At 43.1% G+C, this 987,410-nt stretch overlaps 2 protein-coding genes, 1 long non-coding RNA gene, 3 other non-coding genes and 1 pseudogene across 20 annotated transcripts; 2 read left to right on the top strand and 5 right to left on the bottom strand.

The window, feature by feature from the left end:
* Nucleotides 1-105,467: 105,467 nt before the first annotated feature.
* TNR (tenascin R) lies at nucleotides 105,468-592,835 on the bottom strand. Of its 2 annotated transcripts, XM_086342434.1 has the most exons (23): nucleotides 592,397-592,835; nucleotides 325,738-325,836; nucleotides 197,631-198,161; nucleotides 194,678-195,154; nucleotides 188,034-188,297; nucleotides 184,138-184,253; nucleotides 181,681-181,831; nucleotides 175,833-176,102; nucleotides 169,468-169,653; nucleotides 153,097-153,186; nucleotides 151,793-152,056; nucleotides 150,685-150,954; nucleotides 149,380-149,499; nucleotides 148,089-148,235; nucleotides 144,924-145,043; nucleotides 140,846-140,989; nucleotides 140,058-140,188; nucleotides 139,052-139,184; nucleotides 118,498-118,649; nucleotides 116,985-117,081; nucleotides 111,553-111,714; nucleotides 107,113-107,276; nucleotides 105,468-106,144 (listed from the first exon to the last, which is right to left on the bottom strand). In XM_086342434.1, exons 3-23 carry the CDS (start codon nucleotides 198,127-198,129, stop codon nucleotides 106,025-106,027), a joined length of 4,077 nt encoding a protein of 1,358 aa, XP_086198560.1. In that variant the 5' UTR covers nucleotides 198,130-198,161; nucleotides 325,738-325,836; nucleotides 592,397-592,835; the 3' UTR covers nucleotides 105,468-106,024. The 2 variants fall into 2 exon arrangements, with proteins under 2 accessions (XP_086198560.1, XP_086198561.1); XM_086342435.1 differs by lacking the exons at nucleotides 197,631-198,161; nucleotides 325,738-325,836; nucleotides 592,397-592,835 and having other exon boundaries at nucleotides 188,034-188,193; nucleotides 194,678-194,864.
* On the top strand, nucleotides 424,886-432,199 carry LOC147356327 (uncharacterized). 5 transcript variants are annotated; one of them, XR_015142717.1, is made up of 3 exons: nucleotides 426,686-427,622; nucleotides 429,354-429,554; nucleotides 431,319-432,199. It is a non-coding gene; the product is annotated as an uncharacterized LOC147356327 (long non-coding RNA). The 5 variants fall into 5 exon arrangements; XR_015142719.1 differs by lacking the exon at nucleotides 426,686-427,622 and having other exon boundaries at nucleotides 429,012-429,554; nucleotides 431,319-431,553; nucleotides 432,020-432,199; XR_015142718.1 differs by lacking the exons at nucleotides 426,686-427,622; nucleotides 429,354-429,554 and adding an exon at nucleotides 424,886-425,353.
* TRNAY-GUA (transfer RNA tyrosine (anticodon GUA)) lies at nucleotides 586,356-586,427 on the bottom strand. The gene has a single exon. It is a non-coding gene; the product is annotated as a tRNA-Tyr (tRNA).
* An 88,169-nt stretch (nucleotides 592,836-681,004) lies between the features above and the next one.
* Nucleotides 681,005-681,133, top strand: LOC147356324 (small nucleolar RNA SNORA19). The gene has a single exon (XR_015143870.1). It is a non-coding gene; the product is annotated as a small nucleolar RNA SNORA19 (small nucleolar RNA).
* A 7,093-nt stretch (nucleotides 681,134-688,226) lies between these two features.
* On the bottom strand, nucleotides 688,227-688,729 carry LOC147356323 (U2 small nuclear ribonucleoprotein B'' pseudogene; annotated as a pseudogene).
* A 74,403-nt stretch (nucleotides 688,730-763,132) lies between these two features.
* On the bottom strand, nucleotides 763,133-986,109 carry COP1 (COP1 E3 ubiquitin ligase). Of its 10 annotated transcripts, none has more exons than XM_086342422.1 (20): nucleotides 985,397-986,109; nucleotides 959,230-959,289; nucleotides 949,370-949,467; nucleotides 942,291-942,367; nucleotides 941,520-941,639; nucleotides 924,684-924,752; nucleotides 914,544-914,603; nucleotides 911,110-911,186; nucleotides 894,722-894,779; nucleotides 880,433-880,547; nucleotides 875,387-875,522; nucleotides 846,075-846,218; nucleotides 843,676-843,784; nucleotides 842,845-842,926; nucleotides 836,849-836,965; nucleotides 812,428-812,545; nucleotides 809,398-809,522; nucleotides 806,980-807,140; nucleotides 765,614-765,658; nucleotides 763,133-763,468 (listed from the first exon to the last, which is right to left on the bottom strand). In XM_086342422.1, exons 1-20 carry the CDS (start codon nucleotides 985,813-985,815, stop codon nucleotides 763,451-763,453), a joined length of 2,208 nt encoding a protein of 735 aa, XP_086198548.1. In that variant the 5' UTR covers nucleotides 985,816-986,109; the 3' UTR covers nucleotides 763,133-763,450. The 10 variants fall into 10 exon arrangements, with proteins under 10 accessions (XP_086198548.1, XP_086198549.1, XP_086198551.1 ...); XM_086342423.1 differs by having other exon boundaries at nucleotides 942,303-942,367; nucleotides 985,397-986,104; XM_086342425.1 differs by lacking the exon at nucleotides 924,684-924,752 and having other exon boundaries at nucleotides 985,397-986,088.
* On the bottom strand, nucleotides 789,938-790,078 carry LOC147356322 (small Cajal body-specific RNA 3). The gene has a single exon (XR_015143872.1).
* Nucleotides 986,110-987,410: the final 1,301 nt, after the last annotated feature.

The following is a 987,410-nucleotide window of genomic DNA, read 5'->3' as shown; positions in this document are numbered from 1 at the left end:
CCAGCATCAGAGTCTTTTCCAATGAGTCAACTCTTCGCATGAGGTGGCCAAAGTACTGGAGTTTCAGCTTTAGCATCATTCCTTCCAAAGAAATCCCAGGGCTGATCTCCTTCAGAATGGACTGGTTGGATCTCCTTGCAGTCCAAGGGACTCTCAAGAGTCTTCTCCAACACCACAGTTCAAAAGCATCAATTCTTTGGCGCTCAGCCTTCTTCACAGTCTAACTCTCACATCCATACATGACTACTGGAAAAACCATAGCCTTGACTAGATGAACATTTGTTGGCAAAGTAATGTCTCTGCTTTTGAAAATGCTATCTAGGTTGGTTATAACTTTCCTTCCAAGGAGTAAGCGTCTTTTAATTTCATGGCTGCAGTCACCATCTGCAGTGATTTTGGAGCCCCCCAAAATAAAGTCTGACACTGTTTCCACTGTTTCCCCATCTATTTCCCATGAAGTGAGGGGACCGGATGCCATGATCTTAGTTTTCTGAATGTTGAGCTTTAAGCCAACTTTTTCACTCTCCACTTTCACTTTCATCAAGAGGCTTTTTAGTTTCTCTTCACTTTCTGCCATAAGGGTGCTGTCATCTGCATATCTGAGGTTATTGATATTTCTCCCGGCAATCTTGATTCCAGCTTGTGTTTCTTCCAGTCCAGCATTTCTCATGATGTACTCTGCGTATAAGTTAAATAAGCAGGGTGACAATATACAGCCTTGACGTACTCCTTTTCCTATTTGGAACCAGTCTGTTGTTCCATGTCCAGTTCTAACTGTTGCTTCCTGACCTGCATACAAATTTCTCAAGAGGCAGGTCAGGTGGTCTGGTATTCCCATCTCTTTCAGAATTTTCCACAGTTTATTGACTCCAAATGGAGTGGAACAGAGCCTTCAGTTCAGTTCAGTTCAGTCGCTCAGTTGTGTCCAACTCTTTGAGACCCCATGAACTGCAGCACGCTGGGCCTCCCTCTCCATCACCAACTCCCGGAGGTCACTCAAACTCACGTCCATCGAGTCGGTGATGCCATCCAGCCATCTCGTCCTCTGTCGTCCCTTTCTCCTCCTGCCCCCAATCCCTCCCGGCATCAGAGTCCTTTCCAATGAGTCAACTCTTTGCATGAAGTGGCCAAAGTATTGGAGTTTCAGCTTTAGCATCATTCCTTCCAAAGAACACCCAGGACTGATCTCCTTTAGAATGGACTGGTTGGATCTCCTGGCAGTCCAAGGGTCGCTCAAGAGTCTTCTCCAACACCACAGTTCAAAAGCATCAATTCTTAAGTGCTCAGCTTTCTTCACAGTCCAACTCTCACATCCATACATGACTACTGGAAAAACCATAGCCTTGACTAGATGAACCTTTGTTGGCAAAGTAATGTCTCTGCTTTTGAATATGCTATCTAGATTGGTTATAACTTTCCTTCCAAGGAGTAAGCGTCTTTTAATTTCATGGCTGCAGTCACCATCTGCAGTGACTTTGGAGCCCAGAAAAATAAAGTCTGACACTGGTTTCCACTGGTTCCCCATCTATTTCCCATAAAGTGATGGGACCAGATGCCATGATCTTAGTTTTCTGAATGTTGAGCTTTAAGCCAACTTTTTTACTCTCTACTTTCACTTGCATCAAGAGGCTTTTTAGTTCCTCTTCACTTTCTGCCATAAGGGTGGTGTCATCTGCATACCTGAGGTTATTGATATTTCTCCCGGCAATCTTGATTCCAGCTTGTGCTTCTTCCAGCCCAGCGTTTCTCATGATGTACTCTGCGTATAAGTTAAATAAGCAGGGTGACAATATACAGCCTTGACGTACTCCTTTTCCTATTTGGAACCAGTATGTTGTTCCATGTCCAGTTCTAACTGTTGCTTCCTGACCTGCATACAGATTTCTCAAGAGGCAGGTCAGGTGGTCTGGTATTCCCATCTCTTTCAGAATTTTCCAACATTTATTGTGATCTACACAGTCAAAGGCTTTGGCATAGCCTTAACATCTAATTAAAAAAAAAAAAAAGAAGCCAAACTAAGCTGATTTGTGAACAGACTGGAGATTTGAGTGACTACCCCATGCTAACTCTAGCATGTGCTAAGCTCTGGTTTCATATCATTATGTTGGGGACAGAAATTGTTGCCTCTCTCAGAGGGTTGTGAAAATCAAGGTGGGAGGGCTTTGGGGGTGGGGGGTGGTATTTAGTACAGAACCATAGTCTGTGTGAAGGCCAGGTTTGCCACACTTGCTTTTGTTTCTTGATGATGCCCTGGATCAGATGGTTGACTTGCACTATTGGCCTGAAACTACCCACCTTATGCTGCCTGCAGACACTGTTCTTTCAGTTTGCAAACTCTCTGAGTCCAGAAGCCATGTCAAATATAATGTGTTTGCACCCAGGACAGTGCTGCCCCCAAATGGGCCTGTTCTTCAGGGAAAGTGAAAGAAAGTGAAAGTGAAATTGCTTAGTCATGTCCGACCGCGACACCATGGACTAGTCCATGGAATTCTCCAGGCCAGAATACTGGAGTGGGTAGCCTTTCCCTTCTTCAGGAGATCTTCCCCACACAGGGATACAAACCCAGGTCTCCCACACTGCAGGCAGAGTCTTTACCAACTGAGCCACAAGGGAAGTCCATTTTTCAGGGAAGGAAAATATTAAACTGAGGACATTATCTTACTCTCACCTTAACCTGGGCTATATTTGTGCCTGCAACTCTTGGGCAAGGATCTCAAAGCATACCCAGGCTACAGAAAGTACCGGATCAGCAGCCTGGATTCCCTAAGGCACCCATTGGAAGTCAGAAATGTGATTGACAAGATGCAGGCTGTTGGGGGAAATGGTCAGCCTATAAATGGTGTGGGTCGGATGAGCACAGACTTGTTCACCAGATCCTGAAACTCAGCAGCACTGTGGAACCACGAGGGAGGCAAGTTCAGGACAAGTCGGCAGAAATACTACACTATGCAGCAGGTCATGAATTTATGGGATGGATTATCTCCCAGAGGTGGTACAGGCTGACAACATAAATGTATACCAGAGGGGTTTGGAACAGACCTGTGAATGGCAGAGCCCTAAAGGAGTGCTGGAAGAAGCCGATACTGACTCCATGTGGTCGAGAGTTCAGGGTGGCCTAACAGGCCCTGAACATGGGCTCTTTGTGGACAGGAGCCCTGGCCTGGATGTGAGCCAATGGACATGCTCAATTCTACAGTCTCCGTGGCCTTTGCCTCATGAAGGTAGCAAAACCTCATTCTTTTTACCTTAGCCAAGTATGTGATGCAGATGCTTTCTTTTATTTTTAGTCTCATGCATGTTCAGTTTTAGCAGGTTATCCTAAAAACAGCGAGTTTTCCAGCTAAATTATAATCATTCTGAGAAAGTATTTCCTTGCCCCGCCTCCGCCAACCCCTCACTCCAGCCCACCCCTTGTAGCCTTTTTTTAAATGCAATGCTTTTTCATTTTGGCTTTGGATTTCTAAGCAGATTTTGAGAGCCTGTTTTCATATCGGTTATTATATTTATCTCTTGCAATTAGATTTCCATTCCCTAAACTGTCTAATTCTGACATAAATTACTCTAATTATGAAAGCTCCTCTAAAAAGAGCAGTGACAAAATACTTTTCTGGGGAGCGCTTTTCCACACAGCATCCAGAGCGTCTTCAGTGCTGTATCTTGGATGCCAGGAGGAAAAAATATTACTTTTATGACTGTAGCTCTAAACCTGGGCATTGGGGGAAGTTGAGGAAGCTCTTAAATGTCTTCTCTGGCAATCCCCAGGTCTCCCCTCACACCTGTGTCTGTCTGCTCCATGTGTGCTGTGCTTTCTCGAGCCCTCCTGTAAGTCCTAGAGATGGAGCCCCCGCTTCCAGCAGTGAGGCTGGCAAGCAGGTGGTGCTGGCTTGGAAGTCTGTTTGTTTATACCTCTGGGGCATGCAGGGGCTCAGTTTTCATTTTCAGCTTCTGCCTCCCGGCTTGGTGTCTTGAATGCTGTTCCCCCAGCGCCATCTCTGGAGTGTTCTTCCTCGGGATTCATCATTGGCTTAGTGCTCACATAAACAAAAGGCCTTGGGATTCCATTTGTCTGGCAGATCTTAGGGTAGAAGGAAAGCCCCACAGAGCTCTCATTTTGCTTCTCTCTGTGGCTCCCCTTGTCTCCTGCTCTCGGTTACTGGTCAATTTATTGAGTGAGTCCACCGTGGGGGTTTCACACAGCATTTCCATGGCCGAGGTAAAGCATTTCTTGTCACTTTGTCAGCTAGGAAACCCCAGCTCCCCGTTCCCAGGCATATTCATTTTGGAAGAAGTTTCTGTGAAGACTAGAATTGTTTATTCCTTTTGCCCCGAGGGTCCACAAAGTAACTGTGCCTTTGAAATTTGCTTCCTTCACTAGTTCAGTGACTCAGAACAACATTGCTGCAAACTTCCTTTCCCTGGTCTGGCTCTTTCATAACAGGTAAAAGGAAGGGTTGACAAAAATCATAAAATAATAATTTAGCCTTCATCTGCTAAGTTGCAGAAATACACTCACCCTCTCCTTCTGTTTTAACTGCCTTTGACTTACTGCTCCCTATGAGCCAGGCAACCGATGTGTATTGCTTTTAAATTTTCAGTCCTCTGAGGTACTGTTCTATCTGTCTATAGTTAAGGGGGCTGAGGTTTGGAAAAGTTTTAATGTTGTCAGAGATCAGGTAAATGATGGAAGGCAGAAATTCCAAATAATAGAAACACATTTATTCAGCATTCATTAAGCATTCATTCTCTCCCAGTACTGTGGAAAACCTGAGATATATAAAAACGAATGAGAGTCTAGTCTGGTGGAGCTTACACTAGAGTCAGGTTTCCACCTAGAAACTGCTCAATTCAGAGCTCTGCGGCTACTCTCCTTAGTTTAACTGGACAGATTTGGGAAGAAAACCTGTCTCCTGAGACACAGTCAAGTTAACTGATTCTGGGATGATAAAGACAAAAACAATAATACCGGAAGCTTACATGTAAATTTCAGTTTACAAAGACATTTCAAATGTATTATTTAACTTTCCTGTGGTCATGTATGGGTGTGAGAGTTGGACTGTGAAGATGGCTGAGTGCCGAAGAATTGATGCTTTTGAACTGTGGTGTTGGAGAAGACTCTTGAGAGTCCCTTGGACTGCAAGGAGATCCAACCAGTCCATTCTGAAGGAGATCAGCCCTGGGATTTCTTTGGAAGGAATGATGCTAAAGCTGAAACTCCAGTACTTTGGCCACCTCATGCGAAGAGTTGACTCATTGGAAAAGACTCTGATGCTGGGAGGGATTGGGGGCAGGAGGAGAAGGGGACGACAGAGGATGAGATGGCTGGATGGCATCACTGACTCGATGCACGTGAGTCTGAGTGAATTCCGGGAGCTGGTGATGGACAGGGAGGCCTGGCGTGCTGTGATTCATGGGGTCGCAAAGAGTCAGACATGACTGAGAGACTGAACTGAACTGAACTGAACGTTTGTTAGGAGGTCAGAGTAGATGAGAGGCTGGGGCTTCAAGAGGCTGGTTGCCCACAATGGCTGCACAACTGGGCCAGAACCAAGGTGTTCTGGCTCCTAGACCAGAACACCTATCCTGTTGTCTGCAAGATGAATGATACCTTCATTCAGGAACATCTCTTGGTGGGGTATAAACAAACAGGTATCTGAAAATATCTAGAAGCAAAGTCTAAATGGATGAACTCAAACAGTATCTGAATATCAGCCTTAGAGGGAATTCTTGCACTTAAAAAAACATGGGCTACAAAAGTGCGTCTCATACTTTCCCACCAGAGTATTCCTCCAAAGGGGAATATTTCTGTTTTAGGAAGACATGACTGGTGCTGAAGCTCAAGTGCTAATACTTTGGCTGCCTGATACAAAGAGCTGACTCATTGGAAGAGACCCTGATGCTGGGAAAGATTGAAGGCAAAAGGAGAAGAGGGCAGCAGAGGATGAGATGGTTGGATAGCATCACCGACTCTGTGGACGTGAATTTGAGTGAACCCTGGGAAATAGTGAAGAACAGAGAAGCCTGGAGTGATGCTGCCTTTGGAGTAGCAAAGAGCTGGACACAGCAACAACAGGAAGATACTATTTAATATTTTTTAATTTATACACTTGACATACTTTTCCATATTCCTCCAGGGTTGTGGGCACCCTAGTTTGAAAAGCATAGGATCAGATGGTATTCAAAACTTATTTATTAGAGCTGTGTTCTAACTATTCAAACTATGCTTTAACCAACTGCACTAATAAATACACCCAATGGAATTTCATTCATCCATCCATCCACTAGCAAATATTGATGGAGAATCTGCAGTAACCTCTGCATTGTGCTAGGTAGGCACCATGATACGGTCCTTAAGGAATTTACATCTAATGTAGAACTGACCCATGCTATAATTAACAGATAGTAGAAAACTGCTTATAATAAAGTGCTCAACTTTAAGCTAGTAAGGGCTGGAGCAGTCAAGGAAACCTTTATGATAGAGGTGGGTTGGCCAGAATCTAGGCAGTGCAGAAGAATTTAAAGATGGAGAAAGAGTGAAAGGGAGCTAAACTGGGTACAACATGAAGGAATAAACATTGTAGAGCTTTTTTGTAAGTAACATTATTTATTTGATTATCCTTTCCTAATCTCTCTCTATCTCTGAAAAGTAGGGAAAGACTCAAAAGTATGAAGGAGAAAAACAAAGTATCATCCATAAACCTGGTGACCAAATATAACCAATATTACATTTTGATATAGATTCTTCCAGTCTTTTAGATGGAGATTAGAATTTGTATATCAGTTGTTGGAGTCACTGCAGATTTTGAACAATGAACTGACTGCTCTCAAAGTTAATCTGGTGACCTTTTGTGATTTATTAGAGGGTGGAAATGCTGGGAGACTTAACTTCAGCCTGGTAGGAGGCCTCTATGCACTCTAACTCCTGCCTTTGAAATAAAGTAACTGGTTGTCTTGATCCTTGGAGACCTCTCCATTATTGAAGCAATTGGAGCAGAGGCTGGGTGACAACCTGGCAGAGATACTGTAGAAGGGATTGTTATAGCTGGTGAGAGGGTTCAGTAGCCCACATGATCTCTTCCAGCCCCAAGATTCCAGGACTTACATTGTTAGCTGTCGAAATTCACAGTCAAATAGATTATGATACTGTCTATTTTTCTTGTAATTTGGTTTGCTCAGTAATGTAATATCCCTGGGTTGGGTAAAATGATAAATGTTATTGGTAGGTAGAAACTGACTATTTTTGAGTTGGTGGGGTTAAGTTCTTTTATATTTTAGTCCTGCTATGTCCTCTTACCGTCTTATTATTTGAGAGCCATGCTTTTATGGGAGGGGAGGGGGCTTCCCTGGTGGCTCAGTGGTAAAGAACTTGCTTGCCAACACAGGAGATGCAGGTTCAATTCCTGGGTTGGGAAGATCCCCTGGAGAAGGAAATGGCAATTCACTCTGGTATTCTTTTTTTTTTTAATTTAATTTAATTTAACTGGAGGCTAACTATTTTACAATATTGTGGTGGTTTTGCCATACACTGGCATGAATCAACCATGGGTATACATGTGTCCCACCATTCTGAACCCCCCTCCACCTCCCTCTCCACTCCATTCCTCTGGGTTGTCCCAGAGCACCAGCTTTGGGTGCCCTGCTTCATGCATCAAATTTGCACTGGTCATCTATTTCACATATGGTAATATACATGTTTCAATGCTATTCTCTCATATCATCCCACCCTCACCTTCTCCCACAGTCCAAAAATCTGTTCTTTACATCTGTGTCTCTTTTGCTGCTACTCCAGTATTCTTGCCTGGGAAATCCCATGGACAGAAAGGAACCTGTTGGGCTACAGTCCATGGGGTTGCGAAAGAGTTGGACACAATTTAATGACTAAACAACAACTTTCATGGGGGGTATTTGAGGAGAAACTCTTCCATTTACCTAATCTCTATTGTTTGGGTGCCACCATATTCTCTGAAAAGATCTTAACTCTCCAGAAATGAGGTAGAAGCCACTCCTCTGTGTTCCTACTGTGTTCCTTGTAAGTACCCAAAGCATTGCATTCTTTCCTTCCTCAGTATGCTTCAGGGTCTGCAATTCTGTATCCTCACAAAGACTGAACATATAGTTGGGACCGTGCAGGCAAAGGGCCATGAGGGCTTCCCTGGTGGCTCAGTGGTGGAGAGTCCCCCTGCCAATGCAGGTTTGATCCCTGACCTGGGAAGATCCTACATGCCACAGAGCAACTAAACCCATGTGCCACAACTATTGAGCCTGTGCTCTAGAGCCGGGGAACTGCAACTACTGAATGAAGCCTGCACAGCCTAGAGCCCGTGCTCCACAACAAGAGAAACCACCGCAATGAGAAGCCCACGCACCGCAACTACAGAGTTGCCCCTGCTCTTTGCAACTAGAGAAAAGTCTGCCACGAAGACCCAGTGCAGCCAAGAAGAAATAAATAAAATTACATATAAAAAAGAAAAGGGCTATGACAAGAGGGGAAAAGAACATAATTCAAGATGCCATGGGCTCAGGTATGGTATGGCTAAGGAGGTGATTCTGAAGTCACAGGTGCATGCTTTTCCTAAAGCCACTGTGACATTTATAAGGAGAGGTCCCTCCTCTCTGGTGGCTTGGAACTCCCTCCTCATAACATCCAATCCTGTGCCAGGCAAACAGAGAAGAGGACCCACAGCTCCTTTTACTCCCCACCTTCAACATTAGCATTGTTCTTTCTCAGGCTCCCGATATTGCTGCTCTCAGCGAGGGCTGGGCAGGAGAAAACTTTACACGTTTATTGGGAATTCTGGACCCCAGTGTGTTTAAACCTGGAAGATGCTGGATCCAAGTTTCTGTGAGATTCACACAGGTTCCCACTAGAGTCTAAGTGAAGGGGAGAAAGGTCTCTGGTTGTTTAGTCACTAAGTCGTGTCTGACTCTTTTGCGTCCCCATGGATTGTAGCCTACCAGGCTCCTCTATCTATGGGATTTCTCAGGCAAGAATATTGGAGTGGGTTGCTGTTTCCTTCTCCAGGGGATCTTCCTGACCCAGGAATCAAACCCGCGTCTCCTGCATTGGCAGGCAGATTCTTTACCACTGAGCCACCTGGGAAACCCAGAAAGGTCTCTTCTTGCTAGCTTATCTTCCACTCCTCTGATGGTATCACTTGGTGACACCATTTTTAGTAGCTCTAAAAACCATGTAGGCAAAAAGATTATTTATTTCTATATATGGTCCGGAGAGAGCCCAGTCATGTTCTGGCTTCCTGGCTGTCACTCTCCAGTTTTCCAGACCTGCAGACTCCACAGACTTCCAGGCTGGACATGGGTTCTTCGGCCTGTGTGTAATTAGCTTCAGTGGAAAATTTGGCTTCCAGCATGACTGTCCCTAGATGTCCTCATCCCCAACCCCTCCCCCCTTGCCTCTCCTCCGTCAGAAGGCTGCAGCTAAAGAGCAAATAATGAAGCTCTCACAGCTGCAGCCAGCTAAAAATAGAAAGTTTGTTTATTTTCATGTTCATGAAGCCCTTTTCCTGCTGTTGCTGTTGTTAGGAGCCTGAATCCCAGGCAGGAATGGGAAGGCCTCTGTGTGCTGGTCACTGGCCAAGGGAATTCTGTCCTATGTTGGGGGCTCAGAGCCTGTCTGAGGTCAGAGGAGGAGGTGATCTGTTTTCTTTTTCAAGCCTCTCTTTTCCTAACACCTGCTGTCCAGAATTTGGGGTGTGGGTGTCTTGATTTTTTTTGGATGATCTGCATGATTGTACTTCCCTTTCAGAGACCTCCTCCCTTTCTGTTATGATCTGCTCAGAGGAGGGTTATGGGCAGGGGAAAGGACACTGGGCTAAGAGGCAAGAAACCTGAATGTTCTTCCTTGCCCTGTGACCTTAAGCGAATCACAGCCTCTCTGACCCTTGGTTTCCTCATCTGTAAAACAGGGATAGTGATATGTACCCAGAGATCAAGTGTAACAATGGTTAGAAAATAACTTTGGAAAATCAAAGATATCTGAGAATGGATTGTTTTCTACTTTCTAAATAAATGGGGGTTTTTCAAGTGTGCTGAAAGGATAGATATTCCCTTGTATTGAGGAGTTTTGAGTCTCCTCCCCGCAAAAGGAAGAGTGGAAGGGCAACAAGAAAACAGCACCTGGGAAGGTATGTTTTGATCATATTTCCTAGGAGATCTGCAAAAAACAAACTCATGTTGAAATATCTGAGAGGTAATTTGACTAGAGGGCTTTCCAGGTGGCTCAGTGGTAAAGAATCCGGCTGCCAATGCAGAAGACTTGGGTTTGATCCCTGGGTCAGGAAGATCCCCTGGAGAAGGAAATGGCAACCCACTCTGGTAATCTTGCCTGGAGAATCCCATGGACAGAGGAGACTGGTGGGCTACAGTCCATGGGGTCACAAAAGGTCAGACACAACTTAGTGACTAAACAACAGCAAAAACAATTGACCAGAAGAAAGGGTTCTGAATTAGGGTTTGGGAAATTGAGGGAGGGGATTCTTCAGTGTTCTGTTAACTTGCTCTGGGCTTCGGAGCAGTGTCTATATTGTCATGTATCTTATCTCCCTTCTCAGGTGGTAGAACCGTTATTAGTTATTAGAAGTTGACCTTCCTACCTGGAAGGGATCTCCATGTGCTCAGGCCTCTAGATACCTTGGTTTATACCACACATGTAGGATTTGTTTAACATGTCCAATTTGTAACATGCCCAGGGCTTGTAAGAGTCCAGCATCCTGGACTGTCATCATTGGCACTTTCCCATCTAAGATCCTAACATTTGAGGCTGAACGACGTTGGATACGCCTTTGACTCTCTTGGGGCCACTCTGACTGTTGTGTTTGCTTGTTTTCTGCGAAGAAGCCTGGCATGCTCAGCACTCGCCCTGGGGCCTGGGTCACATCAGGTCCCTGTATCCTACAGGCTTCTCTTTGTAAGCAACAAAGCAACAGCTTTGGCTGACTGAACCAGAAAAGGAATTTATTTATATTAAATTTTAATTAATTAAATTGTAATGAAAAAATAAGGTGTCTGCGACTTATATCAAAAGTCAAAGGTTTAGTTGCTCAGTCATGTTTGACTCTTTGTGACCCCATGGACTGTAGTCCCCCAGGCTCCTCTGTCCATAGGATTTCCCAGGCAAGAATACTGGAGTGGGTCGCCATTCCCTTCTCCAGGAGATCTTCCCGACCCAGGGATCAAACTCAGGTCTCCCACATTGCAGGGGACTCTTTACCACTGAGCCACCAGGAAGCCCTCACTTTAAAAAATTCTCTCACTGAACTTAGCATTTCCCTCAGTTATAAATATAGACAACAAATCAGATATCTGTGACTTTATCACCTTTAGAATTCATAGGTATGTTCAAGTCACATTTCAGTTTTTGCCGGCATTCCAGAATATTATTTATGCTCATACTACTCTGGGCAACAGCAGTTATTAGACTTGCCATTAGATTTATTTAATGTGCAAATGAAATTCATACTTATTATGCTATCATATATTTGTTTTACAAAAAATATTTAAACTATATTTTAATATAGGTGGCTTCCTGTGTATTTCATTGTGTACATTTCAAAACATTTTTTATATACCTCATAGGCTTCATCAGACCTCCAAAGGGCTCCATGGCACCAGAAGCCCTAAGCTTATTAGCCAGCTCACGACAGGCTCAGCTATATAATTTGTAGGATCCAGTGCAAAATGAAAATGTGAGGCCTCTTGGTGAAAAATTTGAAGGATCAGAAGGTGGGAAGCTGACCATTTAACTAAACCCAGGGTCAGTAAGCTGAGCCTGGGGCCCTTGTGACTATAGATTGCTGACCTGTGAAGTAGACTCTGGTTCATAGAATTTTCAGAAAGGTCAGAGGGCCAGCCCCTGGGGCTCCTAGGCCAGGGAAAACAGCCCAGTTGTGTTGAAGAACTGGTCTGGTGAAGACCCATGGCAGCTTCTTCTCAGCCCAGACACTGCCATTGTCCCCTGCCACAACTAACAGCGGGTGCTGGAAACTGTCCTGGGTCTGCTGCCACTGCTATGTGAGTAAGCTGGATGAGCTGTCCCCACAGCAGATGGGGTTCTGTGTGATCCCTGCTCTTTCGTATGACCAGTTTCCAATTTGGCATCTGGACTAGGTTCATTTGGTAGAGTCTAGTTCAAGGCTAGCCCTTCTGTTGCACAGGAGGCCAGTCAGCAAATACCTATCATCGCCAGCTCCATAGAGGGGAGAACAGTTCTGCCTCACAGGGAGAGGGACACACCCAACGAAGGGGATTCAGATACTGAGTGGCCAAAAAGCATGAGAATTGTCCTTGATGGTACCCACATACCTGATGGGTACCTTGGCCACTTCTTTGTTAAAAATATCTATTCATTTATTTGGCTGCCTCCAGCCTTAGTTGTGAGGGCTTCCTGGTGGCTCTGTGGTAAACAGTCTGCCTGCCGTGTGGGAGATCTGGGTTTGATCCCTGGGTTGGGAAGATCCCCTTGAGAAGGGAAAGGCTACCCACTCCAGTATTCTTGCCTGGGAAATCCCATGGACAGAGGAGCCTGGGGGGCTGCAGTCCATGGGTTGCAAAGAGTGGGACATGACAAGAGGGGCCTTAGTTGTGGTGCCTGAGATCTTCCTGTGTCATGTGGGATCTTTGTTGCAGCGTGCAGACTCTACTTGTGGGGCCCAGAGTGTTCTGGCTCAGTAGTTGCCCCACACAGGCTTAGTTGCTCCATGACATGTGGGATCCTAGTTCTCCAACCAGGGTTTAAACCCACGATCCTTGCACTGGGAGGCAGATTCTTAATCACTGGACCACCAGGAAAGTCCCTTGACCTCTTCTGAAGAAAGCTGATGGGCTGGCAGAGCATGTGGTTACCTGTAGGTAGATGAGGCTGCCGGGGAGAGAAGACATCCTAAAACGTTTTCAGTTTCCGGGACGTTTGGATGTTTTCTAGGATCCATAAGGCAGAATATTTGGAATAGAGATTACTCAAGAAAATTCACAACCTATGGACATAGGATGTAAAACTTGGGACTTTCACCAAATAGTCTCTAACTGTAAGATCAGACAGTACCAGGAAGAATGGGTGGATTCTACAGTGTCGCACAATGACAAAGTCTAGTTAATTTGAGTTTCCTTGAAGCAAAAGACAGTGAGTCAGTGCAGACATACTAAAAGTTGGGCCAAGCCAAGAGCAGCATAGGCTGCTCTAGAAATGACCCACCTTGTGGCTTGCACAGTGCCACTCTATGGGGCAAGGTTGAGCCCCCCAGTTTCAGCTCATGACTCATTTATTCCCTTCTCACTCTTACCGAAAAAGTAAATTAGTTAAGAAAGTGGTAGGTTTTTCTGTCTCCGTATCCCCCCACAGTGATGGATGGGCTGTTCTTTAAAAAGTAGTGCAGGGACAGAGCTGCCTCCAGAGAGTTTTATTAGGAGCTCAGCAGAGTACAAGTGCTTGTAGAGGTGGGGCTGAGACACCACAGCTCACTGTCCAGGTGCCAAGCCACTGAGCAGGCTTTCCAAGGCCAAGAACATGGGGAGCCCTCCTACCAAGATACAGGAGCAATCCTTCCACCCCTAGAGACTGACAGGAGTTGCCAGTGAGGATGTCCTGAGAAGGTGCAAAGGAAAATGACACTTCCATGCAGCTCCTGATATGTGCAGAGTGCTCTACATCCTTTGCGTGCTTAATTCCCCATGGGGATGCTTGAAAGAGAGGTCATGATCTCCATTTCACAGACTGGACAGCCCACATTCTTGTGCTCCCAGTTCCCCTTGCCTTCCAACATGTTATCTGGAGCAGACACAGAGTTGGCCACCATCTTTTGGTTAATCTCTAGGAAAAGTCTGGAGATTTTTTTCCTTTTAATATACTTTTCGCTGGGGAGAGGGAATAGGAATCCCCATATCTCTCACTCACCAAAGTTTCTTTGGGAAAGAAATCTTGACTTACTATTTTTTGCTAATTCAAAAATAACTTTTTGAATGAATTCTGGAATAGTTTTAGATTTATAGGCAAGTTACAAAGAAAATACAGAGATCTTATATATCTTTCATTCAGTTTTCCCTAGTGCTGGTATCTAATGTAACTGTGGTACATTTAGAAATTAGCATTAGTATGTTATTAAATGGGTTGGCCACAAAGTTCATTCAAGTTTTTCTGCAACAGCTTTTGGAAAAACCTAAAGAAACTTTTTGGCCAACTCAATATTGATAATTGAACTATAGACTCTTTGAATTTCACCAATACACCCACTAATGTTCCCCCCACCCCATTTTTTTTTTTCTGTTTTTGGATCTAATTTAGGATACCACATTGATTTTGGGAAACCTTGAATTTTAACAGAACTTTCAGATTGCCAGTAGAGTGTTTGACATAGGATTAAAAATGATTTTGTGTTTTCCCTCATTTTTCAAAATTCAGAAGGGATTTGAACATTAACTGCTCTTTAAAGTGCTTCAACGAACTCTTGGCTGCTTCTCTGAGATGCTAATATCAAACAAGCAGAAGTGGTTTCAGGATTTTGGTTTAAAGATGCTCCAAAAATGCAAAATACTGGAGTCTTTGATTGGAGATTTGGGATATCTAAGTCTGTTTCTTTCCCCCAAGTTCTAAGTACTAAAAAATAGGATAACTTTTCACACAGACCTCTACCTCACATCTTCCTGTGGAGTCATATGAATTTGGCTTCGGAGTCCTGCTTTGTGCAGAGGGCAAAAAGAACAAAAGTAGATGAGGGTATGGTGTGAACTGGATTATGCAGTTGGTTTCCCTGGGTTACTCCATCCATTGTTCATAGTGTCAGGCTTATGCTGGCAACATTCCAAGTCATGGAGTGTCGTATTATATTTGTCTGGGCTTCAGCTTACCGATTGGGCGTCCTTGCTAATATAGTTTGTTTTCTGTTGAAATGGAGCTAAAAGTGGGATTATAGTTAGGCACTCTTGACTCTATGACAGGATGTGGTCTGCTGGGCCAGTCTCCTATTGCTTTTGGAAATCTGTGAGATTTCAGGAGTTAAGCTACTAGTGTGTGTGTACTTGTGGGGTCCCTGCCACAGTTATGTGGAACTGAGATCTCACAGAATAGGTTGGATATCAGAGTTATTTATAAGGCTTCATGGGATAGATATAGTATAATTGTAAAGGCTTAATGGATAATTTAGCTTCCTATTCCCAGTCTTTATCCACTGTTATATAAAGATGTGGGTATATTATTATTGTTGTTATTCAGTCGCTCAGTTGTGTCCAACTCTTTGAGACCCCATGGACTGCAGCAAACCAGGGTTCCCTGTCCATCACCAATTCCTGGAGCTTGCTCAAATTCATGTCCATTGAGTTGGTGATGCCATCCATCCATCTTGTCCTCTGTCATCCCCTTCTCCTTGTGTCCTCAATCTTTCCTAGCATCAGGGTCTTTTCTAATGAGTCAGTTCTTCATGTCAGGTGGCCAAAGTATTGGAGTTCAGTTTCAGCATCAGTCCTTCTAATGAATATTCAGGATTGATTTCTTTTAGGAGTGACTGGTTTGATCTCTTTGCAGTCCAAGGGACTCTCAAGAGTCTTCTCCAATACCATTGTTCCAAAGCATCAGTTCTTCATCACTCAGCCTCCTTTACGGTCCAACTCTCATATTCACACATGATTACTGGAAAAACCATAGCTTTGACCAGACGGACCTTTGTTGGCAAAGTAATGTCTCTGCTTTTGCATATGTTGTCTAGGTTGGTCATAGCTTTTCTTCCAAGGAGCAAGCATCTTCTAATTTCATGGCTGCAGTCACCATTTGCAGTGATTTTGGAGCCCAAGAAAATAAAGTCCATTACTGTTTCCATTGTTTACCCATTTATTTGCCATGAAGTGATGGGACCAGATGCCATGATCTTTGTTTTTTGAATGTTGATTTTTAAGCCAGCTTTTTCACTCTCCTCTTTCACTTTTATCAAGAGGCTCTTTAGTTCCTCTTCACTTTCTGCCATAAGGGTGGTGTCATCTGCATATCTGAGGTTATTGATATTTCTCCCAGCAATGTTGATTCCATCTTGTGCTTCATCCAGCCTGGCATTTCACATGATGTACTCTGCATATGTTAAATAAGCAGAGTGACAATATACAGTCTTGACATACTCCTTTCCTAATTTGGAACCAGTCTGTTGTTCCATGTCTGGTTCTAACTGTTGCTTCTTGACCTGCATACAAGTTTGGCAGGAGGCAGGTAAGGTGTCTGGTATTCCCCATCTCTTGAAGAGTTTTCCACAGTTTGTTGTGATCCACACAATCAAAGGCTTTAGCATAATCAATGAAGCAGAAGTAAGTGTTTTCTGGAACTCTCTTGCTTTTTCTATGATCCAACAGATGTTGGCAGTTTGAACCTGGTCCTTCTGCCTTTTCTAAAACCAGCTTGAACATCAGGAAGTTCTCGGTTCAAGTACTGTTAAAGCCTGGCTTGGAGAATTTTGAGCATTAATTTTCTAGCATGTGAGATGAGTGCAATTGTGTGGTAGTTTGAACATTCTTTGGTATTGCCCTTCTTTGGTATTGGAATGAAAACTGATCTTTTCCAGTCTATGGCCATTGCTGAGTTTTCCATATTTGCTGGTATATTGAGTGCAACACTTTCAGAGCATCATCTTTTAGGATTTGAAATAGCTCAGCTGGAATTCCATCACCTCCACTAGCTTTATTCATAGTGATGCTTCCTAAGGCCCACTTGACTTCACACTCTGGGATGTCTGGCTCTAGGTGAGTGATCACACCATCGTGGTCATCTGGGACAGTAAGATCTTTTTTGTATAGTTCTGTGTCTTCTTGCCATCTCTTCTTAATATCTTCTGCTTCTGTTAGGTCCATACCAGTTCTGTCCTTTATTGTGCCCATCTTTGCATGAAATGTTCCCTTGGTATCTCTAATTTTCTTGAAGATAGCTCTAGTCTTTTGCAAGATTCTAAGCGCTTAATTGATCATTTAGCTCCCTATTCTCAGTCTTTATCCATTATTATATAAAGATGTGGGTATATTACCATCCATATAACTCTAGGGCTTCTCAGGTGGCTCAGTGGTAAAGAATCCCACTGCCAATGCAGGAGCTGCAGGAGACATGGGTTAAATCCCTACATCGGGATGATCCCCTGGAGAAGGAAATAGCAACCCGCTTCTGGTAGTCTTGTAGTGGCTCAGAAGGTAAAGAATTTGCCTGCAATGTAGGAGACCCAGGTTCGATCCTGGATTGGGAAGATCCTCTGGAAAAGGGAATGGCAATCTACTCTAGTATTCTTGGCTGAAGAATCCCATGGACAGAGGAGGCTGCCTGGATACAGTCCATAGGGGCACAAAGAGTCAGACACAACTGAATGACTTTCACTTTCACTTTCCAGTGTCTTGCCTGGAGAATTCCAAGGACAGAGGAGCCTGGTGGGCTACAGTTCATGGGGTTGCAAAGAGTCAGACACAACTGAGTGACTGAGTGTGCACGCATGAATGCACATATGACTCTATCCATCTCCCCTTATGGCCCACCTAACTCTTAGGGCTTTACTTTTAGAATAGTCATAATTGCTAATATTTGTTGAGCATTTACTATGTGTTAGGCAGTCTGCCATACTCATTGCATGCTTCTGTTTTGTGTAATTTCCCACAATTCTATGTGGTAATTACCATTATTAAGTTTACATTTTGGATGAGGAAAATTCAGTTAAACTTAATTTCATCCAAGGTCACATGGCTAGGAAGTAATGAACCCAGGACACAGATCTTTCTAACTCCAAATCCAGTGTTCTCATAACCACCTTGCCACACTGAGCCAGGAGATGTGGATAGCTGGTAAATACACAGACATTTTTCCAGGCAATGACTCCCTCCCTACTCCCTGTTTAAGCAAAGACGATTGTTCAAGTTCCAGAAATCAATCATCTACATCACTGATTGAATTTTTCCTACTTGTAGAGTTCTGTGCTTGATACAGTGGGCGTGGAGAGGTTAAAAGAAAATTAACAGAGCACCAGAGTAAAAGCAGTCTAGCAGACCCGAGTTTCCACCCCAGCACCATCACAGAGTGGCTTGGCTACCCCATTAAACTTCTTTGGGCAGCAAATAATTTCTTTGTAAAGTGAGCGGGTGGGATCAGATGAACTCAGAGGCCTCTGCCAGTTGTCTGTCCCCCACCTTTGCACCAGACATGGCACATAGAATAAATGCCAGATGCCATCTCTGGCCTCAAGGATCACGAGACAGAAACCTTTAAACACGTGAAACAATTAGAGGACAGTGGAGATGGAAATTGTCTACCTTGGGCTATAAGTAATCACTGGATGTGCACTTACTTGAATCTCTTATGATGCATCAGTTTTAGGAATAAAAGACATAGGTCATAATTTGTGCCCTTAATAAGTGCACAAATTAGTTGGGAAACAGGACATAAGCACCTAGAGCAATGACTAGTACAAGAAATTAGGTAATTAAGTGCTAAATTGTGATGTGCAGTCATCGTATGATGGTGGTTAAACCACATTTACTGAGTTCTTAGTTGAGTGGCAAGAGTTAAGGTATACCTCCCAAAGGTCCCTCAATAGTCAAGATAAATAATTATTTAATGCAATATTTAAAAAAATAAAAAAATGTGAAAAATTAATGCCCAACATAAAATATCAAGATTTTAAAAAAGACGGGCTCAGTAGTACTGATTTTTCCTTTTGCCTCAGGCTCAAGTACAGCTGGAGCTTCCCTGATGGCTCAGAGGGTAAAGAATCCCCCAGCAATGCAGGAGACACAGGAGACACGGGTTTGATCCTTGAGTTATGAAGATCCCCTGGAGGAAGAAATGACAACCGACTCCAATATTCTTTCCTGAAAAGTCCTGTGAACAGAGGAGCCTGGTGGGCTATCGTCCAAAGAGTCAGACATGACTGAGGGACTGAGCACACAAGGAGAACTCAGCAAAGCACTGCAAACTAGCGACTACTTATTGCTTTCTGTTCCTTGTTTTATTTAATGCTCACAATGATCTCTATGATTAGATTCTACTGTTAGCATCATGTTAAGGATGAGGAAGCTGAGGCTTGGAGAAGTGGTAAAGGGCAGGGATGGAACTTGAACCCAGGTCTCTGGCTTTATAATTCAGGCTTTGAAACACTGCCTATGTGTTCTTATAAATATGCAGACAGAGCTCACTGCCCCAGTAGAAGGCTGTACCCAGTGTTGCTGAGCTGAGGGGCAGGCTCTTCCTCGGGCAACTCTGTGGTCCTCCTGGCTGGGTGCCCAGTGCAGCTGCATTTCTCACACCTGTTGCCTACTGGCTGCTGGCACCCCTGTGTGCCTCCTCTTTCTCTACCTACTTTGAGGGTTCCTTCAGGCTGGAAAGCCCTTTGGAAGGTGGCACGCCACCTAATTTCATCCAGAAGTAGGAAATACAGAGTGAAGTCCATCCAAATTGTGCTTTCTGCCTGATCCCACCAAAAAAAAGTTTCTCTAGTGTTTAGCAAGATCTCAGCAAAGGAAGCCATGCTGAACTCAGAACCTATATCAGAAGTGTTTGTCATCTCAGGCCTCATCTGCAGCACCCAGCTCTGTTTCCGGGCAGGAAATGAAACCACAGAGGACAAGGCAAATATTGATTTTCAAGTCACTGCTCTAGGGACAGCAATCATTTTCTTACTGATTTACTTCTGGTGCACATTTGCCCAAAACGAGGGGCAAAAACACTGATCAGATGGTCCCATGGGGCATTTCATATGATCTGTGCTGTTTGGGTCAAGGATTCACCTGCGTGCCTTTGGGACTAGGGGTTAGACTTCTGCTGTCCAGGACAAGTGGTTATTAGAATAGATAGTGGCTTGGGATAACTGGATGTGGTAAAAAGAGAAGTCAGAATTGTGAACTGTCAGAATAGGACTTTGGAGGTTATTTGATCCAGATCTTCATTTTGCAAGGGAGGGATTAGAAACTTAAAAAAATTATGTGACCTTTGGAAAGGAGACATAACCCTTCTGTAGCAGACCTGGGACACAAAATTGGGTAGATAACATTTTGAAGTGACAATTTTAATGCAAGCATAGAGCCATTTTGATGGTGCCTAAAAGCACTATTTTTAACAGTACAAGGGATGCTTCAACCTCCCCTTATCTCAGGTTCAGTGGGAAAACATACTGAGATCACTTAGTGATGCCTGCTGTGGACATAGCAGCTCTTTCTGTAGCCTAAATAAGATGATCTGTAATGGCTCAAAACCCTAGGGTGCCAAGAGTCTCTCCACAAATTGGCACATCTTGTCTTTAAAAATTTTTTTCTTGATGGCAAACTTTTTATTTTTATATTGCAAAATAACCTAAGGCTTAGGTTTCACAAGTACAGGACTGATTCATGTACTACTCACAGTTCTAGCATATTTTTGACAATTCGAGAATGTTGATTTCTCCAGGATGTTGGGTTATTTTGTTGGGCCATTGAGATCCCCATGCTGGGAAGCTGTGTCCCTCGATCCTTCAGTCTCTCTTCCTTTGCATTCTTCCAGGATCTTCATCACTGTGGGTGGCCTGTCTCATATAAATTTAGCAACCTATGAGGAGTAAGGCATAGGTGACTGAGGGCCATTTAACAACCTCCACATGTTTAGTTTAAAAATGTTAGGCAGACTGATGAATTCATGGCATAGGGAGTGTAAGTTCATGGTACATGCATCAACAAAATTGGAATAATTATTTGCTGCCAATTTCACAAGGATAGGAAGATATGTATATACTATGCATGTGAGATAGTATATATATGTACACTATGTATGACTTATAAAAGTCCCAATTCTCAGGAAACTGTTGCAGTTCCCTGAGTTCACTTGCATCTTTAGTCTTTGGACCTTCATCCAGAGGTTTCCCTGTTTGGCTTGCCTTTACCATCAGTTGGCATGAAAAGCATATTATCTTTTAAGGTCTAGCTCAGTTGTTACTACCTCTGAGGAATAGTTCCTTAATCCTGCAGGTTAAATGGACCACTGCTTTCTTTGTGCCTCCATGTGTCCTTGTATATACCCCAAGTATAGCCAGTCACTCTCCACTCGTGGTTCAGACAGTAAAGTGTCTGTCTACAGTGTGGGAGACCTGGGTTCGATCCCTGGGTTGGGAAGATCCCCTGGAGAAGGAAATGGCAATCCACTCCAGTACTCTTGCCTGGAAAATCCCATGGACAGAGGAGCCTGGTAGGCTACAGTCCATGGGGTAGCAAAGAGTCAGACACGACTGAGCGACTTCACTTTATGCCTACCCCTGCTCTTGAGGACAGGAATCTGGATCCGTCATCTTAGTGTCCCTGAGCCCAGCATGGTACCAGGAATGCAGTAAAACTCAATAAACATTTGTTATATAAACCATGTCTTTGAGATGATGATGTTCCAGGAAGTGTTTGTTTGAATCGGTGCTTCAGTCATGGGTGTGTATGATGTTTAGGTCTCCCGCTCCCTGGGTCATGTAGAAGAAGGTAGCCACAGTTGTGAATACACACACACCCGCCTAAATATGTGAAATATTTTTGCTTCCAGTTTAGCAATTTTGCCGATGAGATGCCAGCATTTTGGGTACTCTGCCTCTCGGTATTCATATAAACTTGTGGCTGTAAAAGAAAACCTGATTTTTTTCCTGAACGATTTCCAGTTTCCTTTACTGTGGCTTATAAAAATAAAATACTTATTGAAGTATAGTCATTATCCTGTGCTGATTCCAAATTACCTTTTTATGCTGTTATCTCTTTCCATCTCTGTGATTTTTATGATCTGACAATGCATTTGCCAGTCAACAAGTATTGACTGAGAGCCCTGCAAGGTTTCTAATGTAACATTTTTTACATGTATCATACTTTTCTTGGGTATTCTCTTGGCGTTATAACTTTAGTTTTTAATACAGTTTAAATGAGAAAAAATACTTCACCTGAAGATATTTTGAAATTCATAATCCAGAGATTGGTGCCTTTGATGGGGAGAGAAATGGTCATAATTTATTGGCCTACTGTGTGCCAGGCATTGTGATCCACAATTTACATATAATATCTTATTTAATTCTCATTCCTGCCGTGTGGCTAAGTGGTCTGATATTGCATTTTACAGCCATGGAAACAAATTAGGTGACAGACTCCTATAACTAACAAAGGGTCAAGCTAGGCTTGAACTCAGGCCTATTTGAAGCAACAACCCTTGCTCCTTCCTGTGCATTATTTCCTTACTACATTAAACTGCTTTAAAGGCAAGTGTTTGGAATGATTACAATGGAAAGTGGATTGTAAATTCCTTCAGGCTGGGGCTGTGCATAAAGCTGAAATGTGCTGTTTGATGATTTGATGTGTCTTTGTGTCTTTTCGTGACAGATAAGACTCACACTGGGATTCTTCTCTGAGTAGCTGGAAATGACGCGTTGATTTCTCACCGTTCCTTCTCCCATTGGTACTAAAGAACAATTCAAAGGACCTGACACTAAACTTATTAATAAAAGCTGTACAGTGATGTTCACGATTCCAACCACGTATTCGTTCTTCCCTGTGTGTGCTGCTGCTACACAGGGCTCTTCCTCCTAAGTTATAGGTTTTGTATATTTTTCTGTTCTTCTCTCTCTCTCTTTGTAAAAGGTCCTGGAGTGAAGCTAAAAAGTAACCTACGTTGTATAATTTACAAGGTATTTCAAGGTCATTCATTCATTTGTTCAGTCCATAGGTTGAACGCCTTGTTTATCAATCAACATGAACTCTGATGTGTCTAAAGCATGTGTGAAAAATGTACCATCCCCAACCTTGAGGCACTCTCAGGCAAGCATGCACACTGTCCTGTGAACAGAAGTCTAAGGGACTTTAGGAGAATAAGGAATGAATTATTTGGGCGTTGGGCGACGGGGGGGTGGGGGGGGAGAAGGATGAGAAAAAAGGAGGACAAAAAGCCCCAAGAAAGCAGGAGTCATGTGAGCTGGATAGTCAGCTGTTCCACAAACATATTTTTTTAAATTGGGGTAGAGTGGCCTTACAATGTTGTTAGTTTCTGCTGTACAATGTACATACATATATCCCCTCCCTCTTAGCCCCTTCCGCTACTCCCCCATCTCGTGCCTATAGGTTACCACAGAGTATCAAACCTAACTCCCTGTGCTATACAGCTGGTTCCCACTAGCTAGCTATCTTGTACATGGTGGTGTATATATGTCAGTCCTAATCTCCCACTTTATCCCAACCCCTTTCCCCCCATCATGTCCACTTGACTATTCTCGACATCTGCATCTCTATTCCTGCTCTGCAAATAGGTTCACCTGTACCATTTTTCTAGATTCCATATGTATGTGTTAATATACAATATTTGTTTTGTCGACAGACATCTAGGTTGCTTCCACGTCCTGGCTACTGTACTAGTGCTGCAGTGAACATTTTCAATTATCAACCTAAAGTGTTTTTATACGATAGGCCTTTGGAAAACCATGGAAAGATTTTTAAACAAGGGAATGACATCATCAAAATGGCATTTGAGTATATTTTTTATCAATGTTATAAATGGAAGTAAATATTAGAGACATTACTTTGCTGACAAAGGTCCTCTAGTCAAAGCTATGGTTTTTTCAGTAGTCATGTATGGATGTGAGAGTTGGACTATAAAGAAAGCTGAGTGCCAAAGAATTGATGCTTTTGAACTGTGGTCTTGGAGAAGACTTTTGAGAGTCCCTTGGACTGCAAGGAGATCCAATCAGCCCATCCTAAAGGAAATCAGTCCTGAATATTCATTGAAAGGAATGATGCTGAAGCTGAAACTGTAATACTTTGGCCACCTGATTTGAAGAACTGAGTCATTGGAAAAGACCCTGATGCTGGAAAAGATTGAAGACAGGAGGAAAAGACAATGACAGAGGATGAGATGGTTGGATGGTATCACCAACTTGATGGATGTGAGTTTGAATAAGCTCGAGGAGTTGATGAAGGACAGGGAAGCCTGGTGTGCTGCAGTTCATGGGGTCGTAAAGAGTTGGACATGACTGAGCAACTGAACTGAAATATTAGAAAGTGAAAATTTGACATTATTTTTCATGTGTATTACTAAAGATGTTATAAAGCATTTATAATTATACAGTAAAATGAAAAAAATTATTGCAAATGAAAAGAATTTTTAATTTTTTAATTTTTAGATAATTATACATTCACATATAGTTACAAGAAATAATACAGAGACTCCACATATCCTTTACCCGGTTTCTCCAATGATATTATCTTATAAAACTAGAACACATTTTCACAACCAGGGTATTGAAATTGATAGCTAAGATAAAGAACATTTCTACCACCACAAGAATCCCTCATGTTGCCCTTTTATAGCCACACACTTCTCTCTCCTGCTCACTTCTTAATCCCTGGAAATTTATCATTTTTTCCTATTTTGAGTGGTGCTTTTGATGTCAAGTCTAAAAATTCTTTGCCTAGCACTAGATTCTAAAGATTTTCTCCCATTTTTCTAAAAGTTTATAGTTTTGTGTTTTACACTTAAGTTTATGATCCATTTGGAGTTAAACTTGAGGTGTAAAATTTAGGTCAAATTTCCTTTTTTTTGCCTATGGAGACCATAAAGAAGGCTGAACACTGAAGAGTTGATCCTTTTGAGCTGTAGTGTTGGAGAAGACTCTTGAGAGTCTCTTGGACTGGGGGGAGATCAAACCAGTCAATCCTAAAGGAAACCAGTCCTAAATATTCATTGGAAGGACTGATGCTGAAGCTGAAGCTCCAATACTTTGGGCACCTGATGCAAAGAGCCAACTCATTAGAAAAGACCCCGATGCTGGGGAAGGTTGAAGGCAGGAGAAGAAGGGATGACAGAGGAGGAGATGGTTGGATGGCATCACTGACATGAGTTTGAGCATGAGATGGTGAAGGACAGGGAAGTCTGGCTTGCTGCAGTCTATGGGGCCACAAAGAGTTGGACACAACTGAGTGACTGAACAACAGCAATAACAAACCAATTACGTCAGCATCCTTTATTGAAAAATTCCTCTGTTGAATTGCTTTTGCATATTTGTCCGAAATCAGTTGGGCATACTTGTGTGGGCCTGTATCTGGGTTCTCTATCCTATCCATCGATCTGAGAGTCTATCTCTCCACCGGTGTCACAGTCTTAGTAATTGTAGCTACATCATAAGTCTTGGAATAGAGTAGATTGGTTCCTTCTACTTTAATCCTTTATTTCAAAATGGTTTTAGTGGGACTTCACTTGTGGTCCAGTGGTTAAGACTCCATTCTCCCAATGCAGGAAGCCCTGGAGATCCCACATGCCACAGCTAAGACCCAGTGCTGCACCACCCTACACCTCCCCAAAAAAGTATCTTTAGCTATTCAAGTTGTTTTACCTTTCTAAATAAATTTTAGAAGAATCTTCATATCTATAAAAAGTCTTGCCCATATACTGACAGAAATTGTGTTAAACCTGTGTAACAATTTGGGGAGAATTGACATCTTTATTAGTTTGAGTCTTCTAATCCATGAACATGATATGTTTATTTAGATCTTCTTTGATTTTCTTAATTAGCATTGTGTAGTTTTCAGCATACAAGTCCTGTACATGTTTCGTTAGGTTTGCACCCATTTGTTTTCTATGTTGATTGTAAACAGTTTTGTATTTTTAATTAAGATGGCTATGCATTTAGTGCTGCTGCTGCTAAGTTGCTTCAGTTGTGTCCAACTCTGTGCCACCCCATAGACAGCAGCCCACCAGGCTCCCCCGTCCCTGGGATTCTCCAGGCAAGAACACTGGAGTGGGTTGCCATTTCCTTCTCCAAATGCATTTAGTGCTAGTCTATATAAAAACAATGGGTTTTTGCACATTTATCTTAAATCCTGTAACCTTTCTAAATTCACTTATTTGTTCTAGGAGTTTTGACTATACGGACTTTTGTCAGCAAAGTGATGTGTCTGCTTCTTAAAACATTGTATAAGTTTGTCATAGCTTTCCTTCCAAGCAACAAGTCTCTTTTAATTTCATGGCTGCAATCACCATTGCAGTGATTTTGGAGCCCAAGAAAATAAAATCTATCACTGTTTCCATTGTTCCCCCTTCTATTTGTCATGAAGTGATGGGATGGGATGCCATGATCTTAGTTGTTTGAATGTTGAGTTTTAAGCCAGCTTTTTCATTCTCTTTCACTTTCATCAAGAGGTTCTTTAGTTCCTTTTCACTTTCTGCCATAAGGGTGGTGTCATCTGCGTATCTGAGGTTATTGATGTTTCTCCCAGCAGTCTTGATTCCAGCTTGTGATTGATCCAGTTTGGCATTTGTCATGATATTCTCTCCATATAAGTTAAATAAGCAGGGTGACAATATATAGCCTTGACATACTCCTTTCCCAATTTGGAACCAGTCTGTTATTCCATGTCTGGTTCTAACGGTTGCTTCTTAACCAGCATACAGGTTTCACAGGAGGCAGGTAAGGTGGTCTGGTATTCCCATCTCTTTAAGAATTTTCCAGTTTATTGTCATCCACACAGTCAAAGGCTTTAGTGTAGTCAATGAAACAGAAAAAGATTTTTTTTTTCTGGAATCCCCTTGCTTTCTCTATGACCCAATAAATGTAGGTAATTTGATCTTTGGTTCCTTTGTCTTTTCTAAATCCAGCTTGTACATCTGGAATTTCTTGGTTAACATACATGTCATCTAGAAATAGGGACAATTTTGTTTCATATTTTAATGTTTTCTCATCTGTATACCTTTTATTTCCTTTGCATTATTGCACTGGCTAAAAATTTTGGCCCTATGTTGAGTAAGAGTGGTGAGGGAAGACATCCTTGCCTTGTTTTAGATCTTAGGGGAAAACCATTTAGAGTTTCACCACTGAGTATAATGTTAGCTGTAGGTTTTTATAGATTCTTTTTATCACATTGGGGTAGTTCCTTCTATTCCTATTTTTCTGAGACTTTGTTTCATGAATGAATACTGAATTTTGTCAAAATTTTTTTCAGCACCAGTTAATATAACCATGTGATTTTCTTTATTTTATTTGTAGACTAGTGGATTACAATTGCTTTTCAAGTACTGAACCAGCTTTGCATCCCTGAAATAAACCCCACTTGTGTCATGGTATATAATTCTTTTTTCATATGGGTGAATTCTACTTGTTAATATTTTGTTAAGTATTTTTGTGTCTAAATTCACAAGGGATATCGGTCTATAGCTTTCTTTTTAGGTACTGTTTTTGTCTGGTTTTGGTATCAAGTAATACTAGTTGCATAAAATAAGTGGGGGAAAGTTCCCTCTTCTATTTTCTGGAAGAGATTGTGTAGAATTGGTGTTAATTCTTCATTAAATATTTGATAGAATTCCCCAGTGAAACCATATGGTCCTAGAGATTTCTCTTTGGGGAGTTTTTAAGTTAAAAACCCAACTTCCTTAATAGTTATGTGGTTATTTAAATAACCTATTTAATATTGGGTGAATTGTGGTAGTTTTTATTTTGCAAGTGAAATTTCAAAATTTTTCAAAGAGAACTTCAAAATTTTTCAAGTTTTTGTTTTTATTTTTCATTATCCATTTGTCAAATGTAGGTCTGTAGGGTTGTTTGTAGTATTCACTTATATTCCTTTTAAGATCTGCAGAGGTTATAGCAATACCCACTGTTTATAGCAATACCATTCCCAATATTGGTAATTCATGTCCTCTCTGTCCTTCTTTCTCTCTCTCTTCCCCTTTTTGTCAGTCTTGATATGGTATTGCCAATTTTGTCTTTTCAAAGATTCTATTTTTTGTTTCATTGATTTTTCTATGTTATCAGTTTCATTGATTTCTGTTTGTATCATTGTTATTTCTTTCTTTTTACTTTGGGTTTGCTTTTCATTTTCTAGGTTCTTGATTATTTGGGAGCTTGGATTATTTATTTGAGACTTCTCATTTCTAACATATGCATTTAGTGTTATAAATTTACCTCTCAATCCTGATTTACCCATGTTTCACAAATTTTGATATGTTATATTTTTATTTTCTTCCTTTCTGATAAGTTTAAAAAATTTCCTTCAGACTTCTTTAACCATGGATTATTTAGAAGTGTGTTGTTTAAGTCTCCAAGAGTTTGGAGATATTCCTGTTATTGTTCTGTTATTGATTTTCAGTTTGAGTTCCCAAAACATATACTGCAAAATTTAAATTATTTTACATTTGTTGAGATATGTTTTATGGCCCAGTCTATGGTGTTTCCTGGTATATGTTTTGTGGGCAATTGAAAGGAACATGTATTCTGCTGTTGTTAAGTGGAATATCCTATAAATGTTGATTATTACTGTTGGTTGATGATGGATTCCTCTGTATCTTTGGTGACTTTACATCTGGTTATTCGAACAATCATTGAGGGCAGTGTAAAGTCTCCAACTATACTTGTAGATTTATCTATTTCTTCTTTCAATTCTATCTGTTTTGTCTTCACATATTTTGCAGCCCCATTGTTTGGTGCATACACATTTAGAATTACTATGTCTTCTTGGTGGATTGACCCTTCCCCTGTTATAGAACATCTCCCTCTGGGTCTGGTAATTTTCTTGCTTTGAAATCTACTTTATCTAATATTAATATAGTCATTCCTGCTTCCCTTTTATTAATGTTTGCATTATGTATCTCTTTCTACCCTTTTACTTTTATCCTGCTTATACTGTCATGTTTAAAGTGAATTTCTTATAGACAATATATCTTTGGGTCATGTTTTTTAATCCACTCTCCCAATACTGTCTTTTAATTGATGTATTTTGATCATATATATTTAATATAGGCTTCCTTGTGGCTCAGCTGGTAAAGAATTGCCTGATGTGGGAGACCTGGGTTCAATCCCTGGGTTAGGAAGATCCCCTGGAGAAGGGAAAGGCTACCCTCTCCAGTATTCTGGCTTGGAGAATTCCATGAACTGGAATGGGGTCACAAAGAGTCGAACACAGCTGAGCGACTTTCGATTTCACATTTAATGTAATTATTGATGAGGTTGAAATATGCCATTTCCTTTTCCCCTTATTCTTCTCATTTTTTTTCATTTCTGTTTTATTTTTCTTGTCTTCCTGTGGGTTACTTAAATAGTCTTTAGAATTGCGTTTGGTTTATAGTATTTTTGAGTGTATTTCTTTGTATAGCTATTTAAATAGTTGTTCTGGGAATTACATAATAAAAGTTTTATTTACTTGTGTGTGTGTGTGTGTGTATAGATATATATAGATATAGATAGATATTGGAGAAGGCAATGGCACCCCACTCCAGTACTCTTGCCTGGAAAATCCCATGGACAGAGGAGCCTGGTAGGCTGCAGTCCATGGGGTCGCTAGGGGTTGGACACGACTGAGCGACTTCACTTTCTCTTTCCACTTTCATGCATTGGAGAAGGAAATGGCAATCCACTCCAGTGTTCTTGCCTGGAGAATCCCAGGGACGGGGGAGCCTGGTGGGCTGCCGTCTATGGGGTCGCACAGAGTCGAACACGACTGACCCGACTTAGCAGCAGCAGCAGCAGTAGCATATATATATATATATATCTTATCACAGTCTATTGGTATTATGAATTTACCAGCTTGAGTGAAATAATAGAAGCTTTACCTCCCTTAAATCCCATTACTTCCCCCTTTATTATATAATAGTCTTTAATTTTCCTCTACATATACTTAGAATCATATCAGAAAGTGTTGTCATTTTTGCTTCAACCATTAAAAATAATTTAGAAACTCAAGAAGAGAAAGCCTATTGTATGTACCTATATTTTTGCTTACATATTTCTTTTTTTCCCTCTTTTCTTTTATTTTTCCTTTTCTATTTAGAAAACTTCCTCTAGCTAGTCTCTTAGGGTAGGTCTTCTGGTGACAAATCATCTTGGTTTTCCTTCATTTGAAAATATCTTGATTTCTCCTTTATTCCTAGATAAAATTTTTGCTAGGTATAATTCTGGGTTTACAACTCTTTTCTTTCAGCACTTGAAAAATATTGTAAAATATTTTTACTTGAGAAAAAATTCTTCTGACCTCTCTGGTTTCTAAGGAGAAATCCACTGTCATTCAAATTGTTTTTCTCCTATAGGCAAGGTGTCTTTCCATGACTTTTTCAAGTTTTTTTCTCTTTGTCTTGATTTTCAGAAGTTTAATTATGATACATCTGAGCATGGATTTCTTTGTGTATAACCTGTTTGGGGTTTGCTGATGCTGTTGCTGCTACTTCGCTTCAGTCGTGTCCGACTCTGTGTGACCCCACAGACGGCAGCCCACCAGGCTCCCCTGTCCCTGGGATTCTCCAGGCAAGAACACTGGAGTGGGTTGCCATTTCCTCCTCCAAAGCATGAAAGTGAAAAGGGAAAGTGAAGTCGCTCAGTCGTTCCCGACTCTTAGCGACCCCATGGACCACAGCCCACCAGTCTCCTCCGTCCATGGGATTTTCCAGGCAAGAGTACTGTGGGGTTTGCTAAGCTTCTTTAATCTATATATATCTCTTGTCAAATTTGGGAGGTTTTCAGCTGTTATTTCTTTGAGTATTTCTTCAGCTCCACCTTCTCTCTCTTTTACAACTGCCTTAATGTGGATATTAGAACTCTTGTTATGGTTCCATAAGTCTCTGAGTCACCATTAATTTTTTAATTACAATTTGTATAATTAAAAATTTTTTTAATTAATTTATTTTTACTTTGTTTTTTACTTTGGGTGGCTGCTTGTCGGCTTTCTCTAGTCGTGGTGAGCAGGGGCTACTTTTCCTTGTGGTGCACAGGCTTCATTGCTTGACTTCTCAGGCTCTAGGGCTTCTATAGTTGTGGTGCATGGGCTTAGTTGCTCCAAGGCATGTGGAATCTTCCCAGACCTGGGATCAAACCCATGTGCCCTGCACTGGCAGGTGGATTCTTCTGCCAAGGGGAGTCCACCATTAATTTTTTTTCCAATCTATTTTCCCTGTTGTTCGGATTGAGCCATGCCTATTGTTCTATCTTTCAGCTCACTGTTGAGTCCATCACTGAGCGTTTATTTTGGTTATTGTTTTTTAGTTCTAGTTTCCATTTGGTTCTCTTTTATATCTTTGTTGGCACTTTCTACTTCTTTGCTGAAACTATGTTTTTTCTTTGTTTCATGCATGTTCTTAATTGTTCATTGAAGCACTTTTAACATGGCTGCTTTAAAATCTTTGTCAGATTATTCTAACGTCTTTTTTATCTCAATGTTGGCATCTATTAATTGTCTTTTCCCGTTCAGTTTGAGATTTTTCTGGTTGTTGGTATGAAAAGTGATTTTTAATTGACATTGTTTTTATTTATTTATTTTGTTGTGGATTTCCCAGGTGGCACAGCAGTAAAGAATCCACCTGCCAATGCAGGAGAGGAGGGTTCAGTCCCTGAGTTGGAAAGGTCCCATGGAGGAAGAAATGGCATCCCACTCCAGTATTCTTGCCTGGACGATCCCATGGATGGAGAGGTGACTGGCGGGCCACAGTCGATGGGGTCACAAAGAGTGGGACACAATTGAGTGACTGAGCACACACGCACATTAATTTTTTTGTACCTCTCTGTCAGGAGAAGGGGAGGCATTGCTCCATCACCGCAAAATAGAAGCAGACATCCAAGTTATCCACTTGTTCTCTCTTGACAGCTGACCCCGAGGGAGTTGCTCGGGTGGAGGTGAGAGTTCCAGTTCCCCACGTGGTCTCCACTGACTCTGCATTTAGAGTGACCTTGCTGCCACTGGCCATTGGTGAAAGTCCTGACTCTCCAGTAGGCTGCCTCTGACAGAACCGGAGAGGGGATTGAGGGACAGAGGCTCTTCGTTATCGCTTCATGGGGTACAAGTTCGAGCTGTCAGTGTGTTCTCCACTGAACCGTGGCCTGGGGGGAGCTCATTACCAGTGGTGAGGATGAAAGTCTGGCCACCCTACATGACCTTCCCTGATACCACTGAGGGTGTTGAAGCACCTAATTACAGTCTTATGCACGCGGGGATGTCTAGGCTCCCACTTGAAATTTGCTGTGGGTGGCAAGGGTGGGAATGGGGCCACAGATGTTTTCTATGGGGTTTGGCTGGAGTAGAGTTGTTATAGTCTAAAAAGTATAGTATATAGTTGTTTCTGTCTGCTAGGCTGCCCTTGTCCTATTTCTTTGTCTAGAGAGAGAAGGCTTTCGTTGGGGCTTGTTTTGTGTGTCTGTCAGTGTTTCTAGGCTGCTGGGTTGTTCAGCTTTAAGTCTGGGATGCACGAGGCAAAAAGAAAACCCAGGAACTCATCACTCTGCCATTCCTTGGGTTCTGAAGTCTCTTGTCAGTCTGCCTTCTTCTCTTTGTTTCAGAGACTTATCTCTTTTTTTATGTATAATGTCCAGGATTTTTAGAGAAAGAAATAGCTATATCTAAATACATCTACTCAATCTTCCTTGAAAAAGTATTGACTGTATTTTAAATAAACCTGAAATGTAATATGATTTTTCTTGAACTTTAATTAAATATTTTAAAGTGTTTGTATGAAAACAAAACCATTTACAGTTTAGCATTCAGCATTCTTCTAGTTACCAGTAAAAATGCTGATACCATGCTTCAACCATATACACAAATTTAAGGGTGATATGGTTTGTTTAATATTGCATAATGTTCCTCAGCTGCTACCTGCATCTGTTGCAAATACTGTGATCATTTGTGATTACTTCTGGAACCTTAAATTAGAATACAAAGAGACAGAAGAAAGCAGACACCTGGCACTTGCTAGGAAACAATCATTTGGTATGCAAGAAGTATCTCGTTTATGCCAAGAGGAAGAGTTTGACAAGCTAATCTGTCTCTTCTCTTATACTTCAGTGCTTCTGTCGCTTGAATCCTCCCTATGGTTCAATATCTGCAGGACAAAACCTACAGACATTTGTGGCATCCAGACCCAGCCGCCTTCTGTTTTGAGGACATGGGCAGGAGATGTGAAGTATTCTCTAGGGCCATGAAGGGCGCTGGAAGCAAGAGTGGATCTTTGGGGTTGTGGGTCACTCTGCACCACCTCTGAGCACCAGATGCCAAGTGACAGAACTGTTCACATGATCATCTCTGTGTGTGTGTGTTTACGTCTGCTGTGAGATATGTGCATGCATGCTAAGTTGCTTCAGTGGTGTCCAACTCTTTGTGACCCTGTGGACCATAGCCCACCAGGCTTCTCTGTCCATAGGATTTTCCAGGCATGGATACTGGAGTGGGTTGACGTGCCCTCCTCAAGGTGACCTTCCCAACCCACGAATTGAACCCATGTCTCTTACGTCTCCTGCATTGGCAGGCAGGTTCTTTATCACTAGCGCTACCTGGGAAGAACTGTGAGATACGGGAGCCCTTCTAACACTTAAGTCCAGGCCAGGGGCCCTCTTGCCTGGAGCTTAAGTATAATATTGTCTTCCACAGGGCAAGTTCAGCTAAGACTTTTAAACCATTTGCCACATTCTAGACATCTTTTTTCTCATCTGTTTCCTCATAATCTAGTGTAAGACTATTAACAATGTAAATGAGGCAAAACTAAACATTTCCACATTCATTTGAGTATTAATATGAGGTAAACACAGATCAGGAGATGGTAAGCATTCTTTCTCTATAATTTATGATATAATTTTAATGGCACTGCGCAGCTCTGTCTACATGTAGAGACACTATGTGGGCAGACATGATGTTTCTCTTTCTGAATTATGGGGGAAAGAGATGAAGGTTTCTTTCTTTTTTTTTTTTTTTTACAGTCAATTTCATTTTTTTCTAACTAGAGTCACACACTTGATATGATAATTAAAAATACATCAAGTCATCCAGAACCGTAGCAGTTGTATGTTTGGTTAGATGGTGGGATAATTGCCAGCCCTTATCTTCAATTTTCAGACTTAAATCTCTTTCCCGTTTTGCTTTAATTGGCTCTAGGCTTCCATCCATCCTTAACTTTGGGTTCATTTGTTGCAGTTGTTTTATCTGTGCTAAGTTGTTCTCCAGTGAATACAATAAATCTATGTATCTGATTCATCTTTGTTTTTATGGTTAATATTTTAAGATTATAAAACCAGACTCTTCAGAATGTGAAATGCAGGAGTAAGTGTCTGCATTTCAGAATCACTTTATCGATGTCTCTGAAAAGGCATTAGCTGTTAGGCACTAGCTTATTGAATCACATTTACAAAAATTCTCTGTAAAAAATAAGAATTTGTATTTTCATTTTCCCTGCTCTTAACTCCTGTTGATTTTTTTTTTTTTTACAACTCTCATAGCAGCTATTTAGGAAAAGTTACTTTAAAAAAAATAATGATTTATTCTCTTTCCCAAACTTCCAATTAAATAGTGACCTGGTTTAAGGCTTGCTTATCATCTGAGGCTGCATTGTTGCTACAGAGCTCTGCTCTCTAGGTACCTGATAAATGGCTAAAACCTTTGGGGGGAATATCTTATTAAAGTTATAAAGCCTCTCTTCAGAAAAAGGCATATAGTTCTAGGGATTTGTGGATGTTCTGAACTTCTGCCTAGCTTCCTAAGGGGTTCCTAGACCCCAGGTTAAGCCTTTTGATTTAGACCACTTGATGGCAAAGGCAACCGGTAAAGTCAAAACATCATTTATACAATTTACAGAGTGCTGATGCTGTTTAGGGTGGGGGAAGGGGTGGAAGTAAGGAGGGGGAGGGGTGCAAGATCCAAGGAAGTAAGTCTATTTCTTCAGCCATGAATGGAACTGGAAGCTCTCAGACCAAAAAATAGCCAGCCGCAAACGCTACAAATAATGGAGTGAGCTTGCAGAATGAAATGGAAGAAATTTCTTTTGCTTCCTTATGAATTACAATTTCATTGGCAAAACAGAGCAAAAGCACCATTTAAAGCAAGTGTCTTCTGAAGCTGGCCCTGCTAGAAGAGTCCAGTGGTTTTGCTTCCATGGCACACCTAGACTGGCTTTGGATGAGAAGCAGGGGAGGGAACTCCAGTTCTCTGAGCCGGGAGTGGGGGAATCCCTGGGGGAGCGAGGGAGAGAGGGAGCCAAGGCGATTCACATTCAGGCATGGCCTGTGAGAAATCCCTAGAGGATGTTCAAGAAATGGGACAGCTGGTATCAGATGTTAGGTCGTTTGCTGTGTGGTGAGAAAATGTAACCCATTCCTCATGACCTACAAACCATCAATAAACATTCAGTTAACGTCTGATGCTTGTAAAAATGATTGCTTTGGGGTGAGAGGACAGGGTTGGGAGAAAAAAGTGCAGAATTATGGAGAGCAGAAAATGAGAATTCAGTAAGGGCAGGAAATTGGAGCCAGAGGTGAGAGAAGGATATAGGTTCCCTTGCAATTTGCAGAAATCTCAAGGCAGGCAGTAGATTTTTTTCCCCCTAGGATATAAAATGGGGGTTTGAACCAAATAGATCTATATTTTAAGAAGCATAGTAACCCCCTTGACCTCTCAGTAACATCTATTTGGAGAGGTTATGTTTCTGTTAATAGAGCATCTTTAGATTCACATTGTCTGTTCCCTGATCCTGGGTTCACAGGTGCAATGGGGTTTCCTGCAGGGCTGGCAGGTGCGGGCCTTCTTAGTCTCCTGAGGCTGGCAGGTGCCTGAGAAGGAGGAAGGGACTGAGGGAAAGTGCGAGGAGTCTTTGAGTTCATCTGGGGAGGGAGGGATTACCACAGCTCTGAGAGTCAAAGCACAGTGCTGGTGGGCGCTTATCATTTGCAAAGCATTGGCAGAGCTTCGTTACAAGCTTCCCAGCTCAGTTATATCTAGTTCCCAGGGGTGAGGGGCCCAGGGGTGTCACTCTCCTCTTTTCTGGAGGAGAGGTCCTACAGGAGCCTGCTGGCCTGCTGGCCTGGTCTCTCACAGGACCTTGGGGCAGGGGAGGAGCCGGGGAGGGGCTGTGATCACCCCCTCTTTTTGTTCAGTTGTTGACTGACACTTCAGGCTCTGGGAAAAAAATCTGATATGCTGACTGGTACCATCTCAGAAAAGAAAATGAGTTCACCCACCTCCCTTGCTGATTAGTGTGCCTTGTGTTCTAATTGACTCTGCACAGGAATTCCTTCCTGAGGAAATCTTCCATGCTCAGTGAATGGACTCTGGGGCCTGGCGGGGAGAGGGGGCAGGAAGGGGGAAGGGGCAGGCTGCGTGGATGCCATAAAAGGGAGAGTCAGGGAAGCAGGGCCTGGAGGTAAGGCTGACTAGGGGCTGATTTGTTTCATTTGCTCACAGCGACCTGCATTCCCAGCCCTTTCCTCTAAGAATTTCAGATAATGTGGTCTCTGGAGACGCAGTATGTCTTCTTTTAGGGTGGGTGAGGCCGCACCTTTGGGTGGTGGTGATACTGCCTGAAATTGCATCAGGGGTGCTTGCAGGCCTGGAGAGGGGTGTGGAGGTGTGGGAGAGAGGAAGTGGGGGCCATGTTGATGATTCAGCACTGGCCCACGCACTGGGACATCATAAAGGGCTCGTTTTACAGGCAGTGATTCATTCAACAAGTATTTGCTGGATACAGGTAATGTGTCAGGTGATGGGGAGGCAGGGATGAAAATATGTAGCCCTGCTATCGTGCAGCTTATCGTGGTTTCTATTGCAGCTTCTGCTGCTAAGTCGCTTCAGTCGTTTCCGACTCCATGTGACTCCACAGACGGCAGCCCACCAGGCCCTGTGATCCCTGGGATTCTCCAGGCAAGAACACTGGAGTGGGTTGCCATTGCCTTCTCCAATGCATGAAAGTGAAAAGTGAAAGTGAAGTCGCTCAGTTGTGTCTGACTCTTAGCAACCCCATGGACTGCACCCTACCAGGCTCCTCCGTCCATGGGATTTTCCAGGCAAGAGTACTGGAGTGGGGTGCCATTGGTGGGTCCCAAGTTCTAGCAGTGGCTTATAAGGCCCCACAGGACAGGCCCTGGTCATCCCTTTACTCTGTGCTCTCTCTCGATGGCCCAGCCATGCTTGGCTGTTCTTGCAGGCATCAGCCACACTCCCACGTTAGGCCCTTTGCGCTGTCTGTCCCCTCTGCTTGAAAGTTTCTCCTCCCTCACCTCTTTCATGTTCCACTTAATGTCACCGCATTTGCACCACAGTATTAAAAGCGCCACAAGCCCTCTTCCCAGGACTCCCGACCTCCCTTCCCTTCTTCCACATTTCCTTTCTAAAGCATTTCTCTCTCTCCACCATACCATATGACTGAAGTATTTATTATGCTTTTATTATTTGTTACCTTTTCACCAGCTAGAATATAAACCCTGTGAGGACAGAAATTGCCGATGCCTCCCAATTCTATTGAATGAATTAATCAAATTACAATAGACTTATTGGAAGGCTTCCTTGGTGGCTCAGATGGTAAAGAATTTGCCTGCAATGTGGGAGATCTGAGTTCGATCCCTGAGTTGGAAAGATCCCCAGGAGGAGGGCACGACTACCCATTCCAGTATTCTTGCCCGGAGAATCCCCATGGACAGAGGAGCCTGGTGGGCTACAGTCCATGGGGTCACAGAGTTGGACACAATTGAGTTACTAAGCAGCAGCAGCAGCACCAGGCTTATTGGAAAGTCATCCTGCCCATCCCTCTACTTATGCCAGGCCTTTCTTGGCCTTTATGTGAGCGGAGTTCTCTACCCAGCTCTCCCATCTCACTCTTGGCATTGTGTCAGGAGATTCGTCAGGTCCTCTAAGCAAGCTTGGCCACGTGAGGTCCCTCCTTCTGGTGATGCCTGCTGCTGCTGGTGCTAAGTCGCTTCAGTCGTGTCTGACTCTGTGCGACCCCATAGACAACAGCCCACCAGTCTCCCCCGTCCGTGGGATTCTCCAGGCAAGAACACTGGAGTGGGTTGCCATTTCCTTCTCCAACTGGTGATGCCTGAGGAGGGGCAATACAGCCAAGTGGAAGAGGCGACACACTGCTGTTCTGGTAAGTGCTTCCAGAAACTTAATTGTTGCAGCTTTGAGATACTTTAACCAAGGAAGTTCTTGAGAGAAAGCTTTGCATTTTGTTTTGGAGATCCAAATCAGTTCTTCTAAGTATGATCTAAACCTCATCCATCCGTTCAGTTCTACTTCTCTTTTAAGAGATTTTCTGGCCATCAGCCATCACCACTGTTAATATCAGCTGTTATGGTCTGAGTCCCCACCCTGCATGTTTCAGTAATTCTGTCCTTTCCCCTAGTCAAGGAGTTCCCCACACATCCCTCAAGTAATCCAGGCTTCTCCCAGCTCTGTTTGACTTCAGTTTGCCCTGTTCATTGCCTTGGTCTTGTTGTAACCACATCTATAGTGCTCCCTGTGATCTAGGCCCCCAAACAAGAACACAGCCTGGACTTGATTGCTCTGAAACAGCTCATTGAAAGCTATAGCTATTTGATAGAATTTTCCAAAGGACCTGATGCTGCCACAAGAAAATTATAACCCAGAAAAGGGAAGCTTAATGCTCAAGGTCAATCATCAGTGCTTCTAGAGTCCATGGTCATGCTTCTTCACATTTGGAGGCTCCCTCATCACCACCTCCCTCTTTGGACTCCAGCCTGCTACGGTGTTCCAGGACTCACTTATCTCCTTTGCAAAAGCTTTTCCTCTTGACAGTCCTTCTTCTCCTGAATTTGAGTCCCTAACCCCAACTCTGAAGTCAGCTCAACTGTCCCACTGGCTTTTTATATGTTATTCCTAAGAGTCAAATGTGTACCCAACTTTGGGTCTTGTGTTTGGTGTCTTCCCACCTGGCAGGCTCTTCCGTCACTCTCCATGTGCTGCACTCCTCGTCTTTCAGGCCTCAGCCCACAGGAGGACACGTTCATGGAGAAACTTCCCTGACCTCTCAGTCTCCAGAGTACTCTTACTCTTCCTCCTACCCCCTTGGTATATTTTCTTCCTGGTCCCTGGCATTGCCTGCAAGGATCCTTTTTACCCCTGCTCTGCACATGGTTACTTGCCCTCCTCAAGCCTGTTTCTATGTCTTCAACATAAAATAGAATGCAGTCTCCCCAGAAGCTGGATTCTCAACTGTCTTGTCCAAGATTTAACTTGTATCTGCAGGATTATTTGTCCTACCAGCTAGCAGCTTGAGGTGACTGCCTTCAACTCACACAGATTCTATCCAGGTTTTCTTGGAGGGAGGATCTGGGAAGACTAGGACCTTCAAGGGCAAAAAGGTGAGAGAGGAGAGATTCCTTTTCTCTGTTAAGGGAGGGATAGGGGGGTCAGAGAGCCTCTCAAAGAGGGAGAACCCATACTTCTCTCCCTGATGGGAGGCTGGCAAGACTTTGAAGGGGGTGGTACTCCTAGGTGGGCAAGACCCTGGCTCCAGGGGGAATGGGCTTGCAGTCCCCCACAGTCCCCATCTAAAGCTGCAGGAAAGTCACAAGGAGGTTAGATTTCAAGGGGAGGTACAGTGCAGTCACCAGTGTGCACTGGAGGTGCCTCACCAGTATTTTGAGCTCAAAAACATCCCTTGGGTCCTTTGCATAGCCTTAAGATATGGGAATGACTGGGTTGAATTTCCCACTAGACTGGAGGGTAGAGGACTCTGAGTCAAATTCAAAATACAAATCCATATGACATTTCCCGAACAATCAAGTTTGTGGACCAATACTCCTCTCTATTCCTTGATATTTTGTTTTTGCCAAAGTGGGGAAGGCAGGTGGGAAGGATTTAGGGGACAAATTTAACTCCCAGCTTCACACTAGCACAGGCTCCTCATCCTAGGGGTCCTTTGGAGGTTCTTGGGTGCCTTCTTGTCATCCTTTGACAGCATCTCCCAGATATGTGTCTTGGTTTCAGCCCCTGCACCCCCACACAGAGTGAGTTGCTCCCCAACTGTGTTCCCTAGGAATTTGCAATCACAGCGTTTGCCACATGTGTGGTTAAGGTGTCAGAGACCTCTTACCGTCTAGATGTGGGACAATCAGTGCTAAATTTATAGCATCCTTTGCCTGTTTCTTCAACACCACTGGCTTGCGAAGGGGAATCCCTCTGCTCTTCTGGCTCAGTCCTTTTTTGGAAGAGAGGAAAACCCTTCCTGAACCTTTTCATGCTGTAAACACCCTTCTCCTGCCCAATCTCCCTGTCCCTCAACCCTCCCTAGAGAATGACCTGCAGAGAAGGAAACCAGCTGGCTCGAGGCTGGAGGACAGGATGAGACTTAGTGTGGAAGAATGTTCCACCAAGGGGAGCCAGCTGCTGGAGGTGGTATTGCTGTTACCCTCCAGGAAGCAGCATTTCTCTCTCACCATTTAAAGGGGCAGGTGCACCATCCATGTCACATGCTCTCCACCCTTCTGGTTCCATCCACAGAAATCCCAGACCACCTGGGAGTTAAGGCTGCAGAACTTAGCATGGGTGTGGGGTCGCCCCTGTGCTGGAATGTTGCCTGCTTCCCGATGGAGGTGAGCGTACATAGCACAGGGCAAAAATTCCCAACTCTGTCTCTCTCTGAGGTGAGGGCTGGCAAAATATAAAACACACAATCTGCTTGAGCAGCGGAGGGAAAATATCCCCAGGCTTATTCTTGTTTGTGCCTTCACCACAGCTCACCCTTCTTATCTCACCCCTTCTACTTGGACAAGTGAAGGAGACATGGAGAGAGGAAGGGAGGGAGTGGGAGAGAGAAAGAGGGAGGGGCGTTGGGGAGAGAGAGAGAAGCAAGGATTGGAGGGGAACCCAGAGGCTGGGTTTGAAAGTGGCTTGACCAGGAAATAGGCATGAGATTAGGAGGATGCTCTCAAGGGCACCTGTATAACTGCCATAGGGAGACCTGAGGCCTGGTCGTATCAGTCACGAATTATCATAAAGGGTGTACTGCATCCACCCCTGGAATTCAGACATGTTTGGGCATCTCTGGGAAATTGGTCCAGTGATCCAGTCGGGGGCTCAGGAGCCTCCCAGAAGGTTCCTTGGCCTGTGGAAGCTGGGACCAAGCACTGCCATCTTGGTCTGGTAACAGGGTACTGGGTTTCTAAGGAGTGAAGTGATGAAGTGAACCCAGCTCTGTCACGCAAACCTGTCCAAGCCCTGGGACAGGGCTACCCTAGGGGAGAGGGAACTGGCTGCAAGAAGACATGCAGAGGTCTTGTAAACACCACAAGACCCTGGGCAGGCGCGTCCTGCTTCAGGAGTCTGAGAAACTGGTTACCCTATGTAGGGGGGAGGGGAAATGCGCTCGTCCGTATCTTGCCATTGGGCACTGATGTCTGGTGGGACGTGGAGGATGCTATGGGAAGTGCTTCACCAGAGCCACAAGGCAGCTGGTCCAAATGTTGGCAGAATACGTGTAAGACAGCCCCTCAGGGCGCCAGCAAACAGTCAGTGGAACTTGGCACGGTGGGCCCCTGGGATTTTACATCAACAGGATGACAACAGCTACAGAAATAATTCCACCTTGCATTTAAGTACTGGGATAGACTTCACAGAAAGTTTCACATGCATGTTCTGATTTGCTTCTCACAGCTTCCCACAGTTAGAAGCAAGTGTAATAATCCTCTTAAGTGCCAAGAGGGGTTGGACTCCCAAGCTCAAGGCCACTCCAGGGTCCTTAGGAGATATCCAAGGGCCCAGGGTGGGCTGTTCCTTGTGTAGACACTTCAGAAGCTAAGTCAAGATATGAGTATTGCCTGGGGGCCTCTTCACTGCTAAGGGTTCTAAACAGGAAACAAAAGAGTAAGAATGGAGAAAAAATTTTTTCTTTATTACTGATAGAGGCTAAGTTGGAAGATGCCGCTTATAATGAGAATCAACTGACCCTGCTAACAAGGGCAGAGTTGGACAGACTTAGCTACCCTGCCATAGTCGCAGCTGGACATTTTTTCAGGTAAGACTTAGAGCGTGAAAAGGTAGAGAGGAATGGGAAGAAGACAAAGAAGGTGGTTTTTCCATTTAACTCACCAACCAGCTGAGTGAGGCATGGTGGATTGAGGGTCAGCCGTCCCTCCATGTGGAAGAAATATTAAGGCTTGGAAAAAAGTGTTCCTGTATGAATAATTATACTTGAATAGACATGCCATATCCACTGGGGCCAGGCCTTCTGTACTAGCAAGACTTGCTTAGTTTTCCAGCCTGTCCAGAGCTGATTGCTGTATTAGCCGAGGTTCTCTAGGGGGACTCTGAAATCAGTAGTGTGTGTGTAAGTGTACACGTGGGTTTCCCAGGTGGCTCAGTGGTAAAGAATCTGCCTGCAATGTAGAAGACGCAGTTTTGATCCCTGGGTCGGGAAGATCCCCTGGAGAAGGAAATCCTGACCCTCTCCAGTATTCTTGCCTGGGAGATCCCAGGGACAGAGGAGCCTGGCAGGCTGCAGTCCATGAGGTTGCAAAAGACTTGGCCAAACAACTCTATGACTAAACAAAAAGAAAACCATCTGACATCTGCGAAACCAACGCCTGAACCATGACACTTCTTAATTTTGTGTGTGTATTGAAAAGCATAAGAATGATTTTCATCTTGATTCAGTAAGTAGCAAACAAGTGTCGAGTGTCTGCTAGGTCCTGTATTTTGGGAGACACAAAGGGAATGACATGTAATGTTTGTTTTCTAGGAGCTCAAGTTTAAGCGGAGAGTGGCAAAGCATAATATGCATGCAATTAAGAAGATATAGGCAAATTACTATTATGGTTCAAGGTAGGATTAATTCTGACTCAGGTCTGAAGAAGACTCTGCAGAAAAGGAGACGTTTAAATTGTACCCTGAAGAATAAACAGACTTTTGACAAGCAGAGATCAAGGCAAAGGATCTTCTAGGCTGTGATGTATTTGAGGAATGTTGCTAAGTCTGGTCTTGTTGGAGTATTCTGGATGTATATGTGTGTGGGCTGGGGTGGGGGAGAGGGTGGGAGGTGACTGTAGGGGGTTGCTAGGGGCTAGAGGGCAGGGAGAAAAAGGAAAGATAGGTTATGTTAGTAAAGGCACCAAATGCTAGAGATAAGACTTCATACAGAAGGTCGTAGGAGGTCATAGGAGGCTGTTGAATACTTTAAAGGAGAGAGGGGACTTTAGAAAAATCCTGGCAGTGCATTTGGATTGAAAGATGTTCTGCAGCTGGTGTGCGAGTCTTGGTGGGAGCTGGAGAGGGCAGAACCATCGCAGAGGTGATGGCAATGGGTGCAAGGGGACGCATCTGAGCCTGTTGAAGCAGGACCTGATGCCAGAAATAAGTTTGCCTGCTGTGGGAGGAAGTCAATCACATGCTGACCCGTGGGTCTCTGTTTTCACAGGACATTCTTCCTGGGTCAGAGGCTCTTCTGTGTCTCTTGCCTCCCTCTGGGCTGGAGGTTCTTTGGAAGCACAGAGTCAGGCTTCTCATCTTTGTCCCCCTCAGCCTGCAGCTCAGAGCTCTGACCACATGAAGGTAATATATAAATGTCTGTGGCAGTGAAGTGACCCCAGGAGGATAGGCTGCGGCATGCAAATTCACAGGAGAGGTTCTATTTGTTGCTCTGTGGGTGTGATGCCTGGTACCTGAAGTGAAACTCTCTCGTTAAAGAACACATGTGGCACCAGGGAACTTGTGTGGGAATCCCCGCCTGACATCCCTGAGTGGTCACCTCATGGGGCCCCCTGAACAGTTGTGGGAGTCCTGATCAATAACAGGACGTGGAGGTGGGTCCCGCCACTGTCCTGTCCTGGGCAGGGGAAACACTTCAACTCAGAAGTCAGGCTGGTCGGGATGCCTGCTGTGGGGTTGGCAGGCCCTGGCTACTCACCGGCCTAGGAATCACCACCTATGACCATCACAGGAGCCACAAGAGCACCCAGAAGTTGTCTGTGGTTGTGGGTTCCCAGGGTCACCCACAGGGGCACTTGCTGGCAGGGTAAGAGATCTGGTGAGGGATGTGAATTTTCTTCAATTTACTTTTTTATTTTTTGGAAAAAAAGTGATGCATGTTCATTGTAGGAAATATAAAGACAAGCAAATTGATAAATAAAATGACCCATTTCTTCAACAGTAAAGGTAGCTGGTGCCACATTTTTATGATGTATGGCAGTCTATTCTCTCTTTATATGGAGTTATCTTACCACATATATGGTGTACCATGCACTATACCGTGTATGTATCCGTTCTCGAACATGTGGTTCTCTTGATTTCCCCAGCTAATCACTAGGGTCCTTATCTGTCCTTATATTCCGGAAGTGACGGAACTCATCTTAAGGCCCCTCCCTCTCCCACCGACCGTGAAGACCAAGGGCTCATTCAGTCCAAAGGGATCCAGAGATACCTTCAAACACCGGGAGATGATGAGGTGGTGTCTGATTGCTCCTGTGCAGCTTGTTTTTCTCGCTGCTGTGTGGCTCCACTGTTAACAACCATTTATAGCTCTGTGATGTCTTCACAGATGTAGACTCTTATCACTACCATTTCACTGAGGAGCCTCATGCTTGGGCTCTGAAGTCACAGCTCTCTAAGCCATGGGCCCTAGAACTGCAGTGTGAGGACTCACTTGTGCTCAGCCCCTGTTCTCCCAGAACTGGCCAAGCCCCATGAACCTCAGGCTCCTGGGGTGAGCCAGAGACCCCAGCGTGGCATCTTTGCCCTTCCTGTTTTGGGGACCTTTGGAATCTCCTCCTGCCAATAAAACATGGTGAGGGCTACCAATTTTCCTCCTAATTTTAAATCTTGAAGGAAACATGTAGGGGTCCAGGTTACTTCCTTCTTAGAAGATCCTGGGGTTCCTTAGGCAAATTGATCCTTCTCTGCCCAGAAGCTAGTTCTACCTACCAAGGAATATTGATCAGGCTTCAAAAAATGTAATTACTTTGTTCTCCAAGGAACATGTCACAAAACTCAGATTTCCTTCAAGATGGCAAATATGAAAAACTCAGTGGATATCTGTATGATTGTTGTTTGATCTGGCTGCCTAGACAGAGAACCAACAGGCAACCCTGGCACATGGTTACATGAAGCTTTCCTTTGGGACCCAATTTTATTAAATCCACTCATCTCCCACCTGAGAGCTGTCCAATAGCTGTGGCAACCCTCCTACATCAGGGGGCACTGATGGAGTACCCTGATGGAGTTCAAACTACCACACAACTGCACTCGTCTCACACACTAGCAAAGTAATGCTCAAAATTCTCCAAGCCAGGGTTCAATAGTACGTGAACCATGAACTTCCAGATGTTGAAGCTGGACTTAGAAAAGGCAGAGGAACCAGAGATCAAATTGCCAACATCTACTGGATCATCAAAAAAAAAAACAAAACAAAACAGGAGAGGTCCAGAAAAATATCTACTTCTGCTTTATTGACTATGCTAAAGCCTTTGACTGTGTGGATCACAATAAACTGCAGAAAATTCTGAAAGAGATGGGAATACCAGACCACCTGACCTACCTCTTGAGAAATCTGTATGCAGGTTAAGAAACAACAATTAGAACTGGACATGGAACAACAAATTGGTTCCAAATTGGGAAAGGAGTATGTCAAGGTTGTATATTGTCACCCTGCTTCTTTAACTTATATGCAGAGTACATCACACAAAATTCTGGGCCGGATGAAGCACAAGCTGGAATCAAGATTGCCGGGAGAAATATCAGTAACCTCAGATATGCAGAGGACACCACTCTATGGCAGAAAGTGAGGAAGAACTAAAGAGCCTTTTGATGAAAGTGAAAGAGGAGGAGTGAAAAATGTGGCTTAAAACTCAACATTCAGAAAACTAAGATCATGGCATCAGGTCCCATCAGTTCATGGCAGATAGATGGGGAAACAGTGGAAACAGTGAGAGACTTTATGTTTTGTGGCTCCAAAATCACTGCAGATTGTGACTGCTGCCATGAAATTAAAAGATACTCCTTGGAAGAAAAGCTATGACCAACCTAGACATCATTTTCAAAAGCAGAGACTTTACTTTACTGACAAAGGTCCATCTAGTCAAAGCTATGGTTTTTCCAGTAGTCATGTATGGAGGTGAGAGTTGGACTATAAAGAAAGTTGAATGCTGAAGAACTGATGCTTTTGAACTGTGGTGTTGGAGAAGACTCTTGAGAGTTCCTTGGACAGCAAGGAGATCCAACCAGTCCATCCTAAAGGAAATCAGTCCTGAATATTCTTTGTAAGGACTGATGCTGAAGCTGAAACTCCAATACTTTAGCCACCTGATGGGAAGAGCTGACTCATTGGAAAAGACCCTGATGCTGGGAAAGATTGAAGGCAGGAGGAGAAGGGGACGACAGAGGATGAGATGGTTGGATGGCACCACTGACTCAATGGACATGAGTTTGAGTAAACTCCAGGAGTTGTTGATGGACAGGAAAGCCTGGAGTGCTGCAGTCCGTGGGTTCACAAACAGTCACACATGACTGAGCAACTGAACTGAACTGATGGAGTACCCAGCTCAGCATTTTTAATCATCAGTTTAAAAAAATGAAAATGCTTCCAAATCTCAGAGCTGAGGAACTGGATCTGCATAATAATTATGTGTGTGTAATTGAGACACTCTACCTTCAAATCACATCCCATGTCTTATCACGTCCTCCCACTCAAGTTCGAGCTACTCTGACTGCTCTTCTAGACAGGTGTGGTCATCTCTCAACCCGTCTCTCCGCTTCCACGTGGTCCCCTCTAGAGTCTGTTTCTCACGTGGCAGGCCGGAGTGTGCTGCTCGCAGTCCCGCAGCACCTTCCCACAGCATGCTGGAACATCCACTCTCTCCACTTTGGTGTGAAGGCTCCACCCCGTGACCCCCGTGCACCTGCCCAGCCTCCCCTCCCCTCCTCTCCAGCCACAGTGCCTTTTCGCTCTACCGTGAATAGCCCTAACCTCTTTCTTCCTCAGGACCTTTACATGTGCTTTCTGTTCCTCCTGGAACATTCTTCCTCTGTTTCTCCATTCAGCCCCCTCCCTTGATTCATTCAAGTCTTTGCTCAAAAGTCACTTTTTCAGAGAGGTCTTTGAAAATAGACACTGCTCCCTACCACACCCCACCTCCCTTCATCCTGCTCCATCTCTGGATCTCATGTGGTTTTTCTTCATAATTCTTACTATGAAGCCCTCATTTTTATATCTTACTGATTTGTTTTCTTATTTCTTGCCTGGTTTCCTGGCCAAAGTTCCTTCAGAGCAGGCAGTCCCATGTCTGCCCTTTCTGTATGGAATCCATTGGCCCTAGAACAGCACTTGGCACACAAGAGATGCTTCATGGACATGTGTTTTACAAATGCCCAGAAACTAGTTCTTTGAGCGCAGGGAGGCTCAAAGCAACAGAATGGCTCTAGGGTGGGAAGATGAGATTTATGGAGATAGAACATAAGTAGTGAAATGGCTTGTCTGCATGGAGGATGCTAAGCCCAGGGATGCACATTTACAGACACAGACATGAGCAATGAAATGGTAGACAGAAATATACTTATATTTCTTTCCTGAAACTAAAAACTGATTTGGGTCTGTGCTCAGCAGAATCTGCTCTACCTTTGGGTGTTCTGGTCCTAACAGGGCTAAGTTATTCTTTGCCAACTGCACAGGCAGACTCTTTAGGAGAAATTAGTCTGTGAGAAAGAAGTCTTGTTTCTTTCTTTTCTTATTTTGATTTTGGAATAGAGTTGCTTTACACTGCTGTGTCAGTTTCTGCTATATAGCAAAGTGAATCAGCTATACGTGCGTGCGTGTGTGTGTGTGTATCTATATAGAGTTATTTTGCTAGTTGCTCAGTCATGTCTGACTCTTTGTGATCCCATGGACTGCAGCATGCCTGGCTTCCCCATCCTTCACTGTTTCCCGGAATATGCTCAAACTCATGTCTGTTGCGTCGATGGTGCCATCCAACCATATCCTTTGTCGCCCCCTTTTCTTCCTGCCCTCAATCTCTCCCGGCATGAGGGTATATATCCCTTGTTTTTCTGCATCTCCTTCCCATTTAGATCACCACGGAGCACTGAGCAGAGTTAGTTCCTTGTGCTGTACAGCAGTCTCATTAGTCATCTATTTTATACATAGGAGTGTATATATGTCGATCCCACTCTCCCAATTCATCCCCAGTCTGGTTTCTGGGTGACCTACCTTGCTTAGTGGAGCCTCCTGAAGGGCTCTAACTTTTTGGATTTAAAAACAGGGCTTGGTAAGAAATTTGCATAGGTTTTAACCAGATAATTTTGTCCAATGTGACACTGGCTGGGGTCATTCACTTGTCTGTAGCCAGCTGATATCTAACATGGGCTGGAAAGACTTCGAAGGCTTCACTCACATGCCTGGTTTCTTGATCCTGCTCTTCGTGTGGCTGCCTGGGCTTCCTCACAGCATGGTGGCCTCCAGCTATTTGGAGGGAGCAGCAGTCCCAGCACTGCATTCTAATTGTGACTCTGTTACTTACTAGCTTTGGAACCCTGGGCAAATCATTTCAATTCCCTCAGCTTAAACTTCCTCATCTGTGAAACGAGGATGATAATACATGTCTTAGAACATTGCTGTGGGGATTTAAAGTGACACATGTATCCCGGGAAAATAGAATCCCAGAACTCCAGGATCCAGGCATTTGTAAGGACACAGAGAGAATAGCTTTTCTTTTCCTTTCCTTTCTACTTATGGAACAGTGATCTTAGACCAGATGTGTGATCTGGTGCTCGTGCAAGAAAAATTGCTATTTCAAAGCTTTGATGATTCTTTGTGTTGTTTGGGAGTAGAGCCCAGGGCGGAAGCTCACATAAAGAGCCCTCTGTGGTTGTTGAAGGCAATGTACAGGGGAGTGAGGCAGAGCACCAAGGGGACCCGGAAATACCCTGTGTAATAACACAAGAGAACATGTCTGTTTCCCGGCCCTGGAATGCAGAGGAAAGAGATAAGGGAAGGCTCACAAGGGGAGGCTGAGATCACAGACGCGTGGAGGGTTAGCAAGAGAGGCTGTCTGGCCTGATGTGTGATATTCCACTTCAGTCTGCTCTCCGATCGGTGACTGCCTCCATGAACACAGACTTTCGGGAAAAGCTTTCTGTCAGTGCTGTGTGGAGGCCTAAGGAGAAGGGGCCATGTCCACTCAACACTGGAAAAGGAGAGAGGACAGCATCTCAGGAGGTGGATGGTGAAAGAGGCCAAGAAATGAGCGGATAACAGGAGTCTGAAGAGTTGCCTCCACCTGGGAAATTCTGGAAAAGATAACTAGATTTCTCTAACTTAGTATGGCTAGGTACAAGCTCAGATTGTTACACTGGGGGAAGCTGAGCCAGGAAGCTCGTAGAGTTGGGGATATTCTGGTTATGTACATAAAGAACTCGACCCACAGATGACTTCCCTTCATTGGTGACTTCTCTTACATGGCATTCTAGTAACTTGCTAAGGGAAATAAAGCTTGGCCTGACAACTGCCATTCATACCCAGGTCTAAGTCTAAGGTCTTCAGTTTTACACCATTCAGCCTTTCCTTCAAGTACTGTATATTTGTGACTTTTTTTTTTTTTTTTTTTAGAATTCTAGAGCTAAATTAAAGACACAGTGGCAGCTTATAGCTAAGTTGAATGGTGACTCACTCTAGGTCACCAGAGGCAAGGCAGGGCATTCTTAGGGCTGGCTGAGGATTGCCCAAGTACACTTTCACTTGAGGTCAAGTCTCCAGTGATTAGCAGGCTCTAAAATCCTTCTCTGTTCCAGCTATTTTAAAATCTTGTTTATATGCTAATCTTACTCCATCCTTAACTGACCTTCTATCATCTGTCAGGTAAATAAGTGACCATAATGGGAAAATAACCCAGAAATGTAAATGAAAAAAGACAGAGTGTGAGTGAGCAGAAACCAGCTTAGCAGAAACATAAATTCCTGTTCAGAGCCACCTTGTCTAGTATCTAAGCTCACACCTTTATTTTTTATTTACTCTGGCATGAGAAGGTTTTCTTGCATTAGTAATGATACTGTTAATGTTTTATAGGATGTGTTAATAGAAGTCATGGTCACATTGAAATCTTTATTCATTAGATGGAGAACTCTTAGACTTATTGCCACGTCCCCTAAGTTTAAGCCAGACTACTTTCTACCCCTACCAAGGACTGGAGAATTCTCTGAGTGTGTTTAACTCCCTTCCTGCTGTTAACATACACTATTCTATGTCCCTAAAGAGGTTTCAGAAAAGTCCTCAACCTTCTTGTCTTAACTGACACCCGGGATCTCCTCAAAATCTCAACTTCCTCTGCAATCCCCACTCACAGAGGCTGCTCATCCTTCGATATTCCATGCTGCAACCTCCCAGGAAAATAGTTGCACTTCTCCTGACTTTTACCTCACATTTCAAGGTTAATTCCTTCACTTGTGCTCTTAATCCTGTTGCTTCCTGCCTTTTCTGGGACTTCATCACATCATTCATCCCCCTCCATCCTGTCTCTTCTACTTCTCTCTATCAACTTGCTCAAGTTATTTCTGATATCAGAAGCTTCTTTTGAATCCACATCTTCTTGCTCTCAACAACCTCTTCTTCCTTACTCATGCAAACTCTTTAGGGTAGGCTGGATTTTGTCTCTACTTCTTCATGTCCCCTGCCCCCTCCCCCCCCGCCTTTTTTTTAACATCTTTCAACTTCCATCATTTCATTAAAATAATCAAGTTAAAATGATTGAACTATTTCAAATCCTAAAAGATGATGCTGTGAAAGTGCTGCACTCAATATGCCAGCAAATTTGGAAAACTCAGCAGTGGCCAGAGGACTGGCAAAGGTCAGTTTTCATTCCAATCCCAAAGAAAGGCAATGCCAAAGAATGCTCAAACTACCGCACAATGGCACTCATCTCACACGCTAGCAAAGTAATGCTCAAAATTGTCCAAGCCAGGCTTCAACAGTATGTGAACTGTGAACTTCCAGATGTTCAAGCTGGTTTTAGAAAAGGCAGAGGAACCAGAGATCAAATTGCCAACATCCACTGGATTATCAAAAAAGCAAGAGAGTTCCAGAAAAGCATCTGCTTTATTGACTATGCTAAAGCCTTTGACTGTGTGGATCACAATAAACTGTGGAAAATTCTGAAAGAGATGGGAATACCAGACCACCTGACCTACATCCTGAGAAATCTGTGTGCAGGTCAAGAAGCAACAATTAGAACTGGACATAGAACAACAGATGGGTTCCAAATCAGGAAAGGAGTATGTCAAGGCTGTATATTGTCACCCTGCATCATAAGAAATACTGGGCTGGATGAAGCACAAGCTGGAATCAAGATTGTTGGGAGAAATATCAATAACCTCAGATATGCAGATAATATCACCATTATAGCAGAAAACAAAGAACTAAAGAGCCTCTTGACAAAAGTGAAAGAGGAGAGTGAAAAGGTTGACTTAAAACTCAACTTTCAGAAAACTAAGATCATGGCCTCTGGTCCTATCTTCATGGCAAATAGATAGGGAAACAATGGAAACAGTGAGAGACTTTATTTATTTATTTTTTTGGTTCCAACATCACTGCAGATGGTGACTGCTGCCATGAAATTAAAAGATACCTACTCCTTGGAAGAAAAGTTATGACCAACTTAGGCAGTGTATTCAAAAGCAGAGACATTACTTTGCTGACAAAGGTCTGTCTATTTAAAGCTATGGTTTTTCCGGTAGTCATGTATGGATGTAAGAGTTGGACTATAAAGAAAGCTGCTGCTGCTAAGTTGCTTCAGTCGTGTCTGACTCTGTGCGACACCAGAGACGGCAGCCCACCAGGCTCCCCCAACTCTGGGATTCTCCAGGCAAGAACACTGGAGTGGGTTGCCATTTCCTTCTCCAATGCATGAAAGTGAAAAGTGAAAGTGAAGTCGCTCAGTCATGTCCGACTCGTAGCGACCCCATGGACAGCAGCCTACCAGGCTCCTCCGTCCATGGGATTTTCCAGGCAAGAGTACTGGAGTGGGTTGCCATTGCCTTCTTCGAAAGAAAGCTGAGTGCTGAAGAATTGATTTTTTTGAACTGTGGTAGGGGAGAAGACTCTTGAAAGTCCCTTGGACAGCAAAGAGATCCAACCAGTCCATCTTAAAGGAAATCAGTCCTGAATATTCACTGAAAGGACTGATGCTGAAGCTGAAACTCCAATACTTTGGCCACCTGATGCGAAGAACTGACTCACTGGAAAAGACCCTGATGCTGGGAAAGATCGAAAGTAAGAGTAAAAGGGGACGACAGAGGATGAGTTGGTTAGATGGCATCATCGACTCAATGGACATGAGTTTGGGTAAACTCTGGATGTTGGTGATGCACAGGGAAGTCTGGCATGCTGCAGTCCATGGGGTCACAAAGAGTCGGACATGACTGAGTGACTGAACTGAAAATGACCAGTGGCCTCTTAACCATTATATCCAATGAGATGTTTAAGATCTTGTGTTTTGCTGTACTTCTATTGCATTTGATGTAGGCTTTTGAATTTCTTCCCTCTTTTGGCTTTCATGTAGTCTCACTCTTCTGGTTCTTTGTGACACTTCCTCTAGATCTCCTGTGGATGGACACTCCTCTCTCTTCTTGCCCTTTGTATTTCAGTGTTCCTTAAAGGTTTCATCGCTAGTTCAGCTCCCTTTTCATTTTACATAGTTCTCAGAGTCAGTGCACCCATTTTATGGTTTACACTATCACCTTGCTGCTGATAATTCCTAAATCTCAGACTTCTTACCTGACTTTCAGATCCTTCTGTTGAATTGACTTGCTGGAAGCCTACACTGGGATGGTACTTAGACCCATTAAACCTAACACGGCTGTGCTGAAGTCATCATCTTTCTTACCAAACTTCCTCCTATGTTCTTTAGCTAGATTGGTGGCCCGACCATTTATTATACTAGTCACTTAAGTAAGACATTTTAGGGCCATCCTGAACATCTTCCTTTCTTTGCTTCTCATTCAATCTCCCTCCACATGTGGCTTTGCCTCCCATAGAGTTCTCTTCCTGTCCCATCCCCCAGCCGCTTCCTGACTCTCTCCAAATCACAGCAATGATTCCTAACTGCTCTTCCTACAGCCATTGTTTACCTCCCCCAACTCATCTTCCAGACCTGGCAGATGATTGGACTTTATAATTAAGTTTGACGATAATATGCCCTTGACTGAATTCTGTCCGTGGTTCCCCAGTTTTTATTTACAGGATGAAGTGCACATTCCTTAACATAGCACGCACTGTTCGTGAGCGACCCCTGCTGGCTTCTCCAGGCTTATTTGCTGGTGTCCTCCTCAACAATAAGTTGTTTTTGTTCCCTAGGCATGGCATGTTACTCCTGAACACGCGCGCACACACACACACAAACACACCCACACCACCTTCTCTAAGTTGAATGCCATTTCTTTATTCTATCCGAAGACTGCCATCTCTACCATTACAGTGTGTGTGTGTGTGTGTGTGTGTGTGTGCGCGCTTAGTTGTTCAGTCGTGTCAGACTCTGCGACCCCATGGACTGCAGCACACCAGGCTTCCCTGTCCTTCACTCAGAGTTTGCTCAAACTCATGTCTATTTAGTCGGGAGGCTATGAAACCATTTCATCCTCTGTCGCCCCCTTCTGGAGCAGGTTACCATTTCCTCCTCCAGAAAATCTTTTTGATAAAGGAATGGAAGGACCCAGGTCTCCTGCACTGGCTGGTGGATTCTTTACCACTGAGCTACTGGGAAGCCCACCACTACAGCTCACCACATCATGTTGTGATTTTCAGTTTTTTGACCGACAAGAGCAGTGTTTTAATACCTGCGTGGCCATGACCAGCCCCTAGTAGGTATTTCTAGCTTATACTACAGATTGCTTAGTATTTGTTGAATGAATGAAGGGATGAGTAAACATATTCTCTAAGGAGTTAGTCTTCTGGATCCTGGGCCTCTCTGTAGCTTCAATTCAGAACATGAAGAGTGAACTGACAACTGTGCCTGCAGATACCCCTGGGACCACCTTGTCACTGTTCCTGCATTTTACATCCTATTGTAATTCTCAAGTTGTTTTGTCGCTGCTTTGGTGTTTGAGTAATAGGAGGGTTTCTCCACGGATCTACATGCTGGAAACAGTAAAACCAACTTACATTTCTGGAATTACTTGCATAAAATTAACATATACATAAATAATACAGAAATAAATAAATCAATGTACAGGTTACCTCAGAACATATTGGTTGCTAATTTTCTTTCCTTTTTTTTTTTTTATACCTCCTTATTCTCCTACTCAGTTACTGGGTGGGAAGAGAGGAAATTCCTTGTCAAGAGAGGAAATTCTTGGAGCTGGAGGAGGGTGAGAGGCACTGCAAACCTTTCTTCTTCCTGGATTTTATAGAGTATTGAGTTAGGAGGAGTATCTTCTAGTTTAGAAATGTTTGTCTCTCTGTGTCTCCTACTCTTCCACAACCATCCTCCTCCCTACAGCCCCCGATACCCACTTGGGACCCGCCCGGCCCTCCACCCACCTGAACATTTGTGAAATTTTTAGAGCAAAGTTAGTCCTGGGCAAACTGAGGGAGATGTGAATTTGGATGCACTGTCTGTGTTCTTTCCCTCCCTGCAACAAGAAAGGGAAACTAATTTCCCTCCCATCAGCAAAATTAGTAGCAGAATTTCAGGCCAGAGAGGGGAAAATGTACGAGGTCGGCAGACCTTTTGTTGATTAATGTCTTCAGACCACATTACAGAAGCAATTGCTTACTTGGCCTATTAATCAAGGGAGGGAAACATTTGTCTTTGAGCGCTAAGTTTTAAGATTCTTCAGACTTCCTGTATATTCCTTAGCTTCTTCCAATCACAAAGATTGCTCAAAGAAAACTGAGGAGCAGGGGCGGTAGTGATAAAATTACAGTTTTTTTGTTTGGTACCCAGGAAATTCTAAATGCAGGCTGGTCCTGAGGTTACGAGACAATTCTAAACTGAGAAATACAGCGTGTGAGGACAAGGACAGCAGGGGCACTTGCTAATAAGTGGCAGGCTCTGTTCTTCCTCTTGTCATGTGCTGTAGAAACATGAATCATGACCAGATCAGGGAGGGCCTCAGAGTGCCCCATAGATGCTCCCATGCCTGCTAACATACGCCTCGTCAGAAGGCCTGAGTGTGACTGTGAGCTGTCCAAATGCTCCTTCTCTATTTTGAGGGCACTGAAATGGAAAAAAAAGAAAAAAGAACACCAAGAATGTCCTGCAGTGGAACCTAGGACTCTTAGGCTGCATTTCTTTAGCTACTTGATACAAAATAAAAGAAGTTGGAAGGATGCTAATGGACATTTCATGGATGCAGGTATTGAAAGACAAACATGGATTGTGGATACATGAGATTTTCTCTTATATTTCAGGGTAGGAGACAGTGAGGGATGGAGTGGGAAATCTGAGGGCATATTCCCCCTTCTCCGTTCTTCCGTCTTATCCTCAGCCTGCTCAAAAGATACCAGAAAGATGCAAACATAGAGGTATATTTCATCTAAAAAAATTATTTTGTTTTTGGTTTTAGTTAGTTATGATCCTTCAAATAGGATGATCTTGTAAAAAGTGTTCAAAATATAGAGGAACCACAGAGTGTGACCCACAAAATTCTTCATTTAGGAGATCCACAGATTTTAAAATAATTGATCAAGCTTCCCAGTTCATTTTATGAAGCAATCATAATTTTAATCTCCAGATCTTCACTGAGAACTAAATTAAAACAAAAAGTTTAGATTGTCTGTATTTATAAATATAGGTATGTTAGGACTTTCCTGGTGGCTCAGAAGGTAAAGAATCTGCCTGCAGTGCAGGAGACCCAGGTTCGATCCCTGGATTGGGAAGATTCCCTGGAGTAGGAAATGGCAACACACTTCAGTATTCTTGCCAGGAGACTTCCATGACAGAGGAGCCTGGCAGGCTACAGTCCATGGGGTTGCAAAGAGTCAAACACAATAAATAAAAGTACAGGAATAAAATAAATAAATAAAAAATAAATATAGGTAGAGGAATTTTAAATAAAATATTATTAGTTAGAGAGACTAGTTTGCAAATTCAGCTGATGGAGTCGTAAAAGGGGGAGAAAAAGGAAGAGGTGAATAAAAGATCCTAAAGAGAAGCTCTATTCATGTCATTATTTGGACCAGAGAAAGTCCTGGTGAATTAATTACATCAAGGGATGAAAAATAAGAAGGCTGCAGAATACAATGAAGCTATGTTGTCAAAATAATACATAGTAGTAGGTAACAGAAGTGAATTTGTAACCCAAATACTGATATATTTTTATGTCTACCATCCTATATGAAAATGAAAGCTGGTTGAACCAAGTATGAAAATGAATCAGTAGCATTTAAGGGTAGTGTGGTACAGTTTTAGTAATTAAAAGACTGGAGATCCAATCCAACTCAGTTACTAATTTGCCATGAGACCCTAGAGAAGTCACTTGACTTCATTGTGAAATGAGGTAGTTGATTTAAATCAGCACTTCTCAAACTTTGATATGCATATGAATCACCCAAGAATCTTGTTTAATGTGGACTCTGGTTCAGTAGGTCTAGGGCTGGCCTGAGAGCCTGCATTTCTAAAAAGCCTCTAGCAGCCAGTGTTGCTAATCTGCAGACCACGCTTTGAGTAGCAAGATGATCGCTATGTCTCTTCCAGTTCAATTGGACATGGCTTTATGATATGCTCTCTCACAGGCAATTAGCTAAAAGCTTTCTGAATTATAGGAGCGAAGGTAAACCAGAACCAATGTAGTCAATAAGAACAAATTGAATGATGTGGGCATACCATTAGGATGAACCTAGCAGTGAAGTTTGACTTGGTGAGTAAGAGAGACACAGCCAAGTTATAATCAGAGAATGAATCCCAGTCTGAAAGATGTGACCAGAGAGAGAAAGAGCCCTGGAGAAAGGTAGCCAAGAATCTTGTGAGAGGTAAAAGTGCTTGATGAAACAGCTCTCATGTTGCAAAGAAACAAAAGTGGTCAAATCACTGTTAGTTCCCTCTGAGTCTCCTCAGCTTCACTGGGATCACTGTGATCCCTGACACCCACTTCCTCATCCAATAGGTTCACTGAGATGAAAAGACAGACAGTGGGTTCAATGTGTGCATTATAGTGAATTCTGAAAATACCCCCAGATGCTGGCTGACAGACATCCTGGTCCACGGCTCAGGGTCAGGCACCAGGAGAGGAGGACTCACAAAACATGTTTCAGGTTTGTTTGAGACCTGGGGAGGAGAGGGAAGTCATGGGGAGGACCCAGCAAGAGGAATACTCAACATGCCTTCAAAACCAGAAATCTTCCCTATTGTATTTATTCATTGGAAAATGACTTCAGCTTAATGGCAATAATGATTTAGTAAGCCATTTATAGTAAGAAAAATTCCAAGAAGTAGATAGAGGCAGGCATTGTTAATTGCTGCTGCTGCTGCTGCTAAGTCGCTTCAGTCGTGTCTGACTCTGTGGGACCCCATAGACAGCAGCCCACTAGGCTCCCCTGTCCCTGGGATTCTCCAGGCAAGAACACTGAAGTATGTTGCCATTTCCTTTTCCAATGCATGAAAGTGAAAGATGAAAGTGAAGCCGCTCAGTCGTATCCAACTCTTAGTGACCCCATGGACTGTAGCCCACCAGTCTCCTCCGTCCGTGGGATTTTCCAGGCAAGAATACTGGAGTGCGGTGCCATCGCTTTCTCCCATTGTTAACTACTATGACAAAGAAAGAAGTCAATATTAGAAACGTTACAACCATCCACTAGTTCATAGAACTCAGGTCTCTTTACTTCCAGTTAGTGGAGTTCCCTCTACAGTGTTGTATGTCTAGCACCACACATATTTAATCACATTGGACTTTGACATTTCTCTCATACTCTGGTCAGAGAAGGCGATGGCACCCCACTCCAGTACTCTTGCCTGGAAAATGCCACGGACGGAGGAGTCTGGTAGGCTGCAGTCCATGGGGTCGCGAAGAGTTGGACATGACTAAGTGGCTTCCCTTTCACTTTTCACTTTAATGCACTGGAGAAGGAAATGGCAACCCACTTCAGTGTTCTTGCCTGGAGAATCCCAGGGACGGAGGAGCCTGGTGGGCTGCTGTCTATGGGATCACACAGAGTCGGACACAACTGAAGTGACTTAGCAACATACTCTGGTAGCCTTATATATCAATTATAGTTAGAAAATTACCAGATGTTTTGTTTCAGTATTTGATAGCAGGATGTTTTAGAAAACGGTCTGCCATATTGATGGAGTGACACCTGGTCTCAACCCCAGAGCATTCTTCTGTTCTTCTTTGCTGACAAATTTTATTTACTTTTCTCTGAGAATCCATTTTGTTCAGCAGAGACTGGGCACTTTCCTAGCCTTACTGCACTGAATCTTGACTGGTAAGCCAATCAAGATGGTGCCACTTGGCAAGTGATAGGCAAGTTAAGATAGGGCATATGATGAAATTATGACCAATGAAGTGTGAAGGGCAGTTGCCTCTGCTTTTTAAAAAGGGACATGTAATAGAGATAGTCATTTTTCTGTGTCTGGATTTTGTCTAAACAGGTGATGCCTAGGATTGTGGTAGCATTTTAAAACCATGAGGGGAAGACATTTGACCTAATAGAGATAGTAAAGAAGAAAAGTGGAAAAATCTGGGTTCTTGATGTCACTGAAGCACTGAATCAATTGCCCTTTTTTTGGATTTTTAGCTGAGATTTCTTTTATTTTCAGCTATAAGCACTTTAATGCATATGGAGAGAATGGAGTAATTCTGTAACAATTGTCATCAAATGACCAGATGGGAAAACAATGGAAACAGTGACAGACTTCATTTTTATGGGCTCCAAAAATCAGTGCACATGGTGACTGCAGCCGTGAAAAAAAAAAGACTCTTGCTCCTTGGAAGAAAAGTTATGACCAACCTAGACAGCATATTCAAAAGCAGAGACATTATTTTGCCAGCAAAGATCCGTCTGGTCAAAGCTATGGTTTTTCCAGTAGTCATGTATGGATGTGAGAGTTGGACTATAAAGAAAGCTGGGTACTGAAGAATTGATGCTTTTGAACTGTGGTGGGGGAGAAGACTCTTGAGAGTCTCTTGGACTGCAAGGAGATCCAACCAGTCCATCCTAAAGGAAATCAGTCTTGAATATTCATTGGAAGGACTGATGCTGAAGCTGAAACTGTAATACTTTGGCCACCTGATGTGAAGAACTGGCTCATTGGAAAAGACTCTGATGCTGGGAAAGATTGAAGGTGGGAGAAGAAGGGGACGACAGAGGATGAGATGATTGGATGGCATCACTGACTGAATGGGCATGAGTTTGGGTAAACTCTGGGAGATGGTGATGGACAGGGAGGCCTGGTGTGCTGCATTCCATGGGGTTGCAAAGAGTCAGACACAACTGAGCAACTGAACTGAACTGAACTGACCAGAGTTGGAATTTCAGCTGTGTCACCAACTAGCTTTGTGGCCATGGACAATCACTTTCTCTACAAGAGCCTAATTCCATGTAAAAATGGAGATAATAAAATATTTCTCAGGTATTTCACAAGTTGTAATGTAAATTGTGAAAGCACCTGAAACTTGTTGCTGTTATTATTGCTGTCATCTTTATTAATGTTATGTGATGTAAATAATAACAGCATCATAATCAGACTCCATCATAAGCAATCTGCAATGAGAATGCGTAGAAGTGTTTCGCTCTTTTTAGAAAAATCACTGCATCCTGAGATATTTGTACTTTCCTTTTCTTCCCTTCTCTTAAGGGGAAAAAGCCAAGCTGTTCCTGTTAGGGTAGGGGCCTTAATGGATTAGGAGGTTACATCTCAGGGTTAGCAAATGGATGCTTATCAGACTGCTTTGGGACGAACACTCCATGAGCATGTTTCCAGTGATTTCAATGCATATGTGGGGCTACAACACACACCAGGTAATTTTTCTCTTCACTTTCCTTCTCATTAAGAAGTGAAAAGCTCCACAAATTTCAAGTGAAAGGTCATGTCTCTTATGTATGGAAGAGAAATAAATCTAGGATTCTGTTTTGTATCATAAGAACACTAGTTACCCAAGTAGAAGTTTGCCTTCTTCCATTCCATTGTTTCCACCCTCCCCCAAATCTCTGCCCCAACAAAATCACTTTTTTGGTGATTTACTATGTTTATTTTAATTTCATATTAGTTACTGTACAATATTATAAAAGTTTCGCAATATGGTGATTCACAATTTTGAAAGGTTATACTTTATTTATAGTTATAAAATATTGGCCATATTCCCTGTGTTGTACAGTATATCCTTGTAGTTTATTTTGTACCTAATGGTTTGTGCCTCTTACTCCTCTACCCCTTTTTTGCCCCTCCTCTCTTCCCTCTCCCTGGGGGTAACCACTAGTTTGTCGTTTACATTGTATTTACTAGTTTGTTGTGGTTTCTAAGATTCCAAATATAAGTGACATCATATGGTATTTGACTTTCTTTGAATGACTTATTTTACTTAGCATAATGTCCTCCAAGTCCATCTATGTGCTACGAATGGCAACATTTTGTTCTTTTTATGGCTGAGTAGGATTCCATTGAGTGTGTGTGTGTATGTATATATATATATATATATATTGTAAGTAATGCTGCTATGAACACTGGGGTATGTGAATCTTCTAGAATTAGTGTTTTTGGTTTTCTTCAGATATATACCCAGGAGTGGAATTGCTGGGTCATATGGTAGTTCTGTTTTTAATTTTTTGAGAAACTTTCATATTGTTTTCAACACAATCTGTATCAATTCCACTCCAGTGTTCTTGTCTGGAGAATCCCAGGGATGGGGGAGCCTGGTGGGCTTCCATCTATGGGGTCGCACAGAATCGGACACGACTGATGTGACTTAGCAGCAGCAGCAGCAAGAGTGTACTAGGATTCCTTTTTCTCCACATCCTCATTGACATTTGTTATTGACAAATATTGACAGGCGGATTCTTTACCATTGAGCCACCAGAGGAGCCCATTGGTAATATTGTTGATATCATTGGTGATATTGGCCTGTAATTTTCTTTCTTGTGTGATATCTTTGTCTGCTTTTGGTATCAGAGTCATGGTGGCCTTGCAGAATGAGTTTGGAAGTTTTCCTTCCTCTGCAATTTTTTTTGAATAGTTTCAGAAGGAGGTGTTACCTCTTCTCTAAATGTTTGGTAGAACCCACCTGTGAAGCCACCTGGTCCTGGACTTTTGTTTGTTGGGAGTTTTAAAATTACTGGTTTAATTTCATTTTTGGTAAATTTTCTGTTTCTTCCTATTTCAGGCTTGGGAGATTGTACCTTCCTCAGAATTTGTCCATTTCTTCTAGGTTGTCCATTTTATCAGCATACCAACAAAATCATTTTTAAGCAGTCCTCAAACACTGAAAGAGCAGCTTGGTTTATAGCTTTAGTCATTTTATTCTCCTTTTTTTTTTTTAACAAGAGTAAGGGCCAGAGAAGCTCTGCATTTTGTGTGTATTTATGTTGGAGATGACCTTTTGTTTCTGTTTGAAAATAGTAATGTGATTCTGATGAGTATGTCACCTGGGGGGACACTTTCAGAAATGTTTGCTATTGAAACTCTGGAGAGGAGAGGAACTAGGCTTGGATGCTTGTAATGAGGAGGAGTAACCCATGGGATGGTTGCTTGGCCCAGTTCCAGCCCAGAACCCACTATTTTTCATGGAAGGTCAAGAAATTAGGAGTTAAGCCTATGGACATCTGCCTGGAGTGGTATTTCCAAATTGGTGTTTCTCCTCTGGAGGTTCAGTTTCAAATTTAATTAGCTAGCTAATGATAGTAAATTACTATAATTAATTGATGAATGCTAAAGTGCTTTGACTAAAAAGCAGTATGCATAATTTTGAGGGCAGTTAATTTCTTGTCTAACTTTGAGAACTAATCTAGGAGAGAGACTTTTATAATAATAATAATAATAATAATATTTTTCATGGTTTGCACTGAAACTGTTGGTCTGGAACCCTGCCTTAGGGAAGCATCTCATATAGTCTCTCATTTTCCACTTAGTTAAAAGAAATGTTCTTTTGCCAGAGGTATCCCTGGAAGAAGAAGGCCTTGTGAGAGACCCATTAGTATGTCTTTAAAGTCCAGTGGGTAAGAATGGAAAAGTAAATAAGCAGATATTATCCAGGAAGATAAATGCTGTGGTGAGCAGATATCCAGGGAGCTATAGGGTCACAGGAAAGTGTCTGAGAAGTGTGCTGGTGGAGGTGAGAGCTCCTAGTGAAGGATGAACAGGAGTTCCTTGGCAGAGGTAGGGGAAGGGGGAGTCAGAAAGCTAATCTAACAGGGAGAGTAACATGAAAATGTGTGTATGTGTATGTGTGAGAGAAAAAGCACATTTGAAGAACTACAAGTAGAGTGGCTTTGGAAGAGCAGCAAGAGGTATAATTAAAAGGCTAGGGGCTTTTATTTAAGGAAGGTAAATTGAACAGATATATTATATTTCCCCCTGACAAAATTAAAAGATGTTTTAAAAGATGACAATGGGATTTTTATAAATATATAAACCATAAAACAACAGGGAAAACAAACAGGGAAAACACAAGCGTAACAAAACTTTAGAAGCTAGATAATAGATGGAAGAGTGGTAATTGACCAACATACTAGAGAAAGCGGAACCCTAGAGTTAAGTACGGAGAAGGCAATGGCACCCCACTCCAGTACTCTTGCCTGGAGAATCCCATGGACGGAGGAGCCTGGTAGGCTGCAGTCCATGGGGTTGCTACGAGTCGGACATGACTGAGCGACTTCACTTTCACTTTCCACTTTCATGCATTGGAGAAGGAAATGGCAACCCACTCTGGTGTTCTTGCCTGGAGAATCCCAGGGAAGGGGGAGCCTGGTGGGCTGCCATCTATGGGGTCTCACAGAGTCGGACACGACTGAAGCGACTTAGCAGCAGCAGCAGCAGCAGTGTTAAGTAAGCAGTGGGGACAACTATGAATAAATAGGAAGCCAATCTGAATCAGAGATTGTCCCCCAAAGTCTCAGGAATCAAAGGTAACAGACACTCTGGAAGTAGAAGTAAAGGAGGATAGAAAATGAGGAGAAGTGGTTCAATTTACTTTAAAGAGTTAGACCCCCCACATCATCTCCCTGTCTATATAAGAAAATGACTTCCCACTTCCACTCTGACAGAAGACTAGAGAGTTGTTCTCTTTAGAGAATAAAATGGACACCACATTGAATCAAGTATGGGAATTTCATATTGAAAATACAGTGAGTTAGTAAAAGTTGACATACTGAGATTGAGACATCCTCAGTCTTCAGCTTTTACCAGGCTCTCAGAATTTTGAAAACCACATCTTTATCCTTCAAGAAAGAGATGAAAAGAGCCTTCTCTGGAAATATGACCAACTCAAGAAAAATGATCTAAAGACACTGACATAAGGGCTTCCGCAGGGAGCCTGGTGAGATATCAACAATGAAGTTTATCTATAGGCAGTTTCTTTAAGGAAGTAAAATTGATAAGAGGCCTAATACATCAAGGATGTTTATATAATTGGACAAGAGTTTGGAGATGAATTAGTGATGATTACATGAAAAAAAGAATTAAGGTTTTGTTTACAGAAATCTAAGTGAATAAACAAACAAGCAAAAGACCACAATTATTTCCAGGGAAAACAGAAAATTGTTTAGGAAAGGAAAGGTCATTAGAGCATATTATATGGCTCAGTTATTAAATGTGTTTACATAGTTATAATAATATAAATAGAATATCCTACAAAAATTCTAAATTATAAGTAAGATGGATGGAAAGTGTATGTTGGGAACAGGAGTGTGTGTGAGAGAGAACATCCCATCTTTATCTTGCATAGTAGTTAATGGATTATGTCTAAAGATAGAAAAATCAGGAAGCAGTAATATAGTGGTGGTCTTCACCAAACTAAGAAACACAGAAGAGGAATTATGAGAGAAGGCAACAGATTAGTTATTGACATGTGGTATCTGTGAAACAGCCACGTGGAGCTGTCTCCTAAGCAGCTGGCTCTAGGGGTCCAATGCTATCCAGCTTCAGTAAAGCTGAATAGCATTATTATTCATCATCATTATTATTATTACATTATTTAATGTAATATTAAATATTATTATTTAATATTTATTTAAATATTCAAATATTTATTTAAAATTATTATTACATTATTATAACTATGTAAGCCTGACAGGATATGATTTGAGTAACTGTTTTCTCAGTTCTCATCCAGGATGGTTGTTACCTACTCCCATTCTAGATACATAGAAGTTAATTAATTATATACAATGGATGCATGAGAGCTTCATGCCCTTACAGAAGTCAACTGAGAAGGGCTGGGAGGTATGGTGGGAAATGAGAGTTTGGAGTCCTTGCTAGAAAAGTAGATTAAATTGGCAAAGGACCAAGATCACCACTAGAGGACATTAACAGGTTCGGGATGGACAGGGCAAGAGATGGCTGCTAGGAAACTAAGAAAGAGGAACTAGAATGGAAATAAGAAGAAATTCAGAAACTAAAAAAATAAGAGATTTGAAGAATCAGGTACATGGGAGGTGATAAAAGTTGTGGAAAGATTGAGTAAAATAAGGGTTATGAGGGGGCTGTTGATTTTACCCATAAGGAAGTTGTCAGTGACCTTAGTTGGAGCAGTTTTATTGGAGTAGGTGATATTCAGAAGCCAGATTGCAGTGTGCTTGGAGCCTAGGAATCAGTCAGTGGAAACTAGTTATTTCTTAATGCCCATCTCTAACCCAAGCTAAAACTCCATTCATGCTCCAAGTCATATCCCCTAGGAGGCAGCTATGTGTTCACCCTGGAGACCACTTAGACACACAACATTGGGTTTCTACAATGACTTTGTGAGAATATTTCTAGGGATTCATGGGCCCTGCCCAATCCTGTTACCGCACTCTTTAGTTATTTTTATGTTTTTAAAATGTGAAACCTTAAATGGGAGGAAGTACTGAAACTGACCAGGGGAAGAGTGTGTTGAATTACCTTGTCCTTCAAGTAATTTCCCAGCATGAGCCAAGAACTCTTCAACTGGAAAGGTATAAATTTTCCTGTAATATGAATGGGTTTGTCAGTGTGTCACTGAAATCTCTGGTGGTTTAGCATTTCTGCTCCAATATCCCCCCACCCTCTCTCTCTTGCCGGGGTCCAGCCCCGGTGGATCCAGGGAATTCGAAGCGGGGACAGCGTCTGCGAGGATCAGGAAACAATTGCTTAATCAAACGTTAATTAAGGATATAAAGAGTGGTTAAATAAGGATAGCTCAGTGAGGAAATTCAGTGGAGAAAAGAGGCTGAATAATTCAGCCAGAAGGTGAGAGAAAGAACAACATGGGGAGACCAAGTTTTGGTGAACAAGGCCCGCACTTTATTTTCCAAAGTAGTTTTTGTACCTTAAATTATGCATAGAGGATAATGGGGGAAGGGGTAGAGTCATGCAGTAAGCCAGGCTTTCTTCCTGCAAACTTATCATATGCAAAAGTTTAGGTGATTTGCATCATCTTCTGGCCTGGAGGCCTGTTAACATTTTAAGACCCTTTCTTCAGAAAACATTTTTCTCTAAAGGTGATTAGTCAGGAGCCACCCTCCAAAAGTGTTAGATAAAGTTGGATTCCTACAGGGCAAAGGTGTGGTGGGCTATAACAAGAAAAAGAATTAACTCAAGGGTCCAAGGTTACAAACATTAAAGCTACTACTTACACCAATTATATTAATCAATACACTGCCAGGGACACAGCAGGTAAGGGATATGGAAACTTAGCAGCAAACATTGGCCCAACAAGTGAAAAACCCTTCACCAATACAATTTCTAATCAATCTTTTAACTGCTCAAAGGAATCTGTATTTAGACAGTTTAGAACATCTCGTGCCTTTCACAGTTGGGAGGCTCTGAGCAATCACATGTGGCCGGAAAAACCTATTCAGGCAGGCTAGAGGACTTCCAAGGGAGTTTGTAGGTTGAAACACTATCACACCCAGGAATTATTAACTGGAGCTGTAAGTTAATTCTTTTTTTTTTTTTTTTTCAGAGAGAGGTAGTGGGGGACAGCCCCCCGTAAAGTCAGAGGTGTAGGTGAGAGCACAAAGCAGAAAGTAGGCAGACTCTGGTTTTGGGGGTAGATGCTCGAGAATTTCCAGGGGAACTCCTGAGGCTCGATCCTGCCTTTGCGTATGCTGAGCCTCCTTCCTCATGACCTTTGCCACGGCGGAGTGCCTCACGCTGGCTCCCAGCACTCTCTTCCTTACTTCCTCCCTCTCTCCCTCCCTTCTTCTCTCCTTCTCTCCCTCTCTCCCTCCCTACCAATATTTACCATTATCCTTGGAGTTACAGAGATAAAACCAGAGAGTGGATATGGATTGTGCTCTTAAGATTACAATAGCAGCAAAGGAATGATTTGTGCACCCAAATAGGACTGGTACAAGATCAGTTCAGTCACTCAGTCATGTCTGACTCTTTACAACCTCATGGACTACAGCACACCAGTCTTCCCTGTCCATTACCAATTCCCAGAGCTTACTCAAACTCATGTCCATCGAGTCGGTGATGCCACCCAATCATCTCATCCTTTATCGTCCCTTCTCCTCCTGCCTTCAATCTTTCCCAGCATCAGGGTCTTTTCCAATGAGTCAGTTCTTCGCATCAGGTGGCCAAAGTATTGGAGTTTCAGCTTCAGCGTCAGTCCTTCCAATGAATATTCAGGACTGATTTCCATTAGGATTGACTGGTTTGATGTCGTGTATACAGCCAGATGGCCTATTGGCCTCTGGAACTCTTCTTCCTCTGGTCAGTTAGGAGATGCTCTTTCTCTTCTGACTAGCTCTTTCAGAACAGTTTTGGACAGCAGAGCTATTGAACCTCAGTGATGTTGTCTTTCTTGCCCCACAGCCCATGTTTTCCCTGAGTGGACAGTTCATCTAGGAGGGGTTTGGCTTCTGCCTGGTGTCAGGTTTCATATCATACTTTGCTTTTCCAAATCCCAGGCTCATTCCACCACTAACCTCCGTTTTCCCTTTGTTTTACTGTTGGACTCCCAGAATACCAGGGCTGTTCTTGGGCAGCTGTTTTAGGGTCATTGAATATTTCCTGGAAGTTGAAAATTTCCTTAAAAATGCTCAGGTCTCCCAAGAACTTCTTAGGGAAGACATAGCTTAACTTCACCACACTGAGCTGACCAGCTGAGTGCATTTCCCAGTTAGGGGAAGGGTAGGAGAAGGGATACATTTTCATTTCAGTATTGTGGAAACCAATAGAATTTTCTTTAAAAATACAAGCTGTACAGAGAAGTGTTGAAGGGCTACTTGGAGTTGGGGTGATGAGGTGGACATGCAAAAATACATGAGAGGTTTGGGTTGGAACATTCAAACCTGAGTCATTGCCAGAAGCTCCATAGATGTGAGTGAGTTTGGCTCTTTAAATAACATGCTCTTATAGCTTGCTGCAGTCTCAGCTGTTTGTGAATAAGTCTCTGATACTCTTCATCTTGCTGTAAAATTTGTAATATGTAGAGGGGATGGTTGGAGAAGGCAATGGCACCCCACTCCAGTACTCTTGCCTGGAGAATCCCATGTACGGAGGAGCCTGCTGGGCTGCAGTCCACAGGGTCGTAAAGAGTAGGACACGACTGAGAGACTTCACTTTCACTTTCACTTTTTACTTTCATGCATTGGAGAAGGCAATGGCAACCCACTCCGGTGTTCTTGCCTGGAGAATCCCAGGGACAGGGGAGCCTGGTGGGCTGCCGTCTATGGGGTCACACAGAGTCAGACCTGACTGAAGTGACTTAGCAGCAGCAGCAGCAGCAGCAGAGGGGATGGTAAGTGTAGATTGTGAGAAGATGGGAGAACAAAGTATAATTGAATGTGAAGCAAGAGAGGTGTAGGGGATGGAACCACTTGGGAGGAGAGGCTGTTTGTCATTAATTTTGGCTTCCTACCCACCCTCCCTCCCCACTTTAGCTTTGAGACATTCTCTACCTGGACAGAGCACAAAGTCTTCCACTCTGTAGAAGCCAGGTACTCAACATTCCAGCTTTCCTTATAGCTAGACCATGTGCTGGAGAAGACAATGGCACCCCACTCCAGTACTTTGGCGTGGAAAATCCCATGGATGGAGGAGCCTGGTAGGCTGCTGTCCATGGGGTCGCCACGAGTCAGACACGACTGAGCAGCTTCACTTTCACTTTTCACTTTTATGCTTTGGAGAAGGCAGTGGCAACCCACTCCAGTGTTCTTGCCTGGAGAATCCCAGGGACAGGGGAGCCTGGTGGGCTGCCGTCTATGGGGTCGCACAGAGTTGGACACGACTGAAGCAACTTAGCAGCAGCAGGAGGAACAGACCACGGTCATATGGCTAACAATTCATGAGTCGGATTCACCGAGGGTGGACTTTGACTTGGAAGCTATGAATCCAAAAGACCGTTGGCTATGTAGACATCATCTTGGCGAGGCTAATGGTGCCAGTGGAAACTAGATCCAGTTTCCAGAGTCCATGGTGGTAACAGTTTTAGCCCAGACACCAGTGTCCAGGATCAGGGTTGTCAGTGGAAGAAGCAATTGGTCTGTGTCCAGGAGAAGCAACAATTAAGTCTTCACAGGATCAGTTCTGCAAGAGAATTTTGGGTGCTTTTCTGGAATGGGTGACATTTAAGTCTGATTCTGATCCTCCTGGAGCCTCCATGGGCAACTCAATGCCTTTTTTGTTTTTAAACATTTTATTTTGTATTTGGATATAGCTTATTAACAATGCTATGATGGTTTCAGGTGAATTCAGTATTTTTTCAGTATCATTATTCCCTTTCTGCTTCAATCATCCAGCTTGCAACTATGAACCTTGACACCCAAACAAGCAAATAAACAAAATTTATTTTTTTTGAGGCAAAAATAGTTTATTATGATATAGTTTATGTTAAGTTAAAAGTTAAAGTGAAGTCACTCAGTCGTGTCTGACTCTTTGCAGTCCCATGGACTATAGCCCACCAGACTCTTCCCTCCATGGGATTCTCCAAGCGAGAATACTGGAGTGGGTTGCCATTTCCTTCTCCAGGGGATCTTCCCAACCCAGGGATTGAACCTGGGTCTCCTGCATTGCAGGCAGATGCTTTGCCCTCTAAGCCACCAGGGAAGTCCTTAAGTTTAGAGTGCTGAAACCTGGCTTATATATATAAATATTTACAGTAGAAATGATTAGCTCAGTTCAGTTCAGTCACTCTGTCGTGTCTGACTCTTTGTTACCCCATGGACTGCAGCACACCGGGCTTCCCTGTCCATCACCAACTCCTGGAGCCTACTCAAACTCAAGTGCATTGCATCAGTGATGCCATGGAAATCTAGCATGTCACACAAAGGAATAAACGTTTTAACAAAGTAACACTTCAGCTGTAGTGAACAGTTGATCAGAAATTTTTTACTGTTTAGTTTGAGGCTCTTTTTAAAAAACAAAACAAAATTTAGAGGACAGAAGATTTGAAAAGATGAAGAAAAGGCACCTGTAATCCTGTCACTTTAACACAACCATGATGATACCTAAATTCTCCTCGGGACATGTTCCCAGAGTGTTTCCATGGAACACTAGATAGGCAGGAAAAAAAAGTTTTCATCAAATGATTTTGGAAATTTGGAATATGTTTGGATAATACAGTTCTCTTTACTTCAATGTGTAACTCCTCAGAATATGTAAGTACAGTTACAGATGATTCAAGAAAGAGACAGACAAGTATATTTCCCACTCCCTGTAACACTGCAAGGGTCTTGAGGAATATATGCTGCAAAATGCTGCCCTGTGCTTTTTCCTCACATGCAAGTGATACACACAGAGGTAGTCACAGGGTAATTTTGTGCCCTGCTTTCTTCTAAATTGTATCATAGAGGCTTGGAGGGCAAGACTTTGCATGGAAGAAGCTTCTCTCCTTTTGTCTCTGGGGTCTCTAAGTATGAACCTGAGATCATGCAGCACATTAAAAGGTGGGAACCGCCTCCTCTAGCTTGCAGATCGTATCTTGTGACTTAATGTCTGCTCATGTGTATTCTGGTAGAATCAGTTTGTCAGCACTTGAAATTAGGGTGAAGACCGTCTAATCCTGAAATAAACTGGCTTTATTTGGGCATTTCCAACTCACTAAACTGCATATCCAACTTCCCATTCACTCCCCAGACCTAAGGGTGAGACCTGGAGCAGTGACTTGACATAGACTATAAAGGACAAAAGAAAATCTGATTTTCCTCAAAGGAAGAAACTCCAAGTGCAATGGACTGACTGCAGCAGGGTTTGTCATGCAAATGACTCAGTGTATCCTTGTAGCTCCCAATTATGCTCACTGTGGAAAGGGCTGAGATTTAAGGAAACTGAACTCAGAGGAAAGAAAAATAATGGCTCATCCATGCAGCAATGGCTGTTTAAGAAAAAAGGGGAAAAAAACCCTTCTTTTCACTTTATTATTTTTTTACACCTGCTGAGCTGGCCCCAGGAAATATGACACTCACTGATAGCTCTATCTCAACTGTGCTATATAACTCTGCTGGTTAGAACATGGTGCTGAGAAAGGCACAGGCATGAATCTCCATTTGAATTTATATTCAATGAGGGTGGAGACTTGGTTTTTTCACTTCTGTATCCTCAGGATGTAGATTAGTTGCACTATAAATATTTGTAGAATTAATGAAATCTGTCTCCTCATAGAAGAGCTAGTTCTGCTGGATCCACAGACAGAGGTTGAACCTCTAATCCCCACTAGCCTGAAACATCTAGTTTGGTATATATTATTAAAAAAGGCAATTATCATCATATTTCTCTAAGTTCCCTTTGAAAAATTGTCAAGGTACAGATCTCCACATTGTCCTGTTTAGTAGGAATTCACTCTGAATTATTTCCTTGCTATAGACCTGCACATTTAGAAAATATATAGCTCTGCTTCTGGTAATATAATGACTAGGTATCTGGAACAATCTTCCTGCTAATAACTATGAAAAATGTTAGTTAATGTATATTTTTAAAATCTTCTTAAAAGCATTGAAGAACTGGTAAAATATAGCAGCAAGGATTTATCCATCCAACATCTAAGGGAAGGCAGGAAGCTAGAGAAGTAAGCAAAGTTTTTACCCCAAGGGCTGTTGCTGAACCTAATGAACTTGTGCTTCAACTTTCAGTTTTTTAGGACAAGTGCCTGGTATGCGTGTGTGTGTGAGAGAGAGAGAGAGAGAGAGAGACAGAGAAAGAGAAAGAGAGAGAGAGAAAGAGAGAGTAGGGAGCAGGGAGAAAGCAAACTCCAGTGACTGTTCCCAATCCTGGAACCCCAATGGGTCACATGCTAAGTGTCAGTGTGAGCCAGAATGAAACCCAGCTATGCCCCTTCCACACACAGGAAATTTCAAGGTAACATGCCTAAGCATCAGACAAAGCAGGTAATAGTAGTTATGGTGGTGGAACAATGGAGTTTAGTTCCTAAGTCACGTCTGACTCTTGCAACCCCATGGCCTATGCACTGTAGCCTTCCAGTCTTCTCTGTCCCTGGGATTTCCCAGGCAAAATACTGGAGCGGGTTGCCATTTCCTTCTCCAGGGGATCTTCCCAACCCAGGGGAAAAAACCTGTGTCTCCTGCATTGCAAGCAGATTCTTTACCACTGAGCCACCCAGGAAGACCTCATAGTAGTAATAATAATAATATTAACAATTCTTCCCGATGATTAAAAATTTAAGCTGACATTTGTGTGGACATGTAAATCAAATTCATATGACCCAGGTGGTAAGAAAAACTTCACGTCAGATTTTAAGATATTTCCAGAATGGCAATGCCCCAACCATCTGGTAAAAATAAGCACAAAGCCTCTCTGAGGGAAACTGCTTCCATCCAAGACCTCAAGAATTCTCCTCCCTCCACAAAGGAAAAGGAGCAGCTAACAATGAATAATTACTAAATATGTGAACAGAAGAAATAGATCTGTATAGACATTAGTCAGTCAGTTCAGTCACTCAGTCATGTCCGACTCTTTGCCACCCCATAGACTTCAACACGCCAGGCTTCCCTGTCCATCATCAACTCCTGGAGCTTGCTCAAACTCATGTCCATCAAGTTGGTGATGCCATCCAACCATCTCATCCACAGTTGTCATCTTCTCCCGCCTTCAATCTTTCCCAGTATCAGGGTCTTTTCCAATGAGTCGGTTCTTTGCATCAGGTGGGCAGAGTATTGGAGTTTCAGCTTCAGCATCGGTTCTTCCAATGAATATTCAGGACTGATTTCCTTTAGGATGGACTGGTTGGATCTCCTTGCAGTCCAAGGGACTCTCAAGAGTCTTCTCCAACACCACAGTTCAAAAGCATCAATTCTTCGGCGCTCAGCTTTCTTTATAGTCCAACTCTCACATCCATACATGACCACTGGAAAAACTATAGCTTTGACCAGACGGACTTTTGTTGGCAAAGTAATGTCTCTGCTTTTGAATATGCTATCTAGGTTGGTCATAACTTTCCTTCCAAGGAGTAAGTGTCTTTTAATTTCATGGCTGCAGTCACCATCTGCAGTGATTTTGGAACCCCCAAAAATAAAATCTGTCACTGTTTCCATTGTTTCCCCATCTATTTGCCATGAAGTGATGGGACAAGATGCCATGATCTTCGTTTTCTGAATGTTGAGCTTTAAGCCAACTTTTTCACTCTCCTCTTTCACTTCCATCAAGAGGCTTTTTAGTTCCTCTTCACTTTCTGTCATAAGGGTGGTGTCATCTGCATATCTGAGGTTATTGATATTTCTCCCAGCAATCTTGATTTCAGCTTGTGCTTCTTCCAGCCCAGCATTTGTTATGATGTACTCTGCATATAAATTAAATAAGCAGGGTGACAATATACAGCCTTGATGTACTCCTTTCCCGATTTGGAACCAGCCTGTTGTTCCATGTCCAGTTCTAACTGTTGCTTCCTGACCTGCATACAGATTTCTCAAGAGGCAGGTCAGGTGGTCTGGTATTCCTATCTCTTGAAGAATTTTCCACAGTTTGTTGTGATCCACACAGTCAAAGGCTTTGACGTAGTCAATAAAGCAAAAGTAGATGTTTTTTTTCTGAGACTCTCTTGCTTTTTCTATGATCCAGCAGATTTTGGCAATTTGATCTCTGGTTCCTCTGCCTTTTCTAAAACCAGCTTGAACACCTGGAAGTTCACGGTTCACGTACTGTTGAAGCCTGGCTTGGAGAATTTTGAGCATTATTTTGCTAGCGTGTGACATGAGTGCAATTGTGCAATAGTTTGAGCATTCTTTGGCATTGCCTTTCTTTGGGATTGGAATGAAAACTGACCTTTTTCAGTCCTGTGGCCACTGCTGAGTTTTCTAGATTTGCTGGCATATTTAGTGCAGCACTTTCACGGCATCATCTTTTAGGATTTGAAATAGCTCAACTGAAATTCCATCACCTCCAGTAGCTTTGTTCTTGGTGATGCTTCCTAAGGCCCACTTGACTTCACATTCCAGGATGTCTGAGTCTAGATGAGTGACCACACCATCATGGTTATCTGGGTCATGAAGATCTGTTTTGTATAGTTTTTCTGTGTATTCTTGCCACCTCTTCTTAATACCTTCTGCCTTTGTTAGGCCCATACCATTTCTGTCCTTTATTGTGCTCATCTTTGTATAAACTGTTCCCTTGTTATCTCTAATTTTCTTGAAGAGCTCTCTAGTCTTTCCCATTCTATTGTTTTCCTTTATTTCTTTGCATTGATCACTGAGGAAGGCTTTCTTATCTCTCCTTACTATTCTTTGGAACTCTGCATACAAATGGATATATCTTTTCTTTTCTCCTTTGCCTTCAGCTTTGCTTCTTTTCACAGCTATTTGTAAGGCCTCACCAGAGGCCTAAATTTCTTTTTCTTGGGGATGGTCTTGATCACTACCTCCTGTACAATGTCAGCAACCTCTGTCCATAGTTCTTCAGGCACTCTGTCTGTCAGATCTAATACCTTGAATCTATTTCTCACGTCTACTGTATAATCATAAGGGATTTGATTTAGGTCATACCTGAATGGTCTGGTGGTTTTCCCTACTTTCTTCAATTTCAGTCTGAATTTGGCAATAAGGAGTTCATGATCTGAGCCACAATCAGCTCCCAGTCTTGTTTTTGCTGCCTGTATAGAGCTTCTCCATCTTTAGCTGCAAAGAATATAATCAGTCTGATTTTAGTATTGACCATCTGGTGATGTCCATGTGTAGAGTCTTCTCTTGTTGTTGGAAGAGGGTGTTTGCTATGACCAGTGTGTTCTCTTGGCAAAACTCTGTTAGCCTTTGACATGCTTCATTTTGTACTCCAAGGCCAAATCTGCCTGTTACTCCAGGTAGCTCTTGACTTCCTACTTTTGCGTTCCAGTCCCTTATAATGAAGAGGACATTTTTTTGGGGTGTTAGTTCTAGAAGGTCTTGTAGGTCTTCATAGAACTGTTCAACTTCAGCTTCTTCAGCATTACTGGTTGGGGCATAGATGGGGATTACTGTGATATTGAATGGTTTGCCTTGGAAATGAACAGAGATCATTCTGTCATTTTTGAGATTGCATAGACATCAGATACTGCAATTGTCAATCTCATGATCCAAAATAAATGATTATCTTACTTAAAGAATTAAAAGACAAGTTTAAAATGTCTGTAGAAAACACAAAACTAATGAGGGTCTAAGCAGATGTTAAAATCTAAATTGAGGCGTATTATGAATTTAAGTGATTTATTTAAGCAAAAATCTACTCAAATAAGGCAGTGCCAAACTGGAAATGGTTAGGAGCATTCTGCCAAGAGGAGTAGGAGAAAGACTTCTACAGAGAAAGTGGGGAAGAAAAAAGAAAATTATTTGATTGACTACAGCTTAAAGCCTAACTGGCTGTTTGTGACAGGTTGTTCTTAGTGTTTTGATTTCAGAACCTTGAGGCTTTTTACAGGTTTAGATTTTGGTTTGATTCCATAGGCTGCCATGTCATTAAAGCCACCTCAGTGTCATGAACTTCTTGTGTAATTAATTTAATGCAGATTTGAAGAAAAGCCAGATATGATTTATTGAAATGAAAATTATAATAATACAAATTGAAAACCAATGAATGAGTTTAACATAAAATTAGATGGAGGTGAAGAGAGAATGGGTGAACTAGAAGATAGGTCAGATAAGTTATTTAGAATGTAGAGACACACAAGATGGAAAATGTGCCAGAGATCTCCAGAGACTTAGAGCACAAAATGTAAAGATCTACCAAAAATGCTAATTGGCGTTCAGAGGAGTGGTGAGAATGGGACGGGGAAAATGTTCAGAGAGAGAGGAGCTGGGAATTTTTGATAACTGTTAAGGACATCAACTATATTTTTAAACTGAAGTGCAGTTGATTTACATTCCTGTATTTGTTTTGGGGTGTACAACACAGTGATTCAATATTTTTATGAAATAAACTCTATTTAAAGGTATCACACACACAAAAAAAGATGAAAATACACAGATTCAACAATTCTCACAAATCCTAGGAAGAGAAAAAATAAATGTGCATCTGGGCACATCACAGTGAAACTTCAGGACATGAACAACAAAGAGAAATCTGAAGAGGGTACATTTACCAGAAGGTAAAATATATGTTACCTTTAAAGAACAACAGAAAGTTGAGTTTTTCAGAAGAAATAATAGAAACCCAGAATCAGATCTTCAGGGTGCTGAGGAAAAAAAAAAAAACCCCACTAACCTGGAATTCTGTACCCAGAGAAAATATATTTCAAGGATAAGAATAAAATTAAAAAACCCCAAAACCAAGAAAACTTGCTTCCAGGGGAACCACTCAAAAGGAAATTCTAAAGGATGAACTGCATGCAAAAAGAAAGCAATCCCAGATGGAAGGCTTACAGTCAAAGAAGAAATGAAGAGTGAAAGGATGGTAAATACATGGGTAAATTTAAATCCTCATAAACAATACCAATAACATCTTGTGTGGGGTTTTACTTTTTTAAATATGATGAAAGTATGGCACCCCACTCCAGTACTCTTGCCTGGAAAATCCCATGGATGGAGGAGCCTGGAAGGCTGAAGTCCATGGGGTCGCTGAGGGTCGGACATGACTGAGCGACTTCACTTTCACTTTTCACTTTCATGTATTGGAGAAGGAAATGGCAACCCACTCCAGTGTTCTTGCCTGGAGAATCCCAGGGACGGGGCATCCCGGTGGGCTGCCCTCTATGGGGTCGCACAGAGTCGGACACGACTAAAGTGACTCAGCAGCAGCAAACTACTTTAATTGAAACGGTAAATCTAGAGGATGATAAATGGTATTAAGGTGTTATAAAATATTTGTATTGTCTAGATGAAGAGTAAAGATACTGTTTAAATTTAGACTTTGATGAGGGTTAGGGGAGAAACATAATACAACATGCAGAAAGCACAAAATAAAGTGGAGTGCATACAGAAATATATCAGTAATCTCATTAAATATAAAAGGAATAAGTGAAAATATACAAAGAACACTTAAAATTCAATGATAAGAAAAATAAGTTAAAAAATAGGCAAAAGATCTGAATGGATACCTAAACAATGAATTTAGTTGGCGAATAAGCATTTGAAAAAGATCCTCAATATTTTGTCATTCAGTTCAGTTCAGTTCAGTTGCTCAGTCGTGTCCGACTATGCGACCCCATGAATCGCAGCACACCAGGCCTCCCTGTCCATCACCAACTCCTGGAGTTCACTCAAACTCATGTCCATCGAGTCGTGATGCCATCCAGCCATCTCATCCTCTGTCGTCCCCTTCTCCTCCTGCCCCCAATCCCTCCCAGCATCAAAGTCTTTTCCAAAGAGACAACTCTTCACACGAGGTGGCCAAAGTATTGTAGTTTCAGCTTTACCATCATTCCTTCCAATGAACACCCAGGACTGATTTCCTTTAGAGTGTACTGGTTGGATCTCCTTGCAGTCCAAGGGACTCTCAAGAGTCTTCTCCAACACCACAGTTCAAAAGCATCAATTCTTCGGTGCTCAGCTTTCTTTATAGTCCAACTCTCACATCCATACATGACCACTGGAAAAACCATAGCCTTGACTAGATGGACCTTTGTTGGCAAAGTAATGTCTCTGCTTTTTAATATGCTGTCTAAGTTGATCATAACTTTCCTTTCAAGGGGTAAGTGTCTTTTAATTTCATGGCTGCAGTCACCATCTGCAGTGATTTTGGAGCCCAAAAAAATAAAGTCTGACACTGTTTCCATTGTTTCCCCATCTATTTGCCATGAAGTGATGGGACCAGATGCCATGATCTTCGTTTTCTGAATGTTGAGCTTTAAGCCAACTTTTTCACTCTCCTCTTTCACTTTCATCAAGAGGCTCTTTAGTTCCTCTTCACTTTCTGCCATAAGGGTGGTATCATCTGCATATCTGAGGTTATTGATATTTCTCCCAGCAATCTTGATTCCAGCTTGTGCTTTTTCTAGCCCTGCGTTTCTTATGATGTACTCTACATATAAGTTAAATAAGCAGGGTGACAATATACAGCCTTGATGTACTCCTTTTCCTATTTGGAACCAGCCTGTTGTACCATGTCCAGTTCTAACTGTTGCTTCCTCACCTGCATTTGGGTTTCTCAAGAGGCAGGTCAGGTGGTCTGGTATTCCCGTCTGCTTCAGAATTTTCCACAGTTTATTGTGATCCACACAGTCAAAGGCTTTGGCATAGTCAATAAAGCAGAAATAGATGTTTTTTTCTGGAACTCTCTTGCTTTTTCAATTATCCAGCAGATGTTGGCAGTTTGATCTCTGGTTCCTCTGTCTTTTCTAAAACCAGCTTGAACATCTGGAAGTTCACTGTTCACATATTGCTGAAGCCTAGCTTGGAGAATTTTGAGCAAAGTATGTTTTAGGGGATTTCAAATTAGAGCAACAATGAGATATAACCACATATATCAATGAAAATGACCAAATCCAAAGAAATTGACAATATCATATACTAGCTAAGATGCAGAGGAACAGGAGCTCTCATTAACTGCTGGGAATGAAAATGGTACAGCCAATTTGGAAGACAGTTGGGCAGTTTCTAAAGAAGTTAAATATTTACCATATTATAGCAGTCACATTCCTATGTATTCACCAATTGAGTTAAAAACTTTTGTCTATTACCCAACAGTGAAAGCAACGGAAATGTGCCTCAGCAGGTGAATGTATAAAATGTACATATGGTACATCCATGCAATAGAATATTATTAATATTTAGTAATAAAAATAAATGAGCTATAAAGTCACAAAAGACAGAAAACTCTAAATGCACACTGCTACATAAAAGAACTCAGTCTTAAAAGGCTACATACTGTATGATTCTAAGTATATGACACCCTGCTTATTTAACTTATATGCAGAGTACGTCATGAGAAATGCTGGTTTGGATGAAGCACAAGCTGCAATCAAGATTGCTGGGAGAAATATCAATCACCTCAGATATGCAGATGACACCACCCTTATGGCAGAAAGTGAAGAAGAACTAAAAAGGCTCTTGATGAAAGTAAAGAGGAGAGTGAAAAAGTTGGCTTAAAGCTCAACATTCAGAAAACGAAGATCATGGCATCTTGTCCTATCACTTCATGGCAAATAGATGGGGAAACAGTGGAAACAGTGGCTAACTTTTGGAGAAGAAAATGGCAACCCACACCAGTATTCTTGCCTGGAGAATCCTGTGGACAGAGAAGCCTGGTGTGCTGCCGTCTATAGGGTCGCACAGAGTAGAACACGACTGAAGCGACTTAGCATGCATGCATGCATGCATTGGAGAAGGAAATAGCAACCCATTCCAGTGTTCTTGCCTGAAGAATCTCAGGGACAGAGGAACCTGGTGGGCTGCCAGAGTCGGACACGACTATGGGGTGGGTCGCACAGAGTTGGACATGACTGAAGCGACTTAGCAGCGGCAGTGGCTAACTTTATTTTTTTGGGCTCCAAAATCACTGCAGATGGTGACTGCAGCCATGAAATTAAAAGGTGCTTACTCCATGGAAGGAAAGTTATGACCAACCTAGACAGCATATTCAAAAGCAGAGACATTACTTTGCCAACAAAGGTCCATCTGGTCAAAGGTATGGTTTTTCCAGTCGTCATGTATGGATGTGAGAATTGGACTATAAAGAAAGCTGAGCACTGAACAATTGATGCTTTTGAACTGTGGTGTTGGAGAAGACTCTTGAGAGTCCCTTGGACTGCAAGGAGGTCCAGCCAACCTACCCTAAAGGAGATCAGTCCTGGGTGTTCACTGGAAGGAATGATGTTGAAGCTGAAACTCCAATACTTTGGCCACCCAATGCAAAGAGCTGACTCATTGGAAAAGACCCTGATGCTGGGAAAGATTGAGGGCAGGAGAAGGGGGTGACAGAGCATGAGATGGTTGGATGGCATCACCAATTCAATGGACATGAGTTTGGGTAAACTCCAGGAGTTGGTGATGGACAGGGAGGCCTGGGGTGCTGCAGCCCATGGGGTCGCAAAGAGCTGGACACAGCTGAGCAACTGAACTGAACTGAACTATATGACTTTTGAAAAAGGTAGAACTCTTGAAACCAGTAAAAAGATCAGTGGTTGCCAAGGGATTAGGAGGAGAGTGAGCGAATAGGTGAAGCCCAGAGAATTTTTTAGGTAAGTAAAACTATCTGTATGACACTGAAATGGTGGATAAATAACCTTGTGCATTTATCCAAAACCGTAGAACTTAATAACATAAGAACTGAACTTCAATGCATGCAAATTAAAAAAAATTATTTAGGAGTCTGGGGGATCCCAGGAAAGAATCCAAACTATGGCAATAGAATCTATATCACAGGGGTATTTAAAAAGATTTCATTGAACAGGATGGAGGGCTTCTCTGGTGGATCAGATGGTAAAGAATCTTCCCACAGTGCGGGAGACCTGGGATCAATTCTTGGGATGGGAAGATCCCTTGGAGGAGGAAATGGCAACCCACTCCAGTATTCTTGCCCAGAGAATCCCAAGGACAGAGGAGACAGGCGGGTTACAGTCCATGGGATTGCAGAGTCGGAAGTAACTTAGCACACACAGACGAGACACTGGAAAATGTGCTGACCTAGGTCACTTTGGAAATGAGTGTAATCTATAAGGCAAAAGCAACTGAACATAAACATTGTGTTTTAGTTGATAAAGTTGCTTCCCATGGAGATACATGTTAGAAATTCCGATACTGCTCTATGTGCATGCTGGAATTGAAGAATTAAGTAAATGACAGCAGATGGTAGGAGCCTAGTTTCTCACTGTTGGAATGGGAATTTACCGGTAAGCTTAGGGACGAGGCTAGAATCATTCACTTGGTAATGAGTTGGAGACACGAAAAAGAACTCATTTCTAACCTAATATAAAAACAACTGGTGACATACCATTAATACCGGTTGATATACACCCATATATGGTGTGTTTCTTTGTTTTATCAGCTGAAAGGGCTTAAAAGAAGTGACACCTCAGTAGTAGTGAGCATACCTAGTGCCCAGATTTGGTTTGTAATGCTGTTAATCTGATAAAAGGAACCAGACCCCTTGGAGAAATGGCTGGGGCATGAAATACACAAGATCAGCCATGGACATCTTACAGTGCCATAAAGAAAGGAAATGCTAAAAAAGAAATGGACAAGCAAACAGACACCTCATACTGATGTAGGTAGATCAAAGGGGCCATTGAGTCAACCCAAAGAGTCCCCAGTGGCCAAAGCTGGAGCAATTCAAGCAAGAAATAAAGTCATATTGGTTTATATGCCAAACTAGAAACAAATATCCATGAGTCTGTATTGATATAAATAAATAAATGGAGTAGAAAGAGAGATTTCTCCTCTGCGGAAATATTTCAAGTATATTACATGCATAGTCTGCGCTCAAGGAGGTGACACATGAGTTTCTACTCCTTAAGCATGGGTGGCACATGGTGACTTCCTTCCAAAGACTAGAGTATGGGGGGTGGGGGTGGGGAAGACTAACTTTACAATATAGAAACCTAATAAAAATGATCTCAGTCAAGTGATCAAGGTCAATATCAACAGTGATAATACATGTTGATAGCATGTACACTTGATCTGACGTGATGAAAATGGCACTTTATCTCTATGGTATTCCTCTCCAAAACATGTCAGTTAATAATGATGTATCAATATTGGTTCATCAAGTAGAGCAAGTGTCCTGTATGAATGTAAAAACATTAACAGTAGGGGAAATTGGATGTGGGAAATATGAAAACTCTCTAAAGAATCTTTGCAATTTTTCTATAAATCTAAAACTGTTCTTAAAAATAAAGTCTATCAATAACAAAAAGGAATAAATGCCACAGTTAAGAGAAAGAAAGATGATCTGATTTGGTAAAATACAAAATTAACTATGTGCTATTAATAAAAGAAACATATAACAAGATGTAGAAAGAGTGCACAGAAAAAAATAAGTGAAAAAAGATGTATCAGAAAAAATCTAACCAAAAGGAAGCTGGTGCAATTACTTTTTCCCCAAATTTATTTATTTCTGGCTGTGCTTGGTCTTCAGAGTGGTGCATAGGCTTTCTCTAGGTGCAGAGCACAGGCTCTAGAACCAGTGGACTCGGTAATTACAGTGTGCAGGCTCTCCGGTTGTGGTGCGTGTGTGGGCTCTAGAGCACGCAGGCTTAGTTGCTCTGTGGCATGTGGGATCTCAGTTCCCCGACCAGAGATCAAACCTTTACCATCTGTGTTGGAAGGTGGGTTCTTAACCACTGGACCACCAGGAAAGTCCCCAAGTGCAATTATTTTAAGATCAGAAAATATAGACGTTAAGGCCAAATTTTTTCTAGTGACAGGGAGGACCACTTCAATAAAAAGTTTAATTCTCCAAAAAGATATAATTTAAAATCATGTGTACCTTAGTAACAAAACTTCTAGATCTCTAGCCAAGTAATGATAACTACAAGGAGAAAAGAAAATCTACAGTCACAATGGGTCATTTTAATACTCTTTTCTCAGTAATTATTGAACAAGTAGATAAAAAACATCAGTAGGAATATAGAATATTTGAACAACATGATGAAAAAAACCTTGATTTAATGGATATGTATGATTGACTTGACTGGGAAATGCATTTTTTTCAAAATTCACAGAATATTTCCAAAGTTTTTCTGTATGCTGAGCCATAAAGCAAAACCTAACAAATTTTAAAAGGCTGAATAACATAGATTGGGTATTCTCAGCTCAATCCAATTAGGAAGGAATCAATGATAAAATGGTAATTTAAAAAGTATGTTTAGAATTGGAATGCACACTGCTAAATAATCAGTTCAAAGAAGAAGTGTTTAGAGAAATTACAGATTACTTTAAATGGAATGATAATAAAAAATACTGCCAATTAAAATGTGTGCGATGAGGTTAAAGCAGTACTTTGAGAGTTTATACTTCAAATGCCAACATAAGCATAAAGAAAGGCCAATCAAATTTAACAGTGTATAAAAATGACAAAGTCAAGTTTATCTCAATAAAACAAGGTTTTAACATTAGAAAATTAAATTTGTTTTAATATTACTAGATGAATGGAGGGAAATCATGCAATAATTGTATAGATACAGAAAATTGTGGTCCATTTATTATAATTGCTCAGAAACTTGGAAATAGAAAGGAATTTTTTAATTTAATAAAGGGTTTTGGCAGAAGTAGGGGAAGAGAACTAGAGAAAGCATGATCTAAAATGGTGAAACATCAAAAGCTTTGTCTTTGAGCTAAAGAATAAGAGTACCGTCATCTGTTGCCTCAGCATTACTCTAGTTTAGCCAGTGAAATAAAGCAGGGGAAAAAAGAATAAAAGATACAAAGTTTGAATCAAAAGAAATATTTAATTATTCAAAATATCACTTTATTTATAAAACTCCTATAACATCCAAGGAGAAGTTATTAGAATTAATGAATTTATTAAGATTATTAGAGGGCTTCCCTTATTGCTCAGTTGGTAAAGAATCTGCCTGCAATGCAGGAGATCCAGGTTTGATTCCTGGGTCGGGATGATCCCCTTGAGAAGGAAATGGCAACACATTCCCATATTCTTGCCTGGAGAATCCCATGGACAGAGGAGTCTGGTGGGCTACAGTCCATGAGGGCGCAAGATTCAGCCATGACTTAGCACCTAAACTGCCAAGATTATTAGATAATAAATTAATGTGAAAAATTCAATGATATTTCTCTGTATCAGCAACAGACAAAAAAGCTTGACATTTTTACAAGGTTCTGGGAAATACTGTTGGGAGATCCTCCTCCAGGAGTCTTTCATATGCCTGCATGTTTTATTGGATATGTCAAGAGCTCATGGTCCTGACAACTCTTACATGACTCAGATCGTAAGGTTGTTTTGGCACTGAGAGTTCTTGAGGGATGAAATAATGTCTTCCTCTGGGACAAAGAGCAAGCTTGCTTATTGCTCGCAATAAAATAATCGGTTTCTCATGCTCAGTGATCCTTACCCATAAAGCAAACCCACTACGTGGACAGATTCGGTACATCTGGGCTCCTTTGTGGGACTCGAATCAGGGAAAACCAATGCATATGCTTCTTACTGGGAGTAATAAGAGTTTTCTTTTCTGCAGGAGTCTCCTGTCTTCTGCCAGCATTCATGAAACAATAATAGGCCAACATTAGCTTGTAAATACAGTGAAATCAAATCTCAAAGCCAAAATGTAGCTGGCAGGAAATCTAGTGACAGATGTGTAAGACCTCTTAGAAGAAAATTATAATCCTGAGAGACATTAAAGAAGACACGGTAAATTGAGAGATATTCTGTGTTCACTGACGAGATGATTCAACCTGTGAGGAGGCCTGTTTTTCCAAATTAATGTGTAGGATCAATATAATGTCAAGAAAAATACCACATTTTTTTGGTGGAAATTAACAAACTGATTCTAAAATTTATTTGGAAGTTAAAAAAGACAGGAATAGTCAAACTCTATTGAAGAAAAGGAATAAGGTAAGAGGTCTTGCTCTACAGATATCAAGTTATTTTAAAGCCAGAATAATTGAGATGATGTGGTATTGGGTCTGGGATAGTAAAAAAGAAAGGTGGCATTGAAGATCAGTGGGCAAGGATAGATTTTTAAATACACAGTACTGGGAAGATTTTTATTCATATGGAAAAAAATGAAAATATGTCCCTGCCCATATCATACATTGTGTTGAGCTATAGAAAACTATTATCTTACAGGCCCAAAACAGTCAAATAAGGCAACTTCATATAATTCTACCTAATAAAAAATTCTAGGTAGGTTAAAAAGCTAAATGTAAAAGATAAAACCACAAATACCACAAGAGAATATATTCATGTCTCAAAAAACAAGACCAACAAACCCTGACCACTAAGGGAAAGATTGATAAACCCGATTACATTGAAATCAGAAACTTTCTTTATCAAAGACACCATAAAAGGGTGGAAAAACAAGCAACTGAGTGAAAAAAGATATTTGAAGTACACACATAACTGACAAATGCTTTCTATCTAGAATACATAAAAATAACTTCTAAGATCAATAGGAAAATGACATAGAAAACATAACTATAATAGAAAAACCATTCAATGAGTTATGTAGATATTTCAAATTTGATGTATTCTGTTACACAAAATCAAACAATCACATCTTTAAACATCACCACCAATCTCATCAGCAATTTTCTTAAGTTTCTTGAAGCTGTCAAGCTTAGCATGGTGGATACAAGTTTTTCAAAATTCTAATTTTCTCTTGAGAGCTCAATTTTTAATCACTAACTGCAAATACTGTCAATTGTTTTCCTCAAAATGAAAGGCTCACTTGGCTCATTTTTAAGAAAAGTTCTACCAAAGTCTGAAAATCTGTAGTTAGTCTGTCAGTTGTTCTTTCAAGTAAAAATGGCATTCTATGAAAATAAAAAAACCAACTGGTTCAGCTGGTGACTCAAACAATTGCATAAATTCTTCTCTTTGAGATAATTATTGTACTTGGGTATGCCACAAAAGTCCTGTAAGAATTCTCCCCATTTAGCCACACAGAATTAAAAAGACATGCACCGAAGATCAAGATGCAATAAAATTAATAATTTTTATTTTTTTCATCAAGAACATTCTTAAGGGAAAATGACTATTTTTTTTAGTGCTAGTTAAAAATACTGCTGTGAGTCTAGTTAGTTGCCATTGCCTTGATTTGTCCTGAGGTGCCTGAAGTTTTACCATGATTGATGCAAATGTCAATGTAATGAAAAAGGTAAATTTTATCTTATTATTCTTATAAGGGAGTTTGGATTTTTAGGGTACCCTGAAAATGGACCCTGTGGACTACAGTTTTTGACAACAGCTGCGCTAGCTGGGTTAATTTCCCAATGTCATCACAAAGCAATAATATAAATGCCTAGATAGTATATTAAAAAGCTGAGACATCACTTTGCCTAAGAAGGTTCATATAGTCAAAGTTATGGCTTTTCCAGTAGTCATGTGTGGATGTGAGAGTTGGACCACAGAGAAGGCTGAGTGCCGAAGAATTAATGCTTATGAACCATGGTGCTGGAGAAGACTCTTGAGAGTCCCTTGGACAGCAAGGAGATTAAACCAGTCAATCCTAAAGGAAATCAACCCTGAATATTCATTGGAAGGACTAATGATGAAGCTGAAGCTCCAGTACTCCAATACCTGATGCAAAGAATTGACTCATTGGAAAAAACCCTGACTGTGGGAAAGATTGAAGGCAAAAGGAGAAGGGGTGGCAGAGGACGAGATGGTTGAATGGTATCACCGACTCAATGGACTTGGGTTTGAGCAAACTCCAGAAGATATAGGAAAGCCTGGCATGCTTCAATCCATGGGGTAGTGATTAGTTGGAGATGACTGAGCTACTAAACAACAACAAACATCTAGAATTTAATTTTCTGGTTAACTTTTCCTTTCTTCTATATATATAGGGTATCTTGGGACCATTCTGGATGAGCTAGGAATCGAGGATATGTTGATGGGGGCTATCTGATGGAACTCTTTTGACATTATCCATTTAAGTATGCAACCGACATGACTTTGAGGATGGTTGAGGTGAAGGTCAAAGTTGGAAAGAGGCAATGTCAACTTCTCTTAATTTGTTTTTTCAAAACTGGAAGTTATTGGTAGGTATTCTTTAGACTGAGTCAAAAATTTCCTGGGGCCTACATATCATGAACCTACTTACTGTATTTTATAGGTTAAGATTCTTTTAGTATCAAATAACAGAAAACCCAACTGAAACTGTCTGAAACAAAAAAGAGGATGTTTTCACAAATCTAGGTCAGACTGGATTCTGAAGCTTAACTATGTAATCAGAACCCAGTTTCTTTCAGCATCTCTGTTTAGCCTCATGTGGTGTTAGGTTCATTTTGAACCTGACATTTTTCATGAAAAGAAATAGGATACACTGGTTCTAAGTGTTTCACCCATAAACCCCAAAATTTAGAGGCAGTGGGAGTTTTATTCTTGGAACCTGCTAAAAAATGTTTGTCTCAATTTTCTGGAACTAATTTGGGACTTTGTTCACCTTGAACCACTAACTGTGGGCTGGGATAGGATTTTCTTGCTTGGCTTAGGCCTGAACCACTGTGCCCTGTCCTCAGAGGGGTGGTTTTCAAAGGGCAGGGCATGATTTTTCCCCCAGGGGACAGTTTTGTTTGTCAAAACTCGGGTGCGTGTGCATGTGTGTGCAGCTGGTATCTGGTGGTAGAGGCCAGGGCTGGGCTTCCCAGGTGGTGCTCGTGGTTAAGAACCCATCTGCCAATGCAGGAGGCATAAGAGACATGAGTTCCATCCCTGGGTCAGGAAGATCCCCTGGAGGAGGATATGGCAACCCACTCCAGCATTCTTATCTGGAGAATCCCAATAGACAGAGGAGCCTGGCAGGCTACAGTCCATGGGGTGGCAAAGAGTCGGACACAACTGAATGACTAACACTTTCATTTTCACCATGATATAAAGTCCATGAGGGCAGATATTTTTGTCTCTTTTGTTCTCTGCTATATCCCCAGTGCATAGACCAATGCCTGAAACACACCAAGTTCTCCATATATTTGTGCGATGAACAAAACGAATCCATGTCTGCAGCTTCAGTTATTCTCAGTATCCTTCTTGATATCATATGTGTTCAGGACCAGCTCTACAATTTACTGGACTTTCTGAAAAATAAAAATGTGGATCACTTTATTCAGAATTTCAAGATAATAGCTGCAGAACATTAGACCAGTGGAGCTCTTCTAAGTGTGGGGCCTTGTGTGACTGTCCAGGTCACATGTCCATGAAACTCACTCTGTATGTGATCCCCAGGTGTCTCTGACTCATGCCCTTCCTTTAACTTCAGACCTGTACGTGCAACTGCCCTCTTACTTGGATATCTCAGAGTGCCTCTATCTGACATGTGAAATGGAGTTTCCTGCCTTTGGTTCTTACCTAGTGCCTGCGACTTCCTGCATGGCCACTGTCCATAGAGTCATGCGACCGAGAATCTTACAGGCCATCTTGTGACCACGGTGTTGCTCATCCACATGTTCGAGTTCTGTCGATTTACGCCCTAAACATCTCTTGACTATGCTTATCTCCCCAACTCTGCTAAAACCACTTGATTTCTCATCTGAACCACTCCTGACTTGCCCCCCCAGCCACACCTTGTGCATCCCCTAGTCATTTGTATGAGAGCCAGAGTCAACTCTTTTAAATGCATGTATAATCATCTCGCTCCTTTTTAGAATCTGCTCACTCATCTCGTGGCTTCCCACTACTCTTAAATGGGGTCAGAATTCACATGTGTCTAGCAAGGCCCTGTCTGATGAGGTCCTGCCCTCCTTCATGGGTGCTTCTGTATTACCCACTCACCATCCATCTGCGCTCGAGTGGCCCTGGCTTTCTATCAGTTCTTTGCACAGTGAGGACAGACAGGGGGTGTTCAGTGACTCTTTGTTGAGTGAGTGAATGAATGAATGTACAAACAAATGAAAAATGAGTGAATGGATTCTCTAGGTCAGGAATACTTGAGGGGCTCAGATGAGAAGTTATATTGAAGGACGTCTTCCTCCCTGCCCTGTGGCGCCTTTTTGGCAGCGGGCTCTTTGTGCAGGGAGAAACGCTCTTGCTTTCAGTATTCAGTACTGTGCCTTGATGAGGCTTCCCTGCTGGCTCAGATGGTAAAGAATCTGCCTGCAATGTTGGAAACCTGGGTTCGATCCCTGGGTCAGGAAGATCCCCTGGAGAAGGGAAAGGCAACCCACTCCAGTATTCTTGCCTGGAGAATCCCAATAGACAGAGGAGCCTGGCAGGCTACAGTCCATGGGGTTGCAAAGAGCTGGACATGACTGAATGACTAACACTTTCATGTCACACTTTTACCATGCCTTGACGGGGGAAAACAGCACCAGAGGGGCTCTAGTGCCCAGCACATCTGTCCAGTCCATGTGACACTACCAGAGTGAAAACACTGGCTCGATGAACCGCAAATTTGTCTATGCCCCTGGGTGTAAGTGGGAGCTGAGGACTCATGTGAAGGTGATAATTTCTGTTCCTCTTCTTTTCTTAGGTCAGGACCTGGGACAGATGAATAGCTCTGAAGGTGGCTATGAGCCTTTTGCCCCCTGTAGCACCAGGCAGAATCAGAGCTGGGTTGTGCAAAGCTATGGTCCCAATGTCATAGCTGGAGGGGGACAGATGAGTGCTCAGCTCTGGAGTGGGATCAGGGCCTTCTCTGAGAGACCAAGCTTCTGTCAGTAGGAAGTTTGGGGTCCATTCTGAGGAGCAGAAAGGCTTCCCAGGTGGCTCAGTGGTAAAGAATCTGCCTGCCAATGCAAGAGACACAGATTCCATTGCTGGGTCGGGAAAATCCCCTGGAGAAGGGAATGGCAACCACTCCAGCATTCTTCCCTGGAGAATCCCATGCACAAAGGAGCTTGGTGGGCTACAATCCATGGAGTCTCAGAGTCAGACACAACTGAGCGACTGAGCACATACACACTGAGGAGCAGAAAAAGACACTCTTATGTGGGGCTTAGCAAAGTTGGAGGGCAAGCCTGGGTTGAGACATGGGCATCCAGAACAATGGCCCTTTCAAATGAATATTCTTCCAACGTGTTTCATATTCATGTAGAAGTGAGGGTAAGGATCTGAGCCTCATATCGGGAGAATATAAGAGGGCTGATGGCAGTGTTTGGGCTCTCTGTCCCTTGAGCATCTGGGCTATAGCCCCAGATGCCGCACTTAACATAACTAAAGCCCACAGTTTCTCAGAAGCCAGATGGGAGCCCTCACAGTAGAAGTTGTCATCTGTGCTGGTGAAGCATGCCCTTTGGGGGCCTAAAGCCTGAGCCCAGCAGACTTCAACCACAACCAGGTGTGGTCTGTGAGGAGTTTTGATAAATACAGGTCTAAGGGAGGATCTCATCCACGAATCTGAAAGAGGGCTGTTAAGAGTCTCTGGTGGCTGCCAGGGTCTCTCTGGTCCTGATTCAGTGTCCCAGGGAAGGGTCTGGTTGGGGGATGAGCTGGAACCAGGCTGTCCTTAGACAGTAGCTCTGGACCATATTGGATTGGCTTTCAACACTGCCTGTTCCCCTTCACGTCTCTTCACCAAAAGAGTCACTAGTGGGCAGACCTCCGCTGGGCCTGCTTTGTTCCACTCTTGTGTCCTCTGTTCCTTGTTCTCTGGCTTCTCATCTTTTTGCCCCCTCCTGTTCTCAGGTAGCCATTGGCTGACCCATGATAGTAAGCTGAGGCTCTTATTTTGCCCAGGGCATTTTTTAAGGCAGTAAGTTGCTTTAGGGAACTAGGTTGGTGAAATTTTAGCTCATAACACTGCTGGGAAGGTAGTTGCGGTTTAAGCATGATTTTCAACATTTTTATACCTTCAGCAGGTTAGCACATTTGCAGTAGTGAGAACACTTACTTGAAAACATTTTCTGCGCATTTTAATGTCTGCCTCTCACGGTAGTCTGTGAAGTAGGAAGTATGGCTACTCTTGTTCCCATTTTAGAGGTGAAGACATTAAGCTTCAGAGAGGCAAAAGGACTTACCCTGGGGAGTGTTACCAGTAAGTGGTAGAAATGGTTCCATTACATATACCTCTGACCAAATATCCAGGATTCTTTCCTCTCTTCCTCAAATAAGTCTCAGAGTGTGCTATTTTAGAGCTCTATTTGAACTTTAGCGTAATTAATGTTGTTTACTGAATCTCTTTTGTAGATGTGAAATAGGATTAATTTGATTCAGTTTACATCAATTCTGTATTGAGTCCCTACAGAGGGCTGGGTTGAATTTTAGGAATAGAAATGGAAAACCCAGCCTCATCCCCCAAGGAGCTCACAGATGAGGGGAATACTCTTCTCTCTGGTACTTTCCCAATCCCCCCCACCCAAGCCTTTGGAAAGAAAATACGCCCTCTCCAGTCCACCAAACTGGAGGACTGACTCTTCCGAGGGGTTTAGTCTTGGAAGAGAAACAAATGGTCTAGAAATCTGATAAAGCCAGACCCCAATCAGAGAGGGTCGGCTCTCATTGATCTGGAAGAAAATTCTGTGGTGGAAAAGACCGTGATGGAAAGCACCACATCTCTTATGGCACCAAGTTGTGAATCCCACATTTTCCTCCCTTGCTGTGAGCTCTGTGACTGTGCACATCCCTACAGGAAAGGGATCTCAACAGAAGTTTTTGAGAGACTGAACCAGACCTGTCCCATCTGACCAAGAGAGCTGTCCGTCACACTGGCATGTGGATCCTCCCCTGATCCCAAATAACCTTTACAGGTAACATAACTTTACAGATGATCTACTCTGGTAATGTATTTTTCTAAGGACAAAACTAGGCCAAGTGGCCCCACAGGCATGGCTGGGACACTAGGAAAGAAAAATCAGCCTGGTGACTCCTCTGAAAAATGGCATCTCTCCCTGCATCCCCCTTCCTGTTGTGGAAGAGCTTGTTTGGGCGGGTGAGCTGGGGAAAGGGGTTTAATGGTAGGTGTGCTTCTCTGTCACGTGTTGCAGTAGATTTCTTTCACGGACAGCTATCTATTTTCCCGTTTTGCTCCATTTCTATTTTTGTGACCCAATTAAAAAGTTCTCCCTGGTTGGGGGTCTGGTTAGCTTGTTGCTTTCCCCAGCATCACAGAGGACCCTCTTAGGCAAGTAACTTGGATGTGCACATTCTCCTGGGGAACACAGGCACTGATGTTGGTTCTCCTTGCTTATTGGATCAGAATCCTGGACCTAAGTAGAGTTTTCTGGCTCCAGTCTTTGTTACCCAACTCTCCCTTGATTTCTCTTTTCTTGAGCAACCTTCAGGACATATGAAATTGTGCAGTATCTAGGGATCTTAGACAATCGATACCATTTATTATTGTCCATCAGATGAAGCAACAGAGCCAAAGGTCTAATTTCCCAGTGACCCTAGGTTTGAGATTTAATTGATTCCTGGAGAGCCATGACAAATGGAACCATTTGTAAGTCAAACTCTCATTTTCAGTAAGCACCATCTGATAAATTCTACTTTCTGCCTTGGAATCTAATCTTATATCGCAGAAGTACCCAGAGTAATTCCAACAAAATGAAACTTAAAAAAGCACAGATAGATTCTTTTCAAACTTTTATAAATTATATAAAAAGAAATTCAATAGAAAAGCTACAGCAGCGTTCAGTTTGGGCGACTCTTTTGTCTTTTGGACTGACAGGGACCGGCTGAAGCTTCTGAAAAGGTTGCTTCAGTGAGGTTGGTATTGAAGTCGTCTTCTTTAGTGATGTCTCCTTAGACGGTGGTTGTTATTTTGCTCCTTAGGGGGCATTTGGCAATGTCTGCAGGTATTTTTTACTGGTGAGGGGGTGATCCCACTGGAGTTTGGTGAGTAGAGACCAGTGACACTGCTAAATATTCTACAATGTGTAAGACAGTTTCCTGCAACAAAGAATTATCTTACCAAAATGTCCATCGTACTGCTGTATTGACACCCTGGCCTCTAGCAAGCATGGTAATTCAAACTCAGTTAAAATTCAATCATTTCTTGGGTGGAGGACAGAAATGGTGAAAAGTAGATTTACATAAATGTCTCAGAGTCTCTAAAGGGTACAGGGTGGGGCTGGGGGAGGGGGAGGGCAGGTGGTTGCACCTTGACCTCCCTGGTGATCCTTCTCTCATTTAAGTCAGTAAGTCAGCTGAGTTGCCTTTAAAAGCAATCCAGGCTGTCATTGCTGCTCATTGTTTCAGGGTAGCTTTGGTTGTAAATACGAGTTTTGGTTATTACTCTGTGGGTTTTATTTTTGTGGGGCAGAAAAGTCATAAAAAGTGAGTGTGGGTCACAAATCACACCAGGTATTGCTTGCACCCAGAGGTAATTTACGCATTCCCTCAGAGTTCTCTCTGTTTTCCTTGGATCTTTAAATTTCCTGTACAGCTAGCATATTGAATTTTCATAATTGCCACTGCATTTCTTGTAATTTATACTCATTTCCCAGAAACCTCTAAAGGGCTTGTTGTTTGTCAGGAAGAGCAGACCCAAAGCTTTTACACAAGCTATGAATGTGTGTTTAGTGGTCATCTCTGGGCATAGCAATTCTTATGTAAGGCATTAAAGGCCATCCACATCCCAAAGCACCAGAACAACATCTTCTGATGCCATCCCCCCGACCCCCTGCCTCCCAAGAAAAATTGTATAGGAATCAGTCATTTGAGAAGGTTCTGTTAGCTTTTTGGATTCAAGTATTTCCCTGATTGCCACATTTCTTAGTGCCTGAAGTGTTTTAAATGTGTCTGAGTTAAAAAAGCAGACCAAAGAAACCAACTGTCGATATTGAAAGGACAACCCTCATCCTAGCTGATTGAATTCTTTTACTGTACATCTCTTTCCAGTTCCTCATGAACACATAAACACAAATTTGGAAAACTTGCTCTATTTAACTTTAAAAGTTTTGAAGCGAGGCTCTTTACTCACATATGTATGGAATATTAATTGGGGAATAGGGAGTTTGGTATCAGTGGATGGAAATAGAAAGAGGCAAAAAGAAGCTAAAGTTCTGCCGGTGGGAGGCAGCCCTTTAATCTCTGCACGTCCAGGGCCAGTGTCCCTGGGTCTGGTCCATAGCAGGTGCTGTGTCAGCAAATTTGGAAAACTCAGCAGTGGCTACAGTTTTCATTCCAATCCCAAAGAAAGGCAATGCCAAAGAATGCTCAAACTACCGCACAATTGCACTCGTCTCACACGCTAGCAAAGTAATCCTCAAAATTCTCCAAGCCAGGCTTCAGCAATATGCGAACAGCGAACTTCCAGATGTTCAAGCTGGTTTTAGAAAAGACAGAGGAACCAGAGATCAAATTGCCAACATTCGCTGGATCATCAAAAAAACAAGAGAGTTCCAGAAAAACATCTATTTCTGCTTTATTGACTATGCCAAAGCCTTTGACTGTGTGGATCACAATAAACTGTGGAAAATTCTGAAACAGACGGGAATACCAGACCACCTGCCCTGCCTCTTGAGAAACCTGTATGCAGGTAAGGAAGCAACAGTTAGAACTGGACATGGAACAACAGACTGGTTTAAAATAGGAAAAGGAGTACATCAAGGCTGTATACTGTCCCCCTGCTTATTTAACTTCTATGCAGAGTACATCATGAGAAATGCTGGGCTGGAAGAAGCACAAGCTGGAATCAAGATTGCCGGGAGAAATATCAATAACCTCAGATATGCAGATGACACCACTCTTATGGCAGAAAGTGAAGAGGAACTAAAAAGCCTCTTGATGAAAGTGAAAGAGGAGAGTGAAAAAGTTGGCTTAAAGCTCAACATTCAGAAAACTAACATCATGGCATCCGATCCCATCACTTCATGGGAAATAGATGGGGAAACAGTGGAAACAGTGGCTGACTTTATTTTTTGGGGCTCCAAAATCACTGCAGAGCCATGAAATTAAAAGACGCTTACTCCTTGAAAGGAAAGTTGTGACCAACCTAGACATATTAAAAAGCAGAGATATTACCTTGTCAACAAAGGTCCGTCTAGTCAAGGCTATGGTTTTTCCAGTAGTCATGTATGGATGTGAGAGTTGGACTATAAAGAAAGCTGAGAGCCGAAGAATTGATGCTTTTGAACTGTGGTGTTGGAGAAGACTCTTGAGAGTCCCTTGAACTGCAAGGAGATCCAATCAGTCCATCCTAAAGGAAATCAGTCCTGGGTGTTCATTGGAAGGACTGATGTCAAAGCTGAAACTCCAATATTTTGGCCACCTGATGCGAAGAGCTGACTCATTTGAAAAGACCCTGATGTTGGGAAAGATTGAAGGCAGGAGGAGAAGGGGACGACAGAGGATGAGATGGTTAGATGCCTTCAGTGACTCAATGGACATGAGTTTGGGTAAACTCCAGGAGTTGGTGATGGTCAGGGGGGCCTGGCGTGCTACAGTTAATGGGGTGGCAAAGAGTCGGACATGACTGAGCGACTGAACTGAACTGAACTGAACTGAAATCCTGGGCAATGGAGACTCTTGTACATTTCACACGTGAGGTGAGATACGGACCCCTTGGGCTCTTACTCCACCCTGATGTGCCTTACTGCTGCCTGGCAAAGAGATCACTGCTGGGATCATTAGCGGGGAGAAGATGCTACTGGCTTTAGGTCATGTTTTTGGTAATTGCACCGATTACTAATGTTGCCAACATTTCTCTTGCTTAATAACCCACTTTTAAATTTCACCCGTGGCAGTTCTTCATTCCCACAACACAGCAGTGATTAAATCTGTGTTCAGATGGTTGTCAATGTACCCAGAGGTCTTAAGCAATCAGTGAATTATGCTCATTTAAGCTAGAACATAGCTTTGCATTCAGCCTCTTCAGGAATAAATACAAATTCTTGAGATGCCTTTGATTTCCACTGTATCCCTTTATCCCTATATCTCTTTGGTCTCTTTTTCCCAGATAACATTCAGAATGAGATTTCATGGATGGGTTTTATCCAAATACTATAAAGATCCCTCCTCTGGTAACATAATTCTGACATATGGATTTGGGGAGTGGCTTATTTAAAATAGGATCCAGAAATGTGGCTTATTTAAAAAGGGGCCTCTCTTGTCTGATATTACAGAAATCTGATTTTTAGGAAATGAGGCACAGGGAAAGGCTAAGAAAAGTGCTCTGCCCTCTCTGTAGGGTGTCTGCCTTCCTGCATCTGTGCTCAGTCGTGCCTAACTCTTTGGGACCCCTTGGACAGTAACCCACCAGACTCTTCTGCCAATGGAATTTCCCAGGCAAGAATACTGGAGTGGGTTGCCACCATCCAGGGCAAATTGTCATGTGACTGGAAGCTGGGATTTTGTTCCTGTTTCTCACATGGCCCCAGGGTTGAGGACAGGCCTGCTGGTACCTGGAAAAGGCTAGGAGAAATAAACATTTAAAAAAAAATTATTATTATTTCCAAGGCTGGGAATCTGTCCCCCTTTTAAAGTCCACTCTGTGTCTCCCTTTTAATATGGAGATGTGGAGAAAAGCCTCTGCCTGTTGGCCTTGGGATCTCACAGTGCTCTGTCTGTCCCTGTGAGCAACTCTGTCGCCACACCCCTGCCCAGAGCCCCAGGGAGCCAGGCCAACGTGACTGCTCACCAATCTTGGTCCTGTTCACACAGGTTGCGCTGTTTCATGCCCTCAGACTCTCCTTCTAACTGCTCCCTCCTTGTCTTTCCTTTGGCGAGTTCCTGTTGTCCTGAGACCCAGCCCTCCAGGTAGACCTCCCTGGGGCAGTTCCCTCCATGCCCCTTCCCTGTCCAGCTGGGGAGGAACCTATCTGGGTTTATGGCACCTACACGCTGTCACAGTCCTCTCTGTATTTCCTGGCTCTGCGTGCCTGCAGAACTGAACTGGATGGAAGTTTTCGTCATGACCCTGCTCCTGGGGCTGTTACTTGTCTTGTTGTGGTTTAGTTGCTAAGTCGCATCCAGCTCTTTTTCGACCCCATGGACTGCAGCCAGGCAGTCTGTCTATGTGATTTCCCAGGCAAGAATACTGGAGTGGGTTGCCTTCTCCAGGGGATCTTCCCCACCCAGGGATCAGACCCACATCTCCTGCATTGGCAGGAGGATTCTTTACCACAGAGCCACCAGGGGAAGCCCTGTTGCTCCGCCAGGTCTCACCTAATGTTACCTGGATATTAGAATTGATCTGACCCTGGGCACCGGGTCTGTTCTCAAGGGAGAGAAAGGGAAAATGTTATTCTAGGTGACAAGTCTGAGAAGCAGGAGCTGGAGACTGACTGAGCCTAAGGTAGGCAGCTTGGCAGGCTGTGCCTGTTAGACATTCTCCATTGGTGCCCATAGATGGCACTAGAGCCTCGGCGATCTGGCTACCACTGGGCACTCCAGGCTTGGAGGAACTGGACAATGAGTCAGTCTTTGTGGCTGATCAAGAACTCAAAATCATAGACAGGACCAGTCTGGGTGATGCTGGGGCATCCAGCAGAGGCTGTCACCCAGCAGTGACCTTTCCTGATGGTAAACACAAAAGGTGAGATGGAGAATTCAGACAGAGTGGGAGATGCAGAAGGAAGAGAGAGAAAGATGAAGAAAGAAGAGAGGAGGAGAAGGAGGTGGAGAGAAGAAGGAGAGGATAGAAATAACGAGGACATGATGAGAGAATGGGGAAACAGGAGGCAAGGGACACAGATGCAGTAGCAAGGCACTGAGCGTGAGATCAGCCTGGCTATGTTACTGTGGTTTATAATAAATATATATTTGTCTCCATCCATCTGTCCTGCTTACCATTCCCCAAACCCTTGGGATTTCCTGAAAGTTGAGAAGTGATAAAGTTGTCTGGTTAGGTGAATGAGGTGACTTTTGGAAACACCTAAGGATGGGGGCTCGGAGAAGGCAATGGCAACCTACTCCAGTACTCTTGCCTCAAAAGTCCCATGGGTGGAGGAGTCTGGTAGGCTGCAGTCCATGGGGTCTCGAAGAGTCAGACACGACTGAGTGACTTCACTTTCACGTTTCACTTTCATGCATTGGAGAAGGAAATGGCAACCCACTCCAGTGTTCTTGCCTGGAGAATCCCAGGGACGGGGGAGCCTGGTGGGCTGCCGTCTATGGGGTCACATAGAGTTGGACACGACTGAAGCGACGCAGCAGCAGCAGCAAGGATGGGGGCTAGTTGCTAGGAGAACCAACCACCTGATTAGACTGTTAGAACTTTCAGCCCCACCCCCTGACCTCCAGGGAAGGAAGAGAGAGAGACTGGAGGTTGGAACAATCACCAAATGGCCAATGATTTAATCAATCACATAATACCTGATAAAAACCTATAAGGACAGGGTTCAGAGAGCTTCCAGGTTGATGAACAGGTGGAACTGTTCCTGAGGATATATATATATAGCCTCAGGATATATCCTGAGATATAGCCTGTTATGACAGACCAATGATCCACTGAGGAAAATGATTCTCTGAATTCTGTGAGCTATGCTGGCAAATCAGTCACCGGAACCTCCAGTTTGGAGCCCATTGGTCAGAAGCACGGGTAGCAATCTGGGCTTGTGACTGGGGTCTGAAGTGGAGGGTGGTCCTGTGAGACTGAGCCCTTTACCTGACTCTCTTTTTTCCCACACCAAGCAATCTGCAGGATCTTAGTTCCCTGACCAGGGATCGAACCTTGGAGCCCGGCAGTGGAAGCCTGACATCCTAACCACTGGCCCACCAGGGAAGGCACCTGTACTCACAGTGTTGGAGAATCATTTGTTGGTGTGGGGGAGCACCCCCCAACCCACACACGATGGAACTGGGTCTAGCAACCCTTCCACCACCCAAAACGGTGATTCTGGGAAGATGCTTTGGTGAAAGTGATGGGTGAGCCTGAGGGGTGGGGGATGGGGCCTGGGCAGAGGCAAAGCCAGCCACCTGGGAAGAAAGATGCGTCTCCAGGATTCCCCACAGGACTCCACAAAAGCATGTCATTCCTTCAGGATCTTTTATTAACGTATAGAAAATGTGTTTTAAAAAAGGAACTATACAGAGGCTAAAAGCAACCAGGACTAAAAATACTAGTTAACAATGGTTAACAAGCAGAGATTCCAGTCTTTGAGCTACAGTGCCATGGAAGGATGGGGGAAGTTGGTTTGTCCTCTCCCTTCCTCTGTCTGTATTTATTTTTATTTTAGCTCACTTAACACCTGAGGAGTATGTACTCCATGTGTTCTTGTTTTTTTCCTTTCTTCCATCTAGTCTTTCTAGTCTTTAAGTAAATGCTTTTCCAGGCACAGTGTAGCTACAAAGTGAGTAAATCGATCTTTGTTATTTTTTACCTGAAAAGGCTGTTAAAGGTTAAAACAACAAACTCAAATTTGGAGGGACTGGAGGATTTGGTGTTTGTGATTTCTCAGAACAACAGTCTAGAGACCACTGGGGTGGGTTCCAGCTGCCGAGCCCCAGGTAACAGCTCCTTCAAGATCACGGTGACTTGCTTAGGGTAGCTGGGAATTCCTAGGGCCTGGAGTGTCTTTGAGGTTGGAATGATAGGAAAGGGAAGTCTGTGTGTTAACGGTAGCTCGTATGGATTCTAAACCTTGCTCTGTGTGGCCGTGGTGTGAGTTCAGCAACAGAGAGGGCACGGGTGGGGACAGAGGGTTGGCAGGGCAGCACTTCCCTGGCTGACATTTTTTGTAAGCCATGATGTCTGCTGCATCTAACACAGAGATGTCACTGCTGTCCAAGCAGCCCCAACATGGGAGAGGACCAGGATGCAGAGATCTCTCCCAGGACATCTATTCCTTACATATGAATGTTGTTCAAATAAGAGAAAGGGGCTCATGTCTGGAGTTCGGGCCAGGCAGTGAAAAATACAAGTTGCCAAGTACTGATTTCCCTGTAAATCCCCCAAAGTAGCCAAGAGAGCTGAGATTATAGCCACAGTCCTCTGAGCCCCTCTGCCCACTGGGAGGGGAAAGCAGGTAGGGAGACGGGTAAAGAAATCAGGGAATAAACGAAAGTAATTTGTCTCCTGCCTTTTTCTAGCCTCATTCCTCAAAAATTTTCACTGATTTGTCCCTGCAAGGAACCATGAAGGTCCTAGTAACCCTGAGAGTTTGGAAGGAGGGAGCCCAAATCAGTGTTTAACTTACAGGCTTTAGCCTAAACATTTTCAGCATTTCTGCATTTGATACCAACTGCATTGGTTTGAATACATGAATAATACAGTCCTTCCTCTCCCAAATTCAAGAGTAAAGCTGACACTCTAGGAGCACGTGCCATGCTTATTCTGGGGTATCCCCCTTCTCAATCCTGGCTTTGTCTCCTGCCTCAGTTTGAGAAAAATGACCCTGGAATTGCCCCCTCTTCTAATGTTGGCTGAGACAGAGGCTTCATATTCTCCAAGGAGTGGGGTGGGCGAACCAGTGTTTGTGTTCTGGTTCTTATCTTCTCCTCCCAACCCACTGTGACCCTCTCCTTCATTTCCCAAATTTAAAAAAAAAGGAAAAAAGGAAAAAGTTGCCGGGATGTTTCTTAACTTCTGATGGTGAGGTTGAAGGTCCCCTGGAGTAGTGGCAAAAAAAAAAAAAAAAATGCAAGAATTCCCTTTTCTTAAAAGACAGAGAGGAGAGAGGAAGTTGCCCCTTTGTGAGGACATTAGCAAATCCAAGATGGTGGCCACATGGCTAAATAAATATAAAGGGCAGCAGCCTCATGAAGCCGCAAAAGCATGGACTTTAGAATTAGAGAGCTTCCCGTTATGGTTCTCCTTGGCAGCTGTGTGACTTTGTGCGTGTTACTTAATCTTCCTGTTCTTCTATTCACTCATCTGTAAGATGATTAAACTTGAGTCAAGATGTGGTGAAAATTTAACAAAGTAATAGATGTCAAGCTTCTAACACAGTATCTGGAAAATAAAATGTTTATAACCAATACCGTTTCTCTTAGTCTTCATTTGGGGAGAGAAAAGTTTAAGAGCCTATGCCAGATCTAATCTCACCTCTGTTACTAATTAGCTGTGTGAACTTGGGCAAGTTGCCTAACCTCTCTGGGCCTCAGTTTCCTGGAAAATGAAATGAGAGGGATGGCTTAGATGAGCTTCAGAGACCCTTCTAGCTCTGAAGGTTCCCAACACTTGCTGTTTGGAAGCTGTGTTGAGCACATTACTGAACTACACAGGGTCTTCCTGGGGGCTGCCAAACCAGTGATGGGAAGAAAACAATGTGATCATCCATGCATTCGCCTCCTGGCCATGCATCTGGATCCAAACCCTCTCTCAAGGCTTCGGTGTTCCAGGCCTCCTGGGGTGTCTGCACCGCCTCCCATGAACCCTGGTGCCAATGAGCCAATGCGAGTACCTGGGAGAGTGGGACCTGTGAGACCAGAAGGGTTAAATGAATTGGAAATTTAGCACCAGCCCAGCCTCACTGCCGACAATGAGGAGCTGTTTTAGGAAATAAACAGCAGACAGGGGTTTTTCTGAGGAACAGGAGCTGTGATCTTTGGATGCTCTGCCGTAGCCTTATTAAGCTTGGGGAAGGAGCAAGAATTTCCGGTGGGGAGGAAGTGCAACTCTGTCCAAAGACGGCGAGGTTTGCCAAGGACATTTGGACAATGAAGTGCTGCAGGTGCAATGAAGTCATGCTTCAGGCAAGGGGTGACCTTGAAAAATTAATCAGAAATGCTGGGGATGGCAAATCGGGTTTGTGGCTGCTGTGAAGAAAAAGCAAGGTCCAGGCAGACAGGTGGAGCAAGCAAAGAAAGCCGCTTTGCTTCTCATTTCTGTGGTGTGAAGACCTCTGGTGCCTTCGCTCCTCCTCTTGTGAAGCGGGTGAACTGATGGGAGCTCTGGTGGGGGCCAGGACTCAAAGGACTAATGCTGGTCCCTTTTCCAGGCCTCCTCACTCGGGTCTCTGTTTTGTTTGTTTGTTTATTTGCTATTCTTACTGTGGGGCCATCTGTAAAAAGCTTGCTTTTAGTCTCCAATGACCCATCAGCTTCTTTTTTATGTTGTGTTTTGCATTTAATTTTTCCTTCCCAGTTGTTTCTCAAAGCTTGATGCGTCCAGAGTAGACCAGTAAATCCAGCCTGCATACAGTTAGGACGAACTCGAGCCATTCTTTCATATTGGGCCTATACCAGCACACCCATTTTCCTGGAGTTTTTTCCTTATTTGTTTTTAAGAGTTTTCCTTTAGCCTGTGGGTGCTCATTTGGCCTGGTAGTGACAGAATGCCCCAGAATTGCTGAGGAAAACTTTGTCCCATCTGTGTGGGGTTGGTGGTAGGAGCAACAAAGGTTTAGGGACGCATTTAGTCACAGATCTTCAGGGTCTTGGCCAAGGGACCCTGAGGTAGAACCAGAGGAAGGCTAGAGGCAGTGCGGCAGTGAGGCAGCTGACCCCATAACTCGTCCTTAGAGCAAAGAACGTCTCTGTCACTGTTACTGGGAGGAAAACATGCCACCCAGGGAGGCTGAATCAGCAGCTCTCGGTATCTGGAGATTTGTGCGAGAAGCAAGACTCCTAAACTTCCCAGATTCTCTACAGGCCTCTGGGGTCCCAAGGCTCTTCTTACAGCTGTGGCAAGTTTGAGACAAGTGAAAGCAGATTACCCCACCCTCTTGGGATTATTGAAACTGAAGTGTGAATCTTTCTGAGGTTCCTTATCAATGTTTTAAGAATGGACAGTGAGATGCAAATATAGTTCTCCCTTTTGTTGCTGTTCAGTCACTCAGCCATGTCCGACTCTTTGCAACCCCATGGACTACAGCAAGCCAGGTTTCCCCTTCCTTCACTATCTCCCAGAGTTTGCTCAGACTCATGTCCATTGAGTCAATGATGCCATCCAACCAGCTCATCCTCTGTCGCCCCCATCTCCTCCTGCCCTCAATCTTTCCCAGCATCAGGGTCTTTTCCAATGAATTGGCTCTTCCCAGAAGCCCACTAGGCTCCTCTGTCCATGGAATTTCCCAGGCAAGAATACTGGAGTGGGTTGCCATTTCCTCCTCCAGTGGATCTTCCCAACCCAGGGATCAAACCCACGTCTCCTGCACTGGCAGGCAGATTCCTTACCACTGAGCCACCTGGGATGCCCTCGTGTCCCCCTTGGAGGGAAAGAAATGGAAGTAAGGGATTAGATTGAATAGGAGTCTGGTGATAAGAAAGCAAATCATAGAAAAGCACATATCCTGAGTAAGTGGTTCCACCTTCCCTGAAGTTCTGAGTGGATGGTAAAAAAAGAAAAAGAAAAATGTTTGCATGCCCCAGGAGTATTTGCAAATCCAAGCCACTAGCTAGTCTATTTCAACCCCCTCAGCTTGTTGTACCCACTGTTCTCACAGATCCCATTTATCCTCCAGAAGAGAGGACAAAGAGGAAGTCATAAACCCGCTCTCAAATGGTGCTTTTAAAAGGGCTCTTTGAGAAGATTCCATAATGACCTGTTGTCCCTTAATCTATGGCTCGGTTCTGGGACTGGATTTTGAAAGTATAAATGTGATTAAAGATTGCTTGGTTTGGCACTGAACTCATTGGCAACCTTGGTTCTTCACATTTGTCTTTGAAATAACAGCTTCACTGTGCAGAGAGCTGCTGGCTTCCCAGGTGGGAGGGCATAGGTGCTGGGTGTCTTACATACTCCATGAGTAGTGGAGTGGGGATCTGGTAGATGAAGGGTAGGGTGGATTAAACTATTACTGGGATTTTGCTTTGCATTTTCTTGCTACCATTGTTGTTGTTTCTTTTACAGATCAGTCAGCTAGTTTTCCTGGGTCCTGGTCTGGTATGAGTTCTGAAAACCTGGAGGCACTGTGTCCTCAACCCCATCATCAGAAAGTGACTGGGAGGTGTCAACGCCACCTTGTGGTCATGCTTAGCAAGTTTCCCGCCTCCGGTTGAAAGTGAAAGTTGCTCACTGGTTTCTGACTTTTTGCGACCCCATGTACTCTTGCCTGGAAAATCCCATGGACGGAGGAGCCCGGTGGGCTGAAGTCCATGGGGTAGATAAGAGTCAGACACGACTGAGAGACTTCACTTTCACGCATTGGAGAAGGAAATGGCAACCCACTCCAGTGTTCTTGCCTGGAGAATCCCAGGGATGGGGGAGCCTGGTGGGCTGCCGTCTATGAAGTTGTAGAGTTGGACAAGACTGAAGTGAAGTACAGCAGCAGCAGTACTTACTATACAGTCCATGGAATTCTCCAGGCCAGAATATTGGAGTGGGGAGCCTTTTCCTTCTCCAGGGGATCTTCCCAACCCAGGGATCAAACCCAGGTCTCCTGCATTGCAGGTGGATTCTTTACCAGCAGAGCCACAAGGAAGTCTCAAGGCCGGCAGGAGTTTTCCACAAATTTGTCATCTCTTCGCTACCTCTGCCCCTTCACCTTCCAGAAATAAACCTGGAGAAAGTGTTTACTGCGTTCGAAGTTATCTGATGGGGAGATGCAAGAAGAAGAAACTGTTCGGGTCTCGGGTCTAGGCGGTGAGCCTATTGAGGTCATCGGTAGGGTGTTTTCTTTTCTTTTTCTATAAGCACATATCCTGATGTGTCTGCCGTTAAACTGCTTCTGAGCAGAGTCCACCTCTATTTCTTCTGAGTCCCTTGAATGAAACTGTGGTGTGTGAGGGTGAGCTCTTTGCAACTATTGTTTCCTGGATCCATCTTTGGAAAGAGCACAGGTGCTTGGAGGAACAGGATAAGCAGGAATCCATGAGTCATGTTATGATGCTTTGAGTCCAGTTGACCACGGGCCTTGGGGAGATATTGAGGTACAGCGTCTCTTAAAAATGGGGACTTGTGAGAAAATCACTCTACCTAATAAAAGGAATCTATAAATCCTTTTTTTAGGAAGTTAGGTGAGCTAGTGTTTGAAGTTCCTTTCTTTGCTTTGAAATTCTTTAACAGGAATCTAGGCAATGCTGCTGATATTATTTATAAAAATGTTCCACAGGGTAAAATGGTTCCAGTAGAAGACAGATTTTGATTCCCACTGATGTTTCTTGGCTTTCACCTGAATTGACAACATGAGGGCCCATCATCTTTTCCCGTCTCAGTTCCCTTGATGAGGTGGGCTGTATTCGTACCACCCAGGACCCTGGTTCTGCTTTTATGGATAAAATGAATCCAGCCACTTCCTTGGCACAGTCTTCTCTGCAATGTTTTCGTGTGTGTGTCTATGTACATGTGTATATGTTTACTGATGACTCCAGAATCAGCTTTTCTTTTTCTCTGTCTTTCATAAAGCAGGGCTTCTAGTGAATTTTCATGACTTAGTTCTGCTCGCTCACCAATGCCAGTTTCCATGTTCAGATCAGAGACTAGCCTTACTGACCGTCAGAACCGAAAGGGAAGTTAGAAGCCATTCTAGTCTCATCCAACCAGATGAGGAAACTGAAACCCCAAGAGGTGAAACAACCTTCCCGAAGTCATAGCGCCAAAACGCGGCAGAGCTGGGCCCACCCCTGAGACCCCAGGTTCCGCATCCAACAAGCTTCCTGCTGTTCACTGGGCTCCCACTCTCTAGCTAAATCTTAATTAACGGGTTTCTTGAAAGACTTGTTTCTGTTTCTTCTTCCTTCCCCCTAGTTTTTTGAAGCCCATGGGGAACTGAGAAATGGGAATGTCACCTCCATTTCCGCCACTGGTCTGACAGTCACACGCACACCATGGCAGCGGGCAGTGAGCAAGACCTTGAAGATCTACTGAAGGGAGAGGGCAAGGGGCAGCTGACTCCATACTCGTTACATCAGAAACGTGGTTGCCAGCCTGACAGACTGTCCTTCCCTGCTTAATAGAGCTCAGTTACATTGGGCATGTTTCCTTTAGAAAACTGCCAGCTCTCAGGCTCGTCCAGTGATTGGCTAGGAAAGGCCCAGGATGCCTCAGTTTGACTAAAGGTGGATATTACAAAGAAAAAAACCCAAACCTGAGGCCTTAAGGAAAGAGAGAGAGGAGGAAACAAGTGGCTGGGAAGATGGGCATGAATTTTGGCAGACCCCACAGGAATGTTTGTAGCTGACATTTGGCTGGAGAAGTTGAAGGGTCAGGGCTTTAGAGCCTCCAGCTCTCTTGGGTGTAAAAATCAAATCAAATCATGCTAGCGAAGAGAGCACATCTCATAAAACGGGAGGTAGGCCTATACTTCTCCCCTATTCACCTTTGGATTTTTAGATGTAATTTCCTCTGGCACTTTTCATTTTTCCTCTCAAAGGCAGAATAATAAAAGAAGATGGAGAAAGGCTTCTCGTGAGCTCACCTCATTAAGGGGGTCATTCCTGTTTCTCACTGGACCAAAAGAAAGAGGAGAAAACTGAAACCCAAACTCTGAAATTCCACCTCTTCCCAGAGATTATCAGTCAGGGGAATGGCTGGCTGGTCATATAACTTCTCCTGACTCTTATTAAGCCACTTGCCTTAAGGAGACCCTGGCTGAAATGAGAGCCTCAGAACTGAGGCTTTAGTTTGCAATTCAGGGAAAAAGAATCATGACAAATAGGAGCAGAAATAGAGAAAATGCAGCTGGGTGGGATCTATGCTCCCCAGGGCACCTGTGATCTCAATGGCAGGTTCCGAGGGGAGCCCAGATCTGCTGCTTCTGTCTTTCCCCTCAGTGTCTGACCCCAAAGTGCTGTGAACCATAGCTCTCTCCCCATCCCAGCTTCAAAGAAAGTTGACCTGAGGGAGGGGGCAGGGATTTATGACCCTCAGGCACACGGCTGCTGTGCAGCCCAGGCCAGGTGCAAGCAACACCTTGGGAACTAGAATCCAAAACAGTGGCTGGGCTTGTGAGGCCACAGGGGATCTTAAGGTAGGATGGAAGTGGGCAAAGGATGGGTTGGCTGGAAAATAGGAGGCGACAGAGGACACTTGGCTGGTAAGACTAAGAATGTTTGATGAGAATCTTTGGCCCATTACAAAGGACTTGGGTTGCTGGGACAGGATGAGGTTAATCTGTTTCCTTTTAAGGGGACTTGTTGGCAAAGCTCTCTTGCTGGAGCTTCTCTCTCTCTTCTCGGGGCTGGTGTGAGAACCCGGCCACCGAAGGCAGTGACCAGAGCTCGGTTCCTGGAAGTTAAGGGTATCTCAGAAGGAGGGCAGGAAAGAAGGCACATGCCTGTCACCGATCTGACTCCACGATCTGGTTTTGAGTTGGTCTTTTAAGAAAATGTCTCACTGTTCCTCCTTGGTGGAAAAAAAGGGGATGGTTAAGGATGGCTGGGTAGGAGGGAGCATGGAGACTGAAGGGCAGGCACGGGGGCAGCAGAAACCATGAGCTGCTGATTCTCAACTGATTCCTGCTACATCCCGCTTCCTTCAAACACTCTTAACATGTTGCAAAGCACATTACTATGTCCCCCACCCCTTGTTCCATATTATAAAGTACAAACAAATGACAGAAAAGGTCAGTTGGCTCGCAGCCGCCCACTGCTTAGAACTGCAAGGACCGCCGTTTTCTCCCCGCCACGAGACGGTGGCTGTATGGGCGCATCTTCATCTCCACGAAGGGGATGGAGAACTCGTGGCCTTTCCAGTGGTACCAGTTGATCCCCTGGGAAGGAGAAAGATGAGCATGTCAGATCACCTTTCCCCACTCAAGCGAACTCCCAGCCTGAAAAGAAAGAGGGTGCTGAGAGCGGGGAATCCAAGATGAACATTTAGCCCTTTTCCATTAACTTGAAGCTTTGTGGCTGAGTTCCCTCCCCCCAAAAAAGGGGCCAAAAAAACAGAGATTTTTTTTTTTTTTCCTAGCTTTTCTCTTTAGGCATGCTTGTGGTCTGGGCCTATAATAGGAATGTGTAGCAGGTCTTTCCTTATCACTGGCTTTCTGGTTTGGGCTTTCAGGATTTGCATGCACCAGTAAATTTGAATTTCAGATTCCCAACAGTATAGAAGCATTTTGAAGAGCATAACTGTGTTTGACTGCTCACTCCTGATGGGAGTGTTAAGTGGTTTCCATCTATCAGGTGACCAACCATTTTGGTTTGCCCAGGACTAAGGGGTGCCCCTGGCTGCTGGCCTTTCCTGTTCTAAAACCAGAGAGGTCCCAGTTGGTCACCCAATCGCCCGGCCCAGCTGATGGATGTGTAGTCTCCAATGGGGAGACATGGTCTCTTTTACACTGCTATGTCTGCTCTCTCCCTTCCTAGGATACTTCTTTGGATGAAGCCAAGCTGAACCTTCTTTGGATGAAGCTGTCCCTGAACTTGATAAGCTCTTCACGGGATATCCTAGAGGAGGAAATGAAATGGGACTTGACTGGTCATCAAGGTTTCTCTGGGTGAGTTCTAGCTCCCGGATCCGGGTGTGTTCCCCTTTTCTTCCTCTGGCTTTGACTCTGTCCTGTTCTTATCTCAGTGTCTGCATTATTTTCCTCTTTATAATAATCCATTCTCAACACTCTGAGTGTATCTTTTTAAAAAGGAAATGCAAGGCCCACCTGTGCGCTTAGAACATGAAGCTAAGGCACGTGGGCTGCACGGCTCTGGCTCATCTATGCAGCGGCAGAGTTTCACCCACCTGACTGTGCCTGGACTCGCCGTATTTCCCGTTGAGGTTGGTCCGGTGGCAGTTCTTATACCACCAAGCCCCCTTGTACGACATGGCACAGTTGGTAACTGCTATGTCATTGTCTCTGTCCTCCGTGGAGAATGGGCGGCCCTGATGGTAGCTGAGAGAGTCCCCTGGGAAAAAAACACATGCTTGAAGCTGTCCAATTTGTCATTCTTTCGTCTCAACGTTCTGGACATTTGACCCAGGCCCAACAAACCTGGCTTCTGCTTCAGAGACCTTCCACTTACCTCTCTGTGTCTATTCAGCTTTGGCCTGGCTACACTGAGCTTTTTCTCCACGTACTCCTGGGGTCCCCTACATCTGTGCTGCTCTCTCCAACTCAGTTCCTCATTCCCTTGACCTTCTGCTCAGAATGTGTTCACTCAGCTCCCACTCTCCACCCTTGCCTGTTTCCTCCAGGCCAGCACTGGGACACAGGCATGGATGGCTCCTTGTGTCTCAGAGGAGACAGTGATGAGTCATGTTGCCCTGGGTAATCCGGGTCACCACTGTGCAGCCTGGCTTTCCCCATGGCTCATCAGGCCTTGGTCACGTCAATATCTGCTCGTTCAGAACTTGGGTCCACATGTGAAGAAGGACATTACCTAACTAGAGTTTCTGTCTGTAGGAAGCAAGATGATAAGAAAATCCTAATCATATTAGAGGAGAAGTGATTGGGAAAACCAGGGCTGTATCTTGGGGAAAAGCAGACTTGTAAGGGGAGACAAGGTTCTAGATCACTGACTCCAAATATTTGATGGGTTATTTAGTAAACAAACAGAACTCCACCAAACACTCTTTGGAGAAAAATGAAGATCAGTAGGTAGAGACTGTGAAGTTAGAGCTATTGATAAATGGGATAGACTACTTGGAAATATGGGGATATCTCTATTTTTAGAAGCTGGGGGTTTTCTTGTTGGCATATTGTGCAGGCCACACATATGAACTGAGTATTTAAGTAAGGTATTAAATCGTAATTAATTTATAACTATTGGTCAAACCTCTGGCCTCTGGCAGAACTTGTGGTTAGAGATGTTGTGAAGGGGCTCATGCTATTGAATGAGTGTTGTTTAAGATGTTTCCGAGGCCACTTTAAGCCGGGGAAACTCATGGCTCTGATCCTGTGGCTTCCTGAGTCCACACTCACAGTGGCCACTCAATGCCTCCAAGTGCTTCTGGTCACAATTTAATTCTTAGGAGGATGGTCTTTCTTTTATAGGGAAGCCTGGTCCCTTCAGGCCAGCTTGGTCCCTAAGTCCATATGTTATTATTTTTATTCCATCGTTTTTATCTCCCTCTCTAAACAAACCAGGCTTTATCTCCACCCAGAGCTAATCCCACCGACCTACAACTCATTCTTTCTCATCTCTTCCAGGTCCTGAAGAAGGCAGAAAAGAGTTCTTACTTTTTTTCCTTTTTTCATATAGATACAGATAGAGATAGATATATATTGATATTTTAGCATTTTCATCTCTTCTCACCCTAACTTATACTCAATCCCTGTGTCTTAAAAAATCCTGGCTTAATCCTACTTTCTAGAGACTCTTTCTTTACCATCAGTCCCCTATTTTGTCTCTACCCATGTTTCTATATTCTCATCTTCTGCTTATCTCTCTAACCTAGAAGCTGCCCTCCCTGGGAACTATTCCCTCCTGCTTCCACTTTGGATGTTGCCTGCTGCTGTCTCAGATATGATCCTGATGTTGGTCTTTGTCTCCTCCCTAGATCCCGTTCCTAGTTCATAAATCCATCTCATACGTTCAGTCCATCTATTATCTAAGCTTGGTTTTTCTCTCTCAAACTGCTGTTTGGATTTATGCTTTTCTCTTAACTCCTAAGATCAGCCAAGGCCCTTGTGACCTCCTACCAAGATTAATGCAGCGGCTCCAGCTGGTCTCTGGTCTTCACTCAGGTTTGCTTTATCCTATTTAAGGCTGACACTTGGATCTTCCTAAAACTCCACGTCTACTATGTCACTCAGGACCCACCATGGCTCCCCACTGCCCACCGTATTAAGACAGAACTCCTCTGTCCCCTTGGCCTTAAGGCCCTTCAGGGTCTGACTCCACCCTACTCCACCTGCTTCCTTTCTATTCTTTCTGAACTCACACCTTGTCCTGGGCAGCCAGGTCCTCTGCACTTGCCCTCCCTCCACACTAACTGCTCCTTCTGTGACTTCTCCCCCAGGATTTTCTTTCCCTGGAATGTTTCCTTTCCCCCTGGGATCCCAGCCAAATGCTGCTGCTTTCATGAAGTCTTCTTCAACCTCTAAGACCCCCCTTCTCCAAATGCACGTTAAACTGGAAGTGAGTACCCTTCATTTTGTGGTGAGTTGCTTCCAAACTGTTTCTTTTTCAGATAAAAGTTTAGTTCTTGCAGAGGTCATGCCTTATGCTCCTTATGAGTCCTCACAATTCACACGATGAACTTTTAGAGGTTGCTCAACAACCTTTTCGCCATAATTTGACTTGTAATGTTCAGCTCCAATTCAATTAAGAGTCCTGGTTAGAGACTTGGATTTTTGCAGGCTCGAGAACAATGGAGATGGGAGAAGGGACCGAACTTGGCATTGAAGGCCACAGAGGCCACTGTTCTAGTGGGGCCAATAAAGATGAGCAACATGCAAGATAAAGGCCAGGGGACTTGGGCAATAGTAAATGCCAGAGACAGGACGGCTCCTCCTCCCTGGAGACCTTCCAGTCTGGAAAGAACCACCATTGTGTGAAGTTGTCCAGAGAAGGGGCCTACATAAGCCTAGCTTCTCATCATTTGAAGAAGATGAACTGAATATTTGACCTACGAGGTCAGACTGCAATTCATTTTTGATGATTGGCAAAACTGTTGGTGGGACTTGCCTCTGAATCATGAGAGTAGAGCTCAGTCCAACAGCTACGACCTTCACGGGGTCCAGCAGTGAGACAGAGCTACACAGAGACTGCGGAGGTTGGGCCCAAGTTCAACAGGCAAGAGCACAGCCTGGGGCCACTGAGGAGGAGGGAGTGGGCTCGGCCAGGTGAGGAAGTGGGAGGGCTTGCTTGTCTTTCTGTGGGAGAAATAAAGACGGATTTCTGCAGGCACGATTCTAATCTTAGGGAGTGGTTGGTATCAGGTTATTTCTGAAATGGTTTGGTCTGACATTTTGTGTAATACACTCCATTTCAAACGACTATTTTACATCCAAAGTGTGGGTAAATTGGATCTTTTATTGGGGCACTTCGGGCAGGTCTGATTGCCATGGGGCATGATCTCTCATGTGAACAACAAGGGAAAGCATGTCTTCTCTTTGGAGAAAAGACACCTGGCTGAGCAGAGAAACGGCTGAGCAGATGCAGTCATTGGAGAGGCAACACTTTGATGGTCTTAACTCCAAGAGCCTTGAACATGCTGCTAAATTTATACCCTCGCATTTAGCCATATAATTGGAGTTAATGAAAGGACCAATAACTCCATATACCAAATAGTGGAATATTTGGCAAAACACGTTTTAGGATATGTACTGGAAAGGAACCTAGGAAATAGATTGGCAGAGCCTAAGAATCAGACTGGGATACGATATCCTGATAAAACTTTTAATGCAACAGAGCTTATAGAGACGCTTGTTGTACTTAGTGGAAGTGTCATAAAATCTACAGAAAACATGCCTGTATGGGTTCTTGTGGAGGACTGAAAAGACATGTGGCCTGTGGGGGGACATGTAGAACTGTTGTTTGTTCCCTGATGGAGGTGTGATGAAGACTGCTGTTAGAGGAGGGCCAGCTCAGAATGGGGGCATCTGTCTTATTTTCATTAGTTCAAAGATGATTTTCCTAGCTGTCATTGCAGGGGAGATTTCTATCCAGACAATAGATGATTATGCTTTCACTGGATGAGAGCCCATATTGACTAATCTAGACAAGAAAAATAATCCTTCACCCTCGCATGGTACTTTTTTTTAACTTCAAAAAGCACTTTCACTCTATTTATCACATTATTTTTTCTGTCTCCTCTGCGAACTAGGGCAGGTATCGTTATTAAGATTTTCCAGATGAGGAAACTGAAGTCCTTGAGAAAGTGATTGCAGGTCACCTGAGTGGTGAGGAGCTTGCGTGCGTGCCAAAGTCCCTTCAGTCGTGTCTGACTCTTAGAAACCTTATGGACTGTAACCCGCCAGGTTCCTCTGTCCATGGGATTCTCCAGGCATGAATACTGGAGTGCGTTGTCATGCCCTCCTCCAGGGGATTGTTTCAACCCAGGTGGGGGGCAGCCTGGACCAGAGCCAGCGCTTCCAGCCCTCCACCCTCCTCCTTGGCCAGCAGGGACTTCACCAGCTCTGTGGGTGCTGCTGTCACTGCCCAGTGCAGCTCGGCCTGGAGTGTGGGCCCTACTCCACGTCCACCACCATCGGGGGCTTCTTGGGGGCCAGGGTACCTGCGGTGCCGTTGTAACCTCCTAGGCGGAGTTTGTACAGGCTTCTGTTGTCCTCAACAGAGAACCTGTCGTAGGAGGCAAAGGCGGTCTCCTGCCCATCACGCATGTCCACGCGCAGCTCGTAGCGGCCCTGGGACGTGATCCTGTGTATGTTGTCCAGCCCTGTGAAGAAGAGCCAAGAAAGCAGTGAGCCTGGCTGCAGTGGCTTCGGACATGGGTGGCAGAATGCGACTATTGCCTCAAAACAGATGTTCTGGGAAAGAGGAGGAGTACTGGGTTGCTTTAGCTTTTAGACCTTCCCAGCTGGTTATCTAACAGACCCTTGTTGTTGTTGTTGAGTTGCTAGGTCATGTCTGACTCTGTGACCCCATGGACTGTAGCCCACCAGGTTCCTCTGTCCATGGGGTTTCCCAGGCAAGAATACTGGAATGGGTTGCCATTTCCTACTCCAGGGGATCTTCCTGACCCCAAGATTGAACTTGCATCTCTCCTGCACTGGCAGGCGGATTCCTTACCACTGAGCCACCAAGGAAGCCCAATCAGACCTTACCAGACCCCAGATTTCCTCCTACAAAAAAGCCACCCAGTTCTGCTGGTGAGTTCCCACTGCAGGTCAGCTCAGGGGTCCTGCCATCAAGTACTGACCCAGTAACTGACAAGCTCTGAGCCATAGGATTCCTGGCCTAGGCCTGCCCCCTGCCTCCCCTCCACCTCCCACTCCAAACCACAGTGTGGGTTGAAAATGACGACCACCATCATGGTGTGACTCCTTTGGTGTGAGTGATAGGAAGCAGGAGGTAGGAGCATTGATCAGGGGAACTCAGAGTGGACCCTCAGGGTCCAGAGGATCTGGACATCCTACCCAATAGCCTGGGAGGGGGTTCCATCCACCTTTAATTACACTGCCTTTCCTGTTCTCTGCCTCAGCCCTCCTGAGGCTCCCATAACTGGGTCAGAGAATATTGTCCCCTGTCTCCTGACGCCAGCTCCTGTCTCTCGGATCTACCTGTTATATCTTTGCACTGCCACCTCTGCACTCATCTATCTGGTCAGTCATGCACCCTCACCACCTGGCCCACCTCCTTGGCCCTCCCACCACTGTCTCCTTGGCCTCTAAGCTTCCTAGCCTTTGATCTAATAGGTGCAAACCCCAGAGGTCCAGAGTTAGGCAGAGCCCAGATCCTTCTTGGTGATATTTTCTCATATTTTATTGTCTCTTTGCTCTGGCTGGCTGTGCTCTGGATCTTTCTGATTCTGACCTCCCTGCCCAGACTTTGAACCGCCCCCACCCCCACATTGCTGGTGATCTTGGAGTCCTCCTGATTTCTACCTGCTTGCTGAACTGGGGTCCTCTTGCTTTGCTGTGACATTTGATATTTTTCAGAGTACACCATGATTTAGAATTGAAAATATTGCAGATAGAAGGGAATTTAGAGATTACTTAGGCTAGTTTCTTTGTTTTGTTGAAAACGTGGCTGAAGTCCAGAGAGGTGATATGGCTGATGGAGGGTCACCTGGATCTTTCTGTTTCCCTGTCCTGTTTGACAGTTAAAGCCTTATGTTAATTATATATTACATGTTATATAACTGTTTGCTGTTTGCTGGGTTACTGGTACCCTACACTTGGCTTGTAATGTGGTGGATCCTGGTGGTGCCCTACCCAGATGCCCTTTAACTGGTCAGTGGACATAACCTCAGCTGCTAACAACACACAGGTTTATTACTCAAACAGGAGTTGCTTCACTCTGGAAATTACCCTCTCCCTCCCCCATGCCTTGGGGCAGAGCCCCATCAATGCCTGATGTAGGGGGTGGGTAGTCCCAAATCCCAGCCCCCTTGCCCCACTGGGGACCAACTCTGAGGAACAGTTCATGCTCCAGAGCTTCCCTGGGGATCAGACCAATGCTAATCTCCCACCAAGATCACACTGTTAAACTCCTCCCTGCTCTATCCTGTTTCCCCCATCCACTTCTGAGAGCACTTGCCCGATAAATGGCTTGAACAAGAATCCCAGTGTCAGACTTTGCTTCTAGGGAACCCAGCTGACAACATAAACCATGGTCAGAGTATTACCCCTCACCTGAGTACTGCTACCAGGCTGTGCTTCTACTTAAGAGCCCTCCCTGGCTCCCTATTACGTATGGCATTAAGTCAAAGCTTCCCTTCCTCACTTGAGGGACTGTAACATTTGTTCAACCCACCTCACCTCATTTCCTTCTTTCCCTGAGCTGCATCTTTGCTCTAGTTGGATGGTTTTTCATTTTCCCGTGTGCTCATGTCAATGGGATCCCTGCCTTCCCTCTTTTCTTATCCCCCTCCCTCCTTCATCCTTTTTACTCATCTCTCAATGCCTTCTGCAGGAAGCTGACTCTTCCTTCTCTGAATATCTGTGGCCTAGCTCATAGATGAGTACAGTGTTTCTGAGTGTGAGAGGGCATCTCTGATGATACGAGAAATAATTGGGGAATGTGCTTAGTCATGTCTGACTCTTTGTGACCCCATGGACTATAGCCCACCAGGTTCCTCTGTCCGTGGGATATTCCTGGAAAGAATACTGGGGTGGGTTGCCATTTCCTCCTCCAGGGGATTTGCCTGATCTAGGGATTGAATCCGTGTCTCCTGAACCTCCTGCAATGGCAGGTGGATTCTTTACCACTGAACCACCCAGGAAGCCATTTTTGGAGTAAGGACTAAATAACTTTAAATGTGTAGGGAGAAAGGTATTTCCAAATTCTCCATAGATGGAGGGGAAGTCTTAATCCTGATTCTAACTGTTCCTCTCAGTCTGGATCTAGTAGTCTGTGCGTATTCATTGGAAGGACTGATATTGAAGCTGAAGCTCCAATACTTTGGCCACCTGATGTGAAGAGCTGACTCATTGGAAAAGACCCTGATGCTGGGAAAGATGGAAGGCAGGAGGAGAAGGGGATGACAGAGGATGAGATGGTTGGATGGCATCATCAACTCGATGGACATGAACTTGAGCAGACTCCAGGAGATAGTGAAGGACAGGGGAGCCTGGCGTGCTGCAGTTCATGAAGTTTCGAAGAGTCAAACATGACTTAGCGGCTGAACAGCAGCAACAACAAAAACTTTGTGGTTTAACACTCAACACTCTCTAATCTCCATTTTTAACACCACCAGCACCAGCAACAACTGGCATTTAGTATTTTTGCTGTTTTCATTGCATTTATTTTTAAGATTCCCTTTTATTTACGGCACATGATGACTCGCTTTCTGTTTTTGGCAATGCTGTGATGTTTCTTTCACGAAAGAATAGATTTCATTTATTAAAAGTGATACATAGGGACTTTCCTGGTGGTCCAGTGGGCCAGACCCCAAGCTTCCAATGCAAGGGGCCAGGGTTCAGTCCCTCGTCAGGAAACTGGATCCCACATGCTACAACTGAGGATCCCATGCGCCACACCTGGGACCCAGCACAGCCAAATAAATAATTTTTTTGAAAAGTGATATATAGAAAATTCAAGCGTGCGACAGTTCAGATGTTTCCCAGAAGTGACTGTGGCGTCCAGTGGCTGAGGCTGGGGAAGCATGAGCACTGTCTGCTGTGGGGACATCGATTTCTGTGCTTTACACTTACCTCCCAAGCTGACTGCAAACTCTTAGAAGGCAAGGATACTTTCCTATTCACTTCTCTTTCCTTTTTTACCTTCTATTTTTATTACATTCATCAGCAAATACAGATCTGGGCATCTAGTAGGCATTCAGTAAATTCTTATCAATTGAGTGATTGATTGGTATCTACACTTTAGGTACCTACTATCCTCAGCCACTGTGACAGGTAATGAGGTTGAAAATGAATATGGTTAGGTCCCAGGCCTGAAAGAAGTTTACAAAGTATAGTCAAGAGAAACAGAAAGGAAAACAGACCCTGATTTCGGCCACAAAAGAGAGAGACTGCTCCTGCAGGCAAAATTAGAGAAAAATGGTTAGGACAGGTCCTACTGGGGAAGAGGAGGTGAGCTGAGGCTTTGAATATGCAGCGAAGCACAGCAAGGTGTATGGGGGTGAGGAGAGTTGATAGGCAGAGGTCCCTTGCAAAGGAAACAGTGATTCTAAGGCTTTGGAGTCTGGGGAAAGGGAGGGGTGAATTGGGAATTGGGAGTTAACAGATATACATTACTATATACAAACACTGTATTGGCTAAAAAGTTTGTTTGGGTTTTTCCATACTACCTTCCACAAAAATCCGAACAAACATTTTGACCAACCCAATAGATAAACAATAGGACTTACTGTATATAGCACAGGGAACTATATTCAATATCTTATAATAACTGATAATGGAAAAGAATCTGAAAAAGGATATATGTATTTATGTGTGTATGTATAACTGCATCATTTTGCAGTTATACATACTTGAAACTATGCCAATCAACTATGTCAATATGCAACTATACTTGAAACACTGCCAATCAACTATACTTCAATAAGAAAATACTTGGAGTTTGGTGTCGGTTGGAGGGTGCAGGGAAGGGGAATGGGGCTCTTGGTGGTGGGGAGCAGGCCCAAGAGGGCCTTGTACCATAGCTAAGGTGCTGGTGACGGGGACTCATTTAAAAGTTCTACAAATGGGGCTAGTCATTGCTCAGATTTTGGCATGAGGGAGATAGTTCTAGTGGCCATGTAGACAATGGTTGATCCAGGAGGCAGGAAGGCCAGTTACGGGGTTCTGATAGGAACATCCAAGAGAAGGATGGTGAGGCTGAGCGGGAGATAGAGAGGAGACCACAGATACAGAAGACAATTATTGCCTTTCCTTGGCCTCCCTTCATGATCACTGTGAAAATCTAACAGGGAGATGCAGGGAATAATAAATGTACTGCTTTCTGGAACTGGCTCCTCTGCCATCTGCCTGGGTCGGGTTCTGTTTACCTTCTCACACCAGTTCGGTTCTCAATCTACACCTCCCGCTTGTGTTAGACCTCTAGGAAATTGCCGGTCACCTCTAATGTCATTTTCATTTTTTCCTTTTCCATCCCAAGTCAGGTAATAATATTCCTCCAAGGAGCAAGGTCTGAGCGACTGTCTCATTTTCCTCCTGGCCTGCAGGCTGGCTGGCTGATGCCTGGCTTCTGAGAGATGACCCGCCAGCCTATTGCTCCCCCTGCCCTCTTCCCCCACCAGGCAGCTCACTCCCTTTGTAAAAGTTGCCTCACGTCAAGACCCATCAGCATAAGAGACTATTAATGAGGATGGGAAGAGACAGAGCAAAGAGGAAAACACCACCACAAGATAAAAACAGATCAATAGTGGAGCCAAACAGAGCAAGAGGTACTGAAAGCAATTCACGAGCTGTCAACTTCTCAACAGACCCAGGGTTTCTGATAATCCCAGATGGACACAGAACAGAGAGAGACGGACAAAAAGCCGGAGTAGCATTCCAAGGGAAACAAAAAAGGAGGCGTTACCCAGCCAAAACTCATCCTCCAGGTTCCCAAAGCCAACACGGTACTCGGCCCATTTCCGGAAAAAATCAGTTTGGCCATTCTGCCGCCTCTGGAATACCTGTGAAGAGAGAGGGGGACAAATGAAAAAAAATGAATAAAACTACTGTAACAGAGTTTTATATCTGCAGTGACAGAGACACTCAGGTAAGCACCACTGCAGTAGAGAGCTCGGTATGTGCACAGCGGTCATGGCCGGAGACGCTCGGAGCCCTTCTCTGAAGCCCAGGGGCCCTTGATGAATAGGCTGGGGTGTGATGTTGACACTAATTTGCACCCCTGCCATGTAGAAAGGATTCAGGATACATATCAAACCCCTGATAGTCAAGGGAAATAGGCTAGGCTCTCAAATTCATCTTTTCACACCATGGCATGCAGCAGAAAGCATTTTTCACCAAAAGAATGGGACCCATTTCAGATCAGCCAGTAACGTCATCATCTTGTTTCAGGCAAAGCAAGTGTGTATCATTCACTTTCTGAGCTGTTTAAGTGCTAATTTCATTTAACCTCCAATACATCAGCCTCGACTTCAACTTCCGATTATGCTTTAAGAAGGCACAAATATGTCAGAAACATAAAAGAAGACATCTCCCAAGAGTTTGACTCCATTCAACAACTATCCATTTGGCACTGTGAAAAATCCAGCATGGTGTGTTGCTGCTGGAGGCGGGATCCTCAGGAGGAAGTAGGGTGAAGGGGTAGGGTTTCCATCTGCAACTGACTCAGCTAATGCTGGGCTGCTTTCAGGCCAGGCTGCCAGAACTCCCCCACCTGCATAGTGGCCTGCAGTGATGTGTGAGGCCATTCGCCAGGCTGCCCATTCTCTTCTCTCTGTACTGCCCTATTGGACATGGGAGGAGCGTGATAGGAAATGGAGTCTCTCTTTTCCCTACCACTTCTGCTCCCTGAAGACTATTGGGGAAGAACCGGAGAGGCCAGGAGAGGATGGAGACAGGGGTGGCCTTTGTACATAGAGGTGGCGATCCACTTTCTGCACCTTAACTGCTCCGCCATATGTGATTCTCCAACAGAAAGATACTGATCACTTCCCCATAGAGACTTCCCTCCTCCTGCGAGGGACTCACCTCCTCTACTCCTTATCATAGATGCAGTTTTCAGCAGGGAAGACCCCTGGGCCTCTCTGAGCTACTTCTCTCTTTTCCTGGCACCCTCCTGCATGAACTATCCCCCCAGAAGGAGCCATTTTCCTGGGTCCCCCTTTCTTGGCTGGACCACTACAGCCTCATATTCTTATTCCTTCCTCTGCCTGTTCAAACCTGTGATAGGGCTGCTGAACAAGGGCCCTGAGGACAATGCAGAGTTACAGAGTGGACCTGTGGGGTGAGGGTGGAGGGGTGGGGAGACTGGATGAAAAAATGGCCAAAGGATGGTGAAGTATGGATGGATGGGTGCCGAGCCAGGTGGATGGAGGCACCAAGGTCGCTGGCGTGCCTGGAGAACAGCCAAAGATACTTACAATCCAACCACCCCCATCGGTGGTCATGTCGCAGTACACCTGTAACTTCTGGCTTAGTTCTCCGTTGAGGAAGATGGTGTAAACCCCGCTCAGAGTGTCTCCGTTCATCAAATGCTGGGCACAGTCTTGAGGATGAGGGAAGACCCGGCCCCCTGCACAGGAAAAGAGGCAGTTTCCATAGTGGGGTAGGGACCTCCCACTATGCATGAGAGCCCCTTGGACTGTAAAACATTTTAGAGAATCTGACAGTACTTCATCAAGAGCGATAAGGAATCCTCAGTGAATCTTCAACTGATGTTGGGTTTATCAGACAGTATACAGCTTTATGGGATCTGAAGACCAAAAAGCTGGGTTCACTGTGTGACTCCCCCACTCCCCTACTTGTTTAGCTTAGGCAAATAGCCTGACTTCCTGGCATCCGTCTTCTCATCAGAAAGATGAGGATAATAAAAATATTCCTCTAGCAAGGGTGAAAGTATGTTAATACAGAGAGTGATGGGTTACTTAGGTGATGATTACAGATACATGGGCCACAATAAATCACCGCAGAGCCCACATCTCAAAAGAATGAGAGGGATTTAAGCATAGCCGTCCACCATTTTCACAGCAACCCATAAGTAATGCCCCAAACAGGCTTAGTATTAGCAAGAAGATGGATATCTATTTCTCATGCAAAATAATTTCCTGATTGGACTAAACAATCAAATGGCCATGTTTTACAGTTCAGTTTAAGTTTAAGGAGAGGGCAGAGGAAATAAATTGCTGCTCATCTTTCAGAGAGAACAGCCCAATTTGTAGAACAATATCTAATTAGCTGAAAGAGAAGCTTAAATCATGTGTCTTGAAGAGCTTGGCTTCAGGGCAGATTTTAATGCTCAACAGGCAAGCCAGAAAGCAGAGGTCCCAAGGGAGGAGCTTTACTGGACTGCAGGAGCTTATGGGAGCTAGTTAAAGGCAGAGCTTTCCACGGGAGGAAAAGTGCCTTGGGTACCCTGTAAATATATGATCTCTGGGTTCAATGGAAAGGGTGGTGCGCTGCTGTGGTTCTGCATCCTGCGAACTGTAGCAGAATCATGAAGAGAGGTGAGGTAGGGACCTCATGGGAACCTATAGCGGCCCCTAGTGGCAGAACCGGTGCACTGCAGGTACAACAGAGGGCCTCTTGAAGAGTCATCCAGTGGGCCGGAGCAAGCAGCAGCACAATGCCAGACAAGGGAGGTAACATAGCAACCTCAACGACGCATCTGTGCTAGTAAGAGCTTCTGGTGGTTTGGTAGGCTTTATGCAAGACCCCTATTGGAGATGTGTTAACTCCTCCTGCATAAGGACTGTGCAGCGTGCTGCCACACCACGGATTAGGTTCCCTTCCATTTAAGGTAGTGTGGAACAAGCCACCACCTGCTTCAGGCATGTTCCGCCAGGGAATACAAAATAGTTCTATAGAACTAGTACTTTACCAAGTGTGCATTTATTTCCATGTAATTCTTGCAAGAAACATGAGAGGAAGACATTGTTATAGGTTGAAGACTTATTTTACAGAGAAGGAAACTAGCTCAGAAAGATCACGTGACTTCCTCCGTTCATTTGAACTTAGGTTTTCAGACTCCAGGTCAAGTGCTCCTTACACTACTAAAATGGGGACTATAACCTATGATACAGTTAACTGGATCTACATCTATTCAGACAGCAAATGATTAACGAACATCATATAGGTCTCCCAGGTGGCACAGTGGTAAAGAATCTGCCTGCCAAGCAGGAGACCCAGGTTCAGTCCCTGGCGGGGAAGATCCCCTGGAGAAAGGGAATGGCAACCCACTCCAGTATTCTTGTCTGGGAAATCCCACGGACAGAAGAACCTGGTGGGCTACAGTCCATGGGGTCGCAAGAGTCGTATGTGACTTAGAAACTAAACCACAACAAATATTTATCTTATAAGCATATAAGGCCCCAAAGATTAAAGTTAGCTCAAAGTTCTTTGTTCATATTAAATATCTTAACCCTCCAAAATGTATTTCCTTGATAGCTATAGAAAAGCTCTCAATTTGCATCTCCAGCCTGTCCAAGAGCTCGTTAGAGTACCTGATCCCACCTGTTCCTAGAGGGTCCAGTTACATTTCAGGGACAAGTGTGAGTAAGCACCTCCCCCCCACCCCCCTTGCCACCTTGGGAGCACAGTGATTATTTCCTGGCTTCCAGGATATTCTCTAGCTGGTCTTTAGAGCAACTGGCTTGTCTGCCTTCCTTTTTCCTTTATTTTCTCACTGCTTGAGTTTCTCATTTTAGATCAACATAAAACATGCTTGTCTTCAGCTCACTTCTGCCTTATGCACTAATAACCCTTTCCCCTGAATCTGCCTCAGTTCCTTAAAGGGGCCAGAACCCCGCATTTCTTCCCAATACACATATAACTCCAGGCCAAACTTTAGAACAGACAAATAAATGATCATATATAGGCTCCTTCACATTGATAATGTTGATTATTTAATATTTCTGTTTATATCCTTTCAAAAGGCTCAAAGATATTAGTTGTTTTAAAGGTAGAACTACCAAAAACAAATATAGGACAATGAGATAACTTGTTCTGGAGGAGAGAAGCTTTTACATATCTAAAGGCTGTCATATAAAAAAGGGATGCATTTTTATAAAGTCAGAAAACAGGGATAAAATCAAATTAAGAAAAAGTGGACCTAAGGAGTGTCCTGGGTCAGGAAGATCCCCTGGAGAAGGGATAGGCTACCCACTCCAATATTCTTGGGCTTCCCTTGTGGCTCAGCTGGTAAAGAATCCACCTGTAATGTGGGAGGCCTGGGTTTGATCCCTGAGTTGGGAAGATCCCCTGGAGAAAGGAAAGGCTACCCACTCCAGTATTCTGGCCTGGAAAACTCCATGGGCTTTATAGTCCATGGAGTTGCAAAGAATCAGACATGACTGAGTGACTTTCACTTTTACTTTCAAGGACTGTATAAGTTTGGATGGGATGAAGGTTCCAGACTGCACCCTGGGAGAGGAAGGGGCATGGTCTCCTCCTTCTGGGCCCCCACATTGGACTGGTTAGTGGAGGCGCTCATCAAACATGTGCAGGGCTGATGCATAGTTGCCGGATGCACTTGCCTTACCTTTGACAAACGGCAAGTCCACCAGGTGGCTTAGAGATTCCACTTACTATAATTTAGTCTGTAGCATTAATGGAAAGAATCAAAAGCATTTTGCTTGTACAGACTATCTGGGGCAGCAATATTCACATCTTGGGAGCTTGAAGGAGACATTTACTATGAAACCACTCCTCTTCACCCTACTCCAGCTTTCAAGACTGTCAAAGTTTTACCTCCCACCACCAGTCCATGATCAAATTATTATTCCTTTTCAGCTGTGGAGAGGAAGCAGACTCATTAATTGTTCCCAAACCAGAGACTATTAAAATTGAGTTCCCTGGGTTTTGCAGCAGATCTGCTTAATCAGAATGCTGGGGCAGGGGTGGGGGGAGGGGGCTGGGTGTCAGGAATCAGTATTAAACCAAAGCTCTTCAGATGAGCCTGAAGACCAGCTGGATTTGAACTCCACAGTTCCTCTAGTATGTTTTCCTCTTCTTAAAGAGTCCAGAGGTAGAATTGGTTAGCTATACTGTGCTCTAAGGGGTGCAATGATCTGCTTTCTCTGTTGAGATCCACATGGCAGAGTGGATAAACACCTCCCCTCTTTCCTTCTTTTCTTTCCCATTTTCTCTTTCCTTCTCTCTCTCTTTCCCAGTGGGCATGTCTTGAGTAGGCTGGTCCCAAGATGTGTAGATTGAGCGAGAGGGATAAGAGACTCTAATTATCCTTGAGTTTAAGCCTTGTGTCCCAGTTTTTACCATTAAATTCTCCTGTGGGGTTATTGGGCCCTGCTTTAGTTAATAATATATAATACACTGGTTCCCAATGTGCTTTGTTCATTGCGTGTACACTGTGGCTTCATATGTTTTTAGGAGATGATCAGGGCATTTTGGGGGCATCCTTAGGTCTCTGGATGTTATACATCTAAAATACCAAAAACTCACCTTTAATCCTAACGTAGATCATCACAGTAGTTTTTCCAAGGCAGAAATTTTAGGATGAAGACCAAACTGAAAGGCTTTCCTTCTCTTCCCCTTCGATACAATTACTAGGACCTGGCCTGACAAAGAGGCTTTTTTTTTTTCCCATTTTCTTTCTTTCTTTCTTTTTTTTTTTTAAAAGCACAGGCTGTTGTGATTACCAAGTTGAGAGGAAAGCAATGCCAAGCGATCAGTACACTGAAATGTCTTACGGCTAAGTGTTTCTAGATGTAATTGGGAGATCAACAGGATCGGGTCATTCACTGGAAGAATGGCTCAGAAATTGGTTTCTGTTGGGCATCTGGAGGCTGAATGCTGAGTAGAGGGAAGTGAGCTCTGTGATAAGCAGTGCAAACAGAGTGCCCCCAGTAGGCTGGGAGTGAGGGGAGAGACCCTGTCCCTGCTCTGTCCCTTACTTGCTTTGTGTTATTGAAGTGGTCTTTAGAATGGTCAGAGTTAACGGCTTTGGAGAGTGTCTGCCCAATCTAACGGCCTTAGCATCAGAACTGAACTATGATATCAGTATTTATCTCTGAGAACAACCTCAGAAAGTCTCTGCAACTGCAGACAAAAGGTGCCGTTTCATATTAGCACAGGTGAGACCACCTCTGGCCACCCACCCTTACACTTTTTTCTCAGAAGTGGGTTTGTGGGTAGCAAAGTTTGGGGAACCAGTCTGAGGCTGTGGACAGGGAAAAGTTATCTGTTTAGCCCACATGGGCTGTCAAACCTACCACCTTGGCCTCCTTCACAGTATCTTCCAATTGATTTATGTGTTTATTCTTTTGTGTATTCATTCAGCAAACATATAGGAAGTGTCTATTGGGTTCTAAATATTGGGATAGGAGATTGAAATATAGGGAAGCAAAGACACAGTCTTATTTTTCAGGTTGCTCACACTCTGGTGGGAGAAAAAAAACAAATATAACCCCAAGTTCTGAGTACTCTGGAGAAGAGATAAACAGGAGTATGTTAAGGCTGTATATTGTCACCTTGTTTATTTAACCTATATGCAGAGTACATCATGCAAAATGCTGGACTGGATAAAGCACAAGCTGGAATCAAGATTCCAGGAGAAATAACAACCTCAGATATGCAGATGACAACACCCTTATGGCAGAAAGCAAAGAGGAAAGTGATGAAAATGAAAGAGGAGAGTGAAAAAGCTGGCTTAAAAATCAACATCCAGAAAACTAAGATCATGGCATACGGTCCCCTCACTTCATGGCAAACAGATGGGGAAACAGTGGAAAGAGTGGCTGACTTTATTTTCTTGGGCTCCAAAATCACTGCAGATGATGACTGTAGCCATGAAATTAAAAGATGCTTGCTCCTTGGAAGAAAAGCTATGACCAACCTAGACAGTGTATTAAAAAGCAAAGACATTACTTTGCTGACAGAGGTCCATCTAAGTCAGGGCTATGGCTTTTCCAGTGGTCATGCATGGGTATGAGAGTTGGACCATAAAGAAAGCTGAGCACCGAAGAATTGATGCTTTTGAACTGTGGTGTTGGAGAAGATTCTTGAGAGTCCCTTGCACTGCAAGGAGATCAAACCAATCTATCCTAAAGGATATCAGTCCTGAATATTCATTGGAAGGACTGATGCTGAAGCTGAAGCTCCAGTACTTTGGCCACCTGATGCGAAGAACTGACTCATTTGAAAAGACTCTGATGCTGGGAAAGATTGAAGGCAGGAGGAGAAGGGTATGACAGAGGGTGAGATGGTTGGATGGTATCACCGACTCAATGGACAAGAGTTTGAGTAGGCTCTGGGAGTTGGTGATGGACAGGGATGCCTGGCATTCTGCAGTCCATGGGGGTCACGAAGAGTTGAACATGACTGAATGAGCTGAACTGAACAAGGAGCTATCAAAACATGAAGTGCACATGTAGTGAATCCTGTGGCTGGTGAGGGTAGGGTGAGTGCTGGAGTATGGGACAGGGGTTAGCAAGTGCTAATCAGAAAGTGCTTCTTATTTTAGGAACCAAAGTAGAAATTAGTCACAAATTGATGGAAGAGGAATATTCTAGGTCTGTGCAAAATGTGGTCTATCTGGGAAACTGCAGGTTTCAGCCAGGAAACAAGAGAAAGAGCTGGATTGAGTGGGTGAAAGAAAGACTTGGGGAAATAAGAGGGACTGGATCATGACATTTAAGGAGTTGGACCTTCTCCTAAAGGAAATAAGATGAAGAGCTCATTAATGGACTTTAAGCTCAAGTTTTTAAAATAGCGTTTTCCCTGTAGTGTGGAGAATGAATTAGATGGGGGTGAGAGTGGAGGTGAGACCTCATTTGGGAGGTGGCAGTAGGAATCAAGGTAGAGAGGTAACAAGAGCCTTCAAGGAGCCAATGGGAGCATAGAATTAACTGTGCAGTCAACAGCTTGGATGGCTTTATCTTAAGCAGAGTTTCTGAGGAAGGTCTTTAAGCTCTGAAGACCACTTGCCTTCTACCTACCAAGGGCTAACATAACAGGCTTCTAAATCTTCCCTTTGAAGATCAACTAAAGGTACCCTAACAGCAAAGAAATGTTCTGACATAATTTACTATTCCTTAGATTTACTAATATGAGGAAATCCCATTCTATGGCAGATTAATTGATCATAGACAGGCAGCTTCCAGCCTGGACCTTCTCTGTGGCTTTTGATTTAATATCGCAAGGAAAGGCCTCCTACCTAGTCTCTTCCTGCCATCCTGGCCCCACTTGCATCTATTCTCTATATTTTAACCAGGGTAATATTTTTATAATGTAAAAGTGATACTATCTCATCCTTTCTCTCACTTGCTGAGACCTTCCAAAAGCTTCTCCAATCAGTGGCTCTGATTGTAATGGCTTCTTGCAATTAGAATAAAATCTAAAATCCTTAACACATCCTATAAATTCCTGCATGCTCTGCCTCTGCCTTGTATCCTTCCCTCTTTCCATTGGCTTTCTTTTAATCTGAATATGCCAAACTTATTCCTCCCTCGAGGTGTAGTAATTACTCTTCTCTAGGCTTGGAATGCTCTTCTGTGTGATTCATTCTCATCATTCAAGTTCTGGCTCAAATGGCTCAGGTCAAAGAGAGGTCTTTCCTGACCACCCTTGTTGAGGCCAGAGTCTGGGATGTGGGAAATAGTGGCAAGTGAGTTCCAGTGCAGAGGAGATAATTTGAAAGAAGCCTGGGTCAGACCCATTTGCTTATCTTGGAGAGCCCCTCAAAGAGGCAGAAGGTAACTGGGATGCCCCCTGGGGACATAGATGCTGGTGACAGTGATTTTCGGGAGTCTGTCCTACCACAAGGACACTGGTACTGGCAAGTGCTATTTTGAAATCCTTTCTCTATCCTATTAGCACAAAGCATTTACCCACTCATCCAGCATCAGCCTCAGACCCCCTGGACCACAAAGCTAGCCATGTCAGAATCTGGCACTGTCCACCATGGGCTAGCAGCTGCCACTTGGCTCAGAGCCTGGCAGCCAACCAGGCCAGGGGCCAGCGCCACCTGCCAGCATACCCACAAGAGTCAGTCCCCTTACAACAGAAGGACCCACAGAGCCCACACAGGGAACACTCCTAGAGTATATAACTCTGTGAGCAGAGGCAAGTGTGCTGCTCGGCTCCATAGGATGTTCCTACATAAGGCTACTAATCTGAGATGAGGAAACATAACTGACCTACTCAATACACAGAAATAAATAGAGAATGAGACAGAATGAGAAGACATAGGAATATGTTCCAATGAAGAAATAAGACAAAACTTCAAAAGAACTAAACAAAGTGGAGATAAGCAATCTATCCAATAGAGTTCAAGGTAACAGTCATAAGGATGCTTGATGATCTCAGGAGGAGAATGAATGAACACAGAGAGGAGTTTAACAAAGAGTTGGAAAATACAAAGAAGAACCAAACAGAGCTAAAGAAAACAATAACTTGTTTAAAAAAAACTACATTAAGAGAAGTCAACAGTGGATTAGATGATACAGAGGAATAGATCAGAGAACTGGAAGACAGACTGGAAATTACCCAAACTGAACAGAAAAAAGGAAAAAAAAAAAGACTTGAAACTTGAGGATAGTTTAAGAGACCTCTTGAACAACATCAAGTGTACTAGCTTCCCATTATTGGGGTCCCAGAAGGAGAAGAGAGAGAAAAGAGGGCAAAGAACTCGTTTGAAGAAATAATAGCTGAAACTTTCCATAACCTGGGAAAGGAAACAGACTTCCATGTCCAGGAAGCAGAGTCCCAAACAAGAGGCATCCAGAGGTCCGTGTCAAGATGCTTTACGATTAAAATGGCAAAAATTAAAGGTAAAGAGTCTTAAAGGACTTCCTTGGTGGTCCAGTGATTAAGAATCCACCTGCCATTGCAGGGGACATGGGTTTAATCCCTGGTCCAGGAAGATAAAGAAAGCTGAGTGCCGAAGAATGGATGCTTTTGCACCGTGGTGTTGGAGAAGACTTTTTTCTTTTTTTAAATTTATTTTAATTGAAGGCTAATTACAATATTGTAGTGGTTTTTGCCATACATTCACATGAATCAGCCATGGGTGTACACGTGTTCCCCATCCTGATCCTCCCTTCCACCTCCCTCCCTATCCCATCCCTCAGGGTCATCCCAGTGCACCAGCCCTGAGCACCCTGTCTCATGCATCGAACCTGGACTGGCGATCTATTTCACATATGCTAATATACATGTTTCAATGCTATTCTCTCAAATCATCCCACTCTTGCCTTCTCCCATAGAATTCAAGTCTGTTCTTTATATCTGTGTCTCTTTTGCTGTCTCGCATATAGGGTCATCATTACCATCTTTCTAAATTCCATATATATGTGTTAATATACTATATTGGTATTTTCCTTTCTGACTTACTTCACTCTGTATAACAGGTGGAGAAGACTCTTGAGAGTCCCTTGAATAGCAAGGAGATCAAACCAGTCCATCCTAAAGGATATCAGTCCTGAATATTCATTGGAAGGACTGATGCTGAAGCTGAAGCTCCAGTACTTTGCCCACCTGATGCAAAGAACTGACTCATTTGAAAAGACCCTGATGCTGGGAAAGATTGAAGGCAGGAGGAGAAGGGTATGACAGAGGATGAGATGGTTGGATGACATCACTGACTTGATGGACCTAAGTTTGAGCAAGCTCTGGGAGTTGGTGATGGACAGGGAGGCCTGGCGTGCTGCAGTCCATGGGGTCACAAAGATTCGGACACGACTGAGTGACTGAACTGAACCGAGGGGCAACTAAGCCCATGTTGAAGTCTGAGTGCCTAGAACCCAAGCTCCATAACAAGAGAAGTCACTGCTATGAGAAGCCCCTCACAGTGTAACATAAAGTAGCCCCTGCCCCCTGCAACTAGAGAAAGCCTGCACACAGCAACAAAGACCCAGCACAGCCAAAATTAAATAGATTAATTAATTAAAAAAGAATCTTAAAAGCAGCAAGAAAAAAGCAACTAGTTTCATACAAGGGGACTCCCATAAGACTTTTCACTGACTTTTTAGCAGAAGCTTTGCAGGCCGGAGGGAATAGCATGATATATTCAAAGTGATAAAAGGAAAGAACCTACAACCATACTCCACCCAGAAAGCCTACCTTTCCAATTTGAAGGAGAGAGAAAGAATTTTACAGACAAAAAAGCTAAAAGGGTTCAGCACCACTAAATTGGCATTAGAGGAAACGGTAAAGAGACTTCTTCAAGCAGAAAAGACTATTATTAGAAACATGAAAATTACAAAAGGAACACTTGCATTGAGGCAAATGTGCAGTAAAGATAGTAGATCAACCAATTATAAAGCTGGTAGGGAGTTTAAAAGACAACAGCAGTAAAATCACCTATATCCACAATAAGTAGTTAAGGGATACACAAAGAAGAATGATGTCAAAAACATTAAATATGGTGGCAGGGGTGGTTAAAAAAACACAATGTAGTGTTTGGAAAAGAACGGATCAATAGAGCATGGAATAGAATAGGGAGTTCAGAGTTCAGAGACAAATCCATGTATATATGGGACTTAATAAACAATATAGCACCACGAATCAATTGGTTATTCAGTAAAAGAGGGGTTATTCAGTAAAAGATGGATTATTCAGTAAAAGATGGATTATTCAGTAAAAGATGCTGGGGAAATTGGCTCACTGTGTCCCTATCTAATTTGTTGTTATTGTTTAGTTGCTCAGTTGTGTCGACTTCTTTTGCAACCACATGGACTGTAGCCCCTGAGGCTCCTCTGTCCATAGGATTTCCCAGGCTAGAATACTGGAGTGGGTTGCCATTTCCTTCTCCAGGAAATCTTCCCAACACAGGGATTGAACCTGCATCTTCTACATTGGCAGGTAGATTCTTTACCACTGAGCCACCTGGGAAACCCATCCCTACCTTATACTGTAAATAAAATTAAGACTAGATATAACAATACATCCAGAAAGTTAATAGAAGAACATGTAGAAAAATATATTTGTGTTCTACAGGCAGGGTGAGATTTTTTAAAGAAAAACTTCCAAAGTTCAGATAAATATAGCTAGTACTTAACGAGCACAGGAACCCGATGGAAAGACAGACAAACTATATGAACAGATAATTTACAATAAAAGGAAACTCAAAAATCTAACAAGCATTTGAAGAGACATTTAAAAAAACAAACATTATTTAATGAAATTCAACTAGAACAGTGAGATATCAATCACGCCTATTAGACTGTCAAGAATTACAAAGCTGGATCATGTCAAGTAATTAGGAATGATGTATATCATTAGGAAATAGGATCCTTTGTGCACTGTTGGAGGCTGTGTAGACCAGTACAACCATTCAGGAGAGCAGTACTTAGTTAAACCATATAAACACATACCCTAAGACCCAACAATTCTCTTCTGGATACATATATCCCAAAGGTATTGCCTCAGTGATTTATATGTGGACATGTGAAACATCTATTTCTGCTTTATTGACTATGCCAAAGCCTTTGACTGTGTGGATCATAATAAACTGTGGAAAATTCTGAAAGAGATGGGAATCCCAGACCACCTGACCTGCCTCTTGAGAAACTCGTATGCAGGTCAGGAAGCAACATTTAGAACTGAATATGGAATAACTGACTAGTTCCAAATAGGAAAAGGAGTACATCAAGGCTGTATATTGTCACCCTGCTTATTTAACTTATATGCAGAGTACTTCATGAGAAACACTGGGCTAGAAGAAGCACAAGCTGGAATCAAGATTGCTGGGAGAAATATCAATAACCTCAGATATGCAGATGACACCACCCTTATGGCAGAAAGTGAAGAGGAACTAAAAAGCCTCTTGATGAAAGTGAAAGAGGAGAGTGAAAAAGTTGGCTTAAAGCTCAACATTCAGAAAACTAAGAATTTAGAAAGATGGTAACGATAACCCTGTAAGCGAGACAGCAAAAGAGACACAGATGTATAGAACAGTCTTTCAGACTCTGTGGGAGAGGGAGAGGGTGGGATGATTAGGGAGAATGGCATTGAAACATGTATAATATCATATATGAAACGAATTGCCAGTCCAGGTTTGATGCAGGATACTGGATGCTTGGGGCTGGTGCACTGGGATGACCCAGAGGGATGGTATGGGAAGGGTGGTGGGAGGGGGGTTTGGGATGGGGAACACATGTACACCTGTGGCAGATTCATGTTGATGTATGGCAAAACCAATACAATATTGTAAAGTAATTAACCTCCAATTAAAATAAATAAATTTATATTAAAAAATTTAAAAAAAAACAAAACAACAACAAAAAAAGAAAACTAAGATCATGGCATCTGGTCCCATCACTTTATGGCAAATAGATGGGGAAACAGTGGAAACAGTGGCTGACTTTATGTTTTTGAGCTCCAAAATTACTGCAAATGGTGATTGCAGCCATGAAATTAGAAGACATTTACTCCTTGGAAGGAAAGTTATGACCAACCTAGACAGGATATTAAAAAGCAGAGACATTACTTTGTCAACAAAGTTCTGTCTAGTCAAGGCTATGGTTTTTCCAGTAGTTATGTATGGATGTGAGAGTTGGACTATAAAGAAAGCTGAGCACTGAAGAATTAATGTTTTTGAACTGTGGTGTTGGAGGAGACTCTTGAGAGTCCCTTGGAGTGCAAGGAGATCCAACCAGTCCATCCTAAAGGAGATCAGTCCTGGGTGTTCATTGGAAGGACTGATGTTGAAGCTGAAACTGTAATACTTTGGCCACCTCATGCGAAGAGCTGACTCATTGGAAAAGACCCTGATGCTGGGAAAGATTGAGGGCACGAGGAGAAGGGGATGACAGAGGATGAGATGGTTGGATGGCATCACCGACTCAACAGACATGAGTTTGGGTAAACTCCAGGTGTTGGTGATGGACAAGGAGGCCTGGTGTGCTGCCGTTCATGGGGTTGCAAAGAGTCGGACATGACTGAGTGACTGAACTGAACTGATGAGGTATTTACTATAGTATCATTTATGGTGGAGGGATACCGGAGACAAAGTGATGTTCATCTTCAGGAAAATGAAGACATAAAACGTGATGTGTGCACACCGTGCAATATTTTACAATGGTTGGAAGCAAATGATTTTATACATGTATAACAGTGTGTGCAAGACCAGGGTTAGTCATGTCCAACTCTCTGTGACCCCATGGACTGTAGCCCGGCAGGCTCCTCTGTCCATGGAATTCTCCAGGCAAGACTACTGGAGTGGGTTGCCATTTCCTTCTCCAGGGGATCTTCCCGACCCAGGAATTGAACCAGGGTCTCCTGCATTGCAGGCAGATTCTTTACCAGATGTCTGAGCCACCAGGGAAGCCATTATAACAACATAGATGGATCTTAAAAATGGTGCTGAGCAAAAAATAGAATAGGGAATGAGTTATGCAATCTAATAACATTTACATACACTTAAAGTATACTTAAGGCAACTTTTCAAAAATACATTTAAAAAAACACAACAAAAGTTTACAAATTTAGCACATCAAAATGGCTGCATATGGAAGGTGGAAGAAAAGATGGGAGGTAAACAGAAATAAATGAATAAACGGAGAGGGACCTTGTTGGAGACTGACACTGGTCATATGTGATAAACCGAGTGGTATGATTAATTCAGACCTCTCATCTGACACCCATCCATCTCCCATGGTGGGCAGGCATGGGAATGGCTTGTTCAGATGGGATGTTTAGAGCCCTACCACCTTCCTCAAATGCAGGTCCCAAAGAAAGGAGAATGTGGGCCTCTCCTTTTAGGGGTCTGCTCGTTTCAGCAGCAAGAAGTCAAGCTGTTTCTAAGTAGTGGAGAGGAGAGAAGCCCCTTCAATGTCCTACTTAGGTGTGGGGAAATATGGCATAGATAGGAATAGACTGCAATCAATAGCAGTCATGCTCTCCTTCCCCACTGATAACGACATGGACTTGCATGACCCACGGTCTGTTGTCCCAGAACCCAGGGTTTGCCCACCTTCATTAATTTTCACAACCTCAGAAAATGAAGCTCCTGTTAGATCACACTCTAGGAGTTTTCTTGAAAAGCCCCAGAGAGCAGCTCACTCTGGCTGCTGGGAGAGCAGGGACGGAGCAAAGGCAATAAAGAAAACTTCTCATTACCTATCTCTGGGTGCCTCCGAAAATGATTGTCTTCGCTTAACCTCAAGGTCAAGACAACCTATTTTATAGTGTTCACTGTCTCCGAGGACAAGCTTTAGTGAGCACCATGTTTGCTTCTTATAGTATTAAAATAGACAATGAAATCTGCTTCTCAGAAGATCATTTCACCAAGTCCCTGTTGCTCTGTGGGGAATATTTGTTTCCTCATTTATATTCATGTCTCTAAAAGACAAGTAGACCTTGGATGAAATTTCAGGCGACAGTAAATTATAAATAATGTATCCATATTTTTTTTTCTCTTCCATACTACTTGTATTTAATTCCCCCCAGAGTCTTGTGCAAACACCAGAGACAAGAGGACAGGAAGCTATTAACATGATGGAAACAATGAAATGGGCTTATATTATATAGCAGGAATGCAATGAGAAGAGACATCTTGATCAAAGGAATTTTTTGAGGTTTTGTGGGAGCCAGTTCTTTTCTTTTTTCCTCTCTCGTATTATTTTTTTAACATCTCAACTTTTTCCTAAACCATTAAATTGGCATCTGCATGTAATGAGTTCTCTTTGCTTGGCCCACCCAGGATAAGATGAGGGTTTGTCAGTGGATGGAGGCCACTCTGGGGTCCAGCCTTAGACTCTTTTGTTCCTTAAGACATGACATGATGCTGCTGCTGCTAAGTCGCTTAAGTTGTGTCCAACTCTGTGTGACCCCGTAGACGGCAGCCCACCAGGCTCCCCCATCCCCGGGATTCTCCAGGCAAGAACACTGGAGTGGGTTGCCATTTCCTTCTCCAATGCATGAAAGTGAAAAGTGAAAGTGAAGTCACTCAGTCGTGTCTGACTCGTAGTGACCCCATGGACTGCAGCCCACCAGGCTCCTCCGTCCGTGGGATTTTCTAGGCAAGAGTACTGGAGTGGGGTGCCATCGCCTTCTCCAAAGACATGACATAAAAAACACTTAGAACAATCAACTGAGATCAGTCTAAGAATAGGATACTGCTAAGTGGAAGTTCAGGTACTGTTAGTGAAGTCAGAAAGGGTGTCGGTTACTAGAATGAAATTAGCTTCTAAGTCCATCATCCCTGGTGTTCCTCAGATCTCTTGCTCAGCAAGAGTGATTCATGGGGTTCAGGAGGGCAGCCCTTCAATCTTTTGAGTAAGTGAAGATAACTCTGCTCTTTGTTTTTGTTTCTTTCTCTCCCCTCTCTTTCTCTCTCTCTTTTTTAAAGGATGCTGCAGATGGAAAATCCCATGGACGGAGGAGCCTGGTAGGCTGCAGTCCATGGGGTCACTAAGAGTAGGACACGACTAAGCGACTTCACTTTCACTTTTTCACTTTCATGCATCGAAGAAGGAAATGGCAACCCACTCCAGTGTTCTTGCTTGGAGAATCCCAGGGACGGGGGAGCCTGGTGGGCTGCCATCTCTGGGGTCGCACTGAGTTGGACACGACTGAAGCGACTTAGCAGCAGCAGCAGCAGCAGATGGAGCTTGCAGGGTGCTGCATGTGGCTTCAAGGGCGTGAGGGGAGTATGCTCTGGTCCTGAGGGAGGGGCAGGGAAAGGATGGATTAGAATGTGCTGAGTGTCGGCAGAGGGTGGGGAACTCAGAGAATTGCAGAATCAGGCCCGAGGCACTGCTGCTCCAACCACTTTTCCCTGAGGAAGCCCACTCTCAGGGGATGTCAGGAGATATCCAGGGCAGACAGGGAACTTCTGGGATGAGAAACACCTGGATGCCCAGGTGCCCAGTGAAAGTGAAAGTCAGTCATGTCTGACTCTTTGCGACCCCATGGACTATACATTCCATGGAATTCTCCAGGCCAGAATACTGGAGTGGTTAGCTGTTCCCTTCTCCAGGGGATCTTTGGAGGCCTCTTTTTCTCCCCCAGACTCTTCCTCAGGAGTCTAGCTCATGTCATCTGTGAAGTAAACTCCAGTCCTTCTCTTCTTGATAACATCTGCACCCCTACACTCAGGAAGGTCATACACTTGTATTCTCTTCATCTCTAAGAAAATTTGCTTTTTTGGTGAGGGATTTAGGAGAAGGGAGAGGGCATGGCACAGGCAATGAGGACTCATTAATACTGACATGCATATTTTCAAATTATAGTTTTCTCCAGGAGGAAAGGTTCCTTTTCCCCGACACCCTCTTCAGCATTTATTGCTTGTATTTTTTGATGATTGCCATTCTGACCATGTGAGGTGATACCTCATTATAATTTTGATTTGATTTGCACTTCTCTGATAAGTAGTGATGTTGAGCATCTTTTTATGTGCCTTTTGGCCATCTGTATATCTTCTTTGGAGAAATGTCTATTTAGATCTTCTGCCCATTTCTTGATTGGATTTTTTTAAAAAATATAATAAGCTGCATGAGCTGTTTGTATATTTTGGAGATTAATCCCTTGTTGGTTGCTTCATTTACAAATATTTTCTCCCATTCTGTGGGTTGTCTTTTCATTTTATTTATGGTTTATTTTTCTGTGCAAAAGCCTTTAAGTTTAATTAGGTCCCATTTCATGTACCCCAGGGTCCATTGCAGCACTGTTTACAATAGCCAGGCATGGAAGCAACCTAAATGTCCATCAATGGAGGAATGGAGAAAGAAGGTGTGGGAGACATATATCTACCTCGAATGGAATATTATTAAGCCATAAAAAAGAACAAAATAATGCCATTTGCAGTGACATGGATGGGCTAGAGTTGTCATGTTGAGTGAAGTAAGTCAGACAAAGACAAATATCACATGATATCGCTTATATGTGGAATCCAAAAAAATGGTACCAATGAACATATTTACAAAACAGAAATAGAGTCACAGATATAGAAAACAAACTTATGGTTAACAAGGGGGAGAGAAGGGGAGGGATGAATTTGGAGATTGGGATTGACATATACACACTACGTGTGTTAGTCACTCAGTTGTGTCTGACTCTTTGCAATCCTATGGACTGTAGCCCACCAGGCTCCTCTGTCCATGGGGTTTCCCAGGCAAGAACACTGGAGTGGGTTAGAATACTGGAGTGGGTTGCCATTTGATAACTAATAAGAACTAACAATAATAGCACAGGGAACTCTACTCAATATTCTGTAATGACCTCTACGGGAAAAGAATCTAAGAGTAGGTATATGTATATGTATAAATGATTTGCTTTGCGGAAACTAACACAACATTGTAAATCAATTGCACTCCAATAAAAATTAATTAAAAATATTATCAAACCTTTATGGTCACTGTGTCCTTTGTGTCTGCATTTTGTTCAGAGCCTGTTGTTATGTAAACAATAAAATTTACTGTGTCAGTTGCTTTGAATCTTAAAAAAAGTATTGACATGCAAATGACTCTGTAAGCTCTGTGTAATTCATTTGAGGAAATCTGCATGTGAGGTGGCCGAAAGAGCCTGCAATCAGAGAGACACGTGCATCATACTCTGTATGCAGTCCCTCTTTGCATGGGCTGTCCCGGTAAAGGGTATTAAAAATCTTCTCCTCCTACAGCTTTTCATCAGAAACCCCTCTTCCCAGGCTCTGCACCTGGGGTTTAACTGCTCCTCTCAACCCCCATTTATTACGTCTGCGATGTGCCCAGCTTTGTGCGAGGTGATGTCTTGTGCTTTGCTTCTGTCCCTGGATTGTCACTATGCCACTGGTCATTTCAGTGGGTTTGGGATGCATCAGTGATTGAGATTTAAATTTGAGCTTTCCAGGGAAACTCTGTGAAAACTTCTAGACATAGACCCCTCTTTGCCATGAACCACTGTAGTTGTAGTGGTAAGTCTGTCTCTGGTTCCCCAAACTGCATGGAACAACTTGGGTAGTAATCACACTGCTGTTACAGGCAAGTGGGCTCTTCAGTGCTCTCCTTTTCAGGGGGGTTACTGGTCATGCTGCGGGGGCTCAGTGCCACCTGAAGTCTCACAAAAAGAACAAACACCTAAATACATCTTGATGGTCCCCCTGTGCTGTCCACGGAACAAAGCCACTACCCTGGGCTCCGTCCCAGATTTCCACAAATTGTCAACCCTCTGTTTACTGGACTTTACTGGGCCCCCAGCTGGATTTGGGATTCTAGACTCAAACTATTGCACACCCTTTGGGGGTGACTTCATCTAACAGAGGCCAGCGGAGGGCTTGGAATCTGGCATGCTGTTACAATCCAGGCGGATATGGAGCAAGGCACAGCTGCAAGATACTGCAGAAACCCCAGGCATATTGTCATCCTGCCCACCACCACTAGCTGTGGTGTTACTAGGATGGGAATTGAAAGCTCATACTACACTGAGCAAGCAGTGAAACCCATGCATTTGGGGAATGAAATGAGTAGTTTAGACCTAATAAATATGCAGATCAGGGGCTTTGTTTATGTTTCTGTCATCTGTGTCCTTTTTAGGGGAAGGAAAATTTTAATTCAGTGAAAAGCTCCAATCCCTGGGTCTTGGGCGGTGGCTTGAGAAGGGAAACCCTGGAGGACCCTTTAATTAACCTGCGAATGTGCAGGAAAGGGCTTGAGAAAGATGGTGACACCTTGGTTCTGAGATAAGACACCTCTAGAAAGTCATGGAGCTTGAGCTGACTTGACTTCAGCCCCATAAAAGAGATCAAGTGTCCTCCAAATTCTACTTGTCAAAGACCCGTCTTGGATACATGTCTTCATTGAGTGACCAAAGTTTATTTTTATGTTTTAATTAAAAATTGTTTTTCTGATTATTGTGCTCATTGTCAACACTTTGAAAGATATTGAAAAGTATAAAAAGGAAGAAAAAGGGAGACTCAGTCATAATTTCACTACCCTACGGAATCACTAGTGACATTTGGGTGTATTTGAGCCAGTGCCCTGCTTTGTCTATGGGGTCGAACAGAGTCGGACATGACTGAAGCAACTTAGCAGCAGCAGCAGCAGCAGCAGTGGGGGAGGCGGAGAAGGCAATGGCACCCCACTCCAGTACACATGCCTGGAAAATCCCATGGAGGAGCCTGGTAGGCTGCAGTCCATGGGGTCACTCAGAGTCGGACACAACTGAGTGACTTCACTTTCACTTTTCACTTCCATGCATTGGAGAAGGAAATGGCAACCCACTCCAGTGTTCTTGCCTGGAGAATCCCAGAGACGGGGGAGCCTGGTGGGCTGCCGTCTATGGGGTTGCACAGAGTCAGACACGACTGAAGCGACTTAGCAGCAGCAGCAGCAGCAGCAGTGGGGGAGGCACCTGGGTAGATGGGTGACTTTCTGTCACCTCTCTCCAGTGATGGGAGGATGGGCTCTGGGGGTGGACAGGAATCCAGTCACCCTGGTGCTCTGAGATGACAACAGAAGTGTGTCTACAGATAACGAACATGGCTTCACTTGCTCTGCTGGCTTAGATGATAAAGAATCAGTCTGCCAGTGCAGGAGCTGCAAGAGCTATGGTTTTGATCTCTGAGTCAGCAAGATCCCCTGGAGAAGGAAATGGCAACCCACTCCAGTATTCTTGCCTGGAGAATCCCGTGGACAGAGGAGCCTGGTGGGCTACCGTCCATGGGTTTGCAAAGAGTTGGACATGACTGAGCGACTAACAGTACACTTGCCCCACATGGTGTACAGCCACCCTCCTCTAAATATGGGGTGGGGAGAAGATACAGTCTGGACAGGGCAGCACCACATTACAGACTGCAGAGAGGCACCATGAAAAGTGGTGGGAAGGGTTGTTAACACAGACCACAGAGCTAGCACACCTGGGGTCAATCCCAGCTGTCCTACCTGAGAGCTATGGGATCTTGGGTGAGTTACCTCATCTCTCTTTGGCCCCGTTTCCATATCTGTAAATAAGGAAACTAGAACATACCTCATAGACTGCCATGGGGATTAAGTTAGAATACATAATACTGTTGTAACAGTGCCTGTCAAACAGCCCTCAAATATCAGGTGTTACTTTATTTCCTGTTGTACACATTAGACCAACCTTACCCCTTAAGGTGGGGTTCCCTGGTGACTCAGACAGTAACAATTCTGCCTGCGATGCAGGAGACTCAGGTTCTATCCCTGGATCAGGACGACCCCCTGGAGAAGGGAATGGCAACCCACTCCAGTCTTCCTGCCTGGAGAATTCCATGGACAGAGAAGTATGTAGACTGCAGTTCATGGGGTCGCAAAGAGTCAGACATGACTGAGTGACTAACAATTTCACTTCACTTTTCACCCTTTAAGGGTATTTCCAGTATCTTCTTCTGATATTGGGTTAGCCAAAAAGTTCATTTGGGTTTTTCTGTACAATGAGATGGAAAAACCTGAAGAAACTTTATGACCAACCCAATACTTAGATGAAGGAAGGCAGAAGGAATGCTGGATTTAGAAGTGGAAGACCTTGGTTCAAGTTCTGACCCAGAACTTACTAACATGTAAGTCATTTGATTTCCAGGCACCTAAGTTTCATCGTCTGAGGTGAATGGGGATAATAACACCCTTCTCACCAGTTGTTGTAAAAGAATGGGTTGAGACCATGGAAATGCAGAAGTGCTTTGTGGATGGAGAACTGCAGACTTCATACTGGGGCTTTATTTGTGCGACTTTTACAGGCAGCAGAGGCAGGAAGGAGGGAAGGACAAACCGTGCTGGAAAAACCCTTGCAGAAAATCTGCACAGGAGCCTGCTCTCTTACTTGGTGCACTTAGTTGGTGCAGGAGGACCAGGAATTTGTGTTGTTGGTTCCTATGGTTGCCTTGGTAGTGAGAGGTTCCTGACAGGGCCATGGCAGTTGGGGAAGGCAGGAGTAGGGGAAAATAATTATTTTTCTTTGCAAGAAGAGGCAATTGAGCTTCTCTGGTGGGCTCCTCCCTGGCCAAGTCTCAGCAGAGGCTGCTGAGGAGCCAAATGCCATGCAGGGGAGGAGGAGATGGCAGGGTGGAGGTACCTCTCTCACCTGTGACAAAGGCAGTGGAGGTGATGCTGCTCCGCTCCGTGTCCTGGGCCGCCTGCAGGAGCACCGTGTAGTCTGTGCTCTCTGACAGGCCTTCCAGTCGGATCCACGTGTCCTCTGCATCCACAATCAGCTCCTGCAGGATGAACCAGGGGAGGGAAGTGGAGGTTGGTGAGCAGAGGGCTCACCATGGAGGAGAGCAGGGAAGGGGAAGTCCAGACCCCATGGTCAGTATTACAGTGACCATTTTTATTCTCTCATCCCACATCACATGAGGAGAAGATGTTCCAATAAGCAGAGAGAACATGTTCTATGTGGGACTGAGGCCAGCTCCCCTCCCATGGATGCACATTGGACAAGCTTAGCTGTGGGTTATTGAACTCTGTGGTTTTCAGATCACACGGGGTCTCCTGGAGGTGTGACGAAGGAGGAACTTAGGCCTCCCTCTTCCACACCTGCGGACTAGCTCTACTGAAACCTATTCTGTATATTTGGTTTCTGTATAAGATTTCACATTGTAAAAAAAAAAAGGATTCCACTGTTAACAAACATTTGACAACCAGTGCTATAGGTAGCCTGTTTCAACTGTCCACCTAAAACAGAAATTTGTGATGTCTTTGCTGTGGGCTGTATAGATGGAGCTTTTATCGTGCTTATCGAGAGGCACATGAGACTGTCGAATGTGGTATCCAGCTCATGTTTGCATGGCCCTGTTACCGAAAATTCATTCCAATACCATGTACTTATTAATTGGCTTGGAAGCTGGTATTGGCAGCATCAACCACAACCGAGTGAAGTTGCAGGGTAGATGCCCCTATTACCTAGAGAAGAAACTGAGACTCAGAGAGGTTGAGTGTTTTGCCTCAACTTGCACAGAGAGTAAGAGTAGAGGCAAGACTAACACAAATGTCTGGCTTGCAGATGAGTGCTCTTTCCTCAACAGCCTGCTATGTATCCGTAACGGCAAACCTAGCTTACTCCCTGTGGGTTGCTTCCAGAAAAATCTCACCTTGCGGCTTCCATCAGTGGATTTGTAGGTCAAGATATAGTTTTCAATCTCTGCTCTGGGAGGCTGCCAGGAGATCAGGGCGCTTTGTCTGGTGACTTCACTAGCTGTCAGATTTGCAGGGGCATCCAGGACTGCAAAGAAGAGAAAATGTGAGGAGTGGGCACCCCTCCAGCTCCTCCGTCTTTGATGCCAGGCATGTGGACCAATTTGTCCACCTATGGGATCTCTGGGCTGCTCACATGGTGACCCCAGTTCTCGCTTGGACAGGAGCATAAAGGACACTCCTGGGCAGAAGGTAATCATTCAGCGTCACGATCATCCCTGAAACTATTCCCTCTTCCCTCACCTGGTCCTCTGGGCCTGGATGTGGCATCGTCCAATCTGAAATCATGACCTTGTTAATCTTGCATGTCTGTGAGTTCACTCTTGAATTTACATCATTCCCACAAATATACTTTTGTCTACTGTTCTCCTGGCCATGACTGCACCTGGCAATTCTCTCCCAGATATTAAGCCCTTTAGTATCCATCAGACTTTAATGGGCCAGATGCATTCCCAATACCAGCCTCTCTTGACCTGGTTCTACTGCTCTCAGCCAGACTCAGGAAGAGAGTTGCAGCCCACTTTCACTGGCGTTTGGGCTGCAGTTAACTAAAATAATACCTCGTAACTGCATTGTCCAAAACCTATAGACTCTAATCTAGTCTAGCCCTTGGAAACTGATCATTTTCAGGATGCATAAAGGCCTCCTGGGATATTGACATGGAGCTGACCACTCGAGTACTCACGGGTAGAGAAGTTGGTACTGACGGTACCACTGGTGAGAGGCCCGCTGGTGGCATACATGGTGACCGTGTAGTGGGTCCTAGGAAGCAGGTCAACAAGCTGGAATTCCTCACTGTCTCCATCAACCAGGATGGTCTCTCCAGCAACTAAAATCAGATGGATATGGATAAGGATTGAACAAGACTATTCAGCTTAGGAAAGACTTATCCAGTCCAACGATACTCCCTAAAAAAAATGCACTATTAGAGTATTTTGGAAAAAGTCCTCTAGAGGTTATTTAACTTGGCATTATATTCCATACAAAGCTCCCCTCTCATCTTATTTTTCATCATAATTGAGAGATTATTTGGAGGCCAAATAGTCTTTCATATAACATCTACTTGGGTCTCTGGAGTTAGAATAAACCAAATCTGTTGTTTCATGACCCCTTCCTGCCCTTCACTCTTCCTAATCAGGTTTTCTCTCCCCTAGACTAAGAGCATTCAGCCCAACCCCCATTACATGTATGAAAGTGAAAGAAAGTGAAGTCTCTTAGTCATGTCCAACTCTTTGCGACCCCACGGACTTAGCCTGCCAGGCTCCTCCGTCCGTGGGATTTTCCAGGCAAGAATACTGGAGTGCGTTGCCATTGCCTTCTCCAGAGGATCTTATGAGATGATTCTAAAACTGTCACATTCCTGGCCACCTTTCTCTAAACAAGGAATGGTTTATCAGTGTCCCTGCTGAAATGCAAAACTCAGAAGAGAATCGAGAATGATAATTGAGATGAGCTGACAACGAAAGAAACAGGTTAAGACTCTGCTTTTATTTGTGCCAAGTGTGTATATTAATCCTGGTCCTAGGGTGGAAAATTCTGAAAGAGATGGGAATACCAGACCGCCTGATCTGCCTCTTGAGAAATTTGTATGCAGGTCAGGAAGCAACACTTAGAACCGGACATGGAACAACAGACTGGTTCCAAATAGGAAAAGGAGTTTGTCAAGGCTGTATATTGTCACCCTGTTTATTTAACTTATATGCAGAGTACATTATGAGAAACGCTGGACTGGAAGAAACACAAACTGGAATCAAGATCGCCGGGAGAAATATCAATCACCTCAGATATGCAGATGACACCACCCTTATGGCAGAAAGTGAAGAGGAACTCAAAAGCCTCTTGATGAAAGTGAAAGTGGAGAGTGAAAAAGTTGGCTTAAAGCTCAACATTCAGAAAACGAAGACCATGGCATCTGGTCCCACCACGTCATGGGAAATAGATGGGGAAACAGTGGAAACAGTGTCAGACTTTATTTTTATTTTTTTGGGCTTCAAAATCACTGCAGATGGTGACTGCAGCCATGAAATTAAAAAACGCTTACTCCTTGGAAGGAAAGTTATGACCAACCTAGATAGCATATTAAAAAGCAGAGACATTACTTTGCCAACAAAGGTCCATCTAGTCAAGGCTATGGTTTTTCCAGTGGTCATGTATGGATGTGAGAGTTGGACTGTGAAGAAGGCTGAGCGCCAAAGAATTGATGCCTTTGAACTGTGGTATTGGAGAAGACTCTTGAGAGTCCCTTGGACTGCAAGGAGATCCAACCAGTCCATTCTGAAGGAGATCAGCCCTGGGATTTCTTTGGAAGGAATGATGCTAAAGCTGAAACTCCAGTACTTTGGCCACCTCATGTGAAGAGTTGACTCATTGGAAAAGACTCTGATGCTGGGAGGGATTGGGGGCAGGAGGAGAAGAGGATGCCAGAGGATGAGATGGCTGCATGGCATCACTGACTCGATGGACGTGAGTCTGAGTGAACTCCACGAGTTGGTGATGGACAGGGAGGCCTGGCGTGCTGTGATTCATGGGGTCTCGAAGAGTCGGACACGACTGAGCGACTGATCTGATCTGAGGATATTATTATCATAGGCTGAGATTAAAAATCATCAAAGACCATGTTTATTACCCCCTCCCAACCTTACCTTGTGTAGTTGATTTTTTTGCACCCATGGGAAGGGATTTGCATTCATTTCTACTGCATTTTTCCTTGTTGACTGAGTGTGGGGCTACCATTTCAGTTTACTAAAATATATCTGAATTTGGATTCTAATGATCACAGTTTTGTTTGAAACATAAATTTCATATTCATATCTTTTCTATATTCATTCAAGCTGTTGATAAAACTGTTCATTAGATCAAGGCCAAGCCTCTTATTGTGTCTTGAGAATACTTCTGAGTCATTCAGCATTTAATAGAGTTTACTGGGCACTTCTCCAAACAATGGCAGGGCTGAAGTTTCCATTTTTTGTGGTCTAATGACATAGAAAAGCATGCAAACAAGTTAAAATATAAACTAGGCTTTTGAAAGAGCTCATATAATGGCTCTATCTTTTTAATATCCTCCTTTACCACATGGTGCCAACAGTTAGTGCTCCAGCCACATCTATGGCAGTTCCTGAGACTCTCCAAGCTTTCTCTCTAAATGCACCACAGGCTGCTCTTTTTCTTGGAATTCACGTCTTTCCCCTATTCTCTTTTTCTTTTTCTCTTTTTCTCAGATCTAAGATCTGCCTTCTTTCTTCCCCTCCACACCCTCACTCCAAATCATAGTGGCCCATCAGGTGTGGCAGACTGGTGTTTTGTATTTGCTCACATCATGTATTTGCCCACATACTTGTCTGCATCTTTACTAGAAGCGAATTCTTCAAAGATAAGAACTCGTGTTTTGCTTTGAATCATTGTAGTCTCAGAGAGTGCATGGCACTTTGGAGGAAAAGCAAAAGTAGCTGTTGAATGAATGGAAATTGCTAGGTGGAACTCTGTGCTTCATATCCGTGAGCAGGTGCACCTGACTGCCTTAAGGGAATAATGAGAGCTTTGATCTAGGAGATTGTGTTGGAACTGAGACTTAAAGGATGAGTTTAGTAGGTAGATAAGTGGGGAAAGAGTTTCCTGGTACAGGAAAGAACATGTGCAAGTGCATGTTGGCTTGAGAAGGCAGGTGAGAATTTAGAAATGCAGGGTCATAATGTGTAGGGAGGGGTGGTAGGGTTGACGTGGCTTGCGCATGCACATAGCAGGGTTAGGATGTATCCACAGTAATGATGTTCATTCTCTGGGGAGGGTCAGTCATTCAGTCAGCTATGTAACTCCAAATGTGATCCATCATGCAGTTTTCCATCTAAATGGGAGGTGGGCCTTCTAATGCCTTGCTGAGATACTGATGTGCTAGCAGATTTTCTAGTGAAAAAAGGGGGGGGCAAAAAGTGGTTTGGGCAAAACTCATACTTTGTGAACCTGTGCTGGTATGTAGTAATCATTAATTCCTTTCCAATTTATTTAATAGTCTGTTTTGGTTTCTTTCCCAAGCTTTGACAATCAGTTTACTTTGCAGCTTACAGAATTAACTTAATCTGTCATTTTTGAAAATCAAGACATCTGCCTGCCTTCTGTCTTCTGGTATCTTTGTTCTCTGGATTTCTGCCTATAACCCACAATGTTCTGTGAGCACATGTATAATTTAGGCAGATAAATAATTTCCTAGGCCTAGACACTTGAACTACTCAAAAGCATTCTGCTTTGGGCTTCTCTATTCAACTTCAAATAGCATTAAGGTGAGTAAGTATGGCAAAGAAGACATTAAAACTCAAGATCTCATGTTGGCTCAACCTTTGGGGTTAGATATCGGTAGAGAAGATCAAAGCGACAGAAGAATTTAGTAGTTCTGAATCCTCTGTCACCTGTTATCATGGATGGTCCTTTAGTGTTTTCCTCACTTCGTAAAATATCTAGAAAAGTCAGCTTTCTTGCCCATAGCATTCTGGGGCAAGTTCTGAGTTTTGTCTTTCAAGTGCTACTTCTGTTTCTGTATTGGTTACATGCCCTTTTTGTACTTTTTAGATTTAACTTTCTCAACTCCCATAGTTGATACAGTTCACAGAGTTTGGGGGCTATCTTGAGGGCTTTATGGTGAAATTAAAGCGGGGAAATTTCTAATTTTCTTTCAGATTAAAAAGATTTTTTAAAAAAAATTTTCATACTGGTCTTCAGCCCCAATCCCCACCATTCCCACCTGCCTAATGCAGTGACCTGCAGACACCCACCTGCAAAGTGGGTGAGAACAATGACATAGTTCTCTACTTCGCTCATGGGCGCCTTCCACTGCAGCAGGGCTTCGGTTGGGGTGATGTTGGTAGCAGTCAGGTCTGCAGGATTGTCCATGGCTGAAACAACATGGGAAAATACCAGGGAGAGGTAAGAGGAACTGCAGGATGGAAGAGGAGAGAACTGTCTCCTGTGGTTTCACCTAGAATGCATGTCTGCTGCTGTGTGACACAAAATAATGGAGTGAGTGAAGACCTCTTTTCTTTCTCCCCTTCTGATTCCATCAGCCCCTTCCTCTTCTCCCATTTCTCCTTCCTCTCAAGCACCCAGCACTCCCTTAATTACTCTCAGATCTTTTAAAAAATCGATTCATTAACTTCTTCTGTGCAGAGCAGTCGGGTGTTATGGGGGAGTCCAAGGTATGACTCTTGTGCTTTAGACATTTAAACCTAGATAGAGAAACTTAAGAACATATCAAAACTGTTATATTTTTGTAGCTGATGAGCTAATATGCTTCCCAGGCTCTTTTTACTTGCATAAATGTTGATAGAAGGGGCATGCCATGTGAAACAGTCTCTGTTGAAGAACTGCAGGAAGTGTGGTGGGAGTTCCCTGAAGTCAGGGAGTAACCCCAGCACCTAGAACTTAGACATTGCTCAGTAAATACTTGTGGAATGAGGAATGGGACTCAAGTTGGCTTTAAAGTCATATCTGCTCATTGAATGCTTGCTTTGCTACTCACAAGGCTGACTCTGTACTGAGTCCTGGGCTCTTTTTTGGCATAGAGAGTCAAGGGACTTGGTCCAGGCTTAAAGCCAGGAGTGCCTGTTGAGGAACAGAGTTTGTTCATCATAGCACCATATTCTTATTCTCTCTCACACATGTGATTTAGTTGCTTCAGTTGTGTCTGACTCTTTGCGAAACTATGGACTGTAGCCCACCAGACTCCTCTGTCCATGGGATTCTCCAGGCAAGAATACTGGAGTGGGTGGTCATTTCCTTCTCCAAGGGACCTTTCCAACCCAGGGATCAAAGCCTCATCTCTTAAACTGCAGGTGGATTCTTTACTGCTCCTGTTCCCTGCCTCATTTCCTTACTGTACCTCTCTTTCATAAAGTTGGGATTTATCTTAGAAATGCAGGTTATTACAGTAGTTTAGGTATCAGCTCAACCTATGTGTCATGTAATTTAATTTTGGGGACCCAGATATGCTATTGATCTCTCCCTCTTCTCTAACTGAAGGCTCTTATTGCTTGTCTATGTCCTTTATTTCAAAGAAACAACCATTTACAATTTTAACATCTGAATTGTGTCTATAATCTATGCCTTGAACAAGGTCTTCAAATGCAACCTTCCAAAAAGAAATAAAGAAGAAAAATCTTAAGAGACTACATTTAGCTTGACCTCTCTGAGACCTACCAGGAGACCTTGAGGAGTAATCAGTCAAAAGTTATAAAATCATAGACCCCACACTAAAGCAACAGCAACAGCAAAAGAACAAAATAAAACATTTCTGTGAGTAATCTAGTTGTTGGGAGTTGCTGAAATAGCTCTGCCTGAACTTGAAGAAAGAAAGCTGGGTCGGTGCATTACTGAATATATGCTTTAGAGATACTTGCTTATGACCAATGGAGAAGGAAATGGCAACCCACTCCAGTACTCTTGCCTGGAGAATCCCATGGATGGAGGAGCCTGGTAGGCTGCAGTCCACGGGGTTGCAAGGTGTCAGACAAAACTGAGCAACTTCACTTTCACTTTTCACTTTCATGCATTGGAGAAGGAAATGGCAAACCACTCCTGCCTGGAGAATCCCAGGGATGGGGGAGCCTGGTGGGCTGCCGTCTAAAAGGGGTCGCACAGAGTTGGATACGACTGAAGCAACTTAGCAGCAGCAGCTTATGACCAAGAACCCAAGGAGTGAGTTTTTGACCTAAGTTGTTCTCTTATACTTTTGGGTTTGGAGGCTCGTGAAGTCCATTTTATTGTCCTCACTGAGAAAAACCCTAATTTCTTTAATGTGAATTTCTAAGACTTAGAGAAATGGACGAGGAGGGCTTCTTTATACTCACTGGGCATCCCTTCAGGTCAACATGTGTTGATACTTTAATGGTCATAGACATCTTGATAGGAAGGGTAAGATTGAACCAAAAACATGGCTGTGCTATATGTAGTCACAGGCATGGAAGGACAGTAGGGAAGATGGGAACATCCTGTGATGTCCTCAGGCGAATAATTTTTTGAGTTTCTGAAGGAATATTTCTTTGGCCATGGCCTTAGAGATGCTCCTTCTGGGCTGGTGAGCGAATCTACAAGAGCAGTGAGGAATTCCAAGTTGCTCTCATTCATGAAGTACCGTTCATTCCCTGAGGGAAGTAAACAGCCTCAGGAAATCCAGGTGTTCTCTTAATGAGGCAAGCTGGATGTCTTCTTATGTGCTGGGTCAGTGCACTCCTGAATATATGCTTCAATATACAGGAACTATATTGTCACTGATAGTTGCGTCTGGGGTTGGAACCAAAAGCTTTCACTGTTCCCTCTCATGTTTTCTGTGGAAAACCTGTCTAGTTCTACATGATGAGCTGGCTGAGGAGTCGGAAAAGAAGAGCAGGTAGGGTCTGTCAGAGCCCTGTTCTCAAGCCCATCATTTTTTCCAGAGAAAAGCACCTCCTTCCTCCTCCCTGGATGATAAAGCAAAAGCAAATGTAGTTACTTGGTGGTTCTGGTCATGTAGAATGAGGGGTTTCATGATTCTAAGGGTCGTTACTGGAATAACAGACCCCTTTTGTTTTTTCTCTAAGGTAAAGTTTCCCTGTCAGAGTCTTTTAAAAAATTAGATGGGATGAATCACATGTCTGTTCTGGAATTCACTTCTGTCATGAGTCTTTGGAGGGTTACTTTTCATATTGGAAATGCCATGAAAATGTCTGACCTAAACCAGTAAGACTCTTAGAGGGTGACTCTCTAAACTCCTAGTGTTACAGAGGAGCTCCAAGGGAGGAACTTTGCAAACTGCTTCAAATTGTGAGTCCAAGGAACAACCTGGAGGGCAACCTCCCATCCCCAACCCAGAACCAGTGTCCTCTGAGTTAGCCAGGATAACTTCTGTTGGTCCCAGGTCCTCAGCTGGGGTCCCACCTTGTCCCCCCATGGGGAGGCATGCCCACCTGTGTGCACAAGAGTGCAGATCCGCTCACTCTCCTCCCTGCCCCGCACACTGTTGAGGCTGATTTCATATTCTGTAGCTGGGTACAGCTTGGTGATGGTGAATTCTGTCACCGTGTTGGGCACCACTGAGCTGTCCAGTCGTCCCACTAAGGAAGAGCAGAAGCCACAGGTCAAGTTCCATGGATCTCACATCAATGCAGCTCATGATACAGGATCTCCCAATGGCACCTTGTCATGCAGCCTCGATAGATGAGCACAAGGGTCAGCACCCAGTTGGGAGAGAGGGGCTGGGAATGTTGGACTTTGAAGATACCTTGCATGCTGATCCCACTCCCATACTGTATAGGATCCCAGGAACAAAGTGGGGGGGGGGGACTATTTATTAGGTGGTTTTCTAACAAGCTGGTCTTCAAGTAGTATAGAAAGCATGGCTGCAGACCAGTCCATGCAGCCCAGAGATCCGGTAGTCTGGAAAATTATGCCCCCAGCTCACTGGAAGTAAGCGTACCCTCTACTTCCTTAATAATTCCACATGCAGCAGCAAGAGCTGGCAGGATGCAAGTGAGGTCTGGCCCTGTTTCTTCTGACTCATAACTTGGATGGAGCAGCAGTAACAGGACCACCATCACTGTAGTTTCCTCCATATGACTCTGTGGTATCTTCAGGCATTCCCCAGGGGTTTTAGTCTTGGACTTTAATTCTCTCAGTCATGTCCAACTCTTTGCAACTTCCCTGGTGGCTAAGACGGTAAAGCGTCTGCCTGCAATGTGGGAGACGTGGGTTTGATCCCTGGGTCGGGAAGATCCCTGGAGAAGGAAATGGCAACCCACTCCAGTATCCTTGCCTGGAGAATCCCATGGACGGAGGAGCCTGGTAGGCTACATACAGTCCACAGGGGTCGCAAAGAGTAAGACACGACTGAGCTACTTCACTTTCACTTTAATTCTCTCAGAAAAGTGCACGTGACCTTGGCTCTTGGCAGATTCTTTTAGAGTTCTTTGTTTCTCACTATACTGTCTGGATAGTGGTGACTGATTATCATGGTTCACTCTACCTGTAAAGGGCCTGCTTCCTGTGTGAATATAATCAAGCCTTTTGTGGGAGGAGCTGGTATGTTCTGGGTTCCTTGGCTACTCCTCATTACCCACTCATTCTGATGCAGCGTGCTACAGAGAGGAGGAAATTACAGGCAGGGGGGTGATATCCCCTGGGATATGCTAGTTCTGCCATAATAGTCTTCATCCAGTTCCAAATTCTATTCATCTTTGAGAAATCAAGTAACTTTATTACCTTGTGTTGGCCGATAGGATACTCGGTAGTAATCAAAAGATGCAACAGGAGGGCTCCAGGAGACCATAACTGAGTCCTTGGTCACATTGCTAATTGTGATGTCTTTGGGAGGATCAATTCCTACAAGGATCCAGGTGGTCATGGGGAAAAGACAGAAAGCATAATATGAGAAACAATTTCCTATTTTTGGTTTTATGTGGACCAAGAGCTATTGGTGTTCCAGAGGCAATCAAGACCTTACACTTTATACTAAGGAAACCTTAAAACCATGATCAGGCTGAAGTTTCACTTGAAACCTCATAGATATGGCCAGAGCCATGCACCTAGAGAGTATTTTAACAAAATGAAATCAAGCTGTCAAGGTCTATGCCTCTGTAGCGACTCTTACATATCTGAAGGCCAACGGGAAAATATCCTTCAAGTTTGTTGTTTTGTTTTGAACTAGGAGTAATGGTCATTTTCTTTGGGGCAGCTTCTTTTGAACAAACCCAACTCTTTCTCTCTCTCTCTCTTTTTTGTATCAACCACCTTTGGTCAATTTGGAAAAATTGCTATTGACTGTACAGGGATTTCAGAGTACAAGTCCAGAACAAATCCACTTTCCTAAACTGTTTTTTTATTTATACTGTATGCTCTATTTTTTTTTTTTTTTTAGTACTGGCAGGTTACAGGGCCAAAACCAGCTGAGTGTTTAATCCACTTCTTCATTTCTTGTAAGTATATAAGAAATCACCCAAACAGACGTCCTCACCCACATCACACTCATATTTGTGACTGTATGTAAGAAGGATGAGATGCAAGTGATTCAGTGCATCTCAGAGTAGCTGTGTTTTTCAGACAACATGCAGATCAACCTGATTCTCAGAGTACCAGGTCCCTATATGGTTGCATGCCAGTCTCATATGATTCTGGGGAAACATCATTCACAAATTGAACTGACTGGGCAGTCAAGAGATAGCTCTCCAGAAGAGGAACAGATGTCTCCTCACTGTAGAAGGGTCTCCTCTTGGACACTAGCTCTCTCCAGAGTTTTCTTCTAAGTTGATAGAAGGAGGACCTCTGGATCAATGCATTAAAGCCCTGGCCTCCTTAAGACATCAAGTCCATCCTATCTTCTAAGTGGAAGCTTCCTATCTTATACATTTTGTGCAGCCCTGGAAGAGGTGACTGTTTAAGAACAACTCATAGACCCTCTCTGGATAAACAAGGTGGTCCCCTACTCCTTGGGTGTTTCTCTTTGTAAATTTCATAAAGGTTACCATGGGAATCCCCATTATCACCTGCTGCCAAGTCCTCCAGCCCCACCTGTGGTGATGGAGCCCACGATGGGCTCAGAGGTCACTGTGCCATGGACTGCCACCAGATTCACAATGTACTCGGTAGCTGGCTGCAGGCCCATCAGGACAGCATGCCTCTTGGTGGCATCCAGGGAGACCTCCATCATTTCTTCCTCTTCATCCCGTGGGCTGTAGTTGAGAATGAGTCTGTCTGCCGGAGGGGATGGGTCACTCCAGGTGATGTTCACGCTGGAGGAGGTCACGTGAGAAAAGTGCAAATGGGAGATGGGGCGGAAGCCTGAAAACAGAGGAAATGAATGGTTCTGGAATCCACATAAAGTGGTGGGACCACTGGGGTAAAGGAGATATCTGACCAAAGAGGTCTGCTTTCCCTGCTAGTAAGGACTTACACCTGCACTTGTTAACCACCACGCTGCTATCTCATCCACTCTCCTTTCTCCAAGCCAGATACTGTAAAATGAATGCCCTCAGCAGCATAAAAACAGCATCACCTCTGTGAATTATTCATAATACTGATGGAGGATTTAAAACTTATATCCTGGAAGGAATTGAACACGATCCCATGGATCCTCTGAATGCCCACTGACTTAGTGAAGGCAGAAAATGAACGGAATTAACTACTCTGACCAGCCTATAGGAAACCGGACATAATTTCAGGCATGCAGGTAGCCTTGTTCATCTCTCCCCTTCGCCTCCAGCCATTCTCTCTTAGGCTTCCCAGATGACTCAATGGTAAAGAGTCTGCCTGCCAATGCAGGAGACACACAGGAGATACAGGTTCAGTCCTTGGGTTGGAAAGATCCCCTGGGGTAGGAAATGGCAACCAACTCCAATATTTTTGCCTGTAAAATTTCATGAACAGAGGAGCCTGTTGGGCTACAATTCATGGGTTTGTAAAGAGTCAGACACAACTGAATGACTAAGCACACACATACACATTCTTTCTTGAGGTATTTATTAATTTCTTCTCTGTCTCTTCTTTCTCTACCTTTCTCTAGAATTCTTCCTTTCTCTAGAGGCAACGGGGTGTTGAAAGAGTGGGTGGCCTAGATGATCTTCTCATCCTAAGATCCACTGATCCCTGAACCCAGCTGAGATTTCTGCTACCCGGGTACCTGTGAAGGCATCCACAGTGGACTCCAGGCTCTGCTGCCGGCCCCTCTCAGCTGTGATTGAAATGATGTACTCTGCCCCGGGCTCTAGATCTGTCAGTGTATACGAGGTCCTGTCCTTGGGCACAGTGACTTCAGAGGCGATCCCAGAGGACGGGGTAAAGGTAATTCGGTAGTGGTCAATGGGGCCGCTGGCCTTGGTCCAGATGAGGGAGATGGAGGTTTCCGAGGAGGCTGTCACCATGAGGTCTCGAGGACTGTCGAGTTCTGTGGATCAAAATAACCAGCCTATTTTACGTAAGTTCCACACGAGGGCCAATATTTATTAGAATTAGGCCCCCAGTGGATTTCTAAGCTATCAGCAGGTCTGCTGACCATGAAGATTGGCTTGTCATTGCTGACACTAATCTCACACTTTGTTAAGCACCTTCCCTTTGAAAGATGTCCAGGGGCTTGGCATATAGATGAATAATCTGCAGGAAGGCATAAGTAACTCAAGACACTCACCTGTGGGACAAAGCTGGCTGCTGATTTTTAAGCTCTCCATTTTCTCCCAGCCATTCTCAGTAAGCCAACCAGGGCAAAACAGGTGTCACAAGCAAGTACAGATATGCTGCTCCTGGCAACCCTGACTACCTCTGTTCCTGGTGCCATTCTGACCGACCTGGCCACAGGTGTGTAGGCAATAAGATCTGAGGACTCCTGGGGATCCATGTCTTGAGGTTCTCTAGAGAGGTTGTCTATGCTCGACAACCTTGGGACAGGGATTGGTTCAGACCAGCCCAGCCCAGGCTGCTACCAGTTACTAAAGTGACTTTGGAATTTGCCTGGGATTTGAAACCAAAATTGTTGGATCCAGAATAGCAAGAATCTCAGTGGACTTCTCCTTTCTCCAAGCTCAAATGGATTGTTTCCAAGTCTAGACCTTCAGCCTGTGGCCTTTCTGAAGGTTCTGTCTTATGGGGTGAGAAGTATCACATTCTGCCTGCTGTGAGATGATTTAGAAGGAAATATGACTTGCTACAACACTGGCTTTTATGGGGTTTTACACCTCTGCTCTGCACAGCAGTGGGCAGCCCTTCAGACCATTGGGTGCCAAGTGTGCAGAGAGGGTGGGACTCCATCCTGCATGTCAGATGCCAGAGGGTAGGCACAGGGAATCAAAGAGCTACAGGTAGACGGTGTTCCTAGGCCAATAATCCTCACCCAGGGACCTGTTCGCTAGGGGGAATTGCCATCTGACCAGTCCTCGATGGCCCTCAGGTCAGAGTGTCCTGGTCTCTTTCCACACCAGTCTTCCTACTCACCAGTCCTGGCATTCATGGTGGCTGGTACGCTTTGCTGTGAGTTCATGATGGCGGATATTCCAATTCCATACTCAGTGCCAGGCACCAGATCTGTTGGTAGATGCAGAAACAAATGTTATCCCACATATGTCAGGGATGGGGAAGGCTGAATTGGGATGGGGTGGAGCAAATGACCTTAAGATCCTGTTCAGATCTCGTGTTTAATTCCCCCCTAATTTTATCCATTTGCATTGCATGTGCGCACAGTCATGTCTGACTCCTTGTGACCCCATGGACTTAGCTTGCCAGGATCCTCTGTCCATGCAATTTTCTGGGCAAGGATACTGGAGTGGGTTACCATTTCCTCATTTTACCTATTAGGAAATCCTAATTTCACCACATAGGAAATCCACACCAAGTCAAGAGGATGAACTGGTCAGTGTAGAGCTTCCTTTTTGCTGCCGGTCTCCTTGGGAGGGCAGTGGTACTATCCTGGTCAGTGACATTCAGAACTGTGCTCTGCTGTGGAAGTCTTCTTGAGGCACTTAGAGTCTCAGGTTGGCTACAACTGGTGAGATTTCTTGCTTACACTGCATTGGGGAAGTGTGTAATTGAGGACCGTATGGACATAAGCCTGTAAAGCATTTGTTGAACGTTGTGGATGAAGAACAAGCTGCACCTATTATAGACAGGGACTGAGGCCGTATGGATGTCATATGTCTGCATCCTTTTTGGGGAGCAACTGTAGATGCACTGTCTCACTGAGCTCAAGGCTGTAGGGTCTTTAATGTAAGGGGATGTAGTGCCCTGTAGTAGCTACCAAGGGCACTTCAATGTGAGGATGACTTCTGGGGGACCCTAGGGAGCTGGAGAAAATGGAAAAAAACTTCCCAACCGTCAAGGGAAATTCTTTAGGGTTCAATACAAAGGATCACTGGGGATCTCCTAGAATATCTAGAATTATCTGGGGTGTCTCCCTATCCTCTTACCCACATTCATTTTCAGTTCAACCAGTTTGACAGATATATTAATTTCCTATTTATGATGCAGCAAATTACCACAGTCTAGTGGTTCAAAACAGTACATCTATTATTTTACAGTTCAGGAGTTTGGCAGGGCAGTATTCTTTCTGGAGACTCTAGGAAAGAATTTATTTCTTTACCATTTCTAGCTTCTACAGGTCGCCGGCATCCCTTGGCTTGTGGTCTCATAATCCATCTTGAAAGTCAGAGGTATAACATTTTTTCAAATCTGTTTTTTTCTCTGAGCTCTTCTTCCATGATTCCATCTTCTACTCTGATGTCTCTGAATCCTTTTAAAAAGGATCCTTGAGATTACACTGGTCTTGATTAGCATGGGATAGTCTTCCCATCTTAAGATTCGTAACCTAATTACATCTATAACTCCCTTTTGTCAGTGTAAGATGATATAGTCACACATTCCAGGGATTACAATGCAGACATCTTTGGGGGTCTTTATTCTAGCACCAAACTAGCATCAAACTCACCCTCATTAATTAAGACTGAAATTGTAAAAAAAAATACAACAAGATCAAATCATCACCTGTGGGTCCCTTGTTGTCAGTCTGAATCCTTTTGGGTATCTCTTTGTGTAGGCTCAACTAGAACCCAGATTGATGATCATGCTGTTCTACATTTATATAATAACACTTGTTCTTTTCAAACTACCTGTTTTTTGAAAAAAAAATTTTTTATAGGAATACAGCTGCTTTACAGTGTTGTGTTAGTTTCTGTGTACAGCAAAGTGAATCAGCTATACATATACATGTACATATATTCCATCTTTTTTGTATTTCCTTCCCATTTAGGTTCCTCAGTGCTCTGGTGATCTGACTGTGTTTTGACCTTTACCACAACCTTACGAGGAATGTGAGATGGGGAGTCTTTTCCCCATCTGCATTAGTTTCCCTCATGACCTAGTCATCTCCCAAAGGCTCCATCTCCTAATATCATCATGCTGGAATGAGGATTACAATAGATGAATTTTGGGGGGACACAAACATTTTGGGCTTCCCTGGTGGCTCAGTCAGTAAAGAATCCACCTGCAATGTGGGAGACCTGGGTGGCTGCCATGACAAAGGATCACAAACTTGGTGGCTTAAAACAACAGAAATGTATTCTCTCCCAGTTCTGGTGTCTAGAGAGCCAAAATCAAGGTGTGGGTAGACCCATGCTCCTTCCAAAGGCTTTAAACAGGGAGTATTCTTGGCTCTTCCTAACTTCCAGTAGCTGCTGGGAATGCTTGGTGGTATGCCTTGGCTTCCAGCTGCAGCACTCCAGTCTCCATCTCTGTTGGCCCATGGTGTCTTCGTCTGCTTAGGCTGCAATGGGCTGGTGACTCAAACAACAAACATGTGTTTCTCACAGTTATGGAGGCTAAGAAGTTCAAGATCAAGGCACCAGCAGATTTGATGTCTGGTGAGCTCCTGCTTCTTGGTTCATAGACCATCTTCTCACTGTGTTCTCATACAGCAAAAAACCAAGAAAACTCTCTGAGGTCTCTTTTACGAGATCACTAGTCCCATTCGTGAGGACTCTACCCTCATGAACTAGTCATCTCTCAAAGGCTCCTTCTTCTAATACCATCACACTGGAATGTGGCGGGGACACAAACATTTCAGACTTCCCTGGTGGCTCAGGTGGTAAAGAATCTGTCTGTAATGTGGGAGACCTGGGGTCAGTCCCTGGGTCGGGAAGATCCTCTGGAGGAGGCCATGGCAACCCACTTCAGTCTTCTTGCCTGGAGAATCCCATGGTCAGAGGAGCCTGGCGGGCTACAGTCCAAAGGGTCACAAAAGAGTCGGACATGACTGAGCGACTAAGCGCACACACAAGCCAAAGAGTAAGTCTGCGACCAGCTGGAGATGACCCTTGGCTTCTGGCCTCAGGGGTCAGGGCTTTTAGGACTGAATGCCTTACTCTTCCCTTCAGTTCCTCCCCTCCCCAGAGCAGTTGTGACCTCCCAGGAGCCTTGAAGGAAGAGGGACGATTTTGACAGGAAATGCATCGAGCAACCCTTCCTTAACAAGGGCTTGGTTTCAGGAAGGTGAATGATGTGTGGGAGCCAGAGGGTTCTGCACTGCCTCCTCAGTGTCATTTTAGTACAGCCTGTGCAGTGAGCCCCTCCATGCCCGGGTAAGGCAGAACCTACCAGGCCTTACTGACCAGGCTCTCAGGTCAGAAAGTGTTAGAATCAGCCCCTTTCTTCCTCTTCTCAAACCCGCTCCAGTCAGTTCCTTACCTTTAGTTCTTTCTTTCTCTAAAGTGTCAACATTGGGACTTCCTTAGTGGTCCATTGGTTAAGAATTGCCTTCCAATGCAGGAGATGTGGGTTCGATCCCTGGTTGGGGAACTAAGATTCCACATGTCAATGGGGAACTAAGCCTGTGAGTCACAGCTACTGAGCCCACGCACTCCAGAGCCTGCGCACTGCCGACAGAAGATCCCACGTGAAGCAGCAGAGATCCTGCATGCTACAACTGAGACCTGGCTCAGTCAAACATAAAAAACAAACAAATACTAAAAAAAATAAAGTGTCAACACTGGTGGAGGTGAACTTTGAGGTCTGCTGGACATTAATATTTAGGTTCTGCCACTTTCTATTAGGTTGGTTCAAATGTAATTGTGGGGGTTTTGGACTGTAAATTTTAAATCACTGTAACTCATTTCAAACACATCTTGATTAATCAAAATAGGAACTATTACAATTAACACAGTTTTGCCAATGAGAAATAAGCTTGCTTATTCCTATAGTGTAAAAATCCATGCTTCGGGATTTAACAAACTCTTGGAAAGCATTTTCTGTCTCCTGGTGGTTGTAGAAGTGTTTTCCCTGAAAAAAGTTGTCCACATGCTTGAAGAAGTGGTAGATGGTTGGCGAGTAGTGACATGAATATGGTGGATGAGGCAAAACTTTGTAGCCCAATTCGTCCAACTTTTGAAGCGTTGGTTGTGTGGCCTGTGGTTGGGCATTGTTGTGGAGAAGAACTGGGCACTTTCTGTTGACCAGTGCCAGCTGCAGGCATTGTAGTTTTTGGTGCATCTCATTGATTTGCTGAGCATACTTCTCAGATGTAATGGTTTCCCTGGGATTCAGAATTGAATCCCACTGTAGTGGATCAGACGGGCAGTAGACTACCAAACAGTGGCCATGACCTTTCATTGGTGCTTTCAAGTTTTGCTCTGGGAAGTGCTTTAGAACTGCTTAGTCCAACCACTGAGCTGGTCATTGTCAGTTGTCATATAAAATCCACTTTTCATCACACATCACAATCCGATCAAGTAACGGTTTCTTGTTGCACAGAATAAGAGAAGATGACACTTCCAAATGACATTTTTTTTTTTTAACTTTTGGTCAGCTCACAAGGCATCCACTTATTGAACTTTTTCACCTTTTCAGTTTGTTTCAAATGTTGAACGACCATAAAATGGTCGATGTTGAGTTCTCCAGCAACTTCTCACATAGTTGTAAGAGGGTCAGCTTTGATGATTGCTCTCAATTGCTGTCAACTTCTGATGGCCAGCCACTATGCTCCTCATCTTCAAGGCTCTCATCTTTTTTGCAAAACTTCTTGAACCACCACTGCACTGTACGTTCATTAGCAGTTCCTGAGCCAAATGGGTTGTTGATTTGGAAGTTATCTCTGCTGCTTTACAACCCGTTTTGAACTCAAATAAGAAAATCACTCAAATTTGATTTTTGTCTAATATCACTTCCATAGTCTAAAATACATATAAAATACACAGCAAGTAATGTCATTAGCAAAAAACCTAAAGTGAGAAATATGCATTAAAATGATGTATAACATAACCACATTTATTTAAGAATGTATTCCAATATTGAATGGCAAAGTCCAACAGTGCAAAACCTCAATACTTTTGCGCCGACCAAACATACGTGTGTAACTCTGATTCCTTCATATCTTTGAGCTTTATTCTCTGTAAAATGGTAAGAGTAATAGTGTCTATCTCAGAGGGTCCTGGAGATTAAATGAGCCAATGTAGAGAAAGCACAGTACCTGGTGCATCGTAAGAGTAGCCCATAGCATTATTACCTGGCTCAGAGAACTATTCCAGAATTTGGAGTCATTTTTTGGTGTGCCCCAGACAGATACAGGTTGGTCCTCGGCACACCTGTTGTCAGTTTGCTGAAGCTTAGCCCACTGAGTCTGATGAAACCAGGGATTTAGGGAGTCCAGGTGTCAGCAAGGAGCTGGCCCCTGGCTGGGCTGGTACCTGTCACTGGATTGAGTTGGGCTATTGCAACACCCCCAGATCTGTTCAAAGCACATATTTATCTCCACCAGTATGTTCGCAAGTCCCAGGTACATACTTGGCTGGAGAAATTAGATTACCTTTGGGACATAAACTACTCTCAGACAACTGATTGAGACCTTCAATTGCCTATAATGAAGTAGAAATTTTCCGACGTAGATGAAGGGTGACAGATTGAGGAAGGAAGACAGAAATTATATGTTGCCAAACGGATCCAACATGTACCGTTTTCATCTGAGTTTCTTATTTATGAAGCTTAAATGAAATGTTCAATAATTTACAACGGAATCATCTTCTCCCAGAAAAGTGTAGAGTAGAATTTAAAGTGCTCTTTTTCCAAGCTTTCTGTCTAGGGGATGGGGAAATGGGACTCGCTTATAGGTTCCTGCCTGCTGCTTTTCTTTGATTTTCAGCAGCTTTCTTCCTGTGCTGCAAGTGAATTGTTGCTCTTTGCCAGCAGGTAAAATACACTTTCTGCTGGAAAAGGAAATGCATACCCAAGGCATAGCAGGTACACTTATATATCAGCACTTGGAAGACTCCTAGGGATTTCTCACTTTTTAAAGACCCCATTGCTGTCTATCAATGCTCCCTTTATCTTTCTGTCCAACTCCTGCAAGTAGTAGCATATGAATGGCTCTGCTCTCTTTTTAACACTAGCTCAGAAAATTCATCCCATGGGAAACCACCACTCTTCCATCTCTTATAGAACTTCATTGGTTCAACTCAGGGGATGACACTTCCCTCAACTCTTTCCCTGCATATCCATTCTTCTTTGAACACTCAAAGCACACAGTTCATGCACTCAGCAAACATGACTGATGGTCTCCTTTGTGCTGGGCACAGGGTTGTGTACTTGATACAAGGGTGAGCTGAATGGAATCACCCTTGTCCTTAAAGAGATACAAAGAAATCTGTACTGAAAAGGATATTCATTACTTATTGAGCACCCATATATACCTTGAATATATCACTGGAAGGACTGATGCCGAACCTGAAGCTCCAATACTTTGGTCACCTGATGCAAAGAGCTGACTCATTGGAAAAGACCCTGATGCTGGGAAAGGTTGAAGGAGAGAAGAAGGGGAAGACAGAGGATGAAATGGTTGGATGGCATCATGGACTCAACAGAGTTTAACTCAATGAGTTTAAGCAAACTCCAGGAGATAGTAAAGGACAGAGAAGCCTGGTGCACTGCAGTCCATGGGGTCTCAAAGAGTTGGATATGACTTAGTGACTGAATAACAAGAATATACCAAGTACTGAGCTGCAGGCACTGGGTAATCTACAAGAATAATAAAAAAGAAAGAGAGGGAATAAAGGAGGGATAAAAATCAAGAGAACTTTGAGTGCCTGGTAGCCAAGAGGTCCATTATTGATTGACTAGTTTCTTAGAGATTCATACACGATATCTTATTTTCCACTCTGCTGGGAGGGCATTACTTATGGGTAAACAGAGGACTGGAGAAGTCCATTTCTCAAACCAAGGTCACAATGGTAATACGCAATGAAACAGGGTTTGGAATCCAGGTTCATTGTTCTTTCTGATACATCACTGCATGGTCCCTAAGAGTCTTACAGGCTGGGAGAGGAAAATGGAGTAAGCAAATTGGAATTTGAAGGTGATTTGGTACCACTCCATGGGAAGCTAACTAAGAAAACAATTTCAGAGTGGGGATGAAATCAGCATGGGCTGGGCTGGAGTAGCCAGAGAAGACTTTTCTAGAGAAGGGACTTGAATTGAATCTTGAAAGCTAGCCAAGATTAGGAAAGGTTGAGGGGCAGAGATATGGAATTCTCCAGTGGGCAGGATGGGACATGGTGAACAGGAAGAGATTAATTAGAGCCAGAGAGCAACTAGCTCTAATTGTGAGCTCAATGAGCCCAACTAGCTCAATGAGCAGATTCTCACCTGCACTGCAAGGACCGTGGGTGGGTGATAAAGGCAGGATGACTCACTTCCCTCTGTCTAGGAGGCCTGTTCTTCATGCTTCCTGCTGCTGGCAGGAAAGTAGTGGGAGAAGGAGGCCCAAGAAACTGAGATTGCTGTGTCTTGCCAGCAAAAGCATGAATAAGACTCCTGGGGTCTGCAGGCTTGGTTAGGTTCACATGGGCATTCAGAAATATGGAACCTTTCCATCTCTAAATCCCTGGGTTCATCTCCAGAATATCTGTGAAGTTCAAGCCTACCAAACTGGGGTTGGGGATTTAGTTCGCTGAAGCATCACTACAAACAAAGCTAATGGAGGTGATGGAATTCCAGTTGAGCTATTTCAAATCCTAAAAGATGATGCTGTGAAAGTGCTGCACTCATTATGCCAGCAAATTTGGAAAACTCAGCAGTGGCCACAGGAAAAGGTCAATTTTCATTCCAATCTTAAAGAAAGGCAATGCCAAAGAATGCTCAAACTACCACACAATTGCACTTATCTCACACGCTAGCAAAGTAATGCTCAAAATTCTCCAAGCCAGGCTTCAACAGTACGTGAACTGTGAACTTCCAGATGTTTAAATTGGATTTAGAAAAGGCAGAGGAACCAGAGATCAAATTGACAACATCAGTTAGATCATCAAAAAAGCAAGAGAATACCAGAAAAACATCTATTTCTGCTTTAGTGACTATGCCAAAGCCTTTGACTGTGTGGGTCACAACAAACTATGGAAAATTCTTAAAGAGATGGGAATACTCGACCACCTGACCTGCCTCCTGAGAAATCTGTATGTAGGTCAAGGAGCAACAGTTAGAACTGGACATGGTACAACAGACTGGTTCCAAATCGGGAAAGGAGTACGTCAAGGCTGTATATTGTCACTCTGCTTATTTAATTTATATGCAGAGTACATCATGAGAAATGCTGGGCTGGATGAAGCACAAGCTGGAATCAAGATTGCCAGGAGAAATATCAATAACCTCAGATATGCAGATGACACCACCCTTATGGCAGAAAGTGAAGAAGAACTAAAGAGCCTCTTGATGAAAGAGGAGAGTGAAAAAGTTGGCTTAAAGCTCAACATTGAGAAAACTAAGATCATGGCATCTTGTCCCATCACTTCATGGCAAATAGATGGGGAAACAATGGAAACAGTGAGAGACTATTTTTTTGGGCTCCAAAGTCACTGCAGATGGTGACTGCAACCATGAAATTAAAAGATGCTTGCTTCTTGGAGGAAAAGCTATCATCAACCTAGACAGCATATTAAAAAGCAGAGACATTACTTTGCCAACAAAGGTCTGTCTAGTCAAAGCTATGGTTTTTCCATCAGTCATGTATGGATGTGAGAGTTGGACTATAAAGAAAGCTGAGTGCCTAAGAATTGATGCTTCTGAACTGTGGTGTTGGAGAAGACTCTTGAGAGCCTTTGCACTGCAAGGAGATCCAACCAGTCCATCCTAAAGGAAATCAGTCCTGAATATTCATTGGAAGGACTGATGCTGAAGTTGAAACTGCAATACTTTGGCCGCCTGATGTGAAGAACTGACTCATTTGAAAAGACCCGGATGCTGGGAAAGATTGGGGGCAGGAGGAGAAGGGGACGACAAAGGATGAGATGGTTGGATGGCATCACCGACTCTATGGACAGACATGAGTCTGAGTAAGCTCTGGGAGTTGGTGATGGACAGGGTAGCCTGGTGTGCTGCAGTCCATGAGGTTGCAAAGAGTCTGACATGACTGAGGGACTGAACTGAACTGAGTGCATTAGAAGATGTCTGCCTTTGGACTTCCCTGGTGGTCCAGTGGTTAGGAATCCGCCTGCCAATACAGGGGATGCGGGTTTGATCCCTGACCCGGGAAGATCCAACATGCCCCGGGTACCACAACTACTGAAATAGCACCACTAAGCCCGTGTGCCACAACTACTGAAGCCCACGCACCTAGAGCAGGTGCTCCCACCAAGAGAAGCCACCACAGTGGGAAGCCTGCGTGCTGCAGCTCGAGAGTAGCCCCCTCACTGCAACGAGAGAAAGCCTGCACACAGCAACAAAGACCCAGTGCAGTAAAAAGTAAATAAATGTTAAAAATCAAAACCTTTAAAGGAAAAGAAAGACATCTGCCTTTAAAGGGAGGGGCAAACCAGGGACCCTCCCCAGGGAGTTCGCAGTTACTCTCTTAGTTTTCCTAACAACCATGCTGCTATGTTGTTATTGTTAGTTTTCTTGTTAGTCTCCTCACTATACTCTTAGGTCTTTGGGTCAAGCGACTTGATTTTTTTTTTAATATTTTAATTCAGTATGTAGTATAGTGAAAAAAGGTATAATGCGTAGAAGCAGCATGGGAGGGGCAACAGTGATGCTGGGAAGACTTCTATGAGAGAATATCTGAGCTGAGTTTGAATGATCAGGTGATATTTGGTTGGGGAAAGGGCATTGCAGGCTGAGGGAATAACACAGGCAAATGTGTATCTGGTAAAAGAATTCATGAAAACCAAGGACCCAATATAGAGCTTCTCACAGGGAAATCTCCAGCAGGGGATTTCATAGATGGTTTCACGGATGGGGGGATATTTGGAGACAGAGGATCTTCTGGGAACCCCTGAAATCATGCCAGGTAGGCAACAATCTACTTTTTGCTGTTCTGGGCCTAACCTCTCAGGCTTCCCCCTTCTGATCTTGTTGAGGGGAATGGTAGATGCTTCTCCAGGGTTCCCTGAATGAGAAAGGCTTTGGAGGACACCTCCCTGATTTGAGGGTGTGGATGATGTTCAAGCATCAAGAGAAGACTCCATGCTGACTTAAGGAAGGGACTGGTCCTACAAACTTATGTTTGAAACAGAAAATCATCACCAAGGACTGTTCTCATATACAGCTTTTTTGTTGCCAGTGGGATTAATGAGGAACATGGGTCATCACCCTCTGTCCTACAAGAACATCCCACCTGTGGGTCTTTGCTGTAAACAAGCATTCCCTGCTGAAGAAGTCAAAGCAGAAACAGAAAAATTCCCACCTGGCTTGACTCCTGGTCCCCTCGTATCAGCCCCTTAGTGCAAATAGGGAGCAGAGGCCCGGAGGTGCCAGCTGTGAGGACCGCGTGGAAGCCTCCGCTCTTTCTGTCCTTTCTTCTGTTTGGGTCTCTGCAGCCCCTGGGAGTCGGAGCCATGCTCAGAGGGTGCCTTACCAAAGTGACCACTTGGGGTCACTGTGACTTCGCCCAAAGTAGGTTGAGCACCATCTGGCCCCGGCCCCAGGCCCATTGCCCAGCTCCTCCTCCCCAGAAGAGCCTGCAGGGTGTTGAAGGTCTGGCGCTGGGTCTGGGGCCTGTGCCCTGGCATGTCAGGGAGTGCAGACAGGATGAAGTGAACATCAAGTGCCTCCATCGGCACTGATTTGCCAGCTGGACTCCTTTAAGGGGGTCTTGGGTTTCTCCGTGGAAAGTCCTCCTGTGGACAAGCACCTCTAGGAGCCCTTCTTCTCACCACGAGACCTCCACTGGGGCCCCAAGGAAACAAAGTGGGCTCTGGTCGAGGCCTCGCTTTTCTTTCCCCAGCCACCAGAAGCCTGGAGGGCGGCAACTCGTAGGGCTGACTGGGGCATGCTTGTAGACATCAGCCCTGTACTGGTGTGTTTGTATGTGTGTGAGTGTGTGAGGATGTCGTGTGTGGCTGGCTGCAGGTCTTTGTTTTCTTGCGGTCTGGTGTTACACCATGAGGTCTGTAGGAATCTCTAAGCCCCTGGATTTCCTAACCCTGTGGATGATTTTTCTGATTAGCAGCTTGTGGACTGGAGATCCAGGTGGTTGCCATGCAGAGGCAGCTGGTGAGGAGGTGCCATCAAGAGGTGTTCAGGGGCTGCCCCATGGAGACGAGGTGACAGCCAGGTCCCCAGAGCTGGGTTACAGCCTAGGGCTCACTTGGCCCTACGGGCCAGCTCCTTTCGCCCTTCTCCTGACCACAGGGGTCCTCAAATGTGGGCTCCTGTTCCTGAGGGCGACCAGGCAAGACTCTTCATGGCTGAAGACACCCCCTTCCCCTGTCCACAGAACACTGCAGCCACAGGCTCTTCAGAGCGCAGGGTATAGAGTCCCCTCAGACACAGGCCAGAGCAGTGTTTATAATCTGCATATAATCTGCATCGATCTCAGGCAGGGTTTTATTGTTGTTGTTTTGTTTTTTTAAACAAAGTCCATTCAAACAATGAGGATCTCCTTCCTTCCCCACCCCCACTTCCTCACTTCCTCCCACTCTCCCTCCACTAGGAGTTTTCTGTATGGTTTATGGTTTGTCACTGCTTTTCAGAAAACAGTGGTGGTGCCAGTCCCTGGTACCTGCTGCCAGATCTAACCTAGAGGGAAGTCAGTGAGTGGTGAGCCTATATAACACTCAGGGACCCCTTTGGGACTCCAGGTATGGAACACAGGCGAAGCAGACGTGGTCCAGGCTGAGTGTGTGAGTGCTAAGTAGCCTCAGGTGTGTTTGACTCTTTGCGACCCCTTGGACTGTAGCCTGCCAGGCTCCTCTGTCCATGGGATTCTCTAGGCAAGAATATTAGAGTGGGTTGCCATGCCCTCCTCCAGGGGGTCTTCCCAACCCAGGGATCGAACCCCCATTTCTTATGTCTCCTGCACTGGCAGGCGGGTTCTTTATCACTAGTGCCACCTGGGAAGCCCCCAGGCTGAGAGGCTGAGCCTACAAAAAAAGACTTATCATTAAAGATATAGAAGCTACCAGAGCAGAGAGAAAAATCATTGTAGTCATGGAGTCTGTCGCTGAGAAACAAATCCATACTCCTGGGCATCGCCTGGAGAGACCAATGGAGAAGAAAGGTTTGGTATTCTGTGCCCCAGCCTGGCCTCTGCATTGCAAAGTGGGGGTGGGGGGAGGCGGTTATATGATGGGGGAGGTGGGGTGGGGTGGGGAGGTGCTGTGAGGTCTCTGTGTGACTTTGAGCCCTGGGGTCAGGAAGGGCCTGTGTTCCACAGTAAAGGGGTACGAGGTGGCTGCAGAGACCAGGGCTTCTGCAAAGAATATCCAGTACAGGTGCCATAGAACTTGAGGGACTTGGAGTCACCTAACTCTGAGAATAAAGGGCGTGTGAACTTGTGCCTGGCAGAGGCCAGGTTGCAAGGGACCCAGGCTGAGCTTTGTAGGGATTAAAAACTATAAAAGGTTAAATGACTACTGATTGTTTGTTATGTGCCAGTGCTCAGATACATAAATAAATATGATTTCATTGAATCCTCAAAACAACCTGTGAGGTAGACCTGATGTCCTTTGGGCCAGGAAGCAGAAACACAGAAATTGAAGCAATTTGCCAAAGACACACATCAATGAAGTTGGTCTCAAGCCTAAGTGGGCGATTTCAAAAGCCATGCTCTAGGTATTCCTTTTTATGGCTGAGTAATAGTCCATTGTTATATGCACCACATATTCTTTATCCATTCCTTTACATAAAGCTGGTTCACTTTGCTATACAGTAGAAAGTAACACAACACTGTAAAGCAACTATACTCCAATAAAAATTAATAAAACATAAAAAGGCAGTGATGAAAATTTGGTAATCTAAAAAAAAAAAGAAGAAGCCATGCTCAAACTTGGTGCTTCTTGCCCATTAATGTGCACACAGATCCCCAAGGAGCTTTTAAAATGCAGACTCTGATTCTATAGATCTAGGTGGAGAGGATTCTGCCCATTGCCACAGGTCCCCCCACACACCCCACTTTGAGAAGCTGGGAATCTGCTCTGTGCCGTACTTATACAGGGTGTCAATTCAAACCATCTCTTAGCTCATAGACCTCCTCCTCTGTGCCCTTATTCATCATCATCATTGTCATCATCTGAGTATTGAGTACTTTGCTATGTTAGAAGAATGGCCTTAAATTCATTAAGTTCATGATCTCACTAAAGCCCCATCAAATGCTATGAGGCAGGTGGCAACATTCCCCTTTTACATATGATGAAACAGAAGCTTAGAAAGGTCATATCAATGGCTCCAAACCACACAGGATGTAGTTGAGCCTAGATGTAGAGTCTTAGGACTTCCCTGGTGGCTTAGATGGGAAAGAATTTGCCTGTAATGTAGGAGACCTGGGTTCAATCCCTGGGTTGGGAAGATCCACTGGAGAAGGGAATGGCTACCCACTCCAATATTCTTGGCTGGAGAATCCCATGGACAGAGGAGCCTGGTGGGCTACAGTCCATGGGTTGCGAAGAGTTGGATATGACTGTGCAACTAACACACACACACAGAGTTTAGAGTCTTGGCTCTTAACGTGTCCCATGGGACTGAGCATTCAAATAAAATGGGGCAGGAGAGATGGTACCTTCTGTTATGGTTGCAGTTGTTTTTGACTAAGGGATAGGGAGGGTGGGGATAGGCAGAGCTGAAGTTTCTAGTCCTTCCTGTGCTTTCTGGCCAGGAAGGAATTGCTTCAGATGAGCCTGGAATTGTCCTTCCCACCGTGCCCAGAGTCCTGTTTTATATATACAAGCAAATAACTTGCTGGGAACCCAAAACAAACAAATTGAACAAGAACAACAACAAAAAAATCCCAAAACAAGTCTTAGGAGCTGAAAAACTCTCCTTTTTAGCATCCAGGTAGGACAGTGAGGGAGAAAACACAACTATTAAGAGCTGGGATCAAACTTCTCCCTCTTTTTGCCTTGCCTCCAGCAGGGTCCTTCCTTCTCTTTCCCTAGACACCACAGTAAGAGCGCCAGTGATCCTTGTAATCGGCATCTCAGCAAGTACAGACATACTTGATTTCCTTACATGCCTATAATCCCTTTTTAAATCACATAAGGCTATTTGCCTTTATAAATCTTCCCAGCAGTGAGCTCCCTGGGATAATTATATGTAATATATATTTATAGTTTTATTTCATAAGCCCAACTCAAATAAAAAAACCAATATCTCTGAGTTCACTCCTCGATAATAATCTTCCCATTCCTTGGAAGTCTGCAACATTTAAAATTTGACCCTTCCTTTGCTGTTGCTTCTGTAGTAAGAGCAGCTGTGAAAATGGATGGGAGCTTTTGACTAGGCTTCACAACTGCCTTTCATGGCTCCCTTGGTAATTTTGGGGACATGGGCAAGTTTCCAAACTCTCTGAGCCTCAGTTTCCTTATCTGTAAAATGGGGATGATGACTGGGGTGGCTGTAATGCGATGGCTGATGGCACCTTAGTTGACTGATATGGCAGGCAATATTTTCGTTCTCATGTCCCTCGTGAGTCTTGTTGTTGTGAAGATGAAATAAGCTAAAACTATGTGAAGCTCCCTGGGATAACAGATGACCAATGAATGTAGAATCTTCTTTTTTTCCACTAATGGGAAATAATAACTAGGATGTGAGTGAATTCTTCTCTATATCCCATGATTTTATAGCGTATCCTCCATCCGAACATCAAGCCATCATCTTTGTAAAGCTGGTAATTGCCAAAGCAGCCTGCGGCTCTGGGCAGGGATACGCTGTGCCTAGAACCAGTTCCCTCTTGTATCATTGCAGGTTTTTTTGTTTAGCTTAATTTTTGTGAATGTCTCCAGCTCTCTGGAAAGGCCCTATGCCAGCTGGTCTGTTCCTGCTATGTTTAATTCACCCCCATTAACCTGCTTGGTCAGCATATCTTTCCATCTCTTTTCTGTGTTTTCAGGAGTACGTCTGTCTGGAAAAAGCATTTATTATATTTACTTTAACTAGCCTCATTTGGCAAGGCGGTCTGCGATTTCAGTTCAGGAGGAAAACAGCTTTGATTATCCTGCCCTTGTTTACTCTACGCAGTCTTTGCTGTGGATCCCTGGTCTATCGAGATGACAAATGCTTTTGCGAGAAGCCAAGACACAGGATAAACAAAGTCTCTGTCAGCACACCACCGGCCTCTGGTCCATAGCTGTTTTGAACAGTCTCCATCTAAAAACTGTACCCCCATTTCCAGCCATCTACCTTTCAGCAAAGCCTAGAGGTAGGTTTTCCTGGATGGGTGTGTCTAAGGCCCAGGAAGAGCACTAGCTGGGCTCCACATCCACATGGGGACACAGAATGCTCCCCAGCCAAGCATCACGGTGACCTGGAGCATCGTGTTAGTTCGCTCCACCATTATCTCTCCCTGACTCCAAACAGCCTCCTGACCACTGTCTGCCTCTGACCTTGCCCGCCTCCTGTCTGATCTCCACTGTAGCTGTACAGATCTGCACTGCATCATCTATTTAAGACCTTTCAACAACTCCTCACTCACACGCTTTACAGGGTGCAGAAGGCATGACCAGGCTCTTAATTTATCAGCTTATCACTGGCTTCTTGTAGCTTGTGTGCAGTTGCTCTCATTCATTCATGCATGCATTTATCCATTCATTCACCACTTATCCAGGACCTAGGAAGTGCTAGATGTTGTGCTAGATGCTGGGGAATCATGGTGATCAAAACCAGACATGAGCCCCCTTTCACAGAGCTTCAGTCTAAGCTGGAGATCAACAACCCAATAATCATACCCACAAGCGCACAAGGATAACTTGAGAAGTGCTATGAGGTGAGGGGTCATCAGCAAGATGACATTGCCAGGCAGGATGACCTGACCTCACCTAGGAACCAGTCAGGGTTCCAGAGAAGTGACAGGTGAACTGAGAGCTGGAAGGGAAGCTGCCATCATGAGGTGAAGCGAGTTGTGGGAGGAGAGAGCCTGATAAGCAGAGGGAATGGCATGTGCCAAGCCCTGGGGCAGGAGGGTGTTTGAGGAACTAAAAAAAGTAGGCCTGTGGGCCTGGAACACTGGGAGCACCAGGAGATATGGGAGATGGAAAAGACTGGAGAAGATGGTAGGGAAACCAAGGCCATGGGAGGGTTTGGAGTTTATCACAAAAGCAATTGAAGTCCTTGAAATGGATGCACAATAGTTAGAAATGTACTTTGAAAAGATCACTGATGGAGTGAAGAGGACAGTGGAGGGGCCAGGAGAGAATGGGGGGTTATTGCAGTGGTGGAGACAAGAAGTGATAGTAGCTTACACCAGGGGATGGCAGTGCGATGGAGAACAGTAGATACATGCCATAGGTACTTGGTGGATTATATCAGAGGGATTTGGCAACGGTTGGATGTGGGCATGCAGGGCTGGGAAGAGGGCTGGGAGGAGCTCAGGAACTGCCGTGCCCCCAGGAGCCAGGGCTTACTCACCGGTGAGTGTGGCTCTGCTGGTTGGTCCGATGCTTTTGGGGACCAGCCGCTCATGGTACTGCTCGCCCGCCAAGGTGCTGTACTCAACCTTGTACTCCTGAACCTCTGCTTCACTGTTGTCCCACTCGAGCTCAAGGCTGGTTGCTGTGCGGGAACCAACCCGCAGGTTCTTGGGGGCATCAATCTCTTAAAAAAAAAAGACATCACCAACATCACACAGGATAATGTGCATTTGCCATGCATCTTGAACTTGAATAGGCTCTGCAGTGAGAGCCCACATCTCACCCTCTGCCTTTTGTTTGAGTGAACCCCAGGGGTTGCCCCTTAGCTTTTGGTCTGCCAGGTTGGCCATGACAGATTCCATGGGCAGGCTGGAGACAGTTTTATTTGGTAGTTAGACATCAATACACTTTACACATTCCCCATTCCCATTCAGAAGTTCTAGTGGTGTTCTAGAAATTGAAAAATGAACTAGTTAGTATCTTAAGCCTGAGACTAAGGGAATTCCCGGAAGGAGGAAATCAGAGATGGCACTCAATTGAGATGAAAGAGTGTAATTTCAAATTTGATCACCAAGCAGCAAAACAGAGGATTGGTTGCAAGATTTTGAAGTATAAGATGTCTTCCCTTGGATTTACTTGCATAGACATGCTGAAAGGTTTGTACAGAGAGAGGGGATGTGATATAGTGGAAATCAGTCAGCTCTGGAGTCAGGTCTCAGTTTGACCTCTACTTCTAATTCTAAATGTAATGGGGCCATAGGCAAGCCTTCATCTGGCTGGGCCTTGATGGTTACATCTGTAAGATGGGCTAAGAATACTGCTTTTCTAGTTGTAAAGATGAGACAATGCATGTGGAAGTGTACAGTTTGGGGACTGGTACAAAATTAGGTGTCTAAACCCTGGGTTGACTTACTGGTGCTTCCACAATTCTCCCTGAGTTCTAACAACCTGGCACCCCCATGCCTGCTCCTTGGAGTTCCAAGAACTCCACAGTAATGAAAAGACCTCTGGCATTGGGGTCTCTCCCTCAACTGTGGGGGGCTGGTTCTCTCTCCCAGGACTGGTCATTCTGGCAGGCTTATTTGGGCAGAAACAACATAAAACAACTTACAGGGTAAAAAGGTGCTGTCTTGACAAACTGCCACTTAAAAAGTTCTAAATAGGTCTTGACTTTGAGACTTGAATTTAACTTTGGAGTGGACCAGCCATTTGTTCTGGGAAAACCTCAAGTGGACTGTTTTACTTTGTAAATGCCAGGCAAGTCTCCACCGATTGTTCTTTCGGAAGATGGGATGTTGTGAATCAGTCTGAGCGCAGCTGCTGCAGAGTGAGAAGTGTTCTGTTTAGGGATGTAAATTGGGTGAATGTCTTAGCAGATTTATGCCTCTGCAGCTTATTTTTCTGAGAAATGTTTCCTTACTCAGTGTGGGTTTGGCATGCGGGAAACCGTGCATTCTGCACGAGCTGTGTGTGTAATTTCTCCAGCAATTGTATGGTGAGAGGAGCTTGAGTAGAGGGGCATGTGGGAGGAATGCTCTGGACTACAGGTCTCTAAATCTCACATCCCTCAATCTTTCTGGCAATGGGGAGGGGTGTGGGGGAAGAGAGGCTGGCAAACGACTGGGTGGGGCTTGGGGGTGTGTTCTGAATGGAACTGGAGCAAAAAAAAAAAATCACTTAGGGTCCAGGTTGAGTCTCCTATTTACCTACTGCTCTTCACAACTAAAGACCTTGGAAATGGTAGACTGTAGTTTTTTTGGAAATGGTAAACTATGGTTTTCTTTTCTGCATTTTGGGGCCTTAGGGTCTACGCCCTGTGGACAGGCAGCAGTGTTTCTTCTGAAGGGACCGGACATTTCCAATGTCAGTGATCCCCAAAGAGATCAATCCTGGGAATGAGAACTGGGTAAGGCAGGTGTCTTAGGACTAGGCTGGAGTGAAATGATTTGCTCCCTCTAGGTCTTGGAGCCTGACCTCCAGGAGGGCCAGCTGAAGGGCCCCCTGGCAAGTGGGAGCTGGGCTAGTCTCTACAACACACCAGCAAGCCAGGAGCAAGGCAAAATCAGATGCCCAGTGGAGGCCCTGGAGAGGGGGTGGGACTGTGGACTCTCAACTTGAAACATAAATTAGATCAAGCTCTTTGCCTGAAAATTTTCCATTGCTTCCTATTTCAAGCTCCTAATGGTAGCCCATCATTAGTTGGTGATGGACAGGGAAGCCTGGCATGCTGTAGTCCACGGGGTTGAAAAAAGCTGGACACGACTGAGTGACTGAACTGAACTTCAAGGTGGCCCGCAGGGCTCGGCATGGTCTGGCCCTGCCTGCTTCTCCGGTGGCACCTGGGAGCATTCTTCCCTTACTCATTGTGCTCTAGCTGCACTGCCTTTTTCCTACTCCTGACTCATTCAAGCTTATTCTCACCTCTGGGCTCTGCACTGACTGCTTCTTTTGCAGAGAATGCTCTTCCCAGACCCTCACATGGCTGAGGTCACTTTGCTGTTGGTGTTTAGTCACTAAGTCATGTCTGATTCTTTGGCAACCCCATGGACTATAACCCACCAGGCTCCTCTGTCTATGGGATTTCCCAGGCAAGAATACCGGAGTGGGTTGCCATTTCTTCCTCCAGGGGATTGAAGCCGAGTCTGTCAGGCAGATTCTTTACCACCGAGCCACCTGGGAAGCCCCCATGAGGTCACTTAGGTCTTGATTCAAACCTCAGCCCCTCAGAGAGACCTTTCTGACTACTCCCTCTGTATCATTAATTTCATTTTTTAGCATGGTCCTCGTAATTGAGACGGTCCCATATAGTCATATGTTCCTTTCTTTTTCCTTGTCCAGTTCCCCTCACTGGAATACAACTCACATGAACTGGTATCTTGTCTATCTTGTTTATTCTGCAGCCTTACTACCTAGGACAGTGCTTGGCACCTCTAGGTATTCTTTAAACACAGGAGAAACAAATACTGTCCATTCTCTGTCTTGTCTGCTCCTTCAAAACCCTCGAGAAAGTCTTGTTAAATATTCTGGCTGGGGACTGTGAGGATGCTCAGAGTGAGGGGGTGCAGGAAGAACAACAGCTTTGACTGAGGGCAGCTGGTCCTGGCTGGCTGACAAGCACCATCAGGGTTGAACTTGCGGAGGCATTTCCTGGGGAATCCCAGAGCATACTCCCTGCCCAGCAGGTGGGAGCTCCAACTGTTGTGGGGCCTTTAAATGAGTTTCCAGGACTGCTGCAGCCAAGGGCCACAGACTGGTTGGGCTTACACAACAGAAACATTGTCTCACAAACTGGAAGTCTGAGATCAAGGTGTTGGCTCCCTTCTGAGGGCTGTGAGGGAGAATATACCAGAAGAGGAGCTTCCCTGGTGGTCCAAGGGTTAAGAGTTCCCCTTCCAATACAGGGGTCGATCCCTGATCTGGAAGCTAAGTACATGTCTTGTGGCCAAAACACCAAAACATAAAACAGAAGCAATATTGCAATGCGCCTTCTCACTTAGTCGTGTCTGACTCTTTGAGACCCTTTGGGCTGTAGCCCGCCAGCCTCCTCTGTCCATGGGGTTTTCCCAGGCAACAATACTGGAGTGGGTTGCCATTTCCTTCTCCAGAGGATCTTCCTGACCCAGGGATCAAATCTGTGTCTCTTGTGTTGCAGGCAGATCCTTTATCTGCTGAGCCTTCTGGGAATTCAATAAAAATTTTAAAATGGTTCACATAAAAAAAAAAAAATTCACCAGGAGAGTCCTAGGAATTCCCCTATGAGGGCAACTGCAACCAGAGCTACGTACGGAGAGTGGCGAAGTTTGTGAGACTGGCCTCCGGATCTTCCTGGACCCTTTCTCTCTAACCACTGGCTTTGGTGGGCTTCCATCAATGCCCTCCTTTTTCTGAGCGGCAATAAGACCCAGGCAGATACCCTGCTCACCACTCGGGAAGCAAATCTCTGTTTTAATTGCCTGTGCAATTAGTGCGCTCCTAGTGTCGAAGCCATCACCTGGAAAAGCACTTTGGCTAATTTGAATTTAAGCGGAGTTCTAAAATGACTGAAGGCCCTGCTGTGAGGGTCCAGGCACCTTCTCATCATTCAGCACAGCACCTGTCAACTCCGGGCCTTGAGAGCTGGTGAGCAAGTCTGTCCACAGCTCCCCGCCCCCATGGCCCCCTCACCCCTCACCCCCCACCCCCTCGAGCAGAGCAGGGCAGGTTGCAGGTACAGGCTGCTGCTGCGTGCAGGAAGCAGGCACCTAACAGCTGCCCATGCACGAAGCAACCAGAAACAGAAAATCACGCCAAGAACGGAAACTCATGGTGGGGAGTGGGGGCTTCTAGGAGGCAGAATGCAATTGTCTTGATTGAAATTTTCCTGGGCCACCAGCCAGTCCTGCTTCCATCTCGTCAACCTAAACATCAAGAATTCCCTTTTCGTGCTTCCGCCTGAAAGCTCTCGTCTCCTTTTCAGCCTCTTCAAACTGCTTATCTGAGCACAGCCACAAAGAAACCACTTTTCACACAAAAACTATCTTGAAATTGAAAAAGAATGCAGGACTTGTGGCTCTCAGGAGGTCCCACCACCTGAGCAGGTCCTGCTGTGGGTGCTAAGGTTGGGGGTGGGCAGGACTGACCTTGAATTCACCAGGAAGGGACCTTGTGTGAGGCTCCGAGCAGCTTTGGCTGAGTGAGGGAAAAGAAGGCAAGAGAAATGGGCAGAATGTAGTTCCTTTGTTCTAAAGATACACCGTCACAGGGGAACCCAACATGTGTTTAGTAGAAAATCAGACCAGGGACCCCAGGCTGGGCTAGAGTCTAGCACAGGGACAGGAGAGAAAGCCTGAGAGGGTCTCTTTCAGAATCAACTGTCTTCTCCATTTCCTCAGTGTTCACACTTGGTCTCTTCAATAGGGAAATCCTCTCCCTAACCCAATGTTTCCTTTGGGGTGGAGGGAAAGCTGTTATGAGATTCTCAGCCTTTTTCTTCCATGGGGAAGATGGACTCACCTCAATGGTAATTTTTGTAGTGAGACTGGGCACAACCATTCTGGTTCCCCTCTCAAGGGAGCCCTCTGACCATGGGGATCAGCCTCTGCTTGTTCCTCTGTGCTATAAGCCCTAACCTCAGTAGCCCCCAGCTTCTATGACATGGGAGTCTTGCCCAGACTCACAGGGGCCATCAGTTGGCAAGCCCATTCGATTCTAACACTAAGCTACCTGTTCTAATCTAGGGGATATTTTGCCCTCCATCTGTCTTACTCTTTGCTATATTTATCAGCTGATTTTAAACACAAGCAGAGGGTAATGGAGCCTCCCTGAAGCCCTTGGCTGACTTGCCCCATCCTGTAACAGGCTCGTAGGCCACCACTTAATGTGGGATGCTTTGATTAGTGATTCTCCTACTTCATTCTGATGGAAGATGCTGGTTCTTAGATCTTACAGATGCCTGCAGTTCCCTTTGACTGCTGTGCCACCTTGGGAGCTGGCAGAGACATTCCTTGACCTGTGACCTCCAGAGGGCAGATAGGCAGAGACACGGAGTCTGGATTAGATAGAGACTCACTCTTGGATCTCAGCACCCGCTGACCCAGGAAGAGCACTGGCGAGCCTGCATCTGCTTGTGACTGACCTACTTGTCCACTAGTTGGCCGGCCGGATGGGCTCCAAGAGAACCAGGGAGCAGGTCATGAGGTCTGGCTTTTCCCAAGGCTCTTTAAAAGTCCTGACTGCCTTGGGAAGTGGGTGGCCGGTCATCCCAGCTGGGGAGGAGGCATTGACATGGGCTTCATTCAGCCTGCCCTCCGTGGGAGCCAGGTCTATGTTAGCCCTCTTGCAAGTGCTCACAAGGATGAGTAAACCATTCTCAGGCAGAAGGCCTGCTTCGACACGGATGGGCTTTGCCCAACTCCAAGGTGCGCCATGGTGCTGGTAAAGTCGCTGTGGATCTATGGAATCATTACCACTGTTTCCAGCAAATAGCAATGAAGTGTCGCCAGGAAGGGTCACTGAACTCTCACAAAATTGCCCTTTGGGTTAGCAATGGGGATGTGTCAATGACTTCAGGACAAACGTTTCATTTTATAAAGGAAAGATGTGAGACCGGAGGGGAAGAGTTATGTCAGGTCACAGACCTGGCTGGCAGCAGAAGCAAGACAGGTACCCAGCTCTCCCCTCCACAGGTGGCCGGCGCTCCTCCATTCTGTGATGCAACCGCACCGGGAGGCCCGGAAACCTCTCGCTTCCCTCTGGCAGTGCACGGGATATTTGTGGATGCAGGCGCACACACCATCTCTCTCCCTGGATGCCCCCTGCCCCGACGATACCTGCTGGCGCCGCGCCCTCTCCCCTCCCCAGGCCCGCCCCCGCTCGCAGCCTCACCTGTTGTGAACTGGGTGGCGGTGGCCTCGCTCTCGTTGGTTCCGCGGACCGCGCTGACCCACACCTCGTATCGGGATCCCGGCCGCAGGGCCTGTACCGAGTACTGGCTCAGGGGAGGCTGCAGCCGGAAGGTGGTCTTCCCACCTTCCCCGCCCACCAGGCCGTACTTCAAGAGAATGAAATCGACTTTGGCTCGAGGTGGGGTCCACTCCACGAAGGCCACGGTGTCGGAGACATCTCGAACTAGGATATGCGTGGGCCCATCAATGACTAAATGAGGAAGAGCCGATAGAAAAAAAAAAGTTTGAGAAGTGAGCCTTGGACTTTAGTAAGCGCTTACCTTTCCTTTCCTCCTTACATTAGCCTGGTCTGTTAGAGAGAGGATGTGTATTGTTATCCCATTTTACAGATGGGGATAATGAGACAGTGAGATGGACTCTTTCCTGAGGACACATGGTTTGGCAATGGGTGAATGGACACTGGATCTCAGGTCCCCTGAGGCTGTGATTTTTTTCAGGACTGGCACTTCCCAGTTTGGGTGGAGGAAGGGCACTTAATGGCTTGAGAGGGCTAGCCCTGCTCTGTCAGGAGCTTATGAGACAAAGGACAGAGAACCGTGCTTCTTGTGTGTGCCCAGCTGTCCAGCCTTCACCTTCTTTGAGCCCCAAGGAAAGATCTATGAATTAGCATCCTGTCTAAACATCTGAGACTTCCAACTTGGTTGCCAGTGAGGGCATCATGAATATCCAAAAGGTGTCCCTGCTCAGCCATACCAACAGCTCAGTCAACCAGTTGCTAAGATGCTCAAAAACCCAACAGACATTTGTATTTGTGTATATGAAATATGCCTTCTGGGGAAACTTGCTCTTCTGTTGAAAAAAAAAAAAAAAGATATCAATCTTGGAACAGCCTCTTGTGAGCTATTTTTTCCCCACTGGTTCTTGCATATTCCTGAGCCAGAGGGCACTGCATCACACCCAGTCCTTCCGGGCTTCCAGATATTCAGCACATATCCCTCACAAGTCCTGGCCCCGGCACCGAGCAGCCAGGGGAAACCACTGTGCAATGGCCTTATCTAGAAAAAACTGGTTGATTTCCTAGGGGGCCCACTATCAATGGTTCTGATATCCATCTAGGGTCCTGTTCATATTGAATTAAATGATGGTGGAGGTGGGGCAAAGTGAGAGAATGTAGAAGGGAACTAGAAAGGCCTTAGTGAGTAGAGTAGAAAATGGTGTTCTCAATTCCTCATGGCATGTCTACATGGCTAACATGCCCTCTTTTAATTACTCATTATCTTCTAGAAAGAGCTGACTTGGCTTCCATGTTTTTATTTATTACGGATGACACCCTTCTAGCTGGGGCTGATTAATGTTAATATTAATATTCTTCAAGGATTAGGAACTGGAACCACAGGCTCTGGCTCTCTGATTAGTTGGTGAGCCAGGACTAGGGTGGGCATTCTCTACCATCCTCACACATAAATAGAAAACATCTGATCTGGATGGAGCAGAGAGGGAGAGAGAGGGAAAGAGAGAGAGAGATAAAGAGGAAAAGGAGGGAGAGAGAGACAGAGAGGAAGGGGGAGGGAAGAGGGCAAAGGGAAAAATGTGATTTATAGTAAATACCTATTTGGACTTCCCTTCTTGGCACAGAGCTCCTAAAACCCTTGATATTTTCTAAGTGATCAAAGTGGTAAAGTTGTCTCTTGTTGAATGGACTTGTGGACAAAGCGGGGGATGAGAGGGTGGGACAAATTGAGAGGCTAGCATTGACATATATACACTACCATGTGTAAAACAGATAGCCACTGGGAAGCTGCTGTATCACACAGGGAGCCCAGGCTGGTGCTCTGTGATGACCTAGAGGGGCTAGAAGGGAGGTGCAAGAGGGACGGGATATATACATAGTTATGACTGATTCCCGTTTTTGTATGGCAGAAACCAGCACTACATTATAAAGCAATTATCCTTCAATTAAAAAAAAAAAAGAAAGAAACATGATCAAGCTTTCCCCATTTAAAAAAACAAAAAACACCACCAATTTCCTTTTCCTCTCTGTAAAAAAGTTGTCTGTCTCTTGTTATGTTAATGAATTGAGTTTGGAAGCCTGTTGTCAAGGGACCCAACTAGGTGATTAGAGGGTTGGAACTTGCAATCTCACTCATGACATCTGGTCAGTCCACCACTCGTGCTCAAGTAATGAAACTTCCATAAAACCCCAAAAGGATTGGGTTCAGAGAGCTCCCAGTTTAGGGAACCAGAATGCTTCCATGTACCGCTATGACAGGACCCCAGTTCCATGGGGGCAGAGGCTCCTTTGTTCAGGACCTCTCCTGTGTATCTCTTCATATGGCTGTTGATTTGTGTCCTTAAATATCCTTTGTGATAAACCAGTAATTTGGTGAGAACATGGGTTTCCCGAGTTCAGTGAGCTGCTCTAGCAAATTGCTGAAACCCAGAGAGGGAGTCGTAGAACCTGTAATCTGTAGCCGGTCAGTCAGAAGGACAGGTGACAACACCTGGCTTTGTTTTGGCCTCTGAAGTGGAGGATGGTCTTAAAGGAGCCTTCAACCTGTGGAGTCTGATGCTCTCAGATGGTAGATGGTGTCAGAACTGAGTTGAATGGTAGGATACGTAGCTGGGAAACAGAATTGCTTGGTGTGGGAGATCCCTCCCCCAAACACATACACACTGGACCTGGGTGCAGAATTTTAGGAGCAAACGAAGAGAGAGAAGCAGAAATGAGTGGCCGTGTGGCACTTCTAGAAATATATAGAGAATAACTTGATTCTTGACTTTCCATTTCCTGGTTCAAGTCTTCTGTGAGACTCAGATGCATTTCAGGCCCTGGGGTTCCATGAGATACTCTGTGTCCTTCCAGTAAATTCTCTTTTTTGCTTCAGCTACTTTATGACCATTTTTCTTCCATATTACCAGAGTGTCTTGACTAAGATTGTGTTTTTTTTTTTTAAACAATCCTCACCGGATCACAGTCTCGATTGTCTCCAGGATGGTGTCCCCCTCAGGACTGTCTCAGCCTGACTTTGAGCCTCTCAGTCTTTCTGAGTTGGGCCTTTCCCTGGGCACCCCACCCTCTCTTTGTGGGTCTAGCCTAGTCCTGTTCTCTATTAAACAGCTTTGGATTTGGGGTCTGGCACCAGCCAAAATAAAAATCACCAGATCATTTGGTTTTGGTGCCACCTGGTTTGGAGTTAAAATGTTCTGGTTTTCATATTTGGAGTAATAATGAGATCTAACAGAATACATCCAGATGTTTTCTTTCCTTCATGCTGTATTTCATGGTTTTAGATAATTTGGGCTTTTAAATTTCATTTAATTTAATAATGAGATGGGGGAGATGTTCTCCAAGCAGCTGAATAAGCATAATACTTGAAACATAGTAGACACTCAGTACATGGGTGCTGAGTAAATGAAATAAAGAGATGATTCTCAACAGTCATAAGAAAGAAAAGGAAGCATTTCAATAAACTGGAGCTTCTTGGGAAAAAAAAAAATGTCACAAAAACTCTAATGACCATGTCAGGCTTTTTCCATCAGCTCTTTAAATCCCCCAGTCCTAGTCATAATGCTTGCTTGTATTAGAGTGTCATTGTGAAGCAAGCGCCAAGGCCTCTGGCTGCAGGAGGTCTTGTAATTTGAATTCCCAAAATGGCCCGACTGGAAGAAGCCAGCTTGTGTGCCCGACAAGGACTCAGAGCTTTGCAGGAGAGGGTTGGTGTGGATCAGACCTTAGCAGAAGGAATTAATTAAACAATGGTTTCTTAAAAACAGCAGATGGGGCTGGGAGCCAACCGTCTTTTCCGCACCCACCCTTGGATTCGGCCCTTCAGTTGGCCACTGGGTAGCCATGTCCCATTCCGGTCAAGAAGGTATCAGTTTGCTTTCAATTTAGGCCCTAATTTTTAAACAAACACACATCCTCCTCAAAAGGTAAACTGGAATAAATATTTTTCTTTCCATTTCTTTGTGATTCTGTACACAATTTCAAAATATGAACTAGGACATTTTTTTCCTAATTGGAAAAAAAAAATTGGCCTGGCTTTACCACAGATGACAAGATCAGGAGCTTTTCATTTTAATCCTAAGAAAATTCCAAATTAAAAAAAAAAAAAAGACTGCCAATTTTGTCAAAATGTGGTGTAAGTAGAAGCCTAAAGCAGAGTCTGTCTCTTCTAAGCGTGTCAGTGTTTTGGAAGAAAGGCATCCTATGTCTGTAACGTTCTTCTCTGCGCTTTTATGTACGATCTTCTTCTAGCTTTTTGTTTTCTGCTAATACTTTCTTGGTATCAAATCTCAGAAATGATTTAGGGACCTGAAACATTCCAAATCAGAAGAGGAGAATGAACAATTACCTAACCAACTCTTAAGGGTCCAGCATAACCTTGGGAAGCAAAACTGGGGGATAACTCTGGCCACTGGAGAGAGTCCTACAGAACACGTTTAGTTTTATGGCTATAGTTTTTTCTAAAACATATTTGGATTAGTACAGTGGGTTTAAAGCCTTTTGGGGAGGAGGGGGGGTCATATTCTTTTTTTAAAAGAAGAAAATCTTAAATGATTGTACAAAATATAAAAGAGATGAAAGGGGAACTAACTGCCTTGGTGGGAAGGTGGGAGGGACATGGGAGTGGGAGTAATAAGAGGCCGGGATCTCTACTTCCTCCTTGCCTTGAGGAGCTGTCACGGAACCCTGGGGCTCTAATGAAGCATAATCTGGTGCCACAATAGTTTTAAACCAATGTTTTCTTGACTGAGCACAAACCTCAGCACCTGAGGCTGTTTAGTTTGGATCCAGTTAACAAAGTATGAATCACTAATCCATAAACATGGGCTCATTATATAGTGTTGTGGTTCCCTTTTCTGGCCAACCTGGCCTTCGCCCTGGACTCATGACTGGTTTTCTTAGGTGTCAGTTTCTGTTTATAAAAAAATAAAGCTCTCCCAATATTCGCCTAACTCAGTCTCTGTTACAGGGAGTGTTGCTTAACCTTTGAGTCTCAGCTCCTCCATCAATAAAATGAGAACCAAAAGTGATACCAGAAGCTATTTATAACTTTTGAGAAATCCTTGGTTGAGGGCGCACACACACATTATATTTGTTAATTTACAGCTCTGAGGTTGAACATCCTTTTTTAGCTAAGGAAACAATAAAGCAAAATGTGATACAGTTAATGACTCAAACATAGAAATATAATGATCTTGCATGAGAGGAACTGTGGAGATGAAATAATAATCTACTTAAGTTGTCACCTTGAACAGTGACCCAACCCACACTTACTGGTTTGGAATGATGTGTTTCCTCCGGCTCTGTCACTTCGAAAGGTGTTCTCTGAGTGAATGTATACACACTGTCATCAACTCAGTGCTAATCACTTTGTGTGCTTTATCTGATTTAATCCTCATGTCATTTCTTTGAAGAAGGTATTATCGTTCATCATTGTCAAATGGATCGAGGTTTGGGAAGCGTCTTAGGACTTTCTGCACACCTCACAATAAGCAAGAGTGTATTAGCTCTTGCTGGTTCCAAAGCTCAAGATATTAGGGGCTGACAAATGAAGTCTGTTAATGAGTAAGATCAGAATACAGACACACTGGAGATCTGAACAAAGAATTTCTCATAGAATACTCTCCTGGGTTTCTGGGTTTGCAAGAATAAGGAAGATGTTCACCTAAGCATCTAGTGGAATAAGCTCCATCTCCAGGCACCAAAATTAATTTCAGCTGTGGGAGAAGTCCTAGCATCCCTTTGTCTCTCTTGATTGAGTCTGCAGTTCTTCCTGAGTGAACCTTGGGTTGTCAGAGGGAGAAAGGTTGGAGGCACTCACCAGTGGAGACGCTGGCTGAGGTAGGGGGGCTCCGGGCTTGCTCTTTCAAAGCCACCACATTGACAATGTATTCCTCCCCAGGCTTTAGTCCCGTCTGGTTGAAGGATGTGACGTCACTGGGGAGCTGGGCAATCACCCCTCCTTCATTGTTCTGGTGGAAGGAAGGGAGAAGCAGAGAAACCAGAAGAGGAAATCAATAGGAGGGGAAAGGATGGGACCCTGATTGTGAGTTAAAGATGAGAAATGCTTCTCTGCCCTCTAGGCTGACAGCTGAGTGTCTGGGGCCAGGAATGGCTCCCAGCAGGCTCAAGAAGAATGCCACCACTCTATGAGGATTTGGCAAAGGGAGAACCAATTTTCAAGAACATTTCTTTGGCTTCCCCTGCTTCTACTGAGTTTGCCAATAAAAATTAGTCATGAGGTGATGTAGACATTTTTGCCAAAAATGAAATGTTTGATACTTACCACCTATCAGATTTTTTTTTTTTTTTTTTGGCATTTATCATGGTGAGCATGCCTTTGGCTATTTAGAAGAGTCTAGTTGTGTGTGTATGTGTGTAAACATCTTTATGTACATGACAACATATTTCAAACTGAGATGTTCCGAGTTTTTTAATGAGCTGGAGCTATTATTTTGCTGTGTCTGGAGTTTCTCATAGTGTTACCCTGGCTGCACATCTGTCATTGTCTTGTTTCCCTTTTACCCAGATGAGTTAGGAACCAGTGATACAACCATGGAGTACAAAGAAGAGGAAAGGGTAGAACAAAGAATAATACAAAGGAGAGAAGAAAGAGACACACTGGTGAAAGAGGAAGCGAAAAAGATCAACATGACGTCGAGTCCAGGGTTTAGCGTCTCTCTGCCCACCTGTCTGTCTGTTGGCCTGTTCTTATACGTTTTCTCTTTGTGTCTCTGGAAGTGGAGGTGACAAGAGGGCTATTTTTTGTGGCACAGTCCTTTTCTTATAATCTTTGGTCTCTGTTCATGTCACCTGGAGTGCCCTATATGTATTTTATATCCATACTCTTATAAATCAATGTGACAAGTGCCTCCCACTAGCCACAACCTACAGAGCATACAGTTATTGTATGTGGCTGTATATTTGACCTAGGTAAGCCCTGGCTAGCCCCACTCTCATTTGGAATTTACATATTAGATGTAAAACAGGCAATCCTGGCATTGTTTTGTCTTGCCTGAGCGGCAGAGCGGCATGATTCTCTCTGCTCTGTTATGAATCCAATTGCCCACCATACTTCTTTGACCATTTTAATGCAGATAAAACATATAAGAAACTACATATATAGAATATCTGCTTAGATGTAGTTCGCCTGGCATGTCATGACTATATCCCCACAAGAGAAAGAGGTATCTTGTTCAGTTCAGAGGTCAGAGCCCTGGAATAAGAAGTGGAGATCAGGTTCTTGTTTTAAGCCTGCCACCAACCAGCTGTCTGATATTGTTTAAGTTCACTGAGTCTTATTCTCTATAAACTAAACAAACTAGATGTAAAATGAAGGGTCATTCTCTGTGAATCTGAAAGTCTTTTGTATTTTCAACAATCCATGCCTCTAAGAATTTTGAAGTAAAAGGAATGGTAAAATCACAGTCTTATTAGCCAAAAATGTGTCATCTGTCATTAAGTCTGATGAATTATTTGAAAAAATGCCCTTTGATATTGAAAGATGAAGACAAAGGAAAGGAATGTGATTAAACATTTTATGTATATGTATGTATGTGTATATATATATATATGCCCTCATGAGTGATATAGTTAGGGAAAACATCAGTCGCATTAATAACTCCTAGAAAATTAGAACTAGTCAGGCACCTCTGGCAACTTAGATACGTTAATTTTCAGATTAATAAAATAAAATACCACTTTGATGAATGGAAAGAAATCTTAAGATCCTTTTCAGCTCAAAATGTTTAAGGAACATTTTTCTCAATGACTAGGTTATGCATGGTGTTTTTGTGTTACATCTCTGACTTTCAGAGCCTGAAACCACGTAGGCCGACTTCTGGGGCCTCTGCCTGCACAGAATGAAGCTGTGGGTTGACTATGAGACTGATTGGCTTTAGCTTTTCTTGTATCCTAGAGAGAAGCCCCAACTTTTTGAAAGTCTAGGTTTTCAGACTCACTGAAGTTGCAGCTTGCTAAAAATGTAGAGCCTTTTGAGCAGAGAGCTGGGCCATGGCTGCTCCCTCATTCTCCTGTCATCCAAGGCCTGGGTACCAGGCTTGGGGCTATTCTTGTTAATCAGTCATTACCACGCCTTTGTGAAAGAAATGTTCTGTAGCCCGCCAAGTGCCCCCTTGTGTCCTTAATGGCATGGAGAGAGAGACAGAGATTGTGTGTGTGTGTGGGGGGAGGGTGGCTTTTTTGCTGCCCCAATCCTAAGTCGAGGGTGTGGGTATGCCACATCAGGCTGTTTGGCCATCTGACAGGTGGGGGTTACCTTTGGAATGAAGCTGATCTCCCACCCATCGAAGGAGAATGAGAAGGGCTCCCACTGCACCTCCACGGTGGTCTCTGTGATCGTCTTGAATCGGAGCCCTTGAGGCGTGGAGAGATCTGGAACACAGCAATGTGGGTGATGGTGTCATGGCTAGCCCTGGCAGGGGCAGAGAGCAGTACCTGGGCTCCCTCCACGCCATGGATGCCGTGGTGTGTGATGGGCTATCCCAACCTCATTACAGACGCGCTGGATTCCAGGCAAGGGGTGGGCCCAGGCACTGTGGTGTCGGCGCTCAGTGTGAGCAAATAGAAGAGTAACCCTAATGAACACCTAAGAAGTACTTTTTATGCTTTCTGTTCCATAATAGGTTGATGTTAAAATCCAAAAGTCACACTTCCCTTTCCTTACTAAGGTGTTGAGTCTTGGCATTTAACATAATGCCTTTTTCAGAGAAACCAAAGGCCATCTTTGGAGGCTTTAAGGGTTTCCGAGAGGCGGTGTGAAGGTTAATGTCACTGTTCCTTCTCACACCCGGGAGAAGGGGGCACAGAGAGAATTAGCAAGCCAACTTCAGAACAGAGACTGGAACGCTTTTCTCCATCTCATACTGTGCACTAAGAATATCTTGTTTAGCTCAAATCGCCACCTCTAGGATGGCCTGAAATTTCCATTTTGTATAGCAAAATGTGTAGCCAAGCCAAGCAAGGGTGTAAATAAGGGACAGTAACAGATACTGGAGTTTCTGCTTTCGCTCCACGAGTTCCTGCTTTTCTTTCTCCAGCTTTTGCTTGGTTCTCTCTTCCCTCTCTCCCTCACTCACCTTCACCTCAATCTTGTTTTTAGTTCCTCTCCTGATTCCCTGGCTTTCCACTCCCCACACCCTCCCACCCCTCCCGCCCCCAAACACACACATGCGCACACAGGTGGAAGTAGACTGGTCCTAATGGAGTTCCAGTTACCAGCCCTGAAATACGACGGCACGACTTTTCTCACTTCTCCAGGGAGCCTGATCCCATTTTTAGCTGCACCTCTCCTGGGACCCTCCCATTGGAAGATGGACAGATTCTCCTCCTTCCTGTTTGGAAGCTTCCTTCTTGGTGAAAGGCAGGGCAGCTCCTGAACCCACTTGAAGGTGCATCAGGTGAGTTTACATGATTCTGTCCTTGTCACCTGGGAGCTTGCCCGAGGGGATGCCCTGAATCGGCAGAATAAACGCCACGGGAGATGGAAACCTCACCACGGCGCGTGGTGCACGCGGATCAGAGCAGAGAGGCCTGGGAGTCGGGCCAGGCTCTCGCTGTGGTGACTCATCCCAGAGCAAGGTGGGGAAAGCAGCAGATGGTGACCTGCCTCTCTACGCGATCACTGCAGATATTTTAAACTGGTTCTCAGGCACCAGAGGAATTGAAGAAGAAAAAAAAAAAAAAGGTCAGATATAAACAGAGATAATTATAGGCATATTTTAAAAAAGTCAGCATTCAGAGGGGGGAGTCCAATATTCTAACAGGATCTTTGTCACCTGAGAAGCAAGGGGACAAAATGACTTCTTAAATCTTTTCCCCTCTGCCTGCCCTATGCTTGCAGCACAACTCAAGACCCTGGCCTCCACGAAGCCTACCAAGCCAACTCTTTCTCCTTGGTGCGTGTGTGCTCAGTCGCTTCAGTCGCGTCTGACTCTTTTCGACCCTATGGACTGTAGCCCTCCAGGATTCTCCGATCATGGGATTTCCTAGGCAAGAATACTGGAGTGGGTTGCCATGAGCTCCTCCAGGGGATCTTCCTGACCCAGGGACCCAGCCCCCATCTCTTATGTCTCCTGCATTGACAGGCGGGTTCTTAACCATGAGCTGCTGCTGCTGCTGCTGCTAAGTCACGTCAGTTGTGTCCGACTCTGTGCGACCCCATAGACAGCAGCCCACCAGGCTCCCCCATCCCTGGGATTCTCCAGGCAAGAACACTGGAGTGGGTTGCCATTTCCTTCTCCAATGCATGAAAGTGAAAAGTGAAAGTGAAGTCGTTCAGTCGTGCCTGACTCTTAGCGACCCCATGGACTGCAGCCTACCAGGCTCCTCCGTCCATGGGATTTTCCAGGCTAGAGTACTGGAGTGGGTTGCCATTGCCTTCTCCAACCATCAACACCACCTTCCTACTTCAACCTCTTCTTATTCTGAACTTTCTTGGCATTTGTTACCCAAATACCATCTTGTCATTTGAGACCTACACCAAATGGACTTGGATCACTCATCCCATATTTGGTGATAAGTCTCATTTACCAACCCAGGGGCTGATATTTCATGGTCACATCTTGTTCTGGTTTCCTGCCACTACTAAAATCTCTGTGATGTAATAAAAAAAAAGTATTTGGTCTTTGTCCTAACACAACAGCTCCTAAAACCCTAGGAATCCCCAGAGGGAAAAGAGTATGTTTTGTATGATTATGAGATACCTGGTAGCCCGGGCCTCCTAGATAGCTGGTTTGAAGAAAAACCCAAAAGTGATTTAGGGAGAGGTTTGGAACTTCTGCCCCCAACCTCCAGTGAGGGGAAAGGGGCTGACTTGAGTTAATCACCAATGGCTAGGGGTTTTACCAATCATGCCTGCATAATGAAACCTCCATAAAGGCCCTAAGCAATGGGGTTCTGAGAGCTCCTGGGTTGGTGAACACGTGGAGTTACTGAGAGTTCCTGTGCAGAGAGAACATGGAAACCCTACACACCATACTTTGCCCTATGTATATCTTCCATTTGGCTGTTCTTGACTTGCATCCTTTCTAAGAAATTGGTTATAGAGAGCAAAGTGCTTTCTTGAGCTCTGTGAGTTCTAAGGAATTACCAAATTAAGGAGGGGTTGTGGGAACCCCTTAAATGTAGAGCTGGCTATTCAGAGGACCCGTGACAACCTGGGACCCGTGGCTGAAAACCGATGTGGAAGCAGCCCTGAGAGACTGAGATTTTTAGCTTGTTGGATCTGATGCTAACTCCAGGTGGATAGATATTGAGTTGAATTGAATTGTACAATGCCCAGCTGGCATTTGAGAGCTGGAGAAGTGGGGTTGGAAAGACAATTGAAGAATTCCGAAGTATATAAAGAAAACTAAATAAAAGCCCCTTCCCATCTCTTTCTTATTCCGCTCTTTGATGTAACTAATGTTAATAGTTGATATGCAATCTTTTAAAATGTTTCTGTTCTTAAATAAGCATGCAAAATATAGATACATACCTATAGCAGTTCCTCTGTTATAAATAAAAAAGAGAAACTTCCATTTCTCATAGAAAAGGGTTTAGCATGCTCTGTGTCTCTCTTTTGCCCATTGACTCTTCCTAAATGATGCTTTAGAGATTCAATGTTTATAATCGAAATGGACCATCAGGGTATTTTACTAAACAAAAGATTACAAAGACATAATGCCACCTCTCTCTGAGGAGAAGTGGGTGTTTTCAGTTGTGGTTTTAAATAAGATTTTTTTTCCCACTGTGCTATACACTCGCCATCTGTGATATACCATTTAGCACTTGCTTATTATATGTCCTATTTCATATCTGCTGGTTTTGAATCTCTAACTAGATTCAAAGTCTGTGTAAGTCTCATACTTTCCTTGACTTCTAATCAGACTCAAGCTTATAACAAGTCAAAACTCAACAATTACAGTACTTTTTGTCCTTTTGGCTCTATAATAGATAGGGGCTGTCTGGGCTGTGGAAACTCTGCTCTTTTGGAAGTGTCTTTTTAATGATGTGCCCTTTCCTAAGTGGGTCACATTGGAAGCCCTTCCCCTTGAGAGCAATGATAACTGCAGGCATCCCTGAAGAATTAAGAAAAGACACTACCATCATGAATGCCCATGATCTCATGTAGGAGAAAAGAAAAATGAAGCAGGAGGGGGAAATGGTACGTACGGGTGGCCACCTTGGCAGTGATGGGAAGGCTGAGGATGTTGCTAATGACAGCGTAGACGCTGATGTTGTAGGTGAGACCTGGCTCCAGCTCTGAGATGGTGACGCCACTCCAATCTCCAGGCACCCGCTGCTGGAGCTGGAGGCCCCCCAGGGCCATCGGCTGGTAAGAGATCACATATTCCGTCACTGCCATCGGCCCGTCCCATTCCAGCTCAATGGACCTGTCGCTGATACCAGCCACTCGCAAGTCCTCTGGAGGGGCAACTACCAGGAGGCAATACACAGATAGCATGAGCTCAGAGGTCTGCCTTCCCCACGCTGGACTCAACTTCCTCACCTCTCACCCCACGTGCCCTGTCTGTGTGCTCTCAGCCCACTGACTTGGAGTGATCAGGAAGTCCCTTGGCAGGCAGGTTCTTGTCTTTTCTGTGCTCAGTACTCTCATCTCTACAGGGCCCTGAGTTAGTAGTGGGCTGGAGCCTGCTCCTACTGGCTTGGAAAAGTTAGTTGTCAAATTTTGCGAGACATTTTTAAATAGTCATTGTGAAACATGAAATCGTCTAAACTTAGAATTAGATAATTACCTTAAGAACAAAAGTAATAAATACTCCAGGCTCATCACTGGCAAACGACTTCGCTGCATTATACTATTATCTGTGCCCTTAAGGCAATTCACCTGTGTTGTATCTCTTTGGTAGAAATAGTGCATGCGTGCTCAGTTGCTAAGTCGTGTCCGACTTTTTGCGATCCCATAGACTGTAGCCAACCAGGCTCCTCTGCCCATGGGACTTCCAGGCAACAGTACTGGAACAGGTTGCTGTTTCCTCCTCCAGGAGATCTTCCTAACCCAGGGATCGAACCCATGTCTTGTGCATTACAGGCGGGTTCTTTACCACTGAGCCACTGGGGAAGAAATATTTGGCCAAAAATTTCGTTCGGGTTTTCCATGAACTGGGTGGACAACCCAAATGAATTTTTTCGCCAACCCAGTACTATTTGATTGTATTCTAGTGCACAGCTGTTCCCAGCTCAACATTTAGTGACTTCATGCTGGTACTTTGAAACTGGCTGTGGTGGGAGTATTTATACCATGGGAGCTGGCAAATGCTACAAAGTGGAGCTTGTTATTTTTTCCCTCAGAGAGCTAGTTGTTAGATATTTAACAGCATATGTTAGCTAATATTTTTGGTAGTTTAATACATAATTGTTATCAGATTACTCTGGAAATGTAACTTGTGTTACACAAATTTTTATTAACCTTGACATAGGAGATGATGACAAAGGAGCATTCCTGTTCTACTTCTCAAAGACTATTCAACAGCCTTCATGTATGGTTCCCTGGGGAAGTGAAGATTCAGTGGTAGTGGGGGTATGAAACAATTGAAACTTAAAGACCAATTAGGAAGTTAATACCAGTGTGCCTGTAATTGGACCTGCCTGTAGATGAAATCAAAGATCAGGCCAGTATTTAAGTAGTCATAATTAACTTATAAAGTTATGTGTAGTGGAGGCTTTGTTTAGCTTAAGTGTTGTCATTGGTGTTGAATTTTCTGAGAATTCTCACTCTTTTCCCTTTACACAAGCAGAGGACTGAGGACTGCTAGTCACGGGGCCATGTGAGTGGAAAGTGCCTGCTCTCTATGCTGCTCAACCTCAAATCCTCATCAGAGGCAGAAATGAAGACTCATATGATGGGCATTAGGAACATATATTTGCAGTACTGGGCATTTGCTTCAGGAACTATTCATGGTTTGAAACAGTCTAGATAGCAGAACTTCTTGTGATTTAAGAAGTCATATGTTGACCAAAACAAACAAACAAAATTAACATTATTTTTAACAATTTATATAGCTAGATGTATGTAAATGAAATTTAAATAAAGTTTCAAATAACTTGTAAGCTTGTATTGTTTCTAACTCTGACATGATTGAGCTATGAATTCCACTAAGATCTTTGGGTTAGCCTGTATAATGTATACCGAATGACTCTTGGACCAAAGAAGGAACAGTTGATATATAGAACCAACAGTATTTTGCATGATTATATTAATTATTTATTATGCACCAAGCACTAGGCTAAACATTCTGACATGGATTTTCTCATCTCATCCTCTCACCAACACTATGGGATCAGTATTATTTTTACCCCTGTTTTACAGAGAAGAAAACTGGGTCACACAATCGAATACAGAAGCTAGGATTTGAACCCAGGTGCAATGATTTTAGGAACTCTAAGTCAGTGTGCAATACAACTTACATTTGCATAGCATCTTGGTCTATGAAGCACCATCTAACTAGAATTTTTTTAAAAAAATCTTTTAATAGCAGCTTTATGAGGTAGATTGGGAAGATATAATTATTTCAACTTTACAAATGCAGAAACAGACCCCGGCAAAAGGACTTGCCCAAAGTAAGGGAGTTGGGTCATAGCTGAACTGATCATCAAGCGAAGGTCTTCTACACTCAGTCTACACTTTTCTACCCTGGATGTTCTTCCCCCTACAATTTGTAGGATGGGTTATGGATTGTGCCAAATGCTTTCTTTCATTTGTACAGAGCCTCAAAAATAAACTACATCAGCAAATAATTCAGACTGTCTTTTAGGATGGAAATTCCAGACTGGTGCTTATCCTAGTGGTCAGAAACCTCTTTTAAGAAGGATTCTCTAGTGCCTGCCTTTTGTGATTCAACACATTAATTCCAAGTTTCCAATGTGGGACTCCTCCTGTCATGGTGACAGAAATGGCCATTCCAAATTCCGTCACCAACAATTCTTAGGCATTCAGAACAAGTCGGTGAATTCATTTTTTGTTCCTTTCTCCAGAAAATAAAGCTAATCATGACAATAGAAAATGATCCAAACAGCACATTTGAGGATTTTAAAGTTAAAAAGTCTGCAGAAGGATTTTCTCATCTTGACAACTTAGCTTGGCAAATTTTTAATCTTGAGACCTGAGCCTGGGTGGTGGGAAAAACAACCTTCATGTCTGATGAGAAAGAAGCAATAATGTCCATGGTGGAAGAAGCATTCTTGAGAGCAGTGGCTCAGCAGAAGAGACCATCAACACTCACCCTATAATTTAGCAGATGCTGTATACACTGGGTGTCAATAATTCTTATAAAATTAAATGATATTGAACTAGAAAGCAAACTATAAAAGAGCCGTATGCCTTGATTCAAGGAATTTAGTGGGGCTGATGCAAAGTATTCTTTTATTTATTTATTTTTGGCTGCACTGGGTCTTCTTTGCTGCATGAGGGCTTTCTCTAGTTGCTGTGGACGGGGGCTTCTCTTTGTTGCAGTGGGCAGGCTTCTCATTGCGGTGGCTTCCCTTGTTGCAGACCATGGGCCCTGGGCACATGGGCTTCAGTAGTTGTGGCACACTGGCTTAGTTGCCCCATGGCATATGGAATCTTCCCAGAGCAGGGATCTCACCTGTATCCCCTGCATTGGCAGGCAGATTCTTAACCATTGGACCAAAGGAAAACCACACAAAGTATTTTTAGTCTTGCTTTATTTGGGGCTCCAACTTGGAACTTATGGATGAGCAGGCAGTTAAAAAGAATTAACTGTAGCTTGAGGAACTGGAGTTGCTTATCTGCAAAGATGCCATGCTGTTTACTTTTTAGATCTGGCATCAATTTTGCATATATGCGGTGAGAGCAGTTGGAATTAGTTCCATGAAGTGTCTTGCTCAGAGGAGTGAGTGAGGTCGGGTGCCAAAGTTGGGACTGGCTGCAGTGCTGGCCAACACAGAGGCTGATGGTGATGAATCTCTGCATGTCTGACCAAAGTCCAAAGAATGGCTTTCTGGATTGTTTCAAGCCCCAACTCTGGTGGTTCTTTCATCCTGCTTCTTCACAGGGACTTGTGACCAGTTCACTGGCCACCTCCCACACTAACCTCCTTCGCTGGGGGCACATGTGGACAAATGGTTGAATGAGCACCCCTATCCTGTCTCCAACACTTAATATTTTTTTATCACCTGACAGAGCTCAGCTTTCATATCAAAAGACTATTTCTTTATGCATGTGGCTTTTACCATTTTTATTTTCCAATTCCACTCTACTTAGCATCCTAGGGAGGATTCAAGAGTGCTATAAGTTGGTAGGAGACCAGAGTTCTTATTCTTGTTCTGCCATTAATTAGCTGTCTGGCTCTGGAAAAATCTTCCTGTCTCCCAGGACTGCTGCTTTTTCAGTTTGTAAAATGAGAAGCCCCGAGTAGCTTCTTTCTAAGGCCTGGTTTAAGTGTTCATATTCTTTTTGTTGTTGTTCTATTATCTTTACCCGGCCAGAGAGTAGAGGCAGAAAGGTTGAGATCTGGTCTCATGGCCCACTGTGAGAAAGATCAAGGCTGGGAGTCAAGTAGAGTGGTCTTGTCAACTCTATTCAATTGCATTCAAGCTCTAGCAGGCTAAGGGACCTCAGAATGAAGTCCACACAATGGGCCTCCATTCTCCATGCCCTTGCCAGAGAGAAAGGAAAGTCAGGAAGTGTGTTATGGCTCTCCTCGGTTTCACCTTCCCCACTCTCCTCTCTCCTCCCCTTCCTGCTGTTGGTGAGACGAATAGTAATACTGGCTTGTGCGCATCTGGCCGGAAATGTCAAACAGCCGGTAAACAGCCCCTCTCCTGGAGCCTTCTCACCAAGAGCAGGCGAAGTAGCACTTTAGATAATGACCTAGATACTTCTCTGGAAGAGACCCATGGCATTTGGTTTAAAAGACAAGCATTGAGAGCAGCACCTCCAGCAATGAGTGGTGGCTCCATGGTTGCTATAGAAACAGATGGAAATTATGCAACTGTCCCTCCTCACGTGCTTTGGGAACCTATAAAGTAATTTATCTGGTTGTCTAAAAGTCTTCCGCAATCAAATGGCACAGAGGTAACGTGTTGGAGGTAACATGTGGCTCATGGATTGAGTTCAGCCTAGTTGTAGTTACGCTAGCAGCTGCTGAGTCTTCCCCACGTGACCAGAAGGGTCATCTCCAGCTCAGTTTGTACTCTGGATCCGATTAAGGTTCCATTTGCAAATGAACCCATCCCGGTGGAAAAGGAGGGTCAGGAAGAACATGACAGGTATGTACAACCCAACAGAGACAAGTTTTATTAAGAAGAATGTGAACTATACAGCAGCCACACATAAAGAAGGGCCCAGAAGAACACTTAGCGTCCTCTGATGGGGCCTCATAGAGCCTTGTCCTGTGAGTGAGAGCTGGGATCATGCTTCAGTGTCCCCTTTCCAGCAATTACTAGTGACCTTGGGTTTGTAAATGATGCAGCTTAATTTCTGCTTGAATTTTCCTTCTGAACAATTGGTATAATGACTATATTTTCAGAAAGATATTCAGTAAACAAAAGTATGAGGCTGCATGAAACCATTGACTATGGGAAAAATGGAGAAACATTTTTTTTCCTAAGCAGTGAATTGTTTTTTTTTCTTTACCTTGTTGCATTCATCTTTCAAAAGAAATTTAAGTTGCAGGTGCAGAAGACTTGTCTGACTGCTCTGGTACGTAGGTGGGAATCACTGCTGATGCTCAAGAATAAAAGACCTGGCCTCCCAGAATCTCCCCCTTAAACTGAGGTCAGAAATCTGATCAGAAAAATTCCTAGAATCAACTCATCAGAAGATTTAATAATGTTTGTTTCTTGTTATTTTTTTATTTTAAATCTTCCCAATGAGCCCTCTGAGCCAACTGTTACAGATTGTACTATGAATGAGAAGGATGAAGATCAATCACTCAATCTGTATTGTTTAAAATACAAATTTATCAGAGACAGTCACTGATTTAGAAGATGACGAGCAGTCACAGAGAGATAATGAAAAATAATCTGATTTTAGGCAAAAGAAAATGATCTCCAATAAAATATTGGTATGTTCTCACTGATGGACTTGGGGCCTCCTTTTGGGACATCACCCTTGTGTTGGTTTCATGATGTAGACACATGTGGGGTTGATTCCAGTTTGTTATATGTCCTTTGGAACAAACTGAATCATAGCGTTTTAGTTAGACTGTGAGTTCTTGCTTAATGGAGGGCTTTAGAAATTTATTCCTGTTTACACATAATTCCTCGCCTGTAAATACTTTCATCCATGTGGATTCTAGATCATTTCATAAATTAATAACTTTGCCATATGGAAGCTCCCAAAATAACCAGAGTGCCCAGTGAGTCTGATTATCACAGACCATGCCCCATCTCATAAACTAGCATTGTGAAAGGAGTGTCCTCAGAATATGGCAACAGGAAAGGGGAATATTTCAGAGTGGGTGGAGCTCTGGGAAGTCCGCTGAGTTAGAGAGGGGTCCCTTGCCTAAGGGGTCCCTTGACTCTTCGCTTTCTTCCATCTCAAGGACAGTGAAATGCTGTCTCCATTATTACCATTGACTTTGTTCCAGCCTCGGGGTAAGATTCAGCTTTCATCCCAAACTTGACCTTTTCTGGTTTCCACTCTTCTCCCCTTAAACCCATGTTGTCAACTGTGATCGACTCAAGACATCACCTCTCTCGGAAAGCAGAGGAGCACGACCCATCTGGCAATTCTTTGGCCTAAATTCACTTTCCCTCCTATATCTCTTCCCGCCTCCTGCTAGCTGGCTGGACCGCCCTTGCCAACGGCCCCGCGGAGCCCCCCTCCCTACCTGCTGAGCAGTCAGGGCCCTGGAAGCCCTCTTCACAGAGGCACAGCCCCTCCTGGCAGTGTCCTCGGCCGCTGCAGGCATTTGGACACCGCCGCTGGCCGCAGTCCTCACCGACGTAGCCTTCCTGGCACAGGCAGGTACCGTTGGCACAGATCCCCTTCCCCGAACAGTCCCCGGGGCACCTCAGCTCGCTGCAGTCCTCGCCCGTGTAGGCCTCTTCGCAGACGCATTCCCCGTCCACGCACAGCCCCCGGGAGCTGCAGTCGGTTGGGCACCGGAGTTCTGAGCAGTCATCCCTGCTGTACTCGCTGTCACAGACGCACTGGCCGTCCACACACACGCCCCGACTGGAGCAGCCCAGGGGGCAGTAGGGCTCGGAGCAGTTCTTGCCAAACCAGCCTTGATCGCAGATGCAGCCACAGGACTCCAGGCTAAAGTTGCCATGGCCACTGCAGTGAGGGATATAGTCCAGTTGTCCTGGAATGGCCAAGGAGAAGGTCAAAGGGCAGCTGTGAAACCTCCTGGCAGTGGGGTACGGGGAGGGGGGCAGGCCAAGACCTCGGCTTGCTCACTGACCAAATTTGTGTTGCTGAGAGAGAAGCTCAAGCTAGCTTGGCATGTCAACAGCTTCATGAATCTTTTTACCTAATGTGGGTTGTGTATGTCTGGCATAGTGTTGAGGGTAAGGATGAGTGAGATTGGGTCCCTTGTCCTTTAGGAGCTCACCTGCAGTGTGTCTTGGCTTGGATTCCCTAGTGACTAATTGGGAGGTGCTCCCAGGAAAAAACTGGTTGGGGAGAAGGGGAGACCAGGGAGGGAGGAGCCCAAGCCAAGCATATTATCAGGCAAAGGCCCAGGGAGGGTGACTTGGGTTCAGTCCTGCAGGGTCTTCTGGCCACAGGGCAAGCCACACCTCAACTGGGTTGAAGGGCTGTCCCTGGAGGGTGTCGATCCTCAGGCTCGTCCGTTCTCTACCCTGAGCAGGTCAAGGAGGTTCTCAGAGCCTGGGAGCAGTCCCTGACCAACATGCCCAGGTGCTGGCACTGGGGACTAAAGGGGACCGAGGGGATGGAGGCTGAGAATCAGGCCTGTGAGGCAGGTCAAGATCACATGTGCTGCAGATGCTTCCTATTCCTCTCCTTCCCACCATCTAACTAACTGCTCATCCTTCACAGCTCAGCTCCAGGGTCACTTAAAAGGTTTCCCAGAATTTGTCTCATTTGGTGACTGTTTGCTGTGATCTTTTTAGGATTCTACGCGTATCTCTGGCCCTAGGCTTTATCATGCAATAACTAGAGTGGTTAATTTATCTGTCCAGCATGAATCAAACAAACTTATTAAACGAACACCATAGCAGTACTTGCTTGGCATCCTTCTCGGCACTTGGCCTTGGGGATAGGAAGTCAAGTAAGTTATGTCCTTGTTTAATTTTGCCACTTCATGCACCCCCTCCCCCCATGGCCTGAAAGGATACTATACTGACATTGGTTAACATAGATCTTCCTTATAGATCTTTTCACATCTTCCCAGGGAACCTGGTGGGAAGCTGGTTAAAAAAAAAAAAAAAAAAAGCCCACTTACAGAAGCCACCAGCTTCCCAGGCATTGAAGACCCATGTCCATGGACACCTGTGTCTTTCCTATATTCCCCAATTCCACTGAAAAAGTGAACTCACTGAGGAAGGAGAGTTTGAACACCTGGACTTTGTCCTCAGTTTCAGATTGTTTATAGTTTTGGTTATAAGGAGGAAGAGGTGAGAAAACCCAAGAAATATTTCTCTTCTCAAAGACTACCCACAGTCTTGGTGTCTCAGAATGAATGTGTTGGACATCTCTCTGGACATGTGGGCCATTTCTCCCTATTAAAATGCCATTCCTGACACCTCTTTCATCCTTGGGCAAGGCTTGAGATATTAGACCCTAGAGAGGTAAGAGCTTGAACCCAAGATAGTAAGACACAGTCCTTTTCTCATTACAGACTGAATCGAATGGGTAGAAGGTACTGTTTTGGGTGAGAGAAGCTGGGCACAAAAGGGAACACACTTTCTGCTCATGGGGATCTGCTGATAATAACTACTGAATATGAAGTGCCTACCAGAGGCCGGGCTTTCATCTGAGTGGAGGTTTTTATATTTAATAGCTCCTTGTTGTTCTAGTCTGTCGAGGGGAAAAGGAACGCATGGGTTAAGCAACTTGTTCAAGTCACAGGCTAGCAAATAGCAGAGATAGGACATGAAGTCAGGAAGTCTGGCCCTGAAGATGAGCTGACTTCTCCCAGAGAGGTCAAAAGAGTCATTCATAAGTGTTAGTAGTTAGGATGTGGGTGAGGCTAGATATCCAAGTTCCAGATTGGATTGGGGAGAGGCTTGTAAGAAGCTCTGTGAGTGCGTGTGCATGCACATGCATGCACAGCCCCGTGTTTTGGTGGAGGGGGCAGGGGCTGAAACTTCCAGCTTGCCGGAGAAGATGGGGCCAGGTCCTCTGAGATTTTGATGACTGTAATTTTCTCGGACTGGAGAAAGGCTGAGATGGAGTGAACAGAGCGCCTGCATTCTCTAGTCCCTCCGGTTAACATGGATAGATATCAATTCAACAGCCTGTGAAAACCAAAGATGAATGAAGACAGACATCAAATTCCCTGCTTGCCACAGCAGTTGCTGTGCTGAACCGATGTACCATTCCCTGACTCATCCCCCCCAAATTAGGTTAATGTATTTCAGACTGGCTAAGCGCTGTAGAGAGTCCCTATGCCGAATCCCCTGGGGAAGGACCATACTTAGATCTTAGAGGCATATTAACAGACAGCTGCAGACCAGGGCACTTTTTTTTTTCCCCTCTGTGTGAAGAGGTGCCAGATTTCTGAGGCACTGGTGTAATCACCCAGATTCCCTCTCCCCGTCTGCTCAGCGCCCTCCCTCCCCTGCGGAGACTGGCTGTAAGCTCCAGAACTCTACCTGTGGCCGCACTCTCTGGGCAGCAGTTGCTGGTACATTGGTCCCGCAGCACAGACACCTCCCTCTCCAGCATCTCAATTCGGCTCAGCAGCTCCTGTAGCACCTGGGCCGAGCTGGCACACGGGCAGGCCTTCTTGGGGAGGTTGATCCTGTGCGTGAAGGTGACCTGGCTCTCGTGGTCTGAGGTCTGGCCCGTGTACTCCGTCAGCACCTCGTCTTCGGTGCTCACCTCATGCTCGGCCGAGGCCTCCAGCCCTGAGGAGCAGAGGCTATCCAGGGGCACGTTGATGTTGTACACGTGGTTGAAGACCACCGGCTGCTCCTTGCCAGATGCGTTGTAGCTGGCAGCGCCTCCTTCCTCCTCCACCGCTGGTCTCTGGACCCTTCCCATGGTGACCTCCAGCTGACACTCCGAGGGCTTGAGCAAGGAGCCCAGAAGGATCAGGTTGATGCCAATGAGCACATTCTTCAAGACCACTGTCTCCCTGTCTGCCCCCATCCTCTCAGTAGAGCTCCGGGTTCAAGACTAGCCTGCAGCAGAAAGCATGGAATATGCAAGAGAAACCACGGGATGAACGAGATGGCCTCTGAGACCTGCCCCTGGGCACAGTGCAATGCACAGTCCCACAAAACTAAAGGATAGCACTGAAGCTTTTTAAGGGGATGTTTGGGAAGTGACTACCAGGGTCATGAAAGCCCAGGGCCTTTTGTCTTCTAGAGAAATCCCTGAGAATGGACGCTGCTTCTGCAGTAAGGCATTTTGATTTTCCAAAAGGTTTATCTAGAACGTATGAGTCTGGCCCCTCATTGGGCAGGTGGTTCCAACAAAGAGGACCTGCAAGGACTCGAGACAGGGGCTCTGTGGTTAGGAGAACTCAGAGCTTCATTTCACTTCTGGGTGAGAATTAGGATGCTGGGTACCATGAAGACAGGCATACCCTCATATTTCCCCAGATGTGTATTAGGATGGGGCCCCGCCAGCCACTTCAAAATAACTTGTAAACTCAAATACAAGTTGACTTTAGAATAACCAAGCAGGCAGATAATCTTATTCCAGGTAATTGTGGTTGTTAATAATCCTTGGGTACATTTGTGATTATCTGGAACTGTGTAAGCTGAACTTTTTTTTAATCTTCTCATTAGTACAGTCCCAGTGCTTCGTGACCGCAGGGTGCCTTTCTTCCGAGGTCCTGTTTGAATTGCTAAAATAATGAATTAGCTCCTCTGCTGGTTACCTAGTCACCAAGAACCAGGAAGCATGATAAATTTACTACAATGCAAATCAGTTTTACAGAAATTATATTTCTTTTGTACTCCCTGTGTAACAGAGAAAAGAGGCTTACAGACTTCGGTTCTAAAGGTAACGTTAGAGCTAAGAAGATTAAGGACAAAGGAGCAGAGTGAAAGTATATATATGAGTTTGGGAAGAAGGCAATGAATGACAGCTAACATCAACTGAATGTATACTGCGTACAGACTGTGCTGTGCACCTCACGTGGGATCTTACTGGACCCTCAAAACAACCTTATGATTGAATGTTATGATTGTCTCCATCTTGTAATGGAGTGAATTCTGCCTAGAAAGCTTAAGATTTGAATGCAGATCTGACTCCAAAACCTGTGTTCTTAATGGCTATGCTCCAGTGCTTTTCCTGAAAAGAATGTTCAGTTTTCTCTAGTCTCTGATGGAAATTGTGTTAGTTCTGGGATCTTCCCGAGAACATTGAGATTAGAAAGTTTTGCTAGGACTAGAGCCAGTTTCTTCCTCCACGAAGCATTCTGCTCTCACCTTTTTATTCCTGTTCCATTAGGAAGCTAAGGAGCATCCCCAGCACCGGCTAAGTTCATCCCCAACTCCTTAGAAACCCTCTCTGAGAGCATTTACCACACTAGACCATGAGTTTCCTTTGCTTCTGCCCCTGCCAGCCCCACCTCCTACCTCCTCCCACTGGACCCAAACTGCTTAGTCAATTTAGGTCAGACCACATCTTATCCATAGACTTCCCAGGTGACTCAGTGGATAAAAAATCCATCTGCCAATGCAGGAGACACAGGAGACGTGGTTTGATCCCTGGGTCAGGAAGATCTCCTGGAGAAGGAAATGGTAATCCACTCCAGTACTCTTGCCTGGAGAATCCCATGGAGAAAGGAGCCTGGCAGGCTGCAGTCCATGGGGTCACATGACTGAGTGAGCACGCAGCGCACATTTTAGCCACAGTATTTAATATGTGTGTAAGACAGCAAAAGTGCTTAATGCCATGGTTGTTGAATGAATAAGTGGGTGGATACATGGATGGATGGATAAACAGGTGAATTAGTGAGTAAATGCCCGGTGAGAAAAGGCTGAATCATTCTCCAAGTCACTTGATATCTTTGCATTATCCTCAAGTTATTCACTATTCTCTTCAATTGCGGTTCAACTGGACAATTTCTGAGGGTTGATTTTATTAAGAGTAATCTATATTAGTGACAATTATGAAAACCATTTCCAATATTACATTTTCTATGTTACATATTAGACTAAAATCTTCATTTCCAATATGAAGAGGAAGCAGAGCAGAGTAGAGCTATTACCATTCCAGACTCTAGAGCCAGACTGCCCGGTTCTTCCCCTATCCTAGGACTCCCTTGAAATCACTGGAACATGTGAGAAATCCCCTCCATCATTTGACAGCAGAAAGTTCAACCTTACCATGCCCTGATTCAAAGAAGTGTGAGGTTCCTGGAATGATGGGAGAGGTGGCTATCCCCTGGTTACATCAGATGAGGTGAGTTAACCTTAAGGATAGATGGAGTGACATGTCTGAACCAAACTGCCCTCATGACTCAAAGCTCTTTCCAAGCCCTTCTATCTGAGGCATTACTAGGCTTCCCATTTTCAGATGCTCTAGGCATTGCATCCTTGGAGTGGCATCTGCCCTTATATCATTGAAAGCTTCTGATAAAAGTAATTTAACGTACATTTACACTTACATTTACACTTAAGGCTAAGAGTCTTAGCTACCTCATTTGCTAAACTAGAGTTGGATTGTCTGATCCATGTTGATATAGCTGAACAGCTTTTTTTCCTAAGAATTGTAATTATCATGTAACACCCATAGCACTTAACATAGCTTTTTGCACAGAGCAGACACTCAATAAGTAAGTGAAAGAAATGAAAAGGAAGATCAGTGACAGGAAAATTAAAAGGGAAAAACATTAGGTGCCACACCTAAGTCTAAAGCAACAGCTACAAAATTATATGTAGAGAGAAAAGTATAGCTTTAACTGTGAAAAACGCAAGACTTTCGTCAATAACCAAACTGACTATGAATTAGTCAACAGTGTGATTTTTTGTTACTTCCAAAACCTTATTTAGACTCAGGCTTTATTTATTTATTTGTGTATATATTTATTTACTTACTTATTGAGGTATAGTTGATTTATAGAGTCAGGCTTCATTAATTGCAATACAGACTATGGGACTTTCTTGATGCCTAAGTGGATAAAGAATTTGCTTGCAGTGCAGGAGACACGGGAGACACAAGAACCCGGTTCTATCCCTGGTCAGGAAGATCCCCTGGAGGAGGAAAGTGGCAACCCACTCTGGGATTCTTGCCTGAAAATCCCAAGGACAGAGGAGCCTGGCAGGCTGCAGTCAAAGGGTTGCAAAGAGTCCAGTGAGCAAGCACAGATGGACTAGGCTGCTGTTGTTTAGTCACTAAGTTGTGTCTGACTCTTCAGCCACTCTATGGACTATAGCCCGCCAGGCTCCTTTGTTCATGGGATTTTCCAGGTAAGAATACTGGAGTGGGTTGCCATTTTCTTCCCCAAGGGATCTTCCCAACCCAGGGATCGAACTTGCATCTCCTGCTTGGCAGGTAGATTCTTTACCACTTAGCCTCCTGGGAAGCCCAGACTAGGCCGAGCAGGGGGCTGTTTTGTTCTGTCCTGCACTCACTGTTGATGACTTCTGGGTGGTGAGGTTGCTCAGTTCAGTTTAATTCAGTCGCTCAGTCATGTCCGACTCTTTGCGACCCCATGAATCGCAGCACACCAGGCCTCCCTGTCCATCACCAACTCCCGGAGTTCACCCAGACTCACGTCCATCGAGTCAGTGATGCCATCCAGCCATCTCATCCTCTGTCGTCCCCTTCTCCTCCTGCCCCCAATCCCTCCTAGCATCAGAGTCTTTTCCAATGAGTCAACTCTTCGCATGAGGTGAGGTTGCTGAAGGTACTCAAATTCCTGTCATAGGAGAGGGAGGAGTTTAGCATTCTTGTCCAGGGAAGTGATAGCTCCGGAGATATTGTTCTTTTATCATTCATTCCTTTGACAGATATTTATTGAGGACCTACTATTGCACTGGTTCTTTATTCACAGAAGTTATATTTAAGTGTGTGTGTAGGGGGAAGGAGTGGTAGGGGGAGGGCAAACAACACATAAATACCCACAGTTATATTGTGTATCATATGTAATATATGATACAGTGCATATTATATGATACTTCAATACATGATGATGTAACATTCATCATGACACTGTGGTATGTCAGCAAGTGGTAACTGCAGTGGAGGAAAAGAAGAGAGAAGAAGGCAGAGGAGGCACCAGGGCAGTAGAGCCACATGGATATCTTATAGCACCTGGCCAGGGAAGGCTGGTCCCAGGAGGTGACTGCTCAGCAGAGACCTGAAGGAAGTGAGTAATGAGCTTAGCAGACGGCTGAGGAAGAGCGTTCCAGGCAAAGGGAATATCAAGGATGAGGGCCCTGATGCAGGAGCTGGCTTGGTGAGTTTGAGTGACAGTGAAACTGGAGGCCAGTGAATGAGCGAGCAGCTGGGGGGTGGGGTCAGAGAAGGAGTCGGGGCCAGATCAGAGAAGGCCTTGTGAACCATCACAAGGACCTGGGCTCTTACTGTGGGGATATATATGGTCGTTGTTCTCAAATGCATTTACATACCAGTGTTCTGATGACCTAGTCCCTATCTTTGAGAAACAACTGGCCTTGTGAAAGAGATGGAAAGACAAGAAAATATAATGCCAAGGCAGTGTGATCATTATCATGACCAACAAACACACAAAATGCCCCTGAGAAGGCTGGAAGTGACACAGCAACTTTGCCTGGGGCACAGGGGGAAGCTGAGCAGAGGGTGGTGGGTGACAGGCAGCGACAGTTGCCAAGTACTTCTGGCCTGCCTTTCCAGACACGTGGCAGGACTACTCCTTCCAGGCCTGTGTTTTCCCGCCCCCTGTTGGTAAGGTGAGGCCATGTCACTGGTACTGGCCAATGGTTGTGAGAGGAGCTCACAGGGATCACTTCTTTGGCAGGGGGTCATTAATTGCTGACCGGTGGCTTCCCAGGTGGCTCTGTGGTGAAGAATCCACCTGTGAGTGTAGGAGACACAAGAGACTTGGGTTCAATCTCTGGGTCATGAAGATCCCCTGGAGAAGGAAATGACAACCCACTCCAGTATTCTTGCCTGGGAAATCACATGAACAGAGGAGCCTGGTCAGCTATAGTCCATGGAATCATGGCAAAGAGTTGGACATGACTAAGCGACTGACCACTACCCTCTAGAGCTTTCTTCTTTGCATTGATGATGCCTGGCAATGTTCAAGATGGTGACTGCTTTCTCCATCTGAATGACTATGATAAAGGGTGTCCTGGCTGGGCACAGTGGATATTCAGTGCATAAGAGAGAAATACACCTTTGGTTTTTGAAGCACAGATTTTGGTATGACTTTTCCTTACAGCATAACTTGGTCTATCAGATGATAATGTGGAACTGGAATTTAATAGCTGACTCTTTAGGTGGGGAAGACAGAAATTCATTATAGACAAAAGAAATTGCATTTGCCGAAACTGATAAATGCACAAATATGACTTATTCAAGAAACGCAAATATTTGAAGGGCTGTTCAATGCTTCAGCATTGGGCTTTTACAAAGCAAAAGGTCCAAGGGAGGTAACTTCCCCCAGATGGGAGAATCTACAAGGAAAAAGATTTGGGCTCCATGTAAAGAACAATTTTTCTAATACTTGGAGCTATTGGGTTTTCAGGAGAGGGAGTGAGTCCCTGGTCACTGGAGGTGTTCTAATACAAGCCCCAAGACTGCTCAGTGAGAATGCTGAAGATGAGCTTTCAAGCATCACATGAGAGATTGGACTAAAATGAATGTTAAAGACTTCTGTTTCCTGATGTTTTATGAATTCATGGTCTTATCATCCTTTGAGAAGTCTACCCATGATAATACTGTATTAGTTTCTTAGCTGTCATAACAAATCACCACAAACTTGGTAGCCTGAAGCCATAGAACTTCGTTCTCTCACAGTTCTGGAGACTAGAAGGCCAGAATGAAGATGTCATCAGGGTTAGTCCCCTCTGAGGCTCCGAGGGAAAGTCTATTTCATGCCTCTCTCCTAGCTTCTGGTGATGGCGGGCAGTGCTTGGCATTCCTCAGCGAGTAGATACATCTCTCCAGTCTCTGCCTCCATCCTCACTTTGCTGTCTGCCTGCATCTCTGTGTCGTCATGGGGCCATCTTCTTTCAAGGACATCAGTCATCTTGGATTAGGGACTCATCACTCCAGTATAACCTCATCCTAACTAATTACATCCCCAATGACCCTATTTCCAGCTAAGGTCACATTCTGAGGTACTGGGGTCAGAACTGCAACATTATCTTATTTGTGGGACACATTTCAACCCATAATACATACCAGTAATGAACTGAGTATTTACCAGGCACCAACTTAATCATTTTCCTTATATTATGTCATTCATTCCTTACAACAACCCTATATGCTAAGAGGGGTGACATTTAGGAGTTATTTAGCAACTGGCATGGCTCAGGCTTCCCAGGAGGTGCTAGTGGTAAAGAATCCACCTGCCAATTCAGGAGATGCAAAAGATGAGGGCTTGATCGCTGGATCAGGAAGATCCCCTGGAGTAGGAAATAGCAACACACTCCAGTAATCTTGCCTGGAAAATTCCATGGGCAGAGGAGCCTGGCAGGCTACAGTGCAAGGGGTTGCAGAGAGTCAGACACAACTGAGCGCAGAGCCCATGGCTCAGGCAACAACCAATCCAAAGGGGGCACCCATCATCAGACCCGCTCTAAACGGGTTGCAGAGCAGGGCGCTGTGTTGATTTCAGCATGGTGGTAGGTCCTCTTTCAAGTTCCGTTATTGGGGATGAGGAAAATGAGCTCCAGGAAAGGCCGAAGAATGTGACCAAGATTTCACAGCTAATGGGCACAGGAGCCAAGGCTGAACCCAGATCTTGCTGACCACGGTTTGTACTCTTAGCTGCTGTTTCTTTCAGGCAGCTTTAATTAGCAGCCGCATAGCACTCTCATGAAAAGACTGAGAGCTCTTACAAATCAACACTCTCTTCTCCCAGGATCAGATTTAGGACTTACTGACAGCGATGACTTTTCGCTTAATGTTTTCTCCACCCAGTCCAGGCTACTACCCCCAGAAATTGCCTTAGCTTCTCCCCCTGGAGGGAAAGCTTGTCTGCTGGCTCTTTATTTAAAAGGGCCCAGCCTCCATACTGTCTCAAAGAATCAAGAGCACTGCTAGCTAAGCCAGTAAACCTTGATCCTAGAGGGGTCGGGAGACATTTTTTGCACTCACCCTTTCCCAGGACAGTTCCCACCAGCCATCAGTTACAGAAACCCAGGGCTTGCCCTGGCCCCCTCTGGCTTTACTCACTTCTCTGAGCTCTCTCTGGCTGGTCCCCAGCCCGCTCAGTCACAAGCTATTGTTAACTACCCTGAGGACCTCTCTGCTTCCTCTTGTGTCTCTATTTGCATTTGACTGAGAATGCTTTCTGAGGGCAGGCAGAGAGAGGGGGTGGGATGGATGGAATGGGAAGCTTCACTTTTTGTCATTTCTTCTGAAGCCTGCTGGAGGTGGGAAGGGAATGAATCTTATGCTTATATAAAGCTTACTTAATAAATGTGCCCTAAGTTTTGCTAAGCTCATTTCACTTAATAATTATTTCAAAGTGGCTTTCCTTTCTTGTGTCCCTGAAAGCTTCCCTTTCTGGCTTCCTTCTCTACCTTCATCTCCGTTTCCTCTGGAGCACAAGGAATGTTGACCGTTCTGCACGTGGTCTCTTTCCATAGCACTCCTTAGCGATGCTGCTGGGCAGATTTTTGCAACTAACTTCCTACGAGGAAGGCCTGGTCTAATCCTGTGGTGTATCCAAGAATGCCACGTTCCATGTGTTGGTCTCATTTAGAGGGGTTCTGCCTGCTCTAAGACCTGTGGTCTGGCTTTGGTGTGAGGTGGTGGCTGTACCTCTAAGCTAGATGCAGAATCTCTGTCACCACAAGCAGCTGAGGAGACTGGAGGCAACCAGCAGAGCCCCTCAGGGGCTCCCTCACTCTCTTCCTATCTCTCAGGTGAGTCATCCCACTACAGCTGTAAGACTCCAGGATACAAGCAAAACCAGTCAGAGGATGAAGTGGTGGGAGTGGCGGGGAGGGGAAGAGGTGGAAAGCAGAGAAGATGGGGAAGACGAAATAGCAGAGTGCCAAGCTGGAGAGAGAAGCAGAGAGAGTTCTACAGGTAGCGGGAGAAAATGTCAACCTGAGGGACAAGATAATACATTTGGGGTTCGAAGATGCACTAACACTTGTAAGCAAGACAGGTAGCTAAGGACTCCCCAAATGAGAGTGCAAGCGAGTATTGCAGCTATTCAATAGCTCCACACCCAAGAAATCCATGTGATGCCATTGATTTATTTCCTCCACTCCAGCCTCCTTATCAGTATAATTATCATGGAGCACCAGAGGTGTTTCTGGGTCATGTGTAAGAGGTGATATGGTCCTGGATGGTCCTCTAGGCCCAGGGGATACCATGTTACTGGGGTGTGCCCTCCTCTCTGGGTGGCATGTAGGGAGAGCTTGGGTCACCCGGGCTTGGCTAACTCTTACCCTAGCTAAAATTTTTCTTAAGTAGCTTTTCTTTCCCTTGGCCTCCTCCAATGCCTTCTCCCGGCTTTACTTCTTCACATTGAAGAACTTTGCTACTGTTATAGAAAAATATTCCAGGAGCCATCACCTTTACTCAGGCTCAGAGGAGAAAACCGGTCTCAAGAAGGTGGGATGTAGGGTGGGAGGAAGGTGGAGGAGGTGATGACGAGGGAGAGAAAAAGCCACAAGTCACTCACGTGGAAGCTATGCCTTTGAGTTTTTTCATTTTTATTTCCTTCTAGAACCACAGAGGAAGTGAAAGGGACAAACTCAGGTTGAGAAACTTCAGAAAAAATAGGAGTGTGTAGGTTGTTGGGCAGGTAAGGAGAAGTGATCTTCTGGGGATTGGCGGCCAGTGCTCTGTTTAGATTTTCTAGCTTCCTCCAACGTTAGTCTCCATGCTGTCCCTGGGAGTGATTTATAAGCCAGAACCATATCTGTGAAAAAATGACAGTCTTTTTTGTGCTCTTTTTTTTTTTTTTTTTTTAGTTAGTTAGAATTAGTTTAAAAATAGTTTCCTGCCTGCCTTTGGGATGCTCTGTCACTTGGAGGAAGAGGGTAATTATGAAAGACGAGGGTGTAATGTGATTACAGCCGGCCCCATTGTGTCAGTGGAGGAAGCGTCAGGGCTGCTGGGAGGACCGGGCCGCTCGTCTCCATCAGCACCGGGCCTTTACTGGGCTTGTCAGCTTTCTGAAAAGAACCTGAGGGCAGAAAATTCCCTGCAGACAGGACTCTGTGGCTGGCCCAGAGCTGTCAGGAAGGACAGGTGCAAGGCCAGGCGTGGGTGTCGTCTCCCACCAGCACTGGCCACCCCACCCCAGCTCCTGAACCACTTTCCCTGATGGACCCCCTTGAGGGGTCTGCAGGATGGGTCCTTGGTTCAGAATGTGATACAGCCACATTTGTTTTCTGGCACAAATGGTCAGTCTAGCATATTTGTGTATGTGCGTCCCTGGGGGGTAGAGAAACTGCACTGCTGGATTGAGAAATCTGGCTTCTAGTCTTGTCCTCAGCTCTGTCTTGTACCATCTGTGATAATTCCAAGTGACCTGGCCTCTCACAGTGGTTCCTTCTTCATCTGGAAAATGGGATCCTGAATATCCAGGAAGATAGTGACAAAGTCCACCAACCGGAAGCGAATGTGAGGCCATCCTGGTTTGAATCCCTGCTTTACAATGCAAGGGGCAAGGCTGGGCAAGTTTTACCCCTGGGGGAGCCCCTGGTCAGCTGCTCCCAAAAGGAAACAGGGGCTCCCCCAGGGGTAAAACTTGCCCAGCCTTGCCCCTTGCATTGTAAAGCAGGGATTCAAACCAGGATGGCCTCACATTCGCTGATGGTGGAGAAGGCAATGGCACCCCACTCCAGTACTCTTGCCTGGAGAATCCCATGGATGGAGGAGCCTGGTAGGCTGCAGACCATGGGGTCGCTAAGAGTCAGAAATGACTGAGCGACTTCACTTTCACTTTTCACTTTCATGCATTGGAGAAGGAAATGGCAACCCACTCCAGTGTTCTTGCCTGGAGAATCCCAGGGATGGGGGAGCCTGGTGGGCTGCCGTCTATGGGGTCGCACAGGGTCAGACACGACTGAAGCGACTTAGCAGCAGCAAGGCTGATGGTATGCCTTCCAGGTTTTCCCATGATTTTTGGTAAATAGAGATCCCATTTAGGTGAAAATTTATTCAATTTTTATGGATCTCAGAGAATTCTAAGCATCTGTAGAACATTCAACTACATACATACATACATATATATATTCACACACACACACACACACACACACATATGGAGAAGGGCAAGGCAACCCACTCCAGTATTCTTGCCTGGAAAATTCCACAGACAGAGGAGCCTGATGGGCTACAGTCCATAGGATCACAAGGAGTCAGACATGACTGAAGTGACTCAGCATGCATGCACAGGTGTATACACACACACACATCTATATACATATGGCTTCCCATGTGGCTCAGTGGTAAAGAATCCACCTGCTAATGCAGGAGATGCAGGGGTTGAGGGTTTGATCCCTGGGTCAGGAAGATCCCCTGGAGAAGGAAATGGCAACCCACTCCAGTATTCTTACCTGGAAAATCCCATGGACAGAGGAGCCTGGTGGGCTACAGTCCATGGAGTAGCAAAGAGTCAGACACAACTGAGCATGTGTGTGTATGTGTGTGTGTGTGTGTGTGTGTGTGTGTATATATATATTTATATATGTAAAATAGTGTCCCATTTAATCCTCAAGACAAGCAATAGGATTATTCCAGTTTTATAGACCAGCTCAAAGTATGGGAGTGATTTGCCCAGTTACACACAATGAGTTAGAGCCGAGTTAAATGCTGAGTCACATTTCCAGACTCTCAGTTCAGTCATAGATGCCACAGCCTCCCTCCGCCAGCCACCTTTGTCCTTTGGAAATAGGTAGGATATAAATAATGAATTCCCAATTAATCTCCACCATTTTGGTTTGGAAATTCTTCCAAGAGCCTGACCTTTTGCTATCATTAATATCTATTTTTCATTTGTGTTTCTCGAGCTGGGAGAACAGCATGTCACCATTTGCTGATCAATTATTCTTCTTGAACAGTCATCATCCTGATTTTCATCTTTCTCTTCTTTCCATTTAATAAAACTGCAACGCAAAGTCTCGTCTAAGAAAGGTGACCACTCAGACTGCAGCCCAAACCGATACTCTTTTTTTTCTTGCCCAAGATACCCCTTAAAACAGATGGAGAAATTGGTTTAGAATATAAAAAGTGGTCTCTGGCCTCATGGGGTTTATAATCTAGTTGAGAAGACTAGGCTTATACATGTGAAACTGAAGAACAAGGCAAGGCTGTTCACTGGTACTGTTGGTCACTTACAGTTTAATATATGCTCCTCACAGTGTGGGAGAGGCAGTGGCCCAGGCTGCACAGAAGGGTGGTGTTGGAAAGTGGATGAGTTGTGGGGAGTGAGTGGGGAAGGGAGCAAAGTGCACAGCACAAGCAGAGTTGATTGAAGTCTCAAGGCTAAATGCAAGGAAGTTCTACCTCTGAAGGGACTATCTTCAGTCTGCAGGAAGGTTTAAAATCAATTAAAACTATATTTTGAAAACGTATGACAATAATCCCTCCATGTTCTGTGTGTGCCTGAGAATGAGGGAGTGCCCATGTCCCCTGTCTCAGTAGTGCTTCCAGGGCCAGATATTCAGGTGGTCAATTCAGGGCCAGGCTAATTTATGAACGTGTGCTCAGAACATCTTTTTGTTCCCCCTATTAAATGTTTTATTTTGTATTAGGGTATAGCCAATTAACAATGTAGTGATAGTTTCACAGGTGAACAGTGAAGGGATTTAGCCACACATATACGTGTATCCTTTCTCCCATGAACTCCCCTCCCATCCAGGCTGCCATATAACATTGAGCAGAGTTCCATGTGCTATACTGTGGATCCTTATTGGTTATCCATTTTAAATATAGCAGTGTGTGCACGTCCATCCAAAACTCCCTCACTACCCCTTCTTCCCAGCCTTCCTCTCCAGCAACCATAAGTTCGTCCTCTAAGTCTGTGAGTCTCTTTTACTCTTTTGTAAGTTCATTTGTATCATTTCTTTTTAGATTCCACATATAAGGGATGTCATGCAATATTTTTTCTTCTCTGTCTGACTTACTTCACTCAATATGACACTCTCTAGGGCCAACCATGTTGCTGCAAATGGTATTATTTCTTTCTTTTTAATGGCCGAGTAATATTCCATTGTGTATATGTACCACATCTTCTTTATCCATTCCTCTGTTGATGGGCATTTAGGTTGCTTCCATGTCTTGGCTATTGTAAACAGTGCTGCAATGAACATTGGGGTGCCTGTTTCCTTTCAGATCATGTTTTTCTCTGGATATATGCCCAGGAGTGGAATTGCTGGATCACATGGTAACTCTATATTTAGTTTTTAAAGAACCTCCATACTGTTCTCCGTCGTAGCTGTACCAATTTACATTCCCACAAACAGTGTTGGATGGTTTCCTTCTCTTCACACCTTCTCTGGCATTTATTGTTTGTGAATTTCTTGACACTAGCCATTCTGGCTGATGTGAGGTGATATCTCATTGTAGTTTTGATTTGCATTCCTTCAATAATTAGTCATGTCGAACATCTGTTCGTGTGCCTCTTGGCCATTTGTATGTCTTCTTTGGAGAAACGTCTGTTTAGGTCTTCTGCCCATTTGTTGATTGGGTTGTTTGTTTAGATGCTGTTAAGTGTCAAGATTGCTGGGAGAAATATCAATAACCTCAGATACGCAGATGACACCACCCTTATGACAGAAAATGAAGAAGAACTAAAGAACCTCTTAATGAAAGTGAAAGAGGAGAGTGAAAAAGTTGGCTTAAAACTCAACATTCAGAAAACTAAGATCATGGCATCCAGTCCCATCACTTCATGGCAAATAGATGGGGAAACAGTGGAAACAGTGACAGACTTTATTTTGGGGGGCTCCAAAATCACTGCAAATGGTGACTTCAGCCATGAAATTAAAAGATGCTTGCTCCTTGGAAGAAAAGCTATGACCAACTTAGACAGCATATTCAAAAGCAGAGACATTACTTTGCCAACAAAGGTCCATCTAGTCAAAGCTATGATTTTTCCATTAGTCATGTATGGATGTGAGAGTTGGCCTATAAAGAAAGCTGAGCGTCAACGAATTGATGTTTTTGAATGTGGTATTGGAGAAGACTCTTGAGAGTCCCTTGCACTGCAAGGAGATCCAACCAGTAAATCCTAAAGGAAATAAGTCCTGAATATTCATCAGAAGGACTGATGCTGAAGCTGAAACTGCAATACTTGCCACCTGATGCAAAGAGCTGACTCATTTGAAAAGACCCTGATGCTGGGATAGATTGAAGGCAGGAGGAGAGGTGGACGACAGAAGATGAGATGGTTGGATGGCATCACTGACTCGATGGACATGAGTTTGAGCAAGGTCTGAGAGTTGGTGATGGACAGGAACCCCGGTCTGCTGCAGTCCATAGGGTTGCAAAGAGTTGGACACGACTGAGAGACTGAAGTGAAGTGTCATGAGCTGTTTGTAAGAATTATAATTATAAATGTAAGAGTTATTTGTTTTAATGCTTGGACGTTGAAACCACTTAGAAACAAGCAGATCTTAGGAGTAGTTACTTGGAGAAGTTATACTCACCCACATCCAAAAAGACCAGATAATTCATCTCCTCAAAAAATACCTAATGACAGATTCAAATATCAAATCATGCTGTTTCCAATTATATGACATAACTACACTGGAACTGATCCTTCTATCAGGAACTGAATATTGCTTAAAGCTTAGATATCCATTAATTTATCCAGATGACATGTGTGTTGAAGGTGGCAGCTTATTAAAGTTTAGCTCTAGAGGTCTGAAGGAGTTACTTACTTTTAGTGTGCAAATTATATATTTTCGACCATGAAAAAGCACCATTCTGACCCAAAGACTACACACAGGTGAATTCTGTCTTCTAGTGCATGAAATAACATTTTCTAACTGAAATTCGAGGAAACTCTGAGGGTACTAGTATATGGAGCACAACCTACTTAATTAAATTCAGTTGCACACTGATTGCATGCCAGAAACTGGGCTAGGTTTCATCCAAGACATCAGGGGTGAGTTAGAGAAACTTCAGGTAATTCCCTGTGTAACTAGGATGAAGGTATTTATATAACAAGAATAAATAGCAAACCATAATAAGCACCATATCTGAGATATGAAGAAATACTTCTGGGAGCCCAGCAGAAGGAACCATTTCAACTGAAAGACTAGAGAAATCTCAATGGAAAAGGCATCCTTTTAGCTGGATCTTGAAGAATTAGAAAGATTTTGAAAGCATAAGCCAGGGGCAAGGGCAGAAGAGGGCATAGTTCCTAGGGTGGTGGTATAGGGAGTGCTTGTGTATGTTCAGAGTTGAGGGGACTAAGAAGATGTCACAGAGCCTGGATTGGCATCTTAGGATATTTCCTCTGTATTCTGTAGGCTGGTTGAGCCTCAGTGTTTTTTAAGCAGTGCATGACATGATTAAAGAAATCCTTTCACCTCTTCTGTTGCAATTGGCTCCAGAGATGAATTCTAATCTGAAAAACTCAAAAAAGATTTTTTTTTTTGGCTTGTCGTTTATCTTATTTTGCAGCTATTTAGTTGGTAAGGCCCGGATTAGCCTTGCTCATTACTTTAGAGAGTGGTTTTTCAGGGTACATAATTTCTTAAATTCCTTTTCTCTCATTCTCTGTCTTGACAAAATGCATTTTGCTCTCCATTAAGTTAGACTGCATCATCTTTGTTCATTACAGTTAAAAGGGGGCTCCAATGGAATTCACACGTTGTTTTATTAACTGCTAAATCCAGGATATGCATTGCAAGATATTGGACTTTTAAAATGTTTTCAATTTGAATAAAGATAAGAATTGAGCATTTAGCTCCAAGCAGCTGCCTTTCTGACAAATTAAGAATGCAGATGGCATGGAGTTGGCTCTGAGTGTAGCCAGGCTTTGGTAAGCAAAACACAGTTTTGTGGGTTCCCAAAGTCTGTGTATGGACTTCCCTGGTGGCTCAGTGGTAAAGAATCCACTTACCAATGCAGGAGACACTGATTCGATCTCTGGGTCTGGAAGATCCCCTGCAGAAGGAAACGGCAACCCACTCTAGTATTCTTGCCAGGGAAATCCCATGGACAGAGGAGCCTGGCAGGCTACCATCCATAGGGTCACAAAAGAGTCAGACAGAACTTATCGACTAAACAACGGCAACAAAGTCCATGTATGATCCACTTAAGGTACAGAAAAATCTCATAAGAAGATGCAGAATGTCCCTGGTGGGCTGGGGTTGATGACAGAAATAATTTGTGCATGGTGTCCCTTTCTCTTTAATGGGAGTTCTCCTTCCCCAGAGCAACTTCCCTTTCCCCCCAGCCTCTGTGCACATGCCTGGGCCTGCCTTCCTCTTCTGCACACATAATTCTGGCGTTCTCTCGTTTGCCCCTCCAGACCATCTCTCCACTGTTCTCTTCCTGGATCTGATCTTTTTTCCTATAGAGCTTCCTGTTCAGCTAAAGGGGCTCCCCAGTAGGGAGCCTCCACTAAAGCCAGGGGTGCAGGAAGTGCGGTCCTGACTTCCTCCCTGGGAGGGCGTGCGTGCATGTGTCCTAAGTCACTTCAGTCGTGTCTGATTCTTTGTGACCCTATGGACTATAGCCTGCCAGGCTCCTCTGTCCATGGGATTCTCCAGGCAAGAATACTGGAGTGGATTGCCGTTTCGGGAAGTCACCCGCTGACCATGTCCCTCAGCTGAAGGGCATTGGGTCTCTCAAGGTGACCTTCTCTGTGGGACTGACTCTCTTTCCAGGTCCTGGTAACCTCTTTGCCAAGTTCACTCACCTCTTTGGGGACTTAAGGAGGCTAAGAGTTCAGCTTCTACTAATCCCAGATGGTCTGGGTATAGTGTCCTCACTGAGTGACCTGTGGTTATCTGATGCTTGTCTCTCCAGGTCCCCACAGAGTCCTGCCTTCCTGGGAAGGGCTATTTACCCCAGGCATTTCCTCCTGGCTCCAAACCTGCTTAAAACTTACCTGTCCTCTGCGCCTCATTCCCTCAGTAGTCAAATGCCAAAGTAATACAAGATACAGTGTTGGCAATAAATTAATACCTTCTAGAAACCTATTTGGAAGCACGTAGGCCTTAAACCATAAATAACAGAGACATTTTCATTTTAACAACAGCCTTCAACTAACCTAACAGTGGACATGGTTCAGTGTGGTTTCACACTGTAGCAGAGAATAAGATTCATTGCCTGTAAAAGGTTTCAACATTTTTTTTTCTCACACTGATCTTTCTACCTTTCCTCTGTTGAAAAGCACTAAAATGAGTCAGAATGGAACACCTGGCATCTGTGGAGCTCATTACAGTTTTCAAGATGCTTTCATAAGCATCAAACTATGCTTTCAGTTGATCGCTCTATGAATTTTATAAGTATGTAAGGTGGGTATGCTGTCCCATGTTACAGATGAGAAAACTAATGCTTATTCCTATGAATAACATGCCATAAGGCTGATATTAAGAAATTACGTTTTCTGAGGAAAACTTGACAAATTTACCTCTGACAACTTTACAATGTGAAAAGAAATTTGACTCCCATCTTCTTGGGTTTGTTTTCCTGATGGGGAAACTGGAAAAGTATAGTGATGTTGCGTGCATGCGTGCTCAGTCACTCAGTCGTGTCCGACTCTTTGAGACACCGTGGCCTGCCAGGCTCCTTTGTCCATGGGGATTTTCCAGGCAAGAACACTGGAGTGGGTTGCCATGCCCTCCTCCAGGGGATCTTTCCGACCCAGGGATAGGACCCATGTCTCCTGCATCTCCTGCTTTGGCAGGCTAATTAATTATAATAATAAAGTCACGGGTTTATTTATTCCTCAGAGAGAATATATTCTCTGAGTTAAAAAGTAGTTCCAGCCTTATACCTTTTCAACTCTTTGTCCATTTATAGGTGCTGTAGTGAGCAGTTGCCTTGAGTAGGGGTCTTGGGGTGGGAGGTGGGTTGTCATTGATTTTTGGCTGCATGGCTGGGGCGGCGGGGAGGGCCTGGCAGCCAAGGGTGAGAAGAGAATGAGTGGAGGAGCCCACAACGGTTGGGGCAGAGGAAACCTGTTTCTCTCTGGATTTACTCAACAACTCTCCTACTTGAGGGCTGGAGGACTATACCATGAGAGGCTCTTAGATTCCTTAGTGACAACTCAAAAGTGGATCCATTCTCTGGAGTTTGTGATGGGAAAAACCTATCCCTTTGATCCTACTTTGCATTATCACACAGGCTTCCTGCAGGGAAATCATTGTGAAGGAGATCCCCCTGCTGAGCCAAGCGCCAGCCTGATTCAATGGGAAGCCCAGCATTGGCGCACTGTTTCCTAAGCCAGCTCTGAGGATTTTCTATGCTTTATTCCTGTGTGTGAAGATAATGATGAAGTAGGCATTGGCATGCCTTTCTACCATTCTGTAATATTATATTTTCATTAGTCTAGACTCATAAGTGTGTCTAGAATGATCCAAACTTTTGATCAACACGATGAGTCCACAGTATTTTAATCATTGATAGGTATTGTCTTTCTGGACTTTTCCAAACTTTTGATCAGCACGATGGGTCCACAGTATTTAAATCAATAATGGATATTTATTGCCTTTCTGGACTTTTCTTTGAAGACCGAGGATGTGGGACTGGTGGCTGGGTTTGTCCAAACCAGCTGCTTTTGGTTAGGAAGGGAAAATCCTCACTACCCTCACCTTCACATATAAATGCACAACATCAACCCAGGATGTGTGCCTTCAACTGCACTGTGATACATGGGCAGAACTGTTATGAAAAGAAAGGGAGGGCTTTCTCTAACTGGCACTTACATATTTCAGACATATGCCAGGTATTCACGCAAGGGCATTACATATTAACTCCCTTAACCCTCACACCAACCATACAAACTACCATGATTGTCCCCATTTTACAGATGAGGAAACTGAGTCAGAGAGAGTTTAAAGTGACTTGTCAAAAACCGCAAAGCATTTAAAAAAAGGCACCAAGATTCAATTTTTTTTTTTTTTTGTCGAGGGATGTATCCAGTGGGTCTGGAACCCTTTGCGTGAGAGGGAATTTGTGACAATTAATCTCCCTTTCTGAGCTCAAGCAGAACTTATTGTTATACCTATCACAATAGTTACCTGCAAAGTTGTTCCCCTCCCTCCCCTCCACTCCTTGCCCCCAGCCAACAGAGGGTTGGAGGGCAGGTCTATAAACTAGTTCTCTTTGGTCCCAGCATATAGCATGATTCCTGGAGTCTAGTAGATTCTCTCTCTCTCTCTCTCTCTAAATACCTATGTACACAAACACATGATGTGGTTCCAGCCATTCTTACCCACTCAGGTGTCTGCATGTCCCTACAATCTGGTTTTTCCTACTGCCAAAGTTTCTAACATGTTCCTCTCTGCAGTGTCAGCCAGAAGAACTGCTACTGGGAGTGTGTGAGATGACCCCGAGGGGGCCAAGGACACGTTTGCTGCTGGCCATCAGCAGTTTATTGTTCAGGTAATAAATGTGCTGCCCTCCCCTTCCAGGCTCCCTTGCTGATAGCTCCAGGATTGTAGGGCTTCCCCTCACACTTATTTTGATTACTGCTGCCTGTCACATTGTTTCTTATTATTGACCTTGGTGCCTGTCAGACCATTCACACCCCCTAATTGTCTTTACCTGCCACTTGTCCGTCTTCACTGAAAGCCTGGTTTCTCTGATAACTCAGGCCCTAACAGCTTCTCATGGAGTTACTTGATTCTTCTCAGAAGTGAAGGAGTGCTGTGTGGCCTTCTTTGCCATTGGACTTGATGAAGGTTGTCGGCTGTGAGTCGGATCATAGACGGTCCTCTCCAGAGGGCCACCTTAGGGAGCTTTTAGAGAGGGGTCATGGCCTAAGTGGGGGGGAAGCTGCCTTGAAGACAACATCTTTCTGACTTTCCTGCATTTTCATTTACTGGCTTTCTGAGCTTGAGCAAGCCATGTGGCTGCTCTCAGTCTCAGTGTTCTTATCTGTTAAGTGGGAATTATTTATAGTAAGAATCAAGTCTATGTGGAAATACTGCTATGTCCAAACGAATCTTCTAGGTAGAGCTCTCAACTTTTTAGAGGGGTTTAAGAATTGTGTGCTGGCCTCCCCGGTGGCTCAGCGGTAAAGAATCCACCTGCAATGCAGGAGCCACAGGAGATGTGGGTTTAATCCCTGGGTCAGGAAGATCCCTTGGAGAAGGGAATGGCAACCCACTCCAGGATTCTTGCCTGGAAAACCCCATGGACAGAGGAGTCTGGTGGGCTACAGTTCATAGGGTTGCAAAGAGTCGGATACAACTGAAGTGACTTAGCACACACGCAAGAATTGTGTGCTACATAGAGAACACACCTGTGGCTGCCAAGGGGGAAGAGAAGCAGGGGAGGGATGGATTGGGAGTTTGGCATTAGCAGATGCAAACTATTATATATATAAGGGATAAATAACCAGGTCCTACTATATAGCACAAGAAATTATATTCAATATCCTGTGATAAACCATAATGGAAAGAATATGAAAAAGAATGTATGTGAATCACAAAAGAATATATCTGACTCACTTTGCTATACAGCAGAAATTAACACAACATTGTAACTCAACTATACTTCAATTTTAAAAAAATTGTGTCCTGGGTTGGAGAAGTATTGTATCAACTCTGAAGTAAACAGTGGGAAGCTGTTAGCATCAATAACATACAACAAATAAAAAAGCACCCGGTCTCCATTTCTGCACGGACCAGAGATTCATTATTGACCTACAGCCATGGAATTGTGTTTTGTCCTCAGTTGTCCCTCAGCCCCAGCATTTAGATGGGGCACCAGCAGGATAGTGGGTCCTCCCCAGGTGCTCAATTAGTCATTGCTGGATTGAGTGGAACTGAGGATGCTCAGGTGGCAGCGAGTGATAAATCCCCTGGCAGCATGCATGGTGCATCTTCTTGACCCACAAGTATAGAGAAGGACCATCACTTCATGAAGATGATCAACAACCTCCAGGGAACGGTCTGCTCTCCAGAGTGGGCTTAATTAGGATGTAAAAAGAGAACTCAATTGCCTAGGAATTATAAGGATTCCTGGATGATTCCATGGCTATTCCTGGGCTAAATTTCATCCCTGAAACTGGACTTTAAGAAACCAGAGGGACACCAGAGGTCAGAAGCTATTCACCCGGTTACAGCAACCAGACAGGAGGCCTGGGAGGCCAACTTTGGGGGCCGAGGCCAAGGTGGGGCTGTCTTGAGATGGAAAAGCCTGGGGTAGACAAGATGGTGTATCCAGGACATAGTTAGGGTCAACTGAAAGTCACAGAGTTGGATCAAAGCCACTAGAATCAGAAACTAAAGGAGAGGAGATGCATCAACAGAACTAGGTTACAAATTCTAGGTGTCACAGGGCTAGAGTGGGGTATATGCCAGCTAGACACCATAAGCCTTGGGAGTTACAATACCCACACTGATGGCCTAAAGCTAAGCAACGAGTCTGTACTAAAGAAAATTTTTTTCTGATTAAAAGGAAATTGCATATTCATTATAAACTAATCAGAACAGATAATAAAGTTGAATTTTTAATAACTCCACCCAGTAAAAGTCACTAGTATTTTTAGAATATTTTTCCCTAATTTTTTTCTCTGCATGTATTTATATAATTGAAATTGCGTACTATTTGAATAGACACTTTAAGCCAATATATGTCTTGGGCTTGCTATCTTTAGGGATGCACCCCCTGCTGACAGTTCAGGCAGGCCAAGAAGGTAGGTCTAAGGCTGACCAGGGTCCATATCAGCTGCCAAGCTGTAGGGTCATGCAGGTAAGGCAGGTGCCAGGCATGGCCAGGTAGTGGGGGGACTGAGCAGATCCCATCCAGGGGGCAACTACTGTGTTTTTTCCTCCTCCCCGGCACAGAGCACGTTTCTCTGTCTACTGGGAGACTGGGCAAGTGTTGATGGGGTGACTAGCTTCCTCTGCACACTTCTCATTAACATGTGTGTGTCTGAATGCGTGGCTGTTGTGAGGGACATTGCATTTTGGTCCTGATTAGAGTGATGAACAAGGTCTCTTTGAGAGTCTTGAGAAAGATCAGGGTCAGCCCACTCCCAACACTGATTTCTGCTCAATCTGAACAGTAGAGCTCACGGGAGGTGGACCTGAAGCCCTGGAAAAGTTTCAGCAGGGGTGGGCACGCTGGGAGCACAGAGCAGGCACGATGGGTGGGGGTGAAGTCATGAAGTCCTTGGGTTCCCACATGCCACCCTGCACCACTCCCACTATTGGAGGGAGCTAGGAAGGGCCAGTGGCCAAGTTTGAGCGGAAGACAGAAGCTGCTAGCCAAGACAGAAGTGTGCTCAGAGACAGCTTTGGGTGCTTTACTGAAACCTGTGATGTCAGTTCTGGAAGCAGGGTCCTGATTGGCTATGAGAATAGCCTTTGGTGACAATCACTGGGCAGGACAAAGAGCAGATAGTGGCAGCTAGATGTGTCTGCATCCTTTCTGCTTATACATTGCCCACAGCCACTGCCTGTGAATTTGCAGATAAGCTTTTCATCAGCACCCCCTTGGACTGGGGCCTGGGAACACAGGACCCCTCTGACTCTTGGAGCGGAGCTGGGGTCAAGCAGCTGTTATGATGCAAGGAGCTACAGCTTACAAAGGTTCTGTGGCTTTGCAGCACTGGGGTGAGGTCAGGACAGCCCCGGGGTGAACCTCAGTGTTGGCCACCAGTGAGGTTGTTCCAACCACAGCTCATCACTGAGCTGTTGTGGGGTCTTCAATCAACCTGATGCTGGTCTTTGACCCCCCAGAAAGTGCTGCCTAGGGAGCCGGCTGAGATGACCGAGGCCCAGCCTCTGGAAAGTGCAGGGGGTTGCATTTTCTGATTTAATTACCTGGAGGGAAGAGGTCTTTGTGTTTTGGATTCCCTGACTAGCCTGGAGAGGAAACCTCCCCCATCATGCAGGGATGGGCTGAAGGAAAGAGCAGACCTCGCTGGATAAATTAGTAACATGAGGTCTAATTCGCCTTTGAGTGGGCATTGCTTCCTGCTCCTCGGGGCCCTGTTTGCCTCCTGCCTTCATCTGCCTGGACCCCAGGAACCCTTGGAGTCGCCGGGCAGCACTTAGCTGCTTTCTCCTCAGGGCTCTGTATACTTACATGACTCACAGAGATGGTTAAAGAACAGTGTAGGTGCCCTTCTCTAGCTTTACAACAACATCAAGAGAGGCTGCCAGGTTTCCATTTGCAGAACTTAAAAGCCGTAGCACTGACCTGACTCATCTCTGAATCTCCCTGGTTGGATACAAATTGTATAGCCTTTGTTTTTATACTGGAACATTCTGACCCGAGGAAGTACTGTCTCATCATGGGCAATTCAGAAAAGGGGTGTTGAAACACTTTTTTACTCTATTGGCAGTAAAAAAATATTTCTAACCTTGTAACTCAATACATCATATGTAAATCCTATATATGTATAGAACTGAAACCAAATTTCACAAAACAATACTTCTATTTTGACTATGTTTCCATCTACTCTATTATAGAATATATATTCTATCCTTCTTCATTAAGGAAGAATAGGTTGTAACCCACTAAACTGGTTTCATGCTCTATTAATACATCACAACCCACAATTTTGAAATTACTACTTTACAGCAGCACCGTCCAATAACGGTATAGGGCAAGTCACTAATGCAAGGGTTGTATGTAATTTAAAATTTTCTAGTTAGCCACACTAAAAAGGCAAAGATAAACAGGTGAAATTAATTTTAATAATATGTTTATATAGCTAAAATATTATGATTTCAACATGTAATCAGTATTAAAAATGATGAATGAGCTATTTTCCTTTTTTATACCAAGCTTTTGAAATCTATAGGTATTTTACACTCACAGCACGTCTCAGATTGGACTAGGCACATCTCAACAAGTGCTCAATAAGGAGTCATATGGGGCCGGTGACTCCCCTTTTGGCCAAGTTTAGAGGATACTTCAGGGAGGAAGAATCAAGTGCTTATCCTGGTGTTTCTACAGATGTGTGAGATCCTGGCAATACGTTTATCTTGCTGAAGCTGCATTTTCTTGGCACCTCTGCTCCAGCACCAAGAGATATGTTACAGCAAAATGGACTTGGAGTTGGTATCTGGATTTGCTGTTAGAAAGCCTATCTTTTCTGTAGCTTTGGGGGAACATTCAAGGAGAATGGTAAGGGGAACATTATTCTACCTCCTAAGTAAACCTTAAGATGTAGAAGTTGGCTGAATTCACCAAACTGTCATTGAACAGTTACTGTGTATCGACTGTAAACCAAGGTCTCAACATCTAAGTGATTTTGGTGGGGGGCTGTTTTCCTTTGAGCCAGAGGGTGATTTGCTTAGGGATTTTCCCTGCTTTGTCCCTAATGGCCTTTCTTTGAACTCTTTCTGTACTGGGGGTTTTTTCCTCCCTATAAGTCTGCTATTGACCAGCATCTCCTACTCCTGGCATGACTGGGATGAAGACCTGGCCGAGAGATCCGGTGTAAGCTGGAAGACTGGGCTTCAGATCCAACGAAGTTAATTATTGTTGGTGATGACAGCATCTCCAGCTGACGTTGATATCAGCCTTTAAGATGAACGCTCACAACTACACCATCTGATTTAATTTTCACAGCCACCCTGGAAACTGAAATCATTATTATCAGCTCCATTTGATATATGAGCAAACCAAGGCTCAGGCAGGCTAAGCAAAGAGCGGGGAAATGTATCTGTTGGGGGCTTCTTGTGTCAGATTACTTTAGAAATCGCTTAATTAAACAGAGTTAAATAGACTTCTTTACAGAAGAAATTTTAAGAGCCTTTAATATGCTAATGTGATTTGTGAGTCATGAAGATAGGTATAGATTTACAGTACATGTGTAAAGATACACATTATAAAGATAGATATAGAAATTGGAGGCAGCATGATGTAATGGTTAAAAGAATGTATTCTAGATTTGGATTGCCAGATGGAAATTTGGCTCCTCTTGTTGTATGACCTCTCTTGCCTCAGTTTTCCTCATCTGTAGAATGGGCATCATGAGAAGGTCACTGTGAGGATTAACTTAACTGATACATGCAAAGCTGTTAGAGCAAAATTTCTGACATGATGAATGCTCGAGAACTCCTCAATGAAAACGTTAGCTATATTTAGCATGCAGCATTTCCCAAATGTCAGATATACAGGGATACTCTTCGTAAAATGCATCTCAAGGACTTAGAGCACAGGTTGGAACTGGAGAAACTTGGTAGGATGTAGCTATGTTGTAGAATGTGGAATGAGACTGCTGTATGATATTGCTAGTTGAGAGAGATGTTGTCACTGGAGGAATGGGGTCCTCTCCATTGTAGTTTCATTTTCATGAAGGCACAGGTTGGTCATCCAAGAGCCTGGCACACAGGCTCAGCAAATAAGTGCCATGTATGTCATTACTTCTGCCATCTCCCCTCATGGAGACATTGCTAATGACCATGAAGCTCTCTCCTGCCAACTTTCTCAACTCAGCCCTTCATGCAACTCTACAAGAAGGGTGGAAACTGCATGTGAGATAAAACCTGCTTTCTAGCCCTGAGTCAGTCATCATTTGGTGATGAGGAAAGTAGCAGTTCTTCAACACTTCAGCAACACAAACATTGCTAAAACCCTTGATATGTGGGTCAAACAACTAATTCTACTGAGACACGAACTTTTCAGCCAACTTTGTTTAAAGTTGGCTCTGAACAGAGGCTGAGGAAGTTAACGAACAACCAAAGTCATGGTAGTCATGAAAGTGAAAGTGTTAGTCACTCAGTCATGTCTGACTCTACAACCCCGCGGACTGTGAGCCCCCAGGCTCCTCTGTCCGTGGGGATTCTCCAGGCAAGAATACTGGAATGGGTTGCCATGCCCTCCTCCAGGAAATCTTCCCAACGTGGGACTGAGCCTGGGTCTCCCGCATTGCAGGCAAATTCTTTACGATCTGAGTCGCCAAGGAAGCCTCTTACATGAGAGTTGTTTATCTACTATGAAATACCATGGAAGAGGAACCTGGCAGGCTACAGTTTATGGGGTCCTGATGGGTTGGACACAACTTAGTGACTAAACAGCAACAAAAGCAACAGAGAAGAGGACCCAGTGAGATCTCATTATTAAAGGAAATTTTTACTGCAATAATGAGTTCTTTCGTACTTTGGAGTAAAACACATTTTTTTTCAATGAAGAGAAGGAAAGTTTTGCTTTGGTGCTACTCCAAGTATTTTGGAGTCTCTCTTGGGCCCAATGTGGGCATCTTGTTTTGCAGGTTCATTTGTAGGAATGAACTGGGGGAGATATTTGACCTCATCATCTGCCTTTCCTCATATGAGTACCTATTCCAGGAATGGAATCTTTCACAGCTCCCCACAGAGTCTGGGGAGCAGCCTGCATTTTTGCATAATCATCTGCATGACATTCAGCCTCGGACATCCTCAAAACTGCCTTTTCACTTGGGGGCTGTACCAAATGGACATGTAGGGAGGAATGAATCAGTTGGGAGAAAAAAATGGAACCTGAACCCTTTCCAAGGAAGTTTTTCATATTAACTAGTTCTTTGGAAAAAAATTTAAAGTGTGTGTCTCAGCACATGGAGCTGAGAAAATAGACATGTTCTCATATAATTATTTGGAGAAGGCAATGGCACCCAACTCCAGTACTCTTGCCTGGAAAATCCCATGGATGGAGGAGCCTGGTGGGCTGCAGTCCATGGGGTCGCTAAGAGTTGGACACGACTGAATGACTTCACTTTCATGCATTGGAGAAGGAAATGGCAACCCACTCCAGTGTTCTTGCCTGGAGAATCCCAGGGACGGGGGAGCCTGGTGGGCTGCTGTCTATGGGGTTGCACAGAGTTGGACACGACTGACGCGACTTAGCAGCAGCAGCAGGGTCCTCTCTTCCTCATGTGATTACAGCCTAACTGCCACCGAGACTGCTGGACTCCACCCAGTTTTCATTACCCTCTTTTAGTGAAAAACATGGTGTTATATGGGGCCACATTGCATCCAACCAAAAGACTACATTTCCCAGTCTTTCCTGCTAGAGTGGCCAGGTAAGCAGGTAGGGTAGTGAGACGTAAGCAGAGTGTTATGTGGGGGATTCTGGGAAAGTTGCCCACAGGAAGCTGACCCACTGAGAGCTGCAGCCTTCTTGCCCTTTTACATTCCTCCTCCCATTGATTGGAGCATGGACATAATGGCTGGAGCTCCTGAAATCATTTTGGACCATGCAATGAACTTGAGGATAGAATCTACACAATAAGAAGAGTAGAGAAAAGATATAAGGAGTCTGGGTTCATGATGGCACTGTGCATCTACTATACCAGCCTTGGACTGAATGTCTCTGGACTTTTTACATTTGAGAGAGAAATACATTTTTAAGTTGTTTAAGCCATTGTTATTTCCAGTCTCTCTCCTACAGCTGAAATCAATCCTAAATGATCCACTAACCTCACCCAAAACTGTTTCCCATACTCCACTATCCCTTCCTGGGTCATTGGCCCTCTGTCTTCACTATCAGGTAGGACAGGAGGCTTTGAGGAGCAGTCTGGTCATCCTCGCATTAGATGACTCATCACAGGGAACGGAGTATCCCTGGCTCAGTGCTCCATCCAACAAAGCCTTCATAGGCACATTGTAGAACTTCAAGGAGTGTGGAGTGTGGAGCTGCAGCAGCTGAAGGCTTGAGTCCCTTGTACCCACGGCATAGTGTCCTAGAGAAATGTCTCATGGAGAAGCAAAGGCAATCTGTCTGAGGCTGTCAGCTGTCCAAGATCCCGGACAGGGCAACAATTTATGAGGTGCCATAAGACACTGAATGTAAGAGAGGGCTTCATCAAGCAGATTTTGCTGGCTGTGTTGTATATACATTCACAAAGTAATTTACAGTTCCCTTGGAAACATGAAATAGTTTGGATCTAAATTTAGAGTGTTCATTCTGAGCTGTTGTAATGAGCTCAAAGAATATTCAGAGTGAAGGAACAGAAGGAAGAGATGTGGGACAATTCACCCATCAGTCTAAGCGCCAGCCCATCCACTGGGTCACAGGGGCCGGGGTTGCTCCCGCAGTAGGCCAGTGCCCCTCCCATCCCTCCCAGCCAAGGGGCAGAGGGGAGGTGACCACTTCCTTGTCTGCTCTAGGAACTCTGGTCCTAGTGCTTTGTTTCCTGGTTTACTCCCTTGCATTCTCTGTTGTGTGAGGCCCCACGACATTTGCCATCTGTTTTCTGTTAAATTTTCTTGCAAAGTGTCTCAGTGTGTGGTCCTAGAGAATCAGCATGTGAAACTCCCAGGATGCAACCAGATTGAATTTTCAAGATTTATCTACATGCTGGGTTCCCAGGAAGGTTCTGGCAGCCTGCGAGGGTAGCACACATCCATTTCCAGAGAGCAGGTGTGACATGAAGCCCTGGGAGAGGAGTGAAGACTCTGGATAAGCTCTACCTTTTATGATCACGACATATGGGTGTCAGCCGTCTCTGGGAACACTGTTCCTTCCCTGGGCTCAATAATTTATCATCTCATGCCTAAATTGGAATATGAGTCCTCCAGCTGATCTTTCACTGCTTCCTGTGTGTCTCCCTCCCACCCATCCTCCATCCTGCCTGGGAGGTGATCCAACTTGGATTGTACTCCACTCCTCCATGCACTATAGCTGCCCACTGACCTCCCTGCTGGGCCGTAACTGTGGCTGCGGAACCATTTGCCCAACAGTTGGCACATTGCCTATATTAATTCCAAAGAATTTTATTGAGTTCCTGAGTGAATAGCACCATATACCTTTGCATATAACCTTGAAATATCTCCCCGTCATCTACGTCCCAAGCTTATTAACTTGGCTTTGAAGTGCTTCATGATATGACTCTCTTTAGGTCTTCAGCCTCATCTCTAACCAATCCTGGTTTCTTGGTTTATGCTTAGGAATGTGTTTCTACTATTCTGGTTCCTACCATGTACTGACATGCACCCCGGAGAAGGAAATGGTTACCCACTCCAGTATTCTTTCCTGGGAATCCAATGGACAAAGGAGACTGGTAGGCTACAGTCGATGGGGTTGCAAAGAGTCACACATCAGACTGGCTTGCAGCACATTTTCTGAATTCTCTGAATTTGCTCCAACTGACCCTCTGCTTAAAACCTCTTGACAGTTCTCCCTATTCCTTGCTCTCTCTCTCTCCACCAATGCATCTCACCTAGCTGACTCCTCCTTAATTTTAAGATTCTGATTATCACCTCGTCCAAGAAGTTTTCTATAATCTTTCTCAATTTGGAGTAGTAATTATATCTCATTTTTGCTTCCAGAGTTTTCTGTCATTGTCTTTCTATGTTGCCTGTGAGTGAATTTTTATATCTCTGTCTGTTCTGCTGGACTATGAGCTCTTTAAGGACACGGTGTGTGTGTGTGTGTGCTAAGTCACTTCAGTCATGTCCAACTCTGTGCGATCCTATGGACTATAGCTTGCCAGGTTCCTCTGTCCATGGTATTCTCCAGTCAAGAATACTAGAGTGGGTTGCCATTTCATCCTCCAGGGGATCTTCCCAATCCAGAGATTGAACTCTTGTCTCCTATGTCTCCTGCTTTGGCAGGTGGATTCTTTACCATTAGTTCCACCTAGGAAGCAAGGCCAAGGACCAAGCTTTTAATTCTGTTCACTAATATGTATTTATTGAGTATCTAGTATATTTTAAGTAATAAGGATATTGCAATGAACAAAATAGCTACCAAGGAACTTACAGCTTAGTGGTGGAAGAGAGATAATAGGCATATAAATAGAATATAGCAAGTAGATGAGTGCCATAAAGAAAGCTCAAACAGAATAAACATGGCTAGCAAAGTGATGCTTGGGGGTCTAAGGACACCTCTGATGAGAAATATTTAAGCCGAGACTTGGAGGAAGTGGGAGAACAAGCCATGCAGATATCTAGAGGAGAAACATTCTAGTCAGAGAGACCAGCAAGTGCAAAGGCCCTGAGGTTGGATTATATTTGAGATTTTCCGAGAATAGTACGAAGGCAAGTGAGAGGAAGGGTGACGTGAGGTAAAGTCAGAGGCGCTGAAGGCAGTGTCCATTATGCAGGGCCTTGGAAGCCTTGATTAGGACTGCAGTTATTTTTCTGAGTAGGATGGGGAACCATTGGAGGTTTATGAGCAGAGGTGTGACATGATGTGACTTATGTGACATTATGAAGGAGGAAATGATGAAGTTTGCTGATGGATTGACTATGGTAGGTGAGAGAAATAAAGAATGAAAGATAACACCAAGATCTTTGGTCTAAGCAAATAGAAGAAAGGCAATGCAATTAACAAGATGGGAAAGACCAGGGAGGACCAGGTTTTTGAGCACAGAGGTTTCAAATGGGGATGAATAAGGTTTATGGTAACTATTAGAACTCCAAGAGGTCATATTGAGGAGGAAGTTGGACATAAGGATCTATGATTCAAGGAAGATGTTGGGCTAGAGATATATTTTTTGAAAGTTATTGGTGAATAACTTTCATGGAAATGGATGGAGTGAGTGTAGGAGGAGGACAGAAGGATTCCAAGAATTAACTTATATAAGGAACCAGAATAGATGAATGAGAGTGGAGCACCTACTGAGTCATGAAGAGAATCAAGAGAGAGTGGATTCATCAATACCAACAGAAGACAGTATTTCAAGGAGGAGAGAGGATTTAATTGTATTAGAAGCAGTGAATCAGTCCACTAAGATGAGGACTGAGAATTGACCATTGGATTTGGGAATGTGGAAGTCATAAGTGACTTTAGAGCAAAGGAAAATAGGTGATGCAGAATAGAGAGGAAGTTCAGTGAGTAGGTGTCCTTAAGTGGTCAAGAAAGGTTGGGATCCAGTATTCAAATGGAGAGTGAAAGTGAAGTTTCTCGGTCGTGTCTGACTCTTTTCGACCACATGGATTGTAGCCTACCAGGCTCGTTCATCCACGGGATTTTCCAGGCAAGGATACTGGAGTGGATTGCCATTTCCTTCTCCAGGAGGTCTTCCTGACCCAGGGATTGAGCCCAGTCTCCGCATTGTAGGCAGACGCTTTACCATCTGAGCCACTATTCAAATGGAGAGGGGTAGCTTAAATAAGAGCCTAGTCACTGAAGGGAAGGCAGAGTAAAAGCCAAGTGGGTTGGCAAATGGGAAAGCGGGAGTGGATAGAATTTCTCTTCTGATTGCTTCCATTTCTCAAAGTGAGAAGCCAGGTCATCAGCTGAGAATGAAGGTAAGGGCATGTGTCTTATTCACTTCTGGGTCCCCAGCAATGAACATGCTGCCTGGCACATGGTTGGTATTACCACATGGTGGATTAATTAACCTCATCCAGTGGCTTGGCATTTTCTGCTTGTTTGGGAAATGAAACATCACTCTAGATTTGTGTTGTTTGCTCAGAACTCTTGCTGTATTAGTACAAGATGAGAAGATAGAATACTATGGGAGAAAAAAATGCTTTGTGATAAAAAAAATTAGCGTGCATATTCATCTACTATATATAAATATATATATGTTACATTTATGTTACAATACAAACTTAAACCAATTCAAACAGATATTATCAATTACAATGTATTAGATAAACCCATCTTAGATCATTGTTCTTCCTTGTAAGGGACATGAGCAACATTCTGCCAGCTGTAGAAATACACTGACTTTCAAAAGATTATGGGAAGGCTAGCAGAGGAGCTATGGTGGGAGAAAGGAGCCTTGAGGTAGCCCTTTGAGCTATACTAGAGGGCTTCCCAGGTGACGCAGTGGTAAAGAATCCACCTGCTGATTCAGGAGATGCGAGAGACGCAGATTTGATCCCTGAGTCAGAAAGATGCCCTGGAGGAGGAAGTGAGAACCCACTCCAGTATTCTTGCCTGGAAAATTCCATGGACAGAGGAGCCTGGCAAACCACAGTCCATGGGGTTGCAAAGAGTCAGACATGACTGAGCGCACACACACACACACACATACACACGCAAATCACTACATCTCATCCACCAGCCCTAACCCTGGCTGGGGGAGGACCTGGCCTCCCATCCTAGCTGATGATTGCCAGCCAGCTACTTCTTAGTGACTTGGTCCAGATACTCCCAACACACTATCATCCTGCCAAAGAAGAATATAAAGAAGCTCTTTTAAAAAGAATTGAAAAACCAAGGTGGGGGTTAGATAAGTGAGGAAAGGGAGTGTGAATGACTAAAAGAACAGAATTGAAAAGTTATGTCTAAATGTGACATGCTTTGCATTTGGAAACCTTCCCAGTCCAGAACTAACTAAGGTGGGAACAGAGGGGCACAGCCTGACATCTGTTGCTGACGGTGGTTCCTCAGGGATGCTGCGACTTCAGCCGACAGAGAGGTAGCATGTCTTTGCTCTCCAGAGTGGGAGCTCTGGAGGAATCTATGAGGTAAAGCCGTGGGGTAACTTTTCATTTGCCTCACTGACCTACCTTTTTTTGCATCTTATTTTTCTCTTGTTAACCCCCCCACCACCTTCTCCAACCAGTTCACAGAATTCACTGTGAATAGCAAGCAGCTAGCCTCATAAATTAGGACAGGAGGACTCACATCAGCTTGACTGAGAACCACAGAAGTGACAGGAGACTTAAGCAGAAACAAGATGAAGGTGAATGAAGATAGACTAGCTCAGGGGTCACGCCTGATGAGAGGCTGTCAGATGGGAGAGAGCTGGGTTGAAACATTGATTTTGAATCCCAAACTCCGAAATTATATTGGCTGGATCATTAGCACATTCAAAATGAGAGGGTGGTCTCAGAGATGACTCCAGAAGTGAAGAGAGATTGCATTTGGAATCCCTGGACCATAACTCAATGTATCGTCGCCTATCAAGAGAGACACATACCGAAGGAACTGAGAGAAGACACAAAAGCTTTCACCCACCTGCTTCCAGACATAACTCAGCCATTAGCTCTTCTGTTTCCAAGCGTTAAACTACAATAAATATGAAAAGTCCTCTCAACTGCCCCAAACCACATTTATTCAAATCAGCCCAAAGAAGCTTTCAAAAGTAAATGTCAACATAACAGAAAGATGCAGGGGATCTGGGAAAAAGAAGTCCTAAAAAAAAAAAAACAAAACAAAAACCTCCCAAATACATTCTCACACTCTGACAATTGGTTTAATTCCAGGATCAACAAATTTACGCTGTATACTTTGTTGTAAAATACCCATACCTTTCCAAGTACTCAGTGATCGTTTGGTTTCAGAAGGCTGAAGGAAGTGGGAAATGAGTTGTAAAGATAGTAACATATTCACCCATGTATATTTACAACACATTCCTTCCGGCAACTTGTAGCTCAATGCAGCATTTACTCTGTAGCATAATCATTCAAAAATATTACATGCATTAATAAAGGTAATTTAGAAAAAGCCTCATAAAGTCATTTGACTTTTTTGCCAATTGCCACAGTAATAAAATGCCTTAACATTATGCTGCCGTAGAAAAGCTCTGCCCTTTTGCCTGATTAAGTCCCTTCCACATTTACAACTGGATATTTGTGTGTCACGTTATTGCCATCTTATTTTAATCTGAACTATGGGTTTCCTGTCTCTGGGTGACACTGCCCTTCTAGTTTTGGAGAAGGGAACTCTCACTCCACACACTAGGGGCATCGAGGTCATGAATGCTAGCTTAGAATGTTCTATCACCGTCAAGGGTCCATGATATGTATACCTTACCCCCAGGATTCCCAGGTCAACCAGGGCCTCCAGTCAATGCTCAGCAAGTGTTTACTCTCACTGACGAAGTGCTCAGCACTTTGAAAGAGACGACGGAGGATGTTGAGGCAAAATCATAAGCTGAGGGAAGACATTTTAAAAAGGCTTTGCCTCCTTGAGCCTGGAGTGGAGGCTGAGACACCCCTAATACATACACATTCAGATTCCATGCACAATCACCACATTTCTCTGCCAGAGTCAAGGAGAATTGTTTTGGCTCCAAGAAAGTGGGGTGGGGGGTGGCGAGGAAGGAGAGACAGGAATTAAAAGAAGGGAGGACAGAGTCTGGATGGAGTAGTCGGGAAGGACTCGAGCAGAAGGGAATGCAAAAAGATGGGTTCTGAGATTGATTGCTCCAGGAACTGAAATATGATTTCCTTCTTTGTAGCTTCCAAAACCCTTGGGAGATTTTACCATCCTGACAAATGTTCTGTTTGGGGTTTGATGTTTTGAGGGAAGGGCCTCTTCAAAGCATCTGCATTGGATAGCTGAATCGCAGCGTGAGGCAGAAGGAGTCATGAAACGACAAGCCCATGGGAGAGCAACTGGGATTCATCTGGCCATGAACTTGGCAGGGGTAGGGATGGGGTCTGTGTCCACTAAATCAGTACAGAGAGGCACCAGAATCACAGACTCTACTCGAAATACTCACAATCTGATAGGAGAATCACAACCAGCATGCAAAGCCAAGGTGCCTGATAGACAGAACACAGTTAAATGGCGAATTGAGAGGGCCGTGGTTGTTAGAGGGAGAGGAAGGAGCCCTGTAACATGAAGAAGGTTTTTAAGGAATCTCTTGATATTCCGGCCAAGGAACCTAGGACATTTTTAAAGGAGGAAGTGAACTTAATGGGCTTAGAGGAGCTAACAATGGGCAGAAGAGAATTTGGGTGCATGCCAAAAGAGGGGCCCACATAGACAGGTGCAGTGGGGGAACAGGAAGTGCAGCTGGTCCCCCCATGTGCCTCCCCTGTTGGTCTGTGGGCAGAGCTTCCCAGCCCCTCATCCCTGTGACTATGTCATAGGTCCCGACTCAAATACACCCTTTTATACATTATATCCAAAAAATAACGGACAGCAACAAATTGCATGGTTAACCCACCCATCTGTTCATTCAGTCATTAAGTGCATGGAAGATAGTATTCTTGTTGCTAGGATTACAGTGGTAAATAATACAGACACAATCTCTGCCACTCTGTCCCCTGGGAGAGACAGAGGCCTGGCACATAAACCCACAACCAAATGATTCTAAATTATGAACAGTGACCTGGAGGACATCAACAGGGTGCTGAGATGAATATTGTTGGGCAAGCAGAAGCTACTTGAGAAAAGACATTTAGGGAACACCTTGCTGAAAAGGTGATATATTTCTCTCCCCCCCCCCTTTTTTTTAGCAAAAAAAACTAATTTTTTTAATTGACAAAAGATTCTAACAGACACGTCACCCCTACTGTGCAGCACAGGGAACTCTGCTTAATATTATGTAACAACGTAATTGGGAAAAGAATTTGAAAAAGAATAGACACCTGTATATGAATAACTGAATCGCTTTGTTGTAGACCTGAAACCAACACAACATTGTTAATCAACTATGTGCCAGTATAAAATATAAAGTTAAAAAAAGAAGATATGCAAATAGCTTATAATCATATAAAAAGGTGTTCAATATCATTAGTAAAATACAAATGATATTGCAAGAGAGCCTATTACAAAGGCTGAAAATTTAAAACCCAACAGTAACCAGTGATCACAATGATACGTGGAACAGCTGAACTCTGATACAGTGCTGGTTGGAAGGGAGGATGGTACAACCAACTTGAAAAACAGTTTTGCAGTTTCTTATACATTTAAACATGGATTTGTCTTATGACCCAGCAATCCCAAGGAGGTGATATTTAAATTGGAACTTGTAGAATGAGAGAAAGTCGGGCAGAGAGTGTGGGGGTGGAGACAAATGACTCAGGGGGAGGGAAAGCATGTGCAAAGGTCCTGAGTTGGAAAAGAACTTAGCACCTTCAAAGATTCCTGAAGCAGAAGATACCTGATGTGGTTAGTCAGGAAGTGATGGACACGACCCAGAGTTGGGGAGCCAATTCAACCAGACCACGGGAGGCCTTATAAACCCAACAAAAGAGTCTACATTCTCTTCTGATTTCAATGAGAACTCATCAAAAGATTTTGAGCAGATGTTTTAAACCCATTTAAGGCTGTTTTCATTTCTTGGTCTTTGTAAACACTTTCAATAACAAATTCTCAATACTTTACTGGGGCAGATATGACCCACTCTCTGTGCTATAGAAGGTGGCATGAACCTGCTGAGGTTTACTCATTACAGGTCTCTGAACAACCAACGGATGGATAATAACATTTAGTCACTGGGGACCAGTAATTACAGTATATATTTAAAGAAGAAATAGCTACATTTCCTGCTTCAAGCTCTCTCTTATGAAGTGGAGAACCAATATCTTCCAAATTGTATACCAGAGACACAATCCATAGTTCTCAGGACTGATTGAAACCTCCCCAAGGTTAATAATTCATGCATGACCTGTGATTGCAGTGCTCCATTTTATCTGTTTTCATTAGATGTTCTCCTTTATTGAGTTTTCACAGCGTACATCAGTCACCTCTGTGTGCCCCTGTTTGAAATAAGCTGCCTGCTTTTAAAATGTTCTGGACAATATAATTTCATCTGAACCATTATGGGGAACACATGGTTCCTGTGTGTCTGGCTTTCTAAATCTTTTCACATGGGTCTCTAAGACTGTAGTGGGTTGTTGATCTCAAGCTTGTGCGGGTCTAAAGAGTTGTGGCTCTCACTGTCTTAGGGATCAAGGTGCCCCTCCTGCTACCCAATGCAGAGCTCTCTGATCCTGAGAGGAGGGTTTCTAACTCAGGGCATTTTGCAAAAGGCACTGCAATATTTGGAAATGAACAAAGTCTTGGGTCTGCAAGCAGCAGGGAGAGGATGACATCTCGGCTCTCCTGGGCCTGACATTGGCACCCCACCGCAGCATCAGAACCAGAGCTCACAGTCTGGCCTGGTCTACATGACATCCTTGGGTCAGAAGCTGGGCTTCATCCCTTCTTTACCCCAAGGCACATTCTTCCAGTCACAAGGTGGCTATGAATTTTCCTTTATTTTTCTGGGACTATACAGAAATTCCTGAATTAATGTTAGCTTTGTAATTACTTGTGACATAGTGTAACTTATGGCTATAGTCCTTCTCAATCTAATTGTAAAGTGAAAAGAAAGTGAAAGCTGCTCAGTCATGTCTGACTCTTTGTGACCCCATGGAATTCTCCAGGCCAGAATACTAGAGTGGGTAGCCATTCCCTTCTCCAGGGGATCTTCCCGACCCAGGGATTGAACCCAGGTCTCCCACATTCCAAGCGGATTCTTTACCAGCTGAACCCCAGGGAAGCCCAAGAATATTGGAGTGGGTAGCCTATCCCTTCACCAACTGGAAACTATTTTGCTATAAAAATATACCTAATTTGTATAGATCTATATATAGACATGTGCATACACACCAGTTATTAATAGTGGCCATCTCTGGATGGCAGGATTTTAACTTTTTCCTTTTGCTCATCTGTATTTTCTTTTTTGCCACGGAAAGGTTATTCAGGTTACATTATCTTGAATTATTTATCCAATAAAAAAGTATAGAAAGAAAAAACACTTGCTGGGTCTTGGTGCCCAGAACAAGAGACCTGGCCATCACAGTGAGCCAGGGGAAGGAGAGAAATGACAGCCCCTAAGACATCCTGCAGGACCACCCCCCACCCAGGCACTCAAAGTGTGTGGGTGCCCCCGACATCTGCTGTGTGTCTGTGTGCTGTGCGTGTGTGCCTGTTCCAGAGACTCAGAGCCTCCCTCTGTTGCTCCCTGCAATGTAAACCCAGGAAACACTTGGCTCAAGTTTCTTGCATCTTCTGGAGGTAGTGGTGGCATGGAGGGGGTCCAGAGAGGTGCTGAGAGGGTGGGGAAGAGAGAGTCCTGGCTTCTCTAGGAGACCCATACCAACAGTGAACCTGGCTCCTCTCCTTTCTGGTCTTCCCCTGCTTCTCTGTAGATTGTCCTCTTCTACTCCCTCCTCCCCCTTCCATATCTCCCCCTCCTTTTATTTTTATTCTTGCTCCTTTTTTTTTTTTTTCTTTTTTTGACTGGGTCTGGAGAAGGTGTAGTTCTTAAACCATTCATCATCTGCCTTCTCCCCAGTCCCTGTTGTTGGCGGACACTTTTAGTATCCAGTCCTTCCCTACTCTGACTCTTCATAATCAAAGCCAAAGTTCTGGAATGTAGAAAATATCTTCTCTATGAAACATCAAATCAAAAAGCCCCAGTTCTTTTGTCCATCAAAACCCCTGGGACTTCAAGACCATGGTCTCTTAAGTGACTCTTATAATGCTTATTTGGAGACACAATCAATTTCTGTGTTTTCTCTGTTTTTTTTTTTTTTTTTTCCTGTTGTTGTTGTTGCTATTCATTGGTTGCTTTTTGTTTTTGATTTTTGTATTCATCCCCAATATTTGTGGGCAAGGCATAGCTTCTGAGGCAATGAAGGCTTTGACTTCACATGGGGAGGGAGGTATGTCGTGCTCAACAAGGGAAAATTTCTTAGTTAACATCACCAAATTTTATTTCAACACACATAATGTGGGACCAATTATGTACCTCTCTCTTAAGGTTGTTATGAGGAGTTATCAAGCTAATCCATGAGAACTTTCAACACACTGGCTGGTAGTAAGGCATAGGAAGGGCTCAATTAATGTCACCTATTATTATTATTGCTGATACTATCAGCTGCTAATTACTTCCCATTGGGAAAAGACAGCAGATGCCTGCATCGCCTTCCCCAAGGTATGAATGGGGTGGTTTGGAGCCACATAGGAGCTCCAGTGAACCACACCTGGCTTCCCCGCCCCAGGTAGGCTCCTGAGTCCTGGCACGGAGGCTCTACCTTTATCTCCCACATCCTGCTCTAAGGGGCTTTGGGGGGGTCTTGCTGGCTTCCCATTCTGGTGTCAATGGCCCACTGCACTACCTTGTCTGCCCCTGAGGCCAAGGTGGACCCCGGGTGGGTTTTTTTTTTTCTGAAAGAGTAGAGACCACTTGAAGTAGGAAACACTGTGGCAACTGCTGCCTCCCAGGCAGCCTGACTGGATGGCACCTCTAGACTGCCACAGACCTGGCTGGTGGAACCACCAGTTCCCCAGGGAGCCCTGCTACTGCCTTCTCACACATGGGAGCACATTCAGCCACACACCTGCACACACAATACACAGGCACATGCACACATACAGAAGCACACACACATGCAGGCACGCACACACAAAGGCATGCGTGCACACACACACAGACACACACATGGCCACAGCAATGTCCAGGGTGCTTGCACATCCCCAGTACCTCGGGATTGGGCTGGTCCTGCAGGATGTCTTAAGGGGCATCACTTCTCCCCACTTCCCCCTTCTTTGCTCCTCTGCAAATGCTAGATTCTTGAAAATATTGAGTGGTTGTGCAGGCCAGTTAGGAGACATTTACATTTTGTGCTGGGCCAGTTGTTAAATGAAAGGCCCTGGAGATCAGATACTTGTGGATGCCATCTGTCCTGACATGGCATTTGTGAAGATTAAGGTGAAGAATAGACAAAAAAGATGGCGCTCTAAGCAAATGCTGAGGATTTACTAATGTCTCAGAGGAGATTGGGTCTCCACTGACCTGGGCTGAATTTGGAGGGATTCTCTCTCATCTGCACACATAGAAAAGGGGCCTTTGAGTTCTGGGGCCCATGGAAACTCTGCCACTTTTCATCAGAGATTTGGAAGCCTCCCTCCTCAAGGCTTCCTTCTTTTATAGCCCAGAGAGCCTTCACGTTTCTGCCCGACACAGGTCAGCTTCACTGCAGTCTCATTGCCTACCTTCAGCACACTCGTGCTTTGCTTCTGCAACACTGGTTTGCCCTCCCATGCTTACTCACTGGTCCCTCATGCCCCCATTTTCTCCTGGGCCTGCCCCCTCCTGGTGCTCCTTCCTTCTCTCCATCTGATTCCTGACCTGTCACATAGACCTCTCTATTGGCAAGTCCAGCTCTCTTACTCTCTTGTCCATCTACTGCAACTCCTGGAATAATCTCAAACACTCCATTGATGGAACCCTCCACCTTGCCAGGGAGAAAACCTATCTCCCAACCTTGTCACTTGGTGTCATTAAAGATTTATGACCAAGCGAGTCTTCATCATCCCTCTCTCTGTCCCTCCATCAGACCCTCAACTCCTCTTCCCAAGCCCCCTGGTACCACTGTCACCCCACAGTCCCTTGCAACTTTGAGCTGCTTTTAACCTTTAGCAAGACAAAAATAGAGACATTTAGGTAGACTCTTCCAAGATAAGCTCAGGTGTCACCTCCTCCAGGGAGACCTCCCTGATAGCAGAGTACTCCTCCCAACTCTGGGTTAAGTTCTCCGCTCTGGGCTCCTATAGCAGCTTGTGCTTCTCTTCTCCACAGCACTTATCACATCTGAGTGCTGTGGCTTGTTCGTGCTGCTTACTTGCCTCTCTGAATGGGGAGCTCCTGGAGAACAAGGACCTTATCCTGCATCTCTATATCTAGAGTGCCTGGCACAAAGTAAGTGCTCAAGACACTTTTGTTTGATGAATGAATAAATGAATGAATGAAGCCTACCCTTCACAGAAACGTGGACCCTGACCAGGCAGATTGCATGGTACAGAGTAGTCAGGGCCAGGGGTTCCCCCTCAAAGGGACCTGTGGAAATCCAAGGGGTACCAAGAAACCGTCTGCAGCATGGAGATCTGAAAGCACAGCCAGTTGCATCCTCATAATAATGAGAAAGCTGTTTTCATCAACTGGCATTCTGTCAAATTTTAGCTGATCATTTTCAGGGGCAGGGGAGTAATTTCTTTTCCTGCTCTTCTTTTCCTCAAAGATAAATTCAGCCTTGGCTTAGAGTCCTGAAGTAGACTATGAGCTGGGACAAGGCAGAATGTGAAGAGGATACAAGCAGCGTTTGGTCACGCCCTCCCATCGAGAGATGTCCCAGAGAGACGTCGTCACATCTCTCTGCAGCTTCTTGCTGCACCTGGCTTACATTGTCCACGGCCCTGTAGACCATCTGGCTCAATTATTTGCTTTTGCACTTTGTGGAACTGGGGCCCAAAGGGGTTAGTTCAAAGACTTGTCAACGCCACCTAGTTAGTAAAATAGGTGGATCTGGGAGCCAGGCCTCCAAGCTTCCAGCCTGTGTCTGAGTTCCCACGCAACATCCTTCCAGCAGGTCTTGGTTATGTCGTCTCTCCAGTGGCAGACATTATCCCTGCAGTGCTAGGATAGGCCATCCGGCTGTAGCCCCCACCACCCAAGGATGGGAGCCTCTGATAGCTCCTAAGAGCAGCTGTGTGGGACCCACCAAGCGCAGGATGGTGGCTGGCAGCCTCTGCACCTTTGACGGAGCCACCTATCTCAGCAGCAGGTAGAGCTATCTGTTCCTGGCTTGGCAGGACTGTAGCTCTTAGTGATGGAAGAGGAAGCAAGCCAAGCCTGAAAAATGACTTAGCAGTCTAACGTTGAGGAGACACAGACTAATGTGTCTCTCCTTGTCTATATTAGGTGGTACGGTGACGTAGGGGCACGCCTATGAAGAATGGCACTGGCCGGACCCAGCCAGATTTCCCCTGTCACCTCTGAGGAGTGGACATGTGCCCGGGGTTTACTGTGCCAAGTGTGCCCTGCCATGCCATATGCTCGTCTGACCAGGGCTCCCACTTGGAGGCAGCCAAAGCAGCCCCTGAAGGAAGACTTCGCAGCAGAGGTGGGATGTAACAGGAACCAGCATTGTGTGCCCCAAGTCCTCCTTCTGTCAGCACTGTTCAGAGTCCTGTGACTCCTCTGTACCCCTATACTTCCATGCAGCACTGTCAGGTCTGACTTTTGAGTATAGTCATTCCACAAAAAAGGAGTACTCTCTGTGTGCCAGGCCCTGTCTGGGATCTGGGGTTCAGCAGTGAGTGAGACAGCCTGCTCTACGGTCTAGAGTGGGGAGAAGCAGGATGTTATGTGGTGTCAGGGTGCAACTGTTTGGGAGCAAACAAGCTAGAAGCAGGGCCTGGTGACTGGATGGGCACTGGGCTACTGCAACTCACCTGCCCAAGGAAGAGGAAGGCCTGAATGAAAAGAAGGAGCTGGCCTCTCTTGAGTCTGGGGGAAGCGTTCCATGTAGGGGGAAGAACATGTGCAAAGGGCCACATGAGGACAGGCTTGCTGAGGTTCAGAAATGAACTGAACAGAAGGCTGGTACAGGACTTCCCTGGCAGTCCAGTGGTTAAGACTCCGTGCCTCCAATGCAGAGGGCACAGGTTCGATCCCTGGTAAGGAAGATCCCCCATGCTGTATGGCGTGGCCAAAAAGTTTTAAAAAAAAGAAGAAGACTTACGACTGGAGCCTGGTGAGCTCGGAGAAGAGAGAACAGGGGGTGAACCTACAGGAAATAGTGGACAAAGAAAAGAAGTTTGGATTTCATTCTTAGCATAAAGCTTTGGAGAACTTGAAGGGAGTGGAGAGTGACAGGAACTGATTTGTGTTTTGAAAAAGATGATCCTCTCCGCCAGCCTTTATAGCAACATTAGTCTCAATAGCCAAAAGGAGGGAAACAACTCACATGTCCATCTACTAATGAGTAAATAAACAAAGTATGGTCTATCCACGCAGTGGAATATCATTCAGCGTTAAAAGGAAAGGAGTTCCACATGTAACAGGATGCATAAACCTTGAAGACACTGCCGCAGGAAATAAGCCAGACACAAAGGACAGACACCATATGGTTTCATTTACGTGAGGGGCCTGGAGAGAGATACCTGTGGTCCCAGAGAGCTCAGATTCAGAGACAGAAAGTAGAATGGTGGTCCCCAGAGGCTGGCATGGAGGGGAGGATGGGTAGTCATTGTTCAATGGGTAGAGAGTTTCCATTTGATGAAAAATTTCTGGGGATGGATGCTGGTGACGGTTACACGACAATGTGAATGTCCTTCATATTACTGAATTGTACACAAGGTAACAGTTTAAATGATAGATGTTATATTATGCATGTCTTATTAAAATTAAGAAAAAGACAAAAAAGAACAAACAAAACCCAAATAAAGACCACCAGGCTTGCACAAGCATTGAAGCAGAAAACAAACAATAAATAATAGCTGAGGCAAATGTAACAACCCAGATGATGGTGATATGGATGGAAGTGGATATTTTGGAAGGAATGGAAGGAAAAAAAAAAAGGAGGAAGGTAACTTCAGACTTAGAAAAAAGGGGCAAAAAATAGGACAGAAATTCCAAGTAACTCTTTACCTAGGTGATCAGTGGAGTAGCTTGGAAATTAAGTTGAGTCAGACTTGACGATGGACCAGCCTGAGGGCTGGAAAGAGAGAAACTTATAGCCCATTGCTGCACTTCAGGAAGTTAGGTGTGAGGGGCAGAAATCAAGTCATAGACCATTAAGTACCAGCCAACAAAGGCAGGGCCCAGAGAAGGGAGGCAAGCTCTCCTGGGACACGTGGCCAATACACGGCAGAGCCAGGATGTGAGCTCAGGTCTTCGATCTGCAGTTTTGGATCAAGGGTGAAAGCACTTTCATTACAGCCACGTTTCACCTTTATGAAAAGGTCAGGGAGGAGTGCGCAGAGTCAGATTCTTAGAGATGGACCCTGACTCCCTGCTCTCAGGCTCCTGTTATCCTTACAGGGAGAGGAAGGTGAGCTGAGGCCTGTTAACTACTGAAGCTACCAGACCGTTGCACAGTTCCTGCATCTTCTAAATGAGTCTAGCAATCTGTCTGTTGGGGCTGGGTATGGGAGTACAAGAACATTTCTTTCTGTTAAAAGGGTTTTAGTAGACAGAGTTCTACCCGAAATCTCTCCCAGCACCCCTGAGTGTCTTCCATATCTCTTGCCATGGGGACTGAACTCCCAGTGGTAAAGCCATTCCTTGGGATTGCAAGGAGAGGTCAGAAAACGCTCAGAAGCAGCTGGTCATGCAGCATTCATTCATTCATAATGTGTCCAACTATGCCAAGCACAGATGGACAGCACTGAGACGTTCTCTTTTCCCCACCATGGGCATCTGGTATTGTGGAAAGAACATGTGCTTTGCAGACAGGCAGAGCACTTGGAGTACCAGCTCCATGGTGCTTTAGTTATGTGATATTGAACAAGTAGGCCTCACTCTGAGTCTTGGTTCTTTCATCTGCACCATCGGAACCATGGCAGTTGTAAAACATGGCTGAGTCCCCATAGATGATAGCTTTTTGGAGTTTGTTTCTTATTTTGATCCATAGTCCACTTCCTAAATCTGTCTTCTAAATTATGCTTTCAATTAGATGTTGGTCAGGGTGGATAACTCCCTTCACAGAGGATAGCTAACCAGAGACAGTTTCTTTCTTTGATGTCACAGACTGTCTATACAAGATGTTGCTTTGGGAATGTGTGTTAGTTGCTCAGTTGTGTCCAATTCTTTGTGATCCCATGGACTATAACCCCCAAGGTTCCTCTGTCTGTGGGATTTCCCAGGCAAGAATACTGGAATGGGTAGTCATTTCCTTCTCCAGGGGATCTTCCAGCCCAGAGACTGAACCCAGGTCTCCTGCATTGCAGGCAGATTCTTTACCATCTAAGCCGCCAGGGAAATCCTGACTACAACTTTGGGAATAGCTGTTGTCATTTGAGGGACCTTTGTTGTGTGCATGAGACTTTGGCCATCAGGGATTCAGGTAGGAATGAAAACAGTCAAGGAGGCACTGAGGGAGAAAGAAGTCTTACCACCCTGTGGCTCACCGTTACCAGAATATTCTAAAAGTCGTGTTCACAGGCTAGTTTGTGACTTACAAAGCAACAGCAGTTAAGGTGCATCAGGACCTGGGTTCTCTTTCTTTAATGTCTGTCCCCCTGACATCAGTGAAATGGTGTGAAGTTGAAGACAGGCCTGTAGTGTGCCCATCTAGGAGAATGGAGCAGCTGTCAGCGTCTAGATGCTGGCTCACCCTGGACTCAGGTCTCTGGCCGGGTCTGACTCTGAAACCTCAGTGCCCTCTCCTTGGCCTCCATGCTCAGTCCCGTGTAACCCGCTGGCTGCTGTGTTAACCCAGGAATACTTCATATTTATCTGTGCATTTAGCTGGGAACTTGCCCACTATAATGAACTGAATAAAATGCTTATAAACACAAAAAAACACAGCATGGCTACCAATTCTTTCAGAGTGCTTATTGAGAGGTGGGCTTTCCAGGTGGCTCTGTGGTAAACAACCCTCTTGCCAAGGCAGGAGACACAAGAGATGTGGGTTCAATCCCTGGGTCAGGAAGATCCCGTAGAGTAGGAAATGGCAACCCGCTCCAGTATTCTTGCCTGGAGAATCCCATGGGCAGAGGAGCCTGGTGGGCTACAGTCTATGGAGCCGCAAAGAGTTGGACATGAGTGGGTGACTGAGCACAGCACAGCAGCACATTGAGAGGTAGGGTCTGTGGCTCCTCCCCTTGAATCTGGTCAGACTGTGAATAGGATATGGTGGGAGTGATGCTATGTGAGGCCTGAGCCTAGGTCATAAAGGCCAGGAAGCCTTCTCCCTGTTCTCCAGAACACTGAGCCACCATATAAGCCACCATCCCAGAGAGACCGTAAGTAGCCAGTCCAGCCTGTGAGTCACCCCAGAGCCTGGGCCAGACACGCAAGTGATAAAACCATCTGGCAGATGGATCGTCCAGCCCTGGCTCTTCTAGCCTCTGACCATTCGACTCTAATCAGAGACTGGCGGTGCCCACTATGCTTTGTGCCAGTTCCTGGCCCACAGAATCCATGGGCATAATGAAATGGCTGTTATTTTGTAGCCCTAGGTTTGGGATGGTTTGTTAGGTAGAAAACCAGAGCTGTTCTACATCCCTGAGGATTACTGTCTTCTTTAAATGGAAAATAAAGAAAGTGTACAAAGTCAGTGCCCTACCTTAGTGCCCTAGTCCATTTAGGATGTGTAACAAAATACCATGGGCCTGGGTGGCTTATTTATTCCTCAGTTCTGGAGACTAGAAGTCTGAGGTCAGGCTGATGGCATGGTCAGCTGAAGGCCTTCTTCCAGGTACCAGATTTCTCGTTACATCTTCCTGTGATGGAAGGGGCTAGGAAGCTCTATGGGGTTCCTTTTTTTTTGGGGGGGGGTCTTCTTTTATAAGAGCACTAATCCCATTTCATGACCTCATCACCTCTCAAAGACCCCACCCTCTAAAGCCATCACCTTGGGGGTTAGGATTCAACACATAAACTCTAGCAGGGACAGAAACATCCACAGATCATAGCAAGAGGGTGCTTCCCAGAGCTTCCCATGAAGGGCTTCCCTGGTGTCTCAGATGGTAAAGTCTACCTGCAATGCAGGAGAACTGGGTTCAATCCCTGGGTCAGGAAGATCCCCTGGAGAAGGGAATGGCAACCCATTCTAGTATTCTTGCCTGGAAAATCCTGTGGACGAAGGAGCCTGGTGGGCTACACCCCATGGGGCAGCAGAGAGTCAGACACGACTGAGCGACTAACACACACGTAGCACAAGGGCCCCAATAAATATGTTTCCCTTTTCAAATGAAAGATCCTCACTCTTTAGCAATAAAAATCAACTAATAACTAAATAGGCTGTGTAAACATTGTAATAGGTATGAAAACAAAGCGCAGAAAAAGCAATCAAGGAGCTATTTAACTTTGTGAGGGGGCCTTGGGGCTGTGTTGGGGATAACTTCAGAAGGAGGAGACATTGCAGTCAGTCTAGAAAGACAGGCAGGTTGTTTGAGGCTCACCGACCAGACTAAGTGTGAGAGGGACGTTCTAAGAAGAGAGGTTATTCCCTTTTCTGCCCATCATTGGCCTGCTCCAAACAGCCAGTGAGTCCTTGGCGATGTAAGTCAGGTTCTGTCCCTTTACCACCTGCCTTGGGTTCTATTTGGATCGAAGTCCTAATGGTTGCCCGTAAGGAAAGTGACCATCTGATTTATCATCTAAACTGGGGCACTTTGAGAAGGAACAGGGACATTATTAATAATTCTGCCAAGGCAGGGGGTGGGAGGAAGGCTCAGGAAGGGAGGGATATGTGCATACGTATAGCTGACTCACTTTCTTATACAGTAGAAACTAACACAACATTGTAAAGCAATTATCCTCCCAAACAAAAAGTAATCATAAAAAATAGTAATTCTTCCAGGACAACAGGTAGAATTCAAGACTGTTCCAGGAAATTGGGATATGTAGTTACCCTGCCTACTTCTCTAGCCTGCTGCTCACCCCAGGCCAGCCATGCTAGCTTTCCTAATGATCCTCAAATGCACAGGAAAAATTCCAGCCTCAGCCTCACTGCATCTCCTGGTCTCTGCCTACAATGCTCTTCTTCCTCTGGATGGTTACATGGCTCATTCTCCCACTTCAAGCCTTTGCTCAAATGTCACCTCTTAAAAGGCCTGTCCCTGCCTACCCTATTGAAAACGGACTCTCTCGATAGCCTTTTCGTCTTCCTTGCTTTATTACATAGCACTCATCACTTTCTAATATACCATGAAAAGTGAAAGTGTTAGTCACTCAATCATGTCCAACTCTTTGCAACCCTATAGACTGTAGCCCATCAGGCTCCCCTGTTCATGGGATTCTCTAGGCAAGAATACTGGAGTGGGTTGCCATGCCCTCCTCCAGGGGATCTTCCTGACCCAGGGATCAAACCCAGGTGTCCTGCAGGCAGATTGCAGGCAGACTCTTTATCATCTGAGCCACCAGGGAAGCCTATATAACAATATTTATTTTGTTAGCATTTTTGTCTTCCCTCATCAGAATGCAAGTTCCAGAAAGCCAAGGTTATCTGGCTGTTTCATCTGCTCCTGCACCCCTAAATGTCTAGAACAATACCTGACACTTAGTAGACACATGATAAATATCCAGGAAAAGATTTCCTAAGCAAAAGCAGTTGACTGGTCTCCTTAAAGAAATACAGTCTAACCACGGATAATTCAGGCTATTTGATCTGAGGATACCGAAGAATGTTTTGCATGAGAGATGTTTTTTTTAAAGTTAATAGCTTTTGAAAACTAGCCAAGAGCCACATCTAAAACAAAATGTATGGCCCACATTCAGCACGATTTTCTGTTATAAAGTTTCCCTCCACATCTCTTAGTATCATAAATTATTATAGCTGGGAGAAATCAGCTCTAAAATTCTATGTTTCTAAGTGAAAAACTCTATTACAACTCAAAAAAAATTGAAATGATATTTTTTTCTGGATAGTAAAGAAAGCTGAAGGTCAGGGTAATAAGGGGAAACTGAGGATCTGAGCAATTTATGAGTCAATGTCTTGGGTTGGCGGACCATTGGGATTTCTCCCAGTTGCTGTGGGGGTATTTCAATCCTGTCTCTAGCTGCTGGAATAGAATTTCCTCTATTTCTCTAGCTCCCCATGAAAGTCTGCAGATTCTGGTAGATAAATTGTCAGCAGTTCTTCCCATTTCTGAGGCATTAAGTTTAAATCCTGTTAAGGTTCCTCATATATTAAAAATAAAACTTCTATTAACTTTTCCCCTGTCAGTGCAATCAGAGTTAAATTAATTTTTAACACTTGGGTAAAGCAGCACAAGAGAGATATGTCCCCAGAGCTGCTGCACGTGGGCTGCTGGGAGTGTGGGTCAGGAGGCCTGGACGGGCTGACTCCCCGTGGAAGCTGCCCCATGGTACCAACTGGTTGAATTGAGAGGGGCTCCGTCTCCATAGACAGTGTTCCTGGCAGTATAATAAGATGTTAATGGGATCCCGGGTCATTGACTTACAATGTCTTACAAAGACACTGACTTTGTAAGACAGGTGCTAGAACCCTGAGACGGCCCATCCAACTGACCTGACTGACTTTTCACTGATTTGATCCAGTGGCGTCATCAACCTTGGAGATCCCCCATGAGTCACCTTCGTGCCCAGAGAAAGCTCATTTTTGAGGCTGATCATATGATACATGAGAGCATGAGCTTATATGTAGTTGATGTATAACCATAGATAAAGTTGAACCCCTGATTTCATCACTTGAAAACTATAAGACCTGAAGCTGAAAGATAAAGGAAGGAAAGAAAAAGAGAGACCACAGATTGAACACCTACTTTGTTTTGGGCCCTGAGCAAAGGTGTGTGTGTGTGAAACTTATGATAGTATCATATTAACTACATAGTACATACGTTATCACATCTATTAAATATATATTATATGTATTGCAAGAAAAGTCATTTAACTGTTAAATGAAAGAGTTCTTATTTGAACCTAGGTCTATTGAAACCCAAAGCTAGGACTTTTAAAGTTTTAGTGTAAATTATTGAAACTCCCTGTTCCTCAGTTTCCCTTCTGTAAAATGGGGAAATAGTACCCACTCCATATGCTCACTGTGAAGATTAAAGGAGATAATGTGTGTGGAAAGCTTAACACAGAGCCTGGTATAATGCTCAGCATGCTATCTACTATTGCAGTAGTAATAGTAGTAATTAAATTTCCTCTTTCTTGCAAAGGCAGAAAAGATCCTTATGCTCAAATTAATTTCTTGACTGTTGTATGCACCATTATGCTATGTATTTGGTGGGGAAAATGATAAAACCTTCATTCACCTTCATTCACTCATTCATTCATTTGTTCAACGTATGTCTACTTAAAAGATATGGGATTTAAGAAACACAAGTCTTACCCCATCTTCAAGGAAGTTCACGATCTGGTTGAGATGGACAGACATATACACAAGGTCAAATAAATAATAAAGGCAATAAGTGAGCTAAGCCAGAGAAGTAAGGTTTGAGGAGCAGAATCACTGTGGGCTGGATATGTGGAGCTGAGGGGAGCTGGGCTCTACACCAAGCAGGGTTTGGCTTTTAGGAGAGAAGACGGTCAGGGCCCCTCATCCCAAAGACAAGAAAGTACTTTGGGCAACAAAAGGCAGTCGGTTCTCTAAGAAATGAAAGTTTCATTTTGCCATTTCTACTCTGAGCTACATGAAATTGGACAGGATTCAGAGAAGGGGTGTTATGGATACTTGAAACAGGAGCAAACTCTTTGAAATGAAGTATCCTGTTTCTTAATGAAAATTCTTTTGAATATGGAGATTATAGCATCACACTCTACCATAATCCCCAGACTGCCACCGCCACCGCCACCTTACCCGTCGTCATGATTATCGTCACCTCTGCGTATCCCTCGACTATTATCATCCCCTCTGCCACCACCACCCTCATCACCTGCATCACGTGAACAGCACCACACCATGCCCATGACCACCACCACCATCACCAATGTTATCACCTCCACCATCACCTCCACCATCACCTCCATCATTGCTTCCCCCTATCACTACTGCCACTCTTACCACCACCACCCCACCAGGCGAACCGCCCAACTCCGAGCCAAGAGATTAGGAAAATGAGGGGACTTCACTAAAGGTTCACATCGGTCTAAATGGAGTGAGAGGTTTTGTCTTCTGTTCCCTCATATGAGACAAGGGAGGGACTGATCCTGGCCCCAGACAGAACTTTCCACCTCGCTATCATTTGGTAAAGCTGATGTTACAAAGCAAATGCACCGAAAAGTTGCTTGCCTTACTCTGAACCGAGCTAAGAGTAACTCCTCCAAGTGTGCCTGGAGAGCTGAAGAGAGATCCAGTTGTTCACAGTTCCAGGAGGTGGGGAGATGGTGGCGGCCATGGAGAGGGGAGCCTGAGAAAGCCTGGCAGACAGGAAGAGTTTCCTTCCCACTTGAAGCAGCCCACCCCCTTCAGGCAATAGACAGGTCTGACTTCAAACCCTAGTCGGGGATACTGCTGCATGAATAATGCCCAGAAAGATTCTATAAATGGTTTCTTTCATCTCCTATTGAAATGAAAGAACAAGAGAGAGCGAGAGTTGAAATGAATTGTATTCCTGCTGCAGAGAGCTCATTTGATAAATAATGCATACAGAGTTTGCAGTAATAACTGCTCTTTTCCGATTCAGCATGTGCGGGTGAGTTTTGACATATATTCTCTGTATTTCTAACAGACAGTGAATGACTGGTGTCTGGATTGGCATTATGAAAGGCAGGGCAGACTGTTAACATTTGCTATGGTGTCAGAAAGGTTAATCTGGCTTTTTCCCTTGAGCCAGGGGCAAGGCATCTTCGCCTCTCAGTGGAGATGTAGGAGAAGAACCAGGAGACAGATGGAGAATTCTTCCCCTGGGCTCCTGGGAAGTGGCGGCAAGGAGGTGATACATGCCACCAAGGTGGAAAGGATCCAGGATCCAGGTGGACAGGGAGATAAGTATCTTGAGAGTTTTGCTCTGCTGCCTTCTGTGAGCTTCTTTCTGTTAGCATCCAAGAGACACACTGGGTGCTGGCGAGGCTGCGGAGACACACAGCCGAGCTTTCCCTGTGGACTTCCCTGGAGGCTGGGGTGGGTGGGGGCCTTGCTCCTACCAAGACAGAAGACGCACTGGGATATTGAAAAAGTCCCCAGTTCTGCCAGCCCTTGGATTTCCAGGAGACAAACACCGGACTCAAGGTGGAAAATTAGTCATTTGATCATCATTATATTATCTTCCATTTTGCCTCTAAACAAGTTAGAATCCATGTTTTCATGATGTGTTTTGCCTTACAAAGTATCCTCACATATCTTATCTCATTTGGTCCTCACAACAGTGGGGCAGGAATTATTACTCCCATTTTATGATGAAGAAACTAAGGCTGCTGCTGCTGCTAAGTTGCTTCAGTCGTGTCCGACTCTGTGCGACCCCATAGACAGCAGCCCACTAGGCTCCCCCGTCCCTAGGATTGGGTTCGGTAACTTGTTCATGGTGGCAAAGCAGGTAAGAGGAGAATTACTCAAAATATTCTCCGAGTTAGGTTTTCTGACTCTAAGCTAAGTGATTTTATTACTCAAGGTTTTCTCTCTAGAGTCATTTCTGCAGTGACTTTATTGTGCTTTGTATGTGTGTATGTGGGGGGAGCACACATGTGGCACATGTGTGCACGTGTATATAAGTGCTCAGGTGCACACGCATAACTGCATACACACATGCCTTGTGCGCACAAAGGACACACATACACACACACCATATATGTGCACACACATACACACTCAGATGTATACACATGTGCAGGTACACACACACACACACACCACACATGTGCACGCTTGGGTGCGTGTGCACACACAAACACACTTAGATGTATACACATGTGCAGGCGCACACACACACACACACACACACACATGCACTCACATGTGTGAAACACATGATTTCACAGCTGAAGCCACAGGAGCGTTCCCAGTAGGGCAGGCTTTCTACTATTCAGCTTATTTCCCTTCCCTTCAGTGAGAAATCACTCAAAACCTCAAGAATCACTCTTGCCAACCCCAGATGGATGGGTGGAGCACCCCAGGAGCCCCAGAAATAGTTCGCACCCTGCAGGGGTCTGCAATTCTGTAGAATCATGATCCACGGCTTCTTTTACTGACCTCTGGTCAGGGTTTGTAGCAGTTGGTGGCTGCAATTTGCTGAGACTAAGATTTATAATGCTCAGTGTTCAAGAAGATGTAATTTACCTCCCAGGAGGGACAACTTTTGCTCCCAAGAAAATGTTTTCCCTCCCCTGGCTCACCTTTACATTTAAGAAATAACTCTGAGAGGTGAAAGAGTGCCTAAAATTTTAAATATTAGTTTCCTTTCCACAGAGATTAGAAAACATTAATGTCAGAGCTGACTTGTTTTTCCTCAAAGGTTCTTTTCTCGATTTTCCACTCAAGTAACCTACAAGTGACTTTGCATGAAATAGCAGGAAACAAACTCTCTACATCTACCATGTTTCCCCCTATAATGCTTCTTTCTTCCCATCTTTTGCTTTGATTTCTTTCTGCAACATCTCTTGGGAAATCTTCTTCTTTTCAAGAGTTTACTGCTTCTGCTCATACTTTTTTTTCCTGTCAATTTTTAGGTTTCTCTTTTTCCAGTGAGACTTTTTCCTTCCACTCCCATGAATTCTTAATGGTTTCCTTCACATGGTCACTTATTTCTGCAATTCTTTTGCTTTTCCCTTCCTTGTGCCCTGGGTCTTGTCCTCAACTTCGCCTTATGTTTCCTCCTCCATCTTTGCAGGGAGGGGGTCATAGGCAGAGTGATGCTTTGGGATTGGGATGGGCATAAGTTTGACACCAGACTCTTCCCCTTCAATAGCCTCATGAACTTGGTCAGCCACTTTTCCAGTTCTCAGAGCCTTGGCTTCTATATTTGAAATGTAGGGTATTGATATCTATAATGCAGAGTTGTTTTGAGAATTAAGTGAGATCTTAAGGGAAGTACCTCTCCCAGGACCTGATACATAACAGGTAGCCCCAGAATATCCAGCTCTTTGATTCCTTAGCTAACCTGGATTAAGTTACATGGGTTAACCGGACACATCAAGGTAGAAATGTCCTTAATTTGGTGTATGTGAATGATCCCAAATAAGACAGGTTTGTTTTGAAGCCAATAAAAATGAAAACGCAGAAGCAAAGCAAACAGTGAAGGAAATTGTGAGGCTGAAATGCATCAAAGGGTCGGTTCCCTCACTCTATGTTTGCACTGAGAACATTTTGATAAATGAGGAAGAAGAAAAATCAAAAAAACTGCTCTTTGGTTCAAACGGGCTGTCACGGCTTGCAAGATAAAGATGTACTCGTCCAGGGACGTCAGTTTCTAGACACACACCATCATTACGCACAGTTTAATAATATACACAGACATTCTCCCGAGTTCTTATTTGGCAGTGGCCGACACTCTAAAAGCTGATCTTACTAATTTTGTGTATTTGGATTCTGCAGTAAAACAAGCAGTCTCAATATTTGGGTTCACTGGGAACGGGTTCTGCAATTGTAATGATGATTAAGTAGGGGAACGTCTCTTAAAACGTAGTTAATTCACACTGACAGGATGAGCTTGAGAATCTGTGTAAATAGCACCACCCCTACTGAGAATAACAACACGCCTCCACCACCTCAAACAATAACAACGGCCAGCAAGACAAGGATAACTGGTCAAAGAATGTGCACAGTGGTTGAAAGGTAGGAGAGGGGCAAAAATTTGCACCCTGGAGGGGTAGGGTTGTGTGTACGTGTGAATAATGAACTTTGCCAACAAGACAGTTTTCATTCTTTTGACAGAGTGATAGACCATTTTAGAAACTGTTTCTGTAAAAATGTAGAATTATATTACTGTACTTTTATTAGAGGTGGAAACAGGCCAACAATATAACTTTCTAGAAGTCAGGGGCCAGAGCAGAAGGGCAAGTTTTCTCTGAATCACAGTGAAGAAGCTCTGTCTTAAAAGATTTTGTATCTGTTTTCATCTTTAAAGAGCCTAGAGTCCAAAGCAAGAGTCCTGGAGGGAGCAGGCAGCCTTTAGGTAGGGCTTCCTTAAATTCACTTATATCACCTGCTTGAAGGTTTCAACAGGAGCTTCTAATTCCGCTATGTTTCCCAAAGATTTCAGCCCTTTCCTGCTTCTATTTCAGAAACTCCATTATGTGAGCTCTAGTCAGCACCCCTAGTCTTTCCTCTTTTACCATCCTTTCAGTGTATACACTTGTCCAAAGCCAAAGCATGAGCAAAGCCAGCTTACTTAGTAGCTCAATTTATCATCAAGGAATTAGGTTATTTCTGCTTTCTTGCACTGATGTTCCCATCATGTTGGCTTTTGTTGGCAGGCTAGACTCCTCTTGATCTCAAAATAGTTGCCTCAGCTCCAGTTATCACATCCTTACCCAGAAACGTCCAAAGTTTGGAAGTGGGGTAAGAGGGACATTCCCATTCTTGTACCTCTGTTTTAAAGTGAGAAAAATCCTTTAAAGCTGTCTCACAGTTCATTGGCCAGAATTGTGCATGTGCCCATTTACATGACAGTTCCTTGCAAGGAAGAACTGAATTACCTTCGTTGATCAAGACCCACTCTCCTCTCCGGGGGTTAGAGAAGGAACAATCCTAAACTGATTGTTATCAGACACTTGAATGAAATTAGGATGATGCTTACAAAGAAGAAAGGCCTTCCCAGGAGGCACTAGTTGTAAAGAAGCCCTCTGCCAATGCAGGAGACTTAAAAGACGTGATTTGGATCTCTGGGTTGGGAAGACACCCTGGAGTAGGAAATGGCAACCCATTCCAGTATTCTTGCCTGGAGAATCCCACGGATAGAGGAGCCTGGGGGGCTATGGTCCATAGGGTTGCAAGAAATCAGACTGAAGTGACTTTGCATGAGCACAACGAATAAATGAGAGAAGGCTGCGAGGTAGATACCCATAGAATATATACTTCCCAGTGGAGTTGGTAACATAATCCAGGAGTATACAAAGCAGAGGGCTTCCAAGGAATGACATTCCCTTCTTCTCTGGTCTGACTTGCCTGAGGGCTCGTGAATCTGAAGCACAGGTACACTGAAGGAAAGGATGTGTAGCTATCACATAGGCTTCTTCACTCTGAATAACTGGTCTCTTGATCTCCCTTCACAAGATCTAAGCCACAAATCTGCTCTCCCCAGCGCTTGATAGAAAGCCTTGAGCTCAAAAGGGAATAATCAAAGAAAAGAATTATTTAATAATAAGACAAATCCCAACTGCATTGAACTCAGCACTTTGGAGTGAGGGGCAAATCCGTTTTGCTCACCAGGTTAAACAGATGTGGGTTAACCTTTGCCAAGGAGCCCTAAGACTTCAGAAATCCAATATCCAGATTTCAAGTATTTAACAAAATGTAAGCAATCCTGAAGAAGAGCAAGACTCCCATTAATAAAGACTATAGATGGTACCGAGCTGGAAGACATTGCCAGTATCAAGGAAGATGAGAGGTTAGCCAAAGGGACTAGACACGGAGAACCAGGGAACACGGAGAACCAGGGACAAGCAATGAGAAGGTCAGGAGTTGCTGGGAAAGCCACACACTTCAGACATAATAGCACCCAGAATGCAGGCATTCACGCACCCGGGAAATTTCTGGATTGTACACTGGATCATTCCCCATCAATGGGCTGAGCAAATGTTACAAACTGAAAGGATACATGGGAACAACAGTTCATGTGAGCTAAGGTCATTTTCTAAAGCAAGAAAGCAGCCCTTTTGAGACTTTCCACTGTCATCTTACATTCAGAGAGGCTAGAAAATGCTCATTATGCTAGATATCATTTATTTTTTCATTGTCTTCTACCCTATCAATTGACTTTTATAAATTTCCCTGTTTCAATAGTATAGACAGGGCACTAAAAATGAGGACAATTATTTAGATACAGGGTTTGAGAAACCTAGCCACCAGGTTGCTGCTGGAGAGTGGGCTTTGCCTCCTAGAGGGCTCTGCCTCTCCTGGAGCAGGGAGAGGGCAGAGGGCTGTTAGCCTTCAAGGCACTGGATTTGCCCTGCTCCTACCCAGGTGGGACCTGAGTCTGGCCAGACCTGGAAAGCCAGTATGCAGATTAGACCTTTTGTTTCTTCTTTAAAAATAATTATTTATTTATTTTTGGCTGTAGTGGGGACTCTAGTTGTGGTGAGCGGGGGCTACTCTCTGGTTGCAGTGCAGGGGCTTCTCATTGCTGTGGCTTCTCTTGTTTCAGAGCATGGGCTCTAGGGCCCACGGGCTTTAGTAATTGGGGCACGTGGTCTCAGTAGTTTTGGCTCCCAGGCTTTAGACCACAGGCTTAATAGTTTTGGTGCATGGGCTTAGTTGCTGCTCCACACCATGTGGGATCTTCCCGGACCAGGGATCAAACCCACGTCTCCTGCATTGACAGGCTTTACCTGAGCCACCAGGGAAGCCCCTTGACCATTTGTTTCTAGTCTTCCACAGACCGATAGGAGAGACATCAATGCATTCCAGGCCCACATGCCAGGTGGCAGTCAGATATCCTGGAGGAATGAGCAAGGGCCCTCTTGGCCTTGGACGGTGGATACTATGACATTCTGCTGCTGCTGCTGCTAAGTCGCTTCAGTCATGTCCGACTCTGTGCGACCCCATAGACGGCAGCCCACTAGGCTCCTCTGTCCCTGGGATTCTCCAGGCAAGAATACTGGAGTGGGGTGCCATTGCCTTCTCCGGGATACTATGACGTATGACTGTTCAAAAACGAGCTGGCCTTAATGGAAATCCCAGCTTTCCTCCTCTCTTATTGTAAGACCCTGGGCCAGTTTTTTTCCTTCTTTTAGCCTCTATTTCCTGATCTATAAAAGAGGGCTAGTAGTCCTGCTGAAGCTCCTAGATCAGGGTGTTTAAAATAAATAATCCGTCTAAACTTTTTAGCAGGCGTGTCATAAAAAAATTTTTTATTTGGTTAGTCTGACTCTTTGCCACCCCATCAACTGTAGTCCTCCAGGCTCCTTTATCTATGGGATTTCTCACCAAGAATACTGGAGTGGGTTGCCATTCCCTTCTCCAGGGTCTCTTCTTGACCTAGGGATCAAACATGGGTCTCTAGCATTGCAGGCAGATTCTTTACCCTGTGAGCCACCAGTGAAGCTCTAAGTACTGGATAAATGCCAGCTGTTATTTTGTATAAGTCAGTGGAATAAAATGAGACTTGATGACAAATGCTTAAGTAGATTTCAAAGCATATTGATTACACATCAGCTCAGTGCCCTTATGTGATTTTTTAAAAGAGCTTTTTAAAAAACTTAGACCGCACTGGCTTTCCCCTCGGTGTGGGTATAGTCTAGTTGCTGGTCTATGTACCCCTGTAGGTTCAGCTCTGTGTGAGGTCCTAGGCTCAAGCTTCCAATGCCTGGCACATAGTAGGGGACACAGAAATAGATATTTAAAGAAAGAAGCAGGGATGAAGAAGTAAAGAAGCAGCCAAGAGCTGCACCTTGTACTTGCTCTGAAGCAGCCATGTTCATGGCCCAGACCAACCTCTGGAGCGGGCACTGCCCCCCTGAACTGGTTGCTCACATCTCTCCACTGCTGATCCCTTGAGGCCTCCCAATAAGCAGACCTGCTGGTTGTGGGGTGGCTTAAGACAACTCTATCTTGGTCCCCACCTTTTCATATTCCTGTTTCACCAACTTGGACTCTGGCTCTGCAACCTTGACATCAGCTCTGCCCCTGGTCTCTTAAACATGCTGTGTGGAAGTGGCCTTTCCACCATTACAGCATTTTTATTACTTAAGCCCTTACTTGTCACCTATGGCATCATATTGGACCTTGGCACCCCACTCCAGTACTCTCGCCTGGCAAATCCCATGGACGGAGGAGCCTGGTAGGCTACAGTCCACGGGATCATGAAGAGTCGGACACAGCTGAACTACTTCACTTTCACTTTTCACTTTTCACTTTCATGCCCTGGAGAAGGAAATTGCAACCCACTCCAGTATTCTTGCCTAGAGAATCCCTGGGATGGGAGCCTGGTGGGCTGCTGTCTATGGGGTCACACAGAGTTGGACACGACTGATGTGACTTAGCAGCAGCAGCATGCCCTTTAATCATTAAAAAAAAAAAAAAATCCTGGGAGTTAAATTCTTTAAACCTTATGCAATAGATTGGGAAATTGAGGTTCAGAGAGGTGAAGAACCTAGCTCAGGGACACACAGCTAATAATCAAATACCAGTCTCTGGCTTCAAAGCTCATTAAGCCATTCAAAGCTCATTCTTCAGCCTTGGCTCTCCTAGTGGATGCCAGCTTGGCTCTCTGAGTTTTGAGGCCTCAGAAAAGACTCCCATGGAACCCAGTTTCCCCAGCTGGTCACCTGGCTGCTGTCTCAGCTAGATTCCTTTCACAGTTCCTCAGTCTCCCAGGAGGTACACTCCTGACCTCATCTTTCCAGGCTTGGACTACAGGGACGTGAGTCCTGTCCTGAAGATCTGCCCAGTGACAAGGTCCTGTCACCACAACCATGTCTTCCTGAGCTAGGCAGGGCATCTCCCAGCTTCTTGTGTGGGGCTCCCATCTTTGATCTGCTGTGTCAGGAAATCTTGTTTCTTATCCCAGATGACTGGTGCCCACCGCTTGTTGTAATGACAGTCATTGTCTGGCCCTTGGATAACTTGTTCAATCTGACAGAGTGCCCATTTAGCTCCTACAACTGTATCTACATGTCACCATCCCACCCAAATGGTCCACACTCAGCAGACAAAAAGCTGGGTTAGGGGTCTCAGCTATCCTTCCATACTGGGTTCCCCGGCCATATACAAGCTGCCAAGACCCACATGGGGACAGGGCACAGTACCCAAACTCCTTGGCCTTTGGTCTCTGGGGTGGGAGAAATAGGTCTTAACCCCTGAATCCTCAGAAGAAGGAGGCTGGAATTCCAGGGCCTGGAAGATGATTAATAGGCCTGCCATATTAGATTCGACCCATCCGGGCAACATTAAATGTGATTTATGACTTTGGTTTTAATTGAGATTTTACTGAATTATTATTCGATGCAGAGAGCAGACCTGGACCCATATTCCTAAGTGTGCCAGGCGTCCTGTGCTCATAGCTGGGCAAATATGTTCTGCCCAAGGGTGATGTCCATGCTCCCCCAGAGCGGGGCTCCAACCGTCCGCCTCCCAGCTAGAGAGGGTCCACCTTGGAAGAGCCACAGAGGCAGAGTACTTTGTCTCTGCCCCTTCCTGCTTCATCCATAATGCTTTCAAACCCAAGGTCAAACTACAGAATGAACTGGTTCGCAAAATGAAACCATGAACTCCATGAAGTGAAGGTGTAAATGACTTCATGGAGCATTTCCATTCTAAAAGAGAACAGAAGAGCTGGGCGATGTTTACCTCAGAGGGATGACCTTTCCAGGGGTGGAGTTTCAGGCCACTGGGGAGAAGGTTGAAGGTCTTGTCCACCGGCAGATATCAAGGAACAGCCACAAGCTTTGGAGGCAGGGGGGACAATGACATGGCGGCCTTGCGGCCCCCTTGACCCACGGTGCTTGTAACTGTGGCTGCCATGCTGGCCGGTAGCGATGGCCATTCTGAGCATACCACTATCTGTGGGCATGATGGATGGTAAGGGCAGGGAGGAGAGCCAGGAAATATGTGGGAACTTTCTCCCCACCCCCATGAGGCTGCTTTCTGACCTACAAGTGGGAAAATTGGGCTTAAACGACATTTATTGAATTTTGAACTGCATAGGGCCAAGAAAATTACTCGTTAATATATAAAGCACTGCATTTCCCATAATGTGAGTTCCAGTGAAAAATGGATTCGTGCTTGCTTCATAGAGAGAAGCTTGCCTTTAAAGTAGTAACGTAAATGTGTCCTTAGGGAGAGAGGGAACAGCAAATTAGATAGAAGCTTGCAATATGATATGGCAGCGAGGAAGCTTGTGCACGGCTCTGCGCCTGCAGACATCAGAGCTCAAGGAGGAGGTAGGTAGTGTAGCAGGAGCAGTATCTTGATCTCCAGGAAGTTGGGCCCCTACTTTCCTTCCCGAACACCTTCTGAAGGAGAGAGAGCTTGCAGTTGCGGGTCGAGTAATGGAGCTTGCACAGTGTGGAGGGAAGGACATGGTTACAGAGGAGTAGGTGTGGGTTGGAATCTCTCATGGTCATCTCTGGGCAAGTTGCTTGCTTACCCTCTCTGAACTTTAGCTTCCTCGATGGTATACAGATGGAGGCAAAATACTTGCCAAGTGGAGTTCATGTGAGACTTCCTTTAGATACTGCATACAGAGTATCTGGCTTCTAACAGCAGTCCTTTCCTTTACCTTTAGACATTCCTTTGGCAAAATATTCTCATTTATGCCACATTTGTTGAGTCCCTAACCTGCACAACATGGCTGGTGACTCCAAGGAGTGTGGGATATTGTGGTAGGTGAAATGAATGACATGCAGAAAGAAGTATGAAAATATGGAGGAGGTGAAATTAATCCAATGTGACGATGTGGGGGGAAATCTGAGACAGGTGCCGGCTTTGGTCTTAAGTATGAGCAGGAACAGCCAAGGAAAGGGGCATTCTGGGCAGAGGGTGAGCAGGGGCCAAGGCATGGTGGCGGGAATGGCATGGTTCATTTAGGGCTTCAGTGTGGCCAGAGCATGAGGTGTAGTCAGGGACAGAAGCAGGTGACTCTGGAGGGTCCATACTGAGCAGGTGGACTTTTTTTGAGTGATGAAAGGTAACCATTGAAGGGCTGTCATCAAGGAGGGGACTGTGAATCTGGCAGTCTGTGCAGCTTGGCCTGGGGTGACTGGGGCAGAGTGGCTGATTGGGAGGTTCTTGCTGCAGCCAATAAAGTTGATAGTCACTGAAGGTCAGAAATGGAGTGTTGGAGTTGGAGTTGGGGATGGGCAGAGGGCAGAAATGAGACATTTTTAAGAGGTAAAATGGGCAGAAAACAGGCTTGAGGAAAGAGTCACAGTGGTCTTTGGTTTGGAGATTGCTACCAACTGAGAGAGAATTCAGAAAGAGGAGCAGATGGTGAAGAAATCACTGAGCTGGGTTTCAGACTTGTTGAGTTGGATGGACCTATGGGGCTGCTGGTTGAAGATGACCAGCAAGTGTGTGGCCACAGAGGGCAGGATGGTGGATATGCCCTGGCTTTGTGCTAGATGTTCTGGGTCTTCTGCAGCAAAGAAGGCATGGTCTCCACCACTGAGGAGTTCGTGGTCCTTACAGGAAGGCTCACTGCCAAGAGAACACAGCTCAAAGGGCAATTGACTATGTGTGGTTGAGTCAGAGGAAGTTCAGAGAGCAAGAGAGTTTTGAGATGGACCCTAAAGGATGAGTAGAAATGTACCAAGTCAGGGGTTGAGGTTGGCATGGGGGCTGGGGCTTCCCCGTTGACAGGAAAAATACATAATGACCTAGAGGAGCTGGAATGATGGGGATGAGGAGGGTTGCAAGGCTTCTTCCAGCTGGACTGGGGCTTACACTGGTAAGAGAGGGAGCAGGAGCTGAGAGAGTGAAGAAATTCTAGATTGTGAGAGTACCTGGAGGGCAGGCTCAGGGGCCTCCAGCGGCGTGACTCTAGAAGTGGGATCTGACAGTTTTAAGAATGGCAGACCTGGGCTTTGGACAAATTTCAGTATGCTGCATAAACTGGAGTGTAGAGACACCAAGGATGAAAATGTGGAGATCAGCCTAGAGACAACTGTCGTGATTCAGGTAGAACATGTTGAGGGCATCACACAGGGCAAACGAGCAGGACATAAAGGGCAATAACATGAGCCCCTTCAGAGGGCAAATGTGCAGTGACAACCCCTAGGCTGGGGTGGGGCAGGCGGGGAAGAGGCAAGGATGCCTGTGAGACTTCTATCTGGGATGATGGTGTGGAATAATTGACTGTGAAAAGGAATTGTAACAAGAGTAGAATATGGAGAGGTGGGTGTACAGAGAATGAGTTCAGATTTGGAAAGGTTGCATTTTAGGGATCATCTATGTAGAAATCAAATAAGCAGCTGCTATGTGGATCTAGAGCTCAGGAGAAAGATTCAGATTTAAGACTCACCAGCGTAAACATGATAGCTGCCTCCTTGGGAATGGGAATGGATTGGATCATTAGAAGAAAATGAGCAGGGTGAAAAGAAAAGAAGACAGAAGATGAAGCAGGGGGAGCCTCAACATGGAAAGGGCTGGCAGAGGAGGATGTCTGTAGAGAGAGCAGAGTCACAGTGATGAATCTCCCCAACGAGAATCAACCTAAAGTCAAGGCTCAGCTCTCGGAGAGAAGAAACATGCCTCCTTTAGGCTCCCCTCCACTCCAGTATTCCTAGTCTCCTTTGAACACAGCCTGTATCTCTGTACTTTGTAACTGTTTACTCACTTGCTTTTTCATTAGCCCTTTGGTGAGGTTGTCCAGCATCACTGGCAGCTGAACACTTGGCACAGGGCTGGCGCTAGGTGGGGATGCGCCAAATCTTTGAGTAAGAGGTCAATGCTACCAAACAAGTGGCAAGTCAGATAAAATGAAGAAATGCAGGTAACTAGATGGCACTAGCTACTTGAGCAGTTTCCATGTGGTGGTGGGATGGATGGACCACTGGGGTGGGGTTGAGGGGTGGAAGCCAGTGTGCACTGTCAAGACCAGGAATCTCATAGCTAATGAACATCTGAATCAGACACTGCAGAGAGAAGAGCAATAAGTACACTGCAATTAGTGAAACACAAGAAATGTCTTATGAGTCATCATAAGACGGAAGTTGATACATCGGTCTGAGTAATAAATTCACTCATGTCCTTCCCCTCTTGTCTCTGTACTTGTTGCATCCCAGCTTGTCAACATCTTTATTTGTGATCCTTGACAGAACCAGTGATCGTGTCAGTCTGTGCCTGTTGCAGTATTAATAATCTGGGCTGTGTGTTGATTTGCAAGGATTGGTAGAGCTGTTAAGTTGGGAAGGGAGGATGTTTTAGAGGAAGTGGGTATCTGGTTGTTTGTGTCCTTTTGGGTCACTTGAGTCTCTCTTGACTCTTCTAACCTTTACCACCATCAGTTAAACCAATGATGAGTCATGCTGTCATCTGCTCTTCTAAACCAGTACCTGATGGACACCCCTGGAGTCCATGTCACAGACCATCTTCATGCTGAAGATTAAGAACCTCTAGATTTTGAGAGTTATACCCAGGTACAGGTTAAGCCAGGGTATAAGAAGTACGGGTGGGAGGGTCTGGAGTTGGGTGGGAGATAGAAGAGTGATAAGAGAGGTGACTGTTTTAAAATAAGTGGTGGTCCTGGAAGAAGTTATTTTTCTGGCAGTATTAGCTCTTAGCTCCTAAGTAAGCCCCACTCACTCCTCTTGAATTATTATATTTTAGCAGACAGAAGTCATAGTAAGGATTATCCAACTCTGCAGACAAGTACTAACTCCATCTCTGGGTCTAGTAAACCCAAGACATATGATTTCTTCCTAACACTTCTTTCCCAGCTGCCAAACACATTTTCCTCCTCTTTTCTTTAAACATCTGGTTTCTGTCCACGTCAATAAGGTAACACAAACATGTGTGCACACACTCGTTAATCACTAGCAGACCTCAAAGGTGCCCCCGGCCCTCATCTCGAATTACACTGTCCCCTTGATGAAGAAAGAAACATGATTTTGGACATGCCTCCAGCCAAACTATTGTTTCTAAAACATGAAACAACTCAGACCTCTCCTGGGGATCAGAAGCTCCAGGTTGGAAAGAGAATCTAGTAAACCAGCAGTGACCTCCCAAACCTGGGGTACAGCCAGTTGGGTGGGCAGAGCAGACGGCCAAGTCCCATATGTCTAAAAAGCTTTGGAAACGAGATTTGGGTTGTCTCCTACTCCTCGCCTGATTCTGCCCACTCGACCCCACTGGGTAGCCATAGTGACGCTAGAAGGATAAGGCTGAAGCACTTTACCTTTATTCTTGCTTCCCTTTTATGTATGAGCAGCTAACAGACTGAGAAAGTACACTCTTTAATGTACAATCTACCCAGAAAGATCAATGGCAGCTTAACATGCATTTCTGTCTAATATTCACTTTGGCAGGTCTTTGTAATAAAATGCTGGTTTTAATGAAGTGCATTAAAATGAGAAGATTCATGGCTAGCCTCTGTGCTTTTATCACCACTGCCTCCCCTTGAGCTGTCAGAGCACCAGCCACTCTGTGGGAAGGAGGGAAAGGGATGTCATTTTAGGAATCACAGACACAAAAAATTCCCTGCTTCTGGAACGATCCATGTTACATGCATACATTTTAACTTAATTCACTTTATTTCTATAATATGAAAGTGAAAGTGTTAGTTGCTCAGTCGTGTCTGACTGTTTGTGACCCCATGGACTGTAACTCACCAGGCTGTTCTGTCAATGAGACCCTTCAGGCAAGAACACTGGAGTGGGTAGCCATTCCCCTCTCTGTGGATCTTCCTGATCCAGGGACCAAACCTAGGTCTCCTGCATTGCAGGCAGATTCTTTACCATCTGAGCCATCAGGGAGGTGGCTCTATAATATGAGCCACCTACGTATTATAGCCATCTATAATATGATGTCTTTCCAAAGATGTGTCTTTGGGAGGATGTTGAGCTGTGGGCCAGGCAGCCAGAGGTGATGGGGAGGAGAGTCATATTATGGGCTATGTTGTTTCCATCTAAAATTCGTGTGAAGTCCTAACCCCTAGAACTTCAGAATATGACCATGTTTAGAGAAAAGATCATTAAAGGGGTGATCAAGTTAAAATGAGACTGATATACGTGCACTTATTCAATGTGGCTAGTGTCTTTGAAAGAAGAGATTAGGACACAGAGCTACCGGGGCAGAGAAAAGACTACATGAAGCAACAGCAAGAAGGTCACCATCTACAAGCCAAGGAGAGAGGCTCAGAGGAACCCAAGCCTTCTGGCCCCTTAACCTTGGGCTTCCAGACTCCACACTGGGAGAAAATAGATTTCTGCTGTTTGAGCTGCCCAGTTCATGATATTTTATTATGGCAGCTGTAGCAACTAATATAAGACCCACAGCTTGGGACTGGAGCACTGGGCTATGAGTTTATTCTTCTTCAGAAGAAAGTGATCCAAGGACGTGAGAGGATAGCCCATAGCCAGGTATTCCCTGGAGTGTCAATGGGAACATCTGGAAACTTCTGGAAACCACAGAATGATGGTTTCAGTAGTAGTGTCAATCTCTGTCTCTGAATGCCTGTGAGGCTGCCCCTGGTGAAAAAGAATACACTTAGAGCAAGCAGCACAAGGGTAGTGTGCTTACAATAGCGGGTAAAGAGTTTCAGATATACGGGGGTAGACAGGTGTTCAATATTTATTGAACATTATAGAATGAACTGAGAGAAGGCACAGCAGAGGTGCTAGAAGCAAGACACTGAGACCACATCTCCACCACACACCGCTACGTGACTGCTCCACGCTTCGACTTTTCTGTCTGTGAAGTGAGAGTAACCTACCTCATGGGCTGCTGCTGCTGCTGCTGCAAGTCGCTTCAGTCGTGTCCGACTCTGTGCGACCCCAGACATGGCAGCTCACCAGGCTCCCCCGTCCCTGGGATTCTCGGAGGATGGAATTAGTTAATACTTTTTAACATGCTTAGAGCAATGCCAGTCACCTGGACAGTGTGCCATCTTTGTTAAGTGAGTGAGTGATTTGGGCACAGCTTGAGAAGGTCCATACAACAGTCACTCTCATAACAGGATGCCCGGGGGTGTGAGCTCTTATCTCCAAGTCACCAAATCCCACCTGCAGCCTCAAAGTCCCCAAACCCCTCATCTCCATTCCCCTCTCCACTTTCCTTCAAGTTCTCACTGACACATCTATTAGTAGACTCCCCCTAACCTCTTCTATCAACTTTCCTTGCCCGAACCATCTTCTCCTCCCATTTCCCTTCCACTATTCTGCCGAAAGTGAAAATGAAGTCACTCAGTCATGTCCAACTCTTTGTGGCCCCACGGGCTGTGGCCTACGAGGTTCCTCCATCCATGGAATTTTCCAGGCAAGAGTACTGAAGGGTGTTGCCATTTGCTTCTCCAGGGGATCTTCCCAACCCAGGGATTGAACTCAGGTCTCCCACATTGCAAGCAGATGCTTTTACCGTCTGAGCCACCAGGGACTCTTTATTCTGCCAAAGCAGAAGTTTAAAAAAATCATGGCACCTTTTATATCTTTATCTGCTTATCTCCATCACCTAAGGGCTTGGGGAGAAGGTATGGGGAGGCTGGTATGAGTTGGTTAAGGAACTGAAGGAAGTGATGTTAACTATTGTGGATATACTACCTTTTCAGGGGTGAGAGGGATAAAATCAAGCTCTTTGGCACAAAAAGGGTCTTCTCTAGTATGATCTTTGGTATACTCCTCTGGCTTTATTTCCTGTTCAGTTCAGTTGCTCAGTCATGTCCAGCTCTTTGCGACCCTACGGACTGCAGCACACCAGGCTTCCCTGTCCATCACCAGCTCCCGGAGCTTGCTCAAACTCATGTCCATTGAGTTGGTGATGCTGTCCAACAATCTCATCCTCTGTTGTCCCCTTCTCCTCCTGCCTTCAATCTTTCCCAGCATCAGGGTATTTCCCAATGAGTCAGTTCTTCGCATCAGGTGGCCAGAGTATTGGAGTTTCAGCTTCAGCATCAGCATATCTTCTGTTACTCACCGTTTATGCTACACAAATGCAGAATACTTACTGTCCTAGGAATACATGGTTCTGGGTTAATGCTTCTGTGCCTTGGCACATGCTCTGCCCTGTGTATTCTATGTGCCCTGGAATACCCTTTTCCTCCCCCGCCCCAATATCTATTGAATTATGTTCATCCTTCCAAGTGCAGATGGCCTCCTTCAGAAAAGTGCCCCTGATTACTGTCCAAATAGAATCCAGAGCTCCTGAATCATCCTGCTCTTATCCTGGATAAGAAAAGAAAAATTGTTTCTTTCCAGTGTACTTAGTATCAATAAATAAATATCAGGAGGAGAATTCAAGAAGTAATTAGGAATTTGAAATCATCTGGCATTTCTTCCAGAGTATCTGGCTGCATCTCAAAACTTCGACAGTCCTATGATATTGAATAAAATGGCATTTTAAGAAGCAAGCTAGCTCTGCAGTGAAGGGGGCGAGGCATTAGAGTCAGAAGAGTAAAGAGTAAAGCTCTATGGTGATAAAAGAGAGCCGAACAGGAAGACCCCATGTAGCCCAAGTGGGCAAGTGAAAGGAATGTCATGTTGGTTGCCATCCTAAAGGCCACAAATCTATCGACACACCTATACCTGCGGTCCTGGTCTCACTCCACTCCATCTTGGGACACCTGAAACAACAGGAGAGATCCTTGGTGACCATAGGACTATCTCCCAGGTCTTAGAATGAAGCTTGCATATGCCATGATGACAAGACAGGGAGACCTCATGAAAACCACCGTCTCTCTGAGCCATCAGTTTATACCTCTCTACAATAGTCTGACTTAGAAAACCGCCCAGAGGAGATGATGATGAACGTCAAAAGGATTTTCTAGCTCAGAACACTGTACAGATTAGGTTTTGCTTTGGGTAGAACTGCTTAACAGTGGTTTGGGTGTTCCCTGTTCCCTGGATCCACAGTCCTCTGTGTCCCAAGGCCTGCCTCTGAGGCCCTCTGGGCCTCCCCTCTTTGGAGATGGCTGAAACAATGCACTCCACATCCCCTCTCTAGTTCCCCAAGGGCACATCTCTCAAGGAAAAAAACAGTGGTCTCTACTTAACAATCCTTTCTGGGTTCACTGGAAAGTGGATTAATGAATCTACTAAGTAATTTTTGCAAATGCATTAGCAGATAATAACAACTTGATGTGCAACTCAGAGTAATAGAAGCCTATCATCTAATATTCTCCTTGGACCTCAGATGGTGACCCTGGGGAGCTGGAACTGCATGGAAGCTCAGGATGGGGTTTGGGGGAAGCAAACGCAGGACCTGAGACTCATAGCGCTAAGGGGGCACCCAATCTCTAGGCTGATGAATAAACTGCCAGATCCCATAATGGGGTTAGCACTTCTTCCCCTAAGTACATTTTAAGAGTGTAATGGAAAGGTAGGCCTGCGTGGGAAAGGAGAGCCAAAGAACTGACTCTTAAATGTGTCTATATTTTGGTAATATGCTAGGAAAATATAAGTGAAAAAAAAAAACTGCAAGGATAAATGAGATAATAATAACCATGGATCACTTTTAGTTCCTGGGAAGAAAAACACCATATAGATTTGAGGTGTTATTATTTTGCATATAATATATATATATAGACACTGTATATTTATTCACAGTGAAGCTCACATATGTCATTCCCACTAATAACATTTTCTTTTCTAGCTCCGGCGTAAAAGGGGATATGCCATTTTCATATGTTCCACACATACTCAGAGGAACCTGCTTAGAATATTTTGGCTGATGAAATTTTCTGGATTGTAACATTTATCTTTTTGAAGAGCTCGCTTCCCACAACCCCACGTGGAGGGTTGTGCTTTTACCTCTCATTGCAATGCCATCTACATGGGGATTTTTGTGTCAACTGCTTATCTCAGGCATTAACCAATTTCGTGTCTGTTTGTATTGTTTATAAAGTGCCGGACATTCTCAGTGCATCTCCGAAGCGTGGGGACCCGGCTCCCTGCCCTGTGGCGAGCAGCATCTAATGAAAACAGACAAGCCCAGCATACTGGAAATCATACAAATACAAGACCCAGAAAGATGCTGCTGGCTTGGGAGTTGGAAAAGGCTAGCTGGGGCTTAGAGGATCTAGAGAAAGAGACAGAAGTATTTGCAGGAAGATTAGGCGAAGGTTGAGTTCACTGTGGCACACACACCTAGCACACACAGTGAGTTCTTACACCAACACGGAGTTGGAAAGAACCTTCAGAAATTATCTGTCCCCTCTCCTGTTTCTCTCCCTCTTCCTGTGTGTCCCTTGGCCATCTGCAGTGGTGGGGATGGGCCATTTAAGTGCAGATCTCTGCAGAACAAGTGTTTAATCTCCAACTGGCTTCTTCTGCCACCCAGCATGCTTCTGGGTGGCCCGCTGCCTCTGCTGTCACTGGCTGGGTGCTCAAAGAATGCAGATTCATTTGAATATTAGTGAGAGCAAGGTGCAATAGAGAAATGTGTTGCAAAGAGAAAAAAACTTTCATGCTCACATGAAAAATAAACCATTTGGGGTTATGTGTAATTGCTCTCTTGGACTTTTCACTTCATCGGCAATTCTCTTTGGAGCGGATAATTGGAAACTCCCAGTTTAATTTATACACACAGTCCTACACAGTTTCGGGTGAGAAAACTTGTACCAGCTTTCAAGATGTGTACATGTTTTGCCCACATGGAGCGACATGTGTATGAGTGGATGAGAGGAAGAGAAGGATGGGGAATGGAGCAGGCAGGATCTGGCTATGTGAATTTAGAAAGAATGCAGAGTGCAACAGTGAGCAGAAGTGGGGTCCCCTGCAAACACTGATTCCTGGTCACACCTTGTGCAAGTCTCTTGATGTCTCTGTGCTTGATGTCTGTCCATCTGCTTCTGCACTTTGTAAGCACTAGAATCCCTTTCTGGTGTGGCTCCAGAGGTGGAGTAGAGCTAACCCTGGGGCTCATCTTGGTATCTGTGAATTAATTCTATCCAGACCAGCATCCTTCGGGAACACCTATCTACCCTCCATCAAACAGACAGCAAACAAACAGAAAACCCTACTATCTGCACTTTTCCTTCAAGGAGCCACCAGAGCAGATGACGTAAGAAAGGGTGGAGGGAGATCAGCACGCAGCTCGAAGTGCCCTCCACTCCACTGGGGAAAAGGACATCGAGGGACTGTATTTGTACAGGGTTATGTGGCCACCTCCCTATAGTAGGACCTGCTCTTGTTTCTCCAGAAATTGTGCTTAAGCTGTCAGTTTCCTCTTGTTAAAGTCTCCTTATGACTGTTGGCAATTAGGCCACTGGGGCTCATACTGTACAAATGCAGGCATTAAAAGGAAATAGGACTCTACACTATGGTTACAGGCTGGTAAATCCTAGGGCATATGGGTTATATTAGCCTTACCCTTCGAGCATTTATCTTGTGCCAAGCCTTTTATGAATGTTATTTCATTCTATCTTAATTGTAACTTGACATTATGATCCTCATTTGACAGGTGAGAAAATTAAGATTCAAAAGAGTTTTAAAAAATTGTTCAAGATTATACACACTGTAGAGCAGGGATTCAAACTCCAGACAATCAACCACTGGCAAGAGTTCACCCCATGTTGACTCTCTGATTCACCAACTGGCTGCCCAACCGCCCCTGTTTGCAGTAGAAAGGACCCCCCTCTCCATGGATGGTACAGTCATTCATTGGTATAGGAGGGGAGTTGGTTGCAGGTCACCCTTGGACTCAGAACCCAGAGATATGGAGGGTTGACTGGATAACTCTTTGGTTTTCTTGACAAATTCGGGGCCACTATTTTTCTAGCACTGGACTGGAATATACGCAGAAGGCCCCTCCAGGGAATACCCACTGAAGAAGTTCCCCCTCTACTAACAAGTCAGTATCCCCAAGGTGGAACCCATTTTGTTTCAATCTCTTCTAAGTCCAGTGATTAGGCTACTCAGGTGGGGACTCTTCAAGTCGGTAAAACGCTCATCTTCTTCTCCCTAAAACTTTTAAAAAATTAATGAATTTATTTATTTTTGGCTGTGCTGGGTCTTTGATGCTATACGAAGGCTTCCTCTAGTTGCAGCGAGTTGGGGCTGCTCTTCGTTGTGGTGCACAGGCTTCTCATTGCTGTGGCTTCTCTTGTTGCAGAGCACTGGCTCTAGGCGCATGGACTTCAGTAATTGCAACATGTGGGCTTAGTAGCTGCGGCTCCCAGGCCCTAGAGCATGCAGGCTTCAGGAGTTGTGGCCTACGGACTCAATAGTTGGGTGCATGGCTTAGCTGCTCCATGGTATGTGGAAGCTTCCCAGAACAGGGATCAAACCCATGTCCCCTGCATTGGCAGGAGAATTCTTATCCACTGTACCACCAGGGAAGTCCCTCCATAAAACTTTTAATCCTGGTGATCTGGTAACCTCAGGCTCAGCCCTCTAATTTCTCTAAGCTCTCTGTGGGCCCATCGGCTCCTGTCATACATGGGTCTGTTGGTTGGACATGGCAGCCAGAGTCCTGAGGTTGGTGTTCAGTTTCACCCCATATACCATCCTTAATGCCAGACTAAAATAACAACAGGCCTTGGCTCCTCATGGCTTACTGCCTCATCAAGATCTGAGCCCCGGATCTGAGATGTGGATTTTAAAGGACCTCATGGCATCCTTCTGTTATGCTTTGTGGCCAGTTGGTTCCTTTGAAAACCCTCCCAGCTGCTGTGGATAGCTGCATTTTCCTGTTACTTCTGAGCCAAGCTAATGAGGCATGCTAATTTTGGAAGATGCATAACCATGGACAAATCTACTTCAAATCTGATTTTAGAAAAAAGTTAAGGCCTTTGAGACCTCCAGGAAGTGGCTCCTGTGTTCATGTTGCTCAGAAGGGTCATTGATGAGTAGTGACACTAGCCAAGTAGGAGAAGGGGCAGAGGGGGACAGGCCAGCCCTGGCCACAGAGACCCGTCTGCACATGTGTGCAAAGTTCCATAGCGTCTCCACCAAGCCTTTTCCTCAGCCTACTCACGGCAGCTGCGGGCCTGACAGCAACCCCAGGGCTCCTTCTGCCAGTCTCTGGGCTGATGATCCTTGGAGCCCTGTCCAGCGGTGAGGTCAGATGCTGAGACTCACCCAGGGCTGCTCACTGAAAGAGATCTGCCCAGAGAAGGTGATGGGCAGAGGGAAGGGCTGGACTTAGTCACTCTGTGAGTAGTAGTTTGTCCCCTCTGCCTCCACAGCCTCCTCCTTCCTCCCCTCTAGTCATAATGATAAATGTTTACTGAACACTTATTCAGTGCTTGGCACTGTGCTAAGTACTTTACATGAAAACAACTTAATTCCTACCACTGTTATGTGAGGAATTGGGAGGGAGGTGTAGAGAGGTTAAGAAGCCCACCAGAGGGGAGTTCCCTGGTGGCCTAGTGGTTAGGATTCCAGGATTTCACTGCTGTGATCTGGGTTCAATCCCTGGTTGGGGAACTGAGATCCTACAAGCTCTGCAGTGCAGCAAAAAAGAAAAAAAGACAAACCAATGACAACAAGAACAAAAGCTCAAACAATGAAAACAAAAACAAATTGAAAAGCCCACCTGAAATCCAAAGCTAGTAAATGAGAGAGGATTTGAACTGAGAACTCGTCCCCCAAAGGCATTAGTTACGCTACTTTTCTCTGACTTCCCTCTTTTCTCAAGATGCCTAATGTCTTCAATTCTCTTTTTCAAACCTTTTGAGTATCATTTCACTACTCTATCTAGTCGCGTATCCTAGACCACTTCTCATTCTTTTATTAATCCACACATATTGGTATTTATTCACCTCAAGTATTCTTTCTGATAGAATAACCTAATTTCTGCTAAAGTGTTAATGACTACCAAGGAGTAATATGTTACCTTAAACAGAAAACCTACTGCATTGTCACAGTGGAGTATGATGCCTAAATACCAAGGGGAGAGGAATTTGTAAATCTCTGGCTCCGCATCTGGACCAGTGAGAGAAAATTCTAGGTTAGGGAAAGGAGAGGGGGGCATTCATTCTTGCACCCTTTGAGTCACATTGTCTTACTGGCTTAACATATAGTACATTCAATAAGTGTTTACTGAAAGATGACTGGATGAATGAATGAGTGAACAAATGAATGAATGAATGAAAATACCTAGACAAGATTTAAGTATGTGGTAATACTAGGTCTGGACAGTAGAGGCCACTGTTAACATTTTTCCAACATCTGTGCTGGTACTAATCATTGAAGGGAAAGTCCCAGGCATGAAAAATTCTGGTACCCTAAATGATTCTGGGGATAAGAATCTCAGATGAATTTTAAGGTGCTCCCTTCCCTCACTAAGCCCTTCGTCAGGTGGATTTTAGGTATGAACAAGGGATTGTTCTGTTTCTTGGAGAGAAGGTAAGGCCCTTCCCCAGCCCTAGGGTGACCCATGCTGTTAGGGTGTCCCCCTGAGACACAGCCCCACTAGGATGATCAGAGAAAATACCTATCCTATCAGACTTTTCTCTTGTGGGTGGCTCTGGGGAAGAGGATGATGGTTGGGGATGGACCACTGGCTAAATATTACTTTCTGGTTTTTGGTGTATCATTCCGATTGGAGCACTACCAGAAGCCGATTTTCCAGATGACTCTCTAGTTCACTCTGGTAACCCAGATAGGAGTCTGGGGAATCTTGTGGACCCAGAACTTTTCTCTAGGAACAGACATATTCTTCTGTGCAGAAAGCCTTGACCCAGTGTGTCCTGTTGGAGTATGTGTTAGTTGCTCAGTTGTGTCTGACTCTTTGCGACCCCATGGACTGTAGACCCCACCAGACTCCTCTGTCCATGGAATTCTCCAGGTTAGAATACTGGAGTGGGTAGCCATTCCCTTTTCCAGGGGATCTTCCCAATTCAGGGATCGAACCTGGGTCTCCTGCATTGTAGGCAGATTCTTTACTGTCTAAGGCATCAGGGAAGGCCCCTATTGTGAGTGGCAGTTGGGATTCCTCTGTACCAGAGCCATCGGAATAATGCCCAGGGGTCACCTCCTCTGCAGGGCCTCCCTGATAAGCTCTGCCTCCCCAGCCACAGCCCTGCCCACTAGATGTACCAATATCTAGTGGTAAGTTCACTGTCGTTTTCCAGGTATGACCCTATGAATTCTTTAAAGGCAGAAACAGTTTTCATTCATCGTTAGATTCTAAAAGAGTGAATGACTGAAGTCCACTAGACTGCACTGTGCTGATCCAAATCAGCTACTAGGATGACCAGCTTCACTACTTTAACTGTCGTGTTATTTATGTCGCATGGACACAGGAAGGGGAAGGAAATGGAACTACCTCTTCCTGACTTTGCCTTTGCGGCCCTTACTATGATGACTGCAAGGGATAACACTTTTCTTGCTGAACATAATGAACCAGAGTTAATTTTATCCATGTTTATTTTCAGTTCTGCATGCACAACAGGAGACCCTTAATGACCATCCAACTTGTGTCTTATTAAATTTAAAAAGATAAAATGAATTGCATGAACCATAAGCTTATATGCTACTGTAATCTAATGAGGAAATAACTGATTAAAGTTTACTCAGTGCAGAACAGTAACAGTCTGTATCCTGAGCATATCAAAATAAACATACCAAGAGGATATGCTCAGAAGGTAAATATCTAGCCCTGTTGTTGTTGTTTAGTCACTCAGTCGTGTCCAATTCTTTTGCAACCCCACAGACTGTAGCCTGCCTGGCTCCTCTGTCCATGGAATTTCCCAGGCAAGTATGCGGGAGTGGGTGGCCATTCCCTTCTCCAGGGGACCTTTGCGACCTAGGGCCCTATGTTTTATAATAATTAGTTGAATGAATGAATGAATTAACCAGTAAGAACAACGCAATAAATGAAGAAGTTCAGAGCTCTCTTTTCCCTTCATGATTGATTATAGGAGCCAAACCCACTGAAACTCCTCTAGGATTCTCTAAAATGGTAAGTTAGCATCAAGAGCTGAAATTCAATCCTGCACTTTCCCCAGGCCATGTTGGTGCCCTCACACAAGGTCTCACCAGATGGAGACCTCAGTTAATGAACGGTCTCCCATGGGGCACCCCAAAGTTCTGTTTTGCAGATGAAAACTTGTCTCAAGTGAGAGGAAAGGTTGACCAATCATTCCAAACTGAATTAGGGGCCATTTGCAGCTCATTTCACTGGGGACTTCTTTCAAGTCAGCTCCCCAGCTCTACCAGATTTTGTGTAGGTAAGAATCTATGCCAGGTACCAGTAGTAAAGATGAATGAGCAGGCTACCATCCCTGCCTTGCCGTCTCCCAGAGGAGACAGACATGTCAAGAGATGATTAAAACATTGTGGTCAGTTCCACCAGAAAGCTGCAGTGGGAGCCTAAGGGAGGGGACACCTGGTCACACTGCTTAGAGGGAAAGTTAGAGGGCCAGTGATCTTTAAGAGGGGGAAGAACCTGGGCTGAGTCTTGGGATGAGTTCAATATGAGGTCAAGTACAGTAAGGTTGGGGGCTGGGCAAATACAGGGAACAAGCACCAGGAAAAGGAGGCTTATCTGTAAAAGAATGAAGGCCCATTCACGCAACTTCAGGTACTTCACTGAGGCCGGAACACAGTGGGAATAAGAGAGATGGAGCATAAACAGGCCAGATGGAGGAGGGAATGGAGGCCTGGATGCTAGGAGTTTGGATTTGATCCTGAAGGGACTATTGAGCCACTGAAGGATTTCCTAATACATATGAAAGGAGGCTGCTATTGGCTTTGAACCTCTGCACTTAGCTTAGAGATGAGTTGTCAGAATGTGGGAGTTTGATGGAGGTGAAATCAGACCCAGAAGCAGCTGGATGCAGGGGGCTGGAAACCAGGAGCTTGGGCCCCCAGTTCAGGCTCTGTCACTGAACCCCTCTGAAGCTGGAGGCTCTTGGTGGCCAGCCTCTGGGCTTGCATTACCCTACCTGGTCCACAAGGCTGTCATGAGCCTCTTGTGCTGGCTCCCATGACCCCTGAATGTTGTAACTCTCATCCCCCGAGGCCGCCCTTGTTGGTTCACTTGTCCACATGCCCCCACGGACTGTGAGCTCCTAGAGAGCAAGGACCTTGTTCGGTTCAACATGGTGTCCCTAGTGCCCAGCACAGAACAGCCACATAGAAGGTGCTTAACAAATCCTGTTCAGTGACCTAATGAGTGAATGAATGCACGGATAAACTGTCATAACCTCTCTGAGCCTTTAACTTATATAGTGTGAAAGTGTTAGTCGCTCAGTCGTGTTCGACTCTTTGCGACCCCATGGACTGTAGCCCACCAAGTTCCTCCATCCAGGTTTCTCCAGGTAAGAATCCTGGAGTGGGTAGACATTCCCTTCTTCGGGGGATCATCCCTTGATCCAGGGATGGAACCTGGGTCTCCTGCATTGCAGGCAGATCCTTTACCATTTGAGCCACCAAGGAAGCCCCCATTTACTTTATATCAGTTCAGTTCAGTTCAGTCGCTCAGTCGTGTCCGACTCCTTGTGACCCCATGAACTGCAGCACGCCAGGCCTCCCTGTCCATCACCAACTCCCGGAGTTCACTCAAACTCACGTCCATCGAGTTGGTGATGCCATCCAGCCATCTGTCGTCCCCTTTTCCTCCTGCCCCCAATCCCTCCCAGCATCAGGGTCTTTTCCAATGAGTCAACCCTTCACATGAGGGGGCCAAAGTACTGGAGTTTCAGCTTTAGCATCATTCCTTCCAAAGAACACCGAGGACTGATCTCCTTTAGAATGGACTGGTTGGATCTCCTTGCAGTCCAAGGGACTCTCAAGAGTCTTCTCCAACACCACAGTTCAAAAGCATCAATTCTTCAGCACTCAGCTTTCTTCACAGTCCAACTCTCACATCCATACATGACCACAGGAAAAACCATAGCCTTGACTAGACAGACCTTTGTTGGCAAAGTAATGTCTCTGCTTTTGAATATGCTATCTAGATTGGTCATTACTTTCCTTCCAAGGAGTAAGCGTCTTTTAATTTCATGGCTGCAATCACCATCTGCAGTGATTTTGGAGCCCAGAAAAATAAAGTCTGGCACTGTTTCCACTGTTTCCCCATCTATTTGCCATGAACTGGTGGGACCAGATGCCATGATCTTTGTTTTCTGAATGTTGAGCTTTAAGCCAACTTTTTCACTCTCCGCTTGCACTTTCATCAAGAGGCTTTTGAGTTCCTCTTCACTTTCTGCCATAAGGGTGGTGTCATCTGCATATCTGAGGTTATTGGTATTTCTCCCGGCAATCTTGATTCCAGCTTGTGCTTCTTCCAGCCCAGCATTTCTCATGATGTATTCTGCATATAAGTTAAGTAAGCAGGATGACAATATACAGCCTTGATGTACTCCTTTTCCTATTTGGAACCAGTCTGTTGTTCCATGTCCAGTTCTAACTGTTGCTTCCTGACCTGCATATAGGTTTCTCAAGAGGCAGGTCAGGTGGTCTCATATTCCCATCTCTTTCAGAATTTTCCATAGTTTATTGTGATCCACACTTTATATACTTATTGGCAAAATTAAAGCTATCTCAGAGGAATTCCCTGATTAGGGCTCTGCTCACTCTGGGGAGGGCCTGGGTTTAATCTCTGGGTGGGGGGTGGGGTCTTAAGATCCCACAAACCATGCAGTCAAAAAACAGGAAACCATCTCTGTGCTCCCGTGAATCCCTTCATTCTAACCACCTCTAATCTCTGCATTCACTGCTTTTGCTGTCTCCCACGGTCTTCCACCTTCTTGCTCCCTTCTTCCTGGCGTTGGCTCTTGCCAGTTTCTCTTCTAGGAGTCCTGGCGGCACCGTGTGTGTTCCTGTGTCCTGTGCTCAGGTGTGGTGCTCCAGTCCTTCACTTGACCTTGGCTTCTGTATCGGATCTGTCCCCTCCTTTGTCCTCCCCACTCTCTGCCTCTGCAGCCCACATACCCCTTGCCTACTCTGCTTTCCTCTCTCTCTCCCTCTCTGACCCTTGCCTGTTTATTTCCACTGAGTCCTCCTTTGCTTCCCCAGTAGTTCTCATCCTCATGAAATTTCTACTAACCCAATTTCCTGTTTGGCTTCTGCTCCTGGCACTTGGTTCTAACTGACCTCTAGACTCTTTTTTCCATTTATTCTGAGCAGAACAAATTGGTGATGATAATGGTACAGATGCTATTTCAGCAAAGAAAGGAATAAAGAAGGGGAAGATGTCTTTGAAGGGACTGGCAGGTCAGCTGTGGAAGGAAGGAGGACCACCACTGGCTCTATCACTGAGCATATCTTGTCCTTGGATGGAGCTTCAGAGAATCTGGGAGCATATGATGAGCATCTGGAACTGTTCCTTCCACAAAATAATCTATCAGAATGCAGAAAAATAATTATGTTTCCCTCAATGATCCCGGCAAAGATGTTTGCTCTCCTGAAGGACCTCGAGGCACTCATAAAACTAGGAAAACTGAGTTAAGTGCTTTTTATTAAACCATTAAGAGTTTTTATCTAGCTAAGACAAATGTCTTCACTGAAGGATACAGAGTTTGATAGTATAGAAAATACCCAGATGAAAACTTGTCTGAATAAATTAGACTGATGCATGTGGCATTTCGGGCTCTGACTGTCTGATTCCCTCCTTCATTTGATTCCCTTCTTCAGCCCTAACCTGCTAACCAAGAAAATATTCTCTAATGATGGACTCATGGAGTCTGGGGAGGAGGAGGGGAGCAGGCATGAGAGAGAGGTCTTGACTGCATGGAAGAGTCCCAAACTGCAAATGGCTTTGTAAGAGCCTTACCTCTAAGACAGAGGTAGCAAGGAACCCATTTTCCTTCCTCCATAGCCAAGGGCTCCCAGACCTTTGTGGCCTCATCCAGTTTGCCAGCTCCAGGGAGGCTGAATGGCAGACCAAGGAGACTGGAACTTTGGAAATGAGGAAGGGCAGGCAGAAATGCAGAACTCACATCCAGTTTCAGGGCACTCAAATCTTTGGTCTGCCATGAAATATATGAGGGTGTAGACTCAGAGAAAGTGAAAGTGTTAGTGGCTCGGTTGTGTCCGACTCTTTGCAACTCCATGGACTGTAGCCCGCCAGGCTCCTCTGCACATGGAATTCCCCAGGCAAAAATATTAGAGTGGATTGCCATGCCCTGCTCCAGGGGATCTTCCCAACCCAGGGATGGAACCTGGGTTTCCTGCATTGCAGGCGGTTTCTTTTACCATTTTTGAGGCTCAGCGAAGAGACATTTAAAGATTCTTACTCCCAGCTTTCCTGTCGCACCTGCCAGATCCTTTGTGACCCTAGAACAGATTCTTTGGGGGGACCTCACATCTCTGCCCTTAGCTGTTTTCCCACTTTTCCAAAATGGAAAAAGTACTGGTGATGAGCATCTTGTGTGCCAAGAGATTTAGTACAATAATGTTTATTTATAAGGAGTAAAACTGAGCCTGCACTGTGAGTTTGCAATGGCTCAGAGTTAATAATAGTAATAGCTAATATTTATTGGGTATTGACCATGTCCCAGGCACCAAGCCAAGCGTTTTACATACAACGTCTTCTTTTGTCCTCACAACAGCTCTCGGGGAAATATGCTGTCATCCCCATCCTTTTGATGATGTACCCAGGGTTCAAAAGGTGCTTTAACTTACTCAAGGCCACTCTAAGACTCATCCAGTTGAAGATCTTCCCAGCATCCTTTTCCCTGTGGAACTGACTAGCTTCCTTCCTTCCTCTTCCCCTTGCCCTCCATCTACTCACGTGGCTACTGAGGGAGCTGCTATGGTTTCCTGTGATCCTCCCCTGCCAGTCATTCCTTCCCCAAAGCATTTTTGAATCTGGGAAGAGTGATTGTGATCAATCTGAAGTTCTCATGTGTGATGGTAGCCACATTACCTGGCATGTGACCTGGGAGAGGAAGCAGAGAGTCAGGAATGACCACACACACTCCCAGGCACACTGATGATCTTTAAGTCCTTGGCCCCAGTTGCTCCTGAGGCCCAATTTGCACTCTTGGGTTCCACCAGCCACCCTTCGGGTGCTTATAAGAAAGACTCTCCTTTGCTTTAGCTACTTCAAATTGGTCTCAGGAAAGCAGTGTCATGCAACGGAGACATGCATGGCCTTTGGCATCAGGCAACCTAAGCATAAACCCAAGTTCATCAGTTTCTGGTTATGTGATCTTGAGCAAATGGCTCACTACCTCTTGCCTCAACTTCCTCTGAAAAATGGGAATAATAATAGTACCTACTGCAGAAGGTTTTGGGGAGATTATAATGCAGGTACATACTTAGCGCCATACCTGATATAGGATGAGGTTCCAAAAAAAAAAAAAAAAAAGTGACCTTTATTTAATACAAATTTTAATTGTAATTTGAGTTATTATCATAAACATTATTTCTCCTGATGATCTGTAGAGTCACAGTGTTCTAGTTAAGGTTTTCTGGTGGTATTGGGGATTTTGAGCTGACCACCCAAATTTCCAAAATTGCTCTGTGCAGAGAGGGTGGAGTTGGGTGTGTGGATGGCTGTGAATATTCCTGTGAGGGTCTTAGCTGAGGGCATTGAGCTGGTGCTTTCCTGCAGGACTGGGGGCAGTTCCGAAAATAAGAGTTAATAATATCTTCAGGAGACTGCCCTTCTGTGCAAATCATGAGGTGGGGGTGCAGGAAAGCAGAGAGTCAGATTGATTTTTAAAAGGCTGAACTTCCAGGCTGTTGTAAGAAGCAGCCAGCAAATGAGAGATCTATAGACTCTGTGAACACACAGCGCATCACCGCGAGTGGTCTGGGAGATGGATTAGGCATTGAGGAGGAGTATCTGCAGAACAAAAGTTTTTATATGATGTCAGAATGTGAAAGTTCCCAGAACTGCTTTTTTTTTTTTTTTTATGGGCAAAGTTGGGTGGGGAGAGAAGAGTGGAGAAGGAAATTAAATTTCTTAAAATGATCACTGCTGAGGATTAAATGCTGGTTGGAAGAAAGTGCTAGAAGCCAGATGTGATTTGGGAATGCAGTGAAGGGCAATGGAGGGGAATAGATTCAATACAATCCTGCCTGGTTTTTCTGCTGGACTGGGAAATTGATTTAAGGTGAGCTGGGCAGAGCATCCTCAGAGACCCTGTAAAGTTGGGCAGATTTGTTACCGGGTCCAGCTTTACAGGCTTTCTGGGCAACTCTCTCCAAGAAAGTCACTTGGGTGAGAGCACTCGTTATCCATCCCCAGCTGCCACCAAAGTTTGAGCATGGTCCAGTGCAGATGCCACTCACGGAAATGTGAGAAGATGAAACTCCCAGGATCCTCCTACCACCACGAAAACCTGACAGATTGCATGAGGGACGGGAGACGAGAAGCAAAGATTATTTGCTGGTCCCAGAAGGATGGATGGGGTAAGGGTTGTGTAGGGTAGTTGGGGAGGGAAGGGTGCTTGCTCTCCAAGGAACACCCAGAAAGGATGGAAATTTGGGGGTAAAGGAATAGGAATCTGAGCACAAAAGAATGTTGAGAGTTGAAGGGATTTGAACCTGCAAGTGATTTGAAAGTTTTCCAGGGATGGTCAGACAAAAGTCACGGTATGCAGTAGTGAATATGTCACAGCCCTAGAACTTCAATTCCCTGAGCAACTTATGCATTTATTTGTTGCCATTTTCACACACATTTACTTTATCTTTTCATTGACTATATTTCTTGTGCTGTACGTTACATCCCTGCAATGTACTTATTTTATAACTGGGAAATGTGTGCCCTTTAATCCCCTTTACCTATTTTATTCAATCCCCCTCCCCTTCTAGTGAGCACAAGTTTGTTAGGAATGAGGCTTTACATATGTGAATTTTCTATGTAATTATATCATTCCTTTGAGTATTAACACTTTTAAAAATGTTATTCACACACATTTTAGATCCCTGTCACCACAATAAGGATGAAAGGAGGTGATATGGTTATCCTGAATCTATGGGCAAATGGAGCCACCCCAGAAAAGCTGAGTGATCCAAGGATACGCAGGATGAGCCAGAAACAGCCCAGATTCACCTGAATTCCGGCTCAATGTCCTTCCCTTCTGCCTTCCTCACAAAGGCCAGGTCTACTTCTCAGTGGTGCATGTGGTCCCCAGGGAGTCTGCCATCCCACATAAAGAGGCCTATTGCACCCCACAGATGGAGATCACATGGGGGTCACAGCTGCCTTCCTTGCTGGGGAAAAGTTGGGGATGTCTAGTCCCCTTCAGAGTTTGTGCAGAGTATTCCTGTCCCAGCTTCATGTAAATCATGTTTGCTGAGTGGAGCTGAACGGTATCTTGGCCCTTATTTTGGAGGGGCTAAGATGGAAGTCAATGGCACCCCACTCCAGTATTTTTGCTTAGAAAATCTCATGGACTGAGGAGCCTGGTAGGCTGCAGTCCATGGGGTCGCTAGAGTCGGACACGACTGAGCGACTTCCCTTTCACTTTTCACTTTCATGCATTGGAGAAGGAAATGGCAACCCACTCCAGTGTTCTTGCCTGGAGAATCCCAGGGACGGGGGAGCCTGGTGGGCTGCCATCTATGGGGTAGCATGGAGTCAGACACGACTGAAGCAACTTAGCAACAGCAAGATGGAAGTAAGGGCTTCCCTAGTGGCTCAGATGGTAAAGAATCTGCCTACAATGCAGAAGACCTGGGTTCGGTCACTAGGTTTGGAAGATCCCCTGGAGGAGGGGGTGGCAACCCACTCCAATGTTATTGCCTGGAGAATCCCCATGGACAGAGAAGCCTGGTGGGCTATGGTCCATGGGGTTGCAAAGAGTCGGACACCATTGACCGACTAAGCACAGCACAGCACAGGGGCTTCCCAAGTGGTGCAGTGGTAAAGAATTTGCCTGTCAATGTATGAGACACAGGTTCGATCCTTGGGTTGGTAAGATCCCCTGGAGGAGGAAATGACAACCTGCTCCAGTTATTCTTGTCTGGAAAATTCCATGGACAGAGGAGCCGGCAGGCTACAGTCCATCAGGTTGCAAAAGAGTCAGACATGACTGAGTGACTGAGTACATACATACACACACACACAGAGAAGATGGAGGAGAGATAGTACCTTCTTGGGGAGACCAGGTAACCTCATCGTCCCTGTAGTCTCATCTCCCTGGGAGACCTGAATGCACAGAAGCTCAGAGTAACATTAATTATTTGATGTTGTGAACATTCATATGAGACCATGGATCATGGGTGAGTGGCCTCTGTGCTTGGCAATACTTGCTTTTTAACAGCGCTCACCATTTAGAGTCTGATCATTCTATTTCTCCAAGAGCTTTATATCTGTCATCACTTGTGTTTTACAAAAAGTTGAAATTCAAAAAGTTGAATATATATTTTCTAACTTTAACCAAAAGAACTACACACTTTCAGTCTGAATATGAGTTCCTTATAAACATAATACATTCAAATATTAATTTATTTCTTATTCTTTTCACAGCGCTATTCTAGCATTTCATCTCCTGAATTCTTTGCCTACTTACCAGTGAGGGAGACTGAACTATGATAATGTACTCTCATCCACAAATGAGAAATCAGAATCCCAGAGTGGTGAAGTAATTGCTTCAGGATCATATAAGTTAGAGGAAGCATCCAGACCTCCTGAGTTTAAATAATAGATTTCATACTATGGCATAAACATTGATGTAATTATTTCTATTTCTAAATTCCCAGGTCCAGGTTTTTAGCCATAAACTTTTTCATTGCTGGTTCCACAGATTACTTAAAAGTTGCACAGAAAAAGGTCACTCACTGTGGGCCAACGGCCATTGATGGCAATCATATGATGGGTCCAAATTCAGGCCTCCCAGTAACCATTTTCAGAACCAAGTTGGTTTCCTTGCTCAGTGAACAGATTTAATCAAATTGGGGGTCGGGAGGGTATTATTTGAGGGGTTAGTCTCTGGAGAAAGCCCAGGTTTGTTTTGTCTGTTGCTGTTGAATACTGCATGTGGTACCATCACTTAACAAGAGTCATTTGATGATCAGATTGCCTGTCTCCCTCGTTTAGATGGCTCTGCAGATGGATCGGCATTTGCTCACACACAGCTGTGCGCATCTGGCATGCAGGTGTGTTTTCTGAGAGGTGACTTGCTTACAAAATGATTTCTTCTGGGAACGAAGACAAGAAATCGCCCAAGGCCTTAGACAAAACTGTCCATGAGTTGGGGCACTGATTTGTTTCTAACAACGGCTTTCTGAGATGGATCATCTGGCCTAGAGCATGAAATACCCATGCTAAAACATTGAGCTGGGTCACAGGATCTCCATCCTCAAAGGCAGGCGTGTGCCAAGGCCTGAGCTGCTTTCTGAGGCTTGACACAGTCTGGAGGGTTAGCGGTTGAGTCCAACTACTCCCATGAAGATTTATGGATGAAATTACATGAACGATTAGAATTTCTTTAAAAAAAAAAAAAATCCCACGTGGGTGTGGGGGTGTGGGGAGTGAGGGTTATGGATGGAACAAGAGAGGTGGAGAGTTGGTGATTTTTATAGCTGAGTGATTGGTACATAGAGCTCTTTATTTTGACAACTCTTTTTATTTTTATGAATTTAAAAAATTTTCTGTAATAAAAAGTTAAAAAACAAAATCTGTTCCTACATATGGGCCCTCAGAAGTCCAATTCATATTATGAGGCTTTTTATGAAGTTCAGGGAGCAGATGACTGTTGGAGTGCAGGAATGGACATAGGCCGTTGGAGCAGCAGGGGTGGGTTGATGGTCACTTCCAGAGCAAGGAGGACAGGAGGACAAGAGAGAGGCTGAGATGGAGAAGAAAGTGACAATGGATGGAGAGAGGGAGAATGAACTTGACATGTTATTCTCCACCAGCAACACCCACCCCCCATAGAAAGCAGGAGCCTCATCCTCATCCCGGTGGCTGTGCCCTCCCTCCGTCCCCCCAGACTTGCCAGTATCTCCAAGGAAGGGAGCTTGGGGCTCCTTAGGGCCTACAAATATGACCAGTAAAAGGGCTGGTAGAAATTAATGTGTATTGGAGCTACATTCAGTCAAAGATCCAACCCTGATCTCTAAGGTGTAACCTAAGAAGAGGAGAAAGGTGAAAGACACACGTGACAAAGTAAACAGAAAACCAAGGCTGTATTAGGAGGAGTGTTCCTTTTCTGGGGAAGGCTTCCCCAGCCAGCCAGCAGCCTGCTTATTCAAGAGGCAGGCGCCTGGAAGGGTGAGCCTGTGTGATTCAGGCATCCGAGGAGGCCTGGCCCCTCTGATCAGCTGGCTCTGTCCTCACCAGGTGAAGGCCATGGCTGACTTTTACAGTCTTAACAGAAGAAGTGATGGCTACCCTTTCAGCCAGGACAGCCCCCTTCCTGAGCCTTCCAAAGTCACAAATACTCTGAACTAACCTTGTGGATGACCCTTATCCCATTGTCAGCTCCCAGTCGGGTTCCAGGGCTGCCCTCCCTCCTGTCTACTTAAGAAGACAGGCTTGGGGTTGAAGCCCTGGTGTCGGGCGGGCCTGGGGACCAAGCCATGGGGGGCGGGGGGCCAGTGCCTGGCAGGAGCTGAGATCATGTTGTCCTCCGAGGGGTCCATATGGCTGCGTGGCCACAAATAGCTGCACCAACTTGCAGGAGACACCCACTCCTCTGAAACCGGCTCCGCATGCTAGAGTCAGACACATGCTGTCTGTTTCTCCATCCTGACAGGATGATGTTCAGTCCAGCCCAGGGGACCTACAGCCTCTCTTCTGGGAGGTTTGCCCGCTAACCTCAGTTTCTCTTGGTCCCCAGGCGCTCTTCCTGACTCTTCCTCCCTCCTTCCTCTGGGTCTGGGCCTCCCCCTCCTAATTCCTTCTCCTCCACCCCTCCCTCCAGCCCGCCCCTCCTCCCTCCATCCATCCGCAGCTGGGCTCTCCCCCAGGGGAGGCGCTTGCTTGTTTGGGCCGCAGTTCTCTGGCCCAGGTGGCACTGGCAGATGCGAGTTCTTTCCATTCATGCGGGTAAACAGTAAACACTATGTTAAAATATTCATCACGGGGCCTCTGCTTGAATGTTAATCTGGGGTGGGAGCTAATTCCTCGTCCTCAGCTGGCTGGACAGTGTTGCTGGAACTGGGTGGAGGGAACTGGGTGCTGGAACTGCTGGAGCAGGGTGGTCAGAAAAGGTCAACCCCAGTGGAAAAGTGTGGATTTTGCATTGGCTCTGGGGGAGGACAGACGGTGGAGCTTTCTGGCCTGTGGGCCTGGGAAGAACACTTTGGATAGGGCATCATTGCCGCTGAGCAACGGCTGGCTGCCACCCATCCCCAGACCTGCAGAACAAGCCTGTATCTGACACTGGTCTCCTGGCGCCTGTTTATCACCTTTGTATTTATCTGTCTGGCTCTGTACTGAATGCTAACAAGTCCTGGGGCTCTTTACACACCTGCTGGTGATCCATTTGGTCTCTGCTGTTAAGGATTACATGCCATGTATCTGCTCTACCTTTGCTGTTGAAGCCACGGTATCCTAATGGGTCTGGACAATGCCTCAGTGGCTTCAGACAGAGGGAAACCTAGCCTCTTTCTAAAGGATAAATTATTAGAGGATTGGACACACTGTTCCCAGTGTCTAAACATTTCAGCAAGTTCCTGCTTGTAATGTATCTAAATCCTCCTACTTTGGAGGACTAAAAACCAGTGGGACATGAGGCTCCAGGTGCGTATCTTCACGGCTTTGACACTCTTAGGTCACAATCATTTCTGCGGGCACGGCTACATGCGTCCTTGCACCCTTCCTTTCTTCTGAACCCTTGCGTGCATTTGCTCATCTCTGCAGTGTCTGTTTATGGATTGCCTGCTTGGTGACACACACTGGGCCAGGCTGGGGGGAAGATGAGTCGTCTTCCCTGCCTGCCCTTGACAATTCACAGACCAGTGCAGAGAGAGACAACTACAGCATGTACTATGCTAATTAGTCTGGTCAGAGAGCTATCGGAACGCAGAGGAGTGACAACATCGCCGAGAACAGATGACGTTCTAAGTGATATTTGAGTGGAAATAACATTTCATAAGATGCAATACTTATCCAGCACTTACCAAATACAAAGTACTCTTTGAAACACTTTCCAGACGTTAATGTAATTATTGCATGTGGCTGCTCTATTTGGTTTGTACTATTATTATCCCCATTTTATAAAGGGAAGAATTGAGGCACAGGATAAATGACTTGGCTAAGAATCGCACTAGTAAGTGTCTGAACTTGGATTTGAGTGCGGGCAGGCTGGCTTTTAACCATGTGCCTCTGGATTCCCATGGTATAACTGGGGGCCCCACGAATGACTCAGTATAGCTGGGGTCTATTGATTATGTGTAAGAGTGGTTGTCAAGCTGGAGATGGAGTGGGGCCAGATTATAAATATCTCAACATTATATCACATGTTGAGATCTCATCCTATAGGAAATGGGGAGCCAATGGGGACTATTTTCTTCCAAATAGCTCTACGCCCTGTAGACTCAGCACTGTTCTTAATCGTCAGTTCTCAGTGGCTCTTGGCTGAGTCCTCTGTACACTTTCCACACTCCTCGCTGGGGAAAGTGCCTATGATGTGTGACTCTAGAGAAGGACTCTCGACAATGCTGACCACCTGAAGAGAGAACAACATTCTCCCTGTTCCCAGAGTCTACTCTTTTCCATGCACCCAGGAATGGCACTCATCCTTTGTAGCAGTCAGCCTGTGCTGCCAGAACCAAATATCACAGACTCAGTGGCTTAAATAACAGAAATTGATTTTCTCCCAGTGCTGGAGGTTCAAGGTCAAGGTTCCAGTCTGGTTGGTTTCTGGTGAGAGCTCTCTCTTTGAGTTGTAGATGGCTGCCTGCTTGATATGTGTGCATGTGACTTCTCTGTGTGAACAGGGAAGGGAGTGTGGTACACATGCCTGTCTAGTATCTCTTCTCATAAGGGCACTAATCCCATCATGAGGACCCCATCCCCATGACCTCGTCTAACCCTGGTCATATCCCAAAGGCCCCATCTAATGTCATTGCATTGGAGGCTGGTGCTTCAATATATAAATTTTGAGAAGACACATTAAGTCCATTACAGACCCATTACCTGTATCAGCCAGTTGAAGAAAAGCTCTACATTGCTGAAGCAAAGGCTAGCAAATTCCTGAATGGCCTGCAGTTTCCCAGTTTATCAATCACTCCTCCCATTCTTCCTCTGCTCCCCCTCCTACTCCTCCTCTTCCTTCTCTCTCGACCACCACCCCCATCTCTCACACACATATAAGGACATTTGATTTCAAGAAAACGATCATACAAGCAAACTTCCTTTCATCAGTCTTTATACAGGTCAAGGTAATCTCATTATTTAGTGCTTCTGAACCTACCTTCTGTTTAACCCATCAGCACACACAAAACATTACTGAATATGTGTCTTTTGTCTGCCTTTCTGGCTGGACTATGAGCTTCTCAAGGGCAAAGATCCCATCATACTCATATTTTTAAATATAGAGCCTGCACAGTGCCTGGCTCATCGCTAAGTGCTGTTGAGATATTTATTGAGTGAATGAGTGAAGTTATTCTTAGGCCACAAATATGTGAAAGATGATTCCTGCTATCCAGGAGCTTAGACTCATTGTAAGTAAAATATAGAGAACATAAAACTATGGAGTCACTGAGGATGCTCCTCAACACTGAATCAGGACCGGTCTGCTGCCACCCCCATGACACACTCCATGACCTCTACATGCTGGCTAACTGAACTCAGATATAGAGACCATGTAATGATCAAAATGTGGGTCTCCAGGTGGTGCAGTGGTAAAGAAACCACCTGCCAATGCAGGAGACGCAGGAGATGATCCCTGGGTCAGGAAGATTCCCTGGAGGAGGAAATGGCAACCCATTCCACTATTCTTGCCTGGAAAATTCCATGGACAGAAGAGCCTGGTGGGCTACAGTCCATGGGGTTGCAATGAGTTGAACGCGACTGAGCGCGAGCATGAATGAGCACAGTAGCATGTGCGCCATTATGCCGACCGCGACCCGGGTCCAGCTTCAGGCATTTTACGTAGTAGTAATGTTAATCCTCACACACCTAAACTGCCTTTGTAAAACACATTCAGGAAGAGGAACAGAATTAAGAAATCTTGCTACAGTCCCTGAGTATTACCTATGTCACTTCCCCGGATCCCATCGATGTACCGCAGAGAGACACTGGATTATACTTCGGGGAGAGTGGAGGGTTGATTGATAGGATGCTGGCTGGTGTCTAACATCCTACCCTCTCGAGGCATTTGGGAATTGATTTCAGGAAGTCCTTTCATTGTTTTTCTGCATGGAGAACTTCACGTTCTTGTGTATTTTCCTCTTATTAAACTAGAAAGGCTCATCACTCTTATTTTCTAAGTGCCTGACTCACAGATTCCTATGTCTCTGTGCTGTTTTAATTCTCTGGTCTATTTGCCACTGAGTCTGCTGGAGCCAGATCCATCTCACTTGTTTAAATACCTTTCACTAGGTATTCCCTCACTTCTCCTTGTTTTCCCACCCTGCCAATCTGTGTGGATGTGCTGCGTATGTCTCTCTAATAACCTGGGTGGGAGCTCAGCGTGCACATGGCTCCTTATTCTGTGAAATCAGGAAAAATTAAAGTGCTGGCTGGCACACACTTTTCTCGGTGACTCGGGGCTGCCGTATGCAACGGGAGCTTCCCTGGCACTGTTTACTGACGTCTCTCATTTTCTGTCTTGCTGGGACCTGGGAATACTTTAAACACTCAGCCCGAGGTAGCACTTAGCATTTATTAACTGCCAGTTCTGTGCCAGGCGCCCGTCAAGCACATCCACAGTGCCATCTCAGCTAATCTCGCCACCTGTGAGATGCTTTTGTGAGGCCATGAAACGAGCCTCATTTTACCAACAAGAAACGGAGGTTCAGGGTTTAAACGAAGGGGCTCAAGGTCTCCTATTTAAGAGGGGAACAGAGCTTTTCACTGAGCTTTTAAATTTTATTCACATCTGCGCAGGGCTTACTGTGTTCTAGGTGCCACTCTAAACATCTTATAAAGGGTAATGTATTTAATCCTCACCACATCCCTTCAGGTAGCTACTATCTGACATTAAAATGTAAGGAAACTAAGGCACAGAGGGGCTAAGTAAAGTGCCTGCATTTATCCCACTGGTAAGCAATGGAACCACAGCATCTGCTGCCTCACAGAGCTCTTGGACTTCAGGTCAAGCTTGATCAAGTTCAGGGTTTTAGGTGGGAAACTCTAATAGAGTCAAGTCCACCAGAAGGACTTCCCTCCCTCGACTTCTTAATTGTGACCCTAATTACACATTGCCTAGGCTTTCTCCTTTTCCTCCTTGGTTCCTTTCAATAGAACTTCAGGGGAAAATATAGTGGTTAAAATCAAATTTTCAGGCCACACACTTGACAGCCAGCCCTCCATCTCCTCTCCCTCTGCCTCGCCTCATTTTGGGCCTGTGAGAACTGAAGGCACTAACTCCTGGAAGCATGGACTCCTCCACTTGCCAGCTCACCCTCTCTCTCACCATCAATTTCAGTGAATGTCATTAATTTGAAAGGCAAGGAACCAGGAAGAATGGATTTTGAATTAACTAGTTCAGATAATCTGATGTTTCCACTGGAGCATGACAGGGTATCCAGTTAGCTGGGGAACAATTGCTTCCAATTGTGCGTTCTCTTGGATAAACCAATATCTGCTTAGCAAGGTTTTGATGTAAAGAACGATCAAATAGGCATGGACTGAGATTCTGAAGCTGGATCCGGCTTCCTCAGGGTGCTGCTGCTGAAGGGGGTGGCGGGGGGGCGCGTCTTATGGAGAAATAGACTTCCTCTTTATGTAAGAGTGAGAATACATGCTTCTGGAGCTCACGTGTGTTCTCTGCCCGAGTTCCTGGTCAGTACCATTAGCTCATCCCTCTGAATCTTCAGTGCTTGTGTTAGGGAATAATCACTAGTGCTTAAATCAGACAGATCCCACTTGAGTCCTGCCAAATGCTTTGTAACAGAGATGCATGTATCATATGCATGCATCATAAGTTGCTTCAGCTGTGTCCGACTCTTTGTGACCCTATGGTCTCTGGATCCCCAGGCTTCTCTGTCCATGGGGATTCTCCAGGCAAGAATACTAGAGTGGGTTGCCATGCCCTCCTCCAGGGGATCTTCCTGGCCCAGGGATTGAACCCGAATCTCTTATGCCTCTTGCATTGGGAGGAGGTTCTTTACCACTAGCACCACCTGGGAAGCCCAACAGAGATGCCAACTACCCACCAAAAGCATACACAACCCTTGTGAGGAGCAGCTGCCTTTCCTTCTCCCTCACCCGTGATGAGTTCTCAATGACAGGATATGAGCCTGAGTCACGTCTGTTGCTTCTAGACCTAAGAGGGTGTGTAGGTGTGTCTTCCCCTCGTCTTCTCTCTCTGGGTCCAGAGAACCCTGAGGACCAAAGGATGATGGAGTGGTGAGATGAAGGATCCTCAGTCACCCAAGGAGGAAAACTTTCCCCTGATGAGGAACTGGCTGCTAAGAGAGTATGAAATAGACTTCTATTGTGGGGTGTCTGTTTCAGCAGCTCATGTCACCCTGACTTATGTATCCTATTCAGTCCTTCTTAAGTTTTTCTCCCTCATTAAGGCAGAGAAGTTGCATGCCCTCATTTGCATCTAGGCAGAGAGGGGAGATGATCTCAGAGAAATCACCACAGAGGGGGTGTATAGATGATGGTGGGCCAGCAGAGTGCGGGAGGAAGGGACTGAAATGCCAGCTACATTCAAGTCATCCTCTGAGTAGTAATCTAAGTTCACTGCCTATCTGGTGGTGACCATGTAGCACCTATAATTCATAGCAGCAGCATCTATCAATAATATGGGCTATAAGAACGTGGCCATAGGTTGCATTTGATTACAGCATTAAAATCTGTTTGCCCAACCTTCCACTGCTCTATTTGAGCCACACTTTATACAACAAGATCATTTGATCATAACTGAGAAGAAAAACAACAGCAGAGGAAACACAAACCAGAAACAAAGCCAGCATTCCGCTGGCCCATGCCTAGGACTCTGGCTCCTTGGAGGTTTGAACTGTGTCGAATCTCTCCAAGCACAGGTTTCATTTCTGTATTTTTGTTTCATTTTGGGGGGCTGATTTTTCCTTTCCAAATATATACAATAGAGGCATAAAAATGATTTCACTGGAGTAGAAATGGGGAATGACACTGTCCTCCCCTCCAATTAAAAATAACAAAGAAAAGCATGTCTCATGAGTAGTAACAATAATTACGGTAACAATAACTGACATTTTGGAGTGGTTAATAGGGGCCTGGCATAGCTTTGAGAGCTACACTTGTCAAATGCAGGTTGGTGGAGGCGTGCTATTCCTGCCGGGACCATAGAAGCTGAAGGGTGATGCTGACCCATCATCTCCCTGATCCCTGGCCTGTCTCCTGTGTTTCCTCTGTTCCCCTAGCTGATATTAAAACCTGGTCTGTTTTGTATTCAATGCCCCAGTTTGCCTCCCTTCACACACTCCCTTCTGGGAGCCCTCAAGCCCAGTGCCCTAGTCTCAGCTGGCATGGTTAGTTTCCCTCACATCCCCGTGGCCTGTGCCCTGAGGGGCTTCCTCCATGCTAAGCTCTTCGGGGGAGAAATGAGCTAGTCAACTAATCCCTCTCCCCCACAGTTGGTTAATCCAAGTGTTTCCTCTTCCTGCATGCATCACATGGCTTCAGTGTCCTGGTTAATGTGCTCTCAGAGTCCTTGGAAGTGGGGGGATAAAGATGTGGAGTTAGGGTGAAGGAGGAACCCACATCTTTTTGTAAGCATGCCTATGTTACTTCCCACCTCCCACTTCCACTACAAAGCTATTGTGACCATATTTTTTTTTTTTTTTTAAAGTAGGTATTGATTTTTGGCTGTACCAGGTCTTAGTTGCAGCATGTGGGAACATTTTTTTTTTTTTTTAGTTATGGCATGTGAATTCTTAGTTGTGGCATGTAGAATCTAGTTCCCCGATCAGGGATCAAACCTGGGCCTCCTGCCATGGGAGCACGGAGTCTTAGCCACTAGACCACCAGAGAAGTCCCTGTGACCATATTTTTAGAACTAAGGTTGAATTGGTTTGACAAATACAATTATGGTACAACACAAAAGAATGGTTGAAAGTGAAAACATCACAGAAAATACATAATACCGATGGTCATGGTCACCATGAGGCAACCAGAACCTTTTCTACCATCTGCAGAGAGGTTTGACTGCACAAATGACTCAGCACATTTCTCTCCTGCCCCCCACATGGTGATGATGTTTGCTCCATGATAGCCTCAATCTTACTGAGACTTGAACCAAATGGGAACAACAGCAGAATCAGAACAACAGCCCTGGTGGAGCTCAAAGGCTGAGTTCTCAACACTGGGGCCACATGAAGGAGTCAATACTTCCTGGAGGATTGGGGAGGGGGGTGCAGTTTAGTTTTTGAGACACACCAGTCACTTGGGTTTCTGGACATGGAATATTGAGCCCGAGGAGTTGCAGGCAGGTTCTTCACTTGCCAGGGAGAAAGCTGAAAAGTAGAGCTCAAGCCTCACAAGTCACATTCTCCTTTTCTGTTTCTGTTTTCTTGAGATGGATGTAGAATTTCTGAGTTGATCTGGGGTTTAGAGGGCCTCCGAAGCCCAGTGGCCCTGACCTAGCTGTAGATTCCATAAGCCCGGGAACCTGTAATAGGCCCAGGTGAATTGAAGTTGTGTATTGGCAACAAAGGATTCTGGGAGGAGGCAGGAGAGAACCAAGCCCGTGCTGTTGCCAGGTGACCTTGGGGACAAGCATGCATTTGACTTCTATGCTTCTCTGCCAGAGTTTGTTTTAAAACCAGAACCAGATGCTGCCTCTGAGATCAGCTTCAGGGCTGAAAATAAATTAGGAAAAGAGGGTTCCATGCAGGGAGACAGCAGGGCAAGGAAGACAGCATGGCCTAGAAAAGCCTGATTAAGACCATGGCGCAGAAAGGGAGTCGCCTTGTTCAAAGGGGTTGGACAGAAGAGGCATGGGGCAGAAGGCTCTCTAGCCCCTTGCCTGGCTTTCCCCTTTTAGCAGTCGTGCTGCTAGTTAAATGAGGTCTTGGCGAAGAAATAGTTGTCCAGTCCTGATGGGCAAGGAAGAAAAGCAGGGCCAGGCAGGCTGGAGATGGCTTGTGTTCCAGTGTACTAGGCAGGGTTCCAAAGTAGCCTTCAGCCTCCCCATCCTCTGGTGCAATGCACACTGGGAACTGCTGGTATAGGGAATTCTGGGATACCCTGTTCAGATATCCCTCTTCAGGGCAGACACATTGAACTCCCACACTGGGAGTATTGGTTGCTGAAGGCTCACACCTGTATCCCTCACTGAGAATTGCCCTGGCCCCCAGGGAACTTCCATACCCGAGGGATCCTGTTATCAGGGAGAGAAAGGCCTGGCCTCAACTTGGGACAACTCTCAGGGATCACCCCAGCTCTAGAGCTCCCAGGAGGCTTGATTGGAAGTCTCAGTTAGAACCACACTGTCAGTCACCTGCTCCCACTGCTCAAGCCTACCTTCCTCACCCCCTGACAGATCTACTTCCCAAGAGCTCTCCCTGGTGAACCTTCCCCATGTAACTCCCCTGCCCTTACTCCCAGTCAGTTTACTCTCTGGTTCAGAGACTTTTTTGGGAAGACTAATCTAAAGCCACGGATGTGCTGTGCTGTGCTTAGTCTCTCAGTTGTGTCCAACTCTTTGTAACCCCATGGACTATATAGCCTGCCAGGCTCCTCTGTTCATGGGGATTCCCCAGGCAAGAATACTGGAGTGGGTTGCCATGCCCTTCTCCAAGGGATCTTCCTGACCCAGGGATCAAACCCAGGTCTCTCACATTTAAGGTGGATTCTTTACCATTTGAGCCACCAGGGAAGCCCAAGAATACTGGAGTGGGTAGCCTATCCTTTCTTCAGGGAATCCTCCTGACCCAGGAGTCGAACCAGGGTCTCCTGCATTGCAGCCAGATTCTTTATCAGCTGAGCTACCAGGGAAGCCCAAAGCCACAGATGACAGCACAACAGGTGTTCCGCATCACCGATCATCAGCAAAACACAAATCGAAACCATGAAGTATCACCTCACATCTCTTAGGATGGCTATTACCAAAAAGACAGGAGATAACAAGTGCTGGCAAAGACTTTGAAGAGTTGAAGGTGGCAAAGGGTAAAAGAGGGGAATGGAAGACATGATCAAAGATACCCTTGATGAAGATTACTGAGGCTACAGGATGCATTGGACCTACTGGACCTACTTACTGGATGAGTCATCCCACTCATCCATGGGGTAGAGTGACCGCCTGAGAGGGTTAGAGAGAGCAGGGTGCCCTTCCACAGATGTGCATGAGTGAACACGGGGCCCTTAGGAGCAGGCTCAGTCATTTTGCTCAGGATGACTGGGAGACCAGAGCCCTGGACAGAGACACTGGGTCCATGGCTGAAGAAATGGATGGCTCTCCAAGAGGAGAAGAGATAGCTCAAGGGGCATCAGCAGGCTGCTTTCCAACAGTACGGGCCACAAGGACAGATCCCAACCAAATACAGGGCCTATGCCTACAGCACTCAATGTGTAAGGAACTGGCCCACCCATGCTCTTTCTCTGTAATGGATTGTAATAGCTCTGTTCATATGGAAGGAGTCAATATATTCCTAGAGCATTATATTATCATATATTATCTATAAATTAGGTAATATATATGAGAGCACTTGGTAAATGGAAAAAGAGCTGTACAGATGAAAGGTATTCTGTCTTCTTCTGTGGTATTTATGTAAATGAGCTGACAGGGATGACTGTGTTCTAGAAACTGTAAATCCCTCTACAGTCAAGGAGTCGCACCATGTGTCTCACGGGGTACGCGTGGGCCTGGGGCAGGCGTGCCCTGGCTTCCCTCCTGCAAGGGCAGCTCTCCCACAGTGGAACGCCCGCAAGCGTGCAGAGCGAGTGGGCCGAGGTCTCATGACGCTCCGTTCACAGAGCCCTGGAATAACAGTCTTCAAGCTGAGCAATTTGCAGAGAGTAAATTAAGGGGAATAAAATTCCTGTAACAGATCCTAAGAGGAGGGAGGAGACGAGAAGGAAGGAGGAGGCAGAAATTTTTAGCGATGCCTGCCATTTGCTATAGTTCATGCATGATGAAAGGCTTATTGGAAATCGGAACCAGGTAGAATTGGGCCCCTGCAGAGTGCCCTTCTGGATGGTGTGTCAGAGTGCCAAATTGACAAGGGGCTTCTAGTTTCAAAAGAGCCTTATCCTAAGGTGTAGCCCTAATGGCCAATGCTGTGATGGGCCAGAGGTAGGATGTACTGAGAGGGCTGATGCCCAGAAACTCTTTAAACATTCATGCTTGCTTTGCCCAGGGTGAGGCTGGTCCTGGAAGACTTTGGGGTTTGAAGGGGGTCTCTTGCTGGGTGAAAAAATCTCCCTTGGGTTGGTGATTCAACAGGTGCCTTTAACATCTCATATTATTATTATTGTGATTATGGCTGTCACTTTCCATTTGACCAGTGCTGCATAACTGGCCCTTTAACAGGCCCTGTGCTAGATACTGTACATGCATCGCCTCTTTATCTCTTCCTCACTAAAGTAGGTGCTGCTGATACCTATTTTATAGATGCAGGCACTGAGGCTTCAAGGGAGTGGATAACTTGTCCAACCAAGAGGATACAGCTCAGGTCTGCTGTGAACACAGCTCATCAGAATCAACACCGCATACAGCTGCCACCGTCTTGCAGCCCCTGATCCTACCTGCTGGCCCCTCTGCTGTGACTCCAGTGCTCACTCATGCCTCACTCTGAGTTTGAGCACCGGCTCTGGCCTTGGCTACTGGTCTGCAAGTCTATTCAAGATCTGGAGAGTACAGCATGGATGCAGACAGTGCACCCCCAGGTCCTGTGGGGTCAGGCCCTACCCCCCCCCCCCCCAGCCAGGTCAAGTGAGCCAGACCTGGGGACTCCCACTCCTTAGAAAGGAGAAGGTTCTGTCAGGGGAGTTTTCAAGCTTCTCTGAAGCTGTCAGGGTTGTTGGGCTGACCTGTGTCCTTCCAAGAATTCATATGGAGGGGGTGCATTGAAGTTCACAGCCCACCGCCTCAGAATGTGACTGTCTTTGGAGATAAGATCATCAAAGAAATGACCAAATTCAAATGAGGTCAAGGTGCATGCTCAGTCACTTCAGTCATGTCCAACTCTTTGCAACCCCATGGACTATTGCCAGCCAGGCTCCTCTGTCCATGGAATTCTTCAGGCAAGAATACTGGAGTGGGTGGCCATGTCCTTCTCCAGGGGATCTTCCCAACTCAGGGATCAAACCCGCATCTCCTGCATTGCAGGCAGATTCTTTACTGCTGAGCCGCTGGAGAAGTCAAATGAGGAAATTAAAATGAGGTCAGGAGCTGGACCCTAATCCAATATGGCTGGTGTCCTTAGAAGAAGAAGATGTTCGAACACAGACGTGTACAAAGGAAGACAGTATGGAGACCCAGGGAGAAAACGGCCATCCGTAAGCTGAGGAGAGAGGCCTGGAGCAGACCCTTTCCTCAGACGCCTCAGAAAGAATCGACCCCGCTGACATCTTGGTCTTGGAGCTCCAGCCTGCAGGACAGTGAGAAGATGAATCTCTGCGTTGAAGCCATGCAGAGTGTGGTGTTCTGTTTCAGAGGCCCCAGCTGACTAATACCAGCGTCACCGCCAGCCCACCCCCACTGTTCTGCCATCCCCACTGCAACTCACATTCCCTCTCTGCCTCTGCACCTCTGGCTGATGGGCTGGATCCTTGCTCCCTGTCACAGAGGAGTCTCCCCCTCCAGAAGTCTTGCCTGCTGTGTTACATCCAGTGTCTCCAGGCAAGAGGAGGGACTGACTGACAGGCAGCTGAGTGGTCCCAAATGCAAAGAGGTGTCAGGGCATTCTTGGGCTGCCACAGAAATTTAGATACAGTAAAGGTGACACCCACACCAGGGTGGGCAGTGTGCTGTGGTGAAAATGCCTGGGTTTGAATCGGGCTCTGCCATTAATAGGCTGTGTGAGTTTAGGTGAGTTACTTAACTTCTCTGGACCCAGTTTTTCCCATCTGTAAAAATTCCAATTTCTGCCTAATAGGATTGTTGTGGAGAGCATGTTAAGAAACAACAGGCGAAATGTGTTCTGTAAATGATGGGTGAGATAACCAGCTCCTGGTAAGATGGGATGGAGGCTGTGCTTACTGAAGCCAGGCTTCCCTGGAAGGATGGTCCTACGCAGGGATACTGAGTGATGAAACTTTTTCTGACTTTCTGAATAAGCCTCAAAACTCCAAAAACTTTTTAAAAAGGAGCTGAGTCTAGAGTGTCCATCTGTAAGATTGGTTCAGAAACCAACACTTAGTTTTCTCCATGTTCCTTCCAAACCATGGATGGTGACCCTGAGCACTTCAGTGGCGTTCTATTCTAGGAAACATTCTAAATACTCGTATTAGCTCATTTAATCCTGAATGGACTGAATTGTGTCCTTACCTTCAAATTTGTAGGTTGGAGCCCTAAGCCCCAGTGCCTCAGAATGTGACTGTATTTGGAGAATTGGCCATGAAAAAGCTAAGTTAAAATGAAGCCACTGGGGCAGATTCTAATCCAATCTGACTGGTGTCCTTATAAAGAAAGGAGATAAGGATGCACACAGAGACACCAGGAGTGTATGTGGACATAGAGAAGACCGTAGGAGACAGTGAGAATGTGGCCGTCTGCAAGCCAAGGAGAGAGGCCTCTGAGGACACCAGCCTGCCAACACCTTGATCTTGGACCTCCAGCTTTCCAAAGTGTGAGAAAATAGAGTTCTTTTGTTCGAGTCACCCAAGGTGTGGTCACTTGTTACGGCAGCCCTGGCGAACCAATGCAATCCTCACAACAATCAGTGAGCTAGGAAATATCATCAGCCTCACTGTCATTCACTTGCTTATTTGATGCAGATCTTCCAATTGCCCACTCTGCCCAGGACAGGTTAGGTGCCAAAGGTGCAGGAGAGAATGAGACACAGTCTCTGACCTTGGAAAGCTTAAGGACAGGTGGACCTGTCTGAGAAAGAGACAGACAAGTCAGCAAACCATCACAGCACATCGGGGGTATATGTGTCGCAAGATGGGGTATGTGTAGCCCATAGGACCCTCATGGTACTAATGGGGTTGGAGCCAAGTCTGAATGGGATAAATGTAAAGTCTCCATGTAGATCTACTACTCTGTGGCTGCAAAGACCTCACCAGGGCTTCGTGGACAAGGACAGCCACGTGAGCTGAGCAGTGGCCTCCTCTGCAGTGGCAGGGGTGCCCTAGTGAGAGAGGGTAGGGCCGGTGTGTGGGAACACAAGCCAGTGAGGATGGACATGCTAAGGCTGATGTCCATGTGTCCAAGTGTCACAGGAGCTTCAGTGGGTTGCCTGGGAATCCTGCTTTCAAGGATTCTGAAAATTAACTCACCTGCAGGCCAGATGAAAGGTGATCCTCACCCTTTCTGTTTTCTCAGATATGAAGTCCTCCACATTGCCACCAGACTTTCTAAAATGGAACCACAACTGGTGGTATCTGAGCACTGCTATGTGCCAGGAAGGCTAGGTGAGTTATCGTATATCAGCACCTAATGGAATCTGAGAGTATCTTCTGAGAGTAACTTCTTACAGAATCTGAGGTCACTGGCAGTCTTTCTCTGCCTGTCTGTCCAGCCTCATGTCTGGCCCCTACCTTTTCCCTTTTGGACCCCTTTTTCCCCTCACTTATACACATCCCATGCCTCAGGCCTGTACAACTTCTACCTGGCCCACGCCCTTTCTTGCCTCTATACTGTTCCTTAGTCTCAAATGTTTTCTCCATCTCTCCAGCATAATGAACTCCTACACATCCTCTAAGACCCAATTCCTGGCCTTTGTTCTCCTGTAGTACTAGGTCCGTACCTCTATTAAAATACATATCACAGTGTGTCACCTCTAATGTGTCTGCCTGTCTCTCCATCATCAGCCTGAGTGATAAGGAGGGACCATGTATTCATTTTGTATCCCCAGCACTTAGCATATCAGTGATGCAAAGTGGGTGCTGAACAAATGTCCATGTAGATTTCTTTTTCAATTCTGGTATACTTGTTGGATAAACGATTATAGTCTGATCCTTTATTTTAAATAAAAGATTCTGTATCTTGAAATAAGATGAGCTAAAACTATATTTTCTCCACTGCCTCAAGGCTAAGTGTTGCTCTCTATACATTCTCTTCACAGGAAATATATGGCTGTGTTCCAGATCAGATCAGATCAGATCAGTCGCTCAGCTGTGTCCAACTCTTTGCGACCCCATGGATCACAGCATGCCAGGCCTCCCTGTCCATCACCAACTCCCGGAGTTCACTGAGACTCATGTCCATCAAGTCAGCGATGCCATCCAGCCGTCTCATCCTCTGTCGTCCCCTTCTCTTCCTGCCCCCAATCCCTCCCAGCATCACAGTCTTTTCCAATGAGTCAACTCTTCACATGAGGTGGCCAAAGTACTGGAGTTTCAGCTTTAGCATCATTCCTTCCAAAGAAATCCCAGGGCTGATCTCCTTCAGAATGGACTGGTTGGATCTCCTTGCAGTCCAAGGGACTCTCAAGAGTCTTCTCCAACACCACAGTTCAAAAGCATCAATTCTTCCGCACTCAGCCTTCTTCACAGTCCAACTCTCACATCCATACATGACCACAGGAAAAACCATAGCCTTGACTAGATGAACCTTTGCTGACAAAGCAATGTCTCTGCTTTTGAATATGCTATCTAGGTTGGTCATAATTTTCCTTCCAAGGAGTAAGCGTCTTTTAATTTCATGGCTGCAGTCACCATCTGTAGTGATTTTGGAGCCAGAAAAATAAAGTCTGACACTGTTTCCACTGTTTCCCCATCTATTTGCCATGAAGTGGTGGGACCAGATACCATGGTCTTCGTTTTCTGAATGTTGAGCTTTAAGCCAACTTTTTCACTCTCCACTTTCACTTTCATCAAGAGGCTTTTGAGTTCCTCTTCACTTTCTGCCATAAGGGTGGTGTCATCTGCATATCTGAGGTTATTATATGTCTCCCGGCAATCTTGATTCCAGTTTGTGTTTCTTCCAGTCCAGTGTTTCTCATGATGTACTCTGCATATAAGTTAAATAAACAGGGTGACAATATACAGCCTTGACTAACTCCTTTTCCTATTTGGAACCAGTCTGTTGTTCCATGTCCAGTTCTAACTGTTGCTTCCTGACCTGCATACAGGTTTCTCAAGAGGCAGATCAAGTGGTCTGGGATTCCCATCTCTTTCAGAATTTTCCACAGTTTATTGTGATCCACACAGTCAAAGGCTTTGGCATAGTCAATAAAGCAGAAATAGATGTTTTTCTGGAATTCTCTTGCTTTTTCTATGATCCAGCGGATGTTGGCAATTTGATCTCTGGTTCCTCTGCCTTTTCTAAAACCAGCTTGAACATCATGAAGTTCACAGTTCACATATTGCTGAAGTCTGGCTTGGAGAATTATGAGCATTACTTTACTAGCATGTGAGATGAGTGCAATTGTGCAGTAGTTTGAGCATTCTTTGGAATTCCCTTTCTTTGGGATTGGAATGAAAACTGACCTTTTCCAGTCCTAGCCTGATCTTATTCTTATCCCCAAAGCCATGGCTTTTTCCTTTCTCATCTTTTCTCATGCCATTTCCCCCTAGTTGGAAGGTCCTCCACACCTACCCAAAACCTTCTCATCTCTCAAGGTTCATAAGCTTTGCTATTCAAAGTGTGCTCTGTGGTTAGCATCAGCATCACTTGGGAGCTTGTTAGAAATGCAGAGCCCCAAGCCCCACTCAGAAACCACATTTTGAATCAGAAACCACATTTTAACAAGATCTTCTGATGATTCATGTGTATATCAGTCACTCAGTCGTGTCCAGCTCTTTGTGACCCCATAGACTATAGCCCGCCAGACTCCTCTGTCCACGGAATTCTCCAGGCAAGAATACTAGAATGGGTTGCCATGCCCTTCTCCAGGGGATCTTCCCAACCCACGGATTGAACCCAGGTATCCTGCATTGCAGGCAGATTCTTTACCACCTGAACCACTAGGGAAGCCCTGTGATGATTCATACGCACATGCATTTTGAGAAGTACTCATTTAGAGTAGGGCTCAGCAGAACTTTTCTGTAAAGGTTCAGACAGTGAATACTCTAAGCCTGCAGACTATAGGGTCTTTGTCCCAACGACTCAACTCTGCAATTGGTGGCACAAACGCAGCCAGAGACCATAGGTAAACAAATGGGTATGTTGTGGGCCAATGCTGCTGCTAAGTCGCTTCAGTCGTGTCCGACTCTGTGCGACCCCACAGACGGCAGCCCACCGGGCTCCCCCGTCCCTGGGATTCTCCAGGCAAGAACACTGGAGTGGGTTGCCATTTCCTTCTCCAATGCATGAAGGGGAAAAATGAAAGTGAAGTCGCTCAGTCATATCCGACTCTTAGCGATCCCATGACTGCAGCCTACCAGGCTCCTCCATCCATGGGATTTTCCAGGCAAGAGTACTGGAGTGGGGTGCCATTGCCTAAAACTTTATTTACAAAAGTTTGTGACAGGCCCTCTAGTTGTAGTTTATTGAAACCCTTCTAGAGTTCAAAACCTTGGCTTACTGTAGTGGAAAGCCTTTGGGTAGCCACCTGTGACACCACCTCCTGGTGTTCACACCCTTGGGTAATTCCCTCCCCTGGAATATGCACTGGATTTCTTGACCCACTTGTAGCAAACAGAATATGGCAGTAGTGATGGTGTGTCAGCTCCAAGGTTAGGTCATAAAAAGTCTGTGGCTTTTGTCTTGGGGCTTTCTCTCTCTTTCTCTCTTGCTCTGTCTCTCATATTGCTAGCTCCGGCAGAGCCAGCTGCCACATTGGAAAGCACCCCGTGGAGAGGCCCACATGACTTCCGATGACCACGTGGTAAACAGAAGCATGTCCTCCAGTGAGACCTTGAGCTGACTGTGCCAAAGCTGAAAGCTCGATTGCAACCTCACAAGAGACCCTGAATGTAAACCAAGAAACTAAGCTGATTCCAGATTCCAGACCCTCAGCAACTATGAGACAATAAATGATTCTGTGTTCAGTCCCTACATTTGGGGTAACCTGTTATCAGCAATAGATAATTAGCACTGTTTATGTGTTCCTGGAAAATCCCATGGACAGAGAAGCCTGGTAGAGTACAGTCCATGAGATTGCAAAGAGTCGGACATGACTGAGCGACTTCACTCACTTAATGTGTTCCAAACTGCTCCCTCGTATCTCTCCCTTCTAATTCCTACAGCATCATTTTGGTAAGTCCTTGAGAAGAAATCATCTTATATTGTTTCCTAATGACATGAGTCAGTCCAGAAGTAGATTACAGATTCTTTAAAGGTAGGGACTGTATCTTTTAAAGTAAATAGACATTTTTCACAAAGTATTTATTGAACTAACTTCATAGAGTTTTTCTTGTTTTCTGTTGGAAAGGCAGGAGCCATTACTTGTTGGAGCAGTTGTTTCTGTTCCCTGACATCTAGTTTTCTTTGACCCTGCATAGGAACTATGATTTTTCCTTCTACTAGTACAGTTTTTATTTGACTACAGTAAAAAAAAAAAAATTAAAAAAGTTAACCAAACACCTGAAAGCTTTTTTCAATTACCCAGTAAGTTTACTTAAGCTGAACTTTGCTGTAGAACTGATCCTTTTCACTTTTTTAATTCCTGGATGGAAGAGGAAATGGTCTTTGAACGATAAAGCCTGTTCCCAGGTTATCTTTGAGAAAAATGTAATCCACTGTATTCTTTTGCTTTCAGTTTTTCTCCTACCTCTTGATTTTGTTGGCTCTTATCTCCTTTTTGTTATTTCACAGTTTCCTGGGCACTTAAAGAACTTCTGCCCCCATCACTCCCATTTTCAAAAGCCTGTTCATGGTACCTCCACACTGCCTCACCTCTGCTGACTGACTTTGGGAGTAAGAAAATGGTGGGCACAGAGGGCAAGCTTTTAGAAAGGGATCTTTTCCAGTTGATTCAATGACTTGGCCCAACAGTAACCTCAAAGAGCAAATAATTCAATGTCTAATGTTGGCTTGAAAAAACTCTGGATCAATGTAGAGATCCCTGGATCAGGGCCCATCATATACTGCATTTTTAAATTTTCTAATTTTTCCTATGAATGGAATTAAAGCTTTCCAAATAGGGGACATAAGCTCTATGATGTGTATGCATGTGTGTGTGAAATTTCTTTTGAAAATGTGTTTAGCTTTTCTCCCCTAAGTCCACTTTCTTTATTTTATCTATAAATTGTATCCTCATCTCCAAAATGCACTTTATCCTAACAACTCTGAAGACCTTTGTCACAAAACTAAAAAGATACAAGTTACCATCCATACATGCAAGTCAGATATTATTATTTTTGGTCATGATCCATAACCTGTTCACAACATCTGTCCTGTGATAACTTTTACCTGCCCATGGTGGTCATCCACATCACCAAATCCCCATTCTGGCATAGAGGTCATTGTGCTAGGTTAGTGGTCATAGAAAGCAAGCAATAACTATAGTCACATACAGTTTCTATAACTATAAACTGATGGGAAACTCTTAATTGGATCTACAAATTACTGATCCAGGAAGCTGTAAAAAGAGGAAATTGGTTTAATATCTAGGACTCCAAATTAAAACCCATATTATTTGGTCATTCCAAGTCATTTATTCTATAAATCTAGGGGTTGGCACATTTTTCATCAATGGCCAGATAGTAACTTAATAAACATTATCTATGACTTAGTTTCCCCCCTGAACTGTTAGTATTAGCATCCGAGAACTAGAAGACCGATTTTCTAGAAAGTTTAGGAAGGGATGGTGTTTACAATGCACTCAAAAAATTGTTCAGCTTAGAATTTATATAGAATGAACATTGAGACTGATTTAGGATTACTAAAAGTAACTTTCTATGGCAAAAATGTCACCAGGGTAGAGGTGAATATCTCACCCTTGCTTTGCAAGAGCAAATATGTAGGCTTCCCCCGTGGTCCAGTGGTTAAGAATCTGCCTTGCAATGCGGGGGATGCTGGTTTGATCCCTGGTCTGGGAAGATCTCACATGCTGCTGAGCAAATAAGCCCAAGTGCCACAACTACTGAAGCCTGTGTGCCTAGAGTCTATGCTCTACAACAAGAGAAACCACCGCAGTGAGAAGCCAGTGCACTGCGACAAGGAGTAGCCCCCGCTCGCCACAGCTAGAGAAGCCCACACACAGCAACAAAGGCCCACCACAGCCAAAACATAAAATAAATAAGTGAGTCTTTAAAAAAATGAAAGAGTGAATATGAGACTTTTGTTAAAACAACTTCCTACCCAAACCCAGCCAATTTTTAGTGCCAGTGGAACCAGAGTGTGGGCCTGTGGGACCCTTAGAATTGGGTCCCCTTGGATCCCACAACTTCTGTTTCTTCACCAGCAAGCCTCAGAGCCCAGTACAGTTGACATATAATGTGGCAAAGCTTGCCTGCTATCAAAACAGAGCACGCAGAGAAAATTAATTTAAATAAAGTATGACAAATATTTGCTTCAATTTAAATTCATAAAATGCCATTTCATCGCGTTTTCATGTATGTCGTGCCAAAGCTATTTTTTTAAATTACTTTAGAAGTTAGAACATGTAGGAAAACACATTTTTTTAATAAACTACACTGTCATGATATAGATATTTGAAGCTTGTAATATGGATTTCATGGCAGAATGATGAATCTGAAGTCTAAGAATTTTTTAAACTGCAATTAAAGTAAACATTCATGAGGGGTACCTACGCCCTCCCCCCTGCGATGACTCTACAACTGCCAGGTGGCACTTCTGAGAAGTAACACTTCTTGTTCTCATGACTCAAGCACATCTTGGAGTGAAGGGTATGGATTTGAATAGACTGACACAGAGAAGGAAAGCCATGCCCTTAGAAGGAAAAGAAGGTGCCTTTCTCCTAAGGGAAAGGAGGCCTGGGGGAAATCTTATGTTGTGAGCCATGGGGCCACCAGCCCTGACTCCTGGGCCTGCTTCTCACACAGTTCTCTGACAGTTTCCCTTTCCTTCCTCAAAACTCCGATTGATGTGATCATGAACTCTCCTCCCAGAAGAGCACAGCAAACCTGACTTTTGGAGGTGTCTCCTGGCATCATTTCCTGGCATATGTTGCTATCTCTTTAAGCATGATATTTTTATATTACTCTTTGAAGAATGATGACTCTCATTCATTCCTAAAGTCAATAAAGACATATTGAGTAGTCACTCTGAGCCAGGCACTGTAATAGACTCTACAGATAGAGGATAAAGAAGATGAAATCATAACACTGAAGATTTTGTGGTCTGGTAGGTAGACATGTTCATAGGCAATAATGACAACATAAGTGGATCTGGAAGTCCCTCCTAGAAAAGGTCTTCTGGGAGAAGAACCCTCTTCACAAGAAGGGAGCTTGAGGAAGGGCTCTGAACTATCTGGGGAAGTGCACTCACTTAGAATGAGAAGCATCCTCTCCAAAGGAGTTAAGATCTCTGACCATTTCCAGTAAGAGGGGAGTCATCATCCTGAGGATTTCATTGGAAGTGAACATGTTAGTCACTCAGTCATGTCTGACTCTCTGTAACCCCATGGACTGTAGCCCACCAGGCTCCTCTGTCCATTAATTCTCCAGGCAAGAATACTAGGGTGGGTAGCCATTCCCTTCTCCAGGGGATCTTCCCAACCCAGGGATCAAACCTGGGTCTCTTGCATTGCGGGCAGAGATTCTTTATCATCTGAGCCACCAAGGAAGCCCTGGTGGATTTCACTAGTACTGGCTGTATATTGTCACCCTGTTTATTTAACTTATATGCAGAGTACATCATGAGAAACGCTGGACTGAAAGAAACACAAGCTGGAATCAAGATTGCTGGGAGAAATATCAATAACCTCAGATATGCAGATGACACCACCCTTATGGCAGAAAGTGAAGAGGAACTCAAAAGCCTCTTGATGAAAGTGAAAGTGGAGAGTGAAAAAGTTGGCTTAAAGCTCAACATTCAGAAAACAAAGATCATGGCATCTGGTCCCATCACTTCATGGGAAATAGATGGGGAAACAGTGGAAACAGTGGCTGACTTTATTTTTCTGGGCTCCAAAATCACTACAGATGGTGACTGCAGCCATGAAATTAAAAGACGCTTACTCCTTGGAAGGAAAATTATGACCAACCTAGATAGCATATTCAAAAGCAGAGACATTACTTTGTCAGCAAAGTTTCGTCTAGTCAAGGCTATGGTTTTTCCTGTGGTCATGTATGGATGTGAGAGTTGGACTGTAAAGAAGGCTGAGCACTGAAGAATTGATGCTTTTGAACTGTGGTGTTGGAGAAGACTCTTGAGAGTCCCTTGGACTGCAAGGAGATCCAACCAGTCCATTCTGAAGGAGATCAGCCCTGGGATTTCTTTGGAAGGAATGATGCTAAAGCTGAAACTCCAGTACTTTGGCCACCTCATGTGAAGAGTTGACTCATTGGAAAAGACTGTGATGCTGGGAGGGATTGGGGGCAGGAAGAGAAGGAGATGACAGAGGATGAGATGGCTGGATGGCATCACTGACTCAATGGATGTGAGTTTGAGTGAACTCCGGGAGTTGGTGATGGACAGGGAGGCCTGGTGTGCTGCGATTCATGGGGTCGCAAAGAGTCGGACACGACTGAGCGACTGATCTGATCTGATCTGATCTGATATTTCAGTGAGGTTGACTCTAAATATAAATTCAAAATATTATTAAAAAAATTATCAGACACCCAAAGCAAAAAGGTTTTCTATTTTTTTATTGGGCTGACCAAAAGGTTTGTTCAGGTTTTTCCTGAAAGATCTTATGGAAAAAGTGAACAAACCTTTTGGCTAACCCAGTATTTGAGGGAGGGATTATTGAGGGACTACAAAAAAAAAAAAAAAAAAAAAGATGGGATAGCAGCTTTCTGTAGATTCTACTGCGTATCTATGAAGCTTGCAATGACTTCTTCTGTCTGAGAATTGTCCTCCCTCCACAGTATTGCTACAAAAATGGAGAGATGAGCCCTATGACTTCAAGCTGCTCTACCCAGTGGGGGTAGCTGACCTGACTTGAGTCAGTCAGATTCTCTTTCCTAGGGATTTATCACTGGGACTAAAAGAGAGCCAACTGGTCTGCAGTGTCCAGGGACAAAGGACTTTCAAGAGTTGTGGGGAGTCTGTCTTCTGCTCGCCTGATACATACTTGCAAACACAGAGAGAAGATGCCATTTGTCACAGAGAGAAGCAGAAATGGGGGAGGAAGAGAAAGCACTAACAGGTGCCTGAAGGTGTCTAGTTCCTGGGCCTTTTTCTCTTGAGTTCAATAAGACACCATGGTCCTGAGACACATTCCCTCTTCTGGGTAAGCCAGCTCAAGTTGGTTTCTGTAACTCATAACCAAAGGGGTCTTGCCTACACTTATTCTCTCTGGTTTAGGTAGAGTCCTGCCTAAGCTTCTCTTACTTATGTGCTGTCAGGATTCCAGGTTTGTGACTCCCAAGCCCCACATTATACCCGTTGAATCTGGTCCTCTAGGGTGAGATCCAGGAATCTACACTTTATAACAGACCATTAGGCCATTCTGATGGGTTACCAGGTTGTGAAACTGTGGGATAACACGATGCTCCTTGTAACTGAACTGTGATGTACCACATATGCTATAGCACTTTCCTCACCATGACCCTGTGACATAGGCATTATTTATTATGGGGAATATTGAGTCCCTCTTCTAATGTTTCCTTCCATGTGGGGGCAGCTCTACTGGCTGGAACACTTCTGTCTAATTCCTAGCCCCTTACTCACTGGTGACCTAGCTGGATGCTGAGTGTTTGGAAGGAGAAAACAGACACGTGTAGCCCAGCTTCTTACTTTTTCTTGTTTTGGGGTGCTGGCCTGCCTGCAGAGAGCATGTGCTCTCAGATGCCTGCTCCTTGCTGAAGATCCTCCTACATAAGCTCTGCCCCTGCAACAGGGGCTGTGGTGAGGGAGACCCTCCCCAGTCTAATGCAGCTGTGATGGGGTGGGAAATTCTCCTCATCATTATGAGATTCAATGCTCTATCTGCAGATAAAACTCTATGACCAGATTCTGGCTTACCAATGTGCTGTTTTGGCTCCCATCTGGCCCCACTTTTATGTCTTATGTGTCTGTTCATTCAGAGCTCTAACAGGGAAGGGGAGTTTTTAATGGGATCCTCAAGATTCCTCTATAATTACATACATGGTTCCAGATAAAACCAACTGTCTGTCCAACCCCAAGTCCAAGTGCCTCTCTCGGCCTCATGGGGAACTTCTGGAGTGATGCCTCTCAGTATAAATAAGCTATATATTCCCCTGGGAGTTGGTGAAAAATGTAGATTATTTTTCTGAAGGTCTTAGGATAGGGCTTGTGAATCTGCATTTCTAACAAGCTTTCAGTTGACACCAATGCTCTTGGTGGGAAGTTCACACTGGATCCACACAATTATATAAAGGATAATTTCCAGAGGCCCAGAGCCATACAAATGTAGCAGGCAGTATGACAACCCTCCCTGCCCCGCAACCTCCAAAGATATCATGCCTGAATCCTTGGAACCTGAGTATATGTTACTTTATATAGCAAAGGGAAATTAAGGTTACAGATGAAGGGAAGGTTGCTGATGAACTGTCCTTAAAATAGGGAGATTATCCTGGACTTGTGAGATGAGCCTAGTATTATCATGAGGGTCTGTAAAACTGGAAGAGGGAACCTGAAGAGGAGGCCAGAGGGATATGATATGAGAAGGACTCTACCAGCTATGGCTGCCTTATAAGATGGAGGGAGGGAGCATGAACCAAGGGGTGTGGGCAGCCTCTAGGAGGTGGAAAAAACAAGGAAACAGATTCTCTGCTCAAACTTCCAAAAGGAATACAACTCTGCTGCCTCTTTGATTTTAGCCCAATAAAACGCATGTCAGACTTCTGACCAACAGAACCATAAGATAATAAACGTACTGTTTTAAGCTTCCAAGTCTGCTGTCATTCATCATGGCATCCATAGGAAACGAATGCACAGATAGTTCCTTCATGGCAGTCTCATCCCTAAGGCTGAGGTATTCCAACCAGGGAACCAGCCTGAGAGGTTTATAAGATGCTTGTTAAAAAATATATATATACATGTCCCTTGATGACAAATTCTAAACTTTTAAATGCCAAAACTAACAGACTGAGTGAATAGGACTGACTAATGCTCTGAACAGGCTTGATTTTAAGTTAAGTGAGCATGACGAGCACGATGTTAAAAACTCAAACCTGATTAAATCTCTGATGAAGCACAGCTTGATAAATGCCAGGCGACCACAGCTCTGTGAAAGCAAACGCAGAGTGCAGAGCCAGGAGATTTCCTGTCGGGGCTGGAAGCCTGGGCCCAGAGAAGGCGGCGTGGGTCACCACGAGGTTCGTCCCGATGGTGCTGTCCTGCCACGGGGAGGCGTCCTACCCAAGCCGTGGAGTCTCTTTTTTTCAGGTATTTACTGAAGAGTGGGAGGATGAAGAAGTTGTGATGGGATCACTCGCTGTAGGGAAACTCACTTGTTCTGGGCCAAATCTTCACTGACTGAATTTCAGATTACAAAAATAAACTTTTCAAACACTTCTGCCCAGAGTTGGTGAATGGAAGTGTGGCTTCTAGAACTCGTATAAATCGTGTCATTGGGTTTATTCATTTGTTCAGCCATGAAGTCATTTATTTTATCACTGGTCCATTCATTCACCAAATATTTATTCTATATCTACCATACGCCCCGCCTTGAAAATGCAAGGTTAAATACTATGGAGTCACGATGTAGGTCTAGTTGGAGAGACAGACTTGTGCTTTCAACTATTATTGTGATGCCATGTTCATCAAGCTGTGCCCCCGGGTGCTAAGGAAACATGGGGGAAGGGCACTTAACTTAGTCTGGGACTGGACCAGAGAAGGACTGAGGAGGTGGCACCACTCAAGATAAATTGTAAAAGGTGAGGATTAGGTTGGAGGAGATACTCTGATGGGAGAAACAGCATGGTGCTATGAAAGGGCATAGAACTTTCAGAAGCGGTGAGAACTTGGGTGCTGGAATTCAGGATGTGTTCCTATAGGGAACAAGAGGAGAAGATCTGGAAAGATAGCCAGGGGCCTGGTTATGAAGTCTCATGTAACGTGCTAAGAAGAGGAGGATGGTGAAAATGAGTGGAGGATGAGACGCAGGAATATGACGTAGTCAGATTTGCGTTTAAGGAAGAGCGCCTGGCAGCTCTGAGGAGAGTGTCCTGGAGGGGAGGGAGGCTAGATGCAGATGGGGCGGGAGGAAGCCAGAGAAGATGAGCTTAACATCTGAATGGGGCTATGGACAAAGATGCTCTTTTTCTTTTCATTTTTTAAATCGAAGTGTAGTTGCTTCGGGCTTCCCTGGTGGCTCAGGGGTAAAGAATCTGCCTGCAGTGCAGAAGACACACATTCAATCCCTCAGTCAGGAAGATCCTCAGGAGAAGGAAATAGCAACCCACTCCGGTATTCTTGCTTGGAAAATCCCATGGAGAGAGGAGCCTGGTGAGGTTGCAAAAGAGTCACACAACTTAGTGACTAAACAACAACAATAGTTGCTGTACGATATTATGTGTTACAGGGGGACAATATATTGGTACACAATTTTAAAGTTTATACTCCATTTATCATTATAAAATATGGGCTATATTCCCCGTGTTGCACAATATAACCTTGAACCTTACTTTCTACCTAGAAGTTTGTACCTCTTAATCCCCTACCTCTATATTGCCTTTCCCCGCTCTTCTCTCCCGACTTGGCCACCACTGGTTTGTTGTCTATGAAAGATGCTCTTTTGAAGAACAGACTAGCTTTGGGGAAAAACTAAGGTTGATTTTAAGTTGCGTGAGAGCATTTCATAAATTCAGAATTTATTCAGTTCACCTGAAAAAAGTGTTAAGGAAATATTAGGAAAGCAGCAAACGTGGAAGGCTGTTGGTGGTGGCCGCAACATGTTCTCCTGGCTCCAAAAGAGTTTGTGGACTGAGAATAGATGGAGGCTAGGACTGCATTTAATATGCAGTTTTGTATTGTTGTCATCTGCTGTGATTATAGGCTTGGCTCCTGGTTTTTCATTCAGAGCCATTTATTCAGAAAATCTCTTATTCAGAATTTGAGTTCATTCCTCGTTAATTCACTGGCAATTTTCTGTAGCCCAGTGATTGAATTACCTAATCGCACCTGCCTGAAATGATTAACATAAGAGGAAGCCATGGGGTTGTATTTGATATAAATGATTTGTGTCCTGAAGTTGTAATTTTATTAAAGGGGGACCCAGTGAACCACCTTTTCAAACAAAGGCGAGGTCCTGGCTTCTGGGAGGTTAATGAATGATTAGCAGCTGACAAATGGCAATATGAGGGGATATGGAGGTGAGGCTTAAGGAGGATGGAGGCAATCCTCAGGTGGTAGATCAGCAGCCCTAGGAAAGTGGAAAAGGGAGAGAGAGAGAGAAGTGTGGAGAAGACCCACGTGGGGCTCAGGAACTCATATTCCAACTCAGCCTCAATCCTACTGCTTGGGTTATTCCCAAGTTGATCTAGTAGTGGTGAAAGTGAAAGTCGCTCAGTTGTGTCCAACTGTTTGCAACCCCATGGACTATACAGTTCATTGGATTCTCCAGGCCAGAATACTGGAGTGGGTAGCCTTTCCCTTCTCCAGGGGATCTTCCTAACCCAGAGATCAAACCCAGGTCTCCCTCATTGCAGGTGGATTCTTTATCAGCTGAGCCACAAGGGAAGCCCAAGAATACCGGAGTGGGTAGCCTATCCCTTCTCCAGTGGATCTTCCGACCCAGGAATCAAACCAGGGTCTCCTGCATTGCATGTGGATTCTTTACCAGCTGAGCTATCAGGGAAGCCTTAGTAGAGGGGAAACTCCACTAACTCCCCTAAGGGGAGTTGGGATGACGCTCTTGGTTTCTGAGACAGTCAGGCAAGGTGGTGCTAACAGGACCCGAGGTTTTCTTCTGAAGTGAACTGTGGCCTCTGTACTAGGATCTTTCAGTAACTTTAAGAGTTACTGGTCTCTTTAAGAGCCAAACAGGAAGAAGGAGGAGATGGACTACTGTGAAATATCATTTCGTTTTGTTCAGCAATTGGGAAAAAGCGCATGTTCTTCATCACTCATTGTTTACTCGTTATACCCACTTTCTAATGGAGGTTTAGTGAAGACAAGTATACACACACAATTTACATGCCATTTAAGGACAGAAATAATTTGTCCTTCTCCAAATATAAGTTGAATATTTTCATGGTATTGATGCTTTTTAATCCCAGAGAATCCTGGGATGGTCTACCGAGGGCCGGTGAGGGCAGACCTTCAAAAGACAGCACGGTGGTGCCAACCCTCATCCCTAGATCACACTTATTCCCATAGAAACATCTTTTCTGGACATTTTCCTTTCTCCTTCCTTCTGCTTCCCTCACAAATACTTCAGTTCCTGTGCTGCTTTATTCCTTCTGAAGTGAAAGTGAAAGTGTTAGTCTCTCAGTCATATGCAACTCTTTGGATGATAATCCACCAGGCTTCTCTGTCTGTGGAATTCTCCAGGCAAGAATACTGGAGTGGGTGGCCATTCCCTTCTCCAGGGGAATCTTCCCAGCCCAGGGATTGAACCCACATCTCCTGCATTGCAGGCAGATTGTTTACCGTCTGACACACCAGGGAAACCCTGCTTCATGCCTTCTATTCTAGAGGAAATTGGGTCTCGGTGGCTCAATGCTGCCCATCACCAGACTGCCATTCTAGGAGTCCTCTCCTGGGACACTCATAAGTCAATTACGTGACTGCTCATTGAGGGACAGGTACATGTGCAGGTAGAGGGGCAGGCAGGTGAAGGATAATTTTCTATTGAGAAGAAAAGGCTTCTAAGTGCTACTCAAATCCCACTGTTAGGACAAGTGTACTGAAAAGAATGGTTTGGTCTCCACTCATGAAATAAGCTTTCCCCACCTCTGACCTAACCTTCTCCATATAAGGTCCATTGGCTGACACTAAGGGTGCCTACACCAGACACATGGGAGACTTTCTGGGGAGTTTTTACAGTACAGATTCACTGGCTCCACCCCTCGCCAACAGAAGTCGATTCCCCATGAGGCTGTAGGAGATTCCCAGTGGTTTGGATGTAGTTGGTCTGAGAGGTGGTCCCTCCCCTTTCCTTCCGCCCCCACCCCCCCACCGCCTCCCTTCTGACCTTCTGGGCTGAAGGAAGTTCACCCTGGCCCCGCAGCCCTGGCCACTAGAGCCCAGACTTGCACCCTGTGTGCCTCCATACCCACGGTTCCTTGGAGGGAACCCCACTGCAGTTCTGCGTGTGCAGGCTCTGGGTCAGAGCAGAGAACTGGGCAAGGCCTGGGAAGGGGGTTCAGCTTCCACCCAAAGCCCTTCAGAGACCTGCCCTGTTGGCCTCCACCTTGGGACCCTTGGAGTCACTTTGCTAAGCTGACTGGTGGGGGCAGGGATGTCATAAGAGGACGCATTTCATGAACAGAGAATATTCTAGAGAGCAGAGGTCTATTCAGGGACCTGTGGGACTTCTACTTCTGGTGAGATCCTGGGCCGAGTCGAGTGGGTACCAGAGGCAGAGCAGAGGGACGCGTGTCTGTGGGTTTCCTTGTATAGACGATGAGTCCACGTGGCTGTCTCTGCTCTGCTCAGGGGCTCCACATCTTGGCCAGGTCCCCTAATCCTTAATGGGTCTGGGACCATCTGTTTGTTTTCAGGTACACTGTCTGCACTCTGCGTACATCTCAAGGCTGCTTGATGCGGAAATAATAGCAGCATTGGGAGGCCTTTGGCCAGTTCCCAGGTTCCTTCGCAGAGCCCATGTCAGGACCTTCCTGATCAGAACATCAGTACAAGTGACTTTAGACTCTCTTCCCAACTAAAGGTCCCTAAAGTTAAACAGTGAGCTCAGAGGATTAATTTCCCACTTCCCCACTTGGAAGCAGCATCCATGGCTACAAATGTAAAAAAGAAATAAGTAATCCTCTGTATAAATTCACTTCTGCTGCAAACTCATGCGTTTCCCAGACATTTTGTTTACACATCTGCTCATGGAACTACTATATCAGAGCTAGGGTGCTGGCATGCCTAATTTAAGAACAAAATTTAGATTGTAAGCTGGAATTGTTGCTGCAGCCATATCTGTTCATCCTGAACTTGCTTCACACACACGACAAATGCCTTGTACAAGCAGGAGCAGCTGCACTAAAGCCAAATAACCCACAGGGACATTCTAGTGAATAGCCCTCAGTAACCTCAGTCTAGGGACATACAGGTATGTACGTGTACCCTGGGCCACCCTGAGTCCCACCCCGCTTCCTCCTCTGGTCTCTCTCACTAAATAGATCATTTAAAATACCATCACAAGGCTCCTGATTTTCCTGGCCATCATCATCTTTTCCATTAACATCATTATCCTATTCCAGGGCCCATTAGAACTCCTACTGTAATGAGAACTTTGGGTGTAGCTGTTCATTACGTCCCTGGTCACCCACAGCTCCCTCCAGCTGTTGTGATGAATGCGCTGCATACAATTCTCACCTGTTTCACATTGTCCCTCTTGCTTCCATTAAGATGATCATCTCCCCCTCCCCACTCTGTAGTCATCACCTCATTACAACTCCATTACCTTTTAGCATCATCTACATTATAACTCCATTACCTTTCCCATCACCACCATTACCTGCCTTATCACCCCCTCCACATTTTGGTTGCCCTCACCTTCTCCTTTACAGCCACCAGCTTTTCAATTACAGGTCCATTATCTTTATTATTACCTCGGTTACAATCATAATTGTCCCCATAACAATTTCCATGTCTTTCGCCACCCTTCTGCAATGCAAGACCCTGGCCACCTTTGAAAAAGCTATTACATACTAGACACTCCAACATCTCCACAAATGTTAGAAGCCCCTTCCTTTCCTCCATCAGATCGCCTGTGATAATGTTAAACACAAAAGATCTGCTCCTTTTCCATGGCGATCTCACTAGTGCCTTTGTCCCTCTTATTTACAGCTCACAGCTCCATCCTCATTTCTCTTTTGGGAACTGCCAAATGGTAATAATCCTCCTCTGAAAGAGACACCAACATCTCATCTGTTCAGCCCTCAGTTACATTGCTTCTCTCCCATCAAAGTACTAACCAGGCCTGACCCTGCTTAGCTTCTGAGATCAGATGAGATCCGGCACGTTCAGGGTGGTAGGGCTGTAGACTGTAGTTGCCTCTCTGACTCCACGGATCCTAACTACCAATTTCTTCTTCAAAGTAATTCAAGGCACTATTAACATAACCAGCCAGGCATATTGCATTTCTGATATCCCAGTGTGTGTATTTGGGGGGAGTCAAGTTGTTTACTTTTGTTTTATCCATTCAATGGTAAGCTCACAGTGGACTAGACCTCATTTCCTTTCCAGAGCACACAGCAGCTGGTCAGAGGTAGCATTCAAGAGAGCGTGGTTGATCGAATAGCTCTTCTTTTATCTTTACACCCAGAGTCTATTGCTGTCACATTGATCACTATCAAAACCTCATCAATACACTCCTTATGGTTTCATTACCTCAAGCTCCTCCTCTTTGAGAACAACTACATTTGCTCTTCCAGATCTGGCCATTATCTCAGTAATTATCATGGCTTCAATGGCAGTAGCTCCATTACAACTCCATTACCTCTTCTTGATCGTGGAGAGATAGGTCACTCCACCACGGTGCCCTGTGCCCCTTCTAGAACAGCCCTCAGCCCCTCAAGAAATTACCGAGTCTGTGCAGCCTGTCTCCCCAGTAGTCATCCATCACTGCACAAGCTATGCTTACAGTCTTGCCTGAATGTGCCAAGGTTTGAATGACAGAAGGTGGCTTTTCCTTCCTGGTGTCTTGCTGTGTGATTTCAGACACATCTTTCAGGGTAGTGCTTATGTGAGGAACTCTGGATTCAGACTCCCTGGGTTCAAACCCCTAGTCTGCCACTTACTAAGTTGTTTGACCTTGTGTGTGTGTTAGTCTCTCAGTGGTGTCCACCTCTGGGACCCCATGGACTATGGCCTGGCTGTCCATGGAATTCTCCAGGCAAGAATACTGGAGTGGGTTGCCATTTCCTTCTCCAGGGGATTTTCCCGACCCAGAGATCAAACACATGTCTCCCGCACTGCAGGCAGATTCTTTACCGTCCTAGCCACCAGGGAAGCCCTATTGTTTGACCCTGGGTAACTTAATTTAGCTTTCCTGTAGCTCAATTTCCTTATTTGTAGAATGGAGTTAATAACAATACCACAAGAACTGTGGTGCTGGAGAAGACTCTTGAGAGTCCCTTGGACAGCAAAGAGATCAAACCAGTCAATCTTAAAGGAAATCAACCCTGAATACTCATTGGAAGGACTGATGCTGAAGCTGAAGCTCCAATACTTTGGCCGCGTGATGCCAAGAGCCGACTCACTGGAAAAGTCCTCGATGCTGGAAAAGATTGAGGGCAGGAGGAGAAGGGGGCGACAGAGGATGAGATGGTTGGATGGTATCATCAGCTCAATGGACATGAGTCTGAGCAAACTCCAGGAGATTATGAAGGACAGGGAAGCCTGGCATGCTGCAGCCCATGGTGTCACCAAGAATTGGATACAACTGAGCAACTCAGCATAAATAGCAACAACAATGCCTATTATTACTGGCTGTTAGTAACAATACCTATTTATTAGGAGTAAATGAGTTAATGCCTAGAAAGTAATCAAAACAGCACTTAGCAGATAGAAAGCACTTCATAAATCTTAATTCTTCTCAGGGCTCCATTTTCTCCTCGCCAGAAGAAGAAGGTTAGACTACAATAATCTCTAAAGTCCTATACTGAACATTTGATGTGTCTGTGTTTCTGGTACCAGATCATCAGAGTCCTTGCAGAGTTTCAGCATCATGGTTCTTCAATCATTTCCCAGCTTTGCTGTTATCTGCTGACTCGTCTGGGGAGCGTGGCACTCCCTTGGCCCACGGCCACAGTTGTTCTGCAAGTGGAGTGATCTCTAGGCATTTTCTTCTCTGTGCTTAATGAAAGACTTGTTGCGGTTTTGCTGTGGCTGAACTAGACTTAGCTGCACACACATAGGTTCAGCTACGTGGCCTCCCAAGCCGCCCTGCCTGCTAGCTGTCTCTCTCCTCTTTAATCTCCTAAGCAATGGTGAGAATTCACAGATGGTACCTGGATGCACCCGTCTTTTGCGTGGGAACTCTCTAATTAGCATGGGCTTCTCCAGGCCACACCACGAAGAAGACAAAGTTTGCTTCTAGCTTTGTTCCATCATGATTTTCTCTCTGTCTCTCTCCTTCTGGCTCGATTCTCTATCCCTCCTCTGCTCATCAGCTAGCCAGACCATCTGCTGCTTGCATGGGATACCCTCCTCAATCCTGCCTTTCCTAGCAGGGCCCTGTGTTCTAAAATTATTTTTTCATCTTCTTCCACCATCATTTCTCCTTCTCTGCTCTGTACTTCCCTCCTTTAGTGACTTTTAGATAGAACACATGCCTTGGGACACATGCCTTTCAGAAGGGACATTTGAGAAACGCTGTGCCTTAAGACTATATCTTAGATGGTAGAATTTCAGACACATGGCAGAACTGAGGATTTTATATTTCATTTTATATTCTTAAAATCTGAGATGGGGTGAAGGTAGGGTTGGAGAGTGATTTTCACGGCAAGGAGATTTCACAGTGCCAGTTAAAATAAATTTTGTGGGCAATTTCTGCTCTCTCTCTCAAACCCACTTGAAATGCATCCAATAAATTATACTTAATTTACCAAGCTCTTTATTTCTCAGAGCCTACTGGAACATTCAGCTAATGAAGCCATCTTGTCTCTCATGAAGTTCGGTGGGTTCTTTACACCCTATTGTTAGTAATGTGAGAATTCAGTTGTCAAGGATCAGTCTGAAGTGTGAGAGGCTTTCTGTGTAAACAACATTCCTCTCAAGCAAACACAGGGAAAAAGATGCTTCACTTTGTGATTACAGAGACAACAAAAATTGGCTGGCTCTAGTCCAATTCTATAGAGACGTCTGGGATTACAGAAACGTGTTCTGCCTCTAAATCATTGGTCTTTGGCCAAGGCAATCCAAAGGTTGGCGCAGGTGCCCAGAGAGATGTGAAGCAGCTGTGATAGCTCTGCCGTCACCATCAGCAGCAACTTTCACTTCTCCTGTTCTCTTTTTCCCTCTTCTCTTGGTCTGACTTTTTTCCCTAGTCCAAGGAGTCACGTTTATTCTGACTCCTGGCTTTGAACCACCTTTACTTAAGACTAAACTTAAGGACTTCCTGGTGGTACAGTGGATAAGAATCCACTTGCCAATGCAGGGGATGTGGGTTCACTCCCTGCTCCAAGAAGATTCCACATGACTTGGGACAACTAATCCTGTGAGCCGCAACTACTGAGCTTGTGCCCCAGGGCCTGCGCTGTGCAGCTGGAGAAGCACCATAATGAGAAGCCCAAGCACCACAGCTGGAGAGTAGCTTACATTCACTGCAATTAGAGAAAAGCCCAGTTTACATTCCCACCAACAGTGCAAGAGGGCTCTCTTTTCTCCACACCCTCTTGGGCATTTATTGTTGGTAGATATTTTGGTGATGGCCATGGGGACTTCTGTGAGGTGATACCTCATTGTAGTTTTGATTTGGATTTCTCTAACAATGAGTGATGTTGAGCAGTTTTCCATGTGTTTATCGGCCATCTGTATGTCTTCTTTGGAGAAATGTCTGTTTAGGTCTTCTGCTCATTTTTTGATTGGGCTGTTTGTTTTTTCTGATAGTGAGCTGTATGAGCCCGCACACAGCAAAGAAAACCCAGTACAGCCAAAAAAATAAATAAATAAAAGTAAAATTTGCTTAAAAAGACAGCCCGAAGCCCACTACCTCTTCCATGAGGTCTTCTTTGGCCATCTCCACTTGCCTGAGTGCTGTGACACTCATTCTCTCTTGGTTCTCAGTAACTAATACAGTCGATGCCAGGGTGTTCTATTTAGCACTTGCTTATATTGCTGTGCCTTGGTGTTTCACTGGTTTTCTGAGTTTAGAACTGTCCTCCTGACTCAATCCCAAAGAGCTTGAGGGTGGGAACCAGTATAGGTGCTTTTGTGTGGCCCTTATACATATTTTTATACTTGACACACACACACAGATTACTCAGTAAAAAATCACTAACTGGGTCTTCTGACCCTTTCTCTTTTTTCCTTATCTTCCTGGCTTGTCCTCTTAGCCACCGCATTTCACTTCTGTTTTTCCCAACTGCCTAAGTGCCCCAGGCTGGTGGTGCTTGCACCACTGTGTAAGTATGTTGGATATATCCAGGTTTGGGAGATTTCTGATTCCTAGTTTCCTAGGAGCTGTGTGTGCTCTGTGCTCAGTAGCTTCAGTCGTGTCCAACTCTTTGTGACCCTCGTGGACCATAACCCACCAGGCTCCTCTGTCCATGGGATTCTCCAAGCAAGAATACTGGAGTAGGTTGCCATGCCCTCCTCCAGGGGATCTTCCTGACCTTGGAATCGAACTCATGTCTCCTGCATTGCAGGCATATTCTTTACTGCTGAGTCACTAGGGAAGCCCTCCTGGGAGCCAGGAATTTACTGGGTGACCATCTGGATACCATACCTGATAGCACTAACTCTGGACCAGTCTGAATCCTTTGGTTTGATGTGAGATGGCAAGAAAGAGGAGCTAATCTCTGGGTTATAAAAAGTTGCCCCAGCAAAAGCTGCTATGGGGCCAATCAGATCCACACATAAAAAATTCAATCACAAAATCCTAAGTGCTGGTTAACTTCCTACAACATAGCTGTTAACAGTACCGTTGATGCTTTCATTTGGGGAGAAATCTGAACCATTTAAATGTGCTTTGATGACATACCAAAGGGTAATTTTACATAAATGTTTTCACTATAAATATGGGTCCTGCTTAGGATCAATTCTCATCAGTATGTTGGAAAGCAATCTCAGTAAGTACTTTGCTTAATCAATTCGTATCTACTCATCGACCTTCGGGATTCTGTGCAGGTCCCTTCATGCAGTGTGCTCTGCAGTTCTCTGTCTCTTCAGATGGCATATTTCACCATATTTGTACACGGCTTTGATACTCAATCAGTGCAATCATCTGTTCCCTCCTTTCAACTGCTTCCCCTGCCTGGGGAGGTGAGGGCCGAGTGGCACCTCTGCCACATGTGTGTTAGAGAACACTTGTTTACTATATCCCTAAAAATCCAGAGAATGAAGAAGACAGCGGGCATTCTGGGATAATAAAAATAATGAGGAAAAAAATTATCAGCTTGTTTATACAATTATGTAAATGATGGGCACTTATACATGGCTGATTCCTCAATTATTCATGGTTTGAAGCTCTTGAAAATTCAATTAAACTAAATAACCTTTTCTTCAGCAGTTATTCTGGGCAAGGTAGTGTAATTTGAGGAAGGGGAGACAAAGGCACAATTTGAAAAGGAAAAGCAGAGAAATACACGGATGACTGTAGCAGAAGTTGAGTGAGGACAATAAGAAAAGCACAGTAGGTGCCCTGAGGGTTTTAAGCAGGAAGAGCGAACATCTGTTTGGGTGGATCCAAAACGGGATTCGTGGAGGACGGAGGACCTTGTGCTAGCATCTCTCCTCCATCCCCAGAGCCGCTCTTTAAGTTCAGGTCTCTCGCCTGCTTCTCTGGATGATGAGAGCAGCTTCATGTCTGATTTTCCCCTTCTAATTGCTGCTTCCAGTGATCTTCCTAAAGGGCAGTATGAGTCTACATCACTCCCTGGCTTCCACCCCAGCATGGTCCACAAGAAAGGGTTACAGTTTCTCAGGATCGCACATCTAAGACTCAGTGTCTGTCACGCTCTGTAGCCTCAACACAGAGCGTGTCTGGCTGCTGTCTACCTGTCGCGCTGCCTCAGTGGCTTCAGTGACCTTGCCCATGGTACTCCTTCTATCCGGACGGTCCCCCACTTTTCTCATTTTCTCTTCTCCCTGCCTGGACTCCTCATTTGTCTAGAGAGCTCCTATGGCACACTCTTTTCCACTCCCTGCCCCCAAGACCTGGCTGATGATTCCCATCCCGCCTGACTGTGGTACCCAGCACTTTTACACACTTTGTGATTTGGCAGGGAGGGTTAGCCTGTTTGCCTGCCTTGTAAGAGTGTGTCCTTCTTGTGGTCAGGATCCAGACTGGGTGTGGCACATAGTATGTGCTCCATGCTCATTTACTGAATTCACTTGAATCTGTTGCATGGGTGGGTAGGATGCACCAGTTTCCATGAGATTAAAGAGTGACAGTATGGTGAGATGTGAAGGTAGAACATTTTTTTCACAGAGTCTGGGATAAAAGAAAAAGATAATCATGGAATCAAGGAAGAGCTGCCTTTGTTTGTTTGTTTGCTGGTTTGACTGCAGACCAAGTCTGGTTTATAAGCAGAAGGGGAAGAACTGGCAGAAAGTGAGAGGAAATATGATTGATATGATTGAGGCAATGACTGGATGAAGGCTCTGGAGGAGGTGGTGGAAGGGGACTAAGGGTTCCATGGAAGAGTTAGCCTTGGCAAGGAGCAAGGACACTCTCTGTCCAGAGACACAGGACAAAGCAAGTCAGGGAGGATGACCTGCAGAGGCCTTCTAGGAAGGAGAGGAGCAAAAGCAAGTGATGCTCTTTTTATGTGGCCCCAGGATTAACATGGGTCCACATGTATGGATGTGAGAGTTGGACCATAAAGAAGACTAAGCACCGAAGAATTGATGCTTTTGAACTGTGTTGCTGAAGAAGACTCTTGAGAGTCCCCCTGGACAGTAAGGAGATCAAACCGGTCAGTCCTAAAGGATATCAACCCTGAATATTCATTGGAAGGACTGATGCTGAAGCTGATGCTCCAATATTTTGGCCATGTGATGAGAAGAGCCGACTCATTGGAAAAGACCCTGATGCTGGGAAAGATTGAGAGCAAGAAGACAAGGGGGCAGCAGAAGATGAGATGTTTGGATGGCATCACTGATATGATGGACATGAGTTTGAGCAAACTCCGGGAGATGGTGAAGGATAGGGAAACCTGGCGTGGTACAGTCCATGAGGTTGCAAAGAACTGGACATGACTCAGCAGCTGAACAACAACAGGACCCTTAGCAAAAGGAGAGGTGAGCTGGAGGGTAAACAGCCAGTGGACACACCCAACATCAGTACATTTTGCCCAAGTAAACTGCAAGACTTTGAGAGAAAGCACAAGTATTCAAAGTACGTTAATGAACAGTGGCCTTTTAGATACTATGCTCTTTATGAAAGTTTATCAGCATTGGATGGGGTGCTTAGTTTGCTCTGGAGCAGGACTGAAGTGGAGGCTCAGTGGTGACTCCTCTGACATGACACTCTGCCCTCTCCTAGGTAGAGAGCATGGAAGCCCAGGTGAGCTCTGTCCTGCATGAGGTTGATCCAAGGTTTAGAGAGAAATACATGCCTGGAGCTCTACTTAGCTGCTCCTCTTCATCTGCATTTTGATGAGGCAGTTGGAGCAGCCATTTGTGTTCAAACTGTAGTTTCTGTTTGAATCCATTCAAGCCACAGTTTACATGGATTACAGATCTTTTCCTCCTGAAACTCCCTCATGGCCCCTAAAGGCTGGGTGAGTTTGGGATTCTTAGGACCTGAGCTGGAGAAGTGGGTGAACCCAAGGCTGTGGCTGGGCACAGGTTCTTGCATCCACTCTTAGCTGGCCCTTTGAAATTCTTAGCTTCACTTGGGAAATGTGTGTGTCTGTGCTAAGTTGCTTCAGTCATGTCCAACTCTTTGCAACCCCATGGACTATATAGCCCACCAGGCTCCTCTGTCCATGGAATTCTCCAGCCAAGAATACTGGAGTGGGTTGCCATGCCCTCCTCCAGGGGATCTTCCCAACTCAGGGATCAAACCCACATCTCTTATGTGTCCTGCATTGGCAAGTGGATTCTTTACCACTAGCACCACCAGGGAAGCCCTCAGGGAAACATGGAAGAAGGTTTTTTCCCACTGGAATGCAAATGCAAGGTTTAAGCTCAAGGTTTGGCTTCTTTAGAAAGGCCATAAGAACAGAAGGAAGCTTACATTCAGGCACTTCTGGGTTGACTACCTCTATTAAAAGTGCAAGCTGTGATTTTAAGAGCCTCCAGCTTTTATCCTAAGGCCACCCATGGGTCTGGTTTGGTTGGGGAAAGATGAGTGGGAGAAGACAACTCAGTTGTTGTTTATCTGTTTGTAAAATACATTTATCTCAGGACTTCCCTAGTGGGCCAATGGCAGGGACTCCAATCTCCCAGTGCAGGGGGCCCAGGGTTTGATCCCTGCTCAGGGAACTAAGAGCTAACACGTCGCAGCTAAAGATCCTGCATGCCACAACTAAAAAGAAAGAAAGAAAGAAAAAGATCCCAAGTGCTGCAGTTAAGACCCTGCACAACCACCTAAATAAATAAATATATTTTTTTTTAAAAAAAAGAAGAATACAATTATTTCAACACAGAGCCATCTGTTCCTGTTCACCTTGGGTTGGTTTCCCACTTCACCCGCTCCCATTCTGTTTTTAACTTTTTCTATAACTTACAAAAGAGTGTTAAATTGGAAGGCAATCATATCCTTCCCAGAGCTAAACCCACCTAAGAGAGTTACGGGGACATGAGAACCAAGATGAAATATTTATACCTCTGACCATTTTATGTTAGTCTCAGCAGAAAGTCAGGTATTAACATCAGTACTGAATTAAATGGCCAAATAGTATTTCCTCAATAAAGCTTTGTTACCTGGAATTGGAAGCTATCAAAGATCCCATGGAAGAGGGCATGGCAACTCACTCTAGTATTCTGGCCTGGAGAATCCCCACGGACAGAGGAGCCTGGCGGGCTATGGTCCATAGGGTCACACAGAGTCAGACTAATCACAGCACAAGTCCCTAACTCTCCTTTCCTTGAAAATGCACAATCATGGACATGCATCTGCACACAGAATCCTAGACTTTTAGAGATGAAAGAGACCTCACAGATGCATGTGGGCATGTGGGATCTTAGTTCCCTGGACAGGGATTGAACCTGAGTCCCCTGAATTGGAAGGCGGGTTTCTTAACCACTGGACCACCAGGGAAGTCCCCCATTTATACAGCTGACCTCACAGGAGGGCATGGATTGTCCAGATTAGCCTCACAACCCAGGATCAGTTTGCCAGAAAACAGGGGAGAATGTGGTTCTTCAAATCCCGACTGCGGTCGGGAGCCGTCATGAAGCTGGAAGCTCAGTTCCCCAAATATCACATTTATCTCAATTTGGTGAGAAGCTGAAAGCCTATCTGGGGCCATTTAAATTCTAATGTTATTAAGGGCTCATCTAATCAGCTTTTAAAATAAGCTTCTTTCAAATGCATGGGGAATGAAGGTGGGGCAGCCTTAGGCTGAGTAAGATAGTTCTCATCAGCCTGGTGAAGGCACCTCTGTTCCAGCTGACCTTCCTGCTTGGTAACTTCAGCAATTGCAACACCAAACCGTGCTGGTGAGCAGCTATTTGGAAGTATATGGGGGAGGGGGCTAATCTGGACAATCCATGCTCTCCTGTGAGGTCAGTCGTATAAATGGGGGACTTCCCTGGTGGTCCAGTGGTTAAGAAATCCAATGCAGGGGACTCAGGTTCGATCCCTGTTCAGGGAACTAAGATCCCACAAGACCATATGGGGGCAACTAAGCCCTTGGGTACCACTGAGCCCACACACCACAACTAGGGAGAAGCCTGGGTGCCGCAACAAAAATTCTGCGTGCTGCGACTAAGACCCGATTCAGCCAAATAAATGCATAAATAAATATTTTAAAACTCAAATACATGTAACAAGTCTTGGCAGAGAGAGACTGGCCTCTGTGTCGGGAGACCGCTTTCAGATTTAATCAACAGAGCAGCCAGTGCTTCTGAGAACTACCTCTGGATACTGCTTCCCGTAGACTTCTGAGAAGTCCCACCCTCAGGGTCCAGTAGGATCCAACTCCTCTGCCTGGAACCATCACACTTAGTTGGCCCTCACACCCAGCTGTGGCTTGACTCTCCCTGAACCTGGGAGACACTGAGTTTAACCCTGCATGTTTATGGCTCTGATGTAGTTTGGGATTACAGTTCTGATTCTGACACCAATTGTGATGTGTGGTTTCTCTCCCCACCCCCACACACCAAGGAGTTCTCTGTGACACCAGCTGGGTGTCTTTCTATTCAACTCAATTCCCACTCCATCTATTCAGAGAGAGCATCAGAGTCCACAGCATGAGGGCTCAGTTCCACAGGACTACCCTCCACTTCAGATGCTAATCACAAATCCAGGTTGTCATCTGTGCTTCTGACCTACTGCTACAAATTGGAGATTCCCACACATCCTCCTCCAGTTCTATTAACTTGCTATTAGAATGACTCATGGAACTTGGGAAACCACTTGACTCACTAGATTACTGGTTTATTATGAAGGATATTGAAGGATACAAATGCATCAACAGCCAGATGAAGGGATACACAGGAGAGGTTCTGAACAAAGAGTTTCAAAGGAGCTTCTTCCCCAGCATGGTGGCACATGGAAGCATCCTAGTTCACCAACCCAGAAGATCCCAGACCCGATCCTGGTGGGTTTTTATGGAGGCTTCTTTACACAGGCTTGACTGAATCATTGGCCATTGGTGACTGAACTCAGTCTCCAGTCCCTCTCCTCTCCCCTCCCCAGAGGTTGTGCAGGGTGGGACTGAAAGTTCCAACCCTCTAATCACATGATTGGTTGCCCTGGCAACCAGCCCCCATCCTTAGGAGATTTCCAAAAATCACCTCTTTTAACAAACTCGAGTGTGACTGAAACCAAGAAACACGTATTTCACTCTTAAAGCCTGGGAAAGTTTTAGGAGTTTTGTGCTAGAAATGGCATGAAGACCAAATGTGTATTAATATTTCTTGTTATAAATCACACTATTACAGGAATCATCCCCAGGCCCTGCTTTAGACTTCAGTCTTATCCTTGCTTTTCCTGAGTATTCTCTGATTTTGTAGAGTTCTCCTTGCTGCAGTAAGGCTGCCTCCAGACAGGATGTTTGTCTCTGTTCCCTATCCCACAATCCTGCACACAGGCTTCTCAGATCCTGCACAGAGTCTCATTCAGGCTGGTAAGATCCTGGGCTCCCTCTTTCATCCCTCCAAGCCTTCCATCAGATATCATCATCAGATATCAGGAATGAATGAAAATATGTGGCTGTTCTTGCCAAGCTCATAATTTGTCTCACCTTTAAACCAATATTCTTTCAATATTTATTCAACATCGATTTAGAGGAGGACACCATCCCAGATTCTACTGAAGCCACGTTATTCAGAAGTCAGTTCAGAGACCACCTATTTTTATTTAAGCAAGTTTCTTTGACAGAGGATGGGGGTTGGGAGAGTTTAATCTTTAATTGCAAATAGTTCGTCAAATGTTCTATACAAATACTGTCTCCAAATAGAGAGCTGGTAATTTTAAAAGTCTTCATCTTAACAGTTGCCCCTCTTTGCTGTCCAAATGGTCCACCCTATTCCAGCTCTGCTTAGTTGTAGAGAACTTGATCTCAACCAGCCGTTAGCCTAAGAGCATCAAATTAACCAGTTCACTCTTAAGTGTGAATGGCTGATAGCCCACTTAGTGCAATGATGTCTCTTGTGAGTTTGTACATTCAAAGGTGTTTTAAATGGCCTGAGGTACTTTGTGGTCAAGTGTGCCCTAAGTAAGGCAAGATGTCACTGAGGATATGCTGGGTTAATTCTAATGCAGGGCTTCATAAAAGATGTGTCTTGCCACTGTAGAGTCCCATGATAGATAATGAGAGCATCATGAATCTGAGGAATGAAATGAGTTTTTCCTGAACAAACCTTAGCAGTTTTGTGAACAAATAGAGAAGAGAAGGCAAGTGGGTATATTGTCATTGTTTTGTATAATAAAAAAAAAAAAAAGAGCCACCCCTCTTTGAAAAGTTCCCAGTTCGGAGTACCAAGTCTGAGTGCCAAGAAAAGTTATTAAAGGAGCGAAATATTCATCGTGCCTGTCAACTCTGTGAATCCTGAGAGCCTTCTCCCATGGACCATTTTTTAGAGGTTATTATTTCAACCTGAAAATTCCTTAGACATATATATGTGGTATGAAAAAGGAATTAGGAAAGCTTTTAAATTAAAAGAAATAAAACGACAGATTTTTCCTCTAAGCTATATAAATAGTTATGGATAGAGATAAAGAGATGGATATTCTTTCATAATACTTTATTAGAGGTTTTGGAACTCCAAAAATTTTAGAGTCAGGCTGGTGAATAATTTAGCACTGATTCCTGCAGGCTCAGAGTATGCATGGCTGGGTTGGGGAGCAAGTCTAGCCTCTAGGAGGGGCTGTGTGCAGTCGCACACTTTTATGACCAACTATGTTTGAAATGCATTTCTGAAATATTTTATAAGATGTCAAAACCTTGGTGCCCAGTTTCTCCAGCTTTTTCTGAGGTAGCATAAAGCCCAGGGGAGCTGGTGCTCTTGACCACCTCATGGCAGGGAGTCTGTCCCTGAGGCTGTTGTTGCAGTGACAAGGAGTCTCAAATCCCGGGAATACGCATACGCAGTCACAACTGAAAGCCTCAGATTGGCCATTGCAATGATGGATGGTTAAAGGTTCACAGAAAACGGTACCTTTAGTGATGGCGTCCTCGGTGTTTTCTCTTTTCCACACGTTCTTTAATCCTAATGCCCAAAGAGACCTGGTCTGTGCAGTAATGATGATACGGCCACCTGAAACAGAGACGGGGAGGGAAGAAATATGTTTATGGCTTTAAAATAAGGAATTTGTGTTTCCCTTTCCATCTCAACTGCCACATCTCCATTTCAGAAAACTTGGAGGTATAATGTGGGTTTCTAAAGAAAACTGTTATTTATTGTTATTTTTTTCCTCTTCAGAGAGTTCGCTTTACATCATTAGTTTTCTTTCATTCAATCTCAGAGCTTTGCAAGGAAGTAGCAAATATTTAAGGTCAAAATTCTACAGAAGGATTATATATCCAGCTCAAACTACCACACAATTGTACTCATCTCACACGCTAGTAGAGTAATGCTCAAAATTCTTCAAGCCAGGCTTCAGCAATATGTGAACCGTGAACTTCCTGGTGTTCAAGCTGGTTTTAGAAAAGGCAGAGGAACCAGAGACCAAATTGCCAACATCCACTGGATCATGGAAAAAGAAAGAGAGTTCCAGAAAAACATCTACTTCTGCTTTATTGACTATGCCAAAGCCTTTGACTGTGGGATCACAATAAACTGTGGAAAATTCTGAAAGAGATGGGAATACCAGACCACCTGATCTGCCTCTTGAGAAATCTGTATGCAGGTCAGGAAGCAACAGTTAGAACTGGACATGGAACAACAGACTGGTTCCAAATAGGAAAAGGAGTTCGTCAAGGCTGTATACTGTCACCCTGCTTATTTAACTTATATGCAGAGTACATCATGAGAAACGCTGGACTGGAAGAAGCACAAGCTGGAATCAAGACTGCTGGGAGAAATATCAATAACCTCAGATATGCAGATGACACCACCCTTATGGCAGAAAGTGAAGAGGAACTCAAAAGCCTCTTGATGAAAGTGAAAGTGGAGAGTGAAAATGTTGGCTTAAAGCTCAACATTCAGAAAACGAAGATCATGGCATCTGGTCCCACCACTTCATGGGAAATAGATGGGGAAACAGTGTCAGACTTTATTTTTCTGGACTCCAAAATCACTGCAGATGGTGACTGCAGCCATGAAATTAAAAGACGCTTACTCCTTGGAAGGAGAGTTATGACCAACCTAGATAGCATATTCAAAAGCAGAGGCATTACTTTGCCAACAAAGGTCCCTCTAGTCAAGGCTATGGTTTTCCCAGTGGTCATGTATGGATGTGAGAGTTGGACTGTGAAGAAGGCTGAGCACTGAAGAATTGATGCTTTTGAACTGTGGTATTGGAGAAGACTCTTGAGAGTCCCTTGGACTGCAAGGAGATCCAACCAGTCCATTCTGAAGGAGATCAGCCCTGGGATTTCTTTGGAAGGAACGATGCTAAAGCTGAAACTCCAGTACTTTGGCCACCTCATGCGAAGAGTTGACTCATTGAAAAAGACTCTGATGCTGGGAGGGATTGGGGGCAGGAGGAGAAGGGGACGACAGAGGATGAGATGGCTGGATGGCATCACTGACTCGATGGACGTGAGTCTCAGTGAACTCTGGGAGTTGGTGATGGATAGGGAGGCCTGGTGTGCTGCGATTCATGGGGTCACAAAGAGTCTGATCTGATGTGTTTTATGTAGCAAATCCCTTCTGAGATCTTTAAAGGTGGCTGTGGTTACATACTTAGATGATCTGATTATGACAAATGTTTGACACTTCCTCTAGAAAACCTCTCATCCCCCCTAAGCCTGAGCCCCTCTCATGTTCTTCAAGTCCAGGACACTCAGCGCCTTGCTAGGTCACAGAAGTCACCCATCATTAATTTGTGTTGTTCTCACTCTGAACTCTCAAATCCTCAAGGGCAAATTCTCTGTCCCTATCACAAAGCTAGCACACACTTTCAAAAAGTACTCTTTAAGGAAATGAATGCATAACAGCCATTTTCTCAGGCTGGAACCACAACCAATAGAGCAGCAACACCTCTTGCAAGTGGGAAGCTTCTGTGTCAGCAATTTGTCAGTTTCTTTCAACAGGGTTGGGGGAATTCCCTAGGGGTCCAGTGGTTAAGACTGTGCTCTCACTGCCAGGGGCCTGGGTTCAATTCTTGGTTGGAGAATTAAAGTCCCACAAGTTGTATTGCACAGTCAAAAATTTTTTTTTAATTTAATTAAAAAAATAAACAGATTCCCTCTGCAAAACTTAGACCAGTCACTCCCTGCCCCCTACACAGTCCCATGCATTATCCCACCGTCTATCAGTTCAGTTCATTTGCTCAGTCACGTCCGGCTCTTTGCGATCCTATGGACTGCAGCACGCCAGGCTTCCCTGTCCATTGCCAACTCCCGGAGTTTACTCAAACTCATGTTCATTGAGTCAGTGATGCCATCCAGCAATCTCATCCTCTGTTGTCCCCTTCTCCGCCCACCCTCAATCTTTCCCAGCATCAGGGTCTTTTCCAGTGAGTCAACTCTTCGCATGAGGTAGCCAAAGTATTGGAGTTTCAGCTTCAGCATCAGTCCTTCCAATGAATATTCAGGACTGATTTCCTTTAGGATGGACTGGTTGGATCTCCTTGCAGTCCAAGGGACTCTCAAGAGTCTCCTCCAACACCACAGTTCAAAAGCATCAATTCTTCAGCGCTCAGCTTTCTTTATAGTCCAACTCTCACATCCGTGCATGACTACTGGAAAAACCGTAGCTTCGACTAGGTGGACCTTTGTCGGCAAAGTAATGTCTCTGCTTTTTAATATGCTATCTAGGTTGGTCATAACTTTCCTTCCAAGGAGCAAGCGTCTTTTAATTTCATGGCTGCTGTCACTATCTGCAGTGATTTTGGAGCCCCAAAAATAAAGTCTGTCACTGTTCCCATTGTTTCCCCACCTATTTGCCATGAAGTTATGGGACTGGATGCCATGATCTTCGTTTTCTGAATGTTGAGTTTTAAGCCAATTTTTAGGGTGGTGTCATCTGCATATCTGAGGTTACTGATGTTTCTCACAGCAATCTTGATTCCAGCTTGTGCTTCGTCCAGCCCAGTGTTTCTCTGCATATACTTATGTACCCCGCATAGAAGTTAAATAAGCAGGGTGACAATATACAGCCTTGACATAATCCTTTCCCAATTTGGAACCAGTCTGTTGTTCCATGTCCAGTTCTAACTGTTGCTTCCTGACCTGCATATAGGTTTCTCAGGAGGCAGGTCAGGTGGTCTAGTATTACCATCTCTTCAAGAATTTGTCACAGTTTGTTGTGATCCACACAGTCAAAGGCTTTGGCATAGTCAATGAAGCAGAATTAGAGGTTTTTCTGGAATTCTCTTGCTTTTTTGATGATCTGAAGGATGTTGGCAATTTGATCTCTGGTTCTTCTGCCTTTTCTAAATCCAGCTTGAACATCTGGAAGCTCATGGTTCATGTACTGTTGAAGCCTAGCTTGCAGAATTTTGAGCATTACTTTGCTAGTGTGTGAAATGAGTGCAATTGTGTGGTAGTTTGAGCATTCTTTGGCATTGCCTTTCTTTGGAATTGAAATGAAAACTAATCTTTTCCTGTGGCCACCACTGAGTTTTCCAAATTTGATGGCATATTGAGTGCAGCACTTTCACAGCATCGTCTTTCAGGATTTGAAATAGCTCAACTGGAATTCCATCACATCTACTAGCTTTGTTCATAGTGATGCTTCCTAAGACCCACTTGACTTTGCATTCCAGGATGTCTAGCTCTAGGTGAGTGATCACACCATCATGGTTATCTGAGTCATGAAATATTTTTTGTATAATTCTTCTGTGTATTCTTGCCACCTCTTCTTAATATTTTCTGCTTCTGTTAGGTCCATACCATTTCTGTCCTTTATCAAGCTCATCTTTGCATGAAATGTTCCCTTGGTATCTCTAATTTTCTTGAAGAGATCTCTAGTCTTTCCCATTCTATTGTTTTTCTCTATTTCTTTGCACTGATTGCTGAGGAAGGCTTTCTTACCTCTCCTTGCTATTCTTTCAAACTCTGCATTCAGATGTTTATATCTTTCCTTTTCTCCTTTGCTTTTTGCTTCTCTTCCTTTCACAGCTATTTGTAAGGCCTCCTCAGACAGCCATTTTGCTTTTTTGCATTTCTTTTTCTTGGGGATGGTCTTGATCCCTGCCTCCTGTACAACGTCAGGAACCTTCATCCATAGTTTATCAGGCACTCTGTCTATCAGATCTAGTCCCTTAAATCTATTTCTCACTTCCACTGTTTAATCATAAGGGATTTGATTTAGGTCATACCTGAATGGTCTAGTGGTTTTCCCTACTTTCTTCAATTTCAGCCTGGTTTTGGTAATAAGAAGTTCATGATCTGAGCCACATTCAGCTCCTAGTCTTGTTTTTGCCGACTGTATAGAGCCTTTCCATCTTTCGCTGCAAAGAATATAATCAATCTGATTTCAGTATTGACCATCTGGTGATGTCCATGTGTAGAGTCTTCTCTACACATGGTTGGAAGAGGGTGTTTGCTATGACCAGTGTGTTCTCTTGGCAAAACTCTATTAGCCTTAGTCCTGCTTCATTCCGCACTCCAAGGCCAAATTTGCCTATTACTCCAGGTAATTCTTGACTTCCTACTTTTGCATTCCAGTCCTCTATTATGAAAAGGACATCTTTTTTGGGTGTTAGTTCTAGAAGGTCTTGTAGCCACAGTCCATAGCCAGATGATTATGCCTTCAAGGACATGCTTCCCACAAAACCCTTCTGAGCCTTCTCCAAAATGGACACTGAGCTTCCAGGATTTCATTTACAGGCACTTAAAGAGACTACTTCTGCAGTCCATGGGGTCGCTAGGAGTCGGACATGACTGAGTGACTTCACTTTCACTTTTCACTTTCATGCATTGGAGAAGGAAATGGCAACCCACTCAAGTGTTCTTGCCTGGAGAATCTCAGGGACGGGGAGCCTGGTGGGCTGCCGTCTATGGGGTCGTACAGAGTCCAACACGACTGAAGTGACTTAGCAGCAGCAGCAGCACAGACTAATTAAAAATCAAGTAGCACTGGGGGAGAAAGGAGCAGACCTTTGACTAAGGTGTAGGCTTGCTCATCCAAGTTGCTCCTGAATGAATGAACCTTCTCTGGATGACCCCGTGAAGCTTTAGAATTGGAGGAAAGATCATTTAGCTCTGGAAGGCCAGAAAGGTTTCATCTCTGGAGAATCCTCCAGAATATCAGCAGGGAAGTGGCTGCCTGGAGAGTGGAGCTGGGATGGGTTCTGAGCTGCATCACTGGGAAAAATAGTGGTCATCAAGAGATCACCAGTGCCCAGGGTGGGGAACTCTTGGAGGTGACATGAATACCAGGTAGTTTTCTTCCTCTGATTCAAATTAGCTGCTCACCAAATGGAAGCATTGCAGATCCTTAGGACAGGGTAATTTGGACAGTGGCTGTTCTAAATCCTAAAGGAGATCAGTCCTAGGTGTTCATTGGAAGGACTGATGTTGAAGCTGAAACTCCAATACTTTGGCCACCTGATGGGAAGAGCTGACTCATTTGAAAAGACCCTGATGTTGGGAAAGATTGAGGGCAGGAGAAGAAGGGGATGACAGAGAATGAGATGGTTGGATGGCATCACCAATTCAATGGACATGAGTTTGGGTAAACTCTGGGAGTTGGTGATGTACAGGGAGGCCTGGCGTGCTGTGGTTCACAGAATCGCAGAGTCAAACACGACTGAGTGACTGAACTGTCCCATATGTGCAGGCTATTTCATTGGCAGATAGCTTTGATGTTAAAAAAATCTCTGCTTCCATGGAATTAAACTCCCTCTCCTTTTTACTTCTACCCTTTGACTCTTTATTTCTCATCCTATCTGTGAGGTGGTGATGTCACTCTTAGAAGGAATACAGTCTCTTTTGAACCAACTGTGTCAAAAGTCATGGTAAGTGTTGGCGAAATCCTCTTCAGTCTAGTTCCTTCACCTTGATATCTTCAATTCAGCTTCCATTTTATCAATATTATTATTTCTCGACTAGATACAGGCACATTCATTCATACAACTCACATATATTTGTTTATTGTATTTTAAATATCTTTGTGATTCTTGAAATTATGAAGATGGTGATTGCTCATTGTAATAAGTGAATCCATATGAAGATGTATACAGAGAAAGTTAATAATTTACCCCTAGCCTCAGCCCCCTGATGTAACATATTATTTTATTTTTTTAAAGTTTTTTCTTTTTAAAAAAATTTATTTTTTAATTGAAGGATAATTGCTTTACAGAATTTTGTTGTTTTCTGCCAAATCTCAACATGAATCAGCCATAGGTATACATATATCCCCTCCCCTTTTGAACCTCCCTCCCATCTCCCTCCCCATCCCACCCCTCTAGGTTGATACAGAGCCCCTGTTTGAGTTTCCTGAGCCACACAGCAAATTCCCATCTTCTATTGAAGTTCATTTGACTTACCATGTTTCAGGTGTATAGCAAAGTAATTCAATTATACATATATGTGTGCATATATATAGATATATATCTTTCAGATTATTTTTCATTATAGGTTATTACATGATATTAAATATAGTTCCCTGTGCTAAAAGTAGGTCATTGTTTTTTATCTACTTTATATATAGTAGTATGTATCTATTAATCCCAAATTCCAAGTCTATCTCTCCCTCATTTTTCCCGTTTGATAACCATGTTTGTTTTCTATGTCTGTGAGCCAGTTTCTGTTTTGTAAATAAGTGCATTTGTATCATAGCTTTAGATTCCACGAATAAGTGATATATGATATTTGTCTTTGTCTGACTTACTTCACTTAGTATGGTCCTCTCTAGGTCCACCCGTGTGGCTACAAATGGCACCATTTCTTGATGTAGCCTTTTAATAGACTAGCACATATCCTTCCGCACTCTCATTAGTCCAGTTTCCAGAAAACAGGCTGAGACAGGATAAACACTCTGCAGTTTTATCGGGGCAACTCTTATGGGGAGCACAGGAAGTCGAATTGGCCAGAGGGACCTCTGGAGCTGTCCTGTATTGAGAAGGAACAGGCCTTTGGGCCTAATGGGTCTTTGGAGGGGGACGGCTCCCAGGGAGAGGGCAGGCACAACCTTGGGCGGAGCAGCTCCCTTTGACGGAGGTCATGGCTGGAGAGGAACTCAGCTGTGAGCCGTCAGCAGCCAAGGCTCCCATCAGCTGCTGGGCTGAGTGTTTCAGCTGGGTGATGCCTCGCAGCACCCACAATATACATCTTCCCTGTGCTTATTTAATCGCAATTATGCATATTCATACAGACAGATGGGATGCTTTTGTTTATAGTTTTTAACTGAAATACTCTGCAACTTGTTTTGACTTAAGAAGATCATCAGTTCCCCCCTAATTTATGCACACATATAGGTCCCCGGTGGCTCAGACAGTAAAAGTGTCTGCCTACAACTCAGGAGACCTGGGTTTGATCCCTGGGTCAGGAGGATCCCTGGGAGAAGGAAATGGCAACCCACTCCAGTACTCTTGCCTTGAAAATCCCATGGACGGAGGAGCCTGGTAGGCTACAGTCCACGGAGTCGTAAAGAGTCAGACAAGACTGAGCGAATCCACTTCACTTTATAGGTACTTCTACAAAAAGTTCTTAGTCTACATCTAGCTTTTTAGTGCAGTCCCCTTAGTTTTTCCCTCAGTTCTTTACCTCTCTCCACCTCTTTTTCTTCCCCCACTGTCCATACTACCTCACCCCCTAGGCTGACAGCGTGGAATGTAGACTTTTGTGCTTTTCTTCATGTGTGTAACCACATGTACACATGTGTGAATAGGGACAGATGGGCTGATGTGGTGTTTTGGTCATTGGCAGCAACTATTTATTAAGAGCCTTCTGGGAACTTCCCCGGTGGTCCAGTGGTTAAGAATCTTCCTGCCAGCGCAGGGTACATGGGTTTGATCCCTAGTCCGGAAAGATCCCACATGCCTCAGGGTTACTAAGCTCATGTGCTTTAGTAATCATGAGTACTGAAGCCCACGCACCTACAGCCCACGCTTCAAAGCAAGAGAATCCATCGCGATGAGACGCCTTTGCACTGCAACGAAGAGCAGCAACTAAGACCCAGAGCAGCCAAAACTAAATTAAAAAAAAAACAAAAACAAAAACAAAACGGAGCCTTCTGAATGCCTGGGCCTGCACCAGGCCCTGGAGATATAAGGGGACAGATCCTCTGCTCTCAAAGAGGTCCTGCCCATCGGGGACAGAGACCCAGAACTGTCGGTTACAACAAAGGAGAGTTCACTTATGGAGACAGGCACTAATCACACAGAGTTATCTGGAGAATTAGAACTAGAAGGTGGAGCTCCTATGTTCTAGTCCCATGTTCTTTTCCTTTTAAAAAATGGCACTTAAAAAAAAATGTTTTAAACTGTGGGCTGAGCAATGGCCACATTGAATTCCAGCCAGTGAGTGCTGATCTTCCTGAAGTCGTGTCAAAACCTGCTCTGTTGGAGAAGCTCTAGTGAGCCTAACATATTGGCTCCTTTGATGGAATTATATATGACCTCACAAATAGATCCATTTAATTTGATTGACGAGTGGTACAGCCCTGAAGAGATCGAACAAAGACCTTACTTTGGAGTAGATTTTCATATAACTGGTGATAAGAAAAAGGATTCTTATAACAGAAATACATGCTGGCGTGTCGCCATGTGGACCATCATTCCTGTGCTCACAGGTTGCACAGACAAAGCTGTGAACAGAGACAATTATCCAGCACAGGGTTCATGGTCCCAGTTCCTTTGTCTACACACTTCCAAGAAGGCCTGAGGACAGAGGTGGTGGAACCACAGGAGACGCATGGAAGACAAAAGAGCACGATGACCTGCCCGTGCTGGGAGCACTGCACTGGGAGCACGGTGGCCATGGGGACAGCCACTTCAGCAAACTGATGTGTTCTTCTTGCCCATTCTCTCTGCCCATCATTCACCTGCACTTACCCTCTTAGCACCTAGCATTTCTCCCACAGCCATTCTCTGAGGTCAACTTGTAACAGCTCATCTTTGAAAAAACAACAACAACCGTTTTTCCTATGAAATATGTCCAAAACTGTGCATTATATAGAATTTTCCTCCTCAAATTCTGACCCCTCTGACACTCGATGTGAGTCCAGGAACCCAAGAAGCTAGGCTTTGACTTTATCTTGTGGGCTCCAGCCCCTGATGGTACAGTCAAGACCTGTGGGACAGACAGTCCAGAGAGTGCAGCTAGGAGACCCTGTTGACCCCAATCACAGACTTTTCCCAAAGCCCCATGTTTTTCCCCTTTTGGCAGAGGTGAATCACGGGCAGAAGGAAGATACCACCAGGCCAGGTGAGACAGAGTTCCAAAACCTGCAGAGGTTTCAGACTTCACAGCAAAAGTCCATTTTGTTTTATTTATTTATTTGTTTGACTGTGCCGGGTCTTAGTTGCAGCATGTGGGATCTAGTTCCCTGACCAGGGATTGAACCAGGACCCCCTGCACTGGAGTCTTAACCACTGGACCACCAGGGAAGTCCCCAAAAGTCCATTTTGATATTCAGCATAAACCCTCTTACTTGAATGGTTTTGGTTTGTTTATTGCTGGAGATGTTCCAGGAATAGCCACGAAATTACAAGGATGCTGATCAGCTCTAGACAGACTGCCCAATATGCTAAAGCATTGTTAGTTCATGTCTTTTCTCAATTCTCACAACAGTCAGTTGCTGAAAATGGATCAGATTATGACAGGCCAACAAACTGTTCTTAGTCATTTTAATGAGAAAATGGGAAATTTGGGCAACTAATGGTGATCTGTGTGTGTGCTAAGTCACTTCAGTTGAGTCCGACTTTTTGCGGCTTCATGGACCGTGGATTGCCAGGCTCCTCTGTCCATGGGCTTCTCCAGGTAAGAATAATGGAGTGGGTTGCCATGCCTTCCAGGAGGGGATCCTCCCAACCCAAGGATCGAACCCACATCTCCGGTATTGAAGGTAAACTCTTTACTGCTGAGCCACCAAGAAGCCCATTGGCAATCTGAACTATATTTAACTCTTAAACTCACAAGGTCCCCTAACAGAAGGCACCTTGAATGACTATAATTTGGGGCTCTTACATTCAGGCATACAAATGTGAATATTTCTTAGAAGGACTTTTCTGGCCCATTGTTAATGGCAAATTCAGTGAGATGTGAAAAGTTCATGCATGCTTAATTCATTGTCTATTACTGCATAACAAATTACCCCAAATTCAGTGGCTGAAAAACAATAAACATTTACTATCTTTTGGTTTCAGTGGATCAGGAACTCAGAAGTGATTTATCTGGCTTGTTCTGGCCCAGAGTCTTCATGAAGCTTCCTTTAGGATGTTGACCAGGGCTGTAGTCATCTGAAGACTCGCTGGGGCTAGAGGACTGGATTCTAAGATGGTTCACATATGTGATCTGGTTGTTGCAGAAGGCCTCCCTACTGAAGCATCTGCTGGGCTGCTTGAGTATCCTCACAACATGGTGGCTAGCTTCCCCCAGACCAAGCTACCTGAGAGAAAGCCAAGTGGGAGGAGCAGGGTCTTTGATGACCTGCCTTATTAGCATTTCTGCAACATACCACTATTTACATGGATCAGCCCTATTTAATGTGAGAAGAGACAACACATGGGTTATGAATGCTAGAAAGCAAGGATTAATTGGGGGCCATCCTGAAGATTAGCAACCACAAATGCCTTTTGCCTTCATTATGGTAAAGACCTGGAAGCAAACAATTCTGTTTCTTAGGACTTCCCTGGTGGTACAGTGGTTAGGAATGCACCTGCCAATGCAGAAGATATGGGTTTGGTCCCTGGTCTGGGAAGACTGCACATGCCTTGGGGCAACTAAATCCATTTGCTACAATGACTGAGTCCACGTGCCACAACTCTACTGAAGCCCTTGAGCCCGTTCTCTGCAGCAAGAGAAGCCATGCCAATGAGAAGTCAGCTTACTACAGCAAAGAGCCCTGCTCTCTGCAACTAGAGAAAGTCCGCTCACAGCAACAAAGACCCAGCACAGCCAAAAATAAATACATACTTTTTTTTTAAAACCATTACAATTTTTTTGTATGTCTTATATCTCCACAGAACAACAAATGAAAGAACATGAAATTCAGCTTAAATTCTAGCTCTCACCTGCTCCACACTTTTGGAAAAGATATGTATATAATCCCTCTAAGCACATTTTTTCTGATCTGTAAAATGGGAATAATGATATTCCCCGCTGTGAGGATTAACATAGATAATATGTGTCAAGGGCTGAGCTTGGAGGAATTCAAAACTTATTCTCATTCTTGCTTTCCCCCTTATCCTCTCTCCCAGGGCTCTCATGTACCACCTGAATGATGTGATTAAATGACTCCATTTCAGAGTCAGCCATCTCGCCCCCAACCTCCTTGCATCCATGGTTTCCAAACCAAAGAAGGGGCTGGAGGTCTCTTCTTCCCGGAGGAAGATTTGCTGAGGTTTCATAAAGTCAGGATGTATGAGAGACACTGCAGTTCTTTCATATCTTAATTAGCAATTAATTAAGTGGAGGTGCGGGTGTCTGGAATATCTGACAGACAGGCTCCATAATTATCTTTTATTATTATTACTAATGGAAAATATGGTCAGGGTGGTTCAAGTTTCCCCAGAATTTCAGGTTTAATTGAATGACCCAGTGGAGAATCGAAATGAACAAGCTGCCCTTTCCACATTGTTTTATTAAAAACATTTTGAAATTTGGCAGTGTCTTGCACTCAGGAGCTTTGCTGGCCTGTTATCTTGGGCTGTGATCTTTAACTAGGCTTAGAGGAAGGAGGGTGTGCCCCCTCAGGGTTGCAGGGTCCCTGCAGGGAAGCACACAATCGCCTTCTCAAGACTATGCAGGTAGCCTTTCGTTAAGACCCTCCTCTCCTCCCGTAGGGAAGGTCTCTGTTTGAAACTCAGAAAAGGACGCTGGTCTAAGGACTGAGCTGGAGAAGAGAAGAGAGATGCTTTTCTAAGAGAACCTCTAGAGATATTGACCCCAGGGTCCCAAAGGCTCCACCTAAGAGGGACTGCAAGACCCTAATTTGGTGATGCTGTCACAACCTCATGGTCACATAGGAGGGCTGGCAAGTCGGGCGACCAGAAACTGGTCACTGCTTGGAGGGCTCATGGGGCTGAGTTCTCTGGGGGACCTTGGAAAAAGTAAGCTAAGGCCTGGCTTCCTCTGTGTTCTGACCCCACACATGGTTGATTCTCCATGGGTATAGTTTTCACCAAGACTAGGCAAGCCATTCCAAGGCTTCAGTCTTCTAGGGTTAACCTGGGACAGCTGGACGTGTGTCAGGCTATTCTTTCACCCCAGAGAGAGCTGGGCGGCATTGCTACAGGGCATCATCTGAGGCGACAGAACATCCTTCTCTGGCCACATGTGTGTGTTTCTGTGGATTGTGTAATATCTCCTAGATTCAGTGCCATCTCATTATCATTATTTCTCAATAAGCTGTTTGGTTGAGCCCTTGAGCTCTGCCTGCATGTGTCAGGGATCTGATCTGAACATCTGGCAGCTTTTGAGTAGAGTCGGTTGGTATCCTTCATCAAGTGGGTAATTTCCATTACAATTCACGGTTCTGACGTGAGATAATTCATCAGGTCTAACAAGAGATCTGAGATCAGTGGGACAGCTCCTCTGAGTGGGGCTGGAAGGTTCTAGCATGTCCTCTTAGCTCCCAGGGCCCCCAGCTCTGTTTCTTGATACATCGCTCTATCTTTGGGTGATTGTGCTGCAGAGATCAAGGGCTCCTTTGCCATCACTGGGCTTCATATAGTTTCTGGACTGCAACTGTGATGCTTTGGGTTGTTTCTTTACTGACCATTCAGTTATTAGACTGAGTGAAATAGCAGTCTAGTAACTCTAGGTGGGGCAGATTCAGCTCTCGAAACATGGATTAGCAATGAGTTCCACTGTCTTGAAAGTCAAATTACTGGGACTTTCCTGGTGGTCCAGGGGTTAAGAATCCACCTTTCAATATAGGGGATGTGGGTTTGATCCCTGATTGGGGAGCTGAGATTCCACATGTCTTGGGGCAACTAAGCCTGGGCATCTCAAGCACTGAGCCCACGCACCACAAATAGAGAGAGAAGCCCAGGCTCTTCAACGAAGCTTCTGTGTGCCACAACTAAGACCCACTGCAGCCAAAATAAAATAATTAATTAATTTGGAAAAAAGCAAAAAAAGTCAAACTACTACATCAAGTATTTGATCTCTGGGTCATATTTTTAAATGTCCTCTGTCTTTTTGCATTTTATCTATATTTCTTAACTTTTCAACTATGGTTACATTTTTCTTTGGTAATGAGAAAAGCAAAGTTATTTCAAAATTTTAGAAAGTATGCATATAACTTACTTGATCAAGTGTTACAGGAATGGTTCTTAGCCTGGGGTCCATAGAGAGTCCATGTAACTTAGATGGAAAGAAATTACCTCTTTATTTCCACCAACTGCTAACAAAAATGTAACGATTCCTCTAATTTTGAATGTAGGCAACCAGTCACAGCAGCATTAACAGTAGCTGTAGTTTTGTCACCAATAGAAATCACAGACTTTTTTGTATCTCATTACAGTTGTTGCAGATATGTTGAAATATTGTTTAGGCTTATTACTACTTCAAAATTACAATAGTTATTTGGCTTGCCAGCAGATCTTGTTATTTACCGTGTTAATAAAGACGCACATATATTACCATACAGCAAATTTGTTTTTTCAGTATTTTGATAACTGCATTTCAATAAAAATGCAGTTTCCTCCATAATCCTATGTATTTTATCTTCTACAGTTAGACCATAATTCTGAGAAGGAGTTCATATGCATCACCAGACTGCAAAGGAGGTCTATGACCAAAAAATAGAAAATAAAAAAGATGTTAAATAGCCCAGGCTTAGAAGCAGAACTGGGAAACTGGCTTGCATTGAGATCACTGGGGTCCAGGCCTAGGGCTTTCTGTGCATTGCCTACTGAATTTTCCCTAAAAGCCTATGATACCCATTTTACAGACAGGAAATTGCAAAATTAAGAGGTAACTGACTTGCTTAAGGTCTCTCAGCTTTTAAGTGGCAGAGCCGATTTGAGTTCAGAAAAGCAGGATGTACCTGACCGTCTTTACCTTGCCTCAGTTGCCCCAGTGGGTCCATATTGAATGCACTACCTCCTGTGTTTGTGTGCCCTTCCCCCCACACCCCAGCCAAATGGAAATTTGTTGCCTGGAAGGTTGATAAGGTGTGTTTGATCTTCCCTACTACAGTGCAAATACCTCAAGGGCAGGGGCAGGGTCACTTTATTTATTCCTCCAAAGTCCCCAGGGTAATGGAATTAAAGAATAATATTCCAGGGACTTCTCTGGTGTTCCAGTGATTAAGACTCTGTACTTCCACTGTAGGGGGCCCTCCTGGTCGAAAAATTGAAAAAAAAAAAAAAAATTCCAAGCAGTGAATTGATTAGCAAATACAAATATTATAGAATTACAGCCATTGAAGGCAACCGGTGCCCCTCAACTCATGTTGCAACCTCACTCGGTAGTTGTTGTTTAGTTGCTAAGTTGTGTCTGACTCTTCTGTGACCCCATGTACTGTAACCAACCAGGTTCCTCTGTCCGTGGGATTTCCCAGGCAAGAATACTGGAGTGGGTTGCCATTTCCTTCTCCAGGGGATCTTCCTGACCCAGGGATAAAACTCACATCTTCTACCTTGGCAGGTGGATTCTTTATCATGGAGCCACCAGGGAAGCCCATAACCATGGCACGTCCTTGGCCAAGCTGGCTGTTCTTGTTCTGAGGTCCCCTCTCCAGCATATGCTCTGCCTCTTCCCTGCTCTACCTTCCATCCCCACCTCTTCTGCATCATAAGGGCACTGGAAGTTCCATTGCTCAAAGCCTGACAGAGACAAATGCTTCATTACCCGGAGGACCCAAATGCATGGTCATTAAGTGATCACCAAACTTGGAATGCCACACTGGAAGGGTGCCCCTTGGAGAATGCTTAACTAGGACCTAATTGCATTTTCTAGACATCAATCACCAGGGTAATTTCCTGTCTTAAGACATGTGCTCTCCTCTGCAAAAGAAACCAAAAATGGGGTCAATAAAGGAAAGAGAAAGTTTTAGATCTAAGGGGAGCCCTGGCCCTTTCTTCACCTGATAGATAGCACTGCCTAGCCTGGGTATGAAAAGAGGTGAATATTTCTTCTCTCCTCTAAATGGCTCCTGTGGGACAGGTAATTGGCTATGCTGGTGCTTGGCAGGCAAAGGCCGAACACTCAGGGCCAGAGGCTGAGTGTATTTTTTCTGATGGCGGGCAGCTCTCAGGTCATCCTCAAAGATCACCAGTTTCCTCTCAAAGGACCTGACCCCAGGGACACATCTTCACATCCAGCCCAGGAATCCCTGTCTTCTCTGTACGTGTTCAGTTTTAATTTGGTCGATACCATCATCTCCCTTGGATCTGCAGTTAAGGGGGATTGGTTGCTAGAGCTATAAAAGATCAATTTCACAGGCATTTGATGAAGGGCTCTCCTCTAGGTCTGGTTGGGCTGCAAGCCAAACCCCAGAGGCTTCCCCATCAGCCAACACGAGTGAGGAGGGCACAGACTCAGACTCTGAGTAGAACACACAGCTGGTACCCAAGTCTCTCTCCCAGGGCAGGGACTCAGTCAGGCATCTCAGTGGACAAGGGCCAGCTGCTACAGCCTGTGTACTGGGCAGGGGAGCAGCTGGGGAATCACCCAGTCAGACAGGAAGTGGATTAAACCAAGGGTCAGTGTAAATCCGGTAAAGACATCATTGTCATTTGGGGTGGGATAATCATTTTGGCTGGGGCAAGGGGTGAAACTGTCCAAGGTCACAATCTGGAGAAGTAGAATATTTAAGAAATCTGTGCCAGAGCAAAATAGGGGAGGCAAAGCCAGAGGTCAACAGCTTAGCACATGCAGAAACAACCCAGGAGGTGGGTACAAGGCCAGAACAATGCAAATGGGACCCATGGGGCCACATGGGGCAGGAGTGTCCAATCTTGCCGTGCTCAGATGCTGGTCCTGTGGGAACTGGAAAGAGGGCTATAGAATTGGAGCAGTGTGTGTGATGACTAGGCCACTGTCCCTTGTAGCTTGCATAGAATCTCCACCTTAGCATGACCTGTAGAGGTAACGTGGTTTAAACCAGTATAGAGGAATCTTAATGGTGGGTTAACATGAGGTGGTGGTGGTTTAGTCTCTAAGTCATGTCCAACCCTTTGCGACCCCATGGACTGTAGCCTGCCAGGCTCCTCTGTCCATGGGATTCTTCAGGCAAGAATACTGGAGTGGGTTGCCATTTCCTTCTCCAGGGAATCTTCCTAACCCAGGGATTGAACCCAGATCTCCTGTACTGCAGGCAAACTCTTTACCAACTGAGCTACAAGGGAAGCCCTGGAAAATGAAGGTTTCTTTCCTTTCATTGGCATCTGAGTCTTCAAAACATAAACTTCTATCCTGGTACAACCAAAGGTCATTGTCTAGTTGGAGCACACTGCTACCATTTTGGATTAGTGGATTCTTCTTTGGGTGAGACTGTCCATGGTACTGCAGCCTCCGTGCAACCCCAGCCTCCATGCACCCCCAGCCTCTCTGCACCCCCAGCCTCCATGCACCCTAAGTTGGCATGCCCTCCACCCAGAACTGTGACCACCAGACACACAGTTCCAAAAATCCCTGAGATAGAAGGGATAGGAAGCAGGAAAGCATAGGCAGGACCACTTCTGGTTAACCCAGGTTCTCTGGGCCAGCAGGGAGGTTACCGATCTCTGAGATGTTGGACTTATACTCAAAAGCCTGAGGCAAAGTCTTGGGAGCCTCCTTGAACCCTCAGATTTCAGCTTCGTCAGAGCTGGCCCATCCCAAGTTGTGTTTTTCAAGGCAAGGCCATTTTCATGGGCTAAGAGAAAGGAATGTTTTCGTCATTGTCAGCCACTAACATCTATGTTCGAACTGACACTGAGATCCTTGAAGGCACAAAGAGTGGCTTTTTCATCTCATCTCCCAAAGGAGGGCCTAGGAATATGATGGTCTAGCTTTAAGAAAGCGAGGGAGATGCTCCCAAACAAAATCCCATTTAGCTTTCCACATTGTACTCATCTTGCACCCTGCCTTGTGAAAAGAAAAAAAAAGAATTACTGATCATTTATTATCTGCCCGAATTAAAAGTCACTGAATAAGAAATGGTTCCTGCTTTCCAGAAAGGGGCTCACAGTCCATGGGGGAGACACACTCGTGCATATAAAGAGATATTCCCACAGGGCTTCCGTGTCTGGAGTCTAAAGGAGGCATGCACCGGAGCAAAGCACCCAGGTACCACAAGCACCAAGTCAGAGGAGGCTCACAGCCAAGAGGAATCAGATGAAGATGGGAGCACCAAGCCTCAGAAATGGGAAAGAGCATCCCTTTCTGGAAACGGAGAACCAGTCGTTTGGAGACCCGGTGCCTCCTAAATCTTTGCGTGAGATCCATTTCCTCAGAGTGAGGCTGAAGAGAAACACAGGTCCTCTCAAACTCACACCACTGAAGTCTTATATAAACCTCACAGTTCTTTCAGAATGTGTCAGAGCCAAAAAGGCCCATCCTTAGGCTGGGCAGTTGTTTATTAAATATGATTGGGAAGTCTTCACAAAACCCTCCCTATTTCCCAAACTCAGATTTCCACCACTAGATTGATACCATTGTGTTATGATTTGCTCTTCCTCAGAGATATCAGCACTTCAAATGAGAGCATAAGTCACTCACATTATAGTAGGGTCCAGGACACCAACAGAAGAAAGACCTAAAGATTGCCATGCGTGCCATGGCGTACTTAGTTGCTCAGTCACGTCCGACTCTTTGTGACTCCATGAACTGTAGCCTGCCAGGCTCCTCTGACAATGGGGATTCTCCAGGCAAGAATATTGGAATGGGTTGCCATGCCCTCCTCCAGGGGATCTTCCCAACCCAGGGATTGAACCCAGGTCTCCTGCACTGCATGCAGATTCTTTACCACCTGAGCCACCAGGGAAGCCCAAAGATTACCACAGAGGACATCAAAAGGATAACAGGAGTATGGCAAGGCCATCAAAGGCAGAGACAAAGGAGAGAAATGACATCTACTTTGCACTTTCTGTGCTTTGATAAAAAGGACAGCAAAGGAGGCACCATCTGGTGAATGGATCTCTTACACAGAGCGGGGAAGGAGCAGGACCTGCTTGGTTTTTGTTTTTTGCTTTTGTGGTCAGAGCACATTATTGCCATGGCAATTTCCTCATCATCTAGGCCTCCTCCTCATCACACTGAGCAGTGCCACCTTGATAACAGAGGCTCCGTGTGGCCTTACTCATGCAGAAGGTGGGGGCCATTCCAGACAGTCTGTGGAAGAAATCTCAGGTGGTCTTCACCTCTCCCTGCACAGGGGTTGCCCTTCTGAGGCATCATGAATCACATCCCTGTATTGCAGGAAGGAGGACCCCTTCCAGGGTCTGAGAGTGGGCTCTTGTCTGACCCTCGGAAACGCATTGTCTGAGGAGACACACGTGGTGACAAAGCCAGAGCTTTTATTAGGAAGGGGTGGAGAGTAGTAGGTTACTGGAAACCAGAGGACTGCTCTGCCATGTCGCTCACAGCCTCACGTTTTACGGTGATGGGCTTAGTTTCCAGGTTGTCTCTGGTCAATCATTCTGACTCAGAGACCTTCCTGTTGGCATGTGCATCTCTCAGCCAAGATGGAGTCCAGTGCAAGGGTTTCTGGGAGGTTGGCAGGACATATTGTCTCTCCTCCTTCCTCCTTTTGGCCCCTTCCAAATTCTGCTGGGTTCGTTTTAGTCATACAATGGACTGGCACGTCCTCACTCCTTTTGGGCCCTCCCAAATTCTCCCAGTTTGTTTTTGGTGAAAGTACCACATTCTTTATTGGTACTTCCCTCCTATTGTGAGGCAACTCAGACAAGCGATTATCATCATGCCTGGCCAAGGTGGGTGGTTTTTTTTTTTCACCAGTAGTTCTCTAACTGGAGAAGGCAATGGCACCCCACTCCAGTACTCTGGAAAATCCCATGGACGGAGGAGCCTGGTGGGCTACAGTCCATGGGGTCACGAAGAGTCCGACACCACTGAGCGACTTCACTTTCACTTTATACTTTCATGCACTGGAGAAGGAAAGGGCAACCCACTTCAGTGTTCTTGCCTGTAGAATCCAGGGATGGCAGAGCCTGGTGGGCTGCTGTCTATGGCGTTGCACAGAGTCAGACATGACTGAAGCGACTTAGCAGCAGCAGCAGCAGCAGCAGCAGCAGCAGCAGTTCTCCAACACTTGGACAAAATTAATGGGAATGGTAATCTTTTAGAATCATTCAGCTCCAGGGGTTGACTGAAATCTTTGAATGGTGATGCCAGAATCTAGGGGTAAAAGATGTTCAGTTTCTTACATTGGTCCAGATCACTGTCAAATTACCCAAAGCAGGTCGTACTGGCCTAAAGAGAGCTGATGGCTCAGAACAGAGCCTAGCTCTTAGCACTGTCTGCTGGGATAGCTGATCCTGCCTGCCAATGGCACCAGCGTGGAGTCACAGCGTTTAGTCTCTTTGAATGACAAGCAAGTGCCTCAGCCTAGCCCTGAAAATGCGAAACTGGAAATTCATCTTCTGTACCTTTCTTTACCACATCTTCATTCTGGTCCAGCAATCACTTCGATCCACTGTTTCTCCCCGTCCCCATAGCTACTCACTTTGCCCAGGGTCCTAGCATCATTTGCATTTTTCCCTCCTTCCTCTTCTCCTCTCCTCCTCCTTCTCCATCCTCTTCCTCCAACACTTTCTCCCCTCCCCTTCACCCTTTCTTCATCATCATTTGGTTTCCTGCCACCGCTCTCAGCCTGCTTCCAATCCATTCTTCATTCTGTTCTTAGGATGTTTCTGCATGCATGCTAAGTCCTTTCAGTCACATCTGACTCTTTGTGACCCCGTGGACTGTAGCCCACCAGCCTCCTCTGTCCATAGAATTCTCCAGGCAAGAATACTGAAGATCCCCTGCCCTCCTCCAGGGGATCTTCTCAAACCAGGGATTGAACCCACATCTCTTAGATTTCCTGTAGTGGCAGGTGGGTTCTTTACCACTAGAGCCACCTGGGAAGCCCCAGGATGTTTCTAAAGTAAAACTACCCAGGTTTTTTCCCTTGTTAAACTTTTCAAGGTTTAAGGTATGCCCAGGGTGTTTCACGGAGAAGGCAATGGCACCCCACTCCAGTACTCTTGCCTGGAAAATCCCATGGACGGAGGAACCTGGTAGGCTGCAGTCCATGTGGTCACGAAGAGTCGGACACAACTGAGTGACTTCACTGTCACTTTTCACTTTCATTCACTGGAGAAGGAAATGGCAACTCACTCCAGTGTTCTTGCCTGGAGAATCCCAGGGATGGCGGAGCCTGGTAGGTTGCCTTCTATGGGGTCGCACAGAATTGGACACGACTGAAGTGACTTAGCAGCAGCAGCAGCAGCAGCAGCAGCAGCAGCAGCAGCAAGGTGTTTCATGATCTGATCCCGCCCTGACCTCTACTCTTGTTACCACCCTCCCCTGCCTGCTCCCTGTCCTCCAACCAAGCTCGACTACTTGCACTCTCCCAATTTCCAAGCTCTCACTCTCTGGGCCTTTGCATCTATTGGTCCACCTGCATGGTTAATAGTTATCTTCCTGGATCATCTCCTCCAGGAAGACCTCCCGACACTCCAGGGATGGTTTAGGTAACATTCCATCCATCTCCTCTCCCCTATACCATGAACGCGCATAATAATCTTTACATATAAGTTGGCATGTTCTCAGCACCTGGCTTTGTGCTTGGTGTGCAGAGGAGGATCAGTTAGCATCAAACCACAGTGTGAACCCTCAGAGGTCCCTACACCTACAGCTGTAGCTCCCTGCACCTACAGCTTGGAGAACTCGATTCACTAAGTAAAGGGGAAATGCCCATGTTAAACACTGCTGTATGCTGCTAGAAACTGCATGCAGAGGGAAAACAAACAAGTGATTAAGTAATGGCAGGCAAGTATTTCACTAAGAGTCCTATCCAAATAAAATAACAGGAAAAGTGCTTTTCAGTACTGATTAACCGAAGCTGAGAATTAAAGATCATTTGTAACAAATCATTACAGTCAACTGATTAAAAATGAATGAGTTTGTACAACGAACCATTACTGAACCTGAAAAAAAAAAAAAAAAAACCACACAGTTAAAGCACATTAACTCAAGACTTCCAACCTGTGTGTTGCTGCCTAAGGCTGATTTGCTATTTACACCAAAGTGGCACCAAACGTGGAGAAAGAGCAGGAATCTGAGTGTGAGTTCACAAACCCCACACCTGGCTCTGTGAGGTCGGTAAAATCTCTCTGAGCTTCTGGTTTGGCTACTGAGGAAATGGAGATGATTAGACCATATCGCGTGCTGTGAAACTGAACCATATGAAATTGCCAATAGCTGGCTGTATTTAACCCACGGAAAGGGCAATTTCATAAGGTTCAACCTATTACTTTTGTGAGGATCAAAATGAAATAAATGGGAAGATGGTCTACACATGCAAGGTTTGCTGGAAGGGTCTCCCAGCTCTAGTGCAGGACTGTGAGAGCTGGCAGTAGCGTGATGTTCACCTGGAGCAAATCCCAGAAACAGGGAGCCTGCTTGTTTGCATTAATAGCATTAGGTTGGAGAAAGAGGGAAGAGAAAGACTGAAAAAGATGAAAAAACTCCTCCAACTCCCAACCCAGGCCTTCCCTTCCTCCCACAAGGACACTATGCCCCATCCCTGCTATTATTTTATTTGGAAGTGTAAGCTTTATTTCACTGTAAGTTTACAGTGAGTGCAGAGAAGGCTGCTGTGTGATATTTGATGCGGCTAGCTGTCAGTCTCCAAAGCTAATCCCCTGTTTCCCAGGTGGCGCTAGTGGTAAAGAACCCGCCTACCAATGTAGGAGACATAGGGGATGTGGATTTGGTCCCTGGGTCATGAAGATCCCCTGGAGGAAGGCACGGCAACCCACTCCAGTGTTCTCCCCTGGGGAATCCCATGGACAGAAAAGTCTGGCAGGATACAGTCCATAGGGTCGCAAAGAGATAGACATGACTGAAGCGAATTAGTATGCAGGTCTTTGTATTGGGGAAACCTCTGTACCTAAGTCATGGACAAGAAAAGGGTCCTAACAGATGTTTAGTTGAGTAAACAGTTGAACAAATGAATGAGTTCTCAAAGCCCACCAGGCCTATTGCCTGTCCGTCTGTCATCTCTGGCAGAGCCCTAGTAGAAGGTGTGAAATAAAATTCATATTTTATGGTGAGACAAGAAAACTTTCTCTGCCCTTTGGTCTGCTCTCTCCCCATGCTGTGCATTGTGTATCTGCAGGATGCATTGATCCAACCACCCCCATGAGCAGGAAAACCTGCTCAATCATAAACAGCAGCATTCTCCTAGCATCAAGAAGACAACTCCTTCAAGATAACATTCCTTCTTGATCTTGTATGGGGTCACGTAACCTACCATGATGACCCTTAAATCTGGATCATGTAGACTGTCAGTAATACGTCATTTGATGTACAGTCCTGTCTCAAAAAAGATTTATATAACTGTGCTTTGACTTCTAATGAGAAAAACAGTTTTCTGAGATGCTCTTTCTTTCAGGGTTGTAATCCTTAAATTTGGCTCAAATAAAATTTCCCATTTCTTCCTTAGATGGACTGATTAATTTTTTGTCGACTAAGATAAAGGCACTCAGTGCTCACACCCCAAAGCCAAGGAATTAACATCACTCTACATCTCCTGAATTGATGCAAACAATGACAAGCAATTTCTTCATAATTACAAAGTGCTTCTAATGAGATAGCTTATTCTTACTTTTAAAATAACTTCTGCATGGCATTGGGCCAAACCCTTTACTTAACCAAATCATCATATATATTAATCACACACACACACATACACGATTTTTAAAACGCCCTTTTTCAACTGCATTAATTAAAGGCCTTATTCAGAATTAATTTATCTTACCAGATTATGTCTAATGCTTTTGTCCTCATGCAGGCAAAAATGCATTCTCTCTTCACCCTTGCTAATTCATTTTCCTAAAGAATTGGTATGTTCCTACCTTGACCTCTGACATGTGACTTCTGCTTGGACTGGGATGTATTGCTGAAGTCCAGCTTCCTGAACATGAGAACCATGTGAGTGCTTAGAAGGCACCAGTGCTTGACTTACTGCTATGCTGTCGCCACTGTGAATTCCTTAATCATGTTGGGACAAGGAATCCCACATATTCATTTTGCATTGGGTCCTGCAAAGTCCTTAGCTAGTCTTGGTGGGGATGCACAGGCAGCAGTGAGGAAACACCGGAGACAGGAAGAATGACAATGTAATCCAGGTGTGGAGGCTCCCGGAAAGTCTCAGGAGTGCCTAAACTGGCCAGAGGGGGCGTTTCTCCGTGGAAAGCTGGAGACCAGGGAGTCCACCTGCAGAGGAGCCTTGTTAGATGGAGAGACAGGCTCTGAGAAGGGGAGGTTTGCTAAGGAATTCTCTGAGGTTAGAACAATCAGATTCATGCTAGGGAAACTGCCTGAGAGACCATATTTAACACAAAGGCAGCAACGAAGGAGACTATGTCTCCTGGAGCCAGCAAGCAGCCAGAGAGTAAAACCAATAACTGGGAAAATCTGCCCATTGTGTTCATGTGCCATGGGCTGGACTATGTCATTCCCTCATTTATTCTTTCCCTCAACAAACATTTACTGAGTATCCAACATGCACATACTGTGTTTTTTTTTTTTTCTGAGCGATTTCAAAGATGACAATAATCCAGTCCCTGCTGTGGAGACCACTAATCTATATATCAATATAAGAGAAAGGCATGAGTGAGGTAACATGATTCATGTTATAAAATGGAATGCTGTTACTTGTTGTGAGGTAGGGGCCAAGGGAATGGGCCAAGTTTTGGGGGGTGGTCTTATGAAAGGTGTTAAGACTAGATCTTGAAGGCTCAGTAGGAGTTCAGCAAAGAAAGCTGCTGAGAAGAGCATCTGGACAGAGGGCATGGCATGAGGAAGCACCTGGGGGTGAGAAACACCTGGAGATGTTTTGACAAAATAATAAGCCCAATACAGTAAAGCAGAGGGTGTGAGATAGTGAGTAACAGGAGAGGTGATGAAAAGAAAAGTGGGATCCTGGTTGTGAAGAGCCTTGAGTGCTTGAGTCGTCTGGACCCCAAATTTTACTGCGGGTGAAGGGGACAGCCTCTGAAGTTTCTCAAGCAGAGAAGATCAGAGTGGAATGGATCCCACTCCAGAGATCGGAGTGGAGGAGACAGAGTGGAGGGGCTAGCGTTTGCTACAATCCAGGCATGGGTCTAGTGAAGAGTGACAGAAGCAGGCAGGCAGTTAAAGAATCACTGATACTTAAGCAAGAAACAGTCAGGGCCCAAGCTCAGGTAATAATGTAAATAGTGGGGGAAGAGATTGGAGATTCATCTTAAAGGTGGAATGGATTGTAGTTGATTCACTAGATAGGATGAAAAGGGGGTATAATTCATCCTTCCCAGTTTTCTGATTTGGATTAACAACATTGTCATTAACAATTTTGGAGAATAAAGGACTAGGAAGGTAAGAAAATGAGTTGAATTTTGGACAGGTTAAATTCCAGGAACTGCTTCCAGTGGTGGTCTGTGTTACAAATTTGGAAACAAGCCATAAGACTATGGATGCTTACTGGAGTTAAAAGCATGGATAGAATTACCTATAGAGGATTTGGACAGCAAGAAGCTCTGAAGAGCATCAACATTTAAGAAGTGGGTAGATCAACATGATCCAGTGAGAGAGGCTAAGCCAGAACAAACTCTCAGAAAGGTAGAAGGGGAACCAGTGTGGCAGATCAGCAGTCCCCAACCTTTATGGCACCAGGGACCAGCTTCATGGAAAAAGAGTTTTCCCATGGACTGGGCAGAGAGGCAGAATGATTTCAGGGTGATTGAAGCACATTACATTTATTGAGTTCACTGAGCAGAAGGTGGAGCTCAGGCAGTAATGTGAGTGATGGGGAGCAGCTGTAAATATAGATGAAGCTTTGCTTGCTTGCTCTCTGCTCATCTCCTCCTGTGTGGCCCAGTTCCTAACAGGCTGCAGACTGGTTCTGATCAGTGACCTGGGGGTTGGGAACCCCTGTGGTAGATTGTATTATTGTTCTCTTTTATTTGCTATCTTTCCTGGAAGATCATTGTGCTGTGCTTAGTCACTCAGTCATGTCTGACTCCTTGCATCCCCATGGACTGCAGCCCGCCAGGCTCCTCTGTCCAGGGGGATTCTCCAGGCAATAACACTGGACTGGATTGCCATTTCCTACTCCAGGGGATCTTCCCAACTCAGGGATCGAACCCAGGTCTTCCACATTGCGGGCAGACTCTTTAACCACTGAACCGCCATGGAAGCCCAGAAGATCATTGGCCCTGCTCATTCCAAGTGGGAAGAGTGGACTCCTTTGATTTCTTGATATCAGGCTTGGACCACATGACTCACTTTGGCCAATGGCACATGAGGAAAGGTGAGGCACACAACATCCAAGCAGAGGATTTAGGAGTCACTATGTGGTTTGTCTGTTCCCTCCACCTGGACCCCCGAAGGAAGAATAAACAAGAGCAGGGTTACATTCAACCCTCAGCTGCTGCAGGCTGTGAGCAGAAAGGAGACATTTATGAGTGTAAACTACTGAGATTTGGGCATTATTACCTTAGTGTAACATAGCAAAAGCTGACTGTTAAAACCAGAAAAGAAGAGTGTCTCAGAAATGAAAGAAACACTTCAAGAAAAAGTGAGCGGTCAAGATGGTCAAAAGTGACAGAGAGGTAATTAGAAATAGCAAGAGGGAGGTTATGGGTGATCTTGGTGAGAACACTGTTAGTGGTGTGGCAGGAGCTGAAGCCAGATGGCTATGGATTGATCCCTGAACGGGAGGTGAGGAGGTGAAGATTCTAAGTGTAGATTACTCAGTTAATGATGTTGACTGAAGGGAAGGAAAGAGAGAGAGAAACAGCTTAAGGTAGAGACAGAGTGGGAGGAGAGTTTTATTTAGGATAGAGGGGATTTGAAACTGTTTGCAGACTGAGGAGGAAGATTTGCTGGAAGTGGAGAGATTGAGGATGTAAGTATAGCCAGCCGTCTGGATCCACAGGTTCTGCGTCTGAGTATTCAACCAACTGCAGGTCAAAATTATTTAGGAAAAAAATTCCAGATGTTCCCCAAAGAAAAATTGAATTTGCTGCTCATCAGCAACTACTTACAAAGCATTTACATTGTATTAAATAAGTAGTCAGAGAAGGCAATGGCAACCCACTCCAGTACTCTAGCCTGGAAAATCCCATGAACGGAGGAGCCTGGTAGGCTGCAGTCCATGGGGTCGCTAAGAGTCGGACACGACTGAGTGACTTCACTTTCACTTTTCACTTTCACACATTGGAGAAGGAAAGGGCAACCCACTCCAGTGTTCTTGCCTGGAGAATCCCAGGGACAGGGGAGCCTAGTGGGTCGCACAGAGTCGGACACAACTGAAGCGACTTAGCAGCAGCAGCAGCAAATAAGTAGTCTAGAGATTATATAAAGTGTATGGGAGGGTGTACTTAGGATATATTCAAACACCAGGGCATTTTATATAATGGAATTGAGGTTCTGAAACAACCCTCCTTCCCCCGAGTCATGGATACTGATGGGCAACTGTATTGAGGCTATATGCCTAAAAATATATGTATCTGTGACTACCCCATAGTATTAAAAACAATAATAACAAACACTTAGATGGTGCTCACCAAGTGCTCAGCACAGTTTTGAATGTCTTGTATGTATTAATCTGCAAGGCAACTCTATGAGGGAGGTAGTGTTATTATCATTCCCATTATATAGTTGAGTAAACTGAGGCATGAAGATTTTTATTAACTCACTGCAGTTAGCATAGCTAATAAAGTGGCAGAGCCAGGGTTCAAACTAAGGCCATCCATCTCCAGGAGGGAGGGTCCTTAACCCCCATGCTGTATCGTCTCTCATGGAGGAACAGAAGGATTTTAAGCTGTAAGCTCTGCTGGGAAGATGATGTGCCAGAGAGGGCCATATATATCGTGAATGAGGGATACGGCAGAGACATATACAGGAGAGGGGCTGAAAAGGAGAAAACTCTGGTTTCTCAGAGAGTAGAATTGGAAAGTTATGGGCACCAGTTGACTGGGGGTACCAGCCTGGTCTTTTTACAGGCTCTGCCAGCTTGACTGTGATTGGGTTGTGAGAAAAGATGAAAAAGAAGAGGGAAAATTAGGTAAAAGAAGAGCAGAAGCGTCAAGAGAAGGAGAGGAAGCCAAGTTCTCTTTTGTGGTGCACTCAGTACTATGTGCCAAGCTCTGTTTTGGGCTGGGGTTTCCAAAAGGAAGACATAGTCCTTTCTCCAAGGAACTCCCCCAGGTAATGGAAGGACAGACATAAGAGGTTTCTCTGACTTTGGGGTGAGGCTCAGTGTGATGTGTGCAAAAAGCTAAAGAAGAGCAGGCTATGAGGGACAGAATCCCTGGGCACAGACTCCATCAAGCAGGAAGCAGAATTGCTAGTCATCTCTCATCCTAAGGATACCCCTCCTTTAGTGGGCTCTTTGTGAAGATCAGGGCATGGCTGGCTAATGGAATGTGGAACTCCCCTCCAACCTGGACTAAAGGCATAAAGGCCACAAGGGCAGTGTTGCTTTCAGAGTTCAAAGTTGGAGAAATCTAAAACGGTACCCCACATCTAAGTACCCCAGCTCAGCGGGCCTTTTAGGAGGCATTTCAAAGTGTGAGTGGCCTTTCATCACTATGGAGTTGGCAGGATGTGTTGTGAGTTGTCAGGTCACGCTGTGTCACCTCAGTGTGGCGGATGCTCTGAACTGGAGAGGATTCCTCTGGACTCTTGGGAAGTCTGGAGTCTTTCCTCGGTAAGTGCACACAGGGAAGCAAGTGAATTTCCCAAGATGGCAGTGTGGGCAAATGGGCAGGGGTTCATTTCAAGTCATGGCATGTTTCCCAAATCAGTAAAATTGAGCTGCAGTGACATGGGAAACTGGCTCTGCTCTGCAAAGTTTGCCCTTCTCTCCCTTCCTTCCATTGCACTGTACTTTGTCTTCCTAGCTCATCCCTGACTCTTTTTAAGAGCAACTACTATCCAAATAGACACACCACAAATATTAGCTGGCTTATGTGTGCCAGGAGACTTCTGTCTCCCAGGTAAGTCAACCTGCCTTCTACAAATCTGCTTTGCAGAGTCCTGGCCCTGGAGCACCTCATACAGCCCATTTGAGCATCTCTGATACCAGTGTCTTCTACCCGGCATCCTCTCCAATAGACTGACACTTCCCACGGGAATCATGTTAAAGTCACCTGTCCCTGAATTTTTTTCATGTGGGTTTCATCATCTTTGAGGGAGTCCACAATTCTGCCAACCCCTCACCTGCAACTTTGAGCCTACATAATCTTTACTTCTCCTTTAAAATTGTTTATTACATTTTAATGAATTTTTATTGGAGTATAGTTTCTTTATAATGTTGTGTTAGTTTCTGCTGTACAGCAAAATGAATCAGCCCTGCATATACACACATCCTCTCCCTTTTGGACTTCCTTTCCATTCAGGTCACCCAGTGCATTAAGAAGAGTTCCTTGCGCTATACAGTGTATTCTCATTAGTTATGTTTATACATAGTATCAATGGTGTACATGTGCCAAGCCGATCTCCCAATTCCTTCCACCTACCTGTTTCCCCCTTGGTATCCATATATTTGCTCACTATGTCTCTATTTCTGCTTTGCAAATAAGATAATCTATATCATATTTTGGGGCTTCCCTGGTGACTCAGACAGTAAAGGAGCTGCCTGCAATGCAAGAGAACCAGGTTCAATCCCTGGTTTCAGAAGATCCCCTGAAGAACAGAATGGAAACTCACCCCAGTATTCTTGTCTGGAGAATCCCCATGGACAGAGGAAACTGGTGGGCTATAGTCCATGGGGTCACAAAGAGTCAAACATGACTGAAGTGACTTAGCAGCATGCATGCATTTTTCTAGATTCCACATATATGCATTAAATACAATATTTGTTTTTCTCTTTCTGACTTACTTCACTCTGCATGAGACTTCCTAGGTCCATCCACGTTTCTAAAATTGACCCATTCCATTCCTTTTCATGGCTGAGTAATATTCCACTGTACATATGTACCACTTTATCCATTCCTGTGGATGGAAATTTACGTTGCTTTCATGTCTTGGCGAAGGTAAACAGTGCTGCAGTGAACACTGGGGAGCATGCATCTTTTTGAATTATGGTTTTCTCTGGGTGTATGCCCAGTAATAGGATTACTGGGTCAGATGGTAGGTCTAGTTTCAGTCTTTGAAAGAACCTCCATACTGTTTTCTACAGTGGCTGTATCAATTTACACTTCTACCAACAGGTCATGAGGGTTTACTTCTCCTTAATTAAATGGTTAGCTTCTTAATTAACTCTCCTGATCCTTGTGTCCCTTGAAGTGGAAAAGATGAAGTACAAATCAGTGGTAAGAACTTCAGAGAAAGTGAAATTGGGGCTGGTACTTTAAGGACAATTAACAGCCTCTTTGGACAAATAGATAAAGAAGGGGAGTGTGCTCTAGGTAGAAAGAACAGAGGATATGCAGAAGCCCCAAAGTGGGACAGGACAGAGTGAGTTCAGGGAAAGGGGCAGTTCAGTGGGCTTAAAGTGCATACATATGTGTGGAGTGTGGCAGCTACAGATGACACTATTGAAACATGTAAAGAGCATTGACTATACTGCTAAGAAATCTGGCTTTGGGCTTGGCTCTGTAGATAACTGAAGTCCACCAAGAGTTTTTTAGCAGAAGACACGTATTTGATTCCTGGGTTGGGAAGATCCCTTGGAGAAGGAAATGACAACCCACTACAGTATTCTTGCCTGGGTAATCCCAAGGACAGAAAAGCCTGGGAAGGCTACAGTCCATGGGGTCACAAAGACTTAAACAGCAACAACAACGGATTTTTAAGTAGGGAATCCAACATGGTTAGACTGGGGTTTTAGAAATCTGAGAGTAGCTATTTGAAAGGTCAATCTGAGGGGCAAAGACTTGAGACAGAGAGACTTTCCCATCTGTAGCCACTAAACCTCTACCACCCGAGGGGCACCACCCCAGGCACCACAGGCCAGGTTCTCAGCATTGATCTCCATGGTAGACCAGGCACAACCAAGGCAGGGACTCAGCCTTTTTGCAGGGTGCCATCTCATATCCTCTGTGGGTTATAGTCTCAGAGCCGTGTCTCTCTACCCCTCCCTTCCACATGAAGGTAGAGAATGTAGATTTTCTGAAAGGGAAGCCCAGGGACCCTTGCTAGGAATGAAGCCTGGCTGAATGGGTAGAGAGCAAGGTCTGTCTTGCTGTCACTACGTTCAGTAGCAGCAAGGGAAGCCATCTCTGTAAATTTCCTCCAAACATTGCACACATCTTCCTGGCTTGCTGATGCCCAGTTGGCTATAATGAGAAATGCAGCACGTCAGGAAGATACTGAAATCAGACTATTTTTCACCTTGTCAATCGCTCTATCTATTTCTGCTTCCTCACTTTCTCTCTTCTTTCCCTTTAGTCTAAGATCAAATTGTGTGTGACCTTTTCATCCTTTTTGGGCCCCTTCTCCCTGCTGGTTACCTGCCAGGGGCTTTCCCACCAATTTCACTCTAAGCTAAAATTAAGGGGAAAAAAAAGAAAAAGTGAGATGAGAGGTGAGCCTCTTCATGAGGGAGTGCCTGACAGCGAAGGTTAGGAGACATGAGGCTAATGAACTACAGAATATTGGTTACATCTCACTTGATTACACTCAGAAAATGTAAAACCATCTTTTAGTCATGACTGGTCATTTATCTGCTGAAATGTTCACAGCAACACCCCCACTCACATTTATCTCCTCCTTCCACTTCTAGTCAAGGTTTCTAGAAATCAGTGATTCATCACTGAATACAACAACTACCATGGGATCTACCAGGCCAGGAAAAATCACCTCTTCCCTGTGCCAAGGTGCCAACCTCTCATTGGTAATATCTTCATGCAGTTGGGTACTCCTGGGGCACAGCGAAGCATGTGTCAGAACAGCACCCTCATCCGAGTGTGCATATCTGGACCACTGAGGATAGATCAGAACCACAGCTCTTAGGCTGCCTTCCAGGGTCCTGATTAGCTTCAGTTTGAAATGGAGGGTGGGAGTCCACTCAGAGTCAGCTTTGGGTTCCTAGGCACATGAGGCTCGTTCATTTGGATGAAAGGAGAAAGGTTCATTCTTCCTGAGCCATAACTCAAGAGGGCACCATTCACATGTGAAAAGCTAGGGGTCAAGTCTGCTGTTGGCTCTAGAACATGGATATTAGCCTTTATACAGTAACAATGTGTTAATGGAGACATACAAGACTTCTAATTAAACTTACATAATAAAAAACGTACATAATTATTTCTGTTCCCTCCTAAAAAGTCTCACCACAGTAGGCAGAATTCTAATATGGCTCCCAAGATTTCCAATCCCTGGTATATATGCCTTGCCTGATTTCTGGGACTGTGCACATGAGATTTTACTCTTGTTTCTAGGTATGTTATATGGAACAGTTGAACTTATGATAGGGAAATTGTCTAGATGAGCCTGTCCTGAGAACATGAGCCATTTAAAGGCTTTGAGGGTGGAAGTGGGTGGGTGAGGGAGCTGATTACAAAAAGGGAAGGCAGAGAGATTTGAAACACAAGAGGAATTCAATGCAAGTGAGATTCCCTACTGCTGCATTGGAGGAGGTCCCATGGCAAGGACCTGAGACTCGTCAACAGCCAGAGAAACAATGCAGACCTCAGACCTGCAATGGCAAAGAGATAAATTCTGCCAACAACCTCATACTACTTGGAAGTGGGTCTTTTCCTGGTCAAGGTTCCAGATGAGGATGAAGCTGGCCAACATTGCTATTTCAACATTATGGGATCCTGGACCAAAGACTCAGCCAAAATATGTTGAATACCTGAGACACAAAAACTGTGAGATAATAAATTTGTGTTGTTTTTAGCAGCTACATTTGTGGTAGTTCATTATGTAACAATGGAAAACTAATACACTCTCTTAAAGGAATAAAGATTTAAACCCATCAACGGGGCACTTGGAGAAGGCAATGGCAACCCACTCCAGTACTCTTGCCTGGAAAATCCCATGGACGGAGGAGCCTGGTAGGCTGCAGTCCACGGGGCCGACTGAAGCCACTTAGCAGCAGCAGCAGCAGCAGGGGGCACTTAGAGCAAGGAAGTGGCAAGCAAGTTGTGAAAGGCCAGAAGCAGGTGGACTTAGGTCACCAATTTAGAAGAGCAGAGAAAGTATTAATACCTGCAGAAGAGGAAGCCCAAAAGTCGTAATCTGATTTGGAACTCAGGAAGGACTCTGAAAGTAGATATACAGGTGTCTTTGAAGACTGAAGTACAAGAAGCACAGCAAACATGAAGACTGGGTGAGAGCCCACGTAAGGAGCTGACAGACATCCCCAGATTCTCTCTCCTCCCCCACCAATCAGACAGCTCTCCTACATTCAACTCTATCGAAGGCAAGAGGTTTAATTTCTGCAGACACTGAACCATGTAGGCTGTGAACTTGACACTAGTCACAACTGATAGCAGATGAAAGTGAAGGTATTAAGATTCATATACTGAACCATAAGACTGTCCCCACTCCCTAGTTCTTTCCCTGTATCACTTAAGCATGTATTACTCTCAGCCGCTGAAAAGGAGACAGGAAACATGTTCCTGGAGGAATGCAATGTCTCTTAATTAAGTGACTCAGACTAACTGACTGCTCTAATTAGTCCATAGTCATATAGGCACCCCTCCCACAGTATATGTGCACATACATATGTGGATGCTTATAACATCTAATTAGGTTTCTAGTGGCTCATTTGTATTTCAGATATGAATAGACGAAAAAGAATCAGCAGACATTTGAAAAAAGACTCGAGTATAGAAAAGATAAAAACAAGAAATAGAGATTCAAATGGAATAGAAAATGCAAGGAACAAAAAGAAAAAAACCTGATGAAACAATATTTCAACCATGAAGCAACAAGATAATATCCTATTTACAAAGAGACATTCAGAAAATAAGAAAAAATACTCATGCATATTGAAGATTAAGAAAACAGAAAATAATTTAAAAATCAAAAGAATATGTAGAAGGTTAAAAAGTGAGGCAATCTCCCAGACAATAGTACCCAAAAAGTTGGATTAAAGCTCAACATTCAGAAAATGAAGATCATGGCATCCAGTCCCATCACTTAATGGCAAATAGATGGGGAAACAGTGGCTAACTTTATTTTGTGGGGCTCCAAAATCACTGCAGATGATGACAGCAGCCATGAAATTAAAAGATGCTTACTCCTTGGAAGGAAAGTTATGACCAACCTAGATAGCATATTAAAAAGCAGAGACATTACTTTGTCAACAAAGGTCCGTCTAGTCAAGGCTATGGTTTCTCCAGTGGTCATGTATGGATGTGAGAGTTGGACTATAAAGAAAGCTGAGCACTGAAGAATTGATGCTTTTGAATTGTGATGTTGGAGAAGACTTTTGAGAGTCCCTTGGACTGCAAGGAGATCCAACCATTTCATCCTAAAGGAGATCAGTCCTTTGTGTTCACTGAAAGGACTGATGTTGAAGCTGAAACTCCAATACTTTGGCCACGTTATACAAAGAGCTAACTCATTTGAAAAGACCCTGATGCTGCAAAAGATTGAGGTCAGGAGGAGAAGGGGATGACAGAGGATGAGATGGTTGGATGGTATCACCGACTCAATGGACATGAGTTTGGGTGAACTCCGGGAGTTGGTGATGGACAGGGAGGCCTGGTGTGCTGAGGTTCATGGGGTCACAAAGAGTCAGAGACAACTGAGTGACCGAACTGAAATGATAGAAACTAGGAAAGAAAATATAAGAAAATTAGGTGATTCATTCCTGGATGTACAACTTCTAACTGACAGGAGTCAGGCAAAGAGAGAACAAGGAAAATAGAGGAATGAAAATTACTATGGAAGTATATAAGAAACATTTCTTCTTTTGAAAGACATAACTTTACAGATTGAAAGGACTTATTAAGTGCTTAGTACAACAAAGGAAAATAAGGACCACATCAAGGCATGCTGTGGTAAAATTTCACACCAGGGAGAAGGAGATCTTAATATCTCTTTTAAAAGAATTTAGAGATAAAAAGGCAAGTGACATGCAAGATATCAGAAATCAGAATGGCATCAGCTTTCTAAGAGCAAAACCAGATTCTAAAAGACAATGGAGTTGTTTCTTCAGAATTTCAGGGTAAAAATCATTCTCAACCCCAAATTTTATACCAAGTCAAATTGCCAACCAAGTATGAGGGAAGAACAAATGCATTTTCATACATCTAAATTTTCAGTCTCAATTTATCTCTGATGCACTGTTTCTTAGGAAAGTAGTAAAAGACATATGCCACAAAACAAAGGAGTAAGTCAAAAAAGCAGAAGATATTGCATTGGGTGCAGGAAACAGAGGATCTTACAGAGAAGTGAGTAAAAAGGAATTCCTAAGATCCAAGTGAAGGAAGATCCATGAGGACCAGTCTGTTGAAGAGCTGGAGGCCACTAGTCAATAGGGCAAGAAGACTGAAGCCTCTAGAAGGAGTACCTCCCAGGAAAACAGAAATGACACCACATTTGATGTGCCTGTCTGTTTTATGTCTTACGGATCTGTCAAAGAGTTTGCTAAGAATTGTAATTAGTCACAAAGATGAAAAGTTGAACTCAACGGACAACTAAGATGTGCAAGAGATTGGCTGTGATAATCCTATACTTACACCAGCTGTGTTGTGAATAATATTTACAAAGGCAAAATAATGTAAATACTAAACATTGTGATTTTAGTGATTGTGATATGTGATTACATATGCAAAATAATGTAAATACTAAACAACAATTGTGATAAACTACATTGGAAGGATGGGTTGAGGACATGTTTGTGTGAGTATATAGTAGGTAGAATGGGGCCAGGGCTGTACAAGAGCTAAATCCTTAACTTCCATGAGAGTAAATCAATATATGATTTCTAAAATTTCAAATAAAAAATAGGCCCAAGAAATAGTGCTCTAAATGTGTGGTCTAAATTTATTGAGGTAAATACAAAAATAAATGGCTAAAAGTAGTTCCCTCTGAAGAAGAGCTCCAGTGTTGGGACGAAGTAGCCAAGAAATTGCTTTTTTTGTGATAAGTCTCATAGTATTGTTTGAGTTTTTAAGCTCTGTGTCAGCAAGCAAAAGCCCATAGAAAACCTATTTTAGCTTACATAGTACCTGGGCAATATAAATATTCTTTTATGCCATGATTGGGGTGAGAGGTGGAAAAGGATTATTTCTGATAACTTTAACCTGGCTTGAAAACCAGGTTTTTGTATATGAGGATATATTCCTGTACAAACCTGAGTTTTGAATGACAAAGTCTATCTGTCTAGTGTTGAGACTGAAATATAACCATGCCTATTAACAATACAGTGTTGTTGAATCTACAAAGCCACGGCACACCTATACCTTTGCTTGATCCTAGTAGCAATCTCGTGAGGTAGTCAGGGCAGGGAACAGTATACAGGCAAGGGAACTGAAATTCAGAGAGGTTGGGTGACTTTCCATGGTCACACAGCCTAGATTCGAAAGCCGCTTTCTCTGCAGCCCTGCTGAAGCCATTGATCTAAAGCAAGGGGAAATATAGCATAATTTTGGAATAAGTCATTATCTATCTCTGGTCCTTTGTCTGTCTTCGGACTCCTAATTTAGGGACGTTGAGTCATTCTATTCTTTACTTTCCCTGTCTTTCCACCATGCCAGTTCCTAATTTTTTCCTTCCCATTCCTGAGTTGCTCATTTTTTGTTTGTTTTTCTTTTTTAAAGATTTCTTTTTTATTTATTTTTGGCTGTGCTGGGGCTCCATTGCTGCATGTGGGCTTTCTCTAGTTGCAGTGAACGGGGGCTATTCTTCATTGGGGTGTGTAGGCTTCTCATTGCTGTGGCTTCTCTCGTTGCAGAGCACGGGCTCTAGGTGTACAGACTTCAGTAGTTGTGCTCTAAGGCTCTGGAGCACAGGATCAGTAGTTGCTGTGCACGGGGTTAGTTGCTTCAGGGCTTGTGGGATCTTCCCAGACCAGCGACTAAACCCATGTCCCCTGCACTGGCAGGTGGATTCTTAATCACTAGACCACCAGGGAAGCCCCCTGAGTTGCTCTTATTCAATTGCTTGGATCTTCAATTGCCCTGCTCCTTTCTTTTTGCCTCCAGATTTAATTCTTGGCTTTGGGAATTGAAACATCTGAAACACTGAGAGTGACTAGATACATCATGATCGTCATCATACTACCTTCATGGTTAAAGGTAGCCAGGAGAGCCTGTCCCAGCCTTGGAATCTGGATTAAACCTGGAGTTCATCTGATGAAAACCACAAGGCACCCAGCTCATCACATGTTATCTCCTCCACACTCTGCTCATCTAAAGGTTCAGCTTTCCACAAACACAGTGGTCTTGACATATGGAATAGACCTCAAAAGATGGTCTTTCAGTCTTTTGATTTATTTCTCAAGCATGCACGCAGTTCGAGGCTAAAGAAATGGTGAAAAAAATGAGAGAGAGAAAGTGGCAGGGGTAGAAGAAAGATTTGCATGTCTCTGCCCACTATCAATGTCAGCTGAGTTATGATAAGGTAGTTGAAGAGGTGCCTGTTTAAGCCACCAATACTTTTTCCGCCCTCAGATTCCTTGGAGATCTCTTGATCCTGTTTTGTGTTTGAGGTAGATAGGATCACAGCTTCCAGTGTTATGGCTGCAGGCGTAATTCCAACATCTGAGAGCATTTTCCTCCCAGATATTTAATTTCCCCTTCCAGCCGTTTTTACCACTGGGGCCCTAGACATACTTCACAACTCTGTCTACCACATCATCTTAGCCTCTTTTGCAAGTCTTTTAATATCCATCAGAAAATAATGCTGTCTTTGATTCTGAGGCAAATCCCTAACACTTCTTCCCTTGTTTCTAATTAGCAAGATTTCTGTGGTAATTAAGACAAGAGCAATTCCTCACTTCTGCAGCATTTTTGATTCAGAGAGAAAGAAAAATACAACAATAATGCAGAGTGGGTTTAAGACTGACTCCATTAGCTGACTTGACTATTTTAAATAATTTCAGCACCTTGGTGCATGTGTGTGTGGACACACACAAACATACATGTCTATAAACACACATGCACAGTCCGTGGTATGCATGCATCTACACATACTTGCTCACATGCATACACACACATACACACACACACTCACGCACAAACAGGAACATTAACCCATTTCAAAAAGAAACAGAATCTGGACTTCATGGCACAGTGGATGAAAATCTGCCCGCCAAGTCAGAGGACACAGAGTCAATCCCTGGTCCGGGAAGATTCCACCTGGACCAGAGCAGCTAAGCCCCTGAGCCATAACTACTGAGCCTGCGTGCTGCAACTACTGTATCCCAAGCACCCTAGAGCCTGTGATCTGCAACAAGAGAAGCCACTGCAGTGAGAAGCCCATGCAGCACAACTCAAGAGTAGCCCCCAACTCGCTGCAACTGGAGAAAGACTGTGCAGCAACAAAGACCCAGCGCAGCCAAAAATAAAATAAGGAAATAAGTTTAAAAAAAAAAAAAAAAGAAGAGAAAGAAACAGGATCCACATGCACTAATGGAAACGCTGTCATTCTGTGGGCAGGAAAAATGCCCCATCTTAAACCCTGGGCATCCCACAAAATGAGGGATCTCAATGGACAGAATGCTGGATGGCTGAAGATGGGCACATTTCCTCTCTGGTCAAACACCCAGGAACTTGGCATTTGCAAGACTCTACAAATGCCCGTTGCATATGTTTGCCCTGCGTTAGCTTTTGCTCTTGCTTAGTAGAGACAGTAGGTTGAAACTGCATTGCTGGACAAAATCTAGTTTTGTCGGCTGAGCCCAGAAAACTAACAGTGCTGTAATTTCCATTTTAGAGATGGTATTCAAAATGGGTCCAAATTCTGGGTTTGTGGATGTGGGCACAAACACGTACTGCTATGTTCTCCTAAGGGGTTAACAAAAAGGTGTTCTGCATCTCGAAAGCTAAAGGAAAATATTCTCTCTGCATTTATGACTTTTTAAAACCAAGGCTCTTTACAGCATTGGACCTTGCTTCTATCACGAGTCACATCAACAACTGGATGTTGTTTTTGCTTTGGTTCATTCCTTCATTCTTTCTGGAGTTATTTCTCCACTGATCTCCAGTAGATATGGGCACCTATCGATGGGGGAGTTCATCTTTCAGTGTCCTATCTTTTTGCCTTTTTATGCTGTACATGGGGTTCTCAAGGCAAGAATACGGAAATAACTCCAGAAAGAATGAAGGGATGGCGCCAAAGCAAAAACAACACCCAGTTGTGGAAGTGACTGGTGATAGAAGCAAGGTCTGACACTGTAAAGAGCAATATTGCATAGGAACCTGGAATGTCAGGTCCATGAATCAAGGCAAACTGGAAGTGGTCAAACAGGAGATGGCAAGAGTGAACATCGACATTCTAGGAATCAGCGAACTAAGATGGACTGGAATGGGTGAATTTAACTCAGATGACCATTATATCTACGACTGTGGGCAGGAATCCCTTAGAAGAAATGGAGTAACCATCACAGTCAACAAAAAAGTCTGAAATGCAGTACTTGGATGCAATCTCAAAAATGACAGATGATCTCTGTTCGTTTCCAAGGCAAACCATTCAATATCACAGTAATCCAAGTCTATGCCCCAACCAGTAATGCTAAAGAAGCTGAAGTTGAACGGTTCTATGAAGACCTACAAGACCTTTTAGAACTAACACTAAACAAAGATGTCCTTTTCATTATAGGGGACTGGAATGCAAAAGTAGGAAGTCAAGAAATACCTAGAGTAACAGGCAAATTTGGCTTGGAGTACAGAATGAAGCGGGGCAAAGGCTAACAGAGTTTTGCCAACAGAACACACTGGTCACAGCAAACACCCTCTTCCAACAACACAAGAGAAGTCTCTACACATGGACATCACCAGATGGCCAACACCGAAATCAGATTGATTATATTCTTTGCAGCCAAAGATGGAGAAGCTCTATACAGTCAGCAAAAACAAGACCGGGAGCTGACTGTGGCTCAGATCATGAACTCCTTACTGCCAAAATCAGACTGAAATTGAAGAAGGTAGGGAAAACCACTAGACCATTCAAGTATGACCTAAATCAAATCCCTTATGATTATACAGTGGAAGGGAGAAATAGATTTAAGGGACTAGATATGACAGAGTGCCTGATGAACTATGGAATGAAGTTCATGACGATGTACAGAAGACAAGGATCAAGACCATCCCCAAGAAAAAGAAATCAAAAAGGCAAAATGGTTGTCTGAGGAGGCCTTACAAATACCTGTGAAAAGAAGAGAAGTGAAAAGCAAAGGAGAAAAGGAAAGACATAAGCATCTGAATGCAGAGTTCCAAAGAACAGCAAGGAGAGATAAGAAAGCCTTCCTCAGTGATCAGTGCAAAGAAATAGAGGAAAACAATAGAATGGTAAAGACTAGAGATTTCTTCAAGAAAATTAGAAATACCAAGGGAATATTTCATGCAAGGATGGGCTCAATAAAGGGCAGAGATGGCATGGACCTAACAGAAGCAGAAGATATGAGGAGGAGGTGGCAAGAATACACAGAGCAACTGTACAAAAAGGGTCTCTGTGACCTGGATGATCATGATGGTGTGATCACTCACCTGGAGCCAGACATCCTGGAATGTGAAGTCAAGTGGGCCTTAAGAAGCATCACTACGGACAAAGCTAGTGGAGGTGATGGAATTCCAGTTGAACTATTTCAAATACTAAAAGATGATGCTGTGAAAGTACTGCACTCAATATGTCAGCAAATCTAGAAAACTCAGCAGTGGCCACAGGACTGATAAAGGTCAGTTTTCATTTCAATCCCAAAGAAAAGCAATACCAAAGAATGCTCAAACTACTGCACAATTGTACTCATCTCACATGCTAGTAAAGTAATGCTCAAAATTCTCCAAGCCAGGCTTCAACAGTACATGAACTGTGAACTTCCAGGTGTTCAAGCTGGTTTTAGAAAAGGCAGAAGAACCAGATATCAAATTGCCAACATGTTCTGGATCACCGAAAAAGCAAGAGAGTTCCAGAAAAACATCTATTTCTGCTTTATTGACTATGCCAAAGCCTTTTATTGTGTGGATCACAACAAACTGTGGAAAAATCTTCAAGAGATGGGAATACCAGACCATCTGACCTGCCTCTTGAGAAACCTGTATGCAAGTTAGGAAGCAATAGTTAGAACTGAGCATGGAATAACAGACTGGTTCCAAATATGAAAAGGAGTACATCAAGGCTGTATATTGTCACCTTGCTTACTTATGCAGAGTACATCATGAGAATGCTGGGCTGGAAGAAGCACAAGCTGGAATCAAGGTTGCTGGGAGTAATATCAATAACCTCAGATATGCAGATGACACCACCCTTATGCAGAAAGTGAAGAAGAACTAAAGAGCCTCTTGATGAAAGTGAGAGGAGAGTGAAAAAGTTGGCTTAAAGCTCAACATTCAGAAAACTAAGATCATGGCATCCAGTTCTATCACTTCATGGCAAATAGATGGGGAAACAGTAGAAACAGTGGCTGACTTTACTGTTTTGGGCTCCAAAATCACTGCAGATGGTGACTCCAGCCATGAAATTAGAAGACGCTTACTCCTTGGAAGGAAAGTTATGACCCACCTAGACAGTATATTAAAAAGCAGAGACATTACTTTGTCAACAAAGGTCTGTCTAGTCAAGGCTATTGTTTTTCCAGTAGTCATGTAAAGATGTGAGAGTTGGACTATAAAGAAAGCCGAGCGCAAAAGAATTGATGTTTTTGAACTGTGGTGTTGGAGAAGACTCTTGAGAGTCCCTTGGTCTGCAAGGAGATCCAACCAGTCCATCCTAAAGGAGATCAGTCCTGGGTGTTCACTGGAAGGACTGATATTGAAGCTGAAACTCCAGTACTTTGGCCACCTGATGCAAAGAGCTGACTCATTTGAAAAGACCCTGATGCTGGAAAAGATTGAGGGCAGGAGGAGAAGGGGACAACAGAGGATGAGATGGTTGGATAGCATCACTGACTCAATGGACATGAGTTGGGTGAACTCCTGGAGTTGGTGATGGACAGGGAGGCCTGGCGTGCTGCGGTTCATGGGGTCACAAAGAGTCGGACACGACTGAGTGACTGAACTGAACTGAAAACCAAGGCATATTTTGAGGCTGGTGCTCATCAGAGTTCATGTAAAGAACTCTTGTTGTTGTTTATATGTATGTGTGTGTGTTTGTGTATGTGTGTGTGCATATTTCAAGGCAATGACACATACCAAGGGGCTTTGTTTGGAAATTGTAATTTTTTCAGACAGTTTCATAATTCAGTTCAGTTCAGTTCAGTTGCTTAGTGGTGTCCGACTCTTTGTGACCCCATGAACTGCAGCACGCCAGGCCTCCGTGTCCATCACCAACTCCCAGAGTCCACCCAAACCCATGTCTATTGAGTTGGTGATGCCATCCAACCATCTCACCCTCTGTTGTCCCCTTCTCCTCCTGCCCTCAATCTTTCCCAGCATCAGGGTCTTTTCCAATGAGTCAGCTGTTCACATCAGGTGGCCAAAGTATTGGAGTTTCAGCTTCAATATCAGTCCTTCCAGTGAACACCCAGGACTGATCTCCTTTAGGATGGACTGGTTGGATCTCCTTGCAGACCAAGGGACTCTCAAGAATCTTCTCCAACACCACAGTTCAAAAGCATCGATTCTTTTGCGCTGGGCTTTCTTTATAGTCCAACTTTCATATCCATACATGACCACTGGAAAAACCATAGCCTTGACTAGACGGACCTTTGTTGACAAAGTAATATCTCTGCTTTTTAATACGCTGTCTAGTTTGGTCATAATTATTTCTCCCATAGTTAGTTACTTTGTTTCTTCAGGCTGAACTGTGCTTGCCGAGAGCTTGTGCTGTGCACTTTTGGGATAGCTAAGGTTGTGGGCATGGCCCATGGGGTCTGCAGGCCCTGCTGAAGACAGTCTCCTGGCTCTGTATGTCTCCAGCCCCACCCTGAGCAAGCTCATATCTGGGGAAGCTGAACTAATGAGCAGGATGCCTCTCTTTGTGTTGGTTCTTTTCCTTCACTGTGAAATCCAATATCCTTCCATTCTGTGCCAGTCAAATCATTAGGCCACAGGGACTTGGCATTAGTTGGGCCTCATGGATACCTTTTTCAAACTTCTCATTTTATAGGCTTAGAGTGAAAGGTTAGCCCAAGGTCACACAGCAGCTGGGCACACAGGTCCTCTTACTCTGAAGCTAGTGCTCCATCCACCTCCTTATAGTGATTTAATTTCTTTAATTGATCAACTATTATTGAATTCCTAGTAGGAATTCACACTAGGTGCTGCAAGTTCAAAGGAGCCACAAAACAGAGGATACAACAGATGTCAAATGTGACAACATACAGAGGGAAGCTCACACAGTGCCTGGCTCAGAGGAGATATTCAAGGTCCCCCTTTCCTTTCCCTTTGCCCCTTTTATCCCTAACAAGGCACCTAGAAAGGGAGAAATCTCAGGTATTTGAATTTGTCAAGTTCTTGCAGGTTTTGATTGAGAAGCTGATGAGCAACTCCTATTACCCCTTCAAAAGCACATTTCTTGTTCTATGATGAAGTCTCCTAGACCAAGTTCACACCTGGAAGAACTTTAGGTGTTTTATAAAGGCTTTGGTGCCTCCCGCTGCCCCTCTATTCCAGGGTGTTGGGTGAACACATGGCTCACCTACGCTGGTCTGACTCACAGATACAGTCGTGCTGACTCACTGACACCTACAGAGCAGGAAAAGCCATCTCCTCAGGTTTTGACCAGAGATGGAGACCTTCACAGGATGCAAAAATCAGCTCATCTCAGGGAAGGATCACTGAAGGACACTATGGGCCGGTTGCCTGGGAAAAATATTGTCAAAGCCGTTTGGCCTGGAACCCAACTCATAACAGACTCTCACATGCCAGAGATTAAAAGTCCCTTTGCTTTACACTTACCCAGAAAACCAGAGGCATAAAACTATGAAAAGTCTGTAATAGCTGAGCCAAGTCATCTCTGCTTCGAGCCTTGAATGGGAGGATTCGAGGTTCCTTTCAACCCTAGCATTGTATCTAAGACCACCACAGTCACCACGCTATAGGCTTTATTAATCAAGACTGCATCTGGAGTTTCTGGGTCCCTTTGCAAATAGACTTCCCTTGCTGGCATGTGATGAGATCCAGGGCCATCTTTCAGGTAGGTTCCCTGGCCAATGTAGCCACCATCCTGGGGCTTTATCCTCAGCTCCTTGCCCTTTGCTTCTTTTCTTCCTCCTCTTCAGAGGGCCAGTGATCTATAGCACAAAGCTGAACACACCCAGATTGGTGGCAGGCAGCCTTATTAGTCACAGATAGCAAAGCACAGAATAACTAATTCCCAAGGAGGATGAAGTGGACACCAGCGAACAAAGAACTGATATCCTGCCTGGTAGAGAACCAAGCTGAATTTTAGCACACATCTTTTCTTTTTTTCTAAATCTACCTTGTACCTAAACACAAAAACTGTCTATGTTCTGTGGAAACCAGGCCTTTTCTGGCAAGACTTCCAGGCACAACCTGTCCTCACCACAGTATTTGTTTTGCTTGGCCAAAATGCTAGCTACATCAGCCTGGGGATCCTCACATACACTCCCCTCCTGAGTTCTGCTTTGCTGGCTGTTTAGCCCATCAGCTTTCCTGATTATCTCCCTCTTGTTCTTTCTTGATCTTGTTCAGCCTTTCCTGTGCTCACACGTTGGTGTCTGCCTTCAGAGGGAGGCACTGGTACTCTCGTTTCCTTACTTAGTTCCCTGCCTATGGCAGAAAGACTCCAAAACGACCCTCAGTTATCCTTGCCTCACAAAGTCACACCCTTGTGTAATCCCCTCACTTTTGCCATGGGCAGGATATGTGATGCATTTCTAACTAACAGAACATGCCAGAAATGACGGGCTGTCACTTCCATGATGATGTTACATGAGACTGTAGAATCTTCTTGTTGGCAGACTCCTTCCCTTACTAGTTTTGTTGGAGCAAGCTGCTGTGTTGGGTAGGCTTGTGTGACAAAGAGTTGAGGATGGGTCCCCAGCAATCCCAGGAGCTCCCAACAATCACTAGAAACTGAGGATGACTTTCAGCAAGATGCTGTAGAGAAATTGAGGCCTCTATCCAAAGTCTAGAAAGGGCTGAATTCTACTAATAAGTATGTGAGATTGGGAACAGATCAAGCCTTGAGAAGAGACCACAGCCTTGGTCAGCAACTTGATTGCACCTCTCAAATCAGACCCTTGGTAGGGGATCCAGCTAATCATGAACCACAGAAACTATTAGATGTTAAGTGTGTTGTTCTAAGCTAGAATACTACTCACAGGAATAAAAATATATATATAAGACACTTTTCTCTTAGAAGCACCTACTAATATGACTCCCCTTTGAAACAAAGACTTTTTAGATGAAACAGTGTGTGAGAAGGACAATAGGGAGCATTTCCTGTAGCCTCCCTGGATAAGTCCCCCTCTCCAGCGCTTGGACAGTTCATCATCCAGCCCCGTAACCTGAACTCTGATACACCAGGGAATCTCAGTGTCTTACAAGATAATCATTCTATCTATGGACAGTTCTTTATTTTTCATAATTATTTTTTTATATATGCAGCACTAATTTTGTGCTTTTTAGTATGCTCTTATCTATATACGTTACTTAAATTATTCCTTATAATGATTGTCAACACTATTATGTACTTTATAAATATTAGGAAATGAAAACCCAGAGAAATCAAGCAGTTTTCTCAAGACTCATAAGCATCAAACAGACTTTAACCTAAGTCTATCTAACTCAAAGTCCATATTCTGAATCACTGTGGTGTACTACTTCAATCTTAGAAATCTCTTACTTATGCTAAACCAAACACTTTCTTCTTCTGATAGCCACTTCATTGATCTCTTGGGAGCTTTACAAGACAGAAATTGGATTTCTCTTCTCTGGGAAAAAATTTAAGATAGTTAAAGATTGTCATCATGTATCCCTTGTCTTTCTATGGAGTTTTTTTTTTTTTTTTTAAGCACACTCTTTAAAATGTATTATGAATAGAGATGAATACGTGGAGCTCAGATAAATTTTAGGGCAGTGAAACTACCCTATATGATACTATCATGGTGGACACAAGTCATTATACATCTGTCTGAGCCCCCAGGATGTACGAAACCATGAATGAACCCTCCTGTAAACTATGGCAATAGTGATGTCTCAATGTTTTTTAATCATTGTAACAAATCCACTAATCTGATGAGGGATAATGGTGAGAGAGACAATGCATACATGAGGGCAGGGGCATATGGGAAACTTCTGTTTCCTCCTTTTAATTTTGTTGTGAACCTAAAATGTCTCTGAAAAACAGAGACTATTTTTTTTTTTTTTAAGTTCTCCCTATTCAAAAAAAAAAAAAAACAGAAAAAACTTTCAGTGGGAAATGGGCAGACATTTCTTAACGGATATGGAGTTTTATTTGGAGGGATGGAAATATTTTGGAAATAAATAAAGGCAACGCTGGGGCTTCCCCAGGGGCTCAGTGGGAAGGAATCTGCCTGCCAATGAGGAGACACAGGTTCAATCCCTGGGTCAGAAAGATGGAGGAGGGCATGGCAGCCCACTCCAGTATTCTTGCCTGAAGTATTCCATGGACAGAGAAGACTGGCGGGCTACAGTCCATAGGGTCACAAAGAGTCAGACACTACTTACCCGACTTAGCACACTGGAATGCAACAATAGCATGTTTTTTTTTATATTGTAAATGTTTTTTTTTTTTAATATTGTAAATGTTTGTAAATGTTTGTTTTTTTTTGTATTTTTTTTTTATTTGTAAATGTTCTAAATTCCCCTGACTTGTTGACTTTAAACTGGTTAATTTTATGTTATGTGAATTTCACCTAAGTAAATTTTTAAAAATAAATAAAATATATTTTTGAATGTTTTAGTGATAGAAATGGGATAAAAATTAAAATATTATAGACCCAGGACTTTCCTGGCAGTCCAGGGGGTGGTCCAAGTTGCATTGGTTGCCCTCCAATGCAGGGGGTGCAGGTTTGATCGTTGGTTGGGGAGCTAAGATTTCACATGTCTCATGACCAAAAAACCCAAAAATCACTAAATAAAAACAATATTGTAAAAAATTCAGTAAAGACTTTAAAAATAGTCCACATCAAAAAAATTCTTTAAAAAGTAATGTAGAGCCTTTAATCAATATCCAGTTTAAAAATGAAATAGTATGAATGGAAGTAAGGCTCTTGTTTTCCCACTACCTCCTTGCCCTCCCTTTTCACTGAGAAGTAAGCACTATTCTGGATTTTGTAGTCCTCACTGCCATGTATTTCTTTATTGTTTTATTTCATATGTCTGTATCATTGAACGATAAATAGCACTGTTGTGCACATTTCAAAATGTAAATAAAGGCTCTAATTCTATAGGAATTCTTATTTAACTTCCTTTTCCCATTCTGATTATGTTTGTGAGATTTATGAATGCAGCATTTTTTCTTTAGCCATTCTCCTGTTGATGGACAGTAGGTTATTTCTATTTTTAGCCATCATGATCAATTCTGTTAGGAAAGTTCTCATAATATGTCTTTTTGTGTACAGATGCAAGAACATTTCTAGGTATATCTAGGAATATCTTTAGTTCCACCAGCTATCACAAGTGACTCTCATAGTAAGGTTTTGAGATGCCTCACCGTTGTATGTGTGCCCTTCCTGGAGATGCTCTGGTTTGTTAGGAACACTTCTCCAGTACAATGGGACATTTGCCTCCTTCATCTTGGACAGAATACCTCTACCAGGGATTTGAGATTGCAGGAAACATTTCATAAGCTTTATATACTGTAACTTGCTATTGATATTTTATAGTTAGACAGTAATCCCTAAGTATTTTTTTTCCATAAGAATTACTTTCAAATCAAGTATCCCCATTTGTAACTGTACAGCCAATGTTTATTTTAAGCCTAATGCAGGTCAGTTCAGTCACTCAGTTGTGTCCAACTCTTTGCGACTCCATGAATTGCAGCACGCCAGGCCTCCCTGTCCATCACCAACTTCCAGAGTTCACTCAGACTCACGTCCGTCAAGTCAGTGATGCCATTCAGCCATCTCATTGTCTGTCATCTCCTTCTCCTCCTGCTCCCAATCCCTCCCAGCATCAGAGTCTTTTCCAATGAGTCAACTCTTCGCATGAGGTGGCCAAAGTACTGGAGTTTCAGCTTTAGCATCATTCCTTCCAAAGAAATCCCAGGGCTGATCTCCTTCAGAATGGACTGGTTGGATCTCCTTGCAGTCCAAGGGACTCTCAAGAGTCTTCTCCAACACCACAGTTCAAAAGCATCAATTCTTCGGCGCTCAGCTTTCTTCACAGTCCAACTCTCACATCCATACATGACCACAGGAAAAACCATAGCCTTGACTAGACGGGCCTTTGTTGGCAAAGTAATGTCTCTGCTTTTGAATATGCTATCTAGGTTGGTCATAACTTTCCTTCCAAGGAGTAAGCATCTTTTAACTTCATGGCTGCAGTCACCATCTGCAGTGATTTTGGAGCCCAGAAAAATAAAGTCTGACACTGTTTCCACTGTTTCCCCATCTATTTCCCATGAAGTGATGGGACCAGATGCCATGATCTTCATTTTCTGAATGTTGAGCTTTAAGCCAACTTTTTCACTCACCTCTTTCACTTTCATCAAGAGGCTTTTGAGTTCCTCTTCACTTTCTGCCATAAGGGTGGTGTCATCTGCCTATCTGAGGTTATTGATATTTCTCCTGGCAATCTTGATTCCAGCTTGTGCTTCTTCCAGCCCAGTGTTTCTCATGATGTACTCTGCATATAAGTTAAATAAGCAGGGTGACAATATACAGCCTTGATGTACTCCTTTCCTATTTGGAACCAGTCTGTTGTTCCATGTCCAGTTCTAACTGTTGCTTCCTGACCTGCATACAGCTTTCTCAAGAGGCAGGTCAGGTGGTCTGGTATTCCCATCTCTTGAAGGTTTTTCCACAGTTTATTGTGATCCACACAGTCAAAGGCTTTGGCATAATCAATAAAGCAGAAATAAATGCTTTTCTGGAACTCTCTTGCTTTTTTGATGATCCAGCAGATGTTGGCTATTTGATCTCTGGTTCCTCTGCCTTTTCTAAAACCAGCTTGAACATCTGGAATTTCATGGTTCACATATTGCTGAAGCCTGGCTTGGAGAATTTTGAGCATTACTTTGCTAGCATGTGAGATGAGTGCAATTGTGTGGTAGTTTGAGCATTCTTTGGCATTGCCTTTCTTTGGGATTGGAATGAAAACTGACCTTTTCCAGTCCTGTGGCCACTGCTGAGTTTTCCAGATTTGCTGACATATTGAGTGCAGCACTTTCACAGCATCATCTTTCAGGATTTGAAATAGCTCAACTGGAATTCCATCACCTCCACTAGCTTTGTTCGTAGTGATCCTTTCTAAGCCCACTTGACCTCATATTCCAGCATGTCTGGCTCTAGGTGAGTGATCACACCATCGTGATTATCTTGGTCATGAAGATCTTTTTTGTATAGTTCTTCTGTGTATTCCTGCCACCTCTTCTTAATAGCTCTGCTTCTGTTAGGTCCATACCATTTCTTTTCTTTATTGAGCCCATCTTTGCATGAAATGTTCCCTTGGTATCTCTGCTTTTCTTGAAGAGATCTCTAGTCTTTCCCATTTTGTTGTTTTCCTCTATTTCTTTGCATTGATCACTGACGAAGGCTTTCTCTTCTTTAAGCCTAATTACAGGATTTTAATTCTATCCCTATTGAATTTCTCTTTGTTAGTTTTAGCCATTCCTAGAATGTATAGCAGAGAAGGCAATGGCACCCCACTCCAGTACTTTTACCTGGAAAATCCCATGGATGGAGGAGGCTGGTGGGCTACAGTCCATGGGGTCGCTAAGAGTCAGACACAACGGAGCAGCTTCACTTTCACTTTTCACTTTCATGCATTGGAGAAGGAAATGGCAACCCACTCCAGTATTCTTGCCTGGAGAATCCCAGGGACGGGGAGCCTGGGGGGCTGCCATCTATGGGGTCACACAGAGTTGGACACAACTGAAGCAACTTAGCAGCAGCAGCAGCACACTGTATAGAGATAGTTTGAGTCCTGGTTCTGCTATTTTGTCCATAAACTTGATAAGCAAGCTTTCTGCATCTTTATCTAAGTCTTGATAAAATAGATAAAATAGAGCCAAAGATGAAAACCTTCAACATACTACAAGATGTTTTCACAGTATTGATATAATCCGATCTTAGGTATGGTTGGCCAACTCACCAGGATGATAGCTAAAAATATTATGCTGTCCTCAATTTTCCATTCAATCCACAAGAGTATCAAGGCAAATGTTGTCTAGGACCTTGCTCTATCTACAGTATTGATCTGACTAATGTTATCTTATCATTTGGAAATTGAAGAAGGAAATGGCAACCCACTCCAGTATTCTTGCCAGAAAAATCCCATGGACAGAGGAGCCTGGTGGGCTATGGTCCATGGGGTCACAAAAGAGTCAGATATGACTTCACAATTAAAGAACAACCACCATCTGGAAACAGGGCTCTACTTAACATGCTTTGTTCTCAGAGAACCTATGCTAGCTTCCAGTAATTTCTACCTCTCATCTGAGACCTCATCGAAGATTTGAATGGCAAATGATCTTAGAATTTCTATGGTAATCAGTATCAAATTCCCCAGACTATACAAACTGGAACCCACATTCTTCTATGAAAATCCAGATTTTTCTCACGTCTAATTTTCTGGTTTCTCCCCTTAATCATTTTTAAATTGTAGTTTTTATGAACATTTCTAAAAGTTTCTTCAAAATCCTGGGTGTGAAGTATGTCAGGTTTGGAAACTTTTAAAGCCTCCAAGTGACTGCTTACTTTTTGTTTGTTCAGTGTGAGTCTCAGGATCATTTTAATAATATTGATTCTATTCTCTTCTACGGAAAGATCTTGTCTTTTTGGTAAAGAAACAAAATACTTCAGTGGTTCTCTTTTCTTTTCTCGTCTTTAACCTTGCACAAAGTTCCTCAAGCAGTGAGCCTGTCTTTTTAATTCTGAGCATAGCTACTAAAAGCTTTTGTGTTGTCTCTGGCATTTTTCTGAAGCCTCTGCTCATTCTGAGCTTTAGTCTTCCTGGCACTTTTCCTACAGGTTTGTGATACTCTTCTGTATTTGTCCTTGGCTTGTTTTTCTCCTTTCATCTTTTATACATGATCTTTTAATAAATGAGTTAATCGAAGAGCTTTCTGGGCAGCCTCACTGCTACTTCAGGGTACCACTTCATTTTCCTCTTCTTTCCTCAGAAACAATGCTGTCGCTTGTCCACTTCTAGAGAGGAAGAATGAGGTCCACAGACAAGCACAAAGCAGTGAAATCATCACCTTAGCAAAAATCTCCTTCCATGCCAGCTCCACTTCCTGTGGTTTGTTTCTGCTTCTTCTCTTCTATTCCCTTCATCTTTGGGGAGGCAGGATGTTCCAGAGAATAGAAGGAAACTGAACTCACAGATGCAAAGGACTTTCCAGCTTCCTTCAGCATTTCGGTCCTATGATTTGCAGGGTTTTATGGGACTAAAGGGGAGAAGGAAACGGCAATCCACTCCAATGTTCTTGCCTGGAGAATCCCAGGGACGGGGGAGCCTGGTGGGCTACCATTTATGGGGTTGCACAGAGTCAGACATGACTGACATGACTTAGCAGCATGAGACTAAAGATACTTACTGGATCCTAGACGGGGAAACCATAGAAGCCATCAAATCGCTGCATTCAGACCTTAGAGAGATGACAAAACCTGAATTCCAAAATGTGTGTGTGTTGCGGGTGGGTAGGGGGGAACTGGTTGAAACTGTCTGTTTTTCATTTCCTCCCATGTTAAACCTGGGATTTTTTTATGATGGCTTGGCATGCAGAATGGCACAGTTTAGAGTAACCTCACTCTGGAGACCCTCATCCTAAGTGTCTGTTTTTTCTGTTTTTCAATGACTGTGATCCATTGTGCAAGTGATCCATTTGCAGGAAAATGAGAATAGACCAGCTGAGTTGCATGCTATGCCTAGCATACTGGAAGTTCTTTTCCTCTCCTGAGCCACTCTTCAAACGCTGAAATGTGAGAAAACTCTTACGACTTCCTGCCATCAACAGTGGGAGGGCAACCAGAGAGCTAATGACATAGTACACTGTAAATCTCTTGGATAAAGAAAAGGCGGCATTATATTTTGTATGTCTAGCAGTGCTCATATCCAGTAGGTACTTGCAATATGCTAGCTGTTCTTTTACTCAAAGGCTATATTGTTATTTCTATTTCTCTAAATAATATCTCTAGTCCATTTCCCCTTAGTACTGAGGAAGCCTGATGGAGATTTTATAAATTCAGTGGCTACCAGGCTCCCACCCAAGATGACTACCATCATTAAAGCATGCCCCATTTAGACACATTTATATGCCCAGGCCCGTCATATAGCCAGTGAACCCTAAGTGCTAAACAGATTTGTCCTGGACTTGGAGCCTGAGCCTGTGGAGTGAGGCTCAGATAATTTAAGTGCCTCTTGTAACAGAAGGCAACTAGAATTCAATAGAGATAAATGTAAAATATTGAACTAGGGAGTTGAACCATCAGCAGGGCAGGATTCTAAATGGAAAGGTTATGGCTGAATGACTAAGCAGAAGAGAACACACAACACACCCAAGGATTCTTGCAGAAATACAAGTCCCTGGTGGATCCTGCAGAGAAGAAGAGAGAAGATGCTGCAGAATAGTACAGCCAAAGGAGAGCCACCTGGACTCAATGGGTGCTGTGGCTGGGGAGTATCCTTCTTGGTGTACACTGGCTGCCGGGGGCTGGACGAATTTGGCCGGTGATGTGAATCTGCCAGTTTTTAGTTGTTATTGTGAAGAGTCAATATTGCTTTTTTCTCTGCCAGGCCCTAAACACCAGAAGTAAAATGTCTAATGGTAGCCTGAGGCGTTGGTTGTGTCTACTTAAAAAGACAGCCACTCAGGTTGGTTAATTCAATCAAATGTCTGGCCAAGTTCCACAAAGAGGTCGATAGAATTCATTGTTTGACCAAATGGACAGGCCAAATCAGGGAGCATGATAGATCCCACTGCCCCACAGAGCATCAGCCCAACAAGGCACTGTATTAGAGCACGAAGGGTTGTCCTGGGTGTCTGTGAATTTTCCTTGTGAGAGCCTGTTTCATTGTCCATGAGCCTCATATACATCCAACATGGCTTCCCCTTTCCCCTCCTTTAAAGTATGTTTTCATAGAATTCACTGAAGGACAGGGACTTGCTCTTTTTCGACTGGCCACACCAGGAAAAGAAAGATGGAATGGGGAAAACCAGTTAAAAGGCATGGATAAACATAAGCTGGGATTAAAAAATTTTTTGAGTTGGCCCCCAAACCTCTTGGGACCCCAAAATCACTTGCACTGCTTTCTAACCAAGGTCCCCCAACTCTTAACATATTAGCGGACCCTTTAGTAAGTACTTCAGGCCTTATCTAATATCTATTTAAGGCTCCTCAAGTAGCTCACCAAAGGATATTGTAGACATACCAGTTATTAACCTTGATGGTAAAAGGGGCTACATGTCCATTTCTCCCTTTGTCAGCCTCCTCTGACCCCATTTTGAGAGCTTCCAGTTCCCAATGAAGAGAGAATCCATCAGTGAAAGGAGGGCAGCTTTACAAAGCTCTGCACAGGGTTGACATATATACTAAGCCCTTTTGGCCCAATTTCCAGATTCATTGCTTGGTTTTGGCAGGAAACAACATGCAGGCTTCTGCTAGGAGGATGCTTTGCTGCCTGAATGCGTGAGAAAGAGGAGCCAAGGCTCCGGCACCGTCCACAAGAACTCTGCCCTGCCCACTCGCAGGAAAGGATCGCTTGTTTTCTAATAATCAAGAGCAAGGGGACCCTTTCTGATGTGTTGACCAGGCTGTAGAGTGTTTCTCTTACATCTGTGTATTGCAGCAAAGGGTTTTCTTTAAGTCTCATGTCATCCAAGGTCCACAAAACCTTCTGAAAGAACTGGGCTCATCTGCTTTCTTCTGTCACTTTAGAGGCAGGTGTGCACCAAATACTCATTCTTTAGACCAGAGTCACATAAACCTTTCCAACTAAAGAACCAGTTGTTGATTTAGACAAAGATTAGCAAAAGCACAGCTTCCCCAGTGGCTCAGCTGGTAAAGAACCTGCCTGCCAGTGCAGGAGATGCAGGAGAGATGAGTTGGATCCCTAGGTCTAGAAGAGCCACTGGAGGAGGGCACAGCAACCCACTCCAGTATTCTTGCCAGGAAAATCCCACAGACAGAGTAGCCTAGCAGGCTATGATCCGCAGGGTCACCAAGAGTCAGACACAACAATGAGCACACATGTAGCAAAAGTACGGTTATTATCTTTAAAGGAACCGCAAGAAGACCTGTAAATAATAAGGGATGGAGCAGGAATCTGACTGCTCACTGAGGTCCTGACTTCCTCAAGGCATTTGAAAGGTACCTATGACTTCCCCATCAGAGACCCTTTGTCTCCCTCCTGCCCTGCCTCCCGGCTCATGGCTCATCTTCCCACTGCAGGAGGGGGTGGGTGGCTGGCTCGCTGAGAAGGGCATCCCTGGATTCAAACCCGGGAGACCAGGGGCTTTCCCATCAGCATTCAGCTGTTAGACTTTCTTGAGCTGTTCTGTGCTTGACAGGAGTAAAGAGAAACGTCATTTTCAAGAGCTTTAGAAAATCTCAAAAATCTCTAGAGTAGTGGTTCTTTATTAATTCGCTTAATCAGTAAATTGCATAATTAATATATTAAATGGTACCTAGAGGCCCAGAATATTTAAAAGGAATTTTTTCTTGGTTGGATATTTTGCTGGTGATTTTAGATACCACTGGTAACAGCTCTAGAATTTCTGTGTAGGAGGGGCTTAACGTTGCAGTTAGGCTTGAAGGAGAGGTTTAGGGAACAAAACTGAGACTGAATGTTTATTTGGGGTGGTTTGTGGCTCAGACGGTAAAGAACCTGCCTGCAGTAAGGGAGACCTAGGTTGATCCCTGGGTTGGGAAGATCCCCTGGAGAAGGGAATGGCAACCCACTCCAGGATTCTTACCTGGAGAATCCTATGGACAGAAGAGCCTTACGGGCTATAGTCCACGGGGTTGCAAAGAGTCAGACACGACTGAGCAACTAACACTTTGAGAGGGGAAACAGGATGAGATTGAGGTCACTCCCAAATATCCCTGTGGTCTGAGCCCTCCTGCATCCATGCTGCTCTGCATCACACCTGTAAGTCCAGATGGCTTTGTGAGAGCACCCATCTCTCCCCTTCTTCCCCACGGCCCCCATCCTTCTCTTCTTTCTCTCTTGATTCCCCGTGTGGCATTTTGCCTCTTCAGCTCTACACCTGCAACTTTGCCCTTTCCCTCATCACTAACTTCATTTCAAAATCTGTCTTCTCTTGATCTCAATCTAGTAATGACCAGCCAGAAGGCAGAACTGCCCAGGGGACTGCCATAAAACCAGAATGACGATGTAAGAGCCTAGGCTAAAAGCTGAGATCACTTTTCTATTTTGAGAGCCTTTGTTTTAGGTGGTTCAGCTCATAAAGAATTCTGGACCTTAAAGGAATCACAAAAGTTTTCATTTCTTTTCCTTTTCACAATCAGGAAGAAACAGGGTGATGCTGTGAAACCAGACATTGTGTTTCTGAGGTCCCTGCCTTTCTAAGGAGCTGGGACCTCTTACATTTTTCTGGAACTCTCTTGACTTGTTAGTCTTCCTCTCGCCAGTAGAGGTGGAAATGGTGAGTCTGCAACCAAGGTCAGACACACCAGTGGAAGATGCAAACGGCAGACTGGTCTTTATAAATTGGTCTTTATAAATACAAGTATTGGACTTGAAAGGGCTCGAACTCGGTCAGCAGTCACAAGGGGTAAAGGCACTGAATGGTAATGCAACTCCGTGAAGTAGTTTTCCCCTGTTACGTGACACTGGGAAATTTTCTCCCCGGAACCACTGAGTGAGGGAATAAAAACTCTCATGTGCTGCTTGTACAATGTTTCTGGAGTGTAATTTGGTATCATGTGTCAAAGCACACATCCCCTTGACCCAGCCTTTTCTTCCAGGATTTTACCTTTGTAAAGCAATTTAAAAAATGCACAAGGTTTATTTATAAAGCTTTGGTAGAGATACTGAAAAAGAAAAATAATCTAAGTGTTTATAGAGTCCAGTTAAGTAGATGATGGTGCCACATACAATGGAATACTGCTTTGCTGCTCTGTATCACACCTGCAAATCCAGATGGCTTTGTGAGAGCACCCAGCCCTTCCCTTCTTCTTTTAAATGGTTATCCATTTAAGATATAGCAGTTTGCACATGTCAATTTCCCCATCCTTCCCCTCAGCAACCATAAGTTCATTCTCTAAGTCTGTGAGTCTGTTTCTGTTTTGTAAAGAGGTTCACTGGTACCGTCTCTTTTTAGATTCTGCACATAAGGAATACCATAGGTATTTCTCCTCTAACTTACCTCACTCAGTATGACAATCTCTAGGTCCATCCATCTTGCTGCAAATGGCATTATTTCATTCTTTTTAGTGCCTGAGTAATAGTTACAATGGAATACTGTTAAATCATTAGAACGAATTGTATATGTTGACATGAAAATATGCATAAGAAATTGTTGAGCAGGGTCAGAAGGCAGAAAAGATATGACTATAAACTCAATCTTGGTCCTCAAAAAGGATGCATTTTAATCACAGATGGTTGACAAGGAGAATCTTGAATAGGCTTTGAAAATGAAATAAAATTACAGCATGGTTGGTTGTTTTGTTTTTTATCCTCCAAGAATCCTTGTTGTTTGATACAAGTTCCAAATTACTCAGCATCAAGCAGAGCAAGAAGAAAATAAAGAAGACTATATTAGGTTGGGAACATCTCCCTGAATAATCGAGAGTTCATTATGGACTCTGAGTACATCAAAATCCAATTAATTCATTAGCTCGGCACTTGCATTTGCCTTCTTCCCCCCCCGTCGGCTGCCAGCCTTTTACCCTATGATGTAGTTTATTAACAACCCCAACATGGAGGTGACAGGGGAAATAAAAAGGAGATAAAATCCCAGTAAATCCATTTTGTTGCTTATTAACCAGAGACTCAGGTGGGTGGTGAAGGCAGGTGGCACTCAAAACACCATGTCTGGGTGGCTCTAATTAGATGAGCAGTGTCTGGCACACAGTAGGGCCTCTGTGATGGGCATCCCATGGATTCTGAATGAGGGAATCTGCTCTTAGACTTTGGAGCCATAGGCCCCCAAACAACATGCTCTATTCTGCTGATTACCTGGGATTTCCAATAAGAAAGACAGTTCAGCCAGAAGGGGTTCATGCTCTACGGCCCTCCTACTCCAGACTTCTCTCCAGGGACAGGACTCCTCCTGTCCCTTTGGGGTCTCTGAATGACATTAAGGCTCCATGTAAATGGCCTGATGCAGGTGTTTGAAGGGAGTGTTCTCATGATCCGATTCCCCCAAACCAACACTGCTCCTACTGTCTATGCTATTCCTCCATAATCCTTTTCCTGCTTGAATATCATAAATTGAAATATTTTTGTTGTCCACAAGGAGAAAACAACTCTGATAACTGTGGTCTCTAAAATGGCCATTTTTCAAAGTATTTTTAGAGAATAAAAATATGAAAGGAGACATCATGCATCACACCGTGAAATCATATTTGCAGCTACAGTCCCTATTTGAAATGTGGTACATCTTGTCTGCCATCAGCACCCATGGTCTTATTTTCTTTCCCACACAACCATTACATAAGTTTTTATTTTCTGTCCTGTTTCTCTCAGCCAGAGCTGCATTCTTTTAAGATCTTTCAAGATCTTTAAGATAGCCACATATATCCTGCTACTTTTCCTGTCCAACAAATAATGTGAAAAATGTAAAACCACAGATCTCCCAGCAATTGTGTGTGTAATGATGTTTAATTATGTTTAGAACAATATTAAGTTGAAATTCCTTCAGAGGAAAGAAGAGACTTACATGTGTGTTGTAGAATGGGAAAGGTGTCCTAGGATGAAATAATTACCTATTGGATAATTCACCATATGAGCAACTCAGTGATGACTGGACTGCTGGCTGATGTGCACAATCAAGGTGCCCGTAGACAGGAACTTGCTTCTCAGGAGGTCACGGAGGGCTGTAACCCTCACCCGGGAGTTCTCCCTATCATTTACCTACAAGGGATATTGTGCCATTCCTCAGAGCTGTCGGGTCCTATGTATCGAAAAAGCACCTCAGAGCACAGCAAGGAGAAACAATGCTTGAAGAATCGGCCAGCTACAACCAGGGTCTACAACAGCCTTGTGGAAACACACCTGTGTGATGTTTACATCATACCGAGAGCTCTTCTGTCAAAGGGGTGGAAAGTGTGATCTCATGAAGGAAGGGTGGTTCCTTCATTTCCTGGGACCTAGATCCCCATGTGCCTTGCATGAACACCTCTGGCTCAGGGACTCCCTTGCCCCCATTATAAATAACAGTGGAACGAGGGCCCTTCCAGCTGATCTTTTGAGGGCCCTTCGATTCTTTCATCTAAATGAAACGGGGTAGGTATTCTTGTTGGGTTGTTTTCAGTCCCATAGTTCTTGTATTCCTATGATTTAACTAAAAATAATAATTGAAATGAAATGTGAATATTTTGTACATATGCCCTAAACCAGGGATGATAACAAGTTAGCAGGTATATTTACAATAACAGGCAAGCATGCATCCTTAGTTGCTCAGTCGTGTCCGACTCTTTGTGACCCCATGGACTGTAGCCCATAAGACTCCTCTGTCCATGGGATTCTCCAGACAAGAATACTGGAGTGGGTTGCCATTTCCTTCTCCATTACAATAACATGAGCCTACCCTAAACTTGTGTGAACTAACTGGAGGTGACCTAAGACTCCACATCTGACCTGTGCTTTCGAGGTCAAGGCTCAGTGGCCCAGAGCCAAGTCCCACCAAAGTCCAGCTACAGAGAGAGATGCCTTCTCAAGGATGATTTATAGATTCTGTTGCACATACTGTTACCCTCAGTTTGTAAATGTTTATCTAGCCGTGATGATGAATTTATTTAGTACGATGATGAATCACTATTGCTCTCTCTTTAAACAAACAAGCCTGACTTCAGGTTTTCTTTTCCTTGTTAATAGCTAGTTTCTACCTATTTTGTATAATTGTCTGAAGAGCTTTGGGTCCATGGAACTAGCTTGGTGGGTCTTGCTCAGCAATCAATTCATCCTTTTAATAGCTCCCACCTTTCCCACAGAGCTAATGCCTTCATGTTACTGAAGGGGCTGGGGTTTGAAACAGTTCCTATCTCTCTCCATCATCCATCAGCCTTATTTATGCCCTTTGTCTCTGGTTCATGTACTTAAACATGCCTTCCCTTCTCATTGGTCCTTTTTGGCTTTGATTTTCACCATCTGAGTGTCTGGAACTGGTTATCTGATGTATCCAGCCCTCTGCTTCCTGCCTGGTCCTGGATCAATTGCCAGAGCCCCAACTAAGTTAACCGCATTTTCGATCCATTTCCACTGAGAAGCACAATGCGGAGAAGAGCAGCGCGTAGGGGATGGAGTTCGTGGCAACACTCTTCCTGGGAACTTGAGGCTCTTGAAAGAAGCCATAAAGGCCTCTCTGTAATGAAACGAGGGAGGGCGATTCCACTTTCCTCAGGGCTGGCCTCACAGAGAAGAAAGGGCTTGCCTTCATTTTGATCCTGGGACTAAGTAAAAGTTCCTTTTAAAGGTTCTCTCTCTTGCCCTAGCTGCTCAGTTACTTTTTTTTTTTTTTTTAGTAGAAGGCTTTTCCCCCCATCTCGGTATTTTTCTTCTAATTCCAGGCCAAGGACTGCCCAATGAAGGGCTCTTAGCTGGCCAGGAAGGAGAGAAAGCACAGCACTTAGAAAGGGGAGAAGAGAAGTCAGGGCCAGACACTTAGTCCTCTCAGGAGATAGTGAAACATCACCCAGAAGGCTTAGAGAAAATTGCAGCTTAGGGGCTTTCCTGGTGGCCCAGTGGTTAGGACTCCATGCTCCCAATGCAGGGCACGGATTTGATCCCTGGTCAGGGAACAAAGACCCCACATGTTGTAGGGTGCAACCTAAAACAATTTTAAAAAAGAAAAAAAATTGCAGCTTAATTTGACTTGTAGATAACGTCTCTTTTTTCTCTTATTTAATTCCTTGCACACTGTATTGATATGAAAGATGAAGACTACAGAGGTCTGCAAGAATACCCCCCAGCTAGCTCTGCCTCTCCCCACTCTCTGGTCTATCCAGCAGATAGTTGTCCCATAAATGTGCATGCTCACAGCATCCCAAATCCAGTCCCAGAAAGATTCAAGCCCCCTGTATCACTGATGTCAGCCATCACACCTCACTGATGCTGGGCAAACTACATGTGACCAGATCTCTGCATTCAAGCAGTTTACTGTATAATTGCAGGGACAAGACAGAGACAAATGAAACAAAGAAAACCAGTATAAAGCTATATATCACTCATTGATGAAATTCGTGGTTTTTGCAGTTCCGTTTTGACCAGTACTCAAAGACCTGTCATCAATCGATAAAATACTTGCTAGTGATATCATTATGTCATCAAAATTAATAGCACACCCTGACTGAGTGTCATTTACTTGTTCATTCAACAAGTACTTATTATGTACTTATTCTAAGTCTGTTTTGCATTTGTAAAGAACTTTACAGTTTGCAAAACACTTTCACACATATCCACTCATTCGATTTTTATTAGGCAGACAGGTTTGTAGGAGATAGACATTGAGGCACAGGAAGGGTACATGGTTTTCCCAAGCTCACTGGGTTATTAAACCTGGGACCCAGAATTGTAATTTCCTCTGTCATCCATGTGCCCTCCACCAGCCCACCTTAATAGCCAAAGACAATGAACATGAGTGTGAGTCTGTGGTTAGTTGAGTGTCAAGGTGGGGGCAGCTACGACTTTATGCATCCTACCCACCCCAGCCTCACGCTCAGTGATGGATCAAGAGGCTCTTCTGCAAGTACTAAAAATAAGAATCTTAGAAATTTCCTGAATTTCATATAGATCTGCACATACACTCTACTAGCCCTTAAATTCGTCTTCTTTCAGCTCTGACCCTTTGGTGTGGAGAAGACCAAACTCCTGATCTGTGATCTTTGTGAAAGTCTCCAGAGGCCTGGGATGAACTTTGCAAAGTCACCTCAATTTCAGACTGAGGGTTTTGGTTGTCTATACAACTTTCCTCATCATCCTCAAACCATGATTAAAATGATGATTGAGGGCAGCTGGGGTGGGAGGAGAAAGAAGAAAGTCCTGGGCTTCATACAGGACATTAGAGGAGGGTCAGTGTGTGTGTGTGTGTTTAGGGTATGGCAGACATGCTGACTTCATTCTATCTTGCAGCTGACTGCACAGAAAGGACTAAGCTCTAGAGACTTATGTATAACAATTCCTCTCCCCATCCCTAAAATCAGGAAGTCTAAAGTCAACATCACTTTACCTGAATGTCTTCAGAGGCCAAGTTGCAAAGAAAAGCATCAAGCAGAAGACGCATCATCAAAGATAACCCTGACACAATATGGGAGTCCAAGAGATAGCAGTACACTGCTTATGGTATCTGCTGGAACATCCATGCCTTCCACTGAATATTTCTGATTAAAAACAAACAAACCTGCAAATGAACGCCCCGAGGTGAGCTGTGAATTGGGCGGGAGATCTTGCTGAGCATGCAGCCCTAATACGGAAAATGCCCTCGCTGTCTGCCACGTGTACTGTATCCACACTATCCCCACCCTGACCGGACACGGCACATCCTGTGGCCACTGCTACCCCCGACACTGAGGCTAATGAGCTTGTACTAGAACAGCAAAATGACCTCAGTGTGAACATACTGCCTCAGTTGCCTGTGTGCAGGCAAAGTTGCTTCAGTTGTGTCCAACTCTTTGCAATCCCATAGATAGCAGCCTGCCAGACTCCTCTGTCCATGGGATTCTCCAGACAAGAATACTGGAGGGAGTTGCCATGCCCTCCTTCAGGGGGTCTTCCTGACCCAGGGATCAAACCCATGTCTCTTATGTCTCCTGCACTGGCAGGCAATCTTTACCACTAGTGCTGCCTGGGAAGCCCATATTGCCTCGGTTGGCTTGTTCCAAATGAACAGCAGCCTCTGTCACTTCATTCATTCTGTTAGTCAACAAGCATTGCTCAAGTCCCCTGAGCTAATCAAAGTATACCATAAAGAATATGGCATTTGAGTCAGAAAATAAATTATTCAGTAATCAAGAGTTCCTTCCTATATTTACTGTCAGAAAATAGAATATGAAACCAGAATAGATTCGGGGTACTGTAGAGAATGGATCCAAGGGAAAGAAATGGGAAGGTAATGCTCCTCCTGATCTTCTCTTGGTCCTAGGAGTGTACAGGAAAGGGATGAATAACTTTGATGTGAGTCGTAACAATCAATAGGTCAATCAAAATGAGCATTGTCATTTATTTGTGATGTTTGTGTTTATTCCAAGTATAAAGCAGCATGCCCATTGTAAGAAATTTATAAAATATGGAAAAGCAAGAAATTGAGATACGTGTATAATATGTACAAATCATATATAATAAATATAACATGAGTGTGCATGCTAAGTTGCTTCTTTGCAACCCTATGGACTGTAGCCCACCAGGCTCCTCTGTCCATGGGATTCTCCATGCAAGAATACCTGAGTGGGTTGCTGTGCCCTCCTCCAGGGGATCTTTCTGACTCAGGGATCGAACCTGCACCTCCTGTGACTCTTGCATTGCAGGTGGATTCTTTACCGCTGAGCCATCAGGGAATATGTGTATGTAATTGTAGGTAGGTATGTGTATGTGTGTGAGTCTGTATATCTCTCCCAATATCTGAAGTTCACCTTTTTATCATTTGGCATATTCTTTTCCAGTATGTCTCACCCCATCTTTCTCCAGCCAGCACATGAAACAAGTTTTTAGATTCATCCATATATAGATGCCTTATGATCACAGTCCATATCCTTTCACCACACCTGCACTTCCGCACATAATTTAGAATTTCTCAAGCACCTCCTCTTTTACCAGGCAAGGAGCGGGTGGGAGGATATATATACCTTAAGAACAGGAGACTTAATTTTAATGCTGAAATAGCTAAACTTAAAAGCGTTGGCTGTAAGATACTGTGTGATTCATCCTGGAGCCAAACGCATTTATGTGGCATTGTGTTTGCCTTTGTTGGAGATTTTCAATGGTCCAGACTGATTGTTTCATTAGCGTGTCTAAGCCAGGATTGACCACAGAAGTATTTCCTACCCCCTGTATTTGTGTATAAGTGTGTACATGCACCCTCGGGACACACTCCCTCCAGTCCCTCAGTGACATTGAATGAGGAGGATTAAGTCCATGTTGCCTGGGACGCACTCTCTCTTGTATAGCAGTGCAAGGTTCTGGTTTTGCTGGGACTGTAAGCCCACCCTGCCATCAGCATCCCCAATGCCTTCCAGAGAGTGAGCATGTTAGGTACAGAGCTGCCGCTGGAGCAGTAAACAGAGGAGAGCAGAGCAGTAGTGGAGTAATGAAGATCCTTGCTGTTATTTTCTGGAGAGAGAAAACCTGGCTCCCCTAAGCAAAGTAAGATGGAAAGAAGTTACTAAAGAGTAGCTTGTCTCACCCACCCAGCCTGACAGCCAGACAGGTGAGTTAGCAAATGCTACATTGTAAGGAATTGCAAGCTATTTTCTGCAAAGTGGGCAAAGACTCTGGGATTAACAACTCTACAGCGTGATAGATGTTGCTAAAGAAGGCCATAAATTACCAGCCATAAACCTGGCAAAGCTTATCCGATTGTATGATGCAGTTGGGTGCTGGCAGATTCCCAGCACAGGCTGGGGGTTGGGGTTTGGGGGCGGGGGCTGATGCAGGAGCTGGTGATGCTTACCACCGGCCGGAGGCTACAGATGGTGAGCTTGGCAGACGACCAGCGTTGGAGGCTGTGGAGGCAGCCAACTGCTGGACCGGCTTTGCCTTCTCTGAACCCCAGTCCCCCATCAGAGATGCTGGAAAAGCCCAGACAAGCTTGGACATGATCAGTGCAAGACCCTAGACTCCTGCCCCTCCCCTAGTTGGGAGACAGATGGCTAAGGGGGGCTTTCCCTGGACATGATCTCAATTGTGTTTCATCTTAGCCCTTGAGGAGGAGGAGGAGGGATGGTGGGGAGAGGGGTGGAGAGAGGACCTCAAATGACTTCTGCTCCCGACTTTCTCTGCCACGGCTCCCACATCTAATCAAGCATATCTAAAACTGCGACTGTGACAGGGACGTTCAGACCATGACCAGGGCCTCGAATGCCAATCAGTTTGCAGTCAGACCCCAGTCCTGTGCTCATATGCCTGACCCAAGGCTGGTCTTCTCCCCATCCTCTTTTCTCATCTGCCTTTGAGATTTTGAAGAAAGGAGGAAGACAATCAAAGCAGAGGAGAAAACAGAAGAGAGGGGAGGAAAACGAGGATAAAATGGAAGAAAAGATGTGAGTATGAGTGAAACAGACAGTGCTGCCAAAGGAAGGATGACACCCGCCCTTCAGAGGTTCTGTCTCCCCGGACCCCCACCACCAAGTACTGTGTCAAACACAAAGTTGATTAACTACTGGTGGGAGATATGCAGCGATAAAATATGGAGCTACAACCTGCCTTCTTCCCCTTCGGTGTTAACCTGTTATTCATACACACACACAGACCTTTATACACACATTTCAAAAAGTATCTGCTTGCCAATTAATAAAGAACAGTCTCAGTGGGAAGCCAGTGTACAGCCCAGGGAGCTCAGCTTAGCGCTGTGTGATGACCTAGAGGGGTGGGATGAGGGGAGGAAGATCTAAGAGGGAGCGGGTATATGTATACACAGAGCAGGTTCACGTTGTTTTACAGCAGAAACAAATACAACATTGTAAAGCAATTATACTCCAAGAGAAAAAAGGAAGAAAGGAAGGAAGAAAGAAAGAACAGTCTAAACAGGTAACGGTGCCCTGCCCTCCCTTCCTCTCCTATGGTGCAGAGAAGATTGTCCAAGCAACACTACCTCTTGTGTGTAAGGCCTACAAAGCTGCCCCTCCTGATGGCTTGGGGTCTAGAGGCCCAGAAGGCAGATTCAAGGCCAATAAAGCACAAAGCTCAACTCTGGATTGAGATAAAGGGTGAGAGCCAATGCTCTCCATCAATGTAAGTATTTATTGAGTCTCTATCAGGTACCAAGCACCATGCCAGCCACCAGGGGTTTAGTGTTGGATAGATCAGACACAGCTCACTCCCCGTGAAATTTAGTAGCTAAGCCCTTTAGAGAAGGCACTGGAGCGAGTCACCAAGTATTTCTAGCTCTCTGCCTTCTGGACACATGGCAGGACCACAGTTTCCGGCCCCTTTGTGTTTCGTGGGGCCATGTGACTTGTAAGCAGAGACATCTGGGTCACCTTCAAAAGAGAGCTTTATTTCCTTGCCAAATGTAAGATGCTCCTGGGCAGTGATCAAGGTTCAAGTTTCAATGGCAGCTGCTATTACCATTCTGGATCACTGAGTGACTTCAATGAGCATATCTGCTAGCTGACCATAGTGGACATGCAACACGAACTAGAAAGAAACTTCTGTTGCTTTGAGTCACTGAGATTTGGGGGTCCTTTGTTGCTTTAGCATAATCTAGCCTATCCTGGTTGATACTTGCCTCTTAGCAACCAACACATTGATTGAGAATCTACTCTGTGCTTAGAGTGATGGTTGATTTCTTCATGTACATAACTTCGCTCCTCAAGGAGGTGGTGAGCAGGCAGAGGGTAGAGACTGTGACCCATGAGACAGGGGCCTGGCTCATAGAAGACTCCACAGCAGAAGCCAACCATCACTGGGACATGATGCCAAAAATTCAGCTTCTCTGTGCACTGGTGCCGAATCAAATTTCAGAGACAGCATCTTGAGTGAAGTAGAAAAGAGTAGCTTTATTGCTTTGCCAGGCAACAGGGGAGACAGTGGGCTAATGCCCTCAAAACCAAGTGTCCCAATCTGGGGAAGAGAGTGACAAAGTATATAGTAAAAGAGGGTGTGATCAGCTCACAGACATTCTTCTGATGTGCTGGTGAGGTAAGTAGGAAGCAACATCATCAACTTTCAGGCTTAACTGTTCTGGGGTCTACGCACTTGTGGGGAGCATACCATAAGTTTATCCCACCTGGAGGGGGTTTCAGGTGGGAAATATGGAAAATATCTCAAAGATATTGTTGTGTGTATCCGCTGATGGGGAAGCTGGACCTTGCCCCAAGGCTGCTCTTAACTGTTTCTCCCTGGTCTCACATCCCCTCCCTTCCCTAATTAACCACAGCTTGACTGCCCATTGGAACTCAGGGAAGTTCACGGAGGCTGAATGAAAGCTGTTTCCTGTAATCAAAGAAACGAGGGACATGGAAAGTCTCTGTGTCCAGCGGCCCCACAGGGCCCTGCACAGTATAGACCACATGGTTGATTTTCAACCAGTGTGTGGGTAGCTGGTTGGAGTGTACAAATCAGGCTAGGCTGGGTGATGGGACAAAGGTGCAGGATGAACAAAACTCAAAGGAGAGAGAGTGCCTCTGGCTGGCAGGCGAGGAAAGACTTTATGGGGGTTTTGGGCTTAAGCTGAGCTTGAAGGATAAATTAAATTCAGCAAGGAGAACAGAAGCACATAGAGGGTTCTGGGTATGAGAGGGTCCATGCCACAGTGCACCAGAGGGCTAAGCCATGCTTGGGCACAGTTGGTCTAGAAGATGCCCCCATGCAAGCTGTGAGAAAGCGTAGCACCAGAGACAGTGCTGCTAGCTGGGACCAGCTGGGAGAGGGCAGATGCTGGTGGAAAAGCCCATGGAAGCTGCGGGGATGAAGGAAGGAGGTGGGGGAAAGGGCAGGTGACCCTGGCTGGCACAGCTGTAGGCTGCTATTGGAAACATCCTCATCTGGGGACCCGTGTCTTCAGCCAACAGCCATTTTTCCCCCTCCATTCCCTGCCGAAGGTAATAACCTGTCACCAGAGCAAATAAAGTCTGATTTACATGAAATTTAATGCTAAGCTTTTTCCTTTATTCCCCGGCACTGCGGTGGCAGGATGGTAGTGCTGGCACGGCACAGCCTGCTGTGTGCAGCAGCGGGGTTTCACCGGAAAGAAGTTTAAGAAGAAATTACTTTCCTGTGACAGGGTCTATCACTCTGGGCAGGGGGTCCCAGTCAGCTTGGCAACTTTCCACCTGTTTTTCCAGCAAAAGAAGCAAAGTCAGATGGAGAGAGCTGGAGGAGGAATGGGGGAGGGAGGAAGAGCAGGGAGAAACAAACTCAGCTTTCCCAAACTCTGGTTCCTGACCCCCAGCCTCGAAGTGACAGTGGCTTGAGTCCCTAAACAGCGTCACGGTGACACACACCATCGCCATTGGCATCACACCACCCATGACTAGAGATACCTCTTGAGCATCAGACGTGACCGTGCCAGACACAGAGCTACAAAAGCATGGCCACTACCCCACAGGATTTGCAGTCCACAAGCAGCCACATCTTTATAGAAAAGCATCATTTTCTCTTGACCTCCATCAACACCCCACCTGATCACCCCATGCTTGTAAACACTCCATGAATTTTCCTGCTCTTTGCTAATTGGAATCTTTCCACTTAAAATATCTGCATGAATTCTTTCAAGACTCAGCTTAAATGCCACCTCTTCCATGAAGACTTCCTCAGTTCACCATATCAGAATGTCTCCCCTTCCTCTGTGATCCCAGTTACTAATTACCTTCATTTGGGGCTTCCCTGGTGGTTCAGTTGGTCAAGAATCTACCTGCCTAAGCAAGACACCTGGGTTTGACCCCTGGGTCAGAAAGACCCCCTGGAGAAGGGAATGGCAAACCCATCTAGTCTGCTTGCCTGGAGAATTCCATGGACAGAGGAGCCTAGAGGGTTACAGTCCATGGGGTTGCAAAGAGCTGGACAAGACTGAGCAACTAACACATTCCCTCACCTTTATTTTAGTGCTCAACACCTCTCTACTGTAGATACGGTGATCAGTTTGCATGTTCTCCACCACTGGATGCTATAAAATCCTTAAGGGCCAGTTATTTCAAAACTTAGTAATTAGCCAAAGAAGAGGCCACCCGTCCTTTCTCAAGCACGCCTCCTAGGGGTCTCAATTCATTTCCCCACACTAAACATCTCAGGTGAGGACCTTGAGTTCTGCTAACTTGGCAGGCAGGAAAGTACATGCAGAGAGGTAAGGGTAGATAATGTATAAGTGAAACAGAGCAGGAGCCTAAGTTCCTTCCTCCCCTTTCCCTTAGCTTGCCTTTTGTCTGTGAAAAACTTTAGCCAAAGAATTGTTTAATCAGAGAAGTGAGAAAATATGGAAGCAAAGAGAAGCTGTTCAACAAGATTAAATAATAGTGGTTTTGTCAGTAAGCAAAGTTAAGGACCTTTAGTATCTCTTCATGGGCTATAGATAATATTCTGAGCCTTATCCTGTGAGCTGTCTTGTAGATGCTGAAACCCCCACCAGGTGGAAGAAGTTAACTATGTGATGAACAGACTGTAGCCATGACATAAACTGCCACAATTCCAAGAACCAGTCTTAAGGAAATGGAAGCAAACCAACTATGGTACTGAAGATTGAAATGATCAAGATGGTGTTGGTCAAGCCACCACATGACCAATTTCAAGATGACTGTCAGAGCTGACTGTGCCCTCTCCTTCCATCTATAAAAGATTTTGCCCACTGATTGTCAGTGGGAAGGAGTCAGCTTTTAGACACCTGCCCCTCGTTGCCAGCATCTGAAAAGCAAACTCCTTTCCACCAGCCTCGCCTCTTTAATGGCTTTTGAGTGGCTCAGATACCACTTTTGCTTACGCAAGAGGTAGACTAGGGAGTATGGGTTGACTTTAGAGGCAAGAAGGACCCAGGAAAGAATTCGAGGCAGCTGCCTTGATGGAGTTTAATAATGTTTCCTACAGTTCGCCTGGCTCCAAGATCACTGCAGTTGGTGACTGCAGCCATGAAATTAAAAGACGCTTACTCCTTGGAAGAAAAGTTACGCCCAACCTAGACAGCATATTAAAAAGCAGAGATATTACTTTGCCAACAAAGGTCTGTCTAGTCAAGGCTATGGTTTTTCCAATAGTCATGTATGGATGTGATAAGTTGGACTATAAAGAAAGCTGAGGGCTGAAGAATTGGTGCTTTTGAACTGTGGTGTTGGAGAAGACTCTTGAGAGTCCCTTGGACTGCAAGGAGATCCAACCAGTCCATCCTAAAGATCAGTCGTGGGTGTTCATTGGAAGGACTGATGTTGAAGCTGAAACTCCAATACTTTGGCCACCTGATGCAAAGAACTGACTCATTGGAAAAGACCCTGATGCTGGGAAAGATTGAAGGCGGGAGGAGAAGGGGACCACAGAGGATGAGGTGGTTGTGAGAGGGTAACAAGCAGGAAGGCCAGGGATCTCCAAATGGAGGAAATAGCCTGCAAGTGTCAGACATTTTTATCTCTCTTAAGCGGCAGGAGGAAACAAACTAGTGATATTTTTTCCTTCTCTACACAAATTTAAAAGGTGGTTTCTCTTAAAATACTGTGTTGCCATAATGACACCTGTTTTGCAGAAGTTAACTATTCTCAAACCTAGAGATAACCAATGCCTTTTTCTTATGGAAATGTTTGTCTTAAGCTATGCTAATATGCTATGCATTTACCCCCAAACTCTGTCTTCAAGTCGGTTCTGCCTCACGGCTCAGAACCTATTTGACAAACCAGTATGTTATACTCAGATATTGTTCCCCTAATCTATGTAAACGAAACTATTTGTGTGGTGGTCTGCCCTTCTTCAAGATTCAAGTTAATCATTTTATGGCCCAGGATAAACCATTTGGTGTCAAGATTATCCCAAAATATATCTTATGGGTGAGGGGCCTGGTGCCATTCTGAGTTTTAAGACATTCCTTTCTTTCATTAACAGACTGCTAGTGATTATATAGCATCCAGCTGAAGACTAGCAGGGGGGTACTCTTCTGCCCCCTTCTGATGCCTATGTCAGAAGCTTTCTCTATCTCCTTTATACTTTAATAAAACTTTATTACACAAAAGCTCTGAGTGATCAAGCCTCGTCTCTGGCCCCAGATTGAATTCTTCTCCTCCCGGGGCCAAGAATCCCGAAGTCTTTGCGTGATTCAACAACAACCTTTCAGTTGGATGGCATCACAGACTCAATGGACATGAGTTTGAGTAAACTCCAGGAGTTGGTGGTGGACAGGGAGGCCTGGCATGCAGTAGTTCGTGGGGTTGCAAAGAGTTGGACTGAGTGACTGAACTGAACTGAGCTGAACGAGAGAGGGTCGGGGGATGGTGGTGGGGAGTGGGGATTCTGTTTGGTTGTTGCTTTTCTTTGAACTTGGAATTCCTATTTTAGGACTTCACCCGACTGGGAGTCAAGTCACTTCTTTTTTCTTGAGCAAGAGGCTTGAGGCTTCACTTGTTTCCATCTTATCCCCAGGTGGCTCTATTTCAGGGATGTTCCTATTGCTTAACTCTCTGGGAGCAATTGGTTACTCTCTCCATCGTGTACCCCAGACCATCCTGGAAGCTGGGGTGGCTTTCCTTTGGTTTCCACTAGGCATCTGACACCACTCCACAAAACCCTTGGTTAGTATGGGTGAGTGGGGAGCAGAAATGGCTTATCGGGCAGGGACGAGGGGTTGGGAGTGAGGGTCTGGGGACGAGGGTGGCAGCCAAGACACTGGCTTTCTCCATTACAGGGGACAGTGCTGCCTTTACATTGTCACTCCTGTGGGGACTCTGCAGCATAGTCCCGTTCCACCAGTTGGCCTTTCCTGCACTGTACTTTGACTATCAGCCACAGCAGAACTGCACTGGGAGGGAAATCCGCCACCCCAAACTCAATATTCCAGAGCCTGTTAGAAATGAGGTCTCCATTTTTCTGTAGGGGGAGATTATCCACGCCATTGCTCATGCAGATAACTAAGGGTAGGTTGTCAATATTCCACATATTAACTGTGTGACCTTGAGCAAGTGGCTTTACCTCCCTGAGCCTCAGCTTCCTCACCTAATATGAAGGGAAATCGCCTTGAAAAGTTGTAAAAGCAAGTGAGGAATGAGCACCTATCTCAGGGCGGCCACGGGCTGGATGCTCTGTATACCTCATCTCTGTCGGAGAGGACCTCATGGGCACATGTGGGAGCCTGGCTGCACTAGTCTGGCCCCAGAGGAGAGCTGCATTGGGCTCCCTTGTCAAGTGCAGGAAGTCAGAGTGGGAGTGGTGCCGGCAGCATTGCCTGAGTGCCTGGAGTGGATTCAGGTAAAAGCTGAGACAGAGAGCAAGGGGCCAGGGCCACTTAACTAAATAGATAACTAGGTAATAGCAAGATGAAGGGGTAATGGAGAAGGTAAACAAGATTGATGAAAGAGATTAAAAAGGAGGGGGGAGCTTGAGCACCACAAGGGGATATAAATAGATCAGAATATCAACAGGATAGATGCTATGGATGAAAAGAAGCCAGAAAACAGAAGAGACAGGAAATATAAACAGAGTAAATAGCACAGCAGATAGAATTTGAAAATGACATGGGCAGATAGACGGGAAGCATTACTAGACAGATGCCACAGAATGGCAGGAAGAAAAGAGATGAACGCTCACCGTGGGGCAGCGGATGAATGAAAAGAGGAAGTGTGGTATCGTGGTGGGAGTGAGGAGGGAGACCCTGGCCCCCAATTCCACCTGGGTTTGCGAAATCTGGCTCTGGCCCCTAAGGGTTTCAGTGATACAGCTTAATGAGGAGATCCCTGGAGCTGAATTGGAATTAAAACCAACGAAAATTCTATTGGGATTTTGTCACCTTTTCTGCACTTACGATTGAGGGGAATTTAAATGAGAGCCTGCCTGGCCATTGGTGTGTCAGCCTGTGGCTGGCTGCAAGGAGAAAGGGCTTCTGAGGGCTCTGTTCTTGAGCCAGGTGGCGGGGATCCCCTCTCAGGAGAGTTGGGGTCTGTCTGGGCAGGTCCCCCCTCTTCCTCTTCTGCCAGGAACCACTGCTGACACCTGAGGCTCTGGCTCAGCTCACCCTAAGGTCAGGTAGCCTTTGCCTTTACCAAGTAGGACGACCCAGTGTCAAGGAGCAGCCCCCTCACCACCACCATGAGCTCAGTCCATGTAAATCTCTCAAATAAGCGAAAATAACTGACTCGGAACCCTGTACATTTCCCATCATGATGCTGTAGTTATCTAATCGCTGTCATGTCCGACTCTTTTTGTGACCCCACAGACTGTAGCCCACCAGGCTCCTCTGTCCATGGGATTTCCCAGGCAAGAATACTGGAGTGGGTTACCATTTCCCTCTCCAAGGGGATCTTCCCAACCCAGGCTCAAACGCGCATCTCCTGCATTGGCTGGTGGATTCTTTACCACTGAGCCACCAGGAAAGCCCATTTCCCATCATGCTGCTGCTGTTGCTGCTAAGTTGCTTCAGTCGTGTCCGACTCTGTGCGACCCCATACACGGCAGCCTACCAGGCTCCGCTGTCCCCGGGATTCTCCAGGCAAGAACACTGGAGTGGGTTGCCATTTCCTTCTCCAATGCATGAAAGTGAAAAGTGAAAGTGAAGTCGCTCAGTTGTGTCCGACTCTTAGCAACCCCATGGATCACAGCCTACCAGTCTTCTCCGTCCATGGGATTTTCCAGGCAAGAGTACTAGAGTGGGGTGCCATTGCCTTCTTCATCATAAGTCCTGTTTATTCAAGTCAAAGGATGAAAGGAATCTTTCCTCCCTCCCTTCTTTCTTTTCTTCCTCCCCTCCCTTCCATTCCCCTGTCCTGGATTTAAGATACATTAACCATAGGGCCATCATTCTCTAACACAAGACATCAGATGAGGACTACGGAGTGCTTCAGGCAGCAGGAATGATGAGGATTCAAAGGCAGGCAGGGACACTTCTAAATGAGCTGATGAGCTTTGAAGGTGGCCTAAAGGATGTGTAAGTTCAAGATGGCAAGGAGGGGAGAAGGCATTCCAGGCAGAGGGAGAAGTCTGAGCTAGAAAACACCCTGTGTGTTTGGGCAATGACAGGTAGTTCAATGTGGCAGAAGCAAAGGATTCTGGGAAAGAATGGTGGGAATGTGGCTTGGATTGATGAGTTGTCCGAGTAAGGAATTTGGACTTCCTCCAGCATCAGTGAAAATCCAGGGAAGATTTTGAGGGAGTAGAAACAAAGTCAGAGTTTTGGGTGGTGTTGGATAAAATGACAGGGGAGACATAGGGGAGGGGACAGAGAGGCCACTGCAGGGATCCGCCTCAAAATAGAGAGGTGAGGGTCAGAGGAAATGCCACTCACGCTTCCTTCTTGCCAACAGGAGCCTCCAAGTCCTCTTCTTCCCAACAGTCCTTTCTCCTTGGGTTGTTCAACTTGTATTCTTATCCCCCTGCATTCCCTGCCTTTTAATTTTCCATTCCTTTCCTCCCCACCCTCCCCCCACCCCCCATGAAGTCACTTCAGTGTTTTAAGAGGATATTTGTCCCCATGGCAACTCAGACATCAGAAATCTGTTAAAGATACTGACAACAACCTAAGGAAAGGAAAGGACAACTGTTCCAGGAAGGGGGACCCCTTCCAGGGCCTGAGAATGGGCTCTTGTTTAACACTTGGAAGTGAATTATCCAAGAAGACATGTATACTGACAAAGCAAGAGACTTTATTGTGGAGGGGTGCCTGGGCAGAGAGCAGGGGGGTAAAGGAAACTGGGAAAACTGTCACGTGAGTGGCAGTCTTGGGTTTTATGGTGATGCGTTTCGTTTCCAGGTTGTCTCTGGCCAATCATTCTCATTCAAGGTCCTTCTTGGTGGTGTGTGCCTCTCTCAGCCAAGATGGATCCCTGTAAGAAGGATTTTGGAGGCTGGTCATCTCCTCCCTCCTTTCAGGCTCTCCTGAATTTTCCTGGTTAGTTTTTGACAGCAGCACTTTGTTCTTTATTGGGACCTCCTGTTGTGAGATAACTCAGGCAAGCGGGTATCATCACCTGGCCAAGGTGGGTGGTTTTTGTAATGGTTCCCTAACCTTGGAGAAGGGAATGGCTACCCACTTCAGTATACTGGCCTGGAGAATTCCATGGACAGAGGAGCCTGGCAGGCTACAGTCCATGGGGTTGCAAAGCATTGGACACGATTGAGTGGCTTTCACTTTCACTTTTCACTAACAAAAGTAGAAACCAAGATCCCACTGTCAAGGCTTCCGCTCAGAGTTGACCCCAAGAACTCCACCCACTTGGCATTTAGACATTGGTTCAAGGATGAGCTTCTGGGGAGGAAGCGTGGGGTGGTGTTTCTAGCAGCTGATGCAAGACAGTTAATGCTTTCATTGGAGATGTGATCAATTAATTTTGACAATTCTGTCGTGCCATGGCAGTTAAACATTTCGTTCTGCTTGACCTAACTTCTCCCCAGGGAGAGTGTGGGTAGAAGAGCCAGGCCTACCTTTTCTGTTTGCCCCTCAGCACCTGGCACAGTGCTGCACCCAAGGTAACCCACTCAGAAATGCACTGAATAAAAGAAGGAAGCCCAACCCTACACCTGTGTGTGTGGTGGGGGGTTATATATTTGCATATGAAATGTGATTAACTTTTCCAGAGCTCCAAGGGAGGGCTGTCATTCAAAGTAATGCCTTCACTGATTCTCCCACAGCTCAAAATATCCTTTGAACTTCTCTTAGAATTATCTTTAAGGCTAGCTAACGAGCCACACAAGAATAGCAGTCTTATTACATTATAATCACCCTGCATGCATGGAATAAATATTCCCTCCTCCCAGGACTTTCAGCAACGGAAAGCTGTGGGTCTCTTTTTACCCTCTTTTGAAGAAGCCCTTTTGTGAGTTTCTTTTTTACTTTCAAGACTATCTAGGAAGTTTATTTTCGCCTGATCTTGTTTGCATAAGGGGAGGAGGGGAGTGCTCTGTGCGTGTGTGGCATGTATGTTTGGATATCATAACAAGGAGATCTCGCTCACATTGTCCCAGCACCCCATCGTTTTATGGCACATGGATCTCTTTGCTCCAATTGCTTTTACATTCTCACTACTGTCTTTCCATGGTGAGGTAGGGAGCTCTGCGTATGTTCTTACAGAAAGAAGAATGGAGAGTTTCAAGTCCTAAGGAGGTCTTTGCTCTGAAAATGAAAATCCAGCTAAAAGAGGCACAGTTATGATTGACGGTAACTCTGTTTTCCTTCCAGGGTTTCCATGTCGGAACCCTGTCAGTCTAGCCACCAGGACTGAAAGCTCAGTGAGGCAAGCTTGAGCTGACAGCTGCTTTTTAAAAATCCATGGAAATGTCTGCATGGTGTTGTGATTGAGTCAGGTTTTGCAGAGCCGGCTGCCTACTGCGGTGGCGGTGACTGAAGACTGGAGATGAGGACCCCTGGTTCACCATCTGTCTATGTCTGTCCAGGGCCTCCTCCTCTAGATGAGGGGCCGTGGATGCATCAGGAGCATCCTCCACTGTAATCTCCACGCCCCCAGACTGGCTTCATCTGAGCAGAGAACTGATCCTTCCTTGGCAAGCCGGCTGAAGTCTTTTGGCAAAGAAACCAAGATTCCAGCTCATCAGAAGTTCTATCTTCAGTGGCCACTGGCAGATGGATGGGGGCTTCTCAGGGTCAAGCATTTGCACTTGTCCACCTCCACCTCCAAAATGGATATTTATCATTGAAAAACAATCTGCAAGTTGGGAAGAGTAAGGAAACCTCATGGCAGCATGAGATGGAGGAAAGAAATTGCATGAGTTTGTATCTCCACAGAGCTCATCTGCACACAGGTCTCCTCATCTTCCCTTCACTCCAACAAAGTTTTGGAATCCTTGGGACAATTTTTCTTACCTTTCTAGAGTTCCAGTTCTACATTTGCAAAATGACAGAGACTGGACAAGATGGTCAGGTTTATAGCATGGATGGCAGATGTATAGTGGCAGGTCTCAGTGACAAGTCACTATATTCCATCAAATACTAGCCATAGACAATCTTGTACTAATCCATCTACATCCACTTTTGGGGGACTGACAGCATGTGTTTGGACTGTGAAGAGTCAGAATGAGAGAGAGATTATCTCTGGCCCTGGACTAGAGCAAACCCAATCAACTCCTACAGGCTAGAATCTCAGGCTCATTAAAAGGATAGGTCAACCAGCTGAACTCACAAATTCTGAGAGTTGCCAGAAAACGTATGCTCTTCTCAGCTGCACAATCTCGATGCTAAAACAAAAGTAGGGCAGTGTTCTAAAATGTCAGCTAGTGGATTTTCCTTGATAGGTCATTCCTTTCTATGTTACAACTCTTTTACCTTTTAAACTAGACCATGAGGCTGAAGCCAATTGCCCCTCGACACCCTGGAACCACCTGAGAACCAGGACTTGGATTGTTTAGCCTTGCATTCTTGGAAGCCTAGGCTTGCTATTGTAGGAGTCGGAACTCATTGTGACAGTTTTACACTGTTGTTTTAATATCAAATGTCTAGCTTTGATTGTCAAGTGAAAAGAATTTATGCCACAGTCCAGAGAAGGAGGGAATGTGTAAAGTGGTAGAGGCAGTTTTCCCATCACAGAGAGGTGAGAGAACTTTTTTCAGTCTGTGGGCAGGAAGGATTGGTACTTAAGAAAAAGAAAAGTATAAAAAGTTCCAGCATGAATGAGCTGGAGTGAGCTATGCTCCATGGTTTACCTTGAAGCTGAAACTCTGGGAGACAGGGTAGTAGGGAACCCCACATAGCAGGCAGAGGGCTTTACCATGCTTCTGTTAGGGGAAGCATTGAACACCAACTGAAACACCACCCTCGCTAGCCAGACAAGACAGCAGACACTTTCATGAACTGTCTTAAGAATAGGAGGTCCTGGTAAGTAATGAGAAACTAACAGGCTACCATGAACTGGAAAAATTCAGGAAAGGTCAAAGGGGGAGAGCAAACACGAGTCCATATGTCCTACCAACCTCCCAGAATCCTCATTGGAATCCATCTTGACTGAGTGATGTGTGTGCCACTGGGAAGGACCCTGAGTCAAATGATTGGCCAGAGACAACCCGGAAACAAACCCTATTACCATGAAACATGAGACTGTGAGCCACATGGCAGAGCAGTTCTCCTGGGTTTCCTTACCCTGCTGCTCTCCACCAGCACCCCTTTCCAATAAAGTCTCTTGCTTTGTCAGCATGTGTCTCCTTGGACAACTCATTCCTGAGTGTTAGACAAGAGCCACTCTTGGGCTGTACAAGCATTCTCCCTTTCTTCAATGCTTGCTTCTTAAACCACTGGACACAGAGACTCACACCATCATGGGGGTGGATTGTGTAGATGGAAGGGATGGCAGGATACGTCTGGATATGGAGAGGTCCTCCCCAACCCACCACCCGCTCTGAGAGAGTCAGGTGGCTCCCATAGGGCAAGGAGGAGATCCCACATGCCTGAGTGGGACTCGGAAGGTGGCTTCAACATGAGAGCCAGGACCTGCTAGAGCCTGCAGGAGCAAGAGAGCCCAGGCAGGAGCTGAGCCACAAAGAAACCTAAGAAAGTCCTGAGCCTGGAGGTGGGGGCCCAAGCTGGCTGAAGAAGGGCCCCCACTGAGCCAGCCCAGAGCAATAACAGACATGTTCCAAGAGGAGCACAATGATAAGTAGAGGAGAGACCCTGGGCCATAAGTGCCTCCCCTAATGCCAAGACCACACAAAATCCCCACCCCTGCCCACACCCAGTAGTCTAGGGCACCCTGAGGAGGGTGAGAAGGGGACCAATGGAGTCTTGTTGGTCAGGACACAAGGAGATTGTATGAACTGGATGGTGGTGGAGTATGGTCAGCTAAGAACACACAGAAGAGATGGAAGCTAATGTTCATTGATCAGGAGGAACAAGCAAACCCTGATGGAAACAAGCCCTCTACCCATCTATTCCTTCCCACTCATTCCCACAACATTTCGGGGTGTCCTCGGTCTGTACCTGTGCTGCCATAGTGAGGACCTGTTGCAGATCCAGAAAGTGGGGAGGGACATCTCCGACAACAACAACCAGAATCTAAAAGAGGCAAGGAAGACTCTCCCCTAGAGATGTTAGGGAGCACGTGGGCCTGCTGACACCCTGGTTATGAACTTCTGACTTCCAGAACTGTTGCTGTAAGCCATCCAGGTTTTGGTACTTTGTTACAGCAGCCCTAGAAAATGAATACAGATGGCTTGCAAAGTTTGAATGCATGATGTATGGAAAGTGTCTGCCACACAGCAGACTCAAAAAAACCAGAAAGTTACAATAGTAAATGTGTGTGTGCTTAGTCGCTCAGCGTGTCTGACTCTTTGCGACCACGTGGACTGTAGCCCACCATGCTCCTTGGGCCTTGGGATTCCCCAGGCAAGAATGCTGTAGTGGATTGCCATTTCCTTTCCAACAGTAAATGCTTGCTGTCTTACCCTCACACCCCAAAAGATACTTGCTGTCTTATCTGACAGGGTGTCTCTGATGGTTCGGATGGCAAAGAATCTGCCTGCAATGCGGGAGACCCAGGTTCACACCCTGGGTTGGGAAGATCCCCTGAAGAAGAGAATGGCAACCTACTCCAGAAGAGAAGGGCAACCTACTCCAGTATTCAACATTTTAGGAATCAGCGAACTAAAATGGACTGGAATGGGTGAATTTAACTCAGATCACCATTATATCTACCACTGTGGGCAAGAATCCCTTAGAAGAAATGGAGTAGCCATCATAATGAACAAAGAGTTCAAAATGCAGTACTTGGGTAAAATCTCAAAAATAACAGAATGATCTGTGTTCATTTCCAAGGCAAACCATTAAATATCACAGTAATCCAAGTCTATACCCTGACTAGTAATGCAGAAGAAGCTGATGTTTAACCATTCTATGAAGACCTATAAGACTTCCTAGAACTAACACCCAAAAAACATGTCCTTTTCATTATGGGGGACTGGAATGCAAAAGTAGGAAGTCAAGAAATACCTGGAGTAACAGGCAACAACACAAGAGAAGATTCTACACATGGACATCACCAGATGGTCAATATCAAAATCAGATTGATTATATTCTTTGCAGCCAAAGATGGAGAAGCTCTATACAGTCAGCAAAAACAAGACCAGGAGCTGACTGTGGCTCAGATCATGAACTCCTTATTGCCAAATTCAGACTTAAATTGAAGAAATTAGGGAAAATCACCAGACCATTCAGGTATGACCTAAATCAAATCCCTTATGATTATACAGTAGAAGTGACAAATAGATTCAAGGGATTAGATCTGATAGACAGAGTGTCTGAAGAACTATGGATGGAAGTTCATGACATTGTGCAGGAGACAGGGATCAAACCATCCCTGTGGAAAAGAAATGCAAAAAAGCAAAATGGCTGTCTGGAAAGGCCTTACAAATAGCTGTGAAAAGAAGAGAAGTTAAAGGCAAAGGAGAAAAGGAAAGATATACTCATTTGAATGCAGAGTTCCAAAGAATAATAGGAGAGATAAGAAAGCCTTCCTCTGTGATCAATGCAAAGAAATAGAGGAAAACAACAGAATGGGAAAGACTAGAGATGTCTTCAAGAAAACTAGAGATACCAAGGGAACATTTCATGAAAAGATAGGCACAATAAAGGACAGAAATGGTAAGGACCTAACAGAAGCAAAAGATATTAAGAGGTGGGAAGAATACACAGAAGAACTATCCAAAAAAGATTTTCATGGCCTAGATAATCACTGTTGTGTGACCAATCACCTAGAGCCAGTCATCCTGAAATGTGAAGTCAAGTGGACCTTAGGAAGCATCTTTAGGAACAAAGCTAGTGGAGGTTTAGGAACTCCAGTTGAGCTATTTCAAATCCTAAAAGATGATGCTGTGAAAGTGCTGCACTCAATATGCCAGCAAATCTGGAAAACTCAGCAGTGGCCACAGGACTGGAAAAGGTCAGTTTTCATTCCAATCCCAAAGAAAGGCAATGCCAAAGAATGCTCAAACTACTGCACAATTGCACTCAGGTCACACGCTAGCAAAGTAATGTTCAAAATTCTCCAAGCCAGGCTTCAACAGTACGTGAACTGTGAACTTCCAGATGTTCAAGCTGGATTTAGAAAAACCAGAGGAACCAGAGATCAAATTACCAACATCCACTGGATCATGGAAAAAGTGAGAGAGTTCCAGAAAAACATCTATTTCTGCTTTATTGACTATGCCAAAGCCTTTGACTGTGTGGATCACAATGGAAAAATCTTCAAGAGATGGGAATATCAGATCACCTAACCTGCCTCTTGAGAAATCTGTATGCAGGTCAAGAAGCAACAGTTAGAATTGGACATGGAACAAGAGACTGGTTCCAAATTGGGAAAGGAGTATGTCAAGGCTGTATATTATCACCCTGCTTATTTAACTTAGATGCAGAGTACATCATGAAAAATGCTGGGTTGGATGAAACACAAGCTGGGATCAAGATTGCCAGGAGAAATATCAATAACATCAGATATGCAGATGACACCACCCTTATGGCAGAAAACGAAGAGGAACTAAAGAGCCTCTTGATGAAAGTGAAAGAGGAGAGTGAAAAAATTGGCTTAAAAGTCAACATTCAGAAAACTAAGATCATGGCATCTGGTCCCATTACTTCATGGCGAATAGATGCAGGAACAATAGAAACAGTGAGTTACTTTATTTTGGGGGGCTCAAAAATCACTGCAGATGGTGACTGCAGCCATGAAATTAAAAGCTACTTACTCCTTGGAAGAAAAGTTATGACCAACCTAGACAGCATATTAAAAAGCAGAGATGTTACTTTGCCAACAAAGGTCTGTCTAGTCAAGGCTATGGTTTTTCCAGTGGTCATGTATGGATGTGAGAGCTAGACTACAAAGAAAGCTGAGTACGGAAGAATTGATGCTTCTGAACTGTGGTGTTGGAGAAGACTCTTGAGAGTCCCTTGGACTGCAAGGAGATCCAACCAGTCCATCCAAATGGGGATCAATCCTGGGTGTTCATTGGAAGGACTGATGTTAAAGCTGAAACTCCAATACTTTGGCCATCTGATGGGAAGAGCTGACTCATTGGAAAAGACCCTGATGCTGGGAAAGATTGCAGGCAGAAGGAGAAGGGCACCACAGAGGATGAGTTGGCTGGATGGCATCACTGACTCAATGGACATGAGCTTGAGTAAGCTCAGGGAGTTGATGATGGACAGGGAAGTCTGATGTGCTGCAGTCCACGGGGTCGCAAAGAGTTGGACATGACTGAGCCACTGAACTGAACTGATCTTATCTGGACACAGGGACCTGGGGTCGTCTGGTTCACAGACAACCTAAGACTATATCAACATTTTCACTCTTAGAACAATTGTTGCTGTTTAGTTGATAAGTCATGTCCTACTCTTTTGCAACTCCATGGACTGTAGCCCCCAGGCTCCTCTGTCCATGTGATTTCCTAGGCAGGAATACTGGAGTGGGTTGCAGTTTCCTTCTCCAGGGGATTCTCCTGATCCAGGGATTGAACCCTCATTTTCTGCATTGGCAGGTGGGTTCTTTACCAAGAGCCACTTGGAAGCCTTATAACAGTTAGGACAATAATAATAAAAGGAAATTCTCAGCATTCTTACTAGTCTACAGCCTCATTTTTAAAAGACTTGCTTAATTTATTTGAGGGTTTGGGGCTGTGCTAATTAGTGCCGTTGAATATATATTAACTACAAGTGAACCTTCCTTCATCTTCCGCCCTGGTGTCAGACCAAGGCTCCAGTTGTAGATGTTTTGGTATTTCTTCCCTGGTGGCTCAGACGGAAAAGCTTCTGTCTGCAATGCAGGAGACTGGGTTCAATCCCTGGATCAGGAAGATCCCCTGGAGAAGGAAACGGCAGCCCACTCCAGTACTCTTGCCTGGAAAATCCCATGGACGGAGGAGCCTGGTAAGCTACAGTCCATGGGGTTGCAAAGAGTCAGACATGCCTGAGCAATGTCACTTTCTTTGCACAATTGCAGTCCCAGTCTGGCTCCGGGCGCATCTGCCCATGTCATCAGTTTCCTGGCTACCTTCAGCCACCTTCCACTGGGTAATATTGATAAGAGCAAAAAGAAACATGAGTTTTTATGATGTGCAGGCATGTTTTGTGGACTTTTTGCTCTGTAATCCCCTGAACAAAAAATGGTGAGATAGGTGCCGTTATCCACATTTTACAGATTAAAAAAACAGAAGCCCAGAAGCTGAGGGAGGGTTAAGTCATTTGCCTGAGGTCATATAACTACTAAATATAGAACCAGGATTTGAATTCACCGACTTAAACCTAAGCACTAAGCCATGTGAACTATCATTGCCACAAAAGTTGTTTCTCAAATGGTTCTGAAACCACATTTTTTAAAATCTTAGGAAAAACATTGCATGTCTACTGAAGGCCAAGAATATTGCAAAGATATTGCTTCATTAGTTCTCATAATAGCATAGAAACAAAACTGTTATTATTCCCACTTTATGAATGAGAAAGCTGAAGTGGAGAGAAATTAAAGAACTTGAGCAAGATCTTATAGATTGTGTCCAGAGCTGGGATTCAAACTTATATCTTTCTGATTCCAAAGCGCATGTCCTTCCCACCAGGTCAGTCTGGCTCAAAAGACACGCGAGACCATAAATGTCCTGTATTATAACCTCTTACCTATAGAGAAACTACTTGCAAAATGATCTGTTAAGGATGGTTCTTGAGTATCTTGGATTGCCTGTATCCCCTCCCTCCCTCTCTTCCTTCCTTCTTTCTCACTCCCTCCCTTCCTCCCTCCTTTCCTGTTACTTATGAAGCAATCTAGAATAGTGTATTCTAACACAGTCAATATCAAGGCACACAAAGAATAGTTTTGCCACAAATGGCTGAACAGGCTAGGCTGTTCAGGCTTCTGAAAGCCTTGATGCTGTAAGTGCTGAGGTGGGTTAATGCTTCCCTGGTGGCTCAGGTGGTAAAGAATCTGCCTGCAATGCAGGAGACCCGGGTTCTATCCCTGGGTCCGGAAGGTCTCCTGGAGGAGGGGAAGGCTACCCATTCTAGTATTCTTGCCTGGAGAATTTCATAGACAGAAGAGTCTGATAGGCTACAGTCCACGGGGTCACAAAGAGTCAGACACTACTGAAGCAACTTAGCATGCACACATGTGTAAAAGCCTGGGTATACCTGTAACATGACTGGAGGTCAAAAGTAAGAAGTTATTCTTCACTGAACCTCTTAACATATTAGATCTGAAAGAGGAGACCACTGTGTGTCCCAGGAAGAGTAAGGACAAAACTGGGAAGACAAGGGAGGGATAGGGACCCAGTCAGTCTTAGGTGGGCAGAGACAAGGGGCTTTCTTGGCTAGCATCTGAAGGACAGGTTGATTTCACCCTGGGAAAGAGACGTCTATTGGGCAAGAGGGCGTTTATGGCTGGGGGCTGGGGGTTGGGGGATCCCCTCTCGAGTTGTTGGGGCTCCATACACACCTCTGTCTTATTACTTCTCCGTTCTCCATTTCACTTTCATTTCTTCTATCTCCTTCTGTCTGGAACACGTTCTTCATTCTTCCCAGGCAAGTCCCTTCAGCCTATAAATAGCCCCCACAAATGTCCCTACAGAGTCAATCTAAAGTGAAAAAAGTAACCAACATCTTCATTAGAGTATGTTTCAGAAATTTTGGTGAAAAGAGTTACAGAGCCTCTGGTCACTAGTCTGTCACTCAACTGAATTCCATGGTCTTTAAAGTCTGGGATAAACTTTGTGACTAAAACAATGTGAAGCAGCTCTTGGGTCACTCCTGGCAGACAGTCCTACCCCAGGGAACAGCAGCCTCTGGGGTACAGCAGCACCTTCCTTGGGTACCAAAGTTACCTTAAATAATGAAATGTCAGCAACGGTCCATCAGTATTCTATTGCTCCGTAGGTAGTGATTTCATATACAGCTCTTTATTTTCTCAAACATTTTATTCTGACATTTATTTTACAACCAAATACCAAAGACTTATTTCTCTACAAAGCCTACATTACACCGACATGATTTTTCCTTCAAGAAAACATACCCATAAACAAATCATTGAATAAGGAGAAAAAATGTTCTGTGTCCTAGCACAGCTTGGCAGATTACCACAAAAACTCCAGCTTACAACAGCTGCTGGCCTACAGCAGGTCTAGTCTATGGTAGGTCCTGATTCTTCATAAAGAATTGTTAAATTAATTGAATGAAGGAAAGCAAAGTGGCATGATAAAAGGAAGGTGGGCTCAAACAGATCTGGGTTGGAGTCTCAGTTTGGCCACTGTCTAGCTGAGTGACTTTGAGGGAATTGGTAAGTCTTACTGATCCTCAGTTTTCTACTTTGTAAAACTGGGGCAAAAACACCTGACTCGTAGATGAAGATTAAGGAATAATGTACTTAAAGGTCTATCTCAGTACTTGAGTGTGTGCTCTGTGCTTAGTCACTCAGTCATGTCCAACTTTCTGTGACCCCTGAAGACTATAGCCCACCGGGCTCCTCTGTCCATGGGGATTCTCCAAGAAAGAATATTGGAGTGGGTTTCCATGCCCTCCTCCAGGGAATCTTCCCAACCCAGGGTTCAAACCCAAGTCTCGAACATCACAGGCGGATTCTTTACCATCTGAGCCACCAGGGAAGCACGTGTATGAAAGATCCTCAAACATTAGTTTTTTCTACCTCTTCCCTCAAATTCAGTTCCCAATGATATGTACAGTGCCTTCCAATAGAACACTTACCAATCAGCGCAAACATCAAGGCTATCCGTACTGAGTGTCAAAAGCAGTGGTTCTTAATTCTAGACACACAAAAGAATTACTTGAACATTCTTTTTTAATGTTTCAGTACTTGCATTACGTATTATTATTCTACAAGCTATAGCCTTTTAAATTAACTAATTTGGCTGCATACGGTCTTAGTTGCAGCACACAAGATCTTTGTAGCAGCACATTGACTCTCTAATTGTGGTTCACCTGCTTATTTACTCTGAGACACAAGCAGGGATGTTAGTTCCCTGATCACGGATTGAACCTGTATCCTCTGAATTGCAAGACAGATTCTTTAAACACTGGGCCACCAGGGAAGTCCCTATTTGGACATTAAAAAAAAAAAAATGTCTGAGTCAAGAGCAGAGGAGCCAGAGATCAAATTGCCACCATTCATTGGATCATCAAAAAAGCAAGAGAGTTCCAGAAAAACATCTATTTCTGCTTTATTGACTATACCAAAGCCTTTAACTGCATGCATCACAACAAACAGTGGAAAATTATTAAAGAGATGGGGATACCACCACCTTACCTGCCTCCTGAGAAATCTGTATGCAGGTCAAGAAGCAACAGTTAGAACTGGACATGGAACCACAGACTGGTTCCAAATCGGGAAAGGAGAATGTCAAGGCTATATATTGTCACCTTGCTTATTTAGCTTACAAGCAGAGTACATCATGCGAAATGCAAGGCTGCATGAAACACAAGCTGGAATCAAGATTGCCGGGAGAAATATCAGTAACCTCAGATATGCAGATAATACCATCCTTATGGCAGAAAGAGAAGAAGAACTAAAGAATGTCTTAAAAGTGAAAGAGGAGAGTGAAAGGGAGGAGATACATGTATACGTACAGCCAATTCATTTTGCTGTACCGTAGAGACTAACAGAACGTTGTACAGCAACTATATTCCAATAAAAATTAAAAATAAAAAAAAAGAAGAGAGTGAAAAACTTGGCTTAAAACTCAACATTCAGAAAACTAAGATCATGACATCTGGTCCCATCACTTCATGGCAAATAGATGGGGAAACAATGGAAATAGTGAGAGACTTCATTTTTTTGGCTCCAAAATCACTGCAGGTGGTGATTTCAGCCATGAAATTAAAAGATACTTGCTCCTTGGAAGAAAAGCTATGACCAACCTAGACAGCATATTGAAAAGCAGAGACATTACTTTGTCAACAAAGATCCATCTAGTCAAAGCTATGGTTTTTCCAGTGGTCATGTATGGATGTGAGAGTTGGACCATAAAGAAAGTTGAATGATGAAAAAAATGATACTTTTGAAATGTGGTGTTGGAGAATACTCTTGAGAGTCCCTTGGACTGCAAAGAGATCCAACCTGTCAATCCTAAAGGAAATCTTTAGTCCTGAATATTCATTGGAAGGACTGATACTGAAGCTGAAACTCCAATACTTTGGCCACCTGATGCAAAGAACTGACTCATTGGAAAAGACCCTGATGCTGGGAAAGATAGAAGGCAGGAAGAGAAGGGGATGACAGAGAAGGAGACGTTTGAATGGCATCACCAACTCGATGGACATGAGTTTGAGTAAGCTCCAGGAGTTGGTGATGGACAGGGAAGCCTGGTGTGCTGCAGTCCACGGAGTCGCAAAGAGTCAGACACAACTGAGTGACTGAACTGAACTGAGCCAAGAGCCCAACCCCAGAGTTTCTGATTTAATTGTGCAGGGATGAAGCCTGGAAAGCAATGTTTTTTCAAAAGCTGCCCATGTTGATTCTATTGTACAAGAGGGTTGAAAAGCACTGGACTGAAAAAAGAAAACTGTTAACTCTCCTTACTCTGATTAGCAGAGTGGGATGTTGCAGTCCATCCTGGTGCATCTCCTCTAAGAGCAGAAACATAAATGGGAGGACCACTGGCCTGGGGAAAGGAATTAAACCTATATCATAAAGAAAGAAGCTCAATGGTGCAATGATTAGCCTGACTAATTAAAGACAGTGAGGAGCCAACAGTCAGTCTCTTCTATTATCTGAAGGGTTTTTCCGTGAAGAGGGATTGTGCCTGTCTTGCATGGCCCCAAGAGATGAAGCTCTATGAATCAGGGGTTCAAGTCAGATATGACCACAGACAGTGAGTTCACAGTCACTGTGGGAATTCAAGACATTGCATGACCACTTAATGGGGATGGAGAGAAGGGGATTCAAGTGTTGAATAAGCGGTCTGCTTCTTAACGGCCTCTATCAACACTTTGTGGCAATAGCTATAATGAATTTTGAGTGATTTTGTAGGACAAAGAAGTTTGTAAAGTGAAAGGGTGAAAATATCAAGACATCATGCTTTGTGCAACACTTGAGTCTTCCTATTCCATGGGCTTAAGTGTCCTCAGACACAGCTGAAGCAGACTCAGTACTCCTGAAAGTTGTGGGGAGAGAATTACATAGTACAGCCGATGGAATCATCCAGTCCAAGGCTTTGCATCATTTTAAACATTATTTATTGGTTTTTGGCTGCATCAGGAATAGTTGTGGCATGCAGGCACAAGAGCATGAAGGATCATCGTTGAGGCACTTGGGCTCAGTAGTTGTGGTGTGTAGGCTTAGTTGCTGCAAGGCGTGTGAGATTTTAGTTCACCAACCAGGAATCGAACCTGTGTCCCCTGCATTGGAAGGTGAATTCTTAACCACTGGACCACCAGGGAAGTCCTTATGTCATTTTTTAAGATATTGGAACCCCTCACCTTCTTTAAAAAAAAAAATTCTACATGGGTCTCTAATAAATGACAAAGGTGGAGCTCTCTGCGTGAAGTGGGGTGGCTGTCTCAGTCTCCCTCAGTGGCTGCCAAGAAACCTGCTCACAGCCCTGGGGCTCCACAGCGTGAGTGTGTTAGTCGCTCAGTTGTGTCCGACTCTTTGCAAACCCATGGACCGTAGCTTCTGTCCATGGAATTCTTCAGTCAAAAATACTGGAGTGGGTTGCCAATCCCTTTTCCAGGGGATCTTCCTGATGCCGGGAGAGAACCCAGGTCTCCCACATTGCAAGCAGATTCGTTACCATCTGAGCCATCAGGGAAACCCCAGGCCTCCATAGTACAGGGGTTGAAAGCCATATCAATCCTCTCTTTTTACACACGAATAAACTGAAGCTCAGAGTGACTGTGACTTGGTCAGGGTCATACCCTGAGAAAATGAGAGCAGAGCTGGACCCAAACTTAAGCTCTTCATTCTTGGACCTGGGGTCTGTTCCACTTGCCTACACTAATGCCTTTAACTGCGGATGAGAATGTCTCCAGACCAGGCTGTCTGACCCATTCTTTGGCATTTGTCTATGACAACAATGATGCATAAAAGACTCAAGAACTCATTTCAACTAAAAAGTCAATCTTTTCCCTAGGGCTGCCCATTCTGTGTGGCTGGTGGTGGAGATGGATTTAGTCAAGTAGCTGGCTTCTTACTCAGTGCCCCAGAAACCAAGGCCTTCTATTTGCATAGCGACCAGATTGGACTGGGGTGGGGCAAGGCGGCACCGTCACTGCACCCAAGCGAGCCCCTGGCCCATGCAGATGCGATCTCCAATCTTGGTCCCATCACAAGGGTGCTTCAACTAACGGAGTAAAGCACATGTAACTGACTTAAATTTGGATGTTGTATTTCTTTTCTTTCCTTTCTCTAAATTTGGAAAAGGATTTAGAGAACTTACACCAAAAGGCAAGTAACAGAATGAAAAGGGAATTGGGGAGGACACAGGGGTAATTCTAAAAGCAAATACTAATAAACTGGGAGATTGGGATTGACACATACACAGTACTGTATATAAAGCAGATAACTAAAAGGACCTACTGTATAACACAAGGAGCTCTACTCAGTGCTCTGCCATGGCTTATATGGGAAAATATTCTAAAAAAGAGTGGGTATATGTATATGTATAACTGATTCACTTTGCTGTACACCTGAAACTAACGGGCCTCCTTGGTAGTTCAGCTGGTAAAGGATCTATCTGCAATGCAGGAGACCCTGGTTCAATTCCTGGGTGGGAAAGATCCACTGGAGAATGGATGGGCTACCCACTCCAGTATTCTTGGGCTTCCCTGGTGGCTCAAGTGGTAAAGAATCTGCCTGCAACGCGGGAGACCTGGATTCAAGCCCTTGGTTTGGAAGATCCCCTGAAGAAGGGAAAGGATACCCACTCCAGAATTCTGGACTAGAGATTTCCATGGACTATCCATGGAGTCGTAAAGAGTCAGACACGACTGAGGGACTTGCACTTTCACTTTGAAACTAACATAGCATTGTAAATGAACTATACTTCAATAAAAATATTAAAAAAAATGTTGGATAGTTGGAGGTTCAGTCGTAAAGTCTTTCCAGCCATTCACTCACATAATTAATCACTTACTGACTCCCTCATTCAGTACATAGTTATAGAGCACCTATCAGTTCTAGACAATATTTCTAAGAATAAACATTAATGTAAAATTGATGCAAAAAATTAGTGCTAAAAATCAGATGAACAAAATATCAAAATTTTAAATAAAAACAAAAGCAGTATTTTTAAAAAATTTTCCCTTCTGCCTCAGGCTCCAGTAAACAGCGTGGCACTGTTACAGAACTCATTTTTATTTAAAATTTTGATGTTTTGTTTATCTTGGATTCTTCTGCATTAATTTTGATTTTTAAAAACATTACATTAAATAGTATCTATTTTGATTATTGCATTTATTTGGTACCCTCTTAAATTTTGTGCCCCAGGCAAGTGCCTCCTGGTAATTCTTCCTGTCCAGGCTTTGTAAAAGCAAAGAATACAAAAAAATAAATAAGATCTGTATGTATTTTCAAGGAGTTCTCAGCCTAGTGGGGAAGATAGACAGGGAAACACGTAATTGAAATATAATTATTTCTGTAATGGAAATATGTGCAAGAGGCAGTGTTGGCACAAAGAAGGGAGGAATCCTCCTCGTTGGGATGGATAGTTGGCATCAAGAAAGGGTGAAGAAATTGTGTGCTCAGGCAAAGAGGAGTGTGGTGGCAAGATGAGCCATTCATTCCAACTGGCAGGAGTGCAAAGCAAAAGCTTGGGATGACAGCATGGTAGAAGGGGAACTTGGATGGGTAGGCAGGAGCCAGGGGCTGCAAACACTGACTGAATCCTTGGCATGTGCTTGGTGCTCTGAGAACCCCACAAAGCATTATAATCTTTGTTATAGTGTGAGCTCTGAGGAACTCACTTTAATTACAGCAGACAGAACACGTCATAAGGAAAAAGAAACAATAAAAGCAGGTAATTAATAAGGGGTGCAGGGACAGACTGCAAGAAGACAGGGGCTTCCAGGAAGGTGCAGTCAGTCACTCTGGACTAGGGAGGACACAGAAGAAGTGGCCCTTCAGTTTAGAACTGAGGGGTTTAGCCAAGTGCCAAGACTTCACATCTTCCCAGCTATCTCCTCTCTGTCGTGATGCTCTGTCTGCACCTCTCTGACTGAACAGCTTCCATTCATTCTTCTTTGTGAATGCAGCCTAGGAGCCTTCTGGCTGAGAAGGAAGCACCCTCCATAGCCCTGGTTTGGAAGGCAGCCAGAGCTCTGTGTCCCTGGAACATAATCCCAGCTGACTCCCCTTGCTGGATGAGCACCGCAAAAAGTATAAATAACAGCAGCAGTGAACCCCTCCCAGGACTGCTGTGGGATTAATAAACCCTTGAGACCCTGGCAATCCAAGTCCTGCAGAAACTAGTGCTTCAATTGCTATTATGAGCAGGCTCCCAGCCATGACTCCTTCAGCACATGCTGTTAGATAATCTCTCCTGACTATTGCTGGGAGCCATCAATCACTCAGTGTCTGTCTCCTAACTCAGGCACTGGAAAGAGAAGGCAAGGAACTCTGCAAGGATAATGTGGGATAGGACATGAAGGGGGCAACAGTCCCCAGCTGGGTGACTTTCTCAGGAATAAAGTGAGTACAGATCACAGGCACAGGCAACTTGGTTTCCCCACATACTGGGTGGCCCAATTGGGCTGTTGATAAATATCCCCATTCTCTAACTGGGCACAGTGTGGAATTGCATTTCTCTTCCTCCTTTGGGGGCTTCCCAGGTTTCGCTAGTGCTAAAGAACCTGACCCAGCAATCCCACTGCTGGGCATACACACTGAGGAAACCAGAAGGGAAAGAGACACGTGTACCCCAATGTTCATTGCAGCACTGTCTACAATAGCCAGGACATGGAAGCAACCTAGATGTCCATCAGCAGATGAATGGATAAGAAAGCTGCAGTACATATACACAATGGGGTATTACTCAGCCATTAAAAAGAATACATTTGAATCAGTTCTAATGAGGTGGATGAAACTGGAGCCGATTATACAGAGTGAAGTAAGCCAGAAAGAAAAAGACCAATACAGTATACTAATGCATATATATGGAATTTAGAAAGATGGTTATGATAACCCTGTATGCGAGACAGCAAAAGAGACACAGATGTATAGAACAGTCTTTTGGACTCTGTGGGAGAGGGAGGGGGGGAATGATTTGGGAGAATGGCATCGAAACATGTATAATATCATATAAGAAACGAATCGCCAGTCCAGGTTCGATGCAGGATGCAGGAAGCTTGGGGCTGGTGCACTGGGATGACCCAGAGGGATGGTATGGGGAGGGAGGTGGGAGGGGGGTTCAGGATTGGGAACACGTGTACATCCGTGGCGGATTCATGTTGATGTATGACAAAACCAATACAATATTGTAAAGTAAAGAACCAATCTGCCAATGCAGGAGACGTAAGATGTGAGTTCAATCCCAGGGTCGGGAAGATCCCCTGGAGGAGGGCATGGCAACCCACTCCAGTATTCTTGCCTGGAGAATCCCATGGTCAGAGGAGACAGGCGGGCTACAGTCCACAAGGTTGCAAAGAGTTGGACACGATCAAATGGACTTAGCACACACACACCCTCTTTGGAATCAAGTATAGCCATGTGCCTCACTTTAGCCATGAGTTTGAGTGGAAGCTTGGGAGAGGGGTGGTTAAAACCTAGTGCAAAATTCACCATTTTTCCTGCTGTATAATAATTGAGGAAGAATATGTCAATACAGATTTAGCTTGGGAATCTAAATGACCAGGAAAAGCAGAGATCCCCCTGATCTGCCTTCCACATGAATGAGAAATAAACTCCTGTTCTTCTAAGTTACTGAGACTTGGGAGATTTTTGTTACTGCAGCCTAGCATAGGTGAGCCTGATTGGGTCAGGACAAGCTATCCAACCTCTTGAAGGCTCTGTTCCCTCACTTGCAAAATGGGGATAATCATATCTATCTATAGAGTTGGAGTAAGATTTACAAGAGATAATTCATGTAAATTCATTAGCAAGTTCTCAGCCCATTATAAGTACTCAATCACTTTAGCTCAGAGGTTATTATTATTATTGTCATAGTATTCTCACATTTGGTTTTATATCTCTCTTCTTAGCTGCTACCCCTCAGTTTCTATACCTCTTTACCATCCCTGATGGAGGTATTTGTCCTCCATGTGTAGACTGAATCCTACTCTCAGGCCCTAAGATCAGGTCCAGCTGAGGTGGGAAAGTTTGAAGCTGCTCTAATCCAACTGCCTGGAGGTGGTACCAAGTTATTCCTCCACACAGAATTGCCCTTGTATGCCTGAGTTCCAATGGCTGGGCCTCTGCCAACTGCCTTCTCCCATATCATACCCCGGGAAATGGTAACTAAAATTTCATGTCGTTTCCAAGGTCTAGGGTCTGGTTCTTGGTATCTTACATTTACATCCTTGGTATCTTACTCCACACCCTTAGCTGTGGATTCTGACCTTGAAACCTGCTGAAGCTTCGTCTTCTGCAGACATGCTTGTTCAGAGTCCTTGTCACGCTTTGGTCACTCTATGGCCATGCACTGACCCCTGGCTGCTGAGCCTCTGATAAACTGTGACTGCAACATCTTTGCTTTGCTTCCCAGAGCAGTTTTTATTTCCCACCCCCCATCCCCCAGCATCTGCAGCTGTATTTTTTATCGGCTATCTTTTCTAGAGTGTGTGAATGAACTATGACTTGTTCATGCTTGTAATTCCAAAGCTGGGCATGCAGTATGTGCTTAGAAGATATCTGTTGAATGGTGAAAGAATGACAAATGAATGAATGGAATGATGGAATCACAGACCCTGAATACCAGGAATGACATTAAAGCCTTTTTAGACTCTTCTATTTTTCAGATTTAAAAACTGAAATCCAGAACCACATAACCCACTTGGAGGCAAACTGGACTCAGTAACCATGCATTCCACCCAGGGAAAACGAAGGGAACACACACCCTCCCTCAGATTCCCCATGCCAGGGTGGACATAAAATCCCTTACTGTTCTCCCAGACCAGGAGTAAATGTAATCTACTAATAGGTGACTATACAATAAGCCTTCTCTTCTCTTAAAAAAAAAAAAAAAAAAAAAGCAAAACAAAAATAGAAAATCAGTCAGTATGACAATAGGGAGAATTATCTAGGGAAATATTTTTCTTTTTTTCCCCTCAATTTATTACAGTACACAAAAGGGAGATATGTTTGAATAAACAAGGCAGATACTGAGTAGGAGAAGAGGGAAATGACCTTTACTTCCTTCACGCTGACCAGTGTGCAAGCCCCAGAGCTGCAGCTGGCCTCCAGGCCTTTGCTCTCCTGGGGTGCCCTGTGCACCTGCCTTCTGCACCTTCCCAGGCCTCACTCATGCAAGATTCTGTGGCAGTCTTGCCTTCTCCAGGGCACCCAACAACTCCTTCGGTGCCCATGAACTGCTCTGTCCTCTGACATCTATGTGAGAGCCCCTAAGCGCACACCACGTGCTGTTGTGTGTGAATGTACAGTACACAGCTATTTCAAATTCCCTGGCCACTGATGTCCACAAGTGCCCTCAACTCCAACCTTTCTAATTCCTGGCCCCCATTGTTTGCCCCTTGAAGGCAGAGACTCTTTACAAATGCTTCCGCTGTAGACCCTCAGAGTCTTGGGCCATGCAATATCCATCATCAGTATGGAGATTTGGTTGAGAGAGGAGACTCAGAAGCACAGGGCTCTGTCTCCCAGGAAAAGAGATGATGAGCAAAAAAGTGAGAAAGAGAGTACCTCTGCTTCAGGGTTTTCTAACTTCTGCTAGAATGATGAGCTCAAGAACGAGGCTGGAGCAGGAAGGAGCTGCTCATCCTTCCAGATGTCTACATACAAGATAAGGCCTCAGCTTGCAGATATACTCTTGGCTCAGCTCTGGTCTAAATCCTAACTTTGGTTGGACTCTCCTCCAGGGCACGGGGTACCTCCCTGACTCAAGTCCTCCCAGTTCATAGTGGTTGACAGCTAAGAAGCTCCATTATCTCAGTTTTCTGGGGGCGGTGCCACTATATGTCTGTTGCTGGCATGATTGTTAATGGCACCCCCTGGATGACCCTCCATGTGGACAACCTGAGGGATGCAGGGCTGGAAGAGCTGATGGCTCTCTCCCTTTCCTGCTGGGGCTATGTCAGGTGGTCTTCGTGCTCACTCATCTCTCATCTGGGCAGCACTTTCCTGAGGGTCAATCACTTTTCCCTTTACATCCCCGTTTCACTTTGCTATTAACCATCACTCAGTCGAGAGCATCACCTGTGTTACAGATAAGGCAATTGAAGTTACCAAGGTTAAGTGACTCCCTCAAGGTCACACAGCTTGGGGCTAGATCCTGAAGAGAATCCAGCCTTTTTTTTCTCTTGTGCTTTGTCTCTAAGATTGGGGGGGTGGGGGTGGGGGCGGGAATTTCCTGTTCTTTTCAGGCTGAGAGTGATTTTAAAAGCCCAACATTTTCCTTCTCTTCTATCTGTTCCACATTAATGGCCAAACAAACAATTCTTGTGCGGGTTGGGGGCGGGGGCAGAGTTGGGGGCCATTGTTTCTTCTTCTGGGAACTTCTGGCTGCTGTTTAGCCAGTATCTACCTACATATGGTGCTGAAAGATGTATCAGTGTTCTCCTTGGCCACGGCAAAAAGGAAGCATTTATACATTGTACCTCTCCAACTGCGGGTTCTCCTTTGATTCCCCCTGTTGAACCTCTTCTAAAGAATATCAGAAGGGGCAGAATTTCTCTACAGGAGAGAATTAAAGGTGGCAGTCTGATGGTAAGGCAGCAATCTTGAGAAGAGAGAGACCTTTCTCATGCCAGGACCTCCTGAGATCTACCAAGTGGCTTTATGGGCAAGTAACTGCCATGGAAATGGAGACTAGTGGAAGAAATTCTGCGCCTCTGTCAGCTCAAGTTTCAAAAGCTACAAGTTTTAGGAACTAGCGTTGTTTGATCTGTTCTCAATTCCCTTATCATCACAAGCTTCCTTTACTGGCTGAATGGAAATCAATAAAATTACATTTTCAAAGAGCCTGTTTCATGGGTCCGGTCCATGGGAAGCCCAGGGACTTCCTTGGACTCCATCTCCTCTTCCTCTGTCTGCACAGAGGACATGTGTGTGGACATCTTCTGCATGGCAAGTAGGGCTCACAATCCTTCGTTTCCTCTGTGCTAGAGAAATGTCTCTGAGTGCCCCCCCACCCCCCGCCCTCTACCCAGCACCAAGAGTCCTCCCAGAAAGATGAAGTACAGACAGCATACGGATGACTCCAGAACTTGGGGCTGGCAGTGGTGCTGAATTTCTTTTATTAAACTTTATTTCTGTAGTAATTATTTACTCAGTAAGTCACATGGTAGATTTGGGGGAGGGCCCAGCATAAAAGAGGTATATGTTTGTTCACATAGCTCCCATCCGTGTTGCCTCAGCATCTGTTAGGAGGTTCCTGTTTCTGGATATGAACTTTTAAATTTATATGTATTATTTATTTTTTGCTACCCTGGGTCTTCATTGCTTTTGCACAGACTTTCTCTAGTTGTGGTGAATGGGGCTTATACTTCCTTGCAGTGTGAGGGCTTCTCACTGGGGCGCCCTCTCTTCTTGGGGAGCACAGGCTCTAGGCGTGCATTCTGGCTTCAGTAGTTGAAGCTCACAGACACTAGTGCACGGGCTCAGTAGTTGTGGCAGGCTTAGTTGCTCCGCAGCATGTAAGATCTTCCTGGACCCGGGATCAAACCAGTGTCCCTGCATCTCATCCACTGCACCACCAGGGAAGTCTGATGTGAATTTTTTTAATCTTCCCAGAGTTCTCGAGCCCCATGTCTCACTTTCTAAAGGGACAGGGAAAAGCTGAGTGTGTCAATTAAATAATGTAATTTTCTAGAGTCTTCCTGGTGGTGATACGAAATATTATTCCGGGGCTTGTAGAAAGTATGCCTCTTTGATTTTTTGTGTCATTCCTCTGATTTTAAATATCGATCTGTAGAGAAAAATCAGATGTCCAAAATCAAAAATGTCCAGAGGCTTCCTGGACATTTAGAAATACTCTTTTCACCTTTTAGCCTTTGCTCTTGCTATTATTTCCTCTTGGAATTCCCTCTCTCTTCCCCCCTTCTCTCTTGATCATCAGAAACCCACCCATTCTTCAGTCTTTCCCTTATTATTCCTTTATTACTGGTCTAATTTATGATTCCTTTTCTCCTAAAGCATTTCTTTGTTCCACATATTCTTATTTAATCATACTATCATGTACTGTTATCTGTTTCAGTTCAATTCAGTTCAGTTGCTCAGTCATGTCTGACTCTCTGTGATCCCATGGACTGCAACACACCAGGCTTCCCTGTCCATCACCAACTCCAGGAGCATGCTCAAACTCATGTCCATCGAGTTGGTGATGTCATCCAACCATCTCATCCTCCTGCCTTCAATCTTTCCCAGCATCATGGTCTTTTCCAGTGAGTCAGTTCTTTGCGTCAGGTGGCCAAAGTATTGGAGATTCAGTTTCAGTATCAGTCCTTCCAATGAATATTCAGGACTGATTTCCTTTAGGATTGACTGGTTTGATCTGCTTGCAGTCCAAGGGACTCTCAAGAGTCTTCTCCAACACCACAGTTCAAAAGCATCAATTCTTTGGCACTCAGCTTTCTTTATGGTCCAACTCTCATATCCATACATAATTACTGGAAGAACCATAGGTTTGACTAGATGGACCTTTGTTGGCAAAGTAATGTCTCTGCTTTTTAATATGCTGCCTAGGTTGGTCATAGCTTTTCTTCCAAGGAGTAAGTGTCTTTTAATTTCATTGTTATCTGATTCAGGTATATAATATTATCTTTCTAAGTGAGATACAAACTCTCTCAGGATAAGAACTATTATCAACAATAGATATTTGGATTACCTAGTATTGATACAAAACCTGTTAGGTGGAAGAAGATAGAAAGAGAAAATGAAGACTCAGAAAAATAAAGCTGAGTTTGTTCAGGCTAACTTGTTCATTTTATAAATGAGATGTGAAAGCAAATACAGAAGGAATCTTTCACATTCCCAAGCGTATACCTAAACTGAAATCCAGATTTAACCTCATTTCAGAAATTTCTCCTCTATCTCATGCTTCCCACTCCGTAGGAGTTTAGCATCAAAGATTATATTCTGGAAAGAAATAGATGGCTGGAGAAGCTGAACTTCCCAGGTTTCTTTTAGAAGCTGACTGTAAGGGTAAAATTGAAATATTTTGCATGAATTCAGTTGACTTTGTTATTATTTCCCATTTTCCAACACCCAAGAGTGCTGGCTTTCAAAAACCTGTGCCATATTTTTTAAGTCCACGGTAGGCATGAAATATTATTGGGTTGAATTGGACTGAGGTGAATTAGGCAATGGTGACAGCATTTGTTAAGGAAGGAAGGGCAGTGTACTTGATTCCCAGGTCATAGTCTAGCTAGTTACAAAATGAACCAATGATAATGGTGGTTGAATGCCAGTGAGCTAACATTTCATATACATTCTCTCATTTATTACTCACAGCATCCCTATGATGCACATGGGATTATTATGCTGATTTTATAAATGAGGAGACCGAGGCACAGAGAAAGAAATTAAACAAAATGTGATGGAGGACAGGGAGCACCAAGATGGAGAAGGAGAAGCTGTCAGGATTCTACGAGTCTTCTGCTATTGGAAGACTCTATTGGTCTCATAGAGAAAGAAAACATATTTTCCTCCACTATAGTTGCATCAGAAAATTCACATTAGTTTAAATATAAGGTTGAAAATAATATCCCATGGGCCAGATATCTGGTTTGGCTACACAGTGTTAAAAAAAAGAATTTGTGAATAACATTTAAAATTGGGAGATGGTATATAGAATTATTGATTTTTGGCTTCCCTTGAAAAACTGGAAGAATTATGTTTTTGTGCCGCACAAGTGGTAGCTGGAGCTGAAGACTGACAGATTGCTCTGGCAGATTCTCCAGTTCCTGGTGACCCCTCTCTACTTCCTACCACTCCCCAACATGGAGGTGAAGGGGTTCAGAGTGTACTGCACCAAAATATGCCACTCTGACATAAGGACTGTTCTGAGCTGAACGTGCTTAAGAAAAAGCAGACACAGGAGGCGCTCACTGCCTTCCCCCACCAGCCTGAAGGCAGAACAGAAGTCCCCCTTGTAAAGGTGTCTCCATCTTCCTCACTTCCCACACCAGGAAGGAGGGAGCAACCTTATCGCTAGAGACTAGATGTCATCATCAGACTAGGTGGCACCAAGAAGGAGTCTACGAAAACAGCTTACTAACCAAACCTTATCTTCCATTTCCTCCTCTCAACGTTTTCTCCTAATGTGCTCAGTTGTGCCCATGGGATTTTCCAGGCAAGAATACTAGAGTGAGGAGACACCTGGGGAGACACCATTTCCTACTCCAGGGGATCATCCCGACCTAGGGATCAAACCTGCGTCTGTTGCATCTCCTGCATTGGCAGGCAGATTCTATACCAAAGGCACCACCTGGGAAGCCCTATCTTCCGTAAGTTTCCTCCATACGTTTAGCTTCCCACAGTTTGCTGCCCTGAAAAACCTAAATCTTTTTTGTTCCTTTTTTTTGTGGTGTTGTCATTTCTCTAAAAAATTATTGTTCTTCTTTCAGATGCTATATAAACCTGAAGTTTTAGCCACTTTTTTGAGTTTCTCATCAGTGAAAGTGAAAGTGTTGGTAGCATCGTTGTGTCTGACTGTGATTCCATGGATTGTAGCCCACCAGGCTCCTCTGTCCATGGAATTCTTTAGGCAAGAATACTGGAGGGGGTTGCCATTTCCTTCTCCAGGGGATCTTCCCCACCTAGAGATGGAACCTGCTGCTGCTGCTAAGTCGCTTCAGTCATGTCCGACTCTGTGAACCTAGGTCTCCCAAATTGGAGGTAGATTCTTTACCATCTGAGCCACCAGGGAAGTCCTTTCATCAGTGAGTCCTCCCATAAAGTGAAAGTGAAGTCGCTCAGTCGTGTCCGACGCTTTGTGACCCCGTGGACTGTAGCCCACCAGGCTCCTCCATCCATGGGATTCTCCAGGCAAGAATACTGGAGTGGGTTGCCATTTCCTTCTCCAGGGGATCTTCCCAACCCAGGGATTGAACCCAGGTCTCCCGCATTAGAGGCAGCCGCTTTAACCTCTGAGCCACCTATATATGCACTATTAATAGACTTTTGTCTTGTTAATCTGTCTTTTGTGAGTCTAATTTACAGGCCCCAGCCAAGAACCTAGGAGGTAAAACCAAGCAGTGCCCCCACCCTGAAATAGGATCCTGTGGGCCTCCTGGCAACAAAAGCCTTTCCTTGTCCTCTGTTTCTAGTTTGAGGGGAACAGACTTCAACCTCCATGACCTCCCCTGAGTTTCAAAGAGCTGATTCCAACCCTTGCTAATCAGGGGAAGGAGCGGATGCAGAGGCAAAGGAGAGACAGTCAGGAAAGGATAGTGCAGCCTTGGGGCATGGCCTTGGTTCTGCCTCAAAGGGCACAAATATCTGTGAGCTCTTTGTAGAACTGTTAGGTAGAATAGGGAAAAGGAGTCCAAAATGGCGGTGGCTAAAAGACAAGGAAGGTCCGAGGACCAGAGTGAAGACTTCAGGCAGAACAAACAGCACTCCTGGCTAAGCCCAATTTGCACAGCGCAGGCCCAGGTGGAGGAAAAAACATATAAAAGGAGGGGCCAAAGTGCTTTCTCACGGACTCTCTCTCCCGGGTGTGTGCGCTCTTTTCTCTCTCTCTCACACACACTCTCTCTCCTGCTATCTTCTAAATAAAATAGAGCTGTAACACTGATTTGCCTAAGAGCTGTAGCACGGTTTGTCCAAGACCCGAGAGCTGTGATGCGCCAAGGACTTTAATGTCCGTTGCTCCAAATCTTTGTTGTGATGAGACAAAGAACTGGGAAACATAACCCTCGTGTGACATCTATGGTGCCGTGACTCGGATATAACCTGGCTGAAACAACCTCTGCGTGGAAGAGGCCAAGCACAGCAGGAGCACTCAGGGAAGCTCCTGCGCTAGAAGCGGAAGGCAAAGAAACCCAGGGCAAGGGAAGGCCCATCATGCTGGAAACTGGGACAGCGAAAAATGAACTCAGAAGAAAGCTCACGCGGCCCAGTCTCAGATTCCAGAAGACCTCCGGTTAAGGTAAGAGGTCCTCACTCCTATGGCTGGAGGGACCTTTACAATCTCTCGTTTCTTGTTTCCTCGAACCTCCCGCAAACAGGCGGGCGGCAGGGGCACAACTGAGGGACTCTGGAGAGGCTGCTCCTCAGTATGTCCCAAAGGCACTATCTGCTGAGCCCTAGTAGCTGTTACACAAGCCGGTGGAGGTTCTTCTGTCCTTTCTCTTCTCTGTGCCAAAGATCAGACCAATGAAACTGTGAGCACCGGTCAGATATTTAGCAAATCTTCCAGTGGGCTATGAAGGGGATTCCTTGGCATGTTTTTCCCACTGCTTTTTTCTCCTGTCCTTCAGCCCTTTCCTGGGACTCAAGCCCAGCCAAAACTAATGAAACTCAGGCTCTGATGTCTCATTGCAAAAATTCATTGAGAGACAAAGCGATAAGAGGTAGATTTGTTAGGATCCAGAGAGAAGCCACCCTTCAGGGTGTGAACCATTGCCGAGGGCAAGGGCTGCAGCCATGAAATTAGGCCTGGCTAGGTTTTGTGAGGGGATGGAATTCATATGCTAATGAGTGAGAGGAACATCCCAGCCATTGGGGAACCACCCACTCCTCCCTCTTCTGACCTTGTGCCTTGGAGCTGTCTTGCCACCTCTGGGTGTGTCTGTTGGCTTATAGACTGGGGATTAAGGTTTACTTGAATTTGACTTGTCAATCTTGGACCCAATTGATTTTAATTGGTTTACATTTTAGCTTGTGCTATGTCATTCTTTCAAAGGTTGTGCTCTGCCCCCTTCCCTCCTGTTTCATGCTCTTTTCTTGAGCCCCATCCAGATCCACAAGACTGCCTCTACAATCTTCTGGAGAGCCAACCAGAAAATAGCTGGCCTTGGGAGGGAAATACTCTATAATATCCAACCCCCTAATCCTACCCAATACTGATCACACTGGAGATCTTGGGGATGCCCAAACTCCAGTCCGGGGGGTCCCAGGAGGTCATCACGCCTTGACCTGCCTAGGGATTAGTCTTCGAAAGGTTGTCACGCCTCAACCTGCCCAGGGACCCAATCCTCAGGAGGCCGTCACGCCTAGACCTGCCCGGGGATTTGATCTCTATGAGGCTGTCACGCCTCAGCCTGCCTCGGGATCTGCACTCTGACCCGGGGACGCCTGGCTCTCAGGTTGCAATAGTTCTGGGTAGGATAAACTTACATCATATCTATTCCCGTCAAATCTCTTAATTCTACCCAGTACTGATCACACTGGAGATCTTGGGGATGCCCAAACTCCAGTCCGGGGGGTCCCAGGAGGTCATCACACCTTGACCTGCCTAGGGATCGGTCTTAAAAAGGTTGTCACGCCTCAACCTGTTCGGGGATCCTTTAGTCCCAGGGGTCCCAGAAGGTCGTCACGCTTCGACCTGCCCAGGGACCCAATCCTCAGGAGGCCGTCACGCCTCGACCTGCCTGGGGATTCAATCTCTAGGAGGCTGTCACGCCTCAGCCTGCCTGGGGATCTGCACCCTGACCCGGGGACGCCTGGTTCTCAGGTTGCAACAGTTCTGGGTAGGATAAGCTTCAGAAAGACTCACCCCTAAGGAAGTCCACCCATGGACACATAAAGAAGCCTATTACTTGTGGGACTGTGCCCAGTCTCAGCAATAACTCAGGAGCCCAATGAGAACCCCATTGCCTTTCTGGAAAGGCTAAAAGAGGCACTCCAAAAGTTTACCAACCTGGACTTAGACTCTTACGAGGGATGGGTGATTTTAAAGGACAAATTCCTGTCCCAATGTGCATCAGATATCAGAATTAAGTTACAGCAGCTACAACAGCAGGACCCTGCTGCCTCTTTAGATGAGATGGTCCAGACAGCCACCAATACCTTTTATAACAGAGAACAGGAGAAGGAGGCCAAGACCCAGGAGAAGGAGAGAAAGAAAGAGACAAGGCATGCCCAGATGCTGGCTGCCCTCCAGAGAAGCCCTATGGCAAACCCCGAGTCCTTGAGGGACAAGGCACAAGACAGATGCCTGATCTGTAGACAGGCGGGGCATTGGGCCAAAGAGTGTCCAAACCATGACAAATGTCCTAGAACATTGTCCTAGAACAAATGCCATCAACTGGGACATTGGGCGTCACTCTGCCCTCGGGACCCAAGAGCCTCAAGGTCAAGTGCCAAGCCTACCCTCACGATGGTTCAAGAGGACTGAAGCAGCCCACTCTAGCCAGCCCACCTGTCACAGATAACCATCACGGGGCTGGAGCCAAGGGTGCAACTGGATGTGGCAGGTAGGTCCGAGAATTTCTTGGTTGACACAGGGGCTACCTACTCTGTCTTGATCTCCTACTCCAGAGCCTTCTCCTCCCAAACCTGTACCATTTTGGGTGCTACAGGAAAAGCAACTACTAAAAGATTCACCCGAGCACTTCTTTGTTGCTGGGATGGACAAATATTTTCCCACCAGTTTCTGGTGGTCCCTGAGTGTCCTACCCCCTTACTGGGAAGAGATATACTCACTAAACTGGGGACCACCCTTGTGATGGGAAGTTTTTCAGCCCCTAGAGCTCTACAGCTCCTGGTTACTACTGAAGAACCCATTACACCTTCAATAGAGAGGGACCAAAAACTATGGGAAGACAAAATTAACCCCCAGGTGTGGGACCAGGGGATTCCTGGACGAGCCTACCAAGCTGAACCAGTCATCATTGTCCTCTGAGATCCCACTCGGTTTCCTAACCAGAAACAATATCCTCTCAAAAGAGAGGCTCAGGAGGGACTACAGCCTTTAATAAATAAATTCCTTGCTTGTGGGCTATTGGTCCCTACCAGTTCGCCATGTAACACCCCAATCCTCTCAGTAAAGAAAAAAGATGGAACCTGGCGAATGGTTCAAGATCTCCGGATCATAAATGAAGCTGTAGTCCCCCTCCATCCCACAGTACCCAATCCCTATGTAATCTTGGGAGAAATCCCACCCAGTGCCAAATGGTTTACAGTCTTGGATCTCAAAGATGCATTTTTTTGCATACCACTGGCTAAAGAATCCCAATACCTTTTTGCCTTTGAGTGGGAGACCCCAGGAGAAAAACACCAACAGATGACTTGGACAGTATTACCTCAGGGCTTCAGAGATAGCCCCCACATGTTTGGATAGGCCCTTAGCCGGGATCTCCTAGATCTGGATCTGGGACCTAATGGGAAAATATTACAATACGTAGATGACCTACTAATCTGCTCTCCAGATGAGAAAAGTGCCCAACAACATGCAATTCAGGTTCTAAACTTCTTGGCAGAAAGGGGATACAAAGTCTCCCATGCTAAGGCACAGATGGTCAAGACAAAGGTCACTTACCTGGGAGTTCAGATTACACATGGGTCCAGGAGGCTGTCCTCTGATCGGGTACAAGGAATTCTCCAGTTGCCCTCCCCCACGACACGAGAACAATTGCGAGCTTTCCTGGGGCTAACTGGTTATTGTAGAATCTGGATACCCAACTATGGTCTAATTGCCCAGCCCTTATACGAAAGCTTAAAGGGACAAGATGATTAAATCCCACTGATGTGGGGAACTCCTTAAAAGGAGGCAGAGGCTACACTAAAACAGGCCTTAACTCAGGCACCTGCCTTGAGGTTGCCAGACCCAGAAAAAGCATTCCAACTTTATGTCCATGAAAGAGAGGGAATAGCCTTGGGAGTGTTAACTCAAAGGTTGGGATCTGAGCCCCAGCCTATAGCTTACTTATCCAAGAGGCTTGATCCAACTTCCTGAGGTTGGCCCCCCTGCCTTCGAAATCTTGTAGCTATTGCAATCATGATAGAAGGTGCTTTAAAATTCTCCTTTGGGGGCAAACTAACTATTTTTACCAGCCACCAAGTAAAACAACTCAAATGGGAGAGGCCATTTATGGATGTCTGATCAAAGAATCCTCAGATATCAAGTAATGCTGATGGAAAATCCAGGCCTCACTATATCTCCTTGTGAGGTTCTTAACCCAGCCACCCTCCTCCCTACCCCCGAGGGCTGTCTCCCCTTTCACTCTTGTCTAGAAACTTGGACCACTGGACAAAACCCCAAGAAGGATTGTCAGAAGATCCTCTGACCAATCCTGAGGAAATCTGGTACACTGATGGGAGCAGCTTTGTCTTGGATGGAAAAAGAAGAGCCGGGTATGCAGTAGTCTCCAATTTTGAGACCATAGAGGCTAAGCCTCTGCCACCAGGTACTTCAGCCCAATTAGCTGAGCTCGTAGCCCTGACTCGAGCTTTAGAGCTGGGAAAAGGAAAAAGAATAGCCATTTACACTGACTCTAAGTATGCCTTTCTGGTGCTACATGCACATGCGGCTGTTTGGAAAGAAAGGGACCACTTGACCACCTGAGGGTCCCCAATCAAATATGGTGATCAGATTCTTCGACTCTTGGAGGCAGTCCACCTGCCCACTGAGGTTTCAGTCTCCCACTGTAAAGGACACCAAAAAGGGAACACGGAAGTGGCACGAGGGAACCAAGCAGCTGATCAGGCAGCTAGGAGAGCAGCATTACAGAACCATGACCTAATAGGGCCTGCCACCTTAGTTCCACAGACTAATTTGCCAGAAACTCCTTCATATACTGAAGGTGAGACTCTTAAAGCTAAGAGCCAGGGCTTTCAAGAAGATCATATGGGGTGGTTCCAAAAGGAGGGACTCCTTTTTCTGCCTGGAAACCTCCAATGGAAGTTGGTGAACTCCTTACATGCCACTACTCATTTAGGAGAAAAGGCCCTCCAAAGATTACTAGAAAGGTCCTTCAGAGGAACAGGCCTCCAAACAACTATAAGACAGGTGGTCTCCTCTTGTCCCACTTGCCAATTAAACAACCTCAAGGAGCTCGAAGACCCCAGCTGGCCCAGCCCATCCAATGACATGGGGCCTACCCAGGAGAGGACTGGCAGATGGACTTCACCCAGATGCCAGTTTCTCAAGGGTATAAATACCTATTAGTTATGATAGATACATTCACAGGATGGATTGAAGGCTTTCCCACCCAGACCAAGAAGGCTGAGGCTGCCCAGGTCATTACAAAGTGACAATGGGACATCATTTACTTCTAAGGTCACCCAAAGAGTCTCGAGATCATTGGGCATTACTTATTATCTCCATTGTGCCTGGAGGCCTCAATCTTCAGGAAAAGTAGAAAGAGCCAATCAATTCTTAAAATCAGTGATAAAAAAGATAACCCAGGAGACCTCCCTGGTATGGAAGGAGGCTTTACCAATAGCTCTCCTCCACACCCGCATTCCCCTAAGGAACAGGTTGGTCTTAGTCCTTATGAGATGTTATATGGGAGACCTTTTGTTTATGTCAATGACCTCTTCCTAGATCCAGAGATTCAGACCCTCCAGTCTTATACCATGGCCATTGGGCAATTCCAACAGGATATACGCTTGTGGGGTACGAACCAGGACCCAAAAGATTCTAAAGAGTCACCACTCTCCAGGGACTCAAGTCCTAATTAGTCTGGAAAGATGGGTCCCCAAAGGCTCAACTCCAGCCCACATGGAAGGGCCCCTACCCTGTAATACTTTCTACCCCCACAGCAGTCAAGATATCAGGACATGACTCCTGGATTCACTACTCACGAGTCAAGCCATGGATGAAAACAAAAGAGGACACTCAATACACCTGTGAGCCCCTGGGAAATCTCAGATACCTATTCAGAACTACCAATGAGTGTCATTCTAATGAACACGCCCAAAATCTGGTTTCTGGGGATAAGATTTCTCAGGATAACTCTAAGGAGCCAACACAGCTTGACAGAGACTGTACTCCAAAACAGACAGGAGATAGATCTTCTGATCCCTGAACAAGGAGGGACTTGAGCTATCCTGGCGATGTGAATTTAAAATTGACCAATGTCCCTACTAGTCCTCGTTATGCTATATTGATGATGCTTATGATTATTCCATGTACTGTCAATTGTCTAACCTGTTTTGTCTCTGCCCAGGTCAACCAGCTACAACATGCAGTGCCAGTTCAACAAAGATATAAAACTACAGCTGACCACGGAAAATATCACACACCCTTGGACACTGCTATAAGGACTCTGAGGATTGAGACTAGCAAGAGGGGGAGGCCCAATACCCCTTGCCACCCCAGTTCAGCAGGAAGTAGCCAGAAAGACCACGATGCCCCTATTCCCAAAGAATTGGGCCTCCCATCTCTTGAGGGGGGAACGTTAGGTAGGTAGAATAGGGAAAAGGAGTCCAAAATGGCGGTGGCTAAAAGACAAGGAAGGTCCGAGGACCAGAGTGAAGACTTCAGGCAGAACAAACAGAACAAACAGCACTCCTGGCTAAGCCCAATTTACATAGGGCAGTCCCAGGTGGAGGAAAAAACATATAAAAGGAGGAGCCAAAGCGCTTTCTTGGGGACTCTCTTCTGCATGCGTGCTCTTTTCTCTCTCTCTCTCCCTGTCTCTCTCTCTCTCCCTCCTTCCCTCCCTCCCTCCCCTGCTATCTTCTAAATAAAATAGAGCTGTAACACTGATTTGCTTAAGAGCTGTAGCATGGTTTGTCCAAGACCCGAGAGCTGTGACGCGCTGAGGGCTTTAATGTCCGTCACTCCAAATCTTTGTTGTGACAAGACAAAGAACCGAGGAACATACACTCCCCAACAAATGGAAAATGTCAGCATTCTTCATTCCAGATTAAAGGAACCAGAGAAGTTCTTCCAGAAGATCACTTGGGGCCAGAATAAAGGAACCACAGAAACTCATCAGATTACCTGAGACCAGATTAAAGGAGTGCAGGTTCTCCACTCAACCTAATCCTCTCAGCAACCCCACCCTTGAACTGTTGCTATTAAAGTGAAGTGAAGTTGCTCAGTCATGTCGGACTCTTTGTGACCCCATGGAATGTTGCCTACCACGCTCCTCTGTCCATCGGATTTTCCAGGCAAGAATACTGGAGTGGGTTGCCATATCCTTCTACAGAGGATCTTCCTGACCCAGGGATAGAACCTGGGTCTCCCACATTGTAGGCACAGACACTTTACCGTCTGAGCCATACGGAGGAACCTCCTATTAAACAGTTTAATTGCTATTAAACTCCTCATTAAATCCTCTCAGGTTGGGACACAGGTTTTCAGAGGCAAAAAGCTGCTGTGTCCCCCTTTGTCTGGCAAAGCAATCTGTGTGCATGCTAAGCCGCTTCAGACTCTGTGACCCCATGGAAGTAACACACTAAGTTCCTCTGTCCATGGGGATTCTCTAGGTAAAGATACCAGAGTGGGTGCCATTTCCTCCTCCAGGGGATCTTCCCAACCCAGGGATCAAACCCATCTCTTATGTCTCCTGCATTGATAGGCAGGTTCTTTACCACTAGTGCCACCTGGGAAACCCACCAAAGCAATACATCTATTCGAACACTTCCACCCAAAACTCTGTCTCTGAAATTCCATTCAGCACCAGCACACAGAGGTTAAGATTCGGCATCAGTGTGTAGAAGGAAAAAGTTTCTCCTCCTCTCCAGAGGCCACAATGGGTTGTCATGATTCCTGACCTACTTCCCTCCCTTTCTGCCTGGCCCTCAGAATCGTTTCAGTTCGAGATACCTACAGTGTGCACCTACATCGTATTTACCTACAGTGGTCTCTCTGCTACTCAGGGACTGCTTCTACGTAAGAAAAAGTACTTTAAGAGTCTTGTGAAAATCAATGGTCTTTCTAAATTGGAAGAATGAATTATTGTCAAAATAACAAGCCTCATTTTCCAGTGTGGGAAAATCACTGGAATAATTTCTCTAGAAAGAAACAATTTCGTTATATGGAAAAATCAGCCTCTGTTCAGCAACCCTTGAATGGCAGCTTCAAACATTAGAACCTTGCCAAACCAATTTTTCCCCTTTCAGATTTAACACTGCTCCATTTATCTCAGTGGGGACTAAGGACCAGCTAAATTTGAAGTCATAAAGCTCAGCCTTTTTGAATGATTTTGGTCAAAACAGCTCTTTTGTAAGCAGGCGAAGTGTGCTTATTTAATGTTCTTCCTTCTCAAAGAGACTAAAGAGAAATTTCTAAAATTTTCCCCAAACATTTCACCTTTGAGCAGATTATAAAGGTAGAGAATTTCAGTTGGAAAAGGGACACATATTTCAGCAGTGTTATCAGTTGGCAGAAAATAGGAGATTATAAGGGAATCAGTTCCTCCCCCCTTGCCTTTAACTAGAGTGAATGCTTCTGTGATCACTGTAATAATGACGTTTTGCATTTATATAGCACCATTCATTCTTCTGAGGAGCTCAAAAAGCTTTATAAACATTATCTCATTAAATCCTCTCAACCTCCCTGTGAGGCAGGTAATGACAAGAGAGATTATTCCTGAGGTACAAGGTTCCCTCGGTGGTGGGTAGGAGGTGGGGGAAGCGGTGAGATGAGCCTCCTCCCATAACCCCAGGTCCAGTCCCCACCAGGCTGGAAATAAAGCCCTGGTCTGCAGAATGCTGATGGGGCCTCATGTGAGGAACACTGTTTCCTGGGGGCCGTCAGGAGGGACTCCATTCCCCACGTGTCCTTGCATGGCTTCCAGAGCCTCACACACAGGGAAACCATGTCTGGGTCCTCCCATCTGGAAACTGGGGACACAGTGGACAGAGGAGGCATTCAGCGAGTATTTCTGAATGCATGAATGCCACGTTAGTCTCAAGACATCCAGCTGCACTTGGTTGTGCTCAAGTTCAAATTGTACCCAAGAGCTGAATCTTCAGAGATTGTCCTTTACTTTTGAGACACTGGGGCCCATTTTCAAAGGAGCGTGTGTGCTAAGTCTCTTCAGTTGTGTCTGACTTCGTGACCCCATGGACTGTGGCCCACCAGGCTCCTCTGTCCATGGGATTCTTCAGGCAAGAATACTGGAGTGGGTTGCTATGCCCTCCAGTGGATCTTCCTGACCCGGGGATCAAACTTGAGTCTCTTATGTCTCCTGCATTGGCAGGCAGGTTCTTTACCACTAGCGCCACCACTAGTAGAATATCTATACCTGGTGGTGATTTTATTTTATTTTTTAAATTTGTTTTTAATTAGAGGATAATTGCTTTACAGTGTTGTATTGGTTTTTGCTGTACAACAATATGAATGAGCTACATCATGCCCAACCCTTTGCAACCCCATGAACTGTAGCCCTCCAGGTTCCTCTGTCCATGGGATTTCCCAGGCAAGAATACTGGAGTGAGTTGCCGTTTCCTTCTCCAGGGGATCTTCCCAAACCAAGGATCAAACCCAGTTCTCTGCACTGCAGGCAGATGCTGAGCCACCTGGTAAGCCAGGAAGTGCTATAGTGCTAAGTAGCTTCAGTCATGTCCGACTCTTTGTAACCCCATGGACTGTAGTCTGCCAGGCTCCTCTGTCCTTGGAATTCTCCAGGAAAGAATACTGGAGAGGGGTTGCCATGTCCTTCTCCAGGGGATCTTCCCAACCCAGGGATTGAACCCACGTCTTTAATGTCTCCTGCACTGGCAGGTGGGTTCTTTACCACTAGTGCTACCCGGGAAGGAGGGTAGTTAACTGGACCAGTCCCATGAATTAGCAATGATACATGGACCTCCAGAGCAACTGGCCTGGACCTAAAGGACAGCAGATGGCAGTGGATGGGAGGAAAAATTTAATAAGAATGCAAACTACTGACTCTTCTGCAGTAGCATTATTCTTCTAGACTCAGAATCCTCATTTCCATTCTACGTGTCCTCACTAGAGAAGAGAAAGAAGATTTAGTTAAAACCAAACAGGACATTGGGCTCACCAGTGTCTTCATACTCATCTTCTCAAGGAATTCTCAAGGAACCGATAATCTTTGGTCATCTCTTCTGGATCTCACATTTATCCATCTGGACAGAGGAACCTGGTGGGCTATAGTTCACGGAGTTGCAAAGAGTCTGACATGACTTAGCTGATTCATATTGTTGTACAACAGAAACCAATACAACCAATACATTGAATCTCATTTAATGTATTAATGAAGTTCAATGCCTTACTACAGTTCAATTTAATTATTATTTTAAACTATTCTGTATATTGCAGTATAGTTGCTTTAAAATGCTGTGTTAGTTTCTGCTGTACAACAAAGTGAATCAGCTATATGTATACATATATCCCCTCCCTCTTGGGCCTACCCCCTGCCTCTGTCCCACCCATCTAGGTCACCACAGAGCACTGAGCTGAGCTCCCTATGCTTTACAGCAGTTTTCCACTAGCTAGTTTACAATATGTCAATGATACTCGCAATTCATCCCGCTCGCCCCTTCTCCCTGTGTCCACAAGTATATTTTCTACATCTGTATCTTTATTCCTGCTCTGCAAACAGGTAGAACATCTATCAAAACCAAAAGCCAAACAGGTTAAATTACTTGGTCAAGATCACATCATCAGTTATATCATTGAAAAAATAAGAACAAATCAATTCAGCGGAATTAAGCTGCTATTTTTCATGGGACACAAACAAAGGTTATATTAAGCACTGCATGCATTCATGCTAATGAAATACAGTTATGGCTTTTAGGAAGCATGTTTTCTTTGTCTTCAAAGCCTTGGGCATGAGCATAATAAAATATATGCTGGAAACGGGGCATGGTGGCTGTTAGAACTGAAATTTTAAAGAATCATGAGAGTCTAATAATATAGGTTAAATGAATAAAGATACATTTTAAAAGAGGCATAGACTGCATTTTGTTACTAGGTCAGTTGTACAAAGACAGATATGGGTTTCATATGACCCATATGACATTGGATTTCAATACAGTGTATCATTCACCCTAAGGAAGATATTCAAGCAGTCAAGGCCCTAATAAGACTACATTAATCCAGGAAACCAACTGCTCAGTGGTGTGTGTGAATCACTGTCACTCTGTAAAATCCCAAGGTCCTCAAAACTTCACATTTTCTGGAATGTATTAATGAACTGGAAGTTCCAGGAAGGCAGACACGCAGCACAGGAAGTGCTGTTGGGCAGAAAGGAGACGCTTCTTCAGACCCAATGCTCTCTACACACCCAGCTCTAGAGGACCTAAATGCCTTCCCTGGATTTCCCAGGTGGCTCAGTGGGTAAAGAATCTACCTGCAAAGTAGGAGACGCAGGAGACACAGGTTCAGTCCCTAGGTCGAGAAGATTCCCTGGAGAAGGGAATGGCTACCCACTCTAGTATTCTTGCCTGGAGAATCCCATGGACAGAAGAGCCTGACAGGCTACCGTCCATGGGGTGGCAAAGAGTCAGACATGACTGACGCGACTGAACACACACACAAAGGCCTTCCCTAAGGTGACACATTAGGAAGTAGGGAGACAGGACCAGCCTCCAGATTCCACCCTAGGACCCTTTCCTTGACCTGGAGGGAACCCTCTCTTCCCCTGGAGATGAGAGAGGGCCTGGGGATCATGGAGCAGGAAGTGGGGGAGCAGCCGCTCCCCAGGCCATGCACTACAGCCCGGTAGCAGGTGCATCAGACAACAGGAAGAGGCTCAATTTGGCCAGCTGGAGCCCCGGGGATTTGCACAGCCTTAGACCAGCCCATCACAGCAATGCCTACATGGCCAGACCCGCCGAGGCAAACATGTCCCTTTTGCTTTCACCTCAGGTCCTTAGAGGGCTCCGTGGAGCTGTGTCAGTATTGCCATGGCAACAGAAGCAGGCCATTAGAGCATTATGGAGAAATGTGAAAACTTGGGGGCCTGTAATTCATCTGTGAGGCTGAGCGGCTAAGAGATGGATTAATAGGGGTCTCAGCCCACGCCTGGCTGGCCCAGTGTTGTGCTTTAGTGGTAACCGGACCTCGCCACCTGTGTGCTGGTAGGGGCAAGTGCGGGTGACGATGGCCATGTCTAGAGGCCTGTGTCTGGCTCTTCACGGGAACCAGGATGGGACCCTGGTGGGGAGATTGAGGAGGGGTCTGCAGACAACCCAGGCTTCCTCAAAGTCCCTGTTGGCAGGTTCTCTGCCATCCTGTGTGGGTCTCACAACTGTTTTCCATCTTACTTGAAACCAGGAAATGCTCTTCCCAGATAGCAAGGGAGATCTGGATTTATGGTGAGAAGATGGTACTTGTGAAAGAAGCACCCCTTTAGCCTGGAGAGGTTGACCCAGCCTGAGTGTGTGCTAAGTCGCTTAAGTTGTATCCAATTCTTTGCAACCCTGTCAACCGTAGCCTGCCAGGCTCCTCTGTCCATGGGATTCTCCAGGCAAGAATCCTGGAGTGGGTTGCCATGCATTTCTCCAAGAAATCTCCTGACCCAGGGATCGAACTCTTGTCTCTTTTATCTCTTGCATTGACAGATGGGTTCTTTACCACTAGCGCCACCTGTGAAGCCCAGGCTGGGTGATTAGGATGCTTCTCCAGGAGGGTGAGGGTTAGCCAGTTGAGAGAGTAGGACTTTGGTTTGGCTGCATACCTGCCTACCCTGGCCTCCTTTACGTCTCTAGCATTTTACACAAGCATCTCAGGGCTTAATAGCACAGACTCTGGAGCTGGAGTTGGGTAGGAATCCCAGCTTTACTACTAAAGGCTGATAATAATAACTACCTTATAGAGGTGTTATGAGGATTACATGAGTTAATACGTGCGGTATTTAGACTAATGCCTGGCATTTGGTAAGCATTAAATATATGTTAGCTAGCTTTGGTAGTATCATTAATGTTATTAATATCACTCTGGATTTGTCTAATAAGATGTCTTACAATGGAGAAGGAAATGGCAACCCACTACAATATTCTTGCCTGGAAAAACCCCACGTACAAAGAACCCTGGTGGGCTACAGTCCATGGGAATGCAAAGAGTTGGGCATGACTGAATGACTGAACACATCTTAAAACAAGGGAGTTGGAGGAAGTTGATAATTCAGCAAACACGCTATCATACATCACTCTTGGCTACCAATATCTATTCGATTTAAAGGTGGTTTGGTTTAGCAGAAAGCAAAGTTGCTGTTAACGCCCCATGTGAGCTGTACCCCAAATGCTAACCTCATTGGATTGGATGGCCCCACAGCTGTAGTACACACAGGACTTGCTCATAAAGACAGGGCGGCCCTGTATAGTTGCCTTGGTTGTGCCCTGAGCAAGAGAGTGGCCAGCTGACCAGTGAGTAAGAATTGAAGTTCATTCCATGCACCATTCTCCAAGCCACACTCCCAAGTTAGGGCTAAGTCTGACTGAACAAAGGACGGCCTTTTCTTATTTTTCACCAAGGTACCCTGTGGGCTATCAGCAGCCTTGTGACCTTTGGGAAGGTCATGGGAAATGCTAACCTGAACCCTACCTCCGCCTCCTCAAAGAAAACCATTTCACTCAGGTGCAGGTAGTGAATTAAAAACTTAGGCTAAGGAAACCTCTGAGTCTGTGTTTATGGTCTTGGATGACACAGTTTCTTGTACTTCTTCAGTCTGACATATTGCCTTCCTATTTCTTCTACCTAATGTAGCATTTGGTTAGATTTATTTTGCTGAGGAGATCACGTCACTTTGCCTTGATGAGAAATGACATGCAGTCCCTTCATATTTACCCATATTTGTATGTGTGCAGAAATATGGCCACAAATGTAGAAACATAAAAATGTGAAAATGCCTTTTTATCCTTTATCTTCATTTGTGTCCAGCTGATTTGGATAGTCCAGTAGCTACACCTTTCAGAGAAGTCTGGTAACAACCACCTCTCCCTGAATTAGGTCTGCCGCAGGTGGAGTTTTGGTGAGGTCACACCACCAGCCCCGACTCAGGGGCACAGGTGTGGGGAAGCTATCTTGAGTCCTGAAAAAGCCAGCCCTTGGCCTTGCCTTTGTCTCCTGGAGTTAACCGGCATTGGCCATGGCCTGTATTACATAGAAGTGAGCCATTTGGTTTGATACATGTCTAGATACCTTTACAGAGGAGAGGGCACCATTGGTGCCCCAGCACCATTCTGGGCCCTATGGGGAGATGGCACATGGTGGAAGGAAAAGACTAAAATGTCAGAAGTGAAGTGTCCTGGATTCCAGCCTGGATGTGTAATATTACAAGCCATGAAATTTTAATAAGCATCCAACTGCTCAAACTTTAGATTCTTCATCCCAAAATGGGTATGATAATACTTAACAAGTGTTAGTGGGGAGAAAATGCTACAAGGCATGTGAAAATTATGAAACATGACTTAGTAGAGTCAACTAAGAGTCACCAAGAATGTGTTATGTGCCAGGTATTGAGCAAAGCAATGCACACCGGGAAATTGTTCGTGCTCACGACTCGCTTCTGATCTGCAACATGAGGAGGTTGTATTACATTATCTCTATAATCCCTTTCAGCTTTAGGGCTCTTTTTTATTCTACTCTTATCTAATGGACTAATTGTAGAAATTTAGAGCTGGGAGGGACAGTGGGGAAGAAAGAAGAAATAGGCATGCGACACAGATAAAAACAATTTAAAAGAAGCCAGAAAGAAATGCACACAGCATCGCAAGGGCATCTTTGAAGGCAACATCCACCCCACCTCCATCATCCCACTGCCCCCGCCACTGGCTTCTTCTGACACCTCTCTGTACAGAGCAGGGAGGTCAGAGGACCTCTGGGGAGACTCAGCATGGAAAAGAGGGAGGAAGTCAACCAGATTTCCCTTTGAGTGCTTTTGAAAGTTTATGGATCTGCTTTTATTTGTAAATGAATTTATTATTTATTTATATTCGGCCGGCAGAGTCTTCATCGCTGTGCGGACTTTCTCCATTTGTGGTAAGCGGGGGCTACCCTTTGTTGAGCTCTCTGGCATCTCATTGCGGTGGCTTCTCTTGTTGCACAGCATGGGCTCTAGGGCACATGGTATTCAGTAGCTGTGTCTCGCAGGCTCTAGAGCTTGGGCTCAGTTGTGGCACACAGGCTCCACGCTCCATGGCATGTGGGAACTTCTGGGACCAGGAATCGAACCTGTGTCCCTGCATTGGAAGTGGATTCTTACCCACTGTGCCACCAGGGAAGTCCATGAATCTAGTTTTAATTGATAACATAAATATGTGCTCTTTGGGCTCTTGCCAAAAATGTGTATCCTCAAACTACTTGCTGCCCAACACTAATCAATGGATCAGAGGCAAAAAAAAAAGAAAAAGTGTTCCTACAATTGTGAGAAGGTCATGCAGTCCACTCCTTGTTCTGTGTCACTGGTCCTCAAATTGCATAAAGGTTTGTTAAAACCTAGATTCCCTGGCCCCAGCCTTAGAGTTTCTGATTCAGTTTCTGATTCTGGAAGAACCTCAAAAATTTGTGTGTCTAATAAGTTCTCAGGTGATATACTGATGCCACAGGGTTACACTGTGAGAAAAACTAGTCTAAATAATCTTAAATTTATCAACAGGTTACGCCTAAAGCAGTGTGATGCATACTGTACCAAACTGTTTTATAAAGATTTTTTTCTTTGACGTGGACCATGTTTTAAACTCTTCATTGAATATGTTACAATACTGCTTCTGTTTTTATTTATTTATTTTATATTTCTTTTTTCTTTTTTTTTTTGGCCATAAGGCATGTGGCACCTTAGCTCCCTGACCAGGGATCTAACACATGCCCCCTGCATGGGAAGGCAAAGTCTTAACCACTGGACTGCCAGGGAAGTCCTTAGCAAGCTGTTTTGATTCCTGACTTACAGGGTATCTTTTACTGAATTCCCTGCTGACCCTAAGTCATTCTTTAACACTGAGGAATAACACAAGTAACAGCCTGAAGAAATTACCGGTGTCTTCACTTTTATGAAGATGTTGAGGATGTCAGCTACTATGTCTCCCAGTGTTCTTTTATTAGGATTGAAGAAAGAGATCTGCTAGTTCTCGGAAGCAGGAGAAATTGCTAAGCGGTTTTTACAGACCAGTTGGGATGCTTTCCCTTTTCAGGTTCTATGACTTCATTTGACCACAGCAAGCTCTGAGATCAACATACAGCCTTTTTCTTATACATGGAACCTATGACACGTATTTCAGAGTACTAATTTTCCCTGTCATGTATTTTTATTCAACCTCTTCTTCCTTTTTCTTCTTTTTTTCTCTAGTAAGCTTTCTCAAATCCTTCCTGGAATTGCAGGAGAAATAAATATATACATAAATAATGAAATAAAGAAATGGCAAAAATTATGTGCCCTGGCTCCGAGGGAACAAGAAATAGTGCAGTAATAGAAGTAGGTGTCACTAAATGTGTGTTGTCTGTCTGTTTTAGTGCAGTAGGTAACAAAAGTGATTTACCCAAGATCCACCGGCTCTACGCTAGAGACCTAGCACTAAAGGATAAATCTTCTTGCTCCAGTGACAGAGATCTTTTTCTAGCCTTCCTTGCTTCCTGTACATAAAGCATCGAGATAACTGGGCTCCTGCCTCGGTGCTTGGTGTCAAGTTAGCTGGCCTGAGAAATCAATGAAATGAGTTCACTTCAAGCCCAGTCACTCCCACTCCCAAGGGGTCAGCAAGAATTTATAAAAACTTTAAAAGATGCCCTAATCATTAACAAAGAGCTTATCCAATGTGAGAGAGGGTTGGTCACTCCTACTGCTTCTCAGCAGACCCTGGAGCCATGATTACATTGACACCAGGAGGGGCAAAAAGTATTAGATCTTTACAGAATTCGAAAAATGATGCTTGGAAGAATTCAGACTAAAAATCACAGGGGTGATGAAGAGTGAGTCTAATGATTAAGTGACAGCCATTTGCGGACGTAGCCCGCATGACAGGGGTTAAAATGGCTGGGAAGTCTGTGTGGACCACTCTGGACTCAGCATCCGTGAGTGCCAAGGTATGGGGAACCCTCTAACCAACCCAGCGTCTACCTCTTCACCTTTGGTATGAGCTGCTCATCTGGCCTCCCACTGCATTCCGTGCCCCACACTCACGCACTGTACATGCATGTGTGCCAAGTCACTTCAGTTGTGCCCAACTCTGTGTGATTCCATGGACTGTGGCCCACCAGGCTTCTCTGTCCATGGTGTTCTCCAGGCAAGAATACTGGAGTGGGTTGCCATGCCTTCCTCCAGGGGATCTTTCCAACCCAGGGATGGAACCCACGTCGCTTGCATCTCCTGCAAGCAGGTTCTTGTCACTAGCACGACCTGAGAAGCCCCCAAGCACTCATAACTCAAGTTATCTATTCTGGTGTCTGCGTCTAGACTATAGATTCCTTCAGGGGACAGACAGCCAGAGAAGATTCCAGCAGGGTCAGCACAGAGGACCAAGCCCCCTTTTATTCTTATGTAAACAGATTAAAGGAGCATATTCCAAACCTTGCTGTGTGGTTTGGAGGATGATACACAGAGCACTGATCATCTCTTGCTCCCACCTTGAGGACCTAGGGAACCCTTATCAACCTTGACTGTCTTGGTTGCAGAAGCCAAACTGGGCAGGGGAGAGGAGATTAGAATGGTGCAACTCCCCTTCCACCTTCCCTGCTGCCTTCTCCTAATGAATTCTTCAAACAACATCCAGAGGAGGAGGTGGACCGGGGAGGGCCAGACCACTAACCAGCTGCATTAATCATGCTCCACACCCGCAGCCCGGCTGAGATGGATTGCCCTTCAAGCCAGCCAGTGTTCAGGAGTGGTTCTCTAGTCATAAACTTAATCCAGCACTTCTTGATCTTCACAGGAGTTCTCTTCCCTCGTGAGTTGCCCTGTGAGGTCACAGTTACAACAGAGTCCTGACAGAGGGTTCCCAGGAGCTCTGGGTTGGAGCCTGGCACCCCTATTACAGTCAGGAAGTCTCAGGCTGGAAAAGGTCACTCAGGATCACAGGCGGAAGGCAGGGAAGTAACAACAACAACAAAAAACCACGCTTTCATGCCCGATGCTATCTGGCTGCCTGGAGGGGACAGGGTGTTAGAGACAGACTGGCTGACTCCACTGGGCTCCAATTTTTTTGAGAACCTGTATTTATGCATCCTCTTCTCTCCTCTCCCTTTAAGTCCTGTCCGCCCTTTGAGAACTAGTCTGCTTTGTGCACCCTGATAGATGGATTCTGCTTTCAGTGGGGCTTTCAAAGGCAGTTCCCAGGCACTTCCTGTTTATGTACCACAACCCTGCTCCCCTAAGTCCCTGTCACCCTCATTTTGTCACCTTCTTCTGTGACACCAACCAGGTGGACGTGGCCACCTTTAACCCACATCATACCTACAAGTGCCTAGAGGAGGAGCAGCCAGAGACCTACGAGACGTGGCTTCTTCCCCCCCAAAGGAGTGTGCAGCTAGAGGGGAGAAGAAACATACTCAAATGAAACATCCAGAGGGAAGAGCCTGACAAGGTGTAATTAATGGGTTGGCTTGGATTTCGCCTCTTTTCTTTCTCTGGTGTACCAAAAGGAGGAAGTGTAGGCGAAGGGGAGAATGACAAAACAGAGGGCCGAACAGGGAGGAGGATAACCGCTCATTCTCAGATGGAACAGCCAGACCTCACATCCTAAAGAACTGTCTGGACATAAATAGTAAATCCAACAAACATCGTCAACTTCAGAGTCACAAAGTCCTCGCCCTGAATCCCACTTCTTCCATTTATTAGCTGTCTGGCCTCAGGAAAGTTATTTAACCTCTCTGAATTTCCACATTCTTATCTGCAAAATGCCTATGATAATATCTATCTCAGGGCTGAAAGATTTAGATGAGTCAAGGAGGTCAAGTGTCTAGAACTGTGCTTAGGTCAATAGTGACCCTTCAAAAAACACCAGATCCTTCATTTAGTTCTTAGTCATTCAAGAAATATAGAAAGAACATATTATGTACTAGACATTTTGCTGGGCCTGGCATACATCAAGGGTGAACAAAAAAGACAGAGTCCTTATCATCAGGAAGATGGCACTGAGGCCAGGGAGACAGACAAGCAAGTGGGCAATGATAATTCAGTCTGCTTAATACAAGGATGAAGGAAGCACAGATGGTGTCATGGGAGATCAAAGAAAACATCCCTATTTTATTCTTAAAATTTCCTTCCCTGTCCCTTTAGTCACTTGCATTATTTTTCTCTCTTTCCTTCTTCTAAGATTATCGGGCCAACTGACTATTTCTTTTCATTTTGCTGATAAATCTTTCATGCTCTAAGGAATTGCTGGTCACTTCATGTGCCCAACCAGCAAGCATGACAGCTTTCTCATCTTTCAGCAGTTCTTTCCTCCCTGCCTGGCTATCTTCACCATTTTTCAAAAGTAGACTTAACCCCTTGACTGCTCTCCACTGTCTGGTCCAGATGTCTATCAGGAGGGCTGGCAGGAAAGATCTGGTGTTGGGAAGAGTTACCCAGAGCTCTGATATTGAGCTGAGGGGAAGAAGAGGCAGAAGCAGATTGTGAGTTCTTTGCTTCCTCCAGTCTTTCGTTTTTAAACAGACAATAATTTATTTGATGCAGGCAGAGATTTATTTCATGACTTACAGGACTGGAGATTTGGGGGCAATAAAAATTTGTCAGACTATTCAGACCTGTCATCTTCTGAGTGCCTTCTTCAGGCATCAAGGTTTCCTTAACTATGCAGATAAGTCTTCCAGAGGACTGCTGGGTCCTCTGTCAAGGGAATAGTCTGTTTTCTACTGGGCTGCCAAGCAGGGCTCCGTGGGCCAGCAGGGGCCTGCAAGGATGGATGTTGAGCTTAGAAGAAGGCAGAGGCTAGGCAGAGAATGGTGTATATAAAATGAAAAATCTGATCTACTATGTTGGCACATGTTCCTTCAAGCTCAAAGGGCTGTGATCATCACAAGGAAGCCAGGTGGTGAGATGCACTTGAAAGAAACCTGGACTTGAATTTAGAAGCCCCCAAATTGAAATTCTTTGGGCAAGTACTTTAACTTATCTATGCCTCAGTTTTCTCTTCTGCAAACTGAGGGGCCTCCTAGGTGCCCTGGGAATGGCGACAAGCTGGCAGAATTTCTGAACTTGATTTAGAGGCATGTTGCAGACCCTTGTTCATAGCGGCAGTATAGATGCTTTTTGCCTGGGCTCCGCTGCGAGCCTTCACTTCTCAGTGCTCAGTCCTCTTCTGAGGATGGCCCTTGGACCACTGGAGCTACCCCGGAGTTCACTTTCATCACCGCATATCCCTCTGGCCCTTAGACAATGCCTGGTTTATGTTGGAGGGTGGAAGCTCCAGCAACATTGACTCAAGTCTGAACAGACTCTGAGATGTCTGCACACACCAGAGCTTCCCTGCAGGATCAGGCTGAGCCCAACACTGTGCCTAGAACATCACTTTTGCTTGGCTTCATCCTTCCCCGGTCCTGCTTTTCTCTCTCACGCACTAGCTTTCCCTTAACTACTTTCACATGAATACTCTTCCTAGCTTCTGCCTCTAGGGTACTACCCAATGACACTTTTCAAAACTGAAAAGTTAGTAGAGTTTATTCTGTTAATAAAATATCTACCTATCCTTTTCCTTCCTGTCCCGTCCTTTCTACATCTCCTATATTGCCGACCTATAAGTAAACTTTCCTTTGGCCAATGATGGAGAATCGTTGAGATGAGAGGCTTTAGGTGGTAGGGGAAGTACCAAACTTGCAATGGTTCCAGTTAGAGGGACATTTCTTGCAAAATCATCTTTAATTCCTAAAAGCCTAGAATGACTCTCTGTCACTACAGTTTTGCTAAGTATTTATTCAATCTGATAGTTAACATCCAAACTTGCTGTGACTACAAGATGCATGGAAGTCTAATGGGATAAGTACTTTTGCTTTTTTAAGTAAGTTTAGAACTCAAATCGTTGTTTGTGCTATAAAGGGGAAGAAAAATGATTAGTAATCACATATGTGATGCATTAAGACTGGTTCTTACAACACACAGCAACATATAAGTACTTTTGTGCTATCTAGTTTTATAATTTCAATTTCACAAAGGCATACCTGAGCAATTTCCCCCAATACAAGCATGACTAGTATTCTTGAAATTCCAACCAAAGACAGTAACTGTACCACGCTGAAGTGAGATGGGTACTTCTTTTAAAAAAAAGTGGAAGAGGGAGGATTGGAAACATCCCTGCAAATTCTGAGCAACTGTAGAACTCAGTGGTCCCCTAAGGCACCACTTCTTTTCCAAACTGTATTGTACTTGTTATGGACACATGTTATCTTCCGGACTAGACTGAATGTTTCTTGTGGACAGAATTCTCATCAGATGAATCTTTTGGCACCAAGCACACTGTCTTACAATTCTTACAGAACTCAGGAGACATAGTCTGAAAGAACAGGAATTGATGTGAAGAACAGTATAACATGGAAGGGTCATCAGTGATGGAGTTAAGGTTCAAACTGAACTCCAGGACTTGTATCTGCTAGGCAGACAGGCATAAGTTAACCTCTTTGCAACCCTCTTTTCTCATCTGTAAAATTGAAATAGTACTAATTAACAATTTTGTGAGATTTTCCTAAGGTAAGTGAGGTATTATACTTAGAGGGATTGTGAACATTTCAAACACACTGCAGCCAATTATGGAGAAGGCAATGGCACCCCACTCCAGTACTCGTGCCTGGCAAATCCTATGGACGGAAGAGCCTGGTAGGCTGCAGTCCATGGGCTCACTAAGATTCAGACATGACTGAGCGACTTCACTTTCACCTCTCACTTTCATGCATTGGAGAAGGAAATGGCAACCCACTCCAGTGTTCTTGCCTGGAGAATCCCAGGGATGGGGGAGCCTGGTGGGCTGCCGTCTCTGGGGTCGCACAGAGTCGGCCACGACTGAAGTGACTTAGCAGCAGCAGCAGCCAATTAACTAAAACTGATTGCTGTAGAGCTCAGTCAGCTCTATAGTCAGAGAAAAGATGGCAGAAGCCTTCATCCCAGCCACGATGCCTCCCTGGGAAGTGCCAAGGAGCTTTGCTGTCTGCACAAGCTTTCCCTTAGATAACAGCTCACTCTGAAGTTTTAGAAGCCTTTGTCATTCCTATTTTCAAGAAATCTTCTGAAGTCTTATTACTCTCTTACAAGTGAATCTAATCAGTAAACTTTCTGAGAGTACACAGTGCTATGGAAATGTACTGTATGATAAAGATGACACTAGAGATCAGTGGGGAGATGATAGATTGCTTAGAGGATGGTGCTGAAAAACCAGCCAATTTCAGGAACTTATTTAACTCAGACATTTGCTGCAGATATCTTTCTGGAGAAAAACACAACCGGGTTCCTTTAAGTGAGCATCACACACATAGCACAATGTGCACAGATTAAAGAAGCAAATGCTGTGATTGACAGAAGGTTAGTAGAAGAAGATGCAAGAGAATCACTTTGTGACCTTGGGGTGGGGAGAGACTGCTTAAATGAAACTTCAAAAGCCTAAAGCATAATGTAAAAAAAGTTGAATTTGATTGAAAACTAAGGATTTATGGACAATGTGGATAAATTTGACAGATGATATTGGAAGGAAATATTTGTAATATCAAAAGTTGGCAACAAACTGATATATAGAATGTATAAGGAGTGCCTATAAATCAACAGCAAAAAGGCAGATAATCTAACAGAAAAATGGGCAAAGGATCAGAATAGAAGATAAAAAGACTAAACTCCGAAGCATAATAACATAAGAGCTGCTCAAACACATTAGTAATCAGAAATGGGCAAAATAAAATAATGAGGCATCAGTTTAACCTGTGAGCTTCCCTGGTGGCTCAGACAGTAAATAGTCTGACTGCAGTGCAGGAGATCCAGGTTTGATCCCTGGGTCAGGAAGAGCCCCTGCAGAAGGGAATGGTTACCCACTCCAGTATTCTTGACTGGAGAATTCCATAGACGGAGGAGCCTGGCAGGCTACTGTCTACAGGTTTGAAAGAGTCAAACATGACTTAGAGACTATACCACCACCAACAACCACATCAAACATGTTGGAATCATAGGCTAAGCGGTAAGAGAATGGGAGTGGGGAATGAGAATAAAAGGTAATAATAAATCAACAACAAGAAGGGGAAGAAATCCCTTTGGGATTGGGGTCCACGTTTCCTCTTTTTCAGTGGCTGCTGTGGTCCAGCTGATCTGGGGGATAGATCTATCAGTTGCCTTTGGTTGAAGAGATCTGAGGGTTTTAGAAAGTGGTAGATGGACATAGTTGGAGTATGACCCAAGGTGTCATCCTTAGAGGACATCCTGCAGATGTTCCCACACTCTTGGCTTTGGCTTTTACTTTGCAGGCTTAGAGACGGTCTCTGTCATTGGTCAAGTGACACTGGGTCCTGGGGGCTGGCAACTGAGATTACATGTGAGACAGAGTTAAAATCAGAAAGCCAAATGATTACATTACAACGAGAGGTAATGTTATACAACCAAAGCGCTAGATGCCACATGATTAGTGCATTCTCTCCATAGTCAAATGACAGGAGAAACCAAATCCTAATCAGAAGGTTTCTTTGATAGCAACAGAGATACAGTAAAAGAAATTTAAATGATCTTATTAAAAGTCACTCAACTGAGAGTTTGAGGGATTATCCCATGACAGGGATAGTTCTGCTAATGGAAACGTGTAATTTGGGTACATATATTAATATGTAATTAGATGCTGGAGATTGAGACCTAAACAGTTTTGAACCTAAGCAGAAGCTTGACTCCAGACAAATAGTATAGCCAACCACCTTAGGCTATAGTTGTAGCATCATCCAAGGTATCATCCTCAGGGGACATCCTGAAGATGTCCCCAAACTCTTGGATTTGGCTTTTGCTTTGCAGACTTAAAGACAGTCTCTGTCATTGGTCAAACTACAGCATAATTGCACTCATCTCACACGCTAGACAAGTGATGCTCAAAATTCTCCAAGCAAGGCTTCAACAGTACGTGAACCAGGAACTTCCAGATGTTGAACCTATATTTAGAAAAGGCAGAGGAACCTGAGATCAAATTGCCAATATCTGTTGGATCATAGAAAAAGCGAGAATTCTGGGAAAATACCTACTTCTGCTTTATTGACAACACCAAAACCTTTGACTGTGTGGATCACAATAAATTGTGGAAAATTCTGAAAGAGAATTTTCAGAATTCTAACCACCTGACCACCTAACCACCTGACCTGCCTCTTGAGAAACCTGTATGCAGATCAGGAAGCAACAGTTAGAACTGGACATGGAACAACAGACTGGTTCCAAAGCAGGAAAGGAGTACATCAAGGCTGTATAATGTCACCCTGCCTTTTTAACTTATATTCAGAGTACATCATGCAAAATGCTGGGTTAAATGAAGCACAAGCTGGAATCAAGGTTGCAGGGAGAGATATCAATAATCTGAGATATGCAGATGACACCACCTTATAGCAGAAAGCAAGGGGAACTGAAGAGCCTTGTGATAAAATGGAAAGAGGAGAGTGAAAAAGCTGGTTTAAAACTCAACATTCAAAAAACTAAGATCATGACATCCAGTCCCATCACTTCATGGCAAATAGATGGGGAAACAATGGAAACGGTGACAGACTTCATTTTCTTGGGCTCTAAAACCACTGTAGATGGTGATTACAGCCATGAAATTAAAAGACGCTTGTTCCTTGGAAGAAAAGTTATGACCAACCTAGACAGCATATTAAAAAGCAGAGACACTACTTTGCCAACAAAGGTCCATCTAGTCAAAGCTATGGATTTTCCAGTAGTCATGTATGGATATGAAATTTGGACCTTAAAGAAAACTGAACTATAAAGAATTGACTCTTTTGAACTGTAATGTTGGAGAAGACTCTTGAGAGTCCCTTGGACTGCAAGGAGATACAACCAGTTAACCCTAGGAAATCAGTCCTGAATATTTATTGGAAGGACTGATGTTGAAGCTGAAGCTCCAATACTTAGGCCACCTGATGCAAAGAACCGACTCATTGGAAAAGACCCTGATGCTGGGAAAGATTGAAGGCGGGAGGAGAAGGAGACGACAAAGGATGAGATGGTTGGATGGCATCACTGACTCGATGGACATGAGTTTGAGCAAGCTCTGGGAGTTGGTGATAGACAAGGAAGTCTGGCGTGCTGCAGTCCATGGGGTTGCAAAGAGTCGGAGGCACCTGAGCAACTGAACTGAACCACCTTAGGAAAAACCTTTCTGTGATAACAAAACTTCCCTGGTCTCTGAAAACTGGAATAAAAACAAAGAAAGCATCTCACACTGGGCAATGTCGATTTTTTACCTGAGCCCCATGATCCTGGAAAAGAGTGAACGTAAGGAATGCCTGCGTCCCTTCCTGTCTTGAGAAAGACCCACCTTCTCCAGATTACTGAGATATGAATCAAGGCTGCTTCCCCCACCACCCACGCCTGTTCACCTATGACAAGCTACATGTGGTCAAAAGAAAAAAAGAAAAGAAAGCTTCTTCTTGCTGCTATTAGGGTGCTTGCAGGTGTACAGTCACAGCGCTCTCCCTGTTTCAATAGTCCCTGTCTGCATCCTTGAAATAATCCTACTAACAAAGTCCAGTTAGGATAGTTTAAATTTTCCCTATTTCATAGACAATCCCCTCCAGCTCCTCTGAATGCCCTGGAGGAGATGCCACCCTCACCACTCTAAGTCTGGCAGAATAGGAGAGGAGGAGGGGCAAAGGATGAGATTCCTGAATACTTTCTATGAGTTGGATGCCTCAATGGAATTTTCCCTTTTTGTGGACAATATGATTACACTACTTTGTCACCTAGTCTGTCTGCTCAATGTTCCGTATGGAGGCTCCTTAAAAGCTAAAAATGGGGACTTCTCTGGTGGTCTAGCGGCTAAGACCCCTCCCTGATCCCAATGCAGGAGGCCTGGGTTCGATCCCTGGTCAGGGAACTAGATCCCACATGTTGCAACTAAAAGTCCACATGCCACAACTAAAGATGCCAGGTACCCCTATTAAGACCCAGGGCAGCCAAATAAATACAGTTTTTAAAAACTGATTTAAATATAGCTACCGTGTGATCCAGAAATCCTACTCTTCAGCATGTATCTAGAAAAAAATAAATATTTATTCAAAAAGATACATGCAATCTAATGTTCATAGCAGCACTATTTACAAAAGCCGAGATATAGAAGCAACCTACATATCCATCGACAGGTGAATGGATAAAGAAGATGTGGTATACATACACAGTGGAATACTAATCAGCCATAGAAAGGAATGAAATAGTGCCATTTACAGCACCATGGATGGGCCTAGAGAATATCACACGAAGTGAAATAAGTCAGAGAAAGACAAGTATCATGTGATATCACTTATATGTGGACTCTAAAAAATAATACAAATGATTTTATTTACAAAACAGAAACCGACTCACAGATGTAGAAAACAGACTTACAGTTACCAAAGGGAAAACGTGAGGGCAGAGATAAATTAGGGGTAATGGGACTAACAGAATATATATATACACAATAAATACACAACAATAATTTTTTGTTTAGCACAGAGAACTATATTCAATATCTTATAATAACCTATAATGGAGAAGAATCTGAAATACATTTATATAACTATATATAGATACATGTATAACTGAATCACTTTGTGGAAACCTCAAAAATAATACATTATTGTAGAGCAACTGTAATTCAATTTTTTAAAGTCACCCTTTAACATTTCTGTCAAAAAATTTCTCTTCCCTCCTTTCCCTTTGCTTGGTTCTTCACTTACACTCTTCTTTTAAACTTAAAAAGTTGCAGAGTAACTTAACTGGGTCCTGCATTTGGGAAGAAAGAGCCTAGTGGTCGTCTGGGGATTGGTCTTTATTTTTTCATGTGGTGTGGACTGATGTCCACCCAGGGCCCTTCTCTAAGGTGTATTTTTTTTTTTTTTTGCTCTTTAAGCACCTATCCTGGTCTCCATTCCCTTCCCTTCTTTGTCTTTGCCCTGACCCATTAACAAATGAATTAACTGGTTCACTGACTACACAGGCATATGTAGGACACGGTCTGTATCTCAGGATTGTTTCGGGCACTGGAAATGAGACTCACAGGCTCTGCCACTGAGAAGCTGGCAGAGAGCAGGGGAGACAGACAAAATAAAGTAATATAGCACAACACGACTCATCCCATAATAGACATATGAAAAAATAATAAACTGCTGTATATTGAGTTTAAATCAATGTGGCAGGGGTGGGGAGAATGACAAAGAACAGACAAGTAACAACTGAAATTGTTTCGTGTTTTATATCTAATATGCAACCTTCCTTGAGGCCCTTTAGATGATTCTTTCCTTAGAGGTCACAGACTGGATAATGTAGTTCTTTACTTGTTAGGCATTGGCTACAGAATCCTTGCTAGGAAGGAGCTTGTAAACCCACCCAATGTTGACTGTGGAGAAGGGGCTCACAGTGGGTTTTTGAGGGAAGTAGGGGGATCTCTGGGGCTTCCCAGATGGTAAAGAATCCTCCTGCCAATTCAGGAGACCCAGGTTCGATCCATGGGTCAGGAGGATCCCATGGCGACGGAAATGGCAACCCACTCCAGTATTCTTGCCTGGAGAATTGCGTGGACAGAGGAGCTTGGCGGCCTACCGTCCATGGGGTCACAGAGTCAGACACAACTTAAGGACTAAACCACCACCAGGGGGAGCTCTGGCCTGGATGCCCTGACCACACCCCCTAGCCCTTCCTAACTAGATTTCAGAAAGCTGGGTGAGCAGAGTCACCTTAGGGCCCCATCCCACCAGTCATTGTCTTGTACATAGCCGTGGACTAAAGGGTGTTTCAGCAAAGGCAGCCCTACAGGCTTTTCAATGATCCACGAGGTTTTGCACTGAGATCTGAGTATCTGTCTTCCACGTCCTATCTTTGCACATCTGGTGACTTTTATAGAAACGTCACTCAACTGCAGAGGCAATGCAGTTTGTAGGCAGTGGTCTCTTTCATCAGAACTTTGCTCTGTTATTCAAAGCCTGGGCCCACAGGCAGAGCTAAATGTTAGGGTTTTCCACCCCTCTGAGCCTTGCACTGCTGGCACTGGTAGGGTTTTTTTTTTTTTTCCAACTAGAAAAAAAAGTCGACTTTTCAAAATATATAAAATAATTCAGCTGCTTTACAAGTGAATTAAGGACCTTCTAACCTTGACAAATGTACCCTTAATCTTTTTGTGATATCTTTAAAGTCCCAATCCACTTAGGAGATGAGAGAAGAGCTGAGTAAGAGAGAATCAGATAGTGCGAAAATGATATAAACTCTTCCTAGTTTTCTGAAGATATGTTGTTTTTCTTTAAAATGTTTTTTTTTTTTTTCCCATGAAGGAGCTGGATTCCAATCATTTACTCAACAGACATACACATTGTGTGAACACGCCTGGCACAGTGCTCTGTGCTGGGGTGTGAGGCTGACTGCTTCTCTCAAGATAGCCAAGAGAGACAAGAGACTTTATGGGCCCAGCACAGGGCCTGACACTTTGGAAGTCAAAACTGTATTTGACAAATGAATGGATTGATCAATAATTTGTGTCTAGGCGTTCAGTTCAGATACCTAGACTTGTATGTTCATGAGAGTTGGAAACAAGTAAAAGGATTGTCAGGTGAGACCTTGTTGGAAGGGACTCTCCTCTGGGATTGTTTAAACCAGAGCTATTTTTCTAGCATGATGCTCAATCAGGAAGTACCATCATGCAAGGGCATGAGTCCTCCAATTTCCTGTGAACCCCTCCAGACAGCTGAGTCTCTGTTGTTGTTATTGTTTAGTTGCTAAGTTGTGCCTGACTCTGCAATCCCATGGACTGTGGTCCACCAGGCTCCTCTGTCCTTGGGATTCTCCAGGCAAGAATACTGGAGTGGGTTGCCATTCCCTTTTCCAGGGGATCTTCCCGAATGAGGGATCCAACCTGTGGCTCCTGCTTTGGCAGGTGGCTTCTTTACCACTGAACCACCAAGGAAGGTCTGTCATGAGGGCTTACTCAGGAAAATCTGGTCTCATCCTGGCTGGGCAAGAGCACAGACAGGTATTCAGCATGCAGTTTCTCCTGCACAACTGCAGGTTATGTGTGCAGTGATAACAGGGCAATGAGCAAAAGTGTATTGATGCGAATTAGCAAAAGTTGATCAAAGAGCAAAAGTTGATCATATCTGAAGAACTGACTCATTAGAAAAGACTCTGATGCTGGGAAAGATTGAAGGCAGGAGAGGAAGGGGAGGACAGAGAATCAGGTGGTTGAATGGCATCACGGACTCGATGGACATGAGTTTGAGCAAGCTCTGGGAGTTGGTGATGGACAGGGAAGCCTGGAGCACTGGCGTCCATGGGGTTGCAAAGAGTGACTGAACTGAACTGAGCAAAAGTATTGCAAAGAAAGGGGCCACGGGGCTCCCTTTCTTTAGCAGACAGCCTGAAGGGTGGTTGCTACAAGCCATCTGGTCTCATTGGAGATCCTGCCACCTAGCCAGTGAAAATAGTCTCCTTCCTGACCCCGAAGGAGAAGAAGGATGGGAAATGGCTTAATTACATTCATGGAGATAAGGAAAGGACAGAAGGGGTCAATATGGGCCAGGAGAGCACCTTATCAAATTGTGAACCTTTCATCTCCAGATGAGGCCAGTGTGACCTGGAGCCTAAATGGACCGCAGCCAAATTCTATTTCCATCTGGTTGACATCTCCCAGCTGAACAGGAGAGGGGATTCTGGGACATTCCTTCCTTTGATAAGTTTGCTCTATGAGCTTCCACTCAAAGAAACCTATGCACCAAGCCTGGACATCAGGCCTGGGCAGGTGATTAAACAGTAAGTGACCTTTACTCAGAATATCTGCTTTTAAATCTTGAGCCTGGGACAGGAGAGGCTGGACTTAGTCTGCAGGCCTGGAGACAACCTGGTGGTGTTTAGGTCACCAAGTCCTGCCCACTAATGCAGGCAGGAACCCCACACCTGGAGGGGGTCACCTCTGAGGTCCACATCAGGCCCCGACTGCTGCTGTAAACTGAGAGGTTTGTGAGCTCTGGGCCAGGACAACTCTTAACTGAGTCTTACTGTCTTACTGAGTCACCCCAGGCAGCTTCCTGATCTGCCTGATCACCAGCATCTTCCTATGTGAGCAGTTGACAGTGAAGCTGGTGTAGAGAGAGGAGCTTGAAGATAAAAGAGTTGGCTTTCCCCATAATGACATGTTTGGTGGGGCTGAATAGAAATAAGAAACAAACTTGAAACTTTAAACACTCTTATTTACAGTCTATACTACAATCAAAGTATGCACCCTTCAGTTAGGCTTCTAAAATATCCACAGTTATGTATATTTATATTTTCTTCTACATAGTCATTAGGGATCTCACCAGAGTCTTTGCAAAAAGGATATTTAATGACTTTCCATGCGCAACACCAGGAGTTTCAAAAGTAATGTTGTAATATGAGCTTCTATTAGATTTGCTCATCTATTGCACATATTATAGGATATAGATTAAGGTTATTTTTTAAAATGCCTTAAACAATGAATGTGGAAATGCTCTGCTGTGCTCTGCTCCACCACAGGGTCCCTGACTCTTCCTACATAGAATGAGGAGCTCCTCAGAGGCGAGTCACAGGCCAAGCTGGCATCCCAGTCCATATCCTGGAAGAGGTGGTCCATCCCCATGCCATCCTGAAAGGCATTTCTGAATTCTAAGGGTTCTGCTCAGAAGTGTTCTCTGAGAGCTGCAGCTTTTATCCGGTCACTTTGTCCTTCACTGTGACCACACCCTCAAGTTCACTGCCAAATCACTCCTTCTCCTGGTCTGCCTGTGCATCCCACCACCTGGCACGGATGCCTTGCCAGAGACGTGCTACAGCACTTCAGGGACAGACAGATGTCTCCTTGAGAAAGTGGCACTGTGTCTCATCCCTCTCCGTGAGCCCACACCTCCGGCTGCTGGCAGGTGATGCTAGTGCTCTGAGGGGCCCAGGCATGTGAAAGGCAGCACCAGTCTAAGCAGAACTTCGAGGGTGTGGGGCTCAGAGATGGCCAGCTTCTCTCTGCTGTAAGATGGGGCCAGAAGGAGCACAATACCTTCCCTCAGAAATCAAATTGGTGGTGTTCAGAGCTGAAGAGACTTAGCAGGGAGGCAAGGAGGGGAGTGGTCCCAACTGCACTCCAGCTGCCATTCTTTCTATGTTTTTGGTGTGTATGGTCATTCCATGAAGGAAGTTTCATTTGTTCGGGATGAGAAGCGTGAGAAATAAGACAGGGTTGAAAACTGGGAAAATGGGGATCTAGTCCCAGCTTGACCACCAACTCCCTGCGTGACAGCAGGAAGAAGCACTTAGTGCTTGGGGCTGAAATGAAATGTTGAAAGAGATGACTTCAAAGACAGCTGTCAGCTTCAACCATCCATAATTCTGGGGTTTGCGGTGCTGACCATTAACAGAAGTATGAAGTAGGCAAAGTCTGTTCTTTCCACTGCTCCAAAAATAATTGCCTTCCTCCATCTCTCCCCTCTTCCTCCTATCCACCCTCTTTCCTTCCTTCTCTTCCTCTTCTACAGAGTAACTTGCACGGTCAGACTCTGAGGATGGAGTGGTCCCTCTGGAGCCCCTGGCCAAGATCACCATGCCATCTCATCCACTGAGAGTTTTCTGATATGGGGACACCTTTGCCAGTCATCAGCCATCTTTCCTTCAGAACGTTCTCGGTGTCCTCTCTCCATGGAGATTTACCCTTTCAGATGCAGGGCCCCTGACACTGAGGATCTGACCCCCGGTCAGGTGTGAGTGCTGGGGTCCCTCATGTGCTGATTTTCTGAGACAACACTACTGGCCTCACCAAGAGAGGCCACTGTGGGTGCTAGCTCCCACCAGGAACTGTTCGATCACTCTGCCCTCCCTTTCATGGTCCACAGCTGGTTGCTTGACTCAGGATGGCTTGGAGCTTCTACTCAAAGTGTGGTTCACAGACCAACAGCATAAAGACCACTCAGGAGCTCGTAGGATGAAGAATCTTAGCACCGCCCCCACCCCGCCCCAGACCAGCTGCATCAGAATCCAAGATTCCCCGGGAGGTTTGCACGCACATTAAAGTCTGAGAAGCACCAGCTGAAGGTTTCAAAATAATGGCTTCACATTCTTACCTTATCAAAGAATGTTCCTCACCCTGGAAATAATAGTAACAATTAACACAACGTTTTGTTTTTTTTTTTAATTTCACAGATCTTTGTCACAAATATAATCTTTTTTCTTCTTTATCTTTGCAAGGTAGTTTTTGCTTATTTTACCCATCTTAGATCAGGAAATTGATACCCAGAAAGATTTAGTGCTTGTCAAAGATCACAGGTGGCTCAGACAGTAAAGAAGCTGCCTGCCATGCAGGAGACCTGGGTTCTATCCATGGGTGCGGAAGATCCCCTAGAGAAGGGAATGGCTACCCACTCCAGTATCCTTGCCTTCTTGTTTTTACCATGGTTTCCAGATGCAACTGGATGCTACTGGGGGCCTGCTTAGTTGTTTTGTTCCATGTCATTAAACCACACCTCTGTGTTGAAAGGGGTCTCAGTCTTAGCTGGCTAAGAGGAAGCCATTTATTTGTTCCTGCCACCATATGGGGACAATTTTCTCAAGCCCTGGAGCTCTGCCTTGGGCAAGAATTCCGTAGACAGAGGAACCTGGCAGGCTATGGTCCACAAAGAGTCCGACTGACATGACTGAGCAATGAACACTTTGCAAAGATCACAGAGCCTGTGACTAAGAGAATCTGAATTCAAGACTCTGGGCTCCAAAGCTCAACTTTCTGCATTATCATTCAAACGTTCTTTACAATAATTATCGGGGCAGACTCCCCGCAGTCATCCTATTCATATGTTTGCATTCCTTCTCCTAAGCTGCAGTAGGCTTTATGGAAATAGATCTTGGACCCTGTTTGTGCATGTTTATTGCCCACTAATCAGAAGTGAGTTGCAATTTGACTGGAGTTAGAAAGTAATGGCCTGGTAGTTACCATGTAATTAAGGAGTAATGGCAGGCGATTATATCTCTGGCCTGGAGATTGAAAATGATATGAGAGCCCACCTCCTCCTCTACAGAGAAACCACGAATACAAATGCGGCATCCAGGCAGACACTATGCATCAACCAGGCAGGGCTGGTTATTTTTCCCCTTGCCTCCTTTTTTTTTTTAACCGTGGTTTCCAGATGCAATTGGCAGCTAGCTTAGCTGCTTTTGTTTCATGTCATTAAACCACAGCTCTGTGTCACAAGGGGTCTCGGTTCCAGCTGGCTAAGAGGAAGCCATTTATTTGCTCTTGCCCACCCTGTAGGGACAGCTTTCTCAAGCCAGGGAGCTCTACTTGGGGAGAACTCTCACAGAAAGCCACGGGGTCATTGCCTTCTGCAGGAAATGGGAACCTCCAACCTGGTTGTCCTGAATGCACCTGCTTTGTTATCTACTGAGGATCCCAAAGCTGCTTGTCACCTTCAGGGACTTACTGCCTGGGGGATAGGGGGAGGTGGTGGAGGAACAGCTGACCTGGGTACAAAGACTATTTGAGGTTTCGTGTTGGGCATTCATCAAACACTGCCCTCACCTTCTGCCTGGGAGCACCTGGCACACAAGTGGTGATTTCAGAGAGCTGAGGATTCTGTGGGCACCAATGTGCCTGTTTGGTTTTCCATCTGGCCGATCATTATTGCACAGTTGTGCCTCTCTAGCCTCGTTGCCCAGCTGGCTTAGGCTGGAAGGGCAACTTCTCTGGCAACTAGGGAGAAGTGAACTCCATGAAAAGAGACCTTGCTGCCCTGGGATGCTGTGAGGGGCTGTTCATGACCAAGGGCCCATTTCCTTCAGTCCCCTCCTCCATCATAGACTACTACTCCACATCTCTCCTGGGCCATCTCAGGCTGTCCAGCTTCCTAGTGGAAGATGATACAATGCTCAGGCATGAGAGCATCCCCACTGGCAGCCTCTGCTCTTGTTCCCACCATCCTTTTCTGCTCAAAGGTCCAAAGGGAACATCTAGTATTTGTAAAGCTTTTACCAATTTGCAGAACACAAAATGCTGTGAAGTGTCCTAGCCCAGGAATGGCCTTTAAGGACTTTGTCTAGAACAGCAAGTACATCATAAGGTCCTATTACTACACCACCATTTTTAATTTCAAGAGACCAGAAAAGTGTCACAGATAACCCATGTACTGGCTAAAGCAGAGCTAACTGCGTTCATCAGTCTATTGTGTGCTGGCCTGACTGGAGAGAAAACAAGTATTGCCTACAGCTAGCTTTGGACCTAAAAGGAATGAACCAATGCAAACCATGGAAGCATACACTTTAGAACCTGAAGAGTCTTGGGAAATGATCCAGTTCAAAGCCACCATCCTACAGATGAGGAAACAGAGCCCCAGAGATGTGATGCTGTGAGACTTGCTCTCAGGATCCCACTTGAGATCTTGAGATCTAGCTGGGGCTGCACCCGGAAGAGTACCCAGGACTGTGATGCTCGGGGAAGTGGTGGTAGTCAGTATATGTCCCTGTTCTTCGCCTTGAGAGAAAACATAATAACAAAGCCAATCACCACTAAAATAGGACAAACATGAAGTCTGTGTATTAGAATGGAAACAACGGTGGCTTTGGAATAAGAAAACTAACTTATTTCTACCCTTGTGGCTCAGTTGTCTTGCATAAGTCATTGAACTGCAACTTGCCCATCTAAAAAATGGGAATAATAAATCCTCACCAATTAAATAGTAAGGGAAATTAAATGGAAAGTAAAGTGCTCTCTGGGCTTCCCTGGTAGTTCAGTGGTAAAGAATCCACCTGCAATGCTGGTGATGCAGGAGACACCGGTTCAATCCCTGAATTGGGAAGATCCCCTGGAGAAGGAAATGTCAACCCACTCCAGTATGCTTGCCTGGTAAATCCCGTGGACAGAGGAGCCTGGTAGGCAATAGTCCATAGGGTTGCTAAAGAGTCAGACACAAATTAGTGACCAAACAACAACAATGAAGTGATACCTAATTTCACATAGATAGAGTCATCTTTGCTAATAAGTCTTCCTTTGGTTATATGAGCATGGAAGTCCAATGATTTCAGGGCCCCAGAGTGTAAGTTCTGGCATAGAGCCCTTCCCCTGGCTTGCAAGAGAGTACTAAGTAAATGCATACAAATAGCCTAGGAATCTCAGGGCAATGAGTGTGAAATTGCAACTCGAAGGACAACTGACTCTCAGCTTCACCAATCCCACAGTTATAGAGCCTCTGCTGGATGGGAGCTGGGCTCTCTAAACTCTGATACAATTGGGGTAGGCAGGGAGAGCTGGGCGGAGGATATAAAATACCCAGATGGGATTAATGATGGGGAAAAGTTGACCCAGGAACTTCACTCCATCCCATCCTCTTCCTCCCACCTGGCTTTCATCAGAGAGAGGCTGAGTTCTGCTGTCTTTCTCTTCCCCCACCCCACCGCCAGCAGAGCAGCCAATGAGCAGAAATGCAGCCCAAAGTTCACAGTAGGCAGAGGGGCTGAATGGCCAAACTCGCACGATCAGACAGAGAGCGAGGGTGAGTACATGGCTCCGAGACTAAGTGCTCAGAATGTGCTCATAAAATTTGATCACACACATCATGCAATGCACGAGACTGGCCTCTGGTGTCCAGTGCTCCCTTGTGGTAGAGCCCCTTGCCGAGGTGGACAGGTGTGTGAGCTTCCCTTTCACGGAAGCTCAACCTCACACAAATGTGAGTAAAAGAACATACTGTCTAAACTCCAACTTGCTTTATCAGTTGAATTGTTTTTAGTCTCTTTCTAGTGGCATTGGCCCATAACCCACAGGCAAATTCATTTTTCCAACTGCTGAGAGCAGTCTGAATATCTCAGTTGCTGTGTCTTGCTTATTCTAAGTATGAAATACTGTCATGACCCACCTTTTTCCCTCTGCCATTGCTCTGCCTTGCTTCAGTCCTTCATCGCCATTGTCCTTGATTGTCAACTGTCAGGAGGCAGAGAACTGGCTGACCCTCCATTCTGGCCCACTGTAGCTACTCAATATATATTGTGGGTCAAATGGTGAGTATGATTTACCTTAACAGGCTCCTTACTGGATTCGCCGTCTACATCTGTGCCTGTCCTCGCTTCAGCCTGAATTCTGCTGCCAGAGTAATCTTCCTGATTAAAATTTTCTAATGCCTCCTCACGGCCTACGGAATTAAATTCAAACCCTCAGCTTGAAATTCCTTTTGGCCATAATCTGGCCCCATCTGACTTTTCTTGTTTCCCTTCACGGATCTGACACTTACACCAACCTTCGCTACTACTGCTCTCAAACTCACCCTTGAGGTTCCCACTTCTGTGCATTTAGGGATGTTTTCTCCCTCCGGCCATTGCCTCCAGCCTCTTCTCAGATGCATCTATCGAAACAATACTCAACGTTTCTGTGCTTTCAGTTTCCTCATCTAGTGAATGAGTTAGCAATAGTCATAAGGCTGTGATATAAAACACTGACTCAATATGTGATACATGGAGAGCGTTTGATAAGCTTCTGTGAATAAGTATTACCTACTCTTCAACATCCGGTTCAAATCTGACCTCATTCAAAACTTCCCTTCTCTTTTGTTGCTCCCCACATTATATCCGGGCTCAGTGGTAAAGAATCCACCTACAATGCAGGAGACGTAGGAGATGCAGGAGACCTGGGTTCGATCCCTGGGTTGGGAGGATCCCCAGAGGAGGAAATGGCAACCCACTCCAGTATTCTTGCCTGGGAAAATCCCATGGAGGGAGGAGCCCAGCGGGCTAGGGTCCATGGGATAGCAAAGAGTTGGACACAACTAAAGCAACTGAGCATGCGCACAAGAAACATATCCAATCCACCTTATGTTTTCTCTAAGCATTTAGAAACTCTGACATACTCTGAGTCATGGTAGTCCTATGTTTCCTGCTACATCATAAGCACCTTGGAGACACAGATTTGTATGACCCAGAGGTTAAGGGTGTGGTCCTGGACTGAGTCCACCCTGGTTCAAATCCCAGATCCACAACTTCCTGGATGAAACACTTCAGGCAAGTTATTTAGTCTCTTCAGGCTTGGATTCCTTCTCCGTGAAATAGGGATAATAATGTTATTCAGCCCCCGAAGTTGTTAAGAGCATTGAGTGAGATAATCCATGTAAAACACTAAGCACAGTGCTTTGTACATAATGTGTGTTGGGTAAATGTTAAGAATTATTGTTACTATACATTTCTGTAGCTTACATACCTAGTGGAGAACTTTGAGCACTAAACAAATATTTGGAGAATAAATCAGTCTTGGAGACTCTGTCAGGAAGGAGAAGGTTAGGCAGACAAGCTTTCCACACTCTTGGTTCTTTGCCGAATGCTCGCCTGTAGCCATGGAACAGGTGTTTGCAGGTGTATGGCCCAACTGGGACAGGGGGCATCCTCAGGACTCATTCATGTTTAGGAGACCCTCCTAGACAGGAGAGCGGCTGGTGGGGTAAGCAGGGGTCAGATCTTTGCGACCTCAGCCACAGGAAACTCACACAGAAAGCTGAAGGGTAGGTTTCTGGGTGGGAGGTGGGGAGCCACCAAGAGGCACATGGGGAAAATAACAAAGGAGATAGCATTCAAAGACACGTGTGTGCCATTTCACAGTCATAGTGTGGAGCCTCCTGCTTTAGCATCCCAAAGAGGAGAGCAGCGTTCAGCTGAGCACTTCCTGTCTCCTAGTTATCCCCAGCTCCAGGAACTGTGGGGCTTCTCCCTGATGGCTCAGTGATAAAGAACCCACCTGCCAATGCAGGAGACTCAGGTTCAATCCCTGGGTCAGGAAGATCTCCTGGAGTAGGAAATGGCAAGCCACTCCAGTATTCTTGCCTGGAAAATTCTGTGGACAGAGGAGCCTGGCAGACAACAGTCCATGGGTCTTTTCCAACAAGCCTGTTCTTTGCATCAGGTAGCCAAAGTATTGTAGTTTCAGCTTCAGCATCAGTTCTTCCAATGAATATTCAGGGTTGATTTCCTTTAGGGTTGATGGCTTTGATCTCCTTGCTGTCCAAGGGACTCTCAAGAGTCTTCTCTAGCACCACAGTTCGAAAACATCAATTCTTTGGCACTCAGCCTTCTTTATGGCCCAACTCTCACATCTGTACATGACTACTGGAAAAACCATAGCTTTGAGTATACAGCCCTTGTCAGCGAAGTGATGTCTCTGCTTTTTAATGAACTGTCTCTGTTTGTCATAGCTTTCCTGGAGCTAAAAAGAGCAAGCATCTTTTAATTTTATGGTTGCAATCACCTTCCACAGTGATTTTGGACCCCCCCAAAAATAAAATCTTTTTTTCCTGTTCCATTTGCCATGAAGTGAAGGAACCAGAATCCATGATCTTAGTTTTATTTAATGTTGGGCTTTAAGCCAGCTTTTTCACTCCCTTTAGGGAACATATAAATGCTGATAAAGGAGGACACAGGGTGACCCATCTCTGGAGATGGGTAGGGAATGCTCTCTGTGGAGGCTCTAACTGCATCTTCCAGTCTCATTGGGGAGGGGGGGAAGTTTTCTTGGCCCATAGGTCATCCTCATTCCTTGCAAGAGACCAGAGTAGGGAGTTCCCAGAGGCCCCAGCACTGCCCTCCCCAGCCAGGCTCACCAGTTCCTCTGATTAGAGCCTCCCCAAGGGAGTGGCTGCAAGGAGATCCAACCAGTCCGTTCTGAAGAAGATCAGCCCTGGGATTTCTTTGGAAGGAATGATGCTAAAGCTGAAACTCCAAAGCTGGCCATCTCATGCGAAAAGTTGACTCATTGGAAAAGACTGTGATGCTGGGAGGGATTGGGGGCAGGAGGAGAAGGGGACGACAGAGGATGAGATGGCTGGATGGCATCACTGACTCGATGGACATGAGTCTGAGTGAACTCCGGGAGTTGGTGATGGACAGGGAGGCCTGGCGTGCTGCAATTCATGGGGTCACAAAGAGTCAGACACGACTGAGCGACTGAACTGAATGGAACTGAAGGGAGTGGCAATCCCACACTCCCCCAGAGAATGTTCCCACTGCTGTGAAGGGACTCTCCACCACTTCCAGCCTTCCCACCTTCCCAGAGTGGGTGTCAGAGGAGTCACAGGAGACTCTGGACAGCTCTCAGCTGACTGTCTGCCCTCTGCAGAAAGCCTGGCTCTGTGGTCAGCGCAGGCTGCTGGGGGTTTCTACCTTCTTGACATCACCCTTACTCCTGGGACATCCCCTGTGGGATGCTGTGATCTGAAACTGGAACAAGAGTAAGATGGTGGCATTTGTCTTCTCGCCATTCCATCCTCCTCCAGTCCAGACATAGACCTCACTAACCAGAGCTGTGTGAAAGGCCCCAGAATCCAGGCATGGCAGTGAGCTAGCCCATCCTGCCCACGCCCAGCTCCCTCTCTACTGCTCTGTCAGCACTGAGATAGCACCACCTCTCCTCTGCCTTCTAGTTGGGCTCTGACCTTTTGAGCCGCCTACCCAGGTTGCTCTAACCTTAAGACTGTTTTGTGCCAAAAAAATCTTTCCCTGTTCCCAAAGCTCGTCAACAATCATTCTCCAGGGACTTCCCTAGTGGTCCAGTGGTTAAGAATCAGCCTTACAATCCAGGGGAGGTGGGTCCAATCCCTGGTCAGGCAACTGGGATCCCACATGCTGCCGGGCAAAGTCCATTCACCGTAGCTACCAAAGCTTGCATGCCCTAGAGCCCACACACCAAAACTAGAGAGTTCCTGCCCCCCAACAAAGTTCCCAAGTGACACAAGTGAGACATGACGAAGCCAAATAAACAAATACATATATTTTCAATTGTTCTCCATGGCAGCCCTTACTTGGCACTTGGGAAGAAAACTGGCAGATGAATCAAAATGAAGAACTGTATATGCTTTTAATCAGCTCAGCATATTCATGCTTCCTAGAGTCCATGTGCCGTAGAATACTAATTACTTGTAGTAGAATGAATGGTGGCCCTCCAAAAAACATGTCCATGTCTGAAACCCTGAAACCTATGAGTGTGACCTTATTTAGAAAAGAGTGTCTTTTCAGATGTAATTAAGGATCTTGAGATGAGATTATCCTGGACTATCCAGGTGGACCCTAAATCCAATGACAAGTGTCCTTGTAAGAGAGACGAGAGGGGAAAACACAAACTCAGAGGAGGAGAGAGCCATGTGAAGGCAGAGGCAGAGCCTGGAGTTATGCAGCACAAACCAGGCCAGGCCCGGAGCCCACAGAAGCTGGAGGAGCCGAGGAAGGATTCTTCTCTAGAGTCTTCAGAGAAAACAGAATCCGTCGCTTTGATTCTGGGACTTCTGGCCTCCGGAGCTGCGAGAAAATTAAATTCTGTTGTTTTAAGCCACAGAGTTTGTGGTGATTTGTTATGACAGCCCAGGGAAACTCACACATTTGATAATCGAAAGCAATAGTATTGCTGTCTCTTTGATGTAACTTGAGATGCATGAGGCAGGAGAACAGAGAAGAATATCATGAAAGAAAAGACCCTGAATGGAGAGTTAATGCCCTGAGTTCAAATTCCAACCATGCTTCTTACCAGTACCTGGCCAGGAATGATTGAACTCCTCCAATCCCCAGCTTTCCCACTTGTAAAACTTTCTGTCTGCTTTCCAGGCTTGGCATAAAGCTCAAAACAGGAATGTGTACAAGAAAGGACTTTGGCTCTATACATTTGTGTACACTTAGAAAGGATTATTATATTCAGACAGAGCTGAGTTGATGCCTTTGAACTGTGGTATTGGAGAAGACTCTTGACAGTCCCTTGGACAGCAAGGAGATCCAACCAGTCAATCCTAAAGGAAATCAGTCCTGAATATTTATTGGAAGGACTGATACTGAAGCTGAAGCTCCAATACTTTGTTCACCTGATGCGAAGAACTGACTCACTGGAAAAGACCCTGATGCTGGGAAAGATTGAAGACAGGAAGAGAAGGGGATGAGATGGTTGGATGGCATCACTGACTTGATGGACATGAGTTTGAGCAAGCTCTGGGAGTTGGTAATGGACAGGTAAGCCTGGTGTGCTGCAGTCCATGGGATCACAAAGGGTCAGACACGACTGAGCGACTGAACTGAACTGAGTTCAAATTCTACTGTGCGCAGTCATTAGGTATGTGACTTTGAGCCATAATTTCCTCATCTGTAAAAGAAAGACATAAAGCATGATAATACTATGTAAGAACATCATGAGAATTAAATGAAGTTATAACTATGAATAGGCTTCCCTGGTGGCTCAGATGGTAAAGAATCCACCCGCAAGGTGGGAGACCTGGGTTCGATCCCTGGGTTGGGAAGATCTCCTGGAGGAGGGCATGGCAACCCACTCCAGTATTCTTTCCTGGAGAATTGCTATGGACAAAGGAACCTAGCAGGCTGCAGTCCATGGAGTTACAAGGAGTCAGACATAACTGAGTGACTAAACACATCACTATGAATGGTCTGTACACGGCCTAGAACTTGACAGGCCTTAAATAAATAGTCATTGTAGGGACTTCCCTGGTGGTCCAGTGGCTGAGACTCCACGCTCCCAATGCAGGAGGACCAGTTTCGGTCTCTGGTCAGGGAGCTAGATCCCATGTTCTACAGCTAAAGATCCTGCATGCCTCAATGAAGAAAAGACACCCCCTCCCCAAACCAGTGCCTCAGTTAAGACCTGGCAAAGCCAAAAAAGTAAATAAAATGAAATGAAAATATAATTATAAAAAATGGTCATTGTAATTATATCATCAGCACTGCCCACCTATAAATAAGATCAGTCCTATATTTCAACTTAACCTGCTCTCCTAACATTTACACATCTAGTTACATTCTCTGGAAAGACTCAATTTCTACTCTTGGAGAGAGTCTCAAAAGACTGGTTGACTGGAAACTGCAGGCTTCTAGGAAGTCCCTGGCCCTTTCCATAGTAGCCACTGGGAATAATGGGAGGTCTCTAAGGACCAAAGGAGCAGGCTATCTGACACTCTTGAAATAACTCATTATATAGGTGATGGTCTGAAAGAGCCAATGGGCTTCCCTGGTGACTCAGATGGTTAGGAATCTGCCTGTAATGTAGGAGACTTGGGGTTGATCCCTGGGTGGGGAAGATCCCATGAAGAAGAGAACGGCAACCTACTCCAGTATTCTTGGGAAATCCCATGGACGGAGGAGCCTGTTGGCTACCGTCTATAGGGTTGCAAAGAGTTGGACATAACTGAGTGACTAACACTACCGCTACTGCTGAAAGACTCAGATCACTGGGAGAAGTGCCTCCAGCTCTACAGCCAGTGACTCTCGACACATGCCTCAGAACCTCACGGATGACAGATTTAAAAGGGTACTGTCTTGAAAGCCACGGCTGAGATTCTGAATTACTCTGGGCAGGGGACAGAAAATATGCACCTTACCAGCATCGCAGGAGCCTCTGATGCAGCTTGCCTGTAGCCCACACTCAGAAAGGAAAGCATGCATTCAGGGCTTATCTCTCCCCCCAGAGGAGGGGGCTCAAGTGTTGTGACTTGGGGTGAGGGAAACCTCTCCCACTGGTTCCTAGAATTTTGTCAGGATCTTTGAAATTTGTGACTTAGATATCCCTTGCTTGAAGGCCTCTTAAAAAGACTTACAGTGAAGAGGTAAAGAGCTAACCCTTTTTTTAATGCCACTGTTAATGTTTTTGCTCGAATGACCTGAGCTGATACAGTCACGTCTAGCTGAAAGCTAGTGAAAAAGAGCCCTGGGATTGGAGCGTGCAGCTGCCATTTGGTCGCTGAGGAGCAGGGGTTGACAAGGGAGGAAGGAGGAGCCACAGAGAAGAGATAGAGACAAACGTCCTCTGTAGTTCTTTGCAATTTTGCCCAGATCTGGCCTAGAGGGAGATGGAAAGAGAAAGCCGTTGTCCCCAGTGGTAGTGCTAAGCACGTGAGCAAAGGAATCACCAATTCATTCCATTTGTCTATCAGATCCCTCTGGGCCTGCAACACGGCTTCTGCAGCCATCAAGGTCAAGTCATGGAGAACACTTATCTACGGGACTCTGCAGAAAACAAAAGGAATCTCATTTTCTCTCAAATTTAATTTTACCCTGTGCTGTGTGAATGTGATCCTATCAGGGCTGGAGTGTAATAGCCCCGTTGGAGTGGATCAGATTGGATTTTCGATAGCACCCACAAGCTCCTACATGGTGCATACATCTGGCCCCGGCTGTGCGTGCAGCTTGGGGACTCTGAGACCGGAGATGCTTTGCCTCTCCTCCCTCTCCAGCAGCTGATCTTGTGGTCCTGCAGCTTTAGTGTGTGGTCAGCTGGACCGAGGCACCAGAAAGGTCCTATAGACCCAGGCTAAGATGTTTCTCTTACTGATTCTCAGGGGTAACTGGGTTGTTTCCAAGTTTCTAACTGCTGGAAACGATGCCAGGCTTACAGCCCTCATCCCTGGGCTTCCAGAAGCAGACAGGATGTCAGGTCATGATGGTGCCAGTAAGAGATCCCTGGCAAACAGTCCATGGACACAGGAAATGCAGAAATATGGAGGAAGGATGGCAGAGACGAAATGGAGCGACCTGGCCAATGCATTTTATTGCTGAGAAAAATTTTCCTTCCTCTAAACAGATGGCAGTGTGTCACGAGGCTGGGCTCAGGCACTGAGCATCAGAGGGTTAGGGCTAAGGGGCAGCAAGGGGCTACCGGAGCCTGGGGGCCTGGGGAAACTTCACTGTCTGCACTGAGAGGCCGAAGCCAACACTATGGTTAAAGGGCCAGTGTTGAGATTGGGAAGCCAAGACATTTTATGGGTTGAAAATAAAATTAGAAGCAAGAGCCAGATGATTGCTGAAAAATAGCTTTGGAGTGCTGGAAGCTCACCTTTATTCTTGCAGGGTCCTAAAAGCTAAATCAGAGCAGATGCAATTATTAGCAGGGTAAGTGAATGGAAATGTACACACTATATGTATATAGAAAGTTTAAAAGGGTGTATAGAAAATAAAAATGGCAATTGTTGAGCACATGGTTCCTCACTGTGTAGATAAGTTATCAGCTCTTTGGAATGAACTTCAGGTGCATAGTAAGTCCTGGGTGGGACTTTCTGATAGGACCTCTGCCCAGGGGTCGTTCCCCAGGACACCCTGAATATACAGAGCCCTTCGGGTCCTGGTGGCATCATTGCTGAGGCTGCCGAACAGCATGCCCGTCTCAGAACAAGGGTCTTTCAGCTAGAAGAACTAGGGATTCTGTGGCTAAACATAATAATAGTAATAATCAGGAGTGAAAGGAAACATGGACTTGGAGGACAGATCTGACAAGTGGCAAGATCCCCTTCTGCTTAAAAGAGGCTTTGGTTGAGGCATGCAGAAAAGAGAGACAGACTCTTAGCCTGTCTCTAGAAACCACAAATCAATAAAACCTTTTAATAGAAACTGTCCTGAAATTGTAGCTGATTGAGGAAGTGTCTATGAGTAGCAAATCACAAACTGAAAATGTTATGTTGTTTTTATTATTTAGTAATAATAACAGCCATCACAATTTACAGAGTGTTGACCATGTAGCAGGCCTGGAAAGTGAAAGTCGCTCAGTCGTGTCCGACTCTTTGTGACTACCACCCCGCCTCCCCCTCACCCAGGACTATACAGTCCATGGAATTCTCCAGGCCAGAATACTGGAGTGGGTAACCTTTCCCTTCTCCAGGGGATCTTCCCAACCCAGGGATCGAACCCAGGTCTCCTGCACTGCAGGCAGATTCTTTATCAGCTGAGCCACCAGAAAAGCCCTAGCAGGCCTGGACTTAGGTGATTTTTATGGCACTGAGGGTCCAATAACAACCCTACAAGGGCTCAGGACAGGATTTCACACTCATCAGTTCTCTCTCCCTCCTCCTCTCTTTCTTTCTCTTTCATCTTCAGCAGATAAGAGGCTTTGGCAGATAAGAGAGTTTTGGCCTCTGTTTCAAATATCTCCTCAGGTGTTTAGGGAATCCTTCCCTACCACGGTATTTAGCTTCACTGTTAGGCCTCCTTTTAATGAATAAAACACAACCTTTTAGAGCTGTCAGGGCTATTTCACACTAAATGTACTTGTGCTTCTAACTCTTCCTGAGAACTCAGCTGAGCCCTGCCAGCAAAGCAAAGGTGAGCTGAACAGCTTGTGAATAACAGGGTGAATTCTCGTCAAGCAAGAGAGTCAGGACAGGACCCGGCTTATGCATGATCTACTGACACTCAGACATGGTCATCTGACTACCCTGGAGGGCGGAGAGTGGGGGAAAGAAGATTAATTTCATGAATGTCTAGTTCTGCCGATTTTCAAAAAATAAAAAACTGATACTATCCAGGACCAGGAAGGAAGCGGGGCAAGGGGTCTTCTTAAATGTTGATGGTACAGTCTTTGTGGAACAGGACCTGGGATGTCCTGTACAAATTGCACAGCAACCCCTCATTATGAATCCCTATCCCAGAAATACCTGTGAATATAATATATAGTATATATAGCCCTATGAGTTATAACTATAGGGCTATAGCTTGGGGGCAAATTGTAGGGTTATGTGTAGTGAATTATCCTACTAACCAAATCAAACAAATAGGAAAAATTGTGTGTGTTTGTGTGCATGAGTGTGTGTGTTAGTGAACACAGAGAGAGATACGGAAGGACACAGGCATTGAACTATGATCTCAGCTGAGTGGAACCAGAAAGATCAGAAGGATATTAAGTTTCTCTTTATATAGCTCTACACTGTTTTACACATTATGAAAAGCACAGAATGCTTTTTGATTAAAAATGAAATTTTAAAATTGTGCTTAAACCTATTTAGAAAAGCCAGGAGGCATGTATGGCCTTTACTGCCCCATCTCTGCTAACCGTATCAATACATGATCTGCACTGTTACAATTTTGCTCTAGAAGAAACAGGGGTGGGATGACATAAATAATACTGTGAGGAGGAATCTCAGGTTTGTGAAAGTTTCTCAGCCTGGACCTCCAAGGGTAACATCACCTGAACTCAACAAAGCCCTTGGAGAGCTGGCTGGTTAGCAAACATACTCACGCAGCTTCATCATCAATGGAGCCTCTTCACTTGATAAACTCTGCAAACAAAAGAAAAGCAGACTTCGCAACAAGGCACGAGCAGCTTTGGCAAAAATGCTCAGCAAATCACATCCTTATAGATGACGTGAGCAGAGCTGGTTTCTGTTTCCAAGACTCATCAGTTCGCTGTGAAGGACACCGCCACTTGGGTGGGTTGAGAAAGTGGGAGATTCAGGCTCTCACAACATGATCATCGATGTTGCCCCCACTCTAACACAAATTACTATTTCAACATTAAATTGTTTGATTTCACTTGGGAAATAGGGTCCGTAGGATTACACAAGGTCAAACCACAAGACTAGCTAAAATCTAAAAATGCTGATGCCCATGAATTTAGGGTTGACATTTGGCAAGATTGTGCAGAGATTATGCAGTTCTTTATAGTGCTGAAGCACTTAATTGTTCACAAAGGTTTTATTAAAAATAAAGGTAACTTTAATACTAACTTTGGTTAAATGCTATTTAGTGCCATGCGTCTTATCTCATTTAATCCCAAGAATAGCTCTGCAAGATCAGATTGGTCTGTTGTATAAGTGACAAAAATGAGCTGGGAAATTTGAGCATACAGATGGTACATGGCGAAGCTAGAATTCAAACCCAGAGCATCTGGTGTCTGCAACACAAATCCAGAACTTTTAATACTAAATTGGGAGTTGTCACTGTTCCATGCTGCTTTTCCCATACAAGGTTATGATGACCCTCTCCTCAGAGAGACAAATAGTCTTGGATCTAGTTCTTGGCCATATAACTCCTTTTAGGGAAAAAACTCCCACCCCTCCCCAAGCTCCTGTCACCATGCCTTTGCACAAGCTGTTCCTTCTATCTAGAATGTTCAGTTCCTCTTCTCTGCTTTACACTAATGTATTACTCATCTCAAGACTTGGCTCTGCTCCCCAGCCTGAGTTAGACATATCTTCCGTCATCCTGTACTGTGGAACTTAGCTTACCCTGAGTTGCGTGATTTTTTTCACATGTGGTAAACTCCATTTATCTCCCAAGACTTTGAGAACAGAACCATGTATTCATTTATGTCCCACAAAGCCCAACACAGTACCTGACACACAGAAGCTGCTTGACACATGGTTTATGGACAAAGGAATGGATAAATGAAATAAAGCAACGATAGTCACCACGCTCAGGTCCTCGTTTAGAATGAAACCAGAATTCCTTCTGATAGGGAGATGTAGAGAGGAAATCAGAAAAATATAGATGCCCCAGAGCCAATTCTGAGTCTGCCTTTGAGATGAGGTTCATGCCAGATAACATAGGATGTCAGGTCTTAGCATTCCAGACAAAGCACCTCAGGGAGTCTCCCAAGGTCCTGGAACATCAGAGCCCAAGGAAGATGCTCAGTTAGCAGAGTAGAAGAAAGCCTGGGGACCCACTCGGTAGGTTTCCCCTCTTGTGGTCCTTATACAGTTGTAAGCTAAGCCACATTCCTTAGGCAAGATTCTGCCTCAGTCAGGTGAGGACACGCCCATGACAATCACTGCTGGCAATGGACAACTCAGCTGGCTGGAATGGCAGGGGGCTTGGAGGCACTGGGCCTGCCAGAGACTCCTGGAGAGCAGGGCATGGCTGGGCTGTACCCATCGAGCTCAGATGGGAAGACCCAGAGCATGGCAGGGAGTTTCCTTGGGTTCAAGACAGACATTTTAGTGACCACTGTCTGGTCACTCATTTGTTGAGTGAATGAATAAGTGAATCAGCGAAAAGGAGGGTAAAGAAAAAAGAAATACAAATCATAAATTATAAATCAAAACCCTCCTCTTCCTAGGAACTACTGCTCCTATTTCTGTCTATCTGTACAAATGCTACACACATCTCAAAGGAGGTTCAAAACCACCTCCACCTTCTTCAGCACACTGGACATGGAATTATCATCCATGGGGCCCTTTGTATTCTTCACATTTTTATGCATTTATGGATTGTGTCCTCCATTGGATCATAGGCATCTGGTAGGCCAAGATTATGACTTATGTTCTTTTGTGGTTTCCATTACCCCTTGTATGCAGAACTTGGGTATGACTGGTACCCTTTGACTGCCTGTGTCTCCAAATACAAGGAAAGAAGGAAGTAAAGACTTCAGGGTTAAGAGGAATAGTAAGAAAGATGGGAAGAAACAGACAGGTTTTGGTGGCAAAAAAAGAAAAAAAAAAACATGTTTTGTACAATCCAGTTTGTGCTAAAATTAAAATAGAAGTGAATTTCAAGATGGCATGTGTAATTGCAATTAATTAAATATTCTGTTATCCAAATTATTTAACTATCAAAGCTTCCCACAGCCTCTGAGTTGATTTAATCACAATTGCCAGAAAAATTAGGGAAGTGGTGAATGGATGTTTTCTTGGTACATTCTATGTTATAAATGGGACCCTCGGCCAGAAAAGGGAAGGAGGGAGGCAGAGAAGAAGAGGAAAAAGTTAAGCAAAGATCTCCTTATGCTCCAATCTGCTGGGACCTGTGTCTCAGAAAAGGGGAGAAAAGGAAGAGAGAGAGAGACAGGGGAATGCACCAGAGTTCACATGCCATAGACCGGAAGTGTGCTGGTTGCAGGAGGGGCAGTGAGAAGCACATGGGCTTAAGAGTCAGCCAAGCTCAGTTCGGGGGATTTTCCTGGAAGCCCAGTGGTTAAGAATTTGCCTTCCAATTCAGGGGACTCAGGTTTAATCCCTGACCAGGGAGCAAAGATCCCACATACCACAGGGTAACTAAGCCTGTGTGCCACAGCTATGACCCAATGAAGTAAAAAACAAATTGAGCCCAGTAACAGCAGTTACTAGCTGAGTGGAGCTTCCTATTTTTTTTTTTTCCATTCCTAGAACTGGAATAATGATAATAATAGAAATAAGGCCAACCCATGAGGTCACTGGGAAGATGAAATAGCTAATAGATGTAAACCACTTGACACAGTGAACAACGGTACCTTCAGTGATTGGCAATGCCCCATTTTGATTTTGAAAACCGCCTACTATTTCAATTGGGGGCAGGGAAGAAGCCAGGGAGGAGGGCAGGGCTGTATGCTCCTGTGTTCCGATTGCCCTGAATGACTGTCTCTCTGTGTAAGATGATACCGGTGCTGATGATACCCATGTTCCACTTGTCACTGCTGTGCTTCCTTCCTCCACTCCATCCATCTACCCTCCCAACACCTCTTATCTGCTTCCCCATCAGCCTTGCCCTCTGTCTCACCTGTGGGTCTCTCTGCCTTGTGTGCAGAGCCATCTGTTCTGCTGATGGGTCTTCATCTTCTTTCCCATTTCGTTTTCTTGGCTAAATGATTGTCTATCTCAGGCAAGTGTTTTATCTCCATGGCTCAAGTGCATGTGAAAAATAGAACATATTAGAGGAAATCTAAGTGTTCTGTGGAGTGAAAAGTTGGGTGTTGTTGGGACTTTATATACGGGACAAGGGACAGGATGCAGGGACTTGAGCTGTTAGAGTCAGAATGGTCCTGACACATCCTCTGCTCCTCCCCATCTCCACTGCTCCAAGGAGCACGTGTAGAAACTGAGGCAGAGAGATGGAAAGTGCCTCACTTGTGCTCAATGACTCCTCCAGCACCAGGAATCAGTCCAACATTTTCTCTTGTGATAAACCACTGCTTTTTCAGGGCAGGTTATAATTTTATACAGTATTTATTGTTGTTCATTCATTCAGTATTCATTCATTAGTTGCCGAGTCATATTCGAGTCTTCTGTGACCCCATGGACTGTAGCCCACCAGGCTCCTCTGTCCATGGGATTTCCCCGACAAGAATACTGGAATGGGTTGTCATTTCCTTCTCAAGGGGATCTACCCAACCCAGGGATTGAACCTGCGTCTCCTGCATTGGCAGGCAGATTCTGTTCTTTCTTTACCCCTGAGTCACCAGGGAGTGGTACTTATTACCAAAAAAATTCCCAAGACAAAAACACTCAAAAAGAGGTTCCTGGGCTTTTCTGGTAGCCCAGTGGTAAAGAATCCACCTGCCAACGCAGGAGATGCAGGTTTGATTCCTGGTCCGGGAAGATCCCACATGCCTCAGAGCAACCAAGCCCGGGCTCCACGACTATTGAGCCTGTGCTCTGGAGCCTGGAAAGCACAACTCCCAGCTCATGTGCCACAACTACTGAAGCCCCTGAGCCCTAAAGCCTGTGCTCCACAGCTGGAGAAGCCACCACAATGAGAAGCCTGCCCATCACAACAACAGAGTAGCCCCAGCTCACTGCAACTAGAGAAAAGCCCTCACAGCAACCAAGACCCAGCTTGGCCAAAAAAACAGTTTAAAAATAAATGAATAAATGAAAAGATTGCCACAGCTGTTCTAGGTTGCCCAGCCCTCCTCACTCCCTCAAAGGCAAATGAACGCTCCCCTGCCGATCCCCTATAGTCACTACTCTTAGCACGTCACTACTTCCTGCTCAGTTACTCCTCTGCCCCTCTGTAGGTGCTGGCGTGGCTGGCTAGGATCCTAGCCTTATTCCTCAGTTGACACGACATATCCACAGAAAACAAGAGATCCCCTGCCTGCTGAAGCTAAAGGTATGCAAGAAGGTTCATCCTGCAGGATGCCCATCCTAGCTCGAGGGGGCTGATTCAGAGGCCAGCGCCAACGCAGAGGTCTTGATTAGACCAGACATATTTGGAAGTCATCCAATTTTGAGCAGCCTGGGTTCACCAGCACGTGGGTAAAACTGAAGTGTCTCTCATTTTCCCCTTCAAACTTTGCCCCAGGACGAAGGATGACCTCTAACAGTTTGAAAATTCTCCAGTGGAGATTTGTCCTGGTTTTCACGTTTGCCGGCCGCATCAGCCGGATAATTCCAATATTCAGCAGGAGTGAGTCTTCTTATCATGACTTCTTATCTACATTTGTAGAACACATTTTATCAAGTACTTGGCAGGAGATATGGAGTGGTAAGGAGGTAATTCTCTTGTACAGAACTGATTTGAGAATTTTTAATAAAAACTCCCCCAAACCCAGTTGCACCGATACAGATGGAACTGGTCATGTGCGCTTCAGACTGAATTAACTCTATAGAGCCGGAATTAACCACAGGAGTCCTCAGTAATCATCCCATTGTTCCTGCTCCCATGTGACGCTGTGCCCACCCAGGCTGCAGGAGAACGTCAATCAAACAATAGATCTATTCATTTTGAACCATTACAGTCCACGGAGGCCTGTAGATTACTGGGAAGAGAGTTAGCATTATCCACATTTGAATCCCTGAACGTTTATTTTAGAAAAACAAAAAAATCAATTTCGATACAAAAAGATTTATGTTTCCCCACACAGAAATCAGGCATGCTCTGTGTTTGAGAGCTGCTCATTACATGGTATTGCCTGGGAGTCATCCATTTAGGCCAGTCTCAGTCCACCTCGTGGGTGCCAGCCCTGCCTCTTACCTATCGATCCAGTTTCCCACAAGCTGACCTCCTGTTCCCTCCACCTGATGGATCATTCTTATTCCAAATCCTAGATCAGCACAGAGATGGGGAAGGCAGGAGCTAAAGAGCCACACACACAACAGCTGGGGTTAGCATTCCATCACCCAGTACTGAACTGAGATCTAGGTACTTATTATTAACCACTGCCTCCTCTGGATGTGGCATTCCTGGCATAGTTGCATGAAAATAATAATGGTTGTGATACTAATACTTTATTATGTATTGCTGCTGCTTAGTCACTCAGTCGTGTCCGATTCTTTGCAACCTCACGGACTGTAGCCCACCAGGCTCCTCTGTTCATGGGGATTCTCCAGGCAAGAATACTGGAGTGCGTTGCCATGCCCTTCTCCAGGGGATCTTCCCCACCCAGGAATCAAACCAGGGTCTCCCACATTACAGGCGAATTCTCTACCAGCTGAGCCACCAGGAATGCCTTATTACTAACACGTTATTGCTGTGTTCTAAGTACTTTATCTCCCAGGTGGCTCAGCAGTAAAGAATTCACCTGCAATGTAGCAGACATGGGTTCAATTCCTGGGTCAGGAAGATCCCCTGGAGAAGGAAATTGTAACCCTCTCTAGTATTCTTGCCTGGAGAATCCCATGGACAGAGGAGCCTGGCAGGTTATAGTACATGGAGTTGCTCAGAGCTGGACGTGACTGAGCTCGCAAGCATGCACACGAGCACCTGATACTTAGAGGCACATTTGAACTCTTCCACTAACAGCTGAGTCGCAATTTAGGTCTGAGAGCTCCTGCTCTCTTGCCCAGGCTCCAGGTCCCAGCACTGAATGCTAGTTTAATTTTTGCCAACTGCCCAATTCCCTTGCTGTTTCTTATCCTCTTCTAGGACTAGAAATCTGCCCCTGAACCCCAATTTCAAGGCCAGGACAAGTCACCCATAGACAGGATTCCCACATAATAATTATGCTGTCTTCTGCCTGATTTCTAAAACTTCTTCATGCGAGGTCTTTTCTGGAGCCCTGCCCTCTGTTTTTGGAACCACAACACTTTGTGCTGTGTGACTCTTCACTGGGGTGGCCTCTCTGGACTCTGAGCCTCATGAGCCCTGACAAACCCACATTTGCTTGGAACAGGTCTCACCTGATGCTTCAGACCAGGGTCTGGAAAAAGTAATCACAAGATGGCAAGGCTGTCCAACAATGAACTCCTTCTGGAACTTCCATAGCTAACAGGCACTGTTGCCGTTCGGTCGCTCAGTTGCGTCTGACTCTGTGACCCCCTGCATCGAGTATAGCTTGAAAAACCAACCTGATTTATTTCAATCTGAAGAGGGTGAAAGTGTGGTTCCATAGTGGATCTTACAGATTGGATTCTGAACTTTCAAAAGAAAGAGGAGACCTAGTCTGCATGGAGTCAGTTTTTAAGAAAATGGTAATGAAAAATGGCTGGGACATTTAAGATAGCACTCTGAGCTTGTCTTTAGTTTATTTCTGCTACTCCCCAGCATTCTGAGTTCTAATGGTCCCTGATAAATGGCACGCTGGAATATGATTACAGAGCAGACATCGTGATTACATGCTGCAGTTATCAACTGTGCAGCCGTTACTGTAACGTTCAGGGATCCATAATAATGAAAGCAGAGATAACATGGATAATTAAAACTTAAAGAGAATCCAATATCATTTTTAAGCCATTTAGTTTCTGCCACACCAAATCCTTTCTCCTAACTCCCAAACACAGGGACTATGCATTGAGCTGTACCTCTTCTTTCAACTCATACTCACCCTGTGGTGGAGGAAGGTTAGACTGATTTATAAAATCATCAAAGACAGAGGAAAACAAAAAAAGAAATAGAGAAGCCCTGGATAATCCATTGCCTGATTAATCATGCTCAAGAGGCAATGAGTGAGAAACAATGCAATTGTATTTTCGTGATAGGTTCATCTTTAGGGGCCAGAGGAAGCCAGGTATCAGTTAATCAGTGCCTGGATAATGAAGTATTGGATGAACTTTGGTGTGGCTCCAAGACGAAATCTTCCACTAAGGGGGAAATGTCAAATCTAATGTCGTCTGGGCTCCTTTGCATCGTCTAAAGCTTGTCTCAGCTGTGACTTTGGATTAGATCTCTTTGCAGAGGTTTCTTATCTGTACATGTGGTCTCATGATCACCATCAGAAACTGCTCTGCAGAGGAGATGCTGACTATAATGAGGGGGAAATGAGTGGCATTCCCCCAGAGGTGACAAGCTCCGTTCCCCACCCCCATTTCCAAAGAATCTCAGAAGAGACTCTTGGATTTCCAGGGTTCCTCTGTCACTTGTCAGGTTGCATGCAAGCATCTAATTGCTCTTCTCCGTGGAAGCAGAACTCTTGCAGCCAGGGTGCTATGAGTCAGGTTCTGGTGAAACAGGGAGAGCAGACCTTTTGGTAATGTACCTGGGTCCCTGATGCTGAGATCTTGCGACATGGTAGAGACAGAACAAACTTCCTTTTATGCAGAGTCCTGCTGGAAGATATGCCTCACAGAAGTGCTCTTGTTCAACTGGACAGGATAATGAACTACACAGGGTCTCTCAGTCATTAACAAAAGTAACAATTGTGACACTCTTGGTCAGGGACACTCCTCAATGACTTCCAGAGAAGGTCCAACCCCCTTCCTGGGGTTATGTCGAGCTCTCTCTCTCTCTTGTTCTTGTATTAAGACCCCCAAAGCCACTTGGACCAACTCTCCTTCAGATGGCTTCACATTGAATCAGCTATTATTCATGTGGCCTCAGGCTAGCTCGTAGCACAGAAGGACCACTCAGAAAACTCCCAGCTCTGTACCTCAGCCCCGGGGCTGGCAGAGAGACAAAAACTGTCATTGAGCTAGTTGGTAGCAGGTCACAAAAGCCCACACACTGAAATGTTGGAAGAAGGGAAAATTAGGGCATTAAAACCCTCTAGCTGAGATTAGAGTGTAACCCTATCATCTTGTATATTTTAGCAGGATCCCACCTTTGATTGGAAGGGTAACAAACAATTATGACTGAGTCCATCTTCCAACAAAGCACTCACTCACAAGGCTGAACTAGGCATAACCCCTACTAGTTTGCATCTAGAATATTGTTTTTCTAAACAGAAGTATCAGTTCTCCTTATGTTGTTTTCTTTTAACTCTTACTCTTTCTATGGGAACATAGAGTTTTATTAAAGGAAATATTTTCTTCTTGACTTCTTTCTCTCAACACCTGTATCTAATCCATCAGCAAATGCTACCAACTTTACCTTCAATATACATCCAGAACCTGATCACTCCTCCACCTCCACTGCACATACTCGGGCCTGAGCCCCTAGCATCTCTCCTGGAAACTGACGTCCCTGTTTGCAACTTTGCCTTGTGATCATCTATTCTCTCTTTAGCAGCCGGAGTGACTGTTTTAAATCCCAAGTCACATCCTGTTACTCCTCTACTGGCTTTCCAGCTCATACAAAGGAAAAACCAAGGACTTCAGAATGACCCACAAGACCTTTTGTGATCTCATTTCAGTTAACTAACCTTCCAGGCCGGGACCCCACCCCAGCTACGCTGGCCTCCAGGTTCACTCTCATCTCGGGAATACTAAACTTGCTTTTCTTTCAGCCAGGAGTGTTCTTCTACTAGCTTCTACTTCTACTAGCTGTTCACATAGTTCCCTTCCTCATTTTATTTCGGTCTCTGTTCAAATGTCCTCTATCAGAGAAAGGGACCCAGAAAAAGAAACACATGCATATTCTTGGCCCTTCATCTGTAAGGAGACTATTTTTTAGATAGATATTGGCCCTTGTTATTCAATTCCATAATCACTCTTGACATCCTGGAGATATACTCTAAGTTTTGACAGGAATGATGTCCCACCACATCATCCTGTAGTCAGACAGCAGTGCTACTGAGTGGGAAGTGTTTGGCAGTAAGAGTTCTCAGTCTCCCCTATCACTGAGTAATAATGATATTAGTCACCATAAGTCACCAGCATCCTGTGCCTTAGTGTTTTTCATACATAAATAAATGTTTGATAAGCCCACTCATTTTACAGTAAAGACCAAACACCATACTTGACTGGGTGACCTTTTTGAAATACGCGTACTACGCAAAATATTATTATTATTAAAGGGGAAAACAAAACAAAAGAATGAGAAGAAAGATATAAAAATGCAAGGGCAATTCCACAGAACCCAGGGAACTTTAACCATTTTCCTCCTTCTTTTCATTTTCTTTTCAGTTGACAATGAAAAATACATCGAAATATGACTGCAGAAGTGCTGCCAAATTCAATACTCATAATATCTATTCAATATTCAGCTGTACACACGCAATATTGCAGATGGTTGTGGGATGTGATGGTCTCTTTCCAATAGTTCCAAAGGGGAAAACAAAATGTTATAAGACAACAGTCAGTCGTTGGATGCATCCTGATTGTTTAAGTGATATGAGAGTCAGCAATCATGTGCAAATTAAAACATAATTATGCACACAGACCACCCAAGATTAAGTAACATTTCACAGATGTATGCTAAATGACTAAACACCCTCTGAAATAAATTGTGACCATCATTTGCTTTTTTCCCGAGAATATTATTACTAAAAAAAAAATCAAAGTCAGAGATGTGTATTGCCTAGTGAGTTAATAGCATCCATGTTATAAGAGATTGTTACCGCAAATTTGGGGGTGTGTTAGCAACTAGGCAGTCATGGCACTCCACAGGGTCAGGAAACAATTTATGTAAATGGGCACTAAAAGACACACTGCCCAAGAAAATAGTGTTCCTCCCTCGGCAATGCAGGCTGTTTAGCTTTGAGGTAGCTGGTGAGTTTATTGCAGATCTAATCAGTGCCTCGTCATCATAATCCCCAGCTCCAAGTGAGCATACAATCCTCCGTCTCTGGTGTGAGCTGTGCCTCTCCTCAGCCCAGCGAGATTATGGCTGTAGGCAGAAGGGTCTGAAATATGGCAGGGTTGGACTTACTGGTCCAACAACTGGAAGATGGAGAGAGCCTGAGCTGCATGTGGACATTCACTGTAAAGTAGACTGGTGGTTGGTTCTCCGTCACCATTACTCTGCATCTGTCTCCCGGTTCCACGAAGCTAGGCAAGTCCAAGAGAGATGATCCTAATGGCAGTGTTCTGGGTCTATTCTGTGAATCATGGCCCTGAGGTCTGTGTTCTTCTGGGCAACCCCAGGGACTAAGCCATCTCTAGTCCCCCTCATCTCTGCCTTCCCCCAACTGGGATGGTACCAGGCACAGGGTAAATACTCAATGCATGTTTGCAAAATACGGGAAAATCTTGTTTTATTATTATTTTTTTTTAATTTATCTTTGGCTGTACTGGGTCTTCGTCACTGCACTTGGCTTTCTCTAGTTATGGTGAGTGGGCTCTACTCTCAGCTGCGGTGTGCGGGCTTCTCATTGCAGTGGCTTCTCTTGTTTCAGAGCACAGGTTCAGTAGTTGTGGCACACGGGTTTAGCTGCCCCTGGCCATGTGGAATCTTCCCAAACCTGGGATCCAACCCATGTTCCCTGCATTAGCAGGCAGATTCTTAACCACTGTACCACCAGGGAAGTCCAGGAAATCTTTATGTAAGTAGGAGGTCATTCTCTGATCTTGAAGTACTCTTGCCCATTGGGAATCCCTACCAGAATCCAGGCCTTCTCTGGGTAAGACACTTGTTGCTGTGTCAGATGCCCTACTCATTTGCAGAGGAGGGAGAAAATGTATGAAACCTGTCTTTTCTCTCACTTCACATTGATGAATAAACTTTCATTCTTTACATGATATAAGCTTTCTTCCTTCTTTCAGTGGCTTGGGAATGAGTCATTAGTCAAGGGTGAAGTGAACAAATTAGCAAGTATTTATTGAGTGCTAACTGAGTGTGAAGCTCTGTGTTAAATACAATTGAAAGATTTTGTACAAAAAAAGAAAAAAAGAAATTCCAATTCCAGCTGAGAAGATTAAAGAGATACAAGTGAACTAATTTGGAAACAACAATAAAATAACATATGTTTTTAAGTGATCATGAAATGTATGAATAAGTTATGTACTGCTTACTTCCAAAACTACATTAATCAACGTATAATAAAACACATATATGCAGAAAACAAGTAAAACAAAAATCGGTCAACACCAAGAAAATGAAGCAGTAAGATAATTCTGCGCCCAATTTGGAAACTTATGGTCGCTGCCAGCATAAATGCAGGCTTTAAGATTCCCAGCAGCCAAGGCAATAAAGGAAAGGGAGTCCTAACATCCAACAGTTTCATGATTGCTTAGGAAGAAGCATTCTATGGTGCCAAGAGAAGTAAACATTTGCCTGATATTAGATTCTAAGAGGGATTTATGATGTGGATCATCGTGTCAGGAACATTGAGCAACATAATGGACAATATCTTCCGCAATAGTTTTTAGAGAAAATGGGAAAATGTACTTCATTTGGCTGATTCTTAAAATGGCCTTCCATAAAAGTCATGGGCATGATAACCAACACGACTCAGTGAAGATATTTCTGCAGGGAACAAAGTTAATGTGGTCCAGGAATACAGCTTCCTGAACAAGCCAACAAGAGTCAGGGAGAGAGCTTAATAAACATTAAACAATAAACGACTGGTGTATACTTTGATCTAATTTAAAAGTTATCAGTTATTTCAACTTGGCTTTTGTCTGGAACTAAAAGGCAGTCGTTTTCATACTGAAGACTGGCAAATACTAGAATGTTGAATGAATAGAATCCTATGTCTTAGACATCAGACATGAATATATGCCAAAGTTGATATTGTTAAGAAAGTTAAGAAACCTAACATTATTCTTATCTGGACTAAATAAAGGCTGCAAGAAGCTCCTTGGGCAGAGCTGAATTTTCCCTAATTCCCGAGTGCCAAGGCAAGAAGGTGAGTTTTCAGCAATATATGGAATGGTGAATAGGTTTGGAACAGGGAGTTAAAATGAAGATATGCTAGTTGGGTACAATTATGTAGTCAAAGACTCACCCTACAGTTGTCCCCTCATAACTCAGATCTCTATGAACTCCCCATTTCATGGCCACTAAGGGGGCTCCCATCTGATTCAGACAGTTATTCTGTTAAAACCTTACTCTGGACTTAAAAACCAACTCTGCATGTGGACTTGATTGCACTGACTGGATCACTTTTTACACATAAATAGTGCTGGTCTTATGTGTGGGCAGAGAACCAAACTGCCAAGATGGCATAATCTGTTAGGGGAACAGGCACAGACCTGCAAATAATCTTCCCAATGACCCGTCATAAAACATCCAGCTCCAACATTAGGATACTCACCCTCAGGGCTTTCTTAGTGTAAGAGGTTGCAGTTCAGATACTCAGTAGAAACAGCAGAACCTTTCTCCCAATTACCGACGGAGCCAGAAATATCTCCACTGATAGAGACTACTAGCCCAATGATCACACATCTAGCACTGCAGGCCAGATACAGCCTGGAGATGTATTTTTTGCTTTGTTTTGCCTTATTTTACTGGAGTATAGTTGATTTAAAATGTTAATTTTAGGCATATAGCAAAGTGATTCAGTTACACATATACATATATTCATTCTTTTTCAGATTCTTTTCTCATATAGATTAACAGAATATTGAGTAGAACTCCCTGTTCTACACAGTAGGTCCTTGTTGGTTATCTATTTTATATATAATAGTGTGTTATGTTAATACCAAGCTCCTGATTTAGCCCTCCCTCTCCACATTCCCCTTTGGTAACTCTAAGTTTGTTTCATATGTCTATGTGTCTATTTCTGTTTTGTAAATAAGCTCATTTGTATCATTTTTTAATTAGATTCCACATATGAGTGATATCATATGATATTTGTTTTTCTCTGACTGACTTACTTCACTTAGTGTGATAATTGCTAGGTCCATCCATGTTGGTGCAAATGGTACTATTTTTTATGGCTGAGTAATATTCCATTATATATAAAATAATATTTTATGTATGTGTGTATATATATATATGCCAGTGCATAGCAAAGTAGATGGGCTTCCCTTGTGGCTCAGCAATAAAGAATCTGCCTTCAATGCTGGAGAGCCGGGTTCGATCCCTGGGTTGGGAAGATCCCCTGGAGAAGGAAATGGCAAACCATTCCAGTATTCTTGCCTGGAAAATCCCTCGGATGGAAGAACCTGGCGGGCTATAGTCCATGGGGTCACAAGAGTCGGACACAACAGAGATGTGGGTTTGATCCCTGGGTTGGGACAATTCCCTGGAGAAGGAAATGACAACCCATTCCAATGTTCTTACCTGGGAAATCCCATGGACAGAGGAGCTTGGTGGGCTACAGCCCATAGGGTCACAAAGAGTCAGACACAACTGAAGAAATTTAACATATATATCTATGTGTGTGTATATATCCCACATATATATATATATACACATATATATATACACCACATCTTCTTTATCCATTCCTCTGTTGATGGACCTTTAGGATGCTTTCATACCCTGACTATTGTAAATAGTGCTGCAAAGAACATTGGGGTGCGTGTATCTTTTTGGATAATGGTTTTCTGGTCTGGAGATATATTTTGTGTGGGCTGAAGAGTGGTTTGATGTGAAACTCTTACATAAAATTCATATTTTTGGTTCTCTTGAAAAATGAGAGGTTCTGACAACACCAGGCTTGCCTACCTATGGCAACAATTGGCTGGAGTGAGCCAGCCCTTGGCCTTACATCACGGCAGGTTTTCTCTACTCGGCCCCAGTCTCTACCATTTCCTAGTGTCCTCTGCCGGGACTGCTTCATTCATTTACACGACCTCCTTTGTCCTGGGGTTATTTGACTTTTTAATCCTTTGTGATCCAAAACCCTCATTTTATGTCCCAAAGAGGGGAAGGAACTTGCTCAAGGTTGTAGTTGGTTAGGGGATGAGCCAGGGGTGACCCCACCTTCCCAGACTCCAGGTCCTCTCCATCACAGATCTGAACCCTATACAGGCAGGATAGGACCAGTGCTGATGGAGGTCAGCCTCTGAACAGAGAAGAGGAGTCAGGAAAACACCAAAGTCAAGCTTCCCTCAGTTCACACTGTTTTGCCCCAGGCAGGCTCTGCCTGCAATAATATTTTTACAGCATCCTCCAGAAAAATCAATTTGTTTAAAATAGCAACTGATTTTGCCCTGGGTGAAAATGTTTGGCATATGCAAAAAAGGGAGCATTGTGTGTCTGTGTGTTTTTCTAAAGCTCTTTCTAACTTACGAACAAGTAGAATTGTTCCTCACACACACACACAAAATTGCTCAAGTGTATTTTCTCGGGGAGGGATTGATTTAAAATTTAGGAATGTGGGATCTTATCTAATCCTTTAAGAGCCTTCCATTCAGCCACATAATGCCTTTCTTTGTTATAATATTCGCAAATATGCTTACCATTATTTTGTGCTAAATTTAAAAAAAAGTTCGTGGTCGTGAGCTGCCTTTTAGGAGAAAGCAGCAAAGTATAGGCAGGAGGGGAAGTTGGAGTAAATGGTTCTGCCTAGATGAAAAAATCACCGGCAGAACATTTCCAAGCTGCTAAATACCAGAAGGAGATAACAGGCAGTGTGTGAAATGCCAATTATTATGGTAACAATAACGAAAACAGTTCAACCTGTAGTGCCCACTGCACTGTGGAAAGCCTCAAGTCCTAGACAGACCGGAGTTCTCCAGTGTTCAGCTGTTCTCAGCAGTGAGATCACCCTTGCCTAGAAGTTGTGTGATCTCAGGGGCGCGGGACAGGAACGGGAAGCCCCAAGGTGGCCCCCCAAGAGATCATGCCCCATCCGTCCTTTGCGTGGCTTCTTTTCTAAGAAGCTTCTTTTCAAGTCAGGACACTTGGTTTTCCTGCCTTTTGCACTTGAATCCCTGGCAATTTCCCCTCCCCAGCAGTGTGCAGTGAGGATGGCCTGTGGAGTCAGCTTTTGCTCACCTTGTTCTCCCTCCTACCATGCCTCGCCCCATCTTTCACCTCTAGGCAACATTCCAGTGACCTTTGCCTCTCCCCAAGTCCACCCTCTGCCCATGGGAATTAAATGTAACTTCCCTTCCTGTTAGCTGTTCCTTATAATTCCTACTTAGCTTTTTTTTCCCCCTGCCTAGTTTTAGAGTTTTCATTCAGCTATCACATTCCTAACTAGGTCGTGAACTGGAATAATACCTCGGCTATGTTTGTATACTCCAACCTTCAGAGTTCTTGGTCTATAGTAAGCACTCAAAGATATTTAATGAATGGGAGGCTCCACTTTGAAAAAACTGAGCTACTTTGCTGGAACGAGAAAGCCCCGCGTGGCACCAAGTAGGATGTAAGGTGATCATGGGAATGTAGGCTCGGTTACCCAATCATTTTCAAACAACTTAAAGGAGTAAATTGGTCTTCTCTACAATCTCTCACTCCATCACATGACAGCAAATGGCTTGGCATCCTAAGAAGACTGGGCACAATTTCAGTTCTCACTCTCACAAATAGCCTCCCATTCCTTCTCTTTCACAGCTCGCTTCCCAGTCCAAGCACCCTGTGTTCCCCTTGGCCAGTAGCTCTCCCCTCTCATACTTGTCTGTTCAACTTGGCTTGTCCAGTGGTCCTTTCTCCTCCTATTGCAAGCAAACTCTCTCTTCTCTGTCATAATAAAACAACGTTCCTCTTCCTTAAAGTCATTCTCTCCTCTTTACCACCAGCAGGCTCTTCTGCCCATCTGTCTTCCCCCAACCCTGCTCCATCCTTAACCTTCCCATCTCAGTAAAGGCTGCTTCATCTACCCAGTTGCTCAACCTAAAGCCTCAGGAGTCATCCTTGATTTCTCCCTTTCCTTCCTGTCTGTCCAAGTCCCATGCTGGGCCATCCTTGTCATCTCCACCTCCAGAACACCTCCCCAGTCTGCCCACTTCTCTCCCCATCATCTCCTGCCTGGAGAACCACAGCAGCATGCAAACTGGGCTCCAGCTTCTACTCATACCCCATGGCTTCCAATCCTCCTCATTGCCAGAAGGAGTGTGAAGCATGCTTAGAGGTCTTCCTCCTTGCTTGAAGCCCTCCTAGGGCTCCCCACCATGCCAAGATGAATCTGAGCACCCCCCACCCTATGGTCAGCAACCCCTAGACCATACACACATTTTTCCAGCTCTTTGCGCCTCCCTGCTTTCCCTTGAGCATGCCCATCAACTCTCCCTCTCAGAATTTTTTTTGCTTTGCTGTTCCTTCTACCTCAAAAGTTCTTTCCTAAACCTTCCCTCTCTGTTTCCAGTCTCAGCTAAGAGTCACCTCTCAAAACAGTTTCTTTGACACCCTTGAAAAGGACCTGCATCTGCAGTTAGAATCATGACACCCCTCTGCTTCTTCCTTCCTCAGCACTCCAAGCTTATTTGTCACGATCATGATTATGTCATGATTATCTCACTGCACTGCTTGCTTATGCAATGTCCAGCCCACCATTAGGCCATAAGCTCCATGAGGGCAGACATTGTCTTCCAGGTGGTGCTAGTGGTAAAGCAACCACCTACCAAGGCAGGAGATACGGGTTCCATCCCTGGGTGGGGAAGATCTCTTGGAGGAGGAAATAGCAACCTGTTCCAGTGTTCTTGCCTGGAGAATCCTATGGACAGAGAAGCCTGGTGGGCTACAGTCCATAGGGTCGCAAAGAATCAGTCACAACTGAACATGCATGCAGGTAGGAGGCAGCTACAGCATTGGTGCAGAGTCCAGCAGGCAGATGGGATCAAAACAAAAATGACCACCCAGAAGGAAGCATTCCACCCCAGGTGTCTCTTCTCTACCACCCAGCCCTCAGTTGCATGCAGACAGACCTCCCAGCTCCAACCCTATTCTCCTGATACTGCTCCTAACTGGCCATCCAGTGACTCTGCTATAGCCCTCATCTTCTATGTCTCTGGAGCCCTTCATTCATTCACAACTCCGTTTTCCACCCTTGCTGCCCACTTTTCATGCACTTGTGTTCTAGAAACCTCCATGAGCTGTTCCTCATGTTCACCCCTACCCTTTCTTGCTTCCATATTTTGGCAAGTGTCATCTTCTCTGCCTGGATAACCTTCCTGCTTTTTTTCAAACTGGTAAAATATGATTAGATTAGCATGTGCTAAGATGATAAAGGATGAATATTAAAAATAAGTAGAGGAAAGCATACATACAAGTAGAAATTCTTTAAGACAGCTTTTCAAACCTAGGTCAACAGAACCCTAGGGAATTTCAAAATGTTGTCTCTTTCACTTTGAAATTAACCTTTAAAAGGTAGTCAATTGAAGCATAATCTGGATTATCATGTTGGTCGCTTCATAACCAAGTGCTCGAATGTGACTACAATGCCTGTGTTTGCACTGTTGTTTGCAACAGTAATTGTTGTTTGCAGTTACCTTGGCAGCAAGGAGGGCTGGCTTAACTGACACAGATTGATGAGAAACTAACTGTGGGGACATAGCAGCAATCACTCCTCCCCCACTTGGCTACCGCCCCTCCCTCTCCTCAGGACTAACTTCTCCCTCAGCATCATCTTCACAAAGACCAGGGCTAGGCCCTTGAAAGCAAAAGATAAAGCCACTGGAAAAGAGCCTTGTTCAGCACATTTTCTGGCGGGAAGAATCACACTGGGGTGAGAGAAAGAGTGAATAGTGAATGTGGAAGGTCAAACCCAGAGAGGAACATTCATCCTGCTTTTTGCCCAAGCAGGATGAATGAATGAATGAAGTAAATAATTTTTGGAGAAAAATTTAATCACAACAGATAGTTTAAAAAATAACACAAAAATATCATAACTAGCTATGTTTCAATAAAAGTGAAAAACTGAAAGAGATAAACCTTAAAATACATAAAATACAGTATTTCACACAGATATTGAAAAGGTCATTCAAGAAATCTGTCCAAAGAATCCCAGGCCAGGTCATTGATATAGGTGCATTCTGATAAGTGGTCCGGCAATAGATAATGTCTACATTATATACATTGTTCCAGAAAACTAGAAAAAGAAAGATGTCCACCTTATTTCATAAGGCTAATATTACTGTAAGTCTAGTGACAGATTTTATTTTCTTGGGCTCCAAAATTACTGTGGACAGTGACTGCAGCCACAAAACTGAAATATGCTTGTTCCATGGAAGGAAAAGTATGACAAGCCTAGACAGCATACTAAAAAGCAAAGATATCACTTTGTTGACAAAGGTCCATATAGTCAAAGCTGTGGTTTTTCCAGTAGGCATGTACGGATGTGAGAGTTGGACCATAAGGAATGCTGAGTGCCAAAGAATTGATGTTTTTGAACTGTGGTGCTGGAGAAGACTCTTGAGGGTAAATTTGGACTGTGAGGAGATCAAAGCAATCAATCCTAAAGGAAATAAACCCAGAACATTCATTGAAAGGACTGATGTTGAAGCTGAAGCTCCAATCCTTTGGCCACCTGATATGAAGAACTGACTCACTGAAAAAGACCCTGATGCTGGGAAAGATTGAAGGCGGGAGGAGAAGGAGACGACAAAGGATGAGATGACTGGATGGCATCATTGACTCGATGGACATGACTTTGAGCAAACTCTGGGAGACGGTGAAGGACAGGCAAGCCTGGCTTGCTACAGATTATGGAGTTGGAAAGAGTCGAACATGACTGAGTGCCTGAATGACAACAAGAACTGCATAAGAACAGAATAAGAACAAAAATCATTTGTTTTACTTATGCACTGAAAAACACAAGTTCTAAATAAAATGTTACCTACCTGAACATAAAAGTGAGTTAAAATACAAAAGATTATAGTCAAGTAAGATTTAATCCCAGGAAATAAAAGCTAGTTTAACATGGAAATTTATTCTAAATCACTATGTTCATGTAGTGATTATTATTCTGATACACTCAGAAAAAGCATTTAATCAAGTACAAACCTATATATGACTTAAAATAACTTTCAAAAAGCAAAGAAAGAACTTTATTAATCTGATAAAGGTTATATACTAAAAGCCTCATACCTTTAATGATATGTTTTTTAAAATATAAGAATATATTTGTCACTTTGAGTTGGGACATTTTAAAAATAACACTTAAGAAGCACAAATAACAAAGTAAAAAATTAATAGATTTAACTACATCAAAATGAAAGATTAGAAATCAATGGTGATTCCATAGAACAAAATTAACTGATAAATCACAGACGCAGAGGTGATGTCTCAAAGTATAAAACCAATAAGAAATTAATATCTATGATATAAAAGAATCCTGCAAATCTACAAGAAAGAAAACAGTTTAAAAGTGGTTAAAAGTTACAGATAGAAAATTCATAGCAGAGGAAAGCAAACTAGCTTAGAAATATTTAAAGAGATGATTAAGTCACTGTTAATTAGAAAAAGTATTAATTAAAACAATGATATATTACTTTATACCTATCAGTTGGCAAACATTAAATTCAGACACTATCAAGGACTGACAAGTAAGAAGAGAAATCTAATACATTCCCACTGGGATATAAACTGGCACATTCGCTGTAGAGAATCATCTTATTAAAATTATCTCTGTACAAGTATTTTATCATCCCCTAGGCCCATTCCTAGAGATACACTCTACAGGAGCTTTCCCATGAATAGATGAGATTTACTGCAACTTTTTTTGTGGCTGCTGGAAATTAAGGGGATCTAGGTATTTTCCCTAGGCAACAAGCTGATGAAAATGTAGCCACCACAAAACACAGTGCTGTATGTACAGTTTGAAGGTCTATTTTGAAGTTCACTCAGCAGCATGGCTGGGAGAAATATCAGTAACCTCAGATATGCAGATGACACCACCCTTATGGCAGAAAGTGAAGAGGAACTCAAAAGCCTCTTGATGAAGGTGAAAGTGGAGAGTGAAAAAGTTGGTTTAAAGCTCAACATTCAGAAAACGAAGATCATGGCATCCGGTCCCACCACTTCATGGGAAATAGATGGGGAAACAGTGGAAACAGTGTCAGACTTTATTTTTCTGGGCTCCAAAATCACTGCAGATGGTGACTGCAGCCATGAAATTAAAAGACGCTTACTCCTTGGAAGGAAAGTTATGACCAACCTAGATAGCATATTCAAAAGCAGAGACATTACTTTGCCAACAAAGGTCTGTCTAGTCAAGGCTATGGTTTTTCCAGTGGTCATGTATGGATGTGAGAGTTGGACTGTGAAGAAGGCTGAGTGCCAAAGAATTGATGCTTTTGAACTGTGGTGTTGGAGAAGACTCTTGAGAGTCCCTTGGACTGCAAGGAGATCCAACCAGTCCATTCTGAAGGAGATCAGCCCTGGGGTTTCTTTGGAAGGAATGATGCTAAAGCTGAAACTCCAGTACTTTGGCCACCTCATGCGAAGAGTTGACTCATTGGAAAAGACTCTGATGCTGGGAGGGATTGGGGGCAGGAGGAGAAGGGGACGACAGAGGATGAGATGGCTGGATGGCATCACTGACTCAATGGACATGAGTCTGAGTGAACTCCAGGAGTTTGTGATGGACAGGGAGGCCTGGTGTGCTGCGATTCATGGGGTTGCAAAGAGTCAGACACGACTGAGCGACTGAACTGAACAGCAGCATGGGTAGTTCATAAAAACATGCAGTAAATGAAAAAAGTAGGAAATGGAACTAAGTCTATTGCTCAATCTGTTGTTGTACAAGTACTAAGTCATGTCTGACTCTTTGCAACCCCATGTACTGCTGCACACCAGGCTTCCCTGTCCTTCACCATCTCCCAGAGCTTGCTCAAGCTCGTGTCCATTGAGTCGGTGATACTATTTAACCATCTTATCCTCTGCTGACTCCTTCTCCTTTTGCATTCAATCTTTCTCAGCAACAGGATCTTTTCCAATGAGTTGGCTCTTTACATCAGGTGGCCAAAGGATTGGAGCTTCAGCTTCAGCATCAGTCCTTCCAATGAATACTCAGGGTTGATTTTAGAATTGACTGGTTTGATCTCCTTGCTGTCCAAGGTTGTTACTCTTGAGAGTCTTCGCCAGCACCACAGTTTGAAGCCATCAATTCTTCAGCGCTCAGCCTTCTTTATGGTCCAACTCTCACATCTGTACATGATTACTGGAAAAACCATAGCTTTGACTATATGGACTTCTGTCCACAAAGTGATGCCTCTGCTTTTTAATATACTGTCTCATTTACATAAATTAAAACCAAACCACAAAGCAACTATATATTTTGCAAGCAAACAGATATCCAAGGACACACACCACATACATTCAAAATACCCACTTGATTACGGGCATGGGAAGGGACTAAAAGGTAGGAGGAAGGAAGAAGAAATTGGAATAATACAAACTTCTCTCTATGAGAAGTTATGCTATTTTGCTATAGCTTCACAGATGTAATTAATTCGGCTTTCTGTGTCTTGAGTTTAACAACAACCAAAAAGAGACAAGTGTGGAAACACTGGCTATTATACAATATATACAGATACCTTCAAGTCAGAAGAATTGGCACTGTATCACAGTAGTCAGACTTGCTCTTTATTCTGAGCAAAACAACAGCATATCATATCAAATCAATGTGATTCATTTGAAATTGGATTCTTTTTAGTTTTCATAGGTTTATAAATTTATTTTTATTTTATAATTATGTAAGGTTTCCAAGTGTTGAGAATCTATAGTTAGTTTTATGTTTGTATAAATTTAAGTACCATTCTAATAGAAAGAATTTAACATTATAGAGTCCTTGAGAACATGTATCTCTACAAGACAATATTTTCCTCTTTAGTATGTGAAAATACTGCTTGAAGGGTGTGACTCTTCCCTATCCCAGAAGATTTATTCTCTTTCCCTTTCTCTTTTCTGTCTTAATTTGACCATGCAGCACAGCTTGCAAGATCTAAGTTTCGCCACAAAGGGATCGAACTTGGGTCCCAGCAATGAAAGCGCTGAGTCCTAACCACTGGACTGCTGGGGAATTCCCAGAAAGTTTATTATCTTCAGGCACAATGGCGTGATGACCCGACACAGCTAGATATTCCTTTTGTACCTTCCCTAACTGCTTTAGAGCCTTTCTGTGAAGTCCCCCAAATCCTTCTAGCTTATTGCCTTTTGTAGCACTGAGGTCCCCAACTCCCCCCGATGTGAGCTGTAAAAGATGTTTTAAGTGAAACTATTCAGGAGTAAGACCCTGATTTTAGCGCCAGAAAGTCTTTGATGTTTGAGAAGTACCTAAAACTGATAAATATAAAAATGGATATTATAGAGAAAGCATGAATACAGAAAAAGGTGAGCCCCACTCTGTCTTGGAGAGAAGGGGATTCAGGGGTCTATATGGTCTATATTAATATAAACTAAATCAGAATGTTGTTGTTTGTTGTCATCTTGAGAGGGAACTATGCCCTCTCCAACATAGTCTCTTATGAGGACCTCACAGTTTCCAGGTCACCGACTTGAGGGCCGTGATTTGGTGTTTGCATCCCAAGGGTTCCTTCACTCCTCCACATTTGGTACTTGCGTCAGAGTTCTACCTTCTTCTTGCAGTGCTACCTCCTTCCTTTCATCCAGTCTCCATCTGTCAAACACTTTTAAGATTTATCTCGATCAGTCTCTTCTACCATTTCCAACAGAAGTTTCCAGCCGGTGGCTGTGGTCTCTTCCTGCTCTGGTTCCATGCCTCTGTTTAGATGCTGATGACTGGCTCTGGGTTAGAGTTCATTGGGATTGTCATCACTAAAACCCTGCAGGGCAGGCAAGGTAGCTTGCCCAGTGTTGTAGCCCATGCCTGACACAGTGCTTGATGGGCAGCCTGTGCCTCACAGATGTTCCATGAAGTGAATCACAGCACAATTCAGCCTCTTTTAGACCCACCCTGGTATATCTCTGCTTCTTCCAGTAAGTAAATTCATCATCTGGGCTCCAAAATTTTTCTTATTAATTTATCTTATGTCCAATCCCAGCAGCAAAAATTTTTTATTTCATTTTCCCCATAAGCCTATAAAGCAAGTTGCATTGTGCCCATTTTGCAATTAAACTAAGACTCAGAGAAGCTATTAAACTGTCACTTAGGTTGTAATAAGCAAAAGTTGGGATTCAAACCCAGATCATCCTGATTTTTAACTCCATTCTCACTATCACACTAGGCTGCCCCTCAAAACAGAAAGATGCCAGGGAAGGCTATGAGATATCTGCTCATTATTATGGTTCCTCTCAAGGAGGATGGGGCATGTGTGCAAAAGCACTTTGGAAATCCAGACAGGTTTTTTGCTATTTAACTATTGTGAGGACTGTTGTTACTGCTGCTCCTTCCATTGGTGTTAGCACAGAGCCATCTGTAACCTTACATGAGTGTATCACTCTGGTCATTCCCTGAGTTAGGGACACCTTGGGCATCCCATTCCAATCCCTAAGAAAGGCAATGCCAAAGAATGCTCAAACTACTGCACAATTGCACTCATCTCACACGCTAGTAAAGTAATGCTCAAAATTCTCCAAGCCAGGCTTCAGCAATATGTGAACCATGAACTTCCTCATGTTCAAGCTGGTTTTAGAAAAGGCAGAGGAACCAGAGATCAAATTGCCAACATCCGCTGGATCATGGAAAAAGCGAGAGAGTTCCAGAAAAACATCTATTTCTGCTTTACTGATTATGCCAAAGCCTTTGACTGTGTGGATCACAATAAACTGTGGAAAATTTTGAAAGAGATGGGAATACCAGACCACCTGATCTGCCTCTTGAGAAATCTGTATGCAGGTCAAGAAGCAACAGTTAGAACTGGACATGGAACAACAGACTGGTTCCAAATAGGAAAAGGAGTTCGTCAAGGCTGTATATTGTCACCCTGTTTATTTAACTTATATGCAGAGTACATCATGAGAAACGCTGGACTGGAAGAAACACAAACTGAAATCAAGATTGCCGGGAGAAATATCAATCACCTCAGATATGCAGATGACACCACCCTTATGGCAGAAAGTGAAGAGGAACTCAAAAGCCTCTTGATGAAAGTGAAAGAGGAGAGTGAAAAAGTTGGTTTAAAGCTCAACATTCAGAAAACGAAGATCATGGCATCCGGTCCCACCACTTCATGGGAAATAGATGGGGAAACAGTGGAAACAGTGTCAGACTTTATTTTTCTGGGCTCCAAAATCACTGCAGATGGTGACTGCAGCCATGAAATTAAAAGACACTTACTCCTTGGAAGGAAAGTTATGACCAACCTAGATAGCATATTCAAAAGCAGAGACATTACTTTGCCAACAAAGGTTCGTCTAGTTAAGGCTATGGTTTTTCCTGTGGTCATGTATGGATGTGAGAGTTGGACTGTGAAGAAGGCTGAGCGCCGAAGAATTGATGCTTTTGAACTGTGGTGTTGGAGAAGACTCTTGAGAGTCCCTTGGACTGCAAGGAGATCCAACCAGTCCATTCTGAAGGAGATCAGTCCTGGGATTTCTTTGGAAGGAATGATGCTAAAGCTGAAACTCCAGTACTTTGGCCACCTCATGCGAAGAGTTGACTCATTGGAAAAGACTCTGATGCTGGGAGGGATTGGGGGCAGGAGGAGAAGGGGACGACAGAGGATGAGATGGCTGGATGGCATCACTGATTCGATGGACGTGAGTCTGAGTGAACTCCGGGAGTTTGTGATGGACAGGGAGGCCTGGTGTACTGTGATTCATGGGGTCACAAAGAGTCGGACATGACTGAGCAACTGATCTGATCTGATCTGATCTGGGCATCCCACCTCACCAATGTCCTCACCTGGGAGTAGAAAGTAACAGAAAAGTCTAGGAGAGGTTTGTCCCCTCTGGTTCTGAGCTGTCATTGGAAAGCACAGTGATGAGGCTCTTTGGGCTGGGTGAGAGATGGTATGGGGGTTCCGGCTCAGGGCTGCCATGTATTGGTCTGCAAGTTGTGTTGCCCATTTTGCCGGCCCCAGGGATCAAAGATGCTGGGATCCAGCCAGTGTTCTGTGCACCAACCCACGTGTCCTGTGCAGGAGGGTGACTCCCAGAGACAGACGTAGAATCATATTAAAACATGAAGCTGTGAGGAATCTGCCCAGATAGGGCACCTTTTAAAAATTGGTTCTTACAGGGGGAGGGGAGGAAGAAGGTTACAGTGCACGAGTGTGCGTGTGTGTGTATCTTTTTCTAATTTCTCCCAAGCCTCCATCAGCTCACCAAGCTCCAAGCCAGTCCCGCACCAGCCCCAAGGTGCCACACAGACAATCCAACAGTGACTTTGCCTGCACGGTGGGGCAGGCCAGAGACCCCTCTCCAGCTAATGCAGGAAGGCCATCAGCTGTCAGATAACACCACTTTTCAGTTCCTGCCGACCACAGCTGAGTCCGAACCAGTGACCTCTCAATAAAAATCTCTCAACTCCATTAACTCAGCCACCCAAGAGCCCAGCTCCTGATTACAGTTTAGTCCTGAACTTGGAGTCGCTGTTCGAGGGTCCTGTATTCACCGAGGTACTCAGTTCAAACGTCCACCTGGGTGGGCCTCAAGTTGACTCAGGTGTGCAAGTTAGCCCACTCTGGAGTGGAGGGGTCACTGGAGGAGAGGTGACTGACCCTCCGACAGTGACAGCCCCTCAGAGCAGAGCTGTCTGTCATGTCAGCCGGAAGCGAGGAGATATGACTCTGTGGGTGTGGGGGCATTTGTGAGGGAGGGTGTACATGATTGCTTCTGTGAGCCTGAAGTTGTGTGTGTGGTGCGTGAATGTAGTCATGTGTGAAAGGATGTGAATGAGCTTATGGATTAATGTAACTGCAAAGGAGGATGTGTGTGTGCGCTTGTGTGTATTGTGTTTGTTGTCGGAGGCTGCACATACTGAATGCAAGAGTGAGACAGAGAGAGAGAGCCTTTGAGGAAGGCGATGAGAAGGAGGAAGATACAGGAGCGGCGGGGGGGAAGAAAGAAGAAAAGATGAAGATGAGAGAGATGGAGGGCTTGGGAAGAAGGAGAAGAGACTGCCCTGTAGCATGGCTGGTTCTCAAAAGCAGAGGGCTGGACCATCCTTATCAGATGCATGGTCTCAGGTCCCAGGATCACGAGGGGTGGAGAGAAGCAGAAGCAACAGCCAAGCAACTGCCTCCCCTCGTGTCCCCACAGCTTGCAGATGGCTGACCTTCGATGACTGACTCACGTCACAAGCCCCCAGGGTCCGAGGCCCCCGGCACCCTGCTCCAGGGCTCCGGCTCTCAATCAGCATCCCCACACTTCCAGGTTTGGAGCCAAGGCCACTGCATTCTCACAGGCAAAGTGGCAGGTGATGGCTCTCATCTCCCCACAGCCTGCCTCTGCCCCTCCAGGCTCAGCTCTTAGCTGTCGTGAAGACGAGGCGAGGAGATGCGACTTGCCTCCAACCTTCCAGGAGGGGAACTGAGACAAGGAGCCATGAAACCAGTCCCCCAGTGTCCATTCACGCCTCCTCCTCCCTGAGGACACGAGAGGATGAGAGGGGCTGGAGCTCAGACTTTTATGGTGGAGACAGCCCTGAGAGAGGGTCAGTCGGTGCTGTGTGCTCTGTGGGGACCTTCAGGAGGGACCAGAGTGACCCGAGCTGAGAACAGAGTAAAACCCACCTCTGCCCCCTGGGAGCAAGAAAGACCTGGCTTAGAAATGGCCATTTGTGTTGGGAGGTGCCTTCCATCAGGTAAAGACAACATTCTCAAGTGGTCTCAGCGGTTAGGACATTTTTGGAACTTATGCCGGGATCTGACCAGACCACTTTCTTTTCCTTCCTCCTCCAATGGTTTCCATCACTCAAACCCTGCCTGGGTCAGGCTGATTTTCTTTTCTTTTCCTTTCATTTCTGTTCTTCTTTCTTCATTTAAGTAGCCATACTTTATACTATTATATATGTTTCATGTGTATGACATTGTATCTGGACTTCTGTATACAGTACAGCGTCCTTACCACCTCCAGTATAGGGGCAGCCCTGGTGAGCGTAGCTGACTTCCAACTCTGATAAATACATTTCCAGTGATTCCTTGAAAGCAGAGGCTCACAAATAGGGAATTCTCTTTAGTCCAAAATCGATAACAGGAGGCGGAATTTCTTCTTCACACTCCTGCCAATCCCTGGAGCCCATTTCAAGAAACAGACTAAACTGAGGAAGAGAGGGAAGAGCAACAAGTCTAAAGCACCAACTATGCATAGGGTGCTGTGCTGGGTGCTTGCAAATGCATTTTCCAGGCACCGTGAGCTGAGCTGGACCAGAGGAAGCCGGCAAATGTTCAGTGAGGGATTCTCAATCTAAGTGATGTTTGTTAAGTTGGGAAAGAGGCTTTTTTTTTTTTTTCTTTATCACCACTCTAAATTTTTTTTTTTTCTAAGTATAAATTTTGAAGCTAGACCTGGAGTCCCATCTTACTAGGAGAGAAAGCTAGAAAACTGGTAACTCCTGACCCAAATGCATAGTGTGTGGGGGACCTGAGTACCTCTAAATCAGTGCTGTCCCCTCTCTGGACTCAATTTCCACATCACTAAAATGAGGGGGTTGAACAAGCAAGGGGCTCTGATGAAGAGCCATGTGAGATGTGAATCAGACCTCCTGATCAGCTTGGGGAGTAAAGCATGATTGGGAGACAGGCATACAGTGAAACAAATCAATGGTCTGTCATTTGGTGGTGAGCTGTTTAATCAGCTCCCACAGTGCCCCAGCCAGCACCGTGAACAGGGAACAGCTCCCGAGGCAGCCCTGAGCCCTGTGGGAAGGTCACCCACTCCGCCAGCCTACGTGGTATCTCACCACAGATCGATCTCCTTAGTGTCATTGACCTCATGGTTGTGTAACCTTGAGCAAATCCTTTCACCTTTCTGTGTGCCTTGGTCTCTCCATTAGTAAAGTGCCCTGTATCCCTTCCAGACTTAGATCAAGGAGGATTAAGTGGTTATGAAAGAACTTTAAATACCAAATGCCAAGTTTCTGTTCATTCAATATTTACGGGGATCTTTAAAAAAAAAAAAACAAAAAACAGTATTATCATAGCCATCAAGAAGGTAGTTAGAGGTAGGTGAGAAAGAAGCCGAAGAACATAGCTCCTTGAGTTCATGGAAGTGCGGGAGAGTTCATTCCCTTCTCTGCTGACTCAGTGGTGGCTTCTAGAAGAAGCAGAACCAGAGACGAGGCCTGGAGATAGGGGAGGAGACTCCAAGTGACGCAAGGCACCTGGTGTGAGAGGCAGGCTCCCGGGAGCGGCCTTGATGCTGGTCACTCCACGGCTTGCCCCAAAGACACTGGGCTTCCTCTCCTCATGCCCAGTCAGAGGCCAGCTGGCAGAGCCTGTGCCAGGGTGTGCTGGCATTCTCACAACGCTCAGAGCCCTTGGATCTGGGTGTTACCTTACATAGTCAGCATTCTTTCAATCCATTCTTTTTTTTTTTTTTAAGTCTTTATTGAATTTGTTACAATATTGTTTCTGTTTTGGTGTTTTGGCCAGGAGGCATGTGGGGTCTTAGATCCCTGATCAGGGATTGAACCTGCGCCCCTTGCATTGGAAGATGAAGTGTTAGCCACTGGACCACCAGGGAAGCCCCTCAGTTCATTCTTTAGTCATATGCTCATTCCTGCAGCATTCATTTCCTGAGCTCCTGCTACCCTGCTGACTGCCTGGAGGGGAGCCAGGGAAGGAGTCAACAGTGTGAATGAAGTTCCAACAAAAACAGCCCAGAGGGGCCATCCTCATCGGAGCCCTAAGCATGCCAATGAAGAAGCTCCTCGGGCATTCCAACGCCCTCTGACATCAAGAGGAACAGACATGAGCCATCCCACCAACCTGTCTGAATTCGCAATCCTAGGACTTTTGAGAATTGATCAAGTTGTCATTCTTTCAAGCTACTACATTTTGGAAATTATAGAGATAACCAGATATTGAAATGGGAGCTTGGAGCAGGGTAGGGGCACTGGAGGAGCACTTTCTTTCAGGACAGCAAGGGAGGCTTCCCTGTTGAGGTCGACTGGGGTGTATTGGGCGAGAAGGAGGGTTCTAAGACCTCCTCCTCATCCTGCTTTGTCCGCACAGCCAGCCCCACCCAGAGAGCGGCCTCCCTCATCTGACAGCAGAGCAGGAGTAAAGCAAATGTCTTCCCAGAGAGAGGGATTTTGCTGCAAATCCCTAATCAATGAGGGAAAATTTGAAGAGATTAAGGTAGCTGCCACTCTGCACATGTCTTCCCTCCCTTCCCACTACTGGACCTCTGCTTCCTCTGACTTTATCTTTCTCCCCCTCTATTTCTGCCCCTTCTGCACGCACACACCTACCTGTTCTTTCTGTTCCTTCCTCCCCTGCCCATCCTTCCCCTCTTCCCTCCAGGTACCCCTCCTTTCCTGTGTCTCTTTGCCCCTCTCTTGCTCCCGCTTGTCTGTCTTCCCTGCCAGCCTCTTTCCCACCCCCACACTCCACCTGCTCCCGAGGCTTTTTTTTTTCTCGACAGCCACTCTCTGGTCTTGAGGGGATGCTTTCACTGTGTATAAATTTAGGAGCAGAAAAAGTATCCTTTTGGCAAGCCCAGAGGGAGACGTGTCTGCTTCCATCCCCAGCCCCGATCCCACCCACCCCTGGAAGTAAATGTCCTGAAGAACTTGGTCTCCTGATATCAACTCTCTCCATGTTTTAGGAGCAGGAGAGCCTGTTTCAAGCAGAGGGGTGGGATCAGAAAGCACGGGTGAGTGAGTAGGGGTGGTGGGCTCAGGATCATGCATATTAGGATGGTTGTCAGAGATCCAGATTTGGATAAGAATAACCATGATATTGAGTTGGACACGACTTAGAGACCGAACAACAGCAACCATGATATTATGTAACATTTAAGAACACCTTGCACTTGCCGCGCGTGACTCTTTAGGCTTCCAAAGCACGCTTACATATGTCTTGTTTCCCTCTTTCTGCAGACTCTCCTCCCAGTTGCGGGCCTCATGTCATAACCCATCCATCCATGAGGACCTCCTGTGAGTCCCACCTATTGCACAAAACCTGGGGAACTAATTCCTATAGTACTGAGCATTCACTTCTCAGAATTTGGCTCCTGATTATTCATGGTCCTATTTCTTTCTTTTTCTGTTTCTGGTGTGTAAGTCTTTTCCCCCTACTAGGGCCCTGCAGGGCTCAGAGCAGACCTGATGCTTCTGCTACATGGTTCAGGGGCTGACTTGGTGCTGAGTATCTGGTAGGGGGTCAATAGTATATGATTGATGAATTGACTACGTCTCATACAATTTATCATATCTCATACAAACCTGTGAAGCAGGCAGGAATGCCCATTCTTGTTTCTCTCACTATGATGTCTAATGGTATTGGGTTGGAGAGTATATCTTATCTGTCCTCTGGATCCAAGGAATGCATTTATTCCATTAATTCTGCAAGGCTTGCCACAGTCTGGGTGTAGGGGGCAAGGGAGAGAGAACCGAGAGGGTCTATGATGGGCTTCTTATAGCGTGCTTGTACACCTCAGGGTCTCACCTTGCTCAGCTGCTTAGAACAGAGCTCATACCTACAAAGTGAACACTTTCAGTGTTCCAAGTAGAATGGCTAAGGTTTGAGGTTTGCTTTCAGACAGAACTGTGTTCAAATCCCAGCTAGACTAGCACTATCTTCAAAGCTCACTTTTCTCATCTGTGAAGTGGGTTTAATTTTTGCCTAGTTGATTTGTAAAAAGGATTAAATGATTTAGCTTATGGAAAGCCATGAGCATAGTATCCCGGCCTTGGTTACTGCTCAGAAAATGACAGTCTTATTCTTTGACATCACAGGCTCCATGTTGCCTGGACCTTCTTGTCAAGGAGATAAGAGAATCCAGGAGTCAGAGGGGCCTCCTTGGCTGCCCAAACAGTCATCTTCACAGAGGCTATGTCTACCTGAACTCTGGCTCCTCACTCAGGGCATTATCCTGTTCCTTCACCCTAGAGAATCAAAAGTGAGACTCCAGTGCCAATGAGACCAGTTCATATCTAGGGCTTGCTCCAAAAAGGAGTATGGAGAAGAGAAAACCATAGAAGCAAGGGCTGAGGGGAATCCACTAATGAAGCCTCTTGTAGCACATGCACAGGCTGCCCCGAACAGATAATTTCCTAGCAATACAGAAAAGGTGAAGCAAACTCTTCAAGTGAAAGAACAGGGAGGTTAGAAAAGGAACAAGGATTTACTGTATAGCACAGGAAAATATATTCAATATTTTCTAATAACCTATAATGGAAAAGAATCTGAAAAAGTATTTCTATATTCATATATGTGTATATATATATGAATCACTTTGCTAAATACCAGAAACTAACACAGCACTGTAAATCAACTACCTCAGTAAGAAAGAAAAATTAACAGCAAAAATACAGATAAGGGAGGGATGGCTTGTTGGTAGTGCATATAGAAAACGCATAAGGGTTTTCACTGACTGTAAGTTCACTATAAACCAATGATGTGACGACAAACACACACGAGTCAGGAAAAAGCTTGAATGGGTTCTAGATTGGACATTATATAGTAGCTAAAAGAAGGGATGTGACAATTCTACACAATTTGCTGTTGGACTGTGGTTTTTAAGCCTGGACCTCACTCTTAAACGGCACAGGAGACAAAAGGTATGTTCAGAAAAGAATGCCCGGGATGGCAAAAAATTGGGAACTGTGAATTACAGGGACCAGCTGGAAGAATAAAATGCTTTTAGTCTAAGGAACTGAAGACTCAAAGTTCAAGGGTACCCAAGCTAAATAATTGAAGGTAAGCCTTGAGAGAGGGATTTTGTTCTTCTGTGGGATCCCAGGGGACATGCTGACTTCAGGAGGTGTGTCTGTATGGAGATGGACTCCTGTCCCAAGTAAAGATTAACTCATGCTTGCTTAAAACTGTCCAAGGATGGGCCTCTGAGGAAGTGGGTGGGCTCACGTGTGTGGCATGTGAGTCGACACTGAATCTCACTGGATGAGGATGGAGCTGTGGTCAGTCTTGTATTTGGAAGAAGGTTTTGTTTTTTAAACTTTGTTTTGTGTTGGGGTATAGCCGATTAACGATGTTGCGGTAGTTTCGGGTGAGCAGTGCAGGGACTCAGCCACATGTATACACATGTATCCGTTCTCCTCCAAACCCATCTAGGCAGCCACGTGACACTGAGTAGAGTTCCCTCTGTGAGTCCTTGTTGGTTATCCATTTTGAATACAGCACAGGGTACATGACCTTCCCAAACTCTAAATATCCCTCACGGCCTGGCAACTGTAAGTTCATTTTCTAAGTCTGTGAGTCTCTTTCTATTTTGTATCTTCGTTTGTATCATTTATTTTTAGATTCCGCATATGAGGAATGTCATTCGGTATCTCTCCTTCTCTGTCTGACCAACTTCACTCAGTATTAGACTCTCTAGGTCCATGCATGTCGCTGCAAATGGCATTATTTCATTTGACAACGTGGGCCGAGAGGTCCCTCCGTAGCTAGGTGTTAAATAGTTCATTCTTTCTGTTTTTCTCCTTGACCAATCGCAGCCAGTCTGCCTCTGGGCAAAAGCCTGAACCTAGACTTCCAGCATGTGTGGGGTGGCCAGGCTGGCTCTGGGACAAGAGCCTGGCTTGGTCATACTCTCCCGTGGGGTGAGCTCCCATCAGAAAGGGGCAGGGAGGGGGAGGTGCCATGTCCAGGAGGAGGCTGGAGGGGCCTCTCTGTCAAACACCCACAGTAGCAGCTATAACATTACTGGTTGGAGTGTGGATGGAAGAGAGGAAGGCGGGAGTGGCAGGAGTAGGCTGATTTAACAGTTGATGTGAGCATTTCTGAGACAGGGAGGTAGGGAGAGGGGTAGGTGACGTGGTTAGGGCAGAATGCCTTTGACCTGTGGCAGGCTGTTCTGAGGAAATAGAAGCCTTCAGAATTTCTAAGACCATCTGCTGCCTTTGTAAGTCTTCTATTTCCTACAATTACCAAGGCTCCCTATAATCGAGTGAATTTTTCCCCAGCAAATTGTCTATTCTAATGAGCACAGGAGACGGTGTCCACATTGCAGTGAACAACCAATGAAAAGATTCAGGCTACCCTAAATCTATGTCCTCTGTTTATTGCATCCAGAATATAATTTTGTAAATTTGGTTGGTACAGACCACCAGGAAGCAAAGGCAAAAGCAAAGAAGCTGGAGTGTGAGGTTGACAGGCGGCAAGCCCTAAAATCTCAAAACCAAGAAAATGTAACAAGAAGGAAGATACTTCAGCGATGGCCCAAAGATAACATACTTGAGCAGGTTTGCTCAGTGAAGGTAAATGAAACTTCTCAACAGAAATACAAAACTGTTAAAAGGATAGAATTTGAAGAGGCTGGATAAAACTTCCTCTGCACCTAAGAGTGTGAATGACATAGCTAATAGTCACACTAGCAGAAACATTAGCCAGTTTGATCTGCTAAATGCTGGAGGTCGCTTTCAAACAAAGAAAACATTGTGACTTGGTTCTTCCTCCTGACGCTGGGAAGCAACCCCAGTGCTGCTACATTTGCCCTCTGAGGCTTCAGTTTAACACTAGGATGTTAACATGGGGCTGGGGAAACAATGGAAACAGCGTCAGGCTTTATCTTTTTGGGCTCCAAAATCACTGCAGATGGTGACTGCAGCCATGAAATTAAAAGACGCTTACTCCTTGGAAGGAAAGTTATGACCAAACTAGACAGCATATTAAAAAGCAGAGATATTACTTTGCCAACAAAGGTCCGTCTAGTCAAGGCTATGGTTTTTCTAGTGGTCATGTATGGATGTGAGAGTTGGACTGTGAAGAACGCTGAGTGCCAAAGAATTGATGCTTTTGAACTGTGGTGTTGGAGAAGATTCTTTGAGAGTCCCTTGGACTGCAAGGAGATCCAACCAGTCCATCCTAAAGGAAATCAGTCCTGGGTGTTCATTGGAAGGACTGATGCTAAAGCTGAAACTCCAGTACTTTGGCCACCTCTTGCGAAGAGTTGACTCATTGGAAAAGACCCTGATGCTGGGAGGGATTGGGGGCAGGAGGAGAAGAGGACGACAGAAGATGAGATGGTTGGATGGCATCACCAACTCGATGGACGTGAGTTTGAGTAAACTCTGGGAGTTGGTGATGGACAGGGAGGCCTGGTGTGCTGCAATTCATGGGGTCGCAAAGAGTCGGACACGACTGAGTGACTGAACTGAACTGACTTGACTTCTATAGGCTTCCCAGGTGACTCAGTGGTTAAAGAATCCACCTGCCAATGCAGGAGGTGCAAAAGACACGGGTTTGATCCTTGGGTTGGGATAATCCCCTGGAGTAGGAAATTACAACCCACTCCAGTATTCTTGCCTGGAAAATTCCATGGACAGAGGAGCCTAACAGGCTATAGTCCATGGGGTCACAAAGAGTCGGACATGACTGAGCGCACACACACACGCACACACACACACTTGACCTCTATAGTTTGAGTTCCGGTGTTCTAATTCTATGACCCAAACCTCAGCTCTCTGTTAGCTGGTTCCCTCTGTCTGTAAGACACCACTGTCTTTGGGTGGGGAACTCCAGGACTGCTGTGCTGTTCTTTGGGATCCAGGTGGCAGGTGGAGTGTGTGAAGACGAGGAAGAAGCTGGCACTTCCCCCACCTTGTCTGTTCATGTCCTGGAAGGTCCTTCAGAGAACTGCTACTGGAGAACAAGGAACCCAGAAGGGCGCCCTTCTCTCCAGCCAGGTGGGAATGAGGTTAACTCAGAGTTTTGATGTCACATCATGTTTGGAAGCAACGAGAATTATTCTATTGGTGAAAAGAAAAAGAATATCTCGCTCGTTTATTTCTTCATCAAGCATGTATTGAGTGTCTCCTGTGTGCCAGGCGCTGCGTCAGTCACTGGACAGGGCAGGTAAAGTGTTCCCTTCGCCTCTTTCTGTCGTAAGCACTTTATAGACCAGGGGGAAAGCAGGTTGTGAATGGAAGCGCCCAGTCATCATTACCCTGATGGTGCAATGGAACCAGGAGATGGGTGCCTAAGCCTGCAGAAGAAAGCCCAGATAGTTAACCTTAGACTCTCCTGTTCACCCACTACCTACCACTTCCCAGAACCCCACTATTGACAATGATCGTTTCTCCCTCTGGGAAAGTACCAGTCTTTTGGGACCGGGTTTACCAGGAGTGGATAAAAATAATTTAAATGGTCAGATATTAAATTTCTATGGAATTCCTGTCCTATCTTAAGGCTTTACAGGGATAATTGAACTCAAGCTTCATACATCCATATATCATAAACATATGATAATATTTATCATACCCATTTATAGATAAGGACAGTAAGACTCAGAGAGGCTATGTGACTTGCCCAAAGTAGACTGGGGCAATTCTTGTCCGCAGTGCCCCTTGTAAGGTGGGGCATTGAAAAATTCCACCTGTCTTTCTAACCAATAGTCCAAAGAAGCTGGTTCTTTGCCTTCCTGCTTCTTTTTTCCTAGGGACCTGCCAGAAGTGGCCAGGAATGCTGCCAAGGGCAGCTGGTCTTGCACAGCTGTATGGAGGAGTTTTGAGATGTGCTGTCAAGGAACTTGGGTCCCTTCCTCCCCTAGGCTCCTCCCAGCTTCCAAACCCCAGTGCCCTAGGTCAACCTTGGATCCCTGAAGGAGGTCCACAGCACGAGACCAGTCATGCTTCTCATTCCCCTCCATCCTCACCTCTGGTCCTGATGGCTCCAGAGAATGCCTCATGGCTGCTGCCTGGTATTCCATCTAATGTCCCCAGGAAGTAGGACATCAAGGTGCTTGCTGTTAAGTATGTCATCAGTAAATCCCGCTTCCTCACTCCTAGCAGGATGGGGGTCTGGCTGGCTGAGCCTGAGGTTGCCCTTAACAGAATACAGTAAGTCCCCTACATATGAATCTTCAAGTTGCAAACTTTCAAAGATGCGAGCCTGCATCTGATTCCAGCAGGGAACCGGAACCTGTGCCATTAACATCAGGCCTGAATGAAACTGCAGCTTGCCCTCCGTCTCCTATTGCTGACGATCCTTCAGCTCTGGCATCTCCCACTTTGTCTCCCTCCTCCAGCCAGTAACTCTTGTCTGTTCAAGTGATGCCAGCCCCTATATGCCAGCTGCTGTACTGTGCTACTCTACTTTTCAAGGTACTGTACTGCAAGATTAAAACTGTTTTCTCATTTTTTGTTTTTGTTTGTTTGTTACGTATTATTTGTTTGAAAAGTATTGTAAACCTGTTACAGTACAGTGATATATAGCCAATTATGTTTGTTGGGTACCTAGGCTAACTCTGTTGGACTTATGAACTTGCTTTCAGAAATGAACTCATTCATACGTTAGGGGCTTACTATATTCACTTCTCACACCTTTGGAAGTCCACCCTGGATACTTCAGGGCCCTGCTTTTGAATCATGTTTTACCACATTGTTCCTGCTTCTTCACCATTGAAAACCTCCCTATCCTTCAAGGCCTAGACTGGACACCACCTTCTCCATGCTGTCTTCCCCACTCCTCAAGCCAGATCTTGCCTCTCCATCCTCTGCGCTCTCCCAAGATAAGGCTCCCACAAAACAACGCAGCACGGTCTGCACTGTGACCTCTCATGACAGACAGCAGGTCTCCCTTTGAGCCTGGAAACTCTGTGACAGCAAGGATCATGTGTTAGCCTTTACTTTATTCCCCAGCCCACAAATATTGCTTTCTAAAAGTTTACAAAATATAAGTGCATGAAGAGCCAGACAGCGAACCTCATCCCGCTTGTATGTGGATAAGTCATCTAGGATTAATCCATGGACATTTCTTAAGTGCCTACTATGTGCCAAGCATTATGTCATGTGCTAAGAATACAAAGTTGAATAAGGTCCTTCTTTGAGAGTATTCAGTCTACTTGGTGAGACGTACAAGTGAACAGAAAATTCCAGTACAGAGGCACTGAGGAGGCAAACCTAACTCAAAGTGGGAGACGAGGCGGAGAGAGAAGAGAACGGTGCTGAGGGGACTATTCAGAGCAGATGCTGTGAGAGCTGCTCCAGCAGAGTGCTCTGGGTCCCGCCTGTCCCCCTGACACCCCTGCCAGACTGTCCCTGTAGCCTGCTTGCCTCTCCCCCTCTGTTCACATACTCTTGACCAGACACCTTTTTTGTGTATTGCAGAGGGATCTGGCCACCCTTTGCTACTGGGAATGGAAAGACAAACTGGAGGAATTTGTGAGAGAGCATCAGTCAGCAGAAGGTCAGCCAAAGCGACCCAGTCCACCCTCCCCCAGCCACTCAAAGTATGGTCATGGGTCGGTATCATCAGCATCACCAGGGAGATTATTAAAAATGCAGAATCTCAGGCTCCGCCTTGAACATACTGGATCCAGAAGTCTCCTTTTAAACAAGAGTCCCAAGTGATTCATAAAAGACTAAAAGTGGCTCAGAGGGTAAAGAATTTGCCTGCAATGCAGGAGACTCGGATTCAATCCTTGGGTTAGGATCCCCTGGAGAAGGAAATGGCAACCCACTCCAGTAGTCTTGCTTGGAAAATCCCATAGACCGAGGAGCCGGACAGGCTACAGTCCATGGGGGTTATTATTGACACTTGAAAGACAGTGGTGTAATCCACACCTTTATTTGTTTATCTATTTGGCCACACAGCACAGCATTCTTTCGAGATTTTAATTCCCTCAGAGCAGGAATCAAACCTGTGCCCCCTGCAGTAGAAGGGAGGAGTCTTAACCACAGAACTGCCAGGAAGTCCCTAACCCATAGCTTTAAATTAGCCTTCTCTGGACCAGATTCAGGGTCCTTCTTCATAGGAATGGGGGCTGGAGACCTCTCTTGTGTACTGGCTACTGAAGAAGTTTGTATAAGTGAAATTGACATGTAAAGCTTCCTACCAGAGAAGAATGAGAGAGAGAGACACACAGGAGGAAAGCGGGAGCGCCCACCCTTAGCTGGACCTCAGTTTACGTGATCTGATGAATTTCAGGTTAGTTGTTGGAGGAGAGACGTCTCCTGTCACCCTCGGCCCCAGTGTCTGCCTCCTGCTGACGGCTGCATCTCAGCACTGCATCCTTGCCTGCAGGGCCGCGACCCCCAGGAGGGCTGGGACTTTTGCTGTGCCAAGACTTGCCTACTGGGTCTGGGGATACCATTCACCCTGGAGGAGTGACTTAACTGCCTGGGACAGGGTGAACAGAGAAGCAAGCTCACGGTCAGTCACAGATGCTGCCACCTGGCATCTCAGAAAAAGTCAGGGACTGACAGTGGACACAGCTGTAATAAGCATGATAATTGCATTTATTGAACACTTCCCGTGACCAGCACCGTGCTAACATTACACACATTCTCTCTAATGACCTCAACGACTCTTCAAAGCAAGCGGCATCCCTCCCTTTTAAAATAGAACGAAGGAGGCCAAAAGAAACAAGTAACTTACACAAGCTCCCACAGATGGCAAGAGATAGGCTGGAATTGGAACTCAGAGCTGTTTACACCAGAGCCTGCAGTCTTTCCACTGCCCCAGCTTCCTTGGCACAGTGAGCATCGCCTCCCAGGGACGGCAAGTCCTTTTTCTGAGCCCCTGACTGTTGGGTGTCTACAGTGGAGGTGGTACCTAGGACTGAGTGAGACCCGCATGGGAGCCATCACCTCACAGGAGCTGCCCATCAATTCCCATGGCTTCCTCCTCAGTCAGAAGCCAGCACACCAGCTTCTACCTCAGTTTCCCTGTATTTTCGAAGCAGGCCGCTATACATGATAATTAATTATCTCACCAGTGCTGAAGGGATAATAACAGTATAGTAGTTGCGAGACAAAATGCAGTATCCACTATTATTTCTTCTGCTATAAATCCCTTCTTCCCTGTAATGGAGAGTAGGAAACGTTCTCTGGGAAGGTGTATCACCAAGTGCTGTGTTTGGCACTAGGCATGCTTCCTGAATGAACACGTGAATGAAAACTCCAGAGCTTGTTTGACTCCACTCCAAGTTGCCTTCCGTATGCACACTCTGTCACTCACATAAAATAGGGCAGCCATGCAGTGAAAACCACTGAGGGATCACTTCCCACTCCTCCACAGAGCACACTGTGCTCCCGTTCAGGGATAAAACAATTCATCATTTTTTTTTTTTTAAGTAAAACAGTAGGTGTGTCTGTTGTAGGACATGTAATTACCCAGTTGGATTTTTATCAACTAGAAACCCAAGTCAAGTTTTTGAAAAAAGTCTCTATAAGAGTGTTAATGACATCAACTGAGCTGGAGTTTCCAGAGGGCATAACCTGTGAAGGTGGAGAGGAAACCTCTTCAAGATCTTCCATGTGGAGTCTTTGAGTACATGGAGTCTTTGAGTTGGTTTCCAGGAGGCGACTCTGGGTGCTGGGTGGGAAAAGAGGAGGAAGGGCTGGACCCCTTAGAACAGAGATATGAGTCTGGGGGCTTTATGCCCCCAGAAATGAATAATACCTTTGGCTCTCACCTGTCTGACGTTTGAGCATCTCAACTCAGGAACTCAGGGGCAGGGACTCTCCCAGCATCTGTCTTCTTCCAGCACTTGGCAGAGAGAGACTCTCAGAGGCTGAATCGGACCCTCGGTCCTCCTGTGTGCGTGTCATTATTCGGCTCACATGCCTCCTGGTCCCTCCAGCCCAACCCACAGCCCCACCTCCTCTTTTATCCTCTCCTGTCTCCTGAGCCCAGTCAGCCAACTGTAATAGCATCAGGCGACTCAGAGTGTGTGGAGTACAGGGAAATCTACATAGGCGCCAGATGGAGGTCAAGAAGTTCAGCTCATTGATACTGTGACCTCTGCCCCAGCAATATTTCCTGTCTCCAGGGGCACAGAATTGGTTACTTCATTAATCTCTGAGACCTGTCACAGCCCATTTGGGAATTTCTTTTTTTTAATTATAAAAATATGATAACTCATTTACAGGAGACTTGGAAAGTACAGAACAAATTTACATACGTGCTGCATGCTGTGCTTAGCCGCTCAGTTGTGTCCGACTCTTTGCAACCCCATGGACTGTAGCCCACCAGGCTGCTCTGTCCATGGAGATTCTCCAGGTAAGAATACTGGAGTGGGTTGACACGCCCTCTTCCACAGTATATTCCCAGCCCAGGGATTGAACCCAGGTTTCCCACATTGCAGGCAGATTCTTTACCATCTGAGCCACCAGGGAAGCCCCACTGTATATTACAATTGCTTGTTTTAAGTAGATAAGTTAAGACTTTTAGTTGGAGTTTCAATATCAAACTCTCAGAAATTAACTGAATATACAGAGAACTAGAAGAATATAGTAGACCTAAAAAGCATTATGAACCAATTCGATGTAATTAAGATTTCTCCATTTTTACACAACAGTAGAATACAAATTCTATTCAAGTCCCCGTAGACTATAAACTAGGAGACATTGCAACACACCCAGAGACATAAGACCGGGTGCAGAAATTTAATGGTCTAGAGATATTGAAATCATACAGAGTCTGTTATCTTATTATGCCCACCAGGACCCAGGAGAAAGGAGCAGTGACCTCACAAGAGACTCAGCCAGACTTACCTGTGAGTGGGAGTCTGTGGCAGGGGTGTGGGTTGACAGTGGCCTGCCACATGGTCAGGGGCACTGGCAGCTGCAGTCCTGGGAGATGTGGTGGTGGTTTGGTCTCTAAGTCGTGCTCAACTCTTGCAATCCCATGAATTGTAGCCTGCCAGGCTCCTCTGTCCATGGGATTCTCCAGGCAAGAATAGTGGAGTGGATAGCCATTTCCTTCTCCAGAGGATCTTTCCGACCCAGGAATCAAACTCGGGCCTCCTGCATTGCAGGCATATTTTTACTGACTGAGGGAAGACCTTAAAAGTTTAAAAAAGTAAAGAGGAATTGAAATCATACAGAGTCTTTTATTTTATTATGGGGATTTCCGTAACTTTAGGATCTTGCTATTCCAGGTCCAAGAGTCTCAAATCCAGGACATGAAGCCTGGCATGTGCAGCTGATCCTACCATCTCATACAGAAGGGAGAGAAAGAAGCGAGAGAGGGCTTGCATCTGAACAAATGGAGGGAAATGGAAGTGGTTTTAGCCTAGGTTGGCATTTTGTGAACCCAGAGAGTTGGTAAAGAAATAAATTTTCAATCTTGTAATTGTTTATTATTCAGTTATGGTTTATTGAGCACCTACTATGTCCAGATACAGTGCTTCCTACAAAAGTAAACAGTCAAATACAAAAGTGTGATAAGTGATTATCTGAGCATTCCCAGAGTGTTGGGGAAACCCAGAGAAACATCTGTGTAATCTCTGAACCAGGGAAGACTTCCTGGAGGAGATGACAGTTGAGTCAAATTTTGAACGACAAAATCAGGAAAGAGCATGATAAGTTCAGAAAGTGCAATGGTTTCAGATGGATGGAGAGAGGGATGAAGATGGGAGAAGAAGGGGATGGGTCTAAAGATGTAGAGAGGGTGCAAATCATTAGAGGCTCATATACAAAGCCAAGGGTGTTAACATGATTTTAATAGGGGACCAGTGACAATCTGAATATGGGCAAGTATACAGTCAGGTTTATATCTTGCAAAAATCACCCTGAGCATGTGCCATGAAAGCTGGATCGGAAAAAGAATGAATTAAAAGTTACTCAAATAATTCAGATGAAGATTGAAGATGGATGGAACTTAGGTAATGACCTGGAAATGAGGACAGGAGGACAGAATGGAAAGAAGTGGAAAGGGAAAGAGATAGCACATGGTTACTGAATAACTGGGGTGTTTCTAGAAAGAGAGAATGGCTGAGAGAAGTTTCCAGTTTCAGTGACCCATTCACCACTATAAGAAACAAGGTGAGAGGTGCAAATGTGAGGAAAAGACGGCAGGTCAGGACCTACTGAGTCTGCAGTTTGAGGCGTCTGGCCATCCAGATGGAGGCGTCCACCAAGCTCCCCCATCATCCCGTGCCCAGTTCTCAGGAGCCATGAGAAGCAGAAACAGAGCCCCTCCCAGGAGCTGACACTGTACAGCTGGACAGATTTGCTGTCTTGTGTGTGGCAAAGCTGGCCATGCTGAGGGGTATGGGACCACTCTGACTCCTGCAGAGCGGGCAGAGGCTGTTTATTACCCAAGGCACTTCTGCCCCCTTGCCTGGACTCCTGAATGAATATGGAGATTCTGTCCTTCACTCAGCACTGTGGCAATGACAAGTGGTAAGGAGGTAAGATTGCTGGATAAAAGAACATCCAGTTACATTTGAGTCTCAGATAAACAGCAATTTTTGTTTAGAATATGTGTCCCAAATGGGCTTCCTGGGTGGCTCAGTGGTAAAGAATCTACCTGCCAGTGTAGGAGATGTGTGTTCAATCCCTGGGTTGGGAAGATCGCCTGGAATAGGAAATGGCAATCCATTCTAATAGTCTCACCTGGAGAATCCCATGAACAGAGGAGCCTGGTGGGTTACAGTCCATGGGGTCACAAAGAGTCAGGCATGACTGAACGGCTGTGTATGCACACATGTCCTAAATTTTGCATGGGATTTACTAATACTAAAATTTTCTTCATTGTCTATCTGAACTTCAAATTTAACTGGGGATCCTGTGTTTTTATTTGCTAAACCTGGCAGCCCTGCAGGCAAAACTCATGTCCACATTCTGATCCTACTAGGCTCAGAAACTTAGACTTGTCCTAGTAGCAAAATAAGCACTCGGGGTAGCCCTGGCCAGATCTGCTGGCCCCATCGTGTGCCCTCCTCACCCAAGGAAGCCTGAGGGCTTTGCCTTTGCTTGTGCGTGGTGGGGGATATTGACCTTCCACTAAAGGGCATCAGTACAGTACAGCACGGCTGAGGGCTCCTAGAGGATCCTCAGTATATATCTGAAGAAAGAGATGGATGGAAAGATCCACACACAGTCACCTTGGGCAAGTTACTTATCTCACCACTTCAATTTCCTCATTAGGAAAATAGAGATAATAAAAACCTTGCAGACTTGTTGTGAAGACCCAATGCGATGACTCAGGTAGAGTGTCAAGTGCAAAGTCAAAGTTGCTCAGTCATGTCCGACTCTGTGACTCCAGAGATTGTAGCCACCCAGCCTCCTCTGTCCATGGAATTCTCCAGGCAAGAATACTGGATGGGTTGCCATTTCCTTCTTCAGGGCATCTTCCCGACCCAGGGATCAAACCCCCGTCTCTTGCATTGCAGGCGGATTTTTTTTACCATCTGAGCCACAAGTACAGGTCCTCCACAAATGTTCCTCGCCTGCCCCCCCCACCTGGTCTGCAGGTGACCATCCCCACCCAGCCTTATCTACCTGTGGCCGACATGGACAGGGAGGAGACTATGGGTTTGGCATCCTTACTCAGCAGTCACCCTGACTTTGACCTCTGAGTCAGCACAGAGACCGGTGCTGCAATAGCAAAAGAGACGTGCTGACTTCAATAACTGATTTTGTGTTTTTAGAGCTGTGAGTCAAAGGAGGGGCTGTCCTAAGTGTCGCTCTTCTCCCTGAGTGAGGACAAGCTTTGTCGCTTAATATCCATTGGCTTATCAGCCTGTCACTCACCCACAAAAGGAAGTTTCTACACACCTTCTCAGTGAGGCCAGTGGGTATCCAGGCCAAAACCCCATGAATTCAGAGACGTGGATTCTAACCAAATCAGAAGACACCCCACAAATCCTTTTGCTGGTAGCACCTGAGAACCTTTTGAACGTCTCCCTGTGCCAAGTGACCCTTGGCTCCCAGCTGGCTTGGGGCTTTGCGACAGAGGAGGAAGCAGATGCATCCTGCAGAGTTTGGTTTGATTTGTCATTGTCATCAGTTCCCATTCATATTCCCTTTCAGTTCTGAAATGCTGCTTCCCACCAGGCTAGTCACCACTCTTTTCCTGCAATCAACACGCTTACTTCTGATTCCATGTCTGCATATCTCCTGCAGGGCCTCCCATCTCCTGAGAGCCAGCTCAGGCTGTGAGGCATCCTCTGAGGCTTGGTACCCTGAGGCCCTCACCTGTCTAAATTCCTGAAGCCCCGCATCATCCACCAGGAGCCCTTAAGTAAAATCTGCCTTGACTTGCTACTTCACTATTTCTCGCAAATGTCTTATTCCCGGATTGTGAGCTCTTGGAAGGAAAGTCAGGATGTGACATTTCTTTCCAGTTCTCTTTAAGCCTGTACTTGTTCTGGCTCAGGATGTTAGCACATGACAGATGATTAAAGAACAAATGAAAGAATAAAGAGTCAGTACCAAGGACTTCCATTTGTCCAGAGACTTCATGGGGCAACAATTTAGCATATAGGAGTCCTGCTCTGTGTGATTTATATGCTGAGACAGACAAGGTGAGTCTCATAGGGACAGTAGACGCTTTCAGAAGGATGAGTAGGTGCTGGACCAATGTTTAAATGTTTGCTTTATGCAGAAGCAGAGGGGCAAGCATATTTGAGACCCTGGAAGAATAAATAAAGAAGAGAGTCTTGAATGTGAGCTTGCTCGTTTAGTCGGTCAACAAACACTTTTAATTGCCTCCTATGAACCTCCTTTCCCGGCCCAGAGCTGAGGGCGTTCAGACAGATGAGTCATGCTTCCTGCCCCACAGGGCCTCACAACTGAGTGAGTAAAGACTTTTCCTTGGCGGGATTAATCTAGACAGTCTTCCCAGGAGGTTAAATGTCAAGATCTGCTGGTATAGGAGAGGGGAGTGGAAATGGAAAGAATGGGGAGTGGAACTGGGAAGAACTGAGAGCGAAAAGCTGTTTTGGGCATGCTAGTCATAAGAAGCACCAACTGTATAGTTGTCATTGGTTAACAGAGTTACAAAAGAGGCACCCAAAGAACAAGAAACCCAGAAAATGCATCAGGAGATTTGACGTTGCAAAGCATGAGGCATGATTAAGGCTGGGAAGTGCAGAGGCACCTCACCCCTCTCACTATGTCACCCTGGGGCCCAGCTCTGTGGATTAGCAATGCTGTTTGCATCCTCTCTTCTCTATCCTGGCTCCAGGAGGGAGTGGGAGGGGTGGTGTGATGTGTGGGACCGAAGGGATGCTAAAACAGGCCCTCCATTCAATGGCCAGGGAGCTGGGAGATCTGTGTGTCCAGCCTGGCCAGGGAGAAGGTGGAGAGGGAGGGCTCCCACCTGGAGAACATTTAAGGAAAAGGAGAAAGGGTCAAGGAAGAAAGGCTGTGGACCCAGGGATGAAGGCTCATTTTCTTTTCTTTCTACCACCAGACAGCTCTCCTCCTGAGTGTGTCTCTTTAAAATGGAATAGATGGCATAGTTCTGAACGGCAGCTCTAGCCTAGAGCTGGACCCCTGGAAACCACATCCCCAGCTCAATCAGATTCCATTCTTTATGCTTGAACCAGAAGCCTTCGCATAAGACTTAAGCCATCAATCTTGCCTTTCTTCATCACAGTGCACCCAATTCCCATACGTGGGTCATGCATACACACACACACACACACACACACACACACACACACCACTGGCCTTACCCCATTGCCCTTGAAATTAGGGGAAGCTGTGATGCTGCAGATCAGGTGACCAACCAGCCCCTTTGAGACAGTCCTATGCAACCTGGCATGGCTGATCCCCCTAAATCTGATCACCCTAAGGCTGAGTACTCCACGCACTGGGGATGCTCAGACTGTGATGTCCTTGCATGACAGCAGGCAGCCTCTCTGAGCAGCCCTTCCTGTGGCTGTCCCTGCCTTGTGAGGCTGCCTGCCGCTCTGGCTTTCTGGGTCCTGCTTCTCTTACCTATCCCCTAGCAGGGAGGAAAGCACCTGGACACCCGGCATCGCTTTGCTGGGCCTTGGAGAACCTGTCCTACTGTGATGGATTTTTTAATTGGATTGTGACAAACATTTAATACCTAATAGAGCTCTTACCAGCACAGTTAATTAAGAATGTGACTAATCTAATTCAGTCGGAGCTCAGAAAGAGAGAAAAGAAGGGAACAGGAGAATGGGGAGCAGGATGTGGGGAGACGGGGGTGGAAAAGGACTACTGAGCCTGCTTTTCCTTCTGCTGGGTGAGGGGATTCTAGATACACAGCACAGGGAGATTGCATCAAGTTTGCCAAGGAGAAGCGAAGCATCATCCAGAGTGGCCAGAAGAACAAGGACCCTCTTCTCAGCTTCTTGCTCTGTCCCACTATGCACGTTGGCTTGTCACCACAGACTTGTTAGCAACCCCTGAGCAAATGGACCTCTGTGGATCCCCTAAAGTGGTACGGGCAACTACAGAGTGTTCCAAGCCTCCTTCCTGAACATGCCTCATTGAGGGTGGCCCAGCTTGGCACCACCCACCCAGAGTCATGGACCCTTCACCCTTCCTGAACCCCAGTGTCACGCAAATAGCAGTTGGAACACTAAGACTGTGTTCATAACTCCTTTGAACTACACTGGTACACTCATAAATGTGCAGCATACCCATGCTCCCACGCGCATGTTGTCTGCACAGGCACGCAGGTGTCACTGTGAGTCTACACAGCAGAGATGCACACACACACACACACACACGGCACAGGTGAAATCGCCAGTGCTGATGTGCAAACACAGCACAACCACAAACACCCGGGGGAGCAGGACCGGCACATGGGTGCCCTCCTGTCTAAAGCAGAAGCTCGTCTCCTGCCGGGCCTTGCTGCTATCTGAGCGGTGACATCCCACCATCCTCCCGAGGTCTAAGTGCCTGCTTCCTTGAGAAGACCCGGCCATAGCTGTTAGACAGCTGTCACTTGCATTCTGGCAGGTGGCCTCATGCACGGGAGTGTGGAGGGGGGCCGGGTTCCTGGGTGAGTGGTGTCACTCCGGGGGATGACAGGTGTCCTGGAAACCGTAGATGCTGTCGACATCACACCCGATTGTGGGCGGATGCAAAAGGAAGGCTGAATGTCAGGGTTAATGCTCAAGGGTGGTGTGGGGGTATTCATCTCGAAGTGCGTGGTACCATAGTAACTGCTGGGAAGGAGAACTATTTCCAGTGTCTCTGCAGCAGCACAGCAGCAGGTACCATGCTGGACTTTACAAACGTGAGCCTTTCATATTCTGGTCTTTAATGGAAGGTGATAAGATTAGGGTAAGAGAGCTGTGATTTAGCCATCCTTGATATCTCACTGAGGGCTCAGCATCGTCGTCTGCATTAATCCCCACGGAAAACCTGCAAGGAGAGTGGGCTAGGCTGAACTACCTTTGACTCCAGAGAGAAAGCCAAGCCTCTTAAACATCAACCCCGGAGGGCAGGACGCAGAACTCACCCCTCCACGCTCAGCTGCAGCCTGCTTGATGACCGCTGATGGAGACTCCTGGGCAGCTCCTAACTAACCTGGTGAGTGGCCAGACCATACACACCTGACTCTATGCAGAGGGTGGGACAGCTGGCAGGTCACTCTCTTTGGGACTGAAACAATGATGAGTCCCCTAATAGCACTCTAAAGACACTGATGATGAGAATCACAATTGGAAAGGCCAGAGGAGGCATCAGCCATAAAAAAAAAAAGCTAAATAGTAGAAGAAGCCACCAAGAAGTGAAAGGAAGCTCTCTCTCCCTCTCTCCTTCACTTGTCTACTCTTTATATATAAGAATCATTCCTTATATTTATATGGCATTTTCCATTCTCAGAAACTCTCATCCAGATAGAGCTATTCAGTGCTCATATCTGAAGGAACCTGGGATTTCCCTGCACAAGGAGTTATGCAATAGTTAGAGATGGAGCCCCAAGGAGGACTCAGATCTCCTAGATCTTTATCAAGCGCCAGTCCCTCTGCACACAATCTCACTACAGCCACCACAGCACTGGGAGGCGTCTACCACTGTCCCTATTTTACAGGTGAGGTGACTGAGGTTCTGCAAGTAAGTGTGCAGTTATGCCTGAAGTCACTCAGGTAACAAGGAGCAGAGGCAGACCTTAGGGTTAGGCATGTGGATTCCCAGTGGCACGATTTCCCACTTCCGCACCTTGTGCTTTTTCATTAAAAAGCACACTTGCTTTCTTTCTGGAGACCCAGAAAGAAGAGCTGAAATGTGGATGGAAATCTAACAGCATTGATCCATCAACTGCCAGAAGGCATATGGAGCTGGAATGCAAAGTCAGAGGGACAGTGCCCACAATGTGGCCAGAGGACATTCAGTGAGGCTGTCTTGTGGGTTTTTTTCTACTCACTCTTGGGCTTCTGGGTGCCTTTCTTTCTTTCTTTTAATGTTAGCAATATTCAGATTTTAATAATTTTATATAATAACATTTAGCTGTACAGTATAACCCCAGAAGGTTTATCATCACTCATTTGACAATGTTTACCATGTAACATAACATACTAAATAAGCCTAATTAGTTTAATATCTCTCTTTGAGTTGTTTCATGGGCCCTCAGAAGCATTCCAGAGTTAGCTAGAGGTCAAAAAAACTTCATACGGGGTATCATTAGAGAAAGATTTTCAAAGCTATTAAAAGATTTAAACATATTTTGTCAAATAGGATCATAGTCACTGTGGAACAATACTTAACCAAAGTGACAATAGAAGATTTTTAAAGCAAATAATCATTATAACAGATTGCTAAAAAAGGTAAAGAAACATTAAGATCTATTATCAAAAGCAGACCAATACATATTTCAAGAAAGGGTTGTCCTTTCTTTTTAAAAAATATTGATTGATTGATTTTTGGCTGTGCCGCACGGGCTTTTCTCTAGCTGTGGGGAGCGGGGGCTACCCTTTGCCGCAGTGCAAGGGATTCTCATTGTGGTGGCTTCTCTTGTTGCAGAGAACGGGTTCTAGGGTGCTTGAGCTTCAGTAGCTGCAGCTCCTGAGCTCAATAGTTGTGGCTCACAGGCTTAGTTGCTGCGAGGCATGTGGGATCTTCCTGGACCAGGGATCAAACCCATGTCTCCTGCCTTAGAAGGAGGAGATTCTTTACTACTGAACCACCGGGGAAACCCTGTCCTTCTCTCTTGATTTGCCTCTATTGTCCCACCGTGCTCCTGCCCTGGGTAACACCATTCCTCTGTAGCTGGGCGGGCAAGTGGCCCTCTGCTATCATGGTCTTAGTTCTTTGCAGCAGCACCAGGAGAAACATCCCCTTGAGAGGAGGAGGGTGTGTCAGAGCTCATCCCTCCTTCCCAGCTCTGGGGCACCGAGGGAGACCTTTCCACCACAGCGCTCACAGGCCTTTCAGTGCAGCAGACAACCTCTGACCAATTGTTTGTCTGACAACTTTATCCTGGGAGGAAAAGCCAAGGCAGCAGGGAAGGGGTGGAGTTCCAGGAAAAGGCAGCACCCAGGCAGCGGGCTGAGCCTCGGTCAAGGAGAACACAATCCATATTTACTACTTACTGCTAAAGCTACCTTACCCGAGTCATTGAATGTTTTTGAACTTCATCTATTAACTGGGAATTAAAAATCTCTGCACGCCTCGCTGGATTCTTGTTGGGGAGAAATAATACATAGGAAAGAGGTTTGAAAGCTGTAAAGGGCTACAGAAATGAAAGGTAAATGAAAGGTGTTTTCTATTAAGTAGAATAAGGAGGATCAAGAGTGAGAGAAAGAGGAGGGAAGAAGTCAGAACGTGCCAGCGGAAATGAATGCTTTCCCACAGAGAAATGCATTAGGCACCTTCAAATGTTCGTTCTTTTCTAGAAGATTATAAAGAAAGAGCTATTCCTAATGGGCATCAATTATACAACTTAAGAGTTGGCTCATGGCACCTGTGATTCGTTGCTAGCTATCATGGTGACTCTTTCAATTATTTCCCCAATCCAGTCTGATACATAAAATCTCTTCTTTCCTACCCTCGGCCATTCTAGAAAGGACAGTACTAAGGGCGAGGGAAGTAGAAATGAGGGAGGAATAAAGTGATGCCCATCTCCCTTCTCCAGGGAGATGAACTGGGGTAGACCACTGTGCCTTGCAGACTTGGGTCAACCTGGTGGTGGGAGACTTTGGACCTTTTAAATATCAGGTTTCCTTTCCTTACCTTGAATCTGTTGTTGCTTAGTCACTAAGTTGTGTGCAACTCTTTTGCAACCCCATGGACTGTAGCCTGCCAGGCTCCTCTGTCCTTGGGGTTTCCCAGGCCAGAATACTTTAGTGGGTTGCCATTTCCTTCTCCAGGAGATCTTCCCAACCCAGGGATTGAACCTGCGTCTCCTGCATTGCAGGTGGATTCTTTACTGCTCAGCCACCAGGGAAGCTATACCTTGGATCTACAGAATTAAAATCCCCAAGGTGGGGTCCTGGCATCTGTATTTTTTTAAATAGGCCCCAAGTCATTCTTATTTACGGCCAGGTTTGAAAACCACCATTCTGTCTCCTGCCCTCCCAGCCACAGAAACCAATCTACAGGCTTGGCCACCTTCCTGCCACTCTTCAGTTCACACTGGGGTCCCTTCTGGGGATGTGGTGTTGGAATGATCTTGCCTCCCTGCCTGCCTACCTCTTTCGCTGTTTTCTTCTTTATACTTAATTTTATTTATTTGTTTGTTTTGGGCTGAACTGGGTCTTCACTGCTGCATGAGATTTCTTTGGTTGTGGCAAGTGGGGGCTACTCTCTGGTTGAGCAGGTGGGTTTCTCACTGTGGTGGCTTCTCCTGCTGTGGAGTATGGGCTCTAGGGCATGCACGCTTCAGTAGTTGTGGCCCGTGGGCTTAGTTGCCCCACAACATGTGGGATCCTCCTGGACCAGGGCTTGAACTCATGTCTACTGCGTTGGCAAGCAGATTCTTTACCCCTGAGCCACCGGGGAAGCCTCTCGTGCTGCTTTCTCTCTCTCTCCATTCTTCTCCCAGCCCAGAGACAGTCCTGGAAGAAGCACCTGGGAATGGGCTAGCTTGCAGCTGCAGGGCACTGAGCAAAGGGTGATCTCAAAGACAGCATCCAGGGGGCAAATATGGCACTGATGATCAAATAAATGCAATTAAACACAATCAGCCTGCAACCTAGGGCCTGGCAGAGATAGGGAGACCATGTAGGACACCACAGTGGTTTGGGTTGGAGAGACAGAGAGGAAATTCTTGCGGGTCCATGGCCTTGCCCTTCTGGGAAGGCAGAAAGACTAGGAAGCACTGTTCAGACAAGACCACCCACAGCACCTGAGTGTGCTGGAAAGCTGTGGTCGGCCAGGGTAACTGGCTGTGCCATCTCCTGTTTCCAGAGTAGCTAGGTGACCCCCTTCTCCCCATGACTGTGTCTGTCCATGTTCCCAACGAATATTCAAGTAAGGTGGGCAGTGATCTGGTGCTCAAGAAAAGAGAACTCTTCCAGCTCATTCTGTTTATTTTGCTATTGATAAAATGTATCCTTAAGGGTCAGGGTCAAATAAGGCGGCCCTTCTGGCAGTCTCGCTTAAACAGCCCCAGCCTCCATTGCTAGTGTCTGGGAACCAAGCTGCAGCACTACTGAGGCTGGGCTGAAGCTTGCTGGACATCATGCATCCTCCCTGCCCTGTGGGACAGCGTGCTGGACCTGTCAGCGGGGACACTGGCCAGAGGTCTCCAAATTTCAGCCAGGTGCCAGCCATCTGGACCATTACCTGTGTTCACTGAACACCTACTGGGTGCTGGATGCTAGGCCAACTGCAGGGGAAGGGGGAGGGACCACAGTAACAGAAGACGTGATCCCACCATAAAAGTACCCAAGTCCAATTATGCTGGGCCACATGCCCAGTTATAGGAGCGTTCTATCACAAGGTGCTGTCCCCAGCCCTGAGGGCAATGTCACAGACTGTTATTGACAAGACATGGACTAAAGCAAAGGACTGCATGGGGGTAGAGGGTGGTACTGAGGAAAGGAGGGATTGGAGTGAGGCTGGAAGAGCTGAAGTTTCTTTGGAATGGGCCAGGGTCGAGCAAGTAACTGTGAATGAGTTCCATGGAAGGCTGAAGGACATCCCTATGAGGGCTGGGAGGAAACAAGCAGAGAAGCAGAGAATTTTTCAGAGGGAGGAGCAAGGCCTGGATTCTGTTTCCAGCTTGAGTTGTTTCTTGCTCCGGCTTCAGCGCTTGCCTGCAAGGTGTAGGGGGATTTGGGTACCAGTCACTGCCCCTCCATTAAATCCGTAGCTCCTCCACCATCCTGCCTGTGGGCACAGAGCGGGAGATGAAACTCCCCCGGGACTGTGTAGCCTCCTCCTAAACACAGCCTGGCCTTGGCTTTGAGAGGAAGTCCTGGCCGAGAACCACGTAGGCCCCCAACTGAAACCCATTGCCAGCCAGCCAGCTGCTCCATCTGAATGCGGGCCACTCCTCAGCCCCAGAGTTTATAAATAAACCAAGAGAAGTCATTTTGTCCCAGGAGACCGGGATGTCTCTTGAAATACAGAGATGTCCTGTCTTGTGCCTCCATGCTTCCTGAGCTGTGATTCTTTGGCGAGGAACAGGGCTTGGATTGAAGCTGGTTCCCGTCTACAGCTGAGAGTCTCAGCGGGGGCAAAGAGGGTGGAGCAGGCGAGGCAGAGACAGGGACAGAAACGCTTTCAGTTGTGCCCTGATGTAATAAATGGGACGGCTAAATGAACAAGAGGGGAAGACAGAAGAGAAGCATGACAGAGAAAGCAGGAGGGTGTTGAGATGGGAAAGGGGCAGTGAGAGAAAGAGATATTGACAGAGATGTAGAGGAGAGATGCTGGCAGACTGTCAACTGAAATGTCCATGCCGAGACAGGAGACAGAGATGGGAAGATTAGGAGAAATGTACAAAGGCAGACAGCTTGCAGCAAAGCGCTCTGACTCCTTGCCTCCATCCCTTTTGCATTTCCATAGCCCGCGCGCACACTGAGACACAGAGAGTTGCAGTGAAGGAGCACGGAGGAGGGGAGGGGGCAGGCACAGGGAGGACCGGGTGGGAGGAGGAGTGGAATAAAGGGACACTGTGCGCACGTGGAGTCTGAGTGTGCGGACTAAATACCAGCGCGTGCCTAAAAACAAAATAGCAGCATTATCTGTCTCGTCTGTATCCTTGGGTAGATAAATGGCTTTGAGTGGACCCTGGGACAAGACTGTCTGGGTCTAAATGCTGGCGATACCGGCTTCCGGTGGTACGAATTTTGGCAAATTAGGGAACTGATCTGAACTTCTCTCTGGGATGGGGATCATGTTAGGACTTCCTCATGGGGCTGTCATGAAGATTGAAGCTTCATAGATAGTACGGTATGCACTTAGTGCAGTGCACAGAGCAAGACCTCCGGGGGCTCTGGTGCGGCTGGGGTGCTGCAGCTGTGGACAGAGTGGGGGTGTGCACAGACAAAGGGGGACAGGAAGGATGGGGGCAGGGAGAAGCAATGGCTAAGGTGAGCCCTCCTGTTTTAGTACAAATCTCTTATTTTGTTGTGAGCAATGGGGCTGAGGAGTGAAGAATGCCTTCCAGCAATGGATCAGCCCAGCAGACAGCATCTAAGCCAAGAAAGAAGAGGAGGAAGGAGACACCGGCCAGTATCAAGTGAGACTCTGAAGCTGCAAGTGAGTGAGTGGCTGGCTGGGGATGCCACAGGACCCAGAGGAGGCTGAAGCCAAAGACAGCCAAGGTCAAGCCAGCTCTCCTGGTGGGCTGTCCAGTAAGAGGGAGCGGGAGGGGTGAGGTGCAGGGGAACAGTCAAAGCACGACCTGTGAGGAAACCTGAGGAAACACTGCAGGTCACCCCATGGCTCATCCGTCAGAAAGCCCAGGAAGGGGAGTTGGGTGAAATCTGCCATCTCTCAGGCAGCATGCTCCTCTCTCTGGCCATCCAGAGGAGGGCTTTTTAAATTCCTCCCATGATGATGTGAAGGCTTCCCTGGTGGCTGAGTGGTAAAGAATCTGCCTGCCAGTGCAAGAGACTCAGGAGACGCAGGTTCAATCCCTGGGTCAGGAAGATCCCTGGAGAAGGAAATGACAACCCACTCTAGAATTCTTGCCTGGGAAATCCCACGGACAGAGAAGAGCCCAGCAGGCTACAGTCCATGGAGTCACAGAGTCGGACACCACTCAGTGATTAAATAACAACAAAAGAGACTTAAGATTGAGATGTGAGAGTTAAGAAATGACCTCCTCTGGAAAAGATGTCACACTCCACTAACTGGATTCAGGAAAGTCACTGGGGCAGAGTCACTGACCGGAAATACTTTTTCTGGGAGGAAAGGCAAAGATATAAGAAGCATGGTGAAAGAGACCGAAGCTTGCTCTGCTGCAGGGCCCTGCCCTCAACCTGAGGCTGGCTCTCCTGAGCTCAGGGGGGGCCAGGGTTAGGGAACCAAGGGTGGAGAGAAGGTTAGAACCTTCTTCCATGCTCCCTCACTGACCATAACTAGCACTAACGCGAAGGTCCCAGCACACCTGAGCATACTCTTTGCTCTCAGTAGGTGCTGCTCACTGAGTGGGTTTTGGTCACCAGAGATGGCTCCTGAATCACACAAGACCCTCAAAGATGGTTTTAACCCTGAGGGGGAAGAAATGCAGGAATTCAGGATCTTAAATCCCCACTTTGCTAAACTAGGCTCTTGGTGCTGGAATTAAGCCTGCAGCAACAAACAGAAAAACACTTTGAAAAAGTTAAAACATATTACTGCCAACGCTCGTTTGTGATTATGAATATTATAATCATAGCTATCACTTACTGCGAGCCTCCCCAGGGGCCAGTTGCTTCTACACATAAGCTCGTAAATCCTCACAATGACCCTACAGAGTGAAGATTAGAATTCCCTGTTCTAGACAAAGACACAGGCTCGTAGAGGTGAGGAATGCTCGCCCTCGGAGTGGCTCGAAGCCTCCACTCTTCCCACATCTAAATCTACCTCGAGTGTCCTTAAGGAGAGGGGATTTCCTTTAATTTCAGATTCTACTTTAAATGTACTTTCACTGGGAAGCAGTACTGCCCTCTCCTGATTCCCACCATCTTCTGTGTAGGATGGAGTGAGAGGCTCCATGGAAAGTGTCTCTGTGAACCAGACGTGACCCCAGAACTCTAGCAGAGAGGCTAACCCTTCCGAAAGGTGCTCGCCCAGAGACGGATGGCAGTTCTCCTCCCATGCAGACTGCTGGGACTGCTGAGGGGAGCAGGAAGAGGGTGTAGCAGGGAACCATCCTTTCAAACTCTTGTGCAATACGAGGGGTGTAGAGCCTGCTGCCGTCCGCCTCTGGAGACCTGCACATTCTATGAGGGTAATACAATGATACAGTTTCCCTCTTCTAATTGTCCAAAAGTTTAAAACCTTATTGCTCCAAGAAGCATTCTCTGTGTAGCTAGAGCTATGAAAGCCCACAAAATAACAAGGCCACCGTTTCTCTGTTTGCAACAAGATTCAGGCTACTCCAAACTCCTGTTCCCAGAAACAATGGATGGGTTTGTGGTTGGCACCACGTGGGCAGGGGTCTATGGGCCTGTGATCTGACCCTACTTCTCCTTTTCTCCATTCACTTGAGTGACTTCTTATAGTGCTCATAGCATCCAGAAGAAAGTGTCTTAGTCTCTGCAGGCTGCTGTAACAGGATCCCATAGATGAGGTGCCTTTTATAGACAGATTTACTTTGCACAGTTTTGGAGGCTGGGAAGTCCAAGATCAAGGTGCTGGCAGATTCAGTTTCTAGTGGGAGCTGGCTTCCTGATTCATGGATGACCATTTTCTCACTGTGTCTTTGCATGATAGAAGGGGTGAGGGAGGTCTCTGGGGTCTCTTTCATAAGGGCAGTAATCTCACATAGTAGAGTTCTATCCTGATGACAAAACCAACTCCCTAAGTCCCCACCTCCTACTATAATCACCTCGGGAATTAGTATTCAACATACGAATTTTAGGACGTGAACATTCAGTGTGCGGATGGTTTGCTAGAGAACAAGCTTCCATGCTCTTCTGTCCTTATCTCCTTACTAATCACACACACACACAGAGCTTATTCCCATAAGAGAGCAAGGAGCCCACAGAGGTCTAATCGAGAAAGATAATAAAGTCTTGTCCTAGAAAAATCAGGTTAATACCCAGCTCCTTATAGGCAATAAGTGGCAATGTGCTACCAATACTGATCAAATTCGGTCCAGATGAGACCAACCCCACAATCTCCAGGGCAGAGTGGCTTTCAGTGGAACAATTTTCCTAACGGAGTGACTCTGCTGCCACCACCCTTCTCCAGAAAAGACCCCAAAGACACTTAAATTGGCCAAAGGTGAGCCAGCGGAAGCAGCTGAGCTGCCCTTGTCTGTCCAAATCCCTCCAGCACGAGGCAGGCAGTCACACCCCATCGTATGGACATTCACACAGAGACCGGTGCGGGTGCTGGGCCAGCACCTCTCTGCCCATCTCCCCCCTCAGCCCAAATGCCTGCAGAGGGAGGGGAAGTGTGGGGGTTGGGAGGCAAAGAGGGAAGGGAGGAGGGGGCATGGAAAGGACAGACCAGAACGAGTGAGAGCAGTGTGAGAATGTACGGGTGTGGGTTTGGGGAAACCCCAGGAGATCAGCTTCCAATGGTGATTAATTTAGCGAGAGAAAATAGATTCTCACTGCCAGCCACCAAGTCTGCAGAAGCTGACAATGAAGCGATCAGCTCCACGTTCAGACAGCTCCGGTCTTGTGAGAAGGCAATCTGTGAGCTTCAAGCTGCTGCACCAACAGGAGAGTGACTGTGGGGAAGAAGCCACCCTGCTCCTGGAGAGGAAGATGCTAACTCTTTCTACAGCCTGCCTCTGGACTCTGTGGGACGCAGGAACCCAGAGATGTTCACCCCAGAAGGGTGTCCATAGAGATACTGATGCCTTGCCAGCCCTATCCAGAAGAGTGTCCATGTGGCATCTCTCTGCTGGATGTGTGTGTCAGCCTGACTGCTATTGGAGGAAGGCTGAAAATCCATCTTCCTTTCTGATAGATGACATGAGGGCTCCCAAAATATGAAGCCACTCATTCATTCATTCAACCAAATGTACTTCTACTGTGTTTCCATCCCGTGTTAGGCACTACAGCTCCAACAGTGCGGATAAAACAGAAGCAGACCCTGCCTTTCCAGAACTTACAGTTTAGGGAGGGAGACAGAAAATCAATCAAGTGATGAATGGATTTCACCCATCCATCCCTTTAGACACTCATGGTTTCAAATAATCAAAGGGAACTGATTAGAACGATAAAGCCTGAGACGGCAAAGACTTCAGTGTCATCTAGAGCATCATCATTAGACATATGAGGGAGCCCAGAGGGGTTGCATAACGTCCAAAGTCACACAGGTAGCAATTGGCAAGGACAAGGACCAAAACTTTAATTAAACATTTAGCTTAATGTTTTTCTTGTCACAACACACACCACAGTCCAAAGAGACCCAACATAAATGAAGCATGTTCAGCATTTTCTGATGTTCTTCAAATACCCACTCTGTCAAATGAAAGTGAAAGTTGCTCAGACGTGTCCAACTTTTGCCACCCCATCCATGGAATTCTCCAGGCCAGAATACTGAAGTGGGTAGCCATTCCCTTCTCCAGGGGATCTTTCCAACCCAGGGATTAAACCCAGATCTCCCACTTTGCAGGTGGTTTCTTTACCGACCAAGCTATCGGGGAAACCCTCCTCTGTCTAACGCTCTGAGAAAAAAGTGTTCTATCATCAACTAAGTTTGGGAAATGCCAGCACTGTGTCTTCCTTATAGAGGCTGACAGTGTACATGATCGTATTAAAGGCTCTGAGGTCTGTGGATTCATCATTGTCTAAATCAGTGTTTCACAAACTGCTTTGACCACAGAAGCCCTTTTATCTATGTAGCATGTCTTAACTGCACACTGGGATTCCTCAGGAGTTTTGCAAATCCCACATAAATTAAGGTTCTGTGGATTTTAGATAGTTGACCTTCCTTTGCTGGCTTTCCCCCCTGTTTTCTTGTGTCAAACAGCCTTGGTTCCTTCCCTCTAAGTTACATTACATCTGAGTCTTCATTCTCCATCAGCTCTCTGAGACTCCACATTTCTGAATATCCTTTTCCCCCTAGAATTCTGGAGTTCATCTTTTCTTGAATTTCTTCAATTTGCTCTCACTGACAAGTTTCTTCTTTCTGTCCCTTGGTAATTGATATTCAATCTACTACAAACTTGCTTTTTTCCTAGGTGATCAAGGAAAGCACTTGAAACATCACCACTCATCTTCTTATGCATAAATCGCAAATCCAATAACTGACCTGCGACCTTTCTCCACCACAGTGTTCTTCTCCACCTAACAGTTCATTCGTCTATTTGAACAATACTTATTGAATGCTGATCACAGGTCACACTAAAGGCTACTTGCCCAGCAATTTCTGTCTAGTTAATTCCACTGGTTAGGGAACTTTGGACCATAAAGAAGGCTAAGCTTTTGATGCTTTTGAGCTGTGGTGTTTGAGAAAACTCTTGAGAGTCCCTGGGACTGCAAGGAGATCAAACCAGTCAATCCCAAAGAAATCAACCCTGAATATTCATTGGAAGGACTGATGCTGAAGCTGAAGTTCCAATACTTCAGCCACCTGATGCAAAGGGCTGACTCATTAGAAAAGACCCTGATGCTGAGAAAGATTGAAGGCAGGAGGAGAAGGGAGTGACATGACAAGATGGTTGGATGGCATCACGGACTCAATGGACATGAGTTTGAGCAAGTTCTGAGAGATGGTGAAGGACAGGGAATCCTGGCATGCTGCAGTTCATGGGGTCCCAAAAAGCCAGACACGACTGAGTGACTGAACAACAACAAAAGGCAACTTTGGGAATAAGGTTAAGTTCATAAGTTGACCACTTTGGGGCCCATGAGTTTCATTCTGCCCATGATCTTTTTTTTTTTTTTTTTTTTTGTGATTTCTTTTTTTTTTTTATTCTTCCAATTTTATTTTATTTTTAAACTTTACATAATTGTATTAGTTTTGCCAAATATCAAAATGAATCCGCCACAGGTATACATGTGTTCCCCATCCCGAACCCTCCTCCCTCCTCCCTCCCCATACCATCCCTCTTGAATCGGGGCCAATATTCTCTCAGATGGGTGTCCTTGGACATGAAGAGAACAGGAAAAGATAGTGTAGCTGGCCCAGTTCAATTTTTGACCTCTGCAGGGAAGACAAAACAAACCCAAAAGCCCATGCCCTGGGACTGGAGGCATCACCACATAAGTGTGTCTAAGTATCAGTTCCTCCCAATATCAGCCATCCACTCAGTTCTCCCAGGTTCCCAAGCATCTCTGAAGCCACCTTCCTCTCCTAAATCGTGTCATTAGTTCATCAGGAAATAGCTAACATGTATCTTTGATTTCTTTTTACTCAAACAAACCTAATGTTTGTTTCTATTAATGGATTTATCTCTATTTTCCTGGACACTGTGGTTCATTTGTGTTGCTTGGAGATTTCATTTGGACCCGAAAGAATGAGGCAAGTGGCCTTAAAAAATACTCATTGTTTGGCAGTAGGATTATAAGCAATATGGTCCCTTTTGTGAGAAACGGGCTACTACCAGCTGTGTGACTGGGTCTGAATTTTGACAGCGTACAGGCATGCACATACCACACACACACGAGTGTTTTACCACAGGAAGAAAAAACCTAGAAATTGATTTTTTTTTTTATGCACTTAAGCTTTCATGGAATCCTTTGGGGATTATTTTCATGGAATACAGTGTATTACTCCTGCTTTCCCAATATACTCAGGAATATCTAAAATATAAGACCAATAACACTATTATCATACAGTCAAGAAGTGTCATAGAAAGCACTACCCATACTTACACACAATCATTAATTTAAAAGACCATGTATAGACACAGAGACTTCCTAGCCAATCTTAGATCACAAAGCTCACGGCCTTCACCTACTACCAGGGTTCTTGATTCTTTACCTTGAGTGGGTGGCAGAGACTACTGGTGCTCAGCCCTGCCTGCCCTGGTCGCTCTCTCCTCTCCACCACACCCTTCTCTTGCCTCTGGCAGCCCCATTCAAACTCTGAGTCCTTCCAGAACCCCTCTGCCCACTCTGGCCTCCACCACCCTGCCTCCATCCCTGTATTATCATCTTGTTACAAACACTTGTTTTTCCAAAAGCTTCATCTACATTAGTCTTGTCAATTCCTTACACCCACCGGAAAGGAAGCATGCTGTAATAGGAAGAACATAGCATCCAAAATAAATCAACATGTTCTTTCTCTTGCTTTCTTTTATTTCCCTTGTTTTCTCCCAGGCAACTTCCAGCTCGCCTCCTCCCCCAACTCGGAATCTGTCTCAACACTGGCAGGTCATGGTTAAGCCCCAGGTGAACAAGACACAAGACGCGCCGAGATTCGTCCTTCCCAGGCATCTCTTTCATGCCCTTCCTTTCTTTTCAGAAGCCAATAGTGAGGACTGAATCCCTGATCAAGTCCCTGTTCCCTGCAACGAGAAAACGTGAGCCACAGACAATGAGAGAGAGATGCCCCTGTCAGAATCCCATGCTTCAGGCGAGATGTAGCCCAGATGGCTCAGGCTAAGGACTCCCTGGCCCTCCCCATCTTCTGCTGTCAGTCCCCCCCCACCCCAACACAGATTCCCTTCCCCCAGAACACTCAAACCTTTCAACAAGTCGGGTGTGCATACACTAGCCATCTCAAGCACCCACGGATTTGGGCAAAGTTTTAAGAAGGAATGTAAACAATACATACTAATTGCTGCTGTGACCTAAGTTATAAATTAAATTAGATGGGCCAGGGTGCTGAGCTGTCCTCCCCCAGCTTCCACCGTGAGCATCATGGTAGACCAGGCATCTCAGAGAGCAGAAGCCAATTTCTCATGAGCATCTTTTGATGGGTTTCCCTGGTAGTGCTAGTGATAAAGAACCTGCCTGCCTGGAGACCCTGGTTTGATCTCTGGGCCAGGAAGACCCCCTGGAGGAGGGCATGCAAACCCACTCCAGTATTCTTGCCTGGAGAATCCCATGGACAGAAGAGCCTGGTAGGCTAAAGCCCACAGGGTCACAAAGAGTCAGATATGACTGAAGCGACTTAGCATGCACATGCACACCTTTTGATATTTCAGTAACTGGACCCCAGGATGCTTTGGGCCAAGGTCATCCCAAGCTCTGCTATGTTCCAGGTATGCTGGGGTTCCAGGCATCCTGGGTTGGTGCAGAGAGGAGCCCTCATGCAGGGGTGGACAAGCACCCCTGCAGCTCCCATACTTTCCATTGGAGTTGCAGCCTCAAAGATCAAGCACTTCAGAATCAGCCCTGCCTTGGAAGAGTGGCCTGGGGGAAAAGCTCTCTAAGTACCTATGACAGGCTTGCTGTTCCCTCTTGTGGGACTGCTTGGGAAATCCCTGGGCCTGAAGCAAAGCAGATGCTAAAGGAAGATTAGTTGAGTAGATGAATGAGTGAACAATGAATAAGAGAATGAGTGAATCTATTGGAGACCCCAAACACCTTTGCTTTACTCACCCACGTTTTGTTCAGTTTTGTTCCCTGAGTAGAGGGAGGTGGGACCAGTTGAAGGGGGAGGAAATGACAGCCCATTGGATGAGCCTGGAAGCCCTTGCCTTTGGCACAGACAATGCTTAAAGCTGGCTCAATTCAAAAAAATCCAGAAGCAGCCATGAGGGTTTGCTGTTCTGTTAAATCACAATGGGGTGGGGACTGGGCCTTGGATTCTATTAGTTTTTTTCCAAAAATTCCCCACCCACAGGACAGTGCTCTCCATGTTGCTGGCATCCTTGCTTTTTGCCCCTCAGAGAGTGATCTCCATGCTACAAGGCCAAGTCTGCATCTTCTCTACAGAAGCCAGAGAGGATATGGTCAAAGTCTATGCATTTAGCCAACAAACATCTACCAGCGACATGTGGGTGCCTGGCACCATGCTGGGCTCTGAGGATCCAGAGATGAATGAAACATAGTTGCTGACTTCAGGGGTCTCACAGTCAAGTAGAGATCTGGCAGCCAAACAGATAACAACAGTTCTGGGCCCTGTGGGCCGCATGGTCTGGGACGTCTCCGTGATATGTCAGGTACCTTGTTACTGATGGGAGATAAAGCCCAGAGACAACCAGAGGCTTGAGCTGGGTTCACTGCTTTTCTGGTTCCCTCCTGGGGCTCTTTGCCCTCCACCAGATGACGCAGCAGCTTGTCCACCCAGAGCACACCGGGCAGCACTCCAGCGCCTTTCTGTACATCCCCTCAATGGGAAGCTTGTCACAAAGAGCCCTTGTTTCCCCAGGGACACCTGGAGCATAGCCAAATACCTTTGCCTACCTCGGTCTTTCTTCCATGGTTTTTGTCAGTAGAAATCCCAAGCGCCAACTACGTTTTAGATTGGAGGCCTGCAGGCTGGCAGGGAGAGAGACACATTGGGAAATAGTTCTGTTTGTGTGCTTTCGTTAAAGCAGGCAGTTGCTTGCCAGACTGCCGGTGCCCCTGAAAACGTGTCTTCCTGGGGCGATAGAGAATCAATTGGCTTGATGCAACTTTTGGATCCTTGCTAAAACCCTGGCTTGGGTCCCATGGAGGCCCTGAGACAGACATCAATAACCTTGTCTCTCATTGCCTTTATCAACCACCATCCAATGCCATTAGAATGCACCGATATTTATATACAGTTGAACAGCACTGCCAGCAGCTGCATTATAACAGAGTGGCTAGCCATGGGGAGTAAAGGAAGGCTGCAGGTTGAGTTTTCACTCCCTCACTCTGCTTTTGTTCAGTCTTGGGCCAGAGGGCTTGTCTCTTCCCAAGTCCTTCTCTCCATCACCTGGGGCCAGTTTCCATTGCCACCCAGAGGCTCAACATTAATAAAAATAGGTAGTATTTGTTGGTATATAGTGGTCAAAGCATACTATTTTACATGCTTTCACTATCTCATGCAATAATCTCAAAATTCATCATAGTAAGTGGCATTGCTATGGAAGCAATGAACAAATCAAGGCTCAGAATGGCTGAGAAGGAAGCGCAAGGTCACACAGCTGTAAACAGGGTTGCAGGCAGGCTAACAAGTTCACACTGAATCAAGTTTTAGCTTATATCTGGGCCCGACCACTATGTGCTTTTACTCAATTATACTGCCTTGTGTTTTTTAAATTCAATAAATATATAATTATTGAGTACCTACTATGTGCTAGATACTGTCATAGGTGGATATTGAAGCGACTAAGATAGATGAGGTCTCTGTTCCAGTGTGGGGACATTGTAAAACAATAAACACACCCACAAGAAAATATTGCCTGGTGATAAGTGTGTGCAGAGAGTTAAAACAGGCTGATGTGAGAGTGAATGATTGGATGGCTACTTTCAGATGGAGTGACTGGAAGTCCTCTTGAGGAGGTGACATTCAGAATGAGTCATGAAAGGCAACGAGGAGCTGGCCACATGACCTTCAGGGGCACAGCTAGTAATCCCAGGGTGGGTTTGAGGGAAGGAAGAAGGACCTTCCACCAGTGTGGAAGAAACTCAGCAGGTGAGTAGGAGAGAGGTGGGAGAGGTAGGCAGAACTGGCTTCTCCTGGCTTATATGCCAGAGGAAGCCATGTGTATTTAAGTTTGTTAGTGATAAGAAGTTTGATAGTGATAAGACTCTATCAGATGTGATTAAGTTTCCCTCTGCTTTTGTGTGGAGAAGGGTTGGTGGTGGTGGTTTAGTCGCTATGTTGTGTCCGACTCTTGCGACCCCGTGGACTGTAGCCTGCAGGCTCCTCTGTCCATGGGATTCTCCAGGCAAGAATACCGGAGTGGATTGCCATCTCCTTAGAGTAGAACAAAAGGAGAAACAGGAGTTAGGAGACTGCTGTGGTGGTGGCTAAAGGAGGGGTGGAGTCACCGAGGGAATGAGACACCTGAACACACACTGGATATGTTTCAGGAGTAGGTGAACTGGACTGGCTGATGGACTGCATACGAGGCGTAAGGGAGAGAGAAGCAAGAATGTCTTCAGGAGCAACCTGAAACAGAGCGACTTGGTGAATCATGATGCTATTTATGGAAAGGGGGAGGGTTGGATGAGGAATTGGCTTGGGGTTAAGAAAATCAAGAGTTTGTGTTTGGGCCATTTTAAAGTTCTAGATGTTAATTAAATAGCTACATAAAAAAAAAACTAGATATCATCTTGGAGAATGTACAGATATTGATAAGGAAGAAGTCCAGGACTATCCTTGGCACATGTTAACATTTAGAGGTAGAGCAGAGGAAGAGAAAGCCAAGAAAGATCAGTAAAGCAAGAAAAAACCTGGGGGATGTGATGTCCAGGAAACATAGAGATGAAAAGTTTTCAGAATAATCATAATGATAATGATGATAATGATAATGGTGGTGACGATGATTGAAGGAGAAGAAGGAGGAAAAGAAAGGGAAGAAGGAATAGAAGAAGAGGAAGAAGAAGGGAAAAGGGAAGGAGAAGAAGACACAGAAAAGAGGGAGACACTGTCATTCTCCCTGTTTCATAGACGAGACCACCAAGGCCCAGAGAGGCTACTTAACGTGAAATCACCAATCTTCCGTCCCTGCATTCACTGAATAAGTGATGCCCAGTTCTTTCTTTTCACACCCTACAAATCAGCTTCTGAGCCTCAAACAGGTCCTGACTGAGTTCTCCGGAGGTCCTGTCCTTTTGCAGCCCTGAACTTGGTTTATTAATCTCTATGTCGGTTTTAATGTCCAGATCAGGGGAAATCTGATAGCTTAGTTGACAGACAAGCAGACTGCAGCTGTGGAGAGTAATCAGGTTTCCTATGGCTCTGTCCTCCAACAGAAACCTTTTTTTCGGTCTTATCCCCTTGCTATCCCAAACTGCTCCAAATCCTTTCTCAAGACCTCATCCAACTCTTATCTCCTCTGAGAGGGCTTCCCTGAGACAGCTACCCTATTCCTCTCTACAGTCCCTTGGAAATTATTTCATATATAATTAATTTTCATTTCTAATTAGGCTCAATTTTGCACTTCTTGTTGGCAAAGCAGTTGGGTTCCCGTGACATACTTCACAGTTGAAAATGTTATTATCAGAGGTGAAAATAACATTGAAGGGAGAGAAATGTATCCCTGGGTGTTAGAAAAAGGGCTCAGAGAGAAAAACTATTCTGAGATGCCAATTAACCTTGGAGAAAAGGCATGCGAGAGCAGGGGGCACCAAGGAGGGTCTACAGGAAGGGGTGAGGGTGAACGTGGTCTGGGGCAGGACATTCAAGTCCCTAGAAAAAACCTGGGCTCTCTGCTACCAGAAGCGCTCAGAACGTGACCCTGTGCAGCTAGACATGGCCCTGGCTGGCCCTGCAGGGAGCAGGGCCATCTGGGAACTGAGTCTGGTTGCAGCATCCCTTCTGATGTGGCTCTTATCACATCCACCTTAAATGGACCAAATATGTCTGCACATGGAATGTGCCCTAGCAATGGTCAGTATAATTGAAGAGTGCTCCAAGTTCCTTCCCCCAATATTTTTATCTGCTTAGAGTGTGAAATTTGTAAGTTTGAAGAACAAAGCTTTGAATTTTTCAGCTATAATAATAAGGAGGCTCCTTTGCAAGAGCACAGCTGAGGGAACACAGAGGGGAGAGTTGAGTCACCCAAGGGATAGACAGGTGTGGAAATGAGATTCTGCCCTAAATGGGGTCATCAGTGAAGGAGTGAAGATGTTCTCATTAAAAGGGCAGTGTGAGGCATGGGGAAAATAGTCATGAATTTCATAAGCCCCTAGGATAGGCCCTATTTTCCTCCAAGATATGCAGACAAATAAGACAAATAGGGTAAAGAGAGACACTTATCATGCACCCTTCTGTGCACAAGTGAGGCCCTGCAGTGCTATCCCCACATGCAGGGAGACCCACCTCGGTCCTGCTTCACGGAAGTCCAAAGAATGCTCATTCAGTTGTTCCACTTATGTTCACTGAACACCTATTAAGTGCAGGCCCCATTCTACGTGCTTGCAATATGTCATTGAACAAAACAGACACAGACCCCTGCATTTGTGAAGGAAATGTTCAAATGATGAGACTCAGAAAATAAGCTATAAACATGATAAATGGTAACGTAAATGGGATGCTAGAGTTGCTGCAAGTCAGATCTTTGAAACAGCCCACTTCTCCCAAAGCTTGGGCTCTCCTAAATACTACATTCTCCTGTACAACATTGTTCTCTGTTATCTCATCAGAAACCTCTGAGGCCAAACTCGCCACACTTCCCACTTCTCTCTTCTTTCCTCAAGTACCCTCTCCTACCCAGACCTTGTCCTAACACACACAGTAGACACAGAGAGGGTGCTCAATCCCATGTGCGAAATTGAATCAGTCATCCTTGTCTGGGAGCACAGATTCTATCCCCTGGCAGAAACCCTCTTTTAACATGATCTGTTTACCCTAGAGACCCTTTTCTACAGACCTTTCCCTGTGACACATATGGTTATCCAAGGAGGGTAGATCTAATTTGAGGAAAAAGAGAAAAATCTCGTTCCTAACATGATTGATTTCCCTTCCTCTCCAGCTTAGGTCTCCTAGGATCCCCGTCTCCACTTGTCACCCACAACTCCTCCCCTCCTGCGTAATTCCTGACCCAGAGGAGAGACGGGGATGAGGCAAATGCTGTATCCTTACCTGTGGGCCACAGGTGACTGTTCACAAATTTTCCACAGTGAAGACCTAAGAACACTTTGACTTCATCTCATTTTTAGCACATATGCGTACCTGCATGAAAAGGAGAAAATGGCATCCTTCCATGTGCCCAGCACTAGGAGAGATGGGCACAAACATTCTTGGGTAATAGATCATGGTAATAGTACATCCCAACTGCTCTCTTCTCGGGCTTCCCTGGTGGTCCAGTGGTTAAGAATCTGCCCTGCAATGAAGGGGACATCGGTTCAATCCCTGGTCCAGGAAGAACCCTCATGCCGTGGGGCAACTGAGCCCGTGCATCACAACTACTGAAGCCCATGTGCCCTGGAGCCCACGCTCCATCCACAGCCAGAGGAGTCACCACAGTAGGAGGTGGAGTCACACAGTAACTCCCCGACAGTTCAGTTGTAAAGAATCTGCCTGCAATGCAGGAGACCCCGGTTCAGTTTCTGGGTCGGGAAGGTCCCCTGGAGAAGGGGAAGGCTACCCATTCCAGTATTCTGGCCTGGAGAATTCCATGGGCTGTATAGTCCATGGGGTCACAAAGAGTCAGATATGCCTGAGCGACTTTCACTTTCACACTGCAGCTAGAGACTAGCCCCCTTCACCACAACTAGAAAAAGCCCAAGCAGCAGTGAAGAACCAGCACCGTCAAATAAAGTGAATAATTCAATTTAAATTACTCTCTGGTCCTTCACCTCTTCTCCTATGTATCATACCAAGTTCCATAAAGACACGGTTAAGCTGTACTTTCAAATTCAGGGTATGTGAAAAATAGAAAAATAAGACCTAAAAATGCAGTGCTTGGATGCACCAGAGTTCTTTGAGATCAGTCCTAGCCCCTTTTCTCTTCTCACTCATACTTTAGTCCTGTCTGGCCTCATCCATGTCGTTTCTTCAGATACCACCTCTCTGCCTATGACTTACAGGCTTATATTTGCAGTCAGATGTCTCTGACTCTTAGAACCAAACAGCTCACACATCCCAAGGGATATTTCTTCTTGGTTCACTACCAGGTTCCTCAACTACACAGTCATCACAAACTCATAATCTTCCTACCATCACCTCCAAGCCTGGACCTCTTCCGTTGTCTCTTAAGTCAGCAATAGCTTCACCAGCATCCAGGGGTAGAAGCCAAAACTCCAAGAATCACTGTTGACTCTCCCCAGCTCTAGCTCTCATGCTCATAGTCAGTCTAGCCACAATCCTAACAATTTTGCCTCCTAAGCATCTCTTTAATCTATCTACCTCCCTTTGTCTCTGTTGTCACCACCTTCATCCCCAAACTCATCCCCTCTCATCTGGATCACTTTAAGGTTTCCAGTCAATCTGCACCTGACTCTGTCTCTAATCAGATCTTCATGCTGCAACCTGAGGAATTTCTAAATGCAAATCTGAAAGAGACTCCACCCTCACCACAGCTTCATTTGCAATGGGTGTTCAGTCATGTCTAACTCTTTGCGACCCCATGGACTGTAGCCTGTCATGCTCCTCTGTCTGTAAGATAATACAGGCAAGAATACCGGAGTAGATTTTCATTTCCCTTCTCCAGGGGATCTTCCCAATCCAGGGATCAAACAAACATTTCCCACATTTCCTGCACTGGCAGGCAGATTCTTTACCACTGAGCCAACTGGGAAGCCTGTCCATGGAATTTTCCAGGCAAGAATACTGGAGTGGGTTGCCATGTCCTCCAGACACCTACAGTTACTTCAACGATTTCCTGTTGCTCCAAGAAAAGATTAAGAAAAAATCTTTGTGTTGAGCTTCCCTTGTGGCTCAGTGGTAAAGAATCTGCCTGCCAATGCAGGAGATGCGGGTTCAATCCCTGGTCTAGGAAGATCCCACATGCAGCAGGGCAACTAAGCCTGTGTGGCACAACTACTGAGCCTGTGCTCTAGAGCCTGGGAGCCACAGCTACTGAGTCCGCCTGCCCCAACTACTGAAGCCTGTGCGCCCGAGAGCCCACGCTCAGGAACAAGCGAAGCCACTGCAATGAGAAGCCCGTGCATGGCAACTAGAGAGTAGCCTCTACTCGCTGCAACTGGAAAAAAGCCCATGCAGCATGAAGACCCAGCACAGCCAAGAATAAGTAAATAAATTATTCTTAAAAATCCTTGTGTTGTGACCTGAAATGTGTCCTCCTGCAAAATTCACATGCTCAAGTCGTACCCCCCCTGGTACCTGAGAACGTGACTGTCTTTGGACATAGAGTCTTTAAAGAAGTATTTCAGTTAAAATGAGGTCTTAGGGTGGATCCTAAGTCAATATGACTTGTGTCCTTATAACAAGAGGAAATTTGGACCCAGACAGGCAGAGGGCCAACCAGGGAGAAGACTCAGGGAGAAGAGGACCATCTATTAGCCAAGGAAAGTCTCAGAAGATGTGAACCCTGCTGACACCTTAATCTCAGACTTCTAGCCTCCAAAACTGTGAGACAAAACATTTCTACTGTTTAAGCTACAGAATCTGTGGTGCTTTTGTTATGGCAGACCTAGCAAATGAATGCATCTTAATAGGGCTGCAAAGTCCTCCATGGTTCATAGATGATTTTAAAACAAGCCACAGAATTTTTGATCATCTCCCTTCCAAAGGCAGCACCTAATTCTCCTCCTTTTAGGTATGGGCTACACTTAGTGGGTCACCTATAATAAATAGAACAGAATGGAAGTGGCAGTGAGTGACTTCCCAGATTAGAACTTAAAAGGCATCATGGCTTCCTTCTTGCTCTCTGGCTCTTGAATCACTGTTCTGCAGGAAGCCAGCTGCCATGTCATGGGGACCCTCAGGGAGACCTATGGGGAGGTCATTCAAGGAAGTCTGAGGTCTTCTGCCAATAGCCATGTACATGAGCTATCTTACAAGCAGATTCCACAGTCCAGACAGGCTTTCTGATGACTGCAGCGCTTGTGATATCTTGACTGTGACTTCATGAGAGACCAGAAGCAATAAGCTAAGCTGCTCCAGAATTCCAGTCCCAGTGAAGCTGAGATAATAAATGTTTGTTGTTTTCAGATGCTGTTTTGGGGCCATTTGTTATGGATCTTCCTGACCCAGGGATTGAACCTGGGTCTCCTGCATTGCAGGCAGATTCTTTACTGTCTGAGCCACCAAAGAAGCCCTATTTGTTATGCAGCAGTAGACAACAAGAACAGCTTGACTTGAACTCCTTTCCACTAGGCTTGCCTCTTACCACTCTTGCCTAGTCTCTGAGCCTCAGCCCCACTGGCTTGCTTGCTAGGTCTCAGATTTCCCATGCTTTCCAAGCCCCTTTTTCTAGAATGCACTCCTACATTCTTCCTTAGTTGAGTTCTATTAATCCTTTGGATCACATTTCAAGCATTAATTTTTCATGGAAAACTTTCCTGACTTCCTAGTCTAGGAATATGCTTTCATTAAACCATATTCCTCTCTTTCAGAACACTTTCCTCTTATTATAATTTGTTCATTGGGGTGATTATTGAATTGATGTCTATCAAAGAATTTGTCTGCAACGTGGGAGACCTGGGTTTGATCCCTGAGTCAGGAAGATCTTCTGGAGAAGGGAATGGCAACCTACTCCAGTATTCTTGCCTGGAGAATCCCATGGACAGAGGAGCCTGGTGGTTTATGGGTTCACAAAGAGTCCAACATGACTGTTTAAATCCAACACTTTCACTTTCACTTTTTTTTACTAGACTTCAAGCACCATGAGGCCAGAGATGGTGGTATTTTTGCTTACCTCTATGTCCTATGCAAGTTATTCAGTCAATACATATCAATAATTATTGGATGGATGGATGGAGGTAAGCCAGTATCTGCAGACGCGTAAGTCTTACATTTCAGAATTGTCCTCTGTTAGGTGTCCCAGTTACAGAAACATCTGTGAACCTACAAACAAATTAGTCAACCTGTAGCTACATATGAGTTAACTAGAGCTCAGATATTATACATTGTTTGCTTATTCATTTGATGCCATTAAAAATTCTTTTGCCTTCCTTTAGTATCTTTATGAAATTTCTTTTCAAAATCCCATTCCTGTATGTCACTATTTATGAGTGAGGAGAGAACAAGGATTCTCTTCCAAATCTGGAGCAGATAAAGGGGAGAAGCCCCCACAGGTACATGGGTGGGGACAGCTGGGGTGGTTGGCATTCCTCCTCTTTACAGCTGTGGGACGTGATTAAAGAGGTGTAATATGGGGGTGGACTGGGCAAGGCCAGGTCTTCTAGAGTAAAGATACAGCAGCTCTGCAAATGGTGCAGTGCACAATTTGTCTTAATTGATGAGCCCTGGGGGAAGAAAGCCAAGGAGAAGTGTTCATTGGTTATGAATTGGGTAATCCTTCCTGGTATAGACAATAACATGAGCAGCTCAGTACCTGACTGATATAGTGACCCTACAGGAGCAAGTTCCAACCCATTTTTATAAGTAAATACCATCATTTTCAATAAAAATACATGCTTTTAAATCCAAGAGCTTTATTAAATCAAACTATTTAGCTGCACTTAGGCTGCTTTGCCCTAGTTCGTATCTGTGTTGTTTGTAAGTGTATTTTATGAATGACACTTCTTTAAAAGAAAAAAAAAAAAAAAAACCCACCAGAAACCTATTTATCTTGAGCCTCTTTATCTCAGGCTACTTTGCATGTATATATATGTACATATATCTGTAATTTCTCCGGAGCACCAGGAAGGCCAGACTTGGGAAGAGCTTTTATTCATTATTTAATCAAGGAAAGAGCTTTAACTCAAACAAGAGCAGGGAAGGGGGCGGGGGGGGGGAGGGCTGGGGAGAACGTCCAGGCAGGAGCAAAAGAGTCTGGGCAAGAGAGAACATTTTTATAAACAGACTCTCAAGATAAAAACCTGAACAAAGAGCAACAAACAGCTCCTTTCTACATCTTTTTTTTTTTTTTCCCCTTTTCTTGAAGCTTCTGACAGACTCAATTCTCTTCCTGCATAATCTCCTCTCATTTCTTTCTGGAGCAATGTCAGTGTTCTGAATACAGAAACACATCACCATTTGTTTCCCTTAAGGTGGCTCCTTCCTCTGGCTACAAACAGAGGAGGGAAAGGCCCAGCCCAGCTCCCAGGTCATTCTCTGCTACAGTGATTTCAGATCCTGCAATCCTCTCCACCTTGGGGACTCTTCCCCTCACCCAAAAAGGTTTTCCCTGGTTTCATTAACTTTGCAAGAAGCAGGTGATAGCTGATGGTCAGCCTCAGTTCCACCTTGGGTAGGTCAAGGGGACTTGGCCCACAATAACCCAGAGAGGTAGGTTTCTTCCTCTCACTTCTTGCAGATAAGGGGACTGAGGTTTAGAAAGACAGTTTCATGCTCATAACAAGAATCGTGACTTTGGAGTCCATGATGAAATCTGACTCTTTATCCTCATGTTTCTTGCTTTCCCCATCAAAATATTTTCCTAGGAGATATTTCTTTGTGGTCTAAGTCTCCCTCCTCTTGTATTTCTCCCATCAGCTAGATCCCTTTATCTTGTTCAGCTTTCACTAATTTATTATTTCAACCATGGAGCATCTCCCATGTGAAACAATCAAACTATTCTCGTGGAGTCTACATTCTAGTTAAGGAAGACAGATAGCGAACGAGAAAACATGTCCCATGTCAACGGTGATCTGTGCCAAATAAGAAGAAAAGACCACATAGGATATAGGGGGTGGAGGTGGCGGGGAGGGAGGGAGGGAGGGGACTTGGCCTTCTATAACAGGTGGTCAAGGAGGCCTCACAGAAAGGTGACCCTTAAGAGCAGACACAAAGGAATGGAGAGATTCGGTTTGAGTGAGAGAGGGTTTCTGAGAGGAGGGAACAAGGAGCCCAAAGATGTGACTCTTTGGGTGTGTCTAAGGAAGAGTGAGGAGGCCAGTGTGGCTAGAGTGAAGGGTCAAGGAGGCATGGCAGATGAAGCTAGAGGAGAAAGGACAAAGTGGACCAGGAGCAAGAGATGAGGTCAGTGACCTGGGGAGGAGAGCACGAGGGCGTTCTGCTGTAACAGCGTTGCTTTTTCACTCTAAGTGAGCTAGAAAGTTATTGGAGGATTGTCAGCAGGAGATCTAACTTGACCACTCTGCTCAATGTGCTAAGAATAGACTGGGGGTGGGAAGGCAAGGTTGGAGGGAGGAATTAGACCCATTAGGAGGCGCTGCAGGAATCCAAGTGCAAGTTGATGGAGACAGACAAAGAGATGAGACTGGAGTTTGGAGACATGTAGAAGGTGGAACCAGTGGGGTTTGCCATAGCTTGATGGAGGATGTGGACAAAGAGAGAAATCAAGGATGACTTCAAGGTTTGGCCACAGTAACTAGAAGAATGGAGCTGACAAAACTGAGAAAGAGAAGATTGTGAGAGGAGAAAAATCAGATGACAGTAAAGAGGAAGGAGGGAGTTTTGCAAAAAGAGAAGTTAAGAGATCGCCATGCAGGAGAGGAGAGTGAATGGACTAGGAAAATGCAGTAGTATTGCCCAGCAGAGCTAAGGGCTAACTTGAGTCGGTGGCCATGAATGTAAAGTGACATTATTGTTAGGTTTGGCTTTTTTTTTTTTTTTTTTCTCAGCCATTTTCAGCTGTATATATGTAAACATGGAATAGGCAAAGAGTTGGATCTAACCAAGGTTAGGGATTTGCCACCCAGGACACTGGGAGGACAAGATGTGGGAGGGAATCAATGAAGATCGTGCATGGACAAAATGAAGACCAAAGGCACCCAAGCAGGATAGGAGTAGGGTAGGGCAGGAGGGGGAGCACAGTACAAAGTTGGCAAGATCAATGGGTTTTGTGTTTTGGAAAGGTGGAAGAATTGTTAGGGTAGGGATGAAAAAGGGACTGAGCTGGGAAGTCAGGAGGCGGTAGTCAGAGATGGGAAGCCTTAAAATGGAGATTTGGGGTGGGGGTAGAAATCAGAGTTTCCAGGAAATAGGAATGGGAGTGGGTAACCCAGAATCATCTCCCTTGATATCTCCCATGTCTTGGGCTCCCCTTCTTCTCCTCCACTTGTGTGCTTTCCCAAGAACCCTTTCTGATATTTATAGCATTAACAGATACAAACCTGACTCATTTCCTCTGCCCTTCTTGGTCCCTTCTTGTGTATTAGTGTGGGTCCTCGGAAAAGCAGAAGTCACTGGACTAAGCACCGAAGAATTTCACCCGAGAGAAGGAATGGGGAAGGAAGTGGGTGAGGCTGGGAGAATTGTCCAACCACCATGAAAGAGAGCAGGTTGGGTGGAAGCATCTAGATAGCTGGGCAACTGAACAAGATTTAAAGTCGGCGATGCTCTTAGGGAGTCCTCTAGCTGGAGACACCCATCAGAGACCTGAAGGAACTGGAGCTGGTCTGCCTTGGTGTCCCCAGCATAGTCATTGGCTGGGAGCAGTCCATGGGAAGTATAGGATCCAGCTAATGCAGCCATAGATTTCAGAACACATCATCTGGGGCCCTCAGTCAATTTCACTGCCCATAATTGAGATTCTGTGAAGCACATTCCCACCAATAGTTCCCCAATCCAGCATCAGAACCAAGCTCAGGAGTGAAGTCACTGCTTTTTAATTCAATGTCCTGTACCTTTGAGCCTTTGCTAAGATCTGGGTGCTGCCAGCTTCCCAAGAAGTGCATGTGGGCAAAGTGCAGGTTCCTTGTTTCCTCCACACATAGGGACCTTCCAGAGAAGGGCCTCAGCTCCAGAGAAGCTTCCATGCCCTCAGGAAGGCTGTACTGTGGGGCTAGCAAGAGCTGGGCTTGGAGAGCACTGGGGAGAGCAGACCACTGAGGTGGAAGCTGGATCTCCTTGGATCCCATTCATTGCTCCTCTTCTGACCCCAGCAGGCTCTGCATCGCCGCCAAAGGGCCTCCCCTTTTTTTCCCCTATCCATTTGGCTTCCTCACATCCTGCCTGATTCTCTGCCCCACTCATTGATACCTGAAAATTCAGCCCTTACGAAATGTCACCTCAAAGGCTTTGTCCTCCTCTCCCTGCCCGAATTCTTAGGCCTTCCGCCCAAATAAACACCATCTTCAGCCCCTGAGTTTGCTCTTTTGATTTCTCTTTTTCCCTCTACAGTTCCTTTCACTCCGCATCACTTGGTAAAACCCGATACGTCATCCGTGCACTTTCTCTTCAGCCCCTGAGTTTGCTCTTTTGATTTCTCTTTTTCCCTCTACAGTTCCTTTCACTCCGCATCACTTGGTAAAACCCGATACGTCATCCGTGCACTTTCTCTGCTGTCTATTCCTATACTTCTCTGCTTCTGCCAAAACACTGGCTCATGCTCCAGTTATCATCTCCCTGAACCCCCAAAAGCTTTTACTTTCTGCTCTTGCAGCTCCTTTTTTCCCATCTTTCCCCTTGTTCCTTCCTCTCTCTCTGCTCTTGCCTCATCCCTGTCTGACAGCTCCCCCTCCCTGCTCCTCTCTCCACCAGGAAGATGGACCGCCCAGATCCACTCACCCCACCCACACTTCTTCTCACCCTGGTCTTGAGCGCTCACCCAATGCCTACTTTTCGAAATGGTTTCTCCTAAAATAGAAATTAAAAACAAAACAAAAATACTCCTACCAACAGTGGGAACATTTAGAGAAAAGCCTTTCTGCAAGCAGTCCAGCATCCCCAATCCCCAGCTGGCTAGCAGGTACCCCACTGGATGGACTCACAAGAACTGAGGATTTATTCATTTTTTTTTTTTTGGCTGTTGGAGCCAGCATGTGCGTTTCCTGACCAGGGATACAACCAGCACCCCCTGCAGTAGAAGCGCGGAGTCTTAACCACCAGGGAAATCCCAAGGTGGGGATTTTAGAGGGAAGATTTGAGGCTGGAGTTAGAGTAATAATGAAGCTTAGAGCAGGGTTTCTCCAGATGGTCTCCTCAAGGTTACTCACTAGTGAGTGGCAAAGCTAGAACGCTTGTACAGTGACCCTCAATCTAATATTCTTTCAACTTTATCTTAATGGCTTTCCCAACTAAGAAGAAATTTTAACATGGAGTGAGAGCCTGGACTCCTCATGCACCAGTGGGAGAACAGTAGTGCAGGGCTTAGCAGGGAGCTTGTTGGGCAAAAATGCAGAATCTGGGCCCCATAGACCCACGGAGTTACTCTGCACTTTCACGGGATCCCCAAGTGACTCCTCTACATATTAAAGTAGGAGAAGCACTGATCCCAGGACCTTCAGGCCTGTCTCCCAATTCCAAGACTGTGACTTCACTTGCCAGACTAGAGGCTCCAGAACACAGGTATCTGGCAGTCAATCTACAGTGCAGCACAGTGAGCTCTCTGTAACACAAAAGATGTGAAATCAATTTTGTTTACTGACAGCCTGATTAAACACTCCTACTCCTTAATTATTTTTGTCTTCTAAAAATGGCAAGTCAAGCGGCTCACCTTCCAGGGAAATTTTCAAAGGAAGACACACTAGGGGTGACTCCAAATCACCCTTTGCGGCTATTACATCTTCCATGTGCGCTAAATGGCCCGGCACTGGGACCCCACGGTGCAGGTCAGGAGGCGCCCGCGGTGAGAAGAATAAATACAGGCGCCTCACAGACCCTGTTCTCAGCGCCACTCCACCCACTGACGCCAGCACAGTGGCTCAGGCGATTCTCAGACTGACGTGCCACCTCTGGGGTGTCACCCAGCCAGCTTTCTTTGTACTCTAAAGAAAGGGAGTCCCTGGAAACACTGATTTGAGGACCTTTGAGCACCATCCTTCCTCCAGATCAGCAGACTGGAAGAAGGGCATCTTTGGCAAAAGACCGGGCAGCCTGGACCGAGCCTCTTGGTAGATGAGGGGGGCGGGAAACGAAAACAGAGAGGGAGGCGGTGTCTGGCTAGCTCATGCTGAAATGAGGTAAAGGGTCAGAAATACACTTGCTATAATCCTACCTCTAGGCACAGCAGGTGCTTGCGCACGCAGAGTGCTTACTGAAAAAGAGCTTCCAGGAAAAAAAAAAAAAAAATCCTATATGAATGGCAGCGTGTGCGCCGCAGTCCCGGAAGATTTCGGGTTTGAATTTGGATGCACCTGCCCAATACACACAGATAAACATCTGGAGCCGTTAAATGTTCTGCATTTCAGGGCTGTTCTGGATCAATCCCAAATGAGGGTGTCGCTTTTTTCTTTCTTCTTGGGATTAAAAACACGCTTGAAAGATGTAGACTCCTTTGGATCTGCTCTCATTTAAAAAGCACAGTTATCCCTAAAGTGTTCAGTTCTCTACCACAGACAGTTTCCTGCTCAAATATAGTAATTCAAAATATACATCCAGAATTCTTAGCATCTGCTCTGTACAGAGCAACATATTTTGACATTCCAGGAAAGTTTTTTTAAAAAAATAAGGCAGGAAAGGAAAAAAAAAAAAAAAAAGGAAAAAGGAAGGAAAGAAGAGAGAGAGGATTAAAATATATATTCTCTGAGAATAATTTCCTCTCTGAAAGGCTAATAATATATCAACTTTAATATTTACATTGACAGGTTCTTATTTGGCTAATTGACAGTCTCTGTATTTTTAGTAGAGGGCCATTGGCAAAAGTAGGTGAAAACAATTAGTAATGCATTCATTATAGATCAACTTACTGAAAAAGGTTAATAGCTCCTTGTTTTGAATGAGATGTCTACGAAAGCTTCTGTGATATGTGTTTTTCCTTTGTACAGTGCAATTTAAAAAGTTAGTCAATGAAAGAATAATTGAATGTTCACGTTTGTATGGAAATTTCTTGAGTGTCTACAGGAATGTTTGAATTTCATTTACCCTGCCTTTCACTCAGGTTGATAATGTCTAGGCTCAGTTAACACTTGGCTTTCTGATCATTTTAATTAAGGTACAAATAATAATCCTTCACCAAAGATATCGGACAGAACCATTTCTTAAACTACAATAAACCACCCAATAGAAAAAAGCAACAGATAGGAACAGGCAACACACAAAAAGAGAAAATTCAGCTGGCTAATAAACATATGAAAAGACAGTCCCTCTCGTGTCCGATTCTGTGCGACCCCATAGACAGCAGCCCACCAGGCTCCCCCGTCTCTGGGATTCTCCAGGCAAGAACACTGGAGTGGGCTGCCATTTCCTTCTCCAAATGAGCAATCAGGAAGGTGCAAATAAAAGCACCCAGGAGATGCCATGTCTAATCTATCAGATGGGCAGCAATCAGGTAAAATGACATCATGGGTAAGGGCATGGGCTCAGAAGGCAGGCTCTACCACTTGCCAGTGTGTGCCCCAGGACTAGATTCTTAGCTTCTCTGGATCTCTAAAAGGGTAATAATATCAACATCTATCTCACTGGGTTGTTGTAAACATCAAACGATTTCGCACACATAAAGCATTCAAAACTATGCCTGGCAGAAAGTATCCACTTGACACATATATCTATTTTTGGCATCAAGTGTTGAAGAATGTGGGGAAGCCAATACTTCTGTATATTGTTGGTTGGAGCATAAATGATCACAGCCACTTTGGAAGGCAATCCAGTGGCTTCTATAAAAAGTAAGGGTATGTAAATCCTATGATCCTGCTGTTGTTTCTGTGGATCTGCTCTTAAGAAACAAAAATGTCTGCTTCATTCTCATGTTCACTGCAACATTATATGTAATGAACAATATCTGGAAACAGTTGCTCAGTTGTGCAAATGAACAATATCTGGAAACAAATAGTTGCCCACTTGTGCCCAACTCTTTGCGACCCTATGGACTGTAGCCCACCAGGCTCCTCTGTCCATGGAATTCTCCAGCAAGAATACTGGAGTGATAGCCATTCCCTTCTCCAAGGGATCTTCTTGACCCGGGGATCGAACCCAGTTCTTTTGAGTTGGAGGCAGATTTCTTTACCATCTGAGCCACCAGGGAAACAAATAGGGAAATGGCTAATTATGGTATAACTCTAATTACTATGTAGCTGTTAAAAATAATGAAGTAGGTTTCCAGGTACTGACATGGAATGATCTCCAAGGTTTGGCTGAATGGAAATAGCAAGTATCAGAACAGTGATATCACTGTGAATAGCATTGCTATGATATGATGTGACATTTGTGTATATATCACTTGTATAAAAGCTACATACAAAACCTTGATTATATTAATGTATTTAGGTCAGTGTAGTCATTAACTCTAAGGGAGGTATTGGCATGGGCTGTGATAGTCAAAAGAGGATTTACTGTATTTGTACTATTTTTAGTACAAACATTATTTTTGTATTTATTTTTACAGTGCATTCCTCTACTATTTATATAATTAAAATTTAGAGAGGGGGGAATAAGGAGTCATTGTTTAACAGGTGCAGGGTTTCAGTTTGGGATGATGAAAATGTTGTATAGGTGAATAAAGGTGATGGTTGCACACCAGTGTGAATGTGCTAATGTCTCAGAGCCATATGTTAAAAATAGTAAATTGCCTGTTATGTCTATTCTACTGCAATGACAAGTTTAATTTAATTTAAAAGGTCTTTATACTGTAACATGACGCAACAGGATGGCTCTAGTCAAGGAAAGTAGTGTGTGTGCCCCAGTGTACAGAAGTTGAGCCTCTCAAGAACCCTGGGACACGGTGGGGGTGAGTTGGAGAGTGGCAGAGACTTGGAAAGGAGAGGCAATGGGGAGGCCAGTCCTCCTGGAGAAGGAAAGTCTTAAATTCAACATTCAGTGGAAAGTCAAGCAGTGCCCAATTGATGGAACTTAGCCTTGATCTGCTGGGAAGAAGAGAATTCATTCCCCTAGTTCCCTGTTTCCCTCTCTCTCCAGTCAAAAGCCCTCCAGAGATAGATTCACAGATGGGAAGGGGCAGGGAAGGTGGCAGAAAAGGAAGAAAAGAAAGGGGTCATGAAAAGCAGAATTTCATAATGGCTTGTATTTTTGCTGCAGCAGCTCCTCTTTCAAAGAGCTTCCACGCACCTGGAGGGAACTTGTTTTCCTTCTGAGAATATGCCTTTCAAGTAGATTAAAAACTATTTTCATGAGTTGCGGCTGTTTACATGCAAACCTGTCATTCAGATGATATGTGCTTTCACAGATGCCCATGCAGGCTTATCAACAGCTCCCTTCTGTTTTGGGATAATTTTCTGTATGCACTGTGTCTGGGCAAAAGGAGGAAGGTGAAGGGACCTGAGGGTATTTTATTTCCTTGACAAGGTGAAAACAAAAATGCCAAGAGCTGAAGGAGGGTGGGGCTGGAGCCAGAGTCCAGAGTCTCCTCCAGTTGGAATGAGGGCTGGATGGTGTTGGAAGCTGGTCATTCAGTGCTGAGCTCGTCCAGTGTTTGAGATGGACAAGGTCCACCCTTGTCTACCGATTTAGCAATTCCCTACCCATCTAACTCCCAGCTTTTAAGGTTTTTGCCAGCCATTCCCCAGTAGAGCCTAATACCAAGGCCACACACTAGGAGAGAGAAGGTCTATCTGGTGAAGGGTGCATTGACTTTGGGAAATATGAAGAAGCACAATTAAGCCTTGACCTCAACCATTGTAGATTCCCAAATTCTAGGACAAAGCTTAAAACATATTCTGAATTGAATTTATGCTTACTTATTTGCCAAATTTTTAAAAGCAATTATTAAGCCATTTTAATGAGAAATCTACAGTGTTGTTTTTTTTTTAATTCTCCACACTGAGAATCAATCTAAATTCTAGAAGGATACAGTGGTGGTTTGTGAGCCTTTGGAAACAAAAAGTTGATCCACCCAAGCCAACATAAGACAAAACAGATAACAAACCAGTGCACACGTGTGGATTCGTACGTGTGTGTGTGTGTGTGTGTGTGTATGTATGTGTCTTTTTGAAGGATTGGCAAGATTTTTAATAATGTTTCAAGGATAAGGTGAAAAAAATGGCCAAGATATTAACAAATATAGGTTGATGTAACTGACCAAACAACATTGTCCTAAGATTCTTCATTTTACAAATCTAGATTTTTTTAATCTGCAAAAGAAAAAAGTTGAAATACACATCCACTAAGGTTTCCTCCAACTCTTCAGTCTTAAGTGTTTTACTTGGAGGAAGGTCCCAAGAGAGGTTTCACAAGATTTGCCGAACCTTGTCCTAACTTGGGATGAAAATGTAGGAACATGCTTACGAAATTAGAGAAGGCACAAGGGAAAGAGCATTTGTTGCCTTCGGGGACAGAATCAGCATTGACCTTACCCATTGCCCTCTCCCAAGCCAATGACATCATAGTTTGAAGTTTGAAGCTAACATCATAGTTTGAGATAAAATATAATTCTATAAACATATGATTTTTTAAAATCTACTCTACAAGGTCAATAATTTTGGAGCAGCTCAGTTAAGGAAATTGCAGGAATCTGGTTGATTTTAAATTCAGTATCAAACATCAGAATGACATATTTAAGGCCTGGGTGCAATGAAGGACTTAGTATGGACTAAGCTCTACATAAACTCTGGGGTCCAAATCAAAAGGCAGCATTACCTACTCAATACTGTGCCCTGAACCTGGAGAACCGAGTGCAGTACTGGGCACCATCCATTAAGAAGGACATGAAAGCAACAAGGACCTGCTGTGTAGCACAGAGTTCTCACAATGCTATGTGCGAGCCTGGATGGGAGGGGAGTTGGGGAGAGAATGGATACACGTGTACGTATGGCTGAGTCCTGCCACTACTCACCTGAAACTATCACAACATTGTTAATCAGCTATGCCCCAGTACAAAATCAAAAGTTTAAAAAAAGAAAGAAGGACATGAACAAGCAGTAAGACATTTTAAAGGGTGTGGTAATGGCAACCTACTCCAGTATTCTTGCCTAGAGAATCCCCTGGACAGAGGAGCCTGCTGGGCTGCTGTCCATAGGGTCGCACAGAGTCAGACACGACTGAGCAGCTTAGCAGCAGCAGCAGCAAGGACCGGAGGGCTCCTCTAGCTCCCGCACTCCCTGACGACCTCGCCATCACCCCGCCACGCCTGACTTCGCTCTGTAGTAGCACGGTTGCGCTGTAGTTGTCAGTCCTTGCTTGAACATGTTTCCATGAGAACACGCCATTTCCTAGTGCGCTAAGAAACTTCATCCTTACCTTTAGTGGAGATCTCATTATCTACGAATCTTCCACTCACTGCTCCAGATTCTGGAACCCTGGGCCCACGCAGGTCAATTTTGATCCCTATTCTACATACACAGTCCTTCACAAGAGTCAAGAAGATGACTGGTCACCTCCAAGAAACTTTTTAAAGTAAAGCTACGCTGTTTTCAAAGATTAATCCTTAAGATCCTTTTTGTGGCTATTTGTCCCCAGGGTTAAAAGGTTGCCTATTCCAGAGATGAAGCCTCTAGTCCTATTCTTTCTTCCTTGCAGTGTTCAGAAGCAAACACAAGTAGTGAGGCATTTGTGTTGGCTTCACCTCACTAGTATGGCTTCCAGCTAATGCCTGCTGCTGCTGCTAAGTCACTTCAGTCGTGTCCGACTCTGTGCGACCCAATTGACTGCAGCCCACCAGGCTCCTCCGTCCATGGGATTCTCCAGGCAAGAGTACTGGAGTGGGGTGCCATTGCCTTCTCCAGGCTAATACCTAGACATGCTCAAAAAGTTGTGACTTTTCAATACTTGAGGGTATTTGTGGTTTACACAAAATTCATAGAACACTTGTAGCTCACATTAATTGTAAAAATAAACAGATGCTCTAGGGCATTGTAGAACACACAAAATTCCAGGTTGCGATTCCAGACAAGTTGAAAATCACTGGCTAATTTAGACATTTGTCTTCTACTTCCCAAATACTTTAGTTACCTTGCCTTTAAAAAAAATTCTCTGAATGCTATTGATTTCTATTCTGTATTTGACAGACATGGTTTTGTTTTATTTATTTTTTTAGACAATATGGTGCAGAATACTGAATCTTAGTTCCTTAACTAGGGATTGAATCCAGCCCTCATCCCTGCCACCCCCGCATTGGGAGAATGAAGTCTTAACCACTAGGCCACCAGGGAAGCCCTCAGACATGAATATTTTGGTAAGTGCTGCTGATGACATTGCTGACACAGCACACATGAGTTTGAGCAAACTCAGGGAGACAGTGATGGACAGAGCAGCCTGGCCTGCTGCAGTTCATGGGGTCACAAAGAATAGGACACGACTTGGTGACTAAACAACAACAGCTGGTATTGCTACACATTTCCATTTATCTCTTATTCACTTGAGTGCCTGCTGTGTATGTGACACCTAAAAGCATGTGGCAAACAAGAACCAAATCAAAAAACAGGAGATCACCTTGTCCATACCACAGGATGGAACAAAATCCCTCGTGTATGAAGGAACACTAAGATACAGGACAGTGTGGGTGACTTGCCTTCAGAGGCAGGCAGAATTGGAACCCCATCCCCCACATTCACAGACCTGAAAAAGACCACTGATAGTTTAAAACCTCATTTTGCAACCCAACTTGTTCAAAGTAAATAAAATGTTGTTTGTGTAAGTAATTAATCAAGAATTACATGGAAGGTTTATTACGAGGCCAATAGCAAGCAGTCTCCTGAGGCATTCAGCAACTCTCTCTTTCAGTAAATAATTACTTAAGTTAAAATTATTTACTAAATTAAGTCATTCCTTTTGTGATATCTCCAAGACTTCAAGTAATTGGTTGGATTCACTTTAGTTTGGTGTTTTATAAAGGAAAAAAATAGTGCTAAATAATGAATTAATGGTGCAATTAACTATAAATTTAGCACTTCAGAAACACATTTTTAATGACTAAGAACAGGTACAAAGAGCCCTGCATGGTTTCTTTGGTTGATTTTTTTAAAACCTAGGCATCATTTTCCATCTTGTTTAATGCAGCAATGCTGGGGAAGCGTTAGCACAGCATAACATTATTTTCCATTTACCAAGAGTCAGCAACATGAAAAGCCCATTTCAAGCAGAGCGATAGCCACAGGTCCCTGCCTAGGGATCACTGTGGGAACCACTTTGGCCTCAAGGCAAGTCCAACTCTGTCTTTTCTCTACTCTGCTCCCACTGTAAGGACAGGGTCTCCTGGCAGTAGCGCCTGCCCTGCGCCCTCCTGGGGTAGGCAAGAAGAGTAATGATCAGCCTCCTAGAGCTTCCTCCCTACAAGCCACACATGCCTGTTCTAATGATGAGAAAATAGCAAAGAGTAAAACCCGGGCTAACTAACACCTTTAATGAACTATTTTGTGGTGTTCTTAATTTTTAGGAATAAAATGCAAATCATTGGGTTTTAAGAGCAAGAAAGAAAACCACATTCTCCTCATTAAACATCACTGACACAACGGACATGAGTTTGAGCAGACTTCGGGAGATAGGGAAGGACAGGGAAGCCTGGTGTGTGGCAGTCGTGGGGTCACAAAGAGTCAGACGTGACTTAGAGACTGAACAGCAGCGATAGAACATTGATATCCTGCAAGGATAGATCCTATCACCGTACTTTCCCCCACATTTGGGGGTTCCTAGCCACAGAACAGGAAGTGAGCATCCATCACATGCCAGGCTGTGGGGTCTGTCAAGGATGTTATCTCACTCCATTCTCATGACTACTCCATGATGTTGGTGTGGTAAGTGTCAGCTCACCACTGCTTTTCCAATACCATGCAGCTTCTTTGCAACACATCCAAAATGGTACCCCCTCCCTCACCTTCACCCACAACACATACTCTCTCCAAGAAGAGATCAATAATTTCTTTTTTTTTTTAATGTGAACCATTTTTAAAGTCTTTATTGAATTTGTTACAATAGTTTCTGCTTTATGCTTTGGTATTTTTGGCTGTGAAGCATGTGAGATCTTAGCTCCCCAACCAGGGGTTGAAACTGCACTCCCTGCATTGGAAGTGCAGAGTCTTAATCAATGGACTGTCAGAGAAGTCCCAAGAATTTCTTTTAAATACTCTCTAGGATACATCCTCCACCTTTGCTTCAGACATAATGACCAAAGTCCAAATGACCCTAAAACTCAAGAAAATCCATTATTTGTTACTTAGTTGGATTTCTGTAGTTAGTATAGTTTCTAAAGGCAGGAAAGTAAACATATTTGTTGTAGAATGAAATAATTTTACCAGTAAGCATTGAAAAAAAAATGTACTTGGAACTTTACCATCAGTAAACATAATATTCATCAATCTGTCTCCTATTGGTTCTATTTCTCTGGAGAACAATGACTAATACACCCTCCCCCTATGTTTGCTATCCAGACGTGACCCCCACTTTCAGAGAGCTCAAGAGTTATTGGGTGACATCAACATCTCTGCAATTTACTCTAATGCAAAATAAGGAAGAGATAGAGGTAGGTTGAGATGCCTTGAATCCATATTAAAGATCTAGCAGATTATTCTAAGTACAATGGAAACTATTGATGCATTTTAGTAGGAAAAAAGGGTATGGCTAGGTTTGCTTTGTTCAAAGATCATATTAAAAAATTATATTAAAAAACACATAAATAAGGACTTCCTTGGTGGTCCAGTGGTTAAGAATCTGCCTGCCAATGCAAGGGACAGAGGTTCAATCCCAGGTCCAGGAAAATTCCAGATGCCTTGGAGCAACTGAGCTTGTGCCCCACAACTACTGAGCCCATGCTCTACGGCCCATGAGTCCGTGCACCTAGAGCCTGTGCTCTGAAACAAGAGAAGCCACAGCAATGAGGAGCCCACACACAACAACGAGAGAAAGCCTGCGTACAGCATCAACCCAGCACAACCAAAAATAAATTAAAAAAACTTTTTTAAAGAAACAGATACTTAAAAAAAATACAAAAATAGCACATCACTAGAGTGAATGGATTGGAGGATGTCAAGAGTAGGAAGATCATGAAGGTGGTTACTGCAATTGTCTAGTGAAGAGGGAGTGGTTGCAGGCCTCCAGTGGTGGCAGGAGAGACAAAGAAGTGGGTAGATGGCATAGACTGGCAGGACTTGGCAAGTGAATGGAGGTAGGAAGGGAAGGCCATAGGATGACTTCCTAGATCCTGGCTGGACAACTTTCCCTGAGACATAGGGCTGAAAGGGGTGGAGATGGCATGTTCTGTCCTGCACATGCTGAGCACGAGGTCCCTATGAGGTCTCCCAGGGAGCTGCTTACGAAATGTCTATGGGTCCAGGGGGCAGATCAGAGCTAAAGTGACAGACGTGAGATTGTGGCAATATGGCTGCTGGCCAAAGTCATAGGAGTGGCTGAGATCCTGCTGAGAGAATGTGCAGTGATAAATGAAGAGGTCTTAGTGCAGAGCACTCCAGATAGCCTTCCTCAGACTCGCTGATTACCCAGCCCTCTCAGTGATCATGAGCTAGAGCAGGGCCCTCACCCTCGCCTCTTTGCATTCCTTCACTCCAACTTCAGGCCCTATCCACTTCTCAGAAACCATGGCAATAACCTGGTCTCATACTCTCTTCCTTTAGTTTACTTTTCTTTTCTTTTTTCTTTTTTTTTTTTGGCCGTGCCACACGGCTTTCACAGCTTAGTTACCTGACCAGGGATTGAACCCAGCTTCACTGCAGTGGAAGCATGGAGTCTGAAACACTGGACCGCCAGGGAAGTCCCTGATTTACCTTTCTTATCTTTGCCACACTAATTTTCATAAGGCATGGACTCCTGTTTTTAATGTTTCCCCATTCTCTGCCAAATAAGGTATAATCACTTCCTCCTGAGACCCAGGCCTGCTGTACGATGCTCTCAGATGACCCAGGCATAGCTTTGCTGCTGTTGTCTATTTTCTCTGCTCTCCATCAAAGGTGATACACAGTACGTGACCTTGCATAAGTCATTTAACCTTCTTCTCCTCCACTTTTCCATCTTTTGCATCCTATGGGGGATGACAAAGGGATTCACAGCCCTGAACAAAAAGGGCATGCCTCAGGGCTCAGAGACAGATGTCTACCTCTGACATTGGTTTCCCCCAGGCTTCAGGATCTCGTGCTGTGACATCAGTAGGCAAATGAACTGTAGACTTGGTGGGGAGGGAATAGGGGAAGCCCTTCAGCCCTTGAGAGGGAAGCATCTCTCTGGCCAGCTAACCATTTCAGACAAATGGAGCCTTAGTCCATTCGGAGGGAACTTTAGGAAGGAAAATTCTATTTGCATCTTTAATTGCATGAGTTACTTGCAACAATGTATCAATATATTTGGGCTTCCCTGGTGGCTCAGACAGTAAATAATCTGCCTGCAGGGCAGGAAACCTGCGTTCGATTCCTGTGTCAGGATCTATAATAGTGTGAGCCAGCCCTGGATGGGGAATGGAACTTGCCGTCGTAGAGAAACAGATATAAACAAAGATCCCAAGGTGCATGAAAGAGTGTTCCTTGAAATAGACTACTTCTCCTGGAGCACGGTATGAATGGCAGAAGAGTCCTTTGACAAGATTTGTTGAGCATCTACTATGTGCTAGACACTGTTATATATGCTGAGCAAAACAGTGAACAAACTAGACAAAAATAAAGGTTCTCAAGGAACTTACCCTAAAGGAAGGAGATAGATTTTTTAAAATAGTAACTAAGTAGATTGTTTACTACGTTAGAAGGTGTGTTAAGTGCTGTGTAGAAAAGAGAACCAAGTAAGAGAGATGGAGAGTGATGGAAGGGGTTGAAGTTTTTTATAAGGCCCCCAGAGCAGGCATCATAGAGAAGGTGTCATTTGAGCCAAAGAGTTGAAGGAGATGAGAATGAGGCATGTGGACATCTGGGGAAAGAGTGTTTCAAGCAGAAGGAGGAATGACCAGTGCAGAACCTTAGGCGGGAGCTTGCCTGACACATTGGAGAAAGAGGAAGGAGACCAGTTTGGCTGGAACAGAGGGACCAGAGGGCAGAAGCAGTAGGAGATGAAGATAGGGGTGAAGAGTTACAATGAGAAGTGCCTTGGAATGGTCCCACTGGAAGCTTTGGGGGCAGAGGAATGATTCCACTTCTGTTGTAAAAGCAGCCCTCTGATAGCTGGGAAGAGAGTACATCATGAAGGGGGCAGGACCAGAACAGCAGTGCTGGGCGGAAGACCATTGCCACCATCCAGGCAGGAAGATGGTGCCTGGGACCAGACTGTCAGTGGTAGAGGGGGTGAGAGGGAAAGGACTCCAGACAGACTCCAAAGATACACATGTGCGCTAGGTCACTTCAGTCGTGTCCTACTCTTTACAACCCCATTCACTGTAGCCCGCCAGGTTCCTCTCTCCATGGGATTCTCCAGGCAAGCATACTGGAGTGGATTGCCATGCCCTCCTGCAGAGTATCTTTCCTCTGAAGATATAGACAAGATTTACTGATGGGCTGGATATGGAGGATGAGAGAAAGACTGCCATCAAGGCTTTTGCTCTGAACTACTAAAAGGAAGGAATTGTCATTTTCTAAGTCAGAAAAAACTGAGGATAGAGTCTGGGGAGGTAGACTCTAAGGAGTTACACACACACACACACACACACACACCTAAATCTGGAGTTCAGGAAGAAAAGTCAAAGCTGAAAAAGTAGATTGGGGTCCAGATCATAAAGACTTTCCTCCACGATAATAACAGTGAAAACCAGCCCCTCTTCTTCTCTCCGTCACCACCATCTCCTCCTCCCACTGTTGGGAATTTCCATGTGCCCAGCTGTGTGCTCACATCATTCACATCATCTCTTTTACTTCTCACAGTGGCCCCGGGAGGCAACCAGGACAATCTCCATTTTGCAGATGGGGAATCCTAGGCTTAGGCTCACACAGCTGGAAAGAACTTCATTCTGTAGGCAGTGAGGAACCATTAAAAATGGAGAATAACATGGTCAGATATTTATTTTGGATACATTGCTCAGAGGATAGCACAGAAGGTAAAACAGGATGGGACAAGAGCAGTGGGGCTTGCGGGGCACTACAACTCAAGAGTCCAAAAAAGATGATGTGGGAGTGAGGGTCTAAGAGTGACCAGGTAGCATGACAAAGGTTGCGCAACCCGTTGAGCTGGGGATGTGAGGGGAAGATCCATGATGTCAGTGGGCTTCTGGTGGGGCTTCTGGAGGAAGGGTGGTGCCACTTGCTCAAGTGGGGAACAGAGGGGGATGACTGGGACCTGGCAGGTGGATGCAGAAGCAGCATACCAGGAGTTAGGGAGGGGGATGCTGGGACAGCTGGGATCAACCAGGATAGGTCTTCCCTGGGAGGCTTTGGAACTTAACTCTACAGACTAGAGAGCCATTGAGATTTGAGTCGGATAAATGTGGTCACATTTAGCACCGTTCTCTGTGCTTTGCGAGGGCTGGACTGGAGCCTCTGTGTGCAGCACACTGTTACAACCATCTGCACACAGCAGCTGCTTAACACAAGAAACCACTCTCGCCCCCTTCCCACCCCCCTCTTTTGGCCAATTTATTGGGCATACTCGCAGATTTTTGTTTTCAATGCAAGCACATTGTGCAAAGAGGTTGAATATGCTGAATAAATCCGTTCAGTATTTCTATAGAATTTTTTTTAATCCAACTCATAACAAGTAACAGCCCTCTTACTTCTCCACAACTCACGACTCCCCACCACCCCACTGTCTGCCCTTACTGGGATAATGGGTAATTGTATTCCAACATGCATTAGGCTAAAACGCTTCTCTTCACCCAGCTTCAATCATTCTCAAAACCCAGATCCTAATCTAACTTCATCATCATTAAGCAGCCAAAGCAGCTGCAGCAGTGAAGACGGGGGAAAGGAACAGGCTGGGGAGAAGAGCAACGTTTCTCGTTTCTTGGAGAAACAAAAGAATCTCTTCTCTGATCGAGGGACCCGGCGCGAGAGGAGGAAGGGAGGGCGCACGGAGCTGACTAAAATAAAATTGCCAGTTGGGCCTTCTTCTCATTAGTTTCTCTTTCACATTTCACATTAGCACAGTGAAAGGAAGATGAATTAAGAGTTAAATGCCCCCAAATAACTGAAGCAATCTTTAAATAATACTTAAATGTGCTCTGCGTTTCCACCAAAACCCCTCTGCTTCATGTGCCCCTTTAGCTCCCTTTGACCTCTGGGCCTCTCTTTCTTTCTTTTTTTAAACTGTTATTGGAGTATATGCTTTACAATGTTGTGTTAGTTCCTGCTGTACAACAAGGAGAATCAGCTATACGTATACACACATCACCTCTTTTTTGAGGGGCTGTATTTCCTTCCCATTTCGGTCACCATAGAGCCCTGGATAGAGTTCCCTGTGCCACACAGCAGGTTCTCATTCGTATCTGTTTTATGCATGGGAGTGTATATATGTCAATCTCAATCTCCCAACTCATGTCACCTCCTCTTTTTCCTCCCCCCACTTGGGGTTCATACATTTGTTCTCTACGTCTGAGCCTCTATTTCTGCCTTGCAAACAGGTTCATCTGTACCTCAGTGCTGTTTACAATATCCAGGATATGGAAGCAACCTAAATGTCCATCAACAGAGGAATGGATAAAGATGCGGTACATGTACACTGTGGAGTATTACTTGGCCATAAAAAAGAATGAAATAATGCCACTTGCAGAGACATGGATGGACCTAGAGACTGTCATACAGAGTGGAGTTTTTACTTTTTGAGGCAAGCACATTCTGCAAAGAGATCGAATGCCTCTTTTTCTTTCTCTCATGGCCCTTTTCTCTCATCTTCTCTCTAGGTTCTGCCATGTCCTCTGCCTGTACACTTTCTTTTCCCCAATGTCTGGCTTGATCCTCTCTTTGAGACTCCTCCCACCTCTGAAGCTGGTCAGCCTCTGGGACCCTCTTTGTATCCAGGCCCTTTCCAGCTTCCAGTCCTGGACCCCAGAACTTCATCTGTGACCTTCCTTCCCCATCTTCCCCCCATCCCAAGCTTTCTGGTGTCTGGCCTCAGAGGCCACCAGAAACCAGATTTCTAGCAATAGAAAGCCTATTGTTGTCAGATGGAAATAGATGATATAAATGAAACAAATGCTTCAACTCATAATTAAAATAAGCCGAATGAAGCAGCAAAACAAGACAGATTCATGGTTTGGAGAGATGAGGATGAAGACCCCCTCCTCCCACTTCTCTGCTGGCACAACGCCCCAGAAGTATATTGACTGGCTGATCAATTCTAAGATTCTACGTAGATGGGCTGGTGATAAATGAGTAGTCCACGGTTCCTCCTTGGAGGCTGCAGGCCTGGCTAATGCACCCTGAACAGTCCCCCGTTTCCAAGTACCTTGCCCGGATTGTTTATCTCGCTTCCCTCCCGACTTTTGTTTCCAGCTACAGGGAACTCCTAAGTAGAAAATCAATAGGCACTTTAATTATTGCCCCCCAATTCATCAGGGCCTCAACTGTAACTACTCTGCCTGAGCCGGGAGCCGCAGGAGGCAATAAACTGAGACGGCCAAGCACTGGGTGTATGATGACGAGAGGCTGAAGACTGTGACTCAGCCTGGGTGGAGCCTCCTTAGACCACCTGCCCACCTTCCCACTGCCCTCTTCCCAGGTCCCTTTCCCTGGTGGGGACTGGGGGAGGGAGGCAGTTCCCAAAAGGGCAGGTGGGGTTCAGAGCTGGTGGGGGACATGGTTGCGCACAATGACAACTCTTTTTCTCTCTCTCTGTCTTTTATCCCATCAACCTCCTCTAAGACCTTGCTACTGAAAGTGTAGCCCATGGACTAATGTCTTCAGCATCCTCTGGGAAAATGTTAGTGGTATAGATGCTTAAGCCCCACTTAGATGTATTGAATCTGTAGTAGTAGTACTGTTAGTTGCTTAGTCGAGTCCAACTCTTTGCAACCCCTGCCAGGCTCCTCTGTCCATGGAATTCTCCAGGCAAGAATTCTGGAGTGGGTTGCCATTCCCTTCTCCAGGGGCTCTTCCCAACCCAGGGATTGAACCCAGGTATCCTGCTCTGGAGGCAGATTCTTTACCATCGAACTCATCACTAGATACTGAATCAGATGTTGTGCTTAACAAGATGCCCACATTAAAGGACAGGATACACTGCTTCAGAATCACACTGGTCGTGTTTTTTTGGCTAGGGCTGGTGGGGAGGTTGGGCAGTACTCTCAGTACCCATTCCATGGCCTGTCAGACTTCATGCCACCCAAAAATCTTCCCCAGCTCTTTTTAGGTTACAAGGGGCTCATAGATGCTATAAATTCTTTTTCCCTTCATTCTTTTCCTTCTACCTCTTCCTAAAGGCAGGTAATCTGAGGGTCTGAGATTGGAAGTCTGCCTGAGAATCCTTCCTCTGTTGTCCCCTAAAGGAAGCCTGAAATGCCATCTGCCTAGACTTAAGGTCCTGTTCCCTGGCCCCAAGCTCCCTAGAGCTGACATGCTCCTGACTAGTCTTTGCTGCCAAGGTTCATTCATCCTCAAAGGATGGATCTCAGGGACATCCTCGGGATTCCTTCCAGGGACTATGCTGTTCCCATAGGATCATGCTGGAAAAAGAATTGATCTCATGGGATCCCTTTAAAACAGGCAGGGCTGATGAATTGCCTCCCCCAGGAAAACAGGAATTCATCTTTGGGACAGCTCAGAATGAAGGACTTCCTTGTGATGGGTGAATTCATAATCCACCTGGGTCAGGAATTGATTTGTCTTTCATGCTACTCTGGCTTAGAGGCCAATTATGGTGGCAAAGAGAGCCAGATACCTGAGCAGGCTGTGTTTCTCATGAGAAAAAGCTGGACTGTACCTCCCCTATTTCCTGCACACACATCAGCCAGGGCTTTGAGTCTGAGCACGGAGCCTATTGACTCAACTGATCAATTTTTCCAGTCGCAGGCAGCCAGGCCGATGAAAAATAACTTTGTTGCCCATCACCCCACCCCACCCAGACACTGGCTCATGCAAATGGAATGATTCTCCTTTGAGGAATGGCTTCTAAGCTTCTCTCTGTCCTTCTGCCTCCCAGCTGAGCCCTCTGCTCTTCTCTCTCTGCTTTCTCTCCAAGCTGGTGCACTCCCTCCATCTCAACCATCACTTCCACAGAGGGGCATTCTCAAGATGCCCCATATCTGGGTCTGTGCCCAAGCTTTATACTCACATGGCTCTAGCCAGATGTTCCTATCAGATAGCTCAGTAATTAGTATCCTTAAACTTGAGGAATCTCAAAGTAAAACTATCTTCCTCCCACGTTCTGTCCACGCCAATCTCAATTTCCACCCAGTAACTATCATTCTTGTGACTGGTGCCCAGGCTCCCACCTCATCCATCATGACTTACACAATCCCTTGGACAATCAATCCCAGAGACACTCAATGCCTTTCAAGGGACTCTCCCCTCTCTATCCCATTCTTTTCCCATTGTCACCACCTTTATTCAAAACCTGTTCATATTGAACCTGGGTGCTTGCAATAGCCCCAGTTTGGAAGCCCCAAGTCCTTCCCCAGTGCTCGTGGGTCTCAATCCATGCTACACAATAGAATCACCCAGGGAGTTTTTAGAGAATACTAGTGAAGAGACCAAAGACTAATGGATGGGGGGCCCAGGTGCTCGCCATTTGAAAGGCTACTACAGTGACTCTAATACAGAGCCAAGGTTGAGGACCATTCCTTCGGCCAACCTCAACTACTTGCTTTGTACAACCACCCTGTCTAGTCTTTCCTCTGTTATTAAGTCCCACCCTTCCACCTACCTAAGGTGACCTCAATTTTTCCCTCCAGTGATGGAAACCCTATCTTTTGAGACTCAGTCCAAATGCAACTTACATGGAATTTCTCTGGACCCCTCCCCAGAACTCCTACAGCATTTACTCACATACTATTCATGATATACAACCTGGTATTCCCTGTGCTGTGGTCTGCAGTCTTTGCATCCTTTATCTAATTGTCAGCTCCTTGAAAGACAGAAACCATTCCTTGGAGAATCTGACTTGGAGCCAGGAGAGCTAAGTTTGCATTCTGACACCTCTTGAATAAAATTTTGGCTATTAAATTTGGATAGGTTATTTAAAATCTCAGTTTTCTATTCTGCAGAATGGCAACCTATTTCATGAAAGTGCTAATTATTATTATTATTAGTCTAACAATTTTTACCCTTCATGTTACTCATGTGGCTTGGAATAATTAGCTACTTAATAAGTGAATGTTGAATAAAGGACTGAGTATATCAAGATTTTTATCATAGGCTATTTTTTACTACTCCTAAAAATACTTCCAAATTTAAAAAATCAATTCACTAAGAAGTGTGACACTTAGGGTCATGGGCCCAGCGCCTCCTACAGTGTAGTCAAACACAGAGACATCTGTTTTCCTAACTACCCTTGTCACAGGCCCTTGCTGTGACATTTAAACCATGTCCCTTTTGTCGGGTGTTAAAGCCAAGAGCATGGATGTCACAGTTTCACTGTCTTCATACAGCTGGCCTCATGGGTGCACATGAGTGCTCATGTGTGCACATGTGTATGCACGTGAGCACACGTGCACACACACACATACACACACACACATATACACAGAGCTAATGAAGCGTGCTGCCCTCTCATGGTCACCTGCATAGTCAAGAAAACCAGAGTCCCCAGTGAACATTCTCAGAACCCGCACTCCAAGGACAGCCAGGGCCTAGAAATCCTCTCTACACCCCTCTGTAATACCCGGAAGAGGACGATGTCCCTTAAGTACCAAAGGTTTCTATTGTCTGAGTGTAGCAGCTGGTCTCTTCTAGGACAGCCACCTAATGAATTAAAATATATTTTGCAAAAGAGGAGATGAACCTGGGGAATTTTAGAGCAAAAAAAAAGGGACAGGGGAGAAGTTCAAGGATTCTTAGGTCATGTGTCAAAAAGGCATCTTTTTGCCTGTGTAGACCAGAAGGCATCTGCCAAGCTCCCCCGCTCCCCAGAAAAGAGACTTTTCTTCTCTCTTTGATAGGGGCATTAACACTCTTGCCCCATCTTGAATAAGATGATACATTGAGATTCCAATACTCAAGGGGTCAAACAAGCCCAGAACCTTGTAAGAGTTAGAAGGGGCTAACTCTGCCCCAGCCCCTCCCCAACCACCCCTCTGCTAGAGCCTTCTCTGGCCTGAGTCCTCCAGCCTCTGTGCTCATCTAAATGCTCATTTCTGTTTCTGGATGAATAATCTCTGAAAGCAACTAAAATAGACGAGTCCTTTATCCTGACTCACAGCACTTGCACTCCAAGGAGCCCTAAGTAATTAGAAACATTATCCTGTTCATCCCATAAAACCCCCAGGAGAGTAAGGCAGGTGGCAAAGACTACCACTGCCCCTTTGAAGTGCAGAAACTAAAGGCTTTAATAGGGGATGAGGTGGCCAAGGTCACAGGCAAAAGCAAGGGGCAGAGCAGACGGAACCTGCGGTGCTGGTCAGTTTTTCAAATCTGGGCAGTTTAGTAAGCTGAGTTGGCCTGGGAGTTTGGCAAAGTCTTGGAGACTTTTCTTCTCTCTTTGATGGGTGCAATAACACTCTCACCCCATCCTGCATAAGATGATAAACTGAGATTTCAGTACTTGAAAGGTCAAACAAACCCAGAACCTTATAAGAGTTAGACAATCTATCAGGCTTCCCTGGTAGCTCAGAATCCACCTGCAATGCAGGAGACCCTGGCTCGATTCCTGAGTTGGAAAGATCCCCTGGAGAAGGGATAGGCTGCCTACTCCAGTATTCAGTATTCTTGGGCTTCCCTGGTGGCTCAGTCATTAAAGAATTCTCCTGCAATGTGGGAGACCTAGGTTTAATCCCTGGGTTGGGAAGATCCCCTGTAGAAGGGAACAGCAACCCGCTCCAGTATTCTTGCCTGGAGAATTCCATGGACAGAGGAGCCTGACAGGCTACAGTCCATGGGGTCACAAAGAGTTGGACACGACCGAGTGACTGTCATTTTCACTTTCACTTAGAGATCTGTCACTTGGCTGCTTCATTTAAACTGAAGCCCAGAAACATTATGATTTATCCAAGGCTACATCGGTTGTTCAAGGCCAAGGTAGGTCTAGAATTCAGGTCTCCTGAGTCTATCCAGTGTGTCTTCAGGATGTAAACATCACCCTACAACAGAGTCCATGTCTCCATTTCCATCACCATCTCAGAGTGCTGGGCAGGAAGAATATTACTGACCAAGGGCTTCCTTGAATTTTACTATCAGGGACATGTATTTGCCCCTCCCATCAAGGCCTGCAACCTGCTCAATTGCAGATAAGGAGGTCACAGGAGTCCATGGTTGTTTGTTGCTGAGGTCACCCAGGCCTTTCTGTGGCCTCATTTCCCTGTCCTCCCTCTCCCTGTGTGTCTCTCTCCATTCTCCTCCAGTCCCTTCTTGTCTCCAGCCTTCACCCTACAAAAGCTTGGGTGAGGAAAAGCCCAAAGGAGAGCAGGTGGTGCAGACACCAGCCCACCTGCCCAGCACCCCCAGCATCAGAAAAGGGGGCAGCACTGTGCAGGCTGTGGCCTACCTCTTGAGTTGTAGACAGGGGTAGACAGGGGAGTTGAGGTATGATCTAAAAAGACCAGGCTACACTCCCATGGGAGGGTCTGCTTAATAGCAGATGCCCGAACCCAAGGCAGCATGGCACAGTGGTCAGGGTCTTGCCTGCAAAATTCCAATCTGAGATTCACAGCTGTCATTACCAGCTGTGAGAATGAAGATGGATTACTTTACCTCCCTTAGTTTTCCCATCAACATGAGGCAACCTATATGAGGATGCAATATGGTAATATACAGAAAGTACATAGACTAGTCCTGCAACAAAGCAAGTGTTTTAAAATGTGTTCATTAATTTTGCTGTTCTTCTTGCCTGGCCCCTGGCAGCTTATCTGGAATGACTAGCCTTGCAGTAAAGATGTCCAAGCCCCAGCCTCCCTCATTAGAAAAGCTGTGATTGGAATGAATGGCCCCAGGAGCCCTGCTGGAAGATAGACTGACTTTTCCTTCCTCTCCCATCTCCCAACACCCTCCCTATCACTGCAGCCAGTGCTCAGACCAGGTCCATGGTGGACCCCAATGGAGTCAAATGTGGTTTCCTCCTAGGTCTTTTCATTTTTACAAGGTCATAGGGGAAAAAATAAACAAAACTACTGCTGAAAATGCCCCAGCCCTAACAAAGGGGAATAGCACATGGAGAGGAAGGGCTTGTCCAGTAAGTGAGGTCCTTTCCAGGACCACTCTGCTCATTTCTACCCCAAAAGGGAGAGTTGGGCTTTTTCTAGAATTTTCTCACCTACAGTTTTGAACCAAATTGTGTCATCTTCAAATTCATGTTGAAGCCCCCAGTTGACTCTGTTGGAGCCTGGGCCCTTATGGAGTTAATTAGGGATCAGTGAAGTCATAGTCCATGGACAGAGGAGCCTGGTGAGCTACAGTCAATGGGGTTGCAAAGAGTCCGACACAACTGAATGATACTTTTTTCAAGGTAGTCATAAAGGTGGGTCTTGATCCATAAGATCAGTGTCCTTGTAAGAGGAAAAGAGACCAGAGCTATCTTTATCACTCTTCCCACCATGTGCAAGAAGATAGCCATCTATAAGTAGGAAAAGAATCTTCACCAGGAATAAAACCAGCCAACCCCCTGATGTTGGACATACAACCTCTGAACTGTGATATAAATTCTTATTGGTTAGGCTACCAGTCTGTGGCATTTAGTCTGCAGCCTAGGCAGATGAACTCATCTCCCATCCACAAGCCATTGTCTTTCTGCCCCCATGGGACACCTGCCCAAGCCAGACACTATGCTCCAGGCTCAGACCTTGCCAAGGTATTTACAAATAAATAAAGGAAGTAGGTATATAAATGGAGCTTCCCAGGTGACTCAGTGGTAAAGAATCTGCTTGCCAATACAAGAGACACTAGAGACAGATTCAATCCCTGAGTCGGGAAGATTTCCTAGAGTAGGAAATGACAATGCACTCCAGTATTCTTGCCTGGAAAATTCCATGGACAGAGGAGCCTTGGAGGACTACAATCCATAGGGTTGCAAAGAATCGGACAAGACTGAGTACTCACAGGCAATCACGCAGATGTATTAATAGGCTGGTAGCTCATTAATGATCTCAAAAGGCATAAAGAAATAAGTGGCCAAATCGAGGTATGTAATGAAAGCAGGAAGTGGTAGATTTTAGTTTCCACAAAGCTTCTGGAAGCAGTGGGCTTTGAGCATGGCCTGGAGGAAGGAGGACAATGTGTCAATCAGAGGGAAAGCAGACATTCTTGTTTGGTCTCAATAGAGGTTTCGGAAAACTATAAACCTCTGTTACTGGTTTAAATGATCTTACTAGTGCTTTCAGACCCCTTCTTCAAGATCCAGGTCAAGTTTCTCCTTTTCCATGAAAATTTCCCAAGAAACTTTCCAAGACCCCATGCTACACTGTGTTGGACTTGGCCGTCCACCCGTCCGACCCTCTCAGTTTACAGATTGAGGAAACCAGGGCTCAGGGAGGCATGGGAGCTGGAGTTTGAATTGTCTTCTTGGTTGCATGTATCTTCTTTGCTGGGCAACATTCTGAGCCCCTTGCTTTATACTTCTCTTGGGCATGTACACACCTGACTCCTGCTCAGCCTTCAAGGCTCAACTCAAATGTCACCTCTTGGAGACAGTCGCCCCTCTCTGCCTCCCTACATGCCAGTTGTCTTTAACACCTGATCCTATTTCATTGTCTTCATAGATAGCACTTTTCAGTCTCTAGAATAATCTTATGTAATTATTTGTTTACATGTTTATTATCTGTCTCCTTGAATGAGAGTGTAAGCTCCTTGAGAGTAGACCTATTCTTGCGCACCCAGCCTGGCACATAGTAAGCACTCAGTAAATACTTGAGACACACTGAGCTGTGCTCTTAGTGACTTGGACTGGCTGTGTTTGCCCCACCCAGGTCTCAAAACCAGGTGGAGCTGCCCACTCACCACCTGGCTGCCTCTCGGTTGACTCTCCCTTAAAGCAATTTAACTGTAGTCCTTATTCCTGAATGAAGATAGCTTGGCTTCTTGCTCATTCCACTCCTGCATTTACTGGGCTCCTGATGCTCAGCTTCACTTTGTCCTCCAGATCTCTTACTCGTGGTGGACTCTGCCCCACTTCAGCACAGCCCTGAATTTTGCTTTATGTTGACGAAAAGCCTTGTCTTTCTACCTCATACATCCACACACAGCCAAAGGGAAAAGCAGCGCTTCCCAGAGGGGACACCCCCTCCCCCTCCTCACCTCTCTGGACCCCTATTCTCACCCCCACCCCATATCCCCACTTTGCCTAGCGGGCTGCCTTTCCCTTTCTTTGTAATTATAGGAGAGCCGTGGTACTGGTACCCGAATTTATGTTCAAACTCAACCATGGGTGCCAGGCTGCCATGCCCCGACTTCCAGAGACTCTCTTACAGTTCACCCACTCCAGGATTATAAAGCCACCTTCACACCGGCCAGGTGTTCTTGGCTCACCTGAGGGACAAGTTGCCTTCCTCCTCTGTCACTCTGGGTTCAGCCCTCGTGTAAGGCTGCCACCCTCCTGGCTTCTCCCTGGCCGTGGAGAGTATCATGTATTTGATGTGTGTTTCCTGGTCATTCCCTCCCCCTTTTTCCCCTTAGCCAGTTTGAATTGTGAATAATTCATGTGTTTCCATGATCCTGCCACGGTGTTTCTCCTTCATGAATCAAATCCCTGAGACACAGTTTATTTTCTCGCCATCTTTTGGTCAGGGACAGGGTTTACTCCTGTAGGTCATGAATGGAGGCTAATATTTATGCCTGCTTATGAGACAGGTATGTTTTTTCCCATTTTGTTCTTCTATGATGGCCTATATTTCTAGTATGTTTTAATGGGTATATATTTGTATAATATTACATGCTTGGATAGATGGATTAATAAATGGATAGTTAAATAAATAGATAGATGTGCAAATAGACAGACTGATATAATTCCTTCCCCAGATAGCTTACTCGGTCACCTTTCTTATTTATTTAAAGTTTCTGGTAGCAGAGTGGTGGATGCTTTTGAACATGTTCCTCATAAGCAGTGGATGCCCTAACCCTCAATTTGTAGCCCTGCTTCTAAAAAGCAGTCCTCATAAGGACCCTCATAATAGCTCAGCTCTTATCCAGAGTCCACTTGGGGGTCATCTCCATTCACTTAGTCTCCAAGTATCTACTGAGGACTTACTGTGCACCAGGGATTGGGCAAGACTCTGGGAATAGAAGGTGAACAAAATAGACACTACATGTGAATCTGCAGCTTGCCAACTGCTGGGAAACTAGATATTAATTAAATAATTCTATGTACATGTACCAGTATATATGCACGTATGTATTTCTAAACTGATAGACTCGATGTGCTCACCTGAAACTGATATTTTTAATATTTTGATGAAATTTGATAAAATTGACATTAGATATATAAATTATGAATATAGATAAAGATTTCTGAGCTAATAAATTCTTTAACCTTTTAAAAAATTTATTGGACTAAGTATAGTTGTCAGGCATACTAAGATGGCTGATAAATTCTAAACCTGCTAAAAGTAAGTAAATTATGACCATAAAGTCAGGAAAAACAGTGAAAGCAGCTATTTCTGGAGGAGGGTGGTATTTGTGATCAGAAAGAGACATATAAGGGTGTCCTTGAAGTTCTAGGATAGTGATGTTCTATTGTTTCACCTGGAAGGTTGTTACAGGGAACTTGAATAATTATTACTCAATTATTATTATTGATTAAATTTTACTTTCAGGTTTTATGTACACCTGTGTGTATATGTTACGTCTTACAACTTAACAATTTTAAATAATAAAGAGAAATCCAGAGTTTCCTATGAGAGCACATTACAAGGTCATCTGGCTCCCTGGAGGAAGGGGCATCTGACCTGAAATTTACAGATGAGATAAATTAGGCACAGAAAGGAAGATGTGGAGAGAGAGGATGGAGGAAAGGGAAGGAGGCAGAGAGGGAAGATCATAGCACAGAACAGAGCCCAGAGAGCCTGGGGGACCCTGAAAGCAGTCTAGTAGCTAGAGCCCAGAGAGGGAGGAAGAGCAATGCTAGAGAGAGAGGCAGGAAGGGGGCCATGCCGAGCCTTGTTAAGGATTTCTGTTTATGTCTTAAGATCAGTGGAAAGCGCTCAAAGGTGTTAAGTGGGAGAACGACATGATCAGATATACATATTGATGAAATCTCTGACTAAAAGTGTACAGAATACATTAGAATAAGGCAAGAGAAGATGAGGGAAGATTATTGAGGGGCTCATGTTAGCCATAAAAGAAAAAGATGATGTTAGTTTGAATAAAGTAGTAACTGGTTAGAGATGGAAAGTAACAGACAGATGTAAGAGATATTGAGAAAGTAAAGTCAACAGAACTTGGCGATGGGTTTGTTGCCTGTCTCCCCTCAAATGCATGTTTCATGAGCTCCGAGTCACCATCACCGGTGGATGTTCAGAACCTAGGACAGTTCCTGGATCTGTCAGGCTCTCCTCGAAGACTCTTCACCGTGGTTGTTTCTGTGTGCAGAATGTGTCATATAATGGAAGTGGAGTGATGGGAGAAAGCTTCTGGGGTTCCCAGTACATAAAAAACGCAACGAGGACAAACAGCTTAGAGCATTTAGGAGCCACCCTGGGGATTCCAGCACTTCCTTCACAGAACAGGGAAGTAAATTAAACAGAAAATGCATTATTTCAATGGTAGTAAACATGATGAAAGAAGAAAATACAGTTACTAGTGCTATTGGGTATGCTAAAACACTAATCTTCACAAACATCTCAAAGATCGCCCAGACAAGGAATAAATGGCCAAACTAACACCAGCCAACTACCCTTTACTCAAACAGATTGTCTGGTCATCCACTCCATGTTACATCCTGCAGAAGGCCAAGAAATAGAGAGCAGCAATGTAACTGGTAGACTCTTTAAAGCTATGGAATGAAGCTCAGATTGGTGCTATTTAGTATACTTTTAAGTTTAAAAATGTGGCTGGAGAGATTCTCCACAATTTTCAACATGAAAATAAAATGACACCCCGGCTACCCCAACCCCGCCCATCTCCTAAAGTGCATGTAGGCAGCTAAGAGTTGGAAGCTGTTGTTCAGGCAGTTTGCACAAGGAAGGAGAATTCTCCTCCCACTCTGTGGTCAAAGAAAGTGGCATAAACAAAGCTGAATATGTTCTAGGACTAAGTAAACACCCTTTTTGTTGATGGTAAGTCAGCAAATGCCTAGGCAAGGTCTGCATTTGAGGTGTAGACTTTTAAAGCCCAAAGTCAGGCCAGTTATTTAAGAGGAGAAGCAGAAACTGAAAAAATGTAATCATAAATTATGACAAAGCCTGAGCGTTTTTTAAAAGTCTTAATTTTTTCAGAATAATTTGTATGACTGCATGACATGAAACTCTTCACATCAATGTCTGTTTTTCAGTGGAGTAAATCTGATATACAAGTAACGTTTGATTATAGGCAAATCAAAAGAGAGGTGGAAGGGGTGGGACTGGGGAAATCTGCTTGAATGAGCCCCAATGTGGCATGTAAAGAGTGACAGCCAAGCAAAAACAAGGGCATGAAGAGGCCACAGATCTATACTAGACTGAAATGAGGATCCTCTTTACCAAAATACTTGAGGATGACTGCAAAGAAAGGAGCCAAGCTATAATAAGGGACTTGCTTAAGGAATGACAAGGGAACTCTAATGACAGCTTGGCCTGGTAGTCTATTGAGCAGTCTATGGTGGGGCCAAAAAATGATGACTCTTTTCCCAAGGAATCATCTATTGCCCAGAAAATTTGGAATTTATGAGGTCTTAGTTTAAAAACCTCAAAATCTTTCTATGGAAACTTTCAAGGACTATAATTCCAACAATAGTGTTTAAGGTCAACCTGCTTAAAATCACAACCAAAACTGAACCAAATCCAAGATCCATGTTTCTACCAGGGTGAAGGTCTCTGCTGCTCACAAGATGAGACCCTGAGGAAGCATTCAGACAGCAGCCATCACCCAGCACACTCTAGTGGAAAGAGCATCAGGCTGGCAATCAAGAGACTGGTCCTGGCTTTGCCACTGATTTTCTATGAGATTTCCTTTCTCTGTCCTGAGTCTCCTTGTTTATAAAATAAGAGAACTGAATTAGATGTTTCTTTCTAAGGAACAAGTGCAGCAAAAGTCCTGAAGGGCTGAAATTGACATTTTTGATAAGCCAATACAAATGTAACAGAGTGAATAGTAGAGAGAGAAATGAAACAGAGGTCAAAAAAATATGGAAGATTTTGTTGATGATGTAAGACATTTGAGTTTTATTTTTAACTGAAAGGAAAATCACTGGATTATTTTAAGAAGTATGATCACTTTAGTGTTAGGTATAGATTGGCTCCGGGGGGAGAGTGGAATCAGGGATAACAGCTGGGGGCTTTGGCACTGGTCCAGGTGAGACCTCGGGGCATTCATGGTAGAGGAAGGATCTGAAAAGTGCTTAAAGGTAGAGCCAACTTGCTGATTGATTGATATGGAGTGGTATGTGAGGAAAAGAGGAATTAATAATGACTTGAGTGACTAGGTAGATATAGTACCTTCTACCGAGAAGAGAAACAGTAAAAGAGGAGCAAGTTTAGGACATCGATGAACCAGAAATTCTCTTCAGACACATTACGTTGAAAGACTTTATTAAATATCAAAGTAGAGACGCTAGGTAGAATGTTGGATTCTCTAAGCTGGGTTCCAGAAAGACGTTCAGAGCTAGAGGCATGGGCTTGGTAGTCGCTGATGTACAAGTGGTATGTGGTCCCTAGGTGAAGTTAGACCCTTTTCCCTAGCCTCATGACTGAATTCAAGAGTATTCTAAGTTTTAAAGTGTAAAAAGAGAAGCCAGGAAAGTAGCGGTCCCTGAGACAGAAGGAAAACCTAAAAAGTGCATGTCACCAAAGCCAAGGGAAGGTAGTGGTCTAAGGAAACAGGTAACTGCCCGGTGATGCTGAGACATCAAGTACAAAGGCAGCAGAGAAATGACCATGAGATCTGGCTACATGAGACTGCTCTTGAGCAGTGTCTAAGGAGTTGTCAGGATAGACTGGGTGAAGAGAGAATGGAAGGGAGAATCGGGAACAGTGACATGTTCCATGAGATTTGCTGTTGAGAAAGCTGAGAAATAGAGTAGAAATTAGAGAGAGGAGAATCAGGAGAGTCTGAGTGAACTCCGGGAGTTGGTGATGGACAGGGAGGCCTGGCGTGCTGCGATTCATGGGGTCGCAAAGAGTCGGACACGACTGAGTGACTGAACTGACTGACTGACTGAGAATCAGGAGAGGCTTTCATGTATTTTAAGGCAGGAAATATCAGAGAACATGTATATATTAATAGGAAAATAAGGTGGTGAGGGAGAAATTGAAGATTCAAGAGAGGAGTGTTGAGGGACTTCCCTGGAGGACCAGTGGTTAAGAATTTGCCTTCCGATGCAGGGGACATGGGTTCTATGCCTGGCTGGGGAACTAAGATCCCACGTGCTGTGGAGAAACTAAGCCTTCATGCCATAACTAGGGAGCCCATGTGCCCCAATTACTGAAGCTCAAGTGCTCTAGAGTCTGTCCTCTGCAACAAGAGAAGCCCCGGCGATGAGAAGCCTGCCCACTGCAATGATAAAGCCACACACCACACTGAAGACCCAGAACAGCCAAAATAAGAAAATCAAGGAAAAGGAGTGGTGATAACTGCAGGAATGAAGTCCTTAGGAAGTGTGAGAGTCTAAGGTCACAACACAAGAGGAGAGGTTAGCCCTAGGGAGGAGCAGGGGCCCAGCACCCCTGAATAAGGAGGGAAGACAGAGAGGATGGGCCCTGCGACAGTGAAAGGTGTGGCGTTAGTAGCAGGAGGGCAAGGGAGAATCTGTCTGCTAAAACACCAAGTAAGGTCATCCAGGGGAAGAAATTAAAAAGGGAGGGTCGGTAGTCTTTGGGGAAAGGAGAGGTAAAATTGTGATTTTGGAGAGTGGAAAGTAAAGGTGCTAAAGAAGTGTCATGGAATTGCCAGACTGTTTCCAGTACTCACTTGGGTCATAATTGTAAAGCAATAACAGTCCACACAGCTATCTATTTCTCTCTAGTAGTGTATACTTGTTCAGAGGTAAGCATGACCCAGAGTTTAACAAGGTGGGGTTCTGCCAGGTGAATAAGGACAAGAAGGCCTCAGAGGCTTTGTGAGGGATTAATGCTATAGACGGAGGACAGAATCTAAAGCCTGGTAAAGCCAAGCAATGGATAGTGAAGAAAAAGAAAAAGGCCAGGGGCTTGAAGAAGTCAGTGCAATTGTGTAACTGGTGGAGCTGAAGCACGAGAGTGGAAGAGAAAGAATAATGGCCAGAATTGGGAAGCTAGACCTCAGGACTGTGAGGAAGGTGCAGTTAACAGCACTGTTGAGGGGCAAGGATATGCTCATGGGAGGAGGTGAACCCTCTGGTGCTGTCATTAAAGTTTGAGAGACCCACACTCTGCTTTCCTGACCTGCGTGTCTCCTGTCCTTATGGTTGACCAGAGAGGGACTTTCCTAATAAGCATGGTTTAAAGGATGCTGTGGGAGCCTCACAGCCCTACAGAGGCTTGCAACTGGTTTCTAACATTCTCCTATTAAAGCTTCCTTCACTTCTTTCCTTCTGCTTTCCATTAGTGCCACCACCTAACTTATTAATTCATTATCAATCATTTATACATAGGTGTGATTTAGTGACTCCCAGTCTTTCAAGTGAGAAGTGGTTGGCTGCATCAGCTTTTAATAGGCTACAGGGCATGATTTTTAAGGAAGAATCTGAATTAAGGAGGGGATCCCCCAAAGGGGGAAAGGGGTTAGGATATAAACACTTGTTGAGCACCTACTATGTGCCAGGCTCTGCTCCAAGGGTTTTGAATATGAGTTATCATTTGAGACACCATTGCTTCCCCTTATTTATGCAACAGGATGGCTCAGAAAGAAACATCTGTCCTTTGCCTAAGCACCACAGCCAATGAGTGATGAAGCCAGGGTAGGAGGTCAGAGCTACAGAGCCTAGAAAGTGTTCAGATGGGAGGGAGAGGCATTTAAAAGGAGAAATACAACCAGTCTGAGGCACTTCTTGGCAAACCTCACAATCCTAGTCTCCGGCTCCCTTCCTGAGGACCTCGAATCTGTGTGTGGCTTTTTTTTTTTCCACTTTCTTTATGAGGTTGTTCCTTGATGAGTTTTTTCCTCCCTTCCTTTTTTTTTTTTAAACGATAATTTAAATTTTTATTAGGTGCTCAGCCGCAGCATAAATACCCCTATTTGAATTGCTGACACACAAATCAATAGGAAAGCACTTTCCTGGACTGGAGCCTTGGCATGCGAACCTCCCAGCCGCATCCTCTTTCCAGATGAGAAGGAGTTGAAGAAACAGAACGAGCCATTTTCTTAAACAAGCCACAGTTAAAGGAAACAGAATGAGCCATTCAAAGTTTCTGGTCTCAGGGCTTTTCTTTCATTCTCTATCCCTCATTCTCACTAAGCAGTCTCGCCTTTAACCTCTGTATTACCAATCCGAGCGGTGTCATTTCTACAGGAGGAAGTGAAGAAAGCAGTGTGGGTGGCTGAGAAGTGGCCTCACGTTTTTTCAAATGAGAGCAAACCAGCGTCCCCCAGTATTCCATCAGAGAGGAAAGATCTGGAGTTTCTGCAGGTCCTACCCACCCACCCCTGAGACCCCACCATCACTCTCTGGCTTGGAGAACTTGCAGTAGGAGATATGCTTAATATAATGGAATGTCTCAATAGCAAATAAAATTCAGTTAGGCTGTGCTTTTAATACCCTGATGAAAAAGGCAACAAGCTTGTATCCTGCTACATAGCTTAGGATTCCACACCTAAAAACCCAAGTGGTTGATAATTCTCCCCATGGGTATCCTAAAACGAAGGTCCAAATGCTAATCTTCTTCTTGTGTATTATCTCCCACCATTCTTACCACTCCACCACCACGACTCAGTGATCCTGTGTTTCAGCTATACCACGTTTCTCAGTTACCTTCTGACGTGCCCTTTCTTTCTGACTCTGAGTCTTTGTATATACTGTTTTCTCTCTGAATAACAGAGTGACCAAGCAATGTGAGTCACCTTGCCCCTCACCCCACCCCCAAGCAGTTGGTTTCTAGACATTAACACTTCCTTATGTTGTGGGGTAGTTACCTACCTGTATGAATACATACAGATGGTCAACAGGCACATGAAAAGATGCTCAGCATCACCAATAATTAGGAAAATGCAAACTCAAAACCACAAGGAGATATCACCTCACATCTGTCTGAATGGCTATTATCAAAAAGTATGTGTGTGCTCAGTGGTGTTTGACTCTTTGGGACCCCATGGACCCCACCGGGCTCCTCTGTCCATGCAATTTTCCAGACAAGAATACTGGATTGGGTTATTTCCTTTTCCAGGGAATCTTCTCGACCCGGAGATCGAACCCATGCGTCTTTCATCTCCTGCATTGGTAGGCAGATTCTTTTACCACTGCACCTCCTGAGAAGCCCCACTATCAAAAAGAGAAGATAACAAGTGCTGAGGGGTGGTGGAGAAAAGGGAACTCTTGTGGACTGTTGGGAATGCAAAACTGGTGCAGCCACTTGGTGGCTTTGTGGCTTCTCCTCTACCACAAACAGATTGCTGCTAAGTTGCTTCAGTCGTGTCCGACTCTGTGTGACCCCATAGACGGCAGCCCACCAGGCTCCTCCATCCATGGGATTTTCCAGGCAAGAGTACTGGAGTGGGGTGCCACTGCCTTCTCCACAAATAGATTCGGAGATCCTCAAAGCAGGGAGCCATGTCTCATTCAATCCCATATCCATTAACAGTATGCCTCGCAGTAGGTCTTTAGTAACAATTTGTTGAAATAGAGGATACTGGCTGAAGATTCATTCATTCATTCATTCATTCACCCAACCAGAATTTACTAAATACAGTATGCCAGTTTAGAAATCCAACTGTGAATAAAACAAAGTCCTTAATATTGGGGAGTTTATGTTCTATATATACATATACATATATATATATACACATATATATAATATTAGTTGATGATAAATGAGATAAATAAAAATAAAATGGGAGAGTGACAAGGAAAGCTATTTTATTTACTATTTAACCTCTCTCTATTTCCCCTACACCCCTAGTCCCTGACATCTACTTTCTACTCTGTTTCTATGATCTCAGCTTGATACCATGCAATATTTATTTTTTTCTGTCTGGCTTACTTCACTTAAGATAATGCCCTCCATGTTCCATGTTGTCACAAAAGACAGGATTTCCCTTTTTTATAGCTGAATGATATTCTATTGTTTACACATGTATGCTACATCTTCTCTAGCCTTTCATCCACTGATGGACACTTAGGTTGTTTCGATACCTTGGTTATTGTGAATAATGTTTCTATGAACATGAGAATGCAGATATCTCTTCAAGATGGTAATTTCATTTCCTTTGGATACATATCCAGAAATGGGATTGCTGGACCATATGTGAGAGTTGGACCATAAAGAAAGCTGAGCACTGAAGAATTGATGCTTTTGAACTGTGGTGTTGGAGAAGACTCTTGAGAGTCCCTTGCACTGCAAGGAGATCCAAGCAGTCCATCCTAAAGGAAATCAGAAGGACTGATGCTGAAGCTGAAGCTCCAATACTTTGGCCACCTGATGCAAAGAACTGACTTGTTGGAAAAGACCGGGATGCTGAGAAAGCCTGAAGGCAGGAAGAGAAACGGATGACAGAGGATGAGATGGTTGGATGGCATCACCGACTTGATAGACATGAGATTGTTGGATCATATGGTAGTTCTAGTTTTAATTTTTTGAGGAACGATAATAGCTGCACCAGTTTGCATTTCCCATCAACAGGGCACAGGGGTTCTCTTCTCCACACCCTCCCCAACACATGTTATCTTTTTGATAACAGCCATTCTGGCAGGTGTGAGGTGAAATCTCTCCATTTTTCTGATTTGCATTTCCTGATTATTGGTGATGATGAATATCTTTTCATGCCCCTGTTGGCCATTTGTATCTTCTTTGAAAAAATGTCTATTCAGGTCCTTTGCCCATTATTAATTATTTAGGTTTTGGAACATTTATTGTTATTGAGTTGTGTGAGTTCTTCATGTATTTTGCATATTAACCTTTTATCATCTATGCGGTTTGCAAATACCTTCTCCCATTCCGTAGGTTGCCTTTTCATTTCACGGATGGTCTCCTTTTCTGTGCAAAAGTTTTTCAGTTTGTTTCAGTCCCACTTGTTTATTTTTGCTTTTGTTGCCTTTACTTTTAGTGTCAAGGAGAGCTATTAAAGATAAGATTAATAGGGTGGGCTTCTCTGTGGAGTTTACATTTAAGGCTACTGGCCTGCTGGACACAGACTCTATGTTCTTTAGCTACTTGTGGAATGAGGTGGGAGCTGTCCCTGTGTAGTGGCTGTGATGAGTGGCTCAGGTTCCCAAGATGGCTGACTGGGGGAGACAGGAAAGCCAAGACTATCTGGCCATAGGAAACTTGGCTGCTGCAGCATTCAGCACTGATCTACTGAGGGAGCTATTTTGAAAAATATGGTGGAAATGAAAGAATTTGAGATCCTTATGCCAGAGGCCTTAAAGGAAACCCTGGGCTCTGCCCATCCCCCCACATATGCTGCAGCAGCCACAGGAGCTGATCCTGTCTTCTGGGCTTCTGGGCAGAGGATCTTCTTAACCTTTGTGATTTCAACCATCAGCCCAATCCCAGCACAACAATAAGGGCTATAAAATGAGTAAGCCCAAAGCTGCAAGATCTTGATCTCAGTTTTGTGACTTACTACCTATGCTGCCTTGGACAAGCCACAGAAACTCTATAGTAATTCCCCCGTCTATAAAATGGGAGCAATTAACGTGTCGTTTTGCCCACCTTCACACATAGTTTTGCAGATCAAACGTGATATATGTAATAGTACTATGAATATTATGAAACACAACAAAAATGCAAGAAATTATTATTGCCAACAATCAGGGAATCAACATTCATTGACTATTAAGTGCTAGAAACCCCATAGAATACTGCTGCTGCTGCTGCTAAGTCGCTTCAGTCATGTCCTACTCTGTGCGACCCCATAGACATCAGCCCACCAGGCTTCCCCGTCCCTGGGATTCTCCAAGCAAGAACACTGGAGTGGGTTGCCATTTCCTTCTTCAATGCATGAAAGTGAAAAGTGAAAGGGAAGTCGCTCAGTCGTGTCCGTCTTTAGCGACCCCATGGACTGCAGCCTATCAGGCTCCTTTCCAGGCAAGAGTACTGGAGTGGGGTACCATTGCCTTCTCCCCATGGATACTACCTTTCTCAATTTTCACAAAATGTTAAAAGCTACCATGTTCCTCATCTTAGAGTCAGGGAAACAGAGATTCAGGAAGGTTAAGTGAGCTCACCAAGAGTGTAGAGCTGGGCAGAACCAGGATCAAAGCTCAAGTCCACTGTCTTCAGAACTGATACAATTTCTCCCTGACTCTGTGTCCTCCTGCCTATGGGTGGTTGGCTCAAGCTTGGGATGGATTCTTATCCCTGAATAACCTCATTCAGAGCTGGGGTTCGCATTTCCCCTGAGTTGCGCCTCTCAGCCCCAATGCAAGAACTAAACACACCTCTAACCAAGCCTGCATTGGGGTGCCCAGGTCTCCTGGTGCCCAGTCCCTCTACCCTGGGATAAACCTGTCTCTTGGCTTGGTGGGCCACTGTGTCAGGAACATCGAGGGTCGGTTCTAAGGCACTGCACAGCCCCGTTGCTCCTTTGGCTGATATTCTGCCACTGTCTCCATCTCTGACCTCACAGCAGGGTAGGCTTAAGCTACACTGAACTTCCCTTTGGCCCCAGCCAATACTACTGCATCCCTTGAAATCTTCTGGTGGTCCTGGCTGCCCCGGTGTTCAATTTATGTCCTCACAGCTGAACAAGAACCCTAAGTAGGAGCAAATTGAGCTTTACTGCATTTTCCTACCATACTCCTCCCAGCTGGACCAAGCATTTGAGAATCCATCACAGGAATTTTATTTTGCATGGTGGCAGATTCGAGTTAAAAGAAGTGGCCCACAAGTGAATGGGTAGTTTTAACTGTGGCCCAGATAATCCACAAAGTGGATAAACCACAAAGTGAATGAGGCTTTTGTGGGTACATGAGAATTGACACCACCTTGTGAGATCGGATGAAGGAAAATCCATTTAAGAAAACTCACTTGCATGGAGCTGGATTCTTTTCTCATCCTGAAAGAGTTAGATGTGGCTTTGTTGAAAATACAGAAGAATTCCCCAAAGGAGTGGTAGTGGAAGAAGTGACAGCACTAAGCCCCCGAGAGAAATGGTGACTGATCTGATCTTATTTTTAAACTCATCTTTGTGATTCAAACCAACCTTGTGAGAGCTATGATTCTCCAGTCTTTGCATCTCTCTAGCCACCAGGAACTTGCGTAGTTTCTGAGTGATGCTCAGCACAACATGGTAATGTAGTACACAGAGTTCCTGGGTATGAATCTTGGCTCTGCCATTTATTATGTGTCTTCTGGCACTTTAAACAATCTCTTTGTGCCTTAATTTTTTCATCTGTAAAATGGGGACAATAATAGTACCTCCCTCAAAAGGTAGTTGTATAGATTTAGTAAGTTTCTGTGTGTGGAGTACTTAGATCAATTGCCTGGCAATCATGTTTATAAAGTAGATGTTAGTGATTATCATGCTACAAAAAAATAGACATGAAACTATTTTTGGCTCTATCTGGTGACTTAGGAAACTCAGACTGTTAGAGCCTAACGTGCTGGTAGCCGATTTCCAGTAACCACTCTCCATGGTTGCTACCTGGCAGGCTTGGTCAGGCCAGTGGCTGAGCTTAACTCCAGGGAGGAAACCCAATGCTTCAAAAATGAAAGAGCTGTTTACCCTTTCTAGCAGGCTTTTGCCTTTGGCAAATAGTCCCCTTAGCAACATTTGACCTTAAGAACTTAGCAGGAAAAGGGCAAAACATTTCAAGGAACAGGAGCTGGGTCTCCTCCCAGGTGTCATGTCACAGCAGGGCAAGGGGATGTCAGGTGGGACCCCCTGGCCACTCTGTCAAATGTAGCTGCCTAAGGTCCCCAGAAACCTGCCTGGGAAGTGTGGAAGCTGTAGAAGGACGTGTGTGTGTGCAGAGAGAGAGAGAAAACTCTGAACTGGTCCAGTCTCCTCCACTCCAGCTGCAGTGAAGAGGTACTGGTGGAGCAGAGAGAGCTGGGAGGTGACCCCTATGGAGTTGGAGGGAAGACACTGCCAGGGAATCCCCCTGGCCCTCTCGGGTGGTGTCATTCCTTTTTCCTCCTAGGTCTCCAAGGATGGCTGCCTGAGCTTTCCACTCTCACTAAATAAAGCTGATAAAATACAAATGAAAAAGGAACAGGGGAGGGGAAGAGGATAAGGCACACTCTTCCTTTGCATTTTAATATGAGCCTCAGACCATTTTCAATAAGAGATTGACAGAACGTGGTCAGCTCCCCACCCCCACTCATTACATATCAAGATCCAGATCAATAGCATCCTTTCCTCTCCTCTGGAATATTCCACTTATCCCCTCCATGGATGGAGGATGGGCACAGGATGCCACACCCTTGACATGGTTGGCTGACCTCTTGAATGTCGGGTCTGGAAGGGCATCCCTTCCAGACATACTCCCCTGGGACCTGTGCTCCAAGTGGGCAGCACTGAGTCCCTGATCTTTCCAGGGAGCCAGGTGTGGGGATACAGCCAGGACTCACCACAGGGGCAATCCCACAGGGATAACAGCCATCTTGTTTGGTTAGTCTGCCTTCCCTTGAGTAGCTGTCCCAGGTGCTGCCCAGAGGCTCTTGTAGGACTGAGGAGCGCTGGTAGTAAGATGAAAAGAAGGCAGGGTTCAAGTCCACTGCCTGTCCCCTGAATAGACTTGCTCCAGCAGCCAGTCTCAGGCCACAGGGGGCACCCCCAACCCATGGGGGAAATATATGGCAAAGTATCCATGTGACCTAATCTCCACCCTTAAAATGCCCTCCTTCCACCTTAGACATTGCCATCAAGAGAGAACTCCACTAACTGAAGACCCTGTAAGTGCTACAGGCCATTCGGAGCCTTCATTACGAAAATGATATCTCATTGAACCCACAACAGCAATTTCCAGAGGTAGAAGCTATTTATTAATACTTCATTTCATAGGTGAGGAGACTGAGGCTCAGAAAAGTCAAATGACTTTCCCAAGGCCACACAGCCAGTAAGTGACAGAGCCAGAATTCAAACCCTTGCTGGGCAGGGTTTCGCCAGAGCATTTCTGCAGGCCCCAGCAGGGGCTGGAGTGGAGACCAGGCGGGCGTGGGGGCTGGTCAGCACCGGCTCTGCAGTCTCATTGCCGGATCCCATCTGGAGCCAGGAGGCGCAGAAACCTGGCGGCTTCCGAGGCAGATGAAAAGCCAACCTCCCTCAAATTGTTTTATTTAAAGCCAGACTCCTGACTGTTTGAAGCCGCTTGATTTTGGCAGTCCTTGTTTCTTTTCCTTTTAAACAGCCCTCGGAGATGAGGAGAACGTATCGCTGCAGGCGCCTCACTTGCAGATGCTCAGAAGACCTTCGGCCTCCCCCGCCCCTACCGGCTGCTCCCCGCTGCAGCTGAGCGGTGAGTGTAAGTGCGTGTGAACACGTGGGCGCGTGCACGCGACTGGGTTGGAGAGAGGCAGGGAGCCCGGAACCCATTAGCACCCCAAGTATAGATACAGATGAAGTCTTCTGATTTTATACAGAATCTCACCAGCGTTAAACTTCATTTATATCTCTATAAATGCATACAGCTTTGAACACGAGACTTTATGGCTGGGTTTATAAGTTTTGTCTCCCTGCAGGCACAGCCTGGGTCACCGGGAGGATATGCCCCAACCTTGTGCAGGGCTCTCATCTGGTCCTCGGGGTCTTGTCCTTTCTGCTGCCTGGCCTCCCTGGGTCCTGCCCTCTCCCTGTCTGCACTGAGCCCTCTCACCCCTGGCTCACAGCTGGCTGGACTGTGGGGAGGACGGGGGAGGACCTCGGGGCTGTCACCTGACTACCACTCCACATCTGTCCCTGGACTGGAGCCCCACTGCTGACCTTGGTATTAACAAGTTCACTGGAGATGGCAGGACAGGCTGGCAAAACCTGGTTTATGAACGTATCTGCTTTACAGAATCCATTTAGACAAACAGAACATCCACACAGATGCCGGTGCGCAGTGGCTACAGGGTTTACAATAATTCAGGAGGCAGGCAGCTGCTTCTCTCCTGATGTGCTTATGGAGATAAATTCAAGGTAATCTATATAAACCCAAGCCTTTGAAATTGCACACCGTCAAAAAATTCCCACAATTACTCTAGCCCAGCCAGGAGGTGGCTGTTATGTTCTTCTTATGGAAAACATAATTATAAAGGAAGAGAAAACATTTCATAAATAAAACTCAGAGTGGCAGAAGAACCCGGAGGGAGGGGAAGGCCAGAGAAAAGAAACCCAAAGGGGCTGCAAAACCCAGTGTCCCCTTTAAGGTTCAGATTAATTTCAGTCCAGGACAATTTCCAGGGAATTAATTGGCAAGAGGCATCTTTCAGATATTTTTAAATATCAGCCTTCCAGGCTCTTGGTGCTAAAGGAGAAGAAAAAATAGCCAACACATGCTCCTAAAATCAAGGTGATGTAAAACAAGGGCCTGCCCAGCCCATTAGCCCTTGAGGAGAATATAAAATCCAGGTCAGCCCAGATAATTGTTAGCTTGTGAAAATGCCAAGTCCCCTCGTCTGTCCCCAGTCCCCAGGCCGCAGGAAATGGCTAGTGGCACATTGGTTCACGCTTCATGCAGATGCTGTCCTGGGCACGGTGTACTTGTGTCCCCCTTTGATTCTCATAAAAACCCTTTAAAGACGTGGTGATCTTTATAGGCTTTTGGGGAGCAGTGAAGAAGCCCTGATGAGGAACCTCAGATTCAGACAGGTAAGTCATGGCCCCAGGGCACAAGGTCAGGATGTGGTAGAGAGGGAATCTGAAGCCAAGCTTCCTGTAATTAAGCCCCAGTCCTCGCTTCTTGCTGCACACGGCCCCAGGATGGGAAAGGGAACCACAGAGAGGAGTGAAAGAGCTTGGGCTCTGTTTCAGACAGATAGAGATCAAAAACAGCCCTGCCACCTACAGGCTGTGCTGCCCTGGGCAAGTTATTTAGCCTCTCTGAATTCAGGAGCTTTGGTTCTGTCCTCTGTGGTCTTCATAAGAAAAAGCAACCATTTCAGTTCAAGTTGCACCATGACCAAAGTTTTCCCTTTTTGTTGGACTGGAGAAGGTTTTCCTTGCAAAGCCTTGCTTCTGGGTTGTCATAAGGATTAAACACCTAGCTTAGCACCTTCTACCTAGCTACTTCCAGTAAATGAGAGCTCCTTCTATTATAGTGAAAATCAAGTGCAATACTCTGTTGCCGAGCCTGGTATAATGCCTGATGCATCAAGAACATAGCATAAATAATATCCATCATCATCATCATCATTATAACAAGGGAAACAAGTTAGGAACTCCTGTACTTAAGTTGAGCAGAATGTTAATCGCTCAGTTGTGTCTGACTCTTTGCCACCCCATGGACTATAGCTTGCCAGGCTCCTCTGTCTATGGGATTCTTCAGACAAGAATACTGGAGTGGGTTGCCATTCCCTTCTCCAGGGGATCATCCCCAGCCAGGGATTGAACCTGGGTCTTCTGCATTACAAGCAGATTCTTTACCATCTGAGCTACCAGGGAAGCCCAGGTTGAGCAGAACCAACAGCAAAACGAGAACATTTTTCTTAGGCCCTCCTGTGGGCCAGGCCCTGTGCTGGACTCTCCCAGCCTTCGTAGGACTGGTTATCTAGGCAGAGATTTTCACATATAAGATTAATAATAATGCAAGATATAAAATTCCTCCAAAGATACGTAAAAGAATCACAGTAGAGCCATCATTAATCACCAAATGGGTGATACAAGCAAGAAAAGAAGGCAGTTAAGGCACAGGCTTCAAACCTGGGTTTGAATTTCCATTGTATCACTGAAGTGAAGTGAAGTCACTCAGTCGTGTCCAATTCTTTGTGACCCCATGGACTGTAGCCTACTACACTCCTCCGTCCATGGGATTTTCCAGGCAAGAGTACTGGAGTGGGGTGCCATTGCTTTCTCCAGAGAATCTTCCTGACCCAGGGATCGAACCCAGGTCTCCTGCACTGTAGGCAGACGCTTTACTGTCTGAGCCACCAGGGAAGTCCCTGTTGTATCACTACTTAGCTGTAAAAAGTTGAACAAATCACATAAGTCATAATGCGTCTGTTTTGTCACCTGTAAAATGGGCATACTAATATATGTCACGTGTTTTAGACCCTAAATGACATAAAGCATTTATTAACAGTGACAAAAGCAAATGTTTGTTAAGGGCATTCTATGTACTGTGCACTTGGCTAAAGCCCATAGCAAGTGCTGTCAACGTAAGCTGGTATTATCACTAGACAACAGAAAGATCCAAGCTACCAGGGCCCAGGCATGTGAATTTCTTGGGTGGATTCAGATTAAAGACTAAATTCCAGCCCACAGATATTGCTAAGCTGTTGTCAAATATTGGTTGTCATGAATCGACACTGTCCTAGGATCAATGTTCCAGGCTTTTTCCTCTTGTATGATGAGAATTCATCCAGATTAAATAAATTCCTCCCGGATCCTGCTAATAACTTTTTATTGAATTGTCTATAGCCAGAGAATAAGATGTTTTTATAGCAGCCAAGTGGAGGTGAGCTTGGCAATGCCTGCTCTAAGGACAGAGGTCCCAGGGTTGTAAAACTGTAATGAGTCTGTTGGCTTATTTGCCCCTGGCCCCAGGACTCCATTTCTCATTATGTAATCTCACCTTAAAATGCATAAGCCAGGAGGGACCCAGAGATGTGCCCACCAAGGGTGAGGGTTGACCTTTCTGTCTCGTAACTCTCCGAGCTAAGCAGGAATAGAAGAGTTTAAGATATCAGTTCACTGGAACTGTGTCTATTGTACACTTACCAATGAGGGTCAGACTACAGGAAGCAGACCTAGCTCATTGGGTTGGTGGGGAATGCATCACCCCCACTTCTTCTCTTTGATTTGCCTCCAGGAAGCCACCTGCCTGGTTTTCATAGGGAAAGGGAAGAATTTCAACCCACTGAGACCTATGACCAAAGAGTCTCCCTTTTCCATTTGGTTGGAAGTAGAAGGAACTTGCCAAAATTAAAGAAGTCGAGACAAAGCAACCCAAGTGTGTCCATCAGCAGATGAATAAACAAAATGTGAGCCATGCATACAAAGGAATATTACTCAACCTTGAAAGGGAATGAAATCCTGACACACGCTACAATACGGAAGAACCTTAAAGACATGACGCCAAATGAAATAAACCAGACACCAAAGGACAAATATGGTGTGATTTCACACACAGGAGGTGCCAAGGTTATTCAAGTTCATGGAGATGGGAAGTAAAATGGTGGTTGCCAGGGGCTGGGGCGGTGGGGGAATGGAGAGTTGTTTAAAACTACAGAGACTCAGTTTGGGAAAATGGAAACATTCTGAACATGGATGGTGGTGATGGTTCCATTGACCATGTGAATGTACTTAATGTCACTGAACTATACACTTCAAAATGGCTAAAGTGGTACATTTTATGTAATGTATGCTTTATCACAAGAAAACAAAAGAGTAAAAGGTAAGAGGCGAAACTGCTTAAATTCCCTTTGCCAACTGACCTTTTGGTTACTTGCTATGTTCAAAAATATGTCAATACAGTCCTAGTCCAAAATCATATTGCTAGGTAAAGATGTGGTGATTCTTATACACAGTTGGAAACAGCACTTAAACACCTGAATTCCATTTTTCTCCTCTCAGTGGCCCTGCTCTTAAGATGAGACTCCAGTTAGGTGGGGAATCTCATCTGATCTTTATTAATATCGCTGTAATTGAGATAAGGCAAAGGTGTGTCTCTGCATTTTCCCCATCATTTACTGGGATTGACGTTGTGGAGATCATTCAAATTTTTTGTTTCCACACAAACCTAGACCTTGGGGAATCCTCATCGTGACTGTCTTCTAACTTGTCATGTCGCAAGGGCTTAGCAACCTACGTTCCATTCTGTGGGATCTCAGCTGGGGGTGCTGATTGAGGAAGAAGCCTTCTCAAAATTGAGCTGACTGGTGCCTTTTCTGATATAGGCCCACCCAGAACAGGCAGAGCCTGGGAAGAAGGTGCTTAGTGAAGTCTCTGAGTGGAGGAAGGCAAAGGACATGTTTACCCACCAAGCATGTAAACAGCTCTGTGACTTACTTGGCCCCGTTTTGAGATCTCCTAAAGACATATCCACGTATTCTACTTGGGCTTGATTGTTGCCTGCTACACACACCCCTTGATTTTCCAACACCATGACTATAAACTTGGACAAGGAGGAAACTCCTCCCTCACCTTTGTGTTACCCACCCAGTAACAGTAGCATCAAACCTCCAAAATGTTCTTGAGAAGTCTAGTGTCTATATGAAACACTAAGCAATACATTTTCTCTGCAAAATATAGCAATCAAAGCTATGGTGATAAACTTCAGAAAGTGAAGAAAGTGATGGGGTTGAAGGAGGGAAATATTAATTGGAAAGAAGAACAAGGGAACTTTTGTGTACGCTGTTTGGGGGAGTGATTAAACAGGTGTACACAGTTGTCATCAAGACTCACTAATCTTGACACTTAAGACCAGGATAGTTTTATTATATGTGAATTATTCCTAAAAAAAAATTTTTTTTTAAGTAATAGTGGAGGTCTCTGGGTAAAAAAGGGTAACCCATGACTGGGATCACTGACTCAATGGACGTGAGTCTGAGTGAACTCCGGGAGTTGGTGATGAACAGGGAGGCCTGGCGTGCTGCGATTCATGGGGTTGCAAAGAGTCGGACACGACTGAGCGACTGAACTGAACTGACTGATGACTGTAGCAACCTTCTCTCCACCTTTTCCTATATCTCTCATCCCCCCAGATCTCAGAGACAGCCCAGCTGAGTCTCTACTGCTCAGTGAATGAGGCCTGGGTATGAAAATAGGCTAACTTTCCTTCCAAAATGTTGGCCTGATGTGAGAGCTAGAGCTGCTGCAGGAGTGGAGGTCTTATTAAGGAGTGGATTTGTGTCCAGTTCCCTACTCCTCTCCACAGGTTTCTGTAGGTGCTCAGAGCCCAGACTTCTCCTGCTTCTTAGTCATCCTCCCACATTGTGAGCCACAGAGAACTCAGTGGAGGTGTTCTCAGAGGAGGCTCATAGGAGAGAAAAGTCATCAAACGCTTTGGTGTCATTACCAAGACACTCACGGTAATCTTGGAAGGGTGCCTTCAACTGGGATTTCTGGGGCAAGGTGAGCATGGCAATCGGGTGCAAGATATCATTTCAGCCTTGAGTCTACCAGTCTGGGGTTCCCTCTTCACAGTAAGTCCAGAGAACTCCTCACCATTCTGGCCATGGGTCATGACCATCTTTTTGGCTGAGAACTAAAGACCAGCAACACCTTGAGACTCCTAGTCGATTCTCATTCTTTGCCAGGGAGGAGCCATCACGCCACACTGAATTCACTAAAAGGCTCTGGTTGAAAAATATGTCCACTGGGAAGCAATTCATCCCTGCTCTCTGCCACACGTGAGCATTTCTGCATTTCACAGGAGATGAGATATTAGGAGACCCAAAGTTCTCTTTCTGCTTTTGCTACCCTCTGGCTTAGCACTTTAAACTCCTATGTCTCCCCATTTATTAAATGGGTCCAGTAACGGCACCAAGTACTTCTTTCAGAGAGAATTTGAGGTCATTAATAAAATAATGACCACTAAGTACAGTGATTTCAGTAACAAATGGTGGCTTTGGATAGGGTCCACTGCAAGGGCATGAATTTTTTTCAACCTTCAGGGACTTGTCATGCAGAAATCCATCTACTCTCTTGTGCAAGCTGGGAGAGTTTGAGAATGGAGGGAGTTGGGAGAGTTGAAATATGAATGAGTCAGTGTTGGTTTCTGATACTCTGCTTTGTCTATTTCAATCTTTTTTCCCCATCCTTACAGGCTCTGACTACTCTTTCCTCATTGCATTCTACTTCCAGACATTCTAAGGAGATGCTGAGGTTTCTGGATCTAATGATAAGAATAGTTTAAAAAAATAATGATACCATTTCACTCAGGGCTATGTCTTTCACCCAGGAGCCTTTCGAAGCAGAGGCAGAGAGTATTTTGTTCAGCTTGGAGGAGGGACTCAGCATACTGAATTAAAAGCAAGACAGAGAGTCATCACCCTAGAGTTTATCGGCAACTGGAAGGAGTAAAACCTCTCCCCACCTCTGACTCTCTTCTGCTTCAGCATACTTGAAGAAAATGACCAGAACTTTATACAGATAGGGGTTAATTCAAGGCAAGATTTGCTCTTACAAGAAACCACATATGTTTAAAAATACTCCCTTGGGCTGCTCTCCATGGAGATTCAGATGATTGAAAGAAGTCCCTGGTGCCACTTGTTGAATGGCCCCACCCAAGCAGGTGTGGGTAAGACTGAAGGGCAGGGATCAGCAGATAGTGTCTCCAAGGCAAAGCCAAGGCAGCTTCGGGAAGTTAACTGAATATATTTCAGAGGGGCAGAAAGCAGAGGAGGCAGAGCAGTACCTTGCAAAAAAAGTCTTAGCAATGAAGTCTAAAGTAATGATGATTCCATTCGTGGTATGTTTCAGTGCTGGGAGACATACATTACTTCAAGCCTTCCTGAGTTAGGACCTGCAGCAGATTCGCTTCTGCTTCCCCAGACATATGGAGACAAACCTTTCTCCTGGGCTGTCTCTCAGTGACAGAAGTCAAAGCAGAACAGACTTTGTCCTCTTTGCAACCATACATAGTCAAGTATGACAGAAAAGTGGAGGGCAGGTCCTGCCTCCTTGCAAATATAGTTTGATCTGCATGGGCCAACCTCTGCAGAGCTCAAGCTACTGACACTTCCTTATCACCATGAAGGCAGGGGGACCCTAGCCCCCAAACCACCCAGCCTGATGCCCACCTGTTGCCCCTGCCCACTTGCCATGGATTCACACCAGGAGAGAAAGTAATAAAAGGTCAGATTGGGCTCTCTTCACAACAAGAACCCAGATATTCCTGGGGAAATTGACATTTTTAAAAACCACATCCTCCAACCTCTCTCAGAGGAGCATAACTTTTAACTCTAGCTCCACTCTCAACCCCCTCCCAGCTTCCTTTGTAGCACTTTCCCTCCATGGATGGCTTGTCAGGAAAGAGTTAAAGAAGGTGCACAACTAATTCCCCAAACCCTCCCTCTTATCTACATAAAAGAAAAAAGAAAAAACAGCCCTACCCAGAGACAGACACGAAGGAACCTGCTGGCAATTTAGCTCAGACCTCACCTGTCTTATGCAACAGCCTGCAGACACACACAAACACACACACACACACACACACACACACACACACACACACCCTCATAAGACCAGAGTCCACATCCCCCTTTAATTTGGTAGACATAGTTTTGCCCCTTTTTTTCCCCCTACCCAAAACCCGGCTTGACTGGCAGCAGATAGATGTAACCTTACTGCCAAACGCCTTGTAGGAACATAGGGAGACACACAGGAACCAAAAATGCATCTCATAGCTCTCCGTGGTGCTGAAATCACTCCGGCGAGGAAATCGAAAGGAGCGAGTGCGCTGGACTTACCGGGCTGGGGGTGGGCAGCAGGGGAGCTAGAGGAGCTTCCTGTGAAGAGAATTCTTGAACGTGCTGGAGCCAGTTGCTGCGCTCACCTAGAGAGCCCACCTCTCTCTTCTCTTCTCTTCTCTTCCCTTCCTCCTTTCCCAGGAGGACCAGAGGAGGCTCCGCGAAAGAAATGAAACCCGAGCTGGCAGGGCTAGAGTGGAAGGAGAAAGAGGAGGCAACCAAAATAAGCTGGAAAAGTCAGGTGGCTTTACTCCACTAGTGGTAATTCCTCGGGTCAGGGAGGACCCCTCTTCTCTCACTGCGTGTCTGAGCCCTTCTCCGTCTCTGCGTGCTGAGCAAACAGCCTGAGTACAGTCGGTTCCTGCCTCTGACGTGAAAGAGACGAGGAAGCCTGGGACTGCTTTGCTGTCTCTCTCTCTCACGCGCTCTCTCTTTTCCCCTCTTGCTGAAATTTCAGCTGCATGATATATTTTTTTAAGCCTCTGTTTTTTCCATCCCCCTCGAAGCAGCCCCCTAGTGGACAGAAAAGGAAATCATCCTGAGTCCTCTTTTCAGACACAGGAACACTTGCCCTACCCACACAAACTCTTAGGTGATGCTCTCATACAGACAAGGTCCTGTAGAGCCAGGTTCTGCCCTCTGGTCAAGCCGGATAGGAAGGGAAGGGGAGGTGGAGGGAGACAGAGAGGACAGGAGCTTTTGCAGATCCTCTACCCATGTTATTATTCAGTCACTCAATCCTAGCTGACTCTTTGCGACCCCATGGACTGCAGCACACCAGTCTTCCCTGTCCGTCACCATCTCCCTGAGTTTGCTCAAACTCACGTCCATTGAGTTAGTGATGCCATCCAGCCATCTCATCCGCTGTCGTCCCCTTCTCCTTCTGCCTTCAATCTTTCCCTGCATCAGGGTCTTATCCAACGAGTCAGCTCTTCACATCGGGTGGCCAAAGTACTGCAGCTCAGCATCAGTCCTTCCAATGCATCATGGGATTCCAGTGAATCCCATGGTTGCAGAAATTAAAAAAGTGAAATGGGTTGGGGGGAGGTGGCTGCGGAATGATGTTTTGAGGAAAATCAGTTTTGAGATTCCCAAGTAGTTTAAGGTCCTGACTCAGCAGAAAGACACTCTCCGAAGAGTGAGGGTCTGCAGCCAACTGAGCTATGTCTGTACACAGGACTCCTGAGAATTGAGTGTCTAAAGAGTCAGGGGATACAGGAAACCAAAGAGAAAGTATCTAGCCAGCACCTCATTTAATGCCCTAGTATGACTTATTTGAAAGCAGGTAAGGAAAATATCTGAAAAGGCATGGCCTGAGATCAACTCAGAGATGGAGAGAGAATTGACCTTGTTAAGCATCCATGGAGAACCACTGCACAGAAAAGTCATCAAGGGGGCCACTGCTCCCAGGCTCCCAGGGATGTCTTATACTCCTTTTTAAATGTACAGTCTCACTGTCTTCTGGAAAGAGCCCCAGTACTTACATTGAGAAAGTTGAATCCTGGGTTCATGCTGCCACTCACTTACTGGACATCTTGCTTCTTTATGGCTCAATTTCAGTGTTTGTAAAATGTGGATAATGCTGCCCCCTCCCTACTGAATAGGAATGCTGAGGAACTAGAATGATACAGAGACACGGAACTGTGGTGTTGGCAGGGAATTTAAAAGTATCATATCCAAACACTTCCTTATGTTAGATTCTCCCCTAGCAAATAATAATAGCTAGCACTTATGGAGTATTTGGCAGGTATTAGCACTGTTATAGGGCTTCCCTGGTGGCTCAGTTGGTAAGGCAAGGCAGGAGGAAAAGTGAAAGTGAAATTGAAGTCACTCAGTCGTGTCTGACTCTTGGCGACCCCATGGACTGTAGCCTACAACACTCCGTCCATGGGATTTTCCAGGCAAGAGTACTGGAGTGGGTTGCCATTTCCTTCTCCAGAGGATCTTCCCAACCCAGGGATCGAACCCGGGTCTCCCACATTGTAGGCAGATGCTTTACCATCTGAGCCACCAAGGCAGGAGACCAGGGTTCAATCCCTGGGTCAGAAAGATCTCCTGAAGAAGGAAATGGCAACCCACGCCAGTACTCTTGCCTGGAAAATCCCATGGACGGAGGAGCCTGGTGGGCTACTGTTCATGAGATCACAAAGAGTCGGAAACAACTGAGCGACTAACAATTAACTTAACAAGGCACTGTTATAAGCCCTTACAGGTATTAGCTCATTCAATGCCTACAATAACCGTATAAGGCAGATACTACTCTTGCTGTCTCACAGACCAGGAAAATGGGGTGCAAAGGGATGAAATGACTTCTCCAAGATCACATAGCTAGTGAATAGTAGGGGTGGTTTTGGAATGAAAGCCATCTGACTCCAGAGCTTGTGTTATTTACCAATATATTTACAATATATATACACTTCAGAAGCAACAGCATCTGAAATAAACAGAAGATAGCACATAGCTCTCATTATTTTTGTTTATGATATAGTGTTTAGATTGTTATAATAATTTTATACGTGGCTCGAGTTTTTCAAATTATTTACAACTAGGGATGCCAAACTGGAAATTATTATTACTGATGAGAATCCTCTAAGAAAACTAATTCTCTTGGTGATTTGAATAGTTTCACGTATACAAAACTAACTGTAAATCTCAAAATTGGCAACTGTTTGGCTTCAATATCAGTTTAGAGGACACTTTATTCTATTTCTGTACAAAAAGCAGACCGTTGCCTAGTGTCTAAATCAGGGCTAAGAGGCAGCCAGCAATCTGATGACCTGAACTGTCATAATGCACTCAGCTAATAAAAACTCAGGAAGCTGTTGACATTTTCTTCAGAATTACAAAATTTCTTACCTAACGTGGCTTACTTTTTTCTGACTTTGGATCAAAAGTGAATGGAGCAAGACCAAGATGGGATGTGAAGGTTAACAGAGAATGGTTTCTGTCCTTGTGGAGTTTCTGGTTCCGGGGTCGGGGAGGGAGGAGTAAGTGCTGAGACCTGGGTAGATGCAGAGTAATAAATAAGCACATTAAAAAAGACAGTCACCTGATCTTTGAGAACTGGGGTACTTCTTGAGGAATGTGGCTTCTAAGCTGAGGCTTGAAGAATGAGCAGTTATTTCAGCAAAGGGGAGGGAGGGGAAATTAAGCAGAAGGCACAGCATGTGCAAGCTGGGAGGTGAGAGCACCATGTGAAACTTTCAAGGTAAGCGTTACCCTTCTATTTATAAATGGGGAAACTGCACCTAAGGACACATATCTAGTAGGTGTAAAACCCAGATTAAATGTGCATCTGTTGGACTCTTTGTGAAGCTCCACGTTGTCTTCTGTCATTCCGGGGAAGTGCACACACAATTTCACTAAGATGCTTATAGTAACTGAGTACTGTGGTGGCATCTATAAGGAAGCTGGAAGTGTGATCCATTACTATTCAATGAGAAGGCCACAAGAAGGCACTAGTCAGTACTGGAAAAGGAGGAAATTCAGAATGACAGAACTGTTTCTGGTGGATGTGAGATTACTAAATGTATAGATAAGTAGGAATATTTCATAGACACAGAGACATTAGAAACTTGTGTTTGAAAGAGAGGAGAAAAGCAGGAATGCAGGCAGCAGCAGATGAGATGGTTAGATAGCAACACCAGCTCAGTGAACATGAATTTGAGCAAATTCTAGGAGGTAACGGAGGACAGGGAAGCCTGGCATGCTATGGGCCATGGAGCCACAAAGAGTCAGACACAACTAAGCGACTGAACAATAACAAGGAATACAGAAAGGACTAAAAGAGAGGTTTAGATTAAGTACTATGGGAGCCCAGAGAAGGGAGAAGTCCGTCTTGGCAGGGATTAGGAGAGACTTCACATGGAAAGTGGATTTTCATCAGGACCTTAAAGATTGGGGGTTCTGGAAACAGAGCCTGGCCAGACCATGCTGTGCTTGATGGCACTCAGGCATTTCATACATAGAAAACAGAAGAGTTGCTTGCAGAATAGGAGGGCATAGGGAGAGGAGAGTAGGAGATCCCTGTAGGTAGAAGAACCTCAAACTCTGGGAAATGAACAGGTTTGTGAGGGGTGGAGGGGAAGGGAGGTTGATAGATACATTTGGTTCTGGACATGTCAAGCTTAGGGAGGATGTTAGTATATATCATAATGGATATGTTAAGGCAGTGGTTGGAGTATGTCTCTGGAGTTCAGATTCGAGACTCTGGGTTGGTAATGTAGATCTGGAGCTATTTGCATGAACATGACAGTTGCTAAACTGAGACCATCTACAGGAGATGGAGGACAGAATCCCAACTCTATTTCTTTGTCCCTGGAGCAAGTTTTGTAGTCTTAGGGCTTGTGGTTAAACTGCTTGGTATCTAGTAGATACATAAAACACTTAACTCATAGCAACCCAAATCAGGTGTTAGTTGAAGATGATAAGGGGACTGAGATCAGTTGTTGGTTCTTTAGCTTCTGATCCTCTCTTAGAGACAAAACCACTCCATCACAGTCTCCTCCTCCGGAAGCTGGTAACCACTGGCCCCTGGAGTCTATTTTCTACCCAGAACTCCAGCTCACAAGTCCTCCTTCATTATTGGTGGTAGCTCTTCATCCGTCACAGAGTTCTGCTTCCGTGCTTGTGGAGTACCCACCTGGGTAAGAACGGCAATCCCTGACAGGTACACACTGCTATCTCTAAAATAGATATCTAATAAGGACCTACTGTAGAGCTCAGAGAACTCTACTCAACACTCTAAAATGACCTATATATGGGAAAGGAATCTAAAATAGATTGGTGGTGGTGGTTCAGTCCCTAAGTCGAGTCCGACTCTTGCAACCCCGTGGACTGTAACCTGCCAGGCTCCTCTGTCCATGGAATTCTCCAGGCAAGAATACTAGAGTGGGTTGCCACTTCCTTCTCCAGGGAATCTTCCTGACCCAGGAATCGAACCCAGGTCTCCTGCATTTCAGGCAGATATTTTACCAACTGAGCTATGAGGGAAGCCTAAAATACACTGGGGACACACACACACACACACACACACACACACACACGTATTAAACGCTTCAGTTGTGTCCAACTCTTTGTGACCCCATGGACTCCGGACCCACCAGGCTCCTCTGTCCATGGGATTTCCCAGGCAAGAATACTGGAGTGGGTTTCCATGCAGTCCTCCAGGGAATCTTTCCAACTGGGGGTTGAACCCAAGTCTCTTACATCTCCTTCATCTTTGGCAGGTGGGTTCTTTACCACTACAACCACTTCACTTTGTTGTACACCTGAAGCTAATAAAACATTGTAAATCAACTATATGCCAATAAAATTTTTTTAAATTAAAAAATGTAATTAAAAAAATAAGAATGGCAATGCCAAGGCCCATGTCCATCCTTGACAGATCTGCTCTTCCCCTCACCTCCTCATGTCCTACCCGCCAGACCACCAGCCTGGAACGTTTTCTTCAAACACCTCCCACTCCCTTGGCTCCCGTCTGGGCACAGCTGAGTCCTCCAACATTGAGAGGCTGCAGCCCTGAGCCTGTGGGAGGTGGGAACCCTGCCCACCCTCCTGCCTGATGCCTCGACTTTTGCATCTAGGGTGCCTGGCCCCCTGCCGCCTGCTTGGGTGATGCAATGCCAGCCAAGGAGGGAGGCGGCTAGGCCCCGGGATCTGCAGCAGCCTGCCTGCCAGCCAGCAGGGATGTTATCTACACCCCAGAACGAGCCAGGCTTCCCGAACTAAATTAGCAAGAGTGGAGCAGATGTCTCCTTTCAGTGCAGCAAAGGATTAGATGGTAGAGAGCCAACCTCTCTCCCTCCCTTAGAGACAGGGGCAGGTTCAGGGATCCAGGGCAGGTGCCTTCCTTGCTTCAGGACCACTGTGTCTGCCCTCGTGGGGCAGCCTGAGGTCAAAACCACCTCCCAGCCCATCACCTAACTCTTCCCCACCACTGTACTTAGTCACTCAGTCGTGTCCAGCTCTGTGACCTCATGGACTGTAGCCCACCGGGCTCCTCTGTCCACGGGATTCTCCAGGCAGGATTACTAGAGCGGGTTCCATTCCCTTCTCTGGGGGATCTTCCCAACCCAGGGATCAAACCCAGGCCTCCTGCATCACAGACGTATTCTTTGCCGTCTTGAGCCACCAGGGAAGCCCACCACCGGCTGCCCGGATTTCCTTCCTCACCAACTTCTCTCTCTCATTTTGTTCTCAGAGCCCTGGTATTCATTTCTTTTGGACTCCGAATAGGAACACGAAGGCCTCATTTTAGGTTTCATCTTCTTTCATGCTGGCCGTATTAGAAACTTCACATCCTTGGCCCCTACGTTCCCTGCCCCCTTCCTCCCTGAGTCATCTACCTGGTGGGAAAGCTCCATCCTGAGGGTAGGCCTGCCTTCTCCCAATGCCCGCTGCCTGCTCTATTGCACCTGGGTTCCCTCTGCCCCGTTGTCCTCCACCCTCCTCTGGCTTGGAAGCAGCTGAAACCTTCCCACCTCTGATGACCCAGCTCACACCTCCCTCTCTGCAGCCTTCCCTGCTCTGGAGGCTGTGGAAAGTAACAGTGAAAGCTGCTTCCCACCCTGGCCTGCCTGGGCTTGAATCCTTGCTCCAGCACTTCTGCTCTCTCTATTGGACTCTCTCAGGTGTAAGCCGGGGATCATCCTTCTGCCTTCATCCCAGGGTGACTATACAGGTGTATGGGTTAATTCATGGAAAGCACTAGAACAGCACTTGCTGTCCAGTGAGCACTCCATCATGCTAGCTATTATTTAGCAAACATTTTTGAATACACACATAAAAGAAAAAAAAAATCCCCCGAGGTCTTTGCTTTGGTGGGTCCTGGCTTTAGGGACAAATACCCTTTCCGGGTTTAGCACCTGCCCCTGGGCTCCTGCTTGGTTGAATGTTGATGGGCTCCTATGGGGTTGTTTCTGGGAGCCTTGTCAGGTTCTGTCTTGAGATGGGGAAGCCTCTGTGATCTGAAGGTGAGAGCCGAGACTTAGGGTCAGACACCTACTTCTTTTTTTTCTTTTAAGATTTATTTCATTTATGTGGTTGTGTCAGGTGTTAGTGGGGGCACGTAGGGATTTGTCGCATCATGCAGGATTCTCTAACTGTGGCATGAGAGTCAGTAGTTGCACACATGGGCTTAGTTGCTCCACAGTATGTGAGATCTTAGATCCCCGATGAAGGATTGAACTCATGTTCCCTGCATTGCAAGGTGGATTCTTAACTACTAGACCACCAGGGAGGGAAGTGCCCAGATGGACCTACTTCTGCTAAACTGCTTATAAGGTGTGTGGCCTCTGGCTGGTCACTTAACTCTCCACATTTCAATTCCCTCATTAAAAAAAAAAAAAAAAGGCATAATGACAGCTTCCTCCCCACGGTATTGTAGGTATTGATCAGATGAAATAATGGATGAAAGTTTCCCGGGCAGCATCTGAAAGCACGGCAGAAACTCAACAGCTGTCCCACCTGCCCAGCTGGTCCTGCCCCTCCCAGCTCACAGCCCACCACTCAGAGACGCTTCCCTGATGCCACCTCTAAATGGCCAGTGGTGTTGCCTCCTTCCCCTGCCCCCTCCCAGCATTACATGCTTCATACCCCATAATACCAGCTGGCACTTTAAAAAATCCCTCCTATTCTTTTTTTTTTTTTTTTTTTTAATAATTTATGTATTTGGCTGTGCCGGGTCTTTGTGACAGGCAGGATTTTTAGTTACAGCATTCAAACTCTTGGTTGTAGATGTAGGGTCCAGTTCCTTAACCAGGATTGAACCCTGGGCCCCCTGCACTGGGAGCTTGGAGTCTTAGCCACTGGACAACCAGGGAAGCCCCCAGTTGATGTTTTATAATCCATGTTTCTGTTTGCTTATTGTCTGATCCCCTACTATACCTGCCAGTCTCCTGGAGGGCAGGGCCTCTGCCAACTTCATTGTATCCCCAAAGCCTAGAATAGTACCTGGTTCTTGCAAATGTGTTCAATAAATATTGCCACTTTAGATCATATTTTATATCCTAGTCATTTAACTCCCTCGTAGCATGTTTTATTGCGAGCAGTAAGGTTTTGAATCAGGCAGAACAAAATTTAAACCTTCCCTTTTCTGCCTTCAGGAATGTACACCGAGCTCCTGTTTTTTCATCTGTAAAGTAGAGAAAATAATATTTGTACTATAGGGTTATAGTGAAGACGAAGTGAGGTAATGGGACCTAAAACAGTGATTGACATACGGAGGGAGCTCATCAAATCCTTGGCGAAGGAGTCAATGAAGGAAAGACTGCACGAACCAGCCTTTGATCTGATCTCCCGACTTCCAACCCTTCTTTCCCCCCGCTTTTGCCCCTCCCAGAAGCTGGCATGCTAGGACTTCTGCTAATCCCTCAGCCACAGGGCATCTGTCTCCAAAGCCCCTCTGGCAGAAACAGTCTGGATGAGCCTTAGAAGTTATTACCCTTTAAAGCAAGAGTCAGCCACTAGTTTAGTTCAAGTGCCACAAATATGGAACAGATTTTGCCAGAGGCACCAGACTGGCCAATAGGACATTTTCCAATTTTCGGAAAGGTATCACCAGCACCCATTGGTGCTTCGACTTCCTGCCTGGTTTTTCTGTAGGGTCTTTCATATTCATTGTCCATATTTCTTTTCATTTTTCTTATCTATCAGTCACTCTTAAGTAAAGAGCCATCCTCTTCTCTGCTGATCGGTTTTGACCTCTCCTTTCAGTGGCTCTTGTCCTCTTCGTTCTGCTTTAGGGAGCAGGCCCCCGCCCCCGCCCCCCACCTTGGGCTATTTCCAGTTCTGTTCATTCAGTGTTCCCCCACCTTCTCCCCCACTCTGCTTTCTTTGACTTCCTCTCTCCAAGTGGCCAGAGTATGAGAAGATTCCAAGATACAGATGGGGAGGACGGAGAAGGTCCTTGTCTTAGGGGTGGTGGACTCTTTCCCCCCTCATCCCTCCCTGGGTCTGCCCTGCCATGGCGTTTTCTAGATGCTTATGTTAATATGCAGAAAAGCTGCCATGGTGAGAAGAAACACAAAGGCAGTGTGCTCTCTTTGTGGGGTTTCTGAAGAAGGGGGTCAGGCTGGTTGTGTCCAGGCTGGTTTATTTCATAGTCTTTCTACCCCTTCCAGGAGTCAGTCTGTAAGACCCTTGTAGGTCACACACAGGCGGCTCACGGGGCATGACTTCTGATCTTGGTCCACCCAGGGACCTGCCATTCTCCCCAAGGCAAGTCGCCTTCCCCTTCACCATCTGTTTATAGCTTCTTGAGTCTACATTTCCCCTTCCAAAAAATGAGAACAATAATCTTTCCTCTGGGCTCTGCACCCCTTAGAATGTGTTCTGAGGATTGAAAGTGAGGCTGCAGAGAAGGGTCTGAGCATTTAGGGAGGAAAGGCCCTTAGTTCAATTCAGTCACTCAGTTGGGCCCGACTCTTTGCAACCCCATTAACTGCAGCACACCAGGCTTCCCTGTTCATCACCAACTCCTGGAGCCTACTCAAACTCACATCCCTTGAGTCAGTGATGCCATCCAACCATCTCATCCTCTGTCATCCCCCTCTCCTCCTGCCTTCAATCCTTCCCAGCATCCGGGTCTTTTCCAATGAGTCAGTTCTTCGCATCAGGTGGCCAAAGTATTGGAGTTTTAGCTTCAGCATCATTCCTTCCAATGCATATTCAGGACTGATTTCCTTTAGGATGGATTGGTTGAATCTCCTTGCAGTCCAAGGAACTCTGAAGAGTTTTCTCCAACACCACGGTTCAAAAGCATCAATTCCTCGACTCTCAACTTTGTTTATGGTCCAAATCTCACATCCTTTCATGACTAGTGGAAAAACCATAGCCTTGACTAGACGGACCTTTGTTGGTAAAGTAATGTCTCTGCTTTTCAATGTGCTTCACAATATGTGAACCTCTTTGGAACCTCAGAGTCAACTTTGTTGACTGTGATGGCTACTCCATTTCTTCTAAGGGATTCTTGCCCCTAGTAGTTCACTGATTCCTAAAATGTTGACATTCACTCTTGCTGTCTCCTGTTTGACCACTTCCAATTTGCCTTGATTCATGGACCTAACATTCCAGGTCCCTATACAATATTGCTCTTTATAGCATCGGACTTTACTTCCATCACCAGTCACATCCACAGCTGGGTGTTGTTTTTGCTTTGGTTCTGTCTCTTCATTCTTTCTGGAGTTATTTCTCCACTGATCTCCAGTAGCATACTGGGCACCTACCAACCTGGGAAGTTCAACTTTCAGTGTTCTAGCTTTCTGCCTTTTCATACTGTTCATGGGGTTCTCAAGGCAAGAATACTGAAGTGGTTTGCTATTCCTTTCTCCAGAAGGGCCTCAGAAATAGTCTATAATGGTATCTTGCTTTTCTCACTGTTCATATGGGTGAACTGAAGTCCAGATCTTTGGGGAGGGGGTTATTTTTTTATTTTGCACATTTGAGGGTAGAATCCCAGGGACAGGGGAGCCTGGTGGGCTGCTGTCTATGGGGTCACACAGAGTCAGACACAACTGAAGCGACTTAGCAGCAGCAGCAGCAGCAGAATCAGAGAAGCTAGCTTAAGCCCCACCCGAGATGGAGTTATATTTTCTCACTTGGACTAATCTTATTGGAAAGCATTCACTCAACAGCTCAAAGTCAGATTCTGAGTTTCTCTGGCCTCACAGGCAGGCCACTCCTTCCTGTATCAGCATCCCTACTTCACACGTTTCACCTAAACTGAGCCAGGGCTACGTCTCCAGAAAGCATGTGCTTTTGGAAACTTTGTCAGATCTGAAGACAGGGCCTTGCCTTTGTCAGGATTGGACCCAGTCCTGGGCACCTGGAAGCAACTGGGACCCACCGTGCTGTGAACGTAGATGTAGAAGCTGCTTTCAAAAGAGACCTTTTGATTGCAAGGAACAAGCTAAATAGACTGAGTTTTAAAAAATATTTTAAATGACACAGATATTTAGGCTAGCGGAAAAAGAGGAAGACATGTATTAGGAGAATCTATATATGTACATACATATGAATACATTGTTATGAACTAAGGCATTGTGTTAAGCACTTTGCATACTAGATTTCATTTATTTAAATGCTTAAGAATAAAAACGGAGGAAAAGAGTTTTCTAAGTAGTTAAAAGCATGCATTTATCCTGTAGCAGAGAATGAAGATGAATGAAAAGGCTGGTTAAGAAAGTAGGTAAAAAAAAAATTCTACACAGAGACCAGCTTTAGTCTGGGCTGCCAGCCAGAGGTATCTAGAAGAAAGGAAATAATGAACTTGTAGGTTGTCAGAGCTGGAAAGAGCCTCAGGACTGATCTTTCCAACCAGTCATTGTTCCATTTTACAGATGGGAGAAGTGACAAGAAGGGAAGTGACACAGCCATCCTGACACATCTGGTCATATCATGTCCTCTCCTTGGCCAGGAATCTCTCAGGGAAATCTAACACCATTCCCCCATACCCCAGCGAGACTAAGTCACTGTATTCCGTGGACGGTCATCATTAACCCTTTTGTGGTCCTTGTGGTCCACTGCCTGGCAAGGGCTCTGGCTGAACACCAGGCTATCCACCCTCAGAGGACATGCTTGCCCCAGTTTCCACGTGCATCTTCTCATGCAGCCAGGGGGCTTCATCCTGGCTTATAGCCTCCGGGTCATTATTAAGGACTAGTCCCCAGATTCAGCATCTGACCTTTGAATCTGTTTGTGCTCTTTGGAACCTCAGAGTCACAGAATATTTGAGCTGGCAGAGCCCACGTGTCACCTGGTTCAACCCCACCGACTAGAGAGTAGTTAGAAGACTTACCCAACGTGATGCAACTAAATGAACATTGCTGATGCCGATGTCTCTCCTCACTTCCCGTAGGAGAGCACCGGTGTTGATGGCAGTAGTGACCAGTTCTCATAGGTTCCTGGCCATGATGGGTCCTGGAGGAGTGCCACTGCCAGGACAGAGGGGCATGGGGCAGACGGGAGGCCTGGTGTGGGAACGTGCTACGTCCACACAGCCAGTGTGTGTCCCCCACACGCCTGCTGGGAGCCGTGCTACCTGCATCTGTCCAGACCCTCACTTTGTTGCACACACATAGACGTCACATGTGACCCTGGGAAGAATGCGGGCAGCCGCCTTCCACCCCACTTCCTGGGAAGAGTGTGTGGGCTGAGATACAACCTAACTGATAATAAGGAATAATGTGGTAAAAATACAAGTTTAATACAGATAATAAATGATAGCAAAATAGTATTAAATAATGGGCTATGCTATGCTAAGTCACTTCAGTCGTGTCCGACTCTGTATGACCCCATAGACAGCAGCCCACCAGGCTCCCCCGTCCCTGGGATTCTCCAGGCAAGAACACTGGAGTGGGTTGCCATTTCCTTCTCCAATACATGAAAGTGAAAAGTGAAAGTGAAGTCGCTCAGTCGTGTCCGACTCTCAGCGACCCCATGGACTGCAGCCTACCAGGCTCCTCCGTCCATGGGATTTTCCAGGCAAGAGTACTGGAGTAGGGTGCCATTGCCTTCTCCAAATAATAATGGGTTATATTCACACAAAAAATAAGTTACGGAACCTGAGGACCTATGTCTCTATGGCCATATTTCCTATGCAATCAGAGTCAGGATGATAAATGCTTTTGTTTAGCATTTACCAGATACTGTTTTTCATGTATATATGTAGAGAGAAAAAGTCCAAAAAAGTATATATCTATATATGTGTATTCATATACATGGGCTTTCCTGGTAGCTCAGCTGGTGAAGAATCTGCCTGCAATGCAGGAGACCTCGGTTTGATTCCTGGGTAGGGAAGATCCCCTGGAGAAGGGAATGGCAACCCACTCCAGTATTCTTGGACTTCCCTGGTGTTTCAGATGGTAAAGAATCCGCCTGCAATGAGGGAGACCTGGGTTTGATCCCAGGGTCAGAAAGATCCCCTGGAGCAGGGCATGGCAACCCACTCCAGTATTCTTGCCTGGAGAATCCCCGTGGACAGAGGAGCTGGTGGGCTACAGTCCATAGGGTCTCAAAGAGTCAGACATGACTGAGTGACTAAGCACAGCGTACATATACATACATATATATATATACGTGTACATATATACGTGTATATACATATATATTCTCATTCATTCTTCATAACAACCTCATTAGGCACCAGTATCCCCATTTCATAGATCAAAATACTGATGGATAGAGAGGCTGAAACACAGCTCAGAACAAAACCATATTTAATTAGCAATACTTTGTTCTGGGTTTTCATATCATGGAGTCTGACCACAGCTCAGTTTATCAAGTGACTTCATCCAATGATAAGCAGAAGGCTCCTTCCCTCACCACATCCCCACCACCCCCACCCCCAACCACCCACACACATATACTTTCTTTGTTCCAAAGGGGAGCTGGACCAAAGCCCAGAAGAGGTTCCATGAACCTTTTTTTTAATTCTCCTGAGTCATCCAGCATATCTCTTCTTAAGCTTAATAATAAGAAGAGGAAAGAAAATTCAGCTTGAGGAAGGAGCAAACCATCAGCGGGAGGCAGTGCTTATTTCCCGTGCCATGGAGGTGAGCAGGCAGCAGCCTAGCGCTCTGGATGAAATGCCTGAAGTGACTCGGGGGCAGGCAGCCCCAAGGGCGCCCCCAGAGGACAAGTGGGGAAGTGTCAGGGCCCAAGGTTCCCATAGGCCAGGCGGAAAGGGATATTGCCCTTAAACAACAGTGGTATTAAGAGGGTTTGACTGCAATCTAGAAAGCAGTGAAAAGATATCTTTAAAATCCATCTTATGCCCTACCATCAAAAACCAAATTATCTGGTATCAAGAGCAACTGAGTAGATAGAAAGTACAGGCAAGCAAAGGGGTGGGCGGTAGAGTGAGAAATCCAGGGCAGAAAGAACATGCCAGTCAACAGATGGGACAGAGAAAGAGCAGGTTAAACAGAATGTACAAAAAGGGCCCAGGAGAGAAAACAAGGTGTTTGAACAGAGCTGGGCTGCGGGATGGGGGTGGAAACAGCACTGGCTTCCTTAGCAAGCGTGGCTGGGGGTGTCAGCTCTCCTGGCAGATCAGCTGACAGGGACCCCCGAGCCTTCAGGATGATGGACTGCGTCCTCTGTTTCTCCAGCTCTGGGACTCTGTGCCTTGGGGAAGGGCTGTCTCAGGGCCACAGTATCCCACGATGGGGGACACGAGTGTGACACTCCCGACACTCCCCTTGGGAATGGAAGTAGAAATGACAGTTATAAAAAATGAAAAAAAAATTATTTTTGTTTCTCTCCCACCCCAAGTCCCTATGTCTAACAATTGGATCACCCATTTCTCAAACATGCTGGAAGCCAGGTGTCTGCTCAGTTCTGAGGCTTGGAGAGTGGACGAAATATGCAACCTGAAGCTAGATTTTTAAGTCTTCTCCTCCAAAGAGCTCACATTCCAAATCTGTCACTAACTATTTTTTGTCTTATAAATTGCTTATGTTGTAAGAGGCTCAGGGCTCCAAACAAGTGAAGAGAGCACTGCGTATGTAATTCAGGCAGAGCCCCAAGCCAGGAGCTTGCCACTCTTAACTGAGAGAACACAGGGGCTCTGAGCATTACTATGTGTGCGTTTCTCATGGGTGTATGTGTGTACTAAGGCATTTCAGTCATGTCCAACTCTTTGCACCCCCATGGACTGTAGTGTACCAGGTCCCCCTGTGTCCATGGTATTCTCCAGGCAAGAATACTGGAGTGGGTTGCCATGCCCTCCTCCAGGGGATCTTCCTGACCCAGGGATTGAACTCAAGTTACAGGTGGATCCTTTACCGTCTCAGCCACCAGGGAAGCCCATTTTAGAGGGAAATGATCCGTGTGTGTGCGTGTGTGTGGTTGACATGAATGCACTCGTCTTATTCCACCTCCATCCCCATAGATATTATAAACCTCTTGGGAACAAGAATAGTGTCTGGCTCCTACGTGTATCTTCTGCATCCCCAAGACTGCTTCACTCAATAAATATTTGTCGAACTGAACTGAGTGGAACAAAATTGAGTTGTGGGGGAAAATCATATCAATACTATTTTGGCCTTGAAAGTGAAAGGAAAGGAATTTGTTAAGAGAAGAGCAAGGACTTGGGATGAAGAGAAAGCAACTCCCCTGTTTTCTGATAAGGCCACCAGTTGGGAGTTGAGGGGACATGCTCAGCCCTTCTTCTAGGACATTATTATCTTTGCAAGGGCCCCACAGCTCCTTGTCCTCTTAATAAGGATATACAGCCTGCACCTTCTTTATATTTTCAGAAGTATTTGGCCTTTTAAAAAGGCATCTCTGGGACTTCCCTGGTGATCCAGTGGCTAATACTGTGGGCTCCCAGGGCAGGCGGCCTGGGTTCGATCCCTGGTCAGGAAACTAGATCTCATATGCCACAACTAAAAAATATCCCACATGCCACAGCGAAGACCTGGCACAGCCCAATAAATTTGAAAAAAAAAAAATTTATTTGAAATTCTTGGCATCTGGTTTGGTTGAAACCTGTCTCTGTCCACTCAAACTGAGTGCTGAAATGCTCCAGCTCTGCAGAGTATACCACCAGCCTTCACGGGTAACACAGCAGCCACAGGCATAAACAGGGCTCTCTTCACCCCACTCCCTTCCACCCCTCCATTCATGGGAATTCTGGTTCCCTTTATCCTCCATCCAAGCATCACCAGATGGTGTCTCACGGATTCAGAGAAAACATCTTAGCTGTATGTACCAATGCCATTTCCCTAGGCTTCACATTTGGCTCATTGACGTGGTGTCTCTAGTTGCCCCGAAATGCCAGCAGTGTCACTGATGCCCACTCTGTCACCCTGTGATGCCTGGCATCCTGAGGGATGCATTTGTCAGTCTGGGACTAGAGAGCCAAAGAGCCGCTACCGACACTGGACCCACCCTCTGCTGCACTACTGACCCTGACAGGCAGGACTGCCCCAGCCAAGCCACAATGCCAAGGTCATGACCGCTGTCACTAGCGGTGCTTTCTACAGAGCCAGCACCTCACTGCAGGCCTCCAACTTTGCCAGCAAAGCTTCTGCCAAAGCAGCTGTCACCAGCCCCGAGGCTAGTATCAGGCTGGGCTCTTCGTGCCACTTGGAGGATCTAGAAATAACTCTGGGTGTTTGCAGTGCTGGCTTGGCAGCCTCATCCCCCTGAGTTGCAGGTGTGAGACCATGGGGGCCGAATGATGTGATCTGAGTGGAAGAACACTGCTATTTTTCAAGTGGCCTCTCCTTTCTGGAGACGGATCACCGTGCTTGAACCTAGTGCAGGTGTCTGCATTCTCTCTCTGCTCAGTGTCAGTCCCCAGCCTTCCTGCCTCGGGGCCCTCAGGGCTCGGCTTTACTGGACATCCCAACAGGCCTGAGTACCAGCCCAAACTCAGATAAAACAGAGGCTGCAAACACAGATGCAGACATAGAGGATGGGCTTGTGGAAACAGTTGGGGAAGGAGAGGGAAGGGTATGAATTGAGAGATTAGGGTTGACGTACATACACTACCATGTGTAAAATAGCTAGCTAGTGGGAAAGTGCTGTATAGCACAGGGAGCTCAGTTTGGGGCTCTGTGATGACCTAGAGGGCTGGGATGGAGGCGGGGGAGGGAGGTCCAACAGGGAGGGGATGTATGTATACTATGGCTGATTCACTTTGTTGTACAGCAGAAACTCACGCAACAGTGTAAAGCAAGTATACCCCAATTTTTAATTGATAAATTAATTTTTAAATTGCAAAATAGATAACTGAAAAAGACATAGTGTATAGCACAGGGAACACTAGTAAATACTTAGTAATGACCTATATGGGAAAAGAATATGAAAGAGAGTGTGTGTGTGTATATATATACAAAACTGATTCACTTTGCTGCACCGCAGAAACTAACACTAAATTTATGAATCAACTATACACCAATAAAAATTTTTTTAGAAAATAAAAAAGAAACCTAAGGCTACAAATTCAAATATGCCAATTAAAACTTAATTTTTGCCTCAAATGTATTTTTGTGGGAACGAAAGTAAAGCATAATGGCAGGGCCTAAAGCAAATGGGACAGAGTCATACAGCAGGTCTAACAAAGACCAAGCAAAGGGCAAAAAAAGAAACCCCGTGGCTCCCTTTTCTTCTCCTCACTCAGCTTTTCCAGGAATTCTAAATGTGTTTGCTACAGCTTTCTGAATGTGTTTACTCTGAATGTATCTCCTTGCTTTGGGAAATTGTTTAAGAACAACAGCCTCGGCTTTGATAAAATCAGAAATGCCCCAAATGGTATGGGATAAGATAAAGTTTATAGTGCAGGTAGCCTGCTAGCTTTGTCAAAACCATTCCCAAAGCAGAATAAAATTGGCTGAATCAGATTCTATCTATTTACTTTTTTCCCCATGAGGAAGCTCCAATATCCTACAAGTCCCCACCCCACTTCCGTTTATGATCTCAAGGCCACACCAGGTCCTTGGATGAAAGCAAACCTCTTCTGGGATGTCCTTGCCTGGAACTCACTGAGGACTGATGAGGATTCTGATAACCACCCAGGGTTCTTGGCCTTCCCCAGTCAATAGAAATTGACTAGAGGCCAGACAAGAAATTGAGGCGAGGCTTTATTGGGGTCTGTGCTACAGCTTCCCTGATAGCTCAGATGCTAAAGAATGTGCCCGCAATGGAGGAGACCTCGGTTCAATTCCTGGGTCTGGAAGATCCCCTGGAGAAGGGATAGGCTACCCACTCCAGTATTCTTGGGCTTCCCTTGTGGCTCAGCTGGTAAAGAATCTGCCTGCAATGTGGGAGACCTGGGTTCGATCCCTGGGTTGGGAAGATCCCCTGGAAATGTTACCCACTCCAGTATTCTGGGCTGGAGAATTCCACTGTATAGTCCATGGGGTCGCAGAGTCAGACGTGACTGAGCGACTTCCACTTTCTGCTACAGCAGGAGAGAGTGAAAACGAGTAACAGGTCTCCTTGCTCTTCTTGAGGTGGGCCAAGCTGCTTTCTTACATGGGATGAGGGTAGGGGAGGGTTCAAGGACAGGGCTGGAGGAGTGGCTTAGGTGTCTTGCCCACTCCTTTTGTGGTGTTTAGGGCAGGGGGCATGAACAGTACACTTTTTTGCTCCCTACACTCAGTTTTTTGCCCCTGGCTCTTCAGAAGTAGCAATCGGGTGGGGTTTTTATACTCTTTTTGTATCTTTTTGTCCAGAATATGCCCCAAGTGCACATGCTTGCAGTTATTTTTAGTCCCCATATAGTTTCTTTGTATTTTGTTGCAAGATGAGAGGTTTGTCCAGGTGTAAGCACTGCAGCAAAGGGTCACAGGTCCCAGCCTATCAGAGACCGAGCACAACATGAATGATGGGCCATCAGGAGATATGAAGAACAGGCAACTTTACTCACTACTCTGTAATGACCCTATATGGGGAAAGAGTATCAAAAAGAGTGGATATATGTATATGTATAACTGATTCACTTTGCTGTACAGCAGAAACTAAAATGACATTGTAAATCAACTATATGCCAATAAAAATTTTTAGAAAAAAGAAAAAAAAAACCCCGAGGCTACAAATTCAAATATGTCAAGTAAAATTTATTTTTTGCCTCAAATATATACTTTCTGAGGCATTTGAGGAGTGCAGCATCATATTAATAATGGGACCAGATTCAAACCATCCCCTCCCATAGCTCCCCTTGACCCAGGGGTCATGCACAGGAAGGCCCTAGATGTGGCTTGAAGACTCCAGAACCTTTATCCTTCAGGCAGAGAGAAGAGAATGACTCCATAGGCACAATGGGAACAGGAGTGGAAAGAATTGAAAATAAATCTATCCTTTCACAGGCATGGAGAATCCACTCTGTGTCTATCTAGCTCTAGGTTATGTATGTGCTTCAGAAATGCAGGTAATTTGAGACTTGGCTCTTGTCTTCAGGGACCAGATTCTTTTTGAGTAAATGTCATGACCAAAAGTAAGCCATGGAACACCAGAGAGAATGAAGGAAAAAATGGACATATAGAAGAACCAGCCACTCACCTTTCAGTTCTTACTCATGAGAATTTTCTTCAGCAAACAACAACAACAACCAGGAGAGTAGCTTCCTCTCTGACTTTTCTAGTTCCTGTTCATTTTGAATGACTCCTTGAGGAAAGAGATATGAAGAGCTGTCACCAGGAAATTGTTTGCTATTAACACCTATGTGAAATAAAAGATCAGCCGGTTAGGTTCCACCTTATTCAAAGGATTTAACTGGTGAGAACCCTACTTAAGTAGGCACCTTCTTACTTAAGTGAATGTGGATTGAATTGTATCCCCATCCCCAAATATATTTCAATCCTGACCCTTGCTACCTGTGAATGTGGCCTTTTTTGGAAGTAGGATCTTTGCAGATATAACCAAGTTAAGATGATTGGAAATTACAGGATTAGTGTGGGTGGTCTCTAATCTAATGACTAGAGTCCTTATCGGAGAAGGCAATGGCAACCCACTCCAGTACTGTTGCCTGGAAAATCCCATGGACGGAGGAGCCTGGTAGGCTGCAGTCCATGGGGTCTCACAGAGTCGGACACGACTGAAGCGACTTAGCAGCAGCAGCAGAGTCCTTATAAAAAGAGGGAAAATTAAACATAGGCCCATCACAGCATGTGAAGATGGGGGCAGAGATTGGTGTGACATGTCTGCAAGCCAAGAACACCAGGGAATGCTGGCAACCACCAAAGGACTAGAAGGATCCTCCCCTACAGCCTTCAGAGAAAGCGCTCCCTGCCAAGCCCTTCATTTTGGATGTCCAGCCTCCAGCACTGTGAGAGAATACATGTCTATTGTACCCAGCTTGTGGTACTTTATCACAGTAGCCCTAGAGAAAGAATACACTTCCCTGACCTCTGCTTCTCCCGGCTGCCACTGCTCTTCTCACGCCCCTGCTTCCCAGTACATACACACACACATATACTTCTAAAATCAGAAAATTATTTTAAAGCCTAGACTTGGGTTGCTTCCTGCCTGACCAAGATTCACACATTCTTAGCCTTTAATCCCACAGCAAAATCTCCTGTGGCAGAATAACCCTAAAACTGACAAAGAAGCCGGAAGAGACACCCCAACAGTGCCTGAGGATAAACACAATAAGACAATGCTGAGGGGAGAAGCCCCGAGAGAACAAACTGCTACTGGCTGGGAGGGGGGGAGATGCAGAAGGCAAAGACTCTTGAGAGAACAGCAGTTTCTTTGCTTCAGGCTGGCACAGTCCCAGGATGGGCCTCCCAGGACCACTTCAGCCCCTTGTGTCTCGGGAGATGTGAGGGGTGGTGACCTGGGAAGGTGGATGGCATTAAAGTGGGAGACTTTCCGATTCCTTCTCAGCTCCTGTACCCATCCTAACTCAACAGCAGAGGCCTCTCGGCTCTCTCCCATCCATCCGTGCCCGTTCCTGAAAGCACAGGCTCAGTTGCAGTAAGGATGCCTTAGAGCACAAAAAACAGCAATCAAAACCTCAGCCACCTGCAGACTTGATTAGACCCAGAAGGTTTGGTTTTTCCTTGTGGAATTTATTTACATCATTATCCCCCACCCCCTAAATTGGCATATTCATAAATACCAATCCATTTCCTAACCCATTAAGGCACAATTAGGCATCAAGAGATTCACATCCAATTCAAGCTCTTCTAAGACAAAGTTGCCTCCCTCTTCTGCAATTCCTCAGGTGCCCAGGGGGAAAGCTCAGGAATGCCGCCAAATGGAAGGTTTGGGGACCCAAGTTCTGGGGCAGCATGGATCATTGCATCCAAGGAGGTACTGCACAGAACCAGGTGCCTGCCTATTTACCTCCCTGGGACAGAGTTCTGCATTATGTTTAGAAATCCATCTTGGCAGAATGATAGAATGGGAAGGAAAAAATCACTGAGCATCCATCTGGCCCAGCACCTTCATGTTACAGCTCAGAGATGTGAAAACACTCCCTCCAGCCATACAATCACTGTGACAGAACAAGGACTTGACCCCAGTTTCCCTGACTCCCAGTCCAGTCCTCTTTCTGTAACTGTGATCAAAGAAGCAAAAATAATATGCATAGGGAATCCTAGGCCATTGAGGAGCTGGCACATTCTAAAGCATCACCTTGATGGCCCTGACCAGTGGCCCCTTTTCACCCTCTTGGGGTCAACCCCAAGTTGTCAAATCAAATGAATGAATTGCTGATATTCTTGCTTGCCTAAGACAGGCACCTCTTGGAGGGTTAATAAAAGCTGTCTGGGCTTCCCTGGTGGTCCAGTGGTTAAGAATCCGCTTGCTAATGCAGGGGGCATAGGTTTGATCCCTGGTCCTGGGACATCCCATATGCCTTGCACTAACCCCATGTGCCACAACTACTGAGCCAGAGCCAGTGTCTAGAGCCTGCAAACTGCAAGTACTGAAGCCCTTGCACCTAGAGTCTGTGCTCTGTAAAGAGAGAAGCCACTGCTGTGAGAAGACTGTGCTTCGCAACAAGACGGTAGCCCCACTCACCACAACTAGAGAAAGCCCGTGCACAGCAGTGAAGACCCAGAACAGCCAAAAATAAATAAATAAGCACGTCTTTTAAATATACATATACATATATATATGTTTTTAAAATCAAAGCTGTCTCAACCATTCTACAGGAGGCCACCTTACTTTCAGAGAGCACTGCTTCACTCTGACAATTGGTGTTATGATGCCCAAGTTCAGTTCAGTTCAGTTAAGTCACTCAGTCGTGTCCGACTCTTTGTGACCCCATGAATCGCAGCACACCAGGCCTCCCTGTCCATCACCAACTCCTGGAGTTCACTCAAACTCACGTCCATCGAGTCGGTAATGCCATCCAGCCATCTCATCCTCTGTCGTCCCCTTCTCCTCCTGCCCCCAATCCCTCCCAGCATCAGAGTCTTTTTCCAATGAGTCAACTCTTCACATGAAATTCTTAGGCTTATCATTGGATATCTAGGCCTTCAAGGCCTTCTACAGTCTGATTGATATCAATCAGATTTATAGACTGATAGACTTATCAGTCAATCAACCACACTTATAGACCTTGCTTCTCTTCCGGGTGGAGATGCATAAATTGTTTTACTGTCTGACTTCCATCTTTCTTCCTAATAGCACCCTACGTTCATTTAAAGTAATATCAGCTACAACAGTGAAACCTCAAAACTTCAATGACTTAACATAATGAACATGCTTCCTTTCCACCTAACAGTCATTATAGGCACCTCTCCTCCAGAAGGTAATTCAGAGATCTAAGCTCCTTTCCTCTTATGATCTGCTGTCTCTAATGTATGGCTCTCAAGATGACATTGGGTGACCTTCACTGTGGCCACCAGATGGGAAAGGAAGAAGCACATGCCTGGAAGTGATAAATGCAGAATAGCATCACTCCCCCCTCATATTCACTGGTTAGAACTCAGTCACATGGCTGCACCCAACTGCAAAGGAGGCTGGAAAACACAGTCCAATTCTGCCCAGGAATAAGAGGAAAGAATTTTGTTGATTAGCTAGTGTTTTCTGCTGCATGTCCCAAATGACGTAGGTGGACTTTCCTTTTCCTTATCTTGTGAAATCATAACAGAGGATAATGTTTAAGTTCCCTTTTCACTGGCCATCTCCCAAGGAAAGCCAAGGGGCTGAGTCCTTGGTTGTAGACTACCTGCACAGACATTAACTTAAACTCAGCCTATCATGTATTTTCCATCAGGATTTTGAGTCTTGAATGAGACAAAAAGATGCAACAAGAGATGGAGAAAGTGCTTGGAGGTCATTTTTATTGCACTGTGGTGGGACTTGGTGGTGGTGATGACCTCTGGTGGGCATTCAGATGTCCAGTTAAGCAGAGCTCAGGCTGATGTCTTCATTTCCACCTCTCACACCCACTCCACTGATCCTTCTTTTCCCAGTGCCAGAGGGTTACCTCCCACATCTCAATATCACCACCATACTCTAGAGTGGAAAGATGATTGAGAACAGCTGCAGAGGAAATAAAGAGATTATCCTTAGAAGTCATCTAACACTCCTCAGGCTTCCATGGTAGCTCAGACGCGAGAGTCCGCCTACAGTTCAGGAGACCTGGGTTCAATCCCTGGCTCAAGAAGATCCCCTGGAGAAGGGAATGGCAACCCACTCCAGTATTCTTGCCTGAAAAATCCCATGGACAGAGGAGCCAGCAGGCTATAGTCCATGAGGTCACAAAGAGTCAGACATGACTTAGCGACTAAACAACAATGAAAGCTCCTCTAGAGTAAGGAAAGCGTATCCTGTGATGTTCCCTCAGCATTCCTCTCGTTCCTGCTGAAATACATCCCCTTCACCTTCATGTGCGCAAAGGGATGCTGAGCATCTGGAGTTAAAGACCACACGAGGCTCCCCATAAAGAGGGTCCCCAACTCTAGATGCAGAGGTGGGTGGGTCCTTCAGAAGTGAGACTCAATGCCCCTAAAAAAGGCAAGGCATCTGAGAAGTCTCCGCCCCACTGTCAGAATGTCTCCTTGCTATTTAAAAAGAAGCTTTCAGTTTCTCAGGAAATTCTCAGAAGCCCAATTTCCTTACTGTTTGGCTGTGAGGCACTGCATTAAGTAGCCCAGGGCTGCCTGCTTAGCTCTCAGCCCCCTCCATAAAGCATTACCTTTATATCTCACTGTTTGCCTCCCAGGAAGATGAACAGATACTTTACTAGCCCAGGGCTTTAATTAGCACCAGATGGGAGCAGCTCTGTAAGCATCAGCCCTCCGCTTCTTGGGGATGGGGGCTGCGGGGAGAGGGGAGGCACCTTCCTGGTGGAGAGGAGTGAGCTCTGAACACTGTGGTCTCGGCCTCCTTCACATATCTGGTGATGAGGGCATCTCAGAGGGTCCAGGTGCTTTATTGGATACCTCCCACCTTCAGCTCCAGAGACTCCCAAGCAAGAGAGGGACAGAGAGGGGGGCAGGGGTTCAGAAGATGACATTGAAACTGTCAAATCAAGCCCATTGTCCCAGCAGCCCACACCATGTGGGTTGCCCTACCTGAACACTAGCCTTCTATAGGCACATTCTGGATCCATCAAATTCCAGTGAGAATCATGCAGCAAGAGTATTATCAGTTCCCCAACACATGAGCAAAAGATGCTGACCAAGGATAAGGCTTTGACCTGCATGGCACATGGGGATTTTGGCAGACATGCTAATAGGTGGCACTAGTGGTAAAGAACCTGCCTGCCAAGGCAGGAGATGTGAGAGACGGAGTTCAGTCCCTGGGCAGGGAAGAATCCCTGAAGGAGGAAGTGGCAACCCACTCCAATATTCTTACCTGGAAAATTCCATGGACAGAGGAGCCTGGCCGGCTATAGTCTATCGGGTTGCAAAGAGTAGGACACGACTGAAGCAACTGAGCGTGCACACAAGTGCTAACTGGGGCTTCAGCACCCTAATTTAGGCAGCTAATCGACCTGATGGAATCCTGCTCCCTCCTCACTCTGAAGGGACACTGCAGGCACGCTCATCTGACACTGCAAAGAGCTCTGCTGAGAAGCCAAGCGTGGGATGAGAGAATTGGGAGAGGGTTCAGGGGCTCTTAGAGGCACTAAGCCAGGGTTTCCCACACCAGCTATACTTGACACATTCTAGTGAATCAGAGACAAGCATCAGATTCAACAGAGTAGAAAGGAGGTTACATTGAGGGTCTCAGCTCTAGACTTCCCTGAAACTGTGAAGAGGTAGCACTCACTGGGAAGATTAAATATCCATGCTAGAGAACATGCTTACGTCACATTGGGGAGGATTTAGGCTAGATAGAAGAAAGAATTTCAAACATCAAATATTTCAAAATGGTGTCCAAATCTTTAAGGCTTGATAATTTCTCTCAAATGTTTGTTTAATCGGCCCTCTCTTCTCTAAGGTCAAGGACACATCGGCTTTCACCTACACAACGGAGTTAGTCCTCACTGCTTCTTGCGTTACTTACTTCTAAACCATTTTCCACTCGTCCACATTGTAGACAGAAGTATCTGTGAGCAAAGTCTGACCATGACACTCCCTTCCCCAGATAAAGGCCAGGACGCTTGCATGTGGGCTCACACTTTACCTTCCAGCAACATCAGTCTAGTCTCATTTTCTGCCTCATCCCAGGCTGTTTGCAGCTCTGTGACTTTGCATATTTCTAGTCCCCTTGCCTTGAATGCCTTTCTGTCCTCTGCTTCACTCCATCCTCTTCCTCACCGGGAAACTCTTCCTCTCCCTCCAACACTCAGTCCACCTCTAGAAAGTCTGTTCCAGCCATAGTGGATTCTGTGCCTGCCTCCTGGCAGCCTGGGCCCATCTTTAGCCTTGCCTGGACCATTCTCTATCATCATGGTCTGTATTATCTGTCTTTCCAACTCTTCAGTGTTCCTTGAGGACAGCAGACCATATCTGGCCCACTCATCATTGTATGCACAAGGAAAGGCATGAAAGGGGTGTAGTAAATCCTGGTTGATCTAACTGGAACTGAATTTGCCTAGTTTGGGGTAGTCCTGGGCTTAAAAAAAGCCAAAATGATGTTTCTAGGTGAGAGCTCACTCATCAGAGCTTTGAAAGAAGAAATAAATACACTTGTCTGTGGTCAAGGTTGCCAGTGGCCTTCAGTCTGGCTCCATCCTGGGCCAGGTGAGTTCTCTGTGCAGCACGCAGGACACGACTCTGCCCACAGCCTCCCTGGCTCTCCACCAGCAGCCAGGGACTTTCTGATGGGCTTGTCCTGAGGCTCTGAGGCCATGGAGGTTGTGCAGGGGCTTGGAGGTACACCAATAAGTTAGATATCTTGTTCTTTGCTTTCTGATCAAGATGGGAAGAGCTGGGCTTCCCTGGTAGCTCAGTGGTGAAGAATCCACCTACCAATGCGGGGGACACAGGTTCGAGCCCTGGTCTGAGCAGATCCCACATGCCACTGAGCATCTAAGCGCATACCCCACAATGATTGAGCCTGTGTTCTAGAGCCCGGGAGCTGCAACTACTGAAGCCCCCGTGTCCCAGAGCCCCTGCTCTGCAAAAAGAGAAGCCACCACAGTGAGACGTCCGCTCACTGCAACAAAGAGTCGCCTCCACTTGCTACAACGAGAGAAAAGCCTGCGCAGCTTCGAAGATACAGCACAGCCAAAAATAAATAGATAATTTATTTAAAAAAGAAAGATGTGAGGGGGCCCTTGCTTCAAGTCTACTGTAGCACAGCTGATTCATCTGGAGAGAAGACTTGAGGGCAAGGACTCCAGAGGGTCTGGCCTCTGTGCTCACTTCCTCTCTGTACGTGGGGTCTGTGTGCCCGTCGGCCGCCTTGTCCCAGTCATGAACCAGCCCCCAATGGGAATGACCTAACTACCCCCATCCCCAGAGAAGTAGCCACAAGAAAGGAGCTCCCAGGTTCACATTTAACAGGGACTGCTCTGCCTCGGCCGCACAGGAGAACTCACTCTCCTCAAAACTCCGGGTGTAATTTTAGGGTAAAATATCATGGTTTGGTTTTGCTCTTGGAAAAAGACAGAGGACTAAAATTAGCAGCCTGTCTGGAATACACTCCCTGGGGAGTCTCTACCCTTTAGAAAGAACTGGAGAGAAATGTCTCCCAAGCAGGAGCAATCCACTCATGAGGGATACAGGCCTCAGGGTTCATTCCTCTCTTTCTCGGAGAGGAGCTCTCTCCTCAAGGTTTTGACATCCCCTCCATTCCTGCTCTGGGTCCTGCAATGACTCCCCACTGCCTTTAGGATAAAACTCAACCTACTTCAAAGGGTCCTCTAGGGCTCTGTAATCTGACCTCCACCGATACATTCATTGAACAAGTAGTAACTGAGTGCCTGCCTGGTGGCAGCTTGATGCCAGGCCTGTGAGTGAGAGATGGCATCACGGCCCCTGCCTTCAGGAATTCGCAGTTTTGTGGATATGACAGTTGGTTTTATGTGTCACACTTGGCTAGACAACAATATCCAGTTATTCACTCAAACACTAGCCTGTGTGTTGCTGCAAAGACATTTTGTAAATGAGATTGAAGTCCACAATCAGCTAACTTTGAGCAATGAAGGATCACCTCGATGATCTGGGTGGCCCTGATTCTATCATTTGAAAGGCCTGAAAAGCAGACCTGGGACTTCCTGGTTGAAGACATTCCATCTGTGGCCAGAACTCCAACCCATGTCTAAGAGTTCTGGCCTGCCCACCAGACAGCCCACCCTGTGGATTTCTCACTCAAGTGGCCAGTCCCCATGGAATTGCACAAGCCAATTCTATGCAATAAATTTCTGATACAGTAGCAGTGCTCTGGCTTCCTTGGTAGCTCAGCAGTAGAGAATCCACCTGCAATTCAGGAGGTACTGGTTCAATCCCTGGGTCAGGAAGATCTCCTTCTTCAGAGAGGAATGAGGTCCTTCTTCTTATACCTGGAAATTAAATGGCATCAGACTCTAAGGAAGGGGAGGCTGCTCTGAGGATGGAAGTGGGGCTAGGAGGCCTCAGAGACAGGGGGTGAGATGGGGAGTGGGAAAGTTGGGGGAGAAAAAGGGAGCCTAGAAATGGCAGGTCTGTTTTGCCCAGTGACACTGTCCAAGGTCTGTAGAACAACCCACCCAAAGCACAGTAATTAGAAAGAGTGATTTTTTTTTTTTAAGCTGGAGGGAAAGGACTTTAAAATGATCCAAGTTTCACATTGGCATTAACATGGAGAGAGACGGAGATGTCCTTCAAGGAAAATAGAATCCAAGAGGCAAAGGAAGTGAGGACGATATAGATTTCGCTTTGCCAAAAGTCTATCTATCCACTGCTTTAGAGATTAGTCAGAATCTTGGCAAAATCTTTCACTTTAATAATCCATGGAATTAGGAGCCTTTTCAAAGCAATTTCATCTACACGTCAAGGGGCTTGAAGGCCTTAAACCGACAGCTGGTTGACAGAAGCGAAGTACTATGATCCAGGGGTCATCTGCATCCTTCATGCCAGAGCTGGCTCCACCCCCAGGCACTCAAGTGCTGACGGCAGCTCACCCCCGTGTAGGGTTCGTGGCCTATTGGATTTTGTTGGATTTTGTCTATTAGCGAGTCTGACTGGTCTTTTCCGGCAGGCTGAATATTCCTGAGTTGCTGACGTAAGGATGAAATCTCATGCTTCTCGGTGGCCCCCAGGATTCCTGACTCAGAGTCTGGCTCATGGACAGAGGGAATCCTGCATCGGTAGGTTGACTCCTGCCCTGCGTTCCTAAGGAGAAGGACAGGGGTCGGTAGCAGGGACTAAAGAGTACTGTCCTCGGTGGTGATCTGGATCCTGAGCCCAGAGAGCCACTGCTGGGACCAGGGGCCCCACCTCAGCAGTTGGAGCAGAGCATACAGTAGGATCGTGCTCAGGACCAGGTGTCCAACCACTGCAGCCCCTCCAGGGAACATGTTCCTACACCAGGGAACTCAAGTCCTGACCAGGGAACAAGGATTCGGCAGTCCTGTGGCTGGCAAAGGATCCCTGACCATCCCCCAAATAATGCAGGTAGGAGAAATCCAGCATCAGAAGGAGGAAATAGGGTTTCCCTGGTGGTCCAGCGGTTAAGAATTCACCTGCCAATACAGGAGACACAAGCTCAATCCCTGATCCGAGAAGATCCCACATGCCACGGGACAGCTAAACCCACGCGCCACAACTACTGAGCCTTCGCTCTAGAGCCTTCAAGCTGCAACTACTGAAGCCCAAATGCCTAGAGCCCGTGCTCTGAAACAGGAGAAACCACCGCAACGAGAAGCCCTCACACTGCAACTAGAGAGCAGCCCCTGCTCGCCGCAGCTAGTGAAAGCCCGTGAGCAGCAGCGAAGACGCAGCACGGTCAAAAATAAATAAATAAATATTTTTAAAAAGAAGGAGGAGGAAGTAACCTCGAGTGTCCTCTGTGTGGGGTCACACGCCCAGGACCCCCAAGAGAAATGAAAATCCCCCTGATCTTTCTAGACCCTGCGATGACCACATGGTCAGTCACAGACCTGACACCTCCTGCCCTTGCAGAATCCCTGCCTCTCGTCTAAACCGTCTCCACCAGCCTTCAGAGCTGTCATTTCAGGAGCAGAGGGAAGGCAGCCCTCCTGTATTCTACTTTAGGGGAAGGCTGTTTTGGAAACCTCTGGAGCTGCCACGTGCCTCACTGCTGACACAGTTAACCTTGACCTTTTCCCCTTCTGCCTGCTGTTCCTTCTCTAGTGACAACTGTGTAATTTGCTGATGAGAGCAAGAGATGCAGAGAAAGTCCACCTGGAAGGCAAGGGAGAGAAAGAGCAAAGGGCTCTAGGAAGACAGGACTGGTCAGACGCAGACATAAACGGATGAGATCTCTCCTTCCCCGTGTCAGTGATGCACTTCGTCAACAGCAATGAGCTCAGGTGACAGAGCCACCGACCCCACGCTTGATTGCACAGACTTTTCTGATTATAGAGCTGACACAGGACCCCACATCTCATCAATGTGTTCTGGCTCCCTGATGGGCTCACTGGACACAGAGGCAGGAGAAGAAGTGAGAAGGGGAAGGGAAGACTGGAAGGAAGATTTGTACAGAATCATCTCTGGCCTTCTCACTCTCTGTCTTTTTACCTATTTCTGCTTACTGCTTCCACGACTCCTCAAATGCTTTCCCCTCCTTTGAATCAAAACTGTTCTCCTGTCCAATTTAGCTGCTGACTCCATTTGGGATCTCCTCCTCTCACCAGGATTTTCAGCCCCTTCAAGACTCGCCTTCTCCTCTTGCTCCTTGGCATTCAACATGTTGGCCATGAACCAACTGTCCAGGCTGGGCATCACCTTGGAGCTTGTTAGAGATGCATGGTCTCAGGCTCAACTCAGACCTACTGAGTCAGAATCCTCATCACAGCAAGATGCCCAGATGATCTGTGCACCCATCAAAAATTGTTACTCCCCTCTAAATTAGAAGACACATTCTTGGGAATCCCCTGGTGGTTCAGCAGTTAGGACTCAGACCTTTCACTGCCCAGACCTGGGTTCAGCCCCTGGTTGGGGAACTAAGATCCTGAAAGTCATGTTGCTTGGCCAAAAAACAAACAAACAAACAAAAAGACAAATTCTTGACAGCAGGATTGTTTTTGCCCCATTATATTCCCAGAGCTGACCACAATGTTTGGCAAAAGGTAGATCCTCAATAAATATTGACTGAATGGGTAGATTTCTGGGCCTTTTCTCTCTGACCTCGTGTACCTTGTCCTCTTCTAAGAAGGCTTCTGACTCATTTGTACCCCCCGCACCACCCTTCCCCTTTCCCCTCCACACTCACATTTTTTCCTCCTCCTCTGCCACAGGGGACAGGAGCAGTTGACATACAGGAGAAATGTTTGCTGAAGGTGGCTCAGAGGCCCTGCAGAAGATGGTAACAGGTTTTGCTGGTGTGTGAGCCGCAGAGAGGAGCCACACGTGGAACAGGAAGGGTGTCACACTCCTATCGCTGACTTCTTTGCTCATCAACCAGCAAAACCTCTGACATGATGAGGGGCCCAAGAATGACTTAGAGACAGTGCTCTTAGGGACAACAAATGCAGGTTCTGAATGACACAAAACCCTAGCTCTGGTTTGCTTCTGTGTTCACCCTTTCATTAAATGCACACATTTGAAATATTAATACTAGTAACAGGGGAGGGGATGAAGAAAATATAAAAAGTACTAAAAAATATAACATGCCCTCAAGGAGCTTGCAGAAGCCCAGGCAATGTGTCCTAAGATAACTCAGTTGTTTCTGATGCTTTTCTTTCATCATAGCGTAACCTCTCACAGGAACGGCAGGAAATCAAATTGAACTCCTGGCCAGATTACACAAGGATCCTAGGATTGTCAAAGTGTAATTAAAAGGAGGAGGAAGGGAGAGAAAGCTCAGAAATGGAAGCTGACTGCACTGTCAAAAGAAGAGGATAAAATGTAAAAATAAGGGAGAAGAGAGAGAAGAACCAAGAAAAAAGAATGTTTTTTACAGCTATAAAATAGTCACACTGTAAACCTTTTATATATATATATTTTTTAATTGAGGTATAATTGCTTTACGATGTTGTACTAGTTTCTGCTGTACAAAGAAGTGAATCAGCTAAATATATAAATGCTTTTGAATTGTACTGTTAGAGAAGGCTCTTGTGAGTCCCTTGGACTGCAAGGAGATCAGACCAGTCCATCCTAAAGGAAATCAGTCCTTCATTGAAGGACTGATGCTGAAGCTGAAGCTCCAGTACTTCAGAAGAACTGACTCACTGGAAAAGACCCTGATGCTGGGAAAGATTGAAGGCGGGAGGAGAAGGAGACGACAGAGGGTGAGATGGTTGGATGGCATCACCGACTCGATGGACATGAGTTTGGGTAAACTCCGGGAGTTGGTGATGGACAGGGAGGCTTACCATGCTGCAGTCCATGGGGTGGCAAAGAGTGGGACATGACTGAGCAACTGATACATACATCCCCTCCCTCCTAAGCCTCCTTCCCACGCCACGCCTCATCCCACCCTTCTAGGTCATCACAGTGCACCGAACCAACCTCCCTGTGTTATACAGCAGCTTCCAACTAGCTCTCTATATTACACACTGGAGCATATGTACATGAGCGCTACTCTCCCAGTTCATCCCACCCCACCCCACCCTGCTTTGTCCAACGTGTCCCTTCTCTATGTCTGTGTCTCTATTCCACATATATGCCTTAGTGAACGATATTTGTTTTTCTCTGACTTACTTCACTGTGTATGATAGACTCTAGGTTCATCCACATCACTACAAATGACCTGATTTCATTCCTTTTTATGGCTGATATTTCGCTATACCACATCTCCTTTATCCAATCATCTGTCAGTGGACATTGCGGTTGCTTCCACGTCCTGGTTATTAAAGCCACCTTGCAGTTACTTAGTAAGCAGGTGAGAAATTTCAGCTGTGAACTTGCAGACCGTGTGTTCAACCGTCTTCTGAATATCCTGGGTAGAAGGCTAGTAAGTCTTCTCCCAGGGGCCTACTCTCAGTTGGTACCATATATTCTCCAGTGCTTCATTCCCAAGAGTGAGTTCTGCAAGGAGATACCAATGCGAGCCCTACATGCTGAACTCCTCCTGGATGAAAACAGGAGACAGCTGTCCCTACCCCCACATCCAGTGGGTACAAGCAGATCATGACAAAATCTACAAAGCTTGCCTTCCTGTGAAAAAGCTTTAGGTCACAGTCATCCTGGCTGGGCCAGACAGGGGAGCTGCATCTGAGGGTGCTTTGCTTGAGCTGGCTGCAAAGCCAGGGGTTTCTAGGCAATCAGTGTATGCGCTGGGCGACATTCTGACTAGAAGGCATAGAGCCAAAGATCGAGGGACTTTTGCCAGCTGAAACTGTGAATAATCACTGAGAAAAAGCTGATTGCTTAATTACGAGGTGGAGTATAAACACAGAGACAGGAAGACAACAAACAGGAGTGGGAGGGCGGGGGAGCATGGGAAGCTGAGGGTCCCTGGATCCCCTCTCCATGGTTGCCATGGCTTTCCAGCCCACTGCTGCCACACACCAAGCCCTGCACCATTTCTCCATCACACAGGCAACCACTGGGTTAATCAGCTCATCTTTCCAGGAGGCAGGAAAGAGATGTGAGCGGTTGACCTGGAATTACAGCAGAGAGACCAGGAACCCCAGAAAGACAGGTGTCCTGGTTGGCATTACAGAGGGACTTGAGTCAGGAACGGTTACTTGAAAGTTCCTTAACCTTGTTGATCATCATCTGTGAAGTGGGGTAATAATATAGATGTCATGAGTCCTCAGAAGAGAATAAAAGGGTAATTTTTCTAAGCCAAGGAAGTTGAGTTAGGAGGGAAGAAAGGCCATCCTGAAAAATATGGAAATGCAGAAGCAATGAGAATTCCTTTTTCCTTCCCCTTCTAGCTCCGGGTTTATGCTCAACTTCCCCAGCCTCCAGCCAGCTCTGCTACACCTGACTTTGTGACCAAAGGTAACCTCTTGGTTGTCCCATCTAGAAATAAGAACTATGTCCTCTCTACTATGAGTAACAAAAACTGATCATGGCCACCTCTTCAGGCTTGTCTTCTGCCGCCATCTAAACTCTTATGCTTCCAAACTTTCATATTGCAATGACTCCTGCCATTGCTTCTTGGCGATGAAAGTACTGCTCATAAAACTCAGCTCAAGCATCAGCTCATCAGGAAGCCTTCATTGAATGCTTGGTTTCATTTGGATGCTCCTCCCCACACACAGTTTCTCATAGCACCCATTATAGGACCTGTCATTCTCTTCTTTTAAAAATTCATTCATTAATTAGGCTGAGCCAGGTCTTAGCTGTGGCATGCAGGGATCCTTTAATAGTTCTCTGTCTAAGGACAGAGCCTGGGTCTCCTACATTGGGAGTGTGGAGTCTTAGCCACTGGGCCACCAGGGAAGTCCCCTAGTCTCTGTCTTCTGTATCTGTTGTCTTTTCTGTCTCCCATGAGAGTCTGAGTAAGGACTGCCATATTCACCTCTTAGCACAATACCTGGCCCATTACAGGCTTTCCTGGTGGCGCTAGTGGTAAATAATCCACCTGCCAATGCAAGAGATGTAGGTTTGATCCCTGGATGGGGATATCGCCTGGGGGAGGAAATGGCAACCCACTCCAGTGTTCTTGCCTGAAAAATCCCATGAGCAGAGGAGCCTGGTGGGCTACAGTCCATGGGGTCACAAAGATTCAAACACAACTGAACTACTGAGCTCGCCTGCTGGCCCATTACAGATTATCAACAAGTGCTCAAATAATTAATTAACTAATTGGAAATAAACTGGATGGGCAGTAAGCTTCCTGGATATGTGGGGGGCAGGGGGAGTGACAGGCAAAAACAAGATATACAACTGCCCAAGGTTGTAATACGCTCGAGCTTTAACTCCTGGAAAAAGGAAAGTGAAATAAATGACCAAGTGCACTAGAAAGATTTTTAACAGCCCTGCTCTGTGGCCCTAATAAGAAAGTGAGTTAGAAAAGGATGTAGGGCATCTTTCCTGGATAGATTTAGAATAGAAATGAAATATCTTTATGCAGCTACAGGCAAAAGTCAATACCAAAACAATAAGTGAGAAAAAGGAAATTTCCAGTCAGAAAACTCCTTAAAGGGAGGATTTGGGTTACAAGATCCCGATGGGAGTTTAAGCCAAGATTTCTTCAACTGTAGGCGTGCCCTGTTGAACTTACTTCCCAGTGAAATGCAAGCAGGCCTGGCATGGCAGAGCTAGAAAGTCCTTGGATGTGACATCAGGGAAATTGCCTTACACATTGAACTATATACTTGTTCCTCTTTAATAGTTTCCTGGGTATAAATTGCCCTAAGAAAACTGTGGGTTATTGAGGGAAGGGCCTGTGCCTTTAAATTGATCTGTTTCACCTCCTCCTTACACACACACACACACACACACCCCATCTAAAATGGGTCCAGGCAGCTACATGGGCTGGGCGAATACTCAGTTAAAACAGATTTGAGTAAATAACGACCCATCTCCTTGGGTTTAGACTGTTGACAAACATTTACAGATTATTTACCACATGTCCTTCTCTGTACTAATAGCTTCATATGCTTTATTTCACAAAATTTACACAATTAGTTACTGAGGCTGGAATATCTCTATCCTCCTTTCACTGATAAGGAAACTTGAGGCCAAAGAGGTTAAGAAACATGCCCATGTTTATGCAGAAAGTAAGGGGTGAAGCTGGGATACAAACCCAGGCAATCTGACCTCAGAGTTCCCACTCTTAACCATGACTTTTTTTTTTTTACTCTACCACAAGGCACGTGGAATCTAGCTCCCCGACAAGGGATCAGAATCACACCTGCACTTCTGCATTGGAAGCACAGAGTTTTAACCACTGGACTGCCAGGAAAGAACACCACTGCTTTCTGTCTGAAGAAGTAAAGCACACGTAGATGCTGACTGCTGATCTGTCTCTGGCACCACCAGGTGTGATGGGCTGAATGTCTGTGTCCCCCTAAATGTGTATGCTGAAACCCTAAGGCCCCATGTGACTGTGCTTGGAGACAGGGTCTTTAAGGAGTTACATGTGTGCTCACACGTGCTCAGTAGCTTCAGTCATGTCCACTCTTTGTGACCCCATGGACTGTAGCCCGCCAGGCTCCTCTGTCCATGAGATTCTCCAGGCAAGAATACTGGAGTGGATTGCATGTCCTCCTCCAGGGGATCTTCCCGATCCAGGGATTGAACCCACGTCTCTTATGTCTCCTGCATTGGCAGGCAGGTTATTTACCACTAGTGCCGCCTGGGAAGCCTGATCCAATAGGACAGGAGTCCTCATAAGAAGAGATGCAGAGAAGAAAAGCAGTATCAGGACTCAGTGAGACAGCAGCCATCTGCAAGCCAGGAAGAGAATTCCCACCAGAAACCAACACTGCCTGTACCTTGATCTTGAACTTCTGACCTCCAGAGTGTGAAAAAATGGTATGCTGTTTCTAAATGGGAAAATACATAATGGAATCACTCTGCTGTCCACCTGAAACTATCACAACATTGTTAACCGACTATACTCCAATATAAAATAAAAAGTTAAAAAATAAAAGTGTGCTGTTCGAGCCACCCAACCATGGTATTTTGCTATGGCAGTCAGAGAAGATTGATAAACCAAGCCAGCATCTTCTGACACAGGCCAAGTACACACTGAGTGCCTCCTCAGAGCCCAGCTGGGCACAGCCTCCTCCTCCAATTCCCACCCTCTTCTCCGGGGTCTTGGAGCTGACCCCAGAACCCCAGGCTCCAGTGGCAACTCATCTTATGACCACTATCAGAGTTTTCCCATCTCATGTTCCACTCTAATGGTGCAAAGGCTAGCTGGGTTTGCTGTAGTTTTGCAGGCACTATATTGGTCTTAGCATTGCAGACTTTAATCCCCATCACCGCCCAGGGAAACCAGTGCTGTGGTATCTACCCAGTTGGTTGTTTTGAGGATGAAATGCAATGGTTTGTGTACAGGGCTTTGAACAGTGGTCATCACCTGGTCAGTGTTCACTTGGGAGGATTATTAACTCTCCCTGCATCCCAGCTGGTAATTTGGTAAAAGCTGGACTTTGACCCTTGATCTTTCTGCCTCCAAAGACCAAGCTATAAGCTTTCCAAGGTGACAACCAGCTCATGTGATAACTCAATTTGACATCATACCAGTATGACTCTCTCCACTATTCATTAAGCAGAATTTCTTTCTAGTTCTATTCATTTTGGTTGAGGAAAAAAAAAAGAATGTGTGTGTCTGTTGTATGCATGTGTGTGTATGCACACATATATTTTTCAACTAAAAGTCAAGTCATGCTGTCACAGAAGGGAGTGGCCTAAGTGAAGTCTGGTGGAATAAAGCTTTTTACCTTTACCCTCGGGAACAAGCTGCAGATAGTGCAGATCAACCAGAGATGGACTAGAGTGGCCAAGGCTTGTTTTCTCATCTACACAAAGGTCTCCAAAACATTCCCAAAGTTGCATTTATAGTAATCCCTATGCATACGAAAGGGTCACAAAGGAGGGAGGGGTGGATGCAGAAACTCAGGTATCCTGAGCCTGTCATGGAACCTTCAGAAAGAATCTAGTCAGAGTGGGGACTGTGGTAGAAGGTGCTGGTCATAAATCTGTACTCAATTCCAGACCTAGTTGTCAGATCTTCTGATTTTTCAAGAAAAGTTAGATACACCTGAAACTACCACAGCATTGTAAATCAACTATACTCCAATAAAAATTAGAAAAAGAAGTCATGCCCCAGGCCCTCAAAACCGTACTCTGTCAGTGCTTCAGGCTGTGAAATGAAGGGCAGAGTCTGGTGGACTTGACGTTCAGTGCTTCTGATGGCTGACTCTATTTCTTAAAACGCAAAAATGAGATGCACATTTTTAGCACCAGCCCACGACACATAGTGGGTTCTTAGTATACTCTTGTTCTTTACTGAATTCTATTGAATTGCTCTGGGGGTAAAGGGAGGCAGGTACAGGGAGGAGCTGGCGTGGAGCACACAGAGGTCCAATCCGGTGTAAAAAGCCAAGAACCAGGGTTGTCCCTTTGTTCCAAGCAGGCCTCTAGCTCATATCTTGGACCTACTGATTAAGCACTCAGCAGAATAGCTGTGTAAGTGTTAGGATGGGAGCAGAACTTTAAGAAGCCATTCAAAATAAGCACAGCCCGTGACATCATTGTCTGTTTCACAGTGACGTTGAAGGAGCCTCAGTGGCCAACCGGGAACTGGGTCACAAAGACAGCAGGAACAAAATATGGATCCACGTGTGCGGGACTGGGAGAAAAGGGCCTCCATCCTGTTCCTAGTGTGGGGAGCCTGGGAAGACAACAGACTAAGTGTGCGCATGACTGCTATTCATTAGGCTTCCCACCAGCAGTCATGAGCCAAGGAAGACGAAGAAGGGGCTCCGAGTCCCCATCACTGGCTCCCAGTTAAGTGCAGAGGCCGTGATCTGCCTGCAGCTAGTAGGCTAGACTTCCAGCTTATGCTCTGCTGTGCAATTTGTAAGCCCCCACTTTGCAAAACCAGCACCAGTTTCTTAATTTAAGCAGCTAGAAATGTTCATTTTAAGGCCAAGGATCTGGAGTTGGTGTAAGCAGGGAAAATGCCACAGTCCCCATTGGCTCCCACTTTGTCACTGTGACAGTGTCGGCAATGAATGGTAAAGCTGCAGCTTGCCTTCCAAACTGTGGCAGTCATTTTTTAAATGAGATCATCCAAATAAATGGCTATTTTAAGTCCAAGGCAAAGACGTACACTTATGTCATAGGAACACTCTGAAAGAAGCCAGTCCACCAAGTTCCCAGGTCCCCAAAGAGCTTAATTCACTGGGTCTTGCTGGGGACGTCACTGCCAGGGACTCAGAGGTGAGAGCCCATGTTCTAAGCCCATTGCCAGGGATACAAGCATGTCAAGTGCCAGAGGCAGGAAGCCAAATTGCCCTCAACCTTCATGAAACTAATCTAGGGGAGCTCTGCCTGCAGATTGGGAGGAATGCTTCCCTCCACCAGCCAGCTTGCCTCAGAAGGATGCAGGGCCCCAGAGCAGGTCCAGATTAGGGAGGCCAAATTCCCAGATCTACACAGAATATTTGAACTTGAAGAACATTCTGACAGTTGATGGCAGCAGATAATTCTCAGAACCATAGTGGCAGCCAGACTGGAATGATCAGGAATGGGATTAGCAGGGAAGGGGCTAGAAGGATCAGTGAAAGTGGTAGCCCCTCAGTTGTGTTCGACTCTTTGAGACCCCGTGGGCTGTAGCCCACCAGCCTCCTCTGTCCATGGGATTCTCCAGGCAAGAATACTGGAGTGGATAGCCATTCCCTTTTCCAGGGGATATTCTGACCCAGATATCAAACCCAGGTCTCCAACATTGCAGGCAGATTCTTTACTGTCTGAGCCACCAGGGAAGCCCCAGAAGGAGCAGAGTAAACTTCAAATTTGGGAAAGAACTAAGGTATGGCAGTGAGAGGATGGAGGGAGAATTAAACCACAGCAGCTTTCCAAGGAGGGTATGTGTGGTTAAATAAAAGCTCTCTGTTTTGCTGAGCCTTTGATGGATATGGATAAACCAAGGACAAGCCTTTCTTCTCTAGCATCTTCTATTAGCCTCTATGTAAACAGAGCGAGAAGAGTTCAAGGTCCAGGGGCCCAGCCTGGAGTAAGGGCTGATGATGGGTGCCCTGGCGAGGCAAAGAAACTTGCAAAAATGCCTGAGGGGCAGATGGCCAACCAGCTTTTCAGAACAGGAAATATCTACTGTTTCATTTGAAGATGTGAATGCTGCCGTGTAAATAAGCACCTTCCAAATTGACATCGAAGTCTGTTCTACACTCACAGATCATGAATCAAAGAAAATAGATGCGTTTCCCAGTGGGGTCAACGTGAGGCAGAGAGAAGCAGCTGATGACACGGGACGACGTGACGATTCATAAAATGAGCTCCTTCAGTAGAGGCGGGCACTCAGGGTGAGGCAGTGATGAGAGCATACACATTCCGGGAAGGAGGGCCATCTTGATGCAGGCATTGCAATTCCACAGGGCCTGCGGTGGCAGCCAGAAGAAATAGGAGCTAGATCTTAAGGGCTGGGGTGATCCACCCCTCATGCAGGCAGATTATGGGGAAAGGGAGAAGTTAGACCAGAACGCAGACAAAGTGGGACACATGGGGGACCTGCATGAAGGAACCTCACTATCAGAGAAGGAGGCACAGAGGGCAGAGGTCTGCAGCTCAGAGGTCACCACTGAGACCCTCATTGTGGGATTTGGATTCCAGGGTTAGTTTAATAGGATGAAAGCTTCAGAATCTGACCTCGTGTAAAGGAGGAGCCGGGCAGCTTACATCTTTAGGCATCTCCCTCTCCCAAGTGGGGAACCCCAATAGCTTAGTTCTGAATAGCTCTCCAAGGAAGTGTCCTGGCATATCCAGTGGAGAAAGAAAAATAGGTGCCATGGAAGGTTTTGAAGAAGAAGGATGATACAATGAAACAGATGTTCCAGGAGGATAATTTGGCTGGGATGTCAGGGTGAGATGCTGGTGAAGAGATGAGATGTAGAGAGAGGAGATGGATGGCCCCTGTGATGGCTGGCCCAGAAATTATAACCTTCCGAATGAGCAAGGTGGCTGGGCTGATGGTGGACAAAACAAAACTGAGCGCATCCACGAAGACTACACAGACTGTGTGCGGAAATCAAAGACTTCCAGCTTGTCTGAGACGGAAAATGATAGTGAAAGTGGTACAAATATAGAAGGGGCTGTAGCTTTAAAAGGAGAAAGCAAGAGCGTCTCAGAAATGCTGAGTCTGAAGCGACAGCCAGACAGCCAAGTGAAAGTGTCTAATTAGACCTTTAAAATTATAAGATGGAAATTAAGGCCAGGGCTTGAGATTGTGTTTGTGAGTCATTTGCCTAAAGTAAATGAAACTGCAAGAGGGAAGCATGTGATGGAAAATTGGAGATGTCTGCAGTTACAGAAATGGGAAGAAAGAGGGTGGTCAGAGAAGGCCTCACTCAGGATGAAGGGTGAAGGACGGAGAGGGCCTTGCAGCAGAGACTGTGGATGTGAGACAATGGCCACAGAGAAGCCTTCAAACCTGGACTCTGAAAGTGACCTTGATTGGTGCTCTGGAGAGAAAGTGGCCTGGTCAGTGGCCCCTGGGGGCCCATTTTGAGGGACAACCTCAAAGGAAGACACTGAGGAGGGAGACCACTCTGCTAGAGATCAGAAGAAATCACCACCTTCTCACAAAATCTGGCAGAAGGAAGGCAGAAGTTGGGAAGAGGTGGTGTGGTGTGCTCTCCCCCGAGGCACACATAGAGGAGGCAGCCAGTAGGGAAAAGGCTCTTGGAAAAAGGAGCAGTAAAGGAGCCAGAATCTTCCAGAAATGGAAAAGGACGAGACTGGGAACAGATTAGGCCCATAAAGGAAATTCTTCTCTGTATCAGTTAGCTCTTGCTGCATAACAAGCATCTAAAAACTCAGTAACTTAAAACGTTCATCTGTTTCATCTGTTTCATCTGTATCAGTGGGCTACATGTAGTTTGGTCAGTTCTATTTTCTGGACCAGGCCTGACTGGTATCAGCTAAGTTTTCTCAGACACAGGTGGTCAGCTACTGAGTTGGCTAGGAGCTTGGCTGGTCCGAGATTACTCTGCTGGGACACCTTCGCTTTCCTTCTTCCTGCTTCCCCATCTTCCAGCAGGCTCTCCTGGGCTTATTCTCACTGCAGTAGAGGGATTCTGAGAGAGCGAGTTGAGGCCCATGAGAGTTCTTCAGGCCTCATCCTCAAACTAGCATGAGATCCAAGCAAGTCACAAAACCATTCCCGATTCAAGGGGAGCAGGGGCGGTTCCACAAAGTCACATTGCAAGAGGCACAGATATCAGATAAAAGACTTCAGGCCATTTTTGCAATCAATATCATCCCAGGACCTCCTCGCCTTCATCGTCTCTGAATCATGGAGATGAGATGCATCAGTAAGGAGGCAAAAAGGTAAATAAAGTCTTTTTTTTTTCAAGGTCTTTTTTTTTTTTAAAAAAAAAAGAACAAGGTCTTGGTTTGCCCAAGTTCCACAGAAACAGAATAGACCTGGAGGTTTTGAAGAATGATAAAAACTTGTAAAACTTGTGGAGGGAGCTTGCATTTAAAAGAGGAAGGGTTGCCAAGGAATACAGTGAGGACCAGCTGAGAGCAGGAAGCAGGGACTGCAATGCCATCCACAGCCACCCAGAGCCACCCAGGGCCACCTAGAGCCTGGGCATGGGAAAAAAACATGCACAGTGGAGGCTTGGGGGAGATAATGAGACACAGCAGCAGCAGCAGCAGCAAAGCCAAAGCTGGGGCAGAAGCCAGTGGTTCCATGTCTATGGCTCCCGCTCACAAGTGCAGAGTGGCGGGCTTTTGGCCAGCATACCCACTTGCCTGGTTAGCCACTGGAGCCTTGTCTGGGGAGAAGTCCTAGGCCCCTTGTGTCTCTGAGGTGCCCTCCATGTTGATGGGACTCCCCATGAGGAGCCCCAAAAAATGTAAAAAGTAACTGAGTGAGTGGATGTGACTCTGAAGGGCAACAAAATCAATGAATGGAAAATAGTTCATTTCTGTCCCATTGATTTTTTTTTTTTTTTAATGCTCATTGAGGACACGGCTACCCATTGTCATTAAACTAACCACTTTTCAGTGAAATACTTTAATTCTCTCTAAGATCAACTCCTGCATAACCAATTCCTAAAATAAATCATTTATAATGCAGCTCATTCTCAAAAGAGTGCATTTTCAGATTGCATAACCACAGTGAGGCAGTCAATCCAAAGGTTTTTTCCCCACCTAACATAGCCTCACCCCCTCGCCCTGTCCAGGTGTCGCTATTTCAGCCCCCACCCTCAAATGTGAGACTCCCCCGCCCTCTGCCTCCATCCCAAACCAGGGCTTTCCCTCCCAGACCCTGAGCCCTTGGTTCCTCCTGCTCTGAACCCTTGAATAGCTCTTCATCATTCATTGCTCATCCTCTAAGCCTCCAGCAGTTGAAACCTTGAACCCATCCAGCACATCAGACAGCCCATGCCCTCAGTTCAGTAGCCTTAAGCTCACCTTGGGAGGGGCATAAGTGTTGATCTTTAAATCCCCCCAGTCTGTGGTTTGAACAAGCATCTCCCTCCCCTGAATCCTTGTTAAGATTCCAGCTTCCCGCCCACCTCTCTGGTCTCTGTGAGAATGCTTGTCCTCATAGAGCCTGGGAGTGGAATAAGTCTCCTGTTTGCCAGGAAATCTGACCACCCACCTAGCAGGCTGGCTCTCCTCTGCCGGACCCTGCAGAGGGGTACAGATTGCCCTAGAAGTGGTGAAGAGGTGAGCGTGGTAACTCTCAAAAGGGCCTGGAGTTGTTTAGCTTTTATTTTGAACTGATCTAGAAATCACTTGATATACAAAATAACTTTTAAAATCTTCCCCTTGGGCCTGGTCCCATGGTCCTGTGGTTAAGATAATGTGCAATGCGGGGGATGTGAGTTTGAGCCCTGTTCCAGAGAACTAGGATCCCACACACCCACTGTGTAGCAACAAAGCCTGCATGCTGTGATTCACACCTGACGCAGCCAAGTTAATAAAAATAAAATAAATAAATATTTAAATAAAACAAAATATTTCCCTTGGAATTTTTTTTTAAGGTGATGATGATTTTCAGACTTTCACAGGTAGAAAGCACACTTGTTCCCATAAATCCATCACCTTCCTGAAGGATCCTGCCCACTGTCCATTTTCAAGATTAATCTTTCTCCTGAGTGTTTTACCTCCCACCACCTATGAGACTCTTTCAGTGGGGTCCAATATTAAAACTCAAAATGCCTCATTTTGTATTTTATGACTTGCTCCCCAAAATCCAGGCCGCCTAGTTTCTAGAAATTAGAAACTCCCTGGTTTCTATTAATGAACCATTAGTAGAGGTTAAAAAAAATATTTTGTCGAAAGAACAGACTGATGGTTTGCCCAGGCCCCTGGGTCCACCATCATCCAGGGAGTAGGATGGGGAAGAAATTGGAGCACTGCTGGGCTCCTGACACAGCAGAAAAAGCGCTGGCTGGTGGGGAGGTGAGGATGCAATCTCAATGCTGCTTTTTATTAGCCCTATGACTTGGTAAATTCTTCCAAATGGTAGGAAAGTTGAAGCTGAGACCCAAGGGGTAAACAATGAAAATAAACATAGTTTTACTAACACTAAAAAAAATTGTCTTCAGATTTTTCAAATAAAGAATCACAGATTATTATTACTAAATTAACCTGATTTCACCTGCATAGTCATGTACAGAGTGGTAATGGGGTTCAGTAACACTATCTGTGTGTACAGCGGCATATTAAATATCTTAAGCTGAAAACATTTAAGAAAACAGCAGATTCAAGTCATTCTAGCACATACTCAACCCTTCTTTTCTGAAACATATTATTAAATTCCCATATGGAAAGTACTCTCCCTGTCCCAGGAGGAAGGAAGATGCTCTTACGACCAGAAATGGGGAATTGAGGTCTGAGAAACCTGTACAAACAAGCCTTGCCAAACTAACTCTTATCTTCCTGGTTACTTCTTCACCACCTACTAACCCTACCCAAACCCCTCTGTCTTGTCAATACTTCACAAATTTATTGTTTCTTTGTCTAAAAGGTATAAAAGCTTCTTACTCTGATCACTTATTCAGGTCTTCATTGTCTTGTGACAGCTCCCATGTACCTGTAAAAATTCGCTAAAATGTGTATACTTTTCTCACATTAATCTGTCTTAGTTTAACTTTCAGACCCAGCCAGGGACCCTGAAAGAATTAAAGAAAGCCCTTTTCTCCCCTGCAGTGGACTAAGGGAAAATGGATTTCCACAGTGGGGTTTTTCATGGCTTCTGATTCCCTTAGATTACCTGCCCATAGGGTTACCTGAAATAATAACCTGAAGAAACATCCCAGTGTTGTTACTTCATTCATTCAGGAAACATTTCTGACTACTCTACCCCAGGCATGTTGTAGGGATATGGCAGTAAATATAACAAAGACCCTGCCCTCTTGGAACTTACCTCCAGTAAGGGAACCTGATCCACCCCCACTAAATTAACAACAACCAAGAAAATGCCACACACATAAAATGTCAGGTGAATAAAGTCAAGTAAGAAGGAGAGGGAGTCCCTGGAAGTGGACAAGGAGTTGATCTTTATACGATAGAGTCAGTGTGGGCTTAGAAAGCTGACACTGAGGGGAGACCCGGAAGAAGTGAGGACTGACTTCAAATGAGCAGTCTGCAGCTGGCCTGCCCTGGTTTGGAATGGTTCAGATTTGGCCACTGTGCCAGGGGAGGGGTTCTCAGAGGTGGTGTGGTTGGTCTCAGCAAGAGTCAACTGAAGGACCTCTGGGCCCCACTGAATGCACCGTCTTGTTTTCCTGCTCCAGCTGGTGAAGTTGTAAAGGGGGAACCTCATACTTGGGTGAACCCAAATCCTCTCATCCCTTTCTGCCCCTCTTGAGATACACCAAAAGCAAGCACATCAGTGATACAGGAAGGTCCAGAGAAAAGGGGCTAGCAGAGGAGTGACTGCTCTGATTGACAGGAGCGTCTCTATTGTTTTAACCTGGCTTGGTACCTCCAAATACCATTTGCCACCAATGCAGCTCCAACCAAGCTAGATGAGAGAAGAAAAGTTCAGTGGACCATCTGAGGGGAAGCCTGTCAACAGTTCAGAAGCAAGAAAGTTGGATCTGATGGGTTTAAGATTTCCACCAGCAAAATGTTCTGTTAACACTTCAGAATTACTACTCTTGCACATAAATATGCATTCTCCCTGTCCCTATTCCTCTGCCAGGGCTCACAGTTACAGTCAAAAGGAAGCTTTATGTTATATTTTAAATTTAACTGTAGGTAGTATTTAGCCTTTCCCTTTCTTTCTCTTCTGTTAGGTCCATACCATTTCTGTCCTTTATTGAGCCCATCTTTGCATGTAATCTTCCCTCGGTATCTCTAATTTTCTTGAAGAGATCTCTAGTCTTTCCCATTCTGTTGTTTTCCTCTATTTCTTTCCATTGATCACTGAGAAAGGCTTTCTTATCTCTTCTTGCTATTCTTTGGAACTCTGCATTCAGATGCTTATATCTTTCCTTTTCTCCTTTGCTTTTGGCTTCTCTTCTTTTCACAGCTATTTGTAAGGCCTCCCCAGACAGCCATTTTGCTTTTTTGCATTTCTTTTCCATGGGGATGGTCTTGATCCCTGTCTCCTGTACAATGTCACAAACCTCCGTCCATAGTTCATCAGGGTGATTGCAGCCATGAAATAAAAAGACACTTACTCCTTGGAAGGAAAGTTATGACCAACCTAGATAGCATATTCAAAAGCAGAGACATTACTTTGCCAACAAAGGTCCTTCTAGTCAAGGCTATGGTTTTTCCAGTAGTCATGTATGGATGTGAGAGTTAGACTGTGAAGAAAGCTGAGCGCCGAAGAATTGATGCTTTCGAACTGTGGTGTTGGAGAAGACTCTTGAGAGTCCCTTGGACTGCAAGGAGATCCAACCAGTCCATTCTGAAGGAGATCAGCCCTGGAATTTCTTTGGAAGGAATGATGCTGAAGCTGAAACTCCAGTACTTTGGCCATCTCATGCGAAGAGTTGACTCATTGGAAAAGACTCTGATGCTGGGAGGGATTGGGGGCAGGAGGAGAAGGGGATGACAGAGGATGAGATGGCTGGATGGCATCACTGACTCGATGGACATGAGTTGGGTGAACTCCGGGAGTTGGTGATGGACAGGGAGCCGTGGCGTGCTGCGATTCATGGGGTTGCAAAGAGTCAGACACGACTGAGTGACTGAACTGAACTGGACTTTCTTTCTCTTATTGCTTTATTTCTTCCTTTTCTTTCTTTCCTTTTTTTTTTTAAATTTACTCTGACTCATGAATAATAGATCAGTTTTCTGAATCTCTGAGTCAACATATATGCTGACTGCTGCTGCTAAGTCACTTCAGTCGTGTCTGACTCTGTGTCACCGCAAAGACAAGAAGTCCACCAGGCTCCCCCGTCCCTGGGATTCTCCAGGCAAGAACACTGGAGTGGGTTTCCATTTCCTTCTCTGATGCATGAAAGTGAAAAGTGAAAGTGAAGTCGTTCAGTCATGTCCAACTCTTAGCGACCCCATGGACTGCAGCCTACCAGGCTCCTCCAACCATGGGGTTTTCCAGGCAAGAGTACTGCAGTGGGGTGCCATTGCCTTCTCCACAACACGTATACTCCAATATCAAAGTAGAAACATTGGTAATAAAAAGGAGAGAGTGGCAAAAGAAGAAATAGCAGGAGACAGGAAAGAAGAAAAGTTACTATAACAAAGAAAAGACTACAAACAGAGCAGTAATGGATAGCTTGATGCTCCTCAGTTTCACCAACCCCTCCAGGTCCCCACAACCTCAACTCTTGTATTAGTCTGCTTGGGCTGCCAGAACAAAGGACCACAGGCTGGGCAACTTAAACAACAGAAATTTATTGCTTCACATTTCTGGAAACTAGAAGTATGAGATCAAGGTGTCAACAGGGCTGGTTTCTCCTGAGTCCTTTCTCTTGTGCTTGTATATGATGGCCATCTTCTCCCTGAATCTCCACATGGTCTTCTCTGTGTGTACGTGAGTGCTTGGTTGGTCGGTTGTGTCTGACTCTTTGCAACCCCATGGACTGTCACCCTCCAGGCTCCTCTGTCCATGGGATTTCCCAGGCAAGAGTACTGGAGTGGGTTGCCATTTTCTTCTCCAGGGGATCTTCCTGATCCAGGGATTGAAACCATGTCTCCTATATCTCCTGCATTGCAGGCGGATTCTTCACTCTCTGAGCCGTCATTTTGCCTGTATACAAATTTCCTCTTCTCATCAGTATACCAGTCACTGCATTAGGCCCCACTTTAATGACTTGGTGCATGCGACTCCATGGACTGTATCCCACCAGGCTCCTCTGTCCATGGAGATTCTCCAGTCAAGAATACTGGAGTGGGTTGCCATGCCCTTCTCCAGGGGATCTTCCCCACTCAGGGATCAAACCCAGGTCTCCTGCATCTGATCCATCACAGAAGATTCTTTACCACTGAGCCACTGGGTAAAACTTCATTTCACCTTAATTACCTCCTTAAAGACCCAGTTTCCAAATGAGTCATATTCTGAGGTTCTAGATATTAGAACTTCAATGATGGATTTTGGAAGAACACAACTCAGCCTGTTCCAGCCCTGAAGCTTCAGATCTCTGGACTTCTGTTTCCTTTGCATTCTTTCTTCCTCCTTTCTGATATGTATTCTGGAATGGAGGAGTAAGGAAGAGGGCATTCAGAGCCAATGCCACCGGCAGACTGGCTCCACCACAGTGGTAGCCATGGCGTGGAGACCCTGTCAGCTCCTCCCACTCAGGACTGGCCCCAACAAGCAGGGGCTACACATCCCCACCTCAGTCCCAGTGAGCAGAGCAGCAGCCCAAGTCTCCTGGAACAAGGGACTAGAATTTCACTCTAACAAAAGATGAGTGAGATGGGTTTCCTTGTGATGAACCCCTAGGAAAATGAATTTCTTCTTCTCTAGGGGGTAGTCATGAGTCCACGAACAGAAGTCAAGCTTCTAACCATCCTTGTTCCCTTCATCCACACCCTTATCTGTCCCTGCTCCCCAGATCTGAACATTCTGGAAAAGAACCTCCATCCCGTAGTCCTCAGAAGTGAAGACACGTTCTTAGTTCCATCAGCCATCAACTAGCCATGCCCTCCAGACTTCTAAGAAGTTCTCAGGTCTCGTCCTAAGACCCTAATCCTCACGGCTTGCACTTTTGCCTGAATCTCCCTGTGGGGGTAAAGTTGAGAACACTAAGGAAGCTTCAAGCTCACAGCCCAGGGAAGCAACTGGTTGTCATGCCAAAGACAGGACTGTTTCCTCATTTGTCTCCCTCAGACTCACCCAGCTTTGTGGAGAAGCCAGACTTGAGCACCAACACTGAGCCTGGAAGACACAGTTACACACCTGGAGGACACAGTTACACAAAGGCTTTCTCCTCAGACAACGGAAGGCTCGCCCTGGGCTAGAGCGCATGGCGCTGTGCTGACAAGTTGGATTCCGACACAGAGCTGTCAAAGGATGGCAGCGCTTTTGGCTGCGCTTTAACGATTTTGCAGAAATGGGCCCTCAGGCTTCCCATCTCACCAAGGACACAAGCAAAAGCTCCAGATACTGGCTGAGCCCTGAGTCCCTGCTGTGTGCTCCTCCCAACCTAACCCCACCCCACTTCCACTTCTCAAGAATCCAGGAGAAATGGGCTGTTTACAGGGGTGTCAAGTGCCCCTCAGGGCCCATCAGACAAAAATGTTGAACAAAGAGTTATTATTTCCGAAAGAACAGCACCATCTTTCAGGGTCTTAGCAGCGTTCCAAAAGAGGGGCAATCGAGAGGAGTATTTCTAGCATTTGGGGTCTAGGCTTAAAGAATTTAAGGTGGATGCTTGAAGGGAATGACTTAGACAAAATTAGGCAGAGTTCCTGACCTAATAAAGTTAGTGGACATAGTAAAAATAGGGCCTTGCTGTGAATCTTGGTAGGCACACTCTTGTTTGATAAGCAAGTTCTTTATTTAGGTGAACAAATTATTAGTATAATAAAAGAGCTGTTTGTGCACATAAGAAAACCATTGCTGCATAAATTGGGCTTCCCTGGTGGCTCAGTGGTAAAGAATCCGCCTGCCAATGCAGGAGACACAGAAGACACGAGTTCGATCCCTGGGTCAGGAAAATCCCTTGGCATAGGAAATGGCAACACACTCCAGTATTCTTGCCCGGAAAATTCCATGGACAGAGGAGCTTGGCAGGATATGGTCTATGGGGTCACAAACAGCCGGACATGACTGAGCATGCACACACGCTGTATAAACCGGTTTGCAGTGAGCTTGTGGTCATGGGTGTCTCAATTCTTAGTCATCCCTCATGGCCATTTTCCAGTCTAAGGTGGAAAATAAACCATTACCTTCTAAGGTTGTGATCAACCCAGATCTGCAGTGCTGTTTAAGGTGTCATGGTCATGTCAAATTCTGACTGTAGCTATTTCTACCTCTGTAAGTATCAGGTTTTCCTGTTTCTGGTAGGCAGAATAATGGCTTTCCAATGCATGGCCATACCCTAATTCCTGGAACCTGTATGTTATATCATGTGGCAAGGGAAGCTTTGCAACTATAGTTAAGGTTACTGATATCAAAGAAGGAAGATTATCAGGGATTATGTAGTGGGCCTGGTCTAATCACAAGAGCCCTAAAAAGCTAAAAACTCTCTCCAGCTGGAAGCAGAAGAGATGCAGCAGCAGGCGAAATAAGAAAGATTACAAATGTGAGAAGGGTTTGACATGCCTATGCTGGCTCTGAGATGTAGGGCCCCATGTTCAAGGACCAAAGAGAGGCCCATAGGAGTTCAGGGTAGTCTCTAGGGACAGTTAGAAAGAAAACGGTACCTTCTGGTTTATAGCTATAAGGAATTAGATTTTGGCAACAACTTGAATGTTCTTAGAAGCAGGTTCTTCCAAAAGCCTCAAATAAGAGTCCAGACAGCCAATACCTTGATTTCAGTCTTTTGAAAACTGAGCAGGAGAAACAATCAGAGCACCCCAGGCTTCTGACCTACACAATAGTGACATGATAAAGTTGGCTTGTTTCGACCCACTGAATGAGTGGCGATTTGTTATGGTGGTGGTGCTGGAAAACTGATACACTGCTTTTTGCTGGCTGCTCACCTGTTGGGTCTTTTGATGGAATGGCAAGTGCACACCAGTATTTGAGTGCTGCAGCAAGACTAGTAAAAAGAAAGGAATTATGATCAGCGTTTGCAGTCCATTCCTAAGTGAGGAGCCGAGTGTGTCCAACAGAAAAACTTCCATTCTGAAAGGAACAGCTTACAAAACCATGTATTAGTTAAGTTATCTACTTTCCTATTTTTTATGCTTGTTTCCCAAATCTCTAGAAATTTAAATACAACATTTTTAGCCCATAATAGTCCATGTTTCACCTTGAAAGGCCAATATTATATCTGGGGCTTCTCCATTGTGAATTACCATCTGTCCAAACTTACAGCCTTCTTGGGTCAGGACTTCTATGTCTTTAGCAGATTATCCAGCTTCCTCAACAATGAATGAATGAATTTCCAGAATTTGAGGGCCTTTATTTAAGACATGAAATAAGGAGGCTGGAAGAAAAAAAAGGAAATAGTTCAGAATTTTCCTTAATGATTACGATTTGGGCTATCAAACCAAGGCTTAGTTTTTTGAGTTATCTAAATGTCTCTTTTTCCAAGAAGGAAAATGGATGGGCAGATGCAAATTCTGGGTGATAGCAGAGACTATTGGAAGGCAGGCAACAGTTTTTCAGGATAACAAATCCCCATCTGGTTTGTGAGTTGTAGGCTTTTTGCTCACAAATCCAATCCTAGCTATTGGGAGCCTCCCAATGATCAGAAATCAGCCAAAATATCCCTATGAAATTATTGAATTTTGTTTTGGCAGTACTTGACAAGAGTGATTTGGCATGAGCCAGTGAGATTTATAGAAAAGAGATCATTAGGTTGATTTGAAACAGAAAAGCAAGAAACTGGGCTTAAGTCATGAGCCTTTCTGGAAGGGTCTACAAATGTAAGGCAGCTCCCAAATGCTTATGGTACCCTGGCCCATATGTTTCATAGTCCATTTCCAATGTCTGTTTCTGGGAACATTCAGTTACATAGGCCAGTTCCCATAGAAAGTTCCCAGGTCTTGTTTCCATGGAAATAGAAAATTTCCTTCCAAGGTATGATATGACAGCAAGTCTTAGATTTTTAGCTCTTTGGCCATGTTTGATGTTTGCCATCTAAAACGTCAAAAAATGATTGAGGAAACAAAATGATTCATTACAAAGGGCTGGTGCTGAAGAAAGATGGATGGTAACCAAAGAAAAATGAGTATAAAGTCAACTGTTGATTTTATTGTATATTTTGGCAGATCTTGAGCCAGATATTAGACTATAAAATGCAAAGAGCAGTATGAAGACAGGGGTCTATGAGCATCACAATTAAACTGTGAGCAGATTTTTAAATTAGTTAAGAGGAAAGAATAAGGTGCTAAGAAAAAAAAATAAGAAATACAAATTAAAACCTGATCACGTGTGGCTCTGGAAATCCGGATTTTGTTCTGTGGATGTTGGGTGGAAGTTTGCAGGAACACTGCATGCTGCTGTCTACTTGACCCAAATATTGGTTGATGCTGTCTCCTCCTTTCTGAAGATTGTCAGAAAAGTGTAAAGCCCCCAGTTGGGGCAGTCTTCCAGTGATCTTTATTCGAGAGAGATAAATCCAGGGGTCAACCCTTCAGAGTTTTGCTGCTGTTCTAGTTATTTCCTGACAGTTTTGTTTTTTTTCTACCCCAGAAAACCATGTTAGCATGATATATCTGTCTTCATCCATTTACTTTGAATTAAATATTTATTCATTTGGCTGCATTGTGTCTCAGTCGCGATTCAAAGGCGTCTCCATTGCCATTGCGGGCTTAGTTGCCCCGCAGCATGTGGGATCTTATTTCCCCAACCAGGATTCAAACTTGCATCCCTTGCATTGGAAGGCAGGTTCTTAGCCACTTAACCACCGGGGAAGTCCCTTCATCTCTTTACCTTTAATCTGTATGTGTCATTATATATAAAGTGGATTTCTTATACACAATATGTAGTGGGATCTTGCTTTTTGATCCACTCTAACAATTTCTGATTTTCAGTTGTGCATTTAGACCACTGATGTTCAAAGTGATTATTAATATAACTACCACGTTTTTACCATTTTCTACTTGTTGCCCTTGTTGAATTTTTTTCTTTGTATTTTTGTCTTCCACTTTCTATCTGCCTTTCATGGTTTTAATCGAGCATTTGATATAATGCTACTTTCTCTCCCCTCTTAGCATATTTAGTAGAGAAATGATCTGGTTTTCTCAACAAATAAATAACATAATAAAAACACAAGTGGGAGAGATGGTACAGTTTTAAAGAGGTATCAACCAAATGCAATGTATGAACCTTGATTGGATTCTGAAACAAACAGAAAAGAAAATTTTTGAGGTAACTAGGGATATTTGAACACAGTCTGGGCACTAGTTATATTATTGGATTATTGTTAATTTTGTTAGTTGGGATAATAGTTTTGGTGTTTAATTACATTAAAAAATGACAAGAGGACAGGTAGATAGATGAAACCAGCTTGGTAAATGTTAGCAAGCTAGGTAATGAACACATAGGATTTCCTTATATTTTTCTTTCTACTTTGTTTTGTGCCAAATTTTCCACTATACAGACTTTTTAAGCTGATAAAAGTGATCTTTATAAGATTGGAGCATATAAGGAATATTACTTGGCCATTAAAAAGAATGAAATAATGCCATTTGCAGCAACATGGATGAACCTAGAGATTATCACACTAAGTAAAGTCAGACAGAGAAAGACAAATATCATATGATGTAACTTATATGCAGAATCTAAAAATATGGTACAAATAAACTTATTTACAAAACAGAAACAAATTCACAGACTTAGAAAACAAACTTACCAGGAGGGAAGTACTGGGGGGAGGAATAGATTGGGAGTTTGGGATTGACATGTACACACTGCTATATTTAACATAAATAACCAACCAGGACCAGGACCTACTGTATAGCACAGGGAAGGCTGCTTAATATTTTGTAATAACCCAAATGGGAAAAGAATTTGAAAAAGAGAATAAATACATGCACATGTAATTTTTAAAGTAGTCTGTATTTGAAAAAGTCAGCAATCACTTTCATAGAAATGACCCAAATAAGTAATTCACAACTCTTTGCTACCACATGGACTGTAGTCTGCCAAGCTCCTCTGTCCATGGAATTCTCCAGCAGGAATACTAGAGTGGGTGGCCATTCCCTTCTTCAGGGAATCCTCCTGACCCAGGAAACCCAGATCTCCTGCCTTATAGGCAGATTCTTTACCATTTGGGCAACCAGGGAAACCCCACATTAGGTGACAGAATGCTAAAAACCTATCTCCAATTCATCAGCGTGGTGTGATTCCTTTGCTTATAGCTTATTCACGTTGTACACATTTCTGCTGTTTTGTGGAACAGAAGAAACCAACACAAAAACTGTAAAGCAATTATCCACCAACTAAACATAAATAATTTTTTAAACAATGAAAAAAGAAGGAGAAAAAAGAAATAAAACCAAAATAAGGAACCATAAAACATGGCTTCCAATATTAACTGGAATACTCACTTTAACCTTCCTGGATCTCAAATGATTCCTGCTCCGTGAAGCAGAATAATGACTTCCCACTTATTCAAATTAAATAGGCATTTTAAAACCTATAACATTAAATAAGATAATTCACATTAAAACTATCTAAAATATGTAATGCTACATAAATGGATGGGATTGTTATTTTTGTGGTTATTTTCATCAGCATAGTCATCATTATTGAAATGTATTTAGTTATAGGAGAGCAAAGGTGAATAGATCAGGATATTTCCTATGAGGGTAAGTCTGTGTAATGGACCTGAGTGCTTGATAGAGAGGAGATTATGAAATAGACCAGAACAAGGTGGATTCTCCATACCTGGCTTGAGAGATCTAGATATGGCCAAGAAGGTGGGGCCTCTTAGATCAAGACAGCTTTTTATTTATTTGTTCATTTACTTATTCAACAGACGCATATCAGGTACTTGCTACTACATACCAGGCACTGTGCTGGATGCTGAGGGACAGCTATCTAAGAAGATGATCATAACAGAATGTGGGATTGCAGGAACATGGAATAGAGACACCAACGCAGCCTTGGAGTGGGAAGGAGAGACCCTAGGTAGGCTTCTTCGAGCCACGTTGGTCAAATAGAAAGAGGGGGAAGGAATGTTCCAGCAGAGGGATAGCATGACCAAAGACAAGGAAGATGTGCTTTAGGAAACCACAGAGCGGCCACAGTGGTGGTTTTCTGCCAGAGGCAGGAAGATGTGAAATTGAAGAGCTGCGACGGGACAGGATGGCAGAGGCAAGAAGCCAGGCATGCGGAGTGCAATCCTGAAGCCAGAAGATCTGTGGGCCTGGGGACCAGACTGCAGTGGCAACAGGAGGCCCCTGGGAGCTGGAAGAGGTAGGGAGGGAGCTGTGGGCTTTTTCTTGCATTCTGGCTCAGTTCTGCTTACAGGGCCTTCAAAGTGGTGCACCCGACCTTAGGCTGAGGAAGCCGAGGGCACTTCTCAGGCGTGAGCAAGCACTGGGTGGGGGGTGGTATAAACAGCAGCTAACTTTAATCAGAGATGCCACAGAGGAATGCGTGGTGCTGAGTGCACGTTAATTAGGGCCTCCCAGGTGATCAAACAGAAGGACCACTTCCAGCTCAGTTAAGAAAAATGTTAATTAAAAAAAAGCAAATACAATAAAGTTCAGATGCCTCTATGCTGCCTCTTCAAGTCGAAACTCGATCTGTTCTTTGATTTGGGGGTGGTGAGTGAAGATACCCTTCTCGTCTGTGCAGCTGCAGAGCAAATGGTATCCTTTGACATTTGGGTCCGTTAGATGCACCCTGGAGATGCTGCCAGCCTTCATCTCCCAGCTCCTGTCTGACTCACATAGCACTCCTCCTGGCTTCCTTATCCAGGGGTGAAACTCAGTGTTGCTGCTTTCCCAGTAAAGGAGATTGCCGGGGACCAGCCCCGGCTGATCCAGGGTATTCGAAGGAGAGACGGCGTAGGCGAGGATCAGGATACGATAGCTTCAATTAGATATTAATTAAAGATATAAAGAGTAATAGAATAAGGATAGCTCAGTAGGAAAATTCAGTGGAGAAAAGAGGCTGAGTAGCTTGGTTTACGCGGGGGACCAATAAAACTTCAAGACAAGAAGCTTGCACCACTTACGTAGGCCACAGGCGTCCTTCCGTTCTCCCGAAGGAGAGGAGACACTGAGGCCTCCCCGGTCGGATCTTAGAAGCCCAGGCATAATTAGTAAGCATGGTGGGTTCCGCGCTCCAGATGGAGACTCAGCCAGAGTGAGAGAGAGAGCGACATGGGGAGACCAGTATTTCGAGAAACTGATTCCAATTCTTTATTTTCCAGAGTCTGTTTTTATACACTGAGATGTTATACAAAAGTCACGTGGGGACAGCAGTCCTGACTTTTATTAAAGTCAGGTGCTTCACACAAATGTATACAGAGGTCTTAGGGGTGTTACATCATCTTCTGGCCAGGGGGGCCTGCTGACAATTTACGACCCTCTCCTTGTGACAGCGGTCAGTCAATCAGGACACTTATTTCTCCAGGGCTGATTATTCTCAAAACAGACGCCACCCAAGTAAAGTTACATTCCTACAGGGTGAGGGTGTAGTGGATTTTAGTTAAGGAAAGAATTTACTTAGCCTAAGGTCTAACGTGATTAATATCAAAGGTTAATACTTATTTCTTCTACATATTCATTAATGTGTGTAAGGGCAGGGGATGTGGAGACTTAGCAACAAACATTGGCTCAACAAATGAAAAACCCTTCACCAACACAATTTCTAATTAGCCCATTATACTTATACTAATAGTTTTCTAACTTTTCTAAGGAACCTGTTTTTAGAAGGTTTAAAGCATCTCATGCCTCTCACGGTTGGGAGGCTGTGAGCAATCACATGTGGCCCGATGAGCCTGTCAAGCAGGCTAGAGAATCTTCAGAGGAGTTTGTAGGTTAAAACACTCTTATCACGCCCAAGAGTTTTTATTGACTGGAGCTCTAGGTTAACTCCTTCTCCGAAAGAGGTGGTGGGGGACAGCCCCCCGTAAAGTCAGAGGTGTAGGTAAGAGCACAAAGTAGTAAAGTAGGCAGGCTCTGGTTATGGGGGTAGACGCTCGGGGATTTCCAGGGGGACTCCTGAGGCTCGATCCCGCCTTTGCGTATGTCGAGCCTCCTTCCTCATGACCTTTGCCATGGGCGGAGTACCTCACTCTGGCCCCCAACAGGAGATAGAGGTAGAGTACGTAGATACAGAAGCTTTTTCTCATCTCTTTCTACTGAGCTGGGTTCAGTCCATCATTCAGAAAGCTAACACTCCAGGGAACAGTATGAACTACATGCTTCTCAAACCAGAATCGTAGGATATCTAGGTGTGGGGCTGTCCCTGGATGTTTATTCCCAGTATTTCCCCCAAATCTCTACATTACTTTTTAAATTCTGTGTTAATCCATAACCTTAAAAATAATGAAATCACATCCCAGAATCATTTTACAAGTGGCATAGTGAGACTCAATGCTCAGGTTTACCTTCGTGCCATCAGAAGGCCAAATTGTTTCAAGCCACACCGTATGAACAAAGGTTTCCAAACAGTTTACATCAAAACAGTTCTTGGACTTCCCTAGTGGTCCAGTGGTTAAGACTCCAAACTCTCAATGCAAAGGGCCCAGGTTCGATCCCTGGTCCGGGAACTAGATCCCACATGCTGCAACTAAGTGTTTGTATGCTGTAACTAAGGCCCCACACAGCCAAATAAAAAATCGTTGTTGTCTCCAATCACTTAGTGTCAACCCCTCCCTAAGTAGTATACGTGTCAGAATTTGCAGCATTAATGATTGCAGGTAACTTGTATATGAAGGATAAGCGGTAACAAATTCTGGTCAGAAAGCAGGGAATTCAATTCTCACATTAGAGCTGCAATGCCACACTCACAGTATTTTGCTATCACTGTAACCCGTTGATGCCAAAAGAATGGTTTTATAATAAAAAAAAAAAGTATAGCTATATCCTAAAAAACAAAAAAAAATTTGTCATAAGAACACAGTCATCATATCTACTGTCTCACAATAGTGTATTTAGTTTGTATTTAATTTCTGCATTAAATAAAATCTTTAATATGAATACTTCCTTCAAGCAAATAGGATACCTTTGAAGAATTTTTAAATAACATCTCACTAGAACTGGCATTTGAGATTGACATGCTGGCCATCTTCATCAATTTTTAGATTTGATTGTCCTGAAATGGCATACACAGCCCTGAATTTATCCAACATTGTAAATATATTTATAAGCATTTAAGACCCAATATATTTTAAAGCATTCTTGTCATTATTATTACTGAAGTCAAAATAAGGAAATAATGTAAAAGTGAATGTGATGCTGCAAATTTCTCCTCTTTTGTTGTTGTTGTTTTTTTTTTTTTGGCACATGGTGTATGGGATCTTAGTACCCCCCACCCAGGATTAATCCCACGCCTCTGGCATTGGAAGCATAGGGTCTTAACCACAGATTTCTCATCTTAAGCCAAACAAGTTGCCTTCAGGAAGCCCCATCATCTGTCAGTGTGGACTCATGGTTCTGCGGACAGGCTTTGGAGGTAGTCTACAGGGGTAGATACAGGGTAAGTCCCTGCTCTGTTGCCGCCCAGCTATGTGTCTTCTCTATCTTTGCCCCTTCAGCTCTAAAATGGGAATAATAATGGTAATACCTGTTAAAGTTGTTTCAAGAACTAAATGAGTAAGTGCATGCGTGCTAAGTCGCTTCAGTCTTGTCAGACTCTTTGCAACCCCATGGACTATAGCCCACCAGGCTTCTCCGTCCATGGGACTCTCCAGGTAAGAATACTGGAGTGGGTTGCCATCTCTTTCCCCAAGGGATCTTCCCAACCTGAGTACCATATTGTGATCCTGAGTATTGGGGATACTGTGGCTCCTGTATTACAGGCAGATTCTTTACCGCTCAGCCAGCTCAGAAGACCTAAATGAGTGATTAAATAAATGTAAAGTTACTGAAGCAGTGCCTGGCACTTAGAGAGGGATTTTAAAAATTCAGTCATGAAACAGCAATGTTTTCAGTATAGCTACGGGCAACTTCTTCAAATCAAGGTGGGGGCAATTGAATGGTTGTTCATGACTACCCTTTGTGTGCCCTCACTGGCTTCAGAGCTGTGCACGTTGGAAGAGAGGGGTCTTTGTGGACCAAGTGGCCTGCACACATTTCAGGGGGGTTTCCACCTGTGCTCCTTAGAACCCAGGGGCATCCTGAGTTGAATGACATATTTTGGGTTCCACGAATGTTCTGATTCAAATTTATAATATGAATTTTTTTAACTCTAGTAAGACTCAGTGAAAGTGAAAGTTGCTCAGTTGTGGCCAACTCTTTGCCACCCCATGGACTGTACAGTCCATGGAATACTCCAGGCCAGAATACTGGAATGGGCGGCCTTTCTCTTCTTCAGGGGTTCTTCCCAACCCAGGGATCGAACCCAGGTCTCCCACATTGCAGGCAAATTCTTTACCAACTGAGCTATGAGGGAAGCTGCTAATAAGACTCAACACAATCTCAAACACGCTCTGTGCTAACTTTGATAGTGAGGACAGCCAACCAATGGGTTAACTTTGTTCTGTCACATTGACTTGTTTTCATGCAGACCTTGGAGAAAATTGTCTACTGACAGATCTGGGGATATATTTGAAGGACTTGTCAATGAGTCATTGATTATGATGTCTGTAGCTCTGTACTGATCTTTTTAAAACTCAAATATGCACAAGTAAAAAACCAAAAAGTAAAAATAAAAATGTATATATAATCCAGTACTCTGTGAGAGATCAAGCAAGTTCAGTTTGGTCATTCATTCATTCAACAAACATTGATTTTTGTGTCTGCTAGGTGGTTGGTTCTTCTCTGAGCTCTTTTATATAGCTATGAACAAGGTTCAGACACATTTATTCAACCTGTTCTGAGTCATAATTAATATGCAATAACAAGTAAAACCAGAACACTTTTTGTCTCATTACTGTCGTAAAATTTATAGACTAAGCATTTATTGTGAAATGTGAAATGTCTACTGAATGACTTTTATATTGACAATAAGGAAGTGAGTTTGTTGTTGGTTTTTGGTAATTTAACTTTGAAACAAAAAAGTCCTACAAATCCTCCCTAATGCTTTTGGATCAGTTTGATTGAAGAGAATCTTGAGATAGCAAGGTAAGCTACTTGTCTGTTTGAATCAGGATTTTCTTGATACTGTATATCCAAAATGGATTACAGAAATCAATTGGACACTGAGTCTTGTATAACACTGCAAACGTCAACCACTATCATTATTTTCAAATTCTGTGTTCATCAAAATAGATTCGATGTCCTTTTTGACTGACTTTGTAATAATTAAGAAAAGGTATAAGTATGAATTTATTAAATAAGCTTATACCCATAAAATGCTGCCATTGTATATTTTATATATTAGGATACTAAGCAAAATTTTGTCTGGAAAAAATATGCCTCTGACATTTTTAAGTTGCTGGTGTAAAAATTCAGTGGACTGAAGGAGAGACAAGGTTTGATGAGGTCTGCCTTCATACACAGAAAATTAGAGCAGAGAACTATCAGGCCTTCCAGTTACTAACACAAGAGAAGAGGCAAAAACAGGATAATTCCCTGAAGAATGCTGTAAGTTTCCAGAATCTTGATATTTCTTACAGTTTTGGTGTTGTCTTTTTTAATGCCTCCAACCTCTTAAGTATTGGCAATAGAACCCGTCAAGCATAAAGGCTCTGTAGTTCTGTTTTAAGGGACCACAAAGAACACAGCCACTAGGGAGACTGGTCCCATAACATTCTAGAAATATGGCCAGCCTTGAAAGCTCTGATTTGGAAAGCTCCATTGCTCTACCAGCCCCAGCTCTCCAGCCTCTCCTGTGCTCTCAGTGTGGATAGCAATCTTTTCCCATTTCCCTAGTGAACTTTCTCTGTCTCCTTACTTAGAGCAGTTGTTCCAAACATTCAACATCTTCTCAAGTTGCCTGCTCTACCCTAGCCCAGGCTCTACGGTTAGAGGGGTAATCTGTGTAGTGGTTAAGAACATGTACTCTTGAGCCAGAATAACTGGGTTTGAATCTCAACTCCATCTCTCAATAGCTGCTTAAGTTTGAGTTGAGTTAATTAACCCCTCATGTGCCTTGGTTTCCTCATCTCTAAAATAAGATAAAAACGTGCTGGTTAATTCTATGTGTCTACATGCCTGGGCCACAGGGTGCCCAGCTCTATGGTCAAATACTATTCTGTGTGTTTCTGTGAGTGTATTTTTGAGCAGGATTAACATTTGAATTATGGGGAATTATTGAATTATGGGGAATTATTTCCCCAAATAGTTGGGGAAACAATGGAAATAGTGACAGACTTTATTTTCTTCCCTGGTGGCTCAGATAGTAAAGCGTCTGCCCACAATACGGAGACCCAGGGTTCAATCCCTAGGTTAGGAAGATCCCCTGGAGAAGGAAATGGCAACCCACTCCAGTACTTTTGCCTGGAAAATCCCATGGACAGAGGACCCTGGTAGGCTACAGTCCATGGGGTCGCAAAGAGTCGGACATGACTGAGCGACTTCACTTCACTTATTTTCTTGGGCTCCAAAATCACTGCAGATTAAATTAATAGACTGCAGCCATGAAATTAATAGATGCTTGCTCCTTGGAAGAAAAGCTATGACCAACATAGACAGCATATTAAAAATCAGTGACATTACTTTGCCAACAAAGTTCCGTCTAGTCAAGGGTATGGTTTTTCCAGTAGTCATGTATGGATGTGAGAGTTGGACTATAAGAAAAGCTGAGCATTGAAGAATTGATGCTTTTGAACTGTGGTGTTGGATAAGACTCTTGAGAGTCCCTTGGACAGCAAGGAGATCAAACCAGTCAATCCTGAAGGAAATCAGTCCTGAATATTCATTGGAAGGACTGATGCTGAAGCTGAAACTCCAATACTTTGGCCACCTGATGCAAAGAACTGACTCATTGGAAAAGGCCCTGATTCTGGGAAAGAGTGAAGTCAGGAGGAGAAGGGGACAGTAGAGTATGAGATAGTTGGATGGCACCACTGACTCAATGGACATGAATTTGAGCAAGCTCTGGGAGTTGGCGATGGACAGGGAAGCCTAGCATGCTACAGTCCATGGGGTTGCAAAGAGTTGGACACGAGTGAGCAATTGAACTGAACTGAATATTTGAATTGGTAGACTGACTAAACCAAATGGCCCTCCTTAATGTTGGGTGGGCCTCATTCCCTGGTGGCTCAGATGGTAAATAATCCACAAGCAATGCAGGAGACCCAGGTTTGATCCCTGGGTCAGGAGGATTCCCTCAAGAAGGGAATGGCTACTCACTCCAGTATTCTTGCCTGGAGAACCCCCAAAACAGTGGAGCTTGGCGGGCTACGGTCTATGAGAGTAGATCATACTCTCAAAGTCAAGACAGTAATGAGCGACTAAGCATCCTTCCAATTGGTTGAAGGCCTGAGTAGAACAAAAGGGCTGACTCAACCTTGAGTAGGAGAGAATGCCTCCTGCCTCACTGCCTCTGAACTGGAACATTACTTTTCTTGCCTTAGAACTCAGATTGAAACATTGGCTCTTCCTGGTCTCAAGCCTGCTGGCTTTTGGACTGGAACTTATGCTATTTGGCTCTCTTGGTTTGGGCCTTTATACTTGGGCTAGAACTATATCATCAGCTCTGGATTATTCTGCTGGGTCTCCAGCTCACCAATGGCAAAGCTTGGGATTTGTCAGCCCCCATAGTCCTTTGAGCCAATTCTTTACAATAAATCTTTTCTCTATTGGCTCTGTTTCTCTGGAGAATGCTGAGAATACAAATAATGACACCTTTCCTCACAAGTTAAGCTAATGCTCTGATAGATGTAGGGCTCTGAGGAAAGAAGATGGCACCTAGTAAGTGCTCAGTAGTGTTAATTGACTGAACACAGAACATTGCCTCCCTTCTCTTCCATAATCATGTAATGACAAAAGAAATAGAAAAACACATCCATAGCAGCACTGGAAAGTCAAGAGAGAAGCAACTAGTAGCCCACACCAGAAGAATCTTCTGAAAAGTAAAATGGAAAAGATTGACAACAAAGCCCATGAAATAGAAGAAGTCACAAATCCAACAGGTGAAAAAAGGAAAGCTTAAAAAAAAAAAGTGAAGTTTCCACTAGTCCTCCAGAGAACCCTCAGAATCACAGGCACCAGAGGATAAAGTAAGGGAAATTAATCAATCACTGAGTGATGGAACAGCTGTTCTAATTTCTCACTTTCAGAACAACTTATTCTGGAGTTTATCTCAGTTGACTTTTAAATACTGCTCTCTAAAATGGGAGCTCTAACATTAAAGTTTTAACTACCAGTAGGGCTGGAGTACTGGGGTACTGTCCCAGATAATTTAAGGCTACAGTGACATTTAGATAGCCCTCTCCCAGAAAACTAGCTACATTCTTACCCTAAAGCCATGGTTCTCAAACTTGGCCACAAATTGGAATCATCAGTGGCACTTTTGAAAGCTGAGTTAAACTTCCAGTGGGTCTCATCTAATTGCTCTAAGGAGCAACCTGAGTGTCATGATTTTTCAAATCTCACCATGGTGACTCCAGTTTGCAGGCAAGTTTGAGAGCATGCTAAATAGAAGCCAACTGTCAGTAACCCCTCCCACTTGAAACTCTAACTGAAGTGAGGTAGCTATTAGACCAACTATATGAAATTTCTAACATTCAACCTTTCTTTTTTTTTTTTTTTTGACCTATAAACATGGCAGTTTCACATAGTTCATTGAGCATTGCAAACTGGAGGAAAGGGAATCTTTGTCATGATAGAAAGTTTAGCAATACCGTCATTTGCAGTGATGTGGACAATAAAAATATATATACCCAATGAATTGGATAATTTAGCTGGAGACATTTATAGGCAAAATGTCTATAGTGTTGATAGGAAATGTAAAAACTGAAAGATATACTAAAGAAAAGACTGTTATACATGAAGGAACTGGACATTTATGGTTTTGAAAACTCTCAGCCTCTCTAGACAACAAAGGATGTCAAAAGTAAGAAATGGATCCTAAGCACAGATCAAGTTCAGGGCATTACCAGGAATTTAAAGATGAGCTGAGGGCATGGCTATAATATTCTTTGTTAAAGCTTCAGATATATTGAAGATGTTACCTCAGCATAGCATTCCTTTTTTAAAAACAGCAGTCCCCAACTTTTTAGCACCAGGGACTGATTTTGTGGAAGACACATGTCCCACGGCCCCGGGCTAGAGGGGAGGTTTCAGGATGAATCAAGCACGTTACACGTATTGTGGACTTTATTTCTAATCTAAAGCTGCCACTGATCTGACAGGAGGTGTCAGTCCCTGGCCCAGAGGTTGGGGACCCCTGTTTTAAAAGATTCTTTAAAAATTTCAAGAGTATGCCTAACAGTAATAGGGCTTCTAGGAAACTTAAAGGTGTTGTCCCTTAGCAAATTTCCAAGATAGAGAAGGGTGTATCTGAAAAAATTTTTGTGGGAGTAGTTTTTGTCTAATGGAGTTGGCCTCAATAAGATTCCCAGGAGGTGTACAAAGCTTTCAAAAGAATTATACCAAGAGAAAAACACTACCAGCTTCAAGGAGAAAGATATAATACAAAATGAAAACAGGGATCTTTGGATTCTTAAAATTCTACTGAAAGGAAGCAGGCTAAGATAACTACTTAGCTAAACACACATGCTACTGTTTATAACAAAGGCCCAGAAAGAAAATCTGTGAACCACAGAGAATAAGTTTCAGAATGAGTAAGACTGAGTCCTGACCAAGGAACTTCCAACATTCTCTTGGCTGACTATATGAAGTTTAAGAACAGAAAAAGTTACTGTAAAGCAATAGGAATCAGAACAGTAGTTGTGAGTGGTGGAATGGATGGTGGAAATTGACTGGAAGCCTGGAAATTCCCTATATATACATGTCTGCAGGCATTTATCAAAACCTATCAAAGTGTACCCTAAAGATCTTTTAATTTCACTGTATGTACATTTTACTTGAGTTAATAAAACATAAAAAGAAATTTAAAAATTAAATATAGGCTGCTGAGCTAAGGCTAAAAGTTAAATGAAAAATCTAATTCAAATTAAATAATGAGAGAGCTAGAAGCTCAAAAAGAGCAAAATAATTTTTAATAGAAGGAAGGAGTTAATAAAGATAATTGAAAAATAATGAATTATTTAAAATAGACCTAATAAATTCTGGTTCCTTAAAAAAAGACAACTTTTGACATAATGGTCAAGAAAGATAAGAAAACATAAATGAGGTTAAGTATATGATTGCAGCTATTTAGGAAATTTTAAAGATTATAACAGTTTATTATCTACAACATTTACCACTAAATTTGAAATCTAGGTCAAAATATTATTTGCTAAGAAAATATATAAACTACTAAAAAAACTTTTTTAAAGAATGTTAACCCAGCTTAGATCAATAGTCATGGAAGAAACAGAAAAATATTGTTGAAAAAAAAAATCTCCCTTCTGAGAAAATCAATACAATCAGATCAATTTAAAGATGAATTCTACAAAATCTAAAGACAGTTTCTTTAACAGTTGAGTGCTTTAAGGGCTGTAAAGAGATGTGATGCCATCCAGTTCACTTCATAAAGCAAGAATACTTATGATACTAAAGGCAGACATGGTACCCATAAAAAAGGGAAATCTTAAACTATAGATAAATATGACTTTTGATAGAATTTTAATGAAATAAAATAATAAAATATTTAACCCATTATATTCATACACAGTGCCAATTATGATTATGTTGACTTTATTTGAAATCACAAAGATGGCTGAAACTGGAAATTTAGTAATGAAAATTATTGCATTAATAAAGAGTAGCACATGTCATTCTAATAGTAAAAGGCATTAATAATATTCCACACTCATTTTTTAATGTAAATAATCTTTGAAAAGTGGAAATGTAAGTAAACTTCTTTGTTATATGAAGTATATCTACCAGAAATCTACCCAAACATCAAACTTACTGGTAAACCTTTGAAGATTTCCCACTCAAGTCAAGAACAGTATCAGTCTCGTTAGGAATGTTCTTATTCAACACTAGATTGATAAGAATAACTTCCATTCTTACACGCTTGCCAGTGCAGTAAGAAGATTTGAGTATAAACGCTGACCAACCTGACACTAAATTCTAATTACCCAAGGGTAATATGATTCTTTATCTAAAAAATCCAAAGGAATTAACTGAAAAACTTTTATAGCTAGTAAAAAAGAAATTCAGTAAATTGGCCAGATAAAACTTATATCAAAAACTAAAGAGTATTAATCAGAACTCTTTCAACTTCCAGTTCATACCACATCTACAAACTTTTTAAAACTTCCCTACCGCACCTTCATTCTTCTTGTAGCTCCTGTGTCTCCTATATTTACTTAATTGCCTCAGAAACTTTGAAATCTCCTTCAATTACTTCTTCCAGTTTATTAGTCACCAGGCTCTGATTACTTGACTTACTAAGTACCTTTCTGAACCATCTCCTCCTCTCCAAACCCACTACTACACCCCTGTTTCAAACCTTCATTGTCTCTCCTATGGTTTTATGACAGCATTTTGTCTGATCTCCCTGTATTTAGTCTAACATAGTCAGTTTCTGGACAGAAATCTCTCAGTTGGTAATTATCATTTCCTTCTTCTTCCTATAGACCAGTGATTGGTTCTCCCAAGTAAGTAGCACCAGTGTGGCTGTTTTGTTAACCACTCAGTCATGTCCAACTCTTTGTGACCCCATGGACCATAGCCTGCCAGATTCTTCTGTTCATGGTATTCTCCAGGCAAGAATAATGGAGTGGGTTGCCATGCCCTCTTCCAGGGGATCTTTCTGACCCAGGAACTGAACACAGGTCTCCCTCATTGCAGGCATATTCTTTACCATCTGAGCCACCAGGGAAGCCCAAGTAGCTCCAGCTCCACATTCAAAGTCACCATAAAAGAAAATAGCCGCATGAGAACTATGTACCCCAGGTAGTGCAATGTAATGAGAATCTGGAAACAAGAAGACTTGAAGCACTGCTGATGCCAAAGAAGGATGAAGCATTACTTCTAGGCCAGAAAATGCACTTGGGAAAGTTCCCCAGACTGATATCTCTTTATTCTAGTTATCTTTTGCATTGGCAAACCATAATGATAGCCATTCCTAATTAAATCCTCATTTCCCATTTACACTTTGGGACTCAATGACACTAATTCAGTAGATCCTTGGTATCCAAGAAGCTAACATCACCTACCATTTACCAGCAGACCCAAGGAACTCTGACATGTGGAAATGTGTGATTTTGCAGAGGCACAAATCTCAACCTCACAGGCTATGAGACTGCTGTTTGTGAGTGAATCATTTAGTAGTGAGAGAGCCAGCCATCCTGGGGTTTGTTGAGTCATACACTCAAGAATGGAAACCAAAGGCCAAGGCTCTGGATTTGTAGTACATGGTTTGGGGCAAAGGGGACCTGGGTATTTGTCATCTGGAGGCAGAAAGGAGGGAGAAAGCTGAGATGCCCTTTACAACGAACCTCAGCAGGGGAAGAACCCCAAGAGCAGAGTGGCTGATGGTAGAAAGCTGAGTTCCTGGGAACTTTGACAAAGAGAAAAGTATGAGACAAGTTGGTCTGAGCCTGAGATGGAGACCCAGAGCTGGGCTGAGTTCAGCAAGGGCCGTATGCAGCTTACAACAAGAACCAACCGAAAGAGACAATCTAACATTCTTTCTTCCCCATCAGCATGAAGTCATCACTTTTATTATCCTAAGTAGAAATGACTTAGAGCACCGCATGTCAGCCAGGATGAGATAGCTGGAAGAGGCTGGTATGTAAGGCACAAGTAGGAGTGGCACAGAATCCTCAGCTACCTTGCCCAGAAGGGCAATCCTTCAGAAAAATGAGTCTGATTTGGGCAAAGATGTCAGACTCCAGTACCCATTTATATGACTTGTTTCTGCTCCATCTTGCACTCAGAGATGTCTGGATAACTCTACCCAGTGAATAATAAGACCATCTTATCTCCTTAGGGGATTCTGTACCTTTGGGGGATACATCATCCTGGAAATCAAATTAAATCCCCTTTCGTATTGAGCTCATCTGCTTGTCGCCCAGGGCCAGGTACATCAGCCCAGGGAAACAATGTTGCCGGGAAATGGGTTTAAGCATCTAGTTCAGTTTCAACACTTGGAAATCGTCCATCTTGATGAGGAAATGAAATCAGATCATCTTTTCCTTTGCTTATTTGAAGGCAACGAGACATTTCTCTACATCAGACAATGGGCTTGTGACCCTGAAGGACATTTGTTCTCTTTCCTTTGCTTTGGCAGCTGTAAGCTCTGAGCAGCAGACGTGAGCATGAAGGAAAGGGGCTTCCTTAAGGAGCACAGTCAAAGATGGATAGTCTGAGCCAAGAGTGAGGTCAGGGATACAGGGAACCCCAAATGACAGTTAATTTTCATTTTAATTGGTCTTGGTATACCATAAATGACTTCCTGCACAATAAATCCATCTTTTTAATTATTATCTTAATTAACCTAATTATTGGTTGAGCTAATATTTAAGTTAGTTGGTATTCTCAAAGTCACTCACAGTGCACAAGGGTGCAGAACCATGCAGAACCAGGCGGACTGGGTTGAGATAACACTGTTGGGTAATTGGAAATTGACAGCCACTCCCACTGGGGATATCAGGCACACTGTTGACCCAGTGAAAACCAGTTATACAGTGCTCTGGGCCAGCCAGGCTCCCCAAACTTTTTAGTCATCCTTCGGGGTGATTTCTCACAATGGTGTTGACATTACACAGGGTGCTGAGATGGGAAAAGTGGCCCCAAATCACCATGTTGGTGCTCACCTCCATGCCTGATGCACCCCACCAGTAGTACCCTAATCTTAAATTTCCCTGGACATGCTCCTCCTCAAACTTTATGATCAAGCTCAACGACACTGCCTCCTGGCAGTCTTCTCAAAGGGCTTCCTAATCACTGTTTCTGTATCAATAGCATCGAGCACATTGTCTTGTGGGGAAAGGCACTCAATAAATGTTTGATGAAGAAAGGAATCAATTACCCTGTGCTTAGCACTTTTTACACTCTACAGCTATTGCCTGTTTTCTTATTTATAGCTCCAAGTACTGTGAACCCCTTGAGGACAAGAAACCTATTTTATTCATTTGTATGTCCCCACTCCTAATAATTTATGGCACCAAAAAGGCACTTAACAAATAAGAAAAGAGCCCATCTTGGGGAGCTGACTTTTCTGTTTAGAGAATATACTTCAATAAGCTAACTTTCACATAAACTTTCTGGAATTAGAAAATGTTTTCGATGTCTTATTAATGCTTGCCTTCATAAAGGATGCGGGCAGGGCAAACCATGAATTAAATACTTGTATCATTCCCATTGGACAGATGGGAAAACTAAGGCCCACGAGGTCACATAACTTGCCTGTGACCACACAGCTTGTATATGAAGCAAGAACTCAAGAAGTTTGTCTGACTTGAGTCTATATTCAGTTATTTTCTAATCAAGAGCAAAAGTTTGTTCCCATCTCCTACTCACAAGTCCTGTCTCCCTGGAGCACCTTCCTCTCAGGCTATGAATTAATGTTCATTCAGAGGTTAGCTCAATGCAGTTTAAGGGTTAAGATAAAAACAAGTTCAGAGGTTTTTGCTTTTTAAGATGACACTCTTGAAAATTGATGTCCAGAAGAAAATGACTTTCAAGTGCAAGAATTTCAGACACAACACCAGACAAGCGGAAGGTGGTGAATAACTGTAGGCAGTAACCTGGGTGACCCAATAGTCATTTATTATGTATGGTATGTAAAGTGATGATATTAGTCATTTATTGCTGCATAACAAATTGCTCCCAAACTTGGCGACTTACAACAACATAAATATTTACTCTCACACACAATTTTTTAATGTCAGGAATCTGGAAGTGGCTTCACTTGATGGTTTTTGCTCAGGAGGCCCTGCAAGGTTGCTGTAAAGCTGTCAGGTGGAGCTACAGTCAATTGCAGGCTAGACTGGGGCTGAAGGGTCCACTTCCAAAATGGTGCACTCACATCATGCTAGTTATTGGTAGGAGGCCTCAGATCATCCCCCATTGGGCTTCCATTTCCATGGGCTACTTGAGTGTTCTTGGAATACAGGGGCTGGCTTCAATCAGAATGAGGACTCCAAGAGCAAGCAAGACAGAAGTCACAATGTCTTCACCAACCCAGCTTTGGCAGTCATACTTCCTCCTATCCATAATACCCATAGGTAGCACAGACTGTCCTCCTCAAAGTAGGAGGGTCAGTAGGAGGTGAGGATCGCTGGGGACCTCTTGGAGGTGATTCCCACCAGCCAGTAGGTTGCTGTGGCCAGGATCTTTACTCTGACCCCTTAGGTTTGCTTCACTGATGGCTCCAGCATGAAATAAAAGGTTTTGTCTTTTTTTATGTGTTTTAAACAGGCAGACCTTTAGTACTATATTTAATCAAAGAAAGCCAAAAACACGAAGTTAAGTCTCCTAACCTGATGAAGATGAGGTGGTCAAGATCGGCCAGGTAGATTCCAGAAGACTCAGAAGAGACAAGAGGACAGGAGAGCTGGTTGGGGTCTACACTGACCATGCCCTAATATTAAACTTTTGACGTTCTCTCAAAGTTATGCTGCTGCCGCTGCTGCTGCTGCAAAGTTATGCACACAGTCCTAAAGATATGCAGATGGAACTGAAGGAAGAAGACGCTCACCATTCAACCTTAGACTTGCTTTTGTGACCATACAGCACTGCTTATAGCAGTATGAATTCATATTTTTCTAGATTTTTTGACTATTAACTTATATTGCATTGATTTTTTTCTATAAAGATCTTTAATTTATAAAATATAATAGACAGTTGAAATATTCTACAATTTTTACAACTTTTGTTTTTGTTTATTTTATTTTAATATAAAAGGATCCTTGAAAAATTGAAGTGCCCTAGGTCTTTCTTAACATCTAAGAGGCTCTGCTCTCAATACCCTCCATTTTTGTTCCATTTGAGAAAGCACAGGGGTTGAGTAAATGGTCACTAAGTTTCTTCTAGGTCTGGAAGTTCTTTAGGCCACTAGACCCACAGTTGTCAAAGTGTATCTGTCAGTGTCCCTGGATGATCGTTTAGTAAAAAGGAGGAAGCAGGAAAGGAAATGTAAAGGATAAATTCTGGCCATCACACTGGTACTCTCTTCCCAACATAGTGAGCAATGAGAGAGGTAGGGCTATGAGGTGGGAGGAAAACATAGGGATCAGTTTACAGGGTTTTTCCCTGATTCATAAAGTCGCATTGAGTTTGGCTGTTGGTTTGAAATAAAATGGAAGTCCGGAATATTCCGCTGAGAGTTCATCTCTCCTCTGTGGTCTGGGTTGGCCAGGGCCTCCGACTGCCCCTGCAGCAAACCTGCTCTGGAAGGGCTATATATAGATGTTCTGCCTCAGAAACTGGGCCACAGGAGGGCTGGCCATTTGTTTCTGTTTGCTTCTTGTCCCCACTCACATCTCTGAAAAGAATAATGATTGCAGCCATAGGCCAGGGCACAGGGCTGGGACAGTGTGGGGAGGCAGGTAACACAGCAAGGATTCCTGGTGCCCACAGGTGGTCAGGCTGCCAATGGTGCTGCTGGTGTGCTGCTAAAAAAAACATTCTGGATGTGTAGGACTGATAAATGGACTTCTTTGGATTGGGGAGGTAGATATGGCTGGGTGAATGAATGAGGAAGGAAACCTCTGCTCACCCGCCACCCACTTCTGAGCCATTTCCTGACCTTGGGAAAGGCCAGTAACCTTGACTTGGTTTGATCAGTACCCTTTCCCCTCCTCTTCCTTTCCAACGATCCCTCATTGACGAAATGTCCCTGTCCCATAGCAAGGACGCTCTGCTCTCCTCTTCTCCTGGCATTCAGCAAAATCCCCAGGAGGATACAAGCATCTCCCCTAAACTTCCCATCATGCCTGACACCAGGTAGAGCTATAGAGTCCAATCCCCCAAGAACTTGCCATATCTCTGAACAGTTAAGGTGCAGAGAGTAAATTCAGCTCTTCTTTTAAATGCCATTGCAGCTGAGGTCTTTTGCCCTGGGGTGACTTCCCTCAAACTCTAAGGCGATACTCTTCTGGCCCCTGCTTTTCCTTTGGTCTTTCCTTTTGGAGGAGTATCTGCGTAAGAAGAAAGAGAATCAGCTGGTTTTCAGGGATGGAGATGTTCTCTTGTGGATTATCTATTGACACTGTGATGCCACCAGAAACCAGCTGGAGGGATGGGATTCAGTGGAACTTTTTAATGTTACTGTCTGATTGGGGAAAAAGAAAACCAGAACATCACTGTAGAAACAAGCAAAGAGCTGCCGCAAAGAAGAGAGGATTAGGCTATTCATTAATTCCACAGGAAGGGCTAAGACCTTGGGAGAGGTTAGTGAGAGGCAGATTCTAGCCCCAAGTAGCATATCCTGCCTCAAGACATGGTGAGCTCCGTCACTGGAGGTGTTCAAGAAACAACCTTTCTAAAATATCAGACAAATTTCAAAATGAAAAATAAATTTGAGGAGACTCCAAATCCAATTGAGATTTTTTTAATGGAGTTGAAGGAATGGATGGATAAGTGTGGAAACGGAGGGAGACTTGAGCACAGGGATTTCTTGTTATTTTTTCAGAGTTCCAAGTCTCTGTCCTCTGGTTCTTCCCAACTTTCAGAAAGCATGGGGCTCCAGAAGGATTAAGACAGTGTGCCCATGCCAGGGCCCTGAGGGAAGATGAACTGAGGGAAGACTGGGGCCTCTTAAGCATCTGTGAATCTGTCAAGAAAAAAAAAAGTCACCCAAGAGATAAGAAAAATACTCCAAATCATTCCCAGACTGAATATTTAACAAAATTGGGTTTTGATTTTTTTTAATAAGGCATCAGTGGCTCTTTTTAAGCAACAAAGAGACTGTTTTATGCAAATTTCCCCTCAGGGCTTTCATTAAGATGTTAACATCTTTCTTGTCACAATATCTACTTTAGTACAATGAATCATAGGACTTCTCTATTCTCTTGCTGAGATATCTTTGTAAGATAAACTCTCTGGACTGAGAGCAAGGCCTTTTTCTTTTTTTAAGTGAAAAAGTTGAGAGTTCTAAGGAAAGGGTTGGGAGACAGAAGATTAAATGTAAAAAAAAAAAGAAAAAATGGCCTCTGGTGTGGGCGACACTCCTCTAGTGTGGGCTACTGGGCACAAAAGCTGTTTTGTCCTCCATATCTTGTAGGCAAGACTCCAGCATCCATGACCTTCCCTGACTTCCAAAGGGCAGATTTGAATAGTTCCTCGTCAAGGAAGGAGCAGCCAAGAAACCACCTGAACCAAGATTTAAAGGGACCAGAGAAGATCATCAAGGTCAGGAAAGGAGATGAGCGTGCTCTGCACACATCCTATCTTGTCATCAGCCTCATCCTTGAACTATTGCTATAAAAGTAAACTTAGTGAAAGTGTCCGTCACTCAGTCCTGTAAGGCTGTTTGTGACCCCATGGACTGTAGCCCACCAGGCTCCTGTGTCCCTGGAATCAGGAAAGAATACTGGAGTGGGTAGCCATTCCCTTCTCCAGGGATCCTCCCCATCCAGGGATTGAACTCGGTCTCGTGCATTGCAGGCAGATTCTTTATCGTCTTAGCCACCAGGGAGGCCCTCATCAAATCCTTCCAAGAGAGGACACAGAGTTTTCGAGGGTGGAGGTCAGCTATGTTCCCCTTTGCCTGGCAAAGCTATAAAGCTATTTTTTTATGTTTCACCCGAAACTCTGTCTCTGAGATTCAATTCAGCACTGGTGCACAGAGGTGAAGCTTTTGACATCAAGACCAGCGGGGAAATCTGGACACCATTCTGATGAAGAAAATGGGCTGGCTTGCACTGATGGTCATGGTTCAACTCCCACTGGACATCAAGCTTGTGTCTCTTGAGCTGGAATGTTTGAATCATTCCGCTTCTACCAGCAAGGCAACATCTAAGCTCTTTGAGGACAGCCTTCACCTCCCCATCCAAGCCCCCTGTCTGGGCCATGGGTAAGTGGCTATTTGGTCACAGATATTATTTTTCCTCTGCAGGGACTCATTCCATGGCTCTAGAATTTTAAAAAAAGAGGTCACAGAGAAAAAAATGCCATATAGAGGATTTCCCTGGTGGTCCAGTGGTTAAGATTCCGACTTCCAATGCAGGGGACAGATATGGGTTCCATCCCTGGCCGGGAAACTGAAATCCACCATGACATGGAGTAACTAAGCCCGTGCACCACAACTAGACAAGCCCCATATGCCACAACGAAGACCCAGGGCAGTCAAATAAATAAATATTAAAAATAAAAACAATAAAGGGCTGTCCTGTATTCTAAAAGAAAAAGAAAAAAGAAAGAAAATAAATGCCGTATATAACTCCATGGTTATGTGGGTGGGAAGTCTTTTGAATCATAAGGTCCCAAAGAAAGAGAATGGGAGTGCTTTCCATTGAGACTTAGACAGGAGAGCTGAGACCAGAGGCACAAGCTCTCGGGCTCCTTCTGCCCTACAAAGGCAGAAGCTGAGCGGGCAGGTCAGGGGCAGCCTTCAAGGAGAACACACATTCCTACAGACTGAGAGTTGGCAAAGGTCTATGAATGGACAGAGAGTAAACATCCTAGGATTTGAGGGCCATGTAGACCATATGGGCCCAGAGAGAGTGTGGCCATGTTCACAATTAGGCTTTATTTATGGATACTGAATTTGAATTTCATATTAGTTTCAGGTCAGAGACAAAAACATATTCATTTTGCTTTTTCCCCCCAACTATTTAAAAAACATGGACTTCCCTGGTAGCTCAGCTGGTAAAGAATCTGCCTGCAATGCAGGAGACCTGGGTTCAATCCCTGGGGTGGGATGATCCCCTGGAGAAGGGAACAGATACCTACACCAGTATTCTGGCCTGGAGAATTCCATGGACTGTATAGTCCATGAGGTCGCAAAGAGTAGGACACAATTGAGCGACTTTCACTTTCACTTTCATTTAGAAACATAAAAGCTGTCATAGCTCACAGATTGTATAAAAACAGGTGGAAGGCCTTCATTTTCAACCCCTGATGTCGTCTGAACGCTTTCAAGATGGAGTCTCTCCCATACTTGTGTGTGAGGCCCAGATGTGCGTCACAGCAGGACAGGCGCTCCCCAAACCCTGGAGCGGGACAGCTGCCTCCCAGTTCGTGCTTCCTTTGCCATCTGACCTCAAACATGATATTCCTGTGAGGAAACCTTGTCTATGGGTTCAAAAGCACTTCTATTCTGGCATTGGAATGTGATTAAAGTGTGCAAGAGGCAAGCAGAGGCCAAGGACCTTCCAGGAGACGTTTGGTTCAGAGAGCCTGATTATAAAGAGTTCTTTTAGAATCATTTTAAAGAAGGTTGGTGCTAAATATCTGGAAAGAGGAGGTTGTGTGAAAGTGAGTTAGAAGAGAAGGCCTTGGAGCCCAATCTTTTGGAAATGGCTTTGCTGGAAAATTGGGTTACAGGAAAGTAAAGACAACAGACAGTTCTAGGGAAAGGGGGCTGGGGACTTGTCTATATGAAAGGAGAGGGGCAGGACTGATAGTCTATGTGGTCTAAACCATAGGGCTGAGGGGGAGTTAGAAGAGCAGGTTCCCTGTGAGGATGATTCTCCAGGCCTTTAGCTGAGGAAACCCCCACACTCACCCCACTCCCCTGGGCAAGTTACTTAACCTTGCACGGTGGCTCTGGAAGGCATACCCACTGCAGATGACATAAACAAGGGTCAATGAAAGCTGGTCCTTATTATCATCACAACCATCACCACTTCTTAGCGTCTCTCCCATAGGTTTCAGTAAATATATCTAATTTCAAATTTGTTACGCTCAGTGGATCTTATGTTCTGTACTTTGCTCTTAAAATTTTTGTATATGCTTTTCCCATGTATCTCAATAACTTTTAATTTGTGGCCAATGGTTTCATAATATTTCTTTGAATTAATAAGGTTCCAGTCACTTAACCTCTTGCCAGTTTGTAAGGAATTTGGTCTTCACTATTACAAGCGGTGAAAAAAAAAGTGAAAGTGTTAGTCGCTCAGTCGTCTCTGACTCTTTGAGACTCCATGGACTGTAGCCCGCCAGGCTTCCCTGTCCATGGGATTCTCCAGGTAAGAATACTGGAGTCGGTTGCCATGCCCTCCACCAGGGGATCTTCCCAACTCAGAGTCTGAGCCAGCAGGGAGGCAACACTCTCATGAATAACAAGCTTGACTTTCTCAGAGGGTGAAACACAGCCCGAAGATGGACTCATATGTGGGTTACTTACGGTCTGTCCTCCAGAATATTAACATTGACTCTGATAATAGGAGAGAACCGCTGTCTGCAGAGAGCTGCACCAGCCTTGGGTTTTATTATTTTAGTTTATTTTTGCTAATAAATGTGAAGTGGGAGCTCACAATTGCTTTATTGTTCTTTTTTTAGAATGATTTACATATGAGATGGGTCACCTCCTTTGTTTACTTTATTAACTGCAATTGATATTTGTTTACATTTACCAGCTACAGGGTCAATAGACATGTGGTTTTGTCCTTGTAGACAGGTGTAGGCTCTTTGTTTACATTGAATGTAAAACTTTTCCACAGATTTTTTTCTACATTGTTATCTGTTACCCATTTCCTATTTGTTTCCTCCATATATGGTTTTTCATTGTTTTTTATGAAGCTTTAAATCTGTATGGGTCTTAACCTGTCAACCTTATTAATGAAAATGTTATGAGTCAAGCAAAGAAGAAATCAGCTTCCTTCACAGTAAGGAAGGGTAAGATTCTGTTTTATTCTCTTTTTTTTTCAACATTGTGTCTCTAATCCATTCAGACATACAATGCTATAGGCTATAAGTTATGGACCTGGATTTTTCTCCATGTTGCTTTTAGTGATCCCAACAAAATATACAATTATGTGTTTCTCCATGGTTCTTTATACTTCTCTTGTCACATATTTTTAAAATATTTCCTCTTTAGAGTCTATTTCTAGAATCTGTTATCGCCCAATGAAGTGACCTATATTCTGTTCTTAAGTCAGTGCTATAGCATCTTAATAATTGTCACTGTGAAATAAAAAATACCTGTAAGAGCAAGTTTCTAGCAAACAGCATGACATACAGTAGAAGCTCATTAAATGTTTATGGAAGATATGAACAAAGTTTTCCAAATTATTTTTATTGTTAAGCATCATCATTTACAGTAGTTTCCATTTATTTCTATGAAGTATCTTCACTATTTAATAGGATCAAACCTGTAAGTTAACTTGGAGAATACTGTCACACTGTACTTGTCTTGTCATTCAAGAGTAGCTTTGAGTGAAGCTATATGAGATTGTAATTAAGAATCATCTTATGTGCCTTCCTATTTTCTGTTGATGGGTGGAGGTGTGTTCCCTCCCTGCTATTTACCTGGGGCCAAACTATGGTGCAGGTAATGAAGATAATGGTGACCTCCTTCAAAAGATCCCATGTATGTACTGCTACACTCAGTGCCCCCAACCCTGCAGCAGGCAACCACCGACCCACGCCTCTGCTGGAGACTCCTGGACACTCACAAGCTAGTCGGGGTCAGTCTCTGGTGGGGTCACTGCTCCTTTCTCCTGAGTCCTGATGCACAAGGTTCTGTCTGTGCCCTCCAACAGTCTGTTTCCCAGTCCTGTGCAAGTTCTGGCAGCTCTATAGTTGGGTTAATGGAGACCTCCTCCAAGAGGGCTTATGCCATACCCAGGTCTGCTGCACCCAGAGCCCCTGTCCCTGTGGCAGTCCACTGCTGACCGCTACTTCCACAAGAGATGCTGAAACACAGTTCTGTCTCTGTCTCTGTGAGGTCCCTGGGTCCTGGTGTGCACAAAGTTTGTTTGAGCCCTCTGAGCATCTCTGGCGGGAATAGGATTTGAATCAAAAAGCAAATTTGCCCCTCCTGCCATTTTGCTGGGGCTTCTCCTTTGTGCTTGGACATGCAGTATCTCCTCAGAGCCACTCCAGTGCTTACCTTCTTACTCTGATCTTGCTCCTGACCTTGGACACACCCATCAAAGGAAAATTGGATTAAAGATTTATTGAGCATGGCCCTGCCCATCAGAATAAGACCCAGTTTCCCCCTCAGTCAGTCTCTCCCATCAGGAAGCTTCCATAAGCTTCTTATCCTTCTCCATCAGAGGTTAGACAAACTGAAAACCACAATCACAGAAAACAAACCAATCTAATCACATGGACCACAGCCTTTTCTAACTCAATGAAACTATGAGCCATGCCATGTAGGGCCACCCAAGACAAGGTCATGATGGAGAAATCTCACAAAATGCGGCCCACTGGAGAAGGGAATGGCAAACCACTTCACTATTCTTGCCTTGAGAACCCCATGAACAGTATGAAAAGGCAAAAAGATAGGACACTGAAAGATGAACTCCCCAGGTTGGTAGGTGGCCAATATGCTACTGGAGATCAGTGGAGAAATAACTCCAGAAAGAATGAAGGGATGGAGCCCAAGCAAAAACAACACCCAGCTGTGGATCTGACTGGTGATGGAAGAAAGGTCTGACGCGGTAAAGAGCAATATTGCATAGGAACCTGGAATGTCAGGCCCATGAATCAAGGCAAATTGGAAGTGGTCAAACAGGAGATGGCAAGAGTGAACATCGACATTTTAGGAATCAGAGAACTAAAATGGACTGGAATGGGTGGATTTAACTCAGATGACCATTATATCTACTACTGTGGGCAGGAATCCCTTAGAAGAAATGGAGTGGCCATCATGGTCAACAAAAGAGTCCGAAGCAGTATTTGGATGCAATCTCAAAAATGACAGAATGATCTCTGTTCATTTCCAAGGCAAGCCATTCAATATCACAGTAATCCAAGTCCATGCCTTGATCAGTAATGCTAAAGAAGCTGAAGTTGAATGGTTCTATGAAGACCTATAAGATCTTTTAGAACTAAAACCTAAAAAAGATGTTCTTTTCATTATAGGGGACTGAAATGCAAAAGTAGGAAGTCAAGAAACACCTGGAGTAACAGGCAAACTTGGCCTTGGAGTACAGAATGAAGCAGGTCAAAGGCTAATAAAGTTTTGCCAAGAGAACACACTGGTCATAGCAAACACCCTTTTCCAACAACATGAGAGAAGACTCTACACATGGACATCACAGATGGTTAACACCAAAATCAGATTGATTATATTCTTTGCAGCCAAAGGTGGAGAAGCTCTATACAGTCTGCAAAAACAAGACCGGGAATTGACTGTGGCTCAGATCATGAACTACTTATTGCCAAATTCTGACTTAAATTGAAGAAAGTGGGGAAAACCACTAGACCATTCAGGTATGACCTAAATCAAATCTTCTACAATTATACAGTGGAAGTGAGATATAGATTTAAGGGACTAGGTCTGATAGAGTACCTGATGAACTATGAATGGAGGTTCATGACACTGTACAGGAGACAGGGATCAAGACCACCCCCAAGAAAAAGAAATGCCAAAAAACAAAATGGCTGTCTGAGGAAGCCTTACAAATAGCTGTGAAAAGAAGAGAAGCAAAAAGCAAAGGAGAAAAGGAAAGATATATCCATTTGAATGCAGAGTTCCAAAGAATACCAAGGAGAGATAAGAAAGCCTTCCTCAATGATCAGTGCGAAGAAGTAGAGGAAAACAATAGAATGGGAAAGACTAGATGTCTCTTCAAGAAAATTAGAGATACCAAGGGAACATTTCATGCAAAGATTGGCTCAATAAAGGACAGAAATGGTATGGACCTAACAGAAGCATAAGATATTAAGAAGAGGTGGCAAGAATACACAGAAGAACTGTACAAAAAAGCTCTTTGACCTAGATAATCACAATGGTGTGATCACTCACCTAGAGCCAGACATCCTGGAATGTGATGTCAAGTGAGTCTTAGAAAGCATCACTATGAACAAAGCAAGTGGAGGTGATGGAATCCCAGTTGAGCTATTCCAAATCCTGAAAGATGATGCTGTGAAATTGCTGCACTCAATACATCAGCAAATTTGGAAAACTCAGCAGTGGCCACAGGACTGGAAAAGGTCAGTTTTCTTTCCAATCCCAAAGAAAGGCAATGCCAAAGAATGCTCAAACTACCACACAATTGCACTCATCTCACACGCTAATAAAGTAGTACTCAACATTCTCCCAGCCAGGCTTCAGCAATATGTGAACCATGAACTTCCTGATGGTCAAGCTGGTTTTAGAGAAGGCAGAGGAACCAGAGATCAAATTACCAGCATCCACTGGATCATGAAAAAAGCAAAAGAGTTCCAGAAAAACATCTATTTCTGCTTTATTGACTATGCCAAAGCCTTTGACTGTGTGGATCACAATAAACTGTGGAACATTCTGAAAGAGATGGGCATACCAGACCACCTGACCTGCCTCTTGAGAAACCTTTATGCAGGTCAGGAAGCAACAGTTAGAACTGGACATGGAACAACAGACTGATTCCAAATAAGAAAAGGAGTACATCAAGGCTGTATATTGTCACCCTGCTTATTTAACTTATATGCAGACTACATCTTGAGAAATGCTGGGCTGGAAGAAGCACAGCTGGAATCAAGATTGCCGGGAGAAATATCAATAACCTCAGATATGCAGATGACACCACCCTTATGGCAGAAAGTGAAGAAGAACTAAAGAGCCTCTTGATGAAAGTGAAAGTGGAGAGTGAAAAAGTTGGCTTAAAGCTCAACATTCAGAAAACTAAGATCATAGCATCCGGTCCCATCACTTCATGGCAAATAGATGGGGAAACAATGAAACAGTGTCAGACTTTATTTTTTTGGCCTCCAAAATCACAGCAGATGGTGACTGCAGCCATGAAATTAAAAGACACTTACTCCTTGGAAGGAAAGTTATGACCAACCTAGGTAGCATATTCAAAAGCAGAGACATTACTTTGCCAACAAAGTTCCGTCTAGTCAAGGCTATGGTTTTTCCAGTGGTCATGTATGGATGTGAGAGTTGGACTATGAAGAAAGCTGAGTGCCAAAGAATTGATGCTTTTGAACTATGGTGTTGGAGAAGACTCTTGAGAGTCCCTTGTACTGCAAGGATATCCAACCAGTCCATTCTGAAGGAGATCAGCCTTGTGATTTCTTTGGAAGGAATGATGCTAAAGCTGAAACTCCAGTACTTTGGCCACCTGATTGGAAGAGCTGACTCATTTGAAAAGACCCTGATGCTGAGACAGATTTTAGGCAGGAGGAGAAGGAGATGACACAGGATGAGATGTTTTGATGGTCTCACTGACTCAATAGACAGGAGTTTGAGTAACAGTTAGAACTTGACATGGAACAACAGACTGGTTCCAAATAGGAAAAGGAGTTCTTCAAGGCTGTATATTGTCACCCTGCTTATTTAACTTATATGCAGAGTACATCATGAGAAACGCTGGGCTGGAAGAAGCACAAGGTAGAATCAAGATTGCCGGGAGAAATATCAATAACCTCAGATATGCAGATGACACCACCTTATGGCAGAAAGTGAAGAGGAACTACAAAGCCTCTTCATGAAAGTGAAAGAGGAGAGTGAAAAAGTTGGCTTAAAGCTCAACATTCAGAAAACGAAGATCATGGCATCTGGTCCCATCACTTCATGGGAAATAGATGGGGAAACAGTGGAAACAGTGTCAGACTTTATTTTTCTGGGCTCCAAAATCACTGCAGATGGTGACTGCAGCCATGAAATTAAAAGACGCTTACTCCTTGGAAGGAAAGTTATGACCAACCTAGATAGCATATTCAAAAGCAAAGACATTACTTTGCCAACAAAGTTTTGTCTAGTCAAGGCTATGGTTTTTCCTGTGGTCATGTATGGATGTGAGAGTGGACTGTGAAGAAGGCTGAGCACCGAAGAATTGATGCTTTTGAACTGTGGTGTTGGAGAAGACTCTTGAGAGTCCCTTGTACTGCAAGGAAATCCAACCAGTCCATTCTGAAGGAGATCAGCCCTGGGATTTCTTTGGAAGGAATGATGCTAAAGCTGAAACTCCAATACTTTGGCCACCTCATACGAAGGGTTGAGTCATTGGAAAATACTCTGATGCTGGGAGGGATTGGGGGCAGAAGGAGAAGGGGATGACAGAGGATGAGATGGCTGGATGGCATCACTGACTAGATGGACGTGAGTCTGAGTGAACTCCGGGAGTTGATGATGGACAGGGAGGCCTGGCGTGCTGCGATTCATGGGGTCGAAAAGAGTCGGACACGACTGAGCGACTGATCTGAATCTGAATCTGAATCTGAGTAAACTCCAGGAGTTTGTGATGGACAGGGAGTCCTGGCCTGCTGCAGTCCATGTGGTGGCAAAGAGTCAGACACAACTGAGCAACTGAACTAAACTGATGCCTTCCTAATTGCTTTTGCTTCTATCGTTTAGGTTGCAAGTTCCCAGAGACTTTTATTCTGTTTCTCTCCTTTTTATGTACTTGATATATTCTTTATCTTTGAAGATATACAGTAATATTTTCTGATCATCTTTCTCTGGTAATTAATCCTAAAAGGGACTCTGTACAGGTTCATTCCTTTACTAAAACACCCTGGGAAAGTTTCGACTATTATGTCTTTATTTACTGTTTTCTTATTTGTTAAACTTTCCTAATTCCTATCTTCTATAGAGTTAAACTTATTTAACTCTAATAAGTTTATTTAACTTATTAGAGTTATTTAACTCTAAGTTAAAGTTTATTTAACAAATAAACTTTTCTTATTTGTTAAACTTTCCTAATTCCTATCTTCCTATCTTCTTCCTATACAGCTAATCCTATTTTGTGTGTGTGTGTGTGTGTGTTGTACTTATTTATTTAATCATTCTATTTTTTGGTTTAATTTTCCAACTTATCCTGTATCTCACACTTCTGTCATCCAGAGTCAATTCTAGTATTTTTTTCATTTCTAAGAACATTCCATTTTTTATATCTATTATGAAACTATAGTCTCCACCTCCACACAAGGTGGAGACTATATTATTCATTTATTTATTATAATCATTTATAATTATTATTATTAAGCCTTAAATTTTCTTTTATTTTTTTTTCTAGTCATATTTTCCCTGTTTCCTGATCCCTGGCTTGGGGGCATGTTAGTTTCATTAATGTTTTTTCCTGAGCTTTTACAGCTTTATTTATTTCTGCTGCAAACCTTGTATTAATGTTTGGATGGGACTTCACTGGTCGTCCAGTGTTTAAGCCTGGCACCACAACTAGAGAGTCCACGCACCACAGTGAAAGAGCCCCCGTGCTAAAACTAGGACCTGACACAGCCAAATAAATAAATATTTTTAACATTATTTTTAAAAATAAGTTCAGGTTACTTTAGGAGAGAGTAGGACACAGGATCCTTTGAATAAGGTTGAAATACGTCATTGCCCAGCTGAGGAAAGGTCCAAGCAATGAGAGTCATAGGAGGAGAAAGGTTCATTGACTGAGAGATGCTTGAAGAAGAGGAAACCAGCAGAATGATTTCAGCAGTAAATTGATGGGACACAGGGGAGACTGGGAGCATCTCCAGGTTGGGCAAGAGGAAGAGAGAAGAGCAGACTCACATGCTCTGTGCTTGTAGTTCAGGAAGTCAGGCTTCAAATAGACTTGCAAGACAAACAGGAAAATAATTGGCTCCAGAGAAAGAGGAGGAAATTGGAGAAGTTTCTGGAAGACTGATGAGCTGAATTTATGGTTCTATGTAAACATGAAAGCTTAATGGGAAGAGTTTAGTAAGAGGTCATGATCTCACACTACTGTACAACCAATTAAAAGTTAGAATTGGAGCCTAACTGCTGCTTGTATCTGAGCCGATAAATCAGATAATTAGATCGGTTGCAGAATTTTAATGCAGAGAACAGCCCTGCAGCTCTCAGATCTCATGGGCTCACTCCTCACCCGCCAATAGGAGGGAGCAGTCCACAGGAACAAACAAGGTCCTGGTGGATTGTTTTGTCCATCACAGGGTGCAGAGGATGGGAGATACTGGGTGTGCAATCCAGAAATCCAGGAGTTTAGAGTGTGCAATGTTTCATTAAAGTGTCTCCTTCACTCCCCAGATGACAAGAGCCCACACCCAGCAATAGGGGTGGCTCAGTCAAGTGACTGCTGTTAGAAGGTGACCCAGCCACCCTCCAAACATCTGCTATTTGATGCTTGACACATGGTTGCACTCATATTCTTCTCCCAAGTAGATATGGTTCTGGGAGGAGAACTCACTGTCCATTAGGAGCTTTCCAATCTGCTGTGTGTTCTGTTTTACCTGTTTTTTGTGACCTCCAAACTGGAACTAACAATAATTGGGCAGAATCTGCTTGGAGACTGATTTGGGTATAGTTTTAGAAGGAAGCTCTCGGATGATAGAGTGGGCAGCCAAGGAGGTGTAAGTGAGAAGATTGCAGATGGGGTTGGAATTATGTAAACTGTTGCAGGAGACCACCTTTAAGACCACCTTCCAGTCCTGAGTTTCTGTGAGGTTAGGTACCATGAGGCAACCTCCGAGTCTTCATCTGCAGGGAGAGACAGCCTCTTCCAAATGGTGAAAAGAATCCTCAGAGGAAAGCCAAGGAGCGAAGTTGTATATTGATCTGCCAGCTCTTACAGGCTTCAGGACCTGACACAGGTCCTCGAACTTTCTCTTAAGAGAAGGGGCTTAAACTTGTTTTATCCCCAACCTTTAAGTCCAACTGACGGTACCTTCAAAACATACCTCGTATACCCTCTCCATACCTAGTGCCTCAGCCTCTGCTGGACCCTAGTCCTCTCTCAACCAGGATATTACCAGAGTTTTCTAATGAAGTCTCTGGTGTCCTCTGGTATCCCACTCCCAATGTCTCCTCCTCCTGGCCTCCAGAGTGATCTAAAATGCAAGTTGGATCACATCGCTCCCCTACTTAAAACTGTTCAGAAGCTCCCTGGCACCTTCATAATAAAGGTCAGCTTCCTTAGTAAGGCGAACCCCAGGCTTCCCAGTCAGCCAGCTGTAGGGACCACATGCAGCTCATTCCAGCCTCCCCAGGACCTAGCTCCGTGCCTGGCACATGAAAGAGCTCCACAAACATTAGTATACGTGATGCGTGCTCAGTCATGTCCAACACTTTGGGACCCTATGGACTGCAGCCCACCAGGCTCCTCTGTCCATGGGATTATCCAGGCAAAAATACTGGAGTGAGTTGTCATGCTTTCTCCAGGGAATCTTCCCAACCCAGGGATCGAAATCCAGTCTCCTGTATTGCAGGCAGATTCTTTACCATCTGAGCCACCAGGGAAGCCCATTGTTAGTAGAGTGAATGAATAAACAAATGTCCTGCCAACCCTGTTATTAATCCCCTACATCAGCCCCAAATGACAATGTCTCTAAAGTTCAAGCCTAGCACATCTCTGTACTCTCAAGTGTTCACTATCATCTCCCCCGCCCCAGTCATTCCCCTACTTATCCCTCAATATCCCACCCTGCTTTTTCTAGAGGTTTCAGAACACAGAAGTATCCAGAATGAAGCTTGGCTTTTGAAAGTGCACACTGACTGTATCTGCAAAAAAGCCTCAGGATACCCCCAAGGAGACAAAGGTCACTACACCGATAGGAAGCAATTAAAGCCTACCGGTGCCCTTGTAGTCTCAGAGCCCTAGGTCTTTGAGAAACAGTGAGAGGCCAGCTTTTCTTAGTGGGGAGGAATCAGAACCTACTCAAGCCTCACTCTCCCCCTCATACACCCATCAGAAAAGAATATATAAGATGAAAAGGGGAAAAGGGTGGGGAGAGCACATTATAAGCCAAGGTCAGTCCGAGGGGTTGGCTCTGCTCTTAATGAGCAAGGAAAGCCCCACCAGGTAGGCAGCGGGGAGAGGAAGGCAGCATGAAGCTGGTAATTTTCAGCAGGCTGGGAAACCGCTGAATTTGACTCTGGTGAAGGGGAGATGTCAGTTGGACATCCGTTCCCGACACCGCAGCAACTAATTATTTCTCTGTGCTGCGGTCGGTTGGGGTGGAAAAGACCAGAGGCTGGCTGAGTCCTGTCAATAAACTGGAGTTTGACTGGCAAAATAAACCAGTAAATAAATAAACACAACCCATGGCCACCGGAAACAATAACACCCAAGCAGCCTTCCTTGCCTGTAGGAGCAATTGACCTTTGTGCCTGGCGGGGCAGGCGTGGGCAAGACTGAGGGCATCACATCCCCATCTACCCCACCATCATCTGGTGTTCTCGGGCTCTCTCCCCATCCCTGGCCTCAAGGAGCAATGGCCCCCATTTCTGAGCCTCTTATTCCATGGCTGCTGAAAATTTCATCCTCCGTCAGCCCACATCTTCCTTGTTATCACAATCTGGGGGACTGGAAGGACTAAGAACATTTTTTAAGAGGATTTTCTTATGCAGTGTCTCCTATTGGATTAGATTTCAGCCAAGTTGCAAGTTTCTTTTTATTTCATTTACTTTTATTTATTTTTTGACCTTGCAGTGTAGTATGCGGGATCTTAGTTCCCTGACTAGGGATCGAACCCACATCCTCTGCAAGGAAACAAGGATTCTTAACCACTGGACCACAGGGAAGTCCCCAAGTTGCAAGCTTTTTGGGGAAGCTCTTCCTGCATCCTTTCCCTCTTTTGGCCCAATCCTGCCTCTCTCCACAGCTCTAACCTTCCCTTGGGTCTCTGACAAGAGAAATACCTGGCCAACTTATTCACACACCATTAACAATTTAATCTGTGTCACCTGGTTTTCATAGCTTTTTCTCCAACCTGGACAAGAATTATTTCTGTAAACCTGATGCCCGGTGCATAGACAAAGTCCAATAAAAGTCTGAGGGAGAAAGGAAGTGAAAGTGAGACAGATGATATTAGCAGGAATGATTGAATGTTGGTAACAGTATGTTGCCCCTGCTGAACTCCATGAAAAAAAAAAAAACAACTTCATTCCAAAATACAAATTGGGCAGGAAAATGAAGACCACACCTGCATCCTTGGAATTTTCCAGTACAGAGAAAGAAGTCAAAGCCCTGAAAAGACAGAAAGGGAGATAGTGCTGCCCAGTCTGAGAAGGAACAGGCAGAAATAACCATAATTGTCACTACTGAGTGCTTGGGCCAAGGGTGGGGGTGATGCTGTGGAGGCGAGTAAAGGCAAATAGGTACAAAGGGCTGTGGCTCTGGACCCCAGAGTCAGCCATCTTGTTGTGGGCCCCAACAAGTGCCATCAGCTATCTGAGACTCAGTTTTCTTGTCTGTAAAATGGGTATAGGAGAACCTTCATCAGAGGGGATGAATGTCAGTAAAACAAATTGAGCTTCTTTCATCCTACAATTGGAAACTTTTCCAAGACACACATTTGACCAGGATGCTTCTGCTGAAATTCCTCCTGTGACTTCTGACAACCCTTAGAAAAAAGACCAAGGTCCTGCAAGAGGCTCGCACAGTCCCACGAGGTCTGTTCTGCCCATCTTTCCAGCCTCCCCTCCCCTCTCATCTTTGCCTAGGCAGCCAGATCTTCTTTCAGTGCCTCAACCTTGACTTTCTCCCCCACAAGGTATGCATATTTATGTTCTGGAATATTCTGTCCTTTTATCTTCACTTGAGGAAATGGCAACCCACTCCAGTATTCTTGTTTGGAGGATCCTGGCGGGTTACCATCTATAGTGTTGCAAAGAGTTGGACACGACTGAAGCGACTTAGCATAGCACAGCACAGCTACTTCTACTCAGCACAAATGTTGCTTCTTCTGAAATCATAGAAGATTCCACCTCCCTAACCAGGTGGAATCCCTTTAAGATAGAGGAAATTCCTAAACCCACACCATCTCACCTCCTCCCCGCCCACCACCAATCCAGCCCAAGCACCATCATTTCCCTCCGGGCTCCTGCCGCAGCCTCCTGCTGACCACCTCCCACCACCACTGCCTGCCTATAGTCTGTTTCCATTTGCAGCCAATGTCCTTCCAGCCTCAGGACCTTTGTATGTGCTGCTCTCTCTACCTGGAACAATCTTCCTCCAGATTTCTGTGGGAGTCTTTGTCAGCTCTTCTGTTTCACTGCTCAAGAGTCATCCTTTCAGAGGGGCTCCTCAGTACCATCCTGCCTAAAGCCACACTCTAACCTCTCCCTCTGCTTTGTTTTTATTATGGCACTTACACATCATCACGCTGAACTTCCATTATATGTTTATTTTTACATTTTATGTTCAGTAGTCTCCTGTTGTTGTTATTCAGTTGCTCAGTTGTGTCTGACTCTTTGCAACCTCATGGACTGCGGTGCTACAGGCTTCCCTGTCCTTCACTGTCTCCCAGAGTTTGCTCAGGTTCATGTCCACTGAGTCGGTGATGCTGTCCCAACCATCTCATCCTCCACTGCCCTCTTCTCCTTTTGCCTTCAATCTTTCCCAGCATCAAGGTCTTTCCCAACGAGTCCTCTTTTGTCTTGTCTCCTGTTCAGTTCAGTTCAGTTCAGTCACTCAGTCGTGTCCGACTCTTCGAGACCCCATGAATCGCAGCACGCCAGGCCTCCCTGTCCATCACCAACTCTCGGAGTTCACTCACACTCACGTCCATCGAGTCAGTGATGCCATCCAGCCATCTCATCCTCTGTCATCCCCTTCTCGTCCTGCCCCCCAATCCCTCCCAGCGTCAGAGTCTTTTCCAATGAGTCAACTCTTCGCACGAGGTGGCCAAAGTACTGGAGTTTCAGCTTTAGCATCATTCCTTCCAAAGAAATCCCAGGGCTGATCTCCTTCAGAATGGACTAGTTGGATCTCCTTGCAGTCCAAGGGACTCTCAAGAGTCTTCTCCAACACCACAGTTCAAAAGCATCAATTCTTCAGTGCTCAGCTTTCTTCACAGTCCAACTCTCACATCTCCTGTACTAGGACATAAAATTTAAGGGGGAAGGATTTTACTGTTTACTGACATATTCTCAGCTCTTAGAACAGTTCCTGACACATAGAAAAGACCTTCACAATACCATGAACTCTTGGTAGTAATCTCACGGTGGCTTTTGACTGCTTTAATGTGTGCCTCTTCTGCTGATTTATAAGCTTCATTAGGGTGGGGACAGTATCAGTGTTTCCTTGTTATAGTCTCCACAGTCTCAGTAGCCTGCCTGATACATAGTAGGCACTCAATAAACACTTACTGAATAAATGCGTGCATAAGAGGAAGAGTGCAGGGAAATGGAAAATTATAAACACAAACATCAGGTCCTATGATTAGCTTCAGTTGTATCTCCTAATCATACTTGCTAATACTGGGAAGCACTGAGGTGGAGAATTTAAGTCTGTACTGTCTTGGCTGACTTCCCTCTATTGCTTTTCTCAAGGCTTTTTGGAAGGAGGGGCAGGTTCCTGGGAATGTATTCTCTACCTCTCTGATTTCTCCTATATTTGAAAAAAGTTCAGGCCCACAAACTTAGTTATAAGATTTTCCAGCTTGCTTCCACCACATATTATGCCTTTCTCCAATTCAGTGCTCAGAGTAACTGCACATAAATATCATCTTCTACATCAAGAACACTTGTGAAATCTCCATCTTCCTTGTGGGCAGCCTGCAAGCTCAACTTACAGCAAATACTCTCCCTGTCTTATGCCCTCTGTTCTATGGGAGAGGCTGATAAAGCAGCAGAAAAGAGCTGTGGTTGCCTACAGGTTGGTGGTGCGTGATGGCATGAACTCCATTGCCACATATTTGCAGAGACAGAAATAAGTTGCTGTATCTCTGCCACTCAGATGAAACATAGTTATTCCCAACTCAGGAATATAAACTTTATAGCACCCAGCTCTCTCAGAGAATAACTCACATTCCAAGTGAATTCATCAAAATCCAGTTTATTTCAGTGCACATTTCATTGACCTGCTTTCTCTTGTATATGTGAGCAGTGTTAATCTTACATGCTATACAAATAATTGAAGGTTAATTAGTAGTAAAACTAAATAGAAATGCTGCCAGTCTCCTTCAGACAAATAAAAAATCCACTTTATTTCACAACAGCATTTAGTGTGGCGATTCAAATTACTATAAGCTCTGCAGAAATAGTCTAGTTTTGCTATAGCTCATGGAAGTTAGGGATAGACATCAAGACAGACTAACAAAAATGTCAACAGTCATAGTTCTGAACTCTTTTCCTATTCTAAGACCTTGATCAATATCTTTTGCTCCATCTACTGTCTCTTAGAAAGTACAGGAAAAAAACTGATGGAAAATGTTGCAGTGTAGTCCTTTTAGAGTAAAATTGCTGCAATGTTTTTTATAAATTTGCATTTTGTTTTAAAATGTGACCTATATTATTTGACCTCCCTCCGCAACATTTCCCAGCACTAACTAACCAGCACTGGTCTATGGTTTAGTAAAATGTGTGTGGAATTAGAAGACTATTGATTAATCCTGTGATACAGGGCAAGACATCTAATTATTCTGAGCCTCAATTTCCTTCTCAGTCATTCCTCCAAATCAAGATGACCAGTCCTGCTTCATAAAACTGTAATGAGAATTAAATGAAGTCATCAAGGGGGCTTATGACAGATGCCCAGTAAATACTGGTTTCTTGTGTGGAACACCATCTGAATCCATTTTCCCCAGTATCAGACTCAGCCTAATTGGTCAGCCCTGACTCCTGATTCTGCTTTGAAAATTCCCTCCTATTTTTTTCTTGTGTTTGTTCTGACTTCAAACTAGATTATAAACTCTTTGGGGATAGGAACGGCCTCTTCTCTTTCCTTTGTAAATCACAGTTTCACAACATCTAACTATCTTGACCTGTGTACAAGACAATGTTCTATTGACTGGGTGGATTTACAGGTGATGAGCATGGTAACATCAGAGAGAAGGAGAAGGAGAGCTGAGGAAGGGCTGAGGCTTGAGCACTGGTCTTTTACATGTTCTAAGCAGCAGAAAGTTCTCACCAGAGAAGAGCAAATTCTCATTTCTCATGTAGCAAGAATTTTCTCTGTGGTTCTGAAAAGGCAGCTGTTTTGTTTTATTTATTAATTTTTGATGACCTAAATATCATATGGGGGGTAGCCAAAATCCCAGTAATAAAATCTGGTTCTGGATAGGGGTATAGAATGACAGGAATAAGGTTGCCAGATATAGCAGCACAGAGACTTTGCTGATGGTCTGTGACTAACACTCCACACTCCCAATGCAGGGGGCCCAGGATGGATCCCTGGTCAGGGAACTAGATCCCACATGCTGAAACTAAGACCCAGTGCAGCCAAATAAATAATTTTTTTTAATGCACCATACCCAATTAGATTTAAATTTCAGTTAAGCAAAAAAATTTATGATATTTTTGATTCAATATTTGAGACATTCTTACACTAAAAAACTATCTGTTATTTATCTGAAATTCAAATTTAATGGGACATCCTATATTTCACCTGACAGCTCTAGTCAGATAAAGGCAACTGTAAAACATCTGGGTAGAGAAGGCTAAGAGGAAGAGAGGAAAAATAAAAAACCAAAACTTCCCACTCAAAATGAACGTTCAAACCAAAATTCCAATATACATTAAGAAAGTAAAAGCTAATACATGTACAGCAGCTATCAGTTCAGTTCAGTGGCTCAGTCGTGTCTGACTCCTTGTGACCCCATGAATCACAGCACTCCAGGCCTCCCTGTCCATCACCATCTCCCGGAGTTCACCCAAATTCATGTGCATTGAGTCAGTGATGCCATCCAGCCATCTCATCCTCTGTCGTCCCCTTCTCCTCCTGCCCCCAATCCCTCCCAGCATCGGAGTCTTTTCCAGTGAGTCAACTCTTCACATGAGGTGGCCAAAGTATTGCGGTTTCAGCCTCAGCATCAGTCTTTCCAATGAACACCCAGGACTAATCTCCTTTAGGATGGACTGGTTGGATCTCCTTGCAGTACAAGGGACTCTCAAGAGTCTTCTCCAACACCACAGTTCAAAAGCATCAATTCTTTTGCACTCAGCTTTCTTCACAGTCCAACTCTCACATCCATACATGACCACTGGAAAAACCATAGCCTTGACTAGACGGACTTTTGTTGGCAAAGTAATGTCTCTGCTTTTCAATATGCTATCTAAGTTGGTCATAACTTTCCTGCCAAGGAGTAAGCGTCTTTTAATTTCATGGCTGCAGTCACCATCTGCAGTGATTTTGGAGCCCAGAAAAATAAAGTCTGACACTGTTTCCCCATCTATTTGCCATGAAGTGATGGGACTGGATGCCATGATCTTCGTTTTCTGAATGTTGAGCTTTAAGCCAACTTTTTCACTCTCCACTTTCACTTTCACCAAGAGGCTCTTTAGTTCTTCTTCACTTTCTGACAAAAGGGTGGTGTCATCTGCACATCTGAGGTTATTGATATTTCTCCTGGCAATCTTGATTCCAGCTTGTGCTTCTTCCAGACCAGTGTTTCTCATGATGCACTCTGCATATGAGTTAAATAAGCAGGGTGACAATATACAGGCTTGATGTACTCCTTTTCTTATTTGGAACCAGTCTGTTGTTCCATGTCCAGTTCTAACTGTTGCTTCCTGACCTGCATATAGGTTTCTCGAGAGGCAGGTCAGGTGGTCTGGTATTCCCATCTCTTTCAGAATTTTCCACAGTTTATTGTGATCCACACAGTCAAAGCCTTTGGCATAATCAATAAAGCAGAAATAGATGTTTTTCTGGAGCTCTCTTGCTTTTTCCATGATCCAGTGGATGTTGGCAATTTGATCTCTGATTCCTCTGCCCTTTCTAAAACCAGCTTGAACATCTGGAAGTTCACGGTTCACATATTGCTGAAGCCTGGCTTGGAGAATTTTGAGCATTACTTTACTAGCATGTGAGATGAGTGCAATTGTGTGGCAGTTTGAGCATTCTTTGGCATTGCCTTTCTTTGGGATTGGAATGAAAACTGACCTTTTCCAGTCCTGTAGCCACTGCTGAGTTTTCCAAATTTGCTGGCATATTGAGTGCAGCACATTCACAGCATCATCTTTCAGGATTTGAAATAGCTCAACTGGGATTCCATCACCTCCAGTAGCTTTGTTCGTAGTGATGCTTTCTAAGGCCCACTTGACTTCACATTCCAGGATGTCTGGCTCTAGGTGAATGATTACACCATCATGATTATCTGGGTCATGAAGATATGTTTTGTACAGTTCTTCTGTGTATTTTTGCCACCTCTTCTTAATATCTTCTGCTTCTTTTAGGTCCATACCATTTCTGTCCTTTATCGAGCCCATCTTTGAGTGAAATGTTCCCTTGGTATCTCTAATTTTCTTGAAGAAATCTCTAGTCTTTCCCATTCTGTTGTCTTCCTCTAGTTCTTTGCATTGATCACTGAGGAAGGCTTTCTTATCTCTCCTTGCGATTCTTTGGAACTCTGCATTCAAATGGGAATATCTTTTCTTTTCTCCTTTGCTTTTCACTTCTCTTTTTTTCACAGCTATTTGTAAGGCCTCCTCAGACAGCCATTTTGCTTTTTTGTATTTCTTTTCCATGCGGATGGTCTTGATCCCTGTCTCCTGTACAATGTCACGAACCTCTGTTCATTGTTCATCAGGCACTCTGTCTATAAGATCTAGTCCCTTAAATCTATTTCTCACTTATTCTGACAGAATATGATCCACTAGAAAAGGGAATGGCAAACCACTTCAGTATTCTTGCCTTGAGAACCCCATGAACAGTATGAAAAGGCAAAATGATAGGACACTGAAAGAGGAACTCCCCAGGTTGGTAAGTGCCCAATATGTTAGAGGAGATCAGTGGAGAAATAACTCCATAAAGAATGAAGAGATGGAGCCAAGCAAAAACAATACCCAGTTGTGGATGTGACTGGTGATAGAAGCAAGGTCCGATGCTGTAAAGAGCAATATTGCATAGGAACCCGGAATGTTAGGTCCATGAATCAAGGCAAATTGGAAGTGGTCAAACAGGAGATGGCAAGAGTGAACATCGACATTTTAGGAATCAGAGAACTAAAATGGACTGGAATGGGTGAATTTAACTCAGATGACCATTATATCTACTACTGTGGGCAGGAATCCCTTAGAAGAAATGGAGTAGCCATCACGGTCAACAAAAGAGTCCGACATGCAGTACTTGGATGCAATCTCAAAAATGGCAGAATGATCTCTGTTCGTTTTCAAGGCAAACCATTCAATATCACGGTAATCCAAGTCTATGTCCCAACCAGTAATGTTGAAGAAGCTGAAGTTGAATGGTTCTATGAAGCCCTACAAGACCTTTTAGAACTAACACACAAAAAAGATGTCCTTTTCATTATAGGGGACTGGAATGCAAAAGTAGGAAGTCAAGGAACACCTGGATTAACAGGCAAATTTGGCCTTGGAGTACGGAATGAAGCAGGGCAAAGGCTAATAGGGTTTTGCCAAGAGAATGCACTGGTCATAGCAAACGCTCTCTTCCAACAACATGAGAGAAGACTCTACACATGGACATCACCAGACGGGCAACACCAAAATCTTATTATATTCTTTGCAGCCAAAGATGGAGAAGCTCTATACGGTCAGCAAAAACAAGACCAGGAGCTGACTGTGGCTCAGATCATGAACTCCTTATTGCCAAATTCAGACTGAAATTGAAGAAAGCAGGGAAAACCACTAGACCATTCAGGTATGACCTAAATCAAATCCCTTATGATTATACAGCAACTGTACTTTAATTTAAAAAGAAAAAAAGTTAATGCAGTCAGCCAGATAAGCAGCACAAATCCACTGTAGATGAAATTATCATTTTTTAAATAAATAGCATTAGGGAGAACTGTAGTATCAATATTTTATTCCTTCCTATGTATACTAGCATACTAAAGATTAAAATAATTTGTGTCTTTCTTCCTTTTTAAAACATAATATATGAAGTAAAATAAATAAAAAGGAAATATAAATAAATTATATCAAATTCTACCATGTAGAGATAATCACTGCTCTCATTTTGGTGTTTTTAATTAAGACATAAAGGATGAAAAAAGCCAGTCTTGTCAAGCACTGGGAAGAAAGAAAGGCAGGCACAAAGACCCTGAGGTAGGCAAGTCTCGTGTTTATGGAACTAAATATGGGCCTATATGGTCAGAGTGAAGAGGATATCGCTGAGATTGTATAGTAACCACTGGCCAGTTCATGCAAACCTAGCTTAGGTGTATAATTTTTGTGTGTGTACAGCAAAAAGCTATAGTTTTAAGCAAAAGTAGATGTTTATATTTGGCACCCCACTCCAGTACTCTTGCCTGGAAAATCCATAGACAGAGGAGCCTGGTAGGCTGTAGTCCATGGGGTTGCTAAGAGTCGGGAACGACTGAGCGACTTCACTTTCACTTTTCACTTTCATGCGTTGGAGAAGGAAATGGCAACCCTCTCCAGTGTTCTTGCCTGGAGAATCCCAGGGACGGGGAAGCCTGGTGGGCTGTTGTCTCTGGGGTCGCACAGAGTCGGACACGACTGAAGTGACTTAGCAGCAGCAGCAGCAGCAGCAAATGTTTGTATTCAGTAATTATCCTTCTAGTTGTATTTTTCCAATAGTATTTTATTAGCTGTTGTTTTTCTTTCTCTGGTACAGCTTTTTAAAAAATTGAGATATAATTGACATATAGCATTGTACTAGTTTCAAAAGTACAGTATGTAGATTGATATATGTAGATATTGTGAAGTTATTACAACAGTAAGTCTTGTTAACATCCGTCACCACACATAGTTACAATTTTTTAGTTTTTTACAAATAAAAGTTTATTGTACAAAATTAAGGCCTTCACAATTCATAATTCATTAAGGCAATTCAGCTGGTAAAGAATTCACCTGCAGTGCTAGAGACCAGGGTTCAGTCCCTGGGTTGTGAAGATGCCCTGGAGAAGGGAATGGCTACTCACTCCAGTATTCTGGCCTGGAGAATTCCATGGACTGTATAGTCCATGGGGTCACAAAGAGTCAGACGTGACTGAGCAGCTTTCACTTTCACAAACACAGTCTAGGTACTTTTTTTAAATCCTTCATGAAAATTTCACAAACACTTCCCCTCTCCCCCCAACTGTTAAAGTGGCCTGACCAAATGTTATTAAAGTGAAACTGTAAACAACACCAGGAGAAATATAAAAAACCTCAGATATGCAGATGACACCACCCTTATGGCAGAAAGTGAAGAGGAACTACAAAGCCTCTTGATGAAAGTGAAAGTGGAGGGTGAAAAAGTTGGCTTAAAGCTCAACATTCAGAAAACGAAGATCATGGCATCCAGTCCCATCATTTCATGGGAAATAGATGGGGAAACTGGAAACAGTGTCAGACTTTGTTTTTCTGGGCTCCAAAATCACTGCAGATGGTGACTGCAGCCATGAAATTAAAAGACACTTACTCCTTGGAAGGAAAGTTATGACCAACCTAGATAGCATATTCAAAAGCAAAGACATTACTTTGCCAACAAAGGTTCGTCTATTCAAGGCTATGGTTTTTCCTGTGGTCATGTATGGATGTGAGAGTTGAACTGTGAAGAAGGCTGAGCGCTGAAGAATTGATGCTTTTGAACTGTGGTGTTGGAGAAGACTCTTGAGAGTCCCTTGGACTGCAAGGAGATCCAACCAGTCCATTCTGAAGGAGATCAGCCCTGGGATTTCTTTGGAAGGAATGATACTAAAGCTGAAACTCCAGTACTTTGGCCACCTCATGCAAAGGGTTGACTCATTGGAAAAGACTCTGACGCTGGGAGGGATTGGGGGCAGGAGGAGAAGGGGACGACAGAGGATGAGATGGCTGGATGGCATCACTGACTCGATGGACATGAGTCTGAGTGAACTCCGGGAGTTGGTGATGGACAGGGAGGCCTGGCGTGCTGCGATTCATGGGGTTGCAAAGAGTCAGACACGACTGAGCAACTGATCTGATCTGATAAACAAAACCAAGTATTTTAAAGACAGTTATCCTAGGGACTTTAGCTGGTGGTCCAGTGATTAAGAATCTGCCTGCCAACAGAGGGAATGGGGACTCAATCCCTGGTCAGGGAACTATGATCCCACATGCAATGGACAACTAAGACCCAACACAGCCAAATAAACAAAAAAAAATTTTTTTTAAAAGACAGCTATCCTAAATGTTACTTCTTTGATTAGGTGATCTTCATGGATAGGATAGTATCCTATTTCCCTATAAAGCATCCCTGGTAGCTTCAGCCTGTCCATCATCTTCAAATTCAACTAAAGCAATGTCATGCCTCCCGAAAGTACTCCCAAAAGTACCAGAGATACTTCTTTGAAACCAGGAAACTGATTAAACAACATGGTCAACATCATTTCACTAGTCTCTTCCAGTAAATTATCAAGGAATAAAATATAGTTTGGAGGGTGATCAAGGACCTGAGAACTTGGTATTGCATTTCCTTGGTATCAGCTTAATTTGGTGTTCCCTGACCAGGCTTTTTGTTCACGATTGTTGCCATTTGTTACACAGTTTTATCTTCTTTTCTTTTCTTTGTCAGAAAAAGTGCCATGCATTTTAGATATTATACCACAATCTGTTCTGACATACTGAATTTGCTTCTTTTTTAATGTTGTCATTCATATGGTTGATATAAATTGTATGATTTGGTCTGATATCCATGTTCTGGGTTAAATTTTGTTCAAATAGATGGAGGCATCTGCCACATCCTCAATTTTTTGTGATTTGAGTGTTTTAGATGAAATTAATTTTGTATAATTGGACAGACTTTTAATTACAGTATCTTTAGTATGTTCTTAGAGAAAAGTGAAACTAACTTCCATATTGAAAAGAGTAAGCTATCATTAAGCAAAACTAGGCAGCAATAAAGTGAGGCTAGTAAAATAAGAGAGAACTCATTAGAAATCCTTGAAATTGAAGAAAAATGTCAGTAAATTTTACAAGTTTAATAGATGATAAAAATTTCATAGTCTAAATTATGGAACTGAGGAATTCACCCAGAAACACACACACACACACACACTATATAATGCAGTTAAGCAACAAGAAGGAACAACTGAGAGAGAAGTCTTAACATTCATCTAACTCCAGAAAAAAGAGAGAATGAAAAGAATGACAGGGACTCAAATTTTAAGAGATAATTATTAAAAATCTTTCCAAAATTGGATAAAGGCATGAGTCATTAAACAGAAAGCACATTCTAAGAATCTAGTGAGATAAATACAAATAAATCCAGCCACAGGTGCATTAAAAAAAATAATAAGAGCCATGGGGAAATCTTTAAAAGGATCAGAAAAGAAGATAGAACAATTAGACTAACATCAGATCTCTGATTCCAGACAATAGATTGCTAAGTACAATAATACAGCATCCTCAAAGGCTGAGAGGAAAACAAACATCACCCTAAAATTGAATTTTGCTGTTAGCATCAGAGACCTAAAGAGAGGCTTACACAAATTAAATGAGGGTTTCATTGTGTTGTATCAAAGGAACCCAAATCCATTCCTGAGCTTCTCCTCTACTTTCCTAAGCTTGTGGCTTCTCTCTTTATTGTCCTAGGAAGGCTCCTGTGTTCCACAAAAAAAGGACAAGGATGAAAGGGTGCTCCTCTTGGCTAAGGCAGCTCTCTTTAGGACGTTCTCCCCCGACTCAGTGTTTTCTGCTTACATCTAATTAGTCACTCATGGCTATGAGCGTCTAGAAAATATAGGCTTTCTGCTGAGCATACAGCAGCCCTAAATAAAATGTGTTCCAATTCTGTTTCCAAGGAAGGAGGAAGACAAGTTGTGGGCTGGGCAGCTAGCAATCTCTACCCCAGCTACTATTTAGGAGTTCAGACAGAATAAAGACACATTACTAACCATAAAAAATACTAAAGGAACTTAACACCCACAGCCTCTCACTAAAGGTACTATCAAAGATGTACTTCATTTAGAAATAAAGTAAACCCAAAGGGACGATCTGGACCACAAGAAGCTATGAGGAGCACAGAAATTTATAAAATATGTCAGTAAATGCAATTGCAATTTATTGGAAACATAAATATTATTTTTTGCTTTTTTAAAAAGGATAAAACTGCAAATGAAATTACAAGATGCTGGGGATATTTAAATGTTGTTGTTCTGTCACTAAGTCATGTTCGACACTTTGCAACTCCATGGATTGCAGCTTGCCAGGCTTCCCTGTCCTTCACTATCTCCTCAAATTTGCTCACACTCATGTCCATTGAGTCAGTGATGTTATCTAACCACCTCATCCTCTGCTACACCCTTATCCTTTTGTCGTCAACCTTTCCTAGCTTTGGGGTCTTTTCCAATGAGTCAGCTCTTCCCATCAGGTGGCCAAAGCATTGGAGCTTCAGCTTCAGCATCAGTCCTTCCAGTGAATATTCAGAACTGATTTCCTTTAGGATGGACTGGTTGGATCTCCTTGCAGTCCAAGGAACTTCAAGACCCTTTGTCAACACCACAGTTTAAAAGCATCAATTCTTAGGCACTCAGCTTTCTTTATAGTCCAACTCTCACATCCATACATGAGCACTGGAAAAACCATAGCTTTGACTAGACAGACGTTTGCTGGCAAAGTAATGTCTCTGCTTTTTAATATGCTGTCCAGGTTGGTCATAACTTTCCTCCCAAGGAGTAAGCATCTTTTAATTTCATGGCTGCAGTCACCATCTACAGTGATTTTGGAGCCCCCCAAAATAAAGTCTCTCACTGTTTCCACTGTTGCCCCATCTATTTGCCATGAAGTGATGGGACCAGATGCCATGATCTTTGTTTTTTGAACATTGAGTTTTAAGCCAGCTTTTTCACTCTCCTCTTTCACTGTCATCAAGAGGCTCTTTAGTTCTTCTTCCCTTTCCTCCATAAAAGTGGAGTTGTCTGCGTATCTGAGGTTATTGATGTTTCTCCTGGCAATCTTGACTCCAGCTTGTGCTTCATCCAGCCCAGCATTTTGAATGATGGACACTGTGTATAAGTTAAATAAGCAGGGTGACAATATACAGCCTTGTTGTACTCCTTTCCCAATTTGAAATCTGTCTGCTGCTCCATGTCTAGTTCTAACTGTTGCTTCTTGACCTGAATACAGGTTTCTCAGGAGGCAGTTTAGATAGTCTGGTATTCTCATCTCTCAGAATTTTCCACAGCCCGCCATGATCCTCGGTCCTTAGAGATTCTCCAGGCAAGAATACTGGAGTGGGTTGCCATGTCCTCCTCCAGGGGATCTTCCCAACCCAGGGATCAAACCCAGGTGTCCTGAATTGCAGGTGGATTCTTTACAGTCTGAGCTACCAGGGAAGCCCGAGAATACTAGAGTGGGTAGCCTATCCCTTCTCTAGCAGATCTCCCCGACACAGGAATCGAACTGGGGTCTCCTGCATTGCAGGTGGATTCTTTACCAGCTGAGCTACCAGGGAAGCCCACAACTGCTGTGTCAGTTGCCTAAGATATCAGCAGCACTGTGGAAGCCTGAGAAATGATCATGCTGTTTTAAAATTGCATTCGATAGCACATATCAACCCTTAGTTAAACTTTAAAAAACAAAACAGGTTGAAAAACAGCTTAAAGGAGGCAAACACAGCATCTGCTGTATCAACTCAGAATAGTCCTAGCCTCACTCTCACACTCACTAATTCCACAACTGCTTTTTTTTAACCTTAACATTTTTATTTAGCCTGCAACCAGAGAGTGTGTATCTCTTTATAATTCTGCCGTTTTCATAAAGTACCATTTTCTTACATTTCTGCAGTCTTCCCAAGTATCATTACGATGACCGCACAGCACAGCATCTTTTATCCTGAGTTCAAATCCCCGCCTTAGCCAGCCTGCTGCGGGTGCTTGCAGGCCACCGCTCCTATCCTATTCCCTGATCATGTCTCCATGCGCCCAATCCTTATATCTGGTCCTTTGTACTGTTCTCCAGCTCTTGTGCTCTTAACCATGCTGCATCCCTGCCACTTGGGGCAGCGATAGGATGTGACACCCTTTATGACACCATCCATGGGGGCCCCCAAGGACAGCTATTTGAGTGTTACCTTTGCCAATAACCACCATTGCTTATGGAGCTAGGCTACCAGGGGCCAGCCAGGGGCTGGGCACCTCGTTTCCATTATTGCAGGCAATTCTCAAGGCAACCATGAGCTAGCCATGCATAGCTCTACTTTACAGATGAGAGAAGTGGGGCTCAGGGAGGTTTAGCAGTGATTTTGAAACCCAAGAAAATAAAATCTGTCACTGTTTCCACTTTTCCCCTTCTATTTGCCAGGAAGTCATGGGACCAAATGCCATGATCTTAGTTTTTTGAATGTTGAGTTTTAAGTCAGCTTTTTCACTCTCCTCTTTCATTCTTATCAAGAAGCTCTTTAGTTCCTCTTCTCTTTCTGCCACTAGAGTGGTATCATCTGCATATCTGAAGTTGTTGATATTGCTCCCGGCAATGTTGATTCCAACTTATGATTCATCCATCATACATTTCACATGATGTACTCTCATTTAAGTTAAATAAACAGGTAACAATATACCGCCTTCAAGTACTCCTTTCCCAATTTTGAACAAGTCCTCTGTTCCATGTCTGGTTCTAACTGATGCTTCTTGAACCACATATAAGGTTTCTCAGGAGGGTGGTAAGGTGGTCTGGTATTCCCATCTTTTTAAGAATTTTCCTCAGTTTGGCATAGTCAATGAAGCAAAAGTAGATGTTTTTCTGAAATTCCCTTGTTTTCTCTATGATCCAAGGAAGCTTGGCAGTTTGATCTCTGGTTCCTCTGTCTTTTCCAACTTGTATATCTGGAAGTTCTCAGTTCATGTACTACTGAAGCTGACTTAAAGGATTTTCAGCATAACCTTGTTACTGTGTGAAATGAGCACAACTGTATGGTTGTTTGAACACTCTCTGGCATTGCCCTTCTTTGGGACTGGAATTTAAATGTACCAAGATGTTAAGTACAAAACTGATGTTGAGTATATAGATTGTACGTTATCCTTTATATTTGTCTATGAGCTTGGAACATCGCATAATTTGAAAAATTGAGAGGTAATACATACACAGAATTTTAAAACATCTTTGCATCAAAAGACATCACAAAGTTAAAGACAAGCAAGAGACGCTAGAGGGGAAATGCTTGCAATATATGCAGCAACAATAAAAAAATCAATGTCTAGAAGATAGAGCATTACTTTACATCAGTAGAGAAAAGCCAAAATCCAGTGGAAGAAGAGGGAGAGAATACAAAGGAGATTTTATAGAAGAAATACAAATGGCTAATAAGTATATTAAAAGGATATTCAACCTTGTAATCGGGGAAATTCAATTTAAAACAATAGGGTATTATTTTTCACCCACTAGAGAAGTAAAAACTTAAAAAATTGAAAATACTCAGCTTTGACAAAAGAATAAAGAATGACTACTCTAGGACCCTGTATGAACATGTCATTTGGCAAAACTTGTTTGATTTAATTATTTGGTAGAACTTAAATTTTTAAAATATTCATACCATTAGACCCAGAGTTACACCTCTAGAAATTCATTTTACAAAAACCACATGGTATAGTCAAGCTGCCTTCTCAGAGGTCCTGTATGTTCAGTGTTAAGTGGTTTTTAAAAATCACTGTTTCTGGATGGACCTAGAGTCTCTCATACTTCCCTGGTGGCTCAGCAGTAAAGGGTCCACCTGCCAATGCAGGAGACACAGGTTCGATCCCTGGGTCAGGAAGATCCCCTGGAGAAGGAAAGGGCAACCCACTCCAGTATTCTTGCCTGGAAAATTCCATGGATAGAGGAGCCTGGTGGGCAACAGTCCATGGGCCACAGAAGAGTCAGACACGACTAAACAACAAGAACAAAAGTCTGTCTTACAGAGTGAAGTCAGAAAGAGAAGAACAAATATCGTATAATTCATGTATGTGGAATTTAGAAAAATGGTACAGATGAACCCATTTTCAGGGCAGGAATAAAATGTAGATGTAAAGAGTAGACTTGTGAACACAGTGGGAAAGAGGAGGGTGGGATAAACTGGGAGATAAGGTTGACATACATACACTACCATGTGTAAATAGTTAGCTAGTGGGAGCCTGTTATACAGCACAGGGAGCTCGGCCGGCTGCTCTGTGATGACCTAGAGGGGTGGGATGGGAGTGGGCTGGGAGGAAGGTTCAAGATGGAGGGGGGATATATACATAGCTGATTTACTTCATTCTATAGCAGAAACTAACACTACATTGCAAAGCAATTATATTCCAATATAAAATTAAAATAACCTATTTTTTGGCTAGCTTAAAGATGAATTTGAAAACGGTTTTGGATGCAATTAAGTTATGCTATTTAAACTGTAAACTCATCTTGACCTAAACAAACAAACAAACAAAAAAACACATGAACACCAAAATGTATAAGTAAGAATAATCATTATAGCGTTTACTATAATCATAAAAATTGGGACTAACCAAAATGACCAATTTAGGTTAGGCCAATAGGAGAGGGGATAAATAAGCGATAATACATCTATGCTGTAGAATATCATGGTGCCATTTTTAAAATGGAGCAGAACTTTGGTCTTGGTTTGTGAGGTGCACAAACCAAGCAATGACTACCGCATGACCATAGGTACACTCCTTCAAAATCATTCATGAGTATGCTCTGCACTTAGAAAAAAAGGCTGAAATGATACTAAAATACCAATAGACGTGAATTCTAAGGAAGAGTATGGGAAAGCTGCTCAACTCGATTCATACTGTTTATTTTTTTTTTTTAATTTTTAATTTTTTATTTTTTTATTTATTTTTTTATTCTTCCAATTTTATTTTATTTTTAAACTTTACATTATTGTACTAGTTTTGCCAAATATCAAAATGAATCCGCCACAGGTATACATGTGTTCCCCATCCCGAACCCTCCTCCCTCCTCCCTCCCCATACCATCCCTCTGGGCCGTCCCAGTGCACCAGCCCCAAGCATCCAGCATCATGCATCAAACCTGGACTGGCAACTCGTTTCCTACATGATATTTTACATGTTTCATTGCCATTCTCCCAAATCTTCCCACCCTCTCCCTCTCCCACAGAGTCCATAAGACTGTTCTATACATCAGTGTCTCTTTTGCTGTCTCGTACACCGGGTTATTGTTACCATCTTTCTAAATTCCATATATGTGCGTTAGTATACTGTATTTATGTTTTTCCTTCTGGCTTACTTCACTCTGTATAATAGGCTCCAGTTTCATCCACCTCATTAGAACTGATTCAAATGTATTCTTTTTAATGGCTGAGTAATACTCCATTGTGTATATGTACCACAGCTTTCTTATCCATTCATCTGCTGATGGACATCTAGGTTGCTTCCATGTCTTGGCTATTATAAACAGTGCTGCGATGAACATTGGGGTACACGTGTCTCTTTCCCTTCTGGTTTCCTCAGTGTGTATGCCCAGCAGTGGGGTTGCTGGATCATAAGGCAGTTCTATTTCCAGTTTTTTAAGGAATCTCCACACTGTTCTCCATAGTGGCTGTACTAGTTTGCATTCCCACCAACAATGTAAGAGGGTTCCCTTTTCTCCACACCCTCTCCAGCATTTATTATTTGTAGACTTTTGGATCGCAGCCATTCTGACTGGTGTGAAATGGTACCTCATAGTGGTTTTGATTTGCATTTCTCTGATAATGAGTGATGTTGAGCATCTTTTCATGTGTTTGTTAGCCATCTGTATGTCTTTTTTGGAGAAATGTCTATTTAGTTCTTTGGCCCATTTTTTGATTGGGTCGTTTATTTTTCTGGAGTTGAGCTGTAGGAGTTGCTTGTATATTTTTGAGATTAGTTGTTTGTCGGTTGCTTCATTTGCTATTATTTTCTCCCATTCTGAAGGCTGTCTTTTCACCTTGCTAATAGTTTCCTTTGATGTGCAGAAGCGTTTAAGGTTAATTAGGTCCCATTTGTTTATTTTTGCTTTTATTTCCAATATTCTGGGAGGTGGGTCATAGAGGATCCTGCTGTGATGTATGTCAGAGAGTGTTTTGCCTATGTTCTCCTCTAGGAGTTTTATAGTTTCTGGTCTTACGTTTAGATCTTTAATCCATTTTGAGTTTATTTTTGTGTATGGTGTTAGAAAGTGGTCCAGTTTCATTCTTTTACAAGTGGTTGACCAGATTTCCCAGCACCACTTGTTAAAGAGATTGTCTTTAATCCATTGTATATTCTTGCCTCCTTTGTCGAAGATAAGGTGTCCATACTGTTTAAATCATTTAAAAGATTTGATGTTTAAAAGGCAAGAAAGAGACATAGGAGAATGTTCTCAAAGTAGTTCAGGAAATATGATAGGCTTCATTTCTCTCACATATAAAGTGAGGATAATTGCATCTGAGCCTGCTCTTTCACTGGAGATTGTGAGGGTCAAATGAAGGGGTAATGAACACCTGTTTGGAAAAGAAAAGCAAGACCATATTCAAAAGTAATGAATTATCATTAAATAAGTGGGGTCAGGCATTTTACATAAGAACTAGATTTTAACATTTTAATTATCTTAATGATAAAACCAGTCTAGTGAGGGACAAAGCAAGTGAGGGATTGAACCAAAGTGATTCTGCCTCCTTGCTTTCCCAGAACCGCAAAGTTCAGCATCTTTTGAGAAGCAGTGCTGGTCATGGGTAAGAACACAAATTGTTCTCCTCCCTGTGACTTTGGGCAAGTTACTAAACTTTCTCTGTTCCTCACTGTTGTCTTTTATTAAATGGGTATACAGAGCCTACTACAGACAGTTATTAAATGAGTTAACACATGTGAAACACACTGGTGCCTGACACAGCAGGTGGTCTGTAAGGGCCGGCTACTATTCCTAGTGGCTTGAATTGCCCGGTTAATCACTGGGAAAAAGAAGCATTTTCCCCTGCTTCTCTGATTTGGGGTTGAAAGAAGAGTGAAAAATTCAATAGGAACCTCCTTTCTCCCTTCAGAAATCTTTGTATAAAAGTAAAGAAATATCTTTATTATATTCTAAGTCCCCCGTTCTTGAGGACATCTCCACCACTCTCTCCCTGCCACGTGGCAACTCAAATCCTGACCAGGTCCAAGAATGGGACTTGCCCCTAGCATGTTGTAGACTCCAGCTGCTCTCCTGCGGGCTCTCTTAGGTTGCCCCTGTCTGACTTAGCACTCTGGAATCCATCCTGCCCAAACAAAGACCAACATGCAAAGTTTTCTGAAATCCATGGATGGATCAGAGATGTCAAAAACCACATATCCCTTTCAAAGCCTCATTTTTTTATTATTTTTAACTTTTTATTTTGTACTGGGGTATAGCTGATTAACAAACAACGCTGTGATAGTTTCAGAACAGCGAAGGGACTCAGCCATCCTGGACATGTACACACTGCACTGCCGTATTTAAAGTGGATAAGCAACAAGGACCTACTGTATAGCACAGGGAACTCTGTTCATAACTTGGAGAGATATTAGAGAAATCTGGCATTTCCGTCTTAAACGGTGCATTTTTCCCAGGAAAGTTTACTCTTCTTTCTGCCACAAAGGACCAGGGTCCTGACTGACCCCAGTTCATTTTCCTGTGCCAGGCTATCTGCCATCCTACTGCCAACTTCCTATGGACTTCCAAGAAGTTCATGCCTATGTGTCCACTCCTTCTACATGCACGCAGATGGGAGAAGTTGATTGAAGACAGGAAGACAAGTCCTCTACTGCCCGCAACGCTGGGGAATGAGGGCTGTGAAACCCCAGAAGGAGCTCCAAGGAGGGGCTGGCTCTGCCTCCCTTCTACAAGGGACACATGAAGGCAGGGGCTGTCACTGTCCTCTACTGCACATGCTCATTCCGGGGCCCTGGGTTGCCCAACAGTCTCCCACTGGTAGGTAGAAGACTTTGGGAAGTGCTGAACAGCAGAAGGACTAAGGGCAAAGAGGAAGGAGAAGTAAAAAGGAAAGCCAGGGAGATGAAAAGAGCCCTCGGGAAATGGCAGCTCCAAAAAACAGCAAGATGTTTCAACCTTCAGGCCAAAGAAGAACATCATCTGATTCTTTACTGTTTTGTTCGTGAATCTTTGCCAACTGAAAATCATTTGGGAACGTTCTCTTTCAGGATATGTGACTGTAGCCCATTCAACTTAAAGAGGTGGCTTTGAGCAAGTCCCTTAACTTTGCTCAGCAGCAGTCTCCCCCTTTGAAAGACAGGATAAGCATACCTACCAGGAGAAGATGCATTGCACTGATTTAAATAAGACAGAGGTTTATAATCCTCTCATGTAACAAAAATCTAGAGGAGAACATTCCATTGTCCTATGGCAGTTTCATAGTTATTGGAGGCTCCAGGCTCTTTCTGTCTTCCTTTATCACCATCTATAGTTGGTATATGGCTTCCAACTCCAAGTTCATGTCATATTCCAGGAAGGCTATCAGAGCACCATACATCATGTCTGAAATCTAGGTAGAAATTAGAAAGAAGAAGGGATGGACATAATCCCAGCTGAGTCAGTCTCCTAAAGCAGGGGTCCCTAACCTCTGGGATGTAATGCCTGATGATCTGAGGTGGAGCTGCTGCAACAATAACAGAAAAACAGTGCACAATACTTGTATTGCACTTGAATCATCCTGAAACCATCTCCCCACCCATCCCATTCCATGGAAAAACTGTCTTCTGGTCCCTTGGTACCAAAAAGGATGGGGACCACTGCCCTAAAGAGTTTTCCCAGGACCCTCAGCCCCTGCAACAACTTTTGCTTACGTCTCATTGACCATCCGTAGCTGTAAGGAAAGCTGGGGCATGTCTTTTAACTGTGCACATGGCCCCCAGGAGTTAAAGGAGGGGAAGTAGATGAGCAGAGATACCAGGCAGGTAGTGTCTGCTGTAAAACCTCAGAGAGGTCTTAAAGAACTGCAGGAAATAATGCATGCAAGTTCCAGTGGTCATGTATGCATGTGAGAGTTGGACTGTGAAGAAAGCTGAGTGCTGAAGAATTGATGCTTTTGAACTGTGGTGTTGGAGAAGACTCTTGAGAGTCCCTTGGACTGCAAAGAGATCCAACCAGTCAATTCTAAAGGAGATCAGTCCTGGGTGTTCATTGGAAGGACTGATGCTGAGGCTGAAACTCCAATACTTTGGCCACCTCATGTGAAGAGTTGACTCATTGGAAAAGACTCTAATGCTGGGAGGGATTGGGGGCAGGAGGAGAAGGGGATGACAGAGGATGAGATGGCTGGATGGCATCACTGACTCGATGGACGTGAGTCTGAGTGAACTCCGAGAGTTGGTGATGGACAGGGAGGCCTGGCATGCTGCGATTCATGGGGTCGCAAAGAGTTGGACACGACTGAGCGACTAAACTGAACTTAACTGAAGCACTTTGTAAATTCAAACTAAGGGCTTGGCAGCTATTCTCAGTCATCTTCACTGCAACACTATAAAGTGGAAACTGAGGTGCAGAGAGACCTCCAAGGTCAATAGGCGTTAAACGATAGACCTGGGATTCCAAGGGAGGACTGGCTGGGACTTTCCTGGACCTCCTCTTCCCATAGGAGAGGGTTTATCTTAGGAGTCTGTTGTGAGTCTGTGGAGGGGTCTTGGCAGTCATGTGTATATGACTGACCTCTCATTCTGCTGAGTCTGGGTACTGAGGGTAGGGGGCAGGTCTTCTGCAAGTTGAGAACCTGGGCTGCTGTCCACTAATGTGGAGCACCAGAGGACCCCAGTAATCTTCAGCCTCCATGAACTCTGGTCACGTTGTCTTCTTTGAGATTATGGATGCTTTTAATTTTGCCTTTTACCAAGGGCCTTGGGACCAGAGGCCTTCAGGCATGAGTGCCTGTAAATTGCATCTTATTACATTATTAATTACCATGTTATCTGGAGTCAAATAACTGATTAATTCTTTGGCAGGCAATGCTGTGAAATAGAAATTCTTCCTATTCCCTTCCTCCCTGCCCCTCCCCAGTTCTCAGGGAGGAGGTAAGGGATCAGATTTCTATCTGTTTTGAACTCTTTGAAAGAACCACCTGTGAACATGAGAGGCAGCTATGCAGCCGGTGTCTGGAGTACCGTGAAAAACAAGGAAGAAGTTAACCCACTGGAAACAGAATGATAGAAACCGACATCCTTGGACTTCCCTGGTGGCTCAGTGGTAAAGAATCCATCTGCCAGTGCAAGAGACACAAGTTCTATCTCTGATCCGGGAAGATCTCACATGCCAAGCAGCAACTAAGCCCGTGTACCACAACTACTAAGCCCACATGTCTCAACTACTGAAGCCCGAGACCCCTAGAGCCCATCCTCTGCAATAAGAGAAGCCACCACAAGGAGAAGCCAGCTCATCACAACTGGTAAGGCCCCACTCACCACAACTAGAGAAAGCCCATGTGCAGCAAAGAGGACCCAGCACAGCCAAAAATAAACAAACAAATCAATATATAATTTTTTAAAAGAGAAATAGACGTCCTGGGACACCTGAAATTCAAGATAACATGGGGCTGGGACCAAGAGGAGATGAACCAGCCTGATATTTGGATGCAGCTAATGGAGGAGATGGGAAGTAAAAAAGATACATGTTAGTGCTGTCTAGCTCAGGGACCTGCTGTGCAGAAAGGGACCCGTCTTTGCTTCTTGGTCCACCAGTGCATGGAACCTCTTAATTAGAGCCAGGATCCTCTGGTTTCGTGGCAACCTGGAAGTTTCTCACAAGCTTTTATATTCCAGGACAATAAGGTAGGGCTACCAGTGGGTGGCAGATTTTTAAAGAGCTGTGACCTTCTGGGGTTTTCCAGGTGGCTCAATGGGTAAAGAATCTACCTGCCAATGCAGGAGACGCGGGTTCCATTCCTGGGTCGGGAAGATCCCCTAGAGAAGGAAATGGCAACCCACTCCTGTACTCTTCCTGTGCCTGGGAAATCCCATGGACAGAGGAGCCTGGCAGGCTACAGTCCACAGGGTAGCAAAGACTCGGACACAACTTAGTGACTGAGCACATGCGCACGACCTTCCTAAGCTGCAGTTGATAGCTGATAGAAGCACCCTTTTCTCGGCTCCTGCCATCTCACACATGGTCAGACACACTGCATCGGTGAGAGTCTTGATGGGCTCTTCAGGTGGGAGGTGCATTCTTGGCATCTTCCAGCTGCATCTGTGCAGTTGGCAAAACCCCTGCCTGCAGAACTGCTGAGAGGGTTAAGTCCCATCAGTCAAACCCTCACTCCAGGCCCGATGCAGAATCGCTGCTGAACAAATCTGAGTGACATATCATGGCACAGGGCCCTCCCCTACGTACTGCAACTGAGAACACGAATAGGAGGGCAGGTGCAGGCAGGTCAGGGCTCCGGGGAGGAGGGGTTCTGATGTCCTAAGAGGGTGGCTCCTGGGATAGGGTCATCACCCACAGCGAAAGTTTCCTCTGTCTTTCCAGCTTGGGAAACTGCAGACTTCAAAGGGAGGCAACCCATCACACAGGGTTTAGCCCGAGTCAAACTCAGGTTTGGTCCAGACTCTGCTATGTACGGGGCTTCCCTGATGGCTCAAGTGGTAAAGTATCTTCCTGCAGTGCAGGAGACCCAGGTTCAACCCTGGATCAGGAAGATCCCCTGGAGGACAGAATGGCAACCCACTCCAGTATTCTTGCCTGGGAAATCCCATGGACAGAGGAGCCTGGGGGTGCTACAGTCCATGGGGTCACAAAGAGTCAGACACGACTGAGCGACTAACACACACACACACTGCTCCATACTAGTTAGATGTTCTAGGCCAAGCTGCCTAAACCCTCTGAGACTTAGGAGATTCATCACACCTCCCTCAGAAGGCTGACGGTCTCTGAGGAAACCACACCGCTCCACCACCGCAGCTGGACCGGAAGACGTAGGCGGTCAGGGAGACTGGGCCACACACCCCTGTGGCCTCCACGAGGTGTCTCCCAGACCCTCTGCCAGAGAAAGGTCAAAGCAGAAGCAGCTGGAAGATTTCTCCTCCCTGGGAGAAAATGAGCCTGCAGAAGACTGCCAGGATTACGAAACCATCTGTGGGCTTTTCCACCCTGATTCTGAGGAACCTAGCTACCAGCAGTAGACACGACCCCACCCAGCTTCCCAGCCCTCTGAAAGCAGAGAAAGGGGACAGGAAACTCAGGTCCAGAGAAAGAGAGGCTGGAAGGAATCGCAGGCCGAGGAAGAATGAGGACTCAGGCCTCTTGCCCTCGGATTGCTCAGCCTCTCTCTCTGCTACACGTATGCACATGGATTCCCATAAATTCAGACTTTCAAAACTGGACATACACTTTAAAAACCGTGTGAAACTCGTGCATGAAGTCGATGGAAAATAGAGCCACTTCACGTAGGAAGCGAGCACCTGACGTCTTCCCCACTGCATCTGTGACGGGGCAGCGGCTGTTTGTTCAGTTGGTACGAGGATCAAGTCACGTACGTAAACTCCTTACCAGGTGTTCAACACAGGGTGGCTGCTTGACACGTGTTAGCTTTATGTTACTGCCTTTGGACCCCTCCCAGGTCCACTCGCACACTCGGGTTGTGCACTGCCTAACTCCAGGAGACACCGTTCCTGTAGACTACGCTGTGTGCAGTCCTTCCTGGATTTGGGCAGTGCGCATCCTGCACCACTGTGCGTGGTATGCCTGCTGAGGGCCCGCCCCTTCCTCAGAACAGACACACAGCACCCTAGGACATCCCTGCTGACTTTGACTCTCGGCTGGCCTTCCTAGCCTTTCACTCGCTCTTTCCTCAGCTTTGAATCCCTCAGCTGATGGAGAACCAAAGTGGGATAGCCACCAGGAAGGCAGTGTGGGCAAAACTGAGGGCAGTCTGAATTTCTTTCCTTCTTTTCTCAAGGTTTACCTAGATCTTGAGTCTCTTATCTTTTAGGGCCAGTGGATGATTTTTAGACTAAGTGTGTTGCGTTCCCTGATCCTAGGCCTGGCTCTCTAGCCTGGGTCCTCGGGCAGGGGGCCCTGGCTGGGCTACAGCAGTCACCCGGTAGAAAAAGGGTATTGGGGGATCATGAGGTATTTTACTCACAGCAAACGTGGAGCAGGAAAGCTGGGAGGCTGCAGCTGCTGCTGCTATTTCCATTTAACTGTTGTTGAGTCCCAATCCCCAAGTCATTTATCCGGTGAACCAGCCAGGCAAGGACAGAGCCTGGCTCTCAAGGCCAGCCTGGTTCCCAATGCACTAATGACACTTGACAGACACCAAATCCTAGCAATTTCCAAACAAAACCTTGAAGCTCCAGTCCCAGGGCCCCCGGGAAACACTCCATTGCTTCCCCAGGCTTTGCTCAGCTGGTCCTTACTGATTGCCAGCAATCCCCAGCTGAGAAGTCCCCTGCTCTCCAGCCCCTCCCTGCCCTCCAGCCCCTCCCTCCCTTCCCAGCTCTTCCCTGCCCACTCCCCGTCCACCTCCCTGTCCCTGCTTGAGCAGGGGAAGCCGAGTTAAGCTCCAAGAGCCCTCTGAGAAGGTGGCCAGACAGTGCAGCAGGCCGTGATTTACGTTGCTTATAAGAGCATCACCTGTTTGCAAGAGCTTTATCCAGTTGCTGAAATGACGCTACCCGTGGACCTGGCTGGGATGTTCAGATCCACCGTGTGAATATTGCAGAGTTCTAGGGCTACTGCAGATACTGTCTGCCAAATAGCAGATGCCAGAGCTTTTCACTCAAAAAAGACTTTACATAAGACACCAGACCAGACAGACTTTCAACTGGATTTGAATCCTTTTTTACTCTGCTTCAGTTCTTGTTCATTAAACACAGAGAATTTTTTAAATTGTGTTATTATTTTAATGCTGGGACAATTCGCTTGAAAAATATCAAATATGTCATAAATAGCCACTCCACATAAAGAAGGAAATAAGTGTGTTGAAAACTACACATGTAAACCTATCCCACCCTCTTGCCTTCTGCTCAGTTGTCACCATTCTAAATTAGGTCTTTACTATCTCCCTGTGTCTTTATATATTGCATTCTTTTTTTAACTTTGAGATACTTGTGGATTCACATGCAGTGGTTAAGATAATAGAGACAGAGTCTGTATACTCCTCATCCATTCCCTACTGTAGTAGCACCTTAAAAAACTATGGCACAATATCACAACCAGCTAAGTGACATTGAAAGAACCCACTGACCCTGTTCAGATTTCATCAGTGTGACATACACCTGTGTGTATGTGTGTGTAGCTATTCATGTGTATGTGTGTGCATTTAGTTACATGCAGTTTTCCCTCCTGTGAGGATTTGCATGACCACAACCATGGTCAAATATAGAACAGTTCTATCACAAGGACACCTGTCACAACCAACTTCTCTCTTCCCCTGGCAACTACCAATCTCTTCTCCACTTCTATTATTTTACCATTTATCATATAAATGGAACTATACTGTATGTAATCATATATAAGATTGCCTTGTTTCCCCACTAAATGAAATGCCCTTAAAATCCATCCACGTTGTTGCATCTATCACTAATCTGTTCCTTGTTATTACTGAGTACTATTCCATTGAATGGACATAACATAGTGTTTAACCATTCGCCTACTGAAGGTTACTTCGAGGGATGTTACAAATAAAGCTGCTGTGAGCATTTTTGTAGAAACTTCTATGTAAACTTAAGTATTCATTCTTCTGATGCAAATGGCTAAGACTGCACTTGCTGAGTTGTATGATAAGCACATACTATTATGTGGAACTGACTCCTTTCTTTTAAATACATATTGGTATCACACTTGGTGGTTATTTTTCTGCAACTCACCTCCCTCTCAACATATGTTCCCTCAAACTTATCCACATTTATACATGTAGTTGTAGCTTATTTGTACTGATATATAGTATTCCACTGGCTTCCCTGGTGGCTCAGATGGTAAAGAATCTGCCTGCAATGCAGGAGACCTGGGTTTTATCCCTGGGTTGGGAAGATCCCCTGGAGGAGGGCATGGCAACCCACTCCAGTACTCTAGCCTGGATAATCCCCACGGACAGAGGATCCTGGAGGACCACAGTCCGTGGGGTCACAAAGAGTCCGACACAACTGAGAGACTAAGCACACAGCACATAGCATTCCATAGTGTGAATACACTACTATTTACTATCTTTTCTAACTCCAATTCTGGAAGGCATAAAATTGTTACAAGAGAATGGATTTGGTACGTATGCAGGTAATTTATCTTTCCAGTTTTAGAATGGGGTGATATGAAATAAGCCTTAACTAGCCAAGAAGACAAGCCTTGATGATTTAGCCTTGGTTCTGCCCACTAGATTACCTTGGTAAAGTCACTTAACCTTTCTGAGCTGAGTTTTGTCATCTGTAAAATAGGAATCTCAATAATAATACCTGCCTTAATATTTGTGGGAATTAAATAAAAATATAATATATAAACTAAAATAAAGCATGCAGAATTAATGGTAAATACATTTATTGATACATATAATTAAGTGCCTATTCTCACCAAAGGAAAGAATAACCAAACTATGCATTCCAGATTTTTCATGGAAAATCCAGTTTCAAATCATCTCCCCCACTGTTCTAAGTTGCTTGTCAGGCCTGACCTGCTTTGGGGATCCAAAGATGCCATCAGTAGCAAGGCCAGGGTGACCATGGAGATGCTAGTCCTGATCTCCCTTTAAGATTGTTATCCCATTTTATAGATGAGGAAACAGAGGCTCCGAGGTTGAGTAGCTGGCCTAGACTCACACAAGAGCTGGACTCCACTGTCTTTAGTTTTGGATTCAATTTCCTCACTGACCTGAAGGGTCTCTGCCCACACTTCGTGTCCAGACTGAGAGTGGAGGGCATGGGCTTCAGTCCTGCTCAGAGGTGGCAGAGGCTCTTCCCTGTTCGTAGCAACCTTGAGAACCACTCACTCTCTCTCTTTCTCACACACACACACACACACACACAGTCCTCCAGAGGCCAGCCCATCCACTTGGCCGCTCCCACCGCCCAGGCTTCTGGAGCGGGAGGTCTGAGATCAGCTGGGCCACCCCAGGATGGGAGAAAGGGAAAAGGGAGGAGAGAACGCTGCGTCAGACCCAAAATCAAGTCTTTAAATATACACTGCTGAATTGCTGGGCTGAGCATCAGCCAGGGTGACATGACAACACTCTCCAAATATTTAGAATGTGTGAGTCCTCAGGAAGGAGAATTTTTTTTTTTTTTTGTCTGAAATGAGGAGGTGGGGTTGGGGGAGGGGCTGCTGACGAGCAATGGCACAGGATTCAGAAGGAGAAGGAACTCGAATGTCGGGCCCAGAACCCTTTTCCCTGGCTCTGCCTCAGTTTCTCCCTCGTAAAGTCGGGGGGTGGGTGGGAGCTGAATGTTCTCTGAGGTCAGCCCAACTCTGGAAAAAAATTAAGGCTTTTACATCTGACATCCAGGTGCCACCTGTCCCTCAGGGGAAACAGAGAAAAGAATGGTCCCTGAGGAATCCCCGTTGCCCCGAGGGTTCCAGACCTCAGGTGTCACAGCCACCACTGAAGTGTTTCCTGTTTTTCCTGGCTCTCCTACCGCACAGGCTGTGTGAGCTGGAATGTTACCTAGTACTGCAGGTGAGGGAATTCACCTAAAGAGGGAGCAGGTAGGATGGGGAGATGATGAGAGCTTTCCGGAAGGGTTTCATCCTGGTTCTGGAAAGGCCATTGCCTAAAGCCCAGTTTTCCAAACTGAGACCCACTGATCACAAGCCCAGGACCCCAGCCTCTGTGACTCCCCAAGGAGTGAGGGCCTGAGGGCTCCTCTGTCCTGATTCTGATGTGTTTTCTTCACACCCTCACTCAGGAAGCATCCCTATCGCACCAGAGAGAGACCAAGAAGAGGCTTGCACAGGGCACCCTAGATGCAGACCAGCCATCCCGAGCTCTCATTCAACATTCAGGACCCTTGCAGCTCTGCCAAAGCCTCTTCTCCTACAGTCTAAGCCTGCTTTCACAGGGGAGACAGCCCATCCTGGCAGCCCCCTTCTTACGAGTTTCTAGTAGAAAAATATCTAATATCACCATCCCAAGAAGAAATAGGAAGGACCTCCCGCCTCCACTCTCTGGTGATCCACTGAGCTCTGCTCTCCACCCTTCATCTCCCCACGTGGTCCACCCCATCCTCTCACTCCCTGGCCAACCAGGCCTCCTTCAAAATGCTGCCCTACACGTCCCTGTCCCTGTGTGCCCAGCACCACTGCCTCATGCCCACAGCGTGCTCTTGCATACATCACAGGCCCACAGCCCTCATCCCAAGCCCAGGGGACCTGATGTGCTTCAGAATTCAGGTTTCTGATTTTGAGGAGGTGACATGATGCTTATCCCCTCTGGTGTCTCACATCCCTGCAAGGTCTGGACCAACTCTCTGCAATCAGACTCGTTAATACTTCCGCTGGGAGACCCATGAATATTCACGCCAAGTGGGGATAAATAAAAGACTATAAATAGCTTTTCAGGACAGCTTTTGCCTTCAAATGAGTTCCATGAAGACTCCTCTGTTTTCTGGCTTCTGGAGATAAGAGAGTGAGAGCCTGACTTTAACCTGAGCTGTTCCCCGCTCACCTCCTGGTTGTCACCTCACTACTTTGTCTAGGTGGTCTCCTGTAGTCCCCTGGTCTTATGGATTTCCAATGGCCTCAGCCTGCAGTGGCTTGAAGAAAAATTTCACTTCCCCAGCCAGAGACTGAAGGCAGGGCATGGCAGTGAGAACGCTGAATCCTAGCTACTACACCATCAGGGGCCAGTGGTCAGTAACAAGGCTCTGGTCCATCAGCTGTGTAGAAATGAATTTCCACAGAAAGATGGAAAGTAGTGAAAAAAGTAAAGTGTTTATTAGAGGAAAAATGTCCATGTGGATATACACAAGGGCAGTTCCCTGATAGCTCAGTTGGTAAAGAATCTGCCTGCAATGCAGGAGACCTGGGTTCGATCCCTGGGTTGGGAAGATCCCCTGGAGAAGGGAAAGGCCACTCATTCCAGTATTCTGTCCTGGAGAATTCCATGGACTATATATCACTTTCACTCTTCTTCCAGGTTTCTTTGAGCCAATCATCTTGCTTTACCTGGTTCTGAGTCTGTATTTGGTTTGTCTCAGGGAGAAGGAAATGGCAACCCACTCCAGTGTTCTTGCCTGGAGAATCCCAGGGACGGGGCAGCCTGGTGGGCTGCCGGCTGTGGGGTCTCACAGAGTCGGACACAACTGAAGTGACTTAGCAGCAGCAGTAGCAGGGCCCTCCCATGTGTGTGCACACACATCTCTCAGCCAAGAGGATTCTAGCAAAGAGGCCTATGGGTAGGTTGACACTGCTCCCTTTTAGACCTTAAAGGAGCCTTTCTTCCCACATACAACCAGGAATGTCTCCTTGACCTCAAGAGTGAAAAATATGTGATCGCTCACCTAGGCAGGGCTTAGCTCCTCATCCTCTTCATCTTAGAGAGTCTGTCCACAGAGGACAAACTCCAACTGTTCATCCTGGGCCCATCTGCCTCCTGCCTCACCATCCTGCAGCTCATCTGCTCCAGATCTTCTAGACTACCCTTGAGAACAAGAGTCCCTTCCTCTCCCTGGGCTGCTCTTTCCCCGATCAGCCCTAAGCTCATGGGCCTCCCTGACCAGCAGAGCAACCTCTTATTTCACAAGTTCTTCTGAGATGCAGGTGGGTGATTACTTGTCTTGTTGCACAAGGGGTTTATACTGATGGTGCAAAGGGCATAGACGGGGCACTGCTTAAGATGAAGGAAACACTAAAGGAGACAGAGTGGAGATGTTGGGGTGGTATTTGCCTGGGCACCGCCTGCTCAGTGGACAAGAGTCTGCAGCCTTAGCCCGAAGCCTGAGGGTGGGTGCCGAAGGAGTGACTTCCCCAGTGGATGCTCTGAGCCACGAGCACTGGCAAGGCAGCCATGGGGCCCAGGACACAGTGTGCAAACTAGAATGGGGCTGAGGGCAGCGCCAAGCCTGCCCTTATGATGCTTTTGTGCAAATTATAGAAGGTTTCCCCTCTGGACAGGCACCACCAGAGGCTCATGGTCCAGCCCATCCCCTGCTCAGCAACTAACTCTGTGCAGGTCACCAAGTGTATAATTGTACACAAGAGCCCCAAGGATTGGTCTTCCCAACTTTCACCTAGAACACTGTGGGGCTTTGAGGAGGGCAGGCTGAGGACATGGCTGGGGGTGGGAGTTGAGGGGGAGCAGTGAATGCGATTCCAGAGGTACCTCTCTCAGGCTAGACAGCGGGAGTCCTCTTCCAGTGGCCTTGATGGGCAGCCAACATTGGGGATCCTGATGAACTGATGATGAGCTTGCCAGACTCCCTAGAAGGACTGGTGGGTGTATTTTGCAGGGAGGTGTCCTTTGATGCTATGCAGATGAGGCGCATCACCCAAAACAGTGAACTCTTAATTATCACTTCCTTCAACCCAGGGACAGGGGACATCTGGGGTTTAAAGACTCCTTGGGGCCCTTGGGTAGTCAGACTTAGTTTTCTAGAACTGGCTGGCCCCTGAGGAGTCAGAAATCTTCATGCTGCTATAAAGAGAGGGACCACTCTTCCAGGTGAGGAAGGAAAGAGGAGAGAGAGACCCGGGGGGACTGCCTCCCACCTCCCTCCTGGATTCTGCAGTGGCCCTTCTTGCTCCCTGGGTGGAACCCAAGACACACTAAGGAAGTATGGGGGTCAGAGAGCAGTAAGCAGGAGAAAAAAAAAAAGAATGACAAATAAAGACAAATGGAGAAGAACAAACTATGAGAAGCGCTCGCTTCAGCTCACCTACCCCCTCCCCACTTTCCCTAGAAGATCAAATTATGACCTGAAATCACTGGATACATATTTTATTATGTGGATAATTTAAAAGATTAGAGTGAGACAAAGAATTCATAAGCTGTAGTCACATTAGAAGACAAATTGTTTCCATTAATCTCTGAAGAAGGGAGGGAAAGTGAGATATGAGAAAATGTACGTGAGCGGGAGAAAGGCAGGGGGAGAAGGCAGAGTTGGGGGGTGAGGGGGAGGGGACAATGAGGCTTCTTTTCTCCCTGTCTCTGGCAGCACCCCCCAACCCCCCCCAAAACAGGCTGAGGCTCTGCTCCAGAGAAGGCTGATTTGCATTGCAGATTTGTCTCAGCTGCTTTTTGCTTCTGTTGCCAACCAGAGATGGTTTAAATAACATGTATTGTTCTGTGTGATTCCTTATGCAAATGTTTCTGGCCTGTTTGTTATTCCTGAATAATTTCCAATGCCTGCTGTCTGGGCAGAAGAAGCAGCTCACTCTCCCAGCTGCGCTAGGAGTCACCTGCTAGTGGCAGGGTTTTAATGGCCCCAGCCCCACTCCGGAAGTCCAGCAATGGTGTTCCAGGCAGCCCAGTAGGCAAGCCCCAGCCCTAGACTGGAGAATATCATAGCTGGGAGAACTGCCAAGAATCTGGTCTAACAGCAGGATTTTATGTAGAGGAAATCGAGGTCCAGAGGAGGGAAGTCACCTCCGTGACTGGGCCCACCCTGTCTCTCTCTGAGGAGGAGGCTTGCTGAGTGCTGGTGACATGGAGCTGTCCGCAAACACAGGCTATGAAGTTGAGGACCAGCCTTCCATGAGCAAGCTAGTGAATAAAATGAATGACCTTCGATTTAATGAATGAATTGTGTGGGTACCTACTTTTTTTTCTAGGAATGGGGTTTAGAAAAATAAGAATGGTATTGAATCAATCCTGGGTCCACTCCCGATGTGCAACAAAGCCTTCACATGGGTTGTAGTGAAGCAAATTCCAGGGCGCCATGCAAGGAGAATGGGCCACTTATCCTCAAAAGACCAGAAGTCATCACTGGCTTTTAGTGTTGGGTTTTCTAGTGTAAGGGAGAGGATTGTAGGGTATAGATCAGCTAGAGCACAATTCTCAGATTGGTTCGTGGAGAGTCCCTTGGACTGCAAGGAAATCAAACCAGTCAATCCTAAAGGAAATTAGTCCTGATTACTCATTGGAAGCGGAGAAGGCAATGGCACACCACTCCAGTACTCTTGCCTGGAAAATCCCATGGATGGAGGAGCCTGGTAGGCTGCAGTCCATGGGGTCTAGAACAGTCGGACACGGCTGAGTGACTTCACTTTCACTTTTCACTTTCATGCGTTGGAGAAGGAAATGGCAACCCACTCCAGTGTTCTCACCTGGAGAATCCCAGGGACGGGGGAGCCTGGTGGGCTGCCGTCTCTGGGGTCACACAGAGTCAGACACGACTGAAGTGACTTAGTAGCAGCAGCACTCATTTGAAGGACTGATGCTGAAGCTGAAGTTCTTGATTTGGCCACCTGATGCGAAGAACTGACTCATCGGAAAATACTCTGATGCTGAGAAAAATTGAAGACAGGAGGAGAAGGGGATGGCAGAAGATGAGATGGTTAGATGGCATCACTGACTCAATGGACATGAATTTGAGCAGGCTCCAGGAATTGATGATGGACAGAGAAGCCTGGTGTGCTACAGTCCATGGGGTCACAAAGAGTCTGACATGACTGAGTGACTGAACTGACTGACTAAGGTAGCAGCTTCACTGATGGCTCAGATGGTCAAGAATCCACCTGCAATGCAGTAGACCTGGGTTCGATTCCTGGGTTGAGATGATTCCGTGGAGAAGGGCATGGCAATCCACTCCAGTATACTTGCCTGGAGAATCCATGGACAGAGGAGCCTGGCAGGCTACTGTCCATGGGATTGTAAAGAGTTGGATACAAATGAGTTAACACTTGAGGTTACATAGTGATATTTCAGAAATCTCAATCATCAACTTCAGTTCCAACCAGTCTGGGTCTGTGTGCTTGTGGTCAGCATGCAGTGAACTTCTTCCACCTGATAAGGGTTTTAGTATCTGGAAAACAACTCAAGGATATGGATCAGGATATGATCTAGAACCCTTGAGGAAGAACTAAAGGTCCTTGACTTTTTGTTATGGCTACTCATTATTATTATTATTTTCTCTTGCATAGCTGTTTTCCTTTATTTCTTCAATTTCTCATTTCTCTGAAAACATTTTCTCTTTGGAACTAGGGAAGACCTCTACAGAAAAGAGGCAGGGGACATGGGGGCTATCCCTAGAAAGGTCGCATGGGATCTTGCTCAGTGTCAAAAATAGAAAGAGATCCTTCTCTCAAGAAGCTCCAGGGCCCAGGCTGGATTTGGTACGTGGAGTGACGACACCTTCAAGGTTTAGCTCCTTCTTGCTTCTACCGGATCACACTTTGCCAAGGTTGTTTTGGTGTTGTTTGGGAAAGAGAAGACCTGGAGGGTCTCTGAGATTTCTCTTCCAGAACCTGGAGGCTGCCCAGGGACCAAGTCCAGAGGCCAGGTGTCAGTACCAGACACCAGAGATATTTTTCTACTCAAAGAGAGGAAAAATGTTAAAATGCTTAGGGCTGTCTCATCAAGGAATGGGCAGCCCTGAGGGGTAAGGAATCAAGCAGAGGATGGAAGGATGGACTCTGCAGGATGATGGAGAATGACTTCCAGAGCTGGCTGGGAGAGTGGACATTGCTCTGCAAAGTTCATTGACCTTATAGTTCCAGAATATATAGCGCACACAACATAGAGAAAGAGAAAGGGAGAAAGAAGGAATTTTCCAGGAAAAGGGGCCTCAGACAGGCCCTTGAGGATAAGTGGAGTGTGGTCCTCAGAAAGCACAGATTATAGAACATTCTCACTAGGGAAGCTGAAGGACCAATTCCCTTTCTCATGGGTGGTCCTTCCACCCTGGCCTCCTGCTCCTGACTTCCCAGACGCACCAAGACAGCATATGGAGGTCAAGCACTCAAAGCCTCAAGAAGAGCTCCCAGGCCTGGAGAAGGGCAGGCCTCCAGCCACCCACGGTAGCAGCCCTGGCCACTCAGCTGCATATTCAGACTCCAAGGAGTCTGATGTCCCCTCAGGCCTGAGCTGGAGGGCATCATGTGCTTGGGATGGGGACGAGTAGACTGCAGCTCAGTTGAGTGGGGGTCACCTTAACCATCCAATCCCATTACCCACTACGCAGGCGATGCTGTCAGGCAGGAACCGGTCGATCAGGAAGCAGTGAAAACTGGCTCTGCTGGATGTGACTGCCGTGCCCACATGCTGCTGGAGCCAGGAAATCAATGGATCCTAACTGGGGCAGATGGTCCACAGGTGGGCATCCCAGCTGGGCTTCTTACCATCTGTGGGGACACTGAGCAAGTGACCTCACCTCTCCAAGACCTAATTTCTTCATCTACCTCTAAAGAGAAAACAGTTATGTCACAGGGTTGCCAGGAGAACAGGAGCAGATGGATCAATATGTGTTCTCTTGGGACAGAGATGGTGTCTAGCACACAGGGCAAAAAGAGTGAAAGTGTTAGTAACTCAGTTGTGTCCGACCCTTTGTGACCCTGTGGACTGTAGGCCCCCCAGGCTCCTCTGTCCACAGAATTCTCCAGGCAAGAATACTGGAGTGGGTTGACATTCCCTTCTCCAGGGGATCTTCCCAATCCAGGAATCAAACCCCCGTCTCCCTCATGGCAGGCAGATTCTTTACCATCTGAGCCACCAGGGAAGTGGGTGCTCAACAAATATCCATCCATTTGTTTTATATCCTCATTTTTTTCAATGATGATGGACAGGTAGTGGGATGCGGGCTTTTTATATGATACCTGAAAGTGCCCCATCTGGGATAAGAGGAGGATCTGTCACCCCGAGAAGCTGTGCTCCACCAGGCTTGGTTCGTCCTCAGTTTAGGGCAAAAGATGAGAGAGAAGAGCAGTCACACAATACAGCCTTGAAGCCCGCTAGCTTTGGGGATAAGGATTCCAAGTGCACATCTGAAACATGTAAACAACTGACACTGTATTCTCCTCTCTTCCTCCCCAGGGTCCTAGGCTGAGTGGGGTGCATCTTAACCCCACCAATTCAGAGCAACTTCAAGCAGTCCTTAGTTTGAGCCTTACAAATTTCTCCACTTGTAAAATGGGTGTTAGAACACCTACTCCACAGAGATGGTGCAACGATTAGATGTCATAGTGCATGCAACATCCAGCACAGTGCTCGCAAGGAACAACAAAGAAATGTGAGTTGCCCTCCCCTTTCATCCCCTACTGCTGATTTTAGCCCTGGGCTAGCATCACCATCCTAAGCAAGGCACTCACACCTGTCAACCCTCAGTCTCCCTGACAGCAGACCATCATCTACGGATGAACGAGATTAGCGGCAGGACCAAGCCGAGGGGCAGGGGGAGAAGGGAGAAGCAGCATTGAGAAAAGTGGTCAGCATTTATTAGAAAATTCTTGGTGGACTTACAAGGAATTAGTGTACCTTGTCTCATACCAGATGCCACACGGCTCTATCTTTAGAAACCTCAGGGTGAGGGAAGGTTCCAGGCCTGTGAGCATCCTGGCTGTCCAAGGCTGGCTCTATAAATACCCACCCAGCCAGACTCAGCAGCTCTGTTCTCCGATCCAGAAACAGCCCCTCCTGGCAGCAGCCCTGGAAGCCAGCAGCCCAGAGTGCAGAGCAGCCCTGGACACGGAGCATGTCCACCAGGTGCCCACCACCTGCTGTGTCCCAAAAGGCCATGCCACAGCCCACAAGCTTTCTCTGGTGCCCAATGGCCAGGAAGGAAGGAGGTAAAGACAGAAGATAAGACGGCTGGCCCTGAGATTTGGGGCGAGAAGGCGGGGGGCACACGGCGGGGAGGGCAGAGGATGCCAAGTGAGGGCTCAAGTTCCTTCTCCCTGAAATGTGTTCTGAGCTTCTGCTCCAGCAGGGCAGGGCACCAGGCCAGGAGGAATGCAGAGAGGACAGACTCAGGCCTCCCTTGGGGAGCTCAGAGTCCGCTAAGCGCTAGGAACAGGAAGCCAGCCATCACTCAGAACCCCTCTGCCTGAGTGAAGAATAGAAACCAAATACTTGAAAGGCTTGGGGAAATGAAGCCTAAGGAGAGAAGGGACTCTACTTAATACTCTGTAAAGGCCGATATGGGAAAAGAATCTAAACAAGAGTGGACGGATGTCCTTGGTGGTCCAGTGGCCAAGACTCCAAACACTCCCAATGCGGGGGTCCCAGGGTCAGTCCCTGGTCAGGGAGCTAGATCCAGTATGCTGTAGCTAAGACCCAGTGCAACCGAATAAATAAAAGTACATAAAAAAAAGAAAAAGGAGTGGATATATGTATAACTGATTCATTTTGCTGTACACCTGAAACACAAGATTGTAAATCATCATATATATATATATATATATATATATATATATATATGATATGTTAGTCACTCAGTCATATCTGACTCTGCAACCCCATGGACTGTAGCCCGCCGGTCTCCTTTATCCGTGGGATTTCCCAGGCAACAAGAATACTGAAGTGGGTAGCCATCTCCTTTCCATTGGATCTGGGAACCAGATCTCTTGCATTGCAGGTGAATTATTTACCATCTGAGCCATCAGGGAAGCCCCAATAAAAACTATACTCCAATAAAAATTAAAAACTAAAAAAAAAAATTTTTTTTTTAAAGAGAGAAGTGGGAAGGAATCCACAGAAAAGCAAAGAAACCAAGGTAGCTCCTCAGCTGTCTCCTCCTGCAGGTGCCTCCCCAGTACCTTTGCACATGTGTGTATAGGTAGAATGTCCATCATTTGAGTGGAGTGGATTATTGAAGTATAGTTGTTCACAATATTAATTTCAGGTGTACAGCAAAGTGATTCAGTATTTTTGCAGATCCTTTTCCATTATAAGTTATTAGAAGATACTGAATATAGTCTTCTGTGTTATGCAGTAAATCCTTGTTTCTCTTTATATACAGTAGTTAATATCTGTTACTTCCATTCTCCTAATTTATCCCTCCTCTTCTTCCCCTTTGGTAATCATAAGTGTGTTTTCTAGGTCTGTGAGTTTGTTTTGCACATACATCCATTTGTATTGTTTTTTAGATTCCACATATAAGTAATATCATACAGTATTTGTCTTTGTCTGGCTTATTTAACTGAGCATAATATTCTCTAAGTCCATCCAAGTCGCTCCAAATGGAAGAATTCCCTTCTTCTTTAAGACTGAGTAATATTCCACTGTGTATGTATATATCATATCTTCTTAATCTAATCACTTGAGTCTTGTTTTAAATGCACCAGTGGCTCCATATTTAAGGTCACCCACAAGAAGTTGTCTGCGGTGGAGCTAACTTGCCCCCTGTACACACATGCACACAAACACACTCATGGAGGCATCACACTTTGCCTGCTTTGTCAGCCTGAAAGATTCTCGGCGAGTTTCTAGAAGCTGGCCTCCCAGGCCTGGATGTCTTTGAAGATGGGAGCCCCCTCCTCAGCACATCCCAGGTGACTTCTGCCCCCTGTGTGCTGGCCGCAGAGGTGTGTCTTCATACCTTTCTAACTGCTGCTGTCGGGCAGGGGCTGGAGGGGCAGCAGCTAGGGACGGAGAGGAGGTGAGGGGGGAAGGCGAGGGGAGGGGAGAGGGAGGTCTGAGACAAGGAGTCAAGAATTGGGACTCAAGGGAGATGGACGGGGAAGGAGGGAGGTAAGTGGTCCTCACTTCTCTTCCCTTCCATCTGCTTCCTCAGTCCCCTCTCCTCTCTTCCTGCTCTTTACCCCAGAGCCCCAGCTCTCTCTCTCTCTCTCTCTCTCTCTCTCTCTCTCTCTCTCTCACACACACACACACACACACACACACACACACACACTCTACTCTCCATCCCCACATCCCAGAATCCAAGCTCCCCAACACAGATGTAAAAACAAAATTGGGTCACTTGTAGAGATGTGGATGGAGCTAGAGCGTGTCATACAGTGTGAAGTCAAAAAGAGAAAGACAAATATATATTAACGCATGTATGGGGAATCTAGAAAAATGGTACAGACGATCCCTGTTGCAGAGCAGGAATAGAGACTCGATGCAGAGAACAGATGTATGGACACAGAGTGGGGTGGGATGAACTGGGAGACTGGGATTGACGTACGTGCACTTGCTGTTGTTAAGTTGCTAAAGTCATGTCTGACTCTTTGTAACCCCGTGGACCGAAGTCCGCCAGGCTCCTCTGTCCATGGGATTTCCCAGGCAAGGATACTGGGGTGGGTTGCCATTCCCTTCTACAGGGGATCTTTCCAACCCAGGGATCGATTCCATGTCTCCTGCATTGCAGGCAGATTCTTTACCACTGAGCCACCAGGGAAGCCCTTCACAGTACATTACCATGTGTAAAACAGATAGTAAGTGGGAAGCTGCTGCATAGCTCAGGGAGCTCAGCTCAGTGCTCTGTGATGACCTAGAAGGGTGGGATGGGGGAAGGGAGATCTAAGAGGGAGGGGATATATGTATAAATATAGCTGATCCACTTTGTTGTACAGCAGAAACTAGTACAATATTGTAAAAGCAACTATACCTCATTAAAAAAAAAAGTAAAACCAAAAATATAAAAGCACATGGACCAGGCTCTCCAGTGGTCACAGGTGGGGTCTTATATCTCCAGTGAACTAATTCCTAGGACTGGAGTCACAGGTGGATGGAGAAGCACGTGGCCTAAGCCTAAGCCTGCCTTTACCTCAGTGTTGGCCTTGTTAGTGGGGCTCACAGGACAGCTCCACACCACTGTGAGCCTCAGGATTTTGCTCTGATGGTACAGGGCAACCGTTCAATAAAGGATGCTATGCAATTGCACAGAATAACCTTGGAGACACCCTGGGTTTCATTTGCGCCTGGAAACTGGCATGGGGACACAGCTTCCATCACAGACTCATCTTCCCCGGAGAGGCCTTCCAAGTACCCAGTGCCAGACTAACATGGGAGTTATGAAGGTGATTCCTGTAGGGGCCGGGTCACCCACATACCCATGGCTGATGACCTTCCTTCTCTAACTGGGTTTATTTTGTGACTGGCACCAGCAGACCTGAGCCACTCTTTGGCAAAGTAGATGGTTTGCTTTGAAACCCCTGTGTCACGCTGAAGCAATCACAAGCTTGTTCCTGAGCCACTGCAGGTAGAATTCAATTGTCAGCAAGACTGCAGGGTTAAAAGTCAGGAAAGCAATTTTTTAAAAAACCGACCTCAACTCATTCTGTAATATTTCCTATTTACATTGAAGAAATGTCAATTCTTGGCTTTAGGCCTCACAAGAGACCAAGGATTTAAAAATACCTATGAGACAGATATAAATCTTTGATAAGACAATAACCGCAGAGAGAGATATGCCTGGAAATGTTAAGTGGGTTGGATTCAGTCACTGCTCTTTCCAGGTTCCTCGGCCTGACTTACACACATCTGGATGCTCCACTTACTCCTGTTTGCTGTATCTAGTGCAGAGTGTGTGTGTGTAACTCGGGCACTTGGTGCCTGGGCCTGTTGTTCACAGGGGGGAAGAGCAATTAGAAATGTGCTAATTATCCTTTTATTTGGACTGTGGTCCCCAAAGCTTAAATGTACAGCTTGCATCTATCTTGGTCTGATGCAGCTGTGATGGTTCCTGGTGGGGGCGGGGGGAGTTGGCTGCCTACAGCGTCCCTGCCAGCAAGGCCAGGTGCAAAGCAGAACAGGTCACCTGGCAAGCATCTGGGCAGAGTTTAGCAATCAGGGCAAGAGCCTGGAGCAGGAGCTGGACATCAGGAAGGATTCTGAAGCCTTGACTGGACTCTTTCTTTTTTTTTTTTTAATGTGTCTTTTAAATTGTGTAAAAGTCACCTAATCTAAAAAATACTATTTTAACTATATTTAACTGTACAGGTCAGTGGCACTGAGTATATTCACAGGGTTGTGCAACTCACCATCATCCATCTCCCGAATTTCTCACCTTCCTAAACTGAAACTCTGTCCCCATTAAACACGAACTCCCCATCTCCCCTTCTTACTCCATCCCAACCCCCTGGCCCTTGGCATCTACCAATGTACTTTCTGACTCTAGGAATTTGACTAGTCTAGATATCTCACAGAAGTGGAATCAAACAATATTTGCTGGACTCTTTGTTTCTTGAACCACACATCAAGTTTCAAGAATAGCATGCCCAATATCCCAGAACTGTGATGGGCCGGGCAGGGTGGGACCCCAGGCTGCCCTGCTCCTAAGGTTCATGCCTCCACTTGACTTGCCTACCTGGAGGCCTGCCCCAGGCTAGCGTCCTCCACAGCTGCCTGTAACCCTGCGCCTTCCCGGCTCCCTGCCCAGCCTGGCCGCCTCTCCCAGGCTCAGTTCAGCTGGCGGTCTTGCACAGGTTGAGCTGCTTCATGCTTCGGTTGGATTCTCCACCCATAAGAGGCTGGGCTTGTCCATCTGGCCTTCCTGGCTCTCACAGCAGCCGCACGCTCACCCCTGAGGTGTTTGGCAGTCCCGGATCGTCTGTCACCAGGGGCCCCTCCCACGGCTGCCCCTGACCTCTTGGCCCAGCAGCCAGTGTTGACAGACGCTTCAGAGGTCATCCCATCCATGGCCCAACCTCCCATTGACACAGCACACACACGATTCTAGTCCCTGGCAGGCACCTGGCTAAGGTGAGCCTGAAGGGAGACTGTGATTCATCTCGTTCATGCCACCTGGAAGCTCCTGTCTTCCTCGGGAAGCAGAGACTCCCACACTCACTGTCCAACCCAGGGCTTTCCTGCAAAAGGAGGAACCCGGCCATTTAAAAATTCCGCCTGTGAGTCCTTCCCTCACGGCGACCAGAGCAGAGGTTCCTCGGGGACCTCAGAGCCACTGGGTGGTTTCTCATCCAGAAGCACTGCCTGCAGGCCACGTGGCCCACCTTGCAGAGACCCTGCCCGCCCACAGCAGGCGTGAGGTGCCTGCTCTCTGACCGAACAACGTACGGGTCCCCTGTCTCCTTCTGCCCCAACTCCCAGGAGAAAGACGCTCCAAGAACCCTGGACTCAGCCGGATAAAGGGAGTCTCCTTCAGTCTCTTTGACTCTGGCTACTAAGGAATAAGAACGAATGGGAGACACCCGCAGGGGCTCTAAATGAAGGCCCACAGGAGCCGCCCTTACAGGGTCAATCATTCCTTCTGCTTCACTGCGGATTAGGAATGAGGGGGTCAGGGCTTTCCTCCCTCGGAAGGTCTGGAGGTCATGGCCTGGTGGGCGGGTGGGATGGGGCCTAAGAGGATTCCCTGGCTCAGCCTGAGGTGATCCTGTGTTTGGGAAACAGGAGGATAAGGGGGAGGTGGGTGTCGGGAGAAGCTGGGGGCCTCTTCTCAGCTGTGCTGTAAAAACTATCAGGAACCACCACCCACTTCAGTAAAGCAGAGGGGCAGCCAGGATCCTGGGACTTAGCTTGCATCCACCCCTTTGAAAATCTCCTAAACACTAGGGACCATTTGCACAAAGGTTTGCCCATAGTTTTGGGGATGTGGTGGAACTCCCAGGCCACGTGGACCTAGATCTGCCTGGTGGGCCGCCCCAGTTCCCTTTGGCTTTGTCACCTTCTCTCTGGCTGCACAGCGCAGCCTGGGTGGGCATGGGTCCCCTCCCTCCTTCTGCCCCAACTCTCAGGAACAGGACACTCCAAGAACCCTGGGCTCAGCCAGACAAAGGGGAGTTTCCTTCAGTTTCTCTGACTCTGCTACCAAGGGAAAAGAATGGGCAGGAGACATCACTTCTGTGGTTGCTGTTTTAGAGCTTACTGAAAGATCTGCTCTTTTGTGCTACTGTAGAAGAAAAACAGCGCTGTGACTGGTGTTTCCAGGATTTGGAGCTAAAGTCACGCACTTTGGAGGGTCTGTCGTGTTTCTCACAGCTGCGCACTCGTTCTTTCTCAGCGGGTTGTGGGTGGAGGGGACCCAGCCCTCCCCACAGTCCAGCTACATCTCTTGGGGGAGCTCTTGGAGTCTTGCCCAGGAGAGAGAATACAGGATGGGGGGCCCCTCTGGAAAGGCTGGAGGGACCCCGATAATCAATAGCACAGCCCTCATCCATCTCAGATCCTCATTGGTCTGTGGCCTATTAAACGCTCCCGGTCTGTCGATAACCCAGTATTTTTGCTCTCTCACTGAGCCCGCCAAGGCCAGCTTCCATTTGGCCAGAGAAAAATAATGATTGTTTGTTTATTAGTTGGGAAAAAATGTTCAGCCACAAACGTGCCTTTGGGCCACAGCCAGATTCCATCAAGCCGTCCCTGGGCCAGTCTCTACCTTCTAGGTCGCCTGTGCGGGTGGATCTAAGGGCCGGGGTCGTCTGTCATGTGTAGGTGGCCCAGGGACCACAGGGGTCCCTGTGGAAGTCTCCACACAGCCAAGAACACTCGAGGACCTTGGTTCATTCTTGGCTGCTGCATGGGAAGTGGGGGCCTGGCCGGGGAAGACTCTGATCAAGCCACACAGGCTAATGTGACTCAGGAGTCCAGGCTGCTCCAGCCATGGGTTTGAGCCCCTCCAGGTGAGCTGCAGGGTTTCTCAGCTGGAGGCTGCTGGCTGAAAGCTCAGACAGCCGTTCTGAGCTGGGGCTATCTCACCCTCCTTTGACCACCTTTCTTCAGTAGGATCTTCGGATCATAGTGGCCTCGTTTCAAACCCCAGCTTTGCCACTCATGAACTCTGAGATCCTGGTGAATTATTTAACTTCCCTGAGCCTCAAATGACTCCTATAATTATTGGGAATCTTCTGACTGTGTGAGATGAAATACAGTAAGTGGGTGACCCAAGGCCTATGGGTTCCAGGCCCTCAACACCAGCTCACTGAGTTGCTCCTTTCCTCCTGGAGAGCCCACACCTTAGATGCGCTTGGTTGCTGGAGCCGGTTGCCTATCCCCCTAATCTGTCTCCCCAGAATTTCCCTTTCCCAGTGGACCGGGGGACCCCAATTTCCAGCTCCCACCTCCCTTGTCCTTCAAATCAAATGACTTGCCCTTTTCTTTGGAAAGAATCTGCCTGAAATACAGAAGACCTGGGTTCAATCCCCAGATTGGGAGGATGGCCTGGAGAAGGAAATGGCAACCCACTCCAGTAGTCTTGCCTGGAGAATTCGATGGACAGAGGGCTATAGTCCATGAGGTTGCAAAGAGTCAGACACGATTGAGAGACTAACACTTACGGATTTCCTTTCTTTGGAAAAGTTTCACTGTTAATCACTAAAGAGAAACCAGAAAGATGCAATCAGAACGAGACTGATCAGACTCCAGCCCAAGTCCCAGCTCCGATAGCCGCTCACACAGTGTGACCTGGGACAAGCCATCCAGTCCCCTAGGTCTTCAGTCTTCTCACCTGTCAAACAAGAGAACAGTCCTAAACAAGCTAAGTTCCCCCTACCTTCAAAATACTGTTTCCTCTTAGAAATAAGAGAAACATCTTGCAACATCCTCCTAAGTGCTCTCTCATCTCTTTTCTGTGTTTGCTGACCTCACACCCTCTTACTATATTGCTCCATTGATCCTGGGATGTGGCGTCCCTTCCCACCCTCAGCGCTCTCTGTCTGTCCCACAGTCTTTGGACACCCTGTTCTGGAAGATCAGTGGGAGTTCAGGTGACTGAGTGACCCATTTACACCCCAGAGGAAGCCCTAGGCACTTCCCTTCCCTCCATGGCTCCCAAGTTTTCTCAAGCAACGCCAGAGTCAGTCAGTCCCCAGGCCACTGGCCTCCCTTTCCTCCTGCTTTCCTCGTGTAATCACTGTAGTTAAGCTAAGTCCAGCAATGGTGACAAACGGCCCCAGACCTCAGTGGCTCGAGCAGCCGGGAGTTCTTCCGTGTGCACACTCACGTTCCTGGTGGGTCTGCAGAGCTCAGCTCCACACCCTCTCCCTGCCAGGACCAGGGCTGATGCAGAGCAGCCCCACCCGGCCGAGGAAGAAGCACTGATGCCATGTGCAATGGCTCTCCAGGCTTCTGCTTTGACCTGGTCACCGTGACTTCCATTAATATTTCATGGCCTTACAGATGGCTAACAAACACATGAAAAGAGGCTCAACATCGGTCATTATTAGAGGAACTGAAAATCAAAAGTACAATGAGGTATCACCTCACACCGGTCAGGATAGCCATCATCAAAAAGTCTTTTATCTGTTTATTTATTACATAAATAAATTTATTATTTTATTTATTTATTACAAACAATAAATGCTGGAGAGGGTGTGGAGAAAAGGGAACCCTCTTGTACTGTTGGTGGAAATGTAAATTGTCACTGTGGAAGACCATATAGAGATTCCTTTAAAAATTAAGAATAAAACTACAATGTGACCCAGCAATCCCATTCCTAGGCAAGTACCTTAAGGAAACCAAAATTGAAAAAGACACATGTACCCCAATGTTCATTACAGCACTATTTACAATAGCTAGAACATGGAAACAACCTAGATGCCCACTGACAGAAGACTGGATAAAGAAGCAGTGGTATATATGCACAATGGAATATTACTCAGCCATAAAAAGGAATGCATTTGAGTCAGTTCTGATGAGGTGGGTGAACCTAAAGCCTATTACACAGAGTGAAGTAAGTAAGAAAGAGAAAGAGGAATATCGTATACTAATCCATATATATGGAATCTAGAAAGATAGCACCAATGAACTTATCTGCAGGGCAACAATGGAGAAACAGACAACGAGAACAGACTTATGGACACAGGAGAGAGGGGAGGAGAGGATGAGATGTATGGAGAGAGTAACATGGCAACTTACATTACCGTATGTAAAATAGATAGTCAATGGGAATTTTCTGTATGACTCAGGGAACTCAAATAGTGGCTCTGTAACAACCTAGAGGGGTGGGATGGGGAGGGAGATGGGAGGGAGGTTCAGGAGGGAGGGGACAAGGGTTTACCCATGGCTGATTCACGTTGATGTTTAACAGAAAACAACAAAATTCTGTAAAGCAATTATCCTTCAATTAAAAAATACAATAATATATATAAATATATATTTCATAGGTTAAAGCAAGTCACATGGTCAAGGCTGCCTCAGCAGGGGGGAGTCATAGTCTTTCCACAGGGTCAGACAGTGAGTATCATGACAGTAGCACAGTCCTCATTGTAAAGCCTTACAGGGGTCCTCTAGCCCACTCCCCTCATTTTACAGGTGTGGGGAGGAAAGCTCAGAGACCTGAGGCGATATACCTGAGGACATACAGCAGTGAGTGAGTGAGGAGGGGTTAGAATCCAGGTGTGCTGATGACCTTTCAGTTCAGATGTGGGAGACAGGTTTGAATCAAATCCCACCTTCATATTTCTGGACAAGGTATTTCAGCTCTGAGCCTTGGCTTGCCTCTGTGGACTATGGGGAAAGGCTGTCAGTCTCTCTACAGGGAGGTTGGGCGCTCAAGTGAGGTTTAATAAAGCATCACGCTCTAAACACACGTTTGTTCTGGTCCCATTGTTTCCTGTCATCAGCCCCAAAACTCCTTCATTTCATTCCCCTCCTCTCTTTCTTTTTTTAATATTTATTTATTTACTTGGCTGTGTTGGGTATTAGCTGAGGCACACCGGATCTTGTTGCATCATATGGGATCTTTCATTTCAGCGCACAGACACTATAGCTGTGGTGTGAGGGCTTAGCTGCCCCGCAGCGTGCAGGACTTTAGTTCCCTGAACAGGGATCAAACCTGCATCCCCTGAATTGCAAGGTGGATTCTTAACCATTGGACCTCCAGGAAAGCCCCCCATTCCCTTCCACTCTTTTTCCTTACCTGCCTCCAAGCGTACCTTTTTTTTTTTTGTCAAAAATTTGAGCCAGAAAAACCTCTGACTGCAAAGCCTCCTCGTGTTGCCTCCAAGTTTAGGAAGCAAAAGATCCTCACACCAAAGTCCTTCTCAAGGATCTGATGACTCATGGCCCCTTTACACCCACTGCTTCTCAAAGCCTCATCTTAGCCCTGGGCATCATTCCCATTACACAGATGAGAAGGCTGAGGTTCAAGAAAGTTAGGGAAGAGTTCGCCTGCCCTGTAGGAACCAGGACTTTCAGTCACTGCTCTACAGGTCTACACTCTTCTACAGCACCTGACATTGGACCCGTCCCCACAATTGCCTCCCCCTCCTCCTCCCCCTCATCCCTAGTAATGAGAAGAATGCCTTTGAGCTTCCAGAAGAGCCATGGTGGCTTTGGGCATGAGAGAAATGTGGCTGGTGTTTAAAAAAAAAAAAAAAAGTCTTCAAGAACAATTGTCACCTGTTCTGTTTGGCTTCGCCTTATAAAAATTCTGTTTTCAACAGTCATGAAATGAAGGTCCGGGGAAGTCTGTTCAAGCAGAGCCATTTCCTGAGAGCTGACAGTTAACATTTCAGGGATGTGTGTATGTATCTGTGTGTGTGTATATATATATATATATATATATATTTCCAACATCCCTTCCAAAGATAGCTCTGGAGCCTGTTTGGAATATGTTTTTATGATTAGATGAGGGGTGTGTGTGTGTGTATAGGTTGTTTGCTGCCGTGTTTGTGTTTCTCTCTCTCCTCTCTCTAAAGAGCTGTTCCTTTTGTTCTGGGAATCTGGCTTTTCTCAGAATGTCTAACAACGGCACAGATGGTCCCAATTTATTGCCACCTAACCTGTCTGGGGAGACATCATGCCCTGTCCTGCCTCCCCACACCTGTCTCCCTGAGTATCCCAGGAGGCCCCTATTGCAGCCGGCCTCAGCTTCCTCCCCCAGGCCACCCTCTCAAGAGCCCTCCCACTCAGACCCGGCAGCTCAGGCCGCCCCTACCCTCAGGGGGATGCCCCTACCCTGGGGCACAGACATCTCCTCTCTGAGCTCCAACCGAACTAGGAAAACGCCCTGGTCTCTCAAATCTCCAGCCTCCACCAAGGGTGCAGAGCTGCCCAGCCTGGAGAGAGGCCTCCTTTGCAGGGTTTGCCCAAAGCAACAGGGCTCTTACAGAGAGCAAGACAGAGATGCTGTTTTACTGATTTCGAACTGACTGTGCTGGAAGGGGAGGATGAGATGGAAGGCTCAGGGTTTCAGAAGCAGCAGGCTGTGTCTTCCCTGTAGCAGGGGCCTCCCTCCCTGTGCTGCAGGGTACACTTATCGCCCCTTCACAAAAACACACACACACCACCCCCTCGAACACTCACACACACTACACCACCCCCCTCCCTGGCCCGGCTGGGGTGAGGGAGGGGCTCAGTCACTCATTCATCCAGCTTTTTCTGAGAGCCTAACACATCTGGACACTGTTCTAAAAATCAGGGATATGGCAGGGGGTAAAAAAAAGAAATTCTTAACCAATGTTGGGTGGGGCAGGAGTTGGATGGAAAGGAAAGAAAGAAGTTATATATGGTTTGGGAAGTGTCCAGTGTTCTGAGGAAAAGTAAAGCAGACGGAGAGGCTGGGAGTCCTGGGACTGGAGTTTGTGTGAAAGTCTAAGTATGACTTGAAGGCGGTGAACACTCAAGTGGTGCAGGTGTCTGGGGACAGAGCAATGCAGGAAGAGTGACCAGCACGCGTGAAGCCAGAAGTGGGGTGTTTCAGGAGTAATGGCGGAGAGAGTGTCTGAGGGGAGACAGGCCAAGGGGTAGGAGGTGAGGTGAGGACGTGCTGGGGGACTGGACTGTAGCCGAGGGCCTGGCCATTATCTGAGGGCAATGGGGGCCGTGGGGTCATCCGAGGAGGTTCAGGATCTGATGTGTTTTGAACACCCCGCTGCTGTGTGGACTATGGGAGATTCAGGATCTGACGTGTTTGAACATCCCGCTGCTGTGCGGACTATGGATGCAAGGACGCGAGGCTAGGAGCCGAGAGGTGAACCGGGAAACTACACCAGGATCCTAGGGAGGACTGCCCGGGCAGCTCAGACCACGGTGGCAGCAGTGGTTGCTTCTGAGTGTATTTTGAAGGTAGGGGCCAGTAGGATTTGTTAGTGGGTCAGCAAGGGGGTGAGAATTCCAGAGACCTGGCTTCAGCAACTAGAAAGTGGGAACAGGTTTGGAGGCGACCCTCAGGGTTTAATTTTGGGTACATTATGTTAAGTTTCACATGCCTGGGACTTCCCTGGTGGTGCAGTGTCTAAAAGTCCGTGATCCCAATGCAGGGGACCCAGGCTCAAACCCTGGCCAAGGGAGCTAGATCTCACATGCTGCAACTAAGAGTTTGCATGCCGCAACTAAGATCTGGCACAGCCAAATAAATAAATAAAAATAAATATGTGTTTAAAAGATGCCTGTTAGATAGCAAGGCCAGAGAAACACATTTGGGAGTGGACAGTCTCTGTTCCCATTCACTGCGTCCTCCGGTCTTCACCGAAGCATGTAGAGTTGGGGGGACACACAGTCCAGTCCAGCAAGTTTCCTGAGCTCACACAGCCGGTCAGAGGGCTAGAAAATAACTCATCTTCTTGGAGGTCTTGACTCTTGACCCTGGGCATGTTACTCCCTGAATCCTCAGTGTTCCTCTCCCATGACTGATCAGTCATCACACATCAAGCAATAACATCCGCCGTCACTGTCCTCTCAGGATCACAAGAGGCAAGGGGCTCTAAAGAGATGCCTCTCCTCTTCTCTCCAGACTCCACTTCCTGGCTTTCTCCAGCGCCTGCCTTCCAGTTAAGATGCTTCCTAATCACCCAGGGCCCCCAGGCTGTGTGTTTATTTTGATGATTTTCTTACAGAGACTCATTTAAGATGCTTCAACGTCACCCTGACTAAGAAACAAGCTGCTGGGTTTTTCCATCTCTTTAACCCGTTAACTTCCGGAACAGTGTTTAGATTTTGTAGATGGCAACCAGACGGATTGGAGAACCAGAAATGTGTTTTTTTGGACCCATTTTCCTTGCTTCCGCCCATCCACCCACTCATTGTTCTCTCCCTATAGGTCAAGGCCAGGCTCCATGCAGTCCTTTAATTCCTGTGACCTTGCTCAAGGGGCAGAGAGATGGGATAAAGTCTATAACAGCACACCTTCCCCTCAGCCAGTCAGCCTCCCAGGGGCCACAGGGTCTGAGCAGCAGTGTCCAACAAAACTATCCTGTGAGCCACTTATGCACTTTCCAGTAAAAAGATAAATAATGAAAAGAAGTGAAAGCAATTTTAACAATATATTTTATTTACCTCTATATAACCCAGGTGGTGCTAATGGTAGAGAACTTGCTTGCTAATGCAGGAGACGTAAGAGACATGGGTTCAGTCCCTGGGTAAGGAAGATCCCTTGGAGGAGGAAATGGCAACTCACTCCCGTATTCTTGTCTGGAGAATCCCGTGGCTACAGGAGCCTGGAGAGCTACAGTCCATAGGGTCACAAAGAGTCAGACAAGACTACAGTGACTTAGCATAGTGCTACAACTTAAATTGCTACATATAATATAAAAGTAATGATGAAATATGGTACTTTGTTTCATACCAAATCTTTGAAATCTGGCATATATTTTACACTTAAAACACATAATCAATTCTAAAACCACATTCCAAGGACTGAGTTAGCTAGAAGCTACATGTAATCACAGGCTACTATGCTGGATCCTGAAGGTGTTGGGGTCGGGTATCTTTCCTAGTTCATCAGCTGTTTCCAGGTCTTAGCTGGTCCTGATTCCCTGGGCATCTCACTTGGCTATCCATCTCCTGGGGCAGGAGAGAGGCTCCTCCAGGGCCCCTCCTTCTCCTTTCAAGTCCTCTCTCTCTTTTTAACCCCTTCTTTTCCTCTTCAAGGTCCCGTCTGCCCCTGTCCAGCCCCTGGCACATCGTTGCAGTTCCTATCTGCTGGCCTGGTTAGGTGGCTGCATTTGGGGAAGGGGAAACAGGGCATTTCCAATCCTGGGGGCCATGGAGGGCAGAGGGGGAAGGAGGTGACAGGCTGGTCTGAGTGCTGTGAGGGTATCTGAAAAGGCCGCAGATGACCTTCTATCCCGTGCAACTCTGACACCTGATTAAGCTGCAGGAACGCCCTTCTTGCCACGAATACTGTGACAGTGGCCCTTCCGGGCCTTGTCTGTAGGAGGCTCTGGGTTTCAAAAGGGATACGTGTGGAAAAAATGGTCTCTGGCCACCTGTCTCTCATTTCACTCTCCCTGGAACATTGTGACCCAACTTCGGATTGCTCCTCTCGTCCCTGGTCAAGCTTATCTCAAGCAAATGCATTGATCTTGGAGTCTGATAAAGCCTGGGACATTCCCCACTGTCACCCTTTACTACATATACCAGACCTGGAACCTGAAAACTGCTAAGGAGCATTCAGACATCACCCCTCACCCAGTCCCTGCTCCCATCCACTGCTCCTTCCAAATATCTCTTCCCCGCCAACACCCAGACACCCACAGGCATGGAAACACATCCTGCACCGTTATTCTTGCTAGGCCTCCGCTGTGTTAAGCTTGCTAAGCGCCCCTGCTATGCTCCTTCTGCCCCCTTACACTGAACGTCTTTGTGTAAAATGGAAAAAATAACAGAATCCACTTCATAAGCGTTACTGTGAAGATGAAAGGGGCTGTGTTCGTAAGGCTCTTAGAAGGCACAGAGTGCTAGTGGGTTTGTTTCAGTATTCTCGTAACAAGAGCATGAGATAGGCACTTTCAGACCATCATAGAGATGAAGAAACTGAGGCGGAGAGAAGTGAAGTAAGTCTCCAGGCTTCCAGACAGGAGAGGCAGAACCCAGACCCCAGGCTGGGACTCTTTTCCCTACTTTCAGAGTCCGTCACATCACGTTTCACAGTCTCAGTGAGAAGAAAATGAATGGAGCCTGCCCAGAGGAAATGTAACGCAGTCCAGGAGACTGTAAGAGCGTGGAAAATTCCCGAGACTGTTTCGTAACAGAGGCATCCGGAGGGGAGGAGACTGAGGGGCACAAGGGGCTGTCTAGCTCTCTCAGAAGCTGCTATCAGGAGTGTCCTGACTCTGTGCCTCCATCGCCCTCTCAGTGAGGATCCCAGCTCACCCCCTCAGTGTGGGTCTCCAGCGTCTCCTCCTGGTTTGATTGACTGCCGGGAAATAAACAACCAAAAAGCCCGACTAGATTAGCAAGGCAGCATATGCTGCTCATGGGAACTTAAACAATTGTGCTTCTAAATAACAGCTCAACACGGGATAGAAGAGATGTTGCAAGGCAGGATATGATTAATTGCCAAATGAATTATTGAAATTATAATTGCAGAGGAGTTCAGAGGAGCGTGTGATTGCTGTGGGTGGGTTGGGTCAGGAGAAGACGGGGCAGAGGGCTGTGTGAGCTGGGCCTGCAGAGGGGTCGGTGATGGGTGGGGCGCAGCCCAAGTGGAGGGTATTCCTGACACAGGGCAGGAAGAGGACAATTTGACTCTGGTGCCTAGAGTGCCCAGGGGCTGAACCGCAGACAGGCCTGCCCACCGTCGGCATCCTCTCCCCAATGACCCCATGCTCACCTTGACCTTCCACCTGTTCTCTGGGCCTGTGGGGTCTGAGTGCTGGTCTTCAACTCCTCTCTGGTCTATCAGCTTCCTGTGTCTGTGCCTCAACAGTTCCATCTGTACGGTGGGTTGAGAGGAATGTCTTTCACACACCATAAGAGGAAAAACACACGTCTCTAAGCCTGGAAGGGAGAGGTACAAAGTCAGCAAGGTCTGCTGCAGCTCTGTTTTACTGAGGTTCATTTTCACAAGTGCTCAAATATCCAGTGAGCCAGATCACGTCTCCTGGAACATGCTCCGTAGAGCACTGGCAGAGGCATAAACTTAGAAGTGATCAAACCTGCATTTCAAGCCCTGCTCTGTCTTGTAATGGCTGTGTCATCGTGGATAACTTGCTGAACCTTTCTGGGCTCCACTTTTCTCATCTGTAAAGTAGAGCTATGTGTGGCTATCGCATGGTTGTCTTGAGAATTCCCTGCAATAACGTAAACCAGGTGCCCAGCCCCTGGATGACTCATGGTAGCCTTGCTCCATGAGCAGTGGTGGTTATTGGCAAAGGTAACATCTCAAACAGCTGTTCTTGGGGTCCCCCATGGACAGTGTCATAAAGGCTATGACACCCTGTCTCTGCCCCAAGAGGCAGGGATGAAGTATGGTTAAGAGCACAGGTGCCAGAAAACAGAACAAGGGACGAGATATAAGGGTCAGTCACATGGAGATGTGATCAGGGAATAGGACAGGAGCGGTGGCCTGCAGGCACCCACAGCAGGCTGGCTAAGGCAGGGATTTGAACTCAGGCTAAAAGATGCTGTGCTGTGTGGTCACTGTAATGATAATTAGGAAGACTCTGCAGAGATGTAAGAAAATGGTACTTTATGAAAATGGCAGAATCATAAAGCAGTACATACACAGTGGTTGCAATTAAATAAAATGTTAAGGTAAAAAAAAAGCAACTGTGGAATTAGCGAGTGTGAGAGAGGCTAGGACTATTCTGAGTTAATACAGCAGATGCTGTGTTTGCCTCCTTTAAGCTGTTTTTCAACTCCCCACCCCCCCCCTTTTTTTTAAGGCTTCACTAAGGGTTGATATGTGCTATCGTATGGGGCAGTTTTAAGTCAACATGATCATTTCCCAGACTTCCATGGTGCTGTTGACATCTTAGGCAACTGATACAGCAGTTGTGATCAATAGGACATTTCATCTAGGAAAAAAAGTTTTATTAGCTTTTCAACTTTAAAGGGGCCTCATCGGAAGGGTGATGTCTGTACAGGGATTTCTGCCACTTCTCTTGACCAGACCCTTTGGAGGGCAAGGCTCCCGTTTGGCTGCAGGTGTATTTTACAGGGATGGAAAGAAATATGTCCAGTGAACAGATCCCCCAAGTGGTAGTCTGGGAGTGCCTGCGGGAGGCAGTGACCCGCATTGGTCCTCCCAGGTAAAGAGTTGTCAGGGGAAAAGGTGCTAGAAGGCAGCGCAGCCTGGCCCTCAAAAGTCGGGATCAGGGTGGGGGAAGATATGTGGGGTGTCAAAAGGAGGCCAAGAAGGAACTTTCGAGTATTCAGAACCTCCCATGAAGCAATGGATGGATAACCTGCAGTCAGAGGGCTGGGACTGGGGAGGACTGGAAGGAGCTGGCAGGAGGCAGGCCTGGATCTCTGGCTCATCAGAATCAATAAGGAATGAGGTTGGAAAACAGATTCCTGGAGCTCTGCCCCAGGCCCAGTGATTGAGAATCTCCCTCCAGCCTTGTATCAGAATCTGTATGTTCTAAAAAAATCCCCTTGGGATTCTCAGGCAGGGAGCGAGGCTGGCCCTGGGAATCGCAGGCTGACGTCGCCCCTAGTGGTCTTGAGGACCCGGTGCTCAGAGCCCTTTTGGGGAGAAGCAGCATTAGGCCCTGGACTCTGCTGGGTATGTGTGTGTGGGCTCAGTTCTGTCTGACTCTATGCGAGCCCATGGACTATAGCCCCCTAGGCTCCTCTATCCGTGGGATTTTCCAGGCAGGAAAACTGGAGTAGGTTGTCATTTCCCCCTCCAGGGGATCTTCCTGACCCAGGAATTGAACCCGTGTCTTCTGTGTCTCCTGCACTGGCGGGTGGATTTTTTACCACTAGAGCCACCTGGGTGCTTGCCTGTGAGCAGCTGCTCCCCTCCCCCTACACCAGCACCACCCCCTTCTCCCCCCTCTCCCACCCAGGATGCTCTGGTGGAGAACCCCTTCCAGCAACCCTTTCTGGGGAGGGTGGAAGAAGCAATCCTGAGGCTCCAGAATTCTCCCTCCTAGCACTTGCCACGGCAGATCAGACCCAGACCAAGCAGGAGTCAAAAACGCATAATCATGATGAATGTACACAGAGATTGGAATTTCAGCTGACGAACAGAACACGACTTTTTTTTCTTTTCTTAAATAGAATGACGTTCAAGTCTCCATTTCCTCCAGCTTGAATAAATTTACCCTCAGTCACCATAGAAGCTGCTCATCTCGCCCAGGATCGCGCACAAGCTGAGGCTTCAGAAAAGACCTTCTGGTGGTTCCTAAGTGGGACAGCCCCCTCCTCAGCTTCCTCGTGGGAGCAGAAGAAGCTGCTGTGAGGAGACAGTGAATTAGTATCTGTAAGGCATGAAAAACCAGGCCAGGTACAGAGCAGTCAGTAGCCATGGTCGTTGTGGTTGAGCTGTCTGTGCTGTTTACTACTGAAACACCCCTTTCCCTGCCCTTATGCTCCCTCCAGGCCCACATCACTCTCAGGGCCCAGGAACCTTCCAGAAGAAGCCAGAAAGCTCCTCTAAGCTCTTGTTATGTTCCCAGTTTTCTTTAACCAAATAGTCCCCAGCTCCTCATGCTGCCCTGGGCCATTTGAGGGGAGCCCCTATCCCTCCCCTCCCCCAGCGCCCTGCATGGTATTTGGCATAAGCTCATGTTTAGTCTTGAATCGGGCGTGCAGCAACTTTGGAGGCTGCCAGGCTGAAACGGGAGATGGGAAGAGAGGAAGAATTACCAGTGAGTGGAGCTGGGGTTTACATCCATGAGGCTGGAGGGTCTGGACTTAAATCTCTGACCCAGATCCCTGAAAGCTCCCCCTGCCCCCCTCAGCTAGCTACACCCCTCGAGGCTCACAGAACCTGCCTATGTGGTGCTGGCTGATTGTGGCTTGGTAGGCGTGTGCAGGGCCACCCTCCAGGGCTGCTTCACTTTGAAGGAGGCTCCTAGGGACAGAAAGACTGGTCCTCTGGTAGAAAGTCTGCAGATCTCCAGGGAAACGTGAGCTGGAAAAGTTGGGGAATACAGCTTTCCATCCTAAGTCACTTCAGTCAAGTCTGACTCTTTGCGACTCTATGGCCATAGCCCACCAGGCTCCTCTGTCCATGGAGTTCTCTAGGTAAGAATACTGGAGTGGGTTGCCACTTCCTCCTCCAAGGGATCATCCCTGGGATCAAAGATCAAAGATCGAAGACAGAGGGGTCGAACCTCCATCTCTTATGCCTCCTGCATTAGCAGGCAGGTTCTTTACCACTAGCATCACCTGGGAAGAGCCTTGCAAGGCCCCCCAAATCACACCCACAAGCCTCAGCTCACTGCATCATTTGTCAGTCAGTCAAGGAATCCATCAGAGCACTGAGGGGACACAGTGAGGCATCCTGGCCAAGGCCTGAGGCCATGAGAGGCCATCGTTAGACTCCAGGATGGGCCATGAGGTTTTACACTCCTGTCTCTTCCTCCACTTGGGTGTCACCACAGGCCATCAGGTTGAGAGCAAGGCCCTGAGAAAACCCTGCCCTCTGTGCTGCTTTTTCAGTACAAATATATCCCAAATATTGCATGGACATATGTGTACTAAAAAATTAGTTGCCACTTGTCTGAAATTAAAATCTAACTACGTACCCTGCATGTTTACTCGCTCCATCTGGCAGCCCTGCCCCCCAGGGGCACCCATCTCTAATCCACGGCCCCTGGGAAACCATCAGGTTGGGTTTTTCAGACCCTGTAAGGAGTGTTCACACATGTACAGGGAGAGTCACAAATGCCCCACATCACAGAGTGGAGAAAGCACAGTCACAGCTAACACGTGGTGCTTTCTAGGTCTTTCTATGGGCTGGGCACTGTTGTCAGTGCAGACCTGTATTAATTACCCCTATTAATTCATTTCATGCTCACACCAAGCTGATATGGGAAATGCTATTGCTACGCGTCCTTCTACAGGTGAGGGGCCCCGAGGCTCAGAGAATTAAGATGACACAGCTAGGAAGAGCAAAGCTAGGCTGATCTGGAGCGTGAACGTAGCTCCGCAGCCTGTCACACGGATTTTATTTTGGATAAAAAGGGGCGCGGAGAAGAAGCTAGCACGAGTGCGTTTGCTGATGCTGGAGCTGCCAGATGGGCTGTGCCATCAGGCAGGTCCCTACTCGGGTGTCACATAGAAGTGTCGAGTCGTGTATTTATCATACAAACACAGCTCCATCTACATTCAGAATACTGACGGAGCATTAACCAGCTGCCGGCGCTGTCTGTCCCGGGGAACGTTTGGTGCACTGCCACCAACTGGCGGCTTCGCAGACACGTGGGGCCGTCACTGCCGGAGCAGGAACAGGCTGGGCTGCTGCACTGGGGCCGCTCCCCTGCCCGCCCCAGGCCTGTGTAAGATCCGCACCACTTGGCCATTCTACACTTATTCATAATGGCGCGTGTACCGCTTGCCTCTTCCAATAAAAGGCGAGCCCCTAAAGCAGCGAGCGGGCCTTCCACTGATCCCTGTACTGAATGTTTTTTGAGCACTTACTGCATGCCAGGAGCAGGGCTAGGGACTGCCCAGTGATGGCAGGGCTGGGTGGACGGCGCAATGAAAGAAACTGGTATCACAGACTATGATGTATTCTAGGGGGCATGTGGATACAGTGAGGAGGCCCCAGGGGTGGGGTTGGGGTGAGGTGGGGAAGGGTGTGCAGGCAGCTGAGCCATGTCAGGAAGAGCTTTCCAGAAGGTCAGAGGCTGGGGACGCGAGCCTGCTAGGGATCTGGTAGATGTGATCACATCGTTCCGCTGCCCATGCTGCCTGTGGCCAGGTTTGCAGGGGGCGGGAGTGTCGTACAGGGGACAGGCGACATTTCCCCTGTTCCTCTTTTCCCATGAGGGGAAGGGAAATAGAACAGAGGCTGAAAGTGCAGTGATTCTGTTATTGCTTTGCTTTTCTGGGTGAGAGACGTTTAAGGAGAATTAAATACAGAGGGAAAGGATGCTGTGCAGATGACCAGAGGGAGGACTGAGGAGGGAGGAGGGAGAGTGAACAGAATTGGGGGATGGGGGGGAGCTGCAGGCATGGGGCGGGGAGGGGAGGACTCACCCTCACTACTTGGAAGGAGCGAGGGATGTGACCCGACGCAGCTAGAGGGTCTCAGCCATCCACTTCTGTCTTCCCTGGGATGGAGATAGTAATCTCCCCCATGGGTGCTGACTCAGGCAGAAGCCGAGGGCAGAGAGGTTCACGGCCCTGCTTCTAGCTCAGATCATGGCCCAAGATTGGTGCCCAAAAATGTTTGCTGACCTTGACTGCACTGACTCCGGGACCCCTCCCGCCCTCTGCCTCCCCCACAGGGTTCCCACCAACCTAGCCCAAGTCTCACTATGGTCTGCAAGGAGCTGCCCACACCCCCTCATCTGCAAGGCTCCCCCTGCTCCCAGGCCTGCTGGGGCCCTCTCTGTGTCCCTCCTGCCCTGCCCTGCTGGGGGAAAGCCATTTTATCTGCCTGTCATCTGGTTCTGTGCAGTGGCTCCGGCAGGCTCATTCCTGCCCTGGCACCTGCCCTTTCCTCTGCCTGGAAAGCTCTTCCCCTAGGTCTCCCCAAGCCCACTCTTCTCTTTCAGCTCTGGTTCCTCCAGGCATCATCCTCAGAAAAGCCTGGCCTCTTAAGTAGCTGGAGCTTCCCACGCCTATCTACCCGAACGTCACCAATGACTGCCTCATGGCATGTACGACTGAGGGTATTGGCACCTGTCATTTACTTAGTGTTTCCTCTCTGGAGGATGTGACCTCTGTGAGGATTTAAACCAGTCTGCCTTGTCCCTGTCTGGTACCTCGAAAGCACCTAATGACTGTGGAATGAATGAATGAGTGAGTGAATGAATGAGTGAATGAATGAATGAACGAGTGAATGAATGAATGAACCTACAGACCCTGTCCCGGGCACTGCTGACCTCAGTTGTCACAGAGAGAGCAGCTGAGGCTCCCTGAAACCCCCTTGGTCCTCCTCTTCCTGTCTGTTATTTTCCTACTAAATCGTCTTCTGGGAATTGTGACGAGCTGGATTAGATAGCATAATCAAGATAAACTGGTTATTTACACAAGGCCCCCATGGATCACCCTATGGCTTTTCTGAAATGCTTTTTCATCAGGCATTTTCTTTTCAAGGGATTAGGGCTTGTGCGGCAGGCCTTTAAAATGTGTTTTGTTTTTTAAAGGCGATTTCCTATCCCTGGCCTGTCAGATGCACACAGCCCACTTTATCCGTATTGAGTAGACCACTTCTCAGTCCTGTGGCTCATGGAGACTGTGGAAGGCCCAGCATCTTTCCTCCTCTCCAGAGAAGCTGCTGGGGACCCGTGAGCCCCAGCCCCCAGGCGGAGCGGGGAGGACAACATCCGCTGATAATCCCTGGACCTGGGGCACTGAGAGAGGTTGACTGAGCGCCCAACACTGCTCTCCACGCTTTTCCACGTCACATTCCACAAGAATGCCACCAGATAGGCGTGTCTCGATTTTATAATGACGATGATGATGATGGCTGAAGCACAGAGACGCTAAGGAACTTGCCCTAAAGTCCACTCAGTGAGTGGAGGGGCTAGGACTTGGCTCCACGGAGTCCAGCAATAAGGCCAGCACCATACCGCCTCTTTCACTTTCCCCAGCCTGTCCTAAGAACTGTGGACAGGATGAACAAGTGAGTGCAGGCGCGGCCCTCTCTACCCCTCGCTCCCTCCCTCACAGGCCAACAAACAGGCTGGTGCCCTGAAGAGGGCGCGAGAGCCCACTGGGAACCAGAAGCAGCAGGATGCAGCGGAGCAGCCCAGCTGCTGGCGGCAGACAACCCGGCTCCGATCCCAGCTCAGCCGCCTTCTCCCCACTCTCCGTTTCCAGGGATAATGCCCTGTGCTTCTCAAGGATACACTTCGTGTATGGCTTTGGGATTCTTTGGAGATGCTAAAAAGCCAAAAGAGATCAAGTTGGCACACACCCCCATGAGGTAAATCCAGACACTGAAACGTCAGAAAGGGCCCTCAGACAGGAACCTGGCTAAACACCAGGTTTTAGGGGTAGGAGATAGAGGCCTGAAGTGGGGAGCGGGCTCAGGATGTCAATGGAAGAGCAGAGCCCACTCCCTCCTCCCCTTCTCCTCTCTTGGCTCCCTTTCCTTGTAGATCATGAGTGGAGGTGTGCTCCAGGCCACAAAGAGTATTTCTCTTCCTCCCTTGGAGAAAGGTCAACCCTGCCTGGCAGCTGGGACATGGAGAAGAGGGACCTCACGCTCAGGGGTCACTGTTCCTTTGCCCCTTGAGAGATAAGGACATGAGAATATGAACCAGATTGATTCATATTGATTCATATTCTCACATGATTGCTGAGGGAATCAGTTATGAGAGGAAAGGAAGGTCTTTCAGAATTTTTGCTGTGGTCTACCTATCTCCCTACAAGACAGTCAAGAAAAGTTCTAAGTGACACACCAGTTGTTAAATAGGGTGCTACTTGGGTCATAAACAGTTTGTCTTTGAGCACGAACTATGTTCTAGCACTCAGAACACCAAGCTGTCCTGGAAATCATGACTCAAAGTAGGGATCTGAGTCACTCAGGATCCTGCTCTTTATCCAACAGGTCTGAAGCTAGAAACTACTCTAGGAACGACTATTTCCAGTCCCTATAGAATCATCCTATGGTAGTGGTCCCCCCCATCGCCCCCCACTTTCCATGTGTCTCTGTATATTTGTCAAAGAGCTTTGGCTGAAAATAATGGAGAACACAAGGCAGAGACTGAAAGAGGGATTTATTCTTCTCACTTTACAAGAAGTCTGGAGGCAGATCATTGCTGCTGGTGCTAATTAGGTGGCTCCATTCAGTCAGGGTCAATGTCTCTAAGGGTCTTTTGATCATTCCCTCATGATTGCAATATAGCTGCTGAAGCACCAACCATCAAATTCTCATTCACAACAGGAAGAATGGAGAAAGGATCAGCAACCTTACAGTAGAGTTCCATCTATGTCTTATTAGCTAGAATTGTGCCTCATGGCTACACCATAGGAAAGGACACTGGCAGGAAATAGGTTGGGAATGGGGTTTAGGTCAGGCAACTTGTATTATCTGTCATACTCTCCTAGGCCACTTTTACTTCTGCCAAAGTCAGCAGAAGTTACTGTTATCTAAAGTGTAAGTCGACAAGAGCTTAACAGCCTGACTGTTTAGGAGGAGACTTCAGTGGTCTAGAACCTTCAAGACACAAAGATACAAAGCCACAAATATTATGAAAGCAGGTTGGTGGACAAAGACATTGAATCCAGTCCTGCCTCAAATTGTACTCAGTGGGACTTCCCTCGTGGTCCAGTTGTTAAGACTCCATGCTTCCACTGCAGGAGGTGTGGGTTTGGTCGCTGGTCTGGGAACTAAGATCCTGCATGCCACACAGCACAGCCAAGAAAAAAGAAATTGTGCTCAGTGGTGAGCCCAGCCATGTCATCCCTTGATGTGCCAATCCAGCAAATGTGCCAGTGAGTGGTGAGCATGTCTGTAACTGCCCACTCTTTCAGGTCCCCTCAGTACTTCCAGAGATGAGAAAAAAGTGATTTCAGATGGGAAAGGGGTTTCTCAGACCATTTCCCCTCCAGTATCAATATAATCACCCAGGAACAGTTAGTTCGGCTCTATTCACAGAGACGTAGGAAGCACACGGTACATGCCAGGTCCTGGGCAAAGACACCTGGGATATTGTCACCCCTGTCTTGCCCTTGGGAAGCCCACAGTCTAGATCAGCACTGGATTAACCAACACAGAAGACAAGATGTGTATCTAGGAAAGCCAGAGCTCCAATCCAGGAAGCTGTTTGATTTTTAGCATAGAAATATGTTTCTGATGTTTGTTGTTTTCAGATGTAGCATCGCTTAACTTGAATTGTCTATTATTGGAGGTGGGAGATACCTCTCACCACACATCCCCTCAGTGGGGCACTCCTCAAGGGCAGCCACTGTATTTATTCTCTTTTAGTCACCAGCACCTCGTATGTGAATGTTAGGGCTCAAACATTTTTTTTAATAGATATTTATTAGTTTGTTTAGAAGCTACCTATAGATGGCTGCGGGCTTCCCAGGTACTAGTAGTAAAGAACCCACCTGCCAGTGCAGGAGACGTAAGAGAGGCAGATTCGATCCCTGGGTCAGGGAGATCCCCTGGAGGAGGGCATGGCAACCCGTTCCAGTATTCTTGCCTAGAGAATCCCATGGACAGAGGAGCCTGGTAGGCTACAGTCCCTAGGGTCGCAAAGAGTTGGACATGACTAAAGCAACTTAGCACGCATGCATGTATAGATAGCTGGAGGAATACAGGAAGGAAGGCTATCTTAGAGGCTCAGAGAGTTTTTATTTTTTGTAGCTACACTTTATGGCATGCAGGATCTTAGCTCGTAGACCAGGAATTGAATCCATACCCACTGTAGTAAAAGCAAAAATTCTTAACCACTGGACTGCCAGGGAAGCCCCAAAGGCTCAAACATCTTAATGCAGCCCTGCAACATCTTGTCTGTCCTCCGGACACAGAAACGCTTTACACATCTTTCTCAACAAGTTGTGAGATATCAGGTTTGCCTATTGTGTCACAGATGAGCAGCTATGAAAAACGGTTTCAGAACCTAAGTTAGCAATGAGGTTTTAAAAATGATCAAATGGTTCAGACATACAAATGTTGAGACATTAGAGCCCATTCGGGCTGGTCTGTGTAATAAGGTCACGTTCACCACTCTTGCCTGATACATTTTCGAGGCCAGACAGAGGGAAGGAGCTCCAGGGCATGTGGGGAGAGGCTGTAAGTCACAGGCTTTGTCCAGGGAAGAGCCCGAGTCCCCTGTGATTTGAGACCATGGGCATATGGGGAGGGGTGGATCAAGAGGGCTGTGATTGGAAGTGCTGGGATTACAAGCAGAGGGGCTCCAGGTGAGTCCCCAGGAGCCTGCTCAGGGCTCTGGTGAAAGGTGGGAAGTGGGCAGCAGGGAGCCTTGAGATGCAGAGAGAAATGGACCTCTCCCAGTATGGCTTCTGTGCTCCTAACAAGAGCCAGAAACACTGATGGTTCTCCAAGGCAGTCATGCATTCCTGGATATAATGGCCCTAACGATGGGTCTGTGTCCAAAGCATGTAAACTATGCTGCTCCCAGACACCCTGAGAACTGCAAATTTAGCCAGACCTAAATAAATATTAATCGTCTGAGCTAGGAGTGGCTTGTGCTTTGTTTTGCTTTCAGATGCCTCTTTCTCTGCTTTGAAGTCCTAAATACAAGCTCTACTCACAGAGATCCTGGCCAGGCAGGTGCTCTGAGCCTCTCTTCCTCATCTCTAGGGCAGGAAGGAGGGTGGGAGCAGACATGGTAAGGAGCGGGCCTAGGACCCAGAGGACATGGGCAGGTCTGGGCTGGAGTCTGCCCTCTGCCTTTTCTGCAGAAAGAAGGAAAGGAGAGTAAGCCAGTCCCGGTGGAACAGGTCGCTGGGCAGTCATGGCCACTGATGGTTCATCTCCATTCTAACCCTCACCCCCAACCACAGGTGACTGAAGCAGGGCGGGCAGCTGGCTCAAGGGGAATCAAACCACAGTTTGGTTGGTGACCTGAACAAGGATATAGAGGTTAGTTTTTAATCAGGTCAGTAATTCTCCCACTTCAAACTTGAACTCAGAAATTCTCTCTCTAACCACTTAAAAAAAGAAAAAAGGTTAGTGAGCAGCGTATGCATGCGTGCACACTCATTTGCTTCAGTTGTGCCTGACTCTGTGTGACCCCATGGACTGTAGCCTGCCAGGCTCCTCTGTCCATGGGATTTCCCAGGCAAGAATTTGGAGTGAGTAGCACTTCCTTCTACAGGGGATCTTCCCAACCCAGGGATCAAACCCACATCTCTGCATCTCCTGCACTTCAGGTGGATTCTTTACCACTGAGCCACCAGGGAATCCCAGTGAGCAGGGTAAGCTGCAGCCTAAAGGACGGCTACTTGAGAGTGTGGCCAGCTGGGTCCTGAGCATGCTGTCCAACCTCCTTTCTCCCACCGCCACCATCGTGGAAGCCCTGAGACCTCTAGATAGATGGAGGGCGGAGGATTGGGGAGAGAGGAGGCCACATGCTTCTCACTTCATCCTGCTGGGCTGTCCAAGGAACTGCCCTCACCAGACATGAACTACTTCACAGCTCTCTTTCCAGGAAGCTGAGAGAAGCCAAAGAGGGGGTCTGAAGGTGTGCAGGAAGGAGACTTTCCTGGCAGGCAGGTTTTCAACTTCTCCCTCCTCTGCCAGCAGCCAGCTGTCATTTGGAGGCAAATGAACGTTAACCTGCCCTGGTTTTATCTGCGAAATGGACTAGCTGATCTTGAAGATCTTATTTGACAATCTCAATAGGTGAAAGGCATTCTGAGAGAATAACCAGGAGAAAGGAGTGTGTGTGTGTGTGTGTTGGTGGGTAAGCAGTTCCTTTGGTGGCTGGTTGAGGGGACCCTCCTGAGAATGCCACATTTGTGCTGCAAGCAGGTGAGAGAGGAGAGAGTGGTGAGTCTTTGGGGCTCCATCAATCTGGCAGGAACACATCTTTCTTTCTTTCTTTTTTTTTTTTTTTTAGGAACACGTCTTTTGATGTGTGGGTACGAGGAGACTTGGTTCCCAGTCGCAAAGTTGTCTTATGTGCCAAGGACCACAGTAGGTACTGGGGCTGAAAACAAAACAAAACTATAAACACAGTGCCTGCCTGTAGGGGGCGCTCTACTGACAGTGTGAAATAACGGCAGGAAGACTGCGGGTGTTTCTCAGAGCTGGTGCCTCCCCGACTGAGGTGGAATCAGGCGCCGACACCTTCCATCTTTTCCTTTATGGAAACGGGCAGCGCCTCTGACTTCCCAAGGAAGACACGACATAAAGAGGATGATGCTGACAGACCAGGTGGGGACAGGTACCTGTGAGAACAGGACAGGTGGAATTCTGGACAAGAAAAACCTATCTTGGAAGCAACTATTTCTTCAACACATTTTACGGAACACCTGCTATTGCCTTGGTCCTGTTCTGAATCCAGGAGGGCTGGGACGTGGTGACTGGCCAGGTGAGGTGACATGCACCCGCGACCCCCAAATAAACCTTAGGCTCTGCAGACCCCCCGCAGCCTCACAAGCATCTCAAGTGCCCAAGACTCAGAGCCAGAGAGGTCAGCACCACAGGTGGAGCTTGTCCACAGCCTCCCTGCTTGTTTGGGGACCCCGAAGGTGTGAGGGCTGCTTGGCTGCCTTGCACCGTGTGGCGAAAGGGAGGAAAATGGAGGCAGAATTGTCAGGCTCCTCTGGTCTATAAACAAGCCCAGCCTGTAAACACACGTGCCTCGGTGCTGTGACACTGTCGTCTCTCGCTTCCCTCCGTCTGAAGAATAGCTGTGACAGGGCCAGAGGAGAGAGGGGTGTGAGGAGGAGATGCTGAGGGACTCAGAGGACTCTGCATGTTCCTCTCCTGCAGAAAGGGCAGATTCCGCACTTCAGTTCAAACACGCCCCCATTGCCTGCTACGCACAGGCAGATGGAGATTTAAGAGGAAATCAGCGGCAGGTGGAGCCCTTGTGACGCTCCCCGTGTGGAGGGGACACGTGTGCCTACCTAAATCACAGATTCAGGCTAGCGACACCTTACTCGTGGCACCCATCACAGAGCACTGGGGATGCACGCAGCAGAGGTTGGTTTGCTCAGTGGATGGGATGGGGGTGGGGATGGAGGGGGCAGGGGCAGGGAGAGGGGACTGGGAAGTCATGGAAGGTTTCCACAGGGACAGGGCATTCCTGATAGAGGGCTTAGCTTGTGAGCAGGCTGAGTAATAGGAGATTCAAGGGTGGTAAATACAGAGGCTAGCAATCCTTTATTTATTCAGCAAATATCTGCATGCCCCTTATGTGTCACTGCCGGGTGCTAGAAGCTTAAATGTCAGGGCCGGGGAGGAAGTAGAATCAGGCAGAAAGGTAGGGCTGGCTCATTTTATGAGGGCTTTGAAAATCAAGCTGAGAAAGCCAGTGGGAAATTCTCTGGTGGTCCAGTAGTTAAGACTTCATGCTTTCACTGCAAGGAACACAGGTTCAATCCCTGGTTGGGGAATTAAGATCCTGTGTGCAGTGCAGCCAAAAGGAAAAAAAAAAAGGAAAAAAAGCTAAGAAAGCAAGTATCTTTGAAAAAACTGGGAAGGATAGGGCAAAGATCATCAGCGGGGGATGACTAAGGTCATGACCCTTTCTTTCCTGCAGAGTCCTTAGCCTGACCCTTTGAAGAAAAGTCCCTAAATGAAGAAAGGAAGTGGACACTCACATATAGAGTTTCATTGCAGTTGGAGCCATTACAGTTCTATGAAAACCCAACTTAGTGGAAGGTAAAGGACATTGGGGCTGCAGCAGTGCTCGGAGGAGGCGTAGGGAGCCTGTTACCTGTCAAGTCTTTGGGGATCTGGTCTTGCTGCAGGAAAGATACATGCCTCACACTTAAGGCTGGTGGGAGTAGCTGGACAAGTCTCTTCTTGTCCAGCTTAACAGAATCTGAACATACAGAGAGAGAAAGAGAATAATGGCAACAGCCCAGCACCCCCTTGCTTTAAAGTCACCTGAAGGCTGGGAGGTGGTGGGGGTTGGTGGTTGTTAAAGCCACACCACCATAGGGCTGTTTGGAGTGGAATTCACGCCTTTTCTGCAAGAAAATGTAAGAATATAGTGATACCACCAATAACGTTTGGTGATGCTTTTGGCAAGTGTTGGAGAAATAGAATTATAACACAATATAGTATAATTAAAAACAAGATGCCCTGGATTTCCCTGGTGGTGCAGTGGATAAGAATCCATCTGCCAATGCAGGGCACACGGGTTCGATCCTTGGACTGAGAAGATCCCACCTGCCATGGAGCAACTAAGTCTGTGCTCCACAATTGCTGAGCCTGTGTGCCACAACTACAGAAGCCTGTGCCTGGAGCTGTGCTCTGCAATGAGAGGCCACCACCAAGAGAAACCCAAGCACCGCAATGAAGAGTAGCCCCTTCTTGTGGCAACTAGACAAAGCCTACGGACGGCAACAGAGACACAGAGCAACAGGAAAAATGAAAAAACAAACAGTATGTACCAACTCAGATATCCTCTCCACAAAGGGAGTAGAGAAAGAAACCCCTGTGATGAGTGAACGAGCATGAAGCCAGAATATGATGTGGATCACAGGCAATCACTAAGAGACTGCAGAGACAGAAAGGAATCTCCCCCTTATCTAGCCAAGCAGACACAGGCCATTACATGCATGTTCCCAAGGTGATCAATCACTAGTCTTCAAGGGAGAGGACTTGACAGCACCTCTGTCATGCATGGTTTCTCCTAACTTTATCTTGGTAACTTGGGAGACCACTTGTGTTCACCTGATCCGGAGGTGAAAGAAACTTCTCATATTGTTAGAACAAAAGGTAGTTTTGCAAACTGGAGCATGGTGCCCATGAAAGGCTATTACCCTCCGACATGAAGTGCGAGATGGGGGAGCTGGCTCCCTGGATGTTTGTGTTTCAAAAAATGTCTTCCAGGAAGTCCCAGGTCCAGGAGAAAACATTTCTGAATTGGGACGCTGGCAAGAGGCTTATTTAGCCATTATGAAGATTTAAACACATTTGAAAAGGACAGAAAAGAAATTCTGAAAGAAAAAGGGAGCTGTCTTTTCCCTTAGTTTCAACATGAAGACTTAAGTCTCATTTTGATTTCTGTTTGTCCTTACAATCTCCTCCCTGTGTTACTACAACATAATAACCTTATAATCTTCTAGTTATTTCCTTTGTTGGTGTCTACCTTTCTCTGGGCATCTTACAGTTGTCTAAATATCCAGTAAGTTCATGGTAAGATAGGAACAAAGCAATTACCAGAATTACAATTTCTTTTCTAATTACAATTACAATAAGGATGAATCTAAATAATCAGTGTGACATATACAGAATAACCCAGTGTTAACCTGGTGACATCAGACCAGTCTCTCGCAGTCATTCTGTTTGTCTATTAATTAGATGCTCCTCTTTCCCACAGTATCTTTCTAAACAAAGCAGTTAACATTTTTTGTGTGTCAAATTTAGAGCTTGAGCACCTGGGTACATACTGCTTATTTTCACTTTGTTATCATCAAAACCTCTAGTGAAGATGGTCCTAATTGTATTCTGCTAATAATTGGGTTGCTGGACTAAAGTCCAGCCCATATCCATCCCGAGAGCACAATATAGAGCTGATGAGAAATATTTGGTTGTGGGGACCATTACTGGGAGTACAGAAAGAGAGAGTAGGGTGACAATATTGTTTGTTTTCTCATAAATGTGATTTTCAAAGGAAGTAGAATAATCATGGCTGTGAATGGGACAGCTAGGCAGCCTGAGAGAGTAGTAATACATTTTCCAGAATATTTCTTTACAGTTGAGGTCAATGCCAGTTGCTTCCTCTGGAAAAGTTAAGTGTTAGGTCCTTTGAAGGACCCACAATCCAGTCTCCCATGGTACTAGCTTCACATGGGAAGCATGTCCTTCACTTTGGTGGCATATGGCTGGACAGCAGCAGAAAGTATCCCTCCCCACTCAGTGAGAGCCATCTTTCTTCTGTAGACGTAGATGAAGTCTCCCAGTTGACAGGGGTGGTCGACTTCATCTGGCAGATACTTCCAGGTGTTTGTAACTTTAACTCTCAAGGTTTCTGGAAAAAGACAAGTCTTGAGCACAGTTTTAAGTATTGAACATATGCTGCTGCTGCTGCTGCTGCTGCTAAGTTGCTTTAGTTGTGTCCAACTCTGTGCGACCCTATGGACAGCAGCCCACCAGGCTCCTCTGTCCACAGGATTCTCTAGGCAAGAATACTGGAGTGGGTTGCCATTTCCTTCTCTATTGAACATATGAGTGGATTCCATTAAATTGGACACAGGACATGGCCTCAGACCCCAATTCATAGGCCTGACAAACGTAATTTCAAAAGAAGACAATCCATGCTTGCTTGTAGGGGCCATTCTAATTTCTAACAAGACTAGTGATAAAGCTCTAGGCCATTGTTGACCTGCCAGATGCTGAACCTTATTCAAAGCATGGTGGCACCAGTGGTAAAGAACCTGCCTGCCAATGCAAGAAGACATAAGAGACGTGGGTTCCATCCCTTGGTTGGGAAGATCCCCTGGAGGAGGGCGTGGCAACCCACTCCAGTATTCTTGCCTGGAGAATCCCATGGACAGAGGAGCTTGGCAGGTTACAGTCCATAAGGTCGCAAAGAGTTGGACACGACTGAAGCGACTTAGCACCCACACAAAGTTTGATTCACTTGTTCTCCTTGCCCAGAGGACTGGGGCTTATGGCAATCTGTAAACATTTGCGTAATTTCTGGAGAACAGTAGAACTAAAGTGACTTTCTCTGATTCAGTATAGTAAGAGAGCCTCTACCACTGCCTGGGCATCAGCTTTTGAAAAGGAGATGACTTCAGGACCCCAGAGCATGGTACACAACGTAAGGAGACACAATCTACCCACCCTTCCTCACATTACTTCTATGATATCCAGTGGCTTTCCGGTTCCTGGTAAAGCTGGTCAGGGAGAACTTTCTGAACTTGCTCTCAGAATGGCCTGTAAAGAATTCTGTCGACAAATAACACATCTCTTCTTCACACGTTTTGAATTTATTTTGCCTTTTTGGTAAGTGTCGTATGAGCTTAGTGTATTTAAATTCTTCTTTTACTCAGCTGACTTTGTTGATGACATAGCATCAACCAAGCCAAAAGGCACGAGTTCGGGTTAGGTAATTACCATGCTCCATTTTCTTTTGCAAAGCATGGCATTACTGTTGGTAGGAATGTAAATTGATACAGCCACTATGGAGACCAGTCTGGAGGTTCCTTAAAAAACTAAAAATAGAACTACAATATGACCTAGCAATCTTACTCCTAAACATATATCCAGAGAAAAACATGGCCCCAAAGGATAAATGCACCCCAGTATTCATCGCAGCACTGTTTACAATAGCCAAGACATGGAAGCAACCCAATTGTCCACCAACAGAGGACTGGATAAAGAAGATGTGGTACATATATACAATGGAATAGAACTCAGCCATAGATAAGATCAAAATTGTGCCATTTGCAGAGATATGGATGGACCTAGAGACTGCCATACAGAGTGAAGTAAGTCAGAAAGAGAAAAACACATATTATATATTTATGCATTTATGTGGAATCTAGAAAAATGGTACAGATGAACCTATTTGCAGAGCAGAATTAGAGATTTAGACATAGCGAACAAACATATGAATACCTGGGGTGGGAGGGTGGTGGGATAAACTGGGAGATTGGGACTGACATATACATACTTCTATGTATAAAATAAATAACTAATGCATAGTATAGGGGAAAAAAAGAAGGTATAATCTGTTTATGGGACATACATTAAGTTAATCTTAAAAATGCATTCTAATATACATTCAGTTCAGTTCAGTTCAGTCGCTCAGTCATGTCCGACTCTGCGACCCCATGAATCGCAGCACGCCAGGCCTCCCTGTCCATCACCAACTCCCGGAGTTCACCCAGACTCACGTCCATCGAATCAGTGATGCCATGCAGCCATCTCATCCTCTGTTGTCCCCTTCTCCTCCTGCCCTCAATCCCTCCCAGCATCAGAGTCTTTTCCAATGAGTCAACTCTTCCCATGAGGTGGCCAAAGTACTGGAGTTTCAGCTGTAGCATCATTCCTTCCAAAGAAATCCCAGGGCTGATCTCCTTCAGAATGGTCTGGTTGGATCTCCTTGCAGTCCAAGGGACTCTCAAGAGTCTTCTCCAACACCACAGTTCAAAAGCATCAATTCTTCCGTGCTCAGCCTTCTTCACAGTCCAACTTTCACATCCATACATGACCACAGGAAAAACCATAGCCTTGACTAGACAGATCTTTGTTGACAAAGTGATGTCTCTGCTTTTGAATATGCTATCTAGGTTGGACATAACTTTCCTTCCAAGGAGTAAGTGTCTTTTAATTTCATGGCTGCAGTCACCATCTGCAGTGATTTTGGAGCCCCCCAAAATAAAGTGTGACACTGTTTCCACTGTTTCCCCATCTATTTCCCATGAAGTGGTGGGACTGGATGCCATGATCTTCGTTTTCTGAATGTTGAGCTTTAAGCCAACTTTTTCACTCTCCACTTTCACCTTCATCAAGAGGCTTTTTAGTTCCTCTTCACTTTCTGCCATAAGGGTGGTGTCATCTGCATATCTGAGGTTATTGATATTTCTCCTGGCAATCTTGATTCCAGCTTGTGTTTCTTCCAGTCCAGCGTTTCTCATGATGTACTCTGCATATAAGTTAAATAAGCAGGGTGACCATATACAGCCTTGACGTACTCCTTTTCCTATTTGGTGCAGACAAATAATGTTTGATTCCACTTATGTGAGGTACTTAGAATAGTCAAATTCAGAGCCAGAAAGTACACTGGTAGTTACCAAAGGCCCTGGGGCCGGGACAGGGGGGCTGGTAGGGAGGGGTGATGGACAGTGAGTATTTGGTGGGGACAGAGTTTCTGTTCAGGAAGGCGAAAGATTTGGGAGACGGATGACGGTGAGAATTGCACGACGATGTGAATGTCCTTAGTGCCACTGAACTGTACAGTTAGATATGGTTAAACAGTATGTTTTATATTATGTGACTTTAACCACAATAAAGTTTTTTTAAAAAATGAACAAACATTTCTTGTTGTCTTGAAAGTAGAGCTCTGCCATGTTTTGACAGCAGCTTTTGCAGTTCTGTCAGCAAAGTGAATTGCTGACATGTGAGCTGGCAGTCGTAAGGCACTTAACAGATCAGCTTTCAATTTGACAGGAGATTTTTTTCATTCTCATTGAAGTCAAAAGTCCTCTATTTTTTAAAAATTTTGCATGACAGACACCAAACACATATTTACTGCAAATACATATTTTTCATTGTAAGTCCAGAACCAAAAATTGCAGCTCTAGTAACCATTAACTCAGCAGCTTGTGCCAATTTAATTTTAGATACAACATAAGCCTCCAAGATTTCATGAGAAGTAATGACAGCATAGGAAACCTTAAAGTTGGCCTCTGGGTACACGACCCATCAGCAAATATTATCAAATCTGCTTTTTGATCTGAGACACCTGATAAATCACATCGAGGCCTAGTATCTTCTTTTATTACTATTGTATAATCACAATCATCTACTTGATCAGGATCTTAGAAGAGGGTAGTAGTTTAGGAGACTGTACCTCCCAAGCACAGTATGAGGACTGGATATCAATGCCTGCTCATGGTTGGCTTGAAGGCACGCTGACACATGCTGGGCTTATGCACTTGTAAGATTGCTGCCATAGCAGATGGGCAGGCATGTAAGTCAGATGACCCAAGGTAAGAGACGGGGCCTTTTCAATAACAGTGGCTGTGGCCCCTGCCCCTGCTCTGAGGCACCCAGGCATTACCAGTGCTCCAACATCCAGAAAATCTGAGAAATAAGCTACTGGTCTATGGCCTAGTCCCAGTTTGGGGTTAATACTTTCCTAAGTAGTAGTTCATCATCAAACAAGTGGGAGGGTTTTTTTTTTTGTTTTTTGTTTTTGTTTTTGTTTTTTTTCAAAATCTGGAATCCCCAAAGCTGAGGGAGAGGCTACAGCCAATTTCGGTACTGCAAAACCTCTTAGATTCTAAGGAGCAGACGAGGGGGTCTGGAGAGTTATGGAATTGATCTGCCAGAGGTTATGCACATTTGGCAAAAGCTGGGATCCATTATTGATAGCACCTAGTCAATGGCACCCTACTCCAGTACTCTTGCCTGGAAAATCCCATGGGCGGAGGAGCCTGGAAGGCCGTAGTCCATGGGGTCACTAAGAGTCAGACACGACTGAGCGACTTCACTTTCACTTTTCACATTCATGCATTGGAGGAGGAAATGGCAACCCATTCCAGTGTTCTTGCCTGGGGAATCCCAGGGACGGCGGAACCTGGTGGGCTGCCATCTATGGGGTCGCACAGAGTCAGACACGACTGAAGCGACTTAGCAGCAGCTGCAGCAGTCCCCCATACTGCCTATGTTTCTTCGTAGCAGGCTGCTTTACATGCAAATTTGGCTGCCTCCCAGACTGTGACACTTTTTGGCCTCGGCTGACAACTGAGGTTGTTGTTCAGTCACTACATCATGCCTGACTTGATCTTGAGTTAAATTAATTCCTTCGGCCCAAAGTGATGCTTCAATTTGTTCCGGGGTGCTTTTCCAGCATGGTATGAGATTGCAGAGCCATCCCCTTTTTCTTCTGGAGGGCACATAGCAAACAATTCAAGTGTTTTTTTCTATTTTAGGGAGCTCCAAGAACACTCCGTCCAGGGTACAGAATATAGTGGCCTTCGATCGGTAGAGCAGGTCTCTACCAAATAGGTTTACAGGAGAATCAGGGGAAAGTAAAGCACATGTGAGCCTCAGTGAGGGCAACTGCCTGTATGGGAATCACAGAGGAAAAGGAACAAGAAGGCTGACCCCAAATACCAACAGCTTGTACTATCTTTTGTCACATGGAAAGCAAGAAATTTCTGAGGAAACTGCATGATAAGTAGCACCCCTCTCTACCAGAAAAGGCAAGAACAAATTAACCTGAATAAAATTTATCAACATATTTGGTTCCCCACATTCCACCTCTGAGAGTCCCGCAATCTGTTCATCCTGAGCCATTTGCCAAATATTTCCTAGCAAAGGTTTTTTCCTGCTAGACCTTCCTGATTCACCCACCTCTGCAACCTCCTCATGTTCCCATCTCTCTTCACGGTCCTTCCATGGCTTGGTGTTTTGCAGGGTCTTCCTTTGCTCTCTTCATAGGTTGGCCAGAGTTGGCATTATTCCCTTTAGTGAAGAGTTCTAAGTAGCCAACACAGCAGTCTTTAATCTCTCCTTTTCTTTGTCCTCTGGATTATCCCAACTGAATAGCAGCTGCTAAGGTTTGAACACTAGCCTGTGCTTGCCATCCTGCCACCTCCTCCTTAATCTGGGTTTGGAGAATAGGCAAGAGAGCCGAGAGAAAGGTTGCTAGGACTGGAGTGTGGATTTGATCTGACCCTGAGTCCATTCCCATAACGTTAGAGAAAGCCTCAACAAACTGAGCACAGAAATCAACAGTGAACTCCCTGTCTTCTGCATACACTGCCCATGACTTTTCCCAGCTCGCCTTTATTGGAAAGGCGTCCAGTCCTGCCATGAACAAACCCTCTCCATGGGTCTTTAAGGCCATCAGTTCTTCTGTGGTTGCAGGGAGTGGTGGAGTATCGCCCTCTCTTAGCACAATGTCCTCCTGTAGGCGATCCTTTCCTGGTCCATGATGAGGTTGCTCCATCAAATACTTGAAATCTGCTGGTTCCCAAAGTCCCCGCAGCATCTAGTGCATACCCGGGGCTGTAAACTGAAAATATGCTGAGAAGCATTGCTGCCAACTTCTGTGGATCTTCCCGAAGTGTGTGTGTGTGGGAGCCTTTAGATGAATGACACTCGCGGGGGAGAAGGGCATGGTCAACTCAGTATTCCCTTTGTGCCTGAGGGGCTTGGGTGGCTTTTCAGCTGCACTAGCTTTGCTAGAGATCCGAATAGGAGGGCTGGTTTTCCTCACATTCAAACAGGAAACAGGATTATACGACACATTGGTTTCTTTTCCCATATTTGTATTTATCAGTGTAACTCCTTTCTCGTTCATCTTTCCAAGCATCTAGTCCAAACACTGTCCACCCTGCAGCTTTCATATAAGGACCCAGTTCTCAGTCACCCTAGGATCCTGATCATTTCTCATGTCAGCCTTTCTAGCTACATGCTGTGTGTATGAAAAGGGACTCTAGGAGGTGGAGTCTGGTCTAGGACATGAAGACTCAGGGCTAGTCCAGCAGGCACACCATTCTGCATCCTCCATCAGCAGGTAACACATTACCAGCTAGCAAAGTCACATCTTTCTCAGGGAAACCCCCTCCTCGAGGTAATCACCGGCTACAGCGTCATCATCGTCATCATCTACTCATCCCCAGGAGTCAGTGTAAGACAGGGAGGGGAAAGTGAGACAGCAGGAGCAGAGGGGTGAGACAGCAGACGCAGGTGGAGGAGAAAGAGAAAGCACCTCTGACTCCCACATCCCTGAGTTGTAAGACTAGGGATTTCCCTGGTGGTCCAGTGGTGAAGAACCTGCCTTTCGGCCGCTGAGCCCAAGCGCTCTGGAGCCTGCTCACGACTACCAGAGATGACTTTCTGCTGTGATGAAGGCTAAGCACAGCCAAAACAATCAAACAAAAACAAAACAAAAAATATCACTTCCCTGAGCTGTGAGGCTGGTAAGAGGCTTATTTAGCCATGATGAAGACTTATTTGTATGTATTTGAAAAGGAAAGAAGTTCTGAAAGAAAAAGGAGAGGAAGTCTTTCCCCTTAATTTCAACAGGAAGAATTAAGCCTCTTCTTTTAAATTTGTAGTTGCCCCTGCAGTAGGCAGACAAGTATTCCACCCTGCTTTCCTTGCCCTCTGCGTCAATGAATTAGGATCATATTTTCAGATTTGAAACAGGTCTGAAAGGATGATTCCAAAGGATGATTCCAGGCCTCTGCCTTCTGGCTGCTGAGTGTCTGAATCATTTAGGACCAATAGTTGTGATCACCTCTGATGGACAGGTCACCCACTAATGTTAATAGAGGCTTTTGGTGTTTCCACAATCTGATAGGTACAGTTTTATTTTGCCTATTTGAAGTCCTTTCTGCTACACATTAATGATCAGATAAACATCACTAGATGATTAATTTATCATCAAACTAGAAGATTCCTCGCTATCTTGACAGTCATGTGTACCTGGTCTCATCTTCGAAGATAACTCTCACACATGTCATTTGGCAGCTCTTTGGTCAGAAGCAAACTGGACATATGATTCAATATTTTTAGAATGTCACTGAAATCCTATATCCTCTATGGTTGGTTTAGTCCCTAAGTTGTATCTGACTCTTTGTGACCCCATGGACTGTAGCCCACTGGGCTCCTTTGTCCATAGGATTTTTAGGCAAGAATACTGCAGTGGGTTGCCATTTCCTTCTCCAGGGGATCTTCCTAACCTGGGGATAGAACCTGGGTCTCCTGCACTGCTGGCAGATTCTTTCTGACTGAGCTACCAGGGAAGCTATATTCTCTATACAATCCATTTTAACACTCTAATCTGCCCTTTTAACTATCTTTCCACTATAACACATGCAGTAAATAATTTAACCCTTCTGAATATGCTTTAAAAATAATGCTGACTTCACAGGATTACTGTTACATAGAAATTATTTTCACATGTGTGTATCTTATCTGCCTAGGGCTCCAGGAAGGGGTCACGCCCTGTACTACTGGGTATCTTCCAGCATGCCTGGCAGTAAGATCTAGGCCTAGTGGGGTGGGTAAGGGGTATTCCACGGAGATAGAATTAAGCTCAATTCAGGGAAAAAAACCCACCTAGCAATTAGAACCATCCAGGCAGGATGTTTCAGCAAACACTGAGCTCTCTCAAGTGCTAGATGTACTTCAGTAGACACTACAAGACTACTAATCATGGTGCCCTATGAAGAATTCCAACACTGAATAGGGTGTTCAGTTCACTGGTTGCTTTGGAGAGAGGGCTGGCTTTTTGACCCTGAGAGCAAAAAAGAAGAGCAAAAAAGAATGTACTGAGATTGTATGGTCAGAAGGGCTAGATTTCTGCTCAAATGGCCTTCCCTCCCCATCCCTCAGCTCAGGAAGGTGAAAACTAATGTCAAGGTTCTCTGCAGATTCCCAGATAATGTAGAAACAAGAGTAAATAGTTAAAAATACTTGGTGTCACTAGACTGCTTACCCTCATATACCAGGGAGAGGTGAGGACAGGGAGAGACAGAGACATTCCTCTCCTGTCCTAAAGATTTGTTATGACCAGAAAGGGTGTCTAGATGCTAGGAAGTAAGAACACTTCCAGGGAAAAGAAACCTTGGGGAACATCTTGGGCCTCCACTTGCGGCACCATGGATGTCACTCTTCTCCACGATAACCAATCTCTTCTCTTGCCTGTGGTCATGATTCCCCCTCCTTCCCTCTGGTTGCCTGTGCAGAGCAAGACCCCAGCAAAGGTGTTCCAAGTTTGTAGTCTGTAGTCACCTAAATCCTACTCTAAATCTTCTCTAAGGAGAGAATGCACTGGGCATGTAGTAGGAAAAGGGACATTTCAGAAATTTCCCTGTGGGCACTTGCCTAACTTTTCAGGGCAGATATGATGGTGGACTTTTGGCAGGTCATCTCAGAAGTAGACGTCATGTTCAGAAAGTACAAGGATAAAGCCATTATATAGACATACTGAAGCTTCCAGAACAGCTAATCAACTTTGGCTATTACATTCTTCTGTGTCTGATGGCAATTTTTATAATTTATACTTCATTATTCTTCATAATGGAAAGAAACTGAAAAGTAACTATAATTTTAATATGCATATGCTAATATTACCCTGTATACAAGGAATGCTTTTTAATTTCCAAAAGTGCCAGAGGCCTTTCCAGAGAAGATATGTTATTGAAACTGCAAAGCTTTGCAATTCAGAAACACAGGAATACCACATCCCATTTCTAAGAATAGCAGGGTGCCCTTCCCAAGAGAACCACGGAGCTCAGGAGAAGTTTCTCCTGGGACTGGTCAAAGAGAATTCAAACAGTGGAAATGAGGACTCTTTCTTATAGTACAACAGTGGTCAGAATTTGCTTTTTAAACATGAAAAATATTGAAAAAATATAAAGTGCTTGCTAACTGGGCTGGCATTTAACAGTGGTTAATTTGCTTAATTTAGGAAAAAAGTCATTTTGTTGCATTTTTCAAAATTTAACCTTTGAAACTGAATTCTTCTAAGAGACTCAGTCATTCCCAGAAAATATCTGTCAGGTGCCAATTCTCCATGAAAGTGCTATGAGCTGGCAAAGCTTTTATATTCAGAAAAGAAATTTCAATAGCACAGGAATGAAAGCCCCAGAAAGGAAAGGAAAGGGGCGGGAGAGCCAGCTTTGCAAAATACCCTTGGCTTTCACACAGAAAACAGGCTGCCTTCTGCAAAAATCTTTCAGAGTATTCAGTGAAAATAATCTCAACCCTAGGCCTCTCAGCCCTCTCTGTTCAAGGCATGCTGCTGCTGCTGCTGCTAAGTCACTTCAGTCGTGTCCGACTCTGTATGACTCCATCGTCAGCAGCCCACCAGGCTCCCCTGTCCCTGGGATTCTCCAGGCAAGAACACTGGAGTGGGTTGCCATTTCCTTCTCCAATGCATGAAAGTGAAAAGTGAAAGTGAAGTCGCTCAGTCGTGTCTGACTCTTAGCGATCCCATGGACTGCAGCCCACCAGGGTCCTCCGTCCATGGGATTTTCCAGGCAAGAGTGCTGGAGTGGGGTGCCATTGCCTTCTCTGGGTTCAAGGCATAGTTCAAGGCATAGAGATCTTCATATTCCATTCCAACAGTAAAGGTCTAAAGTGTCTTACTGTTTATTGAGCTTTGACGGAGAAGAGTGTCCCTTGGTTCTGTGCAAACGCAATACCAAGGTGCATGCACACTGCTTGTGTGCACTCCTGTGGAACTGCCATCAATACAGCAACAAAAAGCTTTAGTCATGTCGTGTGCCCTCCAAAACCGCGTCCCGGGTTCCTGCGCTAGAGACACACCATTATGGCAAGAGAATCCCATTACCGAAGAAATACTTTTATCCTCTTGAATGCAAGCTCCAGATTGATTGGATTTTTCACGGTTTTCCTTTTTCTCTGTCACTGCTGTTTGGTGGCACTTTAGAACACAGGTCACCAAATCTGGGCCTGCAGGCCAAATTCAGCTGGTGGAATTTTGGATGGCTCATGAACAACACATGGTTACTACATTTCAAAATGCTTGGAAAATAATTTTGAAAAATATTGTTGACACTTGATAGTTAAATTCAATTCAGGACCACCACTTCCCTGGTGGTCCAATGGCTAAGAGTCCATGCTCCCGATGCAGGGGGCCTGGGTTCCATCCTTGGTCAGGGAACTAGATCCCACATGCCGCAACTAAGAGTATGCATCTGCAATTAAAGATCCCGCATGCTGCATCGAAGACACCATGTTCCTCAAGGGAGACAGATCCTGGATGCCACAAACAATACCTACCCGGTGCAGGCAAAGAGTCACATCTCAGTGTCCATGCATAAAGTTTCATTAACACCAGGCACACTCACTTGTTTACGCTTTGTCTGAGGCTGCCTTCACATGCTAAAATGGCAGAGTGAAGTCATGACAGAGACAATACGGCCCACAAAGCCTAAATTATTTATAATCTGACCCTTTACAGAAAAGAATTCTGCTCACCCCTAGCATGGAAGAGACTACCTCATAAAAGGGACTTCAATTTTTGTTGAATGAATAGAGTGGCCATCGGACCTTACTCATCTCTTTTGAGCAATAGCCCATATCCATTAATGGACCACTAGCTGAGGATACCAAACCCCAGAGTAAACTGAGTTATTGCTTACGTGCTCAGCCTTGTCCGACTCTTCTGTGACCCCAGATACTGTAGGCTCTCTTTTCATGGAATTTTCCAGGCAAGAATACTGGAGTGGGTTGCCATTTCCTCTTCCAGAGGATCTTGCCCCCCCAGGGACTGAACCCACGTTTCCTGCATTGCAGGTGGATTCTTTACCACTGAGGCACCGGGGCAGTCCAAACTGAGTTGCTATTAGGTTGCAATTTCACTGAAGCTCACTTACAAACAGATTCTGGAATAGAATGGATTCTTTCAGGTGTATAAAACTAAAGGTAAATCTTTACACAAGTAATTACTTGTGTTTGCCTTGGTTCTTCCTCTGGAAAATCCTGAAGACTATTTTTATATGTTTTTCTCCAGAAAGCTCCTAAACCTCTGGTCACAGATTAGTACTGACAGTAGGGCAAAAGTAGGAAAATCCGTAAACTCGCTTTCAGAGAGATTGCAAAACATACTATACAATAATTGATTAACCCAGACTACTACCATTGTCTGGAATTTTAACGTAGAATTCATGAGCTTCCCTACCCAGTTCCAATGCAAGACCTCCTTCAGAACTTGGGCACTAGGGAGTTTGATTTGAAAACTGGTCAAGGACAAATGACTCACAGAGAAACAGGAAGACATTAAAACCACAAACAAATGGGAAGATTTCTTCATTCTCATATTGAGAAGCTGCAGTGATCTCAGATGAAAAGAACAAACAGATGATTGTAGGCACTCAGATATCTTAGTGACTAAGTCACAAGAATGACAATGGACTTTCCATACTATAATCTATTATCAGAGATGAGCGTTTTACTCTCAGTAAGTAGAATCTAGAGATAAATATGGAGTGTAGAGGTCTACTTTTGCAAAACTCTACAGTTGTTAGTGATGAAGTTGAGACTTCACTTAGATCTCCTCTAAACGCCATGTTTGCCACCATTTTTGTTTTCATTCCCGTGGTAGCCGTGACAGATCACTGTGGTTTAGCATATGCTCCTCCAGCTTTAAACCACACTGCTGTCTTGCATTTCATTTTGAAACTATCTTCATACCTTTTGTTTTTGACAAACTTACCTTAGAACACTACTTTTAGATTTACAGAAAAATTGTGAAGAGTTCTTCATATAGCCTATACTCAATTGCCCTATGATTAACATCTTACATTAGCATGATACATTTTTTACAATTAATGAATTAACATCAACTAAAGCCCATACTTTGTTTAGATTTCCTTAGCTTTTATGTAACATCCTTTTTTGTTTCAGGATCCTGTTCAGGACATCACATTACATTCAGTCATGTCTCCTTAGGCTGTGAGCTTCCCATTTTCCTTGTTTTGATGACCTTGACAGTTTTGAGGAATACTGATAGTTTAGTAGAATGTCATTCAATAGGGATTAATATATTTTTATCATTCAGACTGGATTTATGAATTTTGAGGAAGATCACAGAGTTAAAGTGTCATTTTTATTATGTCATATCCAGGATACATAGTATCAACAAGACATAACTTTTGATGCTGACCCGGATCACTTGGCTGAGGTAGTTATTTGCCAGGTTTCTCCACTGTAATTTTTTTTTTTTCCTCTCTTTCCACATTGGACTCTTTGGAAGGAAGTCACTACACACAGCCCATACTTAAGGAGCAGGGAATTATGTTTCATCTCCTTGAGGGTTGAATAGCTATATAATGTTGAATTCTGCATGGGAAACTTTTCATTTCTTCAATTATTTATATAAGCATGGACTCAAAGATACTTAAATTTTGAGTTATAATCTATATTCCAACACTAATTTATTTTGTTGCTCAAATTGTTCCAATTTTGGCTACTAGAAACTACTCGAGCCGTTTTCTTTGCTTCCCTTGGCCTTGAATGTTTAGTCTTCAGCTGAGATGAAAAAAATTCCTGATATAACCCCTACCCTGATCCTTAATCCCTAAATGTATTTTCCAGTACATCTAAAATTTACGGCTACTAGGGTACTTACATATTTTTACTTATCTGTTTCTCCCAGTGGATGATAAACTTTTTGAGGTAGGGATTACATCTTTTTAAAATTTTATTTACTTATTTATGGCTGTGCTGGGACTGTGTTGCTGCCCAAAGGCTTTTCTCTAGCTGTGGTGAGCGGGGCCTACTCTCGAGCAGTGGTGCTCTGGCTTCTCACTTTGGTGGCTCCCCTTGTTATGGAGTGCAAGCTCCAGAGTGTGCAGGTTTCAGCAGCTGTGGCACCCGGGCTCAGTTAGTCCTCAGCAAGTGGGACTAAGGAGAGAACCCATGTCCCCTGCGTTAGCAGGTGGATTCTTTTTCTCTCATTTGTGGCTTCGCTGCTGTGTACAGATGTTCTCCAGCTGTGGTGAGCAGGGGCTACTCTTTGTTGAGGGCTGCCCCCTGTGGTGGCTTCTCATCCTTGGGAGCACAGGCTGTGAAGAGGCCGGGCTTCTGTAGTTATGGCCCTTGGGCATAGCTGCTCTGCGGTATGTGGGATCTTCCTGGACCAGGGATTGAACCAATGCCCCTTGCATTGCAAGGGGGCCTCTTAACCACTGGACCACCAGGGAAGTCTCAGGGATTACATCTTATTTATTTAACACATCTAGTATACAGTATCAATACATAATGCCTTGCTCGTACAAAGAAGGAACTCAACAAATATTTCTAGAATGATCACTGATGGTTTTCTCTTTAGTCCAAGAATCCAGGGTACCTAATACGTTAACCAGAAGCCATACAGGAGTTGGTTATTAACTGTTCTGGTAGGAGCTACAAAGTGCTACTATTACAAGTGTCAAAGTCAGTCATGTAACGCAATAAGCTTGGGATCTAAGTTAGCACTTCCTCATGTCTCATTTCTAAGTAAGACTTTTCCTGACTATTAATTTCAGTTATACGTGCACAATTACGTTAAGGGTAATGACCAATTACCTTTCTATTTAGAACCAAAGCTAGGCAGCTTCTAGTTCTGCTTAGCTTAGACAAGTGGTGTTCCCAAAACAGGACACAGGAATTTCAGTCACGAAGTTCCCAAGAGACTGACTGCTGGGTGAGGACTGCATGGTCACTGAAGGAAAAAAATGTGCTGAGCTGCACTAGTTGTCCGTACTTATGAGAAAATGACTTTAAAATTAATCAAGAATCTTCCAAGATATAGGAATAAGATGAACTCTTATAAGATGAAACAGATTTTTAGGTTGGATCATGCTACCACTCTAGTCCAAGCCACCATTAACTCTTGACAGATCACCTTTCCTAAATGCACTCATGCCTCCATCTACCCATTTACCATAAATGAGACCATGTCATTCCATTTAACATAACCACTTAACTGCTTTTATAACAAAATTCAAAATTTTACACATGCCCTAGAAGGTTCCACACTTTTTGGGCTCCTTTGTCTCTGCAGACATTCCACACTCATTCTTCCTTAACTAGTAATGGTCTAGCTACGCTTATCTTTCTAAAGTCATGGCACGGGCCCATAAATTTTTTGATGTCTAGTAGCTCAATCTTCTTATAAGAACTTTTCAAAGTTTTTCAATCCTTAATGTTTCTTGTGCATGAGTTGTGTACCTAAGAACAAAGGCAACTTGTCTAAGAAACCCTCACAAACACACTGAAATAAAGACTAGATTAAAACATAAAAACTCATATTCTTCTCGAGTTAGAAGCTTTTCTGGTGTTAAAAGTGTACATCATCTTTGAGCTTTAATTAACTGATGTTATTTTTCTGAGAAATAGTAATATTTGTTTGATTCTGACATCCTGCAGAGACTAATTCAAATTTTAAAATGTTTCCTATTTACAAGAAAGAGTTAAATACAAATTTAAAGAAAACCACCTTCTTAATAAGTTATTAAAGAACTGAGTTCCTTGGATAACTAATGGTACCCTACTGCAATTTTCCAAATGTATGGAAATTAACATAATCTTATAATGCTGACAGCTTAATAGTCAAACCAAATAAAAATCTTAATAGCCTGCTTCTATTTAAATGCATTCAAAGAGGCATTAACTCTCTGCTTCCTACTATGATGACTTTCTGGACATATGTGATTGAGGAAAGTTCTTTAAGTGAAGAATCTACACGTGAATCTTCTTTCTCTATTTTTGCAAAAGGTCATTCATTAATCTCAGAAAAGAATCCCAACCAACATTGTTCTGGTTGATAACAGGTGTAACTTTTGAATGACAATGATCCTTCCTCTCAGAATTGCGTCTAAAAATTTATCAGGTTTTTAACTCCCAGAAGTTGTTAGTTAAGACAAAATTGTCTTGAAGCTTTAAAAACTGAAAAATTTCACTTAGGTTTCAGGCTTACTCATTTGGCAGTAAAAACTGACCTGAACCGATCAAGACTATTTTTAGTCTTTATTAATCTCACATAACATGAACATTGATACATTTTGCTGCAGAAATATTAATGTGTTTAAAAACCTGCAGACTCTGTCAGAGGGTGTTATATAATACATAATATATGTACTCTAGGGCTTCTCTAGTGGCTCAGCAGTAATGAATCCACCGAGATGCAGGAGACTCAAGTTCAATCCCTGGGTCAGGAAGATGCCCAGGAGAAGGAAATGGCAACCCACTCCAATATTTTTGCCTGGGAAATCCCATGGACAGAGGAGCCTGGCGGGCTACAGTCCATGGGGTTTCAAGAGTCGGACACAACTTAGTGACTAAACTACCACCACCACTCTATTGCTTTCCTAAAAGTCAAAAAGTTCTAAATCCCAAAACACATTTGGCCCAAGGGTTTCAGATAATAAAATGTGGACCTGTAGTAGGTTTCAATAATTTTAAATAGAGGGATACATGGTATAGTCTGATCACCTTTATCAACTACTTATTTATACTAAACTATTCCAGGTGTCTATTTCTATAAAATACATGTGGTATATAATTCTGATTATCTTTATCTAAAACGTGTTCAGACTTAAAGTAGCTCAAATAGAAAGCTTCTGTTTTTTTTTTTTTTACTTTTGCTTAACCTGCTACTCTTTTTCCCTTTTACAAACTGAAATTAATGTGCAAAATTAACCAGACAGTCTAAGAGATTATATGGCTTGAACATTTGGGAAATAGAGCTTCAATTTCTTTTCTCACTTAGAAAAGTGAAAGGCTGGCAAATGATGGTCTGTGGGCTTCCGCCTATTGCACAGCTATGCCCACTTATTTATATATGGTCTGTGGCTGCTTTTCAGCCACAGTGGCAGAGCTGTGTAGCTGTGGCAGAGACCATATGACCTGCAAAGCCTAAAATATTTACTATCTGGCCCTTTATTGAAAAAAGGTTTGCTGAGCTTTGATCCAAGTCGATCACCCCATAAGGGTACTAATACCTATGACTGCTTTATAGCCATGACTTTATAAAATAAGTTGGTTTGTCTGCATTTAGTGCTTATTTAGGGCTTCCCTGGTAGCTCAGCTGGTAAAGAATCTGCCTGCAATGCAGGAGATCCTGGTTCATTTGCTTCCTGGGTCGGGAAGATCCGCTGGAGAAGGAATAGGCTATCCACTCCAGTATTCTTGGGCTTCCTTGGTGGCTCAGCTTGTAAAGAATCTGCCTGAAATGTGGGAGACCTGGGTTTGATCTCTGAGTTGAGAAGATCCCCTGGACAAGAGAACAGCTACCCACTCCGGTATTCTGGCCTGGAGAATTCCATTGACTGTATAGTCCATGGGGTTGCAGAGAGTCAGACATGACTGAGTGACTTTCACTTTCACTTTAAGGCCTTATGGGTGACACTTCAAAGGCAAAGACAGAGACAGCTGTCACAGACTGATATCCCCTTTCTGTCTGAATGTGGCCTCAATAGGTCAACATGGTAGACCCTTGGCCAGACCCAGAGGAACTGAGGAATATACTACTTGCTGATGATACAACTGGTCAGAGGATGAAGACAAAACTTCATAAGGTGAAGTTAATAATGTCCCCATTGATTGTAAACATTAAATTTACTGAAAAGAATCCATATGCTTTACATTTATGTTGATATGCATAATTCCAAAGAGGTAGGAAATATGGATCTTACAAATTATTCACCAGTATATTGTAATTCAGGTGTGCTATGCTTCTTAAAAAGACAAAATTATCTTTTGCCACATTTGACAAAAAGTTTCCCAGCTCAGCTGTGGCTCAATAAACTTTTATTATTTTTTTGTTATTTATTTTTATTCAAAAGAATTTGTTTCCCTATCACAAAAATTAGATAAGCATACCACCAACAGCAGCAAAGTCCGTAGAGTTACATTGATGGTGGAGAGTTCACTGGGTATTCCCAATGTCCCGAAGGTCAAAAGGAGGAAAAACAGGGGGAAAAAAATACTCAAAACAAATCCAAAACCCATGGTGACTTTGGGGAGAGACACTGCAGGATCTGTCTTCTCTTATTGTCGGCTGCAGATGTATTTCAGCAGGATCTAGTACAATTTAACTTGAGCAAACCCTTCATACCAACTCTAGCACCTAATAGGGAGAAAAAAGAATCAGTATAAAAAAAACAGTTTTACAATATAGAAAAAGTTTAATCAGTCTTTATCAAATTGCAAATAAAGAACCAAACCCAGTAATGGTTTCCCAATTGCTAAAATGCCAAACAATTTGAAGGGTTTAGACATTAATCCATTCTTACTTTCAATCTGATAGCTGCATGAACTCTTTCAGGTTAGTTATCTCTACAGTTAGCTAGGGTGCCTTCGAGATAAACTACATAAAAAATAAAGATAAATGACTGACTGATGCACAGCGTGAATATGATGTTTTTGGAATATTATGTTGGTATCTTTCCACAATCATAAGAAAAATTTTAACTATTACTGTTTAGAATTTTAATCTATTTCTTGCATTAACAAGTATCTCAAAATGATCAAGGTATTCAAGACCTAAAATCTAATCTTTCCCTATTGCTTCTTTTATTTTCTAGTCAACTGTCTGGGTGTCAAGATATTTTGTCAGCTATTAGAGTAGCACCTTATCATACAAAAAAAAATTGTGATATTGCTAAAACTAAAAATAAGAAAAAGCAATGATCAGTTATAAAAAGAGTAGAAGAAATGACTGCGAAAGGACCCTGAATGTGAAGACAATTATGAGTACTGTCAAAAAGGATCATGTTAGGTAGAGACTGTAATTCTAGGTGGCTAAGAATTAAAGGAGCAACTTATAGCCTGCTGTGCTAAGGCTTGAGTTATACCTGTGTTTCCCTAATGTCTTTACATTTGGCAAGCACGTTACTTTACATAAGAGGTCAGGGCTGCTGAATAGAAATCTTAGATTTATCACTGAGATTCTATAAGTATGTATGTAGCTTTGAGCTTTCTGTAGATACATTAGCGATCCAAATTGCCTCAAAGGCCAAACATGTAGAAGAATAAAGTACAGCTTTTTCAATACAAGCCTTGCCATGAGAATAAAGAGAAACTGAGAGACTATAGAATCACTTAAAATGGAGAGTCTAAGATCTTCTACCATCTTGTATGAGGCTTCCATAACATAGCACTGGCTTTTGTCCATGACTCTCTAATAAGGCTTCCCAAATAAAAGAAAGCAGATACATAAAAGAAGTATGCCATGTACATTCATCTGACCAGCTGATGGTGCTGTCCTGCTTTGCGTTTGCTCCTTTCATCTCTGCAGGACAGTGTGTGAGGCTTGGATTTGTTCTCTTGATTACTGGGTCATTCTCCACTCAGGGTGAGTGGAAGGAAGCCATGGCAAAATTAATGTTAAGTGGCAGGGAAATAGATACATCTTATTAAAAAAAATGCATTTGGATACTTCTATATCAGCAGAGATTATGTGGAAAGAACTGGTACCCACAGACTAAGTGCTAGTCAAACCCATGTAGTAAAAACCCTTCTCCAAGACGACGTTTTGTTTAAAAGCTCGCTGCTTAGCTCAGGGTTTATTTATCCAATGTACTGGGCCTACGTGCTGAGCATCCAATGGTGCAACTAGATAAACTTTTTTATTTCCTTGAGCCCCTAACTACCAAGAAAAGTATGTGGAATACTGTATCTGAATTTGGGAATGAGACGTGAGTGAAGAGACTAAACATGAAGAGGCTAAATCAAAGTTTTCAGATTATACCAATGGCATGATCACATGATCAATCAACTTTCAACAGACAAGAAGAATTCCTTTTCTTCCCCTAGCAATTGAGGAAAAATCTACTTGTCAAGATAGAAAAGGGAGAAAAACTCGAGGAAGAGAAGAATACAGTAAGAGTTAAAGACATTTTAACATTTGCGAAGTGTCTAAGCATCTGTTGCTGTATCCTGGATCCTGTCCCCTGAATATCCAGCGGGATAGCTGCACTGGGATAACGGAAGCTGAACAGTGAGCGGCCCATGGTGAGTGCTTAGTAGTCTTCATCTGGTTGTCATTCTGACCGCCTTTCAGGCCCTTCAGCATTTGTATAACATCTTACAAGTACTATCATCTTCTCCAAAGTTGCAAGCTACCTATTCTTTTCCCCTTCAATCAAAGCCATTTCCAAGCAGACAGACTCATGATTTGGCATGCTCTCTAAGGCTTAGTACAACTCTATATTTCCATGTTATAGTTACAGTCTGCTATAGCCTAAAAATGGAGATGTATAAAATAGCTTACCTTAATTGTACCCTGACTGTTAGCAGCAATCAGCACATTGGACTCCTGGAAAAGAACAAGAACTTTTAGAGTACAGAGAAGATTTCCTGCAGGGCAGCCCAGGAGAATAATTTCCTCTTCATCCTTCTTTCTTTCACTATACCCAAAGACACCAATACAATCTAAACTGGAGAACCAACTTTAACATGTTTTTAACTATGAATTATAAAATCAAAATCCCATATTGTGAGGATTAGATTTAATAAAAAAAAATACAATTGGAAGCAGCGTAGGAAACTTTCAAATGTAAAGAAAAATAAAAGAGAAACAGACTGTCACTAGGAGGAAAGCCAAGAGAAACAAAGACTGAAACAAAGCACAAATAATAACTTGAGAAAAACAAAGTACACGATTCTTTTCATAGACAACTTCCCCTTCATTCATTTTATCCTTAAGAAACCAGTAATTGGTATACATCTCTATGTACAGCTATTTGCTATTAGGAAAACAAAATAAAACAGAATGTGAATATTCATCTGGAGACAGATGGCTGTCTTTCTTTTCAACTATTCTATCACTCACTATATGCATTTTAAAAACCTTGGTGATTGCTTCAAACAGAATGCATGTGGCAACATATTGTTTAAATATTCTAAGCCTTAAGAAAAAACTATTTCTCTGGAAAGCAGAAAGGATGGAAAAGGAAATAGACACGACTGGGTTTACCAGAGAGAATCTCACTGAGTAGGAAGAGCTGGGACATGCCTTCTGTTGTAAAGAGTCTAATAGGCTTTGAGCTTTGGAGTGTATACAGGTCTTTTTGTTTTTCAGAGCAGGCAGTCAGAAGGAAGTAAACAGATGCAAAACTGCCATAGAGACCATTTGACTGATGTGAAGTCCAAGTCCAAATAATAGCTCTCAGAAACAGATAAAGTGGTCAAACGTCACTGAAGGATGGGATCTGCCTGAATATCCTACAGGTTTCATCAGAAAGTGATGAAAAGAAAGAACACTTTTGATTTGTATTCTGGGAAAGTTACTGCAACCAATCTTGAGTTAAACCTTAGTTTCTTTGATGCAAAGCATCTGTGCTCTACCAACATCTCTATTTCTATCATTTAACTTTCTCCTGGCTTGCAAGTAAAGTTACCTTTGAAAACTGTTCACCTGGTTGCTACTGGTATAGGAGGAAAAAAATCATCTCTTCCGCTAATCCCAAATTTGGGGATCAGACTATTTCTTGGATGCAGTCAGTGGTGACAGCATCAATGGTCAGCAGTATTAGGAAGGAATAAAGAGGACTTCCCTTGGATAGGAATCTGCCTGCCAGTGCAGGGGACGTGGGTTCAATGCCCGGTCCAGGAAGATTTCACATAGCTCGGAGCAACTAAGCCCATGAGCCACAACTCCTGAGCCCACATGCTGCCACTCCTGCACCCTGTGCACCTAGGGCCTGCGTTCCACAACAAGAGGAGCCACGGCAATGAGAAGCCACGGCACGACCACCAGAGCGTAGTCCCCACTGCCGTAACTAGAGAAGGCCCGAGCAGCGGTGAAGACCCAGCACAGCCAAAAATAAACAAATAAAAAGGAAGGACTGAAGCCATGCTTTCTCTGCAAGTGGGCACGGGCATTGCTGATGACAGGGTTTGGAACACAGAACCCTCAAATACGGCACATTGGCATATTGGATATTTCAAGCTAAAGGATTTCAAGAAAATGGCAGAAGCAGGAAGGCTACTCTGCACCTCCACACCTCCTTCCCTTCTCCCCTAAAACAAAATTCTCACGTGGGAAGTGTCCTCCCTATACCAAGGAAAGGAACATCCTTATCTCCAACAACAAAGGAATGCTAAGAACAATCAGAGTTTCCTGCGGCTTACTACTCCTGAGTACAATTACCTCATACTCCCTAACCTATCACATTGCTTCATGACCCCTCACTCTTCAAAAAAACACAGCAGAGAATACACAGGTCTACTTCCCTGGGTCTTCATTTCCTTATGGAGGCTTTCATGTCATGTAAAACATATTAAATAAATCTATATGCTTTCCCCCTGTTAACTTGTCTGTCAGCATTTACAGACCCAGTTTAGGACTCTAAGAGAGTAATGAAAAACCTTTTCTTCCCTGTTGTTCAATTGCTAAGTGGTGTCTGACTCTTTATGACCCCATGGACTGCAGCACGCCAGGCTTCCCTGTCCTTCATTATCTCCTGGAGTTTGCTCAAATTCATGTCCACTGAGTCGGTGATGCTATCTAACCATCTCATCCTCTGTCACCCCCTTCTCCTCCTGCCCTCAATCTTTCTCAGCATCAGGGTCTTTTCCAATGAATTGGCTCTTCACATCAGGTGGCCAAAGGACTGGAGCTTGGGCTTATTTCCTAGCTGAGCATTTCCCTTAAATCAGCACATAAGAGTTGGACCATAAAGAAAGCCGAGTGCTGAAGAATTGATGCTTTTGAACTGTGGTGTTGGAGAAGACTCTTGAGAGTCCCTTGGACTGCAAGGAGATCCAACCAGTCAATCCTAAAGGAAATCAGTCCTGAGTATTCATTGGAAGGACTGATGCTGAAGCTCCAATCATTTAGTCACCTGATGCGAAGAACTGACTCATTGGAAAAGACCCTGAGGCTGGGAAAGATTGAAAGCAAGAAGAGAAGAGGACAACAGAGAATGAGGTGGTTGAATGGCATCACCAAATCAATGGACATGAATTTGAGCAAGCTCCAGGAGTTGGTGATGGACAGGGAAGCCTGGCGTGCTGCAGTCCATGGGGTGACAAAGAGTCAGACATGACTGAGTGACTGAACTGAACTGAACAGCACATATATTCTTGAAAACAGTAACATAGGAAAATAGCATTCACTATCAGAATTATTTCAATATCCACTTTGGGGAATTATGGGCTATCACTGGGACTGAACGTGCATAGAGTTAATACATCCATATGGGGGGCGGTGGTTGCGATAGGGGGTATTCCCAAATCCCTCTTATTTATCTACTCTTTTAGTAAACTAAGTTCAGAAATTGGTTGGAGTGAGTTTTAGGCATCTTTAGGGAATACAATAAGTCACTGTTAGCTTCTCAAGAGGCGGAATTTCTGTATGTGCAGCAGAAAACAACAAAAAGAGGCACTGTAGTATAATGTGATTTCTTCCTAGCAAGAACTTTAAACAAGCTGCTTAAAGCTAGATGCGGCAGTCACCAAGAATTGCTCATAACATCAGGATAATGAAAAATTTATGGCCCAAAGCTACCTCTCTTTCTGCCATTTTGGTTTGAGTCATCTTTCAATACAGAAGAAAGTAGAAAAACCTGGTGGAGATGAAGACTCATCCTGAGGGAAATCCACCTCCGCCAATTACAGAGATTATTAATTATACAACATAAATTTGTAATTCTTCAAAGGTTGGAAGAACCTCTGAAAAAACATGGTATATTACCATACAGTATGAAATTGTATGCTCAATATAAGAAAGTTAACTTGAAACACTTTTTCCTGTGGAGACAGATGAAATATCTCATTTACAAATAAGCTAACACAGAGAGTGACTGCCCAGTTGCAACTGTCTTTCAGGACTAGTATATAGGTAACTGAGTCCTAAGAACTTTTAGAAACACTCAAAACTATTAAACATGGCAAAAAATAAAAGAAAAATAATAGGTTCACTTCTCAGTATGCCCCTCCCTCCAAAGCAAACAAATGTATTAAAAAGGGATTTAGGATTAAACTGCGGAGAAGGCAATGGCAACCCACTCCAGTACTCTTGCCTGGCAAATCCCATGGACAGAGGAGCCTGGTAGGCTGTAGTCCATGGGGTCGCTAGGAGTCGGACACGACTGAGCGACTTCACTTTCACTTTTCACTTTCATGCATTGGAGAAGGAAATGGCAACCCACTCCAGTATTCTTGCCTGGAGAATCCCAGGGACGGGTAGCCTGGTGGGCTGCTGTCTCGGGTCGCACAGAGTCAGACACGACTGAAGCGACTTAGCAGCAGCAGCAGGAGTAAACCGTCTTTTAGAAAGGCAGATAATAGCTTAAGATAAATGAATTTTTACATGCAAAAGAAAAATAAAACCAGGTATTTTACTTCAGCATAGAGGTACAGAGGTGATAAGTACAAGGTTATTACTTAGCTTTTGAGTAATTCTTGTTTGCATTTTGAATGACTAGTAATTCTTTGCTGTAGCCTACCAGAGCGCTAATGTAAATAAATAAGTTCTGGCTCAATGTGTTGTTTTTACTCGCTAAATAAAATAAAAATGCCAGTCAGTAGTTCTCATTATTTTCTCCCTCTTAAAAACTGGCAGTTTTCCTATAAAGACTTCCTCAAGGTTAAGATAATAACGCTTCTACTATTTTCTTCTTAAGATAAAGAGATTAAAAAAGACAATGGAAAAATCAGCAGCAAGTCTTTTACAAAAGTAGAAGACAAATACATAAGCATATACCAACTTACTGAGAAAGCCGGAGATAGATACCACAGTAACTTACACTGCAACAAAACTAGCATCCACTGGAACTGTTTCTTCTTTGCCAGCTTGCCTACGAAAGAGCTACTAGCTACTACATTAAAATCCTGAGCAATTGAGAATTGACAATTACTTATTTAGCTTGAAACTGGAGGATATAGTCCTAGAGATAGTCATAATTGATTTTAAATGTGAAGTTGCTTACTAGATATATAAATATGTGATTAAGAAACTTCTATTTCTGGCTGGTAACAGAATAAATGGAAGGGATTTGCCCTCTTACCTTAAACAGGCAGAAAACTGAACAAAATATAAAAGACAGCACTGGACAACAGGCAGAACAGGACTGTGATTACAAGAGGAAAAACGAAAAAGGTCATCCTCCAGTCACCTCAGCTTTCTTCCTGGAGGCCATTTCTGGACCACAGAGCAAGGGAGGGGGATCCAAATAGAACAGAGAGGAATCTGAGAAGACCACAGCAGAGTAAGGTGAGGAGACAGAGGTGTAAGCATGGGGTATCTGTGGAACAGCTGGAATTTGTAGGGCACAGTACCACAGAGGAGAGAGCTACTTAAAAGTACAGTTCCAGGAATCTGTATTGGGTGCCCTTGATTGTACATCAGAATGTGAGCACTGTGTGCTCACAGGGTGAAACTACACAAAGCCAGAAAAATAACAATGGAAAGCGAAAGTACAACTACTGAGAATATGCTAGAATTCACACAGGGTTAGATGTCGGAGTTTAGACAAACCAGAGTGAAGACAACATTCAATGCCCCCACTTAATAGAGTCCTCAGAGGGTCAGGCCTTATCAGTAGGGCTAACCTAGCCTTAAAACAAATGTTCCTCTAGACCAGGGATTAGCAAACTGACCCTATGGACTAAATCCAGCCCAAAGTGCCTGCGTTTTAAGCTTCACTTTTAGTAGAACCCAGCCGTAGGCATCAGTTTACAGTTGACTCTGGTTCCACATCTGAGGATTTAACCAACAGTGGATCAGAAATATTTTTGGGAAAAAAAATCTAGATAGATCCAAAATGCTAAACTGAATTTGCTATTTGTGGCATCATTTGATTTACAAGTATTTACAAAGCATTTACATTGAATTAGATACTATAAATGATACAGAGATGACAAAGTATACAGGAGAACGTGCTAGATTACATGTAAATACTATGCCATTTTATACAAAGACTTGAGTGTCTATGGATTTTGGTATCTGTTGGAGGTCTTGGAAGCAGTCCCCTGTGAATACCAAGGACTGTAGGTAAGTACTGTCTCTAGCTGTTCTGGCACTACAGTAGCAGAATTGAGGAAGTGCAACAGAGACCATATGGCCTGTAAAGGCTAGAATCTTTGTGATGTGGTCCTTTAAGAAAGAGTTTTGCTAACTGCTACTTTAGTTATCCTGCTGCTGCTGCTGCTGCTAAGTCGCTTCAGTCGTGTCTGACTCTGTGCGACCCCATAGACGGCAGCCCACCAGGCACCCCTGTCCCTGGGATTCTCAAGGCAAGAACACTGGAGTGGGTTGCCATTTCCTTCTCCAATGCATGAAAGTGAAAGTGAAGTCGCTCAGTCGTGTCTGACTCTTAGCGACCCCACGGACTGCAGCCTACCAGGCTCCTCCATCCATGGGATTTTCCAGGCAAGGGTACTGGAGTGGGGTGCCATTGCCTTCTCCGTTATCCTAATAAAGTTTAAAAACCAAGTGTCAAAAGAATCAACTTTGTCTCCAAAAACTCAACTTTCGGTCAAAACAAACTTCAATACTCTTAAAAGAATTAAACAAAATCTAGACACTCAACAATAAAGCATTCACAATATATAGCATTTCAGAGGCAAAAATAGTCAGGAAAAAATTTCAATGAGTAGAACCAGATGTAGAAATGAAAATATAATAGAAGTAACAAATGAAGACTTTAAAGTAAGTATAATTATATTCAAATATTTAAAGGAAACAATGGTCTTAATGAGAAAAGAAATGAAAGATATAATATAAAAATCAAATGGAATTTCTTCACTTGAAAAGGATAGTATCTGAAATGAAAAATTAATTGGATGGGCATAACAATAGATAAGACAGTGAAGATTAAAGTAACAATAAATGTGGCAACACAGGAAAAAAGAATCAAAACTGACACAAAGGCTGGAAAGAAAGAAAAAAATATTAGTATTTACGTAAACCATAGGACAATATGCAATCTAATAAATGTGTAATTGGAATTTCAAACAAAGGAGAAGGGACCGAAAAGGTATATGATGATATAAAACCAAAATTTTTCCAAATGTGAAAACCCATAATCTTGGAAGCTTAATATTCAAGTAGAAAAAGGCACAACACTAATATATTAAGATACATCATAAACTACTAAAAATGAGTAAGAAAATCTTGAAAACTGCCAGAGGAAAAAAAGGACATGTATAAAATAAACAGAGTAGGAGAAGGCAATGGCACCCCACTCCAGTACTCTTGCCTGGAAAATCCCATGGACGGAGGGGCCTGGTGGGCTGCAGTCCATGGGGTCGCACAGAGTCAGACACGACTGAAGCGACTTAGCAGCAGTAGCAGCAGCAGAGAGATCAGAAAGGGGAGTGTCCACATCCTATCAAGATTCACACAGATCCCTTGGAGCCTCTTCCTCATATTACAATGATGACAACATTCTGACTCGTGTGAGGTGTGACAGCTCATCGTAGTTTTGATTTGCATGTCTCTAATAATGAGCAATGTTGAGCATCTTCTCATGTGTTTGTTAGCCATCTGTATGTCTTCTTTGGAGAAATGTCTGTTTAGGTCTTTTTCCCACTTTTTGATTGGGTTGTTTCTTTTTCTGGCATTGAGTTGTATGAGCTGCCTGTATATACTGGAAACTAATCCTCTGTCAGTTGTTTCATTTGCTGTTATTTTCTCCCATTCTGAAGGCTGTATTTTCACCTTGTTTATAGTTTCCTTTGCTGTGAAAAAGCATTTAAGTTTAATCAGGTCCCACCTGTTTACTTTGTTTTTATTTCCATTACTCTAGGAGGTGGGTCATAGAGGGTCTTGCTTTGATTTATGTCATCAAGTGTTCTGCCTATGTTTTCCTCAAAGAGTTTTATAGTTTCTGGTCTTACATTCAGGTCTTAAATCCATTTCTAGTTTATCTTTGTGTATGGTGTTAGGAAGGGGTCTAATTTCATTCTTTTATATGTAGCTGTCCAGTTTTCCCAGCACCATTTATTGAAGAGGCTGTCTTTGCTCCATTGTATATTCTTGCCTCCTTTGTCAAAAATAAGGTACCCATAAGTGCATGGGTTTATTTCTGGGCTTTCTATCTTGTTCCACTGGTCTATATTTCTGTTTTTGTGCCAGTACCACGTCTTGATGACTGTAGCTTTGTAGTAAAATCTGAAGTCAGGAAGGTTGATTCCTCCAGCTCCATTCTTCTTTTTCAAGACTGCTTTGGCTATTCAGGGTCTTTTGTGTTTCCATAAAAATGGACACTGGTCAGAATGGCCATTAATAAAAAGTTTACAAACAATAAATGCTGGAGATGGTGTGGAGAAAAGGGAACACTCTTGCACTGTTGCTAGGAATGTAAATTGACACAGCTACTGTGGAAGATGGTACGGCGATTCCTTAAAAAACTAGGAATAAAGCCATCATAAGGCCCAGCAATCCCACTCCTAGGCATATATCCCAAGGAAACCAAAATTGAAAAAGACACATGTATCCCATTGTTCACTGCAGCACTATTTACAAAAGCTAGAACATGGAAGCAACCTAGATGTCCATCGACAGATGAATGGATAAAGAAATTGTGGTACATATACACAATGGAATATTACTTAGCCATAAAAGGGAATGCATTTGAGTCAGTTCTGATGAGGTGGATGAACCTAGGACCTATTATACAGAGTGAAGTGAGTCAGAATGAGAAAGATAAATACTGTATTCTAATGAAAATATACAGACTCTAGAAAAATGGTACTGAAGAATTTATTTACAGGACAGCAATGAAGAAACTGTGTGGGTCACAATAAACTGTGCAAAATTCTGAAAGAGATGGGAATACAAGACCACCTGACCTGCCTCTTGAGAAATCTGTATGCAGGTCAGGAAGCAACAGTTAGAACAGACATGGAACAACAGAGTGGTTGCAAATAGGAAAAGGAGTATGTCAAGGCTGTATATGGTCACCCTGCTTATTTAACTTATATGCAGAGTACATCATGAGAAACACTGGGCTGGAAGAAGCACAAGCTGGAATCAAGATTGCCGGGAGAAATATCAATAACCTCAGATATGCAGATGACACCACCGTTATGGCAGAAAGTAAAGAGGAACTAAAAAGCCTCTTGATGAAAGTGAAAGAGGAAAGGGAAGAAGTTGGCTTAAAGCTCAACATTCAGAAAACAAAGATCATGGCATCCGGTCCCATCACTTCATGGCAAATAGATGGGGAAACAGTGAAAATAAATAAACAGACTTTATTTTTGGGGGGCTCCAAAATCACTGCAGATGGTAACTGCAGCCATGAAATTAAAAGACACTTAATCCTTGGAAGGAAAGTTATGACCAACCTAGATAGCATATTCAAAAGCAGAGATATTATATTACTTTGCCAACAAAGGTCCGTCTAGTCAAGGCTATGGTTTTTCCTGTGGTCATGTATGGATGTGAGAGTTGGACTGTGAAGAAAGCTGAGTGCCGAAGAATTGATGCTTTTGAACTGTGGTGTTGGAGAAGACTCTTGAGAGTCCCTTGGACTGCAAGGAGATCCAACCAGTCCATTCTGAAGGAGATCAGTCCTGGGGGTTCATTGGAAGGACTGATGCTAAAGCTGAAACTCCAATACTTTGGCCACCTCATGCGAAGAGTTGACTCATTGGAAAAGACTCTGATGCTGGGAGGGATTGGGGGCAGGAGGAGAAGGGGACGACAGAGGATGAGATGACTGGATGGCATCACTGACTCGATGGATGTGAGTTTGAGTGAACTCCGGGAGTTAGTGATGGACAGGGAGGCCTAGCGTGCTTCAATTTATGGGGTCGCAAAGAGTCAGACACGACTGACTGAACTGAACTGAACTGAATGAAGAAACAGACATAGAGAATAGACTTATGGACATCAGGAGAGGGGAGGAAAGGGTGAGATGTATGAAAAGAGTAACATGGAAACTTACATTACCATATGTAAAATAGACAGCCAACGGGAATTTGCTGTATGGCTCAGGAAACTCAAACAGGGGCTCTGTATCATCCAGAGGGGTGGGATGGGGTGGGAGATGGGAGGGAGGTTCGAAAGGTGGGGACATATGTATACCTATGGCTGATTCATGTTGAGGTTTGGCAGAAAACAACAAAATTCTGTACAGCAATTATCCTTCAATAAAAAAATAAATTAAAAAAAAAAAAGAATGACAGCAAAGCCACAGGAAGACACCCTCTTCTTGCCCGGTAAGAGCTCAGCCAATGAGAGACAGGCACAACTCAGCTAAGAAAAAGTCATGGACTCTTGTCTACTGCAGCTCTCTCAGCTTCCTCTCCCCTCTCCAAGAGTTCTCCTCTCCATTTTGCTGGACACTTGCACATGACTCAACATAGCTGCAGACGCTAAATTGCAATTCTTTGATGATCCTGAAAAACTCATTTTTGCTGGAGAAATAGCTGTTTTATGTTAACAATTACATACAGAAGAACAAGGTCACCAACTGTCATCAGAGGTAATTTAAGCCAATAAGACATAGCTTTTTTAAGAGGATGAGGAAAAAACCTATCAACCTAGAAATATTATATAAAAAGAAAGATATTTTGACAACAACTAAAGCTAAGGGAGCAGCATAGATGCACTGTAAAAACTGTTTCAGGAAGTTCTTATAAAACATGAAACCTTAAATCTAAACAAAATGATGGAGAGTGCTAGAAATGATCGATATGTGATAAACATAAAAGATGTTTGCTTTCTTGTTTTTTAATTTTAACAGATAATCACCAATTAAAGCATAAATAATAACAATATATTATGCTATTAAAAATAGAAGCAACATGTCAGCAAAAGTACACAGGATAAAAGGGGTAAAAAACAGAAGTACATTGGAATGGTCTTCTGTAATATAAGTGGTATATCTGATGACAGATTGCGATAAGTTAAACATGAATATTGTAAACCTTAGAGAAACCACTAGAAAAGGAAAAGAAACAGTACAGCTAATAAACTTCTAAAGGAGATAAAGTGAATTATAAAATATTCAATTAAAAAATGAGAAACATGGGCACAAAGAACAGATAGGCCAAACAGACAACAAATAGCAAGATGGTAGACAATACCTAACTAGACTGGCAAGTAAATGCAGATGGTTTAAATACTACAATTAAAAGGCAGAGATGATAAGACTTGATAAAAGAGTGAGTTTATGTTGCCCACAAGAAACACACTTTAAAGAAAAACAGATATTTTTAAAAAGAGAAAAAATATACCATGTAAACATTAATCATAAGAAAGTCGGGATGGTTCTACTAATATCAGAAGTAGACTTCTGGGAATTTCCTGGTGGTTCAGCGGTTAGAACTCAGTGCTTTCATTGCCATGGCCCACGTTCAACCCCTGGTCAGGGAACTAAGATCCTGCAAGTCACAATGCACAGCCAAAAGGAGAGGAAAAAAAAACAACCAAGCAAAAAACGCATAGAAAGTAGACTTCAGGACACGAATATGACCAGGAATTAGAGAAACATTCTATAATTAAATAAGAATCCATTAAAAAAAACCTCAATATGACATATAAATAAAACGCAGCTTCAAGACATATGAAGCAAAAACGGATAGAACCAAATTGAAACGGGTAGCTCCACACTGGAGTGTGCAGATTTCAACACTCATCTGTCAATAATTCAAAGAGCAAGGAGATGGAAAACAAAAAATATATATAAAAGACTTGAATAATACTATCAGAAACAAATTGAACAAATATTTACATAAAATCTTAAATGGTAAAAATACACATTCTTAAGCTACCTAAAAAGTATATACCAAGACAGACCATGAGCCCAGACTATTAAACATATCTCAGCTCATTTAAAAGAATGAAACCATATAAGTGTGGACTCTGACCAAACAGACCTAAAGTAGAAATCAGTAACAAGAGACACCTGGAATATTTGGAGATTTTAAACACTCTTATATGACATAGGGATCAAAAAAGAAATCACAAGGAAATAAGAAACAATATACTGAAAGATACTGAGAAAACAATATGTTAAAATTTGTGTAATACACCTAAGGGCTTCCCTGGTGGCTCAGTGGTAAAGAACCTGCCCACAGTGCAGGAAACGCAGGTTCAATCCCTGGATCAGGAAGATCCCCTGGAGAAGGAAACAGCAACTCGCTCCAGTATTCTTGACTTAGCGACCAAACAACAACAAATACACCTAAAACAGTGCTTACATAGAATTATCTCTCTTTATCCTTGTATTGGTAAAGCAGAAAGTTTAATATAAATGATGTAACAGCTTTTGGCTTAAGAAGCTAGGAAAAAAGCAAATTACATACAACAGAAGTATAAATATGGTAGTAATAAAAAGCAGAAACCAAATAAAATAAAAAGACAAAAATGGGCAAAAATTATTAAAAACAAAAGTTCTGGAAATAAAATTGAAAAATTTCTCCAAAAGGAGAGAAAGGGTAAGGTAATAATATCTGGAATGAGGGGATATCACTGGATATCCTACCGATATTTAAAGAAAAAGACAGTATGAGTAGAAAAAACTTAATGCTAATAAAGTTGACACACAATAAAATAAATGAATTACATGAAAGACAATTCAATTCCAAAATATGACAGAAGACCAAGTCAGAAAACAGAGGAAGGAACACTTCCAAATTCAGTTTGAGTCAAACAAAGCAAAAGATATTATTAAAAAATTACAGACCGATTATCTTTATAAATAGATGTTAAAAACTCTTTAAAAATTCCAGTAAAGAGAATTCAGTCATGTATAAAAAGAATAATACACCATGCCCAAGTGGTTTTAATCCAGATATTCTAGGAGGCTTAAATATTTTTTTTTAAGACAATGAATGTAATTAACATTTTTAACAGAAGAGAAAAATCATATAATTACAATAGACATGGAAAATGCATTCAACAGAATTCAATACATATTCATAATAAAAACTCTTAGAAAATTAAGAATAGAAAAGAATTCCTCAAGGTGATAAGGAATACCTATGAAAATCTTCCAGCTAATGTCATACTTAATGGTGAAATGTTGAACTAATTCTCAGACTGGGAGCAAGGGCAGGATGCTTGCTATCATCACTTGCATCTAACCCTGCATCAGAGGTCCTACCCAATGGGCAACAGTCAAAGAAAAGAAAGGAAAAGCATACAGATCAGAAATAAAGAAGTAGAGCTGTCTTTATTTGTAAATGACATGGCTGCCTATGTAGAAAGTCTTTAAAAATCTTTAAAACAGCTGCTAGAACAATATTTTGACCTAGTAGGGCTATCAGCTCCAAGGTCATTATATTAAAATTTATTTCTATAAACCAGCAATGAATACTTAGCAAAGGGATTTTTCTAAAAATATCACTTATAATAACTGCTTAGAGACAACTAAAATATATGTAAGATCTACATGTTGAAAATTATAAACTAACACTGAGAGATATTAAGGAACACCTAAATAAACTGACAGAGATACCATGTTCATGGAGAGATACTCCCATAACATAAGGATGGATTTATGTGCAAGTCTTGGTACACAGGATGACAAACAATTTCTTTTTAACCCAAAGACATAGGTCCCTATTAAACAAAATCAGAATATATCCCTTTCCTTATTTAGTCTCCAAATGTTAAGCATGTTAAACTGATTTCTCCTTCGCTCAGAATAATAATTTTGCAGAAAAAATAGAAGATTTTATATTAACAAATCAAATATTTAAACCAAGTGGAAAAGTTCCTATTAAAACTTGACCAAGAAGAAATAGAAAACATGAATCATCCTGTAATGTAAAACAGGCATTACATTAAAAGAAAAAAAAGAAACTGAATCAACTGTCAAAAATTTTTTCTACCTCAGGCTCATATGATTTCACCTACACGTTCAATCAAATATTCAAGAAAGAGCAATTCCAATCTTACACATTTTTTTCCATAGGAAGGAACATTCCTTAACTTGTATTATGAAGCTAATATAACTATGAAATCAAAATTTGACAAGGACGATGCAAGAAAGAAAAATTATAAGCCTATGTTATTCATGAAAATAGATGGAAAAATGCTAAACAAAATAGCAGAAGTCAATTTTAACAATATATTGATATAAGGATACTATATCTTGAACAAGTTGGGCTTATTCCAACAACAAAAGATTGATTTAACAGTAGGAAAAAAAAAATGTTACCTGTTACATCAATATTTCAAAAAGAAATATTACATCAATAGGTACAAAAGAAAGCAATAATACACTTTAGCACTCATTAGTGACAAGAAAACTTGACAACTGAAAATGAAACTTCTTAATAAGGGTATCTACAAAAATCCTAAAGTAGAAATCATATATAATAGTGACATAATCAAGTTTTCCTCCTGGCAAGTAACAGGATAAGGATGCCATATATCAAAACCTCTATTTAATATTCTACTAAAGTACCTGGCCATTGGAATAAGTCTAAATGAACAAAATGTACCAAGGTATCAAAATTGGGAAGGTAGATTAAACTTTCTTTACTTGTGGATCATATTGTTGTATACATAAAAAAATCTGTAACATGAAGAAGTGCATAATTAAAATTGATAAGAGAGTCTAGCGAGTCTGCTGGATTGAGAAATGGGGACAATAATGTGCTATTCTTTAGGCACTGTTGATTCTCTCTTAAAATAAGAAATTAGTTTAGTTGAATAGGTAGAATGTGTGGTAAGAATCGAGAGGAAAAGTGAGTGTCTCCCACCTCTCTGTTCTGAGTTCCTGGAGCAATTACTATGATTAGAAATGATTAGATGTGAAATCTTTCCAGATAAATTAGCACCATTATTGTGAATTTCCATTGTATGGCAAAGCTTTCTCAAGATGTAAGGAAATGTGAGTTTTCTATCAGCTGATTCTTTTCTTGTTTGATTTCAGGATATCAAACAACTCTACCCCCAATTTGGGATCTCACGTTTGTAAAAGTGACAAACTGCATTTTATACTCAATTTTAAGTCCCCTGATCACCTCAGAGAGGTCTTTCAGCTTCTCTTACAAAATGAAGCACCTCCACAGAATTCACTTCTGAGTTCTGGGACATGTTAGTAATTTGCCTTCTGAGTGAAATGGACCTAAATCTCTATCTCTAAAATCAAATTGACAAAATATGCAGGCAAATTATGCTACATAGAGTGAAAGTCGCAGAGTGGAATTGTGGTCATTGTGGTCGGAAACACTTGAATTCAAAGCTCTAACATTTCCAAACTATGTCATCCTGGACAAGTTACCAACCTCTCTGACTCTCAGTCTCTTCAAATATCAAATAAAACTAAGCTAATGAAAACTGAGCTCACAGAGCTAATGGAAGGAAAAAGGAAGGGGACGGATGGGGTGGGAAGAAAACTGAGCTAAGTGAGTTGTCTTTATGAACAGAGACACTTAATGTATCTGGCATATAGTATACATCCATTAAGGAACTGTTTCTAAGTGAGCGAGGTTTTTTTTTTCCAAATAGAAAAGTCAGAAGTGTCCAAAATCATGAGAAAATGAATAAATTGTTTAATAGTATGTTATTAGATTTGGGCATTAGATGGTATTGGTGAATTCTTGCTTCTCAGGTGGCTCAGTGGTAACGAATCTGCCTGCCAAAGCAGAAGACTTGGGTTTGATCTCTGGGTCAGGAAGATTCCGTGGAGGAGGAAATGGCAATCTACTCCAGTATTCTTGCCTGGAAAATCCCATGGACAGGGGAGCCTGGTGGGCTACAGTCCATGGGGTCCCAAAGATTGGGAAAGAAGTACAACAAGGCTGTATGCTGTCACCCTGCTTATTTAACTTATATGCAGAGTACATCATACACAATGCCATTCTGGATGAATCACAAGCTGGAATCAAGATGGCTGGGAGAAATACCAACAACCTTAGATATGCAGATGATATCACTCTAAAGGCAGAGAGTGAAGAGGAACTAACAGCCTCTTGATGAGGGTGAAAGAGCAGAGTGAAAAAGCTGGCTTGAAGCTTAATACTCAGAAAACTAAGATCATGGCATCGGGTCCCATCACTTCATGGCAAACAGAAGTGGAAAAGTGCAAGCAGTGAAAGATTTTATTTTCTTGGGCTCCAAAAATCACTGCGGACGGTGACTGCAGTCATGAAATGAAAAGACACCTGCTCCTTGGAAAGAAAGCTATGACAAACCTAGACAGTGTATTTAAAAGCAGAGACATCACTTTGCCCACAAAGGTCTGTATACTCAAAGCTATGGTTTTATCAGTTGTCATGTATGGATGCGAGAATTGGACTGCAAAGAAGGCTGAGCACCAAAAAATTGATGCTTTCGAACCGTGGTGCTGGAGAAGACTCTTGAGAGTCCCTCGGGCTTGAAAGGAGATCAAACCAGTCAATCCTAAAGGAAATCAATCCTGAATATTCACTGGAAGGACTGTTGCTGAAGTTCTAATACTTTGACCACTTGATGTGAAGAGCCGATTCACTGGAACAGACCCTGAGGCTGGGAAGTTTGGAGGCAAAAGGAGAAGGAGGGAGCAGAGGATGAGACGGTTAGATAGCATCACTTACTTAATGGACACGAAAATGAGCAAACTCATGTCTGTTGAGTTGGTGAGGCCATCCAACCGTCTCATCCTTTGTCATCCCCTTCTCCTCCTGTCCTGGGCTTACATACATAGAGTTGGACCCAACTTAGCGATTGAACAACAACGGTACTGGTGACCTCAGAAACAGCTCTACCTAATGTTCAAAACCTTTGCAAAAGTCCCTGGAGCTAACTCAGCTTCTAGAACTTCATTTTGACAGAAGCTTCTGGAAAAAGTTTTTCCTTATCTCCTAGGTAACAGGGGACCTCACCAAATTGCTTCCATAGAGAGAATAAATGTCCATTATCCCACTTTCAGAATATGATAGTGGCTTCACCATAATGTTTATTATTTTCATGCTATTTATAGTCATCTATCACTATCCATTTATCATCTTTAGGTGGGAGATAATAACTGTATCTTCAAAACAGCTCTAAAGATTTTTTTGAAGTGAATTATATTGAAATACCTTTAAATAAACAAGCTTATAATATGTGAGGGCAACTTTATCATTTTTAAAAGGAAATATAGAAAAATACTGATTAAATTATTTAATAATCTAACGGAACTCTCTACTTCTAATCTCCTCTCATTATAATGCATTCTATACACTGCTACAAAAATATTCTCATGGGATAAGCTCATCTCCTGGTACACTGGGCTTTAGGAGCTTACTAATTCCTACAGAATAGAGCCCAAACTTCTTTTCCTTGTGTTATTCTAGACTGTATACTCTGGTACCTCTCTGGCCTCATTCCCCAAAAGAGTTTCTAATTCCATGGACAGAGGAGACTGAAGGGTTATAGTCCATGGAGTCGCAAGAGTCAGATACGATTTAGAGACTAAACCACAACCACCACCCACCTTTTTACGTGTACCACTCTATTAAAAGTGTTCCACACTTGCATTACAGTTTCCCTCATCAACATCTTTGTTCACACTTTCCTCTAACTACACGGAAGGCAGTGTAGCAGAAAGAATATGCATTTTGGAGTCAGGTAGACCTGGGTTCAATTTCCAACTCTATTTCTCCTTATTTGGTTGTGTTGTCTTGGGTTAATCAGTTAACCTCTCTGAACCTCAATTTCACTTTAAACAGACATCAGACAGACCTCAAAAGTATGTAACTTAAAAAGATTTCTAGTGATGATTTTGAATTCAGATAAAACTTATTGTATAATGCCTGGGTGGTAGTAACCAGATGCTGGTTTACAGTCTTCTGTCCAGGTATGGTCTTTCCACTGCCTTAAGCTTTCTGAAACTCTTTTAGTATTTATGAAGACCAGCACAGAAGCCAATATTCTCATAAAGTCTTTTAAAATTCTCCCTATTAGAAGTAATCTCTCCCCTCCAGGGCCAATATTTCCTGGGATAATTCTTTTTTAAGGATGTCTTTCATTCAAGCTTATACCACAGTTATTTGTTTATAAATATTTTGTGTTTACTAGGTTATAAATCACTTAAATGCAGAGAATATGTTTTGCATGCTGCAAAATTAATATCTGATCAATGAAAAACAAATAGTTGTCTAGCTATGTCAATTAATGTATACCATATTGAAGATGACAGAACATTTATTATTTATTGATTAATCATTTACCTTGAGTTTCCCACTTATCTCAATACTTTCTATGTATTTTCTAATTTTATTCCTAAATATTATGTAGAAGATGCCATATTCTGATTTCATAGAAGAGGAAACTGAGGCATAAAAATTAGTAACCGCCCCCTCCCAACCCAAAGCTTTGGGGCTTCCTTCACAGCTCAGTTGGTAAAGAATATGCCTACAATGCAGGAGACCCTGGTTCAATTCCTGGGTTGGGAAGATCCCCTGGAGAAGGAAATGGCAACTCACTCCCGTATTCTTGCCTAGAGAATCCCATGGACAGAGGAGCCTGGCAGGCAGTCTATGAGGTCACAAGAGTTGGATACAACTTAGTGACTAAACCAACCAACCAACCAACAAATCTTTGGAGCTAATATTTACAGTCTCAAGGAAGGAAACCTAGTAACCATATTCCAGTAATCTTAATCACAACACTACCCTAAGACAGAAGTTAGAAATGACACACACTGCCACTCACCCTTTAGATGTTTAAATTAAAAGCACAACCTTGCCAAATTAAGGATCTAAAAATTTCAGAAACATTTTCTCCCCACAAACAACTTTATGGTCTGTGTTGTAAAACTAAGGAAAGAAAGTTCCTCAAAGATCTTTTCTAGGGGCGAAAAATGCCCAGACATGGGATCCTTAAAATTGAGTCTCGTTAGAACACTATTAGTGACACAGCAAGTGTGAAGTGCACTGAAATACTAATCACATCTGTCCTCCAAAACAAGAGCTGCCCTTGAGGTCACCAGCAACAAGTAATGTAAGTGGTCTGTCCTACACACACTGAATTTTCTTACTGCAGTGGTCACTAAGTTAAAACTGAACATTCATTTCAGTCCTTCAGATAAGAACCTGACATAATGACAAAGATAAATCACTATGTACAACGTACAGTACCTGCAAATACAGTTCCCTAGGGGACACACAACAGTGGGGAGGATGGCTGAATTTAATAGTCTACCTTAAAGATATATATATATATATACAAATATATATCTTTAAAGACAAATATTAACTATATATACAAAGAAATAAGTATATAAAAATTTGAGATAGTTAGGCTTTAAACAACCACAAAACAATAAAAACAATCTGCTACATTACAATCTTCACTTTATCCGTCAATTCCTTAATATTCTTTCCACAGAGGCTTGTGTCTTATTTGGTGTTTTCTTTTTTATAAACAGAGATATCTTTTTTCAGTTCAGTTCAGTCGCTCAGTCATGTCCAACTCTTTGCGAACCCTTGGACTGCAGCACGCTAGGCTTCCCTGTCCATCACCAACTCCCAGAGCTTACTCAAACTCATGTCCATTGAGTCAGTGATGCCATCCAACCATCTCATCCTCTGTCATCCCCTTCTCCCCCCGCCTTCAATCTTTCCCAGCATCAGAGTCTTTTCCAGTGAGTCAGTTCTTCGCATCAGGTGGCCAAAATATTGGAGTTTCAGCTTCAGCATCAGTCCTTCCAATGAATATTTAGAACTGATTTCCTTTAGGACAGACTGGTTGGATCTCCTTGCTGTTCTCAAGAGTCATCTCCAACACCACAGTTCAAAAGCATCAATTCTTTGGTGCTCAGCTTTCTTTATAGTCCAACTCTTACATCCATCCATGACCACTGGAAAAACCATAGCTTTGACAAGACGGACCTTTGTTGGCAAAGTAATGCCTCTGCTTTTTATCTTGTTTGCTTGTTGCTCAAAGAGTGTTAATTTCGAGTATGACTGCAGTGTCACGGCAAATAAAAGACCACTCACACTTTAGGCTCTTTTCATACCAAGCTTATAAACACAGAAATAAAAGTTAGGGGCTTTTGCCTCATTTTTTTTCTTTCTTTGAGGTGGGGTGAGAGGGTGGGTAACATCCTATTCAAAATGCATCTTGAAAATTAAAATGGCTTTCCCTGGTCAGGGAACTGAGAACCCATATGCTGTAGGTGCAGCCAAAATAAATTAAAAAAAAAAAAAAATTAAAATGGCTTTTGTCCTCAGGTAGGAGTTCATGGACTCTGTGTGGCTGAATTTGGTTTTCCTTCAGGATCCTACAGCCCATGTGCAGTATGGACGAGTACCTCACGTTAAGGTAAATGATCACTCTGGGTAAAGTGCAAGACTCTCGATGAATCAGATCCAAACAAAAGTGAAATGGATATAACTCTGAGATCCCAAAACAATAGGAACTCGATAAAAGAGAACCTCTATAAGTGGGTTTAATAGAAAAATACTTTCAAATGAATTTGCCCTTTCAGTTTTTCTGTTTAAGCATGACCCACAGTTGCCTTATGAACATCCCCTTCCTTTCCCGTGAGATGAAATGCAAATATGATGATATGCAGAGATTCTGAGGAGGCTCTCTCCCATCAATGTTCTGTTAAGTGGTATTATTCAATTCTCCAATTTTTGCACTCTTTTATATTTCCTTCACATCATCCCAAGGCAGTTATATACTTTCCTATGGTAGCCTCTGATTTATATACAAAGAGAGAAAATACTCAAAGTGCTAACATTTCATTGCTTTGTCTTATTGAGCTGTAGTGGATTTCCTGACAGGCACAATCATTCTTCCATTAAAACCCGTTTATAGAGGTTCTCTTTTATCAAGTTTCTGTTGCTTTTGGATTTTGGAGTTATATCCATTTCACTTTTGTTTGGATCTGATTCATCAAGACAGTCCCCCAATTTGCCTAGAGTGATCACTTACCTTAATATAGACTTTTGTCTATGCTGCATGTGGGTAGCATGTGAGAGCCCACACAAATAGAGGCAAACACTGGCTCCAAGATGATCTCCAGTGGTTTTTAAATAAGTGCCATTGGTAAACCAGTTTCTTTTGACCCTGACCTTCCTTTCAGCATGTGGTTTTTCAGAAATGACTTAGTAAAAAATATGTAAATATGTCTAAGAGAGAATGAATACAAAAACACAATCTATCAATAAGAGGTCCTGCTCTTTAAATGAAAATGTTAACAGTCAGCCTTCCCTGCATTCTATGAAGGATCTAAAACTGAGTGAATTAATTGTTTGAACTGTATTTTCAAGACAGACAATTAATAAAATTTGTTTTCTTAGACTCTAAAGTTCTCATTTTACAACTGTCTCACTTTCTCATTTTACTATCTTATAGAGACAATGAAAAAAAATTCTATCATCATCACATAACTAATTGTTGAGAACTACAGGCCAGTTACTGTGCTAAGGACTATATATTTCACTTAATCCACATACCTTCCACAGAGGAAAACAAGAGATAATACTTTTATCTTCAATTTAAAAAGAATAAAACATGGTCTTAAAGACACTTAATAACTTGTTCAAAGCCATACACACAATTATGAAATAGCGAAGCCATGAATCAATACGTGGAGACTGATAAAATATGTTAATTTTTGGTTTTAGGCATATTGGTTTGTTAAGTTTACTACATGACTGGCCGTGACTTGAATCTACTAACTTAGAAGGAGAAAGGGGTCTTAGGTGAGCATTTGATATGTATGGGAGAACCTCAGCTCTCAGACATTATATATGGATATTACACCTCAAATCTCATATGCCTAGATTCCTAACCATAAGTATGATTTCATGTATAATAATATATAAAATTATTATATATTTTATATTGATTTATATATTTTTTAATAATATACAAAATTTCAAGTAAAATACCATCTGAGAGAAGGACTTGGCCACAAAAATAAGGCAGAAGGAAGTATACCATAGTCAGTATATGCAGTGGCTGTGCCAGGCTAATAGCCACCCTGCCAACCCAATTGAAGATCCTGGAGATTAGAGTTTATCTATCATAGGGAATGCTTTCAAGACTACTCAGTTAAACACAAATCCTCTCTTTCCCCCGCACTGGTACCCTTGCGTAGGATGATACTGGGTCCCTTTTTAATCCCAAACTATAAGGACTATTATGAACAGAAAAATATAGTCATAATGTATGATTAACAGAATAAAGGGTTATTGTTTTAATATGTTACCTTCATCACACTTTAACTTTTTTTGATTCAGTCAAACAAATACCTACTCTTACAACTAATTTACCTAGCAGGAGGAAATGAATTACACTGCTAATTGAAAGAACTTCTACATTGGTTGGCTTATTACATTTTCAAATCTAAAATTCTTAAGCTTTATAAATGAGTTTCCTAAATAAATAATGAAAATATCCATAAATGTTGAAAATTCTTTACTATCATTCTAAGACAAGGTGTACCAGATATTTTTAGGGCAAAGAAATGGTATTCTAGGTGCTAGATATCTCCTATACTTCATGATTAGATTTAAGAAAAAGTAGCGTTAATCACAGTGAGAGTAGCATCAGACATAAGTGTGTATGAAATTCAAATTTTATCTAATGATAAAAGAGCCTAAGGTGATCATGAATATAAATACAAAATAGTAGCTCACTAAATTTTTACCACTGGAATCTGTCTCTACCAAACAAGAAAATTAGCATTCTTTAAACATAATTTGGTATAACATGCTTCTCTCTCTGGGAATATGGCCATGCACACATATATATATTGGTCTAGTAGTATAATTTCTTTGTAGGGCTTCTTTTAAGATGTTTTACCATTTTGAAAGTCTAACTTAATACAGTAAGAAATTACTCAAATTTCCAAGTAGTAAAAAGTCATGTCTCAAGTCTGTTTGGAAAAATATGTGTGTATAGATAGAAACACACACACACACACATACACACATCAGGAAGGAATCACCTACCCACCTATACCAGAGTCACCAGATTATCGTATATCCTACCTTCAACTTACTTGCTTTCTGTTAAGACCTAATCTTTATATTGTATAACTCAACATTGAAAAAAATACCAAACAACCTGATTAAGAAATGGGCAGCATACTTGAATTTACATTTTTCCAAAGATGGCATAAAAATGGCAAACAGACACATAAAAAGATATAAACACTAGTCATCAAGAAACTAAAAATAAAAATCACAGTGACATATCACCTCATACCTATCAGAACAGCTATTATTAAACAGAGAGCAAATAACAGGACTTCCCTGGTGGGCCAATGGCTAAGACTCTGTTCTTCCAATACAGGGGACCCATGTTCAATCCTGGTCAGGGAACTAGATCCCACTTGCCACAAGTAAGAGCCAGTGCAGAACAAATAACAATTGTTGGCAAGGATGCGATAGATGCCAACTGTGTAGATGGCAATTCTACACAGTTGATGGGGATGTAAATTGGTCCAGCTACTATGGAAAACAGTACAGAGGTTCCTCAAAAAAAATTTAACAATTTAATTACCATATGATTTAGCAATTCCACTTCTAAGTATATTCCTGAAGGACAAAAAAAACACATATGACCCCCCCACCCGCCATGTTCACTGCAGCATTATTGACAATAGTCAAGATATGGAAGCAACCTAAGTGTCCATCAAGAGATGAATGAATGAAGAAGATGTGACATACACACACTCACACGCATACACAACGGCCTTGGTTGAGATGTCCTAGAAAGTAAATAAAGAGTGGTGGGGATACCTCTCAAATATATGTGTAAACATATGTTTAGACAGGGTCAGTCAAAAGGCATTCTTTTCCCTTTCGAATTAGATCTGAATAATATTTGTGTTCATGATTCTTAGTTACAGATTATTTTAGTGAAGGGTCTTGAATCTAGATTTGAATTTATCATGCAAAGAAACAGAGCAAAAATAAGTGAGTAAAAAACCATGAAATGGTTCATTACACTGTAGACCAAGGACTTCTAAAGAGCCTAGAAAAATAAGACTACTTATTCAATAATGGTCTGATACAAGAATCAGTCAGAATAACAGATTTGGGATTTCAGAACCACAAACAAGGATTCTCACACAATTAGTTACAAATAAACCCAGCAGTGGCTTGCATACCCTGGTGCTATACACCACACCTCAATGTATTAGAAATGCCACCACAGTTCTTGCCCCTGTTACCATACCCCTCCCCACAACTTACTGCAGAACACACACAATGAAAAATTTAGTACTAAAAATTTAGATTTCAAATTTAGTACTAAGCTAATACTCAGTAGCAAGCTTTTCCATGAAACAGTCATTCCTGAAATTTAGTTATAGACTTACAAGATTACATAAACTATATTTTGGAAAAATCACTTTCTTAATGACAATCAATTCTTAATGATGCATGGAAGCTAACTCTGAATAGCTTCTTCATATCCAAAATATTGACTGACCTTTACTGATAACCCTGGATTAGTTAAGCCGATGTGGTCCCTCAGAAAAATCACATTTCTGTGTTCATTCTACTTCCTGGTTGTAGTTTCCTTAATCAAACAAAAAAGAATCTATTTTTAAAAACTGTAATATACCTCAATCACTGGTTAAGATGGATGCAGAAGTAATCTCACCTGGTAGTCTATTAATAATCTAGTACACTTAATTAGCAGAGATAGTAAACAAAATGGCCAGGAAAGCAGTACTCAGGAGTGCTGGTTTTAAAGGCTGTATGGAGGGGAACGATCAGACTTAGCCAGCTGTCCTAAGCCAGACAGAGACCTCCATGTTAATGTAGGATCACTGCAATTTGTAGACAAAAGGCATTTTTTCATTTGTCCACATGGTTGGTTGCTGCAGGTTCCATTTTTACTGTGTTTCATTATTAAGAAGCCTTTTGTTATCCAGCCTTTTCTATACCAACTTCCAACTGCATCAAATCCTCATTTAAATACACTTCAGTACATTCAAATGAGTTATAGAACAAACAACCATGATTCAGAGAACAGAAAAAGAACAATTAAGAAGGTACACTTAGCACAGAAGCTCAAAATGACCCTTACTCAGCAAGAAAAGGTATAAAAAACACATACAAGGGAGAGAGAATTGAGATACACAAAAATATCACATCATTTTCACCACCCTTCCTTCATTCCAAATGCTTTCCAAAGTCTTCTCCCTTCTCACCAAGCAAGCCACACCAGACAACTTCTCTCACGTATCAATACCTCTTGAGACAGCTCTTCTGAATAAAGTCTGAGAACAATGTGCTTACAGTGGCATATCTGACAGGGAAAAATGACTCTTTATTGCTGATTAACATAAAGGAGGGCTTCCGAGTATGGAACTATTCATTTCTAAGGGTGCTATTGGATAAATTCCTCCAGGGTACTCTGGCAAAGCTGTTTCAAGAGTTCTGTATTATTTTAGGGATACCATTTGTTGGAGAAGACTCTTGAGAGTCCCTTGGACTGCAAGGAGACCCAACCAGTCCATCCTAAAGGACACCAGTCCTGGGTATTCATTGGAAGGACTGATGTTGAAGCGGAAACTCCAATATTTTGGCCACCTGATGCGAAGAGCTGACTCATTGGAAAAGGCCCTGATGTTGGGAAAGATTGAGGGCAGGAGGAGAAGGGGACGACAGAGGATGAGATGGTTGGATGGCATCACCGACTCGATGGCCATGGGTCTGGGTAGACTCCGGGAGTTAGTGATGGACAGGGAGGCCTGGTGTGCTGCGGTTCATGGGGTCACAAAGAGTTGGACACGACTGAGTGACTGAACTGAACTGAACTGAACAGTGGCTTCAGTATAGACCATCACAGAAACCAGAAACCAGGGAGATGAAATGGGTAGGAGAGGGATAGAAAAACAGGGTTTGGAGCTGGGACAGGATGAAAGGATTTAGATAAATGGCAGAGGCAACATAGAAGACAAGGCAATATAGACACTTAAGGAACAGCATCAGCACAAGTCTAGAGGTAAAAATGGAAATAGTCTGGGACAATGAAGAAACCTTCCCAATAGATGCTTTGTGCTACAAAACAAGCAAACAAAACAAAAACAACAACAGAAATAAGGTTGGACAAACAGAATTATCCTAGATTCTTGAAAACCTTGAACACAAGTAACAGTTTAGATAGGACGCCTAAGATCAAACACTTGAGGAAATAAGAGTCATTAAAGGAGCAGAAAGAGGAGTAACAATTAAAAACTATGTCTACCATTCCTCTATACTATTTTAAAGGCTGACTTCCTAACTAATTACTACTAAATTTGGTTTTGAGCTACCTTTGAATCAGTTCCTCTACTGTATTTTTTCTATAATTAGAATCGGATTTTTTTTTTTAAGGATCATATCTAATAGTGAGGGTAAAATATAATCTTTAAATTAGATAAAGGTATTTGAAGTGAAAAAGATAAAAAAAATGAACATGTTCAGATAATATATTTATCAAATTTTCCTCTAATTTTTAATGATGGCCAAATATACAAGCTGAGTTACACACAAATACTGAGTTTGAAAGAAACTTTTCTGGGTTAATTAAAGGTAACAAGCAATGTTTAACTCCATCTGAATTAAAATAGAGAAATGATTATAAAGATACAATGGGATCAGAAGTAATCTATGGTGGGGGTGGTGGGGGGCAGTGAGAAGAAACAGGAATGAGGAGACTAAATGCACAAATGAATGAGACAAATATATGACACCGAAAGACAGCTTTTCTTTGATGAATAATTGGAACAAAAAAGATTAGACACAATTTAATTTGTGAAATTCAACAAATACTTACAAGGAAAATAAACAAAGAGAAACAAAGCTCAAAACTTGGTATCTCACAGCACTCAGACGCTTGCCCAGAGAGGGTATGGAGGAAGCCCCTTGCCTCACCACTCTGGCCTATGCCTTTCCCTATGCCTTTTTCCCATTTGGCTGTTCCTGAGTTGTATCCTTCATAATAAATTGGTAAACACCGAGTCAAACCAGGCTGATTAAACATAAGGATGCCTTTGGGAGTCAGATCTTTGACTCCAACTTTAAGATTCTGATTTACCACAAGCAATACAAGAATGTTCTAGCCTTTATTTTTGCAGTGAGAGATCAACTAGAACCTCAATACCCAATGCTTCCCTCACAGTTGGTCTTTATAGCTTCTGAAGTAACCAACTTCCAAAGGAATCCCAGAAGGCCTCCTAATGTGGCTCTTGGAAGGGTGTGAGATGTACCTACTTACTCCTGGGAGATGAACAAGAGGTCTCTGGTGGCCACTGTCAGAAACACTTTAAAAACACTTTCTCCCCCTTTCCCAGATGAGAACACTGTTGGAGCTCTATAAATTTCCACAGGTGAGAACAAGACTGATTAAAAGAGGGAATGAAAAATGTTTCTCCCTATAATTCTAGGTTTTTTTTAATAAAATGAAAGAGAATTATGCATCCCATAAGAAAAAACAACAGCAAGTAATGGAGGTTCCTGGGTCTCTCTCCCTCAAATTCTGGCTTAATAAGTCTGGGGTTTAGAAATTTGCATGTTAAATACATACACCAGGTTATTAGTAATTCTGAAGTAGATGATCAGTAGACCATACCTTGAAAAACACTAGTACAGATACTAGAAACTGTCTATACATGTTGTACTCAAGAGAAAGGAGAAATCTGCATCTTTCTATTTTTGGTCAGGGGGCTGGGGAGAGGGGAGTAGAAAGGAAAGATTTACTTGTTTGTCTGTCTCTTTTCATTTACTGAGTGTAAGGCCAACGTAATACCAAGATAAACAGGACGAGACTTTTTTAACCTATGGAAGCTTTTGAGTTCAATAAGAATGATTATACATGTAAAGGTTATTGCTAATATTTTTTACCCATATTATATACATTTATTTGGTTGAAAGATATATTCCACACTGGCATTTGAATTACACTAGTGGCTCACAGAAATTTAGTTAGTTCTACGTTCACTTCACAAGTGGAAATCTATAAGAATTTAAAATAAGTAAAATGTAATGGGAAACTGAATATGTGAAATACTAGTGTAGTTTATGTATACTAGTAATTGCCTTATTCTTCTCTTTTCAGTCTCCTATTCCCATATTTTAAACTAGTTCATGAAAGTGTAAGTAGCACATGAAATCAGCAGTTTTGAACTGTCTACAAATTCAAGTAACATTATACCCCCAGAGGATTCAAGTAAGTCGGAAGTAAAGAGCAAGTTAGCACAACGAAAATTAATACAGAAAATGCTGATCTTTGCTATAAGCAGAGCCACAAGTTCTTGAACATTACACACTTAGAGATATTTACTGTTTATGAGGTGATGGGGAAAAAAGAGCTGTTCTTTTACCAAAGTTGCTCTTTTACCAAGTTTTACCAAAGTCAACTTGGTAAGATTTTGAGTTAAGGAAAAATATAATAGACTTCCTTGTGAATCATAAGCTCTCTGTCATCAAATGTTCAAAAAGCCTGAAGGATATTAAATATGATATAAATCATTTCACCAATGGGCAAAAGGTAGGGCTAGGCAGTTATCACTCCACTACTTCTGTGATTACAAAACCCAGCACTTTAGTAAAAGGACCTCCAGTCTAATGACATTATAAGATGGAATAAAAAGAGGTATATGAAAGAATAACTGGGCTCAGTGAACTGCAAGGTCAAAGGCACAAAGGTTAAATGCAGAGAAATAAACGTAAAAACCCATCAGAAGTGTTGGAGGATTTATAAGCAATTTGGTGTTGCTGAAGTATAAAATATGCCTATGCAAGTGGTAGGTGACCATACTGGAAAGGTAGGTGGGAAGTCTGAAGAAGGAGGGTGTTGTTAGACATCACATCAAGCTTAGATTTTATTTGATAACCACTGGGACACTACTGAAGGATTTCAAGCAGCACAGGTACTACTGAGAGCTAACTGCAGGGAGTGATGAAAACTTGAACTAGTGACAAGTGGAAGAGTAGTAGGAGTAGAAATGGATGATGGATTCAAGATGCACTGAAAAGAAAATGAGATCATATTTGTGCTGAGATTACATACCGAAACTTATTTTACATTTGTAAGACTCCAGTTTTAATGGTTAAAACGTTATATGTGAATAAATTTGATTTTAAATTTACAAAATGCCAAAGAATAGAACTGTGCTTAATAAAACTTAAAAATTGATCCAACATTTTCTATGATATAGTAAATCATAGCAATAGCCTGTATTATCGGAATTTCTACAGCAATTCATAAGTAGAATGCCAAATTGGCATGTCTTCATACCTGTCAGCTACATATAAGAAATCTGGCAAAATTTTAGAAAAACTCAATATTTGAGACTAAATAATTAGAAAGTCCCTAACTGTTAAGATCAGGTAATGTCACAATTTCTGGATAGCCTAAATATTTTACTCACACTTTTAAAATTCCTGCCCTTGGCTAAATTTATACTGAGACTTTTATTAGAAACTAATTTCAAACAGATGATTCCATTGCCACTACCGATTCAGATACTAAATCATCTTTTTTAATTGAGATATTTAAAGTCAGATTGACTTTCTATACAAAATCTATCCCTAAAGCTTCCTATTTTCATTAGAATCAAAGATCTTGAAGACAAATACAAACATAACTAACTACCTATTCAATTCTCAACAATATGTACATACTCTGTCATTAAAAACAAATGATTTGATTTATTTTCTGCCTTGTCTTCATTTTTGGCTTGGCTATCACAGTTCAAACAAAAAATCTATTTTCATCAAAGCTGATCTTTTTATATACAGTTAAAAAAAAAAAAAGACTAGTATAAACAGGCACAAAATTACACGGCTTCTTTACAGCAATTATAATGAATGACTTTTCTACATAATCAAATTATTCCTATGTTCAGCAGTTAATTATTTTTCTACCATCCTGGGACTAGCCAATGTCAACTTCTGATAGCTTTACTTGGAAGAAATGTTGCATAAAATGGGATTTAAGATATAATAGAGTAAGAGATATGGAAGGCACAAACCTCCACAAGGATCACATCAGTATGGAAGACTATTCCAAGAACAATGGAAATTAACGTGGGACTGTGGAAGTAAGATATAAAATCACATATCTTTTCCTCGGATAAACTGCAGGAAACACTTCCTCTCAAACAGTTGCTGTCTTTGGTTAACACTGCTTTAAGTAATTGTTAAATATATTTTTATTCAGTTAGAAAAGAATAATCTTTTTTTTATACTGTCTACACTTCAGCATATTAAACCAATTCAAGCAGTATTTGTTAAAAATGTTTAAGTCAAGGAAATGCTATCCAACATTCACTCTCTTTCCTTCTACTAGTGTTATAAAAAATTATAGGAAATAAAAGATAAACATTCAGAAACCCAAGTTAAATTTTTTCCCATCTTAAAATATTTTCGACACTTTAAAACATGGTGGGGTAATAATGAAAATTATTACTAGGCTAACAGCATCATTCAGAATGCACTCTCAAATTAACATTAATAAATTTCTTTTAAAAAAAGCAAAACAAAACCCATAATCAAGTCACTTAAAAATCTGTGTGATTCTACTCTTCAAAACTGGCATATTTTAGAAGGAAAACCACTATTTTTAAAGAAGCATTTAATGAGAAAAAGAAATTATAAGAATCATTCTAATATAGGTCAAATTCCATTACAGTACATATAAAAAGGAAAATAAAATATTTAAAATATCACCATAGAGACCCACCACATTATTTTGTTGATTTCATTACATTTTCATCATGAAATACCTAATGCAACAAATGTTTTCATAGAAACTGTCCATACAGTAGTGGACACTAAGGTTAAGGGATACTGACACTTAATATAATTTAGAGAAGAAATAAACTACAGGTTTGCTTCCATTTTCCACAGCCTTCTGGTCTCTATTTTCTACTTTCCCACCCAAATCTAGTCTGAACACTAAGGGATGAGTTGGGCACTTAGGAGAGACGGAAGCCACAGTCTTCCTGGAAGGCAGGGTCCATGCTCAGAATCTCCTTTCCTTCCATGCCCAAGACAGACAAGGATCATTCAGATTGGCCCTCTTCCAGTCAGGAAAAAATTTTAAAGTGTTATAAACCATCCGGCTAGAAGGAAGAAGAAAGGAAAGATAAAACGGAAGGAAAGAAACAGAGATGAAGAAAGGAAAGAAGAAAGAAAAGAAAGATCCCATGTTGTCTTCTCAGTGTTCATTGAAGAATTTAGGATGAGAAATAGTTTGTAAAGTTGGGAAATCAATATATATTAAAGGTAGCTTTTTAAAATTGAATAAAAGAAAAAAGACCACATCTTATTCTTTTGAGTGTTTCTTTGTGAGAAGCATAAGAAGTAGCAAAATCTAACAGACATCAGGTATTCATAATTATAATTATTCCCTCTTTAACAGATGCTTGAGAACCATTAATGCCTCCTGGTTACTATGCATACAAATCTTCAGTGGTAACATACATCATCTGTTTCCAAACCTGATTGTTCATATAATTTTCTATAGAGACCTGGAGAACTTTCCAGAATACGAATCTTTACTCTCTTTCCCACCTCCCCCAAGGTACAGACTCAGGGGTCTAAGAGGAGAGCTGTTCTGTTACATACATTTTTTGAAAAGATTCCAAGGTGATTCTGATGATCAGTCAGGTCTGAGAATCACTGTGATAAATAAATTTTTATCATAGATGCCTTCTGCATTTTAATGGACATAGACTGGCTTTTCATACATGCTTTAGCTTCCCAAGTTTAGTGGAATTTGGTGCTCTATACATAGTGTTTACTAAATCGGAGAGGGAATGCCTATCTCTTGGATAAAAGCATATATAAACTGGAAAATAGATATATTATGTAAGGCTTTTTTAGAGAAGACTGAGTTGTGAAACACTACAAATGCAGTGGAGAAAGGGAAGGACGAATAATAAATACCAATTCCTCCATAGCTGCACGCACTCTAATGTTTTCATTGTTTTTGAAAATGTGCAAGAGCCTGGAGATTATATCCCAAGGACAACATGGTAACTATGAAATAATTATATAGGTATCCAAAATGTTAATGTCGAGAAAACTATTTTTCTTAAACTTATACAGTCTTCATACTACCATTGAGTTTTAAGTATTAGAAATATCTCTCCCCTTTACTCCAGTATCTCCTTGGTTTCAAAAAACAGTATTTAATTAATTATGCAACAAACAAGTGAAAGGACAAGGCTGAAGAACTGTATCATTCATTACAAAAATTATATATTAATTATACATTATGTGCACACCATCTGTTCAGTGCTAGTGGTTTAAAAAAAATTTAATTGGAGGATAACTGCTTTACAATGTTGTGCTGGCTTCTGCTATACATCAACAGGAATCAGCCATAAGTATACATATATCCTCTTCCTCTTAAGCCTCCCTCTCACTCTGCCCCTCATCCCATCCCTCCCCTCTAGGTTATCACAGGACACTCTCAAGCTGAGCTTATGTGCTATACAGCAACTTTCTACTAGCTACTTTACACACGCGAGTGAATATACGTCAGTGCTACTCTCTCGGTTGGCTCCACCCTCTCCCTCCCCTCCTGTGTCCACAAGTCCCTTCTCTCTCTCTATTCCAGCCCTGTGAATGGGTTCACCAGTACCATTTTTCTAGACTCCACATATATGCCTTAATAAATGATATTTGTTTTTCTGACTCACTTCACTTTGTATAACAGGCTCTAGATTCATCCACCTCACTAGAACTGAATCAGGTAAATTCCTTTTTATGGCTAAGTAATATTTCATTGCACATATGTACCACAACTTCATCCATTCATCCGTCAATGGACATGTTAGTGATATTTTAGAAAACAAAAGCTACTACTAGCAAACATTCATATAATTTGCACTATTTAAAACCCTTTATATACATTAACTTATTTTAACATTATAATGACCCTAGTTGAGTTCAGTTCAGTCGTTCAGTCATATCTGACTCTTTGCGATCTCATCAACTACAGCACACCAGGCCTCCCTGTCCATCACCAACTCCCAGAGCTTACCCAAACCGATGTCCATTGAGTCGGTGATACCATCCAACCATCTCATTCTCAGTTGTCCCCTTCTCTTCCTGCCCTTAATCTTTCCAGCATCAGGGTCTTTTCAAATGAGTCAGCTCTTTGCATCAGGTGGCCAAAGTATTGGAGTTTCAGCTTCAACATCAGTCCTTCCAATGAATACACAGGACTGGTCTCCTTTAGGATGGACTGGTTGGGTCTCCTTGCAGTCCAAGGGATTCTCAAGAGTCTTCTCCAACACCATAGTTCAAAAGCATCAATTCTTCGGCGCTCAGCCCTCTTTATAGTCCAATTCTCACATCCATACATGACCACTGGAAAAACCATAGCCTTGTCTAGACAGATCTTTGTTGACAAGGTAATGTCTCTGCTTTTTAATATGCTGTACAGGTTGGTCATAACTTTACTACAAGGAGTAAGCGTCTTTTAATTTCATGGTTGCAGTCACCATCTGCAATGATTTTGGAGCCTAGGAAAATAAAGTCAGCCACTGTTTCCACTGTTTCCCCATCTATCTGCCATGCAGTGATGGGACCAGATGCCATGATCTTAGTTTTCTGAATGTTGAGCTTTGAGCCAACTTTTTCACTCTCCTCTTTCACTTTCATCAAGAGGCTTTTTAGTTCCTCTTCACTTTCTGCCATAAGGGTGGTGTTATCTACATATCTGAGGTTACTGAAATTTCTCCAAGAACACTTGATTCCAGCTTGTGCTTCTTCCAGACCAGCATTTCACATGATGTACTCTGCATATAAGTTAAATAAGCAGGGTGACAATATATAGCCTTGACATACTCCTTTTCCTATTTGGAACCAGTCTGTTGTTCCATGTCCAGTTCTAACTGTTGCTTCCTGACCTGCATATAGGTTTCTCAAGAGGCAGGTCAGGTGGTCTGGGATTCCCATCTCTTGAAGAATGTTTCACAGTTTATTGTGATCCACACAGTCAAAGGCTTTGGCATAGTTAATCAAGCAGAAATAGATGTTTTTCTGGAACTCTCTTCCTTTTTCAATGATCCAGCAGATGTTGGCAATTTGATCTCTAGTTCCTCTGCCTTTTCTAAAACCAGCTTGAACATCTGGAAGTTCACGGTTCATGTCTTGCTGAAGCCTGGCTTGGGGAATTTTGAGCATTACTTTACTAGCATGTGAGATGAGTGCAATTGTGCGGTAGTTTGAGCATTCTTTGGCATTGCCTTTCTTTGGGATTGGAATGAAAACTGACCTTTTCTTGTCCTATGGCCACTGCTGAGTTTTCCACATTTGCTGGCATATTAAGTGCAGCACTTTCACAGCATCATCTTTCAGGATTTGAAATAGCTCAACTGGAATTCCATCACCTCCACTAGCTCTGTTCGTAGTGATGTTTCCTAAGGCCCACTTGACTTCACATTCCAGGATGTCTTGCTCTAGATGAGTGATCACACCATCGTTATTATCTGGGTTGTGAAGATCTTTTTTGTACAGTTCTTCTGTGTATTCTTGCCACCTCTTCTTAATATCTTCTGCTTCTGTTAGGTCCATACCATTTCTGTCCTTTATTGAGCCCATCTTTGCACGAAATGTTCCCTTGGTATCTCTAATTTTCTTGAAGAGATCTCTAGTCTTTCCCCATTCTGTTGTTTTCTCTATTTCTTTGCATTGATTGCTGAGGAAGGCTTTCTTATCTCTCCTTGCTGTTCTTTGGAACTCTGCATTCAAATGGGTATATTCTTCTTTTTCTCCTTTGCTTTTTGCTTCTCTTCTTTTCACAGCTATTTGTAAGGCCTCCTCAGACAGCGATTTTGCCTTTTTGCATTTCTTTTTCTTGGGGATGGTCTTGATCCCTGTCTCCTGTACAATGTCACGAACCTCTGTCCATAGTTCATCAGGCACTCTATCAGATCAAGTCCCTTAAATCTATTTCTCACTTCCTCTATATAATTATAAGGGATTTGATTTAAGTCATACCTGAATGGTCTAGTGGTTTTCCTCACTTTTTTCAATTTAAGTGTAAAGGTAGTCATTATTATCATTAGCACTTTAAAGATGAAGAAATTGAAGCACAATGAATTAAGGCACTTGAGCAAGGTCAAAGATCTAGTAAGTGGAAAATCTGATTTGAACCTTAGTGGTTGACTCCATGGTCTTTGCCCTTGTTCTGTACACTATGTTTGTTTCCAAAAACGTTACAGACTAGCAGGGGACAGGAGACATGAACACAAATAATCGTACAAAGCAGTGTATTTATTCATTCAGGAAATATTTTAATGGAGAGCAATTATGACAGATTTAGGTAAAGAAAAGATTTCCATAAGAACACAAAGTTTCAGTTAAAAACATTTTATAATAAATGTCTCATTATATAAAGTTTTATTTGTAAGAAGTAAGAATATATTTTATTATATAACTAAAAAAAGATGCCTCTTCCTAATATAGTTATAACTTTGCATAGTATGGGTGATTAACACTGTTAACAAATTTCCATGCCAAGTCTTGCTGGACTTGGTTTCAGGAAGGGAAATTAGGGATATCATTAATCTGACATCCTTTACTACTGAGTTATAAAAACTTTCAATATGACTCCTGGTGTTTTAAGCTGCAAGAGGAAAATCCACCCTTAATAACCCTTCAATAACTAACTAAAGCTTTTTCTGAGGATATAGTATATACATACATTTGTCACTTTTGAAGACCTATGAGAGTCTTTAAGTATCCTTTACAAGCTTTGTCTTTGATTAGTAGATATCTATTTATAATTGGTGACTCAAGACTAGATAATTATATATGACGTACAGCCTCAGCAGGAGTCACCGCGGACTCAAGGTCTGCCAAGGTCAATGAAAATATAGTGTCCCTTTACACAGATACGATTATTTAACAGAAAATAATTTGCCTTTTGTTAAATTATATTCAACATAAATTTGAAACAATTTATATTTCATACCAATTGTTTCAGATAAGAGATATGCCACAGAATTGATCCACAGATATAGAACATATATAGTCTCCTTTACCTAACTTTCAGTGTCTGAATAAAGCAGTGATGATAAAAAAAAGATACAACAGAAATAAAGAATAAGACTATCATTCCAAATTTACTTTCACTCTATAGCATTAGTTTTAAGGTAGATGTGGGATGTAGAGGATAATGGAATAGATATAAATTACTAACATCAAATTGCCAAAGGACTATAATTATAAAATATCTCAGTTGTATTGAATTTCCTGTTCAAGCAAGAATTTCTTAAAAAAAAAAAAAGAAAACTTTTCAGTACATAAACATGAAATTTGTAAAAAATCAAAAGTTAATGTTTTAGAAAACTGTTTATGGAAACAACTAATAAACATTCTTTTACTAAGAAGATTATTTTCTAACTGGCAAAGATACTGGCATTACAGTCCACGTTTTATGGGTATGGTCAAACTGCAACACCTGGACTTTCTCTGTGTAAGACCAAACGAAACTGACGGTACTATAAGGCAATCTACTAATTTTAATCAAAAGCCTTAAAGCTATTCATTTCCTTCAAATTAATAAATCCCTAAAGTTCGCTCCTAAAGAATTAGAAATTTAAAGATTTACTAAAAAATATTCAGAAGCATTATTCACAGTAGTAAAAAGTAAAGTATCTTCAGCAAAACAATAGTATACCAGTTATGGTAAATCCTTAGAATAATATGGAACCACTGAAAACTCTCTTTTCAAAATATATTTAGATCTGGGAACTGTTCATGACAAAGGCAAAAGGTAAAGAATACATAATAATATATAAAATATTCACTGCTATTGGGGGAAAAAGTTCCTATGAATGGAAAAAATTACATGTTAATTATATTAAAATGCCCATATTAGTTATTTCTGGATAAAGTGATAACAGATATTTTCTCTTTTTGTTGTTATTCTAAATTCTCTAAAATATACATGTATTCATTACTAACGGTTTCTTTCAATAATAAGCTACTGTAACTATTTGGGGAAGAAAACAAAAATCAAAACCTATGCACAGTTTCAAGATGATGACAGTATTCTCTGATGATGCGCTTGCCAAGGAAATTCACTCTGACTTCACACTCTCCTAATATTCAGCTGCAAAAGAACTTTCTTTGGAATCAACTCTAAATTAGTTTAAGGATAATTATTTAAACTCATCATATCACTACTGCCTTTTGGGCTTCCCTAGTGGTGCCTTTTAGGAGGAAGGGAACAAAGAAACAAATGTTATGTTAGTCCATATGAATACTTACTAGAAATTGTGAGTAAATAGAATATTTTAGAAGAAAAGGCTGAAACTAGAACTAACACGAACAGATCCAGGTAATGGCTTGTCCAATAAGTATCAGACAGCAAACATTACTACACTGGGATACAAGAGGTTAAAATAAATTATGCGATACTTTTCAAGGAAGAGTCACAAAATGAAATTATAGTCCACTAGCCCACCATTCTCTATAATCAAAAGTACATAGCTGACTGCTATACATGGAAATAAAGCAAACCACACTATTTCATAGATTGTGTAATTATTCAATGGAATGTATTCAGATGTTCAATCATATATGGATATACTACATTCAAGTACACAGTTTTAGACTTTACAATTGTTTTTTCAAATAAATGGATAGTAATTTTTTTTTATTACAGCAAGTTAAACATATGATCAAGCTCACTTCATTTATATTTAAAAACCAACCAATGGGGAAATTAAATTTCAAAGTCTAAATAAAAGTAGAGTGGTAAGTGGTAGTCCAAGCAGTTATTTCATACAAATTCCCTCCTTTAAAAAAAATCACGACATTAATACTGAAATAGGCAATACAAATAAGATTAACTCTTGGGGGTTAAAATCCTAAGAATCTGGCAATAACAGAACATTCATATGTCAATAATTCTAAATTACTAAAGTTTAATTAAAATATCTTCAAATGAATTAAAATAATAAAGTAAAAACAAAATATAAAATGAAGAATTCTGCATTCTTTATTAGTATAGAATAAATATTACCATTTCTAAGTATCCTAGAGAGGACCTATGTTGTATAATAAAAAAATTCTTCTAAAAAAAAGAAAAAAGTATTTTTGATACAGTTCAAACTTATCTTAAAACTCTTGAAAATTTAATGTGGTACAAGAGGTTGTGGCACTCTAACAGTAGAAATGCTAAAGCCACTAACAGAAGAACAAAGGACAGAAGACTCTGACGTGCTTTTAGACATGCTAAGTCACTTCAGTCGTGTCCGATTCTGCGTGACCCCATAGACGGCAGCCCACCAGGCTCCCCCGTCCCTGGGATTCTCCAGGCAAGAACACTGGAGTGGGTTGCCATTTCCTTCTCCAATGCATGAAAGTGAAAAGTGAAAGTGAAGTCGCTCAGTCGTGTCCGACCCTCAGCAACCCCATGGACTGCAGCCCTCCAGGCTCCCCGATCCATGGGATTTTCCAGGCAAGAGTACTGGAGTGGGGTGCCATTGCCTTCTCCAACTTTTAGACATAGGGAAGGTATTAGGAAGATAGAAAAAGAGAAAGGACAAAGTACTGTCCCTCAGATGAAAATAAACAATTTTAGACATTTTCTGACTTTAAATGGAAGGAATTAAAAAGCAAATATTATAAGCCTAGAAGAAAAAGTGGACTTTAAGAACCTACTTTGGAGGTTATCCTATGAACTATAATATGCACCCTTTCTGTCTAATATTAATTAGATCTTTTGCCACCTTCCTTGACAAAGCAAGGGCTTGAGACAGTTTAACCACATTTATTCTTCTGACTTATAATTGTCAAGTACTTAATTCTATGTGTGTATTATGTCCAACAGACATCATTGCTTTAGATTTACTGCATATTTACCATTTCTATTGCTTTCCATTCCTTTCTGCAACTATGACCTTCCATCTTCTGCATTTTTTTTCCCTTCTGCCTTAAGAATATCCTTTAAGATTTTCTTTAGTGTAGAAAATTTTCTACTGGTGGCAAATGCTTCATCTTATTTATCTAAAAAAGTCTTCATTTACTGGATACAGAATGCTAGATTGGCAGGTATTTTTCCTTTACACACTTTAGATCTGGCTCCATTATCTTTTGATTTCTATTGTTTCATTGAGATGTTGTCAGTCCAATTACCCTTTCTTTGAAGACAGCTTTTCTTTGCTTTCTTTTAAGAATCTCCCATTGTATTTTTTCAGCAGTTTTAATGATGTGTCCCACCACCAGCAAGGGTCACAGGAGCAGACACAATTAGTTTTAAATCTAGCACTTAGTTAGCTTTATAAAAGGATATAAGATAGGATATTCAGTATGCACAGCATCTTCAAAACCATGCATAGCTTCTTGGATCTCTCCCCAAACCACAGAAAGTGAGCACAATTGCCAAGGACAGCTGAGATGCAGGTGGTTCACTTCAGCAAAGAGAGGTGCCTTGGTTTCCTGCCAGTCTTATATTGTTCACACTGCACAGATGTAAGGCCAGTATGTCAACTCACAGTTCTCTCAGTTCAGAAGCAATGTGACAGATGAGGTTTCAGAGTAAAATTAAGAGATAACTAGCTCCTAACACATAACATTCCCTATTTGTATCAATACAGCTTATTTCCACAGCAAAGTGCTATGAGAAGGTGGACCCAAGGTCAGATTTTCATGTAGGTCTATGTATGTTCAGGGTCCAGATCTGATATTAAATCTCTACTCACAATGTAGGTTTCAAGTCATTTATTCTCTGGGGTATGAAAGTTTACTGAATCTCTGCCTTAATGTCTTTCATCAATGATGTAAAGCTTTATCAACAATAATCCTTTCTAATACCTGCTTTGGGGCTTCCCACGTAGCACAGTGGTAAATAGTCCACCTGTCAACGTAGGAGGTGCAAGAGATGTGGGTTTGAATTCTGGGTGGGGAAGATCCCCTGGAGGAGGAAACGGCAACCCACTCCAGTATTCTTGTCTGGAAAATTCCATGGGCAGGAGCCTAGCAGGCTGCAGTCAATGAGGTCACAGAGTCCAACGTGACTGAGCGTCAACTTTCTTACTTCAACTTCCACCTCCTTTTTTCATCATTTTTTGTCTCTCCATGCTTACTTTTGTATATTTTCTTCTAACTATACTACAAGTTCATTACTTCTCTTTTCAACTGTGCCTCATCTTCCACTCAACCCATTCACTAAGTTCCTAATTTTGGTAATTATATTTTCTTACTTCTAGAATTTTCATTTTAAAACTACTTTTTATTTCCCAATTGAAATTTTCAACCTTGCCTTTCATTTTGTCAGTATGGTTATTTCCAGGCTATGTCTGATAATACCCAGAGTTGCTGTGATTTTGTTTCTATTGTCCAATTTTTACACTAAATTTATTCATGTCATCTTGCCTTTCCTATGTCTGTTTACATTTTATTGTGCCTAGTTATTACATTTGCAATTTTGAAAAAGAATAAAATTCTTAGGTGATCTTCTTTTGAAGGCCTTCTTGCATAGAGGATTTAATTTTACATCCTGTGAACCCTAGAAATCCATGATAACCTCAATTTACTCAGGATTGATGTGACCTGAAATAGAGTCAGGGGGGCTTATCTTCGACTGGTTTACTCTAGACTAGAGCCCTTTGGGTACCAAGACCAAAGTGAGTTCACCCATATGGTGGCGAGCACTAGACTGCATTCCTTGTGATCCCATGAAGCTACCATAAGTATTCTCAGACATTCCACCAAAACTGGCAAATGTGCCCAGCGGAGAAAGAATATTCAAAAGCCAGGCTCACATTCCTAGACTGCTAATTCTTTTCTATCTTGTTCATTTTCCAATGACTTAAAATAGGTTTTGGTTTTAAAATATATATACTTCATCTAACTTTCTAGTTATACTCAGAGGAAATATATACTCCAAATCATCTTGAGGAAATACATACTCCAAATCATCTTGTCTGCCACTACCAAAACTGAAGCTGAGTAACAGAACTTTAAATAAGATAGCCTGAATACATCTATTTAAACTGTATAAGAACTCAGAAGTCTTAAAGTACCTATCAAGTAGAATTTTTTTTTGTTAAAAATAAAACTAAGTAAATACCTAAAAAGTTATTTAAAAAAAAGAGACATTAACAGATGACTAACATTTACAAAATCAAGATAATAAAAACAATCACTTCTTCATATAACTTAGGAGAAAGCTTGTACTTTAAAATGCATAACTGAATGATAAGTTTGAGGAAACTTTTTTGGGCAACCTGGAAATAAAACTTTGTTTAGAAATCAAATGTGTTGAAATATTCTCATATAAATGTATTTTGTATAGAGAAATTCTGCCCTGAAATAGTACTTAACTAGGTATGCATATAGGCCACTCTCCTTTATCCACATCAAACTTTTTCCTCCTAATATAATACCAGGTTCAGCTGAATGTTTATTTAGCCTATACTGCAAGTGATTAAAAAGGGAAATGAGACACAGTATGTTTCCTGGATAAATTTCCAGTCCTGTAGGAGAGATACAGAGATAATCTGATAATGATGTAACAGAGGTATGCATATGATGCTATGGGTACACAGGAGAGACATCATGTCAGCATGATGTAACATTTCAATTACTGTTCCTTTAGTGACAATTCAATTACTACTTTCTAAAATGTCTATTTCCTTTGGTGATGTAATACTAAGCAAAAAAGAAAATATATGCAACAATTTATATCTTAAACTTACAAGGCTCACCTGTGTATATATAAACACAGTGCATCATATGAGACACCAAGGTGGAAAAACTGATACAAAAACTCACCCCATCTGGAAGTGCCCTCCAGCACACAGCACTAACAAATTCATTTGTGTCATCTTCCTTTCGGTCTTTGTCCAGAACACTTTTGACTGTGTCGAACTTAAAAGTTAGCAAAGTCTTAGAAAGTCCTTTATAGTACAGGTAAAGAGAGTTGTTCTCACTTCCTAAAACAAAAAAATCCAATAATTATTTTAAAATATCTTTTTTTGTTTAGAATGGAAGAACTTAGTATTAGGACTTCATATTCATAAGTTAACTATTACTCAACATTTAAGTTCAGAGACTAATAATCTTTTATAGTAAAATATGAAAGACCAGAGCACAGGACTTCTTGGGAATCATGTGAAAAAAGGATTCCTAGGAAAAAAATGTATATTTTCCTAACCTAAAGACATTATCATTGTCAAATGATTTAACAATATTGATATAAAAATCATTTTTAGCAGAGGACACGACTTAAGCGACTTCACAGCAGCAGCAGAGAAGAACCAGAAATTTGTTATTACAGTATAATCTTAAAGTACATTTAAAAAGATTTCTGCCTAGAGGGGAAAAAAAAAGTTGTAGCACTTATAAACACAGATTTTAATAATCTACAAAACTCATTTCCCATTTCCTAACAAAAGCTGAGTGGTCTACAAACCTATAGTTTGAACAATCTGTCAAAGTAAGAGATTTGCTTTGACAAGGTTTAGGTTCATACACATGTTCAGTTCAGTCACTCAGTCGTGTTCGACTCTTCACGACTCCATGAATCGCAGCACGCCAGGCCTCCCTGTCCATCACCATCTCCTGGAGTTTACTCAAACTCATGTCCACCAAGTCGGTGATGCCATCCAGTCATCTCATCCTCTGTCGTCCCCTTCTCCTCCTGCCCCCAATCCCTCCCAGCATCAGGGTCTTTTCCAATGAGTCAACTCTTCACATGAGGTGGCCAATGTATTAGAGTTTCAGCTTTAGCATCAGTCCTTCCAATGATCTCCTTCAGAATGGACTGGTTGGATCTCCTTGCATTCCAAGGGACTCTCAAGAGTCTTCTCCAACACCACAGTTCAAAAGCATCAATTTTTCGGTGCTCAGCTTTCTTCACAGTCCAACTCTCACATCCATACATGACCACTGGAAAAACCGTAGCCTTGACTAGATGGACCTTTGTTGGCAAAGTAATGTCTCTGTTTTTCAACATGCTATCTAGGTTGGTCATAACTTTCCTTCCAAGGAGTAAGTGTCTTTTAATTTCATGGCTGCAGTCACCATCTGCAGTGATTTTGGAGCCCCAAAAAATAAAGTCTGGCACTGTTTCCACTACTTCCCCATCTATTTGCCATGAAGTGCTAAGACCAGATGCCATGATCTTCGTTTTCTGAATGTTGAGCTTTAAGCCAACTTTTTCACTCTCCACTTCCACTTTCATCAAGAGGCTTTTTAGTTCCTTTTCACTTTCTGCCATAAGGGTGGTGTCATCTGCATATCTGTGGTTATTGATATTTCTCCCGGCAATCTTGATTCCAGCTTGTGCTTTTTCCAGCCCAGAGTTTCTCGTGATGTACTTTGTGTATAAGTTAAATAAGCAGGGTGACAATATACAGCCTTGACGTACTCCTTTTCCTATTTGGAACCAGTCTGTTGTTCCATATCCAGTTCTAACTGTTGCTTCATGACCTGCATATAGGTTTCTCAACAGGCAGGTTAGGTGGTCTGGTATTCCCATCTCTTGAAGAATGTTCCACAGTTTATTGTGATCCACACAGTCAAAGGCTTTGGCATAGTCAATAAAGCAGAAATAGATGTTTTTCTGGAACTCTCTTGCTTTTTCCATGATCCAGCAGATGTTGGCAATTTGATCTCTGGTTCCTCTGCCTTTTCTAAAACCAGCTTGAACATCTGGAAGTTCACGGTTCACGTATATATATGTAGAGATAGTTAATTTTACTGAATAAAGGCCAAATCATTTAAAAATACTAATGGAAGTTCATATACTCAGGAATCAAATGTATTAAAGCACTTCAACAGTACCAAATTTGATTTTCATATTTATAATTTAAATTTGTACAGATTATCAACAATGAGAGTCCTAGAATAACAGATCGAGACTACCCAAACAGACTGTTTATTGAAAGGAACATTATATAGGGGGAAATGAACATCAGACTTAAGAACACAACTGTCTCCAAAATTAAGATATCAGCAGAAATATCTTCTTATAATACAGTTAACAATCTTATGCTGTTTCACATGGTTGGGGCTTGTGCTCAGTGAAGGAGAGAAGGACTAATGCTTTTCTAATCCAAAGAAAATTCAGCAGGCTACCTTCTGAATGTACAGATCATTTCCTGAGTTGGTATGTCATATATTCCACTGAATGCAATTTTGGTGAAAGATACCTATTTAAAAGTTCCAGGAGAAAGTAGTTTCACTTACCACAAGCTATATAATCTCCATTGGAAGCAAGGCCTACAAAGTTTTTTTCATTGATATGGCCCTTGAAGGAGCGTAGGCAGTATGGCTTCCCTACATTCCACAGCTTTAGCTGGCTGTCTGTTGAACTGAGAGAAACACAAGAAGTTAGAACACCTCTAAGATTTCATGACATGAAACGCATCACTACTACTAATCAGAGGCAATCCAGTTTGGTGGTAGGGAATGCAGACTCTGGAGCCAGATTGTCTGAGTCAGAATGCTCAGTATGCTATTATTTGCTTTTGACCTTAGGAAAGTTAATACAAACTCTTTTGCCTCAATATTTTCATCAGTTAAATATGAAATATAGTTTTTCCTATTTTACATGATTAGACGAATCCTAGAAGAGATTGAAAAAAAATTAAATTAATTTATTTAAATGCTTTCAGTAGTCCCTGGGCACATAGGAAGTATAACCATTAGCCATCAATAACACCATATGACCACCATCAAACAATAAGAAAGCTCTATTGGGAGTTGTGTTCCCAATTTCAGTTGATTTATTTTTTCAACTGTTCAATTATATTAGTACATTAAATATAAACTATCTTCACAGCTGAGTTGTACCTACAGGCAAGGAATACTATGAATGTTTGGTCTATACAGTTTACTATTATGCAAATGCAGCTGTTAATCAAAAAATAATTGAATATAAAAATCAACACTAATCCTATCATGCAAAGACAGTCTGAGGATTTGAATAAAATACTCAATACTCCTAACTTTTTATTATAAAAATTGAATCATACAGCACATTATTTTTGCAAAGTGCTTCTTCCTCATCCAACAATTTGTTTTACATTTTGTGTGAAATAAACACATTTCTCTATTAATGACTATATAATAAATCATCTTTTCTCTAACAGTCACAGACTAGGGCACCATGCTAAATGTTTGACATACAATGTTTTATTCAAAGAATCACAGCGTATAAGTAGTATTCTCAGTTCCATTTCAGAGGTGAGGGAACAGATATTGAAGGTTAAGAATATTTTTAAGGTAACACTGCTAGTAAATAGTAGAGCCAAGATTGAAACTCTTATTTCACAGGCCACATTCCAAACTTCCAAAACTCTATTGTTTCTCATTATTTTTCAACATAGCATTTATTCTCAGACATTTATGCTGTTTTTTGGTTTTGGGGTTTTTTTGGCCATGCCATGCAGCTTGTGTAGTTCCCCGACCAGCGTTCGAACCTGGACCCTGGCAGTGGAAGTGCAGAGCTATAACCACTGGACCGCCAGGGAATTTCTGACATTTATGTTGTTTTAAATTTTTTTTTCTGCTAGTCAAAGAATTCAGAGGCTGCAGCAACATGTATGCGTAGGATTGGTTTAATATTACTTTTTTCATATTTCCAAATGTACTTGTGGGTAAACTTGTCTCACATACTTTTAAACACCAAATATGTTCAAGAGGAAAATCATCATGATTTATAAACACCAAAAAGGAAAAAAGACTGGTGAATATATATACCACAAATCTACATTAAAAAAGGTCGACTAAGATTTCGAATTTATACAGTTAAGCATACATATACTTCAACTTCCTGGCTTCCCTGGTGGCTCAGACAGTAAAGAATCTGCCAATCTGCCTGCAATGAAGAGACCTGGGTTCAATCCCTGGGTAGGGAAGATCCCCTGGAGAAGGAAATGGCTACCCACTCCAGTATTTTCGCTTGCCTGGAAAATCTGATAGACAGAGCCTGGTGGGCTATGGCCCTTTGGGTCGCAAAGAGTTGCACACGACTGAGCAACTAACACTTCACTTCTTACTTCAACTAGTTGAAATCAAACTAACTGATTCAACACTTATAAGTCTGAAATTTAAGAAAAAATATTTTTGCCATATATCATTCATATTTGAATCTGAATAAAGTTTTCATTATTTACTGCCCATTATTACTTCTAAAGAAGGAGACTTTTTGACTGGTCATCACTTTTAATATACATTTGTGAACTAATTTTCTGTTAACTCCCCTTAGAAATTCAGCTCTCATTTTCTTTTTTCCCTTTTTTCTTTTTTTTAAATAACAATCAAATTACCTTGTTAAATCAACTCAAATTACCAAGTTCTTATCTAGAGCAACCAGTATGGAGACAGATGTGGTGGGAGATCCCAAGTATAAGGCCCTGGTGTTAATAATCTCCTAGGATATATTAGAAACTATGTGAAAGAAAGAAAACAATGTATGATTAAGCTTGAGAAGAAATAATATATATGAAAAAAGGAGACTGAGAATGGGCTTTTACTAGGGTAATATAAAGTAAAGAGAACAATAAAATGGATAACAGAAGGGACTGTCCCTGTTGGTAGAAAAGCTTAATCAACACTATTTTAGCAACTGAGATGTACTTTTCTGGTTGACACCTTTTTTACCTTCAACAAAATAAAAGATAACTAAAAGCTTATTTATGGCTCTCTAGTTCAGAAGGCGTCTTAAAGAATATTTGTCAGGTATAAGCAGTCATATTTAGAAAGTTCTCTTCAAAATATAGGTAAAACTCACCATGAAATCATAGGGAGATCAAGTAACATGGAATCATAAAATACTGATTCCATGTTTAAAACAATATTCAATCAAATATTGCTTTAAACCCCAAATTATACTACTGTGCCACAATACAGATAATATATAAAAACATATAGTGCTCTTTAGTAAATGAAACTCTTCTCATTATTATATTGTATCAACTGTTGTTTCTCTGTTTTTTAAGGAGCAGGGGCTGAAATTCAATCTGAAGTTCAAATATTTAAGGGGGCAACTTTAAAAAATATAGCATCGTCTGGATTTTCTTCACAAATAACATATAAAAGAGAGCAATACAGATGAAAATACACATGTATTTTAATTAAATAAGTTATAAAATTCTACTACTTTAAGAAAAAGTACATATACCACAGTGTTACTCTTCAGAAAACCCATGGTGACATTACAAACCAGTACACGATGACATGTTAAACTCAATTTCTGAAAAGAGTAATACTCACGCAGAGACGATTTCCTCACCACTCACAAACTTTGCATAAGAGACGGCTTTTCGGTGTCCTTTGAATACCATGATTGGCTGTTTAGTGTTACGAAGATCATAGTAGTGAACACAGTGATCTAAAAGAAAAACAAACAGAAAAGAAGAAAAAAATGCAGTAAATGAAGAAATGGAAAGCAAAGCTAATTTTAACTGGTTTGAGGGTATTTCATCAAATGTTTCAGAAACAATATCCAACCTATAATACTCAGAAAACTAAGGGTAACGACTCATTTTCAAAGATAAGCAAATGCAGTAAGTTTTGTTTCGCAGCTAGAATACGGTTAGTACAAAACAGTGTATACACATATGCCAATGTGAGTCTCAAAGGGAGTGCCACTGATATTTCTTGAGATCCTGGCCCCAGAAATAGTATTAAGAGTTCCAAAACACTGGAAAAATTTTAATGTATCCTTACGTTCTGATGGCTTTAGAAAAGTAATGTAAACATTTTGGGCTTCAAGTTAAACAAAATGCAATACAATTTTGCTTCCCACATTTGCTTTTTAAAATATACTTTCTTGAGATACATTTTCCATATCGTAAAAATCTACTCACTGCAAGTACATGATTCAATGATTTTTATTAACTTTACCCAGTGGTGCAAGCATCATCATAAATCAGTTTTAGAACATTTTCTTCATTCCAATAAGACCCCTCACGCATATTTACCACCCACTACCCTAGGCAACTGCTATATTTTACCTCTATAAATTTGCCTTTTTCTGAAAACTTTTATACAAATGGAATCATACTATATGTAACTTTTATGTATGGATGGCTTCTTTACCTAATGTTTCTACAGTCCATCCACAGGTTTAACTGTGTTAGCAGTTCATTCTTTTCTGTTGCTAAATAGTATCCACTGTGTGGATATACCACATCTTGTCCACCCACTCACCAGTTTATGGATATCTGTTTCAAGTTTTTGATTATTGTGAATAATGTTGCTATTAAACACTCACATTCAAATCTTTGTATGGACATTTATTTAGGTCTTATGCAAATACCTGAAAAGTGCAAATTCTGTATCATGTTACAATCTTGTGTTTAACTCTGAGAAACTGACAAAACTGTGCAGGATATCATTCCACACTCCCACCAACACATGACATTCCAATCCCATTACTGAGTTCTTTGAAACTTTTGGATACACGTCGGAAATGCGTTTTGCAAATATTTTCAACCATTCTGTTGCTTATCTTTTCAGATAAGTACAGAAGCTTTTGTACTTTGATAAGTTTTTAACTTTATAAGGTTCATTTTAACTTTTTTTATAGAACAATCGGTATTGTAAATATAAAAACTGACTAATCCAAGTTCTTAAAGATTTTCCTATTTTTTTTCCTAAGTTTTATTGTTTTGGTTCTTACATTTAGGTCTGTGATCAATTTTAAGTTAATTTCTGTGTATGGTGTGAAGTAAAGGCCTTAGTAAATATTTTTGCATGTGGATGGATATGAATCCAGTTGTCCCAGTATCATTTGAGACAGACTACTTTTTCCCCAATGAATTGCTTGGCACCTTTACTGAAAATGAATGGACTATAAATAAGGATTTGTTTCTGGTTTCTTAATTCTTAATCAATTGATCCATACAAATCTACTCTTCTGCTACTACAACAATGTCTTAATAACTAGAGCTTTATAATTCTGAAACAGGGAAGAAAAAGTCCTCAAACCTTATTCCTTCTCAAAATTGTTTTGGTAGTTCCTGGTCTTTTCCATTTTCAGTTTATTTTACTTTGAGTTCATTGAGCTTCCCGGATGTGTAAAGTGATGTTTATTAAGCAATTTGGAAAGATCTAGGCTATTCTTTCCTCAAATTTTTCCTGGCTCTTCTCTCTCACCTCACCTTCTGTGAGTGTGCACTGTATGTACTGGTATGTCCGATAGTGTCTCACAGGTTTCCGATGCTTCATTCATTTTTCTCTTCATTCTTTTTTCTCCCTATTACTTAGACTGAATAATCACTATTGATCTGCCTTTTGAGTTCACTGACTCTTTTGCCAGCTCAAATTTGCTCATGAGTCCCTCCAGTTATTTCTTCTTTTCAGTTACTATACTTTTCAACTACAGAGTTCTGATTTGATTTTTATTTCTATTTTTAATACTATTTGAAAAGATATATTTGTCATATTTCCCCTTAACTCCTTAATTATGGTTTAATTCATTGAATATTATCTATAAAAGCTGACTAGTCTCTATCTAGTAAGCCCAACATATGGGATGGAGAAGGCAATGGCAACCCACTCCAGTACTCTTGCCTGGAAAATCCCATGGACGGAGGAGCTTGGTAGGCTGCAGTCCATGGGGTTGCTAAGAGTCAGACATGACTGAGCGACTTCACTTTCTCGCATTGGAGAAGGAAATGGCAACCCACTCCAGTGTTCTTGCTTGGAGAATCCCAGGGACAGAGGAGCCTGGTGGGTTGCCGTCTATGGGGGTCGCACAGAGTCGGACACGACTGAGGCGACTTAGCAGCAGCAGCAGCAGCAGCAGCAACATATGGGATAGTTTTTATCGATTGAATTTTTCCTGTTTCTTGGTATATATCATAAACTTTTTTCTCAAAAACTAGACATTTCAGAGAAATGGATAAAGAAGATGTGGTACAAATACACAATGGAATATTCCTCAAGCCATTAAAAAGAATGAAATAATGCCAATTCAGCAACATGGATGGACCTAGAGACTGTCATACTGAGTGAGGTCCAGTCAGAGAAGGAGAAGAATTCTATGACATCCTTTATATGTGGAATCTAAAAAGAAATGATACAAATGATCAGATCAGATCAGATCAGTCACTCAGTCATGTCCGACTCTTTGCGACCCCATGAATCGCAGCACACCAGGCCTCCCTGTCCATCACCAACTCCCGGAGTTCACCCAGACTCACGTCCATCGAGTCAGTGACGCCATCCAGCCATCTCATCCTCTGTCGTCCCCTTCTCCTCCTGCCCCCAATCCCTCCCAGCATCAGAGTCTTTTCCAATGAGTCAACTCTTTGCATGAGGTGGCCAAAGTACTGGAGTTTCAGCTTTAGCATCATTCCTTCCAAAGAAATCCCAGGGCTGATCTCCTTCAGAACGGACTGCTTGGATCTCCTTGCAGTCCAAGGGACTCTCAAGAGTCTTCTCCAACACCACAGTTCAAAAGCATTAATTCTTCGGCGTTCAGCCTTCTTCACAGTCCAACTCTCATATCCATACATGACCACAGGAAAAACCATAGCCTTGACTAGACGAAGCTTTGTTGGCAAAGTAATGTCTCTGCTTTTCAATATGCTATCTAGGTTGGTCATAGCTTTCCTTCTAAGGAGTAAGCATCTTTTAATTTCATGGTTGCAGTCACCATCTGTAGTGATTTTGGAGCCCAGAAAAATAAAAGTCTAACACTGTTTCCACTGTTTCCCCATCTATTTCCCATGAAGTGATGGGACTGGATGCCATGATCGTTTTCTGAATGTTGAGCTTTAAGCCAACTTTTTCACTCTCCACTTTCACTTTCATCAAGAGGCTTTGTAGTTCCTCTTCACTTTCTGCCATAAGGTGGTGTCATCTGCATATCTGAGGTTATTGATATTTCTCCCGGAAATCTTGATTCCAGCTTGTGTTTCTTGCAGTCCAGCATTTCTCATGATGTACTCTGCATATAAGTTAAATAAACAGGGTGACAATATACAGTCTTGATGAACTCCTTTTCCTATTTGGAACCAGTCTGTTGTTCCATGTCCAGTTCTAACGGTTGCTTCCTGACCTGCATACAAATTTCTCAAGAGGCAGGTCAGGTGGTCTGGTATTCCCATTTCTTTCAGAATTTTCCACAGTTTATTGTGATCCACACAGTCAGAAGCTTTGGCATAGTCAAGAAAGCAGAAATAGATGCTTTTCTGGAACTCTCTTGCTTTTTCCATGATCCAGCGAATGTTGGCAACTTGATCTCTGGTTCCTCTGCCTTTTCTAAAACCAGCTTGAACATCAGGAAGTTCACGGTTCACATATTGCTGAAGCCTGGCTTGGAGAATTTTGAGCATTACTTTACTAGCGTGTGAGATGAGTGCAATTGTGCGGTAGTTTGAGCATTCTTTGGCATTGCCTTTCTTTGGCATTGGAATGAAAACTGCCCTTTTCCAGTCCTGTGGCCACTGCTGAGTTTTCCAAATTTGCTGGCATATTGAGTGCAGCACTTTCACAGCGAACTTACTTATAAAACAGACTCACAGACTTAGAGACTTATGATTGCTGGGGGGAATAACGCGGAGATGGGATAGTTAGGGAGTTTGGGATGGACATGGATACACTGCTATATTTAAAATGAGTAACAAGGACCTACTGAATAGCACAGGGAACTCTGCTCAATGTTATGTGGCAGCCTGGATGGGAGGGGACCTGGGGGGACTATGGCTTCACTGTGAATGATGACTGCAGCCATGAAACTAAAAGGCACTTGCTCGTTGGAAGGAAAGCTATGACAAAACTAGACAGTATATTAAAAAGTAGAGACATCACTTTGCCAACAGAGGTCCACATAGTCAAAGCTATGGTTTTTCCAGTAGTCAGATATGGATGTGAGAGTTAGACCATAAAGAAGGCTGAGCACCAAAGAACTGATGTTTTCTAACTGTGGTGCTGGAGAAGACTCTTGAGAGACCCTTAGACTGCAAGGAGATCAAACCAGTTAATCTTAAAGGAAATCAACCCTAAATATTAATTGGAAGGACTGGTACTGAAGCTGAAGCTCTAATATTTTGGCCACCTGATTTGAAGAGCTGACTCACTGGAAAAGACCCCAATGCTGGGAAAGATCGAGGGTAGGAGGAGAAGGGGATGACAGAGGAAGAGATGGTTGGATGGCATCACTGAATCAATGGATGTGAGTCTGAGCAAACCCCAGGAGATAGTGTAGGGCAGGACCCCAGCACCCTGGAGTCCATGGGGCTGCAAAGTCAGACAGGACCAAGCAACTGAATAACAACAACAACATGACTTGTTGGTTTTAATTACCTCTGGTGGGAGAAATGTGTTTTCCTTAAACTCTTTCCCTTAAAAGTGTTTCTCAGACTGGAAACAGGGAAAATAGTGTTTAAATTTTCATACTCAGTAATAGGACCTAGTACATGTTCTATGCATAGATATTAGTGGCTAAACAATGATAACACTGTTAAGTTTTATCATTGGAAAACAAACAAATTTGTATCAAATATAGAAAAGTTTTAAAATTTGTTTCTGTTATTTGAATTCACTTGAAAGTATACACAACAAATTACTTGTGGAATATATAGTTTTATTATCATACTACTGTAATATGGCACAACACACAATCTAGAATATTCAGTGGCTTATAAAATACTAAATAAGCACAAAATGCTAGCAAAATTTCCTGGTTTCACAGTTTACCTGCTTTGGAATCAGTTCCTGTGCAATAAACTGTGTGTTAATCACCAGGGAAATTCAAGGATCTGTTTTCCTCTTCAACTTAGTAGGTGACTTTTTTTTACATTAAACTTTTATAAAATTATTCAATCATAAATATAAATTCAGAGGCAATGCTCTGCAAATCTTAATGGCTTTAGAAATACAAAATCAGCATTGCCACAAGAGAAATAAAATGGAGTAGTAATCTATTTCCTAGATTGCTAAGTTTACACACAGGCAAATAAACACCTGCAAAAATATGTGTTTATTCTTTGAGAATGAATTTGCTTCCGTCTTCACTGATCTGCTTTACTTCAATCTCTTTTCAAACACTTTTGCTTTAAGGAATCAATGTAAACAATGCTTAAGTAATAACTAATAAACACTGGGGATACTTTAAACTATTTTCATTACTAGAAAGACAATAAAGCCAAAGTAAAAATAAACCATATGGACAAGTAAAGATTGTAAATAAATCTACTGATTTATTTCAAATATCTAGAAAATAGTTGTCTAAATTAGTGATAGTAGGAAAGAACCAAAAAAGCTTAGACAGGGTTCTTATACATACAGCATTTAGCTGATCATTTTTAAATTTTTAGTAAAATAACCCAATCAGGGGATTTGGTTTTTCAAATGGTAAATTCAATCTGTTTAAATTTACTGTGATCAGATTAGTCAAATGTTTGGATTAACTCTCATCATTATTTAGTTTTTTACTTTTTTTATCCTGGCATTTTCTGTGGTTCTTCATTTCCTGCCTTGTAGCTGCTGCTGCTAAGTCGCTTCAGTTGTGTCCGACTCTGTGCGACCCCATAGACGGCAGCCCACTAGGCTCCTCTGTCCTTGGGATTCTCCAGGCAAGAATACTGGAGTGGGTTGCCATTACAAACTGAGTTTTCTCTCTTACTGTAGGTTTGAAAGTAGAGTTTCTACTTCTATTCTTTAATGATTTAAAATTTGAGAATGCAGGCATGACTTTAAGGACAAAGTTAATTAATAGTTATACAGACTATATAAAAACCTTACATTGTTTCCATTTCATGAATACTCCTCCAAAACCTAGGTTACATTTTAATTGTCCAAATTTTTACTTCCACCTTTAAGAAATCCCCCAAAATGGCACCCCACTGCAGTACTCTTAGTGACTAAACAACAACAACAACAATAGATGTTAACTTCGGAGAAAGCAATGGCACCCCACTCCAGTACTCTTGCCTGGAAAATCCCATGGACGGAGGAGCCTGGTGGGCTGCAGTCCATGGGGTCTCGAAGAGTCGGACACGACTGAGCGACTTCACTTTCACTTTTCATTTTCATGCACTGGAGAAGGAAATGGCAACCCGCTCCAGTGTTGTTGCCTGGAGAATCCCAGGGGCGGGGGGGCCTGATGGGCTGCCGTCTATGGGGTCACGACTGAAGCAACTTAGCAGCAGTCTTATTTTTCTATTATTGTTGTTTTATAGACTCAATACTAGCTAAGATTTACCCACATATATGAATCTCTTTGCTCACAGGATTTCATTCCTTACATTTTATTCAATTCTTGATATAATTCTCTTCTTTTGTTTATTTCTCTGTGATGGGGTAGGAAGAAGAAGCATCCCATACCATGAAGGCAGTGGTTAGAATTCTCAGAGTCAAATCCTCTACACCACTCAGAGCCCAGGCTAAGATGAAGTTTCCAGAACTGTCACCTTGCAAATAAGCAATTACAACACTCTAGGTACACAGTTCCTAGGTCCACACCATCTGTTCCCTCCCTACTAACTCTTCAACATCCAGAGCCCTGGATTACTGAGGCCAGCAACTTCCCATCACCAGCAGGGAACAGAACTTCAGCTCACATGTCTAATTCTCTGGTTTTTATATTCTGCTTTGTTTGTGACCCTTCACTATTTCAATACTCTGTAAGCTATGTATCTAAAAGAGTATTTTATGTATTTTACCTAAAGTAGTGTTTAGCTAAAATATAAATGTTCACTGACAGAGGATTTTCAGTTTATATAGTCTATCACACGCTGGGCTGGAAGAAGCACAAGCTGGAATCAAGATTTGCCAGGAGAAATATCAATAACCGCAGATATGCAGATGACACCACCCTTATGGCAGAAAGTGAAGAGGAACTAAGAAGTCTCTTGATGAAAGTGAAAGTGGAGAGTGAAAAAGTTGGCTTAAAGCTCAACATTCAGAAAACGAAGATCATGGCATTTGGTCCCATCACTTCATGGCAAATAGATGGGGAAACAGTGGAAACAGTGTCAGACTTTATGTTTTTGGGCTCCAAAATCACTGCAGATGGTGACTGCAGCCATGAAATTAAAAGACGCTTACTCCTTGGAAGGAAAGTTATGACCAACCTAGATAGCATATTGAAAAGCAGAGACATTTGCCAACAAAAGTCCGTCTAGTCAAGGCTATGGTTTTTCCTGTGGTCATGTATGGATGTGAGAGATGGACTGTGAAGAAGGCTGAGTGCCGAAGAATTGATGCTTTTGAACTGTGGTGTTGGAGAAGACTCTTGAGAGTCCCTTGGACTGCAAGGAGATCCAACCAGTCCATTCTGAAGGAGATCAGCCCTCGGATTTCTTTGGAAGGAATGATGCTGAAGCTGAAACTCCAGTACTTTGGCCACCTTATGCAAAGAGTTGACTCATTGGAAAAGACCCTGATGCTGGGAGGGGTTGGGGGCAGGAGGAGAAGGGGACGACAGAGGATGAGATGGCTAGATGGCATCACCAACTCAATGGACGTGAGTTTGAGTGAACTCCAGGAGTTGGTGATGGACAGGGAGGCCTGGCGTGCTGCGATTCATGGGGTCGCAAAGAGTTGGACACGACTGAGCAACTGAACTGATGCTGTTTTTAAAGAGTCATAATGAATCATAATATCTCAATAATAATAGTTCATTAAAAATAATACTAGTTCATAAGAAAAAACAATTTGGCTTTTCTATTTTACTAGACAGATTTGGTCCTTATGTTTTGCTAAATGATATTAAAACAAAGACAATACTTTAATGCAATGAAGTTCATCAAACAAAGATTTCTATGACATATAAAATATCTTCATTATTTAGCCTTTATCTGCATTTCCATATTCTTGTTTCACCAATTCAGTAACCAGTAAATACTTTTAGCAAGAATAGTTATTCCTGTCCCAGGAGAAGTCAGAGGGGTACACATGAAAACAATCTGAGGAGCAATTCTGAAATGCAAATGCTTGGTCTCCTCTCTTAAGAGTCCAATTCAGTAGGTCTATAATAGGGCCCAGACGTGAATAATGCTTCAGCTTTTTAAAAAAGACTGATACATTTCAGATTTTTAAAAACACTATTACTATTTTTTTTACAACATATTATATAACTTACTTACTTGTCTACCTTTCTGTGATTTCCTGAATTTTAGGATTATTTTTTATTTTACTTTAATTTTTTATTTTATAGATGGTAACAAATACAAAGTTATTTTAAAAATAAGTGTTCCCCTGCCTTGTGACCTCAGCTCTCTGAGGGGATCAGGAAAAGTTATAATTTTGTTTCTCATAAAGTGTTTTTTGCTTTTAAGATGAAGGTAACATTTTTTTCGGTAGCTTTCTATAAACTAAGCCAAAGTGCTATGTTTTGACAACATTTCCTCATCACATCTATAGAGCACATATTCTTGCACACTTGTAAGAAAACTACACTGACCTGGCCTGGTGTAGTGTTTCTTCTCATTCACACCAGCCTACCAGAGTAACAGCTCAGTCTTTCCTTATTCACTTTGCAGTAGCATCTATAAGTATCTTGGCTAGAAAATTTTAATATGTAGAACAATTTAATATATTTAATAAAAATTTAATATAATTTAATATATTGGCAATCCTGGTCTCACAATCAGTTGTCTCTGTGACATCAGTATCACTATATACCCAGTTAGAAATAAAGTCTGACAAAATGACTCATAAAAGGAATAAATATAGGGAAGTCAATTCTAAGCTGATAGAAGACAAATAATTTATTATTTTGTCAGCAAAATCTCAGATTTCTGCTTGATTAGTAGTCTGAAAAAGGCATTTACTCAATTTTTCTGGCATGGCAGAAGAACTGTAAAACAAAGAGATAACAAGAATTGAAGAATGAACTGGTGGCAATGAAAGGAAATCAGGAAATGTATATGTAAGAGACTCAAACACGGGCTTGAGAGCCACTGGTAAAGGGGGCATAACACATAAGACTAGAGGAAAACAGGAGAAGGAAGAGGAACAGGACGCAGGGGAGAAGGAGAAGGGCACTGATAGAAGAAATGGAGGCTGTAAGGGAGGAGAGAGGAAAGGAGAATCACAAGAGTGAAAGATCAGGGAAGAAGGGCAGAACGGAAAAGGGAAAGATGGAGGGGAAGAAGACAGAGGAAGGAGAGAAGGAAACAAAAGAGAGGGAGAGAAAAGGAAGGAAGAGAAGGAAGGGCAGCTGAGAGAGAGCACTAGAGAACATGAACAAGCAAGAGGCAACACATCTATAGGCAAGAAAAAATTTTCTCTGATTCTGAACTACAACCACAGACAGTTCTATAATGGCAGTGTTCTTTTCACACTCATGTGTGAACTTATGAAAAAACCCACATCTTACTAAAACTCCTTCATTTATATCATAAAAATACATATTTCTTAATAACTACAAATGTTTTTTTCATTTAACGTTGTGTGATAACTCATTTAAAGACTAACCAAACAATTAGTTAGATTCACTGGTGGTTCAGAGTGGAAAGAATCTGCCTGCAATGCAGGAGACCTGGGTTTGATCCCTGGGTTGGGAAGATTCTTGCCAGGAGAATTCCATGGAGTGAGGAGCCTGGCGGGCTACAGTGCATGGGGTCACAAAGAGTTGCACACAACTGAGTGACTTCCATTTCACTTTTCAATCTAACAATTTTAAAGCATTTAGCACCTGTTTTTTGACAGGTAATAGCTATGAGTAATAGCTACTCATTGATTCTTTGCTGACTACAACTATCTACCTACATCTGTCCCCAAATTAACTAACCAAGTAGACTTCTATGTTTCCTAAATGAATACTGAAAACTATAGCCTCATAAATTTTAAAATCAAAGTCTAAAATTTTTCATGATAAACTTTCAAGAGCTGCCGTCTACAACATATTTAAATAATAACATTTTAAAATATGAATTAAGTATATCTAATGAAATCTAAACATCACAATAGTTTGATGTTGAACATCACCCATTAAAAATATACATAAATTATTTAATAACGGAAAACTTTGTGTAATCTTTTCTTTGAATTTTGTTTCATTTCCCTTGCAAAATAAAATGTATCCAGTCGATTTTATACTGTCTTTTTAGACTGTCTTACTTAGCATTCTCTCCTTTGAAAAAGAAAAATGTACACAATACAAACATTAATTTTCTGTGACCAAAATGCTCTAATTGTAAGACATTTTTTCCACTTGAGTTACGATTAAAGTTATCAGTAAACAATTGATAAAAAACAATAAATTTTGATAATTATTAAACAAAAGTAGTATTTTATCAGGGCTTCCCAGGTGGCACAGTGGTAAGAAACCTGCTAATGCAGGCGACACAAGACATGTGGGTTGGGTCCCTGGTTTGGAAAGATCCCCAGGAGTGGGAAATGGCAACCTGCTCCAGTTTTCTTGCCTGGAAAATTCCACGGACTGAGGAGCCTCGTGGGCTACAGTCCATGGGTTCACAAAAGAATTGCACACGACTGAGTAACTAAGCACACAGCACACAATATTTTATTAGAAATACATGTCTTCGTAAGACGATTGTAGCACAGCCTCTCCCTCTGCTTTTTGTCTTGGTAACTACAAATGAGTTTACCTACTCTTAGAATTCCATTTTTATTGTTGGTATTAATTTTATTCCTATAGTTTCATTTATAAATTTATACAGATACAGTCATAAAAGATGGAGAATGTCATAGTAATGTCATTCAATTTTTTAAATCCCATGTCTGTGCCCCAAATCACAGTCACCTATTGTTAAAAATATTTTTAATGATTTGACATCTTGATTGGACTGTGCCTTAATTTTTTATTTAACACGAGGAACTACAATCATCTACCTTGTTACCTAGTAATTGAGAGTATTTTACAAATCACAATTTTTGCAAAGTAATAAAATGGTTTTAACAACATCAAACATGTGCAGAAATACGATACCTTATCCCAAGCACTTGGGACAGATAAGCTTCATAATTCTAAACTTTTCACTTTTTGAAAGGAAATATGAAACACTCCAAATAAGGGTTGTGTCTGCACTCTGTAACCAAATACATCATGTTTCTACTGGAAAACTTGTGAACAATTACACGAAGTGGGATATATAAAGATAAGCAGATATCTAATCATGCCATCAAATGAAATGAATTTTTGGTATTCAGAACTTTCAAGATTTTCAAATTGCAGATAATGGACCACTGACCAGTATTAATTGTATCTGTTTATTATCCAACTGAAGTAAGAAGATCTACATCAATACTTAGTGCTAATGGCTACTTTGATTTGCTCCCATGGAACTTGAAAATAAGGAACAATGTATACACTTTTTGACAAAACTGAAGAAAGAAGTCCTTTAAAGAAAAAAATAAATTTCACACACTTTCACTGTTTCAAGAAATATCTAAAGTAAAAGAACTAAAACAAAGTACAAAATATACTTTTTCTAACACAATGTTTCACTCTTAACAGAAATATTTTTAAGACAAAGGATGACAGCAAGTTACTCAGTAACATTTAGGAAAAAAGAGTTCTTTGTTAGGTAATCCTGAGGTTTTTACAACCTGGCAAAATGTATCATCTTAAGACTCATAATAATGAGTATGCCTTTCTTCTGTAAAACAGAAAAAAGCTATTATAGAAGCTGAAGAAGACAAGGAGGCACTGGCATGGTATCTTAGGCTTCACTGCCAGGCATACCAACTTATATATGAACTTTGAGGATCTACATAAATTCTGAATGCCTTCTACATAAACCCTGAATACCTCCAGTGTTCCATCAGGGTTTTCTTACTTCAGTTTGGAGACCTTTGCTTCGGATTACATGTCACGTATTTAAGTATGCATTTTTACATGTGAAGATTATAAAGCATACACACAAAGGTAGTAGAGTATTTTTATGTAAAATTTCCCCTGTGATTTCACACAAGGGGAAGCCAGTGAAGGTAATATAATTAGCTAACGTACATTGACACTCAATAATGAACAATTCTTTCATAAACAGAAGATGATTAGAGCCTTGATAATTATGTAGCCTTTATTCACTCAGTATCATAAAATTTCTAAGAACAGAGCATTAATTAGTCATTACCACAAAATTGTGGTATAACAAACTATTCTAAAATTTAATAGCTTAGAGCCATCATTTATTTTCACAGATCTGAGAGACAGCTTAGTGTTGGCTAATTTCAGTAGCACTTCTTTATGAGGCTGAAGGTTGAATGATTTGGCTGGGGCAAATCAGCGCCACTCCAAGTGGCTTTCCTCCTCTCACTGGGACCAGCAGCTGGTTGATCATGTTCTCTTCCTGGTGATGGCAAAGGGGCAAAAGTAAGCAAGCCCAACTGGGAAAGTGCATTTCAAACTTTTTGTCAATTTTATATCTAACATAACTGGAGCCAAAGCAAGTCTCATGGATAAGTTCAAGGTCAGGGTGGGGTTGGTTCTGACAGTGGGAAAAAACTGTTTCATATCAAAGCACATAAGTACACAGAGGAGTAAAGAGCTAAGACCAATAATGCAATTTAATATAAATATTAAAATCTGAAACAAATCTTTCAGCATTAACAATAGCTTAATATTTAAACAGGCCAATTTAATTGGCTCTGCTTTTAATGTAAAATTCGTAGAGTTTAAAACACAGTTTATACAGCTTAAGAGTAATTCAGAACCACTAGAGGAAGAAATAACACTTGAAATATTAAGAGGTACAAGCACTACACATTCATATGTTGAATGGTCACAAAAAGATGAAATAATAATCACTAAACAGAAAGAAAGCTAGCTTAGTGAAACTTTGGAGCTCATGGCTTGTAATACTGACATGGCAACCTATATATGTTTCAAACTAAGATCTCTAGGGGGAAAAAAGAACAATCACATTTTATGTAATTCAATTATGTCCTTTAAGATAATATGTTAACCATGGTCTCTGTCTAATGATACCTGGAACTAAGATACTACTAGCTAAATTTTATTGTCTAGAGCAGTCTTTTGTAATATAGCCTCTTCTCCAATACTTATCCAAATTTTCCCACTAAAGAAATAATATGTAAATTACATGATTCATTACTCTACTGTATTTAGTATGTCTAAAAAAACTAACCTTACAAACAAAATGTAAAAACACCAAATAAATGTTCAAGTTCAGAAAAATGATTTCAATTTTTAATGTAAGTATTTCAAAAATATTTAAAGTATTTCATTTGACAGATTTACAATAATCTGCAACAGTAAGCCCTATTCAGAAATAACTTAAAAAAAACAAACAAACAACAACTTCAGGAAAACACACTTTCTGGAACCCATTAAGTAAATCACAAATAACAGGAAGTAAAAATCTTTCTTATTGAGTGAATATTTGAATAAACAATGATACTCATATTTAATCTGGAATTGTTGCTGTTTAGTCACTAAGTTGTGTCTGACCCTTTGCAACGCCATGAACTGTAGCCCACCAGGCTTCTTTGTACATGGGATTTCCCAGGCAAGGTTATTGAAGTGAGTTGCTACTTCCTTCTCCAGGGGATCTACCCAACCCAGGGATGAAACCTGTGTCTCCTTCTTGGCAGACAGATTGTTTACCATTGAGCCACCTGGGAAGCCCCATTCTTGCATTAAGCTTATTCTAACAATTCCCTTAAACATAAATGATCATGTCTTTGATGGCGGTTTAGTCACTAAGTCATGTCCGACTCTTGTGACTCCATGGACTATAGTCTACAAGGCTCCTCTATCCATGGGATTCTCCAGGTAAGAATACTGGACTGGGCTGCCATTCCCTTCTCCAGGAGATTTTTCGGACCCAGGGATTGAACCAGGTCTTTCTAGTCAAGAGAGTAACAGGTAAATTTGGCCTTGAAGTACAAAACGAAGCAGGTCAAAGGCTAACAGAGTTTTACCAAGAGAACGCACTGGTCATGACAGCAAACATCCTCTTCCAATAACACAAAAGAAGACTCTACACGTGGACATCACCAGATGGTCAATCTGAAATCAGATTGATTATATTCTTTGCAGCCAAAGGTGGAGAAGATCTATACGCTAGCAAAAACAAGACTGGGAGCTGACTGTGGCTCAGATCATGAACTCCTTATTGTCAAATTCAGACTGAAATTGAAGAAAGTAGGGAAAACCACTAGACCATTCAGGTATGACCTAAATCAAATCCCTTTAGGATTATACAGTGGAAGTGACAAATAGATTCAAGGGATTAGATCTAATAGAGTGCCTGAAGAACTATGGATGGAGGTTCATGACATTGTACAAGAGGCAGTGATTAAGACAATCCCCAAGAAAAAGAACTGTAAAAAGGGAAAACAGTTGTCTGACGAGGCCTTACAAATAGCTGAGAAAAGAGGAGAAGCTAAAGGCAAAGGAGAAAAGGAAAGATACATGTAGTTGAATGCAGAGTTCCAAAGAATAGCAAGGAGAGATAAGAAAGCCTTTCTCAGTGATCAGTGCAAAGAAATAGAGGAAAACGATAGAATGGGAAAGACTAGAGATCTCTTCGAGAAAATTAGATACTAAGGGAACATTTCATGCAAAGATGGGCACAATTAATGACAGAAATGGTATGGACCTAACAGAAGCAGAAGATATTAAGAGGTGGTAAAAATACACAGAAGAACTATACAAAAAAGATCTTCATGACCCAGATAACCACGATGCTGTGATCACTCACCTAGAGCCAGATATCTCAGAATGTGAAGTCAAGTGGGCTTTAGGAAGCCCACAAAGCTAGTGGAGCTGATGGAATTCCAGGTGAGCTATTTCAAATCCCGAAATATGATGCTGTGAAAGTGCTGCACTCAATATGCCAACAAATTTGGAAAACTCAGCAGTGGCCACAGGACTGGAAACAGTCAGTTTTCATTCCAACCCCAAAGAATGGCAATGCAAAAGAATGTTCAAACTATTGCACAATTGCACTCATCTCACATGCTAGCAAAGTAATGCTCAAAATTCTCCAAGCCAGGCTTCAACAGTACCTGAACCGTGAAGTTCCAGATGTTCAAGCTGGGTTTAGAAAAGGCAGAGGAACTAGAGATCAAATTGCCAACATCTGCTGGATCATTGAAAAAGCAAGAGAGTTTCAGAAAAACATCTACTTCTGCTTTATGGACTATGCCAAAGCCTTTGACTGTGTGGATCACAACAAACTATGGAAAATTGTTCAAGAGATGGGAATACCAGACCACCTTACCTGCCTCCTGAGAAATCTGTATGCCGGTCAAGAAGCAACAGTCAGAACCGGACATGGAACAACAGACAGGTTCCAAATCGGGAAAGGAGTATGTCAAGGCTATATATTGTCACCCTGCTTATTTAACTTGTATGCAGAGTACATCATGCGATATGCCAGGTTGGATGAGGCACAAGCTGGAATCAAGACTGCCGGGAGAAATATCAATAACATCAGATATACAGATGATACCACCCTTATGGCTGAATTAAAGAGCCTCTTAATGAAAGTGAAAGAGAAGAGTGAAAAAGTTGGCTTAACACTCAAGATTCAGGAAACTAAGATCATGGCATCTGGTCCCATCACTTCACAGATGGGGAAATAATGGAAACAGAAACTTCATTTTGGGGGGCTCCAAAATCACTGCAGATGGTGACTGCAGCCATGAAATTAAAAGACCCTTGCTCCTTGGAAGAAAAGCTATGACAGACCTAGACAGCATATTAAAAAGCAGAGACATTATTTTGCCAACAAAAGTCCATCTAGTCAAAGCTATGGTTTTTCCAGTAGTCATGGATGGATGTGAGAATTGAACTGTAAAGAAAGCTGAGCGCTGAAGAACTGATGCTTTTGAATTGTGTTGTTGGAGAAGACTCTTGAGAGTCCCTTGGACTGCAAGGAGATCCAACCAGTCCATCCTAAAGAAAGTCAGTCCTTAATATTCATTGGAAGGACTGATGCTGAAGTTGAAACTCCAATACTTTGGTCACCTGATGTGAAGAACTGACTCATCTGAAAAGACCCTGATGCTGGGGAAAATTGAAGGAAGGAGGAAAAGGGGATAACAGAGGATGCGGTGATTGGAATGGCCTCACCAATTCAATGCACATGAGTTTGAGTAAGCTCTGGGAGTTGGTGATGGACAGGGAAGCCTGGAGTGCTGCAGTCCATGGGGTTGCAAAGAGTCGGACATGACTGAGCGACTGAACTGAACCCCCTTTTTTAATGGTCTGCTCACATTTCCTATGGTCAATGTACATATTCCTAAACAGTGCAGTCTGTTTTGCATGCTCATAAATAGAACTGCAGTGTGTTTTTCTGACACTCTTTCATTCAACATTTATGCTCGTTATTCATCCGCATCATTTCATGGAGATGCAGTTCCTTCATTTTCACTGCTGAAAATGTTCTACAATGTGAATATGCAAACAATACAACTATGTACATTAATTAAATACATGTTTCCCTGGGGTGAGGTTTCTCAAACTTCAGTGTGAATAAAAATTATATGGGGAGCCTGTTAAAATAGCTGTTTCCTGTGTCTACCTCTGGAAACTGATTCAGTAGGTGTAGGTCAGGGTGTTAGAATTTGCATTTCTTACAAGCTCCTAGGTGATGCTAATGTTTATGCTTTGAGAAGTAAAGCTGTAGGATATATTTATTATTTCCTTATTTATTTGAAGAGTTTTTCATGTAATATAGACATGAAGATATTATCACTTATATGTGTTCTAAATATCTTCTCCCAATTAATAACTTTTAAAGAAATTATGTTTTAGGTATTATTTGGTAAATAGAAGTTTTTAATTTTGCTGCAGCCAAATTTATCCACCAAACATTTCATACTTCTCAGTGTTTGCAGTGATTGCTCAATTAGTTTCAAAAAATGAATGATCATGTGCATTATATTAGTAACAGCTGAATAATAAATGCATGACTTTAAAATATTTCTGCATTTAATGTGAATATAAAATTTCTTGTGAAGTGTATTTTTAATAAAAACCTAGCTAAATGCCACTTACAGGCTGGAAGGCAAGACAGATATAAATAGGTGAAAGATTTACTAGGTGCCTCAAAGTTGCTCTTAAATTCTAGACTATCAAAGGTAGATTTTATGACAAAATAACAGTTTGTTCTTGAATATTGGTGTTAATGCATGCTACTTCCATTTGCATTCACAGAAATTACTTAGAAACTTGAAAACAAAATGTCCTTGACATAGTATAAATAACTGAAACACATGTTTATGAATGCTGTGATGCTAATTAAGATTAAGTAAATATTCAGACACTTAATTTATTTAAATGTGAAGGAAAAGACATTCCCACTGGCAACCACTATATAAAATAAAACACAGACTCTTAGTCTTCAAAAGAAAAAATAACCTTTTTGTTATTTTGTCCAAATCACAAAAATTAGAAAATACTGAAAATGGGGAAACAAATGGTGCATGTTTATATGTATGAAGTGTTTAGTTTGCTGACAGTAACGTTGTTTACAGCAACCAAAACTGAAAAGTCTGTTGAAAACACAGTTTAACTAGAATATTTCAGAATTGCTATTTGTTCTAGAAACATTATTCTTTCCCAGTGAATATGTTTATGAGTATAAATATCACTCTTGAATCAGAATAATATGAATTTTACCTTTGACTTACATTAATACCAGTAATTTCTTGGGGTAGGGGACGACACAACTTTAAAGAGTATTACTCAGGAGTACCCAAATTTCCTACCTGTTATCATAATTACAGCTTTAAAATTTGCAAAATGCTTCAAGTTAGTAGTAAGCAAGCAGGTCTACCATTCTATTAAAACCACAGACTGTTAAGAGTTCTATTTACTTTAGGGTAATAGTGCTCTCTCAAACTGGCTTTAGAGAGGATGAACCGGAGAAAAAATAGTTTTCCTTTTTCTACTCAATAAGAAAACACCATGTAGTAATCTAGTAAAAAGACAACTAATAAATGCCTTTACCCTTATGTCAAAAATTGTATTCTCTCCTCTGGCAAATGCTTCAGAAAATCTCAGGGCTTAAAAACAGATTTTAAATGGTTTAAAATAAAATCTAAAGCCTTTTTCTCAATATTTAATACAAAAAATATAGTTTAAAACTCTGTAGTCTACTTTTTTCAAGGGGACCATGACCTAGAATTCAATATTTTAAAAGAAGTACTTGCAAACATTTAGTCCACCTTAAGAAATTTTTCATGCTCTAAGTTCTAGTAAAAAAAAAAAAGAAAAAAAAAAAACTAACCAACCAATCAATGCCCCCCAAAAGCCATCTTTTTATATTATGTTAAAAGGTGAAAGAGCAAAATGATGAGCACAAAGAGAGAGATGAACTCGTTATCAAATGGAAATATAAGATCTAAAAAGCTTAGAATTAGCATTAGGCATCATTACCCAAGTAGGATCCACAGTGCCCTTTCAACCAGGAGTCAATCTGTAATTGGTGGGGAGTTCACATACTAATTACGTATTATCATAACTTCAAAAGCAATGTTTAAAAATGTACAGCCCGTTCGCAACGTCGAATTCATCATCACAAATGATATTTAATAAGCAACCTCATGATAATGATTCTGTAAGTCTCTCAGGGGCAAAATAAATGGTACAGCTAAAGAGAGGCTGATGTTTTATAGTTTAAGGAGAAACATCTAGGTAATAGCCTACATTCTAAGAAATATTTCAATTCTAAATGAAGATGATTCAGTATCAGTCACTGTCTTCCAGTAATAGTTTTTTTTTTTTTTTTACTATGATTAAAGGCATTGATTCTAACCCCTATTTCAAAGCCAGGAAAAATAAGTCCTTAACTCACATCAACTATTCAGCATTATGAAGGATGGGGCAGATGACATTTAGTATCCGTTCCCAGCACCTTATAGAATTTACAGCCAATGGAAGATGGAAAGTAAAAACTATATTGCCCAGATTCTCATGTAGCTATGCTTCTAGATGTGAATCAGATTTCACAATGGGATGCACTTATGTATGATTTGAAAGGTTGGAATTCTGTGGTCATTCTGCGTTGGAAATATGTGTTGCAAGCATCACTGTAAAGATGTGGATGTTCTCTGGAACAGATGCAATACTGTGGCAATTACAGTGTCTGCTACAGAGTCTGCGGCTCTGTGGCAATTACAGTGAATTTTTGATCCTTTGATTACAGCCATGGCATCACATTCTCGATCTCAACAAACGTTGATCACAACAGTTCCAATGGCCAAGAAAGAAAGAACAGTTCTCCTAGCTTACGTATACTGAGAGTGAGTTAAGAGTCATTCTAGAAGGTTCAGTTTGCATATCTCCAACTCTTCTAATAATCAAATTTGCATAAGAACATTAAAAACAGTGGGAATGTGTGGTGTTCTGGCCCCTGAAGCACCACCCACCACACACAACCCAACATAAACACACACACATACATGCACTTTGAAGAAGGTAACAAATATTTAGCTAGAACAACGAAGAAGAAAAAAGACAGAAGACAGAAATGACCAATCAAGAATGAAAGAAGGAATATTACAACTGAAACTACAGAACACTAAAGGAAGAGGGAATTTAAAGGAATTAGATCACAAGAGAATGTTATGAACAACTTTATGCCCACTAATTAGAAAAATTTAATTTACAAGTTCCTAGAAAGGCAATGACTACCAAAAAGAACTTCAAGAAGAAATAGACAATCTGAATAGACTTATAAAAAGTAAAGAAACTGAACTAGGTAATATAAAATTTTTCCACAAAGAAAAGTCCAAGTCCAGAGGGTTTCACTGATACACTCTGCCAAGTATTTAAAGAAGAAATAATAATAATCCTTAACAAACTCATTCAGTAAGCAAATGAGGAAACAATTTCCAAGTCATTCTATGAGGCCAATAGTACTTTAGCAAACTAAATCCAGCAACAAGTAAAAAGAATTTCACAATGTGATCAAGACGGATTTTTCCCAGGAATGGAAAGTTGCTTTAACATTAAAACTACAACTCCCCCACTTCATATTATTATAATAAATAACATAAAAAACAACCCCCCCACCTCATATTATTATAATAAATAACATAAATCACAAGATCATCTCAATATAGGTAGAAAAACCTTAGACAATATCTAATAATATGATAATACATACTTTTCACAACTAGGAATAGAAGGAAACTTAACCTGATAAAGGGTATCTACAAAAACTCACAGCTAACATCACACTTCATTGTGAATGAATACTTTCCCCCAAGATAAAGAAATCCTTTCTGCCAGTTTCATTCAGTATTATATAAGAGCTTTTAATTCATACAATAAAGCAAAAAAGCATTAACGTAGTAAAAGAAGAATTAAAATTATTCTTATTCACAGATGATACAATCCTAAATATAGAAAATCTCAAGAAATTCACCTTAAAACTATGAAAAAACAAAACAAAACATGAGTACCAAGATTACAGGATGCAAAATCAATATGCAAAAAACTGATTGTATTTCTGAAGCCTCGCAACAAACAATCCAAAAATAAAATTAAGACAACAATGCCATTCAGTAATAAAACATTTAGGAGTAAATTTAACAAAAGAAGTTCAAGACTTACATACTGAAAGTTATAAAATACAGATGTTAAAAATGGTTAAAAAGGAGACAGAGGATTATAGACCAATTTATGTTTACAGGTATTAAAAATATAAGCCAAAAAGTCTAGCAATTTATCAAAAGAATTCCACATTAATGCTAAACCTAAATTTTAGGTTTACTCTAGAAACACAAATAAGGTATCAGAAAATGTATAAGCATATCTCAACAAATTAAACCATATGATTATATAACATGATGCTGAAAAGGCACCTGATAATATACTGAATTTGCTCTTAACTAAGAAACAGTTAAATAAATGATTTGAATTTAATGAATGCTATTCTTCAGGGAATTCCCTGGCAGTCCAGTGGTTAGGACTCTGCACTTCTACTGTCAAAGGCCTGGGTTCAATTCCTGTTCAGGGAAGTAAGATCCTGCAAGGCATGTAGCAAGGCCAAAAAACTTTTAAAAACCCACAAAACTATTCTTCAAAAGGGGATATCATGAACAGAAAACCACTAAAGCTGATTCAACTAAAGGAAATACATGGGAAAAGTACCTATAATTGTATCATATAACATGCCTTTTAACAAAAGAGAATGTAAAAAATCATTACAAAAGAAAAAAATACAACCATCATTTTTGGCTACTACCAAATATAAACAGATAGCCCAAAGACTATCTGGTAATAAAAAGTTACCAGATTTAATAAGAACAATGCCTAGATATAATACAAATATTCAAATATCAACAGTTTTTTGTTTTTTACTCTCAGCAAACAGTAGTTAAAGGAATGGAAAAAAATAACAACAAAATTATAGAAACAGAAAAAAATTAACCAGAAAGACCTAAAACCTAAGCGAAAAAAACTAAAACTAAAAATCTCTTTGAAAGATAGAAAATAATCCAAACAAACAAAAAGATATCCCATGTAACTGTAGTAAGATGAACTATCTTAATACCACTGGTTCCAAAATTAACTAATAAATATAGGGTAATTCAGATGAGAATACCAGAAGAATTTTTCTAGAACTGGAAAAATATAAATCTTAAAGCTTACATGGAAACGTAAAAATTAACTAAGAAATCCATGATAATTTAACACAGTGAGGACAAAACTGCCTGCCAGACAGTTGAGGCATTTTTAAAGTAGATCCTTTCCAGGAAGGAGAAATTTTAAAGATGTTCATGTCTGGCATTTGTACATATTTTATATTGATTATAAATATGATCATCATTTTTCTATTAAAAATGATGACTAATAGTGTGTTTATAACATTAAAAAACTCAAAAAACTACTTTATCTAAATGACTGATAAGTATTAATTAATGAAAATACCTTAGCAATTATTGAGCATCATATTCTAAGAGCTTTACAGATAGCATCTTCCTTTCATAATCCTCATAAGAGTCCCAAAAGATGTATCTCTATTTTAAGGATAAGGAACTTGGGGAGAGAATTTAATCAACTTGCCCAAAGTAACATTTCTAGTCAGTGAAAAAGAAGGATTTAAATAGAGAATACTAGTTCCCAATGGAAAAGAGCAGCATACTGGGGGGAAAAGGTATCTGCTAATGAAAAGGAATTCTACCCACATATACATGTTCTCCTGGAATTTAACTATGAAAGTATGTTAGTATCCAAGTGAAATACACAGTAAGTTGGAATAAGGAAAAGATGTAATGACAAATTAAGATTTAAATTTACCTTTTAAAAAAGTAATTACTGTGTTCATGATATTGTGCTGCTGCTAAGTTGCTTCAGTCGTGTTCGACTCTGTGTGACCCCACAGACGGCAGCCCACCAGGCTTCCCCGTCCTTGGGATTCTCCAGGCAAGAACACTGGAGTGGGTTTCCATTTCCTTCTCCGATGCATGAAAGTGAAAAGTGAAAGTAAAATCTCTCAGTCGTGTCCGACTGTAGCGACTCCATGGACTGTAGCCTACCAGGCTCCTCCGTCCATGGGATTTTCCAGGCAAGAGTACTGGAGTGGGGTGCCATTGCCTTCTCCGTGATATTGTGCTAGATTATGTTTATTTTTTTAACCGAGATTATCAATAAAAAAAAAAAAATGAATCAAGAATCAAGGAGATTTAGCAAAGCAAAAGTTAAAATACAAGTGTTCACAGAATCTCACCAATTTCTCAATAGTATTGATAAATTGGAGTTTATCAATTTATCACAAAATGCTAACATGATTTATTAATAGAGCTGCCAAACAAAACTACAAGATGCCTAGTTAAATTTGAATTTCACGTAAATAGTAACATTTTTAGATCAGCATGTTCCAATATTGCATGGGATATAGTTTTACTAAAAAGTATTTGCTGTTTAATCTGAAATTAAACTTAACTGGATGTTTCTGTATTCTTATTTGCTCAATCTTAGCACCCTATTATCTAAGAAAATACACAGATTTTCCAAATTAAAAAAAAAAAACAAATACAAGTGTTCACTGTTTCAGTAAACACTCAAGGTAGGAAATCAGATAAGAAGACAAAGGAATTAAGAGTAGAGTGATCACATAATTAACCATTCAACCCAGAACAGTTTTGAGAATGAAAGAAGGGCCTAACAGTTATTATAATGGTAAGACAAATATAAACTAGGACTTCCCCAGGCAAACGCAGACATTCGGTCATCCTAGTTAAGAAAAATACTTTTAACAAAAAATTCTTTGGTATGACTTTTTTTTAGTACTTACTATGTTAGCATGTACTCCACAATATAAGATTTAATCTATCTTATTCACTGTCCCTAGATGGGTGCTTTGTACACAGTAGGCACTCAATAACTGTTCAAGGTTTTATAGTAGGTTTCCTTTCATTTAAAAACAAAAGGTTTCCTGTGTCTATACAATATTTTAAGCATCATTATGACCTAAATTTGTAAACAAGCATAAATCCAGGTATGCAAAGACTTAGAGGAACAAAAATAATCAACAAACACATCTTTATGTATTAAACATGGGAGATGCAATGCTAAAATTAAAGCACAGCAATTAATGAGTAAAAATGGTATACTACATACTTCTAATTTAGAGTGCAATAATGAAAACAAAGTTTAAACCTACAAAGAAAGGCAAAACTAATACAATATTGTAAAGTTTAAAAATAAAATCAAATTAAAAAAATAAATAAATAAAGTTAGTCATGAAAACTGACACCAAAAGAAGACAAATCTTTCATTTCTTACCTGCACAGCCGAAAGCCAAATGGTATCTAGAAGAAGGACTGAATTTAACACAGCACACATTAGCCTTCGCCTCAATGCTTGCCACTGAGTTATCCAGGTTGGTAGACCATAGCTTCACTAAGAATAAGTAACAATAAAAACGAAAATAAACAATACATTAGCCAATACTTCTACAAACTTCCTGCTACAGCTGTCTTTTCATGGTAATCTAAGTATTTTGATTTAGTAGGATCAAAAATATTCAAACTAAATGAATAATGTTCAATAAAACAGTATATTTAAGCCAACAGAGCTTAGTTTCAAAGTCAGAAAACCACATAGATAATATATAATGAGAGAAAATATGATCTATTAACTAAAGCATACAAGACAGGTTAAAAAAAAAAAGTAGTCTGGAAACACGTGTATCTTTGTTTTAGCATTCTTTAAGTTGTGTACATGTATGAGCAGGGAAACTAGATGGCTTATCTTCCAACCTATCAAACTTTTGAGAACTTCACAAACACACACATTTTCACAGGTATGATATATATATATATACGTGTGTGTGTGTGATATATATATATATCACATTGTATATATGATATATACACAAATGTCACTTAAAGTACCTAGAAGCAGTTCTTATTTTATCTTTCACTTAAGAATTCCATGATTTTAAAATTTTATGTGGGAAACAGAAAGAGACTCACAGACTTAGAGAATGAACTTACGGTTGCTGGGAGGAAGGGAAACTTAGGGAGTTTGGGATGGACATGTACATACTGCTATATTTGAAATGGATAACCAATAAGGGCCTACAGTATAGCATATGGAACTCTGCTCAATGTTATGTGACCGCCTGAATGGAGAGGAGTTTGGGGAAGAATGGATACATGTATATGTATGACTGAGTCCCTTTGCTGTACACCTGAAACTATCACAACATTGTTAATTGGTTATGTGTGTGTGCTCAGTTGCTCAGGCATGTCCGACTCTTTACAATCTCATGGACTGCAGCCTGTCAGTCTCCTCTGTCCATGGGATTTTCCAGGCAAGAATACTGGAGTGGGTTGCCATTTCCTCTTCCAGGGAATCTTCCCGATCCAGGGATTGAACCTGTGTCTCCTGCATTGTCTGGTGGATTCTTTACCACTGAGCCATCTGAGAAGCTTTTAAAGTCAGTACTATCTCAATCAATATCCCAGCAGAATTTTCTATAGATACTAGTAACTTGATCCTAAAATGTTTGTGGAAAAACAGAAACTGAAGAGTTAAAATAATTTTCAAGAATAAAGATGAAGGGCTCACACTAAATGATTCCAAGACTTAAGCTACAAAGCAAGACAATGCAGTACAATAAAGAAGAAATACAAAGATCAATGTAGAATCAAAAAAGTGTCACACTCCTGTATCAGAAATGGACAGATCCAGGAAGCAGAAAATCATAAGAATGTAGTTGAACTCAATAATAAATCAAACTGGATATAACTGATATCTACATATTACTTTAACAACAGTAGGATACACATTCTTCCCAAACTCACATGGATAATTCATTAAGACAGATCACACTCTGGGCCATAAAACACCTTCACACACATACACACACACACACAAAAGAAACCATGTATTGCTCAGACTACAACGGATTATATTTGGAGATCAAACAACATACTTCTAAGTAATACATTAGTCAAATAAGAAACCTAAAGCAAAAATTAAGAATATTTTGAACTAAATGAGAATGAAAATATAATTTAAAAAAGAAATCTGTGGGATGCATCACTCAGAGGAAAATTTATAGCGCTGAATGCATATATTAGCAAGAAAAATGATCTAAAATCAATAATCTTCCAATTAAGGGAACTAGAAAAAGAAGAGCAAATTAAATCCAAAGTAAGCAGAAGAGAAGTAATACAAATCTGAAGAAAAATCAGTAGTTAAACCAGAAAGTCAATAGAGAAAATCAATGAAACCAAAAGCTCATTTAAAAAGACTAAACTGACAAGCCTCAAGGTAATCCTTAACAAAATCTCAATGAAGTTTTTTGCAGAAATAGAATAAAACACATTCTAAAATTCATATGGAATCTCAGTAGGCCTAAAATAGCCAAAACAATCTTGAAAAAGAAGAAAAAATAATGAAGACTCACTTCCCAACTTCAACACAAAGCTACAGTAATCAAAACAGTGTGGCAGTGGCAGAAAGACAAACAATGGAAGAGAAGAAAGTTCAAAAATAAACCCTCACAGATATGATCAAATGATTTTCAACAAAGGTGCTAAGATCTTTCAATGGGGAAAAAGGATAATCTTTTCAACAAGTGGTGTTGGGAAGACTGGATATTAGCACGTAAAAAATGAAGTCAGACCATTACTTTATACCTTATACAAAAGCTAACCCCAAATGGATCAAGGCCACAAATGTCAGAGCTAAAACTATAAAACCATTAAAGAAAAAGCTTTATTGCATTGGATTCAGCAGTGCCTTTTGAACATGATGCGAAAAGCATAGGCAATAAAAGAAAAAATAGGCAATCTGCATTTCATCAATATGAAAAAGCTGTGTGGATCAAAGCACACTATCAACAAATAATATATCTGATAAGGAATTAATATCTAAGTTACTGAGAGTATGCTTGAAATTCAATAGCAGTGAGAAAAAAATACAATCAAAATGGGCACAGGGCTTCAATAAACTTTTCTTCCCTGGTGGCTCAGATGGTAAAAGCATCTGCCTACAATGTGGGAGACCCAGGTTCGATCCCTGGGTTGGGAAGATCCCCTGGAGAAGGAAATGGCAGCCCACTCCAGTATTGTTGCCTGGAAAATCCCATGGACAGAGGAGCCTGGCAGGCTGCAGTCCATGGGGTCGCAAAGAGTCGGACACGACTTCACTTTCACTTTCTCAGAAGACATACAAATAGCCAATAAGCACATGAAAAAATGCTTGACATCACTATCATTGAAGAAATGAAAGCAAAACAAAACCACAGTAAAGTACCACTGCACATCCATTAAAATCATTTTTAAAAAAGAGGGGAAAGAACAGGTATTGGCAAGGAAGTGGAGAAACAGAAATAGTTGGGTGCTGTTGGTGGGGATATAAAATGGTGCAGCCATTTTGGGAAACAGAATGGCAGTTTCTAAAAAATTAAGTATATATATCATATGACCCAGTAATTTCATTTCTGAGAATATGCCCAGAAGAACTTAATACAGGGATATGAAGAGATATTTTGCCATTCATATTCATAGCAACGTTATTTATAATACCCCAAAAGTGGAAGCAACCCAAAATCCATCCACCAATCAACAAATGAAACAAAATGTGATATATCTATACAATAGATTATTTTTCAGTCTTACTAAAGATGGAAATTCTAACATAAGCTACAACATGGAAAATTCTAGAAGACATTATGCTGAGTGAAATACAACAGTCACAAAGGACAAATGCTCACATACGACACTGAAGGGTGCTAGTAAATTTCACAGAGACGGAAAGGAGAAGGGAGACTGCCAGGAGCTGGTGAAGGGGGAAGGAGGAGTTACTGCTTCAGTAAAACAGAAACAGTTTCTGAAACAGAGTTTCAGGTTTGCAACATGAAAAAAGTTCTACAGATTGACAATGATGAAGACAAATTGAAGATAATTAATGCCACTGAATAGTATACTTAAAATGGTTAATTATATGTGTATTTTAAAACAATTTAAAATCAATAAGTAATTAAAAAAAATCTCTTCCTAATTAAAATTGTTCTGCTAAAATTACTTATATTTTCCTGAGGAAACTAGCCAGTCACCACCTTTGAACAAATATTAATCTTCAGTACAAAAACACAGTACTCTCAATAAAGGCTACCCCATTACATTATTTTTAAAAAGTATTTAACATTGATTAGTGAAGCTCTGTATTACAACATCAAAAAAAAATCAATTATAACACAATGCTCTATTTTAGAAATTCAAAGATAATTTCTTACAGCAATCATGAAGGAAAATGTTACAATCCATATATACTGTGGATAAACAACTTGCTACTTCTCTTTGATCCAAAACTTTCTGGAGGGCAGTCCAGTCACGTCATTTCTCTTTTACAGAATAGGACAGCTCTATCATTCAAACTACTGCACAACTGCACTCATTTCACATGCTAGCAAAAGTAATGCTCAAAATTTTCCATGCTAGGCTTCAATAGTACCTGAACTGAGAATTCTGAAATGTTCAAGCTGGATTTAGAAAGGGCAGAGGAACCAGAGATCAAATTGCCAACACTGCTGGATCATAGAAAAAGCAAGAGAATTGCAGAAAAACATCTACTTCTGCTTCACTGACTATGCTAAAGCCTTTGACTGTGTAGATCAGAGCAAACCGTGGAAAATTCTTAAACAGATGGGAATACCAGACCATCTCATCTGCCTTCTGAGAAACCTGTATGCAGGTCAAGAAGCAACAGTTAAAACCGGACATAGAACAAAGGAATGGTTCCAAACTGGGAAAGGAGTACGTCAAGGCTGTAGACTGTCACCCTGCTTATTTAACTTACATGCAGAGTACATCATGTGAAATGCTGGGTTTGATGAAGCACAAGCTGGAATCAAGATTGTGGGGAGAAATACCAATAACCTCAGATATGCAGGTGACATCATCCTTATGGCAGAAAGTGAAGAGGAACTAAAGAGTCTCTTAATGAAGGTGAAACAAGAGAGTGAAAAAGCTGACTTAAAACTCAACACTCCTAAAACAAAGATCATGGCATCCAGTCATAGATGGGTAAACAATGCAAACAGTGACAGATTTTTATTTTCTTGGACCCCAAAATCACTGCAGATGGTGACTTCAGCCATGAAATTAAAAGACCCTTGCTCCCTAGAAGAAAAGCTATGACAAACTTAGACAGCATATTAAAAAGCAGAGATATTACTTTGCCAACAAAGGTCTGTCTAGTAAAAGCTATGGTTTTTCCAGTAGTAGTTTATGGATGTGAGAGTTGGACCATAAAGAAAGCAGAGCTGAAGAATTGATGCTTTTGAAATGTGGTGTTGAAAAAGACTCCTGAGAGTCTCTTGGGCTGCAAGATCAAACCAGTCAATCCTAAAGGCAATGAGTCCTGAATGTTCAATGGAAGGACTCATGCTGAAGCTGAAGCTCCAATGCTTGGGCCACATGATGTGAAGAGCAGACTCATTAGAAAAGACCCTGATACTGGGAAAGATTGAAGGCAGGAGGAGAAGGGGACAACTGTGAATGAGATGGTTGGATGGCATCACCAACCCAATGGACATGAGTTTGGGCAAACTCCAGGAGATGATGAAGCACAGGGAAGCCTGGTGTGCCACAGTCCAAGGGGTCACAAAGAGTCGGACACAACTGAGAGACTGAACAACAAAAACAACAATCATTGTGAAATAAAGTTTTCAACGCCAGAACTACCCCTGCCTATGTATTCACTAGTCTGCAAGTTACATATTGAAAAGAAGGAAAGGGCCAAGATAAAAGAAATCTGTTAACAGGGCTTTATAAATCTAATCTTGAGAAGAAACAGGCCAAAACAAGACAATAACAGAAAAGAATGAACAGTAAAGACAGATATACACACACATACATACACAAAAATAGAAAGATCAATTAAATGGGCAGAAAGAAATATAGAATTTCTGCCTTGAAACATGATGAACTTCATTAAAAGATTTTGGTATACAGTCAGAATTTAATACAATTCAGAATGCAGTGATGTCTAAATATTTCAACGAAAAAGTTCACTTCACAGTATATATAAAGGAACTGGTTATAAATACATCAGAGTGTGGCATGAATTCAGAAAAAATTATTATAATGAAGATGCAAAATATTCATTTTTCTTTCACTCCAAGAAACATAGGTTTTTGTGCTTATTAGACTATTTTTAGAATAATCAGTAATTGCAAAGGATCACTATGGGTTTCAATAAATATCTGTATTTCTGTTAGGTTTTAAAAGGAATTAAGTCAGGGGAGGAGACCCAAATAGTACCTTTTGCATCATCAGAACCTGAAGCCAAGAGTTTAGGATCCATCAAATTAAAGTCAACACTCCAACATCTCTTCTCATGCTCCTAGATGTAGAAGGAAGACAAAGTAGTCTCAGAATATAGATCTTAAATAAAGCAAAATAAATAAACATAGTTGATACCAATTTATCACTATGGTGGGAGGGAAAAAGAACTGGCTATGAAAATAAAGGAGATGCAAAGTAGCTCATAAACTTTTTAAATATACATTTATATAATTACCACTTTTGGAAATTTATTTGATATATCCTACTGCAAAGAGTCTGAAGAGATGCATCAGAAAAGCATTACTGGAATTACATAGGTAGATGTTGGATAGCATTCCTGACTAGATGGACATGAGTTTGAGCAAGCTCTGGGAGTTGGTGATAGACAGGGAAGCCTGGCGTGCTGCAGTCCATGGGGTCGCAAAGAGCAGCTGAACTGAGGAACTGAGGAAATGCTAAATAATGATTTTAAATTTGTAATTATAAAATGCATGAAGCTCTATAATTATTAAAAAGTACAAATGTGATTCTTGCAACAAGCTCCAATATTTTGGCCACCTGATGCAAAGAGTCACTGGAAAAGACCCTGATGCTGGGAAAGATTGAGGGCAAAAGGAAAACAGGATGACAGAGGATAAGATTGTTGGATGTCATCATCGACTCAATGGACATGACTTTGAACAAACTCTGGAGATAGTGATGGACAGGGAATCTGGTGTGCTGCAGTCCATGGGATTGCAAAGAGTTGGATACAACTGAGCGACTGAACAGTAACAACAACAACAGGTAAGTAGTATTCTTATTTACCTGATAGACCTTTGACCTCTGTCCTGTGAATCCATCCCATAGAATGACGGTGCCTTCATAATCACTGCTGGCTAATAGATTCTTATGATAACTACTCCAACTGATACAGCTGAAAGAAAGGGATATTAAGTTAAGCCTTATTTTACATAAAAATAAACAGCAATGGATACAAAGAATTTGGATGTGGTCAGAAAGATTAGAACCCTTTCAAAATGGTCTACATGAGTTCACAATAATTATTCTGCCCACAATCCATCAAGGAAGAAGGCATCAAATAATTCCCAGATTTTTCAATTGAAACTACCCAGTTACAAACCATAACCACTCTTCACTCTCATCACCAGTTAGAAGACAGATATGGTGTGCCTAAAGTTGCTACTGGCCATCCTTGACACATGAAGAATACATGTGTCAATACGGTAGGTGGAGATAACAGAGGCCAGGGGGGCACACATGTCACGGCAGAGACCAAATCAGACCCTTCAGGCCCCTACATCCAGTTGTGTCAGATCATATAAGCCAGTAAACTAGTCTGAATTGAGTCTCTGTGTTTACAGACAAATGTTGACTAATGTAAGTGTATGACTCAAATTTCAATAAAATGCATTTAACAGAATTAAACTTCTAACACTTATGGTTTCAGCTATTCTCAAATGTTCCAACATTGAGAATGAAACATCTAAAAATATATGCTTTTGGTTAGATATATATGTGCATCACACATACAGTAAAGCTAATGTATATTAAAGGAAAAAGTCACTTAGAAAGCAAAGCAGCTGGCCTAGGTGATTTCCAAGCACATGAACACAAAGCCTTTTTGCTGTCTTCTAGCTGTACTCGTGCTACATTTTAGGCTTTGAAGAGTTTATTTGCAACTTTAGATGTACTTATTAGAATTTCTGGGAGAAATTACATGGAACAGTCAAGAGCCTTGGATTTAGTCAGACCTGAGCTTAAATTCCAGATCTGCAACTTACTAGTTGTGGCTTTGGGTAATTCAGTTCACTTTCACAACTGGTGTGCTCCAAATGGGTTTCAGGGAAGCTTACATATTGACCCTTTCAGCCCCAAGTCCATTGTTTCCAGATTTGAACAGTTTCCTTCTCTTTATTCCAAGGTGCATAAAATACTACCACATTGCTTTATATCTGTCAAGACAGACAAGGTAAACCCTCTAATCCATATTTTCATTATGGTAACATTTATTATGAATTCTTGATATGGGTCAAGTATTGTGCTGAGTGCATCATGTGGATTTATTTTAAGTATAATCCTATGAAATAGGTATTACTATTAGAGCCTCTATTTTACAAATTAGTAGCATGATACGGTTAAGAGCAAGATTCTGTTTGAATCTTGGCTACTCCAGAGACGAGCTGTACAACCATCAACAAGTTAATGAACCCTTTCTGTGCTTCAGCTTTCTTGTGTATAAAACAGGGTAATGATGGTCTGCATAAGACACAGAACTTATGATAATGCCTGCCACTGAAGAATTCAATAAAATTATGTCTCACTCATGCTGCATTCTTTTCACTTAGGAATAAAGTATATAAACTAAGTAGATAACCATTATACATTCTCAATGATGAGCACCAGTTATATCAGTCTACCATTTTTATATGAATTAGGAAACAGAAAAGAAAGTTATACAAATAAAGACTACAGTACTTGCTATATTATTAACATTATTAAAGTGACCATATATGTGTCATTCATCCAAATAAAAAAGGGATAAGAATGACTAGAAAATGTTCGAAGTTTTAAACAAATTTACTATTAGTTTCTTGATGTCACTCCCTTTGAAGCCAGTGCCTATGAAAATAGCTTAGGAAGTTTGTTTTAAACATGAAGATTCTAGCATTCCTTTTAGATTTTGTGGGGGCAGATCAGAAGTTGGGTCTAGTTTCTGCAGTTTGAACAGTATTCCAGGTTTAAAAAGCACTCGTTATAAACTCTAACCCTTAATACATGAAACTTAAACATTATGCCCTCACAAAAAGACACATACCATTCTTGTGAAAAGAATTCTTAAAATTATAAACAATTATAATAGTTAGAGATATGTGCATGCTAGAGGGAAAATTCCAGACTTTGAGATACTATTCACTGGGCATATAGTAATCCATGAAACATCATCTACAGTAGAGACATTTATTTGATTGAATGAAAGAAGATTTTCATTTGGCAAATAGAAAAATAGAAAAACTACTAACCCCCACAGGGAAAAAGTGATCAATATCTATAAAAAAGATATTCTGATGTATCTTCTATATATAATTAATAATGTTTATCTCGAACGAATAAGATGTCACATGAAAAGGTAAAAATAACAAACAAACTAATCACAGATACTGCTACATACACACTACATTATGCCAAGTAAATAATGTAAATACCTGATTTTGGAATTGCAGGTCATTTCATTTTCAGGGTAATGAATATCCACCGCATCCTGAATGACTGTGCCATATTCATAGACTTTGATCTTCTTTGTAACTCCAGCAATTGCAAAGTAGTCACAATCCCGGTCAAATTCAATACTAAGGAACGAAGTACATACTTGGGTCAGTAAGACTATTTACCTATCCTTGTGATGTTACGATGACAACATTTCAAATTTGGTTTTTTCCTCCCCAATTTCTAAAGTGATTCTATCTACAATGATACTAGATCTACTTGAAATGCCTTCAAACTGTATTAGGCTTATGGAGATTAAGTCATTATCAAGACATGTAAAATTAAGAGTGGCGGAGAACTGCATAGCTATACAATTCTGAACCACAGATGGTTTTTTGGTTCGTAGAAACTTGACATGATTTTCAATTCATCTTTAGTAACCATATTACAACATACCAAACTGTCAAGGCTAACAAGCTACACTGTAAAAGTAGTGAGGGAAGATTTAGTGGTTTGGTATATTAAAAATACATCAAAAGAGAAGAGTCAATAAGCCTTTTCCTTAATTTTAGCTTTTTCTCTATCTACCATTCTGTGTAGATGACAGAATTTCACAATATTTAATGTTGTTTTAATAAATTAATGAGTACACAAGCTGACTTATGACACAACTAAGAAGGTATAACAATAAAGGATAAAATATACATATGAATGGAATCATTAAATAATCATTATGTTTCCTCCAATCATTTCTCACCTTCCAATCTCTGACTTATGAACCACAAACAAACAGAGGAAAACTTAAGTAAAAATTTTTCCTTCTTTTCAAGTTACTTAAGAGAATTCACCTCTCTTACTGACTTTTTATACAAGTTTCAAAATAAGTAACTCCAAAGCACAACACAAGGTTTTATTCATCTTTAAGGACCATAACTTGGAGTCCTAAAAAAGTTATTATATAATCGACAAGAATGTTAAGTAACCTAATGGAATTAAGAGTAAAATGAATCATCACACACATTATTTCTCAAACAGTTAAATATCCTTTCTAGAAGCTCAGTCATAAAGTTAGAGAATACATAAGAATTATTGATCTTTAATTACATAATAATACCAATAATAGATAATATTCATTGATCACTCACTCACTATAATCACTACACAAACTAACTCCTTAAATTCTCATAATAACCCTATGAAATAGGTATTAATCTATCCACATTTTATATATGAGAAAACTAAGGACTGGAGTTGAGTAACTTGCCCAAAGCATCTTATAAGTTGCTAAAATGATATGGTAGTGCTCTGCATATTTTAAGCATTCACCAAGGGCATACAAATAACTACATGACATATTTTTCTTTATAGATTAACTGTGACATCTTTTTACCAAAAAGTATATGGTTAATTAATAATATAGTAAGAAGCTTTGCTAAGCTGACAATGAATAAGGAAAATAAGTACACATCAAGAATAGTTCCCATAAAAATACATGTTGAGATGCTCACTTTTCATTACAACTTTAAATCCTTGCTCAATTTTATGCAATTTTTAAAGACATTTCATGAAATGTCATTGACTATTGCGGCTCAGACGGTAAAGCGTCTGTCTACAATGCAGGAGACCTGGGTTCGATCCCTGGGTCAGGAAGATTCCCTGGAGAAGGAAATGGCAACCCACTCCAGTACTCTTGCCTGGAAAATCCCATGGACGGAGGAGCTTGGTGCAGGCTACTGTCCATGGGGTCGCAAAGAGTCGGGCACGACTGAGGGACTTCACTTTCATTGCAAAATTCAGCAAACATTCCCTTCAGTACAGTATGACTGTGTAGCAAAGCAATAAACTGACTTGCGCAACCATTTCAACCTAACTGCTGTCTCAGCTAATGTTATCTGCCCTGTGGACCCTAATGCAATATAACTGTATCGATGGCCACTATTCATCTATCCCAACTCAATTTATACTCACAACCTCACACCACTGAAGAAGAAATATTACTGTGTCTGGTAAAGGACAGAGTTATTGGAACTGAAATTCTGTCCTTAACTTAGGAAATTTTGTTATGGCTGAGAAGTCAAGGGAAAACCAGTTATATTATCTCTAAATATTTTTTCTTCATCTACAAAAACACATGGCTAGTAAATCAAAAATATTCCAAAGGTTGTACTAGTAAAAGTTAACACACTACTTCCAGAACTATTTGTTTTTAATATAAAAAAGTTTAAACACTAACTTATTAAAGACACTACAGGAAGAAAACTGGCACATAAATTAAAATACTGTCAAAAGAATGGATTTGATGATATAAACAAGTAATTAAATCTATTTCCTCTGCTGCTACCCTGTTATTCGACCCAGCTCTCTTTTTTCAACAAAGGTTATTTTTTATCTATATCAGATCATTATTAACTCTTATACATTTTGTTTTGTATAAAAGTTGTTAACTTTTTGTTATTAAAAGTTTCATCTCATTATTAACTTTTTGTTTTGACTTTACTGCTATTGTTTTCTTACATTCTGGTTATGTTTTCTTCTTAATACATTAGTATAACAAGGACCTAGATAGTATCTTTATTTTAATATTCTAAGATATAGAGCCTCTAGTTTAAAAACAAGATTTTAATAGAAATACTGATCAAAAAATATAAAGAATAGCATTATTTCTGATTAAAAGGGAAAGGAAGAAAAACAGCTACCTTAAAAAAAAAAATGCAAGCACTTTCACATAATTAAGACTCAGAATTTAAGTAGTTCCAAACATGAGTCATTTGTTCCCAATTTCAAACAGATTTAATCATATCTGTTCCCAAAGACAAACAAAGTCAGACTCTAGAAACCAATCATGGAATAACTCAAAAGAATAATGTAGTTTTCAGACAGAGAGCTTTTCAGAGCTAATTCAAAATAGATGGTCTCTCATTTCACAATACAATATTTCAGCTGCCTTAATTTTTGAAATCTGATAAAACAAACAAAAGTAATAAACAATGACTAGTTAGGCTGAAATAAAAACAAAATAAAAGGTAAACAAATTAAAACACACTTGACGGTGCAATTAAATTCAAAAAAGAACTGCAAGAAGTCTTGTGATACAAAATTCATTTCTGCTATCCACTATCACCAGTAAGAAAACAAGTAGTTTATGAAAGTTAATCAGTTTCACAGAATTTTTTAAATTTAAAAAATAAACATTGAAAAATTATCTGAATGGGGACTTACGTGAAAATAAACTGCATTTTTCTTTCACACTTCGAATGTTTCAACTGTTTTTTAAAAGTGATTTATTTAAGCAGCTGTAAAATGAAACTCAGCTGTTTGAAACTGGCTATATTCTTTGTCAAAAGGGCCATCAGTCAAGTGATGAAGCATCAAGGCAACAGACCACACAGGACACCTGATTAATGCACACATCTAGCTCAGAGTAGCACAGAGCAACGTCAACACATCAGTATCTCAAGAGGGGAATTTTGTCAGGGTTCCCACTGTCTGTCATATTTTTTTTGTAATTATAAAATGTATTAGTGAACAAGGTGGATTAACATCCCTGAACAACAGAATCCAATTTATCAAAAGAAAATGTAAAGTAAACAAAATTGTTAAAGGTCCAATTCATTACCATGTTAGTTTGCCCCAGGAGACAGGGGCTGCTATAATTTCAAGGAAACAAAGAAAGGCTCAGAAATGGCCTTTTTTTTAAAATGAAAACAGAAGAGTAGAGCTTTACATAATACAAAAAGGATAAGTAAATGATAACTGAAGATATTCAACTGTGACTTATTTTCAACTCGATCAACAGTATTGGCAAAAACTTCCATAACATACTAAACACTCACTATGTGTCAAGCATTGTTTTAAGCACTTTACATTAAATATATTTAATCTTCAAATCTCCACTGCATAGATAAAGAAACCGAGGTATACTAATGTTAAGTAATTTGCTCAAGGTTTACTGGAAAATTCCAAGTCATCAAGTTTCAGAGTCTGTGCTCTCAATCACTATGCAGAAGTCTTATTTTAATGAGAACAGAAGGGTTAGTCTATAAGAAACACATACAAAGGCAAAATAAACAATAATCATAACATAAAAATGGTATCTCATGGCATACATATGACAGTAGTAGTAATAACATCATAATTCATCCTGTACAACAATTCAAACAGAGAGAGAAAAAAGTAGCCTGGCAGGGTTTATAGTTAGTGGGCAAGGTCATTTATTACTAAAATAAGCAAATGCCAAACAATAGGAACAAAACACGACACAGGAATTCAAGAGTCAATGATTACTAAGACTCACTGGGAGAAAATGTACGATGCTTGGATATTCTCATCCGTATGAGAATATTCGTATGGGTGTGCCTGCTATCTGCTGAACATTGACCAAGCTGATGGAAAACCAGGATGTTGAACCAAAACACATTTGAGAAATGTGCATTAATACAAACCTGGGCTACTGCAACAGCCTCCTTACAAGTCCGCCAGTCCTGACTTTTATCTTTTCTAATCCATTTGAAGGATGGCTATTAGGGAAAATTTCCAAAAACACAGCTCTGTTCACATAATTATCATTACTTTGTTGTTGATGTTGTTGTTCAGTGGCTAAGTCATTTCTGACTCTTTGTGCTGCCATGAACTGTAGCACGCCAACACTTACTACCATATAAAATTCAAGCTTCAACCATTAAGAAAGGTTTGTCACAATCTGGCTTGAAGCTTTTCTTAAAACTTATTTTACTTTTTAAAACTACGTATATAGGCAGTGGTTCAAAAAGTGTACAGACAAAAGCAAGTCTCCCTCCCAATTTTACCAAATAAGCACCTGACTGGCCTCCCTAGAGACAATCAATAGTTACAGGTCGTGCATCCTACTAGACGTGAGCAAACATATGGGTATTCACAGTCTTTTTTTTTTTTTTTAAAACACATGGGATGATATAATAGTATCTTGTCAATCATGCTATATCAGTACATATTAGGGATACCTCATTTTTTTCTCAGTGGTTGTACAGAATTCCAACATATGGGTATATCATAAATTATTTAATAAGTCTAATGAGGAACACTTACTTTCTAGTTTTTTTTTTTCTACTGTTAACAACAATACTACAATGAAATAAATACCTTTCTATGCATGTCATTTTTCACATATGCCAGAATATCCCTAAATATACCTGGATTACGAAGGGCTATGTCAAAAATCATACCTTGTTAATATAGTTAAATAAAGCTAAACCTCTCTCCAGCCAGATCAACACCACTAATAATTTTGTCTCCAAATGTTTCATTATCTTCTAAATCTAACTAAAACCCAGCTCTTCCCTGAAAATGCTGATTCCTCTGAGGTCCTCTCACGTTCCACATTAAAACACACTTAGATAGAAAGTCAGAGTCCTCCTTGCTATGCACAACTTCCCCAGGTATTCTTCCTCCTCCCTAAAGCCTCCCAGGTCAAAACATCCTGTTAACTTTTATCACATAATACTGCTCCTTATTACTCCTTCGACCAGTCCATGAGTTCTTGGAAATTTTAACTTTTAGCTCAATATCACTCTCTCCAAATCTACCCTTGTCATAATTCTTAATAATTTCAACAATCCCACAGATTCTAATATCCTGGTCTATCAGTTGGACTTTCCTTTCTCCAAAGATCTTTTATTGTGCTCACCTCCACCTCACACAACCATGATTATGCTTTTTCATTACCAATAATGTCATTTCTCCATAATTGCATTTTCACTTTCTGACATATTGCTTTCTGACAACCACTTCCATTCGCTCCAGCTAACTCACTGTTAGCAACAATCCTTCAGGCCCATGAGGAATCTAAAAATTCACTACTGTCCCTCCCCTGCCTTGTATATTCCCTTTTCCTTTACCCACCATAGGTTACACAGTGAATAATTAAGATGCCCTCACATATAACTCTACTCCTTTAACATTTTTACATCTCTTTTTCCTTATACCTAACTTCCTTGGTAAAACTCTAGTTAATCTAACTCTCTACTCACTCTACACTTGAAATGGCATGGCTGAACATGGCTAGAGAAAAAAAAATGTTCTGATTATGACCACTATCCTCAAGTGGAGCTCTCACACTGCTCAAGTTTATGATAAATATTCCCGGTCCCATAAAATTTGCTAAAAATTTGTCCCACACTATTTGCTTTAAAAAAAAGGTACATAATTTCTCTATTCTTCTCAAACTTCCCATATCTCTTTCCTCTTAATAACTCTCAGCAGATTATTTTGCTCTCTACAGTTTATCATACACATACACACACACACACACACACACACAAAGAAGAAGCAGGTAACTTACAATGGTTACCACCATCACATCCTCCACTTACCAGCATATACCCACATACTTTGATATACTGTGCCACCTCTCTGGTCACTGAGTGAAGGATCCACACCCCTAGATGGATCCAACAGGTCTACTTGTACACTGGATCCCAGCTTTGCTTGCCTACTCTAGGACTGCTTCCTAGATTGACCTCCACTGCTCTCCTATATCATTCATTTCTTCCATTCTCCTGGATCTTTTCCATGAGCCTTTCAATTTCAACGTTTTCTTCCTTTAAGTGAAACACAAACAAAACAAAACACCTCTTAGAACCCTAATTCTGTTTTAGCTATCATGCTATTCCTTTCCATTCTGATCACAGAACTTCACCAAAAAAGTGGTCCAAACACATCAATTCCTAATTCCTCTCCTCCCTTTCTCTTTAACCCAATGGAATCAAGCTTTCACCTTCACCACTGAAAATGCTGTACTAAGGTCAACAATGACCTGCTGTCCGCTAAATCTAAGAGTCAAATCTGAATTTTTATCTTACCCAAATATCAACAAGAGCTGGTTTAAGCTCATATAGCTCAATATCAGCAAAACAAACAACCCAATCAAAAAATGGGTGGAAGACCTAAACAAACATTTTTTTTTCCAAAGAAGACATACAGATGGCCAACAAACACATGAAAAGATGCTCAACATTGCTTATTATTAGAGAAATGCAAATCGAAACTACAATGAGGTATCACCTTACACCAGTCAGAATGGACGTCATGAAAAAATCTATACAATAAATGCTGGAGGGGATGTGGAGAAAAGGGAACTCTCTTGCACTGTTGGTGGGACTGTAAACTGATACAGCCTCTATGGAGAACAGTATGGCGATTCCTTAAAAAACTAGGAATAAAACTACCATATCATGCAGCAATCCCACTACTGAGCATATACCCTAAGAGAACCATAATGCAAAAAGACAGATGTACACCAATGTTCACTGCAGTACCATTTACAATAGTCAGGACATGGAAGTAATCTGGATGTCTATTAATAGATGAATGGATAAAGAAGTTGTGGTACATATATACAATGGAATATTACTCAGCCATTAAAAGGAACAAATTTGAGTTAGTTGAATGGAGATAGCTAAACCTAGAGCCTGATATACACAGTGAACTAAGTCAGAAAGAGAAAAACAGATATTATATATTAACAAGCACATATGGAATCTGGGTTTCCCAGGTGCACTATGCAGCTCACCCAAGAGACTTGGGTTTGATCCCTGGGTTGGCAAGATCCCCTGGAGAAGAGAATTGCAACCCAATCCAGTATTCTTGCCTGGAAAACCCCATGGACAGAGGAGCATGGTGGGCCACAGTCCATGGGGGTTGAAAAGAATGGGACACAATTGAGTACTTACGTGCTTGTGCATGTGTACACACACACACACACACACACACACACAGAATCTAGAAAAATGGTACTGATGAACCTGTTTCCAGGGCAGGAATACAGATGCAGACATAGAGAACGGACTTATGGACACAGTGAGGCAAGGGGGAGGGTACAAATTGGCAGAACAGCATTGACATACATATACACAGCTGCTGCTGCTGCTGCTGCTGCTAAGTCCCTTCAGTTGTGTCCGACTCTGTGCAACCCCATAGACGGCAGCCCACCAGGCTCCGCCATCCCTGGGATTCTCCAGGCAAGAACACTGGAGTGGGTTGCCATTTCCTTCTCCAATGCATGAAAGTGAAAAGTGAGTGTGAAGTCGCTCAGTCGTGTCCGACTCTTTGTGACTGCATGGACTGCAGCCTAACAGGCTCCTCTGTCCATGGGATTTTCCAGGCGAGAGTACTGGAGTGGGGTGCCACTGCCTTCTCCCATGTATACACTACTATGTGTAAAACAGATAGCTAGCAGGAAGCAGTTGTATAGCACAGGGAACACAGCTCAGTGCTCTGTGATAACCTACAGATGTGGGATGGCGGGGTGGGAGGAAGGCTCATGAGGGAGGCTCACAGGGAAGAGGACATACGTATACTTAGAGCTGATCCATGCTGGTGTACAGCAGAAACCAACACAGCATTGTAAAGCAATTATCTTCTGATTAAAAAAAAAAAAAACAAAACCCACCAAGAGCTGACTTAAATGATCACTCCCTCCTCCTCAACACTTTATTTTTCTCCGACCTCACTAGCAGCTCCATCTTAGCATACACTGTTCATCCCTCCTCCTGTGTCCACTTTCATACTCGTATCCCCTAGTTCAGTTCTGGCCCCTCATCTCCTTTGAATCTCCATGGACTTCTTTGGGAATCTCATCTAATCTTTAGGTTTTAATCTATACACTAATGATTACCAAATGTTATCTCACGTATCAGATCCCTCTGTACTACTGGCTCATGCCTATTTGACAGCTCAATTTTAATCTAACAGGCATCTTAATTCATACTAAACTGAGTTTCTGAATCCCCTATCAAGCACTTCCCTCATCTTATTTACTAACCTCATTTCTCTTTTAATTAACTTTAACATCAACTCTTTCAGCTCAACCTTCAAAATACATATAGACTGTAACCACTTTTCACTAGCTCCCTGCCACCACTCTCATCCAAGCTACCATTATCCCATGTCTATATTATCAAACAGGCTCCTTACTGGCTCCCCTGCTTCCATATTGGACCCTTACAGTCTGTTTGCAAACAGGTCAAATCACCATTCCTTTGGATCAAAATTCTTTAATGGCTTCTGATTTGGTCTCATGAAAAAGGCAAAGTGAATATAAAACAGTGTAAGTGATTTCCTCTCCTTCTCCCTTGTTTTGGTTACACTGGCCTCAGGTAAAACTAGGAAATTCCAAACCTAATCCCATGTCAGAGGCAGTGCACCTGACAAGCCTCTGATCCTGAAGTGGCCGAATATTTTCCAAATGGAAGCTTTCTACTCTCTATCCCTTACTTCCCTGAATTATCTCCCTCTCTATTTTGCTTTCATAGGATTTACAGAACTTATATCCTATACTTTCTTCTAATATGTTATCAGTTTCTTTTCTTTTTATTTAAATATTCATCCCACCTGGAATTTATTTAAAACCATGAGAAGAAATGTAAATTTGTATTTTTCTACATCATTACTATGGAAACCCATTTATTTAATAATCTCTTTCCCACATTTATTAGAAGTGCAGAAAATGAAGAGGAACTAAAGAGCCTCTTGATGAAGTCTGTCATGAACTGAGATCTGATCTAATTTAAAGTCTCATACAACTTGTGTTTTTATTTTGTCTTACAGCTAACTAAGGAATTTTCCAATGTATAATGATACTGATAACTACTTAAACTTCATCATGGACTGAACCCTCATCATTATGAAGTGCCAGGGCAGGAGGAAATATGAAGAGAAAATGAAATTTAATGCATCTAGCCTGAATTAAACCTTATTTTCAACATTCACAGCTCCAAGTTTTTAGAACTCTTATATACAGAACAAATTTATGCTTCATACTGTGATCTAATGTGAAAATATCTCCCTTTTGATGGGAGGTTTAGCCTATTTACAGTTATTTACCAAGGACACATTTGCTTTCAATTCTCTTTTATGTTGTGGTATGTATTTTTAACTGCATTTTTAATTAAAAATATTTTTCACTATTTGATTTCTTTCTGCTTTCTATGTGCTAGTTTCATAAATGAGAACTGTAGTATTTCTGTCTAGTGTCTATTTTTATGATTTTAAGAGTTACCGTAGAAAGAAAGAAAGGATTGAATGCATCTATTAAGTCTCTAGAGGAAAACAACAGAATGGGAAAGACTAGAGATCTCTTCAAGAGAATTAGAGATACCAAGGGAACATTTCATGCAAAGATGGGCTCGATAAAGGACAGAAATGGTATGGACCTAACAGAAGCAGAAGATATTAAGAAGAGGTGACAAGAATACACAGAACAACTGTACAAAAAAGATCTTCATGACCCAGATAATCACGATGGTGTGATCACTCACCTAGAGCCAGACATCCTGGAATGTGAAGTCAAGTGGGCCTTGGAAAGCATCACTACAAACAAAGCTAGTGAAGGTGATGGAATTCCAGTTGAGCTATTCCAAATCCTGAAAGATGATGCTGTGAAAGTGCTGCACCCAATATGGCAGCACATTTGGAAAACTCAGCAGTGGCCACAGGACTGCAAAAGGTCAGTTTTCATTCCAACTCCAAAGAAAGGCAATGCCAAAGAATGTTCAAACTACCACACAATTGCACTCATCTCACATGCTAGTAAAGTAATGCTCAAAATTCTCCAAGCCAGGCTTCAGCAATACGTGAACTGTGAACTTTCAGATATTCAAGCTGGTTTTAGAAAAGGCAGAGGAACCACAGATCAAATTGCCAACATCCACTGGATCATGGGAAAGGAAGAGAGTTCCAGAAAAACATCTATTTCTGCTTTATTGACTATGCCAAAGCCTCTGACTGTGTGGATCACAATAAACTGCGGAAAATTCTGAAAGAGATGGGAATACCAGACCACCTGACCTGCCTCTTGAGAAACCTATATGCAGGTCAGGAAGCAACAGTTAGAACTGGACATGGAACAACAGACTGGTTCCAAACTGGGAAAGGAGTACATCAAGGCTGTATATTGTCACCCTGCTTATTCAACTTATATGTAGAGTACATCATGAGAAACACTGGTCTGGAAGAAGCACAAGCTGGAATCAAGATTGCCGGGAGAAATATCAATAACCTCAGATATGCAGATGACACCACCCTTATGGCAGAAAGTGAAGAGGAACTAAAGAGCCTCTTGATGAAAGTGAAAGAGGAGAGTGAAAAGGTTGGCTTAAAGCTCAACATTCAGAAAACGAAGATCATGGCATCTGGTCTCATCACTTCATGGGAAATAGATGGGGAAACAGTGGAAACAGTGTCAGACTTTATTTTTGGGGGCTCCAAAATCACAGCAGATGGTGATTGCAGCCATGAAATTAAAAGACGCTTACTCCTTGGCAGGAAAGTTATGACCAACTTAGATAGCATATTGAAAAGCAGAGACATTACTTTGCCAACAAAGGTCCATCTAGTCAAGGCTACGGTTTTTCCAGTGGTCATGTATGGATGTGAGAATTGGACTATAAAGAGGGCTGAGTGCCAAAGAATTGATGCTTTTGAACTGTCGTGTTGGAGAAGACTCTTGAGGGTCCCTTGGACTGCAAGGAGATTCAACCAGTCCATTCTAAAGGAGATTAGTCCTGGGTGTTCTTTGGAAGGACTTATGCTAAAGCTGAAACTCCAATACTTCAACCACCTCATGTGAAGAGTTAACTCATTGGAAAAGACTCTGATGCTGGGAGGGATTGGGGGCAGGAAGAGAAGGGGACGACAGAGGATGAGATGGCTGGATGGCATCACCAACTCGATGGATCTGAGTTTGTGTGAACTCCGGGAGTTGGTGATGGACAGGGAGGCCTGGCGTGCTGGATTTCATTGGATCGCAAAGAGTTGGACACGACTGAGCGACTGAACTCATTAAGTCTCTAATCTGAGCAAAAAACAAAATTGCTTTTGCCTTTCTTCTTCCTAGTCTATTGATTACATTGATTATCTTAAAATTTACTTTATACATTCAAAGATATTTTTACCACTCATTTCTGTGCAAGTAAAAAACCTACAAATAATTATCTGAGCATAGAAATGAATCTCATTATACATATAAAGACAAACTAGCCATGGCATTTCTGACTGCTCTACTTATTCATTATAAGTAGGTTCAAGTATCTGACTACTTCATTATACCATCTAATGCAGCCATATCAAATAATTTACATACTAAAATACACATTACATTTAAAATTATTTTCCTTTTATTTCTCTCATATTACAGCTAGGGCACTATAATTTTTTAATGTGTATATAAGTTGTAATAACTATTACTTTTACTTCAAAATAGCATCAATGTTCAGTTGAAGTTTATTTGTGGATGTTGAACTTTGAATTTCATATAATTTTTGTCATAAAATGTTATTCTTTATATTTTTTCAATATTATTTATTTATATTTTTTATATTTTCTTTTTAAAAATATAAAGACTATTCTTAGCTTTTTGGTGTACAAAATTAGACAATGAGTCAGAACTGGCTTGCAGGTCTTAATTTACTGACCCTTGTCTTGAATGAATGGATAAAGTTGATTCTACAGGCACTAAAGTGAAGCCACATTTAAATTCTGTGTGTATATTTGTATAATTATTTATATTAACCGGTCTTTTTGGGTTTCAATTCCACAAAGCTATAAGATGTTGCTTTAAAACAACTACTTTAAAATTTTTTCTTTTTCTGTTCCCTCTGGCTATCACAGAATAGCTAGGACAAATATGTATACTATCTGACATATATTCTGTAACACTTGTGTGAATGCCAAGTGTTTCACACTGTGATAACATCTTTCTGGGCTTCCCAGGCGGCACAGTTGTAGAGAATCTGCCTGCTAATGCAGGAGATGCAAGTTTGATTCCTGGGTCAGGAGATTCGATCAAACCCAGTTTGATTCCTGGGTCATTCCCTAGAGTAGGAAATGGCAACTCACTCCAGTATTCCTGCCTAGAAAATTCCATGGACAGAGGAGCCTGGCAGGTTACAGTCCATGGGGTTGCAAAGAGTCTGACATGAATGAACACAAAAATACCTTTCTATTCAAAGTATTTAAAATTAAAGACACAACTGGAGGCCCTTTAAGATCAATGTACCGATTATCAAATTTTTCTCATTTAAGTCTATAGCAAGTTATAATTTATACTCACTTAAATTAACTTAGTTGTAGATTCTTCATCTATCTTAAAACACCTTTCTATGTACAATATAACAATATCTTATAATAGATGGTGTTTATTAGAGAACTTTGGAAAACTAAGAATAACTTCTGAAACAAAGATTAACAGAAAGATAGTATAAAAACATCTACTAGAGAAAAAAAACCAAGAGTTAAAAAGCGAAATATCTTTTTGTTCCAAAAGTTACTATGATACTGTGTCCTCTTTGGAATGTGTCTATATTTAGGAAAGTGGAGGGAACCATAGGCAAAGAAAAAGTTTCAATTCTTTACTTTTGAAATTGAAGTAGAAGATACATCTATCTAACTGTTTAGTATCCTCAGGTAGCATTTACAAGCAACCAATAAGAATACAATATTAAATCATTAATTTTATTAATGCTGTGATGCTTCATCAGAAAACAACACAAGTATCATACAAAGAAACTATTCAACACTGCTGCTGCTACTGCTAAGTCCCTTCAGTCATGTCCGACTCTGTGCAACCCCATAGACGGCAGCCCACCAGGCCCCGCTGTCCCTGGGATTCTCCAGGCAAGAACACTGGAGTGGGTTGCCATTTCCTTCTCCAATGCATGAAAGTGAAAAGTGAAAGTGAAGTCGATCAGTCGTGTCTGACTCTTTGCAACCCCATGGACTGCAGCCCACCAGGCTCCTCTGTCCATGGGATTCTCCAGGCAAGAGTACTGGAGTGGGGCGCCATTGCCTTCAACACTACAGACGGGTAATCTAAAGTGAAAATGTATAATCTAGGAAAATTTTCACATATAAAATATATGAAAGTATGTTCCCAAAATAAGTTAGCCAGATAGACTTCAATAAATCAGAAATCTACCTCATATTTCTTACAGAAACAAGTGGACAAAACTACTGAGAAAAAACTAAGAGAAAATGTTTATGAAATGTGACTTTTATTAGATTAATCCTTTCAATTAAAGGGAGGTGGGGGGAGTCAGCCTGCCTTTGGACAGATGTCCACCACCCTCCCCCTCAGTTGCCAGCATCTGAAATAAAGCAAACCTTCCTTTCCCCCAACCTGGCCTGCTTATTAGCTTCTGAGCAGCAAGCAGGTGGACCTCCCATGCATACCTTTTGGTAACAGATTCGGCACCCAACATGGGGCTGGCCACTGCTGGGTCTCCTGGCTGGCTCTCCTGGGTCTTCCAGGAGAGAGCTGTGGCTATGATAGTGTATTAGCCTGCTGCTTATGGCTAGCTAGCCGTAGGCAGGGGATTTGGGGACATTCCTACTGCTGCTGCTAAATCACTTCAGTCGTGTCCGACTCTGTTCGACCCCATAGACAGCCTCCTACCAGGCTCCTCTGTCCCTGGGATTCTCCAGGCAAGAATACTGGAGTGGGCTGCCATTTCCTTCTCCAATCCACGACTAAGACGCTCAGTCGTGTCCAACTCTTAGCGACCTCATGGACTGCAGCCTACCAGGCTCCTCCGTCCATGGAATTTTCCAGGTCTTCCAAAGGAGAGCTGTGGCTATGATAGTGTATTAGCCTGCTGCTTATGGCTAGCTAGCTGCAGGCAGGGGATTTGGGGACATTCCTAGCAGCTGCCAAAACCATCTGAGGATCCTTCCTGTTTCTCCCCTGCTCAGCACTGGCTGCCAACTTATGCTTTTTCTTGGCGGGATGGAAACTTGCATTTGGGACGAACCGATGAGCTCCAAGACTGGGTAAGTCCACCGGTGTGCATATAGGCAACTTTCCCATTTGTGAGTGGCTAGTGTTATATGGGCATTTTGCCAATGGGTTCTGAGTGCAGCTGAATACTGTTTGTGAGTGCTCATGCTATTTGGGTATTTTTGCCAGTTGGTTCTGATGTTGAGAACTGTTTGGGAAACGGGGTGCTTCCCTGGTGGCTCAGATGGTAAAGAATCTGCCTGCAATGTGGGAGACCTGGGTTCAATCCTTGGGTTAGGAAGATCCCCTGGAGAAAGGAATGGCTACCCACTCCAGTATTACTGCCTGGACAATTATATGGATAGAGGAGCCACGCACAGAATGTTGGGGGGTCGGGGAGAGGGAAGAAAAGGAGAGAGAGTTCTTGTTCTAAAATTTTTATAGAAATGCAAAGAATTTAGAATAACAAACAACTATGAAAAAGTGTATCAAAGTTGTAGGATTTACATTACCTGATTTGAAGGCTTATTATGAAACTACAAAAAATAATCAAGAAGAGTGTAGAACCAGTCAAAGAGCAGACATACAGATTAACGCAACAGAACAGAGAGTCAAGAAGCACATTTATACATACTTGCTCAATTGGTTCTAAAGACAGAAGCCAATGGGAAAGGTTCACCTTTTAAACAAATAATGCTTGGAATAAGTGGATATCCATACTGGGGGAAAAACTGATTTTAACTTTTACTTCAAAATCTAAACAAAAATTAACTTGAAATGGATTACAGATTTATACATAAAAGCTAAAACTATTAAAATTATAGAAGAAAACAGGGGATAAAAATCTTCATACTTTGGGACAGGCAAACATTTCTAAAGGAAAAAGCCTAAATCATTTAAAAAAACTAACTGGAATTCATAAAAATTAAATACTTATGTTATTTGAAAGACAGCATTAATTAAAAGGGAAATCACAGACTGGGAGAAAATACTACCAAGACATATTCCTAGCACATAAAAAATTCTCACTACTCAGTGATAGTAAAGGCTGATTTTTAAAAAATGGGCAAAAAATTTGAATAGGTGCTTCATAAAAGATACACAAAATGGTCAATATGCACATTAAAAAGCATTAGTCACAAGGGAAACACATAATAAAACAAGCAAATATCTATATATCCACAAATCAAAAGACTGACAATGCCAAGAGTTATTGAGGGTTTGAGACAAATGGAACTTTCCTACACTGCTGACTGGAATGTTAAAATAACTCAATCACTTTGGAAAATAGTTTGGCAGTTTCTTAAAATGTTAAGCACAAACTAATCATACAACCCAGCAATTTCAATCCCAGGTATTTACCCCAGAGAAATAAATATGAAAATGATATCCAAATAACTAGTATGTGAATATTCATAGGAGCTTTATTCATAATAGTCAAAAATTAGAAAGAACTCAGATGTCCATCAACACATGAAGGATAAACCAACTGTGGAATATTCATTAAATGGAATACTGCTAAATAATTAACTAACTAACAACTGATGCAGAAAACATGGATGAATCTCAAAACATGCTGAGCTAAACAAGCTAGACACAAAGGAGTACATTCTGCATGGTTCTATTTATAATAAACTCCAGAATGACTAAACTACTCTATGATGACAGAAAGCAGATAGCCAGTGGCCTGGGACAGGAGTCTGGAGAATTAAAAGCAAAGTGGCAGTAAATAAAATCTTTTGAAATGTTCTCTATTTATTTATTTTTTTTTTTGAAATGTTCTCTATTTAGATTGTGGTTTATACAACTGCCAAAATTAAACACTTTATTGTAAATTGTACTTCAACAAAGGTGATTTTTAAAACTACCCAGTTTGTGATCCTACATATATTAAACTTAAATTACGTAAATAATAGAACAACAAATTTAGTCCTCTCAAGGATGGATCAAAGAACAATGTTTTATAACTTCAAGTGCTATCAACAAAAATTACCTATGCATGTGGGAGAGGAAAGGGGGAGAGAGAGACAACTACTACCAGCAGTGGGAAAGCAGCCGTGTAAAGACGAGTGTGATACAGCTAGTCAGAGCGCAGGCCTGTGTCTTATTTCAGGGCATTTTCCAGCTCCACTCAATAAATAATTTTTAAAAGACACAAACAGGAAACCTGCTGCTGAACAAGTTAGAACTGGTTATTACAAGACTACTAAAAACCGGTGAGAAAGCAACAGTTAGAACTGGATATGGAACAGACAGGTTCCAAATAGGAAAAGGAGTACATCAAGGCTGTATATTGTCACCCTGCTTATTTAACTTATATGCAGAGTACATCATGAGAAATGCTGGGCTGGAAGAAGCACAAGCTGGAATCAAGATCGCCGGGAGAAATATCAATAACCTCAGATATGCAGATGACACCACCCTTATGGCAGAAAGTGAAGAGGAACTAAAGAGCCTCTTGAAAGTGAACAAGGAGAGTGAAAAAGTTGGCTTAAAGCTCAACATTCAGAAAACGAAGATCATGGCATCCGGTCCGATCACTTCATGGCAGATAGATGGGGAAACAGTGGAAACAGTGGCTGATTTTATTTTTCTGGGCTCCAAAATCACTGCAGATGGCAACTGCAGCAATGAAATTAAAAGATGCTTACTCCTTGGAAGGAAAATTATGACCAACCTAGATAGCATATTAAAAAGCAGAGACATTACTTTGCCAATAAAGGTCCGTCTAGCCAAGGCTATGGTCTTTCCAGTGGTCATGTATGGATGTGAGAGTTGGACTATAAACAAAGCTGAGCACCGAAGAATTGAAGCTTTTGAACTGTGGTGTTGGAGAAGACTCTTGAGAGTCCCTTGGACTGCAGGGAGATCCAACCAGTCCATTCTAAAGGAGATCAGTCCTGGGTGTTCATTGGAAGGGCTGATGTTGAAGCTGAAGCTCCAATACTTTGGCCACCAGATGCGAAGCGCTGACTCATTTGAAAAGACCCTGATGCTGGGAAAGATTGAAGGCGGGAGGAGAAGGGGACAACAGAGAATGAGATGGTTGGATGGCATCACCGACTCGATGGACGTGGGTTTGGGTGGACTCCGGGAGTTGGTGATGGACAGGGAGGCCTGGTGTGCTGTGGGTCATGGGGTCGCAAAGAGTCGGACACAACTGAGCGACTGAACTGAACTGAACTGAACTGAAAAACTATAGTTATCACTCAACCAAAGATGGAGTGCTTACAGGCTGAGTGATAGGTCATTTAGGTTAAGTAACGATGAAGCATATAAAATAGTCAGCCAGTCACCACTAGGAGATCAGAAAATCTGACACAAACCCCCTTTTCTTTCATAGACACTAAGGCCCCCAAAAGATGACAGAGCTTTAATAAAGTGGAGTAGTACATCTTTAGAGCCTAAGCAAACCCACTAGTTCAAGAGTCAGCAAAACTGTTCTGTAAAAGGGTCAGAGAAGCTGTGTGGGTCTCTCTTCAAACTACTCAACTCTGCTGCTGCAGTTCAAAATCAGCCAGAGACAATATGGAAAGGAATGAGCAAGACTGTGTTCCAATTAAACCTACTTATGGACACTGAATTTAAATGTCATATAATTTTTATGTCATTATTCTACGTCATGTTACTGTACATCACTATGTTATTATTTTCCTTTTGTTTTTTTCAACCAATTAAAAATATAAACACCATGCTTAGTTCCTGGGTCATTCAAAAATAGATGATGGCCACTGCTATATCTAAAATGGATAACCAACAAGGACCTACCTACAAGGACCTTTGCCTTGCCATGGGAAGGAAACTTCCCATTGGAAGTTTCTACAGAAACTGTGAAAGGAAACTCTGCCCGACGTTATGAGGCAGAAGGGATGGAAGGGGAGTTTGCAGAAGCATGGATACATGTATATATGGCTGAGTCCCTTTGATGTTAACCTAAAATTATCACAGTATTGTTGATTGGCTATTCCCCAATACAAAATAAAAAGTTAAAAAAGAAAATAGGTGAAGGACCAAATGTGAGTCCCATGGGTCATAGTTGGCTGATTCCTGTACTAAGCATAAAAGTCCGTATTTTTCTTATTCATAACATCTTCTTTTATATAAATAAAATCAATAAAATCAAAGCTTGAAACTAAAATTTTTAAAGCCATTACAAAGAAATATGAAATTTCATACTACACTTATGCGAATGGCAGTATGTATATTTAAAATTATTTTTAAAAGATAACAGAATAGTATTATCTGGACATATCAGTCTATTGCTCTAAGTCAGAGTACATGCCCAATAAACATTAGTTAAATAAATTTTAGAACCAACTTTTGATCCTTTATGAATACAATCTATCAAATATAATATACTCCTTACTATCTTTATACGAACACACTGAGCATAGTAAGGTGAACAGCCCTGATGACATTAGCTACCACATTCTATTACACCTCAGTGATCTCTCATATGGCAAACCATATAACCTCATATTAAATAGAAAACAACCTGCTTTACTTTTTAGCTCCTATTTGCAGTTTCATCGTTTCTTCCCCTTGTCAAGCTAGGTAGCTATCACTTCTTGCTGCTATCACTGAACCTATCTGGAGAAGCTGCAAACCAAGCTTTATTTTCCCCCTAAACTTAAGCAAGTACAATGACAACCAGACTTCAACAATTACCATTTCCATCGCAGACTGCAGCAACACATTACAAAAGAGAGGATTTTGAACACAGTGAAGAAAATAGAAGTATATTAATGTCACTTCCTATCTTAAAGACCAAGTAGAGAAAGAATAATCTACAGAAATTCAGAAGAAAAAAATTAAAAGAACCACCTCCAATACCTTCAGGAACCTGAAGTTCAGCCTAAAGTGAACTTCATCTTTAGCATTTTATCAGATTCCTACAAGCATTTATTATTTACTTTTTACCTTGCATTTTAGTTTATTCTACGATTGGGTCAACAAACAGGACAACCCATTAGATATCAGGCAAATTACCCAGTGTTACGAGCACAGAGATGAAAAAGAATTTCCTGCCAAAAATGCAATCTCCATACCAACACTCCCTGACTTGCTGTCTATTCTCACAATCCTTTATTTTCAGCCTCCATACAGCTGATTCCACCACTTTGCCTCTTTCTCAACACCTTGCCTATCTTTATTTCCCTCAGTATGCCTTTTAAGTTCCATGGTCCATAAATTTAATCATTTTAGTCATACAATATCTTTTTCTTTTACAGCCAAACATATACGCTAACCACCCTTTCAATGTGTCACTCTGAGATGACATGGAAAAAATATAAACTCTTAAGAGAAGAACTCTCTTTCTCTCCTTGTCACTAAATACACAAGCATACCTGTCTTTGAACCCATTCTCTTCTTTCCCTACTATTATGGAGGAAGTGTCCTCCCTTTAAATGAAGGCAAAGTCTCACTTTGCTTTGGATGCAATCCTGCACATGATCTAATCCTACAAATTATCTCACCGTTCCTCATTCATTAGTTTGCATGGCAATAACCTCTCTTAGTTTTTGTTTTCACCTAAAAACCTCCTTGATCTGCTTTACTGGTTCCTCTTCATCTACCTGAGCTTTAAATGTCGGAGCTCTACAAGTTTACAACCACAATTACCAACTGTACAAATCCCCATATTCACGGATCTCGTCTCTGTATAATAGAGCCTAAGCATAAGATCCCATGTGCCTCATTACCTTTAAACCTACCCTTCTTCCAGGATCCCTGTCTCTGTAAATGCACCCAAATTTTTCTGCCCAGCTACTGAAGCCTAAAACCTGGAAGTTATCATCCTCTGCTTCAAAGACAACATCATCCATCAATCATCAAGTTCTGTCTACCCTAGGGCCCACATATTTTTAAAACACTTCTTCACCCAAGCCTCACTGACCTCACCCACATAAGCAAGCATCATGTACTATGCCTGGCCAATTTCAACAACTATCTACATATTAGATCTCCCTACTTCCTACTCTTGCTCCTTTCAAATCCATTCTCCATACTGTACCCAGTAAAGCTTTCCTAGCATTTACTACACTTTATTCTATACATTTGCTTATAAGTTTGCCACTATGTTGTATATCACTTTATCTGTACTCTCAACATGACAGTATTCGTTATAAATACATACAATTAAAAGTAAAACAAAAACAATACCATAAAAAATACAGAGAAATATGTATGACTGATCTAAGGATTGTAGAAAAATTTTCTAGATTAAAAAAAAAAAAAAACCTAGAGCTTAGTTTTTAAAAAATTCAGAAGAGCAAATCTTCCCTGTATTAATATTAAAATGACTAAAATGTGGCTTCCAGTGGGTTATAGCGCACTGGGTCGCAAAGAGTCAGGACCGAATGACTAACACTTTCACTTTCACTTTCTGGCCATTAGTCCTACTTTTGTCTCTTGGTACCAAACAGAATCATTCTAATTCCTTATCTACTTTGATAATTTGAAAACAGTCATTAGTTTAACGAACTCTATCTAGTCTTTTCCAGGTAAGTAATTTTATCATGAATAGAAGGTAGGATTCTTTGTTGCTGGCTTTTTGTTGATTAGTGACAAAGTTTCACTAGCCTATTAAAATCTCAAATGCTAGCCTAATCAATACTTTATGGTAATAAGCATAAAATGATTTGAGTGTATTGCTTCACTGTACTATTGACAAGCCTCAGCCTAAGCAAGGGCAAAAGAAAATAAACAGGAAAACCAAGAGGAATTGAGATGAAGAGGAAAAAGTTAGGACAGAGGCTTATGGGGTAGGGAGGGTATGTAGCAATTTCTAAAGCTTAAATGTAGACTGTTCCTTATTTCGTCTTTAGACTGTGTCTTGAATTATCACAGAACTAAAACTCATTAACACTTGCTGAAAGCTTGGATGTCTCTATTTTAAGTTGTTAACATTAACTTATTTTTCTGTCAAGTGTCATTGGTGATTTAAAGACTTCTTTTTTAGCCTAGAGATACTTTATTCAAAGGAATACTTATCAGCAAGCAAATATATAAAAGCAGGTGAAGGTTGACAACGGCTGGATCCTTGCCTGCTCTGAGCCCTTCTAGGGCCTGCAGACAGTTTTCCATTCATGCATGCATTCATTCAACAACTATTTACTAATGAGTACCTACCATGTGCCAGACACGGAGATGCAGCAGGGAATAAGGCAGATAAGATCCCTTCCCTGATGAAGCTTCTAGCCTAGAATACAATGTTTTAAATTACTGCTTCAAAAAACTGGCCCTGGGCCAAATTCTGAAGGAAAAAAAAAAAATCCTTTGCTCTGCATTTCCACTCCTCTCATTTCTCACCAACCCCAGATGGCCCACTAACTCTTAAGACAGTAACAGAAATATGGTCTGAAAAACAGAGGAATGCATAAGCAGCCCTAAAAATCATACTTCTTCCCCAGGAAACAAGTCACTAATTACCTGGAGACAACCTATTTTTAAGCACAAATTTAAAACTCACAGTATTCTGCAATAAAGAATATATTAAAAGGTATCTTAAATCTGGATCAGCACTGACTGTCATTAAAAATAGAAGTTAAAGCAATCCTTATAACTGGCTACTACAAAAAAAATAAGTATTTAATTTGAATATTTTCAAACTAGGGCAAAAGTGACATTGGAACATCATATCTACATTAAATTAAAAATAAATTTTCATTATTAAAGCCAAGTTAGATGTAATTGGGATACAAAGTATCAGAAGCTCACAAGAACTACTTCTTTTGGCTGTCTCAAAAGTAAAGCGCTTTCAGAAACTTTCCCAAGGTTTCAGCAGATCTTGAAGGGACACTAGAACAGCAGAACCGAGGGCCCCGAACGTCTTAGTTCAAATCTTAGTTCCGTCATTTCGTAGCACTGTGTTGACCTTGGACAAGTTAGAAAATTTCTATCTCAATTCCTCCAGTGTAGAATGAGATTAATGACAATGCCTTACACCAGAGGGCTGATATAAAGATTAAAAGAATTAGTGAAACACTTACAATGTCATGTAAAATACTATAATGGTGTCTGAAGAAAAGTAATCAAACACTACATTGCCAGCAACAAATAAATGCCACAATATATAACCATTTTCTTATGAATTTACTAATGCCTCATGTAATTCTATTTCAAGAATTTGAGAAAATATAAACAAAAATGTTAAAATAATCTCTAAACTACAGATGGAGAATATAACAATTTTAACCAAAACAATCTAGGTATGCATAATTCAAACCACGAATTCAACAAAGAGCCACTGCCACCAAGTATTCAGTAAGTTTAAACAATGCAGCATCAAAGCATTTCTCTCTCGGGGCCGCTGAATACCTAATTTAAGAAAAAATGCAAAATGTACCATTATTGCTGTATGTCAGAAAAGTTCTCTGTCCTTTATATTAACTGTTGATGGTAACCGAGGACTATCTAGTATTCATGAGAATGAACTTCACTTATAAGTCACTAATTTCCATACCTTGTCCATTGTCTAATAGTTGAGATATTGTCAAAGTAAACAAATGCTGCCACCTTCTGGACTAATGAACATGGTGTTACTTTATTTATTTATTTATTTTTTTGGTGTTACTTTAAATAACCCAATGTGATCCATAAGCAAAGGACGACAAATTTTAAAAGCAAAAGTTTTGGTTCAGCTTTTATTCTCAGTGAGATTCTCACTGCAATAAATGACCAAACACTGGACGCATTTCATGTAATTTCACAGAAAGAATAATTTCTTCTGTAATGCAATGAATTAATGTACCAAATTAACATTATTCGTCATCTCTAACATGTCTCACCTCTCTTTCCCAAAGAAATTCATTAAATGTCCTAATTAGCAAGGAACTGAAAGCTTTTAAAATGAATCTGTTATCAGAATGAATCTTATCAATGATGTGTTTGAATGTGAGAAACTAGAAAAAAACAAAAACTACCAGTGTTGTGAAAGTTTCAAAATCCCTTGATACTATGGATTGTATGTTTCTTTGTATGGATTGTATGTTTCTTGTACGGACTGTTTTATAGTCTTTATCAGTTCTGCCTTATGCACTTTTGAAATTGGAAATTTTTCCTTCAGAAAATTAATTCAATGTAAATATGAGAAAAAAATGGACGTTTACATGCAAGATGAAACACTTAAAAGCAGCTTTAAGCTTTTTGCTTGAAATATTTTGATTGAAATATTCTGATACAACTAATCTCACTTTTAGTAAGTGAGATATTTCCAAACTGAAATCTTAAATTTTCCTATGTAAATGTCTGCCTCAGAAAACACAGCATTCTATATAAGTGTCTTTCTATGATCAAGGTTTACTTATTTTTTAAAAAACAGAATTACATTAAATCAAGCTAAAATGGCTTTCAGGAAAGAACAGCTTTTATTCTTTTTTGAATACCTATGCAGGTTCAATCCCGGGGTCGGGAAGATGCCCAAGATGCCCTGGAGGAAGGCATGGCAACCCACTCCAGCATTCTTGCCTGGAGAATCCCATGGACAGAAAAGCCTGACGGGCTATATAATCCATAAGGTCGCAAAGAGTTGGACACAACCGAAGCGATTTAGCATGCATGCATGCAGAATTGAATAACCAATCCTACATTTTCTAACTAGAAATGCTGCTTTTGTAATATGAAGTTAAGAAGGAAATTTTTATTTTGTTTTTGGTTTTTTGTTCATTTTTAAATGGAGAAGAAAATATAATTCAGGATGAATTCACGATGGTCTGGGACACTAATCAATATTACAACAGATTTCTAACCTGTATTACATTTCAGTTGGGTAGAGCCATATAATTATAGGTAAATGTATACACAGCAGGTCAATATGATTTATTGTATAAAAGCACTGAAATAAAACTGAGAGTTCTCCTGAATCCAAGCATCAAAGCTGACCTGTTCATGGCTATATGCCTAGCCTCGCCTATACTAGGTGGTCAATGAATTTTTGTTAAATAGGTTAATTACTACTTTAATTAATTAGTTAAGCAAAACCCACAAACTTCTACATTTTTAAACTTTAATCATTCCAGGGCATGAAAAGGAATGCTTCTATTTTCAACCTATAGAAAAATAAATAAATGTATGATTTTTGTCTTATTTGTTACCAAGTTAAACAAGCTTGAATACAGTAAGATTTAATGTAATCATCTTTTTAGCTATTGGCCTGAATTTCAAGATGAATATTCATTACATAAATAAAAATCTTAGTCATGTAAATGAAAAAGCACATGTAGTTTTACTAATTTCTAAAAAGTTAAAACTTATCAAATTCCTGAACTGAATCAAAAATATCTTTTTTAAGTCTTGTCTATTCTATCAAGAAAATTTGAACATACACTAGCAATTTGATACTTCCAAGGGGCTACTGCTAATTGTGTTAGATGAAATACAGCCCTGTAGTTATATAATGTCCATATTTTAAGACACAGATATTCTTAGGACTGTATTGTTGAAATGACAAGATACCTGGCATTTGCTTCAAAATACTTAAGCCAAGAGAGTAAGAATAAAGAGTATAAACAAAGAAGGTATAGCAAAATTTGGATCACTGATGAGTCTGTGAGGTGACTGTTATAAAGGATTCCATTCTCTCCCATCTTATGTATATTAGAAAATTTTGCTGAAAAAAATTTAAAGAATGGTCATCAAGATGATGACAACAAAAATAATATAATAACAAAAAGATAACTAGAAAAACCCTATATTTGAAAACTATTAAGTCTCACCACCCTTATGGCAGAAAGTGAAGAGGAGCTGAAAAACCTCTTGATGACAGTGAAAGAAGAGAGTGAAAAAGTTGGCTTAAAGCTCAACATTCAGAAAACGAAAATCATGGCATCTGGTCCCATCACTTCATGGGTAATAGATGGGGAAACAGTGTCAGACTTTATTTTTTTGGGTTCCAAAATCACTGCAGATGATGACTGCAGCCATGAAATCAAAAGATGCTTACTCCTTGGAAGGAAAGTTATGACCAACCTATATTGAAAAGCAGAGACATTACTTTGCCAACAAAGGTCCGTCTAGTCAAGGCTATGGTTTTTCCAGTGGTCATGTATGGATGCAAGAGTTGGACTGTGAAGAAAGCTGAGCACCGAAGAATTGATGCTTTTGAACTGTGGTGTTGGAGAAGACTCTTGAGAGTCCCTTGGACTGCAAGGAGATCCAACAAGTCCATTCTAAAGGAGATCAGCCCTGGGTGTTCTTTGGAAGGAATGATGCTAAAGCTGAAACTCTAGTACTTTGGCCACCTCATGCAAAGAGTTGACTCATTGGAAAAGACTCTGATGCTGGGAGGGATTGGGGGCAGGAGGAGAAGGGGACGACAGAGGATGAGATGGCTGAATGGTATCACCGACTCGACTGATGTGAGTTTGAGTGAACTTCAGGAGTTGGTGATAGACAGGGAGGCCTGGTGTGCTGCAGTTCATGGGGTTGCAAAGAGTCGCACACGACTGAGCGACTGAACTGAACTGAACTGAGTAAGTCTCAATAATCCATGAGTCAAAATAAAATCAAGTTTGAAATTCAAATGTGTTTTGAACTGAGTAAAAATAAAAAATATCATATCTTTGATACAATTACAATGAACAATCTAATAAGAAAAACACCAGCAACAAAAAAATATTTAGCAATTAACAAAGGTGATGACTGTACAACAGTACTACTAAACACTGCTCAAAGAAATGAAAAAAGATATAAAAGAAAACACATCCCATGTTCATGGATAGGAAGGTTGAATATTGTTATGATGTCAGTACTACCCAAAGTGATGTTCAGATTTAATGCAATTCCTATCAAAATCCTAATAACATTTTTTACAGATATATAAAAACCCATCCTAAAATTCACATGGATTTCCAAAGGACCTGAAGTAGCTAGAGAACTCACACTTCCTGATATCAAAACTTACTGCAAGTCTATAGGAGTCAAAAAACATAGATCAAAACAGAGATATGCACTAGTGGAACAGAAGAGAGAATATAGAAATAAACCTTTGCATATATGATCAAAGGATTTTTGACAAGAGTACCAAGCCCATTCAATGGAGAAAGGACCATTTTTTCAACATATGATCCTGAGAAAACTAGATATTCACATGCAAAAGAATGAATTTAGATCCTTCCTTAAAACTATATATAAAAATTAACTCAAAATGGATCAAAAACTGAAATCTAAAACCATAAAATTCTCTTTACAACTTTAGATTGGCAATGATTTCTTGTATGCCACCACAGGCACAAGCAACACAAAAGAAAAAAAAAGACAAATAAGACTGTAAAATTTTTAAAATTATGTGTATCAACAGACAATATCAACAGAGTAAAAAGACAACTCACAGAATGAGAGAAAATATTTACAAATCTGAGAAAGGATTAATATTCGGATTAGACTGATTTGTGCTGCTCTACAGCAGAAACCAATACAACACTGGAAAGCAATTATCCTCTAAAAATTCAGAATGTATCAGAAATTCCTGAAACTCAACAACAAAAAAACAAATTCAATTCAAAAATGGAAGAAGCACTTGAACAGACATTTCCTTGAAGAAGATATACAAATGACTAGTGAAAGTGAAAAGTGTTAAGTGAAGTTGCTCAGTTGTATCTGACTCTTTGCGGCCCCATGGACTGTAGCCTACCAGGCTCCTCTGTCTGTGGGATTTTCCAGGCAAGAATGACTAGTAGGCATATGAAAAGACCATCACTAATCATCAGGGAATTCAAATTAAATCTAATCTCACACCCAATAAATAGCTATGATCAAAAAAACAGAAAACAAGTCCCAGCAAGAATGTGGAGCTAAGTGGTATAGCCCCAGTAGAAAATAGTATGGCAGTTCTTCGAAAAATTAAAAATAAAACTACCATGTGATCCAGCAATTCCATTTCTGAGTATATGCACAAAAGAACTGCATGCAAGGTCTCAAAGAGATATTTTTACACCCATGTTCATAGTAGCATCTTCACAGTAGCTGAAACATGGAAGCAACACAAGCATTCATTGACAGACAGATAAATGTGTGGTGTAGATATATATACATACACACACACACATACACATACAACAGAACAATATTCATCTATAAAAAGGGAATTCTGTAAGATGGATGTACACTGATGACATCACCCTAAATGAAATAAGCCAGTCACAAAAAGAAATGTATTGCACCATTCCACTTATATGAGATACTTGAAGTAATCAAAATCACAGACAAAGAAAGCAGAATGGTGCTTACCAGGACTGGGGGGCAAGAAAAAACAATGAGTTATTTGTTTAATGGGTACTGAGTTTCAGTTTTATAAGATGTCAAGTGTCAAGGAGATAGACAGTGATGATAGGTGCACAGTATTATGAATGTATTTAATACCAGTGAACAGTTCACTTGTTAAGATGGTAAATTTTATGTCCTGTGTATTTCCCCAGAATAAAAGAATTTGGGGAAAAAAGAAAAGATACCACACAAAATATTGTGGGATGTACTTAATACAGTGCTTAGAGGGAAATTTACAATACAAATTATATTAGAAAAGAAGAAATGTTTCAACTCAGTCACTTTAGTTTCTACCTTAAGAGACTAGAAAGATAAGAGCAAAGTACACATAAAGAAAGAAGAAAATGGGAAATAATAAAGTTAAGAGTAGAAAATCAATTAAATAGAGAACAGAAAAATAGAGAGTATCAATAAACCAGAAGCTGGTTCTTTGAGAAGATAAAAATTGCTAAGCCTGACTATTAGGTTGGAAAAAAAAAAGAAACAAATTTCTAAAACCAAGGATGAAAAAGGGAAAAATCACTATGGAATATAAAGATATTAAAAGGATAATAAAGAATACTATGAATACTAGTATGCCAATAAATTAAACAACCTAGATGAAATGGACAAATTTCTTGAAAGGCACAAACTAATGTTCAATCCAAAAGAAATGGATAACTTGATTAGCCTTAAATCTCTTTTAAAAATTAGATTTGTATTTAAAAATCTTCCCTCATAGAAAACTCTAGACCAAGACAGCTTCAATGGAGAACTGCACCAAATATGTAAAGAAGAAATAAAGAAGAAATAATACTAATTCTTTACAAATTTTTCTAAAAAACTGAAAAATAGAAATATATATATATACATATGTATATTCTTATAAGGATATAAACTTATATAAGAATTATAAATTATAATATTATAAGACTATAAGAACTATATTCTTATAAGAATTTAAGAGTTCTTATATCCTTGTATTTATCTTAATTCTTATATCTTAAGAATATAAGAATTTTTATATAATAATTATAAGCTTATAATATATAAGAATATACCTTGTTATCAAAACCAGACAAAAGAATTATAAGAAAACAAACTGCAGCCCTATGAGGTGGTACTAACAAACATTCCATTTTACAGATAAATCAAGGACTAAAGAGATTCAGAAATCGCCAAAGACCACAGAGAGAAAAATTGGCAGGCAACCTGGATTTCAGAACATAGGCTCTTAACCATAACACTACTGCTTCTCAAATTCAATTAAATTCTAGATACTTCTGCAAAAGAAAATAATAAAGAGTGCTGCCCAATACTTACCTAGAAACTATGCTGGAACCATTATAGAGATCACTAGCATATGACAATGTAGCCAAAGGTCGTACTGAATTATATCGAGTGAACTTGGACAAGCATTCCTGAAATTCATCCAACTGGCTTGCAGTTCGACTGTCATCTATATGAAGAAAACAAAATAAACAAATAGAACTGCAACGTAAGTCAAAGAGCAATAACCACAGATTAACAATTATATTCTAAATATAAACAACAACTCATATTTAGAGAGGACTAATGTATTAAAAAGCAGAGACATTACTTTGCCAACAAAGGTCCGTCTAGTCAAGGCTACGGTTTTTCCAGTGGTCATGTATGGATGCGAGAGTTGGACCTTGAGGAAGGCTGAGCACCGAAGAATTGATGCTTTTGAACTGTAGTGTTGGAGAAGACTCTTGAGAGTCCCTTGGACTGCAAGGAGATCCAACAAGTCCATCCTAAAGGAGATCAGTCCTGGGTGTTCATTGGAAGGACTGATGCTGAAGCTGAAACTCCAATACTTTGGCCACCTCATTCAAAAAGTTGACTCATTGGAAAAGAACCTGATGCTGGGAGGGATTGGGGGCAGGAGGAAAAGGGGACGACAGAAGATGAGATGGTTGGATGGCATCACCGACTCGATGGACATGAGTTTGGGTGGACTCCGGGAGTTGGTGAGGGAGGCCTGGCGTGTTGCAATTCATGGAGTCGCAAAGAGTTGGACACGACTGAGCGACTGAACTGAACTGAACTGAATGTACACAAATTAATTAGCTGATCTTTCAGTTTTCATAAAAATTTCTTAGTGGTTCTTGAAAGACACTGTCTCTTTGAACACCAATAAGACCATACTATGAATTCTCTTTCTTTTTTAAGCAATCATTTCTTGCGAAACAAAGGAAAAAAAGTACCTATGATCAAGAAAGGTTAAATTATTTATTAAAATAAAATCCCTTATCAATGGAGAAAGTGAGAGTTTTGTTAGTTTGAAGGAACATATTTACAGGGATACATTATCATGCTCCTGTTTACTAGTCAAAACACAATTTAGATTAAAAAATGAATTTTTAAATAAAAAGCAAATGAAATATTTGTTCACATAATACATTGAAGTGTTTCAAAACCAATTATGGGATGGGAGTAAAACTGCAACGTATTAATCCTTAATTTTCAAAGTCAAATTTAAAATAGGTTCATGCAAATATCTTGGTGGAACATGGAAAACAATAATTCCATCCAACACAACTCTACAAATACTTTGAGTAAAATCCATTTCAGTAAGCTATTCATAATTAAATGACGTAGAATTTAAATCACAAAGTCAGGTTATGAAAGATCTAATCTACTCTTCTAATGAAGAGAGCTAATCTACTCTCCAATGTAGAAACAGGCCTACAACGAAAAAGCATAAATAAAGAACATTGTTTTCTAAAATTGATTAAAGTTTGGACTTGCATTTTCCTTCCCAAAGAAAGAAAAGTAAAGCACACAATTACGTTAGTTAGCCTCCTATATGGAAACTTGAAATAAGCCTGTTACAACAATGTTTTTTTTCATAACTTCCTCCTTATTCTTAGCTCATATACATACATAAACACACACACAACCTTTTAAAGTTTTGTGATTTTCCTTCTCAAATGTTCTCTGAAAATAACAGTAGGCTAAAAGAAATTACACTATAAGTATCATTAAGCGAAAAGAATTATTTTACTTTTACTATACTATGTGATATATAATTAAGAATTTATTTATCTGGAGATTTCCAGTTATCTTAAATTCTTGACATGAAGAAATTTATCTAACAATTATTATAAAGGAAAATAATTGAGGAAACTAAGCTTCTGTCTGCAATATTTTAAATGTTAAAGATTTAAAAGCTAACTTAACACAGTCATCTAATGACCTACATTAAAAGAGTTCAATTTTGTAGTGTTTCCATTCTGGGAAAAGTAAAAGGAACAAACCTAATTAGCATGCAATATCAAAATGTTATTGGGCTGAAGCTCTTAGTTGACAAAAATTATTCTCAGGAAGTTCAACAAATTATAAATAAAACATAGGTTATTACAGGGAAAAAATGGCAGGGGGGGAAGATATCAACTGTACTACAAAGTAGTTTGGATACAATAGCTAACTGGTTCTTTTTCTAAATTGCTGCTGCTAAGTCGCTTCAGTCGTGTCCGACTCTGTGTGACCCCACAGACGGCAGCCCACCAGGCTCCCCCATACCTGGGATTCTCCAGGAAGGAGCTCTGGAGTGGGTTGCCATTTCCTTCTCCAATGCGTGAAAGGGAAAAGTGAAAGTGAAGTCGCTCAGTCGTGTCCGACTCTTTGTGACCCCATGGACTGCAGCCTACCAGGCTCCTCTGTCCATGGGATTTTCCAGGCAAGAGTACTGGAGTGGGGTGCCACTGCCTTCTCCATTTCTAAATTAAGACAACCCTATTACTGTGAGCTACTTAATATAATACTAAAAAGACAGTTACTTTAGATATCCATTTAAAATTTGGTTTAATGTTAATCTATTCTTTCAACCTTTTGACATCAATCTCTAAGTACATAAAATCCACAAGCATTCAAAAATGTATATTCTGTAGAAGATTATAATCTTTTTCTAAGGTAGCTGAACTTCTGGCCATCATACCAATTATATTGAAATAATTGTTTTTAAATTTTTTTTTTATAACTTCTGTTGAAAGTTGGTGTTAAACTATTGGGTATGATGGCCAGAAGTTCAGCTACCTTAGAAAAAGATGGTTCAATGCAGGATACAGGATGCTTGGGGCTGGTCCACTGGGATGACCAAGAGGGATGGTATGGGGAGGGAGGTGGGAGAGTGGGTTCAGAATGGGGAACACGTGTACACCCGTGGTGGATTCATGTTGATGTATGGCAAAACCAATACAATATTGTAAAGTAATTAGCCTCCAATTAAAATAAATAAATTTAAATTTAAAAAAACAATTATTTCAGTATCTGAAAGCATAGGGATTAGATTTCACTTATCTGGTTGTGAAAAGGTAGGATTCTGTTTGCTTGGTTGGTTTTTGATCAACATCCATATATATCTTCTGGCAAATCACCTCTCCTATTCTAATTACAGATTATTCTGTAAAAGTGTATTCAGTGTCTCTTTTCTGTCTTCTAATGCTTTATAATTTAGCTTCTTTTCCAATTACAATTAAGAATTCAAGATATTAATTTCTTAGTTATCTCTCATTTTCATAGATGAAAATAGAAGCGGGGATGGGGAGTGGGTTCTCAATTGAACATAGACAAAAGGACAATCAAACTCTTAGGTACCCGTTACAAAGAAGTTTCAAGGTCTTCTTTACAGCCAAGAAAACTAGGAGAAACTTCATATTCAGCAATATGTGTCATCAGTGTACAAATTTGATAAGTTAAATTCGAGATTCCTAAAAACTAAGACAACCATGTGTGGAGTACAATACAACCATATCTATTAAGTATAAAACTAAATTAATCTTCCTCCTGATTTTAACTTACTAGTCTATCTTCCTATAAAGCTATATCGCCAAAATAAATTAGTTTGTGATTACCTTTACTATCCCATAGCATGCCTATGTTATAGTTACTTAAAATTATGAATCACTAGCCTTTTCCAATCTCTCTTTACTATCTCTCTCTCTCTTTTTAATGTCTGCCATTTACCTGTGGTTGTATTTCAACATCATACCAACAAATAAAATCTGGAAGGCTTAACATGTACCCTCTGCCAGTCAGAATGTAGGTCTCAGACCACTTTCAAATTTACAGCTTCATACTATAGTTTATAGATTATTACAGAAGTTTAATAAGAGGCTTAATTCTCAGACAATACACAGAAAACTTTCCATCTGAATGAAAACTATTGACTACTGACTATTAATTTCAAACACACTTATAAACAAAGCTTGGCTTTCTTCTAGTCTTCACAGGAAAAACGCCATGTTGAATCTATATATTTTGCTTTTGTCCACCTCTAAACCTGAGGCAAATGTGTCCAAAGGTTCTCTCTCTATAATGTGTAGATTATAATACAACCATGCTTATTCAAGAGAAATTCAAGGCCAAATTTTTAACAATTAATAAAATATCATACATTTCTTTCCTTGGTAATGCTCATTTTGAGCAGGTGTATTAAAAATAACATCAACTAATTGAGAATCTTATACAAAGCACTGTATTTTATGTGCATCATCTACAAACCATAAAAAAAAAAAAAAAGACAAAAATTGTGCAGGGTTGGTATAAATGTCCCCTCCTCAATGGTGAGCAGAGACACCAAGAAAGGCTAAAGATCAGAGAACTAACAAAAAGGGCACAAAACTATCCTACAGCGGTAAAACTATTCTATCCTACTGTATACAAATCTGCACATAAGTTATTTCCTCTACTTTGAATATGTTTCTATTATCCTTTTTTAGTTAATTAATACTAGCTTTGATGAAATACACTTCTCTGAAATCCCTACAGGAATCTTTCTCTTACATTTCCCCATTTTCAACTTGGCATGGCTTTTTCACCTCCAGTTATATTAGTCAATTATTCTTCTCTATTCCCTTAATGCCCTTGGCATATTTATATAAGACCATGTAGCATTAGGTAAATAACCTATTAGGCTATTAGCAAATTACCTGTTGCTTCCCTTCAATAAATTTATAATACTCCTGGACAGTAAAATAAGTTCTTTCATCTTTTTATTCTTAGCACAGATGATAGTGCTTAGAACTTAACAAACATTGAAAAATAGAAGGCAACTGAATGGAATTTATTTTTGCTAGCTACATATTCATGGCTGATTTGTTTTTAACTTTATACAGCTAAGTATATACAGATTAAAAATTCCCAAATAGAGAAAGAGAACAAAAATAGTTATAGAAGAGCAAAGTAATCCAAGATGTCTAAGAACCTCCAAAATGCTGTGCTAGACTATGTTGAAAATAGACAGTTTTGCTTTATGAATAGAACTTTTCATAAATCCAGCATAAGAAGCTAGACATGGACATGAAACATGAACTTGAGATATTTTAAGAATTCTTGAATATGTACCTGAGATACGAGACATCCTTGTAGAAAAGTAACATTGCTCTAAGTCTTCAAAATGAGCAGTGAGTCGTTTTCGTCTTGATGCTAATGTGCTGTTATACCAGGGCTGTTTCTTTGTCTAAGGTGATAACAAGAAAAAGACACTTGTAATTCTGAACGAAGCATACTATTTTTTCTGCGGAGAATATCTAGATGCTTGAATATTTAATTTCAAAAGTTCACATTAAAATAATTACAAATGGCAAAATCCTGTAGTTCCTAAGACCGTATTTTCGAATTCTTATTTTAAAAGGAAAATAGGCCCATTTTATAAGAATAAAATGAGAAGCATCTTTCAACTCTCCAAATTAATGAAGATAGAATCCATTATAAATGCCAAACTTAGAATTTTAAGAATTTGAATATGCATCAACTGTTAGGAAACAATTACCAAAAGGAAACTAATTACTTTTCAGAATTATAGTGCAGCCCTATACATTTTGAGTAATAGGAATAGTGCTTAATTATATAGAATAGATATTTAAATTAGTATTTATTATTAGGTTAAGGGATAGTCAACATGTATATACTAAATAGTTTGATATATACATTAGAAAACCAAAATAACTAAATCTTGTATATATATTTAGACAACAAAAGCAAATCTGAAATATACTAGCATATGAACTCGATTAAAGTCTATAATCCTAAATATATATCCCAGCACTATGTTAACTAAAAGGGTATGAAAACTCTTCTACAAATGGTTTCTATCAATTATGTGTGCAGCACATTAAGAGACAGAAATAAGCTACATACTGAGATCTTTGGATGATACAAGTTAACCAATAAGAATAAAACAACTGCTAATGTATTAAGAAATACTAAGTTACTACCATGAACAAGACACTTATCTAGAGTGAACTCCTGCTACAAGTAGATGGCTATTGTCCTCCAACTAAAAATAAATAATTTTTTTAAAAGAAGAAGTACATTTTAAAGCAGTGTTTGGATCACAAGAAAAAAAGGCTATTTTACTAAAAGATTAACAACCAAACAGGAAGCCAAACTCAGAGAAGTAAAGGTAAACAACACAGAACAATGTAGAAAGGGGGAAAGAAGAGGACAATCTGAGGACAAATATGAACAAAAGGGCAAATACTAGATCTGGAAAATAAAAAGAGAATTTGAAAACTGGAAGACAAATCTAAAATAATTACCCAAAATGAAGGATAAAAGTCAGGAAGACAGAAAAACTTGAAAGAAAAGAAACATGAAAGAATAATAAGGTTTAAACATGGGCACCCAGAGACCCAGAAGAGAGTAACAGACAGAAGAACACATATTTGAAGAGCTAATGTTGACAATTTTCCAAAACTGAAAACATACATGAATATAGACAGGGAAATTATTCCTATCAAGGAAAAATAAAAAGAAATCCACAATTACATATACTAAAGCAAAACTGTGTTTCTGTCCAAGAGAGAAAGATTTTAAAATCACAAAAACAGAAAAGATAATTCACTTAATAGGAACAATCAAAGACGCAAAACACTTCTCAAAAACAGTAACAGCAGCTAGAACATCCTAAGCTTTGGTTATACTTAAAAAGTTGAAAGAAAATAACCTCAAACTAAAATTCACATCCAACAAAACTATCCTACAACAACAGAATGCTGAGCAAAATGCTTTTTCATCTGAATGAAAGCAAGGATTATCATCAATAAGCCATTTCTTTAAAAATGTCTGAAATTTTATAATTGAAAAGTTCAGTAAAACAAACTAGAAGACTGGAGACACAGAATGAAAGAGAAGCAAGGATACAGTAACCAAGCAAGTGATTTCAAATACTGTTTGTATACATTAGCTATAATATCTCATTTATGGGATTTAAGAATAAGACAGAATAAGTACACCAAAACCCAGCATATAACTCTAAAGAGAGGGCCCGGATACTTTTATTTGAAAATCCTACCAAATATTCATGGAAGATATAACATCAATCTTGCACAAACCTTTCACAAAACACCTCCACATTTGTTTCATGAGGCCAGCATAACTGTAATACCCACACCCAATGAGGATACTGGAGGAAGGGAAGGAAAAAAGAAGGGGAATAAGAACCTTCATGAAAACAAGCATCCACAGCAAAATAGCAAATCAATTCCCAAAACATGTAACAAAAGTAACTCATCATGACTAAATGGAGTTTAGTCCAAGAATGCAGGGTTGTTTTCATATTTGAAAATCAATCAATGCAATTCACCAAATGGCCAAAATAAAGGAAAATAACCATATAATAATTCCAAGAGATGCAGGAAAGACAAAATTCAACACCTATACATGTTATAATTTCTCAAAAAATTAGGAATAGAAGGATACTTCCTCAAGGGCATCTACCAAAATGTAGAGCTAACATATAAGTTGAAGTATTGGGAAAGGGAGGGTAAAAGGAAAAAGAGAGAAGAGACGGGAAGGAAAGGATAAGAAGGGAGAAGGAGAGGAGGGGAGAAGAAGTGAGGGAAGGAAAAGAGAAGAGAACACAAAAAGATTAGAAAAGGCAAAAATATTTTTGCTGATCACATGATTTTACACAGAATTTCATAAGAATCTACAAAACAACTAGAATTAATAAGTTTAGCAAGGACTTCCCTGGTGGTCCAGTGGTTAAGAATCTACCTGTCAGTGCAGGGGACATGAATTTGATCCCTGATCCAGGAAGGTTCCACATGCCAGGGAGCAACCAAGCCTGTGCACCCTAGAGCCCAAGCTCTGCAACAAGAGAAGCCATCGCAGTAAGAAACCCATGCGCCGCAACTAAAGAGTGGCCCCCACTTGCCTCAACAAGAGAAAGCCCAGTGGGAAAGCCCAGAAGACCCAGTGCAGCCAAAAATAAATAAATGAAAATGTTTGCAAAAATTTAGCAAGATAATAAGAAATAAGGTTAACATACAAAAATCAATCATATGTTTATATATTCACAACAAAGTAGAAAATTTTAAAACTGGATCAATAATAGCATCAAAAAGGAATTAGAAATTAATTTAACAGAAGCATGGAAGACCTCTATATTACAAACACAAACACTGCCAAGAGAAATTTTTAAAAGACCAAAATAAATGGAAAGATATTCATGGACTAGAAAGTTCATTATTATTAAGGTGTTATCACTAGGGTTACTGGGCAAATAGGCTCTCTGATTTTGTTTGTTTATGCTTGTTTTGTTCTGACTTTACCACCTAGCTTTTGAGATCTTAGTTCCCTGACCAGGAATTGAACCCAAGCCCCCATCAATGCGAGCACAGAGTCCTAACCACTGTACCACCAGGGTATTCTCATGTGCTATCTCTGAATTATTTTTTTAAAACTGCATGTGAATCTACAATTATCTTGAAATTTAAAAATCTTTACAACTGTAAAAAAAAACTTAGGAATAAACTTACACAGAAGTAAATAAAACCTAGACTCAACTCAATATCATAAACATATCCGTTCTCCATAAGGCAATTTATGAGTTAAAGGCAGTTTGAATAAAGATACCAAGAAGCTTTTTTATGCAGCTATAAAAACTGATACTAAAGTTCATGTGAAGAAACAAAACAGGAAAGAATTTCTGTAAAACACTGAAAAAGAGAAGCTAGGGGGTTGGGGGAATTAATTTCTATCAGACATTAAAACATAAAGAGGTGACAGTGAAAGATGGAGAGAAATATGTCAGTAGACAGAAGAGAAAGACCAGAAATAAATCCATATACACACAGAATTTTTGATATAAGAAAGGCTGCATCTCAAAACACTTGATCAAAGAAAGACTTTTTAAGAGCACAGGGGACTTCCCTTGTGGTACAGTGGATAAGAATCTACCTGCCAATGCTGGGGACACAGGTTCAATCTCTTGTCCAGGAAGATTCCACATGCCTAGAGCAACTAAGCCTGTGCCCCACAGCTGTTGAGGCCATGCTCCAGAGCCCACAAGCCGCGAATACTGAGCCCACGTGCTGCAACAGTGTAGCCCCCGGTTGCCACAACTAGAGAAAGCCCACGGGCAGCAACAGAGACCCAGTGCAGCCGAAAATAAAAATAAATAAATAAATAAATAAAAAGTGAGCTAGGACAACTAACTAGACATTTGGATAAAGATAAAATTAGGTCCACACCTCAAAACATATACCAGAATAAACTCCAAAGAGAACAAGAGTCCAAACGTAATAAATGAAATGAAACAAGAAAATGTGGATAAATTTCTCTACATCCTAGTTAGAGGTAGACGTTTAGAACTATGACTCAAAACCCAGAGGCAACAAAAGATTGCCAACTTTAAATAATGATTTAGAAATTTTGAACAGTTTAAACAAAAACAGAAGAAAATATAGGCAACATTTATCACAGATAAAGTGCTAATTTTCCTCATATACCAACTACCAAGTCTTAAAAATTGAACAAACAAATAAAAAACTTTATAGAAAAAAATAGGCCAGAAATATGAATACATAATCTACTAATAAGTATATTAATATACCAGCAGTCATATGATATTTGTTCAATCTAACTCATAATTACAGAAACACAAAACTATTCTGAGATACATTTCTCTCTTGACAGATAAGCAAAATTTTTAAAGTAAAACTCATTCTATTAGAGAAGCTCTGAGAAAGATTCTAGGAGAGCAGAGACATTCATCTACTGCTGGGGAAAGTATTCTGAGATATATTTCTCTCTTGACAGATTAGCAAAATTTTTAAGAAAACTCATTCTATTAGAGAAGCTCTGAGAAAGATTCTAGGAGAGCAGACACATTCATATATACTGCTGGGGAAAGTGCAAACTGGTACAATCCTTTGGGGGAGGGAGATGATTTGGCAATATCAATCTCTCTGTCTGTCCATCTATCTATCCATCCACCCATCCATTCATCCGTCTTTGACCCAGAAATCCCACATCTAGGAATTTACCCTGAAGATACTACATCCAATGATATGAAAATATGTATGTACAAATTAATCACTGCAGCACTACTTTGTAATTACAAAATAATGTAAACTATCTCTCTTTAAGTAACAAATTGATTAAATAATCCTATGCAGCTATAAAAATAAGGAAGAATTCTATGCACTTGTATAGATTTGTTTTCATGATAAACTGTTAAATAAAAGAGCAAAGCACAGAAGAGAATCACTAGGAAACCCACCCTTTGTGTAAAAAAGAAATAAGAATATGCATATGTATCATGATATACTGGTTACCAACAAAGGGTAAGAAACAACGTAGTGGGAAAAGATAAAGGATACGGAAATTGGTAGAAAGGTTAGAGGGGTGGTATTTATTGAGTATGACTTTCTGTAAAGCTCTGACCTTCAAAATCAGGTTAATATTTCATATTTTCAGAAAAAGTTTCTATGTAATAAAGGTAAGGGTTGGTGATGGCACACAAACGGAAGCAAATGAACTCAACTGTATTTCAAAGAAATATTACAGCTAATACTGATGAAAAATTAACAAATCAAATCCAAGTAATTTTTGAACACACTGAATTTTTGTAACTGTATTCTCAGACTAAAGATATAAAGGAATTTAAATAAATATTCACCACTAGTTAGTAGATTTGCTTTCTTAGTAATTTCCATACTAGTTTATGTGCATATATATATACACACACACTAATAAGACTATGACAATAAGTAAAATGTATATTTTGATATGAGAACTAGGTTTCCGTCAGAATAGGGAATTAAAGATATGGAAAGGTTCACTAAAGCTACAATGAACCCTGTGATAGTAAACTGTAATGGGAGGTCATCAGCATGAATCCATAGCTTTTATGACAGATACAGAAACACAGATATGTTACATACATAGATGATTATATACATGATGTTCATCAACTGAATAGTAGAGAGTAATCTCAGTTGGTCTGGGTTGCCCACATGGTTATTTACAGAGCTACTGACTCTTAACCTACACTGCAAAATGTACTGAAATAAAGATAAATGGTATTCCATAACCACAGGCCTGAGAGTTGTTTGGAAAGAGATTGCATCACTCTGTCAGTATTGTTTAGTAATAATAATTGAATTTATGATTCGCCTATTTCAGTGAAGTCTGTGAGTTAATAATTGGTCACATAACTAGAATGCACTGCCCATGGGACTAGCTTAAAATAAGAGATCTGACTATAAGCCAAATTTGCACTTCCCATTACTAAGGTGCTTGAGAATGTAAGCAAGTAGTCATTCTGAACCTGGAGACAAAGCAGTTCCTCTGTGACTCAGTGGTACCAGGACAAAGAAGACTGCCTGAAATCTCCACATCCTTTTCAATGAGTGCCCTTCTTCTGCTTGGTTGTACTGTATCCACTGCCTATAATCAAGTTCCACAAGTATAAACTCCTTGATTCCTGTGAGTCCTTTCATCAAACACTTAAGGTGATTAACATGTAATTAATAAATATATAATATGTTATATATACAGATAAGCGTGCTTCCTAGCTCTGTCGACCAAGAAGGCCTACAAGCAATGACACTCTACGAGCAATGAGCATACTTAAAACCCAGGTCTCTGTTTTGAAGTATCATTCTCCATTAAAAGAAAACAGGACTTCTTGGATACATGGCTGATTACAGAACTGGGGCAAGATAAGTACAAGATGATACTGGTACATCTTATTATCTAAGAATGTAAGAAGGTACTTAAAAAATGATAAGAACTTGAAGATCAGCTTGGGGGAATTCCAACTAGCCAAACAGGGAACAGACAGCTTCAAAATGATTAACAGAAAAACTTTTAAATCCATGATTCCATAACCATATAAACAAAGAGACAGAAGGAAAGATCTCTCTTAGAATGGAAATCCTAACTAGTAAATGAGGAATTATTACTCAGGCATTAAAAAAAATGAAATAATGCAATTTGAAGCAACATGGACGGATCAAGAGATTATTTTAAGTAAATTAGAGAAAGAAAAATATCATATGACATCACTTACATATGGAATTTAAAAAATGGCACAAATGAACATATTTACAAAAGAGAAACAGATCCCAGACTAGAAAGCAAACTTACAGTTACCAAAGAGGACAGCATAGATGTGGGGGGGCGGATAAATTAGAAGTTCGGGACTATCATATACACATTACTGTACATAAAAAAGGCAAACTACAAGGACATACTGTATAGCACAAGGAACTATGCTCAAAATATTCAAAATAACCTGTAATACAAATATATATATACATATATATGAATCATTTTGCTATACACTTGAAACAAAAACACTGTAAATTAAACTTCAATAAAAAATTTAAAAATTAATGTAGAAAAGAAATGAAAAATTATCATTTGGGCAAAAAAATTTATTATTATTTCAAGTAAGATTCATTAATAAATGCTCATATGGGAGAAAAATGATAAATTTATAGCAAACAAATCTGGCAGGCACCACCTTAATCAAATGATCAGAGGTAACATCACCAAAATTGAGCAGATACACCATATCCAGATGTGACAGACTAACAAAGGATACCACACTGGGGGCTGTAGCATTTGTGATAAAAATGGGTAATCAGAATCCAGTTACAACGAAATATCAGACAAAATCATACTGAGGAATGGTCTACAAAATTAATAACTGACACTTCAAAAATGTCAACCTCATGTACAACTGAGGAACTAAAACAATTTAGAGGAGATTAAAGAAACATGACAACTAAATATAACCAGTGATTCTGGATTCACTCTGGACAAAGAAATTTTTCCTTTTGTTATAAAAGAATATCAGTGGCAAACCCACTGAAATTTAAATACATTGTCTCAGATAATGATATTATATTAACATTAACTTCCTGATTTTTTACTAATTGTACTGCTGCTGCTGCTGCTGCTAAGTCACTTCAGTCGTGTCCGACTCTGTGCGACCCCATAGATGGCAGCCCACTAGGCTCCCCTGTCCCTGGGATTCTCCAGGCAAGAACACTGGAGTGGGTTGCCACTGCCTTCTCCAATGCATGAAAGTGAAAAGGGAAAGTGAAGTCGCTCAGTTGTGTCCGACTCCCAGCGACCTCATGGACTGCAGCCTACCAGGCTCCTCCGTCCATGGGATTTTCCAGGCAAGAGTACTGGAGTGGGGTGCCTTTGTTATATAAAGACTCTAAGACAAAAACAGGCAATTATAAAAATTCAGGGGTATAAAATAATTACTTCTGGTTTCACCTACATTATATTAACTTTTTATCAATTCCATTTCAACTATAAACATTATTTTTAAGAGTAGCAAAATAGTATACTCAACAGCTGTACCAGTCTCTGAAGCTGTTCTACTATGACTGGGCATATTTATTTTTCCAGAATTTTTGCTTGTATAAATAATATTGGTATATAACTTTTAGATAGTACTTTGAATCATTTCTTATAAGAAATTTCTATGTTTGTCACTACCAAATCACACAGTAGAGTATTATTTTACATGTGAGTGGGCCATTTGGATTTATCTTTTTCCCCATGTTCTTCATCTACTTTTTGCCTGCTGGTGCTTTCATCAAAACCTGGAATCGGTATAAGAAACCTTATTTATTTTGAAGCAATTAAACCATTTGCCTATTTTGAAGCAATTAAACCATTTACCATTTTATACCCAGATATAAAATTCTGTTTGTGGTACTTTCTTATATACTGTCTCTTTCTTAATTTCAACAGTTCTATCATTATCTAAATCATTATTTAGCTGATCTGAACTCTTACAGTGAAAGATAAAATAGAAAGCCAATTTCCAGCAAATGGTTTCCTGGGTATCGCAACATTTACTTAATCTTCCCTTTTACCACTGATCTGCATAACCACCTTCACCATAGGGTAAACTCTTTTTCAGTTAGATTTAAAATTTTTATTGTGCCCCATTTGTTAGAGCAGTCTTAGAATACATTAAAATAACCTGTTGGGTAAATGCCCTTGTAATATACTTCTGAAGCATTCATTCTACAAATAACCATTTAAAGTCAGTTGGTCACACTCTCTACAAACCCTTAAAAAATATTCTTGAGGTTTGTTTTTTTTTTAATTGGAATCACATCCAATTATGGTTACTGGTCTATTCAAATTGTTCAATTTATTAAGAGTTCTATTTTTATTAGTATGTACCAGCACCAAGTTTTTTAATCTACTCAATACTATAACAGTCAATTTCAATTATATATTGAAACATCTTATATATAATCTTCCTTTTTTAATCTCTCTACATTTACCATCTTAAGTTTTTCCCAGTTTCTGGAGTTCAATGCCTGGTTCATTTTGTTTTATTCTCATCTAAAAATGAATCCATTTACTAATATAATTTTTAGGATACTTCTGACCAAAATTTCACAAATTTTGACATATAACATTTTCAACGCAGGAGTTTTTTAAGTTGTTTGTAGCAACATTTGTATACTCTTTGACACAAAGGTATTCAGAGGAGTCTGGTTACTCTCTTCCAGATTGTCAAAGTAGCTGTTTACTCGAGGTTCTGATTCTGACAATGTAGATGGTGTAATTTATCTTGTTTTAGAATCAATCCAGTTTTCTCAGTGCTCCAAGATTACTAATAATATGTATATCCCTTGATACAAAGTATAAAGTAAGGCAAGTACCCATTAAGCTAAGTTTGACTCATTCAACCAAAGAAAAAAAATCCAGAGTCTTTATAATGACTACGAAAGTTACACACTAAGTGGCCTCTGTTATTTACATTTCTTACCTCATTTCTATTTTTCTCCCCCTTGCTCATTCCTCTCCAGTCATAACAGATATCTGGGCTATGTCAGGCAGGCTTCTAGCGCACAACTTATGTACTTTCTTTCACTCAGCTTAGATCTGCCCAGAGATATTCACATAGCTTGCTCCCTTACCTCCTCTTTGCCAAAGATAATCTGTCTTTATTACTATTAGTATACCTCCAACTAGACTGAAAGCTGGAGAAGGCAATGGCAACCACTCCAGTACTCTTGCCTGGAAAATCCCATGGACAGAGAAGCCTGGTAGGCTGCGGTCCATGGAGTCGCTAAGAGTTGGACACGACTGAGCGACTTCACTTTCACTTTTCATTTTTCACTTTCACGCACTGGAGAAGGAAATGGCAACCCACTTCAGTGTTCTTGCCTGGAAAATCCCAGGGACGGTGGAGCCTGGTGGGCTGCCGTTTATGGAGTTGCACAGAGTTGGACACGACTGAAGTGACTTAGCAGCAGCAGACTGAAAGCTGGGTTATAGCAGTAATTTTTGTCTGCCTTGTTTTTATTCAATAACCCAAGCCCATCATAGTGTCTGGTAAATAGAAAGTACTGGGGAAAAAAAGCCAAAACTGTTGGCTTTATAAGTTAATATTTAAAAGCACAGGTCCTGAAGCCATAATGCCTGGGTTAGAATATCTTAACTTCTCCTTAACTTCTTTGCCCTAGTTTCCTCCTTAGTAAAATAGAAAATAATAATAATAGTACATATCTCAAGTCCTAAGAATTAAAGTAGTTAATGCTTGTAAAGCACATTGAGCAATGTACATGCAATGCATAGTAGGTAGAAAATAAATGTTCCTAAATACCAATATTACTACTTTAATTATTTCTTGAGCTATATAGTCGGAGAAGGCAATGGCACCCCACTCCAGTACTTTGGCCTAGAAAATCCCATGGATGGAGGAGCCTGGCGGGCTGCAGTCCATGGGGTCGCTAAGAGTTGGACACGACTGAGCGACTTCACTGTCACTTTTCACTTTCATGCACTGGAGAAGGAAATGGCAACCCACTCCAGTGTTCTTGCCTGGAGAATCCCAGGGACGGGGGAGCCTGGTGAGCTGCCGTCTGTGGGGTCGCACAGAGTCGGACACGACTGAAGTGACTTAGCAGCAGCAGTGAGCTATACAGTAGGCCTTCCATATCCACAGGTTCTAGAAATACAAATTTAATCAAACACAGACAGAAAATATCCACCCCCACCAAAGGAAGAATTTCTGGAAAATTCCAAAATGCAAAATGAATTTGCAGCTGCACTGGCAACTATTTACATAGTATTCACATTGTATTTAAATTTTTTTACATAGCATTTATGTTATACTAGTTATTATAAATAATCATAAAGATGACAAAGTATACAGGAGGATGTGCTGCAGAGGTTTTATGCAATTATACCACAATTCATGTAAGGAACCTGAGCATCTTTGGACCCTGGCATCTGCCACAGCTCTTGGAACCAATCCCTCATAGATATTGAGGGATGAGTATACTTTAAAATCTCCTACCATGTTAAAGTTTTAATCAATTTTTTAAAATTTCTAATAAAGTTTTGCTTTATATAAATATCAATCCTTTATTTATGTCACACAAATTACTACTAGCTTGTGGGATTATACGTTTTATTATGTGAAAACATGTATCTGTCTTCTAATGATTTTTCCCTTGAGTTCTATTTTGATCTGTACTTTACTTTGCCGTTGTTTTTGTCATCTTCCTTACCATTCTTGCATTTGCCAGGCTTATCCTCATCTACTCCTTTGTTTTCAATTATTTTTATGTCAATTTGTTTTAAGTCTGTGTTTTATAAAGAGTATTCCTAGAAACGAAGGGTAAGGACTTCCGCACAATATGTCATATTAGTTCTGTCCCAGAAGCCCTAGCAGGTTTTCCTCAACAACTTCCCCCTCCTCCGGCAGATGCTAAGGTTGGAGTCTCCTGGGAGACCCAGACGACTTCACCAAAACACTCTTGTACTCTGCACATGGTGACTCACGTTAGGCAGACTTCTTCAGTATTCTTTTTATCGTCTATAAATTCTTTTTAAGTTTTCCGTATGAGGACAGCTATACGTCAATGGGATTTCTGGTGGGTGGAGGTTGGAGAGACCACAGGCTTATTGTACCATCTCAAACTAAGTCTCCTTTATTACATGCAAAGAGTAAAAACTAAAAAATGAAAAACAAAAACAAAAAACCCACACACAGACAAAAACACTATTCTGAATGTTTTTTTTTCCCACCTAGGTTCAGTTTCTATAATTTCTAACTCATGGAACTTGCTAGAAATTCCAAATCAACGTCCTATAAATGACAATAGGAAAAAGGCTTTCCTTGTTCCTCTATGTAGAATTTGTGAAAGCCCTGCAACCAAAGACCAATAGGAATACACCTGTAGCTGAACAAGTTTTATTACTGCTCATTGCAATGAAGAATACAGCATACTATGGGTTAAGGTAGGAAGATGTTACGTACTACTTATAGGATACAGGCTCATGTTAAGTGATTTGGGGGAGGGTTCAAGGAAGTAAGGCTATGCTCTGGATTGGATACTGTCAAGAAGGGGGAAAATCCTGTGACGGGGTATCTTAATGAATCGTACCTGGGCAAACAGAAAACTACAGTGAGATTAAAGCCGTAACTAGTAGAGATGCAGCAACTGCGTGCATTAGTCAGGACACGGGTGTGTTTGGTATTTTATGTATTTGGCATAGTGACTTTTTCAAATGTGCTCGGTTAAGTTTATGAACTGATCTTGATTTTTGTTTCATTTCTTCCTAGGCCCAGAGTGACTGTGTCCGATGCGGATGTTCTGTGAGATTACATTTGAAAGGAGAACACCAAGGCCCAGCTATGAGTGCCAAGCCTATTTCCAGATTCTGCTTTCCCTCTTCAAGTTCTTAAAGATGTTTCCATTCAATTCTTAAAAATTTTTCCTGAGGGACTTCCCTGGTGGTCCGGTGATTAAGAATTCTTGCAATGCAGGGGACATGGGTTCCATCCTTGGTTGGGGAACTAAGAGCCCATAGGCCACAGGGCAACTAAGTCCATGCACTACAACTAGAGAAATCTGTGCACCACAGGAGACAGGAGTTTGCTCCCTGGTCGGGGAACTAAGAACCCACAGGCCAGTTGGCAACTAAGTCTATGTACTGCAACTAGAAAATCCGTGCACCACAACAGAAGACTCCACATGACACAAAGAAGACCCGACACAGCCAAATAAATAAATATTAAAATAAGAGAGAGAGAATGAGAAGCCCATACACCACAATGAAGAGTAGCCCCTGCTCATCACTAGAGAAAGCCTGTATGCAGCAACAAAGATCCACCACAGTCAAAAAATAAAATAAATAAAACTTAAAAAAAAATTTTCTCCTGATATATCTCATTACGTCTGACAAAAACACCGAGATCTAGTGCATTTGTGGCTCTTCAGGAAGAGATACAAACAAATCTATGAACTTGCCAGATCTAAGCACGCAAATGAAGATAACACGGGATATGTAGAGGCGTTATGCAATCTAATCATAACAGTCATAGAGGCAGTCATCTAAGCAGTTGGAAAAGAAAAACACAAACAAAAGCTGTATGATATGAAAGATTTTCTTTCCACTTTGATAAAAATAACTGCACTATCACATAAATGAATATACAAAAAGACATGCCTTACTTAAATGCCTTATTATTTCCTGTTATGAAAAAAAGGAGGTAAAGGATAATTGTAAGAACAATTTGTAAAATCTGAATAAGATATAGAAATTATATAAAGCATACCAACGTTAACTTCTTGAATTTTAAAATTATCTTGTGATTACACAGGACAATATTTTTGTTTTTAAGGAAACACAAATTGAAGTACATAAAGGAACATTATGTCTGCACCTTCTTAAACAATCCAAAGGAAAAATTTTATGTGCATATATGTAAAAGAGAGAATGAGAATGATAAAGCAAATATGATCAAATGTGAACACCTAGATTACCTGCATACAGAATGTAAAGGAATTATTTTTAACATTCTCATAACTTTTCTCTAAGTCTGAAGTTATTTCAAAGTGAAAATTTAAAAAAAACACAGTCTAGCCTCAAAATTAGACTTGACAAATACCAGCATCCCCAAGTCCTAGATGAAGAGAGTAAAAATCAAAATAATCATACAATTAATTAAAGAAAAGGAGAGGCCAGAGTCGATTTTAATAAAGCCTGTAGTTTACCTCCCAGAAAAAAGCTTCATGTTTCAACATAATAACAGGCAATTCATCAATAAATTATAACTTTATCTCCGAGAGAAACAATGTCCTGATTACTCATAATTTGCTCTTACAGTATTTCCTTCCTCTCAAGGCCTAATGTTACTAGCATGCTAAAAAAATTTTTTTGACTCAATCAGTAATGAGCAGATATACAGCTGATTGATTATTCACCAGAGCTATTCAAGCACTAATCAATGCTACAGCACACCAAACAGCTGTCTCTAGGATAGGACTCATCTGTGATTTTATAACTCAGGTGATTAGATTTATGGCACCACTAGAACAGATCGTTAGATACATCATTTACCTGAGAACTGCCACTGAAACCTGGAGGTTGGCTGTATTCTGTGGAATCAATAATACTACTGCAAAATGAAGAAAAAAAAATGTGATTTCAGTTTTTACATTCTCTTTAGCAACAGAAAAAGTAAATGTAAAATATATCATATATAAATCCAATATTTGTCAATAATTTATAAGTCAAACAAATACATATTCCATAAATTAAAAAATTAGGAAATAAACAATCTACCCCTTCATCCCACCACCTTAAATATACCCATCTTGAAAACATGTCAATAGGGAATAATCACAAGACAGGCATATACAATTGAAGTATTTGCTACAACTTCATTTTCAGACAGTTGTTTCATTTTCAGTTAAGTTGTTTGAACTCTAAGGAAAAGAGTACTTAGAATACTATAAAAAGAGCACAAGTATGCAATCAAAAGCTATGATGAACAGATCGTGTCATGACACTAGAGCTATGTGCCCTTGGACAAATAGCTTATAATCACTCCGTTTCCTTATCTGCAAAACGAGAAGACTAGAGTAACTAGCTCTATCTATAGTCACTTCAAGCTCTAAAATGCTATGATAATCATCTTATGTGAAAGAAAACTATCAAAGGAATGGAACAAAAAATGGTAGAATTCCAATAATCTTTCTTTTATAACCCAAAATCTATATTCTAATTTCCTCTGCTCTAGTCAAACATAATTTGCTTTCTCTATTGGTTGTTTCTATTTGATTATATTTTCTGTGCATTCTCCTACTTATCTTAGTAAACCTTTTTTAAGTACAGACTACCTTTTCTTCCTAAGAGTTCTACCTTACCATATCTATCTTTTCACTTCACTCTTCTCCCCCTCCCATCTTTAAATAAATTAGCCTGAGGACTACTAACATCTGAAAATGGTATTAACATATACATCAACAATGATAGATCAACAGCTACTACATTTTTAAAAATTCTTCCCTATTTCTACTATAGAAATGTCTGTATTTGTCCACCTTAATGAAATTTAAGCAATTGAGAGCACCAATTTCAGTGTATCTCTTTACATAAATACACAAAATCATTATTCACTTTAGTCCAATAATCACAAAGGTTATAATATAAGAGGTACTCTTAAAGAGTACAGAGAGGGTGTGAATTTCACCTGTTAGCAGCTAAATGACTCTGGGCAGCTATGGATATTATCTGGCCTCTACCTTCTCCATCTATTAAGTGAGCAAGATATTTGAGAGAGGTGTAAGATTTATTGAGTTAATATTCCTCAGTACAAGGCCAAAAAATGGTAGGTATTCAATAAATTTTATTCTATTAATAAAATTTGTCAATAACATACAAACTTAAATTTTCAAAAAGTTAATGAATCAGAAGGAACTGTTCTCACAGTACTCCAACACATAATAATAGACACTAATTTGTTGTGTTCTTAACCATTCCTATAAGACTCACATAAGACCCTCAAAGCAGCTGCACCATAAATTAAAGAATTAACAGGATCTGGTAATTAATTTCTTCTGATGAAATATAACCAATGCCTACTTTCCTTGAACAGGGTCATGAACTGATATGACAAGATCACATGCTATTTTCAGAATACTCTACACAGGGACTAATACAGCTAAAAATGAGGAGATGCCAGGTATTTAAAATCTGTGCTCCTTCCACTAATGAAACCCAATCCCCTATTTATATAAACATTAACAAAATTATAAAGCTTCACATTTAGAGGTTGATAGAACAGAACTTTTTCATTTTATGGGAATGTAATTCAGACTTCCTTGATTGCAAGCTGGAACATGATACTGATATCTTAATGTACATAGTGAAATAACACTACATTTCAAATACATGTCTAAAACTAGTACTGATCAGGGTTTCCCTGGTGTCTCAGAGATAAAGAATCTGCCTGCAAATGCAGAAGACACGGGTTCAATCCCTGATCCAGGAGGAAAGAAGTAACTAGGTCCATGTGCCACAGCTACTGAGCCTGTGCTCTAGAGCCCAGGAACCACAATGACTGAGCCCATGTGCCACAGCTATTGAAATCCATGTGCCCTAGAGCCCATGCTCCGCAACAAGAAAAGCCATGCAATGAGAAGGCCACGCACCACAACTAGAGAGGAGCCCCCACTCGCTGCAAGTGGAGGAAAGCCCACAGAGCAATGAAAACCTAACACAGCCAAAAACAAATAAGTAAAGTGAAAAAAAAAAATAGTACTGATCAGAAAGCATTGAAATTACAGGTTTTAAGTGAAAAGTTGGTAACAATCATTGCAGAATTTGAAATTTAATTTATATTTATATTAATTTATATTAGATCTTAACTTTATTCACTAAGAAAAATTTATTAATGCATACACAACTGCAACAGAAGCAATCTGAAGAAATAAATCCCTTTAATTTTGCTTTTTAAATGTGTCTGTGTATACGTGTGTATAAAGTAAAAGTGATTAGACGACAATATCAGAAAGCATTGACCGGGCTGGCTCCTCTTGATTCTGGTGCTCTTCTACTTCTTATCTCTGAGTTAGCCACAATCTACAGATGGTGATAAAAACAACAAGATTTCAAATCCCTTATGATTATACAGTGCAAGTGAGAAATAGATTTAAGAGACTACATCTGATAGATAGAGTGCCTGATTAACTATGGATGGAGATTCCTGACACTGTACAGGACAAAGGGATCAAGACCATCCCCATGGAAAAGAAATGCAAAAAAGTAAAACGGCTGTCTGAGAAGGCCTTACAAATAGCTGTGAAAAGAAGAGAAGCCAAATGCAAAGCAGAAAAGAAAAGATACTCCATTTGAATGCAGAGTTCCAAAGAATAGAAAGGAGAGATAAGAAAGCCTTCCTCAGCGATCAGTGCAAAGAAATAGAGGAAAACAAGAGAATGGGAAAGAATAGATATCTCTCCAAGAAAATTAGAGATACCAAGGGAACACTTCATGCAAAGATGGGCTCGATAAAGGACAGAAATGGTATGGACCTAACAGAAGCAGAAGATATTAAGAAGAGATGGCAAGAATACACGGAAGAACTATATAAAAAAGATCTTCACGACCAAGATAATCACGATGGTGTGATCATTCACCTAGAGCCAGACATCATGGAATGTGAAGTCAAGTGGGCCTTAGAAAGCATCAGTACGAACAAAGCTAGTGGAGGTGATGGAATTGCAGTTGAGCTATTTCAAATCCTGGAAGATGATGCTGTGAAAGTGCTGCACTCAATATACCAGACAATTTGGAAAGCTCAGCAGTGGCCACAGGACTGGAAAAGGTCAGTTTTCATTCTAATCCCAAAGAAAAGCAATGCCAAAGAATGCTCAAACTACCGCACAATGGCACTCATCTCACATGCTAGTAAAGTAATGCTTAAAATTCTCCAAGCCAGGCTTCAGCAATACGTGAACCGTGAACGTCCAGATGTTGAAGCTGGTTTTAGAAAAGGCAGAGGAACCAGAGATCAAATTGCCAACATCCGCTGGATCATAGAAAAAGCAAGAGAGTTCCAGAAAAGCATCTATTTCTGCTTTATTGACTATGCCAAAGCCTTTGACTGTGTGGATCACAATAAACTGTCGAACATTCTTCAAGACATGGGAATACCAGACCACCTGACCTGCCTCTTGAGAAATCTGTATGCAGGTCAGGAAGCAATAGTTAGAACTGGACATGGAACAACAGAGTGTTTCTAAATAGGAAAAGGAGTACATCCAGGCTGTATATTGTCACCCTGCTTATTTAACTTATATGAAGAGTACATCATGAGAAACGCTGGGCTGGAAGAAGCACAAGGTGGAATCAAGATTGCCAGGAGAAATATCAATAACCTCAGATGTGCAGATGACACCACCCTTTTGGCAGAAAGTGAAGAACTAAAGAGCCTCTTGATGAAAGTGAAAGAGGAGAGTGAAAAAGCTGGCTTACAGCTCAACATTAAGAAAACTAAGATCATGGCATCCAGTCCCATCACTTCATGGCAAATAGATGGGAAACAGTGGAACAGTGGCTGACTTTACTTTTCTGGGCTCCAAAATCACTGCAGCCATGATTTTAAAAGACAGATGGTGATTGCAGCCATGAAATTAAAAGACGTTTACTCCTTGGAAGGAAAGTTATGACCAACCTAAACAGCATATTAAAAAGCAGAGACGTTACTTTGCCAACAAAGGTCCGTCTAGTCAAGGCTATGGTTTTTCCAGTGGTCATGTAAGGATGTGAGAGTCGAACTATAAAGAAAGCTGAGTGCCGAAGAACTGATGCTTTTGAACTGTGGTGTTGGAGAAGACTCTTGAGAGTCCCTTGGACTGCAAGGAGATCCAACCAGTCCATTCTAAAGGAGATCAGTCCTGGGTGTTCACTGGAAGAACTGATGCTGAAGCTGAAACTCCAATACTTTGGCAACCTGATGTGAAGAGCTGACTCATTTGAAAAGACCCTGATGCTAGGAAAGATTGAGGGCGGAGGAGAAGGGGACGACAGAGGATGAGATGGCTGGGTGGCATCACCGACTCGATAGACATGGGTTTGAGGGAACTCCAGGAGTTGGTAATGGACAGGGAGGCCTGGCGTGCTGTGGTTCATGGGGTTGCAAAGAGTCAGACACGACTGAGCGCTGAACTGAACTGAACACACGCTAGCAAAGTAATGCTCAAAATTCTCCAAGCTAGGCTACAATAGTACCTGAATCAAGAACTTCCAGATGTTCAAGCTGGATTTAGAAAAGGTAGAGAAATCAGAGATCAATTTGCCACCCTCCACTGGAACATAGAAAAAGCAAGAGAATTCCAGAAAAACATGTACTTCTGCTTTATTGACTACACTAAAGCCTTTGACTGTGAGGATCATGACAAACTGTGGAAAATTCTTAAAGAGATGGGAATACCAGACCACCTTATCTAAATCCTGAGAAGGATTTATTTAGATAGAAGCAACAGTTAGAACCAGAAATGGAACAACAGACTGGTTCCAAATTGAGAAAGTAGTATGTCAAGGCTGTATAATGTCACCTTGCTTATTTAATTTATATGCAGAGTACATCATGAGAAACACTGGGCTGGATGAAGCACAAGCTGGAATCAAGATTGCCGGGAGAAATATCAATAACCTCAGACATGCAGATGACACCACCCTTACAGCAGAAAGCAAAGAACTAAAGAGCCTCTTGATGAAGTGAAAGAGGAGAGTGAAAAACCTGGCTTAAAACACAACATTAAAAAAACAAAGATCATGGCATCCGGTCCATCACTTCATGGCAAATAGATGGGGAAACAATGGAAACAGTGACAGATTTTATTTTCTTCATCTCCAAACTCACTGCAGATGGTGACTGCAGCCATGAAATTAAAAGATGCTTGCCCCTTGGAAGAAAAGCTATGACAAACCTAGACAGCATATTAAAAAGCAGAGACATTACTTTGCCAACAAATGTCCGTAAAGTCAGTTACAGTTTTTTCAGTAGTCTTGTATGGATGTGAGAGTTGGGCCATAAAGAAAGCTGAATGCTGATGAACTGATGCTTTTGAACTGTGGTGTTGGAGAAGACTCTTGAGAGTCCCTTGGATTGCAAGGAGATCAAACCAGTCAATCCTAAAAGAAATCAGTTCTGAATATTCATAAGAAGGACTGATGCTGAAGCTGAAGCTCCAATACTTTGACCACCTGATGCAAAGAAATAACTCACTGGAAAAGACCTTGATGCTGGGAAAGACTAACGTCAGGAGGAAAAGGGGATGACGGAGGATGAGATGGTTGGATGGCATCACCAATTCAATGGACATGAATTTGAGCAAGCTCTGGGAGCTGGTGATAGACAGCAAAGCCTGGCATGCTGCAGTGTGTGGGGTCACTAAGAGTTGGACACAGCTGAGGACTGAACTGAACTAAACTAAAACCAGGTTAGAAATAATACTCATGATGAGGAAAATAAGATGATAAAAAAAAAAATTAATGTTCTTGCTGATGACAAGGAGGAGCTCAGCTAAAAACATATGAAAACTAAACTGCTGTTAATTCAAGTTACAAAGGAAATTCAGTTATGCAAGCAGATGTCACAAAACTACTCTCACTTAAAATTGTTTGCTTCTAAAAACAAGGATATACTTTGTAATTAAAAGACATACTGTTACAAATGAACTTATACACAAAACAGAAACAGGCTCACAGACATAGAAAACAAATTTATGGTGCCAAAGGGGAAATGGGGCAGAGGGATAAATTACAAGTTTGGGAATTAACATATACACACTATATATATAAAACAGATAAGCAACAAGGACCTACTATATAAGTACAGGGAACTATACTCTGTATTTTGTAATAACCTGTAAGGAAAAAGAATCTGGAAAAGAGCATATGTATATGCATTTATGTATATATGTATATGTATGGATGATGTGTATATATGTGTGTGTGTATATAGAAACTGAATCACTGTGCTGTACACCTGAAATTAACACAGCATTGCAAACCAATTGTCCTTCAATTTAAAAAAGAAATTTTTAAAAATCTAAATAATAAAAAATAATAGACTGTTAAGTCAATTTCACATGTAAGATACACCTATAATAAATAGGAAGCTAAGAGAAAACAGTGATTCACCCTTGGCAAAAATACTAAGTAACTAGTTTTAGACAGCTTTTTTTGAAAAAGGAGGATTCACATTTAAATTACCAGTAGGTACAAAATCAATTAATTAAATTATAGAGAATTTTAATATGTAAGCAAAATAAAGTATATTAAGATCATTTAAGGGTGAACATAAAGAAAATAAACTAAATAAATGTTTAAATTAGTAAATTGAATGAATAAAAAAACAAAAAAAGCTGCACACACGTATGAAATTAGACTAAGTGCTGTCACTAATTTGTTTTTTCATTAGTATAAACTTAAGACAGAAGAAAATAAACTCTACATTTAGTAAACAATATGGGCCTACAGCCAAATCCTGTTACTTTTCCAGTATAGTTTTCCTGGTAAAATTATTGAATCTGTTTTCTCAAAACAAACACATACTGACCAACATGTAACATGAACATAATCTTATTTTAATAATGATTAATTAAAACAGAATATGTTTTTAATGTTTTTCAATAGCAAAGTCTGTTACTATTTTATTTCCTTCCTACCAACGCAGTAATCCCTAGTATTATAAACAGATCAAAAGCTAAATAACTTGCTTTCTTCAAAATAATGGTCTTCTGTCAGTTATTTAACACAGATGCACTGAATTTCAAATTAAGGGTAAATCCCATTTACTAACAACCCAAATTTTCACGGCCCTAATTTTTCAGGCACCTTAGGAGATACTAGAAATCACTCTTCATTTTTGAGTTTTCCTTTCTAATTTCACATACTCCTACATTTGATACAACTATTCAGACAAATCACAGAAAATCAACATGACTAATCTACTGAGTGCCACCATCTACTGAGTGCTTAGTATGTGTCAGGTGTTATCTCTCATTTCTTTAAATGTACTATTACATTGTATTAGTCAAGATAGGTATTATTATCCTTATTTTACTAATGAGAAAACTGCAGTGTACAGAAGTTAACAATAAACTTGCCTAAGGTCAAACTGCTAATAAGGTGTGGAGCTGAAATTTGAACCCAGGCAGTATAATTACAGAATCCTCACCAAAGACTGCCAAAGTAACATGTTTTCTCTTCTTGCAAACTCACTACCCTGTCATTTTTGAACTGTAAGTTTCTACTGATTTTCTTTTTTGACCTTTATTATCAACTCGATGATCTCTAAAACTCTTTTACCTCCCAAGGCTTTATAGGCTCTAGAGTAAGGATGCCCGCTTTAGAATACTGATTACGCTACTATAACTGTGTGATGCAGCACAAATGCTTCATCTCTATGATTCAATTTCCTCATTTGTCAAAGGAAAAGGATATATGGCATCTATTCTGAGGGCTGTATGAGATAATACATAAAATTATAAAACAGTACCTAATACACATATGCTCTACTACTCTGACAGTTACAACTTTTGCAAGTACAAGTCTCCTCTAGGGCAGAAATAATTTCCTGATTTTGCTGCAAATTCAACTGAAAATTAACATGAGATATTTTCTTCTACAGTGTCTTGGATTATTAGAATAGGCAGTACTACTACTACTCATTCATGGCATTTATAAGAATTTCAACAAGGTATTTTACAACAGATTTTATATAAACAAACACTGGTGATTACAATGGCCTTTTCAGCAATATATAGTCTGGATTTTTTAAAATATTGGGCTTAAAAAGATTACATAAAACTTCAATTTCTAAAACCCAGAACTATGAAAATCAAATACTTTGTGTTACTTTTTTGAAGTAAAAACCTGATCAGACTACATTTCATACCATTTACCTCACTGTTAACGTGTATGTTTCAATGGGGAAATTTTAATTTGCTTAAGGAACTGCCTATTCCTCCTCCATCAGTATATGTGATATATGGCATACATACTGTGTTACCTTTCTAAAACTGGTGAAGGTATACGGGCACAGACACAACATTATATACTGAAAGACATCTGACTTCAAAGGGCTCCCCAAAACTCATACAAGCTTTGGATTTACTTGAGGAACACAAAGGTAGTTCGATAATAAAAAACACTGGGCTCCAAAATGCACATCTGTAATCTTTAGGGAACAGAGATTCAATTTACTCTTCAAAGAACAGAAGTTATCAGAGTATTTCAGATATACAGGAAAAACTTTTCCCAACACCCTCTGTTCCCTTTTAATTGTAGATGGTTAGAAAGAGTTGTAGTTATACAGTGCATAGGAGGACTGCATGAATCTAATATTATGTTGCCTTTTAAAAGGTCTGTAATTCCACAATATCGCTAAAGTTTAAAAAGAAAAGCAAAGGGGAAATTCACTTTAAAGTTTTCCTTACAAGAGCTTTCTCAGAGAGAAACTTATTGCTGCGGATGTAAAAAGCAAATGTGAAGGAAAATTTCTGAAAGATGGAATAGGTATGAATCTACTGCATTACTGCCTTTGAAAGTAAATAACTTCTTTGGAAATTTTTCAAAAACAGTATAATAAGCTCAAAAGAAAAAGACTGACAAGACCAATCTGCCTCCAATGAAACTAGCAGAAGTCCCAGTTCGTTAGGCTAAGTGCTGCATTTGATTTCTTTATATTCTATTACCACTTATCAAAGAGTGGGAATAGATTACAATTTAGTTGTAATTCATAGGGGAGAGATTTGTAATTATCAGATGATATAGTTACCACAAATCTTAATGTTACAAAAACCCAGTTCTCTGAAATAATCTCAGAAAAAAGTTTTAAAAGCAAAGAAAGTAGAGGAAGCGTTCCAGAAACAGCAACAAAAGATTCACGGGTGGAGGATCTGGAGAATGGGAAAATACACTGGAACTTGGGGACGGGAGAGACAGGTGATGCAGAAACAGAACATGGGGACAGCACATGAAATTCTCTCCTTGCTTCCAGTGATACTTCCATCTAAGACACTGTTACAATGTATACTTTGGTTTTCCCAGCCTCTCCCATCCGTGACCTTCCAGAATCAAGGAAAACCCATAATAAGCAAAGGGGTGGAAAGTTCCCTATATGACTCTAACCTGAAAGGGCAAAAGGCCATCAGCAAGAGGCTCTAATCAGAGTAAAATCAGGAATGCCAACAGAACAATTTGCTTCCAATTTTTTAACTTTTCTGGTTTGCTCAAGCCAGGAACATAACTTGAGGCATTTTTGAGACATTATAGAAAGATGTGTAACCTAACAAAGTAGACACTAAAATAAACAGAAATCTTTACTCTTTCTCAAGGATGAAATAAGCTTAAGATAATTTAAAAAAATTAAAAAAAGAAAAAAATTCAGTGTTGGACAACAGAGATTTCTTTTATGAAAAAGAAAATAAGCATATCTTACTTAGAGATTTTTAAAACGTATCAGTAATACAGAGATATTCACTGCCCACTAACCATACCTTTTAAAGTATAATCCTCCAGGCTAGCATTTGAAATTCTGGAACTCACCTCAGACCTAATGATCAGATTTCAAGGGCATGGTTCAAAAAACTACATGTCAAACAGGAGTCTTGGTTGATACTCAAGCACATGGAAATCTGTCCTATTCACACCTCAGCTTTCAGAATTAGAAAGAACTGCTAGTATCTTCACTAAGCAGTGGCAATTAGTTTATAACAAGAAGCCAAAGATTTTTTTTAAAAGTCCTGACATACCTACTCTACTAATGGTCCTTAGGAAGCATCACTACAGACAAAGCTAGTGGAGGTGATGGAATTACAGTTGAGCTATTTCCAATCCTAAAAGATGATGCAGTGAAAGTGCTGCACTCAATGCCAGCAAATTTGGAAAACTCAGCAGTGGCCACAGGACTGGAAAAGGTCAGTTTCATTCCAATCCTAAAGAAAGGCAATTCCTAAGAAAGTTGAAACTACCACACAATTGCACTCATCTCACATGCTAGCAAAGGAATGCTCAAAATCCTCCAAGCCAGTCTTCAACAGTACGTGAACCATGAACTTTCATATGTTCAAGCTGGATTTAGAAAAGGCAGAGGAACTAGAGAGGAACAAATTGCCAACATGTGTTGGATCATAGAAAGAGCAAGAGAGTTCCAGAGAAACATCTACTTCTGCTTTATTGACAACACCACAGCCTTTGACTGTGTGAATCACAACAAACTGTGGAAAATTCTTGAAAGAGATGGGAATACCAGACCACCTTACCTGCAAAATCTGTATGCAGATCAAGACAGAACAGTCAGAACTAGATATGGAACAGACTGGTTCCAAATCAGGAAAGGAGTACATCAAGGCTGTACCTTGTCACCCTGCTTATTTAACTTATATGCAGAGTACATCATGTGAATCACTGGTGATTACAACAATAAATGCCAAGTATAGCAGAGATTTCTTAAGATCTGTTCATAACCATCTAACTTTGGAGATACGGAAAATAGTGTCAGGCTGTGTATGGAGAATTTTCTATATTGTAGAATTCTCCTCCTGGATAAACGGAAATGTTACGTTAAAAACTCTTTAGATGCAGCTGGAAATGCTGCTGCCCCCTCACTTGTCACACGCCACATGTTCATGGGGAACCTGGTGCTAAACCACCCACAGACGACCTGCTTCGGTCAGGCTTTCGTATATAGTATAGCAGCTCCCTAGCTGTGATCTGCTCAAAGTCAGCCTTTAACACAAGGGTTCGTAAAAGAAAAAAAAAAAAGAAAATTTTTTTAAGAAAAAAAGGAAAAATAAGAAGAAATACAAAAAATTAAAACAAAAGAAACTTCTAGGTTTATGTAGAAGAGTTGTTTAAAATATATAATAAATTAGCGACCAATCTGTAAGGCACTGAGTTAGACTTGAGCATAAAAACATTTTAACTCCTACATTTTAATAAAAAGTGTTCTTGGGGAATTCCCTGGCAGTTTAGTGGTTAGGAATCCATGCGTTCACTGCCAAGGGCCCAGATTCGAACCTATCTGGGGAACTATTTATATCTCACAAGCTCTGTGGCACAGCCAAAATAAATAAATAAAAATTAAAGTAAATAAAATTTTAAAAAGTTACCACCCCAAGTAAAATAAAAGCAGTTGAACCAATAATAATTGCAAAAAAGTACCAAAAATGTAAGCATTATTATGTGAATAATAATACCATTGATACTACTCTGGTTGTGGGTCATCATCCAGTCAAAGACCCAATATGCAGTAATACAGAAGATGAGATCATTTTCATTCATTACACCAAAGAGCCATTATAACCACCATCCACCCTTTCCCCACCACACACACATTTTTTTTTTAACAACCCTGGAGAAGGCAGGGTGTCACTGGGGTAAGCAAAACTACATAGAGTTCTGTGTGAGTTAAAGAGTAATTTCTTATCCTGGTCCAGGAGCCATTACATAATACCAAATTCCTTGAACTTTATCAGTTTATTCAATCAAATTATGAAATTTACAAATTCATAAGGTACTGACCCACTAGTGTATGTCTGTGTATCTATCCATCTATATATATATACACACACATATAAGAATATTCTTAATAATAGTTCAATAATTCTAGCATCTCTAAAGTGACCCCTGGCTTTTCCCTTCATTTTGATTTATCTGGACCTTTGTCAAAAATGACAGACAAATGAAAGTTTAAGTCTTAAAAATATCTAATTAAAGTAGTTAAATAAAAACAAAAGTGTCTTATATAAAAGTCTTACCTATAAATTTTATTCTGTTCTATACTACAGAAAACTTAAATAAGCAATTCACAATTTAAACTTACGAATGTGTCTTTAAAAAATGAATTAAATATGATCAATAGCAAGTCTATTACTGGCAAAAGCATTTGAAAGATCAGAGATTCTAGATAAATCTTATTTACTATTTGTTTTGTATTTATTTACTATTTTACCACAAGAAATCAAGAGTTATCCTGCAAATTTAACTCTAGTAACTATCTGGATCATATTAAAGCATATATTCACCTCCAAGCAAACAGAGAAGCTTCAACTAATACATTATCTTTAAACCAGGTTCTTTGGAGTTCTAAAACCAGAGGTTAGCGAATAATAAACAACAGTTCTGAAATACTTGCTTGATTAAAGACAAAGAATGAAGCAATTATGAGACAATTATTTCTAAGACAGAAATCACGTCAATGAGATGCATTTTAAAAATTACAAGCAAAACCACTGGCAATAAATGGCTTTGAAGAAGACTAAAATCTAAACTTTAGACTTTAGGTTTTTTCAGTCTAAGAATATTTTAATCTAAACCAAATTATCACTGTCATTGTTAAGAAGATTTGACTAAAATATTTCATACTCTCGGATTAAAAAAAAATGTCATTTGGCAAAAGCTAAACAGGACTGTGCTTGCCTATCACTCTCTAATTTACTCATAATTTAATACAAAGAGCCACGTAACAAAGAAGTATAAGCTATAGTTTATCCTCTGAATTGTGAAGACTTCTTTCCTCAGAATCTAAAGAACTAAAAATGCCCTAAAAGCAGCAATCTTCAGGTTTGAACTAATTCTAATAAGAAAAATTTGCAATGAATGAAGGCTTAAAAGTTTTACTAAATTTAAACTGATTTTATTAAGGAAATAATCACATACTCACCTCCAACTTCACTCACCCCAATGAAGCCTGAGTTTTTTTTTTTTAAAGATTAATTAGTTTACTTATTAAGTATACTAAAGGTCATGCTTCAATCAAGTTTTCACAAGCTATGAAAATTAAACTACATTCTAGGTGACACATACACTTACTCAAAAACCTATTTTAAGTTCTATTATGTATAAATGCTCATATAAAAATGTGGGAGTGTAAGAAAATCCCAGTGTTAACAGCATTATAGTACAGCACGGGAAATCTACCCAAACTAGCACACACAGTGCAGAACAGGAACAAAGTAAATAGAAAATGTTTTTAAAAACTGGTAGTTAATTCTACCTTGCACTTCCTTCCTCCACTTCATTTTCTAAGGGAACTGGTGTATCAAAAAAGAATAAAGCTCATCCTTGGCTGGATCGTTGGAGATGGCTAGAGGATGAGGAGCTACTTAAGAGAGGAACAGAGGAGTTTCTCAGCAAAAAAATAATATATAAGTAAAGTTACCCTAATAGCCCATTTGGGGAGTTAAATTCAATTCTAAAGCACAAAAATAGTAGGCAAGGTAAAGGGGATTATGGAAGGCCATACAAAAGGATCTAAGCCAATTTAAATACAATGGAAAGTCACTGAATGATTTTAAGGAAAGTAACATGATGCGATTCCTCACAATACACTGTAGGAGTACAGTTAAAAGACTATTGCATGACTCTGTGAGATACCTGGGGTCTAAACAAGGCAGCTGGAAGAGAATAGACAGGATATGACAATTAAGGTATACAGAAGACAAATTCCTGGGGAGGGAGGTGTAACATCAATACTTATATGTCTTCTGTTTCTCTTTACATTAAATACATAACCCTCACCATAAACCCAAAATCAATGTAAGGGATTTACCCTGAATCCACAAAAAATGAATGAATCCACAAAAACTCTTTTTTAAAGTAAACCTCTTAAAAAGAGACCAAAACATTACAATGAGGAATAAGAACAAAATCTGGCATTTATATAATGATGATAATAATTATTGGGGGGGATTATATTTCAACTGTATACTATTTCTTAAAAATAAAACAAACTTCAATATTGATAGCATAACATTCTTCCCATGTTTAATTCCACATCTTAAGGGTCATTTCCCAAGAATATTCAAAGCTACCATCGTTTTCCCAAGTGTCTCTCTCAAATCTTGTGATAAAGAATGTATTTTAAGAAAAAATCAAAACACTCTTTTGAAGAAAATCATGTTTGCCTGTTTTTCCGTCTTTAACTGTGAACCAGTCTAACTGACCACATCATCTGACAATAGTGTTCCATACGATTTTAGTAATTCAACAAAGTTTTCACAGACATCATGAATTCCTACATCTCTCATGGGACTGGCCACTTTATAATACAACCACTTCTCTTCTCTTCCACCAATAAAATCCTATAAAATCCAATAAAAAGTCCACCATTTCCTCTTTACGGATTCTTGCAATATTCCTAACATTCCTCCTAGCTTCCAATTGCAGGGGATTGGGAGAGACAGAAAGTCTAGTCTCTGTCCTCTACATGTGAACCCCGTAAGTATTTTATAATCTAAAATAGACCCTACTCAAAACTACCCCGTGACTTTTTATTACCTCTTCTCTTCACTTCATTCATGTGTCAGCTTTCTAATACGTCTAACTTCCTTCCTAGGATACTACTTATATGTCATGTACAAATATTATATTTTAGTTTTTCTTATTTAGCATCTCCCTCAACCTCCACACACACACAGACACACACACACCCAAAGGGAAGTTCCATAAAGGAAGGGACTTTCCAGCTACATTCAACACTTAAAACAGTGCCCAGTGCATCAGAGGCATTAAATTTTAAAAAGCCAGTTAAATGAACATAATACTATATTGTTAATATGTTATTAAATGTCACCAGTGAGAGATTAACAAAGATCAGTGAGAGATTAACAAAGACCAGGGGCTTCCTTCATAGCTCAGATGGTAACAAAGACCTGGCCACAACAGATAGAAAGAAATAAAGTGATATTTATATAGAAATAAAGTGATAGACTTTAGTCATAGACATAGTCATAGACAGAGAGTGATATGATAATGAGAATTATCAGTTTATTAGAGAAGACATTGTGATGTGACAACTTTTATTTGCCTGGATGCACTATAATAAATATTCCTTTTACACAGATCCCACGTATGTCAGGAAGTGAATGCTAAGCTAAACTGAATCATTCCCAAGTATTTTAAAGAAAATAAAATATGGACAAAAACAAACTGAATTACACAGGTAAAGTGACCCCAGAATCACTCAGCACTCATGCGGATTCTCTATAAAACAGTTCATGAAATATATTAAACATACCAGGAATGTTATTTTACTAGAATATTCCTTGTGTCCCTTCCCCACTATCATCCCAAACTAGATGTAAAATGGCTTTCCTGATCTGGCACCGGCCGTGAAGTTAGTGTAATCTCCTGTACTGTCACTGGACTGCTTGAAAATCCGTGTGTTATCCTAAAACTATCTGTCTAAAAAGCTTCTGTTGGACCACAATCGTGAATGGATTAGCAGTGGATTAAAAACATGTAAAATTTCTCTTGCTCTGAACACAACAAAAAAGTTCAAATTCAAATGTTAGGCAGTAGATATTTCATAAATAGAACTTTAAATTTACATAGAGACCATAGACATTTACCATATTTTACAAAAACATACTGAAGGAGGCCAGTCACTACCACTACTTAAAATCTAGGGAAACAGTCATGAGCAAGATATACGTAATTCCTGCTCTATAGAGAATACAGAAGGGAAGACTTAATTAAATTAATAATGGGGAGTTATAAAGAAACTAGCAGAGATGTCTAAACAAACAGATCTACCTAATTCAACAGGAATAGTGGCAAAGACAAAGGTATTAGTTTAACTAACTTTTCCCTAATATTACCATTTCATTTTCTCAAATTATAGATTTTCAATGTCATCTGATTTTAATTCACAATATTATTCAAAGCTACCATTATTTTGAGAAATCCACCAAACTATTAATTCATTACTGAATTCACAGTATTATAATATTCTACTAACTATCCCTGGCATGAAATTTAAAGCATAAAGGAAATAGATGGGCCATCTGAATCTCATTTCTACATCATGACCAAAAGTAATTTCTCAGGAGTTGTGTTCATTACATGGAAAAGGCTACCAAGGACTAATACCATATCTGCACTTTATAATATAAATCCAAAGCAATTACAGGTTTCAAGCTTTGTACCTGTGTGATGGAGAAGGAGCTTCAAATTGAGGCACTGTGCTATCCTCACTGACAGGAGAATATAAGCCGCTCATTTCCTGGAAGCACAATTATTAGAGTTATAGCCACTCCAAAGAGACGATGTATAAGTCAAAAGGAGCTATTTATTTCTTTCCAATCCCAGGTTTTATCAGTTCCTTTTTGTCTCAACATCCAAATTTCTCAAGGTTTCCTCTCCAGAGAGTACAAAAGCAAGGATATCTGAAACTTACGAGACAAGTCTTTTTCATGACATACATACTTAAAGAACTAGAAATTCTTTAATAAATATTATTCATTACTAATGAAGCCATCAAATGCAGAAAAAGACAAATGTAAATATTTTTAATGAGACATACTGTACATTATGTGAACAGTGAACTAGCTAATCATTTTTAATCTAGGTGAGAACCTACTGATAAATATTAAGATAAGTATGGCAACTGACTAAACAGACCTTTGTTGGCAAAGGAATGACTCTGCTTTTTAATACGCTGTCTAGGTGTGTGTTAGTGTTAGTCAATCAGTCATGTCCAACTCTTGGCAACCCCACAAACTGTAGCCCTCTAAGCAAGAAGAGTGGAGGGGATTGCCATTCCCTTCTGCAGAGGATCTTCCCGACCCAGGGACTGAACCTGGGTTAGTCATAGCTTTTCTTCCAGGAGCAAGCATCTTTTCATTTCATGGCTGCAATCACCATCTGCAGAGAGTTTGGAGCCCAAGTAAATAAAATCTGTCACTGTTTCCATTTTTTCTCCATCTATTTGCCATGAAGTGATGGGACTAGATAGCATGATCTTCGTTTTTTGAGCTGAGTTTTAAACCAGCTTTTTCACTCTCCTATTTCACCTTCATCAAGAGGTTCTTTAGTTCCTCTTTGCTTTCTGCCATAAAGGTGCTGTCATCTGCCTATCTGAGGTCATTGATATTTCTCCTGGCAATCTTGATTCCAGCTTGTGCTTCATCCAGCCCGGCATTTCGCATGATGTACTCTACACATAAGTTAAATAAGCAGGGTGATAATATGCAGCCTTGATGTACTCCTTTCCCAATTTTAAACCAGTCCATTGTTCCATGTCTAGTTCTAATTGTTCTGTCTTGACCTGCATAGAGGTTTTGCAGGAGGCAGGTAAGGTGGTCTGGTATTCCCATCTCGAAGAATTTTCCACAGTTTTTCGTGATCCACACAAAAGCTTTAGAGTAGTCAATGAAACAGAAGGAGATGTTTTTCTGGAATTCTCTTGCTTTTGCTATGATCCAACGCATGGTGGTAATTTGATCTCTGGTTCCTCTGCCTTTTCTAAATCCAGCTTGAACATCTGGAAGTTCTTGGTTCACGTACTGTTGTAGCCTAGCTTGGAGAATTTTGAGCATTCCTTTGCTAGCATGTGAAATGAGGGCCACTGTATAGTAGTCTGAACGTTCATTGGCATTGCTCTTCCCGGGGACTGGAATGAAAACTGAACTTTTCCAGTTTTGTGGCCCCTGCTGAGTTTTCCAAATTTGTTGACATATTGAGTGTAGCATTTTCACAGCATCATCTTTCAGGATTTGAAATAGCTCAGCTGGAATTCCATCATCTTCACTAGCTTTGTAGTGATACTTCCTAAGGCCCACTTGACTTCACACTCTGAGATGTCTAGGTCTAGGTGAGTGATCCATTGTGGTTATCCGGGTCATTAAGATCCTTTTTGTATAGTTCTTCTGTGTATTCTTGCCGCCTTTTCTTAATGGCTTCTGCTTCTGTTAGGTCCCTACTATTTCTGTCCTTTATTGAGCCCATCTTTGCATGAAATGTTCCCTCGGTGTCTCTAATTTTCTTGAAGAGATCTCTAGTCTTTCCCATTCTACTGTTTTCCTCTATTTCTTTGCATTGATCACTTAGGAAGGGTTTCTTATCTGTCCTTGCTATTCTTTGGAACTCTGCATGCAGATGGGTGTATCTTTCCTTTTCTCCCTTGCCTTTCGCTTCTCTTTTCTCAGCTATTTGTAAGACCTCGCCAGAAAACCATTTTGCCTTTCTGCATTTCTTTTTCTTGAGGATGGTTTTGATTACCACCTCATGTACAATATTATGAAATTCCATCCACAGTTCTTCAGGCACTCTGTCAGATCTAATCCATTGAATATATTCATTACTTCCACTGTATAATTGTAAGAGATTTGATTTAGGTCATACCTGAATGGTCTAATGGTTTTCCCTGCTTTCTTCAGTTTAAGTATGAATTTTGCAATAAGGAGTTTGTGGTCTGAGCCACAGTCAGTACCCAGTCTTGTTTTTGCTGACTGTACAGAGCTTCTCCATTTTTGGCTGCAAAGAATATAATCAATCTGATTTCGGTATTGACCATCTGGTGATGTCCATGTGTAGAGTATTCTCGTGTTGTTGGAAAAGGGTGTTTGCTATGACAAGTGCATTCTTTTGGCAAAACTCTGTTAGCCTTTGCCCTGCTTCATTTTGTACTACAAGTTCTTCATTTTGTACTACGAGGTGAAACTTGCCTTTTACTCCAGGTATCTCTTGATTTCCTGCTTTTCATTCCAGTCCCCTATGACGAAAAGGACATCTTTTTCGGGTTCTATAAAGTTCTATAAAGTCTTGTAGGTCTTCACAGAATTGTTCTACTTCACCTTCTTTGGCATTAGTCAAAGTTATGGTTTCTCTAGCAGTCATGTACTAATGTGAGAGTTGGACCATAAAGAAGGCTAAGCACTGAAGAATTGATGCTTTTGAACTTTGGTGTTGGAGAAGACTCTTGAGAGTCCCTTGGACTGCAAGGGGATCAAACCAGTCAATCCTAAGGAAATCAATCTTGAATACTCATTGGAGGGACTGATGCTGACGCTAAAACTCCAATACTTTGGCCACCTGATACAAAGAGCCGATTCAATGGAAAAGACCCTGATGCTGGGAAAGATTGAAAGCAGGAAGAGAAGCAGAAGACAAAGGACAAGATGGTTGGATGGTATCACCAACTCAATACATATGAGTCTGGGCAAGCTTTGGGAGATGGTGAAGGACAGGGAAGCCTGGTGTGCTGTAGTCCATGGGGTGACAAAGAGCTGGACACGACTGAGTGACTGAATGGCAACTGGATCATTACTGTTCAACTCACCAAAGTATAGAAAAACAGGATATATCAGTCTCTACTTTGAAAATATTCTTTGCAAACATTAAGAAAAGTAACATCCCTCTTGATGCAAATATTAGCTTTGTTTACTAACTGCTTAAACTCTAACTTTTGATCATTAACTCAGAGGAAAAGGGCTCCTAATAAATTATTGCAGAAATTATGCCTGTTACTTTCTATGTAACGGACACCAATCCCATTAACTTAATGCAGCAATTTAAAGGAAAAGCAAAATTTTCATGAAATTGAAAAGCTACTCGAGATGTAAGAAATTCTTGATCTTACTTCCACTCTTTTGATATCCTCTTCCAAAACACTTAACTCCTTCTGAATCTGCTCCAGTTGCTGTAGATTAGAGAGGGGGAAAAAAAAAAAAAAGCCTAAACCAAACCACACTGGCATCACCACAATCATAAAGTAATTTTACATTTGGAATATGATTTTTAGGAAATTGTGCACTAATGGTAAACTGTAGGGGTGAAAAACTGCAGATAAAAAGCAGTTTTTATGTTAAAAAAAAAGCAGTTTTTATGCAAATTCCTATGTTAAAAAGTAAATGTAAAGACTTAATATTTAAGAAAATCGTTCTTTAATAGAATAATTGACTTTATAATAAAAATATTAAAGATGAACAATAATATGATTTAATAAAAACAAAGATATCCAAAGAACTTTCAAATCACCTCATTTAACTGTCAGCAATTAATATCAGCATGTCAGTTGTTAACCTCATTTTTAAAATAAAAATAAGTCTTGAAGATTAAATTCTACCACCCAAAAGCAATCACAAGTTACCCTCTTATGCATTTTTTAAAACATATTTAAGATTATGCCTCATCTTTGACATTTTGCCTATTGCACCATAACTTTTCTCCATGCCTTTAAAATGCAAACATTTTAATTATTATATTTAATGATATATTTGACAATCATAAGTAATTCTGAACCATGAGTCTGCATTTTAGATTATGAGTCTGCATTCCAAATTTTATTGAGATTATTAAAATGAAATCATTTGATCAAGAGAAATAGCAACTCTTCACTACATGAAACAAAACTGCTTTCCAGAAACACTATCAGATTTAAATTTCTATAATTATTATATATAAGTGGCTGTCTTAATCTAAGCCAAATATATTGAGGCCAATTTTATTTTTTGGCCATTTATTTTTTGTGCAGCATGCAGGATCTCAGTTCCCCAAACAGGAATCAAACCCATGTCCCCCTGTGTTGGGAGCTGAGTCTTAACCACTGAACTTTCAGGGAAAACCCCTGAGCCAGTTTTTAGAATATAAAATAATGATAATGAATATATTTATGTAATACTTATTGCTAGGTGTGCAACAGGAAGTATTATACAGGAAAATAAATCACAGAAAGATTAAGTGACTTGCCCAAGATCGCAGTAAGTACACAGCAGAACTGGAGTTGAAATCAAGGCAGCTCCACAATTCATGCCGTTAACTACTATGTTATAACACTACTACTTGAAAACAGGACCTTATTATTTACCTTTATTTTACCTGATAACTAGTAAGGATAAACAGATTTTTAAGCATGTTTTCTTCTGAGGCAATATATAGACAGTTGATAATATATTAACTCAAATATTGACCAATCTTAAACATTTTGCTAAGTACTGTGAAGAACGGGATTTAGAAAACTCTAGCCCTTGGCCTCATGGAATTCAGTCTAGGGAAGAGCTTCTGGGTTGGTGAACATGTAGGTTGGGGAGTATATGAGGATGCTGGGAGAATGGCACACCTGGAGAGGGTATGGACGCTCCATGCCCCTTCCCACATATCTCAGTTCTATCCTTTTACAATAAACTGATGATGCAGTAAGTAAACTATTTTCCTGTTATGTGACCCATTTTAGCAAATTATCACATTCTTGGAGGGGGACATGGGAACCGCCAATTTATAGCCAGTAGGTTAAATATACAAGTGACTTCTTGGACATGCAATTATGATCTGAAGGGGCAGCTCAGTCTTATGGGACTGAGTCCTCAACCAGTGGAATCTGGGGCCAACTCCAAGTAAACAGTGCTAGATAGAATTGACCTGAATTGATTTCCAGGACACTCTGCTTTATCTACAGAGAACTGGAGAACTAGCTGGTGTAAAAAATCACCTACACATTTGGTGGCCAGAAATATGGAGAGAGGTAATGAATAAAGGAAACAAGTGTTGTCCTTTCAGGCATCAATATAAGACATTATAGTATGAGGAAATAGAAGATAAAGGATAACTGTTTTAAAAAGCAAAAGGAACAACTAGGCTAAATTCACTCTGCAAATGTGTTTCATAAACCAGAGAGGCAGAATCTAGAATAAAAGCATAAAGCAGAGACCAAGAATGTTTTGGAAACACATGAAGAAAGTTCATAAAGCTGAACTGTCATTATCTAAATGAAAACAGACCACAAACGGGAATGAAAACTGACAAATTTCTGGATCAAATCTGCCTTAACATTATAGTGACTTTGGGGGGTACTAAAAATAATAATAATAATAAATACAGAAGATGGAGAAATGCTACTTGAGAGCACAGTCCAAGTCATCAATAGCAAGCACTCTCAATACAGTATACTGTATTACAACCCAAAGAAATTATTTAAAAATTTGAAAAGTGAAGAACAGAAGTCTCTGAATCCCTTAAGACTAAAACATAAAAGAATTCAAAAATAGAACCCCCTTTAATTGACATTAGCTTTGGTGCAGTTAGGTATCATTGGCACTCATTTATTTGACCTTCACTATGATTGAATAAGTACTCCTGCCTGGAAAATCCCATGGACGGAGGAGCCTGGTAGGCTGCAGTCCATGGGGTCGCGAAGAGTCAGACACGACTGAGCGACTTCACTTTCACTTTTCACTTTCATGCACTGGAGAAGGAAATGGCAACCTACTCCAGTGTGTTTGCCTGGAGAATCCCAGGTACGGGGGAGCCTGGTGGGCTGCCTGTCTATGGGGTCGCACAGAGTTGGACATGACTAAAGCAACTTAGCAGCAGCAGCAGCAGCATGATTGAATAAAAACATGCTGAAGTATTAAATTCAGTATCTTAATTTTGTTTTTTACAGCTAATTAGTAAATTACAGTTGCCAAGACCTCATCAATTATCTGAAATATTCAAAACTGAACAAAAGAATACTGATAAACTTCCAGAAAAAAGAAAAGCTGGTTTAAAAAAAAGCAGTAAGATTAATAATACTATATATATATAAACAAAAAAGCACTAAAAATAAATTTTTAAAAAAAGCACTGTATACTAATTAGAATAGCCAACATCCAGAACACTGACAACACCAAAAGCTGAAAAAGATGTGTAGCAACAAGAACTCTCATTTATTCTTGGTAGGAATGAAAAATTGTACAGCCACTCTGAAAGGCAGCTTGGCAGTTTCTTTAAAAATTATACATATTCTTATAGAAGCCAGTAATCACACTCCTTGGTATATACCCAAGCGAGTTGAAAACTTCAATTCCAAAAAAACACATTGATAGCAGTTTTAGTCATAATTAACAATACTTGAAACAACCAAGATGTCCTTCAGATGAATGGATAAACAGTGGTTCATAAAGACAATGGAATAATATTCAGTCCTAAGAAGAAATGAGCTTTCAAGTCATAAAAAAAAAAATGAGGAAATTTAAATGTGTATTACTATGAGGTATATGGAAAATCTCTGTACCATCTTTTCAATTCTTCTGTGAACTTAAAACTGCTCTAAAAAATGTCTTTAAAAAAATAGAAATACAATGAAGTAACTCTTAAAGAAAAAACATAATAACAAAAAATCAAAAGAGAAAAGAAACAACAACATAATAAAATGGCAGGCTTAAACTCTTTTACATTAAATGTAAATGGTTTAAATACAAAATTATAAGACTGAGTCCGGCAGGGTGAACGAAAAACCTCTGCTGTATACAAGAAATTCACCTCAAATAAGTTAGTGATACAACAAAGAACCAAAGATTCAACAGGATGCAAAACATTCTTACCACACTGCAACTGCAGGAAACACATTCTTTACAAGCACAAATATTTCAAAATTTAATGAACTAACATGTGACAGTGCAAATATCATACTATAAAAACCAAATTATTTTCTGATAACAATGCAATTATAACAGAAATCCATAATTTTTTTAAAAAAAGGTCTCCATTGGTAGTACAGTAGATAAGAATCCACCTCCAAATGCAGGGGATGTGGGTTTGATCCCTGGTCCAGGAAGATTCCACATGCCACAGGGCAATTAAGTCCATGTACTATAACTACAGAGCCTGCTCTCTAGAGCCCATGAGCCACAATTACTGAAGCCTGTGTGCCTAGAACCTGTGCTCAGCAACAAGAGCAGCCACCACAATGAGAAGCCCGTGCACAGCAACCAAGAGTAGCCCCCACTTGACACAACTAGAGAAAGCCCACAGGCAGCAATGAAGACCCAACACAATCAAAAATAAAATAAGTAACCTCTTTTTAAATGAAAGAATCCCAATATCCAAGTAACAAGTTTATCTATAAATAACCCACATGCCTAAGAAAAAGTATAACGAAAATTAGAGACTACATTGAACTAAGGAATAACAAACAAAATGCCATACCAAAATTATTAGATGCAACTAAAAGAACTATGGCCTGAAATGTGTCTATTATTAAAAATAAAGTCTGCCTACTAATATGTATATCCAAGTTAACAAATTAGAAGAGAAACAACAAAATAAAACCAAAAGAAGTAGAAGGATGGACAATGTAATTCTAAGGAGGGTAATTAAGAAAATGGAAAACAAAAATAAAATAGAGAACATAAACAAAGCGAAAAAGCTGGTTCCTGGATAAAACTCATAAAAGTGATACATCCCTGAATCCCTGACATGACCTGATCAAAACAAACAAACAGAAAAATGTACAGCACCAATGAGCAGAGTCAGGAATGAAAGACATCACTAAAAACTCTAGCGTATTAAAAGCTTAGTATTAAGACCAATCTAATACTAAAAAATTTGAAAACTCAGAAGAAACAGACAACTCTTAGAAAAAATATAACATGTCAAAAATGATATCTAAAACAAAAATCTGAATAAGCAGTAAATGAATCAACAAAGTTTCTGCAAACAACAGGTCCATATAGCTTTTCCAGCAAAATCTTTAAATATTCAGCAAAGATATTCATCCTAGATTATACAAATTCTTCCAGAAAACAGAAAAAGAGGAAACATTCTCCAACCAATTTGATAAAACCAACTTTATAACAAAACCGGACAAGATCAGTGTATAAAAGGTTAAAGAACAACCTTATTAGTGAATATAGATGCAATAAGGGAGCCAAAGAGGGCAAACAACTGTCCTACTTATCTAGAATACAGAACATTCAGTGATAACACTAGAACACTCCTGGGCAAATCAGGACAGCTGGTCACCCTAGGTGCAAAGCTGATAGAGTTTTTAATGTTAAACAAATAATGATCCATTTTAATATAATGAAAAAAAATTATATCATCTCAACTGCACAAAAATTTTGGAGAATATTCAACCCCCACTTATAATTATAAAAAAAATTCTCTTAGGAAACTGGGAATAGAACTTAGCTCCTTGAATGATTAAAAAAATACCTACCCAAAACCTACAGAAAACATCATACCTAATGGTGACACGTCGAAAGCTTTCACTTTGAGATCAGCACCAAGACTAGGATGCCCCGCTATCACCACTTCTATTCATCACTGTACCGGATATCCTAGCCAGCAGAGTAAGACAAGAAAAATAAATAAAGGATATAAGGATCATAAAGAAAGAAACTAAACTGTTATTATTTGCAGATGATGATGTGTGCAAAGAAAATACAAAATAATCTACAAATAAATTATTAGAATCAATGAGTTTAACAAAGTTGCTGGATACAAAAAAAAAGTATGTGTCAAAATCAATTGCATTTCTATATGCCAGCAATAAATAGTAAGAAACTGAAATTAAAGACACAGACATCACTTAGAGTAGCATAAAAATGATTGAAGACCTAAGGACAACTCTAAAATAGATATGTAAGAATAATATCCTGAAAAATATCAAAATTTTGGAGGCCATTTTTAAGGAACTATATATACAGAGAGAAATACCATGTTCAACGGCTAGAGGGCTCAATACTGTAAAGAGAGCCTCCCAAATTGATCTATGGAGTCAAAGTAATCCCAATAAAAATCACAGCAGGTATACCATGGAAATGTATCAGCTGGTTTTAAAATTTATAGAGAAATACAAAGAGCCATGAATAGCTGCAACTTTCCTAAAAAAGAATAGTAACTTACTTCAAAGTTCTAGTATTTAATACAATGTGGTATTGCCAGAAAGACAGAAAAACAGACCAGTGGAGCAAGAGAGATCCTGGAAATAGACCCATGTATGTATGGACACATGATGTATGAGAGACGTGGTATTTCAAAGCAATGGGAAAAGGATGAATTTTTTAATCAAGGATGCTTAGACATCTGGATATTCATATGAAAAATTCCCAAGTAGATTATAGATATATGTATGGAAAAAAAAATAAATAAAAGATTCAAGCAGACTTCAGGTGGAGAAGAATTCTTTACCTAATAGAAAAGGCACTAATTATAACAGGCAAGACTAATAAATTTGACTCCACTATAGACAGAAACTTCTCTTCATCAAATAACATCATTAACACAATGAAAAAAGCAGCCCAATTAGAGGGGGAGAAAGATCTGCTATAGCTAAGTAGATAGATAGATAGAACAAAGAATTTTTATCTAGAATATATAAGCAAACCAGAAGGAAAATCAATGAAATAGAAAAGATGCACAAAGCTTAAACCAAGTACTTCATACATACACAAAAATCCAAATGGCCAATTTATAGTACTGAGTACTCAACCTCATTATCCATCAGGGAAATGCAACTTAAAACCACAAAGAGATACCAATACATATCCCAAGATGAGCTAAACTGGAAAAAGTCTACTGATATCAAGTACTGGCAAGAATATAGTACAACAGGAACATTCCTACAATTCCTGCAGGAAGAGTAACCAATTCAACCACTCAGGCATTGTTTGGCATTATCTACTAAATTTGAAGATGTACATACCCTATGACTTAATAATTTCATTTCTACATATGAAGCATTGAGATATATATTCTAATATATACCTTGATAAGATATATATATAAGATAGTAACATTGTTTGCAATAACAAAAATGGTGTGTATTCAATTAATAGAATACTATACAACAACAAAAGGGAATCAATTATAGCCATATACAAAACTAGGGATGAATCTTAACACTGAGCCAAAGAGAAGAACAAAACATTACATAAGGCAGAAGTGCATTTATATTAATTCAAAAGCAGAGACTTATAAATTAAAAATACTTAGACTTTAAAACAATAAAGAAAAACAGAGATGTCAGAATACTGACTACCTAAAGGCAAGGGAAAAGACTATCATCTGGAAAGGGTAGGCAGAGAGTTTTACGAGTCCTAGCAAAAATCTATCACTGGATCAGGATGGTGGTTACATGGATGATCGCGCTATGAATCTTTAAACTATAATTTGTTTTACAAACTTTTCTATGCTTTATTTCATATAAAAATATTAAAATGCAATATATTTATATTCAAAATAAAACTTCAAACAAAACCAAAAGGAAACCAAGGTCCCTCAAAACTGTCCTATTACAAGGAATTAAAAAGGTACTACAAATGACCAAAAGTATATTTTAAAATTAAATTGAATGAAATGTAAGGCAAATTGTTCAAATGCTGGTACAAATTTGCACCAAGGAGACTGGTTTTTACATAGAAACTGGAGCCCTCTTGTTCAATCTAACTTTGAAGAAAGAATAGCATGTTCATTTAAAAACATATATTTGTTGAGTGCTGTGGCAGGCTGGCTCTAAGACAGCCTCCAAAGAGTCCTACCTCAGAATCCATAACCTGTGTAATTCCCTATTTGTGTGGGCTAGACCCAAAAATTTGCTTCTAATAGAAAAAACAAAACATTTCTTGAGATGTAACTTTCAAGATTAAGCTACAGAAAGCATGTGACTGCTGGCTTTCTCACTCTGAGGAAGTCAGCTGCCAGGGAGTAAGTTATCCTATGGAGAAGCCCTTGTGGTAAGAATTTGGTATCTCTTCCCAACAGCCAATGAGTTAATTTGGATGCATTCCTATCCCCATAGAACCTTAAGATAACTGCTGCCCTGGCCAACACCTGGATTGCTTCACTTGGTGAGAAACCCTGAGCCAAGGCACTCAGTTATTCTACACCAGGATTCCTGACACTAGATAGTAAATGTTTGCTGTTTTTAAGCCATTCATTTTGAGGGTAACTTGTTACACAGAAATAAATAATTAATGAAAATGCCTACTCTGTGCCTTGCATATTCCCTTCTCTTAATACTCAAAAGAGAGTCAATAGAAAAAAAATTTTAAAAATTAAATCTACAATTCTAAAAGCAAGATGTGACACCTGAATAAGTAAGTATGTTAACTCTGAAAAGCAGATTCAACTGCCCTATTGGAAGTTCTGCATAAAATCACAAAGCTAATTTCCAGAGTCTGCAAACTAATCTTGAGGGAAAAAAATCAAAAGCAGTAACTGACCTTCTGGTCAATCTGTATTATTTTATAGTTATATGCTATATCCTTCTTGCCTGAAACGATTTCAAATCTAAATATGTTGCAAGCATTAAGACACTCTAGAGAAGTGTAAAAAATCTCAGAGAGAAAAGAAAACCTTAATAATTCAGATCATAGATAATAATCGGCCATTTCATTTAATCCCCAGTTATCCTTATGCAATGGCACTCCACTCCAGTACTCTTGCCTGGAGAATCCCACTGATGGAGGAGCCTGGTAGGCTACAGTCCATGGAGTCGCTAAGAGTCGGACACGACTGAGCGACTTCACTTTCACTTTATCCTTATGTTTGGACTGTTCACTTAACTGATTCATTATCAAGTAATTTCCTATGTCTTAATTTCATTCAATGAGTTCAAAGTCTAATATAAAAAGAACCACATAAAACTACCGCAAAACAATCTGATGTTGTTTTAGGAGGGCAGAAAGTATATATGAAATAGAAAAAACTATCACTTTTCCAAAGAATTTGCTATAGCAATGATGGTTGGGTACTGAATTAATCATTTTGCTTCCATATGTCATAAAATGTTCAACTTTATTACTTAAACTATGGTTCAAGGACCAAGAGCATCATCATCTGGAGCTTGCTAGAAATGCAGATTTTTAGGCTTCCAACACACACCCTCTTCATCAGAACTTGGATTCTAAGAAGATCCTCAGGTGATTCTTAAACAAATTGAAGTTGAAGATAAAGTACCCACCAAAAAAATAAATTAAAAGTCATTTAAGTATATATAAATCTTGAATTCACAATGAAAACAATTTTAATAGATATTAAAACATATTAAAATCACAACTGCTACTTCAGCAAAAGTTAAAGGAAAATACAATCGTAAACCATGTGAGCAACATTTAGCTATAAAGAGAAGCATAATGTGGAAAAATCCAATCTGAACAAAGTAAAAAAAAAAGCTAAAAATAGACATCATGAATAGTCAAAAAGAAGTGGAAATATCGAACTAAGATAATATAAAGTTCTGGCAATGCACAGTTATCAAAATAAGTTCTCATCTTTTTATTTTCAAAAAATAATAAAGACTGCCTGAAGCCTAAAATACATGGTTATATTTTTTTGAGTGAAAATGACCTAATTAGACAACTGAAAGTAAAAATGTAAGATTTGAGTCAGTTAGGAATTTAAATATAAAACCATTTTCAAAGTTATTTTAGCATGCTACTGAGAATATAGGATTTTGTCTTTGGTTTTCCCATATTTCGTACTATTATGAAATGACTTTGACATGTTAAAATGCTTAGTTAGCATACTATGGTTCTAAAATTGCTAATAAAAAGTTATTTTTTAGTTATCCTGCATGGCTTACACTTTCCAAGTTCTAAATAGGTAGCTATATTTTTACTTGTTTTTCCTCTCCAGCATGCATTTTAATCATAGGAAAACTGTAACTCCTATGTTTTCTTTTAAGGGTCAAAGTTTGAGCCTAACTGTCATTTGAGCCTAACTTTCATTCTTTGTAGCTATTCTTTATAGCTGTGAGGTAATGTAATTATTTTCAAATCCACAGAAAATGTTTAACTCATGTCTAAAAAGGGATTTTTAACATATCAAGTTGCAAAGGTAAAAGAAGTTAAATAACAAAGCTTAAAAAAAAAAACAAACACAACTCCTGAAAACTCAAATGCTTTCAAATATTTAAATAAAATTTTAAGCCTGATGTGCTTTCACAAAAATGGGGACAAAAATGTCAAGAATCAACAACAGTAAAGAAACATTATGTAAAACACACAAAATAATATACCTCTCTCTTATTTCTTCTTGCAACCTTGAGGAATTCCATAAGGATCTGTAGTTGGGCTGCATGTGATTCCTATAATAGAAAATTATAATTGTTCTTTTAAAATACAACTTTGAATTCAAAGTCTTCTTTAACACCACAGCATAATCAGTATGAAGCAACTTTATTCATCCATTTAAGTTAGTCTCATTTCTATTTTGTCAGTTTCCTACTTGCTAATTGGTATTTTTAAAAGCAAGCCATTACAGGCTTCCCTAGTCACTCAGTGGTAAAGAATCCTCCTGCCAATGCCGGAGACACGGGTTCAATTCCTGGTCCAGGAAGATCCCACATGCCATGGAGCCACTAAGCCTGAGCGTCACAGCTACTGAGCCACAACTATTTAGCCCACACACCATAGAGCCCATCACCGTGACAAGAAAAGTCACCACAATGAGAAGCCCTCAGACCACAACTAGAGGTAGCCCTTACTAGCCAGTCAAAATTTGAAGCATCACTGAGGTATCATACATACTACAAAAAAGCATGGCCAGTTTGGCTTGCAGGATCTTAGTGCCCAGACCAGGGACTACTCAGCCCCTTGGCAGTGAAAGCAGAGTCCTAACCACTGGACAGGCAGGAACTCCCCACTTCACTCTGAATGAACTGAAACTAGCTCAAGCAACAAGTGAGCTCCAACTCAGCTAAATTCCTGATCAGACCAAAGACGTCAACCTCTTATCCTTGCTTCCTGACAAACGAAAAGACAAGACCATTCAGGAAGAAAGTATTAACCAGTTTAGTCTATATATACTGCTCTGGAATATAGAACATCTAAGACATAATTTTAAAATTACAAGACATGAAAAGAAGTAGGAAAGTCAAGAGACATAAACAGGCTAAAAGAATATATTATTCTTTAATATTATTTAATATTTTTATATTATTTATTATAAAAGAAAAGAAAAAATGGACATGAGTGAAAAAACAGACAATTAGAAAATAACTGAAAAATCAAAGTGCAAAGAAATGAAGAATACAGTCTGAAATTAAAAAAATTAAAACAAAATAACTTCAGATAAAGTTAGGAACAGATGGACAGAGCAGAGGAAAGAAATAACGAATTCAAAGACAGGTCAAAAAAAAAAAAAGAAGCACCAGAAAAATGTGGGATAATATGAAAAATAAAACATATAATTGCAACCCTAAGGAAAAGCAGAGAGTACAGGGCTGAATAATGTTCACATGTTCAACAAACAGATCCTCTTGTTCTGTGAAACACAACCAGAATAAATATTTTTTAAATGAAACCAAGGAATACCATAGTCAAACTATTGAAAACCAATGTCAAAAAGAACATCTTAAGAGCAGCTAAAAAGGATACACTATCTTAAGGGGAAGAACAGTAAGAATGACTGAAAACTTCATCAGAATCAAAGAAGCAAACAGAAAATGAAAATATATCAATAAGGTGCTAAAAGAAAAACAAAAACCTAGACTTCTATGAAGATCAAACCTATCAGCTCTACAAGAAACAGAAAAGAAATGATACAGACAAAAGGGAAATGACTCAGACGGAACCTCAGGTTTACAAGAGAAAATAGACATCTCAAAGGGTAAATATATTGGTTCAAAAGGGTCCTTTTCTATCCTTTTTTGCAACATATCTTCAAAAGACTAGTGACTTTTCAAAGCAAACATAGGTGGAGTTTATAACATTTATAATTTGAATCACAAAAGGCAGGAGCTTGGTAAATTGAAATACTATGAGATCTTATATTTTCCAGAAAATGGCATATAGTTGACCCTTAAACAACACAGGTTAGAACTACACGGGTCCATTTATGCACAGCATTTTTTCAATAAATACAAACTATAGTACCACATGATCCACAGTTGGCTGAATGCACAGATGGTGAACTGTGGATGTGGTGGGCAGATTATAAAGTTAGATTCAGATTTTCAAATTCACAGGGGTCAGCATGTCTACTTACTGCATTGCTTAAACATCAACCGTGTATTTAATGTTGATTTGAATAACAATGTCCTGGAACTGTTATACTATAAACTCAAGGTTGATTGTGAAAAGTAAAAGAGGAATTCTATAATCTTTACAGAAACCACTAGAAATATAATAATTGTAAGCAACATGCAAAAAGCAGAGAGGATAATATGCTAAAATGAAATCCTGGAAACACAATGCTCTCTAAAGAAAGCAAGAAAGAAGAAACAGGAAATAAGGAAAATATGGAAAACCAGAAAAATACAAATGTGGTGAGCTCAAACCTAGCCACACCAATGATCATATCACATTTAAATGAACTTAAACACTTGAATTAATGAGCTTCTTCAGTTCAGTCGCTCAGTCGTGTCCGACTCTTTGCAACCCCATGAATCGCAGCAGGCCAGGCCTCCCTGTCCATCACCAACTCCCGGAGTTCACTCAAACTCACGTCCATCGAGTCAGTGATGCCATCCAGCCATCTCATCCTCTGTTGTCCCCTCTCCTCCTGCCCCCAATCCCTCCCAGCATCAGAGTCTTTTCCAATGAGTCAACTCTTCGCATGAGGTGGCCAAAGTACTGGAGTTTCAGCTTTAGCATCAGTCCTTCCAAAGAAATCCCAGGGCTGATCTCCTACAGAATGGACTGGTTGGATCTCCTTGCAGTCCAAGGGACTCTCAAGAGTCTTCTCCAACACCACAGTTCAAAAGCATTAATTCTTCGGCGCTCAGCTTTCTTCACAGTCCAACTCTCATATCCTTACATGACCACTGGAAAAACCATAGCCTTGACTAGACGGACCTTTGTTGGCAAAGTAATATTATATCTCTGCTTTTGAATATGCTATCTAGGTTGGTCATAACTTTCCTTCCAAGGAGTAGGCGTCTTTTAATTTGATGGCTGCAGTCACCATCTGCAGTGATTTTGGAGCCCCAAAAAATAAAGTCTGACACTGTTTCCACTGTTTCCCCATCTCTTTCCCATGAAGTGATGGGACCGGATGCCATGATCTTAGTTTTCTGAATGTTGAGCTTTAAGCCAACTTTTTCACTCTCCTCTTTCATTTTCATCAAGAGGCTTTTTAGTTCCTCTTCACTTTCTGCCATAAGGGTGGTGTCATCTGCATATCTGAGGTTATTGATATTTCTCCCGGCAATCTTGATTCCAGCTTGTGCTTCTTCCAGCTCAGCATTTCTCATGATGTACTCTGCATATAAGTTAAATAATTCAACTACATACAGTAAAGAGACACACTTCTATTTTCATATTTTTTTTTACTATATAAAAAGCTTTTTAAGAATACAAATTTATTTTAATTGGAGGCTAATTACTTTACAATATTGTATTGGTTTCGCATACATTGACATGAATCCGCCATGAGTGTACCTGTGTTCCCCATCCTGAACCCCCCTCCCACGTCCCTCCCCATCCCATCCATCTGGTTCATCCCAGTGCACCAGCCCCGAGCACCCTGTATCATGCATCAATCCTGGACTGGTGATTAGTTTCACATATGATAATATACATGTTTCAATGCCATTCTCCCAAATCATGCCACCCTCGTCCTCTCCCAAGAGTCCAAAAGACTGTTCTATACATCTGAAGAGACACATTTTTAAAACATTAAGGCAACAATAAAACAGAGATACAAAGATACAGAATATATCACAGAAATGCTAGTCATAACTAAACTACTTAAGCTATATTATCAATAACATAAGAAAATATAAAAACAGACTTCAGAACAAGGTGTATTTCCAGCATTAAATGTATACAATCCATAGTAACAAAGGAGACGATACATCCAGAAAACATCACAATCCTAAACATGTATGTACCTAATAATGAGCTTCAAAATACATGATCCAAGAATCATAGAAACCAATGAAAAATAAATAATCAAAAATACTTCTAAAAAATCCCTGGCAACGCACTCCAGTATTATTGCCTGGAGAATCCCACCGACAGAGGAGCCTAGTGGGCTACAGTCCACAGGGTTGCAGAGTTGGACACGACTGAAATGACTTAGCACACATCAATAACCAATGCAGCAAGGAAAAAATAAATATCTGAATAAGAGTTCCAAAGAATGGCAAAGAGAGATTAGAAAGCCTTCTTCAGCGATCAATACAAAAAAATAGAAGAAAATAATAGAACACGATAGACTAGAGATCTCTTCAAGAAAATTAGAGATACCAAGGGAATATTTCATGCAAAGATGGGCTCAATAAAGGACAGAAATAGTGTGGACCTAACAGAAGCAGAAGATACTAAGAAGAGGTGGCAAGAATACATAGAAGAACTATATAAAAAAAACCTTCACAACCCAGATAATCACGATGGTGTGATCACTCACCTAGAGCCAGACATCCAGGAATGGGAAGTCAAGTGGGCCTTAGAAAGCATCACTACGAACAAAGCTAGTGGAGGTGATGGAATTCCAGGTGAGCTATTTCAAATCCTAAAAGACGATGATGTCAAGGTTCTGCACTCAATATGCCAGCAAATTTGGAAAACTCAGCAGTGGCCATAGGACTGGAAAAGGTCAGTTTTCATTCCAATCCCAAAGAAAGGCAATGCCAAAGAATGCTCAAACTACCACACAATTGCACTCATCTCATATACTCGTAAAGTAATGCTCAAAATTCTCCAAGCCAGGCTTCAGCAGTACGTGAACCATGAACTTCCAGATGTTCAAGCTGGTTTTAGAAAAGGCAGAGGAACCAGAGATCAAATTGCCAACATCTGCTGGATCATTAAAACAGCAAGAGAGTTCCAGAAAAACATCTATTTCTGCTTTATTAACTATACCAAAGCCTTCAACTGTGTGGACCACAATAAACTGTGGAACATTCTTCAAGAGATGGGAATACCAGACCACCTGACCTGCCTCTCAAGAAACCTGTATGCAGGTCAGGAAGCAATAGTTAGAACTGGACATGGAACAACAGACTGGCTCCAAATAGGAAAAGGAGTATTTCAAGGCTGTATACTGTCATCCTGTTTATTTAACTTATATGCACAGTACATCAAGAGAAACACTGGGTTGGAGGAAGCACAAACTGGAATCAAGATTGCCAGGAGAAATATCAAAAACCTGAGATGTGCAGATGACACCATCGTTATAGCAGAAAGTGAAGAAGAACTAAAGAGCCTCTTGGTGAAAGTGAAAGAGGAGAGTGAAAAAGCTGGTTTAAAGCTCAACATTCAGAAAACTAAGATCATGGCATCTGGCTCCATCACTTCATGGCAAACAGATGGGAAACAGTGGAAACAGTGGCTGACTTTATTTTTTGGAGCTCCAAAATCACTGCAGATGGTGATTGCAGCCATGAAATTAAAAGACGCTTACTCCTTAGAAGCAAAGTTATGACCAACCTAGACAGCATATTAAAAAGCAGAGACATTACTTTGTCAACAAAGGTCTGTCTAGTCAAGGCTATGGTTTTTCCAGTAGTCATGTATGGACGTGAGAGTTGGACTATAAAGAAAGCTGAGCGCAGAAGAATTGACGCTTTCGAACTGTGGTGTTGGAAAAGAGTCTTGAGAGTGCCTTGGACTGGAAAGAGATCCAACCAGTCCATCCTAAAGGAGATCAGTCCTGGGTGTTCATTGGAGGGACTGATGTTGAAGCTGAAACTCCAATACTTTGGCCACCTGATGCGAAGAACTGACTCATTTGAAAAGACCCTGATGTTGGGAAAGACTGAAGGCAGAAGGGGACGACAGAGGATGAGATGGCTAGGTGGAATCACCAGCTCAATGGACATGAGTTTGGGTAAACTCCAGGAGTTGGTGATGGACAGGGAGGCCTGGCGTGCTGCAGTTCATGGGGTCGCAAAGAGTCAGACACGACTGAGCAACTGAACTGAACTGAATATTAACAAACGCTACATTCACAAAGCACAACAGGTAACACACTGTTTTTAAATGAAGGTGAACATTTAACAAAACATAGACCTTATACTGAGCTATAATAAAATCCCAATAAATTTCAATGGACCAAAAGCAAGCAAATTGAACTTACAGGCCTAAAATGCAGTGAGAAAGATAAGAATTCCTATTTCAAACAACAAAACATCAGGCTAGTTATATGAATGGAAGCATTTCAGACAAAGGACCATAAATAATACATTATCCCAGGAGCTAGGTGGAAAAAACCTCGAAATACACAGGCATCAGGAGGAATACTCTCAAAAAGACTGCCTCGCAGTGAGGCAAAATTAGCTAGACAAAAATCTATTATAGGTCTCCCTACTACTACTACTACTAAGTCACTTCAGTCATGTCTGACTCTGTGTGACCCCACAGACGGCAGCCCACCAGGCTCCCCTGTCCCTGGGATTCTCCAGGCAAGAACACTGGAGTGGGTTGCCATTTCCTTCTCCAATGCATGAAAGTGAAAAGTGAAAGTGAAGTCGCTCAGTCGTGTCCAACCCTCAGCGACCCCATGGACTGCAGCCCACCAGCCTCCTCCGTCCATGGGATTTTCCAGGCAAGAGTACTGGAGTGGGGTGCCATTGCCTTCTCCGATAGTTCTCCCTAACAGAACTTAAAACACAAGCTTTAAGAGAATCAAGCTATTTTGAAAATACTTAACTACATGCCAGAACAAAGCTTAGGAATGTGTAAAGGAATACAAAGTTAACAATATTAAACATGGTAAAATGTACAATTTCTGGCATCCAATCACAAAATTAGTAAGCATGCAAATAAGGAAATGCTGCCCAAAATAAGGCAGGGGGTGGGGTAGAGGGAGAAGGGTGGAATCCATCACTTAAAACAGAAACAACAATGTCACAAATAATAGAATAAGGAAACACAGTCATAAAAAAGTCCTACAAGTTAGGACAAAGCATAAGGAGAGACAATGGAATATAGAAAAAAGCAGTGAACTTGACAACAGAAATAGAAACTATACAAGATGAACGAGATGGGGTAAAAGATAAAACATAAGCAAGCAGAGCTCTTTATCCATGAGCTGTGACACAACTTCAGTCAGCCTAAGAGATGCATAATGGGAGTTCCCAAAGTAGAAAAGGTGACAGAAAAGTATTTGAAGAAATAATAACTGAAATTTTTCCAAATCTGGTGAAACTATATCACCATCCAAGAATCTCAAAGAACCTCAAGAAGAAGAAACATGAAGGTAAAACAAAAAAAACTATACCAAGGTATATACCAAAGTCAAAATACTTAAAACCATAAAAAGAGCATACACTGAGAGAAATACAGTTCATTTCGAGGATTAAGACTTCTCATCTGAAACAATGCAAGACACTGGATGATGGAACAACATCCCTAAAATACTGAAAGAAAAATATTAAATCTATAATTCTATACTTATTTGGAAGTCCCTTTCAGATACAAAGGATAAATAAAGACATTCTCAGATATGAATGGTGAAAGAATTTATCACCAGCAGATCTACACTAAAGAAAGAATAAAGGCTGTCTTCCAGGCAGAAGGAAAGTTACTGATGGAATTCAAAAGAATGAATGAAAGAGTGAAGTGAATGGAAAACAAAAGAATGAAGTACACCTGAAATGATCAATATATGGGCGTATATAGAACTTTTAAAATATATCCATAGAGTATAATTTACTATTCAAATTAATAAATTTATTAGGGAGTTATGACATACACAGAAGTAAAACAATTGACAAAAACAGTACAAAGGCTGAGAGAGAAGAAATTTAAGTATATTGGTGTAAGGTTCTTATACTACCAATGAAGTCAGATAATATTACTTAAAGGTACAACATAATGTAATGTAATATAATGTATAATTATCTTAAAAACCCAAAAGCAATCACTAAGAAACCAAACAAAATGTTATATCTGACAAATAAAAGTCAACAAGGCAAAATAAAATCATAAAAAATACTAAATCTAAAATCATATAAACCACTGTCTGACCATGATACAATTCAAATGAAATTCAATTATCAAAATACCATTTGACAAAGTAGCAATATTCAAAACACACACACACACTTCTTACAAATCAATAAAAAAAAAGACAATCTATTAGAAAAACTGGTATAGGCTATGAATAAGCAATTCAAATAAGAAACCAAGACAGTCAAACAAATGAAGAAACTGTCCTCACTAGTAATTAAAGAAATACAAAATATACAAAACAACAGAACACACACACACACACATACACACACACACACAAGCATTTGGCAACTATCAAACCAGCAGAAACTAAAAAACAGTATCAAAGGTTGATATGGTACAAACTCACAGAAGAGCAATTCGGCAACATTTAATACGGTTAAAATGTACATGTAAACCCTATGAATAGCAATTACACTTCTGAAATCACTTTAGTATTTATATATGAGCACAAGAAGACATGAATAACAACACTCAATGCATTGCTGACAATCATAAATACAGAATAACTTAAATGTCCATCAACAGGGGAATAGAAATGTTCATGCAATGGATAACTATAGAGAAGTTAAACAAACTAGATCTATATTCATCAGTGGAAACCTCAAAAAGTAAACAAAAAAGGCATATGTCAAAGGATAAACACAGTCTGAAACTTCTAAATCATACAAACAACACTATATATGATCGTAGATACAAGTATATATTTTATTAAAAAAGGGTTATACACACTTCAGAAGGATCCTTGCAAACTTCATATGGTGATTACTCTGGGAGAACAGAATGAGAAGAGAGGGTGTTAAATATTAAAAAAAAAAAAACGTAATTCTCAAAAGGCAGATCTAATAAAAAGTGTTACTATTTATTAAAACTAAAAAAGGATAAGTTAAAAGTTGCATTATTTACTGCATTTTTCTGTATGTTGGAAACATTCATCAAGTTTCAGTTCAGTTGCTGAGTTGTGTCCGATTCTCTGTGACACCATGGACTACAGCATCCCAGGCTTTCCTGCCCATCACCAACTCCCGGAGCTTGCTTAAACTCATGTCCATTGAGTCGGTGATGCTATCCAACCATCTCATCCTCTGTCATCCCCTTCTCCTCCTGCCTTCAATCTTTCCTAGCAACAGTGTCTTTCCTAAGGAGGCACTTCTTCGCATCAGGTGGCCAAAGTATGGGAAATTTACTATCACCATCAGTCCTTCCAATGAATATTCAGGATTGATTTCCTTTAGGATTGACTGGTTTGATCTCCTTGCTGTCCAAGGGACTCTCAAAAGTCTTCTCCAGCACCACAATTCAAAAGCATCAATTCTTTGGCACTCAGCTTTCTTTATGGTCCAACTCTCACATTCATACATGACTACTGGAAAAACCATAGCTTTGACTACACAGACCTTTGTCGATAAAGCAATGTCTATGCTTTTTAATATGCTCTCGAGGCTGGTCATAGCTTTTCTTCTCTCTTAAATGAGCAAGTGTCTTTTAATTTCATACCTGCAGACACCGTTTGCAGTGATTTTGGAGCCCAAGAAAATAAAATCTCACTGTTTTCATTATTTCCCCATCTATCTACCAGGACGTGATGGGACTGGATGCCATGATCTTAGTTCTCTGAATGAGTTTTAAGACAGCTTTTTCACTCTCCTCTTTCACTTTCATCAAGAGGCTCTTCAGTTCCTCTTCACTTTCTAAAATAACAGTGGTATCATCTGCATATCTGAGGTTATTGATATTTCTCCCAGCAATCTTGATTCCAGCTTGTGGTTCATCCAGCCCGGCATTTCACATGATGTACTCTGCATGTAAGTTAAATAAGCAGGGTGATGAAACACAGCCTTGACGTACTCCTTTCCCAATTTGGAAACAGTTTGTTGTTCCATGTCTGGTTCTACTGTTGTTTCTTGACTTGCATACAGATTTCTCAGGAGGTAGGTTAGATGGTCTGGTATTCCCATCTCTTTAAGAGTGTTCCACAGATTGTCACGATCCACATAGTCAAAGGCTTTGGCGTAGTCAGTAAAGAAGTAGATGTTTTTCTGGAATTCTCTTGCTTTTCTATGATCCAACGGATGTTGGCAATTTGATCTCTGGTTTCTTTGCCGTTTCTAAATCCAGCTTGAACATCTGCAAGTTCTCAGTTCATGTACTGTTAAGCCCAGCTTGGAGAATTTTGAGCATTAATTTGCTGGCATATGGAGATTATTGCAATTGTGCAGTAGTTCAAACATGCTTTGGCACTGCATTGGGACTGAAATGAAAACTGACCTTTTCCAGTCCTGGGGCCACTGTTGAGCTTTTCAAATTTGCTGGCATATTGGGTGCAGCACTTTCACAGCATCATCTTTTAGGATTTGAAATAGCTCAAGTGGAATTCCATCACCTCCACTAGCTTTGTTTGTAGTGATGCTTCCTAAGGTCCATTTGACTTCACACTCCAGGATATCTGGCTCTAGTGAGTGATCACACCATCATAGTTATATGGGTCACTAAGATCCTTTTTGTGTGACGGCACACAAGCACGGTGGCTGCGTTTGTATAGTTCTTCTGTATATTCTTGCCACCTCTGCTTAATATCTTCTGCTTCTGTTAGGTCCCTACCATTTCTGTCCTTTACTGAGCCCATCTTTGCATGAAATGTTCCCTTGGTATCTCTAATTTTCTTGAAGAGATCTCTAGTCTTTCGTGTTCTATTGTTTTCCTCTATTTCTTTGCACTGATCACTGAGGAAGGCTTTCTTATCTCTCCATGCCATTCTTTGGAACTCTGCATTCAGATAAACATAGCTTTCCTTTTCTCCTTTGCCTTTTGCTTCTGTTCTTTTCTCAGCTATTTGTAAGGCCTCCTCAGACAAGTCTGCCTTTCTGCGTTTATTTTTCTTGGAGATGGTTTTGATCACCACCTCCTATACAAATCACAGAACTCCATCCATAGTTCTTCAGGCACTCCATCAGATTTAATACCTTTAATCTATTCGCCACTTCCACTGTATAATCATAAGGCATCTGATTTAGGTCATACCTGAATGGCCTAGTGGTTTTCCCACTTTCTTCAATTTAAGTCTGAATTGGCAACCAGGAGTTCATGATCTGAGCCACAGTCAGCTCCTAGTCTTGTTTTTGCTGACTGTATAGAGCTTCTCCAATTTTGGCTGCAAAGAACATAATCAATCTGATTTTGGTATTGACCATATGGTGATGTCTGTGTGTAGAGTCGTCTCTTGTGTTATTGGAAGAATGTGTTTGCTATGACCAGTGCGTTCTCTTGGCAAAACTGTATTAGCCTTTGCCCTGCTTCATCTTGTATACCGAGGTCAAACTTGCCTGTTAATCTTGGTATCTCTTGACTTCCTACTTTTGCATTCCAATCCCCTATAATGAAAAAGACATGTTTTTTTTGGTGTTAGTTCTAGAAGGTCATGTAGGTCTTCATAGAACCATTCAACCTCAGATTCTTCAGCATTAGTGGTTGGGGCAAAGACTTGGTTACTGTGCTATTGAATAGTTTGCCTTGGAAACAAATAGAGATCATTCTGTCATTTTTGAGATTGCACCCAAGTACTACATTTTGGACTCTTTTGTTGACTATGAGAGCTACTCCATTTCTTCTAAGGAATTCTTGCCCACAGTAGTAGATATAAAGGTCATCTGAATTAAATTCCCCCATTCTGGTCCTTTTTAGTTCACAGATTCCTAAAATGTCGATGTTCACTCTTGCCATCTCCTGTTTAACCACTTTGCTTTTACCTTGATTCATGGACCTAACATTCTAGGTTCCTATGCAAATATTATTCTTTATAGCACTGGACTTTACTTCTATGACCAGTCACATCTACAGGTGGGAGTTGTTTTTGCTTTGGCTTCGTCTCTTCATTCCTTCTGGAACTATTTCTCCACTCTTCTTCAGTAGCATATTGAGCACCTACCGACCTGGGAAGTTCATCTTTCAGTATCATACCTTTTCACCTTTTCCTACTGTTCATGGGGTTCTCAAGGCAAGAATACTGAAGTGGTTTGTCATTCCCTTCTCCAGGGGACCACATTTTGTCAGACCTCTCCACCATGACCTGTCCATCTTGGGTGGCCCTACACGGCAAAGCTCACAGTTTTACTGAGTTAGACAAGGCTGTGATCCATGTGATCAGTTTGGTTAGTTTTCTGTGATTGTTAGAATGCAAAGTAAAACAAGAAAACAATAATGTAAAAATGCTGTAATACCTATGATACCTTTGTTTCTGAACTGCCTCCCTCTTCAAAAAGATTTGAGTTCTAAAACTAAGATACCAGTATTTCTTCAGTTCTAAGAGACGAAAGCACACAAAGATTAATACTGACAAGTCAAATGGGGAATAAGGTTAACAGTTCTCACATTCAGTATGAAACTTGTCTATCTTCAGTACAGAAGCCCCCACACACCCTTAAATGTGCCTGTAACTTCTAGTGTTCTCTTAGGTCAATGGCTATAATTATACACGAAGGGATCAGAGATTCCAATTGCTCCTTAGTCAGATTCTGAACAAATTACTCTGCTTCCAACCTTTACTCTATGAGGTATTTCGTGCTCCCAAACCCAAGGAAGGCCTTTTTTCCATAATCTAAATAGGGTTGGTTCCTACCAATTCCCTACCGCCGGCTCAATTTTCTCAGATCTAATCTATCACTTTTCATCCATCTACTTTATAGCTTAAAAAAGTATATTGTCTCTTCTCCCATTCTTTTGCCTTTTAAAAATCACTTTACTGTCATTTTAATGACATTAAGGGGGCAAGATAACTATATATATTCAGTCTATCATTAAAAAGTATTTCTATATCATTTACCACTATGTGAAAATATTTATTAATTTAGTTTATCTCCTCAGCTATTGTGCCCTGTTCCCCTCAACACAACATACAGAGCAGAATTCTGTCTTTTCCACTACCTTTAACACAGCATCTAGCACACAGTAGATGCTAATAGAAAACTATGTTAAAAAGCACAGAAGAGTTTTGGCAACAATTTCTGGGATATGACACCTAAAGCAAAAGCAACAAAACAAAAAACAAGTACAACTATATCAAATGTACAAGCTTCTGCAAACCAAAGACATGGTCAACAAAATGAAAAGGCAACCAACAGAATGGGTGAAAATACTTACAGATCATATATCTGATAAGAGGTTAATATAAAAAATACTGTACATAAAGAATTAATATAATTCAATAGCAATTAAAAAAAAAACCCAAATAATAAAATTTTTAAATGGGCAAGGGATTTTCCAAAGAAGATATTCAAATAATCAACAAGTATATGAAAAGGCATTCAACATCACAAATCATTAGGGAAATACAGGTCAAAACCACAAGAAGACGTCACTTCACACTAGTCAGAATGGTCACCGTCAGAAGGACAAGAAAGAACACATGCGGGTGAGGATGTGGAGAAAAAGGAACCCTTGTGCCCTGCTGGTAGGAAAGTAAACTGGTATAGCCACTATGGAAAACAGAATGCAGGTTCCTCAAAAAAATTAAGAATGAAACTATCACGTGATCCAACAATCCCACTTCTGGGTATATATCCAAAGGAAATTAAACCACTATGTCAGAGAAACACCTACACTGTCACGTCCAATGCAGCATTACTTATAACTGCCAGGATATGTTGATAACCTAAGTGTCCATCAGCGCATGACTGGATAAAGATGTGGTGTGAAAGTGAAGGTCGCTCAGTCATGTTAGACTCTCTTGAGACCCCATGAACTATACAGTCCATGGAATTCTCCAGGCCAGAATATTGGAGTGGGTAGCCCTTCCCTTTTCCAGGGGATCTTCCCAATCCAGGGATTGAAACCAGATCTCCTGCATTACAGGCAGACTCTTCATCAGCTGAGCCACAAGGATGGTATATGTACATATAACAAAATGCTATTCAGCCACAAAAAGGAAGGTAATTCTGCCATTTGTGACAACATGGATAGACCTCATGAGCAGTATAATGAAATAAGTCAGAGAGAGAGACAAGCACCATATGATCTCACATACATATGAATCTTAAAAGAACACACAAAAAACACCAAGCTTACAGAAAAAGATCAGATGTGTGGTTACCAAAAGCAGGGAACAGGGGAAATTGAATAAAGATCAAAAAGTACAATTTCCACAACCTAAATGTCCACTAACAGAGCAATGGATAAAGAAGAGGAGATAATACACACAATGGAATATTACCCGGCCACAAAAAGGAACAAGATGGAGTCATTTGTGGAGACATGGATGGACCTAGGATGTCATACAAAGTAAAGTTTAAGTCAGAAAGAGAAGAGCAAATATCGAATATTAAAACATATACATGGAATCTGGAAAAACAGTATAGATGATCTTATTTGCAAAGCAGAAATAAAGACATAGATGTAGGGAACAAATATATGGATACCAAGGGTGAAGGGAGACGGGAGAAATTGGGAGAATGGAATTGACACATATACACTATTGATACTATGTTTAAAACAGGTAACTAGAACTTCCTTAATGGCTTAGAGATAAAGAATCCATCAACCAATGCAGGAGACACGCGTTTGATCCCTGATCCAGGAGGATCCCACATGCTGCAGAGCAACTTGGCCACAACTATTGAGCCTGTGCTCCGGAGTCCAGGAACCGTGACTTCTAAAGTCCGTGTGTCCCACAGTCCATGCTCCACGAGAGAAGCCATCACAATGAGAAGCCCTCTCACTGCAAGGCCCCACTCACCACAACTAGAGAAAAGCCTGGGCAGCAATGAAGACCCAGCACAGCCAAAAGCAGATAAATGAAATTATATTAAAAATGTTTAAATAAATAAAACAGATAACTGTGAGAATGTACTGTATAGTACAGGCAACTCTACTTAATGCGCTATGGTGACCGGAATGGGAATGAAGTCCAAAAGGGGTTATATGAATATGTGTAGCTGATTCATTTTGCTGTACAGAAGAAACGAATACAACATTATAAAGCAACTATACTCCAATAAAAATAGTTTTAAAAAAATAAAAAGGGAAAAAACAAACAAAAAAGTACAAACTTACAATTTTAAGATAAGTAACAAGGATACAATGTATAACAAGATAACTATAGCTAACACTGCTGCTGCTAAGTCGCTTCAGTCGCGCGACCCCATAGGTGGAAGCCCACCAGGTTTCCCCGTCCCTGGGATTCTCCAGGCAAGAACACTGGAGTGGGCTGCCATTTCCTTCTCCAATGCATGAAAGTGAAAAGTGAAAGGGAAGTCGCTCAGTCGTGTCTGACTCTTAGTGACCCCATGGACTACAGCCTACCAGGCTCCTCTATCCATGGGATTTTCCAGGCGAGAGTACTGGAGTGGGGTGCCATTGCCTTCTCCAATAGTTAACAGTAGTGGATGGTATATCTGAAAGTTGCTAAGCAAGTAAATCCTAAAAAAGCTCTCATCATGAAAAAAAAAAAACCTTTTCTTTTATCTATATGAGATGATGTTAACTGAATTTATTGTGATAATCATTTTACAATATATGTGTGTCAAGTCATTATGCTATACACCTTAAACTTATGCAGTGCTATACATCAATTTTGGCTTCCCAGGTGGCACCAGTGGTAAAGAATCCTCCTGCCAATGCAGGAGACACAAGAGACACGGGTTCAACCTCTGGGTAGGGAAGATCCCCTGAAGACAGGAATGGCAACCCACTCTGGTATTTCTCACCTATAAAATCCCATGGACAAAGGAGCCTGACAGGCTACAGTCCATGGGGTCCCAAAGAATCAGACACGACTGAACAACTAAGCAATGAGCAATGATATATCAGTTACATCTCAACAAATCTGAAAGAAAGAAAAGCAAATAAAAGATAAAGCCATCCCACTCTCCCCGCCCCCACAGAAAAAAACCACCAGAGAAACTCCCACCATGAAAAAAGACACAACAGGGAGCCTCGTTTTAGTCGGCTCAACCTCAACTACTCCTTTCTTCCACTAAGAGATTCCCATTCTACTCAGTTTCATCCAGATCTAAGCTATGTTAATCAGAATCAATCCACAGAATTTCTTAAAAATCAAGTTGAGAGGCTCTTTTTCTTCTTTTATCAAAAAACATAAATTCACAAGTACAGGTAACCACATTATCTCCCATGGGATAAAAATCCAATAAAAGAAAATCAAACCTGTCCCAAAGAAACAGTCATGAGAAGTAAAACAGAAACTCTCCTGACAACATTCAAATGCCTGATTTCATTTCCTTATATTCACCAAAGAAGTGATGGTTCCAATGTTCCTAACGCTTGCTTGTTAAGCTCTTCCTTTTTATGTGTGTGAGCTTCTCACTCCCTTATTCTGTCAATTTATATCCCCTTTGTGTTCAAAGTAGTTAAGGGTGGCTATCTGCTTATATTAACGTATACAGTCTTTATTCAAATGGAGCATACTCAATTCCTAACTAATACATACAAATTCTCATTTTATATGTTTTACATTTATTTACCTGAAATAAATGTAACTTTTCACTTATTTAGATTCCATTACATGAAAACAGGACATAATTTTGTTTTTGTTCCCATCTTTCTAAATGCCCTTAGCTAAGCCATCGACTACTGCTACTGTTAACCCACACCCGCTGGAAGGATTTTATGTAAATTAAAATAATCCCTATTTTCTCCTCCAAATCCCACATGTGAAGAGGTGAAGATTCATTAGAAGAAAAAAGATCAATAATAATTGTTCCCTGTTAAAATGAAGCTGTACTTTCTCATGATCTGAACACTCAGCTTTTGTTAATAAAAACTGGACACTGCAAGTAAGTTGTATTATAAGAATTTGTTCTTTCTTTCAATTGAAAAAGGGATATAAGTGATAGTTTACAGATAACTCCTACTGAATAAAACTGGACTGACTAACACTACCCTATTATTTTAAATATTTTTATATCTTTTTAAAATAAAAATTTTCAAGTTCAGGGGCCACTTACTGCTTCCAGTTGTTTCTTCTTCTGCACTAGTAACTCCAGCATGAGGTTGACATTGGCCAAATCAAGGTTATCTTGGTCAGTTCCCAACAAATCCTGAAATATTTGCCACCTGTGGCCATTCTAAAAACAAAGAAGAAACCCAACTTAACAAAACTGTTTTAGAGAGTCAAAAACAAATGCTTGCTATTTTCTAATGTTTATTACATATCAAAAATAAACTATAATGTTCCAACCTATTCCTTCCCAGCTAGTGGCTCCCCAATGCCTTCTAATTATAATTTAATCACTATTTCTCCCTTAAATACATTTAAATAATATGAAAGGCACATTCAAGATATGTCAAGTCATCTTCTCCAAAGGTATAATTCCCTTCAAAACAAGTGCCCAGATTTTAATTACCTGTCTAACCATCTTTTCCACTTTGTATTTGGTAAGGTAATAATTTAAGTTCACTTGCTTCAGTAATTTGGGGTTAATCCTCTCAAATTGAGAATTTTCTCAAATGACCACCCATAGTTTCATCCTGCCATATAATTCTTTAAATGCAATGTGTTACAAGCCAACTGACTCAGTATTACCCCACAGACCTTTCAAAAGGGTAAATTCTAGACAATTCAGACCAAAGAAAGCTGTTTATTGAATAGGATAATCCTAGATCTCCTTTAAGAAAAACCAGTAATATGCTAAGCTTGCATACCCAATTAGTATTAAACCAATGAACAAAGCAAAATGAAATGTATTAAAAATAGTAATAAAAGAGTTGAAACATACGGTGCTACTCACTGAGTGGTCCAATTTGAACCTCTTTTCCTCAAATCTTTGCTTCTGTTTGAGAATGAGCTCATTCACTGTAAACAAAAACAAAACAAAAAGCACAAATAATCTGTATTTTTATTAAATTATCCATCTAACTTCTATTTAAATGGATTCTATTTAACTTTAAAAAGTCTCAAATGTCAGGGAAAAAAAATGCTAAGCAGAATATGCTTTTTTTTTTTTTGAAATTAAAAACAGTTTTGCCACAGCTACTACTACAACTACCACTATTATTACCATTACTATTACTGCAGAAGGAAAATTCTTCAGAATATGTACTTTCTCTTACATGTGTCAGTGATGACACTATAGCATTTGGAAACAGTTCTTGACTCTAAGAGACCATTCCACACTCTACAGGGTAACTGGCAGATTCTATGAGGGAGGCACTAAAGGTTTTCATTTGTTGTTCTTTTTGCTTGTGACTTTTCTATCTAAAAGCCATTCTAACCCTTTTTAAAAAAATAAGAACATGAGGGGCTTCCCTGGCCCACCAGTGGTTAAAACTCCGCACTTTCCCTGCAGGGGGCGCCAGCCTGATTCCCGATTGGGGAACTAAGATTCCACACAGAGCTCAGTGTGGTCAAAAAATTAATACAAATAATTAAAAATAATAAATAAAGAAAAATAAGAATATTATTTTCTCCCAAATGTCAGAATGCCAACTGTCATATACTTTCAGAGAGGCTAGATCCCTCCCTGGCCCTACAGAATGATGCTTGACTTAACCTAAATCCATCTAGTCATATCCTCTTGACAGTGACTGACAAAATGGTTAACTACTGAGACCTCGTTTTGCCCAATAAGGGTATGCTGTCTTTCAGAAGAGAAGGCTTGAACGAGTTCTCTGTCCGCCTTCGTCTAGGGATGGTACCTGGAATCACGCTGAGCCACCCTGCACCTCTCTTGAGGGGAGCTAGCCAAAGGACCAACGCATCCGCTGGGGAAGGCAGGCCGGAAAGACGGAAAGAACTGATCATACCACTGAGATGTCAAATTAACTCAATCTAGAGATTCTTTCTGTGTAAATCAATACATTTCCCTTGATGTTCCAGCCACTTTTAATAGATTTTTCATCTTTAACACACAACTGATTAAAAAAAAAAAAAAAAAACTGATAAAAGAAAAGAGCAACTAGCACTAAGCTAGTTTAATGTACTAGTCTTTAATTTATAGACATTATCCTATGGGTTATTCTTTGCATTCTAGAGATGAGGAAATACTAGAAAGAGCACAAGACAGTTACTCATGGTGACATATAATACCAGACAAAGCTAGGATATAAACCTATCTAATACTTCCCACCATACCACAATTTACTAAAAATATTTTCTAAAAAATCAGAGAGATACCAGGCCCACACTAGAAACAAAGGTTTAAAGATAAGACTCAACCTAAGTAAGACTTAGAGACACAAGCAACTAAGAACAAGCAGACAAACACATACAATGCATCAGTTATGATATGACCATCAGGACCATCACTGATGTGGATTTAAAAAGAACACAGGACAAGGAGTTATTAAAATGTTAACGAGTAGACTTTCACAAAGAAGGTAACATTAGAACTGGGCAATAATAAGCACACAGAGACTCACTACACAGGAAAAGAAGTGGAAAAGAATTCAAATAAGGGTGTGTGAGAAACTCCCTGGTGATCCAGTGGTTAGGACCCACTGCCATGGGTCTGCACTCAATCCCTAGTCAGGGAACCAATGTCCACCAAGCCACATGGTGTGCCCCCAAAATGGGGTAGGGTGGGGGTGGGAGGGAGTAAAAGGGTAAAATCTCAAGAAATCTCATTTAACACTGGCCATGAATGTTCCAAACCCTTAATTGTAATTCTCTGGATCCTTATAATAACCATAGTACTAAGAACAAATAATGCCTCTCTCAGACGTCCTTGGTAGTCCAGTAGTTAAGAGTCCACTGTGCAATGCAGGGGACACAGGTTTGATCCTTGGTCAGGGAGCTAAGTTCCCACATGCCATGGGGCAATTGAGCCCACATGCCACAACCAGAAAAGACTACATGTTGCAATGAAGAGCCCACACTCCATCACAAGGACAGCACAGCCAAAAACAAACAAACAAAATGCCTTTCTACTGCTAAAGATTTCATTCTAGCAACTGTCATTTTAGAGGCAAGATAGCAAAGTAAAAGCACATAATTGAGTCAGGACCGAATCCCAATTCCACCATTTACTGGGGCTGTTGAACTTTACACAAGTTACTTGCCTTCTCTGTGCCTTAGTTCCCCCACGGAAAGAATGCAGATGACAACAACTACCTGTGTCATAGGACTGAGAATGTATAAAGTGCCTGGAAAAGTACTTGGCAGTAGTAAAGACATTATATGTGTTGGTGACTTTTTTTAAAGCAGAGATTTTAAATTTTGCATGTATGTTGTCTTTTACATTAAAGAGTAAGAAGGTCATTCATTAGAGAGGTAAGACCATTCAATTTACAAATTTTATCCACAGAGAACACTAGAAAACAGATTGCTGGTGGGGGGGGGCGGTGGTAGGGGCAGAGGGGTGCTGGAGGTGGATCACGCATCACGGAAGGACAAGGAGAGCTGGAGTAAGCCCTCGTAGGAGTGCAGGAGAGCCACTGCAGAGGCTGGAGGAGACACACCCCCTGGCCCTGCATGAGCCTCCCAGCAACAGCAGCGAAAGACAGCCCAGTTCCCGCAATCCCCAGACTCACTTGCCCACAGGCCCGCTCTGTAATTTCATGTTCTCAGTCACAAGCTTCAACACTGCTTCCCAGTCCTCGCTGGTGGCCTGGAACAGCTTCAGGCTAAACAGGGGACCTAACAGGTCCCCATTCCTGAACACACTGGGACAAAGAGCAGCCTGGTAAGGGGAAGGGTCCCCAGAACTCCCTACATGTGAGAGGAAGAAGCCTCTTGATGAAAGTGAAAGAGGAGAGTAAAAAAGCTGGCTTAAAACTCAACATTCAAAAATGAAGACCATGGCATCTGGCCCTATCACCTCATGGCAAATAGATGGGGAAACAATGGAAACAGTGACAGACTGTATTTTCCTGGGCTCCAAAATCACTGCAGATGGTGACCACAGCCATGAAATTAAAAGACGCTTGCTCCTTGGAAGAAAAGCTATGACAAACCTAGACAGAATATTAAAAATCAGAGACGTTACTTTGCCAACAAAGGTCCATCTAGTCAAAGGTATGGTTTTTCCAGTAGTCATGGATGGATGTGAGAGTTGGACCATAAAGAAGGCTGAGTGCCAAAGAATTGATGCTTTTGAACTGTGGTGCTGGAGAAGACTCTTGAGAGTCCCTTGGACTGCAAGGAGATCAAACCAGTCCATCCTAAAGGAAATCGGTCCTGAATATTCATCAGAAGGACTAATGCTGAAGCTGAAGCTCCAATACTTTGGCCACCTGATGCGAAGAACTGACTCACTGGAAAACCCCCTGATGCTGGGAAAGATTGAAGGCAGGAGGAGAAGGGGATGACAGAGGATGAGATGGTTGGATGGCATCACTGACTCGATGGACATGAGTTTGAGCAAACTCCAGGAGCTGGTGATGGACAGGGAAACCTGGCATGCTACAGTCCATGGGGTCACAAAGAGCCAGGACACGACTGAGCAACTGACCTGAACTAAAGAGCAAAGAGGATAGAAAGGCAAAAAGTGAGAGTTATGCCCCTTTTGGGGGAAGGGGGAAGGAAAGAAGAAAGATAGAGGAAGAAGAAAAAGGAGGAAATGTAGTGTAGGGCTCACGGCATGCAAGGAAAAAATCGAAATACCTGTCTTGACAAAAAAATGCATGAGTCTAAAGACCAGAAAACCAAATCCGCTTGTGTTTGGAGTGTATGACTTCCAATTCTTTGCTCTCATTAAAACTGAAGAAAGAAGTGGATTTGTTCATGATTACGGCAGGTAAAAAAAAATTTTTTTTTTTTTTTTACTAAATGAGTGCTTCTGTTTTTGAAGCATGTAATTCAGAAGGAGGTCAAAGAAATAAGTGACAGTGCTGGAACAAAGTTCCTTCCATCCCCATCAGAGTATTTATGTAAGCCGAGTTTCTCATGACTTACCCTTTTCAAAATAAAAAGGAAAAGTCTTAAACTTACACAATGTTATATGTCAATTATATCCCAATTTTTTTAAAAAACTGTGATGATCCTAAATAAATTAAGAAAATATACATGAAACTGAATCCCTGTCCTAGTAATAACTATCAGTGGCAATGGAACTGATTGAGAAGAACATCATCACACATTAAGCACTTTCAATAAATTTTTATGTCTAATATTTTACAAAATTTGTAGATATTTATTTGATCAAATGCATGTCAAATAATTACAAATCAGGAAAACCACACTCAAAAGTTCAAAAGAATCTTCAAAGTCTGTAATTTCTATTTTCTGTTACAGAAAAGTACGACAGATAAATCAGTAAGAATTTCAAGCATGTGTGTACATGTGTGTGTGTGTATTTTTTTGGCCACTTTGCGCAGCATGTGGGATCCTAATTTCCCAACCAATGATTGAACCTGTGCCCCCTGCATTGGAAGCATGGAGTCTTAACCAGGGAACTGCCAGGGAAGTCCCAAAAATACATAATGACAAAATTATGTGGGCAATTTTCAATTTGTGCCCATAACTGCCCACTTCTCTTAAGCAGAAGTTCAAAGGGACAAAATACAAAATTTCTCATTGTTTTTTTGAAACTATGGTAAGTATCAAATCACTATACTATTCAGTTTCCACTAGATACATTTTAAAAAGAGATAAAAGCTTATTTTTAAATAACCATATTTATAATACTTTTTAAACTATATTCTTTACAAGCACTAAAACTTACAAAGAAAAAATTTGGATGCTAATTTAAATATGGCATCAATGTGGGAAGTACATCATTTTTCAGAATTTTTATGTGTCATCCAAGCAAAAAGGTTTGAAGATCTTTTTGAAAATGTGTAGCCCTCTAGCCCTCTAGCCATGACTCAAGTAAATGCAAAGCATTAAAAGCGAAGGATCCTTATCTATCAATAAAAATATTAGAATACTTCAGAATCATATAACTTACACTTATTTTACAATGCTCAAGAAGAAATCTGATATTACTTTTAGAAGGCTCAACATTTTTCTAGTCCAGCGAAGAACTACAGGCATTATACAAATCATGTAATCTCAAACTAAATCAATGGGAATAAATTGTGTTTTTTTCAGTACAGAAAAAACAAGTGATATATCACTTTCAGAAACAGATCTCAGTAGCTTCCTGAGTGCACAAGAACCTAAGGATTTGACTGTCACTGTATAAAGGTAAAGACTGGAAAGGGTGACAGGCAGTGAAACAGAATAAATGTATCAGGATGACATGTTATTTCTACGGCTGACATAAATACTCATATGGAAGCTGCATTATATCCAAGACTTCAAATCTGGGCATAAAATACTTAATGCTTAAATTACCTAAAACCAAAATTCTTTACCCATATAAAGAGAAGATTAAAAACTAGATCATAATGAAGATAATGTCTAGCTAAGGAAAACAGTAATTATGACTTCACTATTCACTGAATGTATACATTTGAGAATATATAAACTATGAAATTACATCTTAGTGTTAATATTTTCACACTCCTTCCGTATGGTATTCTCACTCTATTTAGAAATTTACGTAAGAGAATTTCTAACTTATAGTTTCATTAAGGAATACTGCCTGAAATTTTTGGTAAATACCAAAATCTTAAGATCACTGATTTCCTTGCTGTACTTAACCATTCCAAAAGAAGGAGTAGCTTTCTGAAGTTATAAGAACTCAAAGAGAAGTGATTCTAAAACTCACAAACTAGCATCAATCCATGTTCGTAAGTTCAAGGACAAAGGCGTCTGCTTTGCAGGACTTCAGTTTCCCTAACTCAGCTCACGAAGTCCAGTCCCACAGAGCATCATATCAATTAGTATTTCTTCTTTTCCTAAGTTCATTCTCCTAGTTTGTTATAAGATTTTATCTATCTAGAAGAGCTTGGTATTTCAACAGAAAATCATCAAAATATTTTCTTCAGGGTTCCTTTCTGCTATGCAATCATCCAATGATTTATTTTCCTTTATGAAAAGACATTGGAGTGCAATGAAGAATGAAAGGGAAGAAAGGGTTGAAGTCAATGGAATTTTAGAACAGAAATAAAAAAAGGAAAGCCATGGCTAAACAGGTTCCATGTCATGATTTAATATTATAAAACACCAAACAAATCAAAGTGCAACTGAAGCACAGGGAGGTCAGAATCTATATATCCTTACCTCCAAGTATGTTACGCTTTAGAAAGAAGAATTATTCTCTCTGATATACATAACCAATAGTGCCCTACTTCCTGCCGATCCACACCTGAAAATTAATCTTCATTCACAAAAACTCAAACTGAAGACTTTCCACACTACCTAAGGCTTTTCAACAAGCAGAATTTCTAGACTTTTCATAACTGGTCTCCGACTAGGTATTATTCCCAACTACTTACCATTTACCTTAAGGTTCCCTATTTGTATCTGTCTTCTCCAGTCACCATTCCTTCCTTAAATGTTCCATATTCACGTCTTGCTTTTCCCAGCTTTACTTTTCAGTTGCCCCTCAGGCCATAACCTCTTGTTCTCTCATCCAGGAGTGCTCATACCCAACTTTTCCCCTCCTTGCCATTCTCCATTAACTTTTCCCTCCACTGCTGCTGCCCCAAAACAGAAACAAGAATGCACAAGATACAGAGACAGGGATCTGAGACTCTGGTATTCTCCTACAGCCTCACATTCTACCTAGCTATCAGTGTAAGAACCTAAGAATTGTACCAATGTTTTTTTAATGAAACAGATATAATATGATATATGGTATATATAGTACAGAATCAATGTCATAACCCAAGGAAGACAGGGGAAAGGACTCTGGTGACTAGGACAGAGACATGCTTACCTCTAAGTTATGTTCTCTAAATAAATTAGTGCTAGCACAACCTTTTGTGGACTGAATATTTTTAAAAATTAAAAATCATTCCAAAGACTCACCCAAGAAATTAGGATACAGATGGTCAATATTATCCACAACATAGTTACACTTGGGACATCTATTATTATCCTCCAAACTCTGATGAATACACTTGTAGCTATTAACAAAGAAAAAATAAAATAGGCTTCATTAAATCAGTGACTAATTAGCAAACTGGTCACAAAATAATGCCTATTAGTTTTCTATTCCTCATTTTCAACATAAGTAATCTAGCAGTTATCAACTTTACTACAGCTTATACTTCTATATCATAAAAAAAGTACATAGGACATTTATTAGATAATAGTATATGAAAGTTATTTAAAAATAAACTCAAGTAACAAGCCTACAGGATATAAAATTTAAAATGTAAGTTTATGCAATTTAAACGGTACATAACAATAGGAAGAAAAACAAAAGCCTACAATTTAGTTAAGCAAACAAACTGTGTTCTTGGAGTGCTGATAGCCTTAATATAACAAGAGCTCATTCAAATAAAAAGAAAATCAGAGAAGAACAGAAAAATCAACAAACCAAAAATTAGTCAATAAGCATGGGAAATACCATCTTCACTAGGATGATAAAGTGATTTAAAATTATATACTTCCTTTTACCAATCAGAATAGAAAAATAAACAAAAGGCTATCAGAGTTAGGAGTACATGTACAAATGAATAACTTCATATGCTGTTGCAGGAAATTTAACTACCATAACTTTCTAGAAGACAAATAGTATGGAAAATTCTTAAGGCTGTGAAACCTCTTTGATGCAGTGATATTACTTCCTGGAATTTATCTTTAGGAAATAAGCAAATATATATAAGTATAAAAATGTTCAATTCAAAGTTATTTGTAAACAGCAAAATAAGTTAGAAGCAACCAAGACATTAGGAAATTGACTACATAAATTTGTAAACATCAATCCAATGTATAGAGCCAATAAAATTCATATCATAATATGTAACTATAAGCCATGAAAAATAATAACTATTATAGGCCTAGCTAGAGAAATAAGATTATGATAAATTTTTCCCTTTTCAGATTATTTATTTCTATAATGCTTGGCTTTTGACAATTGTATATTGCCTTAGAATAAAAACTTTGAAAATGTCATTCAACTAAATAGAAAAGAAATATCAGATTGATATTATGAAAATAATCATTACATTACTAGGGCTTCCCTGATAGCTCAGTTGATAAAGAATCCACCTGCAATGCAGGAGACCCCAGATCGACTCCTGGGTCAGAAGATCCACTGGAAAAGGGTAGGCTACTCACTTCACTATTCTTCAGCTTTCCTTGTGGCTCAGCTGGTAAAGAATCCGTCTGCAATATAGCAGACCTGGGTTCGATTTCTGGGTTGGAAAGAACCCCTGGAGAAGGGAACACTACCCACTCTAGCATTCTGGCCTGGAGAATTCCATGGACTATATAGTCCATGGTGTTGCAAAGAGTCTAACATGACTGAGCGACTTTCACTATGTTACTGAATAAAAATAATCTTTAACACAGTGGATACAATTCCACTGTTTTAAAAAATTGTGTATGTGTACATTTTTTAAAATTTGTTAATTAAATTGTAGTTAATTTACAATGTTTTGTTAGTTTCACACGAGCAGCTTCAGATTCTTTTCCATTACAGGTTATTACAAGGTACTGAATATAGTTCCGTGAACTAAATGGTAAATCCTTGTTGCCTATTTCATATACAATGCTGTGTATCTATTAATCCCACACTCAATTTATCCCTCCCAGCCCTTTTCCCTTTTGGTAATCCTAAGTTGTTTTCTAGGTCTGTCAGTCTGTTTCTGTCTTATAAATAAGTTGTGTTATTTTTCTAGATCCTGCTTCTAAGTGGTATTTGTCTTCCTCTGCCTGACTTACTTCACTTCGTATGATGATCTCTAGGTCCACCCATGTTGATAAAATGCCAATGCTTTACTTTTAATGGCTGAGTAATATTCCACTGAATATATACCACATCTTCTTTATCCACACCACATCTTCTTTATCCACTTATCATTGGTTGATGGATATTTCGGGTGCTTCCCTGTCTTAGCTACTGTAAATAGTGCTGCTGTGCACATTTGAGTGCATGTATCTTTTTGAAGTAGCATTTTCTCAGGATATGTGCCTAGAAGTATGATTGTAGGGTCATGTGGTAACTCTGTTTTTAGTGTTTTCAGGAATCTCCAGACTGCTTTCCACAAGGGCCGCACCCATTTACCTTTCTACCAATAATGTAGGAGGGTTCCTTTTTCTCCACACCCTCTCCAGCAATTACTTATTTGTAGACTTTTTGATGATGGCCATTCTGACCAATGTGAGATGATACTTACTGTAGTTCTGATTTTCATTTCTCTACGAATTAGCAATGTGGAGCATTTTATCACCCAATTGATGGCCCTCTGTATGTCTGGAGAAATGTTTATTCAGGTATTCTGCCCATTTTTTAATTGGGCTGTTTTTGTTTTTTTGTTTGTTTGTTTGTTTTACACTGAGATTCATGACCTACCTGTTTATTTTGGAAGTTAAGCCCTTGCTGGTCACATCATTTGCAAATATTTTCTCCCAGTCTGTATGTTATTTTTTCATTTTGTTTATGGTTTCCTTTGCTGTGCAAAAGCATATGTTTGATTAGGTCCCATCTATTTATGTTTGCTTTTATTTTTTTATCTTTTGCCTTGGTAGACTGAACTAAGATAACATTGGTGTAACTTATGTCAAAGAATGTTTGCCTATGCTTTCCTCTACAACTTTTATGGTACCATCTCTTATATTTAAGTTTGTAAGTCATTTTGAGTTTATTTTTGTGTATGGTATAAGCGAGTGTTCTAATTTCATAGATTTATATGCAGCTGTCCAGCTTTCCCAACACCACCTGCTGAAGAGACTGTCTTTTCTCCATTGTATATTCTTGCTTCCTTTGTTGGGATTAATTGACCATATGCATGTGGGTTTATTTCTGGGCTCTCTATGCTGTTCCATTGATCCATACATCTGTTTTTATGCCAACACCATGCTGTTTTGATTACCGTAACTTTGTAGTACTGTCCAAAGCCTGGGAGGGTTATGCTTCCAGCTTTGCTATCTTTCCTCAGAATTGCTTTGGCAAGTCTAGGTCTTTATGGTTCCATATAAATTTTAGGATTATCTGTCCTAGCTCTGTGAAAAATGCCATGGATAATTTGATAGGGATCACATTAAATATGTAGATTGCTTTGGGCAATGTGGCCATTTTAACAGTATTAATTCTTCCAATCCAAAAGCCGGGAATACCTTTCCACTTCTTTGTATCATCTTTCCTTTATCAATGTTTTATCATTCTCAGCATACAGATCTTTCATTATCCTTTGTTGTTGCTGTTCAGTCATGTCCGACTCTTTATGACCCCATGGACTGCAGTTTGGTTAAGTTTATTCCTAGGTATTTTAATTTCTTTAATGCAATTTTAAATGGGATTGTCTTGTTTTTACTTTCTCTTTCTGACATTTCATTGTTAGTGTAAAGAAACACAACAGATTCCTGCATACTGATCTTCTACCCTGCTACTTTGCTGAATTCATTCATTAGTTCTAGTAGTTTTGGTCATAGCAATCAGACAAGAAAAAGAAATAAAAGGTAAAAGTAAAGGAAGAGGTAAAACTATAATTGTATGCAGATGACATGATACTCTGTTAAAAAAAAAAATCCTGAAGACTCCACACCAAAACTGTGTGCATTTAAATGTGTACATTTAAAATAAATCAAAAAAGACATTCACCATAGTGTTAACAGTATGTGCCTCTGGGTCATATAATTATGGGAAACTTTTTCTTTGGCAGTGTCTACAAGTTTCTATAGTAAACATGTACTGCTCCTAATAATCAGGAAAAAAAGTTACTTCTAAATTTTTATTAGAGTGATTTATGTATAAAGATGATTCCTAAAAAAAAGACAATATCTCTTTTTTTTAACATCTTATTTTACGTTGGAGTATAGTTGATTAACACTATTGTGTTAGTTTCTGGTGAACAACAAAGTAATTCAATTACACATATATATGTATCTACTCTTCTTCAAATTCTTTTCCCATTTGGGTTGTTACATAACATTAAGCAGAGTTCCCTCTGCTGTATGGTAGGTCCCTGTTGGCTATCCACTGACAGTACCTGTTTTATTCTGGGTCCAAGTTGCTATAAATTTACTTCACCTTCATAAACTGAAGGAGATTTTTGTATCTGCCTACTTTCTTCCACCTTATCAAAACAAAAACCTACAACTATCAGGTCGCTCTGTTCTCGTTATTATCTACTTTCTCATCTCACGTGTTACTGGAAGACAAGCAAAAGAGGAGGATGCGACAGAGAATCACTGTAACGGTGGTCTCTGGCATTTAATAGGTACTCACACACTGAACAAATGCCTTGCACAGTGTTCCAGAAACAATATCATCACCCCCCTTGCAACTATGACCAGGCTAGGAACACCATATTACCACAAGATAGATTCCATATAGGAAAAAAATTCCTACATGGAAGTTTCAATGAAAGAAATAGTATTTTTTTCATTTTAATGTTAAGTTGTTTTTATTTTTATTGCAAGGGAAAAGCATAAAGAAGATATGCAAATACAATAGATTAAAAGTTCCAACATGGAAACATTTATAGTCTGCTTAGGGGAAAAGGAAATGAATTAATATTACCAGAATACTTGCCCACATGACAAGATTTAATCCTTACCAAAAAAATAACAAAACTGCAGGGAATTCCCTGGAGGTCCAGTGATAAGAACTCTGCACTTTACTGCTATGTCCCAGGTTAGATCCCTGGTTGGGGAACTAAGATCCCACAGGCCACTCTGTGTGACCATGAGGAAATAAAAGACACCTGCATGTTCAAATAAAGCAAGTCAAGAAGGAGAGAATCTGAGAAGGTTATTAAAGGTGGGAGACAGGGGCTAACAGATAAGCAGAAGAAGGACATTAGGGGTTATAGCAAATAGCTTTTGAAAAAAATGCTAGTTGGAAAATGAGCAAATAAAATGATGAGAATAAACTAAATTGTTTATTTAGTTTACCAATAAACTAAACAGAGTTTGTCAATACACAAATTTAGAGAGTTTGTCAATATACAAATTATTCCTGAATCCAGTATTTTCCTCTCCTTTCTTCAACCCCCAAATCATATCTCTTGTTATTAAGCTTATTACCATACCATCCTCTCCCAGAAGGAAAAAAAAGAAGTCTAGGACACAACCAGAAACAGAAGCTCAAATGACTTTTCTGCACTGTACTTGATAATACCCATCTAAACTGTAAAATTTAAATGTATCAAATTACATCCCACCATACAAAAGTGGAGTGATAATAAGATGAATCAAATTTATTTTATAACATCTACTACCTGACTACCACCTCAGGTAGTTCCTCTCTAGTTTGAGAAATAGTAACTGTCTTATTCTGTACTTAATCTGTGTATATGTCTCAGCAGCTCTATTTGCTAATTAAAAGCAGAGATTTGTTTCATTTATCTCTCTACCCTCAATATCTAGCCTAATATCCCACTGAAGAGTTGGAACTCAATAAATGCTGAATACATGAAAAAACAGATATAAACAAAAAAGAGACATACTTCTGTTGCCTTCCGGGTCATATAAAATACTTCAAGAAAGTTTGCATGCATTCATGCTAAGTCGCTTCAGTCGTGTTCAACTCTTTGCAACTCTATGGACTGTAGGTGCTGGGCTTCTCTGATCATGGGGATTCTCCAGGCAAGAATACTGGAGTGGGTAGCCATGCCCTCCTCCTGGGAATCTTCCCAACCCAGAGGCTGAACCTGCAACTGGTATCTACTGCACTGGCAGGCAGGGTCTTTACCACTAGCATTGCCTGAGAAGCCCTATCACAGTAACTCTGATTCATTCTCATTCATCTATCTACCTGACCAACACAAGTCCAAATGCAGTGTTGTGGATTCCAAAAGAAGAGCAAGTACCTGAACTAGCAATCGAAATAGGTGAGCATAAAGAGATAAGAAGGATATATATATTTGGGGTCCACCTGAGAAGTTTTCAATAGGTACTCACACTGCAACTCTTAAAAAAGACTTAGTACCACAGTGTGCTGACATAAATGGGCACCTGTGTTCCCTAACAAGTGTAGATCTGATCACAAAGAATGACCATTTCTCCACAGATGTATATAGTTGTTCTGTTTCTCCTATTAAGTACTTACCTACCTACAAAATATAATAGATTTCTCTGTCTGAATCAACAGGGATAAACAGATAAAGAAAACTGAGTAATTAGAAAATTCTCAAAAAAAAGGGGGTACAGAAAGAACAGATTAGTACCAGCGCTTGTATATAACAACCTGGTACTAGTAAAGTACAAGATGGTCGATTAGTCAAAAGTCCCAAGAGACAAACTGACCCTCAGGCTTGATCACAGGTATGCTGTGATGACAACACTGAGGGACCCTATTAATTATAACTAATTTGTAATAAAGCCAAATAGTAAATCAGCCACTGGTATACATGAGGTCAGAGAAGCAGGGGACAGGGGACAACCTGGAGACAGCAAGAGGGAAAGAAAGAACAAGCCTTATCTCTATACCATACAGAAGCCAGTTTTTTAAAATGATATCACTGAGTTTAAGTTAGACTATAGCTAATATTAATAGCAGGTTCACTGTGAAGTGGGAATGAATAAAGAGAAAGAACTTCCTGCTTTATGGTCTCCAACGTGTTACTAGGAAAGACTTATCATTTATAAGTGGGACCAGGGATAAACAGTTAATGTGATTCAATTTGATTTAGTGTTAATACTCTGGATTGAGCCTTCAGTTGGCATACAACTTGACTCCAGGTTACCAGCCCCAGGGTTCAAGTTAGCAAAGAGTTGATATAACAGGCTACTGTTCATGACTAAAGTTCCATAGGCCTCACATAATAGATAAGGTAAATAATTATGAGCTTTTGCTTTAAACAAAAGTTCAAAATATTTAGGGGCTTCCCTTGTAGCTCAGTTGGTAAAGAATCTGCCTACAATGCAGGATACCCAGGTTCAATCTCTGGGTTGGGAAGATCCCCTGGAGAAGAAAATGGTAACCCACTCTAGTATTCTTGCCTGGAGAATCCCATGGACTGTAGCCTGCTAGGCTCCTCTGTCCATGGTGTTGCAAGAGGTGGACATGACCTAGCAACTAAACCACCACCACCACAAAATATTTCATAGTTTATCAAGCCTGGGGGTGGGATTGTCAGACTCCAAGTTTATTGGTTCCTGTCAATGTTATTATCTCTATCCTACCAAAAACTGCTCTCTGGTAGGTATTTTAAAACATAATCACATCAGAGTGTAACACAGTAACTTGAACTGTAACAAGGATCTAAACTTTATTTTTATTTGAAAGAAAAAAAGGGTATTTAAGAAACTAATGGGGCTTCCCAACAATGACCTAAAGACATATCATGAAGACTACAGGACTCACTGAAAAGACTAGGACTGTCTAGTTATAAAGTCAATCAGTAATTTATTATATTTCACAACTCAGTGAAACAAGATCTCTGAACTGATTTAGCACACTCTTAAGCTTTTTTTAAATGCCACAGTAAATTATAAGTTAGAGGAGGGCAGTTAGGAAAAATGAAAACCTCACCTTACAATCTGTTTTCACACTTTCCTTTCAAATCTGTGAAAGAAGAAGAGGTGACAAGACACGAAGACAATGGGGGTTGAGAGTTGGAGAGCAGCAGCAGAAGATAGGCTGAATGACTTGACAAAGGTAAATTTTAGACCCAGAACCCAGAACTAGATTCCTGGTCCATCAACTTCAAGACCGTGCTCTTTCAGCTTTACATCAGGATGCTCAACTAAGGGCAATTTTGTCTCCTAAGGGATATCTGGAGAAGGCAATGGCACCCTACTCCAGTACTCTTGCCTGGAATATCCCATGGACAGAGGAGCCTGGTAGGCTGCAGTCCATGGGGTCGCTAGAGTCAGACATGACTGAACGACTTCACTTTCGCTTTTCACTTTCATGCATTGGAGAAGGAAATGGCAACCCACTCCAGTGTTCTTGCCTGGAGAATCCCAGGGACAGGAAGCCTGGTGGGCTGCCGTCTGTGGGGTCGCAGAGTCGGACACGACTGAAGCGACTTAGCAGCAGCAGCAAGGGATATCTGGCAATGGCTGCAGACATTTTTGCTTGCTACAACTGGGAGCAAAACGATTGCTACTGAGTTGTTAAAGAAGCAGGTATGCCTGTTGGGTATAACACAACAGAAATATTAAATAAACAGTGTAAATAATTTAGGGAGTTGGTTGGAAGTAGAATATATCATCTTGAATCAAACAGATAAATAAATAAACTAAAGGAATTAAACATACAGAAATTACATACTCATTAGGATGACCATTATTTAAAAAAAAAAAGAATCAAACCAGAAATAACAAGTACTGGAGAGGACACGGACAAACTGGAACCCTTGTGCACTGTTGAGGGGATGTAAAATTGTACTGCAGGCAGGAAAAACAGTATGGCGGTTCCACAGAAGATTAAACACAGATTCACCACATGATCCAGTAATTTTACTTCCAGGTAAACACTTGAAAGAACTGAAAGCAGGATTTCAAAAAGCTAGTTATACATCAGTGTTCAAAGCAGCATTATTAACCGTAGTTTCAACAGATGAAAGCAACGCCAGTGTCCACAGAGAGATGAACGCACAAAGTGTGATACATGCGGTCATCCCTTGGTATCCACAGGGAATTGCTTCCAGGGCCTCCAAGGATCCAAAATCCAAGAATGCTCAAGTCCCTTATACAAAATAGTACAGTATTAGCATATAGCTTACTGCACATCCTCCTGTATACTTTAAAGCATCTCTAGATCACTTATAATATCTAATATGATGTAAATACTATGGAAATAGTTGCCAGTGAGCTGCAAATTCAAGTTTCTCTTTTTAGAATTTTCTGGAATTTTTTTTCAAATACTTCTGAGCCCTAGTTGGTTGAACCCACAGATGCTGAACCTGCAGATATGTAGGGCCAACTGTACATGCAATTAAATGTCATTCAGCCTCAGAAAGGAAGGAAACTGTGACACACGCTACAACATGGATGAAACCGGAGCACACTATGCTGAGTGAAATGAGACAGTCACAAAAAACAGATACTGGTTGATTTACTTATATGAGGTATCCAGGGTAGTCAAAAGTCACAGCAAGTAGAATGGTGACTAGCAGAGGTTGGGGAAGAGGGATATGGGGACTTGTTTAATAAGGACAGTTTCTGTTTTACAAGATGAAAACATTCTGGAGACTGACTGCACAACAATGTGAACAACACTCAACATTACTCACTTAAAAATGACTAAGATGGTACATTTTACGATATGTGTATTTCATCACAACTGAAATGCTTTCAAAATACACAAATTTATGTGACATATAACCTAAAGACAGCACTGAGTAGTGTTAAAGGACCAGAAATTTTTAATCCTCTAATATCCTTTTTCAATGACCTGCTAGCCTGCTTTAACGACCCTCACATTTGACCCCCAGGAGTGAGTTAAAGGTGTTTCATGCTTCATTCTGATACCCAGCACCCTCCAGTTTCCTAAAACAGCAGTCAAAGCTCTTTAAACAATTAATAAACCCAGAAGTTTATTAATTATAATTTCATATTTGATTTCATGGTAAATCAAAGTATTTCACAGAAACTACACCATTAACCACATTTGCCTTGAGACGTCAAACCTATAAAGTCATATCAGTCAAGGAAATATGATTCAAAATAACCAACAGCAACTATAAAAATGCAACTTCTCACTGGCTACATTTACACACAAGTTAAAAACTGCCAGAAGACAATTTCACTAAATAAAATCATCTTACCAAAAGCTGTGACCACACTTCGTCATGTATGCTTCCTCGATCATATCAAAGCAGATGGGGCTAAAAACAAATAGAAAAATAATTAATACATTTTTTAATTAGACTAATTACAAATTGGAAAAAGTCATAACAGTATCAACAAAATCATATTTCAGTACACAGGTAAGTCTTCAAATTTTTTACTGATGAGAGATGAAACTTCTATTGGGCTGAATGAACTTCAGTGGATTGCTGGTAAAATAATAATCTGTGGGCCATCAAGTTCTAAGATGAATGAAATGAATAATTTAACTGACCCCAATATTTTAACTTGCCCGTAACTTTTTTCAGTGTGGTGCAATCACAAAAGTAATTAAGTTCTACCATCTTTTCGATCATCCCTGGTACCAGAGACAACACCTACTCATCTAAATGCTCTTCTATTTTCTATTTCAAAGAAAACTAATTTCCTGAGTGATAAATTTACAGTTACAATTTCAATAACTCTTCCAGGTGGTGAAGATGCTAATGATAACTAATACTTAACACAAGCTATGCATGTCCACTTAAATAATGACATATATTAACTCAATCCTTTATAGATAAGGAAATCAACACAAGTGATGTTAAAAGTCACAGAGCTAGCCAAATTTTCAAACTCAAGTGCATGTTCTCAACCACTATTCTATACTACTTTCACATACGATAAGTTAAATATCAAGTCACGCCAACTATGCCACATGTTCTGGCCAAGGAAAGGTGGTTATCAATCTCTTGAGAGGATACAGTCTATCAAAAATATGCAAAGCCTTACAAAAAGCAATTTCCCTTTATCCTTCCCCATTCTTCCTTCCAAAAACTCCATGAAGTCTCCAGAGATACAACAGCCACCTTGTGATCATAAAGACAACAACTATAGGCTAAGAACACAGGATATGAGTTCCTTGGTAACATTCTTCAGCAGTTGCATCAGCCATGAATTGTCTCTCTCTGGACTTCACATTACATGAGAAAAGCAAATCCTCATTTGCTCAAGCCAGTATTTATTGAGTTTTCTGTCACTGGTATACAAATCCAGTCCTTACTGAAGATACATGACAATTAAACTGCAAATGAAAATTCTTCCACTCCCTTCAAGCAAAGTTTCCTGGGCATAAGTACCATCATAGAATGTGAGATTTTAAGTAAGTTATAAAGTCTCAATGTCACACAAGCTCGGCATTTCATCACCTATAGTATCCTGGCAAAGACTGCACTGGATTTGTCAAGTCTTTACTGTTCCAGACTCAGAAGAAGGAGAAATCTTTTAAATGTGGGGATTCGGTAGTTCTTCTTTTGGAACGAAGTCTATCTTGCTCCGTCTGATGAAGAAGGAAGAGGGGTGGGAGTCCCTCCTGAGGACACATGGATGAGCTGCCCAGGGTGCTCTGTGATCCCAGTCTGTGACTGAAGGATGCTGAAGAGCAGATCCGGGATAGACAAATTTTATTTTACACTGGTACAGCTGGTCACTGGGTGCTCAAGCAGGTATCTTAAGGCCAATGTTTGTTTTTGTTTTTTTTTTACAGATAGAAATATTTACTCAACTGTATATGAACAGTATATAGCTTTCAAATTTTTAACATTTTTTAATTAATTAATTTGGGTCTTCATGGCTGCACACAGACTTCTCATTGTGGTGGCTTCTCTTCTTGCAGAGCACAGGCTCTGGAGTGCAGGCTCGGCAGTTGTGACAGGCAGGCCCACTAGCTCCACAGTATGCGGAACCTTCCTGGACTAGGGATCAAACCCATGTCTCCTGCATTGGTAGGCTGACACTTATCCACTGTACCACAAGGAAAGTCCTAAAATTTTAAAATTTTGAATACTTCAAACCTATTATGATTACCTATTATGAATCACATTCTACTTTTTAATCTTCCAGTTTTCTAAGCCCATCTCTTAGCATTCAAACTCCAAAAAGAGTGAAAGTTATCTTTCTTGAGTGGACTATATATAGTTTTATGAGTAAGAAAAAGGAAGAGTTGCAAGTAATTCTCTTAATCTTAGAGAAGGCTGAGTCAAAGCATTATAGGCTGATTTTGAAGAGCAAATCTTCCTTTGTGTATACAGATCTCTTCAGGTCTACTTCAGCCCGCAAATCTTCCTTTGTGTATACAGATCTCTTCAGGTCTACTTCAGCCCGCAAATATTCCTTTGTGTATACAGATCTCCAGGTCTACTTCAGCCCCTAAGCCTGGAATCTTCAAATCACTTGTGTTCTACCCTTTCTCACAACTACCACTTACTCCTTGATTTCTCTGGTCACTAAGTCATACCTTTTCTTTTCTCCTTTTTTCTTTCTTTGATTTTTCTTTTTGTTTCTTTTCCCCAATTTTTTTTTTCTTTTCTCCTGGTCATGCTATGTGGCAAGCGGGATCTTAGTTCCCTGAGCAGAGAGCAAAACTGTGGCTCCCGCAATGGAAGCATAGAGTCCTAACCACTGGACTGCCAGGGAATTCCCAACTCTCAGCTCTTCCCAATTTCAATGGGCAAAAACGTACTAAGGGTAGGTTTTGGGGAAAACTGTAAACAAACAGCATAGAACTCCTTCCACTCTGCCTATCAAGAGCCTCCAAAGACAATGAGCTGGAAGACCTAAGCGTAAGTACAAACACAGAAAGTATATGAACTGGCGGACAAGCTAAACACTATACCGATATCTGAAACTTCATGCACCCCCAAATTTTTATACAGACCCCCCCAAAATGTTTAGGGACCATCTCAAACTTTTAATGGACATCTGACACAGTGGCAACATCAAAAACAAGGAAGAAATCACAAATGGATTAAAGCCACTGCTATGACCACTCATGCCTCCTGCACCACCATAAACCAGCAATTCTTGTAAATCAAGACAGAAATTCCAACAGAAAAAATGGGAAAGGATATCAATTCCTAGTTCACAAGAAGGGAAGACACACTACTTTTCAAGTATATAGAAAGATGTTCTGACTCAGTAGTAATCAAAATATGCAAATTAAGATGATAAAATAACGTTACCTCCATTAAATCATTAGAAAATTAGAATACCAAGTATATTAGGGAGGATATGGAAAAACAAGAATTTTCATGAAGAAGCATCTGGCAAAGCAACCTACATTGAATTTTCATATACTTATTACCCAGTAATCCCACTCCTGTAATTTGTACATAGGTAAAATGCAGTACTTGGATGCAATCTCAAAAACGACACAATGATCTCTGTTTGTTTCCAAGGCAAACCATTCAATATCACAGTAATCCAAACCTATGCCCCAACCAGTAACGCTGAAGAAGCTGACGTTGAATGGTTCTATGAAGACCTACAAGATCTTTTAGAATTAACACCCAAAAAAGATGTCCTTTTCATTATAGGGGACTAGAATGCAAAAGGAGGAAGTCAAGAAACACCTGGAGTAACAGGCAAATTTGGCCTTGGAATACGGAACGAAGCAGGGCAAAGACTAATAGAGTTTTGCCAAGAGAATGTACTGATCATAGCAAACACCCTCTTCCAACAACACAAGAGAAGACTCTATACATGGACATCACCAGATGGTCAACACCGAAATCAGACTGATTTTATTCTTTGCAGCCAAAGATGGAGAAGCTCTATATGGTCAGCAAAAACAAGACCAGGAGCTGACTGGCTCAGATCATGAACTCCTTATTGCCAAATTCAGACTTAAATTGAAGAAAGTGGGGAAAACCACTAGACCATTCAGGTATGACCTAAATCAAATCCCTTATGATTATTCAGTGGAAGTGAGAAATAGATTTAAGGGACTAGATCTGAAAGATAGAGTGCCTGATGAACTATGGACAGAGGTTTGTGACATTGTACAGGAGACAAGGATTAAGACCATCCCCATGGAAAAGAAATGCAAAAAAAGCAAAATGGCTGTCTGGGGAGCCCTTACAAATAGCTGTGAAAAGAAGAAAAGCGAAAAGCAAAGGAGAAAAGGAAAGATTTTCCCACCTGAATGCAGAGTTCCAAAGAATAGCAAGGAGAGATAAGAAAGCCTTCCTCAGTGATGAATGCAAAGAAATAGAGGAAAACAACAGAATGGGAAAGACTAGAGATGTCTTCAAGAAAATCAGCGATACCAAGGGAACATTTCATGCAAAGATGGGGTCGATAAAGGACAGAAATGGGAAGGACCTAACAGAAGCAGAAGATATTAAGAAGAGATGGAAAGAATACACAGAACAACTGTACAAAAAAGATCTTCACGACCCAGAGAATCACGATTGTGTGATCACTGGCCTACAGCCAGACATCCCGGAATGTGAAGTCAAGTGGGCCTTAGAAAGCATCACCACAAACAAAGCTAGTGGAGGTGATGGAATTCCAGGTGAGCTATTTCAAATTATGAAAGATGATGCTGTGAAAGTGCTGCACTCAATATGTCAGCAAGTTTGGAAAAGTCAGCAGTGGCCACAGGAATGGAAAAGGTCAGTTTTCATTCCAATCTGAAAGAAAGGCAATGCCAAAGAATGCTCAAACTACCGCACAGTTGCACTCATCTCACACGCTAGTAAAGCAAAGCTCAAAATTCTCCAAGCCAGGCTTCAGCAATACATGAACCGTGAACTTCCAAATGTTCAAGCTGATTTTAGAAAAGGCAGAGAAACCAGAGATCAAATTGCCAACATTCGCTGGATCATCGAAAAAGCAAGAGAGTTCCAGAAAAACATATATTTCTGCTTTATTGACTATGCCAAAGCCTTTGACTTTGCTTTTGACTTTCCACAATAAACTGTGGAAAATTCTGAAAGAGATGGGAATTCCAAACCACCTGACCTGCCTCTTGAGAAACCTATATGCAGGTCAGGAAGCAACAGTTAGAACTGGACATGGAACAACAGACTGGTTCCCAATAGGAAAAGGAGTATGTCAAGGCTGTATATGGTCACCCTGCTTATTTAACTTATATGCAGAGTACATCATGAGAAACGCTGGGCTGGAAGAAGCACAAGCTGGAATCAAGATTGCCGGGAGAAATATCAATAACCTCAGATATGCAGATGACACCACCCTTATGGCAGAAAGTGAAGAGGAACTCTAAAAGCCTCTTGATGAAAGTGAAAGAGGAGAGTGAAAAAGTTGGCTTAAAGCTCAATGTTCAGAAAATGAAGATCATGGCATCTGGTCCCATCACTTCATGGGAAAGAGATGGGGAAAAAGTGGAAACAGTGTCAGACTTTAATTTTTTGGGCTCCAAAATCACTGCAGATGGTGACTGCAGCCATGAAATTAAAAGACGCTTACTCTTTGGAAGGAAAGTTATGACCAACTTAGATAGCATATTGAAAAGCAGAGACATTACTTTGCCAACAAAGGTTCGTCTAGTCAAGGCTATGGTTTTTCTAGTGGTCATGTATGGATGTTAGAGTTGGACTGTGAAGAAAGCTGGGCGCCGAAGAATTGATGCTTTTGAACTGTGGTGTTGGAGCAGACTCTTGAGAGTCCTTTGGACTGCAAGGAGATACATCCAGTCCATTCTGAAGGAGATCAGCCCTGGTGCTCACTGGAAGGACTGATGGTGAAGCTGAAACTCCAGTACTTTGGCCACCTCATGCGAAGAGTTGACTCACTGGAAAAGACCCTGATGCTGGGAGGGATTGGGGGCAGGGGGAGAAGGGGACGACAGAGGATGAGATGGCTGGATGGCATCACTGACTCGATGGACGTGAGTCTGAGTGAACTCGGGAGTTGGTGATGGACAGGGAGGCCTGGTGTGCTGCGATTCATGGGGTCGCAAAGACACAGACACGACTGAGCGACTGAACTGAACTGAACCCAACATAAAAATATACACATCAGCATTTGTGTACATATATGTAAATATATATATACATGTTTACATTTGTGTGTGTGTGTGTGTGTGTATATGTGTATATACAGCTAAGAGAAAAACACCCACATCTGTCAATAGGGAATACCTTTGAGGATACTGGCAACAAACTGGATACTTCTTACAGTAGGGAACTACAGGCAGCCTTAATGATCAAAATTACTAGAATGGAGAAGTAAAAATGTGCTTAGATATATATATATAGATACTGGAAAACATCTATATAGTATAGATTCTAGTCAGGGAGCACCATGACTGGATATTTTGTCAAGTGAAAACAGAAATGAAAATAAGATCTGTGACACAATAGGATTCACATAAAATTAAAACACTAAAAATATGTTTCACATGTATCGGTTCACAGGTACACATATAATCAAAAACACATATAAATTACAATAGAAAACCAAGAGAAGAGGTTAGGAAAATAAGAAAAAGTAGGGAGAGGAATATAATACCTTATTCAATAGAATCTAAAAAGGACATCAATAGTAAAACGTACCATTATACGCAACTAAAAAAGAAACAACTCTGCTAATTAAACTAAACACTTCTTTATCAGTTAGGAATTTTACCTTTTCTAAAAAAGCTCTTTTAGATTTAAGTTTTATCATACATCACTCTTGTGGAAAACACATACACACACTTATAATTATGTTTTCCAACAAATTCTCATTCTTCAGGGTTTAACTTTTCTGAATCACTTGTTGACTAAGTCACTGATTTCCAGATTTTTCCACATAATACTTTCTGTGGTGAAGTATCATTTACTAGGAGAATTCATAATGGAACTAAAAGCTGTTGTTTCTGGGACTGTAAGCCAAGTTTACATTCAGTCAGATCATCTGCATCTGACTCCAGCTTTAGGAATGTTGCTAAACATGTCTAATTCACCAAATTCTAATCTGTTGAGGCAGGCATTTTCTCTGTTGACATATCCGTGTGAAATGACAGCTACCTCCAAGAATTTTTTTTTAATGCCATTATCTACAATCCAATTTTCAAATTTGCCAAAGAATAAATGAAGGAAAAACTAGAATCAAAGAACATGACAAAGTGAAACAAAGCAAAAGAGGAGCCCTGCGCTGGTTAATGAACAAGGTGAAACACGATTAGTTCACTCTGGACTTGAGGTCAAAATTTACATGAAGCAGACTTACCCTCTTACTATGTACACTTAGGAACTGGCTGGCGGTCGGGGGGTTGCAGGGTGGCAGCGGGGCTTGGGCAGCAGGGAGAATAAATAAACTAACTGCTTTTAGACACTGGACACTAAGCAACACAGTACTGAGATCTCTGAGGAAAGCAGACAAATGAAACGAAGCTATCATAGATTCAGCTTGTTGCCTTCAAGAGAAACCTTCCCAGGCCCAAGGAGGGAGAACACAGGCAGAGCACCACAATCTTGCTGGAACGAGAAAGAGGAAAGAATTTACGGCAGGACACCCAAGAAGGAGCTACAAGAAGAAAATCCGAAAAAAATCTACATAGCATTCTCATCAGATTCACTGCCGAATACTAGTCACATGTGCCCAAGGTGAACACTCCACAAGATCATAACATTAGAGACAAAGGATAATTTCCATGGGCTGATTAATACGTGAAATACAAGTTGAGAAAAGAAGCAGAAAATCAGATCTCAACAGACACTACCCAAGTTAAAACACACAGAGAAAAAGAAAACACAGCATCTATGGGCTGTGGGTCAGTATCAAATCAATCAAAATAAATATATGAAGACACTGGCTGAAGTGCATTTTAAAATAACAATTAACAAAAAACAAACAAACAAAAAAGACACCTCACCACATATCTAAGAAGTTCAGAAAACTCCAAGTAGAATTTAAAAAAAAAAAAAAAAAACCACCCTGATACATACACTGCATTTAAACCGATAACAGCAAAAATGAAGAGAAAATCTTGAAGGCAGTCTCAGAAAAAAGACACACCACATATAGAGGAACAAAACTAAGAGTACAGCAGAGTTCTCATCAGAAACTATAGCAGCCAAGAGAGTCTGGAGAGCTTCTGGACTGGTGGGGACCTGGGGAGAATCGCACATGTGGAGAGGGCACGGAAGCTCTGTGCCCTTTCCCTGTACCTTGTTCTATGCATCTTTCCCATCTGGCTGTTTCTGAGTTATATCCTTTAATATTAAACCAATAATATGGTCATTATTCCAACTTCTAGAGGTGATGGATCATCTACATAGTGGGAACTGGTTGGTTGCTGCAGTACTCCATACAGGAAGCATCTGTTCAAGTCTTTTGCCCATTTAAAAAACTGGGTTGGGGAAAACGGCCAAGATGGTGGAGTAGAAAGATATTGAGCTCACCTCATCACACGTGCACACCAAAATCACAACAATATGCAGAACAATTATCACTGAAAATGAGTGAAATCTACCAGATTAAAAAAAAAAAATCTACAACTACAGACATAAAGAAGTAACCACATCAAGACCATTAAGAGGGACAGACTTGCAATATAATCAAATCCCATACCTCCCAGGTGGGTGACCCACAAACTGGAGACTAATTATATAACAGAGGTTCTCCCACAGGAGGAGTGAGAGTTCTGAGCCCCATGTCAGCCCCTGCAGCTCAGGGGTCCAGCACCAGGAAAAAGAGCCCCCACAGGATTTGGCTTTGAAGGCCAGCAGGGCTTGACTGCAGGAGCTCCACAAGACTGGGGAAAATAGAGACATCACTCTTAGAGTGAAGTGTAGTGAAGTCGCTCAGTTGTGTCCGACTCTTTGTGATCCCATTGACTGTAGCCTGTAAGGCTCCTCCGTCCATGGGATTTTCCAGGCAAGAATACTGGAGTGGGTTGCCATTTCCTTCTCCAGGGGGAACTCTTAAAAGGATGCACACAAAATCATACACCCAACAGGACCAAGGGTAAAAGCAATCATCTGACAGGAGCCTGGGCCAGACCAACCTGCTGATCTCAGACAGTCTTCAGGAGAAACAGGGGGCCACGGCAGCCCACCCTTGGGGCTCTGGAGACATTCTGGCACCAAGACCTTGCCCTGCTTAACATCTGTAAGCTCCAGTGCTGGGATTCCTCAGGCCAAACAGCAAACTGGGTAGGGACACAGGCCCACCATTCAGCAGACAAGCTGCCTACGACTTCCTGCCTCGACATACCCCTAGACACTGCACTGCTAACAGAGGGCCAAGTCCCAGTTCTACCCATGAGAGGTCAGGCATCGGACCCTCCCGCCATAATGGGGCACAAGCCTTTAGACCAGCCTCACCCTTCAGCGGGCAGACACCATAAACAAGAAAACTATAGTTCCACAAACAAAGTCTGCAAAGGCAGGTCAGACACTACCTGGGACCCAGTGACAAGAAGGGAGGGCACAAGACATTTCCTACAAAGAGCCACTTCTCCAAGATGGAGAACATGGTTAAAATGACCATACTACTCAAGATAATCTAGATTCAATGCAAACCCCTATTAAATTATCAATGATATTTTTCATAGAAAAAAATGTATATTTGTATGGAAACACAAAAGACCCTAAATAGCCAAAACAATCTTGAGAAAGGAAAACAGAGCTGGAGGACTCACGCTCTCTGACTTCAGGCTGTACTATATAGCGACAGTAATCAAAACAGTATGGTCCGGGCACTAAAACAGACATACAGATCAATGAAACAGGACAGAAGGCCCAGAAATAGACCCACGACCTTATGATCATTCAATCCATGACAAAGGAGGGAAGAACATGCAATGGAAAAAATACAGTCTCTGCAATAACTGTTGCTAGGAAAACTGTACATGTGAAAGAATGAAAGCAGAACATTCTCTAACACTATAAACAAAAATAAACTCAAAATGGATTAAAGACCTAAATGTGAGACAGAATACTAAAAAACTCTTAAAGGAAAACACTCTTTAAGCAAAACACTCTTTGACATAAACTGTAGCAAGATTTTTTTTGGATCTGTCTCTGAGGAAAATTGAAAATCAAAACAAGAATAAAGAAGTTGGACTTAAGTCAAACCTATATGGTTGTGCACAGCAAAGAAAACCACACAAAACAAAAAGATAACCTACAGACTGGAAGAAAATATTTGCAAAGGATGCTATCAACAGGGGATTAACTTCCAAAACAGACAACTCATGCAATTCAATATTTTTTAAAAAATTTAAAAATGGGCAGAAGACCTAAATAGACATTTCTCCAAAGAAGATATACAGGTGGCCAAGAGGCACATGAAAAGATGCTCAATACTGCTAATTATTAAGAAAAATGCAAATCAGAACTATTATGAGGTATCACACCAGTCAGAATGGCCATCATTTAACAGTCCACAGATAACAAATGCTGCAGAGAAAAAGGAACCCTCCTACACTGTGGGTGGGAGTGTAAACTGTACAGCCACCACGGTAAACAGTCTGAAACTTGCTTAAAAACTAAAAGCAGTTACTACATGATCCTGTAATCCCACTCCTGGGCATATATTCAGATAAAACTCTAATTCAAAAAGACATATACACCCCAATTTTTACAGTAGTACTATTTACAATAGCCAAGTCATGGAAACAACCCAAATGTCCATCAACAGATGAATGGATAAAGACGTGGTGTGTGTGTGTGTGTGTGTGTATATATATATATATATATACACACACACAATGGAATATTACTCAGCCATAAAAAAGAATGAAATAATGCCATTTGCAGCAACATGGACATACCCAAATATCCTATGATAACACTTACATGTGGAATCTAAAAAAAAAAATGCTACAAATAAACTTATTTACAAAGCATAAAACAGACTCACAGACATAGAAAACAAACTTACAATTATTAAAGAGGATAGCAGGGAAGGGGCTGGGGCAAACCAGGGTGAGATAAACTAGGAGTCTGGAATTAGCAGATACAAACTACTATATATAAAATAGGTAAACAACAAGAACACTTAGTATAGCACAGGGAACTATAATCCATACCTTATAATAACCTAATATGGGAAAGAACCTGAAAAAGGATACATATATGTATAAGCGAATCACTTTGCTGTACACCTGATACTAAAACATTATAAATTTACTATATTTCAACTTTTTAATGGTTTTAAAAAAAAAACTATATAGCAAAAGACAATCGACTGATATCTTCAAAATAACTACAAGAAAAAAAAACTTTAAACTTAGAATTTTATATCCAGCAAAAATAAAAAATTCAAATATAAAGACAAAACAAGTAATTTCCAAAATAAACAAATAAATAACTTAGAGAATTCATTGCATACAGACTTCACTATCTGATATATTCACGTAAGTTCTATGAGGCACAAGCTGGAATCTAGATTGCCGGGAGAAATATCAATAACCTCAAATATGCAGATGACACCACACTTATGGCAGAAAGTGAAGAGGAACTAAAGAGCCTCTTGATGAAAGTGAAAGCAGAGAGTGAAAAGGCTGGCTTAAAACTCAACATTCAAAAAACTAAAATCATGGCATTCGGTCCCATTGCTTCGTGGCAAATAGATGGGGAAACAATGGAAACAGTGACAGACTTTATTTTCCTGGGCTCCAAAATCACTGCAGATGGTGACTGCAGCCATGAAATTAAAAGATGCTTGCTCCTTGGAAGAAAAGCTATGACAAACCTAGCTGCTGCTGCTGCTAAGTTGCTTCAGTCGTGTCCGACTCTGTGCGACCCCACAGACAGCAGCCCACCAGGCTCTGCCGTCCCTGGGATTCTCCAGGCAAGAACACTGGAGTGGGTTGCCATTGCCCTCTCCATTGTGTAAAAGTGAAAAGTGAAAGTGAAGTCTCTCAGTCGCGTCCGACTTGTAGCGACCCCATGGACTGCAGCCTACCAGGCTCTTCCATCCATGGGATTTTCTAGGCAAGAGTACTGGAGTGGCTTGCCATTGCCTTCTCTGTGACAAACCTAGACAGCATATTAAAAAGCAGAGACATTACTTTGTTGACAAAGGTCTATATACAGTCAAAGCTGTGGTTTTTCCAGTAGTCATGTATGGATGTGAGAGTGGGACCATAAAGAAAGCTGAGCACTGAAGAACTGATGCTTTTGAACTGTGGTGTTGGAGAAGATTCTTGAGAGTCTGCAAGGAGATCAAATCAATCAATCCTAAAGGAAATCAGTCCTGAATATTCATTGGAAGGACTGATTCTGCAGATGAAGCTCCAATACTTTGGCCTCCTGATGTGACGAACTGACTCACTGGAAAATATCCTGATGCTGGCAAAGACTGAAGGCAGGAGGAGATGGTGACGATAGAGGACGAAAGATTGGATGGCATCACCGAATCAATGGACATGAGTTTAAGCAAGCTCCAGGAGTTGGCGATGGACAGGGAAGCCTGGCGTGCTGCAGTCCATGGGATCGCAAAGAGTCCGACACAACTAAGCAACTGAACTGAACTGGAATAAGGAATACAAAGACAGCAAATATACACAAAGACAGAAAGAGCTCTAAAAGTGGTAACAATGAATATAAATATGAAACATTTTATGTTTAATCACTCTAAACTATAAGCGGCAGGAAGAGTTCACAATTGAATATAGAGCATAATACCATCCCTAGAAACAAGGCAAGCACAAGAGGAAAACAGTAAGACAAATGGAAATTATAACCTAGTATTTTAAGATGGACTAAAAAAAATAAACAAAATTACAAAACATTGAAAGATAAAGAAAATTCTCAATTAGGCAACCTCAGAAATTAATTATTGGGAAGAAAAACTTATTTTAAAAGAAGTTAAAGAACTCAGGAAAACTTAGAAATAAAGAAAAAGACATAAGAGCAAAGAAGCATAACGGATACTGATTTAAGAGAAAACCAGATGGCTATTTTAGGTATCTGATTTTGCAACCTTACCACAAAACTTTTGATAGACCATGGAGTGAACCACACTAGTAGTGATTATCTGATCTTTTCATCTTACCATTGTTTATTAAAATAATGATCTTCAGTTGAATCTCGTAAAGAAGATAAATTCATAGCAGCTGTCAAAACTAAAGGTAGATATTATGCTGCACAATCCTTAAGCTTGCCAAAAGGTTATGTGCGTCATTTAACCACGTTAAGAACCAACAGAGCAGAACAGATATAGATACAGAAAATTATTTTTTAGTTCACTATTTTGTATTTAAGTTAATACATCATCTCAGTTAAGCAAGGGTTTCATAACAACTGGCCTGACACTCAAGTTAAATTTTCAATCAGTGCCTTATTTATACTCTTCCTTTTATATGTATTATCTGCTTCAAAACCAGCATCCAAACTTACCAAACGATAATAAATGGTACAATAAGGCCATTGCTCAATCCATACATATTTTGATAGCAACACTAATTCTATTATGCTTCCACAAAATGTGTCAACTGATTCTAGTAGCACTGATTCTAACTAACCAAGCATTCAATTTTTCAAATTTTAAGTATTATACAAAAAAACATTATCAAGATAATCAGGACCAGGCACAATTAAGAATCATTTAGGAAAATAAGGAGTGGTTATACCTTATCTTACCTAACAGGATCAAAGAACCACTTTCGTATTTTGGTACCAAACGTGAAATCCTGGCAAACACCACCTGATTCCTTTCAGTGATTTTATAAGTTCCAGTGTCTTCATACGTGTATTATATAATCTAAACCTCACAATCCTTTAATGGGATACCACTACATCTCAATTTATAAATGAAAATAAAAAAACATACTCAAACATTCATTTGCCCTAAGTTAAATCTCAGGGCTTTTAATTCCAAGTCCAGTGCCCTCTGCATCAGAAGATAAAGGAAACAAATACATGTATCACTGTGACCATGAAATTTCAAATCACTATCAGCATTGAGAAAACCTTGGAAAAATTATTTTGAATATGCTGAAATTTATATACATCTTTCAAGAGTGAAAGACACCCAACAAAAGTCAGCCACAGAAGTGTTTCTTCCTTCCCCTCAAAATGTCCAAAACTTGACACTTCCCTAGCTTCCTCCTTCCCCTTAAACCAGCTGCTTTGTGACTATTCCCAAGCTACCCTTCATTTTCAATTGGCCCTAAGTGGATTCAGGACTGAAAAACAAGGAAATAAATGAAAAGGAAAATAATACTAACTTCAAATCATTTTAACACCTATACAGATAACACTAGATCCCAAGCACCAATTTTCACAGACAGCAGTTAAGTTCTAGCCTCTGTCCATTCATCTCACTCCTTCCTAACTTCATTTGATATGATAAAAGCCCTAGAAAACTTAAATGTCCCTTTTAATAGAGATTAAATTTATCCTGTATTTTATAAAAGAGATTCCTTTCATATCTCCAGGTTTAACTTTGTCTTATATCACAGGATTATCTAAATAAGGACAGGAAAGGTAAAGAAGAAAAGAAAGAGAAGGCAAAATTTTTAGACTCTAATTTAACAATGAAATCTTAAAAAAAAAAAAATAGAGGCAGGTAGGGCATTCAAAATAGCTCTGGTAGAGTCTCAGGAGCAGAGTTTTTATTTTTTTGCCTTTTTTTTTTTTTAATGAGACCATGTAGGCTGAGGGGAAAAAGGACACCGTGATTAACACAAGAAATGATAGGCATGAAAACATAAGCAAGGGAGCCAAGCTCGGGTGTTCCGTCCACCGCAATCCCCTAAAAAAAGCAGACGGATCAGGAAAGCAAATATGGCCAGAGTGTCACTATTGATTCCTCCCAGTATGAAATCACCCCAATACACTCTCAATTTCCTCCTGGATCTTATTTTATTCACACATTCCCAAGATTCCACTTCTCAGGGTAGCAGTTCTAACCAGGAAAGGCTTACAGTTAGAGAAGAATTTCAATTAGGCTTGTGAATTATAAGTGGAACAATTAAGAGAATTGTCTCATAGCAAACAGCATCACCAGGGCTCACAGGATCTGGTGTTAGATTCAAGGTGGATCTAGGGACTTCAGTGCACTTACATGGAATACAGATCTTCACCAGAGCTCTGCTATTAATGTGACTAATGTTTCTTTTTCTGCGTATCAAGGATATCTCAGCTTGCAATATACAACTGAGTCTTGAACAACACAGGTTTGAATTATGTGGGTCCACTTACACACAGATTTTTTTCAATAATAAATACTTACAGTACAACACAATCTCCATTTGGTTGAACACACAGATGTGGAGGGACTGTGGATATGAAGGGTTGACTTAAGTTAAAGTGGATTTTCAACTGGGCAGAGGGTGGGCATCCCAACTGCTGTGCTGTTTAAGTCAACTGTATAGCCCTTCAAGCATCAGAACTACTTTAAGAACTTTAATATTTTTAAAAAGTAGGCCAATTCAAGTGTTTTTCTTTTTAAATTTCAAATTCCTGAGACAGAAAATATGATTGATACAAAATAAATACTGTTTCATGCCAATACCAACAAAATGCAACTGTTATATTTTAGTCATTAATTCAGAAAAGCAACCATCACAGACCAATGAGCTAGGAAAGACAGCAAGTTCACACATTAGAAAAACACGGATGCATATGCAGGAGGGGCTACAAAAGTATGGACAGGGGAGATACCATACCTAATATGTTTCATTAGACAATGAAGGAAAGTGAAAATGATTCAGGCCTGTCCCACTCTTTGCAACCCCATGGACTATATAAGCCATGGAATTCTCCAGGCCAGAATACTGGAGTGGGTAGCCTTTCCCTTCTCCAGGGGATCTTCCCAACCCAGGGATTGAAACCACGTCTCCCATATTGCAGGTGGATTCTTTACCAGTTGAGCCACAAGGGAAGCCCAAGAATACTGAAGTGAGTAGCCTATCCCTTCCCTGGTGGATCTTCCCAACCCAGGGATTGAACCCACATCCCCTGCATCACAGGCAGATTCTATACCAGCTGAGCCACCAGAGAAGCCCTGATACCGTCAGTCCCATCATCGGGAGAAAGAAACACCCATCCACGTGGAAGATGTATTCCTTATAGCCATGTAGAAGATGTCCTCCTTGTATTTCCACCTGGAGTTTTTAAAGTAACTTTTGAAAAAATATTGCTTTGGGGACTTCCGTGGTGGTCCAGTGGCTGAAAATCTGCCTTCAAGGCAGGGAACGCGGGTTTGACCTCTGGTCAGGGAACTAAATCCCACGTGCCGCAGGGCAATGACTAGTGGTGATGGCTGCACAGCACTGTAAATGCACTGAACTGTACACTTTAAGTGGTGAATCCTATATGGCACGCATTTTACTTCATTTTTTTTTCTTTTAGAAAAGGAAATCAGAACTTATGACTTCCCAGGCGGTGCAGTGGTAAAGAATCTGGCTGCCAATGCAGGAGACACAAGAGATGCGGGTTCTACCCCTGGGTCAGGAAGATGCTCTGGGGGAGGAAATGGAAACCCACTCCAGTATTCTTGCCTGAAAAAATTTCACAGAGGAGCTTGGTGGGCTACAGTCCATGGAATCACAAAGAGTCGGACACAACTGAGCGCGCGTGCACACGCACACACACACATAGAACTTACACTTCTGGCCATGAGGGAGTAACTGGGGTGGATCCTACAGAATGGAGGCATACTATTACAAAATTCTTACACTGTTTATGAAGTGACATTAAGTTGTTTGAAGGCAGACTATAAAAAATTAAAAATGAGTATTATAAACCCTAGGGCAAGCACTTCCCCCAAAACACACACACACACACACACATCCCATACAAGTATTACTAATAAGTCAACAGTAGCAACAAAAGAGAAATCTTAAAAATACACAATTAATCCAAAAGAAGAGAGGGAAATAAGGGGAAAAAAGAGAGAAAAGGAATAGAAGAAGAGAAAGGACAAATAGAAAACAAAGAGCAAGCAAGATGTATACATAAAACCAAGCATATAATTATGTTAAGATGCAAAAAGTCTAACCAAGCCAATTAAAAGGCAAATTGTCGTAGTAAATAAAAAAGACTCAACCATAAGCCATCTACAAGAACCCTACTTTGAAACAGACACAGAGGTAGTGAAGGACAAAAACACATACCATGTAAACATTTAAGAAAATAAAGTTGGAGAAGCTATGTTAACAGACTAAATGGATTTCAGACCAACAAACATTCCCAGTAATAAGCAAGGACATTTCAAAATGATAAGGGGATCAACCTACCAACTCTAAATGTGTGTGCCCTACTACTAAAGTTTCAAAATACATGAAACACAAATTGACAGAATTGCAAGGAAACATAGTAAAACCCACAATTACACCTGGCATGGTTAAAGATTTTAACACCTCTTTCAGTAACTGACAGAACAAGTATACAGAAAATCAGTATGGGTATACAGAGCTTAACACATCAACAAACTTGACACTTATAGAATATACCAGTCTATACACAGGAGAATACTCTTTTTTTTTTTCAAATGCATATGGAACATTAACCAAGATAAAGCCTATGGGAGAAAATGAAAGAAGTCAGTAAATTTAAAAGGACTGAATTCATACAAATCCTATTCCCTGAACAAAGCTACACTGCATCAAGAGTCAATAACAAAATGATATCCAGAGAATTCTCATTTAGAAATTAAAATACATCTAAGTAACCCATTCTTCCAATCACAATGGAAAGGATAAAAAAAATATATGGAACTGGTTGAAAATTAGTGCAATATTAGTAAGGGAAACTACTAGAATTAAATTTTTCTCAGAAAAAAATGTAAGCTTCTGTATTCAAAGCTAGAAAAAGAAGATAAAACTCAAAGTAGAATTAAAAAAACAAAGCCAAATATCAGTGAAATAGAGTTATTTGAAAAGATTAATAAAACTGACAGTCCTCTGGCTAAACAGTTCAAGGCAAAAAAAAAAGAGAGAGAGAGAAAACAAATTATCAGCATCAGGAATGAAAGAAAGAAGGGACATCCTTCCAAATCCTACAAACATTTAAAGCATAAAGAAGTGCTAATATTTATGAACCTTATGCCAACAAACTCAATAGCTTGGGTGAAATGGAGAAATCCCTTAGCAGACAAACTAACAAAACTCACTTGCTCACTTAAATAAAAAACCTGAACAGTCCTTTATCAGTTAAAGAAACTGGTAGTAAATAAAACCTTTCCACAAAAACTATGGCTTCACTGATGAATTCTACCAGACACCTAAGAAGAAATATACCAATTTCATAAACTCTTTCAGAAAATAGACATTTCTCATCCCCTTTTAGAAATCCAGTATTATTCTATGTGATAGGCTAGACTGTGTCCTCTCCCAAATCCATACATTGAAATCCTGACCCTCGGTACCTCAGAGTACTCCAGACTGTATCTGGAGGTTGGACATGAAAGAGGTAATTACAGTAAAGGTCGGTCATATATGCCGGACCTAAACCCACTATGACTGGTGTTCTTACCAAGATACAGACAACACACAGACCAAAGCACAACTGTGTGAAGACACAACAAGAGGTGGCCATCAGCAAGCCCACAGGGAAGAACCCAAATCTGACAACACCTCGGTCTTGAACTTCTAGCCTCTAAAACTGAGAAAGTAACTTTCTGCTTTTTAAGCCACCCAGTCTGTGATTATGTTTCAACAGCCCTAGAAACTAATAACCCTGATACCAAAACTTATAATATAAATACATAAAGTAAATATATGTGTACATTATATGAAAACAACAGATCAATGTCACTCATAAATAAAAATGAGAAATATAGCTTTAAAAAATTCGTGTATGAAAATTGCTCAGTCATGTCCAACTCTTTGTGAGGCCATGGACTGCCAGGTTCCTCTGTCCATGGAACTCTCCAGGCTAGAACACTGGAGTGGGTAGACGTTCCTTCTCCAGGGGATCTTCCCAACCCAGGGATCAAACTCAGGTCTCCCACATTGCAGGTGGATTCTTTACTGTCTGATCTACCAGGGAAGCCAAAGAATACTGCAGTGGGCAGTCTAACCCTTCTCCAGCAGATCTTCCCAAACCAGGAATCGAACCAGGGTCTCCTGCATTGTGGGTGGATTCTTCACCCTCTGAGCCACCAGGGAAGATCCCAAAATAAGACATAAAATTCAAAAAGAAAGAAGTAAAACTATATTGATTTTCAGATGACATGACTGTCATCTTAGACAATCATATGGTTCTACCAAAAAACTGTTACAAGTAATAAGTGAACTTAACAATTTAAAGAAAAAAGTCAATACACAAAAACAATTTGTATTTCTACGTATTAGCAACATTAGGAAACTGAAATTAACACAAGAGCATCAAAAACATGAGCCACTCAGGAGTAAGTTTAACAAAATATGCGCAAGATCCAAACATGGAGAACTATAAACTCTGCTAAGAGATGTTCAGGACCTAAATAACTGCAGAAACATATTATGTTTATGGCTCAAAGATTCAATATTGTTAAGATGTCAAATCTCCCCAAATTGAGTCCGAGATTCAAAGTAACCCAAATTAAAATCCTAGAAATCTTTTTTTTAAGAATTGGTAAGCTAAAATATATGTGGAAATGCAAACTTCCTAAATAACTAAAAATAGAGGAACAAAACTACACTATCTGATTTCAAGATTTACAACAATGATACAGAAATTAAAACTGTGGTATACACATAAAGATAAACACTTAGATCAATGGAACAGAATAAAGATTTCAGAAATAAACTTAAATATATTAATTTTTGAGAAATACTCCAAGAAAACTTAATGAAAAAAGATGGTCTTTTCAACAAATGGGTACTTCAATAACTGGACATCTACAGTGGAGGGGAAAAATCTTCAAATCTTACCACAAACAGTATATACAAACTAACATAAAATGATTGTACCTAAGTACAAAAAAGCTATAGTTTCTAGAATATACAAGAAGATTTAGACAACAATTTCAGTAGAACATAAAAGTCACAGACCACAAAAGAAAAAAGTCCAGTAAACTGGACTTAAATTTTAAACTTTTGCACTTCAAAAGACTGCTCAGAAAACTAAAAAGTAAACAATAGACTGGGAGAAAACATCACAATATACAGACTAACAAAAGACTTGCAGCCATAAGCCTTACAACTTAACACAAACATGAGAAATGTACGCGAGAGATTAGAAGACACACTATGAAAGATATGCAAGTGGAAATAAGCACATGGAAGTATGTTCAACATCATCAGTCATTAAGAAAATGCAAATTATGACAATAAGATTCTACTAAACATACCACTAGAATGACTGAAATTTGAAAGACTGAAAGCAGGAGTTGGCAAGAATGTGGAACTGAAACTCAAACATTGCTGGTAGAAATGCAAAATGATAGTCACTTTAGAAAACCATTCTGCAGTTTCTTATCATGTTAAACATACAGTTGGCCACACAACCCAAGAATACACTCCTATACATTTACCCAAGAGATGTGAAGATGGGTCTACACAGAAACCTGAATATGAATGTTTACAACAGCTTTCTTTACAATCACTGAAAACTTCAGAAACAAAGAAACTCAGTATCTCTCACAATGCATATATAAAGAAGTCATGTTATATACCTGGAGGCTCAGACGGTAAAGTGTCTGCCTGTAGTGCGGAAGACCAGGGTTCAATCCATGGGTTGGGAAGATCCCCTGGAGAAGGAAATGGCAACCCACTCCAGTACTCTTCCCTGGAAAATTCCATGGACTGAGGAGCCCGGTAGGCTACAGTCCATGAGGTCCCAAAGAGTCGGACATGACTGAGCAACTTCACTTTCACGTTATATCCATGTAATGGAATACTACTCAGAAGTTAAAAGAAGAAAATTAGTGAAACATTCATCATTATTAAGGGCTTCCCTGGTAGCTCAGCTGGTAAAAGAATCTGCCTGCAATGCAGGAGAACCCAGTTCAATCCCTGCATCGTTAAGATCCCCTGGAGAAGGGCATGGCAACAACCCACACCAGTATTCTTACCTGTAGAATCCCCATGGACAGAGGAGCCTGGCAGGCTACAGTCCATGGGGTCGCAGAGTCGGACACAACTGAGTGACTAAGCACACACAGCACAGCACTTACCATTACTGAATCTCAAAAACATTACTCCAAGTGAAAGAAGTCAGCCACAAAAGACTACAGACTGAATGACTCTATTTACATAAAATCCTAGAAAAGGCAAAACTACATTGAAGGAAAACAGACTGCCAGGTTATCAGAGGTGAGAGAAGACTGAGTGCAAAGCTGTGGCACAGTAAACTCATGAGCGTGATGGAAACGTTCTGTACCTTAATTAGGGTGGTAACACAGATATATTCATTTGTCAGGCTCGCTGAACTATACACTTAAAACTGGTGACCTTTATTGCATGCAAATTCTATCTTAATAAGGTTGATTGTAAACAAAATCACTGGTCTCTGAAAGGCAAGGTAATATAGTGGTTAAGAACTTGAGCTTTGAGCCAAAACATCTGGATATAAACACTGTTACCACCATTATTAACTATATGAATTGAGACAAGTTACATAACCTCTCTGACCTTCACTTCCTCATCTATAAACGGGAATTAGGGACTTTCTGCTGGTACAGTGGACAAGAATCTGCCTGCCAATGCAGGGGACATGGGTTCAGTTTCTGGTCTGAAGATTCTACATGCAGTGGAGAAACAAAAGCCCATGCACTTCAACTACTGAACCTGTGTGCTACAATTACTGAAGCCTGTGCACTAAAACAAGTGAACTGCAATTAATTTTTTTCAATGGGAAGTATCTGCATCAAATAGTTGTTGTAAAGATTAAGTCATGTCAAACCCTTAGGATAGTGCCTGGCAAATAATAATAATTTATATTGGAACTCAGTCGGTAAAGAATCTGCCTGCAGTGCAGGAGACCCGGGTTCGATCCCTGGGTTGGGAAGGTCCCCTGGAGAAGGAAATGGCAACCCACTCCAGTATCCTTGCCTGGAAAATCTCAAGGACAGAGGAGCCTGGTGGGCTGCAGTCCATGGGGTCGCAAAGAGTCAGGCACGACTGAGCGACTAACACTCACTTACTTATATTGCAACACATATTATTATGTGGGCACCTCTAATAGATCAGTTGGTAAAAAATCCACCTGCAACGCAGGAGACTCCAGTTCAATTCCTGGGTCAGGAAGATCTTCTGGAGAAGGGATAGGCTACCCACTCCAGTATTCCTGGGCTTCCCTTGTGGCTCAGTTAGTAAAGAATCAGCCTGCAATGTGGGAGACCTGGGCTGGGAAGATCCCCTGGAGAAGGGAACAGCTACCCACTCCGGTATTCTGGCCTGGAGAATTCCATGGAATGTATAGTAGTGCATGGGGTCGCAAAGAGTGAGACACGACTGAGCGACTTTCACATTATTATTATGTATACCGAACCAACTGTTAGTACTTTTTAGTGAACTTGGCATTTATGAACTTTGAGTTTCAAGCATCTACATGAGCCTCTAACACAGTTATCTGAAATTTTCACTAAACCCATTTTGCTTCATTATCTCTATCTGAGCCAAAAGCCCATCCTTAAACTAAACTGAGGTCTCATACTCAGTAAGACATGGGCAACAGGTCTCATCTTTAGCGCTAAATATGATTAATAGGTAGTGGCTGCCCAGACTGCTATGTTGAGGACTGTGAGACAACATTTGAATTCCAAAAGAGTGCTTAACATCTGTCATGACACTAAGAGAAGCAGTGATGCTAGGGTGTGATATTATAATTATGTGATTAAAAGTTTTTCTTCACATAATCGTGAACTCATTCAGGACAGTCTGTTATTAACAGTTTGACACAAGAGGCTGTCTGTCACATTTATTAAACAGTAGATGGACTTAACATAGATTTGACCTACATCTGATCAGGCAAAGTAAATTTTCCCATAAGGGCTTACTGCTGCTGCTGCTGCTAAGTCGCTTCAGTCGTGTCCGACTCTGTGCGACCCCACAGACAGCAGCCCACCAGGCTCTGCTGTCCCTGGGATTCTCCAGGCAAGAACACTGGAGTGGGTTGCCATTGCCTTCTCCATTGTGTGAAAGTGAAAAGTGAAAGTGAAGTCACTCAGTCATGTCCGACTTGTAGCGACCCCATGGACTGCAGCCTACCAAGCTCCTCCATCCATGGGATTTTCTAGGCAAGAGTACTGGAGTGGGATGCCATTGCCTTGTCTGAAGGGCTTACTATCGACTTAAAAATACTTATTTCTGCTACAACTTAGAGAATATCTGGGACTTAAAGAGGTAGAAAAGGTCATTTCAGGGAGCTGGAAAGGCTAACACAGAGACAGTCATAATGTGACAGTGTAAAAGAAAGATATTGTCTTCCAAACAGAGGATAGACTCATAATTTAACAGACCATGTCAGAAAATTTTGAAAAGTAAGGCAACACAGACTTCCTTTAAATGTCAGAGACTCATCCAACTTCAAGCTATATATACCACTCTCTACTGTACTACAGACTCTTCATCTATAAAACCAGAATTTACAACTTGATGGTACTTTCAATCCTTTGAAAGAATTATTAAAGTCAAAACTATAAATCCCTAAAATGTCCATCAATTCTACAATAAGATATAAGCTTACTTTGAAATATAAGTAAGGAGAGACCAATACATGTTACTGACAATTCAGCATTTGACTTTAAATCAACTGTTCTCAAACAGGGTGAAAGGACAAGTCATTATCACCAAGGGAGCTTTTGCAAACTACACTGCCCACTCCAGCCCTCAATTCTGTTAAGTCCTCTTAGGATGTGGGCAGATGGACAGGCAAGGGGAGGGAGTAAGAATAAAAACACGTGTCTCCTGGACTTCCCTGGTGGTCCAGTGGTTAAGACTCTGAGCTTCCACTGCAGAGACCTCAGGTTGGATTCCTGGTCAGAGAAATTCCACATGCCACAGGGTGTGGTCAAAAGAAAAAAAGAGTTATCTCCTGTGATTATGAAACAGCTGTTTTCCTCCAATCCACCACATTTAAGAACCATGAGGCTAAATGCATATAATTGATCTTATAGATCTGAAATTTTAAAATTCCATAAAAGAAAGCACTAAACTGAGAATCGGGAGATGTGAGTTGTAATTTTGTTTCTGAACAGTCCAATCTGAAACAGTTACTTAACTTCTCTCTACCTCTATGAGAATACAATTATATTAGCATTACATTAAAATTGGAAGTTCTATACAACTTAACAGAGTTGTTCTAGGATAAAATGAAACATGAAACATAAACATCTTTAAAATGTGAATGAGGAATTATTATCATTATTCAAACGTAAGCCTCATTAAGATGTAATAGCTTAGAATAATTTGGACTGGTTCACAGTTTAACCTTGAAGCGACAAGACCAACCATCCAGGGCCAATTAGAAATGAAAAGGATTCCTTGGGCTTTGCCTAGTCCTTTATCTTCCTACCCTAAACACTTGGCCAAATCAAATCTAGCTTGAGACTCAGGAAAATTGATTCCCATTAATGAATTCTTCTGAAAAGTCAACCTCACCAGCAAGAGACCAAGGACTATCACATTCTTAGAAAGTGAAATATTCAGAATTTTTAACTAAAGACTCTCACTGGACACTTCCACTTAGAATATAAAAGAAAACAAACAAACAAAAAAACCTAAGCAACATGGTTAAGATTCAGTGACTGGATTTAAATATTTTTTTTTTAAGTTAGGTGACAGACTAACAAAAATTTTAATAATTTTACCCCTAAAAAATAAAAATTAGTGCCAGTGGCTTATATTCCCCTATCCCTCTCCAATTCTCTATAAAATGGCTTACAGTAAGTATAATAAGTAAGTATAAGTGCATACAGTGCCTGGCAGACAGTGAGTGTCAAATATCTGTTGGATGAATGATGAATTCTCTTCTTTCACCTTGTATTTTAGTGCACCTACATGGATGCTAGCAAGTTTGTTTCCTTTAATCTACTAATAAGTGAAATGGAAATGGCGGCCAAAAAGACAAGTTCTAAAAATCCTCACTTTTGTTTCATTACTTTCTACTTTTATCACATGGCATTCTCTACCAGGTATAAACACTTAGACCTAAACATAAACTGCTTAAGTTATTTATTAAAAAAAAATTACAATTCTAGTCCAGCTTCAGTGAAAAATGAATCAATTCTCAATCCAGAATAATGTATGACAAAAGCAAAAATATAAAGCCATTTTCACTGCAAGAACTAGAAACTGTAATCAATAACTTTCTTATACTCCCAACTTCTAGCCCTACTGTATTTAATGACAACTTACCATCTGCAACCCTGAAGTAAATCAACTTACTCTCTAATGATAGTGTAAGCCAATTTCCCGTATCACTAATACACTAAGTCTGTCAACAATTTCCTCCAGAAGAAAAGCACAAGATCCTACCAGTTCTCACTCAGCTAACAGCAATTCCTTTCTTCTAATCTTACCGTCTGAATTGGACAAAACCCAGTGAAAACTCAAAACACTCTCAAGCAAGACAATCCACTCCATCTTCCACTTAATATGAATAAGCCCCTTATGCCAAATGTCATAACTGAGTACTGCTGTATACTATCCACGATGACCCGTCTAACTCCAAGCGTTTCTCAAATCAGAAGTTCTAAAAAACTCTGATGCGTTAACACAAGTGCCAAGTGCAGTGCAATTACATCTGACCCACGGATGGTATTTAAAAATGTGGCCCCCCCTTTCAAGACATTCAACTGAGAGGTGCAATTTTTTTGCGAACAGACTTTCTTGACTACAGGAGCCTCAACAGCAGATTTAAAAGTAAATGACCTAGCCTTTGAAGTAGGAGGCGATATTTTTACACGTACACACAACGGATATTTACCTCAGAGCACACACGACGGATATTTACAGCAAATACTACTTCTCCTTAAAACAGCCATACCCATGTTTAGAGTACCATCTACCACACTTTCAATAAACAAACTGTGACCAACAACTCCCTCCCTGAGCATACCAGGAAGCTTAATTCTCTCCTTTTACAAGTTTAATTCACCTCCACGAGCAATGCGGACTGACAGGGTACCTAATTCACCAGACGGCCAGAAAATTCAAGGCCCAACCTCCGTGCCCACCTTTTCCCTTTTATGCACAGCCACTTATTTGACCTTCCATCTCGTCCTCTTATTATTGCCTAAACTCCCTTCACATCTCCCCCGCAACAATGTCCTCTCTAGTACCCTCACCCTGCTTCGGGATGCCAACATTTCCCCATCCCACCCCACCAACCCCTGCAAACGCTCGAATCCCTCTGCAGACACCGCTACAGCGCCCTACAGACCGCCCTCACCCCGGAGCCCAACAGCCCCAACAGCAGAAACTCCTAATGCAGAGACTTGGCGGGGGGGGGAGGGGGGGGGGGACTGCTGGAGGCTGCTCGTCCAACCCACCAGACGAAGTCGTTGCTTTTGTCCTCGTAGGAGTTGATGAGCCCGTTGCACAAGGGGGCGAGCGGAGGTCGCTTCCTGCTGCCGCTGCTTAGGCTGGAACTGCTCCCTCCTACGCCGGCGCTGGGCCTGGCCGCGCAGCTGAGCCGGGACAGGCCCGCGGACACCGCCCCGCCGCCGCTCCCGCCGCCGCTGCCGGACACCGCGGCCGCCACCAGCACAGGCCGCGCCGGGCCCCCGAGACCGCCGGAGCCCGCGGCCTGGGCCGCCCCGCCGGACCCCAGCGCCGCCGCCGAAGCCGCTACGGAAGGGGGCGACGGGGAAGAGGATAAGGACGAGGAGGCGGAAGTCACCGAGGAGGCCGCAGAGGAGCCCGGGCTGGTGCCGGCGGAGCCCGATCCGGCCTGGCGGCTCCCAGACATCGTGACTCCCTCCCCTCCGGCTGGGAGCTCGGAGGAGAGGGACCGCGACCGCGACCCGCCGCCGCCGCCGCCGCCGCCGCCTCCCTCCCCTCTGCCTTCAGTGCATCCTGAGGACGCGCGCCGCGTCGGGAGGTGGGGCTGAGGAACAATAAAGTTGATTTTTGTAAAGGCAAAACCACACAGCAGCGTCCGACGGGAGGGGGCGGAGGGAACTATTAAAGCAAAGCAGGAACCACTGCCGCTCTCGGGACCGCCGCCGCCGCGATCGCCGCAGCAACCAACCCGAGCGCGCCGTGGGCCGGCCGTGCGCGCGCGCGAGCGGCGGAAGGGGCGGGAGCGGCGGGGGATACAACTTCAGACGCGGCCCGGGCGGCGCTCAGACGCGCCGAGCGCGCCCTGGGAGACGGCGGCGGCCTAGCAACGACACCGCCCTACTGGAGAGCCGGTTTTCTTTCGTAACGTGCCCGAGGGTAGGGCCGTGTGAGGGAACGAAAAGGCAGCGGAGAGAGAAATGGATGGTGGCGGAGGGCTTGGGGCAGGGGGACGGGGGAGAAAAAGTGCTGTGAAAGCAATTGCGCACGCGCGCCCGGGGCGCAGACCCTCCTGCTTTACCTAGGGTCCCGGCTCCTGGCGGAGGGGAGCGGCGCCGGCGCGGGGGCTGCCGCACCGCGCATGCGTGGGGGTGAGCCGCATTCCTGAACATGAACTGGGAGCGGCGGCTGGTGGCTTGGGAGGCAGGCAGTTTGACCCGGTGGCCAGGGTACGACAGGTACTTCGGTTCGGATATTGAAGGCTGGGACACAGGGAAAGAACCTGGAAGCCCCGAGCCGCTGAGAAGAGTTCTGGACTGGCAGGACTCCAGGCGCCGCTGCTGTTAGCCATTCCACAGTACTGAAGTCAGTGAACAGTGCTTTGTACAGTGCAAGCGTGGTAGCAGGTGTTTCCAATTGTACGTGCTCCACCGTGATCTCACTCCTTTGAAAAGTAATTTACCAAGTTAAGCATCATAATAATGAGAAAACAAGTTACATTTAATCGGAACATAGCTCAGTTAAAACCTCCGTCTGATGTGTGTCTGATACGATTTTTAGCACAAAACAAGGAAAATCTGACAGTTAATGCTACCAGAAGTTGCAGTTTCTGGTAGGCTTTTTGAAATACGGAAATTTGTTTACAGATTTTCATTTGCCATTTTGAGACCCCCCCCCCCCCCCAGATTCTGGGTGATGTAAATTAGAAACAACTAACTCTGATTGTCAGTATACTTTCCAATACTCATGCTATGATTCTTAGAGGGAAGGATCTCAGTTAATTCTCTTAGGTGCAATTAGAGGGCCTTTCTCTAAGAATACCTGTCCATGCTGAGGGGACAGGGCCAGGCGAGGGCCTCGATGCAGGCCCAGCAGCAATACCTAGCCATTCACCTGGCCGTGAACCACCCATCCATCTTAAGTCTGCCTTAACTGCTCACCCTCATATTCCTAGCTCAGGTTTCTGCTCAGAATAATGATACAAGGATGGGCATATCAGATTTCTAACAACCCTCTTCTTTTCCTGATTATTCTGTTATACAACCCTTTGTTTAAATTTATTTT

Source organism: Bos grunniens, chromosome 16 (genome assembly GCF_055505025.1).
Source record: "Bos grunniens cultivar Pamir isolate PY7600 chromosome 16, Bosgru_T2T1.0, whole genome shotgun sequence".
NCBI classification, from domain to species: Eukaryota; Metazoa; Chordata; class Mammalia; order Artiodactyla; family Bovidae; genus Bos; species Bos grunniens.
Note: the sequence above shows the minus strand (reverse complement) of the source record. Positions and strands in the feature narration are given on the sequence as shown.

Coding starts and splice junctions, on each gene's coding strand:
- TNR (XM_086342434.1), bottom strand. CDS start 198,129: ATGGGGGCAGACAGGGAGACAGTGGTCTTGAAGAATGTGCTCATTGGC. Junction 139,185..140,057: donor CCACTGATGGAAGCCGCAAG/GTGAGATTTTTC, acceptor TTCATCCTGCAG/GAGCTGATTGTGGATGCAGA. Junction 111,715..116,984: donor GGAGGATGAGTTTTGGCTGG/GTAACGCCTCCT, acceptor TCTTCTTCACAG/GGCTGGACAACATACACAGG.
- COP1 (XM_086342429.1), bottom strand. CDS start 985,815: ATGTCTGGGAGCCGCCAGGCCGGATCGGGCTCCGCCGGCACCAGCCCG. Junction 809,523..812,427: donor GGTGAGGAAATCGTCTCTGC/GTGAGTATTACT, acceptor TGTTTCTCTCAG/TTCAACAGACAGCCAGCTAA. Junction 765,659..806,979: donor GGAGGGCACTTCCAGATGGG/GTGAGTTTTTGT, acceptor GTTCTTTTCCAG/GAGTCCAATGTGCTGATTGC.